A 1153433-nucleotide genomic window follows, 5' to 3' on the forward strand; every position below is an offset into this window, starting at 1 on the left:
AGTTTATATGTTAAAGCCCTAATCTCAGTGTGATGGTATTTGGAGATGGGGCCATTGGGAAGTAATTAGGTTTAGAAGAGGTCACAAGTGTGGAACCCCCATGATGGGATTAGTGGCCTTAGAAGAAGAGGAAGAGACCAGAGATTTCGCTCTCAGCCATGTGAGGACACAAGGAAGTATTTAACAGAAGCCAGGAAGCGAGCTCTCACCAGAACCTGACTATACTGGCACCCTGATATTGGACTTCCTAGCTTCAACTGTTAGAAATAAATATCTATTCTCTATGCCACCCAATCTATGGTATGTGTTACAGCAGCCCAAACTGACTAAGACAGGCTTTTAAAATGGGCCACTGAGTAGAACATGTTAACACTCTTCTGATGAATCTCATTAGTGAAATTGCAAAATGTGTAAAAACACACTATACAAGGAGATAGGGTTTTCTTGCTATGCAAATACCAAATTTACAAGGGTATGTGTTCCATTAATAATGAAGTAACATCAAAGTATCTGGATGAAATAAAATGCATTTAACACTAAAACTATGTTGAACAACTCCTAAAACTCGCAGGTCCCAGAGTCATCATGAGCATATACAATTCCACTCTACTGATGAACAAAGTTTATTGTATTTGTCATATCCTTTATTTGTCATGAAGAGGATATTTTTGTAGTGATTCTTTGATTAGTTCGATACTTAGTAATTCAAATACAGCTGTAATTGGAAATAATAGATCAGTCAAATACTACAATATAGGCAGTATTTTTGGTAGAGATAGAATTCTTTAGATATCTGAAATTCCTACATTCCTTCCATCTTTATACATCAGCTTTACCTAACAGTTAATGTATAACTATTCTAAACTAGACAAAGCCATGGATTGAGTTCTCTCTAATTTTCCAGAGATGACTCTAATTATTTTGTTTGGGTATTAATATCCATCCTTGAACCAATTGCTCTGTCAGAGGATGAGACACTCTCTCTGAACAAGTCTAGGTCTTTGCTCCCGCTTGGAACTGGAGGATAAGGTGGGACCTCCCAGTCTACATAAACCACGTGGAGTGAGAAGAGGGACGGGGTTTTCCCCACGGAGATTCTGCGCAGCAGACCAAAATAAAACCGTGTTCTCACTACGTTCTGCTCCTTGGTTGTCAGCATCTATGCATGCTATCTCCCAAAATAAGTATGCAAAACAGCCCGACCTTCTATGATACAGCTATCCCATACACAACCACAAAAGTCTCATTCCATCCCATCAGCAGACAACTCAAAACATCTAGTTATTACATCCTGATATCCAATAAACAAACCATGAAAAATCATTAATTTAACTACCTTCAACATAATCAATATACCATGATGGAGGGTAAACAGGACATCTTTGATAACACATGTCTGGGAAGAGACACAGGGAAGCCATAATTACAAGTCCGAGAATAGGTTGTGTCCTGGGGACGGGAGGGCAATGGCTCTCTGCCCTGACAATGAGTGAGTTGCTCAGCCAATTAACTGGGTTTCTCAAAATTCTGTTCTCTGGTAAAATCTCTCTTGACTTTTCTTTTTCTTCACCAAAAATGATCTGCACTTTGGAAGAAGATATTCTTTCTGGGGGTTGGAACACTTCAGCAGCTCAGACCCTATTGAGACAGGAATTAAGTTTTGTTTTAAATGCAGAGTAATAAAGTGCTTTTCTCGTCAGTTTTGGGACTTCTCTCACAACACAGTTTCTTTAACTTCTTAATTCTTTAACTGCTTATTTTCAAATGCCTTGTAGGTGCTATTTATTTAAGTTTATCAATGACTGTTTTTAATTTGCTTATATTATTCTTTGCCAGTAAGGGTGATAGAGATATAAAAATTTTAAGAGTTAAAATCAAATCCGTGCATGTAAGAATTTACAGAGAAAATAGGGGAAAATCTAGAAGTAATCACAGTCAGGATAAAGAGCAAAAGAGATAATATGATAAAAGTGCCTATGTGCTGATGGGTTTTTTTTTAATTGTTTATTTCAAGCCTTTGATTAAAAGTGCTTACTAAACAAACAAATAAAAAACCCCATGTAGTAATAAGTTGTAGTATTTTTAAACCCCAAAATGAACCAAGCCATACTTCTCATCTATAATTAGGGGATGAGAAACCATGTAGTGATAGGAATAGCAGAGAAAAGTCAGGAAATACGTGAATAGTCTTTGGTGAGTTACCCCATCCCTCTGACTATTGGTATTCTCAGAATAATAAAGATTGTGGTGATCATTAGGACTTTTCCAAATATATTCTGACTTTCTTCCTTCTAAACACATAGTAAGATTGTAATTCTCTGCCTCCCTTAAGTTAGGTGTGGCCATGTGATTTGTTTTAGCCAATGAAAGGTGTCACTTTTAGATGGATGATTGATGAGCCAGTGGAGAGCGACATCACCAAGATGGTGGAGTAGGAGACCCCAGCCTCTATCTCCTTCAAAAGATCAACAACTAGACAGCTATTCATAAACAAAATCAACTCTGGGAGAGCTCAGGAGTCCACTTGAGAAACTTCAGCAACACAGTGGAACAAAAGCCCTGAGAATAACTGCACGAAAATGGAAGGAAGAACAGCTTCATTTTGCCTGTATCATCCCATCCCCCAAGCTGGCACTGCTCAGCACCCAGAGGGAAGTCCCCAGCTAAACAGAGTTTCCCTGGATAGGAAAAGGAGAGCTGAGTGAGCGAACTGCTTCCCCAGCCTTCCAGGACACTGCACAAAGAACTCACATCAGTTTCACTTCGTGTAGAGACTGGTAAAGCTGAGATGTATAGAGACAGCTAAGAACATGGAAGAAGGGCAGGGACTACCAGTATCAACTATGGGAGTGACCCAGTTCCTAGTGACCTGCTCTGCAGAGGATCTCTGCTGCTATTGCCACTGAAGAAACCAATGGTCAGTACAGCTGCCGTGGACCCCCTGCAGATTTCACTGGATTTCACCCCATAGTTTATTGCATTCCAGGTACCAGCCACATGAGTCCCTCCCTCTCTCCTTGCCCTACCCCCACACCAAGGAGTAGGACTCCCACAGGCAGCCAGCTCTTTGGCTGCACCAGCGCAAAACACCACCCTAGAGCCTGGAGGTTGAACTCTACCACCACGCACAGTTCAGGGTTAGCCTCTCCAGCCACGTACCTGCATGCCCCTGGCCTGACTTGTGACATAGGCCTCCACTGCCATGCTTGCACCTGTGGCAAGACTTTGCAGCAACAGGAGTTCACACCAACAACCAGGGCCCCCACAGCTGCTAGTGCACCTGCAGTTGGTCCCAACACTTGCTGCTGACTCTGGCCCTCGCCACTATGTGTGTCTACAGTCGACCCCTTTTCACTAGACAGGCACATACAGCTGGGCCCCAAAGCCAAGTATGTGCACACCACCAGCTCAGGTACCACGGCTGCCTGCCCTGGTGCCAAGCAACTGGACCTGGAGGCACTGCTGAGGACCACAACAGTCCTTGCATCTACTGTGGACTTGCACAGAACTCACCAAGGGCCACACAGCTGTTGATGTTGTGGATCCTAGTGGCCTGAGCTATCAAGACATCACACCCTCACCCCCTGACATGGAGCTACCACACACCTGTCCACTTAGCTCCCTGCACTACTAAAACCTGGAGTCACAGCATGCTCCAGTTAGAATATACACACAAGTGAAGGTTTTTCCTTGCCAACTTAGTCCATAAAGTCTAAAAGAGGGGACTGCTTCTTCAAATGTGCAGACACCTATGCAAAACTACAGGGATCATGAAGAATCAGGAAAACAAGACACCACCAAAGGATCAATAAAACTTTCAGTAACTAACCCTAAAGAAATGAAAATACATGAATTTCCTGACAAAGAATTCAAAATAATTGTTCTAAAGATGCTCAGAGAGCTACAAGAGAACACAGATAAACAATTTATGAAATCAGGAAAACAACATAAGAACAAAATGAGAAGTTCAAAGAGACAGAAAACATAAAAAAGAACCAAACAGAAATTTTGGACTGAAGAATACAATGACTGAACCAAACAATTTGATAGAGAGCTTCTACACCAAAAAGCCCAAAGTTAGCAAAAGGGAGTAGATAACAAAGATCTGAGCAGACATGAATGAAATAGAGCAGGGAAAAACAATAGAAAAAATCAAGGACACTGAAACTTGGTTTTTTGAAAAGATAAACAAAATTGGCAAACCTTTAGCTAAACTACCCAAGAAAGAAAAGAAGAAGGTTCAAATAAATAAAATTACAAGTGAAAGAGGAGACATTACAACTGATACCACAGAAATACAAAGGATAATAAGAGAACACTATGAACAATTATATGCCAACAAATTGGATAGAAGAAATGGATAAATTCCTAGAAACATACATACTACCAACACTGAGTTGTGAATAAATAGAAAATCTGAACAGACCAATTACCAGTAAGGAGATTGAATCGGTAATCAAAAACTTCCCAACAAAGAAAATCCTAGGATCAGATGGCTTCACTGTGAATTCCATCAAACTTTTAAAGAAGAATTAATTCCAGTTCTTCTCAAACCCTTCCAAAAGTTTTAAGGGAAGGGAACACTCCCAAACTTATCTTATAAGGCCAGAATTCCCCCAATACCAAAGCCAGATAAGGATACTACAAAGAAAGAAAATTATAGGCTAATATCCCTGATGAATACAGACAAAAATTCTTAACAAAATATGAGCAAACCGAATTCAATAGCACATTAAAAGAATCATACACCATGATCATATGGGATTTATCCCTGGGATGCAAGGATGCTTCAAAGTATGCAAATCAATCAATGTGATACATGGCATTAATAGAATAAAAGACAAAAATCATATCATCTCAAAAGATGCAGAAAAATCATTTGACAAAGTCAACACCATTCTATGATTTTAAAAAAAAACCTCAATATATTGGAAGTAGAAGGTATATGACAAACCCATAGCTAATATCATACTCAGTGGTGAAATGTTGAAAGCTTCTCCTCTAAGCTCAGGAACAAGACAAGTGTTCCCACTCTCACCATTCTTATTCAACATGGTATTGGAAGTTCTAGACAGAGCAATCAGGCAAGAAAAAAAAAATGGTATCCAAATGGGAAAGGAAGAAGTAAAATTCTCTCTGTTTGCTGGTGACTTGATCTTGTTTATAGAAAATCCCAAAGATTCCACCAAAAACCTGTTAGAATTAATAAACACACTCAGTAAAATTACAGGGTACAAAATCAACACACAAAATTCAGTTTCTATACATTAAAAGTGAACTATCTGAAAAAGAAATTTTTTTTAAAAATTCCATTTACAATAGCACCAAATAAATAAAATAGCAATAAATATAACCAAGGAAGTGAAAGATCTATACACCAAAAATTATAAGACTTTGATGAAAGAAATTGAAGAAGATATAAATAAATGGAAAGATATCTTGTGTTCATTGTTCAGAAGAGTTAATATTGTTAAAATGTTCATACTACCCAAAACCACATATAGATTCAATGCAATCCCTATAAAAATTTCAATGACATTTTTCACAGAAATAGAAAAAACAAAACTAAAATTTGAATGGAAGCACAAAAAACTCCTAATAGCCAAAGCAATCTTGAGAAAGAACAAATCTAGAGTTATCACACTTCCTGATTTCAAACTGTATTACAAAGCTATAGTAATCAAAACAATATGGTAATAGTATAAAAACAGACACATAGACCAATGGAACAGAACTGAGAGCCCAGAAATAAACCCATGTATACACAGTCAACTAATGTTTGATGAGGGAGCCAAGAATACTCAATGGGGAACAGATGCTCCTTCAATAAATCATGCTGGGGAAAACTGGATATTACCATCAAAGAATGAAATTGGACCCCTATCTTACACCACCCACAGAAATTAACTCAAAAAGGATTAAGGATTTAAATGTAAGACCTGAAACCATAAAACTCCTAGAAGAAAATATGGAGAAAAATCTCCTTAACATCAGTCTTGCTAATGATTTTTTGTATATGACACCAAAAGCACAAGCAACAAAATAAAAAATAAACAAGTGGCACTACATCAATCTAAAAAGCTTCTACACAGCAAAAGAAACAATTAACAAAATGAAAAGGCAACTTACAATTAGGAAAGATATTTGCAAACCATACGTCTGATAAAGGATTAATATTCAAAATATATAAGGAATGCATACAATTCAATAGCAAAACAAATGAATGCTCCAATTAAAAAATGGGTAAAGGGCCTAAACAGACATTTTTCTAAAGAAGACATACAAATAGCCAAAAAGTACATTAAAAGCTGCTCAAAATTACTAATCATCAGGGAAATGCGAATCAAAACCACAATGAGATATCACCTTACATCCGTTAGAATGGCTATTATCAAAAAGACAAGAGACGACAAATGCTGGTAGAGGATGTGGGTAAACCCGGTGCACTTTTGGTGGGAATATAAATTGGTGCAGCCTCTATGGAAAACAGTATGGAGATTGCTCAAGAAATTAATAATAGAATTACCATATGATCTTACAATCCTACTTCTGGGTATATATCCAAAGGAAATGAAAGCACTACCTCAAAGAGACATCTGCATCCCCATGTTCATTGCAGCATTATTTACAATAGTCAAATCATGGAAACAAGTTAAGTGCCCACTGACGTATGAATGGATAAAGAAGACGTGGTGTATGTATACAATGGAATACTATTCAGCCATAAAAAGGAAAGAATTCCTGCCTTTTACCACAACATGGATGGACGTTGAGCACATTATGCTAAATGGAATGCCAGACAGAGAAACACAAATACTGCACGGTTTCACTTACATGTGGAATCTAAAAAAGTTGCACTCATAGAAACAGAGTGGATTGACAGTTATCAGGAGCTGGGGGGCAGGAAGTGAATATGGAGATATTGGTCAAAGTGCACAAACTTTCAGTTATAAAATGAATAAGTTCCACAGATCTAATGTACAGCATGTTGACTACAGTTAAAAATACTTTATTGTATACTTGGAAGTTGCTATGAGAGAAGATCTCAAATGTTCTCACTATAACGAGAACAAAAAAAAGGAAATTATGTGTGGTGAAGATGTTAACTAACCTTATTGTGGTGAACATTTCATAATATATACATGTATCAAATAATTACATTGTATGTATTAAACTTACAGTATGTTATATGTCAATTATATATCAATATACCTGGTGGGATAAAAAAAAGCCAGTGGACAATTCTCTCTGTCATCTGTCCCTGTTTTGGTGATGGTCAAAGCTCCTTTGAAGTTCCTCCATTAGTATGGGTCCCTGAATAGGTGCAAAGCGTCCCCACTGGCCCATGTTGGATATACAGTGCAAACAAGAAATATTTTCAGCTCAACAACAGCAAAATAACAACCTAATCAAAGAAGGGGGAGAGGATATGAACAGACATTTTTCCAAAGAAGATATATAGATGGCCAACAGGCACATGAAAAGATGTTCAACATCATTAATTATTAGGGAAATGGAAATCAAAACTAGAATGAGATATCACCTTACACCTGTCAGAATGTCTATAATTAACAAAACAAAAAATAACAAATGTTAGAGAGGATGTGGAGAAAAAGGAGCCCTCATACACTGCTGGTGGGAATGCAAACTGGTGCAGCCACTAAGGAAAACATTTTTTTCTCAAAAAATTAAAAATAGAAATACCATACAACCCAGCTATCCTACTACTGGGTATTTATCCAAAGAATATGAAATCAACAATACAGAGAGATTTATGCACCCCTATGTTCATTGCAGCGTTATTCATAATAGCCAAGACGTGGAAGCAACCCAAGTGCCCAACAACTGATGAATGGATAAAGAAACAGTGGTATATATACACAGTGGAATATCAGTCAGCCATAAAAACAGACAAAATTGTCTCAACAACATGGCTTGAGCTTGTGGGTATTCTGTTAAGCAAAATAAGCCAGACAGCGAAAGACAAATGCCATATGATTTCACCCATATGCAGAAGATAAACACATGGACAAAGAGAACAGATTAATGGTTGCTCTTACCAGAGGGGAAGGGATTAGGGGGTGGGCAAAAGGGGTAAAGGGGCACATATATATGGCGATGGATAAAAACTTGACTATTGGTGGTGAGCATGATGCAGTCTATGCAGAAACTGACAGATAATAATGTACACCTAAAATTACACAATGTTATAAACCAATATGACCTCAATAAAATAATTTTTTAAAAAAAGAAACATCTTCTGTTGGATGAAGCCACTGTGTCTCAGAATCACACAACATGTTAATTTTGCATGGAGCATAACACATAACAGGAGAACATAAATATGTGTTGCCTTTATTCTGGCCACAAATATTTAATCTTGTTCAAATTCTATCTCAGTTTTCCCATCTGTAAAGTTGAAATAATAATATCTGTATTATCTAATTCAAAGGTAGACCATAAAGCTCAATTCAAGATCTAAATGTTATTTTTTTAAATATAAAATCTAGGAAATGGAAAGTATTGCTTTTCCTGACCACTACCTTTTACCATCAGCTGATTACTTCCATATATTCAGCAGTTTTTATTTTTATATTTATTCCTCTCTAGTCTAGCTCTTTCAAGGCCAGACATTGTCACTGATAAAACAGTCTTTTCAGCATGTTTTAGAAAAAATGTCCTTTCTGAGTTATTAAAAATTACTGATTATTTTTAAAGAAATAAATCACCAAATTTGAATCGGCATCTTCTCAGAAACTGGAAGGTAGCTCCAAGGTTCCTGAAAAATGGTATTCGTCATCAAAATCAACTTCTAGAATGAGCCTGTTGAAAACAACGGTGAGAAAAGGATAAAAAATTTCTAAGAACAAGAATTCATCCAGGGAGAATAGGTTTTTTTAAATAAGAATGAAAAGAGTTAAAAGTGTAATATACAGAGAAGTCTGACCCTTAGAAGGATAATTTACACGTCTTTTCTATTTAAAGGTAGGCTGCGCTCCTGAGGTGATCAGCTTGTCCGTCTACACCCTATTACTTCTTTTACTGGCCTTTGTTTTTCCTCATAGTTTCAGAATATATCCTGGACTTGTAAACACTCTTCAATAAGCTTTTAAAACTCCATTTTTGACATATAAATACAGAGTTCTCTTCTATACCTGAAACTGGTATAGAACTGTTGCCATTGTGATAGCGCAATGAGGGCGAGCTCAGCTTAGAAAAAGAGAACAATCACCTCACAAGCTGGCCAGAGACCATGGTTCTCAAAGAACCACTATAGTGTATAATCAGATAGGAGACACTGCTGTGGTTATCCCAAAAGCAAAATGCTATTTGTAGTATGTTTTCAAGTTAGTCTGTTTATCCCATATAAGGTTTTTCACATATTAGTCTATGAAACATCAGCTGTATGATCATATTGCCTCTCTTCAGCTTCTATTCCGCTCGAGTTGCTCTGGCTTTTCTCAGTGAAATTCTCTGTTTACAGGGACACAAAGGGCTGTTTCAAATAGGAAGCCAAGATTTGGGTGCCAGACAGCACGCTGGTGCCACATAGCATTCATTCCGTAGTGAAACTGCAAACCAAGACCTTTCTGCGCTCAATGGCACCGTATCTCCCATCCTACTTCATTAGAGTAGATTTCCTTCATGATGCCAGCTGCTTTTCTGGCACCAGACATGAAGACTCAGTCTAAATTATCCCCACTAAAACCACTGCTGGTGTCATTGTGCCAGACGCCCCACTCTGACCTCTCTTCCACCAGACTAAGTTGGAAGGCACATCTCCTGCAGGCCTGTTTTAGATTTTTTCTAGTTTTCCCTGGATTTTGTACTTTCGCCTCATTCTTGCGGGCGCTGTGTTAGATAAACGAGTTGATTGCTGTTACTCATGAATGAATTTCACAGCTCTTCATGCAGAGGCTTGCTGCCTTTTCTCCATGACATTCTCCATAATGAGAATGATATAGCTCAAAGAATCACAAAGAAATGGAAATTAATAGTTTCTATTCAAGGTGAGACAAAAGTCATTGTGTTGTAGGGAATCTGTGCCTTTACAAAAGCGTAGCTCTGTGAATGATTTCCAACCCGTCCTCAGTGTAAATTACAGGTATACTGAGGTCACTTGTATTGTTTTCAGTCTATTTTATAACTCTTTCCCTACAAATGGAAGTATTTTCATAATGTTCTCTTCATTTTTTAATTTCCACTTTGGTGTCTGTAATTGACAAATAATAATAATGTTCATTTCTTCATCCAGTTTAAAAACATAATCTCCTTCTCTGCTCTATATTGTTAAGATAATGGCAGGGAGCAAGGATTACCATCCTTTGCCAAAGATGAACCACTGGAAAGGGTATTTGGGTACAGGTTCAATGACTGCAAAACAATCTGTGTTCATCTGAGTCTAAAAAAGACCATGCTATGTCTGGAGACAAGGCCTCACCTAAGAACTCTATATTTTAAGAAACAGAAAATCAAAATCAAACTGACTTAAGCAGAAAGAGAATCTATTGGTTTTTATATGTGGATGATGCAGGGGTAGAATGGGCTTCAGATTTTGGTTTGACTCAGCAGCTCAAGGATATCGTAAAGACACTTCCTTTTCCCCTTTTCCATATTGACTTCCTCAGTGTCAGCTTCATTCTAAGACTATCTAAATCACTGCCACAGTTCCAAGATCCATATCCACATACACGCCACAGAGAAAGATAGAAATTGCAGGCTGCAGCCAGCTCTCTTAGAAGGTGAGGAACTCTCTTTCCCCATTCACTCATCAACCTTCACCCACGTTTCTTTGGCCCCAATTGCCCATACCTAAACAAAGTGAATTGACACAGGAATATTGTGGGCAGCCGGACTCAAGGCTGAGCTCTCGGAAGCAATCCTTGTGGCAGGAGGGAGGAGATTTTCACAACGGGGTCAATCAGGGCACACTTGTAGGTGGGATGGCATCAGGGTGCCTTCCACCCTCCCTCAACTCTTTGCTCCTATACAAGGAGGAATGATGGAAGGGAAATATGAGACAATCACAGGATCCATCCTCATAGCAATTACTCAAAGCATGTCTTGCTCCTGATAAGCTTTGCTCAGGGCTGCTTTCAGGGAATTCGCTTCACCTGAAGACTATGCAAACCACACCTTTATCAATGAGCTGTCTCAGAACTGAGGAAGCGAAGCTTCTGTCCCACATTAAAGGTACTTTTGAAATGGAATCATAAATTATCCTGAAACATTTTATTGCCTTTGATGTACAATATCTCCTGAACAAATTGACAAGCACAAAATTCCCTGTTTGAGGAACTATCTTGAGCAACTGATTCGATGAAAATTCAGACATAAAATAAATTATAGAATCATCTCTAGGATTAAAGAGTAAACTATGATCCTGGGGGCTTTTTTTATTCTTCATTTTTTGTTTTTGGTGAGGAAGATTGGCCCTGAGCTAACATCTGTGCCAATCTTCCTCCTACTTTATGTGGGATGTTGCCACAACGTGACCTGACAAGCAGTGCTAGGTCCGCACCTGGCATCTGAACCTGTGAACCCCAGGCCACTGAAGTGGACCACACAAACTTAATCACTAAGTCACTGGGCCGGCCCTTGATCCTGTTTTTTTTTTTTTAAGTTGTTATCCAAGGAATGTATAATGATAAACATATATACACACACATATATATGCACTAACACACGCATATATACATATATATACTCATATCCATATATATATGCATGTACATATAGATATATGTAGGTATGAGTGTATGTATGTATATATATGTATGTGTTAGTGCATATATATGTGTGTGTATCAATAGGTAGATAGATATACATACATATACACTTTAGTATACATGCTGCCAAAGCAAGTACAATACATACACACTTTAATCATCAAATAAATTTTGTCTTCATTTATAAAGAAACAGGAGGGAAATCTTAAAGTCTTCTTTAACCGCTATGACTCTCAATAACTTCTTGTTTCGGTATAAGAATACCCATCAGAGATTACACTGAACGCGGCCCTCAGATATTTCCTGTCTGATGTCTATCTGGACATGTTGTCCTCTTTCCAGTTTGAACAAAGGCCACAACACCCCCATCTTACATCAGCCCCAATTCACAATTTACTGTTAATCCAGCCTCCAAAGATATTAGAGTACATCTATTAGAGTTGTGATCAAGATGTGGTCACAGCCTGTCTTAACATAGTTTTTTATAAAAATTCATTAATAATGAGGCAACCCTTGGTAAGCAGGAAAAATAAAAGAGGACAGTGTGTTAAGGCCAAAAGAGGACATTGAAAACCCCCAGAGATTTTGCTGTCACTCTGTTTTTTTAAGTTCTCTTATAATAACATACTTTGTGTTTTTTTTACAGATAAGGTCAAACGAAATTGAGTATGTGATAGCTTTGGCCTTGCTAAAGCAGTCACCCAATAACCTAGTCATGGAACTTTGTTGTTAGGTGTTTCTAGACTCTTCAGTCACCGATTATTACTTTAGTTCACTTATTTCTATAGCTGACTGATCTCGGTTGTTTCATGATTGTGTCTAATTTCATTCTCAGAGGGAAACCTTAATTCCAAAAGCCCGGTTTACCTGGCTCTTACCTCCTAGGTACTAACTACAATTTTCACTATGGGTGTTAAAGTCAAGATTTAAAAATACTGGTTCAGGATCACAATGTGATATTAAATTGATATTGAATTCCTTTTGCTCTTTTAAACATATTCTTAGTTTTCTCTCTCTGTAGGGTTACATTTTCTCTTTAGATGAAGTATGATAACGCACTTTTAAAGCGAAGAATTTCCATACATCATACTCTGTCTGATAATCTTGGCATTAAAACAATCAGTGCTGGGTACATGCAGCATTTGTGTATGGCAGGTGGTGCCTCACTTGCTGTGATGCTACGTAAAGCGGTTTGAGAAATTGCAAAAACCTACACACCTTTACAAGTTAAGTGATGGTATGAAAGTTTTGTGGACAAAAAGCACTGAGCTACGTTTCTTCAGGACATTGTCTTGTTCATCACTTAATTCCCAGCACCTAAAACAATGCCTGGCACATATAAAGGGCTTGAAACATATTTCTGAATGAATGAATTAACCACAAAAGTTGGAAAACAAGCTCAGACAAAACATATTCTCCTTCTAAGTTGCTTAGAATGAAGAGAGATTTCTTGCAGAGAATCTTACCCAAGGTGAAAATATAAATACCAGCAAAACAATGAAGTAATAACTGATTTCCCCATTTAAAGAGCTATTACTTCCAAATTACTATTCAATGACCAACACTGCTTTTCAAAATTCATGAATAGAAACACTTGTTTTCTATGATTTGTTGTAAAAGAAAGTCAGATATTTTTGTTTAAGGGGCCTACATTGTTAGGAAAAGTTGTTTGTGAACTTAACCGGTAAAACAATATTTGACTTCTTAAGAGAAGAGAGATCAGCAATGAAAGTAAACCGTATTTCTGCAAGTAGAGATGGACGTTGAAGTCTAACAAGAGTTATTGAGCAGTTAACTTCTTTTGATTTATTTAGCTGTGGCGTATACCCCAGGAAAGTACGCTTTACTTTACATGTTTTGAGTATACTCAAATAAATGGAGAAAATTAAAATCAAAGTTAACATCGTTAGCTGTTACATGTTGAGATTATTTAGAAGTTTGGACCATAGACATGTTCCAATTCAAAGTGATTATTAAAATGCAGCAAATCCTTTTCAGGGTGGTGGAAGTTAGTTGAACAATAATCAGACTAGAACAACATGGGAAAATAGATGACAGGCCATCACCAATACCACCTGTAACTTTCCTTGGTCTAAGCCATACAAAATACCATTTTGTTTTACTTATGATTCCAGCATGAATCAAAGCATCTACTACCCCAAGCATCAATGCTCTTCAATATCCAATTTCACAGTTTTCTTAACACGTATCTCATGTTATTTATTATAGTCAGAGGCATCCCAACACCTTTGTCTATCCTTGCTACCTTTTAAATGGTTTATCTGGCAAACCATCAATCACAAATCATGAAACATATTTTTACTCAAGTAAGATCAGTTAAGAAAGAAAACAAGGCTTGTGCGGCCTAATTGGAAACATTACTCACATCGATAAGTGATAAATGCTTGTTCTGGGAAAGAATATTTTCGCTCAGATCTGTCTGTAATGTATAATATGGACAAGATTAAAATCTCTAATCACCTTCTCACTTGAGGCCATAAAGATATTGATGAAAACAACCCCAAGTTTTGTGAAGATAAAAGTTTCAAAAACCCAATTTCCAGTTCAGAAGATTACTTGTATTACTAAACAAGTGAAAATATATATTTTATTTATGACTTGTTCTCTGGTTAAAACCAGACATCATGAAAAAAATGCCCAATCAACATAAGCAAACGTTTTGGTGTGTTACGAAAGTCTTGATAAATTGGTTTACTTCGCTTTGTGAAGAATGACAGGTGCTAGAAGTTTCCAATAACCTCTTATTTGATTTTTAAACTATTCAAATAACTTTATTAATGATGTTATAAAATGTATAATTCAGGATTTATTGATATTATATATATTATTTTTATGTCTTATGGAGGATGCGTTAAATATATCCAAGTAAACATATTCTCGAAATGGGAAAAGACATAATGTTTCTTTCATAAAATTTTAATTTAAAGAACATAGATGTGCTCACTTATTCCATGAGGTCAATTGCACTACCACAAGCACATTAAGTTGGTGATGTTCATTTCACTTTACAGGTAATTTATTATAACGGCAGCACTGTCACTGGGATGGTTCACACAAATAATTTAACTTAGGTAAACACCATTTTCCAGTAATGATGGGACAAAACAAACTTTAGGAACATTTATGAACAGTAACATCTCTTTCTCAGTACACATTTGCCAACCTATCTCTGTTGTTTGCAAATGAATTAACGATGGCTTGAAAAATCATGAGAGCCATCTGCTTTGACTGTAAGGAAGAACAGTTGTGATCATTTTATTATAGGAGCAGAGACTAGGTACTATTTTAGCATATTTTTAGCATCATTACCCTAAATTTCACATGCTATCTAAAAAAGTACCAATATCATCCATTCTCATTGAGTCTCCTTGGAAATCCATTTACTGAGAAACCACTTTGCACAGGTTACTGAGCAGTTTCTTAGAGATGTTGAACATGGGAAAATGTCTATTTTTTCCTGCATTAAAATCAATCGTTATGCTTGATTTTCGAGTATGTTTTAATCCCTCAAGTAAGAACCGATGAAAGAAATTAAAATCAGCTTAACAAATTAGTCCCTTCGGTTGTTTTGAGTCAGTGGATTCAAAATTCCCTTTTGTTCAATATGTTTTCTTGTTTAAACAATTTATATGAATGCAATTTTCAATGCAACTAATATTTGAATGGCATTTTTTTTAATTGCTTGAAAAGTATCTATCTTTACTTTTCTGTGGATACTTGAATCAGGTACATGTTTGTAATGTGACTTTTAGTATTTGTTAGTATTTGGCACGTCTGAAAAAAGAAGGGGAAATCACGTGTATTTACATACACGTGCACAGGCACAAATTAAACCTGTTATTGTATGTGTATTTCTCATCGATGTATGTATTTTTCAAAAGAAAAGAAGGAAAAAGAAAGGATGAAGGGAAGGGCTGGGAGAAGGGAGAGAAGAAAGGAGAGGGGAAGAGAGTAAGTTCGTAATGTTTTATCTCTGATGGAAGTTTTCCAGTAATCACAGAGTTTAAATAATATTTGATACATAATGTTAAGATACATGCTTTACTATGCAAAATCTCTTTTTCCTTCTCTTAGCACAATGGTGGTAGACAGATGAGTGTAAAAAAGGACCTGTCCGTTTTTAAATGCACTTGAATTCAGTCGACATTCAATAACTACATATGTTGAACAAATGGATGGATAGATAGAAAGATACGTTAAACTTTATTCTATCTAAAGCTCAGTTACAAGCTAGAGGGAAAAAATCTGCTTATGTACTAAAAAGCAGTCCTCTTCAAACATAGAAAAGCATCTTTTATTATCTGGGTTTACAGTGAAGAAGAGGACAAATATATAGTTTTAATCCATTGGATTAGCTGATTCAAAACTGAATCTGGGGGCTGGCCCAGTGGCGTAGCAGTTAGGTTCTTGTGCTCCACTTCAGTGGATCCCAGGCACAGACCTATGCACTGCTCATCAAGTCATGCTGGGGAGGCGTCCCACTTACAAAATAGAGGATGATGGGCATGGATGTTAGCTCAGGGCCAATCTACCTCAGCAAAAAGAGGAAGATTTGCAGCAGATGTTAGCTCAGGGCTAATCTTCCTAAAAAACAGTACCAAAAAAAAACTCAATCTGTGGGGTGAGAAATATGCTAAATCCATCTTCACTACAACCGCATTCAGAATTGTCTTTGTCAATAGGATATAGAAAAGAGTAAGCAGGGGGCTGGCTGAATGGCTGAGTGGTTAAATTCACGCACTCTGCTTCATTGGCCCAGGGTTTGCCAGTTCAGATCCTGGGCACAGACCTACACACAGCTCATCAAGCCATGCTGTGGCAGCATCCCACATAAAGGAACTAAAAGGACTTACAACTAGGATATACAACTATGTACTGGGAATTTGGGGAGAAAAAGAAAAAGGGGTAAGTAGGTCGATTTCACAAAAGTTTCTCATAATTCTAAATGTAAATAGCAAAATAGCAGATATACTTGCTTACTAGAGTGTATATAAAAGCATATATCCTTTAAAGCTTAGGTTTGTGTATTCAAAATGGAATTTCACCATCTGGTAACTAACTTTTTTTAACGTTATTGAGAAAACCAGCATTACATTCTAGTGGAGGTTTAAGTCAGTAAAGCCAAGGGCTGGCCACAGCTTGGTAGTAAATGCCTGGCCTCTTCCTCTGGTTGGGCAAGCAGTCTGAAAGAGAGCAAGAGAGAGGGCCCAAGACGGAAGCCACTGTCTTTTTACTACCTAATCTTGGAAGTAACACCCATCACTTCTATAATATTCTGTGATAGAAGCAAGTAATTATGTCCTGCCCACGCTCAAACGAAGGGAATTACACAAGAGAGTAAATACCAGGAGGTAGAGATCACTTGGAGCCATCTTAGAGGCTGCCTACTATAGCTCCTTAAACCATAGTCAGCCCCTTCTCTATTGGTTCATTCCAAGGTATCACTCTTCTCTGAATTTCAACTATTTATTTCAAATTCAAACCTGATAGCAATTAACTTATCTATAGATAAACCATTTTTTCCTCCTTCCTATAGCTCTTAGAAAAATATCTCTTCTCCTACCTACCTATAGGGTTATTGAAAATATTAACTATGATAATGAACATCTAACATCTGCTAGAGCACCTACGATATACAGCAGCCCTTGCTGGGCCATCTTTATTGAGCAACCAACCTTGCTGCTCAATGCTAATTCCTAAACCTCTACTCTGGATCCCATTTCTACAAGTTCTTACATCATCAACCACTCTTCTGCCTACTTTAACACCAGTTACAGAGGATTTCAAGTCGCTACCATTTTATTTTTTTATTTATTTTAATTTCAAATTTTCCTTCCTTTGTCCTTCATCTTTAGCAGAAACGGCCCTATCTTCAAAGCCTAGTCTCTTAAAGAAAAATGGTAACTACAAGATCCACTTTCTGACCTCATTGCCCTCTAGTCTCCCATCCTTACCATGCCTCTCTGACAATGATTGACAGGGATCTCCTAACTGCCTAAACCAATGATTCTCAAAATGTGCTACCTGTATCAACAGCATCAGTACCACCTGGGAACTTGTTGGAAGTGCACGTTCTGGGGCCTTTCCATAGACCTACTAAAAATCTGAGGCTGAGACCCACTAATCTTTGTTTTAACAAGCCCATTAGGTCGTTCTGATGCCTGCTAAAGTTTGAGAACCATTGGCTTAGGCTATCATAAAAAAAACACTGGCCTAAACTAATGGACTTGTTTCAGTTTTTATCTTACTTTGTTTCTGCAGCATTTAAAACAGACTCCTTAAAAGTGTCTTCTCACAACCTCCAAAACATTCTCTTCTGTTTCTGCCTCTCTGATAATTCATTCTTAGTGGGTTTTTTTTTACATTAGTCTTGCCTCACCTGCTTAAGAATGATGGACTGGTTCTCAGTATTCTTCTTTTATCTTCATGTATGTTTTCCCTAGCTAATCTTGCCCATCTTATTAATTTATAGATGGAGCTGGTAACAACTACCAAATTCATATCTCTTGCCCAGTCAATGTCCATAGGTAAAGATTCATATTTCTGACATCCAAATCAAGGTCACTAAATATGTGTCCCTTGTAAGTTCCAAATCAAGATGTCCAAAACCAAAATCATCATTTCCCTTTCCGCAGCTCCCAAATCTGTTGCTCCTATCTTCTTTATCATAAAACACAACATAATTTTTAGAGTCATCACATCCAGAAGCTTGGCATTCACCCCACAGTCCACCCTCTTCCCGTACTTTCCTGTGGTCAGTCAGGACTTCCTCTAGATTTCATCTCCTCTTTTATCAAAACACCTCTCTGGATATTTATTGCTATTCCTGGAACTACAGGTTTTCTTATTTTATTCTTTAAAAAGTTTTCATTCTTTTATACATAACTAACATACTTTTATGAAATATAACTATGTTTTCCAAAACAAAAATAAAAACTTAGTGAAAACTGTGCTATTGTTTTAAATGCTTGTGAATCTCTTTCATGTCTGGCTTAATAAAAGACAACTGGATTCTCATATCTTCTCCTGCATTCAGTCTGATATAATACGTTGTATTGATTGAAGCAAATGAAGAAAACCCTGCTTCAACTACTAAGTGATTGAAAAATGGAGGAATGTTTTAATAACTTTTGCATATATCTGTGAATATTCTTCATTGATATCACAGAAAAATTCAACAAGTCGTAGTTTCTTTAAAATTAGCTACAATGTGGTATCTGAAATTATATCAATAAATTTTCTATAATTTTTTACATTAAAATCCATTGGTTTATCATGCATTTTGGATGTATCTGTTATCACATAACACCATGCATTGGCCATTTGGAAAGTAATAATTTATTGAATTGTCCAGATCATCGAAATAATTACCCGGTTTATGATATAATATTTTAAAAATCACATGCATCAATACCACCACTAATCTCATCAAAAACATCTTGGAAAGTGATGGATACAAGTTTTCCAAAATTCTAGTTATCTCTTGAACACTTCAGTTTTATCACTGATAACAAACACTGTAGTTGTTTTCCTTGAAGTGATAAGCTCACTTTCTTCATTTTCAAGAAAATTTGGCTACTACCCAAGTCTGAATGGCTATAGTTTTTGTCCGTCTGCCATTCTTTCAAGTAAAAGCATTGCCCGAAAAGATGGCTAGTTCAACTTGCACCTGAAACAATCACACAAGTGCTTTTGAAATAACTATCGTATCTTGAAACTTAACAGATGTTCTTTATGAGTACTTCTCATTTCTTCATGCAGAATATTAAATAGACATGAGCTCAAAGATTGAGTACTGTAAATGAATAGTGGTAAAAAATGCACTGACTGCCAGTACTGTTTGGTGTCAAAGCCTTTAACTGTGCCAAGACACCAGGAATTTTATCCACCATTGCTTTTGTACCATGAATGCAGTTGTCAACACAGTGCAAATAAGCAAGTAACATTCTGCTAGTATTATTAAAAGATTTTTGACTTTGAAAACTCCCTGAACGGATCTTAGGGACCAGCCCCATCACCCTAAGGACTCCATAGACAACGCTTTGAGAATAGCTAATCTAAGCATTCTGCCTCCAGAGCTCAGGCCCCTAATTTAGACTCACTATCCTCCCCTATTTGGAGAAAGATTATGGTGGAGCTGCCAGGTAGATGGTCTCGGAGATTAGAATGCTGAGAATTGAATCTGACTGTGCCCATCTATTAGCTGTGTAACTCTAGGCAATAAATGTTACCTGTAGTTATTATAATAATGTTACCTGTAATTATTATTCCAGGTAAAGGAACTATAGCTGAGTAAATTGATATACTAGGATTTAAATTCAGATTTGTCTGCTGGTGCCCACGTTTAAAATCTTACATCCTTTACCTGGCATTCAGGACTCCCTGTAATTAGGTTCTTGTCTCTAGACTCTCTCTCTGCCTTGCTCTGGTCTGCTCTCACATTGGCACACCCTAGGAGCCCCAGTGCTAAACTGCTTGTAGCTTGACATTTACAGACATATCAGAAGATGTATTTCACATCTATTTGACCTATGAATACTCTCTTGGTGGTCTCTCCATCTCCAACACTAATCTCGGTACTGGGGCCCTGCATACTTTCATAAGAGCATTAGTGCATTTTACTCCATTTAAATGTTTACATAACTGATTTCTCTTTCTTGTGGGCAGCCATCTTTGCACAGTGGAATGGGTGAAATAATGATTGTTTTTATAACTTTCAAAGACGTCAAGACACAATGTAGGTTTAATTTAGAAGATATAAATGAAAGGGATTTATTGCAAAGCACTCTCGTAAATATGTTGGCCTTCAAAGGAATTATGAGAAGTTTTCTTGCAAAAAGCTGGAAATTTTCTCTTATCTAGAAATCAGTAAGTAGTCTTAAATGAAATCTGGCTTTCTTACCATATCTAAAGCTGGCAAACAGTAAACTAAATTACCATGTATGAAGAAAAAAAGGTGCTGATGTAGAAGGGGTGGGGTGGTGGAGGGAGGCCTTAGTTGAAGGACTAAGCCTGTCTAGAACCCATGATGGACATCCTGGAACTGGGAAGGGATGTAGACCAAAATGCTAATAGCATTTTTGTCGGTTGGTGGAATATGCATGCGTGATTTCTCATCATGTTTTTCTTTTTCTCAAATTTTCTACATTGGAAATGTCCAAGTTGATAATTTGAAAAAAATACTATTTTGAAAAATACCTGAGGAAGACAACACAACATTGTCCAATCAGAGTAGGTAAAGGTGATGTTTAGTAAAAAGAAAATAAAGATCCAAAAAGCTTACTGGTTTAATCACAGGACTGCAAACAAAAACTATTTTGGGGAAAAACAAAGGCAGGAAGGAACATTCGATGGCTCTTGCTAATCGTAAATACACACACATGCACACAGACACACATTTTCAAGCACCTCTAATATTCTTCAGGATACTCGACCAAGGCTCTGTGTGTCACAATCACACCTGGTCTCTGTTTACTGCAGAGAGTTCCTGTAGACAAGATGATCTGTGAAGTGTAGAATGAAAACGTTAAACCAATATTTACACATTCATAACGAGAAACGGTCAGCATAGCACATATTGTATAGGGTTGCTGCAAAGGATATATAAGTTAATTCACAAAAAGCACTTCAAATAGTTAGGAAGAAGCTTCCTTGATCAATAAATGGTAGTACTTATTGTTATAACTATTATTGTTGCTGTTATTGATTTTTTAAATTAGACATAAATTAAGCTTTAACTATAGTTACAGAATGGGACAGCAGTGATAAGCACAGAAATAGACATATCGTGGATGTTCATATTAAAAAAAGTTTCCTGATGGGTTTCACAACCAAACTTTTGGAGTTGATGTACAAAAAAAGACCAAACTAAATCTCACCTCAACCTAAATTGTGCCTAAATTCAGCCAAAGTGCCACGCTCTTTCCATATCTTTGTAAAAGGAATTTCTCTTGCCTGGAATTCTTTCCACCTCTTCTCATCAGCTTAATAAATTCTTCAATCCTCAACTTAACCATCTGTGAACCTTCCCATTCCACTTCTCCCTTTCTTTCCACTTCTCTCCTCTCACCGCAATTTTTATATACATATATATATCTGTTTTATAGCACCTATCTTGCATTGTAGTTGATTATGAATTGGCTTTTCCTACTTGACTATAAACTCCTTGAGGACAGAAACTGTCTTAGTTAACCTCATCTCTCCAGTGACTAACACAAAGATGGCAGTCAACAACTATTTGTGGAATGAATATTAAATCATCTCTCTTCTTTTTTTGAGGAAGATTAGCCGTGCGCTAACATCTGCTGCCAATCCTCCTCTTTTTTGCTGAGGAAGACTGGCCCTGAGCTAACATCCATGCCCCTCTTCCTCTACTTTATATGTGGGATACCTGCCACAGCATGGCTTGCCAAGCGGTACATAGGTCCGCACCTGGGATCTGAACCGGCGAACCCCAGGCGGCCAAAGTGGAACATGCGAACTTAACCGCTGAGCCACTGGGCCAGCCCCACCATCTCTTTCTCTCAGTGTAGGAATGGATCAACTTTTTTCCTTCTAGAGTGGTATAGGACAAACAAAATACACCAAAAAAATCTAAAAAGAGTAAATATATACTATATTCAACGTGTTTATATTATATTTAGTATATATTTATATATGTATATTACATATATTTATTTACTCTATTTTTTTTATATTTTGTTTTGTGATTTATATATATCTTCCTCAACTTACAATAGGGTTACATCCCAATAAACCCATCATAAGTTGAAAATATCATAAATCAAAAACACACTTAATACACAACTTACCAAACATCATAGCCTCGCCTAGTCTACCTTAAACGTACTCAGAACACTTACATTAGCCTACAGTTGGACAAAATCATCAAGCACAAAGCTTACTTTGTAATATCGTGTTGAATATCTCATGTAATTTATTGACTACTGTACTGAAAGTAAAACACAGAATGGCTGTAGGGGTACAGAATGGTTATAAGTATATCGGTCGTTTACCCTCATGATCGCATGGCTGACTGGGAGCTGCTGCAGCTCCCTGCCACTGCCCAGCATCCCCAGAGAGCATCATACCGCATATCACTAGCCTGGGAAAATATCAAAATCCAAAATTTGAAGAATTTTGTCTTAGATTAAAAATCTGGTCGGAGATTTATTCTACAATGTACATCTTTCCGGAGATGAAGACCTTAGTTTTCCTTCACTTCTATCTGCCTTTGATGTTTAACTAAGCTGCTCAAACTGCTAACCTGGCAAAAGTTCCTAGGAAGGCCACATGATGTGGGGGAAAGGATATACTTTAGAGTCATAAAAAACCTCAGTTTGTATGTTGGTTCTGCCACTTGGGAAGAGGATAACTTTGAGCAAGATATGTAAACCTTTCTGCTCTTCCATTATTTTATTAGTAAATGAATTATAAAGTTTAACTCACATCTTGCATTTTTTTTTAAGAATGTAAAATCCCAGACCCACTAACTGGCATAGATTTGTTTCCTTATACGTGGTAGATATCACTACTGACGTCCATGAAACACAATCACTCTCTCCTTCTAAAATGGGCCTTGTGTTTTTTAACTATTTTTCAATGTTAGATGATTAATTCTTTTCTTCACTGTAGTAAGCTCCTTGATGATAGGCTCAATCTCTTCCTCCTCTTTATTATCACTTCAGTGCTAAGCCTGGGAGAGCGTGCTTGCTGAATCAATATTTGTTCCTTGTATTGAATTGAACTGGGTTGTAAGATTTCCCTCCAGTTTTGATTTTCAATGTGTGCTAATGTAAGTTAGAGTCTGGATGACCTGCTGCCTCAAATACACAGTACATGTGCCCTTGCAGCTTGCCAGGCTGTGATCACCAGCCAATTTTCAGCTGCAAGCCCACATTTTTTTATTCTGGGAAGTTATAAAAATAACAATTCTGCCATCACTTTCTAATTCGCAAAGTGACTTTAGTCTCTTCCTTTCTAATTCCTTTCATTTCTCCTTTAAAGGCCTGCCAAAAGCCTTGCCCTTTGCTGGCCTTACATATTTAATCAGAGTAACCAATGCTGATGATTTTTACAGGGAATTAAGTTTGATTTGTTTTGAAACATTTATTTATTCCATATGGCATTTAAAGTGACTGAATTATTTTTGGGGGTTGGAATGAGGTTGCATGAACTAGATTCGAATTTTCTAAAATAACAAAAACACAAACCAAAAGCGCAGGAGTAGTTTTGTAGGAAACATCCTCTGTAAAAGGAATTAACATACAACTGAGGGATCAGATGAGGAGATCTGGTGAAGTCACGAAGATAATTTGGCTAAAGCCACGTGTCCAACATAAATCTCCTCAATTTCAGGTCAAGACTTGGTTCCATATCATGGTGGACGCTGTGGCTTTCTTCCCTGTGAGCACCATGTCAATATCATGCTGTAGTCCTCCGGGTTGGCTGACATTGGCAGTGACATCTCCCTTAGCTCCAGGGGATGAGCAGAGACGGCTCAAGGACCTAGCCCAGTCAGTGAAGTGCCTTCCCTCTTGCACAGGTTCCAGATGGTCAGGAGTCCAGGCTTAAGGCCCAGCAGCATGCACAGTGACTGGTGATTGGGTCAGAGGGAGGGATGTGACCTCGTTTTATCCAATCAGTAAAGCCCAGTACTTTTATTCAATAGTTGAGCAAAAATAAAATCTATTATTCCAAATCCTATGGTTAGATAAATGCCTCCCAACACTGTTACAGCCATTTCCCTACTGTAACTAAACAAACAAACAAAACCAAACTGAGAAAATTCAAGAAATACAGAGTCCAAGCCTGATCATCAAACATTGCTTAAAGCCTATTAACCTGGATGCGAACCAAAATATTGCCTTTATTGTTTAAGCCAAGTTTTCCTTTTTTTGGAATTTCAACAACAAAAAAAATTTCTGATACATAAGCAAAGACGTTGAAAAGTAAACGTGTAATTGGTAAATCTTTGCACTGAGGTTCTTCTGCTGGGGCCAGTAGAACACGCCATGTATTATTTCACACATTCCCTTATTGAATGCTCTTAACATGCTCAAGGGGAAATATAGTGTTGGGAAGACCACTGTTTCTAACATATGTTACAAAGTTGATACTAGCAAGCATTTTCAAACAGTTAAGTGCATCACTGCTGTTTCCCCTCTCTGGTGGTTAGAGTTGTGAGTCATGCTTCCTGTTAAGCCCAGAGACAGTGCCTCTGTTTGAGGTTTTATTATTTGGTAACAAAATGGAAAGCACACTGGTGCTGTGTCAGTGAGCTGGAAGCAATCAACATTTACTAGGCTTACACACATGAGAAATGCAAATACCTTTCATTTGCAGGGATATGGGTTGGTGGCTTGACTCAAAGAGTTCATACCCCCAGGAAAAAGGAAGTTAAACCACAGCCTTAATCCTTGACTAAATCTTGAGGCATTTAGAACCACAAAATAGAAAATTAAAACCAAAATGTGTGTTGCCATTCCCAAACCAAAAAGCTAAGCTCTTACATTAGAGGCTGGTAAACCCCACCACCTTGGACCATTTCACTCGATTCTTGCTGCTAGTTTCCTTTTATGCTGGCTCACTGCCAGCCTCTCTAAGGCAGAGCGATGGAACCATGACTCTCAGCCATGGAACCACAGACTGGATTGAAATTAGGCTTGAGAGGGCACTAGAAGCTTCCAGTGGTATTTAATTGCTGAATTTCTGGGGATAACCACAAGAGGTCTTTGGGCAGTCTGGAAAAAACTATTAACATGAAAACTCACAACCTTCACAGCTCGTGTAAGAAGCAGTAATTATAAATTTAAAGATAGTCATACTCCAAAAGAGAAGATAATGAAGAATAGGGTAGAGAGGAAGTGCTATCTATATCACTCAAGATACAAGGTTCTCAGCAAGTAGTAGTCGATAGCAATGATACATTTACTTTAAGAAGTCAAAAAAATAACAAGTTCTTGAATTCGTCTTAGAAATGCCTAATTTGATTCCACACAGATTTTACCAGGACAGTCAGGAAGTTTTAATAAACTGCAACAATTTTTGAGCATTGTTAAGTTGAAAGTCTTAATATGAATAATCCAGAGAACAGATTCATTTAAAAAATGTTTATGATTCATTTAAAAAATGAATGATTTGTGAGAACCCAGAAATAAACCCATGCATATATGGTCAACTAATATTCGACAAGTGAGCCAAAAGGTCAATAGACAAAAGACAGTATCTTCAATAAGTGGTGCTGGGAAAACCGGATATTCATTTGTAAAAATATGAAACCAGACGCCTATCTTACACCCCTCACAAAAACTAACTTGAAATAGATTAAAGACTTAAACATAAGACCAGAAGCCATAAAACCAGAAAAAAATATAGGGGAAAAGCTCCTTGAGCTCAGTCTTGGCAATGATTTTTTTTTTTTGATATGACACCTAATGCACAAGCAATAAAATAAAAAGTAAACAAATGGGACTCCATCAAACTAAAAAGGTTCTGCACAGCAAAGGAACCATCAACAAGATGAAAAGGCAACCTGCACATTAGGAGAAAATATTTGCAAACCATCTGATAAGGGGTTAATACTCAAAACATATAAAGAACTTAATAGTAAAAATACAAACAATCCAATTGAAAAATGGGCAAAGAACCTGAATAGACATTTTACCAAAGAAGATAGATGAATGGCCAAAGGTACATGAAAAGGTGCTCGATCTCAATAATCACTGGGAAAAGCAAATGAAAACCACAATGGGAGATCACCTCATGCCTTTTGGAGACAAAGATAACAAATGCTGGAGAGGACGTGGAGAAAGGGGAACCCTGGTCCACTTTTGGTGGGATTGTAAACTGGTACAGCAAATATGGAAAATAGTATGGAGCTTCCTCAAAAACTTAAAATAGAACTACCAAACAATCTAGCAATTTTACTTATGGGCATATATCCGAAGGAAACAAAAACACTATGTCAAAGAGATATATGCACCCCTATGTTCATAGCAGCATTGTCTCCAATAGCCAAGATATGGAAACAACCTAAGTGCTCATCAACATATGAGTGGATAAAGAAGTTGTGGGATATATACATATACATATATATATATATGAATATTATTCAGGCATACAAAAAGAAAATCCTGTCATTTGCTACAACATGGAGGGAACTTGAAGGCATTATGCTAAATGAACTGTCAGACATAGAAAGGCTAATACTATAAGATTTCACTTATATGAGGAATCTTAAAAAAAAATACCTAAGATATATGGTTACAGGGTAGGGAGGGGAAATTGAATGAAGGTGGGCAAAAGGTACAAACTTCCAGATATAGGAAAAAGAAGTACTAGAGATGTAATATACAACATGAACTATAGTTAACACTGATGTGTGGTATATTTGAAAGTTGTTAAGAGAATGAACTCTAAAGAGTTCTCATCACAAGGAAAAGAACACTTTTTTTCTTTTGTTTGAATCTATATGAGATGATAGATGTTAAGTAAACTTGTTGTGGTAATCATTTTACAGTATATAAGTCAAATCATTATGCTGTACATCTTTAACTTACACAGTGCTGCATGTCACTTATATCTCAATGAAACCGAAAAAAATGAATTGTTTGGAAATAATGGTGTAGAAACTAGGTAACTAATTATGAGAACTTACAAACTATAAATCACAAACTCTGGTTCATTTAATCCTCACAATTAAAAAAAAACAATCAAAATCCCTAATCTCAGAATTTTAGAGATGAACTTGTTGATCTGTGTTTCTATGAAGGTCCTGAGGTATTCTAATGAATGTTTGGAAGAGGTGAAAGAAATATATATTCATAACTTTCATAAATTAATTCAGTTACTATTTAATGAGGCCTAATATAGTTACAAAATAAATAGAGCTATGGGGCTACAAAAGTAAATGAAATAAAATAGAAATTTCTGTCTTCAAGAAGCTCATCACACAGCATGGAAGAAAGACATGGAAATGTGTGCCTCTCTTTAGTATTTGGGATGCAAATTGTGTGTCCCAGTTGTCAGGTCTGGAATTTGATTTTATTCTACTTGAAACTAGAAAGTTAGCCTGTTTCTGCTTCATGGATGCTGGCAGAAGGAGACGTCTGGTTTAGAGACAAAGGACTTTATTAATCATGCATGCCACAGCAAGCAGCATGGGCACCAACATGCTGGTGTCAATTCCAATTGCCCCCACCCAAGTCCAACGGGGTGATGCCGAGGGTCCAGATAGCTGTCTGCACACTCAGTAGATTGTGTTATAGCAGAGGAAGACTGAGTTTAGGGAATCTATCACTTTCAGAGTAAGCAGTAATCAAGCCCGCTACTTGTCATGGAGGGAGACATTGCCTAACTTCCTAAAGCTGCTCTCTGAGAAATAGCTCCAAGAAGGAGCAGTCAGGGCCTTGTGTTCTTGATATACCTGCAAGACATGCAGGAGTGCACATCATCCGTGAAGGACTCTCTCACAACATCAAGCAGGAGCCAGGGTGCAACGCTGGAAATGCCACGTGTTGATTGAAGCAGGAAGTCCAATCTCTCTGCTTTCAATGTTACAGCTCTCTCACTTTAATATATCCAGGGATCCCCATGTTCTTACAGTTTTCTGAGGCAAGGGAAGAATCCAATCTGTCATTGACATATCTCAGGGTACTGGTTGTGAAATGTGGTGCTGACTGTAGGGTATAAAAAATGCAAGGCACAGTATAGCCATAGCCTAAAGCACAGGAGCTGTCTCATGTCTGCGCTCCCAAAGCTACGCGCATTAACCACCATGTCGTGAGATCCCAGCTGAAGTGTCAAACGTTTTCAGGGTTACATTTGTTTTGATTGTCTTGCCCAGCAGCAAATATAGATAACAACCTGCTTAGTCAGTGAGAGGAGGTGTAAAGAGAGGGGTGGGTTGGTTAGAATCCGGGATAGAACAAGCTGTAGAGTCATCAGAACTAGTTACTCCCGTGGAGCTTCCTAATTCTAAGTTATTGAAGGTTAGCGTATCCACCAGAGTTCAGTTCATAAAAACAAAAGCTATTTTCTGCACTCTAAACGTGAAGGGTTTCAACACAGGGAATTAGAGGCTCATAAAATCACTGGGAGAGCTGGACAGCTAAAGTCATGGAAATTGCTATCCTCAATCTCAACCTAAAGCACCAAAGTGGACGGTTTTCAAAACTTCCGCAAGAAGGTGATGCAATCTCAAGAATCTCTGTAAGGCTTCCATCTAATATTTCAACTGCTATGGACTGAATTGTGTCCCCCTAAAATTCTTATGCTGAAGCCTTAACCTCCAAAGTGATGACATTTGGAGGTGGGGCCATTGGAAGATAATTAGTTTTAGATGAGATCAAGAGGTGGGGCTCTCATGATGGGATTAGTGCCCCTATAAGAAGAGGAAGAGAGGCCAGTGCTCACTCACTCGCTTGCCTGCTCCCTCTACCCTACCCCCAGCATGTGAAGACACAGCAAGAAGGCTGCTGTCTGCAAGGCAGGAAGAGGTCTCTCCCTGGAACCCAACCATGCTGGCACTCTGATCTTGGACTTGCCAGTCCCTAGAACTGTGAGAAATAAATTTCTATTGTGTAAGCCACCCAGTCTTTTGTTCTGGCAGTCCAAGCAGACTAAGACATCCACCTAGAGCTCCAAGGCAAATTGTGCCTGTCCATAGGTCTGGCTGCTTCTGCCCAAGAAGAATAACACATACTTCTGTTTACATCCCAAATCTCACACAAGGGTTTCATGTCAAGAAACCTAGGGCCATGCAATAAAGCAGTTCTGGGAAAATTAGTTCCAGCCTATTCTCTGTGATAATGGGAGTGGTTGTGATGCTGAGTTTATAACAGATAATCCAACCAAATTGGATTATTAAACTAACAAGCAGATTATATAAGTGTCACATGGATTTTATGAACTAAATGATATGAGATTGGTAGTGATATAGGAGATATGTGTACTTCCGATCCACCCAAGAGTCGGGGTCAGCTGTAACCTCCTGGAGCAACGTACACAGTTCAAACTATGACTGACACCACTCGCTAGGCCCTTTTCACCACATCAACAGCTTCTTGGGCAAAACTAGAGACTTCGCTGGAACTACAAAGATGGGAGAATCTTCCAGAGGACTCCCAGAAATATCAAGAATAAGAGAGAGGATGGAAATGTAAATTGCAGGGGGCTTGAGTCCTTCATTGGCAGGTGGTAGAAAGCATCATTAAGATATTCATTCGAAACGAAAACAATGTTATACTTAAGGATACATCGAGTGAATTAAATTCATTCCAAAGAATAAAATAAAATGGAATAAGGATTTTCCTGGGTAAGATAGGAAATGATGTTGGAACAATGGTTTGGACAAATTTAGAGAGGCCATTGAAGGCTAGGTTAAGGAAGATCAACTTCAATCTGTAGACATGTAGGGAACAACTTAAGATTTCTGAACAGAGGAATGGCATGAATAAGGCAGTGTGCAAAATGGATTGAAGAGGGAGCACACTTGAGGCAGGAAAGGAGATAAAAAATTAGGCTGTTGAATTATTTAAACAGCATGATAATCAATGTCTGGCTACAGTGATAGCAATGAAAGGGGCTAAAATGGATTCTTGGTTGATATTGTGAAGAAAGAATCAGAGCAACTTAGTGACTTGGAATGATTGTTTTTAAAAACCTTAAAATGTCCTTCATCTACTCGTAGAGCCTTGTACTCACTGAAAGCAGTCTACTGCCTTTCATAGCCACCTCACTCATCTTTGATTTTAAATCCTCTTGACTGTGATCTTGGCTTTGTCTTGAAGAGGCTTTTTCTTTAAACACGTGATGGGAGTAGACAGTGAACATGTCTGCCTTCTCACTGATGTTATCTCAGCCTAAGTCCTGAGCCTATCCTCCATCATCTCTAGATCTGAATAGGACTGAGAAATCCTTTTGTGTTTTCACTAATATGCTCTCTCAAATTACATTTGTCCGTTCATTCATTATTTAGAGAGTGGCTACTATATGCCAGACACTGTACTAGATGTTAGGTATATAAATATTGATAAAACGTGGCCCTGCCCTCAAGGGGCTCACACAAATATGCCAGATAATGTAATAAATAATATTTTAAAAGTGTACTGTTAGCACAAAGGAGAAATTAGCAACATGGGCTAAGGGCTAGGCAGTTTGGGAAGGCTTGACAGAGGAAGTGATTCTAAAATGGTACCTTAAAGGAAGAGCACGATTGGTCAGGTAGACAAGGTTGCAGGAAGGGAGATCCAAGCAGCTACAAGGCAAAGGGAAAAAAAAGGACCATGGTTTTGGAAGTAAAGCATTTTCATACCTGATATTTCACACACTTCTTGCACACACAGCTCTATTTTCCATAGGTAAATTGACCATTTTCAGATTAACTAGGGTAAAAAAAAAAACCTGCATATTTTTGAGTGGATTAACATTTTTATGAATCATTGAAAGCATCTACATATTAGAATGTGTCTATTATTTGGAACAACATGGAAGCCGCCAGTAACTGGTTTGAGTCTATTGCAGAGCAGGGCCACCCTAACACTGTATTCCAATATTGGAAAAAGAGTTCTGCTGATGAGACAGGCAACAGTAAGAGACTATTTCAATACAGAGCAATTGTAGCTATTTTTTATCAGGCAATTTATAGGTATAGATCTAAACTATTGCTCTAGTTTTATTTTCTTCTTTGGATGCCATTTCTAGATGCCACATTTGGATGTCATTTTAACTTTGAGAAGTTTACATTAAATCCAATCTGCATTTATCTAGTTTCCGTCTTTAGTTATATGTAACTACCTCCTCCCAGGTCACCACCACCGAGTCACCAAATGTTAACCTTGCTAATAATGGGTTCTCTCTGTTTATTTACTTTGGTTTTTACATCCCTGCTTTCATTCTTTGCGAATGTCCTATTAAAATCAGATGTCATCAGAGAGCTCACTTTGCAACCATATTGCTTTTTTTTTTTTTTTAGTTTCCTCCTTCTCTCTTCTTCCTACTTAGAAAGTTGGTTTATTTTGGAGTCTCTTGTCCCTCTTGGGCTATATTACGTTTTAGAGTCTCCATTCATGGGATAATAACATCTTTTTCGTTAGAGTTTCTCCATCTGTATTACTGTATCAGTTTCCTAGCACTGCCATAACAAAGTACCACAAACTGAGAGGCTTAAGACAATGGAAATTTATTGTCTCACAATTATGAAGGCTAGAAGTCCAAAGTCAAGGTGTTGGGCAGGACCATGTTTCCTCTGAAAACTGTAGGGGAATCCTTCCTTGGTTTATTCTAGCTTCTAGTGGTTTGCTGGCAATCTTTGGTTTTTCTTGACTTGCAGCTACATAAATCTGATCTCTGCCGTCTTTGTCACATAGTGTTCTCCCTGTGTGCCTCTCTCTTCCCATGGCCATCTTCTTATAAAAACATTAGGCATATTAATTTAGGGACCCACCCCTACTCCAGGATGACCTCATCTTCTCTTAAACAAATTACATCTGCAATTACCCTAAATCCAAACAAAGTCACATTCTGTGGTTAGGACTTCAACATATCTTTTTTTGCAAGACACAATTCAAACCCATAACAATCAGTGATATTAAGAAATAATACAGGGTGACACTCAAAAGCATGAGCTTTGGAGTGAAAAAGCTCTGATTTCAAGGCCTTGTTCTACCACCAACTGTGACCACAGTCAATTTACTTAATCTTCCTAATGAGACTTAGTTTTTTCATGCATAAAGTAGGAATAACGACAATACCTTGGAAGTTTTTGAGGATCGATAAAACTAATGCATTAAGGTGATTAGCTCAATACCTGGCATATAGCAAATGCATATAGTAAATGGCATGTAGTAAATATTAGCGATTAATAGTATCTTAAAGTATACCAACTATTTCTAAATATACTCAGGAAACCCTATTTTGAATACTATGAAGGTTAAAATATTAAGGAGGGGGCAAAGGAGTCACCAACTTTAGACTAAGCTGTGTCATCTCTTAGAGTTCAGATATTCTGGTAAAGTCTGTAAAAATGATGAAGAGGAACCGGGAAGACTATTTGCATGAAGAACTGAGAAGCGTGCAGCCTGAGAACTCATCCCAAGGGTAGAGAGAGCTATCAATGACCAACGGGATTCCATACTACATGTTTATTTTCAGAAGGGAAAAGCGATTCTGCGTATAGTTTCAAGTCATACTGTCACTGGCCCAGCTCCAAGGATTTCTATCTGTCTCCTAACGGAGAGAGAGGACTCTGAGTTAAAATCAAAAGGACAATTTCACTGAAAACTTTAAAACTTTGGAGCACAACTGGTATTATTTTGGTTTGCCTCTAACAAATTTTAAAACAAAATGGTGGTATAAGGCATTCTATTCTAAACTGCTACAAACATCTGTGAAGCTTTGGAACTTTGAGGACCGCTGTCATGCCTGGTGGTCACAAATGTTTCTAGTAAAGTGTCAGCATGGGTGGAAGAAACTGCAATCGTCCCAGGAAGACACCAACAGGGAAGAAATATGTTACCGCAGATAGATGTGAAAAGTAGGAACAGTGGTGCCTCTAGAGCTTAACGTATTTAATTGATCCCAGCAACAACCCTGGTGGAGTGATAGCAAAGGGCTACTATTATGCCCATTTTATTCATGAGGAAAACTGAAGGCTGAACAATGGCAATGATTAGTCCAAGACCACAGAGTTAGTAGATAGAAGAAAAAGTATTTTAACACAAGCAACTGGGTTTCTGGAGCTTAGAATTTTCTAAAATGCATGTTAAAAACCCTCTAGTGCAGAGGTCAGGAATCTTTTCCTGTAAAAGGCCAGAGAGCAAATATTTTCAGCTTGGGGGGCTTTAGGGTCTCTGTGACAACTACTTAACTTTGCTGTTGTAATGCAAAAGCAGCCATAGACTATACGTATACACATGGGCATGGATGTGTTCCAATAAAGCTTATTTCCCAAAACAGGAGTTGGCCGGACTTGGCCCAAAGGCCAGAGTTGGCCAACTCCTTCCCCCTTTTAACTGCTGTGGCAAATGATTTGCTCAGTCATAAAAACATGGCATAAATAAAACAGCATTTGTTAAAAAAAAACACACAAAAAACCCAACATTTAGTCTACCTCACCTCTTTCTCTTCCTTCCTTCTTAACCCCTATAAAACTGCTAGATGGTGGTGATGAGCACTGCTCTGTTTCACGTAGTGAGCCTAGTGCCCTCTGGGAACAGAGCTAGAAACAGACCTGGGATGTGAATTTTCCATAATAAATTGTTGATTTTTGCACCTCTTCTCCTGCACCTGTTTATCACCTGCGTGCTGCTTGCTGACATTTACCCTCCCCTTTTCCTACTCCTGTACCAGCCCATCTCCTTGCTCCCTTTTACTTCTAAGTTACCTCTACTTATGTTTCTGAAATTTCACTTGGTTTCTGAACTAATTTTTTCTTTAAATCCGTGAACTTTTTTTCACTTGCTGTCCTTATTTCCCTTATACAGCTGTGATTGCAACACATTTATTTACACTTGTAGCATCTGTGTCTCTGTGGACACCACCTAAAATCTACATGCACTTGAAACGATAAGAAGATTAGCACTGGGGGGTAAACTTAAGAGTTCAATGTATTCAAAAGTTTGAGTGTATTAATATAGCATAAAAACACTGAGAAAGAGATGCCAAGCGAAGCAAAAACATCTAAAGTGAAAGTAAACTCACCACATTCCTTAAAGAGGGTGTTAGAGCTGAAAGGAACATAAGTACCAACACATCCACCACTTTCTCTCAAAAAAATCCTGAAATCGAGAAATTTGGAGAAATTTACTGAACTGGTTATATAGTTCCTTGCAGAGCTGACTCTTAAATCTAAGTCAGTTAATTCAACATGTAGGGTTCTTTCTAGCCACGTAAGACCTGATCAGGGGAAAGAGAAAGAGCATTTATAAAATGTTTTTCTTTCTATTGATCTAACGTGTTGCTTCATTATTTCTGGTTCTAATCCCTCAGGCAAAATAGCTGAAGCTTCTTTCCTCATCTACAAATGTAAGGGTCGGAGTTGGTTACATCTTTAAAGAAAGTTCAATTTTAAATAATCTTCTCACATCAAGCATCCTTCTCTTCTTTCTTGCTGACTTTCACCTGCAAAAAAGTTTCAGGGCAGCTAAATCTGTTCTTTGTTAGTCTTCCTACCCGTGACGTGAGAGAAATTTCCCTAAACGACGATTCTGAAAACAGCACTCCGCTGCTCACTCAAAAAGCATTCAGAGGCTCCTCACACTACAAATATTTCCTAATCTTCAAATTTTACTTTTCTTTTCCTTCACCTGCAACCAAAACAAACAAACAAAAAATCTCTTCATCTCTCTCTACCATTATTCTTGTCAAAACCCTTTTATGAGTTCGCCAGGGCTGCCAGAACAAAGTGCCACAGTCTGGGTGGCTCAAACAACTTAAAGTATTATCCCACAGTTTTGGAGGCTCAAGTCTGAAATCAAGGTATTAAATTTCCAGAGGTCTATTTGAAAGGGTTGATTCCTTCTGAGGGCTGTGAGGGAGAGTCTGTTCGAGCCTCTTTCTTAGCTCCTGGTGGTTTGCTGGCAAGCTTTGACATTCCTTGGCTGTGGCAGCAAAAATGCAACCTTCCCATGTTTTTTTCCCTGTGTCTCTGTGTCCAGATCCTCCCTTTTTATAAGGACACCAATCATATTAGATTAGGGCCCACCATAATGAGCTCATCTTAACTAGCCTACATCTGCAGATACCCTGTTTCTAAACAAGGTCACGTTGACAGGTACTGGGAGTTAGGACGTCAACATATGAATTTGAGGAGAGGGTACTATTAAACTTGTAAATATCCCATTTATGTTTCCAGGCCTTATACAAAAGCAGTGGCTTCCGTTAAACATTTCCCTACCTCCAGGCTGAGGGACTGTTTTCCGCTGCTGAGCCCCTTGGTGACAATTCCTTCTCCCTACTTTAGGATAGATTTCTTAATATCAATGATTGTGTTGTTTTCAATTTGCTGCTTTATCCCCAAAGTCCTTCATGCTGTTTGACATGTAGTAGACTCCCAAAAAACATTTGCTGAGTTAAAGTGAAGGTTTCTACCCCCTAAGGGTGACATGGATTTTTACGTGGTTGGGATCCAGACAACCTGTCTGTGTCTTCTAGTACACATTTATAATGTGGTGCTGAGAGACAGCATAATATTGTGGTTAAGAGGACAGACTAGGTTCAAATACTGAATTTGTCACTTATGAATGTATGCCGCCTGATGATATTACTTAATCTTTCACAAACTTCTCTCAAATTTCCTCATTTATAAAGCATAACCTGTAACCCACACCTTGAAGGATTTGACTGAAAGTTGCTTAATACGTGCAACCTCCTAAACAACGGAAGCTAACAATACGTCATGTAGGACAGCTACGAGCATAAAGTACTGACACAATTTTTAAACACTTCATGAAGTTTTTAAAGAATTTAGCACAACCATAGACCACAGAGAGGCCTCCATAAACACATAGAAAAACTTTTTGAGCCAGAGTCACGAAGAGGAAAACAAATAAGGGACACTTTGTGTGACATTAAGGAAACAGTGGTCACTGCTGGTCCAGGAGAACAGATAGCAATTGTCCCGAATTAAGCTGCAGATCCACCCTTTGGCTTTGTAGTCACGTCACACAATTAGCCAGAAGCGCTGTTTTCAAATATCAAGGGCAATACAAATAGAGTTATTATTATCGCTCACTCTTCAAAGCAGTGACCTTTACTTTGGGCTTGTTTCTTTGGCAAGAAAGTTTGGCATGAAGCTACTAAAGTAACATTAAACAGCAAAAATCTGTTCTTGTAACTACGCTTTCTTAATGGCAATTTAACAAAATACCTAACTTCAGGCCCGGAGGTAAAAATGCTTGAGATAACCCACCTGAGACGCCCAGGCAGCATATTTATCAAAACAAGTTAAAGTCACCTTCTGAGTAATTGCTGCGGAGGTATAGTGGCACAGCAGACAGGCACATTTTCTGTGGGTTGAGCGATTGATCACTAAGTTCTAGTAACAGGTGCATCTTGCTTCTGAGGCCCTGAAACATGACAGCCTCAAGAAAGACTATTAAAATTGCTTTGCTAACAAAGAAAAATCAATTGTTCTCCACAAGGAGGTGCCCTCCGGCACAATCGATATACAATAGTACAATGCTGGCCTGAAAAGCCTGTGAGCAGATTTAAGCTTTGATTAGGCAAAAGGTATAACAGGTAGCTGTTTTTCATCTCTCCGATGCACTGAGAGATAAAGATGTATTTTGCTGCAAGTTGCACTTGGTTTTCCTTCAGTAGATCAGCTTGTTAAAAGGACAGTTTTTTTCTTTTGAGTGTCATCCATTACAAAGTATCATTTTTACCTGTTTTCAGTTCAAAGCACGTGGGAGAGTGTCAGAGTTGGTCAGAGACATACTTTTGAGTCTAGTTCAAGAATCAAAATGGAGAGACACATAGGAGCAGTGACACTATCAATTCCATTGTTAAGAGCTCTAGTTGAAAAGTATATAATATTTGCGATTATTCTGCTAAATGTAAGACACATATGAGTCAAGATATCAGTAAGGTCGTGGTACTTTTTGTGCATTTTTCCACCAAGAAATCAATAATCATCTGTCATTTGCAGGCATATATTTCAAGAGTAGAAAAATGACATTTTCGTGGCATTTACAGCCTCCATGTATTTTCATAAAGCTTTACCTCTTTGCCAACAATCTTTGAAGCAGGTACAAAACTCAAAATAAAACTCAATTCAGGCTGTTCAGATGGAGAAAAAGCACACTCTCAGTTACAAAGAACTTTTTGCTGAGAACATGAAGTACTTTTTTACTCAAAAGAATGTTATAGTTGAATAGTGCAGACAAAACCCATTGAACAATTGTCAGTAACTTTTCATACTTAGCTAGAATGTGTATACATTAACAGATTTGAAATTCAATGTCAAAAAATGTTAAATGGTCTTTTTTTTTTGAGGAAGATTAGCCCTGAGCTAACTGCTGCCATTCCTCCTCTTTTTGCTGACAAAGACTGGCCCTGAGCTAACATCCCTGCCCATCTTCTTCTACTTTCTATGAGGGACGTGTACCACAGCATGGCTTGCCAAGGAGTGCCATGTCCGCACCTGGGATCCGAACCAACGAACCCCGGCCTATGGAAGCGGAACATGCTCATTTAAACACTGTGCTACCTGGCCAGCCTGAAAAATGGTCTTGATTTGATAAAATCAGCAACATAATTCAGTATTTTCATGGAAAATTAATTATACACATTGATTGAGCATGAAACAGAAATAAAGATGTTTTATAATTTACTTGGTATTAGGAAGTACACATTTTTTAAGGGGTAATTTTTGTTCAACATAGATCAGCTAATAAGTATGACTTAGTAAAACTTCTAACCTCATGAATATGAGTTTAACCAGATTAATCTCTAGTTAATCTTGTCCCTGTGAAGCTGTTTTGGCCATAAAGAAGTCAGTAGATTGCCAGACAGAAAGCAATGTGGTTCTCAGTGTATGCATCCAAAATAAAGATCTGGAAGTTTGACAGATAGTGTTAGGAACTGAGGCCAGAATTCAAAGACAGCGGAGTGCTATAGAGTCAAAAACCAGGAGAGGTCTATGAGAGTGTTTGCGCTAACAGTTGCCTGCCAACTTTTCAACTGGAACGAATTAGACAAAGCTATAAATTATCCCTGATCTGCCTTTCCACAAGAAGGCTGTATTCATCTCTGATCAGACGCCCTCATTGTCCATAGGTTTTACTAAATAAATTCTAAAGGGAGTTCTTCAGGAAGAAGAAGTTGAAACAAGAGGCAACATAGAGATGAAGGAAAAATATTTGGAAGAGAATATATTTGGAATGCTACAGGCAAACCTAAACGGATATGACAGTATGAAAGAAATATAATGTTTTACGTTTAAAAAATACATATAGTGTTTTAATGTCATTGTATTGTCTGGAAAATGGTAAAAAGTATTCATTTTATTTGACTTTAATCAGTCAGAGAGAGTGTTGTAATCTCTGGGGTAGATGTTAATATGTCAAGGAATGTTGTAATAGTAAAAATAGTATAAGAATGTGTAACTAATGTGTAACAGCTAATGGGTGTACAATTTAATAATTAAACACAAACAAAAGAAGACTAAGAAGAAGAAAACAAAGTACATAGAACAGAAATAGAAAACAAATTGCAAAACAGTAGATTTAAATACCCATATATAAATACATTAAATGTAAATGAACTAAAATTACAGTTAAAAGATTGATATTAAAAAACTTTAAAGGAACTAAACTCAAATAAATGCTGCTTATTAGAGATATACATTCAATATTAAAACTCAGAAAAGTTAAAGACAAAAGAATTGTTGAGCAACACTAAAAGAAAGCTTTTGAAACTTCACTAATTAGACAAGCAGACTCTAAGGCAAGACACAGTATTAAAGATTAAAGAGACATTTCACAATGATAAAAGGGTAAAACCACTAGGAAAACAGAATAACTCTAAATTTGTACACACCTAATAACATATCCTCGAAATAAATAATGAAAAATTTCACTGAACTACCAGGAGACATAGTTTCACAATTATATTGAAAGACTTAAAACAACTCTCTAAGGAACCTGTAGGACATCAGATAAATCAGTAAGGATGGAAATGAGTTGAACGACATAATTAACCAACTTGACAGAATTTACAAATATAGACTATCCAACCCAATAACTACAGAATATAAACTAATTTAAGCTAAAAGTAAAGGGAATTTATTGGTTTGTTATAGTTTATCATAACAGGGAAGTCTGTCGGATCTTCAGTTTTCAGACATCATTGGACCCAGGCAGTTAAAAATATCTTATGGATGTTTTGCATTTTTCTCCTAGCACAGTTCCGCTTAATGTCACGAGTTTGATCTCATTATCTCCTGCTGCAAATAAGCCGTCTTTTTGAGACCTTGGAATGTGGATAGAGGCAATTCCAAATTTATATTATTCTAACATTGAAATTCGAAAGGCAAGAAACAGTCAGCCATAGTAGCACGTACTAAAAAGATTTGGAGAGTGTGGTGGTCTGATTGACCTGGCTTTCATCCCACATGAATCCCTGAGTTAAACATTGAGGACAAGGAGATGGGTCAATTACCTAATCCTGTAGCAGCCCCGTTAAAATCCCACTAAGCAGGAGAGGAGTTTGCCAAATAAAGCTGTTTCATATGACTGAATAAGAAGTTTTAAACTTCCATCTTCTAGTACTGTCATCCCAAAGACAGTCTTTGACACTGGATCATAACAGAAAACTTACAAGAAGGGTTATGATTGGTCCATTTTGGGTCACAAATTCATCCTGAAATAACTTTAGCCAAGGGAATAGAGGATTCTTACTTTTTCCTATTTTAACTTTTCATTTGGAAATAATTTCAAATTTTTATAAAAAGCTTACAATAACATTATAAAGCACTTCCTTATTTCCTTCACCCAAATTCACTAACTGTTAACATTTGGTCATATTTTCTGATTTATTACAGTGTGTGTGTGTGTGTGTGTGTGTGTGTGAGTACGTGCGCACGTGCGCACGTGTGCTTATGTTTCTAAACCATCTCAAAGAATGTTGCAAACATCATGACCTTTGCCCTCCTCTGAATTCATTTCCTAAGTACAAGGACATTCTTTGATATATTATAGCACAGTTATCAAAATCAGGAAGTTTAACACCAACACACTGTTATATAATGTACAGTCTGTATTCGGATTTCATCAGTTGTCTCAAAGTATTTAACCAGTTTTCCAATGTTGGATATTTAGGTTCCTCTTTCCGTTCCATACTCATTTTGATCCTATACTTTCTGTACCTCTGTGTACCTTGGTAGACAATCTACCTTCTTTGTCTCTTTTGTCTCATTGCCCTCTAGTATTTCCTTCTCTCATTCCTTCTCTGTGTTGCTTCCACAAGATCCAAACATGCAGTTGGTGTCCCCTCCTTTCTCCTGCCATATACAGCTACACTGGTGTGTTTATCCCCTTCTAATGCTGAAAGCTAAGCCTAGGTCTGCATCTACTTTGGGATTCTATAATTCTATGGGCATGAGATATTATTCATTCTAAGGAAAAATAATTTTTTTTCAGAAGTAGAAAGGAGACAATGTTTCCAGGCCTTCACCAATGTTGCTCCTAAGCCAAGAGTAGATTTACAACTCCCTGTAGCTAGAAATGTCAATTACTCTAATATTCAATAAACCACCCTGAACTTCAGCCACTTACCTTAACTGAAAAAATGTCATTGATTTGTTTTTGCATGGTTACCTTTTATTCAGGAATATGGCTGTGCTATTTTCTCTAAAAAGACCTTGACATCATTTTCCTGCTGGTTGATTAAACTTCAGCAAAAGTTACAATAATGGCACAACAGCTTATTCTGTGACCCAGCACTTTCACTCCTAGGAATTTAACCAAAAAAGCAAGCAAAACTACCAGATAGAAATACAAAGATGAAGCTATCTGAAATTTATAATACCAAAAAAAAAAAAAAAAAACTTAGAAACAACTAAATGTCCAAATTGGAAAACTGGTTAAATAAACTGTAGAACATCTATACACTTAAGGATGACATAACTTTTAAAAATCACTGTACAAGAGTACTTAGGAACACAGAAAGTTGTCCTGGTCAATAAATCAGGTTATTAATCTTTATTCTAGAATTACTCCCAGATTAGGTAGTAAAAATTGGGGTTATATAGATTTCTTGCTCTGAAAACAAAAGGAAAACAGAACCTAAAGCAAAAACTAGAAATGTTCTTGAAGGAAACTACAGACGAAATACATGAAATCCAAAAGACTTTTCTGTTTTCTGGGCCAGAATCTGTCTTGATACATCGTCTTCTATATTAATACCCTTCAATAACACTATACATTTATAACAATAGGTCCCTCATGACCACTTGGCTGTGAGATTCAGAGCTTCCCCATATTCGGCCCCTGTACCTTTCACACCAAGGATTCAACCCAGGACCTTACAAAGCTCAGTGGGAGGGCCAGACTCTCTCAAAAATGTATACAGTTTATATTCTTCTTCTCTAACCTATCACTGTTGGTCAACTCTCTTAAGCACTCTTGTTATCCAGCCTAAGTAGAATGGTGAAACAAAGAACGTAACACAACTCTTCCATTCCCTTCCTCCAGCCCATAGGCAAAGTTGGGATATATCTTATGCCAGATGCAAAATGACTGAAGTCTCCTGAAGCAGAAAGCAGTGAATATATTGTGGGCTCTGCAGCTGGTTATCCTGGGCAAGGTAAAGAAGAGCAATGCAGTCCAGGATGATGTTGCACATGATCTTTATGGATTTTAACTTCTATATCTAGATGAAAGAGACAGGAGATAGTAACAGACTGGTTGATGCCTTACGTGGGCCACCTGCAGAAGTAAAGATTAGCTCTTGACTGCCCAGATCATTTATATCCCTGATCCTCTTCATGTCTCTACACTTAAGATGTCTGGAATTCCTTTGCTTCATTGTCCTCTTGCTGGGTTTACCAAACTAGCAATAGAACATAGTCATTCAATGTTTGTTTAATATTTTATTACAATACATCTTGCAGATGGTCAAATTTAAACGACATTATTTCAATTAGTTATGACACATTAATACAGAATATAGATAGAATAAGCAGAGAGATATAGTTGGAAGGCAAGTTTTAGAAGATTTTCTGGGGTAAACGTTTGAAGGGTGAGGTGAAGGACCAGCACGGGGGAGAAGGGGTGTGTTAGAGGATAATCGTTGAGTTCTGTTTGAGACACATTAAACTTGAGAGACTTCGGAAATATCCAGTTTGAGATGTCCACCAGTAAGTTTGAAATTAAGATTTGGAGCTGGGCTTAAGATTTAGATTTTTAGAATATGGTCGTGTGCCGCTTAAGGGGGGATATGTTCTGAGAAATGCGTCCCTAGCTGATTTCATCATTGTGCGAACATCATAGAGTGCTACTTACACAAACCCAGATGCTATAGCCTACTATCATATAGGCTATATGATACTAATATTATAGGACCACCATCATATATGTGGTCTGTTGTTGACTGAAACATCTTTACACAGTGCATAACTCTTCATCAGAATAAGTGGTGGTTGGAACTACAGGCTTCGAAGATATAATCCAGGGACAATATATAAAGTGAAACTAAATAAAGGCCAAGGATGGCCATCAGAGCAAGAAGAACTCACACAGGGGACTGACAGGAATGATCAAAAAGGCAATACCTGGAAACGTGTTAGAGAAAGGAGCCAAGCTTTACAAAAAAAGTTTTACTTGTCTCTAGGTCCCACACAAGTCATCCTAGAACTCAGATTTCTGTAAATACTAGAAGTATTTTCATTGTAACAGAGGAGAATTTGTCCCTTCTATTCTGAAGAATCTGGTGCATGACAAAAAGGTTCCTTCCAGTTTTCCTTGGTATAGCCTACCATGTGTGTTGCTTCTACCTGTACTCAAACTCTAGGTCCTGTTGTGATCCTTCCTGTTCCACTGGCTCCTGCTCACCTTGATGATGGGCTTTGGCTGGCTACGCCCTTTGCTTGTCTATTCCTTTTCCAGCCCCCATCCACTCCTGTTCAGGCTGCAATGCCACCAGACCAGAGTCTACCACTTATCTAGTTTCTATTGGCACCAAAAGTTTTCAGATATCCTCTGTTTCTCAATGCTAGTTATTCCAGTAGGCCTGAAGTGATGGAGGCCTGAGCTATTATACAGCTATTTTTGCTCTCTTAACTTTCCTTTTTCAATCGTCTGTTCTTTATGATCTATAACTGGGGAGAGGGGCATTGATAATAGAAGCCAGGTTGATTCACTAGCCTAAATATATATATATATATATAATATAATCCTCAAATATATTCAAAGACACTCTAATCAATAATGCGTAAAGGGCCATCTTCTCCAAGCTGGAAGCCCCAAAACCTCAACTCTGGAATTTCCTATTAGAGCGATGTGATAGATCTCGATGGGTAAAGAGTTAAGACACACCTCTAATCCGCAATCTTCAAGCCCATGCAGTATTCTACAATGAATTTGCAACACTGAATAACTGTTTAAATAGACTCGTCCATCTAGTCTCCTCTGTCATTTATAAATGAGCCAGGATGCCACTATTGAGCCTATCTTTGGAGCAGAATTTAAAAGACCCTCTAGTTACCTTGTTGCAGATCTGAGTGTACGACCTCCCCAGCACCAATGGCAATGTATTTAAAAGCAGTCTCTCCACACCAGGGTACCACTGTTCTTATTCCAGACCACGCCTGCACCCAGAACCTTCCCACACACTTTTTCTTTCTTGGTTTATTTCTTTTTGTCACTTGGAAATGTCAGGTTTTTCAGATCCTTGAGAACAGATGTGAAGACAATAACTTTGTATTCACCGTGATCAATTTCCCTGTGCTTTTAACATAGAAAGCAGACAGTAATATTGGTGGGGGACAGGAAGGGGCATAAACCCAGGCCCTTTCTCTTGGGCTCTTCCCAGAGGAACACACAGTTCCTAGAAAATGAGGCTCCTTGGTCTAACTACGTTCCTCATCCATCTCTTGCCTCAACTAATTGCATCCTAATTGATCAGCTTGTCTCCACTCTTCATAGCCCCCAATCTATCCTACACACATCTACAAAAGAACATTTTTAAAACAAAAATATTATCTTCACACTTCTGCTTAATACTCTTTGATGACTCACCTTAGCCAAAAGCTGAGTTTCTAAAACTTGCTTTATATTGAGAATCACTTAAGTCCTTTTTATTTTATTTCATGAATTAAGTTAGCATATGGTAAAATTGACCTTTTTTTCTTTTGGTTTAAAGTTCTATGAATTTTAATTATTTATTTATTTTTATTTTTTTTGAGGAGGATCAGCCCTGAGCTAACATCTGCTGCCAATCCTCCCCTTTTTGCTGAGGAAGCCTGGCCCTGAGCTAACATCCGTGCCCATCTTCCTCTATTTTCTATATGTGGGACGATTACCACAGGATGGCTTGCCAAGCGGTGCCATGTCCGCATTTGGGATCCGAACCGGAGAACCCTGGGCTGCAGAAGCGGAATGTGCGCACTTAACCGCTGCGCCACCGGGCCGGCCCCTACAGTTCTATGAATTCTAACACATTTTATGGTAAACAGAATAGTGGTCCCCCAAATTTACAGGACCCCTTGTCTTGCCATGGAAGAATTTCAAACTCTAGTTTCAGGTTCTCTCAATAACCTCAATCCTAGGCATACTTCCTCAAATCTTCCATCCCTCGTAAGCGACATCAGTGGATCACTTGTAGCAGAATCATATAGAATTAGGATTCCTGGACTCTATCCCAGGCCTACTGAATCTGAAACTCAGAAATCTTTGTTTTAAAACAGAACCCCAGTTGAATCTACCACTAAAGAACCCAGCTCTAGTAGATCAGTGGCGTAGTAGCGATGGTCATCCAGGTTGAGGGGGCATTAGAAACATCTTGGAAGCTTTATCAGAATGAGCATGCCTCCAGCTTTTTTCTGTCATGTCACTGGGAGCTGGGAGATTGGGGTGCATAGCTTAAGAAAACTTCCCAGAAGATTCTGACAATCCTAGGTTTTCTCTCTTTGTCTCTCTCTTCCTCTCACCTGCCAGTCCCTATTATCTACCTGAAATTGTCTACCAAATTTATATGCTTGGGTCATCTATCATTTCACCTATAAAGATGTCTCCATATCCACATTCAGGCAAGATTAACTGCTCTCATAACTGTACTCAAATACTTATTAGATATTTATAATACAAAATTTCATATCTTGAATTATAGTCAGTGATCTCTGTGTCTTTCTTGCCTGCTAGACTGTGACTTCTTCAAGAGAAGGGGCTGTCTTCTTTATTTTTGTCATCTCCAGAGCTTGTTCAATAAATATATGTAACTAACAATTACATGTTTTATAAACAAAACAAAACAAGTACCTCAGTAACAGTAAGAGAGAAGTAAGTGAGTCAAGTTCTAGTGTTGCAATTTTGATCCTCTTTGTCTACAGAAAACTCTGTATGGCCAGTTGCAAAGCAGTTCCGTTCCATGTTTCCCTAAATTTATTACTACGAACATCAGTGTAGTGACTGTTACCTCATTTAATGGTGTCATTTCCACTATAGGAAACTTTACGATGAATTCTACTATAACTTTCCTTGAAATTCAAAAAGAATATTAAGAACCAAAGGCAGTTTGTTTACTCATATTAAATGTCTCCGCCTGTGGAAAGGTTAAACATCCCCACTTTCTGGAACTCAAGGATGGCCAAGTGGCATTCTTTGGCCAATGACTATGAACGGAAGTGCTAGTGTAACTTGGAGCAGAACCTCCAAGAGTGAGCAGATGGTTACCATGTTCTTTTTCCCTATGCCGTAACAACCGGCAATGTTCTGGCTTGAGACTGCACCATCAGAAGGAAGCCTGAAACAGGACTGCAGCTGACCCATGGTGGAAATGTAGAGGGAGAAAGAAACTTTGTTTTGTAAGCCACTTAGCACAATCTGGTATATCTTGACTGATACAAGGCTCTTGTGACATTGGATCTTGAACAACCATAAGCATCTTAGAACTCCCCAAGCAGATATGACAACAAATCTGAATATGGAAACGTTAACTAATGGGCTCACTTTAGTGAATGTGTTTAAATTTTTGTGAGCTTCTCTGGGGTGGGGGTGACCTTAGGGGCACTTAGAAATGTGTGTGTGTGTGTATGTGTTTATGGGTTCGGCTGTTATAGCCAGTGGAGGACCCACTGGCATGTGGAGCCTCTGGGCTGCAGATGCTGTATACATCCTACAATGCACGAGAGAGTCTCGCTCAAGAATTGTCTGGCCCAAATGCCTGATCTGGTGGAGAGATACTGGACCACACAAACTACTTAAAAACATACTAAAAACATGCATCTTAATTTTTTCTCAAGAAAAAAAGAAAGAGGAGAGAGAGAGAGAAACATGCAAATTCAATAGTTACGTTTATAATGGATATATGAAAAATGTGTATTGGGATTTGAATTTTTATTCAAATAGATTATTGACTATCGTTTTGTCAAGAATGTTCTAATGGACTTGGCAAAGCCTTATTCAGAAAGCCGTTGTATTTCTAACTTAATGGCATATTCTTGAGTCAATTCTTCAGTCAAGGGTGAAATTTGAAGAAACTTTCTCAGACATCCAGTATCTCCCCTTCCTCAGATTTTAATTTTTACTAACGTGGGTATAAACTTATTCATTCTCAGTTTTCCAGTTGAGTGTTTTTCCTGCCCTTAAGAAAGTATTGATTCTCTTTTGCTACTTACCTTAACAGATGTACACCTGCAGACTAGCTTTATAGTTCCTTTCCCTTTAACAATACAATATATATTTTGATTTTTCATCATGAGACGATCCTGCCTCTTCATAATCATTCTTTGTTGCAATGCTCTGATTTTGCTCTGCACCTTTTTGTTATTCCAGAAAAGGATGTTTCCATAGGGAATAAATGCAGTCTTCCAGAAGGGACCTTAGCATTATATTCAGAAACTGATGGATCTTTTTCAACCTCATCTGATAGATCAAACATCCTGTTACATCTCTTGGGTGATACCTGACGTAAACGCAGGCAAGTTGCTGTTTCCTGTCTCCTCCTTGCATCCTCTAGCATCACTGCTGAATGTGTTTCTCCTTTCCAAGTGACTTTTGTGCTTTGCATTTGATGTACATATGTCTCAGTTGTGCCAGGACATCACTGTAATTTTACTGGCTTTGCTGCTTTTAGCAGCACCTCCTAATTTAGTATCAACTGTGAATTTCAATAGAATGCTTCTACTCCTTCCTATTTATTTAATTGGGTACCATATTTAATTTGCACCTTGAGGGCAGTGTCTAACATGAAGTTCACACACCATGGTGAAATTCAAGTCTCCTGAACACTAAAAATTCAAGTAACCAAGAGAGGTTTTTCTATCTTATAAAGCAAGGTAGATTGGATGACTTGAGAATTGGCTTGTCCTGAGACACAGAAAAAGATCAAATAGCCTCATGACAGAATCTTAGAGCATTAAGTGAATTAAATGATCCAGTGATATAAGAAACTATTTTCAAAAATATCAAAATGTCTGAGGCCAAAAATATTTTCTCCTTCCCCTAAATCAGGATTGATTGTACATACTGTCTGAAATCACAGGGTGCATTCTGAATTCTTCATTCCATTTCTTTTTATCAAACCTGAAAAGGCTGTGTGAATGTTAATAGGTACTGAATAAATCCTGTGATCACTGTAGCACCTTATTATGGTGTGTTCCCAAGCTGCTATTCCACGGTTGATTATTCCTTCTTTTTCTTTGCAATCCTTCATTTAATTTCCATTCCTTACCCCGGTGTTAATATTCTTGACTATTTGAATTCATTTTAGAGTTCATGAGATGCTGTATCAAATGTTTTGCTAAAATCCCAATGTATTACATCTCCTACATTGCATTCATCCAGTAATCTTGTAATTCAATAAAAAAAGCAATCAGATTTGTTTGGCATGATTTGTTCTGTGTAAACCCATGCTGCTTATTGCTCAATGGTGCTTAAATGATAAGTAGTGCTCAACGCAGATTTCCTCATCTAACTTCTCACTGCAGCTCAGAAAAGTCTATAGTGTTTTTCTTCATAGATTTTTCTCCTGGCACATGGCTAGCTCCTAGGTTCTAAAAACTAGAGAGTAGGAATGACATACTACTTTTATTATGGCATCGTTTTTCTTTTTTTTTTTTTGCTTTTATATTACTTGGTTTTCTCATTCATTATCCCTACATTTTCTTATTATATTTTCATTAAATTTATTATGTGAGTAATCACTTTATTCCTATTTTCCTATAGCATAGTTTTAGGAAAAGTGTTAGTTAGTGCAGGGACAAGAAGACTATGAGAATAACATCTCCATTGAGAATAAAGGGCAATGCCTTGGTTGTATTTGTGCAACTATCCGTAATATTAACTATCATGTAATAAAAGAAAGGTATAGTTGTAATTTATCTCTTAAGCCTGAATCTCATGTGTAATGGATGATAATCATTTCATTTTAATAGATTCTTTCACTTTCACTTGACCATAAGTTAAGTACCTGTTATGAGCTGAGTTGTGTTCTCCCCCAAAAAGATATGTGGAGTCCTAACTGCAGCGTCTCAGAATGTGACCTTCTTTGGAGATAGGATCTTTACAAAGGTCAGTTAAAATCAGGTCATTAGGGTGAGCCCCAGTCCGATATGAGTGGTACCCTTTTGAAAAGGAGAAATTGGACACAGAGACAGGTGCAGAAGGAAGATAATGTAAAGAGACGCGGGGAAAAGAAGACCAGCTACAAGCCAGGGAAAGAGGCCTGGAACACATCCAGCCCTCAGAAGATACCAACCCTGCCAACACCTTGATTTTGGACTTGTCTCATCTCGTAATCATCTCTATTGCCCTTTTGGAGTATCAGTGGTAAGTTGGGGGCGGGGGACCACTTGTTAGGAAGTGTACCAAGGATAGCTACAGCTATAGCTATTTTTAGCTAAAATGGGGCCTCTTGGCACTGAAAACCTCCTCATCAGTTGGTTATTGTTTCTTGGAACCTTCAAATACTAATACAATGATCCCTTCATAGCGCAGTGAGGAATCCCAGTATGTACACAGCAAGTGGGCATTTGATAAATGCTTTTAATCAAGACGCTCAGGATCAAGGCAATCCAGAATTTGAGTCAGCAGTCTGTTCTGCCTTGATTTTTAGTTAAATTTTCAACATCCTCCTGCAGTATGGGCCACATAGACTTACACTTAGCGATTAATGAAAGGCTTCATTTTACAGTTACAGGCATGATTGAACTAAAACACTTATTCTATTTCAATAAAAGTATCCCTGCTTCCCACTGTCACAAGCATTCTTAAGGCCACTTATTTACCATACTTCTGTTGTATAGTCTGTGCACAAATGACAGATTTCAGCCAAACTGATATGCCACTTCCTGTAGCTCTCGAAGTGGCGTTAGATTCACGTCGTATAGTCTTATTTAGTTTGAGGGCAGGGATCATTTTTTATAAATCTATTGTGTCTTCCATAGAGTCTGCCTGTAGGGTGGAGCACTTAATTTGGACACAGAAAATACTCAATTAACTGATTTTATAGCAGTGTTTAATAACAATTTGTAGAAGATTCATATTTGGGGATTTTGAGGGATGAAATCAATGAATTTCCCGACATAGAACAAATTGAAATGAATAATCCAAAGTCCGTTTTAATATGAGTAAATTAATATTCACTCAATGAATAAATCAGTGTGCAATATATTTTTCCTTTGGGATCTAAATTATCCAAATATTTATTTTCATATTTCTTCTTGTTTTTATTTTAGAAACACTGCCTCAGGGTGTCTACATAATCATAAATTTTTGTGAAAATAAGTAAACAGTAAATTTTGAGGAAGCAGTGGTTTCTCAGTTGATTCTATTTCACAATTTTCTTGATTCCAAATTTCAGAGGTAAGCATGTGAAATAATTAGAATGGCCATTTTATGGGTTATTTGTAACATTTACAATATACACCTGCAAAACAAGCTCTTCATGAAACAAACAAGTAAAAGTCAACAATTTGGAATGTGCCACATTTGGGTGTGGTATCATATATCTGAGAAAAAAGTAAATATAAGAATAAAATCTTATCTCTTCAGATGCTGTCTTTTCAATAATAAACCAAAAGTTTACTCCATAAGTGAATGATTCTAAACAAAGCAGCTTAATCTATATGTGATTAAATACCATATTTTAAGAAACAGATTTCGAAAGAAATCTATGAGATTTGGAAGTCAGAGAAAAATATTCAATTTGTTTTAATTTAGGAAGTTCTTAGTGTTTAGACTTAAAATATGGTGTGGGGGGGGGCGGGTCGTGGAGAGATGCCCAATGTATGTTGATAACCTAATTTCACATTAAGTAAACACTGTTATTAAACCCACCATATTACAGTTTAGGAATTTTTCCCTAAAAAAAGTTGTCTGAAATTATCAGTCTTAAAGAGTTGATGCATAACTTCAGTACATTTCTGTCTTCATGATATGTTAGTCAAATCTGTCAATTCAAACTAAAGAAACAGATCAGTTCACTGTTTGGTGTGACTTGTTTCAAGGGGCTGTCCTTATTTGTTGACATATATGTAAATAATTGAGTTATTTTCAAAACATCCAGTAAGCTGATTATCTAAATGACCTTTTTTCCCTGCAACAATCATTGAGGCTTTGTGGAAATAGCGTTTATACATAAGGTTCATTTTTTTCTTTAATAAAGCTATTAAATTGCAGTATAAAATCAAGCAAACCCATTAATAGAGAAACTACAAGTAATGTGAATTATCAGAAAGCAAAAAGTTGCATTTTTTACATTTCTAATTCTAATATATAACAAAATATCTCCTATAGTATTTTTAATAATAGTTTTAAGGATAAAAGAATCTAAATGTTTTGGAAATAGCAGTGGTGCTTGCACAACATTGTGAATGTAATTAATGCCACTGAATTGTACACTTAAAATTGGTTAAAATGGCAAGTTTTGTTATGTGTTTTTTTCTACTTTTTTGAAAAAATAGGGAAGGATTAGATAATTTAGTATTTAAGAATATCATTCAGCATAAAGCAAAATATTTCTGTAGTACTAAAAGCAGGATAGCATTTTGCAGTTTAAAAAGTAATGCCATTTGCATTATCTTTTTTTTCTTCTCACTTTTTTCCCATCACATCTTTGTTCTGTCAATTACATTCACAATAAACTTTCTAAAGGACAAATAGTTTTACTGGCTATTCAGAAAATTAAAACATGTCTAACACACCATAGTCCCCTTTGCAACAATATGACATATTTTAAAATTCAAATTTCTTTATAAAATAGTTTTTGTGCTTTCAGTTTTATTTTCTACTTTAAAAGTCCACTTTTTGCTTCTTTTGAACCCCGTGACTTCAAATCTACTATGTTTTAAAAGTTTTCTGGGAAACCTGTTAGTTTCAGAAGTCATGTCCAATAGCGTGAATCACAGGGGCAGCGTTTACAACTTTCTGAAGAATTTAATCAGTATGTCTGTCTCTTTTGGAATCTCTTTCCCTTCTCCAATGGGAAAAGACAAAGTGGTACTTAATCATTTTGATTTCTAGATGCTTAAAGACTCAAAACAAAAATCATGGTTTGATGTTGCTGTTGTTTAAATAGTACTTGATTTTTCAGATTTTTCTGTAAAGACTATTCAAAAATGGTTAAAGAAATGTTTTAAATAAGGCTGTGTTTCAGCAAAATGTGATTCATTGCTACACACATCTTAAGTCACTAGAAATTTAAATCAAGAAAATAGCAAGGGCCAGGTTACATAGAAAAGTAGGGTTTATGAATCTGCGTGTGATCACACAACAGCTTGACACAATGACATTTTGGTTTTGCCATTAGCTTAAGCTTCTCTTCAAAGCCAATGATGGAGGCAGTAACATTTGTCATGCATGCACGCTGGCTGGCTGACACATGGGAGTCAGTGAAATAATGTAGATAGTTCCTTTCCCAAATCTTTTCCTGATATAGTTGCTGAAGGGATTATGTGAAATAAGGTAAATAATTTAATTTAAAGAGATTAGAACATGGAACTAGAAAAAGATTTATCAGGTGTCCTGGGACCCAAGTTACCAGAAAGAGAATACTTGGGAAGTGACAGAAGGAGTGCAAAGACATTCCTCAGTGCCTTGGTCACAAATTAAATGATTAAAATGATTCAGATGATTAGAAGCAAGTGAAAAATTTAGACATTTGTCAGTTTTAGATGTGCCACCTTCCAGAGTGATCACGACAGTCCAATATCTTCAGTTTCTGGGCTTTTATTTTTAGATTTAAATTTTGAGCATATTTAGTTTGCTATAGTCACATAAATTTCATAGCATGTTTTCTCATACCATAAGTATAATTTTAATACATCCAAGTGAATTAAAAATTTCTTCCCCGTAGAAACATAATTTTAGAATGGAAGTAAATAAGAATATTGAAGTCTATATGCAAAAAACTCCCACATACCCTTCCTTACATATGAGTCCATAAACTATAGCTATTCTATCTATGCTTTTAACTGAATATTCCAAAATCATCAATATTTCTATAAAGGCATCTACTACTCTAATCAAATTCTCTTCTTAAATTATATTTTTCCATAAACTGCTTTTTGAATAAATAAATCCTTCTAAACGAGTCTCACATTAAAAAAAAGTGAAGCCCTAAAAGTACTAGTTGAGTTCTGAGTAAACTGGGCCAAATTCTTCAGTATCATGTGCAACACCGATACCTTATGGAAACTTGGCTTTTATGCAATTCTTATCACAATTACTCAATATGTCCATTTGCCTTCTTTAATTTCTATTATTTTTTTACCCAAATTGTATGTTTTATTTTTTAACAACTCTATTTTTCGCCTTCCTCATGTCAAGCTACAACTGGAAAATAGCTTACTCATTTCTTATTTTTAAATTTTAGTTTTTCTCTTTTAAGATACCAAGTAAGAAACATTTAAATGGCCTTCTCCTTTGTAATGTTTTGTCATTATAAGCTCTGAAAATGCTGCCTGATAGACAAAGAGGCTCATTTTAGAAACTCCTATGATGTGAGCAAATGCTCTAACATTGGGTAATAGATTTATTTCCTTGTCATATAACGATAAGCTGATTCATATATTAGAATTGTTTTTTTGAGTAACAGACATATTTTATCTATTATTCTTACCTAATAAAATCACTTGCAGATGTTAAAGATCTCACAGTAGCAACTCGTACTAGCACCAAAAGAAATTTATTTAAAAAAATATAATCTGGCTCAAAGAGAATTCACTGTGCTACTACTCTGTAATTATCACACTTTATTTTTTTCTTGTTACATAAAGTTTACACGAGGGGGAATCAAATAATCTCAAAGCTTAATGTGATTACCAAATGCTTTAGTGGAATAGATAAACTTTAATATAGAATGCTTTCAGTACCATTTATGCAGTCAAGTGAGACTGAATCAATGGTGAACAAAACTATTCTTCAGTAATTTCTAATCCTAGCTCCATCAATAGAACTTTTTTGGCCACAGGTAAGTCAGTCAGTATTTTCACTACATGGTATCTTCATCTGGATGATAGGCTGAATAACACCTCCCTCCCAAACCCAACCCTATATCCATGTCTTGATCCCAGGAACCTGTGAATGATACCTTATCTGGCAAAAGGGATTTCAAGGATATGATTAAGTTAAAGATCTTGAGATCGGGAGAATCCTGGGTTATCTGGGTGGACCCTAAATGTAATCAGAGGTGTCCTTATAAAAGGTAGGCACAGGGAGATTTGACTACAGTAGAGGAGAAAAGGATGTGACCAGAGAAGCAGAGATTGGAGTGATGAAGCCAGGAGCCAGAAGCCAAGAATGTCAGCAGCCTCTAAAAGTAGAAGCAGCTAGTATGTGATTCTCCCTTGCAACCTCCAGAAGGAACAAGCCTGACAGACACGTTGCTTTTAGCCCCTTTAAACTCATTTTAGACTTCAGATATCCAGAACTATGAGAGGATAAATTTCTGCTGCTTTAAGATATTAAATTTGTGGTAATTTGTTACAGCATCTATAGGAAAGTAATACAATCTATAAAGAAGTTCGATCAAATGATCGCCAAGATCCTTCCATGATTTGAGAAAACTGCTCTGCACTGTCAGCTTTGTGGATTTTTATCTCAAGCATTTTTTTAATAAGCATAACTTAAGAAAAATCATTTTTCATTAGTTATTTGGAATGTAACATTCTTTGTTGTAATTAGTCTGTTGGATATTAGCATGTCATCATCAAGAGGCAGCAAACAATAGGGAAGATATTTCTTTTAGTTTCTTTTACCAAGTTGAAGGAAAATGTTATTAATTGATTTCTATGTTTGAGTAGCCAATTCAATTAGAAATTCAAAACACAAGAATCTTGCAGAAATCAGCTGCCAGATTTATTAATCTATCTGAAAATAAAAACACAACCAAACAAAAGTATAATAAAAACAGAACTTTGAAAAAAAAAAAACCAGATACATTTCCCAAAAGAGTTTATAAAGCGATGTTTTGAACCCTTCTATATTGGAAATATCTTTAATGTTGGCCAATTACTTACTTACTTCAGTGAGTCACTACCTTAAACAGCAAAATACATGGTTTGTCCTTAAATATATATAATTAACACCAGCTCTTCCTCTGATCCATTATGATAACTCACAGCCCAATTCTTCCTCACTAGTTCTGGCAAACTAGAACTAGGATTTTAAAAAGCAAAAAGAAAAAGGAGAAAAATAAAAACAGAAGGAAAAAAAAGGAAAAAATCCTTAATACAATTTTCATTTAGATCATATTTTCAAGACCCACTTTCAATTTCTCCAAATATGTCAATTCTCTTCCCAATAAAACTTTAGCTGAATATTTTAAAATCTGCTTTTACTCTAAGTGCTGTAAATGGCCTCATGAGCATAGTGGGGAAAAAAAAGTTCGGACTTTTAAGGCATATAGCCCATAATGGGCCTAATGATATATAATGCATATGTAGAACAATCATTGCAATCACAGGTTACACACATATGTTGAAGTTAGAATCCTTTTTTTGTAGGATTAAATGTGAATAGTATCGATTATGGTATGTGGGTTTCCCAATAACTGTTCAATTTAGCAACATGAACTGTGATCGGTGTTGTGTTGGAAAATGGGTTGCCAGAAAATCATTTTTCAACAATCTTTCCTGTGCTTGTCATGAAACGCCTTCATAGGTTGATTTTGGCTTTGTGTTTAGGATTTTTTTTACCAATTTTCTATACACTCCTAAAAAATCGTTGTTCCTCTGGGATATTGATGGACTGAACAAAATTCGTATTTCTTGTTTGAATCGTTTAGCAAGCTATTCAGAGTTACTGCAACACCATTTACTTATGGTCTTTTCAAGGTGAATGGAACAACACAGCCTGCTTCCAATATTTTCTCCAAATGCAAAACAAAAACAAACAAAAACCTTTGAAACTTTAAATCTTTAAGTTTTCTTTCAAACAATCCAATCACATTTACACGAGTGTCCAAAACAACGTGATAGATAATATCAGTGCCAGCACTATGTCATACAGCAACTTCCTCATATTCTTTGACAGTTTGTAAATAATTTTCCATTTCACCAAAAGTTACAAAAGTTTCCACAGTTTCCCTTAGCAAGCTGAAGCTTACTCTTCATTTGTCAATGTGCATAAAAGCTGCTTATAGCATAGCATGGCGTAAGCTATTTTTTAAGCAATAAATGGTTCGAGTCATCTATTTTGTCCTGAAATGCTATCTGTAGTTAACTGCATTGCTTATAAATGGTCATAGTAAATTCAGCATGAAAGAGAGTATTACAGAAAAGACAGCAGCAGAAGCATTAGCATTATCTAATATTTATATATGTTATCAACATAACACAGCAGTAAAAGGTTTAAATGCATATCAATGGGTACCATGTCTAAAAATTACTATAGTACCTATTTAGTGTATTGGATATTTTTCTTAAGGAGTGCTTGCTGCATCTAGGACAGCATAATATGTGATTTAGTACAGTTAATTCTTATTGATTAAATAATGTTTTTGTGTACTGAAGGAAGTAAAAGGAGACAGATATTTTTTGCTTCATTGTGATCCCAGATTTAACATTTAAATGAAGATCTCAAAGAACCATGACATATCATTATTTAAAAACTGAAATGGGCTTCAAAATATTTAAATGACAGTATGATTTGTATCTAAACAGCAAGGTGGCACCAGATACATGTAATGCTACTGGCCTGTGACTCAGTTTGGAGCCAGAGTCCAAAATTGTGCCCCTCATTTACAGTCATGGTGATTACTCAACTTCAGAGAGAATTACCCATTTTATGGTCATCCTCTGTGAGTCATATATAAAGCAAAACAAAACAAGAAACAGCAAATGCAATCTCTAAATACCTTTTTACAAGAGGTGCAAAAACAGTCATTTCTAACAATTAAACTGCCATTTACAGTAGATTTTTTTTGTACACCTTGCAGAGACTCAGAAATGATAGGGGAAAATGCCCAAGGCAATAGTCTCCAAGTGGATATTTACACAATGTGAATTAACTGTACCGTAGATACCCAGAGAAAAGAAACATTTTCTTATGTTGTTATGAAATCAAATCAACATGATATAGCTTCATCATAATTAAAACCTGTAGGACCCCATCCCAAGCCTAAGTAAAAAGTAATCCCCGACTCCCCCCACCCATTCACCCATTATCTTCCTGTTACACAGAATAGATGTTTAGATTACTCCCACCCACCCTCAAATAAAGTGCACAGTCCATGGCAGACCATAGAATAATGCAACAGGAAAAGCCCCCTTTTGCGTATTATTATTTAAAAATAAAATACAAACAACAAAAATCAAACAAAGATTGAAGAGAATTCAGAGATTCTCTGCATCTTGCAAAAAGAGGAAAAGCGCGAGGAGGCCCTGCTTGACTGTCACTTGCGTTAATACACATAGCCTTCATTGTAGGGGTGGGGGTTGCAGCAGCCCCCTTCTGGCATGTAGGCCATGCTCTCGTCAAAGTGAGACAGAGGCACCGTGTCCTCTTCGTTGATGTGACGCTCCATGTCTGTCTTCAGCAGTGGACGCTGATTATCTGGAAAGGCCATGGAGAAGAGTGCTTCTGGATCGCACACAAATTTGTAGACATATCTCTCTCCAGCCACCTGATGAAAACATGGAAGAGAAAAACTCATCCTTATGTATAGCTCTGGATGTTAACCAGACATACTGTGGTGATCACTTCGCAATATAGACAAATATCAAATCATTATGTTGTACACTTGAAACTAACATAATGCTATATGTCAATTATTCCTCAATTGAAAAAAAATCATCTTCACCATCCCCAGGGAAAAGAAAGAACAAAACCATGGTTTAATACACCAGAAAGGATGGATAACAGAAAAAAAAATAACCGAGTAGTAGAAGGTATACATAAAAGAAAAGAAAAAGTCCTTTGTGAAATAAACTATGGCTAATCGAGGGAAATGCAAAATGTTGACCTTGAATAATAATTACATTTATTCCAGATATAGCTAAAACGCTTAGCAGCTTGCTTGCTTTAATATGCATATTATTTGGAGGAAAATATCAATGATTCCATTAGGCATCTCACACTCAAATTTTTTCCCTCTGTTTTATGAGGTAATACTCACAAAATAAACTGGACCTTTACTTTTCTGAAACTGTAGAAAAACGAAACTTCCAAACCTTAAAAGGAAAATGCGTCATGTTCCTAATAAGGCTACACTAGTGATTGACTGATTCACAGGGTGAACTTATTCTTTTTTTTTCTTTTGCAGTGTGTATTCTCATGTAAAAAAAAAATAAGATGCATAGCCTTATTTAAATGAAGGATGGATCAAGAGGACAGGATTATCCTGGGTACATCACTTTAAAAAATGAAGGCAAGATGCATTAGACAGAAGTTAAGGATGTGTGTAAAGTGTCAAATGGAAGTAGAGGTGTAAAAAAGTGAAAGGAATTTAAAATACACAATGCATAGGGAGGAAATGAGAAAATGAAATGTGACAGCTGCCTGAAATAAACGAGAAGTAGCATAATTTATAGGGAATGACATGTCCCCAAACTTAAATTTTGAAGACTAATGCTTCTCTAGGAAATTATAAACAATTGAAGGAAACAAATATATGTGCCCCCCCACCACCACTAACAGACAATGCTGAGGTTCTCAAAACCCCCAAGGCAGGGGGGTGTGGGGGCAGACAATTCTTTGTGTTAACTTTGATAGTAACTCCGTGTGTATCTAGAGCTTAGAAATTTCAAAAAGGTGAAATTACTCAACACCTCTAGGTTCCTGTGTATCAAAAGGGCACAGCTAGTGGCTTTGTGATGTGGGGAGACAGTGAGTTCACAGTTTATAAACTATCTGTGTTATGTTTGGGAGAAAAGGAGCTAGCACCAAAGAATATTGCTGTTCTGGACTCAGAGAATTTAGAACATTTTTTGCCCTAGATTTTTACCCTGTAAGAGGAACCAATTTAGAGACTCCATATAATCGGAAAATTTTTAAGTTTGAAAACAGTCAAAATACTTAGTGTTTGTGAACTTGGACATGTTTCTTAAACGGCCCTCAGTTCCCCTTCTTTGTGAAATAGAGACAGAAACAGCTCCTTCGAAGCCTGTGGTAGATTCAGATGGAAGTCTCTAGTACGATGCATAGCAAACAGAAGAGCCTGGCATAAATTATTCATTTTAGTTCTTTACGAAAAGGAAATTAAGTTCATAAAGGCGAAATGGCGAAATTACCGTAAAAATAAAAATAAGCAATATCAGAAACATACCTGAGATACTAAATCCCAGTTTTTCTTTGTTCAAAGCATTTTGAGACAAAAATAAAATAAATGGCCTGCATACCTCAGAGCTTTTAATAACCTGCCTTGTTTTGTTTGGGGCTGCAGAGAAAGTATTTGCTTTAGGCTATTGGACCTTTGTTGTCCAACCTATTGCTATTGGTTATAATTAGAAGTGATTTGATAAATCATTGTGAGGAATTAAACTGTATAATATGCAATCAAGATGATGAAATCTCTTAAGGACTCTGCTTTGACTTGCTGCTTCCCTCTATTTTTCTTCTGAATAAACATTTTTAGGGCTACTACTATATTTATAGAGCTATGTTAAATACAACAGAGTTTAGAACAAGGGCTGATAACCAAACAAGGGAAAAGTGTCTTCCATTCTCAGTAACACAATTACAATACGGAAAACGCTGTGCATTAAGTATACCCAAACTGCAATGCTGAGATAGGTAAAATATGAATTTTGCAAGAGAGATGAATCAGAATTAAACAAGGCGGTATCTTTTGAACTATGCTTTGCAAGACTAGATATTTAAATTATGTGTTAACTTTTAAAATTTCAAAAGTAATACAGAAATACTGGAGGAAAGCTAAAAATTACAGATTAGGCCAAAAGAAATGAGCTATCATCATATCCTCCAGAAATAACCACTGTTAAAATATTGGTATCTATTTTCTAGGCATTTCTAAACTTTAAAGTAGAAGTATACACATGTACTAGCTATGAGGTATAATAAACATTACTCCATCATTTCTTACTTCTTTCACAAATCCTGAAATAATCAGGTGTCTTTCACATGTTTAGATCCAGTTGATTATTTTTATTTTATTTTCTAATCTTTCCATTTAATTTTCTTTTACATATACCATGTATACACATAGTTTTAAGTTTATGAACAAGTGTGGTCATATAAACATTTTTCCCCTACATGTTGAAATATATTAATTCTAAATCATAGTTTTTAAAGAAAGGACTGCATAATTTTCTTCTGAATGACTATACTAGAATTTACTTAAACATTAGAATGATATCTATGTTAAAATGTAATGAAGAGAAGAGAAGATATTTTAGAAAGAGAGAACAATATGAGTGAAGAAATCAGAGAGTCACAGGTATGTCAGAGCAGCAGGTCGAATTGCTCAACACGTGTGAGGAAGAAGAGCAAATATGCAAGGCTGTAAAAAGGCCTTGATTGTTGTGCTAGTTACAAGTAGATTTCAACTTTCACATGTTTCACCATTAAATGACCTGCCCTTTCTTACATTACACAGCAGCACCCCAAAAGGTCTGTCACATACAGCATTTTGCTGTCCTGTAGAAGCTGATAAATAAATAGCTACAAATAGTTTCCTTTGGCAATTACAGCCTAATAGGGGAAAATGTAAGGAGTAATGACATTTTTATCTGTATTTAAACATCCATGCCATTATTTGATTATTTGATAGCATCTCGCCTTACTGATTTATTAAAATAAGAGGTAAACAAACAGAATATGTAATAATTGGATAAATAAAGAAGAACACGGAAGTGGTGATAATAGTAATAAGAAGCTTAAGTTTGAACACCTTTGCAAATATTTAAGACCAGGCCTGACACATTGCAGATGTCCTACCAAACATTGTGCCTAGAAACTGAGGTGTGATTGGAGATCCTATAATACTTTCTGGCAGTCTGTTAATGCTCCTTTTAACAAGGGACTTAATGGTCAAGACACATAAGCCAAATATGCCTTGGCTTACACTGGCTTCAGGATATGAGATGCATTTGTTGAAGATTTTTATTGTGCCAGGTACAATGCGTGTCTCAAGCACATTATTTTATTTAATAGCCCCAACAACTTTAGGAGGTAAGAATACCACCATTTAGTAGGAGAAGAATCTGTTCGAAAAGGTGACCCAATGAGAAGCCAGCATGCAAACCTAAATCATGACTGCATTTTCTTTGACTGCTGTGCAATGCTGCCTGGGGGGACAGCTGAGCACCTGCTATGCCAGCCCACTGGATGTGCCGGAATTAGGCAGATGGTGAGGAAAATGAAAAGAACGGCATGTATTTGAAAGGATTTGGCTGCAAATGGGAGTAGTAGATGAGAAAATGGGAGGAATTACAAATGACTCCAGGGTTGAGATAGAGAAGGCAGGAGGAGCAGGTAATAAACCATTATACATTTTGAAGATGAGATTCAGGGAAATAGGAAGCAATTGAGAATCTAATTCAGCCTGTCTTTTAAAGATCTTGGTGGTTCTAACTTCTGAGATGGCAAACTCCAGAGCGTTGATTCCCTTGGTCTGGGAAACTCATTGATGCTGTTCCCCTCTGTTCTAGTAACTTTCATGTAGCAACTGGTAGCTTTTTCTTGGCCTAACCATAGTGACATAAAAATGTGCAGCAATCTGCAATATATAACTATGCTCAAGTCCCCCTAAATGCACAAAGGGTGCATAATAAAACCATAATGTTCACAAAGGATAAATCGTAAACTTAGTTCACAGTCAAGACAATTGGATTGAAGACACATGCAGGGCTGAGGATGTAATAATAACAAACATACAAATGTTTTGTCTTTATTCATTTATTCATTACCTTCTTCAAAATTTTTACATTTTCTGCTAAATGTAATTCATTTGTTTTAACTAACTCTTTTTTTAAAAAGCTACTTTCAAATATTAAGGGAAGCTCATTTGAAATAAAATATATTTACCTTCATTCTACCAACAAAATAAAATCAAATACTTATTTTTAATAAAATGTTTAGGATGTTAAGCTGTCAGGCAACGAAATCAGGCAAGGAAAAAAATGTTTCTCAGAATAAAAAAAAGAAATGTTCTGAATGTTTCAAGAATCAGAATCTATAAGCAAAAGTATTTTGAAATCATATAATTGTGGAGAATGTAGGAGAATATCAATGACTTCTGGATATACACATGCAATATTAGTACTGAAACAACATTTTTTACCAAACACAGCAAAGTGGGGACTTCCAGAAAGTCCACTGCTTTGTATATGGTAGTATTACACATTTGTCTATAATACCCATGAATTTATAAACAGAAAGGCATGTAATACCAAAACCAAGAGCTAAGCATATGTTAAAGTGAGTGAAAACCTTGCTTCAGCAATGCAATGATATGTGGCTTTTAAAGTGTGACATGCAGATTAATGTGCAATATTTCAATGAATTTTAATGCTGTATTAGCTGCTCACCTTTTGCATGATTCCTTTCTCATAATAATAGCGGAGTGAACGGCTAAGTTTATCATAGTTCATAGCTGGCCTGTTTTTCTGAATGCCCCAACGCCGGGCCACCTGCCACCAAAACAGAATTCCATAGTAGTAAGTATTAACTTATCAACATATTTCCTAAAAATTAGTTAATTAATTAATTACTTCCAAACCCTCCAAAACACATCCAAATCAAAGACGTAAGTAAAAAGAGGCAAAAGGTATCATGATCTGAATTTCCTCCATCCTGGTTTGCTTTTTAAACCAGGCATGCAGTGATCATTCTGAAACATCACAATAGAACTCTTTGTCACTATTGTTTTGGATACAAAATTAAATGGAAATAAGGGAATGTATTTACAATGGGAATGAACAGGCTGCAATTCACCAACATGAGGCAAGCTTCCCATTCTGAGATATGTTGTCAATTTTTCCTTCTTAGTTTTTCAGATAAAAACTATAGAGCAAGAGCAGTTTAGTGATCTCTTTGTAAAGGTATTTTTTGAGGTTATGCTAAACCAAAGAAAGATATTTTCCTTGATACTAAATAAAAGAGTGAAGAAGTGGTATAGTGTGCATAGCAGAGGAAACAGTGTACAAATTAATAATCTGAACTGCAAATAATTTTTATTGCCTGAAGCAGCATCAGAATAAAATTGTAGCCAATACTAAAGTGGGGAATTAAGCATTCATTTAGAGAACAGTAATTGGATGCTAAAAATAAGAAGGAAGTGGAAAAGGTCACCGTGTACATGAGACCACATTCAAAAATCTGTAAAGCAGAATGTCCACTTTGTTGTTTAGTGAAAAATCTCAGAGCTTTTTGTAATGTGGTTGGAGGAGCAATTTATCTGGCAAAGAGAGAGTTCTTCAAGAGCTTTAAGAAATCTTCTTCCTCAATATATGTGTCTGCCCCACCTCACCAGCAAGCTGAGCTAGCTGAAGCATTATACAGAATAGTGTCAGCTGCTTTTGTTACCCAGCTAAAGTCACGTTCTCATTAATTTCCACTTTTTATTAGTCTGAGCAGAAACTGCAGCTCGCATGCATACCTAGCCAACCCCAAGAGAGTATTATCTAATAGGGTTAGTGTTTTCCTTCGTGTCCATGAAATTCCACATTTTTACTATGTCACATACACTAAAATAGAATGCTTTTCAGAGAGATCATTCTCTCTCCTCTTTATTAGCAATAATTTTTCTCCAGGGTTTGTTTTTTTCTTTTAAAAATACTGATCCTTGCTATTTTCTCTCTCACTAATTTGTATTCCCTGAATGAAGATACAACGTAATTTAGTCACATGCATCAGTATACTTTTTTAAGAGCAGAGAGATGTGACAAAACGGGGACATGACTATACATTCAAGCAGACAGTCACACTGACAGGTACATCTTAATTTTCCAAAGATAAACTTCATTTTAACGTAAATGTTTTGAGCAACAGTGAAATGGGAAGGTGGCAATAAGAAAGGAAAGTAATACCCTTCTAAATAAAACATCTTTTAAAAACCTAACAAGGGCTATCAGTCAATCTTTAATAGACACGATAACTGAGAAGCATGCAAACCTGGTGGGGCCGTGAAATAAATTATTAATATCTCTCTAAATGAAACAACAATTTCTGAATACTTTTTCATTTACAAATGAAATTGTTTTCTAGAAATTCAACAGGATGCACTTAGAAAGTAAAATATGTGCAACAAACTTTAAGACAACACAGTGGAAGACTTTGGGGAGAGAAAGATGATTTTTTTAATACTCTAAGCGGAGTTTGACTTTTATGATGCTAGTTAGTTCTCAGCATTCTGGTCTTAGCAGACATTTTGAAACAGTAAAATTTATTCTTCGAGCTGTCTCAATGTTACATTCATCACAAAGCTGAGGGAAATGGGACATACTAATACGCCTGTGAAACGCAGACAAGTCATGCAAGATGAATAAGTTCTAGCAATCTGCTGTATAACACTATGCCTGTAGTTAACAACACTGTCTTTACACTTAAAAATTTGATAGGAAGGTAGATCCCATGTTAAATGTTCTTACCACAACAACAACAAAAAGACTGACGCAAAATGAACAGATAACATAAATAATTTCCACCCACCAACTAAGAGAGTCCATTCAGCCCTCACATATCACCCACCAATCACCACCACATTCAGCACCACTAAAAGCCAATGCATCACTCTCAACACGGAGTGGGTGCAAGGTTGGAGATACTTTCAGTGACTTCCTTCTAACACTCCTTCAGATGAAAACTTCGGCTGTTAGGGAGGAGAGTGAGAAGATGATGGCACTACAGCATTCACCCACACTGTCAAATGAATGGAACAGGAAAATGTAATAGTTGAAGTATTGTTCACTTTATTTTTAAAAATCATGCTTGAATATGCAAGAGTAAACCTGGAAACCACAATCAGGGCCTGGCTCTCAGACTTCTTGGCAACTCTTCCAGCTCAACAAGTTTGAATACCATCAGAAGACTTCACTCTGAGTCCTATAGACGCTTTACTGTGCTAATAATTGTTTCCTGGAGCAATTCCCTAGGATCTAAGATTAATCTAACAATAACATCTCGTTATCTCAAATATCTTAAAAGAGAGATGTTAAATATTATGTGCTTGCTAAAGTTATCCAAACGCACTGAACAGATAATCAGCATGAGTGAAGTCTCACTCAATATTATTCTAAACTGCAAGATGAAATATAAAGAAATGGAATGCAGGAATAATTCCAACAAGGATGGCTTCGGAGCCACCTTTCACGAGCTGTGCTGACACAGATCCCCAGTCCCCAAAGAGCTCAGTGTAGTAGAAAGAAGAGGCTGAGGGTGGGCCACAAGGCTAAAGAAATTTCACAAACATTTTCCAAAGAAGAAACTTAAACATAAACAGCACAGTCATTGCCTGATGGAAGCAATTGCAACAGTCAGCAATGCAGCAATCAGAAATGAGACGTTTCATTTCAAGCAAAGGCCTTAGGAGACATTTAGTGCTTACTGCACAATTGCCATTGAGTTAGTTACTCTTTAGAAATGGTCTACTGATTCTGAATTACCCAGCCCTTTTTTCCTTTATGTGTCTGCTACAGAAAAGGTGTTTAAATGTTGGTTTGTTGTATGGAACAGATGTAATCATATTTCTTCTCTGCATTTAAAAAATCAAAGAAATTCAGAATCTGATAGAACTTAATGGTCATCTGGTCAAGTCTCCTATTCTACTTATTCAAACGTGATCATCATAAAAGTCAATAGTTGCTAGATAAGGAACTTAATCATTTGCGTAAGAATTTTTACTCTTCTGAATGGATCAATAATTACTAACATAATTCAGTAATTTCCCCTATCTTAACAAATGTATGACAAAAATAAAAAATTCTGTTTCTGCTTATTTTAATCACAGGTGGCAGGAGATAACTGTTTGATATAAATTCTTGTTGAATGTACTCAGTTCTCGCATGAACCAAGTCTTGCAGCGATTATTAACATCTTTCATGAGGTGAAGAGCACACATACCCAACATGTTAAAGGGCTTTCAAATTACTTTACATTACGTGTTTCTAGTCTCAATTTGTTAGTACTTCACATTTTTGTGGTTCTCTCACTTACATCATTTAAGTATATCTACATAAACATTTCCTTTGACAGGCAAGTTAAGTTTTAGACACGCTACAAAACTCAAACACCCAAGCATTCAGTCCACACTAGACAATGGATACTTTCAAATTCTGACACTGAGCCCTCTGTGTGTGTGTGTTTGGTGTGGGGCAAAAGAGATGCAAAGCTAACCCTCCAGTACAACTAGCGTATTGATACAACCTGGAGTGGATTTAACTGTGCTAACCAGCTCCTCTTATTTTGTACTTCTTTTTTTTTTTTTAAGATTGGCCCTGAGCTAACAACTGTTGCCAAGCTCTTTTCTTCTTCTTCTCCCCAAAGTCCCCCGGTACATAGTTGTATATTCCAGTTGTAGGTCCTTCTAGTCCTGCTATGTGGGATGCCACCTCAGCATGGCTTGATGAGGGGTGCCATGTCCATGCCCAGGATCCTAACCAGTGAAGCCTGGGCCACTGAAGCAGAGCATGTGATCTTAATCACTCTGCCAGAGGGCTGGCCCCTTGTACTTCTTTTAACACATATTTGAATCAGATAATCTCTTAAATCTTCATCAGTAATGTGCCCTTATCTTCTGGATATCAGATTAGGGCATGTTATCTGATTATGATAGAAAACATGGTTTCATAGGGCAGAAAATTTAAGATGTATAGCCCCATCAGCTTAGGTTGTAAATGTCCATCTATACCAAATAATCACTTGAGTTTAAAAATAGCTGGATATCTTACTCAATTTTTTTACCTTCCTGAGGTGTTTAGATCCTACAGCCAATATGATCGGTCACAGGCATTTTAGCTAAAAATCTTCCATTGCTTTCTTGGCTGATGTAAACTAAAGTCAATTTTAATAGAAGCAGAGAAAGCATCGTTAATAACACACAAACATTTCATATGAAAATCACCTTTCTATAGAGGTCCAAAATACTATTCATGGGTTATGCTGTAATAGTAACAGCAGCATTAAGCCTAAAGCTGGTCCTGGGAAGAATAAAATTTAACTGAGAAGTTCTTCAGGAAATACTCCTTTTGTATGTGTATGAAGGCCAGGGGGCACCGAGATAGTTGAAGGTAGCTGAAAGTGTGTTCCATTTATCCATATTATCTTTATCCAGGGTACTCTCATTGTGCTAATTTCTTAGCAACATTTTAAACTTTATCCCTACCTTCCAAGGGAGTGTACACAGCCCAGCTGACTTGAAACAGATGTCACCAACAATCAAAGGGAAACAACATTCCTACCAGGCCCTTGTCTCCTAAGAAATACTTAAGGAGTGAGAATTTTCCACTGTGGCCCTTGCATCCTTTTATCCCCCACAGCTGTTTCTCCCCCATTCCCTGTTGCACATGACTTTAGTCTCTAAATGTTCCTCTCCAACCCCCTTGACAAAATCAAGATTGTCCAAATAATAGCTGCTAATTCTCAAGAACAATTCCTCCATACCCAAAACTAGTTGAACTTTGGCAGACATCTCTCCTCTCTCCCTCAAAGACCACAAAACATCCTGCCCTCCTGCTCCAACGTAGATGCTCTTTTAGAGACTTCCCAAGTCCCGCATTCTTGAATAATGATGCTCTGGTTGATTTCCTTCAACATCAATTCTGTAGGATAGCATTCAACAAGCATGCAACACGTTCATTTTTATTTTAAATGAACACATGCCTTTTTGCCATCCTCCTTCTAACTCAGAAGGTTTCCCTAAAGTTTTAGAATTAAAGAAATACATTTTGGCATGTTACTCAAATATACGTTTCTTTATATTATATCTGATTTTCTTAACGAAAATCTACTAAACCCACCTCTTCAGGCTCAATCAGTTTAAACTCCATGCCTCGCCCAGTCCAGGCAATGAAATGAGAATTGGAAGGGTCGTCCAGAAGAGCTACCAAAAACTGCCAGAGCTGCAATGATCCTCGCCGCTGGTATGTGGGGCCTTCCCGATACATTCCTGGCTCTTGTTTGATGTCCCCTAAATTAAAAATTTTTTAAGTTTCTATTATTAGCAATATTATGACATTTACATAAAATTGACATTAAACCAATCACGAAAATGGTTAAACCACAACTACTTTATGGGTTTCTGTGAACTGTAATGTTACCATTAAATAGGGATTTAAAACAGTTAAAGAGTTGAATGTAAACTAGGAATCAGCACAAACTTGCAGACAATTATATATAATATATAAAGGTCAAAATAAATGCACACAGGTGCAGAATAAACCCACAGATGTCATTTACTTATAAAACTTTTGTAATAACTATCTTTTTTTCCCATTCATTTCTTTAACAACCATAGCATCTAATCACATTTCTTTGCTTTTATTGTTAATGTCATTACTCACTGTTCTAAGCAACACTGAAGAGGGAGTAATCAATTTTAAGCTCTGGGCATTTTATTTGTACAAATTAAATTCAGTAAATTACAATCATTAACTTCATTGACCTGTAAATACTTCACTGACCTCTACATGACAAACTATTGTAAATTTTAATGCAAACATTTCAACACAAATTTAATAGCATCTTAAACTCTGAGTTAAGTAATCTTCACTTTATATAAATTAGGAAAATCTCTTGGGTAATTTAGGGCATACCAGATTACCATCATACCATTCTCCCTCCACACCTTCATACTGGCACTACCACATTCTCAACTGGAAGCAAATGAAAATTCTCTCATTTTTCTTTATCTTCTGTTTGCATTTCACTCACTTGAATTCAGTTTGCTATTCTTTTTCTAAAAGTCAAATTTAAAAATGTATATATCAGAGCTTTCTAAAAATCCATATTTTTAAGCAAGAAAAGTTTCTGTTACATTTATTTGTTATTCATATATAGTGTAAACATCTATTGAGTAGATGACAGCAAAGAACGTGTTAGTTTTGCAAGGCTTCTAGTATAAATCTGGTCAGATATCTTGGTTTTACCAAAAAAGAAAAACACCTCAGTTTCATGTCTACTGATAATGTACTTCAGTCTCCAGCCAACCGTCTCAAAAATATGCGGAATTGGTCACATTGGGGATTGAATGTCTAGGGCCCTGCAAGCATATCATTGTTAATGCATGAATTTCTCTTCTCCGGTAAAGAAACAATTCGGCCAGAATATATTCAAGCTGATCTATTCACACTAAGTTTAAATTATAAAACAGACCAAATCACAAGCTTTTTAAAACTTTCCTTTAGTCTGTAGACAGAAACATACCTTTTAAAATAATTACAGAAAGAACAACACTTTAAAAACCTACAACAAAATAAAACTACTCAGTCAATAGCTACTAAAAATTATGATGTTTTGGTCTAAGCTAGATATTTAGAAGTGTCGCTTCATATTGATTTTAATGACAGTTTTATTTCTCTCAGTTTTTCCTTCTGAGATTTACAAATTTTTTTCATGGGGGTAACTGAGCAATTGTGCAGAGAGAGTGAAACACTGTCAAATTTTATAATCTCTAGATTGCTTCTGCCTATAAATGTAACTGATCATACTGGCCTTATACAATGAAAAGATAACCCTTGGTCTCTTTCTTCTTGTTCTCTATTCCTTGTAAAACGCAAGACTAATACTATCTTCCAAAAAACGTTTTCTTAGTATAAAATTGAGGAATACTTAAAAGTCAAAAGGAACAAATAATGAAGACAGTTAGCTTCGGTAAACACTGGTGTGACTTTGGCTTGTTAGATTATATCATAATCCTGTCTATCCTTTTGAGCAATTTTTCTTCCCTCAATGCCCATACTGATTATCAAGATTTACTAAAATATTAAGCTCACTAAGAATGACAGAAACTAATGAAGGTCATTCCAGGAAGTAAAGGCTTCATGCCTTGTGTCAAGAGAAAAGGCTGTATTTTAAGAATCATGATGCTCTGCTAACGGTGCTAAATAACACAGATCACACCTCTGAAACTCAAAGCTTAAAACAAACATCTATTGTAGAATAAGGCCAAAAAAGTGATCCTTATTGGAGCTTAATCCTGCGACCTTGAACGAATTTATCAATTTAAAGGAAGGCTAAAGAAGCAGATCTTTCCAAGGTTTATCATCCCTTCTGGGAAGTATAAGAAAGCAAAACCCTCTGGAACAGAGTACGTAGTGTTCAAGCAAGTAATTAGAGATTGAGAAGCAATCTGAGCATGCACTTTGCTGTTTAAATAAGGACAATTAAAAACTTCTGAGAGCTACCAAGTCATTACAACCACGATCCCCAAAGTTTGTGCAATCAGCTAATCAGAGGCCCCTGCTCGCTTCCTGTTAAACAATCAAAGCAGGAACTAGGGAGACCACTCTGAAGAACCAAGACATCAGTGAACTGTTCACTTTTTACCCAAGCTTCCTTATAGATGGTGACTTCGGGCACCGTTGTCAAGAAAAGAAGACTCTATCTAACGTGACACCCTTTTCTAACATCTGGGACCTTTTCACTGCAGCAGCAAGTGATATTAAGAAGGTAATGCTCTCCTAACTCCATTTGAAGCAATTACAAAGTAATGCCACATTAGTAATGAACATCTTCCAGAAAAAAAAACAAAAAAGGACAAACAATCACTAACTAAATGGGCAGCTATGCTGTTCCTGTGTTCCATAATGCATCTTTTCATGAACAATAAAGGGAAAGAGTCTGCATTAGTCATCTGTGCATCCACAGTAGCATGCTTTCTGTTCTGCTTTGTTAATTATGGGATCAGCTTTCAATAAATCTCGAACAAGCTGCATGTGCTCAGCAGGGCAATGGACAGGCCCCTCTCACTCTACACAAAGCTCCTCAAGAACGATACTCTGGCTGTATCTCTAAAAATGGGGTCTCTCATAGGGGGAAAGAAAAAAGCTTCCGGATGGAGGAAGGAAAGAGAGAATTTATAAGAGGCAAAGTTTAGCGAGAGTTGAGTGCATCATAAATGATGTGCATAGAAATCTTTAAGTAGGGATGTTGACTGTTTTCAGCAAAGGCGAGGGTGATCTCTCCACTCCCTCTTATAAAAATCAAACCTTGATGTACAATCAAAAACCTACCATCGAATTTCTCTGGGACAACACAGGTGTCATCATAAAACTGCCTGGGGCCCTTTTCAAACATACAGCCTGTGGGGGAAAATAGGATACATTTACTCATGACAGAAATGAAGCTCACAAACAATTTAAAATATAACCATTAACACAAAAATTGGGGTGGAAAAGGACTGTCACTTTGTAGCTCTGTGACCTTGGACACATCCGTTTAACCTCTGTGCCTCAGCTTCCTCATCTATAAAACGGGAACGATGATAAACCATCTACCTTATAGGGTTGTTCTGAGGATAAAATGATTCAATATATGCAAGTTGAGAATAGTGCCCAACACACAGTGATATATGAGAGTTAGCTATTTCTATTATAACTAAGCCAAGCATAGAACTCACGTAAACACTGGCAACCTAGGAGTTATAACATTATTATCTCCTTTCCCATTTTCTTCCAAGTTTCATTATTCAATGAGACAAGAGAGAAATCAAAGTGAATTACTGATATTTATCTTGCATTATTACCCCGATGAACTAAAACACATTTGGTTTACCCCCTTGCTTCACTGGAGATATATTCAGCTAGGCTAACCTTCTCATGTTTTCATCTTCAATAGCCAATGTAGTTGAAAGAAATTTTCTTTTTGAACTTTCCTTTTTACGGTAACATAACTAAGCTCACAGAAAAAAATGCAAAATAAATTGACAGCTCTTCACAATTGTTTTCTCCCCCAAATATCCTTGATGGCGGACCTTCAGTTAATAGTTGTTATCTTTAATTACCAGGAAGAAATTTCACCTAGGCTAGTCACAGTTTTATTTCTCAAATGTATTGGTCTCTATGGTGGGTACATAACATTAACAACAGCAGCAACGATAATTACACTGCATTTGTGTGAAATTTTTGGTCTCAAATATTTTGGATTTACCAGCTCATTATATTATCCTTTGGGAGACTACTTCTATTTTTGCTTCTATTTACTTCTGTTATTATCATTTAAACAAAACAACCAATATTAGATCTAACCTAGAAAGATATATCTAATTCATTTTACTGAGGACGCATAGCATATTTACACCAAGAACTATGCACATACTTCCCAAAATACTTTAATGGGGATTATATCCAGATAAAACCATTTTTATTCATTACTTTGCATGTTTCAAAGTCTATTAGATCAAAGCTTTCCGATCATGGTTACCATAAACACATCCACAATAAAAACTCCTTCTCTAGCCCTCTTTTGCGAAATTCCATTCTTAACAATAACTTGTCCAAAAATGTAAAATCCAGGATATTTAAAGGCAAATATATTTAAATCTACCATGTTTATTTCAAAACAATGACTTAGGTCTGTAAAGCAAAACTAAAAATTCCTCGAAGATACTTTTCAGTAGAGAGCAGTAAGGTGGGATAATCTATAAAGCACATGTCCTATTTCAAACGGATGTGGTTGTTGGCAAAAAAGAATACAGAAATACACTTTTCTGCTGTTTATATGCACATGACTCATGTTAACAACCACCTACAAGATAGCATGATCTGAAAATCTTCCTTTAACAAAATAAAGTTTTAAAATAATGGTTTAGGAAACATAAGTGATTTTTCCCGGAAAATATAATGATTAAGTGACTGCATCCTTGGGATGTCTGATTATGTTGAAAGGTATTCACAAGGAATTTTAATAATGGAAAACTTAACTTCTGTTCTGCTGGGATGAGCCAGGAAGCCTTCTTGTCTCATATAAATGGAGTGGCAGCTAGGCACTTCTGAAAGAAGAAACAACATTGGTCAAAGAAAAGTCTGGAGCTGAAAATGTGCTGTTTATCAATGGACAGAGTGAAGATAGGAAAGTAACAGAAACTGACAGGAGTCTCCACAAGGGGAACCTATCAACACATAGTTAACATTTCAGGTAGGGCCCACACAAGAGATGGAAGAAAGAGACGCACATCATGGTGAACACTGATACTCTTGAACAGGCATGTGCATTCAAAGGTTTACCCATATCAACCTTACTAAAGGCTGGCTCTACCTGCAACCCCATAGAAACGTGACAGTGTCCTTGAAACAGTGTCATGAGTTAAAATATGTTTTAGGACATTTATGGAATAAATTTGTATATCCCACGGCATTCAAAGCAAAGATCAACAGAAGATTCATTCTGAGTTTACTTCATGAAACCTGGATAGCAATTACTATGAAAAGACAAAATTGCTACATCTCTTAAAATTAGGTCAGCCTTTTAAGGTGACTGCTATTTTTTCCCCCAGATAAAAGCATAGCTGGCTTTTCATTTTGTTAAGCACACAGGTCATATTCAAAACCAGAGGCTATAAAACAGAAATCCAACAATTTTATAGCAAACATGGTTATTACCCTAAGAGTGAGGCATTGCCTATGTGGCCAAGTTAACTCATCACTGAAAAAATAAATTTGGTTAATGGTTAAACTTGAGTTATAGTGATGGCTGTGTATTTAATATGTTTAGTAGCTTAGATATGGGGAAAAGGAAAGAAATATGGATTAAGAGACAAAAGATTAAAATTCAAGTCCTGAATTTACTCCTAATAAAGCTGCATGACTTTAGCTAAGCCATCGTGTGTCTAAGTTTATATAAAATAAAGGGTTGGGTCAGATGTTATCGAAAATCCATTATGGTCCCAAGTTCTTTGATTCTGAATATAGAAGTTTACTCACGTAACCAGAGGTCAGTTCATGGGGAAGCCAATGAAGTTTCAAGCTGAGGGCCTTCACTTGCAAGAGTCCCTTCTGAGCCTCTCTACCTAACTTTGTACATGCTATTTAATTTTCTTTCTCTTTCAGAAGGTTCCCCAAATTTTATAAGTTTTAGATGCCATAAACCTGGGCCTAACCTTGCATATAACATATATCGGTTCTACAGGAATGTATAAATATATGTGATTAAGTTAACTCTATCTTCTGTATGCGTTATTAAAGCTTTTTAAACAACACATACAAAAATAAATTTATAAAATATATATTATGTGTGCTCTTTAATATAAGAATATGTCCTCCTTTTCACCACTTTTAGTAACCACGACTTCTGAACAAGTAATAAAGAACATTTAAATGAACTGGAATTTAAAAACCCTTATCTCTTCTTAACTATCTGTCTATAGACTTTTGTGCTATGAGAGATAATTACCACTATTTACTTGGCCCAGATGTCATTCTTTCTTATCTGGAATGTTCCATTTTTAAAGTCTATCTGATTTTTTAAAAACGTGACTGGTAATGAATGTCAATCAAAATATGAGACACTTTTTCACAGAAGAAAGTTTCTCTCATGTGGTTTTAGTTAAAAATCTTAATGGCAATCCATAAGAGCAATAACATTTAAAAGTATGTAGGAATCAATAGCTTACAAGTTGAAAACAGTGTAAAACTCATTATCAGATGTTTTACTATATCACGCCTTGTTATATAAAGTATTATGTAGTACGCAATTCTGACCTTACAAAAGGCAGAGTTAACCTTGTTTCCTGATATCAGCACTTATGACAGGGTTGCAGTGTAGTTGATCTGCTAGGTTACCAAATAACAAGCAATCCATTTTATCCTAACTTTTTAACCAATGGTACTTTAAATTAATTTTTAATGTTATTTTGATTTATTGCCATGCATAAGGTCCCTCAAAGCAGCTGGGGCTGGAAGGAACAGTGTTAATGACTCTGCCATCAGCTCAACAGCTGCTTAGAGGCGAGCATTTTGTTGTACCAATGTTGACACCCTGCCACAAAATACTTTTACTGACTGCTGCCCAGCTGGAGTGTGGCTGTAAAAACAGCTGGCTGGCTCTGGAGGCAGCTAGATGAAAACATATAGGCAAAACTCTATTATATATAAGTGTGACTAAATGCAGTCTTTCCTCCCCAGGGTGGGGAGAAAGAGAGGAAGAGAGGAAATGCAAGCAATTCTGAGAAACCCACTATTCAAAGTTGAAGGAACATCTGATAAAAGTACTCTAACATAATACAAAATAAGCATAATCCTGGAAAACTAGACATTTGACATCAAAGACAGGCTTTGATGGATAATTTCACTAATACTCATGTATCTATTGAACTGGCTGATTTGTTGTTTCCTGTTCTACTTACTCTGGAATATTTTTCACAAATTCTATTTACTAACCTGTGATAGTTAAAGTATACTGATTTAAAATTCATAATAAATTAATGAATTATAATTAGGCTAAAAACCAAAACCCCTACTACATTTCCAAAGGCCCAACTTGTGATCTAAAAAAAAGCACTGAACAGCAATTTAGAAAAAAAATACATATATGAGAATATAATTGGGTTTTCGCCAGCTCTGAATACTATTTATTCCACCCCAGAGTAAATAAAATTAACATCTAGCTCTTGAAATTGAGACACTTGGCTAGCATTGTTTAAATCCAGTCTATCTTTAAAATCGGTGTCCTTTACACAGTCCAGAGAAGCCTGAAAAATTATGGCTAAGAGGAGTTTATTCCCCTAAAGTAACTAAAGTCATGTTATCCTAAAGTGATATCAGTTAATTTATGACTATCAGAGTGGGTCAGACTCTAATCAAATTGTAGAAACATTTCCAAAGTGATTATTCAATCAAATGACTAACATGGTTAATTAGGAGCCATAAACATTGCTCTGAAGTTCATCAAAGTAATGACTTGCCCAGAAAAATTACTGCTAATTAAATTGCCTGCTGCTTTCATTTCTACCTTATCTAATAAAAAATCCAACCAATGAAGTTTGGCATTACATTGTAACTTTTGCTAAATGCTCAACTGAGATCCAAACTAGCTAAGCGGTGACTTCAAAGGCAAAGGTTTTGTGGCAGGGAATGGAGGCACTGCGTATGTATTCACTTAGGTTTTTTCATGGAATAAAACTTGCAAAATTCAGCAACAATGATAAGATGTAATTGAACCTATGCACAAATGTTAAGATGACAGCATATTTGCACTGTCCTCTTACACGTCCACAGATTATAATCTTAGGATCATTCATACAGCATGGTGATTACAAACATGCACCATGTCATCTAATTGACCTGGTTTGCATCTCATTTCTGATATTTTGTGGGAGTATGGTATTTTGTTAGTTATTTAACATCCCTAACTCTCAATCTGCCCATGTGTAAAATGGGAATAATAATGGTGATATCCTTCAGAGGACAGTTGGGAGGACCATATGGGGTAAGTTATAGGCAACATTTTGCCCAGTATCCACAAACAGTGAGGATTCAATATATGGTGCTTATTATTAATAACAATCCATTTTTAAGTGAACCTCACAAGTATTTAAACTGAGTGAACCCCAGTACTTAAAACTAGAAATAATTATGTATTGAAATTATTTTTGTATCTTAATTTGCTATTCTTAAATCATGTATCTATTAAGATGGTTGATTTGTTGCTTATTAATGTAATTATTTAGTAATATTCTTCACAAATTTATCTATTAACCTATGATATTTAAAATATATTGACTTATAATTCATTATAACTTTATGACAAGTTTTAAGTGAGAATCTCCGATACATTTTCAAAACATTTGGAGGTACCTCTTTCGAGCTTCTTTTTATTGTATTAATTATTAGCCCCTGATATTTGGTGCTAAGTGACTTTGGTCTAAAAAGTTTTGCCTTTAATCTGTAAATTGAATTACGTAAATTTAATTTAGGACAAAGGATTTTTTACTATTTTGAAACATGGACCAAAGAGCCCTACAACATGACATTAGTACTGGGTCAGATCAGCTCGCAGAAACTAGACTGCCTATAATTTGTCACAGATGGGTCCACGGTGATGAAAGCTGATCTAATATGCTGCAAAAATTCAAAGCAGCAAAGCACAGTTGTCATTTTAATGCACTGGTCAATGTAGGGGGAGTTAGTAAACTACAACCCAAACTACCCGATTTGATTAGTCTTTACCTTTAGTAACACTGGTAAAATTCCCTTTAAATTATGATACACAGGTATGAACATAAACTTGGCTTCTCTGCCTCTTGACTTGCATTTTAAAGCTGTACTAGGAAACAGAATATAGATTTGGGAAGCCTTACCAAAGGTGGGACCACACAGTGCGGTTTTGAATTTGCACATAGAACACTGCTAGGTACTGCCCTGATTTGCATATTTGCTGCCCAGCAGTACAGAATGAAGGTTTCCCTTCAGGGCATGGTTTGCCTAAAGTTTCAGAAGCTACATCAGGCCCAATCAGAAAATATTTGCCACAACTGTCTGAGACATCCTTATAATTTGTTGAAATTGTTATCAAATAGTGTGCAAACCTGCAAACACTTCAGATTGTGAACTCTGAATACAGAAGAAAAAAACACCTCTCTTTAATTTGATGCTTCTGGTTAAATTCTTATAGCAATAATCAACGTAACTTAATTAAGCATTCAAGCCTCTGAGAGTAAATGAGAAATCCCAGTAAAACAAGTTTAAGTTCAATAATGTATTTTAATGTGATTTTGCCTTCATATGAGTATGCAATGTGAATATGGATTGAATACACACTTGACTAACTTCTGGAGGAGGTGCTGTGACAAAATCAAGTCCACCTAAATTTGTGTATTGTATATTGATAATGGTGGAAAACTCAGCACATTAAACGTCCAGAGCCAAAATCTGTGTGTGGACATACATCCAAAATTATCAGATACTTGGTGAAAAATGCATGTGTGTATATGTAAATCAATGTATACATAAGAGTTTAAGCAAGTGTTTCAGAAGCACGTATCTGTTATCTAAAGAAAAACTGAGCTGTATCAAGAACTAATGACATCAAACTCATTCAAGAAAGATGAGCATTATGACTGATTTTGCCCAAGTTTTATCCGTCTTAAGCTTCATGCTTGACTGTTTTGTTTGTTTCTTCTCATTTCCTGGCAAATTTGCAGTTTAATGCTTAAAATCCAAAGGTTTTCTAGAGTGCATAAATAATATGAGCTTTATGAAGATGTATTTAAATACAAATGCATTCACATACATCCTAGTGTGCATCCTCTGACTCTGCATTTCCACTTGCCACATGAATAGATTTTGTGTAGCTAATGGAGAAAACTATATTTTATAAAGTTTTCTGAAAAGGATGCTAATGGAAGAAAATGTTTTTATGCCCATATGACCTATTATAGAACAAACCTAAAAGTAATTAACCCTAAAATAAGGCCCAGTATTAGTATGTCTGAATTCACCTGAGAAAGAAAGCAAGTGTGATGGCAAAAAAGTCATTTTAGGAGACCCATTTGTTGTCAGTCACAAAAGCTCTATGTGAATTTAACATCTTGGTGACTGAACCTCATGTGAAGAAGGCAGAAAAGTTAGACTTGGCTGAAACTTAAGAAGAGCCTGATGAATTTAGTATTACCTCATTCACACTCAGACGAGATCTTTCTGATTCGCATTTTTAGAAAACTGTGAATATAAATAACGTAAAATCTGCAGAGATATCTCTTCCATCACAGCTCAGATGTACTGAATCTACTGTGGATAGACTTTGAGGACAGAGAGAGAACCATGTTAGTGTTTATATGCCTAGCATAGTGTTTGCAAAATCCTAAAAAAGAAAAAAAGTAATGCAGTTATCTGCATTCAGATGCTTTTAAAACTTACAGGTTACAGAAGGTGAGAAAAACAGGACCGAATTTTACCTACAAAACCACAAACTTCTCTTGTAAGCACTAGGTTTTTGGGGAACAGTAGCCTACACAAATAATGACCAGATTCAAACAGGATTAGCTTATATGATCTAGTCGGCTCACAAGTTTACAAGTTTTACAAGCCTGTGAAGGTTTTATTAAGTTAGAGTTCAAAATAAAGTTGAAGTGATGGGAGATATAAGCACAACTGTAACTTTGACTATTGATTAGATATTATTGTACTCTGACAATTAACAGAAGTTTAAAAGAAAATATGAGAAAAGATGTCTTTTGCTGCCAAAACAGGCCACAAAAAAATTCTGAAAAGGTGGAAGATTTAAGGTTGAACTTCAACCCTCAATTGTTCCCCTTCTGGAACCTACATGATTTGAAACAAATACATCACAGATTGCTTTGTCCTCTCACTTTCATCCCTCCTTGGATCCCCACAATATTCAGACGATTTATCTTGCTTGCTGTGAACATGAATAATACCAGTAAGAATTTCAGTACTTTTGTGTTTCACAGTCAGAAAACAGTGTGACAGGGTAGTATCTTGTTGGCCTTGCACAATACAATTGTATTAACATAAGAACTTCTCCCTTCTTTATCTTATCCTCTAGCTCCAAAAAATGTATTTGTAAATATAAGAAACAATTACGGCATCTTATTCAAGGACTAGCGATCTTTGAGGAAATCTCCAGAAGTAAGATAAAATCCTTTATTACTGCCTGGACCCCAATACTGTTTGGATAACTTTACAAACGTAATCATATTTAATCCTTACAAAAATACAAATGGATGGGAATTATTTGTCCCTTTTTATAAATGAGGAAACTGAGGACAAAAAAGAGATAACAAATCATGCTCAATATGACATAGATAGTAAACAGATTTCAGGTCTAGGATTCAGTATAATATTTCCAGTGTCATACAAAGTGGGTGGTTTTCTTTCTTAATGCTAAGGATAACAAAAACATGTGGATGAAGCAGTGAACTGTGGGGGCCCACACACTGAAAGAAGGGTCACCAGAATGGAGAGTTCAAAGAGGCTTTTCTAAACTGAAGAGAATAGTAAATAAATCACAATGACACATGCTTGTCATTCGTTTGGATGTGTTTTGTTTTTCACATGTATTTTTGAATATCTATCCTTGTAAAGTTTTCCAGACTGTATTGGAAACAATTAACTGGAAAATTCACACACAGACATAGGCTAAAAACAATCATCATCTACTTAATCTGACAAAAATTCCTTGAAAAGATTTCAGTTGTTATTCATATGTTAGGTAAAAATATTTTATGAAATAAAAAGTCTCTCTTTTTCTCTAAACTATTAGTTAACTCACTTAAGTATAGAAATCCTTCAAGTGCAAAAAAATTCCATAACAATCTTCTAAACCTAAAAACACATACTCAATTATATATATATACGCATATATATCTTTTTAAAAGTAAATAATATTTATCTTCCCTTTCTTCTTCACATTCATGAAACACACACACACACAGGGAATGACCAAAATATGCCTGCTTAAACTGTCTCATTTAATTTCAAATGTCAGTTGCGCATGTAAAAACAGTTGTATGTTCATTTCATCCACTCCCAATAAGTAGTTCTCAGCCCAAGCATCCTGGTTGCCTTCCTTAAAAAGAAACTAAGAATCCCACACTATAACAAGACGCTCCCCTCCCCCTTCTAATTCTCTTTTTTCATGCTAGTACAACTCACAAGCAGCTTATCCCTCCCCTCCCCCTTTCCTGCCTGTAAAATCCAAGTTAGACAAACACTGTGTGGCTAAAATGACATATTTGAATGGAATTCAGACCCACCAGTTCCTGTTTATGTTTCTGATTTGAGAATGTTGTCTTCTCATTCACTATACATTAGGAACACTGCAAGGCCATAAATAGTGTCGGGTTACATGCAGGCAGGACCAATGAGCATTAATCATTACTTCCAGTCAACTGGCAAAAGCAGCAGCTGATGGAACACTACACCCTTCAGCTCTGTATAAATGGACATTCCAGAGAGTAAGAGTGTGTATGTGTGTGTGTGTGTGTGTGTGTGTGTTTCCTTTCAGTCTCCATTTTATGAATGAAACTCCAGGCTCTATAGAGTCCATTCATGGAAGAGAAATGCTTACAGGGCTCTGCCCCTAGGGATCAATCAGTCATGGGCAAAACTGATATGATTGGTTTAAGACAGCCTTCAGCCTTCCATTACTGACTTAAAATGCAGTCCCTGTCCATTTGACCTGTGTTAATGCATAAAGAGTAAATCCAGATCGTGGTCTCAATTCTCAAATCAAATCACTAGCCAATGCCACTTACTGTAACTGTAGATTTAGAGCATATTTAAGTATTTCTTAGAAAAACTGATATAGTGGTCCAGAGTACTGTTTTGGGAGATTTGCTATTTTAGCTCAGAAACGAATGAGGAAAACTCATATGAGATATGCTAGTGATAAGAAGCAAAGTCAAATTGAGAGGCCAATCCATGACCTCTGTTATAATGACAAAATCAATTAGGAAGACATCACTGTGACTTTTTCAATTGAAGGACCTAAAAATCAGAGATTAAGTGATCTACTAGTCCACAAATCACTGGCTGAGTAAAAGAAAATTATCTTTGGACATTAGAGAAACAGATAAGATGTTAACATTTTCTGAAGGATCAATAGCTCATTCCCTTAAATTCCCAAGCGATCCTCCAGTTGAATTTCTTGAAGCAATGGTTTAAAAGTTGAGAGGGAAAAAATGAACTGCCATGTTTCAGGAGAAAATGTGGCCACAAGAAAATGATGCTTAGTAATGGAACAGGGCCAAGGCTGGGCCTTTGGGAGTGTTAAATATCAGGTACAAAAAGCCAAAGTTCATGGGACCATAATCATCACTGCACTGGAAATTACTAAAGATGGTAATAGTGAAAAATATCTAGAGATTTTAGGAGGAGAGAAAAAAACTATGTATGAGCAATAATGGGAATGATTTGTGAAGAGTCAGTCCCATACTGAACACTATTAAACATATAATAGGTTTTATCAGCCATCTGTAACTTGCTCCTTGACTCCAGAGAGAAGAAAACACTTCTCTCTTCCAATGCCTTGAAGCCAGAGGGGAAAATAGTTGCAGTCAACAATCCCTGTATACATCTCTAAAAGACTGCTCAGGGGATCTTTACCATGTCTGTAGAAGAAGGAAAGAGGAGAAATGCGAAAAAGTGCCTGGTCTTTGGTTTTAAATTTATAAAGGATTGTTTACTATGGCATTATGACAATTTAACATTTATCTTCCAATGTCTAATATCTGGTAAAGAAAATGGTGGAGAATAAAGTTCTGAGTTAAAAATAAAAAAACACCATATTTTGGAGTTCAAAGTTGAATACTTGACACAGCCATGTGGGGAGATGATAAGGATTCCTATAATCTTCCATCCAGAGAAAACATGGACCAGAGCAAGACCACTGGAGTGAACACGCATGAAATTATTAATTTCAAATAACATTTTTTCAAGGCTTTAAAAAAATTCAGTATTCTTTTAGGAAATGCTTTTTAAGGTGGTCCACAGATACGTAAATAAAAATGAGGAGATGAACCTGAACATTTTCTAACGTAATACTTCATATTTTTAAAAAATATGATTTTTGATCATGGAGACTTCCTTTTTGGAAATGATGACTCTTGCTAGTTTATGGCCAGAACTGGATATTCGAAGTAAATATCAGTAGTCTTGTCTTCTACTCTCTCTGTTCTAGACAATTTTAATTAGCATTTTTCAACAGTTTATTTTTGTAATCACTGAATTCCTTGTGTTTCTTGAACAATATTTTTGGTTGTTTACCTATGTGTAACTCAATTGTTCAGAAAGGATGTAAGGAAATTTAGTAGAAAATATGTATTTCTCTGAAATAGATATCTTCTAAGTAAATAATAAGAAATCATTTTAAAAAATAATATACTCTGATGATAGCATTTCTAAGACATTATTATAGTCATAATAGTAACAATCATATAGTAATAGTTTAGAGATGGACTACTAAGTAATTTTCTCCTTCTGAATTTGGTTGTTTTTTTTTAATTTTGTGCAAGTTGTGTCAGTTGATTGAGGCCCTATCAAATCATCTCCAAACACATAAAGCGCTATTTATGTTTCTGTGTGGCTGCAGAAAATATTGTTCTTCTTGCTCTGCTGTCCACTGATTTCATCTTATAACTTTTACTTTACAGCCATATTATATGCTCTGTAAGGGGAATCCCAATCAGTGCTTACTAGAAGCAGCACCGGGAATTACTTCACTACTTACCCTAATATATGATTAAGACGAGGACCCACCAACACAGCAAAACACACAACAACACTCACAACATAAAAATCTTCCTGTCTTACCACTTCAGAAACCCAAGAGTAGCTAACTTTCTTGATTAAAGTGCCTGGGCTTCTGTGAGTACCAGATATATTTGTCAGCTCTGACGGAGGAAAGTTCAACATATTCCTAGTTTTAACATATTCAACATGAGGTAAATATTTTTTCAGTACCTATTTCATTTCTCTGCCTGCATATAATTTTTCTACATCCTAAGGACAGATAGCACTTTCTAAATTTAAAGATTTGTCTATCGGCCTTCTTCAAAGTCCCAAGGTGATGAAGAAGTATATGAGGAACGTGGGAGAGATTTCTCAGAGGAGAATGGATGGATTTAAAAATGGAGGGCTCTTATTCTCCCAAAGGGAAACTTTCCTTACATTACATATTGCAGTCCCTCATAAGCTTTCTGGGAAAAATCAGATTTGGCTGACAAAGGGCTGTTCTAGTTAAATTTTAAAACCTATTGAGCTATCAAGAGTTTTAACAAAGAAAGAGTGAAGTCCAATAAGAAGGCTCAGACAAACTGAAAGTTCATATACTCAAAGAATTTTAGAGCTGCTTGGGCCATTAATTTGCTCCTTTTCCTGCTAATCATTATTCAGTTTTTTCCAGAGGAACTCTTAGGGAAAGTCTCTTCCTTGACAATCTCAACTCTTGGCAATGTTTATGGTATATATATTTTTAAAGGAAACAGGATGCATTTTAATCCTAAATATCACGTGAAGTCCTATATTTTCCTATCGCACAACAGCGAGCATCTAACAATTAGAATAAAACTGGTGGACCACTTAGTGTGAAATGTACACCCCCAAATTAGGATGACCACACTTTAGGTCTTAGAGTAGATGCTGTCATTGTTCTAGATCGTGCAGAGCTTTTAAAAACCATAGAAACATACTTAGTCCAAACATTAGAGAAAAGGATCAATAATATATGTAAAAAACTGTGCATTAAAGTACTTATTTTGGACAATTGATTAGAAAGACAGACTGTAAACTATGCTGTAAACTAAGAATAAGAAAACCTTGGTTCTAGTTTTGGCTGTTTTACAAAATATCTAACTGATGGTAAGTGAACTTGGATAAGGCTCAGACATTTTTATCTGTACAACTGAGGGGTAGAGAAGGAATGTGAACCAGGTGATCCAGAAGAGCTTTCACGAGTTTTAAGATACATAGTTCTACGAAACAACTATTTGTACCAACTTCCCAATTTAAAATAGTGCTAACATTTGCCACCACATAAATGTTACGCGCCTTCAAGTTGAAACAAGGCCTCATCAGTACTAGCAGGAAAGGCCCCAGAAAATACAATTCAAAAATACAACAACATTTTCTTCAGGACACACGTGATGTCAGCTTTCTCCTCTACCCTCTACTTTTACTACTTCCTCTTCTGAAGCTCAAGGTATGCACTTTCCCCCATTTTCTCAGTTCAGCAACCTTCATCACATCCCTGAAAGTTCTCCTTTCCCACTCATTATTTCCAGCTCTTAGATTAAACTTCACCACATGGCTGGGAGGCAACTTTGAAACTCATTAGAGTAATAGAAGGGGCCTCCAAGACTAAAAACACCTCATTAACGTGTTGTCCTTCCAATCAACTCCTAGGTTAAGATTTTAATGCACTCCAACTTGAAAGGAGCACAGCACCAACAGTGGGTGGGACTATAAGCACTGTGCAGGGAGGAACCTGAAACCCACAAGGAGCACATTAATTCTCCTCCCACCTCTAAGGCAGCCCTGGACGCAAACTAACGCAAAGTCAGGTAGGTTTGCAACGAATGAGAATATAATGTCATCCTTTATTTAGCATTCTTTTCACTTATAGGACTGCTGTGATTAATTTGGACACTTCTCTTCTTAAACTCTAAATGGGTTATTTTAAAACGCACTTATTCTGTCTGCTCAGGAAAGTAGTGCGTAAGCATTGTTAAAATACAAGGCACTTTATAGACAAAATAGAAATTGCCTATAATATCACCACCCACAGATAGCCACGGCATTTCTGTACTGGGTCTTATTTTGAATCACTTATGCTTTACATATATATATATTCAATAGTCTCATTTCATTAAACATTTTTTAAAAATCTGACCTCTAATGGCTGTAATAATATTTCTGTTATAGATAGCCATACCTATTTTACCATTCAATTACTATATATTTGTAACATTTCTCTTTCTCAAACATTCATTGTGTCTTTCATTCCTTAAGATAATTTCCTGAGTGTGAAATTACCTGATCAAAGCGTATGAACGTTGCATGCTAGTATTTTCTTGAGTCAAACTTTAGTTTCATGGGCCTACCTCCTCCTAAAAATACTACCCTAAACTATCAAAAATAAATTAAAAATGAAACAAAACACCAACCAATCAAAGAACACATACAACTCTAATAAAATATGCTGTTGTGAATATCTAAAATATTTGCCTTATTGGGCATTCTGAGCCTGGAAAACCCCATATGCAAGCATGAAAACGACAAAATAACCATGATTCTATGAAAAGGGGGCAGTGCATAAGGCACTCCAAATGAAGCACTCAATCCTTTTTATATAGTCACTTCGCCATAGGGGCAAGAAAGAGAAAATCGTGTTGGATTCAGGAAAAACCAACCAACCAACAAAAAACATGCAAACTGCTTTGTGCAGCACTATTAGGCTAGAGAAGAAAAGGAAAACAACAATAATCAATGTAATTGGACTGTTTAGAATTTAATATCATAATATAATCACTATCACACTGTACTGGTTCACCAAATTAGCCCTAAATGTCATTTTTTTATCACTTTGGTGTCTTCTGATTCAAGTTTTTTTCTCTTCTCCTGAATAAAAATTTCTACTCTACTAACATACTATTTTGCATTTTTTTAGCTTAAATACCCAGCAGTTGAAATTGCATTCCTGTAATTATAATTACAACTAATAGACCTTCCATTTCCCATGTCATAATTAACGTCAGGCTTTATTAGAGCATAATCATGCTGCCTTTTCACTTACAAAGCTTCTTTTATTTTCACAACATTTACGTTATATTGAATTAAACAATAAAAAGTTCTAGAGGCCTTCTGAAAGGACAACCTTTGGATCATAGATGCTAAGAAAACTGACTATGACCCTTTTTGCGCATTGTTTTTAAATTACATAAAATATTTTCTAGTGTGTTATTGTTCAATATCAACAAGTGTACCAAGAAATCAATGATTCAGTGATAAGTACATTAGATTTCCTAAAAAGGTTATTTAATGTACTCTCAGCAAGGATGAAAGAACTAACGACAACAAAACAAAACACCTGGAGATCAGACTTGTTGACTGCAGTGTATGACATATACAGACATGTCAACTTAATTGCAGCAATTTGGTGGCCAGTAAAATACATTTTGATATGCACAGATTAATTTTTCATAGGCCCTGGTTACACTGTTGCTTCAGTTCTTTTAGACCACATTCAGAAGACACAACTTTACCATTTATTCAAGCAAAACAGAACTGAATCCTATTGGCAATACTGAAACTGGAATTCAAAGGTATCATACAACTTCGGCCATTTGAAATATAATTTAGAAGGGAGAAAGTAACATAAATTAATAGCTTCTCAAATATTAAACAAGTGTTCCACAAATCATTTGCAAGGTATATGGTACACTTATAAAAGAGATGCCCTACATACCTTTAAAATATACTGAACTGTAATGGACTGAATGATTGTGCCCCCCAAAATTCATTTTTGAAGCCCTAATGACCAATGTGGTATTTGGAGATGAGCCCTTTGAGAGGTAATTAGGATTAGATTAGGTCATAAGGGTGGGGCCCCCATGGTGGGATTCCTCCTTTCCTCTCTTTCTTTCTACTGCGTGAGGACATTGACAAAGTGGCCATGTGCAAGCCAGGAAGAGGGCCCCCACCAGAAAGTGAATCTGCTGCCACCTTGATCTTGAACTTCCCAGCCTTCGGAATGGTGAGAAATAAATGTCTGTGGTTTAAGCTTCCTAGCCAATGGTATTTTATTATAGCAGCCTGAGCTAAGACATGAGCTATGCTTTTTAGGTTATAAGTGACTGAATCTGTGCTTTTGAGGGTTGGACAGTAACTGACTCTGAAGTTTATATTCTGTATGGCTCACAAATAATGCAATTAAATTACAGCACCAGCTCCTATTTTTTGCCCTCATTGGATTATTTAAATCTCCTTCTTATTTGGTTCACATCTTCTCAAGAAGAGTTACATATCCTCAACACTATGTCACATATAATTTTATACACAATATAAATATGAGGAGAAAATATGTATGTATGTGCATATGTATTTGTGTATATACCAAAGAATCAAGAAAATGGTTTCAATGTTAATCTTACTGGGATTATACGTATAAAAACATTTCTAGAACACACAAAGGAACTTTAAATGCTATGCTCTACAATCCGGTTGAACCAATTATTTGGGCTATTTTATATGATTTCCATGTGAAGTTTCTTGAAATCATGGTGAATTAGAAAAACATCAATTTAAATTGATGCATCAAATTAAAATGTGGTTTAGAGAATAAGGATAACATCAGTTAGCAGGATTTGAAATTTACAGAGAAAAATGAATCTGGTTTATAATAAAGTCCATTGTATTGCAAGATTCTTAATTATTGATGTAAATTATGGGCAAACATAAAAGGTTCTAAACTGAAACCACTATGGCACATTTCAAGATAGTCTCCAAACTACAGGGCCTGGGGCAATCATCCAAATAAAGGCCTTCACCTCATATGTTTAAATTATTAAAATTAAAACCCAGTCAAACAAACTGATAAATAAATATATTCTCTCCTCCCAATCTTTGAATATATACCATCATAGCAACCTGGAATGTCAGATCAAATCTAGAATTTGGGGAAATCTCTAAGATTTGCACTGGAATAGGATAGCATGGAGCCAGTTTCCAGTCTTCAGACCCCAGCCCACCCCACTTCCTGCCTCTCTTCCTATTCCTTGACCCCACATTGTGCCACACCATGGGCACCTCACACACAGGCATATGGGCGCATCCAAGCTCCATCCTCATCCTCCCACAAACAGCTGTCCCTTGGCCACCTCCTAGGACCTAGGGGCATCCACAGGAGCAGTCTGCTCCGCCTTCAGAAAACTGCGCTTGGGATAAACATGCTCAGGTTCTGGAAGTGGACTCAGGGCCAACTGAGCAGGGAATTCATGGGTCCTGGGTAGCTGGTACTCTTTCTAGAAGTGGAGGCGTGGCCTCTGAGTGGGCAATTCCTCTCAGTCCTCTAACCTTCTTGCCAAACGAGGAAAGGAGGCCAGAGGGAGACTCTCTGCAGTAGGGCTCCCTCTTGGTGAGCATTAAGGGCAGTTCATATCAAAGCAGGTAATTTTATGCAAGTTGAAAATTCAAGACCTAGAGACAATTTTCTTTCCTCAAGTAGAACTGATAGAAAAACTCAGCAGAGTTATTTCAAGAGAAGCAATGGTTCCTTCATAAAGAACATCCATAACTTTGCATCCCAAAAGGAAATTACGTTGTTTTCAAATACTTCCAAGTCCACAACAATCTACTGACCAATTACAATAATAATATTAATATTTCGCAAGTACACAATGCCCTTCTTATAAGCATTAGCTTTTATTTCATACATTTTTCAAAATTCCTGAGATGTTTGAAAAGCAGATGTCCTGATTTTGATATTATAATAGGAGAAACTGGGCACAGATGAGTTAAAGTAATTCTTCTAAGGTCTCAAGGTCAAATGCTGGCAAAGTTGGTGGTAACATTTGCGATAGATTTAAGCGCTCCTTACTTTCAGGAAACCTCTCTTCTCCGTCTTGATATACTACTTCGTGGGGCCTTTCTGGCTCAGTGAGACTAAAGTTAATCTCCATGAATAAACCATAAATCTTTATTTTTGCTATTCCTCTCCTAATACGTAAGAATCTATATTTTTGGACAATTGAAATCTTGCCACCAATGAAAGAAAAAATAAACAGTTCTAAGCAATGTGACCTAGTACAGAAAAATATTGCTTTCTGTAAAATTGTTATTAAATTATTAAATAGCGCTGCTGTAGCAAAATGGAAAGAAAGCTCAGAATCAAGAAAAGAATGACAATGTTACTCTCTGAGGCTGAGAGTGTGCTTAATCTTACAAATTGCACTTTTTTGGACTGGTTTCATTTATAGACACTATTTCAACTATCAGCTCATGCCAAAATGGTTTGATACTCCAACCCTCCATAGACAGGGGAAAAATTCAAAGAAGGGATAAAATCGGAAAGATTCCACAAAAAATGGTCAGGAGCCACCCAGTCTGGCGCCAACACTAATCAAAGTGTCAAGCAAGTAAAAAGATGTCTTGATTGTAACATAAAGCGTGGGCCTACCTGAATCATATGCAAAATCTCTGGGTTCCTGTTTAATCATCAGAGGAGGGGGGAAGCTTTGGCTGGCTGCACCACCAACCATGGTGTTGTGTTCATACACTGGGTCGTGGTACTCCTGCTTAAAGCCTTGAGGTGGGAAGGGGATGTTTGGCTCAGACATCTGCCGTTGGTACATAGGACGTCCTTCCCTTGGCATTGTCGGCAAAGGAGGAAAGGAATTACAGGGTTCAGAAAGCTGGCGGCGAAATCTAGGAAATAAGAGAGCATGTTTCAAATAAAATGGTAACAAGGAATACTCTTTAAAATACTGGCATGATTTTTAACTACTTAGGTAATGAACATGATACTAACCGACCTGAAGTGTGAATCTTTACCAAAAACCAAATTTCTCCTTCCTGGGTAAGTAGCACTGTGCTTTTTAATCATAATTTGACTTGTGTTCCCTCACTAGTCTCTTGCAGCACCATTTCAGCACATTGCAATAAGTTAAAGATGTGCTTCGAGTAGTGATAGGAGAGCAGTGCACTATTTTGAGAAAATATGTATCCTGACAGTTAAAATGCCCAATTCTAAATCAGTTGGATCGTTTTCCATATTTCTATATTAAGAGGGTCTCAAATAATCATATACAAGAAAAAAACAGGAAAAACAGAAAGAATCTAATCTTAAACTACATCCCCTTTTATTCTGTTACCAAACTAATCAACAAACAAACAAATCAACCAAATAAAAGGGAAGGTTTTCCTTCCCTTACCAGCAGTTACTGAGGAAGCAAGAGAGAAATGACTCTCTTCTCAAATGGGGAGGATTCAAATCTTCAACAGTGTCCTAAATCACATGGTATTCTAGTGAGAAATGAAACTGGGAAACATTACAGAGACTGAAATCCAAGCTGGCTTTTAAAAGACCTTTTTTTTTTTTTTTTTTAAAGATTTTATTTTTCCTTTTTCTCCCCAAAGCTCCCCAGTACATAGTTGTATATTCTTCGTTGTGGGTCCTTCTAGTTGTGGCATGTGGGACGCTGCCCCAGCGTGGCCCGATGAGCAGTGCCATGTCCGCACCCAGGATTCGAATCAACGCAACACTGGGCCGCCTACAGCGGAGTGCGCGAACCCAACCACTCGGCCACGGGGCCAGCCCCTTAAAAGACCACCTTTTTATTGTCAAATAGCAACACAGAACAGATTGGCTTCCAATAACTCCAAACAAAATATCAGGATGATAAAAACAAGCATATAATACGCAGCAGGCCTGCAAAGATGAAAATAATGTGTATGTGTTGCATTGATTTGGGACAAGGCACGCTGTAGGTAATGAGGAAGTTCTGAGGCCTTGGCAGAAGGCTGAGAGTGAGTCTCTGTGTTCCTTCCTTCTTGGTTATACTGTGTAATGATTGGCTACTCACATAATCGTTTGGTTCTGTGTTTCTCATCCATAATATCATTGACCCACCACAAAGATGTAGATTAATTAAAGATTTAAAAGTGGTCTAAAAATGCCCCAAGAGTGCTTCAAAATAACCTATCCAACATTTCTATGAGCAAATATAAGCCTGTTAACTCCCCTCACCAACACTAAAAGCATTCCTGAGACTTTAATTTGGAAAGTTAACATTTAATTTTGGTAATGTTAAATAAAAATAAGGTAAAAGCTAAAGAAAGGCAAAGCAATTGCTTAAGCATTTCTAAGAACACTCCATACTGTGATTTAACTCTAGCCTCACCAGCTACCATGGAAAGCAATGAAATTTCACCTACACCTGCAGAAAACAAACTTAGAGACTCAGATATCGCAAAACAGTTAGGCTGACTGGCACTGCATTCATTTCCCTTCTCTTGCTTATTTCATTAGCCAAAAAAAGAAACAGAAATTATCATTAAGAACTGTCAAGGAGTGAATCAGAAAATTGTAACTTGAAGTTATAATAAGAAACCAGCTCACTTGTGAAGCCTTAAAAGGAAGTTAATAATACTTGTCCTAAAAGCTTCGTAAGGAAGCGAGCCATTTGTTTTTACGAGTTGACCTGATTCTACTCAGTACTTGCTGAGGACCACGTATATATCAAACATACATGCTTCATAGGAGGCTACAAGTGTTTGGTGCCAATCTTATCAGCCACTGACCAACCGTAAAAAGAAAGTGACTCAAGAAGCTTCTGGAAGCGGGTTAATGGGTAAGGAGAGCATGCTGATGAACTCTTGGATAAAGAAAAACAGTATATACAAGTGGCAGGAAACACTGAGAAAAAGAGACAGGGCTCCTGAACAGTGGGTTCAGGAAACCGTGCCAAAGGGCTGGCCCGAGGAGCAGAATGAGCCTCAGGAGAGGAAGCAGGGTGCAGCCCTGTTGGCCATAAAGCATTCCCAGAGTGAGGTGGGGTGCCAGGGCTGGAGGGGGCTATTTGAGGAAAGGATCTGTTCCCAGAGCAAATTTGCCATTTATAACTGAGGGACTGTCAGTTGTTGGCTAGAGCCCTCCAAGAAATCCTCCTCAGAAACATACGGCTTCAGAGATTTTCCTGGGATTGGCCAGCTGGTACTATCCTCACAACTCAGTGGGGGGCAGTGGGAAAAGACCCCGAGCTTCCCTCTTATAGTTCCGGGCCGGCTGTTCTCAGTCTCCAATGTTTGACTTCAAGTAGAGAAACTAAAATGGATTTGGCTAAAGCATTTCAAGTTAGGTCACCTCAGAACAGGCATACTGCTTGATCAGCAGTCACCTTCCATAGCTGTTTTGCACGAACGGCATACTAGGCAATCTAGAATTCTGGCACTCAATTCAAGGGTGAGAGATTCAGGTATCAAGAAATCTGGGAAGTCACAGAAGTGGACAAAATAAAACTTGCTTTCTTGTTTGTACTCTTTTTCCCTTTTAGTCCTGCACAATGTGCATCTGTTGAATGGCCCACCCTGCAATAAGATTTCTTTCATCTGTATTTACAAAACTGTTTACACAGATGCGCATACCATCACCCTCTGACAAGGTTTCAAGTCTGTGGGGTGAGGAGGGAAAGATAATAGGAAACATTTCATAACTAAAGTACAAGAGGACTTGATGGAAACAAAGGTAGAAAAGATATGATTTAGTTTTACATCGGAAAGAATGACATCTTCATCTTATCCCTTCATACCGAAAGAGAGTTACTGAAAGTGAGGTTGAGTCCCATTAAATAAACTATAAAAAGCAGATCTGAGTATTCCCTTATTTTCAGAAAGTTGCTAGTAGCACTTCTTCTGGTTTCCTCTGCTGATCTAGAGGATTCCTTTGGTTGAGTTATTTTTATAATGGTGTGTCAGAGCCAGTTTGTACTGGCTTATTGTTAAATTTTCAGGAATTTTGTGAGCTAAGTGTTAAACACATCCATTATTAACAATTGGATTATGTAAATTAATAATTTTTTAAAAATTATAACAAAGGCAACAAATACTCGAAACTCATTGCTTCCTAATTATTTTACTACATTTTACTCTAACTATGCTCTTGAGGTTATGTCTATTTCTGTATCGGTATGGCAGAAACACTAAATAATGGTGCACTACTGCACATCTCTTTCCAACTCTACATTCAGGGTTGTCACCTTGACAGCCTGGAGTGGGCCATGGGGGGGATATTTACATCACAGACTCATCAAATGCTACAGATGAAGTCTTTTGGTTTTTCTCCCACAGAACCTGTTGTTCCACATTTACAGACTTTATATAAGTACAAGGTAGAAGGGGAGGGAAGGATGCTGCAGACAATCAACGTGTGTTTTAAGTTGTATCATTAAGAACTCTAAGTCCTCCAATGTTTTATTTAAATATGAATTTATTCATCTCTAGGAGTCAAGAATTACCCACTACAGCATTCTCCCCAGCTCCGCACTCTGGTTCTTACCTTGTGTCTTTCTAAGGAACACTGATTCAGTCTCTAACTCTTTAACTTTATATTCTCAGTATCCAGGGTCCTGCATCTGCTGACATTAAATATTCATCACTTGGAAAGCATGGAAAATAGTTTTAATCAAATAAGTTCTACGCTGCAAAACTATGTACAGCTAAATCATTCAATCTAAGGTAAAGAAGCTAATTCCATAAGCCACCTACTAAAATTAGTCTCCTAACTTTATAGAACAAGAACACACATATGCTCATAAAAATGGGATGATCTGATTTAAAGTTTAAGTGAAGCAATTTAATTCAAGCAAAGCGAAAGGGAAATGTTCAAATGTCAGTATATAGATTAATTTTCCATTTTAGCAACCAATTTAAATGTTTATAAAAGAAATGTTTATAAATGACCTTCTCCACAAATTATTTATAACTAAAGATAGAGCAAGCTCTTCCCAAAAATACTTTACATAGATGTGCAAAATTAATATGCTCACTTTAAATCTACCACAGGTCTTAGGAACTGGTGATAGGAATTCCTTTCAAGATTGCTAAGAACAGTTTTAAAACAACCAGTATTTGCAGTTTACCTGTGGTCCATGGGGTAGCTGCTGTCTTGTATGGACTGCGATGGAGGGAGGTGAGCTGGGAAGGCGCGGTCAGGTTTCGGAGTGTGAGTTGAGTTTGGAGATGCATGATGTAGTGGGGACACTGGAGTGCTGGATGGTGTCGGGGGGTTGGAGGGCCTCATTCCCACTTGTGGTTTCTGATCATAGGCACTACCCAAGGAACAAAGAAAAGAAAATATTTGTTTCTTTGGAGCAATTAAAAAAACATTTTTTGGGCCACCCGGGTGGCGCAGCGGTTGAGTTTGCACATTCTGCTTCGGTGGCCCGGAATTTGCCAGTTCAGATCCCAGGTGCCGACATGGCACCGCTTGGCACGCCATGCTGTGGTAGGCATCCCACATGTAAAGCAGAGGAAGATGAGCATGGATGTTAGCTCAGGGCCAGTCTTCCTCAGCAAAAAGAGGAGGCTTGGCAGCAGATGTTAGCTCAGGGCTGATCTTCCTCAAAAAAGAAAAAAATCAAAAAAAATTTTTTTTTCCAACCCAAGGGAAGAAAAAATATTTTAGGCTTAAGTCATAAGTCAGTCAGAATTTTATGTTTTTTGGTTTTTGTAATTCTAGAATATGTAATCTTCAAAATCACCATAACCTTAAACAAAAAATAGGATAATTAATATATCATTTGGAAATGGCATAAATATAAAATATATTTTTTTTACTACATATACAAATAACTTAGTATAAGGAAAATCACCGTCTATGAGAGCAGTGGCATTATTTCCATCTATTCTTGAGATGTCTCCTTGAGCAAGTTTGATCGATTTTTTTCTAAATTATTAAATATTCCTGACATTATAATTCTTCCATATTGCATAATATTTTAGAGCAAGAACTAACATCATTTTAATAAGATGGAGACCATATCTGGCATGCCTTTATTTGTGGTAGAATTTTTTAAGGCAATGCTTCTGCCTTATTTTCATTTCTTTGACATTAACTTCCACACATGGGGTAATAAAGATTAATGAGACAAATTTAATGTCTCATATATTTAAACTTTCTTGGTACAAAAATAGGTACAAAATAGTGTTAAGAATAACATCCTAGGGGCCAGCCCGGTGGTGTAGTACTCAAGTTCTCATGCTTTGTTTCAGTGGCCTGGGGTTCACAAGTTCAGATCCTGGACACAGACCTACGCATCACTTATCAAGTGATGATGTGGCAGGCGTCCCACATATAAAATAGAGGAAGGTGAGCATAGATGTTAGCTCAGGGCTAATCTTCCTCAAAAAAATAAATAAATAAAAGTAACATCCTATTGTCCTTGTCTAGTTTCTAAACATAAATTACAAAAGAATAAAATGCGTAAGCTTATTTTTATATACTTTATGAATTTAAGTTGCTTTCCTTTGTGTAGCTCTTAGGAATACGATTTAACTAATTTTTGTAATTTAAAAAATATTTTATTGAAACTAATTTTACTTAAATTTCTAAATATAAAAGGTATTTCTAGGTTAAAATACTATATTTTTTTAAAATAAAAAGCATTCATCAATACATATTTTTTCTTTAAAACCAAAATGGTTTTTTTGATTGACTTAAGCAATAATTTATTCTGTCGCTCCATCTATACAATAGCATTACATCCAAGTGCAAAAACACCCCACAGAAGTGAAGGCATGCATGAGGCATCTGACTATTCTTATGCAATAGTATTCATATTATGTTTGGTTCTACCTATTTCCATTATCAGTATTTCTGAACGAGACCCACTTCTTTTACAAAATGGTTCACTTGTCTCATTCCCATGTAACAAGAAAAAATGGTATACCTTCTGTTCTAGGATATTACTTTTCTCCTCCTATGAAATGCTGTATTGAATTATATTGTTTGTATAGAAATAGAAGCACCAGAATTTAATCCATATATTAATGTGGGAATTATTGGTCCCCAAGAAGAACCTCAAAATATTTAGCCAATTCTTGTACTATTAATTTATGAATGTCAGATACGTTATATAAAACAATAGTTAATTCATAGTCACACTTCTGATCAATGCTGAAATGAAACGACAATTCTATATCTATTTGGTTCACTAATCAAAAATTCTTCGATACGTTAAATAATTATTTTGTGAATACGCAGTACTCTTAAGGAGAAAATGCAAAACTTAAAAACACTGTAAAATAAGACTCAATTTGATCAGTATTGCTTTATCTGAACTCAGTATGTTTCAATAGTTAACTTCTGCAAGAGATATTTTTTATAAAAGCTTTGTAGTTTCAATTGAAGTGGCTCATAATTTCAGGCTCTGGTGACCTCCTCAAGAAGCAGATATAAAAGACAAGTTTGCAAGAACGAATAGTGATAGACTATCCAACCATTGGTCAGATGCTGTGAGACTGCATAAATCTAAGTTTCTTGAATCTTATATCCCCTTGGATACCAAAAGTGCATAGAGTAAACAAACAAGGAAATAGAAGACGCCTTTGGATCATAATATATTGTAAACTCAAAATGCAACTTATAAAACTGCAAATATTTGTAGTCATTTTTATAAGTGTTCAAACTAACTTTTAAGAACTAAGTTTCTACAATATTTGAGAGTAATAATATTCAATATACAAAAATCAACTTTTTCCTTATGCAATTATGCAATTTACTGAGAAGGATTTTTAATGAACATATATGTTATCAAATTTTCCAACAAATGAACAATGCACTTTTACTGCTCCACCCTTTATTATGATCAGAAAGAGCAACCGGCTTTTTAATAGATAATAGCCTCTGCTAAGCTTTATAAAATTCTAACTTTATTGCAGTTGTCCATGAACACATCTTATAGATCATTTGCGAAGACTGTCAGATGACTAATGTACTGCTTAGACCTGCCAAATGTTTCGTTTTTTTCAACAAACTCTATCTAAAGTGCATAATGCATTCATTCTAATGAGAACTTTCAATAGCTGTCCATGCCAAGTAAGACCCTCTTTTCAAACTCAGGATGCATCACTACAGCAGAAAAGCAACTAACAATTTGGATGAAAATTATTGCTTTAAAATGATTCTAAAAGTGTGTGATCAGATGGTAAACGGTTCTTCAGAGTTCTGCTAAGCGCATTGCCTAATTAGCTTGTTGTATGCTGAAGACGTAACTCTTATAAAATATGACTTGAGATCTTATATTATTCTGGACTCTTTGCTTCAGTAAGAACGACTATGCTCTATATATACACCTGATTGCTTTACCTGACATTGTACAGGCACTTTTCTCCATAGCTGAATTTAAAGGGCTGTTCTTGACTGCAGGCAGAGCCAAGTTCTGAACACGGACTGTGGGGTTCTTTCTTGATTTTCAGTGGTAGGCCATGAAAAGCCACTAGAAAACAAAATAAAAATACCCACACAAATGAAATGCAATTAGGAATTAAGTATGTTAATCTGTTCTACTTCATTTGGTTAAAATGTCACTAACATTTCATGTTAACTGACATATATAAGAAAAACCAAATTTGATTAATTTCATGGAAGAAAAGATTCTGGAGAATTTCCGTATACTCCTTTTCTGCTTTTATTGTATGACAAAATGCATGCTTGAACTCTCTCTCATTACTTGAAGTGAATTGCTTGTAATTTGCTTAGCTGATATTAACAACATCAGAAACTCAGTTTTCAGAAAGTAAGTTTTGAAAACATTTCAGAAAGATTTCCAATGACTAAAGCAGAAAAAATACAGCTGATTATCTAAGAATTAACTGAAAACTGGAACACAATTTTAAGCATTATTGAAAGAAAAATATCTCAAATCAATCAATAGTAATGGTTTAATAGAAAGACAACTGGACTATGAGAAAGAAAATTCAGGTCCAGGTCCAGGTCCAGTGGTAACTGATGATACTTTGGGCAAAAAACTCAACATCTCTGAGGCCAATGCTCATCTATAAAATAGAGATAAAAGTATGAGCCTAACCACTTAACAGGATTTTGAAGAGGAACTGTGAGAACTATGTTAGAGTTCTTTCTCACATGTAATCCACCATAAAACATAAAATTATTCTATCTTAAATGATTTCTCCTTTTTCATATGACTTAATGTATGGTTATGCTTATATTCATTAATGCTTAATATAATACAAAGATCATATCATAAAGTACTAAGAAATATGTATATTTGAGGGGAATCATCTTTAAAAACCAATAAATAAATAACTATATATTTTATTCTTCTATATGAAACTGGAAAACTACATATTAGAGATCCTATTAGAATAATTGAAGTTATGGTGTAAATGGAAATTTAGTAAAAAGATATGAGAAAAACAGACTGAGAATGGATTTTATTTTCATGTACAATATGCACAAGTATGACTAATAAAGGGAGAAACACAAGGACACATGTTCTGGAGATTTGTTTTAACTCCTACAAAAACTAGAATTAAAAAACAAAATGTTACGTCTGTATTCTATAAAGGAAGATACAAAAAGAAATTTTGTGGTTTATGATGCCATTCGATCTTGATCCTAACATTACAGCATTATAAACTTTTACTAAGCTTGAATATCATATATAATTTTAATATAAGAATTTGATATCAAGAACTATCAAGCTTCAGGAAAATAAATGCTATTTGTTTATGTCTGGACACGATTTTGACAGAAATGTTCAATGGTACTTAAGAGCCATCTGAAACATCATAGAAAAATTTACCAAAGAAATAAACAAATTTTACCTAAATTAGTTGTCTAACAAAAACTTAGTAAATAATAATAATGTTATTTCACTGAGTAGTTTATTTCAAAGTATGTTTTTAATGTAATGTGTATTTAATATACCTGTTCAAAGTAGAGAGGACAAGAATAGAGACAAAGGAGAAATTACATAGATCTTCATATGCCAGAGATGCATGTGCACGTGCTCATTACCTCTACCATGTCAGAAAGTTATGATTAATTAACCGTCAGATAGAAGAGGTTTGAGAACCTCAAGAATCAATTATGAGGACTTGCTTGGTTTCTGCTTTGAACAAACTAACTATAAAAAAACTGTGATAAATAAGACATATTGAATATGGACTAAGTATCAGATATTTAAGAAATTATGGTTAATTTTGTTGAACGTGATAACGAAATGGCAGTTGTACATAAAAAAGGTTTAAAGTTAGAGATTCACAAACTATTTACAGATAAAAAAATACGTCTGGGATTTTCTTTAAAATACTCTAGAAAAAAATGATGGATGGGAGATGAATCAAATTAGAAGAATGTTGCTAAATGTTAAAAGCTGATTGATAGGTAGTTGGGAGTTCATTATAGTACTCTCCTTACTTTTTTCTGAGTCCTAAATTCACATAATGAAATGTTTTTAAAATGTAGAAAACACCACAAAGATTTAAAATAGTACTCTATAAGAAAATTCTCTCCTTTTGAGGGGCTGGCGCAGTGGCACTGTGATTAATTTTGGGCACTGCTTCAGCGGCCTGGGGTTCACAGGTTCAGATTCCAGGTACAGACCCATACTCTGCTTATCACCATGCTGTGGTGCCATTCCACATATAAAATAGAGGAACATTGCCACAGATGTTAGCTCAGGGACAGTCTTCCTTGCCAAAAAAAAAAAAAATTCTCTCCCTGTGTGTATGTGCGTGTGCTACTTCTTAGAATGACAAATATATACGGTACAACCTTTATAATACATTAACTATACATTTGTTGCCTGTCTTTTTTTTTCACTTGAGTAAGAATTGCCCTGAGCCAACATCTGTGCCAATCTTCCTCTATTTTGTATGTGGGTCACCACCACAACATGCCTGCTGATGAGTGGTGCAGGTCTTTGCCCAGGAACTAAACTTGGGCTGCCAAAATGCAGTGCTCCAAACTTAACCATTAGGCCTTGGGGCCAACCCCTTGTTACCTTCTTAACAAATAGTTTTCAACTATTTATTACTTCTTTGAACATATATAGGAAAATGTATACTCAAGTTCAGCACTTTCGATTAAGTAGTAGGTTTTACATTTTCTTAAGAAAAAGCAGTAGCGACATACAAGGAACTCAGTTTGTCATTAAAAGAAATAAGCAATCATTATACCTGAGAGATCAGATCTAATTTATATGAATAAAAATTGATAAGACTTCAAAAGCTAATAAATGTGCAGTATGATGCAAAGTTTATCATATTTATCAAAATATCAGGCATATCAGAGACTACTATATTTGATATTACTATATTTTAAAAGTCTTTGGGACCATGAGGTAGGAAAAGATTTGTGAACAGGACACAAAAGCATAAAAAAAAATAATCTGTATACAAATTAGGCTGCATTGAAATTAAGAACTTCTCTTCATCAAGACACTATTAAAAGAGTGCAAAGTAAGATACAGCAAGAAGATGTTTGCAATAGGAAAGATGTGACAAAGAACTCGTATTCAACATAATAAGAACTGCTACAAATTAATAAGACAAAACAAATGACCCAATAAAAACGGGCAAAAAGACTTAGGCAGTTCATAAGAGAAGACATTCATATCGCAAAACAAATGAAAAACAAAAAAAGCATATATGAAAAGGTATTCAACATCATTACTCATCAGGAAATTGCAAAGAAAACCACATAAGATTATCATCATAGACCTACAAGAATGGTGAAACTGCAAAAGATTGGCATTGCCAACATTCGAAGAAGACCCAGAATAACAGGAACTTTTAGATATGCTGCTGAGAGTATAAATTCATAAAAACACTTTGGAAAACTTTTTGGCAGTATCAACTAATTAGACTCTTAGGTACATATCCAAGAGAAAGGACTGAATATGTTCACCAAGACTCATATAAGAATATTTGTAGCAGCTTTATTCATAATAGCAAAAAACGGAAAAATTCAAATGTTCATTAGCAGGAAAATGGATAAAAAAATTGTGGCATATTCACACAATAGAATACTATACCAGAACAACAAGGGACAAATTACTGATACATGCAGAAACATACGTGGTCTCAAAGACATGAAGTTGAGTAAAAGAAGCCAAGCACAAAACATTGTAGTATATGAATTTTAAGAATAGACCAAACCAATTGATAGTGAAAGAATCACCTTCTATTGGTGGAAAGGAGGGCTAATGACTGAGAACGGGCCCTAGTAACCTTCTACTATGCTGGAAATACTTTATATCTTGCTGTGGGGGGGTGGTTGTACAACTACATACATGTGTAAAATTCATCAAGCTGTACATTTAAGATTTTTGCATTATAATGAATGCATATCTCAATAAAAAGATTAAAAAAATATGTGGGGCATCAAGCAATGCTATACAAATCAGATATTTTAACATGTCTGGCCTCCCGTTCCAAGAGAGACATCTGAGAATATGCTTCAACTTCATAAGATAAATAATTCCAGATGGGTCAGGGAGGAATGACAAGTCTGTGGCACCATCATGAATGGCTGTCAGCATGACAGACAATAGCCTCCTATCAAAATGTCCACTAGTATCAACCTAGAAGCAAAAGGCATGGTCCATCTGAGTGGCTACACTGTCTGGAGCTCAAGTGCTTTCAGATTGGCCCCATGAGCTTCCTGAAGTGACTTTAGAAAAAAGGATTTATGGATTCCCAAAGTGTTATCAGAGGCAAGTTGATCCCTAAATGCAGAATCTCCAGATCAAGCCAATCGTCAGATTACTCAGAGAACTTCTGAAAAAACAGGGATTCCCAGAGCCCATATGTTATAGGTTGAATTGCGCTCCCCCATCTCAAATTCGTATGTTGAAGTCCTAACCCCAGTACCTCAGTATGTGACCTTATTTGGAAGATTAGTTAAGATGAGGTCATTAAGGTGGGATCTAATCCAATATGCCAGGTGTCCTTGTACAAAAGAGGACACAGAGACACTCACACAGAGAGAACGCCATGTGAAGATGAAGGCAGAGAACAGAGTGATGCTCTACAAGCCAAGGACTGCCAAAGATTGCCAGCAAACCACCAGAAGCTAGCGGAGAAGCCTAGACTAGATTCTTTCTCACAGCCCTCAGAACCCTGCAGACACCTCCATCTCAGCCTAGCCTCCAGAACTGTGACACAATACGTTTCTGTTTTCTAGGCCACTCAGTTTGTGGTACTTTGTGATGGCAGCTCTAGCAAACTAACACACCACTCCCAGCAACTCTGATGTACTAAGGCTGAAATATAGATCAGCATTCTGTGTCTTATAAAATTTACTACATGCTTCTCATAACTGGCCAAATTTCAAATCCACTGTAACGCTTGGCAACACCTGAATCCAGTGTGTGCTGCATTGAAATAGGTCCAGTACTTGAAAAGACTTAAAAAGATCTAACAGTGTCTTCCTTTTCATTAGATGCTGACGCTCAAGGATGCTCACAGTTTCTCCAACTCAAAAAGTTGAGGGCTCCTCTACCCTCTCCATAACACATTCAACCTGTGTGGGCCTCTTAATCATTGTGGGCCCTTGGAATTGTGATTTTTTTTTTTCTAATCATAAGCCAAATAAATAATCCAATAAATCTGAGCTAGCTAGGATTTTTTTTTTTTTTACTCGCCGTGTGTGAGGAAAAAAGAAGCCAACCTGAAGATCAACACTTTGCACAAGAACCACACGCTACTTTATCTTCCTCATTGTCACTTTCCTACTTCCTGGAGATTCTATGTCACAAAAATGACTTCTCTTATTTATTCTTAAATAAGGGCAGCACCGAGACTCCCACCAGAGAGGGCTGAGCTGAGACCGAGTTGAGTATTTCATCACAGGGCTCAAAGTCTGAGCGTCTGCTAACAGGCAGTTTTCCAGCTCACTGGCACAGGCACAAGGAAAGCAGCGCATTCATTTTGTGCAATTTGCTTTACCTTCCCACATGGAGTTGGTGCATGTAAAAGGCTGTTAAGTACTAAATTATTCCTTATCAAATCACCATCATCTGGAGTCATGATCAACACTAATTAAATTACTTTCGCTGAACACGGCTCCAGCCTGCTGCCGAGGCTGCCAGGTACATTTCATTTCGCTTACTCTGCTGTCCTTGCTGGGTCTGGAACAGAGAGCTACAGGCATCTGCATTGTTTGTAGTTTTAATTAAAGTGAGTCTTTCCTTCTTCAAGTGCATCAAATCAAGTGAGTTAACTCCTTCATTTCATTTACAAAGAAGTGATGGTTCAAAATGATATTATATCTTTATCCTTGACTTCAGACAGTTCAGATAATTTATCTATGAAATCTGCAGGCTTCCTCAGGCATTCCTAAAACACGTTTCCCTGCAAACTCTTATGACCCCCAACTCCTCCAGACAATCAGATCTTGAGGAGGAGAAGGAAAGAACATTCAAGAGATGCATCTTGCATTTTTTCTTTGACGGAAGCCTGACCTTTAAAACCACATCTTAAGGCTGACTAATGATGACTGAGTTCTAATGGTTAAATTTAAGAGCTCCAAAATACCAGGACTTTAAAAAAATGCACTTTCAAAATAAACTTAACCACTTCTTAATTCAAAAGTTTACTTGGGGTTATGTTATTCGCCGTAAAGTATTGGGTAAATTAGTAATTGCTTTCATTTTAGAACTATGAATTATGAGGCAGCATCTTGCTTCCATTTTTTCCCCGCCTACATTTTAGAACAGAGGCAGAATCTTGTTGTCATTCTTCTGGAGCACAGAAATGCCCTTGGCTTTCCATGTGCAACACTGCTGGTATACAACATCTTTGGTTGAGGGCTGACATATAATAAATCACATTTGAACACCTAAAATATAGATGGAGATAATAAACAAAAATTTGCTCATAGGAGAATAATTTCCCAAACGATCATAACATTGGAGCATTTTTTAGTACCATAAATGGAAAACAGACCATGTTTGTTATAACTGACTGGTTCATGTTAGCCCAGAGAATAAACAATGAAATCTATGAATCGAGTTTCTATTTATGTTTCTGTAATGAAGATGATGATGTCTTGTAAATTAATGAAGGAGAATATGTTTAACTGTAGGTGTAGACTTATCAAACTGTGGTTGAATTTGGAATCTTGATAAAAACACTAGCTATGATGCTTTTAAAAAAAAAAAAACCTTCAAATTTACATAGTAGTATACAGTTTTCAAAAATCTTCACCTACTCTGATTCTCATATAATGCAATCTATTTTGAATAAACAGTCTTATGATTTCCCTCATGCATGAGCACCACTATAACATTGTATCATGTTTCTTTGCCCATTTGTTCCTCCATTAATTCATTCGTCTACCATGGCCCATACCATGCCAGGTGCTGAGAGGGAGAGGGAATATATGGAACTAGAGGATGAAGATGAACAGTGAGACTCAGTCCTTATCATCAAGAGCTCATACAAAACTGATTAGAGCTTTATTTAGGTTTTTTTAAAAAAAGTTTCCTCTAATAAAGATATTAGCCAGTATTCTTAAGTTTGATTAATTTATGTGTATGCAATGCATATTTCTGTATACATGACCTTAATAATATATTCTTAGCACTGGTATGTAAATGAAAACACTTCTCCAAGGATTCATGCTTGTGTTTAGGCAATCTGCCTTCTTTCAATTTATTACTGTGACCAAACGCATTTAAAAATTCACACCACTCAAACTCCACTGAAAGAAAGATGTTGCTGTCCAGCCTTTAAAGCTGCCCCGGACTCTGATAACCAAAATGTCACAAGTGACGGGTCCCCTTCCACATGTGGACAGTGAATGTAAATACAGTGATGAGTTGTCTTGGCTCTGACCTTTCACTCTCCTTTCCTCCCAATTCTTATCACACGAGTGAAATAGAGGAGCAATTTCTATGTGTACAAAACAATTACCCTGGGAAGAAAAACACATTTTTCATTACTTCTTCTCTAAACACAACCATGTCTTTGAAGCAAATCTATAATGTTTGAAGCAAAACTAGGTAGGAATACAGTGCCTTGATGAAGTCTCCTGGTTTTCGTGTTGAGATTTCTGGTCTGCTCAAAAATCGTTTTAGAATAGCCTACTATAGACATTCTAGCATAGAGGTTGGCAAATTATAGCTTGTTGGCCGAATCCGGCTTCCCACCTATTTTGGTAAATGATGTCTTATTGGAACACAGTTCCACCCGTTCATTTAGGTATAGTCTAGGGCTACTTTGAGCTACAATGGAGGAGTTGTGACAGAAACCCTACGACCCACAAAGCCTGAAATATTTACTATAGACCGTTTACAGAAAAAAGTTTGCTGATCCCTGTTCTAGAATATGGTCTACAATGGAAAAGGAGAAAGAAAAAACCAAAGTGGATGGATGGAACACTGACACCTGCTAGTGATGGGGTACAGCTAAATTTGTCAACAAAGGACATTTAATTTTGCTCCATTAACTCTTTGATTACCTTCTCAAAACCAAGTGTGCAGCCTTGTGTAGCCAATTTATGGGGAAATACACAAACAAGATGATGAAAAATGACACAATATTGAGGCTCTAAAACACTACAAATTTATGTGCTTTGAGGAATTTCAAGGCATTTACTTAGACCTCATGGTTGGGTTATACATGGAGAATTTTTTATACTTGTCTACAAAAAATAACTGAGAATATCAAAACAAATCATTCTGTGGACACTAAAGTGCTCGTAAAAAAATTTCACTAGGCTATAGCAGAGAATTAAAAAAATCTGTAAAAGGGGAAAAAAGTAAATGGTCTACATAAATTAGATCATTTAAGACATCAGATAGAAGCATGGCATGAAAAATGCATGCAGCCTTTCATACAAATATATGTAGTTAGGGATTCACTCACTAGACAGAAAAGCATTCACTTTAAGTTAATATCACTTCAATTTCAGGTGATAAATGGATGGCAATGACCTCAATTAGTACTCAGTTAAATTCCAGAAGCAAAGGGGAAGGCTTGTATACAAATAAAGACAACAGTGTCACATGCGCCTTAAATCCATCTTTCAAGACACTCAGAAAAGCAGCAGGCACTTCTGCTGCATCTGAGCCTCTGAAAGATTCTTTTCCAGTACATTTACCTCTCCCAAGCCCTCCCCCCCACCCCGCCCCTGCCCCTGCATACACATACCACTCACACATACACACACCAACATCCATTACTAAAGGGCCTAATCTCAGCTATCAGCGGAGTGCCTTTATGGGGCCATTAAACCATTTCTCTTGTTTACAGTGCCTGAAGAAAGATGTGAATTATGTCTGTGACAAAACAGGCGATAACATTTCTAAACTGCTATCAAAATGCAAACTGAATCGCATTTAAGGACAGGGACCCTGATTCGAGTTTTCAAGATTTTCCATTATTTGCAGCATCTGGAAATACATTCACCTATAATATTTCCAAGACAGGAATTTAGACTGTAGCACAGCAGGTTGATATTTATTTTTTCTTAAATAATATTCTTTAGGTAGAACAGTTATAAGAAAGATGATGCAATGTTTTTAAAGGAATATCATCAGTTGGGATAGAGATCCCACACCTAGAGTGCCTTTTGCTGTTATTTTGGCAACACATAAGATACTGTTTAGTAACACCTAATCACAAAGGCAAAGGGAGACTGTCACCCCTTGTTATGAATCTCAGAAATTTTGAATTGAAGAAAACATTAGATGTGATCAAGTTTTTAAGGATTGAGCTAGCGTTTGTATACTCAAGAAATTTTTGTACTAAAGGAATCATAAGTGGAAGCCTAACGGGTAAAAAGATTAAATAAACAAAAAAAGGAGCTACTTTTGTTAGAAGAAGGCAAAGGTCATACTTCTGCCCCTACCTTGCTCCCAGAAGTAAACACTCAGCACCTGCATTTCCTGGGCAGTTTGGAAACCGGAACTGAGTCTCAGAGAAACCATGCATTTCTCAGAAGAGGATATCAAACTCTTCTTTCTTTGACCTAACTCCTATCAGTAACAGCAACCCCACACTACTGCAGTGATTCCTAAGTGGTCTTGCCAGGGGCGTACCTGAATAAAGGAGGGGGTGCAGTTTGAAAAAGTCCCGGAGGTGATCCTGCACCCCACAGCCCCATCCAGAATCAGATGTCTACAGACTTGGAAACCAGTGCTGAGGACAGAGCCAAAACCAGAAGCCAGGTGTCCTCACAGTCTACAGAGCAAAGTCTTCTGACGATGGTACAGCCTCACAAGATACACTTAATAATTCAACTCTGTCTACTTTGCAGAGTACCATTATGCCATCTTACTCGACGGAATAGGATGGACAACCATTCTGGATTTGGGCCTGTCTTTCTTCTCTTCAAAAATTAGTAGTGATAGCGAGATACGGCCAACTCTCATTCAGGTGAAGGTCACCTGTCTATCAGTCCTAATGAGCTAACGGAGGTTGCCAGCATTTCCGTCTGGTTCACAGAGTGGTTTCAAATAATCTCAAATAGCGGGGATCATTTAAAAACCAGTTCCAAAATCTTCTTCTGGTTTAAAAATCCAAACTTCTGGCTTCTCTAGAAAAAACACAATATCCAGCAGCACTGAGTCCACTTTCCAGGCTGAAAAGGAGGGCAGCAGTTGGCTGAGCCCACTATCAGCTGCCCTTTTGGCCAAGAGCTCTGTTTTCCTATTTGCCACAGTTCCTAGCAGCCCTACCACTCCACATCCCATCATCTTGTGCACCAGATTTACTTCACTCACTTATATGCTTGGCATACTGGCCTCCTACCCCATATCTAACACATAGCCAAGAAATCATTAGTGACTGTGTTTCCACTTGTGGACATGTGTGTGCACATACACACATACTCTCTCAGACATCACCTCTAATTAGCAAAAATAAATATCGCAGAACTCATATTGCACTGTGGCTTAGATACTCAAGTACTCATTCTCAGGCAATAAGGTATAGTGGCAAAGCTAGCAGGCACTTACATCTGCCTGGTTTCAAATAGTGCCACTGGCACTTACCAGCTGTAAGACTGGGCAAGCCACTTAACCTCTCTGTGCTTCAGTTTCCTCATCTATAAAATGGGGATGGTGATAGCACCTGCCTCATGGCGTTGCTGATAGGACTAAATGCGACACGATGTGTGAAGTGTGTAGTACGTGCTCAATGATGTTAGCTTTGGTGCTGTTATTACTCAGACCCAGAATCACTGGGCATGACAGCTGGAAGAGAGCACGTAGTTCATCCAGAAATGCAACAGCAGAGTGGTTAAGAGCATGGAGACTGAATCCTGGCTTTGCTACTTACTAGCTAAAGGACTTCGGGGAAACTAGGTAACTGCCGTATGATTCGGTTTCTCCCTATATAATATGAGGCTTATCATAGACCTTGCTCACAGGGTGAACTACTTTTTCTATTTCACCTTGTTCTCAGTTTCACTTTAGTCAGTCAGCGACAAAATAAGAGCAAAAAATTTACACATGGAGAAGAATCTGTAAAGGAAACTTACCCTGACAGAAAAAAAACAAAAAGCAATTAAGCAACTAGTGTGGACTGGTAGAACGAGTACTGGATTAAAGTCAAGTAATTTGTACCTAGTTCCTACACCACCCTAACTAGCTGATGAGCATGGGAAAACTGTGCAACCCCTCTGGGCTTCTGTTCCTAATCTACGAAATGAAGACATTAGACTCAGTAATCTTTCGTTATAGCTCTAAAATTTAATGCCTGGGTGTAAGTACCCGCTTACTGATGTCAGAGAGAAGAGGAAAATGTAAAGATCTGATACAACAATTCAAAGGGCATAACATTCTGAGGCTACACAGAGCTCTGAGCACTTCAACAGCAATAGGGCATTACTGCATTTCTCAAATGGTGGTCGCTGAAATTCAGAATCACGGGCCTTAATCATCACTAAAAAGCAAAATCGACTGTAATCTAGTATATTGAAGAAGGGAGGGGACATTATGCACATTAGAAAGGTGTACATATGGTTACCATTTTAAAACACTTGATGCTTTAAAGTGTTTCACACATCATCTCCTTTCCAGTTGATGTCAGAAACTAATATGCTATTATATTAACAAAACAAAAAGGAGAATCAAAAAACAAAAGCTATATTCCTGATTTTAAAAGCATCACAAGTACCATTAATTGAAAAATAAAGAGACCACGTACAGAATATGTTGATTCTCTCCTCTAAATTTTCAAGCCCAGTCCTGCTATCACAGTACTTTAGCAATAGTGGCACTAAATGATCCTCATCTTCACAGCCTAATTGCCAGGAGAGAGTGCCCTGGGAGTAAAACTGGTTCTTCCATCTGGAAAAGAGTAAGAATAAGGAAAGGAGGCCTAATGTCTGAACAATCCAAATCTAATCAGTTTTGCATTTTGCATTGGCTTCAAATCAGATCTTCCTACCCCTACTGGTCCAGTAGATGGAAAGCAGCACGACACTATTTTTTTGGAAACAAATTCTGTACAGCGAGCCCAAACATACAGTACTTCATATCCAACTGGCAGGAACAAAACCTGAACAAGCTGCAGCTATTTGAGAAACAAATCCAATAAATTGAAGGGAAGTTCTGAATCAGGATGCCCACCCAAACCCCCACCTCTCAAAAATTGCTCTACATAATAAATTACCTAACTATGACCCTTATGATAGAAAAACACCTCTTCTGCGGAAATTGTTCCACTTTACTTTAATATGGCTATTCTTTAAGCCCTAGAAAGTCACGAAAATAAATATTACTTGCCCGCCTAGTAATTCTGTAATTTCTTTCAAATATAATGGACCACACTATTTGGAAAAGACTGGGCAGTACCTATTATTATTCCCAGCCGAGCAGGGGGCTGGAAGATCCCAACACGACCTGGTGTTTCTCAGTCTAGCATGAAGAAGTTCTGAGGAACAGTGTGACAGATGGGCCCTGCAGATACCCAGACACCAAGCGTGCTCTGTCCTCACCACGGTGCGACTACGAAGACAGGGCCTTCCCACAGGAGGAACATGTAAAAGGTGGGCTGCTTCTATCCTGCATCCTCAGTGTCCTCTAGCTCTCCAGAACAAAGCCCAGAGTGCCACCCTCCACAGACCATCTGTATCGATCTCTAACAAACGGTTCAGGAAAAAGGGGTAAATATATTCTTTGAAACCCACTGATACAAAAAAGAAAGCAGGTAATAGAGAAGAATCCATGCAGATGGTAGCATCTAAAGATATTTTACTTAGAAGTGATAAATGATAAATGGGATCTTTAATTTTCCTTTTTTATTAAATCACAAAATAGGAGCTCCCACCTAAAATTTTACATTAATTACTCTACAGACCACAGTAACATAAAAAACAAAATTAAGATAATATTTCATTGCCAAAACAGACTGCCAATTACTAATATGCCTGTCACCACTTTGGAATAATAATTACTAAAAAGATCAGCAGTTTCTAAGATTTGTAAGTTTCCCTCACCAAGAACAAGTAGTCAAATAAATAAGTTTTATGAAATAAAGTATAACCATTTTCTCCAGTATCCTTTTAAAAGCAATGAAATAAGTAGTTAGTGATGCAAATACTTGCTTAAATGAATTTATTACTGTGGTCTTCAGAACCACAGCAATATAATTCTAAATTTAGAATTCATCTCACATGCATCAGCATGATCTGGAAAAGTCTTTAAAGAAGCCCACAGGTAAGAGAAGTGGTACCTGGCCTACAGAGTGGATACCACCACCGAGACGACTGAAACTCCAAACCACACACCGTGGTCTCAAGTCTAAGGAAATTCTATTATTGTTCCATTTCTTCAAATGTTTGTGTTTTACTTGTTTTAATATGTATCCCCTGAAAAGGAACTTTCAATTTTGATTTAGTGAACCTGTACTGCTTGAAAAACTCTATTTTCTTTCAAGTTAGTGAATCCTTACTTTTGATTCATAATTTCAACATACTTTTCTTCCAGGCTGTATGTGAAAAGAGCCTGTAATTTGCATGGCCTTAAATTGACCACTTTGGTACCAAAATGAGACACTGTATAAGCAGGAAGCAACACTCAAATGGCTGAAGTACACCTGCGGCTTTCTGATGTCACTCTCCTGAAGACAGGATTGAGATCAATTCAGACATTATTAGCCACTTGGCTCCTTGTTCAAAAAGACCCCATCGGTAGACAATCAAAGTTTAGAATATGTTCTGAATATCAGAGCTAGGAAAGTTTGCCCAAAAAAAAGAAAGCCAGCTGGCATGGGCCAAAAAAAGTACCTTTCAGTAAAAGGCAATAAAACTTTACAGGCTGCCAAAATAACAAAGATAGAGTAATTACAAAGGAAACTTTGCAATTTTCCTGACAATAAACACCTTCTTAAAAAGAAATTATCTGTCACCTGGCCTAAATTGTTACGGCTGTTAATACTAGCCAGGGTAAATCCTGCAAACGCATTTTATTTAAACCAACTACTAATTTGGCACAAAATTTTTATAATTTCTTCCCCAAAATAAATTTGGGGATTTTCCTTAAATATACCTTGTAATATTTAATTCAATGTATATTAGAGCAGTTTCCATGAAGAATCTCCACTCTTACAGAAAAGTTTTCACCCAAAGTATTTTTCCCAGCTTGAAAAATGTTCATTTAACTGTATCAGATTAAGAATCCTCCCAAAAGGAAAAGAGAGATGCACGAGATACGAAAGTAGAGACTATGATTTGAGCCACATTTTTAAATGCCTTTATGAGGAAAACAGCCTTATGATGGAAAAAAAAAGATCTGTCATTATTTTTTAGAAACATTTATAACCCACGTACTTTATTCTTCATACAGCAGATAACATTGATGTTGGCCAAACTTCCTTATGGAAATCCATGAGACTTTCTCAAAAAGTAAGACTCATAGCAAAGCAGCAGTGTTTCCTTCCTAAACTAAGACAAACCACCATCAGCGCCTCTAGATGCCAATCAAGCCCTTTTATCATTGCTTAACAAGAAATATTACCATAAAAACATCTAGAGCACAAGAGTGATATCAGAATAATGAACTAGAAAATGTCTCTACGGACACAAGCCCAGCCCTCATCATAAAACAAGAAGCAAACAGGGCCAGCCTGGTTGCCTAGTGGTTAAGTTCAGCACGCTCTACTTCGGCAGCCCGAGTTCCATTCCCAGGCGAGGACCTGTACCACTGGTCAGCCATGCTGTGGGGGTGATCCACATACAAATTAGAGGAAGACTGGTGACAGATATTAGCTCTGGGCAAATCTTCCTCAGCAAAAAAAACCCACAAAAGAAACAACGACAAAAAAACACAAGAAGCAAACGAGCTGCTGAGAAGGAAAACCAGCCAAGAGAGCCTTGAATAGGTTTAACTAAGCATGTGACATAAAGAGTCAAAAGACACCGTATAAGATATACTATATAAGGAACTGATTTTACTTTGGAGTGTTGTACAAAGCAAATGTAAATGATCAGGATATATACATTCCCATGGCTGAAGGATATAATCTCAAGAAACCATTATTAGAATGAAGAATTTCAGAATTATATTAACATTTCGTAAGTAATTTTTATGATTTCCTAACGTACCCATTTTTTAATAGATTGCTTACTTTGAATATAAGCTTCTTTTTAAGAATGTGTTATATGTTAGATTAAAAATTCTTCTTTTCTACAGGAACATAACTCTAATTTTTAATTGGCATGACAGTTGCGAGTTATGAATCACAAATGAACCTAGTCAGATTACAGCATTTCAGAAGGAGTTTAGGAGATTATTCTTGTCCACTTTCATAATCTTTACAACAAGCAGTTCTGAGAAATACTTTAATCATGGATATACAATTGGCTAAATGTGATTTCTATACCCTGCAGCCCAATTTATATGAAGACATTTATATAAACTTACAACTACATTCGACTTAGTTGATATGATCCAGTGATATACAATTGTTAGAATAGCAAGTATTAGACAACTTGTCATTCATTATATACACTTAAAACCTAAGAGGTTTTCTTAATTTTCACCCTATTTACAGTATTCCAGAAAGGCTCCTTAAATGTGTAGAAAATTATTCTTAAATTTTTATTACACTTTATAGCGTTGTTGATGTTACTTCCCAGCTGCTAGTTCAAAGAATGCCTGCTTCTTCTTTTTCTATTCTAAAGAATAGAATATTGCACTATCCCACAAGTGCATCCTTGAGGCTACATTATAGGAGAAAATTCCATATGATAAGATCATTCTTATCCTTCAGGAACCAAGCCCTGTCTCATGGGAACCAAGACATCTCACCAGTTACTAAATTTGCGCCATAGCAATAGTGTCATGGCAATATTCCAATGTATATTTTGTACTTTGACTTGCTAACTGCAAATAAGGGGAAATTAGATTACCACATTAAACATAAAATGTGGAGCATAAGTAGGTAGCAGTGGTGTACAGGTGTTATCAGAAATAGAAAACTGCAGCAGAGGCAATAATATTTGACTATTACAAATCTTTTTACTTCTATATTGGGCAGAACATTCCATGGGAACATCAAAATACATATCAAATCATACTAATCCTTGCACAATGCAAGTCTTTAGGTTATTCATAATATACAGATGCACTAACTGGAAAATAAATTCTGCACTTGATTTTACTTTCACATAAATTTCACTTAAATAAGTATTAGAATTACTAATCCTTTTGAGCTTTTTTAAAATTTAAGGTGTAAGGTATATAAATGGATCTCTATTCCTTTTTTTTTTTTTTTTGGTGAGGAAGATTCACCCTGGGCCAACATCTGTGCCAATCTTCCTCTATTTTGTATTGGGATGCCCCCACAGTATGACTGATAAGTGGAGTAGGTCCAGACCCGAGATATGAATCTGCAAACCCAGGCCGCCGAAGTGGAATGCACAGAACTTTAAACACTTGGCCATGGGCCGGCCCCTAGATCTCTATTCTTAAATGCGGTGGTATATCCAAACCCTCAACTTATTCTAATGTTTAACAGCTTTCTTTTAAACTGTCAAAACTATATTTACTGCTATGTTAACCTATTTAAATTTAACCTTTTGAGATTCTTGGGTGTTAACAGCATGCCCATGTGAACGAACAGATATCATAATGCCTGCTATGGATCACAGATTACAGGGACAATCATTTTTCTATAATTTAGTGATCAAAGAGGATGATACACAATGACAACAAACAGCGTTCTTTCAAGTCCCTTAATGGTTTACCAACACAACACATTGTAGGAGACTAGTGTGTAGATGGATTTCTTTTCTATATTTCCTTTTTGATTTACATTCTGAAATATGACCCAATTCTTTAGAACGCAGAGCTTGGCCAATGTGTCTGCTGTAACTGCAGGTGTAAGGTGACTCTCCGCTGTGTCAAATACTGTAGTCAGCTGACATATTCAGCAGCCGATATTAGCATGTAAACACACAAAGATTTATACAGCCCTCCTTTGTAATTGATAATTCCAAGAAACTAGAAAACTATGAAGATGAAAGAGTACTCTACTCTCCTTCCATGTGTGCAAATAGAAAAGACAAGCTTCGGAGAAACACAGGGATACCAAAACAACTGTATGATCACAAACACAGTAGCCCTGGTTTGCATTCTCCTCCTGACCCCTTTGAAGTTAACAGAGCTTTGTAAATTGAGGGTGTGCATAAGGATGAAAATTAAGTCAGGTAAAGCCGATTATCCTCTTCCCTTACAATGCATGCATAAATTCTTAGCCAGTGCACATTTCTTTGAATTACTACATTAGATTCCACTGATTCAATTATAAACTTTCTGATATATATGCATTATTTAGTTTGTATTTTTTTTAAACGTGGTTAACCATGCTGTGCATATATGCTAAAACACATTTACAAAAAATATACTATGCCTCTTTGGTTTTTTCTCTTTACTTTCTCTTCCACAACAATGTGGCTTCTAACTTCATGCTTAGAAATTTCCAGGCTGGCTCAGTTGTCCTTAGGATAAACCCCAAATATATCTGGTAGACTTTTGCTCACCCAAAAAATCTGACTGACTTTGACCCATCAAACTTCATCTCCAGCACTATCCAAGGCACACCTCTATCCAAACACTGCTGCTGAGGAACAAAGAATGCGCTTGCCTATTTCAGAGCAATTAATGTCTGGTGGCATCACATCTCATAGGCCCGCCCTTCATCACTGGGTATATCATGCAAATCTTGAAGAGCCAATGAGGTGTGGTAATCACAGGTATACTGAAAATTAGGTACCAAGGAGGATTAAGTTCCACTTCTGTCACTAACTACTTGGGCACTAACTACTTGTAACCTTGGGCACACTATTTTGCCCGACCAGCTTAACTCTGGTACACAACTCTATCTGAAACAGTATAGGACGCTGGTTAAAAGTATAAACTCCAGAGTCAAATCTGCAACTTGGTTGCTGTGTTACCAGAAACAACCCACTTAACTACTCTGTGCCTTATTTTTCTTCCCTGAAAAAAGGAGATAATCGTTCCTACTAAATAAGGTTGTTGTGAAGATTGGATGCATTAAGGTATAAAGTGCTAGAAGAGTATCTAGGACACAGTGAGCACTAAGCAAATATTAGCTATTATTATCCATCCAATATAGCAATATTGGCTGGATAATCTCTAGGCTCATTTCCTTTCTAATATTTCTTGAGTCTGGATTTCTAAGTCCATTTCATTTTTTCATTCAGGTCACGTTTCATTTTTTTCATGAAGCCATTCTCAACTATTCCAATCTGTTGATCTCTTACATTAAAACACACACACACACACACAAACTATAGAATTTACTGTCTATAACATTCATTTAATTTGTAGTCATGTAGTATCTTTTATTGTTAATATTAGAATAGAAATGAAGTTTATAATTATGAAAGTCCTGACTCATTCCATCCTTACTACTGTAAGCCCCCTTGTAAGATAAGGAAATGGAAGTATGGGGAGATTAAGTGACTTACCAAGGTCACACAGCAATAAAGTAGTAAATAGGGACACTGAGCCTAACTAGTAGGACCCTATAACGTGCACTCTGGACTGCTACATTAACTCCTCACTCTACTGTATCTTAACTCTCCCAGAACGTTTCCCTCTATTCTTCCAAACTCCCCAGGATATTTTTTGAAGTCAGATCATCTGTCTGTTTGTTTGTTTTAACATATTTTCATGCATATGAACTGTATCCCATATAAATAAATACTTAAATATTTGTCTGTCTTTCTCTTGGCATTATAACTATGCAAGTAATTCATACAATTTTAAAATGGAATGACTCTCAAAACCATAGTTGAAAAATGCTTTGGTCTGTTGAAGCATCTTTTTTTTCCAATTATGAGTCATGAATACGGGAAGGAAGCACTTAGAGCCCTGTGCATGGACAACCTACCACACACACTAGAGAAACAGCAGGGTCTTCCACAAATTTGTAATGTACACGCTGCCACATCTGTAGTTTTCCTCCTTTTGGATTGGTAATGGAGCATAATGGAAGGGAGGCTGATGTTTACTTTTTAGAGAACAATCTATTCCTTATGGCTATCTCGGGAAGATATACTTCCAGCATATGGTAGGTGGCAGGAATGACATCACAAACCAAACTTTTTTACTGCTAGGTCAATCAAATGCATCATTTTGAATTCTTTTTAACTGTATGACTGGCATTACTATTCTGAAACTGTTACTGTAGCTTATGAAACCCTCTGGCCAGTACATATATTAAATAGATATTGATAACGTTTTCCTTCTTTAGCACTACTGAGTTATCAAATACTTAGCTGTGTCCCAAAATTTTGACACAGAATATCTCATTTAATCATTACATCAACCCATTTACTTTCCCATTTTACTTACGAGGCTCAAAGAAGTGAAGTAACTAGCCCAAGATGACAAAAATGGTAAATTATGAAACTAAGATTTGAACCTAGACATGTGGGGCTCCAAAGCCGACATGTTAACTTGTGATGTTATAGTTGCTTTAAGATTTTTACTTCACTTCAGAGTCCAATTGTTGAAACGCTTAAATTCTAATTTCTTTCCTTGTGGTTGTTGATTTTCCTTGGAAGCTCAAAATACGAAAATCTGATATCATATATGAATGATTGCACTAATACTTGTGAAATGCTTTGGGTCGAACACATCTGGTCTTGTAGAAGCCCAACCACTGCCTAATAATTGATTCACTGGAGTAGTAGCTATTTTATAAGGATGATCTTAGGTCATTCACAATTTAAGCAGCTAATTTACTTTTACACGGGCTTCCAGAAGGCCACATCTAAGGTCGAATACCATTTCATCACAAGTAGTGTTACAGCAAGGGTGCCGTGGATTAATTTTTATTATTTAAATAGAAGATGATCATAAAATTAGCACCCTTCTAAAATAGTTCTCATCTTGATTATTGCTATTTAACCAGTGAAATTTTTTCTTCAGGCTGAGTGAACACTATAATTATTATTGCTTTGCATTGTAAAGGTTGCATCTTAATTGAAAAATCAACACTTTTTTCCCTTTCAATGAATACATCAACTTCAAAGTCAACAAAAACATTGAAGATGCAGGCAATTTTGTTAGACACACCAATTAGGCTGTCCTTGATCAACCAGAATTCATAACCCATAATCTTAAACATAGGATGTTAACTGATCCTATAACCGGGCCTGTATTGCAAGAACTGAATGTTTCCAGCTCAAATTTCTTTTTATGAAATCCCTATGGTCAAAGTGACCATAGCTTTGAACCAACAACACCTCTGAGTTTCTTCTGACAGTATCATTGTGGATAAGCACCGACCTGCTTCCTGTGATCAACAGGAAAAGTTCAAGTTGTTCTTACAACTATATGACAGTATATGTACATACAGCCTATAAGTTGGTAGGTGTAAGCATAATTTTAAGTATGGCACAAACAAACAAGCAAAAACAACACAGAAAGGTAAGTTGATCAAAATAAATGCATTTGTAATATACTATAATATGAAATGTGTATTTTGTATATTTCATGTATATTTGTATATATATATAGAACAAAATCTTATGTGCTTTCTATGTGCCAGACATACACATTACTTACATATTTCATATAAACATATACAATGTCTTGTATATATGTATATACTCATTTAATACTCAAGTTACCCTAGGGAAAGGTAACATTATAATCCCTATTTTATGCAGGAGGACACTGAGGCACAATAGTCTTAACTTATTTATACAAGGTCACACAGCTAGTAAAAAGCAGAGATTTGAGCTGAAACATCTTAGGCCCAACTCCTCGCTCTTATGCAGTACACTGTACTCAGTCTCCTGAATGAGTCACATCATGTTTATATTATATAGCTTTAGTGTCTACAGCATTAATACTACGAAATAGTATGAATGGATACAAAAAAGTAGTATCAGACAAAATGCCAACGGGATCTTCAGTTAATTTCAGTATAATATTTTCAAATGTTTCCGGCCTAATTATACGATGCCCAAAGATAAACAGCATCCCAAACCAAAATTTAAAAAGTCTCTTTTGAGAGCTTCATTATTTTGTTAAGCAAACGTTCAAGATTCCTGAAGCTGGAGGCTTATGTACACATAGGACTTAACCACATTTCTACAATTCAAAGCATAAGGATGAAGATTTTCATAGAGTAAGAGGAAATTTAGAGGGCTGTCTACTCCACCCTTGCTTTCCATATGTGTATTATTTTGTATATTATGTTATAAATTAGAAGAAATCACTATAGAAGAAGAAACATTTCAACGTTTTCCATTGTTCCTTCATTTATTATATTATACACACAAATTTATGTATGTGTACCTGCATGAAACAAAAATACTTAAATGTATTTTATCCACTTGTATAGTCATAGCATTTCAATAAATGAGTGGTTAGCACATTTTGCTGGAACGTGTACAACAGAAAAGGTTACAAGACGAGTCTCGGCTCTGCCACTCACTATCTATGAGACTTTGGGAATCACACTAACCCTGTGTGAGCCTTGTCTGCTCTGCCTACAACCCAGGGCCATTGTGAGAAGCAAATGAGATGTGGGATGTGAAAACGATCTATGAATTCTAAACTGCTAAACAAATGCAAAAGATTAATATTATCGTTAGTAGTTTGTATCTTTTACTCCGTAGCATCTAGTACAATGCCTGGCACTATGAATGTTTGTTGGCTAAATTTACTTTTCATTATGGGAAAAAAACAGCCAAGGTAGGAACTTAACCAGAAGAACAAGCTGCATTTTACCAAAATAAAGATGCCAAATCTTAAGATTCTAAAACTGTTATCCATTTAACTATATAGTTAATATGAAAAGAAGACATATTTTTTTTCTCATTTCACAGTCACAGCATTTGTGCCTATTTTACTATGTTTACAATTATTGAAATTTTACATTAGGAGTTTAGGATGCATTTTAATATCAGTCCTAACAAAAAAAGGATTAATATTTAAAGAGAGAGGGAGAAGGAGGTTTGCTGATTATTAGAATTTGACAAAAATTTTAAGACAAGTGAGAAGGCAATATTCTAAATAAAAAACAGATGGAGTCATTTGTATATGTGGGTCTCCTTATGTGTATAACACACACACATCAATTCATATGACTACATCTAAATTTATATAAGAGGATAGGTCTATACATTCCATAAGCACGTTATCAAAACGTTATCAAAACGCTTCAGGAATTGCCATTTAAAAGCCACGGGCCTTAATTTCCACTTTGATCAATGGGACAGCTTTATCACAAGATGGGATGACTGAAGTTTATTGATTAGCTGATAACCTCTAATGTACCAGCCTTTAATCTGCTATAAAACAGTGAATGAAAGTCGAGCTTTCAGAAAGGAAAACAGGTTTGATTATCCTAGAAGAACAATATGGAGAGGCTTAGAACAGCAAAAACATCCAGGAAAACAGTGCAATGACATCCAGTTACTTAGCTCTCCCTGTAGACTCAAGACTTGAGACAACTGCGTCACCTGACATTCCAGCCCCAGTGCCAAGGACTAGAGAGTCAAATCAAATCAACATAATAAGGCTGTTGTGTCATGAGGATGGAGAAAAACAACCTCCAACAGCAGTAAAAGTTCACTTCACAGCATGACTGCCATTTCAAAGGGAAAGCTAACACTATTGAAGAGTTTACTTCAATGTTATCCATACATCTTGACAGGAACGAGCCATTTTTCACTGAGTTTAGTGGCCTTGAGAGTATCTGACAAGACTTTTGCTGGCAATGCTATGACTGGAAGGAAATCTAAGAGCATCTTAGTGTTTAGGACTAAATGTCCGTGTTGACAAGTTCAGGGGGAAAAGTGGACAAAAGACAGATATATATTTCTTTCTGATCAAAATTTATCCAGAATTTGGGACTGGTTCATAGATCTCGATCATAATTAATATGAAAAACCTAAATAACAGTAAACTAAGAATTATGTATAGATACACTAAAACTGATAAAAGTAGATAAACACAAGCCTGGCATAAAGATGTATCAAATTGAATTTCTTCCTCATCCAACAAGTACGTATTTGTGCTAGTGAAGTAGCAGAGAATAAAGTAGCTTCTTTAACAAGAAAATGATTGAGAAAAATATTTCTCACTCCAGTATTACAAAAAAGGAATTTGATAAAGAAAAGGTTACTGATAAGTATAAGTATGTAGGTCCATATAATACTTATTTCCTATTTTCCCAATACACAGGTAAAGGCATATAATCTTCTTTTAAAATCAGAGAGCCCAACAACCATTTTGGATTCAGTTTTTCAGCTTTAAAACAAGAGAGTTGATAGCGTTAATGTACAAGCTCTCTTCAAGCTGCCATTTTGGGATTTTCATGAATATTTCCTGCTGCTTTGGGAATTCCACCAATACTACTACTATGACTACTACTACTACTACTACTACTACTACTGCTTCTGCTGCTGCTACTACTGTCTCAACAGCCCAAGTGGTTCTTCTCCCCAGTGAGGAAAATACGCCATGTCTGAAACATTTCTGAGTTTAAAAGCTGCACGTAAGCAACATGCAAATAAATACTGTTGTCAGAAATCTCTCTCAAATTCTGGATAAATGAGAAAAATCTTCATGGCAGGAAAATGCAAGAACTGTAGCCTAGGTGAGAATTGGAATAGTTCCCAAATACTAAGAACTTCCATCTTACACTCCCACAGCTATTTGCTCAAATAAGTTCACGGACTATCTTCCTTGGGACAAACCTCTATTAGAAGGTTCTCTTGGTCTCACTCAATCTATCAATATAAGAAGAATTTTTAAACAAGATCAATGTTCTGTACGAAGAACATTCTTTGTTAGTGATGAAGATTTTCTTTTTTTCTTCAAGAGTAGTAACAGTCTTGAAACCTTTACAAGGGGGCTGAGTACTGGCTCTTAGGGAAGGGAGAAGGTCCCCACAGACTAAAGTAAGTATGAGCTGGGAACCCGAGCTACGTAATTTCAGTCATCACGTGTGTTGGTTATTTGATTATTTTGTGCCGTAAGTTTATCTCTATATAAAATGGGAATAATATCAAGTTATTTCAGAGTATTTGTGCTAAATAGAGATTACTGAGAAATGTATTGTGAGATATGAGTATCAAATGATATTTATTAGAGAGCCCTAATCTGATAATTGACACTTAGCTCTAAAGTTACATAAATGCAAACAGCTTTCCACTATCCCTCAAAGAAAAAAGAAACACAGGAAAATAAAGCAGATATTTGCATTAGATTTCAAACAACTTGAGCCACCTGTCCATGAATATGTTAAAAAAAAATATCTTCTAAATACCCAAGAAGCTATTCATTCAATGCAATTCAATATTCACTGAATACCTATAACATGTAAATTACAAAGATAAGTAGGACATGATCCATCCTCTACAAGCCAAGTGAAATAGTATTAAAATGGAGATGTATATAAAGCATTTATGGGCACTTAGAAGTCATTAATTCTGAATAAGATAATCAAGGAATAAATAACATCTGAACTGAATCTTAAAAATGAGTATGATCTCAAAAAACAAAGTAAGTCAATATTCTGTATATATATTAATTACCATTAGAGTACACAATTTTTATAAAGCTGTAAGATATTCTTCTAAATACCCCATCACAGGAATTTAGGCCTAGGCTACAGAGGTGTGAACACAGACAGTGACAGTCATCCACTGGGAAATTCAGTGGCCACACCTTTGAGCAGAGTGCTTTTTGTGGAAATAAACATAAAATTAAAAAAAAGAAAAACCCTCAGCACATTTCCTTCAGAATGTAATAGATCAGCATCCGAATACACAATGATTATGCATATCCACTGACCCCTATACAATTTCACATCCCTTGACATGAGATGAAAAAGATTTTATTTATCAATTACATGCACCTAGGAATATAAGTTCCATGAGAACAGGGTTTATTTTTCCTGTTTGTCCACCACTGTATTATCAGTGCCTCCGCAGAGTGATGCACATAATAGGCTCAAAATGTACTTGTTGAATGAATAAACTTTAAGAATCTTAAAAACCTACTTAGCATCCCCAATAAAAGCATACAACTGTAGATATATGTATCAATAAATAAGTTAAACTAAAATCTCATTAGTAAAATAAGAATTGTTACATTGTTCACATTTTTTATTCATATTTTAAATCATAAAAATGAAGATAATGTATATGGCTCACATTTGCAAGAATACAAGCATTTCAATTTCGCAAGCAGAACTATGAATAGAAGATTCCCCTACAATAAGACATAAATAAAGGAACAATCACAATTCAAGCCTCTTCTACGGGATCTAAAAAACACTCCTAACAGGACTGTAAAGCCAAAAACTAGGAGTAACCATGAAACAACCTTGAATGGTTTAACAATGTGGCATCTAAAGCAAAATGACCGTCCTTGCTAAACCTTAGATTTATATAAGATTCAGAGATTGCAGACAAAACCATTACATAAAAGTACTTTTTCTTATCTTAAAGTTTAATCAGACATTGTATAAACAGGATTTTTAACCTAGCCATTCCTGATATATTGTCAATAGTTGAGTTCTTGAGTTAACATCACCGTCAGCTACTGTCAAATGCAAGTAGTGCTTGTTGGGGTATAATTCATTAGCTTTAAAAAAGCAACCACATCAACCAACCATTTTTATTTAGTGAGACACCGCACAAACTCTCATTAGGAGAAAATTCAATAACAGACACAAGCAAATATGCACTGCGCATCTTAAGTAGATGTTCAATGTTATAAAAGGGAAAAAAGTGGAGAAAATGATAAAAATAAAAGCCCCCAAAACATTAAACACCTAAGAAATATACTTGTATGGAATAAAAGTTGACACGTACTAGTTTAGCTCAGATTATTTCTTCTTTATAGCTGATTTCATGAAATTTACATGTTCTATGAAATGGTGGCTCCCAAAGTACACCTATTTTCATGACTGCTTTGGCCTTATTTGAAAGACTAATAAATGTTGTGTTTGCTCTTTTTTATTCATCACTATACAAAAGTGTATATGTATATATTAAAAATACTAGAACAAAGAATATAATATTTGGTTCTATAAATAATTTCCCACCCTCATCCTTTACCTAAATTTTCCAACAAATACAGTTTGGCTCTCAGACTAATAAGTCCACTTGCTGTGTAACAATATACTTATTTTATACTGAGTCAACTTCAACCAAAGATGGCACAGATTACTTTTCTCAAAATAATTTGTTACTAATTATAGGCAGGGTGAGTGGAAAGTATTTGTTGACATACTTCCTTTGAGTATGCCTCTGAAGTCAATTTCTAGGATAATTTGTTACACTAAAGGCAAAATTAAAGAGGATAAATAAAATAGGAAAGAAAAAGCTAAAAACTTGGGTTGAGATATATAATTTTAGTTTTCAGCTTAATGGAAAAACAAACACCAGTTTTGTGGGGTTGGTATTTTTTTTTTTTTTTTGGCTTTTCACTTTAGCATTAAATCTGAACTATCTACCTTAAGAAGAATAAACTGGTAAAACCAAAAGTTTTGAAAAGGATCTACAAGAGCAGATTTATTAAAACTGATGCAATTTTCTAGCTATAATTATATAGTCATTTATAAAAATTTCTATTTACACATTATTTTCCTATTAATTATGTCTTTTCCTAAAGTCCACTTTTAAATTCAGGCGAGCAGTCACTATATCTTTTCTTCTTTTCCCTGAGTGTGGAAAAAGTGTCGTTGAATTATAATGTGGCCTGGGGCTGAGAAATTATTTATTTCCTTGTCATTTTCCAGATAAGTAAATAAAGGTTAACTGACATGTCCAAGGTGTATGATTTAGATTTTGTTTCTTCTATTGAACTTGATGGATTCCTTTAAGGTTATCTAAAACAAAATTTCTTGCAAGATGTAGCTTTTTCTCCCACTGGATTTCTGTTTTGATTTGAAAAATATACTCCTTGTGAAATAAATAAGCATCAAACTAAAATGTTTGTTTTGCTAAAAAGGTGGCTGCCAGACTCTAAACCATGACAGGCATAGGGCATATATTCACCCGCAATGGAAGAGCAGACCACCTGATGACAAGAACCCTTCCTGGATGCACCTGCAACAGGGTGGGCTACCAATGCTTAGTTCTCTCTGATCAACATTAGGAAGATTTAAAATTTACTAGGTATCTTTCTAAACTAGAATGATTCAAGAATGACAGGGTTCTACAATCAGCAAAGACTTTCTTATAGTAAAAGTAAGAGAAAATAAGTAGAAAATAGTCTTCAGAATTGGAAAATACAAACAGTCAGCCCTCTGCATTTGCAGGTTCAACCAATGGTGTATAGAAAGGCCTATAACGGTTGCATCTGTACTGAATGTGTACAATTTTTTTCTTGTCATTATTCCTTAAACAATATGAAAACTATTTACATAGAATTTACATTGTATTACATATTATAGGTAATCTAGAGATGATTTAAAGTATATACGAGGGTGTGTATAGGTTATACGCAAATCCTATTCCATTTTATGTAAGAGACATGAGCATCCTCGGATTTTGCCATCTGTGCGAGGGTCCTGGAAACAATCTCCTCATGGATACCAAGGGGATATTCTTGATAAAAATTAAGAAACTATTTTAACAATATAAATTTTATACAGACTTTATTTTTAATTTCCTAGTATATTTAAATAATAAAATGATAATATATTACCTATTTAAAAATTTTCAGAAATTGTATCTATTATATAATGAATTGTATACGTGTATGACTAGCAGAGTCCATCACACAACTTAATTGCAAAAGACTGATCCTGCTGTCTTTGTTCTACAAACAAGCAAATGACAGGTTAGGCAAAAATGTCTAACCTCGTGTTCCATGGAAGACCTGCATCAGAATTATCCACAGCTCATTAGAAATTTGGGGGCCTCATTTCAGATCTAAAAAGTCAAACTCTCACAGGATAGTGAATATGAAGCTGCATTTGAACAAGCTCCCGAAAGGATTCTTCTTCAGACTCAAGTGTGACTCAGACTCCTGGGCTGGACTGATGTAAAATGACATAGCTGATTACTTTCAGTAAAATAAAACTTATCCAAAACTTATCCAAAACACTTACCTATCTGCATAGGGCAACAGACAAAATCTAAAACTGATCAATCAAGAATTTGTGGCACAAGCATATTATTTAGCATGTGGGACAACTAAAAAGGAAAAGAAAGATGACTGCTTCCAGAGAATAGGACTGTGTGGAATAGAAAACGATCTTATTTCTGTTTTTTTCCTACTCTATGAATATACTGCTTTGATAAAATATTTAAACGGTGAAAGGAAAAAAGCAAAAGACAAAAAACAAAGCAACAAACCCAAACAATCCAAACAACAACAACAAAATACACAAAGTAAACTTAAAGCCTTCAAGAATAGCTATTGCTTCGATCTCAGGCGGACTCTCTCACGTGAGGAAGGCGGGAGACAATTTATCCTTGAAATGGATAGTTTGAATCTGACCACAATCACATGTTGAAATACGCCTCAAAAAAGAATTAAAAGGAAAACAAAACACAGTCACAAACTCACGTTCTCAAATCCCAGAAATGGAATTCCTTTTTGAATATGTGCTCTCCTTCTGGTATAAGCCGTCAGAGAAATGAAAAAACAAGTTCTTCCCGGCCAGTCATATCCAAAAATTTAATCAGGCAAGAAAGGCTTCAAAATTAGTAATAAAACGTAAAGTTTTATAAAGTACTCACTGTAGGTGTAGAAAGAAACAGAATGCAGAAGGTAGCTTAGCAGAAAAGAGGAAAATTAAGAAATGCAAACCATAAGTGGAACTTTCCGATTCAGGGCAAGTACGTTAATATAAAAGAAATTACTCAGTCAAAGTCTGCATAGACCTATCTGACTTCAGTTTTCTAAGAAGCATATTTGTAACAGTAATCTGTTAAGGGATGTTCCCCCACTTCGCTGCACAAAAAAGAGACCCAAACTGCTATTCTTTTACAGAATGATTCTTAAGAAAACGAAGCATAGCTATGACTTTTATTTACTTGAACAAAGTGTCACCCACATAACAGTAGTTTTAAACAGTAGAGTCCCCCCACACCAGCCTGTCTTGATTATTTTCAGATGGATCACTAGTATTGTATCACAAATTTCAGTTAAAGTCTAGAAATTTGCAAACTTTTTATATTTACTTTCATAAATATATCAGAAGAGTCCAGGTTATTATTCTTTTAATGACATCATCCTAATTGTCCTGCATTCCATTGTTCTTTCTGGAGTGTAAGAGAAAGGAGCAGCGTTACAAGGATCTATCCTGCTGGGAATTTTGCATACCCTGACTATCCCCCTGGGAATGTTCTGGGAGACGGTGAAATGTAAATGTGAACATCAGCTATCCTGTGAGTCACCATAGAGGAAACAGTGAAAGGAACTCATGTAACCAAATGAAACAAATTTCTTAGAAAAATCACTTTAACTTTATAGTGAAGAAATGAGAGGTGGTCGATTTTTTAAAAATTAGTGATATAACTAAATTTAAAGTTTAGGATTTAAGATTATTGAATAAAAATTTAAAACACCTGCTTTACAAAAATTCAGTTTATATACAAATTCAGATCTACTTTGGAAAGATAAGTTTCATCTATGTTCCAAATTCTCTTCAAATTGTCTTTTCTGAAGAGATGTAATTCTACTTCCTCTGGACTGAAGCATATGTATCCTAAAGTAATTCTTTCCTTTTTTTTTTTTTCAGCAAGTATCTTGAGTTCTGAGAAGATTTGTGTCTAAGAAATAAAGAATTTGTTAGAGCCATGTCATTGTTTCTCTTAGCCTTCATTCATTTCCTAGGATGAGTTTGTAGGGAGTTTTCTGTTTATTTGTTTTCATTTGTTGTTAATGCCTTATTCGTGCCTCAAAAGTCAGCATCCGTCAAAAGTTGGCAAGCCACAGTGTAACATCATTAGATTCCAGATCTCCAATTGAAATATTTTGTAAATTAAAAATAAAGAATGCTCAGGAATATTTGTAGAGAGTACCCAAGTGTTACGGTTTAATTTCATTTTTCACAATTTTTGAATGCTTTGTTCACATCTCTTCTATGTATATGTTTACATGTTACAGTCAAACGTATGTTCTGTAATCCAGTGTTGAGCAGAATTTTGCTATTCATTCTCCTAACCTACATTTACAAAGGGCTAAAGCACTAAAAGCAAAAACAGAAGCATTTTATTTGATTGAAGAATGTAAGGAAATCTGATTATTCACGTCTGAAAAACTAACCCATAGAATTTATAGACGGGCCACACAACAGGGATAGACTTTATTTCTATTCCTGGCGTAGGATCCCTCTGCCCCACTAGGAATCAAACATTTGTAAAAGGCGTTGAAGAGATAATATAACTTTCATTTCCAATATACGATAACCTTCCCCATCTAGAAATCCTCCTCAGAATTTAGTCCCTATGCTCTAATTTTATGCTCCCTCTTTTTAAAATCATTTCCCTCTTGTTTCATCCTCAACGAAGACTGAAATTAGCTGGTCACCATTATCTGAACAATAGTCTTTTCTGTCAGTGAAAACGTGAAATAAAGCACACCTTCACTTTCTTTTTATTAGACTATTTCAGAGTTATTTTTACCTTTTTTTTATAGATTTCCTTTATAATGAGGTGTTTTATTCACGAGTCCCAGAGCCATATTTGTTAAACTGTAAATATTCACTAACTGAAGTAAAATAAAATTTCAGCATTCTGAAAATGTTTGGTTAAACGTTCATGGTTTCAGCATGTTTTTCCAGAATGAGACTATATATATCACTTTAAGACATGATCATATGTTTCTACCTTAAGACAGGAATTAGGACTTTGAAAATACTTAGGAGAAAATATGCACTAAGAAGCTGATCATGATTATGACAGTTTTTCTTATTGTGCTTTTACAACATGCAAGGCATACTGAATGTGACATGCTCCTAATCCTCAAGACGTTCACAGTTTTATCAACATGCATCTAAAATATTATAATATAAAACAAGATACAAGATGCTATAGAGTCTAACTCTGCAGGGTAAACATGGCAAAGAAAAGGTCAAGAGAGATTACAATGTGGGGAAGTTTAAGCTGAGTCTGGAGTAGGGAATGCACCAGATTGCAAAGCAAAAGTAAAAAGTTTTAAAGCAAAAGGAGCACACACAAAGGCAAAGAAGCATAAAACAACTTGCTGTTTGGAGAACTGAAAATATTAGAAGGGCTCACTCTCAGAGAGTGGGGAGGAACAGTGTGCTGGGATGGCAAGAGTTAAAACTGAAACAGTAGTGAAGGCCGAGGTATAGAACAATGTTCTACACAGCTAAAGAATTAGGACTTTGTCCTGTAGGAAGTTTAAAGAGAAAATTAACGAGATCAGATGGCTGTGTGTTAATGCCATCGCAGAGAGTGGACTGGAAGGAGAAAAAATAGAAGGCAAGAACACCCATCTAAAGGCTGATTCATAGGTTCAGTCAAGGCAGAACAGGGTGTGAAGTAGGGTAAGCAAAACAGAGATGGAATAGAGGCCATGAAATTAGGCTATTTTTGAAAAGCAGAATCAACAACTTGATAAGCAATTGGAGGTTAATGGTAAAGAACTGGGAGGGATTGAAAAGACATCAAAGTTTTTCAGCTTGGATGGTAAGGCCATCAACCTAGAAAGGCAACAGAATTAAAAGAGAGATGTTGGTTAGGAAAAATAATGATTTCAACATTGGCCTTGCTGAGTGTGAATTGTCTGTACAGCATCACATTGAAGATCGTGGTTCCTGTGTACACGGTGTTTTATACCAACACTCAGCTGAGGGCTGAGGGGGTGAATCCAGAGGTGTCGCATTTTTCTAATTCACACAAAGATCCCAGTGGTGGATCAGGTGAAGATGTCCAGTAGACACGGGCAGAGTGGAGACCCAGGCTAGAGATAAAAACGTAGGAGACATAGCTACACAGAACTGTGCTGACCACTACAGTAGTCAATACCCACGTGTCTATCAAATTTAAAGCCATGATAATTAAAAATGCATTTCTTTAGTCCCATTAGCCACATTTCAAGTGCTCAATGACCAGCGTGGTTAGTGGCTACAGTATCGAATGGTACAGATATACATTATTTCCATCATCACAGAAAGTTCTAAGGGACATGCTGGCATGGTATGTGTAAAACCAGAGGAAAGATTTGGGGACAGAAACTCAGAAAAGAGAAGAAAGGAAGATGAGTGGAGTGAGAAGGAGTAATCAAAGGAGTACAAATAGAAAGGAAAAAATGATACCACTGTGGAGCAAGAGAAGAGAGTTCAAGAAGAAGAAATAGTCAAGAATACAAAAAACTGAAAAGAGGTCAAATAAGAAAAGGAGTAAAAAATTACCTTTAGGTAGTTATTTTACTCAGCATTTGGGATAGTACTGGAATCATTACCAGTTTCTTCAGATGTAAAATGATTCAATGAGACTATTCTCCAGCTCAGATGACAGGTTTAGCTTTTAGAAAGAACTCAAATGCTCCACAGGAAGGGAGGTTGGAAATGTGACCATTCTCTTGCCACATTTTAACAAAGAAGCAAAGGCCTTCCTTAGCCAGCATCCTAGCTATCATCCTTCTAGGAGTTTCTAAGAGTCTCTAAATAAGGTCTATACCATTGCTGAATAAGTTTCTTGAAATATATCTAATAATAATATTCAGACATCAAACAGCACACAAATTTCTCTTTTCAGATCAAAAATCAAACGGAGAGAAGAGCAGTTACCAGCGGCTGGGGCAATGGGAAGTGGGGAGGCATTGTTAGTAAGTGTCAGTATGTGATGATGAGACAGTTCTAGAGATGGATAGTGTTGATGTTTGCACAACAACATAAGTGACACTGAATTGCACACTTAAAAATGGTTAAAAAATTAGGGCTGGCCCGAAAGCATAGTGGTTAAGTTTGTGCGCTCTGCTTCGGCGGCCCAAGGTTCATCTGTTTGGATCCTGGGTGCAGACCTACACACCACTCATCAAACCATGCTGTGGCCACAGGCCACATAGAAGAACTACAAGGACTTACAACTACGTATTGGAGATTTGGGGAGGAAAAAAAGGTTAAAATGGTACATTTTCTGTTGCATATATTTTACCACAATTTAAAAAATTTTTTTAGTGAAGCTAAACAAAAACATGTAACATGGGAGAGAATCTGGAAGAAACTTCTTACAACCCTTGACACCTGGGAAATTTAAGATACCAAACATAAAACTTAAAAACATTGCTCACAAACATCTGTTACGTGAAGTAACATAGGTATTTGTATTAGATTTATGATATTGGGTGTGAAAATAGGGGTTTGGTAAGTTGTAAGATATTAAATATCTCTTGTTGCTGTTGATATTGTCTCCTGTGAAAATGTCAATGGTCTGGAAAAATGAAACAAGTTAGAGCTTTCAATGGTGCTAAGAGAACAAAAATGTATTAGGCCAGTTTCACAATCAAGATGGTATTTATACCTTTTTCTTTACTATTCACACCTCAGGTCAATAGATGCAGTTAGCTGGTAGAATGGTAAAGCATAAATATCAGAAAAAACCCCGAGGCAACCGTGTTTGTACAGGCAAAATGCTCACTCTGCAATTACAGGAGGGCAAGTAGCCCATGAATCACTCCTCACGCATTCTCTGACAGCAGGCCCTGGAGCAAGGCTCAGGGAAAGAAATACTGAAGGGATTCTAAGAGAAGCCAATGGCTACTTCCATTTGTGTTACTGCAACCAGGAAGCAGAAAACGAGGCTAAGAATTAAATCAAAGCAGGTGAAAGTTCATGAAAGTAAAATAATATAAGCCAATGAATGCTTGGTGCAGAATTTTTGTTACACAATAAATAATCTCCTAGGGATTTTAACTACTAACTGTCTCCCATCAGCACCCAGACTTTTCCTTGTGAACATACTGAAAAACTGGAACAAACACTTGCATGATCATGGATCACACACTGTTTCTTCTCCAAGGAAATTAACCAAATACAGAGAACAAGACTACCTTTTAATCAACTCAGTTTTCCTTAGCTACTATTTAGAGCCCTGCTCAGATCATCAGGGATTCTGCTGATGTCACAACCTGACAAATAAAATCACCTCATGATTGTGAGCTAAAGAGGCACGGACACAATGCAAGAACAGACACTGGAAGTGGAACAAACCAAAGAGAAAGAAGGAAAGAAGGAAATCAGAAAGACAAAGGAAAATCAAGCGATGAGTCATACTATACTTACAACTTTCAGCCTGATAGTCTGGCACAAACTGCTCATCATTGTCAGGTACCTGAGCTGAAGAAAAAAAAAATTGAAAAAAAATTAAGAGAGAAACTGCCAAGGCATAAGGAATGTCAAGTAAGATCTTTCAAGTCAGATCTTTTTAGGCTAAGATCAAACCTATTATTATTTGCCAATGAGCTCCTATTTAAAATGGTATTGACAGAGTACTTAGGGGGGAAAACAGAAGCCATCACTGATGTCAACTAGAAAACATATATGTCAGAAATATAACGGTGGCAGTTGTAGTCCCTCTGAATTTCACCTGCCAGGTGAAAATAAAAGAGACATGCAAAATAAAAGAAGCTATGGGATTTCTATTAGCTGTAGTGTTACTTTTTGCAAGAATAGACTAAAAGGTATTCCAATTGACCCACTGCCAATGCTTAAGCAGCCCATTTAAATTGACACAATTCTTTCAAATGATGCAAGCTACCACACACATCCTTCTGCTTTTTAGAAATGTCTGCTTTTGGTATGTTCAGTCTATTACAAATTAGACTACCATAATTAAGAATGTTTGCCCTGCATTTGGCCAAAATATGTGACAAAATTTTTTAAATGAAAGCATTGACATTGATTTTGGTCATTTAATAAAATATTATGTTTCATTGATTATGGTCATGATAAAAATAATAAATGATAAAAATAAACTCCATTTTTTCATGCAAAATATTTTCCTAGTGACTATTCAGCACTAACAAAAAGAATGTCACTATTTCATCAGTCCTAATGTCAGAGGACTTCCCTATTTTTAGTAAAGGAAAAAAATACTGAACAGCCAGGACTTAATGCATTTGGCAGCAATCAAAACACAAGTACGCTTTTTCACTTCTAGAATATTTTCATCGTGGTTGATTGAGACATCAAAATAACCTATTTCGAATTGACAGAATATTACGAAAATAAGTTTCTACACGCACACACAAACATGCACTCACACACATACAAACTATATAACATAGAAGTTAGGTTACTTTTAATTTGGTAAAAATACAGTGTATTATCATCCTAATTAACGTTAGCTATGATCTAATTAGCTAGTATTACTTTATTAGTATTATCTAATACTGAAACTTTTTATCTAATCAAGTCATATTAAAACAAATGTCAATTAATTTTTTAAAAAAGAGTCTATTCTGTATGGGAGATGCTTATTAAAATAATCAGTCTCTATTGAAAAAGTGTTGGGCTGGTAACTGAATGAGTTAAGAACAATTCTACATAAAAAGAAATTCTATACTAAAAATTCCATATATAAAAGGAATACAACATATAGAACATATAAACAAGAAACATATAAAAGTTTCTTTTAATCGGTTTATTTAACAGTATTTTTAAAAATAGAAATTTTGGGCTGAATAAAGTTTATGTTCTATTATGAACAGCAGAACTAATGATAATCTTGCCTATTACCAAAAGATATGCAGTTTGACATTCATTCTAACAACTTTATTCAGTATACCAATACTAAAACTTATTAGAGACAAATTCCATTCTCTGGCACCAAATGAAAGCAAAGAAATTAAGAACTTTTTTTCCAAATTATAACTGATGTCTATTTGATCAGCCTATACCAGAAGAAGAGTTTTTTTTTTCCCTCCATAGTCCACTAACATCTGATACTAGCTATCATGGGTAACTAAAGTCATGCAAACTTCAGATCATAGTTCTATGACATAGAAGCTGTGTAAACTGTGTAACATTATTTACACTCTTTGAACTCCATTTACTCATCTGTTTAATGGTGATAATGCAGGCTTTTTGTGAGCATTAAATGAAATAATCTAAACACAATGCCGGATACTCAAGAAATGTTACTTATTTTCTTCTTTCCAAACCTCCACCACCCACCCATTTTTTTTTCAATTCACACACAAAAAACTACTTCAATCATTACAAAGTAAGTTTAAAATCTTTACTTTCAATGAATTATATTGGAGACTAATAAAAGTAATAGCTAAAATTTGTACATTAGCATTCTCTTAGCTAAAAACACCTTTTTTGCCATTGCAGTCAGCTTGATTTTTCTCACAGACTCACAAATTATTAAGTGGAGGAGTACCCGTTAAAATAAATCTTCATACCAAAAAAAATTACAAAAATGTTTTTAATAAATAACATAGACACTCAAATCCTACACGTTTTTTCCATCATATCCACATGTTTTGGTTTTCCTTCTAAATTAACGGCTAAACAGATATAACTATTGAGATTCAAAATTATCAAGCACAGCAATTACTATGCTTTTAAAAAGCTGGCATTTACAAGAATTTAATAAAAATGTAATACCTCTTTACAGGAACAGTTAAAAATAGCTGGTGAGTAACAAAAATATATTTGTAACTAAATATGCTGGTATGAATGTCCTAAAGATCAGACTTTTTTTTTTCTTACTCTCATAAGACAAAGTTGTAACTCCATGATACGCATCACTCACTGCAGGGAAGGCATAAAAATCACTGATGGATAAGAAACGTGTGTTGGGCTACGTGTGGAAAAAAGGGCAAAACTTTAGAAGCAGAGGAAACCAGAAATTATACCTCACAAATATACACAAATTAGCTGCATACTCACAATTTGTAAAAAAGAATAAGGATAAGAATTGCTATTTCTGTTCTAACTCCTTAACATACTGAATAAATACTTCACACTTATGCCTGAACATATTACAGAATTTTAACAAAAAACATATGACTCACATTTTCACAGAAGCTAATCTTAAGAAACTGAATAGACCAAATGAAGCAGCATGCTACTTAAATAGACAAAGGCTTAAGTCTACTTCTCATTTCAAGTTAGAGTAAAAGGAAAGCAGTTAACGAAAAACACAAGTTGGATCTGGGCAAGGAAAATATGACACAGTATTGCCACACTCGGTTCAGAGATTTCCTTTTTTCCCTCAAGTCCCGGGAATTCTGTGAAGTAGCAAACTGCAGCTGCCTGCAAATTTGTGGCAAGCCATACCAACTCCAAAGTGGAAAATTAACAATAGAGGCCAACCTAAAAAAAACGCTTTTTTACTGCTGTCTATTATAAACTATGCTTGGAATAATCACCTTTGGGGAATGAAAATGTTTCCCCACACTACGTAATTAAAGAGGAAGGGGAAGGAAGAGTAAGAAAGGAGAAGGAGAGAAAGTATATACCCAAAGACCAATAAAAGGCTTTCAAGAAGATTAAGCATGCGGATTTTATTGGTAATGGCTGGAGCGCCTCTATCAGTTCATTGCACATTAATAGACAAGTTGCCATCAAGTCTCAGGACTTCAGCTTTAAAAGGCCAGCATCTGCACTCTCAGCTATCTGCTTCACCTAGATTATTATCCAAAGTTGTTTTTCTCTCCTCTCTTTCTTTTTACTACATAGCAATCCATATCATGAGAAAAACTCATGAAAATACTAATAATGATGTGGACATCACAGAATCACTAACCCTCATTTTCAATTTTAATATACTTTCTTAACTCACATTTCCTGGGAGGTGGGCAATTTTTAAATAGAGTTTGCCTTTATTCTATGCTTCTTTTAAACTTTCAAATAAAATAATAATTATTACTTAAGAAAAGGTGGGTGTTTAAATATTTTCCAAGGTTGGCTGCAGGCAAGTTAAAAGCCCCTTTTTCTTACAAACTAGGCGCCTGTTGAGTTTTCCTTTAAAGCTAGGAAAAAAGTAGAAAAACTACAAATGAAACAAATGTCAAGTATAAAAGGGGTTAATATTTAATTAAAACCAGTTCTATCCACTGTAACAATGACCTGGAGCCAAACAAGGCGGAAGATGTATGAGTCATTCTTTCTGCCCGTGAATGAGACAGCTGATCTCCTCAGCAATTCCTCCAGACAAGCAGGCAGAACTGGAGTTCTGCCTCCATTCACAAAAACACAGTCCAGCATGAGCCATGTGGCCCAACCGCAATCTTTTCATGTCACACCCTTCCAGAGAGCTAAAGCAAGTCAACTTGAACTTACAATATAAACACACCGATTTTATTGCTCTATCTCAAATACAGCTCAGATCCATTAACGTCCACATTTAAATAAATGACAAGTTTACAAAATTAAATCCACATATATTTATATATGTTTAAGCCATCCTGCTTTATAGGAACTTGTTACAGAAACTTGAATGTACAAAACCAAGAAAGGAAGGAAGGAAAAAGGAAGAGGGGAAAGAAACAAGGATGGGAGGATGGAAGAATGGATGGAGGAAGGAAGGAATGAAGGAAGAAAGAGGACAAACCATTAAAGAAAAGCCTTATTTTTCTTGCCTGTTATTCAAATTTTCTTTTTCCTAGGATTATAATAGATTATTGCTGAACTTTGTGGCATTTCACTTTGAATCACAGGGTTAGAAACAAGCTTCTCTGAAGACATTTAAATTTTATTTTAAATAAAAGTAAAACAACAAGAAAATCAACCTTCGCACAGTGGTATTCTGTTTAATCCTGAAACGAAGCTTCAGGCCATGGAACAAAATAATCATGAGGCCACTAAGCCTAGTTTTATACCACATCCGCTTTTAACATTAAAACGATTGTACCAGTGTATAAGCATTAATTAATGCAGAAGTATAAACATATTTAAACATACAAAAAAAAGGGCCTATTTCCTCATGACAGAAACATCTTTAATACTTGATAAAGACATCCTTTCTCTATGCTCTGAAAGAAAGAAAACAGTAAGTTTTAGTCGTCTTTGGTCTCAAATCAGCTTCAATTCCTAACTCTAAACTGATCCATATAGTGACTTGAAAACTTAAGAGTACCTCAGAACTGTTGTTTCTAGCCAAATATTTGCCCCAATGCTACAGAGGTCTGACTTTATTATTAGCGGTATTTTAATTACAACATTGTACACAGGTCAAAGGGAAGAAAGGTACATTATGAAAGTCAAGAAATTACACATTTACTACAACTAAGCTAGAAAAGCTCAGCAATATTTCAGTAACATTGATTAGAACCCTCTGGAAAAACTGTATCTAGGCTACATCAAATTCAAATTTTATTTGGAAGAAACTTTTCTATTTTGCAAATAGACCCTAGATGAAAAGGCATTTATATAATTCCAATGAATATTTAAAAATATAATACATTTACTCTACATATCTTTTATTCAAGTCAAAACAAGAAGTCTTTCATATTTTAGAGTATTTCCTGGCACAGCAAAAAGAGGGGTGATAGACCTCCCTTCCCTCTTACAAAATGACTCTTGCTCAATTCTAAAACATAGTATGGACTTCTGTAATTTAACGCTTAATTCTCAATTCCTTTTTTATGTAAACCACATAAAATAGTGTAGTTTTTAAAGTCTTTATTCCTTACTGCATCATATGAAAAAGAAAAAAATTTCGGAGCACACATCCAATTCACGTTCCATTTTAAAAAGAAACAGTATAATTTTTGAAAAATAAAAATGAGTGCATTATGCCTATTGTGTATCGTGGATGACATTATGTACAGAGAGCGACAACAGCCTATAGTATTTAAGGAACATCATAACAAATGATTTTTAATATAAATTTAGTGTCAGCCACTGAAGTGAATTGAGGAGATACAATATCTCTACTTTTAAGTCAACCTGACTATTATTTGAAGGTCACAGAAAACAAAAGAAAAAATAGCCTGATCTGCATGAGGTAATAACTTTTGGTGTAGAATGGTTGTTCTTGGAGATAAAACTTTGACTCAAGTGTGGTGGCAGCACGAAACCCTGCTACACCACCACTGAAAAATATTTTACCCCGATGGCAGGGAATCACTGTTGACTTTTTTCCTTAGTATTACTGATGAAAGGGAAAAGCAAGAACATCTACACCCACATGCAAAATAAGGTTCGAAAGCTGCTATATATTTACAGTACATACATATGACATTTTTTATTTCTCTTTAAGTTGTGTTGGTAGGTAAGCTTTAATAAGCATCTTTAGAAGAATGCAATCCTTTTTAAACTCAATTTTACATCCTTCTATTTCTGTCCCCCCCACGCTAAAGGGTCCATTTTAACTATGAATTTCTGGGACACCATTCACTAAAGCCCCACTTAAAACAGATTGTTAAGAACAAGATGTTACCACGATGATGATGGGATTGATATTTGAACTCATTATTTCATGGGATCAAATAATTGAAATGGCCTTTCTGTCAGTAGCAATCTAATTCAAAAGACAAAGAATCAATAAAGAACTGTACATAGTAAAATTACAATATAAAGTAGCTATGGCAAAATTTAAAATAGGCACATTCTCTAATTTTTTTTAACTGCTACTGTGGTCACTGAAAACATTACCTTTTCAATTTTCTTCAGAATGAAAAGTGATTATTTTAAATTGTGGTATATATGTTAAAAACTTTTAAATTGCAGTGTTAGTACTCAGAAAGTGATACGAATATAAAGTTCTATTCTTCACAAATATATTTTTGAACCTCGTTTGGAAAGCAATTTTGGGGCAGAACGGCAGTATGTTTTTAGAGAGGACTTTAGCAAATTGAAAATACCGGTTCTCACCCCGCCCTCAAATAGTCCTGCCTTACCTATCCCAATTTCTCCATTGACATAAAACACATTTCATAATCCATAATAATTCAGCTATGACTGATCCTTACATTGCACTTTGGGTCTAATCTATAAAAATTCTTACAGGAAAAAGTAAACATGCTAGGATGTATCATTTTCCAAGTATTTAGGGACTTGGATAATTTTTTAAAAACACGATTTTTACATGACACTTTACAACTACCTTGACTCTCACGTCTAATAAGATTTTTAGATCTGTTTAACTTCCAGTGGGATTCTAACTCATGGGAGAAACTTGGCTAATTGCCAATGATCTTTTTTAAAAGGGTCAAGATGCCTTAAAATTCCATGGTCACTTTCATGGCTACAAAGCGCTTTGAAAAGAAATATGTAAATGGTTCGTAGTCTGCCAATTTGGCAGTGTTTTAATTTCTGGATGTCCAGAATGACATAAATGGACAAATCTAGCTACGAATAAACTAGTGTAATTTTGAGATCTCTTCTTAGCTAATATTGTTCAAGATGTGGGATAAGTCAAGTCAAAAGGCTAATGCAAATAGTATAATTACATATAATTGCTAAAAATAAAAATAAATGTGCAGTCTATTAACAAATAGTAAAAAACAAAAACTCTTCTCACTGTTAGATTTAAAAAATTGTATTAACTTTTGGTTTATATCATGGTAGGATAAATTAATGTAAGTTATTTTGAAAAACGTTTAAATTGTTCCAAATTGCAATCTTATCCATAGTTTGTAAGTAGCAGCCCACCTGCATCTTCAGTAAGACACTCCGAGGACTAATTCCTGAACTTATTTAAGCTTATGAATTCTTTTCTAAGTAAAAGTCCATGTTCCTCCAAATACATCAGTCATTTTCTAGGTTTATTTTATATAAAGTTGAATCTTCAGAACTGATTTACAGGTATGTTAATAATCATGGGTAAGAATATTCAGTGCAGAGTTTTGAAAGATAGACTGGGATAAATTATTCAAATCACTTATCCAAGAGACAAAGGAACAAAACAAGTCAAAAGTAAAAAACTGTGCTGAAACTGATTATAAAATGGTAAGAGTCTGTCACAGATTCCACATTTTAAAATTCCAGGAACAGAGTTGCTATGCACATTCAAAATCTGCCAGCAAGTGCACTGACTTGGAATCAATGAGACTTAAACATCTCAAGAACCAACAAACCTTCCAGAACAATTAAAATAGATATTTTGAGTTATTTTGGAGAAGCGAATAAATTCCCTTAATGTTCTCACAAGCTTCAACTTTGCAAAACTAACAGATGAAAGTTAATGCAAGAACCTCTGTGCAAATTTTTCTTGAAAAAGTTACGTTTGAATACATGGCTTATGTTGCAATAATAAGTAATCTATTGCAATAAGTTTCATTTACAGAGACAAGCAAAATGACCTTTAAATGTAAGAAAAACTTTCATTAATACTTACCTTTCATTAACATACAAATACAATCACCCTTTCAAAGGGCTACTAGGAAATCTATTTAACTGAAGATTCATAAAGATTGCAAAAGCTCTTTGGAGAACTAGAATATCACCAAAACAAAGAAACTTATTTTACATGCTAACAGCAACTTGATCAACTGCAAGCAAGACCACCGATAAAATGCAGCAGTCTGCCTCAAAGTAGAATAGCCACACTTGGGTTCCATTTAAAGAGACCCTCTCTCTTCTTTTAACCATCTTAAAAATCTGTTCCAAAAATTGCATGTTTCCCATACAATATAAAGACAGAAATAACACAGTTATACTTAGTGCTTAAATATCTATAATTTTCTCTTTGTGTTTCCCACAAAACACATCACAGGATAAAATTAATATTTCACATTTATTATGACAAATAGAAAAGAAAAATTTCAAACTACGGACGCGAAGAAAAATCTCTCAACATTAGGCAGTTCTCAAGCTGTATAAAGCTGTACTGAAGCAATATCTCATTGTTCCAAAATAAAGTTTCACACAATAAAAGGTACAATAGATTGCAACACAAAATTTTATCAAATAGTAATCAAAAATCAAAGTAATGCCCTCTAAATGTCTCCTTGCCGTAGTAAATAAATTCTAAAACAAGTGACATAATAGCAAAAATCAATTTCAACAAACATCACATAACAGTAACAAATAAAAAACATTTTTAAAATTCTCAAAGCCCCCAAAGATTTATTTTAAAGCCACAGATTTCCTAAGTATTGGATACACACCTAACGTTCTGTGTTGTGAACAAGGTGGAAAGAAGACACTTGCACTTAAATCTTGAAGCATCCCGTCCTGATGAACCCAGAGAAACTAATTTCTGCCATCAGAAAAGTCCTCCACCAGAACACCAAATAATGATATGCGCTGCTCTAAAGGAAACAGCAAGCCGGGTTCTGGCTCTAGGAGGTCTCTCGAGGTACAATAATATAAACCTGATCAATTGCAATTAAAATCTGAACAGAGGCTTAGAACTTGAAGTCTTGGTGCATTAGTTCTTGCCAAAAGCAGATGTGATTGTGAGCTGGAAGCAATTTCTCCTGGTAATTTGTGATGACACTGGGTAGTGCAGCCCCACATTCCCCAAAGACAAACTCATCAGCGGCTCTAATGTATGCATGACACATGAGGTGGCTCTTTTAGAGCTCAATTAATTGGGCTGAACATTAAGACAGCAAGTTCAGGACTTTTTTTTTCCCTTCTAGAGTTGCTTTCCCCCTCCTTTTAAAGCAATTTTTTTTTTGCCTTACCTTCTGCAAGCCATGTTTCCTGTAATTGACTTAGATCTTGAAAGAGTTCTAAAAAACAAGTCAAAGACATAAACAAAAGATTTGCAAAGCTTTAGGCTTCATTAAATGGAAATGTTTGTCATGAAATTGGTATTAAATATCAATTTAATTTGGGGAGGGAGTCAACATAAAAAGAAAGAGGATTCATAACTTAAATATCTCACTGATCCTGCCCATTTTGATGGCTATTAAGCAACACTTCTTTAAGAAATTCTTTTAGTCGACTAAATAATAAAGTCATTATCTTTTTTCTCCCCCCTTTTAACAAATACCTTAATAAATAAACTCAAGGACACCAAACACACATACACTAGGATTCACAAAAAGGCTGAGGTGAAGGTGTGTCTTTCCACGGAAATCTTTCTTAAATATATTCAACTCTTGCTAAAATAGTAGTAGGGGAAAAATTTTAAAGACCGGAAAATATTTTATATATATCTTCTGAATCTGATGTAAAAGATGTAACAGGATATGGTGTAATTCTCCAAATACTATATGTTTTCAGGTTCAATGCTTCCAAACTAAAAGGGACAGCTTTTAAATATAAGATTTTAGAGGAAAATTTCTACTATAGGTAGACAAAAGCTTTACAAAGGTCAGAGAGATAATTCCCTGGTACCTGTTTCTTATCAAGTCCAAAACTGTGTGTTTTGTCATAGCGGGGAGGGAGAGGGGTATCCAGTTAAGTATGAAGATTTGAGGAAGTTTCAGAATTCAATATACCTAATCTAAAGGGCAAACTGAGCTTTGATAATTAAATCTAAGTATATTAAGTTTATTGTGAATGTTCCCATATGGCTGGAATAATTTATAATACATTGACCTCCTACCAACAGTTCATAAAAAGAATCTGCAACTTAATTTCCCAAATAGGTATTATAATTACTAATTAGGCCTTAATTATGATTCAGTGAACACTTTAAGGCCTGTAAACAAAACATTATGATCTCACAATGGAGTCATCAAAATCATCCATGAAAATTTTGATAATAGTATATGGTTTTAGTGTCAGGGGGATGGGAAATCAAACAATCACTTATATTGTTTAACTTCTAATAAAGTAGAAAGGAGAAATTAAGCAGTGTACATAGCTGCTTATTTGTTCCACTGTGTTGGATATTTTTAAATTGTTACCTTAGTGTATGCGATTAGTTATATGCCATATGGACATGGGTATTTAAACACAAAAGAATGATTAAAAGAAGGATGTCAACTGTTAAGTTTTTATTTCCTCCTTTCATTAGTTTGTGACAGGGCCATAAAATATCCTCCAATGCAAATCATCACGTTATGTTAAGTGCTCCAAGTAAAAGTCTTACTTAAATGCAGTAATTTGAAAGTTTATCATTTTTAACCTAAGACTGAAGTGCTCCTCTTCTCTATGAGGGTGGAGAGTATAGGTAAAGAGGGGGTATTCAGCCCCAAATCAAACCTCACCTTCTGAATCATGAGCCAGATCTCTGTTAATGAATTTTCTTTTCCTGACATTTGTTGGTTTCTCGTTACAATTTCTCCCACGCTGATTCTACAAAGGGAAAGATAAAATCCTTTAGAAAAATGTAAACCTCAGATGTCACACACAAAAAACACATGCACACATAGTCTACTGAACCCTCTCTCTAAATAGAAAAATCAAACTCAAGAGTATAAACGCTAATATTCATTTTCTGCCTTTATTTGACAGTGAAAGCTTATGCTGAGAACTCAACAGCCAGGGAGAGTTGCTTGCCAGTGCCGATCATAACACACTACTATTTATCAGACATATACTCATGGTATCTCAGCATCAAAACAACATTAAGCAATTGCACTTAAAGTCGTTTTTAGGCTGGATCAAAGCTAGTGATCAAATTAAAATACAGTGAATTTTATTCTCTGATAACCCCCCCCCAAAAACAAAAGGAGAGTGGTGAAATAAAAAACAGAAGAGAGAAAATGAGAGAAAAAGATAAAGAAACAAAAACAGCCCATGTAAACAAAAAGTGTCAGCATTTGTCTCAACTTCATTCTTTTCAATGTGGCAGACAAACCCAGCCAAAAACTTTGAGTGCAGCAGCTGCTGCTGCCCTCCATCTCCTCTTGCACTCATCTTGGGCACTTTAATCAGAAAAAGGGGTCTTAAAAACAAAACTATGCCTTATCCAAATCACTGAAAGGTAAGCTCATTTTGAAGATTGGGCTTCTAGAAGCAGAGTCGCCCTACAGTGGCAACAAAGCAGATAAAGTATCTGCAATCCCAACCCCCTTGCCCCCCTCCCTTCTCATTCTCTCCCTCCCCCCCCACCCCCCCGTCGGAGTCAAGTTTATAAACAGCAACTTTCGAACTGATCACTCACATTGGTGACCATGTAAGGCACTTGCTGGTCATAAAATCCATCCATTCTGCCGCTCTTCGCAAATCCCAGCTCAGTGTTTTATATTTTGAGCATTTAGCTGGAGATTTCCTCGGGATCTGGACTTCTATCAACCTAGAGGGGAACAAGATGGCTTTTAGGCTAAAAAAAAAAAAATTCATGAATGAAGCTCTTGAATTTGCATAGCTAATTACCCTCCGACGGTCCCATTCACAAAAATAACCCTCCCTACACCGCCTCCTTCACCTGGATCCAAAGAGAGCCAAGAGAGTTCACAATTTACATATTTTCGGCAGTAGCAAAAATCCGAACAAGAGGCGATGTATTTATTTACACTCTCGATGTTTCCCTGCGCGGTCGATGTACCCCGGGCAGCTCTGATTCGCAAACGTGTGCAAAACTAGCAATGGCGATCAACGAGACTTGCTTTGCACCTAACGGGACTAAAGAGACGGAGACACCTCTTTCATAAGGATAGTTTTTGCACCCCGCAACCATGCAATTATCTGGAGAGACACAAAAAGTTGTTGGAAAGACCCACCTGAAGGCCACGCTAGGCGAACGGCTGCAAAAAATTCCCTCTAAATTTAATAAAAACATTAATTATTGCCCAGCACTTCCCCCTTGGAAGCCGAAAGCGCCTCTGACAGAGCTCAATTCGGTGGTTTTTCCTCTACTTCTCCTCCAGGGGCCTCCAATCCAAACTGATGGATCGCTGCCTCCCATTGGCTCCGCGTCTCTTTCACAAGATCAGATTTCGGGCTGTCAATCAGGCGGCTTGCTGCCCCTTCTCCTGGATCTTCCGCGCCCCTCTACCCAAAGCGGGTGCTCCACCGGCTGGCGCAGGGTCCACAGCCTGCAAACGCCACGGAAGAAATCGACTGCCTTCCCAACCCGCTGCTTATTGTTAAGGCGCCCGGGGACTCTGAAGCCATGTGTATCGAGTCGCCAGTTCTCCTTACTGGTGTGTTTGGTCACTACTGGGCTGATTTCCTAAAGCACTTTTGCTCGGCTCAGGTATATACCCTGAAGTGCGATCCACTAAGCCTGTGCCTCCTTACTCCCCCTCCTCCCCTCCCTTAAGATCTGCAGCCCCCCTACTTTTAACCGAAGGGGCACACCTCGCTCTGTTGCCTCGTTCCCAACGACCTTTTGGCCCAAGTTCTCTTCTCGTTTTGCAACACCCACCACCACCATTATGGTTTATCAAAAACATTTTTTTTTGACGACCATCCTCAAGTAAAACAAGACCTTATCTTTCATGGGACAGTAAAATAAAAAATCCATGGGGGAAGCACCTGGGAGAAGCAGAGGAATTCCTTGTAAGGAGGGTTTGCGTTGGAAGGGAAAACGGAGGACTACAGAGCGATTTAGGTGAGGAAAAGTAACAAAATCAAATTTGTCTCACATGTACACTGGGACAACGTGCTTCCAGTCCACTGTGGAGGTGGGGAGGAGCAGGGAGGGAATGGAGTGGCTCGGATATCCTAGGGACCCGCAGGCTTCTCGAGCTTTTGTTATGTATACACGGAGGTAGAGGGTGTCTCTTACTGTACTTGACGCTTTCACTTCCTCTCCAGCTTTTAAACAGCCAGAGCCGGAGTTGGGGGCGAGTGGTGACGGGGCTCGGGTTTCAAGGACAATGACCAGGACGTTAAAAAGTGAGGGCTGCAACTCTGAAAGCACTTGCCCTGTCCTCCTATGGGGCTTGCAGCTCTAGTCTCTTAAGAAGACTCGGCTTAACAGGGGATGGGAGGCCTCGGGGATGGGACCAGGGACTCAGTGGTGTTGAAATTGACTGGTGACGACCAATGCTAGAGACCAAAGGACGTTTCCGGCAGCTGTTCCACCCGTTGGGAAACGTGCCGCAGTTCTCGATTTCTGTTTGAAAGTTTCCTTCCTTAAATGGAACGTTATGTAGACGCAGGAGTGTGAACGCACAACACTCAGTTCAGGATCCATGTAAGGAACGAGGAGGGGAAAGATCTGTATCAAAAACAATTTTTTTTAATGTATAAAAAAACATGACTGGGGAAACGCTCAATAACTGTGGACAGCAAGGACACACACTGTACATTCCCTGAAACTTGTAAATCAGAGTAGCTGGTGCTAACACACGCACCTACAAGCATTTTGAGCGGGAACTGCACTTTAACCCTGGCCAGGGAGGGGTTCCGAGTGCAGCCTGGACCTGGCGGCGAGGATTGTGAGGTTTTGGATACTTTCTGAGGGTGCAATCAGGCGGCAACCCAATAACAAGGGTGTCCCGCCGCACAGCACTCCCCGGATAACCCAGCCCCTGTAATCTGAGCAACAGTTTCCAAAGACCTTCTCTGCAGCCGGAGCCTGACGGGTATCCAGGGTAACCGGGAGGGGGCGGAGCTTCGGGTTAGGCCCCCGCGAGGTTCTCGCCGCAGCCAATAACGAACCGTGTATTCCCAGCCCATTGTTGTTTACTGCTGACCCCGCAGCGCTCCGCTAGGAGATTGGCCGTTTGGGGAAGGGGGCGGAGCCTCTCCCGCCCTGCAGCCACCTTTCGGCTCCATTCACAAAATTCCGGCTTTCTTGATCACGTGGTTGGGGGCGTGGAGGGGCAGGGGAAATGACACAACAAAGGCCCAAGTTTCCCAAACCACAAAACTTTTTTCTGCCTCGCTACCTCCTCTATGTCCCGTCCCTAAACAAATACTAGAAGACGAGGAAAAGGAGCCTTGGGTCTGGGAGCAACAACCAGAGGGAGAGAAAAAAGTTCGAAATGAAAGGAAGGCTCACAGGGGGATAATTGTAGGGTGCACTGCATACGAGAAAAGCTGCGAAAGAGGAAAGGAAGAGAATTCAGGAGAGTGGGAGAAAGCCTTAAGGACAGACTAGTAACTTTTGCTTGCTGTTTTAGGTCACTGATTTTACAAGTGCGAACAGTTCGATTGTAGATGGAGTTCAGTTTTCTCACTTAATACTCTGTAATTTTCATTTCTACTTTGGATTGATCCCAGTTTCTTGTTAACATTTTAAAGCTTCTTTCAGGAATATTGCAGGTTTTCGCTGGCTGACAGTTTTAGTTTCCATTTCCCAAGTCATCACACTTTCACAGGCCCCCAAAAGCACCCCCCTGTCCCCACTAGCCCTGGACTGGCAAACCGAAAGGGCACGCTAAGCCTCCAATTTTACTACGTATTGCGGGGGCTCCATATTTCGGTTTTGGAGTCTTTAAACGAACTCAACTTTTAACTATTTGATCTTAACAGTAATTGATGTTATGTGAATAAGCGGACAGTCTTGCTACACCTCAGTTTTGTTGAAACAGCATAAAATTTTGAGATAAATATGTCCCCCTAGCAAGTGAGCTATTGAACCAGACTCCATTCTCTCTTCTGTCCTTTCTGTGCCGTGATGCTTCGTGAGACACAAGCTTTTAGTCTGGCTGCTGTTTATCTTCTATGCTTGGCACTGGGAAAAACCAATAGACCTAGTGGCGGGAGACATCGCAAGGGCTGAAAATTCGTCGTTCAGAAAATGTTACCCTTGTGGAAAATGTCTACAGAGGCAGCTGATGCATCCCCAGGGAGGAACATCAAAAGTTGCACAAAGTTTCCACTACCTTTGAAAGTGAGTCTTTTAAAAATCAGCTTAGTAAATGCCAGTGCTTCTTGAATGGAAAATTTCATTTTGGCAGGATTTCAGGCACAGAATGGCAGAGCGGAGGCCAAGAGGCTCTGACATTTATTTACTTGTATTTTGAAATCCCATTTGGGTTTTGAAATAAGAGCTCTTGAGAGAAAGCCTCCCTTCCAAAAAAAAAAAAAAAAAAATCCGTTTCTGAGTTTGGAAAGTTTTTAACTTGCATATAAAGCTATTTAAATGTTTATGGTTCCTTTGCTGTTATTTAATAAAGTAAAATAATACTTATTAGTGGCTTTTCTACAGTTTACTTATTATAACATTCTACTGAAAATGCATGATGTTAAATAAAGCAAATTTCTAAGAGCAGCAAAAAAAGGAAACAAACTAAAAGGATACTGCTGGTTTTAAATGGTGAATATGATTAGAATTAAATAAAATTTGCTCCAACTAGGTTGATTATTAAGTAAAATAGTGACCTTTATCATTTGTTTTTAAAAAATGCTATGTAAAGTAAATTGTGAGTGGCCTAGTTTGCACAGAGCTACATCAAATAGACAAGAAAAAGATGGAGTATTAAATAGGCAAATGGACAAAGGAAATGAGCAGGTGAATACAATTCCAGAGGAAAACTTAGAGGCCTTCCAGAACGCTGAAAGATAACCAGTAGTTTTAGGGGGCTCCCTGTGGGAAGAGAAGCAGGGATTGGAGAGGAGGGCGGAGCTTAGGAAGAAGGTCAGGGTATCAAGGAAACTGACACTGTGTAGAAGGTGTTAGCTCCCACTGTCCACCTTGCTTGCCATTGTCTGCTGGGGACTATCTGCAAACTCCAGAAGGAGAAGAAATACAAACATGGGATAAAAATAGTTCTTCACTACGCTGAAAGTCAGGACATTATAGCTTTAACAAATGAAGAACATTTTTATCCCGTCAAGTTGGAAAAACTTTTCTAATATCCAGGAATGTCAGTGTTGGGATAAAGGCACTCACATATATTGCGGGTTAGAATGTGACTTTCTGCAATCTTTTAAGTAAGTTTACATTACCTAATAGACACTAAAATGTACAATCTCTATTAGATATTTATTATTTGTTTATATTCATATAAATATATATATTTTTATATATTTATTTATATATTAGTTATTTATAGAGGGCAGAATTTAGAAGCAACTTTAATATCCACCAATAGGGGAATTATTTTAACAAAGTATGATAGTTTCACACTTTGGCATTCCATTATGTTATGTAGCTGTTAAAAAGTATGTTAAAAAGTTATGTCCTTGGTTCTCAAACTTTAGATCATGTAAGGAGCTCCTTCTTAAAAACTCCTATTTGTAGGTGGAACTGTAAAGGTCCTGATTCAGTAGGCCTGGGCTGGCACCCAGGAAGCACATCACTTGGAAATGCTGTTGCAGGAGATTTTCTTGTAGTCATTTTCTGACTCTTTCTTGAGAAGTGTGCGTTGGACCTCTCCCAGAAGTTCAAAGGGAGGCCTGCAATGTGTCCTACTGTGGACATGTTTTACTTGACTAGCATAATGTTGACCCTCATGGCAGATTCACTGTTAATATTTAAAATTCAGATTCCTAGTACTGCTTGACAAATTGGAGAATACAGTAACACTGAGCCCAAAGTCCCACATGGCAATCACCAGTTGGAGCTGAATAATTTTACCCTTTGTAAAGGAGCATGGCTCTCAATTTTGCCATGGTCTACACTCTTCCCCAATCCCTGCTTTTCTTGTTTATGTTATCCACCTGGTGCCTGTAAGCATTTGCATATGTCAACCCTGATTTACATGTGAAATAGCAGGTTAAGTAAAAAAAGCAAGACACAGAATATAGTTTCATGTATCCTGTTTTTGTTCAAAAGAATAAACAGTGTACATAAAGATGTGCGTATATACACACATACAGATATATGTATATATACATATGTACCAGTGTTTCTCAACATTTTTTATTATGCCCCCTAAGGAGCCTTTTGGGACATTTTTTTCCTTATTGCCATTCTCCCATCTTTTTCCCTAATTGCCCTCCTCTCATTAAATTTTAAAACCTCAGATATATTACATATCTCTTTATGTCACAAACCATTGTAATACCTAACATCCATCCCTCCAAGAACCAATTTTCAACACTTGGGGGCAATATCACCCCCATGGAGAATATATAACGTACACCTATAATTTTTTCTTTTTATAGATGCTTTACTTACCTATAAATATTGTTTTTTTGTCATCAAAAAGAAGGATACACAGCCATCTTTTATTAGTAGTTACATATACCTCTAGTAGATCTGATTGTAGTTGTGAATTAAAAGATAATCAAATTTTTATTCTACTACTGGGAATAGTTTGTTCCAAAATGCATGCATCATAGTCATATTTTTTAATCCATTAAAGGAATGAACAAATTAAAGTTAGTCTTGTAAGAACTACAGAAATTTTCATTTATAGGACTGTAATATATCCAGGTAGTCATGGGTCTTAATTTTTGAGAATATATAAAGTTTGGAATAACTAAGAAGCAAGGAACAAAACACAAATCCTTGACCTTCCTTTAGAAAGAGGACCACTTGCCTTTCTCTTAGAATTGCAGATATGGCATTGGGAACTTTAAAATGAACAGTAAAACATCAGCAGAATTCACCAGTCTCTACTCTTATAGCTGTTTTCTGGATCACAGTGAGAGATGCAGGTGTGGTTGCCGTGCTTCCCTCAAATGTAAAAAGCAGGTCACTAACAATATCGTTAACCTTTTATGGGTATTAGACATTGGGAAGAATATTATTTCCAGACTGGCTTCCCAAAGTACCTCCTCTTGGAGGTCCTCCTGGAAATAGTTTGTTTTCCCCAGTTTTGAACCCCAAAGTTGCATTAGGAAAAGTCCTTCTTGGGGGCTCTCAAAGTTGGCATTTTTCCATAATTCTAAATTCTAAATTCTGTGTAAATGTTTATTACTGTCCTTCATTCAGGACCTCCTCAGGACCTCATAAACTCCTCAGGACCTTGATTATGATTGTGTTCCTAGCCACTGGCGCATAGAAGGTGTTTAAGGCTTGTTGTTAGATGAATGAATCAGTGAATGGATAGCATGCTTCAGAATTGCCTTCCTCTTCAAATATAAACACATTTCAAATATTAACCTAAGCAATGTTGTGGGCGATGACTGTTCTGAAAACAAACAAATAAAAAATTACCAGACAATGGAAGAGGGCTGATTACCCAAGTACAAATGGCTTTTAAATAAAAGTTTACTCTTAAAATTATTGTTGAAAAGAAAATTAAAAGCTGCACTGAGCTAAATATATTTCTTTTATGTATATTTCATTTTTTTTAGCACAGAAAAACATTCTTGCGATTTTTAAGGATGTGATACTTATTTGACCAACAGCAAAGTATCTGAAGTATATAATTCAGAATCATAGCTTATACCAATGTGACCTTTCTTTCTCTCTCTTCTTTTAATTTATTAAATGAAAGGGTTGTACTAGATGCCCTTGAGATATCTTATGAAAGAAATTCCCTGATTTTCTTCTTTTTAATCAATTGCTGTGTTGAACTCAGTCATAGAAAAAAAAAAGTGTGGTGGAAAGAGGATTTGGCATCAGACAGTCATGGATTTGAATGCTGGCTCCACCACAGGCCAAATTACTTCATCTCTCTGAGTCTCAGTTTCCACATCTGTAGAATGGAGATAAAACTTATTTTCCAAAAGTGCTGTGAGGAAGAAATGAGCTAATGTATTTCAATTGCCTAACAGAGTTGACACTCCACGAAAGTTGCCTTTCTTGTCCATTGAAGCTTTTCTCTAACACAAGACAATAGGTCTCTCCTCTGTGGGTCAGTCCTCCTGGCCTGATGCCATAGATTTATCCCTATGACCTTCTGGATGATTTTTAGGACTGTCCTTGACACTTGGGAACGGTCAACCTGACTTCCTGCCCATGTTTAAAACAATTTTTAGCTTCACGTCCATGTAGAGGCCGATTCCTGGTTTCCCATACTTATCCCTCTGGGTAGGGGGATTAACACAGCAGACGCCTCTCCCTGGTCTCTGGTGGTCGGCTGACTTGATGCTGGACAAAACATACCAGTTTTCGTGCAGTTTAGATCTCCTTACTATATTCAAAAAGTGTCGGATAGTAGTTGAAGGAGAGAAGAAAATGCTGCTTGATGAAAATGCACAACAGAGGAATTAGTCTGAAGATAATAAAACAGAATAGTGGTCCAAAACAGTAGTTTCTGAACAGGGGCCAAAAAGTCTTCCCTGAGTGAGGGTCACCAATGATACTTAAGTCAGCTTCTTGGTATTTGAAGAACAATGTGTCTTTGAACTTTGTAATGGTGATTTCACTTCTTTGTGATCTTCCTGAATTTCCTTTTATATTTAAAGTATTCCTTTTGTCCTGAATTTCTTCTCAAGTTTAAAAATAGCTGTTTGACTACAGGCATTTCATGTGAGCACATCAAAGAAAGCTACAAATCTTCTTTGTATCTGTATGACACACTCTAAATAAAACTCAGGTTTTTATTCTTGATTCACTTTTATATTCTAAATTGAAATTACTCCCTGTTTCTATTGTGTCAAATAATGCCAACATTCATTAGTTTATCAAATATATTTGGGAGCAACATGGTCCACCCAGAAAATAAGTTATTTATGAATGAGAATCTTACCTTCGTGGGAAAGATTTGTATCTGACACTCGACATCATTTGGTTCAATAAAGGAAAGCATTATCAGAAAGGCATTCAGGAAGCAGAACGCCATTGTTTTACGTATGTGTATGGATGAGAGCTGAAAATAATCTTTGCATTTAGACTAAAACAAATGCATCCTTTTCTATACATGCACAAATTCTCACACTCATTCCTTCTGAAATCTACTCAGAATTCTTAAAATAATGTGTTATCAGTAAAAATAGAGGAAAAGGCCATGACATTTATTATAAATAGCTCTTGTTATTTGACTCATTCATGATGTAATGGGAGGTATCAATGCTTGGATCTTGATAATTCAATCTTACCGCAGGAAGAGGCATCAGTTTGTCATCAATGCCGTAACTGCTTTTCTGATTTTCCAGCGTATAGAGCCATCCTTAATAAAAGCTTGTCAACTTTTACTTCAGCCTTCAATATCTGACCACTGATCAAGAACACTCTAGATCATTGTCTCTCAAACTATCTGCAATGAAAGACCTGTATTAGTTATCCGCCACTGTGTTACCCCCAAATTTCGCAGCTTAAATCAATATACATTTATTATCTCACAGTTCCTGTGAATCAAGAATCTAGGAGCAAGTTAGTTGAGTGTTTCTGGCTCTGGGTCTTTCTGGAGGGTATAGTCAAGCTGCGGCTAGAGCGAAAGTCATCTGCAGGGAACTTTGCTTCCAGGCTCACTCATGTGGTGGTTGGCAGTCTCAGTTCCTTATGACTATTGGCATATAGCTCAGTTGTTCACCATATGGGTTTCTCTGTAGGGCTGCTGCTGACATGGCTTCCCAGTGCAAATAACCCAAAACAGAAAGAACTCAAGATGGAGGCCACAGTCTTTCATAACCTAATCTTGGGAGTGACAAACCATCAATTCTGCCACATGATACTAGTCACACAGACCAATACAACATGAGAGAGAGATGGCACGCAGGTGTGAATACCAGGAGGCTGGGATCATTGGGGGTTATCTTAGAGGCTAATTATAAGAAGATTTTTCTTTCTTTCTTTTATTTTTGCTGAGGAAGATTCACCCTGAGCTAACATCTGTGGCCAATCTTCCTCTATTTTGTATGTGGATCACCACCACAGCATGGCTGCCAATGAGTGGTGTAGGTCTGTGCCTGGGAACCAAACCCCAGGCCACCCAAGTGGAGCCCACTGAATTTAACCACTAGGCCTTGGGGCCAGCCCCAAGAACAATTTTCTTTTTAAAATGTCCAATACATCACAGATTGAACAGATTTATTTGCCTTTCCAATTAATGCAAAATGGCTTCCACAATTAGACTGAGGCTCCAGGAGAACAGGAACTTTATTCATGGTTGTGTTCCTTCATACCCTATTCTTAAAGCTGCTAAAACAAAGTGCTATAGACTGTATGTTTGTGTTCCCCACAAAATTCATATGTTGAAATCTTAACCCCCCAATGTGATGGTATTGGGAGATGAGGCCTTTGGGAGGTAATTAGAGTTAGATTAGGTCATGAGAGTGGGGCCCTCATGATAGGTTTAGTGGTCTTGTAAGAGGAAGACAGAAGGATGTCTTTCTCTCTCTCTTCTTTCCCTTCTCCCTCCCTCCCTTCCTGTCTTCCTCTCCTTCTGTCTCTCCACTTGCCGCCCAGTCCACCGTGTGAGCACACAGTGAAAAGCCAAGCCAGAAAGAGAGCTCTCACAAGAACATGAGTATGCTGGCACCCTAATCTTGGATTTCCAATCTTCAGAATGATGAGAAAATAAATTTTGATTGTTCAAGCCACCCAGTCTGTTATATTTGGTTATGGCAGCCCAAGCAGACTGAGATGTAACTGTGGGTCCACTACGACCAGTTCAAACTGACCCCAACTTATCAACAGAGTGATTGAGTTGTTTTTCATAAGCAGTAAGCAAAAAAATGTGCACGTCCCAAAGCCAGAGCATGTGCAGAGGAGAAAATCTTGACCTGAAATGACACCGGAACCAAACATTCTCCCCCTAGCAGAACCAAAGGACCAGGACATGACCAGAGCTTGAAAGCTGGCCTCTTTGTCAGAAGAGAGGGGTTCCTTGTCCAGGTTGATCCGGTGTTAAAGTCCCTTCCACACCTTACCATAAATGTTTAAACTCCACCAAACGAAACCCACCCTGCCAGCGTTTCTGCATACCAGCCTGTTCTTCCTGACCTCAACCTCTTAAATTTCTCCCCAAACCCTGAATCAGGGAGAGAGATTTGAGAGCTTTTACCTCTTGTCTCCTCACAATAGACCTTTTCCTCACAACCTCACAATAGAGCTTTTTCCTTTTCTCAAAAGCTGACGCCCTCATAATTGGTTTTTATGCAAATCAGGCAGAGAACTGCAATTTTGTGCCTTAACAGAGACACAAGGAAATCGAGAATTTCAAGTTACAATACCATTTAGGGATTTCACGCTGCAGGATTGGGATATGTTTAGTAATAACTAAACTAAATCCCTTATCCTGAAGTTTAAATTTATTTTCTCAGATTAAATTCTCTATTCAGCATTCACCATCCCAGGGTACCAGGCATTGTGTTAGAGTCAGAACTCACAGATAATATAGTCCCCCCACCAAATGAAAACCATAAACTAGAAGTAGAGATATAATAACGGTAAAATACCCCCTTAGAGGGGCCTTTCATGACCCCCCCCCCCCCATGTTTCCCCTAACTCTCTCTCTAGCATATTAATCTGTTTATTTTCATCATAGGATTTAGCTTGTGTAAAATTTTCCTACTGTTTACCCATATGCCCCTGGTTTTTGTTAGTTTCCTGACCCCTCCTTGCGCCTTCTTCCCCCAATACAAAATTTAAGCTCCAGGAAAGTAGGGCAGATCCTGGTGGTCTTGTTCATTATTTTATTTACAAGTCTGCCTAGAACTGGACTTGACTCCAACTAGGTAGTCACCAAATACACATTGAATGAATACAGTTTTCTAGAGGTGTGTTCAAGGCAAGATGGAACCTATTACTTTTTTCTATAAATCTTGTCTCAGACTGTCCATGACACAAGGCCTTAAATTCTACCTCTTGCATTTAAGCTTTCCCTTAAGGTCTTGGCTTTCAGTGTCTTGATCATTGTTTCGTTCCTCCACTGAGTCCTGTCCTCCCAGCTTCTTGAGTTGTGGAGCCACAACATAAGCACAATATTCTTGCATCTGTTCAGTGATTCTGCTTTTGTCATTTACATTACTGCATTTAGTTTGGAACTAAGTGATGTCAATGGGAGTTTTGCATGCATAAGGACTGCAAATGAATCTGCTTAAATTAAACGGAAATTAAAGAGACCTTTTCAAGGACATTTGTTCTAAAAATTGATGTACTTTGCCGCTAGTCTCATGTAAAATTATTTTTCAGTAGTCATGGAAATCGCAGGTAGCCCACTAACCCAGGAGGAGTAAAGGAGACCATTTCCTTGGAAGTTATAAAAATTTGGATGGCAAAAGTTTTTTTTTTGTTAGAATTTTTTGTTAATTTTTACCTGTTCATTTGTGAAATGTAGGGGGTAAAGGATGGCTTGGAAAAAACATTGAGTTCTGCTCTGTGCTAAGCTGTGTACTGGGCACTTTATATACTGCAAGAATTCTCTCACTGGATCTTTAGATCAATACTGCAACAGCGGTATTAGTGCTCCATTTTACAATTGAGGAAACTGATACTCAAAAAAAGTGAAAGGATTTACTCCAAATCATAGAGGCAGCAAGTGGAGGAACAGAGCCGCAAACTTCAGCTCATTTGACTCCTGTGAACCTCAAGACCATGAATGATTGGTTAAGTCTGATTTCAAGCACTTTCTAATGTGTAGTCTGGACAACTATGGCTACACAATAAACAGAATAGACTTTCTCAGTTTGTCTCGAGAGAAGGAGAGAAGAATCTTAGAATACTAATAAATGTCATCTGGAAAAGAAAAAGTTGCTGGGGTAGGTTTGAATGTTTGAGAAATGCTGAGTTGAACACAACTGAATCAATTTAAAATGATAGGATGTACAAACTTCTAATCATAAAATAAATAAGCCATGGGGACGTAATGTACAGCATAGGGAATATAGGCAACAATAGTGTAATAACGTTTGTATGGTAACAGATGGTTACTAGTCTTATCAGGGTGATCATCTCGTAATGTATATCAACGTCAAATCACTATGTTGTACACCTGAAACTAATACAATATTGCATGTGAACTACACTTCAATAAAAAATAAAATCAATTTAAAATGAAACAAAACAAATAACTCTTTGGCACTTATCAGAGCCTTTAGTATGCTAAAGTTCCCTGTGAATTAAATCTCAGTGGAGGTGGTTTAGTGCCTCCTAGAGGTGGGGATCATGGGGGTCAAGGTTGAGACAGAGCAGACTAAACTTTCCAGAAGTACCTGATCATCTAACATTTTGCCCCCAGTAGAGCATCTTGTAGGACTAAAGCTCTGTGGATGAAAGTTTGTGAAATACTTGTGTAAATGATTAGACCAAAATCAAAGCCGGAATATTGAAAGAGTTTACCCCTAGCGCTGCTAATTATACTGATTCAATATCACCGTGTGGACATAAAAGATGCTCTTCTTAAGAAAAGGCTATAATAAGAATAGTAGAAAATTGGTATCAATGAATATTGAAGAAATGACACATGGAGGCCCCTCTCTCTGCCTTTTTCCCATCGCCACTTTTGTTTTTTCTTCTGTGGTGCCCTAACTCTAGCAGGCACCTATAGCCTTAACAAGCCCACTCAGGAAAATGGGGAAACTGTTTCTTGCTTAGAATACCAGAGAGTACCCTTTGTAGAGATTTGATGGTTCTTGAGTATCATATCAGGTTGCTCACATTTTGGAAAGATAAAATTTCAAAAAACTATTTAAAGGTCAACATAAAGCTACCAGCTTTTTATTTTGCCAGATAAGAACACAAATACAACAAGAAAGGTGGTGGGGGGCAGGGAGGGGTGCAGGGGGCAAATTAGGGGGTAGTAATTTGACTATCAAGTTACTTTATGAAAAAAGAATACATTTTAACAAAAAGTTTTAAAATGTATAAAGAGCATATACTATATACCTAGAATAAGTCCTATAAATCAAGTATTATAACCTCATAACACCTATATGTTATGTATGTACACTTCTGTGTAGATATTTCACTTTTTTTTACACTTGTGTTTTAGTCTGTTCAGGCTGCTATAACAAACGATCACAGACCCAGTAGCTTATAAACAAAAGAAATTTGCTTCTTACAGTTCTGGAGGCTGGAAGTCTGAGATTGTGGTGCCAACGTGGCCACTTTCTGATGAGAGCCCTCTTCCGGATTACAGATTACCTTCTTCTCTCTGGATCCTTAGCCTGAGAGCGGAGACAGGAAACAAGCATTCTTGTGACTTTTATAAGGGCATTAATCCTATTCATGAGAGCTTTACCCTTATTACCTCATCTAATCCTAATTACCTCCCAAAGGCCCTACCTCCTAAAATCATCACATTGGTGTGTAGGGTTTCACTGCATGAATTTGTCTGGTTGTGGGGGGAGGCGGCACAAATATTCAGCCCATAACAACTTGTGAATAGGTTTTTCTGTATGAGTACTTGCTTGTGGGCCAGAATTGAGAAACCACTATTCTAACCTGAATCCCCAGACCAAAGTAGGCACCTACAATCTCTTGTTTGAAGCCCTTGTTGTTTTTCGGAGCAGAGAAAGAACTCTACGTCACCTCAGTATACTGCGTGTTGCATAATACTCAAAGGGTATGGGACCTGGAATCTAATATAGTGATGTTTCTGTAATAAAGCATGGATATTCACACACAAAAAAATCAAATAAAGGTAGATTATAACAAGGCCTGACATGAGTGCGGATTAGGATGCAACATCTAAACTACCTTTTAGTTTTCAGAGCATTTTCAGATGTATGTCATCCATTCCCCCTCAAAAAAACCCTTGCTCTCCGTTAAATTAATGCAGCCTAGTAAAATAATTAATTTGATTTCAGTTCTATGCTTTGTGAAATTGACCTCAGCTACAATTTATTGTGTCTACAAGAACATTCTCTTATGATCCTGAATATGAGGTTTAGTAGTAATAGGTGAAATTTGCGTGAAAAGGAAGATTTCTATTTCTTAATTCCTTTTGGTGGGGAAGAGATAATGAAATGCCATTACCCAGGGAATAGGAAAGATGCTAAATAATAGGCAGGTAACTATTGGGATTATTTCCACAACTAAACTTAAGAATGTTTGACTGTGAATTTTATTAATGAGCAGCAGTATAGCACAGCGCTTAAGAATATGGCTGTAGTTTGACTTCTGTGGGCCCTGAATGCATTTGTTTTCATAGGCTCCTTCCTCATTAAAAAATTAATGACAATAAATATATATATAATTATATTATTATATTTTGAGACTGTTGGAATAAGGAATCATTATATATTCAATATTATTATATTCATTGTATTTATTGCATATTCCATAGGTACCGTGACAGATAAAAATTAGACTATTGGTGGTGAGCATGATGCAGTCTATACAGAAACTGATAAATAATAATGTGATCTTGGGCAGATTGTTTAATCTCTCTAAACCCCATTTCCACATTTTTTTAAATGTAGGTAATAATTACGCCCAGTTTACAAGCTTATTGTTGGTTTAAATGACCATTTACATGATACACTTAATAATCGTGGTTATATAACATGAACAATTATTTGTGTTTCTTCTTAACTTTCTACTAGCTGTTTTACGCTTTAGTTCTCCCTTGTTACTGCCATCTTTTCTCGGAATCCAGAAATGTTGGCTTCACAGTTCCAACTCTATGGAGTGACAGCTGTAGTAGGGGAGACCTCAGTGGTCTCCTCGTCTCCCCTTGATCCAAAGTGTGTAAGGAACTACAAAACATGAACACTAAGGAAATCCTACAATATAAATACACATTTTTCATCATTAAAAAAAATTCTTTTCTGCGTTTTCTCACTAATCTCTAGAAACAAAAATACTTTCTTAATCCGCATTATCAATTTAGCCATTACTGAAAAAAAAGGAAGGGGGTAGAGAGAAAAATGGGGATGTGGGAGAGAAATGTGAAGTGTGACTTCCAATTACATTCACTTTATATATAAATCATTGATTCTAAAGAAGAATCTCCGATACATGACCATTACCCAGAATGAATGAAATGTCATTTTAATTCAAGCCAATCCTTAATATTTTCAGGACAACATAATATTTTGGACAAAAATACAAATGAATGCCCATAAAATCGTGCAGCCCTGTACAGAGCTAAGCCGCTTCTTGTCTGGGTCTAAGGACAGGAGTGCTTAAATGCTTCATAATCGTCTCTCGTTCCCTTCTATTCTCCCACACTGTTAAGAATGAAAGAGGGTAGGGTGAATATGTACATTTGGTATTCATAATCTCATTCTAATAGTTGGCTTGTGTTCAACAAGAGTCTCTAATTCAATGAAGTGGCATATCTTTAATGGAGGAATAACAAAGAAGGGAAATTTGCATTTCCTGTTTGATAAAGTGAATACAATATATAGAATTTAGGAAGTGACTGTTAATATTGTTAGGAGGTGGTTTATATACTATTACAAAAGATTTGCTTTCCAACTGAAGTCATATAGTCATATATATGGGCATAATTTGGGGGACTAAAGAGGAAAGAGTTAACAATTTTAAATCGGACTAAAAACATAGGTACTTTGGGGTAAGTCTATATGTGTATACATAAATATATAAACATGAATACCTTTTTTAAATATAAGAGGGAGCAAGAGAAAATATTTATGACATATTCATCTATTCTTATAAGGTTTCCTACAATTTGACTGCCCAGCTTATTTTCTGTGAGTTAAGAAACCTAGAGAGATGATTTCTTTGGTGTTTAAATGTTCAAATGTCATAGACATGTCATAAGACAGGCTGCAGCCCCCCACAGCATTATCTATTGCATGTTAATTATTTATATTAATGTTTGTTTATGAAGTGGGCAAAAACTTACCTATTGACTAAATATTCTTGCGCTCCAGTAAGTACAAAGTATAGCCAGAAAGTTTTACTGAGAGAATTCATCCATTTGACTTTATCTGTTTTCATTGAGTGAAAGATACATGGCTTAAGATTCTTTATGTTCTAGACTTAACATTGTCTACTCTATAACTTTGTGGAACTCATTTAATAATGTCTCTGCTTCAGTTTTTCTTACTGTAAGATGGAATTACTACCTATCTTTCTGTTTTATTTCCTGCCCTCAAATCCTGTGGACTAATCTGAGTATTCAGAGTTCAAGTGAATGCTTTTGTTTTAGTCTCATTAAAGTATTGTGTACAACTCCCATTGGTAAAGGCTAATGTGCAAAAAATACATACACACATTGTGATTGTACAGTTTTTGAACTGATTTCCATCAAATATTCCAAATCTTTAAATACAAAAGAATGCTGGGACTTTGATATTCTGGGTCTTTGATTAGCAGTGGGCATATGTCTAACAATGCCTCTAGAAAGGGCATTTCTTTAAGAAAGTCATAAATAAGGCAAACACACATTCCTTATATGCAGAGGAATCAAATACAATATATAGACTAAAGGGTGATGCTTATTTCAAAGACCCTGCCATTGCCTACAACACCTTCAGATCTCATCCTTTGTAGCTCGCATCAATGCTGGGAGCAAATTCCTGTTGAATAATTTTAATACAAGGGAGTCTTTGACTGTGGATTTTCTTTGAAATAACTTAAACCATTTGAAGAGGCATCTTGTGAATAAAATGAGATAGGTAATGTTGCCTTTGTTCAAATATTGGTGTGAGTTTAATGTAGCAGTATTGAGACTCATTTTGTTGTGTCACTCAAATAGACTCTGAAGACAATAAGAAAAGGGAATTCTTAAATGGGTAGCTGATGAGAGAATCATTATGGTGACTCCTTTAACTGGCAATATTAATACATGAAGGGCAGTGAAGACGGCAGTTCTTAGGGTATTTGGCTAAAGCCCAGGGAAAAAAGTATTTGGGAAAATTTTCATTATAATTGAAAACTTCAAGTTGGCTGAAGCCCTGGAATGTCTCATTATAATCTTTTTAATTTATAGGTGATACCACTGAAAACCGGAGAAGTTAAGCAATTTAATCAAGTTCACAGAGTTAAGGTCAGAAATTGGGACTAGAGTGAGGATACTTGACACAGTAGAATGTTTTTCTCACCACTACATCATTATTGGTGACAGGTTCACTGACTGCCTCCTGAAATAACTAAGCTTTGTAGAGACAAATCTCTCAAATGTGTAGTGATGTACACAGATAAGTGCTAAAAAATGTTGTATTTTTTAAATTTTAGATTTCATCACTTAGAGCTTTGAAAAATTCTGGAGGAGTTTTACCTACAGTGATTCATTCTAACAAACTATAACACTATTTTCACTCTATTGGAATATATATGTATATTTGATACATATAGTTTGAACTTTACCTTTTGACATTTATAGCAGAGGAAAATAATTCTAATTTAAGTATTTGGATTTCTAGTTTATAGCTCATTTTCAGAAGAATTGTATTGCTCAATACTTGCTACCATTATAATTTTCAGTTCCTGAACTCATGAGCAAGAAATGTCAGATGATCTTTCATGTCGTTAAATTGAATTGAATCTGATCCCAAGCCTCTTCTTGCCAGCTGGTAAGAGATCCTAACTTTAGTCATTTTGGCAACATCCATCTACCTTTCCCTAGGACCACAAGGGAATCCAGGAGTTTTATAGGATGACTGGAAAATGGGGGAGGGCCTCAGTTCTTCAATCAATCGTGACTCTGACAACATGCTCAATATCCAAGCCCACTTCTTTTTGAAGATACTTAGGCCAGTCAAGTAATCTTTAAGTTCTTCAAGATTCGCCGCCCTGGAAGTCCCATGTACTCAACCAACCTCCCCCAGGTTCTTCCATACTCTTAAGGTTTCATCAAGGACTAAGGTCCAGTAGCGACCCACCTCTTCCTAGATAAGACAATCTTCTATCTCTACTTTGATGGTTCTGCCCCTCTGCATCTTCCCCCATTCCTCTGCCTCTCTCTCCAAACTCCAGCATAGCCTCTCAATATACTGAGGCTTTTGAAAACAAAAGGTGGGAAGGGAGTTTATCTTAAGGTAACAAAAGGAACACAAATTCTGGTTACTTTTTGGAATGAGGAAGGGCATGGAATAGAGATGTCAAAGTAAAAATAGATCTTGTTCTTTCTGATCTGTTCATAGGAGTGAAAATGAAACGTAAATTAATATCTCAATAAATTATGCTGTCAGTTGCTCTACACTTAGGACCATCATGAGTATACTCTGTATTTTGATCATTATGAATATTAGTATATAAAAGTAATGGCTAAGCACAATTCTTTACTATTACAACATCTTATTATCTGAGAGGACCCTGGAGCCGATGCAGTATCAGTTCCTCACCTTATAGCAAATGAAATTAAGAACCAGAATGAGACATCCTCATTCTCACCATCACAGACTTAGGTAAAGTTAGTATTAATTATTTTCTTGGTATTAGAAAACACTTTTCCTTACAAATAGAAATGAATGATTCTAACAAAAGCCAAAGAGACTTTTAAAACACCAACACTGGCAAAATTCACAATAGTTTCAGAGTTATTTACACACCGTCCTTGCCTGATATAGACCTGAATCCTAGTTAAAATCAGTCAATAAAACATTGAGTAATTATATAGAAATAAACAAATTATTTTCATTACAAATTACTTCAAATTGAACATTTTTCCCACCTCTCCACTGCACTATATAAAGACAGTATAAAATCAAAATGTTTAGACAGGAATAAATGAATTTTTTGTGTTTCCTCCTTAATGATGTAATGATAGTTTGGGGGGCTCACTTTCCCGTGGGATCTCCCTTACCTATTCTCTACCCATGGCAACTGGGGACAAGTAACATACCTATGGGTCACTCTCTTCAGAACTCCTGGAACAAAAAGAGAGAACCAGTAATTATTAAAATATATATAGCAAAATACAAACAAAGTCAGAATTGTGAGGTCCATTTTGACATGAAATTTATAACAAAACTGGGCTAAGGATTTTTGATAGCCAATCTACACAGTTATTCAAAAATAACAAAGTTAGAGAGAATTCAGTATTGAGTCTTTAAATACCACAATAATGCTACAATAATACCATTTAAGCAACTCTTTATCTTGAATTTTCAGACCCAAGTTCTTAAGTATGACCATTGTACAACAGTTAGTAGTTATGTATTAATTTCCGAGAAAAAAAATGAAACAAGCCCTAAATTCTCCTTATTATTTTGAGCTTTCTAAAACTGTTTTATCTTGTATATAAGAGGCTTGAGAGGAATTTAAAGTTTTGACTATCTCAGTATTATTAACAAAATGTTTAGCTAAATACATAGTTATAGATCTTATTAAGTATGATGGCAAAGTAGTAAACTTTTTGAAATAGGATTGCATAATATAGCCTAATAAAGTGTTCTTATATAATATTTTGCTTAGACTTCAGGCAATCACCAGCAATCAATCAGGGAGGCAAAGATTTGATAAATTAATAAATGTTGAAATTTTCTTTAATGATGTCATTTTCACATGGGAGTCAATTTAAATGTATAACATATTCTCCAGTGTATTTATGTAAGCATGCTCCATGAAGTTTCCTTTAAGGAAGGATTTACTGAAACCGATTTTGGGCAACATGCGTCAGTCAACCAGGGTAGATGTTAAAAATTCAGATCTTAGGCAATTTTCTCATGCATTTGATCACTGCAGATTAAAAATTATACTTTTTCATTCTTCTGTTTGGTACAAACGGGAAACAAAATCCAAATCCTTGATATTTTTAAGCATAGTTTTACTCATTTAAATTGCTAGCATGAATGAAATCATGCTATGTAACTTCTCACACTGTAGAACTATGAGTAATAAAGAATAATTAATAGAGGCCAGTTATATAAACATTTTGTTGAGTACGAAGACAAAATTGAATATATATTTTTTCCAGTTTCATAATGGAGATATAGAAATCAAATTTCTATATTGGTTAATTTTCCCTTATTTTCTTATGAGTTTCACTTGTTCCAAGGAATATCTACAACTGCATCTTTAGAAATGAACTCTTTTGACATATAGTCATATGTCAGATATTAAATATAAATTTAAAAATATGAAAACTAGTCTTAAAGACACGCGGTAGGCAGATCATTGTTCTCAGTTCTTCACGTCTTTCCAATGCATCCACACACTTTGCCATGTGACTTTGGAGTTGCCTCTATTAGAGGCATTTATATTGGACTTGGCCAAATTACTTCCTTCGGCCAATGGAATGTGGGAAAAAATGATAGTGTGACAATGAGTCTCTTTCTTGAGGTCCAGTAACATACTAAGAAAAAGAGCATGCCCTAGATAGTTGCTGCCCCTTTAGCTTAGCCCCAGAGAGAAGACACATGAAGAAAACCTGACCCCAACTGTGAGTCTGCAGCTAAGACTCGCTGAGCTATAGCCTAAAACAGAACTTAATGTAATTCAGCTGAAGCACAGTCAACGCTAGTGTGCAGAGCATGAGGATCAAAGCTTCTCGCATGCAATGGAAACTTCTCATTGTTTACTATAAAATATTGTTGAAGCAATAGAATAAGCTTACACAATACACATATAAAAGTGAAAAATAAATATACTAATTCATTATGAAATGAATGTACAAATCATTTGGACAGAGAATTAGCCCAACATTCTTCTCAACCCAATGTCCTCCTTAGCAGTATGATGTGGGTAAGTCATGTGGTTCTCAGATTTCTCAGCTGTGTTGATGTGCTGGTGTTGGATGGGATGATTTCTAAGGTCCACAGACATTCAATAAAGCAAGAATGCCTTTGCACGCCAAGAGAAATTAAAAGTGTCAAAATATAACATTTCATAAGTTGAGTGTCTCTAGAAAACCATTATTGCAAGCTACTTGTTACTGTCATTTATTCATTCAGTGGTTACTTTAGAAAACCGTCTTGAGTCCAGAATTTATGCCAAGCACGAGGGATGAAAAGGGAGAGATGATGTGTTTTTTGTCTGTAAGAAATAAAAGACCTAATAGGGAACACACTACAAAAAAGAAAAATGTAAGTATTATAAGAGTGTTACTAACTAAGGGCTTTAAGAAGGTAATCTCTTCCAGCTGGAGAGATTAGGAAAAGCTCTTGGGAGGAAGTGGCGTTGGAGCTGGATCTTGGTGGACATGATTTCAACGGGAAGAAATTTAAAGTCATTTGTTGACTGAAGGAAGGGCACTGAAGCAGGGCAGAACTAGTTATTTGAAATGGTGAGTTTTTCTCTTTCAGTGGCGTATACTGTGTCAGGGACAGGATGGAGATATGGCCAAGAAGAGAGGTAGGGGCCATATTTTTGAGGATTTTGATTTTTATGTTCAGGAGCTTAGAATGTATCATGCAGAGAATGATTAATGACTAAAAGATTTTGAAAAGAAGAGGATCTAATGAGTACTTTAGAAAGATCCAACTGGTAATATTCGGGGAGAAAAGAGATGAGGAAGACTCAGGGGAAGTTGGAAGCAATTTTGGATGGGCCTGAGCTAGGGTGGGTGGGACAGGGAGTGGGCATTTTAGATACAAACTCCAGGATGTGCATTTATTTTCTTTTAGGAAGATAGCATATGGATAAGATGATAGAGTTACTAAAGAGTGACTTTACGGTTAGATGATATGAAAATAATATTTAAAAAAAGGAAACAAGTATTTAAGTAATTTTTAAAACTTTAATGTACATAAGAATAACTTGGGTTTCTTGGCCTTATAAAGATTTCTGGGCCTCAACCCTGGAGATCTTGAAAGAGTTGGTGCTGAGAGAGACCCAGAACTTGTATTTGAATAAGTACCTTAAGTGATAATGATGCAGGTGGTTTGCAATCATTCTTTGACTTTGGTTGGAAAATATAGTATGAAAGGAAACATTTATTGCCCACTTCCCATGTGCAGACGCTTGGCTAAATGTGTGCACAGAGGATCTCATTTCACCCTCACTGTAAGCCTAAAACGTAGCTATTAATATTATTCTCCAGCTTACAGAAAGCCAAGAATTAGAGGGTTCCACAGCACTTTGAAAGGCAGAGAGCTAGTAAGTGATGAATTCAGGATATGAATCAAAGACTATCTGACTTCAGAACTCACATTAGAGAAGTTCATGATGTTTGAGACTGTAGTTTTTGTCTTTCTTCTTATACTTTCTCTTTTCAAAACTTTCAACTGATTGGGACCAGTGCCACATATAACAAGATTGTCTGATTAAATTTACTCCAGTAAAAAATTTTATTCCTAAGTAGAGAAAGACCAGCTGGAACATAATCAGTCATCATAGTGGGATGCCCTAGATATGAAGAGGCCCATCCTACCAAGAATAATACATATGCACATAGCAGTAATTCTAAAATAAATATAGAAAATTTCTACAGCATGTGTTATTATAACTATTTAAGCAGAAACACAAGAACTTTAAAGTGGAACATTATCATTGCCTTGTACATTTTTCCCTCACTGTCTTAAAATTGACATCTGAAAATAAATTCATGATCTTGAAGCCTAAGCATTAATTGTCTAAATGAATGGTTCACAATAAAACATACTAAAAGTCTGATTTAACTTTATTCTTTTTAACTTTCTCTTGGCTTAAAGTACTTTTTTTTTCTTCAGACTGAAGGGTTAGTCATTTATCTGCATTTTCTATAATAATGGAAGCAGTAGTAGCTTATGTTGCTTCAAGAAATAGAAATGAATTAAATATGTTATGGGTCATATTCAAATGCCTGTCAACCCAATACATATGTTAATTCTCCCCACTTTGAGAAATACGCCTAAAGAGGGAACCATTAATAGATTTTTCCTCCTAAAACTTAAGGAAAAATGCACACAAAAAATGTCCCGAGTTGGAGCAGCAATTGATATCTGTCATCATTGTAAGTTTCCAGTTTTAAACCCAATAACTGTTCATTGTTACGTTATTTGTTCTCCAAGATGGTGACTGAGGAAAAGGTGGTGGTAGCATGTTGTCACTTTAAGTTGATAATGCAGTTTTTATTTGCTTTTCCTATCAGTGATAATTTTTCCTGTAGCAACATTTCTCCCTTGCTCCTGGAAGTGAAGATGACAGCATTAGAAAGAGTTCCTTTTAATTGCAGACTTAGTAATCAAAGTCAATTTATGAAGATTTCAGTATTGTTTTCTAGGCCTTTTAGAGGTGGCTTTTACTTAAAGTTTATAGTGATTATGTCCCAGACACAGTGCTAAACTATATGCAGGCACCGCTGGGTACTGATTTCTCTGCTTTTCTTTATATTTCTATCCAGCTTGCTGTGTATCTTCTCCTGTCCTCAAGGAACGTATTAACTCTTAAAGAAAAGGGGGGGAATAAAAAGCCTATACAGCACCATGAGTAGAAAGTTTGATATATGATAAAAAATATATATTTGAAAAACACATCAAACGAGAGATGCAGAATTCCTTTAGAAGAATCATTCATGACAGGTGCGGGACATTTGGCCCTGACAGAAGACACAACGAATAACCCTTCAAGGTCTGTTCTACAAAAGTCCTCTGGCCTACACTTCAGTATAAACTTTTCGATTCCTTGATAATGGGGAGACAGCCTGCCAAGGAATGGAAGATCAAGGAGAGGGCGCCAAAATTTTTACTTAGGATATGATAAGTTACTGAGAAGCCAAAGAGAATCAACCGAAACTGTGTAAAACCAACGTATAAACACAAAAAGTGGATACAAAAGAAATACATCTAAATCAATAATATTCTTACATTGAATCACAAAAATACTTTAGAATGAAAAGACTACCCACACCTAATAAAAACAAAAAAATAAGGTACCCAGTAATAATCCTAAAAAAATGGACAGAACTTATATGAAAAATCTATAGAAAATTAGTATCTCTTTATATAACCAGTTTGCATAGATGAGGAGAGAACAGATGTGAGTACTCAATATTGCAAAGATGTTGATCCATTCCAAGTGAGTCTATAAATTTAGCACAATTCCACTCAATATTCCAATTAGATTTTTCGTATAAAAATAAAGAAATAAGAATATATCCAACATTTTTTCTTAAGAAGAGTATTTGAGGTAAAATTTAAAATTTATTTTATATTATTAACTAATATAAGGTGGTATGATCACAAGAATTAATAAGCAGATAATTGGAATGTAAGAGAAAATCTAGAAATACAACTTAACATATATAATAACAGAATATAATGAAGTAGTGCTTGGATTCAGAGGAAATATAATTAAATATTTGGTATTGAGATAATCAGCTAATCATTTAGAAAAACATAGATTAATAGTTCCCAACTCATACTTTACACCAAAATAAATTAAAAACAGATTAAATAAAAATTAAATCAATGTGATACAGTTTTTCTATAAATCAGATTTGACAAACTGTTTTTACAGTAATGGCAAATATGAATTGGTTGAAAAATTTGAACAAGGAATTTGGCAACATGTACCAAAAGTTTTCAAACACGCATGGACTAACAATTTATTTTTAAGAATTTATATGAAGAAAAAAAATAGGACAAGTGCGAAAATATTTATGTATAAGAATTTAGTGTATTTTTTAAACTTTCTCTTTTTTACTATTTTTATTTATTTATTTATTTTTTGAGGAAGATTAGCCCTGAGCTAACTGCTGCCAATCCTCCTCTTTTTGCTGAGGAAGACTGGCCCTGAGCTAACATCCGTGCCCATCTTCCTCTACCTTATACTTGGGAAGCCTACCACAGCATGGCTTGCCAAGTGGTGCCATGTCTGCACCCGGGATCCAAACCGGCCAACCTCGGGCCGCTGAAGCGGAATGTGCAAACTTAACTGCTGCACCAGCAGGCTGGCTCCAAATTTCACGTATTTTTTAATAGAGGAAAATTAGAACTGATTAAATGGTCAACAGTCAAGGATTTATTTAGCAAATGATGAATGCAGCCGTGCCATGGAATATTATGCAATGATCTAGAATGATGATTGGAGTGTTTATTCAATCCTCTTTATTCAATGTACCATTTTCATGTGTAGATAAATATAAATTTTAAAATATTTACAAATACACACAGCTTGAAGAAAATACATAGAAAGTTTAATAGTGCTTATGTTTTGGTTGTATACGAATACTTTTCTTCTTTTTGTCTTCTGCTTCTTTCAATTTTCTTATTTTCAAAAATAAATAGTCTACTTTTAAAGTTACAAGAGGATAAAAAATATTATTTTTTCTCTCCTGAAAATGAAGCAGATGAAAAATTAAGAAAATAAGTACCCTCTCATGCAAGCGAAAATTTCATTACCACTCTTAATGGCCTTGCCACCCGTACTAATCTTGCTGGAATGAATTCCCAAGTATTGGTACCAGGATTCATTCACTGAGTTGTAAAGACCATTCAGTATCTCCGAGTAACACAGAGGAAGTGGGGGCCATTTGATCTGAAGGATCTTAAGAAATCTTATTAACTATATTAAATCCATTTGCCATGGGAGTTGGATAATACCTTTGCACAAGACAAACTTAGAGGAAACGTTCAAAAAGATTTTTAAAACCTCACTCTACAATATCCTCTCCATTCCAAATTTAACTTTCTTTAATCATAACCCACAGAACAAAAGGGCAAATGGAAAACTCTCTGATGTTTATCACATCACAGGCACCACCCTCTTTTTTTTTTTTTAAAGATTTTATTTTTTTTCTTTTTTCTCCCCAAAGCCTCCCGGTACATGGTTGTATACCCTTCATTGTGGGTCCTTCTAGTTGTGGCATGCGGGCTACTGCCTCAACGTGGCTTGATGAGCAGTGCAATGTCCGTGCCCAGGATCCGAACCAACGAAACACTGGGCCACCTGCAGTGGAGCTTGAGAACTTAACCACTTGGCCGTGGGGCCAGCCCAGGCACCACCCTCTTTTTGATAGGCCATGGCCAGTCACTCTGACATCCCACGCCAAGCATTTCGCATCCTAGATATCTCAATCAAAACGTAGTGACCATGTACAAAATCTCTGCAGCCAGTATATCGGGATTGAGATTCTGGCTTTGCCTCTTGACTAGTTGTGCAAACAATACCTCATGCATCAGTTTTCTCATTTGCAGACGGACGATCCGGATTCTATATGAATTTTTGAAATTTTTAATGCTAACTCAAGTTTCTTTTGTAAATATCGTGTTGTTCAAACCTGGTACATATTCATGTGGGTCTGGTCCCTAGGCCTCCACTTTATCAACCTCTTGGGACCTTCAATATAAACTCTAAACTCCTTGGTTTGGCCTAAGAAACCCAGCTTTGATCTGGCCATGTCTTTCCTCATCTACTTCTTCAACTTCCTAGGCTGCTTTCAGTTCTTCATACACAGCACACACCTCAATGCCTGTGCACATTGTATCCTTCTGTATATAATTCAATCCCAACTCTGCTTCCTTACTCATCAACTCTTCTCATACAAAACCCAGGACTACCTTACGCAGGAAGCATTTCCAGCCTTTGCCTTAGTCTGTCTAGATTCTCTTCCTCTATTTTCCCAGAGCAACATGTGTATGGCTCCATCATATCACCTAGCAAATTATGTAGTAGTTGTAAATGTGTCTTTCTACAGTAAACTACAAACTCTCTGAAGACAGCCACTTTGTCTAATATTCCATGTTTCTAGCACAGTTCCTTGCCCCCAATACATGTCAGTAAATTTCTTGTTTTTCTGTCCCTTTACATCTAGAAATGATGAAAAAATTCACACTGAAGTAGTAATTTCTCACAAGTCTTAAGTGCTGCTCATTTTCCGGTGTCTGTATTTATTGTGGGTCCCTTACCTTTTATCAATGCAAACATTAATGGCAAAATTCTTGTCACTTTATTACATTATTTCTTCAGGGCCAAGTATTTTATTACCCTGAAGACACACAAAGCATGCAGGATTCTGAATTTCTGATCATGAGCATTTTGTTTGCAGATTTGCCTTCTTCCTCTTTTTGACTCTGGTAGGCTGGCTGAAAACGTGCGGAACCGAAAGTGAAGAGGGTAGAAGAGGAGCCACTTGTAAGGAATATGGGTAATTTATAAACTGGATAAATTGTTCTGAATATTTGAAAATTGCCTACTTAAGACTACTAAATTAAGAGCAAATATTTTAGTGTTATAAACTGCTTTAAGCTTCTATTGGTAAAGACATTGCTCAGTCAATGAGGTAGAAACTTCAAATGAAAACCCATAAACAAGTCTAATTTCGTAAGACTAAACTAATTATTCTTTTTTGATGTTAGCAGAAGATGTGGAATGAATTCAAAGCAACAAATAACTAAAATATAAAATATGCTTATGTTTTAACACAGTAGCAGCCTGAGTCTGGAGAGCATGGAAGCCTTCTTCAGTTTCACTATAATCCACTCCTTGTCTGGTCCCCAATATTATAGCAAGCCTGCCCCAACATCTCATCATAATCTCAAAGGCCTACCTGTAGCGTTTCTCATTATATGGTCCAGACTATCTCATCGAGATCACTTGGATGTGTAAAAATGCAGATTCTTTGACACTATTCTAAATCTACCAAATCATGTTTGGCACATTATGGTTAGAGAATCTTCAGTCTCTCACCAGCATCCCATGTGGTTCGTACTTACAGGAGAGACCAAGAGTGACTGCTAGAGGTGAGAGGAAAAAATGCTGAGCAGTGCCACATAATTGTTGTCAAGATGATGGAAAATAAAAAATAACGTCAGCTGCACAAACCGAATCATAAGTTATAATTTTATTTGTTCCTTGACAGTAAAAAAAATATTTTATTAACAGACTTAAAAACACAAAGAGAGAGAGAGTCTTGCAATAAAGAGCTTTATTGCTTCCTCATCAGATTATGCTCCTGCTTGCAATTTTCTTTACTCAATACTCAGGGTAGAATTTTAAAAATCTGTTCTTTTAGCTTAAAAAATAATTATGACAAACTAGTTTCTTCCTCGAAATTAAGTGCATTCTTTTTTTCATGGAATGACTATTTCCAAGTTTTGCGTCATTTTCTGGCAACTATTTATATTCTTTAAATGAATTATCAGCATACAATACTCCTATTATTTTTTCCCAGTTTAAAAAAAAAATCTCTCTCGACCTCACTTATTCCTCAAGTTATGACTTGTTTCTGCTCCTTCTCTTTACAGCAATACTCCATCAAATATTTGTCTATACTTTTTTTTTTTTTGAGGAAGATTAGCCCTGAGCTAACTGCTGCCAATCCTCCTCTTTTTTTTTTTTTGCTAAGGAAGACTGGTCCTGAGCTAACAGCCATACCCATCTTCCTCTACTTTATATGTGGGACGCCTACCACAGCATGGCTTGCCAAGCGGTGCCATGTCCGCACCCGGGATCCGAACTGGTGAACCCCGGGCCACCGAAGTGGAATGTGTGCACTTAACTGCTGCGCCACCTGGGTTTTATACTTTTAAAAGCTTCTCTCTGCCTATTCTTTCTTCAGTTAGCCCTAATTCTCCACCAGAATGCTCTTATCAAGGTCACCAAAGACTTTCATATTGCTAAAACTAGTGGTCCATTCCCAGCTCTTAGTGCATTTGACCTATCAGTGCATTTGACAGATGTATTTAAACACAACTTGTTGAAGCACTTTTTTCTCTTCACTTCCAGGATACCACACTCTCCTGCTCTTCTTATTTCTTTACAATCTTCTTCCTTTCCTTCTATCCTCTTATTGATCTTCTTCAGCTTCCTGATCTCTAAATTTTGGGGCGAATCCCGGTTTGGTCCTTGGATCTTTTCTCTTTTCTGTTGATATGTCAGCTCTGGATAGTCTTATCCCATCTCAAGCCTTTGCATACTACCTATATGTATTTTGAATATTCCTTAAGTCATATTTGCAATTAGGCCCTTTCCCTTGATCACCTGCCTCATACATTCAATTGATGACTTGAAGCTTCACTTGGCCATCTGTTGGGCCTATTCAATGAACAGGCCTCAGACTGAGCTCCATATATACATCACCTCCAAACCTACTTCTCTCATAGCTTTTCCCCATCTTTGCAGATGGCAGAGCCATCTTGCCAGATACATTGAAGACATTCTTGACTTTTTTCCTTCTTTCTCACAACTTACTTCTATTTCATCATAAAATCCTCTTGGCAGATTCTGACCACTTCTTATTGCTTCTACTGCTTCCACCCTCGTTCAGGCCTCCATCTTCTCACCTGAAGTAGAGCAACAGCCTCTTAATGCTTTGCTATGGACTGAATGTTTGTGTCCTCCTGGATTCATATGTTGAAACCTAGTACTCAATGTATGGTATTAGGAGGTGGGGTCTTTGGGAGGTGCTTGGTCATGCTAGATCATAAGGGTGGAGCCATCACGAGTGGAGCCACAATGAATTAGTGCTCTTATAAAAGAGACCATCAAGAGATCCCTAGTCCCTTCTACGATGTGAAGATACAACTAGAAGTCAGTAATTTACAACCTGGAGAGGGCTCTCACCAGAACCTGACCATGCTGGCACCCTGATGTGAGCCTTCCAACCTCCAGAACTGTAATACATTTCTGTAGATAAGCCACCCAGTCTATGATATTTTGTTATAGCAGTCTAATAGGACAAAGACATTCTTCTTCTTGCTTATACGCTTACTCCCAAAAAAACATTCCCAATGCAGCAGCAAGAGTAATCCTTTTAAAATGTAAGTCATCACTCCTCTGTCCCAAACTTTTCGATAGCTTTCCATCTCACCCAGAGAGATGAAAAGTCATTACAGTGGCCAAAAGATCTTAGGTGATATATTTGTCATCCATGCCTGTATAACAACTTACCCCAAATCTTACTGGCTTAACACAACAGACATTTATATATCACAGCTTTTGTAGGTCAGGAATCAGGGGGCAACTTTGTTGCTTCCTCTGGCTCAGGGTCTCTTAGAAAGCTGTAATCGAGGTGTTGGGTGGCACTGTTGTCTCATAGGAAGGATCCATCATGGAAGATCCACTTCTAGTCTCACTCATGGGATTGTTGGTAGGTTTCAGTTCCTTGCTGACTTTTGGATGGAGGCCTCTCTCAGTTCTTGCCATAGGCCTCTCCTTAGGTCACTTCACAACATGGCAGCTGGCTTCCATCAGATAGATCAAGCAAGAAAGTAAGAAGAGGCAAGCAAATCTGGAACCAGAGTCTTGTAATCTACTCTTAGAAGTGATAGACTGATTTTTGCTGTATTGTTGTCACTAGAAGCAAGTCACTAGGTCCAGCCCACAGTAAAACGTTGAGTGTCAAACAGGAACATGAATCTCAGGAGGTGGGCTACATTGGGAGCCAGCTTAAAAGCTGCCCACCACAGATGAACTGCACCTCTTCCATTACACATCTGACGTTCTGTCCTGTGATTTTCCCCTTGATCATACTGCTTCATTTACATTGGCTCCTTTGCTATTCCATGTGTGAGCTATACCTTCTCAGGCCATTTGGGCTATACATGTGAAGAGACTTTTGAGGTTTTTATTTTAATTTTTCTTTTCTTTTTTTTTGTTTTTCATTTATTTATTTATTTTCGGATGTACATCATAACATATGAGACTTTTGAGTTTTAAAGGTTGCATTCAAGTCCTGAGAAGTTGCCTAGAGCAACAACGATGGTAGTGATCTCATATCAATTTCACAAGAATCCATTGTTGTCCAGAAATGAGTAGCATGTTTGAGTCTTGCTGCTAAGAGTGGGCTATGTAATGTAGTACCATGAATTTATAGCGTCGTGTATTGATGGAAAGTATCTGAGGAGTCATATGGAGCTGGCTTTTGTGAACTACAGATTCTTTTGACCAGTTGCAGTTTTATCAGCAGGTAGGAAGTGAATCTCAATGATCCCAGAGCTTGTTCATTAGTTAAGACAAGAAGGTCATGGTGGCAGCAATGCTTAGAATGATCAGAAGAGAAATACTACGTAAAAAGTCAAAGCACAGCTTCAGAGGGAAAACAAAAAACATTAAGAAAAAGAAAAGAAGAAAACACAACTAATATAAAAGTTAACCAGATTGAACTTCACAGGAACTTGAAGCGAAGATTATAGACAACCTGGAAAGTCTATAAATAAAGGGAAAAGTTAGTATGCTAGGATATGGGTAAAATATTCCATTATTACAGAAGCAAGACCAAAGATGTGGACTTAAATTGTGACTGTAAAAAATATCCATCATTCATCTGTTTTGATGGAACAGTGATAGGAAGTGAGAAAGTCTAAAGGACAAAAATATTATAAGAAGAACTCCATTTTGATAAAATATTTGCTTTTGTTCCACCAGATCTTTCATCAGTAACTTCCTATAAAGGTTGGCTGTGTTAGCATACACTCCTTCAGACAAAGATCAGGCTTTGTGGGTTTCCAGTGAACTTTATAGATACTTCATAAATATTAAATAATTAATTTTGACTCAGCAAACAATGACAAGATCTTCAATAACAGCACTACATTTTCCTGACCAGTACATCATCTACAGATAAATGAATTTTTAAAAAAATGACAGAATACTATGTTTAATATTTAGAGTACTCCTTTTTCATTAATTTACTATCTCCCACAAAACATTTATAGCTCATTTAACATGAAGTCATATTTTCTACTTAAATAATAAGATAAAATTTGAGTATTATAATTACTGGCATATCAGAAACTAAGAAAGACTATTTAAAAAGAATCAATTTTACCAGATTATTAAAAGTTCTAAGGCCTTTTAAAATTCTTATTCTGTAAAAAGTTTACTATAAGTTAGATTACTAAGGCAAACATTCCCAATTGCTATAGAGTGCATAAATAGTAAGGTTTTTAAAATTATACATTAATAGGAAGGGGTCATGGTTTTGATTAAATGTGTCTAATACTAGCTAATCATATTCAGAGTTCTCTTTACCTAACATTGTTTACCTGACATTTAAAAATTAAATAGGAAGAACAGCATCTAAGTCTACGCTACACATTTGAAATTGATAGTTTATATTTGGTATAAAAGGGATAAAATTTATAGTCCTGAGTGACAATTTTATGTAACAAGGCATGAGAATGTAAAATTCCATTCAAATTCCCTTCTTATCACTATTCATGAAAACAGCATTTCTCAGCTGGGAAAGCTAACGGTGATATTACATGGTGACATTATTTCAGAAGAGTCGTCGACGATGCAGAATATCTAATTTTTTCACACATGAGTAAGGACTATGTAAAATTTAGCATTTAATTTGCATTCTATATGCAGTATTTTAAAGGGCAAGGTTAAGTATTTTTTGAAATGTTATAATAACCTAAAATTAATTTAAAAACAAGAGTTTCATATTTATGTATATTTTTTCTTCCAAGAATTTCCAAGTAGCTTTTCCAGAAAGAATAGTCTATCTTGATATACTAAAGATACAAACGCTATTACTGCTGCTTTAGTAAAAAGGAAACTGGAGCATGGAAGTGCATAAATGATTTTTCTAAGGCAACCCAAATAAAGGACAGGAGTAGAGGAATCGTAAGATAGCCACGGCTTCAGTATTCCTCATTTTAGTGCATGATGCTTTTCTTTTAAATATTAAAACCAGTGGAATAGCCTAATAACATCATGTGCAAGGGATGAAGCTGTTAACTGCACTGTTTTCACAAGCTTAAGAAGTCACAGTCCATGCAAGACCACGCAATTTAATCCCCTGTCTTTATGGACAAGGAAATTTAAATCTAGAGGGATTGTGACTTGCCCAAGGCCATAGAGTATGTTAACAGCACAGATAAAGCTCAAACTCAGGTGTCCTTTATTCCCTGAATAGTGCCGTGCCCACCAAGATTAAAGTGAAAGAATTTAATCAGGTTCCCAGATACTTTGATCCTTTATGTCCTTAGATTAATGATATAAACATTTTTGTTATAATAGATTTTGCCCTTACTGTGTTTCTAATATAAGCTGCACATGAGGCATTGTTTTCAGTTGACTTTTATACTTGAGGCAACGTAATTTTAATAAACTTTTTTACTTAATTCAAACATAAAGATAAAATGTTTGCTACTCTTCACGTCTGATTCTCCACTTGTTTATTTTTTAACAAAATAGCCGCTAACTCTTGTGTTCCTGTAGCTTCGCCATCTAAAGCAGGTGTCAGCAAACATTTTCTGTAAAGGGCCAGATAGTAAACGTTTTTGTAATTACTCAATTCTGATGTAACTACCAGTGTTTGTAGCAGCAAAGTAGCTACAGACAATATGGGAGTGAATGGAAGCGGCTGTGTTCCAATGGAATTTTATTTACACAAACAGGCAATTGGCTCATAGACTATATGGTTTGTCGACGCTGATCTAAAGCATGGTGATTGCAGAAAGAAGGACCAAGATGATGGTACGCTGTGGCATTTCAGTTCGGGAATATTTCAATTCCGTAATGAAATCACCATTAAAGTCTGAGAGGTCTAGCTTCTTGAAGTGGTATCTATAGATTTACTGAGTTGGCATTCCTTTTTAAAAATAAAACTTATTTTAACCTTGCTTAGATTTCTTTTTTCTTAAGTTATCTTAATGTTATCATTGGCATCTTTTTTCTTTTTAGGAGAGAAAACTGAAGAATTAGACAATATATAGGGTTTAAATACCACTTTATATGCTTTCTTAAATGCAAATATTTCCAAACCTTTGACCCTCACACCCATTTGTCTCATTGCTCATCTATGCCTCTTGAAAACCCCGATGAAATGCCAGTAAAAGAATTTAAAAAGCTGCAAACCCACAAGATTGTAGAGAACTGGAGGAGACAAATTGGTGGGCAGAATTCTAAACATGTGTTTGGAAGATGGGAAGCAAAGCAGGCGTGGGGACTCCCTTGGATTAGCGGGGGAGGCTAAGTGGAAAGTGCCTGTGGAGGAGGGCAGCATGAGAAATGAGCCAATCCTGACCTCCAGTTGCAACCTTTTGGGGAGACTCGGCACTTGAAGGCACCAGTTAGCAAGGAAGGTAAGATGTGAAGCATGGGAGTGAAGATAGGAATATTGGTTTAAAGTTTGTACATAAAATGTGTAGTTGCCTCCTTCCCAAAGCCCAGATCCCCAGCTCTCTCACAGCCCCGCATGCCTTCAACACCTCCATAATTAGTAGGCACTGGAAATTTACTCTGAAGAAACTAAGCCAGAGAAGCTCAGGGCTCAGGGACACCCAGTGCAATGGGGAGCTAGCAAGAGAAATGGAACAGAAAGCAAAGAGATCAAGTTACAGTCAGCACAGTGAATTCTAGGTCTTCTAGGCTTCCTTCTTACCTTGCTCCAAGAACACCAGCCATAAAGCCTGAGGAGACTTCTCTTGAGAAACTAATAGTCAGGGAGAAAAAAATAGAAAACAAGAAAATGCTGTATATTGACAGATGAGGATCTCACTTACCAAACTCTGGTACTCAAACTTCTTTTCCCTGTCTTTCCTCTTCAATCTCTCCTCCCACTCCCCACAGCTCCCATTAGCTTTTGAGCATCTTATTATTAGGTGTGATCTGTCACTAAGGATCACCAATTATTGTAAGAAATTTTGTGGCACAAAAGAAAAAGACATCAAATAAAAAATTAAAAACAGAAAAACCCTCAAAACAGGAAGCTAGAGGAAACAGATTCAAAACAGGAAATAGGCAGAAACTTACATTTAATATCATCAGAGAGGAGAATATTTATTACGTCTCTAAAATGGGAACAGAATGATATTATAAAGAAACAGTGATAGAATAAACAGAAATCACTTAAAATTAAAATTATGACAGGGAATATAAATCAACAGTAGGAATATAAAAAGAGAAAAATCTCATAAGTTAGAACAAAGAGACAAGTAAAAAACATAGAAAAAAAATAAACTTAGAGGATTGATCCTAAATGACCAACATCCAACAAATAGTCTCCAGAAAGAGAAAAGAGAAGGATAAATTATCTAAGAAGCAATAAAAGAAAACTTTTTGAGAAATTATTGATTTTTTAAAAGAAATCCATGAAGTAACTTCAGGACATTTTAAAATTTTCCTAGCCTAGTGTTTTTATACATGAAGAATGATTGTAATAGAGATCAGAAAATGTGATACTTAAAATTTAGAGCAGTTTTAAAACCTTGACAACAGAAATGAATTATGCATAATATAGTAGAGGCTAATTTTGATCTATTCTGCTTTAGTCAGATTATAAATAGCAATACCGTCTGCTGTATTGGGTGCCATACTTTCAAAGGGCTGGATCCTCCAAGGGATGGAGTAATGAAATGGGTAGCGGGCAATTTGCTGGATCAGTTATTTATTGCTGGATAACAAACCACACCAAAACTTTGTGGTTTCAAATAAGAAACATCTCTTTTGCTCATGATTCTGGAGGTCAGCAATTTAAGCAGGGCTCAGCTGGGCATTTCTTCTGCTGATCTAATCTGGGGTCATTCATGCAGCTGTCATCATCCGGTGGCTAGACTGGGACTGAATACCTCCTTTATGTGTCTGAAATTGGTGGTGACTGACGGCTGAGCCATTCTCATCCTCAGGGAGACTAGCTCAGGCTTCTTCACATGGATGTCTCAGCTTCCGAAAGTGAGAGTGGAAGTAACAAGGCCTCTTGAGGGTTAGACTCAAACCTCTCATAACATCAGTTCTCCAGTATTCTGTTGGTCAAACCTGGTCACACGAGCAACTCAGATTCAAAGTGGTGGAGAAGCTGTATTCACCTCTTCTCGTGACAAGCTGCAAAGGCATGTGCATGCAGGGATGGGAAGAATCTGTACCCACTATTTTGCAATCTATTACTTTTACTCGAAACCATGTCGCATGAGCAATGGTTGAAAAACTTAGGCATGATTAGCCTGCAGTATAGCACAGCAGCTGTGGTAATTATTTTTGGACATCTGAAGTGTTGTAATGTGGAGGGGATGTTACACTTCCTTTTTATGGACCCTAGGGGTCAAATAAAATATGCATACAGAAGTTTTGGAGCGCCAATTTCTGCCTGTTACTAAGAAGAACTCTTTAAAAATTGTGCAATGTTCTGTCACAGGAAGGCTTCAGGTATATGTCAAACCACCATTTGTTTAGGATGTGGCAGACGGGATTTGTGTATAGAATGACATGGGCTCCAGGGCTTTGAATGTCTCTTCCAGTGCTGGATCCTCATGAGACTTTCAATTTGTAGGGAGTATAAGAGAGTGCTCAGGACTAGATCATATTTGGGAGAGGCCTGTAAATAAATACTGAGGCCTCACCTCAGTAACTTTATAAATAGGGAGAAGAGCAAAAGAGAGGAGAAACAGAAGCACGGGTGATTCTGAAACTCCAGGGGAGACAAAAAAGCAGTGCCAAACAAAGGGCTAGGAAAGGAAAGGAAAAAAAAATCAGAATCACTGATTGAACATAGTATGTCACCTCAGTGTTTATCTCTGCGTGTAAAATTTTGTACCGTATTTGAAATATCCATTTCACCTTTTTCTTCTCTGATACATAAATCTTTTTCATCTGAAATTCCTATTTGCGAAGTTATTACTTGGTTTCCAAGTTATTCAGGCTCAAATACCTCCCTCCCCTCCGAGTTTTCCATCTATAATAGCATCTAACTAGTATATCTTTCCTGGGAGGATAAATTACTACAGCTGTGGGTTTAAAATCTATGGTTACCTTCCAGCCTCCTGCATTTTTAACTGAGTTTATATTCAGACTCCTCAGAGAGAGAAATATGACCAAACAACCAGGAGAAGGCTGCATTACCTAATCCAATAGTACATTAGTGGCAGGATAAAGACAAAAGCTAGGCCCAAGAAGCCAGGTAGACAATTTCCTGGAGACTCTTGTGTCTCCTGCTTCTCTATTTAGCTCTTACCTGGGACTGGCTCAAGTATGATAATGGCGAAAGTTATTGATAGAGAGACATCCACATTTTTATGAATCCCTCCCTACTCATACAATAACAAGACCTTGGTATTATAAATTTAGTAGATGGAAGACCACAGAAAGAATAAAAACAAAACTGTCTATATTTTTCTTTAAGATATGCTTTTTTTTGATGAGGGAGATAGGCCCTTAGCTAACATCTGTTGTCAATCTTTCTCTTTATTTTTTTTTCTCCCCAAAGCCCCAGCACATAGTTGTATATCATAGTTGTAGGTCATTTTAGTTCTTCTATGTGGGATGCTGCCACAGCATGGCTTGATGAGCGGTGTGTAGGTCTGCACCCAGGATCCAAACCAGCAAATCCCAGAGGCCTGAAGCAGAGCATGCAAATTTAACCACTCGGCCATGGGGCCAGCACCAAGAAAGCATTTTCAAATGAAATCATGAAGGCTGCAGGTAAATTAGGTCAATCTAAAAGATATGAATTTAGTATAAGCAGGAAACATTATAGGCAAACAAAGTCTGAATGGGGCTCCTTCCACCATCAGATTTTGGATTGGATATCCTTGATGGGGACCTGTTGCTTTACTAAGGCAAGTTAAGCCAGGAGGAGGGAATTGCTGGAGTTTGGGAAGAATTGTTGGCTTAGTCCATGCATTCCTCCAGCTTTGCTGGAGACTAGACCATGACTAAGCAATGTATGTGAATGCCTGCCAGCCTGGGTTTTCCTACCTGGAAATCCCCTGGCTGGCACAATTGGCACTTATTTCTTTGAGGAATTTCTAGTAAGGCAGATGTATGCCCTACGACACCCATTACTAATATTTTCCTATATTCTCCAAACTGAACAGTCTATCTAAGGAATTCACATTCTTCCTTCCAAATTCTTCTGGATTCTTGTTACGGCAATCTTTTGTGAGGGATAATCCATGCAGTGTTCTTTTCCCTTAGCTTTCTAAATGAATCTCTAATTTGTAAATTTATGTATTGAAACAAATTTTATTTATATTTATTTTTCTATGTAATAGTTTTATTATATATAAGTATATTGCATGTAAATTGACATAGATATAGAAATATATACCTGTATATATTTCCAAATACACGTTTATAAATAATTATTTCTAATTTCTTTTCCTATATCTTAGGAGTTTTTGGAAAAATCAAAATACCTTTCTTAGGATTCTTTAAGTGGAGTTTCCTTTCTGGCTGCTGTTAGTGTTGGCATTTGTCCTCAGTTACCAATAATCAAAGTGCTCAACATTTTATTTATATTCCAAAATAGAAAAAATATTAGGATAAAGTAAGATAACATTTCAATAACTCCAGCCCCGAACGCATGCATCTTTCTCCAACATGTCAGCAGACCATGCTTCAAATACTTATTGCATATTCCTCAGAATCAGCAAGCACATCCCTCATTTGAGAAGTCACTAGTTATCATTTTTCTTGGTCCGTGTATTTATATATTATTACTGGCGAACAGCTATCAATATTCACAACAAATTTGGGGAAAATAAATCTAAGAAGTGAAAATTCCTCATGCTCTTCGTCTAACACCAAGTCTTAAAGACAATCGCTAACTATCTCATGTCTACTAGAATTTCCATCTCCCACCACTCTCTTCTTTTATTCCTCTCATTAATTGGCATCATGCCATATATTTGACTTTTATAACTTTATATATCGCTGACATTGTTCCAGATCAACAAATGGTTCTATCTCATTATTTTTGATAGCTTGCAGAATATCTCTCTATTTTATTTAATGATTTCTTTATTGATAGGCATGCAGGATGCTTTTCTTTTCTTTTTTTTCTATTATAGTCAGTGGTGCAGTGAACATGTATACATACACACAGAGGCACAAACAGATATTATTTTTGCTATGGAGCATAATTCTGTAAGTGGAATTGTTGAGGAATAAGAGAAAAATTTACCTGCCAAAAAAGACTGTCAACTTGTACCCTCACCAACAGTTCTTCACAGTATCATTTCTCTAATAATCCATGTCAAAATATTTTTAAATTTTATAACTCTGATAGACAAAAACATTCTAATCAGTGTTTCTTTCATTTCTGGAAGGAATAACCACTGCTTTATACCCTTGCCCATTTTTGAATTGGGTTGTTTGCCTTCTTTTGTATTGATTTTGTATCTACTGTTCTGCCAAATTTTGTATTTATATTTATATTTTTGTCTCAACAGTAGATCTGTTATATTTCTTGCAAATATTTTCTACCTGCCTATTATTTTTCCATTTATTTTTCATATGAAAGAGCTCTGTGTGCTGTTTCCTAATGTTCTCCTTGTACCTGCTCCCATTCCACAGAGATCATCGTCTTCAAGTTTGTTTTTCTCCTTCCTTTTGTTTTTTTGTAAAATACAGTTTTACCACATATGTATGTATTCCTAAGCAATATGGTGCTGAATTTTGCTTATTTTTTCACTCTATAAACATGGAATTACACTGTTTGTACTCTTCTTTACTTTGCTTTTTTCACTCAATGATAAATTTCTAAAATTTAATTCATGTTGATATTTGTAGCTATAGTTTGTTTATTTTCAGTAATTACTCTTATGTTCAAAAAACTTGCTAAACCCTATTTTTAATTATAATAGACGGTTCCTGTATTTTTTTTAATGTTGGCAATCATAACATTACTAAGTAGTGACTTTTATTTCTTACATCCCAACTGCTATCTCATTTATTTCTTTTACTTCTTTAATTGATCTACTCAATGGTGTTTTGACAAACCAGCTTCCTCCAGCTCAGCCTGCCCCTTATACCACCCCTTCCAACAAAAAAATCCATGACGTGTAGTATTTGCCAATTTTCATAAAGCAAATAATTCTACTATGGACAATTTCAAGATACTGCTACCAGCAGTATCTTGGAGTTGGGAGGTGTGCCTAATGGGCTCTCTTTGAGGCTGTATGAGCAGGCTCCCCCAGGCCAAAGGATTGTAGGCTCTCTAGTGCTAACATTTTATCATTGAATCAGATGATTGCTATAAGATTTTTTTTTTTTTTGAGGAAGATTGGCCCTGAGCTAACATCTGTTGCCAATTCTCCTCTTTTTGCTGAGAAAGATTGTCGCAGAGCTAACATCTGTGCCAATCTTCCTCTGTTTTGTCTGTGGGATGCCGCCACAGTGTGACTTGATGAGCAGTGTATAGATCCGCACCTGGGATCTGAACCCTCCAACCTCTGGCTGCTGAAGCAGAGGGCATGAACTTAATCACCGCTGGGCTGGCCCCTGTACTTTTTTTCATAGATACCTTTAATAGGTTAGAGAGTTCTTTTCTATTTCAAGTGTGCTAAGAGTTCTTATCATGGTTTTTGAATGTTCCAGCAGCTCTTCTGCACCTAGTGAGATGATCTTGTTTTTTTTCCCCTCCCTCCTTTATGTGTTAAATAAAATTTAGAACTTCTCTAGGGCTGATACTCTTTTAATCCTCAGGTAACCTAACATAGTAATTATCTATTATCTTCTTTTTTTCTTTTTTAAGATTTTATTTTTCCTTTTTCTCCCCAAAGCCCCCTGGTACATAGTTGTGTATTTTTAGTTGTGGGTCCTTCTAGTTTTGGCACGTGGGACGCCACCTCAATGTGGCCTGATGAGCAGTGCCATGTCTGTGCCCAGGATTCGAACCAGCGAAACCCTGGGCCGCCGAAGCAGAGCCGGTGAAATTAACCACTCGGTCCCGGGGCAGGCCCCTCTATTATCTTCTTTACACAGTGTTAGATTTCATTCGCTAAAATTTTGTGTGGGATATTGCATCTGTATATGAGTGATAGTTTTTTTTCTACAGCAGTGCTTTGGAAATATAATACCCTTCATCTTAACATTATAATTTGAGGAGCTTTTCTTCTTTATCTGAGTCAGTCTGTACACGTTCTCTATTATCTGTTCCAGTAATATTTGGTAAAATTTGCTTAAAAAACTGGTTGAGCCTGGTCTTCTTTGTGAGAAGATTTTAATTAATAACTGTTTTCATTAATAGATATGGGAATATTCTGTCTTTTGTGTGATTTTAAAGTCAATTTCGAAATACTTCTTTTTCTAGGTATTTCCTATTTTGTGTATGTTTATAATATGAATTAATGAACTATTTCTTTGTGTCAACTATTTTTATCCTTTATCATATCCCTCATTACGTACCTGTTTCCAAGTCTTCTCTTTTTTTTCTTCATCAGTCTTATTGGAAGATTGTACATTTTATCAGTTTTTTCAAAGAACTAACTTTCGCTATTCTTGGGTAAGCATCTATTGTACCTTTGGTTTATTTTATTGAATTCTGCTCATATTTTTATCATTTCTTCTATGTTCTTTAGTTTTTATCTGCTTTTTAATAAATTTATTCATGGTGTATTTTTTCATACAGGTAGTTTAATTTTTATCGTTAAATCTAGCCGTCTTTCCTTTTATGATTTCTGAGTTTTGTGTCATTTGAGCAAGCTATTTCACACACCCAAGGTAACGAAAGTGGTATCATATATTTTCTTCTAGTATTTTTATCATTTCTTTGTTATTGCTACTTATGTATTAAATCCACTTAGAATTTACTTTTGCTATCATGTGTGTTATTTTTTTCCAAACTGATAGTTAATTGGCCTAACAACGTTTAGCAAATGCTTTCAAAGTTTGACATCCTCTTTTGAAAACCATATATTAAACTCCCACCTCTATCTGGATTTATTTCTGGATCCTTCATCCCATCCTACCTAGCCAGCTTTCTATTTGTCTCGTGGTAACATGCTATTTTAATTATAGTAGCTTTAGAGATTATTTTAACCTTTAATAATACAAGTCCTCCTCCATTATTCTTTTCCTTTTCCTAAAATTTTCTTAGCTATTTTCACACACTTATTTTTCTTAATGAACTTTACTTTTTTTTTTTTTTAAGATTTGGTTATATGTACATGTATCACAAAATTTACAAAAGGAAATACAGAGAAAAGTAAGTTTCTTTGTACATCTTTCCCCCACTCCTCAAACCTCTCACTGGAGACAACTTCTCTTATCAGAGACATTCTATGCAATAGCAAAACATGAATACATTTTCCTTTTATTCTTATAAAATAATAGCATTTGTGATGTACTTTGCTTTATTTTCACGTACTATCTTGGCCATTTTGTCAACATCAGACATAGGAGACTATGCCTGATGAACTTCAGAAATAGTTTGGCAAATTTTCAACAAAGTGCATATCATTGAAAACTCAAACATATGGTCAAATGCCATTTTTAAATGCTATTTTAAGTAACTTAAATCCGAGGAAGTAATGTTTTGTCATATCATATGAGGTCAACTTTTCAATTCAATCAAATAACAAATTAAGTCACTTTTGGGATAATATTCTTTAAAAGATGAAACATACCAGCTTTCGTGTCATCACATTGTACTGAGCAAACACTAACTTTAAATACATATATATATATTTTCATAAATTTGTGCAAAATACTTATTCTCTCTATGCTCCAGTTTCCTCATCTTTAAAGGCAGATTTGAATGAAATAACTGAAATCACTTTCAACTCCAAAAGTCTACTCTTTTATTTTATTCTCAAAGTAATTACTTCTTGTTAGTTCAAACACAGAAGACAATGGATTGGAAGGATAATGTAATACATGTCTTCCTTCCTGAAAGAGGTGAACAATTGATCTTTAAAATGCTTTGTGATCATGGCAGCTTCAGTGGCCTCAGCAGTAGCCAGCTTAGCAAAGTATTACCATTAATATGATTCAACCGTCTAAACTCCCCTTTTCCATGTCTCTGAGTTCAAAATTGCACATTTTTAGGATGGAGTGTCTGGATTGGCTCCACTTGAGTCTCTAGCCACCACTGGAACAGGAACCCAAAGGTAGCAAGATGTATAGAATAGCTCTCAATGCTGGAGCATTTCATTGTGAATTGAAGCTTTTCTGAAAAGAAGACACTACTGTCATGACCTTGGCAGCTATATCAAGAGGTGTTTATTCATCTAATATGAAGGATACTCTGAGTATAATTCTGTATACTAAGCATATTCCAGTTTTTGTATTACATTAGGGGAGAAAGTACCGCACACCATTATTAAGTAAATATTTCAATTTCACAAATGCAATTCAATTGTAAACATTAAATTTGCAGTGTTTTATTTCTATTTAATTCTTGAATTTTCTTTTAAGATTACCTCCTTTTTGTTTTGGTGTGGGAGTACTCCGAATGTAAGTTTTATTCCTTAAAAGATATTGGAGTCTAATAGAAAACAGAATAAGCAGTATTGATTTCACTAAGAAGTCAAAGAATATAATTTCTAAGATAGTGCATTCATGTTTGTTATTGTATAGCTATTTGTTTAATGGACAGGGCAGTCGATTGAAAATGAAGGCATGTTATTTTACTTATCTATGAATGAGGACTCATAATTTTGACCTATGAAAACAGAGCCTGTGAGAAATAACAAGTGTATTTAGAGGAATTTAGGAGTAAAAGTAGCTGACAATATGACACTGTAAAGGTTTATTCAAGGTCTAGCTTTTCCTTAATAGTTTTACCAGATGATTGTTAGGTTGTAAGCTCCCTAAGGACAAGAATCAAACTCTTATTGCTTATTATCCCTAGAAATTGTGGCAAATGATCAATGCCTATGCATTTGATAGAAGGAAAGTTGTCCTGGGCGAAAAGAGAAATGGAATTACAATACAAAATATACTTAAAATGAGACCAATAAAGCCGTAATTGTAAAGGTGAACAGCGTAGAACCTCAATAGGAATGCACACGCAGAGGAAACACTATCAGGGAAAACGGAGTTCATAGCTGGGCTGGGACTGGAAACAGGCACACACAGGAGGGTATGACCAGCCCTCGAACCCTGCTGCCCTAGGCAACTGTCAATCTTCCTTTTGTCCTTGTGCCAGCTTGTCACTCTCCTCTGATTCTTTGAAACCATGTAGATTCTACAATAGTCCAAGAAACATTTCTCTCTTATGGCTTTGAATCTTTAAATCATATTCAGTTGATATTTGACATACTTGTTGACAGCCTAAATGGATTTTGTAATAGTGTAGCTTAGATAAATCTTTCTTCTGTTGTAGGGGAGCCAAAAATGTTTTTACGGCTAACTCTAGCTTAATAAGCAGCCAGAGTTTTTAAAAAATGCAACCATTTAATTTTTAATATGGATTGGTTCCTTTTGGTAATTAAAAACAAACATTTTGTAAAACTGCCAACATATTAATCAAAATAATATAGGGTTATGTACATTAGGCATTTAAATATGTTTTAAACCTTTCTTAGATGGAATCTTCAAATAAAATTAAAACAGATTGAAACAAGGCCCTTTATTGCTTATGCTCTGTGTAGACCAAAGGTCATATATAAAATCCAGCTAGGACCATATTAAATTTCAGTAGATTCTAAGGTTTACTTGGGTAATATGTATTTAAATGTTTGTGTCACTCAACTAAAATGTGGCACCAGGAAACAAAGGAACTATGTATCACCGTGCTTATGTAGGCCTCAAAGTTTTTGCCACTGGTCAAGTTTGATCAATGATGATCCCAATCTCTTTCATTTTTCCCATTAGTAGCAATGTTAGTAAGCTCCCAGACATAAAGATTATCAAGTATGATCATTTCAAGGCCCTTGAAATGGTTATGCTTCTGTGCAGTTCTATGTAGTTGCTGGCATTTCATTCACTTCTATTATTTCTGTACTGCCAAGGGTATTCCAGGATTCCTTTTGCCATCTTAGCCATTATATTAGTAAAATAGAAATCAAATAGTAGTTATCTTACATTAGTTTGTAATAAAAATCAACTTGTTAAGATTTTAATCTTAATATTAAACATCATGTATCTTACCCTTTTATTAGTATCTTACTAATTTTCCAACATCAAATCCTAACACGTATATGTATATCTCCTATCATGCCATCCTGGCAACTCTTTTAGTTTAATCAGAATCTTACATCATTAAGATATTAAGAATGATTAGATACTGTATGGAACCACCAAAGATCTTGAATAGCCAAAGCAATCTTGAGAAAGAAAAACAAAGCTGGAGATATCACACGTCCTAATTTCAAAGTATAATCAAAGATATAGTAATCAAAACAGGATGGCCTTGTCGTTAAAAATAGACACAAAGATCAATGGAACAGAATAGAGAGCCAAGAAATAAATCCATGCATTTTTGGTCAATTAATTTTCAACAAATGAGCCAAGAATATACAACCGGGAAAGGGTAGTCTCATCAACAAATAGTTTTGGGAAAACTGGAGAGCTACATGCCGAAGAATGAAACTGGACCCCTATCTTGTACCATACACAAAGATTAACTCAAAATGTTTGATTAAAGACTTGAAGATAAGACCTAAAACTGTGTAACTCCTAGAAGAAAACTGTGGTTAAGGCTCTTGACATTGGTCTTGGCAATAATTTTTGGATTTAACACCAAAACCAAATGCAACAAAGAGCAAAAATATGCAAACCACATATCCAATAAGGGGTTAATATCTAAAATATGCAAGGAATTCATACTACTCAATAGCAAAAAACCAAATGATCCAGTTAAAAAATGGGCAAAGGATCTCAGATATTTATCCAAAGAAGACATACAAATGGCCAACAGATACGTGAAAATGTACTCAACATCACTAATCAACAGGGAAATGCAAATCAAAACCATCTCACACCTTTTAGCATGTCATAAAAAACGATAAGAGATAACAAATGTTGGTGAGGATGTGGAGCAAAGGGAACCCTTGCACACTGTTGGTAGGAATGTAAACAAGTGCAGCCACTGTGGGAAACAGTACGGAAGTTCCTCAAGAAATTAAAAATAGAACTACCATATTATCCAGCTATCCCGCTTCTTGGCATATATATCTGAAAGAAATGAAATCACTATCTTGAAGAGATATCTGTACTCCCATGTTCATTGCAGCATTATTCACATAGTCAAGATATGGAAACAATCCAAGTGTCTGTTGACAAATGAATGGATTAAGAAATTGTAGGGGGGGGGTGTGTGTGTGTGTATGTATGTATGTACGTCATTCACACACACACATATATATATACAATCGAACATTATTCAACCTCAAAAAAGACGGAGACAGAGAAAAACTATTGTACAGCAATCACTTATATGTGGAATCTAAAAAAAAGAATTCAAACTCACAGAAACAGTGTAGAATGGTGTTTTCCATGGGCTGGGGGAAATAGGGAAAGGCTGGTAAAGGGGTACAGACGTTCAGTTATAAGATGAAGAATATCTGAGTATGTAATGTACAACATGATGACCACAGCTGATAACACAGTGTGGTATAATCAAAATTTTCTAAGAGTAGAATTTAAGGGTTCTCCCAAAGGAAAAAGGAAAGGTAAATAGGTGATGTGATGGGATGTGTTGATCGACTCAGTGGTGGGAATCCTTTCACAATGTATATGTCTATCAAATCATCATGCTGTACATTTTAAATATACAAGAAATTTAATGTCTATCAAATCATCATGTTGTACATTTTAAATATACAAGAAATTTAATGTCAATTATACCTCAATAAAGCTGAAAAAGAAAAGAATGATCAGGCATATTCTGACTATGTCACTTCCATCCTTTCAAAATGTTAAAATGAGAATGTGATACAATTCTTAATTCTGAACTTAATTTTCTTATTAAGTAAAGCTAGGATAATAATATTAAATGATGATTATCCATTAAATGATGAACTCAGTAAAGTTAAACAAACTAGATTCAAAAGGACTTTCCCTCTGCTCAAAGACAATGTAGCATCATTCATTTTTAGAGAACAAATAGGTTCCAAGTGCTAATAGTTTGGCCTACATAACATTTAGAAGCTTTAAGCACTTTGAAATAATATGAAAGCAAACGTGGAGATGGGAGTTTGGACTGAAACTTGAACTACCGTATAGATCTGTCTGCTTCCTCCTGATTGTTAGTTTTTCCATGTATTTTTGCAGTACTTGGGAGGTGAAGTTCACTAGACTTTCATTTTCTTTATGTTGATGGAGCCACTGAAAGCCCCAAACTACCACAAAGTCAGGAAATGCAAAGTGTGGTCACTTTCCACAAGCTATTATGAAATAAAATTGCTTAGTATTCTTGCGTTATATGAGGTTTCAGTTATCGATCTGGAGCATACATCATCAACAAGCAAATAAGCGAATGTGGCCCTCTTTCCCCCCTTTATTCTCTATAAAAAATCAGCCTGATATTATAGCCAGCCGCAAACCTCTCTCTACTCCCAAAAGTTTAGTGGACGTAGGCTACAAAACGCAACAACTAATATGTTTTTTATTACTATATAATATTAATGTGTAGTTTATTTTTGTGATGCGATTCTAAAGTTACTTCTTTTTAAAGGCTCCTGTAGTTCCGTGTTTGGGAAATACAAGTATAAACATTAAGAAATGCTTCAACTTCAATACAAAGTGCGGAATTTTGGCCTTTGGAATATAAGGCCGTTTCTTGGAGGCCACTGAAGTGCAATGGTCTTTAGTTATTCACTGGCTGGAAGGTAAGACCTATGTTTTGTCAATTAATGCAGCTCTCCAAGTACAAATGTGTAGGCTAAGACAAGCTTACATTTAATATACATTTTCCCACAGCATCCACTGAATGTGTTCTTTAAACTTTTGATGTTTTCTTAAGAAATAACTTTATCAATTTTCCCCTGAAATGATCCGTCTCATTTGCAGTTATAAACCAAGATCGTTGAGACAATTTGAAAATTCTTAACAGTTTCCCTAAAGCCCCAAAATTCTGTAATGCAAAAGCCTATAGGATTTAAATTTGTTCTTTTTTCAGCATCATTCCTGAACTTTACAAAACATAAAACAAATACAAGCCCAAACCCCAAACTAAAACCGCCAAATTCTGTAATTATAATGCAGTTGTTGAGCATGTGGAATTTGGAACCAGGTAAACTTGGGTATGAATCTCAGTTTTCCTGTATTATCTTGGACAAAATATTAGCTTTTCTAAGCCTTAATTTCATATGTAAACTTCCGGGCAATGATAGAGTTAACCTTGTAAGATTCTCGGAAAGATTCTCTGATATAGTCTGCTCAGCAGAGCACCCGCCACACGGGAGACTGGTTATGAGGCGATTGTTTTTTGGCTTTCGTCAGACTTTCTCTACTGTTATGGGCTGAGTTATGTTCCCCCAAAAGTCATCTATTGACGTTCTAACCCTCAGTACCTCAGACTGTGACTGTATTTGGAGATAGGGCCTTTGAAGAGGTGATTAAAGGACGGTGACGTCACAGGGGTGAGCCCTAATCCAATATGACTGATGTCTTTATTAGGAGGAGATTTGCACACACACTAGAGAGTGCACAGAGGAAAGACCGAGAAGGTGGATATCCACAAGCAGAGGAGAGAGGCCTCAGAAGAAACCAGCCCCGATTGGCACCTTGATCTTGGACTTCTCCCTTGCAGATCTATGAGAAAATAAACGTCTCCTGCTTAAGCCTGTGGTATTTTGTTATGGTAGCCTTAGAAAGCCAATATATCTACCCAGGACAAATTTCTCCTCTTGTTTTGGAAACAGATCTCACTGCGTTGGACAAAAAGGTTGAGCTTATGAAGCTCATGACTAAGTTAGGTTGTGATCATAGCACCTTATAACATCCATAGTCATTTGTCCAGACTTCAAACCAGGTCACTCAGAGTCCTTCTGTAGCTTTTTCTGCTGAAGGAGGCGGGACGTTTTTCTAATTCTTCACTTAAGATTATGGTTCTAGAGCATCTGGTAACCGCACCTGGTGAGGCAAGGATAAGCCAGAGAGGATATAGTGGGTATCCAGAGGGAAGCAGAGGTGAGAGGCAGGGAGGGAGAGTCCTGGAGCTTCCCTTCGATTCAGCAACTCTCTTTCATTTTGTGAGCTTACTCTCAAAAAATGTTCTGTTTAACTTAGGTTGCAGTTACTTTTAGCTAAAAGAATCCTCACTATTCTTTTGATTTTTGTTATAAAATTGACCATGTGATTCCACGAGGGAAAAGAATACTTACATCAACACAGTTGATTTGTTACGGGTTGAATTGTGTGTCCCCCCCTGAAAAGAGATATGTTGAAGTCCTAACTTCCAGGACCTCAGACTTTCTTTGCAAATAGAGATTTTGCAGATAGAATTAGTTAAGATCAGGTCCTGTTGTAGTAGGGAGGGCCTCTAATCCAACATGACTGGTGTTCTTCATGAAGATATGGAGACCCACAGGGAGAATGCCACGTTAAGATGGAGGCAGAGATTGGAGTGATGCATCAAGAGGTGAAGGAATGCCAAAGAGAGCTGGCAAACTGTCAGAAGCTGGAAGAGCCAAGGAAGAATTCCTCTACATGTTCCAGAGGAAGCATGGTTCCACAATAACTGGATTTCAGACCTCTAGCCCCTAGAACTGAGAGACAATACATTTCTGTTGTTTCAAGCCACCTAGCTTGTAATAATTTATTACAGAAACCCTAGAAAACTAATATAGCCTATGAAAAAGGGATTAAGATCCATGACGCTCTGAATCTTTCCTTGAGATCCCATATTTTGAGCAATAAGGCCCTCCTCTCATCTCCTCTAGTCCTTATTTGCACTCCTCATTTTTTAATGAATAGTGCAATTTGCATTGCTGTTTTAACATATATCCTGTATCAACAATTAGATGATAACACTTTTGAGGTCAGGGCACATGTATTTCAGCTCTCTGCAGCCCAACACAGTGCATAATTAATCTACATGTTGTCATTGTCGTCATCATCATCACCATCATCATCACCAGCAATCGACACCCTTAATACAGCTACCATTTGTTGATCATCTACTACATTGCCAGGAGCTAAGCAAGGAGCATTCCATACATTATCTCATTTAATCTTCACAAGACTTGTGCCAAATAAATTTTAACCCACTTAAGGAAATGAAACTGCTGCTGAAAGAGATGAGTAAATTCCCAAAGTTCCCACAGTTGGTAGGAGAGGGGAATTAAATGCGTTTCTATATGTCCCCATAGTTAGAGCCTTGATGATAATGTACTTGCTTTTTGGAAAGCTTTTCTAATTTTGCAGCTGTTATGCATTCTAGAATCTCATGTATGTTCTGAGTTACCCAAAATGCCCTTATATCTTTTTGTAGGGACTTTGTGATCCTATGATATTATTCTAGTAGTTAGATTAGTAATTCTGATCTCTCTCTCTCTCAATTTATCTAATCTCCTGGTTCTCATTGTGATTTAAGGTTAGGTGAAATGAAATTATTACTTTTTCAATACCATATAAAATTAAAATTCCAAAAATAAATTTTCTTGAACTGATTTGTATTCTTTAGCTACTTTTATAATTCCCAGGGCAAAATAAGGGCTCCCTTAAAAACCACTGGGGCAACATTGACTTCCCTTCAGTCTCAACTATGAACTCAAGCTGTTCTATCATTGTTTCCTCAGAAAATGCTTCCTTCACTTCCCACTCTAGAGAAATGTCCACATTATATATTATGATAGTACCATGCCCTATTCTTTGTGGGAGGTTATTATTATTATTAATTTTTAAAAACTTGTTTGTGTGATGTTTTTCTCCTTAGTAACACTGGTGTTCTCCACTATTCTGTAAATTTCATGAGGGCATTACAGCTTCAACTTTTTTATTCACCAGTGTCCCTGGTGACTAGTTCAGTGCCTGGTATATAAGTAGTATTTAAAAAACTGAATGAATGGGTGAATAAACGACACTAAGTGCAATGTCCCTCACTTCTTTCAACTTTCATTCCATTTTGGCTCTGGATGATTTGAGCAGTTGAACAGTCCTTCTTTCTAACAGTATCTTCCTCATGGTTTCCATGACCCAGTAGCCTGGGCTCTTCTCCTATCTGTGTGCCCACGTGCTTGATGTCTTTTCTGGATTCCTGTCTTCTTCTCACCTATTAGCGTCGACATTTTTACAGCCTATTTCGTCCTTCCACCCCTCAGGTGGGCACCCTCAGGTGACATTCTGACCTTCCTCCTCACTCAATTCTTCCACCAGTGCCCAGCTTGGAGCCTGTGCCTGGTGCATATTCCATTATGGCAGCAAAATACTTCATAGCATTCACTTGTCTACTGTGTCTGTCTAGCCTGTCAAGCTTCCTTAAATGATGGGAAGGATTTATGTTTTATTTCTTTCACCTCGTATGGTGCCTCACACGTATCTTTATGAAAGAATGATTGAATCGGCTCCCTGCTCTGAAGCCTCTAATTCTGTCCATCACGCTTAGAATAAAGCCCAGTCCTGAGCATAGTCATCAAGTCATAACCTCATTTCCCATGTTTCTGCTCTCACTCAGCTCAAGCCAAAATGGTCTTCTGGCTGTTTCTTGACACACTAGGCACATTTGCATTTCAGGGCTTTTGATCTGCTGCTCCTTCAGCCCTGAATCTATCTATGGATAGATTTTAAGACATCTGTGAACTTGTCTCTCCCACCGCTCCCTTATATTCCCATGGCTTTTCTTATTCAAGTCTCCACTCAAGAGCCATCCTCTTAGAGGCTTTCGCTGAAATTACCTAAATAGCATTGCACTTTACTTTCTACTCTTTATCCTGCTTTACTTATTTTGTTTTTCATAGCACTTAACAATATCTAATATGATATGTTTATAGCCAGTTTATTGTTTGTCTCTGTTACTAGAATATAGGCCCTGAAGGGGAAGGGATGTTGTCTATTTTACTCATTGCTGTATTTTCAGCATTAAGAAAAGTTACATAGTAGGTCGCCACAATTATTGCTGAGTGAATGAATCGATCAATATGCTCAAGCTTTTCAAAGGTGGGTATCATTTCACATCCCTTTTTTATACCACCAATCATCTGACACTCTGTCTTTAATATAATAAGTTTTCAAAAACTACTTGTTGAAGCTACTTTCTTGTGAGGCTCCCAATTCCGAGCAGTGCATCCTGTTTCAAACCTTGGATCACTAATCTACAGGTATCAGAAGAGAGTCTCTCTCTTAATTGTTGATTCCGAATTTAGTCCTTACTCTTTCTGCTAGTACATTATTTTATTTTACTTTTCTATCTTATTTTTCATGCTATGTTTTCAGTTTCAACACGTTGCAACATTAATTGTATGAACTATCCAAACGAATGAGCGCATTTCAGGTCTGTGCTGCAACAGCTTCTCTTATCTGGGACTATTCTAGTCCTGCTAAAAATTACAAACATTTCCATAATTCTTTTAGAAAGAGTTACAGTAGATAGGTTATATATAATTAAGGAACAGAATAGAGTCTCTTCTGGTATCATTTTGGCTAATCATTATAACTTTGTTCTTTGGGGACAAATGGAAATCATGATACACTAGGCTTTTGATACCATATAGATGACAAGTAGTGATCACTTATCAGAGAAGAAAGAAAATACATAATGTCACTGAAATGTTTATAACTTTGGGAAATATTTTAGAAAATCTTTTATGTAAAATGAGCATAAAAGTCCCTAGACTAAATTCTAGCAAATCAAATTGAAGTTTAAGTGCATAATAATTGTGATTTAGAACCAAATGACTTAAATTCTTAGCATCTCAGCTTTCTTTCTTATATATAATCTTCAAAGAATTTCATCAAGGTGAATGAAATGGGGAGTCTTGTTTTTCTCTTCTTTTAACAAGGTCTTATTCATACTTGCATGTGAGCATTCAGCCCCTCCTTTAAAAGCAAAAATTTGTGGCACAACTAGTGCGAGGAAGCTGTGGAGCTTCTCAAAAAGAAAAATTAAAAGCAGACAGGAAACTGGCACACAGTAGGGAATCCAAGCTATGGTTTCCTCACCTACACGTTCTGTTCTGGTCATGCTATGTAAATTGAAAACATGAGACATTTTTGCAACTGCCTCTCATTTAGCATTCAGAGACTTTTCCATTTGAGCCAAACACATTACTAGCTAAAGGGATGGGAAGGAAAAGCAAGGAATCAAAGCTGCATCCACAATAAAAGGAATCTGAAAGACAACGTGGTTTAGCGGAAGATACTCTAAATTGCAACTATTACAAGGAAGACAGGAAGATACTTTTTAATAAAATTCTACGTCAGGGGTTCACAACCTCACATCCACCACCCCGAGGGTCCATAAATAGATTTCAAGGGCTGTATGAACTTCTATGGGGAAAAATTAGATTTTTATTCTCATTAGCCTCCAACTGAAATGTAGCATTTCCTTCAATTATGAATGTAAGCAACAGCAATAGTAGCGTTACTTACAATTTAATCATCAATAGAAATCAGAGATATTTTTAAATCACATTACAGTTGGTGATATCACAAATTATTGTTTATACTCATCACTGCTTTGAGAGTTATTTTCCATATTGCTAGGTCTTGTTATTTAATATGTTAGTAGAGTCACACAATTTGAAAAAATATTTAAATGACTTCATTTCAATAAATTGGCTTTGTGATCCTTTCTGTTTTGTTTTATGCATGTCAGAACATCATTCTGGGAGCTTAGTCTTTAACTGACTCCCCAAAAGGTCCATGGCACAAAAAAGTTTAAGAATCTCTGATAGGTTGATATTTTGTATTAAATTAGTATAATCTGCTAAGATTTATCTTTTTTTTTTTTTTTTCCTTTTTCTCCCCAAAGCCCCCCAGTACATAGTTGTGTATTCTTCGTTGTGGGTTCCTCTAGTTGTGGCATGTGGGACGCTGCCTCAGCATGGTCCGACGAGCAGTGCCATGTCCGCGCCCAGGATTCGAACTGACGAAACACTGGGCCGCCTGCAGCGGAGCGCGCGAACTTAACCACTCGGCCACGGGGCCAGCCTCTAAGATTTATCTTTTATTTTTTTATTTTATTTTTTTTTTTTAAAGATTTTATTTTTTCCTTTTTCTCCCCAAAGCCCCCCGGTACATAGTTGTGTATTCTTCGTTGTGGGTTCCTCTAGTTGTCGCATGTGGGACGCTGCCTCAGCGTGGCCTGACGAGCAGTGCCGTGTCCGCGCCCAGGATTCGAACTGACGAAACACTGGGCCGCCTGCAGCGGAGCGCGCGAACTTAACCACTCGGCCACGGGGCCAGCCCCTAAGATTTATCTTTTAAATCAGTTTCAAGGGCAAGATAAAAATAAGAATTGGATAAAAAAATTTCCTCAAAAATCATAAAAATGACGTAATGAGGTCAAAACAAAAAGGGCGTTATTGAAAACATACCAATTAAACATACAAATTTCTATGTTATAAAACGGTGGGAGGGTAACTATCTTCCACTAAGGTATATAATCCTGCACACTGACCTTGTTCCAAAACGGTCATGACCTCTCACAATGCAATTTCTATAGTATGGATATATGCCAGAGAACAGATAGCAAGACTTTCCACAAACATGACATTGCCTTTGAAGCCACATGTGTGAAAATTCTTTTACGGGTGATTAGAGTTTTTGGTATATTTAACAGCAACACCTGTATTATTTGCACATATTTGTTAAGAAATTTTATAGACAATATTGCCCTTGTGATGGAAACATAATAAAAATACGTTTTCCTAATCTAAAAAAAAGCTTTAAATGTAACATTGGATTTGGAGCACTGCAAATACGATTTCTCAGAATCTCTGCTTTTAAAGGCTTCTCTACTTCTAGATAGAGATAACTGGAAAATTGCAATCTTTTTTTTTCATTTCTGAGGATTTTTTTTTTTTTCAGGAAGATTAGCCCTGAGCTAACATCTGCTGCCAGTCCTCCCCTTTTTGCTGAGGAAGATTGGCCCTGAGCTAACATCCATGCCTATCTTTCTCTGTTTTATATGTGGGACGCCTGCCACAGCATGGCTTGATAAGTGGTGTCATGTCCGCTCCTGGGATCTGAACCAGGGAACCCCAAGATGCTCAAGTGGAGCATGTGAATTAACCGTTATGCCACCAGGCCAGCCCTGATTTCTGAGCAACTATTGAGGTACTCTCTTTTCCTTGAGTTTTGCTTTCTTAACTGGAGATGGAATGTATTTTATGTTACCATTGCATTTGAAAATCTCTGTAGTCAGTGAGAAATCACCAGACTGCTTCTGAGGATGAAAGGGAAGCATATTGACAAACAAAAATAAGCCCCAACATCAATAATTAAAAAAATATTGGGCTTAAAAATAGGATAAATAAATATTATTTATTTTAGAAAAATCATACTCTGTTACTAAGTCATTTGCATATCAGTTATGATTTGTACATGAATGTGACTCTAAGGTCCCGGAATTTCTTTACCTCTACATTTATCTTTCTTGAAATTTCAGGGTGGAGTGAAGGGAACTAGGGGGATGATGATGAGATATTTCAAAAGTTTTCTTTTAATCTTTCTTGAAAAATTTATGGTATAGTGGATACCATCTCTTCTAACCATAATGTACATACAGTAGTGTCCCTCCTTATCTAAAGTTTGGATTTTCATGGTTTCAGTTACCATAGTCCACGATGGCCCAAAAATATTAAATGGGAAATTCCCAAAATAAACAATTCATAAGTTTTAAATTGCACACTGTTCTGAGTAGCATGATGAAATCTCGGGCTGTCCCTCTCCATCCTGCCCGGACATGAATCATCCCTTTGTCCAGTGTATCCACGCTGTATATACTACCCACCCATTAGTCACTTAGTAGAGATCTCAGTTTTCAGATCGACTTTCTCGGTATCACAGTGCTTGTGTTCAAGTAACTCTTACTTTACTGAATATTGCCCGTAAAGCACAAAGTAGTGATGCTGGCAATTTATTACAGTACATAGTTTTAATTGTTCTATTTTATTATTAGTTATTGTTGTTAATCTCTTACTGTCCCTAATTTATAAACCAAACTTTATCATAGATATGTCTGTATAGGGAAAAAACATGGCCTATGTTGGGTTTGGTACTATCTGCGGTTTCAGGCACTGGGGGTCTTGAAATGCATCCCCCATGGATAAGGGTAGACTACTGTCCCAAAATACTATGATGACCTTTAATCTCTACACAGAGATATTTTTACAGATACATTTTATGAGAGGTTAAGCCAGGAATAAATATCCCTTTTTTCAGAAATAGGGTAAATGGGGCACTGCTGTGTGGCATAGTGGTTGGGTTTGGTACACTCCGCTTCAGTGGCCTGGGTTTGCAGGTTTGGATCCTGGGCATGGACCTACATCATTCGTCAGCCAAGCTGTGGTGGTGACCCACATATAAAGTGGAGGAAGGTTGGCATAGAAGTTAGCACAGTGCTAATCTACCTTAAGCAAAAAAGAAAAAAAAGAGCAAGATTGGCAACAGATGTTAGTTCAGGGCTAATCTTGTCAGCAAAAAAACCCACAAAAGGTAGATATATTTAGAAATTATGAATCAAAAGACATATGTATTAAATAACCACCTAATTTATATTTATTTCATTTTGGTAAACTACATATTAACCACAGGCTGACAATAAAATATAGAGAGTTCACCAACATGGGTTTACTGTCTATGCAGACTGAAAAAGATGTCACTTTTTGAAGTGTTAGTAGCTTACTCTTTTCCGTCATATTTCTTATTACCAGATAGAAAGGAGTCTTAATATCAAATCAGACCCAATAATCCAAAAATAATTGACTTATAACTTAAAGGACTCTTTTAGAAGTTTTATAGTTGGTCCTTCTATCTTCAGAGAGAAACATGTTTAAACAGTAAAGTTACAAAACAGAAAGAGATTAAATTGATCAACTTTTTAGACTTTGAGTGAAAAAAAGGTTAAAATCTTCCCCATTTTTATGGTCACAAAGCCAATTCTCTATCTTACCTAAGTGGAAATTTACCTTCTTGTTCATTAACTTGTTAATCATTCTTTAGCTGAGTTTACATCATAAATCCCAACACAAATGACAGGAAATGTATCTTTTGCTTTTCTTACTTCCTCTAAAACACCTCAAAATAATAATGATCCTTGACCTGACGTTTGTATAGCTCTTTAATGAATTTAAGCTCTGTCTCATACATTACTTTATTCAGTCCTTGCTAAAACTCAGGAGTAGATATAGTGGTGTGCTGGAGCCAGCCTGTCTCAGCTCCTGAAAGCCGATTGTTAAGTTTTCAGGAATAAGTTCAATAAAATTAAATACTAAATTATATAAACTTATAATTACATAAATTATATTTGAAACGAAAGTACTAACTATTCAGGACTCATAATTTCCTAATCACTTTACAACAAATTTTATCAATTAGGGCTTTTTTCCTGCCACTAAATAGCTATTATTAGCTTAACTTTACTAAAGAGGAAACTGAGTCTTTAAGAGAGGAGGAAGAAAGAGAAGGAAGAGAAAGAAAGTGACTTACATAACATAGTAGGGACTGGCGCGCTTCTAACCCATATCTACTTTCTTTTTTTTTTTTGGTCGAGTGCTTGGTCAACAGATAATGAGTACCTCTACTCGAAAGGCATTATAATAGGAAATTTATAGTGAAAGCCTAATGCCTCCTTCTCCATCCTCACTCTCAGCCAATGACTTTGCTGTCTATTTCACAAAGAAAAGAGAAACTCTCAGGAGAGAACTTCTGCGAGCTTCCTCGACCCCTTTTGATCTTCCTCCTTGCATCAGCACCTCATCCTAGGTGATTTATTAGCATCATTTGATTGCGTGGATTTTTCTTCTTTGAAGCACTTTGTTCTCTGGGATTCCAGGACATCACTGTGGGCTTGGTTTTCTCCTTACCTTTCTGACTGCAACATCTCCTTTGTTTTCCTTTTCATGCCACTGGCCTCGACGTGTTGCATTGTGTATAGGGGATCTTGTCACATCTTATGGCTTTAAAATCTGTCCTTTTGTCTCTCTATTTATCTGCCTTTTTGACTACCTATCAGATTTATTTATCTTTATTCCAGAAAGCTCCCCAGAATTCCAGATCTCTCTTTCTCTCTGGCTTATTTGACATTTTGGCTAAGAAGTCTGCTAAGCATCTCAAATTTAACATGCCTTAGCTCCTGGTAGAACTGCCCTCTACCTAATCCTGTGTCAGCTCCTCCTATAGTCTTCCCATTTGGGGCCACAAATCTTGATTCCTTTCTTCACTTACACCCCACATCCATCTAACAGTGAATTCTTTCAGTGCTATTTCCAAATATATGCATAATTGAATTGCTTCTCAACATCCCATTGCTATCACCCTGGTCTATAGTGACCAGTCAGCTCCTAGCTTGATTATAGCAATAGCCTCTTAGCTTATCTTCCTTCTTCTTCCCTCAGGCACACGTAGTCTGTTACTAACAGAGTAACCAGAATGATCTTGGTAAAACTTGTCAGAACACGCCACATCTTGTCTTAGAACCTTCCAGTAGCAACCCATCTCACCTAGAATAAAAGCTAAAATCTGTGCTATGGCTGAAAAGCACATCCTATCTGCACCTCCTCATCTGCCTCACTCTTCGTCTCACCTCTCCCTGCCCCATGGCTCTCTGACCTCATATCCTAATATTCTTCCCCTTGCTTATTCTGCTATTCTTTGAACACCTGCTACTTTGCCAACATTGGGCCTCTGTGTTTGCTTTTCTCTCTGCCTAGAGTTTTCCAAGTGTGCTCATAGTAATGCTTTACTTTTCTTTTTCTTTTTTGGTGAGGAAGATTTGCCCTGAGCTAATATCCATTGGCAATCTTCCTCTTTTTTTTTGCTTGAGGAAGATTGTTGCTGAGCTAACATCTGTGCCAATCTTCTTCTAATTTTTGTATGTGGGATGCCTCCATGGCATGGCTGGTGAGTGGAGTAAGTCCACACCCAGGATCTGAACCCGTGAACCCAGGCCACCGAAGCAGAGTGCACAGAACTTTAACCACTAGCTGTGGGGCTGGCCCAATGTTCTTATTTTCGTAAAGTCTTTACTCGAAAGTAACTGTCTCCCTGTGGCTTTCCCCAGCCGCCTCACCTAAAATTCAAGCCTCCTTCCCTTCTTCAGTATTTTATATGTCTTTCTTTGTCTTATCTTTTTCTTCTCAGCATCATCACTATCTTATACAGCATATTTAACTTATGCATCTTCTTTTTGGTATCTCCCTTTCTATAATCTAAGTTTCAAGAGACCAGGATTCATTTTGTCATTTTGTCTTTCAACATGCTATCCTAAAACCTAGAACAGTGCTTGATGCATAGCCATTGCTAAACACGTACAATCACGTGTTGCTTAATGACGGGAATACGTTCGAGGATGGCATCATCAGGTGATTTCTTCGTTGTACGAACATCCTAGAATGTACTTACACAGACCTATGTCGTATAGCCTACTATACACCTAGGCTATATGGGATAGCCTGTTGCTCCTGGGCTACAAACCTGTACAGAATGTTACTGTACTGTAGGCAATTGTAACACAATGGTAAGCATTTGTGCATCTAAAACATATCTAAACATGGAAAAGGTACAGAAAAAATAAGGTATAAAAGATAAAAAATGGTACACCTGTATAGGGCACTTACCATGAATGGAGCTTGCTGACTGGAAGTTGCTCTGGGTGAGTCAGCGAGTGAGTGGTGAGTGAATGTGGAGGCCTAGGGCATCACTGTACCCTACTGTAGACTTTATCAACACTGGACACTTAGGCTACACTAAATTTATAAAATTTTTCTTTCTTCAATAACACACTAACCCGTTTACTATAACATGTTTACTTTATGAACTTTTTAATTTTTAAAAACTTTTTGACTCTTTTGTACTAATGTAGCTTAAAACAAACATGTTGTACAGGTATGCAAAAATATGTTCTTCCTTTACATCCTTATTCTATAAGCTTTTTTCTATTTTAAAATTTTTTAAATTTATTTTTTACTTTTTAAATTTTTTTGTTAAAAGTTAAGACACAAACACACATGTTAGCCTGGTTTTATACAGGGTCATAGCCTGGTTTTATACAGGGTCAGGATCATCAATATCACTGTCTTCCACTTTCATACCTTGTCCCTCTGGAAGGTGTTCAGGGACACTAACAGTCATGGAGCTGCCATCTCCTATGATAGCAATGTCTTCTTCGGGAATATGTCCTGAAGGACCTGTCTGAGGCTCTTCCTGAGGAGGGGTCACTCTTTTCAGAAATACATCCATGGTGGTTTGCTTGGTTTATTTCTCTTTTTCATCACAGATTTGCTTGTAAGCAGTTAATGCACCATGAACATTCCTCTTTATTAATGAAAATCTTTTGGTATTGGGGTCCATGTTTTCAAACTTTTTAAGGAGCTTGTTGAAGCCTGCAAAAGCTTCTGCTAAACCCCTCACTGTAAATTTTCTTAAGGGTTTTTCTTCTTCTACAGTTTCCTTTTCTCTTGCTTGTTCTTCATGTATGTGACATGATAGCTATGACGTCACTAGGCAATAGGAATTTTTAGGTCTGTTATAATCTTATGTGCCCACCATCATACATGTAGTCCATCACTGCAGTGCATGACTATATTTGTTGAATAAAAGATTAAATGACAAGACAAAAATATGGAAATTAGAGCAATGAATCATCTAGTTGGGCTTACATTGGCATAAAGAAGAGAAATTCAGCCAAGTATCTCCATGTTATGAGGAAGTGATTGTGACTTCATATAACTAGGAAGACAGAAATTTTGAAGTTTATTACAAGGTAATGCCAAGTTGATTCTGGGGACTTGGGGAGAAAGAGTTTGTAGATCCTCACTCCAGCACTGAACCATTAACTTGGTTCAGCAACTCTGGGCAGGTCTCACTTTTTTCTCTAACCCTGCTAGTCTACTTTCAGACAGTTTACGTTTTCTGTGTTTATTCTCTCATGCCTTTGGCTTGAACGTAGCCCATGTCCACCCCTACCCAAAGCTCTACTTCTGGCTTTGTATATCATGAACTCTCAGTTTCAGTTCCCACTGCTGTTTACTTTTCTCTATCTCTTACCTGGAAATCATAAGAGATAGAATCTTCTTTAGCAAATATTTTTACAGTTTAGGTAACTGGCCAGTCAAAGAATTGGCCTCTCTGTTTCAGACACACTGCCATGTTACCATCTGGTACAATGGCACTAAATATCATATAGTACAAAATGGTTTCCTAAAGACTAACTGGTTTTTTTTAATGTTTAATATATGGAAAATTTTAATTGAAGACAAAATAATGTTCCATTAACTTTCTCAACAAATCTCTACTTCCAGATTAATGGCCATTAGTAGCAATTTCGATTTAACCTTTTCCCACAACATCTTACTTTTAGAAAATAATGACAGAAATACTACTATATTACCTTCTGCACTCCATATAATGATTATGTTTAATTTGTTTACTTGAAAATATTTACCAGTACTTATACAAAGAAATGGAATATACTGAGGAACAAGACAGAGTCCTAAGGACTAACTGTTCAGCAGAGGCTATCAACAAGGCATGGTTACTTAGAAAGAGTCTTAGGTCAATTATAGCATCAAGACTGACACATTCAGTAAAATGTAGTGAGATGAGAAACATCATAATTATATTAAAAATATCACAATTATCACAATGGATGCTAGAGTGATCATTCAACACATATTTATTGAGCAATTTTTATCTCCACACACTGTTTTAGGCCATGGTGGTGAACAAAATAAGCAAGGTCCTTGTTTGTATGATACTTAATGCTGGAGGATCGGATGGACAATAAACAAGTACAAAAAAAAGACTATTTCTGATTGCAATAAGTGCTATGTAGAGAATTAAAATAAGGGCCAGGTGCTATTTTAGATTGGGAAAGAAAGTCTCTGAGACAGGTGACAAGCCAAGATGTGAATGACAAAATGGTACCAGGCTTGTGAATACCAGGGGAATAACACTGCAGGTCAGTGTAATAAACTGGATAAATTTGAGAAAATTTAATGATAGTGTGACTGGAGCCTAATGGTTGAGGTGTAGAGACCAGAAATTTTAAAGTGAGGATTTTAGATTATACTCCAGGTGGGATAAGAAACCACAGACTATTGTTAAGAAGAGCAGTAACATGATCTCATTTACACTCTTACCAAAGATCACTTTGGGTGCGTTTATTGTAGGTAGACAAGAGTGGAAGATGGGTCTACAGATTAGTAGAGCGTTGCAATCAGCGAACATCCAGGTGAGAAATGATGGAGGCCTACACAGCGAAGGTGTCTGCGCAGATGGCAAAAAGGGGGAGACTTACACTGGTTTTGGAGATTGAGTTGATAGAAATTGCTGATAGATTAGTTGTGAGTTATATAGGAAAGAAAGAAATTCAATCCTCAACCTTAGAAATTTACCTTGAACAGCTGGATGTATTTTAATATTATTTACCAAATTAGAAAGAGTGGGGAGTAAGACGTCTAGTCATATCTAAATATTGTCTCACAACCATCTCTACCCTTTTAAATTGTCCTCTGTTTTGCAATGACTGAACACATGGAATCTATGTTTCTCCAACTCACTTGTCCACAGGTACCGGTTTCACTTTTGCCAGTGAGGGACTCTTGTGTGAGATTTGGAAGGTGAACAAGAAGAAGGCATCATTCTTCCGTGGGAGCTTTAGACAGCTGCGTGGGCGTGGGAGACGGCAGGTATAGGATTTTCCCCAGCGGCTTCCAGATACCCTCCGTGCTGTGGGTAGCTGAGACTAGTAACAGCAGTTTCTGAGTTCCTACATATCCTGATTTTGTCCCTAGTTGGGGCTTCCCCAGACTTGCTAATGGTTTTATAATTCTCTAGTTCCTTGAATTGTCATTTCCTGTATGAAAAGCTTAGAGTGGTTCATAGTTTCCTAAATAGACTCTGACTAATATAAAGAGAATAATCAGTAGTTCTGCTTTCTGGATTTCAAGAGAGAGAGATCAGAGCTGGAAACATAGATTTTGAAGTCACTGGTGTTTAGATAATAACATGGGACAAAATAAAGTTTCTTTGTAGATTAAAAAAATGGGGCAGGAGAGAATCCTGTGGGTTCAAAGCTTTTGAAGTCAAATAAAAGTAAAGTCAGAAAAGGAGACTGAGCAGGAGAGGTCAATGAATTAGAAGGAAATGCAGATGGATATGGCGCTATAAATGCCGAGGGAAGAAAATGTGTCCACAAGGAGGGAGGTCATTGAAGTCCAGAATGATCAGGGAAAGTTTAGATGGAGATGAGGGGTGTAGAAAGGTGAGTATATTTTGGATAACAAAAGAATAAATTTTTAGCTACTTATTGAAGACAGCTAGAAGAGTTTGAGCAGGGGAACAAAAATGCTAATGCATTTAGAGTCTTCATGGGTGAAGTAGGGTGACAAAGAGGGTGTGAAAGAAACATGAGAGTCAGAGGTTTTGGAATTGGTGAAAATTACAGGTGGGGCAGGCCATTGAAAAAATAAGGTGAGATAAGCAAAAGTCTTTCCAGTGAAAGGCGTTTAGTAGGTCTTGATGACATTGAATATTGACATTAAACACATCACCTGGGGAGGTTTACATTGAACTGATTAAGAGGAGGATAAAATTATTGGCAAAAAGAGAAGTTAGGAGAGGGATGTGATTCTGCCTTTTCTGTAGAAGTGGCATTTTTAACACCGAATGATTGTCGCTCAACAGAATCAAAGAGTTAAAAGTCATTTAATAAAAATTTTATTTGGAAAGAAATTGCTTTTCTCCTTTGCTCTCGGTTTATTATGGAATTCCAAACTTATACCAAAGTAGTGAGAATAATATGATAAATCTTTGTATTTCTAATATCCACTTCAACAATGCTCCACGCAGGCCCAATCTTGCTTCACCATAGTCCCATCTACTTCCCTTTCAACCCCCAGATTATATTGAAGCAAATTCTAGTCATTATATCATTTAACCTGTAAATATTTTAGTATGTATCTCCAAAAGAGAACTGTAAAAAAAATCATAACCCTAATACCATACCTAAAATATTAACAATAATCCATTAATGTCAGTTAATGTTTAGTCAGAGGTCAAATTTCCCTGATTTTCTCAGAATATTTTTTTGTTGGTTTGTTTGAATTAGTATGCAAATTATGTGAGTGATTCCCTTTTAAAAAACATTATGTAATGTTAATACTCATAAAAGGGTATATATATATATATATATATATATATATAACATATATGAAAGATATAAAGCAAATAATGAAGTAAATACTATGAATCCGAAATCCCAACTCAAGAACTAGAATTTATCAATACTGATAAACTACCTGTTTTCCTCTCCCCTAGTCAAACCCTGTGCCATTGTATCTAAAGTTAGCACTATTCTAGGTTTCATATTTGTCATTCTTTGCTTCTTTTTTAAAAAAAATAGTTTTACCACATATGTATGAGTTCTTAAACAATATGTTGTTTAGTTTTAGTTGTTTTTAAACTTTAGAAAAATATCATATACTGTGATTTGCTTTTTTTCACTGAGCATCATGTTTCTAAGTTTCATCCATCTTGTTTTGTGTAGCTGAAGTTAATTTATTTTCACTGCTTTATAATCTTTCACAGCGTGACTATCACTGTTTACTTACCCCTTCATGGACATTTTGTTTCTGCATAGTTTTTTTTTCTATTATGAACAATTTTTAGAAATGATATATCTATTACACATGTACTAAAGTATCTACAATGTGAACCAAGGAATGGAATTGCTAGATCATAGGTTACTGTCATGTTCACCTGTGCAAAATAATACCAAATTGTCTTCTGCAGTGATTATACTAATTAACACTCCCACTGGCAGTTTATTAGAATGCTTACTGTAGCGCATCCTTACCAAAGTAGAATGTCAGACTTAAATTTTGCTCGTGTAGTTCGGAAAAGCAGGGTCAAGTCTTGGTTTTAATATGTATTTTCCTAAGTTCTAGTGAGGTTGAATTATTTACTGTCAAGCTCTTCCGTAAAGAGGTTGATCATCTATTTTTGTCTTTTTTAGGGATTGACTTTTTAAAATTATTAATGTGAAAGTGTTAACCTAGACAGTAATCCTTTACTATTAATGCGATTTGAAATACCCTCTTCTAGGTTGTGGCTTCTATTTTCTCTTTCTTTGTGGCATTCCTTGATGAACAGACATTCTTACTTTAGTGTAATCAAAAGGATCAATCATTTCAGTGTTAGTGATTTTGGAGTCATTAAGAAATCCTTCTTACCTCAAATTCAGAAAAATTATCTTTATTTCCTTCTAAAGATTGTACAGTTTTATCTTTCACATTTACATTTTTATTTCATCCAACTTTTGTTTGTATTTTCTATAATAAATGAAAATATTTTTAAATTTAAAGTATGTTATATCAAACTTCTAATAATTGTAAAATGAGTGCTGTGGGTTAGACACCCTGGGAGATGGATTTCTGAGATTCTGGGATTTTTGACAAGAGACTAATTTTAGGAACAATACCTGGGAAGGGTGAGAGTAAAAGGGCAAAAGGAGAGGCTGAACTGTGATGAAATTAGAGCAGAGGTCTCAGCTCCTCCAAGAAGGAGCTCTGAAAGCCAGGAGGCCATTCTGAGCAGTCCCAGTTGAAGCAACAGCCTGGCCTTTGCTCTGAGACGTCTTCCAGTCACTAGCGTAGCTGCCACAGGGGCTCCAACTTACAAAAGGCCGACTCCTTAAACTAGAGGCAGTTCCCAGAGAGGGACTGAGGTCTGGACCTTCAGTGGCTCAGGACCCCTGGCCGTTGAGGAAATGGTCACCCAGAAGTGGGATCTGAGCAGCACACAAGACCATAAAAACTATAATGAGCTCACAAAGTAAGGTTCGAAAATTATGTTCACTGCTGCATCTCCAGTAAGAACACGGGATTAGAAACAGAGTGGGCAGACAATCAATCTTTCATGGGAAAGTGAATATAACATGAATTGGACACAATGGGAAAATATTTCTATTCCTTTTAAGTTGCTTTAGCTGTGTGTTAAATAACCGAATACAACACATCGAATAGACTTTGCTGAATTCTGTTTTTATCATCTTAATTGGTAGTTGAATTCAGAAGGGCTTGTTGGTTGCACACAATGGGAGTTCAACTTGAACTAACTTAAGCAACAAAAAGGAATTTGTTTTCCTTAAAATAAAAGTCCAGGAGATATTTCAGGTAGAGTTGGTTCTAAGGGCTCAAATGAAGTCAAAATGACGTCAAAATGACTCATATCTGTTGGCTCTTCTTTCTTTTGTATTGGCTTCTTATTTAAGCTCTCCCCATACAGAAAAAAATAAACCAAAACCATGGCCATCTGCAGCTCACTCTCAGATCCTGCTATGTGGCAACTACATAAAAATTGAGTTCTCCCCCTAACAATCTTAAAAAAGATCTAAGGAAGACTTGAAGTGACTTGGCTCGCATTGCATGCCCAGCTTTTAATCGTTCACTGTGACTGGCTCAACAGAATACTCTGATTGACCAGGCCTGCGTCATGTGTCTCTTACGGAGCCCAGAGAGCAGGTGTAGACTTCATTGCAATGACATGGACGGAACAGCACTGTTTCCATCTCACTGCAATCATATGAACTCAACAGTATGACTGAACACCATAGTGTCCACCTCACTCCATCCATATGCACTGAACGGAATTCTTATATCATGAGGGAGGGATGGTTCCATAAAGTGATGGTGCGAAGGTATATATAAATATTTATGTACCTATATTTACCCAGTTTTTAAAAATTTAATTTATTTTGTATTTTAAAGGAAACAAATTTTTCTTGCAAAAAAGAAGAATATTATTCCCTTAAGGAGTTTCAAAATTTTTATGTGTGTTGAAAATACCATATTAATTGTTATACCTGGTCCAAATTGAGCATTTAATTTATATACCTGATTCAGAATAACATATTGATTAGTTACATATATATTTTACAGTGACAGCTTTTCATTTAGTTTGTTATTTCATAATTTAAAATATGACTCAATTCTTATGTATTTATTTGAATATACTTAAAAACAAGTATCATAAACATGTCTTCAAGTATAAACAAAGGCCCTCTCTGGCAACCAAGAAATCTAGTTGGCAAAACTTTATCAATATGGAAGGGTTTGAGCCTCTAGACTAGCCTAGAAATAAGGACCTTTGGGCAATAAGTATCCTATTTCCAGTTTCTGAGTAAATTTTTGACAAAGTGCCAAAAGTTTATACAGATGATTGCCTGCCCTCCCCCGCTTTCTCACTGTGTTAAACAGCTATAGGATTTAGGTTGGAGACTTTTTCCTTTCCAATGAAATGATGTGATAATGATTAATTATCGTTAAGCTAATTATCATCAAGATAATGATTAATCTTGAAACGCGTCAGCTTTGCTAGTTCCATCAGGCCATGAATGTTGGTTTGCTAAAAAGACACCTATGTCAATTAACGTATATGGAACACAGTACTTGTCTAAGATGTTTTTTCTTTTTTATATGTGAAATTGATATCGCTGGGGGAATTTTTGTCATATCATTTTATATTTTTTCATGTAGCAGCCAAGATTATATCACCACACAGTCTATACTGAGAAGTTATAGTGAAGGTTCTTCTATAGTTGCTTTTGAAGCTCTGTTTCAGAATTTGTGACAAGTTGGAGAAATATGGATAGAAATTTATTTTTATTCTGCAAAGGAAAATAAAGGGACTTGCTAAGCAAGAGAACATTGTGCATTATATCATAAAGGAAAAGACTTAAGAGAACTAGCTGCTTTAACCTCTTGAAACATTTTCTTGTAATCTGAATTATAACTTTATTAAAAACCATACAATTTTAGTTAGATGGGTACTATTCGGTTTAGTTTGGTGTTTTGCCATACTCGTTTCAAATTATTTTCTACTCACTAGAGCAAAACACCAAAGTTATTTGTTTAAGCTTGTTGTGTGTTAAAAAATGATTAAATCCATCTTTTAAAAACAGGTATTCAGGTTTTGTAGTAGTTCAAATAGGCTTTCTCCAATTAACTTGAATTCACAGAGTATTTTTTCACTACTTAGTTCTTTTGTGTGTGGGAGGAGATGGTAGAAAAGAAGTGATACACTTAGGAGAGTAATTACCAGAGCTTTCTGAGAAGTATTTTTACTCAATACAATCAGGTAGTTTTTTAATCAAGTGATAGCATATGGGGATGAAGAAGCATATGCGTAATTTTATAGACATGTGATTTCCCTCCACATGTGACTATAATAGACTCCATGAAACTGATGGCCAATTCTCCCTTATCTTGAAAATTACCTTCTACCCTCATACCTATGGTTATGGAGGAGCGGCTGAACGGTTTGGGATGGTATCTCTCTGGCCCTCTTACAGTTTATCAATCCACCGTGGGCGTCTGACCTAAGTCTGGTTATTCAGAATCCTAGCTCAGGACTTTTACGTTGGCGCCCAGAATACTAAGTTCGTCCCTTTCTAAGGACAACTGTGAGCTGCTTTTGACTGATCTGAAGTGAAGGCAAAGAATAAAGCTGACGTGGAGAGCAAAGCAAAGTTGAGAGGTGCAGAGGATGTCCTGGGGGCACCGCATCCCTGTATCTAGCGGTTCCTCTTACCTAAGCTCATTCCTAGTCTTGAGTTCCATGAGACATAGTGTCTTATACTAATGATCTTTGCTGTCAGTTGTGAGAGATGAAATTGGGTCTATGTCAATTGCAACCAAAAGAGTCCAACCTAATACAATTGCTCTTTTTTTTAACTCTGTTTTCAACCCAATTTAGATCATATGAAGTGTACCTCCAACTTATTGAAAGGTTATACATAATGGATATTGACTTGTAAATTAGCTGCTCTTTCAGTTAAAAAGTTGGTCACCTATCTACATACAACCTGAAAAAATTCACAGAAAAGATGTGAGCAAAAGATTTTTTTACACTTCTATTGTTTCACATGGGCAACTTGACTTTTGTCCTCTTAGGCTTCTGTTGCTGATTGCCGTTATTGTGGGCAGCAACCATTGCCTGTAAACGACTCTGACACTCTGTTAAAAATGATATAAGTCTGGAGTAGTGAAAGCCATCATGTAGAGAGAAACTACAGAGAATGAAGCCATCGCAGAGGAAAGCTGAGATGACAAATGGGTAACACCGTTTGAGTCTGGGAATCTAGCAGTAACTGAAGTCAGTATTTTTCAGATACATAAGGTAATGAATTTCCTTTTCTTATTTAAACTGATTTGAGTTGAGCTTCCTTCTGTAATAAACTGTAATGATCTTGAGCAATGCAGAAAGGCATAACAATAAAGAATCAGGATGTAATTCTTCCAGTATAAATTATGTTTCTTAGATCCACTTTGATGTTGGCCTACCAAAAAGAGAATTTATGAAAAAACTGAAGATGATCCAGTGAAAACAGAAACTGTTTTATGTAGTAGAAAAATAAATCTTATAAATAAAGTTTACAACATATCTAGAAGGGATAAAATAGAAAATTGCTTAGATATAGTGGACTGCTTTCTATGAAAAATTTTGCCATATATCTATCTCCCAAACTTAGTAGAGACATCATCAATCACTGTCTCCCAGTCCGTGATCCCATCCCTTGCAGCGGGGAATTGTCTGTCTATGGCTCCTGCTGAAGCGCCTTTCCTGGGAGCCGTGTTTTATACCGTGTGACCATACCCACAGGTACAGAATTATTAGACTTGGAGTAGTCTCAAGGACAGTTAATCTACACACTCAATGACGTCTGGTGCAAAATGAGGAACATTGCTAAATAGATTCCTTCTTTCAAGAACTTGGGACATTAAGTCCTGATAGAATGCACCTGTTAGTAATGGAAGTTGAAGCTGAAATGTCTCACACAGCGTACAGTTAGACTATGATGGCCATATACAAGTTAAAATGATAAAGAAGGAACCAAAGAATGAGGAGAGAAAGGTAGACTTACTGAAATATAACTTGAGAAAAGAATTACAGTCAGGAGAGAGAAACAAGAGGAGAACTGGTCCCTAAGGCAAGACTAGATTCCTTACGATTTTCTAGTGTCACTTAGAAGTTCATTCCATTCTCATTTGTGCCAGTTGTCACTTTATTGCCTTTTGACTTCAAATTCGCCCTTCAATACCTGCTCTGCAATAATGGATTGGACTTCAAACATTTTTCCATCACAGAGAACACATGTTAAGTTTTGTCAGTAGAGGGCACAGGAGAGACATTGAGGGAAGAAGCCTTCTGATTCTGGGATGTTGTGTTTTGTTTTGTATTTTATTTTTTGCTCCTGCTGTATGTTCTGTCAGTGGTGGGTGTAGAGGGACATCCATTGGCACTCTGTCCCAACTGTGACCCCAAAACACGTAGTCCCTCAGTCACCTGACACCTGCGGTCCACTTGTGATCATTTCACTTGGCCCTCCCACCTGGAACACCATGCTCCAGGCTCTGTGCACCTGCCCCAGCATAAGCTGTCTGTGTACCTGGAAGGGCTGTATTCCGGGAGGAGTCCTCTCCAAGTGGACACCATAGGCTCCAATTCTCTGGCAAAAGCCCCACCCCTTTTCCTCTGTACACACCCACTTAGCAACCTTGGCTAGTTGTGACCTTAGTTCCTGCTTGCCCAACCACGTAAACTAGCAAACTTTCCAGAGGTTTGCATCCACACCTTCTCCAACAAAATCTGAAGCCCACCTTGGAATCCCACCTTCAACCTTGTCCTTCATTGCAAACTTTCCCTCAGCCCTAGGATAACCTGTAGAGTTCTCTTTATAGTTACTCTCCTAACGTAACTTAATAATTCTTTTAAAAAAATTTTTTTATTTCTTATTGCAGTAACATTGGATTATAACATTATATAACTTTCAGGTGTATATTGTAATATATTTCAAATTCTGTGTAGATTACATCATGTTCAACACCCAAAAAGTAATTATAATCCATCACCACATGCGTGCCTGATCACCCCTTTCATCCTCCTTCCTCCCCACTTCCCCTCTGGTAACCACCAATCCAATCTCTCTTGCTATGTGTTTGTTTGTTGTTTTTATCTTCTACTTATGCGTGAGATCATATGGTATTTGACCTTCTCCCTCTAACTTATTTCACTTAGCATAATACCCTCAAGGTCCATCCATGTTGTCACAAATGTCCGGATTTCATCATTTCTTATAGCTGAATAGTATTCCTTGGATATATACCACCTCTTCTTTATTCATTCGTCCCTTGATGGGTACCCAGATTGCTTCTGAGTCTTGGCTATTGTGAATAATGCTGCAATGAACATCGGGGTGTGTGTATCTTTATGCATTTGTGTTTTCAGGTTCTTTGGATAAATACCCAGTAGTGGGATAGCTGGATCATATGGTAAATCTATTCTTAATTTTCTGAGGAAACTCCATACTGCTTTCCATAGTGGCTGCACCAGTTTGCACTCCCACCAGCAGTGTACAAAGCTTCCCTTCTCTCCATATCCTCTCCAACATTTGTTGTTTCTTGTCTTGTTAATTATAGCCATTCTGACTGGAGTGAGGTGATATCTCATTGTAAGACTTGAATGTAAGACCTGAAACTGTGAAAATTCTAGAAGAACATAGGCAGTACGCTCTTTGATATTGGTCTTAGAAGCATATTCTCAGGTACCATGTCTGACTGGGCAAGGGAAACAAAAGAAAAAATAAAAAAATGGGACTACATCAAACAAAAAATCTTCTGCAAAGCAAAGGAAACCATCAACAAAGTGAAAAGACAAGCTACCTATTGGGAGAAGATATTATGCAAACCATGTAACAGATAAGGGGTTAATATACAAAATATCCAAAGAACTCATACGTCTCAACAACAAAAAAATCAACAAACCAATTAAAAAATGGGCAAAAGGACTGAACAGAGATTTCTCCAAAGAAGATATATGGGTACCAACAGGGTGCCAACAGGTACGTGAAAAGATGTTCAACATCATTAGCTATCAGGGAAATGCAAATCAAAACTACAATGAGGTATCACCTCTCTCTGGTCAGAATGGCTATAATAATTCTTGATACCAAAACTTTCGTGTTCAAATTGCTGTGACTTTTCCCCCTATTAGACTCAAATCGCTACATCCCCTTTATAATAAATTTCATTTGTCTTGTACTAACTTGAATAACCTTGTTTCAAGAGCTGGATTCAAACAGCCAGAACACACGAACTGATTTTTCTCTTTGAGATTCAGATGCTTCTACCCTTGTCTTCTGACTTTCACAGACTTTCATGACACTGACCTCAAAGCCTAGATCTGACTGCACACACCAAGGTGCAGAACACTCAGATCACTTTTGATGAACCCAAGGTCTGATGTATTTGTCAATAGTACCAGGAATAGTTTTGCATACTATAATATTTAGCAGCCACAGGAGAAGGCCAAACCAATGTAAGTCAGGTTAAGGGTATATGGAATAACTGATTCAGAGAAGCTGAATATGTCCCTATTTCTATTTGAACTCTGTTCATAAATCAATGAGCTAGAGCAAGAAATGTAAAAAGAGTAAATACCCAAACAGAATTTGCTTGAGTTTCCCCAGATGGACTGTGAGTCATGCAGGTTAATTTATCCTCCGAGAAAGCATGTAATTTTCTTGATATACCCATATGCTCTGGGGCCACAAGTTAATTCTTTCATTTAAGAAAAAAAAGTCACAAAATAGCTTCAGTGCTTATTTAATGATTGACTTCATTAAGATGTGTGCCCAACAAATTTCTGCAAAATTAGATTCATAGATGTTGGTTCACTATTGCAGGAAAACTTTAAAAAATGGAGAATAGAAATGAAGCTCCTATAACATCTCAGCCCATTCTACATTTAAATGTGCTTAGTCATTAATTACATCACTAACAGGCTACACATTTGCTTTTTTTTTTTTCGATAAGCATTGATAGAAAAATATCAAGTAGAATTATGAAAAAACACATGGATATAATGCAAATGTTTGGGGATTTTTAATATAATAAGTATTTTTAAATGATGTAGTCTATACTAACAACAGAGAATTAAAAGCAGTCTGACAATCAATAACTACATAATCATACTGGAAAGAGCAAAGTACAATGATTTTCAGTATAGCTGACTCTTTAATTACAGATAAAACATCTTATAGAATATGAAAAGATGAAGAGCATTTCTGCTTAGAAAAGCTGATTAAACATTCTAGTGTGCAATCAATATGGTATTTGCAGAACATCAAAAATTAGTACCTAAACATTAACCTCCTCAAAGAAAATTATGGCTAGGTCATGCCACATTAGACAATGACATTGAAAGGAGACACTAAAAAATGTCTTTCTGAATAATTTACTTTTTTATAGTTGAAAATTATAAGACTGTGTTATAAATAAAAAATTAAATGTAAAGAAAAAGCTTTTAAAATGCTTTAAGATACATTCTTAAAATAGCATTCAACTGAGATCAACACTTCCACTATCTTGAGGTGAAAAGAACAGAAGCATGAGTGTTTTGGGTGAGGAGAAGTGGAGAACCAATTTGAATTTCCACAGAAATGATTTCTCCCGAATTAAGTACATAAGCATTATGTAACTATGTTCTTTATGAACGTATGGAATAATAAATTTCAAAGGAAAGTATTCTTGTCTAAAGAACATGGTTTCAAGCAGTATTTTGTGGGTGTTTTCCTTAACTTTAACCTATAATTTATAAGTAGAATTATATATTTGGAGTATAAATCAAAGGTCTTCAGAAATTTTAAGAGTTCAACAAAATTGAAATAAGCAGGAAAGATTGTAAGAAAATTCCCCAAAGAGTAAGCGTTACAGATTGTTAGTGAAAATACCTGAAAGCAAAAAGAAAATAATATTTTAGAGGAAAATATTAAATATCTAACTCAGCCTCTAGATAAAAAGGATTTTATGGAAAGAACACAATGAAAATATATACAGAAAAGTGAAGTTCTTATGCCTTGAATTTTATAATTGAATTCCTGGAGAATATAGTTCAAGAGCTAATAGATGACATTTGGGAAGAAGAGCTCAATTATTCCTTAGAGATGCTGAGCCAGAATTGGAAATATTCTGTGTATGAGTCCAAATGTTGTCCATTCCTGTTCTTTTGAAAACTCTAAAACTCTTTTATTTACACAGGGCTATGGAATGGTAGCAACAAGTATTGGTTAAGAGCCTAGTTCCACTCAGCTCCACATCTTATTACCTGGGTGAACTGGGACAATTTCTTAGCTCTCTATACGTCAGTTGCTACCTGTACAATTGGAAAATAATGTCTATCTCATAAGATTATGTGAGCATCACATAAGAACATATAAAATGCTTAGAATAATGTTTAACTCATAATAACCATTCAAGTAACATTATCAGCGTGCAATGTGGTTTATTTAGTATTCTTTCAGCAGAAATGATTCTGAAATCATTTCTGTGGAAATTCAAATTGGTTCTCCACTTCTCCTATAGTTTCTATACACGCATGACACAGCGACAATTAAAGGTCATAGATATCAATTTAATCAGCCTACTCATTCTTTCCAAAATAGTCTTATTTAAACTCTTTTTCACCATTTTACTTCATTGTTCAAGAACCGATAGCTCTCCCCTACTGCCTAGGTCATCAGAGGTAAGTTTTATCTGGATTCTAAAACTCTCTGCAATGGAAACCAATTTTACTTATTTAAGCACCCACCTTTTTTTCTTTCTGAGGAAGTTTAGCCCTGAGTTAACATCTGCCGCCAATCCTCTTTTTGCTGGGGAAGACTGGCCCTGAGCTAACAACCATGCCCATCTTGCTCTACTTTATATGTGGGACACCTGCCACAGGATGGCTTGACAGGTGGTACACAGGTCCGCACCCGGGATTTGGGCCAGTGAACCCAGGGCCACCGAAATGGAACGTATGAACTTTGCTGCGCCACCCGGCCAGCCCCTAAGCCCCTTTACTTTTTACCCCACATTATTCCCCCTCCGTTTCACTTGAGATTGCCCATTCTTTCCTACATGTGCCACGTCTTTGTTTGTCTGTCCTAGTGGCCCAAACCAGTTTTTCTCTTTCCCATTCATTCGGAGACAATTCCAAAGCATTTCATTGAAGAGTCCTTGTGCTTGGAACTCCCTTCCCCTTCATTTTTCATTCAGAAATACATTTGAGTATCTAATCTTTGCAGAGCCCTGCCAGGTACAGCAGGGAGTTAACCAGCATTGTCCCTGATCTTGTTGACTTTAGAGATTTGCATAGGAGATAGACAATGAAATATCCAACCAGCCCATAATTGGTCTGCCTAGATTGTTCTTCCCCAAGATCTTCACAAGCCCAGCTCCTTCTCATCATTCAGGCCTCAGCTCCAATATGGCCTTCTCTAAGATGTCTTTTTTGACCACCCTGTATGAAACAGCACCTCTCCTACCTACAGTCAGTGTCTATCAGACCACCTGTTAAATATTCTTTATAGCATTTACTATTATCTGAAAGTATCTTTTCCACAGGTGGGTTTACTTGTGAAGAGGAGAGTTGCATTGTGTACCCTGCTCCCTCCCCCCACCTCCCCACCCCAATTATCCACTGACAATAGTGCTGTGGTTGTTTGGCACAGATAGTCCTTAACTCCGGTGTGGCCCTGATTGGCACAAATTCATCAGAATCGTTCCTCCACCTTTGCCAAAGTAGGTGATTTAGGAGTCAAATGTTTGTGAGGGGACGGAAAGACCTTGCTTTTGCTCTGGACAGTGTGGTGTACACATATAACGTCTGGAATTGCTGCAGCCATTTTGCTGCAAATAAGACAGTTTTCTTTCTTTCCTTCCAAACTGTATGCCTTCTATTTCTTTTTCTTGTCCTATTGCAGTAAATAAAACTTACAGTAATATTGAATATGAGTGATGAAAGTGGATATTCTTACCTTCTTCCTGATTTTAAGAGAAAAGAATCTAGTCTTTTATGATTAAGTAATATGTACTGGTAATGTAATTACTTAATATATACTGGTAATATAATGCTCATTGTCGATTATTTTATAGACGCTCTTTAGCTAACTGAGGTAATTATTCTCTATTCCTAATTTGCTGAAAATCTTTATCCTGAAATGGTATTGGATTTTTTTAAATTCTTCTGGGCTAATTGACATGATCATATGATTTCTTTTTTTAAGCCATTGATATGATGAATTACATTGATTGATATTGGGGGAGGAACAGAATTGGTCACCCCAAAATGTGTCTCTTTGGGTTGACTATTTTTAGGGACAAGAGACTGAAAGAAACTTTGACCTCCCCTCTAACTTCCCAGAAGAATGTAAGATAGAAGGCCTTTCCCCAGGACAGGCCATCAGCATAGATAACTCTGGGTATTGATAGACTGGTACGGTCCTTGCTAAGCCCATTCTTATCAAAGTTCTGTCTACCAGACATTTGCTTTTCCATTTCCATGTGAATTGCCTTCCTCCTCTTTGAAGTCCCAAATCTCTATCCTCAACATTCTCCTTTCTCTTTAGCTGAAGATGGTATTTAAGGTGGTGGGCTTCCTTCATTCTGGCGAGTTACTCAGCTTTCCTGGGTTTCTCCCACGTATATGCGTTATATAGCTTTGTTTTATTTTGTCTTGTTATTCTGTCTCATGTCAATTTAATTCGTAGACCAGCCAGGAGAACCTAGAGGGTAGAGGAATTGTCTTCCTCCTGTACACTATTTAAATACTTAACTAGCTTTTGCATATCTGGAATAAACATCAGTTGGTCATGGTGCATCTTTTCACATGTTGATGGATTGGGTTTATTAATACTATTGTTGAGGATTTTTATGAGTAATTTCTTGAGAGATACTGGTGTAATTCTTTTGCACTGTCTGACTTTGGTATCAGAGTAATTCTGGCATCATAAAATGAGTTGGGAAATGTCCCTTTCTCCTCTATTTCTCAACTAGATAGTGTAAAATTTGTAAAAATTGGTGTTAATTTTTCTTTAAATGTTTGGTACAATTCTCGAGTGAAACCAGCTGGAGCTGAAGATTTCCATTTGGGGAGCTTTTAAAATATGGATTCAATTTCTTTAATAGTTACAGGACTTTTCAGATGATCTATTTTACCTTCTTCAGTTTAGGTAGTTTGCAGTTTTCCAGGAATTGGTCTGTCTCTTCTAAGTTGTAAATTTTATGAGTGTAAAGTCGTTTGTCATAGTTCCTTATTATTTTTTTAATGACTATAGGATCTGTGGTGATATACCCTCTTTCATTCCTAATATTGGTGATTTGTGTCTTTTTGTTTTTATTGATGTCAGTTTTCCCAGAACTTTGTGAATTTTATCGAGTCTTTTGAAGAACTAACTTTTGTTTGATTTTCATTATTGTCCTATTTTTAATTTCATTGATCTCTGTCTTATTGTTATTATTGCCTTCCTTCCACTTTCTTTGGGTTTATTTTGCTCTTTCTTTTTTCTGGGTACTTCATGTGGAACCTAGATGAATGATTTGAGCTCTTTACTCATTTCTAATGTAAACATTGATTGCTATATAGTTTTTTTCTCACATGGTTGTAGCTGCATCTCACATATTTTGCTATGTTAGATTTTTATTTTCTTTCAGTTCTATGTATTTTTAAAAAATTTCCTTTGAGTTTTCCTCATACATTCATGTATTTTTTTTAGGAGTTTGTTGTTTAATTTCCACATGTTTAGAGATCTTCCTGTTGTTTTTCTGTTGATTTCTAGCTAAACTCCATTAAGTGAGAGAACATACTCTGTATGATTTCAGTTCTTTTAAATTTGTTAAGGTTTGTTTTATGGCCCAGAATATGGCCTGTCTTGATGAATTTTCCATTGGTCTTTGAAAAAAAATATGTGTATTATGCTGTTGTTGTGTGATGTGTTCAATATATGTAAATTTAATCCTCTTCGGATTGTATTGTTCAATTCTTCTGTATCCTTGCTGATTTTCTGTCTAGTAGTTCTATCAGTTGCTAAGAGGTGATGTTAAAGTCCTCAACTGTAGCAGTGGATTTGCCTGTCTATTTCTCCTTTCAGCTTTGTTAGTTTTTGATTCATGTATTTTGAAATTGTTTGGTGCCTATACCTCAATCTACCAGGAAGACATAGGGTCATATGTCTTTCTAGCAGACTAATTTTGTTTTTATCATTATATCTTACCCTTCTTTGTCTTTAGTAATTTTCTTTGTACTGACCTCTATATTATTGGATATTTATATATCCATTCCTCCTTTTTTATGATAAATGTATGCACTCTGTATCGTCTATGCTTTTAGTTTCAACCTACCTAGGTCATTGAATTTGAAATGAGTTTATTGTTATAAATAACAAATGGGCCCTTTTGTAAAAATCCTTTCTGCCAAACTCTGTCTTTTGATTGACATTTAAGGTAATTATTCACATTTAAGGTAATTATATGTTAGGATTGTCTACCATTTTATTATTTGTTTTCTGGTTCTCATTCCTTTGTTTTTCTTTTTATTCCTTCCTATGCATTATTTGAACATATTTTGGCATTTTACCTTGGTTTATTTATAGTGGGTTTTTTTTGAGTGTTCTCTTTGCATGCTTTCATGGCGGTTGTTCTGGGCATTATAAAATACAGATGTTACTTAGCAGTCTGCTAGTATAAACATTTTACCACTTATAGTGAAGTGTGTAATCTTCATTTCCGTTTAGGTCTCTTTACTTTCCTTACTTTAAATATTACTGTTTAGAGTATCAGATGGTATTACAAGTTGTGTTTCAATAGTAAATTTATAAAATTCATGAAGTGTGGACAGTTTATTATATGTACCCGTATTTTCACTCTTTCAATTGTTCTTTCTTCAATCTTAATGTTTCAAGATTTTCTCTTTTTTCATTTCTGTTTGAAGGACTTTCTTTAGACAATCATTAAGGGTGGGTCTGCTAGTGAAAAATTCCTTTAGTTTTCTTTCATCTGAGAATGTCTTTATTTTTAATTCCTGAAGGATAATTTTGCTGGTTATAGAATTCATAGTTGACAGTTATTTTCTCTCAGCACTTGAGAAGAATGTTGTGACACTTACTTCTGGCCTTCATCAGTACAGATAAGAAATCATTTAAATTGACGTTTCCCTGTAGGTAACATGTGCCCTCTCTCTGGTTGTTTTCAGAAGTTAACTATGATGTGCCATACTGCGGATTTCATTGGATTTTTCCTATGTGAGATTCACTTGACTTCTTATATTTGTAGGTTTGTGTCTTTTTCCAAGTTTGGGAGGTTTATTATTTTTTTTTGAATTTTGAATTTCCTTTTGAATTTCTTTGAATTTGAAGTTTATTATTTCTTTGAATAATAATCTTTCAGTCTCATTCTCTCCTCTCCTTCTGGGACTCCAGTGATATTAATGTTGGATATTTGTTATTGTCTCACAGGTCCCTGAGACTATGTTCATTTTTTTCAGTCTATTTTGTGCCTGTTATTCAGATTTAATATATTCTGTTGATTGTCCTTAAGTTCACTGATTCTATCCTCTGTTGTCTCCAATCTAGTATGGAACCAATCCAGCAAGTTTTTTATTTCTGTCATTGAGTTTTTCAGTTCTACATTTTCCATTTGCTTCCATACATTTTTAAAAATAATTTCTCTCTCCTGTTTTCTATTTTTATTTGTTTCAAGATAATTTATAATTGATGTTGAAGGGTTTTTATGACAACTGTTTTAAAATTGGATGTCCAGTAACTGCAACATCTGATTTATCTCAATGGTGGTATCAGTTGATTGCCTTTTTTTCATTCAAGTCTTTATTTTCCTGGTTCTTACTATGATGGGTGATTTTTTATTGTATCCTGGAATTTTAATCTATTGTGTTAGGAAACTCTGGTTCCAAGTTAAATCTTCTATTTTAGTACTCAATCACTCTGTTTAGCTTTAGCATGTAGGTCTTAGCCTGGTTTTGTGAGCTGTTGTTCCAATGACAGTTTAACTTCATGGAGTTTTTGAGCTTTTGTGGTTTTATTTTGGTCTGCTTTGTTTATCTTGTGCTACTGGGGCTCTCACTACTTCTTGTTGGTACTTCCTCAGGGGATGAAATGGGTAGGGATTTAACCAGACCTGGCTGCTGAATGGGGGAGGAAAGTCTCAGAACTACAGGTCCTTGCTTGTGACCCTCCACCTCTATAGAAACAAACTCCATAATGGATGCTTGTCCTCCACCCAGCTTATGATTATACTGTAATAAAAAGAGTCCCATTAGCAAGGCACTGTAAGTGATTTTGCTGTCAGAATCTTAGGAGGATGTAAAAGAAGCAGTCACAGATCTTTTATCCCAACTTCCTCATATGAGACTTTGAGATAATAAAAGGGGGTGACTATTCAGGACCTAATTATATGGAAGTCTTAAGATGGCTAATTATAAATGGTATGCAACAGGAGAAAATTGACAGTGTGTTCATCAAAACCTTGGTGAATTTTATAGGAAATTCAGAAACTTACAATTATCTCTCCTCAAACTTTCTAGGATATAAAAACCTTTAGGCAGGTAGGCTCAATTTATCTGAGATTAGACACCAACTACAAACAAAGAAAAGTTCTGATGAGCCTCCAATATTGGATGCCAGAATGCTCTCTTTTAACATTAAGTTTGTAATATGAGAAGAAAATTGACGTGAGGGTCATGGTCTCTTGACCCAGTCTCCAGGAAGCTACCCCAATATTGGGTGAAATTACTTGGTGGTTGAGTATAAACTCTTTCAGGTTTATTGGATAAAGGAGCACAGCATATACTATTAGATAATATATTATTAGATAGACCTGCTAATAAGCCTCTTAGGGGCAATGGAATTAATTTACGGGGATATGGAGATGCCGCTGTAGTAGGGTAAAAATTAATGTCTGGTAAAATTTTGGAATGTATGATAAAAAAAGGTATATCCCAGTGGCATCTACATTACTTGAATGTATAATTAATATGGATATAATATCTGAGTGGAAATTCCTTCTCTTAACTAGGTAAAAATGAAAAGAGATCTACTCTTTGTTAAATGCTAATTAGACAAGCAAAATTGAAGCCTTTAGAGTTACCTAAGCCAACTTGAATAGTAAATTTGAAACAATATCAGATATCTGGAGGACAACAAGAAATTACTGACTTAACTAAGAAAATGTTAGATTCAAGTGTATTAGTGCTCACAAACTCATTGTACAATAACTGGGTCTAATTTATAGGCCAACAGTAAATTATAAGAGACTCAATAAAACAATATTCCCAATGGCATCAGTTTGCGATATGATACACTCTTCAACTGATACAACAAAATATAATGGTGACTGGTATTCTGTAATTAATCTGGTTAATGTGTTTTTCTCAATATCAGTTGTAAGGGAGAATTAACAATGATTTTGTTTAACTGAAGTATCATAAGATGATTTAAATTTATGTGAAACTGTTTCCAACACACAATTACTGTATTATCTTAAGGATGTTTGAACTCTCGCTTATATTGTCATAATCTGATAAGATGGGACCTAGATCTAATACTACTGGCAGTTTTATAATATACCATATTGATATTCTGAAACTAAGGATCAAGCTTAAAGCTATCTTACTATGGTCATAAATCACATGATAATCAGAGACCGTTGATTAACCCCACAAAAGTCTAGAACCCCACAAAGACTGTGAAGGTTTTGAGAATTATAAGGACAAGAGCAACCTATGACTTATCACAGACCACTAAAAATAAGTTATTTTTACTTCCTTTTTCTCATTGTGAACAATGCCTATTGGAATTTCTTGACTTGTAGAGAAATCATATCCCTCACTTTAAGATACTGTTGGCTAGAATCCTTAAAATTGTTTTCTAAAAGGCCATATTTAATTGGGGGCTTAAGCAAAAACAAATCTTAGAACTACAGAAGGCTATAAACCCAAGCTATTCTTTTATGACAACAAAGTCCTAATGCTGGCAGTAGGAAGTGTTGGCAGCCTATACTCATGCCAACTGGACTCTCTTTCAAAAACCCAACCCTGCTACTATTTAATGGTTACTTCTGGTCTTTTTGACTAGAAAATTATGAGATATGGCTCTCCATCATACTCCTTTAGATAGACAGTTACTGGATTATTATTGGGTAACTATCCAGACAGCCCAAATAAGTAAATGGCTTATGACTATATTAAGTCTTGAAATATCTATGACTGTGGGTGGTACCAGAAAAGCATTCCAACAAAGAAGGCAATGCCCAAAGAAGCTCCTTCATAAGATAGAATAGAAATAGTATATACAAGAACATCCTACCAGGGCGTCTACAAAAAAGAGCCATTGTATTCATAACTAAGTAGTCTCTTCCCTCCTATGACCTATTGTAGAGCTTCCCAAGGACTTGCCTACGACTACTGCTGAATGGGAATGCTTTTGATCAAGTGTCTGAGGAGGCCTGGCAATTGGCCTGGTCTACAGAGGGCAGTTCTAGAAGCAAGGGCTATGATTCAGTGTAAAAATCAGCTACCCTGTATCCAGCAAATAGTAAAATCCTTATGGAAGAGCTGAATTACAGGCTCTGTCCCTTGCCATGACAGAAGAACTGGAAACAAATAAAAGTCCCACTATTTAGGTATATTGACTTTTGGGCTTGCAATTTCTTCTGTAAAATGGAGCTTAAAAAAGATCCTTATATGGGATACTGCTCTTTGAAAATCACTATGGAAATTCTGAGATAAAATCAAAGTAAGGCAGGCTGATGCTGACCAAAAGTGTCCTGTGCCAGAATCCGAACGGGATTGGAATCAAGAAGCTGATCTCTAGTTTGATCTCTTGAAGTGGCACCTTAGGTCCATGACAGGAACAAACAATAAAGGAACTCAAGCCATGCAATGATGTCACAAATGGTGACATATACTGGTGGCCCCCGCCAAAGTCAAACGTTTAACAAAACAGAAGAGGGAAAGTCTGCAGTTCACCCTTGCTAGCATGTGGTTGATAAGTAGATTACTTTGGTTTTTTACCTATTCCTGGGGCGAGGGAGGGTTGCTGAAAAGGACATTGACAGAACTTGATCCATATTCTGGGTTTGGATTCCGATATCCAGTAACTGAAGCCAATGCTTTCAATGCTGTCAAAGTACTGGGACAAACAGGAGTCAATGCTGCTAATACTATTAAAAGACCAGGACAAAAAAAATACTGTACCAGTTTGGCCCTCCTAGTTACATTTCATCAAATCAAAGCATTCACTCTCCATCCACCTAGTTCGACTATGAGTGAAGAAACATAGAAACATCACTCTCAATGGACACTTTTTTTTAAAGATTGGTTCCTGAGCTAACAACTATTGCCAATCTCTTTATTTTTCTGCTTTTCTCCTCAAATTACCCCAGTACATAGTTGTATATTTTAGTTGTGGGTCCTTCTAGTTGTGGGATGTGGGACACCGCCTCAGCATGGCCTGACGAGCGGTGCCACGTCCATGCCAAGGATCCGAACTAGCAAAACCCTGAGCCACTGAAGCAGAGCACACGAACTTAACAACTTGGCCATGGGGCCAGACTCTTAATGGACTTTTCGTATTCCTCATCATCCTCAAGGAAGTGAGTTAATAATAATTGACATGGTCAATGTAAAATAACTGTTTAAAGAGATGGAGGGTGACAAGGGATTGAAGGGCTAGTCTCTAAACTTCCAGACTTCTATTTTACAATTCAATATCAAGAATTCAATATTGTAAAAGGTGGTAAAACTGACACTGATGCAACTCAACAACAACAAAAATAAGTAATACAATTATAAAATGGGCAATGGACCAGAACAAACACTTCTCCAAAGAAGATATACAAATGGCCATCAAGTATATGGAAAGATGCTCAACATCTCTAACCATTAGAGAAATACAAACAAAACCACAATGAGATATTGCCTTATACCTACTAGGATGACCACTATAAAAAAAATATCAAGTGTTGATGAAGATGAGGAGAAATTAGAACCTTGGTGCACTGTTGGTGGGAATGCAAAATGGTGCGGCCACTATGGAAAACAGGAGATTCCTCAAAAAATTAAAAATAGAACTACCACATGATCCTACAATCCCACTTCTGGGTATATATGTACATCCAAAAGAATTCAAAGCAGGATATTAAAGAGAAATCTGTACACTCACAATCATTGCAGCATTATTCATAATAGCCAAGAGATGGAAGAAGCCCAAATATCCATCCACAGAAGAATGAATAAAGAAAATGTGGTAGATACATACAACAGAATATTATTCAGTCTTCAAAAAGGAGGAAATCCTGTCACATGCTACAGTATTGATGAACCTTGAGGACATTATGCTGAGTGAAATAAGCCACTCACAAAAGGACAAATATTATATGATCTCACTTATGTGAGAAATCTAGAGTAGTCAAAGTCATGAAAACACACAGTAGTATCATGGTTTCCAAGGGCTGGGCTGGGAGGGGGAGATGGGGACCTGTTGTTTAATCGTGTAAAGTTTCAGTTTTGTGAGATGAAAAAGTTCTAGAGATCTGTTAAACAACAATTGAATATGGCGAACACCACTGAACTGTACACAAAAATGATTAAGAGGGTGAATTTTATATTATATGTTTATTGCTACAATTGAAATTTTTTAAAAACCTGATATTGATGTCAAATACATTGGTATACTAAATTAAATCCTCCTCAGGTCATTACATCTGTGGAGGAGGATTGGCCTGAAGAAGAATCAGACTCAATTACTGATAGAGTTATTAGATGTACTATAGCTCGTAATCACTGAATAGATGTATACCATAAAGTACAGATAGCTGAAAATCAGAGATGCAAAAGAATAGCAAAGTTAGCACAAAAATACAAGAAAGTTTGTGCTGATGTTATTGGATGATCAAGTTGTCTGTTTAAATCCATGCTAATCTCGAGGGGCTATTACAAAAGTGCAAAATGTAATCTGTAAAGTATTCTTAGTTGTCTGTTTGATTATGCAATAAAACAAGTTATTGGTTAATGACTAATGCAATCACTATCACTCCTGAATCTATTGTTTCACCATAATAAATGCACATTTGAGCCTAAGTTGCATAGTTCGTTTCCTAATACTATTAAGTTTTGTGACATGACATATACACGGGAATAACTGTCATTTGCAGCCCATCTTCCTATACCAAAGAGATTTCTACTTTGTAGTTCTATTCTACCTTTTAAGAACAGTGAATTCTGATACATTTGCTAAAAATATGTTAGATCTTAAGGAATATGGAGGAAGATCCATCCCTTTATCCATATTAAATGATTAAAACTGGCATAATAGTTATTAAAAATTCTCCTACTTCTTTCCATTTATTAAATAATTTTTATGACATCAAAGGTGGAATTATGGTAATCAATTATCATTGCCTGTCCTACAGTTTCACTTAAGGACTTTTCTATTTAGTTGCCTAGCCAGTTTTGAGACCCCTATCCCAAGTTAGAATAGCTAGTACCATATTGGATAATGTATACTGGCCACAAGATATTTAAAAAAATTTTTTTTTTGGTGAGATGGTTATTGAACAATTTGGGGATTTTCAAAATAGTTTTGAAGAAAGAATAATTTTTAAGTAAGAAGTGCTGTAAATATTTCTACCAGCTATCCTACCACATAAAATTATCTGGCCAGTTCTAAGGAAAATGCACACACACACCGCCCCTCCTCCCCAAATATCCAGAACTGAAGCTATTCTTTATTAATTTAAATGATGTTATAAATTTGGTGCTTTCTGTATTTTAGATTTTTGTGTACTTTCTCCAGTTCTCTACTTAGTGGATTTGAAAGACTGTAAAACTTGAAGTTAGGAGAAACTGTTCTAATTCTCTCATGAATTAGCTGTGAACTCGCCTTTTGGAAAGACCCATCATCTGTAGGTCTCCATTTTTTTTAATATCTAGAGTGAGGCATTGATAATGTCAACGACTTTAATTTTTTTAAGGTCATAGAAATGTTTATTTAAATCAACTCTTACAAAGAAGGTCAACACGTAAAACAGATGAAAGTCCAGCTTCTCAGATCGTGGTGGGAAGGCGATCCTTGGGAACACTTCTTACTTGTGTTATCCACATTTCTCGCACCCTTGTTTTCATCAAAGCCTCACCCAAAGGGTCTCTTCAAAGTACCAGGAATCCATTAGCTTAATTTGATAATCTGTGGATTCAACTATTTGCAGTTTCATTTATTAACCTAAAACCCCAAGTACAAAATCTAGCTTCAATTAAATGATTCACCTAAAAATCAGTCTAATATTTTAGCAAATTTCTAATCATTTAAGGAAATTAAATAAAATATAATTTATATTTTGTCTCTGCAAGGTTTCAGGATAAAGCAATTTAAAAATACAGCAATGTGTTTTATATTCTGTACTAAGAAAGTCAGAATTGAGATACAGTAGCCCAGAGCCTCATAAATTAAAGTAGATCCTCTCGTGTGTGACAGCCAAGAGAAAGTAGGAGATTCCTTAATCAGTGTCTTTAATTCAAGTCAAAACAAGACTAAATACATAAAAATGGTGTTGTTTTATTAAAATTCAGAACTCTAGCTCCATCAAAGTATTTAAATTTTAAATACCTGTTAACAGGACATTGATATTCATTTAATGTCAATGACAATTCGGCAATATGGAGTAAAAACAGCACTCAGCCCAAGAAAGGTAAAACAGATGCACAGGTGAAAAGAGATACAGGGATGCTTTGGGCACCCTGTCCTGAGTATTCTGATGCTCAGCTTTCATTTCTCTTTCATTAGACCCAGATGGTACAGTTTCTCCACATACCTAGTAGAAAGGCAAGTACAAGATGTTCACAAACTAACAGACTTCCAGTGATGAAAACGTGACTGTTAATTGCAAAGTTTTATTTCCAGATGTTCAGATAGCTGAGTGCTTTTCAGATGGCACAAAAAGCTTGACAGAATAGCTCCAAGAAAGTAAAATAAGACAAGAAATCAAAAAACTACTGAAATTTGAGAAATATGAAGCCACCATAAAGGAGTGGATATTCGAAAAATCTTGGTGATGGGAACATCTGGAAGATATGTAGAATATGCATTAGGAAGTAGAACAATCAGTTTAGGCTCATTTTATGGAATATAATGCTCATGATAATTTAACTTGAGTTGTAAAATACATAATATCCTTTTTTTTCCCCACTAGGCTGTTAGTGGTGAATGTCAAGAATTCAACAAGAAGAAAATTAATTTAATATGTGGGTACTTGTTTAAATAAGTAAAATGAGTCTCAGCAAAAGGAACATGATTATTCATTTTTTTAGTGTTCTTATACTTTATCATTCTTTCAAAAAATTCCTCCAACGCAGAATATTGTTATATCTTTATTTAAGGACAGTTGCAAATTTCTGTGGATATATTGTGTCCTATAAAAATCATATTCTACATATGTATAAATATTTCTCCTCAAGTACCATTGAAAAGCTTGATTTCATCTGGATTAAACTTGTGAACGTGCTAACAAATCAAATATGGGTGGCTTTTGGGTAGTGTAAGAGGATAATTTTCATAAACTGTGATCTCCAGACACTGTTGATCATATACTAATATCTGTGGAACATTTTTAAGTTTATACACCTAGTATATGTGTATTAATATTGGTAATAAAGAATAAACCTGTTCTTCTGTTCTAGCATTTAAACTACATTTTAAAATATATTTAAAATATATTTTAAAAGGATAAGATGGCTCTGTGTTGGATGTAATACATTGTAATAGGCCAATGGTCCTACCACAACTAAAAATTAAAAAAAATAAATAAATAAAACTGTAATTTTGAGAACATCAGAGTACTCTGAATTAGTGAAGACTGAGTGAAATAAAATTCCAGAAGTGAAAGAGCCCTCCTGGGGAGCTCCAGACCTCTAGTTGTTTCTTTCCTGAGAGCATTTATTGAATATGGGTATGAGCTGAGGATAGCTTGGGTTAGGTAGAGGGTCCCTGCTATGGGAAAGGGAAACCAACACAGCTTTTAATTGTGCAGTTCTAAATTACGGATTGATATTTGAGGAATTCCAAATGGATGGCCAGCTTTCACTCTGAGATATTTGCTGAATCTAGGGGGCTATGGGAGGTTGGGAACTCGGTTGGAAACACGTTAAGGGCAGAGTGAAATATTTTGTAACTTTATGGTGCTTAAGAAACAGAGTTCTCCTAGAGGGACTACTTCAAACTCATGGTCATCTCTACCTCAAGATGTAGGTCATATTTTGATGCTCCAAGGCATAGAAGTTTAAAAAGCTAAGCTCAAAAACTAATAATGTAGGAAATTAATCCCCCACAGTGTTTCAGGGCAAAGGAAGCAGAGATCTTCCAGGCTCTCTATCAAAGCCCAGATGAAAGTCTGACTAAAACTCAAACTCATCCAGACTCAACCTTTTCTTTTCTTTCAACACTTTAAATAATTCACTCCACTCTCTTCTTGCTTGCATGGTTTCTGAAGAGAAGTCTGATGTAATTCTTATCCTGTACCTGTATAAGTAAGCAATATTTTTTCCCTCTGGCTTATTTCAGGATTTTCTGTTTGTCTTCGGTTTCTGCAGTTTGACTTGGACATGCCTAGATGTAGATTTTTGGTATTTATCTCGCTTGAAGTTCTTCAAGCTTCCTGGATCTGTGGTTTGGTGTCTGTAATCAAGTTTAGAAAACTGTCAGCCATTATTACTTCAAATATTTCTTTTGCGTTCTCTCTTTCTTCATCTTCTGATATTCCCATTATGTGTATGTTACACTTTTTGTGACAGTTCCACAGTTCTCCGGTCTTCTTTTCTTTCCTTTTTTTCCTTTTTTCTCTTTGCTTTTCAGCTTGGGAAGTTTCTACTAACATATCTTCAAGCTCACTGATTCATTTCTCTGCTGTGTTCAGTCAACCAATCAGGCCATCAAAGGCATTCTTTGTTTCTATTACAATGTTTTTGATTTCTAGCATTCCATTTTGATTCTTCCTTAGTGTTTCTATTTCTCTTCTTACATTACCCATCTGTTCTTGCATTTTGTCCATTTTTTCCCATTAGAGACTTTAGCATATTAATTATGACTGTTCTAAATTTCCAATCTGATGATTCCAAAATCTCTGCCCCATCTGCATCTGGTTCTAATACTTGCTCTGTCTCTCCGGACTGTGTTTTCTCTCACTTTTTAGCATTCCTTGTAATCTTTTTGTTTAAAGCCAGACATGATGTTTCAGGTAATAGGAACTGAGATGTATAGGCTTCTTCTTTGAGCTCTTATGTTTATCTGGCTAGGAATTAGACTGTATTTAATGTTTGTTGTAGGTCTCAAAAGCTTCTTCTAGTGTTCTCATTTTTGTCTTTGGGTTTCCATAGAAATTCCTTCTTAAATAGAGTCTGTGTCTATCACTTGTGTCGGTTATAATCCACTGTTATTTTATCAGGCCCTCTTGGTGTGGTGGTAGGCATTGGGGAGGTGAAGCATTCTATAATGTTTTAGTTAAATATCAGTGTTTTTCAGAGGGCCCGAGTTGCTGGATTATGACTTTCAGAAGAGTTTCTTAGCCTCTTTTTTCTCCTGTTATGTGAGGCAGCCAAGCTAATGTGGCCTGGGGTTGTGTAAATGCTCTTCTCCTAGGCAGTATAAGGTTCTGGTAAAGTAGTTTGCCTTGAGGGTAGGCCTTTGATATGGAGACCCGAATTCTCTGAGCGTTTCTTAAAATGCTTACTTTTCTCTTGCATGTAGTTCAAAATGGTTACTTCCCTCCTCTCCCCATTTCTGGAGCACGAGGAGACTTTCCTCTAATTTTTACCATGGTGGGGCTCCTGGAGATAAAACTAATGAAAATATGGGCAACGTTTCTAAGATTTTGCCCTTTTAAAAATATGTTAAAACTTTTTTTTCATATTTAATGAGGATTATACAGTCAGATTGTTCAGTTTAGAAAAGAAACCCACGTTTGGAATAAAATATAAAAATCCTTTTTTAGTTTCCACCAATTGCCATCTTCTCTTCAGAGGTAACCACTTGTCAGAATCTGATGTCCCTTAGATTTCTAAATAGGCAATCATATATTCTGCAAACAATGTTAGTTTTATGTCTTCCTTTTTAATATTTATATTGCTTGCATTAGACACATCTTACGTGCTACTTTAGATCCTCTCTCTTCTCTCATCTCCAGTCTTGCCTCATGCTCCTCCTGCTCACTCTTGTCTTCCGTGCTTCCTTCTTAATAATAAGGTACAAAATGCTATTGATTCTCAAGCATGTGAAAACAAAAAGTTTGGGTGTGTTAACTCCCTATGGGGGACTAGTGGAACTCAGGAGTCATTGGATAAATCTTTACTCCATTTGCTTCCCAGACTAGACTTTTTGAAGATAGTTCTGTGAGACAGAGCAACCAGTTGTGCTTAACACCAAGTGGTGGCCACCTCAGTAATCCAACCTTTCATTGATCGTTTTTCTTCTCTGCCTCACTCCTGCTTCCTTATGATTGTACTTCTGAAAAAAAATAGTAGCACAAGAACTTTTGCCTCAACATTTGCTTCTTAGGGAACCTAGGCTAGGAAACCATTTTTTCCTTTTCTTACCTTATTACATTGGCTAGAACCTCCAAAAGAATGTTGAAAAAAGGTGGTGATGATATAGATTACAGATGATATGGATTTCATGTATGTCTGAAAATATCTTTATTTTGCCTATCCATTCAAATAGTAATTTTTATTTATAGACATAAATTTGAAGGTTTTTTACTACAAAATGTGAAGATTTGTTTTTTTCCTTTTCATCTGACTTCCTGGTCATGATGAGAAGTCTGATGTCAATTTTATTTTCCTTTTTTTTTTTTTAAGGGATCATATGCTATTTGTTTTTAAGACGATTTTAGAACTTCCTTCTTATTCTTATGTTTTTTTTAACATGAACCTCAATAGTAGGTATCTATATATAAGTATTTTTTCCATATATATTCCTATATATACTTTGTCTTTGATATTTTCTTTCTATCTGAAGATTTGAGTCTTTCTTCAGCTTGGGAAAATGTTCTTCAATCTTTCTCCCTTTCTGTCTCCCTTTCTTCGTCCCATCCTCCTTCCCTTCTTTCTTTCCTTCTTTTTAGATTTCTTTCTTTTCATTCTCTCCCTTCTAATCCTTCGAGGATGAGATGCTGATGTTTCTGAAAACATTATGTCTTTCAAATTGTCATAATTTTTTAATATTTTTGTTCTATATTATAGAAATTTCTTTGATTTTACCTTCCGTACTACTGACTTGTTCTTCATCTATTTATTCTATGATTTTACTCTAGTAAAGTTTTACTTTGGCAATGATATTTTAACTGTTTCTTTTTTCCATATAGATTCTTTCCTATAATCCCAATTTCTCTTTTTATTTTTATAGTTGCAGTAACTTCTCAAATCACTCTGGAAAAATTATAATTTTTAATTCTCTTTTATTTCTTGTATTATATCCCTTTTCTATGGGCTTAATTGTTCTGTTTATTCATCTTGGTCCTTTTCTTTCCTGCCTTTGATTTTCCATAATGACAGATAAAACTCAATCATCTGCTTATTTTTGCTTAAGCAGTAAAAATATCTTGACTTTCATAAATGGCATGTCTAGGAGTGATCAGGCTTAAACAAGATCTCTCTCTTCCATTTCTAATCTCCATTTTCTTACAGATTTTTAAAAATTTTCAGGCAGCAATCTTCTTGCAGAGAGATGGCTATGATTCAAGGTTAATATACCATCTGCAAACCCAAAACATGAGCTTTGCTTCTGAAAACTTCAGCAAATACAACAGAAAATAATCTGCTTAGCCTTACTGAGATTACATACTGTAAGTCCACATTTGAAGAATTACCAAGGAAATACATGTTAATTATAACAGATTTCAATACCAAACATAATATTCTTAAATCAGACATAATATTCTTTTTAAAAATAGACCTCCCACTCTTATTTCAAACTATAAGATAATTTTTTTCAAAGTTTTGGGTTATATGAATTCAATCATTTTTTCCAATGAGTTTTGAAAAGTAAATTCCTTTTTTTCAAATTACTTTCACTCTTTCTCATATAACTAAAGGCTTTAAAATTATGCCTTTTGATTTATTTTAAAATCATAAGGAATTTTTTCATTCTATTAGAATAAATGCCAAGAGATTAGACAGCTGTCTCAGAGAAACACAAATGAAAGGGTGAGACTCTGTGAAAATGCAAAATATTGCCGTTTATTTACATCTTCCAAATTTGGGAGTTCATTTCTGAACATATATGTAATATTAGAACAAATATAGAATGTGAACTATAAGCAATTATTTTTTACTATGATGGTTCATAAACTCAAATTTATTACAGGCTTTAGCTTGGGTCTTATAAATTTAAAAAGATTGCATGTAACTTATAACCTCAAGGAAGGGCTATTTTGCCTGATCTAATCCATGTGCTACCAAATCTATAAATTATCCAAAGTTTAAAACACCAATACAGTTATAGATTAAGTTGGATTGACATAGGATAGGAAGACTAGCCTGTTGAAAAGAGGAATATTTTCAGTACAAAGAAATCACTACCAACCAGGGAGAGGCAGAAGAAAGAACCGTGAAGAACAGCATGAACCTGGGACAATTGCATAAGGAACTGAAGAGAAGACCTGTAACCTAGAGATAAAAAAGCCTGTTTCAGAAAAAGATCAAAGCTCTCACAACAGAGGGAAAAACTGCAAAAGGAAAATTGTTGGAGGTGATCATAGAAATAGGCTCTCTCCTATTGGAATGGACTTGCTGAAATTTTGTTACATCATTCAAAACTGCTTTAAATACATCATCGAAGGGTTTCTTCAGAGACGCTATCTAATAGCTAAAAGCTCTGTAGTTGAAAGAGGAAGAAGAAAGGGTTTTGTTATGTAACGTGCTATGTTTGATTTGGAAACCTTTGCAGGTATTGAAATGTCTATTGTGTATACATACAAGCTGACAAAGGTACACAGGAGCACACTGAACATAATCAAACTTCATTCTAATTCAGTTTCCACCTATGAAATGGGGAAAACAGTGCACTCTCTGAGGTGCACGCCAGAAGATGTCTATAGGGATGTAAAATACTCTTGACATGATAGATTTAACAACCTGCTTTAGGTTATTTTTAAGAGATTCTGTAGATCTATATTGCATAACAATATGTAATTTTGCTAATTATGAGGTGAACGACTCATAGTACAAGACCAGCGTGTAGAAATCAGCTTTAGCTAGTGAGTGAGATGACCACCGAGCACTCTCATTTCATTGTGTTCTCCTCTTACATTTACAGTACATAAAATTCCAGTGAAGTGCTACAAAATTGTCTTTCTTTATGAAAAACGACTCTGGAAAGAAATCCAGCTGCTAGTGGTAGAGATTCATTAAAAGTATTAGTGATTTTTACCCAGAAATTAACACTTTGGATAAATTAAAAATGTATCGTCAAATTATTTGGCAGGTTGGAAATTTGAAGTTGTCAAGCCCAATGTAAGTTCTGTGTGAAGACAAGAAAAAGTGATTTGTGAATCTGATTCAGCAAATGTTCTAAATAGTCCAAATTTGTTCTTGTTGTGAAAGATAAAACTTTAGTAAAATCTGAAAAAGCAACTAACTTGTAGTATGAAGCACGTAACATTAGAAGAAAATGTGCTTTTGGAGACATTTTAATAGCTGTATAGGTAAACCGTATTCCCATGTTATAGATACATTTAAAGTCTGAAAGTATTGGCATATTTTAGTTATAGTTGATTGCATTTGAAAGAATGAAATATATGCTTAGAGCTGTATTCTTGAATTTGAGAAAGTCTCAGAAAGCACTTTACTAGAATATGAAAGCTCTACTATAATTCACTTAAATTATCAGGAAGAATTCATAATGTAGTAGAAATAAATATGATTGGAATCCAAGAAATCTGAATTCTAGCCTTGATTTTGGTACCAGATAGATGTGTGATTTTGTTCAGGGCATTTGATCTTTCCAGGGTTTGGATCTTTTCTCTTTCGACTGTGGGGGTGTGGAGTGTGGGGGTGGTGAAGGGTGGAGTAGTAAATCCAGGTGAGTCCCTTCTAGCTCTAAGCTGCCATGCTTCCTCTGATGTTCTTTAGCCACGAAAGAAATGTCAACATCCCAAAGTATCTGCAGATGATTATAAGTCGCTCCAGCTGCTCCTCACTTTGCATGTTGGCAGCACTACAACTAAAGAAGCCTTTGTGCCACGAGATGAGTAAGAGATTGGGATCCATCTACGCTGCAAGCAGACTGGCTTTGCTTCTCTCTGCCACACGCCCTCAGAGTGAGTGGGATGTGACTGCCAAGGCAAACATGATGAAACTGTGGATTTGAACATTAGCCTAAAATACAGGAAAAAGTTAAATGCTGTTACAACTGTCTATGGTTCCATCTACCCTTCGACTAAGTATTCATTGAAAGGATTCTGTAATTTAAAAACATTTTAGTACTCAAATATTTCTATAGCTTTCCCCTCTCATCCTTTCATGCTTGAGAATAATGTTTGAGGCATTTTTATCTGTGAAGAAATGTAAGAAGAAGAAACTAATGGGTTTGATCAGACAAATCATTTACGCTCTATGTTTGTCTGTGATGTTAGAATTAAAGAGGAGCAACACACCTAGAGCAGGTGTGAACGCCATGTCTCCACCTAAAATTGCCAGAGAGATGTCAAGATGAAGTCCCATTGTAAATTTAATTTCAAAGGACGGAGATCTTTTTTAAACTTTTTATTGAGATTATGATAGTTTACAACCTTGTGAAATTTCAGTTGTACGTTATTGTTTGTCAGTCGTGTTGTAGGTGCACCAATTCACCCTTTGTGCCCACCCCCCCATCCCCCTTTCCCCTGGTAGCCACTAATCTGTTCTCTTTGTCTACATGTTTAACTTCCACATGTGAGTGGAGTCATACAGAGATTGTCTTTCTCTATGGACAGAGATTTTTATAATTCTCCTCGATAGCTAAGATGTTTAATTGCTGAAATAGGCTGGAGTTTCCAACCAGGCTTCAGAGTTTATTCAGATTTGACCTCCTCTGTGAATCTGGCCTGCCTCTAGTGAGAGCACTCAACTCAACGGCTCTTTGCCCTCTGCTCTCTACTCTGCAGTCCATGTGGCACACACATATGCATCCAGCATGCAGCAATTTTTAATGCAGTCTCTTTGCATTTGCAGATATAACATAGCAGTCCTTGAGGACAGACTTTCTCTTTGCTCTACTTTAGAAACTAGGAACCACCTGGCACATAGTAGGCCTTTAATAAATGCTTATTGAAAAAATGTATGAGTCATGCTTCCCGGATGCTAGTGATATCCTCTGGAATTTTGTTGCCAGAACTTCTTCCACAGACAATGGTAGAACTTTGCCCAGCAAATTCATTGCTGAAATTTAAGAGGATGGAAGGCTGCCTTTTTGAAAATGAGAGAAAAATTTTATTCTAGCTGATATTTATCGTAGCTAACATTCAGATAGAGCTGAATTCGTGCCAAGCTCTGCCCTAAATTCTTTTGTTTTGCTGGGAAAGATTTGCCCCGAGCTAATATCTGTTGCTAATCTTCCTTGGGTTGTTTTCCCTTCCTACAGCCCCAGTACGCAGTTGTATATCTAGCTGTAAGTCCTTCTAGTTTTTCCATGTGTGCTGCCACCACTGCATGGTAACTGATAAACGAGTGGTGGTGTTCCACGCCTGGGAACCAGACTCAGACTGCTGAAGTGGAGTGCCCTGAACTTGAACCGCTAGGCTATCAGTGCTGGCTCCTAAATTCTTTACATATATTAACTAATTTAGTCCTTCCTCAACCATATGTGAAAGATGTCATTATAATTCCCACTTTACAGATGAAGAAACTGAGGCATAGAGAGGCTAAGTAAATTCACCAAAGTCATACAGACATTGGCAGAGCCAGGATTCAAAGCCAGGCAGTCTTGTTGCAATGTTCATGCTTTTAACCATTATGCTATGGTTCCCAGAACTATAGTCCGTTGTCAGTCAAACGGAACTGTATTTTTAGAATTAATAAAGCTGATTTAGTTAATTAGGATTAGAATACATCATTCAGAGGAATCCTTAATCAGCTATACTGGTTAAAAATACTCCCTTTGGTGTTGTTTTAATCATTTAAAAAGAAATAGCTCTATAGGATAAGGGTAAAGGATTTCCCCATTTAGAAAAAGGATTGATTTCACAAAAAATCTTTTGCCATCCCCTTCGGTTTGTAAATCTGAGAAAGCATGTTACTTAGTCCTCCCACATAGCTCCACTGTAGCTAAGTTCATCGAACCAGTGAGGAGACTCAAGGAAGCTTGAGCAATTCTCGCGTGGCAGGCCACTTGGGATTCTTGTTCTTCACATTGCCTCGCTGCCCTCTCAATACTCTACTGGCTGCCTGATGATCCTGTCAAAACAAGAAAACTAAAAGCATGATAATGTAGATTTCTGTGGTCCAAAAATTAAAACTAATCCGGACAGTCTAAAAAAGTTGGTGTCTGGGGCTCCCTGTAACCCCCACGAGCAGATTGCTGCATCGCATTTCAGCAGTGGGATAATTATGTCGTGAATCTAAGGCTGCCTTAAGAAAGGGAAGAGAAGAGGGAGAAAAATGGCTAAAAGTAGACACATACTTGGCATCAAGCCCTTTATTGTAAAACAAATTTTGAATTTGCTGGGTCCAGAAGTCATTACAGTACTGAGCAAATAATGAATATGCATTTGCACTGTAATTTTTGTTGGAAAAAAATGTAGTGTTAATAAAGCTGTCAGACTTGAGAGAAGCATTTCCTAAATTGTCAAAGGATTTCCTGTTGCTTCAACTTCAGCTTCGTGTTGGTAAACTCTGACTGTTGTAAACTAGTATCTGAGGGCCTGGCAGGACCAATAGTACTTTTACGTTAAATTCCTTTTAGTGAATGAGTTACATTTTCATTACTCTGAGTGGTACTTTAGCTTTTGAAAAAATACAGTCACTTAAGGTATATTTACTATTTGTATAATGAATTTTTTATTGGGAAATGAAAATTGGTCTTACTAACCCAGAAAGTTTTGTGTTAAATTCCCATAGACACTGTATTTCATATAAAAGCTGCGCTGTATCATGATCATCTGTGATGGATTATTTCACTTTACGAATCGTTTCTCCACCACTGGTGAGTCTTTAGAGTATACTCTAAAAAATTAAATTTGTGCCTGTACTGAAAATGGTATTTGCAGAGGATCATATGTTAGTTTTTAAACTACTATACTTAAATATATTATGTGATAATAGTGTTATTTAAATTACTATATCTGATGCAAGCAATATTTTAAAAAATAGATTATATGTAGAGTAGTGAAATTAAGATATATTTGAGTATATTAGAATGATTTTCAGAAAATCTAGTAGGGTCTTATTCCAGAAAATTCTGGGCAACTACAGAAGTAGGAATTATGTGTGTCCCATGACATACAAATCAACTGACACTTTTGATTCTTCTTCCTTATTTACCTGTCAGCATCTTTTCACCCTAAGGATTTCTCTCCCTCTTGTCATATGGCTCTTGTAATATAAGTCCCTGGTGGTTTTTTCTTTATCTCTTTGGCTGCTTCTTCTAAGTCTTTTTTCCCTTTTCCTTCTACCCAACCTATAAATGATGATATCCTTCCATATCTACAGCCCAGACATCTCTACTGAACTTTTTTGTAGATATTTAAGTCAACATCTCCATCTGCACTTGAACGACTAATTTATCCTTTCCCTCCTTCAAAGACAAAAAAAGGCCATGATATCTATGCTCCTCAGGCAATGTTCCCTATATTTGATGATAATACCAATAGCCATTCCATTGCTTAAAATAGGAATGAGGAAGTCATCCTTGCATATTTTTTTTGCCTTGTCTCATAATCAATCACCAATAACTGTATACTCTACCCTTCAAACATTCTCACATCTGTCCCATTTAAAAAAATTTCCTCTGTGTTCTCCCTTTATGCGAGGAGCAGTTTCCTTAGAGAAAAATCCAGAACAATACTAAGTGTTCCTTCCATGCAATCCTATAATTGCATCATACTATCTCTGTTCACCCAGTCATCACCAGATTTGGAGCTTTCCAGGTTAGACATGATCATTCTAGTGTCATCTCCATACTACTCTTAATATCCACTCTCTGACTTAAGCACCCACACAGACACCTCCTCAAGACCCTCCCACCTAACTACTGGATCACCCACTCTATGATCAGAAAGCTCCCCATATCTTCAAACTCCTCTTAGAATATTCTTCTCTCTTCCTTGCCTTAAGTGAAACCTGGATATCTACTGGAATAACTTCTTCCTCTTCTTCGCTTGAAGTTGTTTCCTTTCTCACTCACTGCAGGGTCTAGGTGTACTACTTAGAATTTCCTGCTTTCCATTGTTACTTACAATCCATACTTCAAGTTTTTAAGATTCATTTCTTTGGGTAATTACCTTATCCTTCTCATTCACGCTGTCGTCTAACAACCTTCTCTTCACCCAGCTCAATCACTGAGGGCTGGAACTTATAGCTAAATAATTGTCCTCCCACCTCAGGTCATTTTTCCTTATAACTTCCATAGGTACAAATCTTATTCCCTGGTCTCTCACTTCTCTGATGTTCTCTTTCCATTGGCCTTTTTAGCCATTCTATTGCTGCCATTCCCTCTTATGATAATATACATAAACCCTGTTATCACCAGAAACTTTTAAAATAGAAATTTAAAGCAATTCACTCTGAGATAAATTACTTCATTTTTATAGCTTTCCTATCAAATATTTCTATGGCTACAAACATCTGACCTCACTAAGATCCCCAGTGTATTAACTCCATCACTTTCTCAACGTCCATCTGCTTCCTAGATTAGCCTTGTTTCTATGGCTCATAAATAACATTTCTCTTTTGCAAATATTCTCAGCTGGTTCTTTGATTCTCCCTCTATGTTACTCACCTAGGGAAATAGTAGGTCTGGCTGAGCTCTACCATCTCCCTTTTCTGTATTTAAAGTGAACTGCAGAAAAACTATGGAAGAAATCACCCAATTGAGTCACGGAGTATTTGCCATACATTTTTTAATTAAAACTTCAACATTATTAATTTAAAATTTCTTGATTTGCACTCAATCTGATCCAACAATTCTATTATATCTCAAATAGACTGATTTCCCCCACTACCAGAAATTACTTCATACCTTTGTCTTGAGGCAGAAACGGGTTAGCTTCTCTCCAAATCATTTCCTGTTTCTACTGGACTCACCAGCTGACTATATTTCCCAGCCTCCTTTACAGTTAGATGTAGTCTAGTTCTGGCCAGTGGAATGTAGGCAGAAGTTACATTCATCTCTTTCAGACCTGGCCCATAAAAAATCTACACACAATCCTTCTCTTTGCTGATCTGCTGAGTGACTGGAAAAGCACTTTGAGGACCTAGAAGATGGTGAAGTCACCAGTTGGAAAGAACTTGAGTCGTGAGTGAGCAGGAGGAAGATAACTTGCCTTTCAGGAACACTCACATTAGATTTTGGACACACGATAAATACACATTTATTGCAATCAGCTGCTGGAAATTTCAGATTTCCTTTGTTACAATAACTAATATTATTTATTTTAACTAATGCAATACCCTTTCCTCCTACTGTATTCTCAAGTAATGACCTTGTGAGCTAATTCATTAAGAAAATTGAAACCACCACAATCAAATCCCTCCATTTCACATCACTAAATGAACAATCCGCTTACATTTGCACCCATTTTTTGCTTTTTCTCTTCTGCTACAATGGAATGACTGGCCCTCCTTATTTCCAAGGACAATCAGTCTGCTAGTGCTCTGAAACCCACTCTTCTTATTTTATTTTATTTTATTTTTTGTGAGGAAGATTCACCCTAAGCTAACAACCAATGCCAATCCTCCTTTATTTTTTTTTGGTTGAGGAAGATTAGCCCTGAGCTAACATCTGTGCCAGTCTTCCTCTACTTTGTATGTGGGATGCCTCCACAGCACAGCTGGTGAGTGGAACAGATCTGTACCTGGGATCTGAACCTGCGAACTGGGCCACCAAAGCGCAGTATTCAGAACTTTAACCACCTGGCCATGGGCCAGCCCCTGGGATCCACCCTTTATAACCTCTTCAAGGAGCTATGGTCCTTCATTTAGTCATCTCCACTTCACCTGCAGAACCGATTTTCCAGCTACGTAGGATCCTTCACATCAGCATAGAAACAGGCTCTAGGTTCATCTATTTCAATAAAAACCTTGCCTCAATTCCACGTTTCCTTCCAATGACAGCCTTTACTCTGTCTCATTCATAATCAAACCTTTTCAACAGTTTTCTACATCTACTCTCTCTACCACTTCACTTCCATGTATTAGTTTTATAATTTTTGACTGTAGAGTGGGGGTGAGGGAATCAGAACACCGCAGAAAAACACAAAGAAGAAAATAATAATCAGTCACATGTCTACCAGCCTTAATTAATGTTGGTTAATATTACTGTTTATTTGCTTTGGAGTTTTATTATTTTTTTCTTATTTTACTTTTTAAAAATCAATTTATTGTTTCTGCAAAAGTGATAAATATGAATTATAAAGTTCAAATTTTGTAGAGAAATTAAAAAATGAAAGTGTTGAAAAAAACTCCCAAATACCACTCCCTTGAAATTATTTTCATTTACACAAAGCAAATGCATATATCATTCTGCATTTGTAAACAAAGAATGCTTGATAGAAATTTTCTTTTTGAGGAAGATTAGTCTTGAGCTAACATCTGTGCCCATCTTCCTCTATTTTACATGTGGGACACCTGCCACAGCATGCCTTGCCAAGCGGTGCATAGGTTGGCACCTGGGATCCGAACTGGTGAACCCCAGGCCACCAAAGCCGAACGTGCAAATTTAACCGCTGTGCCACTGGGCTGGCCCTTGATAGAAATATTTTTCTGCAAATGGAATCATACAGCATATATTATTTTAAATAAAATAAATTTTATTTTATTTAAATTTCACTATTAATACTGTTGCCTGTATACTTGACTGATACTTTGGCTGGATGTAATATTATTGGCTCATACTATTCTAAGAACGTTTTGGAAACTTCATTGTATTCCGGCTTTGAAGGCTGCTGAGAACTTTGATGTGAGCCTGATTTTCCTCTATTGTAGGGAACTTGATTTTTAATTCTAGATGCTCAAAAAGGACTTTTTTAAAAGAATACCCAGGGGCTGGCCCAAGTCTAAGTGGTTAAGTTCACACATTCTGCTTTGATGGCCTGGGCTTTGCCAGTTTGGATCCTGGGTGCAGACATACACACTGCTCATCAAGCCATGCTGTGGTGGTGTCCCACATAGAAGAACTAGAATGACCTACAACTAGGATACCCAATCTGCCAATCTTCCTCTTTATTTTTCTCCCCGAAGCTACAGTACATAGTTGTATATCCTAAATATCTGAGTTAGAATATAGTTTGGTCTTAAGATTTCATTATCAAACCATCTCAGAATAGGGTTTTCTTTTAGTTAACAGATTTAATTATTTCTTTATTTCAGGGAACTTCTCTTGTGTTACATTTTAAAACAATTTTTTGTTCTATTGTTGGATTTGTACTTCAAGAACAAAAATTATACTTAGATTGGCTTATCTTGTTCTATCATCCATGTCCAATTGTTTCATTCTATTCCATTCTTTTTTTTAAGGAAGATTAGCCCTGAGCTAACGTCTACCACCAATCCTCCTCTTTTTGCTGAGGAAGACTGGCCCTGAGCTAACATCTGTGCCCATCTTCCTCTACTTTTTATATGTGGGATACCTGCCACAGCACAGCTTGACAAGTGATGCGTAGGTCTGCATCCAGGATCCAAACCAGTGAACCCTGGGCTGCCAAAGCTGAACATGAGAACTTAACTGCTATGCCACCAGGCCAACCCCTCATTCTATTTTTCAGGTTCTTTTTTTAAATCTACAGTGATTATTTAAAACCCTTCCTCTATGTCAGCAATTTTATTTTTAGTTGTGTCATTTTTGTTCTTTGCGTCTTCTAATTAATTTATTCATTCTATTATAATGACTTAATCTTCATTTCCCCTTGCATTTGCAATTATTTTCAATCTGTCTTATCATTTCATCTTGGAGCACTTATATACAGAAATCACATTTCTTAATTGGTTCTACAATGTGAAGCAATCATGAAGAATGTCCTTTTGTTCTTCAAGTTATGACTTCCATGCTTTCTTTCTTATCTCAAATTGTTTTGCTGTTGTATGTTTGCTTAATTGCCATGCTGGTGGTTTTTTTCTTTCTCATTCCCAGTTGTCCCTGTCTAGATGCTCTGTTTGCTTGGATAATTGTGAGAGTAACTAGGTTATCTTCCTACAGCATCAAGGTCTGCTTTGCTTTATTTTCTCTCTAAGATATGGCATGAAGGCTGGATAAATTGTCGCTATCCAATTTTTGTGGGATGGGAACAGCTCTGAGAGTTGAGGTGGTGGTGGTGCTAGTGTTGTTTGCAGCAGAGTCCGCTTTTTCCTTTATCAATTTTTTATGTACGATATCCAAAGTTTAGTCTTCCTACTTATAAACGAGTACAGGTAAGTTGAGGTTTAGTGAGTTTATACAAATTTTAGGGTCCTTGTTAAGGAAAAGAATACAAAATTATGAATACGAATTCAGTTTCAGTGCCTCAAAAGGGGCTCATGTAAGTGAGGGAAACCCAAGGCTTAAGCTTTGTTAGCATCCGGTAAATCTGCCTTAAGTAGGTGCATTTTGTACCCATGTGATTCGAGATTATTTTTCTTATGTAATATATAGTCCTGATGCCTTCCTTTCTATCGGAGACATCTTGTTTTGTTTCCTCACTTTACAGCACTCTTTTCAGATGATGCCACTTTCTCTGCTTCATGATCAGAAGAAGAAAAAGAGAATGTACCACCTTTGGTGGTTTCACTCAAGATTTTGTGGTGTTGCTCAGGAGTTTGTGCAAACACCAGCATGTATTAGTCAGGGTTCTCCAGAGAAATAGAACCAATAAGATATCTATTAATATTTATGAGGAGACTTATTATTGGAATTGGCTCATGTCACTATGGAGGATGAAAACTCCTAAGACCTGCTATCTGTAATCTGGAAGAGGAAAGCCAGTGGTATAATTCAGTCTGATTATAATGGCCTGAGAAGCTGGGGGACTGCTGGTGTAAGTCCTGGAGTCTGAAGGCCCAAGAACTAGGAGCTCCAGTGTCTGAGAGCAGGAGAAGATGGACATCCGAGCTCAAGAAGAGAGAGAGAATTCACCTCCTCCACCTATTTGTTCTATTCTGGCCCTCAGTGGATTGGATGATGTTCATCCACTTTGGTGAGGGTGCATCTTCTATACTCAGTCTACTGATTCAAATGCTAATCTCTTCCAGAAACAGCCTTCTAGACACATCCTGAAACAATGTTTTACCAGCCAACTGGGCATCCCTCAGCCCAGTCAGACAGGTAAAATTAACCATCACAGGAAGGGATAGGAGCGATGTCACGTGCTGTCTTTTTACTCTGGATAGAGTCCAATACCCTGTCATTTTTCCAGCTTACTGATTAAAGTTATTAATGCTTGTTTAGCTAGTATCTGTAAATTTTATCCTGGGTTTTACTATATTTGAGGAGATAGGAGATAGGTTTTGTGAGGAATTTCTCAGGGTAGAATTCTCCATCACTCCCCAATCCTTCCAAACTGTTCCCATCGCTTCTCTGCTCCTGTCCAGGCCCCTCTGGCCTGCTGAGAATGGACAGGGCTGTATGTCATCAGTGAAGGAAATATGCTAACCCCCAAAACCTCTTCCCTTCCTTGGCTCAGGAAACATTAAAAGTGCTGCCTTTCCTGTCCACCACCTATGCTCAATAGCATCTGCACACTTCTATGTCCTTCCTCCACACACACACAAACACACACACACACACACACACACACACACACAAATTATATGTATTTAAATCCAGATGATGGAAAATTACCATCTCAGAGGTGAAAGTTCTCCTGTCTGGATCCCTGAAACACAAAACTATTGACCCCTAAGGAAAAAGGGTAAAACAAAACAAAACAAAAACACTCTCTTACTGTGGTGCAATCAACATCTTAAGGAAGACCTTCTATGTAAACCCAATTGATAATCTCATCTGAATCTCTCTTGTATTTTGCCCCCCAGTTTTGCACTATTGGCAGACCCACTTCTGTGACTCTCAGTACCACTGTTCCATGACAGTTTATTTCTCCAATTGCTCAAACTTTGTCACCAACATTTCTATGGTTCTAGCTGCTTTGGATGCTATTGGATTAGGTGACTCCAGCTGCTCCTTCACTGTGCACTCTGCTGAAATCCTCTTGTTTTTGCCCTTGGAAAGTCTCAGGTCCTTTCTCTTGGCTTGCCTGTATCTTTACTTTGAATATTTTCTTTGCTTTCTTCTATACTCTTTTCCTTGTAAAAAAATGTGAGGAATAGTATGGTCTGACCTGTCTTTTAGATGAAAGAAAGAAGCTTTCAGGTTGACTTTGACCCCAAGCTTTCTTTGATACTTCTTGAATTGCAATATCAAAGAGCACCTTCATTCTCCACTCCAGCTGAAATGGCTCAAAACTTGATAGCATAACTGTTCACTGCTCACTTCTCCGTGGGCTACATCGATGGATTCTAGAAACTTACACTCATCAAGGGCAGCTTCCATTTTATCAGCTGACTCTATTCTCTTTATGAAAAAAATAAATGACGGCAATGTCTCTCGTTAGCGATGGAGTCATCTCTTACCTAGTCTGACAAAACTCTGTTGTCCTTCTTACATCACCTATTCTTAAGTTTTTCATTCTTCCACATTAGACAAACAGACTGAGGAGAAGAAAAAGCAATGAGACTTAGTTTCTGGGGTTTTAGGATTCATCTAAAACTTTGAAATTTTTGTTTTTGTGCTACAATAATTTTCTGAGTGACTAAATTATCAATGAAATTCAGGTAGTATTTTCTTTCACAGAATTTTGCACTATCTAAAATCTGTCTTCTGGCAAATGCTTAAATTTAAACTCAAGGATACATTCCTATCCGTAGTCTGCTCTAGCCCTCTTCTTGAAGAGGCTCCTATTCTTTCACTTTTTAGAAATATTTAAATGAACCTTTGCAATTTCTCCACGATCTTCTTAAAATTTAGAGTGCTAAAAAGGAGGATGAGCCTAAAAATCAATTAGCAGTTGGTAATTTTCTTTCCATAAGTCACAAAACTGCCTGTTACATTAAACTATGTTAGGCTAGAATGTACTACCCTCTAATACAAAGCATGGCTTTCATGTCACAGGCCATTCCTATTTTTGTAAATTATGTAGGATAAACACTGACAATCATGTTGCTTTTAAGCAATTGGAATTGAAGTTATTTTTCATAAGAAACCACTGAAAAATTCCTCCAATGAAAGTTGGGATGAGAATATGTACTTTATAACTAAACTTTGGGAAAATTACCCAGCTATCTAGGTGTACACCAAACACAGACATTCTTCGCTGGGACCTTTCTGGTATTTATTCTTCTATTAGCACTAGTTTTGAAGTTTCTGACCTTCAATGTCAGAGAAAGTTCTCTTGATGCCAGTCTTTCATCCATGTGAACTGAAATTCACACGAAAAGTACAGTATAATCTAGCTTCAGAGCAGCAAAGATATTTATAAGTTTGAAAAGTTTTGCTAGTCTTGGCTAAAATTTTAGCTTTCAAAATCTAATTTATTAGAAATTAAATATGGAATATGTTAATAGTATAGATAGTATTCATAAAAGGATGACTATAATTTATACTTCGTTAGTATAGCTAGGCTATGATATTCCATGAAACTCGGAAGTGATGTTTCTTTGCTTTCTGCTTTATTATATACAGAGAATGACTCTCTCAACTTATCTCTGCCCACTCTATAACTTTACCCACTTATCTCAAAAAAGACATGATATGACATCATCTCTTTGCATAAGACAACAATGAATCCTTTTGTTGTAGAGAGGTTCAAAAAGTTAGCCACACTAAATATGATTTTGGTTTTTATTATATAACAAAGGCCACAACCTGTATTGACAGCAGAGTCACATCTTTGTAGTGCAGATAGAAAATGAGAGAATTGGAACTTGCTAAACTGCTGAGATCACCATCATGCATTATTAATTAAAATAAATAAGAAATAAAAGAAAAAATGACTTTTACTACTGCTGTTTGAAAGGTCTGTAGTGCATTATCTATTCATCAGTTCAATTTCTTTTACCACATCACGCATCCAGACTTATACTATGTGGGTGACAAAATCCTCTCTATGACCTTGTCACTTTAAGTTTTCATAAATTTCCCCCACCCCAGTGTCTGTGTCATGTTCACAAGAAGCTCACTTCACTGAGTCTTATGTTCACAAAGTCTCAAAACACAAGTAAAGCTGCTGTCATTGATGGACTATTTCAAAATAACTAAACATGATATGAGTTAATCTGTCACTTGGAAAACTAAAAGTGAGTTCCACATTTTGTTGAGTGACCTTGGAAGAAACATGTAGGCTGTATCTACTAGATTCCAAAACAGACAACTGAGGTGGTCAATTGAGCAAAATAGCAGATTTATCTACTAGATTCCAAAACAGACAACTGAGGTGGTCAATTGAGCAAAATAGCAGATTTTAGAAGAAGAAGGAGATGAAAGAGGAATAGGAGAAGAAGGAGGAGAAAGAATGAAAGAAAAAGAAGGAAAGAGAAGAGAAGAAAGAAAGAGAAGGAAAATTCAATTTACTGAAAAAACCAATTATGCTTTAGTGAATTTACTAGCTAATAGATTAAAATAATCAGTCTTTTAAGGAAAAGATGTGAAAATTTTAATCTCCCATGTAGTCTTTGGTGATTTGAAAACATTTATGCAAATTCAATGACATTCCTTTCTTTAAAAGGAGGAGCCTAATTTCCCTACCCTTGAATGTGGGCTGCACTTGTAACCCATTGTCAAAGAACAGAATGTGGTGAAAAATCAAGGTTTGTCCATAAAAAGAATAGCTTTTGCCAAGGCCCCGCTCTTTTGTATCACTCCTAGGGGAAGCCAAACGCCATAATGTGAAGACACTCAAGCAGTTCTGAGAAAGTCTTATGTGGAGATCTGACGCCTCTTAACAATAGCCAGCAACAACTTGTCAGTCATACAAGTGAGCCACCTTAGAATTGGATACTTCTGCCCCAGTCAAGAATTCCAATGACTTCAGGCTTGACCAGCATCTGACTACAACATCATAAGAAATCTCAAGCCAGAACTGCCCATCTAAGTTGCTCTTCACTTCATGATCCATATAAACTGTGAGAGATAAAATATGCATATTGCTCTTTTGAGGCATTAAAGTTTGGGGAACCAGACAAGGACAGTACAAGAAAAGAAAACTACTGGCCAATATCCCTGGTGAACACAGATGCAAAAATCCTCAAGACAAGTTATCAAATCAAATTCAACAGTATCTTAAAAGGATCATACACCATGATCAAGTGGGGTTTATTCCAGGGATGCAAGGATGGTTCAACACCTGCAAATCAATCAATGACTTATACCACTTTAACAAAATAAAGCATAAAAAGTAAATGATCTCAATAGATGCAGAAAACATTTTTGCAAAATTCAACATCCTTTCATGATAAAAACTCTCAACAAACTGGATATAGAGGTGACATACCTCCAAATAATAAAAGCCATATATAACAAGCCCATAGCTCACATCATAGTCAATGGTGAAAAATTGAAATCTTTTTCTCTAAGATCAAGAACAAGGCAAAGATGCCCACTCTTGCCACATTTATTCAACATCGTAGCAGAAGTTCTAGTAACAGCAATAAATAATTAATACTTAGTCATGATACTAATATTTTCATTCTGTGGCATCTACTGTTTGAGTTAAAAATGGAGATGTGTTATTTTTTATATATTCTACTATAAACTTGGTTCCTCTAATATTTCTCCACTTAAATTACTGAAAAAAAATCTAATGGAAACAAATATAAGTTAATATTAAAGAGGGCTTTTGGATATGATGGAGTAAGAAGTCTCAAGAATAGTTCTTGTTTATGTCATACCTGCCACATTTGGTGGATGGAGGATAAAATCCCATAACCATAATTTTTCCAGAAATGGTTTCAGCTTTTTAAAATTTTATTTAATATTATATAATTTTTTCTCTCATCTATATCATCCATTATTCTTTGTATCATTCCTTTCTAGGGGTTATATTGGTTAAATATTAGGAAATACATTATAATGCTCATTATTAAATATCTTGGGAATGACTGAGGGAGAGAAATATCTAGGAAAATGCTCTTTTTTGCCTGGGATTGGGGAAGAATAAATTTTGTCATTCTTTTTGTTTGGTATAGGCATTTATTTTACTCCATTATTTTATTTGCTTTCTTAAATAAAAACGTTTATTTAATATTACTTATTGAGGGTTCTAATTTTCAACTATGGAAACAAACATAATTTTCAAGTACCTTAAAGTAGAGTCAGTATAAAGGAAAGTTATCACGTAAAAATAATTTCATTATTTACCTTGTCGGTAGGTTAAGATATTAGAATTTTAGAGCCAGAATCTTAGGATTTATCTGGCCTGACTCTCTCAGTTTTTATAAAGGAAAAATCAAGTCCCAACAAGGTTGAGAAAATAATCAGGGAAATAACACCAGAATCCAAGTCTAGTAGAGCATTCTTTCCATTTTATCATCTTGCTGCTTGTTTTGGATATATTTTTAACAACTTGCCAAATTTACTTTTGACACCAGAGTTATTATCTTATTCTCAATACCTTTACCATTATTATACTTCCCAACTGACTAGGCTAATGGAACACAAGCTTTTCTTTATCATGAAAACATCTGGGAGCTACAGAAGTGCTTCATAAAGCCCAGAGGCTGTTGTGACTCTTAAATCCATTACCTGGGACGCCAGAGCATAGGTCCAAGAGAGTCATTAAGAAACTTGAACTGTGCTCTGGTTCATCAGTACCTGCATGTGTACAGGTTACTTTTCCTCTACACCAATTTTCTTAGATGTATAATGAAGTTAGTAAAAAATGGAATACAAAAATATTTAATTGATCATTCCACTCACAGTTGGTCATCACCCAAATCACTCACAGTCCTCACTTTCTCTGTTGAAATCTGTCTCTTCCCTGGGGATACTGCTTTCTCTGCAGTCAGTCATCTCGAGGCACAGGTTTGCTTCTTCACACGCTGCATGCTCCTCTCCCAGAGGTGCAATAGCCCTCCTTCTTGCTCCTCATTATGATTTGCAGACAATTCTCACTCCTTACTTTTTAAAAGTATGCAATTCTTACTCCTAGAATTCTGTGTCGTGAGACCATCCTATCCAGTATCTCTCCTCGCTGCAGTTGGTACTTGGCTCTCTTGTCACTTTCTTTTATTCCTTGAGAATTTTCGTTCGGCTCATGGTCACTCCCCACCACTACTCCTGCCATAACGCTAAAGAATTTCAATGTTTACTTAGATGATTCTTTCAATATCTTTGCCTAAAGTTCTTTGACCTCCTTCCCTCCAGTGCCTGTGAGCCCATTCACTCTCAAGGTCACACTCTAGAACCTGTCGTTACTAAGAACTGCAGTCCCTCTAAATTTCATTTATAAGCATCCTTTTTTTCCCCAACAACTATATCCAATCTTTCCAGTTCACTTGGTCTAATATCCCAACTGGAACAATCTCTTTAACTCCTGGGGTCTATAATCCATTGACCCCATCACCTTTTATTATCCCTTACCCATCCTCATATTTCTACTTTCCTCATTATCCTGCTTAAATTCCATGTTCAGTCATTATAACCACTCCCCGTCTTCTACCTTCAGCTCTCCTGCCTTTCACTCACTTTGCTCTGTTTTCTCAGCAAAGCCTGTGTGTATCCTGTTTACCTCCAACTTGCCTGTCTTTCCATTCCTGCCCAGACAGTGCAGCTGAACATGCTGGAGAAAAATACCACATCACTTTAAATATGACCACAAATGTCAAGTGAGCTTTTAACGATTCCTGGAATTCACATTGTATTTGCCCAATCCAGTCTCTCTCTCATTTTCCTTGATGACTATTTCAAATGATCTTCTCTTTCCTCAAATCTCTAACACCTACTCTTTTATGTTAAATCTCAGTCGGTGACCTACCATGCTATTTTTCTGAGAATTTGAAGCAATCAGAAGAGAATTTCAAAAAGCCCTGAAAAATACGTATACCCACCTATCTGCACTTATGCCTGTAAACTGTCTGTTGTATAAACTATTTCTACCCTGAGTAATGACCAACTCTTCCAGTTGTGTGCCAGTTTCTACTTAATGACTCAAGCACATTGCTTCTGCAAATCTTCCCCCTGCTTCCTCATTTCTCTCCTCTCTACTAAGATTTTCTCATAAACATAAAATATTCTGTAGTACCTCCCACCTTAACACAATTCTCCTTCGATCTCTCTCCTCTCCTCAGTTATTACATCAGGTTTTTTCCATTACTTTAAAGAAAACCTTCTCAAAACAGTTGTCCTCACTAGCACTCTCTAATTTCTCTTCCGTTATTCTTACTTGAACTCACCACATTCAGGTTTACTTGCTTCCAACTCCAAGGAAACTACTCTTGTCAATGTCACCAATGACCTCCACATTGCTTGCATGCTTGTCCCCCCATCTACTGACCTATTAACGGCATTGACAGAGTTAGAGAATCTCTAATCCTTAAAAAACTGTCTTCACTTGGCTTCCAGGTTGCCTCACTGTCAGGGTTTTTCTCCTGAGTAAGAAGTTGCTCATTCTCAAGCTTTTCTGCTAATATCTCCTTTACTCACCTATCTCTTAAATCAGAATATTCCAGGCTCAATCTTTGGACCTTTTCTCTTTTTAATCCACATTTTTTTTAAAATCATAAAACATCAACTCTAAAGATTATTTAAATCTTGACAAATTCTAAATGAACATCTTGAGCCCAGACCTGGTCCCTGATGTCCCAACCCGAATGACTGCTGACTTGAAATTTTCACCTTGATGCTTAATGGGCATCTTAAAGTCAACATATTATATAATAGCAGAGAGAGAACTCAAGAATACAATCTCATTTACAATTGCAACAAAAAAGAATAAAATGCCTGGGAATAAACTTAACCAAGAAGGTAAAAGCCCTGTATAGTGAAAACTACAAAACATTGTTGAAAGAAATTGAAGAAGACTCAAACAAATGGAAAGATATTCTGTGCTCATGAATTGGAAGAATTAACATGTTAAAATGTTCATACTCCCTAAAGCAATGTACAGATTGAATGAAATCCCTATCAAAGTCCCCATGACATCTTTCATGGAAATAGAATAAAGAATTCTAAAATTTATATGGAACAACAAAAGACACCAAATAGCCAAAGCCATCCTAAGATAAAAGAACAAAGCTGGAAGTATCACACTCCCTGATTTCAAAGTGTACTATAAAGCTGTAGGAATCAAAACAGCATGGTGCTGGCAGAAAAACAGACACACAGATCAATGGAACAGAATTGAGAGCTCAGAAATAAACTCACACATCTATGGACAGCTAATTTTTGACATGGGAGCCAAAAACACAATAGAGAAAGGAAAGTCTCTTTAATAAATGGTGTTGGGAAAACTGGACAGCTGCATGCAAAAGAGTGAAAGTAGACCACTATCTTATGCCACACACAAAAATTAACTTAAAATGGATTAAAAATTTGAATGTAAGACCTGAAACCATAAAACTCCTAGAAGAAAATCCAGGAAGAACACTCTGACATTGGTCTTAGCAGCATCTTTTTGAATATGTCTCATCAGGCAGGGGAAACAAAGAAAAAATTAACAAATGGTACTACATCAAACTGAAAACCTTCTGCATAGCAAAAGAAACCATCAACAAAACAGAAAGACCACCTAACAATTAGAAGAAGATATTTGCAAATCATATATCCAATAATGGTCTAATATCTAAAATATATAAAGAACTCATACAACTCAACTACAACAACAAAAACAAATAGAGGGCAGATTAAAAAAATGGACAGATTATCTGAACAGACATTCTTCCAAAGAAGATATACAGATGGCCAACAGGAACATGAAAAGATGTTGAACATCACTAATTCTTAGGCAAATACAAGTCAAAACCACAAAGGAAATGCAAATCAAAATCACCTCACACCCACCAGAATGGCTACAATTAATAAGACAAGAAATAACAAGTGTTGGAGAGGATGGGGAGAAAAGGGAACCCTCATACACTGCTGGTGGGAATGTAAACTGGTGCAGCCACTATGGAAAACACTATAGAGATTCCTTAAAAAAATTAAAAATAGAACTACCATATGATCCAACTATGCCACTTCTGAATATTTACCCAAAGAACGGGAAAACACTACTTCAAAGTATATATGTGCCCCTATGTTTATTACAGCATTATTCACAATAGCCAAGATTTAGAAACAACCTAAGTGCCCATCAACGGATGAACGGATAAAGAAGATGTGGTATATATATATATATATATATATATACACATATAATGCAATACTACTTAGCTGTAAAAAAGATGAAATCTTGCCATTTGTGACAACATGGGTGGACCTTGAGGGTATTATGCTAAGTGAAATAAGTCAGATGGAGAAAGCCAAATATCGTATGATTTCAGTCGTATGAGTAAGATAAAACAATGACAACAAACAGACACATAGATACGAACAATAGATTGGTGGTCACAAGAGAGGAGTTGGGGAGAATGAAAGGGGTAAAGGGTACAGCTGAATGGTGATGGATGGCAATTAGACTTTTGGTGGTGAACACAGTTTAGTCTATACAGAAGTTGAAATATAATGATATACACCTGAAATTTATAAAAACGTTATAAACCAATGTTACCTCAAAATACAAAAAAATGTCGTTCTAAAAAAAATCTTAACCAATTTTTAAAAATTAACATATTGCAAAATGAACTCTTTATGTTTTGCCTTCCAAAAGCTGATTTCCCTACAGTCTTTCTTATCTGCTAAATGCAATCCCATCCTTCCAGTTGCTCATGCCAAAAATCTTTGAATCATCCTCTTTCTCTAACACCCTAATTCAACCTATCAGTAAATTCTTTTGGCTCTACTTTCAAAATAAATCAGAACCTGACCATTTCTCACCACCTTTTTTTATCACTCTGGTCCAAGCCTCCATCATTATTCACTTGAATTAATGCTCAAGCCTCCTCACCAATCACCCAGCATCTGCCCCTTCACTCTGTTCTTATTCTAACAGAGTGTTTCTTATAAAACACAAATTAGATCAGATCAACCCTCTGCTCATGATTCCTCAATGGTTTCCCATCTCATTCATGTACAAGCCAAGTTATTGGAAAGATCTAGATTCCTGTTCAAACCTCCACCCTCATCTGTTATGATCCCCCCTTTCTCACTTTGTTGCAGACACATTGACCTCCTTTACCTTGCCTAAACAAATCAGACATGCTCCCACAGGCTGACTGTTTCCTCTGATGGCAATGCTCTTCCTTTGGAGACCCACGTGTCACTCTTTAGCTCCATGATCTTTGTTCAAATGTCACCTTCTCTATGAAGACTTTTGGCAACTCTATTTAAAAGTGCACTTTCCATATATTCCCTATAATCCCTCTCTTCTTTGTTTTTCTCAATAGCGCCATCTAATACATTGTGTATTTTATACAGTTTATTTACGATCTGTACTCACTCACTAAGAAACTAAAAACCCTGTGAAAGTAGGAGTTTTGCTTTGTTCACAGCTGTATTCTCAGTACATAGAACAGAGCCTGAGGCAGAGTAGAAATAATGGTGGTATTTGTATTATTAATTATACTATACAAAGTAATAAATGAGTTGAATTAATGTTTCAAAGTGTTGTATTTCTTTTACATTCATGATGATATGAGAAATATAAACTAAAAAATGTTTCTTTTTTTTTTTAGGGATGTTTAACGTTGAGTGGTTCATAGCACAGAGCACAGAGATGAATAAGAGTGGGAGATACAGGATCCTCTCAGACTGGATAGATTTGGGCAGCATGAAAATGGTTAGGAGGAGAAACATGAGGACAATTAATACAGGGAAGGAAGGTATGCCCTTTCTGTGGCTTCAGAGTGAAAGCTGAGATTGAATAAATTCAGGCACTCACATAGTGGGAAGCATCAAGGTATGGAAGATAATTTCATGAGCTACACATATGTCCAATAACTCAGACCACAAAAAATGGACAGAATCTTATTGATATTTACAAATAAATAAGCAAGAACTTTCACCTTTCAGACTAGTGCCAAGGACTAGCTATCACCAATGTGGGCATAGCCCTTCGCTATTTTAAAAATTTTGACACATATTCCCTTATTTAATCTCATAACACTTGGGAAAAGGCAAAGACTCATTTCAATTTTATAGAAATGATGTTTAGAAGTTATGTGCCATGGCCAATATCTCAAGGCTTCAAATGAGTAGAGCTAGTATCTTTGCTAGACTCTCAGTTCAAAATATTTCCCTTTGCATCATTTCAGGAATTAATCTGGGCGCCCCAGGCTGAATCTACCCAGAGAGCGGGTCTTTATCCATGTTGCATGACATTACTGTAAGGCGTTTGGGACTGGACTTTCTGTTCCAAGGTGCCAAGGCCTGATCAACGTGGACAGATCCTTTCAGTGAGGCAGGGCTCCACAACCATTCAAGATGGAGTATTGTTGCTGTATTAGTCGTCTACTGTGCATAACAGTTTATCCCCAAACTTAGTGGCTTAAAATAATAATAAGCATTTATCTTTTAGTTTCTGCTTTTCATGGATTTTGGAACTATGTAATTGGGTGGTTCTGGCTTGGGGCTTCTCATGAGGTTACAGTTAAGATACTTGCAATCAGTTGAAGGCTTGATTGGCACTGGAGGATCTCCTTCTGAGGTTGCTGTCCCATGTAGCTGGCAAATTTTGCTGGCTTTTGGCAAGATCCTTGCCACATTACTTCTCCATAGAGCTGCTTGAGTGTCCTGTAAGAACAGCTGGCTTCTCCCTGAGTGAGTGGTCCAAGAGAGCAAGGTGGAAGTCTTATTGCTTAGCCTTAGACAGCACATTCCATCATTCTGCAGTATCCTGTTGGTGACACAAGTCAGCCCTTTACTCAATGTGGAGGGCATGACATCAGGGTGTGAATATCAGGAGACTCATCAGGGCCATTTGGGAGGCTGGCTACTGCAGCTGCCCACAAGAGATCAAGGGCTCACATTTCCAACAAGAGCATTATACTTTTGATAGGATTGGTATGACTGTTGAGGCCTGGGTAAATGAACTTTTCTAATGTTATAAAAATAGTTATTTACCTCAGCTTCTTATGTTAAAAAAAGTTTCCAATTCATACTTCCCTCTCTGCATTCAAAATACAACTCAGCATTCAATTCTTTAGGAAGCTTGGCCAGACCAATCAGTGTATGAGCAAAATAGTGATAAGATGAAATCTCTTTACTCACATCATAATAAAATATCTATTCCTGGTACTCCAAGAATAGTGATGGTTGCATAATTCTCATTAATTTAACTTTAATAAAGATGCAGCAAGAATTACTTCATCAAATAGGTTCTATTGCTATAGCACTGTCTGTTCAACTGTTTCCTGATCAATTTAAATGTATTTTTGCGTGGAAATAGTGGTGAAAGTCAAATAATCTGTAGATTTGCAATGTAACATTTTGGTTGGAGGAAAATCATATATGATCCAATTGAATTGAATTGATTACACTGAGAGTTTCATCCCTCTCAGGGAGTTATTTGTGAACAGAACATAATTATACACATTAGTAAAGCAGTTGCTCAAGATCAAACAATACGCATATGCAATAATCATAATTTTGAAGTATCAGATAAAGTTCAAAATAATCGAGTCCAACATATAACCCAATAATCCCCCCTTGGACGTGAGCGACAGGTGGCCATCGAGACCTTCACTCGGCAAAGCTTCCCTGTAAAGAGACTAATAGTAAATACTTTAGATCTGTGGGTCAGAGGGGCTCCTGCAGCCACTCAAATTTACTCTTGCAACGTGAAAGCAGCCATAGGCAGTATGTAAATTAACAAGCATGGCTGTTTATTTATACTCCTTTATTTACAAAAACAGGCAGCTAGCTGGACTTGACCCATGGGTCATAGTTTTCCACTCCCTGATTTAGATTATGGGTCATTTACTGGCAAACCAGGCCTAATATAAACAAGATAGTTTTCTTTGATTACTATTGCGTCCACGTTTTTTTAGAATGAAATGTGTTAAGCAAACATGTTCTTGGAAATGCAACCATTTTTGACTCTGTTGTTTCAAACTCAGTCAGTGTTTAAACAATTGTGTTTATTGTACACATCCAAATGCATTTGAGTCCAACTCACATTTGGTTAAACGTCTTCTGTGTTTGAGATATCAACACCTCTCAAGGTAATTCATTAGATGATTGACTGTATTTAAATGAATTAATCACTACATCCTCTGTACTCCCTTAGTATATTATATTACTTTATCACATTAATTTTAATTTTGTGACTATTGGCCTCCTCTACTTGATTGAAGACTCTTTGAGAACTGAAATTTTATCTCATGTACTTTTGTACCCCAACATCTAGAGCAGTGTGCAGCATATAATACATGCTTAAGAAATGTATGTTGTTGTTGTTGTTGAATTAAATCGGAAAGTTCCTTATCTTCCCCCTTTTAACTTCCTTGCATGGTCTCTCCTGCCTTTGGAAAACTAATTCTAACATCAATTCCATATCAACGTCATGTAGTCACGGCATATTATTATGCCACCATATTCATCTTTTCTCTCACGCTTAATAAATTCACTTCTTTCAATGATTATCACCTTGCCCAGCCTGTGGATTCTTCATTACCTTCATTATACATCACTGGATGTGCTCCCAGTTGTTGGGATCCCTCTTAAGGTACAATGCCCACAGTAGCACTATATTGTTCAGTAAATCTTTATTTAGTACATACTGTATGCCATTGCACTGGGGAGGACACTAGTAAACTCTGTGCTTAATCATTTATTTTTTCTGGTGAGAACATTTAAGATTTACTCTCAGCAGCTTTCAAGTTTATAATACAGTGTTGTTAACTATAGTCACCATTCTGTACATTAGATCCTCAGAACTTAATCATCTTATAACCGGATGATTATACCCTTTGACCAACAAAGGATAAAACTTCTTGACAGTCATTGCCGTCTTGTACGGTCCTTATCTATTTTGATTTAAGTTCAGCCTGGCAAAGGAAGAGCTTGTCAGATGCTACTGGGACTCTCTTGGAATACTAACGAAGCAAGACTCCTTCATCTGTAGCACATGTAACTGACAGATTACTTTTCAGAATATGAAAAAATAATGTCTACAGATTCATAGAAAAGAACTAACCATCAGATAGATGATAAGACTATAAAAATCACAGAAGAGGAAATCTGCATGGCCAATAAACCTCCTTAGTGATCAAGGAAGCCCTGTAATATCTATGTGGACAAACATAGTAACTTACAGTAATGTTTCATGCTTATCTTATTTCTCATTCCCTGGGTATTAATGTATAAGAATAAAAATCTGATCCTAAAATTTGTCTTCCTGACACTCTTTTCAGTTTTCTCTACTGGTTAGTCTATTTTCTGTTTTCTCTTTTTTGTGTATATTTCTTTTTCTATGAATTTTTACTCCAGACATCAAATTTTATTTAAATGTTTTCTCTAACCCTATATATATATACATATATATAGAGAGAGAGAGAGAGAGAGGAAGAGAATTTGTCACTTCTAAATGCTTTAATTCCCTTTCAAACCAAACCCCTAACCAAAAGTTTGAAAGCTTTAGCAGTGCCCATGTGACCTCCAATTTCTTATCACTGAAAGACATAACATGCGTTTTATTTCTCTTCTAGAAACATCCCAACCTTCAGCGTTGTGGAACTTCGATAAATATTTGTTGAATTGAGTTGAAATGCATGATGTACATTGTGTCTTCACATGGAGTCATAAAGGAGGTGGCAGTGAGTAGGGTTGATATATACCACCGGGACAGAGACCATTTTCCTATTAGGTGTGTTACACTCGGCCTCTTGGGCACCCTTCATCAATGGCTATTTAACAAGCTTCTCTAACTGATATGAGAATTCTTCACCTCTACCATCACCTAGGAGTCATTCTTTTCACTTGGGTTCTCCTATTTCCAAAGGCCTAGATCCCTGTTTTGCCAACTAATATTAACGATTCATGAAATCAATTCATCATCAGTATGTTTTTTTAATGATGTGATATCTTAGCCTGGGTCCCTCTCCCCAAAAAGTAGAAGCTGAGACTAGGATATATATATAAGTGATTTATTTGGAGTTTGAGCCCAAGAAATAGTAGTCAGGAACTCAGAGTAGTGAAACAGGGAAGAAGAAAAAACAACCCAGAGGAACGTTATTTTGGTCATTATTATGGGCATCAGGGCTAGATCCCACTGGCATGGCTCTGAAAAGTCAGGAGTCATGTACCTCAGAAGGGGAACGGAAGAGAGGAGTATTTTTCCACTGTCTCCCATCCCCTAATAGTCAAAGATTACTCCAAAAATGTGTTAGTTTTCTCATGCTTCTCCGAATGGTTGATGGCGTTCTTGTCTAGTCCCAAGCAGAGGTGATTGAGAGGCCCCAGGGCAGGAAGCAAGAAATACCTAATGCAGCTGAGGCAAATACTAACATCTGGATGCACAGCAAAGACTACAGTTAATATTTGGGGCACAAAAGTTGCCCCAACACAAGGGAAACAGAATAGAATCGGATGAGATGAGATGACATGGAATAGGATAGCTTAGAAAACACCAGAATGTGTTGCATATAATAATGGCAAGTGTTTTTCATGAAAATTATATTTCAGTTCTTTCCCTTCATGTATGTGTGTGTATATGTGACCGTGTACGTGTATGTGCATGTGTGTTACTGAATTATGCAGTAAAATATATTTCTTGGCTTTGGTCTGTGGTCAAAAGTTGGACAGCCGCTTTTGCCATGCTTTTACATGCACATCTTGCTCTACTTTGGTTTTCCATCTAGAACCCAGATTAACCTTTTTTTCTCACCTCCTCTGTGATCATTTATATTGAACCATGAGAATATCTAATAAACAGAAGCATACAGAGCAGTTCTTCAACACTGTTCAACTTTCTCCTATCATTTATAACTGAGTGTTTATAGTTTGAATATCTCAAATCAGGTACAAATGGCATTTAGACTGGAGTGTGGTTTACCAGGAAGTTAGGCAGAAGCTACATATTGTACTTTGTGGATAGCTGAGGAATGATGGCTGCACCTTGGAATACACTACGAGAAAAATCAGTCAAATAAAACATGGGCAATGCATTGAGTTAAAAAAGAATTAAACTTTGGGAATCTGCAACTTCTGTAAAATGAATCCATTTTATGCACTTGCTTGATGTCACGGAGAAAACCAAATAAAATAATGTCGAAAGGCCTACATATGAGGTACAGTCTTTTAAAAATAAAATTTCTGAGTTTTGACTATTACAGGATCTTCTCGAATTTACTTCTTCATGCAAGAGCTTTTGGCTGCTGTTGGGATATTTTCCAGAGGTAAAGTGTTTGAACCTGAAAGAAAGGCAATGAGTTGGATTTTTCACCTATCATGGCATTCATGTTGAAAGTGTACATTAGGGCATGTGAATTGACAGCTTTGAATAAATTATTCAAAACCCCCTCCATTTTTCGGTAGATCAGGAGCAAAGTCTTTTTGCAGCAAGGTGTTCTTCATGGCCTTCTTCAGAGAAATGTTATAGAGGTTAGCAAAGTATGTAGCGCAGCATGGAAGTTTCTATTTCATGCTTAACATATCTGATCCTATTGGGAATGAAGCCACTGTCAAGGGGGCTAAGAAAAGGTCATTTGTGATTTAAAAGTTTTCAATCTTATAAAATAAAGATAAATATATGTATATTTCAAATATCACCTAATCTTTGTTTGTTTTAGAGCATTTGCTTTGCTTTGAAAATCTTATATTAGTGATAGCTAGATATATAAATATTTAAACCGTAATTTCAAGTGCTAGAAGTCAAATGTTAAATTGATTGAATTTTCTGCTTTGAGTTTCAACATTCATGTGTCATCATTGTGACATTTTCTTACTTAATACTTGGACATCACTAGCTTTTAAATGAAATTATACTTTCTCACTTTCCATTTTCTATTAACTTTAAAAGCTTGAATGCTATTAAAGAGTAGCAGCCACTTCTTTGAAAGGTGTGGTCTGTTCTTAAATAATTCACTCAGAGACAGCTAACCAGTAACACTCTAGTTTTGCATGTGTGGCTTCTTTACTGGGCCTGTTATTAAGTCAACTCAGAGAAAAGGGCCAGAAGAAGTTCTGGTAATGATATAATTCTCTCTGTTGGGAAAAAAATAAGCATTTGAATATGGATAGGAAGATACACAGACTGATACATGATAGTTGAAGAAAGAGAGAAAGAGAGGAAGAGGGAGAGAGAGAGAAAGAGAATGGGAATTGAAGTGTTGTGTCGAAGTTAACAATAAGAATCCCAAACCTCCAATTTTCAGTGGCTTCCTGGTATTGCTGCAGATCTATAGGAAAAGTATATCACAGAGAATAGTACAAAGAGCTCCAAATCCCTATTTGGTCTTTCATCTTAGTGAAATAGTCAGATCTTGCGTGAGCCAAGAAAATTCCTTTTGCTTTTTTAACTTGAGGCTCAGACTAAGTCAAGCCAAACAGTTTACCTCGTTCTTTTTCCTAATCATAGATAGGGCAGCTTACTATCCCGATAGGTTGAGAAAGCATGGAAGATTTAGCTCATAGAAAAAGGATACCTATCTCCTTCAAAAACTAGTATGCAGAGCCTGCCACCTCACCCATTTTGTGGCTCCAAATCCCACCTGGTCCTGTTAAGTCTTTTCAAAGACAGAGAAGCAGGTCTATGCTTATCTTACTACAACCTCCATTTGGGAGAGAACGTAGAGAAGAGAAGACAGGAAATGCTGTGCAAATTCACAAAATTAATATAATAACCAACAGTTTTTGGATCTTACTATGTGCCAGGTACTGTCCTAGGCTATTTATATTTGATATCTTATTTTATTCCTTACAATGTAAGAACTATTAGGATCCTCATTTTATAGATAAAAAACCACGGGCACTAAGAGTTTACTAGAAGTCCGACGTCAAACAGTTAGTGACTGGAGGAACTGGGCTTCAAAAGGGAAGCGCAGGAGGTACCAAGGGAGCGAAAGGCTTTATGCACCTCACTCTTCTCACCTAAAGCTTTGCCCGCTAGCCTTGTCTCCCATCACGCAGACTATAAAGTCTTCCTCCTTAGGACATGGTAGGGACAGTGAGAGAATTTGGCCCACAGAGGGCAAGTTTTTAAATGTCATCATTTATTTTTAACTTTTCGCTTCTATTATTATATTGTTTTCAATGACAGAGTCTCTTGAGGTTTCCAAGGAGAGAATCATAGGTTTCTTGAGAATCGAATCTGTCACATTATATGTGTTTACTGAGGTGGTTCCACAAACATTTAGCTTCTGTTTGATACCAGTGTCAAAACATCCATGTGTGCTTCCAGAATCACGCACAGCTAATCATCTAAAATATCTATGTGGCGCCTGTGCCATTGCGAGTTTGCGTCCTCTGGGATTGCCTTACTTAGGATGCGATTTGAAGGGGAGAGATATTTTTACCAACTTTGTTTTTACATTTAATTCACTCTCCTGATGAACTTGCTGTTCCAATATTCTCTAAGGACAGGAGAAATTAATAGTAATGAGCTCATTTGGAAAGAAATGGGCTCGTGATGATTTTGGCTTTGTTCACGCAGCAGTAATGGCTCCTGCTCATTTTATTTTAAGGAATTTTGCTTAGGCAAGATGCTGAGTGCAGCAAGGTGGTTTTCACTAAAAGAAACGTATTGAATTTTGGTGAGCCTCGGGGACAAAAAAGGAAAGACAATTGCCTATAAAACGTGGTATTGTTATCTTTTGGCAAAGAAGAACAGTAGGTGTATGCAGCTTCTAAGTGATAAACATGTACGTTTCTAACTTCATCTGTACACCTGCCAAATCCGCCCGGCAGCTGTCTTCATTACAGCCATCTGAGCACTAAGAGAACAAGTCCAAAATTTCCCAAACATCACGCATCATAGCTAAACTTTAAAAAGGTTTTTACATCATCAGTTGGAAAGTTTCTGACAGTATGTATAGTAAATTTTAGAGTGTAGAGTTTGTGGAGATTTTTATTTCTTTTGTTTTACATAAACACTATGGTTTCAAAAGATAGCATATTTCATAAATGAGAATGAAAATGGTAACAGGGTTTCTTCGAGGAAACAATGTATCTGTTACTGCTTAGAGAGATATTAGAGAATAAGACTGTTGAGTAAGATTTTAAGGAAATGATCACGTCCTATCACAGATTCCTATTTTCAATGTACATAGTTTTGAGTACCTGATTCCCTGTTTTCTTGCCAGGAAAGCTTGGAGAACATGGAAGGGAGAAAATACTCCCTGTGTTTCTTGGGGAGATTCTTTCTAGAGGGCGATCCTGGGCTCCTGTCTGACCAGCTCAGGAGTTTGCTTATCCCATGTAAGCACTGTAAGGTAGAATGGGGAAGCATCCTCACTAGTTGCAGTTGTGATCCTGGATCCTCTCCTACTGACTCTGGTGCTGTACCTCTCTGAGTTTACTCATTTGAAATGTAAGGACTAGGAATCACATCCATTGCATAGTTATTTTAACTGTAAGGTAATATAATGCGTGCAAAGTGCTTAGCATATTACCTGGCACATATAGCCAAAGGGAGGCAATTAATCATCTCACTCAGGTGAAACCTAAAGAAATTTCTTCATGAATTGATTTTCATGTTTGGAAATTAAGACTTATTTGAGCAGGGCTTGTGAACGTCCTGAGCAAATGTCCTGAAGAGTGGAATGCATTTTGTGGTCAGCCTTAAAAGGGGCTGTGGGGAGGTCAGGCCACACTGCATAGAGGGGCATGATTCTTATCATAGAAAGAAAGCTCTAGTCTCTCAAAAAGGGAATGAGGCAGATGGCTCCGTGTGTGTGTGTGTGTGTGTGTGCGTGTGTGTGTGTAGCATTTGCATTTGGCATCTGACTGGGGAAGAGGGAACACAAAAGCAAGTGAAGTTATAGCAGAAAAACTCCTATGTCCTAAGTCCTACTTCATAATTGATAGTCCAGTAGAGTTGGGAATAACATTTAGAAATTGATTCTCAGTCTGTTCATTGATTTCCGATGACACATAGGGATGGAATTGTATGTGATTTAAACAAAATTTGTTTTTCTACCAGAAGAGCAAGTAAAATAGTTTTTTTAGTTTTATTTTTAAAGCTGTATGACCCTTTGGATTTTGAGATAGCTTGATAGACTAGAAAATTGGTGGACTTCAAAAGCAGGCACTGGTGATTGAATTCAGCTTCCCTTGTATTGCTCTGGAGTTTTCGTCAAGTCCATCTCTTTGAACTGAGTGTCCATGCTTAGACAATGGGGGGTCTTAATACCTACCTTACAGGATTCTTGAGAGGATCAAAGTGAATAATAGATGAAACACCTACGGTAGCGCTAGGCTTATTGCAGGCAGTTGAGAGATATTATGTTAGTCTCTTTCCATTTAGGAGTGGAATTATTATTGTTAACTAGGGAGGTGTGGTAGCTAAAAAGTTTATGCAAGTGAACAAGGAGAAGATGTTCATGTAAAAGTCAGTGCTTCAGATAATATTAGGAGAAGATGATTCAGCAAAGCCAATCACTTTTTAACACTAATGAAAAACCAGTTTAGTGAACTCTTGTGATGTGTCGGGTACTGTGTTAACTTCTTATATGCATTGTCACAGCCGGTCCTCACAGAAGCCCTGTAACGTTAGTAATTACCCACAGTTTAGAAATGAGCAAAGAAACAGAGAGATTTAGTAGTGGTGCTAAGTATTTCCCTCGTTAGGTATAGAGGATAAAGAAAAAGCAGATATCATTTCCTGTATATGAATAAGTGAACGAGTTCTAGCTCATTTTTTAAAACTTTTGGTTGTTTCATAATCTAGACAAAGACAGAAGAGAAATGTAAGAATTTTCCATCTTTTGGTTTCAAGTACGTAAGATATTTACATTACGGGACGTTAGATACTTTTTTGAAGTCCTATTTTTAATAATAACACCTTACCAATGATATCTTAAAATTGTCTGTGGTATGTACGTTTGAAAGAGTTTTCGAATTTCACAAACCTTCTCTCATAAGAGGCAGCAAAGAAGAGTGGCCCAAATGTGCCACCGGAACCCTGAGGTTTTAACTCCCCACCCGCTGCGATCTACCTTTGTAAACTTGGGAAAGTGAAAACTTTTTGAACCTCTCTTTTCTCAGTCATTAAAATGAGCGTATGGGGGCTGGCCCCATGGCTGAGTGGTTAAATTGCGTGCTCCACTTCAGCAGCCTGGGGTTCGCTGGTTTGGATCTTGGACGTGGACCTACACACTGCTCATCAAGCCATGCTGTGGAGGCATCCCACATAGAAGAACTAGAATGGCTTACAACTAACTAGGATATACAATTACATACTGGGGCTTTGGGGAGAAAAAAAGGAGAAAGATTGGCAACAGATGCTCGTTCAGGGCCAATCTTCCTCAAAAAACAAAAAAACTAGAGTATGGTCTAGATCCTCTCTTAGATCTCTTCATTTGAAAAGTCTTCAAGATCACACAGGTAAAACTAAGAAGAAAACATTTGAAATGGCTGCTTTTTGGCATAAGGGAATCACTAGTATGAAGCAACAAAATGTTTCCCGTTACTGTGAAGAATATGCCGTTTCATTTTCATAATGTTCTGAAGTGAATATTTAAAATTATGCACAAGACATTGTTATAAGAAATATTCAATGAAAATTCTAATTTTATTCTTTCAAGGATTGCAAGTTGATTATGTATAGGTTGATTCAAAATACATGTCAATTTAAATTCTCTTACATTTTAGATGCCACTGTTGAATAACAGGTATCAATAAAATCCTTTCCAAATCAATCCATATTGAGTTTTCATATTATTCTTTGTTTCGGTCATGTCAAACATACATTTTTCTATATGAATTGCATTTAGTAAGAAAATTATATTGTTACCAGTAATAATACCTATAAAGAGTGTTGTATAATCAATTCATATTGGATATTTAATTTATTCCTCTTCCTCTTGCCAGAAGAAGCTTATAGTAGCATTTTAAGAGGATTTGTTTATTAGAGGGAAAGGGGAATGGTTTCAGATTTGGGTCATATGAGGGAAACATTAACAAATGAAATAAACGTGATTTGGAGCTTTCTAGCACTTAGTGGCATAGTTCACTTTGAACTCTAAATTATTTATGGCACAGAAAGAGACACTTGGTAAACAGCAGGAAGCGCATAGAAATCAAATACAAATTGTGGTATTTGCTAACTTTAACACTTGAATTACCAAAACCCAAGCCTGGCGATAGTTTATTTACTCTGCATTACTTCCCAAGGAATAGTTATATTTCTCAGGGAAAAAATAAATCAGCAAATGACTAAAAAAACTTTACAAGGAAAGTGAAAATAATCCTTCTGATTTGATGTTAAAGTAAATTGTACAAAGCTGCCAGGAAATTGAAAATGCCTTTTTTTTTCTAGAACTGACAAATTCTTGATAGCCTATCTTATTCCAGTACAAATTAACGATAATGTGTCTATGAAATGCAATATATCTCCACCAAGGCAATAAATAAGCAAATAAACAAATAAACAAATTCCTTTCACAGGAAAGTTGGAAATCTAGGTGTGTGTATAAATTCTTACATATATGTAAGTAAATAAATATATATCTGTGTGTATGTGTGTGTGTGCATGCATGTGTGTATATGCATGTGTATATATCAAAAATTTGAGAAAGCTTCTCTTTAAAAAAAGGAAAAAACAATGAAAACCAAACACCATTTGTGTAAACTACCATGAATTAGAGTCTACCTATTCTAAACCAAATTAGAGTTACGGAAAAATTGAAATCTTAAATTATCTCTTTCCTTTAACATATTTCAATCTCCTCTACAATATGCAAATAATTATCCTTACTTTTGAAGAATTTTCTTTTAGTACTTCTTAAGAGTTTCTCTTCTTTATGTAAACTTGTTTCTACTTGTGGATTTCACTTCAGACACCATGGGCTGAATCCCAAGGATCTGGTAGGCCTCCTTTTTCACGGAAGAAAATGATCACAGATGATGCTTCTTCTCTTGAATTCAGGAGTGAAGCCTTTCATTGTCATCTACTCCTGATGACATCTGGTTTATTTGTCATGTAACAGACAGATTTACTTTTTAAAAAGATTGAAGTTGCGATACTTTTTTCCTGGAAATTCCTTAAAGTTTCACTATGGATACCTTTCTAAAATTCAGTATTCATTATTTATACTGCTCAAGTTCATGGCATACTTCCTTTAAATATAAATACCGCATCACTCATTTCAGTTTCCAAGTGCTAAAGTCCAAATACAGTAACAACTAAGAGCCCGAGTGCAGCTTTTACTTCTTTTCTCATTCGTCATTGCACATTTATTCTGTTGCTTCTTTTCCTTCTCTTGTTATTTTCTTTTTCTCAGGATTTTGGATCTGGGCCAGGTTGACTGTAAACCCTGTGAGATTTCCACTACTGATGACTGTTTCTCAAAGGAAGCACTTTGCAAAAACTAAACCCCTAAATGTAAAAGATCTGGTTATAAATATTCCCTATGATCATAGATTGTATTATCAGTTTTTTGATCCCTGAGACAAACAGATCTGTCTCAGTGGGAAACATTTAGCATTTTTGGTAGAACACATGCATTTATAGAAAGGATTGGTAATGGGACCCTGAAAGAAGATGAAAAACATTAAGGGAAGGTAAGCGTTGCTGAATTCGCAATTTTGACCAAGGCCAGACCAGGGTACGCACACTGATATAAAAGGTGCTCAATTAGGCAGGATGTATGCATGTCCGTAATCTCCAGGACAGGCTGCAGGCAAGTAGACACATAAATTATGGGATGTGAAGGGGAATAGCTGAGGAGGGCAGGAAACCTGCAAAAGGGTAAGATAGAACCTCTCGTGACTTCATCATGACTGATTTCCTGAGATTCTTGCTCTTCCTCACTGATCACAGGAAACAAGAAAGAAGCAAATGGCATAATTGTGGGAGATTAGAGAGAAATATTAACCTCTTGCTCCCTAGATTTAAAGGTAAAGAGACCAGAGTAGAACAGGATGTTTTCGGAAAGGTCTACTGGCAGGGAAAGGAAAATTGACCCCTAAAATAAAATATCTGTGAGGAAAGGTAGAGTCTAAGCTGTTTGGGCTTAAGTTCTAAGAGTCTAAGAGTTCAGGCTTAAGACAAAGGTCGAAGCAATAATGAAGGAGAATTGATGTGAGCACAACTTTGCCTGAAGGAGGAAACCCATCTCAACAGAGCAAACACAGCATGGTGCTATATTTTGGGGAAAAATGGCCAAACATCATGAGTAAAGGAAGAGAAATGTAACTTTAGGACCTATGCTTGGGGTGTAGTCAGTCCTATAGGCGCAACCACCAGGAGTTTGTTGACAACCTTCAATGGTGTCATCTAGTGGCTGTGACAAAACAATAGCACAAGTGTATGTGTCAAGACTCATCTTGGCCTCTGTCTGAGCCATGCCCCCCACTCCTTCTCCTTATACCACAGGGTCTTGGTGATTCCTATAAGAAAAGGAGATAGGAACTGGTTTCTAGGGTAACAGGAAATGTAAAAAACATGAGCAATCAAGAGTAAAAATAAATATGTAACTGTATTTAAATCCTGAGTTTATCGAGAAGGTCAAAGATGAAACCCATACCCATTTTCTTCTCTGTCTGCCAGAATAGGACTCTGTTAATCCACTGAAAGCACACTAGCAAGTGGTCCAGACACCATCAGCAGAAGAGGAGTAGAGCTGGGAATGACCATGCAAACACAGGCAATAATGTAACAGAGAAGAATCACTACTCTATCACTTCCATGCAAAACTGAAGGTGGAAGACAAGCCTTGTGGATGACTTTTGACCTCAATTTAAAATCCATATTGCATTGGTATAGAAAAGCTAAAAGGCAGTAAGTATATTACTATATATAGTAATATACTGAGTGAGTATATATATATAAGGTATTTACTCTTTTAAGTGTTGAACTAAGGAATTCTATTTTACTGGTAAAAGTTGCTTCAAATCAGTTTTTAAATAAAGAAATTTGTTTTTTTATTAAAATAAAGGAAGAAAGGAGTGCTCTTCTCTATCTAAAATCAAACGGTGCTACAACTTTGGTCTTACGTTTTCAGACCACTGTGGATACATAACATTATACTTGGCCACAGAGTTTCTTAACCAAAGTTTCTAAACCAAAAAAATTTGAAGGAATCTGGGAGCCTAAACTTTTAAAATAACAAATAATATCTTAATAATTAATATAAGTATGTGCATTATTAGGTTGTCTTATCATTATTATTTTTAGATATTTCAATTATAACTTCCAATTACCTTCATGATTTGGGGTTTTGCATTTTATCCAAAACATATTAAAAAATCTAAAAAAAACTTGCCAACTCCTGTCAACCCCATTCCTCAATTATCCCTACATCCTCAGGCATTGTTTATTTAGGAGAAGTAAAATTTTAATATTTGCCTAGTAAAACATAATTATGCAAATTGCCCTAAAATTAAACAATGTTCTCTAAAATCTAATATTTTGGAAATAACTATTCTATCATACACATACTTTTATTTTATTGGGTAATTCAGATTTGACTATAATTCTTTTATTTTGAAAGTCTCACAGTTTTTTTTTTGCCAATTTGAGCTATTTATGGAGATAGGAATAGTTCTGGAGTATGTGGGTGTTGTGTTCCTAGTTAACTGTGAGAATGCGGCCAAAGAACTCTAACTATGCAGGCATAATTTAAAAAAAAATAGTGAGGCGTTCCTACAGCTCTAAACACTTTTTGATTCTAAAATATACAAAGTAATGTTGGGACTAATTTAGAGAACTTAAAAATATGATAGAAAATAAATAATATTTTTGTCCAGATAAATGTACCAGAGAATGAGGATCATATTCAGATATTTGAAATATACATCCCCAAGATGCAGAAAAGGAATGCATAATTTAAATATCAAAATGAGATATTAAAATCTTTTTACAAATTTGAAAAAGTCAAATTCCAAAATAGCTCTAAAATGAAATGGAAATTCAAATAATTTAAAAATAGATACAAAATCAGAGGCTATCATGCTTTTCAAAAAATACGTGGTCTAGAAACCAATGAAAGACTGAGTTCTAGGGAGGATCATTGACTTGATGCTTTCTATTTCTGAAAGCCTATTTTCCCTTCTCTAAAGTTGACAATTGTTTACAGTTAAGGATCACTTGTAAACTAGGAGAACTAAAATGAACATAAGATCAAAGACGTAAGAGCTTATTCTTGAATTTACAAGTTTCACTGTTCTTAAATGTTAAATATTATGTGTTGGGCAGCAAATATAAGACTTATTTGAAACCAAAGGGTCATTTTAGAAATCTTAAATTATGCAATTATTAAGTAACAAAACATTTTTACCTATGGATCATCCCTGATAGTTCAGCTGCATGAACAAAAGGGAACCTCAATGTACCTATGTGTTTCCTTACATAAAAATAAGAAAGGGGCCAGCCACATGGTCTAGTAGTTAAGTTTGGTGTGCTCTGCTTTGGCAGCCTGGGTTCAGTTCCCAGGCACAGACCTACACTACCGGTCAGCTGCCATGCTATGGCAGTGACCCACATACAAAATAGAGGAAGATTGGCAGCAGATGTTAGCTCAGGGTGAATCTTCCTCAGCAAAAAAATAAATAAATAAAACAATTAAATAAAAAAGATATATAAAGTAACAATTGAATGAGCATTTTTCAATATTTTAAATTCCTTTCCATGATATAACTTTCAATGCCTTGAAATTAATATAGACAATATGTGAGTCTTGTATTCTTCAATTAAACTTAGTTGCCAAGGTAGCATGTGTGTGTGTGTGAATAAATGAGAGTTAGACAAAACTTGTGTCTTTCCCTTAAAAAAGTCTCTAAAAGGTAGAATCTACATATTGAGAACAAGAAAAAAAAACCCATATCTATGATATAACAACTTTAAAAGAGATGCCAGATATTTAGAACTACATATGTTAAGGTAATCTAAAATATTACAAGCCAAAACCCAGCTAATTCTTCATAGATGTGAAAATAGAGCTCACAGCATGTAGTACTAGAGAGCATAGAAAAAGTTACAAATATGTATAAACATTTTGAAAATATTGTTTAGCCCATCTGCAGCTCTTTAAAGATGCTAAGTGCTTTAAACTCCTATTTTATCCACTATTTCTTGCACAAGTTCCATTATAAGTTACAATTTGTTTAATGACTGGAGGCAGTGAAACAAGCTTTGAACACATCAACACATTCTCTACTAAATAATGAGATATTAAAAGTTATGTATTTAGGATGCAAGGATGCAAGGATGTTAGAGGGTAAATCAAATCTGAGGGCAGAGGCCTTGAGACTCCTTGGAGATCTCTGAGTTGTGCTGGAAGTCTTCTAGGTCAGCTATTATGCAACAGTGTTTTCTATCTATGTGGTGGTGAAGGCCATCAGTACCACACACCTAACTCGACTCTGGACTGTGGTTTTGATAAGATACTGTTGCTGTGTATTTCTATTATTCTTGTCCTTTCCTCCTTCACTCACAATAGCTTATTCTAATGCAATAGAGTAAATACACGTTATCATGTAAGAATTTTGAAGCTCTTTACATTTATATGAAAAGTTAATAATTCACTTCATTCAGGATGTAATCATTTTTCAGTATGTATTAGTAGTATATTAGCAATACATTCATCTTTTAGAAAAATTTCTTTCATCCTGTGGTAGGATCATTGAAAACAGAACAAACTGAAAGCAGGTAGATCAATTAGGTAATTATTGAAAAAGTTCAAATGAGAGACAAAGACCAAAGATTAGACAACAGCAGTGGGGACAGAAGTAGAAGATGAATAAATAGATGTGACATAAACTGAACAGAAAAGCCCGGTTGACTGATTCCATATGAAAGCGTGGATCATGCTTCCATTAAGTGAAAAAGCAAATACAGACAGGAGAGCAGGTTGTCACGTGAGACCGTGGACGAGTCCAGTTTCGGGCACACTGAGTCTTGATGCCTGTGGAACATCCAAGTAGAGTCAGTAGTAGGCAGTTGTTACAGGTCTGCAGCTTAGAAGTGAGATCTGGGCTGTTGACAAAGATTTGAGGATGAGGTAGTGCTTTTCCCAAAACATCTTCCGACATTCTGACTGCATAAACCAGGGAGCTTGGGGGAATATGTGAAGTGACTTATTGCAAACGTGAAGTTTCACATCTTAAACACGTATATGCATTTGTGTTGGTTTTTGCATAAACTGTATTTATTTATTTTCTAAATCTTAGGTGAAGGTGAGATCCAAGAAAACACTCACTCTCTGGTGCGGTGTTACCTACCCTACCGTAAGAGGCAGTGAGCAGTGAAAAGTACTTTGTAGAGAGTCAAGCCAATATTCAATTCCTCATTTTTAGCTGTGTGACCATGCGGAGATCATATTCAACTCCAACAATTAAAAATAACAACATCATATAGTGGAAACAAATCATCTATCACTTTGACTTTTTATCCCTTTCCTTTCAGGATACAGTAGTAAAAGTCCTGGGTAAAAATAAGAGTCAATGAAACTTGATTAGGAAAACTGAATGGTAGAGAGCAAAGAATGAAAAATATTCCAAACCTAATAATAATATAACAGGAAAGCTATTGCTTCTGCTATCAAAATACTTGCTTATAAACTTCCCAAGTATAGGACAGCCTCATGAAAGTTGTTAATTATAACTTTTAGATCTTACCATTTTAAATGGCATACAACAATGGTTTAATGGTCATAACAGATAGAATCGCATAACCCACATGAGGACAATGGACTGTTTTATTCACAGATGTTTCCTGAGCTCACAGGCGTTCAATAAACACATACAAAATTTGTTAAATGAATCAATAAAAGACACGCAGCATTTTTGTCTCATCAGTGTTTCAGCATATTTAATCTCACTTGAAACAATTCATGTCAACTCTGACCCAGATTCCTAGCTGAGAAATTGAGGATGGTAAGGCAGCAGTAAGTCTTATCATTATCAGGCAAACAGTTCTCCTTCTGACTGCAGAACTGACCTTTTAGAGGAAAAAAGTGCTTAAATGAAAGATGGAGAGAACTGAGAGCTCGTGGACTGAAAAATTTACAAAAGTGTTTTTGCTTGTTAGCCACAGCATTCTAAAATTAAGAGTTCATATAAAAAGCTTATAAAAATCTTCCAATTCTCTTGGAAAATGGAAAAAATGGCAATGCCAGTGTGACTTTCTCATTTGGCAACAATTTGCTTGCCCTGAGTGGCTACAGCCCCTAGAAACCACTCAGAAACTGAGTGTTCAGTTGCGACACAGTTCTTGCCATCATCCAATGCCCTCGTGGGCAGTTTACCCAATGGGCTTCTCTCCTCAGGTTACCCTTGTTAAAAAACAAGACAACAGGCCAAATGGGGTCATTTGTGCTAAGTCCCACGTCACCAACCTGACACTTAATTGCAGTTTCAGCTGTCCCAGAAATGGAATCTTAAACCAGTCAATCAGGAATCTCCTAGTTGGTAATCTACCTGATAGACCGCTGCCATCCTCGAAGGAAAGCAACCTTGCAGTAACCAACCTACTTTTCTGCCTTGTATAACTTCCTTGTTTCCTCCCCCTTTTGTTTATAAAAGTCTTTCCTTTTGTGCAGCTCCTTGGAGCTCCTTTCCGTCTGCTAGATTGGATGCTGCTAGATTCTAATCCATTTTTGCTTAAATAAACTCTATATTTTTAATATACATCAGTTTATCTTTCAACGCCCTCTTGGCCTCTTTAGACATTTGATGTGCAATCTTTCCTTTAACCTTTGATTCATAGATCTCTAGGAGAACAACAGGCTTAGGTGGGACATTAATACTGTCTTCATTTGGGTTCAAACAAAGCTCCCTCAAAGGCAGAGGCTGAGGCCAGGTCTTGGGTGTTTATTAGGAACATAATGCCAGGAAGCAAGAGTGAGAAACAGGGAAAAGCGAGACAGAGATGCAAGACAAGCCAATAGAGGGTACATTAATGAGTGGGCTACTGCTGTGGGTAACAGGAGTACTGCTGTGGGTAACAGGGTCTACAAAACTGGGTGGACCACATCTATGAACTGTCAGATCTAAAAGAACAAGGAGGCTGGGACATTTGTCAGCGGACGCTCATTCGCAGTTGGTTGATGGTGGGGCTGGGAGATATTACTCTGCTGCACTTCAGCATGGAGCCTCGGAATGTCCCACCAAGCTTGCTTCTTTGCAGGAAAGTGTTCTCAAGCAGAGTAGTGGTCAGTGTGCAGGGAACTTTCCGGAGCTGCAGGTAAACTCACGCAGGATGTGGGGGATAGGGCCCTTTTACAACTGGCTGTGTCATGCAATTACAAATCATTAATTTTTTAAAACCTTTGCATGGGCAATAATAATTATTTCCATATTCTGATATTTAAAATTTTTTTGTTTTTAATCTACATCAGTTGGAAGTTAGGTGACTAATGCTCTCAAGGGAATGATATTTTATATGACTGGAATTTTGGAACAGCTTTTTGACTCTGATGATATACTGCCATAATACCAATTTTCCACTATACCAAAGACTAATGTTAAAGAAAAGTTATTCAATGATAGTTATCAAAGCAACATAAGGAAGACTTTATTTAAGGGGGGACTATTGTGATTGGCGATAGGGACCACTGCAATGGAATTTTGCAGCGGGAGAGAGAGATTGGGCTCGACTTCAAATACAGCATGGCCAAGTGGAAATTGATAGCTAAGGAGCAGGGTGGGGATCAGTGGATGGAGAATGACTAAGAGGAAACATCAGGGGCAAGGGGGCATTCTTGCTGAAGGCATGCCAGGTAATCAGGCATCACCTGGGGGGTGATGGAGGATAAGAAGGCCGATTAGATATGAGGGTGATCAGATATGAAGAATGGGGGATTCCGGCTAACTGACTTAGTAGGATTCTTGCTAAAATTGGACAATGCAGACATGAACACAGAAGCCCAAAAGTTGAAGCCTAACTGAAAGAATTCAGAGGAGGCTGAGTAGAGTCCAGTTAAGGAGAGAATCTTTGTCACTAAACTGTACCAAAAACTCCACGGAATTGATTGATTAATTTCTCCCATGTGTGTGGATGGCAATGAGTCTCTGGTAGCTACATCAAACTCGGTTACAGTAGTGAAGGCTCTGGAATAGGAAAAGGACTCAAGGTAAAGACATGCTAAGTTTTCATCCAGCTGGCAACCTTCTTTCTACTCAGGAAATTCTGATCAATGACAAGACCCCCAGAAAATCTTTTATGCTGTAAAATATTTTCAAGGCACTTTAATTTTCCCCTCCAAACACTTGGTAATTTACACATGAACCAGTCTAAATTTATTAGTATTTGCCAAGCACACACCTCTTCAAGAGATTCAAGAGATTCAAACTGGGATAGCAATCCAAATGCAAAAGGTGGGCTCTGACCCAGCCTGTAGGGGCGGCTTCGTGAGCCGACTGTTCAGCTATTGCTCCAGCTGAAGCAAAACTTGTGAAATGAATCTACCGGAAAATGTGGGGAGACATAGTATACATAATTTAACTTGAGAGGAGTTCTCTAAACCTCTCATTTACGGTCACCTTTTATTACTTTCTTATTTCTACAGACGAAAGTAGAAAGTGTCTTCATTGTTCCAAGAAGGAGGAAAAAAGCATTATTATATTGCAAACTTCCAAATAACTAAAACCAGGATTAAATATATTACCTGAAGAAGTAAATTATTGAGATCATTGTCTTCAGCCAAATGGGATTCATCACAACCAATGCTTTTACTTTTTCACTTTTTGCTTGTTAGAGAGATAGCAATCAAAAACTAATGATCTAGGAAATAAAATCTCTGTCTCTTTCTTCTCCACCTTCCTCCCCCTCATCAACTTATCTACATAGAGTCCAAGGTGAGACATGTATACTGGATTCTAGCAACCCAGATGCACTTAAGTGAGGATTAAGCAATTCAAATGCATTAAGGATTAAGTGAGAGGACTTTTACTTTACTTTAAAAGGCATCAGTGTGTAGACACAGCTCTGAATATGGATATTCTACTTGCCTACCTCCCTATATTAGTTTTCTATTGCTGCTGTAACAAATTATCACTAACTTAGTGGCTTAACACAACACAAATTTATCTCACAGTTCCATGGGTTAGAAGTCCCAAATGGGTCTCACTGGGCTCAAGTCAAAGCATTTTCCTTCTAGAGGAAAATCCACTTGCTTACCTTTTGCAGCATCTAGAGGCCCCTGCATTCCTTTGCTTGTGGATTCCCCTCTACCATCTCCGAAGGCAGCAGTGTAGCATCTTCAAATCTCTCTTTGACCCCTTCTTCTGCCTCCCTTTTCCACTCTAAAGGATCCTTGAGATTACATGGGGCCAACCTGGGTAACTCAGCTGATTAGCATCCTTAATTCTACCTGCAACCTTAATTCCTTGTTGCCACACAATGTAACCTATTAACAGGTTCCAAAGATAGAGTGTGAGCTTCTTTTGGGGGTTATTTTTCTGCCTACCATCACACCAGCATTCCCTGCAGAATAGAAGACAGCTGACTACTACTCCCAACTCCACCAGGCATGCAGACCCTGCTCTGGCCCGATGATAGCCACTTGTGAGTTAAATCATGCCATATTAGCTACTGAATTGACTGAAAAGTTGGAAATGTTGTACTTTTGCATATGGGAAAGTGACAAGAGGTGAGAAGGACATCAGGATGAAGTGTAAGTTTATTCAGCTAAAGTTTATAAGGGATAAAATATTTTTTTTGTGCTGACATCAATTTCTTATAATTTACCAAATACAGACTATTTATTTTTCTTTTCTTTTCATATACTTTCTTCTGAAGCAAGTAATACATTTTATAGTAACTCAGGAGTTGTTTTGGTGACTCTTTGTTATTTACTCAATCAAACATTATTGGATTTCAAATATAGGATAACCCCATGGGAATAGTAGTGACTAGAACCCAGGACTGGCTTTCAAATAACTCATCAGTTTAATGAGAGAATCACACAAGTAACCACTTAAAATACAGAGTAAAAGAACTTTATCGTAGGTAGCAGAGTCTTAAAGGAGCACCAAAGAGACTCAACTCTCCAAAGAGTCACTCCAGTGCATTCTAGACCAGGGTGGTCCCAGAAATCCTTCCAAATGGAGGTGAACTAATCCTTGAGGAAAGGAATGTGCCAATGAGTATAAAATTTGCTGAAGTGCATAGTCCTGCAAGAACATGGCATGTCTGGTGCGATGCAAGTATAACAGTGTAGCTGGAGCTAAGTTTGCACACGGGGATAAAAAGGAAGAAGATGTAGGAAAGGTTGACAACGTCCAGCTCATGAAAGCCCTCATTTGCCTGAGGATTTTGGACTCCTATCATACTAAAAATGGTGATCCGATAAGGGCTACCACCTATTTCTAGAAAAATACAGTTGGCAGTGTGGAGGAAGGATTGAAGTGGGGATAAAGAGGATTGTACTGCTGCTACCACTACCACTACTATTATTACATTTCCACCACAGCTAAACAATATGATTTGAATGTTTGCTAAAAGAAAATAATTTTGAAAATTATTTCTATGTAATCCTCACAACAACCCTGAAACAGGTCCTATATTTATTCCTGTTTTACAGATGAGAAAATTGAAGCTTAGAGAGATTTAAGTAACTTTCCCCTGAAAGATATTCTGTAAAACGGGCAGCTGGGAGTAAAGTTTACAACTCTCTTATAGGTCGCAAAGGCAGATTTACCTTGAAGTTCTCAAGCTGAATCTTCCAGTTATCTTACTGGCATGGGCCCATTCCAAAACGTAATGACTATAAGGAGGAAGCAGCAGCCTGGTCAGTCACATGGCAGAGTCACAGAGTGCTGCCTCACTCTGGAGGCCACCACATCCATGGGACACCAGACAACACTCTGGGTAGCCTAGGTGAGCATCTGCACTAATTTTGACCTCAAGCACAAGGAACCCAAAGAGACGCTGCTCCACTCCATGCTTTGTGGCCATTTTGACTTTAGCCTCCTGGCCTCCTGGCCCAGTGAGGACCTGAATGAGTTAAACCATGACTAGTGAGCTCAAAGGGCTGGAATTCTCTGAGACACCCCCTAGAAAAAGAACTTTGGAGGAATTACCCTTGGTACTTTACCAACAGGAGTTAGGATGTCAAAATAAATTTCTAAACTATCAATTAAAAAACTTATTCAATCATCTTTAAGAAAACACTGAGTTATTTTTCTATTTGCTTTGTAGAAAAATACTGCAAAACTGTTGTCTGCAAAGAGAGAACCAAAAAAGATGCAGTCAAAAAAATGTAGGAAAACATATGGAAGTGCAACAGGCAATTAATTCTCTTTCTAAAGAAATATTTTGCTTTATAATTTTGTATTCTTTTTCTTAGTAAGATGTCACTAAATTGTATGAGCTTTAGGACCCACAAAACTTGGATCCACCCAACTATAACTGTAATCTAGGTAGGAAATGAGAATCTGAACAAAGACAATAGGGATAATGAGTAGGGAATGGACTTGATAAATATTAAAGTGGTAGAGTGGATGGGACTGATATGAATGGAAATTTAGAAGAAGTAGTGGTTGAGCCTTTTCCTGGGATTCTGACTTGAGAGACCAAATGAGTACTGGTGCAATTTACTGAGCAAGTCCTCCAGGAGGTGGAAGAGGTTGATATTGAGAGGCAAGGTGAGTTTTATTTTGGAGACTTTTATTTTAATATGTCTGTGGGGCATTCAGGTAAAGATGGAGAAATAGTCAGTGGTAATTCATAGGGAGAGTGAAAGTTGGATATACAGGATACCCCTAATTCCATATACCACAGACAACAAGCTGTGGAATGCCTCCCATTATTGTCCACACACCTACTTTTCCATCCTCTCTTCTTCTTTCTCACAGCCAAAGATCCAGGAAGTCCATGGATTCTGCAGTTTCTACCATAGCCCTTGAGAGGGTGACTCTGGGGGAGTGCTGCCTGGCAGGGTGAGGCCTACCCACTCCTCTGCTGGGTCTGTCCAGAGCAAAGAGGGTAGGTCCCCATATATGAGAGCTGTGGAGGTGTAATGGGCTGGTAGATGTTAGCTCTCCTCCCAGTGGTTCTCCTTTAGGGCCTGCCAGGCCTGGGTGGGTGGCATAGTAGGAACAAGGGGAGTCCTTGGAGTCCTGGTGACTGGCTGGCTGGAGGAGGGGGAGGATTGTCGAAAGCAGTGTTATTACATGAGGCTTTTAGGATCTGACAGGCATGAGCACCAATCATCTGTTACAGGTCCTGAGGTTCTCCAAAGAGAGATGGGTTAAAACGAATGCAAGAGGAAAGATGTGCATTCAGCGCAGAGTTTGAGTGTTGACAATGAAATCTGGATACCATCAATTTGTGTTTGAGGTGTGGGGGTGTGGTGGATGGAGAATCACAGAGAAGAATATAATTAAGAAGTTGTTAATGGAGATTCTAAGAGAGGCATGCCTTTGGACAGTGGCCAAGGATTCTGGTGATGGGTGTCAGGATGACATTATGGTACTTTGACCCTCAAATTGCTATGGAGTTGTCCAACTGCAGGCTTCTCTGCGTGGTCTAATGGTGTTTGATTGGATTTACAGTTTGTAGGAGGTTATTCTGGCACATCTTCAAATGTCCAGATAACTTTGTGGGAGAATTAGGCTAGGAGAGTGTAACACTATCTAAATAACCTGGACATACACTGACAATTTATTTTGAACCTGAAGTTGACAACTGTTTTTCTAGTAGATTTGTCAACCATTTTTGCAGAACAGAATAAGGTCTTCTGTACTATGTATATTCTTGTCCTTTATTAATATGTATGTGCCAGGCATGGTTGAATTCTTTAATGTATTAATTAATTTATTTTTAAAGACATATTCTGATTTTAGAGTTGAGAAAATTGAGGCACAGTGACCTCGAATAACTTGCATGAGGTCACATAGGGAGTAGGCGGCAGATCCAAGAGTTGTACCCAGATCTGGCCCCAGAGCACGCACACTTAAGCATCTCAATATCCACAGTGGACTGACAAATGCTTGAAGAGTTCATTCATGGACAAAGCCTGGCCAAAATGGCAGTAAGAAATGACACAACTGAGTGGTTAACATTTTTATTTCAAAAAGCAGGATACCGTAATAACACTTTCTGAGAAAATAATTGATACTGTAATTAAATGAATTCCATGTTTTTAAACACAATGAAGATGTATAGAATCCTTCCAATGTGAGTTTATTCAAACTTTATTTAAATAGAATGCAATTTAAATAGGAGATTTAAGGGGTGATTCCTTCTTTTCACAAAATAAAAGCTCTTTTGCAGGTTTTTGTTTATTTATTTATTTAAATTTTACATCCTCAACATATATTACAAGGGCTTAATCTTTTAATTTGGAATATAAGCATTATATTTGAATAATTCTTTGAGGGTTATATGTGCCATGAAAAGTACATTTTCTTTTTTATAAACAACAAACTGACACAGAAGGTAATGGAGCCATGTAAGAATTTTGTCTCATTCAAGTAGAACACAGTCTGAGGTTCAAAACAGATTTTTCCTAAAAACTTGCAATTGCTTTCCATCCCCCTGAAAGAGGAAAAAAAGAAGAAAATCTGGAAATATATGTGATTCATTGATTCTCATTGGATTTAAATTTCTTCCTGCGGTCAACTACTGTAAACATCTGAGCCTTTTGCTTTATTCTGGCTGTAATCACATAACCGGTTTAAAATGAAAACTGTTTTAACATTTTATTTTCTTCACTTTCTACGAGGTATCTCCTTTCTTCCACAATAAATTGACCAGTACTTTTTGCAGCAAATGCACACGGTATGCATATGTCAGTGGAAAAATACATTTATATCCTTTAAAATTTCTGGTTCTTCATAGACACTTCCATTCCTATTAGAAGCATGGATATCCAGGTTTATTCTGGAATCTCTCTCTGTTTATCAACTCAGGGTATGGCAATATTTAGCAAAGTGCATTTCTCTTTTCCCCTTTTCCTTTGACCCCTGCAAACCCAGTTAATTTTTACATAGGAGCTTCATCCACTTAAAACTTTACACTGCTGTGTCTACTATATTTAAAAGAGATTGAGTCAACAACTCAAACACTCACCCACACACGTATAAGAAAAATTTCCATCTTGTAAAGCTAACATTCATTATTCAATATTTTAATATACCATAGAACCTTCAGTTTAGAATTTTCCTTAAAATATATATTCTCCACTTGAAGCTGTCATAAAAGTGAGTAGAATATCTTCTCTGATTTCAAAACCATCAAAGTAGGTTTTTAAAAACTACTTTCCAAATCCCAGGAGTCACGTACTTGACGGGCAAGCACATCAGTATCTTTAGAAACTGAGTTGGGGAAAGTGAAATTTGACTTTTATTTGAACATTTATTATGGTACCAATGAATCGCACTGACTGAAAAATGTAACTAAGATTATCACTAATTATAGTTACACAGCTACATTGAGTAAAGCAGCATCCCACGATTTCAATTATTAAAGCCTTATAGGCAGGTTCTTTGATTTGCCTCATCCCACTGTCTATTCAACAGCTTCCAGGGCACAGATTGCTAAGAATGATTCACAAACTCTTCCTGCCTTCACGATATACTATAAAAGGTAGCCAAGAAATAATTGTATGTTGTACTGAACATAAAATAATTTGTGGCTTCAGAATATGTTTTTGACACAGAGCCTGTCTGCGCATTGTAGAAAATTTTGTCAATTTATGTGAAAATATTTATTACCTGTAACCATAGACACACAAAATCAATGTGTGTGTTATATAACATTATGTCAGTAATGCATTTGTTAGTGTTTTGAGCTTTCCTTTGGTCTAGATTACTGCTCCGCCAAATAAGTTTTTTTTCTTTTATACTAGGGCAAGTGATTGCTGTGCTGCGTTTGCAATTGTAATGATAATTTTCCTGGGAATGCTAAATTATGTCTTAATTTTATTCAAAAGCTTTTATTTTCAAGGCAATTAAACTTACTGTTGATTGATATTTACCATCCAACTTTCCTGGGACACTAAAAGAATATGCTTTATACATAATCTTCCATTATAGCACATTGCTTGAGAGTAGCTATTTGATATAACAGCATTCAGTTGAGTTTTCAAACCAAAGAACAAAAATTACAGCAATTTCACTTGAAATCCATAAATCCATGCACAGGATTGCATTCAACAGAATCACTAGATGCTATTTGTTATTCAAAGATGAATGAATCAATAGAAAAAGAGAACTGATAAATCATTAGTACTTTAATGCAGAGTGGAGAGAGAAACTAATAAATCATGCATTTCAAGCACTTGCTTTCCTTATGGCATGTTTGAAAACATAAAACATGCAATGATGAGATGCAGGTCAATAAGAACGAACAATACCAAAACTGCTGGGAGTAGCATTTCATTTTATACCATAGGTTTAATGAAACACTAAGCAAATACTAGTCCATAATTTCTTTAAACAATCAGAGAATCCAACCATGCCATGAACACCTTAAACAATGACCCAGGTCATTATTTCCAAATAAACATTTGAAATGTCACAGAGATGGGACTAGAGTTGGGGCGTTGCTAATTGCATGCATGATTTGCTTCAATGAGTTCAATATTATTACAGGTAGCAATTTATACTAGAAAGGAACTGATACAATCATTTACTTTCTCAAGTGTACTTAACTGATCCATTAAAAATTACAGACATCTATACTCATAAACGACAGAAAAAAGCAAGAAATCAGCTATTGAGCTTTAACTGTGTTGTATGGCCTATTGTCTGTGAAAGTGAGAATTTTAATTAGAATTAATGGGTAATTCACTTTTTTCCAGAGTTTTGGTCATCACAAAATTAAACATAAGACTATAAATATTCTCCACAATGTTTAATTAATTGTGCATTAACCCATTTCTCTCAAGCATCTTTTCCTGAATCTTTGGTGGGAAACACAGTTTATTAGGCACATAGTTTAAAACATCAATATTTGGTTACTGGTGTGGTTATGAATTTTCTTGTAGATTCACATGCAGAAAGGCATAAGGCTTGTCATATTACCACACTTGACTGCCAAGTAACATGTTTTCACTTATTTCTGGAATTAAAAACAAACTAAACAGAATCAAAACCACTTTCTATTTTTCAGCACAAGAAAACTTTATACCTGATATTTTAAATTCCACTCAGCAGCATTAAGACGTCAAAGAAAACCTATTTAGGTACAGCAAGGTATCATAGACAACTATTTAATAAAATCTTTCAGTTAAAAGTTTCTCCTGAAGTCATAGGTTAAAGATCATCAATACACTGTTTTATTCTAAAAGGGAAAAGTAAAGCAATCTGTGATTATGATCATTGTAGCATTACTGATTACTGCTTATTAATAATTGGAACCACACTGAGAATCATATTTCCCGTGGTACTTCCTTTTTTATGTTTCACAGGTTTTTCATAGAGGTTAGTAAATGGAAGTTGGGAGAGGAGTGGGTGAGAGACATAAAAATCTATGGGGATGCATGCAACAAAAATATGCAGTATCACTTCATGTAAACTTCTGCTTTCTTCATGCAAAGATGCCTATAAAAACTGAGACAATAAATTTTCTAATAGCTGAATTTTACATTAGCTCAGTAACAAAAACTGTTAAACCAATTCCATGATTTTGCATGAACAGGAGACTTGAAATGGTTCAAAGATTTCCAGCATCAGTGTTCCATGGCCCAATTATGCTAATTAGACCTCTAAGAATGAAATGATACAGGGTTATTCCTTGCTTCGGTTTCTTGTTCTTTTGACGAGGGAGCAGAACAACCCAGTTTTTGGAGGAGGGCCCATCAGCATTGGGGCTTGGTTCTTGTGTGTAATTTTTATCTACGATAAAAAAAAAGAGAGAGAAAGAGAGTAATCTACAGATATAACACCAAGTTCTGAGAATTTCTGTTAGGGTACTAATATTTCATGAGCTACTGAAACACCCCAAGTGTAAAAGGTAGTTACAGAGTTTCTATGATTTCAAAAATATTTTTTAAAGGAGATAAAGATTTGCATTTAAACCATATTCTAATGCTCAGGGTACTAACAAAAAATAAAAATGAACTGAAATCATATTTTAAATATCATGTTACTTCTAAGCTCACTTGTAACACCCCAAAACTCCTAGTTTAGGCTACATGATTATCTAGTACAATTTATTGACCATTAGCTACATATTATTTACTTAAGGCAGGAAAAGATGCGCCATCATAGGATTCAAGAGTCCCAGTTATAGCCCAATGTGAAGATGTACTTGGTGTCAAGGCAAGCCTTATTTATCTTGCTAATCAGATTGTTTCTCTCTTTCCACACGATCTGCAAGGTTTAATTTCAAAACAATCATTAGGAATGAAAGTCAAAAGTTAACGCGCATAAAAGGTCAGCAATGATGAACTGGCGTTCTAATTTGTTAATTAATTGGTAATAGAATAGAATCAAATATTGAAAAGCCTGGTTAAAACACTTTGAGAGACTGTTCTAAAGCTACTCGTTTTGATTTCTTTGATATAAAACTACGAATCACCTTAAATGAGACAACCTTAAAGTAGATTATGTCTGCAATTTTCTCTAATTCAAGTCTAAATTAGAGAAGACATTTTATGAATATATGCTATGCTCAAAGCTAATTGAAAGCAATTATCAAAGTGGCATTTTGTCTGTGACTTTAAGATACATTGTAGGATAATAAATGATTCTCATTATGTAATAAAAAGGTCTCATCTTGCCTTTGGGCTAGTGACGCTAAGAGTTTTTCAAAAGCAATCTGAGACATTTTCTTTGGAGAACTGCGACTAACACAAGAACCATCGCTTATTAAATATCAGTTGTCACCTGCACAGCACTCGCATCAGAGATGAGTATTTCTTTCAAAAAGAAACACCACCTCATTAAAAGCTGCAAGAATATATCTCTTAAAGTGCATACCTGACATTTTCAAGTTAAAATGAATATCCTTCACTTGTCATTCACTAATAGCAATGAAACAAAAAAAAAATGCATGTCACGTGGACGGGATCATTAAAATTGGCACTGGGGCTTTTGGGAAATGGAGATTTACTTCACGGTCTAGAAAGACAGAAGTATGTCAAAAACCTGGAAAAATGAACAACTTTATTCAACTCTGTTGGAATCAGGTTATTCTTGGAAGAGTCAGTGTTCTCTTTACTGTAAAAATAAATTGCACCTGTAAAAGGCCACTAGGCTAGACCAGCCCCAACTTGCTAGGTATATGATTTTTATTTTATTTTATTTTTGTTACTTTAAATTGAGGAACTGATAGCCAGTTAAGATGCCAGAGTGCATCTATCTATGTAGACTGAAAAAGATGTCCACCAGATTTTCTCCTTAATTCGGTTTTAGATTACACTGTACCTTATGCCAGTGATCTTTGAGCTCCTCTGAACCCTAGCTTTGTACAGGACCTAACACAACATCATTTATTCATGTCACGAAGTTTATTGAGCCCCTACTATGCTTCAGACACCATACCAGGAACTTTTAATAAATAGATAATGCACAATCTCCGTCCCCAAGAAATTATAGTCAAGTAGGAAAGAGAAATTTAACAAGTACATTCAACAGTGTTACAGATGCTGAAATAGGAGGCTAAGCAGAAAGGCACCATTTGTTTTAATGCTGAAAGTGAAAAGGAATCTCTTTACACAAAAATTTCACTTTAAAATGAGTACCTGGGGAAGCAGTTATCACATATTACTTGTATGATAACCTTATATTCAAACAGGACATTAGCAGCTAAAGAAAGAAAGTATACATTTCTGATTCACAGTTGCTGGACCAAATCTGTTAGAGGGTATAATAGTATTACAAAATTTTGCAAAATAAGGTCATTATTACAAATTATTGTTGTTAAGACATTGGAAGAAATATATTGTTCTAGACACTTATATAAGGTTACCATCAATTTATGACAAAGCATAGCCAAAATACCACAAATTATTGTGTATGAGATTTTGTTTGGTCTTGGCTTTTTTAGGTATTTGAATTTTGTTTGCTCTTGGCTATCTTTATGTTGGCGATCCTTTTTTGAAAGAAATCACGTTATTCCTTCAAAAAAATAGCACAGTATCTCATTCAGTGCTCTTGACACAATGGGACTCTTAGTCCGTGCTACTGACTAATACAGAATTCTGGTTTTCAATTTCTAAGCAGGATAACGGCCAGTTCTACTTTAAAAATTATCTACAATATCTCTTCTTGGTTGTTTAATTACTCCTATGTTCAGAGTACACAACTCTTTCTTGGATCTAACACTATTTATGTAAAAAATTAAACCTACATCTTTTTTATCTGTTGTTTATGGAAATGAAAAACAATTGGCTGTGTTTTCCTCCGAGGGGAGGTAAGTTGGAGGAAACTAGCATTCAGGAAATGTCTATGACATATCCTGGCTCTCTACATACATTATCTCATTGGATAATTACATGACTTTGTATATTTGAGCATAAGCAAAAACTACTCCATTAAGGACGAGAATAATTCCAGTCCAGGTGAATTGTTGGTGTTGTAGTCACACAAAGTCCAGGTGTGGGCTTCAGAAAGTTGTAGAGACTTAAGTGCAACTTCAGATTCAGATTGTGGGAAACCTGGGTAAGGAGCCCTCACTAGACCTGGAATAATGACTCAGATGCCTGTTTTGTATACATTCCATGCTCTCGTATTTTTATTTCTTTGAGAACCTGCTATCGACTAGAAACACAATGAGTAAGGAGCAGATTTTATCCCTAAAGAATTTAGAATGTATTAAGTTTCAGCAATTTGAAGATATGAACCAAACATTAGGCTCTCTTTGACTGTTTCCATAGTTACTTTTTAGGTGTTCCTCAATACATCAAATATTTATTGAGCACCAGCTATGAGCAAGGCATTTTGCAACTTGATTTTGTTTAGTTTGGAAGAGAATCTGAGATTAGAATTGAGAGAGAATGGTGGGCGATCATAAGCAATGGTGATGGGGCTCCTAGAAGCTGGAATGGCTGCATGAAAGCAGAAAAACCTGCTTAAAAAGTGCAAGATAAATAATGTCAGGAATAGAATGGAGACCTCCTATTTTGATACTCTTCATTTCTATGTATCCCACGCTCCTTTGGAAAGTAACCGTGGCAGAAGACAGGCACTTCTACTGTCCCCTGACTCTTTCTACTTCTATCTTTCTATTTCACATTAAGATTGGACACATCTAAAAACATAAATGAGAAAAAACTTGATTTCAGTTTCAGTTTTACAATTATTCAATATGAAATAAAGATGCACACATAGAAATCAGATCAAGGATTACAAGACACAGTTTTCTTGTTTCTATCGCATTGTCAGAGTTGCATAGTATGATAGCTCCACCTCATAATTGTAATACCAAGAATAACAGGAATTAAAAATAACAAAATTTGGCTTTTACCGTGTGCAGAGCATTATGCTAAGCACTTTATACACGTTATTCAGATGCTACCTGTTTCATCCATCTCTTTGAGTTGCCCTCAACAAAAGTCTACTCTCGTAAAAGCATTTTTTATTGCGGAGTGTAGAATTGAAGTATGATTTCATAAAAGGGATAGAGAGGGGATTTATGTCTTATGGCAGACAGTGAACAGTGTCTATTGCAATTAGACATTTGTCTTCCCTCCAGACTTTCCTTAGCCCTACCAAAGTCGAGGGAAGAGAGGAGGCTCTCCCCTGACTGGTTCTCCGGGCAGGTTTGACCCAACTCATTGGTACTTTCTTTCCTAGTTCACTGTTCCTCAGTGTCAAATGTTCCTACCACCTTTTATAATTCGCCCCTGAAGGCCACATTGCCCATCTAAGGGCTTGTCAAAATATTCTGATAAGATTAAAACAGAAACAGATCCATTCCCTTCAAGGAGTTCTCATACCTGCTACCAAAAGAATAATTTTTTTCACAATTTTATTATTACATTACCTGGTTTTATCATTCCATCAAGCCTGGGAGGTAGGTGTCAGCATCCTTATTTTATGATATAAGACAAGAACTTAGACAGGTTCCATAACCGGCATTCCACCACTCAGGCTGGTAAGTGCAAGAGCTAGGTTTGCGAGCTGCTTCTCAGCTCTCCTAAGCACACCGTGTTAACGCCCACCTCTGCACCTTTGTTCCAGCGATTGCCCTTTAGAACCTTCCCTCCCTTTTCTGCCAATCACATTTTGATCCTTGTCCTACCCAGATCAAGTGGCACATTATTGTGAAATGTCAAAGCACACGGATAAAAAGAAGATTCTAAATGTCCACTGAGAGGAAAAACAGGTCACTTACAGAAAAATCAAAATCAGCATGGCATCAGACTTTCTCAAAAACTTTAGTGCTAGAAGACAATGGAGAAACACCTTCAAACCCAAGAGGAAAAGTTAATTTTATCCCAGAATTCTATCGTTAGTCAGTGTATTGATTAAATGCAAGGGGAGCAAGACGACATTTTCAGTCATAAAATGATCTAGAGAATTTACCTTTTATATCCCTTTGAAACATATTTGAGGGTGTTCTTCAGCAAAACAAGTGAGTGGACTAAGAAAGATTCAGGAAACATAGGATCATATTGACAACAGGAGATGCTAGAGAGGATGTGGAACAACGGGGAGTCTCATACATTGTTGGTGCGAATGCAAAAATGGTACAGCCACTTTGGAAGACAGTTTGGTGCTTTTTTAAAAAACTAAACATACTCTTACCATATGATCCAGCAATCATACTCCTTGGTCTTTATCCCAAGGAGTTGAAAATTGATGACTGCACAAAAACCTGTACACAGATGTTTATAACAGCTTTATTCATAATTGCCAAAATCTGGAAGCAACCAAGATGTCCTTCAGTAGGTGAATGGATAAATAAACCATGGTCCATCCAGACAATGGAATATTATTCAGTGCTAAAAAGAAATGAGCTTTCAAGCCATGAAAAGACACGGAAGAATCTTAAATGCACATTTTTAAGTGCAGGAAGCCAATTTGGAAAGGCTATGTACTGTATGATGCTAACTATATGACATTCTGGTAAAGGCAAAACTACAGAGACAATAAAAAGATCAGTGGTTGTCAGAAGTTAGAGGGGGTGGGATGAATAGGCAGATCATGGAGAATTTTTAGGGCCGTGAAACTGCTCTCTATGATAGTATAAAGGTGGATGCATGTCATTATACATCTGTCCAAACCTACAGAGTGTACAACACCAAGAGTGATCCCAAATGTAAACTATGGACTTTGGGTGATTATGATGTGTCAACATAGGTTCACTGATTGTATCAAATTACCACTCTGGTGGGGGTGGCGATAATGGGGAGGCAATGCATGTGTAGGGGCAGAGGGTACGTGGGAAATCTCTGTACCTTCCCCTCAATTTTACTGTGAACTTAAAAGTGCTCTGAAAAATAAAGTCTATGAAAAACACCACAATGACAACTGAGACCCAGGATAATAGATTTGCAAGAAACCTAGACAGAAACCTGCAGGAAAGGGCTTCTGCCATTCAAAGAAGGGGAGTGGGGATAACAGATAAATTGATGTGTTAGAGCTTTAAAGAAAATGAGAACTATTATAATGATGACTTTGCAAAGAGAAAAAAAAGATTCTAAAAGTATTATAGGAAAGAAAATGTGATTGTGGGTTCTACAGTTGATAAGTCAGTCTCCATGATTGTATATTTTATATTGATTTAAACAAAATTATTATATAATTTTTCAGAAACAGAACAGCATAATGGTTAAAGATCAAAGTGCCTGGGTCCATCACTTCCTGTCTGGGGACTTTGGGAAAGTGACTGTGACTCATTTCCTTCACCGATATGAAAGAGATTTTAATATAGGATCTGCTTCATTGGGTTCTTGTAAGTACTAAATGAATCAATGCACACAAAATGCTTAGAATGTTACCTGGCACATAAAAATCACTCAGTACGTATTAACTCTTACTGCTAAGTAAGAGAATTAAATAGAGTACTAGAAGAGTGTTAAAAATCGCTTTTCTGGAGCATGAAGTAATACCCAAAACTAATAGGTCAAAAACCGGCAGCCAAGTGTATTGTTTACAGATACGGAGTAAATGATCAGAAGACAGCCAAAGAATTCGAAGAGCAGCCCTGGTGACACAGAAGTGATGGCACAGAGGCTGGCTATTTTTCTTGAAAGTCTATACATTCTGGTTTTTTCAATGTGCATATATTATTTTGGTACAAACGTTAAATGATTTCTAAAAAATCCCTCTGCAGGTAATTGTCTTATACTCCAGTGTTTTTTTAAAGACTGGCACCTGAGCTAACATCTGTTGCCAATCTTTTTTTTTTTCTGCTTTATCTCCCCAAACCCCCCAGTACATAGTTGTATATCTTAGTTGCATGTCCTTCTAGTTGTGGCATGTGGGACGCCGCCTCAGTGTGGCCTGACGAGCAGTGCCATGTCCACGCCCAGGATCCGAACCCTGGGCTGCCGCAGCAGAGTGCGCGAACTTAACCACTTGGCCACGGAGCCGGGCAAAAGTGGTCCACAAACCAGGAGCACAGATATCGTTGTTAGAAAAGTAGACTCCCCTGTCCCACCCCAGACCTTCTGACTCAGATTCTGCTTCGTAACAAGATCTCCAGGTGATTCATATTTACGTTTAAATTTGAGAAGCCCTGGTCTCTTTGTCATTTTGCTTCTCTTCCTAAGGGGTAAGGCCAATAAGAATCTGTTGACTGACTGACTGACCAGCATCTTCTTATATTCACCCCCAAAACATGTGGCTGAGAACTAATATTAAGGGAACCAAATAACCTATTTCACTCAGCTTTAATTAGCTTTGTTGTTAATCTACTAGGTACCAGCTTACTTCAGTTTAGTGCTAGGCATTCCAAATTGAATAGACATTTTTTAAACATCATTGAGGTGCTTATAGTTTAATGATGATAACATATGCAGTAGTGGAATGTGATATACAGTGTACTACAGTGATATTCTCAGGATACAATGGGAGCACACAACAATGCCATTCAGGTCATGGTGGAAGGGTAGGTCATAATTAAACCCAAGCTTTCGTGTTGGCACAGCAGTTAAGTTCACAGGTTCCACTTCGGCGGCCTGGGGTTCACTGGTTTGGATCCTGGGTGAGGACCTATGCACTGCTAATCAAGCCATGCTGTGGCAGGTGTCTCACATATAAAGTAGAGGAAGATGGGCACAGATGTTAGCTGAGGGCCAGTCTTCCTCAGCAAAAAGAGGAGGATTGGTGGCAGATGTTAGCTCAGTGCTAATCTTCCACAAAAATAAAAAAGCAACATCACTCTGAAAGCATGGATTAGGGGCTGGGTGCCATACCAAATGCAGGGAGATCAGATGGGAGCTTAGTGCAATAATCTAGAAAAGATGTTAAAAGGACTTTAGTTCCAGCAGTGGCAGTGGGAATGGAGTAGGAGGCAGAGTTGAGAGATATCAAGGAGGCACAATCTATAGGACACGATAGTTAATTGGATGTGTGGAGTATCGGAAAAGGGAAAGATTCTACAATGACTTTCAGGCTTTTAGCTTTGTTTGCTATGTGTGTGATGATGCTTTTTATAGAAAGAGATGCATTTTGGGCAGGAGTGGAAACTAGGAAGTTGGCGAACTCAGTGTGGAGTGTGATATTCTGAAGAAAATGTTCAGTGTCATTTGGATATGTAGATTTGGGTGTGATGAGCCTATAATAACATCATCCATTGAGAAGAGATTAAAATATTAATATCAGATATTAGAAGCGAATGTCAGGGGCCAGTCCAGTGGTGCAGCAGCTAAGTTCACATGTTCTGCTTCAGCGGCCCAGGGTTTGCTGGTTCACATCTGGCGTGCGGACCTACGCACCACTTGTCAATCCGTGCCGTGGCAGGCGTCCCACATAAAACAGAGGAAGATAGGCATAGATCTTAGCTCAGGGCCAGTCTCCCTCAGGAAAAAGAGGAGGATTGGCGGCAGATGTTAGCTCAGGGCTAATCTTCCTCAAAAAAGAAAAGAAGCAAATGTCAGATACTAGACTGGGTAACTGAGAAACACCGACATTTAAGGGTGAAGCAAGAGAACGATATCCTATGAAGAAATTTGAGTACACACAGCCAGAGAGGCAGATGAAAAACCAGAAAGAAGGAGCATCGTATAAACATTTCCATTCAAGCCTCAATGTGGCCTATTCCTCTTCTGTTAATGAGGGTGAGACCTTCAAACTGCATGTATCCAGGCTAGGCGTGCCTCAATTTGTCACAATGGTATACATATAAGTAATGTAAGCTCCTATATTGTTTATACTAATTCTAAATCTGAAAATCATTATGTTTGAAAGTTACATATTGCAGGATATTTAAGCAGTTTGTCATGGGGTTGGCAAGCATTTTCTGTGAGGGGCTAGATGGTAAATACCCTAGGCTTTCTGGTTTCTGGGGTCTCTGTAACTATTCAACTCTGCTGTTAAAGCACAAAAGTCTCCACAGACTTTATGTAAATAAATGGGTGTGGCTGTGTTCCAGTAAAACATTATGTCTGGAAACTAAAATGTGAATTTCATGTAATTTTAATGCTACAAAATATTAGTTTTCTTTTGCTTTTTTCAACCATTTAAAAATGTAAAAAACCATTCTTAACTCTTCCGCTATACAAAAACAGGCAGCTGTCCAGATTTGTCCCAAAGGCCATAAATTGCTGACCCCTGATGTAATTACAGTCAAATACTGAAAATAACATCTAGAATTATGAGGCATAAGGTGAAAGAAAGGGATCTTAATTTAAAATTATGATTTAATGGGTCAATAGCTAAAAGATGCATAAAAGTGGAAATAATTTCATATGGCATATCTTTACTATATTGAGTGCCACCATTCAGAATTTATTCTGTGAAAATTCTGAATTAGAATATACACTAACTTTCCCAATTTTGTTAATGTATCCCCTGATCAAATTTGGCTTAAATGCATAATCTCTTTACTGCTTTGCACCAGGGTAAGCCTAATAATATTGTGGTTCTTAGAAAGTACCTCAGCAGGTAGCATTTTGCTTTTTAAATATTCTCCTGTATCTAGCCAAAATTTTCTTCCCTTGCTTCATCTCTTTAAGAGTTTATTATCACTGGATTTATTCAGCTACTTTAAAAATGAATGGGGTGTTCAGAGCAAAATAAATGCCGTAGAATATCTGTGGAGAGAGCTTAATTTAGCAACTATCTGGAAGATTAAAAGTTACCTAGCTTGATTCTGGAATAAGATTGTCTCCTTCCAATAATGGAAACCATTTTGAATTCATGCATATAGCTGAGCCATATGACAGTGGGAATAAAGAGCATGCTAAATTTTTTAGGTCCATAACTGCCAAAAAGCAAAGCAATGAAACATAACAATTTTCAAAATCCCTTTGCCAGCTACTTTATGATTCTAGCCATTATTTTCTGAAATGTTAGTAATTTCCAAGTTTAATGTTAAAGGATTTGATCTAACATTAAATTCAGAGAAATCATTGTGAAGATTTATAATAAAATCTTTAAAAAATGGGTTTAGGAGGTTTACTTGCTGATGAAATTCACAGGAATTTTAAACATGTATGGTAATGAGGAAAGAGAAACTTTTCCCTGAAAGTGATGGGCTATTTGGCCACATTATAGGGGAAATATTCACTCCTGGATTTGAAATCTCTTTTAAGATATAAATTTGGTTCTCCCTTCCAAAATATTTTATGGTTGTAAGTTGGTTGCCAGGAAAGGTCAAAGAAATTTTTTAAAATCTTTTTTATAATTTCCATGTCTCTACAGAGAAATTATACCCACAAGTTTAACCCAGTAACTGTTCTTCTTTTCCTGGGGGCTCTCCAAAATTTTGGTCGGACGAAAAAAATAAAAACAAAACAATACAACAAATAATTCCCTCCAGACTACACCCAGAGAATATTCACAATATTCATAACTTGTGATTCTACCTTTCTTAATGAATAATATTTTATATACTCTTTCTTGTGTGGTCTTTTCACATAGCATAGTGGTGAAAATCATGGATTAGAGTCACTAAGCAAGGGTTTGAGTCCCAGTTTGCCCACTGGCCAAAAGACCTCACACTTTTGGGCCTTGGTGTCTATTTATTAAAGGAATAATAATACACTTACTTTATAGGACCATTGCAAGTACCAAGTGAGGCTATGCATATCGTATATGTGCTTAATAAATGTTACCTATTATTTTTAGTGTAATTATGCTTAGTTCAGTGGAAAGCACATTTTGCTAACTCCCTTCCTAGTTGAGAGAAAAAGGTTTTCTGGATTCCTTGGGTGACATTGGGAGATGGGATATTATCGCTATCTGCCTTCTCTCTGAGGAGACCAGAACCACCTGGTAGGATTCCAGTTGCATGCCAGACTCCCCCTCTACCCAAAGGAAAGACTAGAAAAAAATCTATGTGGGACATTTACTAACACACAGAAAGTATGGGGTTTTTTTTAAACCCAGGGAAACCAACAAACTTATACTATTATATTGTGAGAGGAAACTTCTTTAATGACCCAGTTCCTAGACTCAGGTATACCCTTGGCTATTTGGAACACCATGGCACTGATCTGAAAGACTTTCTCATCAATGTTAAACTATTTCATGCTAATCCAGTAAACATTTTGACATGGTACCCATAAAAAATTGCCAACATGGTATAATGATAATTGACATTCCTGAAAAGTACCTAGAACATTGATTAGGCAGAATAATTTAGTTGAATTAAATTGGAGTAAAGAGGAAGTAACCTGATTATTTTCCAGATTCTCCTATTTCACGGAGTTGTTCCATCATATATTCAGTTGTTTAAGGTAGAAATCTGGGTCATCCTTGGCACCTTCTCCTTACTGCTCATAACCAATCTATTACTAAGTCTGATCAGTTTTATCCCTCAAACATTTTCTGTATCTCTTGACTTTTTTTTTGTCTTTCTACTATCACCACTCTAAGGCCTGAACAATTGCAGAAGTCTCCTAACTCATTATTGTCTTCCCTTCCAATCCATTCCCTACCCAGAACGATCTTACCACCATGCAAATTTGATCACATCTCTCTTCTGGTTAAACTCTCTTTGGTTCCACATGACTCTTAAACTATAGTTAAAAATCCTTCCTGTGAGCTTCAAGGTCATGCAGCTCTGATTCCTACTGAATCATCCACCTTACCCCACAGCTCTCTTCCTTCTGTTCCACATCTGTCACGTCATCTCTCAGATCCCTGTACACATGATGCTCCCTCCCACCCGGTGCTGTTCCCTCTGCATAGGACACTCTCCTCTTCCTGTATGCCTAGGTATATGCTCCTCATCCTTTAGTTCTCAGGTCTATTTTGAGTTCCTTTGAAAGTCTTCTTAGATCTCCTCTGACAAGTTCAAATCCCTCTATTATACCCTGTCATAGTACCATAGTAGTGCAGTACATAGTATAACAGTTATAGCATCATAAACCTTTCATTCACAGACCTTATATAATTATTGAAATTTTATATTTGTGTGACCCTTTGACTAATGTATACTTGCACTGAGTTCGGAGATCATTTTCTTTCCTGTTTTGCTTTCTCTCCACTATAATACTCTAGGACAAAAATGTCAGCATCTTCATAAAGAAGGAATTCAATAAACATTTGGGGAAGGAATGAAGAAATGAATCACTGATGTTCTTGGCTTGGATGAAATAGTTGTATTCTCTTCTTAATTTGTATTTATTGATTTGAAAATCATGTTTAATAATATCTATTTTGTTCACCCCATGAGATTGTCATGTAGATAAAACAATATAATATGCTAAAATTCTTTAAATTTTTTGTCTCCTCAAATGAAACATATGCAACTATGTCCTGAATATTCATATAATATTCAGAACAGGAAATAAAAACAATAAATTATTAAATTCTATTCAATGCATTTTTATTAAGAATTTTTTTAATTTGAGTTTTTATTTGAAATTGGTAACCCATCCTGGGAATATCTCTATGAGACACTGGACCCTGTTTTCTGTTAGTGGACAAGAAGGCTTACTCTGTAAAACCTTTGACAATACAGTTTGTGGCCTTTTGAGGAAAAGCTTAGAATACGTTAGCCACATTTTCTAATTTTAATACATGAAATCAGAGGAAATGAAGAGGTAGATAAGGTATGACCACAAGGCAAATGTGGGAGGAAAGTCAGGCTCCAGCTTTTTGACTTTATAGTTTGTTATCCCCAGCAAAGAGACCTCTAACTGCTCTGGAAGGAAAAGAATCAAATCAAATGGGTAGATAACTAACTACCCATTCTAGAGAAATATATTCAGTTTTGAACCAGGTGTGACTATAAATAAAATAAATATTGGTGCTCTTGAAAACTAACGACAAAATTCTGTTAAGTACATACAATTTTATCACTTTTAGAATGTTTAACAGTCCTGGACCACATTAATATAAATGCATAAGGTATGTTACATACTTGGTATATTTCTCATTTCACTTTTTGCCCTTTCACGTTTTTGGATATTGTGTCAATTTGGGTTAGGAGTTCCTATCAAGAATATGAAGATGAGACACTGTTATCCTTTACCTGAAATGAAATGAACTCTTATAACTTGAAACTAATGACTAGATTATTTCAGGTTTCAAAATAGAGACTAAAGGAGCCATTTAGGTTTATTTCACAGTATTTAAGTAGAATATAGTAAAGAGAAGAAGTATACAAAGGTAAGTCTAATCATAAACATAGCATGTTTGAGACAACTTTTTAAGTATAATATAGTAAGAAAAAATTCTTTAAAATACTTTTGTGTAAAATGCAATCAAATTTAATCAGTTTGGCATTAATTAAGCTCTAATAATGTACTTCAGTGTGTTTCCTAAGTAGTGTGATCTGTTTCCCCTTCATCCAGGTCGATTTGTGCACATTATGGTGTCATCATAATTTTAAAACACACTGAGAAAATGACAGATCTGCAAAATTAAAATAAATGATTAATGGCATTTTTTTTTCATGTTTTGCACTAATAGGTATTACTGAGACTTTAAATTAATAGAGCTGTCAAACTCTTGGGTGTTACAGACCCAGCAACGAACCAAAATGGAAATTATATATTCCACAGACACCTAAAGATGACACTTTGGAATATTTTAATTTTTAATTAGTAGGTGCAATTGTTCTGTTCCCCGTAACCACTGCAAATTAATTGGGAATTAGTCACAACCAATCCTTTTTTTTAACAATCTGAAATGAAGAGATCGGTGCTTTACACCTTAACATTCTCATTCGGGGGGCAGAAAGCACACATGCAGTAAATTGCATTGTCAATTACAAAAACAACAACTGTTGTGAAATTAGGAAAAATTATGCACAGGTAAACAAAACTAATTAATGCATAAGTAACAGGGGAACACACAAAATAATGCCCAACTAAACACTAACGTGCCAGTCTTTGAAAAAAATAAAAGCTTTAGAAACATAAATTTATGCAAAAGCATTTACCAGTGAAATCCTAGGTAAAAGGATGCTTTCCGTTTATGTTTTATTTAACTGCTTTTGGAGTCTCACTACCACTATGCCTTAAAAAAACACCCACCAGAACAGAAGTCTGCTTATTCTAATACGTGTCAAGATGGCAGAAGATTGTTAATTTTCTACTCCTCGAAATTTCCACATTTAGACTCATTAAATAAGAAACAGTGGTATTTCCTTCTTTAAGACTTATCCTTATTCTGTATTTAAATATTAGGCAAGTGCAATTTCTAGGCACATCAGGAGAATATTCATTATCTACACTTACCTGTTAAGCATTTCCTACTGATAATTTATGGATTACTCTTTTCTTTCATCACTAAAAATACAAATGTTCCCTTGTTGGCTTTTTCCCTCTTCTAAAGTAAGCCATTAGAGCAGCTTAAGATTCCTTAAAAATGGTGCGTCTACAAAATCGGTGTCAAGTTACAATAGCTGTATAACTTTTAATGAGAAAATTATATTCTTATCAAATTTTCAAAACAAGACTAATTTCCAGGAAATCAACCTGGTGCATTAAATATTATTTAATAGTATTTAATCAATTTAAAGCAAGGGCCTTGGGAGTTTCAAGAGTTGGGTAAACTTGCAGATAACTTTCACAGTGCTGTTTTATTCTGGATGAGTTTTAATATAATTTTCTTTTCAGCTAATTATTAAAGATGTGCAAATATTGTGGTGAAATGATGTCCTTTACCAAAATGAGTTTATCTGTAAATGATCATGGGAAAACAATAAAAGCCACGCTACATTTTCTGTAACACTTTGGCCAAAACTCAAAAAGATGTCAATTTTTGTCCCATCATAAAATAAATGAGTTTAACGTTTTTTTCCTGTATGATTCAGGATAACAGGGAAGTTAATCTAAACAATGAAAAAGAAGAAAATTCAGGTTCATTATTAAATGTAACAATAATATACACCATAAAATAACTAAAACTTGCTTAATGTTGCTAAATGTGATATATAGTAATTTTCAACAAACCTTCAATACTCCTTTGTGATTTCTAGGTAGCTGGTTATAGGAATAAAGAAATAGTTTCAAGAAGATTAAGTAATTCTGTGAAGTCCAGAGGTCACTGATACAACAAATATAAGACCTTGGACTCTGGCTTTTAGTCCTGTTTCCTATGCATTTGGATATATGTATTTTGCATAGTAATCCTCCTAAGAGAGTTTTTCCCTCCTTCCTTATGGAAGTTCCACAAAACATTGCTTGCAAGGAGTGAAAAATATTTTTAACCTCAGACTATCTTGAATTTCTGCTAAAGTGCTAGAAAAGTTGATTATTTCAGTTGTAGATGCCAGCTTGCTCAAAGTTAACTTTTAAACTATTAAAACCTAGTGTGGGTTTCAAATAAAAACCTGATATACAGATGTTTTAATAAAATGGTTGAGATTCTATAATAAAAGAGTAGTAAGGCTGTATAATTTCTAATCTGTTTTCAGTTCCAGGTCCGTGATCAGTTAATTTAGGTAGTAGATACAAGGAGATCCACCTACCATAAAGACAAGCAAAGTAAAGCTATTTTCCTACTTCTCAAATTCACCCCATCCTCCCCATAAATATTCCCATGTACTGTTTATATTGAGGCTTTAGTAGCTTCTTGTTAGGAAGCAGTTCTATCTACAATTTGCCTTTAAAAATATGTATTGTATTTTTATTAATCAAGAGAGAGATAAGCACATCAGCTCTGGTAAAAAGCAATCCATTTGACACCATTATATTTTCTAATACAATATTATGTGAAATGCTCATTTAAATGGTATCCAAAGTAGAAAGGATTTTCATGGCATTCAATTTTACTCGTAGATTGAAAGGGCCATTAAAACAATTTCTTCTCCAAGCAGCTTATTTTGCTTCTCAGCTGCAAGTGTCCTATGCTAGGTTTACTGTGCTTAGAGCGGCTGTGTTGTTAGTGTCATCAAGCTCTGCGGAGCCTGTCCACCACGGGTGACCCTGCTGGTATTTGAAATACCAGTGCACAGCTTTCAGCATTACCTCAGCCACCACCGTATGACAATCTACAGATGGGTGGTGTGGTTCCTAGACCAGGAAACAAATCGGGACAACAACAGTGAGAGCACTGAATCAACCACTAGACCACCAGGGCTGGCCTTGAGTTGCAGGGGAAAGGCAAAGTGCCAAGGAGACTCACTGCCTGGCTGCCTGTGTTACACTTGTGCTCCTTTACTCAATGCTATGCATTACTGAAAGCTTCAGAGACATATTTCCTCCTGTCTTGACCTTTTTATCCTTAGGCAAACAAACTTAATGAACTGATGACAGGTTTGGGAGTAGAAAAACAAGTTAGGAACAGTCCCAGTCTTATAACTCTTTGCTTCATGACCTTGGACATTCACTTAACCTCACCTCCACAGTCTAAAAGCCCCTTCCATAACTTGCTCGTAATAGTCTTAAACTATGTTTGCCTATAGAAAAGTAATCTAAAACATATATTGCGTGTGGTCATCCACATCTTACTGGCCTAAAGAAATATCTAAAAGTTAACTTTATCCTTATAAATGAGCAGAAAAACTATGCCTTTTTGGTCACTTATTATCACTCAAGCAACTGTCTCTTTTACTTGAACAACTGGTAGATGCTATCTCAACTGCTTAAATGCAGGACACAAGATTGGGGGAAAAAATGAAGTTTTCTCAAAGTGAGTAAGAGTTAAGATTCAAAGTTGAGGGCATTTCTCAGACTTCTTTAGTATTTTTGTAAGAGATATGGAAATGGAGACTATACTGTGAAATCTCCAAGTTGGCAGATAAACACTTTCTGGCTAATAATATGCCAAACTGATGGGGACAATTCAGGCAGATCCCAAAACAGCCATATACAAATGCAATCTAAGGAGAGTGGTGGTGTTTTCCGTTCTAGCCAAGAAAAAGTGAGTACACCTCCCTGAAGACACCTACAAACCCTCACAGAATACACGGGCAGCCAGCGGAGGATGGTGAAAAGCAAATGCTAGCAGGTAGCTTGGGGAAGGAAACCAGAGCCTAAGGTGCTGTTGAACCAGTGAGGTGTTTCTGTTTTTTCTTCCCTCTCATACTTCCTAGCCTGGATCTATATAGGCACCCACAAACTTAGAACTGTACACCAAGCACAGATGGAGAGCTCCAAGAAAAGCCCTGTTTTTCTCATTCAAGGGGTAGGAAAGAAGGGCCCTACAGGTCAGAGAGAGTGGGAGAAATACCTTCTTTCATTCCCCGCCAACCCTTCCCATCACAGTTCCCTGGCTCCATAGCAGTGGCAGGTGCCTACAACTCCAACGAAGGAAAGCCCTGCTTTCTGACCAGCGAAACGATGGTCCCAAAAGTATGGATGGATACCTACTGATCTTTTTCTTTCTCTCTATCTCCTTACCACAGGGCCCTGGAGGCAGACGCTATATCAGGAAGTGCATGGCAGAGCAAGGGAATTAAAGCCTTGGATTTCTAGCCAGAAAAGCAATATGAGAACTCTGGGATTAAAAAAACATCAGTGAGATCCTGGAGAGGAGAGGGGCATAAAAAGCTATCCCTTAAAGTTGTGTGTGATCTCCTGAGTTTACCCCTGACCATAGATTTGACTTTAAAAAGCACACTGATAACTCGGATAACTGATTTAGGAACTAGACCACCACCAAGGTTCCAGACAGGCCTATGCATCTTATACACTTAGGATAAATCTGAATAACAATGCAAAGACTTTGAAAATTAAACTGACATTAGAACCACAACTTACAGGAAGCAGATCAGGATTTGTGACCCGAACCCAACTGGGCCAATTACCTGCTAAAATAGCAACAACAACAAATCAACAGTTCCCACATGAATTAAACAATACACAGAGTCTCATAACATGATATTTAAAATGTGCAAAATGCAATCTAGAATTTCACAACATAGGATGATCCAGGAAAATCTCAAAAACTTCCAGGGGAAAAGATAGTCAATGCTGCAAATCCTGAGATGATCCAAGTGTCGGAATTATCAGACAAGAGTTTTACAGCAGCTACTATAACCATGTTCCAAGAAATAATGGCAGACACTCTTGACATGAAAGGAAGGATGGACACTATCTGCTGAGAAATAGAGGATGTTAAAAAAGGAAACCAATTGGCAATTTTACAACTGAAAAAATACAATGACCGAAATAAGAAATTAACTGGGTGGGCTCAAGAACAGGATGGAGATAAGAGAGGAAAAAGTCAGTAAACTTGAATATAGATGAATAGATATTATCCAAAACAACAATAGAAAGAATAAAGAGGAAAGAAAAAAAAAATAACAGAGACTCAGAGATCTATGAGATAATACGTAACGTATCTAAAACATGTCATCAGAGTTTCAGAAGGAAAGGAGAAAGAATGTGATGCTTAAATCAATATTTGAAGAAATAATGACTGAAAACGTCCCAATTTGGCAAAAGACATAAACTTACAGATTCGTGAAGCTCAGAGAAACTAAAACAGAATAAGCTCAAAGAAATCCATGCCCAGACTCATCAAAATCAAACTGCTGCAAACTAAAGACAAAGAAAAGAATCTTGAAAGCAGCCTGAGGAAAATGATGCATTACTTACTGCGGAGCAATGATTCAAACGCCTGGGGATTTCTAATCAGAAACCATATTATGTAAAAGACACTATGCAAGGCATGAAGGGAAATTAAAGATGCATCTTAAAATGTTTACAATTAAGTCAAAAGAACCAGACACAAACATGTACAACCAAAACACAAGGCCATGCATCGGGATGGCATTAAGAAGATAGCAACAGAGAGTCACAGGAGTACAAAGGATCAGGCAAATATTTCAGACAGATGGAAAGTTAAAAAGTCTTCATGAGGAAATTGCTGCTAAGCTTGGCATTGAAGAAAGGGATTTTATTTTATATTTAGTATATATGTATTTATATCCCATCAGCTTCCAGAAAGATTTTGAAGTAACTTAGGAAAATATATCTATCCCACCAGGATAGGATAATTAGTTCAGGCAATCTGAGTAAAGGGAAAAAAAATAAGTCTATCAAAAGAATAAACCATAGGTAAGATTAGATGCAAGAAATGCAAAGCATGGATGCTAGAGAATTGCTGGAAGAAACCACAGATTTGCTGGTAGTCTGCTTGGAGGCCAGAAGAATGAGTCTCTTTCTAACCCACAAAATAGAGAATTAGGATTTTAGGTACAAAATTCAGCAGTATGAGTAGTGAGCCTCTGGAACATGGTCCCTATGAAGCATGGCAGGCTGATGGCAGACTTGGGAGAATAATTGAACGCCAAGACAAAGACTCTGAACTTTATTTTGTGTAAAATGAGGAGGGATCGGACTTTGAGATCAAGGCGTAAGATGATCATAGTTGGGTTTTTCAGCTGTAATTCTGGCAGCAATGTGATGGAGAGTTTTGGCAATACTGGGAAGCGAAAAATAATGTATTAAATAAAGAGAAAAAATGTAAATCAGCTGAAGAAGAATTGAATTCTGTTCTAAATGATAGAGTTGTAACTGACACTAACATTAGAGAAACATTAAGGCCCCGAGGAGTGACTGAGTGAGGCATCAAAGTGTCATAATGAAGAGAAAGGCAGTAGAGCCCCCGAGCCTCCCCTACCTCTTACTGTGCGACCTGGGGCAAGTTGCTTGACTTATTCGCTTCACTCTTTTTAATTTATGATATGGGAATTATAATAACTATTGACTTCTTAGGGTTGTTTTGAGGATTAAATAAATAATGAATATGAACATACAGAACAGAAACTGGTACATGGTAGACACTCACTAAATGTTAGGCCCTGCTACCATGGTTTCCTCCAAACCTCTCCAGGACATCCAAATGTCTTGAAAATTCAATCAGCCTTCATCTAGATACCACTAAATTTGTGGGACTAGAAAATTTTAAACCTATGAAATTTGTATTTTCTCTTTTAGTGGCCTGAGATCAACCTGTATTCTGGCAAATGATTCAAAATTAAATACCAGTTTGAAATCAGGATTATTTTTAATAATTACAACAACAAATACATAAATAAAAATCTAATAGGCCCCAGAACACTGTTGCTCTTTTTAAAGAGTTTGTGTTTTAAAGTTGTGCTAGATATAGTTTTTTTGTGAAAACAGTGTCAAAATGAAGTTAAACTCCAGTTAACAGTGTCTAGAGCAATGGGAAAAAGATCAGGTCTTCCTAAGAGGGGGTGCAAGCAAAGGTTAGGCAAGTAGCCAGGGTCTGAGTCAAGTAGATGCTAGAGCCAGGGAAGAAAAGTGGCATTCAAGTCAAAATATAGCATCTTATAGAATGGTCCACACAGTGGAAGTGGGGCCAGCAGGAGGCAGTTGCTCTTGGGCACTAAACAGCCAGGTATCTTCCCCAGGAATACCAGGGATCCAACCTGAGACAGCAAGACTACCAGGCTTGGCAGGCACAGACTGACTACCAGATCAGCGCTGAGTTGAATGTTAAAGGTATTTAACATTGGAAGCTGATATTGGGCAAAGTGGCTTCAGAGTTATGAGACGTATTATACTAAGGAAAGTATATAAAAATGGCAAAGGGAGACGAAAACACATGTAAATGCTTTCCAGAATTTGCCTTGACTTTGGCTGTCACTTTGATGAGTCTTTGTATTTTACCTGTGGTCATTTCACCATTTAGCTTATGATCTGTTCATGACGTCCTGTCCATTCTCTACCACGTGGAAGAAAGTTTCAGGAATGCTTTCTATCTTAATCAGAGATGAAGCACCTAGAGTGATAATTGCATTACAACCTCTTTGGCATTGCTTTTCATAAAAGTATCACAAGTAATAACTAATACATGGCTATTAATATTTCAAAGTATGAACAGAATGCAGCCTATATAATGTGTAAAATGAATACATAATTGATAATGCAGAGGGAAGTAGCCCAAAGAAGCTTAATTGTATCATACCAGGAAACAGAGCGATTAAATCTTTTAAGGGTGAAAAAGTATTTCTTCTCTGATACATTCAAATTCTTTGCTTTGAGAATGTAATGAATAAAGATAACTCAAAATAACTTTTACATGTATTTATATATGAAAAATATGTGAATGAATTGCTAGCCAACCTACATTATGTTCAGTGAAAAAGATTTAGTAGAAAGCATTTTTTTAAAATTGTTATACTACCCCAAGAAGTATTTAAGAAATTCACAAATTCAAAACGCATTTGATATTGGTAGGCTAATGATGTGTGAGGCACAGTGCTATGCTCTGGGGGTACAAAGATGACCAAAATCCTGGTGCCTGACCTCAATAAGCTTATTTCTACCAATGAGCTAGGCAGATAAGCTGATAATTTCAGCGTAACATAGTTACATGCTTAGTGCTTTGATAAGGCTGTGAAGCACTCAGGCTAAGCTTTTAGACTAGTTGGGGTCAGGGATGGAGTAGAGAAGTGGAGAGAGGGGCCACGCTCAGGAAAGGACTTATGGAAGAGGAGCAGCACGAAATGAGTCTCAAAAGATGAGCTGTGTTACTCAACTAAAGAAGGAGAAATGCTTATTTGGATAAGAGGGAAGTGCATGAAAAGAGGAAAAAGAAAGAAGAGAAGATATTGATGAAATCGGAAGTCTAATTCAAATAATATTTTATCAGATATAAGGTAATTTAAATCACTTTAAGTAGAAGAGTGTCATGGTGAGATTAGTATTTTATAGTGATCATTCTAGAAAAATAGATTTACATGGAAAAGAAAGAAAATGGAGATGCAGAAAGATTGATGTGATTACTGCCAGGAGGGAGAGAGAAGTGAAATGAGCCAAATCTATGACAGTGGTAGTAGGGATAGAAAGAAAGGAAAAGATTCCAGAAATGTATCATATCAGGAAGTGAGCATGTTAATTGAATTTGAGGGTACGGAGAGAAGTGTGGGATGACTCTCAGATTTCTAGCTTAGGAAACACTGGGTACATAATGGTTTCACTAACTCAGTATGATAAAGGGAAGAGCAGGAGTTTGGGAATGTACGAAGTCAGTATTTGGTGGCGGGAAGGAGAGGGAGGGAGGCAGACGATGAGTCCGTTTTGCTTATTCTGAATTTGAGGCTCCTGGGACTTTGTATAGTCACTCCTCACTTAACAAATCTTTACTAGGCACCCATCACTTGTAATAAATGGGGGCAGAGGGACTGGATGTGCAAATATAAAATGAAATCTGACCTAGTCTATAACCTCCCATATCTTGCCGTTCTCCTCCCTCTCTTCCTCCCCAAGCTGCCCTTTTTTTCTCCCCGTAATAGGAAAATATTGACAATAGAGTCAGTGTGTTCAACACGCTCAGGAGGAAGGACTGGGGAGGAAGAAGATAGAAATGAGAAGACAGGCACTGGAGTCCAGCTTACAGAAAGGCTCTTCTTAAACTATTTCAACATAAGCTTTTCTAGAACTAACTGTCTCTTTAGTTTGATATGCTTGTTAACACAGCTAATAGTTATATGGCTAAAATTCGTTCTTTGTTGACTCTGTGACTATTACAAAACTGTGAACACAGGAGTACTTAACAAATTTCTGTTGACTACTTTCCAGTAAGATAGTTGAAAAGGTCATAAAAATAATTACAAAGTATATATTTAAAGAGTTGCTTTTAAGCTCTTTGGTTTTGGCTTTTCCGGATATTTGAACTCAGGATTGGTGAAATTTGTAAGTACAGATGACCTTAATTTTTTTCAATTACTTTTTTAATCCTGGTAAAATACACGTAACCTGAAATTTACCACTGTAACTATTTTTTAGTATACACTTCAATGGTGTTAAATGCATACACATTGTTGTGCAACCATCTATCTCCAGAACTATATTACTTTTATTATTTTTTAAAAGTACTAATTGATCTAAGAATCAAGACCCATTTATCACCTGCTTTTGCATTTTATAGATTCCACTTAAACAAAAAAAAACAGAACTTCTGCTGTGCTCTAAAATTATATCTAGAGCCATTCCTTCATAAATTGAATATCAACTTATGGATATTTAAATTCAGCAAAGAATTTTAACTTTCTACCAATTCTCATACTCTGTAAGAAAAACATTGTGTTATTCAACTGAAGCGAAGAACACTGTCTAGTTAAACCATACCAATGCTATGAATACTAAATATTCTCTTTAGTTAAAGTGAAATTTAAAGTTCAGAGCTCCATGTTGTTCTAGGAAAAGTAGAGTATGCCGGAATGTGAAATAACAATAATGAGCCGCAGTCTAGTACAGTTCGTGGCCCACTGGAGGCTGTGATAAATGTTTTAAATGAATAAGAGAGTTTCCAAGGAAAGAAAATTAAATATAAATTATATAAAATTATTATTAATTTCACAATGGTATAAATCATGATAATTAATAGGTGAAATGTATGTCTTGTTACTAATTTAAAGTTAACAAAAGTATCATTAGAAGGGCTTGTGTGAAATAAGCTAAAATTATTCTAAAACACTAATTAGATTTTAATAGACATAGACTATTGTCTATCAAAGCTGGAAAATGGCAGTAAGTAATTTACCAAAGGTCACACTCTGGAGGGTGGGGTCCCCAGGTTGCCCTGGGCCTTTTCAGGTTGAGACCCACAGTGGGGAGCAGTGATGAAGAGCACAGACGGTGGAGCTGGGCTACCTGGCTTTCAGCTTCTACTCTGCCTCTTATCACCTGTGTGGGATCAGGCAACCTATTTAACCTTTGTCTGCCTCAGTTGCTTCATCCATAAAATGAGGCTAATCATAGGGTTTTGTGAGAATTAAATGTGCCAAAACAGGTCAAACATCTCAAACTATACGTGGCACAAACTAAAAGCTTAATAATTGTTAGATATTATCATTGCCATTAAGACGTCTTGATGTAAAACATGGCACAGGGACTAAACTCTCCTGCTCCCAAATGAATACAGACTACTCATGGAAGGTGTTTGGGTTCATTGTCTTTCATTCATTGTCTTGCGGGCCAGAGTGGTGAAAAGTGATCTTTCATTAAATACAAGAATACAGCTACCACCACTCCCACCACCATCACCCCCACCGTTGCAACTCACTGCCAGCACCTCCACCAGTTCCACCACCACTGTCATGACCACCATCATCACCATCACCATTATGACCACTATTACTGTCCCCACCATCCTAACCAGCAGCCCCACTCACAACAACACCAACTTTAACATCCATGTGAGTATAAACGTGAATTTGAAAGTGTCTTTTGAAAAGTGAAGAATAATGGACAAAACACAAGTGTATACCTGCTAGTAAAGGGAGGAATAGGAATTTTTTAAAAGATATTTTGAACCAAGTACAGAGAAAGTAGAAGGCATAGAAAGTAACCAGTCTAGAGAGATTTTTAGACAAGTTTGTTTTACATTATTATTACAGAAATAATGGATTTCACAAACTTGGGGTTCAGGTAGCTAAAAGGAACATGCCAAGAACAAACAACAAAAAGTCATACTTCTGTGCTGTACACAAAGACTAAGCCAACAGTTTCAGAATAAAACCGTTGGAAAGGTAAAATGAACACGTCCGTCTTACATGTTAAGCTGTGCTGTTTGGAATCTGTACCTAAAGTTGTTTAAACTAGGGGTTAAGAGAACGGGTTTTAATCAGGGAGTCCTGGGTTTGAGTTTCACGTCTGCTACAAACCTGACTTTGAGTAAATTATTTAACCTCCCAAAGCCTCAGTTTTCTCCATCTGCAAAATGGTGATGTCCATTATTGAAAGTTTGTGTGACCATTGACTAAATACTCACATGTAACGTAAGCACTTAGCACAATGCTTGTGCTAATCTAAGATTAAGAACTTCCCAGTCGCTCCCAGACCAGTCTCCCTCTCAGTCTTCACTATGCAGTAAATGGCACCACCATTCACAGGTAAGAGCTAATTTTTGATTCATCTCTTTACCTCATCTTCCATCCCCAAGAGATCTCATTAGCAAATTCTTTCTGTTTCACCTCCAGAACGTAGCTCAAATTCATCCACTCCCTGCAGCTGTCCTTGCCCAAACCCAGAGTACTCTGATAGACCCTGTCTCCCAGCTGCTACTCAGTACAGTCCATTCTTCAGAGAGCAGCCAAGTGAACTTTAAACATGTGACTCAGATGATGTTTAAAGCCTTGCATAGCTTCCTATTGCTGTTAGAAAGAGCTGCTACTCTACCATAATTTTTTCTACCTGATCTGTCCCCTGCCCATCTTTTCTACTTTACCTCTCACTGCTCTCCCCTTAGCTCTAGAAGCTTTGGTCACACCATCCTCCTTCCTGTTTCTTTAACACACTGAGCTTTTGACTCTTCTTTCAAAGAGGCATCCCAGATCCACTTATCTAAAGCAGTAGCCACTACGCTCCAGCTAGCTCCTCTTCATCATTTTGCCTTATTTTTTGATAACTCTTGTAATCTGAAGTTATATTTATTATATTTCTGTTTGTTTATGTTTAGTTAGTTTCCTGTTATCAGAATGTAAGTTCCTTGAAGGATGTTATATTATTGTCCATGTTCTGTTATTGATTATGCTCTATATTACTGATCATGCTTCTATTCTCAGTGCCAAAAGCAGTGCCTAGAATATTTTTGAAATGCGGTTAAAATATTCACCATACAAATGGAAATGAAAACTTTTTCAGATCTAAATGTCTGAAAAATAACATCTCATTATGGAGAAAACAACTATAGAGGGAACTGTCTATAGGGAAGGAGGCCCTCGAATCCCGAAATGGAGGCAAAAAAGCACATGGGTAATAAATTCAGGAAGAGTTATGTTTGAAGGGCCCATAAATAATTTTCTCATAAGGTGTTCTGAAATGAGTACTAGAAAGGTTAAGAGAAACTTTTTCAGTTTTGTTTAGTTCCAGAGTTCATAATTAATCTATGGCATCTACAGGTTAGACTTAGGCTAACACAAACATTCAAAAGCTAAATCATTGCCAAGGACATATACTGCTGAAAACCTGAATGCAATGGGTCTGTCACATAAATGGGACAAAAAAGGTACTTGCTGATAGGCCCAAAGCTTATATATCATGAATAGTTAGTTATAGGGGTATGTGAGTAGTTACTTATAGGTGTATGTGATATCTGGAAAGCAAAAATGAAAGTGACATAGCATTTCAACTACTTCGTACTCACCGTGCATGGGGTCTGCATCCATGGTTCCCCATCGATCTGCATTGGCAGAGACTTGCTAGTCCTGGGGGAAAATATTTCATTTTAAGTATAACACTGACATACTTTATATAACAGACTATATGTAAGGTGTAAGATGATGAGACCAAAGAGGGCAAATACGGTAATAGCTAGGCTCTAAATTTATCTCTTTTGAAAGGGACTTCAACTCTGGACTATTAATAAATATCCTAAAAAGTACCTTGGTCATAGGAATGTTAAAAGCTTCCTCGTAAATGTGATGATATAAACAAAAATTCTAGATGCCAAAAGAAAAATGTAGGGTTTATGTTTAATGACACAATCAGAATTCCTACAGTTAAAAGCGCCTCCTTGTTTTCGTGCAAACCCATGTCGTAAACCTGGAGAAAAAGTGTTTGATGTCTTAGATTTCCCAGTATCAGTACTTTCACATACATAACATCAATTATATCTGTGCTGTAATCCATGGTTTCACCTTAGGGTCCTTTTTATTCTACAAGTAAAATTTTGGAAAAAATGTTTCTTGGAAAATTGTAAATTTAATCCACATATAAAACCTTACTTTCTAATTATTATTTATTTAATTTTATAGAAACAATGGTGCACTTTAGTGCATGAAAGAATTTAAGTTAATGATGCTTCAACAGTTTTTTTACTGGGTAATTTGCCCAGTAGAGGCTTCGATGCTTCGGTAAATTAAACTGAATGTGAACCAGATTAGAAAGGATGATATTTCTATGTTAGAATTGTGTCTATGATCTCAACAAGAAAGAATCAAATTTCAATGAACCTGACGAGTATAGCTAACTAAAATTTTGTGAAGTCTGCCAATTTTCATTATTTTGAAATATATCAGCATTCATCATTGATCACAAGAGGCAAAAACAAGGCACATGTCGTTATTGGAGGCCTGCATACTTTTAGTTATTTGGTAGTCACACCACGTCACATTCCTTTCTCAATTATAGAGAAAGAACTACCTGATGACCACAGAGGAGCATTGAGCCAGCCGCCGTCCAGCACTTTTCAGTCCTGTGTATATTTGCCCCATCTCCATGGCTCCTTCCAAGCCAACCACCTCCAGTAGCTGATCACTCAAATCTGAAAGAAAAGAGAAGTCTTGTAAGTTACAGTGCATATGCATATGCCCACAATTGAATGCCATTAGATATTACGGAGATGAAAAATAAAGGCTACTTCAAAAAGAAAGCTTTTCTGTCTTGGAGATGGAAGCAAATGAAAAGATGCCCTACTTCTGAAACTCTCAGTTTAAGTAAACCTTGAGGTGCTGTGGAAAAAGATTTTCTGTCAGCTTATTCTAAAACAAAATGGGAAGAATGGATTCTGAGCCAAATAATGCCAAAAAATATACCAGTAGTTTTTAACATCAACAAACTTAATGTAATTCCACATGTATATATGGAACATTTATACATCCCACATCAGACATTTGGCAGCAAATACACATTTCAACACTGCAAATAAAGTATGAAGATGTGCTGTCAAACATGATTTTGTTAAATTACTTGAACAAAAGACCTTAGAGATCATGGACTTTCTCAGTTTAAAGATAAGACGACTCAGTCTCTAAATCATTGAGTGACTTGCCCACAGTCATAGGTAACTTTGAGCAGAATTTCAAGAAAGAACATGAATTTCTTGAGATGTTTTTCTGATGATAAGAACTATGCTACCAAATATTATTTGGGAGTAGACTAGACAATTAGCACAGTGCAATCTTTATTTTTTTAACAGACGACAGTTGAAAGAGGCTAATAGTATAGATATTGTTTGTTGAGTGTTTACTAGGTGCCTCGCATTGGACTAATCACTTTCTATACATCATCTCATTTGCTCCCCCTCAAAACCAATTTAAGATAAATATGCTGATTCCCGTTTACAGACAGAGAAGCTGAAAATTAGAGAAATTAACTACTTTATTCATATTCCCTACCTAAGAAGTGACAGAGGCAAAATCTGAACCCAACCACTTTGATGCATAACCACTATGCTACATGTGATAGATCAGCCATACGAGAAAAAGAGACTTTAAAAATTTATAGAAATGCAGGGGGCTGGCCCCGTGGCGGAGTAGTTAAGTTCACACGCTCCACCGCAGGTGGCCCGGTGTTTCGTTGGTTCGAAGCCTGGGCGCGGACATGGCACTGTTCATCAAACCACGCTGAGGCAGCGTCCCACATGCCACAACTAGAAGGACCCACAACGAAGAACATACAACTATGTACCCAGGGGCTTTGGGGAGAAAAATGAAAAAATAAAATCTTTAAAAAAAAATTTATAGAAATGCGGGTTATATGTGAATAAATAGTTTAATATTATTTTAGTAGCAGAAAAAGCTGTGGGCTGTGACATAGAGTGGGAGGGCATGATGATGATATAAGATAACCATGCAATAGTTGCTCATCACTGAGGGTAGACTTGAGGAAAAACAGGCAAATGTGTTTTGTATGGACTCCATTTTGTATGGAAAACACTCATTACCCACTGATGAGTCAGTCTATCGTAGCATGGCCTTCAGAGATGTAAATGGTACATTCTCAGTGTAGTTCAAGTGCGTGGCAAAAAGCACTTTGAAATCTCAAAGTTCGTTAGGCTCATGATCACCGGCAAATTTAATATAAGCCCTTAAAACAGCAAGTGTGACCAAGCCACCGTATTTTTTTAAGTGAATTGATTTAAAAAAACTCAGTTTTTAAACTTTAAGCTATAGCTGTAGCTTTGAGATTTCTCTAAGTAAACACAACCTTCTAGCTACAAAATCAAATGTTAACAAGTCATAATAACTTAGAGCATTCACCTTGCTGTTCTAAACCCTATTTAGACATATTTCTCATGAAACTTATTCTGTGTTTCTAGTTTAAATTTATGTTGCCAAGAACAGATGGACAAGGAATAGAAACATATTCTTTCAGCTGTAGCCGGCACTAAAATGTGCTTGGCTCTATAGCCTGGGTGTTAATATACGCATTTCTTAGATATATGTCAAGCTGAAAACTACATTGTGGCAAGCACTAAAACCCCAGATGTGTGTCTGGTGATATTTATAAAACAACAACAACAACCACAAGATTGAAGTTCATATTTGGTATTATATATTTCACACTGCCTGATTTGTAAATAGGTGAAATTTTATGCTAATTTTTGTAATGATCTGGTTGATGGGAAGTATTCTGCAAGAAATTAGACACTTCCTCACGACAGAGTTAATCTGTGAGCCCTCACTTTTCCACAAATCACAGGGATTGTCTACACCCACACCATATTGCTACTGTCTACCACCCTCCTTCTGATTTTTTTTCTTTCTTTTAATTTGTCTTTGTTTTTCTCCCTGCACAAATGCCTTGACAATCAATTCTGCCATAAATAATCCGTAATGAAGACATTTCTTGTGGATTTGGAAGACGTAGGCTTTCAAACTTTCATGTTCAGCCCAACACAAAGAATTGTACAGAAATTGTGGAATATTTGCTAACTCTGGTAAAGGTAAATAAATATCGTATTCCTTCTAATTAGATACTCAGAAAAAATGAAAAGAAACTCCACATTTGTGCTGCACAAATTTACTCCCCTAATGCTTCTACATTTTTTGATACAGCACAGTTTGCAATGTCTGTATACAACTGGTGCCTCTCACATACTGTCTTTGAGATCAGGGTCCTGATTGATTTCAGGCAAAGATAGTGTTTATCTCTATAATTTTGAATTCTGCTTCCATATGTAGCATCATCTAAAAACATCAAAGACTTCCTCACTTCACATTCCAGCTAAAATTTATTTTAAGTGCAGGTCCCCTTGAGATGTCATAACCAAGCGGATTAACCTACTTAGTTGATTTGCTACTGGTCTATTGATTTCATACTAGGAGTAGCAAACGAGAGCCCGTGGACCAATCCAGCCCACTGCCTGTTTTTGTATGGCCTGCAAATTCAGAATGATTTTTACATGTTTATAGAGGGGGAAAAGTGTTTAAAAGAATAATATTGTGACATCTGAAGATTATATGGAATTCAAATTTCAGTCAATAAATTAGTTTTTCATGGAACACAGCCACACTCATTCATTTAGGTTTTGTCTAAGTCTGCTTTCACACTACAATGGCAGAGTAGTGTAGTTGTGACAGAGACCATATGGTCCACAAAGCCTAAAATATTTACTGTCTGGACCTTTCGAGAAAAAGTGCCAACCTCTGCTTAAGAGAAACATTAACTCTTTCAGGTCACTGAGGTTTTCACTTTAGTTCTGCCACTATCAATGCTAAAGGGAATCACAGCGGCCCCAAAGACACAAGACCCAAGCACTCATTCCACAGTGTATGTATCTGTGTGTGGAACAGCTGTTCTCAACCACGAGGTCTCACCACATTAGAGTACTGTGAGGATCCTCATAATCAATTTGTTATTAATCATGAAATAGCAAACTTCCCAAATAACTTTATTGCAAAGGAAGAAACTAGAGCAGCTTAATGTACAATGTTACGCTCAGTCACTGCATCCTGGTTGGCTTGCTTGAGTGTGAGAAACAGAAACAGAGTCATAGAGAGGAAGATAGAAATTGCAACCAGACCTAGAGATCCAGGTGAGACTCAGCTTCACCTGTGAGAATCACCTGCCCATCATTGAGAAATCATGACATCCTAACATTGGGAAATATGTGTCTATTCTGAGGAAGATATTATTTTTGTTCAATTTAATGTTATGAGATGTATTTTTGAAGGGGAAAAAATAGTACATTTCTGAAAGAGTTAACATGCCTTTCCAAATGGCTCCACGGGAGTAACAGAGGCAAGAGAATCTGCCAAATTTGATATTTTCGTATTTAAAATAGAAAGTCTAGTAGAGGTGCTTCAGAGGGAAGAAACTTAATGAAATAACCAAAATTGGGTCATATTAGAGTGAGATTCTTAAAACAAGGTCAGTGATTCTGAATGGGGAAAATGCTTTATTTTTACTAATATGGAATTGAAATTAAGCATTTATTTCAATTACAAATTTAGCCAAGAAATCATAGCTACGACTTTGTCACTGATACTTATCACAGATCTTTTCATATCACATTATAGTTGTTGCAATATTTCAAAATGCTATTTAAACTAATTATTACCTTGAAATCTTAATAATTATTGACCTCCTGCTCGATTTTAAAGTTAATTTATTAATAAAGAAGCCCTTATGTTACTAAGTCAAAATTTTGACAATGTTTCAATATAATTGATTTCCTTTGTTGGCCTACATATTTTATTTTATGAACTTTAAACATTACTCTGAAAAGAGATGGTAGATTTCACGAGACTGGCAAAGCAGACCATAGCACAAAAATGGTTAAGACACCCTATTTTAGAGTTAAATTTGCCTTTGACTTTGCAAATCTTTTCCTGTACATTGTTAGTGCTGCATTATTTTGTCACACAGTGAATCAGATATGAATGCAAAATCTGAAAGTCAGGGGCTCAGTATAGAGCTGAGAACACAGGAGCAGCACAGCTAGTAAGTGGGTAATATTTATTCATAGCTTCGTCTCTTCATTTTTGACAGTTATGCCCTGATAATATGTCTCATTATGTAATTGTTTCAGACTGCCATATGTGAAGGAACAGAAGAGGATGCATTACAAACACAGACCGAATGTGGGTTGTAGCATTTCGGCGTTTCGTAGACTATAGTGTGTACCGAAGGGAGAAGTACAGCGGTGGAGGCAGGGCTTTCTCCACAGGCATGGTGTCCAGCGAGATGCTGCAACACTGTGGGAGGCCACGTCCTGGGGTACCCTCACTGACTCAGTGGGGACATTTTGTAATCACCATAAATTGCTAATTATATCACTGCCTATTAGGTCCTTATTTGGCCAGGGTGAGAACAGCTAGCTACAGAGTTGCACTTTCTGAGAGTGGCTAGATTGTATATTTGCCTGCCAGTGATGCTTCATTTAGGTAGCAACTATTTGAAACATGGCTGGGGATCCAGAATAAACTTTTAAAAAGCCAAAGAATAGATGAAATTCCTCCACCAATGTGAATGCTTCGAGATTCTTCCTTAAAATGTCCATCTATTACCTGTTGATTCTTAATTTAGATGTACTTCTAACAAGCACAAATGGCTGTTTTCCGTGACCTCCATAAATTAGAAAATGCAAATGAGAAAAAGGGATGAGTGGAAAGAAATGGAAGAAAAATTTATTAATATGGATTCTGTGTTTCCCAGTACAAGTATGTAAACATTAAAGCAGACTTTTAGCACCCTAGGGAACACACAATACAATGATATGTCTATCAATGAAAGGGGCAGGGTTAGTATCCACAGTGTGTGCCTACTATGGGCAGGTTCTCTGCTAAGATATTGACAGGCATTCTCACATTTAAGACTTCCATTTAACACTTCTTTGAGGCTGGTTATTCTCCTCTCTTTCTTGATAAGGAAGGTATGTTACTTGTCCAAGTCTTCACATATAGTTGAAAATCTAGTTTTCCAACTGGGTATGCCTAACTCCAAATTCCATGTTGCTGTACCTACTGACAACACTAAGAATTAACCAATTAAATATTAGCAGTGATGGAAAAGAAAAAATAAATACTGCAAAGAAATATATATAACACCTTAAAATGGTACTGCAAATAATCATACAGCTAAATTGTTTCAGATGCCATCAGCAAATGAAACCACAGTACAAAACTCTCATTCATCATGGCTACTCCAGGTCATGTGTGAATTATATACTGAAGAATCGCTGTAAGAAGGCTAAGAAATGCAAAATACTTTTTGGAAAGATTTCCATCCAAAATCGTTAAAATGTAAAAACTAAAAAGCTTAGAATCTAGTACATAAATTGATTAACTACAGTTATTTGGAGAATCTAGCAGTGGGAAATATCCCATTCTCTGTTGAAATCTGAAAAATAAGGGGTTAAGATACATATACAGAAATATATATATATATAGAGAGAGAGAGCGAGAGAGAGAGAGAGAGAGAGAGAGAGGGAGGAATCACATGCCTGAGTTTAAAAATGACTTTTAAAGAATGGATTTGATCATCTCTTTTAAAGCCATATGGCTTTTGAAAACAACCAGCCAGCCAGAGCTGACTATAACTTTATGTATTTTCATTCTAAAATTCTGAACTTCCCTAAAACGGATCCAAAAAAAAGCAAAGACCAGAAATCACAGTATGGCGTATTGTCAACAACTTTCCTGCTGTGACCAAAGTAGTCCAGGGCCTGCAAATCATTTTGCTGTGGTGGACTTGAAAAGTGATCTTCACCTGGGGACACACACCCAAGAAATCATAGGCATTTCATTGACAAGGCCCATGGAGAACCAGCTTAAAGACTTCCCGCAGCAATCCATGGCTGCAACAGGCAATGTGTATTACCAGGAAAAGTAAGTAGAGTTTATGAGCGCAAGCTAGCCGTGAATCTGAGCACCGCCGCTTCTGGGTTCCTGAGTCAGTTTGTTTCGTCCAGCTTTGTGGAGGGACTCAAGGCTGTTGCTTGTTTTCCTTGTGAATAAACTGTTAGTGTGTGTGGGGATGTTTTCACAGCACCAGTCCTCCCCTGCCCTCTTCCACAAACCAAGCTACTTTACGTGTCTCCTCATATTAGTGCCATCACTAAACAAAGCAAGTGCTCATGAATGAAGCCTGATGTCAGCAAATTCTGAACAGCATCTGGAGGGGCATCTGGCACCCTAACACTGATGCCTGCTAAGGGGTGAAGTCACCAGGAGATCACCAACCTCTATTCTCCTAAGACTTAAGCAGTTCCAACAACTGAAAAAACCCCACTCAAATTAAAATCCAATTTATTAGGGGGCAGCATCAATATTATTTTACATACGACTGTGTAGTCTTTACATTCAGTTTCCAGAAGCTCTACGAAGATCAGTTACTTTCTTAAAATATATAATGGCATGTTTCTGCTGTCTCCTTATTTTAGTTTCAATGAAATATGAAAAACAATAAAATTTTAAAAACATGGTAAAGCATTTGAACTCACTTATAAGCAATGCTTAATTAAACTTAAAAAATTAAGGACAAAACATCATGATGAGGAATAGCGATTTACACTAAAACGGTCCCTGTATGACAGAGCTGGTTTTGATATCCGATTATTCCTGGTTACATATAAATATTGTGCTCCTAGCAACAGACTGAGAGCCTCAATTATGTTGGGGTTATTGTGCTTTCTCGGGCCGTTTGCATGAAATCACTGCTCGTCAGAAGTAAATCTCACTCTCCTGGCAGTTTGTCTTCGGAAAAGAACTACTTGACTAAATAGAATTAAATCCCAACAACTTTCATCGGGGACTTTTTGATATCGGTAAACTATAGGATTCCATCCTGGAATCTGGTGTCCTTCAAGAGAACTCTCGAAACCCGCCGAGTTCAAGACACTGCACAAGAGAGCTGCCACAGCGTCTGTTTAGAACAGGGTGTGTATATAAGGAGTGTTGCTGCTGTGCAGGACTGAAGATCCCACTCTCAGCTGAGAAAAGGACATGAGAACACAACTGAGACAAGGACCACTATTGTCTCAAGCACTAACAACACACTTCATATCATTATTGCCTCACCATTTAAAGATGAGCACGTCTTGACTCATCAATGCCTCTAGGAAAAGATTATTTCAGTGAGAGAAGACTCTGCTTAGTTTGGCTTTTCAATTTTTTAAGCTTGTAATAGATTGTAGGCAGATGGACTAACATATCCAATAGGCTATCTATCAACATGTTAGTAAAGCTTAAAATATACCTGCATTCTTCTATTTTGTATATATTCTCCGTCTTTTTCTTTCTTATGCAGTAAGATAATATTATTTCATGACTTATGGCTACAGAAAAAGAATTATATTACATCTTGGATTACTAAATTGAATTAATGTTGACATAAGTGGTTTTATTTGGATGGGATTTTTCAATTAATCTCATTTGTAAATACTTATAAGAAATACAATATCCTTTGTCATGTCAATTATGAAGTTGGTGGAGAAATCCATTCCACACATGAAATCACTCAGAAGAGAGAGCCTGCAGCCTGCTACTGTACCGGAGAGCTTCAGCATCTCTTCACCTCCTGACGCTTATTAATCATGCACTGACAAGTTCCCACAGAGCTTGAATTAAAAAAAAAATAAAGAATGAGCCCTTGTACATAGACATGTTGAGGGATTCAGATAAGCACAAAAGATCTCTGTGAAAAAGTTTTCCTTTACATTTTAAGAAGCATGTCATGTTATCTTTATAAAAGAACTGCATTGATATTAATCCAGATTTTAGAAAATACAGCAGCCTTCAAGACTAATAGTAACGCGAAAGTAGAAATGGAACATTCAAAGTACTTTCGCCCCAAACAACACTGAGAACAGAAGAGAAGTTCAAACGCAAACTTTCCGATTTCCAGCGCTGAGAAACTAAGGACTTCACCTCCCCTTTCATGGAGTTGCCTTGGGGTGGGGGAAGCCAAAATCTCTTTTATAGAACAAACTTTACTGGTATAACTCATTCTTCTCCTACGTCTTCTTATAGGATATATCCTTTTTAAAAATATTTTAAAGTACCACTGCATTGACACTCTTGGTACAAAGAAAAATTATTCTCTTGAGTTGTATTCTTTTAAAAGTTATTTGTTTAAAAGGGCTTCACTGTATTGGTCTTGTAGCCCTTCCTACAACAGAACAGAAGCAGTTCTATGAAAGAAGTCTAAACTTGGACAAACCGTTAAAAAAAAAAGCAAAGTTCCTCTCTGTTTTTATCAAATTTGATTGCTGCAGCTGTTCCCAGTTTCTGTATTTTAAAAATAGCCTTATTCAGTGCCTTGTTGGCTAAAGGCCAGAGTGCCATTAGAACATGCTGTACGGAAAACCTCGATTCAGTTACAGATACAGAAATATATTTAAGATCACTGGGGGTCATCTGCAGCAAACACTTGTAAAGGAAAATAGAATTTTAATGTGTTTGGACTGATCGCCACTTTTACCAGACAGTTTAAAGCTCCTGTGATGAACTTTCCTATTAACATTTTTCTCTTAGTTGGGTAAAAATGCAGAATGAGTATCAATTTCATTGGAAAAATATTATTAGAAAGGTCTGTTTCTCAAATAGCAGTTGTACAGCTGAGATGCACATTTCAAGGAATACCTACTAGTGGATCCTGTTTGACAAGTTCCCAGGTACACCTCCCTCCAGTAGAAAGGCGGGTATCATGGAGCAAATGCTACAAAGGGAATCACAGCTTCTCTCTGACGCAGGCCACCTAACTAAGGTCACCAGGTGTGAGATAGAACAATGTACCCAAGGAAAATGAGTCTAGGAACTCATTTTGGACTGATAAATTCATACCTTTGGGCTTAAAGTATGTGGGGATAGGGTCAAAGAATTGAATTATTCAGTAGAGTCTCAGAGCCGTACACTCCATCTATTCAGTTCTTTCTTTTTTCCACAACAAAGGACTGAAACTAGCATTTGGGACTAAACAGATTCATAAAGGAGTGTTAATTTATGTTGCAAGTAGAAAGAATCTGTCCTGTGTGGATCATCAATAAAAAGAAGGAATTTTTAAAGCCGGGGAATGAGAGTAGCAAGAAACAACTAGAAAGCTGGTGTCTAGGGAGAAGCTAGGTGAGAAGAGCAGCTTTCATCAGGGAAATGGGCATTGTTGTCAAGAAGTGAAGCATCTGCGATTGTACCTTTCTTCAAAGCTAGCATGTCAGCCTTCCACAGTTTTGAAGAGGCTGGCAGAAGACATGAATCTCTGGAGTCAGAGATTCAAGGCTTTACTACCCACAGCATTTATGTCAGCCCTCTGACCCCCAGTTTCCATAGGGCAAAGCGAAGAGCATTTCCACCCTGGAGTCAGAGTGGGATAGAGAAAGTAGGTCAGCACTCTGCAGGCCTCTTGGGACAGGATTTGGCTCAGTGTGAACCTAGGGGCAGAAATAAGACTCAAAGTGGTCTTATTTCCACAGAGAATGAGGATGAAGAGATGACACCCAGGTGTTCTAGGTGCAAGGCTAGGAGAACCACAAGTTCAGAGGGATTGAATTGGGAAGCAGAACAAAGCTGCACATAACGGGGCTGGTGGCAGCTGACTGTAATGAATTTCTTTATTAGGCTATTAAATATAAATTATTTTACTGTTATTCTTTATGATTTCTCAAATAAAAGTGGAGGTGATAAAGTATACAATATCTTAGATCTCTAGATTGCAATATTACAAAATAAGACATTTGTTATTTACCATGTGCTTATTATAACCTCAGGAATAATGAAAACAAAAATGTCAAAGCAAAAAAATCAAAGAAAATTATTAAAATCACATATATCAGTTGCTAGCTAGGTGCTGAGTACACAGTGGTGAGCAAGACATAAAGAGAGATTCTTAACACAATCACTGGACAGGAGAAGTTCACATTTCACTGTAGTTCAGAACGAGGAATAAATCTGGAGCTCCTGGAGGCCACTGCATGGGAGGAGCCATTCTGGTTCCTAAATTGTTTGAGCACTTGGATTCAGCCATGTCTGAACCTTGTCATGGGATTTTTCAGTTATATAAGCAAATATATCCACTTTATATCTTTTAAAATCATTTTAAGTTTAAACGTTTAAAATAAAAATAGTCTACTTCTGTTCAGCCAGCTGAATTGAGTTTCTCTCATTTGCAACTGAATGACACCTGAGTGACATGACTTCCGGGTCTTACTACTCCAAGTTTCATCGTCCTCAAGATACTTTGGTGGTATCATTCTCTCCACTGACGCATTGAACTGATTTGTATTCCTTAAAGATCAAGAACCTTGGCATTCAGCAATCCATAAACTTAACTTCATTTCCAATATCCCTCTATGCAAATTTTTATACCTTGTCCAAACTATTTTCTGTTTCCTAAATTGGACCAATTGCCACTGCTCAATAATACGGAAAGCTTTTCCCTCCTCTGCTATTTAAATTCTGCTAGTCTTTTAAGGCTCATTTTAATAACACCCCTTCTGTAATGCGTTCTCTTATGTCACCAACCCACTTGTAAATGTTATAAAAACATAGTATCTTCATGACTCTTTTGGCATTCAACCTACACTATGAGGGAGCAATCACAGAATCAAATATTCACCTAGTGTGGCTCCTGGAGTGCAAGATCTAGTAGTTAAAAATGGCACATAGCACTTTTCACTTTGATCATCTCGTTGCCTAATGAGCTACATGAGAGTGTCTTACTATTGAGTATGATCATCATCAATGTTTCAGTCCAAAGCTGATTTTCACCCCACATTACTCACCAAAGTAGTACCCATTTTTACATAGCTATTATGAATTTCTGATGATCTCTTTTTGTTTCTTCTTGATTAGGGATTTAGGCGAGAGTTTTTATTTTGCTGGCTTACACTTGATCTCTATATTTATTTTGTTATATCATACATATTGTTTCATAATACTACTTAACATTCATTTGTTCATTTATCCATTTATTTCATACAAGATAGTTACATTGAACACCAAATAGTTGCTCAGTATATCAATATATGCCAGGCAGTGTGGAAGCTGACTGAGATACATGTGAATAAAATTATCATTCCTAATCTGAAAGAGGTTAGTAGCCTTAAGAGACTTGACATGTAAAAAAAAAGGTACCGTAGTATAATCAGTGCTACAATAGCCAAGTGTGTGAAATATACATTGAGAAAAATGGAGAGCATTTAATTCTGTGGATGGTAGTTGCGGGTAGGGAGAGTTGGGATGGGAAGAGTTTAGTGAAAGTCTTTCTGGAGCTGATGATATTGATGGTAAATTTTAGTTTTCTGATATTGGGTTGAATGAAGCTCTTCCAGGATGAGAAAAGTGTATGAAAATATAATGACATATAAGGTCACATGGTATGTTCAGTTAATTATAAACATCTCCGTTTTCTTGGAGTAGAAATAGCAAGGGGAAGAGTTGTGAGAAATGAGGTAATGAGGACTCAGTCATAAAGGGCCTTATAAACCTTGCTTGGAAGCTTGGATTTTCCCTGTAGTTGACTGGGAGCCAGTTAAGATTTCTAAGCTAAGCAGAGAAGTGATTAGATTGCAATTTAAAAAGAACATTGAGGGAGTCGTGTGGAAGATGGATTGTAAGGAAATGAGGTAAGAAGCAGGGCGATCAATTAGAACAGCACTGAAATAATCCTGGTGAGGGATGACAAGGAGTTAAAGTAAGGCAGTGACCATGTGCGTGAAAGGGAAAGTTGTTTAGGAGGCAGGACCAACAGTACCAGGAACCGGGAGACGGAGTGTATTACAAGGCATGATGATGCCCAGGTTCAGGCTTGTGAGGCAAGCTGACGGTAATGCCACCAACCAACGTGGGGAAAGCCCAGGGGAAAGTCAGTGGGGCAGTAGAGAACATAGTGAGTTTGGTTTAGGATATGCTGATATTGTGGCTCTGTGAGACATTCACGCTGAGCTCTCTGAAACTCTGCAGAAGACTGCTTGGAGAACATGTATCTGTGGATACGAACACTATTTCTAAATGAACTTAAAATCTTTAAGGGTGAGAATCATATATTGTGTTGCTTTGGAATTCTTTTGTTTTGTTTTTAGATTCCCAAATGTACAACCTGGCACAGAGCAGACAATCAATAAGCATATGTTGAATTAGTAATAATGTACTGTATTAAGTACACTTGAAGCTTTCCTGATAGTCTTCTGGAAGTGTCTCCAAAAGAAAGACAGACTCACCTTAGAATTTGTTTTACAATGAGTACTATCTTGGAAAACAAATGGCTCATGATTTCAGAGAAAATTTCTTGAAGTGACAAATGTATTCCTTTTGATTAAAGGCAAAAATTGATAGATTATCTTTTATGAAGTAGTTATTTCTTATACTTATCTGCTCTGTTTAGTTTCCCACATTTTTTCATGATTTAACATACTCATAGTACTTAAGAACTATGCTTAAGCCATTGTTAGATGGGTGTTTTTTTTTTTTTAATTTGCAACCAAAAGGATTCCTTACTGATACAATTTTACAGATGGGGAAAGGAAGTCAGAGAAGACAAATACTTTGCCCACACTTATACAGTAAGTGTCCTGGACTCTTCTCAGGATGTCACAATTCCTGCCCGCATCTCAAGGATACTGATGGAAAGAGTCCTTGGATAATTGTCATTAATTAATAATATCTTATCAAGGTAATTTTCAAAGGTGAAAGCTGTTGTTATCTTGCCATTCTTGTTGTTGGAAACCCTTCTATCATTACTAATTCTTTTCAATCCTCAGAATGATTCAAGAATACTGATAACTCCATTAATTTCACTAACAGCTCCAAAGACTGAATTCAATTTGCCACATTCTTTTGATATCTTTTAAATAGCATAAATAAGTTAGGAGTAAGTCTGTAACAATATAATAAAATGTTATATAGCTGTCTCCTAAATGTTTTGTTTTCAAATATTTCCAAAAACAATTACAATTTGATAACATTTTTAAAAGTTAAAAATTCTTTCTTTAAATCAGAAATATCTAGGTACTTATTTGTCATTGTAAGATGCTAATCATATCACATTGTTGGTTGTTAGAAGTATATTATGAATTCTGAGTTCCATTAAATGATTGCTTTTTTCCAGATAAGTCACCATGCAAGAGGCATTTACTTATTACACATGTTTTTCAGCATATGTTGCAAGTTTATTTTAATGCTGAAGAGGCACATTATGATCAAAGCAGAATTCTGCCCAATTTAAACTGTTCCAAGCTATTTTCATACATTCACTCATGTAATACTGTAAGATTTACATTAAAATGAATGCTCCTCTACAATTAAGTGATTCAGTCAACATTTAAAAAAAAAGGTGCAAATATGTGCAATGTGAAAAAAAATCCACAGATGTGCGAATAATCTCTGTTTGGAGGCCAGTACCAGAAAGTACAGTAGCCAAAAAAAAGTTCAAATTTTTGTCCTTTCTATACTCAAGTTTTTCTGTACTCATGTTAAAGGACATACTGAAAAACAATCACAGGATTTTCCCTTATGATGCTAATTGGATTAGCCAATAACAAATTGGAGTGAGAAGCAAATAAACTACAAAATCAACAATAGCACTTAGAGATGGATATATATTTTGATTTGTCTCATTCTTATATTCATCTATTCTGATAATGAATAAATTTCAAAGGCAGCAATGATTCACCTATGCTCAGAGAAGGTTCTTATGTATAAACCAGAATATTTAGCATTAAAGCATTTAAATAGGAGTTAGCCAGCTAGGATGCAATAACAAAAAGAAAAGCTTCTGATTTAGAGGTCACTAAACCTCTAGCCTAGTGTATGCAGCTGTCCAGGTTGTATCCTATATAGCTCTAGAGTCACCATTCACAGCCTAGGCAAGTGGATGGCGTCTCCTCAAATTTGTACAGAGCACATCCTGTACAATCATAATATCACGAAGCTGTAGGAAATGTGAAGAAGTTTATTCACATGTGACAAATGAGATCAAAGTGCTTCTTAAAGTTTAATTTCTGTTGTCATGAGATATACTGTGGTGGCCATTGGAAGAATGTCCAGTCTTTATCTACTTCAATAGGTGTGGAGCAAAGAAAGACAATGTCAATTGACGATCTGAACTATTTAGACAATCTGAAGCTTCTTGTCAAAGAGCAGCAGTAAAAGGTCCTTAATTGTCATCCCTATTCCCTTCTCCCCAAGGAAACCGCAGGATATTTATCCTTCCATCATTTTAACCGAGCTTCCCAGTGCCATCTATTTGAGAAAATATAAAAATGGAAATGGCACTCACAGATGAGCATATTCCTAAAAAGAAGGACAATGAGTTGATGTAATTGTACTTAAAAACATTTTCCATTAATGTTTTTTCAACTAATTAACATTTATAGAAATCATTGATATACGTTATATGAAATCACATCCTTTAAAATGAGGACAGTGCTTCTGTTCACAAATTTCAATGTGCTCTGGTATAGTAGATGAAATTTTAACACGTAGAAACTTGTATACTGAGGCCTAATGCATGCCTCCATGTTCAAATCTGATGTGACCCAGACCTTCAACGGTTCTGATTTATTGCAGCTTTTCTACACAGTTCTACAAGTAGCCTTGGTGAACTGAACCTTGTGTCCATATATGTGTCCATCTAGATAAATATGAGCAAGGAAATGATTAACCTGAGGTCTCTTGTTAAGTCACTGACCATACTTCCATTAGTTACATGAGGCCTCCTCTCCACACACAGTTTAAATTGGGAAATATAAAACTGCTGAGAAAATACAGCGTTTATGATTTGGTGAGAAGTTAATATGACCTAAATTGTCTCATAAAAATCTTCATTGGCTCTTTGCCCATGAGAACTAAAAGGTTCAAGTTCTTAGTCAACTGGCTAAAGGGAAGTTCAGAATATTTTTGGAACAATCTGAAACAGCCAAGACCCCTGTTTTAATAGCAGGGCAGCAATTATTTTGCACACAAAAAAAGGATAATAAAAGCAGGGTCACGGGTATGGGACAGGGACATATACTCAGGTGGATCAATGCAAGGAGAAAAAGAAACGTATTACTATGAACAATGTTTCTGTTCTTTATCTCTGGTAGTTATTTTCATGCAGTTCTTTGAAATTAGGAAATGTGCTTTTATTTGGAAAAGTGTTAAGCATTTGAAGCCTTCAGTGTGTGTGTGTGTGTGTGTGTGTGCGCGTGCGTGTGTGTGTATCAGCCCACAACGTTAGGTGTTCAACAAAAATATCATAGTTTTTATTTCCTGTCAATCAACTTAATTCTGCCTCCATGTTCCCATTACTCCATCCTATCAGTAAATTCCATCTCAGATATTTTAAAAACCAATTTCCTCTTTAAAGATTGTAGAATAGCCAGGAAAATTTGAAAATTGGCTCTCATTCTTACTGTGTCATATTGCCACTGTTATTCCTGGTATATAAGCTTGCATTCTGATGCCGTGTACATGTGGGACTGAGGACGCTTGTTGAGACCCGTGCTGGGGCTGCCTCCTAGCTCTTCCATCTGAGATGGAAGATCCCTCCACAGCTCTTCCATCTGAGGACATCTCACCACCTTCTTAGGATTCTTCCAGGGAACCACTTGTGGTTGTACACTGTTCTTGGGATCCACCACAGTAGCCCTTTCTTCTGCCTGGCCCAGCAGAACCTCTCCTTTCTCTTTCCTTACCCTTAAAATCCTCTCTTTCTTTGGGACGTCTCATATCCTCTGTTCAGGGAGCAAAAGTCACAAATTGTTGGCTAGAGGACTGAATCAAAAGAAGTGTCAAAGAACTGTTTGACTCAGACCATAACATGTTCTCAGTTTTTCAATCCTTGCTAAAACTTGTTTTTAATATATCAAATTTTTCTGTTTTTTAAAACCACTTTATTGAGGTATGATTGACATATAAAAAGCCGTATACATTTAATGTACACAATCTGATGAATTTGGAGAGAAGCATACAGCCATGGAGCCATCACCACAATCTATGCCATAAACATATCCATCAGTGACAAAAGTTTCCTCTCCTCTTTTTATTTTGTGATAAGAACACTTAATGTAAGATCTACTCTCAGCAAATTTTTAAGTATACAATACAGTGTTGTTAACTATAGGCTCTATGCTGTACACTAGATTTCTAGGAGTTATTCTTGTATAACTGAAACTTTGTACCCTTTGACAAACACCGCCCTGTTTTCCCCTCCCCCCAGCCCCTGTAACCACCATTCTACTCTCTGCTTCTATGAGTTTGACTATTTTAGATTTCTCATGTAAGTGGGAGCATGTAGTATTTGTTCTTCTGTGTCTGGCTTATTTCCCTTAGCATAATGTCCTCCAAGTTCATCCATGATGTCACAAATGGCAGGATTGCCTTCTTTTTAAAAGCTTAATAATATTCCATTCTAGGTATATGCCACATTTTTTTAATCCACTCATCCATCAATGAACACTTAGGTTGCTTTTTTTGTCTTGGCTTCTGTGACTAACACTATGGACATGGGAATATAGATAACTTTTCAAGATTCTGATTTCAATTCCTTGGTAATATACCTAAAAGTGGGATCGATGAATCATATGGCAGTCCTGTTAATTTCCTGAGGAGCCGCCGTACTGTTTCCCATAGTGGCTGCACCAACTTACAGTCCCACCAACGATATACGAGGGTTCTCTTTTCTCCACATCCTCACCAACACTTCTCTTTTTTTTTTTTTTATAATAGCCATTCTAACAGGTATGAGGTGATATCTCATCGTGTTTTTGATTTGCATTTCCCTGATGGTTAGTGATGTTGAGCACCTTTTTCATATACCTATAGGTAAATGAATGTATCTCTTCTTTGGAGAACTGTCTATTTTGGTTTGTTTGTTTTTGCCGAGGAGTTGTAGGAGTTCCTTCTATATTTTGGATATTTACACTTTACCAGATATATAGTTTTCAAATATTTTGTCCCATTCTGGCTAACATTTTAAAAAATAAGTAGATTCCAAATAAATATGTAATCATGAGATTCTTGAAAGATTGAAGGATCTGGTAAAATTGGGCCAACTTGCCCTCCTTGCAAATTTCCTCCTCTTTAGAGAAGGCATGCCCTTTCCAATTCAACCAAGTCCCTACCCCCAGGGCTTCACTTTTGGCCCCACTGGTCACTTGTGATTTTGTCTTCTGAGCATAGAATACTAACTGCAAAAAGCCCCAGGGCCAGAATGTGGAAGAGCCTCACTGCATCCACAAAACAGGAAATGGCATCATACAGGCAGACAAGCCAAATAACAATACAATACATGCATGAGTCTTATATTAGAGATAGAGATGCAGACAGTAAGAAGGATGTAAGCAAGAAACACTATAGACTTTGAATAAGATCATTTCTTATCTTTTTCTTCTTTTGAGGAAGATTAGCCCTGAGCTAAGTACTGCCAATCCTCCTCTTTTTACTGAGGAAGACTGGCCCTGAGCTAACATCCACGCCCATCCTCCTATACTTTATACGTGGGATGCCTACCACAGCATGGCGTGCCAAGCAGTGCCATTTCCGGACCCGGGATCTGAACCAGCGAACCCCGGGCCGCTGAGAAGCAGAACCTGCAAACTTAACCACTGTGCCACTGGGCTGGCCCCGAGATCATTTCTGACATATTATGCTAACCAGGTGATAATTAATTTAATAACATATTCAAAAGAAAAAATTCTGTACCAACTACAAGCTGTCAATTCCTGAAAGGGCTGGCATTTCTGAGATAAATTAGAAAGACATGGTAAGTGACTCCACAGAGATTCCAGTCTAATTAAGAGAGAAGGTAGTGTGTGGAATCCACATAGGCAAACAGTTCACTAAAAGACCTATTGAGAAAAGTGATAGGGGTTAAGAGAAGGCTAAGTTCAAGGTGCCAGGTTGTTTGTAGGAAGGGAAGTTAACCATCCTGAAAGGCAGATTTCCCAGGGGAAGTCACATGTCAGCAACAACCTGAGACTCAGCCAGGTGAACAGGTAGGCAACGGTGGTTTCAAGCAGAGCAACACTGTCAAAGGGACAATGAAAGGTGAGATAAATCCTGATACTTAAAATAACCTAGAAATTGTTCAATATAGTTGCAGCATGGAATTTCAGGGGCTATGAGGGAAAAGGCATATTGGGCTCAAAAAGTAAGCAAGTTCATGGGCACATGGTTTTACAAACCATGTCAAACAGTTTTGACTTATTTGAAGGGCTGTTGGCCCCCCCATTGAAGTATTTTATACAATGAACAACATATGCAGATTGTTGGCATGGAGAAATCACATGACCCTTCCAAAATACAATTTCTTTAATCTACAAAGTGGAAATAATGTCATCCTGCTTGCCTCATCAGATTATTGTAAAAATCAATATATGCTAAAGTTCAGCAAACTCTAAGATACAAGTAAATCCCATATTGGATAAAATTCATTTAATGTTTCAACTATTTTTGTAGGAAGTGAGTGAGCAGGATCTCTGATAGGTTAAATAAATTTTATTACATAAGACAATAGTAGTAAAGTACAATTTACATCAGTTACTAGCAAATATTCAACTAAGAAAAAGACGATGCAGAAAACTTAAGTATTAGGGTAAAAAAAATAAGATGGAGACTATAGGTATTGAAAATAACTTTTAATTAACCTATTATATTCAACTTATTGGGTGTTGAAGACACCTGTCGTACTTTCTTCCTTCCCCAACTCTTTTTAAGCAACCTCCGTATTCTGGCCAGGATGGCATGGAGACATTCTATTCTCTGAGAGAGTCATGACAGAGGTCCTGAGGTAGCATCCTGTGTCCTGCATCTCTATGGTAGGGTGTTCTACTCGTACACAGAAGCAGTGACACTAATGTTCCCTATGCAAAAGTTAGGCGATGTACTTTATCCGTGGTTCCTGGATATGCGGCTTTTAAGCCTGATTCTCTGTCATTTGGAGAGACTCTGTGGCTACTAATATCATTAAATAAACTCCTTTTTTCTACACAAGCGAGGCTCGATTCTGTTGTTTGCAGCTAAGTACATAACTGATACATGTGTCAAAGTAAAACTATAAATTTTATCCTGAGGTGGCAATCTTTTTAGTTCCACTCTTCAATTGTACTTTGGAAGCACGGCATGAAAAAGTGAGGGTGAGAGAGTAAATGTGGAACGAAAGAGGAGAAAGAAATGGATCCCAATGCTATATCCTCAAAGAAAAGTAAAATAGATATTTTTAAAGTAGCAACCTCAAAACTTAAATATGTTAGCAACACAATTTTGTTTGTAAAGCTCTACTGTGATCTTAGTAAAGTCTTATAGAGATTAATCATGCAAGCTTTATAATGTGAATTCTGGGTCCAGATTCTTGCTCCTTAAGTTATTAATTGTGTGACCTTGAAAATATATTTAATCTTTGCAAGCGTCCTTTGTCTGTAAAATGAAACAAAAAATACCTAGTGAGAGAATATATTCATCACACTTAGCACCGTGCTTGGCACAGGACAGGCACTCAATAGTTGCTGTTACCCTCATAAACAATATTAACATTTCCTTGAACTAGAAAAGGATTCCAAGGATGGAAGAGGAATAGTGAGTACTGGTACTCTGGGATCTTGAACTACAGTGGGAGTGCAGTATTAGAAGGCCTTAAAAACTCGAAGAAAACAAAGACTAGTCTAGGATAAAGTATATTCTATTTAATCCTCATGTTTGAAGTAGGAGGCAGCAAGGATTAATGGGGGTTCAGGTTCTACTTCAAAAGGCTCCCGTCCATTTTGGTGGATGCCAGGGACAGCCAGACAGCCCTGATTTCTCCCTCTCCTTCCCTCTTTCTTCTAAGTTATAGATTGATGTTTCTTTGTGCTTGTGTGTACGCGTATGCTAGTATTTTTATATTGAACGAGAGTTCTAAATGAAAATAATTGCATTAATTTTAGAATAGTTAAGGAACCTGACTTTTATTGGTTCTTTCTTCATTTTTCTGCATTCTAATTTTCTGTCTAATTCTGGAATGCAAGAGCACTAGGTAGACTCTTCAGCTAGCTAGATTCTCTAACTACTCACTGAAGCCACTGCTAGTGTCCGTTCAGGCCTATCCCAGTGCTCCAAGAGTTGGCAGAAATAAACAAAAGGACATTCACAGCCTCCTGGATAGGGTTAGTTTTTATTTTTTCATTTATCCTTTTTGCTCCTTCATTTTTCTGTTTGGATCCTCCTCTTCTTTCCATTCTATCCCTTAACTATCTGGCATCTTGGTAGCCTATATATTCTAGACAGGGAATTACTAAATTACAGGAGTGATATTGATATCGTGGCATACATTGTTTCTCTTCTCTCTGTGGGGGGCATATGTAAGTCTCAAACAGAATACACTAGTGGCTATATGCAGAGTGGGAAATAAACAGGACATGGGTATAAACCTGGGAAACTATTACTACTGATGAAAAAAACCCTTTGAAACACCACTCATCAATTTTTAAAATGTAGCTCATGTTTAAACATTTATTTGCTTCAAATAAATAATGAAAGGCAGTTCTATCTCCCCCAAACCAAAATTAAGTAGTGTTGAAATTTCTTTTCATAGAGAAATATATTTCTAAATTAGGTATTTGGAAAGAGACAGACACTGCTTGCAACTATAAAAACAAGATCAAAACATTTTGATGCCCTTTCCCCACTTCAGTAGGACAGCAACTACACAAAGCTATTCTCTAGAGTAATGATCTTGCCTCCCTCCAAAGGTTTTTTCATACCATACTCAGGAGGTCATATCCAGTCTTCAGCTGCACAGAGCTCCACTCCTATTAATTTAAAATGGGGGCCTCAGAGATTCACCTACAGGAAAATCTGCTCCTTACGAGGTAGCTCTATCAAAAGCCATTTGAAGAAAAAAAGGAGAATTTAGCTTTGAGAAAGATAACTATTTATATAATCTACCTTCTTCACTAATAAGAAATCAAGAAAAGCTTAAAACAGAAGTTAATAAAACATCTTTGGCTCACACAGAGTTCAGTTTCCTTCATGTTTCAGTAACATTGTTTTGGGGGTTTACTTTTTGCATCTGATATTGTTATTTTTTATCATCATCATCATGCTCATCATTTTGTTAAGCTATCTGGCAGAGAAAAAGGTTATTCACCCTATGGCTGTCTCGTTTTTTAAAAAGTGTCGAGCATTCATTGAAAAAGAATGAAAGAAATCTGGTTGAAGATGCAGGTGCACTAATAAATGGGTGGTCTTTGGATGACAGTATTTATGTGTACTGTGGCAAAGCTGAACAGAAACCTAAATGTTATACATACAAAGTGGTACAACAAGAACATCTGTGTTGGGGGGATTGAACTGGCATGGCTAACACCTCCAGTGCCAGGTGCAAAGGAAATTTCAATACAGCTTGAGTAATCTTGACTGCTAGCATCTGCCTGCATCAGATTATCTGCTATGTTCCTAGTCCACCACTATCCATTAGAGTATTTATGTGATACATCTGGTGGTGCAATGGCCAAGCAAGAAGTGGCGATGCCTCCATTACTGGGGGCAAATGCCTGACTCTTTAACTCAACACAAAAGCAAGCAGGAATTCTTTTCAGGCTCAAGGGCAGCCAGCCAATTTTGGGAGACTGATTAGCACATAGCACTAGAGAAAGATGGCTGCTTTGTCCTTTCAGTTTAGTTAGATACATATCCATGTGCACAATCTGGAAAAGGTTAACTCTTCAGTTTAAAATTCTGTCTCTAAATATTATTGCCAGAAAAATAACAGAGTTTTAATGTGTTGTGAGAATCATAACAGAATTTTAATGTGACTTGGCTCCATCCAAAGTCTCAACGTACATCTGATTTTCAGAATCCATCAGCGTGGTGGAATGAGGATGGTGGAGATCATCCATCCAGCAGTCTCTATGACCTAAAGCCTCATGTAATCAACAACGCGTTCTACACAAACTTCACGTCCCTCTCTTTAAATCTCCCTTACCCTCAATAAATGACCATGCCACCTACCATAGAGAAACTAGAAGTCACCGATGGGCACTGCTTAAACATGGCACCATCTTAGAGCCTACAAGGACCAGCATTCACCTTTTCCTCTTTGTTCCCTTTTATAACAGGTTTGTTGTTCTTTTTCTTTATAAAGTAAGCCCATTTCTTCCTGCTTTATAGCCTCACCTTTTCTTGATTTTTCATTCATTCTCCCTCTCCATTGGATCCTTGCCATCTGAATTTTAACCCACTCAGGATTCTCTCCTGAAAAGAAAATTTATATAGATGTTCTGTTCCCCTACAATGATCACTTTCACCATAACTCCCCTCTTTCTCAACTAAAAATCTTTACAAGTTTCTTGACTTTGTTCCCCTCCTTCTTACCTCTTAAACCACGCAAATCTGGCTTCTTTCTTTAACATTTCATTAAAATTCATCATATTCATTTCATAAGTCATGTCTCTTCATGCTGCTCAAAGCAAAAGACTTCATCACCCTAATAGATCTTTCGGCAGCGTTTGACATGTCTGATCACTACTGCTTCATGCAGTCTCTTTCCTCAGCCTCTGCTTTGTGACACTCACTCTCATCTTCTGTTTTGTTTTGTTCCCCTGACTTCTCTGGCCGCTTATTCTTAGTCTCCTTTGCTCTCCCCCTTTCTTCTATCCAACAATTAGAGGATGAAATTCTGCAGGGCTTTGTCTTGGGTTCTCTTTTCACTGCGTCCTTTCTTTAGAAATTCTCATTCACCAACACGGCTTCAGATACCACCATTTTGCAGCTGACCTACACATTCTAATCTCCAGTCTCCCCAAATTCAGGCCGTAACATCAAACTGTTCATTCAACATCTGAATTTGAATGACAAACCCAACACTTCTAAATTGACTCATCATGTCCATCCCCCCCAAATACCCATTCCTTTTCTACATTTCTCAATCCATCCAAATTTTACTACCACTCACCCAACTGATTCAGTCAGATAACTTGTCAGCTTCGATACCTATCTTTCTCTTTTCCCAAATCTATCAATTACCAAGTCTTGCCAATTAACTTTTAGAAATTAAACAAGTCATACATGAATATGTCCTTTGTAAAACATGGCAACAATGTCCTTTCAGCATCACTGTCAGTTCTTGTCCAGCTTTGTCTTTCTCTATCTAGAGATAAAATTACTTATCAATTTGGTGTATATTCATCCAAATCTTTTGTCCATTTTTACATATACTCATAGGTACAAGTTAGAATTCAAATACACGGATTAGTTTGTATGTCAGTTGTTACAAAAAACAAATAGTGACATGCTCTGTAATTTGGTTTATTCAGAGAAAAACATATCCTGGCTAGATATTTTTTAATATATAGATTTGTCTCATTTTAATTAATGCACAAAATATGACGGTATAAATATCCTACTGTTAGGCTTTCTTCTATTTAAAATTAGGCTTTCTCCTCTTCTCTATTATAATGCTGCAGTGAGTATCTTTATACCTGGCTCTTTGTACGAGTGTTTCTCAAGGTTGAAGAATATAGTTTTAAAAGATACCACCAGAGCATACTCCCAAGTAGTGGTGGGACACCCTTCTCCATGGATTTGTCAGATTTCTGTGTCTGGCAAGTAAGGCTTTATCTGTCTTTGTATCTTTTCAAGGATGTATAATACAGTGTTGGAAGATAATGTGTCCCCCTCCAGAGTGAAAGGAAGGTATGTTTACGCTACAGTGTAATAATGTTCCCCTTTAAGCTCCAAATTCTCCTATAATACAACCCACTGCACAGGCAGATGTTGTCTGGCTCTCTTTGCGTTGTCCTGTGGAAATTAGAGCTGGGGGAACTAGAACAAAAAGCCTGATATCCTGGCTACTGCTACCATTATAAGTAATAAACTATACTTCATCATCTAACCCAAGCTTCTTGTGTCTTCTGCCAGCACTCATGAAACTGTGGCAATGGCCACGTAGGTTATATTCTCACCAGAGATTATGGAGACTATAATCTTCCCCACATTTTATGGCCTTAATTGTTACTATCAATCATAGTAATAAACTTTTATTTTTTTGTTTCCAATAAAATAGGAGAAAAATGGCCTCTCCTGTTTTAGTGTGCCTTTCTCTGGTTACGAGTATACTGAGGTGGTACATATTTCTTTCTCCCTCTCTCCCCATGTGCACCTTCCCAGGTACTCCTCACACTTTTTCACTTTTGTTCATCTCTGATACCACCATCCTAGTCCAAAGTAACTGTATTCGCTTCCTAACTGATTGCCCACATCTATTCAGCCTCTCTCAAGTGCAGATCATACCAGTTTCCTAATTACATACACTTAGCCTTTCTAATCATTCTTGGGATAAAAGTCCAAAGTCTTGACCAGGCTTACGTGACCACATATTATCTTGTCCATGCTCTCCTTTCTAGCTCTATCTGCTGCCATTCTTGTCTTCATTTATAACAGTAAACATAACTCTTCACTTTGTTGAATATATCATATTCTTTCTTGTTTTGGGGATGTTCATCCATATTTGAATTAAGCATAAATATTAGTTATTCTCTTACATGCACATTCCTTTTTCTCTCGAATTTCATCAAAGTCTGTGCATGCAGATGAGCCCAGAATAATAAGAATGTCAATAATAATACTATTTTGAACATTTAATAAGTGCAGTTAATCTACAACAGTTTTATATGTTTTATCTCATTTAATCCTCAAGTAGTCCCATAAGGTGAGTACTAGTATCATCTCCATTCTACACGAGGAAACCAAGACACAGAGTTAAATAACTGGCCCAATTAATTAATGGTGGAGCTTAGATTTGCAAACTAACATTCTGATTTTGGATTTGAGCTCTTTCCTAATAAGATGACTAATGTTACTCCTCTGTGCACTGAAATAATATGTATCTGAAAAGAAAAAAAAATTTGAAAGAAGTGTTTTATTCAGAAAAGTCAAACATTTTCAAATATATTTGTTTATACTATGCTAATCTTGTCTCCCTTTATATGTGTGCTACCGTCTACATGTGGCCTGGATATTTCTTTTTTGTTTTTTTTTTGTTTGTTTGTTTTGTTTTTGGAGGAAGATTAGCCCTGAGCTAACTACTGCCAGTCCTCCTCTTTTTGCTGAGGAAGCCTGGCTCTGAGCTAACATCCGTGCCCATCTTCCTCTAGTTTATACGTGGGACGCCTACCACAGCATGGCTGCCAAGCAGTGCCATGTCCGCACCCGGGATCCGAACCAGCGAACCCCGGGCCGCCGAGAAGCGGAACGCGCGAACTTAACCGCTGCGCCACCGGGCCGGCCCCTGGATATTTCTTTAAGCAGATTGATTTGTAGAGTCACACAAATAGTTACTAAGCTCTTACTATGTCTCAAGCCTGGTGCTATGACTTGAAAGCGAGTAGACAGTATTCTCGCCTTCCTGGCGTTTACTGTCCAACGAGGATACAGGTTTAAAACAAAAACTGATACATAATTGCAAATTATAATAAATACTATGAAGGAAATGAAAAAATAGGCCATGATGAGAATGAATAATAAAGGGACATAATTTTGATTTTTTTTTCCTTTTAACTTTTTAACCTGATCAGAAACTAGAGGTAAAGGAATGTGTTTAAGAAAGAAAGAAAATGACTGGTAAATATGGGTGTTATCACTCAAATCTCAGACATGCTCAAGATTTTTTTGGATTTCTCAAAGCCACACTAGTGTATTGTTATGTCATGAGCGATAAACGTGGTTTAAAATATTATCATAAATCAAAATTATAAAATTTAAAAGGTGGTTATGAAAATACATATAGTAAGTTACCACTTTTGTCAATGAAAATGCCTTGGGGGGGATTAGGAAGGGGGTATGTGTCCAGAAGATAAATTGGAGGATTTGTACCAATATGCTGGTCGTGGTTATCTTTGAAAGATGGAATTTTGAATTATTTTCTGTTCTTTTTCAACAATATATACTTTCTATATATCTTAGTTTTTATGTATTACATTTAATAAAAACTACATAAATATATTGTTGTTAAAAAAATTCTTCTGAATCTCTAGTGTATCTTCTTATTTCATCTTGTCCATTGAATGAGAACTTGAATGGACTGAGAAAGTCACTTTTCTCTTTACAGTCCAATGTCTACATCAAATGACAAGAGAAAGGGCTAGAGGGTCTCTAAGTTCCCTTACAGATCCAAAGTGCATTATATTTCTAAAGGATATGCATGAGGATTCTAAAGCACTATTTGAATATTAAATTTTTTAAAGTGAGAATAATGCAAAGTTTTGTTTGTAAATAATATCATCTTTTCCCATAATGATTTTAATAATTATGAACAACTGTCTACTAATTTTCTCCACCTTCAGTTGAATTTAATGCTTAGATTTTTGCTTGCTTCCCTGATACATGGATTTTTTTCTAGATGCCAAATCTCTGAAGCTAGTTGTCTAGCTGCAATCTCTGTAACTTCATTCTTCCCATTTTCATTAACCTTAAAGAAAAACAATCATTGCAAATATTCTTTGGTGTTTATCTGGATCAACAGTCTATAAAGTATTACAAAGATTTTGTGACCATTGTCAGATTCTGAAGAAATTAATCGTACCAGATTTATGTAAAAGTCTATGATGAATAGTCATATTGCAAATTCCAAAAGACCTATTTAGAATACAAGTGGAAAACAGAATACACCTCAAAACAAGCTACAAGCAAGAGAGATGCAAGTAGGATCCACATAGAGCTCAAGCTACCCATTCCCTTTTCTCCTTATGAAGTCCCACAGGCTTGCTCGGTGGACTGATCCTTGACAGAAAATTATGTTCCTCTCAAGGCAGCTCGCTCTCCATCATTCTGTCTTTTCCCCCACTTTCCTCTTTCCTTTTCCCTCCTTCATCCACTGAGGTCAAGATGGTGACAACTCCATTGCATCTGATCCCATGGTTCTATTCATACCTTTGTAATAGGTCCCAGTGTAAGTTAAACCTCCTCGAGTGAATCTAACTTGAGTGTTTAATCTGTTTCCTGTTAGGACCCTTACTAATGAGTAAATGTTAGATTTCATTTGACTTTGAAATAAAGTTTATTTGGTAGCGTAGATTCACATAAACACACAGATACACACACCAGATAAAGCTTTGTGTTCATAAGACTACAGTCTTCAAAAACATTTGAGCAAAAAGAATTTTCAATATGAGGTATTCTAATATTAATATGTTCAAAATAGAAAGGAGAAAAAGAAACATATGGTTTATTCAGAGGAAATGGAGAAAGAAATTGAAATCTTTTCCCAGTAGATAATAAATTTCAGCTCTAGGCTAACTTCACCATGACGCTTGAAGTCATATTTACAAGGTCATAGTTTTAATAAGAGTTTTAAATCTTGATCAAGATTACTCTATGTGTCTCAATGCTGAAACCATCTTGCAAAAGCACTCAATAGTTAAATAAAAATATCACTCTTAAAAAAAATGTAGTAAAAACCACAATGATATTTGCTCACCCTCATAGGTGAATTTGTTGGTGGTCTAAGATGTCTGCCAACAAAAGCTCTTTTTGTGCTGTGAATTGACCAAAGGCCAAATGCTAATGGGAATGAAGACGATCTGCCTTGGAAGTGGCTCTTGCCCATAATGAATAAGAGATGGCTTGAAGGAAGATAAGGGGAAGCTGATCATACTTTTGTCCATTTATGGACTTTATAGACTAAAGTATTACATTTTATTCTTTGAGAAAGAAAATAAACTATCATTCCTGGGACAGAGACTCTTTTGTACAGCTTTATTGAAATATAGTTCACATACCATACAATTCACCCATTTAAAGTATACTATTCAATGTTTTCTAGTATATTTACTGATATGTGCACCATCACCACAGTAAACTTTAAAACATTTTTTATCCCCTCAAAAAGATACCCCGTATCCTTTAGATATTGCCCTCTTATTTCCCAATCTCTGAACCCCGCCAGTCTCACTATCTCCCCAGCAACTACTAATTTACTTTCCATGTCCATAGATATTCTGAATATATCACATAAATGAAATATAATATGTGGTCCTTTGTGACTTGATTTTTGCACTTACTATAATGCTTTTAAAGGTTCATCTTTGTTGCAGAATGTATCAATACCTCATTCCTTTTTGTAGCTAAATAATATTGAAATGTATGAATAGATTATATTCTACCTGGCTATTATGAATAATGTTGCTATAAACATTAATGTACAAGTCTTTCTGTGGACATATGCTTTTATCTTTCTTGGACATTTGCCTAGGAGTAAAATTGCTGAGTCATATGCTGACTCTATGTTTAACTATTTGAGGAATGGCTAGACTGTTTTGCAAAGTGGAAGCGCCGTTTTACAATCCAACCAGCAAGATATAACGGTTATGATTTTTCCACATCCTCATCAACACTTCTTATTATCTGACTTTTTGATTCTAGCTATCCTAGTGGAGGTGGAGTGGTAGTGCATTGTGGTCTTGATTTGCATTTCCTTGATGACTAATGATGTCAAGCACTTTTGCATGTGTTTATTGGCCATTTGTATATCTTCTTCGGAGAAATATCTCTTCAGAACCGTTGCATATTTTTGAATTGTGTTATTTATCTTTTTGTTATTGAGTTGTAAGAGTTCTTTATATATTGTACATACAAGTCCCTTAGATATATGATTCACAGTTATTTTCTCTCATCTGTGTGTTGTCTTTTCACTTTATTGATTGTGTCCTTTGAAGCACAAGTTTTTAATTTTGATGAAGTCCAATTTATATATTTTTTCTTTTGTTGCTCATGCTATTGGTGTCATATATAACAATCTATTGCTGAATCAAGGTCATGAAAATTTATCCCTACTTTTTTTCTTAGAATTTTACAGTTTTAGATCTTACATCATGGTCTTTGATTCTTTTTGAGTTAATTTTGGTATGTGGTATGAGGTAAGGGCCTAACTTCATTCTTTGTAAGTGGCTGTCCAGTTGTCCTGGCATTATTTGTTGAAAAGACTATTACTTTCCCACTAAACTGGTCTGATGCCCTTATCAGAATCAGTTGACCACAGACACATGGGTTTACTTCTGGATGCTCAATTCTATTCCATTGATCTATATGTCTATCATTATGCAAGTGCCATGCTGTCTTGATTATTGTTGCTTTGTACGAAGTTTTGAGTTTGGGAAGTATGAGTACTCCAACACTGTTCACCTTTTTCATGATTGTTTTAGCCATACCGGATCCCTTGCAATCCCGTATAAATTCTAGAATCACCTTGTCGATTCCTACAAAGAAGCCAGCTGGGATTTTGATAATGATTATGTTGAGTCTGCAGATCAATTTGGGGAGTATTAGCATCTTAAAAATTTTAAGTTTTCCAATCTATGAACATTAAACGTTTATGTATTTAGATCTTTTTCATTCATTCAACGTTTTGTAGTTTTCAGAGTACGAGTTTTGAATTCTGTTTGTTAAATGTATTCCTAGTATTTTTTTCTTTCCTGATGTTACCATAAATGAAATTGTTTTCTTAAATTTCATTTTTGATTGTTAATTGCAAGTGTGTAGAAATACAACTGACTTTTATATACTGATCTTATATCTAACAAGCATACATGCTGAACTCATAAGTTTAGTAGATTCTTTAGGATTCCTTGTATACAAGAAGTTATATTATATATATATATATTTCTTACATTATATGTGAATAGAGATAGTTTTATTTCTTCCTTTCCAATCTGGGTGCCTTTTCTTTATTTTTCTTTCCTAATTGCTCTAGCTGGAACCTCCAGCACAATGTTGAACAGAAGTGATGAGAATGGATATCTTTGTCTTATTTCTCATCTTAGAGGGAAAGCACCCAGTCTTTCACCATTAAATGTGATATTAGCTGTGGGTTTTTCATAGATGCCCTTTATCAGGTTGAGGATTTTTATCCTAGTTTGCTGAGTGTTTTTATCATGAAAAGAAGTTGGACTTTGTTGAATGTTTTTTTCTGTGTCTCTTGAAAAGTTCCTGTGATTTTTGGTTTTCATTTTGTTGATATCACGTATTACATTAATTTATTTTCAGATGTTAAATCAACTCACATTCTTGGGATAATAACACCTAGTCATGGTGTATAATTCATTTTGTATGTTGCTGGATTTGGTTTGCTACTATTTTGTTAAGCATTTTTGCATCTATATTCATAAGACACGTTAGTCAGTAGTTTTCTTTTCCTGTTATTGTCTTTGTGTAGTTTTGGTGTCATGGTAATACTGGCCTTATACAATGAACAAGGAAGTCTTCCTTCTTCTTTTATTCTTTGGAAGAGTTTGTAAGTAATTGGTATCAGTTCTTCGTTAACTGTTGGATAGAATTCACCCATGCTGCCAACTGGGCCTACACTTTTCTTTGTGGGTAGATTTTGATTACTACTTCATTTCTTTACTTATCAATTCAGATAGTCTATTTCCTTATGAGTCAGTTTCAGTACTTTGTATCTTTATAGGAATTTATCCATTCGATCTCATTAACGTAACTTATTGGCATACAATTTTTCATAGCATGCTGTTATAGTCTTTCTTTTTTTTTTTCTGTAAGATCAGTAGTAATGTTCCCTCTTTGATTTCTGATTCAAGTGATTTGAGTCCTCTCTTTTTCTTGGACAATCTAAATAAAGATTTATTAATTTTGTTGACCTTTTGAAAGAGTCAATTTTTGGTCTCATTGATTTTCTCTATTGTTTGTCTATTCTCTACTTCACTATTGTTTTTCTCATTCTTTTCTTCTTCTATTCTCTATTTCAATAATTTCTGCTCTAATCTCTATTTCTTCCTTTTTTCTTGCTTGCTTTAAGTTTAATTTGCTCTTCTTTTTTCAGTGTCTTAAGATAGAAGGCTAGGTTATTGATTTGAGATTATTTTTTCAACCTATACATGCAGCGCTACAAATTCCCCTCTAGGCACAGCAGGCCATAAGTTTGGTAGGTTGTGTCATTTTCATTAATCTCACAGTACTTTCTTATTTCCCCTTTGATTTCTTCTTTGACCAGTTGGTTATTTTGGAGTGTATTATTTAATTCACATATTAGTGAGTTTCCCAAATTTCTTTTGTTATTGACTTCTAATTTTGTTCCATTGTGGTCAGATAACATACTTTGTATTATTTCTACCTTTTAAATTTTATTGAAGTTTATTTTATGCCTAGCATAAAATCATGTTCCATGATTTCTTGAAAAGAAAGTAAACTACTGTTGTTGTGTGGAGTGTTGTATAGATATTATATAGATGTTTGTTTTACAGGTGTTCATACAGATGTTATGCAGTGGTTTATAGCATTGTTCAAATTTTCTGTTTCCTTGTTGATCTTCTACCTAGCAGTTCTATCATTATTAAAAGAGGGATATAGAAATCTCTGACCATTATTGCATTGTCTTTTTCTCCCTTCATTTCTGTCAGTGTTTGCTTCATGCATTTTAATACTCTGCTGTTAGGTGCATAGATGTATGATACTTACATCTTGGTGACAGATTTACCCTTATCATTATAAAATGTTCGTCTTTATTTTTAGTAACACTCTTTTTTTTTTTTTTAAAGATTGGCACCTGAGCTAACATCTGTTGCCAATCTTCTTTTTTTTTCTTCTTCTTCTTCTTCCTCCCGAAGCCCCCCAGTACATAGTTGTATATTCTAGTTGTAGGTCCTTCTAGTTGTGGCATGTGGGACGCTGCTTCAGCGTGGCTTGACCAGCGGTGTCACATCTGCTTCAGGATTGGAACCAGCGAAACCCCAGGCTGCCTAAGCTGAGCATACGAAATTAACCACTCGGCCACGGGCCAGCCCCAACATTCTTTTTTGTAATTTTCTTTTTATGTTACTATAGCCACTCCAACTTTCTTGTGATTGCTGTTTGCATGATATAACTTTTCTCAGTCTTTTACTTTCAATTTATTTCTATCTTTGAATCTGAAGTGTGTCTCCTATAGATATCATCTAGTTGGATTTATTTTTTTCTGTTCTGACAATCTCTGCCTTTTGATTGGGTTGTTTAATGCATTCACATTTACTGCCATTTTTTATATAGTTGAATTTATGTCTGCCATTTTACTTTTTGTTTTCTGGATGTCTTGTATCTTTTTTGTACCTCTTTGCAAGTAGATATTTTCTAACCTAGCATTTTAATACTTTAATGGTTATTACTTTAATGATTTTTTCACTATATTTTCTTGAACAATGTCAGTGTTTGCTCTAAGGTCTACTACATACATCTTAATTTATCAGAATCAACTTCAGACTTATACTAACTTAATTCCAGGGAGATACTGAAGTGTTGCTCCCATAACTTTATTCTTTATTCTACCCTTTCGTGATGTTATTTTTATAACTATTACATCTATAAATGTTAAAAACATAACATCATATTTCTAATGGTTAAATTATATAATTTCGTGTTTTTTAAAGAAGCTGAGAGAAGAATCGAGAGCATTTAAGTATTTAGAGCTTTTGCTAATTAATCTTCTAATTTATAATTTCTGTATCTCTTCATTTGTTTCTGTGAATCTAGTTACCATTTGGAATCAATTCCTTAGCCAAAACAGCTTTTATTTCACTCATCTTCTCTGTGCTATTATTGCCAAGTGTGTTACATATCTATATGTTATAGGCCTAATAATATATTATATACCTAATGTTTTATACAATAGTTTTTAAACCAGTTAAGAGAAGAAGAGGAAATATGCATTTACACCATCTTTTATGGTTAAATTATTATCATTGCTCTTTGTATTTGCACGTGGATTCAAGTTACTGTCTGGAGTCAATTGATTTCAGCTTCATAGTTTTCCTTTAGTATTTCAAGTAAAGTGAGTTTGTTAGCAACAAATTCTCTTGGTTTTTGTTTATCAGGAATATGTTTATTTTGCTTTAATTAATGAAACATGATTTTGATCAATATAGAATTCTTGGTTGATACTTTTTTTTCTTTGAGCACTTTTAATATGTATCCCAATTCCTTCTGACCTCCGTGATTTCTCATGGGGAGTCATCTATTAATCTTACTGGAATTCTCTTGTAAATTGCAGTGTGTTTTCTTCTTGCAGTTTTCAAGACTTTCTCCTTGTCTTTTGCTTTCAATACTTTTACTATGATGGATCTGATTGTGGATCTATTTGTCTTTATCCTTTGTGTTTGTTGAGCTTCCTGGATGTGTAGATTAATGTTTTCAATACATTTTTTAGCCATTACTATTTTTTGAATAGTTTTTCTGCTCCTTTCTCTCCTTTCCTTCTGATACTCCTATTATGCATACGTTGGCGCACTTGATAGTGTCCCATATTTCTCTGAGTTGAATTTTTTTCATTTTTTCTCTTTATTCATCAGATTGCACAATCTTTATCAATCAATCTTCAAGTCATTAATTCAGATCAAATCTACTGAATTTTTCACTTTGGTTATTGGACTTTTCAACCTCAAGATTCAAATTTGGTTCTTTTAAAATAATTTTTTATCTGTTTATTGATACTGTATTAATATTGTCTATTTGATGTAATATTGTCATCATACCTTCCTTGACTTCTTTAATCATGGTTCTTTTACTTCTTTTAATATATTTACAATGGTTACTTTGAAGACTTTGTCTGTTGAAACCAACATCTGGTTACAATCATAGGCAGTTTCTATTGGTCACTTTTTTCCCTTGTGTATGGATTATACTTTTCTGTTTCAGTTCTTGTATTTTTTTTTATTGGAAACTTAACACCTCAGATAATATGTTTTAGCAACTCTAGGTACTTCCCTCCCATCCTTGGGGCTTGTTATTATTTGCTTATTTATCGTTTAGTGATTATTTCAGTGAAGTCTACTCCACCCCCTCCCCCAACCTCTCCCCACCCTGTGTGTGTGAAGCCTCTGCTGTTGCTTCTCAGAGAACACAGCTCTGGGTATGCCTACAGTCACCCTTCGATGACAATGATTTTTGCAGGGCTCTCTTTGACTGTCTCTTTTTCTTGTCACACTCAGCTCCACTACTTGCAGGCCTATTGTGCTCTTATTTTCAACAATGCCCTGGGGGATAAATTGCTTGACAGACTGATCTAATCAAATTTAGGATCATTTAAAGGGATAGTTCCTGAGATCAGAGTTTGAGATTTGTTCTGACCCTTGGAGGGCACTTCCCAGCTGCGTCTATGCCTAGTTCTCTCCAGCTTACAGTTTAGCCTGTATCTCCAATAAATCTACCAATCTCCTCCCAATTGCCTTTCACCATAATCACCAGTGTTTTTGACAGCACCTTTCAGCTTGAACTTCTCCACATTCTATTACAAATAAAGTCAGTTCCTGTGGGAAGAGATATGGAGCTATCTATTTTACAGCCTGTTTTTTTTTTTCCCAATTGCAAAATCTTTCAGCCACAGCTCTAGATATGGGAGTGGGGACAATAGCGCACTTGTCTCTGAGTAACACCTCTGCTTTATGAGCTGGGTGCTCAGTTGATGGAGGAGGGCACAGAGTTTTAGCAGATTTTCTTAAATGTTACTTAATTTATTCATTATATGATCCATGTGTTAAAATTACTTTTAGACAATTTTTACCAGTTTCAGTAAGGAGCAGGTCCGCAGAGCTCCTTATGCTGTCAGGCTGGAAGTGAAACTTTGACTTTGGTTTTCGTCTGGGAGTAGGGACTGGATTTACCTGATTCAGCCAAATGTATTACTTGAAATGTTTGTTTGTCCTCTTTTGTATAGCTTGCATGCAGTCAAGGCCATAGAATCAAATAAGTATTACATATAGATATTAAAAAGAAAATGACTAATAGAACATTGTGATGAAGCTTTGATCAGGTTAGCTAATAACGTACAGCATCACATGATATATTAAAAAGAAGAGATAGTTAGAAACCAAGCAAAAATAAAAATGAGTGGCTTAATTAAGAGTACAATTGTTTTCTTTCTTACAACACAAAAGCTTAAATTTATTCTCTAAAGTCAGCCACGTTTATGCTTGTGAAATGTGCTCTTGTTATATAGAGGGAATTTATTTATTTATTTTAGCAGATGAATTCAGGTCATTTAATCTTATAATTATTTCCTCTAAAATAAATTTAAAAAATATTACTTTTCTCCGTACTTAATAGAATTTCTATTCATTTTTCCCTCCCCATGAGTCATTGATATTTCAGTTTCTAGATTGGGTACTAAGTTTCAGTTTGAAATATCTGAAGGTCAAATTATTATTTGGTTATAGAGATCCAAGGATTGAGAAAATGTCCAATCACATCATAAATAACCTTTCAGAATCCCCACAAGAATAATAAAAATGAAATAAACATAAATCCACACACACAGACAGAGGCACATCAGAAATTATTGCAAATGGTTGAATTTCAGGAAAAAAATGCTATTACAAATATGTAATCCCTAGTTATTCATTTCCCCCCCAGATTCTTAGATTTAAAGCCAGATTCCTTCATTATTTCTGACCTGATATGAAACACCATCTGGCATGTGCATGTTAAGAGGATTATATGTAAGCAAAATAGATATTTTTTCTCTTTCTGAATCTAGTACTTTTAAAGGCATGTAGATTATTTAGGTTTGAAATGAGAATTACAACTAAACTGATGAAGAGAAAGGATGAATTTTGGGATCCATTTTTTAATAAAAGCAATTATATATTTAACTATTTTAATTGGAATTCTGATTTCTCTTTTATATTTTAGCCTCATGTCTATTTTCCTCAAAGAAAGATTATAAATCAAGACTCTATAGAGGAAATGATAACGTAAATATTTTTATAAAAATTTTATAATGTGTACATGTCAAACTGAATCACATAGTTCATCAAATCTATGTTGGCCACATTTTCCAGATAATTAACAAATATTTATCAATATCCAGTTGTTTCACTTATACTAAATGAAATGAATCATAAGTGAAAAATGTTACATGGCATTGGAATCTATGTCTATGATTACTTTTTTAGATGAGGCATTTCTGCTGTTTTTAACGTTTACTTAGAAACTTTTAAAGCTGGTAGCTAATAGGTCATGTTATTAAAAATTTTTCGTTTCTTTTTTAAAGATTTTATTCTTTTTCCTTTTTCTCCCCAAAGCCTCCCGGTACAGAGTTGTATATTCTTCGTTGTGGGTCCTTCTAGTTGTGGCATGTGGGACGCTGCCTCAGCGTGGCTTGATGAGCAGTGCTATGTCTACGCCCAGGATTTGAACCAACGAAACACTGGGCCACCTACAGCGGAGCGCGTGAACTTAAGCACTCTGCCACGGGGCCAGCCCCTAAAAATTTTTCATTTTAAAGATAAACAAGCTGAGGTCTGCGAAGTTTATATAACTTATCTAAGGGCCTACACCTATTTAGTGAGAAGTCCAACTACAGATTGTCAAGTCTTGGTTCATTACACTTTGGACATTACTGTGCTTCTTTTATACCCTAATGAACTTTGGTCCAGAAAATCTCACTTTGGATGATCTGAGAATACATATGGCTACCCCATCTTCATGCACACCACTCTGGAAATTGAAACTAGATTCACGCTTTGGAAAGTTCCATCTTTTTAAATTTTTACTCAAACAATCATAGTGGCTAAGTGTTTGAATTTCAAAACATTTCCCAAATGGGTAAGCTACTAGAGAACTCTATGAGCAAATAGCCAAACAAAACTAGGCAATGCAAATAAAAAGAGCCGATTATAATAGAAGTAACCGTAAAGGATTTTCTCAGGTCAATTCACCAGGAAATAAGAGTCAACTAAATTTTCATTTAAAATATGGAATAACAAAGGCTTAATGGGTTCTTTCTAGATAAAATTACACAAGAAGGAGGGGAGAGAAGGAAGGAGGCAGAAAGGAGAAAGTGAGTCAGTAACCTTATTTATTGGTCTAATCCTTTATACTGGACCATATGACCAAGAAAAATATGCAAATGCTAAAAGCACAGAACAAAGGTATATAATTATATACATGTCACATATACCTATGTAACATTTGTCCATCATTTCATTAAAACAAAACAGCAGAAAAAATAATGAGAAACTTAAAACTTGAAGTTCTGTTAAAGTCTGATCTACTCTCTTTTGCTTCTTTCACACAAGATCACATCTGTCTTCAGAATTCTGGACAACTATGTATGCCACTGGAAAATATGAAACAAAATAGTTTAGCAAAGTACATTTGTTGTTGTTCGGTTGTGTCTGCTAAGAATAGGATCAATTACGATAGCATTTATTAAGCCATTGCCTATGCTGAACTAGCTTCTGCTCAGAACGATTTAACCACTCTTATTCTTTAGGCTCAGAGAACTCAATTTCAGCATCATAGAGAATTTCTGGCTTTGAAGACAAAGGTTATGATGTCATCAGCTTCTGTGGCTGCCTAGTTCCAGTGATGACAGTGTTCTTTGTAATTTAGTTTTATTTTGTTCTACAACTGATGCCTGTTTGCCTTGTAGGCCACAAGACAGAAACAGCTGCAGTGCATGCTATTGATTATTTCCTTAATTTGAAGGAAATACAGATAGAGGCTGACAAGACTGAAGGACAAAGACAAAGTTGTTGCTGGATGTACTCTGGTACACAGGCCACTTCCCATTGCAACATGCTCTAAATTAATGCAGAAAGTGTACTCCTTGTTATTTTAATACTGTAACCTTGTGAAGTGGCCTATCTGTTGTAATTGGGAGTTTCACCTTATTATTGTTTTTATAAAACCAAAGACACTAATTTGAAAAGACACTAATTTTAGTACGAGTAATCTGAGAAAATCTTTAGGGCTATGTTGATAGCGTGCACGTGCACGCGCGCGCACACGCGCACGCGCACACGCACACACACACACACACACACACACACAGAGTATAATACTACCCTAGGCCATCATCATGATGATGGCCATCCAGGAAGTGTGACCCACAAAGCAAAGTGGCTTTGCCCATAACAGTGGATGTTAGCAAATGTGAAACTGGCAGATGATTTTGCCCTTTGTGGCAATGAGATAAATCATAAGAGAAAAATGAGCAGTAAGGTTTTCAGGGACAAATAAACACTCAACCTTTGCCATTGCATGGCACATACCAAACATTTTTTTTTTTTTTAATATATTTCTTTGGCTTGATTTTTATTTTTTAAGATTTTATTTTATTTTCCTTTTTCTCCCCAAAGCCCCCTGGTACATAGCTGTATATTCTTTATTGTGGGTCCTTCTAGTTGTGGCATGTGGGACGCTGCCTCAGCGTGGTTTGGATGAGCAGTGCCATGTCCGCGCCCAGGATTCGAACAAACGAAACACTGGGCCGCCTGCAGCGGGAGCGCGCGAACTTAACCACTCGGCCACGGGGCCAGCCCCCATACCAAACATTTTTTAAAACCTCTCTTCTAACTCAAAACTCATTACTTCTGTCACCAACAAAGAGGATTAAAGTTTAAAACTACTGGAATCAGTTTTTTTCTCTTTTTGTTTGTGTGTGTGTGTGTGTTTTAAAATATTTTACTACAAATGGTGACAATGAATTCACAAGAAAAGTATTTAGGATTACTTACGGTAAAGTTGATCATACAAATTTTATTAAGAAAATGATCAGGTGGTACTGAAATAATATATGTTTGTGTGTGTGTATATAATTTGATATATATATAATTTGATTTTATATATACATATATAATTTTTAGTATAACAAAGATTTGAAAGGAACTTTAGAGATCATCTAGTCTGATCTCTACATTTTATAAAGGAGAAAATCAAGGTATATATGTGTAATAATGTAACTTTCCACTGTATATTCCACAAAACAGGTGCAGAACACATTTTATATTACTCAAAATAAATGTAATTATCTTTTATATTAAACCAGCAGATTTGATTATTTATTTAAGATGTTTTCCAATTTTAATTGTTCCACATTATTTTACTAGTTTATAAAATGTTTTCATCATTACTGATAAATAAGGATATATATGGATTAGTATATACACGTTTATGTATATTTCATTCCTTTTATTCTATGAAATTTACACCAAAAGCAAAATGCAAGAAAATTAAGCCATTCAAGGAGAAGTGTTAATTTCTAGGAAATATTGCTTTATCAGTGACTACAAAATGCATCTACCTTTTGTTCAATGACCGTCATTCATTGCTGAGTGTAAAGTTGTTAAATAATTAAAAAAAAATTGTAGTAGTATAAATTATGACATATTCCATCCCAAACCAAGATAACCAAATAATTTTCACCATTAGAAAAAATATATGAATTGAATAATAGAAAAAAGTTTATGTGTAATAAATGATAATTCAAAAGTAGATAAATACAGTTGGCACATAAAATGCAATGCATAAAATCTTATTTTCTTTGCTAAAAAAAAAAACTTCACAATGAGAGATAGCTGGTGGAGGAAGTATGAAAGAGAGTTGGTTCTTGGAAAGTTCATTCTTCCTGAAGCTTTCTTTCAACTATACATTTTTTAAACTCACATGGGCTCATGCTTCTTCTGTATGAAAATTGAACTTAAAAAGTCATAGAGGTTGAAGATTTCTGATTCCATATGTAAGGAGTTTGGAAGTCACCACTCTGTCCTAACAACAAATAAAAGGCTGCACAGGCTGAAAAATCAACAACTCTTCTTGGATTCATAAGAGAGAAGAGGACTCAGGGAAAACCACAGCCTCTAGGATTGAAGAGACAGACAGGCAGATATAGGAGTCCAGGCTTACTGGGCAAGTGACTCAGCCACAAGCAAAACTGCCATGGGAATCAGTACCAGAGTAGGGAACCGTAATTGAAGACTTGCTGGAGGCTCAGCATGGACAACTCTCACAGTTAAAAACTCCAGGGGTTCCACTCATAGGGGGCCCCTAAGTTATTGTGAGATTTACCTCCAAGAGCTTGACCAGATTCCCACAGTAAATACCGAGAAAAATCCCCTCAGGTTCCCTGTAGGTGGGGGGTAAAAGGAACCATTTTTAAATATACCAGAGTATTCTGTTCTTTTTAATAAGGTCTGCCTTTAGAGGAAAATAATTAACCACAGCCTAACCTGCTGCACTATTATCTGAGCCTAACTGACCTGGGGAAGGGAAAGAACAACTCCAGCTCATTCTAGCCATCCTGATCCACATAAGGAGGGATAAAAAAGCTGAGAAATACTTGTGAAGTTCATAGTCCAGAGGCATAGACTCGCTGAAATACCGACACCTAATTATAGGACTCTAGAATACTCCCTTCCCTCCACACCTTGCCACCACATTACTAAAGGCCTCTTTACAGCAATTCCTTTTACTTGGTACACCATGTCTTCTATCAAGAAAAATTTACAAATCATAGAAAAAGGCAAAAACCATAATTTGAAGAGACAGAGTAAGCATCAGAACAAGATATGGCAGGGATGTTGGTATTATCAGACCAGGAATTTAAAACAACCATGATTAATATGTTATCGCTCTAATGTAGACAGTACACAAGAACAGAGAAAGTGAACAGAAAGATGGAAATCCTCATAGAACAAAAAAAGAAATGCCATAGATGAAAAAAAAAAAACTGTAACAGAAATGAAGAATGTCTTTTATGGACTTATTAGTAGACTGGATGTTGTTGAGGAAAGAATCTCTGAACAAAGGCTGAAATACGCAAAGCAAAATATCGAAAGACTGTTGGAAAACTACAAAGGGTATAACATATGTGTAATGGGAATATCAGGAGGAGAAGAAAGAGAGGATGAAATAGTTGAAACAATAATTACTGAGAATTTTCCCAAATTAATGTTAGACACCAAACCACAGATCCAAGAAACTCAGAGAACACCAAGCAGGATAAATGACAAAGAAAACTATACCCAGGAATATAATTTTCAAATTATAGAAAATCAAAGACAAAAAAAAAATCCTGAAAGAAGGCAAAGGAAAAAAACACCATAGCTACAGAGGAACAAAGATGAGAATTACATACAACTTTTCTTCAGAAACCACGCTAACAGAAGAGTGAGTGAAATATTCAAAGTACTAGAGAAAAAACCCACCAAGCTAGAATTCTGTATTCTGCAAATTTATCCATCAAAAGTGAAGGAGAAATAAAAACTTTCTTGGACAAAGAAAAATTGAGGGAATTTGTTGTCAGTACTCTACCTTGCAGGAACTGTTAAAAAAAAAAGTTCTTTAGAGAGAAAGAAAATAATATATGCTAGAAACTCAGATCTACGTAAAGAAAAGGAAGACCATTTAGAAATGAATATGTGAAGGTAAAAGAAAACGTTTAGTTGATCTAACAGATAACAGTTTAATAAAAATAATAATAGCAACAATATATTCAATTATGTATGCTTATGTAAACATCATATATATATATATACACATATATATGTGTGTGTGTATATATATATAAGAGAAGTGAATGACAGCAATGATACAAGGGATGGGAAGGAATTAGGATTATTTTGTTATTATAAGGTACTCACACTACCCGTGAAATTGTCTCATTTGAAAATGGACTTTTAGAGACCATTAAAAAAGTAAGAAAAGTATAACCAATATGCTAAAAAGGAGATTTTATGGAATCATATAAAATGGTCAATTAAAAACAGAAAAGGCACTAAAAGAGTGGAAGACAAAAATAGAAACAAAGAACAACAGTAACAAATATAAAACAGTAGTGAATATGCTGGATGTTAATCCAGCGACATCAATAACACTTTAAAGTATCTAAATGCACTAGTTAAAACACAGTGATTGTCAGAATGGATCAAAATCCACAGCCCAACTATATGTTGTCTAGAAGAAACCCACATTAAATGTAAACACATGTATATTAAAAGTAAATGGACAGAAAAAAATATACCATTCTAACACTAATCAAAAGAAATCAACAATAGTTATATTGATATCCGACAGAGCAGACTTCAAAGCAAGGAAAGTTTTCAGAGCTAAAGAAATGCATTACATAATGACAAAGGGATCAGTTCCCCAAGAAGACATAACAATTCTTAATGTGTATGTGCTAGCAATAGAGCACCAAACAACATAAGGCAGAAAGTGATAGAACTGCAAGGAGAAATCCAACTATCACAATTGGAGACTTCAACATCTCTTTCTCAGAAGTGGACAGATCCAGCAGGCAGAAAATCAGTAGAGATACAGTTGAACTCAACAATACTATCAATCAACTGGACATGATTGATGTCTACAGACGACTTCATTGAACAATAGCAGAATGTACATTTTTCTCAAGCTCACATAGAACCTTCACCAAGATAGATCACATTCTGGGCAATTAAACACACCTCAGTAATTAAAAAAATCTTAATCATACAATGTCTACTTTCATATCACAATGGAATTAAACTAGAAATCCATAACAGGAAGATAATTGGAAAATTCCAAAATACGTGGGGCTTAAACAATGTACTTCCAAATAACACATGAGTCAAAGAAGAACTAAATGAAAATGAAAAGACACTTATAATTTATGGAATTCAGTGAAAGCAGTGCTTAGAGGGAAATTTATAGCACTGAATGCATATATTGTAAAAGAAGAAAGATCTAAAATCAATAATATCAATTTCTACCTTAGGAAACTAGAAAAAGAAGAGCAAATTAAATCCAAAGTAAGCAGAGGAAAAGAAAGAATAAGAATTAGAGCAAAAATCAATACACTTTTAAACAGCAAATTAACAGGGAAAATCAATGAAAACAAAAGCTGGCTCTTGAAAAGATCAATAAATCGATAAGCCACTAGCCAAGCCAAAAAAGAGAGGACACAAATTATTAATATCAGAAAAGGAAAGAGCAGACATCACTACAGATGCCATAGAAATTAAAAAGATAATAATACCATGAACAACTCTGTGCTCACAAATTTGATAACATGGATGACATGGATCAATTCCTTGAAAGACACACCTGCCAAAACTCACAGAAGAAGAAATAGATGACCTGAAGCGGACTATATCTATTAATATATTAAATCAGCAATAATGACCTCCCAAAACAGAAAGTACTAGGCCCAGATGGGTTCAACAGTGAATTCTTTACCAAACATTTGAGAGAGAAATTATACCAATTCTCTGCAATTTCTTTCAGAGGATAGAAGCAGAGGGACTACTTCTTAACTCATTCTGTGAGACCAGCATTACTCTAATACCAAAACTAGACAAAGACATTACAAGAAAAGAAAACTACAGACCACCATCCCTCATGAACTTAAAAGAAAAAATTCTCAACAAGATATTACCAAATTGAATCCAAAAAAGTACAAAAAGAATTATATACCATGACCAAGTGGGATTTATTCTAGTTATGCAAGACTGGTTTAACATTTGAAAATCAATTAATGTATTTCATTACATCGACAGACAAAAAAAGAAAATCATGTCATCATATCAATAAATGCAGAAAAAGCATTTGACAAAACCAACACCTATTCTTGATAAAAATTCTCAGTAAAGTAGGAATAGAAGGGAATTTTCTCAACTTGATAAAGACTATCTATAAAAAGTCTACAGCTAACATCATACTTAATGGTGAGAAACTTTACTCTTTCCCACCAAGACCAGGTACAAGGCAAGGATGTCCCTTCTCACCACTCCCTGTCAACATCATAGGGGAAGTCCTTATCAATGCAATAATGCAGAAAAAGGAAAATAAATGCTACAGATAGGGAAGGAAGACATAAAACTGTCTTTGTTGTCAGATGACATGATCATCTACAGTGAAAATCTGAAAGATTTGGCCAAAAAAAACCCCTCCTGGAACTAATAAGCAATTAGAGCAAAGTTCTAACAATGTTAACATACAAAAATCAGTTGCTTTCTTTGTACCAACAATGAACAAGTGGAATTTGAAATTAAAAACCCAATACCATTTACATTAGCACCCCAAAAATGAAATACTTAGGAATAAATCTAACACAATATGTACATGATCTCTATGAGGAAAACTACAAAATTCTGATTAACAAAATTAAATAACAACTAAATAAATGGAGAGATATTCCATGTTCATGGATGGGAAGACTCAATATTGTCAAGATGTCAATTCTTCCCAACTTGCTACATAGATTCAATGCAATTGCAACCACAATCCCAACAAGCCATTTTATGGATACCAACACACTTATTCTAAAGTTAATATGGAGAAGCAAAAGACTCAGAATAGCCAACATAATATTGAAGGAGAAGGACAAAGTAGGAAGACTGATGCTACCCATATTCTGGACTTACTATAAATCTCTGGTAGTCAAGACAGTGTGATATTAGTGAAAGAACAGATAAGTCAGTGGGACATAATAAAGACCCCCAAAATAGACCCACATAAATGTATTGAACTGATCTTTGACAAAGGACTAAAGGCAATACAACGGAGCAAATATAGAGTTTTTAACAAATGGCGCTGGAACAACGGGATATCCACATGTGAAAATCAAATAAATCTAGACAGATACCTTACACGCCTCACAAAAGTTATCTCAAAATGTATCACAGACCTAAATTTAACACACAAAACTACAAAAGTCCTAAAAGGTAACATAGGAGAAAACCTAGATGACTTTGGGAACGATGATACCTTTTTAGACAAAACACCAAAGCCATGATCCATGAAAGATAATTGATAAGCTGGACTTCATTAAAATTAAAAACTTTTGCTTAGTAAAAGACAATATCAAGAGAATTAGAAGACAATCGCAGACTGGGAGAAAATATTTGCAAAAGACACATCTGATAAAGGACTGTTATGCAAAATACACAAAGAACTCTTAAAACTCAACAATAAGAAAACAAAAAACATGATTAAAAAACAGACCAGGGGCTGGCCCTGTGGTCTAGTGGTTAAGTTTGGCATGCTCTACTTAAGTGGCCCGAGTTCACAGGTTTGGATCTCAGGTTCAGACCTACACCACTCACAAGCCATACTATGGTGGCGACCCACATATAAAGTGGAGGAAGATTGTCACAGACGTTAGCCCAGGGCTAATCTTCCTCAGGCAAAAAAAAAGAAGAAGATTGGCAACAGACATTAGCTCAGGGCTAATCTTCCTCAGCCAAAAAAAAAAAAAGACCAAGATCTTAATAGACACCTTACCAAATAAGATATAAAGATGGCAAATGAGCATATGAAAAGATGCCTTACATCATACGTTATCAGGCAAATGCAAATTAAAACAGCAATGAAATACCACTACACAGCTATTAGAATGGCCAAAATCTGGAACACTGACAACACCAAATGCTGATGAGAATAGGGAGAAACAGAAATTCTCATACATTGCTGGTGGGAATGAAAAATGGTACAGCTACTTTGGAAGATACAGCTAATTTGGAGGTTTCTTACAACACTCAACCTACTCTTACCATATGATCTAGCAATCATGCTCCTTAGTATTTATCCAAAGGAGTTGAAAACTTATGTCCACACAAAAACCTGTACACAGATTTTTATAGCAGTTTTATTCATAACTGCCAACACTTGGAAGCAACTGAGATGTCCTTCAGTAGGTGAATGGATAAATGAACTTGTACACCCAGACAACGGAATATTATTCAGTGCTAAAAAGAAACGAGCTATCAAGCCACGAAAAGACATGGAGGAACCTTAACCGCATATTTATAAGTGAAAGAATCAATCCGAAAAGGCTACAAATTGTATAATTCCAACTATATGACACTCTGTAAAAGGCAAAACTATGGAAACAGTAAAAAGGTCAGTGATTGCCAAGGGTTAGAGGGGAGGGACGGATAAATAGGTGGAGCACAGAGGATTTTGAGGGCCATGAAATTATTCTGCATGATGCTATAATGGTGTATACATGTACTTGTCCAAACCCATAGAATTCATAACAGTAAGGTAAACTCTAATGTAAATTATGAACTTTGGGTGATTAAGATGTGTCAGCGTAGGTTCATCAGTTGTATCAAACATACCACTTTGCTGGGGGATGTTGACAATGGGAAAGGCTCTGCATGTGTGGGGCACAGGGGGATATGGGAAATCTCGTATCTTCTCAGTTTTCTTGTAAATCTAAAACTGCACTAAAAAAATGTTTAAAAATAAGCAAAGTTATAGGTTATGTGCCAGAAAGCATTATTAGGAGAAAACAAATGCTTAACACAAGTTTGCTTCAAAACAGGAGGAGTAGATTGAAGTAATGTAAAAGATTCCCTCACTTGGCAAATTCACACAGTTTAACTTTATTTCATATGGTTTGTTTTATTAGAAAATGTGACTTCCCATAAGTTAGTGAATGTATTTTTGCCTAAAATATTAACGTCAATATAACACCTCTTATGGTGTAGTCACTCAGTGTATTTTTGGGGAAAAAGTCATTACACTGGGAAAAAAGGAAATCTTGCCTGAAAAATGGTATATATTTTCAAAAGCTGTTACGATGAAAAGTCATTAAGTAAGGAATTATTACGTGAGGTAATCTGTAAAGTCAGAAATCCTCTACAAATTAAGAAAAAAGAGTAGAAATTAGTGACATCGAGAGAAGATAGAGCAATAATTAAACTATTTCAAGTGAAAAACTGGTATAACTAGAGAATTATTATAACATTAACAACTTCGCCACATTTTATTCTAACAACACAGATTCAAAAGCATTTTAAAATGTTAACTTAAACTTCAGAACAAACTTTCTAGATCAGAAGATCACCCTCACTAGTTTTAACTCTTTTCAATCTCTTTGAAGTTTACTTTCCTTATTTCAGTTCCTGCAAAGAACCAGCCTCAACTATGCAGGGCAACTCTCACACACGCTCTGTCTGTCTGGAAAATGACCCTCTCCGAATTTCCCACGAAGTCCAAATACCTCAGCGCAGTCTTCCTTCCTCTTCTATCACGTGAAATATGTCCCTAACATGTAGGTCTGTTTTAAATATCTTTACAGCAATTAAATAACGAGTATGTAATGATTTGTATCTTCATTATTATGCTGTAATCCTCCTGGAGAACAAGCGTTGAATCTCAGTTGTTCATTTTTGGTTGACAAATTGGATTAAGCAAGAATCTACTTTTTAATGACAATTCAGGTGATGCTGTATTTTCCGATATTCTATAAAAGAAAACTACTTGGGGCTTGCCGGTGACACGTTTGCACACATTCTTCTTATGCGGCCTGGGGTTTGCTGGTTTGGATCCTGGGTGCGGACCTATGCACCGCCTGTCAAGCCATGCTGTGGTAGGCGTCCCACATATAAAGTAGAGGAAGATGGGCACAGATGTTAGCTCAGGGCCAGTCTTTCTCAGCAAAAAGAGGAGGATTGGCAGATGTTAGCTCAGGGCTAATCTTCCTCAAAAAAAAAAAGAAAACTACTCAATAAAAAAGTAACTTTTTAGCATATTGAAGAACTGACTATCAGAAATTGATAAAAGAACTTCTGCAGAAAAGTAATTGCTTGCCATATTGTAAAATTAAATTTTATGTGTGTACATGTTTGTGCATTCTTATTGTGCCTACATATGTGTTTGCACATGTATATGTTTATACGTTTGTGTATATGTGTGTGTGTATATACATATATACATATACATGTATGTTTATATGTACAGTCTCTTGGTATGAGATGGAAGGCAATTTTCTGCTATCCACGAAAAACATTGCTTAAAACTAATTACTGTGTTATATTCCCTGACAATGCCTGAAGGTTCACTATATTGCGATTCTGATTAAAGACAATCATGTTTACTAGTTTTCAAAGTGGAAAAGGAAAAGTCTAGTTGATGTACAATTTTCATATTTCTAAGGAAAAGAGTACATAGTATTGGAAGTATATTTACAATATTATTCAAATATCCTGAAGCTATCAAGTCTGTCTTATAATGTTCAATTTAGCCTAAGCCCCATCCTATGAGTTTGAGAGAGGTTGATGACATTTATTGAGTTTTCCTGTTAATACATCTAAGAATTCCCAGGAATGGTTCACATCACACAAATCTGCTAGGTGCTTATTTCCTGTAGACCATTGCCCTGATTCTTCTGCTGGTCCACTCCAGCTAGCTCAGGGCCATTTCTTCAGATTGCTGTATTCTTTCTGCTTCCTTCTGGCTCTCCTTTAATTCTCCTCCCATATATGATACAGTTAAATAAAGATTTAAGGGAAGGAAATTAAAGGAAGAAAAGTAAAAGGTTCAAGTAGATATTAGATAGTCTCTCTTTTAGAATCCATCAGTCTTGCTTTCCTGAGGACCCCTACCTATTGGCCTTCTTTATCTTTGATCCTTCAATGCTTTGGTGTTTCAGGAGTCATGTGTCTTCAGTAGACAAATGACTGCTCAAAATTCCTTCCCCTCAAAAAATATTTGCAAGTCATACATCCGACAAAGGCTTAATATCCATAATATACAAAGAACTAACACAACTCAACAACAAAAAATCAAACAACCCAATCAAAAAATGAGCAGGAAACATGAACAGACATTTCTCCAAAGAAGATATACGAATGGTCAATAGGCACATGAAAAGATGTTCATCATCGCTGATCATCAGGGAAATGCAAATCAAAACTACACTAAGATATCACCTTACACCCATTAGAATAACAAAAATATCTAAAACTAATAGTAACAAATGTTGGAGAGGTTGTGGAGAAAAAGGAACCCCTCATACACTGCTGGTGGGAATGAAAACTGGTGCAGCCACTATGGAAAACAGTATGGAGATTCCTCAAAAAATTAAAAATAGAACTACCATACGACCCAGCTATCCCACTACTGGGTATCTATCCAAAGAGCTTGAAGTCAGAAATTCCAAAAGTCCTATGCACCCCAATGTTCATTGCAGCATTATTTACAATAGCCAAGACGTGGAAGCAACCTAAGTGCCCATCAACAGATGATTGGATAAAGAAGATGTGGTATATATATACAATGGAATACTACTCACCTGTAAAACAGAACAAAATCATTCCATTTGCAACAACATGGATGGACCTTGAGGGATTTATGTTAAGTGAAATAAGCCAGATAGAGAAGGACAATCTCTGTATGACTCCACTCATATGAGGAATTTAAAAATGTAGACAAAGAGAACAGATTAGTGGCTACCAGGGGAAAGGTGGGGTGGGGGGTGGGCACAAAGGATGAAGGGGTGCCCCTACAACACAACTGACAAACAATAATGTACAATTGAAATGTCACAAGATTGTAATCTATCATTAACTCAATAAAAATTAAAAAAAAAATTCCTTCCCTTCAAAGTCCAGAGCAAGTCTTGGAGAAAAAAAGAGAATTCTTCCCCTCAGGAGTCCAGGGTTGACCAGTTTTTGTGAACTTGGGATGACTGACAGTATGACCACACATTTGCCTCAGGAGAAAATTCCCATACCACCATGAAGAAGGATCCAGGCCCCAGAGACAAAGTCAAGAGAATCTTTAAAGTAGACCAAATGCTTCTCAGAATCTGTGTGATTCAATCTTACCTTACCCGGCATGTAGCATGCACTAAGACAGGACTAGCTCAAATTCCTAATTTGGAAAGTGAAAAACTAACTTCTTCAGGGGCATGATCCTGCAAAGGTGCACCCAAAATGCATTAAGAAAACACTATTTACTGTAAATTGTCTGATTATTTTACTAGTTCAAGCTTTATCTCAAAGCCATGAAGAGGTACTTGTGAAAAGTGGTCACTGAAGTGGCAGTCCCAGAACGGTGGGTGTGCCCACTTTAAGGATGAATTCCAGGCCCCACCTTATAAGCAAAAATTCTTTAGAAGCCCTAAGATGTCAGTTTCCATGCTCCAACAATTTTAAGATCTAGACTACATCCAGAGCAACAGGAAGAATCTGCTGGCCACTTTAAAATAGCATTTTGTCTTTGGAACACAAAGACAACTCAAGCTTATTATCCATGGTTGATATTTTGCCCTAATGGTTGCAAAAAGGAAGAGTGATTTCTTGAGGTGTCTTGGCTAGAGTTGGAAGACAAAGTGAAACCCATGAAGGGAACTCAAGACAATGCAAGTCTATGTGTACAAAAGGCTTGCCTTAAGCTATGTACAGGCAAAGAAAGAAGAAAGAAGAAAAGGGACATAGAAAGGAAGTAGTGGGAAACGATTTTTTCAGACATTTCTCCACCCTCGTTTGGTCAGCCAATGACAAGCGGGACTATCTGAAGCAACTCTGACTGAAGAGCAGTGTCAATGTCTCTCTGTCTTTCTTTTTCTTTGTACTTTATATCTTAGCCAAGGGAGGATGTTCATATTTGCTATTTTGTAAAGCAAGAATTCATGCCAATGCCCTTTCTTCTTTCCCATAAATTGAGTCCCAGAATGTCCTTTTTGATGCCACTTTGAGCCCTAGGTCTCTTTTTCATCACTCTCAGTTGCAAACTTAGTGAGGTAAATGCACTCACTTGCTCCTTTTGTTTTCTTAGCAAGTGTATCAGGTGTGATTGGGGAAAATCCTTTCCCATTGGAAGTCCGTACTGCTCAGTAATAACTTTTCTCTTAGTTGGAGGTACCATGATTGAATCCCTGAGGTGAAGGTAATAAAGTAGGAATGCATTTGATCCACTGAAATGGATATTCTCTGCTCCTATATAAATCGCCTAAAGATGATGAGCATCATCTAAGAATACTAAATGCAAGCTATGGGGAGGGGAGAGGGTGGTGGGTAGTCCCAGGGGAAAATTATCTGTATAATTAAGAACCAAATGTCAAGAAATAGGAGCCAGAGTACGGGAAGAGTATGTGGGGTGCATCCACAGGTAGATAAAGAGAAGAGTATCTCCCACCCCTCTACCTGCCATGCCCACTGCTACCCCTCGGAAAGGGAAAGAAAGCTGGAAATAAAGGTTTTGTTTGTCACTCCCACATCACAATTACACTCAACCGAGCAAAGGTCTGGCAAGGGCAGTTTTAACTTCAAACCTCAGGGGGAGAAGTGCCCCTAGTTTGGGTTCAACAAAAGAAACCCAAAATGCCTAGAAGATATGTTATCTTCACGGCACTCCTTGCCAGGCAAGTAACAGCCCTGTAAGCTACACACCTCTGCCTATGTGTTCATCCATCTACCTCTGCGTGGGATGAAACCGTCCAACGTGGAGAAAAAGTAGGGAACCTTGTGATGGACTTGGAAATTCAACACACTACATAAATAGTAAAGAAAAAAATCCTCTACCTCATCTCAAAAATGCGGTTACATACACACTTGTCATTGCTAATTGACTGGAGAATGAAGAATAAGGTATTAAGTACAGATTTAAAAGAAAAAGAAATTTCATACAGTATTCTCCGAAAGTAAATGTGATTTCTGAAATGTACAATACACATATGTATTTTTATGTTTCTGAAACTATTTGGCCCTCTCTTTGCAATATCATCCCAATAAAATATTCCTCTTCTTCTTGAAGACATGAACCACAAAATGCTAAGTGAAATACTTATTACAAATATATTTTTTAAGTGGCTTAAACGCTCCAAATGCCAAGTAAATTACTAGGAATAAAGATAACATTTTTGAAAATGGTTTCATTGAATGGATTGTTTATGCAAACATAAACTTAATAATCTGAAGCCAAACAATAAAAATCTGTCCAAAGTATCCTCATTATATTATACCCCTCTATCCAGTTTTATCAATACTTATGCCCTTGGAAAGTTACTTCTTGTTGATACTTTTCCATTGGCAACTGAAAAATCCCAAGGGATTTAGAAAAGGTGATGGAGGGGGTGTATTCCCAATCTTATATCATTGCAGTATTCACTTTAAAGCAATGTAATCCTTTTCTGTTTCTGCCCCAACATTTCATAATTATGTCATTTTACAAGAATCGTGTAATTTACATAACCACCTAAATTGTCATAATTGCTAGAAAGTGCTGAAAAAGCATACGTTAGGCATTTCAGATTCATTTCTGCTCTCTGTTTTAAATTCATTTGAAATGCCTTTTGCATAAAAATTCTTTTGGTCAACAAAAAAGTAACTTGGGTTTGATTTTGAAGGAACCCTCTCTTCTCCCGCCCAAGATGACTTCTCTTCTTCCAGGAAGCCTTTCCCAGATGGATGCTGAGGTTCTGTCTGAGTGCTTGAGGGCCACCAAGATAAACAAGCCCCTCCTCTTGATTTTACAGAAGAGGAAACAGACCCACAAAGGTCAACTGACTTGGTCTGAGTCACACAGGTCATCTCCATAGAGTCAAGAATAGAACTCACTTTTTTGACTCGTCTATTTAATTCATTGTCCCACACTGTTATCCACTGCATTTAGAAAGAGGAAAAAGGAAAGATAAAAGAATGGAATGGTCTCTCCACAGTTTTCTCAGCATGCCATTTCCATTATAATTATCTTAACCATCTGTTTTGCTTGGAACAGGCAAAAGAATTTGATATTAAGAAACTAAACTGTCATTCTGTACAACAGAGAGGAGCTTCAGAAACAGGACCCTATTTCAGGATACGGGAGCAGGTATCAATTTTATCAGAGGTTTCATCGGCACCAGTGAAGTAGAATGCCAATATCTGATCATTACTCTTGGGAAAATTTGTAGCTCATGTAATTTTAAAAATAAAATTTTATAGCTAAAATCATTACAGCATATTGCATGTGATAGTTGCTAAAAGTGTAATCGGGAAACGTGAAGCGAAGCACCATAAAACAGTTAAGCGTATTTGAAAATGCCAAATAATTGTCTTTATCTAACTCTGTTTCAACTTCTCTAAAAAGCTAATCTATCCTGTATTCTTAAAAGACAATGTATCAATGTTTAGCATGCTGAAGCTAACTCTGTTATGTGAAGCTATAAAATTTTGTGTCAATATAAGTGATATGCATAAATAGCAAACCATATTTCTGGAGTGTTCCCCTTTGCGTGTGCACACATATATAGACACACACGCTGTACACAACACACACAATTTATGATACTACTAATTCAGACTGAGTTTTAAAATGAAATAAATAAAAAATGAGCCGATTCACTTATTTGATATTTTTTTGTCAAATGTTACTGCAAAATATGCATTTTAATCATGATTTAAAAACAGAATTTAAAGAGTGATGTACCTATTTTGCACTTACAGACTTTTCAAATTATAGATATTATTTCAAAGAAAAATAATACTTCATATTCATCATGTAAAATGAATTATAACTGGTAAAACTTAACAGCATCAGAACAAGTAACTATCAACAGAAAAGGCAGCTTATCACTTCCCAAATAAGCAGGGAAGGCAGAGCGATTTTCTTAGGAAAATGAAGAAAGTATTCAATTCAATTAAGGAGGAAAAGAAATAATAAATTATTAATAATAATAATAATAAATTATTATTTCTGCCAAAAAAATTGGGAAAATATTAGTAAAGCTAAGAGGAACCACAGACTCTTTCAATAATAACTTCTTCCAGAACATATAATTTATCATAATGATATTGCATAAGAAAAAAGAAAAAAATGAAACAATACGTATTTTGATAAAAGGACAATTTGAGGTTTTCAATAAAAATCAAATGAGAATCAAATTTTATACGGCCGATACACGTAACATAGTCCTGTAATTCTACTCAAATAATTTTAGGAAAGGTAGGAAATCTTCATCTGAAAGAAACATACTAGAGTTTATAAAATTGTCTAAAAATTAAAGCAATTAAACTTTTCCCAACTATGAATTATATATGAAAAAGAAGTAATTTAATTTCAAATTTCTCTTTTCTGAGATAGTTACCCAAAAGCCATATCAACCAATAACTCAACACACTTAAGTCAATTCAGTTCTTACACTAGCAATTCTAGTAGCTTGATCAAATCTCAAAAAAATTGAAGTTAAATGGAAAAAATTTTTAGTGAAAATAAGCATGTAGAACACAAAACACTTTCAGAATTTAATATTAAGCCTTTTATCTTCTCCTGGATACTTTTTGCTTTTCCTTCCAGTCTTTTTCTTCTTTCAAAGATTGGCACCTGAGCTAACATCTGCTGCCAATCTTTTCTTTTTCTTTTTTTCCACCTTCCTCTCCCCAAAGCCCCTGAGCACACAGTTGTATATTCTAGTTGTAGGTCCCTCTAGTTCTGCCGTGTGGGACGCCACCTCAGCATGGCTTGTTGAGCCATGCTAGGTCCACACCCAGGATCTGAACCAGTGAAACCCTGGGCCACTGAAGCAGAGTCCACGAACTTAATCACTTGGCCACGGGGCCAGTCCCTATAAGTCTTAATGTAATATTTACCCTCCATTTTTTGGCAGCATGGTAGAAGACTAATAAATCAGTCTGGCATACTAAACCTAATAATCAGTTTCGAGCATAGAGAAACATCTTGCTGAGACTTTTTACATTTACTTTCTCATAAAAAAAGGTTCATTTTTAAAGTGACAGGTAACATTCTGCAGTCCAGCATTACACCTGCCTAATACTCTTCCACATTCATCACTCATAATAACTTTTTACCCTAATAAAAAAAATATATGCATACTTAAATACTTACATACATATAAATATTACTCATTTATAAATATAAAAAATAAAGTAGAAATTGATTCCACTGGAACAAGCAACATGAATATGAATGGTATGCTCAATTTATTCATGCTTTCCTTCTTCCTTCCTATTATTTTTTATTACTTTCTGGTTTATATGTGTTGTCTTCTGTGTTTCCCTTCAAGAGGCCAGCTGTGAAAATGTTAATGAATGAGGCATTTATTTTTTCAGGTAGTACATTCAATCCACTAATGTGACTGTGTAGCCCCCAAACTGGCACTAGGGTGAGAAAAAATTGTCTCGGGTAAGTGTGAACAATATATACGTCATTTTTTCTAATATTTTACAATTATTCAAGATAATTTTAATGCCATTTGAATTTTAATTGATATAGGACTCATGCAATTCACCCAAGACATTTCGAATAAGAAACAGAAACAGGTCTGATAGCAACAAAATCAATTATATGGAGGAGTCAACAATGCAATTACCTGAGATATGAAACAAGCCATCAAAATACATCATTAATTTGGGAACCAAGATTAGAAATTATCATCATTTTAAGTTCACCTACTTAAGATGACCGAAGAACAAGTGTTTTTTTCTTTCATGTATATTTTTCTTGATAATTTTTGCAGTGTTCAGTGAATGTTAATCATTCATTCACTATTAATTTAAACACAAAACATTCAAGAATTCTGTGGTCCTTACTAGAGTGTATATTTATTAAAGGCTATTTTTATTACCATACATGTCACTGGAACCTAACAAAATAATTTTAATGTTAACACATTTTGAATATATCTATTAAATTGTTGGCATCCTCTCTATACGCAACCATACAATAAATATCTCTCAGAGGTTGGAAAGAAAGAAGTTTCTTTAAATTCATAAACTTCTTTTTATCAGAAATAAGAACTAACGAAAACTGTGTTATTTTTGCCTTGGTTTCCAGGAATCCCAGGGCTAATTTTGGCTCAACTAGAATAACCTTTCTTGGAGTATATTTTTGATTTAATAAGAATGAAACTCAGCAATGCTTAAGAAAATCATCATTTTCAAAATAGCTCAGGACAAAGGGTTGCAATTTTAATCTTCTGTAGGGTGCAGAGAAGTGGAGGTGAAGCTGAACCCAGGCAGGGAAGTTACACATAATACTCTCTAGGTTGGGTGTCTGGGCAGTGGTGGTCCCCCCCAAGCTTCCTAGTCCAACCTCCTTGGATTAAGCTGGCAGGCAGGAGCATTGTTCATATTTGCTACTGGTCAGAAGTCCCAGGGAGCCACAAGATCTGTGCCATCCCTACTGATATTTAAACCAGATTAGACAATGGTCTCCATGTGCCAAACCCAATAGAGATATAGGAAGACGAAGGTGGTGACCCACACCCGTGGGTCTCCCAGATGGAGAACAGTACAGAAGCACCCAAAGTCACTTAATTAACTTCACAATGATACAATCCTACATCTTATGGAATTGGATTCATGACATTGTGGTGGGAGTTTACAGAATTTTCCCTCCTCAACTCTCTACCTGTTTGACCTTTCACTTCGATCTCTTTATTCCTACTTGAAAGATTTTCAGTTGTATTGCATCTGTATCTTTTACTGTAAAGCTTGAAATCTTATGGAAATAGGTATAGTCTAAATTCAGGTATGACAAAATCTTTAACAACTCTTGAACTATTATGCTAGTCAAAGAACTTGTAGGAAATGAAAAGGAGAAAAATCCATGTGAAGTGCTCATAACAGGCATTCAGTAAACAATAATTGTTATAGCTATTGCTACTCAGACTAAAATTAGAATTATACAGATTTATGAAAAATTAAACATAGAATAGGTGAATTTAGTTAACCAAGGCAGGTAATTCTTAGCAAGAACATACATCAAAGGAGCAGTTGGGTGCCAGTCGAAGAAAATATTAAGTGACATACTGCGTATTGTATATACGTATATATGTTAGTTAACTTTCAGACGCCTGTTGAAGTACCATAGGAATACAGCCTATGAAAGTTAGCCTGCTTTGTCTAAGGTCTTAGCATTTTTTTATTTCCTTTTTTTTTACCTGTCAAAAGTAGATGGAGTCATACAAAGCAATGATTATATGACAGTGAGCAGGGATTTTGTTTTGTCAGCAATAGAGAATCTTCCAAGGGAGATAGTTGAATGCCCACTCCCAATGCCTAACTTTGTAACTGCTTTTGCTGTTTGTTTCCTCTCATTCATTTTGCATCCGTGTTAGGCTTGCATCTGTTTATGTACTTGTCTATTATTCATCTACAGGATAACTGCTCAGCAGTCGTTACTTCCTTTCATATCTTCTCTGCATCTTTTGTTTCCATGGGTTGTTTTGGCAATAAAACCAAGAAAAGGGTACAAAGCTTATAAAAAAGTGCAGTTGGAACATCATGTTTTTATAGCTCTAGGAACAGTATTGCTGATTTCAAAAAGTTTTTAAAAATGTTAAAATGTATTCAGGAAAGTTTAAAGCTCATAGGTATGATAAATTTGAAAATTTGAGAAAATGGAATTTAAGAAGTGTTTTCTAAAACAGCTCATTCTTGTTTGATCTTTACATGGCAGACTGCCTTGTGCAATTTTCTGTAGACTATACATTTTAATACCAAAATCTCAAGCAATGCAGTCACAGGAATTCCTTACATTTACATAGCGCTTCATAATTTTATTATGTGTTTACTCAATCATTACGTCCTCTGATCTTTCTAGGTAGATAATTAGCATCTTCATTTTAAGAATAAAAAAGGAGAATAACTATGTTAAATGATGTGCTGAGGTCAAAAGGTCAATGAATCTCTGAGCCTAGACTAGAATTGATATTTACCTGATACCCATCTAGCCTCGTGTGGGCCAGAAGAATCCTCACAATATAGAGTTGCCCCAGATTTCCTGTGAGCCTAGGGGGTAAAACATAATTTGGGAATCTTAGATTATATAAGCATAGCTCTCTGTGTAATTTTAAATTATTATTGTGTTCTCGAATCCAATTAAGACTTTATTTGTAATTAAGGTCCATTACACAAGAATAAAAAAATTTGCCTTCAATAACAGAGTCTTCACGGATTCTCTGAAATCCTTCCATTCACCTCAGAATAAAAACTTCAACTATGTATGATTAATTTGGTCTCCTCAAACTATATTATTTCTTGAGCATCTGATTCAACATGTTAGGCTGGACCTAAAGTGTAATTCTTAGGTTACTTCCAGCAAAAAAATTGAAGGTACATAAAACCAATTCAAAGAATCAAAAGAGAAACATCTGTATAAGCCCATGTATCCAGAATATGCTCATATTTGTTTCTTTGTGAAATCTTCACATATGTAGGAGATAATTTGTAGATTATTAGAGATAATTGTTATTTTCCTTGTTCAGACACTTGTTAATTTGTTCAATAAGTCTTCATAATTATGAAAAACATGAAGGACCATTCAAAGGCAACTGCAATGTCATTCCTTCAAATACTAGGCTCTTAAACCATGAAAATAAGAAATTCCCTAAATTTTGATAAGCACAATAAAAGAAACAATGAAAAAGTCCTTGTGTACTATTTAGGTTTGGTTGAGAATGTTGAAAATGACATGGAGAATTGCTTCTGACTATGGCAGTGATTTTTATCTAAATGATGCAAAATATTCCATGGTTTGGGAAGCCTAAAGGACATCTCAGATTTAACAGCACTAATCCTTTCATTAAATGCCAGAGACTTCCACTGGAGCCTATTGAGATAGGTTATGATTTCCAAAATAATTGGGATTGAATATTTGGGATATTCAATTGGGATAATTGGAATAATGGAATTGGAATCATTGGTGATGAGACCATCCTGAGCTGGCCTGATTATTACGGGATTGGAGTTTAGCTGGTAGAGGGGATTAATATGAGATTGGAGTTTAAAGATAAGTCTATAGAGATGAACATGTATTTTACCACATTACTATTTATAGACCCTATAGGAATGCATCTTAGATCCAAATGTTGACATTTAGACATAATTAAAAAATAATTTGATCTTGTTACTTTACTAGCCACCATATACAAGTTTTGTTGAAAACATTAGTGGAAAGGAAAAAGTGAGAAAGTGGAGAAGATAGCTCAGTAGAGGTCCTATATGTCCTATATCCTCCCTCATCAATTACATATTGCCAATATGTTGCCATTAATCAGAAAACACTTTTCTGCTAAAGAGATTTCATTATTAACTCTCCATGTTAAATTATTTCAACATCCTGTATCTCGCAGTTGTAAAAGAACAACAAAGCAATTCACCAAAGCCTAGTTTCCATTTAAAAGAAATTTTCTTTGGTAACTATATAGTAGTTTTGCAAAATCATAGAATTTCAACAAGCCATTTGTACTGCCTCCAAAATAACCAAGAAGTGTCAATCTTTAAGCCAATTACTTAATTATTTTAAAAGTTATTGTCTTTGTAGTGGTTAAGCAATCATCAGGTGATAAATGGCAAAAAGATTTTATTTTGGTCCACGACATCTAGGATTCTCCTAAGAAACCTACGTTCCTCCTTCTTTATCATTGTCAGACCTATCACTGTGGCATAAGATGACTCATAAAGAAAAGTAGGCTACCTCCCTCTTTCAAACTCCTCAATCAGAAATGTCAGAAAGTGCCCCCTTACCTTTTGTTCCCTCCCCAAAAGAAAGATCCTTGTGAAAGGGCTTAACTTCTGCCCTTTGGGTCTCCTGGTTACTTATAGCAATAAAGAGAGAAAAAGCAAGCAGCCAGAAGAAGCTGTCTCTCTGTTCTAACATTTCGCTCTTCATTGTTGTCTTTCAGTCACTGAGTAATTAACTCTTAATAAGCTAAGTGACATCTTCAGTAAATGATTACAGTTTAGAAGGATTAACAGAAGATGCTATTAAAAAAAAACCTAAGCCACAGAAGTCTGAAAATTTTTATATGTGCCCTTATCGAATTTGCAGAAACTGTGAGTTAATCATTTCACAAACCTTTTTGGGAGGGTCCCTACATGTCTCCTTCAAGTAACTATGGTCATCAATATGGCCTTAACATTGATGTGGCTTTTGTCCTCTTTTTTGACTCTCACTCATAAATGCCTGCTAGCGGTAACAAACTCAAGCACCATCAAGAAATAGTCCGGAATTGATTTAATTATGTTTTGACTTGAAGTTAGTCTTTTGGAGCATTAATTAAACGTATGGAGCTTTCTTCTAACCTAGCTTCATGGGCATCCACTTAAAGTAAATGCTCATTATTATTGTTATAAATTATATTATTAATAATTCATATGCATACTGTATACCAGATAGAAGTTCACAATATAAAAACAATCAGTAGCCTGATTTTCACTTAGTAGTTCAAAACATACAATTTCTCCTACCTAAGATTTCTACCTTAGCATTTTCTTCCATAGTGATCCTACATAAATCCTAATACATTAAAATTAAATATGTGAATGTTATGTTCCTAAACCTAATTCATATAGTTTATGAAAAATGACATATAAGCAATACCCTAGAGAGCTTATGCATGTCCTAAAGTTGTCCTTGAGAAATAAGTTGACTTTTAAACAGTTTATACACACTTAACAAGAAAGTGCAAATTAAGTCTTTTAAAAATTTAATTGAATTTGAAAATGTTTTGTTTTAACTGGTTGGCTTTTACCTGAAAGTAGGAAAGCAAAGTAAAATGAATGAGTAAAATTGATTTGCCTGGACCCCAGGGAACTGACAAATATATCATGAAGACATTTAGGTAGACATAAGAGCAAAAAGGAGAACATGAGAAACATAATATGCAAAGTACAGGGGAAAATTTGAAGAACAACAATCAATTTTACAAATATTGTAAAATGACTGCAAATTAATGATTAAATAATAAAGTAGCAAGAAAATTCCCTGCAATAAATTAGTTTTAGAAGCAATGAATATAAAATAACTAATTGGGGTAACAGGACAAATTGTATTAGGTTACTTGACCTGCAAGAATTTATATATTTCAATACTTATATATAAAAAGGCCAATGTGAAAGGAATTGACAATTTTTTGGCTGCCATTTATTAGGCAGATGATGCCGGATGAATGTGGAAACCTAAGCCGATTTCATGTGATGTCGTCAGTCCCTGACCTGCCTGCAGGCTGACATAATTTTCTTTCGCAGAAACCAGTCTCCAGTGGTTACCAGTCTTGATCTTCTCCAGGGTAGGATGAGTTCTCTTTGAATTACGGGAGCAGGGCGTATGCTGCGATGGATAAATCAGCCAAACAGAAAGGCCTGACAGGGCAAAGAAGCAGTAGGGCACCTGTCCTTACATTGTCCGGAAAGTGACCTCGAGAAGTGACTTTCCACGAGGTAAGAGGTAATTCTGTCTCTACTTTGGCTTAGCTGATATCACACACAGTAAAGGTCGCAAATTGTGACAGCTTTCTGTGCTCGAGAATCAGATTCCTGTTTGTCTGAGAAGGAGCAGAGAGCCGTGAGGCCAGCTTCTCTGAGGAATCTAGGTCAGGATTCAGCCAGGAATGCCACCCAGGCCCATCAAAGCAATATCTTACATTGTGGAAATACTTTGAGCAAATCCTAACGGTTGTCCATAAATTATATTACAACCTGAAGGAAGAAAAAGTTATTCTGTCCCTTTTTTGACTCCAGCTTTTCATAAGGTAAGTCATAAAATGTAATTGGTGACCTCAGAGAAAGGTCATAGTTCCTAAATTCAACTATACCCTTCATAACTTTCAACTCAATAATAATAACTGAAGATAATATCAGTGCTTCCAAATTCAATAGAAGTGTCAGCAGCAGTAAATATACAAGAACCACATCCAAATATATAGGAGTTTTTTTTTAAAAAAGGTATATGAAGCTTTCTGGGTGTCCCTGAGATACTGAAAATGTTCGGAATTTGGATTTCATGCAAATAGGAAGCATAGGCACATTTCTTAATAGAGGTAACAGTATGAAGATTGGAGATTGGAAGAGAATATGATAGAGGAAGAAAATTACAGTAATAGAATGATCAATTTTTTAAAAAACAGTTTCAGACATTCAATGTAAATATATGAGAAGGTCCATAAGTAAATACGTTAAACTTATTTTTAGATGATTTACCTTTTTGTAGACCAAAAGACAGACAGGAAAAGTAAGAGATTAAATGGAAAAAGAAAGACTTAAAGGGAAATTTGCTTATTGCTCTGCAGTTGTACAAATAAAGTTGCCAAAGCTATGCCCCATGCCTACTAAAGTGCGAGAAACAGATTTGGCGCCTAAGGTGTTGTGCAAATGTGACCCGAGCCTGGACACCTGTCGCTAGCGAGAGTGGAACTGAACTTCTAGTTCCCTCAAGGGCCAGGCAAGTCAAAGAAGGTGAATAAGTGGTGGAAATTGCTGGTGAGAAACAAGCAATCAGAGACTTTTTAAAATTCCTAGAACCAGATGGATGCTAATCTATTAGATTTAATATTAAATAGCTCAATTTCCTGATTGTTATCTTGAAAAGTCAAGGTCAAATGCTAAAATCACCAAATTTATCCACCCAAGACACTATTTGAAATAGAGAAATCACACTTTTAGACCCTGGTATGGCATTTCAGTTTCCAAAACAAATATATCCAGGAATGTCTTTTGAAGTATTAGTACATCAAAGCACACTGCTTTTCAAATACTTCCTTCAGAGATAAAGCATTCAAGTTGGATGATTTCCTTAGCACACTGCATTTCATAAATAAAAACTTCCCCTCTTAGTATGACCACTATTCTCCTGATAAAGCTGAGACTAGCGTCACCTTAGACTGTAGCCTCTTCCTCAAACAAGGCCACAGTATTGTCAGCTCTCCCTTCAAAAGGACCCTCACTTTGTCCTTTCTACTTTCACGGCCATTGCCATAATTTGGAACTGAACTGGGATCCATGATAACTGATTTCTGTCTCATCTTTGCTATTTGATATTGCTCAAATCCTAATTTTGTTTACTGAATGAAGGTGTAAGACCACTCGATCTAAATTTCTATTATTCATATTTTCCTTCAATATGCATAAAGTACTATGGGAGATTTTGTATGTGTGTGTGTGAGAGAGAAAGAGAGAGAGAGAGAGGAAGAGGTAGAGAGAAAGAAAGATATTCACTTTCCAGATGCTCACGATCATATAAAGAGAAAAAATTGACTTCTGGGAAAATGAGAAAAACTGGAAAAGGCATAAAGAGGAGACAGAACAAGATGCAGGCCTTGAATAATGAGAAGAATGTTAAAAAGTTAGAGGAGAGGGGAGTAAGAATGAATTTACCCACTACCATTTTTCTTCTTAACAGTTTTCTTAAAATTCATTTTTTTCATAATTTCTTCCAGCCCAACGTCACTTAATACCAGTCACTTTTATTACTCCACAACTCTTATTAATTTTACTTTTTGTATCTCATCTGTGGCGAGGTAGACATGTATGGAGTAATTTTTGAATGGAAGGAGGAATGAGCGTCATGGAGATGTCATAGAGGAGTCTTCCCAAATTCGAAACCAATTTACTCTTCAGATTTATTTATACTAGAGAAACAAACACACACCTCCCGTGAGAACCTGGGAATAATAAAAATAATTTTTTTTAAAAGGGCTATCTGGTACAGTAAATTTCTTACTGAAAGCTTTGTTACAGACTCAAAGTCTAATTATGATTATTTATGGGTAACCTCAGGTAAGGAAGTTAAGAATTTGACTCAAATTGATTAAGCAGAAAGAGAAAACATGACATGTTTAATTACATTATACCCTGTTAGGAAAAAGACTTCACAAACTAAAAGAAGTGAGTTGAGTACCCCAGGTAGGCACAGAAAAAGGGGGATTCTAGAAGCAGGTGGTGGCCAAGAGTTGAGGAGCCTATCAAATGGCCTCCAACATTCAAACCTTGCGGCTTCCATGGCAAGACTATCAGTATAACGGGTAAGAGTGCTCAAGCTATTTGAACTAAGGGACAGGTTACCAACAGAAATTATGACAATTTTACCCTCCGTCTAATCTGTCTTCATGAAGGGAATGTGCTGGCTAGATCAAAGTGAAAACAGATTCATTCGACAATTATATCTCATTGTAAATAAGAATTGGCATTCTGGTTATACATTGGTTTTCTATATAGAAAGAAAGACTTCTTCAGGGACACTTCTTAGCTGGTTCATCTGTAGCGTTCATGAAGGCTTCAATCAGCCCAGGGATCTATTTGTAACACTGCTTGAATTTTTTTTTTAATTTCAGCATATTATAAAAAAATTAAATCTAAGTGTAATGCCTAATATTTACTGGGTGTTAATTACTTGCCAGATGATGCTCTAATTGCTTCACATCTAACCTTGACAAAAACTTTATGTTATACATTTACAAATCAACTCCATTTTATAGACGAGGGGACTGAGGCACAGAAATGCTAAGTACCTTGCCCAACGTCACACAGCTGATAAATGGAGGAGCCAGAATTCAGAAGCAGATAACCTAGCTTCTGCAGCCACATTCTTAACCCATGTGCCAAACTGCCTGTCAGATTGTGTTGAAATGCCTACATCCATCTTCTGTGCTAAGAATGGCATATAATTCACTATAAAACTACACAGTAAATTATAATTGTAAAGAATGCATACAGTAGCTTTTGAAATCAAGTTCTACGTTAGTTTTTTCTTTTTCTTTTTGACTAAGGAACTGGGAGTAACGTTAACAAGTGTGGCTGAGAGATCAATTCCCTGAGTTTTGAGTCTGTGCCCTCTGTCTGGCTCCAGGCTATAAGGACTGGATTCTCTAATATTTCCTTGAGGACGCTTATTATCTACTCTTAATAATTGATTATTAACCACTAAAATAGACACAGCTCTCTATTTCTCTATCCTTAATGCTCTTATATCTGAAGTCTCTCTGGCAACCGATTTTTTTCTCCCCTGTGGGACTAGAGTTTTGAATACTGTGATGAGGATGAAATTTTTAAATGCTTTCAGTAAAATCTTTTCCTGTTTGGAGTTGGAAATTTACATGACTATCCTCGTCATTTGTTCTCCTCTCAGAACCATGCATCTACTCTATGAATGCAATCTGACTCTACCATACTCATGACTCAGCTTCTCTCACTCTCCTTTGTCTGCCCTTCCTCCACCCCGTTCCTCCCTCTCTTTCAAACTCAATAAGAGAAAAGATCCCCTTGAGTCCATTTCGTGGTCTTCTGAAGTGGACACCTCTCTGTTAGGCAATATCCTTGTGTTAGGCTGCTTCCATGGCCCACTGGTCTCACACAGTGTACAGATATGTGCCCTTGGTTTAAGTACTATAGCTTGTCCAGTATCAGTTAGGACCAATTTAATAGGATTGCATGAGAAAAACATAATATTTCACGCTCAGAAAACAAAGTGTGACTGCTAAACACAAGGATCATGTGTAAAATATTCTTGAGTTATTTATGGATTATCCACTATAACTATTACACATTTCCCTAAGAACAAGCTGTTTAGACTCAGTAACAAGCGGGTTTTGCTTTTATTTATGTAAACTCATGAAGGAGGAGAATGAGGAGGAGAAGAAGAAGGACAGCAGCATTTTATAAATGTAAAATCTGAAATACAGCGGGAATGAGTGGCTTTTCTGAGGATATGGAACTAACAAAGGGCAGAACCAAGATTTGAATCAAAAGTATGATGCCTACCTTATACCATCATGCTGAATCCCGGAGTAGATTTCACGTTCTTTTTAAGAGGCCTCTCTACACTCTTGTGCTTCTCTATATGTTTCATCAACTTCTCTCTCTCTTAATCTCTCTCACACACACACACACACACACACACACACACACACAGTACTTTACATATTCCAGTTATTATTATTTTAAGCCTCTTCTAGATATTTAAAAACCTCTTCTAAATGTCCAACATTGTGTTTCTTTCACTGTTTCCCTGCTTTTCTTCCAGGGCAAATACAACAGGGTATTATCAAGTTTATGCTAAAAGTAAGATAAGAGATGAAAAATAGAACCCAACTGAGGTTTTCCTCTTTTTCACCTCATCTCAAACACTTCCTAACACCTCATGAAGCGTTCTTCCTACCTTGGGTATTTAGAAATACTGATGATTTCCCTGGAATGAACAGTGCTCCTCAGCTCGGACAAGTGTAAACAGTCGGGCTTTTCTTTTCCACTTGGCAGGGCAGCCAATAGAAGCTGGAGGAAGTCTCACATTCCATTCGTTATATTAAATTAACATGAAAAATTCACAAATTTTTCAGCTAAATAATGAGTTGTGGCAGAAAAGAGGGTTACAAAAGAAAAGACAGATGTGAAAGACAGTGTGATGAAGTCTAAGTGTGGTATCAAACCAATTAAATTAGCCTTCTCTTAAAATGGTTCCCATTGCTTGGCTAAGAATTATTTGCAATCAACAAATTTGAAAAGTCTTACTGAAAGACAGATATAAATGTTGCAATAAAAATGAAAACATTCCCATATTAAGCCTTGAAAAAATAAAATAATTTAATTAGAGGTGTTTTAATGATTAAAATATTTTAATATTAATCACCCTCCTATTGCTACTACACATAATGCAATCAGCAGAGTCAATACGTGTATACTCTTATGATGATAAAGCCCAAGACACAGAATTCAATTAAAGACATTCACTCTACTCGAAGCATCTCCCTTGGCCCCTAATTAAGTGGGAAGAAAGACAAAAAGTATAAACACTTCTTGAAAAATTTTCAGAGAACTGTGAAACAGGAAGCATATCAAGAGGTTACTTGGAGACCTCTATGCTGTTGCAAAGGTAAGAGTGAAAAACAAGGCTAAAATAATGCCCTTGTCAAAGACTTCCACACACACGCGATAATCCTGTGGGTACCTACTCCTAGCTCCCAAACTTACCTCTCTCTACCAATTCCTTCACCGTAATTTGTGAAAAAGCCCTCCATCTTTATTGTACTGTCCTCCTAGCTTTTTTCTCCTCTCCCCTTCATAGATAAGCTTTTAGTAGTTTGTTGCTCCTCACCATTGAACCAGTGCCAGCAAAGATCACCAAGGTCTTAGCAAGTTCGAGACATAATGCATGTACATTTCAGACCCTCTTCTCTTGACCTTTCAGAGGATTGTGGAATACTCTATATTCCAGAAATTCTCTTATTTCATCTCTTTAGCACAACATTCTCTTATTATTCTCCTCATTCCTTATTGATCATTCCTTCTAAATCTTAGTAGAGTTTTGTCCATTTCATTAGACTTTCAAAGAATCAGTTTGTTTTATTTGCTTGTCTATTGAATCTTTGTTTTCTATTAGAAATCAATTTTTTCTCTCAGCTTTTATATTATTTCCCTCTTTCATATTTTTTGCATTTATGCTATTTTCCTAACTTTGAGTTGATGTCTTAGCTCATTAATTTTCAATCTTTCTTCTTTCTTAGTACTTATATAATAGCTATATAATTTCCTTCTAAATATCTCTAGCTGCCACTCTTAAAGTTAATCTATAGTATTTTATATTTAATTCCATTGTAGTATTTTCTTAATTTCATTTTGATGTTTTAAGTTTTCAAAATGTATGGATATTTAAAGTGCAACTTCTTGGGGCCAGCCCCATGGCCGAGTGGTTAAGTTCGCGCGCTCTGCTGCAGGCGGCCTGGTGTTTCCTCGGTTCGAATCCTGGGCGGGACATGGCACTGCTCATCAAACCACGTTGAGGCAGCGTCCCACATGCCACAACTAGAAGGACCCACAACGAAGAATATACAACTATGTACCAGGGGGATTTGGGGAGAAAAAGGAAAAAAATAAAATCGTAAAAAAAAAATAAATAAATAAAAATAAATTGCAACTTCTTTATATTTTATAAAAAATATTTTAAGTGGGAGAATGAAATGATCTGCTTTATGTGTTTAGAAGGTTACTCTGGCTTTTGTGGTGCTGGTGGATGGAATATGTCCAAAGTGGACGCTGGGAGACAAATTGGAGGCTATTGTGGTAGCTTGCTTGAGAGAGAATGATGGTCTTATTAGGATATTCATAATGAAGATAAGGAAAGAGTGAATAGCTACAAAACATACATTGAGGGTCCAATGGACAAGGTAAGTGATAGCATGAGAAAAACATTAAGAAAAAAGTGAGTGAAGGATGAGCAAGGGCCAGGAGCAATAGATCCTCCCTGATTTCTCTATATGTGTCCCTTCTCTATATGAGTCCCTTCTAATTAAATAATGAGAATAATTCATATTCAGTCTAGGCTTTAAACTACCTGAGCCTTAACTGCACTCATGATTTCCACTATTAAGAAAAACACAGATATAATATGTTTTATTGACTTCGTAAACAGACTTGAATGATGTCAATACAAAATAACACATTCTTTATTTGGAAGAGTGTGTAAATAGGATAACCAAATGAGCTAAAGGACTATGATGAGTAAAAGTTGACATACATAAGAGGAGGAAAACTTTAACTGTAAAAAAGCTTAATATAAATCCTGTTCAATAATCACTTTTTCATAAATCAATAGGATTTCGAAACATGGTTTACTCAATATGTTTGATTGCACTTCATTTTTAATAGGTACCCAGAAAAGGAAGATTTTGTGTGTGTTGATGTAGGAAGAATTGTGCTTGGAGAAGTTACTTTGGATAAGAAGAGGAATACAGATTCCTTCTGTGGCTGCATTAAGATTTCTTTGAACAAATAGTCTAAATTAAATAGATTTTGGATTTGTTGCCTAGAGGAATAACTAAAGATACATTTTCAAAGACTATAGATAAAATTTCCAGAGAGCTGAAATTAGGGTGAAATGCAACGGGACATTCTCTGCCACTTTGTGCTAAAGCTTTCTTGCATAATCCAAGAACATTTAATCAGTTCAAATTTGCCTGAATGGAAGAGAACAAAAATTTCTGGAGGGTGAAAGGGATGGGAGGGAACAGCCCAGAGATGGCGATTGCAGCTGTAGCTCTCCAATGGCAACAAGTGTTATGGAAATACCCATAAGCACAATCAAGTCTATGTACAGCAGGAACTTGGTCTTTGGTGCAAAGAGGAACAGACTTTTCACAGTTGATTTAATTTGCCCATGTTACAAAATGGAATAATGACCATATAAGGGAATAAAAAAAGAATTGGTAGCTCTAGAGTAAATTTGTTGCTTCAACTAAGGCCCACTCTTCTAAAAAATGTGATTAGCCCTAGGAAAATCTGCATCTTTTAAATTATTATTGGTAGACGTTTATTTTAAATCTAGAAAATTTTGATTCTTAGAGCCTTCCAGTCCTGCTGTATTTTGTAATGTAGATGTCTCACGTATTTGTCCACAAAATTTGTTCAACAGGTGTGAAGCAGTCATCCTATAGCACAACTTTGTTTTTGAACTCTACACAATTCCCTGTTGAACATGGATTAAAAAATCCCTTGGACATCCATCTCTTTCATTCCTGGAGTAGAGGACAGATTCATTACTGTGTACTGACTGTCTCTATTCTACCTAATTTTTCATAGAAAGACAAAAGCTAAATACAAACTCAAAAGAGGAAAGTGCAACTATGCGCGGTAATCTTTGATAGATAAGGGCCATTTTGTATATTTATCAACAAGAATTACTTTTTAAAAATGCAAAACTGGCAATGTAACAGGGTCTGTTAAGTTATCCCCAGTGAGACTTTTTGCATTTGTTCAAAATACAGTAAATGTTCATTTAGTAAAGTGAATATATTTGAAATATTCATTGTCATTGCAGTTGCCTTGTAACTATGGAGCATGTAAGATTGTCAGTAGATAGCTATGGGTTTTTCTTCTTTGGTAGGTAACAGGAATTTCTGATGTTGTCATTGAAACATTAAAATTACAGAAATTTTTAATTGTGTTTCTTCCCATTTCTCTTTTCACCTTTGATCTAAAGTTAAATGGTGTTTCTTGATTTCACAAGCATCTTATTATATAAAATAAACACATTTCAAATTGTTGAGCGCTTTTATCTTCTACGTTTGCAATTATGCATGTCCTGACTTTGAAACTTTATTGCAGATTAAAAACAGATTAAAACACACACATACACAGACACACACACAACCTTGAATTTGCTTAGGAAAGAAATCCATCAAAATAAATAATTCATGATGTTGGGATGGACTGAAATCTAGTCTTTTAGGAGGTGCCAACAGATGGTTTACATTTATAGAATGCACACTTGCTGACTTCCAAATAGAAATTAAAATTCATAAAGTATATCATTAGTACTCCTTATAAGCAGCATTATGTTTATGATATGAATTTGGATTTTCCCAGGTGAACAGTTTTCTATCATAATTTTAATAAGAAAAAAAGTAAAACAAATTGCTTTTCAGTTACTATTTTATGTTAGCAAGTTTAAAATTAAACTCTACTTGTGATCATCTAGCAACAAAAGCCAATGGGCTCAGAGCTAGATGAGGCTGTTGTTTTCATCATACTCAGGATTCTATAAGACCTCAGATATTGAAACAATAGGCATTATAACAACTAATAAAATAAGGCAGCCTCTCTAGCTTTCATTTCTTATTACATCACTTAGGTGCGGAACTTTCAACCAATATAATTAAGAGTGAGACTTCAGTTTATTAAAGGTCAGGCAACTAGGCATTTTTAGTTAATTTTAGCAACTCTTTCACCTAAGTGTGGCCACTTAATACCATAGAATTACAGTAACATTTCACTTTTAGTGAACCTTGCTACTAACCAAAATGTTAACATTTAACTCCGGTAAGGCTATGACTAAAACTTGCTTTAAGTCCACAAAAAGAGATGATTTCTTGCTCATTAAGATTCTCTCTATACAGTAGAAAGGGGAATATTGTCACTTACATATTTAATGCAATCAAAAAGTCAAGAAAACCGTTAAAAAAATAACCTGGGATCTTCTTCAGTAAGTGTGGCTAGTGGCTTACTTGGTCAAACTAACTAACAAATAGCAAAGCCTCTTCAGAATGGTTGTATTTATTTACAAATGCAGAACATAAGAAAGTTAACTAAATGAACTGAGAAATTACTAGATGCTCTTAACTATGTTTTAACTGCTTTAAATGATGTGGGCAATTGTTTTCATTCTTTTCTTCAACATGTTGGGTTGCTCAACACCAAAATAATTTAGACAAATATTACAATAGCAAAAATCTATCATTTCAGTGAAAAAAAGAGTCAAATATAAATATTTTGGTATCATAGCAATAAAATAACTAAAGCTTAGGTTGGATTTGTTGCTTTTCAAGTAACAGTTTTAATAATGTGTAAATGGCTCCTTCATATTTTTAGACAGAAATATCTAAGCACATATAATATTCTCCCTTTCTAAATTTTACTATCATATGCCCTTCGGTGAAGGATAAGAGACACAAGTTTTGGACACATCTATTCAAAAATACCTAGAGTTGAGCTGATATTTTTGCCTTCTCAGTGACTGATATGCTCAACTGACAATAAAATTAGACATTAAGGTTAAATTCAATTAATCCATACTCCATTTAATATGTGACGTGGACAAGACCAAATATAAAACAAGATTGAGCAAGATCCTCTTCCTTAAAATGGATATAGCAAAGAAACCAAAACATATTTTATGTAGAATATAATTTTTGATGTTTTAAAAAGAGATTCAATGATCTGGTGGTAATTTTGAATTTTATGTACCGAAATTCAATATTCCTATCTGTCAGTCTGATTCTTTTTCAGCTAGATGTGTAGTATTCCAAAACCTTACATTCTATATATTTCTTTTGAAAAGCAATTGGCATTAACTGTCTTTAAGAACACAAAGCAGAAATAAATTCTTCCACATAAAGCTTTCTAATTAAATAACTTAAGAACAAACTGTGAGGATAAGGTTATACTTAGTGAAATGTACTTTAAACATGACAGAAGACCTTGAATAAATCCTGGGTTGTGTGGTGAATAATGACACAGATTTATCCTCTCTGGCCTTAGGTTAGGAGAAGGTGTAGTGAGGGCAGAGGGGGCCCTCTGGAGAGTAGGAGCTCCCCAGATGGTAATATAGTAATTGAATTTTCAGCCTAACAAAGGAAACTCAATAATCTAATGGTATTGAGTAGAAAAAGTCTACATTTTTGAACCATCTCTTTTGCCTTGTAGCACGAATGGAATCCAGATGTACTCACTGTCCCCGGAGGAATGGTTTGGAGGACTTCTGGACTCAGAGTCAAGGATCTGCCACGGGGCTATTGCAAAGGACAGTTCAAGCAGATGAAAGTGAAATACCCAGAAAGGGAGTGGATGTGGGATGACACATTCAGAGTTCTGGCCAAACCAGCTCCTACCAGTCAGAGCACGTTGTATTGAATCAGACTATAGCTTAGAGCACCAACTGGGCAAACGGCAAGGAATTAGACAAAGGTTATTCCCCTTGGGAACAAAGGGAGCCAGAGAGCATCTTATCCAACAAGTCAAGTTTCCCTTCCTGTCACATCATGAGGTGACTTGGGCCATCCCTCCCATTACATGTCAGGACAACATCTTGGAAAAATTTTGGGGAGGGGGACAGGTGGCTTAGAACTCTGACAGATCACATACTTTATCTTAGAATGACTGAGCATCACACAAAGAGATTCATTAAGTGTCAGAACAAGCACGTTTTAAAATAGAGAGGACTATACTTTGTTTTTCTTTCCTGATACTCAGCAGAGGGTGGTAAATTAGACTCAATTAATTATTGATAAAATAAACTGAATGTTTTCTACATACCTGAGTAAACTGCGAGTGAGTTTGCGACCGTACAAAAGCAGGTGGTATTATGATGATTATTATGTTCTTTATTGTGTGATGACATAGTGCACATCCAGGTGAAGGAGGGAGCCATGGAAAGATCAAATTTTCAGTATTCATGCATTTTATGAGAAATCTCTCTAAAATAGCTGTACCACATGCCCTCAGGTTGGCCTTGTGCTCTACATTAAATGAGCCCAAAGACAAATGAAATCACCTGCCTCTGGGGACCTCAGTAGCCTGATTCTGAGACATTTAGGGATGCTCCAGTCACTTTGTTGTCCAGTCAGGGATCCTAAAAAGATCTTCCTAAGTCCTGATCATAATTAAAAATCTCACTCATGGGAGGAGCCCATGGCCTAGGGGTTAAGTTTGGTGCACTCTGCTTCAATGGCTTGAGGGTGGATCCTGAGCACGAACCTACACCACTGACTGGTGACCATGCTGTGGCAGTGACCCACATACAAAATAGAGGAAGATTGCCACAGATGTTAGCACAGGGTGAATCTTAATCAGAAAAAAATATCTCACTCAGAGGATAGGCTCAACTCTTGTGGGTGATAGAGATCATCAATGATCAGGGCCTAAATCTTAAGAAAGCCAAGTAGCTACTGTTTTTGCACTTTTTGGAATTCTGATTCACCATATAAGAAATCTGGCTAATCTTCTGGAGTGACCTTTAGGGAGTTCAAATGGAGAGTGAGAGTCTTTGAGACCACATAGAAAGAGGCCACGCTGTCCAAGTGTCCCGGCATAGGCGCAGTAGAGTGAGGGAGCCATGTTGGACATTTCAGCCCATTTGTGCACCCAGATGATCACAACCCCGGCCAACACCAGTAGGAGCAGAAAATCTGCCAAGCTGAGGCCAGGAATTGCACAGAATCATGAGAAAAACATGGTCATTGTTGTTGTAAACCACTAAAATTTGGGATGGTTTACCATACAGCACTAAGTAACTAAAACCAAAACTTTACCAGAAGTAGGGTGTTACTGTAACATAAACCAAAAATATGTGGCATTGGCTTTGGGATGGAGGCTGGGAAGAATGTGGAAGGACTTTGAGGAGACTGTTAGTGAAAGCTGGAAAAGCTTATTTTTTCAGCTTTCTACCCTCCACTTGAATTTATGCAACAGCCTCTTGATCTTCCTGTGTCCAATCCATTTCTTCCAAGTCAGAGATCATTCTAAAACCAAATCTGATCACAGCAGATTTAAAAACTGTCAAAGATACTGCTCTAAGCATTGGATAAAGTTTTTCATTTTCATTCTGGAGGGTTCATGATCTGTTTCATGTTACCTCTCTGGTCCTAATAGTTAGCATACACTTTTTGGCGTTAGGAACGTTTCTCTAAGTTTGGAATGTTTCCCATCCTCTTACATTCTCTTTTAAAAGATTTTTTGCTCTGTAGTGTCAGTTCAGATGTTACTCATCTTACCACTTAAATTTCCGTACTCCTCTGCTGCCTTCCCCATACTGTGCTAACTGGTGCAACTAACACATTTTTTCTAATCTGACATTTTCCAGGCCAAACTAATTCCTAAATGTCCTTTGGGTACTTCCTTTGGAAAATCTCTCCCTACTTTTCCAGAACTGAGTTAAATTCTCCACCTATGGATCCTATGACATTCCATCCTTGCACCAATAACTGTTTTTCAAACTGTAGTATAACTGCCTGTTGACGTCTATCTTCCCCTTAGATTCTCAGTATATTGAAGGCAAGAGCTATGTCTATTTCTCTCTACCCCAGGGTTGAGAATAATATCTGGCCAACAGTAGGCTCTTTATAAATATATTCTGAATAATTGGGGCCAGCCCGGTGGGGTAGAAGTTAGGTTTGCACGCTCCACTTTGCTGTCCTGGGGTTCACCAGCCAGGAGCCTGGGCACAGACCTATGCACGGCTTGTCAAGCCATGCTGTGGGAGGCGTCCCACATATAAAGTAGAGGAAGATGGGCACGGATGTTAGCTCAGGGCCAGTCTTCCTCAGCAAAAAGAGGAGGATTTGTGGTGGATATTAGCTCAGGGCTAATCTTCCTCAAAAAACAAAAAAAGAAATATATATATATTCTGAATAAATGAAGAAATAAAAATGAATAAATGATTGGGCCAAATACTTTCATACTTTTTCCCAAACATTGTTTTCATTCTGGCAAAGTAAACATAGATATAACGTCTCCTAATTTGGGGTGTTATGTGAAATTTAGTTTGCTTCTCGCTTTTATTGTGAGGGGATTATACAGTGAGAATGGTGGTAAAATAGGGGAATTTAGGCTGTTGTTGAAGTACCCTCTTGTCCTTGGCCCCGACTTAGTAGGTAAATGCTATTGAGTGCATGTTAGTGCTACATAAAAGGAATCTTTTCTGTGGTGGTCTATTCTCTCTGTGCTCATTCAATTGTTATTTTTACAAGGCAAATAGCTATCAGTGTATAGAGAAGCCATCAAGCTCTTGTAGATGGTTTTAAAATACTGTTTTTAGTTTGTATGCCTTCAAATTGCGCCTAAATAACACAGTTATTTTTGACTGATTGATTCTAAGAATTTTGCTATTACAGCCAAACTATGACATTTTGCGTCATATATTTTTAGCATTTTTAAAGAATGAAATGCTTTTCTATTTTTTTAAATGATTTTTCATTTTGAGTTTCAGCCAAATATTTCAAAAATCCATAGCTCCTAGAACTCAGAGAAAATTAGCAAGGCCAAATAAATATATGCGGCTTGCTGCTGCAGCTGTATACTTTAAAGAAAGCTAATATATCGACTAATTCTTAGAAGAGCATCCATAAATTGCTGTCTTTGAAAAATGTTTGTAGCTATAAAGGCTAGAGATGATGTCATTTTGCTGCTACAGGTAAAGAGGCTTCTGTGTGTTTGACCTTTTAAGTACTTCTATTGAGATTCTAAATACCAAGGTACCAAAATATATCCACTATTATTTATCCAACAAGGCTCAAAATAACATGACAAACATTCCACTGTATCAATTTATAGCCTTATATATTTTTACCTTCATATTATTTTAATGGTTCGGTTGTGTTTTAATACACAAAAGAATATACCTTGGTTTAACTAAATGGACAAAACTGTTCATTTTAATACAGCCTGCAAATTTAAAATGGTCATTGTCTAATCAATTTCCTTGATGTTAATGATCACCACCAGCATTAAAATACATTAATACTTAAGCAAGCTGTTACGCTTCAGTGTAACTGAAGTTTTTTTTGTTTTAATTTCTTTGTCATATGACTATTACTTTCTATTTTAAAGCCAATTTCCTTTGAAATACAGATAATAAACAAGTTAGTTTCCCTCTGGAGATATCTGTGCTATATGAGACATATTTGTGTATGAAATGTGTGTCTTCTAGGGTATGGCAGATGAAAGATGTCGCAAATTCTTTGATGCTTTTCTTATCAAGTCTTAGAAGGCTCTGTGACTGTTTTAACCAAAATGCAATGGCAGAAGTGATACTGTGTCAATTTCCAGTCCAGTCCTTAGGGGAGACTGGAAGCTTCCACCTCCTTTCTCTTGGAACTACATGGAGAGGTAGACGGATCCAGATCAACCTGGCCCTTGAGCCCTCCATGCTAAGATGCCAAGCTGAACATCACCAAGTGATCCTGGTCATGCCGCATGGAGCAGAAGAATTACCCGCCAAATTACTGACCCACAGAACCATGAGTTGTAATAAATGGTTTAAGCCACTAAGTTTTGAGAGGTTTGTTACACAACAGATAACCAGAACACAGGGTAGATGGTGTGATTTGTTGGGCTGACACTCCATTTTGTGATTCACTTTCATCAAACTACTTGAGAACCATTCTACTAACTAGGCTACAATAGGATAAACATCTAAATATGAGAAAACGACTCACTATGGTATATAGAAATACTGCAACTATTAATTCAGCCCTGTAATTCCAGGGCTGAAGAAAAAGCAAGTCAGGGCTGCCAACCATGTATTATCCAATTTTTATATTTGTTTTGGAGATAAGCCAGGTCTGTTAGCTTGTGGCCCACTGATCTAACCACTGAGTAGAACTCTCTGATTTTTAGATTTTAAACATCTATCTTAAACATTAAAATAACACACATACATATTCCAAATCCTTCTCTTACATCAGCAGATTATAAAGTGCTTCATAAAGCATCTTATAGCCAGCCTTGATGGTCTAGTGGTTAACATTTGGTGCTGTCACCACCATGGCCCAGGTTTGTTTCCCACTCAGGGAACCACAACACTCATCTGTCAGTTATCATACTGTGGCGGCTGCGTATTGCTGTGATGCTAACAGCTGTGCCACGGTTATTTCAAACACCAGCAGAATCACCCATGGTGGACAGGTTTCAGTGGAGCTTCCAGCCTCAGACAGACTAGGAAGAAGGACCTGGTCGCACACTTCTGAAAAAAGTGGCCATGAAAACCCTATGAATAGCAGTGGAGCATTGTCTGATACAGTGCTGGAAGGTGAGAAGATAGTGCCAAAAGACCAGGCAGGGTACCACCCTGCTGTACACAGGGTCACTAGGAGTCGGAATCGCCTCTACAGCACTAACAACGAAAGTCATCTTATAAAGATTCTGTGAGATAAGCAGTGAATTTAACCCACCACCCACAGACAGCTGCTTCTGGGGAGGAATTAATCTACAACAGCAATAAATAAATAAAGAAAACAAAAACGGAATGAAAAACAACATCCACATTTTAGTATTCATGTATATGTATATAAATACACAGAAATGCTTCAAGCATATGCAGGGTTATTGATTTAGAATTCAGTATGAAGAGGCGCCCAAAGAATTCTCAGAATAACAATGCACAACATAAAAGAAATTCTTCTTCCATTTGGTTTCTTTTAAAATTTAAAAATGAAACTAGCACAATTGAAGAAATGAATAAAAGAAATATGTTAGAGGACGTAGACTCTTTGGGGATTCCTAGCATTACTAATCAGTTTTGGAGAAAGTTAATTTTACTTTTCCTTTAAGAAAAGCAGGTAAATCTTCCGTTGGTTGAACAATGCAACTCATTTAATCCTCCAAAGCACAACACATTTAGAACACACACTGAACGTTTTGAGAATAAGTTATTTTATGGATCACTTCTGATAGGGAAGGGGTGACTGAAAAATAATTTGAATATTAGAACATTAAGTACCTTTCACTCTGATGGTGTCTCTGTAGAATGGAAGGGCAGTATATTAGTAATCTGTTATGGGTAACAAATCACCTTTGAACTTAGCAACTTAAAACAGCAAATACATATTATCTCACAATTTCTGTAGGTGAGGCGTTTGGGAGTAGCTGAACAGAATGACTCTGGCTTAGTGTCTCTCATGAGGTTGAAGCTAAGTTGTCACCAAGCATCCGAGGGTTTACCTGGGGCTGGTCCCCTTGATGGCTCACTCGCATGGCTATTGGCTGATGGCCCCAGTCCCTCACTGACTGATGGCAGAGGACTTAGTTTCTTGCCATGTGGATCTCTCCACAAGGTTACTTGAGTGTCCTCATGACATGGCAGAGTGAAGGGTCAGAGAGAAAGGAGGAAGCTGAGATGCATTTTATGAGCTATTCCCTGCAATCTCACATCACCACTTGCCCTTTACTCTATTCATTAGAAGTGAGCCACTGAGTCTCCCCTACACTCAAGGGGAGGCCGATTAGGTTCCACTTCTTAATGGGAGCAGCATCAAAGAATTTCTGGAATATTTTAAAACCACTGGTAGGTTCAAAGACTCGCTAACAATCAATTGCATTGGTTTGTTTGCTCCTGAATTAGAGGTGACAGCCTAAGCAGCGCATACTTCACAGCTGTGGGCCATCATTAGTGTATATTTCTGAAGACTATATTCTTTCAGGGCTTCCTCTGAATTCACCATTTCTCTAACCCCACCTCTGAGCCTCACAGAAATCAAATATATCCTCTCAAAATGCAACTTCATATTCTGGCAGCATGGGAGCAATTCAGGTCAAGGTGTTAGCTAGATCAGAGGAAATAGTGCAAGGCTGAAAACAACCAGCATTGAATTGAAGTTCATGGATTTAGAAACTTCCTATTTAGATGCAACCCGTTTGTCTTCTTTATTTATTTGTTAGGAAAATTTTGTTTTCACTCCTGAGAAATATTGTCACATGATTGGAATCCAAAATAAATCTTGGAATCAATTACATATATAAGATTTCATAACACTTCTTTAAATAAGCAGCAAATATTTAATTACCTGTACTAAATATCCTGTAACTCCATAAGTTAGAGAATTAATAGGTGGACATTGTGGAAAGGTAGAAATATGCTGACCTTTCTGAATCAGGGCTCATGGATTCCTATGCCTTTTGCTAAGTTTATTACACGGCTCTTATTGTTGTTGTTGCAAGAGAAGGATATTGCTCAACCTACCTCACCAGAAAGGGGTTTCATTTTCAAGAGGCCTGTGGACAGCAGTGAAACAGAAAAGTAAGGCTGTCAACCGAGACGCAGCTCCGGCTTCAGGCGACGCTCCCTGTTTCTCTGTTAGGCCGCACTCCGTTTCTCGTGGCATTTCCACTTTTTACTGCACAAATGCTACAATTTCCTCCTTTCTCTCTCCTAACCAGCTTCCTCTGCTTGCTCATAGTTTCTCCTCCCTCACAACTTTAGCTGGCATTTGGCCTTTGCAGCCTCTCTCCTCCTTTGTATATCATACCTTTCAGCTTCTAAGTCACCTGTTAGCCTATGTTCTGTCCTGTGTAATATGTGTTGGGGCCCTGACCATCCTTTCAGCCAGTCAGCTCTGGAGGGCAGACAGGGGAACAGGGGCTGCAAAACCCTGCTCTTCAGGAAGGGCTGTGGCAAATTTGTTCCTCTCAGAGGGGGTTGTTGATAATATAGGCACTCTGAGCCCTTGCCCAAGTAGTACAACGTTAAATAAATAGGTGATTAAATGAACACAATATTTTAGTCCTATCTCTTCTAATAATTTCCAATATGACCTTGAGAAAACGCTTTTATGTGTACATTTTCTTATCTGTCAAAGAGCAATTCATTTGTTTATTTACTAAATAGACATATTAAAGGCCTATTTCTGTGAAGCCATGTGCTAGAATTTGTGGGCCTTGAAAGATGCATAAGAAGTTCCTTACCTTCCAAACTTTCTAGTGATTAATAGGAGGGATGGAGCCTGTAAACAAATAAGTGAAATATGAGGTAGAAAGTGATTTTAAAAAAAGACAGTTTAAACGTATAGCTATTGGGGTTCAGATTAGAGCTAGCTAAATCAGAGATAAGAATATCTTCATCCACTATCCTACAGAACAGATAATATGCTAACTGACATAACAGGGGTACAAGCTCTGACGGGAAAAGGTTGTAGGATAAGTTTTGAAAAGAATAGAGTCCTCTAGGAACACAGGCTCTCTTATGAGTAAGCAATAATTTAAGAATTGATGACTGACCAAAAAATTTTTAAAAGCTGCCACAAATTATTCCAAACATTTTCACGAGACTCTCAGACTTTTTTCAAAAAAGTCTGTGGCCAAATTTAAATTCATTTTCTTTAATATTTTAATCGATACCGGAAATTCTAGTCAAAGAGAAATAACATGAGAAAGAGAATATGCCGTGGTCCAACCTATGGTACTTGCTGTTTTGATGTTCTTGCGCAAGTCTTTTGCTTTCCAAGACCTCAGTCTTGAAAACATGAGATGACTAGACCAAAGAATTTGAAGGTCCTTGTAGCTCTATAATTCTATTGTGTCTGGTCTGATTAGTCAAACAGTTACCTGTCATTACAGTGGTTGCGGTTATATATTTTAGCACCAAACCACAATTTAATAACAGGGCCCCAGAGCCGCAAAGCCTCCTATTCTGTTCCATTACTAATTTATCAGGGGCTAAAAGCAACCGAACTGAGGATCCCAGGCAGACAATGGTGCCTTTGAGGGGCAAGAGCAGCATCATTTAAAGGGAAAGCATTACCATTCTAAAATAATGGCAGAGCCCATGGCCTGAGTGCTTTGAAAGAGAGCACTACAAAAAAGGTATTCTCAGCTTAAATGCCCCAACACAAAAGCTTTCAGTTGGGCTTATAAGGGAAAAAGAAAATAGCTCCTCATAAATCCGTTTCACCAGTATCCTTTTGTGTGGGTGCTGGTGCCCAGGGGGTGGGGTAAAGGCAAACTATGATTTTCCAAAACCTAACAATATTGTGTTTCCTATTTAGAACAAAATTCCAACATTTTGCTAATGAGGATAAAGAAAGTAGAAGGCATTCTTGTGCTTTTGCCTATTTTGGTTATTAAAAGATCCTGCGTACAACCATGCTTATTCAGTGTATTAGCAATTTAGTTACATATCTTCTGCCCTCTACTCTTCTTGATGCTTTGATCTAAAACAAGTAAATAAGCACACAGTAGTATATGTGCATATGTGATTTAATTCAACTTGATTTGAAGGGCAGCAATGAGACTAAAAACTAAATAATTCTTACTAATTAATAATGTCATTTATATACTATCTCTCATCAACGACATTTGATGATAGCATGTTTATTTGGAAAATTAGATGAATAAATGGTCTGCCAATTTAAAGAAATATAGAAAATATATGTGGAAGTAATTTTTTAGTAGCCCAATCAAGTTGGCAAGGCATTTGTTTACAGATTCTCAGTACTAAAGTCCTTTAATTGTGAAAAATTCTATATAAATGCCAGGCATTATTATGACCATATTTGTTGTTAGTGCTGTCAAGTCGATTCTGACTCCTGGCAACCCTGTGTACAGCAGAATGGAACCCTGCCCAGTCAGCTGCACCATCCTCTCATCTTCCGGTGCTGTATCAGACAATACTCAGCTGCTATTCATGGCCATTTTTTTCAGAATTGGGTGGCCAGGTCCTTGTTAGTCTGTCTTAGTCTGGAAGCTCTGTTAAAACCTGTCCAGCATGGGTGACCCTGCTAGTATTTGAAATACCAGTGGCATAGTTTTCAGCATCTGCAGCCACTACAGTAAACAACCAACAGATGGGTGGTGTGGTTCCCCAACGGGGTAACGAAACTGAACCATGGCAGCGAGAGCGCCAAATCTTAATCATTAGACCACCAGGGCTAGCTATTATTACCATATACAAATATGTAAATATAAAGTGGAAGCAAATTCTCATATGATAAAAAGTGAAAGTGTTTTCTAAATCTGTATAGATAACCATAAACTATGAAAGAACACTTAAAGATTTAGATCAAGGGGCCAGCCCCGTGGCCGAGTAGTTAAGTTCATGCCCTCTGCTTCAGTGGCCCAGGGTTTCGCTGGTTCCGATCCTGGGCATGGACATGGCACTGCTCATCAAGCCATGCTGAGGTGGCATCCCACATGCCTCAACTAGAAAGGACCCACAACTAAAATATACAACTATCTACTGGGGAGGATATGGGGAGAAAAGGCAAAAAAAAGAGAGATTGGCAAGTTGTTAACTCAGGTGCCAATCTTTAAATTAAAAAAAAAAAGATTTAGATCAGAAAAACATATTTTCCAACCATTTTTCTGTTGAGATTTGTCTTTGAAGAAGCTGTGCACACAATTACTTGACAACTGCGTTATACAATAGTTATCTTTATCTTCCATATCGTTAGAACCTCCTTAACTATATGTCTATTGTCACTCCACTTTTATTGTTTAAACCAGATGTTTTTCACGACTGAAAACATTTTCTCTCTGACCCATTAGTGTCTCCACGTAACAGAATAAATCCCATAAGAAACAGGAGATGTTCATAGTCCATGCTGTTGATTTTTAATTTAACAATTCTACTTTTCTTGCAGAAATGGCTGTTGTTCCAATCGCAAATCCCTTTCGAATAATCAAAGATTCAAAAGGAAAAGAAGGATATAAAGTTTGTAGTTTGTAGTATTGCGAATAGGGAACCTATTTTGGTAGGTAGATGGGACAGTTGAATAAAAGGATGTTTCTGATAATAGTCAAGCTCTCTGGTATAGAAGAAACAGGAAAAGAAGATAACGTAATCCAGTATGTTTCATCCCACTATTAGTTCTAAATTCATAAGAAGAATCACAATTTTCCTCAACAGGACATATGATGTTGTGCTTGGCAATCTCATTTCAGATGTAACAATACAGTAAGGACATGAAACTGATGTGCACGTGTAGTTTATAAATTCAGGTCGATTGCCTTATACTCATAGCCAATATATTTATATTGAGCACTGTGGGCTCTCTGGTTTTTCATACTGTTGTAATGACAGCAAGGCTGGCATGCTGGGTTTGGGGATGATTTAGGATCTTGCTGTTCTGGTTAGCATAATTTAATGGTGGATCTTCATGTGATATGGTTCAAAGAATAGATTCTAATTGAATGACAACTCTACATACAAATGCTATGGATACCTCCACTGGCTAAGCTCATTGTTTTGAAAAAGGCACGTTCTAAAACTGTACAAACCACGTCACTCAGTTGTTCTAGTAAGTGGCTCTAGCTTAATCTTTTCTTTCTCTTTCTTTCTTTCTTTCTTTGTCATCCATTCATATTGAGGCAAGTGTGTTGTGTGTGTACAAAAAAAGTATCTACATATTAGTGATTTCTCATTGCAGCCATAGATAATCAATATGATAATATCTAGAATTACTTACTTTAAAATTTTACTTTCAGAATGATTTTTCAGAGGGATTTAAGTTATTGGAAACATATTTATATTTCATTGTTATGTGGAAAACTGTCCTAGACTTGAGCAGCTATGTCCCTTTCTGATGAGTTTGAGCAATGTACTTTGGAGGGACTTTGGCTAATATGAGAGTATTGTGTCCTGCATGCTCAGTTGCCGGAACAGTCCAGGATTTGAGGTAGAGGGTAACATTCTTCTTTTGGACATTGGGACTGTGTCCAGGAGGTCCCCTGCAGGTGATAAGCAATGATCACTTCTGTGTTTGGCAATAGCCTCCAAATTTTTTCTTATTTTACCTCTTGACAACAACTAATCCTACCTTCATATATACCTGGTCAGAGTTTTCTTTCTAAAATGAAAGCCTACTCATGTCACTTCCTACAAAAAGTCTTCAATGATTCCTAGTTATCCAAAATTCAAACTTGTCAGCATGACATAAAGCCCCTTTATGAACTGACTCCTCTCTATTGTCTTTATAACTGGATACTTTTGCTCATTAACATCAGACTTACAGTTTCTTCACTCTATACTGTTTCTACCCCCGTATGTGTGTGTGTGTGTGCGTGTGTGTGTGTGTGTGCTACAAATGCAGTTTCTTCTACTTCGAATGGCCTTCGTCATTGGCCTACATAAATTTCTCTTCATTATTTAAAATTCAGATTCAACATCACCATCTCTGAAGCAAAGTCATTTACAATTTTTATGTTACCATTGCTTTGAATACACTTAAATTCTGTATCTGCCTATATTGTATTATAATTTTGCTTTGTTTTGTTCTGTTTTCAAAAGTGTGTTACCTTCTTGAATCCTGAGGCAGGTATCATGTCTCATACATATTTGTAGCCCCAACCTCTACCACAGGTCCTGACATAGGGTTGTCTACTCAATACAAAGACTTGTAAAAACTTGCTGAACTAATATTTAATCATGAGTATTTTTTTTCCCCAGAGATAGAACACAAGGTCCTTGGTTATAGTCCAACGTGAGCCTATTTCTTCAGCTAAACGAGGCTTACACTTAAATCTTTCCACATTTTTTCCCTCTAATTGCTTTTCATCCAGAGAGAAGAAAGCAACATTTAGCAAGCACTTAATTGCAGCGTGTGTAGAATGAGTCAAATGGTGTCTATGTGTGGAAAGTTTAATAGTTTCGTTTTACACGAGGTCTCTGCCTGATGAAACAGCCATGTTTCCTTGGCCTCAGATATTTGACTGAAGACAAGAAATAGCTAAAACAAATAACATCTCTGAAGAAAATCAGCTAGCAATTTTTAATAGTCCTTAACAAATCCACAATGTCAATGATGTCCTGCTAGTAACAGATTAGAAGAAATCCAGCAATTTGGAAATACATCTCCAAAGCTAGTTCATAACGATGATGAGGCTAAGCAAATCTTAGGACAACGCCAATTGTAAGTAACAAAATAAGGCATCATTTAGTCATGTCTTTTACAGTATGTGAATATTTATCCAATTCTTAATTCATAAACAGTAATTTCTTTGTCCTTTATGAATATAAATGCAAGAAGTTCTCAAGTCTCATTCATAATTTTAGTTGCTAGCTTCATATGCTGTAGTACTAGACTTCAGTATACAGAAAATATTTTGTTCTTTTTTTAATAGTCAAAAATTAGATTGTATAAAGATTATACTACTGTGATTTTAATAGCTGAAGCTTTATTATTTGTTAACTTAGCACAGTTATATGTAACCTGCTCCTGCTAAGAACTACGGTATCACTATTCAGTGACAAAAAATTTTTCCGTCAATACCACACAGCTCCCTATTCCTTATAAGAAAGGCAAGTAAATCTGTTCATCATTCTTGTTGAATTGTAGACCTATGTATTTTCTTACATCCTTTCCAGTCCCCTCAAACATCTTTAAATAGGTAAACACTTCGTGACCTTCTGTTTTTTTTCAAAAAGTGTTTTTTAGTTAATAAAAACATGATAGAATGAGTTGAATCAATTACAGTAGATCTACATGATAGAATTCTATATCTTAAATTCATCATTGAAATTCTATTTTGAAAAATATGTTTATGATATTAGGTAAATACCCAGGGTACATTTTAGGTGAAAATTTTAGTTTTGCAATGTTATATACATAGTACTTTTCCAAATTTGCGTTGTCTGTGTGTGTATATATATATATATACACACCATATAATATAATAATACACCATGTAATATAATATATATAATATATATATACCATATAATATACATATTGAAAATATTACTGGAAAATACACACTAAGTTATTAGAGGGATCATGCCTAGATAATATTACTATGAATTATTTGTAGTTTTTCTTTGGTGCCTTTCAGTATTACAAAAATAAGAATCATTAACATTTAGAGACTATTATACGCTGGCCACTTTGCTAAGATCTTTCCTATGGATTACGTCAGTTAATAGAATAGCCAAATAATGTAGGCACTGTTATAATCTCCGTTTTACAGATGAAGGAACAGAATATTTTCAAGTTTTAAAAACGTTTATTATTTTGAAAAAATAAATTGGAAAGTTCTATTCTTAAACATTATTTAGCCATATTTTCTCTCTCTGTACCCATAGAGACCATTATTTCTTCACACTGAATCAAAAATAACTTGACTTAATCCTAGTTTCTAGCAGATATATTTTATTGATTTCACCATATGTGCACCCTGCCCTAACCAAGCTCCTCAAATGCAGTGCCATTGCATGGATGCTACAAAGTTGCACAGGCCATGAGACTTACTAGCTTGTCCAAAAACAAGGCACTGATTGATGGCACCACAATTACTGCTATAATAGAGGGGTTACAAAGTGCTAATGGTAAAGTAGTGGGAGGGGTGTAGAAAGTACATGTCTCATAGAGAAGATGCCCTTTCTACTGGGTGTTTAAGCTGCTCATCCTATTCAGCTTTCTCGAAGGCATTCCAAGTACAGCAGACTGAATTAGGACAAAGAACTAAAATTAAATATATAATGGTTTAGCAGAGGACAGGGAAATGTTATTTTCAGATGAAAGCCTCCCAGACCACTTTGCGGATGATGTGTCAGTTGGGCTGGGTTCCCCAATGGTTGTGCCAAACTGTATCTGATCATTCACATTGTATACTAATTGGACACCACTATGTGCCAAAGGACAGATGTTAAATGCTTTTTATTTTTAAAATAAATTATCACACATATTTTGGAAGGTATATTTATGTATGTGGGAAGATGTCTTATAAATAATTTAGAGAAACAAAGAATACATTTATGAGACAAATTCACATTTAGCATGTTTGAGAAATCCTTGACCTTAACAGGCCTAACGGCAGTCAGCATTTCTGAAATAGCTTCAAATACTTAAATATCACACCTTTTTGTGTTTAAAAAAATTAAGAAAGGAGACCTATTTTTGGACCTGCCTTTTCTGTATTACTAGAAATTGTATGCATCAATGGACTAGTATAGGTTTTTGCTGTTGTTGCTTTTTAATTCCCTTTAGAAGGTGGCAGCAATTAGATGCTGGAGACTTTCTTGCCTACTGACCCACAAAGCTTGCAATGTCAGAAATCATTATTTATAATTAGTGCCAGTGCACAGCCGAGCATTCTCTACAACCACAGTGGGAAGCCCTTTGAAATCTATCTTAGGTAACACACAACACCTGTGAGCCAGCTTTGCCTGGAGCTGTGTGGTATCACTTCCTATCTATCCAAAAAGTGTGCTTCACTGAGCACCGAGGCACAGTACTTTGGAAGGGCAGAGTACAGGGGACCAGGCAAACGTAGGGAACAACTAGCTTCACATGTTAGCATGGCGACAACACGAACTTTGAAAAGTGAAAGGACAATGGGAAAGTATTATTTGAGTGCTAATGTCTTACACTAAAGGATATGAGGGCAACCAAGATTTGGAATTAGATTTTGGTAACTATTGATCTTCAAAAAGGGAGATGATGTTTGAATTGGGAATTGAGTAAATGGTCATATCATGAAAAAGTTTGCTTACAACCGACTTAGTCCCTTATACATTTCACTGCCCTAAATTCACATTTTTGTAGTCCTTTAAGTATGTTTTAAAACACATTTTTTTAAGATCTTTCTCAATAGGAAATGTTCAGAAGTTCACTGCACGTTTAATGTCCGGACAATTTCTGAGATTCCAGGCTGTGTTTCCATAACTGCAGTTATAAATACATAAGCATTTTATAACTTAACATATTTTAGTTATTATTAGAATTATAAGATATGTGCCAAAAACCTAGGACAACATTAGAAAAATGTTTCAATGGACAAAAAGCCACTAATAACAAAATTTTCTTCACCTGCAACCAACATATTAGCCACTTAAGACGTTACTTGTCCTGTTGGACACATCTTTGTATATAAAGTCATGTAAACACATGGACATTTAAAAAATATGTTTGTTTTTGCTGTCGGTGTGGGAAAAAGTAGGACCGTGTGATCTCTACCCTCTCTTTCAGTATCAAAATTCTGTGACTATGATTAAAATATTTTTGTCCATTAGGAAAATAGATTTGTTAACTTCTTGTGGTGGAAAGTGTTACTCAGATCCTACAGACTCTAAAATTCAATTATGGCATAGAATAAAAGTTAAATTTTTAGTATGCTCAATACATCTGACAAAATAACAAAGGAAATTATAGGTTTTCAGACTATGTTGGTTCTTCTATCACCTGTCCTTTTAAGATGTTTTAATGGGTTCTTGAGTTCTACATTTCAGTATTTCTCTTCTGTTAAGGTTAAGATTAACTCAACGAAGTGGAGTTTGTGATGTTACTTTTTCTTTTCTTTTTATTTTCCGAGGAAGATTAGCCCTGAGCTAACATCTGCCAATCCTCCTCTTTTTTCTGAGGAAGACTGGCCCTGAGCTAAAATCTGTGCTCATCTTCCTCTACTTTATATGTGGGATGCCTACCACAGCATGGCTTGCCACGTAGTGCCATGTCCGCACCCGGGATGTGACCTGCGTACCCCAGGCCACTGAAGTGGAACTTGCATACTTAACGGCTGCACCACCTGGCCGGCCCCACTACTTTTTCTTCTGTCCAGAATTTGTAATGAAATTTATAGGAAATTCTAAGTTGTTCTAATGCTTATCACCATGGTTGGCATTCAATAGATGCACAAGGAAGATTTGTAGAATTAATACTCATTCATTTACCTATTATTTTTTTTACCTACCTTTATTGCATGGCTTAAATGACTGATAAGGAAATTGAGTCACTGTAAATACGCCATTGGTGTTCATGGTTAATGTGGTGTCAGATCTTCAACAGGAATATGTTGACAACTGCTATACTTTACTCAAAGCTTTTAAGTGCAGCGTCTTTTTAAACTAGGAGGTGGAGTAGTGAGAATGGAACAGAGAAAGGTGAGTGTAGAGGTCTTTGAACACACGGGTCCTGAAATGGGACCTTGGTGTCAAATTGTTGTTTAATATTTCATTAACATGCTTGGGTCAAAGATACCTTAATAATTTAAATTAAATTAAAGTAATTAAATTATAAATAAATTATTAAAATTAATAATTTTAATTTAATAGAAGGGCATCCTGGCCTCACAGAAGCTGCTGTGAAGTATATGTGAAAGGTGACAATTTTAGATGCAATTTTATCCCATGGCATTGCCTCATTTCCACATTGGTCCTATTGGGACACATGAGAACATATAAGGGAAAGGAAATGACACAGGCAGCTGAGGCTACGACACTTCAGGAATAATAGAAGGTTTCTTTACAGGGAGCTTTCTTAAGTTTCTTATGATTCTTATTTTACTAGGATCAGAAATGGAGGAAATGGCCAGTACTATGTTGGAGCCAAGAAGATCATGTTTGTGAGCATATGAGAAATTATACCTTCAACTTTCTGAACTCATTGGGAAGAACTTGAGGGTGCTAGAATTCTTGACATTCTGTAAGATAGACCTATCTCTGAGTTTTTTACTGTTATAGCTCTAGACTGCTGTGACCAGGGAGAGAAAGATTATGATTTCTTCATTTCGTAGTTATATTCGTGGCATGCCTATGGTGCATTTCATCCCCTGAGTTCATAGATGTACTGAATTCAAAATCCTAACTTGAAAAGCACTCACTCAGGTATTGATTGCAAGGATATATATTAGTAGTTAGGCCTAATTGATAATTTCTGTCATTTACTTCTGATCGACTATATATTCCCAGGAATAAAGTGCCTCTTGCACATTTAACCATTACCCGCTCCTATTTTCTTCCTTGCAACTTTTCTTCCTGCTTTCCTATGTTTCCCTTTTAGTCATCCACCTTATTCACACCCTTCTTTCTACTCTCTTTAACTTCACCATTTTGTCCTTGTAGTGTAGCCAAAGTCAGCCTTTGGTTGTTAGTCAGACTCCACGGGCAATTCCCTCAATGTTTTCGTTGTTTACATGACAGCATCCAAATGTATATCAAATAGACCAGCTGGAAAGCTCCCCACAGACAGATGCATCCAAACAGGAGGTTCCTTGATGTGTTGCGGTGGGTCAGTCCGGTTCTGCTACCAGAAAGAACAGCCCACACCCATATGCACTGTTGCTCCTGAATGCAAGGCTTGCGATAGCATCCACATGGGCTGGGCTTTAGCCAAAACAGCCCTTAGCACATACAGCGATACAGAAGGATGTGACAACGACAGGGTTTTGGAATACTGTTTGTAGCAGGCTGTCCTTTGGCATAGTTCTTCAGAATCGAAGAACAGATTTCTCCTAATTTTCCCAAGGCACATCGTTTATTACAGAATCATGCTTTTAAAATGTCTATAGATTTGAAGGCAATTGCCTAATTTAATATTAAACTAATTATTCATTGTAAATATTTGGAGATTGTTTTGAAATGTTGCAATAGAGGCTCATGTTTAGGAAAAGACCACCTCATTTTTTAGTATTTTTACAGAGTGAGGAAAGAAGAAGATTAGTAATTGGATAAATACAATGATCCTTGACTCTAATTCGAGAAATGCAGTGAAGATTTATCAATAAAAGTAAAATGCTTAAAAACTGAAGCAAATATATTTGAGCACATCTCACAAACATCGGCACTTTCTGAACAAAAATAATACATCTAAATAAGTACGCATTTATATTACACACCACAATAAAATCCTGTTTAAAAATTAAAGACTTCATGCCATTTATACACTCTACATTGAAGATGATAGATGTGGGCTGGTAACACATTAAATCAGCAAATATTTTTGTTATAAGTGACTTGAAAGAGTAATCGCTTACAAATTTCTAAGTCACAGTAGAAAGAAGGAGAATGCCATTAAGAAATCATTGTCTTGGTTTTAGTTTTAAAAAATACCCTCTCCTTTCTCTATCACTATACTTTAAAAATAGAATAAAGCAAAAATAAATAAGAAAACAGCCAAAAAAAAAAAAACTAATGAAAGTAATTTTTTAAGAGTTTTTTATTTTTCCTTTTTCTCCCCAAAACCCCCCAGTACATAGTTGTATATTCTTAGTTGTGGGTCCTTCTAGCTATGGCATGTGGGATGCCACCTCAGCATGGCTTGATGAGTGGTGCCATGTCCGCGCCCAGGATTCGAACCGACGAAACCCTGGGCTGCCGCAGCGGGGCGTGCAAACTTAACCACTCAGCTAGGGGCCGGCCCCGATGAAAGTAATTCTATAAGAGTAGTGTGGTTAGAGAAATATATCTCTAGTCTCTCCTAAGCAAATGCCTTGATGAAAGGCAAGTGGGACCTTGCAAATCTGATATGATTATTATCAAGAAAAATACAGTTGTATTTTTCAGTACTTTGTTACTCTAGGGTGGTCAACCTGAACTACAAACTCATTGACTGGCACTCAAGAAATGTGCAAAATCAGATGCTATATCCCAATCCAAAATGTATGTAGCACTTTTATAAATCTGATGTACATCACAACCAACATGGAACCACCAGTATGGAAGGTTTGGAGCTACCTCCTTGCTCATGCTCACAGGCACCCTGCAGGAAAGGGAGGCCCTGGTCAGACCCCAAGGCCCAACATGGGCTCTGGGAGAAAAGCTATAAGCCTTGTTTCAAGCAGCCTCAGAGTTTCAATGCATTGCATTCCAAGAAAGAGTTTTGGAAAATAGAAGAGTGGAAATTAGATCTCTTGTCTCTCTTTGTGAAAGACATGAAATTGAATTCCAGAGACTGATTGATTGAAAGTTAATTATTTAGTCTTCTGCAATTTGAACATCTAGGGTAAGGATGACTTCTTAGACTTTACTTTTGGCCTCAGAAAAACCTATAAATTGTGAGAGATGAATGTTATATCAGTCAAGAAAGTCTAGGTTATACTGTTGCACAAAGAACCCAATGTGTTGGTGGCTTACAAACCATCAGGTTTTATTTTTCTTTCATGCTATATGTCCAAGGTGAGTTGTAAGTTGGCTGCATATTTCCTTCAATCTACCCAGAACATTGCTTGTTCTTATGACAGGGGGAAAAAGGGACACACCAACTACACACTGGCTGTTAAAAGTTCTGCCCAGAGGAGACACTAACTACTTCTGCTGACATGCCATTGGGCAAAGAGAGTCTCATACCACGCTGGAGGTCAATAGGTTAAATCAACCAGTGTAACCCTTTTTTCCTATCTTTGTGAACAATAGTACACTTTACCACAGATAGCATCAGGCAAACTAATTTCCAGGAGTAAGGTAGAGGAATTGCCTGCTACTGTGGACTACAGTTGGGAATGTTAGATGACTAGGCACTTGGATGGACTGTGACTTCATGCTCAAGCCAAATAACCACAAATAACAGATCCATTGCACCACCCCTAAAATATCATGCTATCTAAAAGTAGACAAATGCTGTTCATTCTTAAGCATAGGGAGATGAAACATTAAGCAATTTCCTAACTTACAAGTTCAAGGAATTTCTCCATCATTGGCCCAAATATAGGAAAGAATTTCATTTATGTCTCAAGTAGGCACGAGCTCAAAGTAAAATGGGTCCTAAAGAGTCCTGTCAAGTTTTGGTCCTTTCCTTGGTAATCCTAAATGTGGATTCAGGAACCTTAAATTGTCCTCAAGATGAATTCTTCAATCAGTCTTATAAGGAATCTGTAGTTTGGGGGACCAGAAGACCTAGACAGAATGGAAGCCTGAAACTCTTACTCTCTGCCATTTTTGTTTTGCTGAGAAAATTTTTCAGTATAATCACTTTTATGGGACCCAGATAAAGGTCCCAATTTTAAAATATTATTCTCAGAAAACTTTTATAGAGTTTTATATCATGAATAACAAGAGTATATCCAGGTAAATTGTTCAATGTAAGCAGAAAATTCTGCCATTACCAGTGAAAATCACAAACCCTATAAGTAGGCAACAAAGATCTTGTTGCCTTAAACATTCTACTTCTCTAGCAGCAGACCATAATTGCATTTTAGACATCAAAGCAAACATTGGCCTAGAGAACCAAGAGCTAATCTCAGGAGTCTGAGATAAAGTAACTTCTGGAAATTGTCAGTAGCACCTACTATTACCTCCTCTTCAATTTCTTCATAAAAGAGGCACAATCGCTGAGGGACAAATGCTCGCTTTTGAAGTTTGAATGTTATGTTTATCAACGTTATGGGAAGCAGTGGAAATTATGACAGTTTATTTGTTCTGTTTGTAAAAAGTGATTTTGATCTAATATTTTTTGTTTTAAAGAAATAATCGTAAATGTCTTTTGGGAAGATATTAATTGCAATGTTCAAATTCCAGGCTCCCTCGCTGTGAGGAATTCTCCCATTCACTGCATTTTAATCTACTGTGGCTATGCCATGATTCATTTATGTTGTTTTTTTCTCCCTGCTGCTGGGTCTTCCCTTGCAAAATGGCATTGCCCCGTCAGCACTGACTCAGAATGCGCAATGCAGTGAGGCTGCCCTTCTCACAGGATTTTCAGTGTATTCAAGCTGTGAAAAATGTAGCAGCAATGCTCCCATTCCGTGTCAGCTGAACACTATTTGCTCATATTCATATCTTGGATTGACTACAATTCAAACGTGGTTATTTGTTTTTTTCTATAAATTGTTACAAGATAAAAGGCATATTTCAGCAGCGTTTTGGAACCCCTAAATAGGAAACCAATTTTTAGACAGATCTATACCATTCCTTCTTTGGGAGTATCAATCCCTAAACCAGCAGGTGAGAGCACATTTTATTAAATGGCTCATTCAGTTCAGATCCTGGGTGGTCTTGCTTATAGATGAATTGTGCTGCCATCCCAAGAAAACCATTTAACCTATTTGCACTTAGAGAGCGCCTCTGTGTACCTGCTATCTGAACTCAAATCATAAAATGGGAGGCTTCTGGTTCTGAAATCAGGTTTCTCAGAGGTGCTGGTTTTAGCAGTGGGTGCTACTTCATTAAAGAAGAGACAGGATAAATACGCAGAGATTTGACCACTACTGGTTCACATTAGACCATCTCTACATGATGTAAAATGCCAGATCAAAAATGAGTCATCCAGTGCTCTGGGCTTTCTGGAAGGCCAAATCAGAGACGGAGAAAACTTAAATGATTGGGTGTAAATCATTCTTATAATGAGACAGAGAAAAAGAAAAAAGAAAGATGATAACTTCAGTAGACGCCTATTGACATGTCCTTTCAGTACGTGTTTAAAAAGAATTTTCTTTACATTTAGATTAGAGATATTGCTATTTGCTGAATGAGCACATTATAGTTTAATATATACATTATGCTTAGCAAAACAGCAAATATTGAGTAGTCTGGAAGTAAAGCTTTTTTTAAATAAATTCACTCACATAAAAATAAGAAAACTCAGAAATCACGTCAAGAAAACCAGTTTACCTGAGTGTGCAGGTGCATGATAAATATATCTCAGAGAGCAGCTTCTCTTTGTACTTGCCAAGATGAGGGCAGACAGGTAAAACTGTGAAACTGTCCCATGGTTTCTGCATGTCCTTCCATCTTGGGTCCCCCAATGCATTCTTGTTTCTTCACAGGATAGGAATTAATATGTTATACCTGTGGCTGATTTATTCTCCGTATGGTACGCCATTGATTGTTATTTTTTAAAAATTACCAAGTAAAATGTGCTTGATAAAGAAACTTGTAAAACAGAAAGACAAAAAGAAAAAAGAAAACACACAAATCATCTGTCATGTCACCACCCGAAATAGCTACTGGTAACATATGGTTTGGCCTTCCGCTATTTTTTTCTGTGTCTATTCTTCATCTCTTCCTGGGCTCCCTTCTCTTTTCTATCTGCATACTTTTTCTAGGTGATATCCTCCAGGCATGCCTATACTCCATCCTCCATAGAGCAGACTGAGTTTGCTTTTTAAAACTCTCCAGTTTAAAACCCTCCATGGCTTCCTACTGCACTTTGAATAAATTTCAAAGTCCTTATGCTGTTCTTGCTGAGTCTTTACAGCTTTCCTCTCTGACTCTGCACAGTCCGGCTTTCTTTCTCCCCTTGTCTTTGTTAGTTTTCTGTTGCTGAAACTAAATTAGCACAAACAGCGAATTAAAACCACACAACTTTTTTATTTCAGTTCTGGAGGGCAAAGGTCCAAAACAGGTCTCATTGAGCTAAAATCAAAGTGTTGGCAGGCTGTCTGCCTTTCTGGAGGCTGGAGGGGAGAATCATTTCCCTTGTCTTTTCCAGTTTCTAGAACCATCTGCATTGCTTGGCTCATGGTCCCCTTCAAAGCCAGCACCATTGGGCTGAGTCTTTCTCAGGCTATTATCTCTCTGGTTTTCCTTCTTCTACCTCCCTCTTCCTGTTATGAAGACTCTTGGGACTACATTGGGCCCACCCAGAAAACCCAGGATCATCTCTTTAAAGTCAGTTGATTAGCAAGCTTAATTCCATCTGCAATCTTAATTCTATGTAACGATGTATCCGCAGATTCCGAATATTAGGCTGTGGACATCTTGGGTAGAGGAGGCATTATTCTATTAACCACACTCCCAAGCATTCTTTGAAGAATGGAAGATAGCTATCCACTACCGCCAACATCAAGCATGCGGAACCCGTGGTGGCCCACTGAAAGCCACTGTGATGTGAGGAGTACCATACTGTGCCTAAAGAATAAACTGAAATGTTGGAATATTGCAAATGGAGAAGTGTAAGAATGGAGAAAGACATCGGGATGGAGGGCAAGTTGATTCAGCCAAAGTTTATAAGGGATAATCAATATACTCGTTTCATTGTACTGACATCCGTTTATTGTGATTTACCAGATAAAGGCTGTTTATTTTTCCTTTCTTTTTACATAATTCTCTTGGAAACAGGTAATGCATTTTATTGCAACTTGTGAAGTGTTTTGGTGACTGTCTGTAATTCAGTCAGTCAGATTATTGAAAATCTATTATGGGATGGCCCTGGGGACATAGTATTGAACAGGACCAAGGACTGACATTCTAGTGACTCACCAGTTTAACAAGAAATCAGACAGGTGATCACAGAGTAAGAACTTTGGCATAGGTTTCAGAGGATCTTATGGGCATTCAAAAGAGACTAAATAGGGAGAGCTACCTAACCTGGACCAGGGAGGTTCCAGAAATCTTTCCAAATGGAGATGACCAGCTATCGAGGAAGGGCGTTTGTCAATGGGTAACAAATTTCTTTCTTTCTTGTCTTTTTCATCCCAAGAGCTTCAGGAAAGAAAGAATTCTCTTTCTCCTGATCATCACTGTTTCCTCAGCATGTAGACTAATTCCTGGCACGTAGTAGATTCTGTATAAACATCTAATAAATGATTACATGCATATAAAATATACAGTTTTCTCTATGAAAAAGACGTCATGCAAGAATGAACTATTTGGTAACATGTTCCGCTTTCAGTTAGTAATATGATACCATCACTGTCTGATTCCATTTTGACTGAAATTCAATCCCAAATAAACGTCTCTTCAACCAGGCCTTTCTATTTTAGGTTTCTTTATTTATAATTACGGAATGAAAGATATTATTTCCTTTTATTTCTTAAAAGAGCTTCAGGGACCAAAAGTGTGTTTGGATTATAATTTTGCAAAGCCTGTAAAACCTGTATTCGTCTAACATGAGTCTGTTGAAAGCGTTCTATGCTCTGGATCTTTATTTATCTCCATTTTCTATCTGAGTCCAAGGCTATAGGGCTGGCACCTTCGCTTATGTTTTTCCTAGATGAGGTTTTCTGGGATAGTTTACTTTTAACACACTCTCTCAAAACTTAGACCCTATTCTATCTTCCCAGTAAATAAGTATTTCCATCTTCAATCCTCCCTCTACCTTGTTTCAAGAGCTTTATGTTATTTTCTATAATACAGTACTTAATCCTCATAATTCTACATCGTATCTGTCCAACAATAGTGGAGGGGTGGCTGTGGAAGCGGAGTATTGGAGGAAAGGTAGGTAGTGGCAGATGGAAAAAGCAAAGGTACGTTTTTAATAGTTCCAGGCTGGCTACAATATATAGTTTCCCAGGAGAAAAGTGAATGAAAAAATGCCCACATAGAAAACCTTGTATCACATGTAGAATTACATGTCCATAACCAGTCATTTCACTGATGTATCACAGTCTTCCAGAATGGTTTTTGATACATTTTAAGGACTCAATATTAAATGGGTGAATGAGTAAATTATAGAATATATTAACAAGAGTTTGGGGGGAAAAGCTAATTTGGTGCAATACAGAAAGCTAAATAAAATTAATAAAACTACTAAGGTGCTTCATTTAGAACAACGACAACTACAATGTGTTACCCACATTTTAGCCTCTTAGTTCTCTCTCTCTACACACACAATGTGTACCCACAGTGATAACATATTATGAATCAAAAATTGAGTCACGTGATTTGACTGAATGGATAGGAAAGCATGTGCGGGGAATGGTTTTCGGAAAGCAGGAGAAGGGGCCACAGCACATCACCCCATCTGTGTAAATCACCTTTTACACCTGCCATCTCCCTTACGTTTTGTTACATGTCTCCATGGGGCATACCCTCTGTTCCTCATTCCTGAGAAGTACTATCGAGCTACTATTAAGAACTTGTGAAGATTATTGAACCAAAACAAAAACAAAGCACTAACAAAAAATCGCTGTATTTAGAACCATAATAACAAAATATTTGAAAATGGCATAGTCCCCTATGCGACAGGACATATGGTCACTATATTCACATACCAACTACTTCCAAAAACATGTAGAAGAAAGCGTAATGAAACTTTTACGATTGCTGAAAGAAATCTACCAAGGATTATAAAATAGCTGTAGTGAATTTCCAAAGTTCACAATATTTTCAAATCCTATGTGGTATAAATATTTCCTAACAAAATTAACTCAACAAGTGTTCATTCCTATTTAAGATGTCGCTATTGTTTTAAATGTTGCCATATAATAGCAAACTGCACCTCATTCTTCCTATTTCACTTCTTTCTCTGCTAATCATCATTATGACATTTCTTAAACAGTCAATGATATGATTCGTGGATTGATACATACAACAATACTGTTATAATCGCCCAGTGTATCACTTACTCTTCATTTAATAACCCTGTGCAAAACTGATCACATTCTTATCAGTAATTAACGATTACAAATCTACTTGATAAAGTTAACTACTCTACAAGTCTCTGAATACTTGCAATCAAATCTACAATATTCTCTCTTTTTTTAATTGAGGTAATATTGATTTATAATGTCATATAAATTTCAGGTGTACACCATTATATTTCAGTTTCCGTGTAGACTACATCATGTTCACCACTCAAAGACTAATTACCAGAGAATATTACAATATTCTCTTAACTTTATATTTCTTTCCTACTTTAGATCCTTCTTTTGTTCTTTTAAGATGCCACTCGATTTTAATCTTAAGCATATTGACTTTCTTAAAGACATCGGGAACAGAGTTTTAACAAATGTAACATGCATAAAGATGTCTCCTCTATGGCTCTACTCTTTTTCAGTTTCCTGGTTTTGAATAGTCTTATTTCTATCATCAACAATGAACTTTAAGGTACCTCATTTCAACTAGAGCAAATGGTTGTTAAATTCAATGACTCACTCAGTACAGAAATTCATTAGACATTGGTTTATCAGTCAAAGATGACATTTGTTTTGAGCCAGATGGGTTTTCTTGAGGAAATCCTTTAACGGGATGCAGATTTGATTGGATTTTAGCTTTCTTACACTATTAAGCTTCAGAGTTTCATATGGCACACACAGCCTGCAATATATTTGTATATACTCGACATGATTTTAATAGCGAAGGTTTTAAAAATAAAAGATTGTACTTTTCCTTTAGTTTATCTATTTGTGGTATTTGACATTTTATTTGTTTTAACACATGTGTCATCTCATAAATATTCTCCAAAACCTAAAATCTGAGAATATATTTTAAAATCAAATGTTAAACAATAACACCAAAGAACAAAATGCCATTTGACTAAGATACCTAGTAACGATGGGATAGGAATAGTTGATCCTAGACATAGTTTTCCCTTGGCTATCAGACTCCTCAACTCCTCTATTTTCCATATCCTACTTATCCTAAAAATTGGCAAGTCCTGAGATTTCTACTAAAAGGAAAAAATTCTCTCTTCACAACTATCATACCCAGTCAGACATCTTCATCTATTGTGCAGACAACAGCAGTATTGATCTAATTTACATCCTGCCTTCAACTCTTACCACTTAAATCCACTCTCCTCAAGGCAGTCAGTAATCTTTTAAAAATATAAATTATGGAGACATCGTAATAAGAACTAGGTAATTTGGGCCAATCCTACAAAAAGAACAACCCATGCTGTTATATACATACACACACATATAGACAAACATATTCATATACCTACACATACACGTGCACAGATATGTGTGGATGTAAGTGTAGTTGAGTGTGTATGTATATATACATCTATTTGAAGGTTTAGAAAACTAATAGGAGAGTAAACAAACTGGGCCACCATGTGACTAAGGATGGAGATCCCCAGGGAGGTGGACTGCTTTTGCCCTGGGGACCTTCACTCGTTCCAGGACGGAAGAGTGAAGAGTCCTTTTGTCAGACTCATGGTACTGAGTTTGGGGCCAACTAAGTAGGCAGCTTAGGAAACACCCCTTTTCTTGGGTTGGGACCCCAAATTGCAGTACCCTAGCAATAAGAGCCAACTGGAATTGGGCAGATTCTCACAGGAACTGCAATTCTGTTTTGATTCTCTCAGACTCTGTAATACTACATAGCAACAAATATGAACAAACTAAAGTCAAAGACAACAAAACGAGCAAACTTCACAGAGATAATATTGAGTAAAGGAATGCAGATACAAAAGAATAAATACTAAATGAGTGTATTTATCTAAACATGCAAATTAAACTACAATGTTTAGGGAAGCATTCTTAGGTGCTAAAATTAGATGGAGAATCAAGAAAGCACTTATAATCAAAGTCTGGATAATGGTTCCTGCCATGGACAGCAAAGTCCTACTAAATTGAAGAGAGGACATAAAGGAATTTTCTGGGGTGCTGCCAATATTCTATTTTTGGGTGATGCTTACACAGGCGATCACTTTGTGCTAAATCATTAACCGTATTTTTGCTTTGACTTCGTGTATATGAGCGCTATATATTTATTTATCAAATCATGTTGCTCCCTACTGAAAATCTTCCAATAAACTGCCTTTGTCTATCTCCTACTCTCTTCTGGAAAAAGCCTACTTTCCTCCTGCTCATTTCACTCTAGACACACACAGTTCCTTGCTCTTGCTCAAAAAAGACAAAAAAACTTGCCCACTTCAGTCTTTGCACTTGAACTTCCTTCTCTTCCTGCTATACACTTATTGGCTTATCACACAACTGCTTCCTCATTCTTCAGCCTCAAATTAGTTGTAGCTTTCTCCGCGATGCATTCCTTGACCACTCAGTCTAAACTGAAAGCCACCCACCAATTACTCTATATCACCTTGTTTATTTCCTTCATATGGGAAATCTCCATAAGATGAAATTGAGTTTGTAAGGTTTTGTATATATCTTTTATCTTTTACTTAATGTAAAATCTTTGCTATAATGTAAAATCTATGAGAGTGGGTACACTTTTGCTTTTATTCTCAGCACTGCATAAATCATTGCCCAAGAAAATTTATTTTCAGAAGGGAATTTGTTCAAACTCTAAAGATTAGTCTCTTATACTATGGATGGTAGGAGAAGCCTAGGGTCTCATTATATAATTTCGTTATCATAGCTATGCTGCCAGGCAATAAGGATATTTATTTACTCCAGCTATCCAGGATTGTCTTAGATAAATTTTCATATGTATCCAGTGCCAATTTTCAAAACGACTTTTTTTTCTGGCACACCTGAGTGAAGTATTTCTTTCAGAGATGTTATGAAATAAGGAAAAGAAATGCCTTACTTTATATAGTAACAACAAAGTTTTTTTTGTTTTTTTGGTTTGTGTGTGTGAGAAAGATTGGCCCTGAGCTAATATCTGTGCCAATCTTCCTCCACTTTGTATGTGGGATGCCACCACAGCATGGGTTGATGAGCAGTGTGTAGGTCCACACCCAGGACCTGAACCTGCAAACCCAGGACAGCCAAAGCCAGAGCACGTGACTTTAACCATTGCACCATCTGGCCAGTCTCGACCTTTTTTTAATGACAAAGTTCAATTGTAATGTAATTTAACATAATGACAAACATTACTGTATTTCATTTTTATTTAGGACATTGCATATCTCGTTTAAGAAAATTTGCCTTGGTGCTTTTGACTATTTTTCCCTCCCTGGTTACTTTTTTACTTTATGAAGTATGTTTCGCATAACAGCATATTCACCATTCTACAACAATAAATGCGTATTTTGCCTTGAATTGAAAACCCATGTATTTCTTATTGATTATTGGTCCTTTTATACTGTGCCTCTTTCCACTTCATTAAATAAAATAACTTATCTGCCATATTTACCATTTGAACACTGGTTTATGTTCCCACTCAATTTTTTTCTTTGCTGTTTGATATTTCTTTGCCTAGACCAAAACTGGTCTTGATCCAGCTGCACTGTGCTTGTGTTCAAGTTCAAACACATCCTTTGAACCACGGCAGCACTCTCTATTAACTTAGAACCATCAAAGAAAGTCAGCCAGAACAGGGATAGAAATTCCAAAGGTCAACTGCCACTTACACTGGAACACTGGCTCCAGGTAAACACTTAGTCATCTCTTTAGTTATGAAGAGTGAAGTGGCCCAGGAGCCTTCGCAGTGGAGGTGGCCTGGTGCCTGTGGCCAAATTTTCATGCACTTTGATTGCAAAAACTTCTTTTGTCACCAGGAAAGTCACCTGAGAATTGAAAAATCTATCAAATAGTAGAGGGGGAAAGCTATCATGTACACAGATAATTTAATGTTTAATGAAATCCTAGATGGGAAAATGGGCTTCTTCACTCTTATTTTGTTTTATTTTTTATGTTACCTGTCTGCTAGTCTACACAGTTTCCTCTTATAAAACTAACATCACACACACACACCCCTTCTCCACACACACACCTCAAGCAAAGGAGGTTGCAATATTTTTTTCAAAAATAACAAATCAACCTGCAATTCTGCATGTTAAAGGAAAGGTTTATGTATTTGCTTCAAGTTAAAATGACTACCTTTCATAAGAATTATCTTTTTATTTTCAGTTTTTCTTTTTTTGAGAACTGCCTAGGCTTTCAGGATTCTACATTTAGCATCATTACACCCAGTTAATGTAAGACAAGTTATTTTTATAGTGTGGTGTTTTATAGATTTTTTTATTGCACCATTAAGAGCATTTTGATTTCTGCAATATTCCCAGATTTTCTTGTCATAATACACAACATTCCACAGTCCCACTTTGTGCTAAGCCTCATAGCATCCACTTACATCTAGTTTTCTGCCTCAGAAGGCCAGGTAATGAGATAAGCTTTGGAAAAAGAAATTGCTGGTTTCGTTTTTTCCATTAGAGCCCAAGCAGATCACTTTCTCTTCAATTGCAAGCCAAAGCTCAGGACTCAGGTATTTCCCCTGGCAGGTAATCATTGCCAGTTTAGCGTCCAGTAGTGAGCTTACAGTTCATACATGTCATTTTGATTTTTAATTTTAAATTGAAAAGTAAAATGTCTATTTCAATATTCTGTGAATTTTAATGGAAATTCCGTGGAATTTTTCATCTTCTCAATAAAACAGAAATTTGTCCATTTAGGGCATGGTGGGCCTATTTTAAGTCTATTGAAAATTACTAAGGGATTTATGTAATTGACACTGATTAGTTGTAGTAATATTACAGAACTATTTCAATGATAGAGATAGCCTCCAGTTTTCAAGTTTACACAATTTATTACTGCATTATCTGTGACTTTTCACTCACTCAAACTACGTGCATATCTCATAAAAATACCATTTGAGATCCTTATCTCATTTCTTTTTTTTTTTTTTAGCCTTTATTATTTGTTAACTTAATCTGCTTAAGCTGTATTTTTGCTCTTTTGCTTTTTTCTTACCTCATTTCTGATACTCAGTAGAAGTCTAATTTCTGGTAGTTAGTTTTGACGTTGACATGGGGGAGAAAGGTGGTTCTGATGAGAAGGAACTGATTTTAAAGACAGCAAGCTAGGGGCCGGCCCAGTGGCGCAGCAGTTAAGTGCACACATTCCCCTTCGGCGGCCTGGGGTTTGCCGGCCTGGAGCCTGGGTGCAGACATGGCATCACTTGGCAAGCCATGCTGTGGCAGGCGTCCCACATATAAAGTAGAGGAAGATGGACATGGATGTTAGCTAGGGCCAGTCTTCCTTAGCAAAAAGCAGAGGATTGGCAGTAGATGTTAGCTCAGAGCTAATCTTCCTCAAAAAAAAAAAGACAGCAACCTTTCTCGTTTACATGGATATATGTTTGTAATTACTGTTCAAAAACTGAAATTCAAAGCTTTCTGAACGTGTTTACCATCAGTATCTATTTATAGGCTTAGAGGTTTGTGATCTATCAGATGTCACAATTGCCACCAGCTTCAGGGACTAGAATGTCTTCCTGGCAGTGGTCCAAGATGTTGCACCGGTATAATTTCAGGCCCTGATTTGCCAATGATCTCATCCCAGTGTGATCACTACAGTCTTTTCAGGTTTCTCATTTTATAAGACAAACACTAGAAAGCAAAATGTTCTAGAGTAATTGCCATAGCTTGATCAGTTCTTAACCGACAAGATCACTAAACTGCCAACGTGTTTGACTTCATTTTTGAAGACGTCTGTATTTAAACTTACCTAAATGATCAATGTCAATTTGCATGAGAATAGCAGACAGCCAAAGCAAATGAACTTTCAAGGGTTAAAAAGAATGGATGACACCCAGTTTAACTCTAGGACTTAATTTTGAAGATTAGATTTATTCATCTAGTTTGACCTGACACCTAAGTGATATTTTTTCTTTCTTTCTCTTTTTTTCCTTAGAGCTGATAGTCCCATGTAGGATTTCAAAATTCATTCTAAAGCAGTTAAAAACTTTGAGGAATGATTTACTTATCTGGAATCATTCAGTTTTATCCTAATTCAGTTTAATCCTAATATTTCTAAATATATATAGATGTACATATGAATTAATACGGTCAGTAAGGCAAGATAAAGAAGTTAAATAGATTGGAATCAACAAAATGTTTTAATAATGCATAAAACTAAAATAAAGTGAGCAAGAACTAAATAAAATAAAAGGTATTAGGGGAAAAGCAGAAGATTTAGAGGAGGGATTAATGAGTCTACCTCTGATTTCTAAGAAGGAACTGTTAATGTTGCAAGAGTGTGACTGGGGTTTTGAACACGGATTTTTTTTTTTTTAAAGATTTTATTTTTTTTCCTTTTTCTCCCCAATGCCCCCCGGTACGTAGTTGTATATTCTTAGTTGTGGGTCCTTCTAGTTGTGGCATGTGGGACGCTGCCTCAGCGTGGTCTGACGAGCAGTGCCATGTCCACGCCCAGGATTCGAACCAACGAAACACTGGGCCGCCTGCAGCGGAGCGCGCGAACTTAACCACTCGGCCACGGGGCCAGCCCCAAACACGGATTGTTTTTTATTGGCCAATATTAATAGCAGTACAATAGACACTGGTAGGATATTAGCCATTAAATGGTTATTCTATGCTCATTTTGGGGCTTTCATCAAGTGATGTGAGTCTTTTCCCAGAATTTTCGGGATAGTTTGGTAGGGTCGAGAACTGAAGTGAAATGTTCCCTGGATCTTTGGGCTTCATGCTTCAAAACTAAGCCTATGGTTTTCTTTCAAGGGTTATCACGCATATTGGAAACCACGTCGGCTTTGGAGAGAAGAGAGTTCTTATCCTCATTATACTCTATACCCATTCTATGAGTTTGAAACTATTTTAAAAGCTGAGTCAGTCTCTTCAACTGTAAAAGGTTGCTTTTTATGAAGATTAGCATTAATGTATCTCTGCAATGTACACAAATTCTGTCCTCAGCCTCATGTCTTTCCAGTCCTCTCCTATTTTTTTTCACAAGTAATCATTTTGTTCCTACTGCATGCCAGGAACCCAGCCCAATCTTGGGAACACAAGAGGAAACAAAACAGGTATGTTCCCTGCCCTCAGGGTGTCTACAGGTTAGTAGGAGAGAAAGGAACAAAAGTCAAGTAACCAGACCAATAATTAGTTAATTCCACTGTGATTTTATACTGAGATGCCTTTGGCTCTTCAAATGTGTCCTGTTGCCTGAACAGAAACCTAGAACAATAGGACCATTCCTCTCCCTCTTTGCATACCTAATTCGTTCTTAATCTTCAAGTCTCAGCTTAATATCAGGCATTTTCTAACCTCCCTAATCTTTTCAACAAAATTTGGTGTTGCTAGTAAGTATTTCTATATCACCAGTACTTCCCTATTGTAGCACTGACCATACTTTATTACAATTACTGGTTTAAATTTCTTTTCCATCTTCTTTCTATTTAAATCTGCCACATTGCTTGGCATACAATATTAGTACAATAATGATGTTAGTGGACAGGATAGATAAATAATTGAGTGATATGCTTACTTCTATGTTTGGAGTATAGAAGGAAGCCAACACCTAAAAACTACTATCAGTATCTCAAACTGTACCTCTCTCTAATTTCTAAAACAAGAGAATTTTAATAGTATAAAAATGCTTATAGTCATTTAATATTTTCAGACTTCAATTAAACTCTTTCATAGAAAATGATGTGGTGTTATAAGCTTTCATCCAAGACATTTAATTCTAGTTTTAACATATTTCTAATGTATGACCGGGCATATTAATTGATTAGTCAAATAACAGGAAAGGTTAAAGAGCAGAGGATGTTTAAATGAAAGATGAGCAGTAGGCTGCTATATATGCATATAGGAAAAGAACAGTGGGACTTTCTTAGGATTAAAGAAATGTGGCCATATGTGTACATATAGAATACAGATCTTTACCAATTACAGTATCGAATGCCAACTTATAAATGAGCTGATCTATGGAGAAAAACTCAACATCAGTATTTAATATGAATAACAGTAATGTTAGCAGATTTAAAGCAAGTAATCTGTCTCATTTATATGTCGCTAACTATATCCGTTGTGCTTTTCCCTGAATATTGTATTGCATCATTGACTTGGTTTTTCATTTTCTTTTAAAATCATAACATCTTACTCAAAATTTTATATAAGGTCTTTAGCTTTGCTCTAAGCCATTTAAATATTCCTATATTGACATCTTTAAATTATATGGAAGTTTCCTTCTCTTCATCTCACATGCATCAATATATTTATCTAATGATCCTAGTGGCTTACAGCTCTGGGAATAATTATCAGTAAGAATTTTTTTAAACAAAAGCTTTTGTAATAACACATCTTCTTGATTTTAAGAGTAATACAAACTAATTTTAGAAAATTTGGGAAAATAAAAATAATGTAAAAAGTGATCTATTATCTCGTTTTTTGAGATAATCCTTTTTATACACCTTATGTACATGTATATTCCAAAATAAAATAATAATAATACTGTTTATGTAGTTTTATATCAGCCTTTCTTCATGTAATTCCACATCAGAAATATTCTCAATGTTATTAAAATTCTTCAATCATCTTGCAATATATAAATGTATTGAATCAGTACATTGTACACCTTAAACTTACACAATGTTACATGTCAATTATATCTCAATAAATAAACATATATAAATAAAAGCAAAACAAGTAAATGTAAACACAATAACAGTTCAAACTTTTTTTTTGAGGAACATCAGCCCTGAGCTAACATCTGTGCCCATCTTCCTCTATTTTATATGTGGGAGGCTGCCACAGCATGGCTTGATAAGTGGTGCATAGGTCCATGCACAGGACCCAAACTGGTGAACCCTGGTCTGCTGAAGCAGAGTGCGAACTCAACCACTATGCCACCGGGATGGCCCCCAACCTGTGATTTTTAATGGCTATGCTGTGATTAATTTTACAGTTTCCCTAAATTTGGACATTAATTTCTCTTTATGCAATCAATATATTTCTATATAAATCATTTCTATACTTATTAACTAAAATAGATTTCTTTAATAATGATTACTAAATTAAAGGACCTAAACTTCTTTCTTATAGAATATTTCTAATATTAACATACTCTATAATGGTATAAAAATATATGTTCAAAAGGATAGCCAAATTACAAATGCAATTTTTCTTTTAATCACAAATATCTATGCCAATACATATAACCACAGAGAAAGTAATAGTGAGGCATAAGTATCTTCTTTAACATGTTGTATGACTGGATGAAGATATGGAATTAGCTACAAGACCACAAACATTAAACAATTGTTAAAAAGCTATCAGGTAAACCTGGTAACAAGTGTGAAACGGCAAGTCTTAAGGTAGATAAAGGGGAAAAGGTATGTGCTACATTAGGGACATGAGAGGGGACCGGGGACTATTAAACCAGGGAAGCTTAAGGGAAGAAAGCCCTTAGAAATGGTGCCAGGGTAGAATGAGGTCCTGTTTCTAGAATAAACTAAAAATGTGGGACACATTTTTCTCAGTTCCACAAGTAGGTCTCTAACAGTCTCTATGCTCTTTGTTCTACTATTTGAAATAAATGGTTTGAGTTTCCTCAGCTTAAAAATTAGAAAAATACTGCTTCCTTTGCAGGATTATCATTAGGATTCAATGAAACAATCTGCTAGAGGCAGAGCACTGTCTCTTTCTTGTTCACCGTGTATCTTCTATCTGCAGGGGCTAGCACATAGTAGGTCTTCAATACAATTTTTTTGATGGCTCTGTGTGAAAGCAAATGCCACACTGATTAATCAGCAATCCCACGCAAAAGCGAAAATCAGGGGGGCTTCTTTTACAAGACTTAAGGAAGTCTAATCTGCAGCCAGAGAGCAAGGGGAACAAAAGACCAGGTCCGGCGCTTAATCATAACAGCAGAAGACTTCACAGAAGTCTGATTTCCTGCTCCATGATCAGGACCCTGAGAGTTGTGATGGAGATGTATGGATATCGAGATGTCTGCAATTCAGAAGTCAGATCTCCTAGATTCTCTCTGGGCCTATAGAAGTGGCCCAATTCCTCTTTTTACGAGATAGTATCTTCCGCATCCCCACTTGTAGACATTATAGGAACCTGAAAAGATGCAGGTTTCTTATAAATAATCCTTGCCTTCCTTCAGGATTTGCTGCCACCACTCCTCATGACAACCAGACAAATATTAGGGTCAAATATCAGCACAACCAGAACTAGGACGTTATGGGACTGCTAAGAGAGGAGAGGGGCTGTCACTAAAGTTACTGAAGGAGAAAGTTGCAGTTGCTGGGAGAGTATGCACGGCATGGATCCTGAGGGTCCTTGACAACAGGTGACAGAATATACATTTAGATACAGTAATTAATTGATATGGTGGCAGTCTCCTGGGATATAAGATTTAAAACCCTGGCATATACCCTGGGAGATGGTGTTAACAGCTCTAGGATGGTTTTTGGAAACTTAGAAAAATTTATGACCCATGCTAAGTGAGACAGAAATTCCAGAACTGCCGTGGAAGATGAAGGAGAAAGAGATCAAAAGACTCAGTATATTGGGCCTGCTTGAGAAAAAAAATATGTGTAAGACTAGAAACCCCACCAGCTAACTATAGTCTACAGGATAGCCCATTGGACACTCCATTTACCAAACAATAAGGAAGGAGCTGTGAAGAGGGGCATCTGTATCTTTGAGAAGCTCCATGGTAGTTTTCTTCTGTAGGCAAGGTAGGAAATGACATCACAGAACTGGGATTCCTGACTAAAATGGGAATGATAAAATCTGTAGACACCTACAACCACAACACCTATAACAAGGTGTTGCTTAATTTGTATAATAAAAATAAATCAAGAATGGATGATCAGGAGGCTAAAGGTAGGTTCCTTCCACTCCCCACCCCACCCTGTGCCCCCCAAATCATCATCTCTTGCCCGGTTTCTAGACCTAAGTTGATCCTCAGACTTTTGTTTGAAAACTATTGATTGAAGGACGGGGCAAATCTCCAAGAGGATGGACCTAGCAATACTATGAGAGTGTGAAGTAGTAATTCCAATTTTCCAAAGGGACCTAAGGCCATTTACTTAAGTCACTATGCATTAGGTAAAGAGGAATATCCAGAACTTTTGAGGATTGCTGAATTCAGAGTCATAATTGAAACTGATATTCTGAGGCCCAAACTGATCCAACATCTCCCTAATAGAATGAAGGCATATGGGAGCCAGACAATAAATGGAATTTAGGGTTTTTTTGAGGAAGATTAGCCCTGAGCTAGTATCTGCCTCAGTAAAGAGGAAGATTGGCCCTGAGCTAACATCCGTGCTCATCTTCCTCTTTTTTTATATGTGGGATACCTGCCACAGCATGGCTTGATAAGTGGTGCGTAGGTCCTCACCTGGGATCCGAACTGGCAAACCACGGGCCGCCAAAGCAGAACGTGCAAACTTAACTGCCGCACCACCAGGCTAGCCCCAATAAATGGAATTTTGGCCTGCATCTGGCCCACAGTAGTCCATAGACCCACCAGGTAGTCTTTTCCAAGATCTCCAAAGGTATTATTGGATTGCACATCCTTGGTAACCGGCAGACCTTTCATATTCATTTCTTGTCACGTATATAAGAGCTGTCAATTATTGCCACCCACAAAGATTTAAACAAGGCAGAGGTGGCAGTCTCTGGTATATCCCCATTTGTTTCACCAGACTAGCATCTATAAATAAAAAGATGGATCATGGCATATGATAATGAATAACTGTAAACTTTACCAAACAGTAACCCCAATTGCATTTGCTTTACCAGATATGGTATTTCTTCTGGAGCAGAGTAACACAGCCTTCGATGTGAGGTATGCAGCCATTGAAATGGAGAATGTATTTATTTCTATCCCTTTCAGAAAGAGGAAGCAAAGTCAGTTTAGCTCCATGTGGAATAGACAACAGTAAACATACTGAGCCTTAGTTTGGGGCTCTGTTAACTCTCTTGACCTCTGTCATAATGCATTTGGAAGGACCCACCAAGTCATAAGCTCAGAAATCCACTGTAAGAAGGAAGTAGGACACCTGGATCAGACATGAGTAGGGCCAGAAAGCACAAAAAGTTGCATGAAAATGTGGCTCTGATCCCCACCACCGCTGGACCAGCCCCTCTCCCTCAGCTCCTTCCAGCTGAGTGACGTTTTTGACCAGATGTCAGAGAAGGAAAGTCTAAGCACTGTTCATGGATTGTTTGTCTTGTTATATTAGTCTGCATCAAAAATGGGTTGCTGTTCTACTACAAAGCTTCTCAGAGATGGCAGTAAGGGGAAATTCTCCCAATAAGGAGACCTCTGAGAAGCATGACTGGTCATTGTCTATGTGGAAAAACAAGTAGTCCAAGGTGAGAATCTACATGGACTCATGTCTGTTTGGACAAGGAGTTCCAAAGATGCTTCTGTATGGATTTCAAGGAATGGGAACAAATTTTGAAGATCTCTTTATCACAGATTAACACCCACCAGACAACTTATTCCACAATATCACCAGATAGACAGAATGATCCAGCTAATTGACAGAGAAAACTACATAATATTGTCTTGGCCAACCGACACCTCTTTCAGCAAAGGAAGTAGAGCAGAGGGCATATTATCATGGACTACGCTGGTATAGTTACTTTAGCAACCAAGAAAATGCTGAACTCATAGAAAAGTGGAATTTCTTTTTAAAGAAACTCAGCCAAAGCACCAATCAGGAGATGGTACCCCACAAGGGTGAGGTGCCACCCTCTAGACACAGTATATACCCTAAATTAATAACCATTGTATGGTGTTTTGTTCTCAATATGTAGAATGCAGATCCAGAAACCAAAGAAAGGAAGTACAAGTGATCTTATTTACCATCATTTCTATTGACCTACATTAGGAATTTGTGCTTCCCGTGCCTGAAGCTTTAGGCTCTACAGATCTAGGGGTCCTTATATCCAAGTGGAAAAATGCTTTCACTAGGAGACACAGTAACGGTCCTGTTGAGCTGTAAGCATTGGCTGCTACCCACTCACTTCAATGTCCTTGTGCCAAGAGACCAGAAACTAAGAAGGGATCCATCATGCAGGCAGAGGTCATTGGCACTGATCATCAGGAGGAGGTATGAATGATGCTATGCAATGGGAGCAGAGAACAATATGTCTGATGTTTAGGTGATAGACAGGATTGTATCTTGGTGCTTCTATGACTTGTTTTGATGAAAAATGTACAAATGCAGCAGCCAGGGCCTAGGAAAGATGAGGATTTGTGCAAATCCATCAGATAAGCTGCCTAGTTCAGCAGAGGTACTAGCTGAGTGAGGGGGAGCTAAAATGGGTGGTGGTGGAGGAAGAGAGTAAAGATTATTGAGATCAATTGTTTCAGTGGGTATTTTTGTTAATCTCATTAATACATCTCTAACAAGTTCCCCAGGAACTAAGTCTAACTTGAATCCTGGAGAAGTTGTCCCTAGCAGGGGCAAACTATAAGAAGCAATTGGAATGAATGGTTCAATGGGTAGAAGAGATATTCTATTGCTCCACCCAAATCCACATTTCATGGCCAAAGCATCTAACTCCCAGCTTCTGGGGATATTGGCTGCTGATCACTTCACAGCTGTCCCCTCACTGGGATTTGTCATCCATCCCAGGGAACTGCCTCAACCATATCTCCTCCCCTGTTCAGGAGGCACCTATCCAATAATAGGTTGATGAGAATATTCCAAACCCCAACATCTTGACTAAATTCAACACAACGCTAAAAGGCTGTCCCGGGTACTGGAGGATCACTTTGAGGCCTCAGTTGCAATGCATTTGTGGATCTGCTTCTCCATCTTCTGCAGCCTGACTTCCTCACTCCTTACAGGTGTTACTCCTGAGGCTCTTCTCCAGTAAACTGTCTGCATGAAACTCTGTCTCAAAGTCGCAGTCAGTTTCAAATGAATCCCATCTAGAACATCAGTACTCCTGGATTAACAGAAATATGTGGAAAAATGTACAGGGAGATTGATAATAACAATAATGCTTTATGGGATTGAAAATATATGTATAATTAAAATGTGACAAAAATATCACACAATTGAGATGATGGTAAAAAAATTGGTATAGTTTAGAATTTTATAAGTCAAATTACAAAAGAATGTATAATTAAGACAAAAGAGGGAAATGGAATAATTAAAAATACTTCCTAATCCAAAGGATGACAAAATAAGAGAGAAAAAGTAACATAAAAGAGATCAGAAAGGGGCTGGCCCCGTGGTCGAGTGGTTAAGTTCGTGCGCTCCACTGCAGGTGGCCCAGTGTTTCGTTGGTTCGAATCCTGGGTGCAGACATGGCACTGCTCATCAGACCACGCTGAGGCAGCGTCCCACATGCCACAACTAGAAGAACCCACAACGAAGAATACACAACTATGTACCGGGGGGCTTTGGGGAGAAAAAGGAAAAAAATAAAATCTTTAAAAAAAAATCAGAAAAATAGAAAACAAATACTAAGATAGTAGATATATTAGTAATTGTATTAAACATGAATGGACTAAATACTAAATAATAGTAAAAAATTGTCAGTCTTATGGCAAAAACAAACTTAACTGTATGCTTCTCATAAGAGACACATCTTTAAATGATATCAAACATTGAGAATAAAGGATATAAAAGAATTTACCATGACAACCAAATAAAGTTGGTCTAGCTATGCTAATAGATACAACCGTCTTAAGGTAAGAAGCATTACTATAAATGAAGGATAGAGCATACTGATAAAAGAAGTAAACCAATGACAACAAAAATTCTAAATATGTATGTCCAAAACATATATGTGCCTAAAACATAGCATTGATATGAGTAGAATAAAAATTGACAGAACTATAAGGAAAAATATATCAACATAGCATCATAGTGGGAAAATGCTTCAATCCATAATTAATAGGAGTAATACATAAAAATCAATATGGCTAAAAAAGCTTTTATGAAATATGTGCCAAAAGGGATCATGTGCTGGACCATAAAGCAAGCCTTATCACTTTTGGAAAGACCAAAATCATTCACAGTATATTCCTCACCACAGTAACGTTAAACTAGAAATCAATAACAAACAGCAAAGAATTCTCCAAACTATTGGAAATAAAGCAATGTGGCACTTAGTAATCCATGGTTCAGAGAAAATATCAAATTAGAATTAGATTTCATAATAATAATAATAATAAAACAATATATCAAAATCTATAGGATCCCACTAAAGCCATGCTTAGAAGGCAATGCAGAGCCGTCAATGCATATAGTATCTGAAAAGAAGAAAAGCTAAAATCAACAAGCTAGGTATTCGACTCAAGAAGTTAGAAAAAGAAGAACAAATTGAAACCAAAGAAAGTAAAAGGAATAAAAAAATTATAAATATGAGTAATGAGGGGGCTGGCTCCATGGCCGAGTGGTTAACTTCGCGCCTCCACTGCGGCTGCCCAGGGTTCAGATCCTGGGCGCGGACATGGCACCGCTCGTCAGGCCACGTTGAGGCGGTGTCCCACATCCCACAACTAGAAGGACCTGCAACTAGATATACAACTATGTACCTGGTGGGGGAGGGTGAGGGGGGGACAGTTTGGGAAATAAAGCGGAAAAAAAAAAAGAAAAAAGATTGGCAACAGTTGTTAGCCCAGGTGCCAATCCTTTAAAAAAAAAAAGGAAGATTGGCAACAGTTGTTAGTCTAGGTGCCAATCTTTAGAAAAATAAAAAAATAAATAAATATGAGTAATGAAAACTTGCATCATTAAAGACAATATAGATATTAAAAAGAAATAAGAAGATACATGGAACAACTTTATGGCAATAGACTTATAAATGCAGATGGTATGGACAAATTCTCAGGAAAAAAATCTTCCCAAAACTGACACAAGAGGAAATGAGGAAAATTTATGTAGTATTTTTAAGATAATTGAATTTTTAAACCTTCTCATAAGGAAAACTTGGGGTGCAGATGGCTCAGAGAATAATATAGAGAGTAAGATAGAAAACTCCCTAACTTGTATTATGAGGCCGGAACAATATCCTCGGTTAACCTTGCTAACCTAGTTAACTAGGTCAACCTAGGTAACCTTGTTAATTCAACCTACTGATGACATTATAAGAAAATAGTGACAATTCTTATGAACATAGATGCAAAAATTGTAAACCTATTATTAGTAAATTCAATCCAGTATTTTATAAAGAAGATAACACATCATGCCAAGTTAGATTTATTTAAGGAACACATGGTTGCTTTAAAATGTGAAAATTAAGCAAGGTAATTCATCATGTTCACAGAATGAAAAAGAACATTTGCATGATTTTCTCAACAGATACAGAACAAGAATTTGATAAGTTCAGCACTCATTTATAATAGAAACAGTAAACCTTAAATAAAAGAAAAATCTTTAGTCTAGGGTGTATCTATAAAAGTATACAGAAAACATCAGATAAATGTGAAATATTGAAAACTAACCCCCCACTCTCCAATATTAATGTTCACTATCATTACTTGTATTCAGCATTGTCTTGGAAACCTTAACCAGAGAAATAAGAAAAGGAAAATGAAAAGATGTAAGTGTAGAAAAAGAAGAAATAAAACTGTCATCACTCATATGGGACATGATTACATATATTCAAAATCCAACAGAATCTGTGGATATACTATTAGAACTGATAAGTGGCTTTAGAAAGTTTTTATTTGTATAACAGCAACAGACAATTAGAAAAGATACTATTTAGAACAGCATACCAAACCATCAAATATCTAGGCATAAGACTACTACATTGAAAATTACAAACCATTATTATGAGAAATTAAGAAAAACCTAAATCAATGGAAGGATACACCGTGTTCATGAAGTGGAAGACACGGATTGTAAAGATATCAATTTTTCCTAAATTCACCAATGCAATTCCAATCAAAATCCCTGCAGTTTGTGTTTTTTAGATGGGAGGAATTAACAAATTGATTCTAAAATGTGTAAGAAAAATGTAAAGGGTATGTTCTTAAAGAAAACGTTAATTAGGACAGTGTAGTATTGACATAAAGATTGATAAATAGACTGATGGTGTAAAACAGGTGTCAGCAAACTGCAGCCTTGAGCCGAATCTAGCCTGCTGCCTGTTTTTGCAGGTAAAGTTTTATCAGAACACGGCAATGCCTGTTCATTTAGGTATTGTCTCTGAGGGTTTTTGTGCAACTGTGACAGTGTAGGTAGGTGCAACAGAGAGCATATGACCCACAAAGCTTAAAATATTTACTATCTGACACTAGAGTTTGCCTATTTTTAGTGTGGAATATGAAATTCAGAAATAAGTCATAATACATAAATGGACACTTGAATTAAGATTATGTTACACCAAGTAGTGGGGTAGGAGCCTTTTCAATAAATAGTGCTGTGTAAATTGAATAATGATATAAAAAAATTATTCCTGACCGCAATCTTAAACATGCATTAAAATCAATTTCACCTAAACATTAAAGTTAACCAAAGCTTCTCAAAACAACATAGGAGACATTAAAAAGATTTAAAAAGAAAGCTAACCATAGATAAAAAGCAATAACCAAAAAGGGACAAATTGATTCACTGGACTTCAATAATATTAAGATGTTCTGACTTTCAAAAGACATCATTAACAGAGTAAAGAGGCAAGCCACACAGTGGGAGAATGTATTTACAGCCCATAGAACCAACAAAAGACTCTAGCTCTTTCAAATACAAAGAGATAGATAGATAGATAGATAGATAGACAGACAGATATACATATGGATAGATCCAATTTAAAAAAATAGGCAAGAGACTTTGACAGACATTTCACAAAAGAGGATATCCAAATAACCTGGTCACATAAAATGGTGCTCCACATCATTAGTCATCAGTAACATGCATATTTTAAACACAATAGACTAGAATGGCTAAATTAAAAAGACTCATCATGCAAAGTGTTGGTGAGGATACAGAGCAACTGGAAGCCTCATCTGCTAATTGGAGTGTAAATGGATATGACAACTTTTAGCAGTTTCTACTAAAGCTGAACATACACAGACCCTAAGACCCAGCAATTTTCATTCCTCAGTCTATACCCAGAAGAAATATACACACACATCAAAAGACCTGTACAATAATGTTCATAGCAGTAAAATTTATAACAACTCCACACTGGAAAAAAGCTGTATCCTAATATAATAAATACTGTTGAGAAATGAAAATATGAAATTAAAGAAGCTGGACATGAATGAATGCATGCCATATGATTCTATTTATATAAAATTCAAAACCAGCAAAACTTAGCTATAGCAATGGAAGTCAGCATACTGAGAAGGGCATGTGTCTGGGGGGCTTCTGTGGGTTTGGTAACGTGCTATTTCTTGATCTGGGAGAGTGGTTACATCGATGGATTCACTTTGTCGAAATTCATCAACTGTGCATCTAGGATGTGTTCACTTTTATGTACAAATGTTATAGTTCATTAAAGTGTTCAGGTTTTTATAAAGGGTAACACATAGTGGGACAGGGAGTAGGGGGTGGGAGGGGATGGCATGATATTTTAGATGTGTGGTTAGGGAAGGCCTCTCCCAGAAGAGCATATTTTAATGGTGACCCGAAAGAAACAAGGAAGAAGCCATGTGAAACCATGTGAAGACCTGAAGTAAGAATCTTCCAGGCAGAGGGAATATCGAGGCAAAGGCTCTGAGATGGTATCGTGCTTGGTGTATTCGATGAGCATCACAAAGGGCTTGAGTGGAGTGAATGAGGAGAGCAGTCATGAAACAGATTGGCTGGAGACATATTAAGCTATTGAATGAAAGAGATGTGCATATTGATATTTCTGGTCTTAACATGACTTTTCTTTGTTATTTGTCCATTAAATATATATATAGCACATTGTAAAATGGTTTTTAAAACTCTAACTACTAGCCTTCGAAGAAACAGCTTTAAAACTAGAGTAATCAATTTAAGAGCTGAGCCTCCTTTCATTCAATCTTTAGAGTTTTGTCCATCCTACACAATTCCTAATGAAGACAGAAACCATCAGCTAATCAAGAAAATAGGTTGATAAAAAAAGTGTTAATAAAAGCATAACGTGTCCAGCATTCACTGATCATTCATAGAAAAAGTTATATGCAGATTTTATATACACATATAAATGATTTATATCGAGATAATGCCAGATTTAAGACATGATGCCAGCAGCAATGGAAATAGAAGAACAGAAAATCATTCTTTAAAGGGAGACATTACTGTTAAAGACATAATCTACCCTAGCGTGGTCCATGAAGAGCAGGCAATGACATCCGAGACAACTGAAACCTTCTCCAATGGCAAAAGAATAGGGACAATGATTATACTTTCTACACTTTATGAGAACCTACACATCCCACACTCTAACTCTGTGAAATGTTCCCTTTTTAATTTAAAAATAGTAGCAACAACATCACCACCACCAAGAAAACAACATATGCAAGAACAATAAAATAAAAATTCAAAGTCTTGAGACCATGCAAAGAGCTTCCCTGACAACTGTGAATGACCTGCAATGAGACTGCATCCTTGCTGCCTGGGAAGAGTTGTTCAAAAGCAAGCGGCACTGAACTTTAAACAAAACCACAGAACTTCAACCTGCCCTTTCTGACTGAGTCTATGTTAAAGGACGGTAAATCTTGTTGACAGTTGTTGCCACATCTCTCGACACACAGCGCCAGTTGGAAAAGAGTTTTGCAGCCTAGCTAGGAACCATTACCTGTTCCCTGTCCTCTCTTACAATTGATTTTCACCCCAGCAGGCAGCACCTCACAATGTCATTAATTTGTTAGGTAGCTTGTACTTTCTGGTACAGCCTACTTCAGAAAGGGCTCTTATAAACATCTGTGTGAATCACAAGCAATGCCTTGTACCATCAAGAGGGAAACACATTTGAGAGCGGCAGGTACAATCTGAATTCGTTGCTGAAGTGGCTTGGCCTGTGCTGCAAAATTAATGGGGTGGTCATGGGCAATTTCCTTATGCGGGTCCCAGGGAATCGGTACTGTGGCCACCACAATCTTCCAATCTTTGTAACACAGTGAGACTTAGAAGGTGCACAAACAAAGGGAGTGCAGAAAGCAAACACTGTATGCCATGATTCACCAAGAGGAAGAACGGAACAAATGAGTAGATGAGATGCCAATAAACTAACCAGCATAGACAAGATATTTCAATCATTCCAACACCTGGAAAGAGTCAACTGTATTTTAACGAACTTTTATTAGTGTATATATTCTACTAGGAATTGCCCCTTTCTTGGGAAGGGATGATAAAAACTTTTAATTCAAAGATGGACCAGAATGCAGTCAGTACTGTGTTCCTCATCAGATCTCATTTAAAGATTTCAAGTCTTGAGAGCTCCACTACTTAACTATAACACAGTTTTTCTGAATAGGAAAATGCTCTCATAATCTGAAATATGAATCCTATTTACTTTTATAGTTCTATGGTGCCAGGATTAATTCTATAAAGAGCTACTGGTTCCAAAGCTGGGGAATGGCTCCTTAACTTTTGCCTCCTCTTTCACAAATGGCCAAAAGTGGGAAGTGCCTCATATATTCTAGAATGACAGCCTTGTGCATATTCTTAGGTTAATGGAGTAATAATAAAACTATCTTACATTTCTTACTGTTTGAAATGTATTGAGATGTACAAATCACTCTATGAGGCAAAAAAATCAGAAACAATTGTCTTGATTTACATAGGTTAGGAAACAGACTTGGCTAAGTTAATAACTGGCCTGAGGTCAGAGATTTCTTTTTACCACATAACTTACTATGACCATGCTTTTATAGTCTAGAAAACTAAAATTAAATCCTGTCTGTAAGAAGTACACTGGTCTTCAATGTCCTCGTCAAAAGTCTTTCCCTACAGGGGATGTGAACTTGAAAAGAAGGTAGGAGAAAGACAGCCTGGACTGAGATGAGAATTCTGTGTGAGATAAACAATTGGTGTGATATTAATTTGCTTATTTTTTTCTTGCCCATGAAACATAACTTCTTTTTATCATGCACCTCATAGGAAGACATAAAACCAAGAAAGAAAGGTCAATACAGTATAATCAACGATATTGTATCATAAACTTCAAAGTTACTAAGACACTAGATCTTAATTATTTTCACAATTAAGAAATGATAATTATGTGACTTGATAGAGATGTTAGCTAACGCTATGGGGGTAATCATACTGGAATATATAAATGTATCAAATCAACATGTTGCACACCTTAAACTGACACAATGTCATATATCTATTATATCTCAATTAAAAATGCAAAAAAAAATTAAGCATCTCACACACAAAGTCAATACAGTGTCGGAAGAAAATTTTCCTACAGATCTTTAGAAGCTACTGTCTTCTGACCCATGAGTACGTGTAAATGTGTTACAGGAATCAATCAAGAGAGTGAATTCTTCAGTCACTATGGCGGGATCACTATAGGATGGGCCCTCTCATCTAGAGGAAGGGTGATGAAATCTGAAGAATGCAGTATTCTCAAAGGATCACATGTAGTGGAAGAAAAGGAAGGAAGACAAAAGAAGGAATTCCCTTCTTCCTTCTACCTATTTTCATCCTCCTTCTCCCTTGGGATAATGAGGTAATGATTTGTATTTTAGAGAACATTTCATTCTCTTACACTCTTCTTCTGCTATTAAAACAAAAATACCCCCACCCCACCCCTCCCACTTCCTTCTTCCTAAAGCAATGCTTTAGTTCTTTGGTTTTCTGATTGGGACTTCCAAAATAATTTGTGTTCAAGCAATGTTTTTCTTCTATGCATCATTTTGATATTTGCACGTCCATTAGCCTTTCCCCGTAAATGAAGTCTGTTTATATGTACACAGACACAGACACACATATACACACATGCACACAAACTTTATCAAAACACATACATAATCAAGGCACTTGAGTATTCACTAGTAAATATCATGATTTATCAAAGTCTACTAGAGGGTTTAAAATTTTAGATTTTTTAAAGCTTAATTCAACTTTTATGCCTAAACAAATGCATTTATTTCATTTTTGTTTGTCTGCTGTGTTTTGGATAACTGAAACAAGGAAAGTCAAATTTCAATATCTACCATAAACAGCACATTCACTCCCTTCTTCAAGAATGAGAACACTTGTTATAGTTCCTTGTTAACTGCTGACTTTTAATGAACATTTGGATGAAAAGTAATGTTTGCAAAGGTAGCATACATAAAATATTCAGAAGTTAAACTGCAAAAATGAAAAACAACAGAAAAAGCAAAGGAAATCTAAACTAGTCTATCTTAACAAAACAATTAAGATGAAGACCTTATAGAATCCTTTTAAAGAAAAGAGTTTTATTAATAAAACGGACAGAAAATATATTAATGAAGAATTTTAAAACAATGCCTACCTACAAAAATGTGCAAGACCTCAGACTCAACCTCCAACTGGAAACACCACTGTTAATATTTTAGTTACATGCTTTTAAAATGAGACACACAGATTAATTCATTTCCTATCTCAGAGCTCTTCAAATCCTACACACATTTAGAATTGCTATTTAAATTTGATACTATTACTGTCTTCTAACAATCTAATCGCATCTTTCATAGTTTTATACTGGGTAAAAGACGTATTGGCTCCCTGCCTCCCACTAGGCTCACTAGTTATCTTGTTACTTTAGTCTTAGTGATCTGGCCAGGATGATGTTAGAAAAGGCTACAATATAAGGACTTTTAGGGAAAAGTGCTTATTATAAAGCATAGAAATTTTGGCAAAACGATCAATGATAAATATATTATTTCATTATTGCTCAATTACTTGCCAGAGAGATTTAAGATAAGAGTTAAGGTGTTCACATGCATGTGACCCATGGACAGGTTATTTCACAGCACCAACATGTTCAAATATGAAGTGACGAGTCTCAGACCTCTTTTCTATCAGAGTCACATTTTTATGCACATAACTCTCTTTAATTTTGAAAAGACATTTAATCACAAATCCCATGAATCTTTCTTGCACTAAATCTAAGGATAGAATGTTCTTTGATATTGGTTGATCTTCTGTCTCTTACTATTATTCTAACAAGATACTCTGAAAATTTCCATGCCACATACTTAGTAAGAAAATGTGCTTTATATAGTTCTTTAGATGGAGAAGTATATTCTCAACATCAATAGGGAAAAAAGTTAAAAAAGCTAAGGGCTTTAACTATCAGAAGAGGCATGAATTTAAATCATTGTGCATAAAGAGATTGTTAAATACTTTGTTATTCAATACTTTTTGAAAATATTATGTTTGTGCTTCATTCACAGAAATTGAGTTCTACAAATAGCAGCTGATTCTTTCATTACATCAGAACCCAATTACTAACTTCAGTATTAATGGTTAGCTTTGACATGTTTAAAAAGGGTAGAAGGTACTTAATAGACCTGTCTTCAACTCTGAAATGAACAACTGTTCAGGGAAATGAAATTGTTCAAAGATACATTTTCTTTCTGCCAATCTGTGAAATATAATATAATTATTCTCTCTTAATGAATCTCTCAACGAGGAGCAATCTTTCAGAGCTTGAACAGGTAAAATATAATGATAATGGGAGCAGCTTTGTAAATAAAAGGATGAAATGAGATTGTTATTTTGTGCCATATTATGGATAATTAGAATAACAGTGCAGCATTCATCAGGCATTTGAACTTTCTCAAAAAAGCTCCCTGGGGCTCATTTAAATTAGTCATGTTTATCCATGGAGATTTTTAGTCTTATTTCAAATGACTGTCACCCTATAACATTCAGGCCTCAATCTTTAGCATACTCTGATTAATAGCTGTAGTATATAGCAGCCAATAGACACTGCCTAAAACAGACACCAAAAACAATCCTCAGTTTATGAATCTACAGTTTATAAAGGGAGAACAATAGAATTATTTTTATTAAGCCAGGAGAATAATTACTCAGTGTGGACAGAATGGTGACCTATATGAATCAATTTCCACAAAAACAGAGTTGGCTGGATATCATCCAAGAAGCTACCATTTATATGTTAACAAGCTCTATAAAATAAAAGACTATATTCGTGAAAACTAAATTGATGGCAATGGAACTCCAGTGGTTAGTTGCTTTGATTAAGTCAAAGTCAAACAGCTCAAAGGTAACTAAGTAGATGGTGCGATATGACTCTTTCAAGAAACATGTCTTTCTGCTCTCTGTTGGCCCCCTGCACTCTTTGGTAGTTAGATGAACATGTGCGAGAATCAGGTGCTAGTTTGTGGCGGTTCCCCTGTACTCATTAAGGTAAACCGGAAAAAAAATACTTATAAATAAAGAGGGGTAAAATAAAAGTCCAATATCTCTCCTGGTATGACTTGAAATCTCTAAATGAGATGTCATTCCACAAGATGGAGCAATTGAAGTTTTGTTCTCAATAAGGTTATAGTTTTCCTTGGTTATTGTTTTCTATCTTGACGGCAAAGAAAATGTTTTTTATTAACAATAGAAAAAAGAATAGAACCATCACTTATGTTTAACAATTTATGCAGCTGATTTCATATCTTTTTGATAGTTTTTTCATGTTTACTATTTAAAAAAAATTTCCCCTTATTGTCCTATGTTTTGATTATTGGAAAAATTATTTTAAATTCCCTGGACGCATCTATTCCATGAGCCTCAAATCATTACCCACAGATGGCAAGATTACTGTAGGGCTTTATATTTAGGAAGCTTCTATGAATGGCCTCATATTTGGAAACTTTCTGTGATTACTATTTGAAAGCATGCTCTACACGCATTATTTAGTTAGTTGAGGCTTATATAATCAGCCAATATTTATTTAAATGGAAATATGCTTTTCTATTTCCACCAATGCTTAAGTTAAATTTACTTAAACTTATAATAGTACCTTAGCCTGGGTGGATGACGTCATTATTTTCAACAGACTCAGGACTGGGTACACCGTCACAGACACAAGGAAGATGGGTGTTCTATAACTGATATTAGACATCAACATTGTAGAGAAAACGGCCCGTTAAAGCATTTATATTTTCCATCGCTCTCTGAAATTATAATTAAAATCACTAGCTAGAAATGTAGAAGGTTTCCAAACAGCACGAGCATTTTGAAAATAAAGGAGGTAGCCTGCCTCTCCGCCAGAGAAGGTAACAGCTGAGCCTTAATTTAGAAACTCAAGTAAACAAATCCCTTTCCTTTTTCCCTTGCATCTATTAAATTGATTTATATAAAATTGATATATTTTTCAAAATGCAACTGCTACTAAAAACTCCTTTTTCTCAAATTTTCCCAGAATCATTAGGTGAAAGCAAGTTGCCCTTGTTCTTCCATTTCTACCCACCTTTTTCAGATTTTCTTCATTTTCCTCATTTCAATTTGTTTTCAAGAATAAATCCTTAATAGCAAGGATCTCATTTGTATATATTGAAAACGCCACTTTCCTGTTTGAATAACTACTTATCTGTTATATTATATCCAAAATGATTTTATGGTCTTACCATTTTTACTACAAGAAGTTCTAGAATTACAGCCATGTCAGATTTTGTTTCTAGAATTATACTGCACGTCTGAGTTTGAAAATTTGACTATTGAACATGGAGAAAAGGGCAATAATAGTAGCCTCAAAAAGGTATTTTATATAACACCAAAAGCTACATAGAATATTCTAATGATCACCATCTAATGTTTCAGTTGTTCCTAAAATATTAATTTATTCATAGTTATGGTTCCTGCTTTTCAAATTTCTAGGAAGCTAGCAGTTTCTGTCAAGTTTTTATAGTGCCATTACAAATAGAAATTTCATAAATGCTTCTTCATAATTATATCCTTTTATAGTCCAATGATAAGACTATATAGTCTTATATTTTGAAAACACGTTTGAATTTTTACATACAAGGATTACATCTTATAGTCTTTTTTCTTTGACTATTATTTATAAAGCATAAAGCATGCCTTTTATAAAAAAATAGCGAGTCATCACAGTAAGATATCCAGGTATATGATTCAATCTTCAATTGCAAATAGTATTTTGATATTTAGATAGCTTTATTAAGTGCATGCTATTATTTGCATCACCCATTGCTTGAAAATTTCCAAGGAGGAAGTTTAAAAACATACAATTAGGAACTCATTTTGAGACATCTCCTTAAAGGTTACTAGATAGCAAATGTTTGAATCTATCTATTTTCAACCAATGAAATTTTCATGATATCAGTACATACATATATTTTTTTGACATACAACACCCCAAATGCCATGATCTTTTCTCAACAATTTTAACATCCAGGTGTAATAATGCAGCATGAAATCCTTTTCTTGTTTCTAAATTTAATTGATTTAATCACTGAATTTAAATGCTTGGAAATTGTTCCGCTTGCTGGTGTTCGAATGCCAAATACATCATCTACAGTTCTAAAATGAATATTGCAGTTATATTTAGACAACTGAAAACACTGCCTTCTAAATTACCCTAAATAACCCATAGAAATGTCTAAAAAAATTGATAATAATGGATGACAAATGTCCATTACTATCAACTTTCAGATAAATATGACTTTTAAAAGGTATAGAAAGTGTTGGAGTCTTACTATTTAAATGCTCTTTGTGCAATTATCCAGGTAATACAATTCACAGCACACACAGATTAATCTTCACTCTTCCAGAATTCACCAACCCCATTTTGAAGACAGAGACATCGGAGCCAATAACCTTATCTATCTTCAGAGGCAAAAGAAATTTAAGTTTTGCCAAGCTTTCATAGACCTCTATTCATTTATTCTCTTTGATCAATTTGGTTTGTATTGACGTTTTCCTTCCTACTTTCTGAGACCTTAAAAAAAAATAATAAAGTCACTTGCTGTAGAAAGATTCCTTGACAGCCAATCAGATACAAAGTCTTTCCCCTCTGGCTCCTAAGAAAAATAAGAGTTTTAGTCTTCCCTAGTACAGAGCACAGACATAAATAGGCTAGGATGGGGGTATGAGTAGTATAAAGTACATGGAAAAGCTTGTTCTTGGGGAACTGATACATCGTAAACTTTATGCAAGATGTGAAGAATAAAAATAATGTTTAAGTATTCACACTTGGGGCTAAGCAAATGATATGAGGTGGTGGAAGCTGCAATATTAGCCTATTACAGTTGTCTAAACTATAGTCTTTCTTGTCCTGTCTTCACAATTTTTGCTGTAGCCAGGTACTTCCTTTATTATTATTTAGTTTAGGTTTTTACCCTATTTTTACTTAAAGGGATTTATTTCAAAAGTAAAATTTAGATTACACTTATAAGTTCAAAAAAAAAAAACAACCCATCATCTCTTACCATAAAGAAGAATCAACTGTAATAGTAAATACAAACAATTTAACTTTAAAATGTTCATCCGTATTGCTTAAACCATTTTAATTTTCCATCAGTGGAATGCATGTTGCACTTCAGGAAATTCTGCCCAAATAAAAGAATTAGCATTGGTAAATGGGATTGAAATCACTGAAAATTTCATGGATGATATCATACCTCAATTAGTTTTTAAAATAAACTTTTGTATGACGGGTACCTGGCTACGTGTATCCATATGTGGGGTAAGACAGTCACCTAGTTAATGAGGTTTCAAGCAGGAAGTCCAGCTGCTCCCTCTCGTACCTCCCTCAGTTTCTGGCAAACATTTGAAACTCTATGGTTTGAATGTAACCACTTTTGCTCAGTGGTTTTCAAACTTTTTAAAGTAGTCAATCTTTCTCTTTTTTTTCTTGCAAATGAAGCAACATTTTAAAAACTAGTAAATAAAAGAGAAAATTAGAATTTTATTTGCACAAAAATATTTTAAAGGTTCAGATTGCTAACACTTTCAATACAGTCAATCTATGAGAATAATGGAGTTATTTTGATGAAGACAGCTGCAGGGTCATAGACATCCTATTTTTCGTTGATTTTTGCATTTTGTTTTGGTGGTGTGGTATTGAGAATATCCTGATCGAGACAGATATGTAATTGTACATGATATGAACTTTTTACATCTCACTTGGCCATCTTGCACCATCCTGACTCCATTAGAAGAAAATGGAATAGTTGGACTTGTGTCTTCAAAGCTAAAACCATTAGAATAACTGAAAACTGCCCACATTACTTGAGAGGTCCTCACTGTTTGGTTAAAAAACACTTTCCAAAGGTGTCTTTTTTAATAGTTTTTCAACTTTGTCAACACAAATTTATGATATGATGATAACTTGCTATCTGGTTCAAATGTTCACTTGAAGTTTCAATTAGTCGAATTTATGTTATTCAACATACTTAGCCAAAACTTTGTTTCAATTTCATTGCTGGCTGTTTAGCAGCAGTTGTGAGCATGTTTATATCACAAATCTCTGATAAAAGTGCACTTGATATAGTGCACTATACTAGTACTAGTAATAACTAGTACAAGCCAGTTATACTCAGGAGTTAGTTAATGCAATTTCTTTTTAAGCAAAAAATTTTCTAAAAAGTGATTTCTATTTTCGTTTAAAATGTCGGCATTGTCACTTTGTTTTCACTTCCATTGATTGTCGTGCACTGTTTATTGCCTATGCCAAACAAAGTTACTTGAGTTTGCAAGCCTTTTAACTGCAGGCAATTCACATGCATCATGGTGGTACTGTACCCATTTATACAAGTATCCTCATCAAATATTTATTTATTTATACGTGTATATGTATATAAGTATGTGTGTGTGAATATGCATATCTATCTTTCCACACATCTATTGGTATATCCGTCAATTGATCAAGAAGGAAGAAGAGGAAGAGGAGGAGCAGGAGGGGGAGAGGAAGTTGTTTTCATCCAGCAACACAATTTAATGACCTGAGAATTATTAATATGACAAAATGATTGTAGAGAATATACACATTAGTGTGGTTTTTTTCTCTTTTATGTGAGGAAGATTGACCCTGAGCTAATGTCTGTGGCAATCTTTCTCTATTTCACGTGGGACACCGCCATGGTGTGGCTTGATGAATGGTGCTAGGTCCATGCTGGAGATCCAAACCTGCAAACCCTGGGCCACTGAAGCGGAGTGCGCTAACTTAACTACTGTACCACTGGGCCAGCCCCGTTAGTGTGTTTTTACTATAGGTTTTTTTTTAATTGTTCTAATTAACGGCAATAATGCATTTGAACCAAGTTTTTACAGAACCTCTGAAGAATTGCAGCTATAACTCAACGGAACAGAGTTTGAAAAATAATGGTTTAGCTGAAGGCCTTTATTTCTTTTAAAATGCAAATACCTCTACTTTCACCTGCAATTAGTCATTTATACATTAATGTGAATGAATTTATTAGACATCTTCCTGAGGCTTGGATTTAATTCAGAAAGAGAGGGAAGTAGAAAGATGAACTCAACAACTATAAGAAATGGGAAAGACTGAATATTAAGGCTCAGAGCACTGAAGACCTACTTTATAGTTTTGCTTGAAGACCATACCGTCTATACATAATACACTCACTTGTATTTTTCTTGAAAAAGCTTACCAAAAAAGCAAAAGACAAACCCAAAAGAAAATATCTACTGAATTAGATGAGTCTGAGTGTGACTGCGTTTCAGAATTGCATCCAACTGTTTTAAAATATTTTGCTGGAACAATAATATAATTAAAAGAAGTACTTATAATTTTGGTCAACTTGAGTTACATCAACCATAAAATTTCTCACTAGTGAATTTAATAATTGAAGATAGTCTAATCTTATTCTGTAAGTGTTCTCAAAGATTGTAAGCAAATTAATTGTGAAGGAGTCCCAGATCACACACAGCATAATATAAATGAGGATTTAATGTCCCCAACCTGATCTTGTACCTTTGGTCTGTGATATATTTTTAAATTAAAAACAACTTGCAAACTTTGTTTTAATTTAAATCTTTCTACTAAATAAAATATTTCGTTACAAGAATCTAGTTATGTATGCTTCCCCCACACTCCCCCTACCACCAAAAGCTTCCTGAAGTTATGAAAACAACATCCATTCCAATATAGTAAAAACTTAGGTTCAACTGCAGACTTTTTACAAAGGCTTATCAGAAAAGTTGTTAGTTAATATTTAAAGAAAGCGCTTCCTGAAAAAGAAGAAAGTTACATTATTAAATTTTTCATTTCTTTATTTATATATTTTCTAGGAGTAAAGATATTAATTTGAATCTGGGTTAAAGAAACGTGTTGCACTAGAATTATATTTCCCATATTTCATTTTAAAGTCAATACTAGTAATCATTTTATGTAAATTTCAAAATATATTTAGATTAAAAATACTGACTGACCCTCACATTTAGTACTACTGTTGTTTTTGTCTCAAGAAATTAAAAACAAAATCAAACATTAGAAATATTTACCATTCAGGAAATGCAGGTATTTTAAGTAGTAAATTTCACTTCTTACTATTAGGTATGACATTTAAGAATTGACAGAATAAATGTGAAATCAAAACTTAGAAGTATTTTGAGGTATTTTTGGCTTTTCTGTTACAAAATACATCAAAATGAAAAAAGTTTTCTTGATAAAATTAATAAAAAGGAAAGTGATGAATACATAAGTCTATTTTTTTATATTCAGCTATAGATAAAGTCATCTTTAGCAGTGAAATTATACTTATCTTGGACTAAATTTAAACCCAAACTACAAGCATAGTCAGTTAAGAGAGGGAAGAACAAATTGAGCTGAATCAGTTATGAACATGTTTCCGCTATTGCTCATGCAGCGGCCCTCAAAAACTCTGATTCTTACTGTTTTTCTCCATGTCTGTATTGAAAAAAAATCGTATTCCTAAGTCACAAAACCTATAGATTTTCTTTCCCAAGTTTATGGAAACTTGGTCCTAAGAGTTCCACAGTAGAAAACAAGAAGACAGAACTGGAAGAGAGACCCTTTCCTACGGTTATGGGCACTGAGAGTCTGTGACAATACTTCTGGCTGATTTGTCTATGTTTTATTCCAAAGGTGGATTCCTGCAAAAACCATACAAAGAGAGATGCATGAGGCCAGCAAATGGCATGTCTGCAGTAGCTCCATGAGGGGTGTACAGACACTTGTCCTGGTAGGGCACAGCCATGAGTCTTATAAACTTCAGTAGCTCAGTGGGCAAACATAGTTGGCAGCTGAGCATTGAGAATCAATCTAGATACATATCTGGAATGTCTACATGCAAAGGACATGCCAAGTATTGGTATGTAGTGACCAAACAGAAAAATAAACCTGGAAACTACTATATATATATATATATACATATATATATATATACATATATATATATATATATATATATGTAATGTATGTAAAACTTTTTTTAATTATATAGGCTACATTGCTATGTAATATCTATGTGCTCATTGCTTCCCTAGGGAGAGAAGAAGATTTTTAAATTTGATCTTAGTATGGTCTTGGAACTAATTTTAATACCTAGAATTTTTTTATTAATCTTAGAAATCTAGTAATCTTACATTAAACATAAATGTAATATTAATGTCAATAATTCCTGGAAATTAGTAATTATACCTAACTCCTCTCATTTTTAAATTAATATATCACAAATCTACTCCTTTTTTCTAAGTATTTCTCCTTCAAAAAACCATTTTCCTCCATGTTTTCAAACAGTTATATTCATTCTGAGCAGAAAGCATTTTAATTTATCTGGCGTCATCTTGCTGGTACTAAATTACATTACTGTTCAGGAGTTCTCTCTTTAGGATTGCCTATATATTTAAGGGGCATCAAAACCTTTTGTCACTGGCAGGTTATAATAAGTACTTCTTTCATGAGGATACCTAACACTTTCTCTATCAATCTTTGTCATCCTCATGGCCACCAAATTCCATATAATAGAAGTCACCACATACCACCAAAACATAAAGCTATTTCCCACCACCATCAAGCCTACCACCACCCTCATAATTATTTATTTAAAAATATATTTATTTATTTTTATTAGGCCCATAAGGCTGTAATCTCTTCATGTTTTATCTTTGCTACACTGAGCTGAGCCATATGTTTTCTTGGCTCTCTGAATGCCAACAATGGTATTAGGTAGGTTCTGGAACACAAAAGAAATATTATGGATAATATACATAAATTATTGGAACAGGATTAATTTTTAAAATACTACCAATTTGATGGCTTTGTTTATAAAATCTGTCAATAAGAATTAGTGTGGATTATATTATAATGGAGTTGAAAATTCTGATCCATAGCTATTCTATCCTATTTTGTTAGTCCTTTGCCCTCTGTTTTCCAGGTCTCCTACTTGTTGTTATTACATTTCTGGAAAAATAGCAGTAGGTAACCAAAATTTATTGTGGGATATTTAAACATGCTATTATATATGGTACTTAGAACAATAGCTTAGTGTAAGATAGCTTCAATGTCACATCCTGACTGAAGAAAGCCAAGAATAAAGAATCTTGCAATACAACGTTAGAAAAAACTTAACTAGGCCCTTGTTACAGCAGCTCAAACATCCTGAGCAAGACAATCATAGCCCAGAACGTAATGTACAATATATCCTATATTAATAGCCACTAAATACCCACATGTATTTTATTTTCTGTGGGGAAAGTTCTATTCAAAGAAGGGAATAAAGAAGAAAAAAAATTATAAAAAATATAGCCAGTTCATACATGATTTTAGAATTTATTATAATATAACTTAATTGCACATGTATATCTGATAATATGAAAAATACAACTGCATAAATACATAAACTAAAGTGTAATGGAAAATTCTTTCACTTTAATGTAGTTTGAAAGCAGATTATGAAGCAATTTAACAAGTAAGCGTTAGAAAGCTTACCTTGACTTGCAAACTTCAACTCTTTGGCATCTGTGAGCGTGGTCCTTTTGTCAGACCCTTTTTTCTCTATTCGGCGATGGCTTCGCCTTTTCTTAGACTCTCCCCAGAGATTGGATCCTCCATGCATGCTCGGTATATTCAAAATAGCAATTCCTTCCAGAGAGATGTTTATTAAGTCTATCTGCACCCCGTCACACTGATCAGTAAAGAGAAAAGAACAGAAACACTAAGATGTTTCATCTTTCTTTCCTTAATTTCTTTAGCATTCCCTTATCTTTTAATAAGAGCTTTTAAATCCATAATATTGCCATTTCTAAATAAACTTTTCAAGAACACTTAAATGGTTACCCTAAATGTCAATATAAAAGATAAAGCAGCCACTAACACTAACCAGTTACCATTAATAGTCCTTAAAAATGATCAGATTAAATCACTGGTGTGTCTTTGTTTACAGAAAACCTTAGGGAGGGACACTCTTTGGTGTCTGTGTATATAACCAGCTGCAAACTTCCAATGCGTTACAAAGAGGATGATTCTGGGACGTTTGGTCAAATTTCAGGCAGAAATTTTAATGATTGCCTCTATTTAGGACACACTGCAAAGCACTATTGGGGGAAAGTAAAGAAACAATTCATAATTCACAGTCTCACTTTTTTGGGCAGAGAAAGAAATAGTTTAAGACATTTTCAAAAAAACAAAAGTACATAATAGCAACTCAAAGAGATCTGAATTACATTGGAATGACCAAGGGTGGTTTCTCGGACTAGGTTAAGTTCCAAGCAGAGCGTCAAAGGTAATGAGAAGCACAGTTGTCTAAATGAATCTGGAGGACCACGCAGGTGGAATGAGGGAAATGCCAAGACTGCAGTAAATCACGCAACCTCCAACCCACGTTACTTTATAGCTGCTGTAACAATAGACTGAACAACATGAATGATTAGTCAGCCAGATATTTTTGTTTGTCTGGTGACAAAACACACTTTTGATTATGAAAAACATGGAACTTGCTAACAGGCAATGCTGTCCCGTATTCAGAGAGGTCACTTTTTAAGTTTTTGAATTTTCAATTCATTTCCACTGACTGACGTGTGTAGAGTGACAAGGCTATGCTATATTTTTGGAATTATTATTTATTCATTTGCTTTGAGCTTTCTAAAATGGTAGTTATTATAAATCTATCCCAGATATTGTTCTCTCGTTTTCAAATATAAGTCAATATGAGAAGAGATGTGAACCTGTAACACTTTGTTTTACAGAAAGCTTTGTTAGGGATACGCATTTCATAAATCGAAGTACATCTGCACTGGGGTTGCTTTATTTGCTGTGTCTTGTTACAGAAAAAACGCAGATACTATTCGTCATTCTGTCTTTCTCATGGCAATCATGATTTTTGAAACTAAAAGAGATAATGCGCCCCCAAAATGATAAAAACAAAAACCAAAGCTCTCTCTTCCCACATTTGCCTCATCATACTGAATCTAATACTGCATCTTGTTCACTACAATATAAAAACAGTGAAATAAAGCAACTCATCTTGAGCCTACTTGGCAAGGCTAGAAACAAATTCTAGAGAAAGTGCCAAGTTTTCATTCAATTTGTTTCAATGAGGGTGAAACCAAGCTCTGGATGCTGCCTTTTTTCCCCCCAGAAACAAGTGATTTTTTCCTCCTTTTCACGTATTAAATTAAGATGATTTCTTTTTACTAAAGAATTCTGCTCATGTGTATACTCACTTACTGCCATATATTCTAGATAAACAGATATTAATTTCATAATTAAAAGTAATCTTGTGTAAATACCCTGCAGGCCTCAATGAATCAAACACATACTGTGTGTCAGGCCTCCCACTGTCTTCAAGTGGAATGTACTGGCTGGATAATTAGATAGTACATATTTTTTAACCTTATTTGCATGCATATTATATCTTTTGCACACTGACAAGCAGCAGTAACAACAAAAGTCAGATTACCACAGGGAATTCCCACAAAGAAGTCTTCATTCCTTATAATTTGCAGCCTAAATTAAAATAATTTGATCTTTGACAAGGATGAAATGTCAAGCAGAAGGGGGTCCTCTACAAGCCACGGCCTGTGGCTTCTGAAATCTGCCTAATTTATGTCAGTCACTTCTTAATACATATTTAAGTATTACACGAAAAAGATGATAAATATGCAATCTGACACCTTTGGTATTTCCCTGCTGTTAATTTATAAAGGTCTGGATTCCCCCAAACTGACTAAAATCATTTAAATAACAGAAGAATTGTGAAATAAGCTGGAGTTGGGGCCCGGCTTCCATTTTCACTCAATATTGAACACAGCGGGTAGTACACTAAGACAATTATTTGACTAGGCCTTAGAACCCCACTGTGACAAGTTACTTTCAGAATTAGTGAAGGAGTATTTCTTTGTTCATCTGCAGAAAAGGAGAGCATGTTGCAAAGAGGCCTTTTTTTTTTAATTGAACTAGGGGAGTTCCACGTGACAACTGAAAAACATCAGTGTATACTATTATTCACGTTTTCACTCTTCGGAGTCTTGTCACGTGTGGTTTTAAGGAAACAGAATAAGTAGCTCTCTGAAAAGTGAAAAAAATCCTCAAGAAATCCCAAAGAAGGACTGACGAAGAACATTGTGGATCCTATGAGAACAGGACAACGTACTTACATAAATTGCTATTTATTAATGAGTTGTTTCCACTAGTTCTTGACCCCAAGCTACCTTCCTCTGTTTGCTTTAACATTATGTTCATTAGTCTGGAAAATTTCAGCGCTGGTTCTGATGGAGCCCAGGGATTGGAGCACACCAGCTGAGTGCATGGAAATAAAAGCTGAGGTGAAGGCTATGAAATAGAAACAAGTTATAATACTGTGTCAGATAATATTTTCATCCGTTTTGAAGATTTATGATTTTTAAAAAGGTAGCTACAGAGGAAAAGAATATAAAAGCTTAAAAGCTAACAGCCTCGGCCAGTCAATAAATCCTGAATATTTTTATTATGTAGAGAAAAGGTCGTTAACATATAGTACTGTGGGAGCTATTTGCGGAGCGCAATGCTCTGATGCTGTTGTCCACCCTTTTCAGTTTTAAAATGGAAGATTTCATTCCAGAGACAAATTTGCCTAAAAGAAAAGAAGGTTTACAATTTTCTGCCAAAGTGTTTTAATTCTAGTTTACAGATAGACCCTGTGCCATATTATACAGAGGTGTTAAGGACAAGCTTTTATATGTGAATCTAGTATTTCAGATTCAGTTAACATGTCATTTGAGAGGAAAATTCAAAACATGAAGAACTTTGGAGAGCTGTACGTGTGGATAATAAATCTAAGTAACAGTTCATGATAAACTGTAAATATTTTTTCCATGCTGAGTCTAATTCTATGCCCAGGGCAGATAAAAATTATTCATAATTTTACTCAATGAAACATAAATACGTTGCTTTGTTCATTTTATAAAGTAACGTGGAGTAAATGACTTATCTAAGCCTACTTTCCGAAGTGTTTCTGCAAATTCATATGTAATGCATGAGACAAAATTATTTATGTTTTTTACAGAAAACTACTGTAGCAAACCTACAAATTAAAATAGACACCTATACATAAATGGCTTAATAATATCTCTTCTGATATTTGAAGGCTGTGGTACTCTACATTTTGCCAGTGATCAAACTCCATGTTTTTTGAGAAGCATTGGTAAGTTTTATCGATAAAACACAGTGTGATATAGGTGCTCAGAACATGCCTTTTTGGTGGTTTTAGTATTAGCTGGCAGTCCAGTGAGGGTGATGGAAGTGCTGATTGTGGATAATCACAAGACATCTTTCAGAATGGAATGAAAGGTAGCAGGTAAGCGAGAGGAAGACGGGGGCAAACCCAGAAAACAGCGAAATTCGAGACTGGAACCATGGGCCCACACACGCAGTTGTTGAACACGTTGATCATAACAATAACATTGCTGGTTCAAGATATCAAGCATGAGCCATAAGTATTCACAGAAAACCAGTTTAATTTTACATATTTTTCCTTTCTAGCAGATACAGTGAAAGCTAGAAACTAATCTTGGAATAATAGAATTCTTACCAAATGTTACCTTATTAAAAATAACTTCTGGTAAACTCGAAAGAGAATTTTCACCTTTCAGTCATTCACTCTCCTTTTACCTATCTCATTTCAGCTTCACTCTCCTCACTAAGAAAAATTATGACATATTTTTCCTAATGAAATGATAACGCTATACCTCACGCCCACCACCTTTCTTGTTCTTTCCTGGAATAAAGAGTTATTTTTTGTTTTGGACTTAATGAGTCCACCTTTTGTTTCCTATGATCATCTTTGATGAGGTCCACATTTTTACCGCCTCCCTTCATCTTTGCTTCTGGAACTTCATTGCAAACAAACAAACGAAACCACCTGGGAAGCTTTAGAAGAGAGGGTATCTTTATTTGTTCTTATCTCTCTCTATCTCTCTCTCTCTCTCACACACACACACACACACAAGGACAGCAGGAAGAAACTTTTGGAGGTGATGGATATGTTAATGGCATTGATTGTGGTGCTGGTTTCACAAGTATATACTTATCTCCAAACTCATCAAGTAGACACAATAAATATGTACAGTTTTTGGTATGTCAACCGTGTCTCAGTAAAGTGGTCTGAAAGAAAAATCTATTCACAAGTTTCATTTCTCCCATCCTAAAATAGTGTTTTGGTAGGACTAAAACTAGGCTATGGCCCTCTAAAATGCCTGTACAGGGTGATTTTGATACAGGTGGGGCACAAGCTAAGCTGGGAAAGTCTGTTCTATTGCCTTTAGGAGCCCTGTGCTTTCCAGGTTACTGGGCAATAGCAGTCTTTTCTGGTCCTGCTAATTTAGTTGTGTCCTCGACACTCTTCTTGCTGTTTGTTAATTATTGAGATCATTTAGGTTTTATAGAACTACTTAATCAGTAAGACAGCTCTCAGTATTTTGTGATAGAAATTGGTGGCCTTGAAACTTACCACTCTTCCCAGTCTCACTGACTAGCAAAAGACTGAAATGCTTTGGAAAATGGGCTATTTTATTCTCTCACGGACTTTGTCTGGTACCTGGAGCAAAATAAAAATCCGTGAACTTCAATCCCAGATGTTGACCTGAGATTCTTAGGGACATATCTATGCCCCAAATTTTGCTTGTAATATAGTATCCTGTAATTTTAAAGCTTTTCATTTTATTTTTTATTACTTTGTCTTTTGTAACAAAGATAATTGAAATTCTTAAAATTAAAAACTTCAACTTTGTTAATCTCTCTTTCTCTTGTCATGTATATGCATATTATATATATGTTATATATGGATAATGGTTTTAGGTATTTTCACCATACGCATCTTTGCCGCAAGTAGTTTTGCCACAAACATTTTCGCTGCACAACTAATTGGTTGTAAAGGCAATTTGGCCATAAAACATAAAATAACTCGTTGATTGACATTTGGGTTTCATTATGGCTTCATTTGGTCCCAAGTGGTTTTCATTTGGTTACAAATATGCATCCTTATGTTTGAATGAAACTGATACCTCTCTCTCTCTTTTTTTTTTGGTTTGTTTTGAGAAAGATTAGCCCTGAGCTAACATCTGCTGCCAATCCTCCTCTTTTTGCTGAAGAAGACTGGCCCTGAGCTAACATTCATGCCCATCTTCCTCTACTTTATAAGTAGGATGCCTACCACAGCATGGCTTGACAAGCAGTGCATTGGTCCACACACAGGATCCGAACTGGTGAACCCTAGGCCACCAAAGTGGAACCTGCAAACTTACCCACTGTGCCACCGGGCTGGCCCCTTATACCTCTCTTAATGAAGGAAAAGATCTTAGCAAAAAAAAAGAAAAAAGTACAAAGCCAAACAAGGTGATGAATCAACAAGCAAAAAAAAAAAAAAAAAAAAGAAAGAAAGAAAGTATAATAATATGAAAGAAAGACTTGGAAGACAAAGTGCTTAGGTAACAATCTACAAAATAAAATCAGTTCTTGACACAGTATTTATATATATTTTCCAATTGATTTGTTTCCTTAGATTTAAACATTTTGGCAGCAGTATAATTTTTGTTTTTCTTAAATTATTAAAAAAAATGCTCATCTGCTCATGTCTGTAGTGGAGAAAGGATAGGATCTCTCTTATTCACAGGATTTTGACAAAGACTTAAATCTTGATAATGTATGTACATTGCTTAGCGCCAAGCCCAATGTATAGTTAATAATAGGCAAATCTTAGCTATTATCACTATCGACTATTATCTATGATATTCATATCATTCCAAATATTCATCCTTTTGGGAAAAGCTTCCTATATGAAAGAGAAATGTAAAATAAAGAGTCACACAGCAAATGATTTGTTTTGAAGAAGCTGCAGATAAAACATACATCCATTACTTGAGGTACTCTTGTACTGAAGTGGTTTCATTCTCTGTTATATATTCTCAAACCACATTTGGAATAATTTTAGGCCAAATAGGAAGCAACAGCAAACAGAATCAAATTTCCAAATTGCTGTTTTTGTTATATTTAATTATAAAGTAACCTTGAGGGTGGAAAGGCGCATTCTGCTAATATGATAGACTGGATTCATTAAAATGTGAGTAGAGAAGCTGATTTTGCATTACCATCCATACACACAAACACATATACACACATACACACCAAGTTTCAAAATTGAGACAGATATGTAAAATTATAGCAATATTTCTAGATATGCAACAATAGAATATGGAGTGCACAGCGCTGGTTCTGATTTATAAATGCTATTGAAGTGGTTTCCTGAATAAGCCAGTAAATGCAGATCTGGGAAGCCAGACTTGGAGGGCATGTAGAAACACAACCCTAAGAAGAATAACTTAGTTCTAGTTGCCCAGATTTCTTGGGGGAACATTCTAACTAGTTTTTCTAGAAGATGTAAAGCTCTGTGAAACAAAATCACTCAAATTTATCATTTATAACTTTCAAATCAATGTTTTACACATTTGCTTTCATTCAAATGTCTTTTGCTATATGATACAACCTTTTCCATGAAGATTTTTTGCTTGTGACACATATTATACTAGAGATTAGTGTGTTTTTTTTTTAAATTAAGACTATTTTTTTTAGAGCAGTTTAAGGTTCATGACAAAATTGAGGGGAAAGTACAGAGATTTCTCATTACCTTCTGTCCCCCCACATGCATAGCATCCCCCATTATCAAAATCTCCCCACCAGAGTGGTACATTTGTTACAACAGATGAACCTACATTGACACTTCCTAATCACCCAAAGTTCATAGTTTACGTTAGGGTTCACTCTTGGTGTACATTCTATGAGTTTGACAAATGTATAATAATATTTATCCACCATCACTGTATCATACAGAGTATTTTCACTGCTCTAACAATCTTTTGTGCTTTGCCTACTCATCCGTCCCTCCTCTTACAACCCTGGCAACCACTGATCTTTTACTGTCTCCATAGTTATACCTTTTCCAGAATGTCATGTATCAGCATCGTATGGTATGCAGCCTTTTCCAATTAGCTTCTTTCACTTAGGAAAATGCGCCTCCCTGTCTTTTCATGGCTTGATAGCTCATTTCCTTTTAGCACTGAATAATTACTCCACTGTCTGGATGTACCACAGTGTATTTATCCATTCAGCTATTGGAGGACCTCTTGTTTTCTTCCAAGTTTTGGCAATTATTAATTAAGCTGTTATAAACATTTATGTGCAGGTTTTTGAGTTGACAGAGGTTTTCAAATCTTTTGGGTAAATACCAAGGAGTATGATTGCTGGATCACATGGTAAGAGTATGTTTAGTTTGTAAGAAACCACCAAACTGTCTTCCAAAGCGGCTGTACCGTTCTGCATTCCCGCCAGCGATGAATGAGAGTTCCTGTTGCTTCACATGCTCAGCAGCATTTGGTGTTTTCAGTATTCTAACAGGGGTGTAGTGGGATCTCATTGTTGTTTAATCTTCATTTCCCTGATGACATTGGATATGGAGCATCATTTCATATGCTTATTGCCATCTATAAATCTTTTTGGTGAGTCTTTGGCTCGTTTTTCAGTGGGGTTGTTTATTTTCTTATTGTTGAGTTTTAAGAGCTCTTTGTACATTTTCCATAACAGTTCTTCATCAGATGTGTCTTTTGCAGATATTCTCTCTCAGTCTATCTTGTTTCCTCATTCACTTGACATTGTCTTTCACAGAGTAGAAGTTTTTACTTGTAGTAAAGTCCAGCTTATAGATTATTTCTTTCAGGCATTGTGACTTTGGTGTTGTATCTAAAAAGGCATCACCATATCCAAGGTCATCTACATTTTCTTCTATGTCATCTTCCAGAGTTTTATAGTTTCGTGTTTTTAATTTAAGTCTGTGACCCATTTTGAGTTCACTTTTGTTAAGGGGGAAGGTCTGTGTCTAGATTCGTTTTTTGGTCGGTGGATGTTCACTTGTTCCAATACCATTTGTTAAAAAGATCTTCCTTGCCCCATTGTAATGCCTTTCCCCCTTTGTCAAAGATCAATTGATTCTATTCATGAGGGTCTATTTCTGGGGTCTCTGTTCTGTTCCATGGATTTATTTGTTTATTCTCTCACCAATATCACACTGTTTTGAGTAGTGTAGCTTTATAGTAAGTCTTGAATTCAGTTAGTGTTAGTCTTCCAACTTTGCTCTTCTCCTTAAATATTGTGTTGGCTATGCTGGGTCTTTTGACTCTACATATAACTTAAGAATTAGTTTGTTGATATTTACAAGATAATTTGCTGAGATTTTGATTGGGATTGTATTGAATCTATAGATCAAGTTGGGAAAAACTGACGTCTTGACAATATTGAATTTTCCTATTCATGAACATGGAATATCTCTGTTAGATCAATTTTTTTTCACTCTGTGTTCAGTGGTAGGATAAGGTAAGGAGAAGAGCAAGAGGCTTCAGAGTATCCACACTACATTCAACCAGAACTTTTTTTTTTTTGAGGAAGATTAGCCCTGAGCTAACATCTGCTGTCTATCCTCTTCTTTTTTTTTGCTGAGGAAGACTGGCCCTGAGCTAACATCCATGCTCATCTTCCTCTCCTTTATATGTGGGACGCCTACCACAGCATGGCTTGCCAAGCCGTGCCATGTCTGCACCTGGGATCCAAACCGGCAAACCCCGGGCCACCGAAGCGGAATGTGCACACTTAAACGCTGTGCCACTGGTCTGGCCTCCAGATCTCATATTTTTAATTTTTACATTTTTGCCTTCTGCTACAGATTTTCTTTGAAGATAGGTTTCTAAGGGTAAGAAATGTTCAAAATCCAGTTTTAAATATTGATTATTGAGGGTAAAGAAAGATTTTTGACTTTCTTTTTGAGGGAGATTACCCCTGAGCTAACATCTGCTGCCAATCCTCCTCTTTTCACTGAGGAAGACTGGCCCTGAGCTAACTTCCATACCCATCTTCCTCTCCTTTATATGTGGGATGCCTACCACAGCATGGCTTGTCAAGTGGTGCCATGTCCACACCCAGGATCCAAACTGGCGAACCTTGGGCCACCAAAGCAGAACATGCACACTTAACCACTGCACTGCTGGGCTGGTCCCTGATGTTTCTTTATAAATATATATACACATATATAACTATGTACATATATAACACTATACGCATATACATAAAACATATGTGCATATATATTCATAAATAGTAATCACAGAAAGTTCAAGTGGAGCCCAATCCTTCACCTTTGGTGATTATATTCCTGTTCAGGGTTATGATCTGATTCAGCCATGAAGGGCTTTCTTCATTCCATGACCGTCAATTCTACTTCTAATGCTTCAATTTACCCACCAATCATGACGAGAAAAAAGTCTGAAAATGTTGCATTCTGAAATAGTACCACTTTTCTGTTGTTATCATTAACAGTAAATTAGAAAGCTTGGATAACGAAGAACCTAGCCAGGCCATCATGATCCTATGTGGTTCACAACTACTTCCATTTACCAAACTTTTTACTTGAATATATGCCATTAATAATTCAGGTCTCAGTTGATGAGTTATGCATTTATTTTTAAAACGAAAAGTGTTGAAGCCAATATTTCTCAATTTATATCAGCTAGTCATTAGGTGTTCTTGCTTTATAATTCTGTTCTTTTGGTTTGTCTTTACCACTTAATAAAATATAACTCTTCTTTTTACTTTAACCCCTAAAACCTCTCAATAAAACCAAGTCATTTTCTATTATAACCCATCTCCGAACTTTTTAGTCCTACAATGTCTATTTTTTTTCTTTTTGGTAGACCTATTTGCTCCAAATCTTTTTAAAGTGTATCTTTTCTTGCTATCTTTGCTCTTTCTTAGCTTTTCCACTTCCTATAAATGTAATGGGGAAATGGCAACCTTGGGAACTGAGAAAAGCTAGTTAATGAATGGGAATGAAATGGAAAAGTATACTTTTTAACCTTTATTCACGAAAGTAAGTACAATTTTAGTGAACTGTGTTTTAAAGGTTATAAGATATTGAGATCTGAAAATAATGGTTTTTTTAATGTATCTTGCAACTTTTTTCTTTCTCTTCAAGTACTTTCTTTTATCTTACATTTTTCTATCCACACTATGCCAGTAAGTTCTCCATTGATTTCTAAAGTTGTGTTCCACCTCTCATTCTTTTATACTATATTAAAACAACTCATACCCAAACTTAACCTTATTCTAGTATTTCAGATAGTGCTGGATTCCTAATAAGTGGGAGAAATGAAATTTTAGAATCATGGTTAAGCTATACGGGTTGCTCAAAGTATAACTCCTTCTATGGGTTACCACAAACATATTAATAATCAAACTCAAGTCATTTCATAGTATTATAAAAGAGAATTCATTTTTCTTACTTCTATTTCTACAGATTCATGTAGCTTCTTGCAGGTGGCTGAGAAAGTTTCAGATGTGCCAAACTCAAAATACCAAAATTTGTTCTTCATTCTGAAAAAGGAAAGGAAGAAGCAGCTTAGGCAATTATCAATAACAGAAGGGATTTCTTTTTTAATTGGGTAGCTCTCTCTTGTACTATAAGTGATAGGAAAGGTTTGAGGACGTGTACCATCCATTATGTAATAGATGATCGCATAATTTTCAAAGTTTAAATATTGGTGTCAAATCGTGTGATTGCCCCTGTGGGGATTACAGGAAAGTGTTCATCTGACAAATTCAAGTATATTGTTTAACTTTTCTCTATATTGGTTGCTCAGATTTTAAAATATGATTTTAGTGCTTATAATTCTTAGCTTGTTCTTAGACAACTTGACTTTAGACCAGCCTCTCTGTAATCATAAAGAAAAAAATTAAATCTAGGCTTTTCATGAGAAAAAAGAGACTAAGCTAAATATGCTAAATTTTTCTGGACAGCTATGTATGCAGTAGAAATTGGCATGATTGGATAGTATATTTAAAAAATAATGGTTATCCATAAAGATAAAAAATTTAGAAACTTTGGGATAACCATTAAATTTTTTAAGATATTGTCCTTTTTTAATGAACAATAGTGATAAATTATGATACAACATAGAAGAATTAAAGAAGTGATAATAATATTTTATGAATATGAAAGAACACAAAGAAAATATAGTTTAAAACACCTCAGTATTTAATCTAGAAGTAAGATGTTCAAAATGATTTTCCCCATGACCCAATGACCATATATTTGTTTCTTTGTGCCAGGTAATTAAATTTATGATCATTTAATATAATTTTGCAAAGGTTGACTAGATTTTTATATCACCCAGTATCGGATTTACAGCCATTCTCATGAAAAAAATGCAATTTTTAATTATACATATTCTAATAAGGTATCATGCCTTCAATTAGAAGAAAATCCAGGTAAAATAAGATACATTTTCACACAGAAAGGCAAAACAGAAACAAATTTTTGTTATGGTTTTCAAATACATCCCTCAACCAAATTATTCTTTTTGACTTAGAAATATTGATATGCTCTTTTCACATAGAATGTAAAACATTTCAACAATTAAAAACACTTTTGGCAAGGACCTTACTCCTTAACTCGACTCTATTATTAGTTATGGAAAATGACATGAAAACTAATACAGTACTTATTATTATGCTGTGTTGAATAGAGTTCTCTGATATGAAATCACAAGTTACAAAAGTAATCTCATCTATCTAGACATATTCAACAATAATTAGCTTCGTATAAGGCTTTATTTGCTTACAAAATTTTCACTAGCCCTTCTTATATCAATTACCATATTCAGGTAAGTAATATGAAGACTAATATAGGTTTCATAGGATTCTAGCACTATAAATCCTTATTCTTTCTAGAGAATATTTTATTTGGGTTTGGGCCTTATTTCATATATCTGAGTAGATAAAAATAGATGATAGCCAGTTGGAAAAACAGAAGCAAAGTTTAACACCAAGATCTGTGGCCCTGAGCCTACATGCAAGTTTATATTAAATTAGTGCAAACACCTACTTTATAGAATAGATGTGCTTTTAAAAATTTACACAGTGGCTGAAATTATGTAAAATTAAAAATATTTGCCTATTGTTTCATCATTCTGATGAAAAAATATCATTCAGTAAATTGGGAGGGAACTATTAGTCTGTATGTGGGAGTCTCAAGACAATCTTAGAATAATAATTAGTAGATGTTTTATGACTTGAATTGTCTTTCTACATTCAGTAAATTTTCTAACATTTTTATATTGGCCTTTTATCCAGACTTTCCTGGATTCATTTATTCCTCCATTCATTCATTCAACAAATGTTAGTGAGAACATTCACTTTGATATGCTACTGTGTGAACTTCTAAAGATACAAATATGAACACACTTATCTTTGTCTTCAAGGAGCTAAGAATGTTGTAAGATTATGGGCATATAAAATAGTTAAAAAGTTAATTCTCTAAATGAAATATGAGCAAAGTATTGTCAGAAAACACTTCAATGAATGAACTCCTTTTACCTCAAGGAGTTCAAAAAGCTTTAGAAGAGGTGACATTTTAATAGATAAGTAGAGGAAGACAAACAGGAAGAAGATGAGACAAGTTCCAGGTGTTTTGAAGAGTGCAGTTTACCTTCAGAGAATGCTGACTGCAGGCTGACAAGGGGCTGTTTCAGAACATGTATGCCGCATTAAGGAGTTTGGACTTCATATTCTAAATTAAGAGGATGCTGATAGAAGTTGATAGCAGTGAAGTGACATGGCCAGCTTTGTTATATGGGCAAATAAGTCTAGCAGGAATATTGAAACACTGGTATTGTGGACAGAAATATAGCTATTGGAATATTACAAATGAAATGTAACTGAAGGCTTAGACCAAGTGGCAAGGGAAGTGGAAAAGAGAGGCTCAATTTATGAGACATAAATGAGGTAGAATCAATAGGAATGGGTGATATTAGATTATAGTGACTTTTGCCATACCTAGGTTATCTCTGGAGGCATATGTGGAAATACCAGAGCATTACTATAGCAAAAGAAGGACTGTGGGTTTATATTTTGACAAGTTCTGTAATCTAATGTGTGTTGTATTGCAGTTGGAAAATTAAATAAATATACGAAGCTTCTGATTGCATATAAATGATTACTCTCTATTTTTTCCGTCTATCTATCAAAGTTCTTCATAGTTTAGTTAAGACGATGAGGAGCCTGTATCCGCTAACCAAGATATACTCACTTTAGCAAACACATCCCAAGAAAGAGAAATTCTGAGAATTTACATTCAGCCTTTATTCACCATATTAGTTAGCATTACTGCTCATGTGCAAAAGCTGCTTTAAATTCTCCATTATTACAACCATTTTATGTTTCACTTAGATAAATATATGGAGGTAATAAAAAGCACATAGAATCAGATTCCACAGGACAAATTAAAAGCTGTTAAATTTTATTTTTTTCAGCCAAACTGGTCTTTAGGTTGTAGAAATGCAAAAAAACACATTTAAGCATGTATGCTATCTATTTTTATGGCTCACATTAGAAAATGATCCAAATAATTCAAACTCAGATTTGTCAGAGAAAACATACAGCTTTGGATTTTAAGAATAAGGTAACTGGACATGTAACCCACTGGGAAATGTTCAGGCCGAAGTCAAATTTATTGGATTCTTAGACAGCTTTTGCGATTGCAGGTATGATGACAAATGTCCTGCCAAAACAAAAAGGTTGTTCCTACTATTATAATTTTAAGTCATTAAAATATTAAACCCCACTTCAATGAATTTAATTGTAAGCTACAGGTTTCAGTTTAATATTTAAAGTGCCTGGCTACCAGATGTTCAGGTCAAATTGAAAACATTAGCTCCCATTTACCAAGGTTTTTTGTCCCTAACGGGAACGCTGCTTCTTTTATGTCTCCTCAGAGAAATGTGGCTCAAGCAAAACACCATTTATGTTATTATGAAATTTAGTTCATATTTAGTTCTCCAAGAACTGAACTTTCAAATAGGTAACTTAATTTCTAGCAATACACTTTCCGTGGAATTTTTCTTCCTGGTTTACACGTTTTTTCATTTTGTCTTTGTCCACTACGTAATGTTATGTGGCAAACATAAAATAAAACAAACAAACAGAACATGAATTACTGGTGCATTTCCCAAAAAGCATACTAAAGACCCTAATTAGACACGAAGCTCATTTCTAACAGAGATGCAGCATGAAGAGAGGGGTCAAATTGCCTTATTTATCTTGCTGTAGAAAGCTCAGAAGTCATAAACACACAGAAAGTTTTTATTCAATGAAATTACTCAAATTAAAGGTCAACTTTTTCTCTCACAGGTGTGTTGCTGTTATTTTATGTATTTAGTGGTGAGATAGGAGATATGGGAAGACGATTTAACATGAATAAAGCTGAAGTCTGCTAACAGACACTAGAATCCCTTTTCAAGCATCTTCAAGTGGTTCCATCTACACTCTATGGATAACATGCTCATCAGATGAGAAAATAAATCTCGTTTGATCTTTGCTTTTCAAATGAAACCAAAACCAAAATGTCCTAAGTAACTTAGTTAAAATGGATTTAAATCTAATGTATTTTTTTATTCATTAAAGATGTTTCAAAGATCTCATCCTTTACATTAGCTTTCTTCCACTTTTGCCCTGTTATGAAAGTATTTCAACAGTTATTTCAAATCTGGTTTTAAAATCATTTTCTCATAGAGAACAGTATTTCTAACAATTCAATAACTTTGTTTTAACAAAATAGTCTTACAATTCGATGGGATACCTTAGAAACATAGCAGGAATTTTGTACTTGGCTAACAATGTTGGTGATGAGAGATGTGACCCTGTTGACTTAACAGCAATAGGGTTATTGTTTAAAGTGGTACATTTATGTCATAGAAGCAATTCGGATTTATTGCTTTTGATTGCAGAGAGACATTGCACTAAACATTGGTTATAGTGTTACTCATTTATCCCTAAATGTAGGGAGGTATTGCTTTTAAAAATACACTGCAATTCAAATGGAAGAGCTCCAGTGGGACCAGATTTAACCAGTGGCTGAGCAGCATCTGAAAAGAGCAGCTCAAGGAAGGAGAAGCACTTGACAGAGTAGCTGCCGCAATGTTCGCAGGGCAGCTAGGCTTTGTCAGGCCACGACCATAGCTTAGCATAGGGGGAAAGGTGGGGACACTTGTAGTGTGCATTGCTTGTCACCTCTTGAAGTCTCCTGTAAACTAATGCCTGTAAAAGATGCCACCTGTATGGACTACAGTAATGGGCATTTGTTAAAAACTAAGTCAATATCCAACTTGAATGAAGTCAGCAATTTAATTGTTTTCTTTTGATTGGCAACCATAAATTCATCAATAAATGATTATGAAAAAGGTTCAAAATTTGAAATAAATGGAAATGTTCACTACAATTTATAAAAATCATAGTATCAAACACAAGTATATAGAGTTATATATTCGCTTGTATAAACTTAAAACTACAATTTTATGGTAATTACTATCTACATGAACACACTAGCAGCAGAAGTAACTCTGTGTGCTATTTCATTATATTTTATAAAAAAGATTACATTTTATTTAAACCCTCAAACCTGAGCTTTTTTTAAACAGCAATTTATAGTTCTCTCATAGTAAGACAACATTGAGAATACTATTTCATAAGGAAGAAACACGGCTGTAATGAATACAGTGAGGACATTTGATATTCACACCAAAGAGAGTAAACATTTTTCATGTCTCCAAACAACAGGTAGAGATATAATTTTTTCAAATGACGTATAAAAATGCTTGTATCTAAGCTCATTCATAAGATACGCTTGTTAAGTCCAAAGGAGACAACGAAACAGGCTATAGAAACTTCAAACAGAATCATGTAACACTCCATCTTAGTTTGTATAAAAAGATGGATATTCTAAAAGTACAATTTTTAACCTGAATTACTTTTACAAGAGCAAAGAAAGTTTCTTATATGTAAGTGTATGGAAAAGATGCACCCCAAGACCAGACATTTTAGCATATTTTGTTATTATTTCACAATTCTCTTTTAAAAAGAAATGTGATTATATGAGTGTTTTTGTGTATAAGAACTTTCTATCATAATATTAATCGATTATTTTTTTCCTAAATGATCTTTTTCTCTGCTTTCTATTGCACATTAAAAATAATTCTGAGAGTTAGACTGGATACGTACGTCTGTAGCGATGCTACATTGCAGAGTCCATTCTAAAGTATACACAGATAGTAAGACCCCAAAGAGCAGTGATAAATTAATTATGTGAAATGTATAAACATATAACATATTTAAACAATGTCCAAGCATGTTTAGAACTGAATATCTTTCAATAATAATTGGATATTTACTATTAAAATAAATATCTCATAATTATAAAATTTTCACAATCAAAAACATTTTTCTAAGAAAAATCTTATGAAGAGTACATGAAATTCCTGATGGCAATAATTATTATCACCATTGAGCAGGGCACTGTCACAGGTGAACTCAGCGAGGCGTTGAAGTCACTCTCCTACCATCACATGGGAAGTAACAAAATCTAACTCAAAAAATTCTAGCTTTTTCCCCCCATGCTGTCTCTTACTAAATACAATAATAAATGTAGCATCACCTGAAACTTTTTTCTAAGTCATAAGGAAAATGTCATATGTCAGATGGGTCATCATTAGATGACTCCTTTGTTCATACTTCTGTTTTAAAAATGTTTTTCGTCCCCATCGTAAAATAAGGCAACCAAAGATGACGATGAAAGCTAGAGCTGACTGAGGGAACCTGAGGGCTTCTAGGCAAGATTCTGCACTCTGACAAAGAGACACTTACAAAGCTAAGGCTCTGGCCTTCCTTTCCTGTTTTGCATATTGTCAAGGAAAAATACTATAATTGGATACGGAGCAGCCATTTTGCCACCACGAAGGGAAAGGCCAGGGAAACCCAGAGACGCTGACCCACATCCCTGACAGAAGTGAACTGCCGAAACAGCCAACTCTGAAACAGTCTGTCTCTGGATTTATACTTGTGAAATTTATACATATACTGTTATTTATTTTGTGTATTCTATTACTTGCAGCCAAGAGCACACTGACAACAAAGCTCATTGGAGTTTATAAGAAAATTTTCACTTATATTATTATTAATGAGACATTGGGAAAATCTAAATGAGGTGATATATTTGGCACATAACACTGTTTTTCTAGATGTGAAATTTGGTGGTAACTGAAATAAAGGAGTTAAGGTGAACAATTTCTATTCAGCATAATTCTCTGTTTATCTTGTGACTAGATATGCAAATACCCCTGAATATGCTTTCCTCATCTGACTCACTATCTCCCTGAAATTTCTAGGAATGATTTCCACGTTTATATGTTTGAAATAATCTTGGGGGAAAAAACTCATAAAACATCCCTTTTTGAAGTGTCCTCGATTTACGTCTGATGACTTTATTATAGTCAATGAAGTCTGTATAGACTAGTAAGCAGCTATGAAGCTCTTACTTTTCATCTTCCCCTATCCCCTATTCAGTCACTTAGAAATAGAGTCACCTGGTGATATTTGAAATAATAAAATATAACATGATGTCTGAGATTACCTGCAGAAATATTTAAGGTATAGTATTTCTCACTATTATAGATAGGAACATGTAAAGTCTAGCCAAAATTGATAGTGAAAATGTAATTAAGTTTTGTATGCTTAAATATAAAAGAAAGCTCCAGTTTATTAAAGTGGATTATTGTATTCACAAATAGAAAGTGCCACAGCACAAAAATTATCTTCAGTATGTTTAAAAACAAAAATAGGAGAAGAAAAAACAGGTGAAGGGGATCAAAAGAGAAAAAATGTAATAAAAATGAAAATGTAAAAAAAACAGAAATTACAAATTCAATTTAGAATTAGAAAAGTTGAATGAAGCAATATGCAAGGAAAATATTGGCAAGTACGAGAGGCAGTATGCATAATGGTTAAGGATGTGAGATCTAGCACCAACCTCCTGGGTTTGCATCCCAGCTTCACTTGCTGGGCAAATTATTCAACCTCTCCAAACCTCAGTTTCCTTAACTCTAAATTGGTGACAATCACAACATCTCCAAAGTTGCGTTGTACGTGGAGTCAACAAAGTTACAAGCAAACTCTTACCACAGTGCTAACAGAAGGCTTCCCAAAAGACACCATGCCATAATTACCAAGCAGTCTGGGAGTTAATCTCGCTGTCCATGGATTTTGATATCATAAATATGATGTCTTGATTTATAGAATTGTGTGTTCTAATATCTGGAAAGGAATTACCACCATCTCCTCTCTGTTTTACGAGGTATATAAATTTTTTACTTGGTAAACTTGAGCAAGTGAATAAGAGCCTGATCACTTCTGGGTGCCATGACACAATTATGTTTTTGCATTTACCAAAATGAGGATAAGACTGGACTATGATTGCACACTCAAGATATTGTCTGCTGGGGGGCTGCTGGAAGACCAAACAGCCTTCATAGGTAGCGGGGACGACTAGTTGGATAACACAAATTGAATATGTTGAGCTAGATAGTGAAAGAATTGCTTGCTACATCCCCTCTCTACCATTCACCAATTGACTTTCTTGGTTCTTTCTCTCTTCCTTTCTCTGTGTCTCTGTCTCTCTCAGTCTCTCCCTTCCTCTGTCCTGTTTGGTAGCTTTTACTGAATGGATTAAGCCAATCAATTATTTAAGCACCAGGTATAAGAATATAAAGGTTCTTTAGTGTTAATATAGTTCAACAGCTGTTTAAGGAGCACCTATTAGCTTCAGGAGAGTTAATTCAATGTAATCGTTTCAGCAGACTTCCAGTAAAGACGGCTTCAGTTTTTTGTCCTGACTCCTGGACAACTCTTTACAACTAGAATATAATTTGACTGGTAAATTTGTATATCTACCAACTATGAGAAGGAGTCATTATTAAACTAAATGACCCTGTTTAATGACATTCGATTTGCATATTAAAATATGAATGGCATCTGAAATCAAAAGATAATGCATTTTCAAAATACAACATAAAGAATTCAACATTCGAAAACAGATAGTACAAATATTTTTAAAAAATGCATTTACTTTCATCACTGAAATGCCAATTAATACTTTTCTATTACTATCCTCAGTGACATAGAATAATTTGAAATCAATAATTATGTATCATTAGAAGGTATTGTACCTTTCTACATTTTAATCTGTTTCTCCTAACCAATTTTTGGATGTTATATCTTGCAAAACTTGCAAAAATAGAGAAAAATATTACACTTCTCCAGCTCCTTCACACATTATTTCTCTTACCTATATTCTGTGAAGACTACCACAGCTTTGCAACTTAAAAGAATACTTTTAATAAAACTTGCTTCTACTCTCTGCAAGTTAGTTAACTGTTTTACCTTTTGTCTTTCTTCACACATCAGAAGTCCTTTTCCAATTCTGTAACAAGAAGCACAACTTTGCATTTTGAAAATGTTGTTCACCTTAAAACTTCTCTCACACAAGAACTAAAAAATGGGGAATTCTCCTTTGTCCAATGCTACAGAGGAGTGGTTTTACAAACACATTAATTATCTTGTAAAAAATGATAAGGATAGGAATCAGACTACATGAGTTACATTGAAAATATTGATATTTTTAATCAAATTGAAGAATTATATAGTCTAACACATAAATCATTGAATCCATTATTATTTAGATTGCATTTTTTGTCACTGATTTATATCTTGAGGGACCCAGATGACTCCCTGAAACATCATGATCTGTCTTTGTTTCCAGTCAAGATGCTGTAATTTATATAAAATATTCAGGCTGGCTTGTATATAAACTAATTGACAGATGTAGGCATTATCATTTGGGGATTAATCATTGTGCTGATACATTCAAGTACATGTTGGATACTTCTAAGACAGATGTAGAAGAAACATTTCCCTCTTTCTCTCTCTAGTATTATCTATTGTTTTATTTTAAAAATATACCTAGCCCATATGCTATTTTCTCCTGTTTGAAATTATACCCATATAAGCAGATAATAAATGGAGATGAATTCCAGTTGGAAATAGTTTTATAAAATAAAACTATTTTCAACTTGCATTACCCTCCACATATCAAAAAACCACCATTTTTTGCTATATTAAAATACTTAGAAACGTGTTGCATGGGTTTCCAGAATTTAAATAAAAAGTCATCTATATTTTTCAATTAAGCGAATACAAAGTGATGTCCTTGTCCCCAACGGTAGTACTACAATCTGAACCCAGATACAGTACTGAAACCATCACATGCTAAATACGATTGGATATTTCTAGTCACTCATTTAGGTTAATGATTCATTTAGAGACGTTTCGTATTCTAAACAGATTAGAGAGATTGGAGAGAATATTCCATTGTCATTTTGTGTCTATCACTATGAAAACAAAAATCTCTTGAAGGCTCTTTTTAGTGTGAGGTCAAATATTCACAAAGTAACCCTAAAACTATTTGTACTTATATAATATGCTTTAGTGGTACTAAATCTTGTCAGAGGTCACTATTATTTATTCATGGAATCAAATACGTGAGCAGAAACTCCATTTCCCGTTTAGCTATTTTCCTAAAAATTTACAACCTAATCATTAGAGACAGATGAAAACAAAAAGCAAATTCCTTAGGAATGTGAATGGGAAGACCAAAGAAAGAAATGTCTATTATTTTTGCTCATTCATTCAACAAATATTTATTGAACACCTCTTATGTGCCAGGCACTCTTCTAGTTACTAAAAATTCATTAGTGATTAAAAAAGACAAAGTTCCGCTCTCGTATTGCTCATAGCCATTATTTGTCTACATGTGAGATTAAACTGCCTACTATCACTTAGAATTCATGAACCACTTTCCATCTCTTCTCATTCTTAGAACAGAGTGTATACAAAATAACCCTCTCTCCCCAAAAATACAGCAAAACATAAAACATTTAAATCAGCCAATTCATGGACTACTCTTTAAAATTAAATTACAATTGTACCATAATGAACTAAAATATTATTGAATACAATGGTGGATTGTTTAACGGTCACAAATTCTTCCCAATCCTGCATGCATGCCCCTATGCAATGGGACTATGCCACCTCTCCCTTCTGTAGGTAAATCCCTTTCTCCACCCCCTTGAATCTGGGCTGGGCTTAATGACTTACTTTGACCAAAAGAATGTAGCAGAAGTGACGTTGTACAAGTTCCAGAGCCTAGGCCTCAAGGGCTTGTAAAGGCTACTTTCCTCCTTTTGGAGCGCTGACCTGAGTCCTCTGCGTTGTGAAGAAGCCCAGAACGGGAAAAGACATGAAGAGGAAGATCCGATAGCCTGGCTGAGCCCGGCCCCCAGTTCATCCACCAGCTAGCTTACTGCAGCTGAAGAGCTGCCCAGCCAACCCACAGAAATATGAGAAATAGTAAAGTGACTTTTTTTAAGTCACTAAGTTTTGGTGTGGTATGCGATGTAAGAATGGATAAAAGACACAAAAACTTATTATATACTTCACACTGTGCTAAGCACAAATATGCAAAAGTCAGCAAAAGCTTCCATAAGCTCTGTCTATAGTCTCTGACCTACATTATAGTGGGAAAGATAGTAATTCTTTAAATGCTCACACAAATATTGTGAAATTGGTATGGTAATATGTGAAGGAAGCAACAGTAAAAATATTTCATGAGAGGCTGTAATTCCTGGGAGGGATGCACATTTCTGGCACTGCTGACTGTCAACACAAAGCTTCTGTGGTAGAAAGCAGATACCCAAAGCCAAGTGAAGGAAAGTCAAAGAGTCTGGAATAGAGAGAGTGTTAGTTCATTGTGAGAAAGATTGTGCTGGAGGTTAGGGCCAGATGTTTAGCTGTGTAGCATATTTGTCTTATGATGAACACTGTTAATAGCACCAGTTATGGAATTTATATTTCTTTGTGTATGTGTATTTTATCTATTTGATACAATTATTTGCTGCATGAGCATTCAGGAAATGGCAGCAAAATATGTTTCTAAAGGATCAGCAGAGCAGTGCTTGAATTTCATTGTTAAAACTCCTTGTATATCCAAACCCTTAGAGTTGAAACTAAGTAGTCTAAAAAAATTTAATAATGGAAATGAGCTAGAGAGAAAAAAGCTTTTGTAATTGTGGTTGTATTTGTCTTTCAGTTGAACAATTAGACTTTTATATAGAAGAAAAGGAATATGATAGGGCTATTAACTAGTAATAGCCAGGCAAATAAACAAGTTTCTGACGTACAGGTTGACTCTGTACTATGTGGTCATCAATTTTATTAATTTAGTATAATATAAAAAGTATGCAAAATTCTGAAAGGATGATGAAATTTCTCAAATTCTTTTATTATTCACATAAAAGAAAAGTGTTGAGTGAAAAAGTAACAGTCAATTATTTCCAATCAAATAAAACTAGTGAAATATTGCTGTTGGAAACAAAGTCTTACTTTTCTCTCAGCTCAAAAGCTATGGACATAGCAATTAGCAATCCTGAAGTTCCCATCCTTTGCCTGCCAGACTCACAATAATATGATTGTCCAGAAGTACCGGCAAGTAACAAGGATGAGGTAGCGTTGGGGGGATTGTTGGCTTAAGCAATAACCCCTTAAAGCAAAGCAAGCCAAGAGCAAAAAGTAAGAAAAGAAAAATTCTGAATTCTTTTTGTTACATTCAATCGTCACAATAGAGTAATTTTCTCTCATCATCCATAAATCTATCATCTTGCTAATACTTTTGTAAAATCATTTCATTGTAGCACATAATATATATTAATAAGCTACTAGACTTTTTCTAATAATCTACTTTCCTTTCCACTTTAGATTTAACAATCATATAATAATCACTGTTCTGCTTGCGAATGAATCATACGCAATAGTAAGGAAATAGCTAAAAGGGAGATGCAGCCCATGAGAGATTTAATCATAGGAAATGGCTGACTTTTTATTTCCAATAACCATCTGCACTCATGGTAAATCAGGTGCTAATGAAGCTCAGGCCCAGACTGCACAGGAGCATAAATCTCAAGAACCAAAAGATGTGGAGCAACAGACTTCAGAAAAACAGAATTTTCTAAAGAAATGCACCAAGATTATCATATAGAAGGTCACCATCTGCAAATGTGTCACAGAAATGAATAGATTCTGTAGTCCTAATACCACTTTATGACACTGGCTGTAAACATCAAATAAGTACCTTTCTTTTGAAACTTATCACTTAAAAATATTATGATCACTTATGGCTTCCTCCCAGACAGTCACCATCTTGAGGGTAGGGGCTTTCTATGCCTGTTTCATTTTAATCTCCTTCATAGTACCTTAGACTTATAAATAGTCAATATTTGGAGAATAAATGATGGGAATAGAGTTATTAATTATGGAATCCTACTTTTAGAGCAGAAAAGTACTGAAGAATTTTCTTTTTTCCAGTGGATGATGAAGCCAAGTCTAAACTGGGTAGAATTTGTGCCAGACATGGGATTAGACTCAAGTCTTCTGAGAATCACTCAGTATGACTATGTCTTCGAAGACTCCTTGTTTCTGTCATCATAATCCTAAACTTCATGCCTCACTCAGTCATCGTTGGGGTGATAGCCACAATAAGAATCAGGACAGAATCAGAAGGACAAGGGACAGCCCAGAATGTACAGTATAATTCAAATTCTGTGTCACAAAAAAAGGATCCAAGTCTGAGGACTTAGCAGAATGACCTTTTTCTATATGCTAGTGTCAAACATGCACCATGTCTATCCCCATGATTATTAATGATTATATTCTTAAACATTTGCAAATAATACAAAAGCAAGAAGCTGGAATCACAGGTAAAGATGAGGTGTGGGATTTCTATTAACACTTGAGTCAACTTGAATTCCCCAGCATCTCCAGTTTTATGTGGCATCATAATTCTCCACTAGTTACCATGTATGCGGATATCCTAGTGAGGTGCTAAAAAGTCTTTTCTCTCACTTTTGTAAACAAAAAATTAGAAAGCACTAAAAAGGATTCTAGATGCTAGAGCCAATTAGTCATTTAACTTCATGAATTACATGAGGTGCATACTTAGAGCAATGGTTCTTAATATTCAGTGGGTCACGGACACTTTGAGAATTTAATGACAGTCATGAACCTTCTTTCCTGAAATATACACATGACACATATGTGAAGGATTACGCCATGGGGCTGGTCCAGTGGCATAGTGGTTAAGTTTGCACACTCCCCTTTGGCGGCCTGGGGTTGCAGGTTGGGATCCCGGGCATGGACCTCGCACCACTGGTCAAGCCATGCTGTGGCGGCATCCCACATAAAATAGAGGAAGATTGGCAACAGGTGTTAGCTCAGGGCCAATCTTCCTCACACAAAACAAAAAACAAAACCCAAGGATTATGCCTAAAATATCAGGAGTTTTACAGTCTTCTTGAAATCCATTAATGGTGCCCGGAACTATGTAAATCCAGGCTAAAAGTCCTGACCATGGTCATATTTGCAAACTTGAGCATTAACAAAAATCTTAGGTGGTATGCATCATAAATCACAGACTTTGAACATAAATTATTTTTTATTTCCTATTCAAAGTTGTTTGGTACCAGCATTTATCAAGTTAGACTACAGATACAATTTTCAAACTGTGTTTTCATATATCTACATGAAATCCATGTGAAATAAAATGATAATTGTTTTCATTCAGAATTGAGAAGACAGGCACATTTTACCAGTTAAGAGATACTTGAGGACATGGTTTCTAATACTGAGCTGTAGTTATATACTATTTGCTATTCTAACAAGAATTCACAAAATACCGTTGCTTACGTGTAATGAGTGGGTTTTAACTCTCAGTCCATACTCCTGCCTCTGGCAGATTTACATTGCTGTATGCCAAATACATTGGCATTTGACTTATTAGAAACTAATTTGCCGTTAGGGAGAGGAGCATTTGTATTTAGAGCCTGCAATGTATTATTTTCTCTTTCACTCATTTATCTTAATACATGGTAAAGAATTGACTAATCTGTGTTTCATAAAACAAATTCTTATATTTGAAGCCAATTCCTAGTCTATTCTCAATTCCACAAATAATATAAACTGAAAAGGGATTTTATAGCACTTAATATTGTAATTAGGTATATTTTTAAAATAACGAATTGTTATTAAAGATAAATGTTAGTAAAAGCTAAATATTAGATTTGAACTTAGGGCCAGACTGGTGGCACAGCGGTTAAGTGCCCAAGTTCTACTTTGGTGGCCCAAGGTTCACTTGGTTTGGATCCTGACTGAGGACATGGCACTGGTGGGAAGCCATGCTGTGGTAGGTGTCCCACATCTAAAATAGAGGAAGATGGACACGGATGCTAACTCAGGGCCAGTCTTCCTCAGCAAAAAGAGGAGGATTGGCAGCCGATGTTAGCTTAGGGCTAATCTTCCTCAAAAAAAAAAATATAGAGATTTGAACTTAAAATTTTCTTCAACAATTTCCTCTAGAAAGGAATATACTTTCATAATTAGATCCTTTATTCTGTTAAAAATAATAGAATTATTTAAAAACAAAATGTGAAAGAACAGAGTGATAAAGCCTGTAATGTAAGTATGTCATAACTGTCGCAACGAGTTCAAAGAACACAGGCCAAAGCACTCTGGTCATAAGTATCTGTATCTTTATGATTTGGCTTCTATTTGTTTTGTGATATTTTATTATTATTATTATTATTATTATTATTATTTTGGTGAAGAAGATTGGCCCTCAGCTAACATCTATTGCCAATCTTCCTCTTTTTGCTTGAAAAAGATTGTTGCTGAGCTAACATCTGTGTCAGTCTTCCTCTACTTTGTATATGGGACACTGCTACAGCATGGCTTGATGAGAGGTGTGTAAGGTCCATTCCTGGGATCCAAACCTGTGACCTCTGGGCCTCCAAAGTGGGGCAAACTTAACCACTATGCCACCAGGCTGGCCCCTGTTTTGTGATATCTTTACCATTATGAGAGAAATGTATACTAGGAAGAATTATAGATAATGATTTCCTAGTGCATTTCCTAGAGAAATTATACCTATATAATTCTATCCTATTTAAAATGTTCAATATATTTATTAATATGTATTTATTAATCTATTGCTTTACTTATATTTACATTGTTTTAGGTGCTTATATACTTTCCTAGAAACATATAAGTTGCAAGTATTTTTTGAAAATTACACCTCTAGAATAATTTATTCAAGTTTATTCTTCAAATCTATCCATTTAGTTTTGCCCGTATCTATTTCTAATACTTTAGTCCCAGTCATTATCATCACTTGCCTTGATTATTGCATCAACAAAATTTGACAAATATTTTCACTTTCTCTCTCTTGGGAACAAGATGGGATTACACTTCCAGGAGCCCTCATGGTGGGATGAGGCCATGTGGCTACTTCTGGCCAATCAGATGTTAATGACCATGATGTGGGTCATTTCAGGACCGGAACACTTAATCGCCAAAGTGAGCTCCTCCACAATTCTCTTCCCTTATTGCACACTGAATGGCAAGGTTCAAGTATGTGGTTGTGCATCCACTTGGATCCTTGATTGAACAGAGTAAACAAAGCTCGCCTGCCTCTGCAAACACCTGGGAATATGATTAGAGAAGAATCTTGTGTGGTTTCCAGTCACTCTTATTTTGGGGTTGTTTGTTACCTCAGCATAACACTTCCTATCATGTTCAAATCATGCTCTAATGTATCTTTTCAAACACTATTGCTCCACTCCCAAACTATTCTCCAAAAAGGAGCCATGTTTTTGCTCATTTATTTCAATTTGTGCAACAGTAACTGTTATATTGAATTAAAATGATTGAAGTGACGTTATCACAAACTAAACAATTTTTGAAATTTGTCTTTAAATTTATTCTATAGAGTTAATTAGTTCTTTGCTCAAAATAAAGTTTCAGTTCATCAATTAAAATGCTAGTTTCATCAAAACCCCTAATCTAATTTAGAGTTGAAATTTCTTCCCTGCCCTAGCTAATGGCTAATGCAAGAAGAATGCTGATAAGGAAAGAGAGGGGAGAGCAAATTCTTCACCCAGTTCTCACCTAGGACTTCTCTTCTTGCTCCATCTTACTCCAGGTTCTCTGACCCTCTCAATTTGGAACACAGGATAGGAAAAGAGGTAGGGTCGTTCTTATTTGATTTGTATCATGGTAGAAAGCTTCCACTAGAACTTTCTAGTTTGGTCGTATTTTTAAAATCCACTCTCTTTTGAGCCCTCGCTTTCATTTTTCAGAGACTCCTCCCTACACTGCCCTCAATCCTTAACCCCCAACACTGGAGCTATTTCAACCACAGTCCCCTGACGTGGTCAAGTGCATTGCCACTCCAGCTGGTCCATTTTGACCTTTTCCACACCCCCTGGACAGCTGCCCCTCTAAATTCCATTTCCTTCTGCTGAGGCCACTTTGTCCTTTCTGAAGGATATAAAACAATCCCAAAGCAGCCCCTGGTCTCCCCTCCCATTTCCCTGGCTCCCATCCTTGCAGAGTTCACACACCTAGCCCTCATGCTGTATGTTTGGCCCTGGCAAACTCAGAGCCCACAACACTTGCTCAACCTGCAGTGCCCTGCTCTGCTATCAACAGCCACTTCAGTCAGTTTTCTGTCCTTAGCTCGCTCAGATGTGACTCATACCCAATGTCCTACAAAGCAGTGGACACAAATAAAGACCTCCAAGTGAACTTCTTACACCTCCTTTCCCGACTTTGGATTAGAAGGTGTTAGAAAAGACTGACTCCACGAGGAGGGGTGAAGTGGAACTGATAGCAAATCTTCCTCCAGAGAAATCTTCGAAAACCTTCCAATCTCTACCCGTTGGCTCTTTTATACCTTTGGTGTGGCAGAGTGCTTTAGCAGTCTGCAAACTGGTTCTGTATTAGCACCTCTCTTTGGAATGTGCCTCAGCTGAAACTCCCGTTATAATAATATGTTCCAAATACAAATCAAATTTTGCCAACCCCATCTGTCCCCGACGCCCTCACCCTCCCCACACATCCTGCTTATAATCCTCCAGTGATTTTGTTTGAATTCAGGATACAATCTAATTAAGCCTATAAAGTCCTACATGATCTGGATCCTGCCTGTCTTCACAACCCTGTGATAATAAGAGCTAGTCACAGGGGTCTTCTTTTATTCTTATATGAAAGCACTTTCTTGCCTTAGAGCAGCGTTTTTCAACCTCAGCACTGTTGATATTTAAGGGCCAGGTCATTCTTCGTTGTGGGGGATTGTTCAGTTGCATCCCTGGCCTCTACCTACTATATGCCAGTAGCACTTCCCCCTTCTGACAATCAAAAACATCTTCAGACATTGCCAAATGGCCCCTGAGGAGGGGAAAAATTGTCTAAATATTACCTTTGAAACTTCACACGTGATACTCCCTCTGCCTGGAAGTTTCTCTTTCTCATTCATCACATAGTAAATTCTTATTAATCTTTAGCCTTGGATGACCAAAACTAGATAAGTCAGTTCTTCTTTTTGTAAAGGCATCCCACACTTCACTTTTCCTTTGTGACTAGACAGGTTTTATGTAATCTCTCCCTCTTCGCCAAAGAAATACTTTTAGAGTGTTGGTACATGGCACACGCCACAAACCAAGGCCAGAACAACAAAATGAGGCCATTGATAATGCAACTGAAGGTTGACTAAAAGCCAAGACTCTGTTGGGTGAGCCTTGCATACAGGGTAATGGTTTCAATTTTCATTTTTTTGTAATTTAATTAATTAATTAATTTATTTATTTTTGTGAGGATGATTGTCACTGAGCTGACATCTGTGCCAATCTTCCTCTACTTTATATGGGATGCTGCCACAGCATAGCTTGACAAGTGGTGCCAGGTCTGTGCCCAGGATCTAAACCCACGAACCCTGGGCCGCCAAAGCAGAGCTCACGAGCTCAACCACTACGCTGCGGGGCTAGCCCCTTCAATTTTCTTTTGGATATGCAATTTGCTGAATCCAAGCCTTCACTGATAATTCCTTTGAGAGTAGAATAGATGAAACTGAATGAGTAATAAGAACTAACATTTATTGAACATACACCACATGCCTTACTTAAAATGATACATTCAATCCTCCCAATGAACTTGCTACTGGTATTAATTTCATTTTACAGAAGAAAAAACTGAGACACAAAGAGAATAAATTATTAGTTCAAAGTTATGTACTGGTTTCATTGCTGAGCTTTGCTCAGGCCAGGCACAGACTTATCTCCACTCTTTATACTTGCTGTTGCCTCTGCCTGGAATTTTCTTGCTTCAAATAACCGAATGTCTTTCAGGTCTCTATTCAAACGCCGCCTTCTCAGAGAGGACTTCTTGCCTGCTTTATTTAAAATTACAACCTCTGCCCCATCCTGGATTCCCTGCCTTCCTTTCTTCTATAGAATTTCCTACTTTCTGAAATACTGATGTTTTATTTGATGATTGTCTGTCTCCCGCAAAAGACTAGAAGTTCCTGGAGGACAATGATTTTGTTTCATGGCTATGTCCTCTGCTCCTATGACATGCCTCACATTTGGTAAGGTCTCCATAAATATTTGTCGAATAAATGAATACATTTCCAGCTTTAAAATGTGGGTCTCAGTATTTGAACCAGACCAGACAGCATAGGGACCTGGGTTGAAGTGTTGGCTCAAATTTGTTTCAAGAATGATTTCACTTTAGTTTTCTACAAATAAGGATAGCTGTGCAAATGTTATACAGGTGATCTAGGATGCAAGAGAAGTGCTTTCTCTTGCCTCTCTAGTTTCTGCCCAAATAGCAAGGTCCTGAGACAGAAAACAGGTGGATACCTAGCTTGCACTGGGGGAAGGCTGCCAGCTTAAGGCAGGGCTGAGCCGGCACAGAATGTCCAAGACAACTGTGCTGGCATCAGAGGTGGACTACGGGAATTCTTCATGGGGCACCAAAGTCACCTGCTAAGATAATCCACCACAGTAAGCTTTTATATTTCTCAAAACTCTCGTTAATTTCCTAAGTAACCTAATCCATCATGTGATATTATAAATATATTTTTTATTCTTCTTGTCACAGAGACTATAAAAACAGATGAATACTCTCATCACAAAAATAACCTTACATCAGATGAAAATTTTACCAGCTCCCCGTCAAAAAGTTAACAAAAGTTAAAGAAAAAATTAACAAAGTTACTAACCATGCAATTTTTCACTTTAAATTAAATCATAGGAATAATTTTCCTCTCTCCCTAAGCCCGTTAAAAGTCCGGTCCTTTATAGCAGAGATGACAGTGAAGGATTCACAAATTAATGAAACCACTGTTACAGTGTTCTAAACTTTAGGGAACGGAATTATAAAAGCCATATAAAATCATGACTGTCCCCGCCTCTGCTGCTTCAGAAGCACATGTTTTGCTTATTTAAATACGAAACCTATGTAAAGCCATTTTACGGACACTTTTGTGCTAAACAATTTCCTAAGGTGATTAAGGAGTACCCAGATATTTCCAGGTAGGCAGTTTGGTGAGAGGCTGATGGAACATTCAAATTGCAATCTTGTCCCTCGAAGCAGAAGTGGGCTTTCCATAAACAGCCGAACTTGGAAGAGAAATTTTGTAGATGGTGTGAGAGGTTGGGGCCCCTTCCTGGCCCCAAAGCCACCGGGAAATTTTCCAGAAGACCCATGGTACGAGGCCACATGAGGCCTCTGTAACTTAGGTCAATATTTAGGAAATGTAAGTACACAATTGTCTCTGCATTTCGCAGGTTCAAGTAATGACGTTACAGCACCCGGGTAATAGGATACCAGATTCTGAACCATGAGAACCCCTAAAATTTGAGACAATTTTGTGTCATGATATTCTGAATTCTGTCTCAACGGATATTATCCTTTGACCTATTAGGCAGAACTATTTCCTGATTAGGCTGTTTCAAAGCTAAAAGGGACAAAAATAGGGCTGAGCAGCCAGCCAGCCAAATGTACCTTTTATAAATCTATCTCTAAACTTGTAGAGAACTCTAACAATGGTTTCATTAATTTAGCAATCACTCAATGTCATATCTATTATAATGTACTAAGCTCTTAAGAGAGAAAGAAAAAAGAAAATTGTTTTATTCCCATGATTTAATTTAAAATGAAAAATGAAAAATTGCATTGATGGTAGTCTTGTTAAACTTTTCTGATTTGCTTTATGATTTAAAGTATGGACTTTCTTTCCTTGAGGGCCACGCTTTTGTCTTTTATTTTAAAACTCCTGAGTGAACGGTCTTATTTTTCTAGGACAGATATGAAAACACTTAAGTGATTTTAATAAAACCTGTTAATATGTACTTAAAACTTAGCAACAAGTGCAGCCCCAAAATATGTGTATTAAAACAGTGTATATCAAAACAATATATCTTGCTGGGTCCCCATGTTATCCTTCGTAACAATGAAGCACCCTGTTCCCCATCAATAATCGCATCCCTCACAGTAGCTGGGACCCTCTCCTGGATTGCTGGGATCTTCCAGGGGTTCCTGCCAAACCCAGTTCTCAGATCCCAGGTGGGTTGTGCTCCCCTTGGCCGTGTGCAGAACTGTTCACAGCCATGGCTTGGGATTTTCCCACTGAAGTATGGCTGTGGACAGCACAATACTGCTCCTTCCACAGAATGCTCCTTTGACGATGGCCTAAAATTTCTGTCTTTCCAATCCACAAAGGGTTTTCCAAGCAGGGGAATTTCTTGGATCTGCCAGCCTACTAAGTGCCCCCTGATTCTGCAGTGCAGTTGAAGTATCTCAGAGTTCCTCCGTCACATGCTCTTGGGAGAGTTTAGACTTTACCCAGGATAGCACGGCCAAAACTGTACAAATTGTGTGGCTGCACGGGAAAGTCTTCTACTGAAAGTGGAAAGTATATTAAGACAAATGAATTTAATTCTTGGCTCATGAGACCCCTTTTCCTCCCTACTTATTTTGAAGCTGACCTCTTTATGAACACTGATTCTCTCTGGAGATTCAGTCATTTCTAGGAGAAGAGAGATAACATTCTAATCCATTTGTCCGTATAAGCAGAGTCAAAAACATAGCAATGTTCTCTCTTAGTTTTGAATGTTCACTTCCTAGTTTGGCAAATGTATCAGGATGATGTAACACGTTACCTTTAGGAGAAACTGCTTAGAAGGTATATAGAAATTCTCTGTGCCGTTTTTACAAAATTTCTGTAAATTTAAAATTATTCCAAAATAAAAATTTTATTTAAAAAATTTGTGGTATAGGGAATCTCCACTAATTCAAAAAGTCAAATATACCTATGGGAATGATATAATCTCTTTATAAAGGACAGAAAATTACCTAATATCTACCCTGGATACATTGATTATTTTTATCAGAGACAAACACCAATGCCTCAGCCAATGTGTTTTTGTATAAAACACTCACAGACTTAGAGGGATGCATGCAGTAGGATATGTACTGAAAACTAACTCAAAAGGACCAGAAAGACTCCTTATTTTAAATAAACTGTGTACTTGAAAGCATATACCTACTTATTTTCTTCAGATGTTTTTACTAGGTAATTATGCAAAGAATTAAGAAGAGAGAAAAACAATCTATGTTTTTGCTCTTGTCCATTGCAAATACTTAGTTGTTTTGGTGCAGCGGAAAGTGGTTGTTAGCAAACCTGATTTGGAAGGATAGGAGGAAATTTTGATTAAAAATAATGTAAGGCATAATGAGATTGGGAAAAATGTCATCTGAGGAAAATATTCTTTTATTTTTTTATTTTTTGTGAGGAAGATTGGCTCTGAGCTAACATCTGTTGCCAATCTTCCTCTTTTTGCTTGAGGAAGATTGTCCCCGAGCTAACATCTGTGCCAATCTTCCTCTATTTTTGTATGTGGGATGCTGCCAGTGTGGCTATGCCCAGGATCCAAACCTTTGAACCCCAGGCTGCCAAAGGGGAACATGTGAACTTAGCCACTATGCCACCAGGCTGGCAGCTGAGGAAAATATTTTTAATATATATATATATATTTTAGTTTTTACTAATGTTCTTTTTTGAGAGTACTGCAGACAGTTAGGCTACATACACATTTTAAGACTTTTTCCCATTACACTAGATTTCTTCATTTTCTAAATTTGTTATTTGTAAATCGAATTCATTTCTCTGGCTTCATTTTCTTGTCTCATTATGCTGAATTCAACGAATGTTTGTTTTGAAACCCTCTTTAAATAAGAGCTTCCATTTCTTTTCATCATCTGTAAGTTCTTAACCATGTACAAAATCATTTTTGTTGCATCAACTTTCCAGTTCACATACCACTGCTACCAGAAATTCTATGATGAAACCCATCATTAGGTGCCTCAAAGAAAGTATGGAGTTATTATTTCCCCACTTTCTGTTTTTTGCCTATACTTGAGAAATTTGATGATTCAGGGAAAGAGGAAAGAAGGTGGGGGCAATCTTGATTGATGTCAAATGTCCGGCTAGTTGATGACCTCAGTTGGCTCTAAGCAATTGCTTTTGATACAATAATTCCTCTTTTAATCTCTGCCCAAATAAAGCCATGCAGTCTGCTTTCCTGATGATAGAACATGCTGGTGTGCACCATTAGTCCCAAGAGTTGGCGAAGGGGCCACTATGTGCAGGAGACATGTGCAGACTGGGGTGTCCTGAGAGTGAAAGCGAAGCTCTTCACAGCGCATGATGGAGCTGGGGGTGGGAAAAGAAGAGAACAGGCCATTGCTGAGAGCTGGGGCCAGGCGCTCTTTCTCTCTGTGCCGTCATTGCCAGGTAGAAACTCCAAAGATTGTGAACCTGGCCTTCTATGCTGTCGTGCCAAGGTAATCAGATAGAGCTTATTTTATTCAACATCGATAAGCAAGTTGGTTAAATTGATTTAAAACTTTTAGATATTTAGATATATGATATGTAGACCATCATTTGTACTTTTGCTCCAGATCCTGAAAACCTCAGGTGAGCCCTGAGGATAATTATTCCAGTGACTAAGATTTACTGAGCGGCTTCTCTATGTCAGATACTACATAAAAAGTTTTCCATGTACTATCTTAGTGAATTCAGATCACAGCTCTTTGAGAGAGGAACAATTCATGTACACATTTTAGAGATGAGAAAATGGAAATTACAGAGTTAAGAAGAGTGATCTTACCAATAGCTTTTCCTTTTAAGCAGACAGAGTTTGTGGAATGCTTCTCTCTCTGGCATTCAGGAAGTGGGCATCCTCCCCAGTTTCTTCCTGTTTTTCGCCTTGGTCTAAGCACAAACCTTTTTCTAACTTATATTGGTCTTAGAGGAATGGTGATGATGTTTGCCACAGTTTCAGTTTCCATCTATGCTTAAAAGGGAATAGCACCCACACTTAACAATCTATAGCTTTGGTTATTCATTTGGCAAACTCTTCATAATAATGCAATCTTTTCATTTTTGTCAGTGTGATTTCTTTTTTGGACCCTGAGTTATGCGTTTCACGTGGGTTCAAATTCAACCATCTTTCTTCTCCATCTTATTTTTACAAGACAATTTAGTCTTAGGACTGCAAGTTTTCATCTGAGATTTCACCTTTGATAGGCTGGTAGTAACTGCCTGGATGGTTCTGCTAAGCAGGACCATGAGTCTGCATGTGGATGCAGCAGGAAACAGCGACTTAGAAAAGGAGACTGGGAGTATGTCTTCTATGAATTTCTTATCCACAGTTAATAGACTTCTTGTGCACAGATACACAAAAGAGAGCATTTTTATCCACCAAAGTGTTATTCAATGAGGCACAAGCAACATATAGAACAGAAGATCCCCCTTTATTCACTCATATATACTTTCCTTTTGCATTTATCAACATCCATTCCCAATGATCTTTTTAGCACTTGCATATATGTGCACACATGCACTCACACACATGCATTCATGCACACATATGCACACACATCCCAAAGTTTTTGAAACATAAAGTATAGGTGGTCTTATAGAAGGAACAGGCTTGATCCTGGTCACAAAAGTAATTTTTATACATCCTACTGATAGGCATGACAAGTTATGAAAACTTACTCAGGGAGTATTAAAGCCCAGAATAGCAACTCTCAGGAAATCAAGTATTTCAGAGCACCCAATAGATGTCTTTTAAAAGAGTCATGTTTAAAATATAAAGGACCATGGGGCTGGCCCCGTGGCCGAGTGGTTAAGTTCGTGCGCTCTGCTGCAGGCGGCCCAGTGTTTCGTCGGTTCGAATCCTGGGCGCGGACATGGCACTGCTCGTCAGACCACGCTGAGGCAGCGTCCCACATGCCACAACTAGAGGAACCCACAACGAAGAATACACAACTATGTACCGGGGGGCTTTGGGGAGAAAAAGGAAAAAATAAAATCTTTAAAAAAAAAAAAAAAAAAAAAAAAAAAAAATATAAAGGACCATAAAGCTTATGAGTTTTTATTGCCATGGGCTTTCCCCAGTAGCTATAGATTGAGAAGAAATAATAGAAGGTGTCTGAGGGTTAAAATGAAGACTCCGCTGGGACATGGCTGAGTCTTTGAATGGCCATTGGTGGTAACTCTCAGCGAGGTGGACAGTGCAGCAGCAACAGGGCCCAGTGGGCAGTACCAGTGAAACAGAGGGTGAGGAAGAAACAGGAGGGGATCCTTCAGGAAATGGTAAATATGAAGAACATGTTAACAATGTGCTGGCAAGGGAAGAAATTGAATAATCTCATTCCTCTTCTGATGGCTGTTTTGGTAATATTTTTATAGTTTTGAGCAAGAAGAACTTCCTTCTCCCTTTCTTTTGGAGTAGACAGAAGAGAAAGATCTGTGGTAAAAACAAAATTCAACAGGAACTTTTTTTTCAGTAAAAGTCTCTATTTATAATGGCTTATCTCACTCTCAGGGAAGAAAATCTGAGGAGAACACAGGATCCCTACATGCCATTTCATATCTCCTCACCTCTTTCCTTTTGGGACTGATGCCTTTGTAGTTTGTTTGAGGTATACCAGTTCCTGAAGCAATACTTAGGAAGCCAGGGTTTCATACAGTCATCAAGCGAGCGTCCGAATCATTTTTAAACTTATGACTAATTCAATCAATTATCATATTTTCCATTAGCTTATAAAAGATAAGGCTTCATTCACTTTTCGTTTAGAAGATGTGGGAGGTATGCAATCCTATGTGTTGGCTTTTCAGTGTCATCAGGGACCCAGATTCCTATCTTTCTGCTCTGCCATCCTCAAAGTGTGACTTCTGTGCTCATGGTCTAAAATGGCTTCTGTTGCTCCAGCCCTCATATTGGTGTACCAGTAGAATGAAGAAGCCAAAGAGAGCAAAAGGAAGATCCTTCCTGAACCAACTTTTTTTAGGATTCCTTCCTGATGTCCCACACAACACATTTGCATAGTCTCATAACTTAGTCACACAGGCACGTGAAATTGCAGAAGAGGCTGGGGAGTTTAGTCTTTTGGCTGAGTACATTATCACCCTGAATTAAACTGAGAGTTCTACCCCTAAGGAAGAAGGGGAGCACAGCTATGGAGAGGTGTCATTTAACACAGTCTGTCTATAGAGGACTTGGTAATTGGCATTCATACTGATGTTTTAATAAAGCATGTAGTTTGTTTATAAGAGCCAAGATTGACTATACTTTGGCTGTCTTTGGTCATCATTAATCACAGACTGAGAGGCTTTTAAAGATGAGGTATGCACTGCCTAGCATTTCTGTAACAACCCACTTAGTCATTTCCACCTTAATTTCAGGCACAAGATACCAAAATGTTAACAAATCTGTGAGGAATAGGCCAAGTTGATTCACTAATTTAAGTAAACAAACTTTTAGATAAGAGACAATGCCAACTTTGAAAATTAGTATGGTTTAATGGTTAGTTAAATGTATACTAAATACGTAAAAGAACATTTTCTTAGAAAGTATCTTTCCTTATTCTAGATCTAAAATTAATAAATAGTATTTAAGGCAAGGGTTGGCAAATATAGGTTTCTGGCAAAATTTGGTTTCACAAGTTTTTGTGTAAATAAAGTTTTATTGAAACACAGCCACTCTCAAATGTTTACTTGCAGTCAGTGGCTGCTTTCACCCTATAATGGCGGAACTGAGTAGCTGTATCAGACAGTCTGCCCAACGAAGCCTAAAATATTTACTAGCTGGATTCATACAGAAAAAGTTTTCTGATCCTTGGCATAAGGCCTAATAAAATAAACATAGGACATATTGAATTTCCCTCACATGGAGAAGGTACCACAGAACCCTCTTGAAAAATTGCTTCTATAGCTATAATACTTAATTATATAGCAGATTGAGCAATTTTTACCTTGACTCTGACATATTCTTAGAGAACAGCAAATTCCTTCCTCTTATAAACTAAATATTTATTCCAGTGGATCTCATATGGGGACAATTTTGCTTGCCAGGAGACATTTGGTAGTATTTAGAGATGTTTTCAATTGTCACAGCTGGGGTGGAGAGCGGGGTAAGCTGCTGCCACTGGCATGTAGTGGGTAAAGGCCAGGGGTCCTGCTGAGCACCCTACAATGCACAGGACAGTCTCCCACTGTAAAGAACTATCTGGCCCACAATGTCAATAGTGCTAATGTTGAGAAACCCCGTGTCAGGTGAGAACGCCACAGGACTAAACAGGTGGTTGCCAATAACTGATCACTCTCCTTGAAAGGAAAGCATCTTGTGGTATTCTATCCCTGTAGTCATAGCTTTGCCATATTCCCTCAACAGTTTTTCTCTAAACAACAACACCATGCTTACCTGCACTTCGCAACTCAAAGTTTCCATCAATCACTTAAAATGTACTGACACAATATTTCAGACATGGATGTCATGCTACATGCTAGCTCCTGAATTCTGTTCTGAAAGAGAAAAGGATTCCATGGCCAAAAGAACCAGAGAAAGGATGCTTATAACATCACCATCTTGGTGGTTCACTGTGTACAAGGGTATTAAAGGCTCCGAGCAGTCTGGTGGTGAAGAAACTTGTGAACTTTGGGCATGTTGATGCTGTTGAAACAGTTGGTTATGGACAGAGTTCTAGCATAAATTCAGGAGTCAGTGAAGCAAAGGTCATGCCTTTTCTCTAATTTTTCTCATCAGCGTTCCTTTAAGGACTCATTCAAACATGGTTATCAGTGGGAAAAATAAAAGGATTACTAGATAAATAAGTTTGGAGCTTACTAGATTAGATAGAGCTTAATGAGTTTATTTACAGCAAGAGTTTTTAACGATTTTTTATGTGAAAGATCCTTTTGATAGTCATAGATCCCTTCTCAGAATAACGTTATTAAATACATCAAACAAAATACATAGAGTTTCAAAGGAAATGAATTGTATTGAAGCAAAATTATCAAAATATAAAAATAAATTTATGGCATATTAATGCAAGTATTTCTTTAATGATAAGAGCTAATAGTAAGTCTAATAACTACTATAATTTTGAAATAGTAGTGAGCATTAACAATATTTCATGATAGTTTCAACAACTATATTGCGATATGAAAACATTTGCGATTGTTATTGGCCGCAAACTCTTAGGTACTGCTAATATTACTAGAGCTTGTTGTCTTCATTCCTATTAAAGGAAATAATATCAGTGAGAGTTTAGTAAAAACAAATATATAAACCATCACAGAGCCTTTCAAATGTTAATTGTGAATTTTCAAGAGTGAAGGTTGTGGGACTTATTCGAACTTGTTTGAATATGGGAACTATTAATCTATTTCAAAAATACAGTTCCACATGGCATGTGGGAAATTCTGCACTGAAGTAGTGCTTTGGGCCTGGAAGCTTCTAATGTCATGATGCAGTATTGCATTTATAATCATTGTTTTAAGCTAGCGTTTTCAAACCAAGTTCAGCTCCATGATAACAGCTGTTGTTTTCTTTACTGATATATTTCGCTTTCAGAAATGATTTTTTTTAAATTTCTTTGAGTTTCATATTTGTTCCTAGCAAGTATCTCCATTTAAATTCCCAGATGAAAGGAAAAATGAGTTGTCTAACACCTCTATACTTAGTGAGTCTAAGCTATTTGTGACCTTTTGCCCTAACACGTGACTCTGTATCAAGTACAATCCTCTCCTAATTAAGCAACCTCATTTATCAAGAAAGATTTATGGTGATAAGGTATTTTTTGCCATAGGAATCAAGACACAACCATGTGCCAGTTGCTGAAATAGTTGCACAGATTTTAGTGAAAAGCAAGAGATAAGTGAGATAGAAAGTGTAAATTGTCAGCCCATAAATTACTGTTGCCCTTGGTCTACAGTAATTACAGCAAAGCTGGAGCTAGCTGTCCCTCTGCTGAACTCCTGCAAACATGGTCTTTCAAGCTGATCAGCATATACACGTACAGCTCTACTCCCAGGAGACCTGACCTCTTCTAAATGATCAAGTATTTTGATGGGGTAAATAAAGGACAAAAGAGGGAGGAAAACAAAGATTCTTAACATTAATTAGATTAATTTTTACAAAGATTCTTAACATTAATTAGATTAATTTTTACAGTTATTATTATTAAAGTTATATCTAATAGGAGACTTCTATCTATTTTACGGTTTCTCTAAGTGATGCCTGCTACTTTAAAGACATTTAATAGACATGGCAGAAAGCAGGCAGGGAGCTAAATTTTGTACTGTGAAAGCAGAATACACGAGAGACTCACATATCACAGTTTTTGAGCTACAAACTCAAGTGATTGACCATTATTCCTATTACTTTTTTGGGGTATATTTTTGTCCTCTCAAAAATCTCATGAGGTGGGTGCTCTGCTATTATTCCCATTTTACAGGTTAGTATTGCCTTGAAGAAGGGTCCTTTCCAAGCTCCTACTGCTAGGAAATGGTGGTGCCATGATGTGAAGGAAGATTCTCTTTTGTAGATTATGCAAAATGCTCCTGAAATAATGTCATGTGAACCAACATGCAATTGATTTTTTTTTCAATATTAAGCAAATAGACATATCTACCTAAGCAAAATAGGAAAAAAAAACTGAAAGGAAAAGTACTAGAAAGACAACAGTGCTTACTCTAGGCTGAAAAGATTATGGGTGATCTTTTCAATATTGAAAATTTTATGTACTGTCGAAATTTTCTACAATATGTAACCATGGTTTTATTGTCATGAAGAGAAAATTTTATAAAATAAAGGTGACTGTATATCTTTGAAAATTGTAAGAATAAGTAGATTGATGAATACAAAGGTTCAAAATTGCTTTTAATTGATAAAATGATTTTCTAACTACTTGTAGTAAGGTGGAACGAAAAGAACATTGACGACTTTCTCAAAAAGCCCCATTTCAAAAACTGTATAAGATGGTGGATGTGGTGATGGTAACTGAGAGAAGAGCACAGAGATGAAATCAGAAGCTCATTGAACTCCTTCCTCCCTTTCCAGCCAATATGGGATAGAGAGCTTTTATATAGGATTTCAAGTGCTGTCCTTTACCTCTTTGTTAACTCCTTCTAAATGTGAAGGCCAGCACTCTTGGAAAGATCATTTAAAACATTAACTGCCCTTTCATTATAGCCTCGTCACACCTTGCCAGCTTGAAAAGTAAATCATAAATCATTTTTTGTTATTGTTGAAGCATATCTTTCAATACTGTCGCTGATTTAAGAGTTGATGTCTTTGTAAAAGTCAGACTAACATGGTAGCCTTTGGGATGAGCCCTCTTTTGTGTGCCTGCTTCGTTCCTTTGTTGGAGTTCCACATTTTCTGTGTGTAGGATTGAGGAATCATGGAAAATTGCCACTTGTGTGATAAATTACTATTTTCACCCATCAACCATCGAAAATGCTCCATACGAGCCTTGCACACCATTATGTTGTCCCATCTAGGACCCTGTGAAAGTCAGCAGGGTGCATCTGGCTGAAATTCAGTCAGGCGATTAAATTTATTCAAGCTTGGTGAACTTGAGAGCTTTTGAAAAGAGAGTAACTGAAGGATGAGATGATAGTCCTGACAGGGCTCTGGAAAGGTGTCTGACATCTGACTGCTCATAGTGAGGCATGATACCTGTTCCCATTGATTTGCAACAAAGTCTTTCTCAATAAGTATTTCCACTTAACATTTCCTCTCAGGGAACCTGTGCAGTTGAAGATATTTACGAGTTGCTTTCAGCTTAAAAATAAATCACCTCTAATTCCTCTAAGCGAAATCAATCAAAAACCTGTAAAAAATGGACTGGTTGTTTGGTCGATTCTGGCAGAAAAGTAAACAGCACTTCAGCTTTTCTCTGCCATTAAGGTCTAAATGGCCTAGAAAGTAAATCAATATTTCTAGTCAGCCTTCTGGCTATTGTTTAGCCAGTAGATATGGATTTGCTCTGGCTTACTGCACTCCTTTGGGACTAACCTATAATCCTCTGAGAGGAATAATAAGTTCGTTATCTAGTTCAGCTCTCTGTTGTACATTTAAATGGACCACATCCATCAGCGGCCCTTGTTAAAGTTAAAGGATGAGGGCATTCCATTCAACTGCCTTTATGGTGAAACACTTCCAACATAGTGAGGGGCACAGTATAACCTAAAGTTACACTGGTTGGCAAATGACCTAAAAGCCCGAAGTGGGGGTGCAGGCAGTGATCTGAGCATGAGGAGGCTTGTATCATGGCTGTTTGAAGATAGGAAATACTCCTTACCCATTTCTGAGTAAACTACAATAAATTCATACAGCTATATGCCACAGAATCTTTCATTATGCCTACTAATAATTCTCTAATATTTCTATTTAAATATTGGTGTGATTCCACATGGTAAAAGCTGGTCAGAATTTCCTCCTCTTCTGATGCTGCAAACTAAAATGCCTCCCTGTCTCCATGTCAGCAGCTGACAATCCTCCACTGTCTTATTAATTTCACTTTAATAGTTTGCTATAATAACTTGGTGATAAAGTTCTTGGGGATTTTGGAAGAAGAGAATCTTGGGGAAAAGATAATTCCTTGAAGGAAATAATTTTCTCTTGCCTTTTCAACTAGATAAAGTTAAATTCTTCTTTAACAGCCATCCATATCTCCTGGCTTAATATGAAGAAGTTATACTGAAGGAATAATATATCTTTGAACTATTTTATACGTTTAATTCTTACATCATTTTATTGATTTCTTGATAAGAATCACACAGAAAAAGATGAATTATGATCATTTGAAACTTTCAAATGTAGATATTTAAAAAGTGCAAGACGTTTCTTCAACAAAACAACAACCATGAAAACAACAAACAGAAGAAATTTGGGGGTATTTTTCATGTATTCAAGAGTCACAGGCATCTCTTATTATATCTTTGTCTACATTTCATTCAGAGAAGTTTTTCACAGTTTTATAAGAAAAATCATCACAACAGAATTTAGAAGGGGAAATATAATTAAGTAAAATATCAAAACAGAATTCAGAAGATGGGATATATATGCAAAATATACTCATTTAGGAAAAAAGTGAATTGGTTAACCAATATTGATTGAGAGTGGGTAAAACAACTTGTTCCGTAGAAAGATTTTTGCTGTTTCGTTCTTTAGGGACTCAGTTCTTCAATTTTTGGAAAGTTTGTTTCAGCTTCAAATAACATGATCTTGAATTAGAGAAATATTTAAATCTTTGGAAATTTGTTATTGGGAAAAATTACGTTCAATGATAGTCAACATAAAACCAGTATATATACAGTTTGACACATTTATTATCTCTATTTCTATTTAGAGGTATTTTTGTGATTAAAATAATAAATTTAGTAACAGTATCACCTTAATTCACTTTTAAGAATTCAATTCAAATTAAATTTTGTATGGAAATGTACAATTTTCTCTATTTTGGGTTCTGCTGTATTTTGAGGAAGTCTAGGGAGAGAGTCTGAGAGAGTCAGATCTCGGTGCTTGCAAGCTGAGCTAACCTTCCCTCCCCTGACCTTTTATATTCTTCATCCTACTTGAGGGGTGAGGTTCTAAGGAGAAAGGAGACGGTAACTCGAAAGATAATGGAAAGGGGCTATTTGTGTCTTTCAGATATGATATATGGCCACTTGAAATTCATACTTGTATTTCCTTAGTAGCGTACATATGCTAAAGACAAAAGCATTGCAAAATGGTAACTATATTCTCCTTATAACATTGAATTGGAAATATGAAATATTGAGAGACTCTACTAATATAAATGAGAATCCGAAAGAAATAATTGAACTTATTTACAAAATTGAGTTGAGTTTCCTCTTTGATTATGCTTGAACATCCCTATTAAAATAAAGTTTCACTTAAATTGTTTGAAAATTTACATAAGAGCAATAATTCCTAGTACATTTTTAATATAAATTCATGTATTTTCCCAAAGAATATGTCATGAATAATCTGACAGGACCAAAGAGTGCCTGACCATTTCTTATTCGTCAAGAACTCGTATCATATACTTTTGATATTGACTGATTTGGAAATTTCAATACATGTAAATTTTCTATTTTTATTTGCTTCATTTTTATACTAATGCTTGAAAAACACTAATTTATACAGAAAATACTGTTATATCAATAGGGTTGAATTTGCCAGTCAAAAACTTTTAAGGTTATAGCCTTTACCTGGGAATTGCCATTAATAGATGACAATCCTAAAAAAAGCTGGCAAGAGTCAGCTTACTTTGTTATCCAGTTAATATTATGATGTAATTATCTAAGAAAAACATTCATAACATATTTCTGTATCTTAATAATTATTAGTGAATGGGACATAGCATGCATTCAACATATGATTGTTGGAAGAATGTATAAATAAATTAATAAGTAACAGATTGTATATAAATATAAATTAATGCTATAATTTTCTTTCTGTGACAGAAGCTTAGATCATTCATCATCGGATCACTCAGGTCTCACCACGGCATCAAGAGGCCTCAGCAGAATGAATTCACCGAATGAAGCAGATTTGGTGCTATTTGCTCTCAGGGAGTGGAAAGTGGTTGAAAAAAAATTATTTTGGTCAAATCTTGTTAGAAATTCCAAGTCCTCTTGGCAAAAAGTGGTTCTGAGACACATTTAATGGACTAGAAAATCTTTATTCTATACATCAAGATATTTTTGAGGTAAAAATTTCCCTATTATTCTTCCAAAGTGGGGATAAAATTTCTAGGGCAATAGCTCTACCCTATGTCAAAAGTAATTTAGGTTAAGGATAGGCAAACTATGGTTTGCAGGCCAAAACAGGCCCGTTTTTGTACAGTCTGTATATTTGCAATTGATGTGGTGACAGGGAACACTAACTTTGAATCCCAGTTATGCAAAATGTTATTCCTGCAAAACAGAAATCTAGTCTTCTCACTAGTAAATATGTATTATGAAAAAAGCACTCAATTAATATCATATTTTTAATGTTATCAGTAAAAATATGTGGAAATTTGTTTTCTTTCTTATTACGTAATAATCTACATAATATAATTCATTTTGCATCTTGACCTGCAAAGTCTAAGTATTTACTACTTGGCCTTTACAGAAAAAGTATGCCACCACCCTGTTCCAGAGTGTTGCATTGCTCTCTAAAGATCATAACATATCTCCATTGCTAATTTGGCTGATACAACATCTTTGGGCCTTTATCTTTTCTCCTTCCCCTCACCATTTATTTAACTATCGTATTGGTCTACAGCTGCATATGGAGCAGCCAAGGCTAACGTTTTTATAGTTTCTAATGACTTATTTATTTCTAAACCTGGACAAGAAACTCTGTGTCTACTATTTGGTTTTAGAAAAACTGTAAGCAAACTCTGTGACCTGATTACATGACACAAAGATTGAGCACACCACCTCAGAGCCACATGACTAAGGACAATAGGAGTCCAATGACACAAGCAAAAAGACAGAGGGGAATCTAGACACAGCTGTATGCTGAGTAAAAGAAAAAAAAAACGTAAGCACTCATAAGTTCAGTTCATTTCTTTTTGTCTTAAATAGCAAAAAATAACCTTTTTTCATTTAATTCATAGTAGTATCTAGAAATCAGTGATAGAAAAGAAGATCAATTAGGTCATTTAGTTCCTTTCCAAGTTTCCAATTTTCTCATTCAGCATAATAACTTTGGCCTGTCCAAATTTAAGTGACTGAAGAGATGGGTTTGCACAACTTAACTTGGGAGATATTTCTAAATCAAATTCCTCTGTACCAAAGCATCATTAAAGACTTTGCTATTAGAATTATACTAAATTGTTCTCTGCTTAATTGCATCTCATTTGTCCTTTTTTCCCCTTAGCGACCCAAAGCAAACTTTTTTCTTTGACTAGGCTTATTTTAGACCAGCTAGTCCACATATATTATTGATAAAGAATATATCATTAATGGTTTCAGTTTATCACTTTTATTGTTACTTAAATATTCGCGTTCCTTTGCTCCAACTACAGTAGAAAGGAGACCTTTTGTAATAAAAATTACCACATTTTATAGGAACATTTCTTAGATTCAACAAGGACTGCAGTGGCTTATGTACAACTTTTCTCGCTTTATTTATCAACACATCGAACCGTGAATACCCATATAACTTGCTATAATATGTGCACTTTCTTCCTGCTATCTATTTCCCCATCAATGCTCATATTTTGATTTTCTGAAACCTCAATCACATTAAGCTTTTCTTTTTCTGCAGTAAAGTATGGCTCCCATACCCCTCATTGATTAAGTCTAACTCAAGAAATTCTGAGGATGCTGGGTTCAACAGCATATTGTTCTCTTCTTCCTGCCCAATTGATGGATATCCTGTAACACAATCTTGAATCCAAAAATGAGCTGATTAAAGAAGTATTAAGAAAATCCATATATACGACTAAGTCAATCCATCAGTGTTTTGCTCAGTAGGGTCAACTTTTTCTGTATGTAGAAAATACCACTGCCAGGAGATAGCAATGAACTACGACCTCTGAGAGTGTTGCAACAGGAACTAACGACAAGGAAACATTTGCTATTAGAGCAAATAGACTCCTAATCAACATATTATTGATCCTTCATTTTTGTCAAGGTCATTTTGTGCTCTAAAAAATGATCCCACAGTAAGGCTTTAATAGGAAAAGTGGACTAATTTGATTTAAAGAGTAAATGCTATTAATTATGAAAGACAGTCAATAAAAAGCTTGTTCTTCCAAACATAAAGGCAAATCTTCCAGTGCCTTTGATTTATGGTAATGAACACAATGATGAACTATTTTCTCTAGTATCTCTTACTCACTCTCACTCAATTTTTGCTCTTTTTCTTGCTCACACATTAGAAAAATTCTTTTCTTTAAAGAATCTTTGTAATTCAAGGAAAATTTTAGTTCAAGATATTTCTTCATAATTTTATTCCTATGCTTTTTATTTTCAAGAGATTATACAACTTCTTGACATTATTTCTGAAATAAGTTTAAGAAAAAGAAAAAATCCCATTTTATAAAGATCTAGGTACAAATTTTAAAATATCTTATTATAAATTCTTGATATCCAAACTTAGCATATAGTAATGAGATTTAAACAAAAATTTTAGCCTCTGAAATCCAGATAAGTAAAAACACTTTAGAAAACAAACTGCTATGTCTAAATAATATCTCACCATATGTACAAATATGTACCTTACCATATGTATAAATATGTAAAAATACCAAAAATGCAATATTTTATATTCTGGGATCTATTAAAATCCTTTCTATGCTCAATTAATTTATTATTTACATTATTTTACCTGAAAGAAACCAACAAATAAATTATTTAGCTGATTACAAAATAAACTCAGTGAATTCAAGAAAAGTAAAATGCTTGAGCCCCTATGCATAACCTATTGAACCACTGGTTTCTTCAAGAAAAAGGGTAAATATTTTTCCCCTAAAAATGACTTCATTGTAAGCAATGCAAGCTACTCTATATATCACTTTAATAACATACAATTTCTTGGTTATAAAATATGCATTTGAAGAACTGCCTTCAATATAAGTTTTCCCATCATGAGTCATCAATATGTGAATTGAAGTTTGTTCTTCTGGACTGTAATTATGTGGCTGTGTCAATGGAGAATGGTAGAGCAGGTCAATCTTGTGTGTCTATGAGAATGCTATTTTTTTCTTTTTATGAAAGAGCAAGTTTATTGATTAGGAAATAATATATTTTAAATATAATAACTGGATATAAATAAATGCGAACTTCTAAGTCTAGTTTGCTGGCAAACTGCTACATGAGAAATCTCAATATTATTCTAAAGTTTACCGAAGATTTATTTATTTGAAAGAAACAATTTGTGCCAAGGTGAAAATACAACAGTATATCTTGTAGGAAACAAGAGGCATAGAAGTCTAGCTTTGCATGGTGATTAAATGATCAAAACCTTACATAGAACAAATATTTTAGGCCATTTATTTAAATTATGAAAAGATTATATTTAAAAAAATAACATATGACTTATTACTGGAGTCCTATTAATTATGGATTCATAGGCATTATTAGGTAAACCTTATATGGTGGGGTTTAACGTACAGATGATACTCAAGCTTAACACAAAGCAGGAAGATCCCCAGCTTTATCTGGCTATAGACCAAAAAGCTGTTATGAGGTTTTGTTTGTTGATGGGGCTTCTTCAAATAGCATAACATACAACAACACTGATGACATGTTGATCAAAGCAGATAGCATATTTAAACACAATCAGTATTATATTTTAAGAAATGCTATAATCACTGCATTTTAAAGTGCTTCCAGTTACATTTCATAGTAGGGTGACCATATGCTTCAATTCGTACCCAGTTCTCCCATAACCGAAGCTACCACGCTGTGCAAATATCTATCAAATTGATATGTAATAAGCCTCTAAAGACCAGGGCCAGAATGAAAATATACAGGTTTTTCACTGAATAAAAGAAGCAGAATATATTGCCTTATTCTTCACATCTGACTGATTCAGAGGAGGGCAAATTCCCAACTCGGAACTGGGTTGAAAAGTTGTCTACTAATTAATTTCCAAGCTTTTATTACAAAAATCATGTTATATGGAAATATTGAAGGGATGAAATGTTCTGGACAAGGAACTTTTCAAGCTTTCTCAGATAGTTTTTTATTTAGTTACACAAACTGGGGCATGGAAATCTCTCGAAGAATTATGTGTCTCTTACACTTGTTACCTAGGTAGACAGGACATGATTTAAACTTTCTTGACAACAGAAGATTACATTATTTGCACTAATATTTGTCATCTAGTATATGAAGAGCTGAAGTTACAAACGTTGTTTTTACTGCTGCTGGACTGAATAGGGGAGAGGAGCTGTCAGTGCACTGAGCTGTGGATGTCTGCTGCCCTCAGACTATTTAACTACAGAGGTGGCCTACTTTGAAAACACAGACTATTTAGGGAGGTATAGAAATATGAGTGCATACTTACACCCCTTTCCACTGCCCAGTCATTAGAAATATTCTATGAATGTCTCCTCAGGTTCTATTGTGCTTAGTTAGCTCTCCTTTTCTCCTTTTAAGGTAGCAATGATCACCTCCATTTATGCTTTCCACAAGTTTTGGAGTCCAGAACCACTGTGTCTGTCTACCAACAAAGCTGCTTTGCCTATTTTGCCTCTTCATTAGTGATTTTCTTCAGCATTACAGTCTCATTCACCACTTCTGTCACTACCATTGACTTGCATCATCACCGCCATGATCCAGTGGACCCTTCTTTGCTGTGTGTTCTCTCTTTTCATTATGGATTTTCACTTTTGTGGTTATGTTTTGTTTAATGTTACTTCTCCTCTGCTTCTTATCTATCATGTGAAAAAAGTGGCTTGTTCTTGTCAGCTAATCAGAGTATTTGCTGTTTGGCTGCTTTCTTATAGCAAGTGTAATCTTTGGGTCTTACACTTTTTTTAAATAAATTAATTGTTTCTGGGTGCCCCCAAATTAGCTTTTGTGTTCAAGGAATTGTGAGCCTTCTTTTGTGTTTATGTTCTTTCAAGATGAATGGGAGTGCAAGAAGTCTGATTTTAGATAGTCAAAATTTTACTGCAATCTCTGAACACTTAGCATTGATATAAAACATTGGATTCACTTCAAAGAATGCTTTGTACATGGGAGAAAACGTGACATAGGCACCATAAATGCTCACCTACTGCAACTACCTAAATATCTACTTTGATCTCAGCCTCATTAATGATTTTGATCAATGATAATGACCAGTTGAAAAGATTAAAGATGGAAAAAATGAAGAAATGCCAAGTTTTAGAGTGCTCATTGTGAAACATTATGCTAAACCACATTTACCAACAAATAAATAGTCTCCTATGTTTCCTATGAGCTGAGGCCTTGAAAATGTCCTTGTGAATTCAAAATGACCAATTTGGAAAATAGAAAGATACCTTGTAATGGACACCACTATGATTGGTATATAGCACTAAAGGTATAATTCATTCAAAAGGCTGAGTAAATGACAATCAGTGCTTTCAGAACAATTTCATATTATGATTTTGACAAATTTACACTGTCATTTTGAAAATGAATGGTGAGGCAAAGCTACAACTACTTTTATAAAAAAGAAAAACTAACTTGCAGGTATGAAGGCAAAATCTTGGACTCTGTTTTTATTAACATTTGTGTCTTTTAAAATGAGCAAATCATCTGCAGAAGTAAAGAATTTAGTAGTAATTTATCTCTGATGAGTTAGAATGACGGTGGAGCCAGAAGAGTGGTTAAAAACACAGCATGGGAATGGAATTAGCGTGAGCAGTGGTTGACGTTTATCTAGAGTCATCTATGAAGTAATGTGAGCTCAGATTCTAACTCATGGTCTGTGATTGAAAAAATGCAGGAACAAAAGTGAAGCAAGGTATTGGCCTGCAAAAGCCCATGATTTTGAAAGCCTTTGAGGTTTTCAACTTGGTTGTCAGTGGTGGGCCCAGTCTGATGCTAGGGAAGAAGATCTAGGCGCTACTTGAGTGCAACTTCAGCAAGTCGTCTTGAGATGAGATATGCCTGCCTGCAAATCCTGTAGATCTGGGAATCCTACTCACATTTACGCCTGGTGAACATGGAGGAAAGGTGTGGTGAATTAGTAAGAAATTTGGAATCAAGAGATATAAGCCTATGATTTGCTGTGTAACTTACTCAACATGCAAATCTGAATTAATCTTTAACTTCTCTAAGCTTCATTTCCTCACTGGGAAGATGGGGGTACCATTATTATTATCATTACCATTATTATTCCTAAAACAAAAGTGGTCTCAAGCTTTTGGGAATATACTAAGAATATATTTCAAAGCACTTTCCTACGTAAAACAATATGAGTATCTATTATTACAAATAAGAAAGAATAATTACATATCCAAAAGCTTTTTGGATATGGATCCAATTATGGGAAAAAAGCAAATTTGCCATCTCCACCTGAGTGTTCAGTTCTTCAGTTATTAGCTGTAGCTCTATTTAGTGCCATAAACCTAAACTAATTACACAAAAGTATTTAATTTATCTGATATTAGTTAAATTCAGAATAATTATATTTTGCCATCAACATTTAAGATTACTCCTAGTACCTTCAATTCTGTAAAAAGATATTTCTATAATAGAAACAAAGATGAAAATTTAGAACCCATAGTGAACCATATCATAACCTTTAACTAATTCTATAGCCAAGCACAAGGGTTTGAGAAAAAAGTGAATCAATTACCATGTGGGGAGATTGTCTTATATATTTACTTCCATAAAAAAGTGACGTTTGATTTTGGCCCGAGAAAAAAGCAAAGTTAGAGTTGATTGTGCTTTAAGTGAGGCAGACTATGGGATGACATCCAAATTATGTGTTTCTAGAACGGCAAAGAAAATCTACTTCAACAGGGTGTTCTTTGAAAAAGCCATTTCTCTTGAAGTTCTCAAAAGGACACAGAACAGGGGACAGACTATTCTGAAGCCTTTGAATCTAATAAAATTTTTTTAAACCACCCCCCATAGACAGCCAGATTTTTTCCCTTTGGATAAGAGAGATACATGAAGACATTAACAAAAATTTTAGATTATTAATTAAACCACTATGAATTTTGGCAAGAACAATAGAATTTCTTTTCAAAGTATTTTAAGGGAAGTTCTACAGAAGTACTTAACAAACTATCAAAAACAAAAAAAAAAGCATTTGTACACTGAAGTGTGTATAAAAATAGTTTTCTAAAAATCCATTTTGAAGTACCATATAAATCTCTTCAATTAAATTGTGAGTCTCAAATGAAAACACCCTTTATGGTCTCCCTTAGAGCCAGGACCAAGATTTGACTTCCTTCCGACTCTCAGTGATGCCAAACGTAATGCATATTCAGCAAATAGTCAGAATAGCCCACAAGTTTCTTTGCATTATGTTTAATAATTTGTGACTCCTAGAGAAATTAAGCAGTGATTCCTTAGAGAAATGTCCCAACTAATCCAATCAAAATTCAAGTATTCCAGGGCTCCTTTGCTGTTTCTACACTGGCCAAGTTCAAGCATATACTCTGGCATTTGGACAAACACTGGTGCCTGTAAGAAAGCACCATATTCCCCAGAGATCTGGCAAGTAACAGACTTCATCTTGCCAGTGTAGAAATAGCATTAGAGCAAGACTAATTGCTGGAAAGCCTGTTCAGAAAGATTTGTCATTCAGGATGGTAAAAATAATCCCACTTTTCAGAGTACATTCAAACTTCTTTTTTTTAATTTCCAGTATTTAATAGAGATCAAAACATTTCCATTTCCACAAGTGAATGCATTTTATGTAATACAGCTATTTCCTTTGATTTGAGTTCAAGCAGGGAAGCTACAACGAAAAAAAAATTCTGTCTAGACGTACCATGTTTGTTTCTTGTGTAAGATGAAATTTATTAAGCCTGAAATGTGGCTTAAGGAAGTATTCATGTGTTCCATAAATATCTTATTGAAAAGTAGGAATGCCAAGAGGGAGAGACCGCTTAGATATACACTTCAAAGTACAGTAGAGTATAGGCAGGTTAGAAGCAATGATGGGTCTAGAGATTTATAGTGAAGAGAGAGTTTCGGGGAACCTGTGTGCCAAGCAATCCTTGACTGCTTCCCAGCTCAGTTCGCTGCCCTGTACTAGATGTGATGTCTTCTTACTCACAAAAATTACCACCAAATATGCCTGCTTACAGCAGTAGCAGCCAGCACCCCTTGTGACCTTAGTACCCTTATTCTGCTGGTGACAATATCTCTAACAAAATCCATTGCCTCTGATTATTTTAACTTCTGGTTCAAGCTTCTACATTTTAAAAGAATGTTCTCTCCAGAGTTACATAATCAAAATGGCTTCCACTGTGCAAGGCCAAATTGCCACAGTCTTATCTAAACAAAGTCCAGATTAAGCCAATTTTTTCACTCTCAACCATTACTGGTAATGGGAACATAATTGTTGGATTTCCAGCATCTAGTTTCCTTATCTACCATCCCATGAGCCCAGGCAAGCATATCTGTGATTTGTAACACAAGAGAGCCAACCTAACCACAGTAAATAAAAGAGAAACATGTTATGATGTTAAGCCATGTGCATTGCTTGGCATTCATTCAGTTCACTGTAGCTGAAAAAATAACTGTGAGGCTCCATATCCCATTAACATAGCGTTAATTATTGTCATTGTCTCATCAGTGGTTTGTTTATGACAGCTCTGGCTGACAGGAATAGTGGGATGTTCTGTCAAGGCCATCACCTGATGAGATTTTTATTGGCAAAAGATCTTTTTTCCCTTTACTCAACTACGTTAGGGGAATCAGTGCTTCATTAACTCCAAACATAATCGCTTACATTAGGCCAGTTTTTAAATGCTTCAAACAATTGGTGTAATAGTCCCTTTCTGGCATTATAGTTAACCAATTCACTCTCTAAAAATAAGAGAAAGTCTTCAATCTTTCTCAGCTCAAAAGAATTCCACACAAAGGCAGTGAATGAGAAATACTGCCTCACTGGGAGAGACTTTTTAAACAATAATAAGATTTTCAGTTCCCTTATCTACAACCCCTGTGAATAAGAGTGGTTCCACAGGGGGGAAAATCTATGTCAAGGGAAAAAAAAAATCACAATAATTTGTATACACACGCACACATCTAATCAACTAATATGAATCATTGCACTTTTTCTTTTAGGATGTGAGAAAAAGACTTTTAAATCTCCCTCAGTGGGAGGAGTACTTCAGATTCTGTACCAGGGACTGATAATTATCACTCTTTCTGTAATTCTCTCTCTCTTTCTAGATATAGATACAGATTAAGATTATACGAGAGAAGTAGGTCTATTTCATCTCTTGTATGATTTTAGTGTTCATCATTTTTATTTTTTAAATTTAATTTGATTTAATTATTTTTGAGGAAAATTAGCCCTGAGCTAACATCTGCTGCCAATCCTCCTTTTTTTTTTTATGCTGAGGAAGAGTGGCTCTGAGCTAACATCCATGCCCACCTTCTTCTGTTTTATATGGGGACGCCTGCCACAGCATGGCTTGACAAGTGGTGTGTAGGTCCACGCCCAGGATCTGAACCGGTGAACCCTGGGCTGCCAAAGAGGAACATGCAAACTTAACCACTATGCCACCAGGCCAGCCCCTAGTGTTCATTTTTCAAAATTAAAAAGAATACAGTATCATTCTTACTATCAAAATTGTCACAGTTTACCTATTTCTATAAGGCAAAATATTTCAAGATAAATTAAAGTTGCTTATAGTTTCAAATTCATAGAACAATGCTAATTTAACGATAAAGATGACAGTCCTACTCACATCAAATGATGCCTAATTTTAATTCCAAGCACATATTTTCTTCCTAACATTTTTTTTCTTATTGATTGTTAATAAAATTCTTTATGACATTGGACGTGGACTTCAATCTACAATTTAAGAATTATGTTTATAATGATTCTGCTTCCTCATTTGTGTCATTAAAGTCAAATTTGCTGCCCTGCTTAACTTGCAATACTTTTGTGACAATATGAAATTTATGACTATGACAGTGTATAAAAATAGTTATAAAATGTGAGATATTATTATCTGTAGCACAGACGTAGGCCATGAGTAGATACAGTAAACGTGATGGCTAATTTTATGTGTTAACTTGGCTAGTCTATGATGCCCAATTGTTTGGTCAAACATCAATCTACATGCTGCTGTGAAGGTGTTTTTTAGATGTGATTAAATTTAAATCAGTAGACTTTGAATAAAGCAGATAACCCCCCACAATTTGGGTGGGCCTCCTCCAATCACTCGAAGGCCTTAAGAAAAGAGACAGAGATCCCTGTAGAGGAAGGAATTCTGCTCTGCAGATTGCAACACAGAAATTGTGCCTGAGTTTCTAGCCCTTAGATTCATGACTGCAATACCAACTTTAGCCAATATTTCCAGCCCGCCAGCTTGCCCTGTGGATTTCAGATGTGACAGTCCCCACAATCCAATCGCATGAGCCAATTCCTTAAAATAAATTTCTCTCTTTATATATGTAACTGTATGTGTATATTTGAAATGTGTTTTAAATATATATGTTTATATGTATTTTAAATACTTATATTATATATGTATATAATATATGTGTACATCCATCTTTTTAGTTCTGTTTCTCTGGAGAACTCTAATACAATAAGTGTTTTGGGGAAGAAATTATATACATTTACATACTCCTCTTGTAAATTGAATTCAGAATCTCTCCCTTAATAACAAAATGTTTGACATTCTGGAGTAAGGTCTCTCATTATGTCATAATTATTTTCTGCTCCTAGAGAGAGTACATTTCTGCCAATAGATATCACCTCCTCCTTCCTCGAGCCTTATGCAAGCATGAAAGTAATTAATTCTCATGCTTACTTGAGTTTGGTTTGGCTTTGGCACAGCATGCTTTCCCTAGCAAACCATAATTGATTCTGAATAATTGATCAGCGACGAACATTCAATTTTCTTTATCTTCTCTTCCTCTCATTCTCCTATGATATATGTTTTCATTGGGGAACCATTTTCCACTTTAAAAAAAAAGCCCCAAATGCAAGGCCTTTTAGTGATCAATTCAATTTATGCTGCTTTCTGCCAATTCACATCAACTCCAATGTGACTCCTCTTGGAGAACTCTTAGGAAACGCTAATTAGTGTCCCATAGTATCCATTAGTTTTTAATAAGGAAGTAAACTTCTCATGTAAAGACCTTGGAAACTATTTACATATGACTGCTTTGCCATCTATCTAACCAGCACACTGACTTCCTTTTTTCAAATATCCTTCGATAAGGATTGTTACTGAAACCATTAAACCCTACATGAATCACGGAATCTGGCAGGATAAAGACATCTAAAATCAGGACCTGTGATACTCATCTAGGCTTTGTTAATTTGTCTAATGCTTATGTTCTTTACTTTTCTCTTATGTGAAGGTAAACCTACCTTATAAGAGCATCCCACTTATTGAATTATTACAATTCCTTAGCCACTAGAAGGAAACTATCTTCTAAGATAGAAGTGAAAGATTCCTTGAAGAAGGTAGTTTTCAGAAAGTCCATACATTTTACACTGTCAGAGAGAAATGGGCAGCTTTTTGGCCAAAGGCATGCTGAGTGTAATATGCAAAACTGATTTAGAAAGGTTGAATATCTACTTTCCCCTTATTGTCAAACACTGATAGTAGATCAAAGGTAAGAGTAGAGTAGGTTAAAAACTGTTGGATGCTGATATAAGATGCATCACATGTACTCTTGGATATCTCCATTTAACCTACTTTTCTTCAGATGCAATGCCCTTCCTTCTTCCTCAAACTTCTGAACCAAGAATGTTACCATTACTTTCTCTTTATGGAATGCCATGCTATGTCACTCACACCTTTCTAATCTGCTGGAACCAAACGTTTAAAAGGGCAAATCCACAAATGGTCGTTTTTTTCATTGTTTATTCTCCCTAAAAGCAAATTAGCATGTACACGCAACTGCTCACTCTGCTATAAATGATTCCTCAGATCAAATGATAATTCAATCCTGGTGTGTGAAATTAACATTTACTGGGTAGCCGCTATGTGCCAGAAACTGAGCCCAGTGAGAGAAAGAGAGCTGCAGCTTTATTTCCTAACAAAACTTCCCAATGCAGTGGTCTCTATTCACTTTTTTGATTACCTCATTCCACATTCTCACTCAATCCCATCGCTTCATTCTTCTCCAATACACCAGAAGTGCTCTTTTCTGCTCTGCTCTTATCTTACTCTGCCTTCACCAGAATTTATTGTTCTTGAATCACTCTTTCCTGTCCATGTCTATAAATCTATACTTCCTTGCTTTTCCTTTTACTTTGCTGGCTGCTTTTCCTCAGTCTCCTTTTTTGCTCCCCCTTCTCACTTCAACCATTAAATGCTGGTGTGACCCAAACATCAGTTGAACGCTCTGTGCCCACATTCTCTCCCTGGAGAGTCTGTGAATAATCTGATATAGCTCTGAGGTTGAAAGCCCCGCATAGAACTTGATTGTTTCCAGATTGATATCTAAAGTCCCAAATTCCAGCGGGTTACTTGATATCACCATTTAGATCTCATATCTAATGTATCTAAGCCCAAATTCTTGATTTCCACATTCTAAATCAATTCCAGCCCAGTTTCTTAAAACTGGTGATCATATTCATTACTGCACACTTGGATAGCTATGACATTATATATGCAAGAAAATAAAGGAGAAAAATTCTCTTACAAAGCCTTGTCAGTATCTTTGTTTTAGATGACATTTTTAAAAACAAATTTAGGTGAAGAGCATAAATTAGGGAATCACAAAAATGTGTTTTTACAGATACCACCATTTCTTAGCTTTTTAATAAATTACTTATTCTTACGACTTCTGAAATAACTCATGAGAAGCTACTTAATCTCTATACTTAATCTCAGTGTCCTCACCTGTTAAATTTGGGTAATAATAGTCATTATAGCACTGACTTGTACTAAGAAGTAAATAAGATGGGCTTCCTAAAGTCCATAATCAGATTTTATTCATTCATTTGTTCTTTGACTCATTCAAGAAATACATAAGTCTAATATGTCCCATTCTAGATGTTGAGGATAGAGAGATAATTAAGTCGGACAAGGCTTCAGCCATCATGGAGCTAGTTGGAGAAGAAAGTCAACATGCAAGTAAAGCAATAATCATGTAAGTTGTACAGACTGTGAGAGATGGAATGAAAGTACTTGGGATGAGACCTAAAGGAGAAGGAGCTCTCCACGCAAAGAGTGAGAAAAAGCCATTCCACATCAGAGGCACTAAAAGAAAACAACAAAGCAACTATGACTGGAGGAGCTTGGTGTCTTTTAGGAAGAGATGCAACTCCAAACTGGGGCTGGTAAGTCAATACAAGATTAGCAAGAGCAGGAAGCCACTGCTACCTCTATAACCTGCAGGGACAAAAAGGGGACATGGTATGACCAGAGCCCAGGGGAACAGTCACCCAGCATAAGATGGACTCCTAGGTGGTCTGGCCAAGGAAAGCTGGAGCAAATGAGGAGATACAGCCACTACTACAGGGGCTGGCCCGGAGAGAGAGAAGGACAGAGTTTTAAAATTCGCTTTCACCCTTTTCTCCATTATCCCATTATCAATGTTCGTCTCCATTATTGATGACTTTCAGTGGCTGAACAAAATCATATACCAGATGACACAACTGCCTAGCAAATGCAGCCTAAGAATTTGGCCCCTTACCTACCAGTAGAAAAAGCAAAGGACAGGGAATTGATCTGAGAGCAAATTGGTTCCGAACTAGCAGAAGCTCCTTCAGGTCATTAAGGGTTATCTCCTTTCATATTTTGGGCAAAGAACTCCACTGTTGAGGAAAAGGGGATGGATTTGCAACTGTTATATTTTTTAGGGATATAAAGAAAAATACTGCCTTGTCCTGACATAAGGAAAAGGGAAATTCAGACAAAAGATTTGGGTCTATGGGTTGGTATACTCTTAGTCAAGATCACACTTACAGGCCCTATTTGGTTGACTTCCAGAAAGATGGCTGTGTATGGGAAACCAGAAAGAAAAGAAATTTTTATGGGGACACTATTTCTTTAAAAAAAAAAAAGCTCTTAGGATGACGAGGACTAGCCCACTTTGGGACTGTCTACACCTGGAGATCTTGGAAAAGCACAGAGAGAAACTTCTAGAAGATCCTAAACTTTCTGCTATTAAGCTAAGTGACATTTTGAACAATTAATTTGTCTGATATATGACCATAATTTCACCTGATTTTGTGGAGTTATTCAAATTATAGTTTTCCAAAGTGCTATTAGTAGTCTGGATGAAGGAGTAAAAAGATAAATTGTGGGCTTGATCTATGTTTGGGGTTTTCAGGGAAGATACAGCCAATGAAAGAGGAACAGATTTGTTGAGGATATAATCAAGGGAATAACTACGGATTCTGTACTGAGCAGAAAATTTAGTTCAAGATGTTGTTGATGGTTATGGGAGAAAACGCAGAGGTCAAGTACATGAGGTCTCTATGATGTCAAAGAACAAGTTAGAAGGAGTGAGAGAGCTAAAAGGATATAAAATATGTCAGAGAGTGAGGCAATGATACATTCTAGTGTATGAATAAGACAGGGAGTAGATGAACAGAATGGAAATGGTAGTTTGTCTAGTTCATGAGTTCCAGAAACTACAATCTTAGGGCAGTAAAAAGTTGCCCAAATTGATTTAGAATTTATCCTGAATTTCTTCATTCAATGTATCAAGTGTTTATAATATCTATTAATCAGTTTTGCTGATTAACAAAGAATTTCAAAATCTCACTGGTTTATAATAACAGATATTTTGTCTTATCCCCATGGTTCTTCAGTTTGACCGTATTCACCTGATCCAGGCTGGGCTCACCTGGGCTACTCTGCTCCAAATTGCTGATGTAGGGGTCTTTGCTCCAGTATTTGGAAAAGAAGCTGCCTGGGCATGCTCTTCTCATTTGGTGACAGGAGCACAAGAGGCACACCTAACCATACAAAAAAATTAAAGCCTCAACTCAATTCATGCATGCTAAAATTCTACTGGCCAAAATAAACTACATGACTCGAATGGAAATTAAGGAGCTGGGGAAAAATACTCCACCTTTTCTAATGCATTGTACTACAAAATCTTATGGCAAAATCTGTGGTTAAAGACAGAGAGTAAAGAATTCAAATGATGATGCAATAAGAATGAAGACAAATGCCATAACTCAGGTAGCTCTATGGTCCTTTGGTACTATCGGGAAACGATTGGGAGGTCAACAGACACCAACAACAAGAGAGAGAGAATAAATAGATTTAGGTATTAAACTTCACAGATTGCCCCCTCCCCTCCCCAAGAGAAGAGAAGAGTAATAGTCTGGATAGGACAGTAGGGCAGTGTAAGAATAGAAGCTCCCATCCCTTCTGCATGGAGGTGGCGCACAGCTAACTTTGGGTTAACTTTCTTTGTGTTTTCCTCAGCAGTGTATAAACAGTTTATGATCAATAACATAACTTATTGGAAAGTATGGGTATTGACACGGATAGACGTTAGAGGCAAGAGAATCACCAACTCTAAAATAGTTTTGTATTAAACACAAACTCCAACAACTCTGGAAGACATCACTTTTAAATTCTTGGAGTGCATATTGAGAATTATTAATCATCAGGAGCTAACACTGTGTAACACATACTCTATTTAAGAAGAAAGAACATATTTTAGCAAAGTCACTTGTGAAGAAAAAGATCTGGTGGTTCTTGACAAAGTAAGCACATCCCTCTCCCAGAGTTTGGGGATTAGTTACTCAGTTACAGTTTTGGTCTCTGAAGGCATAACAGTTGGAGTAACCACGATTGGGACTTTGTAGAGCTTGACATTAATAACTCCAGGGGCCAGACGCGTCCAGGGACAGGTTAATTATCACGGAAGTACCCAGGGTTTTTATCTTTGGTGGAGTAGGTACAGAAATAAAGAAACTTTTCAAATCAATAAGCAAACAATTACATGTTTATTTACCACTACATGAACAGTATAGGGAATGTGGAAGGATTATAAGATTCATTTTCACAGAGTACAGCAGAGTAAAACCGACCACTTTACCAAAGTTCCCAGGCTTTGGGGTGAACAGGAACTGTTTGGATAATTTATTCCATTGAGGTGAGGGCCGAATACCTTTAAGAAGTACACTTAATAACCTTCCAAATTCATGGAACAATTGTCGTTTCTCACTTATTTTATAACCCTATTCTTCCAGTTAACTGATTTTTTTAATTTTAAAAAATTTCATATTTTCTTGTTCATTATTGCAGTAGTTATTGGATTTCAACAAGCAAATTGTTGATAGATCAATTCACAAAACTCCTGTCCATACTCAAATCTCTTAGATATTCTTCCATTAATTTTTCTTACCTTTTAAACACATCAAGGCTGTTAATACCAATAGCATGTACTCTTTTTTTTTAATAATCTTCTTTCAGCAGTAGCTTTTAACATTTTTTAAAATTTATAATATAGCTGTATCTTTTTACAAAATCTGGTTCTGGGTAACTTTCTATTCTGTTTGCTCCAAATTCATCTCATGTGTACGTTCATTCTATTTCCCATACCTCTGCTATTCTTATCTCTAAGACATTTTTATTCAGTAAGACACATCTAAAATAGATTTCATCTATATTCACTTATATAACCAACCAGAATTGTGCTTTATATTTCCAAGCATACTTCTTTCAAGAATTATTTAACCTTTATCCATCATTAAAATGTTTTCAAAAGTCAAATCTCAAATATGGTAAAAGCTTGTGACTTTGAATTATTTGGCTATACAAAGAGTTTAAGTGACTGCAACGCTAAAAGTACACACAAAATTCACATACATACCCCATAAACAAAATTTAAAAGAAATTGACAAAATAGCAAAATATTTGCAGTATAGATCTTCCTCAATTTGCTATGGGGTTATGTCCCAATAAATCCATTGTAAGTTGAACATATCATAAATTGAAAATGCATTTAATACACCTAACCTACCCAATATCATAGCTTAGATTAGCCCACCTTAACTGTGCTCAGAACACTCACATTAGTTTACAGTTGGGCAAAATCATCTAGCATGAAGCCTATTTTATAATAAAGTGTTGAGTGCCTCATGTAATTCATTGAATAATGTATTCTGAAAGAGGAAAACAGAATGGTTGTGTGGGTGCGGAATGGTTGTAAGTGTATCGGTTGTTCACCCTCGTGATCATGTGGCTGACTGCGATCTGCTTCCCTGCATCGTGACAGAATATCATACTGCATAGTGCTAGCCTGGGAAAAGGTCAAAATTCAAAATTCGAAATACAATTTCTACTGAACGTGTATCACTTTTGCGCCATTGTAAAGTTGAAAAATCGTAACTCGAACCATCATAAGTCAGGGACCATCTGTATTTGAAGTACACAGTTAATGTCCTTAATGCAGAAGGAGCTCTGATGAATCAATTCTATTAAAAAATTATACCAATAAAAATGGTAAAAGATAAGACTAGACAGCTCACAGAAAAATACAAATGTATTGAAGCTTACTTGTATTCAAACATGTAATAATGTATTAAAAACGAATTCCTATATCTTTAAATGGCAAAAATATTTTTCCTTAGTAACAATAATAGTAATAATAAGATGGCATAGATATAGAAGTATAGAGCATAGAATAATATAAAATATTGGAGGGCATTTGACAATAAACATAAAGAAATTTAAAATGTCCATCGTCTATTATTAAGTCTTTTTGTAATCAGATAGTCTAGGGCTCAAATTGTTGGTCTGCCACTTGCTTGCTATATAATCTTGGTGACTTACTTTGTGCTCTGAATCTTAGCTTACCTCTCTGTATAACAGGGATCATAACAGCCATCTTACAGGGTGGAAGGAAAATAAACAATATAATATACATGTAGATTTAGTACATTTTCTGGTAAATGATAATTGCTCTTCAGATGAAAACTAGTTGTATCTCATCATTCTCTTTTACCTCCTTATTTTCCTCTGGAACTAATTATAGATATCAACAAAGCTTAATATACAAAGATGTTAACCAAGTTATTGTCTCTAACAGTAAAATAAGAGGGCACTGATTTAACACATCTTGTCACATTTGTACAGTGGAATAATACGTGGCCATTTAAACACTATAATGGAAAAAATAATGGAATTATTTAGTAAAAATAGTCAGCCCATATTGAACAACAAAAAAATCAGATTGTATAAAAATACGTGTTTTATTATCATAATTTGGTTAACATGTGTGTATGGGGGTATGTGAAAAGGCAAGTATTTATGTGTGTAGGTCACATGTGAGCAAATGTGATATGTATGCATGTATAATGGTGTGTATGTATGTGTAAGTACAAAGAAAGACCAGAAGTCTATAAACATTCATTTATTCAAAAACCTGATGAATTTCTGCAATAAAGCAGTTACCATACTAACTTCTGGTGATAAAATTCTCAGAAAAGACAAACACAAACACAAACTTGTATAGCAAAGAATATATTAGGGAGACAGATATTATTAGAATAATCTCACAAATCGATTTCAAATTATAACTGGAATAATGCTACAAAGGGAAGATGCATGTAACGGGGCATTGAAGTCTAAAAGGAAGTCAGATTCAAATCAGGCTTCCTACTAAATACACAATTGAACTGAAATCAGAAGGAAAAGCAGGAGACACACAGTAAACATTGGAGGAAAGATAGCTTAGTGAACACAGGTGGACAGGAGCAAAGGAATTGGGGTAGTTTTAATAGGTGAGCATGGTACCCAGTGAGGCTGGAGAATCAGGTGGGTGAAAGATCCCGCAGGGTTTGTAAGGCATTACTAAGGAGATTTAGGGAGTTGGTCATACAGGTGAAGCGATCAGCGATCTGTGCAAAAAATATCACTCTGGCTACACACTGAAGGTGAGCAAAAGTCAGTGAAGACAACTGTGAAGTTATTTGAGTGACGCAAGTGAGAGATTACAGGAGGCTGCCTTAGGAAAGAGTTGGTAGAAAGGGAATGAAATGATGGATCTAGGCGCTACTAAGGAGGCAAAACTAAAATGATATAGCAATGGATTTGATATGGAGAGTACAATGTGCAGACAATAATAATATCTACTTCATGTGGTTATGAGAATTAAAAAACAATAAGTCATTTAAGCACTCAGTACAGGTCCAGGAACAGAAAGGAACTGATATTGACTGAGAAGGAGCTGATAAAGGCAGTTTATAGGACCCTGACTTGCATAATGAGATGGAGAGTGTTGGCATGCATGAGATGGGAAATTTTGGAACAGCATCAAGTTTCAAGGAAAAAATCATAAATTCAGTTTTACATGTCTTAACCTTGAATTACCTTCAAAATCTGCAAAAGGAGAAGCCAATGAGATAGTTGGATAAATTAGCCTGGATCAGAGGAGAGCTCTGGATTATATATAAAATTTAGGAGTTGCATATGGGGTCAATAAAGCTAAAGGTAAAAGGGCCTAGTAATGAGTCTTGAGCTATCCCAGTAAAGGAGATTAATCCTGAAGGGGAGATAGCAGGAGTGGCCAGAGATATGGTATCATGGAAACCAAGTGAAAAAAAGTGTTTCAAGAAGTATCCAACTGTGATGAATTCTACAGAGAGTTCATGTAAGATGTAGTTAAGAGAAGTCTCACTGAGGGAAGTGAGACGGAGGTTATTGGTGTCTACGGCAAGTGATGGATGTGTAGTCACGACTGGATCAGACCTGAGTACTGAAAATAGAAAACATAGAAAACGTCTTCAGTATTTGGGCTATAAAGAGGAGGGGCAATAAAGGGTCTTAACTAGAAAGGCATGAGCGAGGAAATGAAAGTAGAATTTGTTTTTCAATGGGAGAGATTTGAGCACATTAATAGTAGAGATCTGCTCTTAGAAGTTAAAGACTGAATCTAGATTAAGCCTTTTTTCTTCAATATTTTTTTAAAACTCTTTATTTTCAACAATGTTCGTATTGTTTTTAATAGTTTGTACATATTTTAAGTTTATAGGGTTACAATCTCTCACAGGTACTCAAGAAGAAGAAAGAGTAAATAGATCCTAGTAAAAGGTGGAAAGTTTCAATATATAGCAATAAAAGGATGAAGTAGATGAATTAGAAACTAAAGTATATCCTTTCAAAATGTCTAGAGCTTGGAAAGGGAAAACTTATTGTAAGAACTGGGATGGGCCAGGTCAGAGATAGGTGAGTACAAGAAATGTGGAGGGGTTAAGCAAAGTTTACTCTCTGAAAGAGGAATAGAGCATGTTTTGGGAAGATTTAAAGATGTATTTGAATAACTAAAAATAAAAAAGAGATGAAAAGAATCCCATGATATTAAGAAGGCCATTTCAGCATTATGTGACATACAAATTGTTCTGGAGATGGTCTGACTGAAAGAGCCCTTCCCTAGAAGTCAAGGACAAGGGTTTCCTCTAGTCCCCACCAATAATAAAGAAGGGTACCTCGGATAAGTCATTTAATTAATCCAGGCTTTAGTTTTGGAATATGTGTAATTAAGAATTTCCCTATATTATCTGTAAGTCTCTGACAACACTAAAATTCTTTATTTCTGTTACCAAAAGAAGAGGAAAGATAAGCTGCAAGAAAAAAAAAAACATTGATACAACCTTAAGTATCTGTATAGCATGATATTATCAGAACTTTTTATTGTAAATCCCCATGTAAATGCGGATAAAAGCCCCATGCATTCTTTGACTTAATTCTAAATAGGTTGGCAGGGGTGTGAAGGACATTCTCCAGCCTGAGGGATGTGTGAAGTGCACTTAACATTTTTGACAAGCTGAGTCATTTGACATTACTCCCTGTGTCACTTATCCATTACAATCCTATCTCTTGGGCACATAATTTTTAACTACATAAAATTTAAAAACTCTGAATAAGGCAGCTAGTCATTTTGAGGCGTTTTGTTGTGATCTATGTTCACACAAAGAAAAAAAATCTACAATAGAGTATCAGTAGAGAAGAATTTTAAAAGTTAAAACGTATTTCTAGAAATAAACATACTAAAATAAGCATATAAAACAATCAATAGATGACATATTTTATATAAAGTGATTATATGTAAACAGATTTCCTTTTTGTTGTACTTTCTAGTGAATATTAAAATTGGTTTGGCTTTCTGCATCAAATCAATGGTTAACTTTGAGTCAAATGATATTCACATATTTTTAAATAGGGTTTTGCTTTGATTTCATTATATTTAAATGGATAAAATTCTATGGTGTTTCTTCTCAGCTGTATTTTATAGAATATGGATAACTTCTGAAATTTTGGAAGATAAGAGGAATCTATTTCGCTTATTAACCTTTGTTTCAACTTCGTAAAATACATACTGTTGTAAAATATATACTGTTTAAAAATATATACTTTTAAAATTTCTTTACATTATGGATCAGGACCAGAATCTTACTCTTGGCCTCACATCCTTTCTTGAAGAGTTTAAAATAGTTCATGACTATAGCTCCAAGTAAATTTACTCAACATTTTCTTTGTCAGGTGACCCACTCAAGACTTTATGAAGTTGCAACCCATGTCACCAATTTTTTTTTTACTTTTTTATTTTCAAACTATACATTTATCCTGCTAAGAATGCTAGGAAGTGATTAAAAATAAACTTCAGTAAAGCTATTTTCTCTGGAATTTTGGATGAGTCAGATGGTTTGAATAGCTGAGCCTTCTGGATAATTGAGGGCATGTAATATTCAGCAACAAAGGAGAGAAAGAAAACAAACATTTTTTTTTTACCAAGTTTGGATGAGAAGCTTCTTGAATATTTTATGTACTCATTTGGTAATTCTAGAAAAATCAGGGAGTTACAAACGTAAGTAAACTTGGGCTTGCTTATGCTGGGTCATCATTTGCTTAGGAACGAATGCAGCTTTCTGCAGCACACTGCTGTTTGTAGGACTTGGTAGATCTCTGTCTCTGCTTCAAGTAGCTTCAGATTATAATGCTTCTAGAATTTTCCCTGAAATATATTTAGATTATATGTAGATATACAATTATAAATAACAATCCATAAAATGTTATATATCTATTTATATACACCTTTCCATTTCTCTCTCTCTCTCTCTTTTTTTTTTTTGGTGAAGAAGATTGCCACTGAGCTAACATCTGTGCCAATCTTCCTCTATTTTATGTGGGATGCCACCACAGTGTGGCTTGACAAGTGGTGCTAGGTCTGTGGCCAGGATCCAAACCTGCAAACCCCGGGCTGCTGAAGCAGAGCATGCAAATTATACCACTACACCACCAGGCTGGCCCCTTATGTACACCTTTTCTCTGTGGCAGGGTGTATAATATCAATTCCCTCTAATTAAAATAATAAAGCATGCAATGTAAAGTGAAGTAGTGTCTGGCACATAAGAACTACTCTACATGTTAGTTATCATTACTGTTATTAAATAACTTGCAGAAAGCCTGACATTTTATACAAATCCCTTTTTTTTTTAATGCTATCATTCTGCTGTAAAAATAAATAAACAATTTTGAATTATGTTGAAAAATGGATTAGGTCTGGAGTCAAAGACCTGTATTTAATCCTGGATATGTTATGTAATAGCTGTGTTAATTTCATTAGCATTGTTACCCCTCTGAGCTTTTTTTGTCTTGATATCAAGTAGAAACAATAATATTTACCTCACAGACTTATCAGCAATAAATCAAAAATCAATGTGATAAAATTATGTGAAGTGGCCTATCACATAGAAGGCATTCAAGACGTTAGTTGAACCTGAAATCAGGAAATAAGATTGCTTCTTGAAATATAAACATTAGTAAACATTCACAATACCCCAGACCATACTTTCTGCATAGCTCATCACAGAGACAGGATCCACTTCCATTAAGAGCCTCATCATTGATGATGATTATTTTAATTGAGAGAGTAGAGGTGGGAGAATATTAGAATCTTTACTCTGGGGCAGGAGAATGTCTGTGCTATTTAAAAAGCCTGTTACACAATTATAATAAATTATTTTACTTGAAAAAGTAAATTCGTTATATTTAATAAAGTATACACAAAATAAACATCTGTAAAATTATCTCTCTAAAGGTAAAAGGAAAAGAGAGTGAGAAAGCAGCCTAAGTGAACTCTACAGTTAATATGAAAAATAACGTATTTATTAGTTCAGAACATATAGAAAATGTGAATAAAGTTATATTGTAATCAAACTGTAGTAGGAGTACATATGTAAAGACCTTCCAAAATATTTTTTTATCTAATTCTCATCAATTATAAAACTGTTGAAGTTTTGGAGATACAACATTTGAGTTTTGCACAAGCTTGACTCGTTCTTTTTTGGCTTTTAGTTACAATGAAGGAAATTGTGATGTGTAATCATGTGTTGATACTTGCTATGTGGCTAAAGACAATGTGAAAAAATGTAATTTTTCAGGTCTTGGCAATCATCACTAAATTTGATGTTCTCTTTGAAACTGTGTTGAAATTATTCAAAGTAAAGGAATTTAATTTGCAAAAAATATTGGAGTGGTGCTGATGGTGCTCCAGCGAAGCTGAATGAAACTACAAGCAGGAAAATTGCTCACTAACAATTGAGTTAGATTTAGGCACCTAATTAGCTCTAAAAAATGGCCCTTTCCTTATCAAGATATAAAGTATATATATAAAGTATATAGATTTCAGTTTCAATTCATTTGCCAGTATAACTCGTAGAAAATCCCTGGGGAAGATGTGGGTAAACTGTTTCTCTGTTTACTATAAATTTAGTGCGCAGATCTTTGGGCTCTCCACCCCATTTACGTCAATATAGCTTTAGGAATCTGCTTTTTTCCTTCTATATTTCTGAACTGAAAAATGAATCAACACAGTAGATTTGAATGTGAAAGTGACTGCACTGTCCTTAATCTTCTACCCCATCCATGATATGAGCGCAGAAGCCTCAGTTCACCTGGAAATCCTTAAAGACATCGACCATTGCATTCAGTTTCATTTACCTTGAACTTGAAATTTAAGTTTCAACTATGTATGGATGAGATGTTGATTTATTTAAATTCAAATATTAGCTAACTAAACCCTTATCTAGCTGATGAGAAAGAAACAAATTGCTCATCCTTTACAGATGTATATGCTCATCTTAATTTTTAAAATAATTTCTTGGAATTCAATGTTTAGTCATTGAAAAGTCCCATAGTATTTTGGAAAAGTTAATGCAAAGGACTGCAATGCTCAAAGGATTTTAAATGGTCCAGCCTTGTAACTGCCATGTACTGGCTGTTTGACCATAAGCAAATGACTTTCATCAATCACTAACCAGATAAATAAATAAATGGTGATAATGATAAAGATAAGACATCTCACAGGATTGTGCTCAGGCTTAAATAAAATAATTTAAAAGTACTTAGTAAACTGTAAACTGTTACATAATACATCAGTTGTTATTACTTATGGTTTTTTCCAGTCAGATGAAGTAGAAAGTTGATAAAATTTATTCTAAAGTAAGTTATTCAAACATCTTGGGTGGGTTGCCTGTAGAATCTTTGAATAAAAAAAGAAAGAAATGTTTTGCCTTTCAACCTTTATCAATGGAAAACATTTCACTCAATCTCAAAATATATTTTCCACAGATATTTTATTGGGTAGAGTACATTTTAAAAGCTCTAAAATAAGAACATGGTGGTAATGGAAAACAATGTTTAGTATCAACATTGAATAGGCACAAAGAGCACTCTTGCAATTAGACATACTTAGACGTGTAGCTGAAGAAAATATACCGCAGGGAGAAACTCTAACTGCTGTTACTATTTTCAAACAAACATGGGACTGAAAAGTACCTATTTCAGTGCTGATATTTAATGTCTCACCATGTTTCCATTTTAAACCCTTCTTTAAGGAGTTTATAACCAGGCCATAAAAATTCACTTCTGGCACTCCTTAGCATCCAAAAAAGCTATTACAGCCTCCTGGGAAAATAATAAGCATATTTATAGAATGTATATATAAAAATATTGATATATTGTGTTTATCTATTTTTAAAAATGCGCTCATGACAACTAATCTCCTTTATCAATTTGCTGAATCATATTACCTTCTTCGGTTCCATTAACCTAAAAGGAAAAATACAATTAAATTCAGTGCCCTTTCAATTGTTTTTAAATATGATTAATCTAGTGTCAACAAAGTATCACTGTACTTCAAAATTTACTAGCTGGCTTCTAAAAAAATCAAGAGAAGGGCCAATCTTTGCAATGGGAATAAACTCGCATTTATTTTTCTGAAGTTTATTTTTGTGTTGTTATTGTTGAGAATCACTGTTGAAAAAGTTGTATGCAACCAAAAACTCTGCTGCTATATTAAAGATATGAAGAGACTTACTAAGAAATATAATGTTGTCTTTGGATGGTTTCTTTAGAATCACGAAGTCCTGAAATCCGTGACCATTTTATTTAGGTAGAAGACCATCGAATTTTTCCACAGTTATTCATATACGGCATCAAGGGAACACAAAGACCTCCTAGGCTTTATTTATTTCAAATATCAAAGGACCTTCTCGAAAAGAAAATGCCTTTGTTGTATTTTATGTGATAATGTATTCTTAAGATTCTATTTCTCTCACAGGATATTTTTAATCTTAACTGCTGAAAAGTTCTCCTCATTAAGACATTTTTAGTGCTTAATTCTCTGGTGTTCATACCTGAGTTTGGGTGATTAAAAATGCTGTAGATAGAAGAGATTCTTCAAAATATAATAATAATAATAGTGATGATTAATTAAAAACAATACAAGGAATGGCAAGTACCCTTTATTGAGTTCTTTCTGTACTTCCAGTATGGTCTTAAGTTCTTTATATGCATTATCTCATTAAATTCCCCAAATAACTCTATGAAGTCAATGAATGTTTTGATGCGACAACTAGGCTCTAAAAACAAAATGACTGATACAATACTATATAGCTAATCACTGGCAGTGCTGGAACTCAAATTTCATTCTGAAGATAAAGTCTTATGTTAATGACCATGCTCTACCCTTCTCTCTCTTCTAGAAGAACAGCATTATGATTCAGTAAGTTAAATGCTCTAACAACAAAAACAGTATAGCTGACCCAGGTAATAGATAGATAATTCAATGGCAAGATAGCCAGATGGCTAGATGCTAGATAGGGTAATTGAATATCTCTATGCTTTTTGCAAATTCAGAATATATTTTTGTCATCCTAAAAACTAGTCTTTAAACTTACTATATACTTTGGTATTCCAGTTTGAAATGAAAGATTTAAAAAAATGGCCTATCTTTAAAATAACTGTCAAAAAGGATAATGCTATTTACCTTTTGAAATCAGCAATGGAATATTAATTACATGAAATCTAATAAAATTATCTGACATTTAAGAAGTTTTAAATGGCTTCATAACTCTTACGTTTTTAGTCTTTGCCAAATGGGTGCTCAAATATCACCTGGTCCATAATTAGTGTATAAAAGCCAATGAATCTAGTTATGCATAAATTTTTTATTTAACTCTATAATTACTCCTTAGTAGTTCCTAAAATTGCTTTGGAAATATTTTGAAAGGCTTAGCAACAGCTTTGCCTCTTTTAAGTCATGATACTGTGATTCCACGAAAAGTTGGACTAAAATTCAGCAAGGAGAATTTCTGAAAACAGTTAACTGAAATCATTGACATTTCACACAATGATGATCACATTAAAACCACTGACATACATTTGACATTTATAACTGTTCCAATCTTTGAATCTGGTACATGGAAATTTATTGAAAATAAAAGTCTTGATCTCCTCATCAATCTGTCTCTCCGATAATATTCTCTGAATAAATGGTACTTCTATTCCTCTAGTTGCTCAGGTCCAAAATTGTTAGGTTTAACATTTATTTTTATTTCACATGCTAAATAAAATCAGTCAGCAAATTCCATGAATATTACCTTCAAAACGGAGCCAGAATCCAGCCACATCTCTTCCCCTTCACTCACCACCATCACCTTAGTCCAGTCAATGTCACTCCGTCCCTGGACATGGGCAGTACTCTCCTAACAGGTCTTGCCACTTAAATCCTCGCTCCCATGCAGTTCGTCTTCCATACTGAAATCGGAGTTGCCGCGTAGAACTTGCCAAACCCCACCATTCAGTAAAACCCAATCCTCAGCACTGTCTATGAGGCCATACGCGGCCTGGACCTCTGCTCTCCTCTGTCCTCCTTCTCTCAGCCCCTATTTCTCCTTTTGCTCCCTGTACTCCTACCATATTGCCTCCTCGCCTTGAATACACCAAGCCTGGGTTTGTTCCTGGGCTTTCATGTCAGTTCTCCTCCCTGTTCGAAATACCCTTCCTTCCAGATTTCTGCATGTCACATCCCCTCTCTTTTTCTAAGTCTCTGCTCTAATGTCATTTAGCAAAAAGCCTTCTGTGCTCTCCCTTATATATGAGAGTTATGAGTTCCATCACTCTTTATCTGGAAGCTTTATTATATTGATATTCCAGGCACTCTGCTAAATGAATTACATACTCTATCTTATAACCTTCAAAACAAATCTAAGAGGTAGGTTTTGCTTTTTCTCTTTTATATTGAAGGCTGGAGAACTTAAATAACTACTAAAATTTACACAACACACTACACATGTGGCTAACATTCAAACAGGCTCTCCAGATTCTTCAGCCCCTGTTCTTTATCAAATACCTAACCCTTTTATTCTTGAAGACTCTCCCAATTTTACAAACAGGAATGTGAGGATCAAGAGTTTAAGATAATTGTCCAACATCACATAGCAAGTAAATGATAGAAAGAAATTCAAACCTAGGTTGATCAAATCTGGTGATTACTCCCCTGTACCACACTGCCTTCTTAAAGAACGGGTAATGTCACCGTTGTCAATCGACAGCCATAAATAAAGCATTTGTTCACTTGGCATGCATTCTAGACTTTATTTTTGCTCACTTACCCAAGTCTCATGTGAGCAAGTGTTTACTTCAAACCTATGACTTGGCTGGTGTGGAAATATAAGAAAAGCAGACGTAGATGATATAGAACAGTACCAATATATACTTCATCCCCAAAATTATTTAGGGTTGAGATTTATGATTCTCAATGATTTTTCCTTCTTTTATTGGCTAATATTCTATCCTCTTAACAACATAACTGTTGAACTTCCCATTTTTCAATGTCCATACTGGATGACTGAATTAAAATCCCTATAAAATAATAACTAGTACTTCATTTAAATATACTTTTAACCATAATATAAAGCATATTCTGTTAGAATCTTTGTAATGTACCATTGCTCTAAGGCCATAATAAAAGTTTCCTTTTATTTTATTGTTTTATATTAGTAAGAGACAAAAATCAATTGCACCGGGGCTGGCCCCATGGCGTAGTGCTTAAGTTTGACGCACTCCATTTTGCTGGCCCAGTTTAGCAGGTTCAGATCCCAGGTGCAGACCTACACCACTCCTCAGCCATGCTGTGGCAGTGACCCACATACAAAAGTAGAGGAAGTTTGGAACAGATGTTAGCTCAGGTGAATCTTCCTCAACAACTACAAAAAGAATCAATTGCACCATACATTTGCTTTATATCTAAATGTGCCTTTACATATTTAATTGAATTTAATAATTGTCATGGGTGAAAAACGTCATTTACATACTGGAATCAAATATAACGTAACATGAAGGACACAAATTTATAAATTTATGCAAAGATACATTGAGCTACTCCTGGTACATCTACACCCAACACATAGAACCAATCAACTACAAGCAATAATCTGCTAGTATTAGATATAATGCGATTGAAATAGGATTTGGCTACAAGATTAATGTCTCCTGACTTGAGAATAAACATTTCAGTTTTGTCTCAGTATTTATCCAATAGCAGGAGAAAGAAGACAAATTATTTTGTGACAAAATTTTGCAGTATGTCATTGACATTATCTTTAATAAGACTTACATTAAAGATTATTAGAAGTATCTGGTGCCTAATCAGTGTAGTCCCATATCAGCATATACAAAAAGGAATATCTTACATCATTTTAAATCAGTATTAGTAATAATAGTTTTATTCCAGTCACCTCAAACCAAACAGGAATAACAAACAGTTTCATCTAAATATTTTTGCAATAATCTGAAAGGAGATACAAGTATTTAGGATTACTGAGATGCAACTTTTATCTAATTAACCTCAAACTTCTGGTCTGTTTTTTTAAAATCCAGATTTAGGGCACTATTGTAGCCATAGGTATTATTTATATGAATTACCAGAAAAAGAAATATTTGCTTCATGTGTAGTCAAGACAGAGTTTCATGAATTACCTAATTCAAATTCATTGTAGGCACGGGAGAAGGAGGTTCAGCCTACTACTGGCAATATAAGCTCACTGTAATAGAAATTTGCTATTTGTGCATCAAGAGTAAGACTGCATTTAGAAATCTGTAAACAAACTAAACTAAGTGATTTGAAGCCATGCAATCTGCATGTGAGATATATGAAATCAAAACCTGATGCTTTATTGTAATGTAAACGTTGGTGAGGAAGTAACATTCACTTGTGCCTAGCATGCAGCGGGAGATCAATGTTTGTTGAATGAATGCATGAATGGATAGAGTGGCTTCATTGCACAAGAAAGTCATCTATCACAGTAGTTAAGGGGCACAGATGGAAACAACAAGCCTCTGCAAAATAACTGGACTAAAAGATGTTTAACCTTATCCCACTACCCTGCGTCACATTTAAGTGATTTCTTGATAATGAAATATCCCATCATCTCTGCTCAAATTATGAGTAGAGAAAGGACAAACTAGCAAGAAGATTACAGATCCTCATGAAAGCTATCACTGGCCCTTGAATTTAAAGTCTGTTGAATCTAGTATAATTAGTTCCACTAAATCAGTATTAAGTAATATTACTATGGTAACTTTATTTTTACTTACTAAGGATAGTCATATCTCTAAATCCAGTTGTTTCATCACTGATGCGTTGTTTAATAAGTGAAAATTTAACCGACCTTTTCAAAAAAAGTGATTTGAAACAAGTCTTCTACAGGGAAAAACGTAAGGATCCAAAGCCTGAAATAATTAAATATTTCAGACGTCATTAAAAAATATCATTGAAGGGGGCTGGCCCCGTGGCCGAGTGGTTAAGTTCGCGCACTCCGCAGCAGGCGGCCCAGTGTTTCGTTAGTTCGAATCCTGGGCGCGGACATGGCACTGCTCATCAGACCACGCTGAGGCAGCGTCCCACATGCCACAACTAGAAGGACCCACAACGAAGAATACACAACTATGTACCGGGGGGCTTTGGGGAGAAAAAGGAAAAAATAAAATCTTTAAAAAAAAAATATGTATCACTGAAGGGTCTTCTCAGCTTAAGATATTTAAGCCATTTTCTTATTCTCTTTTCTTATTTTACTTTATTTAAAACTTTTTCAATATGTTCAAATTTCAATTACCCTACATTTGTTTCTTCTTTAATTCAGTTGTATAATATTTTATTTCTATTTGACTGTTCAGTTTGAACAACTCACATTTCTCCAACGTGAAAATGAAAACCGACCATCATGTTCACATAAATGCTAAAACAATGGTAATATAAATGGAGGACCACTTTGCTGTTTCTAATGATAAAGTTGTCCTTGTCAATTATCTTATTATGCATATTTATGTAAATCTTAATGTCCTAGATCCAATTCTCCTCAAAGAAAGATTGATTAAATGCAGCTGGATAAGACAAAGAGGCTTAGTGCTCTGGTTTCTCAAAAGCATTATTTGCACAACATTCCCAAAGCCTCTGTGTAAAGACTTTTCTGACTTGCTTATGATTTCAACTAAAATGTAAACAAGATCAATTAAAATAGTTAAGCTTATACTAAATGTATTTTATATGTTATAATAAATAATAAATGCATTTTATATATTATTAAATACATATTTATAGCTTATTGCTTCATTATTTTAAATGAAATCTGTTAATCTTTCTGTTCCTATGTTTTTATTTATGTTTTCATTTGGTTTTGTAAAAATAATTTACAGAATTTCTTAAGAATTTTTTATTCTCAGCCTACAATTAAATTATTTGTATGCAGGGCGGCTCGGTGGTGCAGCGGTTAAATTTGCACGTTCTGCTTCTTGGTGGCCTGGGGTTGGCCGGTTCAGATCCTGGGTGCAGACATGGCGCCACTTGGCAAAAGCCATGCTGTGGTAGGCATCCCATGTATAAAATAGAGGAAGATGGGCATGGATGTTACCTCAGGGCCAGTCTTCCTCAGCATAAAGAGGAAGATTGGCAGTAGTTAGCTCAGGGCTAATCTTCCTCAAAAAAATAAAATTAAATAAATAAATAAATAAATAATTTGTATGCAACATGCAATTCTTTCATTGTAGCATCCACAGTTTTTTGTATGTTCAACAATATGTTTACTATTGATATATTTGTGTCCAAATGAAATTTTGACTGGTTATACATTTTTGGGTTCACCCTTTGCACATTTAAGAATTTTTTATTTTATTTTATGGAGGTCATGATAGCTTACAACATTATGAAATTTCAGTTATACACTATTATTCACCAGTCACCATATAAATGTGCCCCTTTACTCCTCATGCCCACCTCCTAACTCCCTTCCCCTCTGGTAATCACTAAATTCTTCTCTTTGTCCACGTTAGTTTACTTTCCACATATGAGTGAAATCATATGGTGTTTGTCTTTCTCTGTTTGGTTTATTTCGCTTAACATAACACCCTCAAGGTCTATCCATGTTGTTGCAAATGGGATGATTTTGTCTTTTTTTATGGTGAGTAGTATTCCATTGTATATATATATATATATACCCCACATCCTCTTTATCTAATCATTGGGTTGCTTCCACTTCTTGGCTATTGTGATTAATGCTGCAATCAACATAGGGGCACATAAGTCTCTTTGAATTGTTGATTTCAAGTTCTTTGGATAAATACTCAGTAGTGGGATAGCTGGGTTGTACAATATTTCTTTCTTTTTGTTTTTTCTGAGTAATCTCCATACTGTTTTCCATAGTGGCTGCACCAGTTTGTGTTCCCACCAGCAGTGCGTGAGGGTTCCCTTTCCTCCACATCCTCTCCAATATTTGCTATTTTTTCTCTTGGTGATTATAACCATTCTAACAGGTGTAAGGCGATATCTGAGTGTAGTTTTGATTTGTATTTCTCTGATGATTAATGATGTGTATGATCTTTTTGATGTATTGCTGTATTTGGTTTGCCAATATTTTGTTGAGGATTTTTGCATTTATGTTCATCAGAAATATTGACCTGTAATTTTCCTTCTTTGTGTTGTCCTTAGCTGGCTTTGGGATCAGGGTGATGTTGGCCTTGTAAAATGTGTTAGGATGTGTTCCATCTTCTTCAAATTTTTGCAATAGTTTGAGAAGGATAGGTATTAAATCTTCTTTGACTATTTCATAGAATTCTCCAGAGAAGCCAACTGGTCCTCAGTTTTCATTTTTTGGGAGGTTTTTGATTATTCTTTTAATCTCTTTACTTGTGATTGGTCTTTTCAGATTCTCTATTTCGTCTGGATTTAGTATTGGGAGGTTATCTGAGTCTAAGAATTTATCCATTTCTTCTAGGTCATCCAATTTGTTGGCATATAGTTTTTCACAGTATTCTCTTATAATCCTTTGTATTTCTGTGGCATCCACTGTAATTTATGCTCTTTCATTTATAATTTTATTTATTTTAGCCCTCTCACTATTTTCTGGGTGAGTCTGGCTAAGGGTTTGTCAATTTTGTTTATCTTCTCAAAGAACCAGCTCTTTGTTTCATTAATCCTTTCTACTGTCTTTTTGGTTTCTATTTCGTTTATTTCTGATCTAGTTTTATAATTTCCATCCTTCTGCTGACTTTGGGCTTTGTTTGTTCTTCTTTTCTAATCCTGTTAGATATAATTTACAATTGCTTATTTGAGATTTTTCTTTTTTGTTAAGGTGGGCCTGTATTGCCATGAAAATTTCCCTCTTAGGACCCCTTTTGCTGCACCTCATATGAGTTGGTAGGATATATTTTCATTTTCATTTGTCTCCAACCATTGTTTTAATCTCTCCTTTAATTTATTCAATGATCCATTGGTTGTTCAAGAGCCTGTTGTTTAGTCTCCACATATTTGTCACTTCCCCAGTTTTGTTCTTGTAGTTGATTGCTAGTTTCATAGCATTATGGTCAGAAAAGATGCTTGATATGATTTCAACCTACTTAAATGTATTGAGGCTTGCCTTGTTTCCCAACCTATGGTCTATCCTTGAGAATGTTCCATGTGCACTTGAGAAGAATGTGTATTCTGCTGTTTTTGGATGGAGTGTTTTATATATATCTATTAGGTCCACCTGGTCTAGTTTTCCATTTAAATCCACTATTTCCTTGTTGACTTTCTGTCCATATGATCTATCTATTGATATAAGTGGGTTGTTAAGGTCCCCTACCATTATTGTGTTTTGTTAATATCACCTTTTAGGTTTGTGAATAGTTGCTTTATGTACTTTGGGGCTCGTGTGTTAGGTGAATATATATTTCGAAGTGTTATGTCTTTTTGGTAGAATGTGCCTTTTAGCATTATATACTGCCTCTCTTTGTCTCTCATTGCCTATTTTATCTTGAAGTATACTTTGTCTGATATAAGTATGGCAACACCTTTCTTTTGTTAGCCATTAGCTTGGAGTATCATCTTCTATCCTTCTGCTCTCAGCCTGTGTTTGTCTTTAGAGCTGAGATGTATTTCCTGGAGGCAGCATATTGTTGGGTCTTGTTTTTTAATCCTTCCAGCCACTCTGTGGCTTTTGATTGGAGAATTTAATCCACTAACATTTAGAGTGATTATTGATATATGAGGGCTTAATGTTGCCATTTTATCACACATTTTCCAGTTGTTCTGTATTTCCCTTGTTTCTCATCCCATGTTTTTCAGACTACCAATTCAGTTTGGTAGTTCTCTATGATGGTTTTTCTCAGTTTGCTCTTTATTTATCATTTGTGTCTCTGTTCTGATTATTTGATTAGTGGTTACCATGAGGTTTGTATAAAAAAATCTTGTAGATGAGATAGTCCATTTTCCGATAATTCTCTTATTTCCTTAGACTAAGCTGATTCCATCCCCTTCCTCTTTCCATTCTAGGTTATTGTTGTCACAACTTATTCCATCTTGTGTTGTGAGTTTGTAATTAAAATCATGAGATTACATTTATTTTTGGTGTTTTCCTTCCCTCTATCTTAAATGCTCTAATTCAGCTTTTGCTAACCTATTCTGAGAGAAAGGTGCAATTTTCTGATTCTGTCTGTCTATTTATCTCCTTGCTCAAAGCTTTGTAAACCTTTGTTTCAGGTAGGAGGGCTCCTTCCGTTATTTCTTTTAAGGCAGGTTTAGTGGTGATGAACTCCCTCAACTTTTGCTTATCTGGGAAAGTTTGTACTTCTCTATCCTATCTGAGGGATGGTTTCACTGGATAGAGTATTCTTGGTTCAAGGTTTTTGTCTTTCAGTATTTTGAATATATCATTCCATTCTCTCCTAGCCTGTCAGGTTTCTGCTGAGAAACCTGCTGAAAACCTGATAGGTGTTCCTTTGTAGGTTCTTTTCTTCTGCCTTGCTGCACTTAATATTTTTTCTTTCTCATTGACTTTTGCTAGTTTTACTATTATATGCCTTGGAGTAGGACTTTTTACATTGATATAATTAGGAGTTCTATTGGCTTCCTTTACATGTAATCCCAGTTCTTTCCTCATGTTTTGGAAGTTCTCAGCTGCTATTTTTTGAAGAAGCTCTCTGCTACTTTCTCCTTCTCTTCTCTCTTTGGAATACCTACACTCCTTAAGTTGCATTTCCTAATAGAGTTGTGTATTTCTCATAGAATTTCTTCATTTCCTTTTAGTCTTAGTTCTCTCTCCTACTCCATCTGAAGCATTTCTATATTTCTGTGCTTCTGACTGCTAATTCTGCCCTCCATAATATCAGCTCTGTTATTCAGGGAGTCCAGATTTTTCTTTATCTTACCTATCATGTTTTTCATCTCCAACATTTCTGATTGGTTTTTATTTACAGTTTCAATCTCTTTTGTGAAGAATTCCCTCTGTTCATTAATTCTGTTTCTGATTTCATTGAACTGTCTGTATGTATTTTCTTATAACTTGTTGAGTTTCTTTATGATAGATGTTTTGAATTCTCTGTCATTTAAATTATAAATTTCTGTGCCTTCACGATTGATTTCTGGGTGCTTGTCATTTTCCTTCTTGTCTGGAATATTAATATATTTCTTCATACTATTGATGGTGTGGATTTGTGCTTTCTCATAGTGATAGTATCTGGTCACAGCTTCCACTTGCTGCCACTGAGGGCATCAAGAGCTGTGTATTCTGAGATGCTGTGGCACCTTTATCTGTCCTTAGACACTGTGCTGACAGGGACCATCCACAATTTCTGGCTCACTTGTTCACAGCTGCTGCATTTCTAATGTATGCTCGGGCACTCTGGCTGACTGGCTGAGCTGGAGCATGTGGTGGAGTTGGGAGGGAAGGGAGGTTTCTTTCGTGTGCACAATCCCAGGGGCATTCTTGCTCTGTGCTCGCTATATGCTCTCCTGGGATGCTGGCTTGATGAAGACATCCACACAATAGCTTAGCCACCTCTGTAAGGGGCTTTCCCACAGGCTATAAGGGGACTTGGAGAGTGAATGTGTTCCCCTGGAGAGCCTCCCTTCCCCACTCTTTTCTCAGAGCAGTCCCATGCACTGGGTCACTGCCATTCAGGAGGGAGAGGAGATCCTCTTATCTCTTTCCACTTCCTTGAGGGTTTCCAGCACCTCCACCTTCAGACATATGCTTGCATGGGTCTCTCAGATGTCTTTAATTTTGTGGGAATGTCCTTTGTTGTTTTATGGATGTCCTTTTCATTGTATCTGAGGGGGGAGAGTCTAAGGGGAAAGCTAACTCTGCCATGATGCTGACATCACGTTCTACATATTCTAGAATTTTGTAGGTAATTTTCCTTATCTTCTAGAATTGAATGCTGCTTGTGAGAAGTCTGAGACCAAACAGAAATGTTTTTCTTTAGAGTCAACTGGAAGTTTTTTGCCCAGATACTCTAGAGATTCTTAATTTTTTCTAAATTTAAAATCCATTTAATGTAATATGACATGTTTTAGTCTTGGTCATTTCATTTTAATCTGTCTTTTAACACATTTGGCCCTATAAAACTATAAATTCAAATCTACATTTATTTCTGGAAAGTTTTCTTGAAGCATATCCTTGTACATATATATTTCTTTCTATTTGTGCAGTTGTTTTCTTCCAGAACATCAATTTTTTTAGGTGTATGCATTTGTTCAAATGGCAATTGGCAATAATAACACAATTATTTAATACTACTTACTAGGTATTGTTCTAGGCTCTATGTTTTATAACTTTTTCTGCCTTATATATACTTTGTTTTTCTCTATAATCTTATTCAGTTACACTTTCCTTTCAATTTGTTTTGCTTACGTTATCAGTTCTGTTTTCTGCATCCCTCACTCCTTCTATCACTGCCTTTCTGAGTTGCTCCCATTTTGACTTTCATTTATGTAATTGTTTTATATTTATCTTCTACATCTTTCTTAATCGGTCTCTTCCAGTTCAGGTTTATCCTTGTCTCATTGTACATTCTGAGGAATTGAATTTTTGCTTTGATCTGTTGCATTGAGTTTTTTTTGAGGGGGAGGGCCTGAGGAAGTGGGTGATTCATGGCAATAAGACAGTTGTGATTACTTTCTTCTCATGGCAATATTTTTCCTGTGAGTTTTGTCAGCCTGCCATTTCTCCCTCTTTCTTTTCCTCCTTTTGTTCCCCTGTATCATTGCATAACATCTGTACTGGTTCATTTTCTTCATTATCACTCTTAAATGGAGTAAGTACTTCTTTGACCATGGGAATGAGTTGGGAAAGCTAGTGCAGGATAGCAGAAATGTTTTCTGATTTAGAGAAAGCTTGTTAGGGCAGAAATAGATGTTTGTGTGAGTGTATGCATGTGTGTGTTACACTGTAAACCTCTGCCTCCTTTAATATTGACAGTTACTGATTCAGCTTAAGGAAAGATCTAAGAACAAAGGAAATTGAGCTCTGTAGCCAGAACACTTCATAGAATAATCAGTTATCTTGGGAAGAAAAAATACTATTTTTAGGGAAGAAATAGGAATTTTTGTGTTACTGATAATACAATACTCATTTATGAATGCTTTTGGATGTCTTTAGTCCTTGTAGTCACATGTAAGATATATCTTAAAGAGTCTCATCTCCACTTCACCCTGAATGCTTTCCAGTTTTTGATGGGTTCTAGAGTGCATACAAAAATCTATTTTGGGGAAATTCCTACAAGCCTACTAGTTTTAACACATATCAGTCTACCTTCACTTGGTAAGTCATTGTCTTTACTCACTCTTTGCCTTTCTAGAATTTTTACTTTCATTCTTTCATAGAAACTTTGTTAGGTTGAATGAGACTATTGTTAATTAAAGTAGGGAAAGTCTTTTTTTTTTTTGGCCCACTTTGGGCCCTGTCAAGATGAAGGTTGGTTTGCACTTCCACACATTGATGCCACCTCTCTGAGCAAAAGAAAGTAAGACTTGAACCAAGATCTGTGCTTTTATATCCTACTGTAAATTAATATTTTAAAAATATTGTTTCAAATTATAATGCTTTATCTTAAATGGCTAATAACTTTTGCTAAATTCCGTTAATTTTTTGAGATTCATGTGACGTGTATCTATATTTTTGAGTCATTAATATAAATTGCTGCATATTTAGACATAGAATATAAACATTCAAATGATCTTTCTTTTCAACTACATCCTAAAACAAAATTCATGATTGTTTTCCATGTGCTGTGGTTCCATTGATCTTATTGAGAATAAACTATCAGAAGCCACATCCATAGTTTCAAGATCTAAAATTTCACATTTCTGTGACTAATAATTTATAAATCATTCCAAGCCCAGCGTCTAATACATTGAGACAGTAAATATTTGTTAAGTTATGTCAAATGCTACCACAGCACTAGGTTATACTTTAGATGAGTAAAATATAAGTTGATTTATTGGTTGAACATTTGTTGCATAGTTGGGTAAACTGTCTAGGTAACTCTCTTCAAATATCCAAATTTTATATATATAATGCTTCCACATTTCTGAGTGATTTTATTGGCACATTTTTATGCTTCAGGAAAGCTCTTTATAATTTTGATGAAAACAACATTTATCTAATTTTATTCATACCATGTCATAGCTACATATAAGAATATGCTTTAATTTTCTATCTATAACCCGTTTTAGACAATTCTACATACAGTTTTGTTTTCACTTCTACCTAGAAATATCTACCTAGAATTGCCTACCTCAGGAAGGAATTTCTTCTAAAGCATCATTTTCTTGTGGCCAATCTCCTGTCCTCCTTGTTCTGATCTATCAGTTGACATGACCTTCCTAGCTGTTGTTTATTTCCTGGATCTCTGATTATCTCACAGTGTGAAAGGTCCCTTCTCCCTTATACTGCTTCCTGGCTTTCTACTTCATTGTCATGTGTCCTCAGACTTCTTTCTTGACTGGTTGACTTATTTCCCTGACCCACCTGAGTTGGTGTCTGCTTTCCCAGCCACTTACCTGGCACTTGACCCTTTATCTGTTTTACAATATCACCTTTATCAACTGTTGGGGTTCATTAAACCACACATATTTATCTACCTCTAGCATGATGTCACTTTAACCTTTAATATTATAGCCTGTAACATTATTTTGAAACACAATTTGAAATTTTCTACTTTTGCAGATGAAAAAGTGGTTAAACAATAGCAATTTAATTGGATCAACCTAATTTAAAGGTCCTGCTGAAAATGTTTGGAAATTCAAATTACTGTACTTCAAAGCTCTGACACCGTTTCATGACCAAAGGAACAATGTGGTAGCTCTTACATATTAAACTTTTAATTATCATCAAATAACATTATGCACCTACTTTCTTCAAGGCAATGCTCTTGGGGCCTCAATCATTAAGTTTTATCTGTAATTAGGTATTAAACAAAAATTTCCTGACAGTATTTTAAATAATTTTGCTCTTAATCTGATCATTAAAGTGATTGTTATATCTATATTACTAAAGAATTAATAAATTCTTGAGAAAAGAGACATACATATTGAATTATATGAGTGTTCTCATAAAAATTATATTAAAGCAAAAAAAAACATATGTAATCACAGGAAAACCACATGAATACATATGTAACTATGGTATAAGAGATCATGTCTTCATTATGATCTTCACTTGCACACTTATACAATTATTTATAAATGTACATTTTGCAATGTCTTGACATTTATTAGCGGTGAAAGGCTATGCCAGATACGCTTCAGTGGAAAATGAAAGTGCTTGCCCAAAAATATAAAAATGGTGATGTCTCTTCTCCTAATATTTATATATTTTTATTTCTATTAATAAGAATAGAACTCAATATGCTTTCATCTATACACGTGAAATTCCTCACTTACAAAATCCCTTATAATTATTCGTTTCTCACTGATGAGTATAGAAATTGCTACCATCAACTCAGAAATATTTCCCTTTGTGGCTTTCTGTCCTTACTGTTGTCCTATCACCCCTATAAAGTGTTCTCTTGGTCACTTTGACTAAGAACTAATCCAATTTGTAGTATGGAAACTAATGTAAAGCAATAGCTATTACAACTCTTCCTAGAGCCATGCATTCATGTACCACCACCTGCTTCAGGCAAAAAAATGGGCTGCAAACACCACCACTGTCTTCAGCAGTCTTTTCCCAATTCCTCTGCCATCTACTCCTAAACTGATTCAGCCCCAAACTATTTCCAACCCTTCTGTTTCTTATTCATGATTCTACTTCTACTTACTTAGCTTGGTCTGTGGCTCTTATCTCTCTCAATAGTGACTTTCAATTTGCCTTCATGGCGTTTGGCTCGAATTCTACCCACTAGATTTCCTAGTTCCTGGTTCCCATGTGTGTCTCCACCCTCTCTGCTGAGTTTTGAATTCTTCAGCCTTGTCCCACTGTTGATTTCCTTTCCTCCATTTCCCTCACTTCCTGTTTCCTCTTTACCCCTCTTCCTTCTTCCTTTTCTTCAAGCTACTCCAGAGCCATTTATTTTCTCAAGTGACATGTTCCAGACATGTCACCTGGGAGGAATAAGAAAATATGAAGCCCAAAAACCAATCCTAGGGAACAAAATCAAGTACAGTGAACAGAAAGAATTCTAACAGGTGCACATGGAAAGGGCATAGATGTAATGAATGTTTTGATGATCTTCCCAGTCTCCCTCCTTGAAGACTAAAACACTTATTCCTCTAGCTGTTGGAAATATTGATGACTCACAACAGCTGGGCAGGGAAGAGCCTCTTTGCCCTAGGTCACAGTTTCTCCCAGGGAGCAGCTCACATCCATTAACTGATCAATTGAAGATAAAAGACTTGGCTTTCTTTGCTTCAACAATTACACTCATGGGCCTTCTGGTTCTAGAGCTCCCCATGGGATCAGCTGTGGCCTTTTTCGAGATTTCATTAAAAAGCAACTCTTCTCAATCCAATTTCCTTCACTCCCTCACTGGTTTGATACCAATAAACTTCCTGCCTTTAACTCTCCATCTCAGAATCTTTTTTCCAGGGAACTTGACCTGAAACAATATGCTTTGGGAGCCCAGAGCTGGGGTTGAATCCAAGCAATTTAACTTGCTATGTGACCTTGGGTTTTTTAGTCTCCTCAGCCTCTGTCAGCAAAAAATAGTAATATGAGGGCAATAGTATTTTATAATACATTTTATGAGAATGAGATCATTGGAGTTGTGAAACATGATACCCTGAAAAAAAAAAAACATTGCTTAAGTGAAAGATTAAATAAGATAATATATTTAAAACATATCATTTTGCAAAGGAGATGCTCAATAAATTTTCTTTATTTTCCTTTACTTTTGGAGAGATTGAGAAAAATGAGAAGATAAGCACAAACAGTTAATAAAAAACATCTAATTACCACTTTTGGAATATAATATAAAACATTCATCTCAGAATCAAAGAGATCTTTGCTTACTTTAATTGGACCAAAAAATTAAAGCTGAACAGGTGAAAAGTTTAATACTGTTGAGTTATCTTTATTTTGACCTGGAAATCTTAAACTCTTTGTGTTAGGCAGAACAATACCTACCTCCCCCAAAGAGGTCTAATCTTTTTTTTTGCCTAATCCCCCAGAACCTATAACTATGTTACTCTACACAGTCAAAGGGGCTTTGCAGAAGTGATTACATTTAGGATTTTGAGAGGGGAGATTATCCTGGATATCTGGGAGAGCCCAATGTGATCTCAGGAGTCCTTAAAAGTTGGAGGCAGAACAGAATCAGAGGGAGATGTGACTATGAAAGAGGTGAGAGTGATGCGATGTGAGAAGAGCTCAGCCTGTCACTGCTGGATTTGAAGATGGAGAAAAGAGGCTATGCTAGAAAAAGCATGGAAAGGGATTCTCCCCTAGAGCCCACAGAAAGGAATTCAGCCTTCCAATATCTTGTTTTTAACCTACTGTGTCAAATTGCTGACCTACAGATCTGTAAGATAATAAATTTAAAAATTTTTGTATTGTTTTAAACCACTAGGTTTGAGGTAGTTTGTTATAGCCGCAAAAGAAAACTAATACACACTTCATGATTCCTGGGAAGGTTCTTAACAAATATACTGGGTCTAGGTTTGTATGTAGCAACAAAAAAGACTCAAAGAAAGGGACTAACATTGGGAAACCAGTGAGAAGATGACATTAATCACTGGACTAAAATATATTTGATATATATCAGTTGTTGATTGTATAACATCTATGCCATGCTTTTTCTACTTAAGCTTGTTTTGCTAGTTCCATTCTCTTGCCTTTCCAATTCGCCCTCTCTTCTCTACCTCCCTTTAAATTCATACAGATACCAGAAAAGTTAAATTCTTCCAAGTCAATCAAACAATCACATGGAAAACTTTATTTCCCTATTTTTGCATTCTTATTGCTTATCCTTTTTTCCCCTAATATTAACACCCAGTTAATTCAAACTAGCTCTTGATCTAGATTTTTAACTCATTTCAACCTCTATCTTATGTGACTTTTCTCTTCCCACTTGACCAGAAATAAACATTGCTCTCACTTTCTTTTTGTTGTTGTTTATTTTATTTGTATCACAAAGAAAAACTATAATCATGACTAACCATCTGTTGATTCATCAAAATAAAATAAAAGAAATCTCTGAGTTTTAGGTGATTTAGACATAAGACAAAGTTTGGGATCAGGAGGCAATGTGGAGAGGACTAAATGAAGTCAGACAGACCTCAGTTCAGTTTCTGCTCCCTCATTTGGTCAGTGTCTGAAGCCAAGAAAATTACTTAAATGTCTAAATCACAACTATCTCCTCTGAAAAAAGGGTTCTACTGATGCAACCAGGTGGTTGTGAGTATAGAAAATGCACATAAAGTGCTGTGGCAAGTAAAGAGAAAAATAAACTTTCAGTAAATGTTATTTATTATTTTTATTACAAGAATCAATGGCATTAATTACTAATGCATTGACAAAGCTCCCAACAAGATATCAATGTCATATTATCTTCAATGGTGTAGCTGCCCATGACCACACACTCTTCTAATTTACGTTCCTTCCCTCATACAAGCAAACAGTGAAATCAGTTGCTTTTATCAATTTGAAATTTTAATTCTCTTTGCAAATAATATTCTTTTAATTTTCTATTGTAAATCATGACAGAAAAACAGTTTTATGAGTTTATTTATGAAAGCTATCTCTGGAAACGTGTTCCAAGCTCCCAACAATCATGTATAGTTGTTGACTTTTGGTACATATTGTATTAATATTTCTTTTCTGGAAATATAGGGCCAATGGGTACTCAGATTATGATTTAGAACAATATCAAAGGAAAGATCAACAGAAGTCATCATTGTTATTCAGGCACAAAATATTTCAAATGGAACTTAATGCCTGATTTTTCCTGCTATATGTCTTAGCATATTAATTTAGAAATTGCAGAATTTAAAAAATTAATTCTCAATACCAATGATTATTTCTTATTCACTTTTACTAGTACTGAATATTTAGGTCTTTGAACACAGAGCGTTATTAAATAAATAGAAGGTAAATATTAAATTCAACAAACTACTACTTACTACAAGAGCTAGATTCATTTACCAACACCCTGGATATTGCTCCTCCTGTGGGCCATGGCTGAGGACTGAGAATTCTTGCTCCCTCTCTTCCTAAGCATCTCTGACTCTCTGGACAGTTGTCTTGGCATGCTGCCCACTTGGGGACAAGGGGCTATAGCCCAGACCACTCTCTTAGCCTACTGCCCAGAGAGGCCACCCTCCTTCTAAAATGTAGTGTTTTGTTTTTAACCTAAATTCAGTACCTAGATATTTAAATACTATTAGACGTTCCTCCGATTTTTCATTTCACTCTTAGTTACTTCCTAGTGATTGATTTTCAACTTGTATACCTGTTTCTATCATAAAATTCATTCAAGATAGTTTAGCCTTAGCTCAAATTCTAGGAGCCTGACCTTTGTTTTAATTAGAGTTTGCAGTATTATATTATTAAAAGTACTGGAACCCAAAAAAGCATTCATCATCCTTGAAAATATTTTAATGAGCCGCAGAGTGAAATTACCCAGGTGAACTATTAAAAACTATATCATTGTTAAAATGCTTTCAGAGTATTTACTAATTAAGACAACTAATTTCACCTTCCTTAATGAACTTAACTCAGTTGGCATTTGGGCTTTTCTTTCTTTTTTGGTTTTCTTTTTGCTTAATTGTGTATTTCTGCAGTAAAGAACTGCAACCTCAGCAAACCATAAATTTTATTTTTTATACACAAAATATTTTTCTGGGAACCAAGACTTAATGATTTATGGAGATACATTTCATTTTTAAATATATAAATAAAGGAGCTGGAATAATGACAATAACAGCACAAAAAAAAGTCTTATGCCAGACCAAGAAAAAGTGATTATAATTAAAAATTAAGCTGGAGTTGATTAATTCAGTAACCAGGTCCATGAGAACAGAGCTTCAATTTTTACATTACTCAATAATGCAGAATTAACATAAAATGATTTTGATAATTTTGAACCTATTCACACTTTTGCATTTATTTTGAGTTTCCTACACATTTACTTATTAGTTTATTGGTTCCTGGATTAGAAAAGTAAAATTTTAGTCTAAGTTGAGAGCAATACTGACTCTAAAGAAAGTATGTTCCACTTTTAAAAGTATGCTAAACATACTCCTTAAAGTTTCTCATTAGAAATTATTTACTTACCAAATGTGATTGCACGTGCCAGCTTTATTTAACTGTTTTATTATTTTGATTGCATACCTCCTAAACATGTTTTCAACTAAGATAATTGTGTTAATTTGCATCTTGAAAGAAACCTTTCAAAATAGAGAGTTGTCTTTAAGATAATCTCTGGAGGATTAAAAAAAGTATTTTCAATAATTTATCATGAGATTTTTAAAAGTGAATTCCCCACTTACTCCATAACCCCCAAATTTCCCCTAGAGTTCTCTTTTAAATCCTTCTTAGAAAATAACTGCATAAGAGTGTGGCTTAGAGAATTCCAGGGAAAGTATCTTAAAGGCAGAACTTGCTGATCTTTAAGTAACTGAAAAATAAGTCAAAGAAATAAAACCCGAGAGCTTAATATTTTCCCCTCAGTACAGGAAAGATGAAATTATAAAAAAAAAATTTTTATTGCAAAATTACAAAATGACCAAAACTATTAAGATGTCATAGTACCTAGAAGGAAGAGCCTTATTACCAAGCCTCAAATTTGGAAAGTTTTGAAGTTTTCAAACAAGATTATTTTTTTCCGCAAGTATCTATCTAAATTAAATAAAAACTCAGGGATACTAGGACAAATTATTTCAAACTTGACAGATTGCTGATCCAACTTGTCAGTCTAACACTAGAATAGCCAGGATTAAGAAAACGGGGCTTAAGCTTTCTGCCTCGTTAGTTGGTTATATGCTGTCACTGCTTCATGTGACATTGGAGGGGGACTTCGTAGAGAAACCATGAAAAACATTTTATTGTTTTTGTACTCATCTTCTAAAAAGAAAAAAGCAAAAAAAGAAGTAAACTCAGACTCTCTTATTAAAGGGATATTGTCAAGCTAGACTTTTATTATGTGTTTATTGAGAACAATTTACTGACCAAACCCTCTATATGGTTAATACAATAATTTAGATTAAAAAAGTGCAGTGAATCTGGCTTCCTGGAGTGGCAGAGGTTGGAGCATAGGTGAGATTTCAATGAACTACGCTTATGAGTGGCCATGAATTATAGATGACAGCATAGTTAGAAGCATTATTTTATCTCAAATTAGAGCCGACATTGTGAAGCAAGATGTCCTTCTAGCAATCTTCGTAAGTGTTGGCACCAAGAATAGGTTTCAATTCAGCAATATATTCCTTAAAGAAACAGACAATTACGTATCACCTAATTATCTTCTCTATACTTTTGAAAGGTTAACACTTCCACTTTTTAAAATCTAAGTAATAGAAAAAATATATAGTGATGTGAATATACTCTAACCTTTAACAATTTCTAAGATGGTGTTTAACATTTCAAATCCTCTAATAATGGAGAAATTATATAATAATGGGGAAAACATGACTTTTTTTTTTTCTTTAATCCAGGCTCTTTCCAAGGCAAGTGTCTGTATATCACTGGAAACACAGGCAGATCAGATGTCTCCAACTAGTGTGTTCAAGGAAAATAAACAAACAAATGTGAAAGGGTGTGTGGTTTCCTTAAGAGAGGCTTGTTTTTATCACATGTACTTATATCCAAACGGCCTCTTTACATTTTTTCTTCATTACACTCATTCCTGATAAGCTGATGTATTGTCAATATTACTTGTATTTCAACAGAGAAGAAAACAGGGCTGTTTTATGACATTTGTATATGTTTGTTTAAGCAGAATTTCAATATAAAGACAACAAAATATTTGTATTTGTGTTGAAATATTATTACAAAAATTTTTAGATATATGACAATGAATAAAAATAACACACAAAAAAGCCGTGTTCTCTTCACACTTTGAGGAAACAAAATGTAACAAATATAAATGAAGCTCCATGCTCCCTTCCTCCCTCCACATAGATAACCTTATTTTTTCAGTTTGGTATTTATCATTTCCATGAATTTATGCTTTCTCTATGTATGGATGAACTTCTAAAACATAAAAAATTTTGCAAGTTTGAAAACTCTATAAAAATGCTATCAGAGAGATGTATTTTTCTGGACTTTGCTCTTCTACAGTCCAACACTCGCACTTGTGAGATATATTCAGGTTGACAGAAGTAACTCGAATTTCTTCATTATCACTGCTGAATGATATTTCACTGTGTGAATTTGCTACCAGAGTTTATTTATTGACCCACTGTTGATGGCACAGTAGGTTGACTCCAATTTATTTTACAAGCCTAAACAATGCAAAGAGTGTTTAACATTCTTAAACAAGTCTCATGGTACACATAGGTGAGTATTTTTCTAGAATACATAGGTAAGAATGAAGTGCTGAGTCTTAGTGTATGCACACCTTTAAATTCGTATCTATTGATAAGCTGCTCTTCAAGGTGTTTCTATCAATATATACATCACAGGCAGTGTATAAGATTTGCCTTTGCTCCTCATACATGTCAACACTTGGTCTTGTCAGACTTTTAATATTTCTGATAGCTGTAAAAAGGCAGCTTGTATTTTCATTTGCTTTTAACTATTTGAAAGCAGTTGAACAGCTTTTCTTGGGTTTATTAGGCATTCATTTTTCCTCTTTCAGAAGTGCTTTTTTCATATCTTTTGCCCAGTTTAACACAAAGTAGCTCTTTCCTCTTTATATCATAGAAGTCCTTTTCATATTCTAAATAATAATCCTTCATCACTTACAGACATTACATTTATCTCCTCCCTGGAGGCAGCTTTTCTTTCATTTTGCTGTTGTTTAATATACAGAAGATTCCAATTTTTATGGTCAATTTTTTTTAAGTTTTAAAAAGTGTTTTAAAGTTTTGTCTATTACATTTATACCTTCAGTGCGGTAAGAATTATTTTTTGAGTGTGTATAGTGTGAAACAGAGATCCAATTTAATTTTTTTTCCCAAATGAATAACTAATCTCTCAATACAATTTGAATAATCTCCTCTTTGATTTGTGACGCTACCTCTGTGCCTGGACATGTTTCTAGGCGCCTGTTTCTAATGGTATTTTTCTGTACCAGCTTCCACATTATTGTGCCGTCATAATAAATACTGGTATTTGGTAAGGTCAACTCTCTGACTTTGTCTTAATTGTTACTAAACATTTGCCTTCCATACACATTTAAGATAAGCTTGTCTAGATTCTTTTTAAAAAAACACTCTTTTAAACCTATGATTGGAGTTAAGAAATTAAGGAGAACTGGTATCTTTATGATATTTAGTCTTCTTACTAATGAATAGGGTTTCGCTCTCCACTTATTTATTTCTACTTTAACGCCTTTCTGTAAATGCATCATTTTTGTCCTTGAAGGTCTTGTGCAACTTTGTTAAATTTATTCCAATGTAATTTGTATTTTCTGACATATTTTTAAACAGAATCTAGCTTCTTTATCTTTCCAATTATATTTTGTAACTACCTTTATATATCAGATGGCTCATATTATTTCTAATAATCTGAATGTAGGCTATTTAATGCTTTCCATATAATCATGTAAATGATAAATAAGGACAATCTGGTTTCTTGCTTCCTAGTCATTATGAATTTTATTTTATTTTATTTTATTTTTCCTAGATTGGCACCTGAGCTAACAACTGTTGCCAATATTTTTTTTCTTCTTCTTCTTCTTCTTCTCCCCAAAGCCCTCCAACACATAGCTGTATATATTCTAGTTGTGAGGGCCTCTGGTTGTGTATTTTATTTCATTTCATTTCGTTTCATGTTTTCGACTTACTGATCTGGTGATAACTTCCAGTATAATGTTCGACAGAAATAATGATTGTGAGCATCTTTGCATCATTTTTGAATCAAAATGAAATACTTTCAATTTTCACCATCATGTATCAAGCTTGTTAATTTTTTTGTTTTTTTAAATAGCTATTCTTCTTTCATTCTCAGCATAATAACAACTCTAATCAGGAGTGGAGATATAATTTTATTTACTGCCTTTACTTTTTGCTTTTAACGAGACTTTTAACATTCTATTTGGATATATTTCTTCTATAATAAATATCCTAATTTTGAGCCATTCTTGTATTCTTGGGATAATCCAACTTGGTCATGATATAGTAGATATTTTTAAATCTGTGTGTCTCTGGTTTTGATTTCCTACTATTTGCTTAGAAATTTGCACCTAGGTTAATATTTAAAATTAGATTAATTTCCCTTTCTTATTCCGTCTTGGATTATTATTTTTTTTTTGAAGTTCAAGACTTGTACCTTTTATTTTATTTTATTTTTATTCTTTTCAATTGCAGCACATTGGATTATAACATTCTATAGCTTTTGGGTGTACATCATAATCCAAATTCTGTGTATATTACATCACGTTCACCACCCAAAAACTAATTATAGTCCATCCCCTCACATGTAAGCCTAATCACCCTTTTTGCCCTCCCCCCCTCCCCCATGGTAACTACCAATCCATTCTTCGTTGCTATGTGTTTGTTTGTCGTTGTTTTTCTCTTTTACTTATGAGTGAGATAAGACAATATTTGACTTTCTCGCTTTGACTTATTTCACTCAGCATAATACCCTCAAGGTCCATCCATGTTACAACAAATGACCGGATTTCATCATTTCTTACAGCTGAGTAGTATTCCATTGTGTATAAATACCACATCTTCTTTATCCATTCGTCCCTTGATGGGTACCTAGGTTGCTTCCAAGTCTTGGCTATTGTGTATAATGCTGCAATGAACATAGGGGTGCAGGTATCTTTATGTCTTTGCGTTATCAAGTTCTTTGTATAAATACCCAGTAGTGGGATAGCTGGATATATGGTAGGTCTATTAATTTTTTGAGGAAGCTCCATGTGGCTGCACCAGTTTGCACTCCCACCAGCAGTGTACAAGGGGTTCCCCTCCCTCTACTTCCTCTCCAACATTTGTTGTTTCCTGTCTTGTTAATTACGGCCATTCTGACCGGAGTGAGGTGATACCTCATTGTAGTGTTGATTTGCACTTCCCTGATAGCTAATGATGTTGGGCATCTTTTCATATGCCTGTTGGCCATCTGCATACCTTCTTTGGAGAAATCTCTATTCAGATCTTTTGCTCATTTTTTAATTGGGTTGTTGGTTTTTTTTGCTGTTGAGCTGTATGAGTCCTTTGTATATTTTGGATATTAACCCCTTTTCTGATATATGGCTTGTAAATATCTTCTCCCAATTGTTAGGTTGTCTTTTCGTTTTGTTGATGGTTTCCTTTGCTGTGCAGAAGCTTTTTAGTTTGATGTAGTCCCATTTATTCATTTTTTCTTTTGTTTCCCTTACCCGGTCAGATATGGTACTTGAAAATATGCTGCTAAGACCGATGTCAAAGAGTGTACTGCCTATGGTTTTCTTCTAGAATTTTCATGGTTTTGGGTCTTACATCCAAGTCTTTAATCCATTTTGAGTTGATTTTTGTGCATGGTGTAAAGGAATGGTCTACTTTCATTCTTTTGCATGTGGCTCTCCAGGTTTCCCAACACCATTTATTGAAGAGACTCTCCTTTCTCCATCATATGCTCTCGGCTCCCTTGTTGAGTATTAGCTGTCCATAAATGTGTGGGTTTCTTTCTGGGCTCTCAGTTCTGTTGCATTGATCTGTGTGTCTGTTTTTGTGCCAGTACCATGCTGCTTTGGTTACTATGGCTTTGTAGTATATTTTGAAATCAGGGAGTGTGATACCTCCAGCTCTGTTCTTTTTTCTCAGGAATCCTTTGACTATTCGGGGTCTTTTGTTGTTCCATATAAATTTTAGGATTCTTTGTTCTATTTCTGTGAAAAATGTTGTTGGATCTTTGATAGGGATTACGTTGAATCTGTAGATTGCTTTAGGAAGTATGGACATTTTAACGATGTTAATGCTTCCAATCCAAGAGCATGGAATATCTTTCCATTTCTTTGTGTCTTCTTCGATTTCTTTCAACAATGTTTTATAGTTTTCGGTGTACTGATGTTTCATCTCTCTGGTTAAGTTTATTCCTAGGTATTTTATTCTTTTTCTTGCAATTGTAAATTGGATTGTATTCTTGATTTCTCTTTCTGCTAGTTTGTTCTTAGTGTATGGAAATGCAACCGATTTTTGCCCGTTGATTTTGTATCTCGTGACTTGACTGTATTCCTTTATTGTTTCTAAAAGTTTTTTGGTGGATTCTGTAGGGTTTTCTAGATATAAAATCATGTCGTCTGCAAAGAGTGACAATTTCACCTCTTCTTTTCCAATGTGGATCCCTTTTATTTCTTTTTCTTGCCTGATTGCTCTGGCTAGGACTTCCAACACTGTTAAATAAGAGTGCCAACAGTGGGCATCCTTCTCTGGTTCCTGTTCTTAAAGGGATAGCTTTCAGTTTTTCTCCATTGAGAATGATATTTGCTGTGGGTTTGTCATATATGGCCTTTATTATGTTGAGGTATTTTCCTTCTATACCCGTTTATTTAGAGTTTTTATCATAAATGGATGCTGTATCTTGTCAAATGCTTTCTCTGTGTCTATTGAGATGATTGTGTGATTTTTATTCTTCATTTTGTTAATGTGGTGTATCATGTTGATAGATTTGCGGATGTTGAAACATCCCTCCATCCCTGTAATGAAACCCACTTGATCATGATGTATGGTCTTTTTAATGTATTGTTGTATTCGATTTGCTAGTATTTTGTTGAGGATTTTTGCGTCAATGTTCATCAGTGATATTGGCCTGTAATTTTCTTTTTTTGTGTTGTTCCTTGTCTGGTTTTGGTATCAGGATAATGTTGGCTTCATAGAATGAGTTAGGAAGCCTCCCCTCCTCTTCAATTTTTTAGAAGAGATTGAGAAGGATAGGTATTAAGTCTTCTTTGAATGTTTGGTAGAATTCACCAGGGATGCCATCTGGTCCTGGACTTTTACTTTTTGGAAGGTTTTTGATTGCTGTTTTGATCTCCTTACTGGTGACCCATCTATTCAAATTTTCTACTTCTTCTTGGTCCAGTTTTGGAAGGTTGTATGTTTCTAAGAATTTATCCATTTTTTCCAGATTATCCAATTTGTTGGTGTATAGCTTTTCACAGTATTCTCCTAGTATCTTTTGAATTTCTGAGGTGTCTGTTGTAATCTCTCCTCTTTCATTTCTGATTTTATTTATTTGAGCCCTCTTTTTCTCTTGGTGAGTCTAGATAAGGGTTTGTCAATTTTGTTTATCTTTTCAAAGAACCAGCTCTTGGTTTCATTAATTTTTTCTATTTTTTTTTTTTACTCTCTATTTCATTTATTTCTGCTCTGATTTTTATTATTTCCTTCCTTCTGCTGATTTTGGGATTTGTTTGTTCTTTTTCCAGTACCTTTAGATGTGCTTTTAGATTGTCTATTTGGGATTTTTCTTCTTTGTTGAGGTAGACCTGAATTGCTATGAGCTTCCCTCTTAGAACCGCTTTTGCTGTATCCTGCAGATTTTGGCATGTCGTATTTTCAATTTCATTTATCTCCAGGATCTTTTTGATTTCTCCTTTGATTTCTTCATTGACCCAATCATTGTTCAGTAGCATTTTGTTTAATCTCCACATTTTTGTGGCTTTTCTGATTTTCTTCCTGTAGTTGATTTCTAGTTTCATACCTTTGTGGTCAGAAAAGATGCATGGTATTATTTTGATCATAAATTTATTGAGATTTGTTTTGTGTCCTAATATGTGATCAATCCTGGAGAATGTTCCATGTGCATTTGAAAAGAATGTGTATTCTGTGGTTTTTGGATGGAATGTTCTGTATATATCTACTAAGTCCATGTGGTCTAATGTGTCCTTTAAGGCCAGTGTTTCCTTATTGATCTTCTGTTTGGATGATCTATCCGTTGGTGTAAGAGGAGTGTTAAAGTTCCCTACTATTATTGCGTTACTGTCTATTTCTCCTCTTATGTCTGTTAATAATTGCTTTATATATTTAGGTGCTCCTATGTTGGGTGCACAGATATTTACAAGTGTTATATTTTTTTGTTGGATTATTCCCTTTATCATTATGTAGTGCCCATCTTTGTCTCTTGTTACAGCTTTTGTTTTAAAGTCTATTTTGTCTGATATAAGTATTTCTACCCCCACTTTCTTTTCTTTGCCATTTGCATGGAATATCTTTTTCCATCCTTTCACTTTCACTTTGTGAGTGTCTTTAGGTCTGAAGTGTGTCTCTTGTGTGCAGCATATACATGGGTCTTCTTTTTTCATCCAATTGGCCACCCAATGGCATTTGATTGGAGCATTTAGTCCATTGATGTTTAAAGTAGCTATTGATAAATATGTATTTATTGCCATTTTGTTACTTTTTTTTCTGAGTGTTTTAGTAGTTCTTCTTTGTTCCTGTCTTTTTCTCTTGCTCTCTTCCCTTGTGGTTTGATGCTATCTTTAGTAATACCTTTGATTTCTTTTGTCTTACTTTTTTGCTTGCTTATTATAAGTTTCTGATTTGTGATTACCATGAGGATCCTTTTTAATATTCTATGTACATAACAGTCCATATCGAGTTGATAGACTCTTTAGCTTGACCTCTTTCTAAAAGCTCTACTTTTTCACTCCCTTCCTCCCTCATTTTAAGTTTTTCAAATCATATATAGTCTCTTGTTTAGTGTGTGTCCATCCCATACCCTCTTATCATTGAAATAGGTGATTTTAGTACATTTGTCTGTTAACCTTCATATCATCTTCACAGGTAGTTAATCTTCTAGCTTAGCTATATTTTTACCTTTATAAGAGTTGTTTATTGCCTGGCTTTTTTGTTGTTGTTATGTTTTTTTGATAATAATTTTTTTTATCTCTATTTGTGGTCATTGCTTTCCCACTTAAATAAGTCCCTTCAGTATTTCTTGTAGAACTGGTTTCTTGGTGATAAACTCCTTTAACTTTTGCTTGTCTGGGAAGCTCTTTATCTCTCCTTCCAATCTGAATTACAGCCTTGATGGATAGAGTATTCTTGGCTGTAGGTTTTTTTCCTTTTAGCACTTTAAATACGTCATGCCATTCTCTTCTCATCTGTAGGGTCTCAGCTGAAAAGTCCACTGATAGCCTGATGGGCTTCCCTTTATATGTCAATTGTAGCCTTTCTCTTGCTGCTTTTAGGATTCTCTCTTTATCCTCAATTTTGGACATTTTAATTACAATATGTCTTGGTGTGGGCCTCTTTGGGCTTATCTTGTTTGGAGCTCTCTGTGCTTCCTGAACTTGGATGTCTGTTTCCTTCCTCAGATTAGGAAAATTTTCACCTATTATTTCTTCAAATAAATTTTCTGCTCCTTTGTCTCTCTCTTCTCCTTTTGGGACACCTATAATACGAATGTTAGCACATTTGATATTGGCCCAGAGTTCCCTTAGATTGTTCTCATTCTGTCTAATTGTTTTTTCCACTTGGGTGATTTCCTCTAGTCTTTCATCTAGCTTGATGATCCGTTCTTCTGCATCCTCTACTCTGCTATTGAGTGCCTCTAGTGAATTTCTGATTTCCAGTATTGTATTCTTCATTTCTGATTGTTTTCTTTTTTTATATCTTCCAGTTCTTTGGCGATATGCTCACTGTTTTCATCCAGTCTTCTCCCAATATCTGTGAGCATCCTCATGATATTTTGTTTGAACTCTTTGTTGAGTAGTTACTTGTTTCTGTTTCAATTAGTCCTTTTTCTGGGGTTTTGTCCTGTTCTCTTGCTTGGAAAGTATTCCTTTGTCTCCTCATTATGCCTCTTTGTGCTTATTTCTATGTATTAGGTGAGTCAGCTATGTTTCCTGATCTTGGAGAAATGGCCTTATGTAAGAGCTGCCTTATGAGGCCCAGCAGTGTGCTTTCCTCTCGTCACCTGTCCAGAAGATCCAGGAGTGACCCCTTTGTGGGCTACTTGTGTCCTTCTGCTGTGAGGGGTTGCTCTTAATGCAGGTACCCAGGGAGTCTGATCTTTCCTTCCCTGGCCAGCTCTTTGTAAACCCAGTTTGGGTAGCCTCAGCACTGTTGGCTACAAAGTCTATCAGCACACTCCTATTGCAGTTTTCCTCTTAATTGGGTTGGTACCCAGTGTAGCTGGTTGCCGGGCTCAGGGGCTTACAGTTTCGATTGGCCTCAGGCCTACAAGGCTTTTGTCAGTTCTCTTAGGAGTGCAGCTGAGTGCGGCTTGCCCTAGGCATGGGAGCACTCAATTGTTTCATGCTTTGGAAGGTGGGCCTGATCCTTTTTATGGCTATTTGTGAAGCACAGGTCTTCTGCTGCTGATAAGCCTCACCCCCAACAGGACCACACACACCTTCAACTCAGTCCTGGTCCGTGCAAACTTCTCAACCCCCTGGAGCGTATCCCAATGACGCACTGCAGAGGCCCCCACCTCTCCAACAATGCCCCCCACAGTTCACCTGGTCCTCTCACAGGCCCTGCCCCACAGAGGCAGACACCTTTGCCTGCCTGTAGAGGATCAAGGCACCCAGTCAATTTAGGCCAAAAAGTAGCCTGAGGGCTTGCTGTTAGGTGGGGCCAGTCCCTGGGGGGTTGCCTGCCTTGGCTGAACTGGATTAAATCTGTGCTCTAGTGGGTCTGGCAGACCCCTGGGCTAACAGGCCAAGGGATGAACCTCAATGGCACCCACCAGTGTCTGTGTCAGCATACATGGACCAGTTCAGATAAATGGCCCCCAACAATATCTCAGTCTCCAGAGAGGTCCCTCCTTTCACCAAGATGCCCCCAGAGTCCACCAGGTGAGTCTCTTTTCACCAAAGGACTGTCAGCTTTCTCTCTGGTGATTTTAGGTTGCTGCAATGAGTGAGTTTGCGCATGGGCCCTTTAAGACCCAGGTCTTTTCGGCTTTCAGCCAATAGCTTTTCTGGGGGTGTCCCCGTTGCAGTCAATAGCCAGCAAAGCCAGACAGTAAGACCCCCGTCTCAGTTGGGCTGAGTCTGAAGAATGGTTATAGCAGTATCAGCCCCACTCCAGACCTCACTTCTCCAGGGATGGCTGCGTCCCTTAGGGTGGCTCCTGCCTGGCCAGCTGAGAAGCTCTGCTGCTCCCAAAGGTGCCTTTTTTCCTCTCCAGCAGGAATTTCTGCCTCTTCTGCCTTCATCAGGACTGCCCCTTGTTGTTGGGGGTTCTTTTTATCCAGTTTTCAGTTTTCTCTCTGGGGTAATTTTTCCAAAAATAGCTGTAACCTGGTTGTGTTTGTGGGAGGAGATGAGTTCAGAGTCTGCTTACACCACCATCTTGACGACATCCCCTGGATTATTTTTTATTGATGTTCAAGCTTCATGAAGTTAGTGGAGAACAGTTCCTTCTTTTATACTCTTCAGTTGGTAATTATGCTATTTAAATCAACTCTTCCATGAGTATTTGTTAAAAGTTGCCTTTAAAAATATCAGTGAATGGGGGCCAGCCTGGTGGTGCAGCGATTAAGTTGGCATGTTCCACTTCTCAGAGGCCTGGGGTTTGCAGGTTCAGATCCTGGGTGTGGACATGGCACCACTTGTCAAGCCGTGCTGTGGTAGGCATCCCACTTATAAAGTAGAGGAAGATGGGCATGGATGTTAGATCAGGGCCAGTCCTCCTCAGCAAAAAGAGGAGGATTGGCAGCAGATGTTAGCTCAGGGCTAATCTTCCTCAAAGTAAATAAATAAATAATAAAAAATCAGTAAATGAAGGAATGCATTAATTTTTAACTACAGACTCAATTTCTTTAATGGTTTTAGGTCTGTTAAGTTTTTCTTTTACTTATTTTCAGTTTTATAAACTACATTTTGGAAAATTGTTCTAGTTTTCAAATGTATAGGAATAAAGTTCTTTATAACAGTCTTTTATCTTTATTTTGATTTCTGCATTTTAATTCCCTTATAATTATCCTAAAATTCTTTATCATTTCTGTTGTTGGAATTTTTTGTCTTTTCAGTAAGTGAATATTTAACTTTGCTTCACCCTGTCAAATTTAAGTTTTCATTCTATTTCTTTAATATCATCTCTTACAAATATTTTTAAATCTCTTCCAACTTTTTTTAATATTTCTAACTTTTTAAGTTAAATAATTGGCTCATTATTCTTTTGGCCTTTTTCCCCCTAAAATAAGTATTTACAGCTCTAAGTTCCCTTCAATTATATGCTGACTCTATCATAAAAGTTTTAATATAAAGAATTTTCATTATACTTAATTTCTAAATATTTTCTAATGGTCATATGACTTTTTTCTTTCATCTATAATTTATGTGTGATTTTGAATTTCTAAATAAGGGTATTATATATTTTCTTTCTGTTGATAATTGATATTGACGAATATCCTTTTGTATGGAAATATTGTTTACATGATAGTGATTCTTGAAAACATAGTATCACTTACATATTGTTCAATTTCATAAATCTAAACTGCCAATCTCTGTTTTGTACCTGTCAAATTTAATTCAAAATGATATGTTGAATATTCCTTTATTTTGCGTTTTCTATTTTATTGCCTTTTCTACAGGTCTCTTGCAATCCTTTATTATCTTTCTTTGCTTTACTTGAGATTTATTTCATCATGTTTTTCCTTTACTAGTCTGGAAGTAGAGTCCTATTCCTGAAGCATACAATAACCTTAAAACTTGAAATCCCATTATCTCCTTCCCAACTCATAGTTGAATGGGACTTTGTTGTTTACCTCTCTGTTAAACATTATTGATTTATTCAGTCAATGTTTATTTAGATTTCCCTACTTTTATAGAAATTTCTTTTCTTTTTAATAAATAGTTATTTATTTTTATTCTGGTAAGAAATACATTTTAGAACTTCCTTAAGTGAAAGTTTATTGCAGGTAAGCAATCTTACTTTTTGTAGGAACGTGTTCTCATTTACCTTTTGGTTCCCAAATGGTAGGCTAGCTGACTTTCAAATCATGGATTGACAATTATTTTCTCCAAACTTTAAAGATATTATTCTGCAGTCCTCTGGCTTCTATTGTTGATGTCGATTGTCTCTTTTTGTGTGTTCTTTTGAAGATAATCTGTCTTGTCTCTCTGACACTTCTAAAGTTCTCTGGGTTTCTCTCTCTCTCTCTGTCTCTCTTTCTCTGGTACTCTGTAGTTTTACTAAGATGAATCTGGAAGGTTTTTTTGTTTGTTTTTATGATGTTTTTACCCTGCATAGGACTGATTATGATTCCCGGATTCAGAGTTTATGTTCTTTGTTAATTCAGCAAAATTTTTATGCATTATCATTTCCAATTTTAGGCCTCTCACCTTCTCTTTATTATCTATTTCTGGAATCCTATCACATGCTTCTCTACTTAACATTTCTTTTCCTCTCCTTTTAAAAATCTCTTTTCCTCAAAAAAAATCTTCTTTTTCCATTTCATTTACACTTTCTTCAGCCCTGTTCTAATGTGTTTATTACTCTGCCATGGAGGATTTCTTCTTTCAAATTTCAATAATCATATTTTACATTTATAGACATTGGATTTGCTTTGTCTTCCAAACTGATGGGTATTTAAAAAAATAGTCATATTCTTTTCTCAAATTTTGATTTTTTTATGGTTACTCTTTTAAAAATGCTTATTTTATATCTTCGCTAATTGTAATACTATAGGTTTATTTTTTTGGTATCAATCTGCTGTATTCTATTTCTGCTGTCTCTTGTTCATGGTGATTTATATTCTCATCCATTTTGAAATTTTCTGCTGTGACTTCTTATTCATTGGGCCTTTTCGATTTTATGGGTGGTAATTGTACAAGCCTTGGATTCAGAGTGAATGTCTCCAGGTAGAATTTGCTTTTGGTCCTGCCAGCTAACCAGTCGTGATGTCAATTCAGAATTACTTTAAAGTAAATTCTCACCTTCGGTCTTTTTCAGACTTCCAAGATATTAGAAATCCCAGTCGCAAAATTGTATGAGGTTCAGCTGTGGTTTTTAATTCTACATGAATCGTTATTGTATCCACTTTGCAACCAGACTAAAATAGATATCTTTATCGTTTCTTCCTGTTGAGGATGGATTTTTCTTCCCCTTTTCTGCCTTTTCATTCAGTTTAAAGCATTTCAAATGTCTAGTTTTGTGTGAAAGTAACCTTCTAACATCAAATTGAAGGGGTTGAAGATCTTGTCTTATGACCCCAGTAGAACAGGTAAAAAGAAATATTTGAGCATACTAAATTCTGCAGACATGCCCAACGCAACTTTACTTCCAGTTAAACTTAGATTTTTAGTTTCCTTTTGTTCCTATTTTTTGGACACCAGGAAATTCCCTCTCACTTGCAATATAGCCATGCATTTATCTTTTATATTTTATCATAGCCCTGCATTTATATTTTACCCAGCATTTTCAAGTGTTTGGTTTGAAGGTTTTTAGGATATCTATCCACCTCAATGCCAAGAAAGAAAAGAACATATTTAATTATTTGCATTTTGACTTTGGAAAAGAAATTTATAAATAAACATTGGATATTATATGAAAACAGTCATTCTTTATACATCTAAAAATAGTCACTTTCATTGCAAATGCTTTCATCCATACACATACATCTTAGATGACACTGTCAACTATTTCAGTATTATATTGCCTGAATTTTATAAATCCTCTTTGTATCTACAGCTGTAGCAACTTGATTATAATTGTTCTTAACAATATTAATAATGATTAGTCATCTATAAAATGTAATAAAAACAGATGAAGTTTTTTAATTTTCCTTCCCTAAAAATTCTAAAATTTGTGTGCGAAATTTTGATACTATATTTAGTATTATTCAGTGGGTATGTATTAGCATTATTTTATATTAATGATAATCATATATTATTTTTCTTAGTAAAATTTTAACTTAATGTTATAGCAATATCACGTGTGACAAAAATATAAGCCATATGTTCATTAAAAACTTTATAGGATGGTTGCCAAATGTTTGCACTTTGAAGGTGGATAAGAACTCAAAAATTCACTAAGAATTCAAATGTAGTCCCCAACAATTAAAAGTTTGATAACTTATTTGACCTTTCTTATGTTCAATTTCCTAATCTGGAAAATTTGGATAGTAAATATGGTACATTAAGTGCTAAAATAACAATAAGAATGAAATAAATAACATCAGACAGTTATTGGACACTGCACTAAGCTTTTGATATTGATCAGACATTTTCATCTGCACAGGAGACTACGAAGGAGAGCCTATTAATATCCCCACCTCACAAATAGATGTGATGCATGAAAACCTCTTAGCATAGCATCTATTACACGGTAAACGCCCTAACAAATAATGGCCAGTATTATTATGTTTAAAACCCTACACATTCAAGGAAAACTCATGAATAGTGTGTTCTTCAGAGTGGCATAAAAATAATAATTAATATACTATCACATCTGAAACGCCCAAAATGACTAATGAATATATCTGTTTATTCTCTGTAGCAAGTTCATTTGAGAAATATTATAATTAACTATTTGGTTACTAAATTCAAAATGCTTTTTTTCCAATTAATGAGTAATAGAAACATAGCATTAATTCTTAATATATTTCAGATTGTATACCAGTACCACTATTGTCCCCTACCTCTGTCATTTGTGTACTTCTAATTTTTCCTCTAGTCATCATCATGATGGTTCCTTTATTTGCCTATAAGATCCAAGACTGAATTTTTTTCTGGTCATTATGGTTATCTCATACTAAATCCTAGTTTTCAGCACTCTTTTAAAAAATGCATAGTGGAGTATTTTTTTAAATCAAAATAATAAAAATCAAGGAAATAAGTTAATTTTCTTTTTCTAAATTATGGTTCTATAAATTATAATGATTTTTATAAAAGATCTCATCCCATATTTTCCATGTTATAAATGGAAAAGGATATCATTTAGCTTTTTTCCTTCCCTGGATGAATGAGCTTAAAATATTATAAAATATATCAAAATACATACATACATTTGGTTGTAAAATGGAGGCATAGAATTAGAAAACATGAAGACAAAAGAAAATAAAATTTTAATTTGAAAATCTGACATACATAGGATCACACATCTGAAGAATTTAAATATTAAAAACTTAATATTATAGAAAACAAAAGCAACTACCAACAGTCATTCATATTGTCAACTCCTGAATAATTCCTTGCTTTAAGTTCATGTCATCATATAAACCACATTGGATCTTCATCAAGAGGATTATTTGCAAGGAATTGTTATATAAATGAGCACTTAAAGGTTATCACGGCCAAGTTAATAACAAAACCTGATTAAACATTCACATGAAAAATTTGTGCCGGCAAATTTTACCAACATCTTTTAGCAGATGACTATTCTGTAGAGATATTCAATGGAAAAGAAAGTGGGCAAAATGCTAATGCCCCAGTTGTATGCAAAACTTTATTTAAGGTCAAATCAACTTGTTAACTACTTTAAAAATATTTAAGGGAAGATACCTGCAAAAAATGTGAGCTAATCTTTTCCCTAACTTGTTTCTTTATCCTTGCCATTTCTTTTCTTGGTGGCTCCCTGTCATGATGAATACTTTAAAACTTGTGTGTAATAGTCTAGGATGACAAACACTGAAGGAAGTGAAGGAGTAAAGGCTTGGTCTCTTGATTTCCTATTTCCACTACACATTTTAGGCATATCATCTCAAAGGCTGCCCACATTCCACTGCATTATTGTATGCAAGGTCAAACTAGTAATTATTATCAAGCAAAAGTTGATTGCTTCTGAGAAAAAAATCCAAATAGAAATGTCCTCTTAACTTTGTAATAGACTTTATTCCTAATTTGTCAACTATATTTATTTTCTCAAATTATTTAAAAATGTTTTACTAGGACACACAAGAAGTGTACTTAAATAAGAAGAACCAGCAGAAAGAAGATAATGGAGAGAAGGCCGTAACAATGGAGCCCAAAATGAAGCTAAAATGCATACTGTGAACTTTGGCTTTAATTAACCATGATTATAAAATTAGTTAAACCATTTCTAATTTTAACAAGTAGAAACTGTTGCCAAGGATCATAAAGAGAACCCTGCATCTTAAAAAGTAAAGTGTCTTTAATGACATACATTCATTAAACACAGCCATAAGTTTCGTTTCCTATAAACCAGGGCATCTATGAAAATGCTTTTTATTTTTTTCTAGAATTATGATTTTCCAAAAGCAAGTCTTACAGTACTGCCTTCCATGAAACTCAACTAGTTTTTGCTACAGGAATTCCCTAGAATTCAAAGTCCTACCAGAAGGCATCTACATTAAATTGTTTGGAGGCATTGTTTTACTTGTAAGGTAAATTTCAATCACTATAAAAGCTGTTTCACTGACTTCCTTGGCCATTTAGTCTCTCTTTTACACACATTGCCACCAAAATTTCCTCCAAACACTTGTTGCAATCTGCTGTTTAGTCAATGTATAGGGTTTCCCCATACTTCACGAAAGGAGTTCCCTTTGAAGTCAATTTGTGCCCTAAAAGGTATGGAGAAAATTCGTGTCAATAGTGGACCAAAGAGCCACATAAACTTTTTGTCTTTTGAAAAGCAGCTACTTAACTAATGCTCCATTCAAATAGAATCTGTTCTTTTCTAGGATAGTTATTTAAGCCCTCTTCTAAGATCCTTACCAAACTTTCCTGAGAACTTAGGTAAATTGGTTCACTTAGTTTTTTCATGAATTTATCTGTTAACTCCTTAAGAGTGACACAATAGGGTAAAGAGGTAGAGTTTCCTTTCACAGAAATTTGCCTTGTTAACTCGTGCACACTCCACATAGTCCCTTAACACGTTGCATGCAGCCAGAAATAGACTTATCATGAACGGCAATTTAAAAAACAATTGAACTGAATATTGACAAATGATAAAATCTTTGAAGAATCATATATCCAACAAAAAATGTTAAAATAGCAATTTCTATGCCATGTATTCTGAGAACTCTGAATTTCTCTCTTATTCAGCTCAACATTTGTTTAATTTGTTTCTAAGGATATGTTTTAAGTACCTGGTCCAGGGTTCTGGGTAGGACTTTTGTCTAAGTACACATACAGACTCTTATAAAAACAAGCTCATAAATATGGCCACATTAATGCCATGGTAGATTCCAACAGCTTCCAAAATATGGATCATGGGTAGGTTACAAGAATATGTTAAAGTGGGTCTGCAAATTCACACATAGAGAAAGACACCTGTAGAATACTACTTTGCATTTATATATACTGATAATTTTCAAAGACATTTGTTTTTAACTAGATTATAAAATGTACTTATTTTCAAGCATTGGCGTATTTATTCCACTTTGTACCATTTTCTATTTTCTTAGTCACTGGGTACTAAAAGTACAACTGCCAGCACATCCAGATCTCAGACTTGAAACTGAAAATCTTTCTTCTGCATACCAAAAGACCTATGCTAATAATTATGCAATGGCTACCATGGCCATCTTTGTCATGGCACACATCCCAGCTGTAGAGCAGTCATAACCCATTAGCTGTTTTTAAGCTTCTACGTATATTGGAACATTTCCTTGACTTTGGTGATCTGAGGAAACAGTAATCCTGTGTTTTCATTGGGAATTTTAGGCTACTCTTCCTTGACTTACGATGGAGTTACTTCCTGAGAAACTCATCACAAGCTGAAAATATCATTAATGGAAAATGCATTTAGTACACCTAGCCTACCAGACATCATAGCCTAGCCTAGCCTACCTTATATGTGCTCAAAACAGGTAGATCAGTCTACAGCTGGGTAAAATCATCTAACACAAACCATGTTTTATAATTAAGAGTTGAGTAGCTCATGTAATTTACTGAATACTGTAGTGGAAGTGAAACACAGTGTGGTTGTAGGGGTACAGCATGGTTGCCAGTGTATCAATTGTTTACCCTTGTGATCGCATGGCTGACTGGGAGCTGCAGGGGCTGCTGCTGCCCAGCCTCACGAGAGAGTACTCTATTGAATGCAGCTAGCCCAGGGAAAGGTCAAAATTCAAAATCTGAAGTATAGCTTCTACTGAAGCATATCACTTCTGCACCATCATTAAGTCAAAGAATCGAAAGTCAAACCATCAAAAGTCAAACCATCGTAAGTCAGGGACTGTCTGTATTTACCTGATTTTTAGAGGGCTCTTGGCTAAAGAAATAGTATCTAAAAGCTAATAGAGTGACACTGAAATTCCAAGAACCTTAGACCTTTCAGTCTCTTTGAACTACAATAAATCCCTTTGTTGGATACTTCAGTTTATGCATGCATTTACTTATCCGCTCCTACATTTTCTCATTCACCACATACTCACTGAGCACCTTTTGTGTGCAAGGCCACATGCTGGGCACTGGTGTTATGCTCTGAGAATTTAGCAACTTAGTTGGAGAGATAGTATGAATTAGAAACAACTTAATAACAACATAATGTTGTTATATACGTGGCTTAGGCTATTGGAGGAATTTGGAAGGTGAAGAGACTTAGGAAGAAGGTGAAAAAGGAAGACATAATGCAGGAAGTGAGATTAAAGGACTCTGAATGTTGTGCATGATTTAATGTCTAGTTTGGGCGTGGAGATGGGTGTGGTATTGGAGTGCTGCTCAGCATCCTAGTTCTAGGAAAGCTTGAGGTTAAAAGGTACAAGCAAGAGAGCAGAAAACAAGTGAAATGCTGACTGAGTAGAATGCTTCCCTTGGAAACGAGGTTAGTTAAGACTGGAAAATGGGATATTAGTTAAGATGCTGGAGAAGACCTCGAATGCCTGACTAAGAATTCTGAACTTTCTGTTCTGCAACAGGAAGTTCTAAAGCTTCCTGAGCATGATCTTGACCTTTAGTTAAACACTTACAGTGCACTTGCAATGTGCCCAGCATTGTTTAAAATATTGTGCAAACAATAACTAATTTATTCTTCAAAACACATTCAAAGGTAGGCAATTTTATTATCCAAGTGTTTTATACTGGAAGAGCTAAGGAACCAAGAAGTTAAGTAAGTTGTGAAAGGTCCAAACTAGGAAGTGGGAGGACTGGGATTCAAACGTAGGCAGTCTGTTTCCAGAGTCTGTGTTCTTACCCATGACACTATCAAGTGGATGAGCAAAATTGATTTTTAAGGGAATCAATCTGAAAGCAACATATATATCTACTTAAAGAACTCGAAAGATTGGGAATGCAATTCAATTAGAAGAATTTTCAGCAGTATGGGCATGAAGTCATGTTATTTAAACCAGAATGGTGGCTGCAAGAAATGGATGGATGGATAGATTCAAGAGGCCTTAGGCAACCAAAACTGAATATAATGACCACAATATAGCTGAATATAATGACACAATAAGCCACATCATATCATTTTTCAGAGAGTCTATGCCTACCTCTTTATACATTGCTTGTTAAAATCTCTTCTGTTAAAACACAAACTCAGAAGTAATTTTAGTACGGTTTTCCTAATTAGGAAACTATTATTTTTTATTGATGAGCAATAGCCAAGTGTTAAATGTGAAAATATTGACCGTGGTTGGCTAAGTTCTATTTTATGTGGTATTAACTTTGTGTTGGTATAAGTTTGCATTTTACTGATTCTTTACAGACGACACTGTGTCTTTGTGAATTGTCTGTAAGCTTTCTGCGATATAAATTCCAGGTTATTTTGAAGTTATGCCTGTTTGTATCATTCGCCCACTCAAGATATCACACATTCTTCCAACCACCCCCTACACTTGGAACAGGCACTCAATTAATACACGCCAGGCAGGCCACCTTGCTCTTCTCCTTCAAAAACTCCTAAAAAACCATCTGCTCTGGGAGGCATTCCAGCTACAATAACCACCTACTACTTTCAATTGCCTATAATATCTACATCCACTTTCTTGAACACTGCTGACATATTCTATCATTACAAAATCCAGAAGAAAAGATATTTTCTAAATATCGTCAATGGTATTTAACCTCTCCTCAGACATCTACATTCCTTTAATGTAATAGCATATTCTTGCAAGCTTTTCTTTCATGACAGATTAAGAAAACATCAGCTTCAAAAGAGTCAGAGAATTAACATTTAATTTGTGTGTGACTCTCAGATCAAAATTTTTAGCCTATCCAGTTAGTTATTCTGGTTTGAGTTTTGTGCCAAAGGCTCATGAAGAATGTTCAGCAAAACTATCTAATTGTATACTTTATGAACATACTCTAATGTAGAAAGTAAACAGTGTAGTGAATTGTTTTTAAGTTAGTAGACTTTGATTTTCAGAGTTCATTATAGATTACTTCCTAGGCAACAACAACTAATTTTGATCTTGCGATATTTCCGATAAATTATTCCATGGAATAAAAATGATTGACAAGAAAACATTTGATATCACTATGCAAAATAGATAGAGACAATTTTTTTTTTATTTTTGAGAAACTAAATCCATGTGTTGTCATTCTGGTTAATACCAAAATCCCGAATGCCTGTGAATCTCCCACTAATTATGTCAACAAGGTACATATCTCTGCTGGAATGGCATTATCCAGGTAATAATCTAAAGACATGCATTTTTGTTTGCAAAAGTGAGGCCTCGCTGAAAGATAAAGAGCCCTTCTTTGTATTTCCAAGCAGGGATTTACAGATCAAGAGACAGGGACCAGAAGACTGAAGACAGAAGCATTAATGCACTAAAGCTATAGAATAAGGGGACACAGTGGGGGATTTCTGCCAAACTAGAAGAGCAAAGCCCTGCTGTTGCTGGGTGAAGGTGGTGGGTGGTAAGATGGGAGCCAAAATATTGTGAATAGAAAGACAGGAGATGAGATATAAGTGTTGGCCCCCTCATTCTTCAAGTCAATTCCTCAGAGTGGAAAAGAAAACTACCCACATAGCACAAGGCAATCGAAGAATCTTAGGAGTTGCCTTGGAGACCCTATCTGCGACAGAGAAAAACAATGCTGTTTTCCTAATTCTCTGCCCTATATGCTGTAAGGTATAGGAGCAGAGAAGTAGCAATGACTGAAGGAGGTGTCCAGTCAAATGGATCTAAAGAAAGCCCTTGCAAGTTTACCTAGACCATATTATGGTGAAAAAAGCACCTTAGAACTGTAAGACCCTCCCACAAAAGGGACTCAAAAATGCTAAGAGGATGAAATAAAAGAGGCATAGGTCGAAGACAATAGGTGGTGAGTGTGGGACACTGAGAATAAAGGCAATGACATGGTCCACAATCATCAGGAGCACATATCAGCCAGATCCCAAAAACATCAGGGGAGTGTCCGCAGAGGACACCAAGGAAGACGCCCTGTGACCACTGGACTTCTGGTACACCGCAGGACAGACAGAGATCACCTGATAGAAAGCAGAGACAGTCCTCCCTTCAGTTAAAAGGAGATGTAAGATGCCCTTTGCGCCCAAATGTTGTTCTGGGAAGGAAGGAAGGAAGGCCAAAGCCAACGAATGGAGAAAGACACTTAGAAAAATTGGGTAGTTACCTGAAAGAGAAAAAGCTTTAAATCAGAAAAGATTGATGTATTTTAATTGACAAAACCAATTGTTTATTCTATCAGTGAGAGAGGTAAGTCAAGAACAAGATGAGATCAATTATGGAAATTAAAGAAAGACACTCTTTTGCACAGTTAGACTTATGATTGCTTTATTAATTTTACTGTTGTATTAATGTGGTTATTGCCAAGGCTAGTAACTTTTATATAATAATGTAAAGTTAACTTAGCTTTTCTTACCATTAACTCTATCCCACAAACATTTAGATACGAACAGAAGTAAATCACTAAAACTTCCATTAAAAGATAACAAAAGAAGTTTAAAATTTATATCACTTAATGCATTTTGAGGGCCTACTGTGTGTTAGGTACTTGATAAGCCGGGAACATAGAAAAATGAATAAGGCATGATTCTTATCTTTAAGAATTTAGCATAATAACTATTTCTAACAATGAAATCTTTCAAGACAATTTCTACTTTATTTTCTGAGTCCTTTTTAAAGTCATTCAAGAAGTTTGTTTTGAATTTTATTTGGAAAGGTACACCTATTTTTTGACTGTTTAGAAAATATTAATTATCACCATCAATATGCTTGCAATATTTCCTGCCAAGTAGAAAAGAGCATGCATGGCATACATCTCTGTGTTTAAACATCTCAAGATCACATGAAATAATGCATATAAAAGCAAATTTAAAACTGTAAATCAGGATGAATATGATATTTTATTATCTAAACAATAATTATGAGGGCCAAAAATCTTCTTAGAATACAAAAACAGCCAGATAATTATCTAAGATCTGTTAAGAACTTTATTCTCATATGAATTCCAAATTATTCAGCTTTATATTTTAAAATAATATTTCTCTTGAAATTAAGGAAAAACCTGTGACCCTAGAATTGCAAATTTTGTCCTTTAGCACGAAAGCATTTATGCTTCATTTCAGCTGTTAAGGTCCCAAAGAAATATTTATATAGCAACTAACATTTGGATAACTATTGTTGCAAATCACTTTATAATATAATTTCTTGACGGAAATTTTCAGATAAGATTTCATTTGCCCAAATAGATATATCTATCTGAAGGTAAATTTAAATCAGAGACCTATGAAGACAAAAAAATGGATTAAATGAGACTGACTGAATTCATACTACGTGTTGAAAATCATAGATAGTAGACATAAATGAAACAGCTAACATATGCATGTGCATGGAAATGGAAGTAGCAGTGGCTTACACATATAGTGATTACTACCTGTCAGGCACTGTTCTTTGAGTTCTATGTGTATTAACTCATTACTCCTTTCTACCCTACAGGGTAGGAACTATCTCAGTGCCTTTTTACAGAGGAGGAAACTGAAGCACAGAAAGGGTTAGGCTGCTTTCGCAGGGCCACCCAATTGATAAGCAAAGGAGTCTGGCTTTGGATTTAGACTGTCAGATTCCAGAGTGTGTCCTCATCACCACCATAGCCATTTCAAAGATCAAATAATATGGTTCTGCTGTGTATTGCCTTTCCTAACAAACAAATAAGCAAAGCTGACATAGATATGGGACTGTCTACTCAAGAGTCTGTTTCACATATTGTCCTAGTGCACTACTTTGTGTAGTACATATGGATCTGACCTGGAACGTATTACATTTTGTAGAGAATCTCAGCTTCTCCTCAATTCCTCAAAATTCACATACTACTTAAGATTAGGATTCTACTTAAATTCCTCATCCACTGTATTTCTCAATTGTATCTATTGTATAGGTCCCTATTTCATTTCATATGCTCTGAAATCTATCCACGCTTGTTTTTTTTTTTTTAAAGATTGGCACCTGAGCTAACAACTGTTGCCAATCTTTTTTTTTTTTTCTGCTTTGTCTCCCCAAATCCACCCTCCCCTCCCCGTACATAGTTGTATATCTTAGTTGTGGGTCCTTCTAGTTGTGGCATGTGGGCTGCCGCCTCAACGTGACCTGATGAGCAGTGCCATGTCCGCACCCAGGATCCGAACCCTGGGCCGCCGCAGCAGAACATGCGAACTTAACCACTCAGCCACGGGGCCAGCCCCCATCCAAGCTTTTTTTAACCCTTTCTTTCATAGTTACAGTTTTCCATCTATTGCAGAGGTGTAAATTTTTCTGTAAGGGGCCAGATAGATAATATTTTAGGCTACGTGGATCATATGGTCTCTGTCACAGCTCAACTCTGCCCTTGTGGTTCCAACACAGCCATAGACAGCAGGAAAACCAACAAAGTTGGCTGTGTTCCAACAAAACTTTTTTTTTATCAAACCAAGAGAGTGCTGGAATTGGCACGTGCACCACAGTTTTCTGACCCCTGATCTATCTCAGTATGCAACACTGGGAAGTGTTTATATCTTGCTCTGCCTTTTGGGAGGAAAGTATTTGAAAACACTCTCCCATTTAGAGAAGTCACTTATTAATCTATGGCATTCTCTGTATGTCTCTATCAAGCTTGCATTCTCTTCTTGACGATGATTTTGATGGGAAAACCATTTTGAGCCAATTCTTGTGTAGCCTGTGTTTTCCCAAACATTATCACACTGGATTAGCCACAATAACCCTGTGAGTTGTCTTACCAAAATCACTCCAATTTACAGAGAAGGTAACTTCCACAACCATGATTATAATATGGCTGCTTAAACCAAAGCCTGTGGTTTTTCCATATAACACAATTTTTAAGTTACATAGAAAAATCATGTGATTATTATCAGACGCATGTTACCTCTTAAGTATTAAATTTTTCAAAAACTTCCAAATCCAGTTTGTACTTTGTACAAATCACTTAACAATTCTGATCTACCTTCCTAAATTCCAGAGAATTAGAAGACTCCTGCAATACAACATCCATATTCCCCATGAGCTTGAGTCAGATAATAGGTTTTTCTTGCTTTTTGGGTTTTTTAAGGAAGATTAGCCCTAAGCTAACATCTGCCACCAATCCTCCTCTTTTTGCTGATGAAGATTGGCCCTGAGCTAACATCTGTACCTATCTTCCTCTATGTGGGACACCTGCCACAACATGGCCTGATAAACTGCGTAGGTCTGCTCCTGGGATCCAAACCTGCAAACCCCAGGCCACCGAAGTGGAGCATGTGAACTTAACCACTATGCCACTGGGACAGCGCCTCAGATGATAGTTTTGACAGGAAGTTCTCATGGGGATGAAAAGGAAAGGAAGCAGAATTACATTAGCTACATTATATGCATTATTCAATTTAATTTAATCTTACAACAATCCTGAAAACTAGGAATTCTGTTGTTATCTTGGAAATGTTTCTGTTGTTACAGGTGATCAAATGAAGATAATTCTATTTAATTTACACAAGGTTTCAGAGCTGGTAAGAAGCAGAACCAGAATTCAGACATAGACAGAACCGAAGGCTCATGGGCTTTGTGTGACACCATGATGTGCCCTAGGGCTGTCATCTATGGAAGCCAATATCAAGTCCAAACTTCCAAATCATCATGTACTTTTTCTTATGTAAATTCTGCTTAGAATTCTCTACATTTCTTAATGAGGACCAGGAAAACTTGCTTGTATTATGTGAACCGTGAAGTTAAAAATCACAGAAATAACTTCAATACAAATTTTATTACTGTTTATGTGCTAGAGAGCCTGGAACATTCTGAATGAAATTAAAATGCACTTCATTGGTTGTGGAATCATGAACATTTGTCAAAATTGTTTTGTACAAAACTGTCTAGGTTTTCACAGCTGTATAAAAGCTCTCTCAAAGAAATAATTGCAGAATGAATAAAAACAGATGTGGCATTTTTGCATATTATCAACAAAGATCTTTTTATTTTATCTTGCCGATGGCTTACTATAACTTCATTTATGTCATAATTCTGTATATAATGTGTGCAAAGGAAGCAGATGAAATTCGCAGTACATATAATGGTCTTCAATAAGGTTTCTTGGTTACTTATATTTCTCTAGAGATCACCTTTGCACAGAAACTAATTTTGGATGTTTTTTAACTAAAACCCAACCTTTCATGCTGTGCACTCAAAGCCACACCAAACATTCTCCAATCTATTAAAAGTAATTGAGTCAGAACGTTTAAAGGTATTTTAAATGAATGTGCACTGAACATTCTCCAACTTGGTTCAGGAAATAGATTTAGAGAAGTTTTTAATACTCTGCAAACTTTAAGAAGAGGAAATTACCTTAGTTACTTAAAGCTAGAAAAGAGTGGGCTTTAGAACTTTAAGACAAGGTGCTATCATTAACCCCAAGGCAATGAAAGAGTCTTTCTTTTAAAAAAGTCACTTAGTGCTTTGTTTTGTTTATAAATTGTGTTTTCACTGTTGGAAATTCAAACACCATATAGTACTTTTTTAGGCACTTAGGTATGAGATCTAGTTAATTTTGTGTAATATAAGGCTAAAATTGAAATGTAATAATTTGAAGTATCTAACAAGAATTTAAACTCTCAGCAACATTAGAAATTAAGGGTGCTAATATACATGCATAAAACGATTCTATGTGACTTTTCAAAGATTAAGTTGCACACTCTGTGTGGACAAAGGAACAAATTAAATCAGGATATGAATGAGTGCTGTTTTATTAGGTAGATGTTCTAAAAGTCTAATACCATTGCTTCACCTGATAAGTTAATCACTTCTTATATTATTTTTCCAATTGTTAATCTTCCAAAGACGATATCTTAAAATTAACTTGGTGTATTAGCTGCATTCACCTCAAAGTCCCCATAGAAAAAGATTTTACAGCTTTTAGTTGTTTCAAGTTTATATAAAAGATTAAATATATTTTAACAAGCATCTACATAAGTGACATGATTATTTTATTCTAATCTGAAAACCTAATTATCACCTTCTTATGGGGGATAAGGAACAGCTTTGGAGGCAAATTAATGTATGCTATCAGTGGGATAGTTTGTCACTTTATTAAATAATCATCATCTTGGCAAATAAAATTGCTACAAGCTTCATGGAATGAAGAAAAGAGATGGGACCCCCTCACACTATTACAAGTTAAAATTAACTTCCCACGGGTTTTTTAAACAGTTTACTACACTTTCACTGTGTTGGAGCATAAAATGGAAATGACAGCATCAACTTCTCTTTAAAACATAAGAAGCAAATATGTTTCATATGAGCTTTTAAAAGTAAACAGATTTCAGATACTATACAGATATATCATATATTTAATAATACACAGTTTAAAAGTATGCTGCATGTTATAATAACAAGAAATCATAGTGTACTAGTAAAAGGGGTATGTAAAAAGGCCTGTATCATTAAAAAACTAATGTGTAATATTAAGTAATTACCTAAAATATATAGTTGTCAATAATCTCTGTATATTAAAGAGCGTCTATGTGCTTAAAAGAATAAATGTTTCCTTATTTATTTATTTAAATGGGCAATACAAGAAAAGATATTATAATATGTGAAATATGAGACTTATTAAAATACTTTTAAAAGAAATATGGTATTACTTGCATTTTTAAAATATTTCTAGTACAATATTTTTGCAAGGTCATTAAATACTTCTAAACCAAAGAGGTATGTGAGAAAAAATTTTATAAATAAAATAATTGATGTATTATACAACAGTAATGGTATTATTCCTAAATTTAATTATCTAAGAATTTAAAAAAACAAGAATTTCTCTGAGAGTGCCCTCAGTTTCGATTAGAAAACTGTTTCAGACATTTTGGCATTTATTTAATTAGTAATGTTACAATTAAGACAGAGCATCAACGCTTTGACTTTTAGTATGACTGAAGTAAAGTCTCTTCCACCTCAGATTAAAACTGGTCTTGTTCATCTAAGGTAATTAAAAGCTCCTTAATTAGTTAGCAGAACTAAGGTACACAGATGGCCTTTGACCTCCTACCACAGATTACTCAGATTTTGGTATTTTATAAGACTCTCAAGTGTGCTGGCTGACATTCAACTACAACTCAAAATACGCTTTGCCATAAGAGATGCATACTTCCACAAGAGAAGGACTACCAGTATAAATATCTAAATTCTGGCATTAACGCAACACTCAGCAAAACAATTACTTTGCCAGCGTGCTTTTTAAGAAAGGACCTTTCCTGTGTTTTCTTGATCCCAAGGATGGCAGCAATGACTGAGTGCATGTAGGCCAGCGCCCTCTGCTGGCTGGATTCTTCAACTTCTTTAAAGTACTCGAATCTTTTCAAGCCTTGCTTATAAGGATGCCCTAAGGCTTCTCTCTTTCTGAAATTAAGAATCTATGGAAACTTTACATAAGAATTTGAATTTTCAACCAAATTCCAGGCACTCTAACAAAATGAAATTTTCTGTGAGAGTCGCAATAAAGTTAGATTGTTAAATTGCTTATCCTAAAAATTAAGGAACAATTTAAGAAGTTATTATGCCTAAATAAATAAATGCTACTGATAAAATAGTCTACATAAACAAATAGAATAATTTAAATAATGTCCTCAGACAAAACTGGTAATTAATACTATATGCAATTATGCAATTACATATATTATTATAATTATATGTAACATAATTTTTCATAATATATGAAAATAAAATTCACCAATGGTTTTAAGTCAATCTCTCCAGAAATTGTAAATACTATTTACTGTAACAAATATAGTTCAAAATAACCAAACTCAGTCAAATAACACAATTATCACTACTCAAGATTTTACCAATACTCCAGTTTACAGATGATGGAGCAAGAATGTCTTTTATTATAATAGCTCTTCATCTCACCTAATTCCGGGCCAGTAAAACGATCTATTGTCTATGGAATTGACCTATATATCCCACAGATACCTCACATTTAACAAACGCGGGACCAAATTCATAATCTTCCTCTGCATGCCGCTTCCTCTTCCTACATTCACCTCTTGCTTGTACTGCAGCATTCTTCATTCACATGCTTTCGGTCACCATTTCCTCCACATCGAGATTCACACCCATATCAGTTACTAAGTATGGTAACAGTAACCACTATTCTTTTCTAAAAATCCGTTTCCTTAGTCTTACGTCCTAATTTTAAAACCCCATAATTGTTTCACATTCCCTCAAGGACAAGGTCCAAGTTTCCAATGGGAATACCCAAGTCCTTTGTGATTTGTGTACGATCAACAAATTCCCTTCAATCTTCCATTTCTCACATTTCAAACATTGTTTATTTATTTATTTTATTGGAACTATTTATGATCTCCACTACACATTGGTATGTTTTATGCCACTTTATCTTAACACATGACATTCCTTCTATTGACTCCATGGTCACTTATTAAGTCCCTATTCATCTTTTAGAACCATGTTCAGGCATTATGATTTCTACAAAGCCTTCCTAGCACTACCACATGAAAATTATTTTCTCCTTTGTATCCTCATGTATGATACTTCGATTACTGCATTCATCTCACACACTGTACGTATTTGTTTGCCTGTATCTATCCCCCAAAAGACATGAACTCTAAGAGGCTGGAAAGGTATCAAACCCATCTTTTACTCTGAGCAATAAAAACCTTTTCTGCTTTGTAGATTGCAAGAAATGGCCATTTATCTGGACAAAATAGTAACTCACTAAATATGTAAACTAGGGCAAGTTACTTATAATTCTAACTCTGTTTTCTAATATGTAAAGAGGGAATAATACCAGCAACCATGGCCTTGGGTCGTGGATTAAATAACATAATCGAGAAAAATCATTTGGCAGATATCTGGAACACAGTCTAGTCTTTAAGAAATATTAGTGAAGAGTTTATTATTATAGTGCCTTGGTACACCGCAGACAACTAGTAGATGTATAATTCTGTCTACGAGGCTACAAGAATTCACAATGAAAATAAGATGAATGAAAATAGACTAACTATTGTGGCATTATTTTAAGTTTTCATGGTAACCCAAATCTTTTTTTTTCTTTCTGAAATCATTTGTCTAACAAATAATGATAAGATTAATAGATATAGAGGAAGCAATAGAAAGTTTTTATTAGGCTTTGCATTCTTTCTTTTATGTCATATAATAGTTTCAGTTAGCTTAGATATATTTGAATATGGTTTAGATCATTAAGTGAATACAAAACAGGCTAAAACACCTAGTTTGAGGTGTAAAAAAGTCAATAAAATCAAAGTAATTAATGTGAATAAATAGATTTCATAGTCATAAATTTACATATTACATGAATTGCAGTTTCTGCACCTTAGAAGTTACTACCCAAAATTCCAAATGACCTTTGTAATTTGAATATGCCTTAAAAATTAAAACAATAAGTTAAATAAGAAAGAAAATTAATGATAGTAAGATGAAAATAAATATGTAAAAAATACATGTGAAGAATTGAATGCGTCTATGTGTAAAAATAAAACAAATCATGCCATCGCAGTAAATAATAAAGTTATCAGTAAATGAGAAGGGTGGCATAAGTGGCATGCACCCTGCTTAGGCATGAACAGACACGTATAAACTTAAACTGATAAAGCAGATAAATTTGGGGCTGATTGCTTGCACTACAAATAGATTTTATAACATAAGATTTTCTCATCATACCTGTAAGTATTTTTATTACATCATTAAACAGATGCAGTAGAAGATGAGGACCATAGAATTTTAGATGTAAGGGACTTCCTAAAGCCAAGAAAATGAATTAAGAAACCTAAAGTCTATCAAAAGCCCAGCTCATTTTTACAACATATGAAGATTTTGGCGGAGACTTTGATTAACCTCTATTGTCCCTTTTCCTTCCTTTCTGTGTGTACTAGAACCTGTCAGGCTTTAGCGGGGCACAGGACCACGCAGCAGGAGACCACGTTTTCCTGAGCTCTTGCCTCTCAGGGAGGCTGTTTCACTGAGTCAACTTGAGCAGAAGTGACCTGTGTAACTTCCAGCGGAGGAAGCTGGTGACGATGCTGTGAGCAGTAGACATGGGGATGAGAAGAATATCCTTTTGGGAGGGTGCCTCCTCTCCCTCTTACCTCAGACAGAAATAGACACTTCCTCCTGGCAGCACACTGCACTCCATTTTGCATTTAACTTCAGTGATAGTCTCACCACATTTTATTGTGATGACATGTTGGGTTGGTCTTGCCCACTGGCCAGTGGGATTTTCAAGGGCACGGGTGATATTTAATTATTAACCTTACTTATTTTCCAAGCACTTTCATATTATAAACCTGTAATAAATATTTCTCTCGTGGTATACATTAAAATAATGAAAGGATATGAAATTGTGTTAAGGGTGTTTGTGATAAAGTTGTGGAGATTTTTTGTTTTTCAAAATTTAGTAGTTGTTTTTCATAATGAAAAGAATATAAATGTGAAAACCTTTAATTCTTTACTGAATAAATGATATGTAAATGAGTATTCTTAGACTATTAGAACATCAGGCTATAAAATAAGAAGTGATTAATTTCCTATGAGTCAATATTTGCCTAAGAAAATTATGCATATTTGACATATATACATAAAACATTTATGTTTCAGCTATAGGATAAATCTCCTATTTAGTGATTAGACAGTTTCTTGAATACTTATAGTCAATTTTCTCTCAGCATTTAGAAAGATCATCAGAGAAGAGCAGAGCAGAGACCTAGTTTTAAAAGACATGTTACCCAGCAAGTCAAAGAAATACTAAAATAAAATAAGAAGGCCCATATAGGCTATAAAGAAAAATCATTGTTGATCAAATATTTCACTTTCTATTCCACTCAAAAGACAGAGGAGAAGGATGGAGAAAGAGAGAGATCAGGGAAAAAATGAAACCCAGAGAACACACATTTACCTAATCATTTGAAGATCCACATTTGGGTAATTATTTGAAGATCCAAGTATGCTAGGCCCTATCTAATGTCTTTTATAGAATAAAATTATTCTAATATAGATTTAAAACTCCTTTTAAAGTTGGTTTTCAAACAGTTTAAAATTACCTTTAAAAACTAGCTTAAGACTTGGAGAGACATTCGTACATCAATATTCATAGCAGTATTCACAATAGCCAAAAAGTGGAAACAACCTAAATGCCCACCAACAGATGAATGAATAAACAAAATGTAGTATATATACAAGGGAATATTACTCAGCCTTGAAAACGAAGGAAACTGACACATGCTACAATATGGACTAATTATGAAGACATTATGCTTTCACTTTATGAAGACATTATATGAAAGCAGCCAGTCACAAAAAACAAACGTTGCATGGTTCCACTTATGTGAGGTACCTAGAGTAGAAAATTCATACAGATAGAAAACAGAATGGTAGTTGCCAAGGGATGGGGGGAGGAAGGAAGGGGAGTTATTGTTTAATGGGTACAGAGCTTTATTTTGGGAAGAAAAAAAGTCTGGAGATGGATGGTGTTAATAGTTGCACGACAATGCGAATGTACCTAATGTCACTGAAGTGTACACATAAAAATAGCTAAAGTGGTACATTTTTGGTTATATATATTTTACGGCAATAAAAAGAAAAAATCAGTTGAAAAATAACAAAGCATCAATCAAAATTTTTTTTTTATTTTTTAGGAGGAAGATTAGCCCTGAGCTAACTACTGCCAGTCCTCCTCTTTTTGCTGAGGAAGCCTGGCTCTGAGCTAACATCCGTGCCCATCTTCCTCTAGTTTATACGTGGGACGCCTACCACAGCATGGCTGCCAAGCAGTGCCATGTCCGCACCCGGGATCCGAACCAGCGAACCCCGGGCCGCCGAGAAGCGGAACGCGCGAACTTAACCGCTGCGCCACCGAGCCGGCCCCAGCATCAATCAAATTTTGAAAAAGATCTCTAAAACAAAATAAACACCTGGTTTCATTCCTATGACTTTAGTAAAAGCCATATAAATGTGTCTGTATAAACAAAAGTAACCTTTATTCAGCATATTCAGCATAAAGAAATCTACGAATTTGTCAGGTTTGGTATGTAATGAAGCCTATACTAAAACACTGAAGTTGAGAATTCTTAAAATTTGGAAGATTGGAAAAACCATAATCAGATTCATAAAAAGAAAAATGAGAAATTCTAACAACTAGAAAGAACATTGGAAATAGCAAACAGTAAGATCCTCCTTTACTGTTAATGTTTTCATGGTCATTCTTTCTTGTGTACCAACAACTCCAACATTAATTTCCTGATTAAGGATTTAGCTCTTTATTGCCAAACTCCCTTGAAATGCCATAAAAAAGTACATGTTTTTAAAATGAAGCTATTCTTTTGTTACAGATCACTACAGAGACTCTGCAATATCAGAATCATGATTATAACATAAATCACACTTTCCGAGTCCTTCAGGACTCTACTTTTGATATTCACAAGCCAGAAGTATGAAATTTTCAAATCCATTCTCAGATTTTTGTCTCTCGCATAAATTTCACGTCTCGAAATTTAATAACTGAGAATTTCATCCCTTCTTTCTGCACCATATCATGAAGTAGTAGATACATTATAGTTTGGAAAAAGGAAGGGCCAGGCAGTTAAATCAAAATTCATCAATTAAAAGCACATCAAGTAATATTTCAAATTATTAATCCTATACAAATTCTACAGAAGAGAAAAAAGAAGTACAGGGTGGTTTGGGAGTCTAAGCTAGTCTGGCGGAACAAGAGAGGACTCTCCTGAGGAAGTAGTGACTGTGCAGATATCGGTCTAATGGATAGCAACAGCCAATCTAAAAGGAAAGGAAGAGTAGAAATAACAAATGACAGAGACAAGGTTAAAAGTCAGGTCAGTAACCAGATCACGGAGGGCCTTGTAAACTAGTAAGGATTTGAGAAATTAATGGGGTTGATAAAGGAAAGTAAGCATTTTTAAAAGATCACTCTCAAGAAGTTTTAAGAGATCAGAGAAGAGAGTGTAAGCTACGGAAAGAGCGTATCTCAGAATTTTGAAGACCACTAACAATTATGGGTTAGTTACACAGCAAAAGAAACCATAAATAAAAGAAAATTTAATAGGAGCAGTTAAGATAGTGTTTTAGAAACCAAGACAAGAGAAGTTGTAGGAAGAGAGAATAACTGACAAATTCAAATCTAACTTCTGTAGAGGTCAAAAAACGATTATATATTGGATTTAGTGACTGTGACCTTAATAAGAGCAGTTTCACTTAAGTGGAATGAGAATCCAGATTAGACTGTTTTTCATGAGGGAACGAATGAGCAATGGGAAAGCGCAGGAAAGGTATTCCAAGAGTTTGGTTGTGAAGGGAATAAGGTGGATCAGGTGTAGCTGAAGAAAGATAAGATCAGGAGACTGATTTTTTTTAGTATGAATTGAAAAGTTTGGTAGAGCTTGTTGGGAAGATGTTAGGAAGGAGCATGCAGTAGGAGGATATGAAAGATCTTGGAAAAGGGATAAAGGATGCTTCAAGGTTTGGAGAAACAAGATGGTAGTGGTCAGAAGAGATATGGGTCACAAGGTGAAGGCATTGGCCCTAGATTAATGGATGGGTAACTTTGTTGTGTTAGGAAGGATGAGGGAAAGATGGATGTAGAAGTAGATGGATTTTTGGTTTGTTATTTGGGAGTTGGGTTAATCACTTTCTATCTGGTGGTTTCTATTTTTTTCTCATTGAAGTATAAATCAGGGTCATCTCTAAGAGTAAAGAAGATTTGAAGAGAGTGGGGAAAGTTGGAAATGGGTGCTGTGGAGTTGGAGATAAGGAATTGGATAAGGAAATATATGTAGGATTACCACTCAAGGCTGAACACTCAGATAAGTTTAGCGATCATGATAATCTGTCTTGTTTTGTGATTTTCTGCAGTAAAGTTCAACGTACAGAGCTAAGCTTTTGCCAGTGGAAAACAGCAGAAGAGTCAATAATTTTAGTTTATTGGCAATGGTGGTTGAAACAATAGATATATAGGAATAACATCAGGAATTTCTTAGCGAGTGACACAATCAGCCCAGAATCTGGAAGACAGTATTCAGATTTATGTAAAAAAGAAGAGGTAAAAAAAAAAGTCAAGTAAAAGAAAGTAAAAATGTTGTTATATAAGTAAGGAGCCAAGTTTAGTAACTGATGATTACAATCGCTTTGTAGTACGTGTAGTGAACACAGCAGCGTCTCTTTCTCAATCCCCAATCGCCCTCTGTCTCCATCTAGCATAATGGTTTCAAGGGAAGTGATTTCCATCCTATGGCAAAAGTGATTGGTTCAGTGGCAGGCATGTGACAGACCAAAAAGAGTGAAAATCAGAACTTCCTTTCTCTCTGGACAGTGTGGGTTTGCAGATGTAAATCCTGGTAATATTTTACTACTATAACCCAGGTTAGTCTGCAGGCAAATTTAACATACAAAGGAGGGTAAAGACAAGAAAATACAAGAAAGATGAAATTAGGACTTGATCATTTTATTTATCCTTGGATCAAACTTGACCTGAAGGCTGACCCATCGTATTTTTTTTCAAACCAAAAATTTCCTTTATTTTTTTAAGCCAAGCTAAGATGGGTTTTGAAAACTTTTGAAATAATTTATTTGTTTTTCTCAACAGGGCTTTTCTTTTTCAATCATCCATCCCTCCAGTAAGGATTTACTTTGTGATATAGTAAAGGCATAACTAAATCTTGGTTACCACTCCCTTTATCACTCTTCCCTGGAGGATCTGCAAACTTTGTAGTGTTCATAACTAAGTCAGAGTTGCCAAGCATGTGTGTTGCAGGCGTCCAGGTCATTTTTAGGTCCATATTCCTTGTCATTCACCAGGAATAAGAGTCTGCAAGTATGGCCCTGATGGTAAATTCAGACTCTTGAAGAACAATCGAAGAGGCAAGGTAAAGAAAGCTTGAGAGAGAGCTGGAGGGTCCTGTGGGGTTGTAGGCAGTAAGTGATAAGGTCATGAATCACAATTACTGATATTTATTGGGCCCTTAGTACTTGCTAGTAACTTTCTGAGTGTTCTTCATCCATTGTATTTTATCGTTGTAACAAACCCCCAAGATTGGTACTATAAGTATCAATCTTCATTACACTGATTAGAGATCTTGGCCACAGTAGGATCAGCTATTTTTGAAGAAAAAGAGCCAGATTTGAAGCCAGAGAGTCAAGCTGCAGAGGCCTAACTCACACACTAAACATGTCTGGGGGAGAGACAGGGTGAATTGAGGAGATCCAGGCATGACTTTCCACTCAGATTCCCTGCTTATTAGCATTGTCTTTAACTCAGTGCTCATGGTAAAATGCTGCTCATTGCCACATATGACATACAGCTAGTGTCACTCCTAGCTGCTGACATACCCCACAAATAGTGGAACTTTCTGTGAGGCATTATCCAGAGGATTTGCCTGAGTAGGAACTAGACTCTTGGATGTTCACACAAGCTGGCCTAAGGACAGAACTGAGCCATCAAGTGGGAGAAGATTGAATAAATGCACAAAGCAGAAACAGGAACCCCGAGATAAATCTCTTCCATATTTCTTTCCTTTAGATCTAAAGGGTTAATAAAGCTTAAGTACCATTTCCAAGGAAAAATTCTGAATAAATAAGGTATTATTATTTAAATACTAAATATTTCAGTTCCATAGCTACTTCCAGGAACCATAAACCCAAAGGAGATTAAAGCAGGAAGGAGTTGCCACTGGTTAGGTGGACACAGAATAGGAATGAGGAAATCAAACTGGTCTTCTCTGTCAGTCAGTCAGTCAAAAAATACCACCAAACTCTAACTCAGCCTCTACTCTGGATACATCAGTTATTAACACAGCCTAGGTCCAAACTTTCAAATAGCAAATGTTACATTAGATCGTCTTTATATACAGAGGCTGGATGGATTCTGCTTGGTACCTTATTGCTGTGGCAACTGTCATTTATTTTGACCAGTCAAGCCACAGAAGGTTTTGTCCAGAGAGTGATCTAAAGTTGTGTTTCTTAAAGAACAGTTCTCAGGACATGCCCATTAGGATTTCTGGAGGTATCTGCCAAAAACGAAGATTTCTGGACTGTACCCTAAACATATTAAGTCAAAATATAAAAGGATTGAGCCTGTATATAAGTATACTATATATTTTACATATTTGTATCTTATAATTATGATATATAGATCTACATAAATTAACAATTTTATGATATATTTATTTTTAGACAAATATATATTTATTTTATTTGAGTATTTTATTTATTGATTTTTTATTACTTATATATTAAATTTTTATGTAAATGCTCATTTATATAATTAATATATTATTTATATAAAATATAAATAATATATAAACATGTATATATTTATATTTATATAAAATACATATTTTTATTCTAGATAATATAATTATCATGCTGACTAATCCATGACAAATCCACGGTTTGGGAAGCATGGATTTAAATGCCCAAACAGCTTCTAAAAATTAAGACATCAGGCAGGGCAGAGCTGCTCAATTATCTGGAGCAGTTGGTCAGGATCCACATGTTTTCCAGGACACCTTTCAGGTATGTCAGCCTCTGAAAGCCTCCTTGTTGTCCTTGTAGATATATATTAGTGCTCGATTAGGTTCAATTTTTAGGAAAAGTATGAAAGGGACTTAGCTTTTGGGGGCCTCTTAAGACAAAATGGCACCAATGGCCATGATTTACATGACAGAATCACGCTGGTGGGATATCAAACACAATAGGATTAGCACTGACGTGGAGAAGAGCTGTTTAGATTCTGGAAAGACTCTCAACACCCAGGACTATTCAAGTAGTTGTTTCTTCTTCAGAAGGTCTGAGATAGAGGCCATTAACCAGTAGAGTTTAGCATAAAGTGCCAGTAATTTCCCAGAAATAAGAAATTGTCCTTAAAATTTAAGTTGTCCTTAAAATTCCAATAGCTTGTTTTCCGAACCAGGCCATTTTAGTTCTGTCTATAGAGATGAAGCCTTATTCTACGTTATTTATATAATCTACCTAAAGAAGGTTATATATAAAATATAGCATCTCATTTGTCACCCTGACCCTCAGCAAATTATAGGCACCCTTAGTCCCAGGTCTAGCATGGTGAAGATATAGGTACCCAGTATAGATCTCAAGGTCAGTGTCAGTGATTAGCAGTAGCTGATGTTAGTGAAATGCAACCAGGGTTACAATTGCTTAAACGTTACCAGATGCAGAGGACCAGAAAATGAGATAGAAAGGAGGCAACTGGAAATTCCAACAGAAGCCATGACTCAAGAACGAAGAGAGTAAATAGCATGGAGACAAAGGCAGGACTTGGAGAAACAGGGAGATATTTTAGAGGCACAGTTTACTCCTGACTATAAGTATGTCTTAAAGAGCACGAGCTGTGGTTCTGCTACTATGAAGTGTCATGTGGACATTATCTGTAAAATGAAAATAGCAATCGTTACAGAGTAGAATTACTTTGAGGATTAGAGAAAACATTGTATGGTAAAAACAACTTAATGATCTAGAAGAGTTATTCCTAAATACATAGTAGACTTTACTATAATTGTGTGTTCTGATATTATTCCCATTAAACTCTCAGCTCCTTTGAAACAGGAACCTGAAACCCCTGTGTGGAGGTTTTAGAACATGTCTTGATACTCCTCCCATTGAAAGGTGATATCTGTGTTTCCTCCCTTTGAATCTGAGCAAGCCTTTGACCATTTCAATCAATAAAAGTACTGTAAACATGAAACTAAGCAAGTTCCAAAGCTAAGTGAAGAAAAGGCCGTATAGCTTCTCTTTGTTCTCTTGGGACACTTACTTTTGGAGGCCTGAGCTGCCATGTCAGAAGCCTGGCTATCCTAGGCTACCATCCTGTGAGAAAGCCCAGGCCACATGGAGAAGCCGTGTGTAGGTACTGTGATGCTTCATTTTATGTGACAACTTGACTGGCACAGGGGTCCAGATTAAATATTATTTCTGGTGCACTTGTGAGAGTGTTCAGGATGAGAATAGTACTTGAATTGGTGGACTCAGTAAAGCAGATTACCCTCCCCAGTGTGAGTAGGCATCATCCAAACTGTTATGGGCCTGAATAGGACAAAAGGAGGAAGGAGGAAGTCACTGCTCTTTTTTCCCTGCTTCATTGATTGAGCTGGGACATCTCAGCTCATCTTCTCCGGCCTTTGGACTGGGATTAACACCATCAACTCCCCTGGTTCTCAGGCTTTCAGACTCAGCCAGATCACACCACCGTCTTCCTGGGTTTCTAGTTTGGAGAAGGTAGATTGTGGGACTTCTCAGTGTCTCACACCATAATCATATGAGCCAGTATATGCACATGTATGCTTCCTACTGGTTCTGTTTCTATGGAGAACCCTGACTAATACAATGCTCCAGGTAAGGTCCCAACCAACAACCAGCATCAGCCACCAGACATGAGAGTAACCATCACTCCAGCTGATTCCATCCCCCAACTATCAAACCACTTCCAACCGTTGAGTCTTCCCTGTTGAAGGCCCAGGCATGATGAAGCAGAGACAAGCCTGCTCTGTTTGAATTGCTGATCCACAGAAGCTACGCACGTAATAAAATGGTTGTTTTATACTGTTAAGCTTTCAAGTAGTTGTTATGTAGCAATAGTAAACAGAAGAGATGTTGGTTTGTGTAAGTGAAGTGCTGCCATGACAAAAACAGAAAACATGCGACATTTACTTTGGAACTGAAGGCTAAGAAGAACCTGGAAGGGACAAGAGGATGCTGACAAGCCTTAGGAAACTATTAGTGAGGGCTTCAACAATATAGGAACAATGTTATTGGCAAGGGGAGGAAATTGAACCCTTATTATATAGCGGCAAAAAGTTTGTTATGAAACAATTATAGCGGGGATATGTTGAAAATTCTTAGAATATTTCTGATCCCTTATAAGTGTTTGCCAAATAAAATCTTCAAAATCACAACAAAGTTATAACATTTTTGGTATTTTTCTTGCTAGAAGCTGAGGTGGGAAAGGAGTGAATTCTGAGAATTTAGAATTAAAAATTCATAATAAATCCAGATTTTATACTTTTACTTTCTAACTCTCCTCACAAATTTTACCCATTAAGGAAATATAGTCTTCATATTTTAGTGCTAGTATGTATCAACATATAAGTTGACGAGTGTTGCTTAAGTAAGATTCCCTTCCTTCTGAAACATTGGTCATGTAGAAATACAAAGCAGAACACACAAATTTCAAAATACTGCATGTGTGAGTTATTTTTCTCTTCAAAGAAATATGTACGTGAGGGAAACTTTTTTAAAAAAAGTAAATCAGCCATTCAAGGTTAACATTCTAGAATTAATTATGCTCAGTCAGAAAATAATGTTGAACAAATCCATATAAGAACATGTATTGCAAAAGGGGAGGAATTGGTAGCTAATGCTTAGGTGAAGCAAGACGCAATGGAGAGCTTCTAATTAGTTCCAATTAGCCATGCCAAGGGATTGCTTTCTAGGTAAAATTACCTTATAATGAGGCGATTAACCTCTTTGGAAAGAGATCAAGATACCCTTACTTTATACTTAACATGTCCTATAAAGAAGTGGCATAACAAGGTCTTCAAAATTGTTCCAAGAAAAAATTTTTAACAAGAATAAATCGATGTTGTTCTAGAAGAACCAAAAACACTTATATTATTGGCAGAGCGAATCCTAAAGCATCTATACATTATAACTTTGGTATTTAAATTTCATATCAAATTAACCATCTTATATGGCGCTGACTTTATCTATACTAAAGAGTATAACAATTGAACTTTAAGCAATTCCAAATGCTGGCCTATAGATTATCTACGAACATCAAAGGAAAAAAGTGTCTGTCTTTGACCTTGGTCAATGTCACAGGCTCATTCCCTAAAGTCGGCTGTCCATCATCTAATTAGTTTAGTGGGTCCCTTCAGTCCCCAGAGCACAACTGCCTCTTGTTACAGTTGCAGAGATTAATGCTGAACGAGGAAGCAGGCCTGAATGCAAAGGAAATGGAGCTGCAGTGTTTCTAACCCAAAAACTCTTGGTAAACTGGGGTTATGTTTCTTAGAAACAGCAGTTTTAGCTGATGGCTAGGCTTGTCTTTGAGTTTTCCCTTAAACAGATAATTTACTTATTATGGACTAATTGAAATTATACACATATAATTTATATATATATATCACATATATAAGTGTGTGTGTGTGTGTGTATATATATACACATATTTGCTGTTAGCTTGTAAAGAACAAGAAATAATTTACTTTGAAAAATATTTCCCGAAAGTTTCCATGTAGGCATAGAATCTGGAACAAGTAGAAATCTTTTTCTTAAACTTCTTTCTTATGTTTAGTACTCTTGCCTATAAGAAAATACTCTATCTTGGATTATTCAGTTGTGATATTGCGGACATCTCTGAATTAACTACTGTTACTTCAATCTCGTTTCTTAATTTGGTATCCTAGGAACAGAGTGTGTGCATGTGTGTATGTGTTTGTGTGGGTGTGTATAAAATTTTTTCATAAAACACATGCAAATTCATGTAAAGCAAAACACAAATCCTGGGGATAGAAAGGCAAAACCAAGGAGGAAAATATTTAGAATATTTGCATGGAAATGACGCTAATAAAATGTATGTATCTTGCAAACAGAAACTAGAAATATATGTTTCTTCTTCAGCCAAATGAGATAATCTATGAGCAACCCCTTCTTTAGCATAGCTCCTTTAGAGCTCAATGATCATCTTAACTTGGGAGCCCCAGAAAACATCCTTTCCTCTGTACTATTACAATGTAGACTTTTCTTCCAGTTTATATTCTTCCGCAGAACCTATCATGATATAAGGTTTCTATGTAACCCCAAATTCATTTTCCTCATTTGCCTCAGAGATTTGAAACATTCAATGTCCAGCTGGATGTCCATCAGATAAAAGGGGTTCCTTATTAAATGTCTGCAGAATAAATAATCAACTAAATCAACAGCAGAGAGGCAATGTTTTAACCGAACTTCAGGATTTTCATTGATCCCTTTGTTACTTCACTGCAGTGGCAAAAACAAATGAAAGAAGAAAGGAGAACAGGAATAAAATATCTGGAGAGAATGAAGAAAAGACGGGTGAAAGGCAAAGAAGAAAGGAAGAAAAGTTATTGAATCTCTCTCTTTACTCATCCCTCAGTTCTCACCTACTCTATTCCAAAGAGCCATCTTACAAACCTGATTTTGAACAGCCTGGATACAAAAAATGAGTGTTCTGGTTTAATGATACCAGGACATGAGTAGGAATATTCAGGTGATTCAAATCCTTTTCTCAGTGTGCACACAGTTCTGATTCATTTAACCATTCATATTTCTACCTGCTCAGATCAGAAAAAATATTGAAACGAGTTTCACATACAAATGAAAATATATGACTAGAATAGCAGAGTTCATAACTTGTTTTGAAAGTCTTATATTAGAAACACCTGTATAGCAAGAATATAAATAATTATGAAAAATTTACATAAATATGATACCATGAAAAACTGAAAATCTCAGAATATATATATATATGTGCACACATATATAAGTCTACATATTATCTATCCACTTATTTATCTATATACTATATAGCTTATCACAGATAATAGTTTACTCATCTGGAAAACTGACTTAATGCTTACACAAAGGATTTCAAGAAATATTATTTAAAGGACATAATTGAGTAGTCATTCTTAAGTGAGAATGACAAATGACTATCTTTGTCTTTTAAGAACAGACCAAAGTTGGTTAGGTACACAGAGAATAAATCCAAAAAATGCTTTAGGCCATGAAATTCTCATGAGTATATAATTTTGTTCAAAAAGTCTCTGTGCAATGCTAACATTTCTAATGAATATAGATTTTATTCAAAATACTAAAAATGACAAATGCTTAACTTTTAGTATCAGTACTACTGTTTCCTTAGTTGCTTTATAAAAGATGGTAGCATTTACGTAATGTGGAAGTTTAAATTAAAACACAATTATTTACATTTTTAAATATAAAGCATGCTTCACTGTACAATAATGAAGTTGTCCTGACTCATGGATGCAAAGTTGATGTCAAACATCTTAGAGACAATTCCATGCAGACTCCATTCTGTCTTTACTTTCACTGCGTTTAATGGAGTGTGAATATGTCAGTAATTTAAAAATCAATTGCTCTACAACTAAAAATATTATAAGTAAATGTTGATATATGAAGGAAAATTTAATATTTTTAATTTGAAAAGTGAAAGAAAAGATGAATTCCTGTGAAAATTTTATAAATTTACGTACTAAAAACCTTCAGAGAAAAAAATAGGAATATCTTTATTTTTTTTGCCATATCATGATTGACTCAAGAATATATGTAAGATATATATATGTAAGACACTATATCATGAAAGTTATTGAAAAATAATTTTCAATTTGCTTTTATTAAACATAATTTAAAACTCCTTACAGTTTCTGAAGAAAATTACATATGAATACAACATCATGTCTTCTAAGAGAATTTGAATGTTGCTTTCAAAGCTTTGAAAATTTATTTTATTGAATTCAGAGAAACAACTTCTCAATGGTCTTTAAATAGTAAGTAAAATATAAGGTTATGATATAGCATTTTTCCATCACTCCTGAAATATTATTGTATTTTATTTATTTATTTATTTATTTATTTTTAAAGATTGGCACTTGAGCTAACAGCTGTTGCCAATCTTCTTCTTTGTTTTTCTTTCTGCTTTTTCTCCCAAATCCCCCCAATACATAGTTGTATATCTTAGTTGTGGGTCCTTCTAGTTGTAGCATGTGGGATGCCGCCTCAACGTGGCCTGACGAGTGGTTCCATGTCCCTGCCTAGGATCCAAACCAGCGAAACCCTGGGCCGCTGAAGCAGAGCACGTGAACTTAACCACTCGTCCACGGGGCTGGCCTCTATTATTTTATTTTCAACTTCACATTTTATTCTAGAACTTCAGTTGGATCCTTTCTGTCTAGATAACAATTGGCAATTTTCCATTTCATTATTCTTGTCTGTCTGCCCTGTCTCCATAACACCAAGGTAGAAAGTAAAAAAAGAAAAAAAAGAAAAGATTCATACATTTTATTTCTAGTAACTAGGAAATTATAATTTTTCACATAATGGAATCTGTAATATACAGAAAACTATAATTTCCAAGTTAAGAATAGATATACACATACACATAAAGTTCAAAATAAAGAATATACAGGTATAAAATTGGCACTTCAAAATCAATAAAAATGTTGTATGAGCTATTCTGACTAAAAAATATTTGCTTCTGTACAATATCTATTCAGATTGTTATAATTTATGCAAAATTGAGTTTTCTTGTCTTTAGCTTGATATCACATGATATGCAGCTTACAAAATAACCAGAGAGAGAGCTTTTATAACCAGTCATCAGTTCAACACCTTCACCAGGTGAATATTAATCACTGGTTGATAATTACATACTGCTCACCTATAAAGTTGATAACAGCAAGTGCTAAACAAACTTATAAGTAAACTTGTATTATTCATTAGCAAGACATTCACAGCATTCAGGGATGTATATTGTAGAATTCTTCTTTGTTTGTTAATGTTGCTGGGGCCTTCAGATATTAAGTACATGAGTACTGAAAAAACTAAAAGGCATTATGAGTACCCAAAAGAATAGTTACTCAGAATCAATGCTCATGCTAGGCATATTTCAACTCTATTTTTTCTATCACATTTTTTTTCGCTATAAAAGCACAAACTATAAAAGTAGTAAGACATTTGGAAGACAAATATGCCACTCAATAATACATAATTTAGTGAATAAATTTAGCAAAGTTCTATTGAATGGTCATTGTGTTCCATGCACTGAGTAGATACTAAAGTCACAGAGAGAAAAAGAGACTCATTCCATGATCTCAAAAAGTCTATTGTCAGAAAAAAAAAAAAATCAAGAATCACTCCACAGAATGAGTGTGGTTTTAAAGGCAAAGGCAAAAATTTTCTAAATTCATATATGCTATTAATTTCTTGGGTAATTTGGGGAGCATATGTTCTTTTTTAAATTAGGTTTACTAATATAGTAATAGCAAATCACCAGTCTGGTATACCAGTTTGTCAGTTTTGTTTCTTGTCTTCACACATTTGGAAGGCAAGACCCTCTGTCATATCTGATATCACTCCATAGAGTCTGAGTTAAATTGCCTTATTTAAATTCACACACCAATTTTGGTTTCCTAGTTGTAGATTTCTTCATAAGAAGCAGAAGTAGTACAGAAATGAAGTGCGTATCTCTGAAAGGGGGCTAAGAAAATGATCTTTGTCTTATTCAGGGAGTTAGAGACCAGATACTTTTACATAATCAGTGTGGGCTTAATGAAATAGTATCTTTGCGGAGTGTTGCTGGCTACCAGTACTTGCCAGCAAATGGTATTAAGCATTGTATTTTGAGAATTTGAATTTGTTCTTTAAGAATGAGCTATGACTGCAATATTAAGAAATATTTTGGGGGCTGGCCCTGTGGCACAGCAGTCAAGGCACACATTCTGCTTCAACAGCTCAGGGTTCACAGGTTCGGATCCCGGGTGAGGACGTGGCACCGCTTGGTGTGCCATGCTGTGGTAGGCGTCCCATGTATAAAGTAGAGGAAGATGGGCACAGATGTTAGCTCAGGGCCAGTCTTCCTCAGCAAAAAGAGGAGGATTGGCAGCAGTTAGCTCAGGGCCAATCTTACTCAAAAAACAAAAAGAAATCTTTGTAAGACTGCCAATAGTTTTTCTATAGTTAGTTCCATTTTGCATATTACTTGTAAGTCTTTATCAGTGTTGCATGGTTTTACTCAAGGAATTGAACAGTTTCACATTTTTTCCAAAATTACTATAAACCTTCGTAATTAGCATTTTAATGGATGCATATTTTAGTGTGTTAATATACAGTTATTAATATCAAATTTTTAAAACAGCAAGAACTTAAAATGCTCTATCTAAATTACAGGAGAAGTATAATATATGTGAATTATAAGAGCATAGTATGATTGTAAATAGTAATAATAAAATTATATAAATATTTTAAATACCAATATTATGTAATAAATGGTTTTAAATAATAGTAGCATAAATATTTTATTTTGAGGCTAAAAGACTGAAAATTTTATTTAAGTTCCGTTGGGTAGAAGAATATCTTACGTTTAGAAAGTTCGATAGCACACTTTCTTTTAACAGTTAACTTAGATTTACATAGATATTTGGAAAAGAATATGATCTAAACCTCTCAACCAGCCCTCTCTTAAGCACCGGAAAAATCATTACGTTGCCCAGTTCTCTCCATTTCTGTCATAAGAAGCATGGAGAGCAGAACTATATATTTTGGTAATTAATTTCCTTAAGATAATGTTAGAAACATCATGTTCTTTAAAATATAAATGAATTTCAAGGTGAGCATGCTAGAAGTAATATTAATGGCATATGATTTATTGTGACAAGAGATCTGGTCTGAAACACCATTATTAGGAGTACTCAAAAAAAGTCCATTTGCAAACTCCTGAAAACGTGAAAGAGTGCTAGAGCTGAACCTGTCCTAGTGTTGAAATCTGAAAATCTGTCCCTTGTAAGTAAGAAACTGCTTGTGCACAATATCTATGTTTTCCTCATAGAAATTTATTGGAAAATTTTCATATCCTGACTACACAGTATTGCAGTTTAAGGAATTACTTAAATGCTTGTAATTCTGAGTGAAGACAATCTACAAAAGTATATATTGAAATGAATATGCCTAATCGACTTGGAAATATATGTAATTTTAGGGCAGATTGTTATCTTAAAAAATAGTTGGCCAATAATACATTAAACATCTACTATATAGCTGGCATTCTTTGAACTCACAATAGAAACATGTGCCCTGTGTCAATCTAGAAGGTGTTTTTTATGTTATTACTGTTCCAGGAGAAAATACCCTTTAAACTATTATAAGCAAGATTTACTCGTGCCTCAACTTTGCAAATAAGTTTCAATAAGATGTAGTTTTACATCTTATAAACACATCTGGGTATACAAACACATTGTTGTAAATGGCATCTAACCACATACTGGGCAGTGAGGAATGTCGTAAATTAGTAGTGCAATTGATAATAAAAAATTAAGTAGGTATATGTGAATAATAGAAGCCTTTTTTATTAAGAAGAATTAAAATTATTCTGGAGAACAGAATTCATTAGCCTCTGACACTTGAGGGAGAGCCATACATATTGGCATTCTTTTATATAGGGTGTCAAATTTGAGTATCACAGAAATATATTGACACACAGATCTATACTTTTAGTATTCTTCCTCCCCCATACCGGCCATTCTCTCTTTGTTTTTCTTTCTCTGCTGATTAAGTTTGAGACAAAAATGCCTTAAACATCATTAAACGTTTTTTCCCCTGGGTATCTCTTACAGCTTTTAATGGGCTTTTACATAGTAAAACTCCTGAAGGGGTACGCTGCATTCTGCATTTTCCGAATAGCATTTCTTTTTTGCTTGAATCCTATTTTAACATATGAATATAAACATATGAAAGCTTCAAAAGTGGGTGAGCATAGGCTAGTGTATTGTATCATATGGTTTCACGTACATCAACAAATACATTCATTTCCAGGACATTCAAGGTGTATCATCAAGTGCTAAAATCTACTATAAAGAGAATATAATTTCACTGCTACATCAATTTATTTTCATATATTTCATGAAATGAAACTAAATCTTGTAAAATAAAAATGTCTTTTTATTCTAGATATAAAGAAAACTTAATAGGTGAAAATTTTAACTAGATTGCTTTTGGTTTAATTTTATAAAACACATGGCACAAATTTAAACAGTACAGAAAAGTACGATAAAAATTCAGTCTCCACCCCAACCACTTGGTTCCATTCTCCAGAAACAACTAGAGTTAAAATACTTTTTGTGAATCCTTCTAAAGATATTATATACACATATAAATATTCATATTTACACATTTTTTTAAATAAAAATTTATAGCTGTCTGAGCTATGGGAAAAAAAGCAAACCATAACATCATGATTTATGATTTGAAGGGTAATAAAGAACTCTAGGCAATACCTAACATAAGTATTCGGAATATTTTCATTTGTTTTACTAAAACATTACAATAGGTCAATTTAATGAAAATTCAGATAAGACCTCACTAATCATGAAACTATTTAGTTGACGATTCTCATATAAAGTAGGACACTAAAGCATATAAATAAAAATCTAAAATAATTTAAAAATAGATTTTAACATTTATTTATTATGAACCTACATGGAAGAAAATTATGTCAATGTACTGATGTGTGACAAAAGTGAAATAAACACAAGAATTTCCAGGGGCAGTTACCTAATAAGGAACCTGCAATATTCATGGTAAGATGTCAACTTAGCCAAATATAGAGACCATAGAAGCTTTGGCTTTGAACATTAATATATAAATCACTTAAATATCTATACAGAAAGGCTGATTATGATTTTGTAACTTCATAAAATGAGCAGAGTAGAAATGGCTATAATTGAAGCAAAAGAAGATTCAATTCTTCTGCCCCATTTTTCCAGGAAAGTGGGAGAGAGAGCCAAATATTCTTCTAGAAAAGGGGAAGACACAAAGTCAAAGTTTTCCCTATTTCCCTGAATAACCAAGAAAGTCAATGCCTACATTTTGGAGGGAAAAATGTTTGTATAATGCTATAATAGCAAAACAAATTTTGGTTGTCCAGGCTTTTCTCCTTGAAGAAAAAGTCTTTAAAAATAGTTTATGTTGGCATTGATATTTTTCTGGTTTATTTTCCATAGAGCTGAGGCTGATATTGGACTAACAGTAAAAAGATGAGAGGCCTTATATAATACCCACACAGCATACAGTTACTCAGCATTATCAATTCAGAGCCTTTGTGTTTTTCCTTGGGACTTAGGATAATTGCCCCTCAATAACAAGCCATGTAAAGACTTCCAGTATATCTTAATAAAATAGTATTGTCGTGTTATACTTGAAATCTTTCTTTTCAGCATATGAAAATAGACTAGAGATGGCCACATTGCATTTCCTATTATAATTTCATCAAAACCTAAGGGGAAAAATTAAATTCTTTTACATTTTTGTCTTAACACACACCAAGCATCACTTAATCAACATATGTAAGATATTTGATACCTTATAGTGATTTTTACGCCATAAATCATCAACAAAAAAACCATAATTATAATTTCATCATTTGTTAGCTTACCTACTGTTGAACTTCTCTGGGTGTTTTTCTCTCATGATATGGAATCTGTGTGCAATGGAGGCATCCTAACGAGAGAAACAGAAAAGAAAAACAGGACAGTTTATGATCCTATTATCTTGTGGAAATAAAGATCAAAAGAGAAAAGAAGTTAATGAATAATATTTTTAAATGAACGTTTTCTTAGCAATATCATTACCAGGAAGATGTTCTGAAATTAGGCAAAATATACGTAATCCACATAAATTATGTGCAAGTGTGATTTACGTCACGATTTCACCATTTGTTTCTTGTCATATTTACTTCTAGGAATTGATTTCTATTTAATTTATATATATTCTTTAATAATTGGTTTTGGCCTCATGCTTACAGTGTGTTTAAGATAGTGCATGTGAACAAAAATGTGAAAAAGCAGTTGCAAATATTGTTACACAAGAGCTGGAAAGATGGCCTAAGTGGAGAAATGATCTGTTAGAGAAGCTCCAGTCCTTTGAGATTAATTATAGGTAAAAAATACTGTAAGAGTGCATATCTAGTAAAATTAAGTATAATACATGACTTCAAAGTTTGGTAAGTGTCGTGGATATAATTATTATCTGTTCATTCCACAAGTAACTTTCTGACATATCTTGCTTAATAAAGAAAAGCAACAGAAAAAATCTATTTTTGGAGAATGGGTGACAAGTGTAACCAGGCTCTGAGACCCCAAATGCACCAGTTCTAAACGCTAATGGATGTTTCTTCCTTTTAGGAAATCCATTCATAGTTTCAAAGAGACAGAATCACAATGAATGTGTGAGATTGGTGGAATATTGTGATTCCAGCTTTTCAAACACAGACTGTTCTTACTGACTTTTAAACAGTTGCCCCGGTTATTCTAAGCAAGAAGATATTTTTCCCATTCTTCATCTACACATGATTAATCACTCCAATGAGGAACTAATATATTTACCAGTCATTTCAATAGAAATGGGACTATTGTTGCGATTAACTGTTAATTTTGTTTCATAGTGGAGATAAAATAAAAAGAAAAACCAAACACAAAGGAAATAAAGAAGTTGTGTATTTGAGAGGAACTCGAAAACACTAATCAAGGATTAAAAGTCTAATGAATGAAATGAAAAGGCTAATGTGCTTACTCATGCATAACAAAGCATGAAGCACAACAAGAGAGGGACCAATGCCCACTGCAGATGGCAGACAGAGTTGCTTTTTCTCTGCAAGATAGAGCTGTGACAGAACTGTAATTTTTTTCTGTACATTTCATCCTCTAAAAATTGTTTAGCAATGGAATTAATCCACAAGTGAAAAGGACACTAAGGTATAGATAGGTGTGTATACAAACAAAAGTTAGAAAAAAGTTACAAAAAAATAAAACCTCTGTGGTTTGATATTCTAAGATATAACTTTGTTATATATACATGGTCAACTTCCTGGTTTGCTAAGAAATAGGAATATCAAGATGGTTCACTTTTATTGATCCAATACCTCTCAAACTCAGTCACAGAGTTTCCTCTTTTTTTAAAAAAAAATTCTCACTAATAAACCATAACTATATTCTATCTTAGATTGTGAAGCTGTCTTATTGTGGTATGAAATTATAGAAAAATCTGAGCTGGGCTATATATAGTATATTATGTAGCATGATCATTAATTAATTTTTAAAAAATCATTTCTTTTCACTTTATCTCTAATTTGATTCAACATCAATTTGCAACACCTTATAATTAAATGCATACATCCAGCAGACCAGTTAAACAAAAGCAAAGGAATATGAATCAGGTAGTAAGAATGGATGATCAATATTGGTTACCCATAGGGAGACTATCATTGAATTTACTTCTTGTTGAATTATTTGTTTCCGCTAGTTTAGAGAACTGAGACTTTAAAAAACAGATTGCATAGTATAATTTTCTTCACAAGCATATATTTTTGCAATAACAAATCTCTTGCTTTCCAAAGCAAGAGGACAGACAGAGGGAGAAAGAAAAGAAGAGGAGGAGAGGGGAGAGGAGAAGAGAGAGAGCATCAAAAGAAGACCATGTAAGTAGACTGGACTATAACTAAGTAAACTCCTGGAAATATAGAACACCAGACAGCCAAAGATAAACTGAATGTTAGCTCTATCTCCAAGACAGTTGAGCAATGATCATATAGTAAAGAGGAGAAAAATAAAAACTAGTGAGGAACACTGGCATGCCTTTTCCTCATGTTGAATGGGTTCCACCACAAAGAGAGGGTTGGCATTGCTGACTACAGGATTGATAAGAAACAATGACAGCAGGTGTTCATTTGGATGAGAACTCAGACCAAATTCCCATGGGACCCCGTCCCTTTGGCACAACCCCAAGAGGCTTGAAAGGGAACTGCCAAACGTTGCAAACTTATCCAGGAGCCATATTTCAGGAACACTTCTGATTCTCTAAAAAGAGACTAAATAAGAAAAAGCTAGAATATTGTTGTTGATTTTTTAAATAAATGTTGCTCTCTCTGTCTCTATGTATTGCAGTTTTTAGGGAACAGAAATTAAGTCAGCCTCACTTCCACACTGTGGAATGGACAAACTTTGAATTCAGACAGACTTTCACTTCCAAGACTTCTGACTCTGAGCAAATGACTTCCTTACTGTGAGTCACAGCTTCCGAATCTTTAACAGAAGACACTGATACACTTTTATAGTACGTGGTAGTGATTTTTTTGAGATTATTCTGTATAACAATTGAAATAGTGTTCTCTAAGCTGGGTGCTCATATATTTTATATCCACACTAGAATTTTATTGAAAGTAAAAGGGGGTGCTAAAACATAGTTAAATTTTGAAGTATGTATTTATGACTCTTAAATTTGTTTTATTATTTCCTGAACTTCTATAATACTTTTATCTTAAATTAATTTAAAAAACAAAATCAGATCTAAAAAAAACAAAGTATATCCATCTTTATTCAAGCAAAACAAATTTAAATCTCATCATGTTGACTTTCTAAGTAGCAAAAGTTAAAGTAATTTTTCTTGATATATATCTCAATACTTACAAATATATGTATATCAGAAAATCAGCTGCTTACTCATATCTTTCTTTAATACTTTGTCACTGGTATTTTTCTGAAGAGTGATTTTTTTCCTTTCCTGTAAGGACTTATTTTATGTTTTTTAATAAAGCTACCCAAAATCTCCAAAGTTGCATTTTAAGCTATTTATTTGAATAATTTGACTATTTTCTGTGGATCATAACATTTTCAATAGAGAAAATACTCTATAAGTGCTGAGACACCTGAGCCTACAGTGAATTCTGCTAAGAAGAGGACATTATTAATATTAATCTTTTTCTTGAAGTCTAAAATATATCTGCCCAAATACTGTCATAGGTACTATTATTTTTATTCCATTTAAAGAAAATTTCTCTGACAAATATTTTTACGAAACTTGTCAAATAAGTTGTTTTCATTTTTGTTTACTGAATTATTATTATAATGAATTAAATACCTTCTCAATTTCATTGCATTTCAGGATAGGATATAAATTTAGTCAATTACAAATTAGTATCATCAAGAGTTGTTCCAAAATGCAATTATGGAATTTAAAATTAAACTTTGCACACCAGATGAGTTTTCATTGTTGAAACTCTTCAGTTCCTCCTTAGTTTTGGATGGAAAAATTGCAATGTCTCCCTGTGTGCGAGTTTTTGGGTTTCTTAAAATAATTTCAATTTGCTAGAAATCTTCGAAATCTCAAGTTTTTGGTGCTCCATTTGTTGGATATTTTATTAAAGGTTACCCAATGTTTTCTTCCTTTTTTTGAGGTATTATTTACACAGAATAAAATTCACCAAGTTTAAGCGTTCAATTCAATGAGTTTTGACAAAGGTATACAATAACCACCTTCACAATCGTGATATAGGAAATTTCCATCACTTCAATAAGTTCCCTAATACCCTTTGTATTTATATACTTTTATACTTATATAAATCCCCCCTCCACTCTTAAAAGTCATTGATCTGCTTTCTGTTGCTGTAGTTTACCTTTTCTGCAATTTCCTATAAATGGAATTTAAAAGTACTCTCTTATGTCTGGCTACTTTCACTTATTATAATGCTTTTTTTTGTTTTAAGTGAAGAAGATTGGCCCTGAGCTAGCATCTGTTGCCAATCTTCCCCCCTTTTTTTTTGTCTCTCCCCAAAGCCCCAGCAAATAGTTGTATATCCTAGTTGTGGGTCATTCTAGTTCTTCTATGTGGGATGCTGCCACAGCATGGCTTGATGAGCAGTGCATAGGTCCATGCCCAGGATCTGAAGTGACCAACCCTGGGCCACTGAAGTGGAGCACGTGAATTTAACAATTCAGCCACAGGGCTACGCCTATAATGCTTTTAAGATTCAGCCATTTGTTCTGGCACCAGTGGTTTGTCCTTTTTTGTTGCCAAATAGTATTCTATTCAATAGATTCGCCACAATTTGTTTGTTTATTCACTAGTTGTTGACATATGGCTTTTATGAAAAAAGCTGCTATGAACTGTTGAGCACAATTCTTTTTGTAGACAGGTGTGACTGTATCTCTTGGGTAAATACCTAGAAGTGAGATTGCTGAGTTGTATAGTAAGTGTACATTTAACTTTATAAGAAACTGCCACATTATTTTTCAAAGTACTTGTACCATTTTGCATTTCTACCAGTAATGTACGAGAGTTCCAGTTATTCCACCTCTTTACCATTACTCCACATCCACAACTCTCGGCAGTCTTTTTAATTTTATCATTCTAAAAAGTATGCAATGGTATCCTTGCTTGGAGCCTTAACCCTTATGAGCCAGCACCATCTGCTTCACTAGAGGCGTCTGCCAATTGTGATGAAACTATAGGGTTTGAAAGTTCTGGTACAGACTTAACGAATGTTCCTAGCTCTGTCAGAATTTGTCCATCCTCACAGCTCTTAGAATATTTTCTCTGTTACGCTACTCAACGATTCCAAAATAGCAATGAGCGCTCTGTGGAATTCCACTTGTGCTTTCTACCCCACATTCACCCCAGGCACAGCCTCAAGGGTTTCAAAGGGTTCTTTTTTCCATTAAACGCCTCCAAAAGATATTCCGAGAATATATGCTTAGAGTCCCTCTTGAAGAATTTTGGGCTCTCAAACGGATTATGATCTTTTTCTCTAGTTAAACTATACTTTAAATACAAGTAATGTTAAAAAATTCAATGTATATAAAAGTACATAAAATGAAAAGTAAAAGTCTCACATTTTTCCCAATTCTAATTCCTGAAGATAAGAACCAAGATCCTTTTCTCATGCATCATTTTTAAAATAGTCTATACATATACAGTATATATGTATGAATGCATATATGCATATACGTATATTTACAAAAATAGATTTAACTATACAAACTGTTGAAACTAGCATATTTGCACTTATCAATATAGCTCAGACATCTTGTTGTATTAGTAAATACATTACTAATACATTACCTAATCATTACATACATTACATAATACTAATCATTAGCTAAAAACACCCTGTAAGCTTACATTTATGTGTTGAGAGTACAGTGTATACACAGAAAATTTTCTAATTTTATCAAAGAATGATGTATCCCGTATAAACATATTTCCAGTATATGTTATGCACTAAACATTTAAATTTAACTTTTACTAATTTAGGCTGAAAAGTATTTTATTAAATCTATAGATTTAATTTAATTTACAATAGATTAATTTAACCCCTTGTCTCATTAAAATGATACACAGCACCACCCTTAGGCTCCTTGTAATGGCTAGGGCCATCCTGTTAAGTATCGCAGACCTTGCACAGTGACATACTGTGGCTCTCAGTGGGCATAGTGCTGCTGGCTCTACAACTGAATGACTCTGGAATGCTATGTTGTACTGTTCCCTAAGGATTTTTTATTCCTTTTCTCTTCTATCATGTCAAATTCTTAACTTGCACTTCTTGCTGCAAAGCATGCCTGTCCCTAGCAGTTTCCTCTTGTTTCATTGATTTCAGTTTTCATACTTTGAAAAGAAATGGAACCTTAGAATTGTCAATCTAGAATTGACCTTAAATACTGCTCATATCCAAGACTAGCAAAGTGGATTAAACAAAGCCCATAAAGGTCAAGATAAGGCCAATAAGCATAAAACGAGCTAGAACAGTCTATGGAATTCTCCTACACGTGAATTTCACAAATTTTGTGCATGAATTTTGAGTTAATCATTTTAACTATTGCCAAACATTTTATTATAATAACTTTCTAGTTGGTATTTTACTTCAAAGAGCCAAAGCTATTAGGAAAATTATCGTTGATAAACATTATGAGGATTTCAATATATTATTTTTCATCTCTTGTAAATAAAAATTTGTTAAAATTGTAAGAAACTATGATGAATGAAAGGAAATGTACAAATGATTAGTTGGAGTTTCACTTCCAAAACTGAAAATCCATACCTAAAATTAGGTAATAAAGTAAGATTTTACTTAAATTTTAATGATCTTATTGAAAATTCCTGTTGTTTATATATATTTCATCCAGAAGAGATCATAAAACCAGGCAGACTAGTTCCTGTTATTGGAAGAAATATTTGACCTCAGAGAATGTAGAGAGATACGCCAAGGAGAGAACCTAAATCATAAGTCCCACTCTTCCTCTTTGGCACATACAACACACGGGATTAGCACTGCCAAGAAACTTCTAGAACAGTTTCTTCACATTAACCTTAAGCTTTGTGAACAAACTTGCAGAAAGAGTACTAAACTTACTATACACTTACTATTATCACAACGATGTGATTTCCATGATCAAAATGCTCCCTTAAATATTGTTCTACTTAGCAAATTTTGTTCTACTTAGCAAATTCCTGACTTGTTTTTACTGAAAGTGAAGACTAGATTTCTCTAAGTGCTTCTCTTGATTAAAAATTCCTAGATTTGGAGGCCTACACTTCTCAAATGAAGCAAACAGTACAGAGCACACATTGGTGATGGATCGCTTTTATAGTTTCGGTTTGATTCCTAATGGGGACTGATCTAAGGAGACCTTAGTTACATGAAAATACGTGAAAGCCCAATTCATAGCAGTTTCAGTAACAGTTCATCATTAGATCAGGAGCTCTCTTTCTATAGAGCCTAAGGTCAGAAGTAAAGAAAGAAGTGTGCAATTTAAGTAATATATAGAACGAGGTTGGTGTCTAAGAGGCAAAGGAATATTTAAATCAAAATTGTTACTGAAAAAGAAAACACAACTGTAGAATAAAACTAAAAATTTTAGTTTCATACTTTTGGTGATACAGTGATTAAATCAGTCTAGCAGTGAAACTCAACTTGCCCGAACCCTGATGTAAATCTGAACTTCTCAAGAGGGACCAAAGTGTTATAGAGCAGTCCTGGAAAGGAAACCCTAGACATCCCCTTTCAGAGGGTTCCGATGGAGTCAGACCCCTCTGAGAATGCCTTGCTTTGGGTCTACAAAGGAGGATATCAGTCGCTATGATGCAAACTCACTCTCCTCACGCCTGAGAAAAGAGGATTCAACACTCCTCACGTTTAAGGTCTAGAATAGGACCAGAGTCAATGCAAGCAGGCCAGGATTCCAGGGCATGGAGAATTGGAATACTGGAGTGTTAAGGCATAAAGACACAAGACAGGGACCAATTTACTGAAACGAGGAAGGCAGAGGCTTGCTCATAGCTGAGCAGGATAGTAATTAAGAGCGCATGCTTTGCAATCTGACAAAGAGCTCATATACAGATATACTCATGCCCTCTTTATGCCACTGTTTCCTCATTTGAAAAATGGAAATAGTCTATATCTATGTCATCAGGTTAATATTAATTAAATAAGATCATTCTTGTAAGGATCTTTATCCCTTTGCATAAAGCCTGACAGTAAACAAAACAAGAAAGCTAGTATTAAATTGCTCGGGTACTAGGCAAATGAAAGCTACTAGTCTAAGAGTAACATATCACAGAAGAAACAAATTGATGGCATCTTACACAGAACCAACCCACTTCCTTAAGTATCATCTGATCAGAAAATATTTACAAAAAAATCTTCACTAAGATGATCACAGGACTAGAATATTTCATAAGTTCTGCCACATCTATTGAATATTGTAGGGCTCCAATGCGTTTTTTAAAATTTTTGATCTCTCTGCAGTAGAATTCTTATCTCACAGTTTGCGTTCTTCTTTCCCAGTTTGAAAAGAAAAATAACAAGTATATGAACTTAAATACTGAAATATTTAATTGTTATAATCACTAAATTTGCCTGAGATTTTGAATTCAGATAAATCATCAATATCATACATTTTTAACTGCTCTTTTCACAGTAAATTAGATACTTAACTGTTTTAGTTTCTGAAAACCCTAAGCATTTTGTTGATATCTATTATCTTCAAGAATCAAGAGGTCCTTTTCAGTTAAAACAGAAAGACTGGATCCATCAATTACATTTATATCTGAGGTTGATTTGGTCATTACAATGTTCACTCAATCTGATAAAAGCTGCAAATGTATTCAGTGCTTTGATATAATTTCAGGAAAACTGCAAAGAAAGTCTTGTCATATTTGAATACCCAGGGGGTTGAAATGTGATAACATTTTCCATAATGTCTCAAGGTAGGCATAATCCTTACATTTGCAAAATAAATCTAAGTCAACATCTGGCGTGTGATTACCAGTCATTAAATTGGGGCTGGGAATGACTAAGGTGGTATGAGTGCAACCAGTAAATTGGATTGAGATGGGATGGAGGAAGAAGTAGTGAAACGGTAAGAGTCAGGGCTGAGGTGCACATAAAGGAGAAGGGGAATCAAGATTTAGAAAAAAGAAGAAATTCTATTTACTGTCTGTAAGTAGAAATGGGAACAGATCTCAAAGGTGAGGGTAGACATAAGCCTGCATATGAGACTGGGGGGTCCCTGGAGGACACACTGGGGCAGGGAGATGAATAGTTTATTAGAACCAAAAATAGGAGTAAGATAATTTTCATAGAAAAAGTAAGAAAGTAAGGCCCTCTATAAAATATTCACAAAGTCAATGAATGATAATAGTGCTAATCATGTACCAAGCATGAGGTACAAGGTGCAATTATATAGTCTTTATCCCATTTAAATCCATAAGGTAAATACTATTGTGGAGAAAAACCTGAAGGTTCATCTGTTTATATAACTAGGCAAAAGTCATCAATTGGAGTAGCCAAAGTATAAACCAGATTATATGTGTCTATATGGAAATAGTTAATAGTCATGTAGTACACTGTCTCTAAAGGCCCTATCTTAAGAATAGCTTTCATAGGATTCTAGCTTTATTACAGGAATGATTCCCAAATATGACTATATTCTTTATATCTGAAAAATAACTGATGCTACAAGTTTGGTTGATTTCAATAAAATATCTCAAAGCGACAGCATATGTTCTATTTATTTGTTCCATCTTAGGGGAGAAATTCACTATAGAGTATTGCACTACGCTTCATTCTCCTGTCCTCTCTCACTTCCGTCCCTCCACCTTCTCCTTCCTATCCATCTGTGTTCATTCTCTGTCCTTCTAAACACACACATAGGAAAGTCCCTTAGGAAGATTTCATCTTTTTTCTACAAAATATTCCTTTCCTAGAACTGTATACCTACCAAAGGCATTTTGGTTCTAACATGGTAAAAGAGGACAATGGCAGATGCTGCTTATTGCCTTACCAGTATGCATTTCCCTCCTCTCTTAAACCAATAGAACTCTCATTTCATCCATGTACCAAGCTAATAAACAAGTAAGAAAACAGACAAACAAACAAATCCTAAATCCCCTAGGTACTTTGCAGTTAGGAATGGTGATTTACATTCAGTTCCTTTCCACCTTCTACCACCACCACCACCACCTTACTCACAGGAATGGCAGACCTCAGTTCCCAAGAGGTATGGCAGATAACTTCAAAACATAAGGATAAAAGCCAACCCTGAGAACTGCCAGTGGGAGAAAAGGGAGCCTAGTCCTATAAAACATCTTTGGTCCCAGTAGCTCTGAATGGACTTCCTCCAGATGTCCTATTAGCCGAGAGAAGAAACCCCTGAAGTGTAAATTTGTTATTCCTCCATGCAGACAAACACAATCTTAACTGAAACACGGGTCATCACTTCCCCAGCTTTTCATTGCTCTGAAAACATAAAGATAGGGAGTGTGAAAAATCTATACTAGTGATTTCTGAGAAATATTTCACTCAATTATTTTTCTTTGTCATTAAAATCACAAATCCTTATATTTGTACAGAGTTGTGTGATTTCTAAAGGATTTTCTGGCAAATTATATATTTTGACCTCATTATTCTTGCTAAATTAGACATTTGATCTTGCTTTTGAAAGAAACAGGGAAGATATAAATATCTTTATTTTAGAAAGAAATTCTCTCTCTGGCTTAAGGGAGTTTCCAGAGGTTAGGCAGCTCACCGGAAGGGCAGCTGGGTTTAGTCTTATGTCTCCCAGTCCATGACTCAGAGTACGACTTCTAATTGATCTCAGCAACATGGTTAGTTCACCGGATGTTCATTCTGATGTTCTTGTCTTTTAAGGTATTCCAACATTAATTGCTGTTAATGCCATTTTCTTGTTAGTGCTGTGGAGCTGATTCCGACTCCTAGCGACCCGTGAACAGCAGAGCAGAGCCCTGCCTGGTCTTTTTGGGCCTTCCTTTCATCTTCTGGCGCTCTGAGACAGTGCTCTGCTGCTTCTCATAGAGTTTATTCATAGGGTTTTCATCGCCAATCTTTTTCAGAAGTGAGTGTCGTAGTCCTTCTTCCTAGTCTGTCTTTGTCTTGAAGCTCTGCTGAAAGCTGCTCACCATGAGTGATGCAGCTGCCACAATATGACACCAACCGACAGAGGGGTGCTGTGGCCCCTGACTGGGAAACACCCCGGGCCGCGGCGATGAGAACTCCGAATCTTAACCAGTAGACCACCAGCGCTGGCTGTTAATGCCATTAGCATCTCAAATTTCCTAAAACAACTAACATTATTCAGAAAATCAGGAGAAGTTGCTTGTGTCCATAATTCTATTCATAATCTAATGGTAGTTATCATTTAATTAATGATGTATTTCCTAAGTGATGTTAGCAAATAAAATTATGTTGATTGTTCCTCATTAAATAATAAGTAGCATTTGTGCTTATACTTTGTTCTCAAGAATAAATATAACTTTAACTGTCCTTTCCTGTAATCATAGTCATTAAAGAGAATAAAATCAAAGTCAGTAGCTTTAGACCATAATCAGATTCCTAATTTATCTAACTTAAGTTAGAAGAATTTGAGTCCAAAATCTTTCAGCAAAAATACCTCATGCCTTGATGCTACCGAAAACATCATACAAAGTGACCACAGAACTCCCACTTCAGTAAACTAGTCCTTTAAGGAGGATAAAGGGCAATGACATCATCTGCATGAATGCATAATATTGCTAAGTGAATTTGCAGAAGACTTCAGAGATAAAATTACTCTGCTTATAAGGTAAGATAAAAATTAAAATCTATTCCATATCTAGAAAAACATTAAACATATAAGAGAAAGTTGTTCCTGTTTGTCTGCTTTTACTGCTCCAAAACAGGGCTCGAACTATTCGTATGGGCAGCAGAGAAAGGAGCAATCATTTCAAAGGGTTTTATGTACCAGGGAAGGAGCAGTCCTGTTGGGGAATGGGAGGGGGATACAGTCTGGGGCAGAGGTTATGGCTGTAGATGAAAGCCCTGAGGACAACTCCATAAATAACCACGAAAGAACATACTTCAAACATTGCTTCGGTAACATTTAAAATATTTGGTCATGTTTTTCCAGCCTAAAAGTAAAGGCCTAATCCTTATGCAAGGAAAAGTATCCTGCGTATTGGCTTGTTTGAAGATAAGTAAATATAGTTGTCACATTTATTAGTGTAATACAGATTACACAGATGCACAGAAGTAATGAATATTAGAAACATTAATCTCTGCCTCGCACAAACCACGAATCCCTGTGGAGTGTTGCAGGGAAGTCCATAATAGGGGTGGCAATAAAATCTGAAACTCCTAAATACCATACACATGCCTTTCTTGAGCAGCTATTACACATGATTCAGTATCATGTTCTACAAAAGGTTTATCATAGTGGCAAACTGTTAAGACATATAACCCTTAAATGTTATAGCATATACAACTCTATTGGTAACAGAATACAAACTGTTAACACACCAGGACTCACAACTTCCTCCTCCTCTGTTTGCCCACCTAATTTCTCTCTCTTCCCCTGTCTGCTGTGAAAAGAAACTTTGGTTGCCTTTTGGGCTGATTTTCTGGAGAAAAGCAGTATAAGAAAAAGAATTATACCTCTTATATGGATGTCTGAAAGAGTCAAATTCATAGACTCAAAGAGTGGAATGGTGGTTGCCAGGGGCTGGGGAGAGTGGGAAATGAGGAGTTACTAATCAAAGGGTATAAAGCGTCAGTCAGACAAGATGAATAGACTCTACAGATCTGCTGTCCAACATTGTACCTATAGTCAATAATATATTGTATGCTTAAAATTTTGTTAAGAGGGTAGATCTCATGCAAGTTTTCTTTCCACAATAAAAGAAAAGAAAAGAAAAAAGAAAATTAAATTAAAAGAATTACAATCCCCAGAAGGCTACTTACTGAAAGGGAATATAATTTATCTGGGGTATACCTTGTGGGGTAGTGTCTTCAAAAAGAGATAAAAGATCACGATGGCAACATAATGGGAGGAAAAGCAGTGAGTTCTGTGGAAACTAGAGAGTGTAGATGCACTAGAGGTTGGCACTGGACTGATAATGTTAAAACGAGTTGCTGTGTTCAAGGGAAATATGAACACAGATGAAAGATTCTGTTTGGGTCATCCTCTAAATTCAACTTTGCTCCAAAATAGGACTTCAGAGGTTATTTCTTTATAAGCAGTTCAGGCACTTTATTTTTATTTTTTAAATAGTTTTGAAATACTTAAAGCTGTTGTTCTGTGAAACCTTCTTTCTGTGAACATTTTTCATGATGAAATTTCCTAGAAGTAAAAGAATATAAGAAGATTCTCCTTAGAATAGCATTGAGTATTTATAACTTTATGAATTTGGAAGTGCTAATCAAACCTCTTGATGAATATATAGGCCAACTGCTGGGGCTGAAAGTACAGTTTTCCACACTTGTTCCAGACCTGATGTCTTTCCAGGTCTGATCTTTGATTGATGGCATCTACTGGGTTCTGATTTGGGTTTGAAATCTGCGCAAGCCCTGTTCATGCTAGTTGGCCAATAGTGTTTCACACACAGACTTTGACTTTTTGGACATATTAGACATTCTCATACCTGTTCAGGTGGCTTTATCTCCTACATACACACACACACACACACACACAAAGCTAACCAAAGGAACTTTCCAACATCCTGCCATCAAACTTAACACATCACTGTTTCCAAACATACTCCTTCTCTCTATCACAACAGATTCCCCTTCTCCATTCTAAGACCAGTCCCCCAGGCTGTGCTTGGATGCTATCCCTTCTCAATCTCTCAGGAAGCACAATACATCAGGAGTTTACATCCTCCCTTTCCTGTACTTCGTCCTCTCCCCCTCTATGGGATCTTTTTCCTTAACTTTAAAATTGCTTAGGTACCAATAATGTAAACAAAAATCCCTTAACCTCCTGTGCCTGAAAAATACTGACATTTCCCTTAACCCCTTTCATCCAAACTTATTAAAAATACTGACTAGAATTTCTCACTTCACTTCCACACTCCCTCTGACTCTCTGATCCACTGTAGACTGGCTTTCTACTTCACAACTTAAAATTATTGACTGTGATTTTTCTCTTTGCTTCCTCAAATAAACTCTCACTCCCTGTCCTACCGCAGTCTGGCATGTAGTTCATCACTCCATTATAAATTACATCCTTGACTTCTTGGCAATTTTGACTCTATTTCTTTTCCTTCCTTCCTTCCTTTCTTTCAATACTCTCTTGCTTTGACTTGCATCAGAGCAATTCCTGGTTTTCCTCCTATTTTCCAGGCCACTCTATTTCAGTTTACTTGGCAGGCTTCTCCTCCTCTGCCTGTCTCTGCAATAATAGCCTTTCTTGGGATTCTGTCCTCATACTCTTTTTCCTAACTCTATACAGGTGGATCTGAAAAGAAAAGACCTGTAATGATGTTAGAAAGATGAGACTTGATTCTAAAAACATGAAACTACAGAAATGCTTTAAACAGGGCGTCTCATCTGTATTTTAGAGCAAAAAATCTGTACCAAGAGCAATCACTTGAATACTGTATGGATGACTTATTTGGTGGGCTCAGTATTGGGGAGATATAAAATAACTGCCAAATTAGATCAGTAGTAATGGTATGGATGAAAAGGAAGGTGCTTGTCCATGACATATTTAAGAGGTAAATACTGGCCTTGATGTTTGATTGAGTATTCATTGATTGAGTGGTAGGAGCAAGGAAAGGGTCAGAAATGGATCGCTGGTTTTTAGCTTTGGTAATTGGATTGATATGGTGCCTCCAAGTGAGATAGAAAAAGAATAGAAGTTTGGCAGAGATGACAAAGTCTTCTTTGGTCATATTGAAGCTTTTTGCTTGTTTAAGTTTTTATTGAAATTTACGTCTAGTGTAAAAATGTGCACAAAATAGCTAAATGGACACAACTGTGTCACCCACATCCAGGTAAAGAAAATAGCACATTTGTATGGTCTCCATAAGTCCAGTCCCCATCATGAGAAGCTGAATTTTAGTTCCTTAACATTTCCTACTGAGCCTTGACTTTGATGCAAGTGTAGCTCACATAAAAATCATACACACACACAGAGAATAATAGCCTTCACCCAAATATTATGGTAAAATATGCCATTTGACTACAGTCACTGCCTATGTCTTTGAAAGGCTGAATGGCTAAAAGCCCATTTAAAGTTATTTCTGGTATTCGCAAATTTACGCATATCTATAATTATGCGATGGTGTATGTTAACAACTTTCAAATAATTACACAAATAGTGGAATAGATTGATGGTTAATGACAATATTAAGAAAGACTGTTAACTAGAAAATATTAAAAAGAAAATTAGAATCTCAAATAAAAACATATGGCACATGTTGCTATAATATTAACAAAGTCACTTCCTTTCAGACTTTATCTTCCCTTTGAAAATTGCCAATAATTATCAATATTTAGATAAAAATTTAAAATAAAATATATGAATAAATTTATGAATGTTTACATGATGAATAATTGAGACTTTGCTACTTCATTATTCCAACAATGCTGATTCTTGTTTTATTTGATATAGGCTAAATAAATAACCATTGAATCTTTCATTGGGAAAAAAATTCAGTCTAACTGGTGATTTGCAATCTAACAGTCCTTAATTTGAATCCTTTCTCTGTCACTTGCTAGCAGTGGGATCCTCAGAAAATTGCTTCCCCTCTTTGTGGTTATGGTAAGGAACGAGTAAGAAAATAGTTTGGTGAAAGAGTCAAACTAGTACCTGCAATATAGAAAATAGTCAACAATAATAATTTATTCTCTTTTTCCTTTATATTTGGATTTGCTGATGTAAAAGTTGTCACTGAAAATTTATTATAAGAAAAGTGTCAGATTTCTGACTTCACAAGTTATGAGATTTTAAAATAGCTGCATGTATTATCTTTTAAATGTATCAGTTAAAAACACTGTCTTCACTTGCAAGTTACATACAATAAATTGAATTAAGTTTTAAAAGAACTAGAATATGTTCTTTAGAAAAGTAACTGCATCCATGAAAATTTGATGTAATGATTGGTTTTGTCTCTGGATTTTCCTTATCTTTCCAGCAATTCTTAAACTGTAAGCATTTAAAAATACACCATATATTTGTTTCAAGACCTTAGTTGAATGAAACTAGGACATATTTCATCGACAGCTTTGATGAGAGATTAAAGTTATCAGAAAGTTCACAGCATGAGAAATTGAGCTCAAATCACTGAACTCTAAGGCCATTTTCAGGCCTGTTCTCAATCTCTGCAACATTCAGCACTGCTCTCCTTTTCTTCCAAACGTGGTCTAAAAAACTCTCATCTTCGGTTACACTCTCTTCTACAGCTTTCATCTATTCTGATAAAATCTAATTCAATATCTGCAGCCTTGACTGCTGTCTTGATATTCGGTTCTGTGTTTCCAAATCCATGTTTTGGGTTGCCTTAATGTGTCATGCTGAAAATTCAAACTCAACATCATCTTTTCCCCAAAAGTGTATCCTCTTCTCAAATTTGTCATTTTCATCACTGATGCCATCATCCTACTGTTAGCTACTCAGATGCAGAGTTCGAATTATTTCTGATTCCTTCCTTTTATCTCATATCTATTCAACAGCCAGTCTTGTCAACCTACCTGTAGCTTTTCATTTCTATTGCCTTTGCCTTAATCCAGGTTTGACGACAACCCACCCAAGCAACTACAAGGGTGTTTCAAATAGTTTTTCCTTCTAATAATCCGACCTACTAATACAATTCATCTTAACTACCATTACTCATTTAAATGTGCTAATTACTATGTGCCATTAAAGTCCCAAATCTGAGGCTTAGCTTTCAAGACCTTCCATCTTCTGGCCACTCCACCATTCAAAACTCATCTACCTCTAGGACTCTATTTCAGTATTGACAAATATTTAAAGATAAGCTGTAGACTTCTACTTCCACAGTTCATCTGTTTCTAATTAACAAATATTTAACTCTATTATGCCATTATAAACAAATTTCACAAACACAAAACTTTTGAGTACCCCATGTAATTATAGAACCTGTAAAATTAAGATAGAGGGATTACTTCATAAAGTAGTAGGTGCCAAGAAATTTAAATCATTTTGGTATTTCATATTCAATAATAATAAAAATCATAAGAATAAAATTTCATATTTATGGCATATGGAAATCAAATAGGTAAAATTGAATGGAGTTGAAAAAATAAAATTTTAATTATACTGTTTGCATGTTGTAATGAATAGTAATAACCACAGTCAAATTTTGCAAAGGATAAAACTATCCGTGTATACTTATATTGACATAACCATTTCTCAATACGGCTATTTGAATGCTTAACTTATGCAAACTCTTTTAGAGGCATATTTGCCTAGTGTTGCTACTTCTGATAAAATAGTTTTTTATATTAATGCTTTTAGAAAAATGGCTTTATCATTAAGAACAAAATAAATGTTCAATTATGTTTATTTGAATAAATTATGGGTTAAAAATGGAGTTTCATGTTCCACATTGCTAATTGAAGACTAAAAAAAAGAGAGAGTAACACTTGATAAATTCATTGATACCAACACTAAAAAGCCTTCTATGACTCTGGACTTAATCACTACGAAAAATTCTCATATATAAAACTATTACTTCTAACTCTAAGAAGAAAAAAAATCACCACAGAATTAACATATCACTATAGTACAAATCAGAACAATTAAACAGAAATGTGATCTTAATCAAATGTCACAAATCAACAGACAATCTATAAATACATGAATGGACAAAAAAGTCCATGTTATATTGGCACCAACATATTAGTTTAAGCCTTTTAAGGGCTTTGAAGATTTAAAATGTATGAAAATGCTCTTCAACTAAAATTATAAAGTCCCACTGCTTAGAGCAGATGTATAACTAAAATGTATTGTCTTCTGGAAATTTTCCTTAAAAAAGTATATTTTCTATTACATTAATTTAGTATTTTATCTCATTTATTACTTACCATTTTATCTTATATATTGTTGTAGCATTTTAGTTTATTTAATGTCTCATAAAATGACTAGATTTTAGATGCCTGACTCAAAATGTATAAACAACTTGAAACAATCTATATTTAGTACTTCAAATGGGATAATTTTTCCTGTTTGTGCTGAGTTTAATTCAGGGTCCCACTATACAAAAGAGGTACAAAATTACTCAGTTTTTGCATATATAAGAATATAAATTTAATCTAAACTTTGGTTCATCTCCTTTCAAATAAGCTACATTTATAAAAGTCGTTTTCATTTGTTAAGAATTACAACGAACTTGAATTAGTCTCACAAACAAAATATTATGGGGCACCTTGGACTGAAACGTTTTGCAAGGCAAAACATCACTGACTCTCTGCCATCAAACATGCAAAGTGAATAGAAGGATGAAAGCTCCTACGACTTTTGAAAGATATTCAAAATTATACATTTGTAAAACACTACTTTGCTTCCATGATTTAGTTAAATCATGTTATGTATGTCAAATTATATGCCATTCTTTTGCTTTAATGTGAAATGAAAAAAAACTGCTAAACCAGTGCCTAGTACTACTGGTCATTGTGAGTCTCGTGGATGGATGTGATATGGCTTCACGATAAACAGCTATCTTCCAATGATTAGCAATACTGGTTTAAAAGAAAAAAAAGCTGTTGAGAAAGGCAAAAGTATTAAGAGGTAGTTTAAGTCAAATTTGATACTAATATTGATATCTATCACAATCGAGTTATTTATTTTTGTTGTTTAAAGGAAAAGTTCAAATATGTTCCTATTATATTCCAAGTTGACCTGTTAGTCTCTAAATATAGTCACCACTAATTAGTGTCAGCATGGAGTTCAGAGACACATCCTTGCCGACACACACAATGGAAAAGACTTTAATAAGTGAATACCTAAGAATCTATAACACCATTACACAAAGAGAACTATAATAATGGTCCACGAATGACTTTTTAAAAATGCACTATTTGTCACTTAAATACACTGCCATTATAACAAGAAACCTTTTGTGCTTTAAAAGCGTATGTTTCTCTCAGTAAAATATTTATGCTTTTAGAAATTACCAGACTATATAGTTCATCCACAACAATTTCACTGTTATTGCATAAATTGTAAATTATTTCTTTTAAATTATTAATGCAATGGAAAAAAGAATTTTTCACGCTTATAGTCTTTTGAAAGGACAGCAAAATAGATGAAACAAAACCAAGATGACAATTTCAGCATTTAAAATCTACACATGATAATTCAAACAAATGTTATGACATTTAAGATAATGAAACCCTTCATTTATTCTACTATCTGGTATGAGTTTTATTTCACATATAAGGAGTCAGAACAGATGTCCAAATATTGTAATGCCAAATAGAAAGTTAGGGCATATCTTGATTAATACCCTCAGAGCAGCCTGTAGTGTCTCTTTAAAACTGGCATGCATTACCTCAAAAAAACTGTTCAAAATCCATTCTAGGAAATACAGCTAGACAAAGCATTCCCAAGACAAAAAGAAAACAATAAAGCTCAGTATAACCCTTTTAGCAACAGGAGTTGCATGTTATTGACAGACCACTCATTGCAATCAGCAAATGATTAATTGCAAATTTGTTGCTAAATTGACCACCAAAAAAAATAAAAATAAAAAAAATAAGACAAGCTTCAGGCTACTGTTAAGGGGGAAAAACTTATGTTAAAAATGATTGGAGACTTTTTGTAGTGAATTAATTCTAATCAATATGCTTGTTGACTACACAGTAGAATAATGACTTCCTTAAATAGCAGAAGTACCCATTATTGTAGACGTTCAAATTAATATTTAACCTACTGACTTGCATTTTTTAAAATTTATTGAAGTAGCATTTTCTTGCCTTACCTTTAACAAATAAATAGTCCATGTTTTATCAAACATGTGCATAAAATTTGTTTTTCTATTTCCAACGTAGATTGCAAAAGTAATGCCCAGATGGTCAAACTTATAATAACTGCTTGAAGCAATTTGTTCTTGGAATTTTAAAGATGAACCTCAGTGGCATATTAAAAATATAAAAGGTGATAAGATAATAAGATGCATGAGTATTTGTTTCTTAGTTACAAATGGCTATTTCTTCACAAACACAGCATCTCTAGGGTTCTTTTATTTGGATCAGAATGATTCAAGCAAAAAAGAAAGGTGCAGCGGTATGTTATCATAGACAATTTGTTCAAAATGACCATTTTCATCAAACTAGCTTTCAAAATTATTTTCCTGAATAGTTATTAAGCACCTACTATGTGCCAAACATGCTATGTTCCAAGTTGACAAAATTATATAAAACCTAGATCTGCACTTAGGAAAATAAGAATATTTGTAAATCTCTTCCTTGTCTTATTTTTCTTTGAAACTTACTGAGGATGCATCAGTGATAAAGAGGCAGGAAAAATATTCTGAAGTTCTTGAAAACAGTAGAAGTAATATATTTTGCAATAAAACTAGAAGGTGAGTGTAGAGTTGCTTCAGATATTTATAGTAATTTAATTACTACTAAAATTCTGTTGGTGTTTGCACAATCCCATTTTCAGATAGGGTATCAAAAATCAATACATCTAATAAGAATGTATCTAAAAATATATGAGAGTGCCTCAAGATGTAGACTGTACCAGGCAGGAGAGTGGTGAAAAAAACTGAACATCTTCAGTTTTCAGCACTAGCCCTCCATATTGACACTGCTTTATTCTTTGGGGAAAACTACCACTAACTCTGAACTCCATTACCCATATCACAGAGATGTCTTCCTTGGTCAACTTTATGCTCCTGGGTTATTCAACTGGGGCATTTAACAGAGTGTGTCACTATACTCCTCACTACATGGCCAGTCAGGCACAAGTGAGCGAAAAGAGCCTCCGCTACATAACCTAGAGAACAACACATAACCCAGGGCTAGTAGGCGTCGGGACTTGGCTGGATCACCTGGAATAATAATAACTTACTGAAGTGATCCGAGGTTAGATGTTACTATATACATAGTTGAGTGAGCTGAGATTCAACAATGTTAGGTAAATGGTACGGTATTGCAAAACCAATATCTGTTTTCAACTGATATTCAACCCCAGGTCAACTGCCTCCCTCTGTTCCAGGAGGATGGCTGGTTATCTTATTCACGCAATGTCTCTGAACTGGAGGAATTGCTGTACCTCACCAAGTGCCTCTCAAGGAAGAACAAGTGACATTCCAGCACCACTAAAACTCAAGTAAGAGTTTTGTTGTACATTTAACTTTATTAATAAAAACATATATTTAACATGTCTTTATTTTAGATTTTTATGTTCCATTTGTATTGAGTTAAATTCTTATGCTTTTAAAATACATGGGGAAATAATCACGCTTTATTCTCTCTGAAGGGTTTAAGTCCAGTACAGGAATATTTTCCAGTTCAAAAGGTATGTAATTTATACGTATTCCTCCTTAATTTGTGAAAAGTGTCTTTTAAAGCAAACAAACATTGTTACAGTGAAGCAAATTTGCCGCCTTACACATTCTCCTTAATAGCATTTGTTAAAGATGCTTACCTTGCTTAAACGTCTTTAAATCTCATTAAAGTATATTCACAAACTTAAGGGCTCCATTTAAAAAAAACTGCTCTGCTAAGGATACATTAATATAGCTAACTTAATTAACGCACAGTATTATAAAATCATAGCCATACAAACTTAAGAGAAAAATAGCACAGGTAACAAGCCATAGAACTTTAAAAACCTCAACAGTTTTTAGAGATGAAAGCTCAGAGATTCAGAGAATAAAATAACCCGTTGAAAGGTTAGTGCTGAACCAGAAGAATAACGAAAGTCTTCTAAATTAAAATGCTGGCATCCTGTTTATTTTACAATATATCATCTGAGTTAAGGTCTATTGAAAGTAATTTCAAGGAGTCACCAAATTTGTCATTTTTTTGCCTCAAAATGTGTGCTATTCTGGCAATGTGTACTAGGACTTGTCCATAAGCACTTGTCAGCTTTAAGCTAGCAAGGATAAATAGCACTAAACTAATTTGGATTGTACAGTGAGAAAGTACTCATTCCAACAGACTGAAAATGTCAAAACTACTAATTATTTTACATAGTGATAGAACAAGCTTACTTGCCTGAAATTTACTAATTGCTCACATGTGGGGAATAGACCATAACTGGTAGGGAAGGAGAGGAATCGCTTGGAGATGGAGCTGGAAGAAAACTAGGTTTTGAAGAGGAAGATAAGACATTGCGTGTAAATATGAAGGGCTTTGAGAATGTGAAGGTGAAGAGTTTTAATTTGATTTGATTCACAATTGCGTCCTCATCATAAGTTCTTGAACAGAAGGAGGAAAAAGGTATTTTTTAGAGATGGGCCTCACTCTGAAAAGATAGCTATGATTCTGTTATCGAGAGCGTGCATATTACTACACAAATCAAAGGTTTTTACACAGGTTTCTGAAGTGGTAAAATGTATCAAATAACGCCCCAAACATATTTATGTTCAAACTTATTTCCTGTCCTTTTTACTGGTTTTTGCCCAAAAATATAACTCCATTTGTTCTGGGTTGACATCTAGGAGTTGTGTGAGGTACAGAATTACCAGTTTTGTTGGGAGCAAGGCATCCTTTGATTAAAAAAAATATGGTTCCATTTATCAGTATGTTTTGCTCATTTGAAATTCTTCAAAGAAAAGATGGGGGAGTTTTTTGCTACCATAATCTATAAAAACATCATTTGTATTGACTATCAATGTCACTCCTAAAGTATTCATTTTGGTTTGAGTACTCTGTCTTCTGGTCCAAGTTTTCTTGAACACCAAAAATGAAAATAAAGACATCCCAGATGAGGGATAGACTAACAATCAGAAAAGCATAAACTTGGAATCTCACAGATCATCTTGTTTGAAAATTTCTTTTACAAGCAGGAAAACTGAGGAAAAGACCATAAATAGAATGATTTGTAAACAGTTAATAAGCTGACGGCAGAGATGCATCTCTTGATTCCTAGCGTATACCCTTTATATGACATAATCTAACTTTAATGCCATGTAGTAAAGAAATGGAATACCTTCAAGAATGTGAATGGCAGACTTTACTCAAAGCATGGCCTAGTGTAGTAAGGTAAAGAATAAAATGAACAAATATTTTTCTGCATACTAAAAACAGAAAACCTGAGAACTTCCATAGTGGATCAAACACATGGCTCATGCCAGTATTTTCTCTCTGGCAGTGGCGATGAGAAAGAGGGCATATTCATTTCCCACAGGTCAACCTCAAAAGTTGGAAAATAAAATAAGGTGAATCAAGACTATAACTCAAAAGCCTGTTTACCCTTGGGGAATTATTATTCATTAATTTGCTGTGGTTTTCTAAAATATTTTCATATATCTTTCTACTCTCCAATTTTGTATGCTCCATAAAAAATATTCTTGACTGAGTTTTCATTTGCTGTATATCAATATTAACTTTTAAAACTCAGACATGGCCCTTTTTCTTGTATTTTCAATTTGATTAACATCTTTGTCCTTTATAACTTTATTGACCTAGACTATAAGTTATCTTAAGCTTCACATTTTTGGATAAAAATGTTCATAAGATTTTAATATTATTTTGACTGGTCAGTCTTTCAAACAAAATTATCTCACCTTTCTCTGCATTTAAAAATTGCTCATTTTTTTACTATTAATTAATTCATTTATTCATTGAATCCTTAACATATGTTTGGTACTGGAGTAAGGGTCTGAGATAAGAAAATGGACACGACTGAAAAGTTCCTTGCTTGCCTGTCATATCTTTCTTAAAGTAGAATAATCAGAAGGACAAATAGTAACTCTATCAGCTTGTCCATACACTTTGTAAAATCTCCTCACCTCCACCCTTTTAATTTCACTATCATTATTAACAATGCTAAAAAATAAAAAGTAAATGATATATACTACTCCAAAACGTAGCCAATCTAGTGGTATTGGAAGCATGGTGCCTGGAAGTGTTGGTTTTGGCAATGGCTGATGAGCAGAAGCTCAAAACATTTCAGGGAGTCTACTGCAGAGATTTTAAGTACCATGAGGGAAATGTTATTGGGAGCTGGAGAAAGGGGGACCTTTGTTGTATAGTAGAGAAATGCTTAGCAACATTCTTCCTTCTTGTTACACAGACTATAGAAATGGTATCTAACAAACTCATGAATATGGCTGAGAAAATTTCTAGGCAAAAATGTAGAAAAGTGCCCACTCACATCTTCTAGCTTTCTATAATAAAATAAAAAGAGAGAGAGACAGATTAAATAACAAAGGAACTTAATTTTAAAGCAAAATTTAGAGAAAAAATTAATGAGCCAGGACTTGAATGGTTTGAAAATAAAACTGTTTTTCAACCTCAGTCCCTCCCATCAAAAGATTCTCAGGAACTGGCTTCAGGGAGAAGATCAAATTCAGTCACTACCAATAACACCAGGACTCAGGCTTGAGATCACAAGGTTGTGACTAAGATTCCTTGCTAAGACTTCAAAAATGTTTAAGGTCCTACCTAGTAGAGCTTTTAAGCCACCTAAGAACATGCTTTATAGACTCTTTCAATTAATAGGGTTTTTAAGAATCTTAAGGGCACTGCCCCACAGTAGCCTCTTAAGCAACCCAACTTAGAGGAAAGTCCATCAAGAAGAGATATTTGGGTCTGGTGGTTCTCTAATGCAGTGGACTTATAATTTAACATGTAGGAAGCACACAAAGTTATATTTATTTATAATTATTTATAATTTAACACATAGGAAGCACACACATAAAAAAAGCACACAGTGGAGCTCTTCCAGTTGGTCTAAAAGGGACAAAGACAGTACGAAATGAAAAGGTGTTGTTGAAGTCCCAGCCTACTATGGGAAGGCAGCAGGCTGAGAAAACTGTTTAAGAGAAAACACGGGCTATCTTTTTCTGGAAAAGAAATAGTGCATCGGACAGTAGAACTAAGAGTTCGGAAAATCATCTCCAGGAAACTGAACTGGGTACTAAACAAACTGGCAATATGTGCTCTGCTGGATTTCAAAATTGCTATGAACCAATGACTGCTATGTATTTTGCATTTCCTCATTTTTTGAATGAGAGTGTCTATTGGTGTGTTTCTATGCCATTTTATGTTGGGTGTGTATATGAGGTGTAGATAACTTGTCTCTTTAGTTCACAGGTCTGTATTTGAAGATAAATCATGCTCAAGGAGCTGTACCTGAAGAAGTAGCCTCAGGAACCTCATCTATACCTGGAGCTGATTTAAATAATGAGGGTCTGGACTTTGAGCTGATGCCATAACAAGACTTTTGAGGGTGTTGGAAGATGGTGAATACATTTTGCACATGGGGTGGTCACAAACTTTGAGAGCAAGGAGGGGATATTTGTCTCAAAAGTTGCTGTCATCAATTTTATCCCTATCTGATCACATATGTCATGCCACAGTGAAAGGTGCAGTCTATTTCCCCCTTCTTGAACCTGAGCTTGACTAACAGAATGCAGTATAAGCAACATTCTAGGCCTTGCTGCTTCCACCTGTTTCTCTTGGAAAGCTTCCTTTTGAAATGTTTGCTTTGTGGGGAGCCAGCCTCCATATAAGCTCAATTAATCTGAGACGTCCATGCTATGAGAAGAAAGAGAGGCCTTCTCATCCAGGAGAGAGAGAGAAAAGCCAAGCAGAACCAGGGTACCAGACACAGGAGTGAAGAAACTATTTTGGAATTGGATCCTCCAGCCCCAGCTGCCAGAGCTAATGTCCAGGAATCAGAGACAAATCACTCACTGATCACTTTCCAAATTCCTGCCCTACAAAACTGTGAGCAAAATAAAATGGTTGTTTTAAGCCATTACATTTTGAAGTAGCTTGTTACACAGCAATAGATAACTCTTAAGTAAGCCAAACAAACCTATACTGTCATGTTAGTATTCATTTAAGATTCCGAAATACTTCCGGTAATAGTTATTATTCTGGTACTAAAATGTAATTTATAAAAGTTGGAACCCTAAATATAGTTGATAGAAATATAAAGATCACGAATTTCGACATCAATTGACAACTTAATTTGAAGTTTGATTTAGATTGTCTTGCGTTTTATAATTCCAGTTAAAATGCCAATACAAAGTCCTTGAAAATATGATCTAATCTATACCACGGCTCCCATCACAGTGCATCCCAATTGCAGAACCTCTCTTGCTGCTTGCAGTAACCATTCAAAGCTCAGCATGATTCCTTCCATCTTTGAAAAACCTTTGCCAGTCTTTTGACTCTCAGCCTTCCTTTCTCCTTCACCTGAGAGCTTTCTACTACCCTCAGCAGGAACTCTTTCCAATATTCCCTTCGAGGATCAGTTTACTTACAGAAAACTGAAATCAATGAAAGCACCAAGTGGGATAGCTTAACATTTGAAAGGCCTTGCTCTGTCCTTCTTTGACTTTCTACTTTCACTCCTGTAATTAAGTTCTTGTCTTTTTTTCCCCTTGTGATTATGCACCTTTTCAGGATCTAATTTATGTAAGTGACTATATGTTGCTGTGAGTCCTTGTTTACAAACATCTGCATGCCTGTATCTGTCATTTTTTCCTGCTCAATTTCTCAAAATAAAAAATTCAAGTGGCCGGCCCCATGGCCTAGTGGTTGAGTTTGGCATGCTCCGCTTTGGCAGCATGGGTTCCCCGGTTTGGATTCTGGGTATAGACCTACAACACTTGTTAGCCATGCTGTGGCAGTGGCGCATATATAAAGTGGAGGCAGACTGGCACAAATGTTAGCTCAGGGCTAATCTTCCTCAGCAAAACAAAACAAAACACCAACTTACTGTGTACTTCAATATCTGTGTAAGATCTACTGCTGGATCTACCTGATATTAATTGTTCTTATAAAGAGTAATGTTTGGTAAGACATGAGCCTTAAAATTCTTTCCAAAAACTAACTCCATATTTGAGCAACTGTTTTCTCCAGGAATTGATCAATCCTTGTCTATTGTGTTGTCCTAAAGAGGAGATCATGGTTTTAACAAACTGCTTTCTCTTTCCTGTAACACTGCAAGGATTACTTATATAGTCTGATTTTTCACATATTTTGAATTTATATCATGATCTATATTTTTACTTATTTTTTAAGTAAAAGCGTTAATCATTTGATTCAATTGGGAGTAGCCTCGAGTCAAGAATAAGATTATTTATTACCTGTGGTATCCTTAATATAGAAGAGGTTTTCAGAGATTAGTATACATCAGATTAACTCCTGGACTTACTCAATGAGTCTGGAATGGGGCTAAAAATCTGCCTTCTAGTTGCTTCTGGTGCAGATGGCCAGAGACTAGACTGCGAAATACTGTTCTATGAAAAGAGGACAAGATTCAAGACAATTTTTTTTTGAGGAAGATTAGCCCTGAGCTAACATCTGCCACCAATCCTCCTCTTTTTGCTGAGGAAGACTGGCCCTGAGCTAACATCTGTGCCCATTTTCCTCTATTTTATAAGTGGGACGCCTGCCACAGCATGGCTTGCCAAGTGGTGCATAGGTCCGCACCCGGGATTCGAACTGGTGAACCCCAGGCTGCCAAACTGGAACATGTGAACTTAACCGCTGTGCCACCAGGCTGGCTCCTCAAGACAATTTCTAATAGTAATGTAAGGCAGGGAGAGACTAGAGAGCCAGGGAGAAAAGCTTTGCAAAAGTGCAAAGGAGAGCTAAGAGAGGCCTGAACCAGACAGTGGCACTGGGGATAGAAAGGAGGGGACAGATGGAAGCTAAACTAGCTGTTAACAAGTTCCTGAAACGGCTTTCTATCAAAGCTGCCTGAAAAAATGAAAATGCACTGTTGTAAGCACTAAAACAAACACAACCAAAAAGATGTTTTCTTAACTGGGAAATTATGATGTGCAGTTATGTTTGGTATCTAAATGCAAATTTTGCATGTAGGCTGCATTTATGGAAGAACCGAAAACAACCACAATATACTATATCACAGTAGAAACAAAACAAACTAGCTGTACTTGGCATAGCAATGATAAGTCCTTTAAATTAAATCTTTATGCAGATTCTATCTTATACTCCAAACTTTTCATGGTGCCTTGTGTAATTCTGATGCGTAAACCAACAAATAGATATGCTCTGTGTATTGAGTAGCCGGTTTGGGTACCAGCTGGCTTGGCTGTGTGCCTTTCTAATGGTAATGAAGTCACACAGCTGCTAGGACAATCAGCTGGAGTTCAGATTATCACAGGCTAAATGGATACCCATTGACTAGCTTCTTATCCGGACTCATTAAAGTTCAGTATTGACAAATGAAGAGTGGCTAGAGGTTTACAGCTAAGAGGCATCTAGAAATGAACTTGTTGACTTTTTTTCCCTATAGTTTTCTCCTTCTGATTCACAGAGTATCATTCATCTATTTGAGATCTGTGATTACTAATGTACTGTAAAATTTTAAGCACTCTTTCATTTACTGTTTTTCAAATGAGTGAATGTTCTGGAGCAAGTAGTCACATGCATCAGTAAGTTGTCAGTATATGAATTGAAAATGAAAGCAAAAAGAATACGAAAGCAAAGGAATTACCAAAAAGTACTGTTTTTCTTTAAACCAAATAGAAAAAGACATGATTCCCACAAAAACTTTATAGTCAACTTGCAATTGATTTTTATTTTAGGGACTCTTACTTATAGGTATTTTAGTGGATAATTTCCAAGATTTGATTCTCTCTACACTAGTCAATATGTCACTGAGAAATAAATGATTTCTCTCAACCTAACAAATTAGGTAAAGTGGGGTCAGTGTAACTTAGTTAATTCTATAATTATCCCTTGAACATGTTAAAATTTTTCTAAACCCTCAAGGTAACGAGGACTAGAATTCAACACCTGTTACTCTCTAAAGGTCAGAAGCAGAGAACAAGGCTTCCCACTGTGGTAAGCTCTCCAATGCTCTTCCTTCACTCCATGGGGCAGTCAAGACACGGAGCTCAGATGGAATCTTCCATTCCTTGCACTCATACCCTATTGATTTCATGTATTTAAAATTCTTTTTGTTTCATTTGGTTTCAAGGTTGCCTAACTTTATTTCCCACACTTGTCCTCATCCTCCCTTACCTTCTAGACTACCTTATACCTGTCACAAGTTTACCACCTTGTAAAGATTTTGAAAATGCTTAGTCCATCTTATCCACCTTTCGTCTCCAAAAATCGATTTAAAATTGCCTCCTAACCATATATGTATACAATTATTTGCCTTAGGCTTTGATGAGATATTCTTTAGAATCTTCCTCTTCTTGAAGCAGAAAAATTTTAGCAGACCTCCCTCAAGAAGATATGGAAGTAGAAAAAGTGCTGGGGCGGTACAAATGTGAACGATGCACAAATGCCTAGTTTATTTGCTTCTCTATAACGTCTTCCTGTAAATTCTGTATGCCCTCTCTTGATCTGCAATGTACATGTTAATTTCTAGGGCTCTTGACTGCTGATTCTAAAGACAGAGCAACATTCTTCCCCTGCTAGTAATGTGATTTAAAAGGCCCAGATGTTTCTATAAGTCTGCCTAATATTTTCAAGTGGAAGTGCTACAAAGCAGGACTTATGGAGTTATTAAATGTATATTCTCCAGCTCACCGGGTACACTACACTATGACTAACCACACTTCCTGGTAACGCATAGAATAAAGATTTTGGCAGAATCCTCTTATTAGATAAGAACAAAATTCCAGGCCTCCCACAAACCAATAAATGTAAACTCACCCACATGAATGATGTGGTGCTGACTCCACAGAGCATGCTCAGAGCAAGTCCAGACCTTCATGTAAAGTACAATTTTTGGAGGCAACATGGCACACTCCTACAGTTAAAAACTACTTCTTAATCGTTTTTTAAACTTATTAAATGGAACAATTAGGTTGTTGAGCTTCAAAACATTTATGCAAAAAAGGTAGACAATATTCAAATAAAGTTTCCCTAGATTGGCACAGCCAGCCCTGGGGGTCTAGTGGTTAAGATTTGGCACTCTCACCCCCACAGCCGTGGTTTACTTCCCAGTTGGAACAATACCACCACACCACCCGTCAGTCAGTTGTCTTACTGTGGCAGCTTCATGTTGCTGAAAGCTATGGCACCAGTATTTCAAAAACCAGCAGGGCCACCCATGGTGGACAGGTTTCAGCAGAGCTTTCAGACTAAGACAGACTAGGAAGAAGGACCTGGCCACTCACTTTCAAAAAACTGGCGATGAAAACCCTATGAATAGCATCAGAGCATTGTCTGATATAGGGCCAGAAGGAGAGAGGATGGTGCAAAAAGACCAGGCAGGGTTCCGCTCTGCTATACACAGGGTCTCTAGAAGTTGGTATTGACTCCATGGCACTAACAACAAAGACTGGCACAGAGCCGCACCAGGAGTCAGAAGATCTAGCTAACCCTGGGAATTTATGAGAGTTATTTAATCTCTTTTGATCTGATAAATAAAATCGGAGTTTAGATTTCATTCATTCATTCACAAAACAAAGATGTGCCATAAACTGTGCACTGGGAACACAGAATTAGAAAGCCACGCACAGATCTGTGAGGAGATCGTACCTGGGATCCTTGGGGTCCCTGACAATCCAAGATTCTGCAAGTAGGTGAACAGGTAGAGATATTACTACTTTCTTGGATTCTCCACACAAAAACAGAAAATTTACTGCTGACATCCTCTGCTAGAGCGGAAGCTGTTGATACTGCCTGATACTCTGTTCTCTGCTGTATTTCCCAAAGGTTGACTACTGACTAGCTCTCGCCAGTAGATTGTAAATGGAGGTAATGGGGGTAACTTCCAGCCAGGAGTAGTTACATGTCCAGGATTCCTTCGTTTTGCCCTCTTTCCCATTCCATCTGTAGGCTGAATGATGCCAAGGTGACGTTGCACTTCCAATATGGCAGAGGTACTAGCTGCAAGAGCCTGATGCCTGGGGTGTTTAAAGGACAGCTCTCTGACCCATAGATAAGATATAACTTCTATTGTATTAAGCCATAGAGAGCCAGAGACTTGTTTGTTGTTGCAACATAACCTAGCATAGAATACTTAATTCAAGAACTATATATTATTATAAGTCTCACTCAAAGGCATAAAAAATTAAAAGCAACATATTTTTCAGTGTTTTTCACAATTCCAATACCTAGCACCTCATTCTCTTGCCTACTTAAGAGTAGCAGTTAAGCTCTGATATTTTCTTCGAGGAATGTTGCCAACTTTAATGAAACAATTCCCCTGAGCATGCTGTCAGGGAAACTCCTGAACTATTAAATGTGCCATGTAAAAATCTTAATGGTCTCTTACTAATCAACATTTGCATGGAGAATCCACATACGACTTAATGTTAAATATGTCAAGTCATAAGGTAGGTGAGGATGTTTTCATTTTGTGCTTTGCACAGAGATTTTCCCAGTGTTCTTACTTTTGTTGCCATTTGGGAGTATCTGTGGATCCCATGTCTTTGTTCACCCTTTCTCCTCAGGTATCCACGGAAGGCCATATGTTGAACCAACGTGGTGCCCCCTGAAGCAGGTTTTCCTCTTTAAAATGCTACATTTTGCAGCATTCTCTGTATCATCTATCGACATTCCATTATGTTGGCACAGGTCTGACCAACTTGCAAGCAGGCACACTGCCAAACACACAGATGGCATGAGGGGAAAGAGCCAAAAACAACATGCGAATCAACTGTGGGTATCGATGGCATAATTCCCAGACATGGAGGTCCAAACACTTGTCCATCCTAAACTTATAGTACATACTTACAGATACACAGATTTGTCAACAATAATATAGCCCTGACAGATTAATTTTTTAAAATTATTTTTAAAGCCACCTTTAGCTGATGGGACAAGTTACAAGGCAATTATTCCAACAAAGGTTGATATTCAGTCTTTTGTCTCTACACAGGTGACTCTTCAAAAGACAATCAGGCATCACATTTAAAAAATTATTTGTAACTAAATCAGTTATGAATAAAGAGACTATCTTGGCTTTATTCATATAAACGGTACAATAAAAACAGAAGACAAATGTCAATAAACTATGCGCTAGGACCAAAGACTATTTGCACAGTAGGCTTCAAATGGTGGCTCTATAAAATATTCATCTTTGACCCTTCTGCCTGTGTGATCAAAAAATGTATTTGTTTACTAAACTTGTAAACTTTATTATGAGGATTGGACCCACGACCATATAAAATGAACAGTGCATGATTTGAGGATCTTTAAATGGACCATCCCCTTAAAGAATCCATTCTCTGCTCTTCTGGCAGCCCGCCTGAAATTTCTTAAATTATTGCCACTTAGTTAGGTTAAGCTATTGTATCTGCTGAAGGTGCCTATTGCAAGGAAAATATTTTATTAGGGAAAGAAGAACAAGCAGCTTTTGGATTCTTGGGAAGGATGAGATGGAATTATTACAGCCCAGATCCTTTGGATCTATTGTGAAAGAGCCCTTAGAATCTCTTCAACCTTACTCATAAGCTTTGCTAAAGGACAATTCTTATTACATTGGTTTTAGAGATAATATCTATTAGAGAAGTTAATACTGAACTTCTCATAGTTGGAAATACTTAGAAAATTAATTTGGGACCCAGATAACCTATTTAATATATTCAAAATGACTCAGTGAGTCATATACTTAACCCAGGTCTCTTGAACTCAAATGCAGTGCTATTGTTATTATCCTATCATCCTGCCATTTTACGGAGTTGAACTAGTTCCTTTGTATAACTTTTACAGTTTAAGATGTGAGTAGAAATATTACATTCAATTTTCAAGTAAGCATTTATTTATAAGACCACTAGCATATTAAGCTCAAGATTTCAGTCTAGCATGGAAAAAATAACTTGCTCTTTCTAAGTGGGTGGTTATGCCCTGTTATATTTCTGTAATTTATTTAAATTCCATAGCATTGACTACACACAGATATTTAGTCTCTTCTATGATCAAATAGCACAGTACCACTTTAGGCTTGATTTCTGGTCAATTTATGTCCATTGCCTCTAAGTGTTTCTTGTTTACCAAACACTGAATACATACTTCCCAAACAAAATATTCACATTTGCAGAACGTCAAACACAGTCACAGAAACTGGTATTTGAGAAGTCTGCTTTATCCTTATTTTCTTACAAGACAGAATTATTTGGCTTCATTTGATTACAAAGGAGAATTTTAAAAAGTGAGATATATTCAAAGACTACGCAGAAAGTAAAATTTTCTCTATCATAACTCTGTTTTTCTTGAAAGATACTAAAATGTTAAGAAATAGGCTTACTCTTGAAGTTTAACTTGGATGTGAGATAGGATTAGAATGCCCTTAGCTTGCTTGAACCTTCTTTTCAAAATCTAATCCTGAAAACTCAGTCTCTCTTTTATTTTTAATTTATCTTAAAACATTCCTATAGATAGCTTGGGTTTTAGAAAGTGGCCTACAGCTATTCGCAAAACAAAGAAGCTAGTATAGTACTGTAGGGTTTTCTAAAATTATAATTAAGATACACACTTGGAAAACTCACTATTTTATCAATTTTTCCCTACTAAATGTAATTGCCTTGTCCATTAATATTTTGTAGAACTCAATTAAGACACAGTTCATCACTACACAGCTTTTGAAACGCCACAAGTGATAAAATCTCCCTGACAGGAAAAGTTTACACATCAAAACCTGAAACATCTTATTTGAACTAAATAGAGATTTTGCTTTGTGACAATTTATTCTTTTTTTCATTCCTTCATTCAATCATGTGGTCATTTGTTCATTCACCAAGTAATTGTTGAGCATCTACTGAATGTCAAGAACTGGGGCAAATACAAAGATCTGGTGTGTAGTCAAAAGAAAATTCCTTTGGTACAAGATTCAGAATTGAAAAGATTATATAACTTCTGCAATGAATACATGAAAGGAGATGAGGTTTTCATTCAAGGTAGAAAATGACATCCATTATAAAAGTGCTATTAATAATAGCCCTTTAATATTTAATAGAGCGGAGTGATTAAGACAGAACCCATACTTTATTATTCTATCTTCTATATGTATTAAGTAGGTTTGACCACATTTGGGGGTATTACATATAATTAAGAATAAAACTGAGAAGTTTTTTTTTTTAAATCCATATGGGACATAGTATATGGTTGTGTCCATTTAAAGCAACCACATTTATGTCAACAGCTTTTTCTGCTTTTACTGAATGCGAGTTTGTTGTGTAATTACTACTTTCACGCCAAAAAAACCAGTGAGTTAAAATAAATTAGCTATGTGAGCATCACGAAGGGAAGACCTTTGAGAGTTTATTCACCTGACTTTAAGACAGAGTCAAACAGTCTAATTCTGGGAGCAGCTAAGACTCAGATAATTGTTACCTATATTTTTATATTATATCAAAACAATGGCTTTATTTTATTTTATTTTATTTTTTGGTGAGGAAGATTGGCCCTGAGTTAAAAGCTGTTGCCAATATTCCTTCTTCCTTGAGGAAGATTGTCCCTGGACTAACATCTGTGCCAATCTTTCTCTATTTTGTATGTGGGACGCTGCCGCAGCACGGCTTGATAAACAGTGTGTAGTTCCGCTCCCAGGTCTGAACCTGTGAACCCCGGACTGCGGAAGCAGAGTGTGTGAACTTAACCACTACACCACCGGGCCAGCCTCAACAATGGTTTTATTAAAACAAGATTTTTTTCAATACATCTACTGGATATTAAGCACTGTAGCTGAAGGCCACTTTTTTATTATGAATGTTGTCAAAATTTTATATTGAAATACAATATTTTGCAAATTGGAAATGTTTTTACAGGGAAAACTATGTGTTGTTCATCTTTGTATACTCCCCAGGACCTAGCATAAAGTTTCATTTAATGAAAGAGTGTTAGAATGAAATGGTGAACATATGGATGGTTTTCTAAATATAATAACACTGTATGTAGTTACTATGTTCTACCGGTCACTAGTGGTTAACATCTTCTACCTGCTATTTTGTACCTGCATTTGTTGGGATTGCTTTTGGTCTACAGATATTTCTAGGCAGTTAATTACCAAAAAGTAATCTGCTTCTCTTTTTAAAGTTCCATTTCTTTTCAATGCAAATTAAAATCTTTAAATCCATGAGATAAATGATAAGTGTTAAACATGTATAAAATGCCAATGAAAAACCTACTAATTAACTTGAGAACTGATTATATTTTGGGTACTATTTAAATCACAAGACTTCTATAGTTCTAGCCAATGAAATTCTTTCTATATATCTTTCTAAATTGTGACCCCCTACTTACAAAAAAATGAATAAAATTTGTTTTCCAATACTTAAAAATTTTACTTCAGAATCAACAAATGAAAATGCACATATGGGGATCATAGTCCCATCTCAAAATAACTTTTAAAAAACAGGATAGTAACTTGACTTCCTTAAAAGCTACACACAAGTAGAACTCTAACACTACCAACTGCATTATTTGGACAATTTGGATATTTCCAACTATTATTTGTAGTCCATAGAATTTGATTATAACTGCAAACATCTTTTATTAAATATCTGAATATAAAATTTATTATGGGTTGGTAAGCTAATTATAAAACAAACAACTTATTAAATACTTCTGTTATTTGCCAAACAGATACCTATCAGGATCACAAAGATATTACTTAACATATATTATCTTATTTTGTATCAAATGAACCTATTTTTAATCCTACCCTGTGTCATATATGGTAATAAAATGAATATTCTCAATTAATTTTTACCACAACCTTACAAGAAAGGTACTACTAATTTCCCATTTAAAAGAAAAGTAGAGGGCAGCCCGGTGGCATAGTGGTTAAGATCGAGTGCTCTGCTTCAGCGATCTGGGATTTGCAGGTTTGGATCCTTAGTGCAGACCTACATACCGCTCATCAAGCCATGCTGTGGCAGCATCCCACATACAAAATGGAGGAGCACTGGCGTAGATGTTAGCACAGGACCAATCTTCTTCACCAAAAACCAAAAGATAAGTAGACTAAGTGTTAGTGACCTTAAGATCCCCCAATCAGGGCTGGGACATTCCCTCAACAGTAAAACCTTCTTAAGTAACAATCCTCATATTAAGAGCATTAGAAAGTTAGTTAATAAATATTAAAATGAAATAACAAAAATGAAAACCAGAAACACTCATCATGACATACATATATTGTTTCATTATTTCTAGTCTGTTAGTGATTGCAGAAAAATTACTCAACATCTTTGAGGAAACTGATTATAGTAGATTCTGTGATTATTTGCCAGGAAAACAATGAAATCAGTGATGGCAGGGTTCAAAGTTCCATAATAAAAATAGGAGTTGTTTGCTTTGAGATGGATTGTCTCTTACATGTTCGTGACAGGCAGACCAAACACTTTTTCCCCCTATTATTACGAACAAATCAGAAACTCATTCAAACAATCTAACACATTTAATAATTAAAATTTATTAAACTATCTTTTCAATTATCTATTAACTTGCACATCAACTGGCTTTAAAAAGGGTTTAGGCATCTCATCCAAAAATGTATGAATTACAGAATGGGAAAAATCAATAAATTTCACATTTCAAGTGTCCAATATGAAGGTATTCACACAGCGTTACTACAATCTGGCCAACATACTCAACCTCCTGTCTGTTCATCTAGAAAAAGAACTTGATCACTAAATTATTTGAATAATCACTTCGGCTATTTTTCTTAAAGCTATGTGGATTATAAATAAACGACATGATTATTACATAAATGTTAGAAGACGTCTCACTCCAAAGTGCTGGCGTTGAAGTTAGACTTTCATTTAAAGAAGAAAAAAATTGTTTTGCGACACAAGAAAACAATCTATTATTCTGGGTATGAATAAACTACTGTTGGAATTCTCAGCACATGAAACAGAAAAATAAACCAAAACAACTACATAATTTGAACAAAGTCATTGAACTAATAAAAATATGGCCATAAATTCAAACTCTGCATACTCTATCCCAGAACCATTACAGCAATACTATCTTAAAAATACTTTCCTGCATACTGGAAGAATTCAATATACTTTACAAAGTCCGTAATTTGCACTTAAGTAGTTTGGGGTTACACTGAAGAGTAGGAGTAAGCAAATCAGCCCCGGAAGGTACATGTGGACGGTAAGGATGAATGAAGAGAGCTGTGCAGGACAGAGACACAGAAGAACGCATGTTGTCTGGAGGGATATCCAGAACCTGCTCCAGCTCAAAAGAGGGAAAATGAGAGGAGTATTGCCCCATCTTGTGATTTTTCAAGAGAAACATGAAATTTAGAATTTTATATACAATACTTCTATTTAAAAATATTTACTACCTGCACCCCTATGTTCATTGCAGCATTATACACAATAGCCAAGACTTGGAAGCAACCTAGGTGCCCATCAAGGGACGAAAAAAGAAAGAAAATGTGGTATATATACACAATGGAATACTACTCCACCATAATAAATGATGAAATCTGGCCATATGTGACAAATGGATGGACCTTGAGGGTATTATGGTAAGTGAATTAAGTCAGAGAGAGAAAGTCAAATACTGTATGATCTCACTCATAAGTAGAAGATAAAAACAACGACAAACAAACACATAGCAACGGAGATTGGATTGGTGGTTACCATGGAGGAAGCGGGGGAGGGCAAAAGGGTGAATAGGCTCACACGTGAGGGGATGGACTATAATTAGTTTTTGGGTGGTGAACATGATGTAATCTACACAGAATTCGAAATATATTATGATGTACATCCAAAAGCTATATAATGTTATAACCCAATGTTACTGCAATTAAAAAATAAATAAATAAATAAAATTGAAAAAAAAATTTGCCTATTCAACACTTTAAAAAACTAAAAAAAAAAAAAGTATTTGGCTTGTGGGGACTTAGGAGATATGAGCTTTTGCTCAAGAGAACCATCCTAAAAGGAATTTGAAGGTACGTGGATCTCAAATTTCAGCATGTACCAGGATCACTTAGGAGTCTGTTAAAAATACAGATTGTCGGGCCCCTCTCCTAGTGTTTCTGATTCAATAGGTCTGGGGTAGGGTCTGAGAATTTGCAATTCCCAACAAGTGTCCAGGGGGTGCTGCTGCTGCTCCACTCACCGACATGTTGGGTATTCTTGTTTAATGAAAAGGAACAAATCAGGAGCTTCCATTAACTGTTTAAATGCTACTTTTTAAATAACAAACATCCAAGTATTTGCATGGGCATAAATTTTCATTTCTATATGTTTCTAGATGTGGACTTAACTTTTTAATAAGCTGTCAAGCTGTTACATAAAGTGGCTGTTTCACTTTATCTCCCAGAAATTAAAGCCGCTTCCAGGTTTCGCACATCCTCTCCATCACTTAGTACTATCTGGGTTTTGATTATAGCCTTCCTAGGGAGTACATAGTAACACCTCACTGTAATTTTAGTTTGCATTTCCCTAATGATTAGTTATGTTGTGTTCTTCATGTGCTTATTAGCATTTTTAAAACATCTTCTTTGGTGAAATGTCTATTGAAGTCATTTGTCCATTTTTTTTAAATTGAGTTATTTGTGTTATTCTTAAATAATACATTATTTATATAATCTGGATACAAGTCTTTTATCAGATATACGATTTGGAAATATTTTTTCCACTCTAACTTGTCTTTTCATCTTCTGAATGGTGTCTTTTATTTTTATTTATTTTTTTGCTGAGGAAGATTTGAGATTCACGCTGAGCCTACATCCACTGCCAATCTTCCTGTTTTGCTTTTTTTTTTTTGTATGTGAGCTGCCACCACAGCATGGAGACTGGCAGAAAGTGATGTAGGTCCACACCCGGGAACCAAACCCAGGTCACCGTGGCGGAGTGTGCCGAACTTAACCACTAGGTCACCAGGGGTGCCTTAATCATGTCTTTCAAAGGGCAAACATTTTTAATTTTATCAGGGTTCACTTTATCAATTTTTTTTTAAAGATTTTTATTTTATTTTTTCCTTTTTTCCCCCAAAGCCCCCCAGTACATAGTTGCATATTCTTTCTTGTGGGTCCTTCTAGTTGTGGCATGTGGGACGCTGCCTCAGCGTGGTTCGATGAGCAGTGTCATGTCCGCGCCCAGGATTCGAACCAATGAAACACTGGGCCGCCTGCAGCGGAGCGCACGAACTTAACCACTCGGCCACAGGGCCAGCCCCCAATTTATCAATTTTTAATTTATGGGTCATGCTTTAACTATTGTGTCCAAGCACACTTTGCCTAACCCAAGGACACAAAGATTTTCACCTGTTTTCTTCTAGAAGTTTAGTTTTAGTTTTTATTATTTCTGCGTTTTGGTAACGTGTACGTTTTCTCAATTTTCTTGGTCAGTCTAGCTAGGTTTTTTTAGTTTTGTTCATATTATTGAAGAACAAATCTTTGATTGGGCTCATTGATTTTCTCTATTACTTTTCTATTTTATATCTCATTGATGTCTGTTTTGATATTTATTATTTCATTCCTTCTGTTTGCTTTGGATTTTGTTTGCTTTTCTTTTTCTGGTTTTGAGCTGGAAATAGAGTTTTGACTTGAGATTTCTCTTCTGATATAGACATTTAAACCTATAAATACCCCTCTAAACATTGCTTTAGCTGCATCACATAAATTTTTATATGTTGAGGTTTCATTTTCATTCAGTTAAAAATATTGTCAATTTTATTTGTGATTTTTTCTTTGATCATGGATGATTAGAAGTATCTTGTTTAATTTTTACTATTTGGGGTTTTTCCAGATTTCTGCAGTGAATTTTTAATATACTTTTGGTGAAAATGTGGTCAAAGCAATACCTTGTGTGATGTCAACATTTTTACATTCACCAAGACTTGTTTTGTGGAACAGCAAATGGTTTCCACTGGAAAATGTTCTGTGAGGGTGAGTGTTTGAACAGAATGCGTCTTCTGCAGTCATTTGGTGGATAGCTCTGTATATGCCAACTTAATCTAGTCGGTTGACAAAGTTGTTCAAGACTCCTATATCTTTGCTATTTTTAGTCTAGTTTTCCTATAAATTACTAAGTGTGGAGAATTGAAAAATCATGGCAATATTGTTAAATTTTTCATTTTTTCTTTCAATCTTTCAGTTCTTACTTCACGTATTTAAGGACTTGACAGATTTATAAGTGCATATACATTTATAACCCATACTCCATGAGTGCATATGCATTTATAACTGTTAAATTTTCCGATGTAATGACTTTTGTCATGATGAAATATTCTTTCTTACGGTATTTCTCATCTTTAAGCACTCCAGTTCTCTTGAGGTTACTGTCTGCACGGTGTTTCTTTTACCATTCTTTTACTTTTAGCCTATTTATGCATTTGAATTTAATGTGAGTCTCTTATATTCAACACATAGTTTGATCTTTTTTTATAACCCAATCAGACAATCTCTGCTTTTTGAGTTGGGTATGTAGTCCATTTCCACTTAATGTAGGGATTGATATGGTTGGATTTATGTCTGCTATTTTGTTATTGTTTCCTGTTGTCTCATGACTTTTTGCTGTTCTATTTTCCTTCACTGTTTTCTTTCGTGATTTTTTAGTGTATCAATTTAATGTCTCTGATTTTTAAAATTATATTAATTATGTTCTTAGTGCTTTTGCTAGTGATAACAATATGTATCTAAACTCATCAAAATCCAATTCAACTTTATTCTATTAAAATTGAAACTTTGCTCCAATATATCTCCTTTTCTTTCATTCATTTTATACTATTATATATTTATGTCATAATCGTTACATTACAATATATAATCTCTCTATATCACACCATTTCACAATCATTGCTTTATAACATATCATGTATTTTAAAGTGATTAACAGAAGAAAGAAGAAAAAACAAATTTCTAGAACCTTTTATATTTACTCACATATTTACCATTTCCGGCAGTCTTAATTTCTTCCTATGATTTTGAGTTATCCACTGGAGTCACTTTCTCTCATCCTGAAAGACTCTTGTAGTATTCCTTATATGGAAAGATATCCTATATGAAATCTTTCAGTCTTTATCTGGAACAATCTTTGTTACCCTTCATTATTAAAGGATAATATTGCTGAGTATATATTATTTTTGTTTGACAGGTTAATTTTTCTCGTAGCACTCTCAATGTTACTTCACTATCTTTTGGTCTTTGCTGTTTCTGATTAGATGTTGGCCATTTTCTGTATTGCCATTCCCCTTTATGTGAAGAGTATTTCTCACTACTTTCAAGATTTTCACTTTGTCTTTGCCTTTCAACAGTTTAACTATGGTATGTCTCAGTGTGGGTCGCTTAATATTCATCTTATTTGTAGTTTGTTGCTTTCTGGGATCTGTAGATTACTGCTTTTCATCAAGGATGGGGAATTTTGAAATATAATATCTCAAATTTTTCCACCTTTCACTCTCCTCTTTTAGGACTCTTTTTTTTTTTTTTTAAAGATTTTATTTTTTCCTTTTTCTCCCCAAAGCCCCCCAGTACATAGTTGTATATTCTTCGTTGTGGGTCCTTCTAGTTGTAGCATGTGGGATGCTGCCTCAGCGTGGTTTGATAAGCAGTGCCATGTCCGTGCCCAGGATTCGAACCAACGAAACACTGGGCCGCCTGCAGCAGAGCGCACAGACTTAACCACTCGGCCACGGGGCCAGCCCCATCCTCTTTTAGGACTCTTATCACATATATATTGTTATACATGATATTGTCCCACAGGCTTCATACTCTGTTAATTTATCTTCAGGCTTTTTTCTATGTGTTCTTCAGATTTCTACTGATCTGTGTTCACATTTACTGGTTCTTATTTCTTTTCCTTTTTTCATAGACCTGCTATTGAGTCCTTTTAGAGAATTCTTTATTTTTTAGTTATTGTATTAATCATTTCCACAATTCCCATTTGGTTTTTTTAAATAATTTTTTCTCTTTTTTTGAGATTATCTTATTCACTGAGTCAGTTTTTCCAACTTTCTACTTGTTTTCTGGAGAAAGAATTTGTTGACTCCCGACTTGGTCATGCCATCCATTGACTTTTCATTGTTTTATTTATAGATTACTTAAAAATAACAGAAGATCAAGAAATTTGACCTCTCTTTGTGCAGATGGAGAAACTGAGACAAGAAATAGTATGAAACTGATCAGATTTGAAATAGAAGTTTTTGACCAAGTTGAGTCTATACCCAACTTTCATCAACAGCTCTCTTCCATCTATGATATTACACTTCCTGAAGCCTAAGCACTCAGGATTATACTTAATAGTCTACAGCTGTTGATTCTAAAATAAAAGATAAATATCAATAATAGGAAGCCATGAGTCCAGAACAAATTGATAGTATCCTTTTATTTCTTTCTTAAATAATAAATTCTCTTTAAAAACATATTTGAAAGTAAAAACTAAGTTATCAGCAATAACCTCTCTAAAAATCACTTAAATTTGACAGCATCTCCCTTGACAGAAGGTATCATAGAAATCATCTGAGAAGAGAGATTTCCATTTACTTTGTTCATGAAAGTTGTTCAAATGGAAGAGATTACATTCTGTCCAATATCTGATACAAGATATTCCCTATGCATGCTCTCACGTGTACAGGCTTCTTGATTGACTAAAAATAGGTCAGTGCTGTATAATGAAGAACTATTTCCTTCATACAGTTCAGTCAACAACCCACAAGATAGCCTTGCTTACAGTAAGCTCAGGATCTCTGAGAATATTTGTGTTAAAATTATATTCCAAATCAAGACTACATATAAAACATAAATGTTTATATATTGCAACATGGTGTACTATGAATAATATCAACAAAATAGTCAAATGCCATCTTGTTTGGATATAATTATTATATACAAGTGTTCCCTCCAAATAATTATGAGTCATAAGATATCAAATTGCTGCTGAATATGTTTCGTATGAAACATTGCACATTGTAGTAGAAAGAGCTTGAGTTTGAATCAGACACATCAGTGTTTGAATCTCAATTCCACTACTTATTTGCTGTGTGATTTAGTGTAATTTAGCCTCTCTCTGTTTTAGATTCCTCATCTTATTAACAGGGATTAAAATATATTCTATACAGTGTTGCTGTAATAACTAAACGGCATAGTATATAGAGCATATTTGTTACCGCATTTGACATATAGATCAGAGCTAATTAACTGTCTCTCTCTCTGCATTCTCCAGCTCTGGATGCAGTCACGTAGGCATACTGAATAAACTGTTTGTTTTGTAGCTCCTCAAATGGCCACTTTAGAAATGTTTGTTTAACATCAATTTAATGAGAGTTGAGAAACTGATTGTCGGCTAAATTTTTGTATTTTATATTTATTGTGTCATATTCAAAATATAAGACATATTTCATATTCTAAGACAGTTTCTTAGGAGATATATTAACAGTTTAAATTTCAAATTGAAAAAAATCCAGTCTTCCTAGAAAATAGCACTCCTAGTGAATTGGTTATAGTTCCCTTCTCTGAGTTTGGGTAATTGCTCTCACTCTTTGCTGAATTCAGGACAAGGGAGTAGTAAAAGCAGCACCCTTTCCCCAGGGATGGGCCAGGCTACTGAATTAATCTTTGTCACTTGTGTTACCCCTAAACTCTGCCTACATTTTCCAAAATAGTTCACCCATTAAATTGCACTTTAAATGATTCCAATTTGAATGTGCCATCTGTTTCCTATTGGAATTGTGAAAACATTAAGGAATTATTGTTAATTTTGCTAGATATGATAAAAGCATGGTAGCTGTATAATAAGTAAAATTCCCTTAGCAATTAAAGACACATACTAAAATATTTATAGGTAAAATGACTGGCAAGATGTTGCTAATTATCAAAGTTCATTGATAAGTACATGACCTTCATGACACCCTTCTCTCCGTTTTGTGGTAGAGTTTAAGGTTTCCATAGTAAAAATTTAACTTTTTATTTTTACTATTGCTACTTTGAACCCCTTTGATAAGTTATTTTTAATTATTACCTCTGGTTTGGTGGCCCTGTCATGAATACAAATAGCATAACTGTTTCTAAGACAAATAGGCCAGTGTTTCCTCTTTTGTCCATTCTGCAGCCGTGATCTTGGTAACATTCTCCCACTCCACTTAAAAAGGTCTTTATGCAGGATCCCAAACTTCATTTTCATTTATTCCAGGCCAGCTCTATGGCGCAAATGTGACCATAGTATCAGATGAAAAAGAAGCCGTTCTGAATGCTTTGAGTTAGACTCTTCTGGAAATAAGAATGACTGTTCTGGAAATTATACTCTTTTGCTACATTTATACCATGTCTTGAAAAGAGTATTATCAAGTTGTCTCCATTAAGCAGCAGAGGAAAAATCATTCTGCCCAACAAGGAATTCTCTCTCATTTGGCTAATGATTGGGTACACGTCCTTGGTAGGTCACTTAAGTGACTTGGTCTAATGACCTTTAAACTAGAGTCACAACATTGTTGACAGTAGGCAAGACGTGATGATCCAATTGCTATAATGGATATGGAGACATTGCAATTCAAAAGAAATAATCAGTAGGCAGAATAGTTTTATTTATGCAATAGGAACAATACTTTGGTCTTTTTTATCATTTACTAAGCTAACTACCTATCTCAACATATTTTCCAGGATTTATTAATCTTTATTAATAGCATCATAACAATTAGTCCTCAGTTAAGTTATGAAGTAAAGGAACAATATTTGAAGAGAAAATAGCATTAAAAAGGGAAAATTTTAAATTTTTTAAGTCATTAAGAATGATGATTTATATGGCTGCTTATATATGCTGAAAAGTATGTGCCCACTTTCAAAAAGTAGGCAGACTAATTTTTATGTTATATTTTATACAATATTTTTTCAAACTCAATTGCATGCAAATATTTTTTCTTTGTGTATGTTTTAAATAAGTGTGAGGAAAAACAAACTGACAAAATTCCACGTGACTAATTATGAACTATTAAGGTCAATGTATGCTCACTACTTTAAAGCAGAGTTTTCCAAACTCAGCACTATGGAATTTGGGATGGATAACTCTTCGTTGTGGAGGGCTATACTGTGTATTGTAAGATATTTAGCAACATCCCTAGTCTCTACTCAATAGAAGCCAGTAATAGCCCCCTATCAAGTTGTGACAACCAAAAATGTCTCCAATGTCACCAAAAATGTCTCCAGACATTGTCAGATGTCCCAGGGGAGGCAAAACACACCCCATTGAGAACAACGCTTTAACGTGAGTTTTGCTTTGTGTCTGCCTAAATTCCAACTACTTCCAAAGGATTGCAACTCACATAATGGAAAGAGTCAAAGAGAAAAAGAAATGATGGATTTTGAGAAAGGCGTTGTGATAAGAAACAGCTTTTCAATCAAAAAATATTTCATAAACTAAATAATTTCAAGTAATCTATGCTGAATGTCAGCATCTGTAAGAGAGTGCCACCATGAGCTACTGTTTAAAAAACTCAAGTTGCTTATAAAGCCCAGGGAAATAGTAGGATGGCAAGCAATGCGTTTTTCATCAAATTGCTTTGATCTTTCTTCATCTAGAACAGCTCATCATAGAAAAAGAATAAATACCAAGCTTTCATACATGCAAACCAAAATTAGTCAGACGTAAATACACACACACACACACACACACACTTTGATGAGTAAACACTGCTTTTTACTTACCTAGCAGTTTACCTTTTCCTACCCTCCTTTTCAAAAAAATCAAATGATGTTAAACATGGTTGCCTGAAGAGTTAATTGACCTTACGCTTATCTACTTACAAAGCCTACAAGTAATAATATATTCAATTCATTTGTTTAGCTTTCAAGGATCTTTATCTTATTCTAATTGTCCTCAGCATTTATGTTCAAAGATGGTCTTGAACTACCTTGAATTTGCTTGCACATCTTAACATCGATCTCTGGCTGACTGATTTCATCTCAACGACGACATAGGAAGCTCATTTGGCTACCACTGCCCACTGTGTACAGCAAAGTGTTGGAAGTACAATAAAACCTGAATAAATGTTTGAAGACTTAAATTGAGGGATTTTTGCTTTGTTTTGTGGCTATCTTCACTTTTAGCATCTTCAGCAAAGACAAGCCAAAATTTAAAAATAGTAAAAGCAAACATCCAAATTGCTGGTGAACTGCATTTTCGCATATTTTGGCACTCGAGGATGCACAAAGAGAATTAGGGTAGAATGGATTTCAACTCAAACTTTTCCTGGGATTCTTACAAATGCTTGACTCTCCCTGGATTATTTTTGGAAGTTTCAAAGGAAGTGTGGGACAATATTAACATAAAGTGCTATAAGTTTGGTTGGGTTTAAGATATATTTTTCCCTGTTAACACAAATAATGCCATATTTATATTTAATGCCATAATTCATATTTAATGAAATGATTGTAATGAAAATAAACACATAGAAAATAAAACATTATAGAATTAAATGAATTACATAGTTCAGTAGGAAAATACAACCATGTAAAACTATTTCTAAAGCAGAAACTTCTATTTAACTCTCAGGGTGAAAAATTATCAATTCTTGCCATGCGACAACTCAGTAAAAAGAAAATGTGCGAACTACGATCTTTTGCTGATGTGCCAGGTGCTGGCACTCGAAACTTCTTGCTATATGGAAGTGAGATGAAATTTTTTAGTGTGTGAACTTTGTACTATGTAATTTAAAATGGTCTATTAGTAGCCAAAAAAAGCATCTTTGGGTAAAGTGAAAAGTGATACCTTAGCAAAAATGACTTGCTGAAAAGAACACTTTGATGGACTTCAAAAGTTTTCAACAGTCAGTATAAACTCGGGACTTTCTCTTTCTGTACATCTTTTGTATTTGTTCACCATGCCAAAAATCTTAAAAACCAGTCACTGCTACTTTCCTTTAATGAACCTTTCCACTGACTGCACTGCCACCTGCTCTCACCTTTACAGAGTGGCTCACTCTCTCATGCCGTTTTTGCCCAAGACAGTCTGCAGTGACCTTTCTAGGCCTGAGTCATAAATCCCTAAACATAGGGGATGAAATCACTGACAGTGCCTTACATATGGTGGTGAGAATGCACTACAATAATTGCTCTGTAATTGCATGGTAATTATTGACCATTTAAATACATTTAAGAACAGGGTGAGCACTATGTAATCAAAGACTAATTATCTGATTATTTCTGTCTTTTAAACTGTACGCCTCCAAGATATAAAAATTGCCAGTAACATGGTGATTAGTCATTGAACTACGTGGTAACTTGAAGTATAATTATGAAGTAATCTGTAGAAATTGTACTTGTATCGTGGTTCTCCTGAATAGTAATTGCCTAGTAGCTATACTGTAATACACATTCTATAAAGTGATAACAGAAAAAACACTTCGATACATTATACTAATAGAGCACAAGTACATTAACCAAAAATATTACACAATTCATGACAACAAAAAAAAAACCCCTGTGAATGGGGATATATATTTTGCAAGACAGGTAATTGGTATCTGAATTAAGGATTGCTATGGTTTACCTATAAAATACAGAGATGCTATTCTATCTTTTAATAGTCTTATGTAATTTCCTTGCATATTCCTTAAGAAAATCTGTTATAAGAGCAAATAACTGAGACAGGGATAAAGTGGAATTAATATTATAAGATCACAAGAGGTGGAGTTCAGATATTGATCAATTGCATTGGAGTTTAGTGACTGAGTCTAGCTCAAGAATGTAGCTTAACTTTATTACTAACTGGTGACCCAAGTTGGAGTCATTTCGCTTAACTGTCTTCTTCCTGAAATTACTAAGTCACTTGAGAACAGTGTGGATAACTACATACAATGATACTGAAATATACTAAAGATACTTACTGAAAATTATTTCCAAAGCTTCTATTTGAAGTTTGAAAAGGGAATGATAAAGGATTCTCCTCTGAAAATTTATCTGATATGGGGTGAATGTAGAAACCATCTAAATAAATACAGAAATTGTGGAGTCGTAAGGATAGGCACCAGGAAAAGGACTTAGGGGAATTACAGTTTATACATGTGTTTGCTATAAAAGGTGAAGATCAACTATTTTGTTGAGCAATGGTGTTAAACGTTAATAATCCATAAAGTCTGTTTAACTATTTCTTCTTCGGTAATATGATTCAAAACACTGATAATACAAGCCCTGGAATAAAAATCATGTAGATTCCATCACATAGTGATTATGATGATATTTTATATGTAATAGTGGCACGGAGCTCTGGAATGCGTTAATATTATCACTTTCCATGAAAAAGGCCTTTGAGTAATAGGTAAAAATTCCTTACCCAAGGGATAAGGACAATTTGACGTCATTCAAAGAAACAATAATGCTATCAAAATGGAACCTGGCTTCTTTGAAATTCTTTGCCCTATTTTTCAGCATAGTCATAATGTTGTTGTTTTTTAGTGTTTGTCTATTTTCTCCCCCAGTTCCTTGAAACACAATATAACTGCAAGTATTTTTGCATGGTTTATTTTAGATTAAGACTTAATTTATACTGTTTTGCCTGCCAGGTTGCTTCTCCAAGGAATTCTACACTACAATAAATTGCAATCTGAAGTACTTTCAAATAATGTCTTGTACAATTAGCTAGATACAAATGCATAGTCAAGTGAAATGCTATTAGTAGTCACTTATGAACTTGTTAATCTTTTGACCTAAGCAGCTACTCATAAAGTGAAAGGCAAAATGGACTAGAGTAGATTTATTTGATCAGCATCGATTAATTCCTGTATCATTACTGAATATTTCCTTTGATTGAGATCTCATTAAAGGTCTCTGCCTTATATAAAAATGTCAATAATCCTTCTAAGACAGGAATGCCATTTTATTAAGGTTATATTATCTAATGTAGTAACTAAAAAATTATTTTCAATTGCTTTTCCAAAAGTGAATCATTACACTCTTAATTTTTAAAATAAATTACTATATACTGTTTTATGAAGTATAAAAAATTGGGAGGTATTAAATAAAGATCATGTGTTGAGTGATGCTTTTGGTCAGCCTGAGGAAAGGAGTTAGTACGTCATTAACATGATTTGTCATTCTGTATATACAGTAACACAACTCAAGTTGTCTCCTCCCTTGATCACTTCTTAACTGATATCTACAATTTAAAATCCCTGTCTCTTTTATCAGGGGGTGAGAGTTGAAAAGTGGATAGCATATATAAAACATGAAAAGATGCTTCAAGTGAGTTTACCATAAATATTGGGTGCCCCATGAAAACATAAGATGAGACCAAGCTACCCATTATATTAAATTCCTGAGGAAAAATGTGCCATCATACAAGATATAGCAAAGTGGTTCAAACTGACTTCTTAACAATCTCACTATGAATCATTTATGTAATTTACCATTAGACTAAACCTCTCCTTTTCCTCTACTAATTCATTGCTCTTGTATGGAATGACATTTCTCATAAAACAAAGAAGCTAGCAGAAAATGTCATGAGTAGATACAAACTAAGTTTCCCAGTTCATTTTATCTAGGCTATTTCCTCAATAAAGTAAATTAAGAAAATAGATAGCAAAACTAAATAATCTAAATGTAAAACAAAACACATAACACCCTGCTATATAATATGGAGTAAAAACAAAGTAATTTTAATCTTTAATAACATTACCAAATATTGTTACACATAACTGGCAATTATTTCTACATTTCTATATTGGCAAACACATGTAAAACAAAGCTGTGTCCTCAAATACACTTGAGTCTATCCCATAAAGAATTGCTACACCAAAAGGGATATCCACTTTCATGACTTATATTCAACAGTTCACTGGAGGTTGTAGCTAGAGCAATAAAAAAATAATTAAAAACATCCAAATTGGAAGGGAGGAAGGAAAACTATGTTTTATTTGCAGACAATTTGATCCTGTGTGTAGAAAATTCCAACCCAACAAGCTCAACTTAAAAATTACTAGAACAAATAAATGAGTTTAACATGATCACAGGACACAAAAATCAATCTAGAAAAATCAACTTTATTTCTATATACCAGCAATGAACAATCCTAACTTAAAGAAAGAAAATAATTTCATTTGTAATATTCCCTAAGACTAAAATATTTACGAATTTTTTTTTAAAAAAGTGGAAGACTTGTATAACGAAAACTACAGAACAATGCTGAGAGATTTGAAGAAGGTCTAAATAAATGGCGAGATATTTTATGCTAGTGGATTGGAAAAATGAGTATTGTCCAGATAGCAATTTTGCAGAAATGCCCTATAGATTTAATGAAATCCTTATCAAGATGCCAGCAGGTTATTTTAGAGAAATTGACAAGATGATCCCATAATATATGTGGAAATAGAAAGGACTCAAAATAGTCAAAACAATTTTGAAAAAGAATAACAAAATCAGAGGACGTAAACAATCTGATTTCAAAACTTACTATAAAGCCATAGCAATGGAGTGCATGGTATTGGCATAAGGATAGGCCTGTAGAACAACAGAACAAACTTAGGAGAACCCAAACAAATTTTTACATTTATGGTCAACTGGGGGTTGGCCCGGTGGCACAGCAGTTAAGTTCACACGTTCCGCTTCTCAGCGGCCAGGGGTTTGCTGGTTCGGATCCCAGGTGTGGACATAGCACCGCTTGGCATGCCATGCTGTGGTAGGCATCCCACATATAAAGTAGAGGAAAATGGGCACAGATGTTATCTCAGGGCCAGGCTTCCTCAGCAAAAAGTGGAGGACTGGCAGTAGTTAGCTCAGGGCTAATCTTCCTCAAGAAAAAAAAATACATTTATGGTCAACTGATTTTTGACAGTTTTTGACAATGACCAAATTAATTCAATGAGGAAGAAGATAGAACTTTTAACAAATGGCAGTGGGATAATTTGATGCCAATATGCAAAAAAAACGAGCTTAGACCCTTCCTTCAAACCATACACAAAAATTAATTAAAAATGGATACCACCTGGGCTGGCTCAGTGGCATAGTGGTTAAATTTGTGTACTTTGGCAGCTCAGAATTTGCAGCTTTGGATCCTGGGTGTGGTTCTAGCACCACTTGTAAAGCCATGCTGTGGTTGCATCCCACATAAAATAGTGGAAGATTGACAAAACTTGGCAACAGATGTTAGCTCAGGACCAATCTTCCTCACCTCCTACCTCCAAAAAATGGATCCCACATATAAACGGAAAGGTTAAAACTATAAAATTTCTAGAATAAAATACAGGAGAAAATCTTCACGACCTTTGAGTTGGACAAAGCATTCTTACCAAAGAGTTCTGACACCAAAAGAATGATCAGAAAAATTACTAAATTGTACTTCATTAAAATTAAAACCATTGTATGTCAAAAGATACCATCAAGAAATGGAAAAGACAAGTCATAGACTGGAGGAAAATATTTGAAAATATATTTCTGATAATAGAACTCTATCTAGAATATATAAAGAGCTCTTATAAACAACAACAAGAAGACAAAAGACCAATTTTTAAAAATGGGCCAAAGATTTGCATAGATATTTCATCAAAGAAGATATATCAATGGTTAATAAGCATGTGAATAAATGATCACCATAATTAGTCTTTAGGGAAATACAAATTAAAATCATAAATATATGGAATGACAAAAGACCTCGAATTGCCAAAGCAATCCAAAGAAAAAAGAACAAAGCTGGAGGAATCACACTCCCTGATTTGAAAATATACTACAAAGCCATAGTAACCAAAACAGCATGGTGCTGGTACAAAAACAGACACACTGATCAAAGGAACAGAATCAGCAGCCCAGAAATAAACCCACACATCTACGGACAGCTAATTTTTGACATGGGAGCCAAGAGCATACAATGGAGAATGGAAAGTCTCTTCAATAAATGGTGCTGGGAAAACTGGACAGTCATGTGTAAAAGAATGAAAGTAGAACATTATCTTACACCATGCACAAAAATTAGCTCAAAATGGTTAAAGACTTGAACTTAAGACCCGAAACCATAAAACTCCTAGAAGAAAACATAGGCAGCACACTCTTTGGCATTGGTCTTAACAGTATCTTTTTGAATATCATGTCTCCCTGGGCAAGGGAAACAAAAGAAAAAATAAACAAATGAGACTACATCAAATTAAAAAGATTCTGCACAATAAAGGAAACCATGAATAAAACGAAAAGACAACCTGACAATTGGGAGAAGATATTTGCAAATCATATATATGATAAGGGGTTAATATCCAAAATATATAAAGAACTCATACGACCCAACAACAAAAATACAAACAACCTAATTAAAAGATGGGCAAAGGATCTGAAGAGACATTTTTCCAAAGAAGATATACAAATGGCCAACAAACACATGAAAAGATGTTTAACATCACTAATTATTAGGGAAATGCAAATCATAACTACAGTGAGATATCACCTCACACCTCACAGAATGGCCATTATTAGAAAAAAACAAGGAATAACAAGGGTTGGAGAGGATGTGGAGAGAAGGGAACCCTCATACACTGCTGGTGGGAATGTAAACTGGTGCAGCCAGTATGGAAAACAGTATGGAGATTCCTCAAAAAATTAAGAATAGAATCACCATAGGATCCAGCTATATACCACTTCTGGGTATTTATCCAAATAACATGAAAACACTAATGTGAAAAGATATTTGCATCCCTATGTTCATTGCAGCATTATTCATAATAGCCAAGACTTGTAAACAATCTAAGTGCCCATCAAGGGATAAATGGACAACGAAGATGTATATATACACAATGGAATACTAATAAGCCATAAAAAGATGAAATCTTGCCATTTGCAACAATGTGGATGCACCTTGAGGATATTATGCTAAGTGAAATAAGTCAGACAGAGAAAGTCAAATACCATATGATTTCACTCAAGTACAAAATAAAAACAACTACAAACAAACGCATAGATTTAGAGATTACATTGGTGGTTACCAGAGAGGAAGCGGGAGGGAGCAGGGGGAAGGGGTAGTAGGGCACATGTGTATCATGGATGATGATGAGTCTTTGGGTGGTGAACACGATGTACTCTACACAGAAACTGAAATACAATGATGAACACCTGAAATTTATATAACATTATAAATAAATATTGCCTCAACAAAAAACGAAAAGTCATAATGAGATACCACTACACACCTACTACATATGATAGACAGAGTATATCAGGAGTTAGTGATAATGTGGAGAAACTGAAATGTTCATGTAATGCTGGTGAGAATGTAAAATGGTACAGTCCCTTTGAAAAATAGTTTTGAAGTTTCTTAAATTATTAAACAGATATTTGCCAAACAACTTAGCAATTCCACTCTTAGGAATCTGTCCAAGAGAAATGAAGACATATGTCCACACAAAGAAATGTTTGCGAATATACCATTATTTATAATCCCAAAGTGGGAATAATCCAAATGCACATCAATTAGTGAAAGGATATATAATATTTGCTATGACCACACAATGGAACACCATTCAAAAATTTTTTAAAAGTGAACTACTGAGGTATGCTATAATATTAATGAACTTAAAACATTAAACTAATTAAAAGAAACCAGATACAAAAGACTGCATACTGTATGTTTCTGTTAATATGAAATGGCTAGGAAAACAAATTTATGAAGATAGAAAGTATATCAGTGGTTGTCTGTGACTGAAGATAGGAATTGGTACTAACTGCAAACAAACACTAAGAAACCACTGCATTGCATACTTAAAATGACTGAATTTAAGACTATGTATATTATACCTCAATTGCTGTCAAATAAAATCGGGGGAATAAAAATGATACAGAGCAAAAATTTGCTAAATACCAAAATAAACACGCAGTAAATGAGGGAGAAAGGAACAAAATTTCATGAGACCTATAGAAAACAAAGACAAAATGGCAGATGTGAAAAGCACCATATCAATGATCACAGAAATATGAAAAGACTATCACTTCTACCAAATAGCAAAGATTGTCAGCCTGTATACAAATCAAGATCCAACTATATTCTGTCTACAAGAAACATGCTTTAGATTCAAAGACACACATAGGTTGAAAACAAACGGATGGAAAAAAGCTATATGATGTACGTAATAACCATAAAAGAGCTGGTGTGGATACAGCAATACAGGAGAAAATTAACTTTAACGCTTGAAATATTGTTAGAGACAAAGAATGATGTTTCATATTGACATTTACAGACCCTGTGTTTGCTCTTCCAAGGGGTAGGCCAATGACATTCTGCCAGAATCAACAGTATCATTTGATAAAGGAATTTTTTCATACGTCATTTTTGGGGTATAATATTTGTTATTAACCTTGCAGTTGTTATAATACTCTCAGCAATCATGTGACATATTTACTGTGAAAATGTAACTTTAATGATGACTTTGAAGTGCTGGTCTCTTCCTTGCCTTTGGCAAAAATAATAGTAATCAATTTTGTAAACCTTATATTACGATTGTTCTGAAATAACTCAATTGGTTTACCAGAGAGGTTATTATGCTTTGTCTGAAAATTAAGCAAAAGTTCATGTCCCAAATTGGCAGAGATATCTAACCTAAAAGGCTCTAGGGTAAGATAAAAAAAACATAAATCCAATAAAATCTAATTTTAAAAGATTTTTATCTTGGTAATTCCTATCATATCATTTTCTGTTTTGGCTGCTCGTGCGAAGTCATCACACTTGCTAATTCGCTTCTCTGAGAATATATAGTTTTACCTTCTCCACTTGTAATATAATCTGGTTCACAATTTGAGTTACAAGTTTATGACTGATTTTATCATTACATTTATATTCGGATGGTTTATTTCGAGGCTTTGGTTCATTTCTAACGAATTTTGGATAAAACTCAACATAATAGGAACAATAGAAAATGCATATTTAAAACATACAAGCAATAAATGCAAATAATATGAAAATATTAGGTAAGAGGAAATTTAGTCTGTTATCTGGACATGTTCTGAGACAAACGCATCAACATTGTCTTTTTAGCATTGATATAACCTTTCAAATGCAATGATTATTAAAAGTACAATAGAGTATCTATGAAAATAGTAATTAATTTTACTTTTCAAATTTGTACAATATATATGATCAAAATGACTTCATTTTGGTTTCTTGCAAAGCCATCAGACAGCTTACTGACATTGACAGACTATAGAGATCCACTTGTGGGCCATGGGTTACACTTTGAGAAACATTGCATCAAAAATGTTGTCTCTTCCTAATTTTTTTTTTCCAGCACACTTATATGACAAGCTGTCCAAAGATCTATAAGATTCCTTCACTCACAGGAGGAGAGAATAACTCAATTGAAGGGCAGCTGTAGTATTATGATGATAACTAGGATTTTATGCTAATAAAAGTTAAAAAGAAAATAAACACAGGTCAGTTATAGTACCACATGACCTGTAAGGCACACTGCAGTGCTTCTAAACTGGATGAAAAGATTTGGCAATGCCTTAGAGCCCAAATGGAAAAGTGGAAGTGTGGGCAATATGTCCTGCTACTGTTAACATGACAAATGGAACAGGTATGATGTGACCCCACTGAAGATAAACAAGTAATAAAAGATAAAATGTCACTGAAACGCCCCCACAAATACATGTATAAAATAATACATTTTAAAGTAGTTATTTGTGTTTTAGAAGTCTGATTAAGAAACAATAGACTGATAGATATTTGTAGACAGCTATACAGAAGCAAAGTTAGATTGAAAATCTAAAGATTTTCAAATTTCCTGAAGCATATAAATGACATTCTCTATCTGAGTCCTGGACCACTTTCTTTTACATGCTAAAGCATTTTCCTAGTAATCACATCCATATCAATCTACTCTCAAATTTTTATCACCACACCCTCTTTTCTGTGTTACAGACTTTAACTTCCAAGTTCATATGAATGTCAGAGAATGCTTTGAAGTCATAACATTTTTAATAGATATGTCAACCTCAACTGAAATCTGTCACTAAATTCTCTCAATTGTTCCTTTTGTCCTTATCACATTTTTATTTCTAATATTCCCAACCTGATAATCCTATTCTATTTCATGGCATCATCATCTCAGACCCTGGAAACTCTGCTAGCTTCTGAACTTGTTATTGGCCTCTCTGCCTCCATTTTTGAATATGCTTTCTTGGCTGCAGGTAGATTGTTCTTCCTAAAACACCATTCCTTCCAAATAATCAATTGTTTTTCCAAAATCTTCCAATGGTCCCTTATAGACTACATCTTAACCTCCAACCTCCTTATCAATTTTTTCAAAGTGGACAAATACTGCTATTTTTGAACTCTCTCGTGATCATCTGCTTCTCCCCTGCAAGAATGTCAAGCCACAGAGCTCACTCTCCTCAAAACATGGCATGTACTTGCATTCCCCACTTCATGACTTTGCTCACAGAATTTTTCTCATCCAGAAAACTTGCATACTTTTTTTTCCTATTTAATTCCTACCCTCCCTTGAATGATCCTGGAGAAAAGGATTTTCTGCATACTTTTACTAATTTGCATTTCACTACTTTGCCTGGTCACCTAAACCAACCTGTAACTGCCTCTCTCTCACAGAAGCAAAAGATTCAGACATTCACATATGGGTATAACACTTCTGCCCACCAGTGGTCCAAGCACTTAATTCCAGGGTTCTTTGTTGGGAAGGATTCTGCATAGCGATATCTTCCTAGGACTTCGCCCATGCCTCCCTACTCCCAGCAGATTGCCAGCTAAGTTACCACTGTGGCCAGAGGGCGGAAGGGTACTTTGATGTGCAAGGAAAATGCCCTATCTCTACAACCATACTGCTCCCAAATCTATGTTTACAGAGACTCCAGAGAGTTGTGTTTTAGTTGAATTTGCTGTGATGGCTTTGAAAAAAGAGTGGATAGGTCCACTGGGGCCATTTAAGTATTCCGAGATAAAGATTTATTTGCCCAGTTTCACACTATGGGCTGTAACACAATACTTGGCCTATGTCATGTCTTACTCTGTCTTAAAAATGTTAGGAATTAAAGCAATTTCTAAATGCACAATGATGAACAAATTTCCATTTTATCAATGATACAGTATGTAAAAAGGATCTATTTATAAAGAAATAATTACAAGACCGTTAGAAGACCTACCTGAAAGAATGCAAAAAGAAGACTGACTTTTGATAGCATCCGCCCCCTTACCGGCTGCATAAACCTGGCAAAATTAACTTCTCTGAACCTCAGTTTCCTCATCAGCGGAATGAGACAAGAATAGTAGTGACTAAGTCACAGTGATATGGAGATAATTCAATGAAATAATATTTGTAAAGCATCTAGTACAAAGTAACTTTCATAGATAAAAACTCAATAAATAACAGCTCATTGTTATGCCCATGAATTTAAAAAAGACAATGCTAGCTCAGAAAGTGCTGATTGGTCATAAATCCTAAAGAGGAAGCTCCCCAAATCCTTTCTGGACATCTGCAAATGCCTCAGGGATTTCAAAAGGACAGAAAGGAAAATTTTAAAGTGTAGAATATTATGTGCATTTAAAAAAATAATTTCATTTTGATAAAAATGAATATATTAACTAAAATTTCTTTTTCATGAATTATTAAAGATATTACATTGCTCTTAGGATATCATTTTTATTTCTGTGTAATCCAGTCATTAATTCTGGAATTTCAAATGGTCTTCAGATAATTAAAAATATTCCTTGAGTTATAGTTATAAGACAATGATCAGATATGTAAAAAATCACATATATTTAGGAAATTTTGGCAGAACATCAGAAGAAAGCCTTTGACATGGTACAGTTTATGATAATGAAAGAAAAAATTCTCAGTATTTAAGTTCCTTAAAATTGAACTAGGTGCGTTCATTGAGAATATTAACTGACTAAAGTATTTAATAAAGTTTACACAATAAATTTTTATGATTTTATATTTGTAAGTGCTTTGTTGGTGGGATTATAAATTGGTGCAGCTACTACGGAAAACAACATGGAGGTCCTCAAGAAATTAAAAATAAAACTACTATATGATCCAGCCATCCAACTTCTTCGTATATATCTAAAGGAAATGAAAACAGGATCTCAAAGAGGTATCTGCACCCATGTTCATCACAGCATTATTCACAATGGGGAAGATACAGAAACAACCTAAATGTCCATCTATGGATGAATGCACAAAGAAGATGTAGTGTATCTCTCTCTCTCCCTCTCTCTCTCTCTCTATATATATATATAATGACATATATCTATACAGTGGAAAATTATTCAGCCATGAGAGAGGATATCCTGCCATTTGTCACAACCTGGATGGATCTTGAGGGCATTAAGTGAAATAAGTCAAACAGAGAAAGACAAATACTGTATGATATCCCTTATATGTGGAACCTAAAAAAGCAGAACTCATAGAAGCAGGAGACTAGTATGGTGGTCCCCAGGGGCTGGGGGATAGGGGAAATGGGGAGACATTTGTCATAGAGTACCAACTTCCAGCTATAAGATGACTAAGTTCTGGGAATCTAATGTATAGTATTGTGATTATAGTTAATAATGCTGTGTTACGTACTTGAAAGTTGCTAAGAGTGTAGATCTTAAATCTTCTCACCACAAAAAATAAAAAAGGTAATTATGTGACATGATGCAAGTTGATAATTATTTTGGAATATATGTGTATCAAATCAACAGGTCGTACACCACAAACTCATAAAATGTTATATGTCAATTATATCTCAGTAAAGCTAGAAAAATTTTTCTATGACTGTTTTTGTAAATATTTGTAGAACAGCAGTGGTTTTCATCAGTCTTGAAGAAATTTATGAAGAGATATATGCATATAGAACAAAGTGAACAAACCTAAAATACAGAACCATTCAAAGAATGGGAAATCTGCATTACAGGAATTTAAAAATCATTAACACATATGTGGAAAGTCACTTATTTTTGTGTATAAAAGAAGTCAATAACATCTCCTTGTATTCTCATGGGTCTCTAACACTGCTTATATGCAAGTCAAAATTTGGTGTATAATAGAAAACAATTCAGGTTATTGTTCTTCAAGAAAGAATATCTAAATTAAAGCTGGCATATTTATTATATGGATTATATGAATAGTCTATAATACTGGGTCTTGAATAATAACAATGATAAAAACTTCACATGCATTTTTTGACAGGAAAATTCTTCTAGGACAGGGTGTTAAATTCTTTAGTAGTGTTGTTTTCTCTTTTACAGAAATTCATTTTTGCTTTTCAGACTCATCACACTGTTTTTTTCCCCTATAAGTAAGTACTTTCTCTGCTTTTCAGGCTTGCTCCCAAATGTCAATTTTCCCTCTCATTCACTCCCACTTGTATTTCTACTGTCAGATGCTTCTTCATATCAATGCCAAAATATGTATTTTAAAATTTCAGCTTTTGAAACTCGCGTTTCCTTTATACCTGCTACTATTTCATCCTTTCTATCATCATTCCTTCCAACCTCCCTCTATTGCTAAATGCTTTATCTGTCAGATTTTTCTAAAATTTCATTTACTTTTCTCCTTCCTCTCTATGCATCCAGGCTAGAACAGTCATTAGGGACATTTGTCCATGTTTCAGTTCTCCTCTTTCTGGACACTGTCAGAAATGAAGGGGTGGCCATGTGACTTGCTTTAGGAAAAAAAAAATTAACCGAAGTGATACATGTCACTGTCAGGCAGATGCCTTGAAGAGCCAAAGTGTGATTCACTGTAGCTCTTTTCTGCTGCCAAGGCAACTATCAACTTTCCAAGTTGTGGAAACAACATCCAATTGTGGGTCCATGAATGAGGAAGATATGGATCAGAGAATTCTGGCAACACATGCTGGACACATAGCTTGAATGAAAAATCAACTGTTTTTAATCCACTGAGATTTGGAGTGTTTTTTGTTACCACATTGTAGCAGAAATTAATACCTAACAGAGCATGCTGCCATAATTTTTAACAAAGAAAACATATGACATTGGCTTAGCAGTTAGGCCTAGGATGGTGCACAGTGAGAACACTATTATCAGAGGTGGTAGGAAAGAAGGTGCTAATCCATGTTATGTCTTGGTAAAAGAGAAGTGGATCATGTGCTTAAATATCTTGAGTGCTAGAAGAAGAGATTTTTAAAGAAGTAAGTAGTGTGCGTTGTTTCCATTGTTGGTATTTGGCAAGGTATTCCAAGAAAGAGTGAGCACAGAAAAGAATTGGAGAGTTTGCAACCAAGAAAAAAAGAATAGAGAATTCACTAGGGCTGGAAGAAGAAACTTCTCCTCCCATACAAGACAAGATGAAACAGAGAGTCTCAGAGAAACAAAAGTAGATTAAAGAAAAAAAAAATGGATTCATACATATTATCACAAACTTTCAACTTATTAAATTGCCTCAGGACGAGGATGTGATTAAAGTTGTGGCCTTCATTCTCATTGTTAGAACCTCTGAAAGATTAAGATGCATTGGAAAAAACTTAGGCTAATGTGTGTGGCACACAGTAAATTCTTTCAATTACAAAGAATGTCTCAGGGAAAAAAAAATTAAGGGTCAGTGTCTCCCACTGAAGTATATATAATTAAAGGATCCTAGATTAAAGGAATTGTGGTTGTAGCTATTGGGCCATGTTGCTGACTGGAATCAAACAGTTAACAAGCCAACTAAGTAGTCGAAACATACTTCCAAAAGCATGGACCAAAAGGGACTGCCAGTCTACAAGATTTGAGATGATCCATAAGGCCCTAACAATCTATAAGAGAAAAGTGCTCTGAGAAAACATCTCTCAAAAGAGATATATTACCAAATGCGTACATCAGATGAGGCCAAAGAGGATAATGAAAAACAATAAAACAAAGGAACTATGAAAAACAATGGACAATGGAGCCTCTGGAAAGCAGAAAAAAAGGCTTAATTAGCTTCCATCCCACATTCCCAGAGCTGAAACCCTCCAGTATACACTCAGCAGCATTTATGAATTACTACAGGGCCAGTCCGGTGGCCTAGTGGTTGAGTGTGCACACTTCAATAAAGCAGCTGAGGGTTTGCAGGTTTGGATTTCAGGTACAGACCTATGCACCACTCATTAAGCCATGCTGTGGTGGCATCCCACATACAAAATAGAGGAAGACAGGCACAGATATTAGTTCAGGGCCAATCGTCCTCAAGAAAAAGAGGAAGATTGGCAACAGATATTAGCTTGAGGCCAATCTTCCTCATGAAAAAAAAAGAGAGAGAGAGAGAAGGAGAGAGAGAAAAGAATTGCTACAAACCAGGGTCAGCTGGGTAACTTCCATTCTTTCCCTTTCTGGGAGCAAGTATTGTGGTTATCATGTTCCTAAGCCATCATCATATATCTGGGGAGAAGGAGGGCGGTAAATTTGTTATTTTTAATTCTAGGTCTCAAGCTCAAGAGAGGCCACATGAGAAACTGAGGCAGACTACTTTTATCACCTTCTGAGGAAGAGATCAGAATGGTTAAGGCTGAGTCTGGGCTCTGATCAGCCTGGACATGATTGGCTGGGACGATAGAGTTAATTCCCTTGACCAGGGCCTGATGCTACTGGGTGTGAGGCAGAGACCAAACTGAATATTTTCTAACCAAAAGAGCTGATTCTGATAATCACTGGACACCCCCGCCCCACAATATTCTGTTTTTTCTAATAAGTACATGGTAAAAATAAACTTTCCTGCCCCCTTTTGAGGTTGTCAGTAGCTGAAAGACTTCCTTTAGTAATAAAATGTAAATAGAAGTGATTTATATCAACTTTGGGTAAAAGCCTTTAAAACCCAGTGTTGAATTCACCATCTTCCTAGCCCCCTGTCATAGTGAAAGAAGATGTTCTAGATGGAGAGGTTCTGTCATCCTGAGTCCCTGAATTAGCACAGCTGGAATATAGACCCTTCTGGACTGTGACGGATACATAAGATTTTGAGGGTCTGTTTCCTCAGCATAACCCAGCCTATCTTGGCAAAGACATATTTACTTTGGTTTAACATGTTACTCTCCTTTTTATCTAGTAATTGCATCTTTAAAAATATTAACAAATCAAAAAAACCCTCAATTTTTTTCATAGTTTCTCAAATCTTCTCAGTTATATTCAAGCTTCTTTAGAGGAAATATCATTTATTACGGTACTTAAGTAATATTCACACCAACAGGGACAGTTAGCTGCATGTATGGGGAACCCAACAATTTGAATTAAATTTTACTTAAATGAATCTTTCAGTTTCTTTCTTAAGTGACTTCCCAAGTTTTTAAATGACTTCTGGTGAGCATCTTTTTGACTTTACCTGTCAAGCACTCCTTCGCTCCCTTTGCATGATAGAATCTCTCTTTACAACAGGAAACTTATGCCTTGGGACTCAAGTGAAATAAACTCATCACCACCAGCACTACTCTTCTTTGGGGTGATAGTAACTCAGGGTACAGTGATTTCTGCAGGAATGAATCCTTCAGGAGCATAGGATTTGGGTAGCCAAAAGGGGCCCCACCCTCAGAAGAGCCTTTCAACCCATTTACTGTTCTAGTGCTGCAGTCTTGAAATTCTTAGTAACTTTCGAACAAGAGGCTCTTTGTTTTCAGTTTGCACCGGGCCCTCCAAATTATGAAGCCTATTCTGAGTGCATGTCGAAAAGTTTGTCCATCAAGTATCTCCCTAGGTTTGCTGCTACAACTATGAGGTGAGACTGAGTTTTTCCACTATGGATCTAAAATTCCAGGAAGTGATCTTTTTCCACTTAGTGTAGTGAGTCTGAGGTAAGCAGACCCAAAAATGGAGAGAGAAATTGAATCCAAGCAACGCTTTTTGGACCCAGATAGCAAAGAAGTCAAAGATGAGCTGAACCAAGAGATAGAGTAAGTCACATGGCATTGATGATGTTGTCAAGCCTCTAAACCCAGCCTGAAACCTTAAACACTCCAGGATCAGTTACATGAGTCAATATATTTCTGTTTGAGTGTAAACTCACATGAGCGGGGTTTTGGCTACGTGAATCCCAAGCAGTTCTCACCAAAACAGGTTTTATTTCTGTGCTGAGTCTCATTTGTTTTCCTACTTCCCTAAAATATTCTTGGACATGTCTAGAAAAACATCACAGTTTGCATAAAATAAGCTCTTTCCTGGTTAACTAATAGTGATTATTGAATGTCTGAATTTGTTACAGATTAAGTGTTCAATATGGAATGATCAAAATGGAATAAAAATCTGGTCATGGGTTTGAAAGGTCAAAAATTCCTTACTCTATTTCTTCGAATTTTTTTTACTAACAGGCTCTCCATGCAGACTGAATGCTATACCTCTGCTTTGAATTAATATTTATTATATACACCTCCACATTCTCAAAAACTCCAGACTAAACCTGCTATATCGAGTGCCAACGAGAACTAATATAATCCCAAGAAATCAGGTTTTATCTTAAAATTATTCATTTCTGTACATACAATGTAAAGAATACACATTTACTTCTGCCTTTCAAAGAGAAACAGTAAATGGAATAAAATGAAAATGTATGACAATTATATTAAGATAATATGCCTAAAGTATTAAGATGAATTGTTAATCATTACTTAGCAAATTACAACTTTCGTACGGGGAAAATAATACCTTACATATATAATGAATAATATTACACTTGGACTAATATGGCTGTAAGTTAATTATAGACTACACAGCTGATTTAGTTTCATTTACCTAAGGAGCTGTTCTGACCCTGTTGCAGATTAATTACATCTTCAGGAATACATTCTCATTTATCATTGTCACTTGCAGCATTACAGCTCATAGTAAGACTGCAGGGCTCTTTTTAAGGTAAAAAAAATTCCTTAGCTGTGCTACATTTTGCAAGTTTAGTCATTAAAAGCACATGACAGCTAAAACCAGGTGAAATTAAATTAGCTCTGGAACATTAGGAAAGTTCATGTCTCCCAAATTAAATGACTATAAGAAAATCAAAATCCTGTTAAAATCACTCAAGTCAGACACAGGCCTTTCTTATATTTTATAGAATTTTTGAGAAGATCCAATGCTTTGAAATGCATGTGTAGAAAATGTAGGGCACATTATGAATTCCTTTATGCACATTAGGCAGCTTCTTAATATTCTCATTTTCTAAAATTGTTAGAAATATTCAAAAGAATAACATGCTTACCTTTATACATATCTAGAAAGTTTTGTTTAAATCATGATGAAAATTTTATACTATTTGCTTTTCTCTAACAATGAGAATTTTCTTAATGAAACAAGAGCAAGAGAAGAATGAAAGAGATCTGTCTGTAGCTTGGAATAGAGTAGAATATTTATTCATTCATAGCTAAATGATCATTTAATATCTACTGAGAACTGTTATATGCTAATGCATGTGCAAAGAGTAGGCATATTTGAATAACTTACATTCCTGAACTCCAGGAGCTCAGATTCTAGGAGAAGAAAGACAAACAAACAGATGACTGTCAAAACGATGTGGGGATGTGATTAACGTTAAATAAAGATATGTGAAAAGGAATATGAGGGACTAAAAAGGAGTGGCAAACCCATTGTGGTAGCTCAGGACTTTTTGAGAGAAGAGGAGTCTAAGCTGATTATTCACAAATGGAGAGGAGCTAACTTTGTTGCTCATGAATGAGAAAGAGTGGGTGTATTTGGGGGCTATTCGAGGAGGGGGGATGAGGGTGGTCAGTTTCACCCAGATGGAGTTGATGACATGAGCAAAGCAACAGAATCAAGAAAAAGCATCTCAGAAACTATGGGCAGTCTCTAAAATGGAGGTGAGGCTGAAGATGAGGCAGGGCCAGAACATGATAAGGAGATTGGAATTTATGTGTCTGCAATAGTGGGCCACTGGAGGCATGGCTGGTAGGTGGAGCATGGATCTGAGAAATCAAGACTGGAGGCAGACAGAGCAATGGGAAGGCATTACAATAGTGAAAATGAGAGGTGATGAGAGTTTGAGTTACTTAGGGGTTAGGAAAAAATATATATTTAGAGAATATTTAGAGATTGAATCAACAGGATTCTTTGATTAGTTGTTGGGATTTAGGAAACTCCAAGAAAAGATCTAGATGGATGACATAGAGAACGCTCTCATCTGCATAGATGATGATTGAAACCATGAGCAGAAATGAAATAACACAGGTAGATGCGGAGAGAAAGAGCAGAAAAACAATCCTGATGATCATCAGCAATTAAAGGGCAGATGAAGTGAGTAAAGCCCACGAAGGTGGCACAAATCCAAGAAGGTGGTCAGTGAAGAATTATAAGACTCAAGAGGGTATGGGATTGAGTAAGCCCAAGGAAGGAAGGAAAGAATTTCAACAAATATAAAGTATGTCAAGGTTAAGTGCAGCAAATATTGAGAAAGATAGTGCTATTGGACTGGTAAATTTGTATGTCAAGGGTGACAATAGCCAGAGAAGTTTTAGGAAAATGGTACGGGAGAGAGTAAATAGAGATAGAAGAGCCAGCTTGCACTGTTTCAGCAAATGGGTGATGAAGTGGTGACAACTAGAAATAATTGTTTTAGACTCAGAAATTACTTAGGAATAAAGAGTTTCATTTTGTGCATGTGTGTGTATGTGTGTGTGAGGGAGATTCACAATGAGCTAACATCCGTTGCCAATCCTCCTCTTTTTTTGCTTGAGGAAGATTAGTCCTGAGCTAATCCATCTGTGCCAGTCTTCCTCTACTTTGTATGTGAGATGCCTCCACAGCATGGCAGATGCCTGGAGTAGGTCTGCACCCGGGATCTGAACCTATGAACCCAGGCCACCAAAGTGGAACGTGTGGAAATTTAACCACTTGGCCATGGGGCTGGCCCAAGAGTTCCCTTTTTAAATTGATGTATCTTCCATTTTCTTCTTTCCTCCAATATTTTAACATTTATTTAAAAATATTCTGTTTAATATTTTGTATTTTTTTAAAAATTAAACACTGCATTTTATCTTCTTCAGAGATCAGGAATTTTTGTCAACAAGAAAAACCCATTGTAAACTTTCTTAGGTGATAAAGAAAATGCAGGAAAAATAACTCTTAAAAGTACTTAAGTCTGCACATTAAAAAAACAAATATTTACCTGGTGGGAAAAAAAATTGAAAAATATAGCAATCAGTTGCTTAATGAAAGAGCAATTCTTGCAAATTTATTAATAAAATATGAACAATAATTTTGTATCAGCCTCTGATTCAATGTTCTAGTTGGGGCTTTTAGTTTTAGGGGTAAAATCAAATTATAATATCCATTATTGCTTTTTATATGATGGATCTGTTTTGCAAAAAGTCCCATTGTTTTCTATTTGATGCTTAATGAATAAATTATTTAGCATTTAGTGAAAAATAAGTTGCTTATTTATTTTTCTAAAAATAATTTACTAAAGAGTTGAATGTGGCCAAGTCAATAAAAGAGAAACACTATGTAATTGTAAGAAAATGGTTGGAATTAAATTTGCACTGAGATTTTGTAAGGAAAATAAACTGCATTGAGGTAAAATTATCAAGTATTTGAGATTAGTGGTCTTTTTTGTGATTGACAGTTTACTGAAATAATGGAAGCCTTTCTTGAGATAAATAACCATTTCAGAAGCAAAAGTCCTATCAGACATACCTTTCAATTAAAAAACGAAGTTGACTTTCCAGGAAGAACATTTTACACAGGTATAGCATTAATGACATTATAAATTTCTTCTTGACATAAAATGGGAAAAAAATACATTTCAAAACAATGTCTTTCTATAATGAGAATTATAGTCTTCATTTGATTAACTTTTTCAATTTCTCAGATATATAAACCAAGCTCCTCATTTAGGAATCACATAACATTTATTGTTGTCAGTATAACAACAGAACCATCTTTAGACCAATAGAATTTGGCCAAAACAAATTTAAGTAATAAAAAGGTGGTAGGTTAAAAATTATATAAGCTTTATGAAAGAGAGGTAGATGAAATAGATAAATCAAAGAAAATGAGATTTAACAAAAGAGATTTTGATCATGTCAGAGCCCGATTTTGACTTCAGGGCCAGATAAAAACTCGAGGTTATCAGTCTGTGATCATAACTAAATTTCTACATTTATGATATTTCCTTTGTATTTTCAGTAAAGGCATAGGAAAATAAAAAATTTAAGAAAGGGTTGATGACTGAAGGATTTCTGAGTGGTAACTACTCCGCTAACTTGAAATTTATGGTTATGAGAATTAAGTAGTCATATTTTTCCCACACTGGCGGAATAAGAGGCTCTTAGTGACTGACTAAGGCTGAAGGATACTAAATCATAACCATGCAAATATCTATTTGATAGGACATTTGGGTGGTAATATATATGGTGCACTAAAAGTCCACTTGTCTTTGTCAGATTTCTTCCACACTCAGGGAGTGATTCCACAGTGAGCATAGACCCATTTCCAATTTCAAAAGTACTAATGTGGATACAGCTTTCATTCTCATGTTGGCTTTCGCTTTTTACACAGCGTGTGATACTAATTTGTTTCTGGATATGTTCTACAAAAACTGGAGGACCTTTCCAGAAGCCTTTGAAATTCTTATTGCCTTGCTTGTTTCTGCTCACAGTGCTGACTTCTGTGTTGAAGAGTGTCCAAATTGGAACTTACTGGGATGATTAACAGCTGCTACAAAATCAATACTCTATGTAGGGAAAACAGAATTGGGCTAAGATGGTCTTACATGAGCACTATTCTGTGGCTGAATATCATTCGATGTCAGCAAGGCAAATAAAATTTACGTTGGTGGAAGCATTTCCATGGATATAATCCATGGGCTTTTCAGACTCGGCCTCAGAGACCTAGGGGGTGGGGAAGATAATTCATAGGTTTTAATTATGCACAATTATGCATATTCTCAGTTGCAAAGCTGATCACTGTTACCCTTAGTGAGAAATGGGTTTGCTTAAATCTTTCATTATTTTAACATTTATTATGGTTGAAACACTAAGTCATACTATTATTGCTACTGCAATCTGCCTCAAAATGAGTCTTAAAATTTTTTTCTCCACAAATTAAATTGAAAAGCAATACAGATGTTTGTGGATTTGGTTTTCATACACTGATGCTTTAATTACAGAACAGTAAAGTAGTTGCTGACATATGCCTTAAAAATCCTTTATAGCTATTTTTGTAGGGTTAAATACTCTTTACAATAACTTACACTCTTTACAATAACTTATTATAACTTTACAAAAACAAGCTAAATACACTAACAGTTTAAAGGGAAATAAATTAGTTCCCCTAATCATTACTTGTTTGTATCTCTTCTAGCCACATTCAAGGGATGATGCATATGTGGAAAGTTTTACCTGCAACAGACTAGAATTCTCACCTCTTTCTGGCACCATATTCATCTTTGTATCCCCTATAATGCTTATCCCAGGAATTAGATCAGGTGCTCAATAAGTATCTGTGGAATGAATGACCTAATAAATGAGATCCTTTGTGACTACATACTAATCAGGACTAGGGCACTCAACAGCCATGACAACTTGATATTTTAGATTTTTATACTAACATAAGTACAGCATATATCAGAAGTTAAGAAATGTTTATTCAATAATCCCATTTATAAATCCTAATGACTGACCCATGAAAGGAATATTTTGTGGATCTGTTTAACTGAATCCTCCAGTAGGAACACCTTTGCAGACCAACACCCCTCCCTTTCTGGTAGTGCACATAATACTCTCATTATTGCAATATGGCATGTGTTGCTTGGGTGAATGGTATGTCACAGGCAGGAAAAACTTACTGTTTAAAGGAAATTACAGTGATTTTTGTATGTGTGTGAGAGACAGCTGTCATTAATTTGAACTATATCCTTTGTATATTAAGTATGTAATCTCTCTTCCTTTCTGTGCTGTTGAAAAGCGAATATTTTTAACAGGGAGCTATCATGGAGTATGGATTCTATAGTTCCCAGTTATATGGGCTTCCTGTCACGATTTTATCCAGAAATTGACTCTCCAGCTCAAAACCACAAAGAGAAAAACATGAGAAGGCAGGGTCAGTGTTGCTACAGACCAGGATATCACAGCTATCAACAAAACCAGAAGGCTGGAAAATAAAATTAATGAGGCAGCGGTCTTAAGGCTAATAGGGAGGGAACTGAGACCTTTAGGATGCATAAGGCCTAATCCCTAAAGGGGAGATAGCCAGAGAGAAAGCAGAGCTTTAAAGAAGGAGATAGAAAGAATAGCACGTGAAATCGAACTTGCCATGGTCTGGTACAGGCAGCTCAGCACAGATGAATTCCTTGTGCAAAATACATCAAATAAAGTAGAACAAAACCAAAAATATTTCCCCTCCAGCAATGAAATAAAGACTCTATGCAATCGGCGTGCATTTAGTTGCTTTCATAGTACCCTACATCTTTTCCTTCATAACATTTATTGATGTTTGAAATTCACACATAGTGTTTCACCCCTATGAAAGGGAGAACTGAAGTTTTGCCTGCCTGTTCTCCAATACTGATTTCCTCCAGACCATCCAATGTTTAGAGGAGTGTCCAGCACATAGTAGCTACTCATCTAAACACATAAAATAAACTTCTTGTATAAATGAGTAAAAGAGAAAGACACAAGAATACATGAAACAATAAAGGATGAACAGAACAGCAACTTAGAAATTAGTGGTCTGTCCACTTAAAATGTGATCTAAGCAAATAAAACTCCATCAGCTCTCAAATCATTATTAAAATAATTCTATAAGAGGCAGGGACATAGAAGAGGTTAAAAGTTAATATTTGAATGAGAATTTAAGCTTTATGGTAGTAGGTTTAGAAGTATTTAAATAAATTTGATTAATCCTGTGAAATTTTAAAGATTTCCTATGGTCCCACCACATTTTTGAATTACAGTAAGCAAAAAAGAAAAAGTTTCATTTCCCTTTCCATATCCCTGACACCAGAGGTTAATATTGTTAACATTTCGCTCCATATATTTACTGACTCTTTTATATGATCTTAGAGACAGAGCTATACAAACCCATTCATATTTTATCACCATCATCCTCCCTACCATTGCTTAAGCCCTAGTGCTAGTATTGTTGTAAGAGCTTTAGGAGTCCCTAACAACCTCCTTAAGATGGCTTCTGAATTAACTTCATTCACAAAAGAATAGGAGAACCAGTGCTTACTTATGGACAACTTTCCTTTGTGATTTAACATTATAATTTGGGTACCTCTTTTCCTATTGTATCTCATTTCGAATTGATCAACTTTTAGGTTGTTCCTAACTGTATGTCATTAAAAATAAATGGTGCAGCTTAGACTTTTGTATTATTTATTTCTGTGGAATGGAGTCTTAGAAATGGGATTGATGGCTCAAAGAGTATTCACATTTTAAATTTTAGCAGATGCCATCAAATTATTCTCCAAAAATAATTTAGAGGTCCATCATGCAATTATGAATGTGCCCATTTTTGTATACTTATAGGCATTAGATATTATCAATCTTTGTAATTTCTAATAATCTGAAAGGCAAAATGATATCCCATTGCATAATTTTGCATTTCCTTGCTAATTAATAACATTAGGAATCTTTTCACCAGGCTATTCATTATAACTCTTTCTCATCGTTTCAGTCTATTTTTCTATTAGACGCTTATTTTTTATTAAGAATTCCATATTTTAGTTTATTAACCCCTCGTTTATTCCTTGTATTGGAAATATTTTCTTGATTTTTAATTGTTACTGAGTTTTAGCATTCTTTTTTTAAATGAGGATTATGAAAAGTAATTGCAATTTCCTTTTCCTTTATGGCTTCTAGGCTTCCTTTTGGCCTCAGAAAGGTTTCTCCTACCTCAGCAATATACTTCTATATTTTCCTCTAATATCTTATAAGTGTATTACTTCAATTTACATTTTTAATCTATTTGATGTATATTTCATATGAATATGAATGTAAATATAAATTTATTTTTATTCAAATGAGGAACCAATTCTGTTGCCTAATTTTTTGTGCACTTCATCCTTATCCAATGAGCTGAAATTTCAACATCTCACAAGTACAAAATTCCCTGTCTGTTTATTTTTTGGTCTAATTTTTATTTTGTTTTATTAATCTATTTTTGTGCCACCATATTTTAGTTACTGTGACTTGCTAGTATTTTGTACACAGCAGGGAAATTGAAGATTATGGGACATTAATTATTTCAAAAAATTCTAAAGCTATTTTTATCCAACTGTAAATTGTCATTCATCAAAATAACCACCAGTAATCCTATTAGAAATCTCAGTAGCAATGGACTAATTGTATAAATTAATTTGAGGAGACTTGATCTGTTAATATTATTAAATATTCCCATATAGGAAGATGAGTTGACATTATTATTCAGTTTTTATTTTATAACTTTGTATATTATTTAGTTTTCTCCCTATGAGCTGGGTATCTTTCTTATCTTGTGTAAACTTTGGTATTTTGTAGTTTACTTATATTGTTAACCAAGTTACATTCATATTAACGTATTAACTGGTAAGCATATAAAGGAAAGCTACAGCATCACTTTTTTTTATATGTATCTAGTATTAAAGGAAAGCCATTGAGTATTTTTTTTGTATATCTATCTAGTATTTGGCACTTTATGTTGATTTACTAGCTTTATTTTTAGTTTATGTATACTTATTAAATATGTGATAGCATCTTCAAATAATCTTGTCACTTAATATTTATATGACATTTAAAATTTTTATTATTAAATTAGCTCACTTTTCTAAAAGTGTAAATGGCAATGGTGATAGAAAAATCCCTGTATTCTGCCTGATTTTTATTTGGAATGCCTCTAGTACGCCACAATTAATAGGATATTAACTATTGATTTTTACAAAATGTTTTACATATTTTCCAATAGTTTTTAATTATAAAAATGACAAATCTAGTTTACATTTAAATTAATTATTGTAACATTGACCCATTTTGGCTTTCTTGAAACAAACCCTACTTGGTCAACAGGTTTTAGTCCTTAAATCCTTAAATATAACACAAGAATTTATTTGCTAAGGTTTTTGTTTACAACTGCTGCATTTATATTTACATGTGTATTTTCTTTTTGGGGTTATGTTCATGAGGCATTGCTACTGAGGTTTGCTAGCTATGTAAAATTAATGGGAAAAAATCATTTTAATCTATGTTCTGGAATAATTTTTAAAATATAAGAATTATTTGTGCTGTGAAAGATCATTTGCTGTGACACCAGTTTTAGACGTTCTTTTACTACATTTTTACTTCTTTCTCTTTGGCTATATGCTTAGAGCAGTGGTTCTCAAAGTCTGATCCTGGACAAGCAACATTGGCGACACCTGGTTGCTTGTCAGAACCATGAATTCTTGGACCCCGTCTCAGACCCACTGAGCCAGAAAGCCTGGGTATGGGGACCACCAAGCTTCAGCTTAGCCAGCCCTTCAGGTGATGCTGATACATGCTTAAGTATGAGAACTGACTTGGATTTGCTTCTCCTTCCTCTTCAGCAAGTGCCAGCTATTTATATTTGGATGAAAAACTTTAAATTTCTTCTATATGATAAAGATTATCGGCATAAAGAAGCAAATGATATACTCTTAATTATTTAAATATTTTCCATAGCTGCGTTTATATCTTCAAAAGTCTGTTAAAATATTCTCGGATAGTGACCTCAGCAAGATGGTGGAACTGGAGTTTTCAGCCATCATCCACAGAACATCGATTTGGACAAGCACTCCCAGTGAGAGCACCTTTATGGGAGTCGGGAGTCTAGCGGAGAAGTTCCGGCGCACCATTGGAGCAAAAAATCCAAAAATAGATGCATTGAAGAGGGTAAGAACACTTTCACTTTACCTGCATCACCCCTCCCCCAAGGTGTCACAGTACAGTGCCCAGAGATCCCCCGACATCCCCACTGCCACCCCAGCCTGCTGTTTCTCCCATGGGGAAAGTGAGCGTGTTATGAGTGAGTGCTCAGCTTCTCAAGTCTCGCAGGACTCTGCCCACGGGGCCACTTCTTTCTTGCCTCCTCCAGAATACTGAGGGTATCAGCACAGCTGGGAGGTTAGGAGAGGCTGGCAGCAGATAGGAGGGGCGAGGACTCCCAGCCACACGGCTTGGAACTCAACAAAGGGCGGTGGATCCTACAAACTGTTTCACCGACTGCATCAAGAGGCCTGCCCACGAGCTGACTGGCACGCCGCAGCTGAGAAAGCCCCCAACAGGCCCCTGTGGCGCCCCCAGTGCTTTGTGGGCCTCACCCCTCTCCCTCCCATGGGTTGCTCCCATGCGAGCCCCCGTGAGTGCCCTCCCGCGGGCCTGGAGGAAGGCACACACACGTGTGCATTTCAGGGCGCTGCCCTGGGGAAAACACACAGGAGGCTATCGGCACCCAGTCAGCCTTTGCGGGATGGGGAAAAGGCATACAATCTCAATAATGACTTCCCAAAGAGGGAACCAGGAGGAGGTGACTGCTTCTTCAGATTCAGTCTGACTGCAGACCTTGAGGTGGCCCTGTAATCTGGCTCCAGTCCCTGTTAGCAGTGGCCCGGGAACAGTCCCGTCTGCTCAGGGACCCAGAAGGAGAGTGCCCACTTCTGTCCCCGGAGGAGGCTCGCCGACATCCGACCTCCTGCAGATACTGAAGCAGCCGCGTAACTCAGTGCCAACCCTTCTCAGCCTAGTAATCCTGCATATTTGTATTTCCACATTTCGAGGTTTACCCTTACCGAGAGTCATCTGTTTTGTTTCCAACCCTGTTTATGCCAATTCTAGTTTTTATTATAATTATATGTTTTAATTACATGTTATATAAATAGGAAATTATGATTACAAAGAGTCTTTGTTTTATATAGAAACAAGGAAGATTTGGGAAGATTTGCTATAAATGCAATGTGGAAATGGCTATAGAATTATATATTGTTTGCTACAGAATTATATGTAAGAGAAGATAAAAGATTTTTTTAAACTATTGTAAAAAAGAAGGATTTTATACTCAGATTGCTTCACAAGTATCTTTTGAGTTTTTATTTCACCTAAAAGAAAGTAAAAATGGAAATCATAGATAGTTATCATGGAATGTGATTTACATAAGACAGACTTTGTAGAACCCCACACAGTGACCCACATTCAAAGAAATGACATTAGCTGGGCCTATAAGGGAAGACGGGCCAATTCAAGTACATTTATAGGTTTTAGGTTAAAATGAAATATTCAAGGTTGTAGATATCATCTTGTTCTATCTTTCCATTAACATCTAACTATCACCTCCAGTAGAAGAGCTCTTGCTGTATGTAAATTGAACTACATCTTTTCCTGAGTATAATTGTTGAATCATTCAAAGGCATCTCTTAAAAGACAAACACCTTACCTTGGCTTCCAAGAGTCTTGAAAACATGGCAGCAGCCACCTCTGTAACTGCCTTTTTTGTTATTCACTCCCACCTTCTCCCTTTATGTTCCAGGCACACCAACCCAGCAGGCCTTTGAACTCACCAAGCTCTCTCTCACCTCAAGCTCTTCACATAGAATTTTACCTGCCTGGTCTGCTCTTTCAATCTCTTTGATGCCCAACTCACTTACATGCATTCTTCAGATCTTTTTTTAAATGCAGCCTCTTTATATAGGTCTTCCCTGACTATGAGATCTAAAGTTGCTGTCCCTTATTCTAGCTCATGGTAACTTTTGTTTTCTTTCACAGTATTTATCATAATTTAAAAAAAACATGTATTTTTGCATTTATTTTTTAATGAGTCTCTCTACCATTAAACTCCAAGTTCTAATAATGAGGTAATCCATTGCTATAACTCTAGGGCATGAGCAAAAATAAAAGGTCCTTAGGTTTTATGTTTATTAAGCAAATGAATGAAGAATCAACCATGAGGATAAAATTAATGACATATGTGAATTTGGTGGCAATGAACTGGGTAGACAGTTTTCTTCCTGGGATTTTTGAGATTATCTAAAGTTATCTTAAGGTACAAAATCAGAATGAAAGGTAGCACTTAGCAGTTTTTCTTATTAATTTCTGTAATCCATGCTTCTTATGTCCAGCTGTTCAGCCTCTCATGACAATTCTCTCTCACCTCACTATAATGTAAGCTTAGTGATTACATAGACTTTTTCTATCTTGTTCCCTGCAATCTTCAAACAGTACCTGGTACATTGTAAATGATAGATAAATATGCTTTTATTGAAGGACCACTATGGTAGAATAATATCTATTTTCAGAGTTAATTATGATTTCAGGATCATTTCCAATTGTTCTGGCTAAAAGTGAAAAGTATTACAAAGAAGGAATTAGCAGAAACTGACTAGTTATTTACCAATTTCCTTTTTCTTCCTGGGCTGACAGAATTCCTTTCCCAGTTTCCTACAATTAGGTGGATCCAAGTGATGAAGATATGACCAATGGGTTATAAGTGGAACATCTTCCACGCCTGGCAGATAATAAAAAAAAAATCCATTCCAATACTCCACTCTCTTTGGTTACCCAATTGTTGAATAGAGAATGCTCTGTATATCCAGAGGAGGGTGAAACCACAAGATGGAAGGAACCTGGGTCACTGACTGACAAAGTGGAGCAGGGCCTCTCCCCAAATGTCAACCCACGTTGTCCTATCATGTGAGGGAAGAACTAATTTTCAGTTGTTGTCAGACCACTGACATTTTGGGTTATTTGTACCAGCAGTCAACACACTCTGACTGATACAAGGGTATATCATAATGTACAGGATGATATTTATCAATACATTTCCAACCATCACAGGTTTTCTAAAAGTTTGAGGCAAGGTTTTCTGTAAAGTGTAAAGTACTTCCAGTGAGTATATGAAGGGCGATAGTTAAAATCATGAAAACTATACTGACAGTAGAGTCAAACTTTGAGATGAGACCACCTTGTAACTAGGTGGTAGCAGGGAGCCTAGAGATAATTTCAAGTATAAATTATGTGCCGTCTTAAGCTTTCTCATGCTGGTAATAGCAAAAAATTGAAATGTCCTCCTCATCCTTTCAATGCTCTAACTCCAGTACTTCTTATATATCCAGGAATAGCTTGAGATAGATGATTCATTTCATTTCACTGTTTTCTGGATTCATTGATTGGGGCAGAGGAATACAGGTTGGTGAGTATAAGGTGGTCTTGCTGAGTGGCAGCCAATGCTTGAACTTCCTGTAAGGTCTATTGCTCTGATGTTGGCCCTGAGTGTTGAGCTTTTGTCTTACTCAGGGACAGGCAAATACTTCCTGAAGGGATGCTCTCCTCCCATCACACTCCTACTTCCCATGTTCTATTCAGTGAAAGAGGCTCCAAGTCAAATGGTACAGGACCATTCAAAAGAAAACGCAATCAAAATCCACCATGTTTAGTTAGTTTTGCTCCACCTCAAGATCATAAATATATTCTATTACGTATTCTTTTATTAAGTCCTAAACTTTGCATTTCAAATTTAGTAGTTTAATAAATCTAGCAGTTTATAAAATATAATGTAAATATAAAAGTAAAATGTAAGGTAGAGTTCTAATAAAATTTTCTCCTCCTAGAAAGCTAGTTTTTGACACTATCAACTAAGCAATCTCTCATTTCTCCAGTGAGTTTTTCTGCCACACCTATGCTGAATTTCAATATCTTTCTCTACTTCTCTGCTGATTCATTCATGTATTTTTTCATAGCATCTTTCTATTATAATTATCCAATCCATTGGTAACATGTTTAATTTGGTAAAACACTCTCCTCCTTTTCTTTTTATTAAAATTGATTTAACTACTTTGTCATATATATTTTGGAATAAGTTTTCCAAGTTTGTCATAAAATCCAGCTCTAATATTGATTAGTTATAGATTAAATGTATAAATTAATTTGCATATTATATTAAGCTATTTCATCTAAGGATGGAAATGTCTCCATTTATTCTGATTTCTTATGTATCTATAGAGAGTTTTAACATTTTCTATATGTAGGCCTTGTATATTCTTTATTAATTCCTAGATATTTTTAACTTTTTGGCTGTTTTTGTAAATTCCTTGGTTATTGCTGATATAATGGAATTCTATTGAATATTTAAGTTGAATTTATATTTGGCAACTTTGCTATGCTTTGTATTTTGTCCCAATATAATTTCAGTTGAGATATTACTTTTTGTGTATATGGGTTTTTTTTTCATCTTATTCACTCTATATTGTTATTTACAATTCTCTTTACAATATTTTTGTAAAATCAATTTTGTAATAGACCTGATTAACTCTTCAATAATCCAATTTTTGGTTTCAATAAGAGTCTCTATTTTTTTATTGTTGTTATTCTCTGCTGTATTTCCTGTTTTATTTCTATTATAACTTTCCTCCTCATTTCTTTGGGTTTTTGCTCTTTCTCCTTTTCCAACATCTTGAGTTTTGTATTTAGTATTTCTGTTTCTTGATGTCACGGTTTTTCAGCCTCAAAACTATTGATATTCTGAGCTGTCTAATTCTTTCTTGCATGTTTGGGAGGTTGTTCTATGCAGTGAGGTGTTTAGCAGCATCCCTAGCCTCTACCCACGAGCTGCCAGTAGCAATACCCTCCCAGTCATGACAGTCAAATGTGTATTCAAACATTGCCAGATGTCTCCTGTGGTGGGGAGGCATTATCCTCTGTGAGGACCACTGGAAATTTACCGAAGGCATATATGAATTGTGAAGTGTTTGTTCAAGGAAAACTACTGAACCCCAGATAGGAATAGTGGTAATCTGTGATGTTTCAGTCTTGGGCCGCTCCCTTACCGTCCAGCCCCATCAGTGCTACAGTTCTACCAGGATGGGGCAAGCTATGAAAGCCAACAACTTTACTGTCAGTGGAAGTGACCTAATTTGGAGTGGAAGCCAGAAAAACTCCATGGCCTGGAGAGTTACCTAAAACAATAGCGATCTACATGGCAAATGGACAAGGAAGGCCAATGTCACAGCTCATCTGAGTTTGCAAACTGATTAGGTCAAGCAACTAAGCAGCTAACTAGCCAGAAATTCAACAGGAGATCTTGGGAATCAGACAGCCGTAATGAGCCTTGATAAATTTCCCCATATCCTTGGCTGTCTGAAAGGCCATATGCATGTGTAAGACTACAAACACGTTCAAGAAAGACCAAAGAGGGTCCTTGCTATCTTCATATCCTTGAGGAGCCATGTACATAAAGAGAAGAGACAAAATAAGGGCTAGCAGATATTAAAGCTGAATCAGATTAAGAATTGCCTGATGTTCGTATGTGCTCCCCAATGAACACACATATCTAATGGCAAGTGGATGAAGACTTACTGGCTCAGGGTATTTGAGCACAAACTCTGATCAATTGTGCTGACACAGAGGTGATCCCTAGGAAGCTAGGATTAAAATTAAAACAAAAACTAAAAAAAAGAGACAAACTGGAGCATCAGTATCCTTGCACCACAGAGGAGAAAGGCTTCACATAATTAGTGCAGCCTCATCACTAGACAAACACAGGAACAATCACAACCACTGTGGGAAAATCAAAATTCAGAGTGTTATAAAATATTACATAAAATGTCTAGTTTTCAACAAAAATTATTAGACATGCAGAGGAATAGGAAAGTGTGACACGTATTTGGAAAAAACAATGTCTTTTATGGGGCCCAAGTGCTATCAAACTCTCTAATGGTCTCCAGATATTGGACTTAGCAGACAAAGACTTCAAAACAGCTGTGATAAACATATCAAAAAGATAAGAAAACCATATTTAAAGAATAAAGGAAAGCTTAACAACAATGTCTCCTCAAATACAAAATACTAATTAAAGATATAGAAATTATAAAAAGAGAACCAAATGGAAGTTCTGGAGTTAAAAATTATGGTAAATGAAACAAAAAATTCACTAAAAGGACACAAGAGAGTGGCGTTATTCATAATATCAAAGGCTGGAAATTCTCTACATGTCCATCAACTGGTGAACAGATAAACAATGTGTGATATATCTATACAATGCGATACTGCTCAGCAGTAAAAAAGAATATAGTATTCATGAAGTTCACATGGGTTCATGCAGTTCACATGTGAGGTGAAAGAAGCCAGATGCAAAAGGCTATATACTGTATGATTTCTTTCACATGAAATATCCATAAAAGGCAAATCTTAGAGGCGGAAAGATTAGTTGTTGCTTGGAGCTGGGAGAAGCCAGAATTGACTACAAATGGGCATGAGGGTTCTTATTTTATGCTCTAAAATCGGATAGATTTATTAAAATCATTACAAGATTCACTTAAAATGAGTGAATTTGGTTGTATGTAAGTTATATGCCAATAATGCTGTTAAAATATTATTATTTATATTAATATCAAATATAAATAAGAGGACTTTTATGGATCAAGGTGTATTGCATTTTCCTTGCAAATCATCATCATCATCATCATAGCTTTAATAACAATTGTATATTTAGCCTTCAATATGGACCATTATTGAGGAAGTTTAAATGTATAATCACATTAATTATAACTATGAGAGAGAAAATAATAACCATCATGAAATAGATAAATGAATGGACACAGAATAAAAAATTTGCCAACGTATTCTTACCTAGGCAGCTCTACTCCTAAGTTCGTGGACTCAACTAATGCTTTTTATAGTCTAGTAGTGGGATGTGTATGCGTGTGTGTGTGCATGAGAGAGAATGTGACATGGCATTAGATAATATTGATTGACATGTGAAAAGGAATGTAATTTTGTAGATAATATATTTTTAGACTTCATAATTACTGGGTTATATATATATACATACACATATAATCACTGTTAAAAATTATTAATCCCTTAAGGATTAAAATTTCAACAGCTCTTTCAATTGCCAAATGATATTTTACTTTCAGTCCAAGATTTTTCAAGAAATCAAGTGAAAAGTTAGTCTTTGGACTTATTAACCACTTGAGAATAGTAGCAACATTTTTTCTTAGACTTCAGACTTAACCAAAATTTAAAAAGAATATCTGTATGTAAAAACCACCTGGCAGGTTATAACGATATTATAATATAGATCTCAAAATATCATTGTTTTCACATTTTCACTAATGTGGAGCTTTAGTATGTACTCTAAAACTTATAACTATCTTAACATAAACCATTCTATCCTTCCTTATAATAACACAATCAAGCCGATTACAAAACATATACTTTCTTTCCTTTGTTTAACACATGAAAAATTCATCTATTGCTGATTCTCTGACTTTAAATAAACTCATAAGCTGTATTATTGCCCATTACAAGAGGTGTTTTGCTGACACGAAGATAAAATAAATTATTTACAATCAGTCAATCGTCTTAGTGTGAGAGTTTACATGCAGTGATTATGCAGGACTGGTGCAAAAGAACAGGTAGTGGAAAATCTTACCACGCCAATGGAAAAGTAGTTATTGATGATACTGTAAGGCACTGGGTCTCCCTTCTCATCTTTGTCATTAGGTATGACTTCAAACTTCCACCTGTCCAACATGATTTCTGTGCTGTTTTCAATGTCTTTTAGGATTTTCATCAGATTCTCACCTTCATAACCTAATGAAAAAAAATTATCTTGAGAAAAAGCATAACCAAATAATGAAAGCTACATTTATGGATTTCAGTGTGTGTATGCATGTGTATCATGCTAAAGCTAAATAATGCATTTTAAAGTAAATTCTGGCACAAAGTGAAGAAATAATTATAATCTTATATTCATACCAATATTTTATTTTTAGTTTAATTTGCAACTTGTATTTCTCTCCTGTGGTGCAAATTCTCAGTATAGCCAACTGTCAAATGAACATCTCCACTGCATACCCCCCACAGAACTTTATAGCAACATATTCAAAATAAAACCAATGATCTGCTTCCATATCTTCCTCCTGTGAACACTCTCTCAGAAAAGCAACACCCTCCACCCAGTTGCTGAAGTAACAATCTAGATGGAAATTTAGACTTTTCTCTTTCTATCACTCCCCTACCCCTCTGGTGATCCAGAACAACTTTGAATGTAAGTAGAAAGTCCTCTTTTTAATTTTGTGACATATCATCTCTTATTCTAAATACACAGAATATCCCCTTTCTTTCGGCTGGCTTGCTTCTGCTTCTTCTGCAGGTTTTGTATTTGATAGCACTTCTTTCTGGAGGCCCCGCTCCCAAAATAATGGATTCTATGCAGTCCCGCAGCACATGCTTCTGAAAACTAGTCCTACCTTAGAACTAGTACACTGCAGTATAGTTATTTGCACTTTCTCACTACAAGTTCCTTTTACCAAGTCTGCCCTAGAATAAATGCTCAACAAATCAATTTTTTAATGCATCTACTACAGTTGACATGGCCTGAAAAGAAAGTTATTGTTTAACATTACATTTTCTCTTAAATGTATCTATAGGTATATATCATTTTAGTTAAGACTGTAGCCTCATCCTGGCTGTGTTACTTAAATGTTTGTTTTTAACCTCCCTAAATAGTTTCATCCTCAGGAAAAACTTAGGTTTGCTGGGAGAATTAATTCAGAAAAAAGATGAGAAAATACATAAAAGGTCTTGGTACATGAGGTATAAGAATAGAAAGTTCTCACTGATATAATAATACTGACGATAACATCAGAATTTGAAATGTTGTATTAAGTTGAATAATGTATGTTTCTCTAACTCTACACACACACATTTGCATTCTTGAAATGATATTTTGAGTTGCAAAAATATTTTCATAGATTTTTTTCTGTGTCCAACTTTGGTCTATATTTTAACAATTTATTCATGGAACAAGTAAATTCCAGAGGCTATGAGTCCTCATTAGAGGTGTTAGCACACATAGCAGTGTAAAAGCTAATTGGATTAAAAGAAAAAAGAATAGGCACTGTCATAGGCCAACACTCTCTAAAGATGAATAAATTACATTTATGGTGTATTTGTCACATTAACTATTAGAGGGTCAAGGCAGCCAGAAACTAGAAATCCTTATTTTGGATCCCATCATCACTTCTTGTGTTACACAGGTTTAAAAAATAACTAAGGGGGCCAGCCTGCTGGTGCAGTGGTTAAGTTTGTGCACTCTGCTTCGCTGGCCCAGGGTTCACAGTTTCAGATCCCACGTCTGGACCTAGCACCACTTGTCAAGCCACACTGTGGTGGCATCCCACATAAAATAGACGCAGATTGGCAGGGATGTTAGCTCAGCAACAGTCTTCCTCAAGCAAAAAGAGGAAGATTGGCAACAGATGTTAGCTCAGGGCCAATCTTCCTCACACACACACAGACAACAAATAACTATGCACTATTAATACACACAGCAAGGAATACAACAAGCAATAATTATACAGATATAAATATTAAAAATATCCAATATTACTTCAATAGATGTCATGTATTTTTATAGCACAATTCAAAAACTATGAACATACATAATAATATGCATATAATTGTGTTCAGTGATATAATATTGAAGTGTTTAAACTACAAGACTATAATAATTAAATTTACTTATATTTCAGAAGTTTCTTAGTAGTTCTACCCTCATTCTCGATGTTTAATTTCTTCTTAATTTTTTTCATTTCTTTTAAAAAGAATAAATAGTAGTCCCACCCAAAATTGTATATACTATTTCCCTATTGAATTGAATAAAAACAGTTAAATATATTCACCTATTTTCGGAATTCTACTCTTGTTTGAAAATAAGTATGATGGTTTTCAGACATAAGTGAACTTACATATATTTATACGACACTCTAGTAAAATATAGTATGGAAGTAGAGTAAAGCATATATAATATAATATTATATATATACACATGCACACGCTCAGCAGAAATATGAGTGAGTAATGCTTTAAATCAAATATTGCACTTGTCCTCAGCTATATCTCAGGTTAATGGCAGCATGGTTCAACATAACACTAGAAAAATGTAGGAACAGCAACTGACGAGGAGAGAACACAGTAGGAATGAATTTAGTGTAAATTAATTACTACATCTAGACTCTAGTAGGGTCACTCAACTTATAATCTTTACCATTGGTTATGTTCTCAAAGTTTTAATGGCTAAACCTGAAAAAGGCTGGTATCAATCAACCTTCTAGCCAAATAAAAATGGAAAGAGATAGGCAACAAATCTATTTTGAGAATCACAACATCTGCAGTTCAGAACTACTTTACAAAGGTGAGAAGAATTCCAAATTGTAGTCCCCTTTTTAACGAATGTCTACACCTTACTTGTTTGTATTTACCTATGCTCAAGCTTGTTTAATAATGATCCATAACTACAAATAGGATTCCTGAGCTCAAGATCATATTTTTTTAAAAAGGCACATTAAACTCAGTAAATATGCAAGCAAAAACTTATTTACAGAAAAGAATGATGCTACTTTGCTTCCAATATTTTAATTTAAAGCCTATAATCACTCTAGGCTAAGAAACAAAATGAAAACGTAGTTAATATTTTCTATTTAATGATATGATATCATAATGACTGAATGGATCTAAAAAGTCAGAAGATTTTACAAATGAAAATCACATAAAGACAACAATAAATATTTGTAAAGTGTTCCCCATCTAAAACTCAGTCTCTTACCCCTTACCTCTTCACAAAATAACACTTTTTCTTGCAATAATCTTGAAATTTGTTAGACTAATTACTGCTGGAAAAATTGCAAAGAGAATATAAATTATGTATTTTTCAAATGCACTAGGATATCCTGTTATTACACTGTTACATTTTCTGCATCCAAAATATGGAAATGCATTCTTGTAAAAAAGAAGCTTCCAGGGGGCCGGCCCCATGACTGAGTGGTTGAAAGTTTCACTCACTCTGCTTTGGCGCCCCAGGATTCACAGCGTTGGATCCTGAGTACAGACCTGCTCCACTCAGCCATGATAGCGTGTGGAGGCATCACACATACAAAGTAGGGGAAGATGGGCACAAATGTTAGCTCAGGGCTAATCTTCCTCAAGCAAAAAAAAAAAAAAAAAAAAGAAGGAGGATTGGTAACAGATGTTAGATCAGGGAGAAGCTTCCTCACAAAAGAAAAAAGATTCCAGTCAATATTTTCCAGTGACCTGAAGTGAATCAACTGATTACTGGTTGAATAAAGTCCTTTCTTTCCCAAATGTTAAGTATGATAATTACTAAGACTACATAAAGTACTCAGCATAGATGCTGGGCAAACAATTTAGTAGTCTGGCACAAGAACTTGCGAGGCAGGTACAATCATTTTCTTAAATTCTGATGAGAAATCTGAAGCACATAGTTGTTAAGCAACTTGCTCAGTTACACCCCTGGCAGGAAATAAACCCACTTCAGTGCATGTTTTGTTATTAGTAAACTCTCACAAATGGCATCTCCAATTTCCTAATCACTCAACTCTGGCATCTTTTAGTCCCTCTTGCTACCTCTCTTTCCCCAAAGCCCCTAACTAATCCACTGGCAAGTTCCATCAGTTCACCCCCCAAAATGTGACTCCAGTTTGTCTACTTACCTCATTTGCATTACCACCACCCTAGTCCAGTCCTTTTGTTCCCTCATTATGACAACTATAAAGTTCTCATTTGGAAAACTATAATTCTCCACGTTTTTACACTTTCTTAACAGTTTACTGTACACACTCAAATTAGTCTATTTTGGAAGACATGACTGTCATCATGTCACTCAGCTTTTACAGCTCTTTCGAAGTTTCACTTTGTGCTTCAAATTCACTCAAATAAAATTCTTACCATGACCACCAAGCCGCCTGCATTATCTGGCTCCTGATCTCTCTCCAGTCTCATCCTATTCACCCTCGACTCCATGTCTACCCACCACCCCGTGACGGCTTTGAGAATCACACCGCCCTCCCTTCAGTCCTTTCAATACAGGAAGCTATTTCTCCCTGTTCGTCTTTTAAATCCTGCTTGAGTGTTACTTCTTCAGGGAAGCCTTCTTGACCATCTAGCTAAATAGTTCCCCTCTGTTGTTCTCTAAAAATACGCTCTGTTTCATTCTTTCATGGCCTTGATCTTATTTTGTAACTATATATTTCACTGTTCATTGATTTATTGTCTGTATACTCAATGAAAATGTAATCTTCAAAAGGAGTAGGAGTCATTTATTTATTCTCTCATTCTGTATCTAGCACCTAGAACAGTGCCAACACATGCCAGGCACTCACAGAGAGTTCATCATTAATAGATACTTTGACATATACTACAATCCATGTATCTTTGGCCATTGATAATAGTATCTTTAAAGTAGTTTTATAAGAAAATCATTAGAGTATGCCCAAAATGGAACTTTTATATATTTTTTGAAATTTAAGCCATTTGCTAGTTTGGGACCAAAAATAATATCATTAATTTTCAAATATCAAAAATATTTTCCAGAGGACTACAACAAGAGGCCACATGCATGATTCCTTCCTTTTAATCAATACACATATATAGGCACTGGCAAATATGAGCATCTCATAAGTAATGCTTCTATCCTTAGATTCTATGAGATTTAAGTCAATATTTAATAATATTCTTTTACTGAATTATATCCTTAATGAAGATCATGAATAGATCATATACCAAGTTTTTAACTTAAATCTCCAATTTGGTTGTATGCATACATACAACTTAGAGTTCACCAGTTGGCCAGATACTCATGGAAAAATTGTTCTCAAATTTTGTTGTAAATCATAGTTAGTTAGGGAGTTTGTTTTTTCAAAAAAAATCATATGTCCAGGTCCCACCCCCAGAGATTTCCATTCAGCATATTTAGGATGAGGTCAGGCCACTAGATTTTTAACAAGCTCCCCAAGGGCTTCTGATCTGTCTTAGTAGACGCTTTTCAAACTTCTCTTAGTGAGTTAGATGCTAAAAATATTTAGGATTCAGTTCTTGCTTCTTTAGCAAAATCTAGTTGGTTTTTTCCCTTTTGATATCCTCAGGTAACTATAGCCTATTAATGACCCTTCAAAATATTTTAAGAACTCATCCTGAAATACTCTCCCCTCACTCACCATGTTCCATCCACACTACTCCATTTTGATTTCCTTGAATACGTCAAGGGCCTTCCTACCTCTGGGCCTTTGAACTTGATGTTCCCTCTGCCTATAAAGTCCACCCCCAGTTTTATACGGTTCTGTCATTATCCAGCTATTAGGTTTTTCCTCTGTGTCATCTTGTCATTTGCTGGGTGAGGCCTTTCATTATATTGGTTTTCTGTCTACTTCTTAGTAGGAAGTCTCACAGTTTACATCTGACTTTATGTGCCACTAGAATTTAAGGCCCTTTTGGAGGCAGACCTTGTTTTCTATTCTTAACTCAAGTGCAGAACACACTGCCTGGTGTAAAGTGGTCTCAAAAAATAAGTGTTATTTAATGTGTTCATTCCTGGACAAGTCATTCATTAGCCTTTCAGCTTTTTCCTTTGCTGGTGATTTTACCATACAACTCAGAGATTAAAAATCAGAACATTGCTTTAGAGTTAATCTACGCTTATCTCATTTCTTAAATTAGAAACCAAATAACCAGAGAGGTTCGAAAGCTTGCCTGCTTTATCAAGTCTATAATTAGCATCAGGTTAAAAAGCCCAACGCTCAGTCTAACTCTTGGTCCACAATTTGTTTATCTAACCCAGACTATTGTTCGAAATCATTTACTGTGTCTGCTGAAATCACATGGCAGTGGCCATGCTGTAAAGAACTGCTGGTTTATTTTGGGGGAGGGGTGCATTCTGCATGCATCTCTGTCTGTTAAGTTTTTGGTGGTGTTGCCACTGGTTTACCTCCTCCCCATCGCAGGCATCTTGCTAGATCGTTGCCCGTTCCAAGAGGCAGAATGGCAACTGGAGGATGCTTCACAACGTTCGCCTTTTCTGTGGAATCAAGAAATTAAAATAAAATTTTGATACAGATAGAACAACAGTAAACAAGACAGCTTGGCATGAAATGAAGGCATCCCGATAGGTACTTATAAACAGAAAAAGTTCTATTTCATAGATATATACAATTATAAATTATGATTAATTTGTATACATTCGTAGCAATTTATAAAGACAAATAAATACCATAATTCACAAAGTGATAGGAATATTCCAGACTCATGAATGAGGAAGGCCTTTTAAATATCTTAGTTAAAAATTGTGGCGAGTTTGATTTAAGTCCTTTGACATTCCCAAGGATGCAGGTGTATGAGCAGAGGAGTACACACATAGGGATGTCACCAGAGTGGAGAGGTAAGTTCCTATAAAGTCTTTCTGCAGCATCAACTCTAGGTACATTTTACTTTAAGGAGTAAAATATTTTGAAAACAGTCAAATTCTAAAAGCGAGTAAAGAGCTAACAATGTCGCTGTGTGGTTCCCAACCATGGTTTACTCTGCTTTGTGACAGAGTAAACAATAAAAGAGCTGGGCACCTCTGGATCAGCAGGTTTTCTTTGAATTCAGCTTTACATAACATAGTGCTTTGGGTTCAGAGCAGCAAAGATCTCGGCCAGTGAAATCCTATATACTTTTGTCTGAATCATCACATGCCTTTAAAGACTCTCACAAACGTATTACTTTTCTTTAAATTTTCTCCCTTCACAGCCCCTCAAAGTCAGTATGTGTCTGTGTGTAAGAACAGGGAGGGAACAGATTAGTTGGGGATGTAACACAGTGGCATAGCCAAGGCTTAGATTGTGGGGGCTAAAACAAACCAATAACATACTACTATTTAATTTTTCACTCTAAAATTCTCCTAAGCCCTCAGACATTGTTGAAGCAATTCTTTAATTTTTGCAGTTCTCAAATTCTGGTTTTATCCTTAAATACAGCATATTAATACTATTTACACGTTTTATTGGAAAATCAAAGAACACAATTTTCAGTTTCTTTTGCAGAAAAAAATATTAGTAGATTAAAGTCGTTAGACGCTTATCAAAAGTGTGCTGACCATATGTATTCATTTTTAATTTGAATACTTTTGCATGTATGAAAAAATAGAATATTCTATCCTACATTGACTAAATAAAAGTTTGCTTCAATTTATATAAATAGCAAAACTTATTTGCAATCAATTCTTTCCTTTTTGTGAAAGGGCCTGGTTTTAACAAAGAATTGGTCAATGCACTCACTGAAATGAGAACTAAAGAAGTGATTGTTTTGGATTTATCTCCTCATAAAGGCCAATTCAAGATTTATTTTACTGACTGGTAATTGGTTCTGACAACTGACTGTCTCTGAAAAACCAGATAATTTTTCTGAATTTATCAAGCTTTTCTTGGGATACATTCAACCTTTTCTCCTAAATCAGGTACCTGTTTTGTTTGCTTATAAAAATCAAGCTTTCTAAATGTAAATAGAGAGGAAATATAGAAAAAGGTTAACGTGTGAGCTCTAATCCCAGCGCTGTCAGTGCATGGCTGTAAAACTTGGTTCTAATTATTTAACTTCTCTGCGCCTTAAATTCCCTATCTCTAAAATGGGATTATCGATATACGGAATTGAGAATTAAGATGAATGGGGTAAAAATCTTAGCACAAAGCCTATTAGATAGTACGTGACAAATAAAAATTAGCTATGATGATGATAACAATTGATGATGATAGAGTGTACATAGAGGGTAAAGTTTCGAGGCTCCACACATGAACAAAATAAGTACATCTATTTGACACAGACTTTATCACAAATGCTAAGATCCTCTTTGGCTCCCTCTCCAGTGCAAATACATAACTCGATTTTGTAGAGCCCACTTAAAAAAATAACCCTGAGGAGTTAGTAAATTCCATGAGAAATAAATGAGAAAAGGATTTCTAGATACTTGTAAATTATTTTGTCACTTAAAATTTTGAAATATAGAAGAATAAACTAAACTAGTAAACAGTGCGCAACATACCACATCTCATTATATCACTACGGCATCCAAAGACATCAATGCATTCATAAAATAAATGAACAAAATGTACAGAATTTAAGGTTACCACTCTCACCCCAGAAACGTTAAATATGTGTCTTCATTACCTATGCAGTCCAAAATCCACCCCACAGTTCCGTCTCCACCGCAGGCTAACACTCGGAAGTCAGGAACGTCACGGAAAAAATTTAACCTGAAAAATAAACATGTTATGGCACATGATTGATATTTTAAAATTCGGACTTTTTAAGCTTTGTGTTGTTAGCATTTCATCTAACGAAAGACATTTTCATTTTATGAAAACTGTAAAGTAATCTCAATGATTTCATTCAAATATAGTAAATTCATATCTAGAATAAAATTCTAAAAGTATTAATATGTCAACATATTTTAATTATATAGTCTAGATTCTATAATAAATATATTTTATTTTTCGTTTATTGACTCTAACTTTAGAAAAAAACAAAATTAATAAATTATAATAATTTTCATTAAGATAGTCTCCCAGATGTGGTCTGCAGTTCACATAATCTAGTGACACACATGTTATTATGTTTAACAATTTTTATTAATCAAAAATTCTTTTTCAAATAATTATATAAATGTAACTATTATGTCGGTAAATATGTCTTTGAGAGTTTTCTGCCTTCCCCATTACTGGGAGAAATTGACCAGGCTGCATCTGGGGTTCTAGCCAACTGTTTCAGTGTTTCCTTCTGACTTTAAATCTGCAAGCAGGAGCCAGGCTCCTCCACATCTTTGGACCTGGCCGGAAGTGTTTGCTACCCAGGAACACTCAAGCCTAATTGCTGGGTCTACTACAGTAAATGCCCACTCTTCTGTTGCTGCTGCATGCGGTGTGCTTATTAATGCATCCTACCAAAGGGAAAGTTACAAAGGCAGGTAATGCAGCCAGTTATACAATAATAAATGCCTATTTTCTTGCAATAAAATAGTTGAAATAGGACAGAAATATTTGGAATGTGTCTCTTCACCTTCCTTTCCCCAGAGATAACCATGGTAATAATATAATATGTAATCATCCAAGAAATTTTTTCTAAATATTTACATATATGAATATACACATATAAATTTTATTAACATATTTTAACATGAATGGGATTATGCTATATCCTGTTAACTTATTTGTGTGCATTTTTTAAAATTTAAAAATGTCTAAGAGATCTTTCTGTGCCAGCACATTTGGTGTTGCATCATGCCTTACAGTAAGTGAATGAATGTATTACATAAGGTGTACATTCCATGATTAAATAAATCATTTTTCTTCATGTACTTTTAGACTATTTCTAGTATTTCATCATTGCAAAAAAATAATTGCTGTAGTTAACATTATTTGAAGCACATTTAAGTGAACATGTGCACGTTTTGAACGCTAATCTTCTAGAAGGAAAATGTTCCACTACACCATCGTATTATCCTCTGAATGGCTGCCACTGTAGAAGATCTAAGTGTCCATTTCCCTGCAACTCCAAAACACTACATATAAACTTTTTATGATATTTCTTCAATAATAGTGAAAAACAGCATCATGCTATTATTTTGAAATCATACATCTCCGTTTCCTAGCGGATTGGGTATATTGTTGTCGGTTTACAGATGTATGACCTCTTCTGTGAACTGTATCTTCAAAGCCTTACCCCTCTTTTCGGATGAGTTGTCTTTTACTATTATCTTATAAACTCTTTCATATTATGAGTGACATTTTTCATTTAAATTCTCATCGTCAGAAAATAACATTATTAAAGTAATACACAGTATGCATAAGTATAATAGAAATGCATAAAAATTCACTAAAACCCCACCATCTGATAATAAGAGCCATGAAAATTTAGAACATGGAACTTTCATGTATTTCCTTAGGTATTATATTGAGAATATTTACCTTTTGTTAGATATGTTGCAATATTTTCTTCCAGTCTATTTTCAGTTGGTTTACTTGTATTATATATAATCTATGTACCAATTGCCCACTCCAAGGGTAGAATATTTCCAATAACTTACATATACTATACCTCTGTGTTCTTCCCTGTAGCATCCCTCTTCCTCATGCACAAAGGTGAGCCTTATTCTGAATTTTGGGTTTTCATGTACATGCCATAAATAACATATTTTTTGCTTTTTACTATTTCCACTTAGCATTGTTACTAAGAGTCATTCACATGGGAGCTGAAGTTCTCTCCATATGTAGTTGAAGTTATTCTATTTCTACTGCTGAATACCATTTATGTGAACATGGCTTTTTAAATTCCTGTTAACGAACATTTGGATTGGTCAGTTTTATGTTCTTATAAAAACATCATTCTTGGACCTGCTTCCTGATGCTTGTGGGCAGTGGCTACTTTTGGAGTATATTTTTATGGAACTTTTGTTTCCCAAAGAAGTTGTACGAGTGCATACATCCAATAACAACGCAGATAAGCTTCGGCTAAGCCCATCCTCTCTAACACTTGTAATGTCAAACTTAATTTCACGTGTTTCCTCTTTCATGAAATGCCAGTTCATACTTTTTGTCTCTTTTCTCTACTCCTTTTCTTTTCCTGTGGATTTGTGAAAATTCTTTCTGTGTTCTTAATTTTAATCCTTTTGTTTCTGTTTTTTGGTAAATATCTTCTACAAGTTGAAAGATTTTTCTTTTACTTTAATTAACGTGTATTTTAATGAACAAGCTTTAGTTTTCATGTGTTCAGATTTATCAGTCTTTTCATATGTGGCCAGCACTTCAGTCTGTTTGCTTACTCAGAGGTCAGAAGAGAATTCACATACACTCTTTTTGAAAATTTTGGTTTTACTTTTGACAGAAATTCTATGTGGTCATGTGAGGTACAGATTATAGTCTACTATCATTATATATAATGATATGTTTATATATAAACATATTTAATGTATATTATATATATTAATCTATACAATGATAATAGACTAGAAACCCTACCTCACACCATCACATAGAATTGTATATATAATATACATAAAATATGTTGTATAATATATATCAATATAATACGTAAAATATTCAGAATATTCTATTGTGGTGGTGTGAGGTAGGGATCTCTTTATTCCCTTCTCTTCTCTCCCTCACTCCCTCCCTTGCCCTCTTTTTCTCCTTTTTTCTCTCTTTCTCCTTTCCTCCCTTTCTCCCTTTCTTCTCGGTTTTTGGTTGTTGTGCACCAATTTTTCTCTTCATTTTTTAATCCATATTTTCATGTATTGGATAATTCAACTTTCTACCATGCACACTCCATCATATGTCAAATTTCCTTATATGATTACATTTCTTTTTGGACCGTCTATTCTATTTCGTTCATGAATTTGTCCATCTCTGCACCAGTACCACACTCTAATAATTACTATAGCTTAATAGTCAGTCTGTATTTCATAAAGCATGAATAATCTAGGCGGTTACTCCTTCTTTGCTTTTCTATATACATTTTAAAGCTAATTTGTCATAATCCACAAAAATTAAAAAAAAGAAAAACATATTATGATTTTGACTAGAGTTACATTAAGCTTATAGATCAATTTTGGAAGAAACAACATCGGTGTAATGTTAACTAAGTTTCTTCATCCATGAATACAGGATGGTTTAATTTACTTAGATATTGATTAATGTCCTTCAATAAAGTTTTCAATTTTCTACTTACAGGTCTTGCATATATTTTATTATATTTATTCTTGGTTGTTTTATAATTCGTGTTGGTATTTTAAATATTTAAAAAATTGTTTATGTTTTTGTTGTTGGCGTATATAAATATATTTAACTTTTATATACTGATCTTGTAAACAGCCACAAAACTCCTATTTTTTCTTTTTTTTTAAAGATTGGCCCCTGAGCTAACATCTGTTGCCAATCTTCTTTGTTTTCTTCTTCTCCCCAAAACCCCTAGTAGATAGTTGTATATTCTAGTTGTAGGTCCTTCTAGTTGTGCTATGTGGGGCACCGCCTCAGCATGGCCTGATGAGCAGTGCCAAGTCCACGCCCGGGATCCAAACCAGGGAAAGTCTGGGCTTCTGAAGTGTAGCGCATGAACTTAACCACTAAGCCATGGGACCCGCCCCTACTTTTTCTATTGTCTATATTTTGTTTGTAGAGTCGTTTGACCTCTATGTAAACGATCGTATCATATGCTAACAAAAATGATACTAATAGTGATCTCCAATTCTTATAATTGTTATTTCTTTCCCTGTCTTATTGTGCTGGCCAGAGCTCCAATACACTGTTGAACTGGAGTATTCACAGAGAATGTCCATTTTGTTCCTGAATTTAAGTAGAATACTTCCAGAATTTCCCCATTTAGGATGGTGTTTGTTGTAGGAATTTCTATCTCTTTTTTGAGTGACACCTTTCATAAGGTTAATAAAGTTTACTTCTATTCTTGTTATAGTAAGAATTTTTATCATAAATAAATGTTAAATATTTTTTTCTGCATCTTTTGAGACGTTGATATGGTTGATCTCATTTAATCGGTAATGTAAGAATACACATTTATACATTTCTGCATTATTAAACCGTTTTCACAATCTTCTCATGTACCCCAACTGGACCTTGTTTATTAACATTTCTATAGAGAATTGGATTTAGTTTGCTAATATTTTGTTTAGAAGTTTGTATCTATATTCATGAACACAATAGACTCAATATTTTTCTTCCTGATACCATCTCTAATCTTTATCAAAATTATTCTGTCTCATAAGATGAGTTGCAAAGTATGCTCTCATTTTCCATTTTTTGAAAGCATCTGCATAATTTGGAAGTTCCTTAAAACTAGTAGAATTTGTATATAAACTATCCAATTTCTCATGAGTCTTTGATTTCTTTTTTTAAAATAGAAAAGTCTTAAAAAATTGTGCTAAATCCTTTAATAATTATTGAGAAAATTTCCGTTTTCTAATTCTTCCTAAATCAGCTTTTGCCTGTTATATTTCTGTATTAATTTGTCTATCTCCTAAGTTTTCAAACATTATGTCATTGAAGGCTACAAAACTTTTCAAAATATTCAAGCGGCTGAAAAGTTTACCATAAAGCTCGTTGTTTCTGGTGAAAGCCTAACCATCCATTTGACTCACCATTGTTCTTCTACTCCATGATGATGTTTCATCTGTTATTCATTCTTGTTTTCTTTTAAAATTGTCATCATTGGTTCTTCAGCAGCATCCTACCCCCAAACATAAACCCCATGTGACTGTCAGACCAGCTTACTCTCTGTAAATTGATTGCTAAATGGATTGAAAACCTGACCTCTCTGTCTCAAGCTCCTAGTCCACTCAATCCATGCTGTTTTCCCTAGAGATTCATTCATTCCTTATTCCACTCATTCATTGAATAGTAGCCTTGGAAAATTATTTAATATTTCTGGGCCTCCATTTCCTTATCTTTAAAATGGAATTAACACCACTGGTTGCATTGGGCTCTTTTAAGGAATAACAAAATGTGTATGTAAATTACATTGTACTGCCCACAGGTTATTACTAATTTAATTATGTTTTACTTCATTAAAAGTAGAATATATATTTTATAGATCAGATTGCCATCCCTTTCTTTCCCCACCTCCCCCACTGCCAGTGTTCTAGCAAAATAGTCACAAAGAGAACTTTCTTACAAGCAAAGCTGGATGGAGAGTGAGGACGTTCTCCTCTCTCCAATCTGAAACTGTAGCCAGTGAACGACTGGGAGACCTGCTTATGGCACTGGGGACAGAAAGTGCAGAGGAAAACAGCTCTGAATGAGAAAAAGCAAATCCAAGAGGCCGGCAAGAGCCGAAATTCAGGGCTCTGTGTGAGCGTTTACCTTTTACCCATAAAGCTGTTGAGACCAGCAGCTGTGAGGCTCCCATTTCATAAGTCATCCTAACAGTGGGGAGGATGAGGGAATAAGGAATGTCTGGAAAGATGCCCACTTGTGGAACCTTTAGTACTGTATACTATACTTTCCTCCTGTCAATTTCAGAAGTTGACTTGCAGAATTCGTAAGTATTAACATTTTTCAATGAAGCAATCATGCATGGCTCTGAATTTATTTATGTTTTTTATGGAAATATATTGAAATTAAAACTTAAAATGATTTATGAAGTGGATTAATGATTTTTGAGTTTTCAATGTTGGTCATTAATGCTCTCCTAGAGCATTTACTGTTTATCCACAATAGCTAAATTTAAACAGAGTATGTTAACGTGCATGTCTATTAGCTCTGTATCCGATGATTTCTTATCACATTTGCTCAACAGCCACCACTATAGCACATCCTAAAAAAAAGTGGGTGTGAGATTATGATGCTTAACACCGCTAAAAGCTAATCATACATTTTCACATTCCTTCATATTAAAGAAACATAAGGTTGAAGGATCAAAAATGACATCATTGGGCCAGGCCTGGTGGCCTAGTGGTTAAGTTCAATGTGCTCCACTTCAGCAGCCTGGGTTCGGTTCCCAGGCATGGACCTACACTGTTCTGTTAATGGCCATGCTGTGCTGGCGGCCCACATACTAAAAATAGAGGAAGACTGGCACAGATGCTAGCTCAGGGGAAATCTTCCTCAGAAAAACAAAATAAAAGAAAGAAAGAAAATGACTTTATTATATGTCATCCACTCTCCTCCTTCCTTTTCCCCTTCTTTGTTTTGAAAAAATAGTTTACTTCAAGAGCTTGCCTTAAGTCTGCATTCTGATTTAAGTATTTTGAGCCAGAAACAAGCGTACTTATCTGTTATCATTCAGCTCAATTCATATTCATGCTTGCGTGTACACAGTTACGTTTTATTCTTAGAGTTAGAAGATTAGATGGCTTCACAATTGCCTCACTAAAATCAGGCTAAATATCTGGTTTGTGATGTTATTATTGTGTTTGAAACTATATTTATAGTGTAGACAACCAATTCTTAATACCTCCCGCATTGTTTTTTAATACCCAGACTGCACCCATATGTACTTTGCTATCATTGATATTATTGCTGCTGCAGCCACTTTGAAAAATCTATGCATGAAGCAGTTATGTCCCCCAAAGTTTCTTCTACAGTATATAGTACAAAATGGAGGTGTGGGGGTTGTATTTCATCTTTTTCTGTGGATTTTGATAATGACAGCTTCAAACTTACGACTCATCAACTGAAATGTGCCTCCCCCATCATTTCAACTTAAAGTAATATCGTATATATTCTATTTTACCAATAAATTATGAAGTTTAGATAAACTAGGAAATGTACCTGTTTCAACAAATTTGGCTGATCTTTTGAGGATGTTGTGTGGAAGATGAATTTACACTGTTTGGGGTGAGGAGACATTTCATGTAGATAAGTAGAATAGTTATTTTAAAAAGTAATTTGGACTCATCATTATGAGCTGAGTATAGTTTAATGCTGTTACCACCATAGCCAGAAATAACTTTCAGAGTATTTGAGAAAATATATATTCCAGTGAACCATTAATAATTGAAAGATTCATTGCATTATTTCTGGAAATCTCAAAAACATCTTTTATGCATGTGTGTATTTTAGAAGAGAAGGAGGGAGAGATAGAAAAGGAAAGGGGCAGAGAGAAATGACAAAGAGAGATGGAGCGACAGAAAATGAGAGTGTCTTTACTCCTGGGAAACTGATGATGTTATCTCATTAAATAATTTTAATATTCACCCTAGTGTAAAATGAATTAGAAAGAAGTCAGTAAACAGTAGGCTGTGTAATGTGGTCCAAATATGTGCTCCTTTTTTGACTAGTGCACATAATTCGTGGAAAATTAATGTCTTAAAAGGAATATTAAATTCTCTCAAGTCAATTTGAATAAGCAGAAACAAAGTAATGTGTAGCTAAAATAGTCTTGACCTTTTATTGAAACAATTCATGATTTCATTAGTATAATAAAACACTTTTAAAAGATCTTACTTTAAAATATAAGTTTATTACAGTATGTGGAAAATAGTAACCCTTTTAGGGCATTTTAAATATATGTAAACATATATTAATATTTAAGTGTCAAGTAGCTGAAGAATATAAAACAACTTTTTTTCCCAATTATTTTCCCTCATCTATAAATGTAGGAGTTTCCTGCCTTAGAATGGGAGCAAGTTAATTCGACTCAGTATTTACATACTATATTTAGTGCTACAAATATAGAGTCAAGTTTATGGTCATATATATGTATCTTCATCACACAAAGTACTGATGTCTATGTATATGTTACATGTATACTAATATAAACATATATTTAGAAATGCAATTAAAAATATTTCAAGTTTGTAAGTTACACGACTACCACTTAAATAGGACTGACTGACAATTTTGAAGTAAAGAATGAAGTGAAAGATATAATAGTTTTAATTTCACCAAAAATTACCCATATTTCCTGATCATTCAAAGAAGTTAACTGGGAAGAACTCATACTTACTCTTAATACTTCCAACTGGAAAGCACAGAGATATTGTCTATGGTCCAAAGGACAGTCTAAAATTACCCATAAAATGTAGCAGCAAAAGTGATTAGGTGGCTTGGGTCTGCTTGGCAAATCTGCTCAAATCCATTCTGTCATCCTAATGCTTTTATTATCAGTAGTGAGAAAGAGTTTTTATTTTATATGCATCAGATCATTCCACAAAGTTAACTTTAGAATGTTAAGTAAGAAGGTATTATAAATTAGGAAATAAATTTAGACTACTATAAAGAAAAAAAGTTACTACGACTGGGGCAAAATACGAAAAAATAGCTATAAATGCCTAAGAAAGAGAGAGAGATTTAATGGAAAATCCATATGCCTAGAAAAGTAACCTTATAAATGATATAACTCCTGTATCGATTCACCTATTTAATATGCATTTATTAACTGCAACTGTGTACTATTCTAGAGATTTGAAAGCAAGATAGAGTCCTTGCCTTCAGGTATCGCAGTGGCTTAACCGAGAAGGCAGACAAGAAAATGCACTGTTGAGGTCACTGTGGGAGGTTCTTTGAAAGCAGTTCATGCGGATTAAGTACAGAAGGATACCAGGGTTGGCTTAATAAAAATGGAGGCACCAGAGTTGAATTTTGAAGCTATGGTAAAATTTAATTCACTGATGAACTTGGGGACAGGCATGAGGAGGAATTGAGTGAGGGATAAACATGTAAGAAGCAGGGGGAATAATAGGATACCAGAAAAGAGATTAGAGGAGAAATGCTGGATGGCATAAAATAATGCATTGTCAGAGATGAGAAAATGAAATATCTTTCCATTCATCAAGCTAGAGAATAAAGTCAGTGAGCAAGTTCGGAAAGGCTTTAGTATTAGACATGTAAAATTTGAGATACCTATGGGACATTAACATGGAAATGTAGAATACATAGTTAAATCTATATGGGGCTGCAGGAAGAAATCTGAGATGCAAGTAGATATTCAGAAGCAATCCATGTACACTTGATGATCAAAATCATGAAAGGAAGTAAGAAGAGGAAACAGAACACAGGTTAAAAGGAGTGTGATGGAATACAACAGACATGAATTTGCTCTTTTATGAGACTAAACCCTTGAGCAAATTATTTAAGCTCTCCGATCACAAGTTTCCTCATCTGCAAATGAAAATGCCTAACTCATAAGGTGGTTGTATTTGGCGTATTCCCTGGCCAACACCCAACAAATCACTATTATTTCATGATTATAAGGTTAAGGAAGCATATGTACATGAAATGAATGGAGTTTTGAATATCAAATTCTAGGAAAAAGTGACATTAAAGGAATGGGTCAAGGAGAATGTATTCAGATACATAAGAAGCAGCACCTTAGAGGTAGGAGACATTGATTTCCTAATATCCAAGGGAGAAGAAACTTTTAAGAAAGGTGAAAGCAGCCAAGACTATATGATTTAACATCTACAAGTTTATTCGTGACAATAGCAGTCTCAGTGAGGAGTAAAGTCAAAATCCCAACAGCACTGGAGAGGAGATGGAGAAGTGGAAGACCGGTCCATTTTATTAAGAATGTGTTTGTGAAGAGAAGAGAAGAGTTGGAAAGGTAAGCAGCTTTACTTTTGCATAGAGATTTTTCAAATTAAAAATGAGAGGCTTGTCAATCGTACATGTTTCTCATTTTTTGCAACTCTGCAGTGACCTAGGAATTGTTTGTCTGCGTCCCCTTGGTCTTGAACCTCCATCCTCTTTCCATTCTTGTTGTAATTTGTGCTTATTATAACAATTTAATTATTGCACAGTTTACATAAGCTAATCCAAATCACTTTAATACAGAGTGGGCATATATTAAGAGGTTTTACATATTTAAGATAAAGAGCCAGTAGAACAGGCACAACTCAAGACGTAATAACAAGAGGGTGGGGATAATGAGTGAAGTGTCAGAGAAGCAAGAGGAGCAGGGAACCGGAGCAGAAGTTGAATACACTTTATTTAGGAGGAGCGATGCTTCATCCACTGAGAGAACAGGGAAGGAAGTCAAGATGGGTATGAATATCAATGCATTCATAAGAGTCGGAGTAATGAAAATATGTTGAGGTAATTTCCTTCCCATGATCTCTGATTGATAAATTAAGAGCAGGAATGAATACTGATTTTGTGGGATGTGATGTTTATAAACTTTGAGGGCCTTTTAAAGAGACCATATGTAAAAATGATGTATATAAACTTAGGTTTATATAAATTCTATATAAATATATATAAATACCTGTTGAAAATAAGTCACAACAGATTTCAAATTTAAGATTGTTCATAAACACTACATCATATGATCGAGAATAATAATATAGTAATTTTATTAACTGCTTGATATACTTTAAAAAATTTATATTTTACTGGTTTTTCATTTGATAAAAATTTTGAATAATATTTCTATGAAGAGATAAAAGACGAGATTAAATTGTGGATTTCTATAAGCCAATTAACTCTATATTAAATTACCTTACACTTTCATGCTTCTTGAGTGTTATAGCTTTAAATGGAAGACAAGGGTATGAGCTGGAAAAGTCTTGCTGGAGGAGTGTTATCCAGAGAAACTTTAAGGACTTCTTTACTTTAGTGACCTATGATTTGAGACTTGCTTTTTTTTTTCCAGAAAGCTCCTTGGTGACTATAGAATCAAAAGGAGAAAAGGAGAATAACTGAATAATTTGTGTGTGCAAATGCACACACATACAACTTGACAATTAATGCTTTTAATTAGTAGAATATTAAAGTTTTTTGGATTCAGTTATGATTTATGTGTGTACAAGACCAATTTCAGAGCACATATTTTTATCTATTGTTTCTTATTTTAGTGAAAACGATGTTGCTGCCATGATGAAGGGGCTCTATCAAAATCTGTATTCAAATTATCACCATAGAAACAAATAATTGAATCATTAGTGCTGAACTTTTTAATTGAGTTTATGATAGCATTATCAGTAACGTTCGATGTTTTATCTTCATCCACGTGAACTTCCAAAAACTTTATCTGGAGTCCACTAATTGCATGCACTCAAATCACTATCACAATAAACTGATTTCCTATTTAAAGCATTCTGATCATCTTGATATAAAAATGGCATTATTTGATCTTTTTTAAAATTTTTCTTCTTCTAATGGATCCAAAATACTAACACCTATCGCTTCACATATAACGCATGTAAGAAAACTTGGAATTGAAAATGAACATTAATTTCGAAGAGTCTTTTTTTTTTTTTAAAGATTTTATTTTTTACTTTTTCTCCCCAAAGCCCCCCAGTACATAGTTGTATATTCTTTGTTGTGGGTCCTTCTAGTTGTGGCATGTGGGACGCTGCCTCAGCGTGGTTTTAATGAGCAGTGCCATGTCCGCACCCAGGATTCGAACCAAAGAAACACTGGGCCGCCTGCAGCGGAGCGGGCGAACTTAACCACTCGGCCACGGGGCCAGCCCCTCAAAGAGTCTTTTGATCTAAATGAAGACTCATGCTCCAAAGAGTGATATTCAAAGGAATTTTCACATTTTAAATGATTACTTTTGGGCAGAGAATTCGCTATTAATTTTGAAGCTGATACTGATCCTTCTGTGGCATATTTGTGTTTATGGTTTCCACACGGTCAGTGGTATCAGTAGAGCTCCCATCAAACAGGGTAAATGTTGATAAATATTTCATACACATTATGTATTCATCTTCAACTAACTCTTTTTAAGAAATAGAAATTCAAGGGGATGGCCCCGTGGCCGAGTGGTTAAGTTCGTGCACTCTGCTGCAGGTGGCCCAGTGTTTCATTGGTTCGAAATCTGGATGTGGACATGGCACTGCTCATCAAACCACACTGAGGCAGTGTCCCACATGCCACAACTGGAAGGACCCACAACGAAGAATATACAAGTATGTACTGGGGGGCTTTGGGGAGAAAAACGCGAAAAATAAAATCTTTAAAAAAGGAAAGAAATAGAAATTCTGAACTTAATTTTTCATATAATATGCATTTTCATTTTTGAGCTAATTTTTGCTGAAAGTTTTATTGCAAAACAAAAAAGTCATAAAACATAAATATTTAAAGATGTAAACTGCATGTTTACAAAAGAACTGAGGAAGAGTATAAAAACTATTCACTAAACATTCTTGGCGCGACTATTCATCTTCTCTTTCTCACTTGTATTTCAAGTACAGCTAACCTATGATTTCCCACAATCTCCACTGACATTGCTGACTAGTACACTTGTTCCCCTTTGCATCTCACAGGGAGGTGTAAGGCACAGGCCACAGCATAACGGACTGGCATAACAGGTATACCAGTTGGCCAACAGGCCTTGCAGTACACATTTAATTTTATCTTAGAATTCTCTGCACACTGTATTTCAGAAGTTGTTGTTTGCCCTTTGTGGGAAAAGTTGAGAAAAGAGAGTTTTTCTGCTAATATTTCAGATGAAATGATTATATCTTAAAGTTAGAACTCTGTTCATTGGACATGTATGTATTTTACATCCTACTAGAGGATATAGTAGAGGATAACAGAGCAGAAGCTGCATGGTCAAATTGGAAAGTTCCCAAACCCATCATTATCAGAGTTTATTATAATATACCCATTAATAGTAATACTTAAATTAAACATACAAAAGTTCTGGGCCAAAGCTAAATTGGGCTGGTTGCTGGAACACCAAGAATAAACCAGAAGAGTCTTGGATAAACCTAATTATTATGGTCACAGTAATTGTAAGACCCTATGGGATCTGGCCCCTCAGTATCATTATAATATGCTACCACTATCCATTTTGCTCTAGTCACCCTGGCCTTCTTGCTAACATTTCCCAATCACATCAAATATTCTCCCATGATGATACTTTGACTCTTGCTTCTCCCTCTGCCTTAAATGTTCTCCTGTGAGATGGCCAAATGGCTTCTCCCTCATCTCCTTCATGTCTATTCTCAGTGAGTTATTCCTGGAACAGCCTGTTTAAAGGAAAAACCACAGAAGATTCACTATCAATGCATATTCCATTCACTTTCCTTGCCGACATATGTATATGTATTTTTATTAGCTTAAAGTATGTCTTCCTCCACTAAAATATAAGACAATGTGGGCAGAAACTTTTGTTTCTTTTGTTCAAAGTGGATTGGCAGTGCTAAGACTTGGTCCTGGCATCTGGTAGCCATTGAATAAATATATGCTGAATCAATATATATTACAGTAATGTATCCCTTAATGACGGCAAGAGGAGATTTTGTCATTGTGTGAACATCATAGAATGTGCTTACACAAACCTAGATGTTATAGCTTACTACACACCTAGGCTATATGGTACTAATCTTATGGGATCACCATTGTACACGTGGTTTGTTATTGACCAAAATGTCATTATGCAGCACACGACTGTATTATTATTGTTGTTGTAGTTGTTATTGTCAAGCTACCATTTCACTTTTTACTTAGTTGCTGCTTTGTTATTCCATTTGAGTGCAGACTACCCTATCCACTGTTATTCTTTCTAGTTAAATTATAGAAGTAGGTTACTACTTCATCATTCTTTTTTTTTTTAAAGATTTTATTTTTTCTTTTTCTCCCCAAAGACCCCCAGTGTACATAGTCGTATATTTTTTGTTGTGGGTCCTTCTAGTTGTGGCATGTGGGATGCCACCTCAGCATGGCTTTATGAGCGGTGCCACGTCCACGCCCAGGATTCGAACCAGCAAAACCCTGGGCCGCCAAAGCAGAGCGCATGAACCCAACCACTTGGCCACGGGGCCGGCCCCTTCATCATTCTTAAAGGATTCTGAGATAATCATCTACTATGAGTTTTCTTATTTTCACTCATTCGTAAGACATGTCATTTAACTGCCTGGGGCTGATGTTAAAGTTGTATCAGGGAGCTAGTGAAGCAGGCTTACATAACAGTAAATGGAGGATATTCAAATGAAATACTCTGGTATTTATTAGAAAATTGACTTTTGTAGAATAAAATAAGAAACAGGTTAAAAGATATACATAAATGAATTGATGATTTCCAACAGCCAATTAAGGCAAAAAATGTTCTTTTTTAGAGTGTTCAGGGACTTTGGATAAGTAATGACCTCTAAACAATTGCACATGGGCTCTCTAGTCCAATTGCTATTCAGCCAGCTACTAATCCTTTCCTTGCGAAATTAATAATGAAAGTTCAGATTGTTCAACATCTTTAAAGTCATAATGCATTTGGTGATATATGTGGAAAGTGACTATAAAGTTGTAATACCCAAAATGAGAGAATTCTTCTGCAAGGCAGTCAGTTATACGACTTTGTTCATTGTAGCAGCATGTTATGTTTTTTGTTACTTTTATTAACTGTAGATCTTTAATATAGAAACATAAATTGATCTTCAAACTCACTTGCTCTAGTCATGAAGCCAGAGACGGAATTATGTTCACACATTTAATGGGGGGTGGGTGGCTCGCAAAATCATCTGCATTATATCTTATGATTAATCATATGGATTCAAAGAGTGACTAGAGTGCTTCATTTTTACATTAGCAAAGCAACTGTTTTTTTCTGGAAATTTCCATTAGAGCTGGGTTGAATTTTGATGAACATTTTCTTAGCCTTTTGAGGATTTTGTTCAGCTCTCTGACATAACAAGATTCCATAATAAGAGACGTATTTTATAGGTCATTAAGTTCTGATTCAAGAAGGATTTAATTTAAATAAAATATGGTAGAACTTTTGTTATATAAAATGATATTTTAAATTAAGAAAGTAATGAAATCTGTGGAATCTGGGGTGTCTTTTCTAAGTTACACATTTATTTTAATAGGAGAATATCTTCCAAGTTTTCACCATGGAAATATGTATGATTCTTGGAATATGTGAATTTTTAGGTTGACTCTTAAATTCTATTTTTAAAATTATATATGTTTTACATTTAGCTCAGGTAGATGAAACCAAAGATTTCTATAAAACACTTATCTCACAAATAATTCGCTATAGCTAATTATGGTGAATCACCTGGAAAATAATTAATTTTAAAAGATTTGTCTTATTTTATTTCAATTCAATAAATCTTGTTATTTTTTACTTAAATATTTTAGAGATGATATGAGAATAAACCATCTGTACTTATATGTAGCTTAGAGTCAAAAGGGAATAAGCCATGTCACAAGCATGCAAAAAACTTGATATTAACTTTTCATAAGTCACATTAGCATATGCAGTTGGTATAACAGCCAGGGATGTGCATATTTATTTTAAATTTTGTGAAAGAAGGAAAAACTTATCATTCTATGAAGACCAGAGAGCAGTATATCTTCTATATTTCATCTTTTCTAACTAATTTATACCCATACTTTATTCGGTTATATCATAATATGCATCATCAGGAAGAAACAACTTTTATGACACAGACTCTACTTTCGGACATCTTTAAATAGAATAGTCAGAATCAGAGTCAGAGAATTTAGATAAGGAGATACAACGGAAGCAAACAAACAAATGCTCATTCATTTCTGTCCTGAAAACAAAGATAAAAAGGGAAATAACCAGAGAGTTTTGATATTTACTAGATAATTCATGCTAGAAATTAGCATAGTTTTAATACATTGAGAAAAGCTTCTACTCTACAAAGAATTAGAAAAGGAATAAAATAAATATAGGATGAGAGAAGAGATGCATACAAAAAGATTTAAAAATTTGGTGTGGTAAAGAGGAAAAAGTGGAAAAAAGGAAATTAAAAGAATGGTGGCTCAAGCTGGCAGATAAAAAATATATTTTTAAAAAGTATATTTATTGCAGCATTGGAAAAGTTATAAACCAGAAATGGTGATGAAATTCAGTCGCAATGGGTGTTAGATTAGTAGAGAAACCTTACAGAATTGAGCAACTTGCAAAGCAATACACTGAAAGGGAGCCATTGCAAAAGGAACTCTCCCAGCAGACCCAGGATCAGGGAAAGCACAGCTAGAAACAGGGATGGGAGGAGTTACAACAGGTGAGCAGGTCAGCCATGGGATTAAGTGAAAGTTTACAGCATAGCCTGGTAGAGTCCCCTTTCAGAGCAGCTACCTGTGGCATTTACTTCCAGGATAACGATGGAGAAACAGCTCTCTAACAGAAGTGCAGGTCTGCCACTGGGGACCCAGTGTGGGCACTGGTATTAAAGCAACAGGGTATTCTCATAGTAATCAAGGTGAAACTAGAAATTCAATGCAATTCCATTCAAACTCATATTTTAAAATCTTGAGACATTAACATTGGGGAGAGTAAATGTCACTAAATTTTGAGAGAATAATTATAGAGTTACAGTATATAAAACAGTCTATCATAAGAATCATCAAATAGGTCATTTGGCCAGTGGGCAGTATTTCAAACAACAAAACTTACTGCCTGCTTTTCTGGAAGGAATGATGTCCAGAGTTTAGGAAACATAAATTCAACAGTATTGGCTAATAATATGTCTCACAGTCTTAAAGGACTTGGAAAGGACAAGATTGGAGAATTAGTGATGAAAGGACAATTTATATAAGTGAATTTCTCAGAAAGGACCATATTTGGGACTATAAATGCCCCCAAAGAATGCCAGTCAGCACTTTTTCTTAGTCACTCTTGGTGAGTGTTCAAAAGGCTCATGTTTGTGTTGGTAGGGGTGAAGGGTATGAAGGAGATAAACAACATTACTTTATCTTCAACAAGAAGGGTAGTTACTGACTCTGGGATACTCAGTTGTCATCAAAGGAACCAATGAGTGAATTCTAATATGTTATTAAATCTCAAGGGAATCAGGCAGCTACTTAGGGGTAGCTGAAATTCACTGGACCCTTTCCATAATGGAACTGAAGCCATTTGTCTCACTTCATGAGACATTTATGCCAGCAATTGGATTTACTTTTCCTTCCCATTATGTCTTTGTCAATGGTCATAGCAATTGACCTGCTGAATGCCTTATACACTATCATAGTATCTCACATATTGCTATCTCCTTTCAAGGAATTCCTTTCACAAAGAAGGAAGACAGACACTGGGCTGAGGCCCCTGGGACTTAGAGGCCTTCTCATGCATTTTATCAGGGAGAAGCAGTTGGTCAATAGAACACTGAAATAGCCTACTGAAGACTCAGTCACTAAACACTCAGTCGCTGATTCCCACTGAAGAATCAGTGGAACAATTAAATGGTGTACTGTCAAAGAGCTGTAGCATGTGCTCTGAACTATATTATGCTGCTTTATCCATGTCAGAAAACAGGGTTTTGGGGCCAAAAGGTAAGGCTTGGGTGATAAAACTTACAGTTACACTTCATATCCACTGTGATGGTTAATTTTACGTGTCAACTTGGCTGGGCCACAGGGTACTCAAATAGTCCATCAAACATTATTCTGGGTGTTTCTGTGAGAATGTTTTTGGATGAGATTAACAATAAATTGGTAGACTGTGTAAAGCATATTTCCCTCCTTAACATTTGGGGGCCTCATCTAATCAGTGGAAGGTCTAGATATTATCATACACTGTATAATGATATTTCAGCCAATGACAGACCACATATATGATGGTGGTCCCACAAGATTAGTACCATGTAGGCTAGGTGTGTAATAGGCTATACCATCTAGGTTTGTCTAAGTGCATTCTGTGATGTTCACACAATGATGAAATTGCCTAATGATGCCTTTATCAGAACATATCATCTTACTAAATGATGCATGACTGTAAAACAAGAGGCTGACCTTACCCCAGAAAGAGTATTCTCTATCCCGATCGCCTTCAAACTGGGACATTGGCTCTTCCTAGTTCAACAGTAGCTTGCCAGCCTTTGGATTAAAACAGGAACATCAACTCCATAGATTTTGGACTTGCCAGCCTCCCTTACCATGGAGCCAATTCCTTATAATAAATATCTCTTTATATATCCTATTGGCTCGGTTTCTCCGAAGAACACTAACTAATACACCCACTTTCACAGTTTTGCATCACATCCCCTCGGTTTTGAACTCTTGTGGTTTAGATGTTTTAACACCAAAACAAGGAATGCTGCCATATGAGACAATAAAGTTTTCATTGAATTAAAACCTGAAACCGACACCTGGACATTTTGAGGCTTTTCATACCACTAGACAAACAAAAAGAAAGATATGGTGTTAACTGTTATAATTGACTCTGATCCCCAAGGAGAAACAGGATTGCTGCTATAGAGTGGGAATAGGGAGTCCTGAAAGGATCTCTACTCCTATCATTGGTGTAGTCAGTAAAGGCCAGGTCACATACAGTACCAAACAACCCAAAATCTTAGTGGTAGAACATCACAGAGACTTATTTATCACTCATTCTATGAGGATCATGGGGAAGGGGAGAGGGGGCTCTCTCTCCCTGTCTCTACTCTGTGATCCAAGCTAACAAAAGAGCCAATATCTGGAATATTGCTGGTTACTGTGGCAAAGGAAAATAAAGCATGGAAGATCTAATTTCTGCCCACGGTTTATTGTGACAGAAAGCCATAGGGCCACTCTTAATATCTAGGGTTAAAGGAATTGAAATAAAATCAAGTCCCTGGAAGGAGAACTGGAAATATTTGATGATAGCGCTAATGCTGTCATGTACCACCGTGCCTATAAGCAAAGGTCAATGAGAAACTGATTCAGCCCTACATAAACAATACTACCAAAGTCTCAGACCTTTTAGGTAAAAAGATTTACGTCATGGCGCTGGATAAGGATTTCTGAGTGGCTGACACACACATAGGCAGGAGAAATGTTTTAAGTTTCAGATACAATTTTCAATCAGTTGCGAAACTAGGACTATAGACATTACATATATTCACTCTTTTTATTATTAAAAGCTTCATTTATTTAAATTCATATTTGTAGTTAAAGTCTTAATTTTCTCCTTACCTATCTGTATACTGAGGCCAAATGGATGAAAAGAAAGGAGAAAATAGTCATCTCTTGACATGTTTCTAGAGAACAAGGACTTGAAGCTGGATATAGTAACTATACAAGACTTTGGGCTGTCTACATTTTAGGAGGATGTGAGTGTATTTTCAGTTATATATTTAGTAGTAGCAATATGTTGACTGGTATAATTTTTTTTCAATGCATATGTTCAGAAAAGAAGGGATATTGGACAGCCTAATGGTTGGACTTTAGTGAACACCTATTGTTTATTCCCACCAAGAATTCTTCTTTCATCCTCAGGTTATAGCATCCTCATTTGGCTTTCAGGAAATAAATCATTTTGATGTAGTCTTAACTGGACCCTCAGTCAAGATGCCCCATCCCAAACTAGCCAAAGCTGTGTCGTGAGAAACAAGATAGACCAATAAATTTGCTTCTCCCTGGGCTTTGAATCCTGAGGAAGAAATAAGAATATCAAGAGCAAGTGGAATCAGTTCCTCTCAGCAATAACTCCCATGAGACTTTGTCCTTTTATTTCTGCTACTCTATTTCCTCAAATTGACTTGATCCCTATCTTTTCTGAAACAAAGTTCTTCATTTTTCTATTAATTCTATGAGCAACTTTATAATTTTCCAGTAAACTTTATTTTGGATAAGAAGCCAGGCTATATTTCTGTTGTTTATAGAAAAGTAAATCTAATTAATACCATATTCAACTTTCTAGTTGATCAGAGACATGCAAATAAAGATGATAAGGATATATTTTCACTTACTTTGGACAAAAATAGAAATTATTAAACATAACTAATTTAAAGGAGGTTGTGGGAAATAAGCATTACATACTGCTGCTAGAATTATACTTCAATACAATCCTTTTGTATAACACTTTGGCAGAACCTGATGCAATTAAATTTGAAAATATTCTCAATCAAGCAATTCTACCTATATCAAACTCTTCTGTGAAAATATTTGAACATGATTTCAAAAGAAATAGATAAATTGGCAGATGTTAACTTAGCATATTTGGTAACAACTTAAAATGTAGGCAATCTAGATGTTTATCAATAATGGAATAGCTAACAAAATTATGGAAAATAGTACAGCTCTTAAAAATAATGAGAGTGATCAATATCTACTGAACTTGAACAATATCCATCTTATACTTTTGAATTAAAAAAAGCGAGTTGCACAGCAATAAAAGAACTATACTCCAAGTTGCATACAAAAATCTTTCGATACAAATTACATATGTGTATGTATCTGTGTATATATATAATTACATTATATATATGAATATATTACATACGTACATTATGTTACATGTTTATAAAAGAAGTCCTAGAAGGATACACACAAACAATTCACAATGGTAATCCCTGAGGAGTGGTAGTGCTTAAAGTGGGACTTTTAACTTACTTTCTAAATAATATTCATGGTAGTGTGGATTTTTAGTACATATGTTACTTTCATTTTTTCAATCTATTAAAAGAGTAGAGGATAATAGGATACCTAAAATGGAAAGAATAAAAGGAAATATGTAGTACATATTTAAAGTTGAGTAGGAAAAAAATGAAATGAGAAAACAAGGTTAAACTCAGCATTATTGCAGTATATTTACATACAGCTATAAAGTGGCACGTGTTTTTATTATTAATTAATTCTACTACAAATATTATTGATAATAAATAACAGTAATTGAGGACAAATTATGTGGTAAGCACATTTTTAAATGCTTCATAGGTATCATCCCATTTAACTTCACAACTATCTCATGAGCCAGGTACTATTTTTCTCATTTTATGGAAAAGACAATGAAGACACAGAGAGGTTATGTTACAAGGCTTGTAATTGGCAGAGCCGTTAGGCATTGCATTTAACTATGAAATTCAGGCACAAACTGGATTTACTTGGTCTGGATGGAGCTACGGAGGTCTAAGATGGCTAAACTTTTGAACGCACAATTCCTTAATCCTGCAGAATAAGAGCTACTTTATTGAAGTTTAGAGAATATTAAAGAAGAAGAAAAAAAGCCACCCTAACTTAGCTTCTGCGTTAATAGCCAGACTTTACTTTTGCCTGGCTTTATATAGATTGAGACTTATTGCATGTGGCTCACCCAACCAATAACCTTATCATGATCCTCTAGATTCTGGAATATGGAGCTTGACAAAGGCAGTGTTGTGAACTAAATTCCTGTGGTGACCCTACCTTCTACAGCAAGGAGGTTTCAAATGCATAGCCTTTGAAAACTGGCCCTGGACAACAGGCAGTGGAAGAAAGAGAGGAGTATAACTGTGGAAGCCTATGCTAATTAATTGTACTTTATTTACATTTATTTAACACAAGACACAATGTTATACATTTTATTCTGAGCACTTACAAGAGTACAGACTATTTCAATATTTGGTTTCTAGTTTCTGAGAATAACCTAGCAGACCTTTTTAATCATACTGATTTTTTTAAAAACAGAAGCTTATACAAGGTTTATAGAGCTTTTCTCCACTTCATCTGGTCTAATGTTTACTCTCATGTTGATGGAGAGAAAACAGGTCAGTGGAAGAAGATGACACTAATTAGTTAACTAGACCAAATTAATGACAATTTATTACAGTGCATACTGGTGACATCAAATATATATAGTTTCTGTTGAAAAAATAATTTTATTTTACTACATCTTACCTATTGACAGTAAAGCATTAGAGAGTGATATTCATTAGATTTTGTAAGTAGTAAATGAAAAAATCATGTTATGATTTCTATTCTTTGTTAACTAGCTTTATCTTTACTCTGTAGTAGATATATATTCTGTATTTAACAAGCAGAGGGGAGTGGTTCTTCAAACAGATGGTTTAGAAGTTTAGGCACCCAGCTAGTATGTGTGTGTGTGTGTGTGTGTGTGTGTGTGTGTGTGATTATTAGTAGTAGTACTACGATTACTTCACAATATTTAGAAGGGAGGCAAATCTGCTGGAAACAGGCTATTGTGAAAAACAGTATCTAAACTGGTTTCTCTTATGTACTTGATAGTCAATGATTTTTTTTGTATATTGATCTGGGTCCTGTATTCAAATAACATTAATTCTAGGTATACCAGGCTGTTTATTTAGTTAATTAGTATTAAATGAGTTAATGATGATGATATTTTCCTTACACTTACCCTGGCATTGGTCCATTTCCAGCAAGACTGTAAACCTGACGAGGATTTAGTAGATACTGGAATTTTCTGTAAATTCTATAAAGATGAAAATATAGAAGGAAAAAAGTATTTAGTGATATTTTAAAATTTTTAAATAAACAGTACCCCTTAATGTTATAATTATATATGATTATAATTAAATATATTTGACAAATTTTGCATTAAAAATATTGTAAGTATAATAGCTTAATGGGAACTAATGGTTCTTTTTAAAAAAGAGGCTTGGTAGACATTATAAAAGCAATATAGCTTTTAAATTAGAAACAATGATATTTGCATTATAAATATGCATATGCACTTAGAATATTTTCTATCCTGTTTTTGAATATTATTTAGATAGACTCCAATAAATATTTTTAAAGTATCAGTAAAAAATTGCTTAACTATCTTCTTTTAATAGATTCTTGTGAAATTTATAAGTTATTGGGAAACCTAAGAGATGAAAACTGTCTATCCCAAGCTGAAAATGGGATTGTGCATTTTGTATGTGTGTATGTATGTAAGCAAAGAATGTGACCTCATCTGCCTCATTATTTCATAAAACAATCATCTTGTCAGTCAGCTCACAAAACTGCTAAACTGTCTCAACAGGCACATAGTAAATAGCTCATTTTTTTCTGTAAGAAATCAATCTCTGTATAACAAATGCAACAGACATGTTTCTAAGTACACACATATCCCACGTGGCTGGCATTCTTAGACAAAATATTAAAAGTGCAAGAATATGTTTAGCTTTTAAAAATCGGTTTTCATACGCATGTGAAAATATTACTATATATTTTGCAAACACATTCATACTATGTTTACCCATAGAAACTCCAAATTCACAACATAATATCTGCTTATATCCCCCCACTCCCAAATCTGGAATAACCCTCACATTCTAGTTTTTAATTAATTATATCACCTAGTATCTCAAGAAAGATGAGTTGTTCTTAATGCATCCTTTTTCCAACACCTGAACATGATTAGTGGACAGTCTCGTACCTTCTGCATCACGTCTGTGAAGCCTGGCTAGACCATCTTGCTGCCTTAGTTGAGGCTTTCGAGTTTTCTCACCATCTCTCGAAAACTCTTGCCTATCCAGCCCTCTCCTATACAGTTATTCAACTACGGTCATGATGCTTCCAGGATGAAAGAACTCGCTAGTGTTGAGTTACTTAAAATATTTCATTAAATTGAAAACAGTTTACCTTTCCCCTCCTTCTCCTTAAACTTTAACCTCAGTGACTACCTCCTGGTTCTCTGACAGACACCACGCCCTTCACAAATCTGTCTTTCTCCTTCCTTCACGTGGCAAACATTTACTTATACTAGAACCAACGCAAAAGCTACTTCCTCTCCGAAGACTTCTGAGTCTTCAGAGATAGTCATTTCTTCCTTCGAATTTCTATAGCACTTTCATTTTAAACATTTCTAGTTTAGCATTTACCTTGTGCTATTGCAGTGTATCTGTGTACGTGCCTGCCCCCCTGCGTGACTGTCTTACGTCCTTTATCCCCAGTGTCTAGTAGACTCTGTTTTTGCTCGGGCATCGCTGCCTGAATGAACAATACGTGAACACTTTCACACCTGTTGGCTGGTATGGTAAACTTTGTACGAATCTATAATTCTGCGACCTTTTGCTACTTATCTAATATATCAAAGTCAAAAAAGTCCAAAATATTTTAAAAGGAAAACCCAGAATGGAAGTCCATTGTTTGTGAAAGATGCCTCTTATGCATTCAGGAAAATTTATGTTTGCATTCTTAATAGATCTCCATTAAACCATATTTACATTTCCTTTGACTTTGAATGGTCCCCGTTAGTGTATAAAGGACAAAACATAAGTGGGTGTGCATATAGCTGCACTCAAATATCCTACCTCCCTTCATTAATTTTAATTTACTTATGACCTTAGTGTATCTATATTTTTTTCTTTACAATTTAAAGAAAATTTTTTTTATGTAGTAGGAGAATGAGAAGGCAGATATTCAGTTAAGGGTCATTCTACATACTTAATGTAATCTTAATTTGAGGGGACTGTTTTTCCTTTTGAAATATATCTATTTTTTTCTCTTGACATTTAATTTGTCTCTTATTTCCAACATGAATTTGTCTTATCTAATTCTTTGTGAAGAGTTTACTATTTTCAAGATATCCCAATATTTACAGCTGACAGACTATAAATAGAAAAGGAGAAAATAATTTCATGTCTCTATAAGTGAGGCAACTATTCTCTTTAATAAATCATTGTAAACATTTTAATTATTAAATATTCATTAATTTAAAATAATTTCTATCATGTTTTGCAGAGTAAGAACATAACTATATGTTGAAGAAAGGGAAAAAAACTTTTAAGCAGAAATAACATGTTGCTGATTTGAAAATGAAGAACGCTCTTCATTTCATTGAAATAGAGTTGGAAAGTTAAATGGTAGGAAAGGAAATTACTTTACAAAATTCCATTATTTACAGAAGTGAGTCAACTTCACTATTTTGTAAACCATAAAGGGAATTTCGTTTTGATTAGCATAGTGTTTGTGTGAGTGCTTGTATCTGACTGCTCATTTTTGGTTGGGATTAGTAAAGACTTCTAGAAATTATGAAAGCAGGTATAATCACACTTTTGTTTATGACTCTTCTCTTTAGGAGGACAAAAGATTTACTCTTCAATGTGGTGATTTTCAGATTTTTATTAGATATGATTTAATCATTAATTTATTATAAAAATGAAAATTTTGTGTTGTCAGCCAGAATACTGAGGTACCTGATAATGCAGTTCATTATTATTCAGATTAAATATATTGTGCTTCTCCAGGAAATACAGCATCATGTTTTCAAAAACGCACATGCAGAAAATCATTATAATATATTTTGTCCAGAAGCTGGATATAAATTCTCCTCCTCAGTGTTGGGTTATGATTTACCTGAAGTCAACTTGCTGACCATTTAGAGAACCAATTTTCATTCAACAGTATTTATGTTATGAGCCATGTTGTATGCAAAGCTCTTTGTTAAAGACTATAGGTGACAGGCAGGGTAGAGAGAATTCAGATATCTCAGTTATGACAATAAATATATTTACAAAAGGCCATTATAATAAAGTTTCAAATGTAAAAGCAAGGAAAAATCATATAAATATATTACATATAGATGCTAGCATCATTTATCTCACATTAAAATTAGTAAACCACGAGAAATACTGCTTTTACACAATAATTTTAGTGACTCATTTTACATATATATGACATAGAAAGTAAACATGATTTTTAAAAACATACCGGTCTCCCTGCTTCCCACCACTTTTGGGGTTCACAAAAACCAAAAGCGGATGAGTACCAGGAACAGGAGTGATCTAGAAGAAAAGGTGGATATATGGACCAATTATTCACATTATATATGAAGAGGACGCCTTGTTATTCTAAGTCATGAAACACAAATTAGCAAATTCAAGAATATGGCTCTTTTGTTCTGTAATATGGATAAAAGCCAGATGATAGATAGATCTATTTAGTAACTCAATTACACCCTGTGCTTTGACTATATATATATATATCTCTACAAGAATATCCACTCCACAAAAAGAGGTAGGGTCTAGTTAGGTACAGGGCAGGGCAGAAGGCAGCTGTGAAGATGGCAAAAGTTAGAATAGCCTGAGATGAAAATAAAAGGTACACTTTTTGGAACAGTGAGTAAACCAGCCAGAATAAAGTTGAATATAGTGGGGAAAATTATTAAAAGAAAAGTAAAGGATCAAATTATAGAGAGCCCTACTTTAAAGAAGACCCTTACTTTAGAGCTTTGTGGCATGTGTGGAATTCATCTTCCCAAGAACTTGTGAATAAAGTGGTTTGAAGCCCCTTTCAGTCTCAGAGCCCCTCTCTACACAATGCTTCCTTCATGCTGTCTTGCCCTGCTTGGGCAGTAAAGTGCCAGTTAATCAAATCTATTTGCTAAACAAGAGTCCGTTAAATTGACTGTGTCCCCACTATATGTCACTCACTGCTTTCATAATTACTCATTTCTCAGTTGAACAACAAAAAGTGCCTGCCCTAGTGGAGCTCACAGACAATAAACAAATAAACAAGCAAAGGTGTTTAGTGGTGACTTGTGCCATGGAGAGAAAAAAAGCAGGTAAGGACATGGCAATTTATTGGTGGGAGTAAAGTTGTTTTTGATAGGGTGGTAAACGAGAACTCATATTTTATGTGACTTCAATGTTGAGGTAAAGTCTTTTAAATAAAAATATTCCTATTCGATATACCCCTATAAAACGCCATCTAAATACAGTTTGACAAAACAATTATTTTAGTAGCAAAAGCATACAACTAATGGAGCCCTCTAAATATTAAGTTGAAAAGTTTTAGATCAATTTACTTTTGGAAAGTAGATTCAAAGTGTTCTTTATTGCTGTGTTATTTCCCCCCTAGAAAGTATCCTTAAATATTTAATGAGATAATTAAAAACAATCATTTCACTATATCATACTCTTCCCTCCTGCTTAAACAATATAAGTTAAAATATTCTACCAAGATATTTTCTTCCAATTCTTAAGTGAAATGACATTTTTCTAATGAGTACAGGCACTGGGAAAACGTTAAAATCTTCACATTGGCTATAAGAGAAGGTTGTGTAAGATATTCTTAATTTTTCTCTTCTTATCCCACTTGTTCTCATTACAATCTGCTGTGTCTGTCTGTGTTTTACTTTCTTTTGAAAAGAGGACACGGGTTCTTTGTTCCTGATTTGTCTCTGATTCAGCTGGGAGATGAGACAGATGAACCGGATCTGTAGTAACTTCCTAGTTCTTCTCCCCTGGACCAAATGTGCCCGGTCAATTAATGTAAAGAAAAAGTGCCGCCTAAGTTAAGTCATTGTCCTACGGGCTTACAACGTGTGCACTTCTCCCTCCATTGAAATGTAAAATGAAGAAACACTAAAACACATCTTTCTCTGAAGACTAGTATTCAATTTTCTTTAATTCTCATCCTATCATAAAATCAAATAGAACTCCTGAAGTTTTTACATGCCAAAAGTAATGCTAACAAATGTGGATTTTAGTTGGTTTTTGCACTTAGTTTGAATTGTTGCTCCTTATTCTTAAATAGAGGTGAGACTCTCAAGGTAAAGGTCAGTACCATGCTACATAACCTTGTGTTCTAAGTTGCACATTATTATGAACAATTAAATATCCCACTAGAATAGATTATGGGTTAGTAGAGAACCTCAAAATACAAAACTCTAGATCTTATTTTTAGAAGTGAGTAAATGGATAAATAGGTCAAATGGATTAGAAACATAGAAGAGAATTTAGATAAAGGAAGAATTTAGTAGAATAATGATACTTTACAAGAGACAAAAGTCAAATGCTCGAAATGAAAACACAGGAATAATAAAATCAGCTAGGGATCATTTCCTCACATATCCCCTTATCACAAATTAGGCTTATAAAATAAGACTATCTAAAAATAAAACATTAGGGGCCGGCCCCCTGGCCGAGTGGTTAAGTTCAGGCCCAGGGTTTAGCCAGTTTGGATCCTGGGTGCGGACATGGCACCACTCATCAGGCCATGGCAAAGTGGCATCCCACGTAGCACAGACAGAAGGACCTACAACTAGAATATGCAACTATGTACTGGGGGACTTTGGGGAGAAGAAGAAGTTAAAAAAAGAAAATTGACCACAGTTGTTAGTTCAGGTGCCAATCTTTGGAAAAAAACTAAATTAAAAAAATAAAAATAAAACATTAAAATACATATTTCTTTCAGAGAGCTTTAAGAAGTTGTAACTTTTAAGAAGTTGTAACTTGTAAGAATGCAAAGAAATATTCCAAGTAGGAAAAAAAGTGTCTATGTTTTGTCTGACAAGATATAATTGGAAGCTGCTGTGGACTGAATTGCGTATACTCAATTCCTATGTTGGAGCCCTATCCCCCAATGTGATGGTATTTGCAGATGGGGCCTTTGGGAGACAATTCAGGTTAGACAAGTTCATGAAGGTGAGAGCTTCGTGATTTGCATTAGTACCCTGATGAGATGAGGAAGATAGATCTCACTCTCTCTCTCTCTGTCTTCTGTGCACGCATAAAGACAAGGTCATGTGAGCATACAGAGAGATGGCAGCCACCTACAAGCCAAGGGAAGAGGCCTCAGAATGAAACCTACCTTGCCACACCTTGATCTTGAACTTTTCAGCCTCTAGAACTGTGAAAAATAAATATCTGTTCTTTTAAGCCACCCAATCTATGGTATTCTGTTACAGCAGCCCACTCTGACTAATACAGAAGGATTGTATGGAAACTTAAGAAATGCTCTTTAATAAAGAAGAGTGAGAGCTTCTAGTCATTTTCCTCCTCATGCCAGCATGAAATTTGACATCGTGAGGACCAGTAACCATCTTTGACCTTGAAGATGCCACGGGTAGAGGGTGGGAAAGATAGTAACAGTGCTGATGAAAATATGGAGCTGTCTTATTAGCCCCATTTCCGGAGATCTTACTTCTGGACTTCATTTACATGAGACAAAAATTTATGGCTATCTTGTCCAAACCACTGTTATGTTTTGTTTGGTCCTTGTTTTGTTGTTTCCTGTTAAATGCTGCAGAACTAACTGTAACTGATATGAAAGATAGGATCCATAGGGGCACAGAATTGAATACAGATGGAACCAGGCATAGAAGCTTTATTCTTCATCTAACTTGTTAATGTCTCTAGTCCCTGAGTGAAGAACAACAGAAACTTGATATCAAAATCCATGAACAGCCTCTTTATTTCATGTTATATTACATTATGCTATTCTCACTATTGAATATGGGCATAATCATTTTCAGTCAATCCTTGCATGACTTAAATAGTCTGAGATAAGGAAAAAATGTAGGTATTATTAGATGTGATATTTCAGTTAGTTAATTCAATCTATCTGCTTCCAGATTCTGTTTTCCAGAGAAGTCTAAATCAGGTAAGAACTGACTTCTGGAATTCAGAATTCAGTTGAGAGGAGCTAATTTGTTGTAATGCAAATCATTTATACTTAAAGGAATTCAAGTAGATTAAAGGAATACAATGTTTTCTTAGTTTCTGAAACTCACTATGTCTGATTTGGATGAATAAAGTTTTAGAAATACAATAAAATTATTGTAAATTTCTTACAAATTTTTTTTATTTTACAGTGATATTTTTTAATACTGTGAAACAATTTCAAATTTGCAGAAAAGTTGCAAACACTGTACAAATATGTTTTTCCTGAACCATTTGAAAGTGAGTGGCCAAAATCATGCTCCATCACTTCCATTAACTGTCAAAATAAGTGTGTTAACATGATTTTGGACTAGCTTCTTTTGTTATAAAAGCCATTATTGAAATGTGAAATGTGAATGGAATCTCAGGATTAGATAGCACTAATTTATCAGTTTTATCTTCCAGTTCACTAATTCTCTTTTGAACTATATCTAACACAGTCTTTAACATAACAAATTTTGAATTTTTACTTTCATACCATAATTCTGAAATAAGATGTACAACTCAGTTATTTTGAAAACTGATTTATAGCCATCCTGAAATATCGTACCCTTTTTGTTATAGATTTTGGTGGGATGGGAGGGGAAAGATAAAAACACAAATATATAAAAGATTCTGTTAGCCTAACCCTATTTGTTCTTGGAAGTAAATACTTACACAGCACTTGAAATAATTTTAAGTGGGACAGTATACAAAGCTGTTATGTATGATGAAAGCGAGTTGATCTGGTTGACATGTGAAAGAACCCTGAACCTGTTCGCAGCCTCCCCTCACTCTCCATTGTGCTTGAAGCATCTCTGCAGAACCCTGGGCTTCTCAAAACAGTTTTTAAAAGACATTGGGATAGGGTAATTCAGTATAACCAAGAAAATATTAATAATGGGAGAAAGCATTCAAGAAGATTTTACAGCATCTGTGGTACCTGAAATCTTAAAGAATGGTTATAAATTGGGTGTGAAGGGCATTCCAAAAGGAGACAATTCATATTGGATTCTCCACTATAGATAATAGAGCAAAACATGTGAAATCTTATTTACTCACATTAAGGGGAAATTTCACATAGTAATATTAAAGTCAGTCTGGCTTGGGATCCCAGTTCAACCACTCCTCCCTATGTAGACTCTCTCCCTTTGAGACCTCATTTCACCCTAACGGTTTGAAGTGCCGTCAATATGCCTTTTGCTTCCAAATTCATATCTCTCTTTTCGCCTGAATTTTGGTGAATTCTGGTCTGCCTGCTTACTTGACATCCCCATTTGAGTGTCTAACAGCATCAGAATTTCTCTCCAAATCTTATTGACCCAGACCCTTCTCCATATCATTCAATGGCAACTCTATAATTTCAGTTGCATGGGACAAACATTTTGCAGATGTCCCTAACTGCTCACTTCTAAATGAGGCCTAATTTATCCATCTTACTTAAAATTATAGACAACTCCAACTCTCAACTCTGACACTTCTTACCTTACTCAGCTCCATTTTTTCCCCTATCATTTATAATCTAGCACATTACATGTATGGAGACAGGGACTCAGTTTAAAGGTTCTTTTAATACTCAAAGTATAGTGTAATAATTCCAGACTTAAAGAGGGGGCTAAAATGATAATGAAGAGCTCATTATGAAAGAATCAACAGGCTTGAGGATAGGAAAGTAGGCAAGGAACACACATACACATACACAGACTTCAATCAAAGAAAGGGAACTAATTTTATACACACATACAGTTGTGTACAGTGCATATGTGTATGTATAGTTCACAATCTTGGTGATGATAAGAATGAGATATTGTAAATAAGAAAGACAACAGGGACAGGAAGCAGTGGTGGTGGGGGACAACACTGGTTCAGTTTTAGATATTTCGGTATAAAGCTTCCCCTTTTCTTCTTGTTAATGCAAGAGTATTACAAACTAGAATTTTCGGTCCTCCAGTGACCTTTTTATTTAGAAATTTTTTTCAAAGAATAATTAGGGACTAGCTAACATCAGCTTAATACATTTTAAAAAATACTTCTGTTTTTCTACTAATTTGTTCACGTGTGGATAGTCATCTGTATTTTTACACCTCTTGCATGTTAAGAAGTTGTACTTTCAATTACATTGGATCATATGTATTAAGTGTAAACGTATGGTGTGAGCGATGACAAAGACAGAGTACCCAACCACCTCTACTTGAAGTCCCGTAGGACTCGGGTTAATTAATGAGACTCATCCTAAGGTTATACATGATCTATTACTTCCTCTAATTAGAAATAATAATCCTGATCATTATGCTGGTTAGCTGGAAAGAAGTAAGATGAATGTGCTTAACTATGATTAATAGTCTTCTTTAAGCAGTGTAGCTCTCTTCTGTCACTGAGTTATACGCAAACTGGGCTGCAACTCAATGCTTTTTCATGATATATATTTTTTAAAACTCAAGGAAAAAATTAATTTTCTCAAAGATCTTTTTACCTTTCCTGATAAAGAACAACCATTTTATTATTTTAAAATTGATTACCACAACAAAAAATTACTTAGTTTTCCATTTTGCATGTAATAGCTATCCAAGAATGTGTTCTTTTACTTTTTTTATATTTTCCCCAAAATTATGTTAATACCTATTTGTATCATGTTTTAGTCCATTCTGCTGAGGTGAAACAGACTATTGCACATAAAAATTTAAAATTCAAAAAATTATGAAGATGATGATCATTACAGTATTTATTTACTGCTTTTTAGGAAGGGCTGATGTCTACACGTTGCTTACCCACAATTTTACCTAACACTTTTGTGTGCCAAAGAAAGTTATGAAAAATTATCTGTTAGAGAGACTAAACACATCCACAGAGAAAGTTAAGCATCTTTGTTTTTAATGTGACTAGTTTAATTGTAACAAGATTGAATATTTTGCATTCTTTTTTGAATTAAAAAATATGGCTAATACTGCTATGTCAATTTAAAGCCTTTAAAACACTCTGCGTGTACCATTCAATTTTGGTTCTGATGTCTGGGTAAAGTCAAATAGGACTATTTAAATCTTAGGGAACTGAGACCAGAGAAGTTATAATCCTAGTGCATACATGATTTTTAGCTCAAAATTTGCAACAATATAAAAGTCCGTGGAAGAACAAGGTGGTCAGGAAATTTAGCACTTACACACCTGTTAAAATTTATTAACCAAGGAGATGGAGTATCTTAGGAGTAAAATACATAAACTCTGACTCAGATGGTCCTCATTCAAACCCTCGCTTTCCCACTGACTAATTGTGAGGCCTTGGGTATAAATTTACTCCTGAACACCAGTATGCTCATTTGCAAAGCGGTGATAAAAATAATGATATTTATCATGTGTTTATTGAGAAAATTAAGAATTAATATTTACCTTAAATGTTTATTGAGAGAATCCACTTAATTAACATGCATAAAATATTATCATAGTGCCTAGTATACTGTTTAACAAATGATGCCTGTTTCCTTTGCATGTTGAGAAGTATGTGCCTACCATGTGTGAAATACGCTTGAATCTTAAAATTAGGTTTCCCTTTTGTTATTTTCATTGCAGGAATTCAGAGTGATTAAAGATTTAAACTAATCAATATTTGCCATTGAAATGTTAAATTTATAAATATTGATTATTTTTCACTAAAAATTTCACAGGATCACTTAATAAATTCAATTTTTTTGCTATCAAAATTGTGGATAGATTTCATATTTGGGACTTCAGTGAGATTACTAAAGACAAAGACATGATTTCCAAAAAGTGCAGATCAGGATTTCCTCTTTTGATAATTAACTCCCATACTATTTAACCAAAGTAATAATTTTATCATTCAGAATTTCCTCTTTTTATATTTGGGTTTAATAATTCATAAAAGGTTTTTGATTCTCAATGTGTTTTATTAGATCAAAACAAAGCATTAACCTGATTATCAATATTTAGGCAATTATTAAATTTTCAATGAGATATTCACAACAATAAAGAAACAAGCATTTAGGCAACTACTGTATGCTCTGAACTGTGCTTGCAAACTAAGGAATGTGAAAGAAACAATCCATAGTATCACAGATAAAATAATAAATAAAAGAAGAAGGTATAAAATCATGTATACTGAATGCAAGTGTATAACATAATATATCTTTGTAGGGTAAGTGGTTGGTAAATTTTCCTGGAGAACATGAAACTTGAAGCAGATTCTTAAGGAAAGGAATTGGAAATTGGAAGAGAGAAACATACAGATAGGAAAACAAAAAAAAAGGGAACTCCACAATCTATAATTTCCTAGATTAAGCCAACTTCATTGATTGCTTTCATGTTGGAGTGAGAAACGGGAAAATAAATAAAATACATTGAATCTATATGATGTCTTAAAATGCAGATGGAAAGAACTCTTTTTTTTTTTTTTTGCTGAGGGAGATTTGCTCTGAGCTAACATCTGTTGCCAATCTTCCTCTTTTACTTCAGGAAGATTCACCCTGAGCTAACATTTTTGCCAATCTTCCTTCATTTTGTATGTGGGTCGCCACTGATGAGTGGTTTAGGTCAGAGCCTGGGAACCGAAGCCAGGCCACAAAGCGGAGCACGCCAACCTTAACCTCTAGAACACGAGGCAGTCCCAGGAAATCTTATTCTTGATGTTACAGACTCCAGGGATAATTTAGAGGTTTTTAAAGTACTAGAAACATGATTTTGAGCTACCTGTGTTTACTTAAACTAGAAATATATATGGTGATTCAATTTTCACTTAAAACTCTGGATGATATGGGTAAATTATACTATATTCTTTATTTTTATTATTTATTTAGAAACAAAAGTATCCAAACAGGTAGAGTTTATTTTATTCTTTCTTAAAGAAATTTGTTGCCACCAAAATGATTCTTCCAAATAGAAGCAAGAATATATGTGGAGAAAGTACACTTGTAAATAGACAATACATGTGTATATAATAAATGTGTATATTTACTAATAATTTGCAAAAACTTCAGATTGCCAAAATATCTCTTACCAATTTGTTTAAATGGAGACATCATAAAGGTTAATCTAATCAGAATATCACTCTGTCAATCAACCATAAAACTGACATCCTTATAAATTAATAAAGATCTTTCTGAAGTTGTCTGCTGAGCAAATCTGTGCATTAAATAAATGTGTTGATAGCTGGAAATATGCCCCTGTAGGAGCACAGAAGTAACAAACATGACAGCTACCAGGATTTGGATTAAAAGAATCCTACCTGTAGGCCTTGTCCATCCACAGTAACGGAGTTGGCTCTTTGCATTTTGTTTTTGTCGATCACTTTGTTGGGCTGCTGGGAATCACCCTTTTCCTTTTTCACTGTTGCTTGTCTTTCCTGCAAGGAAAAAACATTTTATAAAAATGTTGAATTGTTTTATTCTAAAGGACAACATACAGAAGAGTTTCACGGCTACAAACTTGGGCCCAAATTCCTAATTTTGAGTTTCTAGTAAATAATATGAAAGCTGTTGGTTTCAACTGGCTCAATATATATGATAGATGCATGATCAAAATATCAGTTACAGAAAGGTTGTGAAAGAAAACCAAATTGTATTATCCCTGTGTGCCCAATTATCTATGACTCTACCAAAAGTTATTAAGAACTACTAAAGATAATTATTGTCACAAACAATGGTACAGATAACTAATGTAGAACTATAATTTAAACAATTTGGTACTGAGCACTAAAAATAATGCTTATAAATACATGCAACATTGAAAATGAATACATGATGGACGTTTAAGCTACTATTTACATCAAGGATGGCATAAAACTTAAAACTCATGCTCCATCCCAGCTAATTCCTTTGTTCACCAAAATGGAAAAATTCCTTATAGCTCTCTGCTCCTTGTTTCTATATCCTCTCATCTTGCTCTCTCTTCAACCCAACTCAATAAACTTTTATCACCATTAATCCATCAAGTCAGCTTTTACTAAAATCACCAGTGATCCTCTCATTGCCACACGTGTGGTCAGTCTTCATCTCAACTTTTAAGCAGCATTTGACAGAATTGACATCTTCTTCCCTCTTGAAAACTTGCCTCACCGTATTTCCAGTACACGTTTTGCTCTTAGATCTCTACTTACTTTACCACCTGCTCCCTCATAGGCTCTTTGGTTGCTTCCTCCTCCAGCTTTACAATCCAGAACCCTTGAACTTCCTTGGACCTCTCATCTTCGCTATCTACACTCACTCCCTACGTCACTTCACTTAATCTCAAGGCTTTCAATTTCAACTTTATGATGAAGACTTCTAAATTTATATTTCCTGTTCAGATATCTCCCTTAACCTTACTTAACTTCTATATACAAATGTCCTTTCTATCTTTACACATGAGGATCTAAAATGCATTTCAATTTTAAAATGCCCAAAACTATTTCTTTTTTTTACTTTCCTGCCTACACCCCTTGAAAATAAATCCAAAACCGGACAATTACTCACCACTTCCATCATTACATGACTTAAGCCATCATTATCTTATTTGTCTGAATTATTGTAACCATCACCTAACGGATCAATCTGTTTCCATCTTTGTCTCCTTACAGTCAGTTCTCTATACAACAGCCACATTCATCCCTTTTCACTCCACTTCGGCTACACCCACGTCCTCATTGTTGCTTGATCACGGTAATCATGCTTTTACTTCAGGGCTCTTGCAATCATTCTGCTGGAAAGATCTTCTTCAAATATTTGTTGGGCTTGCTCCTCATTTACTTGAGGTTTCTGGTCAAATGTCAGACAGCCTTCTCTATTCTCTTTAACCTCCTTTTATACATACACACACCCACATATATATGTTATATATATATATAGTTGTTGTTGTTGTTAGTGCTGTGGAGTCAATTCCATCACCTAGGGACCCTGTGTACAGCAGAGCAGAACCCTGCCTGGTCTTTTTGTGCCATCTTCTCACCTTTCAGCACTACATCAGACAATGCTGTGCTGTTATTCACAGGGTTTTCATCTCCAATTTTTTCAGAAGTGGGTGGCCACGTCCTTCTTCCCAGTCTGTCTAATCTAGAAGTTCCACTGAAACCTGTCCACCATGGATGACTCCACTGGTGTTTGAAATACCAGGGACATAGCTTTCAGTATCACACAGCTACACATAGCTACCACAGTTTGACAACCAGCAGACAGGTGTGGTGTGGTTCCCCGATCAGGAAATGAACCGGGGCTGTGGTGGTGAGAGCAGCGATCTTAACCACTAAACTATGAGCACCTGTAATTTATTACAACCTGAAATGTTATCTATTTAATTCATTTAAGGCTGGTCTTCTCCCACTTTAATGAAAGCTCCATAAGAGAAAGGACTATGTTTGCCTCACTGTTCTACATGAGATCCTAGATCAGTGCCTGACAAAAGTTAGGACAAATGAGTGGAGAAATAAATGAATCATAATTAAAAATCCAAAATTTTGTAAAGGTCCTGAAGCACTGTGCTGAGAAGACTTTGTGGGCCATGTCTCAGCTTGGTGTGAAAAATTGTCTTGATCACTTAAATGTCTGCCATGTGTGCTTAAATGCTTGCCTGCCACGTATCTCCTATTGCTTATTCAGATATATATTCCTAGTCCATATATTTGCTTTTCAGAGTATCATTTCAATTTCTGTAATTTGGGAAAATATTTTTAAGTGGACTTAAAAGTAAAGCTCTTTTTAAATAGATTAGGGTTGGGTAGATCAGAAAACATCTCAGATCAAAATAAATGCTAATCAGTATAGTCCATTTACCTTGCAATTTCATGTGCAAAAACACTGAATATATTTTTTGTATGGCTGAAAATGGATGGCATAATAGGATTTCTGAAATTCATATTCTTTGGAAAATAATGTACTTTCATATAGCATAATTTCAGGCAAAAAATTTGATATTTTTAAAGATAGATCATTTTTTCGAAGCTTGCAAATTATAATTTTGTCCGTAGATAGTTAAGGGTATAATGCATAGAAAGATTGCATTATAGAATGAGGTTTGGAGTCAGGAAGCCTGAGTTGAATCCTATCTCTGCTCCCTAAATAGTATGTAACCTTAGAGAATTTACTTACTCAAGATCGAGATAGTCATACCTATTTCTCAGAGTTGGGTAAAGTTTAATGCAAATTGTACAAAGTTCTAACATTGGGTCTGGATTAGAGTATGTGCTCAGTAAATGAAATTTATTACAAATATTGTAAAATAGGTGTGGTCTTCCTATTACGCTGTTCATTAATATTACCGTTACGCAAAGTGTCTGTTATATTTCCAAATGCATATACATGAAAAAATTCCACTAGTTTACACCATGTGCATGTTTAAATAAGTAAAGCTCAATGTTTATATTGGAAAATCCATAGCTTGTTTTAAGAGTTCAAAAATGTAATACCATTGGTGAGTATGGGAATAATTTATGCGTTCTTACCTGCAGGTAAATAAAACATGATAATAATATCCTATAAAAATCCACAATATGAAAGATATACCTTATCTTATATACTTTATATTCTGCTGTATAGTCCAGCAATTGTTATTTATCATTTAATTCCTAAAATGCTGAGGTTACAAGAATTAAATAAAATTTAAGTTGATTAGTTACATTGGAACTGGGTATATGTGACCGGACTATTTATATAGGTAATTCTAGAAATTAAAGATGTATAAGTATATATCAGTAAAGAACTACCAAATAATCTACTAACAGTATTTTTTTCTTGGCTGTGCATGTAGCTGGGGAAATTCCCGTGTGGAAACAATCTCCAACTAGCAGATAGCAGTTGATTAAGTGGCTTCATGTCTCTCCAGGGAATCATCCCTCTGAGTCAATTGTGGAGACACTAAACAACTGCTCTATAGTAACATTTGTAAAAAGCAAAAACAAATTTTAAAACCCTGAATAGAATTTTCAATTGATAAGGTTTTATTTTTGAAAACTATAATTATAATTGTATATAACAAATTAAAAAATGCTCAGTATCTATCTGTATGTGAATTTCATTAAATAACCTGGATAATACTAAAATGAACATTTTTTAAACACACATACACCAAGCAAACCAAGTGGTTTCTTTGTTTGAGGGAAATATGCTTAGTGGGTGGAATTTGTGGAATTAATCGTCTGAAAATTTAAAAACAGGAGAGACTCATAACCATTTAATTTTTCCCAGGGTTTCTTTTTATGATACTCACTTGCTCTATATTTATTTTCAAATTGTATAGAAGTCTCTCTGAGATAATTCACTATACTTTATTCAGGCAGCATGAGCTACCAAGAGGGAAGTTGGATACTTTCTCCCATTTCCACTGAGAAAAATCTTTCCTATTCTGTATAAGAGACAGGAAGGGGGAAGCAATGGCATCCTTGAAAAATCTGCTGTCCAGAACCATTTCACTAGGCTGTTTGGGGAGCTAATTAACCCTGACTGGCAGAGCTCTATTCGAATATTGAAGAGAGTTACTCCCAGTCATGAAGTTACCAAAAAGTTTCAGGAAGAGCTCGCTAACCTTATTTTGCCTCATTATTCAGGATAAAATTGCTCTCTGATAACAGGGGGCAGTGCTCATCACTTCAGCTTTAGCTCTTTTAAGTTTTGGTGCTCAAAATCACAAAATAAATTACTTTGTTATAATTAAGGCAAATTTTGTTCTGCCAGATAAATTATCCCAGTTACAAAAAGAATTGGAAAATTATTGTTTTAATCAATAAAAATTATTCAAACACTGAAAGAGCTACTCCAACTAAAAAAAAGAAAGAAAATATAGAACCTATAACTACAAAATATCAAATGCAGTTATTGATATTTCAGCGTTTCCAAATAGCAAGCATTTGCGTTTGCTACGCGGCAGACACTTTTAACACAGAACTCGATGTTTTGTGATCCTCAGACTCTCCAAGTAGCACAATAGATCTTCACTGGGGAATATATTGTATTAGAATTCCAAAGAATAATCATCCTCATAAACACAGAAGAAAAGCTGAAAAGACCATTCACAGAAAACAGAAAGATGAAATAAATGAAATAAAAAGACCTCACTTTAAATATGTGCTCTAAAAAAATCTTTTTCTATATCATGCTGGTTCTCAAGAGGTGGAGTAGTTCTACATTGCTGAAAACTGCTTTCACAAAAGGGACGTTTACCACAATACTTAAGCCTGCTGTTATTGATCACTCACAAACTACAAGCAGCAAGCGATGATTACTTCAGGCACGGGGTTTTCTTCTTTTTGTCCAGTCTCAGCAGGAGAGACAAGCTGGAGCAAAGCACCTCGACTGGTACCAAGCCACAAAGGAGAGGAGTGCGCTTTGCTGCCAACAGCATCCTTCACCGGAATCCTAGAACCTGCTTTATCTGCTACTTCACCACTTGCCTGAATGGAGACTTTTCTCTTTCTGCATTGCAGCTAGGCCACAAGGATCTCCCAGAAACTCTAGAATTTTAACGCAAGGATACTTGGATATTCACAATATAAAAGATCTCCCTGACGCAGAAGTGTCATATTCATTGAGCCTTTTAAGGGGTACGAGCTCCGAGAAACCAACTTACAGCTGCAAGCTGCCCCTTTAATGATTGTGACCTTATTATAAGATTTGAGCATTTTCCTGCTGAGAGAAACAAATTCATTTCAAAAATGGCAAAGGCTTTAAATCTACTAGGAATCCTTGGAAGTTGCAGCAAAACTTATTATTACTGAGTAGCAAAGTAATCTTGATCTTTAAAAAATATTTTATAAACTTTTAAACATAAATATAATAAATGATATAAAGTATTGATTTCGATTTCTTTTTAATTGGTTAAATAAGTACTTATTAAAAAACAAAAACAAAAATTACTTTGGGCAAAGGCAAAAGTATAAGCTAGGAGGCCAAATTCCAGCTTTGTCTCCTATTTGCTGGGGAAACTTGGGCAAGCTATTTACTATCTCTAAGCATCGTTGAATTCATCTACAAAATGAGAAGTTTCATATCGTAAGGAATTGAGAAAATGTAGATAAAGTTACCGGCATAAAATAAGCACTCAGTAAATGGCAGTAATTTTTAAAATATAAAAAAAGAATATTCGTACTTTTTATCATGTTTAACCCAGGTACGCTGCTTAGATCATGATAAAGATGGGTGTTGTGAAGAAGTATTTCACTTTATGGTACGGTATTTGTCCACTAAGTCACCACACTGGCATAACTGTTGTGGTCATCTGGATTGGGTCTTTTAGGGGAGATGGGAGGCAACAAATTAGACAGAATGAAGCCTAGCCTACAAGTACCTGGAGGTGCGCTCACCTCCCAAACTCGAAGGAGCAATTTGTGACTTGATCCTTGAGTCCTGGCTCACACGTTACACGTGATGTACATATTTTCTCCTGGGACAATTTCACATTGGGTGTAAACTCTTATAAGATTTCTATTCAAAAATCCTGATTGGAGGAAATGAAATTTAGGAATGAGAAGGCCCATGCCAAAATCATTTAATTTGGGCTGGGCACTAGCATATGGCAGTGCCGTTACAAAACTCTGTATGTGTGTGTGTGTACTTTAGCTTTACTCACTCTCCATTCCTTTTGCATGAGAAGCTAAAGGTTAAAAGCCAGGAGGCAGCGCTCTTGTATGTTCACACTCATTTCTTTCTACCAGTTGAGTTCAATGATCAACATAGTGATTTCTGTGTAGCCCCCAATCTGTTTATGCCAGTTGCAAGCGGAATTTATCTTGTTATTGTAACTGTGAAAATTAGTTATTACTTAAACCATTGGATTGTGCATGTAAAATGACTTCTTTTTATGAAAAATAACTTGTGTGCTTTGGAAACACACAATAATACAAGATGTGTACGTGTGTGTGTGTAGGAGGAGCCATCAAGTTAGGTCTGGACACCACAACAGTAAAAGCTTTGAGAATTAATAATACAAATCGAGAGAGTTTTTTCTACACTCAAATTCTTTCACAGGTGTCCTTGAGTTTCTATTGTACTTTAAAACAACTGAAACTGAGTATCACGGGTGACATATGCAAGAAAAGCTATATGCCATTTCCAAATAGTAGATTTGACCTCATGGAAAAGGCCTTGATCTTATGTCAAAGGTGTAGTCAGTGAATATACGTTTCCATAATTTAAGTAAAACGTTCGAGGCACATATATATCTTTCTGTAAGTTCCCTCATATACACTTTAACCACACTTTCAATAAACCAATGAGCAATTGTTCCTGATGGGGGAACATTCGGCTTCTTGTCTCTGTATATGTGTGTGTGTGTATGTATGTATATTCACACACTCATTCATTTACATACCCATACAAGGGCTTCAGGAAATCTTTGGAACAACGTAGTTGAAAAGAGTTATATAATGATTTCAGAGGATAGTGGAAACTTTAAGTTAACATAAACCAATATATCTTTCCAGAAAAAAAATAGGCAGTATAGGAAGACTTTTAAAAAAGCTGTCTTTTTAACAAATGAAAAAACCATATTACGAAAAAAGGAATTTGGTCTATTGATTCAATCTACATAATACAAATTATATAGTTGAATATGGGAGACCTTTAGAAATTAACAGGTCTAAAGAGAAACTTTGAATCTCCAATAGAGTGCCTCCATCTGCTTGATGGACTATGATGGGGCAAAAATAAACTCAAGGGCCTCAATGTATAAAATTAATTCTTTTACATTTAAATAATTAAATGATAAACTTCTTAATAACTTTGTCACTTAAGCATGTAATTTAATATCTCTATTTTATAGTAATTATGATAATAGTGATATCAACTGACATAGAATATAAAAAGTTTAATATTTCTCTTTGATTATTAACATTATATTTCAAGCATATCTCCAAGTATATTTTCAAGTATAACTCTGGTTATGAAATGAAAATTTTAAAAATTTCAATGAGGAAGTCTACATTTATTAGAAAACTGTTTTTAGGGGAGAGGGGAGAGACGTTATTACATTTTTGTGCAATTATATTATCTTCTAAAACTTATGTAGTACTCATATTTTACAAATAATATTTTTCCTAAGCAAGCAAATTCCAATTATAATTTTAAGAAAAATAATACCATTTGGGCATATCCTTTAGATATGATACAATTGAACAGGATATTGTCACCGAACAACATGCAGGCTTCACTTTATCAATGCGAAGATAGAGCTAACACTTTACTAAAACAAATGTTGTGGCATGCCTACATTTTTGTCAAAATAAAGGTCATTTATTCTGTGACTTTTATTCCAATGACTTTCTATACACTATCTTATACTAAATGGTGAATGTATCTGAACTCTTTTTAAAGTAATGGGCCCTTCAGAGTGAGCAAGAATTTCTCAACCTGCTATGATTGAAAGCTACATTTTAATAGCTCAAAGGACTCACGTATTTAGGGTTTTCAGCAAGGTATCTACATTTTAACTTGACAAGCAGGAATGATGCTATTCTTATACACCGGTCAAAACTCTTTGCAAAGTAACCTTTATTTTTTTCTGTACACTTTGTTTCACATAAATTTTTGTTTTCTTAACACTTATCACAAACATAGATTGAAAATTCTTCAAGTTTATCCCATGATGAAAACATACAGATCCCCGATTCCAAATATCAGAATATGAGAAAAAATAAGATGTACAAATTAATATTAGTGGATCACTGAAACAGTTCAAAATGTTCTTTATAACAATATAAGATGTATAATGACCTATAATTGCAAGTGTGAAAATCTTTTTTGATTACGCACCTCAGGGACTGAAACTCCTGAAGTGGGCAGAGTCTGTTGAAAAAGAGAAGTTCATATTAAAGCTGAAAAAGAAAGCCAAACTGAAAACAAATACCGCGGAAGCTTCTTATATCATTATTCTCCTGTGAAATAAGTGAATATCAAATGTACTTCCTTGTCATAATTTTTCTGCTTACTTTCATTAAATAAACGAATATCTTTTCACAAAATAAGCAACATTCTAATGCAGAGTGGGTTAGATTGTAGAATTACTTATCCAAAATACAATTTCATCCGCCCAAAGTAGACTGATCCACATCCTTGGCCAACTTCACAGACCTCTGTACAACAACGCTCATGTACTACATTCATATTTTGGAATAAGAACTCATCTCCGTATTCTATTACCCTTCATAAACCATTTCTACTAATTTTGTAAGTTGCCCATTTACCCAGCCCATTTTTCCATTTTCCAGTCCAATTCTCAGTCCTTCCTAAAAAAACTCTGTGTCTTTTTTGATGTGGGCATAGCTTATAGTGTTGATTTTATTTTGTGAAATTCTGGAAATAAGAAAAAAAATATTCCATTAGTATCAGGAAACAATAAAATGTAATCAAGTAGGTAGCAAGATTTTACTTGAAAGAATTAAAAGAAAAGGTGAAATGAAATACACTGAAGCAAGTCATCATGTCAGTGTATCTTCAGTTACCCGCCACTCCTTTTCTGAGTCCCATTGGGAAGGTGTTTGTTTGTTTGTTTGTTTGTTTTTCTGGCAAGAAACACAGAAAAGTTTATCTAATTCCAAGAGCCTGTGTCCTATGGTGCTTAGAAAAATTTGGAAGAATTGTTGACAAATCTCACCCATAATACTACATAAAGTTTTTCCACGGTGGAGGGTGGGGGGAGTAGAAAAGCTGGATGAGAAGCTAGGAGTTCTCAGATATTTGTGTGTCTCTGAAAAGGAGAGAGTGGTCATCATATTCCAGTTTCCTCCCCAGGACCAAGTTACGTGAAGGGGACTCTGATTGGTCCCCGAGATGGGTCTGAAAAGTCTGAAAGCGTAGATATTAGTTTAATCCTTACCCAGTGGAACTTCAGGAATTCAGCAAGAACCAAAGAATATACAGCTACATCTGAGGTAAAGGAGGCCTTAGATGGCTATAGCTGCTCAGCATAGAGATGGACTAGAAGGATTCAAAGCACCCAAAAGTGGAACAGAAGGAGAAAGGATCTAGGGCAGCCCTAGAGAAAATTAAGATGTCCAGGAAGACAATTCTATCTAGACGATATTTCCATAATGTTAGTAAAAAATACTGCAGCTGGAGATTTTTAGTCAAAAGAATTCATGAAGTGTGGGAGGATGAACTCAGATCAACTAACCCATTGACAAGATAACCCTATGGAAGTAACTGCTATCACTTCTCAGATGGATTGACAACAGGTTTAATAGAACTTTCACTGACAGTTTCCTGATTCCAGTAACATCCTTGACTTATGAGTTCAAGTCAGTCTACATAACACCTGCGGCAATTGGTGGTGGGGGATATGTTTGTGCTAGCTTCAATCTGGATCAGCTCAAAGCTTTTTGTCAGCCTTACTATTTTTCTTTCTCAGCTCTTGGTTGAAGCTTAGAACTGAATAAACATTTTAACACATGAATGTAGTCCTTCCATCTTTATTAGAATATATTAATGCTTGTTCTCCCTCAAATCCAGATTAAGTGACTTATCCTATGATTCCTTATCCTATTCTACAGCATGGGCCCAGAAAAGTCCCAGAAACTCTCAAGCAGCCAAACTAAGATGCTTATCAAGCAGCCTCCAGGGCATGAGTCACAGATGTCTTCTACCTTGGGAAAAGTCTATGCTCGTTGTACCTATGTCTGTACAGACTAAGGCAATGGAAAGCCCAGTGAAAAGATGACAGCTATCGAAATGGTTCAGAATAACAACAAAGTGAGTGAAAGAATCTCAAAGAGATCCTCCACCCCATCTCTACCACGAATGGAAAAAAATAGAAAGCTATAAAAGACATTTTTGAGACAAGTGTGGGCATTTGAATATAGAAAGGATAATGACTGATATTATGAAATTATTGCTAATATTCTTAGGTATAATAACAGTACTGTAATTGTATGGAGATTGTCTTAATCTTAGAAGATGCCTGCTGAAGTATTGAGAGATGTAGTGTCATATCACCTGCGATTTACATTCAAAAGTTTCAACTTAATAAAATATATATTACGTGTGTTCACTGTTGTAAATATGTATATACATCCATACAAAGTCATATATACATTCCATCCATCTATAAAATCATGGCAATGTAATAACATTTACTGAATATAGGTTGGGGATATACTGGATTTTGTGGCCTGATCCCACAAAAAGCATAGATAGATAATAAAAATCCCATTTTAAGGCCCCGCAAAAGAATCTGTGGGATGAAATTGAGCCCTGGCTGCCGCTTTGCTACCACTTGTGTAAAGAATTGGTAATTCACGGCTATTCATGTTTGCAGGTTTCCTCTTTCTAAGGGTATTGGGGATATGGGTTATCCACTGAGAGAGAATGAGGTTTGCAGAGAGGTAGCGAGATGAAGAAAGTAAGGAAATAGCAGAGATTTTGGCACTACTTCTCTGAGAATGGGAAAGCAGTCGACTAAGGATGTGTAACAGGATCAAGCAAAATTAAGGGCTCAGCTGGAGCAAGAAGTTATAAATATGTAAGAGAGAAAGCCATCAGCTCTGAAAATTTTCCCCAGCAACACTTAGACGTCTGAGAGCAACACCAGAAATTCACTCCAAGAATAAAGGTGATGGAACAACATATATATGAGCTCACTTACAATCAAGATGCATAGGCAAAGAGTGTGTATTAAATTAACATGTCCATCAGTAGCTTATCCCTGAGTTATAATAAGAAAACCATGGTATCTAGGTAAAAGGAAAGGAAGCAACTTGTTAGAACACAAATTCAGATATTATATTACTTTATTATTATATTACTTCATTTTTACTCTTCTGTTTATAATTTTTAAAATATCAAAGATGAGTAGAGTAAATGTTTTGGTTTTTTGAAAGTTATCATGAGTGTACAATTCTAAATGTAATATATTTTTAATCAGAATTAATCCAGGAACTGTATATTTGTATTTAATCAAATGTGAGTTGTGACTACAGAAGAATGTGATTGATTTTATTTAATCAGTATCATTTTAATATTAAATAGAATACACAGTACAGATAATTAGTTTAAAAGATGCATCTGCCTTCAGGGCACTTATTAAGTTCAACCTAATATCAAAGAATTTTTAAAAATCCTATTATTCTAAAGTATTGAGATATCTCTTGTCTTCATATTTTCTAACCTGTAATCATTTTAAATTGACAATTTAATCCAAATTGTCATAGGACAAAGAAAAATCTTTGTCGGAGAGATTATTGGAAGTTTGACTTAGTTAAAAATATAATAAGAGAACAGTACTCCCATTAAAAGGGTCATCAGTTATTTCAAGACTAAAGTAAAATTAACAGAATTATAACTTATACCTATACAAAAATGTTCTTATTTTTGAAAAATTGCCATTATGTTTATTGTCTCATTTAATCCTCCCACTAAATCAAGATACTCCATTTCTCAGACTGGGAAACTGAACCTCAGAAAGATGAGCTGACTAGCTCAAGAAAATAAAGTTAGTGAGAGAATCCAAATATATCACTTCCTTGTCCTAGGCTCCATTTATTCAAACAACAGCAGGTTTAACAAGAATTGTTTTTAAAGGGCGTTCTTTTTTAGCCATATCTATATTTTTTAAGTGATTTGGAAATCAAATTATTTTAAAATGTTGATGAACGCTGCAGAGTATTCTGAAACCACAATGTATATCTGTTCTGCCTGAAAGAACTGACTTCAATATCAATATGGCTTAATCTAACATCATAACTTCCAGTGCAATGGCAAATTAAAGTAGCCAAATAAAGCTATTTTAAATAGCTTGTTTTCCTTGTTTACAATTGGATATCTCTTGCATAAATAAACAAGTGGGAGACAGAGAGAAAAGCATATTTGGGAAAAGAACAATGGTCTTCCTAAAATGGTAAAGCGTCTCAGCCTGAAAGGGGAAGCTGTTCTTCTCTCATACATTATGTAAACAAATAAATAAAATGTATCAACAGCACCTCTAGGATATATAGATTAAGTACATTTGCTTTGCATTAATTTTATTTTCACATTTCAGCTTCATAATTCTTTTAAACTTTTATGATTTTGCAGATCCTTAAGTGCAGACACTCACACATAGGAACACAATACAAATTAGAAAGCAAATGAGAGTGAAATAATTTTTATACTACTAGTGTCTTTATTAACATCTTTAATCAAAGATGACTTCAATGTATGGCAAGTATGTCAACTGGAAGAATTATAAACTGTTTTTCTTTTCCAATGGCACTTGGGCATATCTAATTAAAGTGTAACAATCTAAAATAAAATATTTTAGAAGGTACACATAATATAATCTTATCCAAGGTCCCTTACCTAACCACTTCTCACTTGAGTCAAATTTTTAAGCTTGCATCAAAATAAGTTTAACAGTAAAAATAGTTTTGACTGAGGGACCGGCCTACTAGTATAGTGGTTAAGTTTGTACACTCCACTTCGGCGACCTGGGGTTTGAAGGTTTGGATTCTGGATGCAGACCTCTGTATTGCTCATCAAACCTTGTTGTGGTGGTGTCCCACAAAAAAAATAGAAGAAGACTGGCACAGATGTTAGCTCAGGGACAATCTTCCTCAAGCAAAAAGAGGAGGATTGGTAACAGATGTTAGCTCAGGGCCAATCTTCCTCACCACAAAAAAAAGTTTTAACTGAGATGATTTCACTACCCCCACAAAATATTATCTCAGAAAAATATTTTGCTCACAAAAATATACTATTCTCACTCTTGTAAATGTGATCATTTATGCATATTTGCAGAGTTTTCTTCTGAAGATATTTCAGAGAAGGGAGTTTGAGTCTCCCTCCTTAACAGCTCCCTCACTAGGTGTGCATGTCTGTGTCTAGAAAGGAAGCTCACTGAACCTTCTGGGAAAGTAAAATGGATATTTAGAAAGTTAAGGGGCACCAGATGTTTTCAACGAAAATGTTAAAAAATTTATCTTTACAGAGATATCCAAATCATTTCGAACATAGATATCTACATATAAAAGGAATCAACGAGAACAAGTGAAACCCTTTCTAATGTCATTGTTAATGTCTTGCCTATTTGATTAGTGAACTAAAACCATTATTGGTTAGGTCTCATAAAATCATCAAAAGCCAATATGGCTGAAGAAGGGTTCTTCAATTTCTTTTTAGCTCTGATCCACAAGAAGAATATTTGTATGTTTACATACTTGTAAAATAATTTCACAAAGACCACTTACCCTGTGTGCCCCGCTCTCTGATACATTCTGTTATTCTCTTCTCTTCACTTCTATTCTTCTTTACTTTACTCCATTGCTTTTCTTTCCATTCCTTTTTGAAATGCAGGTATAGATCCCCTAAATTTATTTCATGCCTCCCTCACCAACTGTTGGGGACTGCAGTACGAACGTGAAAAATAGGTTTAGAACATAGGATTTGGGGTAAAGCAAGTATTGCTTCTGCATGTTGTGTGATTTTAGGTACACTTCTTAATCTCTTTAAGCTTCACTTTACTCAAATGTACAGTGGGCAACATAATGTTAGGATTAGAAGGATGTCTGGCTAATTTAAGTTCTCGATAACTGGTAACTGTTTCATTAACCTTAGAACCCAAATGATTCCTTTAGTTTCCACTGCCTACTTAAAGCTCAGCAAGAAAGGAGTGCTTGCAATTTCTTCAAATGAAACCATTTTTGTTGCTAATAAGTAGATGGGAACCAACGGATTTTTTTTTAATAAAACATCTATTTTAGGGCCTTTAGAAGCAAGGGAAAGAAGGAAAGATGCAGGAAGGAAGAGAAGAGGTCAAAGAGAGAAAGCAGTGGAGAAAAAGGGAGAGGGAGGGAGAGGAGGCTTAGAAGAGAAGAACGAAGTCCTCCCTGCTACTCTCCTCAATCCTAGAGACCATCCTTTCCAAACTTGGAGTAAAGAAAACAATGAAATTGAGCCAAAGAAGGATAGGAGTTGATATTTAGAGATTACTTTAGTTTTTTGTTTTTGTTTTTGTTTTTTGGTGAGGAAGATTGGCCCTGAGCTAACATCTGTGCCAATCTTCCTCTATTTTGTATGTGGGATGCTGCCACAGCGTGGCTTGATGAGCACGTGGTACGTAGGTTCACACCCTGTATCTCAACCTGTGAACCCTGGGACGCTGAAGCAGAGCGGGCAAACTTAACCACTATGCCACCGGGCCAGCCACAGTTTTTTGTTTAAAGTATTACAAAATTCTTAAACATCAGATTTAACCATCCCCGAACCCGTTTGAAAACAAAACACACATCTTATTGATTATTTTTTTTCAGATAATTTTTTAGACCTCATACTTTACATACAGATAATTAACAGATAGTGATTTATGAGTATGTGTATGTATATATGATTATGCTTGTGAATGCCTGGGACAGGGATCTAAATGTGGTTAATGGTTTGCAATAGAGAAGCACTCTCAAAAAAAATCTGATTGTAATAGATTAATACCTACTGGATTTATGTTCATAAAATTAATCAATAATACTTCCTGTTATGCCTGTTCTTTCTCTTAACAAATACATGAACTCATTCTAGAAATGTATCAGTGTATCGTTAACGTACTGCTGCTTTCCAAAATACAGAAAAATCACTCTAGGTAATGAAAGAATATTGATAATAATATTTAGAATTAAAGCATTAGGTTGCTAAGTTTTCCTTTTCATCAATCTTAGCAAAGACCTTGAATTAAAAAACAAATAAGTTGTAATGAAATTTGTTCTCATCGTTTGCCCCTCTAAATATCCACTGATCTCACACCAAAGCATTTTGTAACCAGGTTAAAGTCCAATTCTGTACTCACATTAGGCTAAGATTCAATTGAGTTAAAATTTTACACTGACTGCCAGTCAACCTTATCATGAACTTTCATTATGTGCATGTAATTAATTGGGTCCAACGAACAATATCAGCACAGAGTTATAGACTCTTTTCCCCCGACCATATAATTAGAATATAATTACCCACAGGATATCAGAATGATGCAAAACCTTTCCTCTAAATGCGCCCTCATTAGGAAACAAGTCTCAATGTACATTTATTCAATCAGTGTGAATTAATTAAAATGTTACTGAAATAAAAGAGGGCAGCAATAAAGAGTATCTGACATCTATTAAGAGACTATCACTTGAGATCTGCATGCACAGTTTATATTTAAACCCATTTAGCTCAAGTAGGAACTTGGCCATGTAATATTATGTACATCCGGGATACTAGAAAATCTGGATAAAGGAATCAGTGTGTCATTGTTTTTGAAAAGAGTGTAGTATACAATGCATACAAAATCTTCAAGAATCTGAGTAGGTTTCTAGAAGCCCCATTATTCCCTGATGAATCCATAAAGATGTTATCATCACATAGTGGTGGAGAGAAATCATTTTTAACTATAGGTATCCAGGGAATTAGTTGTTCATCTCAGACCTTTCTATTACAAATCTGACATATGTGTTTTAATATGGCTTAGGAGATAATGGTCGCAAAAGCCTAGACTTACAAAAGCACTAATTATTTTTGTTTTTGTGATAAAGAAAATAGCCTCAATCACTTAAGCTAGCTCAAGTTATTTCAATAGCATATTTTTTAAGCAGAATATCCACATGCACCTAAGAATATATTCTTTTTTAAGAGAATGCATATTACATCACACTTTCAGATTATATAAAATATGGAAAAAATAGTAAATGCATAAAGAAGCTGAGAGACATATGATGCATAGCCCACAAGAAGCTACTGATTCATGTAAAAACATTCTTCTTAACACCTATTTATCTTGATTTCTCTAGTACCTGGCATGTTGTCATATGCAATAAAAGTTTATTGTATAAATTAATTAATAAATAACCCTAACAGAAAGGAATACTTAGTGTTATTCAAAAACAATATCATAAACAGTAGCAAAAATTTTAAAAAGCTATCTGTAATACTATATAAAGACATACAGAGATTTTCAAGCTTTCTACATTATCACATAATTACTCAGACATTTTTAGCTTTAGAAATAAGTTTTATAAAACTTAGTTCTGCTAATCAAAATCTGTCGTTCATTCTTACAAAGAGACATGACCACTTTATAATGGAAATTCTGAATGAGAACTAAGATAAATAGGCCATCTATAAAATTGCTACTTTTCATATGCTCTTTAGGAGTAAATTCCAACTGGTTTTTAAACGGTTGCTTGTTTTATTTTAAAAGAAACTTTAACTCCATAAAATAATATATTTTCTAAATGTTCTGAATGCAGGTTATATTTACAAAATGGTGTAATGTTTCATTCAGATATTAGACTGGTCTTGGCAAAGACTAAAAAATGAAAAAAATAATGGACTCACTCTTGCTAAGCAAGAAGGGAGATTGTCTCACACGAGTTTGCTTTATTTTTAACATAAAAGTTTCTGTAGAATTTTAGTAACAAAGACATGCAGCTATAGTTGCTTGCTGAAAATGCAGTGATTTGAGTAACATTAACTAAACTACCACATTAACTAAGGGTAATTACCACAAAAAAGAACAAAAAAATCCTACTAATAGAAGACGAACAATTTTAAAGTCCCATATAGTAGTAAACATCAATTTTCATTTTCTGAGCTACGCTGAGTGAATATTTATGATATTTTACAGAGACTGCTGTATTGCTTAAGCTATAGTTTTAAAAATCAGACTTTAAATATAATTTAATATCCAGAGGAAAATGTCTTGATTCTCCTCAGAATTCTGAAACGCTCCTTTTAAGCTCTTTACTCGCAATACCACTTTATTTTAAATATCATGCATTTCACAGTACCATCTATTGGATATTTTATATAACTACAACAACACAGCAACCATAAATTTTCCATAATTTAGTAACAACTATAAAATACTTCAAGTTCCACTCCAGAAACTAAAAACAATGCTTGTTTGACATCCACTAATATTATCTCGTCATCACATAATGTAAACTCAATTTTATTAGCTTGTAACAATAAAATTCAATTGGCATGGTTATTAATGATTTTTAAAGAAAGCCTCTGTGTCACACATTTATTTTAATTCTTATTTGATATTTGTATCACTGTTTGATGTATTTCTTCTTGACTCAGGAAAAAGAGTGATAACACATGGGAGTGAAAAGAGCTGGCTGAATGTTACTCATTAACTCAGTAAAATTTGATGAGCATCTACTACATATTAAATTGTATTAGACACTAGAGATAAAGAGAGAAACCCCTATAGTGTGAGTGATAGGTATGATGGTGGTGCTATTCAATGAGCACAGGGAACAGTTTCACAAGAAACATTTTAAGCTCAGTTTTTGGTGTGTCGAGGCCTCTGTGGGACATCCAAGAGGAAATTTACATGAAGCTGAGTATTTTGATCTAGAGGAGGGAGGGAACAAGCTTACACAGACATATTCAAAAGTGGTAGTTGTAGTCATGGAATTGGATGAGATCATTTACATAGAATATAATGACAAGAGAACATAATTAAAAATGGAAACCTATGCATTTTTAAGAATAGAAAGAGGACTAGGAATTTAGCAATATAGATAAAGTGTGGCTAGAGAAATAGAAGAAAAACTAGTAGAAATGTGTTAGATGAGCATTACATAATATGAGAACCAAGCATTTCAAATACTGTCAAATGCTGAAGGGAATTCAAAAAAGATCACTCTTGGAAAGGATGTCTAGCAGATGCTGTTGGTAGCCCAAAGCAAATCCTTGTTACCTGCCCGTGGCGCGTATCCCCAAACGCTAAGTGTGCTGACTGCTGAGAACTTCTAACTGTCCCATTTCCTGAAGAATTATCTTTTGCTCACAGGAGCAGGCTCTCCTGGGAGCATCTCCTATCCTGGAGGAGGTCACAGCTGTTGAATGAATAGTATGGGTTAGAAAAAGTCAGCCCCTTTGTCTTCAATTAACAGCATTTCTATGGTATGATTTGGTCCCAGATTCCCCAAGGTTCAGGCCAAGGCTTAAAGTCTCCCTGTGACCACTTCCTTGCTCAAAGCATGCCCCTTTCTTTTCCTATTTCCTCCCTCCCTTAAAGATCTTTTTTATAAAGAAACATTCCTCCCTCTATAAATCACACACAGCTGAATCCCTGCTTCATGCTCTGCTCCTGGGGAATCCAACCAAAAAGAGTGCCATTGGATGTAGGATGGATGGTAAGAACATTTTTAGACCAATTTTACAGTCAAAGATTAGAATAATGTGGGTTGAGGAGGAAGAAGGAGGGAAACCTGACAGTGAGTGTCCTTCACACTTGCATATACTTATGGCTACATTAACAGGCAGACAAAGACCACATCCATGTACAAATCCAGAAAATAGCATTGCACAGGTGAAAGAACAGCCCTTCCTCTAGTAGGGGTTCTATGACAGACACTCAAGTAAGAGTAAAAACAGAGAAATTTCGGCGCTGGGCTCAAGTCTGGGTGCTGTCAAGTGCTACTTAACCTAAGTATGTTGGATTACACCTTGAGTTTTTTCAACTGTAAATTAATGAATCAATATATTATTACAGATTGTGACAAATGCCATGAAAGGAGAAAAACGGGGAGTTCTAGGAGAGAGAAGCAGAAAATGATAGAACAGAAGAAATCAGAGGAATATAGGCAGTGGAATACTCAAGGATGTTGGAGAAACGGTAACCAAATAAAAGAATTTGAAAATGCTTGTGGTTGGGATATAATAGGAGTAATGTAATAAGGAATAAAACACAAGGTGGTGAGTTGTATTCCTCCAGGATTTGAGTTTCCTTGGGCAAATGAGGCCAAACTGGTCAAAGCTCCTGGGAGTATTAGCAACAGAATTTGAAATGATAGATTTTATCATCTAGACTGAATAGCTAGGAGTGGGCATGGAGGTCTAGACAAAACTAAACTATCCTTATTCCACATAAAGGGGAAACATAGGTTGAACTAGGGAACAAAGACAGGAATGAGTCAAAAATCATCGCACTATGCATGAAATTGATGTATAGACCAAAAGTTACATCTCAATCAATTCTTGCTCAAGATTCAAGCGAAAGTTGAGAATAGACAAGTTATATTTAATAATAAAACAGAGGAAAGCATATACATAAATACTTTATGATCACCACCATTTCATCTGGAATCATTAAAACCACAGGTTACCTTTGCAAGGTGGAATATATCCGTAAATGTCTAGTGGTGAGGGGATTCTGATTTTTATTGCACTCAAAATTTAAAAGTTAGAAGACGGAAATGATATAAAGCATTTATTTCTACTGTAATGCAGTTAGATCTGGATATTTGCCCTGCCCTAACCCCAGTCTTCCTTTGAGGGCACACAGAAATGCCAACACAGAGGTTCAGGTATTTGGGAGCTTTCACTACACAGTGTGGCAATTTAGACTCACTAACGTTGAGAAGACCCGATTTTGCACATCCTGTCAACACTGAGTATTATCATTTTAAAAATATTTGCCAAAATGGATAGAAAAAGTATATCTCACTGTTTTAATTTGCATTTCTTGATTATTTATGAGGTTTAGGTGTTTAAATTACTTTTTAGTTATTTGCATTAATTTCACAAAAGAGAACTTTTCTTGTTATAATGCTTATGTTTACCTTGATTTGTAAGTTTTGGTCTTTGCCATTTTTTACAGAAATTTTTGATTGGTCAAGTCGGTCAACATTTTTTTTTTATCTTTCCCTTTTTATGAAAAAGGTAAAAAGACCTTCTATAAGCAAAAATTAAATCTTTAATCCATGTTTGATTTATTTTGGAACAGGTTTAAGTAGAATTTATTTAGTTTCCCACATGGTCGTAAAGTAATCTCAATACTACTGATCCCCACCATCTCGGCCAGGTTTGATGTGCGACCTTCATCATATACTACATTGTTGCACATAGTTCAATATGTTTTAGACTTTCTACTAGCTCGTTATCTGTTCTAGAGCAAGTATTATATTATTTTGATCACTGTAATTTTAATAAACATATTCTTAAAATTTCTTAAAACAGTTCTTTCCTTATTACTCTTCTTTCTCAGAATTTATAATGCGTTTGTGCACATTTATTCTTCCAGGCAAACTTTGGAATCATTTTGTCAAACAAACAGTGTTGCATGGAAATTCTATTAAGTAGATGAGTGACCGAAACGTAGGTTCTTTATAGTTCAATTTGATTTTCTTCAGTTTACTTAAACTTAAGAGAATACTTTAGTTTTCAGTTTTTGTTTAGGGACAGCGTGCTCTCTTTTTACCTTAATACCTGTGCATCACAGGAGATTTTCCTAATCCTCTCCTTTCAATTACTGATTCAGCATCCTCCATGAGGATCTGATGTATTTTAGTCTGTGCTAAGACATCATTTTTCTCTACATCTTTTCTTAACCTTCCAATTATCCATTTCAAATCAGTATATTGCAAAGTAGATGTTTTCTTTAGTATTCCTGACCATGTAAAACAATTGCTATTAACATTTTCTTCTGCCCAATGCAATAAATCTTCATGTATGACATCCATCTAAACTTTGACTGTGATACTTGTTTCTTTTTGCAGAATTATTACTATTTGATTTTGGCAACAGGTAGACTTATTTATACTAAAACGTACTTTGGCTATAAGCCATCAGGCTACATTGACAGATGTTATAAAAAAGCGAAACTTGGGGCTGGCCCCGTGGCCGAGTGGTTAAGTTCGCGCGCTCCACTGCAGGTGGCCCAGTGTTTCGTCGGTTCGAATCCTGGGCGCGGACATGGCACTGCTCGTCAGACCACGCTGAGGCAGCGTCCCACATGCCACAACTAGAGGAACCCACAACGAAGAATACACAACTATGTACCGGGGGGCTTTGGGGAGAAAAAGGAAAAAATAAAAAATCTTTAAAAAAAAAAAAAAAGCGAAACTTAAGGAAACCAACACTACTACACTGATTCTAGCAATATTGTTGAGGTAGACTCCCTACCAACACACTTTCACATGGAAGAAATTAAACTCGGGTCTAAGTAACAACAATAACAATAAAAAGTGTTTCCTCTCAGTCAATGGTTTGGTTTTATATTGTGAAAACCGTCAAGTTTGTATTTCCCCCTTTTTCCTAAGGCTAGTAAGAAACTCAGGGACAAATTTGCAAACTACCTCTGTCAACATTTTAGGATATTGTGACATAAATTTCTATGTGTAACGTAATTTTGGCACAAACTTACCATGTTTTACATTGCTGCGTACTGTGTGTTTATAAAAGCTTTCTGGAATACTGTTGGTAATAAGTTGTAGAATAAAAATTCATTAATATATATCTCACCTCTTCACTTTAAAATCAGACACAGATGATATTCTTTGTTTTGTTTGAGCCTATTTCATAGATTTTAGATTTTAAGTATTTTTAATCCTTCTTTAAATAATGCTCATTTTTGGCTACACGTTTCAGATTTCCAGAAGATTTTCAATTAACGGAACTTCCAGTTTTTGTCATATCAGCCTTTTGTTTTTGCTTTTCTATAAATCATGACAAAACTGACAGAGTATAAGTGCATTTTCTTTAAAAAATTATAATAACTTACTCTGGTTACAGATATATTTTAGGCATAAATATCATAGGAACTTGTAGAAATATTTTACAGTCCTATCAAAAAACCAACTAAAAATAGTATTTTAGATTCCTAAAAATAGATCTCTACCATATTTATTTAGGTAGAAAAGATATAATTAGCCATAATATGTGAACTTTTCCTCTAAATTACACCTTGTTTATAAGTATACATATTCCATGTAATATAGCCTAGGCTAACATAAATATGGGCTCATCAGAAACTGGCAAAACCAGTCTAACTAAGGCAATGTAAAAGATAACTGGTTCATCTCACAAATATAGATGATGGAATCATCCCTTAGTGATGCAGGGTCACTTTCCCACTTCTTAGACTATATCCCTTTAAGTATAGGTACAGGAACACTGTGCCCAACCAAAATGAATGTACACGTATTTTGTAAACATTATAACTCTCTAGTGCTTAATGTGTTCCTCATCGGAACTGGAATCAGAAAACCATTGGCAAAAAATATAGAAACATTCAGAATTTCATTCTACACATTAAAAAAAAAATAAATAAAAAGTAGCTATCCTTTATGAATAATACCATGAAATTGAGTCTAGGTTAGAGTTTCAAAATATGGAAAAAAATGAGATTCCTTTTTGCCTATCATTACTATGATGACAATTATGAATTGATCTATAATGAATATTAATTAAATGAATATTAAGTAATGACATTGATGAAACATTTATTGAGCACTGACAATGTGCTTTGTCCCCACTCTTTAGACAAAAAGAAATTGCACAGGCACAAACCACATAGTACATTACATAAAGGATTTCAAGAACATAGATGACTTCAGTAACTGTGGTTAAAGGTTAGAGAGGTAAATGGAAAAGAAGGTAAAGCAGCCAAAATGAGGTTAAATAAAATCTGAAGCTCAGTATTGCAAGTCACATCCTTAGCCAACTGTTCACACCTCTCCACCAGACTCTACACTTCTGGGAGCTCTATAACTAGTATAGGAAACAAGGTGACAGAGAATTCAAAATCCGAATTTCAGAATCACAGAGAATTCAAATATCTCCCTCCCTCCTTTACTTAGTTGATGTTTAGTATTGAAGTTGTCATTATTAACTGTTGCTGGTTAGAGTTAGGTGACAGACAGAAGAGAAAGAGCCCATAATACTCAGACTGTGAAAAAGAAATACACGCTATACTGCCACTCCCTAACAGACCTTCTGACACCACTGAGGAGTAATGACTTGGTTCAACACATGCTCTAAGGAAAGATTAACATACTCTATGCTATTTAAGACTTAATCACCATATCTACAACGCATAATTTAGTAGAATTCTTATAATTATGGAAGAGAAAGCAAGATCGGAAGTAGAGGAGAAGTTAAGATAGACATATGGTTCTCTGAGAGTGTTATGCGGAGAGAGACGTAAATTGCTGCTTCAGCAACACCACAACTTGGCCAAGTTTGCAAAGTCACAGTGAAGAAGGAAGAGAGGTAGAATTGGAACCATTTAGATCAAATCGAAAAAATACATTTAAAATTGATATTTTCCAAATAGTTTTGTTTTTCCTTTCTCTGAGCTAACAAACTTTATTTACTTTGTTGATATTTAATGCAATATAGGATATCATAACAAGAGAAAGTATTCCAGGAAGAACACACCACAATTGGTCCAAAAGGGGCACAATGCTGGACATAATCTCTGTTTTATATTATATCACTTCCTGCCAATGAATACTACTTTTACTGTATGTTCTGATAGTTTTATATTATATCACTTCCTGCCAATGAATACTACTTTTACTGTATGTTCTGATAATACTATGACTGTTTAAAAGTAAGGTAACTTAATCATCTAAAATTAGTTTTTAAATGTTTAAACAATTAATAGTTTATTCTAAAACTAACTTTTAGTTTTAGGAAATATTCTAATTACTATGTTCCTGATTTGGGAATATGTTTACAGGACAGAAAGAACTCAACAATTGTGAAATCTGAGTCATCTGTAGAACAAAATAATACAGTATTGGAAAAAATAACACTGTTTTGCAGTATTGATTAGAGAGTAATCAGGAGAAGCCACTCTTCATAAAGATGTTTACTAAAGAGTTATTTATAATAACAAAATAAGGAATTGCAAGCATGCTAGATTTAAACACTATTTTAACTAACTTATGAAATCTTCACTTGAGATATTATGGAGCCATTAATAGTCATATTCCATAGCATAGAGAAATGCATAAACATTTAAAGATATCAGTTTAAGTGTACAAATAAAATGCCATGTGCCATATTAATTTAATTACAAAAATGTCATAAAATATACATCTAAAAATCAAAAGGAAAATTTTAATAGTGGTTCTATTTATATATTAATAATGGTTCTTATATAACTGCATTAGAGATTTTGAAAATTTTTCTCTTCATTCTTATATGTTTCCACAAATTGTATTTAATAAATGCCTAGTCCTTTTATAATAAAATGTTGAAATTCACTTTCTTAGTTCCAACATAAAACCTACAATAATATCAATATTAGAGGATACCAACTGAGTACTTACTATATAGTAGGCATAATTCTAAGCAATTTTCATGAATTAATTCATTAATTCCATTTTACAAATGGAATATAGAGGTATAAAATGTTAATAGCTTGCCCAGATCATAAAACTAGTGAAAAAACCAGGATTCAAAAAGCCAGGATTCAAATACAGAGAGCCTACTGCCTAACAGCATTCTAAAAAGATTGAACCAATTTACTCTCCTACCTGCAATGTATCAATAATGCGATTGCTTCATATCCTTTCCAAGACTTAGGACTTTAAATTGTCTTAATCATTCTGATGGATCTATAGTGTTATTTATTGAGATTTAAATATGCATTTTTCTGACGAGTAATAACTGTGGGTATATATATGTTCATAGGTGAGTTCTGTGTACAGTCCTGTGCCACATAAGGATGTTTTGGTCAATGAAGGGCTGCATATCTGACGGTGGTCCCACAAGATTAGTACCAGATAGCCTAGGTACATAGGAGTCCATATGATCTCAGTTTGTGTAAGTACATTCTATGATGTTCGCACAATGACAAAATCACCTAATAACACATTCCTCAGGATGTATCCCGTCGTTAAGCGACGCATGACTGTAATTATTTTGTACAAATGCCTGTTTACGTTTTTTGCCGTTTTGAATCAAATTGTTTGTTGCTTATTATTGATTTATAGAAATTCTTTTTATATTCTGATCACAAGTCATTTGTCACCATTCTATAACCATTTGAAAGAAACAACCTGCCCACAAATCCAGAGTTTACGTTAGAAACTTAAGTTTCTAGTCTTCTATCTTTTCTAACTATCACTATCCCCTGCTTATTTCTGATTTCTTTCTCCTCAATTGCTCTTCCATAACTCACCTCATTTCTAAAACTTTTCACTGGACTATCCGGAACTTTTGTTTAAAGTAAACAAATTATCCTTTTCTTTTCCAAGTCGCTGCCGCTTTCCCTCTAACAATTCTGGAAAGAGGTTGCTTATTCTCTTACCCATTACTGGTTCTATACTTTTTATGGAAATCTCTTGGCTTTCCATCAAAAACATCATTCCTCCAGCCCCAAAGTAGAATCTGTTTTCATTTGAGGCCCATGGAATCTAATAGTTCTCTCCTCAACCCTTATTCATTGCTGTCCCATAGCAACTGTTTCATAAAGACTCTGCAATTATCCTGGGTGGTTTTAAGGACAACACATAATAAACCATCCCCAGAGGTCCTTGACCTCCTGCCAGCTAGTGAACTTCCTCTGCACCAGTTGAGCCCCCTACATCCATGGCTGCAGGCTGGACTTTACCCTCCTCTGGAACTAATCAATTCTGAAATCAAGTCAAACTCTAACATTCCACTCTCTGCTACAATCTTCTCTCCTGGTTCCCTCATTTTCTTACTCTCTTGATGTTTTCTGAATATTCTCATCATACTCTCACAATTAGACTCTCATATTTCCTCTGCTCCTTGCTTTAAATTCATTTTAAATCATACTCCTGGCAGAATTATAATTCTAAAACTCAAATTTGCTCATGTAATCTCGATTATGTTCTGGATAAAGTCCAACTCCTGGACCACACAGGTCAGCTTTTCACAATCACAGATTTTATCTTGTCTGTCTCTCCAAGCCTCACCTTTACCCACAGTCTTAATAAACATTTTGCAGTTTCGAGATCTCTCTCTGTACGCTCTTGTCACTGAGACTATTCATAAGGAGCTCACTTTGCATTTGCTGGCCAGGTTCCTATTTACTTTTCAAGATTCAACTCAAGCATCATTTCTTCATGAAAGTTTTCATTTACTCTTTGAATTACCATCAGGATGGATGAAGATTCTCTTCACTAGAACCTCAATAAGTTAATATTCATCACACCATAATATGTAATCTGCTTGCCTGTCTTGACCAAGAGACTCTACATTGCAGTAAATAAGAGGACCATCTTATCTACATTTTTAGCTCCAGTGACTTTAATAAAAGCCAAAGGGAAGAAGAAAGAAAGGAAGGAGAGAGAAGAAAAAATAGTAGGAATCTAGCACTATAGATATTGTGTATATAAATAATGTACATTAATTATCAGTGCTGATCTTAAAAATACTTTAAAGATATAGTCACAACAGTTAGTATATAAAAAGTGTAGTGGCCGGCCCTGTGGATGAATGGTTAACTTCGCGCACTCTGCTTAGGTGGCCCAGGGTTTCAGCAATTCAGATCTTGGGAGCGGCCATGCTGAGGCGGTGTCCCACACAGCACAACTAGAAGGACCCACGACTACAATATACAACTATGTACTAGGAGGCTTTGAGGAGAAGAAGGAGAAAAAAACAAAACAAAACAAAAAAACCCAAAAGATTGTCAACAAATATTGGCTCAGGTGCTAATCTTTAAAACAAAAGAAAAAAAGTGGATACTTATCTGTGCTATAAACTCAAAGTAATCATACTTAAAGAAAAGTAATAATAAACTTCAGGTAATCAACACTATATCATCCCTACTTTTTAAATGATCGATTTCAGCAATATATACTGATACAGAAAATGATTAAATGGTTAATTCCTTATTTAGAGCATAAGAACCTTGCTTTTAAACAGTAATGTAATTATTTTATACATAGAGAAAACTAATTAAATCGTGTAGCTAAATATAATAGAAATGATTCTTATGATGATTTGCTTCATTTCGCTGTTCAAACATAAAGTTTAAAATGCTACTTCCTCATGAGACATCTCAAGTCTCCTTTTGTGATAGTGGCAGAATTAATTGAATAAAAACTTAACCCAAACTGAAGAATCACTATAAAAACTCACGTAATCATAGAGACCCAGTTTGCCTGATCATTAAAAAAACATATAAAATTTAGAATCAATGTGAGACTATACTATAGCTCTAGAGAAATTGATCAAATTTATAGCTTTCTCTATGAAATTACTCTAAGAATCAAAGGGACTCCATCTAGACTATTCCTTTGATTTCTGTGACCTAAGAAATTTGTATACTATTAAAAAGATTTTTAAAGTACTAAATGAGGCCATTATAGTTAAGGGAAATTTATGAATAGGATAGTAATAAAGTTATAGACTAGCACACAGAAGTAAATAACATGTATCCCAGCATCATAGTCAAATGTGGATATAAATTTAACCCTAAGCTTCCTAAGGATAGAAGATAAAACATGACAGTAATAAGACTCATAGAGCCCAAAAAGATAATAAACCATGATAAACAGGCCTTAAAGGGATTTTTGTTAGTTAATGAAGGCATTTCCAACAACACACCTTGTTTTGTTACAATAGAGGGGTTCATATGATTTTTTTTAAATGCTTTTCAATGCCAGTTAATGACATAAGAGTGAATCCAAATTTAATTTAAGCAAATCTGTGAGGGAATAAAAGAACATGGAACCAATCTGTCTTGGGTTAGGGGTAAACTTTAGAACATAGAAGAGTGCGTGGGTTGCATGCTTATCAGGCCATGTTCCATATCAAATTATTGCAACTTTCAGCATTGTAACTTCGACTGGGATTGCACAGCAGAGATTTTTGAGTGTGATCTAAAATAAGAATCAAGAATGAATTTAATGGAGCCCATTAAAGACAGAGTACCTGTTTTGTCAATCAATGGGTAAGGGTTAAGGGCCTTTAATAGAAATTAAGAAGCTGATTGAGAGTCCCAACTGAATAAATTAGATTCACTTTCCATTTGTTCAAAGGTGAGATGGGGGAAGACCTTCAAGAAATCTAGCTTTGTAAACAGTTGTGAATTATCTTCAACATGGCAGTAAATGGACTGTCATCGTAAACATTTTTTGCTGGAAAATTTATCAAAGAAAGCATTATAAGTACCTAAACACAGTCATTGAAAAATTTTGGTAAACTTTAAGCAATGCAGCTTTTTGATAGTATTCTCAAAATATGCTAGGTGCCAACTGCAACTCCAGAAAACAGCGATTATATTTGACGTATGGAATCATTGGTTACCTTTCGATTTTAATTTCAGAGTAGCTGGTTTTAATCCATTTTTATGGCAATAAGTACTATGAAGACCAATTATCTGTGGAAGCCATTTGTAATGCATGCTTATAAAAGCAAGTCATCAGTGCAAAGAAGATGCTGACCTTGCTAATGTCCATAATAGCTGAGCACATATCTATTGAATGATTAACTTAAAGTTAATAACAAGTGTTAAGGAGGGTTTAGAAGGCGAGAAGAGTGGTACAGAAATTTGAAATAAATAAATAAATAAATAAATAAATAAATAAAAATAACACCTGAAAAGATGTTGTAAAATATCAGAAGACTGCTGCTATGAACCTTGACCTTGTAGTATCTCCTTAGGATGCTTCAACCAGGAATTAGGGATCCATATGGAGTTTATATTGCTCATTCAATAACCAATTCCTGACCACAGAATCAAAGGCAAGGGGAAAAAGAACCTCAATAAAACTAGATGTCTTAGGCTTTCCATTTCATATTTTCTAGAATGAGATAGAAATGATAATGATGACCATTTTGTAATAACTGAGTCTGAACCTCATCTGCCCTTCTTAGAGAACATTATCATGAGAAACTGAGACTTACAATTTTTTAAGAAGGAAATTGTTATTGAAGAATAAAAAACAAAACAAGATTATAGTATTTCTGAGAACTAACAATTTTCTTTAAACAAAAACGTAAAAATTTACAGTGGATGATGCTGTATGAACTCATTCCTGGGAAGTTAATGAGAGTTCACAAACTGGAAAGTCTCAGAGCCCATCAGTGGGAAAAGATTAAGCACTTTTGTGTGCAGAACAACTTTATTAATTTGTTTAAGGTATTAGTATTTAAATCATTAATGGCTTTAATAGTCAATGCACTTATTCCATGCTAAGAAAGTAACCTTTAATTTCTACTTAGAAGGCAGAGAGAATTTTAAAGCAAAGTGATTTAGGCTGATTTATTAACATATACAAAACCCCAAAGGCTTTAGAGAGCAGGTGTACTTAGAGAATTACAAGTAGTTCAAGTAATCCTTGATTTCTAGCGTGGAAGGTGGTGTGTGAGAGATTGGGTGGGTTGATCCTGTTAAAGAGCTGTGTTTACCAATCCAGAGAGTTTGGAATTCAAATAGGGAACTTCTGAAAATATTTTAAAATATTTAAGTAGAAAAATACTTTATTGCATTTTTGAAAGTAGATCCAGGAAGCAGTGTGGAGGATGCATTGAAAGGAGGCAATTCAGTAAGGATGCTATTAGATCAATTCTGGGGAACAATTTGTAAGGGTGACATAGGAGACTTACAGTGAGCTAAGGAAAAGAGAAGGAGTAAGTACATTAGAATAGGCTGTCTAATGATTAATTTGATATTCAAGATGAGGCATCAGCAATGATTCTTAGGCTTCTGGCTTGGGATAGTTAGGTGAAGGTTCTAGTCACTGAGATAAGACAAATAGCAAAAGGCCTATATTGGGATTTGGTGAAAGGGTGAGAATGATGAGCTCAGTGCACAGGCTCTGGAATGATACTTCTTGGGTTCCAATCCTGGATTGTCACTTCATAGCCATGTGACATGGGAGACTTAACCTCTCTGTTAATGAGTTAAGTTAATTCATACATATTATTACTGATAACTGCAACCCCTTCATAATCTCAACCATTACCTCACTCACTCTTGTAACCTGACACCGATAACCTTGATTCCAAAAATCTTTGATTCCACTGTAATTCACCAGGTATTGTTCTTAACATCTGTTATTGTGCCTCACTCTTCATGTCCTTACTTCCCTCATTTCTCAGCTTAAATTCCATGGTCAATCCTTATAGTCACTCCCTTGCATACCCTCTTAACTCCCTTGCTACTCTCTCCTTTTATCACATTGGGCAAAACAGTCTCCTTAAGACTGGGCTATGCCTATTCTACTTTTAGAGCCACAATATAACTGAGGAAACATGACCTAATGTGCTCGGAGAAATATACTCATCCAAGCTTACTGGTCTTGTTCTACATGTATGATTAAGTGACTGCTCATTATTCCCTGGCAATCATATCATATTTCTTTGATCCATGGAGCTTCCAATTTCCCAGGTGACTGTTGTGAAACTTCTTCCTAATCCTTAAACTGCTCATATGCCTTCTACCATTCTTACTCTCAGCAATGACTGAGTGTCCCACTTCTCTGAGAAAAATCAAAGTGTCATATCTTTTTTCCATTACTGCCCTCTCAACACAGAAGCTAGATTATTCTTTTAAAAATGTAAGTCAGATCATTCCCTCTTCTGGTCAAAATCCTCTAATGGCTTCCAACTTCATTCAGAAGAAAAGCTAAAGATCTTTTATTGTAAGAGCTACACTGGCCTAAATTGCCCTACACGATATGAAATCTTATGACATCTTTGACCTTCTCGTCTGTTCTTCCTCCTGCAGACTCAGGTCCAGACACGACTTCTTTTGATGCCCTTCAGATATGTTAGGTCTTGGAGTCTTTCCTTGCCCTCCTTGCTGACTACTCTGTCTGTGAAATTCTGTCCCCAGATAGCCACATGGATGACTCCCTCAACTCTTCACTCGACTATCTCCCTGATGAACCTTTCTTGACTGTCTCTTTTATAATTTTAGCTCCAGCATTACCTCTCTTCTTTTCCTGCTTTAAATTTAAAATACAATCAGTATTCTAATAAATAATTTACTTACTACATTGTTTATTGCCTATTTCATCCCAATAGAACAAAAACTCTAAAAACTCTATGATTTAGCTTTTTACTGTTTCTCTCCCTACCTATAATACTATTTGGCACATACTGGACACTCAATAAATGCTTTTTAAATGAGTTAATTAATACATTTAGCATAGTAGCTGGTATAATATACATGCTCAATAAATAAAAGTTATCATTAATACATTAAATAATAATGATGCACTGGGCATGTAAAACAACACGAGACCTCCAGGTTGCAGCTTTATAGGTTTGAGATTGAAAAGAGGAAGATGAGCTTCATATAAATTAACATGGTAATGAAATCAACTAAATAAACAAGATCCCACTGGGAAGAATGTTAAGAGTGGAAAGCTGTGACATGTGAGGGCACAGCACAGGGTTGCACCAATGTGGGGCAGGCTGAAGTCGTGAAAAGCCAGGAAAGATGCTAAAAGGAAGTATCCAGAGAAACAGCAGAAAGATCAGGAGAATGTGCTATAATGGAAGTCAATGAAAGGTAGACATTTGCGAAGGATGAGGTAGTCAATAGTGCCTAATATTTCAGAGAGATAGCGCTGAGGAAATGATAAAACAGCAAACGTTGAGATTCAAATGATTAAAACTGAAGGAAGATTTAATGATTGAAAATAAATCTTCAGACTCAAAAGTGTCTAAAAAAGCAACGAAAGGGTTTGCAAGATTGTTAGAAGGCAAGAATATTCGTGTAACACATGTTCTTTAGCTTTGATTTTCTCAAAGAAAGAAAGGATAGAATAATAAAAAGAATCTATCTCATGTTTGACTTTATGTGACCAGAGGTTGTCATAAGTAGTCCCCTGACTCACTGAATTGAGATAGGTTTACACAGACTGCTGGATGGCAGGATGACACAATAGATTTCTTCTTAGAGTTAAAATCTGAGATCAAGGATGCATCTAAACCAATAAAATTACTATACATTTTAAAAAGAATGAAATTATGCAAAAATCCTACAAGTCCTTTCTCTTTAAGAATAAAAATAATACCAAAATTCATCTAAAAGGTATAGTATTTTTATATGGCTCTCATTATTTTTAATTAAGCTTATTTACTACAGGATGTCTAACAAATCTTACCTAAAGAAAGGAAATTTAGAGCTAGCTATTGCTATAATCAGCAATGTGGAGGTATTTTCTTTGGCTCTATATTTGTAGTTTGAGGAAATGGAGGATTTTAAATAATTTTTTAAATAAAGGCATTTAAAATACAACCAGTATTTTACAGATAATTACAAAATGAATCATAAGTGGGTGCAAATTGAGTAATTTGATTAATTTCTAAGTTGACCTTTAGAAAAGTATTTGTCTAACATTTCTTAGTTGTTGTATTTTTATTATATCAAACTGAAGTTCCAGCCACTTAATTTCCATGTTGTTTTTAAAAATGAGAACTGCATTATGGATATAAAATAGTTTGTTTTATCAAATAACCATTTCACTTTAGAAACAATTTGAATTTTGAAACGTAATATGAATATTATCTTTGAATATCGGTTTCTCTTTCAAACAAGGTTTGCTTTTTTCAGGGTTACCTTACTCATGCATTCTTCACCTGTATATTTATCGAATTAAGGAATTATTTTGCAGGTACTTAAATTTATTGGTCACTAATAAAAAATAAAATACGCCTAATGGCAGTGCACAGCTTTCTTCAAGGTATGTGTCCTCCTTATAGGTAGCCTCTGACCTAGATTAGAGACCTCAACATTGCAGATATATAATGTGCATCCCCAGCAAAATTGCCCAGAAGAATAACTTCATTATTCTGGGAAGGTAGATCTATAAAACATGTAAAACGTAGCAGTATTCTGTCTATATGATTTCTGGTAAGTCCAGCATGACTAAGTGATGAAACCTGAGTCAGCTTCAGTTAGAGCATACCTTACTAAAACAGTTACTATGCCATGAAGGAAAAGGAAATATAGTGAGCCAAGGTGTCTCTTCTCTGAAGCAATGAGGTATTTTAGGTCTATAGAGTTCTGCCTCGATCAATGGAAAATTCGCTTTAGAAGCATTTACCGGTACAGTGTACCAGTAAGTCACAGAAACCCCAAGTTTTGCAGAATGATGAGAAGGAAAAACTCACCAGTACCACTGGACAGATTGTTGTGGGTGGTAAAATATGGTCCTTCAAAGGTCCACAGTCACATTCAGGTTTTAGATGAGAAGCACATTTATTATGCAGCTAGGAAAGGAGAAAGAGGACACTATCAAATTTTGCATGACAACAGCAAACATGGGCCAGATTATATTTCAACTGAGATACAGCAAATACATTAAAACGACAATAAAAGAATTACAAGAACAAACAAACAGGATCATAAAAGGATTCATATTACATTTGCTGTTATATATCTACCTTAAATAAACCATTTAGTAACTTCCATGACCCAACCTATATATTTTCTAATTCTCAGAACTGTTTATATAAAAAACGTACTTCAGATTTTACACCAAAAAAGCTTGATTTCTTTGACAAATATGCATTATTGTCCATTACAGTCCAATTCACATTATTGTCCTTTGCTTATCTGTTAGCATAATCTTGAAACCACTGTGTACTGTAGATGCTTTTTTTTTTTTGACCCTCCTGTTTTCTCAAAGTCATTCCAAAGTGCACAGCTCAGTATGGGGCATAATTGATCCCATCATTAGTTTTAACTTTGTAATTCAATATGTAAATGTAACCAGAGATTCATCTCAGTAGGAGCAGGATATAAATATAAGAAGATGATTATGATTATAAAAATTTATCTTTATATTATATTTATCAGCTCTACGTTGTTACTGTATAATCATAAGATGTGTGATTTAATTTTCAACATGTATGATCCTAAACCGATATTTTTATCAACGCTGGACACAAGTTTAAATTAAAATGTTACAACATACTGCATTAAATAGTGATTTTTTAAATTGAGATGATAGTTTTTATTGAAATCATACAGATTTGCTAAAGTTATAGTTGTTTAAAGGGATTTCTCCCTCCCTTAGTCCATATCAATTTAATATGAAATACTTTAGAAAAATTATACATGTTAATAAAATAACATATCTGTTTCAAAAAAAAGAAGGAGCTGCATCATTTTTCAGTTTTGAACCAAAAGCCACCCCATTTAAGTCATGGTTACATTCTTCCACAACAAACTTACCTTCGTAACAGTTAATTAGCAAGCAAGCATAGGAGTCTGATGAGTGTTGATTTACTGTTGGTGATAGAACTCTACTAAAGAAGTATTTCTGCTGTCCTTGAATCTAAAACATCTGTCGTGCTAACTCCCTACCTTGGAGTTAAGGCTACTTGTACTGTAATTAATGCACATTAGGCCACATTACAGAAACAAAAGTACCTTTACACACTCATCCATAATTAGCAGGTCTGCTTCTCAGTGGCATGTAAACTCCTTATAAAAAAGGAGTTTAATCTTCTTATCAGACACTGCTGATCTTTGTCAAGAGGCAAGAGATACTGAAGATAAAGAAGCAGTTGAAGCCACATGCAAAACAGAACTAAATAAATGAATACTCTGATTTGGCAAATGAAAATGCATAGTTTCCTCAAAATAAAATTAGTGACTGATTTAAATATATTATTAACTTATTGGACACGGTCAATTTTCTTAGAATAAATCACAGCCCTGGAATTTTGGATTTAGAGATAATGGATTATCAAGTGTTGGGTTGAACTGGGTCCCCAAAAGTTATTTTGAAGTCCTACCTCCTGGTCCCTGTGAATGTGAACTTATTTGGAAATAAGATCTTTGCAAAAGTATTCAAGTTCAGATAAAGTTATACTGCATTAGGTTGGGCCCAATCCAATGATTGGTGTCCTTATGAGAGGAGAGAAATCTGGGGGCTGGCCCCATGGCCGAGAGGTTAAGTTCACACGCTCTGCTTCAGTGGCCCAAGGTTTGGCCAGATCAGATCCTGAGCACAGACCCAGCACCACTCATCAGGCCATGCTGAGGTGGCGTCCCACATAGCGCCACTAAAAGGACCTACAGCTAGAATATACAACTACGTACTGGGGGGGCTTTGGGGAGAAGAAGAAAAAACAATTGGCAATAGATATTAGCTCAGGGCCAATCTTAAAAAAAAAAAGAAGAGAGAGACCTGCAGACAGACACGGAGAGAATAAGACCCTGTGACAACAGAGGCAGAAATCTGGAGGTGCAGTTGAAGCAAGGAACACCAAGGATTACCAGCAGCCACCAGAAGCTAGGAAGAGGCAAGGAAATACTCTCCCCTACAGCCTTCAGAGGGAGCACGGCCCTGCCGACATCTTGATTTTTGGATTTCTAACCTCCAGAACTCTGAAAGAATAAATTTCTGTTGTTTTCAGCCACCTATTTTGCGGTGCTTTGTTATGACAACCATGGGAAACGAATACACCAATCACCATGAAAACTGAACCAAAACCAAAGACAGACTATGTGTCTTAAGACTCTTCCGTGCCACGGGGTCACAGAGAAAAAGCTTTTGCTTTTTGGTCCCACACAACCTTTTTAAAACTGAGAATGCAGACTCTAAGAAGCCTCTACACATAGCAAGAGCCCAGATAAAAATCCCTGGGTGCACAGAGTGAGAAAGCATTGAATTTACTATTGCCTGCAGTTTGGAAAGCCTCGCGTGTGACTTTAAAGGACAGGAAGGCAAGGCGCTCTTGCCAGCACTGACCACAGATGCTCAGTTTGAGGCCCCAGCCGCCTCCAGGCCTCCATTCCATGTGTTTCTAACAATTTGCAACCGATATGGTAAGGGATGACTAATCTCTCACTATAGTTATTTGAGGGTTACCAGATGTAAAAAGAGATGGCAACAATAAAATGAATTTAATGACAGTTTTTTGGCCTTTAGGCTAGTTTCTCAGCCAAAAAGAAAGAACAGAGGACTCAGGGAGAATCAGAATTGATGAGCTGAAGAGAGTGTGTGTGTAGGGGTAACTCTTCTTATTGAGTCTGAGGGTTTCAGAGTATAGGTACCGGCAATTTGTCCCATAAAATAGTGATTTCTTCAGAGCTAAATAAAACTAGCAGGGGACTTTCCAATTCGATTGCCATGTGGCCCACGTCTCTGAGTTTTGTGTAGGCAGCTGCAAGGCAGAGTCCTACAGGAAGATATGCATGTAGCAGGGTCTGTAGGAAGGTTGGTAACCATATCACCCTCAGAGATACAGGGACACACAGTGCAAGAAAATTCTCCTATCCGAGAAGTCTGTATTAACTGATACTGAGCAAGGATGCCTTAGACTTTTGCTAAGACTGGAATCAGGCAGCTGCAAAATATATTTGAGTGGCCATCAACCTCATGACATTGTTTATAGAAAGAAGTGTCAAAGTTGAGGACGTCATGTTGGAACTACCGATCAGTCTAGAAACTGTGAGTCAAATTTGTATAGCAGGCCTGGTTTATTCACCATACTGCTCAGAAATATAGTTGAGGACAAAAATACAAAATGTGAAAGACAATGAGAAAATACTCATAGTGCTCAGGATAATTTATCAAGATTAAAAGTGAAAGTTACGTTTGCTGTGACTCTAAAACTGCTCTAAAAATAAAGTTTATTTAAAAAAAAGCAATATTAACAAAATAGAAACCGTGTAATAGAATTTAACAGCCCCCACCACCCCTCAAAATATCTTAGGTTACTGGTAATATTGTTTCTTGATCAAGTGCTGATTACATGTGTGTTCATTTGCTCAAAACTCATTGAGCTCTTCCCTTAGGACATTTATACTTTGATGCATGTATACTTTTCAATAAAACTTTAAAAAGGAAGAAAAAGTGAACATAATCAGCAATAAAAAAAAGTTGCTTAAACGTGACATTTTAGAGACAAGGATATAAGAATAAGACACAGCTGAGTCCTGCTCAATGTCAGTAAGATGTCGAAGGCTGATAATTGTCTTAAAGATAACTCAGATCCCAAGTTAGTGCAGGCATAAATACGAAGATCCTCATCAAGAATAGAAATAAACTAGAGCATTGATGAATCCTGCTTCCTCAGTAAAGTGGCCAATGGAGCCCCAGAGAAAAGGAATTGTTACCTTTTTTAAAATGTTTTCATTTTTGTTCACAGTTATCTTTGTATTTTTTAAGGATAAGGCATAGAGATCCTTGGGTCATTAATTTATTATATGTACAGAAATTCTCATTCGTGTTAAGGGAATCAGTCCCGTATCTAGGAAACTCATAAAATATGAATCAGATTTTCCTGGAAGCAAATTAAACACTTGGAAATAATTTCAGAGTGTATGGCAATTTCCAACAGCACCTAATTTAGAGCCAGATCTATGTTTATTGGAAAAAGCTATCTCAAGTTAGAAAGGAAAAGAAAACATGTGAGTGTGTGTGTGCGCATGTGTGTATATTTATGTATAGAGTTGAGAAAAGAGTGGGGATTTTGTACTGAGAAGCAAGCAATGGAATCTAAGAATATAAAAGGAGGAAAACTACAAAATAAATTTTCATAAGAATTTGGAGGAAAAAAAAGAGGTCCTTCTTCTTTTTTTTAAAAAAAAAAAAAAGATTGGCACCTGAGCTAACATCTGTTGCCAATCTTCCTTTTTTTCTTCTTCTTCTTCTCCCCAAAGCCCCACCAGTACATAGTTATACATTCTAGCTGTGAGAGCTTCTGTTTGTGCTATGTGGGACACCACCTCAACATAGCCTGATGAGTGGTGCCACGTCCGCACCCAGGATCCGAACCAGCAAAACCCTGGGCCACCAAAGTGGAGCGCGTGCACTTAACCACTTGGCTGTGGGATGGCCCCAGAAGTCATTCTTCTAAAACAAACAAACAAAACCAAATTAAATGGCCTGATTTAGAGGAACATTTGTTAGTTTACTCATCCTTTTGTCTCTAACATTTTACATTTTCAGGGTGTTGCCTTCATGCTGGCATTTACCAAAGATAAACTTTCTATTCGAAAGGCATCAAAAACATTTAAACACTACTGTTAGGAGCTTAATATTTTAATAAAAATAGTAGCCTTGCTTGATACTAAAAGTAAATAATTCATAGCCGTAATATAGTCTTTCTTTTGTCAAAAGAAACATATCACCCTCCTGTCTTGGTGAGTCCTGCCTGATCAGGGACAATTTACTACAACCAGGAGCAAATTACAACACGTTTTAAATAGAATGTCAAGGAAACACACTCACAGCAGAAAGGAACAGGTAGAAACAGTGGGGTCTAAGGATCAGGGAGCGTAAGCAAGAGAAGGAACAGAGAACCAATGAGGATATTGAGCCTGGCTGAAAGGACTGAATTATAAACCACAGGAATATGGTTGCCTAAATGTTACAAGATAGTTTACACTGTTCTTATTTAGGATTTTTCTGTTTTTATTTTTTTAAGTGGTTAAATTCACAAAAGGAGACAAAGCTCAGTTCTAAGATCTTAACTTCATACCTACAAGATGACAAAATAGTATATTAAGAAGCCACAACATTGACTAAAAAAGGGGTGTTAAAATGGGCTTTTAATCTAACTATTTGTCTAAACTTGCTTGTGTATCTGATGCAGATGTGAATATTACAGGATGATTTTTTAAAATAGAATTTTAAAATTCAATATTTAACCGTAAGAAGAGTAGTGTCGCAGTCATCAAAATGAACTGATTGAGGACCTCCCCTAAACTCAGCACTCCCTCGAGAACGTTGGGCAATGAGAAAACAAATGTGTATGTTGGATCTGGAGCTGGATCAGATTGTAGTCTAGCAGTGTAGACGACATTAGCATATAGACATGAACCCTCACTGAAGATCATTTCAGTCTTTCCTTGTGGTGTGGAGCAAAAGTACAGAAAGTATTCAGAAAAAGGAAATATTAGTGTCAAGGAAGATTTCAAGGAAGATATGGAACTTAATTTGGTTCTTGAGGTGTGGTTAGAATTTAAAGTGGGTACATTAAGGGAACAGAATGAGTAAAATGATGGGGAACAGGTAAGCATGGACCTCCTAGGGTACTGCCAACAGATATGCACAGCTCCAGCAGGGGCTTGCATATTGGGAAATATTATATACTTCATGGGCTGAGGTTTGGGTCTGATATTTGAGGAACTGAAAACCAGGTCGGGGTAGGAGGAGGTGAAGGATGCATTTATTATCACAGAACTATTATAAGTTGCTGAAGGTGCCATATGATAACAAACGAGTATTTTCAGAAGATGATTCTGGAGGTGGTTTGCAGGCTGCATTATAGGAAAAGTACCTTCTGTTAGGGAGATAAGCCAAGAGATTCTGACTCTAATCTAGTTAAGAGGTGCTAAGAGCTTGCACTTGGGCTGTGAACGGTGGAGACAAAAACTCAAATCTGAGAGAGATATTTTAAGGAGGAAATCTCATGGCTCAGTGATAGGTTGAATATATGAGATAAAGGTGAAAGAAAAGAATAAAAGAAACTGACTTCTAACTCTATTTCCAATGACTGCAAGCATGATGACACCATGTCTGATAGAAAAGATAAAGTTGGAATAATTGCTCTTTGTGAATACGAATACATCAGCTTAGTCTAGGATTGAGTGAAATTCAGGACCACATGGTTCCGGATGCTTTTAGAACATGCAGGTGCCATTCTGACTTAGACAGGGCAACTACAGATCCTTCCAGAGATGACAGAGAAACAGCATGAGTAATATTCATGGAGTGCCCTCTGCGAGCCAGGGGTGGGGTTTTGTGCCCCCACGTAATATTTTACCTAGTTTTCACTCTGCTAATAATCGTCAATTACTGAGCACTCACTATAGAAGAGGTCCTGCTCTAAACACATCTACCCCAAATTTTTTTTCACTCATTCATTTAATTCTTATAACAATCCTACAAGACAGGTATCATTAACTCCATTTTACAAATGAGGAAACTGACCCAAGTTTGCACAACTACTATCTTAGTTGTTGGACACACACCATTTTAAGAATCTGGTCAGTCTGGCTTATAAGACTCAAGCTGCTTCCAAAAGTAATATATAAAAGGAAGTAATGGAATTTGGAGAAATCCCTGAAATGAAGCCAAATTTCATTCCCTTCGTTTCTCTCTGTGATGTATTCCTCTCAAACTCCATTCAGATAGGCCTTCCTAACGCTCAACATTGATGGTGCCATATCCCATGGCTTTTACAGCTCTGCTAGCTCTTTGCTATATTAGTAGTACTTTCTGGGAAGCAGAAGGATATAAAGTAGATTCAGTTTGTTTAAAGGCAATCAGTGGTAGGTACACCTCAGTGAAGAGCAAATCAGATTTTCACCAAAATTTTCATACAGTGGTTCAAGAAGAAGCTATAGATTATACTAAATACATAAATGTCCTGAGGTAAATAAATTCTGTTTAACCTAAGCACAAAATCAATAAATTAATAAACGTGCCCTTATAATTGCTTTAAATAAAAAAATCTAAAGTGCACAGAGGCTGAAGTTACTTTTGAGAAGGTTATACATTCTTCTCGATATATGGAAACTTTGTGCAAGTCTTGTTTCATGAACCAAATAACCACGGGACCCCTGGAGATCATGGTTTATGGCAAATAAGGCTGAGGTTGACCAGAAGCCTCAGGACTTGGAAGAGCTTCATAAGAGGGCCACCATTTTGCTCTGACTCTGCCTTAAACCCCTCAGTGCTCTCCGATTAGCCTTTCTTCCTAAGTAGGACTCAGGGATTTAAAGACATTTGTAGATTATACTGTATTCTGCCAGTGACAAATAGAATCATCTTCATGTACACATTGATCTTTAGTTAAGAATAAGATGTTAGGGGCATATTGTTTGAACTGATTTGGACATGAAATCCTTAGATTTTGAAGAGCATAGTTTATTCAGAGGTAGTACCATCTTTCCTGTAAAAGGAGGGGCCTCATTTCTTGCAAGCCTAGGGCCAGGTTCGAGACCAAATATAAATGTTTAACTGGGTAAGTAGTTGGACTAGAAATGTAGATTTTGGAGACACAGATGACAGGAATCATTAAAACAAAAGAAAGAAAACCAGAAAAACAAAGTGGAATATAAAACAAGAAAAGAATTTCAGGATGCTTTGAGTACCAATAAGAGACCACTAGCAATGGTAGTTTGAAGGAGAGTGATTCCCACAGAATGGAAAGGGCAAAAGATATACTTCATGAAGATTAAATGGGGAAAGGAGGAGAGGAGTCAAATCAAGAAAATTCTAAAAGCTCTAAAGGCTTTTGTATTAGGAGAGGCAGCAATACATACTTTTAGAGTGTTCAAGCTAAGTATGCATTTAAAACACATTGGTTTGATTTCAAGAAATAAACAAAAAGAAGAGAAAAATAATAAACCTAAGTTATTACATTTGAAATTTATGAAGAATGGGAAATTAACTTGAAATAAAAAAAGAAATAAAATTCTGATATTCTCTAAATTCAGTTCATATTCAAGATGTAGCTAATGAAAGATGCATTATATGGAGAAAAGAAGAGGAGCAGGCTCCTACAAGATCTGAAACAAAAACTCCATATTTTTATAGATGCTTAGCAGAAGAAAACTAATAGTTTTTAATGTGCATGAGTTTTTTAAAAAAATGAAATAGTTGTGGTCTTCTTAAAACTTAGAACTCAATATGCTTAAGTAATTCATGTGTGTAATTTAAATCATTGTTAGAAATTTTATTATAATAACCAAACACTTCAAAAAAAAGAAAACTGTCTTTCATAATTGAGGAAATTTCAAATGTAAATATAGTTTGGGTAATAGCTGAAAATGACTGAAGAAAATGTGTTCATTTAAAAAAAGTACTTAATTGTATTTTTGAAATGCAAGTCACAGTTTGTTTTTCTCATTATCCTGTGTATATGTCTGTGTCTTTAAGAGAGAATTTTTAATGGTGGTGGCAGGGTTTGAGGGGCACTACAGAGAAACTTATTTGTTTAAGTGAATCAGTGCTCTCTACTGTTTTATTTCCACAAAAGCAAGAACAATTTGTCCTCTAACAGGAGGACTCATATACTAGCTGGAGAAGAAAGCAAAACAAACAAAATGGGGGAAAAAACCAGTCCCATAAATGTTTTCATACTATTTGTCAAAAATGGCTATTCTTGATTAATTCCCAGAAATTAAACATGAAACACTAGAGGTAGCACCTACATTTATTCCAGAAGTTATTTGAAGCAGGCTTTGACAATCACGCAAACCAGGTGGAGTTCTAAAGTTTCCCAGGAAAGATCAATTTACATCTTCTTTTTCAAGTGTCAATACCATTAATGACCAGCACTTACATCTATATCTCTTATCCCTCAGGATATGATTTAACTGAAGGCAATAACAAGTCGTGAAGAAGGGTAAAGTGAGTTCTTAAAAGCATCAAGTAGTAAAACATGGACCCACTTGCATCTTTGTAGCCATGTGGTCAACAACAATGTGATTAGCTTTTCTTGGTCTTAGTGTCTTCACTATATAGTTAAGAGTTTGGACCACATTGTTCATTTTTCTACCCTTCTTTAGCCAGTAGATTCTGTGATTAAAATAAATTTACAACATGCAAAATGGAAAACTCTACCAAAATAGAGTTGTGGCGTGGAGGAAGAGCTGAGCTCTACCCAGTCAATATTCCACACTCATTGCCCACCCCTAGCTGTGGCTTCTGATTACCTTCCTGGTAACTTCTAGAACTCCATGGAGCACAGTTTGAAAAATGTATAATGTTTTCATCTCTAAGGTTGTCACTAGCTCTAAAATTCTGGATTCTAGGAGGACAAATCCGACTCTGACCCTTATTCCTTTGGGAGCCACATGAGCTAAGAAGCCTCTTTGGTGTTATGCTGACTTAGTCTAACATTCAGAATAATCTTCCAGGGTAGGACTCTCAGAGAGCATGGGATACACAGTTTTCATTGTGAATAAATGCTGGAGATTTGTTTTCTGACGTTACTCACTGTGATCTGACACCAAACACAATGCAGTCCTGTCAGGCCCTGGTAACATTTGACTGTTTTGTGGCACTTATCACATTTGGTTGGGCAGTTGCCTTCAACCCAGTAATGGTGCATGACCTAGAACAGAACAAGACCATTGCGGTAAGAGGAGGCATCCATACGTGCCACCCTCAGAAAGCAAGCACAGCCGCACACTTACATCAGTGTTCTTCTTGGACTTTACGTAAGTCTTGATGCAAGAAGGAGGCGCTCTAGCCACACAGCGCTCGTGGACTGTGTACTTGCAAACTGAAAGGAAACATGTACACAAATTCAGAGCTAATCTTGGTCCTGATTGCAATTTTATAGGGAAAGAATGACATTAACAGAACCTCATTTCATATCCACTGCTCCCTAATCAATCCAATCAGCCGCATCAAGGAAAAGTCCAAGTCGACTGTTTTTACCATGGAATACAAAAGGCCAATTAGTACAGGAAGTATTATGCATGTGAAAAACCAAGATCCTCTATCATGGCATAGCAGGAAATGCTTAATTAAATCAGGCCTCACTCAAATTTTTCACAATAATTCCCAGATGACAAAAATATTAAAGACAAATTGATGACTGCCAAATGGCTTGGTGTCATTTGCTAGAAGGAAGAGATCTATATTTTACAAAGTATAGGCATGAGAGCAGCTGGCAGGCCTGGGAATAAAAGCCCGTGAGTTTATGCTATTTTGTCTATTGATTTATCTAAAGCTTAAATGGCTGATTAGTTTATTTCCAGAGAATAGATTTTATCATACATGCCAGGCCTTCAGTAAAAGTTCATCCCTCATCTGCCATCATGGCACTGTTTGTCCAAATGGAACAACCTCTGCTAGGAAGCATAAGATAGATACAGATATATATACATCTATAGATATATATATCTATATATATACACACATATGCAAAATTTTATATTTATATTCAAATATGTATATATATACATATACAAACATACACGTGTGTGTGTGTGTATAGTGTGACATAAAACCAAGACATACACTTTGTCATTCTTCATTATTTCATAGCTCAATTCTAACATAACTTAAAGTCATATACGGATGCTCTTTTAATAAAACACTAGTTCCAAATTAAGAATTCTAAATGCATAAATATATGGAATAAAAATTAAATCAAAAATGACCATGTAGCCCTTTCAATAAAACAAAAACTAACTGCTGTATGCAATTAGAATGAAAAATACTCAATCCACATACTATTTATATATATAAATATTACTATATATACTAAAGTATACATATAGTATATATAGTTATACTATATATATATGGTAAAATTCTTACAAAATATCCAGATCTGTGATTTCCTTTGGCAACATAGTTTTCCTTCTCTTCAGTATTGGCAATAATGTTAACAGTATTGCATTCGTCACTAATCAGTTAAAATTTGTAAGGGAAATTCTCTCTTTCTATATGACATCACCCAACTTACTTGAGAGTTATCATTTTGTTTTGTATGCTTCCATCATAGAATCTACCATGAAAAATTCTTTCCCTTACAAATGATAGAACTGTAAAAACAAAGTACTTCTTTTGTCCACGAAGAATGTTCTAGTGTAACTAGCCTTTCAAACATGGCCACCAGAAACTGCCTTCTAAAGTGACACACAGCAATTTCACGTAAATGTTTAAAAATCTTTAAACACTTTAAAAAGTCACTTAAATGTGGCACTAAGACACAGTTTTTAATGTTAAATAATACATCTGACAGAAAGCTAATCCCAAACATACTACCAAAGAAGCCACTAGCTAAAAATAATATCTGAAAACTATATACTGTATGGAAGCCAGGCAAGAAATTTGACTTAATATAAATGCATAAAAATAGGATGTGTCTAATAAGCTTAACAGTTGCAAAAACTCCAAACACAGCAGAAAGGGCATGGATGAACAAGTTGCTAGACCATGGAGAACTTGACACTTACCTGAGAACACCGCAATATTCCCTCCGTTTTAAGAGGGGCATCAGGGAATATAAAAGTTTCTCGACATATATGTTGTTGATTTAAAAATACTTGGGTGACTTTTATAAATCAATAATAATTAATTATACTGTTAGCAAATTCTAATGGGCAGTCCTTACCTAATAGAATAGAATGAAAATTGCAAAGATAAACACTGAAATGAAATGAATTACCACAACTCACGAGTTGGCAATGCTTTGGGTTCCAATATCTATTAACCATATATGAAGATTTTCTTCATGATAGCATTAAAAATCATGGGCTTGAGGTGTAAGATTAGTTTGTATTCCTTGTGATTTCTTAATTTGAATGTGAATCAATAATCAACCAATTTAACTGTTTTTTAAAAGACCTGAAGGAATAGACTCATTATAAGAAGTTAATGTATATAGAGTGGCTAACAGAAAAAAAAAAAAAGATAAACATGAGTAAGATATAAATATGGGAAACTAGTGGAAATTTTTATAATAATCCCAGAAGAAATGAGAATCATGAATAAATTAAACCACAGTGGAAAGAAAATGGATAACAAATTGGAAAATGTCCTTAGCTCTTTTCCAAGGGGATGGTTTCCCAAAATTGAAGGAAGTTAAAACTAGAGTGACCTAAACAATTGAAACATTCTGCAGGGAAATATAAATCACAGGTACAGGAAGGGTCAGGATTATTTCCTAGGTCTCCATAGACAAATAGGACTATTCCATGAAATCAAGGTTTCCTCACTGGAGGTGATGACAGCTGGGCAGAGCAAACATACTCACAGGAGCAGCAGAGGCCCTGCTTCCCCACACCGATCAGCATGTTCAGGCAAAGATTGCAGTAGGCAGGTTTGTTAAAGTGCTTGAGTCGCCACACATGCTGTCCGTCATCCTTCACGTTCTGCACAGGACATAAGAGAAACAGATTTCACTTAATGAAATAAACAGTGGAATATGTAAGTGCCAATAAAATTCAGAGCTGGACTGAAGCATTCGAAGACAATCTGTTATTTCATCCCGGACTTTCTCCAAGATCGCCACAGCGTCTAGAAAAACACATGTGCTCTAGTGGAATGAGATCCTGCTAACAAATCTCGGATGCTATAGCAACCCACAAATTCTTGTCTAATGTCAACAGTTCAACAGCATGTCCCAAACTATCATAATGACCTGCCAAAGTGAGCACTCCCTAAGAACAGGGACGTGTCTGCCTCGCCTTTGAATACTTTATCCTTAGCACAATTCCATAGACAAATAAACGAATAAAGAAAGAGAAAATACCCTTGAGTGGAAGAGCCTGAGAAATGAAAACTTGGAAAGAATATGTTAACCCTTACTTAGTAGTAGGAATATGCAAATTTCATGATGGTGGTTAGGTCTTGTAAGGGGGCAGAGGGATAGGATGGGATGGAAAGGAACAATACTTAAAGGTAAGTTATTGGTGATATGCTAAGGCTTCAGATGGGGATTGCTTATATGATATAATTTACATCAATATGTTTTTATATGTCTCAAATGGTAAATTTTAAAAGATAAACTTTTTACGGTGCCTAACTACCTCATTATTTTGTTCACTCCTCTTCTGTAAAATATGCATGGTTTTAATCTCATAGAAAGGTGGTAAAAATACTAAAACCGTATTACAGTATTTATTTATAACAATCACTATAGTTATTTGCTACAATAAAACTTTGAGTTTAAATTAATTCACATTTTAGCAAAACAACTGTAATTATTACCCTTCTAAGTAAAACTCTGTATAATATCATAATAGCTACTTCGTTAATAGGTATTTAATTATATCTACATTGTTCAAGATTGAAGTAAAATGAAATAATATTATGTGTATGAATCTCTTGAATTCCTTAAGAGAAAGTTAAGATATTAAATGAAGTTACTGTACGTTACTTTTGTATGCACATTTTCTCCACCCTTATGTAGTCCTTGTACACCAGTCAGCAGCTTGTATCAAACTCAGACTAATTTTAGACATCATTATTGGTATTCTATAGAAACCATTATAGGACATTTTTCAGGTTAGCCAAGTTGTCATATTTCTTAAAACACATTCACTTAATAATTTTTTGAGCACCTACTGTGTGCTGGCACTAATACAGATTCTGTAGTACCGGGACAATATGAACATGCTCAGATCATCTTGTTTCTCCTGACAATAACACATTGACAGTAATGCTTCCTAACCACTTCTTCCTATTCCCAGTCAAGAGATAAACCACCAGATTTGAAGTACCTGATTAAATTCATAGTAACTAATTCTTACATTAGAACCAGAAATGTCAAATTTGCATCATAATATGAAACATTAATGAAATAGCTTCCTAGGAGATAATTCTTTGTGGGTCTCTTGAATTTCTGCACATTTCGTAAGCAGAAGAACTGCCCTTTTTTTCAGGCTCTCTTTTCGAAGATGTTTGAATAACAAACCACCTTGGACAATAGAGATGCATCTCCCTCCAGAGGTGAAGCAAGTTTACTTACCGTTTAGTATAATAAAAATAATCTCTCCCTTCTAAGAAAAGGTTAAGTAGGTTTATCTATTGTACATTATAAAAGATTTAGTCTCCCCAAGCCAGGGGTTCCAAGCTCTGATGCTGTCCAGCAATTACTCGGGCAGCACTCCATTGCTCCTATGAGACCTTCTGGGCCAGGAGAACTCGCTCACAAATGAAGCTCCTACTGCCTGCTTGCTGTGAGTAAACAAGTACTTTGTTTCTGACCCAGGTGTCTCATGTCATTTGCCAGCATCTATGAAACTGTGGGGAGCTAACTTGTTAACTTGCAAGTAGGGTAACTCTCAGCCCCTTCACAGTTGTTCAAAACGCTCAGATTCATTCTTCTGGCAGAGGATTAAGAAGCTCTCAACAAGAACAGTTATGCAGAAGGAGTCACGGAGAGGACATCAGAAGACATTGGTGTTTCATTCTTCTTCCAAAACTTAAGAAATAGGCTCTGTAATAATTTCTGAATCCAGTTCTGGTTTGCTTGAGTCATAAGACTTCTAGTATCTTTATTATATGAATGGTATGCTTTACATATTTATTTAACTTTACTATCTTTTGCAAACTGAGTATATTTTTAAATTTCTATTCCTTCAAATAAGAATAAAACGGCCTGATGTGAAAAGTTTAAGTAATGGGGTTGTTAATTTTTTTTAAAAAATTGATAAAGTTAGCACTTCAATGCTTTTAAAAAAATTTTAAGTGAAAAGGAAAAAGGAAAAATCTAATTTTCATATGTATTACTGTTCTTATAATCCTTGTCATTATATTTTTAAATGATTGTCCATTACATGTGAATAAGCTTCATCCTGTTGAAGAGCACATATGGACTAAGTTAACTGGCATTTTCCTTATCAAAAAATAAACAAGTCTGAACGTGGGTGTTCTGTCAATCAGAACACTTAGCCATGTTACAGGCTGCAACTGATGTACAAATCCATTACCCAGACATAAAATGCTTTACCAAAAAACAAATTAAATAGCTTTATAGCTCTTAGCCGGATACATTGCCAAAATATGCAAAGGATGAAATATGTATGTGACTTCAAGAGAAGAAATTGAAACCAGGGGCCAACTACTTCTCAGCAGTGCAAATTATTCTCCAGCTCGCTGGATTTTCATGTCTTGTCTTGTTTGTCTCATTTAGATCATAAACTTAGCGGGGGAGGGGAAGGCTGTCCTTTACTAGATTCTATCAGCCAGTGATGCGCATTCCTATTAGTACTTCTATTGCAAATAAATATTTATTGTCATAGAAAAAAATTTATTTTTATAAAAAAGAAATGAAGAGGAAATCTGGAAGGCTTGATTCCTGGCCTACTACGAAAAGGTGGATAAGCCATTTCACCTTTCTTCTTATTTTCCTCTCTAATAAAATGAAAGGACCCACTTTCCTCTCCCAGGCCATGGTGTGAGTTTCATTACGCAATACCTGTGAAGTCAATTTAGCTCCTCAGAATACTGGTGTTATATAAACAGCAAATATTATTACCATCATTGGGTTGAGTTGTGTAACATCCCAATGTTTCAGCCAAAACATTTGAGAAGGATATTTGTAGGTTTACTGTACTTTATTTCACAAACATTTTATTCTCATGATTTTTCATTACCAGATATTATACTTCATAGAAATTTATTCCTGATATTTAGAAAACGCCGTATTTTATAATGAAGCAGCTCAGTTCTGTGCTGACGACAGAAACGTTTAATGAAAGCTCGGCATGTTCACACTGAGAAGGAGCTCCAGGTTCTTCCTTCCCTTTTAATCCTTAGAAGTCAAAAGGAGGTTTCAAAGGGAAGAATGCCCTTTGGAACTTTTTGAAACCTATTTCATTATCCTAGTAATTTCTAAAGTTTTAGTTTTTCCCTACATATATCCAAGATCACATCACACATAGTATTCAAGTGAACTGGGGCTATTATAAATAATATCATTTTTTAAAAGATCTCAAGGAGAAATGTCACTGAGGTCACAGCCAAAATGCTCTTACCCCTACACCTAGCCATACCTATGCTTCAACTGACTTCACTTACAACACACAGAAGAGCTAATGGTGCAAATTCATTCCAACTCATTAAATAATAAGCACCACTAAATTGCCTGACTTTTCTGTTCAAGGTCTCCAAAAAATTATAACATGAAAAAAACTGTTCTTTTAGACAAAAAGGTGAGCAGCATCAGGCCTAGGCAAAGAGAATGCAGAGAGCAGTTTTAAAATTGTGAGTGGTGGTGCAACCAACTGTTCTCTCCAGATCGCACTTTCTGACGTCAGGCTCAGACCCTGCCCTTCTTAAGGTTCAAATGCAAATTCAACACCACTAACACCACATAATCCTTTTCCTTGACTGACCCAAACTGGAATCTCAAAAACTTTTGCATTTATCCAGTTTCATAACTCTTTTCTAGATTGAGCAATATATAAACAGCAGAAGAACAACTCAACCAAATTAAATTAAATTAAAAAATTGAGTGTGAAACATTAGTTTACCAAATATAGCTTAGTCTGTTAAGAGTACATCATCTTCTGCTTTCCACCATACTCAGAAATTTCATCAGAAATCAGGAGGCAAAACAAACAATTACTTTTATTTTATTAATTCAGGCAAAAAAAAATGCATCCTAAAACATTTCAATTAACAGCAAAGTTTAAACAATATATTGGGATTAAAGACCAGTATTCTGGGAGCATATACAGTGAAATCAAAATATATATCCATTCAAAAACCATACAGGCCAGATGTGGGCAGAACAATCAAATAGTAAGAAAGTATCTTATTTCAAGCCAGACTCCTAGTTAAATGTGTATTCCTGTTTTTATGATAATATGAATTCAGGAATTTTCCTTCAAAAATCTAAAAATGATCCAAGATTATAGATTTCAGGAATTGGAGCATTATTAATAATCTTGTTCATCTAGGAAAAAGAACGTTTGAACTGAAAGAATATATAAAAGGAAAGGGATATTCTTAAACTTCTTTTTATTTGTCCAGAGAGAATAATTGGCTGGCACAAAATGACCTTGTTAGTTAATTACAGAGCCAGGGTGAAGACCAATTTGATAAAGTTCACTATGTTCTCTCTTCATTAGTCCTCATGACTTGCTGAGGTTGTCTAATTGAGCTAAATAAAAGTTATTAGATTTGTTTCTCCTAAATGACTAAAAGTAAATGAAAACCTTTTCTGTTTGTAATATGACAAATTAGTAGTAGAATAAATCAGGGTTCAAACTACGGCCCTTGGGTCAAAATGGTCAGCAACCTGTTTTTGTAAATAAAGTTTTATTGGAACACAGCCTTGCTCTTTAATTTATGCATGGTCTGTGATTGCTTTTGTGCTATACCAGCAGAGTTGAGCAGTTGCAACAGAGGCCTTATGGTGCTCAAAACCTAAATGATTTGCTATCTGTCCCTTTACATACAAAGTTTACCAATCAATGGAGAAGAGTTTATTGCTAGATCCAGTTATTTTAACAAGAAAAACATGTTCATTGAAAATTTAGATTTTTTTTTAAAAGTAATTCTTCAATGAAATGAATGCTGAAGGAGAAATGAGTAAGTCTCAGGTATAAATTTTTTATTGTAATCAAAATCACATATGCCACCCAAACTCTCAATTTTCTCTCAGATGTAAGAGACTGTACCACTTCATACTGGGGATCATGAAGTTTGAAGGACTTCCCATAAGACAAAGGAAATGACTCTTACTCTCTAGCATTTGATATAGAATCAAGTTCTGATAAACTACATTTCTCATTTTGGCACCAAAACAGATATTGTTTAAAATAAAGTAGCTTTTAAAACTCTATTGATGAAGAAAAATAAACTACAATGAAATCACAATTGCTCTGCCTTACATTAGAAGTGAGGATTACTCTCCCAGGACAATAATCTCATCTGGGTAATTTGGCTAGTACAACACAGTCACTTTCAAATACACTGTGGTATTTAACATGCACTATCAATTAGAATCTACTCCCCAAGCTCATAATTGACACTAGACAAGAATAGATAGGACAACAGAATAAGATAGGCCCCACAATAAACGGCTGGATTCAACCTAACGCTTCTAGATTTCCAATTTGATAAACCAAAGTGGAGGAAAAATGGCATCATGAATCAAATTCTCTACAGGTAATAAGATAACACATCAACTGCCTACAGAAAAGGAAGTAAATCTCAATTACTAAAAAAAGGCCCTCATCACTCAGTTGTCATTGTGTCATTCCTACTTTGTAAAACACTTGCCATACCTTGGAATTAAAAAGCTGTTTCTAACAAATAAATGCTGTGTTTTGCGATCATAATTCCATGGTTTATACATCTTTATTAAAGGACAATTTAAAACCTTTTTGGCTTTTTTCTTTTTTAAAAAGTGAAGGAAAAGGGCTATTACTCTCAGAATTGTTCTTTGCAGGTGAAAAATCCAATCTCATATTTAAATTGACTTATAAATGTTAAACAATGTAGCCCTGCCATCTAGTGGCCATCACTGGGAACACAGCTTTGGAACACAGTTCTGGTTACCACCTTGAAACCCTAAATTGATTTTTCCTACTACACTCCAAAAACATCTCTTTTTACTAAAAACATGAAATACAAATTTAAGAATATGAATATAGAGTAAATTATGTATCATTAACCTGATGGGCATTAATGACAAAAAATTGTCATTCAGTTGAAATAAAGTTACTGCTACACTAGAAACTGACAAGGTATGGTATTTGTTAAAAATATTTTGAGGTAAATCCATACAGATTTGTGGACTATATTTACCCATGCTATTTTCATAACTTCACAAGTATCTATATTTATGAATCAAATTATAAAGAATTTCTAAAGCATAGTTTCCAAAGAAACACATCATTTCAGAATCTTTCTGTGATATTTAAAATAGAGATGACTAAGTCTCCATTACTACACTTTCTTGTCCAACTCCCCAACTACCGAATGGTTTACTTACTCCTTCCTGCATCTTCTCTCATTCTGTCATCCCAGAAGTTCCATAAATATTTAGAATAGACAAAATTTTAGTTTAAAAATATAAGATTCCCTTCTAGGGAGCCACTATAATTAGAACTTCTTGACTAGACATTTGACAACTATGCTTCAGCGTTAAGTATAAACTCAACCTTAAAACGTCAACATTTTGTCAATTTTCTTTGTTTTCTCCCAATAGTCTGATTTACATACGCTTTTGTTGGAGGTATATTAAACAAACAAATATTTATAATACAGAGATATATAATAAATTATTTAAAAAGACACTAGGTTGTGTATAGTATAAGAACATCAGACACAAGGAAATATTGCTTTATTAATTTTCAGAATGTAGAAATATATATGTATTAACATTAAGATCTATATTTATTATCTTTGTTTTAATAAGTTATTTACTTTGAGGGTAATTTCCTATACGTCACCTATTAGTAGTTTTTCTTTTCCTTCCTCTGACCATATCTAAAATCCCAAGGGCCTCATGAAGGGTAAGGTTAACCTGAATGCAAAAGAATTCGAAGATCTAAATGAAAAAGAGGCAAATGATCCCATCCTGAAGCCCAAACCTATATGTAAATACGTACAAACGTATTTGCAATACTTTCTCACATGTTTTACAAACACAGACTGTAAGATTTCTTGAGGGCTGATTTTAAAATCTTGGTATCTTGAATAACCATGGTATAGTCGAATCTGAAAAAGTGTTACTGCTAGTAACAAGAAGTATGAAAGTTTTTGGATCAGCAGCAAAGTGGTAGACACTAGGTTCTTGTACCTCAAAACTCTAAATATTGTATGTGTCATGGTGCTTTGCATCAGTAACACCCTTTCAACCTGAGGATACATTTTACTGTATGCATGTTACAGTTAATCTTGTCTAACTATTAATGCTAAATACAAAAATCTAGTATTGACTCATTGGATTTTTAAATTAATTGTTGCTGAAATTCACATCAAGGCTGGGGCATCAAGATTTGGTTTCAAAGTCACTATCATATCACATTCTGAACTTAGGTTGATCTATATTATCCCCCCAAACCAGTATTTAATTAGCACTGGAGGCACTCATATAAGAAAATTTTTGACAGGCTTACAGTGAAAGCCTGGCTGATCTGCTGATATGTAAAAAAACTTATGTTTGATATATATATCTCTATAATTTTATTGCATTTATATATATCTTATGATATATGTCATGATATGATATATATCATGATATATATATATATATATATATATATATCACCTCTCAACAATCTTGGTATATAATTGGCTTTTCCAAATATAGGTTATCAATAAACTTTATCTTCATGGGGAAGGGGAATACGGAATAAGATGGAGCACCAGAAGAGCCACAGAATGCAATAATATTGAGAAGTTTCTTGCATTAGTTAAAATGAGACGGTCAATAATTTTTTTAACTAGATTATACTTTAAATTGAGGGAAAAAACCAGAGAAATTGTGTATTAAATAATAAGGTAATACCTAAAATGAGTCAATATGTTCATGGCAAGTATTACTATACAAGGAGTCATGGGTAAATTGCGCGGTGGCATACTTATTAAAAGGTCCAGGTACTAACTACATGTTTACTGGTAGAAAATGGCCATATGAATTTATAATCAAAACGTGTAATAGAGAACCCCACTGACTTATCACCAGGCCACCCACTGTGTGTTACTACTCACATTTTCCAAGCCCAGAAGCACAAGAAGTGGAATTGTTGTCATTCCTCCTTGGATCCATTCCTCCAGAGAGACCGTTCCATCATGATCATAGTCAATTTCTTCCATCATTTCATGGAGGATCTGGAGTGGAAGAGATGAGGGAAAACTTGCAATGAATCAATAAAATAAATTTCATATGATACAACGAAGCATTGCGCTGGTTATAAAAAACTATGACTACTAGCTAAGTGGAGAGCGACACAAATATCTGGGTAACTCAGTACAATGTTAATCCTATTACTGAGAATATAGTGGCTTTGTTATGATTTCTAGAACCTGACTACTTACACTGATCGCTTTTAGAAATAATTGTTTAACATTTCAATATTTTGTCACTCAGTGGTATGGCTAAAACAAGAAGGTATCTTTAATTTAAGGATGAAAATGGTCTTTAATTGCTTTCTCTAGATTATTTTTTTTAATTCAAATATATGCCAGATAATGTCTGAACAAATTAACTTCATGGCAAAGTGCTGAAGTAATTCTTTGCTAAGTGGTAAGGAGTGGGGGAATTAAGTTGCTTTTAATTGCCTATCAGAACTTAATAGAGCCAAGAACTTAAACGATCAAGTCATTTTTGATTAGATTTCTTTTCTAAAGATGACTTGTACAGTGACCGAAAATGTTCTGCACAGTGTGTGCTTGTAATACATTTATCTCTAGGTCGTATAGAGTTAATATCAGTATTTAATTCAAGGGATTCTCTGAGAGTTAAATGTGTTAATATATTATAAGTATCTTCAAATTACATCTAGCATATATCGTGTCATGTAGGTGTTGTTAGTGTTACATTTGCAGAATTTATATGAGTTGCAAACGTGTTACCCTTGGCTGCTGGGAATGTGAAGTACTTCCCATCTAAAGGCATCAAAATGGCAGACCAGGTGGAGCTCTGGTGAAGAAAGTAACTCACCATCTTTATCTAATACGGAAACTTTCATCAGTTTGGCAAAAGAAAGAAATACAGAGAGCATTAGAACAAAAATTTGAAAAGGTGCAATAAATGGAATATTTGACACACTGACAGAAGTGTTGTTTGCCTGAAAGTTCCTGAATTTGGTCGATTGGAGTTTTCTCAGGAAGCATTTGAAAATCAGATTATTTTCCTTCATAAAAGCAAACTTATCTATAGGCATTCGAAAGAAAGAGGCTTTTTGGAACAAAATGATGCTGAAATAATTATTTCATCATTCTCAAAATGAAAAACAGGGGAAATTATTTAGAATTTGGCAGAATGGTGTAAGAGCTTGTTAAAATGTCTTGCCCCTTGAAGGCACTCTGATGAAGTAGTAGAAATGAATAAATGAGAAGAAAACTAAAAGACAGAGTATTTGTTTCAGACGGGTAATGCTTTCATTTTGTACCTAATAAATCTAATGTTAGAGCCTGGGTTCGTTTTTGAAAAACTTCTTCCAAGAACATGTCAGTCTTCCCTACTAACTGCCATCAACCTCAAATGTTCAATTCTCTTGATTCATATATGCAAACTTATCAGAGATCTGACAATGTGTACAAAGTACACACGTTTAAAATGGGGAGAGCTGTTGCATCATTAGGCAGGATGAGGCAGTTACTATGGCAGTAAACACAATGCACAGTAAGTCTTTGATCTTGACTTTCTACTATTTATACCACGTGGAAGTGGCAGACAGCAGTGTGTGCAATAAATGACAAATAATGTCATATAGTTTATTATTTGTATTTTCCCGAAGTTATTTGTCATAACTAGACTGCCCAGCCACAAATCGTTCCCTTCCTTACAGCATCCAGATCCCCCTTTTCTCAAATGACACTGTCCCCAAATCCCCTGCCACCCCAAATATTTTTTGTTGAGAAGTGGTGATGCCTGCTTCTGCTTTGGAAGCTGATAGAAAAAGATGCCCCTTTCCTCTATCACTCCAGTGAGGACAAAGGTGCTTGATGGATAGATGAATAATACTCATAGGTATTAAGGTGAGTAGGATGAAAGCTGTTTTAGATTAACATAACCAAAAAGGGCAATAGAACTTATAAGCCCCTTGATTTCAGTGAAAATAGTATTAACATGAATCAAGAAGTATTCTCAGAATGAAATACATGTTGCCATTTACCTTATTATTCCATATATGAACTGCAACTTTAATTATGTGCACAGCATGTGCATTTCCATATCCAAAAAAGGAAAAACCAGCTGAGTGAAAACTAGGAAAAACCCCAGTCCCAGTAGAAATGGTGGTCTCCTTTGTACGTGACATTGCACATGACTTCATGGTACTTTATTGGCATTAGTTTGCCAAGCAAGGAAAATGCTATCAGAGCTCTCGAATCACATAATCATGCCATTATCATGCTGTTAACTGCATAAATGTGAACCGTGGTTAAAGAATAAGCTTTCTGAATTCATATAAAATGTAAACCATTTAAATAAAATTGATGTGTACTTGTTTGATTCATGTACAATTTGCTAAACTTAGTTTCAAAAATAAACTAAAATCAACAATACATCAACTCTCCCAAAAATATTACTTGTGGCTAAAGTCAAAGTTTCTGATCAAGTATGTTTTAATATACATTTGAATAATGTTGTAACTTTGGTATAAGTCTATTGAAAATGAGAAGTTTTCATATTCTTATAAGCATTGTTAGATACTATTTTTCTAAATTTCTAAGCTCTATCTTTACCTAGCTGAAAAGCTTTGGGCAAGTATCTCTAACATTTGGGGGTCTCAATTTCTTCAAGTGTAAAATGCATAAAATGGTAGTATCGACCTCAGAGAGTTACGAGCAGTAAATACCACATATACCCAAGATAACACAGTGCACTGTGCACAGTAAGCTATCAGCATCATCTTCTTAACCACTTCATCCTCTTTTAGAATGAATATTTTAGCTATTTCCATATAAGGAAAATCAGAGAGATCATAAAAAACATATATCAATTCTGACTTTTTTTATGGCACAGCATGACCTTGGCAGCGTCCATCAGCAGCTTCTATTTACCTACATGTATGCAAGATTGCCATCCAAATTAATTTCCATGAGGAAGAAAAGCAGAAGTTACTGCTAAGAGGTTCAGAATACCATATATACCTTTTCTTGCTCAAGATCCAATTTACCCACTGATTAGAAATAGGAACTTAGAGTTAGCAAAAGAAAAAAACAAATGACAGTGATACATTAGGGTGCCAAAATAGACAAAAGAGAAAGGGAACTTCTGGAATTTGGTCAACAGTTAAAGCATTCATATACCTACTGGATTAAGTTCAGTGACATCCCATTCAAGGTACTCTGCAACATGCATCATCTGACTGATGATGTTTTCTAGCTCCTGGAGGAGAGAGAGACAGAGAGGGAGAGAGAAGGAATACAAGTTCTAAGGAAGTTCTTGAGCTTTGACTTACAGGAATTATTTTGTTGAACGTGTAAAGAAGTTATAGGATTAAATTTATAGAAATATAAATTTCATATTATTTGTATTTATATTATAAATATATATACTTATAATAATTATAATTTATATAATTCATACAATAAAATAATTTATGAAATAAATATATGTTGATATTATTATATATTAACATATTATATATATCCTTTTTAAAGGTCTAATTATACATAAATGACGAGCCTAAATGTAAATTCATTTTGTACTTAGTCTAGAAATCTTCACCAGTAGAGGGCGCAACCATACAAAGAAAGATTTTCTTCCAGGAGACGAAATATAAGGAAGAAAATCATTCTTTGGCAAGGAGTGTCTGACGAAAGTAGGAGCACACATATTTTCACATCTTTGCCTCCAATATGTGAACTGTTACGTCTTTAAATTTCCAAAGAATGAAAAGGAGTGTCTGACGAAAGTAGGAGCACACATATTTTCACAAGATGTGATTTCTAAGTCACTGAGTGTCCTGATCTTTGGGCTTGAAAATAGGTGTGGAAGGGTAGAAAGAAGTGTTTGAGGGCAACTGAGCAGTTTATTTTTATTCTGATACACTGAGAACGTATGTAGACTTTTCCAGCCATGTACTGGGATAATTCACTCTGCTAGAGGTATGTTTGGGATGAAGGTTTGGAGGCCAAGTACACGTAGAGTTTATTTTATGTGGAGATAGAACTTTAGTTTGAAGTTTTACATTATTCCGCACAAATGTCAACTCTTTGAAGAACTGTTAGTTAATGGGTATATGGCTGGGCTATAGAAATTGAAACTTTTTTATACCTATTTTTTAATGTTTTAATTTGTCCTTATCTCCAGAACAGAGTAAACATACTTTGTAAATGCTAGTAATTTTAAATGCAGCCAACGACATAATTAAAAGTGGTGTTTTATAGTATGATAATTGAAAATACAAGAAGTATATAAGAGTAAGGCTTGAAGCATATTAATCAAAGATTATTGTACTCAAATTTCTCATCTAAGATATGTAGTTAATATTCCTGGAATGAAAAAGGAAATATGGTAAAAGCTGTTTTCTTTTAGGAGGTCATGGATCCCTCTGAGAAACTGATGAAAGCTACACGCCCTCTCTCCAGAAAAAGGTAATCATGAAAATGTTATTTATGTAACACAGGTTGCCCCAGAAACAATATGAATATAAACATATTTATTACAGATAAGAAAATTTTTAAACACCAATCGTTTAGAATTATAGGCTGGAATTGTGTGTGTGTGTGTGTGTGAGTGTAGGTGTGTGTGTGCTAATATTCTTTCACCTTCTCTATCTTTGCTTATATACGTCTTAATGGTTTGGAACAGTTGAAGTCCCTGGACATGTTTTTAGGAACAGAAACTATTTTTGGTGGACTATTATTTAGGCAAGTGACATTAGATAAGTCATTTAACCTAAGACTGTTTCCTCATGAGTAAAATAGATATTCTAATCTAAGTTCATAGAATTTCTGCAAAGATTAACCATGCTATTACATGAAATACATTTATCTTGCCTGGCAAATTGCAAGTGATCAATAAACATTAACGAGGATTATTAGACACAGTGACCATTTTTCAAAGTATCAATTTTCCTCTGATTTGCCTCCAATATGTGAACTGTTACGTCTTTAAATTTCCAGGACAAATGACATCAGAAGGTGCAATTTCAACCTGACATTGAACAAAATACAATGGAGTCATGAGTTGTGTGGAGAAAACCATAAAAATTAAATCCAGACATTTAAGTACAAAAACGAAGAGTATAAGTACAAACAAATTTATCTGTCTCCTACTTATTGTTTAATATTGGGAATATAGTTTTAAATATTGCTAGTAATCTACTATATGTTAACAAAAAAATGGCCAGAGACCAAAAAAAACCATTTGACTGAGTTTTCAAATCAGCTGCCAAACCATGGCTAAAAGCCTAGTGAAGAAACATTCTTTTAATTTAATTAAAAAGAAATATTAAATAGAACAAATCTGCATTAAAAATATAATTTCCGTTAGTGTAGTCAGAAGTGCTACAATAAGCATATTGAAATATCTAGAAGAAATCTGAACTCCTAGCTGTGAAATGCCACCAGAAAATGAGCAAATCTATCTTGCAGCTTAATATTCCTACATGGAAAACTGAACACTACTAGACATATAAAAATAATAGCATTTGCAAAATGAGAGACTTAAACATGGGAAATCCCACAATCACAGCCTCAGTTCAGATTGGGGCTCATTTCCTAGAGCAGGAATGATATACTTTTTCCCTCTCTGGAGAAGCTGCTGTACCATTATCCTCCTCAGCGTTACACAAGTACATCTCCAGATTCACTGCTGTGCTTCTAAAACCCTATTGCAGTTTTGCCTTCGGGAGGGACATCAGAGGATGAGAGAAACTCACTTATTATCAGAAATAGTGTTTATTTTAATCAATATTAAATACATAAAAACATTTTCTTTTTAATATACCTGTGTACTTCAAAATTTTCATAATGTGACACATTCTTTTATTAATATTCTTCTATTTCCTTTATAGAAGAGGAAATAATGCAATATGCAAAATATGTTATTAGTAAATATAAAATAAATTATTGGATGGAAGCTGAGATGGATTTACATGTGAGACACTGATTTGTGCAGTAGAACTAAGAGTCTAACTACTTCTCTGAAAACTATCAATGATTTGCCTATATTACAAACAAAGGAAACATCCAAGTATTCCTTTCAGTTAATCATACAGAGATGACATTTTTTCTTCTATTGCTTTTTATGAATAAAACTGTGGATAATGTGAGTTGCATTTAAAATTGGATGAGACATTTTAAAAAGGAAGTTTCTCAAAGCAATTTGTAAATATATTTACCTATTTCAACAGCATATATGACTAAGAACACTTTTAAAAAGTAGGAGAGTAATAAAATGATTAAATTGACTTTATAATTCCTCTAATTTCTACTCGTATTCTCGATATTTTTCTTACTCAATCTCACTGATTTTTTTTTTCTCTCCACATCAATGGTCTCAACTTTCTCTTATGTTTTATTCACATGAGGTTGGAGTCTTCTTTATCTTTCAGTGCATAAAAAGTCATTTTTTAAAGTAAATTATTCAATACAACAATTGTAATCCTAACAGTTTCCTCAGATCACTCTCTTTCAAAAAGTCAGATGATAAAAATGCTGTGTGAGTGCATGGAAATTATAGTAAGTGTGTCTTCAGTGGTAATAGCTATAAATTTATTCATTGCATTTTCCAGAACAAACTACTTTGAAATTTTCACAGAAAATTCAAAGAAAAAAATTACCGAGCTGTCCAGGAAGCCATTCCCATCTGTGTCATAGAGGCGAAACATAACTAGAATAAAAGAGGTGTTGAAAAAAAGATTATAGGCGAGTAAGATCAATGTCCGTATAAGGCATATTCTTTAAAATTTATTTCCTGTTGAAAACGAATACCAAATCCATCCCTGCTCAAAGCAATTGATTTGAGAGGGTCTTTTCTCAAGATACGCTGAAAATGAATTAATCAGTTAATAAAAATATTGGATATCAGATATAAAGTCTATCAATTTTTGTTACATAGCTAGAAAACACTAACAAGTACTATTGTTTGTTCAAATTCTTTATTATAAGATCATTAAATGGAAACTGAAAAAAGAATAGAAGAGAATGAATTTAGACATTCAGAGTCTGGATATTAAAGCGCAGAGTAGATGAGAAGAAATGACCAACTTGGAGGTCTGGAAATCAATTATAATTTGAATCCACCATCCGCTATTATGTGAGCTGAGTCAAACACTGTTTTCTCATCTGTGATATGAGAATAATCACCTTGTCATAAGACACCCATTTGTTTGAAAGTTAAGTGAGAGGATAGACACAAATGCATATCAAAAGCCGTAGGTCACTACACAAATATAAGCCATTGTTTTGATTGATCCCCAAACAGTACGGGAAAGGAAGGTTAGTGCAAGATAAGGGAATTTTTCTGATGGAAGATGGTAACACATAAAATGCATTATTATAATGGTGTCTTTGTTTAAATCTGAGATGCAGTTTCATAGGGTATAACCACTCTTTGAACTAATCAAGCAGGAAAAGGAGAGTGCTCTCTTTGTGGCAGTGAGCTGAGGAAAGAAGGATGACTGAGGTGCATGACTGGCCTGAGGATTCCCTTGTATAATTCACACACCACCAGGAGACTACAGAAGAGGCTGCAGGAGCCATTTGGAGATAAACAGAAAGAACAACACAGCTGTAAAAATAGAGGAGTAGAAGTGAGGTTTGTGTTGGGTTTGTATAATTCCCTGGAGAATCTTGATATCTGAGGTCTGTAATACTAAATGAAGACATTGATAACTGGAGGCATAATTATGCAATGACCTCGACATATATCTGTAACTAATTATTATTTTTGGATTTAAAAATAATTATATTCTATCAATTCTAAGATAGGATTACTTATAAGATATAAAGCTAGTCTGTATATCAGTAAAAGGAAAAAACGCTGGCAATGTGCCTATCATCTTCTATTTACTGTAAAATGAAAACAGACTTTAAAGATGTTAAAATATAAGGAGAAAATGCATACATATTGAATTAAGAGAAATAATGTTAGCCTGGCTAAAAGATGTTAAGATCCTCATTTGCAAACCGTGATGATTGTTGGCTGTCATATACTCAATAAATGGGAAGAAAATTCAGAAAGAAAAAAAACCTACCACAATGTGGATACTGAGCATGTCCACCTTTTCTAGTCCAGCAGAAAATAGTAAAAATATCTTTGTAAGTGACAAGGATTCACACACCACTCAGAGAATGGGTTAAGTACCAGGAACAAAGCAAGGACTTACAAAAGCCTAACTACATTTTAGAATGAAGGACACTTCTATCTCTGTCAATCCTTATTGGAGTAAATGACTGCTAACCCATTTCATAACAGCTCACATATATGGACACGCTATGCCTATTAGTAAACTTTATTGGAAACATGAGCTCAAAGACATACACACAAGTTGGGTGGTTGTGTGGGTATCTGTGATTCATTTTGGTAGCCTCTGAAACTTCTTCCTACGGTCTAAAAGCTACGCTTTGCAAAGCACAATAACAGATGAAATCCCAGATACCTTTTATTTACTAGCCTGACTTGAAGATAGAATTTGTACACGACCCAAGCTCCACCAATCAGAAGCACGAGCCCAGACATCAATCAGATGCCAGTGACCCATGAAAAAAGGGCTGCACAGAATCCATTCTGGTGATGGGAGGCAGCAGCAGCAGTAGCAGTGATTGAAGAGAGAGCATCCAGAGTCTTGGATGTTTCAGGGGTGTTGGCATTGAAAGATGTTCCGTCTGTACAGAGAGGCAGCAATGGGTTTTTTCCCCAGTCCAATTTAGTATGTACCTAGTTTAGTTATTGCTTCAAACAAGAAGCCTCCTAATCTGGTTCTCTGACTCTCCTAATGATTCTGTGTGCTCCTCAATATAATTTAAAAAGTAGTAATAGGGGCCAGACCTGGTGGCCTAGTGGTTAAGTTCAGCACACTCTACTTTGGCGGCCCAGGGCTCAGTTCCTGGGCACGGACCTACACCGCTCTGTTGGCAGCCAAGCTGTGCTGGCAGCCCACATACTAAAAAATAGAGCAAGACTGGCATGGATGTCAGCTTAGGGTGAATCTTTCTCAGAAGAAAAGAAAAAAATAATAATAACCCGCTTGTTAAAAAAATAAACAATTAAAAACTAACCTGTTTCTCTGTCTCTCCCAGTGATACTGTGCACTCAACATTGATTTTAAAAATGAACTTATTGAAGTATTACACCTATAGAGAAGTGTAACATTCAATAAATTATCAAAGTGATCACACCAATGTAACAAGTTATCCAAGTCAAGGAATAGAATATTGCTAACACAACAGAACCCCTCTCATGCTTCCTCATCATTATTCCTCTCCTTTCCCCAGAGATGACCACTATCTTGACTTCTATATGCATTCTTTTGAATGTAGCATCATTTACTGAGCATTATGTTTTGGATCTTCATCTGTATTCTTGCAAATAACATTAACTCATTTTCTTTTCTGCATATTATTCCAAAGTACAAAAATACCACAATTTATTCATTCTAAAATTGAGAGATATTTAGGTTGTTTCCAATTTGCTATTTCTAAGTAATGCTGGTGCGATTTCAAACAATTCTGCTATAAACCTTCTTGGAAATGGCTTTTATGCTTTGATGAACATTTGCCAGTTGTTTATAAACCAGTAAAAGGGAAGGAATCTCTGGGTCATAGGATTTGCAAATGTTTATGTTTAGTTATATTGCCAAACATTTCAAAAGTGGTTTTACCAAACTAGATTCTCAACAGCAGTCTATGAGAGTTCGAGCTGCTCCACATCCTCACTGACATTGGGTATTATCAGTCTTCTAATTTAAACCATTCTGGTGGAGGTATAAGTGGTATACCACTTAGGTTTAAATTCCATTTCCCTGATTATTAGTGAGATTGAGCTAATTTTCCTATGTTTATTGTCCAGACAGGCTTGAATATTCCCAGCATATACCAGACCTCTACTGTTCAAGGTCTAGCCTATCTAACTACAATTACGTGACAGACCTACAGACAGAACTGCTCAATTAAGCTTTTTCCAAAATTCTTACCAAGACACAAAAATGAAAGACAATAAAATGAATGCTGTTGTCTTAAGCCATTAAGTTTTGGGAGTTACTTGTTATAATAGAAAAAGAAACAGTATGGTTATCCAATTATCCAAGTATTATTACTGGAAAGGTGATCTTTACTTGCTCTGCAGTGCCAACTTTGTCATAATCAAGTATGCTTGTAGGTTCCAGGCAGTTTCTGAATTCTCCATTATATTCCTTTGGCTTATTTGCCTGTTACTGCTTCAATACCACACTGTCTTAATTACTGCAGCTTTCAAAACTATCTCGTTATGCAATCAAACATATCCTCTAACTTTGTTCAATCTCAAGATTGTCTTGGCTTTGTTCAATCTCAAGATCCTTGGCCTTTGCATCTACATATAACATTTAGAAAAATGTTTTCCAACCCCCCTCCCTCAAAAACAAACAAAATGTGCATTAGATTTCTATTGAGTTTATCCAGCATCTATGGATCTATTTGGGGAGAATCTTTACAATGTTGAGTCTTCAAAAACTAAAACCATGTTATATTCCGCAGTATTTAGATCTTCTTTAATTTCTGTTAATAATATTTCATACTGTCCTGGGTAGAGGTCTTTCAAATATTTGTTAAAGATTTTTTGCAGGCACTTAATAATTCTGATGTATTATAAATGATAATTTTTTTCAATTTTATTTTTTATTATTTATTGGTATCATATAGAAATATGTGATTTTTATTATTACTTTGTATCCAGAGTCCTTGCTAAACTCATTTATTAATTCAAATACTTTTCTGTAGATTACTTCGGATTTTTATATGTAAATAATCATATAGTCCATACACAATGACTTTTAATTTCTTCCCTCTTATCCTCATAAATTCTATGTATTTTTCTTGCTTTATTGCCATGGGCAATGATCTCCAGCACAAAGTTGAATTAAACTTAAGATACTGATCATTCTTGTCTTGTTCCACTATCAATGGAAGTATTTGCAACATTTCATTGCTAAATATGAAGCTTGATGCAAGTCTGTTGTAGATATACGTTCTATTCAAGAAGTTCTTTACAATTTCTAAGTAGGTAAGAGTCTGCTGTTGTGGTTGTTTTGTTTTTAATAGTGAATAGATGTGGAATATGATCAAATAATATAATTATTTTATAGACATGATCGCAAAAGTTTTCTCCTTTATTCTCTTAATATGGTAAATTACACTGTTTGATTTTCAAATGTTAAACCAAATTTACATTTTTGAAATAACCCCAGCTGGGATCTGGACATCATATATTAGCCACTTTTACCTATGTAACTAGAATTGAACTGCTAATATCTTGCTCCCACTCTTGTTTGCTAGAAGATTATCCGTACAACTATTGTTTTTAATTTCTTAAATTAAATGTTTACTGTAACACACTGGGAAAGACATCTGGCCCTGGACTTTATTCTGAGTGAAAGTTTCATTAAATCAGAGATTTAATCTATTTAACAGATATAAGAATATTAAGACTTTAAATTTCTACTTTGCTCGGTTTTGTTAAGTTGTATTATTCTATGAACATATTTTTTAACTTTAAATTTTCAGCTAATTGCCATAAAGTTTTCCATAAAATACTTATTATATTTTTGGTGTCTATAGGATTTGCAGCAATGTCTTAGTTTTCATTTCTTTGTTGGCATTTGTACGCTCCCTTTCTTTTTTTTTTCCCTCAATCTGTCTTTCCAGGGGTTTGTCCATTTTATTGTTATTTTTAAAGAAAAATATTTTTCTTTGATGACTTTTTCTAATTTGTATGTGTTTATTTCATTAACCTCTATTCTTACTGTATTTTTTCCTCTATTTTCTTTTTCTAAGTTTTTTTGTTTAGATGTAGATATCACTGATTTTCACCCTTTCTCTTTTTTATCTAACATATGCCTCTAAAGTATATCTTTTTCTTTAAGTCTGGCATTATCTCTATTTCACATTTTTTCATGTTAAAATTTCACTATCATTAATTTCAAAATATTGTCATATTAATTTCTTCTTTTCCCATGGGTTATATGAAATATGGCATTTATTTTATAAGCAAATGAGTATTCTTCCAGGGCTCTTTTTATTACTAATACCTAAATTAATTCTACTCAGTTTCATAGCAATACTTTGAAACTTGTTGATTTGCTTTATAATATAGTATATAGTTAATTTTGATAAATATTCTGTGAATATTTTGTTTTTGGGTGCCATTTAAAAAATGTTCATGTCAGTTTGTTAATTATGTTACTCAACTTCTCCATTTCCATATTGATTTTTTCATTGTTTTTACATGAGAAATCAGAGAAGTATGTTGAAACCTCCCACTAAATTGTACATATTTTCATTAATCCTTTTAATTATTTTGATTTTTGTTTTATGTATTATCACACTATATTATTAGATAGATACCAATTTTGAATTTTCTATCTTACTAGTATCAGGAAAATGAAGGAGGGACATCACCACAGATCACACAGACAATAAAAGTTAATAAAGTGATATTTTGAAATACTTTATGACAATACATTTTATAACACATAACTGCACATATTTTATTGAAACATACAACTTACTAAAACAATAAGTAATAGACAAATCCTAATAGTCCCATATCAGTTATAGAAATTGAATCCATAATTTTAAAAACACTTTCCACATAGAAACCTCCAAACATAAATTCCTTTAATGGTGAATTCTACCAAATATTTAAGAAAGAAATAGTATCAATCCTCCACAAACGTTTTCAGAAAATGGAAAAAGGCCTTATTTTATCAGGCCAAACTAACCCAGATGAGGATGTTACCAGCAAGGAAAAATAGACCTATCCATCTGACCATATCAAATACAAGAATATATGATAAAAATAAAACATCAAGGCTAAATGGACATTATGTCTTGAATGCAAATTTGGTTTAATACCAGTTAATAACTCCTACATTAACCAAAACGAGGAGAAAAAAATATGATCATCTAAACAGATACAGAAAAAGCATTTAACAAAAGATGATACCCATTCATGATTAAAACTCTCAACAAAAGAGGAAAAAAAAACCTCCAACAAGACAAAGAGCACCCTCTTAAAATTCTACAGTTAAAATCATAGCTATTAGTAAAAGTTTAATAGTTTTTCTTTAAGATCAGGAAGAACTCAAAAATGTTCTCTCCTATCACTTTTCTCCAAGGTTGTACTGGAGATTCTAGTTCTTGCCATAAGTCAAGAAAAAAAATATAAAAAATGTACATGTTATAAAAGGATTATTAAAACTACCTTTAATTACAAGTAATATGTTTGTGCATTTAGAAAATCCTATTGAGTCTTCAAAAAAGAATTAGAACTTATATAAATATAAATTTCATATATATAAGAACTTATATAACATATTTAAGTATTAGAACATATATATTTTTTTGTGAGGGAGATTAGCCCTGAGCTAACATCTGTTTCCAATCTTCCTCTTTTTGCTTGAGGAAGATTATCCCAGAGCTAACATCTGTGCCAATCTTCCTCTATTTTGTATATGGGATGCTGCCACAGCATGGCTTGCTGACGGATGTATAGGCCCGTGCCTGGGATCCAAACCCAGGAACCCTGGGCTGCCAAAGTGGGGTGTGCAAACTTAACCACCACACCACTGGGCTGGCTTCATAGAATATATATATGTTTTTATATATAAATATATATCTATATATGAATATTTATTTTAGCAGTGTGGTAGGATATAAAGTCAATTGCATTTTCATATACTTGCAAAGAAGACTTGGAAAATGAAACATAAAATATATTATTTACAATAGCATCCCAAAACATAAATACCTAGAGAGAAATTTATCAAAAGATGGGCAAGATCTCGGTGCAAAAACCGTAAAAGTTCACTGAGAAAAATTATAGAAAACCTATGCAAATGAAAAGATATATCATGTTCATGAATTGGAAAATGCAACATCATTAAAATGTAAATTCTTCACAAATTGTTTTATATAATAGATGCAATCTCAATCAAAATCTTAGCAGCTTTGTTTTAGAAATTGCCATGCTGATTCCAACATTTATATAGAAATATAAAAGAATACCCAAAACAACCTTGAAAAGGGAGAATACATCTGGAGGATTTATTACCTGACTTCAAGAGTTGCTATAAACCAAGGGTAATCAAGACAGTGAAGTACTGGCTAATGGAACAGACAAAGAAAACAATGAGAGAGAATAGAGTCAAGATATAGATTCATACATATGGTCAAGAAGGATATCAAAATAGTTCAATAACGTAAGAAAAATCTTTTCAAAGACTGATGATGGAACAACTGGATGGATATCTATATAAAAAAAGTACCTGGACACTTACTTCACACCAAACATAAATATTAGGTCAAAATGAATTTTAACTTTAAACTAAACTCTAGATTTTTTTAGAACTAAACTTTAATTTTAACATTAAAGCTAAACTATAAAGCTTTTATAATACAAAACTATATCTTCACTACCTTAAAGTAAGCCAATATGAACTATCAATGATAAAAAAAATAGGTAAATTAAACTTCATCAAAATTAGAACTTCTATTCATCAAAAATATATATAGAGAGAGAGAGAAAAGAGTAAGAAAATAAATAAACTAGCCACAGACTTGAAAAATTTTCAGAACACATATATCTGACAAAGGACTTGTTTCCAGAATATATGAACAAACCTTACAGTTAAGTAATAAAATGACAAACAACCAATTAAGACAGGCAAAAAATTGAGCAGATACTCCAAAATAAGAAGATATACAAATGGACAATCATAACGAAGTGCTCAACATCATTAATGATAAAGAAAATGAAATATATCTATTAGAAAGATTTTGAAATTCAAGTTTTTTACCCAAGACCAGTCTACCAAAACTGCTCAGGTTCTCAGACTCTCAGTTGCTTATGAATTTACAATTTACAAACAGTGGCAAAAGCCAGTTTCCTCTCTCCCAAAAATTTGACCCACAGATCCAACTTGCCTTGATAAGTCCCTGAAATTTTCAAGCAGGTTTTTTTTTTTTTTTTTAAGATTGGCACCTGAGCTAACAACTGTTGCAAATACTCTTTTTTTTCCTGCTTTTTCTCCCCAAATCCCCCCAGTACATAGTTGCATATTTTAGTTGTGGGTCCTTCTAGTTGTGGCATGTGGGAGGCCACCTCACCATGGCCTGATGAGCAGTGCCATGTCCACACCCAAGATTTGAACTGGTGAAACCCTGGGCCACTGAAGCGGAGCTCGAGAACTTAACCACTTGGCCATGGGACCAGCCCCTCAAACAGATTTTTAAAAACAACATTGTGTCTAAATGTTCTTGTTGTTTCCAGTAGGAAAGTTGGTCTGAAAACTATCAATAATAATAGCAATAATAAAAATAGCATATATGTATTGAGCACCAAGTATCATATACTATAAATCTCACCAAGTTAAAATCAAGTATAACGTTTTTTCGGATCCTGGATAAGAGAGAGAAATTCTAGGGTTTTAATTTTCAGAGATAAGTTTACTAATTTAAAATTGTAGCAGGGTCACGCAAAATATGAAGTATTGAACACAAATTTACCTTGGCTTTCTTTTGAAGAGCCACTATTCTAACAGTAAGGGAGGAAATAGGCATAAATCCGTAAGTACAAAGAAAACATAAGAGGAGAAAAGAATAGCCAAATTTAAGAAGCTGGAAAACAAATATATACATGGTAGTTGACTTTGAAATCTGAGAAATATAAACTTAAGCTGGTAGGGACGAGGAGACACAGATTTGCACAGAAAGGGTGATAAGTTGGAAAACTAATTGAAAGTCTTCATGAAAAGAAGTTAGATCCTCAAATACTACCCCTCACACCTTACACCTGAGGCTATGCCAAGTTCTCTTCCCCAGCAGAAGCCTGGACCTTTGAGCTCTATAGCAGTCAAACCAGAGGGATTCTGAGCTCAGGCAGCTCAGGAATTCTGAGGGTAGGGGTGCTATACCCAAGACAGGGAAAATATGTGAAAGTCGCCAGACTGAACATTGAGAGTCGAGTCCACTTCCCCTTCTCCAATGAGTCAGACTTGAACCTCAGCCACCTACCCACCAACCCACCAGGGAGTCCTTTCAAAACAAAGGAATTTGGGGGGAAAAAAAAAACCAACAAAGCGGGGAATGGAAAGAAATTCCTTATAAGAGGAGAGTTTCAATCCATGAAATAAGAATAGGAGCATATAAGGCTCATACTGAGAACAAAACGGATTCTCTGTGAAGTTAAAAGTGTGAGGGAAAAAATGAAGAAAAAAAGTCATCATAGATGCAGAAGATGTCCCAGGTGTCAAATGAAAGACGTAAGAGAAAAGAAGTTGGAGAATAGGAAAATAAAGAAAAAAAAATTCAAAGTTCTGTCTTAGAGCTTCAACACCCAAAAATAGTGGTTCCGGAAAGACTGAACAAGTCAAAGAAAAGAGAAAGTCACAGATAATGAAAAGATTAAAGAAGAAATGAAGAGCACAAGTTTCCAAATCAAAATTTGTGGTGGAGGATTTTGGAATTAATCACCTGTGTAGGAATAGAGAAACTAATCAAACAAGGAAGAAAAGACAGCTATTAACACCATGGAAAATTAAAAATATTTGGCTTGCAAAGCCTATGGGAACTTTCCCTTTTAAAACTATATTTGGATAATATTGAAGAAATTAATACCGATCTTCAAACATAATAAGACTATTTCTTCTTGAATATAAAAGTCAAGTTAGGCCCCAAAGTCAAATAAATCATTGAACAAATAGATCTTATTTTTAAAACCAATATAATAAGGATATAGATTTTTAGGTGCAAAAACAAGGTAAACTCAATATTAAAATTATTCTGTTAACATGATAGCTTCGAAAGGTGAGTAACTATTACAAAGTTACAAGCTAGTTTAACCCACTTTTTTCTATTTTTATCCTCTTGCAATTTCCCTTTATACGGACATAATTATATGCCCACACATGAATTTGGTTAAAAGATCAGAGCAAAGGTATGTTATGCAATATAAGGGTAATTTTCTATATCTAGAATTTTTCTCTTCCAAAAGATTTGCAAGTTTTTAGTCTATCTATTTTCACCTTGAATATCCCATTGTATATAGTTTGGTGCTTTTGTACTTTATATGTTATTGATATGAAAATATTAATATGGAATTTGTTATTAAACATTAGAAAGTGTCTATTTCAAAGGACATTTTATGTGGAATTTCTTTAACTCACAATTTTTTACTGTTTTATGAATTTCCAGACCTACTTAATAAACCTTAAGGGCTGAGGGAAAGAAAAATTAGCTACTTGGAATTTGTGACATCTAATGTAATGGATTATATTTTCTCCTTTTTTCCACAAGAGAAACAACAGTAAAAACAATGGAAGGAAGCTTTCAAAATAAAAAGAGTACTTATACAGTAGGTGAGAAATCATGGGTTTTAGTCACAGTTAGCTAAACCAATGGTATAATTTATAACCAGTCTCTCTGGGCTGCAATTTTTTCATTGACACTCCAGGGAGGTTGACCACATGATCTTCAGGATCTCTTTGATGTTAAATCTCAGTGGTTCTAAGATTAATACTATACATAGCAGTAACTTTTACATACAGGTTAGTCTTCATTTTAGTGATACATTTTCAGTAAATGTAAACTAATTTAAAAATTATTCTGGTTATAATAATAATAATAATTTATAAACACTAATCCAAATGTGAATATCATTTAAAGTCACAGTATAAACAAATTTACTATTGTTTCATGCGTTAAATAATTCACCTTACTTTTTTCTTCTCAAGCACCCATTAACTTCAATTTAACTATCAGTTAGTGAGCATTTATCTGTTGAAACACATGCACACACAAGTGGTAGGTGCTAGGGTGGGAAATTACACATAGTGCAAGGGTACGAGGAAGGCGAGCAAAATAAATCCAATTAGGAGATGATGAGAGGACTCGTGATATGAGCTGGGTCTCAGTGTAGACTGAACTGTATCTGATATACACTGGGAAAGAACACCACCAGCAAATGCACATTATAAGCAAAGTGATGAAGGTGGAAAAGTTCAGGATCTGTCTGATGATTGAAAAGTAGACTCATGTGACTGGGACGTCATTTGTGCATGTGTGTACAGGTTAAAGCCAAAAGCAACACTAGCAAAGTAGGTTGGGGTTAAATTGTGGAGCCCGATCAGTCTATGGATGCTAAATTAAGGGCCTAATTTTATGTATTATTTATTCTCTAGGGAACTATCAAAGGTACAATTGTTCATCCTGAGTCAGAACAGAAAGAGGAAAAAACAGGTCTAGAAGTTGACAAGTTTTAGGTAAAATGAAAGGAAGTTACGAGAATTCACACCTAATAAGTGAGATGATGATGAAATAGGTAAGTGTTTGAAGAAACGAAGCATCTGGATTAACTTTTAACTAGAAGAAGTTGATGACCAGAGAAACATTGAATGCACTGAAGGTCATCTGAGGTTTTGAGTAGAGCTATGATTATAGATTAGACAATATACAATTATGTTTTTATTTCACTAAATCTCTGCTACCTCACTATACGAGCAAATAAATTGGGTGCCTGAAACTAAGTGTGAAAGAATGATTGACATCTAGGATTACAGAGTCAGTCTATATTTGAAGGTATGGGAGGCAAAAAGCAGCAGGCAAATTCAGGAGGAAGGGAAGTGGTTAAGGGATAAGAATTCTTAACTTTTATTTCACTTAACAAACATTGAGGTGAACTAATAACTGTGAAGGAATTTGTGTGAGCAAATATTGGTTCATTTAATCTTCATAGCAAACACATGCACCAGATATCATTATGATCCCAGTTTTACAACTTGGGGGGCTGAGGCCTGAAGAGGTTTCTAAAATGTGCCCGGGTCACTCAGATAGAAAGTGTCAAAGCTAGGATGCATTCATTTAAGTACTAAGGATGCATACATCTTAAGTACTAAGATTTAAATTAAAAGTAGGAGAGTGAAAAGTTAAGTGAACATAAGCTGTTGATAAAGTAAAATACAGTCGGTGCCCATATCTTCAGGTTCACGAATCCACCTCAATATTCAACCCACCTCAAATAAAAAGGCCTCCAACGGTTGTGTCTGTACTGAAAACGTACAGACTTCTTTTTCTTCTCATTATTCCCTAAACAATACAGTATGACAACTATTTGCATAGAATTTGCATTGTATTAGTGATTAAAAATAATCTAGAGATGATTTAAAGTATACGGGAGGATGTGCAGGTTAAATGCAAATACTATGCCATTTCACGTAAGGAACTTGAGCATTCTCGGGTTTTGGTATCCACGGGGGTCCTAGAACCAGTCCCCTGTGGTACCAAGGGATGACTACAATAGAGTTTAAAATTTTAGAAAAAAGCAGTTTTTGGGAATTACAAGGCTTTGGGTATTGCAACAGAAGTGAGTGGCTGAAATAAAATAGAGGTAAGGTCACAGAATTTGAGGAATGCGAGGAGACTAAAAGAGAGATGTACTGCATGGATCTCCACAAAGTATTGTAGTGGGTTTAAGGTGAAGAGGGTAATGAGCCCTGGTACAATGCTCTCATTCATGCACGGGGGATGGTTGGTAACTGACACCAACAAGGAGAGATAAAAATGGAATCCCCTACATCCTCAAGACGCATACACACACACACACACATGCACGCACACACATGCACACACACTTTCCAAGGGTCCATGGGAGTAGGTGAATAAACACCTTCTACCTGATAGGGCCTCAGTACAGGCAAAGTCCTCAGTGAGGAATTAGAATTGGGTTAAGGAAAGGAAATTGAAGAAATGGCTTACAATCCATGGAAAGTTTAGGAGCTTTTCTTTGTTAACTTCCTTTCAACAACAATAACAAAAAGCTTTATTCTAAACATTGTGTAAATGCCTGGCAGAAAAGACGGGAGGGAAGACAGAAAGTGACAGTAAGCACTGAACAGATTTATAAAACATTATTTTCGTGAAAAATGTATTTCCTTTATAAACATTTACAACAACGTCATTATTTTATATAATAACCCAAGTGAAAGAACCTACCAAATACTGCCATCATTCAATTCCAAGAAACAATCATCATTTCAGATGAATTGTGTGTGTCTGTGGCTGAGAGTGTGTGCGTGCGTGTGTGTGTGCGGATTTTCATTGTCAGAAGGAATTGCATAAAACAGTGTTTCTCAAAATGTGGTCCCTGGTGCAACAGCAGCATCACCTGGAAATCATAGAAAGGCAAATTCTAAGGTTCCACCCCAGGCCTCCTGAATCACATATACTGGAGTTGGGGCCCAGGAAGCTGTCTGTTCACAGGCCCTGTGGTGATTCTTATGTGTGATAAAGCTGGAAATCTCTAGCCTAAACCAACGTGTATGTATTCCTTTCTGCTTGGCTACTTGGAAATTCAGATCTAAATTTAGCATTCACCCACAAAAGTTAATTATATTTGGTGCTTGGTTGTAACTATTTCTGTTTTAATTACTTTTCCTTCTTTCCTTTCCTCTAGTTTATATTGTGTTAAATAAGTCATAACCATTTTGGAAATAAGTATATATTAAATTACAACCATTAAATGTTTTTAAAGTTTTACTGAAGCATTTTTAAAAATCTATAACTTTAAAGAATACATGAACGTTAGGAATTTGTAATTGCCCAACTGTCAAAGGGAAAAAATGCCTGGCTCCCTGCTAAGAAAGTGAGTGAGAGGAAAGGATTCTACTTTAATTGATGTCGAAAGGGCCAGGCACTGGCATTTGAAAAACAACAAACAAAAACAATCTCCCGATGGTTAAGGAGCAGATTAAGGTCCTCCAAAGTAGAAGATAGTAGAGAGAGAAGCAGAACATAGCTGGACCGTAGTTACACCTTAATGTGCTTCGGAAATTGAAATTCCCTTACTTTGAAGAGTCTGGTGAAAATCACAGTAAAAATGCCAGGCCATTACAAGTCTGCCTAGGAGAAGAATCTGAAGAAATGGTGAAGAAAAAAAGGAAAATGCAACTGAATCTGATGTAACCTTGAAAAAGAGCTGGAAAATTCAAAGGAAGAAGAGAGGGGAGGGGCTGATAGCACTGAAGAAAGGGAAGCCGCAGGTGAGGTTTCACTTGCTTCACCAAGCGTTTTGAATGATTTCTGGGTTAACACTCTGCCTGCGATTGTGGACAAAGACTGTGGATTCATAGACTCAAGCTGAGAACTTCAAAGCATGCCTCTTAGGAATTCCACCTTGAAAACAAAATTCTTCCAGTTGACTAAAAATAAACTGCAACACAAAGACCATGTTGGGTAAGAGTGATGGTGCCTTTATTCAGTCTCAGACCTGGAAAAAAAATATTTGCCCTTGTACTTTTAAAATCATCCCAAACACGGTCCTGACAGCACCTGAGCAAACTTTGTCTCTGGCTATCCCTTCAATAGAAATTCACTGAATGTTAATATTTATTTTGGAATGAGAGAGATTTCTGTAGGTGCTTAGGAAAACAAATAAATCTTGAAATGCAAATATTCAACATTTTGGAATAATAAATATGTATTTAAAGAATGATGTTATCATGGTTTATTCATAATTTAAGCAGGTGTGACTCAAATAATATTATAGTAAATTCTTTGTTAGTAAGAGAAATATTATCAAGTTACTATTACATTTGACTAAACATGCTTCCTAATCATAAGTCTGAGATGTCACAACATTCTATACTTGCTTTAGAAATATCAAATTTAGGATTTACTATCTTCACTCTCATTTTGGGACAAGAACTTTTAATTCTCTTAAATGGTATCCAATATAATCAAGTTAATCAGATTATTGAACAAACCAGCAGCTCTATATTTAGCAAGGGCTTTGGAGAGAGAATAGATTATTAAATCATCAGGCTTAGAGCAAACGCTGGAGAAATCTTATCTTGCATTGCAATGAGTACAGTTTGCCACCAGAGAGAGCTCAGTCACTACATTTTATTAAGGAGAGCACCACTTCCTTTCAACCAGATAGAAATTCTCCATCTGCAATATCTGCTCCATTGTAGAAGAAACAAACAGACTAGTGTTTAATTTTTAATATCCAGAGTCAACTCCTATAAGTGAAACTCTCATGTTTGCCTTTGAGAAATCATTTCTCCCTGGCAAAGAAAGTGTCAATGTTGAAGGTTCCAAGGAAGATTTTGAAGGGAGAAAGGTTCAGGTTGTGTGTCTACAGTGAATGCTCTTGCTGACTAAAGGGAAGACCTCATCATATACTAGAAATAAATGTTTTTTTTCAAAACAACTCGAAGGATACTTTCCAATATCATTTTGTTACCAACCTTTAAAAAAAGTCATTTGGCAGACAAACATGCTCAAGAAATACCTGGTAATAAATGGAATTTGATAAATAATAACCTGAAATTGATAGATTCTTAATATCCTTTAATTGTCTGATTCTCAATCGGGGCAATTCTTAATTATTAACCAAGGTCACTTTATTTAACAAAAAATTAGACAATCGTAGCAGATACAATTTTAAGGTCATCGATATCCAGTCCCTCTCCCCACCCCCAACTGTGATAAGTAAACTAAATGAAGAAACACATACACTCGAGTTTATCCTCGGGTCTTCCTCTTTCAAGGAGAGACAGGTAACAGACAATGTCCTTCAGATGGATCACTTCTGGGGAACACGTATTCGAAGGAGAAGTACGGGGAGGTGTGATGGCGCCTTTATTCATTCTCAGACCTGGAAAAAATATTTGTCTTGATAGTGTTAAACATATTCACAGTGTTCTCAAACAAAAAATCAACAAAGAAAATAGAGAGAGAACGCATAGCCCATGTAGAGAGCTATATATTTCTTAGCTGTAAGATAACCAGATTCTCTGGAACTCTAGTCTAGAAGAGTCAGACATATTCTATGACTTGTAAATAATGGAGCTCTTTTTGGGATTTGAGGACCCCAGGACTACTGTGCCTGCCTACGGGAGGGTGTTGGGTCAGGATCTTATTGCCCAGGGTGAGTTGGTAGACAGATTCAAATGTACGAGGAATCACTTTCCTATTCCACCTTTCTCTGCTTTAGGCAGTGACAGCAATAAATGAGCTGGGAAGATACTAAAAATCGGCCGTTCACAGAAAAACTGAAGAAGAAATGTGAGTCTGCCACAATATGATTTATATGTTGATAATCAGGAGTCTTTCATTCATAAAAACATGTGTTTATGTCAAATATTTGCCAGCACCATGAATAAGGCATCCTTTTTTGCTATCAAGGAATTTGCCTTGAGTAAGAGAGGGAACATAAACAAAAATCTGGATAAACATGACATTTAATTAGAGAGGTAAGAACATATGACTGTAGTTTGGTTTTAACATGGTCCATATTTTATTTATGAAACCCATTCACTGTACCTATTCCAAGAAGGCCTGTTCACAACACCTGATGACTGGAGACCATCCAGGCAATGGTAATTAAACTGAATCTCATTCACGATAATGGTTAGTTCCATCTTACAGATAAGCCTCTGAAATCACATCATATGTACTTGAAAGACCTGAAGGTAAACCCAAATTATCCTTTCAGGTACATTTGGCAACAGAAGAGGTATTTGAGTGAGATGGCTAACTGGCTGAATGGCTACTAGATTCCTGATCAAGGAGGAGTTATTGGAAGGGAGGGAATAATCCCAACGAAATATATAGTTCTACAAGCCTGTCATTCCTTAGCACACTTCTACCTGACCACATTTCTTGCTCTAGCTTATTTCCCTTGATGCGTAACTTTGATTGAATGTTTGCTATCCCCTCCAGCCATCCCAAAATAGCCAGCATATAATTTAATGCATTCACACATTAGTTTTATCACTTACAATGTCACTACTAATAAAAGGTACCATTTATTGAGTGTCTAATATGTGGCAGGAACCATGCTGGGGGTGTTAGCATGTCTCCTCTCTCTTAATTCTCACATTAACTCTGTAAGGTAGATTGTATTATTCCCATTTTACAGATGAGAAACAAGCTTATAGAGATTAATTTCCCAGAGTTTCATAGCTAGCAAATCCATCCTCTTTATTCTACACTGATGGCTGACAGACTATTTTTGTTCAAGATTAAGAAAAAAAACAATTTACATCTTAATCCAGCATAATCCACACACACGTACTTATCATTAATAGGTTTCATAACTGCCCCAATATTTTATTTTCTATGTTAACCTATTTTCTTCTCTTCTATTTCATACTTAAAATTCAGTCAAAGACCCCCTAAATTTAATTCACTACCCACTAACGAGTCACAACCCATAGTCTGAAAAACACTGGTTTCCACCCTTTCTTTCTTTTCTTGACCCAAGTCTTACTATTTCAAATACATCTCTACGCTTCACATTAATTCTACTTCTGTTTATAGTTATTGAAAAAAGAGATATATAAATTGACTTTCCTTCTTAACAGATGTGTCACTATATCTAATATAAACTAATACAGTTATTTTTATAAACCAAGAAGGCAGAGAACTGAAGACAATCCGGAGCTTTAAAAGAAAAAATCTGACTAAGTCTAACTAACCAGCTGCAAGAATAAGCAGTTCCAACTTATGATAAAAGACATTTTGGCGCTGACCCTTGACATGACCATAACTTCCAGACTTGGAGAACACAGCACTTGAATTATGGTGGGATAAACTATGACCTAACTCATCCTGCCTGATGAGCTAATCCTCTCTTCTATGCTTCCTCCTTATGGTACTGAAATGATTTAATCAGCGTGACTTAACTCTTATACAAAAACTCAGAACAAAACAAAATAGAATGAAAAGAACATGTTGTGACATTCAATTGAAAGAATGCCAAATGTATTACACAGTTTCACTTATTTAGAACACTTTATGATCATGTATTTGTACTTATAAAACTAAGGTGCCTGGTATTTCATTATCAGCTTTCATAATACTGAATACAAACAATTGGAGAATGTGAGGAACATAGATTTTCTGTCTGCTGTTCCTATATGTAAAGTATATATTGAACACAAGCATCATATAATTTATATTTACCCCACCTTTTTTTGTTTTTTTGGAGGAAGATTAGTCCTGAGCTAACATTCAATGCCAACCTCCCCTTTTTGCTGAGGAAGATTGGCCCTGAGCTAACATTCGTGCCCATATTCCTCTATTTTATATGTGGGAGGCTGCCACAGCATGGCTTGATAAGTGGTGTGTAGGTCTGCGCCTGAGAGACAAACAGGCAAACCCCAGGCTGTTGAAGCAGGGCGCACAAACTTAACCACTATGCCACTGGGCTGGCCCTAGCCCCACCTTTTTGATAAAACATATTACTGCACTAAAATTGTTTTTGTCTTACAAAATGAGTAAATATTTACTATATTCTGTTCATGATATGTTGTAAACTAAAAGCTGTACCATGTATTTGTGTCATGGTATGACATTTAAAAGAATTTAAAGTTTATACAAAAAATAAATTATGGGCATACAGAGAATACACTTTGAAGAATTAATCAACTCATCCTCAATCCAATTACAGCCAAATTTAGAGGTAAAATATACACTTTCACAAGGATTTATCAGGTGCATCAAACAAAGATATTAAATGTCAAAGACCTTTTTCATAATTACTTCATAAGAAAAAAATTGTAGAGCTGGACTTTACTAAATCTTGAGGCTTTGAATTGATGAAAAGCTCACGGGTTTGTTCCTGCTCCCAACCCCTCCCCAAGATCAGCCCACTTTCTCTTTTGTGGTAAAATGTTTCTTCATATTTTCATTGAATTTCTGAAAGCAGGCCCTGGGGCCTCCATCTGTCTTCATACAGATTGTTTTTACATCCTACTCTACCATTGATAGTTTTTTTCCTTTCCCTAAATCTGGCTGGAGATCTTTCCCTGTGCTTATCTCCTTCTACGACAGTTCATTGCTCAGAAGAAAAGTCCTTTCCCTTTTTTTTTCAAAGATTTTATTTTTCCTTCTTCTTCCCAAAGCCCCCCAGTACATAGTTGTATATTATAGTTGTGGGTCCTTCTAGTTGTGGCATGTGGGATACAGCCTCAGCATGGCTTGATGAGCAGTGCTAAGTCCGCGCCCAGGATCCAAACCCATGAAAACCTGGGCCATCAAAGCAGAGCGCGTGAACTTAACCACTCGGCCTGGGCTAATCCAGTCCTTTCCCTTTTAGGTAGTTTGTGCTAATGTTTACGCAGGGCACACAGGAAACAACACAAATGGCAAACAAGAGGTTGCAAGCCTGGTTTCTTGACTATAGCTCCGCAGTGAGGTGGTAAATGGAATCTTATGTTCCTCTTTAGCAGCAACAGCCTCTGATGAAGAAAATTCTACTTCCCACTCACAAGGGCCATTTTAACCCATCCAATCATGGGTGAAACTCTTGGTTTAGAACTGCAGCTGAACATGAAACTAGGCAAAACAAAAGGTGCTGCTTTGGCCTCAAGTGGTCAATATTTAGCTCTGAAGATCATGCAATTGATTGACACTCAATCTGCAGGGTCTCTGACTTGCCTAAGTTATGCTTCTTTAAATATTTCTTCCAAAAGTGAAGCAAGTGTATATACACACGTGCACACACACACATCATTTATTTCCACTCACCTATATATATCTAAACATCTATGCATAATATATTACTGTATACAACAAAGTACAAAATAACGTAAAAAAATAAGCATCATAACCGGAGTGTTTTAGTTTTACTAGGAAAAATTATGTTGTACTTTGAGTGTGTTTTTCTGTTTATGATCATTTTAGTATATGTATAAAATGTATATATATATATATTCTTCTCTTCAACGTTTTAACCTCAAAAATAGTTAGTATTAGTCAAATTGAATGTTACCTACTCTTATCAAATTCTTCAAGCACGTGATTTTCATTGTACTCTAATCTAGATAATCCATTTTTTGAAACAATAACCTAAAAAGTCTTGTTTGAATAGATACTTTTAATTACAGTCTCAAGGTTCAATTATTAGCAAATAAGTTTTGGGTACATGTTCAATTATTGCCTTGGCTCCAGTTCATTTTATTTTCAAACACTTGCATCTCAGATAATGAAAACGGTAGCGTTATCTACATTGTTTCCCTTCATCTATTAAAATGAAATATTCCAAATTAATAACATGAATTACGTTTCTAAATTTATAAGGCAGTAAAACACTCTGAACATTTGGCTTTTCCAATTTTTTTTTATACTGGTTCAATTTGCAGAAGTTTATCAGGATTATGAAGCAATTTGTCACTTAGTATGATTATATTTCCAATATCCATATTAATAGTTGTGATGAGTAGCATACATAATCAAAATTAAAAACAGTTATTTAGTATTATCATACATTTCAAGGTTTTTAGACTTAACCTTCCAACTATGCTTCTCCTAGGATAGTATCATAATTATTACTTTTTTTTTATGCTTCACAAACTTGCAGCTAAATGAGATAGGCTGGGTTACAAATCAACAAGTAATGTAAATGAGATTGTGATTCCTCATAAAGTGAGGACAGACAGTGGGATACAGTCCTTGACAAGAGACTGGGGTCAACAAAATTCCTCTAAGAACATACTCTGGGTTTCATCTGCTTAGACATTGGCAAAAACACCCAACAAGCAATTCTAAGGAACAGGGCTTGACGTGCAGATCATGGGGCTGATGCTCTAGGAGTAGAGCGAGTTCTGTGGAGGAGCAATGATACTAACACTCCTGGCTGTGTGCCAACAATACTTTCACACAGTGGTCTTATTTGACCCTGTAATTCCACTTTAGAGATAAGAGTGTGGAAAGTGAGAGAGCAAAGTAAACTACTGATGGTTACATAGCAATCTGGGAAGTCAAGAGTTGAAGACGTCATCTAATTCCAAACTTTAGGCTCTTTTCAAAAGCAGTAAAAACAAGATCTGTCTACATCAGTCCTGTCCAATAGAATATTCTGCAATGATAGATATGTTCTATATATGCACTGTTCAATACAGAAGTATTAAACACATTTGGCTTTGAGCACATGACATGTGGCTGGCGTGACTGAGGAACTGAATTTTTGTTTTATTTAACTGTTAAGTAATTTAAATTTAAACGTAAATAGCTACATTGGGCTAGTGGCTACCATACTGAATGGTACAGGTGACATACTGCCTGCAGGTAGAGGCTGAAAGTTGGTTGAATTACTCGCATTTCCTTGAATATATCTAAGTATGGGAATAAAACCATTACATATTAAAAAAGGTCCATATTAAAATTTCTATGTTTGTCACATTAAAAAGAAATCCCAATAATACTCCTTAAATTTCATTGCACTCTTTCAGAATGCATGACATCTTAGGGAAAAAAAAAAAAAACTACATTGACTTTAACATTTATCCTGTATGTGCAAACTATAATACTGGAAAATAATCTGTTTAAGGGATAATGGTAACAGCTGGTGTTTATTAAACACTTATAATGTACCTCATACATTATGTTTTGAGTCCCACAATACCCAGTAAGATAGATGCACTTCTTATCTCCATTTTACATTCAAGAAAACAGAGACAAAGGCAAGTAGTGCAGCCACAATTCAAAAAGCAGTCTAAATTGGGATTTTATGCTTTAAGTGTAACTCCGTGGGACTAGAGAGAGAAAAATAAATCAGAGGAATCTGTCTCCTGCTTCTCAATAAATGATCTTATGTTTTAAGAGTCTGGTTTTCAAGACTCTTAAGAGTGCATTCATTGATTATTTCATAAAGCTTTGGAAGGAAATTAGAAATCTTAGCCATGGTACAGAGCTCTAAATGTTCCTCTTCCATTCAGACCGTTCCTTAAGCCATGTGTTATAATATATGTTTGAGAGAAGTGTGTTATGTGAGTGTTTGCATGTGTAAACACACACATACTTATATACATAATTACTAAATCTTTACCAGTATTTTCTTATAGGGAAATCAATTACAAATGATTTTTCTTTTTGCTTATCTGTGTTTTCTAGCAGATATACAGCTAGCATGCCCTGTATAAACATACATCCAAATAAATATTAAGGACCTTTCATTATTCATGTAAAACCAGATTCTAGGCATTGAGGATAAAGCATTGAAGAAAGCAGATGAAAAATCCCATTTTCATAGGGCTTTCATCCTAGTGGATCAAAGCAAAATGCTCAATACCATTGCATGTTTTCTAGCTATTACTACGTATTTTTAGAACATATCACAAATTAAATAACGTTATGATTGATTTGGAAGTCTGCAAAGTACTGAACATCACATTTGCCTTTATTAGAATCTCAAAAATTGTAAATAAATATTTGTGAACATGACAGTGCAACAATTTAAGATAACACTATCATTTAATGTGCAATTAATAAGATGTAACTGAAAATACAAAAACCTTTTTCTCTTGGATGAACAAATTTAATAGTAAAGATGGAAAATTTGAAGACCAAAATTTTACTTAGAATATTCAGATAGAAGAATAAAGAAACCTGAATAACAAAGTCCAATATATTCAAACCCATTTAATAATTAAAGGGGAGATATGGAGAAAATTTTTCCTTTACCAAAACTAATTTGGGTTTCTCTGGTTTCAGTGAAGCATTTTCAGGATAAAAGATTTATTGGAGTAGAATAATTTTTGTATTACTACTACTAAAAGTAATTATAAGTGTGAATTTAGTACTACAGAGACATAAGAAATGTAATAGATGATATAAATAAATGCTAATTGGCCAATGAATAGAAAGTCTTTTATCTTTAGTTCTAAAGCATTTGTATGTAAGTATGTAAGCTGTACAGACTATAATCATTATTATCAACAGTAAAAGTGTATCAACATTAATAAATGTATGAGTATATTTAAAATGATTACTATGTGCCAAGAACATCCTTATCTCATAGTCACATAAGCCCTGTACCCTGTTGAGTTTGTGTTTTTCGGGAACTTGTCTGCCCTTTCTTGCGTGGGGGAAACTGAAATAGCTAATTAGACACAAAAGGTCTACAAAGCTACCTACAGTAAAAGATATACACACACAAACACGCATATTTTTAATATTCTCAAGACAGTCCTGATAAGAGTAATAGTTTCTTCTCAGCACAATTAACGAAGTGTGTCTTCTGGCAAGAACATTCAGTAAGGTCATTTGGCAAAAGGACGTTTTCCCAAAGGTTCAAGGATTTTATTTTCACTGTATAATTTTCTGTTCTTAATTTGATTAACTTCCTTATAGACAAAAAGGAACTGTTTTTCCTTTTTCTGCCTAAAAATAGTACTTGTGGTGTAACTCTCTGGTTGTATAGAAAACATGAAAAGAGTTAAATATTACTATTGACATTGTAACTCAACAGCACAAATCAATTAACCATTGCCACATTGGATGGGCAAGGAGAGGGGACCAAAGATAAAGTACCTTAACTTTTTTAGAGAGAGTTGTTGTTATTCTCAATCTTAAATATCTTCTGGACTCCTTTACTCATTCAGCCGCATCCCCCTTCATGATAGCTTCCACATCACAAGCAGTGTGATTATTTTCTGGCTTAAAATCTTATAATGGCTCTCCAGCTTCCTCTGGATAAAATCCAACATTTAGCATGACAGACAAAACTCTTCACCGTGTGGCCTGGGTTACCTCCCCGCCCTCTTCTCCAGCTGTTCTCCTTCTGTCAGTTCACCTGCCCCAGCCCAACTGAGTCAAAGCATAGATCCAGATCTCTCAGTGCTCCCCGTAAGTCTGCCTTCCTCCAATAGCCTCAGGCTATGAGGACTCTGATCCTGCCGGGACCACTCCTCCAATCCCACCTTGATGCTATGTCCTATACTTCCAACCATCTTCTTATGACCCTTATGCCAGTTTCAGTCAGTCATGAGAAGCCCAGGACTCCGTCATTCTCAGCCTCGACCTGCATTTTCTATCTGGTTCATTTTTGCCAATTGCACTCACTACCATCTGAAATGCTATGTATTTTTACCAACTTTTTAAACGAATAAATACTGAATGTCTTACAGTTCGTGTTCTGTCTTTTGATGGGACATGTTTTTTATATTTGAATAGAAATGTACATGTTGCTTTCTCTTCTGGGACCCCCCTTCTCATTCTCATCCACCCATATCTGCCCGCAGCCACCCCCTACTTAACCTGGATAATTTCAGTTTATAGTTAAAATCTCAGTCAGATGATCCTGATAAAACGATCACAGCATTTATTTTATTGTAATATAACGGATCATCTGATTGCCTGTCTTTTTGCTTGGCTCTAAAGGAGTCTCAGTTTTCCTGTGGAATTCCTGGCACATAATGTGTATAAATCAACAGCTAGTTGGACACATGAACTAATGAACTAATAAAATGAATAATTAAGTGGCAAAACTGGTGAAGCATTAGCGGAGGCTTGAAGGAATTGAGTTTTACTGTGAAATAAGGGCAGAGGAAATATCATCAGGAATGCATGGAATCCTGAGTAAGCAGAGCAGATTTAGGTCACAGCAAACAGTTGGATATAAAATGAATCTGGGTGCATGGAGCAAGGAGACAGAGAGAATTGGGGCTGCGAGCAGACTCTATAAGCTGCATGGTGTTGTGCTTAATGCTATGGAACTCAGATCCCCTCATCTTCTTAACTGCATTGCCCAGGCCCCAGAGACTCATTCAGGGCACTGCAGGAGGGGGTGTCTCAAAAGGAGGGGGGGAGGCAGAATGACTAGGATTCCCTGTATTCATATCTCTCCCACCACCTCCCTCCACCAAAGCAACTCTGCTTTAATCAGCTTTACATATCAAGGATTTAAGTTTACTTGGAAAATAAAAGTTTAAAAAGCATTCCACAAGGTGATAGTCAAGGCCTGAAACTTGGAAACCCAGGAATAACATAATCAGGCCTCTGTGTTACAAAGAACGTTTTGGAGATGGGAAGTCAGGGCCCGCTGGGAGCCATGCTAACTAACAGTCTAGGACACAAACAATGCTGAATCAAATGGACACTGGCAGAATGTCTGAAAAGAAGTTATAACGAATAATAGAGAGCATTTTGGGATTAACCAAAAATGAGGGGTGAGGCAGTGAAGGGTAGGAAGAGTCCAAGATCTTAGGGTTGGGAAATTGACAGACACTTGGGTTCCATTCACCACGAGGGTAGACAGAAATAGAAGCAGGTTGGGGTAGAACATAATTAATTGACTTTTAGACACATTTAGTTTGATTCCTTATGAGACACCCAGATGAAGAGCTCCATCTGGAGTATAGTTAATATACATTCTCTATGAGCTGAGGAAACAGTCCTGGGTTGTGTGTGGGATAATTGAGGCATTTTATGTTAGACAGTGCCTATTTTTTTGTATGATATGAAAAATGTCATCTGTTGAGAAAGAGGGGAAAGATTTGAGTAAACTAAGGGTGTTAGAAAGTTTAACCTAATTGATCTAGGACAGAGTATGAGGAATAAATACTCCTTATGATAGATTCTTTTAAAAAGCTGAAGAGGTGCTAACGCCATGCCAATACTGGTTGTTAGGAATTTGTAGTGACAGCAATTTGCATAATTATGAAATTTCTCTCAGGTTATGCTCAAAGTTCAAGTTGTGGGGACTGAAATACGAGATCATAATATTGATTCATGGTTGAAGGTTTGTGAGCCACTTGCAGAAAAGAAAGTTTCCAAATGATTGAACAATTTTGCATAAAGTAGTTCAACTGATAGATCTAGGGATGAAGGCAAGATCAGAAGTTGGTCGGGGCCGGCCCCGTGGCTCAGTGGTTGAGTTCACCTTCTCCAATGCGGCGGCCCAGGGTTTCACCAGTTCGGATACTGGGCATGGACATGGCACCCCTCATCAAGCCATGCTGAGGTGGCATCCCACATACCACAACTACTAGGACCCACAACTATAATATACAACTATGTACTGGGGGGCTTTGGGAAGAAGAAGGAAAAATAAAATCTTCAAAAAAAAAAAAGCTAGTCATTGGATTGGCAAAGAGGTGAGGCATTTGAGAGCTGGCATTTACAATGAAGCAGAAGAGGTTATGAGAAAAATCTTCAAAAGTCAAAAATCCAATCGAGAACAGCAGAAGTAATCACCTTATATCTAAAAAAGGTGGTAAGAGTCATGCATGCTGCAATAAAATGTTCCAAAAAATAAATCATCCACTGCATGAAATGCTAGATGGATCATTAGGTATTCTAAGTTCAACAAAATACAACTACACAACACACACACACACACCCTTTACACCTCTTTATAATTATTTTTAAAATTTTTATCCTATAAAAACTAACTTGTTTAATTTTACCATATTTCCTCTACTTGATTATTATTAACAAGAATAATATTTTTTCATTTTAATTTTGCTTTTTACTGAGAAGCCCTTGGTGTTCAGCTGGTATACGGAGTCAAGAATAGCTATCATAGAGGCCTGCCCGTGGCCAAGTGGTTAAGTTCTTGCGCTCTGCTTCAGTGGCCCAGAGCTTCGCAGGATCGGATCCTGGGCGCGGAGATGGCACCGCTCATCAGGCCACGTTGAAGAGGCGCCCCACATAGCACAACTAGAAGAACCTATAGCTACAATCTACAACTATGTACAAGGGGCTTTGGGGAGAAGAAGAAAAAAAAAAAAAAACATTGGCAACAGCTGTTAGCTCAGGTGACAATCTTTAAAAAAAAAAAAAGAATAGCTATCATATTCCTTATGGTATTGTGGTAATGAAATTTGGTGAACTCTGAAATGGGATAAGCAAAGCAGATTATAGCACTTCTCTATTCAAGAATGATTTGTGATTTTTCAAGTACAAATAAATCTTGTGTAGATAACTTAGATTATTGCAAAGCAAGGTTCTAGGAATAAAAATACATTTATTTTTCAGTTTCTGAGGCAAGGCTACTCCAGTCCCTGAAAATTTTCTTGTTGTCTAGTGTTCCTTATTCTCCAGAAAAAAAGAAAAAGAAAACTATCAAAGATAAGTCTGAAAAGAATATAGGGTTAGAAACCATCCTACAAAGGACACTATGCACTTATGTTTTAAAATGTGGAGGCCAAGCTTTGAAAAGAAATCACAGTTTAAGTTGTTATTGTCGCATGAGGGTTGTTACACAGCTATCTTGTAATTCCTTTCAAGTAGATTCGTACAGAACATCTGATTGTCTCAAATGAAGTACAAGCTGTTATTCCTTATTTTTTTTCCATTTTGAAACTTAATTTGATGTCTACTCCTTGTAAATTTGGCGTCTTCTATGTTGTACTTACTATATGCTATTTGAAGAAAAGAGGGTTTGAAATTTGAATTTCTCACAAAATTACCTAAGCAATTAGAATTGTTCTCTTTCCTTCAAGTCTGACACAATTGCTCAGACAGATAACATATCAAAAAATGTTCCTCCTTCTTTCTCAAAACCCAAGGACAGTATTGCTTCATGTAAAATTAAATAAGGGGTAACTTTGTTATTTTATTCAGTCTAAGGCATTTGGAATGCATTTATAGCATGAAATGGTGAACAGGGAAGTTTTAATTACTAGATCAAAATAAGGAATTGTCCCATTTTAAAATGTTCAGCCCAGAACACTGGTAAACTCTGATACCACATTTTAAGGACAGACCTAATGGAACACATTCAGAGAAAAACAGCAAATGCGGTGAGTCCTTTCAATTCATGATGTAAGGGGAATTATTCAAGGAACTAAAAATATTTTATGGGTAAAGATTATGATGCACATATAAGTTATTATATATTTTGAAGAGATCAAAATAATATTATGTGGAAGGTGTACACTTGTTTTAAAAAAGCTCAAACCAAAATGTGATTGCTCTAGGAAAAATACCTTTTTCATTTTTTTTAAAGATTGGCACCTGAGCTAACAGCTGTTGCCAATCTTCTTTTCTTTTTTTTCTGCTTTTTCTCCCCAAGTTCATAGTTGTATATTTCAGTTGTGGGTCCTTCTAGTTGTGGTATGTGGGACGCCGCCTCAACCTGGCCTAATGAGTAGTGCCATGTCCGCGCCCAGGATCCGAGCTGGAGAAACCCTGGGCCACCGAAGCAGAGCCCGCGAACTTAACCACTGGGCCACGGGGCCGGCCCCAGGAAAAATATCTTTCTTCATTAACAGAAGAGAAAGCAGCACAACATAAGGCTTATTAATAATGCATCTCTTCATCAGATTGCCCAAGTGTTTTTATGGCTCAACTACCTATTTCTTAGTTATATGTTTAAAAATTTTATTATTAGAGTGCCAGTTATTAAACTTCTCATCTCTTTACCCACACTTTGATATTCTACTTTGTGATACTACGGCTGGAAGTCTCTAGACCAGTGGCTCTTCTGGGAACTCTAGGCCCCTTTCAGGGGATTTGTAAGGTCAAAATGGTTTCAATGATGATTCTGAGATATCCTTTGCTTTTTTCACTCTCATTCTCTCATGAGTGTACAGTGAAGTTTTCAAGAGGCTATATGAAATATGATGTGGCAACACGGAAGCAGATATGGTTACTCAGCTGTCTTCCCTGAAGCTAGTATTAAAGACGTTTGCAACAATGTAAAACAATGCCACTCTTCCCACTAATTTTTTTTGGTTTTTGAAAATAGTCTTTTTCTAAAAGGTTTGCTATTTTTTTAACATGTAATGGGTTGATCATCGTTGTTTTTAGAACGTCTCATCTTTAATATGGTAAATAGCAATAGATATCACCCACATAAGCAAAAACTCTTTGGGGCCTTCAGTAATTCTTAAGAGCCCAAAAGAGTCCTGAGATCAAAGAGTTTCAGAAACGCTGCCGTAGACTACGCTTCTCCATTGCCAGCTGGAAACCTGTTGGGTTCACAGGGGGCACTAGAGAGATATGAGAAGGACGGGGAAGGGGCTCATTCCTGCTAGTCTATCTGCACTTCCTGTTAGATCTCTCCAGCATTTCACCCTTGCAGCACATGGTTCCGGCAGCAATAGGCTCTAGTCTCCTGCTTATTTCCACCCCAAGAAAGACACAGTGAGCTCCTGCTACATGGTCCTGCACAGACCATAGTGACGCTCCTAAGAGGTCTGACTTCCATGGCTGCAGGCCCCTCCTTGAGCTCCTGAGCTGCCAAAGCCAGCCAGAAGTGTCCCCTCCACAGAAGACCAAGGGCAAGATCTGCCAGGCAACACTCTCTCCTCAGAACTCTGCATCCCAGCTCTAAGAGGTCCTTCCTCCAAGCTTCTGCGTTTTGATTTCTCCAACCTAGGGGCAGCATACACTTTCTGTGGTGTTATCTCTGCATTACCTCAGTGTTCACCTTTGCTTTTTCAACTCTCCAACATTGTTTAAACAATTTCCTATTTCACATTCTCTAAAGTAATACAGTGAGATTTCTGTTTTCTTGACTGGGTAGAGAGTGATACAATTTGCAAAAGGTATTAATGTATTAGACATCTCTAAAAAGCTACACTAATGAGAGAATCAATCATCTCTATGGTGACAAAAATTTAAGTATCTAAGAGAAAAATCAAAACTCTGTTCTGAGCTTACAAATCTAAAACTGTGAAAGTATGTTGGTAATTGGTGGAATTGATATTAAATATTATGTCTTCTACATCTAGCTGCTTTGTGACTACATTTTTATACATACATTATCCAGTCATTTACAAGAGGACTTTTCCGTATTTGATGGAAGTATCTCTTAAAATTATTACTTAAACATAGACTTCTAAGTCAATGAATGACAAGTGATGGATAATAAATTATATTTTCTTTAATATTTAGCTATTATTAGATTGGAGACATTTTAAATACTTTGCACAGTCTTAGGATGAAAGTATGAACACAGGGGATTTTTAAGCAAATCATCTCTTCTCTTACAGAGAAGTTGATACTGATTTTCCCTTTGCGGTTTCTACTATATTTAAATTTTTAAAGTAAATAGTTAAACTTACCACCAGAAAGGAGAGCAGGCTTACTTTTTACCATTGGACTAGAATGAGGAAACTTGTTGCTAAATGACATGAAAAGGTGTGCTGTGAAATCATCGGGAAGCTCGGCTTCCAGGAATGTCTTCATAAATAGCTTGAAACCTTCAAAATCTATCGTCTGAAAAAAAAAATGTTAAACATATATTTTAAGACTCAGCGAACGTTAGGATTTTGTGCTATGTTCAAAATCATTGTAGAAGAAATGACCTCATACATTTTTATATCCAAGTCTACAAAAGGAAGGTAAGTATCTGAGAAATTGATTGGGCAATTGCAGGCCAACATTGGTGATTAGATACATATGTCTTCCCTGTAGCACGGTACCAGGAAAAGCACGAGCTTTCCAGTCAAACATTTCTGTTTTCACCGTATCTGTATGACCTTAAAATCTTGTTCTTTGAAACTTAGTTTCCTCCTCTGCAAATTGGGAATAATATTCCCAATCCCACAGAGTTGTTGCAATGATTAAATTAGGCAATTAAGAAGAACACGCCAATGCAGAGTCACGAATACAGCACGAGGACTCCAAAAGAAAGGAATTTCTCTGATCTCCTTTCCTTGTCTCTAATGGTGAATAGTGTTTTCAACAATTGGAAAAATGGTTAACATTAAAGTTTCACCCCAACACCAAGATCAATTGATTTAAAATTCCAAAGTGAACATCTAAAACTTCCTATGCAGACTTTCAAAGAAATATATTTCAAGATCCTTGTCCACCCTTAATCACTTCAGGGCTATAAAAGAGTAGACATGTATTTCGAAAGAATTATTGTTTCATTAAGAGTCTCTAGGATGTTCACTTGGGGAAATGATGATGGAAGCAAACTTCTAGCTTCAAGTTAATGAGGAGATTTCACAGGAGCCACCTGGAGAGCTTGCTTTCTCCAAGCAGATGAGGACAGGGGGCCAGGATCTGACTCCTGCCTGTGTAACTGAGGACAAGAGTGCAGGTGCTTTGGGGCAAAGGCAAGTAAAATGGTACTGTATTGGGCGTGGCCAACACTCCTTATAACTGCAGGGACAACAATGCATAAATTTTTCCTGGGAAATAGATGTAGACCACATGGAAGAGAGGGCCAGTGGAGTCGTGTTGGGTCTTATCTAGTAGGACATCAAAGGAACTAGAGACCTACCGAGAAGAAGCTGGAATAAACCCACATCTCTCCAGATCTAAAGAGTGCAAGGATGATGGGTCTCAAAGGAAACCCTTGAAGGGTATTTTTTTCTTACCCAGTTTAACGTAACTGAGATGAAACTAAAAATAGGGCAAAATATTAATTTGGAAGAACTGGTGCTCTTAATTTTCTTTAAACTCCTGGACAATGAGAATAAAATTAATTTCTTAAACTTCTATTTTGGATATACAAAGGCTATTTTTCCTATGTTATAATATAGGGGGATTGCGGTAGAGAATGACTAATTATATTATTGTATTATTTTGAATAAACCTAAAATGGAATATGACAGGGATATTGGTAGAGAAAGTAGATTTTTGCAGATTAGATCATGTGCCAATTAAGTATATGTACCGTGTAGGCTTTTACACCTAGTATAATCTCAAGCCAATAAAAAACAAAACCAAAGACTTCTCTTTATTTCTTAATAATTCCAAGCCTCTGCCTAGCCCTGAACCTGACATTTTAGTCTTGCTTTACTTATTCATTCTCAGAAGGGCCATTCAGACATTTATATTGGTAACAGTAACAAGGCTTCATTTTCTTCCATATTTAATAAATCACCACCAACAGAGAATATTGTAAATTCTACTAACAGACTGAACCACATAATTAAAAATGATGAATAGTATAAAAATCTAAAGAACAGCCTCCAGTAGCAGATATAATATCAAAAAGCAATTTGCCAAGGTTTCAAAATACATAGATGAGGCCAACAGCCAGACCAGCATATCCAAATAAGTTTTCTTAAGCAGGAGCATCGATTCTTACTAATTAGGGTTTCTAGAGATGGCCTATCTAAAAAGTAACCCACATGCAGTTGGATGAGTGACCAAACAGTGATGGATAATCTTCAAAATGTATGAAGACTCATGGGGAACCAGGAGTTAATTTTATCACAAAGTTATACGATGTTTATGTGATGAACATATTCTTAAGCATTGTGTTTAAAAGCAAGGTTAGTTATAGTTGCTCTTCCTTCTGTACCCTAAGCCGTTGTAGTTAGCACTGTAGTTGACAACATAACAGATGATAGGAGCATGGTTTCAAAGTCAGACTACCTGGATCAACTCTCAGATACAACGCTTTTTAGCGGTGTGAAGGTGGGCAATTTATTAAACTCTCTGTGCCTCAAATTCTTCACCTATAAATAATAATAATAATACCTACCTCTTGGTTGTATAGGAGGGATTCCAAACAATATTTGAAGAATAAGCCTCAAAATCACATTAACTTAAATGTTTTCGTATACATTTAACAAGTCATTCCATGGTTCATTGTTTTATGGTCATTTATTTTTTTGAGAAAGCTGATAACAAAATATTTACAAAGGACTGGATTTGCTGAAGTTTTCCTCTGGTTCTTCTTTTGGAATAAGATTATATTTTAAAATGAGACTATTTTAAGCCAAGAGTTTAAGGGGTAACATAGGAAAACAACAACCACCAACCAACAAACAAAAACAAAAACAGGGATTTCAGAATAAAACAATTTTATTTCATATTCCAATACCTCCACTTGCCACCTGAGTGGTTTGGAGCAAGAAATTGATCTGCTCTTTTAAGGAAACAATCTGCCATATCCCAAGTGTTCACTCTTTATAGAGACTTCACCCACATAAAACCTCCTTGAAATTGGCACTTATGACTTACTGATGAAAACCAGAAAAATACCCAATCGAAAGGCAAATATGGACTGTAATGTATGGCATCCATCTTAATAAGGAAGACATTACTTCTTGGTCCTGCTTTTTGGAGTTTTCAGAGAAACTTTCTGAATTTTCTCAAGTGTTAGGCTCTTCCTTACTCAGCAAGCAAAAAATAGCTTGGTTTTATTCTCTGAGAGCTCTAAGCCTTAACTTCATCCATTTAAGGTCAACGTTTCAGGGTTGTTGCCTACATGTAATAATAAATTGATGAAATGGACTTAATGTATCCTTGGGCACACAGTATGTAAAATAAATAAAATAAAAGGAAGCACTGGTTTGAGATTAGATGGATTTTTTATTATCTTATTTTGTTCTTCTCTTTATTCGTTCAGAAAACTGGAAAATTCACTGCATCTTCCCAGATCAAACCTTCAGTTTTTTGTGTCTTAGATATTTTGCTATAATTATTCTGTTCCAGGCAACATAGGCAAATTACTGCTTTCAGAAAGCAAGCATTTAAGAACAAATTATCTTATTTTAAAAAATAAAAGCCTGTTACAGATGTAAGAATGGAATAAAATTTCCTCAGTTCTTAAATGATTTCTATGAGATGATGTCATGCGCTTTATTAATGATGATCTGAATTTCTTTCTCCAACTTCTTTACATGTTGATGGGAGCAAACTTCCTTTCTTTTACATTCCTGTCATTATATGCAGCTCACAATGTTACAAAACTCAAATTTCTTTAAAGCCAAAAAATAGATGCTTCAGTGTTTCCAATTCATTGAGGAATTCTTCTTCAATGTCTTTGTTAGCTAATCCATCTCCTCTTTTCTTATTAGACAAAGATTTTCAAATCTCTTCTAAAATCCTATGTTGTCCAAAATATCAAACATTTCTGTAAGTGGATACCGTCCTCAATCTATACATTTTCCTTATCTCATGATTTAGCAGAACATTTCCAAATTTAGGTATCTTATTTTCTACTGCTGTCATCCAGCAGCAGTAGAATTGGTTTTTGAAGACTGTGATTTTTAAATAGAATGAGATCATTTATATGCATATCAATGGAAACACTAATGAAAAAAGTTGGGTGGGACTTAATTGAATGAGTGTTCAAAAATCAAATTGGCTGTCAGCTCAAACAGAGACATACACACCAAGCAGTGTTTAAAGTTTTGAAAACTGCTTTTCCATTTTCTTTTTTCCTTCAGGAGCAGCCACCAGACTATTTAGGGAGATAACATAGAGAATCTGTAAAGAATACAGACTGAAGGAGCTGCTCAGATGTTGCTGCCAAATTGGCACAAGTTCAAGTCACATTTCTATCTGCCTTTCATTCTTATATCTGACCATCTGGATCCTTTGGTTTCAAATCCCTGCTAATACTAAAGAAATAACACTAGCATTCATCCAAGTAGATTCAAAGTGAATGAAAATAAATGTCGTCACTCTATCACCACTTGAATTTATTTTGGCAGTTTCAGGGTGGAGATTTTCTCATATTCAGCAAATGTTCATTGTGCACCCACTCCGTACTGGTCTCTGTTCTAGATGTTGGAGCAAAAATGTTACAGGAACATGCAAAAATCCTTCCATCAGGGGGCTTATCTTCTAATGAAGAAACTAAGAAAATAGCAAAATAAATAGGCTAAATGTACAATGTCTCATGGTATTAAGTGTTGTAGAAAAAATAAAGAAGGAAAAGGTTTATACATTTAGGAGGGAAGGATCTGTGCAGTTGTAAATCTGATGACCAGGAAATGAAAATCTGTTCTTTGAATAAAGATTTAAAGGGGATGAGGAAGAGAGCTTTGCACATATTTGGAGAAAGAATATTCCAAACAGACAAAACAGGTAGTGCAAATACCCCAAGGTGTAAAGATGCCTCTGTTTTAGAGGAATTCCTGTAGGAGCCAGTGAGGAGGAGCAGGAGGCTGGAGCAGGAGTGAGGGAGGACTGGAGTAGTAGGACAGGAGGTCAAGGATCCGATCTTTGGTGGTGTGTGCACTGGGGCAGATCAGGTAGGATATTAGACCATCAATAAGAGTTATGACTGTAAGATGGGGTGAGAGGAATGGTCACTGGAGGGTTTGCAGCAGGAAATCACAGGATCTGATGTATTTTAATAGGATCATATGATCATAATAAGATCTTTATCTCAGAAAAAAGATAATCCACGTCTGACTTTCTAACAAACTTGTATACACAGCTAATTAATAAATGATCTTTAAAAGACAAAAATGAATCATTGAACTAATATAGATTAAGTAACTAGCAAAAACTGTGAACAAAGAAATAACTTTAATTCATTAATCAAAAAATGTTGATTGGGTGTCTACTATGTGTATATTACTGCTAGCTACAGAGTAAAAGAACTCTGATCAAATGAGGCAGGCAATACCTAAATTAGCTAGAGGTTTTCTTTCACCATTTCCATTTCATTTCTGCTTTCTAATTTATATTATTAATTAATTATGTTAAATTAAAAATTTATTTAAAAGTATATAAATTAACATGTAGCATAGCTAACTTCCTGAGATTTCAAAACCGCATTTTTATATTAAAATACTTTCAGAGACATTTGTATTTTTAAATGTCTCATTTCTTATGCTTATCTTGTACTGCAATTGATTGTTCATTATTTCAGATTTCAGAGAGCTCCTTGATAGTCCCCTACAACTGCCAAGTAGAATCTTCCTTTAACAAGAAAGAGTGAAAAGTGTGAAAACCTGAATCTATAAAAATTAGTTTTGTCAAATGAAAACATTTTTACTGCTCAGAGGCACATAATCCATTAACTGTAGCTTTACTTAAAACTAACATTTATTAAGACTAAGTAGAGAGAAAATTAGAAATGTATTTTTTAGCGAAAGATGATAAATGGCAAGAAAAACAATGCTACTACAAGTTATTTTAGGAATTGTGAAATGCAAATAATGGATTGGAAGAATTTTAAGCAGAATATTTTAATCATAATTTTCAGTATATCTCATAATCAAGGATCTGTATCTAACTAAATTTTGTACTTCAGTTGGAATCCATTTTAATCTAGTATGACACTGTCTTGTCTGTTTTATAGTGTCATCACTAGGACATGTGTGAGCTGTTACTGAAGCATACACACAAATGTTTTAAAGCTATTTTCTCCTTGAAAAATAAAACCCAGTAAAGATTTCTTGAACAACTATGCATATACAGTTTTCATTAATAATGTCAGTTTTTAATTATTGCTGACTTATATGTTCATTTTTAAATAAAATTTCCAAAGAGAGTTCTTTTAATGCAGATGTGTGTGCAGGCAGATTTACAAGTGTATCTTCTTCCCTGCTAGACTATAAGATCCAGCACAACTTTGCATCACACAGTGTTTAACACTGCGTCTTTCACATTGTAGAGGTCTTACGTTACATTAGTGTCTTACATTACAGTATATATTTGAGGTGTGGATACTAGAATAGTAAAAACAGCAAAATTGCACTCAATTACCTCTTTGTAGGCAATCTAGCAAGAAAGAAAATTCATTCAAGTGGAATGATAAGAATTTGTGAAATAGAATAAATACAAAAAGCTTCTCAGCAGGAGTATATTCTTTCACTTATTAAATCTCAAATGAGATTATTTTAAAGTATAATAGTGTATGGCTATGTATTTAATATTTTAGCAGATTAAAACTAAAAAAAAATCAACAAAACGAATGCTAACAAAATAACCAATAATTTGGAAGGTTTTCAAATATATACTATCCTATAAATTCTGTTCTTTTTAATCCATCAAGGCCAAAATCTACCAGAGTTAGTACTAGGAGAAACAGCAAGTTGAGAAGGTGTAGAAGACCAGGAAATAGCCAACATGTAAGAGTGAGGGACTGAGATTTTACAACTGGGTCAGGGAACCCACTAATTATTCTCAGGGCTTAAGAATTCCCCGAGTTGAAGCATTCTGTCAGTAATTTGTAAAATAGATTTATTAGTTTGACACTCTTTGGTAGCAAAGATCAGCTTGACCATTTCTGTTTCTCCCACAGGACCAGACACAATATCTAGTATATATTATACGAGTAATAAATGCATTTGGGATGCAATCCAATAGCTTCTTTCTGTTCCAAATGCTTTTCTCATTTCCTGTATGCTTATCTCTTATTGGTGGATATATTTATGCCAAACTACTCCTTAAAGCCTCTAATCTCTCCTTTTAATCTTTATAGTCAGTGATATGATCTATTATCCATAAATGGAAAGCTATTAGAAATATGATTGAAAAGTTTGTCCATATAATGGAAACACTATCTAAATGTTACTGTGCTCTAGGAGATACACTAAGTATGCACCATGTATGCTATACTTTAATCCTCACGGTAACCCAGTCAATAGATGCTATTATCACTCTAAGTTATAGATGAGGAAACTGAGGCTCAGAAAAGTTAAGTAAATTGCCCAAGGTCAAAATCTCCTAGTTAGCACCAAGGACCTAAATAGTTCTAATTTCAAAGTCCACTCTGTTATAGTTAGTCAAAGTATAATTTTACAGACAGATTTTCCAATATTCACACGTGGTACAAGATACTTTGCCACTGGTTTATCACTAACAAATGTATTGACTAGTCTAACAATAAGCTTGCCACTCTAGAAAGAAGGATATAAAATAAAGTATAAAAATAAAAAGTAATGGTATAACTACTCAATTGCCCAATCTTGAAAGCTCTGAGTTGACTGCCACTCCTTATGTATACTTTGACGTTCCAAGTATAACCTATTATTATTATTATTGATCTTATATCTGAAATGTGTTCTAAATCTGCCCCCAGGCCCACTGCTGTCCCAGTTTTCATCACTTGATTGGACTGCCTCATACCTGGTACTCTTTTCTACTTAAGCTTATTGTCCATGTTGCCTTCAGAAGTGGAAAAATTAACTTGTTGATCTTAAATATATCATTTGTGATTTCCTTTACCTATTAAAAAAAACTTAAAATCCTTACACCTTCTAAGCCTTTCTACTCAAATCTCGAGATTTATTTTACCCTAGCATCCTTCAGTTCTCTTCCACCCAAAAAAGCTATTACTGATGATGAAAATGCACAAACAAAAACATTAGACAACCCCTAAAAATAAACTTCAGGTGCAGCAAACACCTAAAGCGTTTGTTCTACTTGTCCTTGGAAAAGTGAAAAATAATCACCTGAAGATTTCGGCATCACTTTTTTGTCTAATCTGCTTTTTGACTCCTATATAAATTGTCTAATAAATGTTATGAAATAAATGAAAAAAGAATCTACCTAAAGTGTTTAAATATTACTTTTCAAAATTGGCTACTATTAAACTAAGGAGAGCTATTAGTTTGTTTATTTTCCAAATTATTTAAGCTTGTTTTCAAAACTCATTTGTAGAGAAAACAATTGGAAGCAATCAGTATAACTGTATTTTATGCACCCTGAATATTTACCTATTTTTAAACTTCTATATCTTTATTATAGAAAGTTGGGGGAGAAATAGACAGATACCTTCTAGCCACTTAAAGTAGTCAAATCATTAATCTAAGCTTTCAATTTAGGATAAAGATGTTCCAGGTGGTCCATTCTCAAATTCTAAATGTTTTCATAGATATACGGCAGTGTATTTTTTGTAAACGTTGAAATTTGATCCTCAGTGCAATTGCTAGATATCAAATTGATTTAATTACGATATGATGTAATAATTAATCTCAAACGTATCTATGTAAATATCTTCTCAAATTGTTGGGCATGGTTCCATTCTATGCTAGAACAATTGTCTGAATGTCGAGGCATAAAAACTGAGGCTACACAGTGAAACAAAAGTTGCTATATATTTCAACAATAATTAATACATAATCAATATCAGGTTAGTAACAGAATTGTAGTAGGCATTTTATTATTCAGTTTGGTGGTGTGTTTTCAAAAGTGTGTTCTGGTTGTAGGTTTGACAAAAAGAGGAAGATGATTGAAATTATGTTGATAGCAAAGGGAAAAGAAGCAGAAATATCAGTTAATGCGTTACTTCCATTCCTTGCTAACTAATTGTCCTTGCCATTCGTGCAGTTGTGGCAGGTGGAGTAAATATGACAGACACAACACCTCTACTATCAGGACAACCTTCTGGATTGAAGCCAGGGTTGGCAGGGGGAGCATATCACATGTCATGTCCCCTATTCCTACCTCATGGTAGAAGGAAATTAATACAGAGTTGGAAAAGACATCAGAGTTATATTTCTTCCCTTTATAAGAGAGAAAATAGAGGATCTGAGAAAATCGAGGTTATAGGATTGATTAGGGATGCATCTCAGCTATTCTCACTTTCACCTTTCATACAGACTCCCGAACTTTTGTATGAAATCATTGTTGGTAGCTAAAGCGTGACCAACAGCTACCGCCTCTAAACATCAATGAACACCTTTGTGTCAGAAACAGAGCAATTTTACATTTATTTTGGAATTTAACTCTTTTAACAACTCAATAAGGCCAATACTCTCTTCATTTTATAGGTGAACAAACTGAGACTAGGAGGGATGAAATAACCTGTCCAAGACCTGCTAATATGTGGCAGATGTGGGATTTGAACTCAGTTCGGCTGTACTCCTAAGGCCATGTTTTCTCTGTTATGCTTTCCAGATGCTTGCTTTAACAGGATTGGTTGAATTTGGTTCTGGAAGGACAATTATAGATTACAATAAAAGGGTGTTTATACCATTGCTAATAATTATATCAGTGTCAATATCCTTGTTAAAGACATTTAAAATATTACATTAGGCAGCAGCACCACAAATTGTAGGTTCTGATTTCCCAGGTTTCTTATTAAGGGATTGAAGCAACTCACTTGTCTGAAATGCAAAGGTCATACACATTAACAGAAACTATTGTACAGAGGACCCAGTGCAAAGATGAGGGAAGCCCAGGGAGCGATAAAAATGTAACTCAGTCTTGGGGCAAGGATCATCTACGGACAGGAAATGTAACGAGAAAATCTTACCCTCACAGAACACTGATAGACAAAGAACACATAAATATGCATGCTCTCATTCTTTTTTCCCTTTGGATACCCTCAGCTCTCCTCGTTCTTTCTGTTCTGCAACTGAAATTGCTTGCCTACTAAACAACTGCATATGGAACAAAGATTGAGCAAGGAAAAGGAAGGAAGAAACTCATTCTGCTGACCCCAAGAAAAAGCAGGGCTAACTTTGCCTTTTCAGACAGTCTCTGGTGGGGATGCAGGTTGTCCAGAAAGGTGTGTTTGTTGAATAAGGTGCTCAACAAATAGCTAAGGCCTGTTTCATGAAAGCAACCATTTCCCTTGGAGAGTTGCCTCCTAGCAGAGCTCATATAGCCTGTCTTTGAGGGAGCTAGTAGGTTTCCATAAAGATCGGGGATGAGATCGGGGAAATAGCAAAGTCATCGCAGTCACTGAGTTGCCATTTCAGCCGTGCTTTACCCTAGGAGACTGTAATATGTAGGATCTGTATCTAAGTCAGTCCGGATCATTTTGATGTAATCAATTTCACTGTGACATATTGAGGATGAAATTACAGTGGTGGTTGTTACTGAAGCCACAGGGAAACTTGTGAATAAGAAGCTGCCAGTACATACCCATATCGTCCAGGGGAGACAGTATTATGGTTTTAGACAGCTCATGCTCTTTAGTAAGACATACTGTAATAGAAAAATCCATTTAGAGGACCCAAAAATGTGTTGTCATTCTATGCACCCAACTGAACTATGGACCTCAAATTGCTTTCCACAATGGACTTTACTGACAGAGAGTGGCTTAAACAACAGATGGGTTAACCTTTTTCCCAGGAGGGCAAAAGTCAACAGCTTTTCAGTTATATTTCCCTCACAGACTCTAACAGCCCTACAAAACAAAAAAATAGGTCCACATCAATTGCATTTGAATGCAACTTTTAAACCTGCCATTGTAAATTACTAAATTAAGACTTCCCTTAAATAAATTATTTTATCGGAGCCTGATTATGTTTTGGTGAAATTAGAAAATCAAATTCAAGAGTCTACAAAATTGAAGCCCACACTCTGTACCCTTTTTTATTCCATTAAGGTATCAGCTCCTCTGTTTGAGACTTTGATTTGAACAAATATCAGTCAATTATAACTTTATAAGTATAAGTATTACAGATAATCTTACATATTATATAAATCTCATTGGTACAGAAGTATAACTCAGTGATATGGATGAGAAATTCATAGCTCATATCAGAATAAAGAAAGAAAAGACAGATTTTAATAGAAAAGAAAATGTCTTACTTGGTTAAGAATGTCTTGTTTCTGTGCATGCAAGGAAAGAAAGAATACATGTGTTAATGTAACATAATTTATACTCGTTATCTCATATCGACGATAATTTAACTAAAAGGTCAAGTTTACAAATTGATTTTAAAACATACTCTAGATCCATGGGTCTCAAAATGTGGTTGCAAAAACAGCAGCATCAGCATCAACTAGGAAACTGATAGAAATACAAATTTTTGAGCCTCACCCCAGAAACATAAAAACTAAAGGGAGAGGGGGGCAGGCAGCAATCTGTCTTTTAAGACCCCCAGGTGATTCTGATGCAAGTTAAAATTTGAGGATCATTGATTAGATCAATCTTTGAAAGTAATAAGCAAACAGTTCTACGTGACATGAGATAAATATAATGAATAACAGATACAGTATGATTAAAACTTCTCAGAGATTATGAAAATATAACAGTATTTATAAAGCTATATTAGATTATGAATACTTATTCCCCACTCCTAATGTTTCCTTCTATTAAAATAACATGCCTAGCCTCTCTCCATGCCTTTAAATATCTGTCCATACATATGCCACTACTTAATTTCTTCCCTTCTCTTTAGATGTCAATGGAACAATTTGGAATTGAATTTGAAATCCAAGGGGGAAAAATTTATATTTTAAATATTAAATATATATTTTTAATATATATTATTAATATATTGTATTATATAAATATATTGATTATATATTACATTAAATATATATAAAATAAATATATATATGCATGCAATGCAATACTGGTTCTTTCTCTTATTATCAAATTCCAACACTCATGAATCAGTTATATCTGAGATGACCTGTGTTTTACTGTGAACCCTCTCGTTAAGACTGGATTGCTACTACAAACTAGCTATAATCATACTCTTAACATTATATTATTTACATAAGATCAGGTGGAGACTAATAGGAATCTCTTACCTTGTCAGGCATGAGTCAGTAATAATTATATGCACTGGAATATGCCATACTTATTCCATAAGCAATGTCGTTCAAAGTACATGAAATACCTTTCCCTTCCCCTTATTCTTCTCATCTCCCAAGGCCTTCCCTATCTTTCTATGGCCTAGTCAATGAATTGAAGAGGAAAGAGCATCAGTCTTAAACTGGGATTCCAGACAACTAAATTTTAATTATAGTTATTGTCACAACCCTATCTGGTTAATCCTGGGAAAGTCATTTTACCTTCCTTAAAATAAGTTCCTTTATTTAAGAACTTTATAATCCGTTTGGGAATCTCAAGACCTTTTTAAAGTTTTTATTTTTAGAGAATCTCTAAGGCCATCGTTTAGATTTATATTTTATAATTCTGTTATTTATTGATTCAAAGAATGATTATCAAATTATCTTTAAAAAATAGGAATTAAAAACAAATGATTCATCCATCTATTGCACTTAATATATGTTCTCTAAGATAGACTCAAAGAGGTCACGTTTTCACTGGATTAAGTTTTCTATACACAGCGCTTTTAAAATTCAGCAATTCAAGTGAATAATAAAAAAAATAATGCATCTACCATTTAAGCGGCTTTACTCTGTAAGGGGAGAAGCGATTTAAGAGATATTTAGGTGTTCTTTCTTTGCGAGTACATTTTATATGGATGATACAGGCCATGTTCATTTTAGAAAACAAAAGATCAGTTATTTATTCTAAAGGTAGACTAGATGAATCACTCTCCAATTTTTCTCGTATAATTGAGCTTCAATTAAGTAGTCATTTATGCCAAATAATTTTGAGCTCAACTTGACCAGTCAATAAAGAGTGACAATTTCACATGTCAATTGACAGTATGAATTTTCTTTTATAAACTTTATAAAGTTTCTTTTACAGACTTTTATAAACCTTTTATAAACCAGATGAAGTCATGTACTGAAGAGAACTTCAAGGCCTTAAAGATTCCTTTCTCAACATTGAATATTCCTAATTATTTCCTATTGGCTTTTGTAAAACACAAACTTGTGTTTTTAAAAGAGTCATACACGTTTAAATTTTTCTCCTAAAGGGAAAAAACCTATCAATGTTAAGATTAGAGAGTGGTTTCACTTTTACATTAGAATTACTTTTGTGTCATAATGAGATCTGACTTTTTTGTTTTCCAACTGTTCGTTATTTTAATAATGTATTTCAAGAGCAGATCTGTGTATTTGTGGAGAGGTATTACATTATTCAAAAGGCTGACATCGCATGTGTGTCTAATAATGAATCTAGTAATTACCTCAATAAATCCAGCATGCAGTGACTGATAATCCTCATGAAATATAATATCAGTGATACTGTCTTGAGAGTCCTTTAATAAGAAATCACTGAAGCAAAAAGGCTACTTTGCAAACAACATCACATTCCAACTGAATTCATAGCCAGCAGCTATCTTTAGGAAGAAAACATGTTTTATCTCTGTCTATAGATTAGATAACACGCATGTTTACAAGTATGGTTGGGAATGTAAATATTAATGACATTTTTAGGTCTTAAAGCAATTCAGTAAGGTTGTCATCTTTGCTTTTCCCACTCTGCTCTCTTGGTCTCTGAGATTTTCAGTTCTACAAATTTATCTGCCAACATTTTTCTCTCACTCTATAGCATCTAGGAAAATAAAATGTGAGGGAAATGTAGGTCAGAAGTCTGCTTTTTTCCCTGATACAGGGAAATGGGAATGATTTTAAATTGCCTTATTTTCCCCATGATATGCGGGCACTAAACATTAACTTCATTTTTTAAAAAGAAGATAAATCTTACATTAAAGAGTTTTAAAAGGTACAATATAGACAGAACAAGAAAATACGGCATGAAAAATTGTTAACTGCTAGAAATACTGAAAGGAAATTTAAAAAGAATATGAAAGTTTTGACCTTGGAATTTAGAGATCGGGTTTTGACTAAAATGCAAGTTCTATAAATCCAAGAGAAATATAATGTTGAATGGTAATCAGTAACCGTGGTCTGGTAAGCATTCAAAGCCACAATGACAATGATGACAAGAAACAAATCACATTTTAATCCGCAAACAAATCTATCTAGAGGGCTAGATAATACATCCGGGCAAAAGGGTCTTTTGCAAAGGGCAGTTTGTTTCAATTTCCATACAACCCAACTACCACTTGGTGAGGCTCAAGAGACCTCACAGCAACGTCAAACGTTTAAAATGAAACATCTCTTGGCTAACATTAAACAGAACATTATTTAGCAAATAATTAGGGTTCACTCAAGCATGGTATTCAAAATCAATCAACAGGACATAAAGTTTTTATAGGGAAAGAATTTCAGTGGCTTGTAAGCTTACTGGGTATAGGTTAACACAAGATGGGGGAAGAAATTCCTCTCATTTTGTCAAAGCTGGCTCTTTAAAGCAACAGATCAGTTAGAGCCTTCACAGACCCTTTCTTCAGTCAAGGGAATAATTTTCTGAAAGAAGTAAACCCCCTGCCTCACAGCAATGTTCATTTGGGGGTGAAATTTGCATGACATAGAGTGAGAGTCAGGCACATTTGCTCTGCCCTTCTATCTAATTCTGTTTGCTGACATCTAGGAAAATAACTTAACAATGTATTGTATATCATCTATACCCTTTTAAGCACATGATGTAGACGTTATTTTCATTAGCAAAATATTTTTGGATGAAAAAGGTAGTACAACATTTAATGTACCTTCCAGAATAGCATATAATAATGAATTTCTTTTTGTTTATGCTATAGTATACAGAATATGTATATTTCTAAGAGTTCTTCACTAAGAAAACTCTCCTCCAAGCATATATATAAAACTATGAAAAATAAAGAAAAAAGGTTTTACCCCTTCAGGATTATACTTTGCAAGCACACCATTACCATGGAATTCTTCAAGAACATCCTTTAATTTCTTTGTAGAATCTATAAGAAATAGAAAACGCACAAATTGTTTATATATGCCTAGTGTGGTTCTGCAACCCAGTTGAGAAACAAAAGACTTCTTAAAATAGAAATAATCACCAACAGATATTAAATTTTAAAGTGAACATGTAAAATTTTCTTTACCACTTTTGAAAGTCTATTTAATTGGAAAAGGCAACCACGAAAAAAGAAAGAAACAGAAAAAAGTACGTTTTGCCCAAGGCTATTGCCCAAGGATGGGGCCATGCCTGTGTATTATATGAATTGAGTAAATAAATGAATAGGTAGTAGGGGTTTTTTTTCCCTCTATTTTGATAACACAACATCTAAATGAAAGAAGTAACTTAATTTAAAAAGAAAACTTGGGCATTCGTTGTTGAATTTTACAGTTTACACAGTGCATTTTTTGTATATCACTGTATTAGCTAATACTAACCCTGCTGGATAAACAAGAAAAATAAAATGTGTGGCTAAGCCTCAGTGGTGAATGCACTCAGACGCAAGCTGTAAGATTTTAGTATTTTTCAGATATTTTTAGAAAGAATTTTCTAAATATACATACAGCTCAATACTAAAAAATATTTTAATTCAATTAAGAAACAAAGTTTAGATACGTTACCAAATGTATTTCAAATTACTTTTCTCAAATTTTTTATAATTTTTGGGACTTTCATCATATTAAGATTGAAACAAGAGAATCCTGAGTATTAATAATAATAATAATAACTTATGAAAGACAAATATTATTAGAATTTAAAAAATTATATACAAATATATGTATTTAATATACTGAAATAAAGCTCTCATAGTTATCAGAATATAATTTTTTGACCAAACAATCTCATAACTACAGCATATTTAAGTTAGAGTAAAACTATAGCTAGTAAATATTGGTGCCATCCAAATATTCAATCAAATTTGATTAACAGTGATAAAACAAGCTTTAGATAAAGATGTGGGATAAGCAGAAGGTTCTTAGTTCTCCACCATGGAACAGGGCATGGATATTGTTTCTTAGCATTTGAATATAACTCTTCCTGCCTTTCTCCAAAGCTTGGTGATATTTGAACCACCATAAAGTATTTACCAACACTAATTTACTAATGAGCTTTTGAAACACCTTGTTTGAAAATCCACTCTTAGATGCCCATCAACTGCATTATATCTACATTTTGTGAATTATAGTTTCCTTCAGAATGTACAACTTCATTTCTTTATATTGTATATTCTTTGGGGTTTTATAGGTATATGACTTTTTTTTATTGCAGTAAAATTCACATAATGTAAATTCACTTTAACCATTTTAAAGTATACAATTCAGTGGTTTTTACTATATTCACAATGCTGTGCAACCATCACCACTATCTAATTCCAGAACATTTCCATCACTCTGAAAGGAAACCCCACATTCTGAACATTTCATAGAAATGGAATCATATAATATGTTTTCTTTGTGTTTGGCTTCTTTCACTTAGCACAGTGTCTTCAAGTTTCACCGATGCAGTAGCACGTGTCAGCACTTCATTTCTTTTTATAGCTAAAAAGCATTCCATTTTATGGATATACTACATTCTGTGTATCCATTCATCAGCTGATGTACATTTGAGTTGTTTCCGTGTTTTGGCTTTTATGAATAATGTTGCTATGAACATTCAAGTATACATGTTTTTGTGCAAATATGTGTTAATTCTCTTGGGTACATACATAAGAGGAGAATTGCTGGTCATATAGTAACTCTATGTTTAACATTTTGAGGAATTGCCAAACAGATTTTCACAGGGCTGGTACTATTTTGCATTCCTGCCTTCAATATACGGGGGTTTCACTTTCTCCACACCTTTGCCAACACTTGTTATATTCTAGTTTTTTTTATTATAGCCATCCTAGTGGATATGAAAAGGTTTTGATTTACATTTGATTAGTCATTTGCTAATGACTAATGATGCTGAACACCTTTTCATGTGCTTATTGGCCATCTGTATATCTTCTTTGGAGAAATGTTTATTTAAGTCTTTTGGTCATTTTTCAGTTGAATTGTTTGTCTTTTTGTTGTCAATATTCTCTCTTGTGGGTGTGTGCATGTATGTATGCATGTGAGTGTGAGTGTGTGTGTGTGTTCACACTATAGCATACTTGAAGCCTGTACAGCTTCCTATGTATTTCTTTTTCAGTGTATATTTTGCTAGCACTTTCCATACTGATCAGTTTATTTGTAATGCCATGTTCCTTGCTCGACTACAGGTTGCCCTAGGAAAGAAAGGCAGAGCATTCAAATTTATTACCAAAAAAGCTGAAACAACAGAATTGTAATAAATATTGGGATTGAGTTGATCAGAGCTATTTCTAAATTAAAACAAATTACAGTAATTGCTTCAATATGCAATTTGGCAGAAACTTACACTACTTCAGACACCAGGTCGCATATTAAAAAGAGGCATGAAGCTGATTCCTCCCTCCCAAATCCTTCTGTGTGAAAGATAAGCCACTGTTCTAAGTTAGCAGAACAGCTTTTACTTCCTCTTGTTTATAGATGCAGACCCTTCTGTACATACCTACAGAGACAGACACGTATATAGATGCATAAATTCTGGAATAACATATCCCAAAAATCTAGGTTTATTTTAATCACCTTAGCCCCATGACAAAATGGAAGGGGGAGGGAAGAACACTTTGGTTTCTCATACATAGGCCTTCCACAGAACTTTAGAGACTGCCTGAAGGTGGACATTTCATTTCAGGCTTCCACAGGAGTGAGAAACACATTCAGTAATCATTTATAAATGTCCCAGAGAAAACAATAGCCTTTAAAATTATTCACGTTATTTTTCAATGGTTTACTGGTCATAGTTTCTATTGGAATATTCTTAGTGAGAAGACCTCTAGGAATAAAGTAATAAATTAAGAGCCAAAATCTCTCTATCTGTGACTGCCATTTCCATGAACTGAGGCTCATTGATGATCTTGGTCTGGGACACTTTAAGAAGCTCCAGTTCATATTCAGGTGAATCACCACCAACTGAACTTACTCCTTTTCCAATTCTCAAGTTCCATCTTTAATATCTTGACATCTGAATTTTACCCAGGATCCAATACTCACTCCACAATCTAGTTTAGAAAATCGAGTATTATCTTGTTCTTATATTCCTGTCCCAATAACCTTTCTTGGGCCCAGTCTCTCTAAGATTGAGGCCTTGACTTTCCCAGCCAATCTTCTTGGATGGAGATTTTGGTATGGAACAGCAGAGGCTTCCAGATATCCTACCAGGCCCCATAACCTTTAAATAGAATTCCCTTATGTGAACTGTCTACATATCTGCTTGGAGTCCCAAATTGCACTAGACTGTGAAAGCCCCATTGCTGTATACTCCCTTCCTTCATAGCAGAACACACATTTACTTATTTTCTAACTCAGCTGCTTTTCTGAATTTGTTCCTATTACCTATCACCATAAACCTTCCTATCTTTTTGATTACGTCAACTCTGAATCTGTCCATCCAAAACAACACTGGGGCAGTGGGGAGGAGAAGGGATGCATGACCGGATCTGACCTACCCCCTAGTACAAGACAGACACCAAGGACGTGACGCCTGGATGAACAGATAAGAGGTGAATGAAAGACATATTTCAGCTAATATTGGAGCTTCAAGTACATGAGCACAGTGACTGATTCTGAGCTGAACAACGTTGAGAAATGCAGGCTGGCAGCCAGACAGGCAGGCAGCTGTGAGCTGGGATATCAATTCACACTTAATATATATCTGTAATGGGACAAAGGTTTGGAGTCCGAGAGGGTTGGCAATTGCTGGAGTGCTGGGCAGCCAGGTTCAAACAGCTAGTTTAATCCTTGGGATAAGAGATCAGGACAGATGCTCAACACAAAATATCAGGTCTCCTAGAAAGCAAAGGAGGGTTATGATTTAGGCAACTCTGAAATAGAGAGCTAATTCCTAAGGCACTGTTACTTGGCTTAGCTAATAGGGTAAGAAACTTGGAGAAGAATGCTGGATACCAATTGCTGTGCTTTGACTGGCATATTCATCTTACCAAGAAGTAATTTAATATTAATAACTACAGCAGAGAATGAGGTCATTTTATTTTGTCTTTTTCATCACCATCAGAATCATCTAAGAACGAAGGGGGTACTAAGCCTAAAAATGAGAATAATTTTGTTCAGCAAACACTTTTGTTAAATGCTGGGACAGAGGAAATGTATATGGGGCCTGATAGAGTAGATTTTCTCTTATGGCTTGTCTTTCTAGCATCTGCTCTAGTGCATGAGCTTTTCCAGAAGGCCCCTAAAGTGCCCACTCCCTGTGAACCCTCTCATGTTTGGCTGAGTCAGGTAATATACAATGCCATGAGAGTTAAACTAGTAACATTTTAGGAATGTGCAGTTAGGAATGTTCTGAATTTTAACATAAATTTCAAGGAAAATTTAATTCCTTTCACATAATTCTGGAATAAAAATAAATCAGTAAGTACACTTGGCAATGTTTAGAAAATAGAAGAGTCAAGTTAATGAGTCTTAAAAAATGCTACATGAAAATTGAAACACTTTTGCGGCCAGCCCTGTGGCGTAGTGGTTAAGTTCGGCATGCTCCACTTTGGTGGCCCAGGTTCACAGGTTTGAATCTCAGGTACAGACCTACACCACTCATCAGCCATGCTGTGGCAGCAACCTACATACAAAATAGAGGAAGCTTGGCACAGAGGTTAGCTGAGGGCCAATCTTCCTCATCAAAAAAAAGGAAACACTTTTAGTTTACTTCATATCTCTTTGGGTGTCTGTTACATCTTGAATGAGCTTCCTTTGTGATTTCATGGCATCTTTGCCTCTTTATTGCAAAAATCTCAACACACACTTGTCAGACTAATAGCATAGGCCTAGCAGAGTAATGGAAAGATTTAAAGCCAGATAGATTGGATTTTGGATTTGTGTCCTGTGTCCAGAATTCTTGGCTGAATGTCCCTGGGCATATTTTTAACCTCTCCATGACTCAATTTTCTAATACTTAAAACTAGAATAATGATACAGACCTTGCAAGACTATGACTAGCAAATTCTCTGGTGCCCAAGAAATTCCTGCTCCTTTGTTCCGTGCTAAATATGACTTCAAACATATTATCATCATTCAATAGTTTCCCATTGTCTTTAGATTGAAGCGCAAACTCCTCTTGGCATAATGTGTGTCAAAATATGGTGCAAACGCACCTACCAATAATTATTTTCTATGCCTTCCATATTTACAATTTAATATCCAGTCATCCAATTCTCAACATATCTCCTGATTTCAGAGCGCTTTCTTTGCTCACGATGTTCTTTTTGCCCAGGATTCCCTTCAATGAAATTCCCATCAAATGAAGTTCAAACAATGTATGTTACAGTTACCTGCCACCTTGTTCACAAAACCTCTCAAGACCTCCTTCAATCATAGTAGATAGCAATTTCCCCTTCCTGAAACTCCCCTTAACAATTCTCTTAGAATTCGCACCTAATTTATGCATTGAGTACTATTAACACTATTAATTAAAATTTGCATGTGTGGAGTCTTTTAGAGTTTGCAAAGTGTTTTATCTTATTATCTCATTTAAAACTCATAATTACAGTATGACTTTATCAAACTCTCTTCCCACTTAACACATGAAGAAATCAAGGTTAAAGAAATCATCACATTTAAAATTACACAGTTAAATGGGGTTTGAAGTAGTTATCCAAACTCTTGTATATGACTCAAATCTTTATCTTGGAAAAAGAAGCAACAGAAATTTCCAGTACAGCTGAGGCATCTATTTCAGAGTTCATGACTTTTGTTAATATAGTTCAGGTAATTTTATTACCTATTTTTCTAGGGCATGGAAATATTCAACTTCCTTTACCCACTTAAATTAACAGATGAAGAATATACCTTATAAATACACAAGAAATGCAACAAAAAACAAAAGAAAGAAGAATCATATGGATATTTTTTAAATTAAAGTGTTTAATTGCATTTTATTTTATTTTTTGCTCAGGATTACCTTTCTGTTTGATAATAGAATTAGAATACGTATATATCTTTGTTTTTCATTTTGAAAACTTTAAAATACGCATAAATTTTGCACAATATATGTATTTTATATAGTTATTATAGGAATGCGTCTTAAAGAATAAACTTTAAAATTGTTTATGCTGTATTATTAGGGGAAAGTACATGGAAAAGACAGAGGATTATTAAACAGAAGTAAAAGAGAATTCTTATAATGCCTCATGAGAAAACCACTTTTTATTTATTCCAAAGTGAATATATTTTAAAAGTCAAGGCCAATAGTTTTACCATCCAAACTGTAGTCATAGCTGCTATGAGATTATCATATTCAACTGTTAACACCAAGACTATCTAACTTATAAAATGAATTTGTCATTTTTATAAATAAGTTTTTAAAGAACTGACTGTAGGTAATTATAACATTACATGGAACCATGGAAAAGTCATCTTTTGGTTCTCTCAGCTCAGTGTTTTCAAAAGTTTTCTTCAAATCTAGGCTTCCCAAGCTTTTTCACCTTATCACAAAGGATATTTGTGGCCTAGAAATCTTTTCTTGGGCCCAGCAAAAAGAATCTTTGCAGTGGCTATTTTAACCCTGTAGCAGATAAGTTAGTTTCAACTGTTTAAAGAGAAGAATTTCCTAATTTAAATACTGAGCGAGCATTAATGTCGATACAACATATTAGTATTTGGTACAAAATTGATAAAGTTTCCCTTAGTACGTAGTACTTAAAATTAGCAAAAGAGTTTTATCTTTCTCTAACCCAAATGTTTGTGTGTAACCCAGTGGTACTCAAACCTGGATCCATCTCAGGATCATCTGGGTAGCTTTTAAATACACTGACGCCTGGGCTCAAAAAACAGTGATGAAGATTGCATCGGCCTGGGGTGGATCCCAGGCACAGGAATTTTTTAAAAACTCCTCACCGGTTTTTATATGTAGCTAAGTTTGAATTAACCAATGCTCTGATTCTTAAAGAGATATATAAAAACAATTGAGAGTTAATCAGCAAATTTTTTCCTGCTAAGTTTTCCTATATAAATATATACATATATATTGTTTGGTTCTCACTCAAGGGGTTCTTAGGGAAGAAAATTTTAGAACACTTTATTTAAAAATTTATTTATCCTCATCTCAGGTCACAATAGCAAAACATGGTACTTTTCAAAACCAGAAGATCCAGAAATTGATTTTTCTATTAATGCAATTCCCCAGATGATAGAAAAGATGTTCTACTTAAATTGTAGTCAGCAGCAGAAAAGAAACACCTACAGCACTAGAAAAAAAGATATTTGGAGAACTAGTCACCAAGAGACAGAAGTTCATATCTACTTCTGTGAGGATTATAATAAAAGTATAAAGAGATTGAAAAAGAAATATGGAACTATTGTTAAAAATAATAAGAGGCACGTTGTAGCAATTTATATAATTGAAATCTATACACCTGGACACCCAGATGTTTAAAAAACATCCTAAGAAGAATATTCTAATGATACAGCTACACTAGGAAGAGCTGTAAAAAGGCTTTGATGCTGTTCCGAGTGCAAGTGTCCTCTCTACATGTTGCTGCTAAGATCTTGTGCTCACTGTTAATTTAAAAAGATGATGGTCATAATATCTTTGAGAAAACTGCTATACACTCTGCAGTAACTGTTTCTATTTATTTGGAAAGACTACTATTTAATTCCAGAATAATGTTGATTTGAGACTATGAAGAAAGTTTCCTTTATCCTTTTGAGAATCATTATTTTCTGACACTCCTAAGAGGAGTTCCTAAAACTCTTTCCTGTATTTGTGATTTTTTTCCTTCTGCATCTATCTGTACTTAAGTTTTAAGTTTTGATGTGTACATCCAGTCTAATGCCTTGCACAAAATATTTGTAAGAATGATCTTTGAATACACAGAATATCTGATAATTTGGTTAGCAAATCTATGCCCGTCAGACACTGTCCTGGGAGCTCAGGAAATAATTTATATTTTATATAGATTTTATTGTGTAGAAAATTCATTAGGATACTATACACTTGCATTTGAACCACTCGCCCACACTCTAACTAAAAATTTATATTGAAAGCATAATTTTAATTAGGAACTATAATTGGTGACTAAATTGACTGGTGCAGTAAAGTGGTGTGCTGGTAAATGTTTACCAGCTGTTGAGGATGCAGAGCGCTGACTCGTGGTGTTTGCCAATTTACCTGTTGTAAACTTTCCCACCATGGCCATTTCAAGCCCCTAGCATGACATCAGGAATGTGGAGATGGGAAGAGACGCTAACATTCAACTCTCATGAGCAGCAATTAATGAATTAATCAGCATAGAATTTTATACACTTTAGTGAGAATGAACATGTCTTCCAAGACAAATACAGAGATAAGGAGCAGAAACCAAAGGCCTCAGTTGTGACTGCTCTAACAATCCTTCAAATATTTGAGAAGCATGTACTGAGTTTAGAGCAAGTATTGTTCTAAGTACCTGGAATATACCATTGCACAAAACAGAAAATATTCTTGCTCATGTATTTTGTAGTCTAATGCAAGAAGATACAAAACAGAATAAATTAATATAGTATATCAGAAGATTTCAACTGCTACAGAAAAAGAAACAGTGCAATGTAAGGAAGATTATCCATTTGCAGGACACAGTTTGCCATTATAAATAGCAAGGTTAGAGTAGAATTCCATGAAAAGGTTCCATTTGGGCAAAAAATTTTTTTTTTACAGATTGGTACCTGAGCTAACATCTGTTGTCAATCTTCTTTTTTTTTTTCGTCTTCTTCTTTCCCCAAGCCGCCAGTACATAGTTGGGTATTCTAGTTGTGAGTGGCTCTGGTTGTGACATGTGGGATTCTGCCTCAGCATGGTTTGATGAGCGGTGTCATGTCTGAGCCCAGGATCTGAACTGGTGAAACCCTGGGCAACCAAAGTGGAGCACAGGAATTTAACCACTTGGTCACGGGGCCGGCCCCTCGGCAAAATTTTGAATCTGATTTATATTTCCAAAAAATCACTCTGTTCCTGTAAAACTAAAGAAATCTGAATAAACTCTGTGAATTATGCCAAGGTCTATTTTCTGTTTCTGATAGTATTTTATAAACTGTAGTTATGCAAGATGTAACCATCTGTAATTGGTACATGGGGCCTTCCTGTATGTATTTTTTGTAATTTCCTGTGAATCCATCATTATTTCAAAATATTTTTTAAAAAGAGCACTCTGGCTATTGTATTGAAAACAGACTGTAGAAGACAAGGGTAAAAGCAAGGAAATAATTAAGAAATTATTAAATTAAATCCATCTAGAGATTTGATGACTTTGCATGATGGTGTTAGTGGTGGAGCAGGAAAAATGGATTATTTACAAAGTGGAGCCAAAAGGATTTCCTGATGGATTGAATATGGGTTGTAAAAGTGAAGAATCAAAGATGATTCTGAGGTTTTATGTTTGAGCAATTGGAGGGACGAAGTTGCCACAAAGAAAGGAGAAACACGCAGATGGAGCAGGTTTGGGATTGAGAATTCTCAATTTTAGTGTTAGGTATTTTATATTTAAGAAATCTATTAGGGGCTGGCCCCGTGGCCAAGTGGTTAAGTTCGCGCGCTCTGCTGCAGGCGGCCCAGTGTTTCGTTGGTTCGAATCCTGGGCGTGGACATGGCACTGCTCCTCAGACCACGCTGAGGCAGCGTCCCACATGCCACAACTGGAAGAACCCACAACAGAGAATACACAACTATGTACCGGGGGGCTTTGGGGAGAAAAAGGAAAAAAAAAATCTTTAAAAAAAAAAGAAATCTATTAAATATCCAAGCGTAGCCTTTAAGAAAGCACTTATATATGAATGTGGAATTCAGGGGAGAGTCTGGGCTAAAGAACTAAATTTGAGTGTTATTTGTATAAATGATGTTTAAAGCTAGAGAACTGGATGATATCACATGGAGAGTGAACATAGAGAAGATACCAAGGACTGAGACCTGGAGGACTCCAAAGTTCAGACAGCAGAAAGAGAAGAAGAATCTGCAAGAAGACTAAGAATGAGTCTCTAGTGAAATAGCAAGAAAACCAGGGGAAGCAATGTGTCATGAGAGCGAAGCGTCGTATAATGTCAAGGAAGATGAGAAGCAGAAACTGACCACTGGATTTTTAGGAAGAAGAAAGTCATTCACGTCCCTGTCAAGAACTGTTTCAGTTTAGGGATTAGGGCAAAAATCCCGATCAGAGTGAGCTAAGAGCAAATAAGATGGAAGGAATGGGAGGCAGCAAATATAGGCAACTCATCCCAAAAGATTTGCTGCAATGGAATCAAAGAATTTGAGCAGCGGTTGGACTGCAGGAAGTGGACTCAAGTTGATTTTGTCAGAAGAGAGAAAAGAAAGTAATTTTGTTCACAGCAGAACACCTGGTTTAGTACGAGGGCATGGCCAGTTCACCTAAGTGGAGAGGCATAGTATATGGGTTCATATGCTTGGGGGAGGCAGATGTCTGGTTGGTGTATGTAAAGTAGTTGGAAAGGTCAAATTAACTAGGGTTATGGTTGTCCGTTCAAGTGCTATAGAGTGAGAGGGGCAAGGACGTTAAGGAAGGAAGCAAGAAGATAATTTTAATGACTTTTCAGGGGGGACTACGCTTGGGTTTTGGATTAATACTTCAGTCCAAGTGGACTATTACTTCAATTAAGGAGGAGGCCACTGTGTGACTGCTGGTCATTCTCTTTAGTTTGAGAGAAAACAATTTCTGGCAATTAGTGTGCCTTTCAGAGCGTTACGCCCTCTACTCAGATGCCAACCTCCTCTGTACCAGACATAAGGGGATATGGAAAAGAGAAATTTGGAATTAAAGTTCCTTTCCAGGTGGGTTTCCCAGGAGTTAACGGTACCTCAGTCGTTCTTGTCTTTTTTCCCCCAGCCTTCCTTCATTTTTCTCTCCATTCTTTTGAGTGGCTAATTAAGCTTAGACACATTTAGTTCCAGTTAATAATTATCTTTTCAGCCTTCTTCCTCGTCCAGCGAATGATAAAATAGAGAACCCATGTAGTTCAGCTCTATGTGGAGCCATCACTAGTAATGGTGGAGAAAGGTTATTTCCCTAGAGAGATATTGTCAGCCTCATGTCCCTACTCCACTGCGCCTGCTCCTCCCTTCACATCTCATGATGCTCTACCATCTCCAGCACACACTCACCCGAGTCATTTTAGAGAGGTTGAAAAATAACAGTGAAATGATTCGGGAGACTTTCTGCCCCTTGATGACACTTTCTAACCTATATGGTTGAAGTTACCATATTTTTTTCTGCTCCTTTGGCTTAAAGTTTCCTTATTTATTCTCTACAATTTTTTCTTTCTTTTTAAAGGTTATTTTGATTCATTTCTTGGGCTTGGTGAGGGGATGTTTAAGAAAATGCATTCATTGTATTTCCCCAGATAGACTAGATTTTTCTAAAAAAAATATTGTTGAGGGGCCGGCTTGGTGTCTCAGCGGTTAAGTTCACAGGTTCCGCTTCGGCGGCCGGGTTCGGATCCCGGGTGGGGACCTGGCAGTGCTTCGCACGCCATGCTGTGGTAGGCGTCCCACGTATAAAATAGAGGAAGATGGGCACGGATGTTAGCTCAGAGCCAGGCTTCTTCAGCAAAAAGAGGAGGATTGGCAGCAATTAGCTCAGGGCTAATCTTTGCCCCCCGCCAAAAAAAATATTGTTGAAAGAAATGATGATTTCATGCACTATTGTTCAAATAGTTCCTTCACAAAATATGTGGAATCTCCAAACTAATGAATCAATTCATCAACTAAATATCCATATTTTTAGATTGACAAGTGTTGCTTAACTACCATTCACTATTTGTGGTGACATTATTGCTACTGGTAAGTGGGGATAACAATAATGTCTTCCTTATCCTTATGCTGCGGTTAGTACCTGGTGCATAGTAAATCTTCAGACTGGGAATCCTCATCCTCATCTGTGCTGCCAGATTTACTCTGAGTTCTGGGAACTTTTCTTTTCTTTGCTATAACCTTAATATCAGATTATTCTCAATTTTCTTCATTTTCTTTTGCATTTTCTCTAGATACTTTAAACCTCCTATTTGAACCAACAACCAGGACATAATACAAAATGTTTTAACTAAAGTTACACTCAAATTATCAATTTTAATTTTTTTGATATGGGAAATTCACTTCTGTGGGCAATAAAGTGCAGTCATTTTATGTGTTCTAATCAAAATATTTAATGAAATGCAACTATGAGTTACATTTTGAATCTGTACACTATTAAAAATTTTTAAACCAACACTAGTTTAGAAGATGACGGTTTTTTTTTTTAAGTTCTTATGTGGGTTGCAGAACACTTACTGAGAAACCAGACATTCTGGCAACAATTGTGTATTCCCTAGTCATAAAGCTAATAACATCTTGTTTTTTGTGGGGGTTTTTTGGTGAAGAAGATTGGCCCTAAGCTAATGTCTGTTGCCAATCCTCCTCTTTTTGCTTGAGGAAGATTGTCACTGAGCTACCATCTACGCCAATCTCCTATTTTGTATGTGGAACTCTGCCACAGCATGGCTTGATGAGCAGTGTGTAGGTCTGTGCCCACGATCTGAACTGGTGAACTCCAGGCTACTGAAGCAGAGCACACGAACTTAACGACTATGCCACTGGGCCAGCCCCAACATCCTCTTTTAAGACAATACAAAATTACCAAAGCTTTCAATTAATCTCTGACTGTAAAAATCTTCAGCTCTCGGTACATTTACCAGGAAACATAATATTAGGCAATCTGAGAAAACGGTCTGTTTATTTTGCGGATATACATATTTCAAAGAACATAATTTTCTCACATACATATTTTAAAGAACTTAAAAATCCAAAATACTATTCCCAAATCTTAAATTCAAAGCAGAGTTCAGGGAAATATGCCATATTCATCTGGTGGCTTTAGCTATCTACTCATCTTGACCATGCCGCTGAAGGCTGGGAGAGCTTTAGTGTGAACAGGAGGGCTATAACTGTACACGTAATTAGAAGTAGTTCAAAGATTTGCTTCCAGACTTTGAGTCTTACATGATCTATGGGATAATCCTTTCATAAAATGGACCTCCATTTTCTCCCTCTAAAACTGAGGAAATTAGAAGAAACAATATGTAAGGACTCTGCCAGCCACAACATTCTATGATTCTATGATAACAAAGATCTCCAGATGTCCTGGGAGGACCGGCAGTCCCACACCCTCTAAATATTGCCTTCCTAATATTCTCATCTCTAATTCTCACTTCCCTCAATCTTTATCCCACTTTTGAACAGAAAAGTTTATACTGAGTAACTTGGAAATTTCTAATCCCATTACCAGAAAAGCTGAAAAAAGGGGGAGCAGAGCAAGAATCCCAGTTCAGAAAAGAATATGATTTTCTGGCATGTCAAATTCCCCAGCGTTATCACACCCTCTTACTGGTATTATATTTGAGAAACATATTTAGAATTATACTTATTACTCTGAAAAATGATGAGCTTTGATCAAGTTCCCTTAAAGCTTAAACTGACAATTTTAAACTGAGAACTTAACCTACAATGTGAAAGTCAATTTTCATATTTTTAAAAATTATTGGGCAAAGAGTAGACAGTAGATGAAGCCCTGTATGTATGGACATTGTCCCTTACTTCTGATGGACATCCCGTCACACAGTGTTCAGAAGGGAAATCTATGCTGGTGTTTTTTATTAAATGGTACCTCTCACAATCTATATCCTTACATTGGAATGTTTGTTACTACAACTTCCAATAGTCTTTACCATAATTTGCTATCAAATTTAAAAACTTGCTAAAATTGAGATAATGTGTAGGCTCTTCTGAATGAAAGGAGTTCTGACACACCTTAGCTGTATTTCAGCCATTCACCTAAAAGGATAAAGGCTAGTCCCAAATTGTTCAAATATTTCTGAAGATCTAAAAAGAAGTAAATGATTAAGGGTGATGATTTTGTAAAGGAGTTTAGTTACAAAGTAAGTCTGAGACAGTTTGAGAGATTTAAGGACCTGGCAACATTGCACCGTTTAAAAGTCGGGAATGAGAAGATTCTAGCGAGGGAGGTTGCCGCAGCCTCCCTGGTGGTTTGCAGGGATCCATTGACCAATGCACTTCTATGACAGAGGAAATTCTCAGCCATGTTGGGGGCAAAAAAAAGAAAAATCAAAAAGCCATGCCAGAACATAAAAGCTTCCAAAGGGAAGCTAATACTGTTTATTAGTTTCCTAGGGCTACTGTAAAAAATTACCACAAATCTGATGGCTTAAAACAACAAAAATTTATTTTCTCATAGCTCTGGAGGCCAGAGGTCTTAAATTAAGGTATCCTCAGGGTTGGTTCCTTTTGGAGTCTCTGAGGAAGAATCTGTTTTATGTCTCTCCCTTAGCTTCTGGTGGCTGCTGCAAATCCTTGGCAATCCTTGCCTCGTCGACACATCCCACTAATCTCTACCCTTGTCATCACACGGCCTTCTCCCCATCTCTCTGTGTGTTCTCCCCTTCTGTCTTTTGTAAGGACACTGGTCTTTGGACTTAGAGCCTGCCCTAAATCCAAGATGAGCTCATCTTGAGATCCTTAATTACATTTGCAAAGACTCTTTTCCCAAATAAGGTCACCTTCACAGGTTCCGGGGGTTAGAACTCAGAGATATCTTTTGGGGGGCACTACTCAACCCACTACATACTGGTTTTAGGTATAAACTTTAAAGGTGATGTTTAGCCAGAACTTTTTTTGATGCGTTGCTCTGAAAAATGCAAAGACCTTAATGGAATTTTGTAAAGTTTATTTTTTTGTTAAGCGATGTGTTAGTTCAGGTCCTCTGAGAAGCACATGAAAGAAACTGGAGAGACATCTGGGAAAGATAAGGGGGAGCAGAAGTAGGCAGGGAGAACCTTCAGACTGTGGAGCAGGTCTAACAGCTGGGAAAGGGGACACGAAGGAAGGGCCCTGAGTGGCAAGCCCTCAGAGGTGGTGCAGCTCTGAGAATGTCTCCACCAGGCCAATGAGGGGCTCCTGAGCAAACATCGCCCATTGGAAGAGTGCTGTGCTGGAACTGGTATCTCCCGCCAGTACTCTGCTTGGTCATTGACTCAGAGCAGACCAGGGAGAGCATGGCCTCCACATCAAAAATGCGGTAAATCCAAAGGGTAAAGCCTAAATGATGAGGAGGTAGTCAAAGCTCATGTGAAAAGTCTTCTGTCACTATTCATCAAAGTCCTGAGAAATTCAAGAAGAAGGAAAATTTTGTGAACATAGCTCTTTTGATATCTCTGGGACATGTCCTGCTCTAGGACATCCTTGTAGGATTGTTGATTATGAGATAATGCAAAGAGATCTTTATGACTCCCAATACCACTGTTATTATTACGGTCGAGAGGTACTGGCAACCTTGAAGGCATATTACATAATTTTGGTGATATAGTATCTGGAGTAGGGTGCTGATGCAGATGACTTTGCTCTGATGAAGGATTACTTAAATGTTCCCAATAGCAAGAAGGTACTTGAATTGATTAATTGGGCTACAAAACAGATCTCATGTCTGACAATAAATTAAGTATTAAAAAAGACGCTGTTCTATAGTTTCTTTGCTAAACTTCCAAAATATGTTTGAAGCAAGCTAACCAAATATACATCTTAGGTCTAGTACCGAGGCCAGATTTACTATTGTGGACAATGAAAAGTTGAAGAGTAGTTTGCACAAAATAGTGAAGAATTACAACAAGGAATTTGTTTCACTTAATTATTGCTGTGAAGTGGAAGGAGAGAAAGCATAAATACTTGATACAAATCTTTAAATAAATTTTAGATTATGCAGATAATAATTTGGTAAGCATATGTGGTCATGACACAAATATGAGTATCACATACTCTCATATTATCAACAGTCATACTGACATAAGCAAAGTGAATGGAAACAGATGCGGAATCTGAGTTGTCAGACTCTAATTGCTGTTGTCTACGGCATCGGTTGATAGTTCACAGCCATCCTTTTCCAGAGTCAGTAGACTCAACAGGAGAAAATGCTCCACTGGCTCCAGGTACTTAGACATGATCTTGCACACAGACACGGCCAAACCTCAGTCATTTACTTCCTGCCTCTCCTATGCCTTCACCAGCTCCCACCTGCTCTTCCTTCCCCTTCAGCAAGCGGCAGCATTCATTACATTTTCCATCGCTCTTTTCACTAAACTTCAGTGAGGAAGTCTGCAACAGTTTAGTTTTAAAAACTACCTTGCCTCCGTTGTTTTTGTTTTGTTAAAGGTTATTTTCTTCACTGCATCTTTAACATATTATTCATTCTTCAAGTTTCTGCTTAGAAGGAAAAGGTAATTTGTATCTAGTACTTTACACAGCAGAATTATTGTATACTGCACACACATGTACCAATAAGCTCATAAAGTGCTAAATAATTAAATGTTAAATGATTAAGTAATTGGTGCTTTAATGCTTTATATTTCAGTATTTATTATTACTTGGGAAAACTTGGTTGGGTATTTTCATAAGCTTGGAAGCATTCTTATTTTCCCTATTAAAAAATAAAGGCATAGCGGCTTCTACTATTAAAAAAATCAATAATCAACACATTTTCAACAATGGATTGGATTCAGATCACAAGGGATACATGCATTACACTTATTAAGTAGAAATAGAGTATATGTAGTCAGTGAATTCAGTCAAAGTAACTGAAGGATAACAAAGAAGTTAGTGAAGAAGAGACCACAAGAATGAGAAAAGCCAAGAATAGCTTTGGAATTTAGCCAAACAGAACAGAGGGTCCAAAGAAACCTGAACAGTATGGTCCCCAACATCAGCTGCTCTAAATAAGGAGTTCTAGCGCAGACCCCGTGGCCTAGTGGTTAAGTTCAGCAAGCTCCGTGTCAGTGGCCTGGGTTCAGTTCCCAGGCACAGACCTACACTACTTGTTGGTGGCCATGCTGTGGCAGTGACCCACATACAAAATAGAGGAAGACTGGCATAGATGTTAGCTCAGGGCAAATCTTCCTCAAGGAAAAAAGGAAGATGGGCAACAGATGTTAGCTCAGGGCAAAGCTTGCTCAGCAAAAAAAGAAAAAAATAATAAGGGGTCCTATCCTCAGGTTTATAATGAAAAATGTGAATTAATCAACAATGAGGAGCAGAGAAACATAATCAAACTACCCCTACTGCAGAAGAAGTTCTAGAAAGGAGTATGGGGGTGCTTTTCTAGTGGACAAAAGATGAGATCACCAGGAGATGTACATGAAGCATAAATAAAAATGATTATACTGGCCTACATCAGTGGGAAATTATTTTGTATTGCAACTTGCCAAACATTATGATAAAAGCATGTTAATATTAGACAGTTACATTTTCATGAACCATATTGCCTCACAAGTTTTTTGTAGAGTCCACTGCAAAGGGGAAAAGAAAAAAGGAAACTCAAAACAACAAGCTCATTTTCCTGATTGTGTGACTTTTGTAAATTGGCTTGAGTTACTAGAATATGCAACAGCCAGCTGCCGTGTCTGTTTTTTGGCCCTTTCTTGCATTAGTCTTATTTGCTCTCACCTACAGAATTGAGAGGAGTCTAATGATGAGTTAAAACTCTGTCTGAATGACTGGGCAGAGAAGATTTACAAGCCATGGAGAAATTCTCTTGAAGTTGCTTATATGATAAGAAGAACCTCAGAAAGACTGGGAAAGTATGGCCTCCAAAATTAAAGCTGGTCTGGAGAAAAGCCATTTAAATTAAGAGAATTCCAAGAAATTAAAATCAACTCCAATTATTACCTAGCAAGAGCTTTGCCTAAGGCACATTACAAGGCAGATACAGAACTATAAAGAAGATTCTAAACTGTTTAGAGATTTGTGCCACTTAAAATCTGAAATTACAGAAAAGCTGAGATGAGGCAGTGTGTAATGGCAAGTGTCAAAGATCTTAGGTCTCTTCTTATTCACACATCATTATCATTGTTATTTTGTTATAGCATACTGGTTTTGCTTGAATATTGCTCAGAATGAGGTTATCGGTTTGATGACTTTTTAACAACTTGGCCCTTTGCAAATGTTATTTAAATCTTAATCAGATTATAACTGGACATCAATCATCCTTTCTTCAATTTAAGAATATATATAGTCATAGGTAACAGTGTTCTCCAAATTATTAGATTTTCTAAGAAAGTCTGAATTAATAAAGACAGATGGCCAACTAAAGTAATATTGGCAGCAAATTTATCTGAATTAATGGGATTTTTAAAAAATAATTTGTGATCTTAGAATTCTCCAATTTCTCTCCTTCCTTTCCTAAGTCTTCTTTCCACTGCAGATCGCTTTACATGCCTCGGCCCTCATTGTCCAGACTGACATCGTCTTAAGTGGCATGTGTCCCTTTGCTGTTAAGATGGAAGTGATTTTCATGTTTAAAGGCAAGATCGTCATATTTTTTACAATTACATAGTTAATAATGCCCATTAAAAAAAAAAACAGAAAGCACTTAAATGTAAAAAGATAGCCACCCATAATTTTTCTCCCTGGAAGTGACTACTAATATCATGGTAGTTATATCCTTCTGAAATATTTTCAATATGCATGTATAAACACATATTTATAAAACTGGGATCAGAAATTGTGAAAAATTGGATTAGAGATTACATGTCATTTTCAAGCTGCTTTTACACTTAATATGTTTCAAATTTTTTTTCATATTAATAAACATATATCCAGACTATCATTAGTATTGGTTGAATAGTGTGTCCATAATTTCATTTACTGGTCTCTTACGTTTAACCATTTAAATTGCTGTTAAATTTATATTAGTATTAAAAGTATAATAAATGCAAGATAGATATAGGTATAGATATAGATATTTTTTGAACATATTTGATTCCTTAGGAAAAATTCCTAAAGGTAGTATGGATGGGTCAAAGATTTCATACATTTTAAGGTGTTTTTAATATTATGCTAATTTGCTCTTCAGAAGTTTGAACCAATTTAATTTATCATAACAATGTATAATGTGAAGTGTTTGTTATTGTATGTAGAATCTAGACATAATTCAAATGTGATGCAAACCTATTTTCTTTCTAGCTACAATAATCATATTCTCAAGTAAAAATGTCACATAAATTCAAATTTCATGTCACTATAAATAAAGGAAACATAGACATTACTAGTAAATGCTCTTTCTTGCATTGTAGTAATTACTGAGCATCATGTTCTAAAAGATTACCAAGATAAAGAAGAAAAGTGCTCTGAAGTGGAAAGATGACAGGATTCAAAGTTACGAGACCTGTATTACTAGGATAAATATATTATTCCTTGCACCTAATTTTTCCTTATCTGTAAATAAAGATGACAGATTGGGCAATTTCTAAGCCTTTTCCAGTTGTGAAACACCCTATATATGCTATGTTGCAAGTTCCATTAAGCAAATGACTATGACTTCTTTTCTAGTTTTCTCTGTAGCACCTAGCACACAAAAGACTTTGCATAAAATACTTATTTCTATGTGCTACACAGATCATATTAAAATCTGTTTTTAAATCAGTATGCTAGCTGCTTATTAATCAAATCTCGTTTCATAGGATTGTACAAAAATAGAGTAAGAATTGATTTCCCAGTGCTAGTTACTCTATAACCCTTTGCAGATGGAACCATCTTCCAGTTGCTTAAGTGTTTTTAGAAAGTGAAGAGAAAAAAGTTGAGGTTTCATTCAACGTTTACTAATATGAACTATTCAGTCAACAAAGAAAGCACTGGTTTTATATTTCTGGCTTTCAGCTAAAAGAGGGAGTTGAAGAAGGAGTTGATTTTTAACTTTTGCTCTTGTATAGATAGCTTTACATTTTAAATGTAAATATTAGTTCATTTGTGTAATTTTTAAATGTAATATGAATTACTCAGTAGAAAGAAGAAAACATTTGTTTTTTTCAAGTTGCTTAAATTAACAAAGGAAAATGTCGAAAGATTTGTCATCTTTAATTAAGAGATATAGCTGCCTCGTGTTAACATTATTCTATTTTTAATTATAAAAGGGGTATAATTATAATCATCATTTAAGAGTAATGTAGTTAAAGTAATGACTAAAATATTCAATCAATACCAAGGGAACTGAAAAGTAAAGGCTCCCACAAACCTCAGAATTAACTATTTTAGCCATTTCTGTTGTGTTTAGCCATTTGTTTCTTGTCACAATATCAATTTATTACCTGATATAAAAGGGAAAAAACGTTGTATATATAACCTCCCCCAACACACACAGAGATATTAAAAATTTTACTGGTTATATTACTAGTTTTAGTTTTTCTGATTGGCATTTTATAACTGTAAACATTTCATTAAAAACTCTATTTCTTTTTTTTTTGAGGAAGATTAGCCCTGAGCTAACATCTGTCACCAATCCTCCTCTTTTTGCAGAGGAAAACTGTCCCTGAACTAATATCCGTGCCCATCTTCCTCTACTTTATATGTGGGACGCCTGCCACAGCATGGCTTGATAAGAACTGCATAGGTCCGCACACAGGATCTGAACCAGCGACCCCTGGGCTGCCGAAGCGGAACGTGCAAACTTAACCACTGCATCACTGGGCTGGCCTCTAAAAACTCTGTTTCTTGATCCTTCAATTTCCGAGTGTCTATTGTCTGTTCAAATTGTTTGACCTACACTTCACTTCATGACTCTTTTTTCCAACTTTTCTTAACTACAGCTTTACATTTTTATTCTGCCATGGTGATGCCTCTTCCTCCATACTTAATGTTGTAGCTGAGTGTGTGGCCAGCTTAGATGCAAACACAGGGTATGGAATGCAAGGAAGTGATCACAGTTAATTCTCAATTGGGACACGTAAATAATGACATGCCTTCTTCATGCTTTCTCATCCCTGTTTTTACCAGCTGGAAAATGAACAGGACCTACGCCCAGCCTAGCGTGTGTAGGAAATGGCAGCGCCGCAAGATAAAAGTAAGCTGAGTCTATAAATGACCCTGTGATGTAGAGGCACCCACAGATCTGGAACATTCCTCAGCTGACTATTTTGTGTAGGAAAGATATGAACTTCTTTCTGTTTTAAAATCTCAGAAATTTTGGTCTCTCTGTTTTAGCATCTTAATCCGTCTTAACAAACACACTTCAGTATTTTGCCTATTTGTTGATTCTAAAATGTCAAAACCACTTAGCAGCACTTATAACACTAGGCATATAATGGTATAATTTACTTCTTAACCAAATATTGTGATTGGTCCCTGAGGGAAGGAGTTGTAAAGCTGGATTAATCCAGCGTCATTTGAAAACGAATGTTCCAAGCATCAGGTAGATTCCATTTTCTTATATTCAAATGACAGCTCAAATCATGCCATATTTTACTTTGCCGGATATTTTGAACATGCTATTCTTATACAGATTTTTTTCGAAATACCAAAATGACTTTCTTTATTCTTTCTGAGATGTTTGCTAAACGAATACTAGACCTTATATCTCTGTTATTTTGCCCTATGTTGAAAATAGATCCATTGTTTACAGTCAGGTCTTCTTCAACTATATATATTGTATTACTCAATATTTTTTTATGTTGGCATCACAATTTTAATTTTGGAGAAGTCTTGCTAATCTTTGATGGTTCCTATTTCATCATAGATTTTTCTTGTTTAATGATGCAGCATTCTCTTAAATCTCACTAACAATAATACTTAAAAATACTTTTTTATTATAATTAAACCGGTAGCTTAATTTGTGGACAATTGATAATTGTTTTCAATATTGGGTCATCCTAGTAATGAACATGAAATAGTGTTCCTTTTATTTATGTCAGATTTAATAAGTTTTCATAAAGTTTGATAATTTTCTCCATTAGGTTTTTGTACGTATTTCGTTAGATTTTTTTTATACAGTATACTTTTGTTACTATTTTGAATAACATCTTTTTTCTTTTTAATTACATTTTCTAGTTGTTAGTTTTGGAATATAGAACGTTTTTTCTGTACTGATCTTACATCCAGAAACTGGTTACTTAAATTATTAATTCTCAAAATGTGTCCATAAAATCTTCGAATTTTAAAAATCAATAATCATAAAATCCATGGACTACGTTAATTTGCTCTTTCTATTCCAATTGTTATATCTTTTGTTTCTTTTTTTATTTGACTGGCAAGAACTTCTATTATAATGTTTAACAGAAGTAGTGACAATGGGCATCCTTGTTGAGTTCCTGATTTTAGAGGGAATACTTATCCTGTTTTGCCATCAACTGAAAAAGATATTTATTATAGTTTTCTATTAAATACTTATTATTAAGTTAAGGACGTTTTATTGTTATCCTGATTTACAAAGAATTTTTAATCATGAACGTATGCTGTTTTATTGAATGCTTTTAATGCTTCTTTTTAACTTGAATTTGTTATTGTAAATTGCATTAACTGCAGGTTAAGTGTTAGAAACTCTTTCATTCCTGGAGTAAATGTAGTGATATCAGGATATATTGTATTTTTCAATGATCACTTTCTATTGATTTGTCTCCCTCACCGCACGTTATTTTTTTGTACTCTACTGGTTTGTATGTTGTATCCTGTGATCTATTCTTCGAGTGGTCACACTACAGATAAGATTATACATACTTAAATTAGTAAGGTCTAATTTTAATAAAATCTGAATAAAAGAGCCATTGAACATCTTAACCATGTTCACCTGTATTCCAAACAATATGCTATTTTGATTAGGATTTTAATCTAATTTTTTAGTCATCACAAGAAATTATTACAATTATTTATACACTTCAGATTGGCTTAATTTCCTGGTATTAGCCTTTTCCCCAAAGCAACTTGGCTTCTTTGTTCTCTTACCCCTCCTGTGTCAGCTTCTTTTTTGCCCCCGGGAAATTTCCATACTTCTTGTGAGTTCAACAACAATATATTTTAATGTATATTTCTTGTTGAAAGGCTTCTCAATGTGGCTAGTCTGCCACATGAGTGGAAAAGAAAGTTTCTCACTCTTTTACTAGAGCGTCGCTATTATAAAGTAAGTTTCTGGTTGCATCACACTAAACATCCTAGTTCCCTATGGGCCGTAAGATGGAGGTAACAGCGTACTTTCTATGGAAGAAGAGCAAGAAAGAGTCAGCTTCAAAAAAGAGTGATTTTTATCTATATTTTCTATCTTCCCTTGATAATTTCACTTATTTGATCATATGACTTTCAACATCTCAGAAAAAAAATAAAGTAAAAAGTAATATGATATAAAAATATGACACTTCAAAGGTTTAGAAATAGCCAATAGAATTGACTTTTTAATATCATTTTTGGGTATCTTACTATCAGTGTCACAAGAAAAGTATAGAAAATGGCTGGCAAACTCACTAATTCTAGAAAATGGTTTCAGTTTTTCTTTTTCTAACCTTCTCCCCTTGCCATTTGATCCATTTTTTAAGTAAAATATTTTGGCTCTAAATACTGACTCCTTCCATCTAGTTTATTAAAATCATATAGAGATATATAATATGATGCAAATATATGACATAAACCTTCTTGCAATTCACAATTAAATTACACTAAGTCCATTCACTGCTGTACTTCTGTCAGCAGAACAGAAAGAGGACAGAGGTCTCCCTAGAACTGAAGTAGAGATTCGAGATCACCTGCATCAAAAACCTATGAGAGAGAGCACATAAAAAAGAAGAGTGTGACACCAAGAAACCTAAGCCCTCTCTTCTAAGCTGAAATTCTGAAATAGAAAATCAAATACTGAATCATAACCTCAAAATATACAGCCATTGTACGTTCAAAAGCCATGAATAAGATTATTTCTGAAATACCAGATTAAGTTAAACATTTACTTCACACTGCAAAATTTAGGATAACTCGAATGTATGTGAATATTATTGGAAAGTACAATATTCGGATATGAAAGGAAAAAGAATTTTTCTTTTTGTTACAACAGCTGAAAGACTTATGGATAAAAGAAAGCTATGTTACAAGTTTTTATCCCTTAAGTTCAAATAATTATTCACAAAACAGTTGCTGAATTCTTTGACAGAAAGTCATTTGTGAGAGTCATCTGTCTCTTCCTTTTCTTTGCTCGTCATGACATTTCTAAGCAACTACACAGAGATCTCCTGTGTTACAAACTTTATAGGAAGCAAAAGTCAGAAAAATTTCCAGAAATACACAAACACACATTCTTACAATATTATAGATTCCAAAAAAATGTGACGGCTAACACTGAGGCTGGAGCAGGAGAATGAAGACACGCCCCAAACCCCCAGGAGCATTGCACTGAGTAACATGCCACAGCAGGACACTGTTGGGAAAGGGAGAGACAACTCCTGTTACCCTGATCCTAGGGAAAAGCTTGCTGCTGTTGGAGGAGCAGAAAAAGTTATAATGCTCAGAAAATTGCCCTCATACAAAGTAGAGGTCTGTTGCCTCTGGAGGAAGTTTAGAAATACCAAGAACGTCACCCCTGAGGATCAGGTATAAGGAAACTTCTAAGTCTGAGGATGCAGCAGATGATGTGAAACCCTCCACCATCATCTCCACCCCACGGAAAGCCCTGTATATTAATCATGCCTTTTATTTTCTGATGCCTTATATATATTTTTTTATATTCTGATGCTTTGACATCTTGGGGCCCTGCTGACCCTGGAGAGACAGTACCTTTCAGGTTCAGCTAATTCCTAGAAATAGCAAAAAACCTGCCTATGAGCGTAACTTTCATATACAGACCAATCAATCCAAAGCTTATACCCCAACCACCTCCTTTATCAGGTTCTCACACTCTGGGTCAGTACCCATTTGCCCTAATTGCCCCAGGGCCAGGTACCAGACAACTACAGACAGGCCCTATGACACAAAGCCTGCTGAAATTATTTAAATTAACCAACCCTTAAACCTGCTTACCCTGCCTCACCCATTTCTTCCCACAAAAACCATAATAAAGACTCTTGCCGTGTTGTTTCCTTACTCCCTCTGCTTCCTGATTGACCCTGGTCCTTCCCCATGTGGCCCCTCATGGAAGTCTGTGTCCCCTTCTCTTAGGATCTGTGAGTACAACAAACTGTCTTCTCAACTGCAACTGTGCTCTGATCAGTTGGCCTCGTCATACCTAAACAATAATAGAAGTTATTTTTCAAAACACTGTACACCAAGTAAAATAAAGCAGCAGTCTACATCTGAAGGATAGATAGCAGCACAAAATCTCCTCTATGGCACAGGCATTGAGGGCCTCCTGGAAGATGACTGTGGAGCAAGGAGACTGAGGAAAATCCTTCACTAATCCAGATCAGACCTTACGCACAATGAAGCTGCAGCTTACTGATGGGGGAATTGTTTTTCAATTAAACATTTAAATTTGAGATAATTGCAGATTCATATGTAGTTCTAAGAAATAAGACATAGAGATATCATGCTTCTTTTCCCCAGTTTGCCTCAATGGTCGTATTTTGTAAAAATATCATACAATATCACAACCAGAATATTGATATTGATAGAGTCAAGATGCAGAAGAGTTCCATTACCACAAGGATCCCACGTGCTGCCCTTTTGTAGTCATATCCATTTCCCTCTGGCTCCCACCTCCTCCAGCCCATGACAAGCATTCATCTGCTCTTCATTTCTATGATTTCGTCATTTCAAAAATATTATATACATGTAATCACAGAGTATGTAACATTTTTTAATTGACTTTTTTCTGTCAGCTTAATTTTCTAGAGATTCATCCAGGTTGTTACATGTATCAATACTCAGCTCATTTTCACTGCTGAATACTATTCTGCGGTATGGCGCTATCACAGTTTGTCTAACCGTTCACCAGTAAAAGACAACTGGGCTGTTTCTGGTCTTTGTCTGCTACAAATAATGCTGTTATAAAGATTTGTGTATAGGCTTTTACGTGAACAAAGTTCCATTTCTCAGATAAATGCCTAGAATTGCATTTGCTAGAATTGCATTATGGCAGTTGATGTTTAGTTTAAGAAACTGCTAAACCGTTTTCTAAAGTAGCTATACTGTTTTGAATTCCCACCTGCAAAGGATGAGCAGTTTCTCCATGTCCTCTCCAGCCTGTGGCGTTGTCACTAGTTTTTTGTTTAGCCATCCTAAAAGGCAAGTAGTGATATCTCATTTTGGTTTTGATTTGCATTTCCCTAATGGGTAATGATGTTGAATAGCTTTTCACGTGCTTACTCCCCATCTGTATATCCTTTTCAGGGAAATGTCTGCTTATGTCTTTTGCCTGTTTTCTAAACGGAAGATTTGTTTTTTACTGTTGAATTTTGAGAGTTCATTATATATTTTAGATGCTCGTCTTTTGTTGGATCTCTGTTTTGCAAATATTTTCTCCCAATGTGTAGCTTGTCTTTTCTTCCTCTTAAGGGAGTCTGTCGCTCACCACAAGTTTTTTAATTTGATGAAGTCCAATTTACCTATTTTTCCTTTTATGGATTGTGTTTTTGTTATAAAGTCTAAGAAATGTTTATCTAGCACTAGATCCCAAAGATTTTATTTTATGCTGCTTTTCCCTAAAAGTTTTATAGATTTATGTTTAAACTACAAGGCTGTGAGCCATTTTGAGTTAATTTTTTATAAGGTATAAGATTTAGGCTCAGTTCCTTTCTTGGTTTTATTTATTTAATGGATTCCCAATTGCTCAAGCATCATTTGTTTAAAAAGTTATCTTTCCTCCATTGAGCTTTTGCACCATTGTCAAAAATTAGTTGGGTATATTTTTGTGGGTTTATTTTGCGGGTCTCTATGACTCCATTGATCTATATCTCTAACCTGAAAATATCACACACTGTTGACTACTGTGGCTATATAATAAAGTTTTGAAATTGAGTAGGCTAATTTCTCTCATTTTATTTTATTCTTCTTCTAAATCATTGTGGCTATTCTAGTTTCTTTGCCTTTTGTCATATAAATTTTAGAATAATCTTTATATCTACTAAAAAATTCTGGCTGGGGTTTTGATAGTGGTTGAATTAAACTGTATATTATTTTAAGGAGAATTTCCACCTTTGCAATGTTGAGACTTCCAAACTATGAATATATCTGCCCATTTATTTAGATTTTATTTGATTTCCTTCATCAGAGTTTTTCAGTTTTCAACATACAAGACTTGTACACATTTTGTTAGATTTATACCTAAGTTTATTTTTGAGTAATAACAACTATAAATATCATGTTTTGAATTTCAGTGCCGATGTGTTCATTGCTATAGAAATACAATTGACATTGAGATGTTTTTGTATTCTGCAAATGTTATAAATTCCCTAAGAATTTTTTTTTTTTTGTAGATTCCTTGGGATTTTCAACATAGACAATTATGTCAGCTGCAAATAATGATAGTTTTATTTCTTCCTTTCTGATGTATATGCTTTTTATTTCCTTTTCTTTCCTTATTGCCCTGGCTAGAAATTCAAACATTATGTTGAATTAGAATGGGGAGAGTGGACACACCTCCCTTGTTCCCAGTCTCAGGAGAAAGCCATTCTGGCTTTCACAATTAAGTAGAATATTAGTTGTGTGTTGTTTGTAGATGACATTTACCAAGTTGAGGACGTTTGCCTCTATTCCTGTTTTTCTGAGAGTTGTTCTTTATGAATATATATTTAATTTTGTCAAATGCCTTTTCTGCATTGAGTCATAGAATTATGAGGTTTTGATTCTTTAACCTGTTAATATAGTAGATTATACTGATTGATTTTCTAATATTGAACCAATCCTACATCCCTGGAATAAACCATACTTGATCACGGTATATCATTATTTTATATGTTTTATTTGCTAACATTTTGTTAAGAATGTTTACGTCATATTTATGAGGGATCTTGTTCTGTAGTTTCCTTTTTAGTACTGTCTTTGTCTGGTTCTGGTACCAGGGCAATACTAGCTTCATAAAACGAACTGGTAAGTACTCCCTTCTATTTACTGGAAGAGAGGGTGTAGAATTGGTCTTACTTCTTTAAATCTTTGATAGAATTCTCCAGTGAAACCGTCTGGGCCTAGAGATTTTTGGGGGAGAGTTATTAAGTTATTAATTCAATTTTCTTAATAGAGTGTTATTCAAATTATCCATTTCATAATATGATAGTTTCTGTTTTTTGCAGAAATGGTCTATTTTATTTAAGTTATCAAACATGTGTATAGAGTGACTCACAGAATTCCCTAACCATCCTTTGGATGTGTGCAGGATCTGCAGTGGTGTCCTCTGCTTCGTTCCTGATTTTGGTAATTGGTGTCCTCACTTTTTTTCTTTGTCACTCTTCCCAGAAGTTTATGACTTTTACTGATCTTTTCAGAGAATCAGCTCTTTGTTTCATTTACTTTCTCTACTGTTTTTCTGTTTTCGATATCATTAATTTCTGCTACCCTTATTATCTCATCCTTTTTCCTTGTTTTGGGTTTAGTTTGCTCTTGTTTCTCTAAGGTCTTGAGGTAGGACATTAGAGTCTTGATTTGGATTCTTCCTCTTTTCTAATATATGCATTTAGTGCTGTAAATTTCCCTCTCAGTACTTTATGAACTATGTCCCACAAATATTAATGTTATATGTGCATTTTCATTAAGTTCAATATAATTTTTATTTCCCATAAGAGCTCCTCTTTGACTTAGGGTTTATTTTTTTTTTTTTTAAAGATTGGCACCTGAGCTAACATCTGTTGCCAATCTTCTTTTTTTCTTCTTCTTCTCCCGCAAACCCCCCAGTACATATGTGTATGTTCTAGTTATAAGTGCTTCTGGTTGTGCTATGTGGGACGCCACCTCAGCACGGCCTGATGAGTGGTGTCACGTCCATGTCTAGGATCTAAACCAGGAAAACCCTGGGTTACCAAAGCGGATCGTGTGAACTTAACCACTTGGCCACAGGGCCAGCCCTCATTGTTTATTTAGAAGTTTAGTTTCCAAGTGTTTTGAGATTTCCTCTTATTTTCCTGTTTTGGGTCTCTAATTTGATTCCATTGTGATCAGAAAACACACTCTATTTGATTACTATTCTTTTAGATTTTTTCAAAGTTTGTTTATGGCCCAGGATAAAGTCTACCTTGGCATATGTTCTATGGGCACTTGAAAAGAATGTATATTTTACTGCTGCATAGAAAGTTTAATAAAGAATGATTGGATCCTGTTGGTTGATGGTGTTGCTAAGTAATTTTATATCCATTTTTTTATATCTAGTTGTTCTATCAATTATCGAGAATGGGTATTGAAATCTCAAACTCTAATCATGGGTTTCAGTATTTCTACTTTCTTTTCTCTCAGATTTAGCTGTATATATTTTGAAGGTTTATTGTTTGGTATAACTACGTTAGGATTACTCTGTCTTCTTAGTGGATTGAAACTTTTATTGTTACATAATGTCCCTTTCTATTTCTGGAATATTCTTTATTCAAAAAATCTATTTTATCTGACATTAATTTGTCTATTCCTACTTTATTTTGATTAATATTTGCATGATACATATTTTCCATCCTTGTACTTTCAATCTATCTATGTCTTTATAAGTGAATTGAGTTTCGTCTGGATAGCATATGGTTCATCACTATTTTTAAAATCCACTCTACCACTGTATATCTTTAATTGGCATACTTAGACTATTTTTATTTAATGCGATTTTTCATATATGAGGGTTTAAGTCTGCCTCTTTGTTTTGTTTTCTGTTTGTTCTCTCCGTTTTTGTTTCTCTCATTTCTTTTTCTTGCCTTCTGTGAGTTACTTAAAGATATTTTAGATGTTCAAGATTCAGATGATTTACCTTTAGTGTTTTTGAGTATACCTCTTTATATGGCTCAGTGGTTACTCTAGGTAGTACACTGCATATACATCAGTTATCATAATCTACTGTTGCCACTATTTTATCATTTAAGTGAAATGAAGAAAACTTACCTCCCTTTACATCCTTTTATCTTCCCCTGCTAATAATATAATTGCTTTAAGTATTTCCTCTACATACATTTAGTTATTTGCCAAGAAAAATGAAAATATTTATGGATAAAGGACTTGTACTCAAATGTTCAAAGCAGTATCATTCGTAATTGCTGAAAACTGGTAACATTCAATTCAACAGGTTAATTGATGAACAAATCATGGGACATCAATATAGTGGAATATAGTAGCAGAAATAAGAAAAACAAACTACTGATACATGCCTCAAGGATGCATTCAGACCATTATACCAAGAGAAAGAAGCTAGAAAAAAAGGAAAACATAAAACAAAACCAAAAAATTATACTGTATGACTATTTTTTTGACATTCTTGAAAAGACAAAACTGTAATAATGACAAAAATTAGGTCAGTGGTTGCCAGGTATTGGGTATGGTGGGAGTGAATTGATTTATAATGGGTTAGAGGGAATTTTTTGATATGACGGAAATTGCAAATTAAACATTTTAAAGCAGTTAAAGTAATACATTACTACATGTCTAAAGTACCTTGCAGAATGCTTTCATACATCATCTCATTTAACCTTCATATGAACTCTTCTATGTAGCTTGTGCTATCCTTTTGTAATTTAAACTTAATGAAACTGAGGCTCAGCAAGAACCCACAGTCTTCCCAAGGCCACCAATCTTGGGAACCTTAATGGGAAAGTTAGAAGAGGCAGTAAAGTAGCAATTGGACTGACTAATCTACAGGTTTTCTGTACGATCATTTGCTGTATCCCTTCTACTAAGATGCTAAGCTATGCTAGTGTATGATTTTTAAAACTTTACACCTCAAGTAGGGTAAGCGTTGCATGTAAGACGAAAAATCCAGCAGTGTTTTTTAAAGGATGACCTTTACCAGGGTGATTATGGGAGCAAGAGGGTGAGAGAATAATGCTGAGGGGTCTAGGAAGGTGCAAGCCAGTCCTGGAAGAGTGAAAACAGAAGCACTGTAAAGGCAGAAAGATCAGCTTTGTTTTGCTGATATCCATAAACATATTTTAAATAAAATGAAAGGTTATTTGGTGCATCTCAAAAATTGTCTTTAATCTGCTTTTCTGAAAGGTTCATAGAGGTTGTCTTCAGCTTTAACATAAAGCATCTAATGGTTTCCATCAGAAATTATATATGAGTACATCTGTCTTCTTATTGGCTATTCCTTTGTCAAACGTCCCAAAGTGATCAAAAACGGAAAAGAAGATCAATCACAAATCAGAGGGCATCCTGTTAGTTGAAATTGTCTAAAGAATTTTCTGACAGTTTTCATTGCTGTATTACTTAAAATAATCAACTAGGCAGGTGGGATTGTTATTACTGTTCTACGAATAGATTTGTTTACAAATGTCAGGAAGCCTTGACCGAATTCTGATTGATAGTTGTACAGTCATTTACCTTGTTTCAGACCTATCAGGTTGCTTTGCCTTCCCTAAGCAAAATGTTCTAAGTCACCAAATATCAAATACAAGAATGAAGTGCTTCAGCTTATTCATGCCACTCTAATCCCCAAATCCAATTAGCATCCAGCCTTGTCGTGTAGCTATCCTTCTAATGCTTTTTCAGCGACCTGAAGTTCTGAGCTCTGATTAAAAACAGTGGGTAGCCTTGATCACTTAGGTGCTTCTTATAAAATCTTCGGGAGCTTAGCAGAGAAAGAAAAGGAGACTCAGCAAAAAGATGGAGACTACATAATAGTCCAAAGAAAACCACATTGATATATGCCAAGAAAGACATTTTCATCTTAAACCATCCATTGACAAGATCAGATGAGGAAGATGGAAAATAAGATAATACTTATATTTTTGCAATATCAACTTGAACAATGCAATATAGAGAAGAAAGAAAACATAATTATTGTGGTTACTGTATGCCACATACTTTTCAGAGTTACACAAATTATCTCATTCATCCTCATAATGATTTTCTGAGGTCCATGTTATTTTCCTCATTTTACTAAGGAGGTAAATGAAGATCAGAGATGCTAACAACTTATCCATAATCATGGACCCAGTAAGCAGCAGGGAAAACTTCAAATCTAGGTCTCTTTGATGCTAATGGCCAAGCTATATTTTGGGTTTTTTTGTCTCCCCAACCTATCATTAAATAATACATTTTTTAATTTATCAATTAACTTCCTAGCTTCTCAATAACTATACTTTCCTTTAATCACCCTGATATATCTTTGAGGCATCTATTTTAAATGGTTTTATCTCTATAATTATGTATAAATATGAGATGAATTTGATAACTGCCAGGAGTAAAAGAAGGATACTGCCCAATTAATAAAACAAATATATATATATAGCTTTGGGGATTGTCAACAAAGGACTGTTAGACAGGAAATTTCAATAGGTGACAAAGAATACAATATAGTTATAAAGAAATAATGAGAAAGATCTCTATATACTCCTATGGAAATAGTTCCAGGACTTAAGTAAAAAAGCAGAGTGCAAGAGACTATATATAATACCTTAAAGAAATGTTGTTTAAGAAGGAAGAAGGATAATAATGTGTATATATTGGATTTTGCTTACATTTGCAAAAAGAGACACTGGAAAGGTATATAAGAAACTAATAAAAAGAGTTACCAATTGAGAACCAGAGATGGGGTAAGAAGTGAACAGTGACAGCCTCTCATTGTTAAGGGAACAAGACTTCTCAGGTTATTCCCTTTTTTATGGTTCTGTCTTTTAAACCATACACATATTTAACATATTCAAAAATTATTTAAGGAGAAAAATGTTAAGGACCCATTTCAGATAGTCAGAAGAGTCAGGTCAGTAATAGATAAGGGGGATGTAGCTCAATAATTTACCGTTCCATTCAAGCAGAGTCAGGAGGCTTAGCTGAAACCTCAGCTGGGACAAGATTAGACATTGGGTCAAACAATCCTGAGTTTCAATTCGAGCTTTCTTGTTTGCTAGCTATGTGATGTTTACAGTTTTCTTAACATCTCTGAGTTTCAATTCTATTATCTGCAATAATAATGATATTGACTTCAAAGGATGTAATGAAAATTAAATAAAATAATGAATGTAAGGTACTTAGCATATAGAAAGTGTTTGATTAAAGTTAAGACTTGCCATAATTATCAACATCACTCTCATCATAGAAGTGGAAAGGAAATAGATGGACAATACCTCTTGGAAGCCACCCAAAGAAAAATTCAGATTAGGAAAGTCTCAACTCAAATAGTTGGACAATGATGGGCAGAAATAAGGGAAGGGTTTCATATGTTTTGGGCAAAATCAACCTCTTTTACTAACGTTTCTATAAATGGAAACACTGGTAGCTTGAGATATCTTCATATTTATATTAAAAATAGGTTAGTAGACTCAAGTCAAAAGATGAACAAAGTCAAACAAGAAAAAATTTGCTGAGCAAACTTTAAAAGTTACTGTGTAAATGTAATGTTAGAATACTTTTGTTTGTTTAATATAGTTACACCGCATCCTTTTGCAAAACACCTTTAAAGGAAAAGTCGCCATATCTATGGTATTATCATTAATCCCTTCATACTTTTTCTGTTCAAATACATTCGATTCAATCCACTACAGAAATTTCCTCCACGGGAATATAACGCTGGTCTTTTCTATTGAAAATTAGTTCCACCTTAAACTAAATTTCTTGAATTCATCAATTAAGAATATACAAATTAAATCTAAAGAAAAACATTCTTGCAGCAGAAGCACTAACATTCTAATTAAGGAGAAAAGTAAAGCACAGGCATGTGAAAATATACACAGACCCAAAAGTCACATGAGACTAAATCAGCAACTGAGATTCTTGAAAAAGGACTGCACATACCAACCCTACCTGTATATAATATACATTTTAGAGGAAAGAGGAAAGTGAAAACAAAGGAGACAACAGACAGAGAAGCTTCTTAGAATTCTTGGAGGAAATGGGTGGCCTGGCTACTCTGCATATGTATCATGGTGAATTTTAAGAAAAATAATGGCAGTCCTTCTGGCAAAAGTCTATTGGAAATGCATTCTATAAGAAATGTTTCATGAAAATTCTTAGATAGAACTATTGGAATGGGCTTCCTCTCCCATCTTGCCTTATCAGTACATGGCATTCCACCACCACTGTCCCAAGAAAACATTCGGGAATTTTCTCCCTATACTTCTCACTTGAGATACTCAAATACTATGTCCTCTTTCTGTTTCCTGGATACATCGACCCTGTTTTGCTTTCTCTGTCTGGCTTTCTGAACCTCATTAGGATATTCAGAGTTTAGAAATTAGGGAAGATTGTATGCTTTTTACAGTATCACTCAAATATTTTGTGTAATTAGCACTTAAGAGTTTTTATGAAGATGATTAATATTGCTTGCCAGAAGCAGGGATGTACAGAAAACAGCTGTTACAAAGAGTATATGTATAAGTTGACTTTATTGAAAAAAATATGATAAGATTAATTATCTCCATGAGAAATTTTTGTCATTATATGGAATGTTATAAATACTGTCAAAGTCTGGGATGTCGTGTCCAATTTATGGTCCTTTTAAATCGAGTTTATTATTTTGTTACAAATTAAAGACTATTAAGATCATTTAAATCATTTCTATATTGATTCAATCTCCAGTTTACAAAATCATTCCCACTACTATAAATGCCACCTAATTTTAAAGGAGCAATCATTTCAACAATTCTTTTTTGCCTTCCTCTTTTTCTTTTTTGTTATTAATTTTACAAATACAATTGCTTTTCTGCAAATGTCCACGGCAATCAGTTGGAATCCAACCAGCTGGAATGTGAGGGCTATAGCATTTAAGTTGGTAAACCGACTAAAATTTAGCGAGCTTGGTATTAATAAGGTCAATATTATATATTTGTTTCTCTCAGCCTATTTTGTGAAGATTTTGCAAAATATTTTTAATTTCTGTGAGTTTCTCTGAATATTTAAAAATCTTTACTTAACATTCTTAATATAATTAATTCATAAAACAATGTTGAAGCTTTACCAAGTTATGATGGATGAATTTATCCTTTCATTAGAAATATTTCAAATATATAGAAAAGTTTAGGGAATAAACTCATGAACATCTGTGCACCCATCACATAGATTTAGCAAATGTTAAAATGTTAGACTTTTCTTCAGTTCATCTATAAAAATCAACATAAAAATGGTAGATTCACTAAAATCTTGTACACATTCCTCTCCGTCCTTCCTGGAAATAATCACAGTCCTAAAACTGGAGTGGGTCTTCACCATCCTGAGTTTTTATGTGTTTGCTGCATAATTATGTATCCATAAACATATAAGAGAATATTTATTTTTCAAATATTTGCATAAAAGTTTCATTTTCATAAAAGTTTTCAGTAATTTATCTTCACTCATAAAATTTTTTAAAAACTGTAAGCATAGTGAAAAAAGGTCTTGGAAGTGATAATGATAAAAAAAATTAAAGGAGGGTTTGGAGGGTGTGAGCTGGGGGTAGGTTGCGATTTAAATAGAAGAATGAATACAGGCTTCTTGGAGAAGGTGTCATTTGAAGAAACATTTTAAGAAGAGAGAGTGCTTTATTTTCCTCATCTATTATTACATTGGTTTGGATCTCTGAAAACAAGGATAAAGCCTTCTTTGCCCTTATTAACATGCTTTTGCTTTTAATCCTTTTATCTAATGTTGCAATATAAGCTAATTGCGCATGTGTATGTGTGTGCAAGGAGTGATTATAATTTACCTAAATACTTCCTGCCATTTTCTTTTCACTTTGTCTTGTTGTTTCTTCCTCATTTCTTTGTTATTGATTGATTTTAAAGCACTGAATGGCTTTCTTTTTTGTTCAAATTTGTTAGACACTGTCCCTCCATGCCTGAGTTAATGTTTGAATTTATTATGATTGCTTTTTAACTGAATTTATTTCTATCATCTGTTGTGTGTGTGTGCATGTGTGTCTGTGTGTTTATGTATGTTTTGTCTACTACAATTTTTCTTTGCTCATTTAGTTTTCCTTTCTAGCTTCTAAAGATACATATAGTTTTCTTTCTTTTTTTTTAAATCATTTACTGTGATCTTTGGAAACTAATGACACCATCTTTTAAATTGATTACTCTTATATGTTTAAAATAATCAATTTACTTTTTCTAATAATGTCTAAAATAGTTCAATATCTCTATTATTGTTTCGAAAGAATCTTAGCATTGTGTGTGTGTGTGTGTGTGTGTGTGTGTGTGTGAGGAAGATTGGCCCTAAGTTAACATCTGCTACCAATCTTCCTCTTTTTCCTTGAGGAAGATTGCACCTGAGCTAACATCTGCGCCAATCTTCCTCCACTTCATATGTGCCATGATGCCACGGTGTGGCTTGACAAGAGATGTGCAGGTCTGTGACCCGTATCTGAACCCACAAACCCTAGGACACCAAAGCAGAGTACGCAAAGTTAACCACTACACCACTGGGGGCCGACCCCAAATCTTAGAATATTTTAGTCACAAGTGACCCTCTCCCACATTAACCTTCTAACTATTGTCTAGAATTTTAGTACTTTGTTTTTAAACACATAGCAAATAATTTGAAATAATTTGAAACACAAAAAATAATTGCTATCATTTATTCCACTCAATAGTGCATTACATTTACCATGGTGTTTCTTGTATTGTTTCTTCATGTTGAGTTCACTTTTGATTTTTGTATTTTTTAGTAGCTCTTTCACTCAGGGCCTTTGTGTGCTAAACTTTGAGACTGCATATTTTATTTGCCTCCACTCTTGAATCAATTATTATCAATTTATAGAATTATACTTTTACAGTTAATTTTCTTGAGCATTTTGAATTATTTTTTCATTGTCTTGTAATATCTCTTATTACAGAGGGTGTCTGCCACAGTCTTTTACAAAATAAATTCAGAGGGGGCCGGCCCTGGGCCCAAGTGGTTCAGTTTGCATGCTCTGCTTCGGCGGCCCAGAGTTTCTCTGGTTCAGATCCTGGGAGCAGACCTAGCACTGCTCATCAAGCCATGCTGAGGCAGCGTCCCACGTGCCACGACTAGAAGGACCTGCAACTAGAATACACAAGTATGTACTGGCGGGCTTTGGGGAGGAGAAGAAAAAAAGAAAAAGATTGGCAAAAGATGTTAGCTCAGGTGCCAATCTTTCAAAAAATAAAAAAAAATTAAAAAAAATAAATTCAGGGGTTGGCCCAGTGGCGTAGCAGTCAAGTTTGTGCACTATGCTTCAGCGGCCTGGAGTTCCCTGGTTCGGATCCTGGGCACGGACCTATTCACTGCTTATCAAGCCATGCTGTGGCCGGTGTCCCATATACAAAATGGAGGAAGATGGGCACAGATGTTAGCTCATCGCCAATCTTCCTCAGCAAAAAGAGGAGGATTGATGGCAGATGTTAGTTCAGGTCTAACCTTCCTCAAAAATAATAATAATAATAATAAATTCAAGTAAAATGTCTTTTTTCTCTAATTGCTTATAAGATTTTTCTCCTTATATATTCCACAGTTTCAACATTAAAGTTTAAATATATATTTTATATGTTTCTATTTTTACCTACCTACATATGTATATGTGTATGTATGTATGTACGCATGTATGTATATATCTATTTCTATCCATTCATCCATGCATCTCTCTTCTATTTTCCTGGTGAGCACTAGATATTCAATTTCAATTAGAAGACTGTGTCTTCCTTCAATTCTAGATAATTTACAAAAACTATTTTTCAAATATCACCTCTCAAGCTCTATTCTCTTTTCTAGCACTCCTAATAGTCACATGCTACATTGCCTCAATCTAATTTTGGTGTCTCTGAAATGTTCCTTTATTATTTTAATGTTCTCTGTGCTACATTTGGGGAATAATCCTTTACTTTCTTCCAATTTGCTAATCTCTTTGATTATTTTCATTATAGGTACTTTTCTATCTATTGAGTTTACAGCATCTCAGTGACTGTATTTTCTTTCCCAGAGATTTCTTTGGCTCATTTCAGGTACACCTGTTATTATTTTGCTTCTGTTTATTTTAATTCATTATATCTGTTTGCTGCTGTTGCATATTTATAAGTTCTATTTCTTTATCTCTTTGAGAATTTTCAGTCATTATAAAATTATTCTATAAAAAGTCATAAAATTATTCTTCTCTTAGAGCTTATTTTTATTGGCTGTTTTCCTTTTGATTGGTTTTCCTTACTGGTTGTAGTACTTTGATGTTTTTAGGCAGATTTTGAGTGGAAGATCTTCTTCCCTGCTTTATTCTCACCTGCTCCTTTATAGAACTTTTATAGTTGTCTCCATTCAGTCCTAAGGCCCACTGCCTAAACACAAGATTTAGGTTGGTGAATTGTCATCCCCAGGACTGCAGCATACAGCTATCACTACACAACTCCAATGAACCCATTGATTTGGACTGCGACGTGGGTGATACCCCTGAGAACTGTGTAGTACACCATCTACACACTGTAGGCTACTGCCTGTGGAACACATCCAAGCATGAAAAGGGGAACATCACAGAACCAGCCATAGCCAGGGGGTGGAATCATGTAAGATTCTAGCTGCTTTGTTCTCCTTCCCTGAAAATGCTGCTCCAGGCAGCAAGTACATCATTTTCAAGCTCCTTCTCACTAACGGGTTAGAGTCACCATAGTTCCTTGTTTCTAAGTTGAACACGGTTCTGATATCTCATCTTTTGTGGGAGTTCTCCTAGTTTCCATTGATATACAGGAATTGAAGTCCCAGCCTCTTATGTTTGAGTCTAGAAACAAAGTCCAGCATGCCTGCATATTTAGGTACATATACTATTTTATGTTTCTCTCCAGTTTTTAGTCCATGGAGATGTATATCTTATATTTTAGATAAACTACGATTTAGTTTTTCAATTTTTGAAACATCTAATTTCTCAACACTAGTAAGTGTTTGTAACCATAGAGTGTGAAATTACAATTCTATTTTGATAAGAATTTCAAAGAAATGATCCATATGTTTTTTCTTGGTTCTCAAATTTGTTAAGCCTATAACTCTTCCTTCTAAAATAATTTTACCAAGAATTCATAGAATTTGAATCTAAAGTATCTTTGTATGTTTTTAGTTAAAATATATCCTATATTTGTCCTTATGTTTTAGAAAATATCTTTACACCAACTCAAATCATTTCAGTCTATTTGAACTTCCAGTCTTTTTAAAATTTTCATGTAATAATTTCACTACTGTTTTTATATGTTAGGATATTAAGATTAACAGTTCCTTAATTTTACTACAAAAATAATTGAAATGACTTTTTTTTACAAATTTATATTACAAGACAACATGGTATTCTGTTCCCCCCATTATAAGTTTGAATAGCAGCCATTATGCTCCATTCTTCTTATAACTCTAGCTTAACGTATACTCTTCCTGAAGAGCTCATTTTAACTCGAAGTGCTATAGTGAGAGGTTCAGAAAGATCAAAAAAATATTCTTCATCCAATTTACATTTGGATAATTTTAACTAATATTCATATATCTGTGTGTGTGTGTGTGTGTGTGTGTATATATATGTAAAGGATTATTGCCTAGCGTTGTACTATATCCTCTGATTACACAGCTATAGACCCCACACTAAAGTTCCTCAAAATAATCTGGGTCTTGTACATGTGTAAATTAAAGTTAAGTAGTTAAGTATCATGTTAAGTAGTTAAGTATCATGTGTTAGTTAAATAGTTAAGATCATGTCACAATACCTAGTTCTTCATTACTGGTTATGTAAAAATGTAGTTCCAAATAAAGGGAATAGTAAACACAAATGGGCAATTGATAGTTGTTCTCTGCTTTATAAAATCTTGTGAATGTCACTTATATTGCTATAGTTTGTAAGGCAAAACTTGAAAACATGGCATGGTACTCATGTTCTTAATTCACATGGCATCTCCTTTGTTGGTGTACAGTGTCCCTCGTATGCCTTCCTACAGTATCTTATAATTGTCGTATCTTATTTCCATACAGAAAATCTGTTTTATTTTCTTACTTGGTATTCATAAGGTGCCCTCTCTTTTCTGATAACACACCAATTTCCTTTAAGAATCAGCTTTGCTCTTACTCTCAGACCATGTTGTTCCTGAGGTCCTCCCTATTCCACAATTACAAGAATGAGAATATAACGTAGACCCAGACAATCAGAACCACAGCATTTGTCGCAGCCATAAGCAAGTGAGCTGAGACATCATTTAGCATCATCAGCTCTAGGAGTTTCCTTGAACAATTAGAAACATGACAGCTTTTCCTGCCAGGTTTGTAGACCAGTAAGGTATTCATCTATCACTGCTGGAGCCATATCACTACCAGAAGGAAAGACAATGAAGCTCTTGGAAAGGAAAATCAGAGTTTAGAGATGGAGACAAATTCCTGAAAGCATGAGGTTATGCCTAAAGCTAGGACAGTCCTGGAATTTTTCAGTTAAGTCCGTACATTCATTCTCTCTGTCTCTCCCTCTCTCTCCTTTGTAGTAGTCAATTAGAGTTTAGTTATCTCTCTAACTGTAGGAGTTATATCTCACAGGTCAAAATTGCTTGTTCCCTCTGTATCACTCACTCTTTTGTTTCTTGAGAACAGAAGTGATGCCTTGTTAACCATTTTATGTTCACTTCCTATCTTAGTGCCCAACTTAAATATCTAATAAAAAATAATGGATGAATAGATAAGCACTAATTTTCACAGCTATATTACTGTAGTTATTATTAATTTAAAATAATTGATGGATAACTTTGTATATAATTCTGAATTAAATATCTTGAATTGGCATGAAACAAATATTATTTTCCTTCTACTCTGTCCCATGGGAGATCATAACGAAGAACTGGGATATCAGATTAGAAAAAGAGTCATCAACTATGGTGTCAAATCACATTGATGAGACAAGATCAGTATTGATGTGTATAGCAATGATATAAATGATATAGAAAGGGATGGAGTTGAAAGTCATGGAAATATCTCATCACACACATCCTCTCATCTCTGCCACAGCAGCTCCTGCTTTCCGTAAGTATATAACGAAACAAATATGTTACAGTAGGAAAAGTTCAAGTATTACTGCTTAAGAGCATCTTCTTAAAATAATACTCCTGTTTTTGGTTTTAGCTTTGGTTATGAAAAATTTTACATTATCAAAAACTTGCCCTCAAACTAGTTTCAATAATTGTAATATTTTGTTGTATTTGTTTATCTTCCATATATCTGTGTACATACATATTTTGATGTCACTTTAAAGTAAGTTGTAGGAATCATGACACCTCACCTATACATTCTTCATCAGGCAACTCCAAGGAAGAAGAAGAATCTCTTACAATGCCACAATGAATGCTATTATAACACCTAAAATACATGACAGCAATTCATAATCTAGATTCTAAACCTTATCAAATATCTCCAGTTAGCACAAGAATAGCCTTTAGAGGTTCCTTTTTTATACTAGGTTCATGCATTGCAAATGGTTATGTAGGCTCTTTATTCTAGACTAACAGGATTTCTGTGAGAGAAGTTTATAGGAACAAACAAACCAGATTATCATTTCCTGATATTCCTTAAAATACTGGTGCCAAAAAGGTTAATGTTAACTACATAGAAAATAGTATTATGAAGGAAATAAGTTCTTAAGGAAGAAGAGTCCTATACAAAAGTAATAAATAATTAGCAATATGAAGAAGGCACATTGGTTAACAAGTTGGCATAGTTACAGAAAAGATTCTGAACTATTTAAGAATCATGCATTAATAAAAAATGTTCATCACTTTCCATTAAAACTATGAAGAGTCCAAAAGGAAGGTAATAAAATAAGATTGAATAGAAAAAATGAACGATTGCACTCTAGAGGGTTTCAAGGACAGTATACGGACACTGAGCTAGAATCAGTAGTCAGTGAAGGAGTTCTGCACAGGATAAAGACTTGATGAAAATGCTAATTGGGGAAAAAAACGAATGTAGCACAAGAGACTACAAAAAGGAAGGAAAACACGGACATGGGCTGTTACAGTAACAAGGGTGAAAATGGATGAGGATAGAAAGTTTGCTTTTAATTCCTATGTTTCCTTTTGCCAGAAAAGGCCAAGAGGCTCTTCAGAAACAGTAGAAATAACTACACTAGGATACAGGTACACCAGGTCCTTGCCCTGGACCTACCATTGATTAGCTGTGTGACCTGTATAACTCAGGAAACATACTTAGTCCTCAAAGGCCTCAACTGAAAATTGAGGGGGTGAAATAGATGACAACTAAGGTACAGCTCCAAGTTCCTCTTAAGTCGGGAATGGCCCTACTATCCTGGCCATCTTCCATTTACACTGGAAGTTTCTTGAGGTTTTCAAATGATGTGGATAGAAAAGCATTTATTTTTAACAGAGGTTAAAGATAACTTTAAAAACAAAACTTGAGAAAGTGGTAACTTTACTGTAGGCCAAGTTTTCTCCTAGCATTCTCTTTATAGTTATTGCAAAAAAGTGTAATAAAATACTTTAAAAGACAAATATATGATCAGAATATCTCATTAGAAAGTCTATCTAGGGGCCAGCCTGGTGGCATAGTGGTTAAGTTCATGAACTCCGCTTCAGCAGCCCAGGGTTCTCAGGTTTCGATCCCTGGCCTGGACCTACACACTGCTCATCAAGCCATGCTGTGGTGGCATCCCTCCCTCAAGCACAAAGAGGAAGATTGGCAACAGATGTTACCACAGGGCCAGTTTTCCTCACCAAAAAAAAAGAAAGAAATTTAAGGATTTTGGCTAAGTTATTTATATCAGGCATTTAAATATCTTTTTTCACAGGTACAATTTTAATTGTGATTTAATTTAGAACAGTATTAACTACTCACCTATAAGCACAATGTGTCCCACTATAGGTCAGGCATTCTCAACCTCTAATATTTCAGGTCAAAGACTAATAGAGGCCATGTTTTCAAGGTCATATCAAAGGAGTGAGTGAAAAATCAAGTTTAAGACCTCAAGCTCAACTGAGTTTATGCCAAGGACTGAGTAAACTGTATGGGAGGTCCTATTTTGCCTTCTGCTCACGTAAGAAGGGCAGGATTTTTCCAATAAAAATTCTAACACATTTGGGACCCTCTAAAAGTGTTCATTAGTAAAGAATGCATATCACCAGGCACTTCTTTTTGCCAAAAAGTATTTTGTTCTCGGGTTTTAAGTTAATATGTTTTACAAAATCAACTTGAATACATGCCTAACAAACAGCTCTCAAAAGTATATAATAATTTAGTGCCAATGATGCAGCAGTGTTTTAGGCAATAAAAGAGTAGGGAGTGAGGAATATTAAAGGTAGTAAATGTAGTTCTTTCCTCAAGAAAATTGTAGTCTGGTTGCTTTAGACTGCATGCATGAAAGTGAGCAGCAGACCCTTTCTTCAGCATCTCCTGGAACAGTTTGGGGACATCAGGCGGCTGCATTTACATGAAAAATATATCTCTATAGATTTCCAACCATAAGCTTCTAGAATTGTGTTTACTCCCTTGTTTTCCACTAAATCTGGTGCACAAACAAATCCATGTAAAATATGTTAGGATCCACTGTAACTCCTTCAGATCACTGAATTCCAGTTTCTTTAACCTTTTGTTATATTTAAGTTTTTCCTGGACACTTGAAAGAATGTATCCATACTGCAAACAGGAATGACTTTTTATATTAGGAAACTGGCCAGAAACTTAGGAAATAACGATTCTCAAAGGCTAGACTCAGAGATTAGGAGCAGAAGCACCTGTGTTGCCGCTCTCAAGATACTACAATGATTTGGGGACAAAATAAGTGAATTACGGTCTACTTTCTGGTAATCTAGGGCAACCTAGTCACACCTGGCAATTGATCCCTATCCTGAGTGAGTGCATCTCATCCTGAATTTAACACCTCACTGTGAGGCTCAGTTGTGTTCAGGTTATAACAGTCTAGGATGGCATTTGCTATCAGTTAAATATAAGGCAAGTCACAAAAGTGTGCCAAAAAAGTAAGTTAAAATTCTGTAGTAGCCACATTAAAAACATAAAAAGAAATAGGTAAAATTACTTTTAATGATACATTTTATTCAATATTTTCAAAATATTAACATTTCGACATGCAATCTTACTTTAAAGCAGTAATGAATATCTTTATCTTACTAAGTCTTTGAAAGATAGTCTTCATTTTATATTTATGGCACATCTCAGTTAGGAGTTGCCACATAGCACATGCTCAACAGCCCACATGTGGCTTGTGGCTACCATGTTAGACAATACAATTCTAGAAAGTCGAGGTTTCAAATACTTCAAACAGTGCCAAGCAGAGTATCTTGAGTCTGAAGATTATTAAAATACTCTTTAATAATAACAGTATAACTAAAAGGTGGGGCTCTGGAGGCCCAGAAGAGACCTCATTGAAATATTCCAGATTTCTTAATCCCTATTAATACAATCCCTGCAAGGTTAAGTTGCTTTAAAACCAAATACTAAGGGCAATTTTAATAATATTTAAATTGCTCTCAGTGTTTTACTATACAGAATTATACCTAAGAGTTATAAAATAAGGAGCATTACACTTTTCTTTTAATTGTGGTAATGTTGGTTTATAACATTATATAAATTTTGGGTGTATATCATTATATTTCGATACCTGTCTAGATTACATCACGTTCACCACCCAAAGACTAATTAGAATCCATCACCACACACATGTGCCTAATCACCACTTTCACCTTCCTCCCTCTCCCCTTCCCCTCTGGTAACCACCAATCTAATATCTGTATCTATGTGTTTCTTTGTTGTTGTTTTTATCTTCTATTTATGAGTGAGATCATATGGTATTTGAATTTCTCCCTCTGACTTATTTCACTTAGCATAATACCCTCAACGTTCATCCATGTTGTCATAAAATAGCTGGATTTCATCTTTTTTATGGCTGAGTAGTATTCCATTGTGTATATATACCACATCTTCTTTATCCATTTGTCCCTGATGGGCACCTACATTGCTTCCAAGTCTTGGCTATTGTGAATAATTCTGCAATGAACATACAGGTGCATATATAATTATGGATTTATGTTTTCACATTCTTTGGATAAATACTCAGCAGTGGAATAGCTAGATCGTATGGTAGTTATATTCTTAATTTTTTGAGGAATCTCCATACTGTTTTCCACAGTGGTTGCACCAGTTTGCACTCCCACCAGCAGTGCATGAGTTCCCTTTTCTCTGCATTTTCTCCAAAACTATTTCCTGTCTTCTTAATTACAGCCATTCTGATGGGCGTGAGGTGATATCTCATTGTAGTTCTGATTTGCATTTCCCTGATAATTAGTGATGTTGAACATCTTTTCATATGCCTGTTAACCATCTGTATGTCCTCCTTCAAGAAATGTCTGTTCAGATATTTTGCCCATTTTTTCATCGGGTTGTTAGTTTTTTTGTTATTGACATGTATGAGTTCTTTATACATTTTGGATATTAACCACTTATGTGATTTATGGTTTGCAAATATCTTCTCCTAATTGTTGGGTTGTCTTTTCATTTTGTTCATGGTTTCCTTTGCTGTACAGAAGCTTTTTAGTTTGAAGTAGTCCCATTTGTTTATTTTTTCCATTGTTTCCCTTGCCCAGTCAGACATGGTACTTGAAAATATGCTGCTAAGTCCAATGTGGAAGAGCATCCTGCCTATGTTTTATTCTAGAAGTTTTATGGTTTCAGGTCTTACATTCAAGTCTTTAATCCATTTTAAGTTGATCTTTGTGTATGTGTAAGATAATGGTCTACTTTCATTCTTTTGCATGTGGCTGTCCAGTTTTCCCAACACCATTTATTGAAGAGACTTTCCTTTCTCCATTGTATGTTCTTGGCTCCCTTGCTGAAAATTAGCTGTCCATAGATGTGTGGGTTTATTTCTGGGGTCTTGACTGTGTTCCATTGATCTGTGTGTCTGTTTTTGTGCCAGTACCATACTATTTTGATTAGTATAGCTTTGCAGTATATTTTGAAGTCAGGGGGTGTGATACCTTCAGCTTTGTTCTTTTTTTCTCAGGATTCCTTTGGGTATTTGGGTCTTTTGTTGTTCCATACAAATTTTAGGATTCTTTGTTCTATTTCTGTGAAAAATGTCATTGGAACTTTGATAGGAATTTCATTAAATCTGTAGATTGCTTTAGGGATTATGGTCATTTTAACTGCTAAGTCTTCCAATCCAAATGCATGGACTATCTTTCCAATTCTTAGTGTCTTCTTCCATTTCTTTTGACAACGTTTTATAGTTTTCAGTGTACAGGTCTTTCACCTATTTGGTTAAGTATATTCCTAGGTATTTTATTATTTTTCTTGCAATTGTCAATGGAGTATTCTTACTTACTTCTCTGCTACTTCACCGTTAATGTATAGAAATGCAACTGATTTTTGTATGGAGATTTTGTATCCTGCAACTTTATCATATTTATTGATTATTTCTAAAAGTTTTTTGCTGAATTCTTTAAGGTCTTCGATATATCAAACCATGTCATCTACAAATAGTGACAGTTTCACTTCTTCCTTTCTAATTTGGATCCCTTTAAATAAAAGGGATCTTTTTCTTGCCTGATTGCTTGGGCTAGGACTTCCAATTTTATGTTAAATAAGCGTGCTGAAAGTGGGCACCCTTGTCTGGTTCCTGTTCTTAGAGAGATAGCTTTCAGTTTTTCTCCATTGAGAATATTAGCTATGAGTTTTTTATATATGGCCTTTATTATGTTGGGGTAATTTCTTTCTATACCCATTTTATTCAGAGTTTTTATCATAAATGGTTGCTGTATCAGGTCAAATGCTTTCTCTGCATCTATTGAGATGACCATGTGATTTTTATTCTTCATTTTGTTAATGTGGTGTATCATATTAACATGTTGATTGATTTGCAGATGTGGAACCATCCCTTCACCCCTGGAATAAATCCCACTTGATCATGTTGTATGATCATTTTAACTGATCATTTTAATGTATTTCTGTATTCAATTTGCTAGTATTTTGTTAAGGATTTTTGCATTGATGTTCATCAGTGATATTGGCCTATAATTTTTGTTGTTGTTGTTGTCCTTGTCTGGTTTTTGAGATCAGGGTAATGTTGGCTTCATAGAACGAGTTAGGACTCTTTCCCTCCTCTTCAATGTTTTGGAAGAGTTTGAGAAGGACGAGTATTAAGTCTTCTTTGAACTTGTGGTAGAATTCGCCAGAGAAGCTGTCTGTTCCTGGGTTTCTACTTTTTGAAACGCTTTTGATTACTATTTTGATCGCCTTACAGGTGATTGGTCTATTCAAATTCTCTATTTCTTCTTGATTAAGTTTTGGAAGGTTCTATGATTCTAAGAGTTTAACCATTTCTTCTAGATTATCCAATTTGTGGGCTTATAGCTTTTCATAGTATTCTCTTATAATCTTTTGTATTTCTGAGGTATCCATTGTAATTTATGCTCTTTCATTTCTGATTTTATTTATTTGAGCTTTCTTTTGTTTTCTTGGTAAGTCTAGCTAAAGCTTTGTCAATTTTGTTTATCTTTTCAAAGAACCACCCCTTAGTTTCGCTGATATTTTTTCTATGTTCTTTTTAGTCTCTTTCATTTATTTTAGCTCTGATTTTTATTATTTCTTTCCTTCCACTGTTTTGGGCTTTGTTTCTTCTTCTTTCTCCAGTTTCTTTAGGTGCACTGTGCAATTGTTTAATTGAGGTTTTTCTCATTTGTTACGTAGGCCTGTATTACTATAAACTTTCTTCTTAGAACCACTTTTGCAGTATGGCATAAATTTTGGCACATTGTATTTTCATTTTCATTTGTCTCCAGGTATGTTTTTATTTCTCCTTTGATTTCTTCATTGACCCAATTGTTGCTAAGTAGTATTTTGTTTAATCTCCACGTTTTTGTGGCTTTTCTGATTTTCTTCCTGTAGCTGATTCCTAGTTTCATACTGTTGTGGTCAGAAAAGATGCTTGGTATTATTTTAATCTTCTTAAATTTATTGAGATTTGTTTTGTGTTCTAATATGTGCTCTATCCTGGAGAATATTCCATGTACATTTGAAAATAATGTGTATTCTGCTGTTTGGATAGAATGTTCTGTATAGATCTACTAAGTCCAACTGGTTTAATGTGTCATTTAAGGCCTATGTTTATTATTGATCTTCTGTTCAGATGATCTATCCACTGGTGTAAGTTCAGTGTTAAAGTCCCCTACTATTACTTTGTTGCTGTCTATTTCTCCTTTTATTTTTGTTAATAATTGCTTTATATATTTACATGCTCCCATGTTGGGTGCATAGACATTTACAAGTATGGTATCCTCTTGTTAGATTGTTCCCTTTATCATTATGTAGTGCCCTTCTTTGTTTCTTGTTACAGCTTTTGTTTTAAAATCTATTTTGTCTGATACAAGTACCGCTACCGCGGGTTTCTTTTCCTTTCCATATGCATGGAATATCTTTTTCCATCCCTTCACTTTCAGTTTGTGAGTGTCTTCAGGTCTGAAGTGTGTTTCTCATATACAGTATATGTATGGATCTTGTTTTTTTTAATCCAATTGGCCATCCTATGACTTTTGATTGGAGCATTTGGTCTATTGACATTTAAAGTAGCTATTGATAAGAACGCACTTATTGACACTTTGTTACTTTGTTTCTGGGTGTGTTAGTATTCTTCTCTGTTCTTTTCTTCTTCTCTTGCTCCACTCCCTTGTGGTTTGATGGCTTTCTTTAGTATTATGTTTGGGTTCCTTTCTTTTAATTTCTTGTCTATTTATTAGGTTTCTAGTTTGTGATTACCATGAGGCTCATGTATAATAACCTATGTATATAGCAATCTATGCTAATTTGATGGTCTCTTTAGTTTGACCTATTGCTAAAGGCTCTACTCTTTTACTCCTCTCTTCCCACATTTTATGTTTTTGATATCATATCTAACCTCTTTTTTGTCTGTGTGTATCTGTTACCCTCTTATCATGTAAATAGACAATTTTACTACTTTTGTCTTTTGACTTCCCTATTAGCTTCATAGGTGGTTGATCTGCTATCTTTATTTCTTATTTGCCTTTACCAGTGTTTTTACCTCTTTTTTTTATGATTTGATTCCTATTTGTGATCTTCTCTTTTCCACCTAAATAAGTCCCTTTAGCATTTCTTGTAAAGCTAGTTTATTGGTGATAAACTCCTTTAGTTTTTGTTTATCTGAAACTGTTTATCTCTCCTTCCATTTTTACTGATAACTTTCCTGGGTAGAGTATTCTGGGCTGTAGGTTTTTTCCTTTCAGCATTTTATACATATCGTACCACTCCCTTCTAGCCTGTAAGCTTTCTGCTGAGAAGTCAGCTGATAGCATTATGGGGTTTCCTTTGTATGTAACTTGTTGCCTTTCTCTTGTGACTTTTATGATTCTCTCTTTATCTCTAATTGTTGATATTTTAATTATAATGTGTCTTGATGTGGGCCTCTATGGGTTTATCTTGTTTGCTGCTCTCTGGGCTTCCTGTACATGAATACCTGTTTCTTTCCTTAGGTTAGGAAAGTTTTCAGCTATTATTTCTTCAAACAGATTCTCTGCCCCCTTTGTCTCTCTCTTCTCCTTCTGGGACACCTAAAACATGGATGTGAGTGTGCTTGATGTTGTCTCAGAGGTCCCTTAGCTTGTCCTCATTCTTTTTAATTCTTTTTCCTTTTTTTCTGCTTGCTTTGGGTGATTTCCTGTAGTCTTTCTTCCAGCTCGCTGATCCATTCTTCTGTATCACCTACTCTGCTATTGAGTCCTTCTAGTGAATCTATGTATTAGGTAGATCAGCTACGTCTCCCAATCTTGGAGAGGTGGCCTTATGTAAGAGTGCCTTATGAGACCCAGCAATGTGCTTCTCTCCCCTCACCCGTTCCAAATCTTCCAAGAGTGTGTCCCATATGTGGGCTACAGGTGTCCTTCTGTTGGGAAAGAGTTGCTCTTGCTGCAGGTGCCCATGGAGGCTAGGCTGTCCTCCTGCTGGTTGGTTGTAATTCTCAGTTGCATGTGGCTGCTATGGTACTTTCAGTCACTTTATCAGGCATGGGGAGCCCAGCTCAGCTGGCTGCAAGGCCTAATAGCACGTTCCTGTTGGAATTTTTCTGTTAAGTGAGTAAGCCCCCAGTGTGGCTGGTTGCTAGACTCAGGGGCTTACAATTGTTATAGGCCTCCAGCCTGCAAGGCTGTTATCAGCTCTTTCAGGGTTGTAGACGAGTGGGGTAGGCCCCAGGCATGGCAGCACCCAATTGTTTCAGGCTTTGGAAGGTGGAGTCTATTCCCTATGTGACTGTTTGAGAAGCACAAGTCTGTCGCAGTTGTCAGGCCCCACCGCCCACAGGGCCACACACTCTGTCAACACAGTCCTGCCCCATGCACAGGACCCAACCCACTGAAGCGGACCCAGTTGCTTCACTGCAGAGGCCCCACACATTCCACCAATGCTGGCCCACCCAGCACACCCTGCCCCACCAAGATGGACCCACTTGCCTGGTTGCAGATATTCCAGGCACCCTGCCTATGTGGGCCCACAAGTTACCCAAGGGCCTGCTGTTGGGTGGGGCCAGTCCCTAGGGTGGGCTGCCTTCCCTGGCTGAGCTGAATTAAATTGGTACTCTAGTAAGTGGGGCAGACCCTGAGCTAACAGGCCAGGGGAAGAACTCCAATGGCATGTGCCAGTGTCTGTGTCAGCACACCTGCACTAGGTCACAATAATGGTTGCTGCCAATGTCTCAGTCCCTGGAGTGATCTCACCTCTCACTGAGATGCACCCAGAACCTATGAGGTGAGTCTCTTTTCACAAAGGACTGTGCATCTTTCTGGTGATTTTAAGTTGCTTTCTGAAATGGGTGAATTTGTGCATGGGCCCTTTAAGAGTTGGCTTTTTTTCCCCTATGTCCGATAGCTTTTCTAGGGGTATTCCCCATTGCAGTTAATAGCCAGCAAAGCCAGGTATTATGACACTTGTCTCAGTTGTGCTGAGTCCAAAAGTTGCTTAATTTGGTAACATTCCCCACTCAGATCCTCTACTCCTCCAGGTGAGGTTTGCTCTCAACCAGCCACGAAGCAATATGGCTTTTTTCTCTCCAAAATGGAATTTCTGCTGCTTCCACCTCAGTCAGCACTGTCCCTTGTTATGGGGATTCTTTTTACCCAGTTTTCAGTTCTCTCTTGGAGGTAATTGTTCTAAGAGTCGCTGTAAATTTGTTGTGTCCATGGGAGGAGGTGAGTTCAGAGTCCACCTCTGGGGCCATCTTGACACCATCCTCCAGTACACATTTGTAATTAATAGCTCTTCTAGATCAAAATTCAGACTTCTCATAAAATTCTTATTATTCAAAATGAACAGTCCTTTCAATATTTTTTATTTATTTCAAATTTGTAATAGTGGAAATGGAGAATAAATAAATTGTATCTACTTTGAGTGAAAGAATATTCAAATTACTCATGTAATTGGTTAAAACATCCTAAAATCAGAATTCCCTGAGTAGAACATTTTCATCCTTTCACTATAGTTTCTAAAATTGGGACTTCACCTTTTTTTATGGTAGTAAAACATACATAACATAAAATTTACTGTTTTAACCATTAAGTACATTCACATTGTTGTGCAACTATCGCCAATACCCATCTCCAGAACTTTTGATCCTCCCCAACTGACATACTGTACCCATTAAACATTAACTCCACAGTTTTCTACACTCCCAGCTCCTGGCAACTACCATTGTACTCTCTCCCTCTACGAATTTGAGTACTCTAGGTACTTCACATAAGTGGAATCATGCAATATTTGTCCCTTTGAGACTAGCTTACTTCACTTAGCATAATGTCTTGCATCTTCATCCAAGTAGTTGCATGTGTCTGAACTTCCTTCTTTTTAAGGCTAATATTTCTTTCTATGTATAAACTACATTTTTCTTACATATGCATGCTTTGATGGGAGCTTGGTTGCTTCCATATTTTGGCTATTGTAAATAATGCTGTTATGAACACAGGTGTGCAAGTATCTGTTTGAGTCATGGCCTTTCATTTTTATTACCTGTCCCGAGTTTGTGGGCCATTTATCTTTCTTATTTTCCTTCCATTAAAATGGTGGCAGATTTTTCTTTCACTTTAGAATGAATTAGAATGAAATCTTTCCTCTTTGTGCTGGTAGTGTACAGTCTTTCTTCCTAATAGGACTGATAAATTTACTCCCTTGAACACTTTAATTTATTCCACTCCTTATTTCTCAGTTCTTATTCCACTATATTCTTCTAAGGTCATCATTCTTTAATATTAAGTCATGTCACATATAGAAATATTAGCATATGGAATTCTGAAAATTAAAAATATCTGTAGAATATTCTAAGCTCCAGCTCCCTGAGTCCCAGATAAATTACCCCAGTTTCACATTTTTGTGAGAATTTATCTTGTCACATACTCCAGGCTTCAATCTTTCAACCTTCTTCACTCTATTAGTTCTTCTCTCAGCTCCCACATGTGAACTATTCTTGGTATTAAAAACTCATTTTTAAAGCAATACGATTTCAACAACTCAAATACCATGTGTGCTTGGTTAGGTTAAATTTAGCCTTGTGAAATTGCACCTTAGCAATTTTGCAGCATCAGTAAGTGTTTCCCTTATCTCCAGTTCTTTTTTATCCCAAATCCACAATTCACATTCAATTGTAATTTCTTCCCCTCTAGTAAATGCAGCCTTGAGGACACATGATCCAAACCAAGGAGAAAGATAAACACAATGATATACCAAGTATGATCTAAAAATAAGAAAACAAAGCTCATGAAATCTTAAGAATTGATGCTCACAGCAAAGGTAGACTGTTCTTGAACTTGTTTAATGCCATATTCAGAGTGTTCAAAGACTTGTGAGAAGCATATGATAATTTTATTAATAACTAGAACCATTCCAAGGACCTTAACTGTCTGAATTTCTAACAAACAGTGTTCCTTACTTCCAGCTATTTCCTTTAGTGAATCTTAGTAGGAAAGGAAGAGAAATATAGATGAGCAGTTGTAAATAATGCAACATTTAATTTTTGCTTCAACTGCAATAGAGGAGATACTCTCATATTTAGTATATCCATCAGGTATATTTCCCCAACTTGCCCTAACCAGGATTGTGCTTGGCAACATCAAGCTACCATACAAATAAATATCAGTAAGAGAGAGATGACATAAAAAAAATATATAGACACATATATATTGCAGCCACTTTGAGTCAAGATTTCTACTACTGCGACTAAAAATACTCTGTACAGTAAGAATTTCTTTAAATGATCCTTTTTTGATTAATAAAGGACTGATGTTTGAGACCACAGGATCTTATATAAATGTTTGGGTATCAGTCTCTGTTGTATTCATTTATGAATGGAAATGTGGTTGGGTTGAGAACTTTGGAGTCGTTTTCCATTCAACATTTAAGTAATATAACGACATTTTCTTCTGAAAATTGGTTTTAAGGAGATAAATTCTATTAGACCAATTTTTTTTTTTACTTTGGAGATTACTTGCTTGAGTGTTTATAAATATTTTCTTTATCCTTCAAATTTAAAAATACTATGACAGTATTCTAAATAAGTGTTTCTTTTTATTAACTGTATTTAATTCACCCTTTTGGTCAGCAAACTTATGCTCTTCTTCAGCTCAGAAAGCTTATCCTAAAATATAAGTATTGTTTATGATTGATTCCTTCTGCTCTCTTATTCTGGCATTTCAATTACAGTATTTTATATTTCTCTAATTTTTATATCTACTCTCTTTTCTCACCTATTTAATTCTTTTCCTGTTGTTCTACATTATTATAAATGAAACACTGTGAATTACAAATGAACTATTATGAACTACACATGAATATAGAGGGGTATAAACAGAAAATGGAGGCACTGGGAAAGAGGGAATAAATTTTTTATTTTGTTTTCTTTGCTTCTCTGTTGTTTCCATCTTGATTGTAGCTCCCTATCTGACTAGGACTGCTGGTGTCAGTATTCACTGTGAGGCAGGCATCGAATGCCAGGAAGCTCACATGCAGGTATGAAATCTTCACTCAGGGTCTCCCATTGCATATTCCTCTGACACCGGAAATGAAAGCAGCTCATCCTCTCTTCCGCACCCTAAGCTAGTGGAATTCTTGCTCCAAGGTCCCCTTATCAGCAGGCCTCCTTCTGGGGTGTGATACTTGCCAAAATAGCTCAAGTCTACCCAGTTTCACTGAATCCACTTAATTCACGGAAAACTTATACATCCTTACAATGCCACAAGATGAGGTATAGGTTGCCCCATATCTGCCTCTCTTTTTCTATCCACTCTTTTCACATGGTTATTTTTTCTCTTGCTTAGGTAGGTGTATGGCACATTAGCAAACCCACTGCCTAAGCCAAGATCCTAACAGAGAGAAACATGACTTGTTTTCTTCTTCCAGCCATCCCAATATCTGGGAGTGGTTCTCTTGGTGACCCAATATCCTGGGTTTAGTGTGGTTTGGAGGACTTCAAACCACGGAACAACCCACCAGGCAAGCTCAACACTCTTTCTTCCTCCCCTTAGTTATTTCCTTACATCAACAACAGCATGAAAACGGGTCATGAGATCATAGACTGTGGATAATCATGGAAAGAAAGAAAGCTGTAGGGAATATATTGTGAGAAGCCATTCTCCAGACAAGATGGACAACAGGGGATGGCCAAAATATAACCTCAGGTTGAAGTGAAGGGAGAAGATGCACATTTTAAATGTAAAAGGTTTACCTTGCAGGCTATTACAATATGGTTATATTATGGATCTGTAGAGAACAGCTGCAAAGTCCCTCTGCATGCTTATTAGAAATTATCTTTATGTTCCTTTTCATTCTCCACCCAGATTGTCAATATTTTATTTTCTTTTTGGTGAGGAAGATTTCCCTGAGCTAACGTCTAATTGCCAATCTTCCTCTTTTTGCTTGAGGAAGATTGTCCCTGAGCTAACATCCATGCCAATCTTCCTCTATTTTGTATGTGGGGTGCTGCCACAGCACGACTTGATGAGCTGTGTGTAGATCCATGCCCGGGATCCAAACTCACGAAACCTGGGCTGTCAAAGCAGAGAGTGTGAACTTAACCACTAGGCAACCAGGTCGGCCCCCAATTGTCATTTTATTCCACATTTTTTTGAGCTCTTATCCCATGTTGATGGTTGGAAATTGTCAAAACAATCACTGTTTTTAGTCTCTACGTGTTGTTAGGCACAAGGCTTCATAGGCCACTCATCAGAATAGCAAGCGAATAAAGAGCATGGACTAGGGAATCAGATGGACCCAAGGTCCACTTCCATTTCTGACTGTGTGCTATAGCTGTGCCATCTCTCTAAACCATAATTGTACTGGTTTGAAAAATATTAAAACTTATACTATCTCACAAGTTTGATGTAAAGATTAAATGAGATAACATAAGCAAAAGACAAGGCACAATGTTTTACATATGGATAAATATCTATAATTATTATACGATGATACCTACAGTCTCTGTCAATGCTTTTATTGTAGTAGCAAAAACAAACAAGCAAGCAAAAACCAAAACCTCTAACCAACATACACTAAGAACATTGACTTTCTCTGGGCACCCAACAGATTCACACAAATGTCATTCAGGGATGAACTCCTGGTGAGAAATCTGACTTTATGTTTCTATGCTGCTGATGGGGCACACTTAACACACAAAAGCTCACAAACTGTTGACACAGTTTTCTGTCTGCAAGATGCTTCTTTTCACAATATGCATCAATATTTGTCATTTTATTTTCCTCTTTTCAGTTTCATACTAAAGTTCAGAACCAGTTCCAATTTTTGAGATTTCAGAAAATAACTAAGGGCTAAGCGTATCGCAAAGTTCATCTCCAGATTACTTTGATTATAATCTCTCTCAGGGATCTTGACCTTCGCTTCTGATGGTATTGGTTAATGACTTCATCTACCACACACATATATGTAACTAAATGCCACTGGGATATTTCAAGTTACTTATCCCACTAACAGTACATCTCACAGTCTGATAAATGTTGCAAGTTTTAGTTTGTCAATCATAATACATGTCTAGATACACTAGAATAAGAATTAAATTACAAAAAGCCCAGGTACAAAATTTGGCTTTAATTTGAAAAGAAACACATGAAATCCAGTCAGATATTATTATATTTGAAAAATCAAACAAAAACCAAACAGAAATAAAAACATAAAAGCTTCTAAGGGATTAACTATGATCAAAATGATCAAGGAAATGTTAAATAGCAATAAAAAAAAACCTGAATAAACATTGGATTTTGATTTGGAAAGTTTTAAAAATGTTTTTCTTTTTTTGAGCTGTCTGATATTTATGCTTCTGCAGCAATGTACTCATTTTTAGAATTTGAATCAGAGTTAGATATTTTAATTAACACACATTTTTTTCTTCTTACCAGGGAAATGCACATTTTCACCTAAATAAGCACAAATTGACACAATGTTTAGATTATATTGTCAAAACTAATTGCCTACTTAGTGTCTTTTCCCATGTCCCTGCCTCAGATATTGATAATAATGATATAAGACAAAGTAAAGTCTATTTTTCATAACTTCCCAGTGAAATATAATAATACAAAGGTACACGTGCATGCAGAAGCACACAAATTATGACATGATGCTGATAGCAAGAATAAATTCTGGTAATAACAACAACAAAAAATCAGTAGGCGTCTCCTCTATCTGCAGATCCTAATTCTGAATTTCTGTACTATGTGCTAATAGAAGAGACAGCAACCCGGATACCAACTGGGAAAAACTCCAGATTTTCTCTTGGGTATACAAATCGTGACTTCTGCTAGGAAACTGTGATAATACCAATGTTCCAGAAGATTAGAACATGAATTCTTAAGAGTCTTAAACCTCCACAGGCTGATTCAAGGGGTGCCCTTAACAAGTAAGTACATTTCTTTCAAAAATATCAAGGTAAATGGGCCATTGTTCCAATCCTCCTACAAGGTACTATTGAAAGTAGTTTAAAGGTATTTTCCAGATGTAAAAATAAAATGGCTAAATCGAGGGTGGTCCAATTTCTATTCTTTATTAATTTAAACACTTAACTCTGCCCCCTCTAATGCATGCAATTCTAGAATCTTGAACCAGTGGGCTATGATGAGAATGCTAACCTGCACACATAAAAGGGAGCAATAAATAGCCAGGCGGGGTGGCCTGCTATGTTCCCCAGCAGCATGGAAAAACCTAGCCCTCTAGACTCCTGCAGGTACCACTTTCCCTTCTGCCTCCCGCCATCTTGCCACAGTGTCAGAAAACTTCTGGGAAAGGTTCTGAGTAGGGGACATGAAGAAAGAAACTATAAAAGAGCTGCAACATAAGGGAAACAGAAGCAGAGGCAATGGCTGTTGGGAGAAGAAAAAGACGAACTAAAGAATACAATTGCCTCCAGTCAAATTATTTTATCAGTCAGGATTCTAAATGCAACTTTCAGTTGTCAAGTGGAAGTTTCCACTTTGCAAGTGAGGAGAAGGGGATGATGGTAAAGACAAGAACATGTCAATTGCTGTTGAAACTACATTTGGACTACTGTACACTCAAAATCTTTATATCAGGGATGGTAACGTCTGAGGGAGAGAGAAAACAACTAGAGATGATGGTATTGTAAGGAAGTGCAGAGACAAAAAGTCAGACATAAGTGCCTACTACAAAAATAAGCATAGTTCTTCTGCATTTTAAAAATGAATATAAAGTGGGAAATGTTTAGTTATTCATTAAAAGACATCATTGCATCTAATCTTTAGGCTATTTGCTCTTGCCTTTTTTGCTACTCCTCTGTCCACTTTGCTCTTCCTCTTGGTTTCCCTTAGTCTGTGCTCCATCATTTCCAGATTCCAAGGAGTCATTCTCTTTCCAAGTTCGATTTCTTTTTCCCAAAATCTTCCATGTTTCTAATACATACAGGGTACCTAGTGTGTATGACTCTGGGGGACAAATGGACATAGAGCCCCTATCTTGAAGTTACATGTATTCTATTTGGATAAATTCATTGTTTTATGGATCAATAACAGTAAGACGTAATAATGATAATTACTACCACTACATCCCTATGACATAGTACTATAATTATCTACACTTTACAGATGAGGAAACTGAGGAACAGAGATGAAGTCACTTGCCCAAAGTTGCATGGTTTATAGAGTCAAAATTCAAACATAGGCAGTTTAATTCTAAGCCCAAATCTTTAACCATTAAACCATATGCCTTTAAGAGTTAAACTACATGAAATAAACATACTAGATTAAAGCACAAAACTAATAGAAGAGTCAAATGAAGGATATAATCAATAAATGTAATAAATTCTGAAAAGGTAGAGATTACGATAGGTTGAAATATTCAGACAGGTCTTTATAACACCAACCCCTCTCACCCCATACAATGTTTTGATATCTTGTGGGGAAGAGAGACTTATAAAGAAAGAGAAGTTAGAAAGAAGAGAGGTAAAAGTTACCAGAATGTTTTTCACTCTTTCAATACATTGCCTGATGTTAGCTCATTGTAGGAATTACCTAGTAACCTTCAATCATCAATCATCTAATGATTTCTAATGATTCTCTATGCTTTAAGCCATGCTTGGTCACCTCTTATATAAACAACAGAGAATCTGGATCAACAAAAAAATCTTCTAAACCCAATTTAAATTCACCTTTTTTTTAAACACCAGATAGAAAATCCTATTCCTTTACTATAATAATATGTAAGCAATCTTGTATTACATAACACTGGGATACAGTAGCATTTTGTTGTTTTCCAGATTGCTTATATCATACTTTATCTCAACATAGAGTTAACTATCTCTATAATTTAGTTCTGTGAGTGCTAAAATGCTAAGGAAATCTTGGCAGTGGTGTTCTGCAGTGTCTGAAATTACTTGCAAAAATTCCCTTGGGTTGGACATTTTAAAGCACTTCCAAATTTTTTAACTGCACATATAATCAGGAAATGATGTTTATCATTCATCGTTTCTAATTAACTAAAGTCTCATATTAAATAAGTTTGTCAAAAATTTCAAATTATTTCAACATAACAAAGATAAGTACAAGAAGGCCAGTCCTAGTGATGTTGTAGTTAAGATTCAGCACGCTCACAACCTCGTCTTGGGTTTGTTACAGTCAGGGAACCACACCACCCATGTGTTGGTTGTCAGAATGTGGAGGCTGCATGTTGCTGTGATGCTGAAAGCTATACCACTAGTATTTCAAATGCCAGCAGGGTCACCCATAGTGGACATGTTTCAGCAGAACTTTTGGACTGAGACAGACTGAAAAATGACCTGCCACTTGTTTCCAAAAGGAATTGGCCATGAAAACCCTATGAATAACAGTAGAGCATCATCTGATAGAGCACTGGAAGGTGAGAAGATGGCATAAAAAGACCAGCAGAATTCTTCTCTGATGTGCGCAGGGTCGCTAGTAGTTGGAATCAACTCAATGGCACTTACAACAAAATACAAGAAAGAAGCAAATTTTCTTAACGAACGTAACGGTTGACCATTGGATCATTTTAGAAACATCTCAGGTATTTACAATAAGTATGGTGAGCTTTCTGTCCTCTCTGTGAACATGTTCAACCAGATTTCAGAAAGGTCTATGCCTCTGCTCTATAGTCACTTAATTACTTAGAGATTTAAAAAAAAAAAGGTCTATTCACATCTCAGTCAATAGCATACCCATGACTAGGAAGAGAAAAATCTTGAAGTCAGAAAAGTTTATTTTTGTATCAAAGCCTCTTTGAACACCCTGCCATGTCCCTTTCTATATACACAGACCCAAGACATTTTCCTTATTTACCTTAAATTTCAATGATTCATTCTATTCATACTTATTGCATGTCCATTGTGTGTTAAATGTAATGTTCACATGTTGAATATATATATGTGAATAAGTAAACTACCTTCAGGAATTAGAGATGATAAAACAAATAATTAAAACACCAAATATATAAATCCAAATCACACTAACTGTGATGAAGGACATGAATAAGGTATAGAGGTAGATAATATTGCTCAGGGAGGAAGAACTTCAAGTGACCAGAAGATGCATCATCGAGGGGTTGGCATTTAGACTGAGAACTGAAAGATGAAAAGGAAGCAGCCTGGGAAAAAACCAAAAGGAAAATATATTCAGAAAAAGAAAACAGAATGTGACAATATTAATGTGGCTGCACATAGTAGGCAAAAGAAAGTGGTCTCTGTAGTTGAGTACTGTGGACCAAAGGCTTACCAATACAAGTCTTGGAGAGAATGATAAGAAATCTGGATCTTACTTTATGTACAATTGGACATCATTTCAAGGTTTTACTTGAGAAAGACATAGTTGGATTTATGTTTTCCAAAGATTTCTCTGGCTTCTCTGTGGAGAATACTTTGGAGAAGAACATGGGTAGATGCAGGAAGATCAAGAAGGAGGGTACTAGGTAATCCAGGAGAAAAATACCGGTGACTGTGCTGAAGGTGAAAACAGCATAAATTAAGAGAAATAGAAAAATCATTTTAGAGGTTGACTTGCTGACAATTCATATGGTGAAAGTGAGGAAAAGATGAACACTAAGGTTGAGTCTTAACTTTTCTTTCAAAGTTATGGAAAGATAATAGCACCAAATCAAAATGCAATAGCCTAAGAGAGGAACAGAGTTATGTTTTAAATTTTTTTTTCGTTTTGATGGTTCTGAAAGGGAGTCAAGAATTCAATTTTGGATCTGTTAAATGTGAAACGTTGATGAGACATCCAACTGAAGATGTCAACTAGACAGCTGCACATTTAGAGCTGAAGTTGAGAGGAGGGGATTGGGTTAGAAATATATACTTGGAAGTCATTGTCACACACATGGTGTTCAAACACTTGGAACAGATAATCACAAAGGAAATAAAAGTTGAGTTTTAAAAGGGAACATAAGAATCCAAGAACTAGCCAACATTTAGAGGTCAGGCTTAGAAGGCAGGCTCTACAAGGAGATTGAGAAGGATACAAGATGGGGTAAGAAAGAGAGTAGGATAATAAAGAGAAAATTATGGATCTGAAAGCAAGAGACTTGAGTGTTTTAGAAAGAAATGACTGATTATCTAAATCAATTAATTTGAAGAGTTCAGGTAAAATAAACAATGAATATTTACCATGAAAACTTTAGCTTTAATGGTTTCCTGAATTGTTGAGAGCAGAAGCCAGGCAAATAAATGGAACAGTATGTATAGAGAGGTTTAGTTAAGCTCTTATATAACCAGCAATTCTAGAGTGCATTTGTAGGTTGATAGAATGATAGAGTTGTAGAGGAAGAAAAATAATTTTCCCTCTACTCTTCCAGGTTATTGGCTGAGACCCCCTGTAATAAAAGACAGAACAAACAGATGAAAAAAAATAGAAGTTTAGTAATATGTATACCTCCTGTATACATGGGAGATACCCAGGAAAATTGAGAAATTTCTGAAATGGCCCAAGCCGCCACCTTAAATTCCATCTCATCTAAAGACAAAAGAAAGATGTTATGGGAGGTTACCAGGAAAAGCACAGTAAACAGAGGTAAAGTTGTTATGCAGATTTAACCTGGTGCCTAGAGATTTGTTCATCCTCCTCTTTCAGGTACAGAGAGGGAGATATTCTTACAAATGGAGACTTCCACTTTTACTCTGTTTTCAGAACTTCTCCCATCTGCAGTTTCTTAAAAATAACCAGCTCATGATAGTCCTTATGCCAAAGAAGCATATTTTGGGGTAGCAAATTCTGCTCCCCTCCAGAGTAAAGAAGAATTAAGTCAGTGAGGAGCTACAGAATAATGGGGGAAGTCCTCTAGACCAGCGAACAAGTGAGCTTACGAAAGGATAAATATAAACTACCAAATAACAGATAAAACTGTTCTAACAAGCACAAAACCACGGATTAAAAGGATGAAGTTCTGATTATGAAGATCTATTTCTAGGAAGATTTTCCTTTCATCCCAGATCTCAGGGATGCCTTCAACTATGCTTTTCTACTCGATATCTTAAGTACAGTTGCCTGATTTAATCTGTTTTTAGCTAACTCACCAAGGATTTAAGGCAATTTATATATTTTTACTGTAAATAACACATTTTGTAATTTAAGAATTAGATTTACATCTACTTAAGTCATTTCATACAATTATAGAGGGTCCAAGATATCTTTGCACATTAAAAGAAAATTGAGTGAAAAAAGCTGTTTAAAAACTAATTGTGGAAGCAATACAAACTAAAATTAAATTAAGTAGGAGACAAAAGACTAAATTAATGGATAGAATATTGAAATACGTAGATAAGCTACTATAGAGGAAGGAAAATGTTCCCTTTGCTGCTAACTTCTCTGGCTAGTCTAATAATCAAATCGACATAACACAGATCAACAGGAGAAAAACTAATTTAATTTTGTAGGTAGGAGTCTCATAAAAATATGAGACCCAAGGGCAAGTTGGGCAGGTGAGGATCATATGTCATCCTGAGCTAAGGAATGGGAAAGGGGCCTAGGGCTTCAAAGAGGAGGAGGGTAATCCACAGCATGATAGGAAGAGTAGAGGTTTGGGAATTAGATGTTTGCCCTGCCACACAGTTCTTTTGGATAAAAAGAACTGGTAATCGCTCTCTTTCTGAAGCAGTCCCCCTATCTAGATTCTTTCAAGTAGCTGAGGGAGAGGTAAAAGTTTTTCTTGAGTCTGCTGGGTCTTGATTGCCTTTAGCTCAGAATAATCCACATGCCAAAGTGACATATTTTGGGGTCACATATTCTGCTCCTCCTCACTACAATGTATAATTTCTAATTGATCCTCATTTCTTGTGTCTTCAATTACTACTTTTTTATTTCTAAACTGAGCAGATTTTTAAAATATTTTCTCAAATTTAAAAATTTATCTCTGTGGTATACTAAATAAAGGATATTTCTGCTGTGGCAGAAATTAGCCTTTGGTGAGGGGAATCATAGTTATTACAGAATCTTATTAAAGGTAAAACTCACAAGAACATAGAGGATTTCACATTTTAGTTAATTTCAACTGAGAGAACTTAAAGTCGACCATGCTTTACAATGTCAGGTTTAAAAATTTATCTCTGGACTAAAAATAACATTATTTTCCTTACTGAGAAAAAAAAAAACAATGTTTAACATCAATTACTCCAAAAAACACTCTCACCAAAATAACTAGAATAACAAAAACAACAAAACTATGATTAACAATCAAGAAGGAAGTGAAAGTAAGAGTATTAATTTTTTCCCTGCTTCTCCATATTTTGCAGATTACCTACAATGAATATATGACTTTTAAAAATAAAATTTCATTTCTTTAATTGCCTTACTCATCAATCTATATTAGCATATCCTGTATCACCATTGACTTTTCTTTTAGAAGCATAATCTTTCCCATCTCGTCATTTTGGGGTTTTTTCTCGCTAAATAAACATTAAATGATAAGTTAAGAAAGTTTCCATGTTAGAGAATATAATAATTTTATTTTTGTCAATTAGGATACTAATTTTATTTTTTCTCTCAGGATTATGATAAAGAAAGGAAATAGGGGCCAGCTCAGGGGTATAGTAGTTGGGTTCACACACTCTAATTCAGTGGCCCAGAGTTCACAGATTCAGATCCCAGGCAAGGAACTGTGTACCACTCAATGTGCCGTGCTGTGGTGGGATCCACATACAAGGTAGAGGAGGATGGGCATGGATGTTAGCTCAGGGCCAATCTTCCTCAGTAAAAATGAGGAAGATTGGCAACAGATGTTAGCTCAGGGCTAATCTTCCTCACCAAAAGAAAGAAAAACAGAAAGAAAAGAAAGGAAATAGAGGGTTTAAGGGAGGAAAATAGAAAAATAGAATGAAGAGAGAATACAGACTGCGGAAAAGAGAGAGTTGGAGGTAGATAAAATTTAGTTATTCTGGAAAAGAAAATTAGCAGCAAAATATCCTTATTACTAATTAGAATTCAGAAAGCTACGCTATATTATATAGCTGAAAAAAATCAAGATCCTCAAAAGTTTCTTCGTTAGCCTAGACTTGGAGAAATTTTTATATATGGTTTACTGTGTCACAACCAAGGTGAGTGACATCAGAGATTAAAATATGTATTAAGTTTATTTACACCTACCCTTTCAAAAGCTACGAAATTGACCTAGTCTTTGTCATTCAAGATCATATTACAAAGTTTTATAAAACATCATTTAAGGGTCTATTTTTATGGATTATAAAATTACATACTTTTAGACTTTTTTATTCTCATAATAAATTATCCATTCCATGTTGATTAGTCTCAAGGGAAACAGATTATTTAATAGATGTATAAATTGGAGACAAATTAAGAAAATTACATCCCAGGTAAACAGAGACATTATGGAGCATTCATTTAGCTGTTGTTTGGTATGTGTTCCTGAGAGCTGCGAAATGCGTAGCACCCAACAGGCTTGAACCGAGGCATTCCTCTCCAGAGCAGGGCTGTGTCTCAGATGGACTAAGCTAGTTCAGCTGGCTACTGGCTAACAAAGCAATGCACCACTTTCTAAAAATACATTTTGAAAGGTTCACAATTTAAACAAATAATCCAGACAACCTCTCCTTTCCTTAAAATTAACTCTCTATTCAAAACGAAAGTATAACTGAATGCTTACCTATTAAAAAGAAAAACATAACTGAACTCTTACCTCTATATTCTATCAACAAAGGATATACTGTGAGGTGGAGGTTGAAGGAATACAAATCCAGAGGTATCTTGGGCTTTCTTACTAATTCATTTCATTTTCATCAATTGCATTGATTCTCCAACCGCAAACTTCTCTTTGCCCACTTACTGCATTAGACCCTAGGCATGTCTGTGACTGCTGCTGCCTGAGGCAGCCCATTTGATTTTGCCTATGCTGCTCAGGTGCTTGCACAGAGCAGCAATGTTAAACTTGCAGTAAAAACGAGACGAGCCTTTAAATGCTTACTCAAATAACTTGGCTGACCTCATCATGCTTCTTCCTACTAAAGTCTGGAAATGGATTCTGCCTGGGAGAAATGCATCTCTTCATCGGAGCTTCTGCCCAGAAGCTTTGATGTTTTCATGAGTTTCCCACTGCTTTCAAAGTGACTTCAATCTCCCTGCCCATCAGAACTACCTTGAGGCTGCCTTAGAGGATATGCTGAAAACACTTGGAAAACTACCCATTTCTCAGCCCAGCAGCTTCCAAGGAATATCATACTTTATATTTCTCTTCTCAGTCATAGCAAATATTTGTATCCTTCATGAATAATTTGAACTTATGTTAGAATGGAGTTTCCTGGTCTATTTATTCATTTTCTTCCTTCCTATTCACATTTCTGTTTGAGGGCAATTTTGCTTGCTTGTGCTTTGTTTTTAAGCTAACGATCACCCAAGGGATAGTATACAAAGAGTCAGGATAGCAGAGTGATTAAGTGTATGGATTCTAGACACAGTCCACCTGATTTGAACCATGGCTCTATCATTTAATATCTCTATGTGCTTAAGCAAGTTACTTAATTTCTCTGGGGTCCAATTTTCTCATCTATAAAATGGCAGTAATAATAATAATTGCTGGCCTGAGAGGGTTGCTATGGGGATTAAATATGTCAATATAGTTAAAGCATAAGTGCTTAGAAAAATGTGACCTATAATAAACTCATGATGTTTAAGAATTAGATATTATATTAATGTTCCACCCAAGATATGTTTGAGTGATAATAACTATCAGCATGCAAACACTTGGCTGGCCTTGAAAGTGCACCACTCCAAATACTCTAAAATAGACCCACGCTCTACAATGAGCCATCTTTTGCCCTCATTGGATGAAGCCATGAATGACAGTTGACCCTGACTACACAGGACACCAAAATAATGGTCTTGCCAGCTTTAAGCTTACGGGACTCAGGCAGGATGGGGCCAAGACCCTGCAAAGGGCTACAAAAAGAAAGGAAGGGAAACAGGAGAAGAATGGACATAGAACAAATGAACAAATGTTTTGCTACATCCTTTGTACTCTAGGCATGGTTTTTTCTCTTTTTTGTTTTTTTTTTTTGAGGAAGATTAGCCCTGAGCTAACTGCTGCCAATCCTCCTCTTTTTTTCGCTGAGGAAGACTGGCCCTGAGCTATTACCCATGCCCATCTCCCTCTACTTTATATGTGGGACACCTACCACAGCATGGCTTGTCAAGCAGTGCCACGTCCGTACCCAAGATCCGAACTGACAAACCCCGGGCCACCGAAGCAGAACATGTGCACTTAACCTCTGCGCCACCAGGCCGGCCCCTAGGCATGGTTTTTGATCACCTACTTATAGTACTACATTCTTTGTGAAACATGGACTGTACCTGGATCCCCTTTAAAACACTGTATGGAGTCATAGTAGGGGAAGTGTTGGAGAAGCTGTTGCCCAGGATTTTTGACCTGTGGAATGGCCACACCTAAATCCAAGCATACCAAAGCAAGTTCCAGAAGCTTTCACCTTGGCGTTTAGACTGATAGTAGAGAGGTGTAGAGCATTTTGAGAGAAAGACACTGACAACATGGAGACATCTTGGGATCTGCAGCGGACCTGCTGAAGGAAGATAAGCTTTGAGACTGTTGTTTCTACTCCAAAGTCAGGACCAAGCTATATTATGTATGACTTAACCCTATTTATTATACAATGTTTAGAAAGAAAGTTGGGGATTCTTTAGGGAGAATAAAGACCCATGAGAGATTCGGTGTAGCTGTGGGAGTCTATATCACATCTGTGCCATTCACACATCAGACTCTGTGTGGACGATAATAGATGAGTTACACAGCTTCTGCTAGATATCACTAGACATTATATCTCAAAATATTTGAGAGGCTGTTTAGAAAGTTCCAGGGGAGAAGAATATGAACTATCTATTGAAGAAGTCATAGTTACACAACAGAAATATGGACTCTGAAATACAAGCAAAATATGAGGAGTTTAGAATGCCAACTTCAAGACAGCTTATGAAGGAGAATCTGGAGGAACCTGGAGAAAGAAGTAGTACCTCTCTGTCCAGAGTTCTGTGCTATTAGTAGTTTAGAGAGCAAATCTTCACTAGGTAAGGAAATGTCAACATATATACACTAGGTTCTTGACGAGCTGGAGAGGACAAGACATATGCTATTTCGTGGTTTACTAGAAAGTTTTTACAAAGGCTGCTAGAGAGGAGGGCTTAGGAAAAAACAGCCATTGAGACTCAAACAAGGCCTGGTAGGAGTAATATATGGCCCAGTGCCAAGCTCTGCCAGCAATCAATCTACCAGACGTCTGAGTATCCCTGTGGTTTTGATTAATTCAAGGGAGATCAAGGGAAGTCAGAGGTTATGGAGAACCAGGGGAAAAAAATAGTTGAAGAGGCAAGGATCATATATCAACTCAGAAGATGCATCTGATTTAAAGCTGAGAAGTTGATGAACACCTCAGACAACTGGAATGAGAACTTCCAATCCTCACTTTCATGAGTGGAGGTGGTGCTATGGGTGACCTCAAAAGGACACCCCACCTACAGCTATCATTGCAGTCTGAGGAAGTGTGCAGCAGAAACTGGTAAATTACATTTCCAATGGATTCTTTCCTAGAGTTGGACAAAACACCATCCTATCGGATTTGGCCACACTACCTTCAATAGAACCCTATTGTAGCTCCTGTCTTACAACACCCTGAGAAAAGTGTAAGCAACCTAAAGTATCTGCACTAACAGAGGAAGAAGAATTTTGGACAAAGAGTCTCAGGGGACTATTATTATTTAGTCCATCTCTGGGCATTGCTGTCCACATTTCCCTGCAGAGACTATTGACATTAACTCTGTGGTCTGATTGTACAAAGTTATCTACACCTGAGCTGGCTATACTGAGGAGTGCCTGAAATTGCCAGAGGAGAATGAAGAGGTCAGAGAAATGATGCATATGGATCCAGCCCTTGTAACCAGACTAATGTTGCTAACTAGAGTCAATTCCAACTTCTTTTGGGTATTGAGCTATTCTGTACCTCTCACAGGAGAAATTACTGACACCTTAGCATGCTCCCCTTACAAGCGTTGGGACCAACTTCTATGGCCGGGTAGAAATCAAAAGTATCATAAGAGCATTTCTAAATGTCTCAGCCTATAGGCTGTAGTGAAAAAGAATCTCACACAAAGTATAAGCTCTTTTGACACTGAAGTTTTCAGATAGCCAAGGACCTGAAAGAGTAGATGAAAGGGAAACTACAAGGAAGAGTTCTCGTGTTTTACATGCAATGTGGGCTTAGGAAGAGCGGAGCAATATGCAACCACAGGACACGTGGAATTTTATAGGTGATCATTTTAAGAATGTCTGTTTCTCTAAGTTGGGTTCTCTGAGGGATTACTTTAGGGAACTCTTGAGTTAATGGTATTGTTTTTTACTTCTCAGCTGTATGCTTTTTTTTTTTTTTTATCATACAGGGAGATAAGGCAACAAAAGGAAAATTAGCACAGAACTCAGTATAATGATTATGGCAGCCAACAGTAGACGGAGAAGGAAGACTTCTGCAAGGTAACTTTACCAGAAAGCAACTTTGGAAATGGGAGAAATTATCATTAAATGAAGGGGTACCAAATAGTAGTGCCTTATAAATGGCCTGTGGAAGCAGTTATTGCTGCTTCAGAAATACCTGCCAGAGATGTGAGAGCAATGTCTGATGTCTTTGAGAGAAGAGACTGGAGATTATTAGGGTTCAGTTTTTCTGATCCAAAAGAGTCCAAGATGTTTAAGATGCTAATTTTTTTAAAATTCTGACACCTGTGAAGTGAGTATAAGGGAGGTGGAAGGGAAAATGTACAATTCCAGAAAGGTTTATTTAGAATGACTTTTAAGTTTTTTAAAAAATTGTATGTATTAATTTTTTTCCATCATAACCACCTAACCTGATATTGGTAATAGACTATTTCAGGAGTCACATAAAATCATATTCCACCAATAATCAGAATATGTCCTCTGTTTTGTGAATTCTGTGGGATTCCTTTCATTACAGACTACTTCCTTGAATACCTTCTAACCAAGGCAGAGCTTTTAAGAGTCAATTTCTAGAGAAACACTTTCATTTGGCAGAAGTAAAAAAAATACCATAACTAATTTCTGATATCCAAAGGGGAACTATAAACCAGAAACATTTGGCAGAATTTTATAAACATCTGGTGGACTCTCCTGTCCAAGTCAAAGCTGTAGCTACCAGTATTTTACTCTTCTTGATTTTTCATATGAGAGCTTTGGCTTCCCACTGACTTCAGTTTGGGGATAGGTTTCAGGGGACAATGGATTACCCTAATCTAGTAAGAAACTAAGCTGAAAAACACTCTAGATGCCACTTTTCATTTGGCAGCTGTAGCAGCTCAAACAGTAATACATTCTGCTCCAGAAGCACTTATGATGTTGGGCAGGAAGTCAACAGCATCCTCAACAATTCATTCAATTGCAAGGAGTTCTCACAATATTCTGCAAAAGGATTGGGGTTATTTGTCCCCTTCTCCCAAATCCTTCCTTTCTGTATTCATTCTACAATAAAACACTGAAAAATAAGCTAATGGTGATTGATACTTGAAAGAAAAAGGTGTGTGTGTGAATGTTTGTGTTTTAAGAGACTTATTTCTTTGAATGAAATCTAAGAATTAAGCCTATTTGTCATCTAGGCTCCAAATACCAGCAACTAAATGGCTTCCCCTTCATCCTCCATGGATGAATATAGAAAAGTGGGTGAGTTTCCTTCTACCTTGAAGACATAGAACACAAATAGAAGGGATCTGAAAACCTAGAGGTAGGGAAAAGAGAAAGAAAAGGGGTCAGAGATCAAGACAAAGAGCCTTTTGGGCACAAATCTAAAGCTACCTTCATATGGACTGAAGGGCAACCTCATGAGAAAATATGCTTTTTTTATCAGTCTTGAGACTACTGATTATGGTGGTAATGACTATTATAAGCTTATGTTTATTGGGAGACAATTCTCAATGTTTATTTCATGTTCCTGCAGGTTACACAAGCAGAGGCACAGACTACTTTTATTTCAGACTATTGTTTCAAGGGTGTTTTTGTCACGAAAAACCTTTGACACACATCATGACCCCCTCTTGAGCAAAAGGCAGATTTGTTTACTGTCTGTAAGAATAGATCCAGGTTCTCTAAGGGGTTCCTCTCCTACAATTCAACTCACTATTTGTGCAGAGGCAACCTGGCCCTTTTCATGTTTCCCTATGGGACTTGAAGTAGGGGAGCCAATGAAAACATGAGGTACATGCTGTTTGCTGTGACATGATTAATAAAGTCCTTTGTCTCTGATCCAGGGGCCTCGTGTCTTTTTTACTGTCATGAAGCTATAGCAGGCTAACTTATTACATTGTAAGTAGGGTAAAATCTCAGACTAACCACAGTCTTGGAAATGCTCTTTCCTCTATAATATATTTATGGGTATGAGAAAATAATTCTTGCTCCTGAAGATGCCTAGGGAAGGCTTTGAAAGAGGCTGAAGGATTTGAAGATAAATTGTGATCTAAGAGGTAAAAGTGAAAAATTGGGCCACAAGGATCAAAAGGGTATTTCTCACATAGCCCCAAAGAAGCAAAGTGTAAAATCCAATAAATAATGAAATTATAAATGTGTATTTGGGAGAAGTAGAGATACTGAACTACAGAAAAAGAAAAGAAACAGTAGAAAGATAACTGAGAACATTCTATTGATAATAACAGTGAAAGCAATAATTAACTTACATATGGTAGTTTGCACTTTACAAAGCATTTCCACACATGTTATTTTATTTGAGTCTTACAACAATCTTGTGAGATAGGCTTTATTATTTTCTTAATTACACAGTTGAGAAAATTAAAGTTTAGAAAGATTATGTAACTTTGTAAAGCCAAAACAATACATTAAGAAAATAAACAGAGATGGACTTAAGAACATTAAACAACACAAACATCAAGATTGGACATAGGCTCAGAATGCTTCCTCACAAGTTATCCTCTTATACAATGCCCTCTATAAGCATGTCTTTCTCTCCTATGTGAAAGAACAAAATTCCTCTTATTACCTTATTCATTTTGGCTAAGATCCTTCCCCTTTCTTCCTTCTAGCTAAGATTCTATGAAAAGCAAATTATAAGTAGTCTTTCTGCCTCTCTTCTTTTCCACTCATCCCACTACTATTCTAAGAAAAAATGTTTATTAAAATCACTGGTAACATTCCAAATGATGAAGACTCTGGACACATTTTGGTTATTAACTTAAGTTAGATCTCACCTTCTAAAAGCACCTCTCTTCTCTCAATTATGGAATTCTTCTCATTCGCTTATTTCCTTCTTCCTTTCTGGGTACTATTTTCCAATTGATTTCGTGGATCTCTCATCTTCCAAATACCTTGGATATATAATGTTCTCTACCATTCCATCTCATCCTTCTCTTCTTGCTCAATCTGCTTCCACTGGGTCATCTAATCTATGGCTATGATTTGATTTCCACAAACAATGCGAAAGCACACCCATTCTGGATCTCCACCTCTGATTTCTTTCTTGAGCTCCAGACCTATATGCCAAAGAATCTAATTTATACCTCAGTCTGATACTCTGTGGGAATCTATGGTTTAATATGTGCAAAATCAAACCACTTGAGTTTCTCTCTAAACCTATTCTTTTTTTGTATTCCTTTCCTGGATTTGGTGAATCACATTGACTTAGTTCCTCAAGCTGAAGTACCCTATCCTCCTACTTTAGTCCTCATATCCTTTTGGTTATTGCATTTGGCTTATTCTGCCTCTAAGATACTTTAATATGTGTTTACCTCTCTGTTAACAATGCTTTAATCTTATGTAACCCTGCATATTCAACAAGATGTACGAGCGGAATATCCTCCTAATTGTTTTCCAGTCTCCCTTTCATCAAGGTTATTCTGTATTTACTTTTTTCTGAAATTCAAATCTTACAATTTTGCTATCCCTCCAATTAATATCTTTAGTGTCTCCCAATAACTATATGTTAATGGACAAATTATTTTTCCAGAAGTGAGCCTTATTTTTTGGCAGAGAAGGATTTGCCCTGAGCTAACATCTGTTGTTAATCTTCCTTTTTTTCCCCCTCTCCAAAGGCCCCCAGGGAATAGTTGTATATCCTAGTTATAAGTTCTTCTATGTGAGCCATGGCCACAGCACGGCAATTGACAGACAGGCGGTGTGGTTCCATGACCAGGAAGTGACCCCAGGCCGCTGAAGCAGTAAGAGTGCTGAACTTTAACCACTAGGCCATCAGGGCTGGTTCCAGAGACAATTTTTTAATAACGGCATTCACGAACCCATCTTTTATGACTGTTGCTGAATTCTTCAGCCTTGTTCTCAGTGCTTATACACAGGCCCATGTGCACATAGATATGCTCATACACAAATATGTGCATACGCCATCACATAGCCCCCAGATTCAGTGAAGAGGCAGCAGACTAAGGTATTCAGTCTTTCCCTGAAAAAAGCCTATTTGTTTATCTTAAAAGCTGTGGCCAGAGGGGTAATCGTCTAATTTAACACAACTGCAATACTCTCCAGAGGTGGGGAGGCCAGCACTCTCCCTCTGCCTCGCTCTAGGGTACCTGTATCTACCAGAAAGGAGCTGGTACATACATCAGACACCTGGGCTTTTGCAGCTGCCACCAGGGATACATGCCTTGATCACCTAGCTCTGGTAGCCAGCAGGGCTTATGTTTGCAGATCCCACAGGTCTGTAACAGAGAATCCCTTCTTAACCACCTAACCCCCAGGGCATAGCACAGACGTGGCAGGCTGAAACACCCAGTCTTTTCAAGAAAGACACCTATTTGCAGATCACATCCCGACAAATAAATGAAAAGGTGCTCAATATCACTAATCATCACTGAAATGCAAATCAAAACAACAATGAACTATTACCTCACACCTGTTAGAATGGCTATTCTCAAAAAGACAAGAGATAAGTGTTGGCAAGGATGTGAAAAAAGGCACCCTTTGTACACTTTTGGTGGAAATGTAAATTGGTATAGCCACTAGGGAAAGAGTATTGAGGTTTCTCAAAAAAAGTAAAAACAGAACTACTGTGTGATCCAACAACCCCGCTTGTGGGTATATATTCAAAGGTAACAAAATCATTATCTTGAGAAGATATCTGTGTGCCTGTGTTCATTAAAGCATTATTTGCAATAGCCAAGACATGGAAAAAACTTGTGTCCATAGAAAAATGAATGGCTAAAGGAAACATAGTAGACATTCACAATAGAATATAATTCAGCCATGAGAAAGAAGGACATTCTACCATTTGTGACAACATGCATGGACCTGAGGGCATTATGCTAAGTGAAATGTCAGACAGAAAAAGACAAGTACTGTATGATCTCACTTATATGTGGAATCTGAAAAAATCTCAAACAGATTGCGATTGCCTGACTTGGGGGTTTGCGGGTAGTGAAATGGTTGAAGTTGGTCAAAGGTACAAACTTCCTGTTATAAGATAAATAAGTCCTAGCAATGTAATGTACAACATGGTGACTATAGTTAACAACACTGTATTGTATATTTGCAAGTTGCTAAGAAAGTAGACCTTAAAAGATCTCATCACAAGAAAAAATATTTGTAACTATGTGTGGTGATGAATGTTAACTAAACTTACTATGGTAATCATTTTGCAATACATTTCAGATCATTATATTTACACCTACAATTAAGACAATGTTATATATCAATTATATCTAAATAAAAAAGAGTCTTGCATATGTAACATTCAGAGACTATATTTCATTGCTTTATTATCTGCTACCATATTTATCTCTCTAAACAGACTAAGCTCTTTGATTGAAAGCACTGCAATATTCATTTCTGTATTACCCAGAGCCAAGCGTAATGACTAAGAGTAAAAGGTACTAAATGCTGTGGACTGAATAATGACCAATGAGTAAAATTAAGTTCCTCTAGCCTGCATACTGATGTTTATGTTTGCATGTGGCACTCCTTGCCATAATAGGGATGGAGGCAACTGAGGAAACTTAGAGTGAATAATAACCTTTACTCTATAACTGAGTTAAGGATGAAGTATATAATTCAATAAGTATGAATCAGTGATAATTTTTGTTATAAATTTGTCATATTAATATTAGTAATAAAAACACATTATTTATACATAGGGAGTATTATCCTCACTTTATAGGGGAAGAAACAGAAGTTTAAAGAGACTATGATGACTTGACTAGTGTTCCAAATTAAATGGTAGGTCATATTTTACTGTGTGATACTGGCTACATTTATATTTTCACCAAATATTTTAGTTCTCCCCTGACACTGGACAGATGGAAGGAATGCATTTCTCTACTCCCTTGAAGTTAGATGTGGTCATGTGGATTGCTTAGGCCAAAGAAATGTAGGCATAGCATTACCAGCAGAAGCCTGAAGAGCCAGCACCCAATTCACAAGCTCTCTATTTCTCTCAGCCACAGCATCGGCCAATTTTTGAAGTTGATGACTGCTTCATTTGACTGGGCCTTGATGAGGGGCAATGTGAAATTAAATCATTTTGCTGACTCAGATATGGAAATGTAATATGAGTAAGAAATAAACTGCTATTTTATTAGGCCTCTGAGATTTTGCGAATTTTTCAATCACAGCATAATCTGGCACACTTTGACCAATACTTTACAGAAGTCCCAACTTCAGTATTAAAGTTTGTCTGACGATAAATCTTAATAAAACGGAGTTATTTTTGGCAAGTTTGAAAAGTCCAAAAAAATAGATGTTTAAAAATCATTGAAAATTGTGTGTCTTCAAGATACTAAAATAACAGAAATTTAGACATTCACGGTTAATACTTTCTTTTACTATTACAAGATTTAGGTATTGAAAAATTTAAGACATATGGACCCAGAGAAACCACCAACAGGAAATTCAGTCTGAAGCAGTACAACAAATAGGAACCAGAACCAGAAATGAGGCAAAAGAGATTACGCAGCCAACATACATTCCAGAAATAACATCTGGGTCAGAGCCAGGAACTGCTGAGTTAATCAATGCGAATCAGAAAAAACAGGGTCGGAAATGAGAGACATGTTCTATCTAAAATAGCGTCACAGATTCCATTTTCAGACCAAGTGTCAGGGTAAAGTCAAGACATTTCACCTAAGTAATATAAGTGAATAGGCCTAAATCAAAGAGAAAAAGTCCTCATTTGATTTTAAACTACTTCAGTCACCACCACCATAATCCTCATCATAGCACTTTACATGCGTTTTCATACTTAATCATCAGTGCGATCCTACAACATAGATGAAGAAACTGAGGTGTATATCACAGCACTAGAACTCATCCCATTTTATATGACATCAAATTATGTACTCTCAGCCACTATGCTAAGGGACCCAGTGCCACTGACTCTTTTGTCATGTACAAAGAGAGTAATTATCAGTAAGTGGTTTAGCCTCCCAAAATAGAGCCAATCTAACACAGGGCTTAGGCCCAAAGTAAAAGTTAACCTCATCATGACAAATCATAAAGAGGATTATAGCATGTGATATAAATTTGCTTAACAATAAATTGAATAAACACATGGGAGGAGGTCAAGTCTCTCTCCTTCCACTCTCCTTGTCCCATCTCGTATGGATCAAAACATGTCTCAAAGACACAATTAGATCATCACACTAGAGGGTGGGGTTTCTCAGGAGAGTATGGCTACTTAAAATGGAAAAGGACTTCATCTGACTTTTATTACAATTGCTTCATGATTTTCTTCTCATCTCTCTTTCCACTCGCATGTTTTTTGTAAAGGAACAGTGAGGGAGTTTCCAGGGACAAGCGGAATGAGTGTGGGTAGAATTGCTAAAATCTGCCTCTACTTTAGGCAGAGCATCACTGAGGCTCACACACGATCCAGTCCAATCTACCAGGATAAGAAACCAGAAAGACATTTTGGGGTCAAAGCCGTAGTTACTAGCTTTGCTTCTTTGCAAAACCCTTTGACAGATGGCTGTGGCTGATGAAGCTATGAAGACCTGAACCTCCAATTCCAGCTTTCCCTATTTTGGAAACATAATTAACAACCCATTTATTAACATATTAATCTTCTTTAGAATCATAAATGAATTATTACTGTTTTGATCTTTGTTATCACTTATGTGTCACAGCTATGTGCTAGGTAATCTGCCTGAAAGAGATCATTTGCCTCTCTCTAAGGCTTATGTGAGTATTAAATGAGTTAATACTTCTGTGTTGTCTAGAGTGAGGCACTAAAAATCTATTATTAATTATGGTGATGATTATTGTCTCATTAAATTCTACAAGAACACTTTGAGGAGAAATTCTACTTTTCCAGGTGAGAAAGGTGAGGCCCAGGGAGTTTATGTAACATTCCCAAGGTCACACCACTAATAAGCAGAAGATGGGCCTGGGATTCAACACTGTCAAATACTGGTTTGCCTGCAAAGCTGTGCCTTTTCCACTAAGCTGTGCCGAATGCCTCGCTCCAATGGAAGAATTTGTACACTAAGTCCAAACATTAAGCACATTGGACCTTATTGAAAAGAACAAGTTCATCATAATTTTGCAAATCTCTACAACGCCAGCTGCTATAAACAGTGTGAAATTTATGAAAGTTTGGAAGTGTTCCCACCATAATAACACAGTATTTTTCAAAAATAATTTGCATGCTATATAACTCATTTTATATATAGCAAATAAAAAGCGAATCCTAAGTGACAATACGTGGGCAGATAATGAATCACTTGGAAATATCGTGTAGATCTTACATAGAAAATATTGTTATCTATGAAAAGACTTGGAGTGTCTTAACCCATTGCTGTGCCATGAAACCATAGCAGGAAGCATGGACAAACTGATAATGTGATAAGCTCAATTCTCTACACAGCGGGAGTGAGAGTTCTCTATCTTGTAACAGTTTGGATGACTTTATATAAAGAGTGGAAAAGAAAATTATATTCCTCTCCCACCTATCAATGGAAACGTTCCCCATGGAGTGACTCAGCCTGAAACCCTAAACAGGAGCATGGTCTCAGCATGCTGTAGGCAGCCACAGCAGGCTTCACATTAGCTGCCTTCAGCGTTTGTGGGGACAACACATAACCGAGGCTGCCAATAGCACCAAAAGCTTCTACCTTATGGGAAGAATTAGTCTTGTATCAGAAAAAAAAGACACCAACTCTTAATGCTCCAAAATGTGGCACTTTTCTACTTGATCATCAACAATATGTTCAAACAGCCAACATAACACATTCTCTCCCTCTCTATTAAAAGAATAACTGTAAACAATTATATCACAACTTCCCGGCACTGTTCTCATTCTTTGACGTACATTAACTTATTTAATTCAGTACTTACAACGCTTGACATATTTATTATTTTCCCCATTTTATAACTGTGAAAAATGGGACACAGAGATGCTAAGTAACTCTTCCAAAGTCAGAAATCTAAAATATGGCGGGACCAGGATTTGAACACAAGCTGTCTGATGTGCTAGCCGCCTAACCAGGAATGCTGTGCCAATATCACTCTATTTTTTCCCAATTAATCATGAGGAAAGCCTAGCAGTTAAAAGAACATTTATAGTTGCAGAGTGTAATGGACTAAATGTTTGTATCCCCCGCAAAATGCATATGTTGAACCTCTACCCCCCAATGTGAGGGCTCGGGAGACAATTAGAATTAGATCAGGTCGTTAGGTCAGAAGCCTGATGAATTTAATTACTGCCCTTATATGAGTCCCTGGAGAGCTTGCTGCTCCTCTCTCCCTCTTTCCACCATGTGAGACTAGAAAGAGAAGTTGGCAGTTTACAGCCCAGAAGAGAACCCTTACCAGAATCCAACCATGCTGGCACCCTGATCTTGGACTCCCAACCTCCAGAACTGTGAGAAAATAAATTTCTGTTGCTTAGGGGCCAGCCCAGTGGCACAGCGGTTAAGTGCACACATTCCGCTTCTCAGCGGCCTAGGGTTCGTTAGTTCGGATCCCAGATGTGGACATGGCACCGCTTGGCACACCATGCTGTGGTAGGCATCCCACATATAAAGTAGAGGAAGATGGGCACAGATGTTAGCTCGGGGCCAGCCTTCCTCAGCAAAAAAGAGGAGGACTGGCAGTAGTTAGCTCAGAGCTAATCTTCCTCAAAAAATAAAATAAAATTTCTGTTGCTTATAAGTCACCCAGTCTATGGTAGTTTGTTATAGAAGCTCAAACAGAATAAGACACAGGGTATATTGTGGCGACTGTGGAGAGAATTCAAAACCAGCTAACTTGAGGAAATGATCTTTATGGTATTATCTAGGTCCCACATTGAATGATTCAGTTTTGCTGGGGTAGAGTTTCCATGAACTCATTCATTCGACCAAGAGCTCTACAGCCCAACTCCATCCTCAAAAATCACATATTTAATTTATATCATGTATAATCTTAGCATCCTGCAAATTTAACCTTAAATCAATAACTTGTTTGTTCAAATTTAGAACTTTAATATATGTAAACAATTTCATATTGAAAATTACAAAACAATTAAAATCAAGAAAGCAAAGCCAACATACCACTTTTCTAATAGACTACAGAGGAATATCACCTTGCCAATATTGCATTGCAATATGAAAAATCTGATCCTCAAGTGTTGCTGATAAGCTGATTGCATGTACTGAATAGCTTGGAAAATATACTCCTGTTATAATCTTCAGGATAATAATCCTTTTTCCAGTTATATTTGACAATGGCAATTTATTACACAAGGATACATTCTAATTACGATATTCTTTGCTTCCTAATTATACAGGAAACTTCTTGGAGGATTAAGTCTAGCACTATTCATGTTGTCTTAGTCACTTAAAACAGAGTAGCAAGTCAAATGATCATGGAATCAGCACTATGTTTTCATTCACAGTTAATTGGTTAATTTTTCTTCTCATAAAAGCCATTTTAATAATGTTCTTATACTCACCATGTCACTTCTTACTAGCAATTTATTGAATGTTCATTAATCTTTGTCTCAATATGTTACAACTTTTACATTTATGACAATTTTTATTACCACTTATCTTAAGCATTTCCACAAACTGGTTACTACATCAAGCATTCTTATGATATAATTAAATGTACCCCCATATTTCTTACCAAATGAAAGTAACAACCTATATTATACTTAATACTTTAGTGTTAAACCTTGTTTAGCAGTTCAAATGGAATTTGAACATCTGAGCAAAAGTCATTATAAAAGATAATTTAGCTATCATGACAATAATTTACTTATTTTATATTAGTGCTTCCATAGGCATTTTTCCTGAAAGCACCCAAACAATGGAAAATATATTTTAATAACCCAGCTAAATTCAATATAACCTAAACCAAACTCAATGTTTTCTTTACCTTGGAGATTATGTCACCAAATTCCCCCATCCTCCAAGTCGAATCTTTGGAGCTTAAGTTTAGATTTTTCTCTCTCTCTGTCTGTCTCTGTATTTGTCTGTCTCTCTGTGTTTCTTTCTCTTTCAATTCTCTTATTTTATTATTCCCCAAGCTCTCCTTTGTTAGTTTTAATGCTACAGTATCTGAATTTATGCTTTTCTAGTCATCTTTCATCATCCACATCATTTAGTCTATTCCGATAACCCACTGGCTTGACTCTAGTCTCTTTCCATTACCATATACCATTTTCGCATTTGCCAAAGTAAACTTCTTAGTATAGCATTGCTCATGTCACGCTACCCTTAAAACCCTACAATTACTCCTCTCTGCCTAACTCAAGATTAGCATTGTATATTTTAATTCCATCTCATTTTTACAGCCTTAATTCCATTTACTCTTTTAATTTGCAGTGTAGCTAAATGTGGCTCATCTCCCTTCCTCAAACATATGCTGAATTTTCCTTTTTATCTATATCATTTTCATCTCCATTTACCTTAAACTTAGTTTTTAAGCTGCATTTCAAATTCTACCTCTTCCAGGAAGACTTTCCTTTCTCCATCTCCAACTGCATACTAAAGCCCTGTAGCACCCTAAATTTTCCTTGTGGCACTTACAATATTCTGCCTAGACAGAGTCGTGTACAATTAGCTTCTAGCCTCCATTAAATGATAAATTCCTTGGAGCTAGCCCCATGGTGTGCTGGTTAAGCTTGGTGCACTCTGCTTTGGCGGTCCAGGTTTGCAGGTTCAAATCCCAGGCACGGACCTACATCACTTGTCAGTCACGCTGTGGCAGCAACCCACATACAAAATAGAGGAAGATTGGCACAAATGTTAGCTCAGGGCTAACCTTCCTCAAGCAAAAAAAAAACCTATAAATTCTTTGAAGGGAGGGTCTACATCTGTTTATATCTGCATTTCCTGCAGTGTCAAGCAGAATACTCTCCCCAAAGAAGATGCTCAGATATATTTACTTAATTATTGGATATAACACAACAACAAAGAGCATATAAAAAGTTGGAAAATATAAATAATTTTTAGTCAATTTGGAAATTATTGAGTATAAAAATGCAGATAAGAATTCAGTCATTCTAGGCTAACTTTTCTTCATGTGATAAGTGGATGAAATGTGCTTGACGTGGCTCAAAACAGTCTTTGAATATGAGGACCATATTTTGATATAAAAAATTTCTGACCACCCCTCCATTGTGACAGTTGTTGTATTTTTATTAACCAAGAAAATGTAAATGTTGGGGCTGGCCCAGTGGCTTAGAGGCTAAAGTTCTGCATGCTCTGCTTTGGTGGCCTGGGTTCATGGGTTCGGATCCTGGGCACAGACCTACTCCACTCATCAGCCATGCTGTGGAGGCATCCCACATACAAGATGGAGGAGGATTGGCACAGGTGTTAGCTCAAGGACAATCTTTCTCAAGCAAAAAGAAAAAGATTGGCAACAGATGTTAGCTTAGGGAAAATCTTCCCCATCAAAAAGAAAAAGAAAAAGAAAATGCACACGTTCTTATGGATTTGAATCTTCCTTGCAACTACCCAGCAGCACTCTCACAGCCTCACCCAGAACACTTCAGCCCTTGAACTAGGAAGATGAGGAAGACTCTAGAAAACCTGTGAAATTGGCCCTTTCTAATAATATACCTTAAGTGTTTATCAATGTTCTTGACTAACATGCACCCTATAAATGTGAGTGTTATTCACTATTATCACATCTATTTCTTATTATTCTAAATTCCCCTTCTGTGTTTAATATTTTTCTGTGCCTCTTTTTCATAATATTATACAATTCATTCCTGATGCTTATCTCTGATATGCCTCACCTCCTGTCTGCATAAGCATCTCCAGTTGCTTCAATTTTTGCCTCCCTAACTATTATGTGCTCTTGGTTCTTTTTCTCTTTCCACTTCTTGCATTTGATTGTCCCAGTCACCATGTTATTCCCCCAACTCTAACCATTCTTATTATATTCTCTATGTATAATTTTTTCTCTACTCATCATCTTCCCAACGTTTTGGTGCTTCCTACTTATTGGTGGCTTCCTTTTCTTTCTTCAATACCTTGATCCAGTTGCTATTCATATTTATAGTTGCAACTCATTTTGTGAAACAGATATATTCGTGAAAATCTACAGTAAAAGCAAATTTCTTGTAAATAAAATCTTACTGTTTATGTGTAAAGAAACTTAATATTTAAAAATAGCAAAGAGAGCTACCATGGCCTATCTTTTGTATAAACACAGACACAAAACAAGTTGGCTTAAGGTCCTGATATCTTCTCTTGCTTTTATAACCTCTGATTCCAACTCCACAATGTGTCTATGCCTCCGTACTCTCAGTCCTTTTTGAAATGTTATGCTAACAGGAAAAAAAACCCTCACTTTTCCCCATACTTCTGTTTATCCCTCCCCTTCTTGGTCAGGGTATCACTAGTCTCCATTCTCCCTAACTGGCATATTTTTTGCTTCACTTTTATTACTCCTGGAGTGTCTCCAAGTTTAGTTTTGCATGTAACACCCTAGCTCCTTTTCTTCTAGATTTCATGTTGATTTAAGTTTACCTTTGCCTTTTCCTCATGCCAAATAAAGGGAGTCTCAAGTCAACCCGCTTGCAATTGCAAAACATACACCTACATCTATCCTGATACTGAACAGGATCCATAATCTGTTCTTGGAAATAAATGACACCTTGTCTAGCACAAATGCCAAATAAAATAATATTATCAATATAAATACTTACACTCAGCATATTTCTGAAGTTGGGAAAATTCTGAGGGGCTGAGGTGGGCCCACTTTTCCTGGTTTGTCATGGTGGTGGCGAGGAGTTCTCTTACATACCAGGTGAGGAATTCTTTATTCAGGGGTTTCACAGACTTCTAGGCTTCAAAGTTTCCACATTGGATATTTCATATGAAATACCTCAGGCTTTCAAAATATGCAATCTATTAACATGCAACCGCTGTGGATGTGAGTCTGTAGTTTCAATAATGTATTAAAGCACTGCAGAGAGAAAAACAAAAAGATCAAAAGATTACCATTATTGCACTAAGGAAAAAATTGACAAGTTATGGAATATTAAGGATTTTTAGTTCCTAAATAATGTATTCCCAAGTTATTAGATTTTGTATTATACTTAAATTTTAATTTCTCATTCACTCTTTAATGGCATTTTATATACATTTTAACGCCAAATCATAGAAATAAATATGATTAAAAATACAGGAAAAGAGGGATCTGCCCCGTGGCCTATTGGTTGAGTTTGGGGTGCTCTGCTTCAGTGGCCTGGGTTCAGTTCCCAGGCATGGACCTACCCCAAAAGTTGGTGGCCATGCTATAGCAGTGACTCACATACAAAATAGAGAAAGATTGGCACAGATGTTGGCCCAGGGTGACTCTTCCTCAGCAAAAACAAATAAACAAAAAAGCAGGAAAACAAAGAAAGCTGTGAAGAAAATTTTATAGTCTAGTTTCATACAAGTAGATATTTTTTTTGGTTCAGTATTATAAGCTATACATTCCAAGAGCAAACAAAGGTATCATTTTTATCAGTCTGAACTTATCAATTCTTTAATATCTAAACAAACGTTATGTAAAAAACCTGGACTCAAATTATCAAAGGAGGCTTACGAAGTAAGCTCTATAGCTCCCTGCACATACAATCTGCTAGCGGATCAGAGTTCCAGCAATGTTTTGGAATGGTCCCAGGAGTAGTAGTACATATATTTGCAATCACGCAAGTCAATTTTGGGGGTCATATAAGTTGAATCTTTTCCAGCAATAAACTAAAGAGAATAATTTTACAATTTGTAAAAATCCCAATAAAATTTACCAGATTAAAGCAATTCCAAATGTCTGACAGACTTACATAATGATAGTGGATGAAACTACTGTGAATCATGCTTAAAAATAAATCCCTAGGTTGTCATGGTCCTACATTCACTGCTATATCTATAAAGGCAAACAAAACGAAAAACCATCTGGTTTCAACTTTTTATCGGAGACAGTAATCAATTGCTCAATAATCAACCAAACTGGCACTGTAATCATTACAGAAAATGAGTGTTTAGAAACAATTACTTACTTTATGAAGTTATGTGATTGGAAGGCTTGTGTATACAGATGTCATTACCTGAAGCCACCACCCTTATATTTGGCATTAGTGCCTAACCTTTCTTCAGCATCTCTTTACTGTTCTCCAATGTCAACCCCACAATCTCATTGTCACATCCAGTCATCTTTGCCTTAAAATGCTGTTCTTATCAGTCTCATCTGTTCAAGGTTCCCGCACTCAGTTCTACAAGGTTTGCTATTCAACTGGAGAAGATGAAGATACTGAGGCGTTAACAGAGGCCAAATTGCTAGGTCTCTTTTTCCTCCCAGGGGATGCGCTTACATCACAACCTTGACTTTGTGGAAGCAGTGCAAACTAAGAGGAATGGGAACCTGTGATGGGCATTTCGTTCTATCTTCTATCCAGTTTCTTCCAGCTGATTTCATCCTTCACATTGATTTCATCCTAATTCTTTGTTTCTCTGCAGTTACATGCAGTTTTGGTGGGACCATAAAACAAGGTGTCCTGTTCTCTTCTATCCAAAGGGAGACAGATGATTCAGTCACATTTGGTACATTAGACTCTGTCTCATGGGACTTTAAGTGTTGAGTGCAAATATTCAAGGACAGGGTGAAAATATTTGCACCTAAATAATTGCAGCAATAATTGGATACATGTCCCCATCTAAGCCTGACTCTGCAGCTATCTTGTCACTTCTGGAGGCAAGTAACATTCTTTTAATAAAGTATGAAGTGGGCCAGAACCAATTTCTGCTGCCTACAACCCCAAAATCTTAACTGATGACAATGGCAGTTCCTTTATTCATTCAAAAAATGTTTATTGATTCCCTCTGTGTGCCAGAGAGCATTCTAGGCACTATAGGAAACTCACATTCAAAATGACTGGTTAAGTGACATGCTTCAGATGTTTACACCTGGTCTCACCTGGTCATTCAATTTAAAATTGCACATCCATATACATCATCCCTCCATCACACTTTTATTTGTTTTGAATATAACATCTTACCATCAAATATTTAACTTATTTATATTATTTAATATTTGTCTCCTTACACTAGAATTAGGGGAAATACAAGTAGTTTTGAGCCCCGATGGGATTCCACCAAAAAGAACAAAGCAATTAAAAATACATATTGGATTTTCCCTTGATTTTCATCTGGATGTATCTATTAGATTCTCTGTCACCATCCTTCAAGTGCTCAAAGATATAAGTCCCATGAGGGCAGAGATTTTTGTCTGTTTACTGCTATTTTCTCAGTGCTTAGAAGAATGGTTGATATATAGTAGCTGGTCAATAAATATTTCTAGGATGAATTCATTTATATACTTTTTTCATAAGGAAAAACTTGGGTAGGAGAGTTAGAAGGAGACCCTGAAATTGAGAAAGAGAAAATGGTGCATAAAGAAGCAGTCAGGAACAGAAGTCACTATGGGCTTCACTTCTCCCAGGAAACACATCCCTTTCCTTCAACTTAATGGACACAAGCAAAATAAGTCGCACTTAGAGATACAAAGCATTTACAGTTGCAAAAAAAAAAAAAGGCTTTACTTCACATAGTTTGTGAGAATTTTCTTTTTGTTGTTGCTATTAAATATAACTAACTCCGTATAAATGAGCTTCATTCCCAAGGGATGCCTTAATTGAGATGTCAGTTAACCAGTTTATAATAACACACACAAGCATCAGGACTATCTTTAAATTATTTTTAAATATCTAACAAAAACCTTACTTAGCTTTCTTTTACTTAGCATGATCCTGTCAACTTAGGTCTTCACTTTTTGTATCAAGCACAGCTTCTCTGAATTGATTTAACCCAATATACATTTTAACAAGAGCTATTTAGAGAGTAATGGCACCCATGAAGGACTCAAAGTAAATTCTTTGGTTCTTGGATTTAGTTTATTTCAACCCCAATATGTGTTGAATAAAAGTTCTCTTTCTCATCGTTCTCCTAGTAGAAGCCTTTGTGGTCTCACAATTCGGCTGGTTCCAACTCTCATCATGTGATGTGATGTGTAACCAAATAAGAAAAAAATAAGGGTTGGGTACAGATGGGGAAGCGTGTCCTAATCAAATCTTTTAAACTATTTGAACTAACATATCATAAGTTTATGTAAAGACTAATGTGTAATATTAAATCAAGAGGCACAGAGGCCGGCCCCGTGACCAACTGGTTAAGCTCACGCGCGCTCTGCTTCAGCGGCCCCGGGTTTTGCCGGTTCGGCTCCTGGGCGCAGACATAGCACTGCTCATCAGGCCATGTTGAGGCGGCGCCCCACGTGCCACAGCTGGAAGGACCCACGACTAAAAATATACAATTATGTACCAAGGGGCTTTGGGGAGAAAAAGGAAAAAAATAAAATCTTTAAAAAAAAAAAAGAGGCACAACTATTCCTCATGCCTCATAAGGAGGTGGGAACGATGGCAGCACTTTCTTATAGTCTCTGCCTCTTTACAAATGTGTAGAAAGAGAATTCCTGACAATATTCAATTAAGATTCCCTATGTTACATTCACAGACTTCCCATTTCTCTGCAAGGGGCTTTTTTTAGGTACATAAAATGAAAACCAGGAAAGACCGACTTTGCTGCCTGTTGGAAAGCAGTCTAATTCTGGCATTCTCATCTAATCAATAGATGTGCCACTTTGCTTGGTGGCAGGAAACAATTATGGTGGAGGAGTTGAAGAAGGCTCCTTGGCCTATCGTACCTGGGCTAAAACACATTGTCCATAATTAGGGAAGGAAATCAGTCTCCTCATGGAGAAGCCACAGCCAATGTCTGGATAAATGGATCTCATGTGTTAGATGCATTATTTGTTAGGAGTAATATAAAGTGTAGATTTCTAAGAAATTATTAAAAGTCAGTATGTCATGACTCCATCATTGAATAAAGTTAATATTTATGAAGGTACACTAAAGATTGTAGGTATACAAATTTAAGGTATTAAGATGACTGAAAATATTTGCTGGGTTTCAACGGTCATAAACCCCAAATTATTAGGTAACCAATGGAAAAATCATATGAGTGAAAAATGATGAGAGCCAAAATATCAATCATAGAATTTCTGAAAGAAAAGTAAGATGAAATTAAATGAAATATTAATGCTATCACTTGATCTATACTTATTTGTTCATTTGTCCATGAAAAGAAGTCTAAATTGAGACCCAATGACATGCTGAGCACTGTGCCAAATGCTGGGGATGTAGTTATAAGCAAAACAGATATGGTATCTGAGTTCCTGGACCTTGTATAGGGGAAAGACCTACATTAAACAAACCAACTTCACACCTAAATAATTGTAAACTATAATAAGTTATGTGAAAAGAGGGCAGTGGAATCTACGAGTGAGTATGACGGGAGCCCTGACTTAGATTAAGAGATTCAAAGAGCAACCCATAGAGGAAGTTTTATTGAAACTAAATGATAAAAGTTGAGTAACAGTTGAAAACTTGAGTGAGAAGAAAAACATTCTTAGCAGAAGCCTGGAAGTGAGAAAATAAAAAAATCAGAAATATTAGAAGATCTCTAAAGAAGGCAAGTGTGACTGGAACCTGGTGAGCAAGAGGGAAAGGAGCACAAGATTAGACCGGAAAAACAAATAAGAGCTACATCACCGAGATTCTTAGAGGCCATATTGAGGACTTGTCACAAGTAAATTGACGTGTTCTGAGCAGAAGATAAACATGATCCACATTTATTTTAAGAAGTCCATTCTGATCAATGCACTAGAAGGTGACAAGAATGTAAGTGGGAAGGCCAATTATGAAGCTGCTCCAGTACTGGTTGAGAGCTGGTAGTGGCTTTAACTAGGGATGTGGTAGTAAAGATGAAGTTGAGAGACGTATTTCTGAAGCTGGACTTGATAATGAATAGGATATGATATGTGCAGAATGAGGAGATCAAGAATAATGCCTATGGTTTTGGCTTGAGCACAGGGTACAGAATGGTAGAGTTTAAAGGATTCCTAAATCCTAGAGCAGCATCAGGTGTGGGGAGAAGAGAAAAATCAATATTTTGTTTTGGGATGTGTTGAATTTGAGAAGAGACAGCTAAATTGAAAGGACTAGTAGACAGTGAGATCAGCCTACGACTAATAAAAGAAAGACGGAGGTATGATATTATGAGTTACTTGATATTGATAATATTTGAAGATACAGGAATGCATAAGTTTGACTGAGGGAACAGCCACGAAGCGGTTCCATTAAGCTCTGCCTTCAGGAAAGGACTTGCATTCAGCTGCAAAGACTGTGGTTAGCTGACAGCCTCTAGCTCTTAGTGCCTTCAGAATCTAATCGGCTTTTGAACCAAGGTCATACTCTTTACAGGCAGGGGTCAATGACTAAAGATGATGGATGTAATAGGGCCATGTCATTTTTGTCCAATGGCGGACTGCTTTAACCTTCCATATTTGCTCCAGAACTCCCCATTGAGCTGGCTGAGACTTTGTCAGATCTGCATTGTGATCTGAAGCTATGCATGAGGAATCCTACACCCCCCAGCTCCTTTCTTTTCTCAGGTGTCAGATCTGCAATATTGTTTGAAGGCTCTCTCTGCCCAATCCTGCTTTTCCTCTTTTATATCTTTCACAGGAATAATTTCCTGATAAGCCTTTGGATTCCTAACTCCATCTCAGTGTTTGTTTCCTGATAAAGGATCCCATGTGTCAGGATCCCAACAGAAAACAGACGGTATACTTAAAATGCGTAAATAAGAGTTTAATAAAAGAATTATTTAGGAAGCGTGAACATGGTTAGGAAAGCTAATAGAGGCTAGTGCAGTGTCCTGCTTTAGCAAAAGTTGGGAACTTAATGACCCTAAGTCTCAAAGGGCTAGGGATATTGCATCTAAGACACTCCAGAGGAGCTATACATAGAGGATCATCTGATAGAAGCCATGGTCTTAGCTGGCAGGACAGACACCTTTTCAAATGACTTAGCTGCACAGGAGGTAGGGAAAAAACTTCCCTGACCTTGTCCTCTGCCAACTGTTCAATCTCCTCCAATGCCTCATATTGACCAAACCCAATCACAAGCCAGAGGGCAAAGACTACCACTGGTGCAGTCTATATAAAGCAGCGTCATGAGGCACAGAGCAAAATGGGAAGAAGATAAAGGGAGAATCTGAAGGGGCAAATATAAAATATCAAGCATATCTGGAGAAAGAGTTTGGTGTGAGAAAGAGGGCCCAGGACAAAGCTCCAAAGATGTCCCATATTTAGAGATTAGAAGTGGAAAAAGACTGTAAAATAATTAGAAGACTATGGTTTCAATGGGACAACAGAAGAAGAAAAGAATCCTTCAAGGAGAGGGTGGAAGGCTCTTTTCAAAAGTTGCTGAGCATTAAGTAAGATGAGGATCGAAACATTCAAAGGCAATACGCTGGTCACTGGTGACCTTAGCCAAACAATTTATCTGAAGCTGGGCAAGTCAAATTGGAATGAGTTGCATAGTTTGGAAGTTTGAGAAGACTGTGAATGTCATCAACCCTTTGAGAAGTGTGATTGTGAGGAGGAGTGGAGAGCTAAAAGTAGCTATTGAGAGAAGAATGTGAAATCAAGGAATTTGTTTGTTTGCAGAAATCACGGGAACGATTTTTAAATTGAAGAGAAGTGTTTATAGTCAGAGTGGTTCAACCTTCAGGAGAAAGAAGAAATGATTGGTATTTCAAAGTCCTTGCAAAAAGGCAGGAGGAGGTAAATTCCAGAAAATATGTGAGGGCCAAAATTAATCTTAACAATAAGTACAGATGCAAGTAGCTTTCTAGAACTGGTGCTAAGAAAATGGAAGATTTCTTGTTGATGACTTCGGTTTTCTCAGTGATGTATATATCTCAGTTATCATCTGAGAGTTTAGTTAGGCAATGATGGGGGAAGAGGGAAGTCACAGTGGGAAGATAGTAAAAAGTTATATACAAATGTGATAAGGTGAGCTCACTAAAGGCATGTAGTAAGAATAGCAGAGTTAAAAGTCAATGCAATATTGCTATTAATTAATTTAGAACTATAACCGCCTGATTTTAAATTATTAATTTACAGACTATGGCATCTAAAGCACAATTAATCATATTCTTCATCTCCCACTTTTGAATCAGATAATCTGTATTCTCATTCAAGTTCTGAACTGTCTTCCCTATGTAAAGTGAATCACTTAACCTATTCAATTCCTGTCTCTTGAAAAGTGGTAATACCACCTATCTCCCAGAGGCATTAGCATTTGAAGAAATAACATGTGCACAATACATAACAAATATAGAAGTCTCAACAAAGGTTTTTTTCTCCTTGCTTTTATAAATAAGAATTTAAGATATATTTGCAGTACTGAATTTGAATATATACACAGTATGCATATAGGAGAAATAGATTGGAAGTCTACAAACCTTCCAGGAGATTACGTGGGTGGCTTAATATAAGATTCATAATTGTGTTATTTTTGGACTCTGCTGACACATAAAGGAAAAGAATTCCAAGGAAATCTCAGGTGGTGCAAAACAGGGAAATATATCCAGCTTTGTATTGTCTACGTTTTGTAGTCACGGTTTTGAACATGGATTATTATTTTATTTTATTCTTTTTAAGAAACTTACTTTATGTGAATTTTCAATTCCTTTCTTTTCATACATAGTTTTAAGGAGAACCCCTCTTAGAACAGATATTGGAGGTAAAAATAGTGATCATGTACAGGGGTAGGGCCTTGCTCAATATGAAATACTGAAAGTAAAATGTTCTGGTAGATTCTATTTTCCAAGAATGACCAGAACAATATCTCTCATCTCATTTGCCCTTCTAGAATCCTGCTTTACCCCTTCAACAGGTGGTATCTATGTTTCTCTCCCTTACATTTGTGAGTACATTTGTGACTATCTTACTCAATAGATTACAGCAGAAGTGATGCAATTTGACCTCTGTGGATAAGATCATAAGAATGTCATATACTTCAGTCTTTCTTTCTTTCTTGGGACACTTGCTCTTGAAAGCTAATCAACACATTCTAAGAAAGCCCAAACTAGCCCATGTGAAGAAATCACTTGGAGACACCATGCATAAGTGCACCAGCCAACAACCCAGCTGAAGTCCCAGTCAACAGCCAGTGCCAACCGCCAAATATGTGAGTGAAGATGTCTTCAGATGATTCCAGCCCAAGCTGTCAAGTAGCCCCCTTCTCCAAGGTGGAAGTCTTCCCAGCCAAGGCACCAGATAGAGTGGTATAGAGACAAATCAATCCATTATGCCCATTTTAGAGCCTGACCCACTGAATCCATGAGCGCAATAAAATTGTTGTTTTACAGCACTAAGTATTTGGTAGTCTGCTATGCAATAGTAACTAGAACAAGTGACTTAGGGCAATATTTGACACATATAAAATTATCAAAAATATCATTATTTTACCACTACTACTATTTACTACTACCACTATTATCATTATTACATTTTTGCATATGCTGGATGAAATGTATGTATATGTGTGTGTTTACTTCTGAATTTACCATTCTTACATTGTATGGTCAAGTTTATATTGTTATCAATTTTCCATCTCCCTCGGAAGTGAGAAATAAAGTCTTTGAAAGTTGAGTATAACATTTGACCTAGGTTTTCTTCTAACTTAGGACTTTACAGCAATAGATTGTGGAAAGATTGAGAGTCGTGGACTAAAAACAAGAACCCGGCATAATACGTTACAAAAAGTGGAAAACTCCTGAACCCAGAAAGAGAAAAGATCCATTTTGTAGGCCATTATGTCTTGTCAGGGAACAAGGCCTGTTTGAGTCTTTTGTAAAGGTTTTCTAAATACAAATATAAGCCCAAACAAAGAGGAGAAAATGAAAAAGGACAGAGGATAACCCCTTCTTTCACCCCTAGGAGGAAAGAGTGATTATGGAAGAATGTCATTGGATGTTTTTTCCCAATCTATCTGGCCGGGGCTTTTTTCAACAGAAAAAGGTGTTTCCTATAATGATGATTATTACAAGTTGATAAAATTATCTTTTACTGTTTTCCATGCTCAACGTAAGAAAGAAGAAATTCAATAAAAATATTCTCCAACTATTAGCTCCTTTTCTGAAGAACCTCTGATATAATACATTCAGACATTGTATTGAATTAAGAATACATGCGTTTACAATTTTCTTCTATTAATTAAAAGATAATAAATTCAGTCTCAGGTGCTTCCTGGAACTTGATGATTGCTGGTAAAGAACTAATATCTTTTAAACCTTAAATCCTAAAAAATAATCAACTTTAATGCTGTTACTCAACTTCAAGTTGGAGTACACAACCGCCTAATGAAAACCATTACTGAAGTATGCTGGGGACATTTCACCAAATGAAATTTGATGTCTGCTCTGCGAAACAAGTAATGTTTTCAGTAAATCCATAAAAAAAAAGAGAGTTGTATTCAATCTACAGACACAGAAATAGATGTCAGCAACAGAAAAATACATATTTTAGCCATATGTAGTTTTGTTTTCTTCTAAACAAACACTATCTTAAAATTTCCATGCACATCCTGGTTCACCAAAAACGTCGCTAAAAAATATTTACAATGTAATTTTCTCATTTGTTTTTCTCTATTGTTGCTAGTTAAATATAAAATGTTGCCTTCCCCTGCTTGATAAAATATTAAAGTTTTTTTTTAATTACCCAAGGGTTCAGGATTAATGATGTTTTAACAATAAACTGCAGAAAGTTTTAGCAATGAGCTTGTGAAACTTTTGGAATATATGCATTTTTCTCCAAAATCATGTAAAAACAGTGATCAGTTTAAATTTCACACAACATTCTGCAAGCAAAATATACATGGTCTCCATCCCTCTGGTCATTGCATTGCTTCACATTTTATCACATCTGCCCTCACCTAGTGGTAGTAAGTCCCCTTTATCCGTTATCAGTACCGCAGTCAAGGTACTCCTCCTAAAAGCCATCTGCATATGTGACTCTCACATCTGACCCCCTTTAATCGTTCTTCATAACCTACAGGATAATGTCCAATTTGTGTAGTTAAACATATATAATTCAATCATGAACTCTAAACTCGTTAAGAGCATACCATTTAAGGTAAGTCTGGAGCTCTTATCTGTCCTAAAACTGTCACTTTGACCAATATTTAACTCTTTATATTCTATTAGCATCTTGGGCAAAATGATACAGATGATCTCAGGAGAGCTAGTTTATTGCATGTTTATTACAGTGGAGGACTGAACTGAAAGGAGGATTTCTTTTTTTACAAGTTAAGCTTTTATTCATAACCTGTAGAAGTTTATCTACAGAATTACAAAAGAACAAACTGACTAATGAAATTAGTCTACTGTGTATGTTACTTGGCCTAAAGGAAAAGAAAAAAATTAAGTTTTTATAATAAAAGACAAATAAACAATGAATCATATTCTGTCCTGGAATAATTGCTGGGTAGAAGCATGATGGGGTGTAAGGCCCTTGAAGGAGCCCACAGGACACCTTCAAAAACCAGAAACACTGACAAACTGAACCATATTACAAAAGTTTTAATGTAGGTTTCTAAAAAAATGTATTGAAAATAAATTACATTTTTGGGGAAGAATTCAAGGTGTGAGATGAGGCCGTAATATTTTAAATCAGGTCCATCTCTAAAAAGGTTGGAGATCAGGGGAGAGAGAGCACGCCTCAGCCTCTCCTGGTTAGAATGGCCTAAATTGAGCAGCACTTGGAAATCCAAGGAGAACCTAAATGACCCCGTGAGATCCACTGTCAACTAACGGATTCCTTCTTCAAAGTCCTTTCAGAGAGAGAATACATATAAACTTTCCACCTGGGTACACAGTTTTAATCTTGAGAGAGGTTACAAATATGTGTCTATGACATACTGGAAAAGGACAAAGAACTGAAAATGTGATTATGTAAATCTGTATTTCCATTGACCAACAGACATAGCTGACTCCCAATATAAATACACACACACACACACACATCCACACACATGCGCACATTTTGTCAGAGACTGCTCAGGAATTTTGCCTTCCTGGTTTACAAACGATTAAGGTCTTTAAGTCAAGTCTCAGATATTTACCAAAATATTTTTTTGAATACAATGTTTTTAGAAAGCTTAGATTCTTTCCATACTTAATTTCTTGTTCTCAATTTAGTTTCTAAATATTAACACCCTATTTGATGTTGATTAGATATGACTTTTGGTATAACTTCCTTTCTGTTCTTTTGAACGGCGGCTCATGTGTACTTTAAAAAATACATATACATTTTTTTTTGAGGAAGATTAGCCCTGAGCTAACTTCTGCCAATCCTCCTCTTTTGGCTGAGGAAGGCTAGCCCTGAGATATCATCCATGCCCACCTTCCTCTACTTTATTGTGGGACGCCTACCACAGCATGGCGTTTGACAAACAGTGCCATGTCCACGCCTGGGATCTGAACCAGCGAATCCTGGGCCGGCGAGAAGCGGAACGTGCGAACTTAACTGCTGCGCCATTGGGTCAGCCTCCAAAAATATTTTTTATTCTGAGTAATATGGCAAAAATAATACAAACAAAATGTAATGTAAAATATGCAAAAGACAATATACAAAATACCATTATTATACTAACCTAATAGTATTGTGTCAATATGCTAATTTAGATGATGTATATAAACACTACTAATTAACATTTTCCTAAACTTCTATAGTGCACTCGAATCTCAGAAGCACATATTTCTATCAATTTTAATGACAGATATATTACCTTAATTAGATACAAGATCTAATAGCCTTCAAGATACTTTTTATAAGGGAGCTCATAAGTGAAGAACTTCCAATTTATAAACTTTTATTAGCCTCCTGAGTTGAAACACTCTTCCTAAGAGTTGAAAAATCCCAGATTAAAATTTGAAAGCTCTCTCAGTGGAATGTTAAACACAAAGATCCCAAGCAAGCCTTTGCAAAAAGATTCTTATTGAAAGGCAAATATAAAAGTATCCAGTTACAATTTATCATTTTCTACCTGGTAAGCATACATTTTTTTCACACTCACAAACTCACTCACACCTTTTAAAGTCCAGGTGTTAACACTGCTGTTTATTATTTCTTCTTATTATTTTACTATTTACATGCTTCCTTTATTCTTTTACTGTATGTTACATAGATATGTATATATAAATATATATATATAATATGAACACTGCATAATACCATTTTATATGTTTTGAAACTTTATATAATTTTGCATTACACTGCCTATCTTTTTCTGCAACTTGCATGTACATATGAGCATATGTGACTCTGATTCACTCATTGTCACTGCTGTGGAGTACAGGTATTCATTCTATGAATATATCAAATTTATTCATCTAGTCTTCTATTCATGGAATTTAGGATTTATGTCTTTGTGTGTGTGTGTGAGGAAGACTGGCCTTGAGCTAACATTGGTTGCCAATCCTCCTCTTTTTGCTTGAGGGAGATTGTTGCTGAGCTAAATCTGTGCCAATTTTCCTCTATTTTATGTGGGATGCTTCCACAGCATGACTCGATGAGCGGCGCTAGGTCCATACCTGGGATCCAAACCTGTAAATCCCGAGCTGCTGACGCAGAGCACGTGAACTTAACCACTATGCCACTGGCCTAGCCCCTGTCTAACTTTTCATTATTAAAAAAGAATGCAATTGACATACCTGCATATGTCTGTTGGGCATGTAATTATACATGGAATTGCTGGATTTTGGAGTGTGCTTTACTATATGCTGCCAAATTTGTCTTCACAATGGACTTATTTTAGTCAACTTCTTAAGTTTTTGCCCACAAGGTATGTGTGGTAGACACACTCTAGGGTTAACCTCAATTATGCCTTTAGGTAATCCCCTCCCCTTGAATGCGAGTGGGACTTGTGACTTGCTTTTAACCAATAGAACATGGCAATGGTCACTCCTTTGGATAGATTACATTAGATGGCAAAGGTAAAGAGATTTTGCAGACAATGAAAGTCTCTAATCAGCTGACTTTAAGTTCATAAAAGGAAGATCACCCTGGATGGACTGGATCTAGTTAGGTGAGTGAGCCCTTTAAAAGGTTTAGAAGTCAGAGATTTGAAGCATCACTCAGTCTCTCTTTCTCTGTGCCTGGCTTTGAATAAGCAAGCTCCCATGAATTCTACAGCCTCAAGGAAATAAATTTTGCTAACAACCTGGGGGAGCTCAAAAGTAGATCCTCCACTAGTCAAACTTCCAGATGAGAATGCAGCCCGGCAGACACCTTGATTTCAGCCTCGTGAGACCTGAACAGAGAATTCAGCTAAGCCATGCCTAGATCCTAACTACAGAAACTAAGAGATAATAAATGGATGCTCGAAGCAAAATTTGTGGTAGTTTGTTAAGGAGGCATAGAAAGTTAGTACAACGGTTATAAGACAGCACCTTATTTTTGTTTTAATTTGTCTATTTTAGATTCTAGGACAAAGAGAACCTTTTCATGTGTCCCTAAGGAATTCAGGTATCCTTTCCAATACAATGCCCACTTATAGCCTTTTTCCCTGTTTCTATTGGGTTATTTTCCTTTTTCTTTTTCATACATTGGAGTTCTTCATACATAAATTTATTGCTTTAAGCATATTTCAGTTGTTGATGGTATCTTTGTTGTCAGCACTTTAAATTTTACCTTGTTTAAATGTACCAATTTCCAGTTTGTAATTTATTACACATTTTTTAATACCGCATGCAATTCTAAGTATCTCAAGAGACAGGAAGTCTAGAAAATATAAATGTCCAAAGTGAATGAATCTTTGGCTATACGGACAATTTCTTACTTGCCCTGTGACATTTTAGAATCAACACTCAAAGGATACTAGTTCTCAGCTATAATTAAGGTTTATATTCCAGTCATCCGTAACTGCACTTTTCAATATAATGCAAAGGAATATTCAAGACTGTAGTGAGGAATGCGCATGTGAGGGTAAAACTGTTTTCCTATATTAGCTTACAACACTTTAAAAACATACCAAGGAATCATGACTTAGCGTTTCTTTTTTGTATTTAATTGCCTCAATAAGATGCTGCTTCACTGGAAATAACCAGTATTTCTGTATCTTTATGCTCTTGGGTCTAATTGCCATCACCAGATTGTCCACGGCAGGTCTCTATGCTCAAAAATGACTACAGTTAAAAGGACTTTTAAGACCAACAGTAACATACATCAAAGAACTGGCATGATTACACTCTTCACATATTTGTTTTAGGATATCAATGTATTTCTTCTGAGAAAAATAAAAATTCAAAATATGTATAGAGATAGGAATATATATGAAAGCAATGGAAGACACACGTAAAAGGGGACAAAAAACTCTACATTAGATTAAGATCCTGCTCTGTGGAGCACGAACAGACAAGATTTGTTAAGTGAGGTGGCAGCTACAAAGGGAGTATAATTACTGGGCCTATAAAATGTGTATTATCATCAGGTGGCAGAGCACCATGAGGGATATTAAGTTGTCATGGTGTCAGATGGCAACAGATCAAGGAGTAAGGGGAAAGAGAAAAAACCACTAGGCTAGCAGAAAGCCAAGAGATATGAACAGGAAGCTTAGTAAGTGACCAAGAGATGGAGACAAGGTAGACCAGCAAGGCAGTGGATAAAAACCAGCTCGAGTTGATAAGGTACAGATATTCAAATCTAAACAGTCATCAAACGACAAGTGCATGTCCCTGTCATAGGTTCTGGGGAAAACAAACATGATTAAGCAGTGGCCTCGGATCCCCATGATCTCACAGTCTATTTGGAAAGACACACTTAAACAGATTCATCTTTATCTGAGGCGGCTTGGTGAGTAACAGAGTGCTGTGGAAGCACAGAGGTGGAAGTGTGATTCAGACCGGGAAGATCAGGGAAAGCTGCAAAGCGGAGGTGTACAGTCCAAGTTTGGCCTTGAATTATATGTTCACCAGGAGAGAGAGAACATGAGAGAGGGCATTCCAGGCAGCAGAAACATTGTGCTCATCAATCAAATGATCCAGGCAGAGAGTATAGCTGTGGGTGGATGTCAGGAATAGAAACCAAAGTCTGGACAAAAGGAGGTTGGTACCTGGACAAGAGATCTGAATATCAAGGAAAGAGGAAGGTAAAGGGAAGCAGTCAGAGTGGAGATGCCCTGTTAGTTTTGGTAATGAGATTTGACTCCTCAGTCATATGTGAAAATCTAATATATTGTTATTACTTCATTAAATACGTATTTGTTCAGCATCAGAAACAGACTATATAAGTGAGCCAGAAAGAAGATAGGAAAGGTTGTCTTTAAAAGATGAACCAAGAGAGCTGAATTACAGCGGATCACTGCTTCTTATCTTCAGAATGCGCAAGGGTGGAAAAAGAGGTAACTAGTGGGGTAGAATGGCGGGAAAGACATATTTTCAGGGTTTTTTAAAATTATTGTTTTTAAGAGTTCACAAATTTCCTTCTCCGTTCTCCTCTTTCCAAACCACTAAAGATTACTGCTATACTCTCTTGAAGCAACATTTACTTAGGACCTCAATGATGAAATCTCCATGTTGTTTAATAAATATTTTCCTTTCTCCCCTCACCTCTTTTCCTGATCAAATGCAAACATCTGGAATGCATAAATGCACCTCTCACAGTAGTTGCGTTAGATCCACAGATCCCATTTATGTTATAACGTCACTTAAAATACACACTAAGGACATCTGATTAGACACAGCATATGCGCAGAGGTGTAACAAAAGCCTAAAATTTAGGTGATTTCAATGACTACTCATATGACCAGAAAATTGAACCAAGAAATAAAAACAATTTGATGAGATCTACTTATTTTCACTGTCACAAACAAGATGACAAGAAATAATTTCATTAACTAAAGAAATAATGAAAAAAGAAGCTCGTATTTTCATACTTAAACAATATATATCCTAAAAGCGACATGCCAGATATTTCCTTTGTTAAATACCTTCTTTGACTAAAAAGGACAGCATAATATATATTTAAAATACAATCTATCATTTCTGCCATTTTAGAAATTGTGAAATTTTATCACATAAAGCACTTATTTAGAAATGTTTTGTATTTCAAATCTATAACGGAGTAAGCATTTTCTTACAAAACACACGTCATTCATTATTGATAATTCATTGCCTTTCTTGTAACACGAGTGCTTCTTGGACAAAATTTGAACTCTGATGACAATCATATACATCTATATTTGTCTTCCATTGCTTAATTCTTTTATATGTGTACATAATGCCTAATAAGTTGGTACTCAGGAATTTATTTTGTGAAGGGCAAACAAAAACGGAGATAAATCAAGAAGAAAAAGGAAATGATTTTAAAGTGGTATTTTGGTGTCATTTTCCAAAGATAGTCCATTCTCTTTTTATCACATTGTAAAATCGGATGACATGTAAATCCTAAGAGATGATTATATCAGTGATAGAATATTAATCTAGGGAAATTTTAAATTAGATGCTTTTAAGGTTGTTCACGAGTTTTGTAGTTTCAAATGGCACAGTTATATGTTATTTATATTTAGAAGATTGCATAAAACAATCTCCTTGAGGTTTTCCCTCAGGATATCAAACAGTTCATATGCACTGTCAGGGGATCTTTGAACACCCTGTTATTAATGTGCAAAATTGCATGAATAATGTGTACACCTAGAAAAAATTCATGGATTTCATGACATTCTTTAACGGTTCTATCATTTGAAATATTGAGATCACAGATTTTTCTCGGAATTTAAAATGATGCCATGTACTTCCTTAATAAACAGTGAAAGACACACTGTATCCCTATATCACTGTATCCTAGCAAGAAAATGATTATTAGCTGTGATGCGAGACATCATTATAATGGGAATTCAAACTCAGAACTCAAATTCAGGATGATTTTCACGTAATCTCACTTGATTTCAAGGTAGCTGGTGTATGTGTGTAATAAATCTAGAGCACTGAAATTCTTTGACCATCATACTTAGTATTTGAATTGTATAAACTTACTGGGTTTTTCACTATTTGCAATTTTTGACATTTTATATTTCTCAGACCCTGAGGCATCCAATAAAATGTACAAAGTTATTTCTGCCTGTTATACTTTCAGAAAGGAAATATGTATATTAAATAGATATTATAACATAAAAATACGTGTTAAAATGTCTGGGATTCAATAGGAAAAGAGGCAAAAGGAAAGACTAAAAAGTTCCTAACACTTCTCCTTATAAATTGTCCTATTTTTTAACATATAATGCAATTGTATCTCCTCAGTCACCTTTACAATTTTTTTGTATATGTGTATTTGTGTTTTATCTTGACCACTTTATTTATTTATTCATTTTTTGTGAGGAAGATTGGCTCTGAGCCAACATCCGTTGCCAGTCTTCCTCTTTTTGCTTGAGGAAGATTGTTGCTGAGCAAACATCTGTATCAATCTTCCTCTGTTTTATGTGGGACACTGTCACCACAGCATGGTTTGTCGAGCAGTGCCAGATCCACACCCAGGATCCAAATCTACGAACCCCTGGCCGCAGAAGCAGAGTGCACAAACTTAACCACTGCACCACCGGACCAACCCTTATCTTGTCCACTTTAGCTCAAGTGCATTCAGTCTTTTAGACAGGTTACAGAAGTCATTAAATTTACTTTGACTTTTTTCTATGCTTTCATTCAGGAATGATTATTTAAAATAATCTTCAAGAGAACTCTTTTTATATTAGCTACTTCAAGAGGTGATAATATGATATAGTACAGAGAGTCAGGAAATATAGACTTGGTCATGGCAGTGAGTCCTAAGAATATGTTTGAATTATTTTTGATTTGTTTTGATTTGATGGTCCAGAAATAGTAAACTCTTTCAAATTGTACTTCTTTCAGTTTTAGCGAAGTTGTGAAACTCTTTATATTTATTAGGCATTTGTAATATTTTGTATGTGTATAAATTGCTTCTTCAAATCACTTCATGCATTTTTCTACTTTTTTTCTTACATATTTTCTTAATATACTATTTTATACTAGGTATTAATCATTTGGGTCTCATGCGTTGTAAACATTTTCTCTCATTTAAAATTCAAAAGACATTTGGCACAGTTTGTAATTATGGTAAAAAAAAAACCCTAATAATATTTATATTAAAGTTACCTATTCTAGAATTAAATATAAAACTACTATTTCACAACATACTATTTTACATGACAAATTGGAAAATCATTTCAAACCCAAGGGGAATGGACATTTACTACATATTTATAGTTGTATAAACAAACGAGAATGTTATAATATGAATTAAAATACAATTTTAAAGTTTGGGGCAGGATATGTTATAATTACATAGATATTAAATTAAAAGTGGGATACTGACTTTGCAAAATTACAATTACTTAAGGATTTTTGGCCCAATGTAATTTGCTTCCAGAAGTTATTTTATAATTATAATCATTTTTATTTTACACAATAGTTTCTTACAGCTACGTTTCCATAGGTATTTCCACTTGTCACTTAAATGAAAAAGTCTATATGTCTAATATTTACCAAAGAAAACCCCTAACACACACACGAGCATGCATATACACACAAACACACACATCCAACAGAGCAGAAGTGTTTTAATGGACCAGAAGAGCACTAGAAATGCACCACTCTGCAATCAACAAGCATTTATGTAGCATCCGCAATGAGCCTAGCACGTCTCCATAGTATAGTGATACAAAGATGAAGAAACACAAAACCTGCTCTGGAGAAGTACAAAGTCTAGTCGAGAATGGGTAACATACATAAACTCTTAAAATACAAGGACATAAATGAAAAGAGAGTTATGTTTAAGCAGAGTGATGGGAATATAACTGGGTTTGAGTAAAAGGTTTCTAAAAAAAGTTTTCACAGAAAACGGGGTATTGAGCAGAATCCTATAGAAGAACTAAGAATTAGCCAGGCAGAAGGAACAACACATGTAAAGATAGAGAAATGGATAAGAGTCAAGTGTGTTATAAGCCGTTTAATAGGAGTGAGCAGCGGCTATGGACAAAGGGATGATAGATGATGATGTGCAAAAAATGGAGTCAGAAGCCATATCTTGCCAGGCTGAGGCCTTAAGATTTTATTCTTTAGGTGACAGGTAACTATCTTACAAATAAAAATAGGAGAATATCATCATTTCATTCATACTCCAGATGGAATTCTGCTGGCATTTAAGGAAAGACAGGCAGGCCTGCTAGTGAGGAGGCTTTGCGAGAGTGCCAGTAGAGGTATATTACGGATAGGCACAAAAGTCACTGCAGTGGGGATGAAGAGGAAACGGCAAATTCTAGAGATACTTCAGACTTAAAATTGTAAAGAATTGATGACCTATTGATGCACTAAGAGACAATCCAAAATGACCCTGGTAAACGTTAATTCCATTAGTGGGACTCTGGAAGAACAAGGGATTTGTGTTTGGGTTAAGGAAAATGACTTTAATGAAATGATGTCGCATTTCTAATACCTGTGAGTTCCAGGCCTTGCTTATTTGCACTCAGATCTACTCCCTGTTTCTCCTGCATCTCCCTAGCTCCCTTCCTGACTGGCTTTAGAAAACCACGACATAGGAATGGAGGGCAGGAAGAGGGAAGTAGCCATGTATTTCTCTCTCTCTTGCTCTGCCTGGAGGTGGAGACTTTGGGATTCTTGTTAAACCCTGTATGGAGTTTCTTCAGCCCTAAGGTAGCAGTGGCTTCCTGCTGTTGCTAATCTCTGGCTTCTCTTTCTTCTATCAACTTTGTTACCAAATGCCTGAAATGGTTCCTGTCTCTTGACTGAATTTTAGTCGATACTCTGTGGAACACTCAAGCTACTATGTACCATTGGAGGAATAAAAGCAGGGTAGGGATCCAGGGCAGAGTTCTATTTGAATTTAAAGACTGGGGAGTCATCATTATATATGAACGAAAACTGATGAAAGAGAATGTGTTGGGTGAGAAGAGAGTCAAGTATGCAGCTAAGCTGGAATGAGAGAGAAAATATTGACAGAAGGCCTAGTATAGCTCAGATAACTTGAAACAAACTCATGAAAAAGTGAAATTTAAAGCGAGCACTGAAAATAACTATAATTTTCATGAGTTAAGGAAGAAAAGTAAGGCATTCCTGGTGACATAAACTGTACAAGCAAAAGCACAGAGATGAATTAAAAAATCCAGATAATGATGGAAGAGGTTGGGAGGTGGTGAGGGAGAAAGGTTATTTCCCAGACTGAAGCATCCTGACTTAGAGAGGCATAGCCTTAAAAGAAATGATTTATTTGGATCAATATTTAATAATTAAGCTTTTGGTATTCTGTTATCAAGATCTCAATTCCCATGCAGAAACTAGCACACGCAAGAAAGCCAAAAAAACTCACCTAGGTTTATATTTTTGAAATAGTTTCAATTGTTTGGAATACAGATGGCACCTAATTTTTAATTATATTTGAATTTATTGGGCTATCTCTTTGATATAAAAACTCCATTTCTAAAAAGTAAAATGAGAATATCTTTCAATGAATTTGACAGTCATCAACAAAATAAATCCATTTACACACAGGATTTCTAAAAAGACAGCCAGCAAAGACCATGCAGAACTCCATACTGCATGCACCTAGATTTTAATTAATCTCAAGAATGAGTTTATTCTCTTTTCTTTACTTTTAAAAATGTAGCCCATGTATGGAGTCTGCCAAAGAAATGGTAATTAGTGCCAAACCTGTATATCCTCAACCAAATTAGATGTCTCAACTTCTCAATATTTTAAATTTTCTGAAGACTTTCCTCAAATAAGACAACTTTTATGCATTCATTCATAGTAGTAAATAATCTTTTTGATTGACAGAGATAGAGAGCATCATCTACCAGTAGTAATTTTTTTGAGCTACACTACTATACAAAGCTTCTGGAAAGTAAGCATAAACAGGATGTCTGTATTATTTGTAATAATTATAAACAAGTAAATATTAAGTTTAAAATGATGTATGAAAGTAGCTCAGATGGAATTAAATGATGATTTTTATAGAGTAGTGATTCTCAACCTGAGACAATTTTGTGACCCAGGAGACATTTGGCAACGTCTGGAGAGGGTTTTGATTGTCAGGACTGTGGGGTGGGTGTGGGGAATGCCATAGGCATGTCATGGGTAGAGGCCAGACATGCTGCTACATACCCCGTTATAACATAATAAGTCCCAAAGAATTATCTGGTCCAAAAAGTTAACAGTGCCAAGGTTGAGAAATCCTGTTATAAAGCATTGCCTTGTAAACTGGTGCTCTTTAGATACTGATATGCATAAACTTAGGTGGGTTATATTTTTATGATGCTGTTGACTATTTCATTGGCCATTCAATTATCTGAAGACAGTAGTCCTATTTCTTAGTACATTTATATATATTTACTAAGTAGTGTTTCAGAAAATACCCATTTTCTAACTAAACCGTTTTTCTGAAATGTCATACATTGTGTTTCAATTGCTCTCAGAACTAATTTCCAGCAACATATAAAATATATTAAGGCCAACATTTTTATTTGTTTATTTGGTTTTTTAATAATAAATTCTTGAAATGCTTTATTTCCTTTTACTGGGATGGTACTTGTTAAATTATTCTTCAAATTTCAAAACTGACTTTGTGTTTTCTGAAAGGAGATCACTAATTTTTCAAACTCATTTGCTTTATAGTGTTTGTGAGCAACAATAAAGCTCTAAGTATTTATTAATTATTAAAAGCAAATGTAATTAACCTACATATATATCTTGAATGAGATATAATTTCTCCTTTAGTTTTAATAGGATGCAAAAGTAATTTAGGCATCTGTTTACTCCTTTGAGAATCATCTTACAAATAACACTAGCAGAGTAGAGAGAATCTGGTGCCTTAGGCTATGTCTGTGGGAACAACTAGCTTTGATTCTTTGACTGACATCTAATTCTGAGACATCTGCCAAAACAATCAAATCAGCTGTCCAGTCAGACATTGTTAACAGAATACTAAGGTATCATCGATAAACGATACAGCAATGTTCTTGAGATATTTCCCTTTGTATTTATAACTGATTTCAAATTGTATTACAAAGTGATGTAGTAACAGAAGTATGAGATTTGGAGTCAGAACTGAACTGAATTCTATCTTCAATCCTAATTAACATCTCTACTTCTCCGTTCCATCATCAACAGGTAACCTTCACGCAACTGGACCTTCTCGTTCTGGTGCTAATCTGACCAAGAACCTTCTTGGGGTCAGTCCTTTATTGACAATAATGTGGATTATATGGAACATTTTGTGGTAAAATACAGAAGAAGGAACTATTGCACACATTTTCTGAGCAAAATATCCCCTTAAACCTTTCTCTGGTCACTGCTCCTACTGTAGCTGTCCCACCTTTGACTTTCTATCCTCTTCGTAGATTCTCACTTCACAGACCTTCCATCCCCAGCGGCTCTGGCTCTGCTCCCCAATTGTATGCCTTCTCACTTTCTTCCCTTTAACTCTTCCCACCATTTATTTTTAATGAACAATTTCTTTTCTGTTTAATTTCTCCAATTTTCCATTTTCCAGTCTCCCTATTTAGAAGTGGAAAAGAAGGTGAATTTTCTCTGTTAAATGTAACATGAGAAAACAGTACCTACCTCAAGGAGCTATTGTGAAATTAAAGGCCCAAGAATCTAGCATAGTCTCTGTTGCATATTTAAGCACTCAATCAATGTGAGTAAATTGTTAGTTCCCTGCTTCCTTGCATAAATGCAAATTCTGAATTCCTCAGGGAAGGTGAAGACAGAAAACAGCTCCATGAAGACCTTTGAAAAAAGAAATCCTCACCATTGCTTGCCTTAGAGGTAAAGATAGAACATTATTATTAAACTACAAGGACAGTCCTTCTAGATACTATAATCTAAACATTGTCAGAATTCTTCATAACTACATGTTAAAAATTCTACCTTGGTACTGGTACAAAAACAGGTGCACAGATCAATGGAACAGAATTGAAAGCCCAGAAATAAAACCACACATCTATGGACAGCTTATCTTCGACAAAGGAGCTGAGGGCATACAATGGAGAAAAGAAAGTCTTTTCAACAAATGGTGCTGGGAAAACTGGAAAGCCACATGTAAAAGAATGAAAATTGATCATTCTTTTTCACCAATCACCAAAATAAACTCAAAATGGATCAAAGACCTAAAGGTGAGACCTGAAACCATAAGGCTTCTAGAAGAAAACGTAGGCAGTACACTCTTTGACATCAGTATTAAAGGGATCTTTTCAGACACCACGCCTTCTCAGAGAAGGGAAACAACAGAAAGAATAAACAAATGGGACTTCATCAAACTAAAGAGCTTCTTCAAGGCAAATGAAAACAGGATTGAAACAAAAAAACAACCCACTAACTGGGAAAAAATATTTGCAAGTCATATATCTGACAAAGGCTTAATATCCATAATATATAAAGAACTCTCACAACTCAACAACAAAAAATCAAACAACCCAATCAAAAAATGGGCTGGAGACATGAACAGACATTTCTCCAAAGAAGATATACGGATGGCCAATAGGCACATGAAAAGATGCCCATCATTGCTGATCATCAGGGAAATGCAAATCAAAACTACACTAAGATATCACCTTATACCCATTAGAATAACAAAAATATCTAAAACTAATAGTAACAAATGTTGAAGAGGTTGTGGAGAAAAAGCAACCCTCATACACTGCGGGTGGGAATGCAAACGGTGCAGCCACTATGGAAAACAGTATGGAGATTCTTCAAAAAATTAAAAATAGAACTACCATACGATCCAGCCATCCGACTACTGGGTATTTATCCAAAGAGCTTGAAGTCAGCAATCCCAAAAGTCCTATGTACCCCAATGTTCATTGCAGCATTATTTACAATAGCCAAGACATGGGAGCAACCTAAGTGCCCATCAACAGACAAATGGATAAAGAAGATGTGGTACATATATACAAATATGGTACAAATATATACTACTCAGCTGCAAAACAGAACAAAATCATTCTATTTGCAATAACATGGATGGACCTTGAGGGAATTATGTTAAGTGAAATAAGCCAGCGAGAGAAGGATAATCTGTGTATGACTCCACTCATATGAGGAATTTAAAAATGTGGACTAAGAACAGTTTAGTGGATACCAGGGGAAAGGTAGGGTGGGAGGTGGGAACAAAGGGTGAAGTGGTGCACCTACAACACGAATGACAAACATTAATGTACAACTGAAATTTCACAAGATTGTAACCTATCATTAACTCAGTAAAAAAAAATTCTACATTGGGATGGCAATCACTAAAACAACCAAGCGCACAGAGATAAGCAATGGCATCTTGCCAAAGGGAATATTATATACAAAGAAAAAAACCATGTTCCTCATCAAAACGAGCTATGATAAATTAAAAACAACCTGTGTAATATTTGGAAAATGAAATTCAACTAAGAATTTAGCATCACTTCTTACTTCACATTAGGGTCCACCTTGGAGACTTTGAGACTCTATCACATTTTGATAGGACTAAACACTTAAGGTTTAACTGGGTCCATAATTTCTTATGCACTTTAAAGTTTAAAGGTTTTTTTTCTCACTAATGCTTTTTATTATAACTTCGTAACTGAGCACACATTTCTTCAAAAGGGGAAGAGAGCCAGCCCTCTGCATGCACAGGTTCCACGTTCTTAGATTCAACCAACTGCAGATGGAAAGGCCTATGATGGTTGCATCTGTACTGAACATGTACAGTTTTCTTTCTTATTATCACTGCCTAAACAATACAGTATAACAACTATTTACATAGCATTTATATTATATTAGTTATTATAAGTAATCTAGAGATGATTTAAAGTGTATGGGAGGATATCCGTAGGTTATATGCAAATACTATGCCATTCTATATAAGGGACTTGAACATCCATGGATTTTGGTATCCGCAAGGGTCTTGGAACAAATCCCCTGCAGATACTGAGGGAGGACTGTATTTTTTCCATTCTTAGGATAATGTTTAAACTGCCATGCTGTATCATAGTATCATAGTATTGTTATTTATGCCCCTTCGTAAATTAATAAATTCATATCAAATAATTAAGCACTTTACTTCTAAAATGAAATGTGATCAATCTTACCTCAAGAAAATCTTTTCTGACAGTTTATTCTCATTGAATTATATAAAAGCAGTTCATTCTTAGGGAAGAATATTGCAAGCATTTACTGTGCATGGGCATTTCTCTGTTCTACACGTAACTTATCTTTTGAAACAATTTTATACACAATGTATATTTATATTTTTAAATTAACTCTGCTTTGCTTTTACAATAATTTACTCATATGTAGTCAGTATCGATGGATCATGACAATAATAAAGAAACAAGAGATTACCCACTAATGTCCATGCTAAACCAGAAGATCTAATTTATGATTTGGGAGACAATATTAAAAAATGTTTTGTAATCCAACACATTGTTTTTAATTACATTCTGCCTTGACTATTCTTCTCCCTTTCTATTTTCTAATTTCCTTTATCAAATTGTTTTCCTTTATCCAACACCTTCACCCACAGTTGTAGCTTGTTAGTCTTGGATCTACATGCTTTTTCTGAGTTATCTCACCCACGTCTTTGGATTCCACTGCTATCCATATGAAAAAGCCCTCTAAATTCATCTCAGCCCGTAATTCTCCCCTGACATCCAAGCCTACAGTCATATATTAACTAGACATCGTCATCTAGGTATCGTACAGTTATGTTAAATGAAGTACTCTCTCCACTCTCCTGTTTATCCTCCTTTGTATCTTTCTATAACTTGCACTGTAGATGCACAAGCAATTTTTCTGGACATTGAATAAAGGAGTAAAATGAAATAAGCACATGAACTAATGAGTTAACTTTTTAGAAAATACCTTGACCTTCTGCTCAGGATATTTTTCCTACTGTCTTTGAAAAAATCCTTCTCCGTTGTCTCTAATTATGAAATTCTGACAAAGACTAAATTAAGTCTGACCTTCTTGAGAAAATGCGGCTCTAGCCACCATGATTTACTCTCTGCTTAAGGTCAGTCCCAAACAGTTTATCACTTATTTATGAAATTCCTGTTGTTCTCTGCTTTTGGTAATTTTAATATGCCTAGATGTCTGGTATGCTAATATTACCTAGAATTTGGACTAGCTGAGGATGAAGTCTCCTTTTTCTTATAAAATATGCATAGCATAGTACTGAAAAACAAGTCTTGGAAAACACAGATCACTCATCTATCAAATCATTAATAAGCATTTAGTGAGTCTTTACTAAGCCCCAGCACTGTTTAAATTTTGTAAAAACATTAAAATATTTATTATGTTAGTTGCTATGTAGAGGGAGATAAATTTGGTTAATACAACACCATGGACTTGAGCATATGTGGTTTGGACCCTCAAACCATGCAGCAGAAGGCAATGGTAAACCACTACTGTATGTTTTTCCTTTTTCTCTTTCTTTTCAACTTTGTTTACCTTGAAAACCCTATGATGAGACAGTCCAAAATGAAACATGAGATAGTGCTAGAAGCTGAGAGACCCCCAGGTCAGAAGGAACACAAACAACTATGGGGAAGAGCAAAGAGCAAGTCTTAAGAGCATTGTTGTTGCTAATGATGCAACTGGACTAGGGCTGAAAGCATGTCCAGTGGCTGAAGTGTACAAAGGTGAAAGGAAAGTCCAATGCTATACAACTCACACACCATAGGAGCATGGAATATGAGAAGCGTGAACCAAAGCAAACTGGAAACTGTACGGCAACAAATGGAATATTTAAATATTGCAGTGCCTGGTATTAATGAACTAAAAGGGACTGGAATGGGACACTTTCAGTCAGACAACTATGAAGTAATATACTCTGGAAATGAAAAACTCAGAAGAGACGGACCGGCTCTAATACTGAGACAAGATGTAGCTCAGGCAGTTAGAGGCTCTAATGCAAGGTCTGACCAAATAATATCAATAAGACTTCTGGAAAAACCTATTAACATAAGCATCATCCAAGTCTATGCTCCAACTACAGTTGCTGAAGAAGAAGAAATTGAAAGTTTGTACTCAAATATCCAAGAAGAAACTGAAGGTACACCAAAACAAGACATGCTGATAATTATAGGCGATTAGAATGCAAAAGCAGGAAATAAAGTGGAATTGAACTTCATCAGAAAATTTGGACTAGGATTCAGAAATGGAGTAGGAGACCAGCTTGTGGATTTTTGTGACGCCAACCATCTATCCACTGTAAGTACATGCTTCAAACAAGCGAACAGACGACCGCATATGTGAACATCACCAGACGGCCAATATAGAAGTCAAAGAGTCCATGCAATTGGAAGCAGGGGATGGAGAAGCTGTATTCTCTGTCAAAACAAGACCAGGGGCAGGTTGTGGTCCTGACCACGAGCTGTTAATATCAAATGTCAGAGTGAAGCTGAAGAAGAGCACGAAAAGAATCATAGTGCCAAAATATAATGTAAGCAACATTCTCATGAATTTAAAGTCCACATAAAAAACAGATTTGCTTTGTTAAACTTAATTGACTGAGAACCCGAAGAACTGAGGACTGAAACCAGAATCACTATTAAGGAAGAACGTGGAAAGACAATGCCGGACGTAAACAGAAAAGACAAATTGAGATGAATGACAGAAGAAACACTAAAAGTTGCTAAGGACAGGCGAGAAGCAAAAGTAAAAGCTGATAAAAGCCGGGTTAGAATCCATAATGCAATTTCTCAGCAACTATCACATAGAGATAAAGAGAATTCCTATAATGGCCAAGGCAAAGAGATAGAAGAAAACAACAGAAAGGAAGAACAAGAGGTCTCTTCCAGAAAATTCAAGAAATCAAAGGGAAATTTAAACCTAGATTGGAAATTTAAGCCTGAACAACCAACAGGGAGGCACACTATCTGATCAAGAGTAAACAGAGGAAGGTGGAAACAGTACACTGAAGATCTATACAGAAGAGACAAAAGGATGACAGATGCCTTTCAAGAAGATTCCTATGAGGAAGAACTCATAATTCTAGAAAGTGAAGTGAAAGCTGTCCTGAAAGTACTAGGAAGAAAAAAGTCACCAGGAGTAGATGGGATATTGATAGAATTATTTCAAGCCACAAAGACTGAATCTGTCAAAATCCTAAGAAGAATATGCCAACAAATATGGAAAACAAGACAACGGCCTACAGACTAGAAACACTCAATCTGTATCCCAATCCCTAAGAAAGGAGATGTCAAGGAGCACCGGATCATTGCTCTAATTTCTCATGCAGGTAAAATGATGCTCAAGGCGCTGCAACAAAGGCTTTTTACTTCATATAAAGCAAGAAACGTCTGATGTCCAAGCTGGATTTTGAAAAGGGAGAGGCACGGGAGATCCAATTGTGATTACTTATTGGCTACCGGAGTGTTCCAAAGAATTTCAGAAGAAGGTTAGTCTATGTTTTATAGACGACAGTAAAGCCTTTGACTGCATGGATCGTGAAAAGCTCTGCGCTGCTCTGAAAGAAACGGGTGCGCCTCAGTGCTTGATTGTCCTGATGCATAACCTGTGTTGTGGACAAGAAGCCACGGTCAGGACAGAACATGGAGAGACAGAATGGTTTCCTATAGGCAAAGGTGTTGGACAAGAGTGTATTTTATTTCCCTATCTGTTTAATATGTACACAACATGTACGAAAAACTGGGCTGGACTCAGATGAAGGAGGAGTGAAATTGGTGGAAGAATTATCAACAATCTAAGAGATGCAGATGACACCATCTTACTGGCACAAAGCAGCAATGACTTGAAACGACTTCTGACAAAACTGAAAAAACAAAGTGCCAGAGCAGGACTGTATTTGAACATCAAGACAAAAATTGTGACCACAGAAAAGCTACACAACTTTAATGCAGACAATGACGACATTGCAATTGTTAAAGGTTTTGTTTACCTTGGTTCAGTCATCAATTTAAATGGAGACTCCAGGCAAGAAATCAAGGCTGAGACTTGTAAGAGCAGCAATGACAGAATTAGGAAAGAGCATCAAATGTAAGGAAGTGTAATTAGAGACTGAGGCCAGGATTATCCACACCCTCGTATTCCCAATTACTATGCACAGGTCTGAAAGTTGGACAGCGAAGAAAGCTGACAGGAAAAGAACTAATTCATTTAAAACACGCTGTTGGAGGAGAGCCCTATGGATTCCCTGGACTGCCAGAAAGATGAACAAGGTGGTCGCAGGGCAAATTAAGCCTGAACTACTGCTGGAGGCAAAAATGATAAACTGAGGCAGTCCTACTTTGGGCACATCATAAGAAGGCAGGATTCTTTGGAGAAGGCAGTAATGCTGGGAAAAGTAGCAGGCAGCAGGAAAAGAGCAAGACCAAATATGAGCTGGATTGAGTCCATAAAGGAAACCATAGGCATGAGTCTGTGGGAGCTGAGTAGGGCTGTTGAGGACAGGACATTCCGGACATCACTCATTCAGATGGTCGCCAGGAGTCAAAGCCGACTTGACGGCATATAACAACAATGGGGAGATATAAGGATGGATGGCATCGGGCAGACATGAGGTGATCATTATCAAAGTGAATTTCAATGTTTACCCATTTCGTTTTTGTACTTTTATCTAAGACAACCTTTAGAAGTTGGAAATGCAAGCATTCTCTAATGATTTTTGCTAAAACTTCTATCATCAATATGGCACTTTGCCCAAAATAAAGCTATCATCAAGACAGGACTGGGATTCTCAAGAACATTAACCTCCCTACGTTCTTCTTGAAGCAAAGGGCAAAACGGTGACTCATTAGATCTAAAAATAAATATGAGTTCGTAAAGGATGAAAAAGTGAGCCTCATAAGTCATTGCTGCAGTTTCATATAAGAACCTATCATATATTAATCTGCTCATTTTGTGCACTATATAAACATGGTACCAACTTTTCAAATGAAATGCTGATTCTAAATAAGAAAATGATAGAACAGGATAACGGATATATGATATACCTGCTAATACTAAGCACTCCCCTCCCCGACACATAAACAACCATAGTCATAAATAAATGATTAAAATATTTTACTACCGAGCCCAGAGGCGGGCTCAGAATCCTTCTCTACACAGCACTAACAGTAAATGTTACCCATTGATCAATGTTGGCATACGTAATGAAACCTACTTCTCACCTGCTCTAGAGTCACAGAATTTACAGAAAGTAGATCAACAAAGTGTCTGTCTTATGTCATATTACACTGCAAATGCCTAGCACAGCTCTGATTTAAGGCAGTTACTAGATAAATTGTCCCAACTCCTTCTATGTATTCTTTATCTATACACACATATGTATGCACATGCTTGTCAATGGCACATGCATGCACAACAAATTATAGTTAATTTTGAGCTTCACTATTTCTAAGTAAGTTACCTTACGGTCCAAAATTATAGATTCATTGTTACTGAAGATCTCTGAATTGAGTGAAAATTATTTAAAAGTCATTTGGTTTCTTTAAAGAAATATAATCAGCAGAATTCAGTAATGGCAGTATTTACGTATTCTTATGAGTAACTTATAACTTATTCCGTAAGTTAAAGTATTACACAGGTAGTTAGTACAAAAATATGGAATAATAATTTTGTTAATCAATATATAGAAAAAATAGAATGTTGGGTTAATAAGAATGAAACAAAAATATTCAGTAGTGATTTTAAAACATTTCTAGTAACAGCATTCTTTCTCTGAATAAAATTCTTCTAGTACCGTGAACTTATCGAACAGGGGTTGAAGATGAAGACGTATACCGTTATCCTGTATTATCACTTATACACACACACACACACACATAAACTTATTCTTAAGAAACCTGTCTTGAAAATGCTCAGAAAATCAGGACCTGACTTCCTCTGCTCTCCTCAGACTCTTTAGTTGCTTCACCCACTTCTCTTTAATCAGGGTTTATTTTACCATAACTGAACTCATGAATCATTTCAGTAGACATGCATTTACTATAATGCCATTTTTGTGGAAACAAGTTAGTTGACATAAATTAGCACTAGAAACAGCATATATTTTCCATATTTCAAATTAAATCCACTAAGGTAAATAATATAAACGTATAGTTTTCATTCGTTTAACTTAACATAGCAGATGTGCTTAAAGTATGAGAATCCCAATTTTCTTATCTCCAAAAGCTCACCATGAGATTATGATGAGGAAAAATACTATACTATTTTATGGCACAGGAAATAATATAATACTATTAATATGTAACATTATGTCTTAATATATAATATATAATACTATATACATATATATGTTTTAAAAGGTAGGGGTGTATTGCTACGGAAGATTGAAATCATCTGAAATATTGCTTTTTTCAGTAACAACTGAAAAAAGTGATAATAGGAACAAAATTCATTGTACCCTGAGCTTAGAGGCATTATTCAAAATCAATTCCCCCACATAGACTTATTATTAGATACAATATAGTCTTAGATCACACAGTCCCCTGCATGTAAATTTTAAAGTTGTTTCTCTAAAATAAGTAGGAAGAAAAAATAGCTTTGCAATGTCTTCCCTTCCCAAACTCTTTTTTTCATCTTGCTAGCTTAAGGAAAAAAACAGAAAAAAAATTAAACAACTAGATATTTTGTATAATTCTGTAGGGATCTTTGCATGGTAAGAGATTTTCCTTCTGTGTTTTCTCCCTGAAAACCATGGACAGTACACAAATAATAAGATAATGTATCAACAGTTTGATCAATATCATATTAAAAGAAGTGATTATGAAGAAATGAAGCTGTCTCTACAAGCCATGGACAAAGTAAGTTTCATACTTCTAAAGCTATTTGCCATCTAGAACCTTCCAATCTTTTCAAACATCCTCACTGAATGCCAAATGCTATTTCTTTTATTTTGGAAGGGGAATTCTGCTTCCTGTATATGCTTACAGCTTAAAATCTAGGAATACTTTAACTGTTTGCTTTTTAGAAGTCATCATACTTTTTCTTATTAAGCTGCATAGATAACCGAACATATCTATCCGAAATATACATGTATATACATGAAATATACCAATTTGCATGCCTCTGTAAAATAAAAATGCCTTTCCTAACTATAAGTTGATATGTCTTGTGTTTTCACATTTTTTGTAAAAATAAATAATGCAAAACTATCAAGACCATTGTCAATGCTGTTGCTTAATAATTGTCAATAAAGATCTTCATGAAATTTACACGAATTAATACATGCATATGTACTAAATATGTCGGATGTGTGTGAATACGATATCCTTATCTCAAAATGGCCAAGATTAGGATAAAAAGATATTACCTTTCTTAACACGCTCTTAAGCATCATTCAAGTAAATAATAAGACCTTCATAACTATCTTGTCTACAGCTTTGCCTAGATTACTAAGAATAGTCAAGCTAGATTTCAATCACCATTCCTAACCTGTTTTTCTTGTATTTCTTGGGTTTTCAAGTTTATTTAGTATCAGTGCTACCATATTGGTTTTATATTGTTGTATTTATTATAAGTTGCAACAAATTCAACTCAATGTAACTTATCTGCCTTTCTAGACTTGTTTTCTCTGTATAACTGATATTCAAGCTGAACCATATGATGCTCCATATTGTCTTTCAGTGTCACATACATGTCTCAACTTGCTAGGCAACATATTTTGCACTTCTTTTAAGTGCACTGTACCTAACACTATTGTAGTACATTCAGTGTAAATAATTGTAATCAATTAAATCAAATCATAAATAAAAATTTAACGTATATTTCCAACTACTTTTTTTATATACTGTATGTTATTTAACTAAGATTAGCAACATCCACCAAATTCTGTTTTAGGAAAAGAACAATTACTCAATGTCTGCGAATTCAATATCTCTATGCTTTCTATGTGCTAGGAAATGTGCTTACTGCTGGGAAGACAATTATGAAGACATTAATATTTTTCGACTTGAATGTGAAAAAAATAAAAGGACTTCCATGGCCACAGTTAATTAAGAGTGTAACAGTGCTGGGATACTAGAGGAAGTGTCATAACCAGGGACCACATACTGTCACTGCAGTCTCTAAGAATCCACATTTGTAACTCTACAATATTACTGCTGAAATTCAGCCAAATTTTTAGTCTCATTCCTACTCAAATATTCTTTTGAAAAATTCCATTTTGGGCAGTCAGTCTGGCATTGCATTTCATCACCCTTGTGCACAGCTTGTGCTGGTTTGCATATGTCAGTGGTTTACAACTTATGTATACCTTCTTTTGTTTTGGAATGCTCTCCAGAAAACCAAACTTGTGATAGATGCTTAATAAATGCTTATTAACTAAGGTAACTTCAAATTTTAAATTTTTTGCAGGAGATAATTTAAAAACTCTCCACAGTGCAGCTTTCTGCAAACAATAGGCCCTGGAAGCTTTTGGAAATATGCTGATTTGTCACGGGGAAACATCATATATAGGAGAATTAAGTCAACCCTTAGCTTTGAAGGACTGATTATCATTTTATGACTTTTTGTATCTCTAGTGCCTAGTTTATATGAGCATATATTCAAAAATGAGTTCATATTTGTGCCAACTCTTACAGAAGGACAAAAATAGATTTTTCATTCCGTCTGACTTAGGTGACTTTGGGATTGCCCAATAAGGGGAGAAAAAAGCCAGTAATATGTTATCATGAAATATGCACATAAATATGCACATGAATACAGTCTGTCAACAAAAAATCTTTATATCTGACCTTTACATATATGAATCTATAAATCAAGCTAACCAGAAAAAAATTCATGCCAATAACAATTCAGAAGTTAACAGTTCTACCTTTTTCTTTATTTCATCTGCATCGATAAATAGCAACATAGGGTAAAACTTTTACCAATTGCTTAATCTTTCTCTTTTGCAGTTGCTCTATTGTTCCTGCATTGAAGCTTTAAAAGACTATCAGCAACTAAGGTAGTTATATGACGACACATTTTACTGTGTAATCTGTAAGTTGGCGAAAAATCATTATAAACTACATATTTATTTGGTATAAAAAAAATTCGAAGAGATAGATATTTGTTATTTATTTCACATGATCTATTAAAATACCTTACAAACTAATTTTTCTTTCTTCCTATTAAATTTATTATGGATCTTGCATACGTTTTAGCTGATGGGCTGTAGGTCATCAGATCCCCCAGGCCATTCAATTTTGTATCAAAAGACAACAACATCTATTTAAACACCGTCACGAAAATAAATGCTACAGCTCTATAAATCATTGCATTTTAGTACTCAAAAATCTATGCTTTAATTTGATAATAATAAATGGTATATGCACGGCCTCACATTACCAGACCAAACAAAATGTCATACAGCTTCCTGATATATTTGTTTTATTAAAGAAGTAACGTGTATCGAGACAAGGACTCACAGCTCAAGGAAATGTTACTCTTCCCAAATAATGACAAACAGAAATTATCCATATTAAGGTATTTCAAAATATTCCTGACCTGAGGTAAAGGACATCTTGTTTAGATGCCTGATTTGTCTATGTTAGTCAGTCAAGTCTAGTTAATGAAAGAATTTAATGTGATAAACTTTCTCTCTCTGCATTCAGTAAATGAATGCGGTCAGATACATACATCACTTGAAAGCGATAAATAGACTGTTTCCGTCACTTCAGGTGGGAGTTTGCTCCCTAAATATAAAATACTTAACTCTCCTTCCAAGTTATTCAGATATTTCATACTTTATCTTCTTAGAACTTTTTTTAGCCCTGAGCTAACTACTGCCAGTCCTTCTCTTTTTGCTGAGGAAGCCTGGCCCTGAGCTAACATCTAGCCCATCTTCCTCTACTTTATATGTGGGATGCCTACCACAGCATGGTGTGCCAAGCGGTGCCATGTCTGCACCCGGGATCTGAACTGGCAAACCCCGGGCCGCCGTGAAGTGGAACATGCGAACTTAACCGCTGCGCCACCAGGCTGGCCCAAGAACTCTTAAATTAATACTTGCATTCTATCTAAATATTTTTGCTTTAGAAGGTTCTAATCCAGGTGGCCATAACTTTTTTTACTATCTGAAATGACCTAGGGCTATAAAGTCCAAAAAATTATGCCTATGATTCTAAATATTTATGTTACTAAACAAATTTGTAAAATTCCTTTCTTTTATTCAATGAAAATGTCCATAGTAACAGCCCTATAGCTGGAAGAAAAATCAAACAAGGACATTCATTGTTCTCCATGGTAAATTAACTCTATGTTGAAATAATCCTGCCACATAAGACTTTTGTATGATACGTTGAAATTCTTTTTAAGTGAAATAATTCAGAAGCTGTCAATGTAAGTAATAAATGACAATTGTATGTCTGATCCTTGTTTTCTCTCATAATAAGATTCCAGTTTTAAAAAATTACATTTAATGAATATTTATCTAGTTCACCCCACACAGCATACTGAAAATCGTCATATTAGCAATTCTGAGCTTCATAAGATGTCAGTTTGGTTTCTATTAAAAAACTACATTCCTCAGAATCCTTATGAGAGTTCATAACTGGGGGACATGATTTCTGCTGAAGGATCAACGTGGCAGTTTTAGGGATGTGACATTTAAACTGAACCAACCAAACAGAGTATTGGAAAGGTGGTTCCAGCCAGGGGGTATGGTAATGAGCGGGAAGGCTTTAAGGTGAGAAAAATTACACATTTTCAAAATAAAACTAAAAGCTGGATATTCCTTCTAGATGCAGCTAAGGAGTGCTAGACTTGCTCAAGTTCAAGTTGGAGCAGTAAGCAGAACTGAATCACACGGGCCTTACAGACAGGATAACAGGTTTGGATTACATTCTAACACCATAAGAAGACCCTTGAAAGATTATTGAGCATGAGGTCAGAGTTATAGCATAATAATTTAAAATTATATGTATAATATTAATATTCTTTTTAACAAAATTCTAAAGTATCAATATGCAAAAGCAACAATGCCCTTAGGCACCTCATACCATTCTCATAACCTTAATCTAACCACTGGTAAAACTTTGTGTATAAATTTTCTTTGCTTATACATCATCATCATAGATAGGGAATATTGCTTTGCTATTAGTTGTTTTCAAAGATGTGATCACATGTTACACATTCTATAACTTACCATTTTTACTTAAAAATGGAATGGACATACAGGAAATTATAACTCATTTTTTTAAAGACATCATTTTATTTTATTTTATTTTTGGTGAGGAAGATTGGCCTGAGCTAACACACCTGTTGCCAATCTTCCTCTTTTTGCTTGAGAAAGATTGTTGTTGAGCTAACATCTGTGCCAATCTTCCTCTATTTTGTATGTGGGATGGCACCACAGCGTGGCTTAATAAGCCATATGTAGGTCCGTGGCCAGGATCAGAACTGGCAAACCCCAGCTCGCAAAAGCAGAGCAGGCAGGCTTAATAAGTACACCACTGGGCTGGCACATATAAATCATTCTTTATGAGAGCTACAGAGCAATACAGAGTATGGAAGGATAATTTACTCAGCCATGTCCCTACTGATGTTTATTTGCTCTTCTTTCCAGTTTTATGCTATAATAAATAATGCTACAATAAAAAATCCCTGCCATTTGTCCTTATATCCTAGTATCTACTTTATTGAACTAATAAACCATAATGGGACTGTTGGGTGAAAAAGGATGGGAAATTTGAATTTTAATAAGTTATGGCGAAATGCTTTCCAAATATTCCATAGCATTTACATAATTGCTGATAGTTTATAAGAGAGAAATTTTCTTAGACCCTTGTCAATACTGGATGCTATTAAATGTTTTTAAATTTTGCCAATCTGATGGGTAAACCTTGGATTATATTGCTGTTGCTGGTGGTGGTGTTATGGTCATCATTTCATTTCTATGACAACGGTTGAGACTGGGCATCTTTTCACAGCTTTGGCCATTAGAATCACTTCTATAAATTGCTTGTTCTTACCCTGTTGATTTATCTCTGTGGCTCTGTCACCTTTTTTAGATTGTTTTTTGCACGTCCTTGAACATTAAAGAAATTAACCCTTTGCCTATTATATGAATAAAAAAGTATTACCTCCCAACAAACCACTCACTTTTGATTTGGATTAAGATACTTTTTTCATAAAGGTGTTTTAAATTTCTATACAATAAAACTGTTCTCTACAAAGAACATTCTTTTTTTTTTTTTTTTTTATATGATTGTTTTTTTTTTTTTTTTTTTTTTTTTCCTTTTTCTCCCCAAAGCCCCCCAGTACGTAGTTGTGTATTCTTCGTTGTGGGTCCTTCTAGTTGTGGCATGTGGGACGCTGCCTCAGCGTGGTCTGATGAGCAGTGCCATGTCCGCGCCCAGGATTCGAACCAACGAAACACTGGGCCGCCTGCAGCGGAGCGCGCGAACTTAACCACTCGGCCACGGGGCCAGCCCCTACAAAGAACATTCTTGCAGTTTTCTAGAGAATGTGTTAGGAGTTAAGAGTTATGTAGAACAATTAAGTATAAACATATGTCTGCATTTGGAAACAGGAGAAAGGATTACTGAGTGTCTTTGAGCATACTGGCTGGGTGTTATGTACCACATGCACCCTAACTGGAGATTTTCTTATTTTCTCGGCCTGTGTACCTTTGTTCCACTTCCTATTTACTATTGATCAAGATATGTTGCAACTATATAAGAGTAAAATTAACTTGTAGAACTGATTGAAATGCCGATGATCCTTCTCTGAGAAAATTTTAAATGATTTTGTCCAAAAGCAATGCAAATGACTTCTATACCAAATGTAATTATTCATTGCCCTGTATAACTTAGTCACTTTTGGTAAATTCATTTCTTCATTCCTTTAAGTGACCGACTCTATAAATTTCACATCTTCTAATTGAATCACTCCTGACATTTTGCTAGTTCCTTCATTAATTAATGAGTTGAGTAAAATCTTTGAAGTGTGTTCATTTTGTATTTCCAAGTTATATATTTAACTTTAACACATGTTTCCCAGGCAAGAGATTTTGGTGGTCTACAATAGAGTGATAAAAATAAAGAGTAGTAGATTTTGGACGTAAAAAGAGAGAAACTAAATATGAATATATTTCAGAGTATGAGGGAGAAAGAGGAATCAAGGATGAGGGAGAAAAAGAGAGAGAGAATGAGACTGAATAACTGAGGTAGTCAACAAGAAGGGTAGAGTGTTTGACAGTCTATATTTTTTATATATTATATTTTAAATATATTATATACACAATTTTTTTTCTTTTTTTTTTCTTTTTTTTTTTCCTTTTGTCTCTCCAAAGCCCCCTGGTACATAGTTGTATATTCTTTGTTGTGGGTCCTTCTAGTTGTGGCATGTGGGACGCCGCCTCAGCGTGGCCTGACAAGCAGTGCCATGTCCGCGCCCAGGATTCGAAACAACGAAACACTGGGCCGCCTGCAGTGGAGCACGCGAACTCAACCCCTCAGCCACGGGGACAGCCCCCAATTTTTTTTCTTTTTGATATATTTTATTTATTTAATATCACCTTGTTGTACAAAAGTCTCAGAGTGGTTAAGACATTGAAATTGGGATCAAGAGACAGAAAAAGGCAAGTCTTCCAAGCTCTTAGACCAGCAGGCCAAGCAGGTGACAAATTGAGGTGAGCCAGGAGAGGCCACACCCTCCCTAAGGGACAGCTGCTCCTGCTTCAACAGGTTCCTGTCTCAAGAGAGTACACATGCCCAAGATTGCCAGATCTAACGTCTTAAAGGATGACAGAAATATAGGTTTCCTGATTTATAAATATCAGAAGCTCAATGTTTTAGAAACTTCAGGTTTGAATCTCTGAGGTTAGAAGTCGTGTGGCAATTTTCCCTGGAGGGTGGGGATGAGCAGGAGGGGACACCAGAGGGATAGCCAGGAACATTCTATATCTTGATCTGGGCTGGTTATACGGGTGTGTGCAGTTTGTGAACATGTCATGGAGCCATCCACTTATGATTTGTACCTTTCCTCTCAGATAAAACCGTAAAACAAAAATACACATATAATTTGTTCACAATGTATTAAATGTCCATCCTCCCCAAATATGAAGGCTTGATGAAGTTAAGAATCATGCCTTTTGCTCCTCTTTAGCACCTAGGACAGTGCTAATATTTGATTAGATGAATATTAATGAGTGTTAGTGAACAACAAACAAATGCATAATTAAACACAAAATATGTAGATATATGAAATATTTAATGAATTCAAATTTTCCTCTTTCTTTAAATAAGTAATGGAAGAATACACACACACACACACACACACACATACATACATACATAGAGATAGAGATGATAGAGACAAACTGAAAGGTTTTTGCTAAGAGTCCACACTCAAGGCCATGTGGTTTTATACTATTAACCACTGTCACTATTTGTATTTTTGTGCAAAGTGGAGAGTCACTTTTTGGAAACCTCTTAGAAGAGGGGACCTGAACCTAGAAGTTCAATTGACGTTTTGCTCACATAAGTAGATTCAGTAACTCTGCAAACAATACCTAATTCTGTGATATCTAATTAAGCCTCTGGTAAATGATTTAGTTGGATGAGGCAGATATAAATTTATTGCCTTTTCACTTTTAGCCCTATTCTAAACCCAATTATACCCAACAAACTAATGAATCAGTAGGATAAGACTACCATTTAATAACTAGATGCTACCATCACGATTCTATCATCTATCACAATTAGAGTAAATTTCTTATTAACGTCATTATAGAAAACAGAGTAAAAACTTTCCTTTATGACAAAATTTTCTGCTAAGTCATGGGTCAACAAATTTTTTCTTTTTCTTTTTTCCTTTGGTGAGGACGATTGTTGCTGAGCTAAGATCTGTGCCTATCTTCCTCTGCTTTATGTGAGATGCTGCCACAGCATGGCTTGATGAGCGGAGTGTAGGTCCACACCCATAATCCGAACCTGAGAACCCCGGGCCGGGCCGCCGAATCGGAGCATGGGAACTTAACCACTAGGCCACCAGGCCGGCCCCAAAAAACGTTTTCTTAAAGAATCAGAGAGTCACTATTTTAGGCTTTGAGGGCCTAAAGGTCTCCGCTGCAACTACACAACTGTGCTGTTGCGGTGCAAAAGCAGGCATAAACAATATGTAAACAAATGAATTCAGCCATGTTCCAATAACATGTTATTTACAAAAACAGGCAGACTTCTGCTTTAGACAAACCTAGGAACATATTTATTTTAACATAATTTATTTCTCCTATATCATGATATCTATTCTTGAAACAGAATGAAACAGAACCATTAAACTATTCAGGTCTCCTCAGTACTACATTATAACACGAAAAAAATGTTCATCTTTGAATCATGGATTTCAGATTATTCTTTACGCCTGGGCAGCCCATAAATTATAAATAAAATAGATATAATGCCATGTCAGATTGACCTTCTCTCTTACCTTAGAAAGTTTTCACACAGGTTTTTAAAAGGTCTGTCTTTATCCTGCTATGCTTCCCAAATGTGGAGATAAATACGTTCCCTGACAGCCTGACTTTTTCTGAGGTGGCACTCAATTTATCACTGCTCTTCGAGCACACTTTCCAAAATCTGACAAAAAATCCCCAAAATCTTCAGAGGGGAAAAATAAACTCTCATCTCAGACTGTGCAAATTACCACCAAGTGTAGACATGAATAAAATAGAAATCAATCCTGATTCATGCTTTTGGAACATCCTCAAAAAGGTAGCTCATACTCAAAAGGCCATTGCTTGGCAGAACTTAGATCACAAGAAATTAGTCGGGAAACAGAAAAGATATTAAATATTCTCTTTTATGCCACATTTTTTTTTAAAAAAAGAGGCCAATTATTGGAGATTTCTGAATGGAACAGTATTAAGCTGATGCTTGGCGACCTCTCCTAAGACTGCTTCCTTCAAATTATGTATAACTGGGAAAAAAAAAAAAAAGCTAATGACTTGGAACACAAAAGCAGGACCATTGTTGCCAGGAGGGCTTAGTTAAATGCACTTAGAGTTCCTGAGAGCAGAGGAAAACACATTAGCCCTGATTGGTTTAGAAGACTGCTGACTTGAAAGCTCCTGTCCTTAAGGAAAAAGATCTGGGACAGGAAACATGATGTTTCTTGATGGAGAGTACAGCCAAAACCAGTCTGCGTGGGAAGTACAAGAGAGAATATCCACAGGTGACTGAAAGAACTGCCCACATACAGTGCAATCATTTGTTCATGAACACTGGAAGAACTATGGATGCTACACAAATGAATTCCCTATAGTCAAGGACCACCATGTAGTAAATGTAAGAAAGTTACATACATAACTACATGCAAGGAGCTGGTAAGATATATGTCAAAGTACATAAAAATATAGGGTAATTGAACATGGGATTGGAGAGGGGGAAGGGCTGAGTAAAAAAGGAATGTATATTAGAAAAAGTGAGAATGGAGCTTGTCCTTGAAGAGATGAAAGAATTTAGACAGAAAGAAACTGTCTTGTGGGGAGAGTCTGCCAAGAGAAAGAGTAAGCATTTTAGTCAGAAGAATTCAAGGAGTCTAAAATGTCACATAAGAGAAATGAAAGGCATGCTCACAAAGAGGTTAAATGTGCCCACGGCATACATAGAGGGGGCAGAGTGGGAGGCTAACAGAATAATAATAGAAGCTGCATTATTTGAGTGCTAGCTTTGTGCCAGGGACTGTGCTGAGAGAATTTCATGAATTTAGACTTTAAACAAGCATGTAAATGAGTTGCTATTATTAAGCCCATTTGAAAAATAGAAAATTGTGATTAAATAACTCAACCAAAGTCACAAAGTAGTAAGTGCCAAAGTCAAGATTTAAACAAGGCAGTTCCTAATCACTGTGTTATATACACTGTGGCAGGTTAAGGAGAATCTACAGATTTTTATTTTAGACTGAATGCAAGGCCAAGGTGAATCTGTAGCTTATTTACAAGGAAAGGAGGAGACACTGAATTATTTTGAGCAAGGACATGGGAAAATCAGAATGTTATATAAGAAAATTGATACTGAGGATTAAAAAAAAGTATCAAGTAAGGAATGGATTGAAAATGAAGAGATCACATAGCAGGTTAAGAGTACAGTAAAGTGAAATTCAGGAGGTTGAAATTTCCTGGTAGGAATAAAAGTGGAAAAGAAAGAACAAATATGAGAGAGAAAGATAGGAAAGATCAAGAGGCAGAACATGAGTCAGCCAATATGGAAGTTGAGAGAGTACTAGGAAGAAGGGACATTTCAAGAGGATAGGGTCTGGAATCACAGGAAGGAGAAAGTTTGGAGGATGAAGATGAACTCAGTTTTAATAATATTTTTGAGGAGTCAGTAGGATATATAGACAGAAAAGTCTAGTAGGCAGATGAGAATGGCTCAAAATTCCTTCAAATTTAACATGTTTAAGTTTAATTCATTAAGGCCCACAAAAATAACAGCAAACCAATGGAATCCTGCTCTAATTCTCTCTCAGTTGGTGCCAAGGCATTGCCTTGCTACTATAAATGCCACAAGCTAAGAGGTCAAACTTGACTTCTCTATCTCATTTCCTCATATACTCATATTCAGACTGCCATAAGCACCATCAATTTCACTTCATAAATATCACTCAGATTTATCTTTCTCTTCATTTATACCATTACTACTGTAATTCAGGCTAAAATAATCACTAATCTTTATTACTACAATGGCTTGCTAATGGGCTACCCAACTTCCATCTGGATGACCTACAATTCATCCTACACACTCTTTAGCTAGAGTAATCTCATCAAAACATAAATAATGTTGACAGTGACATCAGCATCATGGCAAAGTGAGTTGTTTCCTTTGTCTCTCCCTTCTAAGTTACAACTAAATGGACATTCATTAACCAACAGAGAATTCCCTGCACAGCACAACAGGACATGTGAGAGATCTATATACCTGTGCATTTGAAGGTGGGTAGACTAGATAACCAGGAGGCAGTGGAACTAGGTGAGTGCACCCCTCCCCCTTCCCAGTGGAAGTAATCTAGGTTGCAGGTCCTCACACAGCAGCTGGCATGATTGTAAGAGGTGGCATGGGCAGCGTGACCCATGAAAACATCTGCAGAGTTGTAGCCCAGTTCGCAGGAGTACCCATCATGCTGCAGCAGCCCCTCCTGTGGGAACATGCCCCATGAAGTGTGTGGCTCACTTCACCTGTGAAGGAACCCCCACCAAGCACAGCAGCTAAACTGAGCCACCCATGAGTGCAAAGGCAGCCTGCATGGAAAAGAAAGTGCCCCTCCCCTCCTGCCTAGTGCAGCAGCTCAACTGGTCTCCTGCCCAATACAGTGATCCCACACCAGAGGAACCAAGTGGTGGAACACAGAGGTCCCAGCAGCACATGCATGACCTGTCAAGAAGCTGCAGCCAGCATACGAATGCAGAGAAGCTGTACCAACACAACTTACAGCAGACAGGGGTGGATCAGAAAACACAGCTCCTGCCCTACCCCTGCAGTGGTGGCAGGTGGAATATGTGACCTGATACTACCACAAATGCACTGGCAAAGGAACACTTATTCAAACACCATTAAGAACTACATTAACACTTCAGAGCAGAAGGAAGATGACTATTCTCCACAAACCAAACCTGAACTCACAGAAATTTACAATCTAAATGACAGAGAATTCAAAATAGTTGTCATAAAGTAACTCAGTGAGTTACAAGAAAACTCAGAAAGACAGTTCAATGAGCTCAGGAATGAAATTAATGAACAGAAGAAATACTTCTCCAAAGAGATTGAAACTATAAAAAAACAAGCAAACAGAAATTCTGGAGATGAAGAACACAATTAATGAGATAAAAAGTAAGCTAGAATCCATAAAAAATAGAGCTGAAGTTATGGAGAACAGAATTAGTGATTTAGAGAATTGAAATATACAAATACATCAAGTGGAAGAGGACAGAGAACTAAGATTTTTAAAAAATGAAGAAATTCTTCAAGAAATATCTGACTCAATCATGAAAAGTAATGTAAGGATTATAGGTATTCCAGAGGGAGAAGAAAGGAAGAAAGAAGCAGAGAGCTCGTTCAAAGAAATAACAGCTGACAACTTCCCAAACCTGGAGAAGGAACTGGACTCACAAATACATGAAACCAATAGAACTCATAATTACATCAATGCAAAAAGACCTTCACCAAGGCATATAATATTAAATCTGGCAAAAGTCAATGATAAAAAAGCATATTAAGGGCAGCAAGGTAGAAGAAAATAACCTACAAAGGAATTTCTATAAGGTTTTCAGTGGATTTCTGAGCAGAAACTGTACTGGCTAGGAGAGAAGATAATGATATATTCAAAACAATGAAATACAAAAACTTTCAGCCAAGAATACTCTATCCAGTGAAACTAACCTTCAGAAATGATGGAGAAATAAAAGCTTTCCCAGATAAACAAAAGCTGAGGGAGTTCATCGCCACTAGGCCTGCCTGACAAGAATCATTGAAAGCAGACCTCACATCTCAAACTAAGAAACAAAAGGTTAAAAAACCTAGAGCAAGGGGACAAATAGACAATGGAATCAGAAAGTTGCAGCTCTGTATCAGAATAGGTTAGTAAACAATTATAACATAAAAGACAAAGGGAAAGAAAGCAACAAAAATAACTATAAATACTTCAATTTAGTTACAAACTCATAATACAGAAAAGAACAAGTTGTGACAACAATAATTTAGAAGGGGAAGAGGAAAAGGATGGAACCTGCTTAGGCTAATGGAAATAAGAGACTATCAGAAAATGGACTATTCTTCTATAAGATTTTTATATAAACCTCTAAGTGGTAACCACTAAGCAAAAGTCAGAGCAAAGCCACAAACCAAAAATAAAGAGAAAACTGAGAAAACCATCACAGAAAACCACCAAACTGAAATGGCAGTCAGAAAGACAAGGGAAAAGAAACAATGTAAATATAGAACAACTGGAAAACAAGAGGCAAAATGGCAAGATTATGCCCTCATATATCAATAGTCATTCTAGGGGCTGGCCCAGTGGCAGAGAGGTTAAGTTCACACATTCCACTTCGGTGGCTTGGGGTTCACCAGTTCTGATCCTAGGTGCAGACCTATGCACCACCTGTCAAGTCATGATGTGGCAGCCATTCCACATATAAAGTAGAGGAAGATGGGCACAGATGTTAGCTCTGGGCCAGTCTTCCTCAAAAAAAAAAAAAAAATCACTCTAAATGTAAATGAATTGAATTCTCCAATCAAAAGACACAGAGTGTTGGGATGGATTTAAAAAAAGACCCCAGAATATGCTGCCTCCTAAAAACAGATCTCAGTTCTAAAGACAGACATAAGCTCAGAGTGAAGAGATGGAAGATAATACTCTAAGCAAATGGCAGGCAAAAGAAAGTGGTGTTGTCATACTTATATCAGACAAAGCAGAATTCAAGATAAAAAAGTCAATGAGAGACAAAGAGGTGCAGTGTATAATGATAAAAAGGACAGTCCACCGAGAGGACATAATGCTTATGAATATATATGCACCTAATACATAAACTCCAAAGTATATAAAGCAATTATTAACAGACCTAAAGGAAGAAACTGACAGCAACACAATAATAGTAGGGGACCTTAACACCCCACTTACATCAATGGATAGATCAACCAGACGGAAAGTCAACAAGGAAACAGTGGACTTAAATGAAACACTATACCAGATGGACTTAATAGATACATACAGAGCATTCCATCTAAAAACAGCAGAATACATATTTTTCTCAAGTGCATATGGAACATTCTCAAAGATAGACTATATGTTGGGAAACAAGGCAAGCCTCAATAAACTTAAGAAGATTGATGTTGTAGTAAGCCTCTTTTCCAACCACAATGCCATGAAACTAGAAATCAACTACAAGGAAAAAGCTGGGAAAGTCACACTTATGTGGAGACTAAACAACATGCTACTTTACAACAGTTGGATCAATGAAGAAATAAAAGGAGAAATCAAAATATACCTGAAGACAAACGAAAATGAAAACACAAAATACTAACCCTTATGGGACACAAGAAAAGCAGTGCTAAGAGGGAAATTTATAGCAATACAGACCTGCCTGAACAGTCAAGAAAAATCTCAAATAAGTAATCTTAAACTACACCTAACAGAACTAGAAAAAGAAGAAGAGACAAAGCCCAAAGTCAGCAGAACAAGGGAAATAATAAAAATTAGAGCAGAAATAAATGAAATAGAGACTAAAAAAGCAACAGAAAGGATCAATGAAGTGAAGAGCTGTTTCTTTGAGAAGATAAACAAAATTGACACACCCTTAGTCAGACTCACAAAAAAACCCAGAAGGCTCAAATAACTAAAATTAAAAATAAAAGAGAAGAAATTACAACAGAAACTACAGAAATATGAAGGATTATGAGAATACCATGAAAAACTATATGCCAATAAATTGGACAACCTAGAAGAAATGCATAAATTCTTAGACTCCTACAACCTCCCAAGACTGAAACAACATGAAATAGAGAATCTGAATACATGAATCACAAGTAAAGAGATTGAAACGGTAATCAAAAACCTCCTAACAAACAAAAGTCCAGGACCAGATGGCTTCACTGGAGAATTCTACCATACATTCAAAGAAGATTTAATACTTATCCTTCTCAAACTATTCCCCCAAAATTGAAGAAGACAGAATGCTTCCTAACTCATTCTATGAGGCCAACATTACTCTGATACGAAAACGAGACAGGGACAACACAGAGAAGGAAAATTACCAAAGATTAATACTGCTGATGAACATAGATGCAAAAGTCCTCAACAAAATGTTGGCAAACCAAATTCAGGAATACATTAAAAGGATCATACATCTTGATCAAGTGGGATTTATAACAGGGACAAATAGATGGTTCAACATCCACAAATCTATCAATTGTGGTACACTACCTTAACAAAATGAAGAATAGAATTCACATTAGATGCAGAGAAAGCATTTGACAAGATCCAACATCCATTTATGCTAAAAACTCCCAATAAAATGGGTGGATAAGAAAAGTACCTCAACATAATAAAGGCCATATATGACAAACCCATAGCTAACATCATACTTAATGGTGAAAAACTGAAAGCTATCCCTCTGAAAACAGGAACAAGATAAGAGTGCCCATTCTTGGCTCTCTTGTTCAACATAGTACTGGAGGTTTTGGCCAGAGCAATTAGGCAAGAAAAAGAAATAAAAGGGATCCAAACTGGAAAAGAAGAAGTAAAACTCTCACTCTTTGCAAATGACTTGATTCTATACATAGAAACCCTAAGGAAGCCACCAGAAAGCTATTAGAAATAATCAACAACTAAATCAAAGTCTCAGGGTACAAAATCAACTTACAAAAATAGTTGCATTTCTATATACTAACAATGAACTAGCAGAAAGAGAAGACAAGAATACAATCTCAACAAAAATAATAAAATATCTAGAAATAAATTTAGCCAAGGAGGTGAATGATACATACACTGAAAACTACAAGATGTTATTGAAAGAAATTGAAGAAGACAAAGAAATGGAAAGATATTCCATGCTTATGGGTTGGAAGAATAAACATAGTTAAAATGCCCATATTAGCTAAAGCAATCTACAGATTCAATGCAATCCCAATGACACTCTTCACGGAAATAGAACAAAGAATCCTAAAATGTATACAGAACAACAAAAGACATAGAACAGCCAAAGCAATACTGAGATAAAAGAATAAAGCTGGAGGCATCACAATCTCTGTCTTCAAAATATACTACAAAGCTATCATAATCAAAGCAGCATGATACTGGCACAATGACTGACACACAGATCAATGGAAGAGAATCGAAAGCCCAGAAATAAAACCACACATCTATGCACAGCTAATCTTCAACAAAGGAGCTACAAACATGCAGTGGAGACAGGAAACTCTCTTCAATAGATGGTATTTGGAAAACTGGACAGCTACGTGCAAAAGAATGAAAGTAGACCATTATCTTACACCATACACAAAAATAAACTCAAAATGGATTAAAAACTTGAATGTAAGACCTGAAACCATAAAACTTCCAGCAGAAAATATAGGCCGTACACTCTTTGACATCAGTCCTAGCATCATCTTTTCAAACACTGTGTCTACTCAGGCAAGGGGAACAAAAGAAAAAATAAACAAATGGGAGTACATCAGACTAAAAAGCTTCTGCAAGGCAAAGAAAACCATGAACAAAACAAAAAGATGACCCACCAACTGGCAGAAAATAATTGCAAATAATCTACCTAATATAGGGGGTTATTTTCCAAAATATATAAAGAACTCACACAACTCAATAACAAAAAGACAAAGAGCCAGATCAAAAAATGGGCAGAGTTGGGCTGGCTTGGTGGTGTAGCAGTTAAGTTCACATGTGCTCCGCCCGGGGTTCGCCAGTTCATATCCTGGGCGCAGACTTATGCAACGCTTATCAAGTCATGCAGTTGCAGGCATCCCATACATAAAATAGAGGAAGATGGGCACAGATGTTACCTCAAGGCCACTCTTGCTTAGCAAAAAGTGGAGGATTGGCAGTGAATGTTACCTCAGGGCTAATCTTCCCCATAAAATAGGGCTGAGGAGGGGCCAGCCCAGTGGCGTGATGATGAAGTTGGCACACTCTGCTTTGGTGGCCCAGGGTTCACAGGTTCTGATCCTCAGCACAGACATAGCACCACTCAATGATCCATGCTGTGGTGACATCCCACATAAAATAGAGGAAGACTGGAGCAGATGTTAGCTCAGCAACAATATTCCTCAAGCAAAAAGAGGAAGATTGGCAACAGATGTTAGCTCAGGCTCAAACGTCCTCACAAAAAAAAAAAATGGGCAGATGATATCGACAGACATTTTTCCAAACAAGACATACAGATGGTCAACAGGCACATGAAAAGATGTTCAATGTCATTAATTATTAGGGGAATGCAAATCAAAACTACAACGAAATATCATTTGACATCTATCTGAATGGCTATAATTAACAGGATGAGAAATAATAAGTGTTGCAGAGGATGCAGAGAAAAGGGAGCCCTCATGCACTGCTGGTAGGAATGCAAACTGATGCAGCCACTATGTAAAATAGTATGGAGATTTCTCAAAAAGTTAAAAATATGAATACCATACAATTCAACTATCCCACTAGTGGATATTTATCCAAAGAACATGAAATAAACAATGCAAAGCCATCTATGCATGCCTATATTCATTGCAGCACTATTCACAATAGCTAAGATGTGGAAGAAACCCAAGTGCCCATCAACTGTTGAATGTTTAAAGAAGATATTTTACATAGATAGATAGATAGATAGATAGATAGATAGATGTACATATATATACACAATGGCACAATAGAATACTACTCAGCCATAAAAAAGACAAAATCATCCCATTTGCAACAACATAGATGGACCTCAAGGGTATTATGTTAAGCGAATAAGCCAGACAGAGAAAGACAGATACCGTATTATTTCTCCCATATGTGGAAGATGACAAATACATGGGTAAAGAGAACAGATTAGTGGTTACCAGAAGGGAAGTGGTTAGGGGGATGGGCGAAAGGAGTAAAGGGGCACATATATATGGTGACCGACAAACAGTAGACTATTGGTGATGAGCATGATACAGTCTATACGGAAACTGATATATAATATGTACACCGAAAATTACACAATGTTATAAACCAGTATGACCTAAATTAAATAAATAAATATTAAAACAGAAAAAAAACTTCAACAAAACATAGATAATGTTATCTACATATCCCCACCTCCCTTAAATCATCAATTGAGTTCAGTGCTCTAAGGTTAAAGATACAACAGCTTTGCGTCACAACTCCTCTTTAAACTCATACATACCCACTCCAATCTGTACCGACTTCTTTCTGCCTCCAAGTTTTCCTTGCAATAACATCTTTTTACAAGCTTTTCTACTTTCACTTTGTTACCTAGTTAATACCAACTTATCCTTCAGACCTTAGTTTATAAGCACTTCTTCATAAAGCCTTTCAAACCCTCCTGACTAGGTCAAATAATAGTGTAACATTTGGACCATTCATTTCAGGCACGATTTCCAATTTGTTTGTATTGTTATTTGATTTATTTTTCTCTCCACTTCAACACCAACAAGTCACACTTTAATGGGCTTCAGTCAGATTTTTGCCCCCTAGCTCCACTGAAACTGCCCTTTTCAAAGTCAACAAAGACCTATCTTTCCCAATCCTGTAGTGCATCTGCAGTCATCTTGCTTGTCCTCTAGTAACAACTGACACATTTCAACAGCCCTTCCTTATTGAAACACTTTGTTATTTGGCATCCAGGGAAGTAAGCACATTCTTCCGGCTTTTTCCTGCTGCTCCTTCTCCCTCATCTTTGCAGATTCCTCCACCTCGTCTCTACCCCCACAAAATGTTGGTTTACCCCACAGCTCACCACTGGAACTTCTTCTCTGTCTACACCCAATACCTAGGTGATCTCTCTAGGCATGTATTCAGGTCTATATACAAAATCTCTCATTTTTGACTCCAACAAATTCCCTTAATTTTAGCCTCGTAGTGAACTGCCTACTTAACATCACCTCTTGGATATGTTAAAGCCATTTCAAATGTAAGATGTCATCACAGAATAATGAGAAATATTTAAAAAATAAATCTAATATAGTACACTGTTTAAAATAGCACCCATTCTCCATCACTTTCTTTCCTCTTGCCCAACTTATTTTTCTTCATGGCACTTACATGTAAAATTATACTACATATTAATTGTCACTTTTTATCTTCTCCAAGAAAATGTAAGTTTTTGTACTATTTTTACACTGCATTTCCAATGCCTAGAACAGAACCTGGCACCAAGTAGACGCTCAAAATATTTTTGTTAAGTTGAATAATAGATCATTAACACCAATCACCCTCACTAAACTGTAAAGTCACTGAGGACAGGGACTATTTATGTGTTTGAGTAGCATTGTTTTCTAAGTGTTTGGCAAATGGTAGTCATTAAATGCTTTTGACTGCTTGAATAAATAGAAATAATATTAGAGTAGCACAGTCTTACCAATGACAAAGGTGGACAGAGTAGCAACGATGAGTGAAACTATCGAAAATGGAAAATGTTGAAAAGAGGCTGAAGACGTTTCAAACTTGGCTATATGTAGATAATGTTTGAGCCCTCTTATTTAAATATTGAAATTGGGAAGTATAAGTAAATAACGGCTGATAACTGTAATGTTTACTGGTCTCTCCAAATTTTTCTAAAAATGATTTTTAAAACATTTAACAAAACTATACAGCTTGCACCCTGGTGGGTATGATATGGAGGATGAACACCATGCAATTGCGGGAGCCAGGAAGTGTTGATGTTATGCAAGAAGTGGCAATGAATCTGTCACCCACTCCAGCAAAAATCTTTTTTACCATCATTGACTCTAAGCTGGTCAGAACAAAAAAGCTGGTTCAGGTTCTAGAACTGGCAAGAATTAGGACCATGACTCAGCTACACTTGGCTTTCACTTTGACTTACAATTATACTAGCAAATAATCCTTGCAAAGAATAAACATAGGATTAAGAAAGCAAGTGAATAGATGCCCCCTGAGGCTTTGTTTTATTTCACACAAGGGCATAGCCAAATTTCACTACTACCAGAATCCCAGGCAGAGGGAGGAGTCCTCCCAGTCAGCACAGTGCAGGGCGTGGGGGGATTTTGGTCTTTTATAACCATCTGGGTGGGGGGCCATGTCAGCACTAAAAGGCCAGCCCTCTTCATTTTAGTGGCATCCTTGCTGCACCACAGATGTATACTTCTGCATTCTCTTTCTTATGCTTCATCAGGCCAATCAGAGTTTCAGGGCAGCAGGCTTGATTACGGCTCACCACAAACCCTACATGGAAAATCGCCTCCAGCCCCGAAGTAGACAGGAGAGGAAGCTCATCTCAAAATCAGTACTCAGTTTAAGAAACTTTTAATTTTCTCAGTTTAAGAATTGCATGTCAGCTAACAGAGAATGAACGTTCCTTGGGTAGTAACAGGCCACCAATATTTTGCTCATGATATAAGAAAGAATAAGCCTTCGTAGGAACCAATTAATAGTTTAAACTTCATCTCTTGGCAATCTAAAGTAGAAAGTGAAAGGAAAGGAGTTCTAAAATAAGAACATAAAATCCCACCCCCAACCTACAAAAACAAAAACTGGATTGAGTGGAATCTGGACGACATACGACAGACGCAGACTTGCCCTCCATTATCTTCATCTCGGCCCTATCGAGAAAGTCATTTCTCAAAACTGAAAATTTTCATTTTTTTTTCCTGTTTGGCCTGGAATAAATATCATACAGAAATACATTCACCTCTTTTAGTGATGTCAAAAACCAATTTAAAAAAGGGAAAAAATCAAACATAAATGTATTAAAAATATATCAGCTTATTGGAATTTACCTAATCATAAAATCTAACAGTTTCCCAGTCTGAAAGTCTTCTCTTTTCACACAGATTTCCTTGTGATGTTATACTTTTTAAAATCCCATGAATAACAATTAATGAGGGCACATATTATATCATGTTCTGAACAAAATGACTGAGTATACTTTTTTTTAGGTCACAGCTAACCTTATTTATATTCCTTAGGTAAAATTACATAGAAAAGAAACATTAAAAATTCAAAAGCTATTGCCAGGACAACCTCATTCTGTGATTTCTGAACTACACGTAAGTGAAAAATGCACACTTGCAAAGTAGACTAGTGTACTGCTATGGATAAATCCGCATAAACAAAATAAGGTTTGATATAAATCACGTTTCCCCCCTAAAAATGCCTTCATTTATCTCATTAATTGATATCTGCTTCTATGGAGAGAATGGGGGGAGGATAGGAATACAGGAAAGCAAGAGTCTGAACAAATAACCACGCTCATGAATTACACCTGGAAATCATGATAAAAACCTTTTATAAGCATTTTTTTACACTTCTTATAACAAGTATTTGATGTGGCTGAGAAAAATATTTTCTTTCTGTTGTCATTGGCACATCATCATTTAAATGAGACTCTGGGAAAGTGTCACAGCACTGGGGGAAACAGATTGGGTCATTGTCTATGCTCTTCACATGTGTGACCTCTTAGCCTTCTGTTTACTTCCTCAAAGTCTTTATGCTTGTTCTTGTCAAATACTGAAAATAACCCTGATCCTTCCACTTCTTTATATCCAGGTTCACAATTGCATGCCAATAATCAATTCAAAGAATGTGTCACAAATGAAACAAAGGCCTAAATCTAACTTAAACTGCTAATACTGGAGAAATAAAGCTCTAATCATTACACTTGGTCAAATTAGGAATAATCTCATTCTCTCAAAACAGAGTAATTGAATATTATCTCCAGAATGAAGAAATATATTTATTACCGTTATGTACCAAAGAGAAAACACATGCTAAAGGACAGGCGCTTGTTAAGAATCAGCACAAACCATGCTGAAAAATGGACAGAGAAGAGGTAAGAAAACAGTGGATTTCAGAGAAGGAAGAAGATGGTCACTTACCTCTCTAACAGAGGAGACTGAAGGATAAAATCATTGTTGGCCCAGGGGTGCTTTATGAGACGGTTTATTACCCCCAATCAAGAAAGAGGCATTTTCAATGTTCACTTATTTATTCAGCATTTTGTTAGCTACCTGTTTCATACTAGGTACTGTTCTAAGCACTGAGAAAATAAAGAACTGGAGACACGATGGGAGTGCAAGTAAGGTGAGAAAGGAGCGCTGACAGAAAAGGTATTTTAAGCAGCTTAATGTCACAGAAACACTAGATTGGAAGAGAATAGAGTGGCAATAGACATTCTGGAAGAGATAAAGAGGGAACGTGTCATGATGCTTTGTCAAAAAGCAAGGGTACAGCCAATGTGGGGGCAGTGGGGAGAAGGGTTAAAATAATTGTGGATATTAATAATTTTTCAATTAAAATCCAAATTTAATTAAAACATTTAAATGCCAATACACAAAATAAAAATAAATGACACAAAGAGGAAGAGGTTAAAGATACTCAAGTCTTTTCTTTCTTAAGGAAATATGAAGTACATGTGTGGCAGGGCTTTATAAGAGGCTGCTGTAGACAATGGAAGGGAAAATAAAACATGGGCACTTAGAAGAATTACCAGGGTCAGACTGAGATGGGAGATCACAAATTTATTATGACACCAGTTTTCATGGTTTTGTGATTTTCAATAGCATACAATACTGCAAGAGAAAAAGCAAAGCCAGATTGCTCCATTGAGAAAGGGTAAGGATCTTGCCAGGTGTAAAACGGAAGGAAATGGGTACAAAGAAATGAGGATTGGGGTAAAAGAGTAAAGTTACATACTAGGTAAGGAGAAAGTGAATGAGAAAAAAGTCACTGGAATTAAACAAGGTGTGTCAAGGTGTTGGAGACTGGTGGGATGTAGAGAGAGCAAGGTGATTAGTGTTTCGTAATTCATAACTTCAGAGAGGAGAAGTTCCAGGTACTATCAAGATCCAGAACAGAGTCATTGGCCACTAGTTATCATGGAATGGAGTGGAATGTCAATGAAGGTAAGGTGGTTAAGGAATTTCTGTAGTGTATTAACTGATTGTCAACCTATATATTTTAATTAATCATAATGATGACAGGAGATATAGATAAAGGAAAATTGTCATCCAAATTTATAAATCTGAAGGAGTAATAAAGATGATGATAGATGATACTGAGGGGGTAGGTGATAACAGTATAAAAGGCAAAGCAAAATAAAATAGTACATCTTGGATGACCTCTATGTTTTCTATGCCACATCCCAAGCAGATGAAGGCAGTCACACATTGAGGAAAATTGTTATCATAAATTCATGACCATCTACTCAAATTGTGCCCCCAGTATTGCCCAGATCCTGGTAGATAACTCTGGTCAATAACTTCTCCAACCATGTCCCAAAACTTCAAACTTTCTCTGCTTCACTCAAATTCTACTAAGAAAATCTAAATTCCAGAAATATTCTCCACTTAGCACTACAAAACCTACACACTTATTCCAAATTCTCCTTTCTTTCCTTCTTCCCCTCTGCTTTATAGAGGAGGTTACCCCTGGTCAAGGTCAACTCATACTCCATATGTCTTTGAATCTATTCAATTCCACATTCTGAAGTATCCATCAAGCATATATATATATGTTTTTTTTTTGTTGTTTTTTTTTTGCTGTGGATGATTTGCCCTGAGCTAACATCCATTGCCAATCCTTCTCTGTTTGCTTGAGGAAGATTCACCCTGAGCTAACATCTGTGCCAATTTTTCTCTATTTTCTATGTGGGTCACTGCCACAGCATGGCCACCAACAAGTGGTGTAGGTCCACACTCAGGTCGCCAAAGTGGAGCATGCAGAACTTAACCACTAGGCCATGGGCCTGCCCCTCTCTTCTATATTTTTAACCACTTCAACTTCTCATAGATATTTAAATATGCTCAAAAATCTCCCATCTTAGAAAAGTAAAAGCTCCTTCAAACTTTTATTATTCTGCAGAAACAGCTCTTTTTTCAAACATTCATAGACAAACTTTTTGAATAGTCATTCTGTCTCCATTTCCTGAACTCCCACCCACTCCTCAAAACATTTTTACCTGGGTTTCACCCCAATCACTTAAGCAATGCATCGTTAGCTAAGATCACCAATGATCTCCTTGTGTTCAAATCCAGCGACTATTTTTCATCCCTCATCTCAGTTAACCTCTTAGCAACATTGAGCAGTGATAATTACTTTGTCTTTCTTATAGGATGTTTTTCCCTGGTCTTTGGAATACCACAGAAGTCTGTTATTGTTTTCCTTCTCTGAGACAAGTAATTTTCATTCTTTACAATCCCATCTACTCCAATTTACTCTAAAACTATGAGAATTAATCAGTGTTTCTTCCTAAAATGCCTAAAATCTTCTTTCTCCCTCTACATTCTTTTCCCAGGGATTCTTATCTACTCTAAAGGAATCAATTACTATCTGTACCACCAAAGTTATATATCTCTTTCCCAGCTTGCTGCTCTCATCTCTTTATTCATGTAGCCAACTATTCACTTAAGAGTTACACTCGGATGAATGAAAAGAGTACTGGTTTTCACATGAGAGTAAAAGAATAATGATCTCTAGCTATATCTTAGTAAGTGCTTTTATTGTCCTTTTTTGGTAAATTCCTACTTTCTCTCAAGACTCAACTCAAATTCTAAATTATCTGTGATTAATTTCTTAGTCTCCTACTCTCCTCATCCCCTGGAACGACCTAGATACTACCCACGTACTACTTCTATCACTGCACAGAGCCCACGGTGTTAGAGTTTCTACATCTATGTGTCATCCCCCAATCCCTAGTTTAGTCAGGGCCAGGTTCTAGGCATAATGTTCTTCCCAGAACTAACTTACTACTCTGGTGTATAGTAGATACTCAAAAAGTTTTAATCGAATGCCAATAGACCAGTAAATTGTGCTCTGGGCTTTTCAAAGAGATATAAATAGACGCTCCCAGAAGGAGGGATTCTGTGATTTAATAAGGTCAGGGAAGTTTGGACTAAATCCTGCTCAGAGATTCCAACACACTCTTGCATCTGAAGAACTATAAGAAGTCCTTAAAATAGAAAACTATTTAACTTGGTTTAATGTTTAGATAAGGAAAACTTTCTTTCCCTTTTCTTCTTTTTTTCTCTCTTTTTTTAATGTAACTTTCAGGTATATAGCATTATAATTTGACATCTGTATTCACTACAAAGTGATCACTACCACACCATCCATCACTTTTTCTTCTTTTTTTTATTTTTTTAAGATTGGCCCTGAGCTAACATCTGTTGCTGCCAATCTTTTTTTCTTTTTATCTTCTTCTCCCCAAAGCTCTCCAGTTCATAATTGTATATTCTAGTTGTAGGTCCTTCTAGTTGTGGCATGTGGGACACCACCTCAGCATGGCTTGATAAGTGGTGACATGTCGGAGCCCAGGATCCGAACCTGTGAAACCCTGGGCCACAGAAGCGGAGTGAGCGAACTTAACCACTTGGCCACGGGGCTGGCCCACCCCTTTTCTTCCTTTAACACACATATTAGAATTCCTCAAACAAGTTTTTCCTTATATCTTAACACAGTTTGGATTTTTACTTATTAGGATCACAAAACATATATTAAAGAAACAGAGGGTCTGCACCTACTCTTCATCCTGGATGTTCTCCAATGTTAAGATACGGGTGCTAATTCCTTCAATATAACTTTGAAATTTCTTAGAGGAGAAGAAATTTTGATCAATACAGTACTGCCATACTATTGATATACACATCAAATTGAGCAAATTCTTATTGTTTTCTTTTTTGTATAAATTATTAATTTCAAGAATTAAAGAACATTTCCTAACCAAAAAAAGAGCAATATTGTTAAAGCCACATTGAAACTAACGCTTTGCTTTGTTTTTCTGAGAGTGCTCCTATAAACATAATATAGTTGTCTAAACACCAAATGTACCACCAAGCAGTTACACAGGTAACTTGAATGATAGAAGCATTAACAGCTCCCAAAAAAATTTCCACTGGAAGCCCAAAAACCTTACCACTTCACTTTCACAGTGCATTGTCTAGTAGAGTTTGGATGACGTACATTTAAAACCAGGGACCTGAGGCCAGCCCAGTGGTGGAGTGGTTAAGTTCTTGTGCTCCACTTTGGTGGCCCGGGGTTCACAGTTTGGTATCCTGGACATGGACCTAGCACCACTCGTCAAGCCACACTGTGGCAACATCCCACATAAACCAGAGGAAGATTGGCAACAGATGTTAGCTCAGGGTCAATCTTCCTCAGAAAACAACAAAAACAAAAATACCAGGGACCCGAAACAAAACAATAGTCCTCCCCTGAAAGGCTTTTATGCCACGCTTTCTTCAATGTGTGACAGGGAAGGTAACTCTATTTGCCAAATAGGAAGTTCTGACATACGGTGTGGCAAATAACATTACGTAACAATAAAGCACCCATCCTGGTAATCAGGACACTTATTATGAACAATAGGATAGCGAAGTGACTCATCAGCTTGTGTGCTTTTTCTCGATTCTAGTAATTTGGGACAAGTGTGGGGAAGTTACAAGTTGTTTATGCACAGCCCCAAATGACAGTCAAGAGAAGTTACTAAGCAACATTAAGTCCTTGCATTTTTCTAATCTTTAAAAGCTGCCACAAGCTAAATAATCCCATAATATAAAGGAAAAGGGAAAAGTAATGTGGGAGTCATGTTTCTAACTAAATGAAAATGTTTTGCTCAATAATTCCAAAATTCTGATTCACCGTGAGTTCGTTTGTCTTGGTTTTAAGGATTACTTCAGGTGTATAATCCTCTTCTCCTCACTGTCAACACAGGAAACCTGTTCTATCATGAAGAAAAGCATGGCGGAGGGGGGTAGTAGAGGGAAGAGGTCCTTATGAGTCTTGAAACCAATTTATTCCCTAGTAAATAGAACCTCAGTTCTCTCTATTTCAGCTCTTTGTCTCTTTCATAGCACTGATTACAACAACAAGCATAAGTCACGTACTTCCCTCCTCATTTAGGTGTGTTTGTTTCTGTCTTTCTCTTTCACTGAAGTATCTTTAGTACTGTAGGAACTTGCCCATTCTTTTACTCTTCCTCCCCTGAGCCTGGCACAGTGCCTGACACAGAATAACCCATCAATGACTGAAAGGTGAAATAGAATACAGGACCATGGTGTTAGTACTTCCATTTCTTAAGGTGATAGTTTTAATAACTATGTCTATTTATGTGAACCCTAAATTTCCCAGAAGTAGCCAAGTGTTACTTATAATCTGTAAAATACATGCTAGGAAAGGCAGGCAAGCGAGAATTCCCCCGCCCTTATTTCTTTTCATTAAGGAACCAATGAAGGGATTCCTTGGTCAAAAGCCCAGGAAAAAACATTTCCTTACATTCTCTGCCTCAGCAAAACAAGTTGCAGAATAAACTACAGACTCATCTTTTGTGCTTTCTGTTTTCAGGTCAAGGATCCTGTACGGCTGTTCTACAGCACCTCTCTTTCTTCCTCCTTTCCAGTTCATGTAACTCAAAAGGAGTCCATGTAGCTAGTAAGAGATTTCCTCATATAAGAGGTCACATTTCCCCAGTCTGCTTAGGTATAAATAGCAGAATAGTCGAGAAAGATGAAAACAGGATATCATTTTGTATATTAAATGGATGATAGCTCTGACTACGTTTTAAGGATGCCAGAGAAGGAAAAATGAAAGACCTCAAGGGGAAGGGAATTAAAATGTCTGAGGGTTGATGGTGTGACAGCCACTCTCCTGAGGGTGTTTACATGTGTTACCTAATTCATCTTTGTTAGCAATTACCTTTGTTCTTTTGTAATTCAATAAAAACTTTTGGGGAAAAATAATAAACAAAGAGGACCCTGTAAGAAGGTGTTTACAATAACATTTAATAGATGTTAAGAGTCTTATAGATATTTCTACTAATATAAAACTAAAACAAAAACTGTTTTCAGATGTAGATTTTATTTAGAACATTTTCATTGCTATTGATACTTTACTCTTTACCCAAAACAATATCCCAAGTAAGTAGGAAATAATAAACAGCTAATATTTTTGAGCCTTTATGATGTGCCTTCTGTTCTAAGTCCCTTACATACATGATTAAATCACGTAATTCTATGAAGTGGATATCATTTTCATTATCCCTGTTTTACAAAAAGAAATATAAAGCATAGAATTTAAGTTACTTGCTCGAGGTCAACCAAGTAGTAGAGATGTGAGGCTGAGCAATTTGAATGTAAAGGTTAAGTTTTAACCTCTATATCACACTGCTTAAGAAAGGAATGAGGAAATTCAGATGAGTATCTTTGCATATTGAGAAATTATACATGGAGTCCATTTCTCCACAGCTTCATCCACAATTCCATCATCATGAATAATTAAAACATGATATAAGCTGAGATTGTTTACAGGAAAAAAAATTATAAAGAAAGGCCCAGCTACCTCACTGGGGTAGCCTCTCTGAGATTACTCTGTTGATGGAACTCCAAAAAGATTTTAGAGAGCTATCACTCTTCTCATCCATCCATTCTCATCTAAACCAATTCATATGGATTAGAAACAGAATCAGGGCCAGCCCAGTGGCCGAGGGGTTAAGTTTATAGGCTCTGCTTCCGAGGCCCAGGGTTTCGCCAGTTTGTATCCTGGGTGGGGACATGGCACTGCTCATCAGGCCACACTGAGGCGCCGCCCCACATAGCACAACCAGGGGCACTCGCAGCTAGAGTATACAACTATGTACTGGGGGGCTTTGGGGAGAAGAAGAAAGAAGAAGAAGAAGAAGAAAGAAGATTGGCAACAGTTGTTAGCTCAGGTGCCAATCTTTAAAAAAAAAGAAGGAATTAAATCAAATTATTTAACTCAAGATGATACTTTTAATAAAAATGTTGTATTTGGAAGGAAATATTTGTATTCTCACATATCATGTTCATCCAGTTCACATTATTATAATATTTAAATACTTAACGAAATGTATAAAATCATTAATAAGTAAAATCCAAATTATCCCATAAACTAAAAATGCTTCCTTGGGGGAGGAGGGCAGGCTCATTTTCCCACCATTATCCATTTCTTCAACTTTCTCCAGTGGTAGTCAAGCTTCCAATGTCTGCTTGCAGACATGACTCGATATTTGTCAGCTATGACTGAACCAGAATCTTCTCAGGATTTTTTCTCAAAGGAAATAAGAGTTGAAGAAACAATTCTAAGAAGCACCACTTCACAACTACACTCTATTGTCCCACAAGAGCAAAATATCTTTGATGAACCATTTATTCTAATATCTATTTTTTCCCCTCTAAAGATATATTAATATCAGAAATCAGGTATCACTAAAACTTTCAATGTTATGACCTGGAAATAAATATGCTATCTGTCATATTCCAAAATACTGTCTCCTATATTATAAGTATGTAATACCACAGGAGTTGGTAAATGGCTTTTGAGTAATTTTGTAATAATTATGAGTTCTACTTCTTGAAATATACTATCTGCCTCAGACCCTGTAACTTGCATTTGAAAGACCATTCTCTAGTCTTTCGGGGGTGAAGGCTGTGGAAGTGAACTGTGTATCTCTTCAGGGAACTGACTTAGAGCTTTGAAGTCAGTTTATAAAAGAAGTGTTTCTTGAGCGCCAATATTGTATCATACACTATGCTCAGCACTAAAAGTCCAAAGATAAATAAGGCTTGGATTCCTTTCTTGAAAAAATATTATTTCAACCCTCTGTGGTATATTAGATAATAAAGGCAAGCACAGGTTTCAGCGGAACCATAGAGAAGAACAGTGGAGCCAGTGGTAAAACCCAAATAGAATGCCCGAAGCTCGTGATGCTGGATAGAAGCTTAAGGGATAAAGATCATCATCAGGTGAAACACTAATGGAGTGAGGGCAGAGGAATCTGGGTGTCAAGAAAGAAATTACAGGCAGAGATAAAGAAGGTGAAAAAATAGCATGAAGTATAGAGGGTTATAATAAGCCAGTGATAGTTAATAGCGGACTTGGAGCCTTTTGGTTAAAAGTATGGCCTCTAGAGCCAGACTGTCAAGTTCATACTCCAGTTTTGTTCCTATTAATTTCTAACGATGGGTGAGACATTTAATCCTCTGTGCCTCAGTTTGCTCTTTTATCAAATGAGAATGAGGATGATAATAGAATTGTCCCATAAGGGTATTGTCAAGATTAAATGTGCAAGATGCTTATACAAGCAACTGGAATGTAGTAAGCACTCAATAAAAGTTCTTGTCGTTATTTTTAAACTACAAGGGGAAGACAGCCAAAGCACTACATTCAAAAATCAGCGCTTAAAACTAACTCTGTTCCCAGCCTTGACCTGTAGTGTCACAAATGACGAGAGACAAGAGAAAGAATCAGGCCTGCCAATGTGAACGTCTTTGCAAAGCTCCATCACCATATATATACATATATATCTGACAACAGCTCAGTAGCATCAACTTTCCTTATAGAGCATACACATCTATAATCTGATTTTGAACGTAACAGCTTTTGTGCTCCTTGAGCTGTAGTACTTGGCATATTGCCAATAAAAAATAACTGAGTCAAGGACACTGTGTTTCAAACTTACAATAAAATACAGGTTTCCTGTTAAAAGGCAAATCCTTCATTTCAAATTGTTGACTCAGATAATACTTAAAAAAAGAATTTCAGCTGTTTAAATTTAGCATGCTGAGAAAAGACCAATCTTAAAATATTGTTTGGCTTTACGCCCGCATTTTCATTTTATTCCTTGTTAGTGTTTGTCTTCTGTCGTAAGACAAGTGACAGTAATCATGTTGTTCTCCTTAACACATTAGATTTTACCTAAATGACCCATTTTGTTTTTATCTTTAGCAGTTAAAGATGGCCCTTCATTTTCTGGCAAATTTTCAGAAAATTATTACGCAAGAACCAGTGACATTCCCATGCCCTGTTTTACCTCTTCAGTCATCATCTGGCCTTTCACTCCTACTTTCCTTTGAATCATCATATTTTTACTCTTAAAAAAAAAAAAACCATGTAAAGGAGATTATCTGAAGACAGGCCTAATTTAATTTTTATAATCAGACCTTACATCTATTTAAAGAGATGACTGAGTCTGTGCTTTATCTGTAACCTTAAAGATCTCCACCCCACACACAGTCTAAAGAGTTTGTTTTTGATAGTCCCTCAGGGCATAGAATCTGAACAAATTCTCATACCAGCCTCCCACCATGTGATCCCTTATTTTTCTTCCATCTCTCTTGGTTTTGGGATCTTCTAACTTCTCTCCTCTCATATTAACTTCATCATCTTTCTTCCTGGAAAAGATGTCCCCAGCTTCATTTCCATGGTTCATGAAGCCAGAACAGAATACTGAAATTGGAATAGGTGCATATGTCAAGTTTGGATTTGGGGTCAATTTAGGTTCCAATTTACGTAGATCCAATCTCGGGTATTAGTAGAGCAGAGAGTTCTCTCCTGACTGATATAATTTCTCAAGCACTCTCAATGGACTCTACCGTAAAACTATAAGCTCACTCCACTTGCTCCATGGTAGAGTACCATTTTAATAAAACTACCTGGCAAAGTGATTAAGAGTTAGAGCCAGTCACACCTGGGGGCTAAGTCTAGCCCATCATTTACTAAATATATTGCTTTAGGCAATTTGCTTATTACCTCTAGGACTGAGTTTCTTCTAAATGGGAGAGAATGCCATCTCCCTCCTGTAGCTGTTATCCCATAAGCAAGAAGACAAAGTGCTTCACCTAGTACCTGCCATTAGTGTACTCCCAATAACTGAGACCGACTCATGCATTGTGCAGTAAGTAAATCATACACGCAAATAATCCAAGGAGCTATCAAGGAGTTGAACCTACTTCATAGTCAATACCTAAGGGTGAATAAGTACCTGGGATTCTTACATGAGGTCAGATTTTGTGTTGGTGTTTTACAAGATGGAGAAAATGCCAAAAATGGGAGAGAGCTAATAGGAAAAATTTTACCTGAAGCTTCCTCCACACAAGTGCTCCTAGGCTATAGGCATTCGTCTTAAGAGAATTTTGCAACACTATCTTGCATATATAAGTACAGTTCTGTTCCTGAGGCTAGCCAGGAGGAGAAGCATCCAGGAAAGGATCTTCTTTAAATGTCATTTCAAGCCTATGTACCAACATGGTAGCCATTATTAGTAAGCAGAATTAGATTGAGGGACCAGCAGCTATCCTTATCTGGCTACAACTCTTCCTTCTTTCAACAGTGTGCAAGGAAAAGCATGAGTCATAGGATGCTTGTCTAGTTCAGACACCGTCCCAGTAAACCTTACCAATAGTTTAAACCTTAAAATGAGGTTTTATTTCAAAACTCGTTTGAAAATCTTCTCAGACATAACACAAGGTTCATTTACCAGTAGGACAACCAAAGTATGAAGTAAAGGCATTCCCAAAACTCAGCTTCCTCTACTTACGTTCCTACCTTTAAAGAAATTCTGACAAATTTCCATTCAGTCCAAACTCCTATCAATTCCAATCAGGCTCTCAGCCTGATTTTTCTTCTCTTTAGCTAAATACTTGAGGTTCAAGTATGATCTATTCTAGAGTATCAGGGGACTGCTTGAAAACTCGCTCCAACCATGTTCTTTTAGTTTTTGTATAGATGTTTCTGTTTCTTTTTTATTGCTGTCTAAAATGTTTAGCCACTCTCATACATGCACTATCATAACAAATATATACCCTGGATTATATTTTACTCAGTGATTTACGAAGTCATACACAGAGTTTTTGTACTGAGAAATTATGTGTGTGTGGAATGGGTTACCTCTAACAAATCTGGTATATCAATAATGACAAAAATATTCTATCTGGAGATCCCTGAGATGAGTAGGCAAAGCAATTCAAATTACATTCAGGATGTTTTCTTTTTAATAAAATAATGAAGATTAGATGGATTAGAGAAAGAGTAAAACAATTTAAACCTGGAACAATTGGATAAGAATGATCCTTAGTTTCCTCTTTTCTAAGGACGGAGAATTTCAGAATTACTTTGCATTTCACAATAGTCATTTCATAGTTTTGATATCCCTTTATCCCATAGAATTTATGGCAGCCTATGGAAGGGTCCCCCTTAAAATCCTGGATTCTGTTTTAGGTAAACTCTGTTTCTTCATTAATCTTTCTTGCAGAAAACTATACTAATACAGTCATTTCTCCAACTAAGTCCAATATTTTTGTGTAACATATCCTTTTTTGCTTGAGAGATTTCTCTTTTTTCTTCATTAAAAAAAATCTGATCCGTGTAAAAGAAGACCTGGTTAGAAATACCCCAACATTTTTAGACTAATTATTTCTGATTTCCTTCCTTAAAAAGACCTTTAGTATTGTCCTTGCACTCACATTCACTCAGCCCTTTGCTTTACAATGGGCTGGCCCTTGCTGACCTGTTTTTACCTCCTTTAAAAAGAGTTGGTTAACAGCAATTTGAGCAACCAGTTGAAAAGTCGTTTTTTAAAAGTTTTTTAAGCCTTCATTTTTTTGCCAGTGAACACAGTGCTGCTTGGTTCTGAGCATAAAGCCATCTATGTAAAAACCACCCCACTGAAATCACGAGGAAGGAATGGTTTAGCAAGTGGAGGAGATTATTGTAGTAGTAAGAAGCTGGGGGAATCCTGCCCCGTGCACCCACTAAAGAGTATTTTAACGTTTATCCTATCATCAGTGTTCCCCAGGCTGTTGCCTAGCAGTTCTCTGGAGACCTATTTCATGTTTTATTTTAATTTAATAAAGTACCTCAAAGACTTTTGTTTCGTTTTGTTTGTTTACTTGCTTCTTTATTTTACAGATGAAGTCTAGAATGAAACTTGTAACAATTAACTGGTCATTGGAAAGTCTAAACCAGCCTCTTTCCAAATTTTCTTTCGAAAAGGCAAGCTGTCACCATTAGCAACTTTCAGGAGACCACTCTTGTAATTAAATCAAAACGCGTTTGCCAGTTTTGTTGCCTGAAATCACAATGGACAGGGCGCTTTTTGCATACCTAACCAACGCGCGGTATGCGTCTGCAAATAACTGAGCGTAACGCGACTACACGATAACTAGGACGGGAGTCAGGGAGACAACCGATTTAACATCTCACGGGGAATTCAAAGCTATGCTTTTCTAACTTTCCTCGCCATTTCTTCTCAGCTCCCCTTCCCCCGCACCACATACCCAGAAGCCACTCAAATTGCCAGCCGTGTCGAGTTTAACTTACTGCAGTGTGATGCAGGCGAAGCCTGGGCGCATCTCTGAAGCGAGAGCAACTGCTTTTCCGAAGAGGAACTGGGACTAGCCAGCTATCACGATCCTTTCAATTCACGGGCTCTCCGCTCAGTAAAAAGGTTCCCTCACAGCTCGGCGTCCCCAGAGGAGTGGAGCTTCAAGAACTCTGCTCTCAGCATTTCCTCCTCTCTACTTCCACCCCCTTCCAGAAAAAACAGCCCATTCTAACTAGTGTCTGAAAGATGGAAATCGACTTCCAGTCAACAACACAGGCTGCCTGCAGTCCAACAGTCCCTGACAATTTGCAACTCAAAAACCACGGAGGCTGAAAGATGTAGGTTTCCGGAGCCTGAAAGTCATCTTTGGCATCCCTCTACCCCACCTCTCACTCCTCCCACTTCCCCCTCCTCTACCGCGGCCACCTCCAGTCTCCCACTCAAGCTAGGTATCACAAATGATTATTTTATTATCCATACCAATAAGCATCAGAAGGAAACTGAATTTGTCAGAGATGAAATACCTGTTGTCCATGACTAATGCTCTTCTCTCATCTCTTTGAGTCCTTGATTTATATCAAGACGCGTTGATATTGGAAATCTGTGCTCTGTGCGTGTGTGTGTGTGTGTGTGTGTGTGTGTGTGTGTTGAGGAGGAGGCAATCTGCGCGGCTGCAAGCAACAGCCCTGCCTATCTCTGGCTGCCGCTTCTACAGCTGCTGTTGCTACTATTGCCGTTGGAGCTCAGAAAAATGAGACAGGGAGACAGTGCTTTACAGCTATCTAACTGCTGGACCAGTTATAAGACAAGGGAGGAGACCGTGCAGGTATGAGTTGCTGGGGTTGAGACATTAAGCTTGCTTCACTGCATTTACTACTGTTCAAGATGCATTTCCCCTTCAACAGGAAACCTGATACCTGTCACCCTCCTCCCTTTCACTAACTCTAGTCCTTGATGGGTCATTGTTCGTCAACACCTGCCTAACCCACTTCCAGCAGTTGTAACAGCTGCGCACTTTATTTCTACATTCTAACTTGGTGACCTGGGAGCAGGTGACTGGAGGATGGACGAGGATAAAGTAGAAAGGAAGGGAAAAAGCAGGTGAATATTAAAAGGAAAAGTGTATATATGTGTAATCAATCAGGGCACAGATTAAAATGATAATTTTGAGCCATGTGTATAAAATAATGCATTGGGGTAATAAAAATGTAAGCCAGTAAATAATCATGTCTATTTCATAGAATGTATGCAAAACCAAATAGTTATTAAGGAGTGTGCTTACCAGCTTAAATGAAGGGTATCTTGATTTACATGCCCCTTGGTGGCTCTCAGCTTCCCTGCATAATATCCACTGTGATTTCAATGCATTAATATCTCTGTAAGCTACAAATTCTGGTGAAACCTACTGGTTACTGCTGCTTACGGACCCCCTTTCTGTCCTTATTGGTCGCTCATTCCCCGCCCTGAATTATCTCCAGTATATTCTCACATAAGGTGATATTCAGCGAAATTTAGAAGTTAAAGAAGTTCTCAAACCCCCCAAACACTAGATTACTTCTTAATAACTAAATTTTATTTCTCTAGCAATAGTTTGTCTTCATATTCTTGTTCTGTAATAGATTGGGTAATCCGGAACAACCTCTTCTAAATATACACGCAGATACCACTTAATTGAATAGTTCTACTAATCCACTTTCAGCCTTCAGTTGTCTGAGCTAAAAATAAACTTAATTCCTCTTGATTTTATTTGTAATGCACACCTTTAATTATTTCTGCCCTGCTCTGAGCAATTTGCAGGTTTGCCATATATTTTCCCAGTTGTTAGCGCTAGTGTAATCAGGGTTAAATTGGACAGATGTTAATGCAGAAAGAGGAAAGCCCCTGGAAATATAACAGAGGATCCAGAAGGAGGAAAGGAACCCAAAAGGATTAAATAATACATCTTCTCCTGATCTGTTTATATTAGAAAAACACTGCTTTTAGCTAAAAAAGGCCAGCTAATGTTGAAAGTATTTACAAATTATCTAATAAATACCAATTTACCAAAATCAACTTAACTATAATCATAACAGAAAATACACAGGTTAATATTTTATTTTAAAAATCATACAATGTACTAAATTCAAAGAGTATCCAGAATTTTTTAAATTTCAAAATCCTGATAAAACGTGATACCAAACAGCCACCTATTTTTGCCTCTTCATTTTTAGTCTATTAAATCACTATTATACAACATACTATTAATTATTAATTATTTTAATTAATAAATATTAATTTAAAATTAAAATTAATTTTAAAAATAAATATTAAAAATAAATTTATTTTTATTAATAATATACATATTATTAATTAAAACTCTGAAGAGTAACTTCATATTTCATACGTATCTACAATGCAGTGTAAGGAAGCAGGCAACAGTAGTTTACACCCATTAGAAATACATTTGATACAGAAGGAAAATTTTACCCATCGGTCACATGATTTGAAGCTTATCCTGCCTCTCAATCTCATTCTTTACTAAAACTACCAGATTCTGGAATTCCATAGTTTCACGTTGGATTTTTTTGTTATTATTTCACCTTTACTCTTATTTTGAAATTCAAATATATTTAGGAAGAACATTTACGATTTAAACATTCTTGAGAGAGATAATTTATTAGTTATCTTTATTAGAGATAAGCAGGAGCCTACACAGCCAATCTGGGTAGAGATGGAACAACCAGGAAGTAATGAAATAATTGTAATGAGTATTTAATGCTAATTTCTTTGGCTTTTTCAAAAATTGCGTATTGCATTACTGGGATTTAAAGAAGAGACAGCTTTCTTAAAAAAAATACCACACAATCCCCAAAGTGTGGTAATGGAGGAAGAAGATCTTCAGTTGGAGATTGATGGCTGACCTTTACTCCCTGACTCTTTTAACTCAAGATTTTCCATTTTGTGGGAAAACTTACAAATCACTGCTTTATAACTCTGTGCTCATTTCGCTAAGATGTCCTCTCTGCCCTCCTCACTGGATTTTAGAAACTTCATGAGGATCTTTGTGTAATTAATCAATCTCAAAAAAGAAAAATAGTGGTAGAAAAAGATATTTGTTCTATAAATTCCCATTAATCAACAAAATCAACAATTTATGGGAATATAGAAAGAAATAATATCTTAATTTCCAACTAAATCTCTTTTATCATCAAACATGTACAGTCATGCACCGCTGAATGACATTTCGGTCAATGACAGACAGACAATGGTCCCATAAGATTAGTACCGTATAACCTAAGTGTGTAGGAGGCTATAGCACTTAGGTTTGCGTAAGTACCTTCTATGATGTGCGCACAACGACAAAATAGTCTAACAGCACATTTCTCAGAAAGTATCTCCATCATTAAGCAATGCATGACTGTATTCCCAACTAAATTCTGTAATGTAATTGATACTCATTCATCAGAGAAAAGTCAAAAGATTATAAGCTCTGTAATGGCAGAAGCCATGTTTGTTTAGTTCACTCATGTGTCTCTAGCAACCGTAAAAGTACTTAGAATGTGGTATGTGCACAGTAAGTAGTTTTTTAATAAATAAGCAAACAAGTAAATAAATTAATCTCTGAATACAGGGCAATGGGAAGATAAGTGAACTTGGAATAAGGATGTTTAAATTCTTGAAGTCCTTACTCTGCTGCTAAATAACTGGGGCACTTTAGAGAAATTACTTACTTCTGGTGGTCTGGTCTCGAAGTATCCTTTCATGTCTATCACTCACAGACTCCACAAAGCTGTGTAATAAATGTCTGACCCCAATACCCCTCCAAAACAGTTTTCTATTATACAAATTCAATCAATATAATTACCAAGAATCACATTTCCTCAGCATTTTGCAAACCAGTAACATCAGGACCTATTAATCTCTAAGAAACATACAGTTTCCCCCACTTTTGACCTCCAAATCTGTACCACATAGAGTGGGTGGTAGACTAGTTACTTAAAGAAAGCAGGTGCTTACACATTTACCTGTATGTGTATTCCTAAAATGTTAGCCCCGTATGCAGGGTTACAAGCAGGGTAAACTTCGTTGACCTTTTATGAATCAAAGTAAGGTAATTCTTTTATTGTTATTATTATTATTTTTTTAGGGAGATTAGCCCTGAGCTAACTGCTGCAAATCCTCCTCTGTTTGCTGAGAAAGACTGGCCCTGAGCTAACATCCAGGCCCATCTTCCTCTACTTTATACGTGGGACGCCTACCACAGCATGGCTTGCCAAGCAGTGCCATGTCCCCACCCGGGATCTGAACCAGTGAACTCCGGGCTGCTGAAGTGGAACGTGTGAACCTAACCACCGTGCAACTAGGCTGGCCAGTAAGGTAATTCTTAAACAGAAAAAAAATTATGAGAAACAGAGCTTAAATAGTGACATATCATAGGTTATTTTAAAGTAAATATAAGTTCATATTTAATAACAGCTTTTTATATAAACCAGTGCTTAAAAACACCTTATGTCGATTTTATTCAACAAACATTTATTGAGCACCTATTACGTGCAAAGCATTAGGAAGAGAAACATAGTCCAATCAGCCATAGCATCTGCTTTTAAGGGCATATGCTTCCATAAATAAATGTCTTCTTACTTTATAATCTAAAATGTTGTCATTTAAGTTTGTTTTGTTTCAGAAAAATCAAATAGCTCAAATTTATATCAGACATGATTAAAATCATCACCAGCGTTGACTTAAGCTACTTCCTAAACTGAGCAGATGGTCCATGGGAACTTTTTCACTGGTTTTTGATCCATGAATCAGTAGATATAGGCTAAGAGGTTAGCAGAGATCTAGAAAAGACCCTACCTTTAAAAAGAATAATAGTTATAAAATAATTATAAATTTAGATAAGCTGTTAGACATTATCTAGTCCAATTCTCACATTTTATAGGATAGAAAATAACACGGTAGGTCACCATGATTTATTGCTAGACGGTCATTTACCAGTCCTTCTATGGGACTATCTGGCTAGAAATAGTACAGTGTTAGGCATACAAGCTTTGGCACAAAAAAGGCATAATTTCCAGGTATGTCAATGATTAGCTGTATGACCTTGGGAAAATTATTTTTCCACGCATCAGTTTCCTCATCTATAAAATGAGGATTTTTTTTTTTAGCTATATTGAGGTATAATTTACAAATAAAATTGGAATATACTTAAAATATACAACATGATGATTTGATGTATGTATACAATATCAAAAGATTCCCACATCAAGTTAATTAACACCTGCATGATCTCACATATTTGATTTTTTTCTTTTTTTGCTAGAACACTTATATTCTACTCTGTCAGCAAATTTCAATTATACAATACAGTATTATCAACTATAGTCGTTGTGTTTTTCATTAAATCCTCAGAACTTATTCATCTTATAACTGAAACTTTTTATTCTTTCACCAGCCTCTCCCTATTCCCCACCCCCGCAGCCCATGGCCACAACCAGTCTATCCTCTGTTATGAGTTCAACTTTTTTTTTTTTGGTTCCACATATAACTGAAACTATGAAGTATTTGTTTTTCTCTTCCTGGTTTATTTCACTTAGCATCATGCCCTCCAGTTTCATCCATATTGCTGCAAATGGCAAAATTTCCTTTCTTTTTAAGGTTGAATAATATTCCAATGCATATATGTGCGTATTCATGTGTCTGCGTGTGTGTATCACATTTTTTTATTCATTCATCCATCCACATACATTTGGGTTGTTTCCATACCTTAGCTATTGTCAATAATGCTGCAAAGAACATGAGAGTACAGATATCTCTTTGAGATGGTGATTTTGTTTCCTTTGATTATATACAGAGAAGTAGGAATGCTGGATTATATGGTAGTTTTATTTTTAGCTTCTTGAGGAACCTCCAGTTTTCCACAGTAGCTGTACCAGTTTACATTCAGACCAATAGTATATAATGGTTCCCTTTTCTCCACATCCTTGCCGGCATTTTTCTTTTCTTTTCTTTTTTTTGATGAGGAATATTGGTCCTGAGCTAACATCTGTTGCCGATCTTCCTCTTTTTGCTTGAAGAAGATTGTCACTGAGGTAAGATCTGTGACAATCTCCCTCCACTTTATGTGGGACGTCGCCACAGTGTGGCTTGAAGAGCAGTGCTACGTCCATGCCTGGGATCCAAACCTGCAAACCCTGGGCTGCCAAAGCAGAGCATGTGAACTTAACCACTACACCACTGGGCCAGCTCCTCTTGTCTTTTTGATAATAAACATCCCAAGAGGTGTGATGTGATATCTCATTATGATTTTGATTTGTATTTCCCTGATGACTAGTGATGTTGAGCACCTCTTCAATTACCTGTTGACCATCTGTATGTCTTCTTTGGAAAAATGTATATTCCATGTCCTTTGCCCATTTCTTAATTAAGTTATTTAGGTTTTTTTTATTGTTATTGAGTTGTATGAGTTCCTTGTATATTTTGGATATTATCAAATTATTAGATATGTGGAAATATTTTTCCCCATTTCCTAGGTGGCTTTTCATATTGTTGATGATTTCCTTTGCTGTGCAGCAGCTTTTTAGTTTGATGTAGTCTCTTTTATTTATTTTTGCTTTTCTGTCAAATCCAAAAAATCATTGCCAAGATCAATGACAACACCATACCCTCTATGATTTTCTCCTAGGAGTTTTATGGTTGCAGGTCTTACATTCAAGTGTTCAATCCATTTTGATTTGATTTTTGTGTATTGTGTAAGATAGGGGTCCAGTCTCAATATTTTGCATGGTAACTGTGCATGAAAACTGCGGCTACCTAGTTTTCCCAATACCATTTATTGAAGAGAGTGTCCTGTTCCCAGTGTGCATTCTTGGTTCTTTTGTCATAAATTAATTAATCATACATATGTGGGTTTATTTCTGGGCTCTCTATTCTCATTTTATTTATTTTTGTTTTCTTTTTTTCCTAGTAAGTCTCGCTAAAGTTTTGTCAGGTTTTTTTCTCTTTTCAAAAACCAGCTCTTAGTTTCATTGATCTCGTCCATTGTCTTTTTAGTCTCCATTTCATTTATTTCTGCTCTGATCTTTGTTATTTCATTCTACTAAGTTTGGGCTTAGTTTGTTCTTCTTTTTCTAGTTCTTTGAAGTATAAAGTTAAATTATTTATTTGAGATCTTTCTTTTTTTTTCTTAATGTAAGCATTTATCATTATCAAGGTCCCTCTTACAACTGTTCTTGCTGCATAGTGTAAGTTTTGGTATGCTGTGTTTCCACTTTCACTTATCTCAAGATATTTTTTGATTTCTCTTTTGGTTTCTTCTTTGACCCAGTGATTGTTCAGGAGCATGTTGTTTAATCTTCAAATATTTGTGAATTTTCTAATTTTCTTCTTGTAATTGTTTTCTAGTTTCATTCCATCATGGTTGGAAAAGATGCTTGATATGATTTCAGTCCTCTTAGATTTATTCAGACTTGGTTTATGGCCTAACATATGATCTATCCTGGACAGTGTTCCATGTGCACTTATGAAGAATGTGTATTCTGCTGTTGTTGGATGGAATGTTCTGTATATGCCTGTTAGGTCTATCCGATCTAATTTGTAGCTTACGTCCACGATGTCCTTGTTGATTTTCTCTCTAGACAATCCATGCATTTTTGAAAGTGGGGTATTGAAATCTCCGACTATTATTGTATTGTCTTTCCCCCCATCCAGATCTGTTAATATTTGCTTCATATATTCAGATTCTCTGATATTGGGTGCATAAACACTTTTGACGAATTGACTCTACTATTATATAATGACCTTCTATGTCTCTTGTTGCCGTCTTTGGCTTAAAGTTTATTTTGTTTGACATAAGTATAGCTACCTCTGCTTTCTGTGGTTTCCACTTGCATGAACTCTCTATTAGGTAAATCACTTATCTCAGTTTCATTAAGATCAATTTCTGAATATTTATTTTGTTCTTTTGTTTGGAACATATTCCCTCATTTCTTCATTTTCCTTAACACTGTATGTTGGTTTCTGCACATTAGATAAGAGAGCCACCTCTCCCAGTCTTGACAGACTGGTCTTTGTAGGAGATAAACCTTTTCAATCAGCCTGGCCTAAACTCCTGGTTGCCTCTCAACTGTTATGACTGTTCAAGCCTCAGTCTTTGTTCTTAGTAGCCCCCTGCATTAGAGGATGTGCCAAGACTCATCAGTGTCCCAAAGGCAATGATCACAGTCGATATCCAGATGCAGGGTATTTAGAAACCAGATCCTTAGGCAACAGCTGGGAAAGTATGGAGTTAAGCACTTTCCAGAGAGAAACTGGGATATGGGCATTTTTGCCTGTTCCTTCCGTGCCGAGCATGGGTGTATAGACACAGTGGAGGGTTTGGGAGATGCTCCCGATCCATCTAAAAACTGCTTCTTTAGAAGAGACAAATAAATAGAAAGATATTCTGTGTTCATGAATTCAAAGAATTAAGATTGTTAAAATGTCCATACTACCCAAAGTAATTTATGGATTCAATAAAATCTGTATCAACACTGATAGAGTTTTGATCAGTTTATATCCAGCTGATGTAAAAAAATACAATAGTGTGTTGGAAAGATGACTAGCCAAGGAATCAAACAACATACCTATGAATCCAATGGCATTTTTCACAGAAATAGAAAGAGCAATCCTAAAATTTGTATGGAACAATGAAAGACCTTGAATAGCCTAAGAAATCTTGAGAAACAAAAACAAAACAGGCATCAGGCTCCCTGATTTCAAACTATATTAAAAGCTAATGAAAACAGTATCATATTGATATAAAAACAGACACGTAGATCAATGGAACAGAAGAGAGAGCCCAGAAATAAACCCACACATGTATAGCCAACTAATTTACAACAAGGGAGCCAAGAATATACAATGGGGAAAGGATAGTCTCTTCAATAAATGGTGTTGGGAAGACTAGATAGCGACATGAAAAAGAAAGAAATGGATTCCTATCTTATACTATTCACAAAAATAAATAAACTCAAAATGGATTGAAGACTTGAATGTAAGACCTGAAACCTTAAAACTCCTAGAAGAAAACATAGGGGGTAAGCTCCTTGATCTTGGTCTTGGCAATGAGTTTTTGGATTTGACAAAAAGAGCAAAAGCAACAAAATCAAAAATAAACAAGTGGGACTACATCAAATTGAAAAGCCTCGCACAGCAAAGAAAACCATCAACAAAATGAAAAAGCAACTAGGGAATGAGAGAAAATATTTGCAAATCATGTATCTGACAAAGGTTCAACATTCAAAATATGCAAGAAACTCATGCAAGTCAGCAAAACTCCAAACGATCCAATTAAAAAATGGGCAGAAGAACTGAATAGACATTTTTCCCAAGAAGACATATAAATGGCCAATAGGTACTTGAAAAGGTGGAAACATTACTAATCATGTTTTGTTCTTGGTAGTGCTGTCAAGTTGGTTCTGGCTCCTAGCAGCCCTGTGTATAGCAGAGCAGAACCCTGCCTGGTCTTTTTGAGCCATCCTCTCACCTTCTGGCATCATATCAGACAAGCTCTGTTGCTACTCATAGGGATTTTTGGGCCTGTGTTTTTGGAAGTGGGTGGCCAGGTCCTTCTTCCTAGTCTGTCTTAGTCTGGAAGCTCTGCTGAAACCTGTCTTCAGGGGTGACCCTGCTAGTATTTGAAATACTGGTGTCATAGCTTTCAGCATCACAGCAACACATAGCCACCACAGTATGACAACTGATAGATGGGGGGTGTGATTGCCTGACCTGGAAAGGAACCAGAGTCATTGCGGTGAAAGCACCGTATCTTAACCACTAGACCATCTGTGCTGTTTTTACTAATCATCAGGGAAATGCAAATCAAAACCACAAAGAGATATCATCTCACATCCATTAGAATGTCTATCTTCAAAAGACAAGAGGTATGTGTTGGTGAGGATATACACAAGAGCCCTTGTACACTCTTGGTGGGAATATAAATTGGTGTAGCCATTATGAAAAACAATATGGAGTTTCCTCAAGAAACTAAAGATAGAACAAAGATATGATCCAGCATTCCAACTTATGCACATATATCCAAATATATATACTATTTATAATATATACAATGTATATAATATATAATAAAATGAAATATTATTCAGCCATGAGAAAGAAGGAAATCTTTCCATTTGCAAAAACATGGATGAAGCTGGAGGGCTTTACGCTAAGTGAAACAAGCCAGACAGAGAAAAACTCATGAACACTTATATGTGGAATCTGAGCAAAAACAGTCAAATTCATAGAAAGAGACAATAGAAAAATTGTTTTTGCAGGTAGGGGTGAGGGGAATAGGGAGAGGCTGGTAAAAAAGCACCAACTTTCAGCTATGAGATAAATAAGGTCTGAGGATCTAATGTAAAGCATGGCGACTACAGCTGATAATACTGTATTGTATAATTGAAACTTGCTAAGAGAGTAGGACTTAAACATTCTCACTAAATAAATAAATAAGTAAACAAGTGGGGCAATGGATGTGTTAATTAGGAATCCTTTCACAATGTATACATATATCAAATCGCCATGATGTGTACTTTAAATATCTTATAATTTTATATGTCAATTATATCTCAATACAGCTGAAATTAATGACATTTTTTAAAAAACTACTCCTTTGCTGTAGTCCTGTTGGAGTTATAAATACAAGCTCTTCTGGCTATCGGAGCCATGTGATCTGGGCTCTGGTCCCTTTGGCTGCAGCCTTAAAAGCCCATCACCAGGCATGTGTACAAGCTCCTTCCAGAAAGATGTTGGCAACCTGTTTTATCTTGGGGCACCCCAGAGGGATATGACGATGAATTACTCACCAACTCTCCCTAGCTCCATAGAGAACCACAGCCAGCTCCTAGAAGCACGCAAATTAGAAGCTGGACCCTCAGGCAGCAGCTTATAAAGTATGTAATTGAACCCCTTCCAGGGAAAGACTGGAAGATGTGTGGTTTTGCCAGCTCCCTCTGTTCTGAGCCCTGGGGTGATAGCTCCGGCTAGTCCTTAAGTGGACCTTAAAAACTGCTTTTCTGTTTTCTATAGCCCTGCAGGTCATGTGAATGCAAGCCCCTATGGCTTTCAGAGCTAGGTGTTTTGGGAGCCCATCCCTTGAGCAGGAGCCTTAAAAGTTGGGGCACTAGATGTGTATTTCAAACCTTTTGCTCCTCAGGGAGAAGCTGGGAGTTAAGGGTTCCCTCCCAATTGAATGGTGCTGTGCCAGAGGTGGGACTTATGGGGAGAGTATGTCTCAGCCTTTCCTACCATTTTAGATGTGGGTATTTTCTCATGCACCTCATGTGTAGGAGTCACTCAGCTGGTTTCTGGATTTCTCACAGCTCTATGCAGCTGTCCATTCAGTGTATCCACAAGAGGTGGGAAGTTCAGAGCCTCCTGTGTTGCCATCTTGGTCCCTCTCAAAACGAGGATAACAATAGCATCTACCCCATAGAGTGGTTTAGAGAACCAAAGAATTTGGCACATGTAAAGCACACAGCATACTGCCTGGAAGAGTTCTGTGTGTTTGTGCACACATGCATGCCTATGCATACGCATACACATACATATACACACACACACAATCAGTTTTTATGACTATTACCTCTCCTCTTCATTGGAGTCATAATTTCTGAGGTTGATGTTTAAAAACATGATTTTCCAGTTATTTAATTTTTTTAATTGAATGACTATGGCAGAATTTGCATGATTTACTTAGAGGCAGCTGGCATTTTGTGACCTAAGAGAAAATTTTTAAAATCAGGGAGAATTCTCCCTCTACTTCAAAGAAGGGAACTGGTGTTGCAAAGAGGTCTGACTGAGCGGTGATAAATAGCATGAATTACTGAAGAAGCCATTCAATCAAACTTTCCTAAGCACCCATGCTATGTGAAGTACTAAGCTGCATACGTGCTTAAGGAACCATAGAAAATGCAGGAAACACAAGTTAAAGCACAAAATAGCCTATGACAGAAAAATTTTGTAGTTTTGAAATTGAAGTTTTATGTGGGAAATTAGCAGACTCCAATACAGCCTAGCCATTTATTTGACTGTCTCCATGATGGATGTGGATTACAGTATAATTGATTTAGCAATGGTCATCCACACAGTGAATTTCAGGACAAATTCCTAATAGCGGCCATATTTTGTATTGCATGATCTCCCTTTATTATTTAGACCAATGGTTTAAAAAAAGACAAAGCAGAAGTATTCTGTTGTGACTTTTCTCTTAGTTTTTTCTAAGAAACCAGATAGGTATAATCCTTCTGTGCCTTCTCTTACCCTATAATGGCATCTCATCATTCTCCCTACCACTCTGGAGGCCACGTACTTGCTTGTCTCTTCATCAGACTTACAGGCCCAATTATATTTATAATTGCACAGGGCCCTAAAAACAGAAGGCACTCAAAGATTTTAACTGCATTGATATGGAATTGTAACAAATAATCATTTTAAATGTCATTTTTTGGAAGAGAACAGATAACCTTCATTTAATACTAAATATTTAAAACAGCATGGTATAAAGTTCAAGCAAATAGATACTTTAGCTTTAAGCTATTTAAGTGGTTAAATATGGTTTATATTGTCTACAGTTTAAAAAAGGCTGCTTTAAGATGAAATGCAGGGGATTTTTTTGGTTGGAGGGCTTGAATAGCTTTCTATTATATCTCATATGTAATTTAACCTTAAATTTTTATTAAATTGAAACTTAGATTTCTATAACGTCTGGAATGGCAGGGAACCTGAAAGGAAGAGTCTGTATTAAAATTTGTAACAGTAATTATACCCACCTGCCCTATTCATTAAAAATGACACACACATAGATTGCTTTTTGGTGGGTTTAACAAGGCACTTTGTTGAAACGACAGATGCTATATGATTGTGATATGATTGTGAAAATTTAATAACAAGATTCATTATCTTTATCTCCACTGTTGTGAAATCAGCCATCTATGTGGTATTTGTCTTTGAAGTTAGTTTGAGAAACTGAGGATGTATTTCTCCAATTAGCCTTCTCAGTCTATACTGGCTGAAATAAATATAAGTATTAAAATAATAAAGCATGTTTGCAAAATGGAGAAGCTCATTCTAAGCCACAATTAAATGTTTCTCAAAAATTGAACTCTTATGTCTTTGTGATGCCTTTCTATTGTATGATTTCCCTGTATCCAGCTTGAAAAGTTTGTAGGAGGAAAAGTTTGATCATACATGTGACCCGCACAGTCCCCAAACGGCTATGTCCGTTACAGTCCATCATTTCACCTTACAGTGAATAAATTCTTGTCTTTATATTGGAACCATATAATTAAATGTCAGATTCTCAAAAAATTCAGCATAAAGAAATATGTCCTGAAAGAGGGTGTGTTTTGTGTAATGTTTTCCTTGTCTAATCACTCTTATATGCTTTTTATAGCCTCATCATTCTTTTCATCCATACCAATAATGTATATATATTACATTATTGGAATTCAACTTAGTAGTTCTTCTTAGAGCCTTATGAAGAGGAACTTTAATAATTTGTAGAAATAGAAAGAAAAATACTTCTCATTGGAGATTTTCTCAATAGTTATAAATATACACCAGCCCAAAGTTTAAAACTAAGGTTTCTTGGCCAGCATGAAAAATTAAATTTGCAAATGAGCTTCATTACATGTCAGCTTGCAAATTACAAATACATTGCATAATTAAAACAGACAATGACTAAATACATTTTTTAAAAAATCAGTCACTTTTTCCTCAGTTGGCATGACCTGAATTCGGAAACCATATTTGCCCTGGATGATTTATCTAAAAATGGCTTTTGAGGTTGAATCGTTCCATAAAACACTGGCATATAGGAACTTTTACCTCAATAGGAATTGACACCAAAACTGTTAGGGAAAAACCATCACCCATTGTGACAATCCTGGGAAGGTGTGATGTTATGATACTTTATACAAACAAAATACATGATATTATTTAAAAAGCAGAAAAACTAACACATGTAGTAAGCAATTGTTTTTCCTTGGAAATATGTATTCCAATATATAAAATAAAAGCTTAGAAGAGCTCTTTATGTTAACTTTTTGTCCATCAAAATATGTTCAGTTTTAGTAAGAACGAATACTTTTATGATAGGCTCTAAGAGCTATGTAACGATGACACCTCATTTAACTATCACAACTAACTTATGAAGCAGATACTGCTACCACTTCCAATTTTTTAGATGAAGAAACAGAAGTACAGAGAACTTCAGTAATTTATCCAAGGATCAACACCTGTGATGAGTGGCAAAGATGCCCAATCTTCATAATCTGGCTCCAGATGTCAAATTCTTAACAGCTCTACTATATTGCCTCTCTACTTCTAGCAGAAAAATATCATTTAAGGTCTGAAATTAGAACGCTTAAGGCAATATAACAGATAATTGATTAATCTGTGTTTAATCAGTACAGTACCTAACTAACACTTGAAACGTTAATTTATATTAACTTTAAATCACATGGAGATAGAATTCTTAACTTAATATTCTCATTAAACTACAAATTCTAGATTTCTTACTTTTTTTCATGTTATAATATATTTCAAGCATTGCATATCTATTGTAACTTACAGTTTGTACCAGATATATTTCATCCCAAGGTAAAAAATAATTAATAGAGCCATTAATTTATGCATCTTAATAACTATGTTAACTTTAGAATGTATTTATATAGTGAGTGCTATATTATTATATTTAGTTTTTCTGTAGCTTTCCCTCAATACACCATCAATTTACTGAGGGAATAACTACATCTTATTTGCCTTTGTAACTTTAGTACTTTGAAAAATGTTGGGAATGGGAAACATTGCCAAAAGTTATCGCAGCAACAATAAATGTGTTTGTGTAAGGATCTGTCCAAATGCTGAAAATACTTTTAAACAATTGATTTATATTATGTAAACTTTATAGTCTAGTATTGAGGAATAAGTATATTTTCTTTCCTAGGGCTTAGGATAATTATTAATTATACAGAATATTTGTTGTTTATTTGCTTAATATCTGTCAATCTCGCTGATTTGTAAGCTCTATGTGGGGCAGGATTCTTAAAGCTTTTCATTACTATAGCACCATTACTTTAGCCCAATGCCTGGCAGATGGTCACTCAAGTTTGATGATCTATTAATTACCCACACTAAAGAAGATTAATAAATTCAGGAGGAGTTGGTAAATCTCTTCCTTTTCTTTGTTTCCCTTCACAAAATATACCAACTTTTCCAAGTCTAACTCATGTGAGAAAGATGTGTATGTTCACCTGGGGCTCCCATTGTGCCTTAAGCTGCAGGGTAAGCATCTGGGTACCATGACCTAAGATAGGAGACCAAAGACATAAAAATAAAAATGAGAGCAATTAATTAAATTAATGAACCATTCTCTGTTAGGCATTTTCTGCCTTTGTTTATACAATAATATGTTGGAATATTGTATGACACTAAAACAGTGTATAGAAACTGGAAAAAAGAAGAGGTTGACTATCAGGTTAGAATGTTTGGATGATGTTCAAAATACATCTGAGTTTTGATTGTTTTGGAATTGCTTTCATTTCCATTTATTCCTCCTCAGTATTCAGTTCACTGTCTTCTGGTAACAAACTTTGATTTTCCTTTCGATACAATCTTGCTGGAATGTAAGTAAAGGCACCTTGCTGCCAAGGCCAAGGTGACCTAAGTTAGGCCAACTAGATCCTTTCCCTAAAAATTTGAGCTTCCAAAACCATGTGAAGCTATTGGAGTTGGTAAATTCCAGTAGAAATACCCTCAAATGATTCTATCTAGATCTTCAAATTGGTCTGTTTCCTAACCTTTCTAAGCTTGATCCTATTATGGCTTATTTTAGTCTATGAACCTCTTTACATTTGTTGAATGATATTATCCTCCATCAAGTAGCCAGCATCTGTTTAACTTGCCTGCAACAAGAACATCAACAGCTAGATCAGGCAGTGATGAATCATTTGGAGTTTCCATCAGAGGAATGATTTCATTGGGGGAGTGGTTAGAGTAATTCACCTGGTGGTAATGAATAGAATGTATTAGAATAAAAAGAGACAAACACCAGGAGGATCATACAGGAGGCTGTTGAAAAGTTTCCATGAGAAGCCAGAACTGTTTTAATAGAGTCAAAATGAGAAGTATTTAGTGTTATATAGATTCAGATACAAAATTCATTATTTCTCTAGCTGCAACGGAGTAGGACTAAGTGGATGCTAATGTCAAAGCCAAATATTGTAGTTGAAATCTATTGAGTTGTCTGTTTCATCCCTATTGTCATTCTCATGATTTCAATGGTGGCTGCAGGCTCTATTTCTCTTGTAGGGTGCTGAGTGTCCCACACATATGACTGCCCCACATATATCCACCTCCTCCCTACCTACAGACAATCTCTCATATTGCCTTGTACAGGAAATCCTCTGTTCTCTTCGAGTTGTCCTTCTTTGTTTTAAATCACTGTCCTTTATTTAACTTGTGAAAGGTCGTTACTCTAATTTCCTTAATATACTATTTCAGACTTCAAGGCTTTCTTTGAAACCCCCAGTTTGCTCAACCTTCTTTCTTTTCTTAGTATGTCTCTGTATTTATTGAGGTCTTCTTTGACTTATTTCATCAACGTTTTTAAGTTTCAGCATATATAGCCTATATGTGTTTTGTTAGATTTATAGCTAAATATTTCATTTTTCTGTGGGGAAATTATAAATGGCATTGTGTTTTTAACTTGCTTCCATATGTTCATTGTTGTGTTTCAAGCTTATATCCTGCAACCTTGGAAAGCTGACATCATTCTAGGAGATTGTTGGCTTGTGTTTTTTTTTTTATTTTTAATTTTTTTTGTAGATTCTTTGGAATTTTCTATGTAGACAATCATGAGAATTTCAAATAGGGATAGTTTTAGTTTTCCTTTCAAATACTTATTCTTTTATTTTTCTCGTCTTATCAAAATGGCTAAAAGTTCTGGTATTTTGCTGAATAATAATGGAGATAACAGACATCATAAACTGTTCCTGAACACTCAGTCTTTCAACATTAGGTATGATGTGAGCTCTAAGTTTTTGTAGATGCTCTTTATTAAGTTGGTGAAGTTCTCCTGTATTCCTTTTTCCTAAGAGTTTATATCATAAATTGGTAATGAATTTTGTCAAATACCTTTTCTATATCAGCTGATAAAATATGATTTTTCTTCTTTAGCTTGTTAAAATGGTGGATTATGTTGACTGATTTTCAAATGTTGAGCCAATTTTGTATGTCTAGTGTAAATTCCACTTGATCATTGTGTATAATTCTTTTTATACATTTGTTTGCTAACATTTTGTTGAAGATCTTTGTATCTATGTTTGTGAGAGCTATTAACCCATAGTTTTCATTTCTTGTAATGTCTTTGTCTAGCTTTGGGAACAGGACAATACTGACCTCATGAAAGGGGTTGAGAAGTGTTACCTCTTCTTCTATTTTATGGAAGAAATTGTGTAAAATCGATGTTAATTCTTCTTTAAATGTTTGGTAAGATTCTCCAGGGAAACCATCTTGGCCTGGAGATTTCTTTTTCAGAATCTTTTAAACTATATATTCAATATCTTAAACTACTAGATTATCTATTTAATCTTGATTGAGTTTTAATAATTGTAGTGTTCAAGGAAGTGCTGTGTTTCCTCTATGCAGTCAACACATGTGCATAAACTTGTCCATATTATTCTCTTAGTATTCCTTTAGTGGCTGCTATAACTCTAGTAATATCTCTTGTTTGATTCCTGATATTGGTTATCTGTTTCTCTCTTTTTTTCTTTTGTCCTTTTCTTTTGACAGTCTTGCTAGAGGTTTAATAAATGTATTGACTTTTTTTTTTGGACAAACCAGCTTTTTGTTGCATTGACATTTGTTTTCCTATTTTCAATTTCATTGATTTCTGCTCTTATCTTTGTCACTTCCTTCTGCTTTCTTTGGCATATTTGCTCTTTCTAGTTTCTTGAGGCACAACTTAGATCATTGATTTGAGAATTTTCATCTTTTAAGTAAGTATTTAGTGCTATAAATTTCCCTCTCAGCACTGCTTTAGCTGCATTATATGTATTTTGATATATTAAATTTTTGTTTTCATTTACTTTTATGTATTAATTAAAATATTAATTTAATGAGTGGGGTTTTTGGGGTTTCTTTTTGCTCAGGAAGATTCACCCTGAGGTAATATCTGTGCCAATATTCCTCTATTTTGTATGTGGGTCATCATCTCAGCATGGATGCTGACAAGTGGTGTAGGTCCACGCCTGGCAACTGAACCCAGACCCCCAAAGCAGAGTGCACTGAACTTACCTACTAGGCCAGGGGGCTGGCCCCTTATGTATTTTTTTTTTTTAATTCTTTTACTTCTTTAACCCATGAGATTATTTAAAAGTTGTTTAATTTCTAAATGTTTGTGGATTTTCTGGTTTTCTTTCTGCAATTGATTTCTAGTTTGATTCCATTAAGATCAGAGAACATATTCTGTATTATTTAAATTATTTTATATATATTGAGTTCTGTTTTACAGTCCAGGACATGGCCTCATTGCTGAATGCTCCTTCAGTGCTTAAAAAATTTGTATTTTTTGCTATTGAGTGGAGTAGTCTAAAGACGTCAGTTAGATTCTTCAAAAGGAAAATTGTAGATTTCTGTATTTTTCCTTTCAGCTCTATCAGTCTTTGCTTCACATATTTTGAGGCTTTGTTGATTATACAATGGCATATACAGTTACTATCACTATGCATTCTTGGTAGATGGATCCTTTTTAAATTATGTAATGGCCCTCTTTATTTCTAGTAATTTTCTTTGTTCCAAAGTCTCCTTTATTTGATATTAATAATTATCCCTGCATTTCCCCCCCTAATATCTGCATGGTATCTCACCTTCCATCCCTTTTGTTCAATGTCTGTGTTTTATTTGTAGTGAATTTCTTGTAGATGCATGTTGTTGGATTATGGGTTTTTTTAAAATCCATTCTGCCAATCTCTGTCTTGTAATTGGTATATTTGGACCATGTACATTTTAGTAATTATTGATATGTTAGAGCTTAATTATGACAGTTTATTTTCTATATTTTTTTCTCATTTTTTCTTTTCTCCTTTCCTGTAGGAGACTTGATGAATCAGGATTCCATCTTGATTTATTCATAGTATTTTTGAGTATATTGCTTTGTATATGTTTCTTGGTGGATCTAGGTGTTACAATATACACATATAATTTATCACAGTCTACTGATACTGATATTTTACTGCTTCAAGTGAAGTGTAGATGTCTTACTTCCCTTTGGAATGCTTTACCCTCCCCACTTTTAAAGTGGAATTTTCTTAAGTGTAGGTTTACTGGTAACAAATTTTTATAGTTTTCCTTTGTCTGAGAATATCTTTTTTTTTCCCTTTCATTCATGATGTTTATTTTCACTGGATAAAGAATTTGTACTTACATTTTTCTTTCAATACTTGATAAATGTCTTGTACTTCCTTCTGGTCCCTATAAATTTTATGTAAGAAATCTGCTGTCGTTCAAATTGGTGTCCCTCTATAATTAAAGGTGTCTCTCTGGTCACTTTTGAGATTTTTTTGTCTTCAGTTTTCATGAGTTTAATTATGATGTATCATCACATGGATTTCTTTGGGTTTATTATTTTTAGTGTTCATTCAGCTTCCTTAATCTTTAGGTTCATGTCTTTAACCAAATTTGGGAAGTTTTCAGCTATCATTTCTTTGAATACTTTTCTAGTCCTAGCTCTCTCATCTCTGCTTCTGGGATTCAGATAAGAATGTTAACTTGGGGCCAGCCCAGTGGCATAGTGGTTAAGTGTGCACTTTCTGCTTTGGCAGCCTGGGGTTCGCTGGTTCAGATCCTGGGTGCAGATATGGCACTGCTTGGCAAGCCATGCGGTGGTAGGCATCCCACATATAAAGTAGAGGAAGATGGGCATGGATGTTACCTCAAGGCCAGTCTTCCTCAGCAAAAAGAAGAGGATTGGCAGCAGATGTTAGCTCAGGGCTAATCTTCCTCAAAAAAAAAAAAAAAAAAGAATGTTAACTTGTGTTGTAAATTTTAAAACTTCAAATTTTCTGACTGCCTCAACATCTGCACAAACAGGCTGTGAGCACTCTACCTAGATGACCAACATCAGTGTGGTAAGGTTTGCCCCTGTAGCAAGTTCCCCTTCTTACTCTCCCCTGACTATGACCTAGTGACATTCAAGTTTACCAGTGAAATTCTTTTATGCCTTTTGCTTGTGTACTCCACTCTGATCCCCAATAAAGGCACTGTCCACATGTCCTCACTCTTTCTCGCCTTGCCCCCACTTGGTGGAGCTCATTCTCTTTCTTCTCCTCTCATGTGGCCCCCTCATGGCATGTGATGACTCTGTCTCTCTAAGACCTGTGAGCATTATAAATTTTGTTTTCCTGTGCTGCTGTGTCCCCTCTTGTGACCACACTTGACTGACCATCTCTTAAAAAAATACAAAGCATAACTCTTTTGTTTTTGGTTCACAGATTCCTAGAGTGTACTAACTTTTGTTGTTGTTATTCAAACTATTTTCTCTTTGTTTTTCAGGCTGCATAAATTCCACTGATCTGTCATTAAGTTCATGGATTCTATCTTTTGTCATGTCCACTGTACTACTGAGCCCATCCAGAAAGTTCTGTTTTGTTTTTGGTGATTTTATTTGTCAGTTCTATAATTAACATTGGATTGTGTTTTATAATTTCTATTTCTTTGCTGAGAGTAAATTTTTTTTAGTTGTTTCAAGAGAATTCATAACTGCTTTCTGAAGCATTTTCTATTATGGCTGCTTTAAAATTCTTGTCAGATAACTACACCATATGATTCATTTTGCTGTTGGCATCTGTTGACTTTCTTTTCTCATTCAATTTCTGATTTTCCTTGGTCTTAGTAAGATGAGTGGTTTTTTGATTGAATATGTGAATGCTTTATTTTTCAAGTCCTCTGGTTCCTAAACAGTCTGATTTCCTTTTTTTGCCTATCAGAATCTTTCTATTTTGGTTGTTGCATTATGTTTAACTTTTTTGTTTGCAAGTGGGAGGATTTGTGAAGAATAAAGCTACTCTATGTTCATGGAATCAGAAGTCCCATATTTCTAGATTATTTTATGTTTTTCTGTTTAGTTTTGATGAATCTGTCACTTTTTATGCCTTGTGCTTCCTTCTCATATCTTTAATACTTAATTTTATTTCTTTAAATATATTTAATATAAGTACTGTATATTTTATGTCTGGCATAGCCAATATTTAATGTCTCTGTTTGGATGTGATATCTATTATTTCTTCGGGTTCTTGCTGGTAGTGCCTATTTATTTTTGTGTTTTGTAAGTTTTAGAAATCCACGCATTTTCTCTTAAAATTTACCATGAGAATTCTTTGACACCTTGCTGAATGTGATTCTCTACAGGATATTTGCATTTGCTTCCATCTGTTTGGAAGAGTACTGGAGACCCAGGACCATTTAAATATAAATTCTGAGCTTTAGGTTTTGAACCACCCAGTTAGTGAAAATTTGGGCTTCAGACTCATGATGGAGCCTGCTTAGCATCACAAATTCACTGGAGTGATTCTTTTTTCTTTCCACACCAAACATCGAGTTTCAAGACAGGCATTTTTTTTCTTAGAGTTCCCTGTTGTCAGAGTCATTGGGAGGTGGATATTTCTACTTAGCTATTTCAGTGATTATTTCGATTGTATGGATTCTGATTTTACACTGGGATGGGGTGGACAGGGGTCTCCTATTAGAGTGGTTTCCATCACGAGTGGGCCACGGGCCTTTTTATTCTTTCCCCTGTATCCCCATGAAACTAAAAATCACGTGCATCTACTTTTGTAAATGCTATCAAGATAGAGAGAGTTGGTTTCAGTGTTCTGCTCATCTATTTGGTTCCTGCCTTCTCATAGTTTGGGCCTTTAAACATTGATTTTATCTCCAGTTCATTGATGCCTTTAAACAAAATTTTGAACGTTCTTCTAACGTTTTTTGTTATTTTCAGAAGGTAGGTATGGCAGGATATCTGTCCCACTATATATTATCCTTATCTTTTAAAAAATATATATACTGACTTAGGAGGATGTGTGCTAGGTTTTATTTTGTTTATATCATCTGTGTAATTGAGAAGTTTTAAAAGCATATAAAAATTCAATGCAAACTCCTACACAAATCCTGTACTATTAAACATAGTAGCCATGGTCAAGGAATATTAAGATAAAGGTTAATATAACAACAGGATTATATTTACTTTGAAAAAGTATATTGCTTCTTGCTTTCTATGAAGAAAAACAATACCTCTTTCAATTATAATTTTCCCCATTTTCTCCTCAAGTTATGTTCTGTATTCATAAAGAAAAGTCAGAGAAAAGAGAATAAACTCAAAAAAATAAAAAGAATTTTACAAAACAGTTTAACCAGTCTATTTAGTAGCAGCTGAATACATTTTGCATCTTCCTCTTTCCTAAATATTTATTTGTAAAATCAACTCTAAAATCCCTAAATTTGAGATCCCAAGACAGACTCAACTTACAAAAATTACATTGCTGACTAGTTTGTTTAGCAGGCAATTTATAGTTAATTCTGGGCCAGTCTATAAAAAGGCAAGATTGCTGCTACAAATATATCCCTCATAGTACTATGTCTAGATAGTATGACAAGAGGAACTAACAAAGTCCCTTGCGAATTTGAGAAATCTAATTCAATAAAATTTTCTGGAGAAGTCATTTCAACCTGAAATAAAAATCTATTTAAAATTACATTTATATATAACAGTTAATAAAAATAAGTATAGCAAAATATAGATTAATTCTTTTAACAAATATTTAGTGAGTAACAATTATTTGCCAGGCACTGGTAATTTAGAAGTGGATGTAAGGCTTTGACCTGCATCCTAGTGGGTAAGTTTATAAAAATTTATTTGTTAGCAATATGGCAACATAAGTATTTATCAAATCCACAAAAAATTATTTTCCATAAAAATAGCCAGTTATCCTAGCAATACTCTAATTACATCAAAATTTTCTTAGAATTTTAGTTAAGCCATTAGCATCTCCAAATAAACAAATGAGTATGTTCTTTTCTCTGTCAGATTAAAAAAATCTCTTGATCACACATATTTCTTCAGATGTTATGAAATTTCTCTGTTGTCTGTTTTAATAATAATGTACACATGCTGGATTAATTTCCTCAGTGCTTTAACCCAATGTTATCTGTATTCTGTACTCAATATGCCACTGAAACTGCTCTTTACGATGACCTCTCTTTTGTCAAAACCAAGTCACGCTTTTTTCTCTTTACCTGAATTACTAATAGTCTTCCCAAACGAATAACATAGTTCCAGATTAGCATACATTCAATCAATCCTGTAAAATAATACTTTTTAAAACACATGACTAGATATGCTACCTCCATGAACAAAACCTCTCAATGATTTCCATATCAGTTAAGGTACATTCAAGAAATAGAAACCAATCTAAGCATTTCAAACACAGATCATGTAATATAGATAATTGGTTACTCAGATATTAAAAGGCTAAAGCGAAAATGGGATCTACAAGAAGCAGTCTTGACAACTAAGGCTTCAGAAACAAAGGACCAGAAGTGTCACCAGAAACTAGGAGTTCCACAAAGCTTCTGTGCTCATTACCAAGGGGCTTCTAGATGGTGTGTTGGGACCTGGCTGGAGGGTTTTGGGGAGGAAGAGGAAGTGAGGGCGTGTGGTGAAAACATTATGGGTAATTCTTGAGCCGCCTTGGAAAGTGCTATCAAATGGCACTGATCTGCTGATGTCTGAAAGGATGTTGACAGAAGCTGAAGGCAGAAAAACAGTCCCTTCTCCTGTCCTCTGACCTTCCAATCACACGTCATTGCTTTCCATACAGTAAGAAAATCATACAAATGGAGTATATAGACTCCGATCCCCAATATCACAAAGCATATCATAAAATTGGTAGCCTGGCACTGAGAGACAATAACCACCAGTCTATTTCAGTTATGATAAGCCTTCGCTTCCAGATTAATCTTCTCCTAAAGTATCATTGCTTATTCTCTTTAGATTATTCTCTATCACATGAACACATTAAATCTGCCATATGGACATTATATTACAATTTTTTTTTTAAAGATTTGCAGCTGGGCTAACAACTGTTGCCAATCTCCTTTTTTTTTTTTCTGCTTTTTCTCCCCAAATCTCTCTAGCACATAGTTGTGTATTTTTAGTTGTGTGTCCTTCTAGTTGTGGCATGTGGGATGCCGCCTCAACCTGGCCTGACCAGCAGCGCCATGTCCGGGCCCAGAATCGGAACAGAAGAAACCCTGGACCACTGAAGCGGAGCGCACAAACTTAACCACTCGGCCACGGGGCCAGCCCCACATCATGACAATTTTTCATCCGTGGAGTACACGTCCTCTTCTTCCTTCATCACTGGAAATTGTCTCTATCAATCCTTTAGTTCCTCTCTTAAATTTGATTTTCTTATAAAGATTTTCCTTATCCCCAGAGTCAACTTTTTATTCTTAGTATAATATTTGGCATATAGTCTATGGAAACTTTGTGTGTTTCATAAATGAAGTGCATTTTCCATCTACTTTTGTATCTCTCTCAAGGTTACCATATTCTGCCTTTTTCTTTAAGTAATTATTGTGCTAATTTTGTCACTTCACAAGTTCCTTGGTGGAACTGCTGTCTTACTCGTATTCACAGTCACCAGGTGCTAAGTACTCATCAATTGATGGAATTTCCAAAACTGATGCATACAAAGATAGAAAAGCAATCAAGATCTTATGAATATACGAACTTTAATTTTAGGGAGGCAAAAAGTTTAACTAGCTTCTTCAGAGCACAAATTTCTTTAGTTTTTCTACTTTATACTTTGCTTCTATTTAAGTATGATTAACATTTAAGAAATGAAACATACCTAATTTTCAATGGCCCCAAAATTTTCTCCATTCGGTTGATGTTTGAAAGTTGCGAGGCATTACTTTATTGCTTTTTCCTTTATCAGTTATGGCACATAAGTCAAGAACTGTGAAAGCTTGTCTTCCTAACTATGTGACATCTCAATGTGTTCCTCTTTCGAATCCACCCCCGACTCTGTAGGAAAGGATGTACTGTCAGTAGCAATTTTTCTTCATGACACAGCAAAAAATTACACCCTTTCTGAATACCTTTCTATTGTTTTATATCTCCAGATGATCAATATCCTTAGAAAAAAGTGAGCATTTGAACTACCTGTCAGCTCTGCATTTGAGAAACAAGGTTTCAGTGCTTCAACCTCATAAATAATTTCAACTTCCATTCGATCAGCAGAAAAATAATTTAAATTATTTTTTCCTTTTGACATCACTAACATTCAAAAGTACTATTTTAATAAATTGCTCACAAGAGAGGAAAATCACTTTTTTAATTTCAAAGACAAACTTTATTTGTATGCCAATATTCTAAATAAGCATTTGTAATAAGAATAGAAATTATGTTATATGTAAAAGCAAACAATCATCCTATAATCTGCTGGATTATCAATCCTTTGAATAGGAGTGCCTGGCATGCTATAAATCACCACTCTATGATCTTGCTGAATTAAAAATTCATTCTCATTTATTTATTTTTAAGTCATTGTTGTGAGATTAAGCTATTGCTTTTTGAATATACTGATTGAGGACCCCAAAGTAGAGAAGAGGTAAGCAATAAGAAATCATTAAATGCTAATTTTAAGAATAATCAAGGGGCTGGCCCCATGGCCGAGTGGTTAAGTTTGCGCGCTCCACTTCTGCAGCCCAGGGTTTCTCTTGTTCGGATCCTGGGTGCGGCCATGGCACTACTCATCAAGCCATTCGGAGGCAGTGTCCCACATGCCACAACGAGAAGGACCCACAGCTAAAAATATACAACTATGTACTGGGGGACTTTGGGGAGAAAAAGAAAAATAAAATCTTAAAAAAGAAAAAAGAATAATCAAGAATATATATATACATATACATATTTCGCCATAATCCAGTCCTGTTTATATCTCTACAGCATATTCTACCTAATTTAATACATTTTATCATGCAAAAATAATATGCAAAGATGGGTATATTTCAGAATGAATACTCACGTAAGCAGATGAAAAACAGACAAAGCCAAATAATTACAATAAGGAATGTCTGCTTCAGTCAGTCCCCTTAACATGATTTAAAACTCCATGTGGTATGCTGATCTGTACTTGACATCTGCCTAACTTTTTTAATTCAGTGATTTGTGTAAGTGGCTCAAGCAAAGAAAAGTAAATCCATATAACTGAATTTCTTTGCAGTCCTAATTTTACCTACAGCCTAATGTTAGATTTGGAGTCTTGTGGTTCTGAAAACACATTACCAAAGCTGACACGAGCCTTAGAGTCAATTTGAGTGTTGTTGGACAAACAAGCATTCAAGTGCCTGCTTCGTTCTGAGCATCTCAGCTGACAAATCAACAGTGACCAGGTCCTGTCTCTTTGTGGGCTTTGAGAGGCCTGCAAATGGGATTCCAATTTAAAGTGACTTTGGCAGCCTTCTTGATCTGTGAATTCTCAATGTTTTTATACGGAATCTCCAAAACGGAAGACAGCATTTATTGCGAAAATGTGTAAGAGAGGTGGGTGTGTCACACTGAGGTTTTCTATCAAGGAGAAAAATAAAATTCCTTTTACAGAACAGCAGGATGAACTGTGTAGGCTTTGAACGGATTGCCAAAGTCTCACCAAGACTCAATAACATACTTCAATCATCAGAATGTCTATCAAGGAACTTTTTTTTTCTAGAAAGCATCCTGCCGGATAATTCCTGACAGAAAAAGTTCATATAAAAATAATATAATGAAACCATCACATACAGTTTTCACTAAAAGCATTCAGATAAACCTTTCCATTGGTTGGTTGCAGTTGGGTTATGGTAGCTAGGAATAACAGCAGTAATTCTACCTAAAAATAGAAAATGAGGAAATCAGTCAACCACACTTAAGTATCAAGACTATTGAACTCATTTTGAGAAAAGCTAATCGAGACAAAAGACAATGGACAGCTAATCATGGAATGTTGACTATAAGACTGAGAAGGGTAATTTTTCAGAGCCATGAGTCTGAGTGCTGAGGAACATCTCCAGGTCTTTAATATGGCTGACAAGAAGAAAGGTGATATTATTAGAAGAAATAGAGGTGCCAGTGTTATCAGTGAATTTGACCTGGAAAACAAGTTCCATTTTGGCATGATTGAGGCAGCAGCGTGACAATAGGTGAAGATCCCTAAACAATAGTTAGAAATGAAGTTTGTAGTGGGGAAGAGAAGTCGTGCTTATACCTATAACGTTTAGTTAGTGTCTAAGTCGTGGCATGAAATGACAATGGTTGAGGAACAGAACGTAGAGAACACATGTATTTTGGAGATGGGCAATGAAAGGAATGTCATAGAAGAGAAAGAGAAGGAGCTATCAGAGGATCAGAGGAGGATAATCAATATTAAGTGCCTGAAAAGTGAGAGAGAAGGAAGTCTTAAGGCAGCTGCTGTAAGAAAATACAGTGAATTAGAGAGTATAAGGAACAAGGAAATGCGTAAAATTGTTAGTTAAGAAATCATTTTAAAAGCAACTTATGCAGCGTTCAGCATCAAACACCAAAGTGTAGGTAAGAAACAGCGATGAGTAAATGAACAGTGCAGGTATAATTTTTTAATAAGAAGCAAGGAGAGAGAAACAGAGAGAGACTGATTGAGAGGGTAACAAGGTTGAAGGAACGATTCCTTTTGTTTTGCTTTCTCTGCAACAGGCAACTTTGAAGGTATTGTCAGAGGCAAGTGAGTCACTAGATAGGGAGAGACTGACGGTACAAACAAGAAAGAAGAAAATTGATGTAGAATAGTGCCTGTGAAAATTGGCTAAATTGGATCAAAATCATAAGTGGAAGTTTTGCGCTTGAATGAAGAGGAAAACCTAATTTCAGGAGCAGAATGGAGAGGAAGAGAGGGTAAAGAGAGCCTTTGGAAGCTTCTAAATGGTACAATAGGAGGGACTAACACTTGTTTTTTTCCTCCTGTAGTATGAATGTTCAATTTTGATTCTAATTTTCTTCTTCTTCTATTCTAATTTTATTCTCCCAGTTTTTTAACATAAGTTGAACAAAATTGGTTTTGCAACTAGAGAAAGTTAACTGACGCAGTATTAAGTATGGGAGGTGATAATTTGACATCATTTGGCAGTTTCTTATAAACAACAAGAGAGAAATTTTTAGAGAAATTTACTATTACTCATTCTTTCTGGGAAGATAACTTCCAACCTCCAGACACAGTTAAATGTTCTCCTTGCATGCTCTTCTAGCATTTTGTGTGCATACGTTATATCATAGTAAACCAAGTTTACATGCCCACCTCCCCCACCAAATTTTAAACTCTTCTAAACTGGACTAAGTCAACTATATTTCTATTCTGTGCATTTAATTCTATGAGAATTATCAAGTAGTTGCTCAATAAATATGTATTTTTCTACACCGTGAAAGAGTAATAGATCAGACCTTTTTTCTCCATTTTGTGACGAATCACTCTCAATATTAAAACCATCACGTACACTTATTTTTGATAACATATATTTAAAGGTTTGTGAAATGTCCAAAGATCCCATATAGTGTTTTCATCTTAACCTTGATGGGAAGAAATTTTTCCTCTATTAGAAGTCTTCTGCATGCAATGCTCAAATTCTGGGAAAATCTAACCAAACAGAAATTCCAGAAAGAGTGGCAGAAAATTTTTTAGAAAATTTTAGCACCATCAGTATTTCTGATATCTCAGAAATCTTTGGTTGGTAAAAAGCATATGGTTATTGAAGAAAGGTAACATACATGGTTTAGTTATTTTCTAAAACTGAAACAATTTTGATTAATGAGACCAAGCAGAATGTTGGGCCTCCCTTGTTAATTTGCAAAAATTAAGGACTTCATGCTCAATTTTGTCTTTCAGGTAATTTAGGAAATTATTTGATAAAATAGAATTTTTCGTTGTATGCATTCACCCTGGAAACATTTAAATACCCCCTTATAAAGACTTTCCGTTTAAGTGTTATAAAAACAACTTTTGATCTGATTTATTGTTTCTCATTCCAAATCAGCTTGACCTGACTTTTTCCTTAGCTTACTGAGATGCATGGTAATAACATGGTTATATCTACATGATTAGATTTACAATTATTCCACATTTACAATTATTTACATGATTAGATTTACAATTATTCTACATTTTCCACATTTTTATTATTCCAGATAGTATATATATCCACAGTTTTAACAGTGTATATACTACCAATGTTGGCCGTTTGAACTCTGTTTATAACAGAGCTGTCTTATATCAACATCTTAAAAAGGAAAATGGAATGGAGAGAACAGAAAATGGAAAAGCCAGCCGGCAATAAAAAGTGACTTGAGTAACTAAATTTAGTATATTGCCTAAATATTCTGGGCAGAACTCAATAAAGGTGCTTTTACAGCAAGATTGTACAGTTATGTTGCCTGGACTGGGTTTTACATTTCAAAAATATTTCAACTAATTTTATCCTTTTTGTATTAATTGTAAAATTGTCACATGTCAAAAATACACATTTGAGATTTGTTCTCCCAAATCACACTAATTTACTTTATTTTAAAGGATATTCCCTATGACAATGTTTTTTTACAAAAAAATGTTAGGCTTTTCATTGCCAAATAAAATTATTAAAAAATCTGAAATGTAAAACAAAGTAGATTGATTTATTACTAATAGAATTAAGATAAACATTAAAGTCCTCTTCATGTTTGTAAATGTAGCTTAATTTTATAAGTGTACCAAATCCTGATTGAATATGAATTTTATATGGAGGAAGGGTCTCCTGTGGAAAGATGCTCCCCTTTGAAAGAAGGGGGACAACCATGCATATCTATCTTTACAAGAATCCAGCTGGATTGCACGGCTAGCATAATATGAGCAAATCGGCACCAGTCACTAGACAATCATTTTCACATGTACATACAGATATAGATTTCTAAACTCAAGCTCCTTGTTCTTTCTTTTATAATTTTACTACATACATATGTGTGTACATATAGTGCATATACATATATATGTATAGTATTATCTCATTTGTAAAATGGGAAGATGATTAATACCAGCTTCATAGCACTGTTGCAAAGATTAAACGAAATAATTTTTATAAGATGCCTGGACATATCTGACACACACTAAGCCCAAATAAGACTTTTGTTCCTTGTCTTTCCTCTGTTATTTTTGTGGCCACCCTCTCTGCCTAACTCGAATATATACGGATATGCACATGTAAACACAAAACTACTCAAGCAGGCACATATATTTGTGCACACATATGCAAAGAATGACCTAGAAAACTATGGACAGTCTGCATGTTGTTTCTAACTCTACAGAAGACGCAAAATTTCAAATTGCCTAAAAAATATGCATATGTTGCCATTTTCAAAAGGCTCTGAAAGGGCTTCTAAATGTAATTTGAAAGTTGATATTTAAGAGGTAAAATAGAAGATCAAGCAAGCAAGAAGACCCCTGGAGTAGGCAACATGAGGCATGTGAGATGGGCTTATTAGAATAGGTGAGCACATAGTCAAGCTGGAGTTACCCTCATAACAAAAAGAAATAAACAAAACTTTCAGTTGCATTGTTTTTATTGTCTGATTACAAAAGTTTATAAACAAATCTGTAGAGCCAAAGACAAATATTCTTCTGTAACTCTACAAATATTTCTCTGCAAGGTACATCTGTCTGGGACAACATTTTGCAAAGAATACAAAGTTACTATTCAAAATCTAACATTTCCTATGTTATTATTCTATAAACATTAGGGACATTTATAAATCCTATTTCAAGGGCCGGCCCTGTGGCCAAGTGGTTAAGTTCATGCACTCCACTTCAGCAGCCTAGGGTTTCGCTGGTTTGGATCCTGGGCATGGATATACAGTGCAGCTTATCAGGCCATGCTGAGGTGGCGTCCCACATGCCACAAGCAGAAGGACTCACAACTAAGATATACAACTATGTACTGGGGGAATTTGGGGAAAAAAAGCAAAAAAAAAATCCTATTTCAGTTGAGGTATATATCTTTGGACACTAAGATGAGGTTCCAGGTGTTTTACTCTCTGGTAGCATGATATTAATAAATTTTCAATAATTCCTTAGACTCTTTTTTTCAAGTAACATATGTCTGAAGTAAGAGAATATAGACTTATTATTGAATTTTCAAAGTGTACAGATCACACTTCTTATTATGGTAACAACCATGATTTAAATACTAGATGTGCAGAAGGCAGTTATATTTTTTCATGAAAATTTATGAGATGAATTACTTATTCTTGCTCAAAGCAAAGGTCAACTAACTTCAGTAGAGCATGGACAGTGGGAATTATTATAACTAGAACTGATATTGTCATAAAAATTGCATCTTTCAAGCTCTTGCAAAAGAAATAAATTATTGAAACAGTAGTGCTCTGTATAATGTCAAAGAATCTTGGTCTGAGATTGTATGGGGCAGGACTTAGGAAGAGATGGCCATATCCATAAAAGAATTCAGCGTATAATTTTAGATACATCTATATTATTTGACATCCAGCTACTTAAAATTAGGTGAATTAATTGAATAAGAAAGAGATGATTTTAAAAATATTAATTTAAATCTTAACCTGAGGTCCAAAGACTTATGGATTACTTAAATGAATCTTATAAATAGTGTTCACTCTAGAAATTTTATGCATAATTTGTGAATATATATAGTTAGCTACGGATATGGTTTCTAGTTTACCTAAGATTCTTGGAGTGGTCTTCAAACAGTTAATAATGACTAGAAGGAATTAAAACTAGGATACACAACTATGTACTGTGGCTTTGGGGAGGAAAAAAAAAAGAAAAAGAGGAAGATTGGCAACAGACCTTAGCTCAGGGCGAATCTTTCCCAGAAGAAAAATACATATTGGTGAACAATATCAAATACAAACTGAGGTTTTTTCTTATTCATTCTGTGATTGTTATTCACAGAATGAACAAACAGAATGATTGTTTTGTTATTCATTCTTATGTAAGTAACTAGAAAGAAGGGTCAGTTCTTAATCACTTAAAATAAAGATGACATAAAAATTTTAAAATTACCCTAGATTTCAGGTTTGAGTATAATAGAAAGATGCTGAAAGATTATACTTAATAGTTTAGATGCAGATTCATAAAAGGTATGCTTGCGTAAGAGAGGAAGACATTTCCTCTACCCATTCTAGGTCCTTCTGGCCAGGCCATGAGTTAAATTCACATGAGACAGAATAACAAGAGAAAATTAAACAAAGCTTTATAACATCTATTTACAGGAGAGACCCAGGAAAACTGAGAAACTTGCCATAATGGCAGATCTCATCTTAAATACTATCTTCAGCTACAGACAAGGAAGATGTTGGGATTGGGGGGAATCAGTTATGGGAGATTATCAGAAAAGCACAGTAACGAAGAGTGAGGTTATTATGCAGATTTAAGTCCTTGTCTTCCACATTGATAAAAGTTTTTAGAGACAAGGTCATCTCCCCTTCTACCTGGTACAAAGAGGAAGACATCCTTACAGATGGAAATTTCCCTTACAAATGTAAATGTCTCTTACAAAGGGTAAGTAAATTCTATTTTTCAGAGTTTCTCTCATGTCTGCAGTTTTTGAAAGTAAGCAGCCCAAAATAATCCTCATGCCAAAGAGACATAGTTTGGGGTGGTCAATTCCAAACCCCCATACTTGGAAGCACTATAGATATAACAAAATATAAGTTCATACTTTGTTAAATATTACTTCCAACTCAACTTCCGTAACAGTCTATTTTAGACTCCAATTAGTAATAGTTTCTTTGAATCTGTGCTCATTTGTGATAGTTTAGTTGAGACTTATCTTTGCAATTGAAGACTTACCAGTTCAAATAAATTGAGAAATATAAAGTGACAGATATTATTGTTTTCCCACTCAACAGTTATTTTGCTCAACCTCTACTTCCTTGTTAACAGAACCACAGATTTATTAAAAATATGTTTTTTGGATTAGGCAGAGCAATTTGTTTAGGTAAAGTGGGCCCCTTTCCCGAACCCACATCCTGAATCAGGGATGTCCAGAATGGGTTAATTCTGTCCTTCTGTGCCAGTGACTAGTTTCTACTGGGACCTGAATGGAAGTCTTTATCCTGATTCAAAAAAGAAAGACGGGTGAGGAAGTGGGGCATGCATTGAAAATGAGTTCTCTTCTAGACTGGTCAGACACGATGCATACAGCAGCAAAAGCAATCGTTTGGCTATCAGAGAGAAAACTGAAAATTGTGTAGGAACTAGTGCTGTTCTGACATGTTGAGCCTTTGAACACATCCTAGAACTGGCTAACTCCAGGCTTCTGGTTTGGAAAAAAAATAAATAGATAAATATTCCTATTCTTAAAGATACTTTGAGGAGAAGTTTCTATTACCACTAAAACCAACGCAAATGAGTGCCATGGCACACCCTCTTTAGGCTCTCTTATTTGGAAACACTCACAAAACTGAACTCCAAGTCTTAGCCATAATAACGTTTCAAACACAAATGAGCAATATTTCAATAATAATCTATTGTTGTGTCAACCACAGATGTAGAAGTGATGTGGGGTCGGTGAGCCGAGGAGTCGAAAGAAAGATTTCTTTAGACTCTTAAGATCTGGCAGTAGTGCTCTTTTATTTAGAGAATAGTATAGAATAGCATGGGGACAGGACCCATGGGCAGTCACAGCTTCTGCTGCCGCCGCTTCTGCTGCCCCCGCTGGCATGGGGACAGAGCCCATGGGTAGGCGGAGCCGCTGCTGCTGCCCCTGCTGGCATGGGGACAGGACCCATAGGCAGTCAGAGCTCCTGCTGCTGCTGCTGCTGCTGCTGCTGCCCCCGCTGGCATGGGGACAGGACCCATGGGCAGGCAGAGCTGGTGCGTGGGGACAGGACCCACGGGCAGTCAGAGCTCCTGCTGCTGCCCCGAGTTGAGGGTTAGGGCTAAATTTAAGGCATAGGTATGTGAGTTATCTCTTTACAAAACAAAGAATATGTAAAAAAGTTAAAATGGTATCAGTGCCCGTATGGTCTGGCCATTTGGCGGTCCCACAACTTTTAGATAAGAATCAAACCGGATTGAGTACATGGCAGAAGTCACCGCTTGAATTTTATCCTCGGCTAAAGACAAAGGAGGATTTGTGAGGGGGGGGGGGTGGGGGTCAGTTACATGAGGTTGCCAGACAGTAACCAACTTAAGTTCTTGCCTCTGGCATTGATTAAGAGCTTCTAGAGATAAGACCATCCCCCCTTCTTCCTGACACAGAGAGGGAGGCATTTTCACAGATAGAGGTTTCCCTTAGAAATGTAAATGTTTCCCAACAAAGGGGCAAACAAATTCCACTCCTTGGAGCCTGAATCTCATCTGTAGTTTTAAAGCTAACCAGCCTAAAAATCCTCATCATAAGCCATTTTAAAATTTAGCAGCCTAAAAATCCTCATAAGAAGCATCTACTATAAGCACACAAAAAAGTTCTAAAAATTCAGATACAATATTGAAAAGGAATTGCATATTAGATGATGAATTAAAAAATGCATCAGAGGGCTAGGACATCAAGTGAATGTAAAAATGTCTTCATAATAATTTGAAACATAAAGTTGAATGTGTAATGTTATGAAAACCATTGAGAACAGAAAATATTTCTATTATACAGTACTTTCTATGTCTTGCTCCTACATAAGAGCTTGGCACAAAAATAATGCATATAAATATTCAATAAATAAATGAAGTAAAGTCTCTAAAGAAAGCTTACTGTAATAAAAATGCATAGAATGTTGAGATACAACTTAATTTAACAGGAACAAGATTATCTCCATTCCTGTTCATTTGTATTATTACATCATATTTATATTATTACCAATAATAATTTAATCTTATTTTAAAGTTCCTTCATGTTTATATTTTTAGGAAGGAACGAGTCTCTTTATCTGTAGTTTAATATTGGGATATATCCTAACCAATCAAGCTTAGATAGTTAGAGCTTCAGTCTATGATTTTGCTGCTGGCTGTCTCTTAGATTCATCACCCTTCCCTGGCTTAGTTTGCTCCAGCTTTTCTCACTTCCTTCTTTCCTTGAGCTCTCTAAACATGCTTCTGCCCCAGGGCCATTTTCTTTGCCTGGAATTCTCTTCCCTCAGATATTCATATGGCTCAGTTTCTTGTTTTATTTAGGCCTCAACTCAAATGTCTCCTTATCAAAAGTCCTTCTTTTACCACTTTATGTAAAATATCTCTCCACTTCATTTGCAATCCTCTTAACGTAAATTATTTGTTTTCATAGCAATTACTTAATTTGTTTCAAAGCCTGAGCTAGCATTATATATAATTTCTTTCATTTGTTCATTGTCTGTATTTCAATGAACAAATGTAAAGGAAATGAAATGAATCAAAAGGCCTAGAATGCAAGCTCTATGAGGACAGACAGGTGGCCTATTTTATTCATAGCTAGACTAATTTAATAAGCGCATTGTAATTTCTCACTAAATATGGATTGAATGACTGATTGACTTACTAATAAATGTGTAAGTTTTATTTTTATACTTAATATAGAAAAATGTGTTTAAAATACCATGATCACATTCCTTCACTTGGGATACGATGAAAGGTCATTGTTCTGTTGTATTATAATATTGTTCTTAGAAGGAAGAAAACGTTGGATATTATTAAAGTTAATGAAGCCTCAGTTTTATAATGGACAAAATCATGTTTATATGCATCAATTAGTTTCTTTCTTATATTCTAATACTATACATAATATGTCATAAGAAACAAAGACCCTCTACACTCAAAGGCAGACTAATATAATACATCAAGTCAAGTGCAGCCTGCATCAGATAACAATGATTACTTTTAGATGGTTATTTTATAGACATGTTTTGTGTTCATGGAATGCTTGAGCACTTAAGCTCGCAGAAATTATCCACATTATTTTTATTGTTATGGAATGATGAAAATGAGTCTTAGACTCAGGTTTATAGATAGTTTGATAATAGAGTCATTTTTGGCCAGACATTCATCAAAAAGCACTTTGATTTGTAATGCCTATTTTTGAGATAACAAAGCTCATTGGTATGTATTACTCATGCATTTTCACAATCAGTGTTCATCAGTGATTTGCAGAAGGCAGTTTGTACCAAATCATGATTGCGAAATTTTCAAGAATCTTCTGATCTAGTTGTCAAACACAGCTATCATTAAAATTAACTTCCAGTTAAATGTTACATTAAAAATAAAGAGAATACTTGAAATTCATCATCTATTAATTTGTTTTACTAGATTTTATTATTATTAAATCAAATTTGATCTCTCCTGGCCCCTACAACTCTTTCTTTTCTTTCACAGTGTCATCTGATTTCTCTTTAGCAGTTGATGGCTCTTAACCTGGCACCCTACAAGGCTGTCTCTCATTCTCCCAACAAACGCATTCATCAAAAGTCACTTTATTATTGCAACAGGGTTTTTCTGAGAGAAATTCAAGCTCATCGTTAATGGCATCTTGATTATATTTCATTGTATTATCTAATGAATTAATTAAATTTAATTTAAATAACAGATTTATCTGATAAATCTAATAAATTTGTTAGTGATGTATGTTTTATTATCCCAAAGCTTTACATACTTTGATGTGGATGAAGGCTGCCCCAGGGAGAGAAGCCCAAGGCTCCTGGCCTACATGCTGATCTGTATGACCTGATTCATATCTGAAGTTATACAACCACACAATAACTAGACCCCACCTGCACTGATACCATTTAATGACTTTTTACATCATCTTTCCTTTGTCTAGTAAAAATAAGTCACGTACCTATGCCTTATAAATTTATCCCTAACCCTCAACACATTGCAGCTCTCCACTGCCCATGGGTCCTGTCCCCATGCTTTCAGCTCTTCACTGCCCATGGGTCCTGTCTCCGTGCTTACAGCCCTTCAGTGCCCAAGGGTCCTGTCCCCATGCTATTCTCTGAATAAAGGAGCACTACTACCAGAACTTAGGGTCCCAAAAATCTCCTTTTGACCCCTTGGCTCACCAAGGCCACATCATTTCTTCTGGTGGCCCATATGGGGATCTTACTTCACCAGCTTGTGAGCTTAAGTTCTGGTAAGTGCCCTTTTCTTCTTTGTGCCTTTCTTTTTTTCAAGGATGCATCTAAATTCACTTATTCATCAGGAACCTTCTTGGACAGCTGTATGGATCCAAGTTTGCTGCCCATGGCTACTCTATGGGGCAAACCATGGCATTCAACCTGAAGAGAATCAGTACCTTAAGCCTTAGGGTGATGAAGGATGAATTAATCCATCCCTTTCTAATCTTATCTCTAATATACAAATTTTACATGGGCACGAGTCGACCACTTTAAATCATTAGGACAGTCACCAATCTCCAAGACTCCCGTGGCAGGTTTCTTTTCCTAAGGCTGGATTGAGATCCCTCCCTATTGCTCCTGGCCACACTCTGAACTGCAGGAAAGTCTCAACTGGGACTCCAGTTCAAGGAAAGTACCAAACTCTAACCTTTGGTTGAGTACGGGAATCCCTGCTTGGGAGAACGGCACCAGGTCGCAGTTGGGTAGAATGTCCCCTAGACTGGCAGAAAATTCTTCACTGTTTTTCTCTATACTTCTTTTACCTCTGGCGCCATTCACCAGGCATCTATTCCTGCCAGGCATAATAGAGAAGGTATACAAGGGATGCAATGCAGGGGGATGCTCCCATCACCCCTTGCTACAGGAACGCCACAGGCAGAACAAGGGTAGGATGTTGCCCTAGGTTCAGGGGGGATTTCAAGGTAATGGACCCTTTTCTTTCATCTCTCTTAAAGGTACAGTGGCCATTTGGGCTCCTTTAGAGCTTTGAAACTGAGAAACAGAGAAATCTTTAAAGAGTCAAAGGCTCCACCTCTGAGAACCCCTTCTCTTGTTTCTGGGCCTGATCACCCCAGTGACCCCAAGTGGGGTGCCCTCTCTTGGCAGTTGACTTATTGAGTATTTTAGGTGCCTACTGAATCAGTTGTGAGGATAGGAGACCTGTGATTCATTCTGTAAACTGTCCCGCTGGTGTTGTGTGCCCCACCATGGGAACTGTTGTTAACCCTTAACTGTTGTCTTGATAACCCTTGGGAAGAGGCCGTGAGGGCGATGCCTCATCTCCTCTTTTCCTTTCTTTGTTTTGTTTGTCACCTCCTCTATTGTCACCAAGTTGAGGTTAAGGTCAGGCTGGACCTGTGCAGAATCTGGACCTTCTGTAAAATTGAAAACTTGAAAACCTTTTGCCAGGAACTTAACTTTCAACCCCAGCACGGTAGCCCCAGCCCCAGCCAGCTCCTGGCCTTTGCCTCTTGCCTCTCTGGCTCACGTTGTGCCTGGCTCAGGGACTAAGTGCCTGGGCTGAGAGGGACTTTATTAAACCTTATGACTATGTTGACACTTGCAGTTGGGCTCTACACCCTTTCTCCAGCCACTGTCAGTCAGACACCGGCTTTACTGCCATGGGGAATGCCTCAAGCATACCTGAAGACTCGCCCCTCGGGTGCATTTTAACTAATTGGAAACACTTTCAATTGGATGGCTTATGCCCCAGAAACTCTAGCTGGGAGAAAACTTGAGGAGTTTCTCTGTGGCTTTATGATGTAGTTGGACAGACTGATCAACCCATAATGTCATTTGAGTTACAACCCAGTTTCTGGGAAATCAAGAGCAATTGTGCTTAGAAAATCCTTGCAAGATTGGAAAAGCAGCTCTAGAGACAGTCAAGATTCCACCCAGCTCCTTTATCTCAAAAAGGATTATCATCTCCCCTCTCCAAGAACTATTATCTAGTCCATCGCTAATTCCTAAGACTGGAGAAAAAAAAAAGGAAAAAGGAAAAAACAGCCATAAGTGTGCCCTTGCCAAAAAATCTAGCATCTTAAATGTCTTCTCCACAAATACTAGTAAAAGGCTCAAAACAAAATTTGGATTCATAACTGGTGAGCTTTGGATTACTGTACCTGATTCATGGCAGTAATTTTTAAAATAATAACTGAAAAGACTCTGTGTATGTGTGTCTATACAAAGCCAGTCAATTTTGACAAACTCCAGGAAATAACTCAGGGAACAGATGAAAACCCCGCCCTTTTTCAAGGGAGATTAGCTGAAGCTGTTCAAAAATACACTAATCTAGACCCTACTTCTCTGGAAGGGATGACTCTTCTAAACATGCACTTCCTTAGTCAATCCGTCCCAGACATACACTAAAAACTGACTAAATTGGCCTTGGCTCCTCAAACACCTGTACAGAGACTTTTGGAGTTTGCTACTCAGGTGTTTAATGATTGGGACTTGATTCTTAAACAGGATAAGGACAGAAGGGCAAAATTACAGGTAAGGTACAGGCTCACATTTCAGCAGCCTCCATTGCGGATATGCCACAGAAGCAGGCTAACCAGGGTCCCAAGTGTCAAACTACCAATGCCAGAGGCCCAGGTGAGTCCCCTTGTTACCGTTGCCATCAACTTGGACACTGGAGAGAACAGTGCCCAAGAAAGGATCTTCCTCCTGGGCCTTGCCCTCTCTGCAAGAGGGAGGGACATTGGAAGCATGATTGTCCTCACCTCCAGAGTGAGGAGGGACCAAGAACACACTTCCCTGCCCAGAGATGTGATCCTGAGGACTCCGGCTGAAGGGGCCCAGGGGCCAGTCCGGCTCCCACCACCATGGATCAGACTGAGCCCTGGGTTACTCTGGATGTGAGAGGTAAGCAAATCAGTTTTCATATTGATAAGGGAGCCGCTTACTCTGTACTTGTTTGCCACTCTGGCCCAACTTGTAAGTCCCATCAAAAAATTGTTAGAATAGAGGGCTACTCTAAGTTTTGTTATCAAACTCTTTCTTTATTTTGTCAATATCCAACTGGGATGTTTCCCCATACTTTCCTAGTCCTGCCTACTTGTCCTACTCCATTATTAGGGGGAGACTTAAAGAAAAAATTAGGAAGCCAATTTATTCTAACATGTGAGGAGGACGGCTTGTTTGCCGCTCTCTCTCCAAGCTCTGTTGTTTCCCAGATTCCCTCTAATATTCCACCCCATAAATGGGAAGCAATTGATCCCCAGGCTTGGGTCTGCCCCCTTCTAGGAAGAGCTCTAACAGCACAGCCAGTCTCTATTACCCTGCAGGGTAATTACTCTTCTCTTGTACCCTATAAGAAGCAATACCCTTTAAAACCAGAGGCAATTGATGGATTATAAACCCTTATATTAAAATTCCTCGGTCACGGCCTCCTTAAACGATGTCCATCTCCCTGGAATACTCCTATCTGGCCTGTAAAGAAGCCAAATGGAGATTATCGTTTGGTCCAGGACCTCAACACAATTAATGAAGCCACTGTCCTATCCCTCCCATGGTGCCTAACCCATGTACTATACTTTCTCAGATCCCAGAAAAATCTAATTGGTTTACCATTCTGGACTTAAAGGATGCTTTCTTCTGCATTCCTCTGGATGAAACTTCCCAACCTTTATTTCCCTTTGAATGGAAGTTTCCTAATGAAGCTCTTCCTACCCAGTTGACGTGGACAGTCCTCCCTCAAGGTTTTTGGGATAGCCCCCGTTTGTTTGGAAGGGCTCTAGGCAAGGATCTATGGGATGTCAATCTCCCTGTTGGTGGCTTAATACAATACGGGGAGGATATTCTTACTTGTAGTCCCACAAAGGAGGATTCTGATCACAATACTGTCCTTGTCCTTAACTTCTTAGCCCAACGGGGATATCGAAAAAGGCACAAATTTCACAACAGCAGGTGTCTTATTTGGGCTATGATTTAACCCCAGGACACCGGTCACTTTCTTTTTTCTTTTTAAAGATTGGCACCTGAGCTAACAACTGTTGCCAATCTTCTTCTTCTTTTTTTTTTTTTTCCTGCTTTTATCTTCCCAACCCCCCGTACATAGTTGTATATCTTAGTTGCAGGTCCTTCTAGTTGTGGGATGTGGGGCGCCGCCTCAACGTGGCCTGACGAGCGGTGCCATGTCCGTGCCCAGGATCCAAACCCTGGGCCGCCGCAGCGGAGCGTGCGAACTTAACCACTCGGCCATGGAGCCAGCCCTTCACTTTCCATAAATAGGAAAACTTGGCTTGAACTTGGACTACCAAAGACAAAAAAGACAACTTTGCACTTTCCTGGGTGTGGCAGGATTCTGCCATTTATGGCTTCCTCAGTTTGAGGTAATAGCAAAGCCTTTATATGAAGCAATTAGAGGATCTGATACAGAACCTCTGGAATGGACATAAAAATAGAAAATGGCCTTTCAGTTGATTCAACAGTAACTGTCTTCTGCCCCAGCCCTGGCTCTACCTAATGTCAACAAGCCTTTTATTCTTTATGTTGCTGAGAAGTGGGGCCAAGCCCTCAGTACCCTCATTCGAAGACTAGGCCCAGAGACCTGAATTGTTAGATATTTCTCAAAAACTCTAGACTCAGTGGCTTTGGGATGGCCAGCCTGCTTAAGGGCTGTAGCAGCTACAGCTCTGTTAGCTGAGGAGGCCTCTATATTAACTATGGGACAACCTTTAACAGTCATGACTCCCCACCAGGTACGAGCCGCGTTACAAACTAAGGGACGTCTAGGGACTGGAGGACGTCTGACTAAATATCAGGCCATCCTCCTAGACACCCCTGAGATCATCGTTAGGGTTTGTCAAATGAATAATCTGGCACTCCTTCCAAGTGGTTGTGGTCCATCACTGGGGACATCAGAAAGTTTTATCTTTAGAGAGCAAGGGTAATAATTTCGCTGACTGGGAAGCTAAAGAGACAGCTAAACAAAGCAATCTTTTAAGCTTACTCCCTATTCCCCCCGCTTTAGGCCTTATTAGTCCTATTTATACAAATCAAGAAATAACTCTGGCTATATTTGGGACGAATATATTTGGTTCACTCCTACTAGTGGTCAACTCAGTCAAAAGGCCAGTCTATGTTGGGAACAAACCAATCACACTTGTCATACATTGCCTAATAGCACCCGGCCTATGGGACAAATTCCCCATTATATGTGTTCTCATATCATAACCTTAAAAAATACTGATTGGTTTGGGACTGACTGGGATAGATGGCCCAGCACACATTGGTTAGTGCCTAACAGCACTCAGTGGTTATGTGGTTCCAACTTATGGCCTTGGTTGCTGCCTGGATGGTTTGGGCAATGCACATTAGATTTCATCTGGATACAGGGTAGAACTACATTTACTATATCTCCTCCTGCTAACCTATCCAACCTACAACAACACTGGACCCATTCTGTCTTCCATTGGTATGATCAACCTTCCTTCTCCAATTAGGAATCGAAAGTGTCATCTGGCACATAGAAGCCCTAAATAAATTTCATATCGGATATGAGTCAACAAATTAAATCCATGTCCGAATCTACCCTATCCCTAAATGATTGGTTGGACTCCTGGTCAGGTACAGGTCTCTGGACTACTATCAAAGCTTTATTCATTGGGTTAATTATATTGCTTGTATTTCTTATTATAATTTTTTGTCTATTTTGTTATTTGTCTTCCACATGTCAACAAAGTTTCGCCTCCTGGACCGCTTCTCACCAAATGATTCTCTCATCTCCAGGGGACCTGTATACCTTGTCTGCCTTGGACTCCGCAGGCACAACCTTCTGGTCCACTGAACTTCCTGCCTGTACTCCTATGGCCCCCATTTAGGGACAGCTCTACCACCTTGTATGGCTGGAAGTAGTTACAGAAGATTGACCATCATCCATATCCCCAAAGGATTTGGGGGCCAAATGGGTTCAGGGGAGATTTTATGATGTGAATCAAGGCTGCCCCAGGGAGAGAAGCCCAAGGTGTCCAGGCCTACATGCCAATCTATATGACTCAGTTCATATCTAAAGTTATACAATCACACAATAACCAGACCCCACCTGCACTGATACCATTTAATGACTTTTTACATCATCTTTCCTTTGTCTAGTAAAAATAAGTCACGTACCCATGCCTTATAAATTTAGCCCTAACCCTCAACACATTGCAGTGCTCCACTGCCCAAGGGTCCTGTCCCCATGCCTTCAGCTCTTCACTGCCCATGGGTCTTGTCCCCATGCTTACAGCCCTTCACTGCCCGTGGGTCCTGTCCCCATGCTATACCATGCTATTCTTTGAATAAAGGAGCACTACCACCAGACCTTGAGAGTCCAAGAAATCTTTCTTTTTACTCCTCAGCTCACCGAGTCTGCATCATACTTCACATACAGAATCACACTGAGACCTCATAATAACTCTACACGCTAACAGTAACAACATTCTGCAGATGGTAGGAATGAGAAATACAGAGATTAACTAGCTCACTCACTATCATAAAATGAACAAAAGGTAGATTCAGGAACTCAGATTTGTTTGGTCCCAATTAACCACAAAAGCATTATCGACTTAAAATAACCAATGACCACTCTATAGAGAAAAGAAATAAGGTAAGTTTTACTTGAGCCAGAGTGAAGATTATAACCTGGGAAGGCCTTAGAAATCATTCCGCAGAAGCATGGTGTTCAGTACAGTCTTATATCTTTTTAGAACAAACAACATACAATAAAGACACCCAGGATACATTTTCATCAAAGTTTCAAAGAGATATTTAGTTGCAAATTAGCAGGACAACATGACCCTGATGTCGGGTAAGGGACTAATCCGGGCATTACCAATAGGGCATTAGCAATAGGGTGTAGGGGGGAACTATGCATTCTTATCTTAAGAGAGTGCATTCTTTGCTTTAGTGGTTAAGCAGATGTACGATGTATATTTGATAGGCCATAAGTCAGGCTTTTTAGTTCAAGCCGAATCAGTTTTGAACCTGAATAGTTACCCCATATACTTCAGTATGTGAAAATCTCTTGTCAGCATGCATTAGAATTTTTTGGTACTGCAATTAGCTGGTAAAAGAGGGAATTTGTGATATTTGTGAAGAGATAGAGTAGGCAATAACCGCTGATGATAAGAGATTTTGAAATCTAGAGTAAATAGGTCAAAAGTATTCTTTTGGAATTGATTATTTTTGAAAAGGATTCATATTCAAATTTATCTTTAGAATAAAATTTTAAAGTTTGTTTAGGAAATTTTTTCAGGAGCAAATCACAGGATTTCTTTTTTATAACACACATAATCGACATTATTTACTAATTTTTCTGGATATTTCATCCCAGTGATTTTAAACCCAGGTGATTTCTTCCCTTTCCCCTCCCCTGGGACATTTGGCAATGTCTGGAGACAATTTTGATTATGACTGTGTGGGAGCTGCTACTGACATCTCATGTGTAGAGGACGGTGATATTGCCAAATATCCTAAAATGCACAGAACAGACTCCCACAATCAATAGATTTCCCATCCAAATATGTCAATAATGTTAAGATTGGAAAAACCTGAATTAAATCTGCCTCTTATTTTGTTTGATATAGACAATGAATTTATTAAAAGATAACACTGGAAGTATAAACTTTAGGAAGGACGAGAATAACCTATGTTTTTAGATGAGATGGCTATCATTTGGGAAAAATCTAGTGAGAACGTAAGTGTTGGTGTATAGACATAACAGAAATGGGTTATATATGTTCACTAAAATACACCTACTCATATGATTATAACATCTTATACATAATATCACAAAAGTGAAAATAACATAAATGTTCAGAATAGGAGAATGGGAATAAATTGTATAATCACATAAGAGATACTATGCAGCAATAAAAATTCATGAACTATAACTATATGAAACAACAGGGATAAATCATCACAAACATGACGTTGAAAAAGATACAATAATGTCTGTATCATATAATTCCATTTATATATAATTTAAAAACAGGCAATATTTATCTATAGTATTAGAAGTCAGGAGAGTGCTTATCCTTAGAGAGGGGTAATAACTGAAGGGGAGCAACTGAAGAACTTCTGGAATATTGGTAATGTCCTAGTTCTTGAACTCAGTTTTGGTTACATACATGTGTTCAAGTTTCAAAAATGTTTTGATCTACACACTTAAGATTTGCCCACTTTCTTTTTTGTATGTTATGAATTAGACAATTACTTACAAAACTAAAAGTGGGTCTGGTTACAAATAAACATCAAACCAACCAAATCAAATCAATCATTATTTGGTTTACAAATAAACCAAAATCAGATCTTTTATACATACCCAAGATTCTTATTAACTATGGTGCTTGTTCTCCTATACACTCACACATAAGTGCACACACAAACGCAGATATGTACATCCCAAAACGAACTAAATCTGAACATGTTCCACTAATCCTCAGATGCAAATAACAGGCAATAATACAAATATTCTACCGATAGAAATCTAACCATTTTAGACACAGATGAGGATAAATGAAAAAACAAGATAGTGTCAAAATACAATATTCTAATTAGTAATGTTTATTTGTTATAATTGGTCATCAATAAGAATTAATAAAATTCTTGTTCTTTGATGACTTATCAACATCATGCACAATATATCTGTATCTGGTAAATGAGCAAATTATGGTAGCCTAGTTGTAATTTTCTCTTGCAGTTTTCCATATCCATAACTATCTAAGAGAAAAATCTTGTATTTCAAGGAGAAAATATTTTAGTATTAATGTTACCGTGGCATTGTAGAGTTAAATTTCTTTTTAGATGTATCAGCATGAAGATGTATTAAGCATCTAATATAAGATTTTGCTATTAATAGATAAAATATCGTATCATATGAGTATTCTTACTCTTCTAATTTTCATTTGTTGAGAATTTATATACTTTCTAGTATTAATATATTTCTTGCAAAGTTTTCCATATTTTAGCCAGTTAATTTTGTAGTTTAATTCCATATAGGTTCTTCAGCATTTGTGCTTTTGGTTTTTCATGATGTGCTCAACACCTCCAGGGGAATTTAAACTTGACTTTTGATAGAGTTGTAAAGAAAAAAACTCATGGACCAATTCTTGCAGAGAAAAATCAATGAACCTTCCATTTCCTTAACTACCACCTTTATAGAGACCAAACTCCCATTTGCTTTTACACGGGCTTCTTAATATATTTCTCTCCATCCTGATCATGGTAATCTTTGGTTCAAACTGATCCCTCTTCATCTCAATATATAAAGAGAAAGCATTTAACAAGATCCAACATCCATTTATGATAACAACTCTCAATAAAATGGGAATAGAAGGAAAGTACCTCAACATAATAAAGGCCATATGTGACAAATCCACAGCCAACATCATACCTTACTGTGAAAAACTGAAAGCCATCCCTCTGAGAACAGGAACAAGACAAGGGTGCCCACTCTCACCACTCCTATTCAACATAGTACTGAAGGTTTTGGCCAGAGCAATTAGGCAAGAAAAAGAAATAAAAGGCTTCCAAACCAGAAACGAAGAAGTAAAAGTCTTGCTGTTTGCAGATGACATGACCCTATATATAGAAAACCCTAAAGAATCCATTAGAAAACTATTAGAAATAATCAACAACTACACTGAAGTTGCAAGGTACAAAATCAACTTACAAAAATCAGTTGCATTTATATACACTAATAATGAACTAGCAGAAAACTAACTCAAGAATACAATCCCATTTACAATTGCAACAAAAAGAATAAAATACCTAGGAATAAATTTAACCAAGGAAAGACCTATACAGTGAAAACTATAAGACATTATTGAAAGAAATTGAAGAAAACATAAAGAAATGGAAAGATATTTGATGTTTATGGGTGGGAAGAAGAAACATAGTTAAAATGTCCATATTACCTAAAGCATTCTACAGATTCAATGCAATCCTGATCAGAATCTCAGTGACATTCTTCATGGAAATAGAACAAAGAATCCTAAAGTTTATACGGAACAACAAAAGACACCTAATAGCCAAAGCAATTCTGAGAAAAAAGAACAAATCTGGAGGCATCATAATCCACGACTTCAAAATACGGTACAAAACTATAGTAATCAAAACAGTATGGTACTGGCACAAACACAGACACCCAGATCAATGGAACAGAATTGAAAGCCTAGAAATAAAACCACACATCTATGGACAGCTAATCTTTGACAAAGGAGCCAAAAACATACAATGGAGAAAGGAAAGTTTCTTCAATAAATTGTGTTGGGAAAACTGGACAGCCACAAGCAAAAGAATGCAAGTAGACCATTATCTTACACCATAAACAAAAATTAACTCAAAATGGATTAAAGACTTGAAACCATAAAATTCCTAGAAGAAAATATAAGCAGTACACTCTTTGACATCAGCCTTTGCAGCATCTTTTCAATTACCATATCTACTAAGGCATGAGAAACAAACAAAAAATAAACAAATGGGACTGCATCAGACTAAAAAGCTTCTGTAAGGCAAAGGAAACCACCAACAAAATGAAAAGACAACCCGCCAACTGGGAGAAAATATTTTCACATCATATATCCGACAAGGGGTTAATTTCCAAAATATATAAACAACTCATATGACTCAACAACAACAAAAAAACAACCCGATCATAAAATGGGAAGAGGATCTGAACAGACATTTTTCCAAAGAAGATATACAAATGGCCATCAGGTACACGAAAAGACGTTCAACATCACTAATAATTATGGAAAGGCAGATCGAAACTACAGAGAGATATCACCTTACACTCATCAGAATGGCTATAATTAATAAAAACATAAATTAAGTAAAAACAAAAAATAGGGGGCGGCCAGTGGCGCAGCAGTTAAGTTTGCACATTCCGCTTCAGCAGCCCAGGTTCCCCGGTTCAGATCCTGGGTGCGGACATGGCACCGCTTAGCAAGCCATGCTGTGGTAGGCATCCCACATATAAAGTAGAGGAAGATGGGCACGGATGTTAGCTCAGGGCCAGTCTTCCTCAGCAAAAAGAGGAGGATTGGCAGCAGATGTTACCTCAGGGCTAATCTTCCTCAAAAAAAAAACCAAGAAATAAACCAAAACAAAATAACAACTGTTGGAGAGGATATTGAGAAAGGAGAACCCTCACACACTGCTGGTGGGAATGCAAACTGGTGTAGCCACTATGGAAAACAGTGTGGAGAGTTCTCAAAAAATTAAAAATAGAGATACCATACAATCCAGCTATCCCACTACTGGGTATTTATCCAAAGAACTTGAAATCAATAACTCAAAGTGATTTCTTCACCCCTATGTTCATTGCAGCATTATTCACAATAGCCAGGACTTGGAAGCAACCCAAGTGCCCTTCTAGGGATGAAATGATAAAGAAGATGTTGTATGTATATATATATATACACACACACATATATACATATATACGCAATATATACAATATATAGTATGTGTGTATATATATATATATATATATATATATATACACATACATACAGTGGAATACTACCCAGCCATTAAAAAAACCAAAATCATCCCATTACAACAACGTGGGTAGACCTTGAGGGTATAATGTTAAGCAAACTATGCCAGACAGAGAAAGACAAACACCTTATGCTTTCACTCCTACGTGGAAGATAAAGAAACACACGGATAAAGAGAACAGATTAGTGGTTACCAGAGGGGAAGGGCGTTGGAGGGTGGGTGAAAAGAGTAAAGGGGCACATATATATGGCGACAGATTACACTATTGGTTGTGAGCATGATGCAGTCTATACAGAAACTGGTAAATAATAGTATACACCTGAAATTTCACAATGTTATAAACCATTATGATCTCAATAAAATAATTAAAGAATAAAAATAAAATAAAATGAAAAGGTTGTCACCTAGCATTGTCTGCATTGCTTCCTCTCGTGTTCCCTCCCTCCTTCCCTCTCCTCCATGCTTCCTCTCCCTTTTCTTCCCTTCCTCCCTTCCTTCCTCCGTATCTCTTTCCTTCTGTCCATCCTTTCCCCTTCCTCCCTTATTTCCTTCCTTCCATTAAAAAAACAAAACAAAACTGATCTCTCTCCTCCCCGCCCCCACATACTGCATATGAAATGAAATCTACATTTCATAGGTTGGTATTTAATCCTGTATCTTTTTTCTATATAGCTCAATAGCAGCATCTTCATCCCCACTTCAAAACTATACACATACACACAAACAGACAAATATCAGGCCCTCATGTTTCTGAATGTCTTTCACCCGAAAGAATCTATGTCATTATGTAAGTGGAGAGACTGAGAAGTCTCATAAGGACACAGGACTTGCCCACAATCACATTGCCATTGAGTAATCAAAAAGAGAATATCACTCTGCCTTCTAAAACTCCAGCTCCAAGCTCCTTTCTCAACATTATTTACCATTGTATCTATACTTCTTAGTAAGATTCTTCTAACATTTGAAGCAAGTTCCTTAAAGTTAATCTATTTTTATTATACTTGACTGGTTGTATAATCATAAAAACCATCCACCTTATATTTGTTACCAGATAGAAATAAGTGAAAAATACTTCAAAAGAAAATAGCTTGTTTATAATAGTCAGGAAATAATAAGCTATAATCTAAGAAAATATTTAAGGGGTATTACATTTTTAAAAAGAGATTAATTCACTTAGCTAGGTTGTTGTTAAGTCAAGGATTAACAAAAAAGGGGAGAAAACCTGAAAAAGAAATGAATACCAGTTGCATACAATGTCAAGGACTTCCAGTAGGAAAGAGAAATTCTAATTTTTGTGATGAGTCACGCTCTCATTTTACTAAAGCATCTTTATAACGTTTCAGTTTGTTATGTTTAAACCTAAAAAGTATAAGGTCTGTTTAGGTATCTAAGAGCCTAGCAACAAGAAGATTGTTTGAAGCCATTTGTTACTTTGCTTGTAAAACAAACTCCTTTATATAGAAATGGAAAAACAAAACTGTTCTGTGATGAATCTTTTAATTTATGTTTCTGGCATTCCACTTATTTCTGGATGAATTATTGTTAAAATGTAAATTTGTACTTAATAAGATTTATTCTTGCAGCCTTCACTTTCTGAAATATATAGAAGTTACGTATATATTTAACTAAAATTCTTATGTTAAAGTAATGAGATTAAACTAAGCACACTGGAGTCATGTTAATGTAATTATATGATCATACAATAGTGTGGACCGAATAACACCCACGGAAGAAAAACGCTCTTCTAGGTTTATATAGGTGAAGAGCTTTAAAAAGAAACAAACCTGAAAATGTGTGTATGTATCTTAATTTATTTCATATATATTTTATCATGTATGTTCAAAGAGAAGTTGGGGAAAAGCAAATGTTGAAAGAGTGTCACTAGATAGAGCACTGTGCACACATTTCCCCAGAAGCTTTTTTGTCCCAGAATCTGTTATATTTCCCCATATCAATGGTTCAACAATCCCACTCACCCCACTGTCATTAATCTACTGCTTTGATTGCAGAACTTCTCTCATATTAGTTCTTACTTTTTCCCGTTCATTGGCTTCCTTATAAAATCAGTCTATCATGAGGATTGAAAGGGAAAAATAAAATATTAGCCTCCCCACTCAGGTCAAAAGAACAAAGGATGGAAACCAGCTGCTCAACCCACACATGCGAAGCAATATTCTTTAAGTGGGTAGTTTACCAATCTAAGTATAATGCAACTGTATTTTCCTTATCTGAAGAGGAATTTCTCCACAGAAGGAAAAGAAGTTTTGCGAGGCCTAGAAAATGAGATTCAGGAGCAAGAATGTATCAAAGCATCTGAAATAGGATAGCAAAACTGAAATTACAAATGCTTTAATTTTACTCTTTTCTCTCTTCACTATTTTGTTTTTCTAATCTGGGCTAAAAGATCATGTACTTTAAACTCATTTATTATGAAAATTCTTAACAACGTTTGCCCCTTATGTTTCTACTGAGGTTTTCTTGTAAAAATTCAAACTTAGCAGTATGTTATTTAAAACGGTGGTTTGGTAGACCAGTCCTCTGGATCTCCCCTCCCCCTGCTAACATATATTAAGCCTCTGTATTAGCTACAACATACAAAAAGTTTAATGCTCTACTGGGTTTACTAGAATGTAAAGGAAATTTCCAAATCATAAAACAACAACAAATATGGAGTTTAAATTTTAACAGAGATAAGAAACAAGGAAAGTATAAAGCATAAAATATTTTTCCTTAATATATCGCAATCAGAAATCAGTATACCAATGATACTGATATGAAATATACTCCAGGAATCCGAAGAAGCTAAACTAAAACTCCATTAATTTCAGGACAAGCGGAAAGGTCCCAGAAATTTTGATGCTATTGACTTAGGGCATTAGCGTTTTTAAAAACGCCCTCAGGTGCTTCTAATGTGCAGCACAGGCTGAGAACTGCTTGTTAGAACAATGGTTCTTAAATTATGGCCCCCAGACCTGCAGAATCAGCATCCCTCGGGAACTTGTTAGAGATGTAAATCCCTCGATGCAAGCCCTGAATCAGAAACTCTGGGGGTGTGATCCAGCATTTTGGGATTTATGAACCCTCCAGACGACTTTGATGCTGCTAGAATTTGAGAATCACTTTATTAGGGAATCAAAGAAGGCTGTTCTGAAGAAGTGTTATCTAGTTTTAGACCTCAAATTTAAGTAGGTGTGGAGAGGGAAGATGACGTAGGTCTGCTTGCTCGAGTCAGAAACCTGGGAGTCATTTCTGACTCCCCCACCTCCGAGGTGAATTGTTCACTATGTGCTGAGATTCTGCATTTCTAACAAGCCGGCAGCTGATGTCCGTGGTGCTGAGCATGAGAACAGTCTATTAGCAGTGGGTGGGGAGCATTTCAGGCAGATGAGTGCTGCAGATGAAAGAGTTTGGAGAAATACATTAAATGTCAGAGAGTTATAAGATGAGGCTAAAAAATAAAAAGGAAAATCATGCAAAGCCTTACAAGGAAAATCAAGGTTTTGAATTTTATCCTAAGTCATAGGAAGCCATGAATAGTTTTAAGCGTGTAGCGATATGATTAGATTTTCATTTTAAAGAATCACTCCAGCCACTGAATTGAGAATAAGCTGCAAGGAAAACCAAAGTGCAAATTAGATTATTAATAAGGGAATATTTTTTTGGATTACAGATATGGTGGCAAGATAAACAAATGTGGACATATTTGAGAGATTTTCTGGAGGAAGAAACAATCATTCTTTATATATTGGATATGAGGTAAAAGCAAAATGAAATATGACTAACAGAATATTTATAATAAAATATTTAAAATTTTGGATGCCTACTAGATAACCAAGTGGTGAGGACAAGTAAATAGTTGGCTGTACAGGTCTGGAACTCTGAAAAAAGTTTAGGTTCAAGTTCAAATTTGAGCGTCACTGGTATGTAGATATTTTTCCAAAGCGATGACCAGCTGTAGAGAAAGTATACAAAGAGAAGCTGATCTACAACTGAGCCTGAAGAAACTTTAACCTTAAGAGATCTGCTAGAGGAAGAGTAGATGACAAAGGAGACTCAAGAGAAGCGCCAAAGAGTTAGGAGGAACTCCCCGACAATTGTGCAGTTATGAAAGGCAAGAAAAGTAAGTTTCTGGAATAGGAGCGAGACCAACACTGTGAAAAGCTACCGAGATAGCAAATAAAATTAGGACTTGGAAGTGCACATTTGACTTCACAATGAAGATCATTTGCAAGAGCAATCCTATGGAAAAGTTAGGGCAGAAACCAGATTGTCTTTGCAGCTGCAGGATGAAGAAGAGAAGTAGAGAAAATGTGTGTGAACAATTCTTGTTAAAAGTTAGTGTTTCTTAATCTCTTTTGTAAGCATCTCATTCTAAGCTCTTAAAGTTTGGGATTCCTCTCTTTGACTCTCATTCTACACATTTTTCATAAACTATCTAGACTATACCCTTACCTTTAAGCAAAACTTCGTCTTCAGAGCTAGTTCTTTACATTCATCTAATTTCCTTCTGGAAATAGATTTCTATTTTGAAATTCTCAGTAGTACTTCAACCCCAACTCCTCACCCCAAACCAATACACACATTTCTGATCATCCTCCTGTTTTCCTTTCATTCATTACGACATGAGCGTCAACAAAGTTGCTAAGTTAGAAACTTGGAAGTTATCTTTAACTTTCTAGTCTTCTCTACGATGAAATCCAATTGCTTGTATGTCACATGTCCTGTTGATTTTTGCCTCGCTTACCACTCCACCAAGTGGTCTATTTATATGTCAGTCTTTTTTTTTTTTAATATATGTAATTGCACAGTTTCTTATCTGAATTTTTTTCCATTCTCATGGCCCTCTTCCTCTCTCCTTCTATTCTCCATAGTTAATACATTTCCATTTTTTTCTTAAAGATTGGCACCTGAGCTAACAACTGTTGCCAATTGTTTTTTTTTTTCTGCTTTATCTCCCCAAATTCCCCCAATACATAGCTATATATCTGAGTTGCAGGTCTTTCTAGTTGTGGCGTGTGGGCTGCCACCCCAAAGTCACCCAACGAGTGGTGCCACACCAGCGCCCAGGGTCCAAACCAGTGAAACCCTGGACTGCCACAGTAGAGCACGCGAACCCAACCACTCAGCCATGGGGCCAGCCCCTAAATGCATTTTTTGAATCAAATTTGATCATCTTACTTCCCTTCCTTGAAATATTTCAGGGCTCTTCATTGCAACTGGAAGGAAATCTACAATTCCTTAGCAAAACATGAAATTTTTTTTAATACCACTGCCCCTTGACAATCTGTTCAGATGATATCCTATCACTTCCATTCCATGCACAATTCTTAAACCATAAAGTGTTCAATTTCCCAAAGCACAGGAAAGCACTCTGCTTTTTACATAATTGCTTCCTTTACCTTAAAAGCTCTATCTTTTGGTGGCCGGCCCGGTGGCGCAGCGGTTAAATGCACACGTTCCAATTCGGCGGCCTGGAGTTTGTCGATTCAGATCCCAGGTGCAGACATGGCACTGCTTGTCAAGCCATCCTGTGGTAGGCGTCCCACATACAAAGAAGAGGAAGTTGGGCAGGAATGTCAGCTCAGGGCCAGTTTTCCTCAGCAAAGAGAGGAGGATTGGCAGCAGATGTTAGCTCAGGGCTAATCTTTCTCAAAATAAAACAAAAACAAACAAAAACCACAAAAAACTCTATCTTGTGGCCACACCATCAGGAATTAACTAAACTCCTACTCATCTTTCAAAACTCAGTTTAGGTATAATTCCCCATATTAACTGAGCTTTTGGCCCATCTCCCCTCCGCAACCCCTGCTGGTTAGGTATCCTCCCTAAGCTTGTAGGCTTATATTGCAGCACTAACTATTTGCAAGATGGAATTGGGTGTTAACTTGTTTGTCCCCTGACCAGACTGAGCTCCTTTTCTCTGTAGCACTAGCACTCGTCATGTAGGAGTAGTTCCATTAGTACTTGTTAAGTAAATGAGTGAATAACACATGACAAAAATGATGGCTTTGCTATTGTATTAAGAGTCAAAAAGTGCCACAACTAGAAGGACCCACAACTAAAATATACAACTATGTACCGGGGGGCTTTGGGGAGAAAAAGGAAAAATAAAGTCTTAAAAAAAAGAAAAGAGTCAGAAAGAATATTGATGAGATTAGAGAATATAATTATAGAGTTACATAGACCTTGGAAATTGTTTAACAAATACTTCATTTTAAAAGTGAGGTGAAATTATTAAGCAATAAAGAATGGTTTACAAAACAACAACAACTATAGTTGGAAATAGACGATTTCGATTCAAAATCCAACCACAACTTACTAGCTCACGGCCTTGGATACGCCATCTAACCTTCTAAGCTTAAGTTTATCAGTTGAAAGAGATTTAATGAACTCATAGGGAGGCTCTTATGGACTGAATGTTTGTGCCTTTCCCAAATTCATATGTTGAAGACCTCACCCCCAGTGTGATAGTATTCAGAGGTGGGGACTTTGACAGGTAATTAGGTTTGGACGAGGTCATGAGGATGGGGCCCCCATGAGGGGATTAGTGTATTTCTGAGAAGAGGAAGAGCTCTCTCTCTCTCCCCAACATTAGAGGACGTAAGGAGAAGGTGGCCATCTTCAAGCCAGGAAGAGGACCGTCACCAAGAACAAATCTGTTAGCACCTAAATCATGTGATTTCCTAGCCTCTGGAACTATGAGAAAGAAATGTCTATGGTTTAAGCCACCCAGTTTACAGGATTTTGATATAGTAGCCTGAGCTGATTAAGATAATAGTCAAGCTCATAGGATAGTTATGCTTTTAAATAAGATATTGTAATAAGATGATTGGTGATTTGCATTGTTTATATTATAATTTTGAAGACCCAGGGCATGAAGCAATTGAAGAAGCAGAACTAAAACTGGAAATCTAGGTTTATTTACTCCTAGTTCCACAGGTTTGGTTGGGTCATGACACTGTTTTAATCCCCTAGGTTTCCTGTGGGGCCAGGTGGGCCCAGAGTCGTGACAGCTCATCTGCTCTGGCTGGAATTGCCCTTTGAATTCCCTCAAGGTACTATACAAATTATAACTGCCTGCTGTGCAGTGAACCGGCCAAAGTTAGAGATCACTAGTTTCTATAACCAGTCTCCCTGCCCTAGCCCCACTGATGGTCTTTCCTGGTTGCCAGGCACTGTTTGGTATTGAGGTAGAACACTCACAGAGTTCCAGGAAGGCAAGTATAACCCATCCATTACCGGCCAGAGGCAGAGAGCAGTGCCTTGTGGAGCCAGGAAGGGCCTACTGATGGTCACAAAAATGTCTTTCCGCCTGGCGCCTGTGTGCTACTCTGACGGTGTTGTCTGAATTATGGACACAAGGCCCAAGTCTGCTTGAGTTTCCCTTGGAAATTTTGGTATGTGTTGTTTTGATTATCTGTATAGTAAAAAGTTGACACACTTTGAGGAAAAATAAGCTAGCAAAAAGATCTGCCATGGGCCGGCCCATTGGCGTAGTGGTTAAGTTCATGTGCTCTGCTGTGGCAGCCTGGGGTTTGTGTGTTTGGACCCCAGGTGTGGACCTATATGCCTCTCATCAAGCCATGCTGTGGCTGCATCCCACATACAAAATAGAGGAAGACTGGCACAGATGTTAGCTCAGTGACCATTTTCCACAAGCAAAAAGATGAAGATTAGCAAGGGTCAGTCTTTCTCACCAAAAAAAAAAAAAAAGGAAAGGAAATCTACTGTCTGAGTAGAAGAATAAAGTTAGTGAGAAGAATAGACTCATTACAAAAACTTTGATGCCCCTGAGTCACCTGCAGTGTAAGGCCAGTCCTCCAGAGTTACAAACTCTGTGTTTGGCAGAACTTAATAAAGATGTTGACAGGTCCACCTTCTCACTGTGGGATAGAGTCTATCTTCTTGATTGAGAACAGAAGAACCAGTCTCATAAAATTTCACTGCTTGGAGTGGTGATGGCTTGTCTTGAAGGACAGTCAAGGTCACTCAGAGGCATCAAAATCTCTCCAGTCCCAAGTGATTGAGGCCAAAACATCTTAACGGCTCAGAAGAATGTAGAATGTCAGAGGGAAATAGTTAATGATATTCATGTAAACATTCAGCTTCAGGAAAGCCTACAGCTGCTTGTCCATGAAGACGCTAGCTGGCAGGAAAGAAGGCAGGAGGTGAAGGAACAGAAAGAAATGCTTGAAAACTTCAACACACAATGGGAACAGGAGAAGCGTGATAAGAGAGCCAGTTATAATGTCTGACTGACTGTGCTAAGATAATGAACTTACCTGCTCTCTTTAGAGATTGCACACAGATGACTCAGATGATCATAAATATATAGGTAATCACCAAGTAAGCGTTCGTTGTTACAAATAATATAAATAGAATACATGTCTGAAGCATGGTCGTGTCCTAATTTGATTTAGGTCATTAGAATTTAACTATTTAGGAAGAACTACTAGAAATTACACTGAAGAAGCAACTATGAGATGTGTGTATTCTGGAGAAGTGATGAGAAAAAGTGATCATTCTAAGTTAAAACTAAGCCTGGCAAAGTCAAGTGATAATAAGATGTATCAAAATATGAAAAAAAAAATTCAAAGTATGCTGAGACCCATCTCAGGTAACTTTAAGAAAGATGATTCCTCTGACAGAAGTGCAAAATTGAATAGAGATTGAGAGATTAACTAAAATAATTGCCTGTGCCATTCATGTGTAGGATACTTGACACTTCTCAAAGAGTTCAAGTACAATGCTTTACCTAGCAGGAGCTTTCCAAAACCAGAATGAGTCTTGCCTCCCACAACAACTCTGATGTCCACAGAGTGAAGGACTCACTAAATTTGTTCAAAGACTGAGTACTCTTCTCAGTAAAGTTAATTACCAGCACACCTATGTGCTACGATTTAATTAGTTAGGTAAAGTTTGCTCAGAATTTGTAAAGATTTTAGGAAGGCTTTGTTAAAATTCAAAATCTGCTGCAGAGTAGGAACACATTACAGGGTGCCATGTGAAAGTGAGCTATTAATTAATTCCATTTAGCCAAAAATTAATACACATTCTATGTGTACCAAAGAGGCTACATGAGTAAGTAAGGAAGCTTCTCAGCCTTGAAGCTCTCAGCTTCCAGCAACATTTGCATGTCTATACAAGAAATATTACTGTAACACCATAGACTAATGTGCTTGCATAAGAATATATGGGCTCTTAAAGAAGAAAAAGGTGAACACACCCACCAGTGCAGCACAGCAGATGTAGAATACATGTCTGAAGCATGGTCGTGTCCTAATTTGATTTTAGGTCATTAGAATTTAACTACTGAAGTATCAGCTATCATGAGTATCAGCATTAAGGTGAATTTTTGGTTGTGTTCAACCCAATTTTCTTCTTTTAGGTAATAAAAAGCAGAAAAGGTGTTTCTTGAAAAAATACAATATGAAACACGAAAAGGCAAATAAGCAATTAACATGAAGCGAACCATTCTTGGCTTCCTTGTGTCTCCCTTTTCCTGCCTTCCTACCTCTAGTGCAACCTTCACGATTCCTTTGCAAAGGAATGAAATCTCTAACAGGTAATCACATAGCAGCATTTTTTAGCAGCTATCAAGAGGCCAAATCTGAATTTGTGAGCCTTTTAAGTTTTCTAGTTCCGTGGTCGAAATTTTCTATTTCTAATTTTACTGTCTTATGAATTATCTTGCTTCATTTTTTTAACAAAGGGGGTGCAAAAACATTAAAAAATTCTTAGCTTGGTCAATACCTCCAAAAGTTAACCCTCAGACAGAATTTGAAAATTCCAGATACTCCTTTTTTTTTAAAAAATTTTTTTTTTCCTGGAAATGATCCAAGCAGAAAGGTTTAGCATGCTGCTTTGATCCACTTAAAGGGTTATTTATTCTGTGCTACCAATGGGAAGGGGGATAAAATCAATTATGTTTTCTAGTATTAGAGACCTTTTCTTATACAACCAACTATAATAGAAAGTAGAATATGTTGAAAGTGATCTTTGGGGAGCATAAGAAGAAAGAAACAGAGAGATTAATTCTAACTAAGGAAGACTGAGAAAGACTCCATAGGAAAGCGCCTATAAGGATGAGGAAGGATTATGAATGTATTTCCTGAGACTAGCTTTTATCCACCGAACAATTGTCTTGAAACTCTTTCCTTATGTTACATATTGGCATATATTGTGCTTTATAAGATTTTTTCTTTTTATATAAGACTTTTATTTATTTTTAAACTATTTACATGTATTATATTTTATTTATATAAGGTAAATGTCACAATTTATAACCATGCCTATTTCTATGCAGTACAGATTTTTAATACCTGCCCTAAAATATTATATATAAAATGCCTGAAATATATAATTTGATGATAAAGCAAACAACCTCATTTATAGAGTTAAAACTGAACGTGTAAGTGAATACTAACAAATAGTGAAACTTCAAAATTTAATTCACATCCATAGCACTGTGAAAGCAAAAACTTTATAAGTGTTGCTTTAAAATATTTCTATCAGAAATATATTTATGGTAGTAAACAATTATACGATAAACACTTCTGTTTGTGTAGAATCTGTTATATTGCATAGGCATAATTTTAAATGTATTAATTTGAAGCCGTTACACAAATTCTAAGCTATTCTTACATTCTTCAAACAATTTTGGCAGCATCAATTCCCAGAGTTCAATCAACATCCAGTCCACCTTGGTGCCCACACAACTGGACACATCAGCATACGCACATGTGGTGATGGGCATTAGTTTCCTGCTGATCTACAAAGTTCTCCAAGACCTAACCAAGAAAGCCTCCAGGAGCTTCTTGTGGGCTCATGAGGATGAGGATCAGTTGAGGGAAGTGTACATGTGACACAGTAGTTTAGTTTTAGACAAGTAAGGGAGTAGATGGCAGATGGTGAACACGTAAAACTGAGCGAGGTAATTTCTGAAATTGTTAAGCACCCCTTATTAAAACATAAACTGTCTTAAGCATGTTAAAGTTTTTAAGAGTTCATTGAGCATAGTACATTGATTCAGATCCGACAGAGCCAAACCAAAGATGGTTAGTCTCCACTCACAGTAGCTCAGGGAAAAGTTTTTATAGAGAAAATGCTAAAGCAAAGCAAGGACGTTATTTGATTGGCTACAGCTTAAGTAAGTGCCTGATGTGGGAAAGCTTGGTTGCTGTTTGTGGTTGGTTGTCCTTAGGTTTTATTGTCTCAAATTCTAGTGCACTGACTCTGGCTTAGGTTTGGGTTTGCTTTCATAGGCTACCAAGGCATTAAAGCCACCTCAGTCTAACGGCCTCCTTGTTTAATTACTTTAACACCCTCTCCACCAATACCTCTCCACACACAAACACACACACACACACTCCTTCTAGGAAACATTAATAAAATAGCAAAAAAAAAAGAAAACGGAGAGAGAGTACAAGCTTCAGGAAATTTCTCTTTTAGTATTGTAAGCCCAAAACACCTGATTTTCTTCCTTTATGACCAAATGTCCCAAAGACATCATTTCCCTTTTCTTGAAGCAACCTATATTTTCATTACTTCAAGAGTTTCAACGCCAGACTGTTTGTATAATACCTCCAAAAGAGTACTATGCATGTCCTTGGCCATATTTTTACTTTTTATGTGAGAATCTTTATTTTGACAAATAAGTGCAGTATAAAATATTTGACCTGAAAAGTAAAAAAAAAAAGCAGGTAAAAATAAATGTTTACAAATTATTGCAGAAACAATACAAAAGAAGGTTAAAATTTTCAATGAGGAAAGCCAGAATGTCTCCAATTGTATAAAGGCTCTCCCCTTGCAAAAAACAGGGAGAAAGCTGAAGACCCAGTTTGGTTTTGCTGCTGAAAAATGTACAAAACACTTGGAAAAACCAGTCGAGGTCCAATTTGTGAGCCCACTACTTGTACCTGCCCACTCTTGATCTGAGAAAAGTTGCTAACCACGGGGCAAGACAGAGCTTTCACGAAGATTCCTGCCACCTGCTGGGCGCACGGCTGGATGTTGTGGCCGTATATTGCGCTGTGGTCCCTTCTTCCTCCACAGGAGCTTCTCTTGGGATGGAACTTTTAGGTGGGTTAAAATTCCAGGCGTAAGAAAATGTCCCAGATCATTTCTGAATAAGTAATCTAGATTCTTATGTCAGAAGCCAAGATTGAACCTAACCACAGATTTCCAAAGTTTCATGCTGGATATTGTTTCTGGAAATCATCTCTGTCATTTGTTTGAAAAATCCCTACTGTTGATTTGGTATTTTATTCGGTATTTTGTTTAGGGTTGCATTGTGATAGACCAACAGGAGGAGGAGTTGGAGGAAATGACATCTTTACAAATGTGTCTTTGCATTTAGGTATATTGAATATATTTCTGCTTGCTCAGATCTTTGATATTTTTTAGTAAAATATTGTAAATTTCTTCATAGGATCAGTGCACACGGATTGATATGCTTATTTCTAGGTATTTTACAGCTTTTTTCAGTTACATTTTCTAACTGGTTATAGTTGGTTTATATGAAAGCTATTGCTTTTGATAAACTGGTTTTATACCTGGCTCATGACTCTCTCTTTTGCCAGCGCAGTAGAAAGGGTTTTTTTGAAATATATTTTTCATCCTTTTAGGTATTTTAGGTGTGAAGGAGTTATATGCCTTTATTCATTCAATCTGCCATCATGATCCAGTTTCTTGGATCTAATATTTTTAAATTTGGGGGAGGAAACTAATTTGGGTATTCACAGCTCTTCAGTTCACTAAGGACAGCATAATTCATTTGTAACCTAGTAACCACGTTTGTCACTAAATTACATATTGCCGTGCTAGCTAAGTAACTGCTCCAATGTGTCAGCCTGAAAGAGGTCACTGGAAATCTGAGTAATTTAAAGATTTTAGCTCTGGAGAGGTGAATGTAATTCCTCCACAATCATTGCTGTGAGGAGAATGGAAAGCTCTACAATATAACATTAGATTTTATCACTGAAAGTAAAAAAGAAAACACAGTAGTTTTCTCTAGTAGCTTTCCTTTGCTTGAAATTAATTTACCCAAAAGATCTTCTCTCACGTCAATGAAAATAACTACATGCATAGGAATATCTAAACACATAGAGACGTTTACTTATTGTATGCTTAAGAAATAGCCATATTTTTCTTTAAGCAATATGATTTTGATATCCAATCGTGAGTGAAAGCATATCATTTTACTTCATAGCTTTTTCACAAAGTGGTCACAGGTTTTCCTGTATTTTCTAAGTGAAGACAACATTATCAGTCATTTGTGATCACAGGTGGAAGTTAGAAGTTAGAAATTTACCTCAGGGTAGCTTTGGAGACTAATTTACCTTTTAAATTACAAACGTGAGAATTAAGATCAGCCTCTTACCTTTGATTGCTTATTCTTATAGACTCTTAAGATGAACTTGCGAAAGAACTAAATTCAAGTACTGAGGTGTGGTGAGTGGCTTTGGTTCACTTGGTGGGATATTATGCTGCCACTCAAAATAGTGATTAAGAGAATATATAACAGCTTGAAACAGTGTGACGTAGAAGAAAAAAGTAACAGCTAAATTTTTATGTACTACTTGATTACGAACAAAAAAATTTGTCTTTAAAAAACTAAAAAATGAAACAAAATATTAGTAGTACTTACATTTAGATACTAACAGCATAGGTAATCTCCTGGCTTTATTTCTTCTTGTTTTTTACAAGATCAACCTAAGAACTGTATTATTTTTCAGTAAAACGTATTTCAAAAGTATTATCAATAAAAACATACTGCGATAAAGGTAAATAAAAGTAGAAAGAATGTAAATATTGTTTATATTGTAATTTGAGAAAATTTATTCTACAAATACCATTGTGTATAATGCAGTCAGAGCAAATCCAAGCAAGGAGTGAAATGACAAGACAATGATCATTTCCTCCAAAATTTCATTTGATACCAGTGTAATACTATTGTCAATGCCATGTAACAGATCACCTTTTTTTTTTGGTGAGGAAGATTGTCCCTGAGCTAACATCTGTGCCAATCTTCCTCTATTTTGTATGGGGGAAGCTGCCACAGAATGGCTTGATGAGCAGTGTTTAGGTCTACACCCGGGATCCAAGCCCATGAACCCTGTGTCACCGAAGCAGAACATGCAAACTTAACAACTACACCACTGGGCTGGCCCTCCTAGATCATCTTTTTATCTATTCTAAAGTTGATGTGAATATTGCATACTTAGTGTCGTGAATGCATTTACCTTCTCCTCCCAGATTTTACAAGTTATACTACCTAATACTTCTTTTGCTATCAAATCAAGTCAAATACAAACCATTGGCAAATTTTTCATTACCCAGGTTCTCAGGCAGAAGGGCTCAGGACAAACACCAGAGAATGTGGCATGCCAATTTAAGGATTTATTGCATCTTATAATTCCACACTCATTTGCACATTCTGGCGATGTCGTTCATGGAGGTGATGATTACTGTGGGGGTTGGACTACGCACAGCCACTTTCCAAGAGCAATGCAGAATGGAGGTCTCTCAAGATTGTACAGCTTATTCCAATGTGTGTTCTAGTTGAGAAATTATTTTTTCCAGGTTCTTTCTTTATTCCATTCTTCTTTGTTGTGTGTCTGGTTGTATTCCTTTTCTATTTCTCTTTGTTTCTTAATTTTTACCATATTTTGAAAATGTGTTTTATTTGCTTTGTTTTGGAAATTTGTGTATATGCAGGTTAGCTTTTTTTTTTCATAATAAAGTTTTATTAAACAGAATATTGACTTCTTTCCCTATCTCTCCCTCCATTTTCTACTCAAGGACTCCCTGGTGATGACTCCAAGATTCATTAGTAAGTAAAGTCTTCCTAATTTAAAAACACATAATTTGGAGTTTTAGTCAGTGGTCTTGTCTCTCAATGAATTATGTTTACTAAGGTGATCAAAGCACACTCGTTTTATTAGCCTTATGTATTTCAAATGTGGCAGTCATGGAGCTGCAGTGAAGCAGCAAAGGCAGACTCCCTGGCCAGCTCTGAAGAGTGTGGTTGGGATGACAGCCACCAGCTGTTAACCGTTTCCAGTTCATTACAGCTTTTGAGCCAAGGTCACTCTTTGGACATAGCAGATAACTGAGTAAACCGTGTTATATAATTCAGGCCATTTCTGCTTTAATGTAGGACTCTTGTAACAGGAAATCTTTCTTTTAGACCTTCCTGTTGGTTGGCAGATTTTATCAAATCCAAAACATGGCCTGAAAATTCCTCCTGCTTCTTCCCTTCTCTCTCTCTCTCTCTTTTTTTTTTTTTTACAAGAATTACTCCAGAAGAAACCTTTGTAGTCCTTCTGAACTTCAATCTCAGCATCTGCTTATCAAAGGATCCAAATGTCATATAACACAAAAATTATAATACACTAAACCAAATTATTGCAGGCTGATTAATTATATCTATCCACTGGTTAAAAACACTGATCCTCATAGCCTTGACATCTTGTGGAATTATATTTTTACAAGTTTTTATAATCACAATCTCACCAACTTTATAACCATTTGTCTAGAACTGTAAAAAAAGTGTCAGTGTGAACAGTATATAACACAAGTCTACAATCCTCAATAGTCATCAGTTTAATTTATTATTGAGTGTGTAATGGTTCACATATTTTTATGAGGCACTTCCAGAGCGTCCATCTTGAGAAAGAAATTATACATCTGTATTCTAAGTTCTCCTGTTTCTCCAGTTTCAGAAGTGAAAAAGGTACTTTCCAACTGAGAATAGCTGACTTCATTGACATTCTCTACCTGAGCTGCAGAATTTTAGAGGATATCACACCTTTACCTTAAATTAACAATAACCACAACAACAACAACAAAAGCATTGCACTGCCTTTTTCGAAGATCAAAATCACATTGATATTTTATGTTTTGAATAAAATGGTTTCTTCTGGGGTAGGAAATGCATGTTCATGTTAGATAAAAAAGCCTTTCATTACGATCCTGGCTAATCAAGATTTTGTCTTTTTTCACTCATTGAAAACATAAGGAAACATCTCCCTGTATTTCCTCAGAGCACATTAATGTTTACGGAATTCTCTGTAAGCAGATGTAGGGGTGTCTGTGTGTGTATGAGTGTGTGCACAGGAAAAACAAGATGCTAGTACTAGCAAGGCTAATAAATGTTCCTACAATTATTTCAAGTGATGTTCCATTTTTCATTTTCCATTTTATTATTTTCATCAAACATATAAAATCTTTTAGCTGCTAATGTATAAGCTATTATATTATTTATCATTCTATTGGTTGCAAATTATAGAAACTCAAGTAAAATGAGCTTAGGCAAGACGTGGACTGTATTGAATATGTGGCTCATGAATCAAACTATAGGTCTCAGGGCAACCAGAACCAAGACCTCGTGAATCACTTGCCTTTCTCATATTTGCATCTCTTTGCCTGCTGGCTTGTTTCATGAATTCATATTTGAGTCGGGGGGGAGGGAGTGGTGGTATGGTTGCCTCTCGACAATCAATTACCTTGATAAATTCAAAGACAATTGTTTGACAACTGTTTGATATGCTGAGGAGTGATGGAGCAAGACTTGATTGCCAGATAGGCTTGTCTAGAGTTCCTGGTTTTAAACATGTGCTATATTCCTATTCCACAACTAACGTTAATTGAGGTTTTTCTTGGTTTTCTTTCCAGTAGGTAGGAGATTTATTCTAATTCAACTAATATTAATAAAAGTCTACCATGTTGTAGGCAGTAAGTCAAGCACTGGCAATAGGTGGATAAATATAGTACAGATCTTACCTTGTGGTAGCACATAATCTAAAATAAAGAAGACAAAAAGGTAAAAATAAAATAAAATTATATAAATGTATACATGTAAAATATATTCACTATTATAAAGTTATATGCAAACTTTACATTAATAAAAATTTCATTATCTTTGCAGAAAAGAATGGAAATTTGGTAGTAGGGAGAGATTTTACCTTGGAGGTGATGCCTGCAAACATTTGTAAGAACTGATGTGTTTAACAGTTGAATTTTAAATAAAAATATAAAGCATTAAGGCATAGAGTCACAAAATAACATGGTACTTGGAAGAACTGGATATATTTCAGAGAAATGGAGAATAAAGCACACGAGTGAGTTTTACAGAGTTAGATGGACAGCGAAGGCCAGAAATAGAAAGATCTCATAGGTTATGCAAAGGATACTGGAATTTATTCTAACATAATTGAAAGTTTTTAAACAGGATTTGGATGACTAGGGGACAGTGACAAGGTCAAATTTTCATTTTAAAGAGATCTTGCTGGCAACAGTGTGGAGATAAGATTGATGAAAAATTGACTACTGGCCGTCAGAGGCATTATTTCTTGAATCAAATGAGTGACATTCAAGATTAAAGATTACTGATAGAAACCTGAGCATCATTTACAGCATGATTTCTAAGAAAAATATGTTCCAAATTTTAAAACAGACATTAAATAAAACAAAAACACGTCTCCTAATAGTCGATTAGTGGTGGCGGATATTCATCATATATATGCACCATTTAGTTATCAACTCAAGATTACTAAATTTACATACATTCATTAGTAAATTATAATTTGATTCAACATATAGAACAATGAAATAGAACTGAGTGATAATAACATATTAACGCCACTATCCATGCCCTGTTAAATTTATATCAGCCTAACATCAAAAGAATAAAAAACGTTATGAACAGACATTCTTACCAGTTCTAGAATCCCGTTTTATGGACTTTTCAGTGCTCTCCATCATTTGGCAGCACCCTACAAACTGAAAACCATTTCCGACTCGCACACATCAAGCACACTCCAAAACTTCCATTCCCTTCTCCCTCTTTAAGACTCTTATTTTCTTCCTGACTCCATACTTTGAGCATATTTTCTGCCATCATGATACGCTTTTCACTCTGTCAACAAAACTATATCCTCACAAATTCCTAGGGCCTGGCTGGATCTTTTTCTTCTGTGGTGATTTTACTGTGACAGCCCATGCTAATGATTTCCTTCTCTTATTTCCTACTGAACGAATAAGATACAATTTAGCTTTTAAATTTGTCTCCCTAATTAGACTCATAGTGCCTTGCTGGAAGGACTGTCTTAAAAGGCTTTTTTATATCTCACGTAGCACAGCACTAAAGACATAGTAAAAGTATGCTAAACAACTTTTTGTGATTCATGCTGGTAATATCAGAAGGGATTGGTATCATTTTCCTTATTCAAGGAAAAATCCTAATTAGATAAGAATGGTAACAGTTTTTAAGAGGATATTCAATCAGTGTTGTTTACTGCCCCAGCTTGTGCTTCTTCTATTATTAGAACAGACTGACCAGATGAGAGATCTAGCTGGATTTTTTCCTTGGCCCCATTCCAGGATAACTTCAGGCAATCTAATTCACTTCTCATTTTTTTTTGTCAACTGAGGTACAGAGATGTTATAAAGACAACCGAGAATTAGAGGAAAAAATATTTCCATTTGGTTACTGAAAAGATTTTTGTTAAAATGTATCATATAAAAATCAATACTACAGACAGTTAAAATGATAGATGATTCTTAATATCTTAAACCCTTTAAAATTTCATCCCAAGGAAGTAAAATGAATAAATTGTGCATTTTACAATAGAATCTGACATGTTTTATTCATTCTATGTATAATGCAAATCTTTTCAATGAGCCAATTTTTTGAAGTGAACCAATTTAGTGATATGTCTGATGGCGTTATTGGTTCAAACTACTGAATTAATATTAATTTTTATTTTTAGATTAACTTCAGCTGGTTAGCTGCACACTTATTTTTACACGAAAGATGGAAACAATTTTAAATGAAAAAATTAATTCAGATGTGCTATGCTAGGGAAAATCTAAGAGGATTTTAAAACTCCTACATAATGTAAACAAACTCTTTATTTCATCCACAGCACACCTAAACAACAAGTGCCTTCCAACTTTAGACACAAGTAGTTGACTCTTTCAAGGAGAATGTCTTTCATAATGAAAAACAAAACTGAAAAATTCTTTGATTTGACATCATTTTGGACTTGATTTTTGGGCAAAATGGAATTGTAGAGCTTAAAAGACCTGAATTATCCTTGCTGGTGAACGATTTTGTTTAAAATGTTAAAAGTCAGTAAAGCATATAAGACTAATCAATTTCACTGAATTTTACCTAGAAAAATAATCAGAGCTAAAGGTATTAGGAAAGTGAGAGACAGGGTGAAACAGAGAGATGAGACAGATTTCTAGGTTTAGTCCAAAGCAATAACCTACTCTAGTAATTGCTGGAGATCAGAGTCTCTTTCTGACAAAGGCATGGAGAGAAGAGTCTGGTAACTCACTCAGCCACATTCCATGCGTTAGAGAAATTCAGAACTGAAATACCTTTGGGCACTTTCTGCTTAATGTTACTAGCAGCAGAGAAGTCATAAACATTTATATCTTCCTATGTCTTTTTATCTCAAACAAGTTTGATCTTTTTTCTTCCCACTAAACAGTAAAGTATTGGGATAATGAAAACAAGCTTCCATTGACTAACTTTCATATTAGCCAAGAAACTCTAAATATAATGTGTTCTCTTAGTTGACAAGCAACACTTAGAATTGAACTATTAAAAAAATGAGTTCCTAACTTGAGGCTTTAGAACATTTTATTTGAAAGATCTTTGATTTATTGTGTTTGTGTGTATGGCTAACTGAATCAAGGTAAATATAATATTGCTGTTTTCACACTGAAAAGTAAAATATCTGTGATAATAAATTACCCATTTGTAGCTCTTTCTAAGATAGCAGCTGAAATTAAAATCATAGGTTCTCAAGAGAGCTCTTTTGAAAAAAGAAAAAAAACATTAATGTTTCCTACCTTTGATGACTGGAAAGAAAAGATTTTAACTCTATCTTTCCCCATCTACTTTCCTGGGTTTCCTTTCTTTTCTTTCTTTCTTTTTTTTTTTTTTTTTTTTTTGCCTTAAATAATTTAGCCAATAAATAAATCTCAGACTTGAAAGGGACTTGAGTATCATCCAGCCCTTCCTACCAGCCACTGCATGTATTCTTCCCATAACCTGACTAAGAGACATTCATTCCTTACTCAAAGACTTCCCATGGCAAGGTTCAGCCCCCTTACTCTGGAAATGCACGGAATAAATTAAACTGACCCTGTTAAAATGAAAGTAAACTTTTAGTATCCATCTTAAAAGGCAGCGCACGGTATCCCTCATTTGAGCATGTATGTTTATCAAAGCACATGAAATTTCACGTTTTTAGTGTATTCACCATACATTTTCAACATTCAAAGAATGTGATTTGTTTTGTTTTCATACTAATACTGTTATTCTGAGCATTCTATTATTATGTATTATCAACTATGTTTTTAAACCTAAATATGAGAGTTTCCATTCATTTTTGTAAAATTCTAGCTCTTCATTTTGATTTGTTTTCCATGTATCAAAATTATTTTGATTATTCATTGCTCACCTAAAGTCTTCACTGCCCTGTCCAGTGTTATGCCATTTGCAAAAGAATGAACAGAACTACAAGAACACCAACTGCACCAGCAGCCGATGATATCAGAGGGAAACCGAGGGTAGAATCTTGGTGTTAGCATCAGTTCTCCTTAAAGAGTCTGGTATCATAAACAAATGTAAGAACAATTACGGGCCCAGGCCTCAAGTGATTACCATTTAATACTTTCTTAAGATCTCACACAAGAAAAGTAATTCTAATTCCTATCAAATACAAATGCACCTGAGGGATAATACAGAGGAGTGATTGCAGATACCTTCAGAGTATAGGACACTTTGGATTATTTGAAAGTGAAAACTTACGGGATCAATTGCTCATTAAGTGCAGTAACATGATTTGGGGCTAATTCATCTCAATGAATCCCATGGTATGACTTCATTCATTCATTCTTTCATTTACTGAATAAACATTTTAAAATTTTAGCAAAGGTTAGCTGCTATCTATTATTATTATTTACTATAAATATCACTATTATGAGATGCCAGGAAACTCCCTAGGTCTGGGAAATTCAGCTTTGAACGACACCTAGAATTTCTTTTTCTCACAAACCTTACACTTGTGAGAGGAAAACAGACAATGTAGCCAGCAAACAAATAGGATGGTTTCAAGTAGTGACAAATGCTGTGAAGAAACAAAACAGGGTAACAGGAAAATGCAAAGGCTTGAGGTAGGAACAAGTCTGGCAAATAAGGTACAAATAAAGTGGCTCATATTGCTAAAATGCTCAATATATATTAGTTGAATGAGTAAATGAAAAATGACACAAGGGGAAATGGACGTGTATGAATGAATGATTCAGAGGAGAAAAAGACAAATAGGATAGAAATCATCTTCAAATTGTCCACCATTGCATCAATCACAAAGAAAAAGCAGATAAAATTGCACCTCGGATTTTCATGCCCACTCCCCAAAGTTGCATGATTGCCTTTTTGGAATCCCAACTGCCCCCTACAGTGGGCTATACAGGTTTTCCCCACTATCCGAATGTTCTCTTTATGTCACTTGCTTTTACCAAAGATTTGCATTAGTACCGAGAGAAATTGGAAGAGGATTTTTCGCTTTTACGAAAAAAGGCAAATAGTGAAAATAGCACTTACCATTTGTTTTGCAGCTAGCCATTGCAGAGGCACCAGCACCCTGAGCAGCGCTGCCAAGCTCCTTCTGCCAGGACTAAACTCAGCATCGCACCAACAAGCCACCGTCGCTTTGAACTGTCTGTGAGCGTCTGTGCTTGGTCTCCATTTATTTTGGCAGGTTATTTGTTGGGTCTTGAAGCGCTCAAAAGTTTTTCCCATATAAAGTAATGGCAATTGCTTCTTCGCTTTACCCCATTTCAATGGAACGAAAGGTTTCCTGGGAATGCTCTACTTTTGGATAGCTGGGGAAACCTGTACTTTTATTTTATCTTGATTCAACAGGTGCAAATCTTGTTGAGAACAGACCATGTAATATTCCTTAAATTCTCTCTTCCAAAATATAGCCCTGAACGCCCGCCCTGCTGTGAAAACCATTTACAGATCACAGTCTGGGAGTGCAATATATGGCAGGATGGCACAGAGTACAAGGTGGGGAGGGGTGGAGGTGTCACAGGGCTCTTGGACCATTTTTGTGCAAAGCCCTAAAGTGGTTTCAAGTGCAAATTTGAATGAAAAATAATTAGCATTTTCTTTTCTTATCCCAAGGTGTCAGATAAGGTAAACTATTATATGGCAATGAAAAGAAAGACAAACCCATGCTCCGTAAATGATGTTCAACTGTTGGGATTAATTTCTCAGCCGAACAGCATCTTCAGGTGGGATTATTCTTTTGCTGCTTCTGTTCAATTCAAAATATTTTCTGACAGATGGTGACAGCAAGTAAATAAGACCGCTGTCTTTCAAAGGCTGCAGAATGCCTGGGCTCATGAAAAGCAAAATAATCATAAATAAATATATTTCAAGGTGTCCCTATGTTTACTGAGCTCTGAGATGGTAGAGGAAAAATTCTCATTTATATTGCAGAAAATCAAGTTTCCTACCTCCTTTCTCACTCCTGAATAAATCTAACAAAAGGCTTATGGTCTATTTTTGTCAGAAAACTCGGGTTACAAGATACCTCTTTGTGGATACTAAATATAGTACTTTTTAAACAGTTATTTGGTTTAAGATTTGTAGGTGAGTAAAAATATCTAGCCTATTTTCCATGTCCTAACTGCAAGACAGAATCAATTAAATTTAAAACAAACATTTGTGAAACCAATTAGGTTTACTCAGGAAAAAGAAAGGAAAAATAATAAGTCCATTAACATTAAGCTTATCAAATACAATATTGTTTGTAGGAAAACTCCTGGATTGATGGAAACCATTTTTTTTTTAAAGTCACAGCAATGCCTAAACTTACTTATGAAAGAATACTGAATATAATTTTAAGGCAAATCAAGATGACATTGCTTTAGTAAAATAATGACAGGTTACTTTGCCATACTTTTATTTTATGGCAAAATAAAAGTATCTAAGTGTGACAAAAATCTGTCTGGAATTTCTATCGTTCTACTCACAAATACCATTTTTACCATGCTTTGCAAATAAACCAAGGTTTGATAAATACTCTCACTTTAATACACATATTAGAGAAAAGTTTCTGTTTTAGATGTATTACCTTTCTAAATGTTAGGATTTCTTATGTACTACAAAAGTTAGTTGATGTAACTTAAGCCAGCAAACTGGAATAAATGAGCCCATGTATAACACAGAGATTTTGCCATCCCTTTGTCCTAAATTTATAAGCAGCAATTTTTATTTAGTTCCAGAGCAATCAACTAAAACACTTGTTTTTTAAATCCCCCACTGAAAAAAGAAAAAGAAAAGAGTAATTCACTGCCTTCTATTTCTGACTTCCTATAAAATCCCTAAACTTAAATTTAAAACACTGAGTGAGACAGTAATCATTATATTAAGGTGATTAATTTAACATTTGACTAGTATTATATTAGAGCTGAACTGTATTTCTTAAGAAACTATTTGAACTCTATTTGTAAGGATATAATTTTGATGTCCTAGTTCTCTCAAAGATTACCAAAAAAACTACTGTTGCTTAAGTCTTCAAATAAAATATTGTTCTTAGGGAATTTGGTTTTAAATTTGTTTACTTCTGCAAGGATTTTAAAGGAGAGATGTAAAAAATAAAATTATGGTGAAAAATATCATTTGGATTATTGAGAAGAATAAACACCAAAGCACGTGAGGGTATGTTTGTGTATGTGTGTGAGTATGGGCAGAGGTGGGAGAAAGTAGGTTAACTTTACATAGGATATAGAAAATCTAATGCTTGCATTATTATGTGATAAAAATAGGTTAGATGGATGGCGTCAAGCAGACTTTTTTTAGTAATATACAATATGCTCTGCCAAAGGCTTATTTTAAAATAGAAACTACAATTTCCAAAGAATTATGCCTCACAAAAACAAATCTCTGAAATTTGTGAGGAAGATTGGCCCTCAGCGAACATCTGTTGCCAGTCTTCCTCTTTTTCTGAGGAAGATTGCCCCTGAGCTATCACTTGTGCCAATCTTCCTCTATCTTGTATGTGGGATGCCACCACAGTGTGGCTTGACGAGCAGCATGTAGGTCTGCGCCCAGGATCCAAACCGGCAAACCCTGGGCTGCAGAAGTGGAGCATGAAAACTTAACCACTATGCCACTGGGCCATATCCTGAAATGAAATTTATTTTATTCTTTGTTTAGATGATGTATAATACAGCTATAGTGATTATAATTTGGAAAAACAAATTGTTTAGTTAAAAATAGTATAATCAGGGGTCTGTGGCCTGGTGGTGTAGTGGTTAAGTTCATATGCTCTGCCTTGGCAGCTCAGTGTTTGTGGGTTCAGATCCCAGGCACAGACCTAGCACTGCTCATTAAGCCATGCTGTGCCAGCGTCCCACATACAAAATAGAGGAAGACTGGCACAGATGTTAGCTCAGCAACAATCTTCCTTAAGCAAAAAAGTAAAAGCCAACCCCCCCAAAATTAGTATAATCAAAATATGTACATTTTGAGTTCTAATATAGAGATTGATACAATAAAAGATGGATTGAATATTAAGTTAATCAATCATATCACTTCTCAGAGAAACCTCAGGCTGCTTATAGATAAATATTACTCATTTTAAATTATTTGGAATTGCTTATTTTTCTCAATTGTTCTAAACAGGTATTTGAGTGACACAAATAACGTACTTGAGTTTTTGCATCAGCTAATATACTTGGAATCGCTCTCCCTTCACCAAGAATATTTCTTCTTTTCTTTCAGCGTCTCTAATACCAAATGATGCATTACAAAAAACGAAACAGCCTTTCAGCCATGTTCATTAAGAATCTTGTAATTAAGAAGTTGCAAGAGAACACAGTGTCCCTCTCTCTGATTACAGCCCATGTTTAAATATGACATCTAACAGTTATATTCTCTTAATTCCTCAAAATGAAGAATAAAGTAAAATCAAGACAGGTTATACCTTTGGTGTTCTTTTTATAAATCAAGTCTTATAAGGAAGAAATTCCTCTAAAGCGTTTCAGATTTGGCTCAGATCAAATAAAAAGGCAAACATTACTGGGAAAATTGCCATTTGTCAACTGTTCCATGTCATATCATGTGATGATAGAGTTCTCTAAACAGCAAATGTCAGATGCTGACACTCTACCGTATAAACTAAAACAAGGAGAAAATCGAGCTTAAATTATCCAAAAATATTGGCAGCAGTACGTTTCTAGTTGAATGGTGTTTGTGATGACTAATATTTTCTTCCTAAGGTTCTAGCATGCCTTCATTTATTTTCTATAGGACATCCCTGAGGGGAGAGACACAGAGAACACAAGAGAGTCGTTATTTTTAAAGTTAACAAAGAAAAAATGATTTTGAATCCTTGCTTAATTAAAAATGGAACAGTACAAGAGGGTGACTCACTTCTCCCGTAAGAAGCTGAAAATTAAAAATTATGCAGTATCCTAAAAGTATAAAGACTGATTTAAATATTGCTTCACATAAAAACCTTCAAATAGATCCCAAAGCTCATTTATTTAGTTAGACTATTTGTTGATGTCTCTATGCTGTGCTTTCTTAAAAGCAAAATATGATAAGCAGGTAAAAAGAAGAGCATTTATTGAGTCAAATAGTTCCTTATATTATAATGATAAAGCAATTACTTCCTTTCAAATTGACTGAAAAGTTAAAGTACACACTCTTCAAATATTCAAATCTTACCTTTAGAGAAATATTAATGTGAATTGTTTCTTCATCCAATTGTGAGTCAACATTCCCTAACCATTACAGTACTAATTTATGTAAGAAAGCAGAGGTCCTAATATGTGTTACATTTTATTCAGAAATATAGAGGCAGTTCCTTTTACTAGGTAGCTTAGAGTGGCTACTTCTTGTCATAATGTTGTCATAGTGATAGTGACATAAATGTACTTCATGGTAATCAGTGCAATGATTTATCTGAGAAAACATGAGTGCTGATTCCTGGTGCATTTTACATTTCAAAATGCTGTGAAACATACTATTTAATATATTACAGGTAAGTGGGCTTTCCTTAAGTAACGCACCCCAAACTGTAGACTAACTGATGAATATATATATCTATGAAATGTAGATAAATACACAAGTGTCTGAATGGATGATGAAAATATTGCTGAACATAGCCAAGAGATCATGATTAACCATTGGTTGCTAAGGACGATTTTGCTCTCAAGTGCCTTTTGCCAAATACAAAAGCTCCTCAAGTCCTGAGCTCAGTTTAATTATTCTGCAAAATCCTTTTTAATTTTTTTGGACTCCAAGAGTGAAGCAGGGGTATTAGTCCTGAATTCTGGATTCTGTCCCTCACAATCTTGGCAAAACACTTTCAGTCATCACCTTTCGTGCCAGAGTTGTTATTGAAACTTCAGATGTTACACTTAGTGGTTCAGATACCTCCTACTCCAGTGCTCTGCAGATCGCTGTCACAATAGGCAATGAGAACAACATTGGCAGAGCCTCTCAGAGATGGAGAGAGAACCCCTATTGTTAGATCACCAGTGTATCAAAAATAAAAAAAATACAAAAAAGACTTATAATTTTTTGGTATATTTAAAATGTCCTCTTTTTCTAAACTAATTATTTTAACACCAAACGGTGATACAATGTAATTGAGCTTTTCACACGAAAATTACAGGATTTATTTTTAAAATAATAATTCACAATGAACCATGGATGTTGACCAGTAAGCGATCTCATGCTGAAATTTGGAAGAAAATTACTCCCTCTTCCAATCTGGGAAGCGTGTCTCTGTAACTGACTGTGCAGCCTCATTTTGAAAAGATCTTAATGCCCTTCATGAACGCATGAATCTGGCTAGTCGTGAGTTTCTTATCTAAGAGTGATTAATTCTAGTTAAAACAAAGACATATCAGAGGCTCTCTGGGCAAAATAGACCTTACTGTACCTAAATTCCAGACTCGTGAAAGTTCTTTTTTCACTTTACATTTCCTGATTTATGTAAAATCTATCAGTTTATGGAGGATAAATTATGAAAACCACAACTGGATTCTTTCAGTTAGCTATTTGCTTCAGTTATCATTCTCATTGGTTGGACTCTGAAAAGTAGCATTGCTTTTTTGTCACCCCCACAATTTTACTTTAAAAACAGTGACTTAGATATGGTCAAGTAGAATAATCTGTTTGCTCTGAAAGGACTATCTTTTAGTTAATTAAAAAAATGAAGTGTTAGGGCTTTATTAGTAAAGATAGTTTTCATAAAGCTGATTTTGATTCAATATTATTAGTAAAGGATTTTATTTCCATTGAGGAAATTTTCATGTCACAGATTTGACATCTGAAGTGTTGAATATTTATTTTGTGCCACACCATCTCAGACTGGTTTAGCATGGAGGGATTGGAGGCCAAAAGCAGAATTGAATGTATGCTGTCAATAGCATGTTTATATGTTGTATTTACATCTATAGAAACAACTATATGAACATATTCATACTGTTTAATGAAATGTGCACTTTTTTGTTGCATCATTTAGATTTAGTTATTATAAGCCATTTTGTAATCCCAGTTAGGAAATTAGCATAGACCAGCATCCCCAAATGAAGGCTATTTTGTCCCCAGGAGACATTTCCCAATAACTGCCGATGTTTTTGTTTGTCACAACTGGCTAGGAGGGGGTGCCCTGGCAGGCAGTGGGTAGAGGCCACGGATGCTGCTAAACATTCTGTGAAACATAGGACAGCCTCTCACAACCAAGATTTACGTGGTCTCATATGCCTCAAATGTCAATAGTGCCAAGGTTTAGAAACACTGTTGTAGACACACGCAAACACACACACACACACATACATACATACAAAGGATATATAAAGCCAGTTGATAATCATGGCCACATTCTGTTGCTCTGAGAGCAGATCAAATAATTTGCATCTTATAAGGATGTTCGTTTATCAAGGCTTAATCTTAAATATGGTATGTGATACATCATCCCAATTTTCAGACACATGTTCAGGCTACCTCCAATCCAGTAGCAGTGTTGAACACTTTTTCTTATATGTTGTAAATAAGCGTGAGGTTTGCTGAACTGAATTGAATACATGCTGCTGCAATGCATATATACTTGGGAAAGTAACCATATTTCCATTCAGCCAGACTTGCTAGAAAGTGTGATCCTAAAAGGTGCATCATAGCTGTTTACATTGTGCATGTGCTCTGTCTGGAGGGTGAACCATATTTTCAGACCCATCCAGGAAAGCCTTCTTGATGTTGTGGAAGAGCATATGCTTGCTTTGTTTTTGTTTTTGTATTACTAAACATATGTTAAGGAAAACATTTATCACCCAGAAGAGTAGAGATCAAATCCAAGATGACACAGTATTTCTGACAAGGAAGGAAGGAAGGAAAGAGGGAGGAAGGAGGGAGGGAGGAAGAAAGAAAGAAAGACTAATTCAGAAAGATTAGAAATATCAAGATTGCACCCAATCTTTTATCATAATTGGTAAATATCTGTAGTTTTTAGCTTAAAAAATGCATTTTTTCCCAGTCGCATGTTTGTTTCTTACTTCCCTTCACTTCTTTCCTCAGATTGCCCTATCTTACTCTTCAGTTAACAAATATTCAGCTAAAATATCCGATATACTCCATAAAACCATTCTTTCAAATAATGCTGGAAGAAGATGAGGGGGTAAATAAGCCCTCAGATTCCAGAAGAGAACTGTCCAATAGGACTTCTGCTCTGGAGAAAATGCTCTCCTGCATTGACCCTTACAGTCATAACTAGTTATATGTGCCTATTGAGACCTTGAACTGTGACTAGTGTGACTTAAGAAATGAATTTTCAATTTTATTTAATTTTAAAATTATTATTATTATTATTTTTAAAGATTTTATTATTTCCTTTTTCTCCCCAAAGCCCCCCGGTACATAGTTGTATATTCTTCGTTGTGGATTCTTCTAGTTGTGGTATGTGGGACGCTGCCTCAGCGTGGTTTTGATGAGCAGTGCCATGTCCGCGCCCAGGATTCAACCAACGAAACACTGGGCCGCCTGCAGCGGAGCGCGCGAACTTAACCACTCGGCCACGGGGCCAGCCCCTAAAATTATTTTTTAATTAATTAAATTTTTAAATGTTTTATTTTATTTTGACTAGTAGCTACTGTATTGAAGAGTGGAATTCTGGAATACCAATGACTCAAAGAAATTGAGATTAGAAGAACAGATAAAACTAATATGAACAGAAGGACAGAAGAAATACTAAGACAAAAAGAAAAAAGTTTACGATGAATCAATGCCTATCAGACTTTAGTCTTCTTTTGACATTTAGGTTATTTTGACATTTAGGTTACAAGCCCTTACTGAAGGTAGAAACGTATTATCTAAATTTCTTTTTTAACTTGATGTGACTTTTTGCTTTGGGGCAATTCTAAGAATTTAGATAACTTCAGATTTGGGTGGAACATTCAATTGCTTTATAGTAAAAGAAAATCAACTACATGTTTTATGAAATGTAAAGATTTTTTTGATAGTGAGACACAATACACTGTCACTTGGATAGATGAAAGGCCAAACTCTGTTATTCAGAGCTCCAAAGGAGAGAAGGCTGCCAGCCTGGGCCACACAAGGATTTCCCTCCCCATCCCCCCATAAGGTAACGGCAAGCTGTAGCTATAGGGGGCAAGTGGGGTAGGGTTAGCTAGGTTTAGAGGGCTCCTTGTGGATTGGCTAATTTGAATGATTTTTCAGGTTTAGGGGCATAGGGGCTGTCCCTAACTGTCTGGTTCCTGACCCTGAGACAATTAGGGTGTACATATAGGGGTCCTGAATGTGAGAGCCTGATAAGGGAAGTGGTTGGGGTGTGGACTTAATCAGCTGCTCAAGAAGGGGAACTGACCAGCTTTTAGCCAGGTCCCCCAAACTGTGCCAAGACAGCACCAAAACAAAATAAAATTATGTTACGATTGACCTTTTGTTGTCTAGACATCAGTTTTGAGCTCAATTATTCAGAAAATTCCAGTAGCCCAAATAGTAGAGGAGACATTTAGAGAGTAGGGTATAAATTCCCCTAAACTATAGGAAACTAGGAAAATATTTTGTTATGAGACTCAAAAGGAGTGAAACAAGCAGAAGTATAAGCAGGTTAATCAAGTTTCCTGTTTATATGGCAAAAATAGATCTGAAGTTTTGGCTTCACTAATAATATCACGGTGGAGTTGTAAAATGTGTTAAAGTATCAAACATATTTTTATGATAATATCTTGGTTTATTTCTTGAGTTAAGACGGTAGGTACAGCAGTTTTGTTGTTGGAGGATATGAACTGATAGTTTAGTAAGGTATATGTAAGGGTTAGCAGTATTGTTTGTAACTAAGGGGAAGGGGTGGTTGTGGAAGTCATGGTCAGTAGTCAGGGTGGGAGGTTGTGGTGGTAACCTGGAGTGGGCAGTAGAAGAAGGCTCGGGGAAGTGGGAGGTCCACTCGAAGGGTGGACCAATATGAAGCAGTCACTTACTGGAAGAGGTAGTAATCTCCATTAATTTTTAGTGTGGCACAACAGTAGTAGTCTCTATACTATGTCCCTTTAGGTATGAGAGTACAGTCACGGGTCGCCTAACAATGGGATACATTCTGAGAAATGATATTTGGAAAAATTGTCATTGTGCAAACATCATAGAGTATACTTAGACCCAGACGGTGTAGCCTACTACACATCTAGGCCATATGGTACTAATCTTATCGGACAACCATCATATATGTGGTCTGTCGTTGACCGAAATGTCATTATGCAGCACAAGACTGTATAGAGAGCAAAGAGCATACTACATTCTAAGCAAACAGCAAGCTCAGGAAACATAACAGGACCTTTAATACCAAAAGAAAAAGATCAATAAATGTTCTGTGTCCAATTTGTCAATTTGTCAGCGTCTTAGGAGGGGCAGTCAGTGAGTGGTGCTGGTGTGGTGGTATCAGTGTCTGGGGAGAAGTTGTCTTTGATACAAGGCACAAAGTCATTTCCAGTGGCAAGGGCTTGGGACTAGGCAATGCCATCTGAGGTGATATCTTCACCAAGGGTAAGCTCCTGGGCCAGGGCAGTCTCGTCTGGGGTATGGGACTGGAGTATCCTTTTTAAGTGGATACCTACTAGAGTTGACGTGGGTCTTGCTTTTTGGCTTTCTGGTATTATAGCAAGATTGAGCGTCTTGCAAAATCTGAAGGCAATGCTGGGCCTGGGAGCTTGACTTATAAATATCTTTTATGTCAAGGCTTTGTGGGTGCACATCTAGCAAAGGTGATGCTTGCCTCAATGATATTGCTGTAAGTGGACCAAAGTGCCAGAACTCGACTGGCATAATTAATGCCCTAATTAAGAGTGACCAAATCTAAAAGCTCCCAGTTGTCCAAGGTTTTATCTATATGGGTGATGAGGGAGCTTCTACTGCAGATAGGTTTTAAATCATATAGCCAGATTTGGTGCATGTCGTTCATAGGATGTCATGTCGTCAATTAAAATATCTGTGGCTGAGCTTGGAGCTCCAGTATTAGCCTGTAGGCAGGTCTTCCAATTAAGCCAATTACCGCAGGCCCTTTGCCTCAGTTGTTGGTTTGGTTGGTGATGGATTAGCCAGCAAAGATTTTGAGTTGTAGGGATTTGGGCTTCAGCATCTACCAAGTTTGACTGAAACCATGACCTACTTGGAGGATTTGAGCCTCTAGATTGCATACCAGTGAAAGCATCTGGACCAACAGGAATGAGACGAACAGACACAGAATGGTGTGTAGCTGCATTTGACAGACCTTTGTGGTCTGATGTTGATTTTCCTCTGGCATGTATTTTTATCAGTGAGGGGTTGTCTGGTTTCATCATTATGGTATACGGTGTTGATTTTATTATTATCTCCAAATGTTATTTTTATTTTATTTACTAAGTCCAGTTTTTTCTTTCCCTATTGGTGGTCTACACTGTCTATGCAAATAGCTCTGGAAAAATAATTTTAATTTTCTGGAGGGAATCAGAGCAAGAGTAGTTAATTATCTACCCCTTATAATCTGAATATCGACAAAGATTTTTTGGATGGTAGAAGTTTAGGCTCAAATGGGTCCGATATCAGATAGGCAGGGTCCTGGCTGTGGGAAAATCTGTGGTGAACAGGTCCCAGGAGAGTATGGACCCTAGATCTGGCCTTCAACTCTATGGGATGGGGGCAGAATCAAAAATCCATAATGATATGAAGAGACATTATTAAAGGGTCTCATTTATAATTCATCTTTATATACATGTAGGCCAGACATAGTCCTCCCTTAAATACAGAAAAGGTCAATAGGAAGGTTTTCTCTTAAAGTTGATTTGTGGCGTGAGTCGGCTAAAGCGCCTTGAATTAAGAGAGATTAATGCAGGCAAGATAGACACCATTTAGTGATTTGTTATTTTGTAACTGAAAGGAGAGTTCTTTGTGGAGCCCATTAAGCCTCTCAATTAAACCAGCTGTCTGGGAACTATTGGGGAAGTGAGTTTTATTGAATGTCTTTTCCAAGAGCCTAGTATTACATATTTTGAGAAATGAAATGTGTATTTTGGGTACTGCCACTAATGTCTGGAGCTCCAAAGGGGATAAGGAGTGTTTTGATGAGGCCTTATCCTGTGGCCTTAGGATATGTAGAGACATGTGTGACCTTGATTTATCTTTTCAGTATAGGAGGTTCTGTGAGATAAGAGGTTCACAGAGTTCTTTACCCTGAAAAACGCAGACAACTCCTAGGCAATGACTCAAGAATTTTTAAAAATGTGTAGATGGGCTAATTTGCTGACTAGGGCATCCAGTGCTAAAATGACTGCCTGAAGTTGGGCATATTTGCTGATTCTTGAGCTCTGTCCTTTATCGGGAACATATCAGTTAAAGGATGGAAAGCTGCACCATACCACTGAGCTCCATCATTTATAGTGATGGCAGTGACATCCATACAGTCTATGAACTCCCACTGCTGTGCATTCAGTTGATCTCAAGGGACTCCCCAGGTAGCTAAGGTGTCTGGGAGAAGGACGATCTTATATAGGTCCTGGCATCTGGCAAGGGATTGAGGACAGGAGAGATCACTCCCTCCTCCAGGTGGAATATGCCAGAAGGTCCAGGTTTGGCTCCATCCTGTATTAAGGAGGCTCATTAGAGGTGCTGAGTTTGAAGGGTGCTGCATTTATGACCCAAGGCATAACGGGCCACTGGGTATAGAGGGTCACAGGCTCAGGGACCTGTGAGAGCCACCATTTCTAGGAAGGGCCAGTATGTGGCCAGTAATTTTTGCTTTAATGTTACATAGCACAGAGGCAAGGTTTCTAACACTAGCAGGCCAAGGGTAACCTATGGCCGTTATAGGTGTCCAGAGAATCCGAGAGGCGTGAGAAGAGGTTGCTAAAGCTATAGTCAAGGAGTCTCTGAGGGTGGTAACAGGAGTGCCTGTCAATTTTTTTTTCTAAATCAGTGATTTTCATAAGAATAAATGTGCTTCTGAGAGAAAATAACTGAGCTTGTTGATTTGCAGTCCTTTAAACAATATGTTCTGATATTTAGCTGAAAGTATGTATTGCAACTATTGAGATCAATAGCATTTAGTACCTCTCTGTTTTTAGGCAAAGATAAGCCTTGTTGGTGTTTTCTATTAAGAGATATATATCCACTGAGATGAGAGGCCAAACTCGATTTTTCATGAGATATTTTTACTTTGGTCTTCATTGTCTTCCTGTCAGCATCATGCACGACGACCTGCCTTGTAAGACTGTGTTTTGTTGCAAACCTTTGCCACAGCCAGCATGTTCATACATAAATGAGTGCTTCTCTTCATGAAAGGAGAAAATATGGTTCTGGAAACGAACCACAGTTGTGAGTTAGTTAGCTTCCTCCATAGTCTTCCCTCAGACCTTGACACACATCTGTTACTGGGGCACGAGTTTTCATATGTTGCTTACCTTCACCTTTGCGTTTGAATGCTTTCTGGCATACTTCACATGTTATTTCCTTTGTTATGGGTTTCTCGCACATGTTTGCCACAATGGAACATCCCTTTTGACATTGGTAGCCCTTGTGGACCTTCCGGTGTCCTTTCAGACTGCCGAGTGAAGCAAAGTGTTGCTATATCTTTCATGGTTTCACTTGAAGAGTGACTCATTTTTCTGCTGGCACGGATGGATTTTCAGCTGCTGATGTTTCTCAAAGGTCTTCTTATAACCTTCAAAACTGCATACATATTGTTTTCACTGATTTTCATGTTTGCGTTCAGAATGTTTCCTCAAGTTTGATTTTATGTTGAATTTTCATCCAGCCACTAGCTGCACAAATAATCAGCTTTTCTCCAATGTGGATCAGGATGTGGTGACTCAGAGGGTAGTCCCTGATGAAGCCTTTGCCAGACTCTTCATTGTCACAAACAAATCTCTCCCCATGTGCTTGCACAGGTGCATGTCTAGTTTTCAGGCCTTATTGTCATTGGCTCTGCAGTCTGGTAAGGAGCAGAAAGACCTCCTGTGGAGGGCAGGGAGGGAGCGAGAACACGTTAGCCAAATCTCTACTATCAAAATATTTACTGGCTGTTGAGTGGATGAGGTCAGGAATTTCAAAAATATTGGGTATTGGGTTTGAGGACGATAATGGATGGGACCACAGCATTAAAGATGTAGTAATCCACCATGCGGCACTATTCTTTTTTTTCTTTAATTTTCGAAGGTGTAAGAACAGGCAAAATTGCCTGTTAAATGGAGGAGCAGTGGGCATAGTCACTTCTTTATTCATTAGATCTTATATAACACGTTTGAATTCTTGAAGGCCCTGTTTTAACTTACATTGGGCCATCTTAACTATTTTAACTGGGAGGTCGATGGGGGTCCCTTTTTGTCAAGCCAATCTGTAAGTGCAAAAGACTATTTAGTTTCAAGTTATTACTCATTGTTTCAGAGTATCTGCATCCAACAGGGAATATTTTAGGGCAATGGATATTATGACTATGGGAAATTTAGGCAAAGTTATTAAAATGAAGAATATCTTTTTTTTTTTTCTATTTTCTGTTTAGTTACTTACTCTTCTGAAATTAAAAGGGATGCCATGTTTAAATTTAGTGGGTTCCTCTGGTAAAACTATAATTCAAGACCCAGTATGATTAAGCCCATGAAGCTTTGTCATTGGTGCATTTTAGCAGTTGTTAAAGTTAATTTTGAACCTATGCTGTAGAGGTGCAGAAGGCAACCAGTACCCTTTTTAACTTTTTGTTATAAAAATTGTTTTAGTAAAGTTTGGATTTCCAATTGGGTCAAATTTTGGAGCTTTGAACTTAATTACAAATGTATATATATAAAATTTATTTATTTTTAATTTCCTCCCCCGTATCTATGTTTTTTCCTTTTATTTCATTATTTTCCCCTTGTTCTGGGCTTCCAGCCACCTAAGGCTGTGGTTTTAGTTTCTGTTTCTGTCTGATAACGCATAGTGCAAACCTTATAGGTGGTTACAAGAAAGGAGGGGAAGGGGCCCAGAGGCCTGCCTTGTAGGCAGTTGGTTCTTGCTCCAAGTCTTCCCAGTGCCTCTCTAAAGGATTGGTGTTTGCACTTGAGAGCTGTAGCAGCCATTCCTTGTGAGAGCGTAAGCCCCATTGTCAGAAATATCAGCCCCTTCTCACGTTGTGATGGGGAACTAACTAAAGCTCAAGCACACTGGCTAGGGGTCTTGCATTATTTGAGTAACTGGTAGGTGTTCTGAAGGGGGTTGCTGGGATGAGATATTAGTTTCCTTGTTGCCCTCCCCCCAGCCCCCTTTGGATTAGACATTGGGCAGCTGGTCTCCAAGAGTGCAGTCCATTATGCCTCAGAGGGTCTAGGGAGCATAAAGTTCCTTGGAGACAGCAATGAGGCATGCAGCAGCAAAGAAGACAGGTAACTGCTATTCCCACCTGAGCAATATTGACCAAGAGAACCAAGTGTCATTTCTTTACCACGGGGGTGCCCAACTAACATCTGCCTGCACAGGATTCGCCTGAAACATAGACAAACCAGACTTCTGCCCCAAATAATAATAAAGAAACTTCAATGTCAAAAAAGTGACAAGCCCCTGGAATAGGCCTCTGCCAAACAGACTGTGAGTGGAAGCCCACTGCGATACCCTGCCGTGGAAAGTGGAGCTCAAGTGGCCGATTGCTCCTATCTGTGTAAGGTGGGCCCGACCTGTGCTAGCATCCAGCCCCTAGAGTTGAGCCAATTAGCACTGTCTGTTTTGAATATTCTGAGAGACATGGCAACCACCAGCAGATACAGCAGCAGAATTTGAAGCACAAGCTCAAATTCCATCCCAAGCCACTCTCTCTGTGGTCTGGAACGAATTAGTAAAGCAAGAGCAGTCTTCCAAGAAGTTATCCAAGAGTCAGCAGTTATGGCCACAGTGCCAATTGTTTTACAAAACTTTAAGAATTCTTTTGATGGTGGGATACAACACACTGACACTCACATAGATGAAAGGCCTAATTTTTTTGTTACTTACAGCTACTAAGGGGAGATGGCTTCTATGCAGGGCTGCAAGGGGACTTGCACTTAGGGATGCTGTAGGGGGCAACTATGTAGGGTACCAATGGCAAGTAAGGTGGAGTTAGCTAGGTTCTGTAGGCTCCCTGATGATTGCCTCATTTGAATAATTAGCATAGGCATTATCCCTAGTTATCTGGTACTTGGGGCAAGTAGGGTGGTACAAAGTGTGAGAGCCTGACATGAGAAGTTTAACTTTTCAGAGCAACATGGCGGGCTTTAGCAATGCGCATGCTACACTCAGAAGCCTAAAGCAGCCAGACTACAAGGGTGAAAGCATGGCATTGCATAAACATCCAGAAAATTTCACAATATATAGGCATCTAGAGATTTCATTAAAAAATAATATGTTTAATGATTGAGAAATGCCTATTCTTTTTCATTTTTTGGCACATAAACTGAATGTCGAATTAGGCACTCCATTTTCTTAATTACTTTTTATAAACATGAAGCATTAGTTCATTTGATGAGTTTCTTTTCAGAAGTTTCTAAAATTCCAATAAAATGTAGAGAAATGATGTCAACTTTTTAAAACCTCCCATATGAGTCTTCACTTTGAAACCTTGAGAGAGTTACTGAATTTCATAAAGTGCTATATTTGTAATAAACCTACTGACTAGGGAATTCCTAACACAGATTAATTAAGCAGGGATATGCAAAAATAAAATATGTCAGTCTTCCTAGTTTGGGACGTTTTTAAAAGTTTTTAAAAAGAAAAACATTAACAGAGAAGCTAATAAACGTAAATTTTAGGGCTTATTAGCATCCAAATTAACATAGCAACTCGATGTAAAATTAACATGCTATTACAATGATTTTATACAGATTTGTGCAAAGCAACTTCAAGCTGATCTTTAATACAGCTCAGCAATTCATCTGTGTTACTCTAGAAACCGTCTGTCAATTTCCCCAATGATTAGTCCAATTTTCTCCTCTTTCCCTATTTGTCTCCTTCTTTCCTGTTACATTAGAGGCAGTTTTTCTTTTCCTATCTAGAGTCACTCCTCCCATCTGTGTGTTTGGACCTCATTATACTTTCTTGGGAATTTTAGCAACTTCCTTTTCCTGAATATTCAACCACAGCTTCTCAACTAGATCTTTTCCATCAATATGGAATCCTTCCTCGGCCTCTAGCCCATATCGTCCTTCACTTACAGTCTCTCTTTCCTCTACTCCACAGTGAATCTTTTAAAAAAATGATTTATATTCTGCTGTCTGCATTTTCTCTCTTCCTATGCATTTACTAACATACTCTGAGCCAATACAGCTTATGTACCGTTATTTACGGGACAATCCCTAATGGCCCTCATTTTGCCAATTCTAGGGGATATTTTTAGTGCTCATTTCCTTGATTTCTCAGCAGCATCTGACACTGTTAACCATTTACTCTTTCTTGAATTACCCTCTTACCTCTGCTTCCGTGATGCAGTATTTCTATACAATACCAGAATTAAACTACTTCATTGAAAGCAACATCAATAAGAGTGTAAGAAAAAAGAGATGAAATACATCACCAGAAAACCTGCTCACCCAAAGATAATTACATAATTGTTGCAGAGACTATCAGCTGTCCACAAAAATCCATTTTCCCTTCTTTTATAGTCACTGGGCATCTTATAAATCAGCTGAACTACATTTTTCAGCCTCCCTTGCAATTGGCTGTGACCATGTGCTAAAATTCCCTCAAAAGGTATGTGACAAGTACTATAACTGTCTTATGAAACTTCCTACATATCCTGCTCTGTGCTCTTCCCCTTTCCTGTGGGCATGTTGGGGATGTCAGAGATACAGTCAGCTTGGGTCTCTGAATGACTAAGTGGAGCAGAGGCACACCCTCTCTCATGGGCATACACACCCATCTCTCTGGGTTGGAAAATTGTCCCATAGCCTTCAAACTTCAATGTGCATCAGAAACACCTGGGAGGATTGTTGAAAGACAGATAGCTGGCCCTCAGTACCAGAGTTTCTGATTCAGTTGATCTTGAGTGGGACTCAAGAATATTCTTTTCTAATAGCTCTCAGGCTTTGGGAAATGCTGCCCTAGACTATTGCATAGAAAGAACAAATGTCTATTTTTTTTGGCCATTACATTTTGAGTCTATTATTAAAGCACTTTAGCCTCCCCTATCTAAGTCAGAAATGATGGTGGACACTTGGTCAAAATTATCCTATTTTCATGTTGGCATGAGCACCTAATTTGACATAAAATACAACAAAACCTTGTAAACACGTTGAGTGATTGGGAAATGAGTCAAACTGTCTAAGTTCTCCAGTTTCATCTTCCTAAAGATTGACCTATTTTTCCTAAAACTGACCCCCAGCTCCCAGGCCACAGTGTCTTGCTCAAGCATGCTCAAATGCAGGAATAATTAAAGAATTAAGGCTTAGAGTAGAAGAAATAAGGGGACAAAAAATGGGGGATAAAAGGCACTTCTTAAAGCAACATGATTTGGGATTTTGAAAATAAGAAAGAGAAAAATAAAATTTTGTTCCAAAATTTGTCTTCTATTCTGGGCAGGGCGTGAGGGGGCCAGTGAGGGAGAGGAATGTGTGTTATTTGGAGCCAGGATACAAACTACAAATGCCATTGAGAGAGAACAGGTGTACTGGATAGGAGAGCAGAAATGGTCACTGATTCAACTTCTGTAACTGATTAGTCGAGAAACCTTGGACAACTGAGTTCAACTATGAGGGGAGTGATCAAGAGGAGCCCTAGATCCCCACTGATGCGGGGTCGGCGAGCCAAGGAGTCGAAAGAAAGATTTCCTGGACTCTCAAGGTCTGGCAGTGGTGCTCTTTTATTTAGAGAATAGTACAGAATAGCATGGGGACAGGACCCATGGGCAGTGAAGAGCTGCTGCTTCTGCTGCATGGGGGCAGGACCCACGGGCAGTCAGAGCTTCTGCTGCCTGCTGCATGGGGACAGGACCCATGGGCAGTCAGAGCTCCTGCTGCCGCCACATGGGGGCAGGACCCACGGGCAGTCAGAGCTCCTGCTGCTGCCCCGAGTTGAGGGTTAGGGCTAATTTTATAAGGCATGGGTATGTGACTTATTTTTACTGGAAAAAAAGAAAAGATGATGTAAAAAGTCATTAAATGATTTCGGTGCAGATGGGGTCTGGTTATTGTGCGGTCATATAACTTTAGATACGAATCTGGCCATATAGATCGGCATGTAGGTGACGATGCCCTGGGCTTCTCTCCCTGGGGCAGTCCTAATTCATACCATAAAAAAAGTCCACTGGGTCATATAGTTTGGCATGTAGGCCAGGTCACCTTGGGCTTCTCTAGCTGGGGCAGCCTTAATCCACATCACCCACCAGATGGACGATCTGTGACTCTGTTACTGAACTGTGTATTTTATAACAGGGCAAATTGTCCTGTAATGATACATACATAGGCTCAAAACACTTTTAATGGATATAGATATATATTTTTTTATGCCGTTTAAATAGAGTAGAGAGAGGTTTCTATCCTTAAATGACATATTTTGGTTTAAATGCCTTGAACTTCTTTTTTTTGAAGGCATGAAATAGAAAATTGAGAAATGCTTGTTCTTAGCAGTATCCAGTAAGTACAAGACAAAGAAGAGAGCTTACACTCTTCCAAAGACAATTTTGTATAATTGCTTTACTAATATTTAGTGTTTCAATTTGTCTCGGTTTTAGGAGATGCTTTTATTTAATTATTTTCTAAATGTCCTCAGGCCATTTAATGATGGAACACAAGTTTTTCCTTTCCCATTATTATTCTTCATCTATTTCCTGTAACCAAGATTGAATTATTTAAATTGACAGTTTCTTTATTGGTTGACATTCAAGATACCTTGAATTTTTCAAGAAACCATTTGGACAAAGTAATGATCTCCTGTGTTCCTCCTTCTCTCCTTTGATTTGAATCATAAGCCCTAGAGACCACACAAATATTGTACCTAGAGTATCAAAGATATGCTAAATTTGCTCCTGGGAGTATATCTTATAACTTCGTATCTTCTCATGTCTTTCTTCTACTTGACTATTACTTGAAAAAATGGAAAAATTTCTGAGCAAGAACAAAGTATGGGCAATTAGGCAAACCAGAAATTAAAAAAATAAATTGAAAAACCAAGGTAGTCTACAGTTAATTTGATTTTTTAAGGCGGGAAGAGAATTGATGGATGACTAAAAATCAGTGCATTGTACAATGCATTATAAAGATACATTCACTGGAAACAAAAGACACAAGAGACTAAATTCTAATATTAGGGTGATTTCTAAGAATGTTAGAGACCTGGTTTGCTGTAAAGTGTAGAAAACTTGACAGTAATATGGGAGGTCTGGTCTTAAGCCCCAGCTGCTCCATCCCACATTTTATGAGGTTAACAGGTTTATTGAGTGAGCTAAATTTGATGGAAATGTGTTCCAGAAACCCCTTTATTGTTCACCAACTATTCCTCTTAAACATTCCTTTTGGATCAACCTTCCCGCCCCTGATTGCACATTATGCAAATCTCATAACTTCCAAGTTGTTTCTAATTCCTTTTCCATCATTATGATTCACTGTAAGTTGTTCAAAGGCTCAATCAGGTCTAAATCAGAGCTCCAATCTCTAATTCCTCCAAAGCTTCTTTCTTCTCCACAACTCCAGACTGGCCCATGGCTGAAAGTCTTCTAGTGAGAAAGGGCATTTTGACTTTTCTTTCACTTTCCCTCCTCTTTCTCTTCCTTCTTTTCCTGCTTCCTCTTGGACTGAGGAGAGGAAGGGAGAGTTGTGGAAGAGTTCCCTCCTATTTCTGTTGTCTGGCCTTTGTTGTTTTGCATGACAGCATTCATATATGGCTGCTCTCTTAGGGCATATACGTGAATTTTTTCAGAGGATGCTGGAGATCCCCACCGTGCATTGGACTGTAATGTGTGTTAGGCTCTGGGGACTCTCTTCTGGGCAAGCTTCCCTCTTTCATGGTGCACATTCAAGAAGACTTAAGCTGGGCTACTCTACTCTGCGTCTATTGGCCCATGAATCCTTGCCATTTCCAATGGTAGGAGTGCAAGCCCTTCACCCTCTCAGGTCTCTCTGTAGTAGTGGACTGTTCTAGCTATACTCCCAATCACAGAAGACTCCAGGCAGTAAACAGGTCTAAGCCTTCATGTACATGAATGCCTCTACCCTGCAGGGACTCAGTTAAGCACTGTCTTGTGCTCTACTCCAAGAGAACATGCAACATGAGACTGTGAGGTTCTGTGGCTCATAAGCATTCAACCATGGTGTGAGATGCAGTCTACCTCTCTTAAAGGTACTGCCAGTCTCTGTATGCTTTTCTTAGATCACCTTGCCTTGGAAGGGAAAGAGCCTCCATGTCCCAGTACTCTCTTCTGAGCTCACAGCTCAACATTCCAGATGAATTCCCTATTCCCATAAACTCCTCTAGACCTTATCTAGGTTGAATGGGTGTGAGTGTGACCTATGTTAAGTGAACAGGAAGAAACATTCAGAACGGCTCCTCCTATTTTATCAGAGCAACAAGGAAGGCTCAGAGGAGAGGCAAGTCCATCTTAGATAAGGGATTTAATTTGAGGATAACACACCAAACATAAACCACGTGGACGCTGGTCACTGGCCTCACTTACCTCTGGAAGGGAGAAATGGGTGCTGTGTATCTGCTTGCTGGCCTCTCCTTGGTGGGAGGGTCTTTTGTCTTGGGCACTGGGGTGCCTAACAACAAACTGTGGGGATGGAGGGGGCAAACTAGGCTGTGGCAAACAGTGGAGGAGCACAAGTTGGCTCTGGGCAGTCAGCTTCCTTGTGCCCTGGCTAGGCTCACTCTGCTGTTCTTCTCATGGCCACACATAAGCCTCACCTGTTTAGGACCTAAGACCTGGGAGGCTGACAGCACTGGTGGGCCATCTTGTGAGGGAAGGGATGTCTTTGCTGTGATAACAGCTAAGCTGCCCCTTAACAGTTATCCACATGGTATTTCCAGCTATTCCATCCCACTAATATTGATATTCCGACATTCCAAGACTAAAGCAGTAGGCTTTGGAATGCTTTTATACCCCAGTAGGCACTGTTACAGCTGCACTATCATTTCAGGATTATCTTGTTGGAAGCGTTAGGTCCGTTTTGCCGAGATGGAAGCAGAGCATTTCTGGATTGAAGAATACTGTTGGATGTCTATTAATAAAGGGTTCCTAGGCCACTGGTGCGGGTGGTCTCTGATATGGAAGAACCGCATTTGATGACAAGTTTGTGAAAACCTGTAATGAATAAATATTTCCCCACCAAAAACAAAAACAACAAAAGAACAAAAACAAAAACTTGCCCTGCCAGCTTTTAGAAGTAAAGTAAGAGTTACTTGTAACGACTTGACACTCTATTTAAAATATGGGAGCAATTTTTGCCTATGATTGTAAGCTTTGAAGCACTGGCTGAGAGCATAGGAAAAGAACATTTAACTTTCTGTTACAGAGATGTCGTGCTATTGAACAAGTTACCTAACTTTTACCTGAATTCTTCAGCTGGGCTGCTGTATTAACTTCCCATTGGTGCTGTAACAAATTACCACAAATTTGGTGGCTTAAAACAACACCAATTTATTCTCTTACAGTTCTGGAGGCCAGAAGTCTCGTCAGTTTCACTGGACTAACGTCAAGGTGTTGATAGGGCCCGTTCCTTCTAGAGGTATGAGGGGGTTATCCATTTTAGGGCCAGTTCCTTCTAGAGGCCTGAGGGGATTATCCATTTCTTTGTCTTTTCTAGCTTCTAGGGGCCACCCGCATTCCCTAGCTCATACTTCTTCCTCACATCACTTCAACCTCTTGTTTCCAAGTTGTATCTGCTTCGTCCCTGATCTCCTGCCTCCCTATTATAAGAACCCCTGTGATTACATGGGCCCACCTGAATAAGCCAGGATGGATCCTCATCTCAAGATCCTTAAGCTAGATCATATCTGCAAAGTCTCTTTTTGTTATAAGGTGTCATTTACTAGTTCTAAAGATTAAGATGTGGATAATTTTGGGGCCAATATTCAGCCTACCACAGTTGTTTTAAGGATTAGATAATATACATAAAGTACTTACCATGATGTTTGGCACATATTATCACTCAGCATATGTTCATTTTCTTCTTTCTACCTCCCCATCCTATATACTAGGTTGCATGACTTTGGTTAAGACACTTGATCGTTAAAGGGCCTTTGCTGCCTTATCTGTAAAGCTAGACATATTTATAACACTGCCTCTAGGGATATAAGGATGAACAAGATTTACTTAACCTCTGCCATCTTTCAGTTCTTAAGTTCACATTCTATTCAAGGGAGTGAACAATAAAATAGTTATATATATGGTTAATATATATATATATATATATAGTATTAATCAGTGCCATAAAAGAATTTAGTCAGGGAAGAAGAGACAGAATGATGGGGGAGGGCAGGGTCATGCATGGTCCACTCTGTTTATTTGGCACCTGTCAAATGTCCCTTCCATAGAAAGGACTCAACTGACCATATGATCTACAGGAGTATCCCTGCCTGCTCTACCCATCATTCTCTCTCTTTGTCTCTGAATTAAATTTTTATGACTCTAATTACTATCTCATAATACATTTATTTATTTTATTTACTATTTGATTGTCTGCTCCCTCTAATACAATGTAAGCTTCAGGACAATGGGGGTTAAGTCACTCTCATTCATCATTATATGCCCAGAAGAGTCTGACAAGAGTAGTGGCTCTGTTAATGTTAATCAAATGAATTACAGGGCTATATAAATCTCACTAAATACTAATATTAAAATTCTATATATTCATTTTAAGAAATAGTGGTAGATGCAAAGTTGTTTCATATCTAACAGGTAAAAGATATACAAATACATTTTTGAGCACATCTACCCAAAGATTGCAGTAAAACTCAATGGTGAACTTGTGTGATCATTTATCAGAAACCTACATCTTTTTTTTTTTACAACATCTATGACAGAGGATAAATGAATTGAAAGAGATTCCAATCCATAAATAAAATGTGAGAAGATAATCTGTATACGGAATTTATTCTAAACATCTCATACAAATATCTATACTTGAAAAAAGTTGTTTAAAATGTTTCTCTCATAATCTTTTTCTGAAAATTGAGTAACTATAGGCTGTATACAGGAGAGAAGAGTATTTTACCACAGATAAGGTAGGAAGCATACGGTATTACAAACATGTATGTAGATCTATAATAATTATGAAAATAGGAAAATATTTCAACTCTAAGCAGACTGAATATTTTAATCTGTGGCATTTTTATGTCCAATTAATATAGATGATTCATAAAAACATAGGTTTATTAAAATGAAAGCGTGTGGCAGTCTTTAAAAAAATTCTGGCCGCAATTCAATTTCAATTATACAGGCTATAAATGACAATTTAACTTTGTGACATGTTTACAAATTAGCAACTTAATTTATGGTTTTGAAGATGTTGGTCATTTTATTGATGTCCTTGTTAATAAATTGTTGATTGAAAATAAGAACACATGGTATCTACCTGTTAATTCAATTAGTCACTTTATATCTATTATTTTGTTTAAATGTGCACATTGGTCAATAATGAGATTCTGGATTTGGAAATATCTTTAAGTAAATAATATTCAATAGAAAAAATATTGCTTTTTTAAAAAAAATAAATCTCATTCAAGAATCTAATTGATTTTCAAAATTGAGGTTGGTATATGTTATCTAAATAAAATTTAAGTAGTTTTCCTAAAATATATATTGCTTATCTGATCTATAAAAATTAAAAGCAGAGTTCATGTACTATTCAAGTATATATGAGTCTCCCAGACCTTTCCACTAGTTCCAACTGTCTATGTTATAACGACTTGGTTGTTTGGAGAATTGGCATATATAAGCACTCCAAATTGTTTACAAGCTACGTTTTTCTATAATAAGGTCAAAAAATATATTTTCAGCAAAAGATACCAGAGGGCAGCAGGATGGTGATGCTCAGTGAGTACAGCCTTTCGAGTATCACTAGTTCCTTTAGGGTCAATGTGCTCAGAAGGTGGTGAGCAGATTCTGCTTGTGCAGGATGAGGTCCTGCCAGCTTGTGAGAAGCAGTGGGAGGAGACATCACCTAACTTCTCACTCTTCTACAGCAAACTAAATATGACCACAAATGCTTTGGCACACTTCCCACCAAAAGTTGGGGTCTCTTGTGCCTCATCTTTAATTTGAGCTGGCCTATGACAACATTGACCAATTGAGTTTGGCACAAGTAAAACTATTCCAGTTTTAGGCTTAGCTTTTAAGAGCATGGGTGGGTTCCACTTTGGTCTCTGTAACCCTGAGCTTCCATAAAAGTAGTCCAAATACCTTGCTAGAGAGATCAGATGGTGAGGTCCTGAGACTACAGGAAAAAAGAAAGGGAGAGAAATCCAGCCGAGCCCAGCCTTCTAGCAATACCCACCAAGGAAGAAGACGTGTGAGAGAAGCAGTCCCAGACCCTCCAGTTCAGCTCAGCCCCTAGCTGAATACCACCTAGTGATCCTAATCATTTCCACGTAGAGCAGAAGAATTGCCCAGCTGAGCCCTGCCTGAATTTCTAACCCCAAAATCACAAGATATATTATAGTAGTTGCTGTTTTAGCCATTAACTTGTAGGGAAGTTTGTTGGCAGCAAGAGGTAACCAGAACAACTCCCAAATAGGTCATCTTGAAACTTTAGCATAACAACTTGATATGTTTGAAAACAGTCATTCTCAAGCCATGTCAACAGATTCAACTCTAGACCTGGAAGCAGTGTCTTTACATTACTAGGTCCATGTTTCTGCAGTGGCTCTAACGATGAATTGTGGAGATAAATGACTCACACTTACAGAGTACATCAAAACTATGTAACGTCATAATGAGCACACAAAATCACTCATGTTCTGCTTTACAAGGTCTAGGAGAAACTGAGAAGGGCAGATCTGTCAGTGCATACATACTTCAAAATCAGTTGGTCTAATGCAAATCAATTTCATTTTCCTCTTTAGGAAAGAGCTAACCATTCAGTCAGATTTAAGACATTAGAACCATTTTCAACTATTGCTCAAATAAAATTTATATCAGAACTCTGTACCATCTGCCATTCTTAAAATCTATTGCAGTAGCTTTGCCTCATTTACCGATTTGAGATCTTCATTACTTTTTGCATAGTTTCCCAAATTCATTCCTCTAATATTTTCATATCATTTTCCATCTTAAAAGCTTTCAATGATTCCCTATTACATATGATATGAAAAATCAACTCCTTATCCTTGTTTTTAAGTCCTTCCATAGTACAATAAAATTTTCTGCTCTCTACTCCCAAATTCACTTTTTTTTTTAATGCTGGCCAGTAGATCTGTGACCAATAACATAGCATACTGAAGAAGAAAAAAATGGAAAAATAAGAGGACATTGTTATCTGTGAAGAGAAAGCTGACGGTGAGCCTCATATCAACAGACATTGTAAATTACTCTAGATGAAATTTTAAATGTAAAAGAAAACATTTTAATCCATCCCTGTTCTAGAATTTTTGCCCTGGCTTAAGGTAGCATGATAGAGTTGAATAGGTAAAACGGCTCATGTCCAAATGCGTGGAGGCTTTCAGATCATGGCAATGAGGTTCAAGTCAATTGAGAAACTACTTGATGGGCCCTCTTAAGAGTCCTAACTCATAGATCATAATAATAGACTCATGGACCAAGGGAAACGACAAGAAACATTTCCCCTTGGTTAAAATGTCTCTTCCAAGAGCCCATAACCTACCAGCATATATCCTCTGCTTCTCTCAATCTACCAATCTTAACTGATACTCTGTTTTCCACAACCCATCTTAAAACCACTCAAACCAAGCCCCAAGACCCTATAAAAGCCTGTCGTAACTTTCTCAGATTAAGAAACTCCTAAGGCTTGCCTGTGGAGTGTTCTCCCTTGCTACACTAAGCTAAATAAACTTGGCATTGTACAACTACAGGCATTCCCTTGTTACCCTTTGGTGAATGGGCTTCAAAACTACCACTAACTCAACATATAGTCTTGGCCTAGTTACTAATAATCATGAACCTCTTTTCTCTCTCCTTAGGTAATACTGATAATATTTATCTTGCAGTATTTTGTGAGGTTTAGGGACAAGACATGAAAAGTATCTAGTGTGGTATACAGTAGATAGCAAGCATTAGTAAATAATGGGTAATTATTAGTATATTTAAGTTGTTTTTTAAAAAATATGCATTGTGCCTAATAGAAATTTGGTGGTTTTCCTGATATAATTTCTGGTTTATTCCTTTTAAACTTACTTTTCATAGTAGCCCATGTCTGGGAATATAAATCTGAATGAACTGTCAGATAGGGATGTCTCCAATAGTGATGACTAATGCTAATTTGGAGGACTGAATAGAATGTTCATAGTCTACTGGCTTTTAAAAATTATAACTAAAACTGGATTCAATGACCTTTCAATTTTTCAGTCCTTGTTAAATCATGCATCTAGAAAAGGAAAATTCAGTGTCCTGTATTCTTGATGTGATCAGAATTTGATCAAGAATATGGGACAGGAAACAAAGGGAGGCACTATAAGAGTTTTTGAGACAAATAAGCAAAATATTTTAATAAAATGATGGTAAAGTAATGATAAAATGCAGAGTGTTTCCAATTTGCTTTTATAGTGCATGCAATTTCAAAATATAATTAATTAGGGAAGAGACCAATGCCAAGGTCAGGTTCCTTAGGAGACAAACTGTAAAACTCTGACATTTGAGTGTATGTGGTTTATTGAGTAGAGCTCTTAAGAACACCCGAGAGAGTTAAGGAAGCAGGATTGGGCGGAGGGAGAAGGTGAACTGCAATGCTTTACAAAGAGGACTTAGCTGAGCCCTGGGGGAGCTTTGGAGCTGGTGTTCCACTTCAGAGATTCCCCAAGTTGAGGCAAAGGGGCTCAGCCTTTGTACCCTTTCATTCCTCATCAGTCAGTGGAGAGGCAGAAAGCAATAGTATTAGAGAGAGTCTTGGCTGTGAGTCAGGCAACACTTCTGCTGCTGGGGGAACTAGCGTAGCGCATTGGTCCCATTGGGGGATCTATGCTGCATGCCTCAGCATCCACTACGGTGAATTAACAACTTCATCTACTTTTGTGCATTAGGACGTGTTATCTGATTATCTTCTATTTGACCTTTGAAGAAATAAGCAAAGTAAATATTAGTTTAAGATTTATTTAGGAAAGAAGTTTTAAGAAGGCTATATTATTAAATCTAGTATTAAGACTTTCTTAAAGTAATTACCCCCTCCCCTTATGTGCATGAGATTGTTGTGCTGCGGTCTGACAACTATTTTTACTTCGCTTCCCTTGTCAGCATTTACTCTCTGAAGTATTACACTGGGTTTATGTGTGGTGGAGATGAATGTCTTCAGTACTGGGTTGCTCGTGCTTTTGTTCTTTCAACGTAATTTTTTGGTTCCTCCTTATTATTTTATCAATGGCATAACAGTTTAGTTCTAATTTTGCTCTCTTTCTGACTCAGAATTGGTGGGAAGCTGCGTGAGACAAGCGGTGCATCAAGGGCAGCAAAGCTATTGAAGTATTTCCATTGAATATTCAATTGCTTTTGCACGGAAGAAAGCAACAGCTTTAGAGGTGTTTATGTGAGACATACATCACATACCAGTTTATGAGCTGAAACTTTCCCAAATGCACTGGCTTACATATGAGATTGTTACCACTTGATTAATTTATTTAAATGGTGATATAAAGTAAAACAACCATTTATGATATTTGTATCTGTTTTTGTTTTTCCTTCATTCAATTTCTGAGTGTCACCTAAAGGTTGATCTATATTAGTTTATTTCCTGTTGCAGTTCCTGGATCCATAAAGGCTATGTCCAGTACTTCATCAAGCAAAAATGGGAAGTTAATAAATTATTTTCTAATGTGGATCACACGACCAGGTACAAAAAATCTTTTGTAATAAATGCTAGTTAATATTGTGCTCCATCATATTTAGATATTTTTTCCTTCTTTCAAGCTTCAGTTTCTGTGATGTCATCTTGAGGTCTTCTACCATTGTGAGGAATTCTAAATAAGTAAAGATAAAATGCTTCCCTGCAAATATTTAAAGTATATATTTTAAGATAAAACATTTCCTTAGCAAGGCATTAGAACTAGGATGTTCTTGGGGACATAGAGTGCAAAATATGAGGATAATTTTGGCTAAAAATGATGGCTTCTTCTGCCTGAAATGAGTGATATGCACTTAGCATATAACCTATGCTTCATTCCACACTGGGCATTGCTATGAGTTATATGCTGCCCATTGGAGTCTTTAAATTGATTGTGGAAGGTTAAAAGATCATTTTAATTTATCTGTAGGAACAGTCTTTTGGTTAGTGCTGTTCATTTTCCATTCTCTGGTGAGACTCTAAAATCTCTCAGTGGGTACCTTATTTTACTATCTCATTGACACTGAGAAATCCTGATGAGTTAATCAAGAGCACCTGTGGAACACCTTTAGTACATCTCTGAAGGGTGATATAACACTAGAAATGAGAAAAATGTGTTCGCATTTTTGCTGTTTGAGATGCATAAAATTCTCATTTTAAAATGAATCATCCTTGCTCATCCTCTGTTTAGATAGAGGTAAACACATTTTATTTTCTGTTTTGCTCTGTTTTTGTTTCTTTTTCAGGTGAAGAAGATTGGCCTGGGCTAACATCTGTTGCCAATCTTCTTTTCGCTTGAGGAAGATTGTTGCTGAGCTAACATCTGTACCAATCTTCCTCCATTTTGTATATGGGACACCACCACAGCATGGTTTGATGAGCAGCATGTAGGTCAGTGCCCAGGATCCGAACCCAAGAAACCTGGGCCACTGAAGTGGAGCATGGGAACTTTACTACTACGCCACCATGCTGGCCCCCGTGTCATGCTCTGATTTGAGTGTGCTATTTTGATTTGTCAGTACCAAGTTAAAAAAAATAGAAATGAATTAATACATTTTTAGAATTTCTCTCACCTGATACATTTGATGAATGAACTGATGTGATGATTAACATTTTCAAGTTAATTAAAAGCTATTTATCTTTTTATTCTCTTTAATGTGTATGTGTTATTTTATAGGTCTACAACAAACTTGGTTGCTATTTTTAAAACTAAGAATTAGTGTTTTAGACTTTAGCATGATAGGTTACTCTTTTTTTCTTTTAAAGATTTTAATTTTTCCTTTTTTCTCCCCAAAGACCCCCAGTACACAGTTGTATATTCTTCATTGTGGGTCCTTCTAATTGTGGCATGTGGGATGCTGCCTCAGCGTGGTTTGATGAGCAGTGCCATGTCTGCGCCCAGGATTCGAACCAACGAAACACTGGGCCGCCTGCAGCGGAGCGTGCGAACTTAACCACTCCGCCACGGGGCCAGCCCCAATAGGTTACTCTTTTAAGGTTTAGAAGGATAGGATACACCATTTCACTAGAGCCTTAAGAAAATCTTCAGAGCCGCCCATTCAAGGCTGCATTTTACATATGAGGCCTCAGCTCAGACAAGTTAAACAACTTGCTTGAGTCCAGAGTACATGACAGGGCCAGAGCTTTAGCTTTGATTCCCAATCTAATTTCATTACTCCAAATTATGGTACCTCTGTTTATTGAAATGCAGAAGTAAGGTCCATTAGCCTAGCTGAAAAAGCCTTTGTCTATGAAAAGTTAATTAAAAATTCCAGCTTACTTAGCAGTGCCAGGCAAGGCTACTAATAGTTAAAGAATGAAAAATGACAAGTGGTGCTTAATAATTAGATTTAAACATATGGGGCAGCAATATTTGTTTAAGAATTACATTTCTAAACACCCTTAGAAGATATCATGCTCTAGTTTCTTCTAAGTTAGTCTATTTGACACATGGAAAGTGAACATGAAATAGACTATAATCCAAGTTCCACAGGCCTAGGGAATTTGTCTGCAGTTCTGTCCCCAAAACGTAAAATAGTGCCCGGCACACACTAGGCCCATTACATGTATATTGAGTGAATGGAAGACTTAATGGCACTTAAACAGCCAACCTATAAGAATAATTTATAAAAAATAGTTCCTTGGAAAATAAGTAATTAAATCATTTGAGCAGGAGGATAAAAATTCTACTATTTAGAAATTACTCAGTGAGGGCTGACTTTCACCATAGGATACATCCTTTGTGCTCAGAAAATTTAAATCTTTGATTGATTTTTTAAAAAGTGAATATTATAGAACTAAGTAAGTGGATGATTCAAATTGGGGAATCTGCCAATGATCTACTTATTTGGTGTGACTTTTTTTTGTCTGTTACTCAGACGTACTAAGAAAAAACTAATGCCCTTGATTTTAAATGACATCTCTTCTTGCTGGTTTACAATTAGGCTAAAAAGACCAAGAGGAGAATCTTTTCTTGGGGGAAGCAAAAACTGTAATTCATTCAAACTTACAAAAATGTCTTATTGATGTATCTTATTTGTAAAAACTTATTTCTGTGGCTCAATACTTAGACCTTTAGAAATGTCTACAATTTATGGACTGGTAATGCTTTAAAATAATCCTGCTTTTGTTTCTGAAATAAAATGGTTCCCAAACTCATTTTGACAGAAAGCCATTTGACAATCTTTTGTATGACATTTTTACAATCATTCTCAATTACGTAAGAAGAGTGAGCCATTTGCCTCCTCAGATGGTAGACACAAAGAATTATAGAACGTTGAGTCTGAAATGGACCTCAGACAATCTGGTAAAGCCACTTTACTTTTACAAATAAAACAGAATGAGATCCACAAAGATGATATGACTTGCCCAAGGTAACAAAGCTAGACACTAACAGAGCCAGGATTAGAAGGCAGAACCCTGCCCCATTTTGCACGAGAGGACTCAATCACCACAGAAACATGGCTCTTAAAAATTATGGAATACTTTTGATCTATATTTAACCCGTTTTTGACACTTTACAGGTAGCACTGTGCTGCTAAGTACTGACTAATCTTCATCAAGAAAGCATAAACCTTGTTTTCTGTCTTAATAAAAGAATACTCCACACTCTGCAATTATCTCTGACTCCTCTTTCAAGTGGCACATTCGCCTTGTCTCTGGCTCCTTTGCTACTGATAAATATCCATCCAGAAGCCATCCTCTTTCATGCTCTTTTCTACCACCTTGATCCCAATAGCAGTCATCGTACAGCTGTTGACCACAGTAGCCCCCCTCTAGCTGCTCCCCCTGCTTTTAATTCTTCCTCCTTATATCTATTCTCCAAAACAAGGTAAGTCAAAAAAAGGTTTTACTATGCTAAAACTTTCCATTGACCCCTCATCTCTCTCTGAGTCTAAACCAGTGTCCCTCCTCTGACCCCCAAGTTCCCACCCCTCAGTTTCCCATCTGACTTCATCTCTTACCCTAGCCTGCTCACTCACCCCACCCCGGCCTCACTGGCATCCTTCCTGTCACTGGGACACACCAGCTTCATCACACCACAGGGTCTCTGCATTTGTTCCTTCTCTCTGGAATGCTCCTCCTGCAAATACACTTGCATGACTCACTCCCTCACTCCTCTCAAGTCTTTTCTCAAATGTTACTTCTCATGGAGGTTATTGCTGACCACCTTGTTTAAAGTTGCTAACTCTTAGCTCTCTCTACTCTCTTCCCTGCTTATTTTTTCCATAGGGCTATGACCCTTTCTGTACTAAATGACTTACTTATTTATTTTGATTTTTAGTGTTTCTTTTCCCACCAACTCAACTAAGATGTAAGCACCATGGGCATGAATTTTTGTCTCGTTTGTTCACTGATGTATCTTCAGTACCTAGAATAATACCTGACTACATGCTAGAGGCTCATGTAAAATTTGTTTACTGAATTAATGAATCCTCTTAGAAGAACAATGGAGGAGAAAATCCCCGTTTGGGGAAGGGCAGATGTATCTCATAGCCCCAACTCCCGGTCCCAGATCCTTCTTTCCTTTGTGGGAAAGTAGGACTGCCGGGATATCACTGGCTCCAGGTCATGCTGTTCTCCCCCTTACCACCTGGCTCAGGTGTGACCACAGACCTTTCCTATAAGGCCCACAGCAAAATGAAGCCAGGTTGTCAAGACATCATTCAAGGTCCAGGAGTAACAGACAGGAGATACAGGAAAGAAGATCATTTATAATTAACTTCCTAGGTTGTCTCTTGAATTTGCTCATTGGCCCCTGCCCAGACATTGGCTGCTGTTCCCTTATTTCTTCCTTGCTAATGGAATCATTTTGACGGCCATGGTCTCACTATAAGCCATCAGGGGATCCATTTCAATCAAGGTACTGGTATTCTCCTTGCCAGTGACTGATTCAGAAACAGACATATGACACTGGCTGATGGAAGGTGAGAGGCAAGTCAGCGGAGGCAGCCTCCGGGAAGATTCCTGGGCTCTTCAAAAAGTATACCAGGAAGTTGCATGCTTTTCCCCACACACCACTCCCTGCCTCTGCTTTGGGACACTGCGTGTTGTAATTTGAAGATGTGATTCTTGGAAGTACAGGATCATATTGCATTCATAAGGGACAAAGCCAAGGATCTAAGCCAACATTGTGAGGATGGCAGAAGGGAGTGGCAGTGATGACAGTGAGAAACTGTCCTTGATTACCTTGCTGATGCTCTGGTTTGGCCCACCCTGTCTGGGAACAGCTTATCTTCAGCCTCCTCAAATGTGAAATAATAAATTTTCTTAACTGTTTGAGACATTTTAAGTTGGAATTTTCTTTTAGGTGAAGCCAAAATCATTCTCATTGACAGGAAACTCTCTAGGGCGCCCTCACCCCCACCCCATTTCACTGCTGTTTCCTAATAGCTGGGATATCCTCCCATCAGGCATGTTAGCCTTCCCTGAAAATTCAAGCCAAAGAGATAGAAACCATGTGCGTGCGTGTGTGCGTGCGTGCGTGAGTGCATGTGTGTGTGTGTGTGTATTGGGAGGGAGGCTCTCTCCCAAATTTAAAAACTTCCCACTCCCGCATTTGACTGTTCTCAGAGAGTTGAGAAACCCTATGGCCCTAACAGAGCAGCTGGGACATATAACCAAATTCACTATGTACGCAAGAAGCAACACCCAGTATTTTTCTCTTCTAGCGTTTGACAAGTTGTAGCCTGAATATAGCTTAAGGAAAGTTTCATATCCTTGGAGGCTGGAAGCAGGAATTCAAGCCAGCGAATTGATATGGGTCTATTCTGAACTAATAGTTGCCTACCTCTGAAGTCCAGAGTTTGCAATGAGGGCAGCAGGTTTTTCTGGGAGACAAACCATTTAAACATTACACTTGAGGATGTTGTCTAAAATTAAATAGACAAAAGGCAACCTACGGGAGGGAGAAAATATTTGCAAATCAAATATTTGATAAATAGTTAATATCCAAACTATATAAAGAACTCATACAACTTAATAATAAAAAAAAAAAAGAAGAAAAGAAAAAGAAAAGCAACCACCGGAAAACAATTTTATTAAAAACTGGGCAGAGGAACTGAATAGACATTTTTCCAAAGAAGACATAAATGGCCAACAGGTACGTGAAAAGATGCTCAATGTCACTAATCATCAAGGAAACGAAAATCAAAACCACAATGAAATATAACCTCATACCTGTTAGGACGTTAATATCAAAAAGACGAAAAATAAGTATTGGAGAGGATGTAGAGAAAAGGGAACCCCTGTGCATTGGGGGTGGGAATTCAAATTGGTGTAGCCGCTATGAAAAACAGTATGAAGGCTCTCAAAAGATTAAAAATAGAACTCCCAAACTCCCATACAATCTAGCAATCCTACTTCTGGGTTTATATCCAAAGGAAATTTTTTTCTTTTTAAAGATTTTATTTTTTTCCTTTTTCTCCCTGAAGCCTCCCGGTACATAGTTGTATATTCTTCGTTGTGGGTCCTTCTAGTTGTGACATGTGGGACGCTGCCTCAGCGTGGTCTGATGAGTAGTGCCATGTCCGCACCCAGGATTCAAACCAATGAAACACTGGGCCGCCTGCAGCGAAGCATGTGAACTTAACCACTCGGTCACGGGGCCAGCCCCCAAAGGAAATTTTTAAAACAAGATCTCAAAGAGAGATTTGCACCCCCATGTTCACTGCAGCATTATTCACAGTAGCCAAGGTCTGGAAACAACCTAAGTATCTCTCAACAGATGAGCGGATACAAATGATGTGGTAAATACATACAACAGAATATTATTCTGCCTTGAGAAAGAAGGATATCCTGCTATTTGTGATAACATGAATGGCCCTTGAGGGCATTATGCTAAATGAAATGTCAGACAGAGAAAGACAAATGTATGATATCACTTATATGTAGAATCTAAAAAAGCTGAATTCAGAGAAAGAGAGTAGAATGGTGGTTATTATTCTACTGGGGGGTGGGGGAAAAGGGGAGATGTTGGTCAAAGAGCACAAACTTAAAGTTACAAGATGAGTAAGTTCTGGGGATCTAATATACAACATGGTGATTATAGTTAGTAATACTATATTACGTACTTGACCATTGCTAAGAGAGTAGATCTTAAATGTTCTCACTATAAAAGAGAAATGGTAATTCGGTGCCATAATGCAGGTATTAGCTAACTCTGTGGTGGTAATCATTATGCAATATATCAGTGTATCAATTCAACATGTTGTATTTCTTAAACATACATAATGTTATTATGTCAATTATATCCCAATGAAGCTAGAAAAAAATTAACTGGACAGTCTTTTTATTTTTTTTTCCCATAAAACAGCCTCTGGAGGGAAAACCAGTTGAAAAATTTGAGAGGCCTGATTTGGGGCTGTATCACCCATGTTAGCCAAGACTTACTTTATTCACGGGGAGACCATGCTGGTATGTGGAGTTTTCTACCAAGTTGCTAGAATTTCTCTATCTTTGTATGTGCTACAGCTATGACTAATGTGGAGAAGGCCATAGTTAAGGCTTAAGTAGAAAATGCAAATGAAGAGAGTGCAAATCACATTATAGCTGAGCAGAAGGGGCAGAGGAACTGAATAGGGTCCCGATATTTCATGACCATACCATGCCTTTGGCATAAGCATTGTCCTTTCTAGTTGTGTCCTTTTTTAAAGTGCCAATACCCCTAGGAAATGTTATCCGAATGAGTGTCAAGTCCTTTCTTCTCTATCAAGAAGGAACAAAGTATCCAAAATCTAGGGTAGGGTTGGTGGTGGGCATACTGGCCAGGTGGGAGAGAACCTAAAGGAAAGTGGGCAGGTTGGAGGAGGGGAAGCTATTGTTAGATCCGTTTTACACATGTGGATACTGAGGCTGAGATGCTAGCGGGCCACGCTCCTAAATGGTGAAGCCTAGATATACATGTACTCCTAGCTGACTCACAAAATCCATAAGATTGTTTACTAGATCAAAGTCAAATTGACATGAAATTAATTATATTTAATGTTATCAAGCTGCCTAACTTTTCTTTGCTCTTTCTCTATTAAAGGAATAACCAACAAATATAATGTTAAAACAAATCATAAGTAATTTTGAAAATGAAAATCAGTATAGCATGGCTGTTTATGGCGCTAAGTAATCTTGGACAAGTTGTCTCTATTGCTTGGTTCTGTCATCTGAAAAAAATGAGATAAAAATACTTATATCTTAGGATTGTTGTGAGAATCAAATGAGTGCTTAGAATACTGCCATGCACGCAGGCAGCATTCAATAAAGGTTTTGCTATTATTGGAGTTATTTCCTTCATTTAGATTTTATGTCTTTCTTTTTTTTCAACTGATCGGAATGCCTATTTTTAAATGAATTTTATTTCACTTTTTGGGTTCGTTTTGTATTTTTAAAAGTCATATATTTTCTTTATATAATAAAAAGCAAGATTGTTTAAATCAGAAAATTAAAGTGCCCGTCTTCTTCCTTCAATACCACCTCTCACTCAGATGTTCCTACTGTTTATATATATATATAATTTTTTTCAGTCATCCCCATTTCTTTTCCTGAATCGTTACTTTGCTCTTCACAATTTCCAGCTACCAGTGACTATGAAAATGAACTTGAAACGTTGTGTATCTCACGGCAAACTAGCTCTAACGACAGACTTAAATGTGCAAAAGGTACACTTAGAGCATATAGCGAAGTGCCTGGGTGCCCATCTCTATCTCCATCTGCAAACTTCCATGTTTAGGTGAAAAGAAAGGCATTTTTCCTGCCAGCGATGGTTACAAATAGGAAGAAAATATTCCAGAACTGGCACAGGTTATTTTCTGAAAAGAGTGTGAACCAACAAAAAATCTCAACTGAAAACCTAGGTTCTCACTCTCCCCACCCAATTTTCCCTTCTCCACCCCAGACACGTGTTAATCCAGGTGCAACTTGTTTAAAATCCAACTCCGAGGGCAGAGGCAGTGAGAAGGGGAGGGAGCCTGGGGTTGTGGGAATGGAAGAGGGGAGAAAGGAGGAGGCTGTTTGGGTTGCCTTGGCAATACAAAGGAGAAAGTCAAGGGGGAGGGATTTATATGCTGATGCTAATTGCATTTGCTAATTGCATCTATTGTGCTGACCTGCCTGCTTCCCCAGTTCATCATTCTGAGTCCTTAAGCTGATCCCAGAGCTTTGATAAGCTTTGCGTCCCCTCCCCATCTAATTTTACCCCCCTCCCAGTCCCCAGGCTCAGTTACCAGAGTGTTACCTTTGGTAAGGCACTGGGGGAGGCGCTGTTGTAATTGACTGTGGAAGATTTTTGAAATCCTGTAGAAAAATTCTTCCCTGCTGGAGTTTGCTGGAATACTGCTTTGCAGCTCAACCATAGCACGGATTTACAACTAAAAAAAGCAGCTGGAAAACCAGAAAAATAAATCTGAAAGAAATTTCCCTCAGTAAAATGCAGGCTGCAAGTGATTCACCAGAAAAAAAGAAAAAGTATTGAGCAGTTCCCTCTGGAATCTAATGCACCTTCAGTTGGAAATGTGCCTGGACAGGGCTATGAGATTTGTTCCCTTGCTCCCTCTGGTGGGACCTTGATTGAATTACAACAAGAATCTGAGAAGCACATCTGAATACGTCAGTACCTAGAGGAAGGATGCTTTCTTATAGCTCCTCATCACTGACATGGCATATTAGTTTCCACCACTTCTTACATGTGGTAAAAACCAACAAAGACATTACAAAGCAGCCAGTTTCAATTGCAGTGTAGACATATTCATAAATCATGCAATATATTTAAATATTTCAAAAGTAATATTTATGAGATCTATGCTAAAATCAGTTACTACCGGTAATGCTTTTTGTCTCTAATCATATTCCTCTTTCCCTTTGATGTCTTTTTATAAGCGGGGCCTAAGAAATGGCAAAGTCTTTCTTCAGTCTATTTTTGTTTCTCTTAATTATTTTTATTCTACTTGATTTAAACATTTGCTCTCCCAGTTTATTCCGTCGCTACCAATTTCCCTGGAGTAAGATTTCTGTTTTCTTCCACCTCTTGCATTTTAACAATAGACCTCTCCTGACTCCTCACCTGGTGTTTCTGTATCTCTCAAGCACTGACGCATTTCACTTGCTCAGAGCTCAAATTGGCTCCTGGAAGGCAGTAAAAGGCAGGTCAGGCTGTCTCCAGGCTGCTCGGTGTCCATCACCCTGTTTTGCATTTGGCCATAAAGTATGGCAGATTTATCTGAGTGGAAAATTTTTTCTATGGAAAAGTTTAGTCACCGTACATATTGAAAAAAACATTCCCGGCAAAAGAGCAAACTCCACCCCATTCCTAGCGTTCGGTCTCACACCAGTGGTTTTTTTCCCTTTTATAAGCATATGAAACTTTCTTCAGTCATCAGTGATAGTACGGGAAAAGGGAGAAAGAAGGCGGCTTTGGCCGGAATCCTTGATGATTATGACAGATTTACTATAAGGATATCTGAAACCTAGGTCCATGACAGGCTCTGTGATGCTGAAGCCATATTAATTATTTTGCCTTTGTAGAGTGTCACAATGTAAAATATGGGGTGGTTCATCATATTAGAATTGTGAAGTGGAGCAGAATTTGTCACCCCAAAATATGCTCTTTGGTATAAGGATTAATTTAGGCTGATTATTTTTAAGAAACATCAGACATAAGAACTAAGTAGAAGTTACCCTTTTGTAAGAGGCATTTACATTTATAAGGGAAATCCAACCTCACTCTCGTTTACTGTGCTTTTCCTGACAACCTCCCAAACTGACTTCCCCCACCCCCAATATCTTCTTTTGTCTTTAGCCGAAGAAGGTATTTAAGGTGGTGGCTTGGGCCATTTCAGAGATCTCCCATGTATGCAGAAAGTATACATGTTATTAAACTTCTGTTTGCTTTTCTCCTGTTAATCTGTCTTTTGTTACAGAGGAGTCTCAGCCAAGAGCCTAGAAGAGGAGAGGGAAAATTATTTTTCCTCCCCTACAATTGCAAAGCATCTTCCATTAGCCCTCAACACAAGTCTGAACCTGCCTGGCTGCCATGTTTGTTTGTTTTCTTACTGAAACAAAATTTGGAGGAGGTGGGTGAGGATCTTCGATTGTATTCCAAGTCTGGGAAACAGATGAGACGTGTTCTCCAGGTCCCTCTGTGTGCGAGTTATGTAAGAAGACCCTCCTGGGAGAGAGATGTGTTTGAACCACATCAAAACTCGGTTATCAGAAGGGTAAAGTGATTCTGAGAAAACCATGGGACATTCACTAATTTCTATCTCACTCAGGGCTTCATGGATTTGTACCTGAATCCTAAGAGAGGTGGCCATGAATTAAAAAAGTATAAAGAAATAAATAATCAAACATACCTTGCTCTACAAAATATGCAGAGCACTGGAATAGAATATGCCATTATTGTTATGAGGTGCAATTCAGAAGAGAGTGATGAACCTTTTCTCTTTTTCTGGATCTTACTGAATGGAGTGGGTCTACACAGAATGTTTCAAAGCACTCAACATTTCCAGAGCAGCAGTAGCATATGTAGTGGTGGAGACTGGCAGTGGTACAAAAAGGTCACAAATGGAAGTCTACCTTGCTGAGAGCTCTGGGGACGGTGGCAGAGTACCTCCACATAGCTCCTCTGGTGGCAAACATTAATAAGCTACAGCTTGTGGGTCAGAGAGGAAGAGAGGAAACGGCTGACTTCATGGAGGTTGACAGGAGCAGCTCATGAACACACACGTGAATCCCTCAAGATTTCCCAAAAATAGTAGAGGAGGATATTGTTAGGAAATGAAGGCCTGTATTAGTAATTTAGGGTGACGTGTTAATTAATTTCTGTTAATGGTAGTTAATTTGTACTCTGGTAGAACAGGGATGGCAGAAAATCGTGTTCTGTATTTTCATTTCCCTCTCGTCTACAAATATTTGTCAATGAATTTTTATTTAGTCCCAACTCTGCTCCAGGAAATTTGCTAAGAAGCTATAATGTTGCAGTAAATGAGACAGACTTGGTCCTTAGAGATGATAAACAAATAATAACAAGAAAATCAGTTAATTATAATTGGATAAAGGAAACAAATGAAAAGTACATGAAAGCACATTTTTGAGGGGAACCTAGGCAAGTCTCAGGTGGTGGGCTGTGAGGCAGCCAGGGAAATCTTTGCTGCAAAGCAACATTGAGCTGAGATTCGAAGGAAGAACAGAATCAGAGTTGGCTGGCTAAAAGAAGTGTAAGCTGAAAGATCATTCTAGGCAAAAGAAACAACATCTGTGACAACGCTAAGTGAGGGAACTATGTGGCTGGTCCTCTGAGCGTGAGAAAAGTTGGTGCTGACTGCAGTGGTTAATGCAGGCAGGTCCAGATAACACAGGACATGTTAAGAATTTGAGACCTTTCATAAAATAGTGATGTCTTCATGCTAAATCTGTCTCTATAGGTATTCAAACCATTTATTCCCTCAAACGCTTATTCTGAAAGGACCATGTGCCAGGCGAGACCCTGTGGAGACTGTAGTAAACAAGACAGATGAGATCTCTGTTCTTAGCGTTTACATTCCAGTGGGGAAGTTACAGCGAGTAAAGAACTACATAAAGCTACAAAACAAGAGAAGTTATTAATGAAGAAAATAAATGAGGTGAGGTGATAGAGAGAAACTGAGTGGACGGGGCTCTTTTAGATAAGATGGTCAGGAAATGCCTCTTTGAGGAGACATTTGAGTTGAGACATGAAATTGAGAAGGAGCCAACTGTTCAAAGCACCAAGAAAAAAGAAAACACCATGATCCCCAGATGGAGCAGAGCCTGTCTTCATCAATGACTCAGGGAAGACTAATTCGGCTCAAGAATAGTGAGTGGGGGGCAGTGTTATAAAGGGTTAGACCATGGAAAAGATTGTGGGTTTTATTCTAATTGCAATGGGGAGTCCTTGAGAGATTCTAATGGAGGGATAATGTTGTTGTCTTTGTTGTTGTCATCATCTAATATTTCTACAGGGATGAAAGAGTATGGATTAAAAAGAGAGAAAGAATAGAAGCAGAGAGACCGATCTAAAGGCCATTGTATTAGTCTGGGAGAGTGAAACTGAGCCAAGATTAAGGGAGTGGTAGTGAAGATGGGGAGAGGTAGGTGTTTTCTAGCTATATTTTGGAGATTAAAAATGGTAGAACTTTTTGATGAATTGGGTTATGGGGAAGAATAGAAAGAAGATGATCAAGAAAGATTGCTAAGCTGATAATGGTGCCGTTTCCTGAGACACGAAAATAGTCAGTGCTCTGATTTGGACATGTTAATCATGATGAATTTTAGATATTTGATGAAGACAACATAGGAGTAGCTGGGTATGAATCTAGAGCTCAAGAGGAAGATAAGAGTCAAGAGTCAAGAATAGATTTATAAATTAGTGGTTCATGGACAAAATTTGGGCCACAGATAAATAAATAAAACATTATTGACATATATAGAATTTTGTTTCGTTTTAAAATAGTCATCAACATTAAAAAAAATCAGGAGAATTCATACAAATGAGATCTAATACTAGTAACTCTGCATTCTCACACGACTCCAGTGACCCGAAGCTGCGCCTCTTCTGTAGGGCTTTTATTCCTCCACTTGCCATACTCTCCACCACTCCCCATTGTCTCTTGCACAATGAGTCTGAATGTCAGTTGCCATTGATGAAATTTTTTTATAGTAGAAAAATATTTCCATTTACTCATGTCTGAACCAAAGAGGGAGAAAAATAGATAAGCCTGAAGACCCTGTTTTGTTTGTATCTAGCCTTCATTATTCATCTTATGATTCCGTGTTTCCTGTGAAGTACTTACAGGCACTTGAGGTGTGAACCCCCTCATTTAAATCAAATTCACAGCCTAGAAGAGAACGGAATGTAGACAGAGGGAAGAGGGCCCCATAACAGAGTTCAAGGTCTTGATACTTTCAAATGATGTGGATCATCCTGAGATGCATTTTACTGTGCTAAACAGTCAGATCTTATGAGGAAGAAAGCCAGCAGATGAGAAGGGAAAGCTAGAGAAACTAACAACCTGAAGGCAAGACAAAGGATAGCAGATGACAACTGATACTGGAATTTCCCCAGAATGGATGGAAAAGGATGAGGTAAAACACACACACACACACAGAGCAAATGGTCCCTCAACGTCTACTTAGGAATATTGAAAGACAGCCACAGTAAGATTTTGTCACGGTTACTAAGCTCATTGTAGAGCTCATGTTATTATAGCTCTGGGTGCTAATAAGAAAACTCATGACAGTTGCAGAAAAATAAATCCTCTCTTTTCTGACATAATGAAGGAATGTGGTGTTCTGGTTAGTTAACGATTCTAAGGAATAAAGTGGCCATATCACCCACATTGATCTATCATATATACCACAAATATATTTCCACACTTCAAACTTATGAAAAGGATGACTAGTCTTATGCAGAGGAGGTAGCTTCCTCTGTAATACCCATGTCTTAAAATATTTTCATCACCAGGCTGCCTTAAGCATCAAACTTCTATTATTCCTTAGACTTAGAGTAGCCTGGCCAAAATAAAGTATAAATCTTGTACCTTGACATTCCACATACTTTCAACATCTGAGGGTGATTATACAACTATCAATTGTTAATGTAACAAAAAAAGTACAAATTTCAAGTGAATGGATATTTCTAGATGATAAAATAGCAGGTTAATAGCTGCCTTTGCATATAATATTTTGTGTGTATGTACTTGTGTATCCTGTAAGAAGCTGTAAGTTTATTAAACACATTTCAGAAAAAAGAAGCATAAGCAGTAGACAACCATGGGTCAGATCTGACTCAAAACCTAGCTGACCTGGACACTCCCCTATCAAGAGATAGAATCTGGTTTTCCTCCCCTTTGCACCTGTGCAGTCCTTATGACAGCATTGCCAGTAGAATACAGTGGAAATGATGCTGTGCCAATTCTGGGCACAGCCCTTAACTGGGCTTGACAGCTCCTCTCTCTTGGAAGCCAGTCACCACATAACAAGTGCCTAGCCTCAGATCACCATGCTGTGAGAAGTCAAAGTCACACGGAGAGGCATTAAAGGATGTGATGCCTGGTTGAGAGAGAGAGAAACCAAGGGGCATTAAGACACCAGTCCTGTGAGTGAAGAAGCCATATTGGAAGTAGATCCTCTGGTCCCAGTGCCCTAGCTGACACCACATTGGATCAGAAACACACCTCCCAACGAGACTTTCCAAATTCCTGATGTACAAAATTGTGTGTTAAGAATTTAGCCACTAATTTGGGATGGTTTGTTATGCATGAATCGATAATGAGAACACTATCCAAAAGGGTTGTTTGGAAAAGAAAAAAAAAAACAAGATATGTGAAGTGGTAAATATTTGATATCTTTTACATTCTTGATAAATTATAATAAAAATGGTAGGAAACAATCATGTGCATGGTGCATTACAGTTTATAAGGAATTTTAAAAATTTAATCCTTAAAATTTCTCTGTAAGGCAACATTATCACCTTCACTTTATAAATGAGAGTTTAGAGAGTCAGAGAAAATAAATGATGGGCCTAAGATACCACATGGCTGTGCCAGAAATAACACCTGGTCTTCTAGTTCTATGCCAGATGCCCATCCACAGCTGTCCTCTAGAAGAAAATAATTTCCTCTTCTTGGCATTGATTAGACTATGAAATTGTCCACACTAGGAGAAAAACAGTTAGCCGTATCTCTTCTCTTTTCATACAGTATCTGATTTTACATTGTAGGGAAAGGATTTCTAAGGAACATCTCTATGATAAATCCACGAAGCCCTTTCCATAATAAATAGAGGGCAAATCAAAGACAATTTCTCCTTGGGAATAAAGTACTTTGTGGCACAAGAAATGTGATTTAAACCAAGTTTCTAATTAGGACCAATGATGTCTAAATTATAGTTGAGTAAATGATTTATAAACACATATATATTCACATGTATATCTACATCTATTTACATTTTTCAAGAACAAATTACACTTTTTCTCATTGCGCATTCATTAAACTGCAGATTCAGTCTGATTCTAAAACTTCTTGAAAAATTTGCTTAGCAATCATTTGAGATTAAATAACATGGGTTATTTGGTTATTTGGGCTAGTCCCCCTCTAGGCTGTTCACCCAAAGATACTCAAATATCTCCTCATCAGTGGCATCTGCTAGGATTTACTGCAGTCATGACTGGCATGATACTGTCACTACTGAATAATAGCAACCACTTTACAGATTTCCTCTGGTTTCACACTATTCCCCCCAGATGCTAGGTGACAGAGCATCAACCTGGTATAACCCACTCCCTTCATCAGTGAACTAGCTCTCATTCCTAGGTGGGGGGCACCAAGAGAGAACCATGCAGAAATATATGCACATATTTACGAAATACATATGAAGCTTTCTAGTTCATGCATAAAAACTGCATACCTACTAGTTGAACTTCTCAAAAATTATATTTCAAGAAGGGACAGGTATTGCAAATCAAGTTTTGTTTTTTTTTAAGTCATCTTTATGTGATTGAAAGCAGTAGACATTATTCCTTTTGCGTACCAAAGGGAAACTTCCCTTCTCCTTGGCATCAAGTATCATGCAATTCTGGAAAGGAGATGAAAGGAAAGAGATTTAGAGTAAATCCTCTAAAAACAATCTCAGTTTGGAAAGATTGCTTTGTTCTAAGGATACATGAGTTATAGTTCCTTGAACATTGTATTTCAACAAAATTATATATTTTACAACCCCACTGTACTAAATAGGGCTAATACAACTCATATGCTGCCCTCTAAATTATTATATTTCACCCGACACTTTTTAAAAATATATTACCTTTTTAACAAAATATTTTCCTTCTCTGGGAAAGCTTTCTTTATCCCTCCTCCTCTCCTTTCCAACCCACACACATGCACATCTCAAACGGGAACCGAGATATTTTACCATATCGTGGCTTTCCAATCCTTTCTTTGGTGTCTTTTCCATTCTTTCAGTTTCTAATATTCTTTAAATCTCAAAACCCCAGATTTCTTTGCTCATTCTGTGAGCTCAGTCTGTAAAACTCCAATGTAAATATGTGGTTTTTTTTAATGACCTATGTGGAAGGCATGGCTTTTGTTCTCATGAACTATGTGTATATATATATATACATACGAAACCAAACTACATTTCTTAGGCCCAGACCGCCCCAGCTCACATTAGTGGGTAGTGGCACTATCCTTAGAGCAAATGAGGACAGGACTAGCCAAAATGATTATATTTGTGTTCCTATTCCTGTCTTTGGCATGATGGAGTATTAGAGACTAAAGCCACTAAATCCAACCTAGTATTATGTATAGAAAAACAAGCCAAATCCTGGTTGTATAAATAGAGTGAATATATATACTATTTGGAGGTTAAACATACAAAAAAGAAGTAATTCTAAGTCAAATAACTGATGCCAATTATTTTCCTAATATTTATAAATATAATGGTTATGAGATTTACTTTATTTTGTGTGTACTTTGCTATGATCTTGTTTGAAAGAGAAAACAAGTGGTCCTAGTTTAGAGCATCACTTGGCGTCCTGTCTCCTACTCAACTGATGAACATCTGTGATCACTGAGGCTGTATCAGTGGGCATTAACTCTGGCTGGAAATGAGAGTCACCTAAGGATCATTTAACATTTGCCAGTGCCTTAGGCCCACCCTAGACCAGTTAAATCAGAAACTCTGGTGGTGAGGTCTGAGCTTCAGTATAGTGAAAAAGCTTCCCAGATCATTTAGGGCTGGACCTGCTGAAGAATTCTCCTTCCATTACCAAAAGATCAATTGTTGCCAAGGCCACACACATTGACATTCCAGGCCTCTGGATTCAATATATAAAACCAGTGATTTGTCCCTCAGCTGCTATAGTGAATGGCCTATAGTTTTGTAAGGATTATAAACCTGAAACAAAACCATGGTGCAAAGATACTCCTTTTGAGCCTATTAAGCCATGAAACTGAAGTCTAGATTTCAGCTGGCAGTCTGTTTCAAGCCAGGTCTGGAGGTACCAAAGGTTAAGCAGCCATGAGGAACAACTCTAACCTCATATATTGGTGCATCACAGCAATCACAATGAATAGACCTCTTGAGGTAAATAAATTCTGTCAATCAATGGGTCCTATTTTCAGGTAAATCATCAGCTCATTTGAGGATAATAACTTGGCCTTAACAGATTTTGAAGGGCAGCCAGACTACAAATATAGAGGTCCAGGAATATGTAAAGAGCTGGGCAAGGGAACCAAGAAAAAGGAGGTTGGGGTTCCATTAAAATAATTTCCCTACATTAACAATTTTTCTAAGCCTATTTTTATATGCCAGAATGACAAATCATTAATCGTTGGGAGTTAGGACTAAAGATTTATGATTGGCCAGGTTATGGATACTTAAACTATTCAGCTTTTGACCTAATTATCAGTCTCCAAAATTAGTTTCTTGGCTCAGGAAGAAAAATACAATCTTATACAAAACCGTAGTCAATCAAACTAAAGATACTTAATTTGCCTACCCCAAATTCTTTTGCTAGCAGGCATAATAATATTTGGTTCCATTAAGAACCAACTGTGAAAAAAATTCTTTTGTACCTGGTTACAAATGTTCTAAATGGCATGGAACAACTTATTCTATTTTTGGTTCAGTTAATGAGCTTTCTCAAAGGAAATGACTTCAATAAATTAAAAGAAATCAAGTAAAATGTCTTTCCTGAATTAAATTAACCATAATCTGTTGGAGTTTGAATAAATTTGTGATAGCATTAATAGCTCATATATACCAAAAAGCAACAAGCAATATTCTCCCTGTACTTTCCTAGGAATTTCTTACTCCTTGCATCCTCAATGGTAGTAGCTATCAAAGTATGTGTCTTGATGTAGTGGAGAATGTCCTGCTTTAGAAACCAGGGCATTTGCTTCTTGGTTCTGCTGGTGGTGTAATCCATTCTCTGACGTCTGGTAAATCATTAAACTGCCACCCTTTTAAATTTCTCCAACTTTTAAAAGGCAGCAACACACCTTATCTCCTTCTGAGGACTTCTGTGAGACTAGTAAACTCTAACGAAATGAAGAACACAAAGCACTTAAAATTTATAAAACTATGTATATTCAGCAACTGCCTCTTTTTGGTACAGTGTGGACATACAGTTTGTGAAAGTAACACATAAGTATACAGATGCATTAATTTCTTCATGTGTGAATTATCAATCTCTAGACAGATATACAATCTTAACCAAGAGGTAATTATTATGGCAGTGAATGAAGGAGGAAGTTAAGGGAGATGATAGACCCTTGGCAAGTGGTAGCATCTGGTTTAACAAAAAGAAAATAGATCAACAACCAAAAGGACCCACAACTAGAATATACAAAGAATATACAACTATGTACTGGGAGGCTTTGGGGAGAAGAAGAAGAAGAAGAAGGAAAAAAAGGGAAAATAGATCAAGGAATGATGATGATGCCCTACTACACAGCAGTAGACAGAATGAAAAAGACAAGGTCAGGCTCAAAGCAAAAGTGATTCTGGAGAGGGTAAGGAGGTGGTCACTGTAATGGGAACAGCTCTTAGGGTCACTTCCAAGGACAATATTTTCCTTCCTTTCAATTATTGAGGGCCAACTCTCAGCTAATATTTTCTTTAATTAGTGTTACTGGATAACTCATAAACAATATCTAATTCATCAAGTAAATAATTATAACAGATTTTCTTCACTCAATTGGGAAATTAAACACATTTTTAGATTCTGAACTAGGTTTTCTCTTTTTGTCTGAAAAAGACAAGAAATTAAACTTTATCAAGAAAGGAAAAACACATTTCTTATCTAAAAACTATTTATGTATACTTTGTATTAAAATGGCACGTATAATCCAGTTTTTATTAAAACTTTCCCATCTATATATCTCTAGCTGTCTCTCCTTGTAGTCTTCTATTAGTACATAGGGATGCCTAGAATGGTGTTAATCTGATTTTTAACGTTTATTTGTATGTAAGATATTAGGTGATATTTTACTTTTTTCTTTTGGATTTGAAGTATTTTTAAAAATAATAAGCATGTATTGTTTTTAGAAAATAAATTCATTTTGAAAACACTGTTCAAATATTTAAATATGTACATAACAGTTATAGTGGAAATTCTCAAGGACCTAGTAATATGTAGTAGTTTTGTTTTTTTAGTCACAGTGAGAAAAATGCAGAAATCAGACTTCGTCACTGACAATAATATATGGTTTCTGTCATGGTCGTCTACACATTTGTAAGCAAATTTATTATATATGACAGTGCTGGAAACTTTGAGTGGAATACATTCACAAATAGGAACACGATTGGGTAACAAATTAAAGAAAGCAGAACAAATTTTATAACTGGTCTTTGAAGCTATACTTATTTTTTCATTATTTCAGTTGGCATTAACAATAATTAGTATTATTATCGTTACCCTATACAATTATTAAAGCAAGTTTTCTCCAATTTTTGCAAATCTCTCTGCCTGAAGATGTTTAAATTGCAAAAAGACTAAACCATAAGGTACTTGAAAGTATCATGTCTCATTAACTTTATGTTTTCTCCCAATAAAGAACTGAAACTTTCTAAAGCGTAGTAGCAGATCAATAAATGTTGGAAGAACAAATGAATAGATGAATGAATGGGCTTCTAGTAGGTTGAGAAAAACAGCAGATGACTCTACTGATCCCCCACATGATAGACAGCATGGTTTTTTGAATCAGAAAAACCTGGAGTTGAATCTTGACTTTATCGTTTAATAATCCTTAGTTTTCCTATGCTAGTGTGTTCCAGTCTACCAAGGGCTCAATAACTTTGTTTTTGTGTACGATTGTTGTGAAGACAAAATGAAATTCGATGCAAATCCAAAATAGTTCCTGGCACAAAAATTTCCAGATGGAGTCTTTGTTGTTGTTGTTGTTAAGCCAGAGGAATAAAGAATAACTAGCTGCTCTAGTGGGAGAAACCAGATGAGTGTGGACAATATGAATAAATACAGGGATGCAGGAGGATTCAAGTTTGAAAGCAGCGATGGAGAAGGAGAGGAGTAGTAGACAGAGAGTGAATCCAGACTGGGATGGGTTGAATTTAATGTGCTTCTGAGACTTCTGGATAGTCTAGTTCAGGAGAGAAGTCTTTATTGAAGGTAAAGATTCAAGGATCACTTACAACATCTTGATTATTATCCAAGATTAAGTCTTGGATGTAATGCATTCACCCAAGAAAAGACGTAATTTTCTTAATCTTTTCTGTGTTATTTACCGCTTTGATAGACTGGTCAAGTCTATAAAAGTCTTCTTGGATAATCATTTAAATATGTAGAATTAAATATATAGGGTCACAAAGAAAACGATTTATTAAAATACAATTATCAAAATATTTATAAAACATATTTGAGTTATGGTCACATATCTGCTTATATACGAACAAATCAATGAGAACTCTAGTGGAAAATCTAATGACTACTGCAATTTCAAACTAGCGGGTGTAAATGATATATTGAGTATCTACGCTAACTGTCATATGATATAAGAATACTCAATTTCTGTTGGTCACAGAGATACATGTACTGTTGCTACTACTGTGATTTCTTGCCTAAAATCAAAATTTAAGTTAAGGGTAAGTGAAAATATAATTGCAATTATTTTTCTTATTTAAAATAGTAGATTCCCATGAATTCTAAGAACAGCTTTGAGGCCTGTGATCCTCAAGTTAAGAATATCTGGCATGGAGTCATAGAATCCTGGGGAAAACTAATCGTTAAAGATAACTCACAGGAGAAGAACTGCCAGCTAAAGACCTAAGGGAAAAAGAGTTAGAAGGGAAAAATAATTCAAGACAGAGTGGTCATTTTGCAGTCAAGATAGAACACAGTACATACCAATAGGTGGTGGCCAGTGCAATACAATTGGAGATCAAATAGAATAAAGTTTGAAAAGCCAACATTAAATTTAACAATTGGAAAGTCATTGGTATTCCAATGCTCCAATTTCTATTAAATATACCAGAAGAATCCAATGCTTATTTAAAAAAATTATTTTATTGATGTCATATTGGTTTATAACATTGTACAATTTCAGGTGTACATTATTATATATCATATCAGTTTCTTATAGACTGCATCTTGTTCACCCCCAATAGTCTAGTTTTTATCCATCACCATACATATGTGCCCCTTCAGCCCTTTCACCCATCCGTCCGCCCTCTTCCCCTTTGGTAGCCACAAATCTGTTGTCCTTATCCATGTGTTTGTTTATCTTCCACACAAAGTGAAATCATACAGTGTTTGTCTTTCTCTGTCTGGCTTATTTCACTTAACATAACACTCTGAAGGTCCATCCATCTTGTTGCAAATGGGATGATTTTGTCTTTTTTTATGGCTGAGTAGTATTCTATTGCATATATAAACCACATCTTCTTTATCCATTCATCGGTTGATGCGTACTTGGGTTGCTTCCACATCTTGACTATTGTGAATAATACTGTGATGAACATAGGGGTGCATATATATCTCTGTACTGTTGATTTCATGTTCTCTGGATAAATATCCAGTAGTAGGATAGTTGGATTGTATAGTATTTCTATTTTTAATTTTTTGAGAACTCTCCATACTGTTTTCTACAGTGGCTGCACCAGTTTGCATTCCCACCAGCAGTGTATGAGGGTTCCTTTGTCTCCACATCCTCTCCAACATTTGTGGGTTTTTTTCCTTGTTAATTATAGACATTCTGATGGGTGTAAGGTGTATCTCATTGTAATTTCAATTTGCATTTCCCTAATAATTAGTGATGTTGAACATCTTTTCACGTGCCTGTTGGCCATCTGTGTATCTTCTTTGGAAAAATGTTTAGATCCTCTGCCCTTTTTTCTTTTTGCTGAGGAAGATTAGCCCTGAGCTAACATCTGTAACAATCTTCCTTCACTTTATATGTGGGTTGCTGCCACAGTATGGCTGATGAGTGGTGTAGGTCCATGCCTGGAATCTTAACCTGTGAACCTGGGCCATTGAAGCAGAGTGCACTGAACTTAACCACTACGCCATGAGGCTGGCCTCCTATTCTGCCTATTTTTTGGTTGGGTTGTTTGTCTTTTGGTTGTTGAGTGGCTAAGTCTTTTATATGTTTTGGAAATTAACTCCTTGTCGGATATATGATTTGCAAATATTTTCTTCCAGTTGATGGGTTGTCTTTTTGTTTGGTTCATGGTTCCTTTGCCTTGCAGAAGCTTTTTAGTCTAATGTAGTCCCATTTGTTTATTTTTTCTTCTGTTTCCCTTGCCTAAGTAGGAATGATATTTGAAAAAATACTGCTAAGACAGATATCAAAGAGTGTACTGCTTCTGTTTTCTTCTAGGAGTTTTATGGTTTCAGATCTTACAGTCAAGTCTCTAATCCATTTTGAGTTAATTTTTGTGTATGATGTAAGATAATGGTCTACTTTCATTCTTTTGTATGGAACTATTCCGTTTTCCCAACGCTGTTTATTGAAGAGACTTTCCTTTCTCCGTTGCATGTTCTCGGCTCCTTTGTTGAAGATTGACCATAGATGTGTGGTTTTATTTCTGGGCTTTTCATTCTATTCCATTGATCTGTGTATCTGTTTTTCTGCCAGTACTAGGCTGTTTCGATTACTATGGCTTTGTATATTTTGAAGTCAGAGATTTTGATGCCTCTAGTTTTGTTCTTTTTTCTCAGGATTGCTTAGGCTATTCAAGGTCTTTTGATATTCCATCTACATTTTAGGATTCTTTGTTCTACTTCCGTGAAGGCTGTTCTTAGGATTCTGATTGAGATTGCATTGAATCTGTAGATTGCTTTAGTAATATGGACATTTTAACTATATTTATTCTTCCAATCCATGAGTATGGCATATCTTTCCATTTATTTATATATTCTTTGATTCCTTTCAACAATGTCTTACAGTTTTCAGTGTATAGGTCTTTCATCTCCTTATTAAATTTATTTGTAAATATTTTATTCTTTCTGTTGTGATTATAAATGGATTATATTCTTGAGTTCTCTTTCTGCTAGCTCATTATTAGTGTATAGAAATGCAACTGATTTTTATAAGTTGATTTTCTACCCTGCAACTTTGCTGTAGTTTTGATTATTTCTAATAATTTTTTGGTGGATTCTTTAGAGTTTTCTATATATTGAATCATGTCGTCCACAAATAGCAAGGGTTTTACTTTTTCCTTTTGAATTAGGATCCCTTTTATTTCTTCTTCTTCCCTAATTACTCCAGCCAAAACTTCCAGTACTATGTTGAATACGAGTGGCAAGAGTAGGCACCCTTGTTTTGTTCCTGCTCTTAGAGGGATGGCTTTCAGTTTTTCTCCATTAAGTGTGATATTGACAGTGGGTGTGTCATATATGGCCTTTATTATGTTGAGGCACTTTCCTTGTATACACATTTTATTGAGAGTTTTTATCATAAATGGATGTGAGATCTTGTCAAATGCTTTCTCTGCATCCATTAAGAGGATCATGTGATTTTTAGTCCTTATTTTGTTAATGTGATGTATCACAGTGATTGATTTGTGGATATTGAACCATCCCTGCATCTCTGGTATAAATCCCACTTGCTCATAGTGTATGATCCTTTTAATGTATTGTTGTATTCAATTTGACAATATTTTGTTGAGGAGTTTTGCAACTATGTTCATCAGCAATATTGGCCTGTAATTTTCCTCTTGTGTGTTGTCCTTGTCTGGTTTTGGTATCAGGGAATGTTGGCTTCATAGAATGAGTTAGGAAGCATTCTGTCTTCTGAAGTTTTTTGGAATAGTTTGAGAAGGACAGCTGTTAAATCTTCTTGGAATGTTTGGTAGACTTTTCCAGAAAAGGCTTCTGGTCCTGGACTTTTGCTTTGGGGGAGGTTTTTAATTATTATTTCAATCTCTTTACTTATGAATGGTCTACTCAGATTCTCTTTCTTCTTGATTCAGTTTTGGGAGGTTGTATGGGTCTAAGAATTTACCCCTTTCTTCTAGGTTATCCAATTTGTGGGCATATGGTTTTTCATAGTATTCTCTTATAATTATTTGTATTTCTATGGTATCTATTGTAATTTCTCTTGTTTCATTTTAAATTTTATCTACATGAGACTTCTCTCTTTTTTTCCTTAGTGAGTATGACTAAGGGCTTGTCAATTTTGTTTATCTTCTCAAGGAAGCAGCTCTTACTTTCATTGATCCTTTCTATTTTTTTTTTAGTGTGTATTTCATATATTTCTGCTCCAATTTTTATTTCCCTCCTTCTGCTCACTTTGGACTTTGATTAGCCTCCTTTTCATAGTTCTGTTAGGGGTAATTTAAAATTACTTATGAGAGTTTTCTTCTTTGTTGAGGTAGGACTGTATTGCTATAAATTTCCCTCCTAACACTGCTTTTGCTGCATCCCATAAGTGTTGGGCTGTTGTATTTTCATTTTCATTTGTCTTCAGGCTTTTTTTTTTCTGCTGAGGAAGATTTGCCCTGAGCTAACATCTGTTGCCAATCTTCCTCTTTTTGCTTGAGGAAGATTTGCCCTCAGCTAACATCTGTGCCAATTTTCCTCTATTTTGTAAGGGGGTCACCACCACAGCACGGCTGCCAATGAGTGGTGTAGGTCCACACCCAGGAAACAAACCTGGGCCACCAAAGCAGAGCATGCTGAACTTAACAACAGCCCCCCTCCAGATATTTTTTGATTTCTCCTTTGATTTCTTCATTGATCCAGTGGTTGTTCAGTAGCCTATTGTTTAGTCTCCACATATTTGTAACTTTTCCAGGCTTTTTCTTTTAGTTTCAGTTTCTAGTTGTAATTTCTAGTTTCATAGCACTGCGGTAGGAAAAGATGCTTGATATGATTTCAGTCTTCTTAAATTTTTTGACCTGTGTCTTGTTTCCCAACATATGGTCTATCTTTGAGAATGTCCCATATGCACTTGAGAAGAATGTGTACCCTTCTGTTTTTGGATGGAGTGGTTCTCTATATATATATCTATTAAATCCATCTGGTCTAGTTTTTCATTTAATTCCACTATTTCCTTGTTGACTTTCTGTCTAGATGATCTATCCATTGATGTAAGTGGGGTGTTGAGGTTCCCTACTACTATTGTTTTGCTGTAAATTTCTCCCTTTAGGTCTGTTAATAGTTGCTTTATATACTTTGGTGCTCCTGTGTTAGGTGCATATATTTCATAAGTGTTATATTCTCTTGGTGGATTGTCCCTTATATCATTATATACTGACCCTCTTTGTCTCTAATTATCTATTTTATCTTGAAGTCCTCTCTGTCTGATATAAGTATGGCAACACTTGCTTTCTTTTGCTTGCCATTTGCTTGGACTATCATCTTCCATCCCTTCACTCTCAGCCTGTGTATGTCTTTAGAGCTGAGATTTATTTCTTGGAGGCAGCACATTGTTGGGTCTTTGTTTTAATCCATCCTGCCACTGTGTGTTTTTTGATTGGAGAATTCAATCCATTTACATTTAGAGTGATTATTGATATATGAGGGCTGGATACTGCCATTTTATCTTTTGTTTTCCAGTTGTTCTATAGTTCCATTGTTTCTTTTCACTTGTCTTTGTGACTGTCATTTTGGTTTTGTGGTTTCCTGTGATAGTTTTCTCAGTTTCTCTTTATTTATGATTTGGGTTTCTGCTCTGATTTTTTGTTTAGTATTTACCATGGGGTTTGTATCAAAGATCTCATAGATGTGATAGTCTATTTTCTGATAGCCTCTTATCTCCATTAGCCTAAGCAAGTTCCATCACTTTCCTCTTCCCCTTCTGAGTTATTGTTGTCACAAATTATCCTGTTTTGTGCTGTGAGTTTGTGACTACATTGAAGTGTTTATAGTTATTTTTGATGCTTCCTTCTCTTGATCTTTTATGTTATAACTAAGTCTTTGCTACCTATTCTGATAGAGAGCTGCAAGTTTTTGATTTTGTCTGTCTATTTATCTCCCTCCTCAAAGCTTTGTAACCCTTTGCCTTTTTGCTTCAGGTAGGAGGGCTCCTTCCATCATTTCTTGTAAGGCAGGTCTAGTGGTGATGAACTCCCTCAATGTTTGTTTATCTGGGAAAGCTTTTATTTCTCCATGAAATCTGATGGATAATTTCACTGGATAGAATATTCATGCCTGAAAATTTGTGTCTTTCAGTATTTTGAATATATCATTCCATTATCTCCTAGGATGTAAGCTTTCTGCTGAGAAATCTACTGAAAGCCTCATAGGGGTTCCTTTGTATGTTATTGTCTTCTGCCTTGCAGCTCTTAATATTTTTTCTTTGTCATTTACTTTTGCTAGTTTTAGTATTATATGCCTTGTAGAAGGTCTTTTTGCATTGATGTAATTAGGAGTTCTATTGTCTTCATGAACTTGTAAGTCCAGTTCTTTTCTCAGTTTGGGAAGTTCTCAGCTATTATTTCTTTGAACAAGCTTTCTTCTCCTTTCTCCCTCTGAAATACCTATAATCCTATGTTACCTTTTCCTAATTGAGCCAGATATTTCTCAAAGAATGTCTTCATTTTTTAAAAATCTTAGTTCTCTCTCCTCCTCCACCTGAAGCATTTTCATATTTCTACCTTCTAATTCACTAATTCTGTCATCCATAAGGTCTGCTCTATTTTTTATGGTTTATGAATCATTTTTTATCTCATTAATTGTGTTCTTTATAACCATAATTTCTGTATAGTCTTTTTTAAGAACTTCAACCTCTTTGGTGAAGTATTCCTTCTGTTCATTAATTTTATTCCTGAGCTCACTGAACTGTTTTTCTGAGTTTTCTTGTAACTCATTGAGTTTCTTTATGTTAACTGTTTTGAATTCTCTGTCAATTAGATTGCAATCTTCTGTGACTTCAGGTTTGGTTTCTGGAGACTTGTCATTTTCCTTCTGCTCTGCAGTATTACTGTAGTTCTTCATGATGTTTGATGAATTGATTCTATGTGGCACATTTGTGGTAGTATTGAATCTCAGATTTCACCTGCCATCACTGGGGTGTGGGAAGGAGCTGTGTTTTCTGATCCTGCCCCATCTGCTGGTAATTGTGCTGGTTAAGCCACTCCGCATTTGTGAGGGCTGGTTGCAGCAGCTTGGTGGGTCTGGCTCACATGAGTGGGGCCACTGTGCTAGGCAGATGGGTCTGGCTAAGCTGCTGCACTAGGTGGGTGGAGTGTCTTCTCACAGGGGCTGAGCTGCTGCCACTTGGTGGGGAGCATTCATAGGGCAGGGCTGCCATGGTATGCTGGGTGTTCCTGCAGGCCAGGCTACCACTCCAAAACCATTTGCCTGTGGGCCAGGCTGCCCCTGTCTCCACTCACAGTTGTGCCACCTACTGTTTGAGGATGTTGGACATGAATTGCTGCCTCTACTCCCCTAGTTCCACTGCTTCCATGGGATCCATTCCACCCACCTTCAGATGTACAGTAGCATGTATCTCTCAGTCATCTTGTTTTGCTGCATAGGGAATCTTCTGCTGGGTAATGAATGTCCATTTAGTTATAACTTAGAGGGGAGAGACAAAAAGCACAACTCACTCCACCATGATGCTGATGTCACTCTTCTGAATGCTCATTGTGAGTGCAAAATAGGACTTGAGATATTTAATAAAACAATTACTCAGGTAATTTTGACCACATACCTTAGACATTGTAGATATTTCAAGATAAATTAAAATTAAAACAATTCATAAGTTAACAGATGGACACATAGATTATTGTGGTCTATACTAGTTCATACCACTTCCCTGTGATGGTCAAATTTTGTATTTTTAACTAAATCAGCTAAATATGTGACAGACGCACATTAAAAAAATTTGTATTTTTTTCCCGCACTGCAAAAAAAGTCACACATAAGATTTCTTTTGAGGTAACAAATTCTCCTCACAAAATTTATGTCTGTTAACCATTTGTGTACTCTTCAAGAAATTTTCTATGCATATGAAAGCATACATACATAGGTATTATATATCAACACATGTATATAATCTTTTTTACACTAAAAGAACACATTAGAAACATTTTTCTACCTTTCACCTTTTGCTTAAGAATATATCTTAGAGATAAATAATATACATTTTAAAAGTTATTGCATAGTAATCTAGTAAGTGAATCTATATAGACTAAATGAATGATTTATAAAACCAATTACCTCTCAGCAGTTAGGTCACTTGCAGTGTTTTGTTATTGCAAAAATAAAAACCTACAATATATCCATGAAACACATCTGAAAATCTATCTGTGGACTAAATTTTGAGCAGTATAATTTCTAGTTAAAAGCTAGATATGAATTTCTAATTTTTATGGATACTGCCATATCACCCTTCTTATGGTCCTACCAAGTTACTTTCCTCCATTGGTACAGTGTATGAAAATTCCTGCCTTCCCACATCCTTACCAGTGTATACTATCAAACTTGGTGCTTTTGCCAAAGTAATAGAGTAAAATATCCCCTTGTTGCTTTAATTGCATTTATTCACCTATGTGTGAGATTCAGCAGCCTTTCAATATTTTAGGACACTATTTACCCCATATCTAGATGGCTGAAATAATCTGACTGAATGCAGTTGATCTAATTCTTTAGGATATTTCCCTAACAGGTTCAGACACACAATCCTATTAAAGCTTCTTCAATGCTTTTGAAGGTACATGAAACGACAAGATTAGAATCAATTTGATTTCCCTCTTTCTGCCATACCCTACATCCTTTCCATCAACAGATCCTTTATCCAGCATCCAAACTCTTCTCACCACCTCAATAGATACACTTTGGTCCAATAATCAACTCTTGCCTGGATTATTACAATAAATCCTACTACTAGATCCCACTTACTCCACCCTGTTTACTCTGCATCCTAGTCTCAATACTCATTCAGGGGCATCCTGTTGAAATGTAAACCACATCAAATCCACTCAAGCAAATGTAAGAATCCTTCATCCCACAACTAGAAGGACCTGCAACTAAGATATACAACTGTGTATGGCGGGGTTGGGGAGATAAAGCAGAAAAGAAAAAAAGGTTGGCAACAGTTGTTAGCCCAGGTGCCAATCTTTACAAAAAAACATGTAAGAATCCTTATATTAATCTAAAAACCCTATATGAGCAGGGCATCTACAGGCTGTGGGGTTTCATCAGTTGCTATCTCTCCTGCTCTTCTACTAAGATGAGGCCCAGCCACCCTGACTTCCGCGCTGTACAGTAAATATGCCTATTAGGCTCAGATATTTAACATTTCTTGACGTTTCCTTTCAGGGACAACTAAAATAATAGACTATACATGGAAAAGATTGAGAGAGGAGCAGACTATTGTTGGTGATGGTTTCATTTAGATGTTTGGTTTTGCAATCAGGAATTTGAAATACCTATTAATTCCTAGTAACACCATATTTGTATACTGATAGAAGTGGAAAGCTCATCCTGATTTTATAAAATGCAGTAGAAGAATGAATAAAAGATAGATTATGTTATTTCTAAAGGTGGTACAGTTTTTCATTAGGGAATTTTAGCCACACCATCAAATTCACAGAGTCTCTAGTTTGGGAAAGTCTGATAAGAGAAGTACATGCAGACTTAAAAAGGAAGTGTTAACAAACACTCTGATAGATATTACACAGAGACAGCCTGTTAGATGTATGTGAGGGATTGTCATGAGCATCCACAAACAATTACAATTGTTTTCTTTGATGACCCATCGAGCTGCCAAGGGCAGAACCCTCTGACTGGCTTCTTTGTTGGCTGCTAGCCAATCTGAAAGAAAAACATTAATTTTACCAAAGCCATCGGTATTTTTTTCTTCCCTATCTCATCTTTTATATAAATAATACTCTTTTTGTTTTTTTTGTTGAATGAAATAATCTATTGCTTGTTATATCTTACATATAAGTGAGAGCATTTCCTAAAAACTAACTAGATGTCTTTGAATTACACTTTGGAAGTATCTCTAGTAACAAAAAGTCTAACCTCCAGCTGGAAAAAATCGGGTTTACTTTTTGAAAAGATGTCTTTACAAGTGCTTGGTCATTTGATTTTTTTGTCAACAACATCAAAGACCATTTTGAAAGGCTAACATGGGCACACAACTCTGCTAGTCATTGTGAAGCCTCACATTTCCTAGTTTGCTTTGTTACAAGAGTTTTAAGTCCATTGGGAAACAGAGGCTAAACTAAAATCTGTATCTAGTTTAACAGCAGCTCAGTTTCTGCTAGCATTGAGGAGAAACCCTCTTTGTCCCCATTCCTCTACTATCCCACTTTGTACAGGTTTCTGTGGAAGGAGAGTGGATGAAGACGGAGATAATGATATGGTACACACTTCTTAGACTCTGCTTCTGTAAGACAGAAGACTAGAAATTAACAGAACTGGTTTTTCATGAGAGACTTAGTGAGGTTCTCACTGATGGATCAATGGATTGAGGTCACTCATGAGGCACCATTTTGAAGATATTCAACTACAACTGGAGGGTAATGTGACCCAGTTCAGTGGTATGATGGCATATGTTAACAACTGGCCCTGGGAGGTATTCCTGATGTGGAGGTACTATATGCTAGGATCTTGAGGGTTTTTTTCCCCCCAAAGTTTCAATGTGCTTGAGACTCTGTGTTGAAGGATTCAAGAGCTGAACTTCCAGGAGAACTTTAACTGATACAGAAAACTTGAAGTAAAAAAAAGCACTGTGATAAATTAACCAACAGAATGTGATTGCCAATCTAAACATCTGAATCATTTTCAAATGAGCAGGGAGTCGAAGTGTCAGTGGAGACTGGGAGTATGTGTGGAACCAATAGTAAGAAATACGGGAGAAGGAAAAGAGGGACTCAAGTGGAAGAACATGGAGGAGACAAATAATTTGGTAATTGTTAACAAAAGTGGCTGCCCGGGTGAAATGAAACAGAAAAACATGGAAGAGAAAAATGTAATACTCATCATATTATTATTAAATTTGCTTTTAGTACAAACATATTTGGAAGAACTGGATAACTCTATAATAACTAAGTAGGGCAATGTTCATATTGTGCATTAAAGTACATAAAAGCCTGTAAAAAAGATAATTCTAATAATTCTAAAAAGTATGTGCTCAGGAAATTGATTCAGTCGCTCTGAAAAATTAAACTCAACCCTTTTTTAAAATGAAGTAGCCATATAACCATTTACTTAAAATAAGAAAATACCCATAAACGTTATGTGAATAATCACAATTTCTTGAAAGCTTAACTGTTAAATTACAAAATATTTGCACATTTTTATTTTGTTTGCTCACTAGGAGGTGTTTTTCTCTTTATGTTTCTTTCATGAGTAATTCCTCAGAATTTTTACAAATAGTTCTTTTTATTGAATTAATTTGAAATGTAACACTGTGTAATTTTAAGGTGTAGAGTATGTTACTTCGATACATTTATATATAGTAATATGATTGCCAATGTAGCAATATTTATCATAGTTTTGAGGTCTAGATTAAATGTCCCATTGTCAAATAGCTCTAGGGAAATAAAGAAAAAAGATGTGGAATTTCAAGATACTTTCAAAGGTCTCTCTAACCCTGTTTTTTATAAAACGTATTCTACTTTTTACATTTCCATCACAAGTCTTTTTAATGGACAGCATATTTCCAAAGCAATGAATTTGGAAATAAATTATTCAGCAGTGTGTTTGGAAATGGCCTGTTTAGAGTCCATTCTCATGTCAGGTTTTGCATGTTCCTAAATAATGTTGTAATATAAGTATCATTGAAAGATAGAAGTTATAATATGTATATGCCATCCAGAAAAACATCCTCATAATAAAAAATTCTAGTGAGTACCAGAGACTTATTTTCTACATAACATAGAAGTCTATTCCTTGACTATTTTCACCTACTATTGAAATAGCCAAATAAAAATAACAATAAACAAATGTATAATGACAAAGAATTAAGATCTTACAGAATACTATATGATGTTCAACAACACATGCTAAGAGAAAAATAGGATATCCACAGATATTAAGGAAGATTTATGTGTCCACATCCTTCAGCAATTCTTTTCTAACGTAGATTGCTTTGCATGTGTTGGTGAGAGAGCTAAATTAAGTCTTAGTGGGAAACCTATAGGGAACAGAATAAATGGAGATGTATGTGTCAATTATGTGGCCAAAACACAAAATGCGAGAGGAACACAGGAAGAATAGAGAATAAAAGAAAATTAAAAAGAAGACTGAGTTTAATACAAAGATGCAGGAACAGTTTGAAGATATAAAATGAGATTACGTTGGAGTATTTCAGAACTGATAGATAAAAACATGCAGAAATCACAATAGACTTCATTTCCTCCTCTATTTTTGCTTTATTTAAGAGGATCAAGACCAAATAGTGTACTTTCTTTTTTAACTCCCCCCTCTTCCTTTCCCCTATATCATCCCTTTTCAATCATCATATCTTACACATTTTCTATATCTTCAAAATTTTCTCATCAGTTTCTGAAACCCTACTAGCTAAGGCACCGAGGTTTCTCTTTCTTTTTCTTTCTTTCTTTTTTAATTTTTTTTTGGTGAGGAAGATCATCCCTGAGCTAACAGCTGTGCCAACTTTCAATATTTTGTATGTGGGATGCGATATGTGGTTTGACCAGCGGTGTGTAGGTCTGTGCCCAGGATCCGAACACTCAAACCCCAGGCCGCCAAAGCAGAGCACGCGAATTTAACCACTATGCCACTTGGCTGGCCCCTGTCTTTCTTTAAAACAATAATGCAACCAACAAATGATAAACCTGTCGTGTTCCCTGTGAACCACTTGAAAGACTGCTTGATCATTTTTCTTCATATGTATGATTGAATTTTAAATATTAACTTCTAAACTGTACATAAGCACATTAGAGAAAATTCAAGCTAAGGAAAAATATATCAAAAATATGTGAAAAATATAAGTACACTATAAGACACTTGAAAAATAGAGAAAATTTTGAAAACTCAATCACAGTTCTATCCATAGTTAGCAATTCAGTAAAATGCTTCTGCCTGCTTTTTAAAAAAATATCATTAAATGGCAACTAGACTTTTGGTAGTGAATATGATGCAGTCTACACAGAAGTTGAAATAAAATGATGTACACCTGAAATTTATATAATGTTATAAACCAATGTGATCTTGATAAAGAAATAAAATAAAAAATATCATTGATTTTAAATTAATTTAAAAGTTTTTCTTTTCTTTTTTAACTACATCAGCCTTCACTGAGCAGTCATTGCTCAATGGATAGAACTTCCTCCTGGTGTTACTGCAAGCAGTTTTAGAGAGAGCACTAGGTGTCATGTAAAATTGATTGGAAAAACAACCAACCAAAGGACAGTTCACAGGAGTTACTAGAGAGCAAAGCACATAGTAGAGAAATGACAACCCTTTTATCCTGAGAAGGATGCAAGCAGAAGGAGGGCCAGAGGGAAGGAAGGAGTTAGCATGTGCCTTCTGCTCAGCGGATGGTAAAACATATCATCTGCCAAGAAGAAAATGGAATTATTTTAAATTTTATCCTAACTTCTTTCCCAATATACGTCTTCTTGGAAAATGTATACATATATTCTTATTCTCCTGAACAATATTCTGGAGATTTTTAAGATATCTCCAAGAATAAGTGTAGAATATAGTATCACCAAATCACTGAATCTCAAAACACTATCCTTTGGCTATACAAAAGAACTTTGCATATGAAAACAACTTTGTGTGTGTGTGTGTATGTGTGTGTGTAGGTCTTTAAGTTCTTGAAAATATCACAAACTTTAAAGAAACTCTTCAGCTTTGAAGAAATTGTGTTGTAAAGAGTCCCTGGTGACTGGTTTATTTATTTATTTTTGGCACACATGCAGATACGGAAATTAAGCATTATGCCAGCCTGTTAAGAGACAGATTTGGCTGGATAAACGAAGTGCTACTGATCTTTCAGGATTTCTGGAAGTCCCACTTTCCTGAAAATCTGCTTTCCACTCTTTTAGCTCTCTGTCTTTAAAACTGTATTGCATACAATCTATATAGTATAACACCTGTCATTTATTTTCTCAATGTACAGAAGATATTTTCTACTGGGAAATTATCCATATCATATGGATAAAGTCACTGATTTCTTTTAAATTGTGTTTTCTGTTTATTTTTCCCTTTTTCTACAGTGCCTAGTAGAGTACTGTTAAAAAAGGTACTCAACAAATGCTTGCTGGTAAATTAGGTGCTCATAGAAGGCAAAGTATATCTAGGTGTGATGTTTGTATCAAGCTATTTTAATGCTTAACATTAATATCATTAAAGTATTAATAAAGGTAGAATGCAAAAAGTAATAATACACATAGAACATACAGAAACTTATTTGCAATGAAATAAGTTTGGTTATGGCACCATGATGAATTCATAACTGAAGAAAAGACAATGTATGATTTGTGCATTTTTCAAGTATGTACTGAATAATATATTATATATAAAGTTTTTCGATAAACTTTCAAAAGTGAAATATAATTTACATAGAGTAAAAAGTACAGTGGAGGTTGGTGAGGTTTAACAAATGCACACACTAGTGTAGCCCATAACCCTCTCAAGACATGGAAAAATTTTATCACCCCAGAAAGACCCCTCACTTCTGTTCCCAGAAATCTCCACCCTTTCTCCCCCATACCCTACAACCCCATCATCCCAAGGCAACTGTTGTATTTTCGTCAGTTCTAAAACTTCATATAAATGGAATATACGGTATGTATGTATTGGATGTGGTGCCCTTTCTTATTCAGTATGACCTCACCTTAACTAACCACATCCGAATAGAACCTTTCCAAATGAGATGACATCATGAGGTTTCAGGTGGATGTGAATTTTGTGGGGACACTATGCAAACCAGTATACCCTCTATGCCCCACCATCCAAAAGTATCTCAAGGCAGAAACCAAGAGGATGATGGGGCATACTATTTTTGTTTCCCCTCTATAAGAAATATTCCTGCTCTGCCTATTGTCCAGAATTTAAACAGTTGTTTTTCTTATATATTTTGTCTAAATTTTTAGTTGTTTTGTGCAGAAAGTCTAGTCTAATACTAGTTACTCCATCATAGCCAGAATGAAAATTCCTTTGCATATACAAAGTTTTAAGTAAAAATTCTAAATGTAACTAATTTTGATGTTTCAGTAGAAATTTTTTCTAGCTTCTGGCTGTGGAAGCAACCTAAACTCAGAAGGACACCAAATCTTTAGTTCCTTTCTCAGACATTTTGGCAGTTTTATAAAAAACTATTTGCATTGTGTCCTCTATGAAGCAGATCCCAAGACAGAGTTAGGAACACAAAAAGTTTATTGGAGAGTAAGACCAATGAAAGGAAAGAGGCAGGAGCAGGATTGGAAAGGGGGAGCCATCGGACCATAATGCAGAATGGACTCATTCTGACAGCCCAGTATGAAGGGAAGATGAGCCCTGCTTTGGATGGAAATGCCTGGGCCCTGGTATCACAGTGTTTCTCAGTCAGTGACTGGGGCCACCAGAAGAAGAGCATGATCTTAGCTCAAAAATAGAGGCTGACCTGCAGGAGTTAGCCGCTGAGCCTGTGGGCTGACCACAGTCCTTGCAACTAGCCAAAGAGTCCTTTCTTGAAGAAGAGCTGAGCAGCACATCTCCATATCTGCCACCGTCATCCCCCTGTGCTACGTGAGTCTACTTGCCCGGATACATTTAGGGAGCCCTTCTCCAGAAGTCTAGTGGGCTTGCTTTAGTAAGGGGACGCTTAGAGGAATGATGTTAATGTGGACAAAAATAGTCCCTCTCATAGTTGTGGTCACAACTGGTATTTGTCTTCTCCTTCTTCTACTTTCCAATCTAAATTCCCTTAACTCTCAGCTACCTTCTCTGTTGGCCTTGGTTGCTTATTTGGAGGGGTAAGAAAACTTCATTCCTAAAGCGATCTGAGCCTTTGGTAACATATCCTTCTCAATTGCCGCGTTTGACTATTCCATGTGAATGCAAACTGATTCTATTTCCTAATAGGGATAGGAAATAACTTGTTCACCAAATCAGTGGCTAAATACCACCCACCTGAGGCCTCTTTAATCAGCTCTAGCAGTGATATCAGGTGAACATGGTAGGTGTGGGTGGACTACTTGGAGGAGCTTTGATAGTCTAGCCATACTTCAGGATCCATTCAGTTTCTGCAGGAGTCGTACTTGCTAATATAATTGAGATACAACAGAGACTACCACCACTGCATTGCTTATATCTCTGTTATTATCCTCATAGAGATAATGACTGGAGGGGTAATTCAGAGACCTCTACTTGGCCTTCCCTACTATGATAGCTCTTACTGCACAGGATAAGGACCCAATATAGTGGGTCCTTAGTAGTCTATCATATATGTCTATACCAATTATACATTCAAGAATTGTGGAACTGGCCACTAACTGGGTCTGTGGACACAGTGGATCCACCATATGCCCAATTGGCCAGGCTCCATTTATTCCCTAAGCTCTCTATGCCCCCACTGTAATAACTTTTCACATATCTAAGAATCAGTCATCTCCTTTTTCCACAATGTGGAGTTATCCTAGTAAATGCCATAGGTCCTATTTGGGAAGTCTGGGTGTTTTATAAGACTTAAAGATTATTTTGATGGTGGGACACAACACAATGACATTTGGATAGATGAAAGGCAGAACTCTTCACTACTTACAGCTCCCAAAGGAGAGAAGGCTGCAGGCGGAGTCACATAACAGGTTGCACCTGGGACACTGTAACAACAAGCTGGAGCTATAGAGGGCAGCTTATGCATATAGCAAGTGTAGTGGGGTTAGCTACGTTCCTGGGCTCGTTCTAGATTGGCTAATTTTAATAATTTTCTGGTACTTGGTTCTGGGGCTATTAAGGAGGGTGCATAGTGGCTTGGAGTGTGAGAACCTGGTAGAGGCAGTGGTTGGGGTGTGAACTTAAATCAGTTTCTCAAGAAGGGGAACTGATTGGCCCTTAGCTAGAGCCTCAAGACTGGGTCAAGACAGCATTAAAAAAAAAATACTGATGGGCATCATTCCAGTTTATATTTGCCATAGTACTGCAGGATCCCTTTTCCTGGAGACATAATCAGCTCTTCAGTCAATACGTTGTTGAATTTGAAAGCTGGCTCAAATCCAGAAAATTGGCAAGGGATCACGATTTTTTAATGTAGCAGTGTCTTAGTCATCTGTTCTTTCTTTATTTAGAATACATATATATTCTAAATATATATAGCAGCAACTTGTCTGTCTTGCCTTCAGGGACACCACATTCATAATCATCTCCACAACTTTCTGAAGTTCAGATACCCTAGGCTGCCACTCCAACTTTGTGGATCATTACAGAAATTGTGACTAGCCCCTACTTTGGACTTCAGTTGTTAAACACAACCTTTATCACTTCATGGACTCATCATCATCACTTTTATTAAATGAGTCAAGCTCTATGACAGCCTCTTTTATGACCCAGGACATGCAGAGGAAAAGCATCACTGAATTTCTTAGTGAGGCTAATGTCCTTCACCATTGCATCGCTGATGACTGTGGTGAATTGGATGTCTTTTAGGTCTTCCCAGAAATGTAATCCTTTAGTGTATCATCAGACTTTACTCAAAATATCCACTTTTTCATGCTCACTTCTCCAAGCCTTTTAACCCATTTTTCAATTGTCTGCCAAAGCATTTCTTGTTATTTCAATTTACTTCTGCAAAGCCATCATTTTCTGGAGGTTTCTAGTATCAACCCAGCAGTGAATTTCTGGGCCCTTGCTGTGGTGTTAGATCCAGTGTCCCAAAAGGGGGCCCCAAGTCAATAAATGCATCCTTATCCAGTCTTATGTTATGACCCACTTGATGAAGCACCTTCAAGATCTAGTCCTACTTGTGCTCCTCCAGCTCTTGTCTGTACTTGGCAGCTAATTATTATAGTTCTTTTGACATCTAGTCCTCTTCCTCTCTTAAGCTATGTGGCATGTTCCTGACTAAGGTATGTTGTACTTATCCCTAGCCAATGGCCTTGAAGACAGGTGAGGAGGTAAGGGTAGATCCTCAGGTTAGCCTGTTACATTGGTTGGGAGAGGTTTCTGCAGCATTTTCCCACACAGGGAGATCACAGAATCTTAACAGGGAGGACTGGGCCACCTATACAGGCTCTGAGGGTTCAGAGAAATCTGGGGAGCTGAAATCTTTGGGTTTTCTCACCAAGATCCCTTGTATCAGGGGCCCAGGTTCTCCCAACCAGGGCTGTGACCTTGGCACAATAGACCTGATTCAGCTGAATATTAAAATGTCATGGAAACTTGGCAACTCTATTAAATTCTGAGTTTATCTTTTTCTTTTCTCCCCCTGCAGGAGATAAAGCCTTCTGGCTTTCACACTTAGTTTTCAATTATTTATTAACAGTCTTTAGGCTTTCAGTATCTTTTACTTAGGGTATCAATGAAACTTAATTTCAACCAACAGATTCTATTAACCTCGTATGCATTGTTTTTGTCTGTATTCACACCAGTGACATGGTGAAATTTTAGTAATTGGACTTCCAGCTTGAGCTAGGGACTATCTATGCCCCACAATCCACTCAATACACAGTTATCACTCCTAGCTGGGCAGTGAGTGACCCAGTTTTAAAACTCCGGTTCTGGTATCATTGAGTCCTCTGAGAAGCAGATACTGATAAGGAGTTAGGAATACACAAGTTACACTGGAGAGAGACACCTGGGAATGGAAATGGGAGGAAGCAGGATTGGGAAGGGACAGTCATTATACCACAGTGTAGCTCTGACAGTCTGCAAAACCTACAATGAATACTATCTACCGGAGAAGTCCCACGTTGAGCATAAATGACTATGCCCTGGTACCAAAGTCTTGCTCACTCACTGGCTGGGCTCATTCCATGGAAAGCATGTCCTCAGCTTAAAAGCTGAGATGGACTTGATGAAGATAAAGTTTCAAGGCTCTCCACAGTCCTTGCAGCTAGGCAATAAGTCCTTGCTTGAAAGGGGATTTTAGTGGTGCATCTCGATGTCTACTGTAAGTAACTAAATAACCAAGTAACTGGATGAATGAGTGAACAAATGAAAAAAAAAAAAACAAATAAAATCAATATTTAAACAGCAACAATAAGTTCATTAGTAAAGGAGCATGTCCTGGTTAAGTCCATGACATACTGATAATCAAGGTCAATTCAGGTTTGTCTTCCAGGTCACGCTATGAAGACTTTGGGCAATGAGGAGTAGCAGATCTCCTCATGTTAATTTGAGAAGCCTGGGTTGTATTGTGAATCACAAGCTATTTTCAGTGTCATACATTAAGGTCAAGCACACCATTGATGTTGTTGTATATGAATTATCCATATGTGATTCAATATCATAAATTTTTTTCCAATGTTGCAGCTTATTGAAAGCACCACCTTTTACACAAGTGCATTGTCTTTTGTGGGAAGCATTTATTATGTTATGTATATAAACCAGACTCATTTCAATTCCTCACAGATCTATAGGACGCAGTAACTGGAGAGATTAGTAAAGAAGATAATAAACTCATCTATAAAGGATGTACCAGGAACACGCAAGAACAGTTTTAAAGTAGAGTTTACAGTGAGTGGACTGTTGAGAGTTTTGTAAAATAATAAATTTGTGGTAGGTGGAGAAAAAGTGAGGACCATCATTAAGATGGTACAAAATCCACTTTCAGAGCGTGAACCCAGAAATTCAGAAAGCGTCATGGTTGAGAACTTACCAGTTAGAAAAAACATCAATCAGATACTAAAGGCTATTAACTGTATATTAATCTGATATTTAGATAAACAAGAGGGAGTCCCGATTGAAATTCTGTGTTACGTTTGCCAAAGCAGGTCAACCGGAAATTAATGAAGATCATGGAATTAACTAAAACAGAGACAAGTACACTTTCTGCACCCTTTTTGTCTTCTTTTCTCAGGTAGGTGGATCTGAGGGAAGGGCAATGAGAAGACTGAGATATAATGCTCCTAATTAGACAATCAGAGAGCTCTTTTTAGACTCAGCCATGAAGAAGTAAGCCTGTTTGTGTTTGTTTATCTATGTGTATATTTTAAAGTTGTATCAGAGAAGGCAAAATAATTTGCACAAAAATTTGGAGCTAGGCAGTTCACAGAAGGCTGATATTAACAGATTTTTTTTTTTCAGTCTGACATTGCAACCATTTGAAACCCCTGTTTAACTCCCATGTTGTAATTTCATGTTCTATAAGTAATCTGATGATAGTTTGGCTTTCCTAGATTTTGTCCACAGAGAAAAATACATACAGGAGTTTATTCCCTGTACAACAGCCTTTGCAGTTTTTAATGTAAGCCAGTAAATCAGTGTTTTTATGATTTCACACTGGTGTCTGTGAACTTAATCGAGTTCCACCTGTGAGAGATGTAGCACCATTTGATACACTCAGTGTTAGGTTTCTGTGGCTTTGTAGTTGAAGGCTGGCCTATGAAATGAGCTAGTTTCTCCAAGATAAGGGCCAGGGGGCTGGCCCCACAGCTGAGTGGTTAAGTTCGCGCGCTCCGCTGCAGGCACCCCAGTGTTTCGTTGGTTTGAATCCTGGGCGCAGACATGGCACTGCTCATCAAACCACGCTGAGGCAGCGTTCCCAATGCCACAACTAAAAGGACCCACAACGAAGAATATACAACTATGTACTGGAGGGCTTTGGGGAGAAAAAGGAAAAAAATTAAATCTTAAAAAAAAAAGATAAGGGCCAATTTGTAGGGGCTGATCTGATGGACACACCATCACAGGTCCCTTATTCATTGTGAGATATCTTTGAAATTTTCACATAAATAGAAATAATTATTCGAATCTCCTAGAACATAAGCTTTATGAGTGCTGGCAACTTTGCTTCTTTCACCAATGTATCCCAAGTGCCTAGAAGAGTGCAAAGCATAGAGTAAGCACTCAATAAATTGTGTTGTTAACAACTCACTCTCATTAAATGAAATTGTTGCTATGTATAGTTTTAGTGTAAGTTTTAGATAAACTTTTATTACTATAGATAATTTGGGATTATGGATTTATTTTCTTTGTACCCTTGAATGATTCCTAGGGATCCTGAAGCATAAAGCAAAACACCACTCTCTCTACTCTACAACTTATTATGATAAGCAACATAGATTAGCAGCTCTTAAAATAACACAGCTAACATTCTAACTTGTCTAAAATTATCTAGTTTACTATAAACTGTTTATTTTATTCACTTTTATTTTCATCCATATTAGATTTTGTTAAGGATAGTGACATATTTCCATATTTGATATACTATTTTCTCTAGGGAGGAATTTACCAGGTGTTGAGAGATTTCATGAGTGAAATTATAATTTTCAATATAGATGGAAAATCTAGTACACCGATTCTTGTCTTATGAGTGACTGTTGAAAAGGGTTTGGCTTTTATAAAAGCTGGAAAAGCTGGCTTACAATGTTCTGTTTTCTTGCAGTTATAAAATGCTTCTGAATTGTAATATGCAATAGGATTTCAGGTATTCCAGTGTAATATACTTGAAATTAAGTAAAAAGAAAGTTTACGCTAGTCACGTTGTAAATGAAATCTTATAATTTCTTTAAGAGTGATGTTTTTCTAAATATTTAAAGAAGACTGAGCCACCCCTCAAAGTGAAGTACTCTCAAAGAAGTGAGTAATGGATAGAATCAAAAAGTAGTAGAGGTTGCTAAAACCTGAACACAGTGGTGGACTGTCAACGTGACTGCTTCTAATTGCTCAGCATGGTTTTTTCCAATGTGCCTTCTTCTGGTAACAAACCCTGACCCTGGGTACAGAGTGAGCACATTACCCAGGCATACTCCACAATAACGCCTAGGCACATGACCCAGCAGGGCCAATCAGTGCCCTTCTCTGGAATTTTTATATGTGTCTTGGGAGGAGGAAAGGAGAGTTTATTCCTGCTTTGAAGGTTAATCTGCATTAAGTAAACTTGGAATTTGGAGAAGTCATATTCCCAAGTCACAAGGTCAAAGTTTGTCAATGGAAGGAAGCAACACACAAAGAAAAACTGAACTGAGAAATAGAGAGGGAGACCAAAAGAGGGCAGGTTGCAGTGAAACTAGTTTATAAGGCACGTTAATATAGTCTGGAGTGTCAAGAAGCCTCTATTCAATTGATCAGTTTGCTTGGGCTGTCATAACAAAATACCATAGACTATACAGCTTAAACAGAAATTTATTTCTCAGGGCCGGCCCTGTGGCCAAGTGGTTAAGTTCACGCACTCCACTTCAGCAGCCCAGCGTCTCACTGGTTCAGATCTTGGGCGTGGACCTAGCACTGCTCATCAAACCATGCTGAGGTGGCATCCCACATAGCAGAACTAGAAGGACTTACGACTAGAATATACAACTATGTTCTGGGGGGCTTTAGGGAGAAGAAAAAAAGAAATTTACTTCTCATGGCTTTGGAAGCTGGGAAGCCTAAGATCAAGGTGCTGGCCTACTGAGTCTCTGATGAGAGCTTTCGTCCTAGCTTGCAGATGGTCACTTTTTGCGATGTCCTCTCCTAGCCTTCCTTCTCCTCTTCTTTTAAGACCACCTGTCCTATCAGACTAGGACCCCACCCTTATACCTCATTTAACCTTAATTACCTCCTAAACGCCTCATTTCAAATACAATCACATTGCAGATTAGGGCTCAACATCTGCATTGGGGGGGAACACAAGTCAGTCCATAGCAATCAGGAAGTGAAATTCATTTCTTTACTCTTGTTGATCTCTCCCACATTAGTGTCTTTATGCTGCTCCACTTTGCCTACTTAACTGTTACTCATTCACAGCTCAGTTAATCATTTCTTTGTGGAAACTTTCTCTGACCTTTATGATTAGGTGACATCTCTTTATTACTCTCTTATTATATGTTCTCATACCGCCACATGCTTTTCTTTCATAGCACTTTCATAAATGTCATGTTATTTTTGCAAGTATTTGCTCCATTTGTTTTCCTATTTTGACTCTAATATCCTCAGGGCCAATGACTGTGTCTGATGTTGCTCACCAGTACATCCGCAATGTCATCATAGTACCTGGTACATGGTAGGTAGTAAGTACAAGTTTTTTGAATGAATAAAAGGATAAAATATAAATATGAGACTAACCTGGTTATAAAACAAAAGACCAAGTATTTTCCAAGCAGAGGTAACATCGTATGCAAAGACTCTGAATACGTTAGAATCTTATCTCAACGACGAAGCTATTTAAAGGAGACCACAATGAGTGGAACAGGGAGATCGGCGAGAGTGGAAAGCTTGGAAGGGATCGGATTCTTCAGCTTCTTATATTTCATGTTAGGGAATTTTGTCTTTTTTCCTGAGAGAAAAGAACAAATGAATTTTAAGGAGGAAAATGTTATATTTGTTTTGCACATTATTAGAAACTCTCTAGCTCCTGTGTGGAAAATGATTGGATAAGAGCAAGGTAAAAATAAATAGAACAGATGGGAGGCATTATAAGCATTTAGCAAGGACATAACTGGATGAACTAAGGTAGTGACAAGGGAGATAGGGAACCAAGAATATTAAAAGGTGTTTGAGGACATATGACAGTTTACATTTAACCTATAGTAAGGCAGTCCAAAATTTTTATTATAACTGACTAATGCTCCCTTTTTGCAAACAATATGTCAGTTTTCCATTTACGTCAAAACTACTCAATATACATTATTATGGTTAAGATTATTTAGTGCCATGAAAATAGAAGTGAGGAGTAGTAGTAATAAATGAATGGAAAGTCAATGACTTGCTATTAAAATCCTTCAGGCATTCAATTTTATGGATGCTCTGCAACCAGCTAAGAAAGAAACCAATTCATAAAAATGCATAAATGCACTTCATAATGTTCAGGGCATGCTCACTTATATTTGGCTGTATTAATAATAAGTTCCAGAACTTAAATCAATAAGTACACAAATTAGAGGTACTTTACTGAAGACTTTGTTTTATGTAATCTTTTTGTAAAGTATGAGATGGTTAATTCCATTAGACATGAAAAAAATTGTCAGTGTGAAACTTTATAAAAACTCCCAATAATCAGAAAAAATTAAAATTTGTAAAGGACATAGGCTGGTTTGCTTTTTCTTTTTTCTTCCATTGACTTTTAGTCAACAGTTGGGTGTCAGGAATTTGCTTATCATTTTAAAATTAATTTGAGCAGCAGTTAAAAGACCGGTAGAAAATACTCACATAGTAATGAAATATCTAGGTCAAGATGGGTGACTGCATACTCAGGTTTTTCTCTAGGCTTTTCAAAAAACCTATTGAAATGCCAAAAATAAATAATATAATAATAATAAATAATTAAATAAAGTCTGTTCTGGTAATCTCAAAAGATTGCAAGGACTTCACAAACAAGAGGAGTGAGGAGTTAATGGAATTGACTATGAACTAAACAGGGTCAATATAATTATGAATCTTAAGACAACTAAAGAGTTCATAACCCCAGGCCACTCAAAGACAGGAACTAGCGTCAAAGGTGAGTTTTCATAACAGAATCTCGGAATCAGCATCAGAAGGGGACTGAGGACAATTGCCTTAGGTGATCTGCCAAAGCGTGGCGAAACAGCCATTCTTATGTTCTTTTTCTAAATGCTGCTAGCTCCAGTGTTTGTCATGACTTCAGCAGTGGAGGGTGGCTCTCTAAATGAAATGTGGATGTTCTAAATTGGGAAACTCTAAAAAAGAGCACTGGAGTTACAGAAGCAGGGTACCACCGTAAGACAAAGGGGACCCAAAAATAAAAAGATAAACTATGAAAAGAAAATTCACCTTTTCATTGTCCTAAGTCTCCTTTTACATTTCCACATCCATTTCAGAAAAATCTTGTTAATTTCTACAAAATAACCTGCTGGGATTGTGATATGGATTGTATTAAATATAGAGAGAAATTAGGGGAGAAATCATATCTTTACATTACAAGCCTTCCAACTACTGAAACCAGCAAACAGGTACCATTGAGGATTAAGTAGCTAGGAATTAAAGGGTATTTTTCCTTTTTGCAACTAACGATTATAGCTTTTAACTGTTTAACCCACCCATTGTTAACTGTGTTGCTTAGGCAGTGTGCTATCTGACTCCCTCTAGATTTCTATAGATAACATCTCCCTGGAGCCTAGGTCACCATGGTAATGGGTATGTGAGCTGTTTTTCAGGAATTAGAACCCCTTGTCCACTTCAGGCCAGGTGAGACCACCAACTCATCAACTGGGCCTGTGCAGATGTCCCATAAGTGGCTTTTCAATGTTAAGAGGCTCCACCCTCAGATAATGCTAACACTGCCATTTTGTGAACATGGGTCCTATGAAGAGGCATGGATTCTGACTACGCTTGCACAGATCATCAGTTACCTCACCTCTCCTCACCTTCAATCACCTATCTCCATATTTTAGACCACCTTGCCCCTCCACTCCATAAATATCCCTGAGTCTGCATTTTTGGGGAAGCAGATTTGAGACTCATGCTCTCACTTCCTCACATGGCTGCCTTGTGATTAAAACCCTCTCTCTGCTGCAATCTCGTTGTTGTCTTGGTGTTTGGCTTTCTGGTGGCAGGTAAAAACAAATCTGGTGTGGTAACACTATGAGTATGGAATGTCCTGCCATTTACTTAGGATTTCTTTGATTTCTCTTTATAATGTTTTGTACATTTCCACTATAAAGTTCTTACACATTTTTTATATTTATTTCCAAGTATCACCTGTTTTTAATATTAATTTAAATACTGTCATGTAAAAATATTTTCTATTAGTTTCTGTATTTGGAAATGCAATAGGATTTTATATATGTATATATATTATAGATCTTTTGTCTAGCAATCTTGGTAAATTACAGATTAATTATGTTACCTGTAGATTGTTTTGGATTTTCTACATACACACATTTTACACATACAATGATAGCTTTTTATCCCTTTTATTTCCTATTCCTACAAATTTTATTTATTTTCTGGCTTTGCCTAATAAATTAGGACTCTGGAAACATGATTGACAGAAGAGCGAGTGTAAGCATCTTTGTACTCTTCCAAATCTAGAGGGGAAAGTTCTAAATTTCACCAGTACATATAATATATGTTGTAGGAATTTGTAGATATGCTGTATTGGATTGAGAAAGCTGTTTTTTTCCAGGTTTGCTTAAAAAGATTTTTAAAAAATCATGTTTCCCTGCTGGATTTTATCAAGTGTTTGTTATGCATGTATTAATAGAACTAGATAAATTTGTCTCTTTTTCTATCCTGTTAATATGTGAAGTATAGTAATTAATTTTTGACTGTTAAACCTGCCTTGTATTCCTGAAATAAACCCGACTTGGTTTTGATGTACTATGCTTTTATATACTGTTGGCTTGGTTTATTTGTTGGTTTCTTTCTTTTGATACTGGACCTGATATCATCTTCGCTACATTAAACCCAACATATATAAGGTTAAAATCAAAACATTCATCTCCTTTCCCTGCTTACTCCCTGGCTTCCTGGCACCAGAATCCACTATCCACCACAGAGACAGACAACTAAGGAGAGCCACCTTCATATTCTGTTATCTCCTCCTCCCCCTCTCTGCAAGCAGCTGCAGGCTGGTGGGAAAGTGCTGATCAGCAAGGTCACGGACTCCACTACTCCCTACAAGCAGCCACATTCCTCACAAACCTTTAAAACCCCTCACCTCCTCATTTCCTAGGGAGATAAGACAAGATAATTTGAGGGCTCACTCTTGTCTCCTGGCTGACATCAATGGAAATAAAAACCCTTTCCTTGCCGTAAGCCTGGCATTCTAGTTTTTATTGGGCCCCTCTTGTGTGGCGGGTAAATATCCTATGTTTGTAGCTGGTAACACTTTGTTTACTTATTTGGATTTTAGCATCTATGTTCATTCACGAGAAAGATAAGCTTGCAAATTTCTTTTCTTGTAAGTTCTTTGTCATGTTCTGATGTCAATATTATACTGGCCACATAAAACAAGTTGTAAAGTACTCCTTTCTTTTCTATCATGTGTAAATTTGGTATGAATTATTTCTCGAATTCACCAATGAAGTCCTCCAGTCTGCTGTTTTCTTTGTATAAAGTCTCCTCCCCTCCTTCTTTTTTTTAACCTAATAGTTTTATTGAGGTATAACTCATACACCACAATTCACCCATTTAAAGTGTACCATTCAATGTTTTTTAGTATATTCAGAGTGTTACAATCATCACTACAATTAACAGTAAAACATATTCATCTCCTTAACAAGAAACCCGTAACAAATAGCAGTCATCCATTTAGTCTAAATCCCTCTAAACATGAGCAACTACTAATCTATTTTCTAACTGTATAGATTTGCCTATTCTAGGCTTTTTTTAATTTTATAAATTAAATCATTTAATACATGGTCTTTTGTATACTGACTTTTTACACTTAGTGTAATGTTTTCGAGGTTCATAAATGTTGTAGCAAGAATCAGTACTTCATTTATTTTTATTGACAGTATTTCATTGTATTGATATACCACCTTTTATTTAACCATTCATCATTTGATAGACATTTGAGACAACTCCATTTTTTGGTTAATATGAATAATGCTGCTATTAACTATTGTGTACAAGTTTTCGTTTGGACATATGTTTCCAATTCTCTTGAGTATATGCCTAGGAGTGGACTTGCTGGTTCATGGACAACTCTGTGCTTAACCTTTAAGTAACTGCCAAACTGTTTTCCAAATCAGCTGGACCATTTTACTTCCTCACCAGCAGTGTATGAGGCTTCCAACTTCTCCACATCTACTACAGCATTTGTTACTGTGTCTTTTTGATTATAGTCATCGTATAGTGTAAATTGATATCTAATTGTGGTTTTGATCTGCATTTGCCTAATAACTAATGGTGTTGAGCATCTTTTCCTGTGTTTATTGGTTACTTTTTGGAGCAATGTCTATTCAAACTGTTTGTTCATTTTCTAATTTGGTTATTTGTCTTTCTTGTTGAGTTGTAAGGGTTCTTTATATATTCTGGATACAAGTCTCTCATCAAATATATGATTTGAAAATGTTATGATACAGGGATTCATGCTCCAAGAAGAGGCAATAGAACTGAATGTTAATACACCTAACAACAGAGTTCCAAAATACATTCAGCAAAAACTGACAGAACCCATTCCTGGCATAGGATCTAAAAATAAAGCCCAATGTTATGTACTGTCTTAGGATCTAAAAATAAAGCCCAACGTTATGTACTGCCTTGACATCTGGTAAAAGCAAGAGGGCCTTGAATGGCCTAGTTGCAAGTTTTCCTCCCAACTCTGCTCTTGTGAATAAGTTCCCTAGCCAAGAGGACCAGGTACAGTTCTTGCTTATCTCTGAATAGCTGGCTTCAGTTCCCTGTCATTGACTGAATTATTCAAACAAGCCAATCACGTCCTCTTACAGGAACGAGGGGTCACCTTGCCCTTTGATTTGTCACCTTGCCCTTTGATTCTACAAAGCCTGCATCCTTTTGTCCCTCGTTGTTCATATTGTCCACAAGTGCAACATCTGTGTGGCCCTGCATGGCATGCAGTGTTCTCCTCCTTTGGGCTGTGAGCATTTATGACTAATAAACTGCAGTTGATCTCATCATTCCAGTGCCATGTGTAGTATGTTCAGTCATCTTCATAACCTAGGCTGGGACTCCTTCCCTCACCAAATGGATGGACGGGAAGTGATTAAAACACAATAGAAGAAACAGAAAGCCACAGTTATAGTTGGGGACTTCCCTATATCTCAGAAATTGATAGTAGTGGACAAAAAATCAGGATGAATATAGAAGGCTCTACAGTAGTATCAACCAACTTGAACAAAATGACATTTATGGAACACTCTAGACAAAAACAGCAGAACTCACATTCCTTTCCAGTATGCATCTATTATTCACCCATAAAGACCATCTTCTGGGCCACAAAACAAAGCTTAACAAATAAATAAAATTATAGAAAGTATGTTCTTGAATTACAATGAAATTAAACTAGAAATTAATATGAGAAAAGTATCTTTCTGGAAAATTTCCAAATATTTGGAAATTAAACAACTCACTTCTAAATAACCAATGGGTTAAAGGGGAAATCATGAGGAAAAACAGAAAATATTTTTAATTGAATGAAAATATAAATACAACATATAAAAATTAGTGGGATGCAGCTAAAGTAGTGCTTAGAAGGATTTTTATTCCTGTAAATGCTTACATTTGAAAAATTGAATGGCCTCAAGTCATTGATTTAACATTCCAATAATGTAACTAACCACACCAACAGATTGAAAGAGAAATAACCTGACCATCTAGGTAGATTCAGAATAAACATTTGACAAATTTTTACAACGTTACCTTAAAAAAAAATAAACTTGAAACAGAATAAAACTTTCTCCACCTGATAAAGAGCAGCTATGAAAAAATATCTGGACTATATGCTAGCAATGAATGATTGAAATTGAACGTTTTTAAAAAGTATCATTAAAACATCAACAAAAAACCATGAAATACTTAGGTGTGTATCTTATACTGAGACCTACAAAATATTAATTAAAAATCAAAGGAAACATAAATAAATGTTGAAATATACTTTTTTCATGACTCAAAAAAATCAATACTGTTAAGATTCCTATTATTCTTAAATTGATCTGTAGACTCAATGAAATTCCATACAAATTCCCAACAGGATTTTATGTAGAAATCAACAATTTGTTATTAAAATCTTTGGAAAAGCAAAGGAACTGTAATAGCTAAAACAATTTGTAAAAGAAGAACAAAGGTATAAAATTCTTGCTACGATATTTCCAGACTTAACATAAAGTTAACAGTAGTCAACACCATGCGATATTTGAGAAAGGGTATACATATATATAAAGATCAATAAAACAGAATAGCAAGTCCAGAAGTAGACTTACATATATATCCCCAACTGGTGTTCATTGAAGGTAGAAAAAACAATAATTCAATGTAGAAAAGATAGTCTGTTCAACAAATGGAGCTGTAGTAATTGGATGTGTATATGGGACAACATGAACCTCAAACCATACTTTGCAACATATGCAAAAATTAATTAAAAATGATTATGGACACAAATGTAAAACATAAATCTCTAAACATTCTAGAAAAAAACAAAATTTCTTTGTAAATTTTGATAATTCAAAGATTTCTCAGATACAATACCAAAATATATCTATATCTATACATATTTATAACATCTATTCCATATATTGTGCTTTGGTATTGATCTGAGAAACTAATATAATTAGAGAAAGAAGATAATTTGGACTTCATCAAAATTAAAGACTTCTGCTCTGGAAAGACACTTAAGTGGCTGAACACTCAAGTCACAGAGTTGGAAAAAATATTTCCAAATAATATCCCTGATAAATGACTTGTACCAGAATGTACAAACAACTCTCAACATTCAAAAGAAAATAATGAAAAAATAGGATGAAAAAGTGGGCAAAATATGTGAATGCACATTTCACTGAGGAAGACAGATGACAAATCATACAGATAACAAATAAAGCTTATAAAAATTTGCTCAATATCATTAATCATTGGGGAAATAACAATCATGTATATATCACTACATACCTATTATAATGGCTTTAAAAAAAGTAACAATATCAAGTAGTGACAAGGATGCAGAATAACTGGAATGTTCAACATTGATGGCAAAAATACAAATTGTTCATCCACTTTTGAAAACAATTTAGCTGTATCCAATTAACATTTATGACTTTATGATCTAGCAAATTTAAATTGGCATTACTCAAGTGAAATGCAAACCTATGTTCACTCAAAAATCTGTAGGCATATATCTATAGTATTTTATTTGTAATCACCCAAAACAAGGAGCAATCCAAATGTCCTTTAACTAGTGAAGAAATAAACAAACTGTGATGCTCTCAAGCAAAGAAATACTGCTTAGCAATAAAAAGGATGATGCACCGACACATGCAAAAAAATGGATAAGTCTGTGTAAGAGAAGTCAGACTCAAAAGCTGTGTACCATTTGATTCCATTAATATGGCATTCTTGCAGTAGCAATACTATTGAAACAGAGAATAGGCATGTGGATGACATGGACTGGGAGCAGGGGAGGAGACTTCAAAGGCAATAGTCTTATTCTTAGAGGGTGATAGAACTGTTCTACGTCTTCATTGTGGCAATAGATACATGACCATATATGTTTCTCAACACTCACAGAACTGTTCATTGAAACGGTGAATTTTCTTGTATGGAAATTATACATTGATTTAAAATATATAAAAAATAGAATAAAGCAGCAGCTTCATTAATGATTCACACCAATAAAACAAAATCTTCTGTGGTTAAGTAAGTTGGCCCTGCAAGTCACAGAGAGTGGTTTTGGGGAGTACTTCTGATCTTATTTCTGTTGACCACAGTGCTGTGATAGAAAGCATCTCTTTGTAATTATTTAGTGACTGTACACTTATTATTTACTTTTATGCTGTGTGACATATTTGACATCAAAAGCTTATAAAGGGAAAAAGAATCAAACCTGGAAACAACCACAATACTAAGTCTCACACTATGAAAATACGTCCCAAATTTAGTGAAATACGAACTAAATCAAGGGAACAGTCCAAGAGAAAACACATTTCTTTAGATTTTGAGCAGCATATAGAATTCTGTAAAAGTAGCAGCAACTGAAGTATCAGCTTATTTCTTACCTGGAATGACAAAAATCGAGGATGTGATAGCATCCATGATTTTAAATGACTCCATATAATAACTGGGGGATGGATCTAAATGAAAAAAGATACCACAGTTATAAGAAACTGACTTTTGTTGCATATGAGTCGGGGGGAAGTTAAGGGGGTTTCTGGAGGACATTACTGTGTGTGGCTACTTGGGGGGTGGCTACATATTGCCAAGGCTTTATCAGGGTGGGGAGTTCTGTTTTTCTGCTTATTGTCTGTGACAGGCATTGTTTTGGTCATAATGAATGATTAAGTCCCTCTATTTCTGATGTAGAAAGTTTCCAGTGCCCCAAACAAGGCTGGAAGAAACATGAATACTAGAAGATCCAGCTCTACTTCTTTCTTCTTTCTTTTCCTCAGATTCTAGAGGAATCTGAATGGAGTGTGTACCTATATTTTTGTTTGTCGTCCTACTCCCATCATCTCTCTTGCCAAGGTATTTTCTTCACTCTCCAAATCCTCTATTCTAGGGTTTAGAGTTTTCCTAAAAAAGGCAAGAATATTCTGCACATTTTTGGGTTTATCTTCCCATCATGTCTCTTTCCTAAGTCATAATTAAAGGAAGGAAAGAAAAGTGAAATATAGGATGAGGGAAACAAGGATTAATATCCCCTTTATATACTCATAATTATCATCAAGTTTAAAGTCTCACTGACAAGCCTAAAAATAAATGTGCAGCATATGAATGAAGAAAACTCTAGCAAATGAGTGAAAGCATAAATAAACATAAAAGTATGGTCGTTCTTAAATATGAAGACAATAGACAGATGTCAACCCTCATAATAAATCTACAAATGTTATGTTTTGGGGTTGGGGCAAGAACTTGACCAATGCTATTAGATTCATCTGAAAGATTAAACATCTAAGACAAATTAGAAAAGAGAAAAATTTTTTAAATAAGGAACTCATGGTCCTTATGAATTTTAAAAACCCTATGATCATTATTAAAAAACAGTGGTAATAGATGTAAAAACATATGGGAACTTAATCCCTGATAAAGATGACATTTTAACAATTAGAAAGCATGAATTGTCTCATAAACCCTATGGGAAAACTGCATAGAGATTTGGGGGGAAATGATGTGGGATTTCTAATACTTTCCTTATGCAAAGCAGAGTGGAATCAAATTTTTAACGTAAAAATTTGTAACCATAAAAATACCAGAGAGGAAGAGAAAGAAAAATTTAATTAGATTGAGGAGATGATTTCTAATTCAACAATGAAACCCAGAAGCCATAGAAACACACTTTACTTTGACCACATAAAATTTAGAAATGTTATAACAGTAAATGATATGATAAACAACAAAACTAAAGTTGCAAAGAATAAACAAAATAAGAAACAAACGGTTGCCAAATGTCAACTCCCCACCGTCAATCTATGAAATTAGTCCTAAACTAACAAAAGCACTAATAAATTCATCTGGGGACGTGGTTGTGTTTGATTTGTTTTTTTGTTTTCCTGTAGTGTTTTAAGACCAATCAATATTTATTGAGGTAAACCTTAGGGTACCTTTACAGATCTGTTATCCTGTCATAGCATATGGAAGTGACCTTTAACGTTTCAAATGTCTACCTGATCAGATCTGACTTCAGTTATGGTTTATGTATAGTGCACCAACTAAGTAAATTCGAATACAATACTGCATGATGTAATTCCTAACGGTCCAATGAAATGAAATTATATACTTTTTTTAATTCTTTTTTTTATTAAAGATTGGCACCTGAGCTAACAACTGTTGCCAATCTTTTTCTTCTTCTTCTTCTTCTTTTCTGCTTTTATCTCCCCAAATCCCCTCAGTACATAGTTGTGTATCTTAGTTGTGGGTCCTTCTAGTTGTGGCATGTGGGACGCCACCTCAACATGGCCTAACAAGGGGTGCCATGTGCTCGCTCAGGATCCAAACCTGCGAAACCCTGGGCCACTGAAGCAGAGCATGCAGACTTAATCACTCGGCCATGGGGCTGGCCCCAAAATGATGTACTTTTAAGAATTGTAGTAAAACCATCTATATTCTGAAAACAATATCTTAGAGTTTATGATTGTATAAAACTTCAAAAGAGTAAATACAGCATCAATTAAGTAACAAGTTAAACCCAAAAGGCATTGATCAGAATTAATTTAAAGAAAGAGAACAAATCAGATGTCCCACTGAGTATGTAGCTATTCGCGATTTGGCTGCTGTAAACCTCAATCAAACCCACCTATCACCCTGGGTCTTCACATCTCACCCCTCCTGCTCCCCTGGAGACCTGATGAGAGTGGATGCCCTGATCCTCTTGGGCCACTGCCCTGGGCCACATGTGGCATCGTAGACACAAAGGGGCCACTTAGAAAAAGTTGGATTTCAAACTCTAATTCAGTTAATTTTTGCCTGTTTTGACCCTTTTCTTTCCTTAGATCACAGAGCTTTCTCTTGTTCAAAATCACAGCCCAAAAAATTTCTTGAGCTATTTTCCCATGTGAATTGATTCACCTTTGATTAAAAGAAAAGGAATATCTAATTATTTCTCCAGGTCCTTGACTATCTTTCTGTAGGAGTCAAAGTTTTGATGTCTAAGGATGTTTCTATATAGTTTGGGAAGTTTCTCCTCCATTTCTTTTTTTTTCCTCCCCAAAGCCCCAGTAGATAGTTGTGCATCCTAGTTGTAAGTCATTCTAGTTCTTCTATGTGGGACACCATCACAGCGCGGCCTGATGAGCGGTGTGTAGGTCCGTGCCCAGCATATGAACTGGTGAACTCTGGACTGATGAAATGGAGTGCACAAACTTAACCACTCAGCCTTGGGGCTGTCCCCTCTCCTCCATTTCTATGCAGCAAATTCCCTCCTCCATTGATTTTCTGGGAAACTGCATTTCATGATCTTGATTTAGTTTATGCAGTGTCTGGAGATTCAGGGGAAGCTTTTGACTCTCCATTAAAACTGTACATTTTCTCAGCTCACAGAAAGACACCTGCCCTGGTTTGCATCTTTTTATTCATTTATTTAGTTACTTTATTTTTTAATTAATTTTTTTTTTTTTTTTGGTGAGGAAGTCTTGAGCTAACATCTGTTGCCAATCTTCCTCTTATTTTTTGCTTGAGGAAGATTGTTGTTGAGCTAATATCTGTGGCAATCTTCCTCTATTTTTTGTATGTGGGACACCACCTCAGCATGGCTTGATGTGCAGTGCATAGGTCTGTGCCCAGGATCCAAACCTGTGAACCCTGGGCAGCTAAAGCGGAGCATGCAAACTTAACCACTCTGCCACTGGGCCAGCCCCTGGGACTTTTTAAATACTACTTATTTTCCTCTTTTAAGTTTTTTTTTTTTAAACAAAGTATTTAAGTTGACAGCATCAATGAGTTTCTTTAAATTGACAACTGACTGAGAATCTTGGTTTCCATCTTTTGATACCATTTTTGTCTAATGACAACTTGTCATCATCTGTGTAATCTCTAAAGATAACAAGTAAGTTTATCATCTTTAATGATGATAAATTATTAGTCAGAGATTTTAGTCTGATGGATCATCAATCAGAGATTTTAACTGGTTCTCTTTATAACTGACCTCCTGTTCCCTTTGTGAGTCGACATTTTCTATCATTTTTTTTCTGTTCCTTCAACTCCTGAACACTTTTCCTTTCAGCATCTTCTTAGGCAAGCAACTTTAAGCTTTCTTGAAGCTGAACATTTTCATCAAAGCTATTAATTATTTCCCTCTGACTTTGCTCTTTATTTTTCTAAGAAGATTTTAAGATATTTTTGGCCTCAGACTCTTGGGACTAGGGCTTTTGATGCCTCTTTTAAGTGACTATGTCTGTCCCTCAAGACAAGCCATCATCATGTCATGAAATGAATTTTAGAGGACTCACTTTTCTGTTCTTGGTGGAGAAAGTCAACTGTATTCCCCAGTGAAAAGGTGGACGGGACTTGTTTGTGTCTTTACTAAGTGCTGCCAAACACAGAATGTGTAACTTCAGAGGACTGGCCTCCACTACAGAGGACTGGAGGGCTTCAAAGGCATCTGTAATGAGTCTAATCTTCTCACTGACTTGACATGATTCTTCAACTTGGGCAGCAAGTCTCTTTGCTAGGTCTTTTTCCCCTCAAAGTACATTGCCCTTTTACAGTAAAAGCAATCAAAGTAGCATGTATAAAAATTTCCAAGGGAAAAATTAAGCAGATTTGAGCCTTGTGTCTATAATTCAGATGTCTCCATCACAGCACCTCACAGCTGCCACAGGACTAGCTGGAAAGACATTTCCATCAGCAGGGCAGGCCTTCCATGGCTCCAGTGGTAACTTCAGCTCTACCTCTGGCCAATACCCTGTGGACTACAACTTCCTGCCTAGAACCCTGTGAATGTTTTACCTTGAAACAAAACAAATCTCTGACAACCAGGACAAATCATTATTGGGGCTACTGGGCAAAGTGGGTGGGCAAATTTAAAAACTACCACTCTTTAACTCTGCTTTAGTCACTGCACAAGTAGAAAGGATTATTATTTGTAATACATTAGGAGAAATGGAAAAGACAGATTACAGCCAGAGAAGATAAGCCCATAGGCTGTGACTCACAGAAAACCATGGGGATCCCAGGTGAACCAGCCACAAAAAAAACCTATTGAACTAAAAGTGAATTACACTGGATTTCCAGTTCTATTTCTGCTTATTCAATACCTTCATTACCTGGGACTTCAAAAATCACAACCAATATGAGGGAAACAACGCAGATCATAAGTCATCTTCCTATGGAGTATCCTATTTAAACCTGACTATCCTATGAGGTTGGCAATCCCATAAGGTTAAAAATCCTATCAAGTCCACCATCCTATGAGGTTGTTAAATCTCTTTTAATTGATAAATTTAAGCTTGGAAGTTAAATGGCTTGTTTAAGGACACCAACTATTAAGTTGCAGGGTCAGATTTCGAATCAAAATCATCTGACTCCAAGTTTAGTACTTTTTAGAAATACTTCTATATTCCTTCATGTGGACAATCTACTCAACATCCTCTACTGACAAAATAAAGGGATTGGTAAACAATGTCTACAGGCCATGCAACCCAAAAATTCTCTAATTCCATCATCATTCCGTCTGTCTTTTTAATACAATAGCAAAGTTTCAATTTTTGTCACATGTGTTACACACCCAATTTTTCACTATCAGTAATAGAATAACTCCTATGTGACAAGTACTAGTGTTACAGAAATAGTCTGGTCAAGGAGACAAGCAAGTTAAAAGACAATTGCAACAAACTGTGAAAAGTGCTACAGAAAAGCTAGTAGAAGCCTGGGGAGGACATTCAACAAAGAGGAATTGGAGAGTGGAGATGGACTGAAAGCTCAGCACCATGGAGAACTACAACCAAGTGAGTTTTGAAAGAAAAATAGGAATTAGTTAATTTCAGTGCTGTGGCTAGAAGATAGAGTTTTCAAGGTAAAGGAAACAATACATTTAATGAGAGACAAAAAATAAAACTGTGTTTTGCAGAACTGAAAGTAGCTTTATAGTTGAAGCATGGGTATGACAGTAGAAATGACAGGATATCATCTGAGCACACTGTCATTGTATTGAAAAGTTGTCAAGGACTTCCGGTTTCTGGTCCAACATGTAAGGAACTTGGAAGTCGTCACTTCGGTCCTAAGATCAGAAAAAAGCTGAAAAAGTATGCTTTGAAACATGCCCAGAGCTCCCTGTGTTCTTTAACAAGGCCTGTCCTCAACATAACCTATTTTCCCAGAACCTAACTGAGAGGGTTTTACCAAAGCCTACCCTACCTAGAGGAAGGGAAATATGCAAAGAAAGCCTTCTCTAGCCTTTGATATGGGGGAAGAGAAATATCCAACTCAGGCTCACTACAAGACTGAGACTTAATCATAGCGCTTTCCTACCATATCTATAGGGGTCCTGTATCATAACAAGGGATTACAACTAAAAGAACTGTAAGCCTCAGACTCTATTTAAAGACTCTCTAGGAACACCCAAAGACAACATGGGAGACAAGGACATTAGAGAAAATTTTAGCCTCTGATACCACAGCTATAGCAAAGAGTGAACACAGACTAACTCCTAAACAGCTAAACATAAAGTCACACACTAACGGCTGAAACCCCGGTTCCTTTCACCTGATGCAGCGTGTTTGGCTTTTAACAAAAAAATGACAACATGCTAAAAGTCAAAAAATGCAGTAGGAAGAGACAGAACGAGGTTCAGAACCAGACTCAGTTATGGCAGACATGTTGGAATTAGCCGACTGGGAATTTAAAGCACCTATGATTAATATGCTCAGGGATCTAATGAAAAAAGTGGACAATATGCAAGAACAGATAGAAAATGTAAGCAGAGAGATGAAAACTCTAAGAAAGACTTAAAAGCAAATGCTAGATATCAAAAACACTGCAACAGAAATGAAGAAGGCTCATCGGTAGATTGGACACATACAAGGAAAGAATCAGTGAGTTTGAAAACATGCCAAAATTGCAATGCAAAGAGAAAAAAAATTAAAAAGACATTATTTGGGGTGTTTTTTTGAGGGTGTTTTTGGGAGAATTTAACATTTCAATTGATGGAACTGAGTAAAATACACTGCCCTCTCTAACGCAGGCAGGCCCATCCAATCAGCTGAAAACCTGAATAAGACAAAAAGTCTGACCCTCCCCCGAACAAGGGGGAATTCCTCCCTGCCTGACTACCTTTGAGATGAGAAATTAATTTTTCCTGTCTTTGGACTCAAACTGGAACATCACCTCTTCCTGGGTCTTGAGGTCAGAAGTCTCAAAAGAAATTTACAAATTATTTCAAATTAAATGAAAATACAATTTATCAAAATTTAAGGAATAAGAAAAAGCAGTGCTAGATGGATATTTACAGTGTTGACTACACATATTAGAAAAGAAGAAAGATTTACAATCAATAATCTAAGGTACCACCTTAGGAAACTGGAAAAAGAAAATCAAATTGAATCCAAAGTAAGCAGAAGAAAATAAATAATAAAAATTAGAGCACAAATCGATGAAATTGAAAGTAGGAAAATAATAGAGAAAATCAATGAACTGAAAGTCTTTTCTTTGAAAAGATCAATACAATTATTAAAACACTGAGAGGCTAGCCATGAAAAAAAGAGAGAAGACACAAATTACTGATACAAAAATGAAAGAGCAGCCATCACTACTGGTCCCATGTACATTAAAAGGATAATAAAAGAATGTTATAAACAACTCTATGCTCACAAATTTGATAAGTTAGAGGAAATCAACCTATTTCTTGAAAGATGCAATCTATCAAATTTACACAAAGAGAAATAGATAATCTCAATAGGCCTAAATTATGAACTGGATTAAGAAACTAAAGAAATTAAATCAATAATTAATAATTATTTTTCAAACACATAAAGTAGCATGATCAGAAGGGTTCACTGGTGAATCCTACCAAACATCTGAAGAAGAAACAATACCAATTCTGTACAATCTGTTCCAGAAAACAGAAGCAGAGGGAACACTTCCTAACTCTTTCTACGAGGCTAGCATTATCTTAATATCCAAACCAGGCAGAGACATTACAAGAAAGGAAAACTACAGACCAATATCTTTCATGAACATAGATATGAAAATCGCTTGCAAATATACATCCAAACAATAGGAACTCTAAATTGACAGAGTGGATATAAAATCTTTTCTACATATTGGTCTCACTTAAAAAGAAATCTAATCAGAGAGAATTTTTGTTAGTGAGAAAAATTAGACATTTCAGCAAGTAAATTGTAATCATGTCTAAATCTTTTGTGAATGCAAGCTTGTACACTTCCTCTTTGGCTTCATATGGAACTGCTCCACACTGAATAGGCAGATAGGATTAACTTGCTGTCAAACAGGAACGAAAACTAAGCCTTGTTGACAACATAGACCTGTTGTGAATGTAGCTTATGACGATTTCTTTTAAACATTCAATTTTCCAAATGTTTCTTACCAAAATCATGTATTTTTCCAAGAAAAACATTTCATACAGACAATTTCTCAGTAAGTAGAAGTCTGATAAAGACTTGCTAATATGATGCCTCAATTTATATATCACTTGCTTATATAATTATGGCATGTTGATTTTTTCTCTTTGGTGAAAAAAATGCACATGGGGAAATTTAAGATATACATATCTATATCTTTTATAAGAGATGCTTTTTTCTAAGCTTCAGAAAAGTGCTACTCTAAAATAGCGTACCTTTCTGAGTATGTTTTATTATATGATATAATTCAATTTGACATGTCACAGTAATAGTATGTCTAGCTGAGAGTATTTTAAAAAGAAACATTCTGGTTCAAAAGACTAGCAATTCAAGATGTTGAAAATATAAACTTTGCAAGATTTGGATGATTTTTAATCACTAATTTGTAACTAAATGATAAAAGTCACTAATTTGGGTATATTAGTTATTCAGAAACAAATCATTTATCCTGTTTATTATTTGGGAGATGGTATTTTTAGAGAAGGTCAACACTGATTTTTATAGTAATTACACATATGTTTCAAGATATTCTCCAGCATATTAAAGTGCTATGATTATATAGATGGTTTTTCTCCCACTAAGGCCTCCCATCTCAACAGAAGGTTTATCATGTTATTAAGCACATCTTGTACATTTATCTGCATCGTGAAACATATGGAAATAAAGAGTTAGCTACAGTGGATCATGACTGGGAAACTCTTTGTTGACAAACAAGATCCATTATTTTGCTGCCAAGATCAATCTTGTAGTAGAGTAATAACCAGCTTGTAGAACAGAATAATCTGGCTGGAATGAACTTGAGTAAACATTTAGCAAACAATTCATTTCACAGAGTCTGGGACTAGAGAATTAACACTTGTCCAAATTCTCAATATTAGTGTGAGAAAACATCAGATCTGAAATTTGGACTCCCACCTATCTGTATGCTATATGTCACACACAGTCTTTCAAGTAGCTCAGTGTCCTCTCTACTGGGGAGCAAAGATGCTAGTGATAGGAAAGAAGAGAATTGGCCCCAGGCACCCACCAACAGTTTTATTTTCAGTATAAACAATATATTCCTGAAAAAGAAACTAAAGTTTCCTGAAAAAGAAATTAAAGTTATGGTGAGAAAAGACCCGAACTTGCACTCGAAAGTCAATAGCATGTTCACATGCACTTCTTATTCTGTTTTGGGCCTTAAATAAGTCACTTTACAATCCTAAGTGTGTTTCTTTTTCTGCCTACCTTACTTCATAAGGTTGTAAGAGTTAACTAAGATACTGTAATTGAAAGCTCCCTGAAATACATAGAGTGCTGATAAATGTAAGGCATTATTAACAGTATTCAGCATTTCTAAAGATGGATGTGTCTGGTTTGGCAAATGTGGATGCAGGAAGCAAGATTAGCAAGTTATCTCGATTTCCTATTGGGTAAACTATGTATAAATTAAAAATTATATTGAGGACATTCCATTTAACGTATTTTATATATTTTCAAAAGGGTCTTACATTTCTCTCTTAATCTCGTTAAAGCTTCTCACAGTGACGTGCACATAGCAGGCTCACAAAATATTTTTGTTATATTGTATAACATATGTTAATAGTATATCCATATATAAATAAACGTAGACATTGTTTTGGATTTATTTTATAGAATCCCTCTTGAATAGAAAAATTCAATAAATTATGTAGCATTAAGAAGGAAATAAAAATTTAGAAAGCTTATTTTAGACTCCCAAAAGAAATAACTGTAGTTATTATACAGTATTAAAACTTGTGTATTTGTATTTATTTCTCTGTACATACTATAATACCACCTAAAATCCAATGTATCCATGTTTTAAAAGTTGTGTTTTTGTCTTTTAAAAATAAGGTATCTTTGAAACTTCCACACATAAAAATACATTAATAATAATAAAGACACTGAGATTATAACAGAGAACATGGAAAGTAGTGTTAAGTTTGAAAAGTACCGTGAAACTTCAGTTCAAATATATTATTCACAATAAAAAATAAACTATTTTATTTTAATGTATTTGCCAGTGATAAATTGTTCAGTTAATTTGCTTCAGGAGTCAATGAGCACAATAATATTCATCAAACATTTAGTAGTCAGTTCCAGGCTCCCAGATATCAACAATTTGGGTCTTTTTTTGTGAAATGTGTCAAGTTGTAAGGTTTTAATACTTTATCTAACAAATACATTATGAAGAGATTGATTTTTTATTTCAAGAAAAAATATGGAATATTTTATAGATTTCTATTTTACTAACAAAATATTAAGCAATAATATTTCAGAATATATGATGTAAAGTTAATAATATTAAAATTCAAAAAAGCTTGTATTACATTATGTGTTATATTTACATACAGTAAAGTGCCCACTCTAGGTGAGAGCTGAGAGGGACTACACCTGACAGGTGAATCTACGAGTACTGAAGACTGCACACAAATCTATATGGAGACCTCTGGGGAGACTTTTGGGGGAAATTATTTTTAATCAAATCCATAATTGACATTAGGACATATACAGATATATTTGATAGATTTGGAGGATCAAATGGAAACCAAATTGTTGGAAATCAATGAGGTATGTGATAGATTTCACCATAATGGAAAATGTCTGGCATAGAAAGCCCAACTGAGTACCAGGATATACACTTTAGATGGAGTTGGTGGTTTTGAGAATCAGAATCAGCCAAACCCAGCAATTTAGTGGGTATAAAGATGTCTGGGGAAAAGTAATATTCATTTGAATTGAAAGAATTGTCCTACCAAACTCTGTAGCATGAAAAAAAAGTGTGCATATTTTATGAGGAGAGATTATAAAAATCTCAGTGATTCAGTAGCCCACAAATTTTAAGAATGTTAGAAGAAAAACCCTATAAATATAAATTTAAAGTAATTGTGGCAATTTAAAACTCTGAACAATATTTGAAAACATAAATATGATTTTACTTGTAAGAAACGTTTTCTTTTGCAGATTAAAAGGGCAGAATAAAAATAATTATTTTCAATATAAAATTTTCCCACATATCAAAATTATTTGTGGAGATCACAAAACAAGAGAATTCTGCAGTAAACCTATAATAAATTTATGAGGTAGATGGTACTATATCTAGGTTTTGCTTCTCCCTGAGGTTTTACAATATGAAGCATGTTGTTTTCCCTTTTCTCTCATTTCCCTTTCCATTCTCTTTCCCCTCCTCTATCCCACATCCTTTTCTAATATTCAGAACTTCCTTACCCATCTCAAGAATCTTTAGTTAAATCACAACATTACTGGAAGCCTTCAGGGTTTCCCTAAGGGAAACTAGATACACTGCACAGAATCTCTCTAAAGGATAACACAATCTCACTAGACATAGCTTCTTTTGCAAGGTCAAGGAAGCAATCTAAAGAAAAAGTAAGTTAATATACATGATTACTGAGAAACTAGTTGAACACAAATATTTATTTTCATACAAAATGGTAAATAGAATGAACAGCATGCAAATACTCATGTATTAACAAATAATTTACTCATTTATCACTGAGACAGAGCTCTGGACTAAAAAGAGCACAAAAATAAACTTCGAAAAATACCTCCCAATCACTTTACTGCCAGTATAACTAAAAATATTTATGTTCTAAAATTATTTCCCTTCAATCTAAGACTAAAACTTTAACAACTTTAACAACAAATTCTTACTGTGTATATTTGATGTAATAATTTAATATAATGAATGGACACATATATTAGGATAAATGGAAAGTATGTAAAATCATTTGGCCATCTTAACAAATTAAGAGATCTAAAATGAAATAGGCAGTTTATACTCCACTGTGAAAAATGCAAAGCTGGTAGCTGCATATTATAAGATCCCATATAAAGTTCCCAAGTATATAGTACCTAGAAAAAACATCTATACACTAAACAGTTATTTCTGGAAATTGAAATTACACGGTTTTAAGGAATGATATACATTCCTTAAAGGAATGGTATACATACTTGCAAGTAGAAAAGAAAAACAACAGAACTCAGAATAGGGCATGCCCTTTTAATGTTATTGGGTGCCTTCTCTAATAAGGACTATATTATTTTCTAGGTCCCAGGAGAATATATCTGTTTTTTACTTTCATATTTATTATTTAATTGTAGTTCACAGTGTGTGTGAACTATATTATTTTCTAGGTCCCAGGAGAATATATCTGTTTTTTACTTTCATATTTATTATTTAATTGTAGTCCACACACTGTGACGTTGACTTGTAGATTCCTGTGGGGTAAACAGGACTAGCCCAAAGGTTATGGATTTATTGCCAAGGGGGACATTAACTGGAATTGTACCCAATTAACAATCTTATCCTTACATCATTCTTCTCCTACTCTTCCTCCTGGTCCTCCTCTTTCTTCTAAACCTATAAATGCCCAGCTCTTCCAATGCTCTTGGAATCACTACCATTTTAGTGATTTCCTAATTAATGGGTGATAAATTTTTGACATCTTTTTGGAATGTGGGGTAGTTCTTGAGAGTTATTTCCAAGTGCCAATAGTACTTTAATTTCTCTCTGTCTCTCTCTCACCCCTAATTCCATTTCAGTTTAGTTTCAGGCTCTTGATCAAGTTTGGATCTGGTTCTGGTTTATGTATGACTAATACCTTATTTCTTATTGGGTGGTAGCAATGATTAGGATTCTGGTTTTATGAGCTGAACATTTGGTGATCTCTATTGAGATGATGGTAAATATATTTTGTCAGGTGAGAGATGATAGAAATCTGAACATTTAGTTCTTTATTTTGTTTATTTGTGTGCTTCTCTATTTGTGGGCTTGACTCAACGAAGAAAACATTTCTCGCCCCTTGGAAAGGAGGACAGCCCTTTAAAACTCATAGCAGTGATTTTCTTATTGTTGTTATGTATTTATTTTTAATTTGTGACTGAGATTTTAGAACCGAACCTACGAGCTTTCTATACGTCTGTTTGTAATTGGGAAACACCTGTCCCTTGTGCTGTAAGTTTGAAATCCTTCCTTCATAATATATAAATACATTAAATTATAAAGTCTCTTAACCTGAAAGAGCTTTGTTTAATTAATTTATAAAGACTAATGAGGGTAACATAAATCAAATATTAAGGAATCCAAGAATTGGGGAAGCTAGAGGAACAAAAACAACTGAACTTCTAAAACTTTAAATATGAGAATACTTTAAGAATTAATAAGCCTTAACTATTTATTAAGAATTAATAAGTATTCTGTACCATTTGGGTATGTGAGCTTAAAATAATTTCCAATATCCTTACTCAACTTAAAGATTTGGACTAATATTAAATCAAGTAATTAATAAATAATATGCAGATATCTGGTGAAATATTAAGTAAGATTGAATACTAAAATTTAATTAATATACATATATTCCTTTACTTATTACTTTAATATGTTACAGAGAGCCATATTTTGGGTCAAGTTAATGAATATGTCCATTTAGTCACTTTAAGAATGAATGAAAGGGATGTGGGTGTCAGTAGGTGGTCATTATTTTGCTCATGAGCTTTTGCTATTTGTCCACATACTTGGCAGTGACAGTCAGTTATCAGTCATTACCTTCCAGTTTTCTCCTTGCAATAGAACTTACACTGATTAAAATTTATAATTAATATTGATATTTGAGATTATACTAGAAATGATACCGGTGTGGAAAAACAAGTCTGTATGCATGAGTTAAGTTCTTGATTTTAAGATAATAAAAGAATAGTTTTGTCCTAAAATAAATTTTTCAGGTCATTTCAGGAAATATAAAAGTCAGGTAAAGGGAAACACTTGAGTGCATATAGCAAGTTTTAGAAGGTTTGAGAGAAGCTAATTTTATTTATCTTGTAAATAATCTGCCTACAAATAATAAATCCAAAAAGAAGCAAATAAATAGGTTAAAAATTTGGCATAATTTTAGTATTAATGGCCTTTCAATAACATTTTTTAAAATGAGCTTATGAATGTTTTATTGACACATTATATTAATGTGAAACTGAATTTTGTTATCCTTTAAGGTGACAACTGAAGTATTTAGCTGTTTCTTAACAAGGAGTGCTAAAATGGTATGCCCAAATAGCTGAGTTTTCATGCCTCACCAGAATAACTGAATAATTTTCTATGCTTTGTTTTGACTTTACGATGTCCTTGAGTTTTAAAGAATAAAATGATATTGCTTATATTGAAGGAGCTGAGGTTCCTTCTCTCATGTTTACTTAAAATATTATATTGCCACATTGATTAATTATTCTTAGGCATCCAGGATTCTATTTTAATCAAGTGACCAAATCTTCTTTGCTGAGCTTTTTTTATTTGCTTTCCTCTAAATCAGACTATTTAGTGGGAAAAAATTGCCTGTCTTTTACATCTAAAACTAAAGTTTAGAGATCTCAGAGGGTTTCTGGGACTCACAAAGCCTTGTTCTTTCACCTTATCAAAAGGGAAATGTGAGAAAAAATGAGATTCATTTGATATGCTCCGTATTTCTTGACTAGCTTAACACTATCATAAAAGATGCACGGAAATAGATTTCAAACCAAAGAATGATTTTATACAAATAAATTATGAATAAGATAAATATTTCAGAGATTTTTACAAAACAGTTCTGAAGGTCCTGAAGATTTGTCAATGCTCTCACTGTCCTTCACATGTTCTCCAAGGCAATGCTGATAAAATTCTTATGAGTTATTAATTGGACCCCAATAAAGAGTTTTACTCCTCTCCACATTGATATCAATGGTTCTGTAATAAATTAAACACAGCCATTCAGTATCAACTACAGATGTGTTTTGCTTTTATCTCCTGCTTTCCTGAAGTCTCTGTAATAGGCTACAGAGCACATTTTTGCATTCAGTCTCATGGGAAGTAATACACCAGGTACTACTAACTGTTGATACTTCAAGGAATAGACTTACAGTTATAAGCTTTTGAGCTTAAAGCTGGCATCGTTTAGACAATTGTCAGACTCAGTCGGGACATCCAGGTTTTTTTAATCCAGAAGCGGACAACTTCATAAAAGCAGACAACTGACCTAAGACTCAGTAAAAGAATTAATCCCATTGGACTGAATGAACCAATGAGGGAAATTTAATCGTGGTTATTTGTTTGCAAAATTGTTGATTTAATTTTATTGTTCTATTTTCTGATGGTTACGTACGTAAACCCATTCTCACCTTCTTAATATACGTCTAACCTCAGTTTAGTCTCTTTTACCCCTCATGCTTCAGAAACAAATACTTCTACTGAGTCATTGTATTTTTCATAAAAATTTAGTTATTTGCAGAGGTTAAATAAAAATCTGTTTTCCTTTTATTAAGATATAATTGGAGATATCAATTGTGAATCCAAGATTACACCTGCAGTGCCATATTGAGATTGCTGCTCATTTAATCAGAGCCTTCCAAGCCCACACTTAAGGAACAAGTTTTTAAGGAACAGGCCTGCCTACCTGTTACACTTTTCTAGACTCACCAGTAAGCAAGGTTCTTCCTGACAGACCTGAGATCTTAACAGATTTTACACACCTCAAAGAAAGAATTTCCCCAAATTTATAGGAGAGATTTTCTTGGTCTTTGTTTCCTGTCCTTGGTATAAAAGGACAAATAAAATAAGCTTTTAAAAATACAAACTGAGCTTCTTTGTGAAAATTTCTAGACAGAGTTAATTTTCTGGTAGATGCTCAGCAGTTGCTCAAAACTATGTGCTCAAGGAGAGTTACATTGTTAATCAATGCCTCTTACTGTCACTATACAAATAAGCCATCCAACAATAAAGTGGTCAACCTTCATTTGTGATCAAGAATATTCTTTGTAGATTACTTATCAAAATGGGGGATTGTTAAGAAAAACTATCCACAATTTGGAACAAAGGCAAAAGAAAGTACATGATGTTTTTTCAATGTCATAATGGAGCACTGCTCTCATAGGTTCAGTGAAGGGTTATCAAATTCTCTAGAAGAATGTTCCTGTGTTTGATGCTGCAATTTACTATTTGATTAGAGCTCAAGAAACTATGAAGTGATGTACTAACTTGCAGATTTCTGTCTGGGAAAGAAGATAAGCCCGATCTGATTTTATCACCCTGTAAGACATTAACAAGTTTTATATCTAAATTTAAGAAATCTTATTTCAACATTCCCTTTTTAAAAATGCTCATAAATACCCACTTGCACTGGCAACCACGTTTAACATCCTACTAGTTCCTTCATTAATGACTTAGAAAATATTTGACATATTCATTCTATATATGCACGAGAGTCAAATTTTTATATTTTGAAAAATATACTTTGAGGTGAATTTGACATTCTAATATTTTGTATTTTTTAAATATTTACATTGATTTTACATAACTTTGTTATCAGAAAAATTCTACAAAGAATTAAAATAGATTATTTTGTGACTGATATAGCAAAGCTACTTTGGGGGGATACATTATCCCTTGCAATGTTTTGAAGACAAGGAAATTCAACTTTTTGTTCTTTCGTATCCCAAAATAGCCACAGCTCTTTGGTATTGAGCACCAAATCCACCCAAAATATATCTGAAATATACAAGATATAGAGCCAAGATTCAGTGGTAGCAGGCAATCCCTCAGATACGCCCCAGGGCATTACTGCTCTCTTGCATTGATTAGAATTATTTTTACCCTCCCCAACATTATTGGTCATGCCCTCTTATTAAGTTATGTGAACTGTGTCTGTCAGATAGTGGCGGTCTGCAAGTGAGTGATGGAGAAGAACAGACAGACCAAGGCTATATCCTAAACCTTCCGAAAATAGGAACTCAGCACCACTCATTATCTTTTCCTACCCATACCCTGAAAACTCCCTTGAAGGAAAGGGCTACATAGCCTTGTCCTACAAAATATCATAATATTACATTGGAAGCCTAGTTTCATAAAAGCAATCAAAATTTGCCCAGAAAAAATTTTGGAGTTTATTTTGACATTATTTTGTATGAAACAGAAAAGAAAATAAAACTCTGAATAAAAACAGATTTATCAGGATTTTACTTCAAGTAATGAACTTACTAAATGGAAAAAGAAGCCTCATGTTTTGCTACATTCTTGTTGGGTTTGTGAGTGTAAGACTGAAAAAAACTTTTTTCTATGAATTTTCTGAGACAATGAAGTTTGGCATTTAAAAAGAATTCCATTTTTTAGAGTAAGAGACTGTATCTCAGTTTGCTGCTTTCTGTTTTTGAGGCATTTCTAATTCTTTCTAGTGGTTATTTTTTCCTTAATGATATCTGCAGTTTTTACAAATTGTATCAATTATTAGAGAAATTTTAAGGATTTACAATAAAAGGAGGTTTAGGGTAAGCTTTTATGGAAGGGTCTTTATGCAGCATTTAAAAGTTTGAAGAAAAACACAAGATAATTGTGCATCCTATCTTCAAAGGATACAGTTAAGAAATAAAAGCAGTCTGTGTTGAACAATGAGATCATAATATGTTGATGCAGTTTTTGGAATTGTAAATTTGTTCTGATATTTCAAAGATGTTGGTGTCATCTAGACACTTAGCCTGTTTCTAAAGAGCTGGAAGTTTCTGAAATACATCTGCAGACGTAGAAATTCTTGTTTGGAACTTTGGAAAAGGAAGCTATTAAACAATAAGAAGATTTAATTAAATATACTGACTCATTAGCTAAATGAATAAAACCACCTGTATTCATTCTAACAGAATTACCAGAATGAAATGTCCAAAAAATATTTTAGGTGTGAAAATATCCAGATTAGTATAGTTATTTGGATATTTATACCTTTGTTCTTGGCAGTACATCATCAGAGACATTTTTATATCACAGAGATTAAGAAACATCTCACTCTTAAAAGGATGGAGCACAAATGAACTGATTGGAGGCCCAGCTGCATTCTCCTATAAAACAGAGGAATAACAGGTGCCTAACCCACCTCCAGAGGGAGTCCCCCAGCAGAGCTCCCGCACAGCTCTTCAATCACATTTCTCTGTTGGTCGCATAATAAGCTGTAGATATTTCTGCTCCTTCCCTTCCCTCCCTTCCTCCTGATAATTGCTGGCTCCACTGAGCCATTTGATTTGAGTGAATTTGACAATAAATAAGCTGTATATTTTCTGCAATCCATTTACTTCCAGCTGGATTTTCTATTTCCTGAAATAAAACTCCAAGAAAAAAATGTGTCTCACATAACTTATTTAGCTGATTTTTATTCATGAGTGTGTGTAACTGTGTATAAGTAAAAAGAGTTTTATTTGAAAGGACTACTTCTTCAACTTAGAGAAGTAGTTGTATGTTAGACGATGCTAAAAAATACCTTACGTCTCTATTCTGTCATGACTTTATCTTATCCATCTAGACAAATTCAAGAACACAGGGGAAAAATATGTTTCTAATGCATCAGAGAACCTATTTGGCCTTAGATTAAAAATTCCCAATTCAAGCAATAGAGAAGGGAAAAAAAAGACGTCTTCTAAGGAATGGATTGAAACTGAAAATTAATTCAAAGGAACATTTCTTTTTGTTCTTAAATCACTTAGTCATAAGAAAAAAGAAGTTTAAGTAGGAGAAAATAATTTGGTACAATTACTTTAACACAATCTACAGGAAATCTTAGGCTATTTTCAAAGACTAAAAATTTTAAATTGCAAAATCATAATAGTACTGGTATTAGGATTTCCCTATTCTATTTTATTCTCACTCATACTTATACTCCTATTTAACAATTTCTTTTTAATAATGATTGGTCTTAAGGCATACTTTAAAAACTTAGTGCTTTAAAGTATTAAACAACTTCAGTTGGCCCTTCTTACACTTTTCCAACCTATTTTATCAAGGGGAAAACAGTTATATGTGTATGTCTATAAGAAGTTAAAAGTTTTAAGATCAATGCCTTTTCTTAGAGAAAATTTAATATCCTTATACTTTAATCCTACATACTTGTTGCAAATCACAGTAATAAATGGCGTCAAGCTCATACCTGTAACTAAGTATTCTTCAGGCCTGAAATATTATTTGTGTCTTCTCCTCTAGTAAATTACTATTTTAAATTATATATATATGTATGTGTATCATTGCAAGATACACACACTTATGTACTTGCATTCATCTATAAAAAGACATAACTGTCAACTCATCTACTGAAAAAAAGGTGAAAGGAAACAATTATAATAGCTCGCATATTCCATGGGAAAACGGAATTTAATATATGAAATAATTTGCTTAAATGTTGACATTTAGAAATTAGTTTGTACCATTACTCATTACATGATATGCTCGTTTTTTAAAAATGGATATGTCTGAACTTTTAAACATTTGGTAAAAAACTACTTAGTAAACCAATGGCCTTCCTGACCAAAGCAGTCAGATAATTCAGATAGTGGAAAGTCAATGGTAAAAAGCTTTTCTTTTAGAAATTGGTGAAAAGAACATGTTCATTGTTGAATATATCAAGGGATGCAATCAGCTCTTTAAGAAACTAAATAGGGAAGTTTGGAATATATGAAAACAATTTTTTTAGAGCTCCTTTCTTAATCAAATTTTTATTATCATCTTAATATTTGGGAAAAGAGCACAATTCACAGAATGGAGAAAACAGTTGCAGTATATACCTCTAACAAAGAAATGATAATCAAAGTAAATTTATTATAAGAGAAAGACAGAAAATCCAACAGGATAATGTGCAAAAGACTAAACAGACATTTCACAAAAGATGTTTGCTATTTGAAAAACCAATAAATATTTGAATGGGCATTTGAAAAGACAGCAATTAGCAGAGCACCCATATAAAAAAGATTCGAAAGATTCAGGATTGTGGGCCCCATTACATCCCCGTCTTTTCACTTACATGGCCTCTGGTTAAAGCCATCCGGATCACGGTGGATGATGGTGGTCTTCGATAAACTTATCAAAATGGTAATCTCAGTCGCAACTGCTGTGCCCAATAGGGAATGACTCAGCTAAGCAGAATCTCTGGCATTTAGAATGCAGTAAGTGATGTAGAACAACTTTTCTTCTTGAGTTCCGTGTTGGAAAGGCCAAAAGAAATTTGCCTTCATATGCTAAGGCCAGCAACACAGCTTAGTGTAGAACTCAGGTTAACTCTCTTCTGAATTATATATGCACACAGACTTTGATTTTCCTTGATATGCCACAAAACATGACACATGATGTACTGTACATGGTCTACAGATTATCACACACAGTCTATCAATAACAGCATATTGATCCTAATGAGCAGAATGCCGCAAGTATGCTAGATACTCTAGTAATTCATTGTGTCAGAATATAAAAGATACTTGCTGGAGCTGGTTTGCAACAGATTCTGAGATTGAAATGTGCATATCTCTTCCCAAGTATGCCCCTTTGATAGTTTGAAATCAGTCATGGCGGAAATATTTATATGAAAGAAATTGACAAAACTAAAAACCAGTACTATCTTTGTCTCCTAGAGAGCTAACTGTTAAACACTTACCAGCACACCACTGGAGAAACTCTATAGATATTGAGGGGTTTACTGCATTGGTGAAATTTGGGGGTGAGGAGATCCAGTGGTCTGGAATGTTCTGGGATATCCCTTCTAAGATAAAGAACAAGCTTTTTTACCTTGTACTTCTTGCCACTAAAAAATAAGCACAACAATTTTAGGTCTTTTAAGATTTTAGAAGTAGCATATAACACACTTGAAAATAATGTTCTGCCTCATTTATCATAACTTGTGGAAGGTTGCCAGCTGTGAGTGGATCTCAGTGAAAGAGAGGGCTCTGAAGCAAGTCCAAACTATGGGTTAAGTTTCCCTGCCAATTGAGCTATATTATCCAGAACGTTGGACAGGGCTGGAGTTTACATTGTCAAATCGGGATGCTGAATAGAGTCTCCGGTAAACACCAGTAGGTGAGTTGTAACGCAGATCCTCAGAAATCTGGAGCAAAAACATATATACCATGATAGAGGAAAGATTCTACTTGGAAAAAACATCTCTTAATATGCTACTGGACTTTTGTAGAGAGAGAGAATCTGACCATGGGACAATGAGCAAGCATGAGTTTTAAGTGCTATTCATGAGCTGCATGTTATTGTTACTAAGTCAGAAATCATGGGTATTTCAGAAATTCATCATGCAATGGAAACCACATAATAGGATAGGACTCAAGAACATTCAAAACGTATGAGTAAATTACATGAACAGCCAATGTCTCACAAAGAGACATATCCATTAACTCAGTCAAACAGGACAGTTCTAAGAAAGCTATGCAAATATTCTCTTTCAGAAAAGTATATTGGGGAGCAGGGAAAGGACAGTTTATCTTATTTGCATTTCTGACCCCCTGCTGGTAAAATTCCACCCCATGGGGAGTTCCTAACCCTGATTTTCAGGTTATATTTGACAGGTCATTTGACAGCCATTGGGGAAGGCAATTCCTTGCCATATGGTGTGCTACTTCATCTGGAAGTGGTGAGAGGATCATGAGACTCTGGGCATCAGCCCCAGATGAATAGAACAGCATGGCCACATGGAGTTGGTTGTCATGGTAACAGTTGGTGCAGCAAGCCACTAAAAGATCAGGAGGTAGGTAAGGTTGAAGGAATCTGACATCACCATGCTTAAGATATGACTAGCTCACTTTCATAACAAAAGTCAATAGTCTCATGCAGATTTAATTTAAAAATCTAATTATATTTTGTTTGCTTGAAACAAGATAATAATATCAAGCACTTATTATGTGTCAGGTACACTCTTTGACATAAGTCTTAGCAGCATCTTTTTGAATACCATGTTTACTCGCGAAAGGGAAACAAAAGAAAAAATAAACAAATGGGATGACATCAGACTAAAAATCTTATGCAAGGCAAAGGAAACCATGAAGAAAACAAAAAGACAACCCACCAACTGGGAGAAAATATTTGCAAATCATATGTCTGGCAAGGGGTTAATTTCCAAAATATATAAAGAACCCATACAATTCGACAACAAAAAAACAAACAACCTGATCAAAAAATGGGCAGAAGAGGGGCCTTCCCAGTGTTGCTGCAGGTAAGTTCGCACATTCCACTTTGGCAGTCCAGGGTTAACTGGTTCGGATCCCAGGTGCAGACCTACACACCACTTGGCAAGCCATGCTGTGGCAGGCATCCCACATGTAAAGTAGAGGAAGATGGGCACAGATGTTGGCTCAGGGCCAGTCTTCCTCAGCAAAAAGAGGAGGACTGGCAGCAGATGTTAACTCAGGGTTAATCTCCCTCAAAAAAAAAATGGGCAGAGGATATGAACAGACATTTTTTCCAAGGAAGATATACAGATGGCCAAGTGGCACACGAAAAGATGTTCGACATCACTAATTATTAAGAAAATGCAAATCAAAACTACAATGAGATATCACCTTATACCTGTCAGAATAGTTATAGGTAACAAGACCAAATATAAATGTTGCAGGGGATGTGGAGACTACAGATACAAGAACTTTGCAAAAAAATCAAAACATTCTGTAAGAATCAATTGGCTATGTGGAATTTACAATGAAGAATATTGTATATTTTACTATCATTTGTAAGTTGTGTGATCCAGAAACTTTAAAACTGAAATTTAAAAATTGATAATAAATATATGTGCATATGTGTTTAAAAACAAACAAACAAACCTATACCTAGTGAAAATGGCCCAAATTCAGTTTATACATCTCCATCCACTAATAATCAACTAGCAATAAAACAAGAATGGAAAATTACGTTCTACACTAATTACACCCTCAGTATAATTTGATGACAGAGAATGCCAAGACTTTAAAATACCTTGAGTAAAAAAGAAAAGTAATTCACCAAACAGCAGCATATGATCTCTCACACTATCCTGTCACTTCCTCCCCATCGACAATCTTATGGGAACAAAGGTAAATGATGAAAAACCCTGGGAAAGACAGAAGGAGTCTAAAGTGTTAGAGTTATACTTGTTTTCTTAAAGGAATTTGAGTTTTTCCTCATTTCATTGCTTTGGAATGATATTTTATAGGCCATGAGACTATCTGGTTTTTGAAGATTTGGTATACTTCTTGTGTGAAACCCCTGGTGCTTCTGGGGCAGTTCCTTAGTAATTTTCCTTATTAGGAAATTGGTCTATTGAAGCTGTCTAACTCTATTGGGGTTAATTTTGATACTCTGTGTTTTCCTAGGAAATTATCCACTTCAACTAGGTTTTGGAATTTATTTGCATAGGTCTACAAAATAGTCTCTTTAAACTTCTTATATTTCAATGGCTATTCCCAATTGTTACTTCTTATTTTGAATATGCCTCCTCCTATTTTCTCTTGATCAGCTTAGCTAGTGGTTGATTTGGTTTGTGAGTGGTATAAAAAGGCATGAAAAGTAATCCTTTGCTGATACCATATTTCTGTCTTGAATGAAGTGGGTTTTTGTGGTGATTTCCTTATGATAATTTTCATACTTCTCTATTCTAGAAATTCAAAAAATATCTCAGGAAATCTAGTACGATTCATTGCTTACATAGTTCAGAGGAGGAAAAAGTCGTGATTTAAATAAATGTCAAATTTTTATAATAGAAATCACTATCCATTTCTGATTACAAAACAAACAAAACTCAGTGAAATATCACTAGAAGAATGTTACTTAATATAATATAACTTATAATCAAATACTAAAAGCATGCTAAGTGGTGAAAAGAGACATTTCTATTAATTAAAAACCAATGCAATAACTACTGCTAGGACTATTTTTATTTACCCCAAAGTGTTAACTAAAATAGATTAGCTATTTTAGATTAGATTAGATAGAACATTAATAGATTAGAGACCAAAATCAAGGCTAAAATGTTTTAAGCAAGTGAACATTGTCAAAATCTCACAAAGTCAGTCAGTGATTCTAAAACGTTTCATGGGTCATTCTCCTTTAGGAATCTGATTATTACTATTCTCCCCTGGGGAAAAAAAGGTCATATAATCTTCAAAATCACAAAATTTTGCATGAAACATATTTTATCCCTTTGAACTTCAGTTATTATTTACATATGACATAGGAACAGTATTATCAAGATATATTTCTCCTAAATTTCCTTTTTTATCAACAAAGTTGATTACCATTTCAAGGAAAAAGGGAAATTAATACAAAATGTACAATAAAGCAAAAATAAATTTTAAATATGCTCGAAATTGACTTTCAAAATACGTATGCTAAAATGAAGTTTAAATAAGTATTTGGAAATGGGGAAGAGTTTGAGAAATGACAATGGGCATGTAATCATTTCTATTTAACCAGTTTGATTTTTATTTTTATGGCATGTGTGCTGACAATTCAGACTCACAAATATATGTGGGAACAAAAAAAATCAAGGCTCTCTTAGCTTACTTTGCCAAACACATCTAAACTGTGTCAAGGAACATCAGAATTCTCTAATTCTCAAGGTGAATTTATGCTATAATTGCCTTTGTACTTACGCCAATTAAATAATATCTGTCTAGTTTTGTGTCAGAAGTGCTATGTACATCTGCAAAGAAACAACTGAGAAACCACCTTCAAGTTTGAGGTAATCTGAGTAGGTAACCTTTCAAAGAGTTTTGCAATGTTTCCAGGTGACTGAATATTTTAAACTTTCAGAGAAAATAAAAACCTTTGTCAGTCTCAAATCCCATCTCTTCTAACACTTTAGCTTTGAAGAGTTTACATCGCTGAACGTTTCCAACATATGTAAAGGAGAGCCAGAATATTTTAAGGAAATACTGTACCCACATATAGGCTAGTTAATTTGAAATCTCAATAAGTTAATGATTTTTCTAAACATATATGAAGGTAAAATTTACTCAAAAAAGAGAAAACATGGGGGCCGGCCCATGGCATAGTGGTCAAGGTCATGGCCCCGCTTTGGTAGCCTGGAGTTTGCAGGTTTGGATCTCAGGCACAGACCTAGCACCACTTGTCAAGCCACTCTGTGGTGGCATCCCACAGAAAATAGAGGAAGATTGGCACAGATGTTAGCTCAGCGACAACCTTCCTCAAGCAAAAAGAGGAAAATTGGCAACAGATGTTAGCTCAGGGCCAATCTTCCTCACAAAAAAAAAAAAAAAAACAAAAGGAAAGAGAGAAAATATGAATAAAACATTAACTGCGGAAAATGATTAAAAAATTTAAAAATTACTTCCAAATAGGGGCTGGCCAGGTGGTGCAGGGATTAAGTGCACACATTCTGCTTCAGCAGCCTGGGATTTGCTGGTTCGAATCCAGGGTGTGGACATGGCAGCGCTTGGCACACCATCCTGTGGTAGGCGTCCCACATATAAAGTAGAGGAAGATGGGCACGCATGTGAGCTCAGGGCCAGTCTTCCTCAGCAAAAAGAGGAGGATTGGCAGCAGATGTTAGCTCAGGGCTAATCTTCTTCTTCAAAAAAAAATTACATCCAAATAAACCTCTGGGATAACATAACTTACGGTGAGTTCTTTCAAAGAATGTATAATTGCACATTATATAATGTGTGCATGTATTTTAAAGTTTCTTTAGGTTGCCAGGATATCTAAAGTCTAATTCAGGTGATGAGAATTTATTATAAGGTTGTACAAAGAAGTTTCAAAAAAATTGAAACAGCTGAATAATCAAACCTCACAAAAGAATAAGAACTGGTAGATTACTCAACATTAAACAGCACTATTAGCCAATTTATCTATTTATCTTATCCCATCCATGGCAATGTTTACTGTTATATAATCTAACACCTCTTATGTATGCTTTTGGTTATTTTAAATCTACTTTTGTGTTAAAGACTTCCTCTCTCTTTGTAAGCTTTGAATTCAAACATCTCCTGGGGAGAAGAGATAAAAACAAGAAAATATAACTAATTTGGTAAGTGAACATTCATTATTGGTTACCCAGATTGAGTAGAGTTAATATTTTTTCATACAGACCCCATATGCACAAAGCACAGATTCAGTCAATAATAAAAATTTAGTCATATATATACATAAGCTTAAAAAACCTTGTATAGGAACAATAAGATATAGATGTAAAATCCTACATAAATTCTAGGCAACTGAACTCAAACATCATAATGAACCTGGATTTAGCCTATCAATTAAATAATAATTTAATATTACAAAATCACTACATTACATCCCAGTTGAGTAGGAAAAACGTTCACAATTACCTTAATAGATGTCTGTCTCTAGAGAATTCAATTAAATCATTCTTAAAATTAGTTGGAAAATAAAAAAGAAATTCCCTTAAACTAAGATCTAATATGACACTAGATTCATTCACATTAAAATTGGAAGGTTTGGGCCGGCCGGGTGGCATAGTGGTTAAGTTCGCACCTTTCGCTTCTTGGTGGTCCAGGGTTCGCAGGTTCGGATCCTGGATGTGGACATGGCACCTCTTGGCTCGCCATGTTGTGGTAGGCGTCCCACATATAAAGTAGAGGAAGATGGGCATGGATGTTAGCTCAGGGCCAGTCTTCCTCAGCAAAAAGAGGAGGATTGGCAGTAGTTAGCTCAGGGCTAATCTTCCTCAAAAAAAAAAAATTGGAAGTTTGCTGTCAATAGTATTATTTAGTTCTTCATTTGGAACATCTGGCCAAAAGAAAAAAAATTAAAAAGACTGCTGTACCTACGAAAAGAAAGAATATATTTTTGTTTTGTTTTGTTTATGTAAATAATATATCTGAGTTATTTTGCCTAGGAATATCCAAAGCAATGATTTGGAAAATTATAAAAATTAATGATTGATTTCAGTAAAGTGAATGTGGACCAACATCAGAGTGGCAAAGTACTGTCTGCAGACCAAATCAGTCTACTGACTATATTTGTAAATAAAGTTTTATTAGAACAGAGCCATGCCCATTCATTTAGGTATTATCTATGGCTGCTTTTGTGGGTGGAGTTGAATACTTTTGCCAGAGACACTATGGCCTGCCAAAGCCTAAAATATGTAATACCTAGTCCTTTACAGAAATATTTTCTGACCCCTGATTAAGACAAATACTTAATAACCAAAGTTTTTACCCCGAAATTAATAGTTCCATAAAGAGATAACAAAGAAAGATATAGGGAGAAAAATTTCTCAGACCTGGAGGATATGGGTTTTCAGATCATAAGGGCTCACTGATCACTCCACATAATACAAGAAGAAAAACACCACAGCAAGCCAGACATGATTGTAGTAACACTTCAGATCTGCATTCAGAAACTAAAAACTTCCAGAGGAGGAAAAAGATTACATACAAAATTTGCATCATATTTCTCAGGATCAATCTAGGAAACTAAAAGTTGATGAAATAATTCCAGCCAACAATTCTATATATTCAGTGTAAAGTCAAGTCGTACTTAGACACATAAGGCCTTTAAATGCTTTTCTCCTGGTCTCTCAGAGAATATACTCCACCAAAGTTAGATTGTAAACAGCAAAAAGGAAGACAGGAGATGAAGATAAAGACAATCCAACATGGAAGAGAGCGGAAGAAAATGCCCAGGGTGATGAAAACAATGATAATTTTCCAAAGCTATATGTGCATAAGCTTCGTGAATAAACAGGTCAGACGGGAGCAGGGGAACAGAGAGGTCTAGGAGGGATATATTAGGGGAAACAGAACGAAAATTATGGAAGCATATTAAATCGTTGACCACATTGAAAACAATTGTACAGTTCTGTCAGAGTGTTTGGATGATGAGTTAGTGATAAGCATACAGAAGAGAAGCAATCGAAAGAATGAAGCAATCCCAGGATAAAGAAAAATTCAGACAAGAAATGAAGTGTTAGTGTCCTTAGTATAGAAATGAAGTGTGAGAGTTCTGACAATGGCTCAGCTAAGAGCAATATTTGCAAAACCAGAAAAATATAAACATTGAAATCTGACTTAACAAGGAAGTTGAACATTAGGTTTGAGGAGAACGGCCAAAAAAGTGGAGTCACAAAGGGAAGAAAAACTCTATGACCTACATCTTCCTCTTCTATAACATAAGCCAATAAGGAACATTTAACAGTGAAGAATAAAGAAATAACTATTACTATATTAGTTAGGAACATGGAGATAAATATTTTTTAAAAAGAGGAAGAGGTAAGGTATATGAGAAGGAGTAATCGGTGATGGTAAAAAAAAGGGGCATTTTTATTTTTAGCTTTGTAGTACTTTTAGATATTTAAAAACAAAATAGAATTTTTCAATTATATCTCAATAAAGTTAGAAAAAAAATATAAAACAAAATACATATTGCTTGGGCCCTCCTGGTGGCATAGTGGTTAAGTTCGCGTGCTCTGCTGTGGCTGCCAGGGTTCGCTGGTTCAGATCCCTGGTGTGGACCTATACACTGCTTATCCAAGCTATGCTGTGTCAGTGTCCTACATATACAGTAGAGGAAGATGAGCACAGATGTTAGCTCAGGGCCAATTTTCCTCAGCAATAAGGGGAGGATGGCAGTGGAGGTTAGCTCAGGGCCAATCTTCCTCAAAAAACAAAAAGTAAGTATTGCTTATGAATACAGGCTCTATATTTAAAAGGCCTATGTATAACCAAACTTGGTCATTTACTGACTGTAACTCCGGATAACTAAATAAATTTCTACACGTCTCAATTTTTCTTTTCCTTCCTCAAATGGGGATAATGAAAGTCCATACTTAACAGAGGCATAAAAGAGGGAAAATGAACTAATACATGTAAGACATTTATTTTAAATACATGATAAAATAGCAATTACAATTTTTAAAAATAATTTGAAATATAAATAAGAAAAGGGTTTCTTCACAAGTACAAGGGAATAATCAGTATTAGTTGTGTATAAGACCTATACAAAGTGTTAGTAAGTTTAGAGAAATAAAAGTTTTGAAAAATCCTGAATATGAATCAGTCCATTTAAAATTGTTATTAATTCTAGTAATGAGAAATATGTTTTCATGCTGCTGAATCAGACTACTTTATTCAGAAATAGATGCATACAAGGTATTTATGAAGAGAAATAAAACAATTTTCATAAAATTTTATAGACATTTAGAAGACCACTGGCCCTTAGCTATTCTCTCTTAGGGAAAACACGTTACACTAAAAGGAAGAGGTGCTATGAAATCAGAATTTTGCATAATTTTAGAAATATTTCTAAGGACCTAGTTTTTCCAATTCAGCCTCTTAAACAGACTTCATAATTTCTTTCCTTGTTGGGTCATTACATTTACCATTGGCTATTTACAGCCCTTTTGACACTATCAGATATAATACCCATTGTACTATTAATATTTATGAATAATTATTTGTTATTCAAATATTAATATCCTTTTGATGAGATTGGAAGGAGGTCTATGGAGAAGTGCTTTAAAAATGTATACATACACCTAAAAGCTTGATCCAGAGATAAACACTTAAAAGTGTGCGACATAGTCCTGAACTGTGAGAAAAGCAAAATAGTTCAGAGACCTCGTCCTTATCCCTCCCAAATGGAATAAATATTATGAATAGAGACTGACCTCATAGCAACCATTAACTTTCCTTATAAGTTGAGGAATTTAACCACCCAATGTGTGACATCAATGGAATCTACAGTCTCAAAGTAATTTGCCTGAATACAGCCAAAAAGTCATTTGCACTTATGAAAATGTCCTGGCATGGTGGACAAAGAGTCTGGAAGAACACATGATCCACTTTGGTGGTTCAATCCTGCCCTCATCACTACGGTGTGCACACCAGTCAGTTATGAACTCCGGCCTGGCTTAACTGCAAAAGTTCCCCACTTTCCCAAGGGACTTGACAAATTTTAGGCTCTTCTGGAGAAAACAGTGACACAAAGTTTCACCACATTTTTCTGCACAGGGTATACTTGAAAAGGGACACAATATGTATTTACTTAAATGGTATTTTAAAAGAATTTCTAAAGGTTTCTCTTTCAAAACACTTCAGCAATCAAATAGAAGCATATGATAGAAATAATTTAGTAGCTCCCTACCAGAGAAAAGGCAGTGAGTAACTAGACATAAAATAGGCTTTGTTGGGGACACTTGGCATAAATGTATATTACAGGTAATTGCTGGGGTGGACAAGATACAGTGGGATGGTCACAATTGGTAGGACAAAAAGTTGGGCAGCAGAGGCACCACAGGGAAGTGGAGGTAGCCATGTAACCGTATCATAATGGTTACAAGCCCAGTCTGGAGCCCTACTGAATAGATTTGAATGCCAGCTCTGTCACTTACTGTGCCATTTAGCTGTGCACTGGACAACTGATTTACCCTCTGTGCCCCTTAGTTTCCTTGTCTGTATAATGGAGACAATGATAGTACTCACTTCTTAGGATTATAGTGAAGATTAAATTAGACTTCTGCATGTATTTAGATTAGTTCCTGATATATAGTGAGCAATAGCTATGTTCTTGTTAGAAGAACTCAGAAAGAGAATCCAGGTGGGCAACCAAAGATATAAATTTCTTGACCCTCAATTTTGCCCAAGTCTGTATCTGAATATTATTAATATTTTTAGCCCAGATTTGATGCACTGTGGCCTTTTAGAGATTATTTCACATCTGTGTGAAATATATCCTGTGAAAATTCAAGCAGGGTGCTGACCTCCCTCAAAGGAGGATTAAGTGGTAAATGATTGCCAAGCACTTGGAACACTTGAAGAGTTCCAAAAATGTCGCTTGCTAATTCTCCTCATCTTTGAGAAGGCCAGCTGACGACGATTCTAGGCTGAAGTGTCTCATGTCATATAAATACTCAATCCAAAGTTCTTGTGAAATTTCCAATTTGCATGTGGCCAGAGGGCACACGAAGAAGACATTCATTGAAGAGCAGCACATTCTGCACCTGGCATAAGATTAGCGACTGCTTAATGAAATGTTATTTCTGACATTCAGTTTCCAGTTTGGTTTATTTTTTCACATTTTCACATCTGACTAGTTAAGCGAGCTTCACATAGCAATCTTCCTGTCATATATAAGAAGATCATATGGTGAAAGACAATATTAGCTAAGAAAAATTCTGCTACATTGAGACTATGGAAATAAATTAGATTTTTTTGGGTTGAGTAAGGTCTGCAGATGACATTACATTCACAATTTTTATTGCATTATTATCCTCTAGGAAAGATACTTAACAGTCCCAAAGGCATCGTCAGCAAAAGTACATGATGAAATCTAAAAGGAAGCAGTTTTCATGGAACTGTGAATTGCACAGGAGTACCATCTAGAGATAAATATTCATAAGTCATTAACAAATTCCAGATCACTTCATGATTATTCATCATTAGAGCACATGTACTCGATTTTATATGAATTATTCATCAGCTTTGTTTGTGAACATCTTTAACTGATTAATGGCAAATCTTGATGAATATTCCTGAATTGTTCAAACTGAAGCATAGATCATAATGAATGAAGTCATGCATTGCTTTTCAGGAGTGTGAGATGAATAACCGATACAGGAAGAAAAATAAGAAATTGCAATGGTTTTTGCAAATATGTCTGGTTTAGAAATCTGAGGGCTTAACTTTTTATTAGTAACACATTGACAATCAACATCCCACTCTTTAAGCTATGAGTTTTGGCTTCAGAGTCAAGGTGCTGGAAGCCGGTGCCAGGAAACACGCCTCAGGCATTTCAGAGCGTTTCTGTGGCCCAGCTTTCTGAAACCAAGCCTCAGCTCTTGAATAGGTAAATCACGCATTTAAATAGCTTCCTCAAAGATAGTATTTAATTCTAATTTACCCAATAAAGTTCTTTTTAATTTTGTTTAATTTTATTGTGGTAACATTTAACATGAGAGGTCCCTCTTAATAGATTTTTAAGTGTATAATACAGTATTGTTAACGCTGGGCACAATATTGCACAGCACATCCTTAGAACTTCCTCATTTTGCATGACTGAAACTTTATACCCATTGACTAGCAGCTTCTATGAGTCTGATTAATTTAGATACCGCATATGAGTGAAATCACACATTATTTGTTCTTCGGTGAATGGCTTATTTCATTTAGCATAATGTTCTTAAACTTCTGTGTTTTCACATATTACAGGATTTCCTTCTTTTTTAATTCTGAATAATATTCCATTGTATGTCTATACCTCATTCTCTTTATCCCTACATCCATTGCTGGCTATTTAGGTTGTTTCCACATCTGGCTATTCTGAATAATGTGCAATGAACGAATAATCTCTCTTTGAGATCTTAAATTCATTTCTTTTGGATATATTGCCAGAAGCAGAATTGCTAGATCATATGATAGTTTTATTTTTAATTATTTGAGGAACCTCCGTACTGTTTTCTATAGTGGCTTCACCATTGTTGCATTCCTACCACAGTGTACAAGAGTTCCAATTTCTCCACATCATTGACACTTACCTTTTTTTTTTTAATAATACCTACCCTAACAGGTGTGAGGTGATACCTCATTATAGTTTTGGCTTGCATTTCCCTAATGATTAGTGATGTTGAGTGCCTTTTTAGAGACCTGTTGGCTATTTGTACGTCTTCTTCAGAGAAATGCCTATTCAAGAACTTAGCTCATTTTTAATGGGGTCGTTAACGGTTTTTTTCCTATTGAGTTAAAAGAGTTCGTTATATATTTTGGAAATTAATTCTTTATCATCAGATAAGGCTTTCAAACATTTTCTCCCATTCTGTAGGTCGACTTTTCATTCTATTGACCGTTTCCCTTGCTGTAGAGAAGCTTTTTGGTTTGATTGGGAGACTTAATATTGTTAAAATATCCATACTAGCCAAAACCATCTACAGAGTCAATGCAATCTCTATCAAAATCTCAACGGCATTTTTTGTTTTTAAAGATTCGCACCTGAGCTAACAACTGTTGTCAATCTTCTTTTTTTTTGTTCCGCTTTTTCTCCCCATCCCCCCAGTACATAGTTGTATATTTTAGTTGTGGGTCCTTCTAGTTGTGGCACGTGGGACAACGCCTCAGCATGGCCTGAGGAGTGGTACCATGTCCGCACCCGGGATCCAAACCACTGAAACCCTGGGCCCAAGTGGAGTGCACGAACTTAACCACTCTGCCACAGGGCAGGCCCCTCAATGGCATTTTTTACAGAAGCAGAGAAAACAATTCTAAAACTCATGTGGAATCACATAGGACCCTGAATGGCCAAAATCATCTTGAGAAGAAAGGACAAAGCTAGAGACATCACATACACTTATTCTGATTTCAAAGTATATTACAAAGCTACAGTAATTAAAACAGTATGATACTGGCATAAAGACAGACATATAGAAAAATGGAACAGAATATAGAGAATCCAGAAACAAATCCACACATTATATGGTCAACTAATCTTTGATAGGAGCACCAAGAATACACAAGAGTGGGGCAGGCCCAGTGGTATAGAGGTTAAATTTGTGGCACTCTGCTTTGGGGTGGCCTGGGGTTCACCAGTGCAGATCCCAGGTGTGGACCTATGCACTGCTTATCGAGCCATGCTATGGCAGGTGTCCCACATATAAAATAGAGGAAGATGGGCACAGATATTAGCTCAGTGCTAATCTGCCTCAGCAAAAAGAGAAGGATTGGTGGCAGATGTTAGGTCAGGGCTAATCTTCCTCAGGAAAAAAAAGAAGAATACACTATAGGGAAAGGATAGTCTCTTCAACAAATGGTGTTTGGAAACATGGCTATCCTCAAGCATAAAAATGAAATTGGACCCTTATCTTAAACCATACACAAAAATCAACTCAAAATTGATTAAAGACTTATAACCCCTGAAACTCTAAAGCTTCTAGACAAAACATAGGGGAAAACACTGTGACAGTTGTCTTGGTGATGATTTCATAGATATAACACTAAAAGCACAGGGAAAAAAGCGAAAAATAGACAAATGGGACTATACCAATAATATTCTTGAGCACCAAAAAATCTTATTTTTTCATAAGAATTGCATTTTCTTGATGATAAATTATTTTAAAGCAAGTCAATGAAGTACATTAGAAAATTGAAAAAAAGGAACAAAAAAGATAATCTATATTTTTGCCTATGTTAAAACTTAGTAGAGTTCTGGTAGGTTTTTGTGTCTCTTCATTAGTCAATTTTCATATATATTTTTCTTATTTCTGTATTTTAACCTGATTTGTGCTATACTAAGATATTTATACTAAAGCAGCATTTTATGAAAGAATTGGAAAATAATGTTCTCATATTATTGATTAGAATCACACTAAAAGACTAAAGACAAAAGTGATTTTTGTGGCACAGAGTTTAGTCAGAGTTCATTACTAAGTTATTATTAGAATGGTCCATAGTATCAGAAAAAATCACAGAATGAAGATAAATCTTTTGGGAAGTCTGGATAAAGGGGAAAAACTGGATTGTAAAATGAAGTAAATGTAAACGTAAAATGAAGTAGGTAGTAAAACCAAGTGAAAACTTGAAACATCTAGGAGGAATGTTTTGTTGAAGTTACATATGTTACTGCTCTTGATTTTTATATTCTGGAAAGTAAGTACAAGGCGGTAAATCACAAGACCTAAGAAAATTTCCCTTGTATTCATGACTTGCTTTTTCTAAAATTTTTGTGATGGCCTGAACCTGGTAAACTGTTTTGATAATTCCTAAGATATTTCCTAAGATAATTCCGAAGATACTCTGCTTAGGCCAAATTGCTATGTCATATCTTTTTAATTTTATTAGGCTAGTGATTCTCAATCAAGTTATAAATTTCAATCATGTGTATGGATTTTTACACACAAATACACTTGAATGAGAATTTTTAAGGGAGAGAGGCTACATATATTTAGGTTAATATGCTCCACAGATGCTAACGACTCCTTAGAGTAGCATTCAGTGTGTTCATACCAATGTGGTAGATTGATTTTTATTACTGAGGCTGCTTCTACTCCCATCCAGCAGTGTCTATGTTCTTTGACCAAAACCCAAGAAATATTCTCCCACTCTCACTCTGGATTTGGGCATGTGACTTGCTTTGGCCAATGAAATGTTAGCAAGTGTTTTAAAAACAAAGGCCCAAAAAGTGCTTTAAGCTTTGATTTGTGCCCTTGCATGCCTGCCATCACTATGAGAATATGCTCAGCCTAGACAATTAAAGACACATGGAGTAGAGATATTTGCCACAGTTCCTCTGTCTGCCCCCAACTGACATCAGCCTGCAGCTGATTGATTCCCAGCCAAAATGAGCAGAACTGCCCAGCCAAGCCCAGCTTCAATCACTCAACTGCAGGCTCATGGGGTAATACAGTAAATGATTATTGTTTTAAGTCATTGAGTTTGCAGGTGTTTTGTCATGCAGCATTAAAGGGTCAAAATAAAGTTGAGAACCATTTTAAGCAATAGGTTATTTAGCCTTGATTGCAATTTATGTTTCTAATTACAATTATTTGGAAAAATCCAAGGTAGTGAGGGAGAGTTATGGAAAATAAGGTTAGATAGATGGATGAGCATATTTAGTGAGAAATAAACAATACTTTTAAGTGTTAACTTTGGTAATTTTAACTACCTAACATGATTAAGATGTGACACATATAATAACAATTTTAATTCCTCATCATTCCAAAGGCCACAGTTATATTCATTGAGTCTAATAAAATCTGTATATAAAAACAAGCTAAATAAACAGTAATGGAGTAAATGATTTACTAAGATTTTAAGAATTATTTTATTCATCGATCTGTTACTATTTTTTTTTTCAGGAAGACCAGCCCTGAGCTAACATCCACTGCCAATACTTCTCTTTTTGCTGAGGAAGACGGGCGCTGAGCTAACATCTGTGCCTGTCTTCCTCTATGTTATATGTGGGACCCTGCCACAGTATGGCTTGATACGTCGTGCACAGATCCATGCCCAGGATCCGATCCAGTGAACATCCAGGCCACCAAAGTGGAGTGTGTGAACTTCACTCCTGCAACACTGGGGGCCCCCTGGTTACATTTTTAAGAATAACATTTTTGGTATTCTGCTGTATATAAATATGTGTGAATTATAATATGCATACACTATATATTATATGCATATATAGTAAATGAAATAAATAATATATAAGAAAAATACTTATCCTACCTCTCAAATATAAATAATTTCAGTATTACAGAGCATATTCTCCATTTTATGACATGCTAATTGATCACAACTGTTTTCTAAGTTTTTTAAAATTAATATGTCATGAATCTGTTTGGATAAAATTAAATATTCCTTTTTTCAAGAGCATTTTAATGACTGATGCATTATCATGTATGTAGAGAAGACAGATTATATAGAGAGAGATGTATTATATAGAGAGAAGATACATTATAGTTAGAAATATATTATCATGTATACATTATATATATAGAAAAGAGAAGGATCCAGAATAGAGTCAAATATATTCCATATTTAGATTAGAAGGTAAATGAGGAACAGGAATCAGCAAAGGAAACTCGGAAGGAAAAGTCAGAGAAGTAAGAAAAACATCAGGGAAGTGTCCTGTCTTATAAATTAGAGAAGTCAGTTTTCCAAAGAGAGGGAGTGGCCAATTGTGTCAGTTGTTGCTGAAGTCATTAATCTTCATGGGAGCCATACACAGGAGGAGGTGGCATCCACTTCTCTATGTTGGGAAATATAGAACACAGAAGCCATGTGAGAGGTTGAGGAGAGAGTGAAACACTAATCGTAGCAGAACACATAGAAACCTGCTGGAGTAGGTTTGCCTCTGTCACCAGTATATCATCCAATTATCTCCAGTCTTGAGCTACATAAGGTGGAATTGTTGAAGAATGGGTACTGAATGGTTGGCAGTCACATGTGGATTTAAAATGTCATGAGATTCCAGAAATAAGGGATGACTGTAGACCACAGAAGGTGTAGACAATGTCAAAGAAGAAGAAAAAATGACCTTAAAGGTAATATCAGAAATCTTACTCTATCTTCCAATTTAAAGAGTCTAGGTGCCCATTACATGTATCATGTCACAGTCACGGAAAGCAGGGGAGAGACTGGGGGTGACTGAGTAAGATCTTGAAAATTTTCTCATATCTTTTGTTTTTTGAATAAAACTTGAAATGGAATCTAACCTACCTCTATAATTTCTTTCCTTCCACAGCAAAAGACAACATAAAATTTCAATTCAGTGAGCTAGCCATGCCTTTCTTTTTTCTTTGGAGTTACTAACAAAGGTAGAGTTCTAATTCTAGTATCCCAGAGTGTGGAGAAAGTAGAGTACTTTGTGGGGAACATATGTGGCAGCAGGGGAAGATAGATGATGGAAGTGATAAAAACATGCTTTACATAGAGTAGAGGATTCAAGTAGAGCTACCTAGAATGCCACTCTTCTATAGAAATTATGAACTCCATGCCTGGAATTGTATTTCCTGAGATTTTGGTTTCAAGTCTTTCCAAAATACCATTCAGTTGTATAGCCTGTCTTTTCAATAGTGATATCTGAAAGCTTCTGCATTTAAGGGCTTAAATGATCTCAGTTTCTTCTCTTGACAATGCAAAAGAATTTTTAAAAAAAGGAAAAAGAGAAGAAAAGAAAGGAAAAACAAATTTTGTAACTAAATCTGAGTGGTATTAAAGAATTTACTAAAATGCCAGTTCCCATTCATTAATTACCCCATGCCCACCTACGCCATTGCAGTAATGCTAGGAGACTCTGGGAATACCAGTGTAAGCAGACAGCAAATAACCAAAACTTCAAGCCGAGGCACATGCTCTCTCAGATCAAAGAGAAGGTCATTTTGCCATCAGTGTAAATAGAGAGACATTGTTGTCCTTGGCAACGTTTTCTGTTCAGTATCCTATCAGTATAATCACACTGTTTTCCCTTTTTGGTCAACTTAATGCAGGTTTTTAAATTAAAAAAAGAATTTTAAGACGAAGATTGAACACAAATCTATCTTCATTACATTTAGACTGAAGCAATTCAGCTATTAGGAGTCTGATTTACTTGATAGCGTCATGCTCCTAGAGTTTTATTTCATTTTAGGATTGTCTCCTCAGGGCTAGACATTTTAGACATCAACCATTATCGCAAATTGAAGCAGGAAAGTTAAAAGACAGCAGAAAAAGGAAAGTATAGAATGAAGTACGAAAACAAGTTGTGGCAGGGTAATTACATCCCAGCCAGCAGGTCACAAAACTATTTATTTGGCACATATTTGCTTATTCAATAGGCAATCTATCAAAGTAGGTAGATATGTGGAAAACTACTTTTAATTGTCTCCCAGAGCAAATGATGATGAATTTAGGAAAATAAGACTTGTTTTCACCTATGCATATATGTTCCTCAGTAATTCTTTCCCATAAAAATTCCCACGACTCCCCCTTTTATTTTTCTGCTTGCCTCAGTGTCATGATAACAGATATTCTCTAAGTTTTTCAAAATACCTTTCATGCTCTCTTCTTCTTCTTTGTTTTTTTGCTGAGGAAGATTAGCTCTGAGTTAACACCTGTGCCATTCTTCTTATATTTTATATGTGGGTCGCCACCACAGCACGGCTGATGAGTAGTGCAGGTCTGTGCCTGGGATCCAAACCTGCAAACCCGGGCTGCCAAGGTGAACTGCACCAAACTTAACCACCAGGCCATGGGGCCAGCCCCTTAATTTTTATTCTTTTAAATGTTCACATCAGGATTAGTAAATAACAATGTTTCCAATAACCATATTTATATTTGTGAGCAAACAGAGTACATATTCAAGGACTAATGTAAGTGATTTTAATGGAAACGTTAAATTATCACAGTATAAATTCGTCATATTTCAATGAAGTCAGTTGATTCAATACATTTGAAGTTTCTAAATTAGCTGGACTGTTATGACTTTGTTCCTGAGATTCAGAGAAAAGCAAAAGTTCTTATGCTACATGAATCTTTTCTTGGATCCCCTGGGGTCATACCCAGACATGAGTTTCATGGCTTACTTAATTCCTCTTTCAGGATTATTAGAGATTCTTGCAGCCTACTCTCTTTGAAATAATTGTCTTGCTCATATCTTTTACAAAAAATACAACCACATCTAAAACTGAGCTGGAGTCCAGCATCAGGGTGAGAACTCTAACATTTGTAGGACTCAAGAATGCTGACTTAATTTTACAGATTTTTGTAGATCTGGATGAAATAAAATTCTACATTTTAATGAAAACTATAATTTATGAATTTTGCATATGACTGAATAAAGACTCTTCTGTCTTGATAACAGTTTAAGGGGAAAAAAAGAAAATACTTTGAAGTAAAATAATGAACCTGTCTTTGAAAAGCTATAGAATTAGCACAAAAAAGAAAAAGAAAAGAGCACAAAGTTTGTAGAAAACAAAGGAAACTCAAGTATTACTTTTGTAAGTATTTTTGAGTGAATATTATGCTTTTTAGATATTTGAAAAATGCATTACAGTCATCCCTCAGTATCCACAGGGAATTGGTTCCAGAACCCCCTCTAGATATCAAAATCCATAGATGCTCAAGTCCCTTGGTCTGCCCACCATTCCTGTGGACGCAGAACCCGTGGATATGAGGGCCGACTGTATTTAAAAACATGGATCCTCCAAGTTCTATTACTCACAAACCAGGTGGCCTTGGGAAAGTCAGCTGGTCCTTTTCTTCACCTCTAAAGTGGGGAAAAGATTAGTCTTTTTACTGAGTCATATAAAAGAAAAACTATATGTAAAGTTCTTAATACAGTGCATGAGCTGAATAAATAACTACAAAGAGAGCTGTTCTGTGCTATTAGGGTCAAGAAATCTTATGATGCATCTATTATCAACAATATGAAAACAATTAGGGAGGTTTATGAATTTGGTTCATTGGGCCTCTTATTGTATGACTTATCATGTCATCAACATTTTTAACCAATTTTATTTGTCTTTTTTTTTACCATCCATTCAGAGAAAGTGACATTTTAATGATACTGGAAGGAGGTGAGTGAGTCCACGCATACCTGGGGAAAAGAGCAGTTTAAGGAGAGGGAAATATTAGAGCTAAATTGGAGACTGCTGAATATATTCCAGCAAGAACAATAAGGCAATTGTTGCTGGAACAAGTGAAAGAAGAGGAGCTTCGCAGAACATCAAATTGCTTATGGAGGACCGGACCATGTAGTACTTCATAGGCCTTGAGGAAAGTGTCTCTCTTCATTATGACTTTAACCTGGATAACAGTGAGCTACGGCATTATGAGATGTCAATATACATGTGAAAAAAATTAAAGAAATGTATTAAATCACCAGTTCTAAACCATTTTAGACCTTATAAGAAAAACCAATATGTAATTACCACATTAAACTGTTATGTTTTCAAAATATCCTACTAAAGACCATATAGAATCTAATATATTAAGAAGATACTCAACTAAACTATTACCAGAATAACAAAGAAACAAGGAAAATTTCAGAATCTTAATTTTGAGGCAAATATAGTGAATCTGTTGTTTTTCAAATGGGCAATAATTATCATATCAATTTTATTTAAATGATACAATGGTAATATGAATTATACTATCAAAAGGTAAGAGTCAAATGATAATTAGAATGTTCTGTTCTTCTTTCCACTACCATAGCACCATGGACAGTGACTCACCAACACCAACCAATATTTAAACCCAGTCTGTTGGTTAATCTGGAAAATTCATAAATATCACAGGTTTTATAAAGAATGGTCAACTACATAACAAGGCTTTGAGGCAATAGTTAAAAACCAGATATATGATTTAGTTTCTGTGTTTCTAGGAAATGCATAGTATAATGGAAAGAAAACTGGATTGGAATAAAGACAAATGTTTTAAATATAGCTCTAAATAAACCTCTTCTAAATATAGATATCTAGGCTATCTTTAGTAAGCCAATTAATATTTCTAGAGTTCATTGTATTCTTTGTGAAATGGTAAGGTAATGAAAGAAAATGTGGGAAAAGCTATCTAAGGTCCTCTCCTGCTCTAAATTTGAATAATATTACCTAAACATTGTCCTACAAATTTAGATGAATGCAATCCTAATTTATAAACTCATGCCATTGATATAGACTTTCAATATTATCAGACCCACTCAGCTAGAATGTCTTATATAAATAAGTGCTTCAATGAATTGAATACCAAACATCAACTATGATGCAAGTAAGAGAAGACCCAAACAAAAATAACTTGGCAATATAGAAATTTAATATTGCATATAAAAAGAAATTCAGAGGAGGAATGATTGGCTAATCTGGTGGATAAATTACAACATAATAACTCATTCTTTTTGTGATTTTTCTCTGCCTACATGTATGTTGACTAATTCTCTTATGCTGTTTCTAGTGATGCTCCCAAAATGACTGCCAAAATTTCAGCTGTCACAAAAGAATCTAACAAAGGGAAGACTTGTTTTGCTCTGCTTTTCTTTGTTAGTGGTGAGAATAATAGTCTTTTCCAGAAACTCCCTTGTAGATTTTCCCTAATGTTTGTTGGGCCAGAATTCAATCACATGTTTATACTTATCCCAGTCATTGGCATGAAAACAGAATTACAAACATAGGCTTAGAGCTGAGCAAAATTAGCCACTGCTATATACATTTTGAAATATATAATCTTATCTTTAGTATATGGCTATCCAAGGCCTGAGAAGAACTGGGGTTCTGTTAGCAAGAAAAATGAGAAATGGCTATGATAAATGGCCTATCCATCTTTTTAAATAGCATAGGTCCTACCCCATTCTGTAGTCTACTCTCTAAGCAAGTTGACATTGACTAACGTGAGCAACTGCTTTGCAATGAGATATCATTTAGAAAATTGACCATCTCTTAATAGGAAGAGTCTTTATCCATGGCTTTTCAAACTCTTTGGAGTTTTATCAGTTATTAGCATCACTACTATATGATTTTAAAGTAAGAAATATGAATTAATATCTTATTAGTGCTGTGCTTATAACTCTTGTTCAACTGATAGTTTGTTGAAAACAACTATCCCACACACATTTATACATTTATCCCACCAAATTTATACCAAAGGCTTCTAATAAACACTGACATTTCCAATCAATATCATTTCAAATTAGTGTTAAATTATATCCAGAAATACTTACTGAATTATGTTTCACCAGGTGTGATGTAACATTATCTTACCCAAAATCAGGTCCTCTCTTAAAAATTCCATGTTATCATTTTCCTCTAATCCTAATAACGCTAACATTTACATTTTAATTTTAACTTAATGCTAATAATCCCAAATCCTATAATGTATAGATGATATATAATGTACTTAAAATACTAATGTAATTATTCACTTGAAACACTCTTCAAATGATCACAAGAGGGTATGCCTTAGTTTTCTTTGCCAGAGAGAGCCATTAGCCCCTGAGTAGTATAAAAATTTTCAAGTAATACAGAAAATGTGAAATCACTTTCCAAAGTCCTAAGCCAATGAGGAGGTATTATGCATTATTATCCTTACTTTACCAAGGATACAATGTGCAGACAGGTCAACAGATTTGCCACACCAAAACTGGAGACTGAGAACAAGGTCATCATGAGTCTAATGACCAACTCTATTCTTAATTCTCTTAGTCACAAAAATATGATTAATGAAGCAAATGTGGGCTTGTTACCTGATTATTATCCCCTCTGGGTATGACATAATTCTGTCTGTCTCTTTACAAATATATTCCATGTGTGATGTTGATCCAGTGGTCTGCAAAACACACCAGGAAGGCATTAAAGTCTCTTTGCTCAATAGAAAAAATTCATCGGATTTACGCAAGAGCTGAAAATGGAGAGTTATATTTTTAAATGCCAAATGCCATTTTTGAGAGGGCTCTGGTTTTTCCGTGTGCAACATCATAATTGTCCTGTGAGGGAGATGAGGAATGGGAAAAGTAGCTATTAGTTGATCCTTTAAAAGGCAATGGTTCTTGGATCTGAAAATGGATTACTCAAATGTTAATTTTTTGATGATACATTTTGGGCTTATTTGTTTGAACATAAATGATATGAAAGGTCATATTTAGTCCTACAAGCACTGAACTGCGTTTCATCCTTAGTGTCAAAGTCTAAAGTCAATGAGTAATGGCTGTGAGAATGCTGCTCATAACCTCTCCATCACAGAATGCATTTAATATGCTACAGTTACTGAAAGTGGGGGAAAAAGACAAAGACAGAGGTAATGAAAAATGTATGAAGACCCTTTAGATCAGTAGATATAGATCATTTTTTTCATTTATACAACTTAATATATGGTAATTGCATTTCTGAGAACCTCAACTGCCCCATAAAAGCCAAACTTGTCACAGACAGCAACATCCTTAGTAGAACTCAGTATCTGAAGACAAGTGATATGCATTGGTGATGTGCATGGGTAGAATATTATCACAGGGAACCATTTTCAAGACATTCAAGGACAGGTTGTCTTGCTTTGTGAAATATGCACTTATGGAAAAATTACCCATAAAAATTTGCTGTACATAAATAATGATTTATTAGAATCCTGGAAAGAAGTTCCTCAGTAAAATGATGGAGGAAAATAACACTTTATAATGAATAAAACCTTTATTATTGCATTATTAAGTAGAAATAAATTAGTTTCAGAGAACTATTTGCAGGAAAATGTAAACGTACGTAAATGAATATTTATGTTTCTACAACGAATTAAAGGTCACAAGTTCACAAGTCCGCTGTCATACTGAAAAGACAACTCAAGTTTAACAAAATCCATCAAAATTTCACAGAAGTTGCCTTTCTGAATTTGATTTAGCAGATCACTGGAGGGATACTGTAAGAACATAAAGTGGATTTGTTGATGTATACAAGTGGGAAGAGAAGATCTAAAAAAAAAGGTGACAATTCAAAATGGAGTAATAAATGAATAATGGACAAACATAATTCCTAGGAACATTGATATAATGTAATAGATGGGGTTCATTTATATAACATGTTTTTCCCAATGCCCTGGAAATTTTGTAGAGAAATTTCTCAGGGTCTGTAAATCAAATGTTCTGATTTTTATGTGTACTTTTCCTGTAGAAAGTTTTAAATCAATTTTGCTTTTGTTTTAAAAATATTTTCATTCATTTTTTAAAATGTAGAAGTTACAATAAATGCAAGGAAGAAAATACAAATCACACATAATCAGTGTATGAAAACATGCTTTTCTCTGATTATCCTGATAGGAAACTAACAAATGCACTAAGAAAAATGTAATCTCATTAAACATTACTATTTTTGTCTAGGCACAAGATTGGTCTGTCAAAATATGTTTCTTTTCAATGTTTTCTTTGGTGGATGATGAAGGGTTTTGAAGAGTTCAACAGTCAATAGACTCAGTTAATGTAATTTATATTAATCAATATATATACTTCACCTCTTCATCTACTAAATTGTAATCCAAGGTTTCTCTTACCAGAAAAGATATGAGAGA

The 1153433-nt window shown here is 35.8% G+C and overlaps 2 protein-coding genes, 1 long non-coding RNA gene and 1 pseudogene across 16 annotated transcripts; 1 reads left to right on the top strand and 3 right to left on the bottom strand.

Annotated features, from left to right (window-relative positions):
* Positions 1–54744: 54744 nt before the first annotated feature.
* Positions 54745–145084, bottom strand: ETV1 (ETS variant transcription factor 1). Of its 6 annotated transcripts, XM_005609238.4 has the most exons (14): positions 143739–144192; positions 143444–143640; positions 143180–143311; positions 142281–142368; positions 140805–140852; positions 131500–131553; positions 97121–97250; positions 93894–94082; positions 89435–89682; positions 72726–72794; positions 71038–71106; positions 67825–67994; positions 62398–62499; positions 54745–57533 (listed from the first exon to the last, which is right to left on the bottom strand). In XM_005609238.4, exons 3-14 carry the CDS (start codon positions 143222–143224, stop codon positions 57312–57314), a joined length of 1434 nt encoding a protein of 477 aa, XP_005609295.1. In that variant the 5' UTR covers positions 143225–143311; positions 143444–143640; positions 143739–144192; the 3' UTR covers positions 54745–57311. The 6 variants fall into 6 exon arrangements, with proteins under 6 accessions (XP_005609295.1, XP_003364855.2, XP_014594665.1 ...); XM_003364807.5 differs by lacking the exons at positions 143444–143640; positions 143739–144192 and adding an exon at positions 144606–145084; XM_014739179.3 differs by lacking the exon at positions 143444–143640 and having other exon boundaries at positions 143739–143903.
* Positions 145085–190754: 45670 nt separating this feature from the next.
* On the top strand, positions 190755–191862 carry LOC138923749 (uncharacterized). Its single transcript, XR_011437827.1, has 2 exons — positions 190755–190908; positions 191699–191862. It is a non-coding gene; the product is annotated as an uncharacterized lncRNA (long non-coding RNA).
* Positions 191863–284623: 92761 nt separating this feature from the next.
* DGKB (diacylglycerol kinase beta) lies at positions 284624–959967 on the bottom strand. 9 transcript variants are annotated; one of them, XM_023639309.2, is made up of 26 exons: positions 959617–959894; positions 893064–893323; positions 810982–811058; positions 807163–807183; positions 796032–796185; positions 781748–781888; positions 765819–765868; positions 762341–762415; positions 759070–759189; positions 750650–750767; positions 748074–748162; positions 747875–747991; positions 738077–738175; positions 713042–713074; positions 704557–704673; positions 695612–695685; positions 692310–692384; positions 670002–670087; positions 667786–667875; positions 661435–661595; positions 581495–581559; positions 454336–454426; positions 443471–443666; positions 312992–313112; positions 311994–312054; positions 284624–286250 (listed from the first exon to the last, which is right to left on the bottom strand). In XM_023639309.2, the coding sequence occupies exons 2-26, from the start codon at positions 893131–893133 to the stop codon at positions 286143–286145; spliced, it is 2409 nt and encodes an 802-aa protein (XP_023495077.1). In that variant the 5' UTR covers positions 893134–893323; positions 959617–959894; the 3' UTR covers positions 284624–286142. The 9 variants fall into 9 exon arrangements, with proteins under 9 accessions (XP_023495077.1, XP_003364857.1, XP_070120668.1 ...); XM_003364809.5 differs by lacking the exon at positions 959617–959894 and adding an exon at positions 959089–959594; XM_070264567.1 differs by lacking the exon at positions 713042–713074 and having other exon boundaries at positions 959617–959967.
* An 80619-nt stretch (positions 959968–1040586) lies between these two features.
* Positions 1040587–1084440, bottom strand: LOC106783043 (transcription factor IIIA pseudogene; annotated as a pseudogene).
* Positions 1084441–1153433: the final 68993 nt, after the last annotated feature.

This window comes from Equus caballus, chromosome 4, assembly GCF_041296265.1.
Source record: "Equus caballus isolate H_3958 breed thoroughbred chromosome 4, TB-T2T, whole genome shotgun sequence".
Classification (NCBI taxonomy): Eukaryota; Metazoa; Chordata; class Mammalia; order Perissodactyla; family Equidae; genus Equus; species Equus caballus.

Excerpts from the sequence above, each read along its gene's own strand:
- ETV1 (XM_023639307.2), bottom strand. The coding sequence starts at position 142,932 with ATGAGTGCAAGAGGAGATGGAGGGCAGCAGCAGCTGCTGCACTCAAAG. Across the intron at positions 131,554-140,804 it reads GGAAACATGGCTTGCAGAAG|CTCAGGTACCTGACAATGAT; the intron begins GTAAGGCAAAAA and ends TTTTTTCTTCAG. Across the intron at positions 71,107-72,725 it reads TCATCCCAGCAGAACAGAAG|GCTGTATGTTTGAAAAGGGC; the intron begins TTAAGTTTTCCA and ends TTTCCCCCACAG.
- DGKB (XM_023639309.2), bottom strand. The coding sequence starts at position 893,133 with ATGACAAACCAGGAAAAGTGGGCCCACCTCAGCCCCTCAGAATTTTCC. Across the intron at positions 796,186-807,162 it reads AACAAGACATTCTTAACCAA|ACGATAGATTTTGAAGGTTT; the intron begins GTAAGACATTTT and ends TTTTTTTTTCAG. Across the intron at positions 661,596-667,785 it reads ATGCCTGCGATGGGGAGGAG|GTTATGAAGGTGAGAATCTG; the intron begins GTAAACCAGTGG and ends TTTTTTCATTAG.